Source organism: Oryx dammah, unplaced genomic scaffold (genome assembly GCF_014754425.2).
Source record: "Oryx dammah isolate SB20612 unplaced genomic scaffold, SCBI_Odam_1.1 HiC_scaffold_6, whole genome shotgun sequence".
Lineage (NCBI taxonomy): Eukaryota > Metazoa > Chordata > Mammalia > Artiodactyla > Bovidae > Oryx > Oryx dammah.
Window position 1 is genome coordinate 4,865,034 of NW_024070190.1, and position 1,004,600 is coordinate 5,869,633.

Below are 1,004,600 nucleotides of genomic sequence, written 5' to 3' on the forward strand. Positions count from 1 at the left end.
ACACTGATTCCGCACCATGGTGAAGGTGTACATGAGAAGCAGTCCTGAGACTGAGGAGGTGGTTGTTGGGAGGTCTGGTTCCTGTTGCCAGTGGCCTTCATGGATGGTTGTGCTACCTAGACTTCATCAAATTCAGACTTTTATCCAAAAAATTCCCTTGTCCTTGTCCAGGACAAAAGCCCTGGCACAGACCGGGAACTGAATGAATCACACCAAACTATGTCATAATTTCACCAGATTTAAAGGAGTCTTGAAAATTCCCAGAAATTGGATGGCCAGGTATTAACGAGAACACACTAATCTCCCAGCACAAAACTCCTGACCTGGCAGGCCTTTTAGGGCATGCAGACTGTCTGCCTCTTCAGCAGCCCCTGGTGGTTCACAGAAATGTCAAAAGCTTCATGATAACTAAGGACTGTCCCTTTGCACATACTTAAATGTCTTTATCTTATGATAATTAGGAAAGCCACAGACTTCAGATTTCTCATTAAAACACTCACAACTCTTTTCTCCCCTTGAGGAAAAGTACTTAAGCAAAAAATAAAACTGCCACACACACACACACACAAAAAAAAACACATAAACACAAATCCAGTGGCAACTGTATCAGGCTTTTCTCTTCGGAATCCTAGCCTTCATTTCTCATAGTTTAACAGCTTTCAGTTCAGTTCAGTCGCTCAGTCGTGTCCGACTCTTTGCGACCCTATGAATCGCAGCATGCTAGGCCTCCCTGTCCATCACCAACTCCCAGAGTTCACCCAAACCCATGTCCATCGAGTCGGTGATGCCATCCAGCCATCTCATCCTCTGTCGTCCCCTTTTCCTCCTGCCCCCAATCCCTCCCAGCATCAGAGTCTTCTCCAATGAGTCAACTCTTCACATGAAGTGGTCAAAGTATTGGAGTTTCAGCTCAGCATTAGTCCTTACAATGAATACCCAGGACTGATCTCCTTTAGGATGGACTGGTTGGATCTCCTTACAGTCCAAGGGACTCTCAAGAGTCTTCTCCAACACCACAGTTCAAAAGCATCAATTCTTCAGTGCTCAGCTTTCTTTATAGTCCAACTCTCACATCCATACATGACCATAGGAGAAACCACAGCCTTGACTAGACGGACCTTTGTTGGCAAAGTAATATCTCTGTTTTTTAATATGTTATCTAGGTTGGTCATAACTTTCCTTCCAAGGAGTAAGTGTCTTTTAATTTCATGGCTGCAATAATCATCTGCAGTGATTTTGGAGCCCCAAAAAGTAAAGTCTGACACTGTTTCCACTGTTTCCCCACCTATTTCCCATGAAGTGATGAGACCAGATGCCGTGATCTTAGCATCATTTTTCAGGATTTGAAAGAGCTCAACTGGAATTCAATCACCTCCACTAGCTTTAGTGACATATAACTCACATTAAATTCATCCATTTAAATTGTATAATTATTCAGTGTGTGTGTGTTTTTTTTTTTTTTTTTTTTTTTTGATAGTCAGAGTTATGCTACTGTCACTACATTCAATTTTAGGACATTTTCTTCATCATCCTCAAAGAAACCCTCTTAGAAGTCACTGCCAATTCCCATCTCTCCCGAGTCCCTGACACCCACTATCTATCTCTGTAGATCTGCCTGATTTGACGCATCTCACATAAATGAAAGCATATAATATGTGGGCTTTTGTGACTGACATTTCATTGCATGATGTTTTCAAGACTCATTTATGCTACGAGGTGTGTCTGTACTTCATTCTTTTTCAGCGTTGGATAATCACGATGGTATAATCACTCACCTAGAGCCAGGCATCCTGGAATGTGAAGTCAGGTGGCCCTTAGGAAGCATCACTGTGAACAAAGCGAGTGGAGGTGATGGACTAGCAGTTGAGCTATTTCAAATCCTGAAAGATGATGCTGTGAAAGTGCTGCACTCAATATGCCAGCAAATTTGGAAAACTCAGCAGTGGCCACAGAACTGGAAAAGGTCAGTTTTCATTCCCAAAGAAAGGCAATGCAAAAGAATACTCAAATTACCACACAATTGTATTCATCTCACATGCTAGTAAAGTAATGCTCAAAATTCTCCAAGTGAGGCTTCAAAGCAATACATGAACCATGAGCTTCCAGATGTTCAAGCTGGTTTTTGGAAAGGCAGAGGAACCAGAGGTCAAATTGCCAACATCCACTGGATCATCAAAAAACAAGAGGTTTTCAGAAAAACATCTATTTCTGCTATATTGACTATGCCAAAGCCTTTGACTGTGTGGATCACAATAAACTGTGGAAAATTCTGAAAGAGATGGGAATACCAGACCACCTGACCTGCCTCTTGAGAAACCTGTATGCAGGTCAGGAAGCAACAGTTAGAACTGGACATGGGACAACAGACTGGTTCCAAATAAGAAAAGGAGTACATCAAGGCTGTATATTGTCACCCTGCTTATTTAACTTATATGCAGAGTACATCATGAGAAATGCTGGACTGGAGGAAGCACAAGCGGGTATCAAGATTGCTGGGAGAAATATCAATAACCTCAGATATGCTGATGACACCACCCTTATGGCAGAAAGTGAAGAAGAACTAAAGAGCCTCTTGATGAAAGTGAGAGAGGAGAGTGAAAAAGTTGGCTTAAAGCTCAACATTCAGAAAATGAAGATCATGGCATCCAGTCCCATCACTTCATGGGAAATAGACGGGGAAACAGTAGAAACAGTGACAGACTTTATTTTCTTGGGCTCCAAAATCACTGCAGATGGTGACTGCATCCATGAAACTAAATGATGCTTACTCCTTGGAAGAAAAGTTATGACCAACCTAGATAGCATATTCAAAAGTTAGAGACATTACTTTGCCAACAAAGGTCCATCTAGTCAAGGCTATGGTTTTTCCAGTGGTCATGTATGCATGTGAGAGTTGGACTATAAAGAAAGCTGAGCACTGAAGAATTGATGCTTTTGAACTGTGGTGTTGAAGAAGACTCTTGAGAGTCCCTTGGACTGTAAGGAGATCCAACCAGTCCATCCTAAAGGAGATCAGTTCTGGGTATTCATTGTATGGACTGATGTTGAAGCTGAAACTCCAATACTTTGGCCACCTGATGCGAAGAGCTGACTCATTGGAAAAGACCCTGATGCTGGGAAAGATTGAAGACAGGAGGAGAAGGGGACAACAGAGGATGAGATGGTTGGTTGGCATCACTGACTTGATGGACATGGGTTTGGGTGAACTCCGGGAGTTGGTGACGGACAGGGAGGACTGAAGTGCTGTGTTTCATGGGATTGCAAAGAATTGGACACGACTGAGTGACTGAACTGAACTGAATGTCCCATTGTTACTTTTTGTGTGTCCATTTATCATGGGCATTTGGGTTGTTTCTACCTTTGACTATTAAGAATAATGCTGCTATAAAGGTGTATACAAGTCATTGTATGAAAAATATGTTTCTCTCTAGGTTATAGACCCAGGAGTAGAATTTCTGGATATTGCAGTAACTCTATGTTTAAAATTTTGAGAAACTTTGGAACCACTTTTTTAATTGTTCCACCATTTTACATTCCCGCCAATAATGTATCAGTGTCCCAATTTCTCCACATCTTCACCAACACTTACTATTTGTCTTTTTGTCTCATGTTGCAAAGTAAGATGAACATGATTTTTAAACATGAAAAAGAGGAAAATAAAAGCACCCATAGTTCTACCAGTAAAAATATTAATATGTTGACCAAATTAGAAAAAATTCAATGTGTGTAGAAAAGCACAGATAAAAGGTACTCCCATTTCCATTCCCAGTCACTCTTCCTGAAAGTGAGTATGTCAAGCCAGAAGAAACAAGCCTTGTGTGTACATGGTATACTTTTTATTTGGTATCAGTTTGATTTTGTTGGTGTTGTTCAGGCACTTAGTAATGCCTGACTCTGAAACCCCATGTAGTGCAACACACCAGGGCTCCCTGTCCTGCACCGTCTCCCGGAGCTTGCTCAAACTCATGTCCATTGAGTTGGTGATGTCAGCCGCTTCTCCTCCTGCCTTCAATGTTTCCCAGCATCAGGGTCTTTTCTAATGAGTGGACTCTTCGCATCAGGTGGCCAAAGTATTGGAACTTCAGCTTTAGCATCAGTAATTCAAATGAATATTTAGGAATGATTTCCTTTGGGATTGACTGGTTTGATCTCCTTGCAGTCCAAGGGACTCTCAATAGTCTTCTCTAACACAACAGTTCAAAAGCATCAATTCTCCAGTGCTCAGCTTTCTTTATGGTTGAAGTCTCAAATCCATACATGACTACTGCAAAAACCATAACTTTGACTAGATGGACCTTTGTTGGCAAAGTAATGTCTCTGCTTTTTAATACGCTATCTGGCTTTTCTTCCAAGGAGGAAGCATCTTTGAATTTCAAGGCTGTAGTCACTATATGCAGTGGTTTTGGAGGCCCCCAAAATAAAGTCTCTCTGTGTCCACTGTTTCCCCACCTATTTGCCATAAAATGATGGGACTGGATGCCATGATCTTAGTTTACTGAATGCTGAGATTTAAGCCAACTTTTTCACCCTTCTTTTTCACTTTCATCAAGAGGCTCTTTAGTTCTTCTTCACTTTTTGCCATAAGGTGGGTACCTTCTGCATATTTGAAGTTATTGATATTTCTCCTAGCAATCTTGATTCCAGTGTGTGCTTCATCCATATGGCATTTCACATGATGTACTCTGCATATAAGTTAAATAAGCAGGGTGACAATGTACAGCCTTGACGTACTCCTTTCCCAATTTGGAACCAGTCTATTGTTCCATGTCCAGTTCTAGCTGTTGTTTCTTGACCTGCATACAGCTTTATCAGGAGGTAGGTAAGGTGATCTAGTATTCCCATCTTTTTAAGAATTTTCCACTGTTTGTTGTAATGGACACAGTCAACCAGGACTTTCCTGGTGGCTCAGATGATAAAGCATCTGCCTACAATGCAGGAGATGCGGGTTCGATCCATGGGTCGGGAAGATCCCCTGAAGAAGGAAACGGAACCCACTCCAGTACTGTTGACTGGAAAATCCCATGGACGGAGGAGCATGGTGGGCTACAGTCCATGGGGTCACAAAGAGTCAGACACGACTGAGTGTCTTCACTCACACAGTCAAAGGCTTTGATGTACTCAATAAAGCAGAAATAAATGTTTTTCTGGAACTCTCTTGCTTTTTCAAGGATCCAATGGATGCTGGCAATTTGATCTCTGATGCCTCTGCCTTTTTGAAATCCAGCTTGAATATCTGGAATTTCAGTTCATGTACTGTAGAACCTGGTTGGAGAATTTTGAGCATTACTTTGCAAGCTTGTGACATGATTGCAATTGTGCAGTAGCTTGAACATTCTCTGGCATTGCCTTTCTTTGGAACTGGAGTGAAAATAGACCATTTCCAGTCCTGTGGCCACTGCTGAGTTTTCCAAATTTGCTGGCATATTGAGTGCAGCACTTTCACAGCATCATCTTTCAGGATTTGAAACAGCTCAGCTGGAATTCCATCACCTCACTAGCTTTGTCATAGTCATGCTTCCAAAGACCCACTTGACTTCACATTTCAGGATATCAGGCTCTAGGTCAGTGATTCACCATCGTGGTTTTCTGGGTCATAAAGATCTTTTTTGTATAGTTCTTCTATGTATTCTTGCCGCCTCTTCTTAATATCTTCTGCTTCTGTTAGGTCCATACCATTTCTGTCCTTTATTGTGCCTATCTTTGCATGAAATATTCCCTTGGTATCTCTAATTTTCTTGAAGAGATCTCTAGTCTTTCCCATTCTATTGTTTTCCTCTATTTCTTTGCACTGATCACTGAGGAAGGCTTTCTTATCTCTCTGCACTCTATTCTTTAGAACTCTGCACTCATATGGGTATATCATTCCTTTTCTCCTTTGCCTTTAGCTTCTCTTCTTTTCTCAGCTATTTGTAAGGCCTCCTCAGACAATCATTTTGCCTTTTTGCTTTTCTTTTTCTTGGGAATGATCTTGATCCCTGCCTCCTATACAATGTCACAAACCTCCATCCATAGTTCTTCAGGCACTCTGTCTATCAGATCGAATCCCTTGAATCTATTTGTCATTTCCACTGTATAATCATAAGGAATTTGATTTAGGTCATACTTGAATGATCTAGTGGTTTTCCCTGCTTTCTCCAATTTAAGTCTGAATTTGGCAATAAGGAGTTGGTGATCAGGGCCACAGTCAGCTCCCAGTCTTGTTTTTGCTGACTATATAGAGCTTCTCTATCTTTGGCTGCAAAGAATATAATCAATGTGATTTTGCTGTTGGCCATCTGGTGATGTCCATGTGTAGAGTCTTTTCTTGTGTTGTTGGAAGAGGGTGTTTGCTATGACCAATGTGTTCTCTTGGTAAAACTCTATTAACCTTTGCCCTGCTCCATTTTGTACTCCAAAGCCAAACTTGCCTGTTACTCCAGGTATATCTTGACTTTCTATTTTTGAATTTCAGTCCCCTATAATGAAAAGGACATTTTTGGGGGTGTTAGTTCTAGAAGGTTTTGTAAGTCTTCATAGAACCATTCAACTTTAGCTTCTTCAGCATTACTGGTCAGGGCATAGATTGGATTTCTGTGATATTGAATGGTTTGCCTTAGAAACAGAGATCATTCTGTCATTTTTGAGATTGCACCCAAGAACTGCATTTCAGACTTTTGTTGACTATGAGGGCTACTCCCATTTCTTCTAAAGGATTCTTATCCACAGTAGTAGATATAATGGTCATCTGAGTTAAATTCGCCCATTCCAGTACATTTTAGTTCACTGATTACTAAAATGTCAATGTTCACTCTTGATATCTCCTGTTTGACCACTTCCTATTTACCTTGATTCGTGGACCTAACATTCCGGGTTCCTATGCAATATTGTTCTTTACAGCATCAGACTTTACTTCCATCACCAGTCTCATCCACAGCTGGGCACTGTTTTTGCTTTGGCTCTGTGTCTTCATTCTTTCTGGAGTTATTTCTCCACTCTTCTCCAGCAGCATATTGGGCACCTACTAACCTGGGGAGTTCATCTTTCAATGTCCTATATACTTTTATACTGTTCATGGGGTTCTCAATGCAAGAATACTTAAGTGGGTTGCCATTCCCTTCTTTAGTGGGCCACATTTTGTCAGAACTCTCCACCGTATGAATCTTTGTGGGCAAAGTAATATCTGTGCTTTTTAATACACTGTCTAGGTTTGTCATCGGAGAAGGCAATGGCACCCCACTCCAATGCTCTTGCCTGGAAAATCCCATGGATGAAGGAGCCTGGTAGGCTCCAGTCCATGGGGTCGCTAATAGTTGGACACGACCTAATGACTTCACTTTCACTTTTCACTTTCATGCATTGGAGAAGGAAATGGCAACCCACTCCTGTGTTCTTGCCTGGAGAATCCCAGGGATGGGGGAGCCTGGTGGGCTGCTGTCTCTGGGGTCACACAGAGTCGGACACAACTGACGCGACTTAGCAGCAGCAGCAGGTTGGTCATAGCTTTTGTTCCAAGGAGCAAGTGTCTTTTAATTTCATGGTTGCAGTCACCATCTGCAGTGATTTTGGAGCTCATGAAAATAAGTCTGTCACTGTTTTGATTGTTTCCCCATCTATTTGCCATGAAGTGATGGGACCGGATGCCATGGTCTTTGTATTTTGAATGTTGAGTTTTAAGCCAGATTTTTCTCCTCCCTTTTACCTTCATCAAGAGGCTCGTTAGTTCTTCACTTTCTGCCATAAAGGTTGTGTCATCTGCATAACTGAGGTTATTGATATTTTTCTACGCAATCTTGATTCCAGCCTGGCATTTCACAAGATGTACTCTGCATTTATGTTAAATAAGCAGAGTGACATATACAGCCTTGATGTATTATTTCCCCATTTTGAATCTGTCCACTGCTCCTTGTCTGGTTCTAACTTGCTTTTTGACCTATATGCATGTTTCAAAGAAGGCAGATGAGGTGGTCTGGGATTCTCAACTCTTTAAGAATTTTCCACAGTTTGTTGTGATTCTCAGAGTCAAAGGCTTTAGCACAGTCAGTGAAGCTGAAGTAGATGTTTTTCTGGAATTCTGCTTTTTCTATGATCCAACGAATGTTGGCAATTTGATCTCTGGCTCCTCTGCCTTTTCTAAATCTAACTTGAACATCATTAAGTTCTTGGTTCACATACTGTTGAAGCTTAGTTTAGAGAATTTTGACCATTACTTTGCTAGCATGTGAAATGAGTGCAATCGTGTGGTAGTTTGAACAGTCTTTGTCATTGCTCTTCTTTGGGATTTGAGTGAAAACTGAACTTTTCCAGTCCCATGGCTACTGCTGAGTTTTCCAAATTTTCTGGCATATTGAATGCCACAGTTTCACAGCATCATCTTCTAGGATTTGAAATAACTCATGTGGAATTCCATCACCTCCTCTAGCTATACAGTTATATACCTGTATATGGTATCACTGTCATTTCTTGCTATACATATGTTATCCGTCTCTTGTCTAGAAGGCCTGTAGCCTCCAAAGAATAAGGACATGTCGGCTCAGGATAACCAGCCAGCCTGAGTGGTGCCTTTTCCCTTTGTGTCTTCCCATGGGCTTACCAAATTACTCTGTATGTAAGAAAAAACATTTTTACAAGTTGGCTTCTTATTTGACTACGGCAGGAAGAAGACCCTAGTGTATGTGTTGGCTTTCTTTTTTTTCTGAGTTTCCCAAAGTAAAGCCCAAGGGATGGGGAAGCTGAGCCCATGGAAGCTGAGCCCAGCTGACCCCAGAGCTGAGCCTCTTATGTGCCTGCATTGTACTCTGCACTAGGCGATTAGATCAGGCTCCATGCTCTTGATAATGCTGGCATGCTCTCAACCGTATCTCCTTCAAATGGATTTTCCTGCAAGCATGCTGTTTCTGGCATTTGCTGTTGCCCAGGAAGCTACAGGGACGGGAGATGGGAAAGTATTCATAATTAAGTTTATTCATAATGATGGCTAGGGAAGAAGCTTTCTGTCAAAGTCACATTTAAATTCAATGAGTCAACCCTTTTTGCAATTACCATGCAGAAAAGCTTAATATAATCTATTGAAGTGGCCTCCGTAAGATGACACAGAAACCCTTAGACACCTCCGGGATGACTCGATGCCCTTGGTTTGGAACAATCAACTTAATGTTCTGTGTTTCCTGGGAATGAACTTTCCCTCATTTCACCCCATAGTCTGCATTATAAGATTCCCTATGCTGTTAAGAACCATCTTCTTTTGGCCAAAATATGGAAACAATTGAAATAGTGTAGCACAATGAAAATACTTCCCCAGCTCAGATATGATTTAAAAAAATTAGTAGAATATATTAATGGAAAAATGGAAAGAGCACAAAAGCAGTGGTATTTAAATATTATGATTGTAATAAATATTTATTTCATGCTAATGATGCATTGGGTAAAATAAAAAACAAAATGAGATGCAGAATTAATCATGTGTCTACCCTGGTGAACTTAGCTAAGTGAAAGGTTATTCTAGAAAAAATGGTGTGGAAAGGAAAAGATTAATTTGTGCATTTTAACCTCTGAAATAAGTGTTTAGGAAGCATAAAATAATAAACATTTTTAGCATATATAACATTCCAGACACTGTGTGAGTGATTTCTATGGATTATTTAATGCTTACAATGCCAAAGAAGTATATGTTTAATAAATGATGATGACCATGGTAATAATGGGGCTTCCAAGGTGTCACTACTGGCAAAGAATCTGCCTGCCAATGCAGGAGAAGCAAGAGATTGGGGTTTGACCCCTGAGTTGGGAAGATCCCCTGGAGGAGGAAATGGCAATCCACTCCAGTATTCTTGCCTGGAAAATTCCATGCACAGACGAGCCTGGCCAGATACAGTCCAGGGGTCACAAAGAGTCGGACACTACTGAGCAACCGAGCATATGGTAATAGTAATAATAATGTTAATATAGAGACTATCTACCATTTTGTGTGCAATGTGCGAAGCTCATTAAATATATCATCATATTTAGTTCTCATAACTCTTTTCTACATATTGATGTAATTTGTGATATCACAGTTGTTAAATACATAGACACAGACAAAAATAGCAACACTTGCTTTTTCTAGTATGTTATATCCTACAAAAGAGAAAAACTCTTACTTATCTACACAAAGGTCTCTTTTTAATTTATCATGGGAGGTTGACAAAGATTGTTTTGGTTTCTCATCCATCTGAATGAGAGACAAACTCACTTGTGAAAGCAAAAGTAAAATTCATTGCTCACCTATATTTTCTTAAACACGCTGTGCTGGGCTCTGTGTGAGGGAGATACTAAGGATCAGAACTCAGGGTCTAAAGAACAAAAACATATTAACTGTGATACAAAGATAGAGACAAGAAAGGGCATTGAATATGGCCACATACAGGTACCAAAGTATGAGGAAATTGTGTAAGCCTGGGCTGTCTCTTCCACCAGCCATGAGGAGAGTTTAAATGCCAACTTATTGAAATAAAATTAAAAATACAGTTTCTCATTTACACTTGCCACTTTCCAGTGCACAAAGCACACCGCCCTCCTCACCATCGGGCTGGGTATATAGCCTAAGCTCAAAGAAATGATCTCATTCTTCTGGACAGGGGCAGATTTGGGGTCATTGTTTGACTCAGGAAGGATTACTTTTCCATGGTTGATGTAAGTGCACACAGAGAGCTGTTTTGTCTTCGGAGAGCAGAAGCTCTGAGAATCATATTAGCCTAAATCTGCTACAGGTTATCACTACAACCAAGTGGAGGGAACGTGACAGAGAACTGTGTCAAATCTAAAAGCAGCAGAGAAAGAGAGAGGGAGGAGGCAGAAGAGAAGGAAGAAGTGAGAAGAAGCTTTGAAGTGATTTTTGTTTGTACTTCTGGGCTCACCTGTACATGAAGTGCCAGCCTCATAAACAGTCAGTATGCTTCCACTTTGCTGGAAGGAGTCTAAGTTAGTTTATTTCATTTTCAGCCAAAGGACTTGGCTGAAATTCATTTTATCCACATCCTGAAGCCAGCTAAGTACAGGGAAGAAAATTAGCTGATAATGTAGTTTATACTAAGTTGTGAGTTAATTGTGGCTCAGTGTTCCTTCTGCTCACAAAAACGTCAGATTTTGAAAGGATCCTGAAGGATTGATGCCCTCTTTCCACAGTACTCTATGTTAGCTGCTTTTTCTTTCTTTTCTTCATACTCTCTTTTTTATTAGGAATTAGTTTTTTAGAGAAGTTTAGGTTTATAGAAAAATTGAGGAGAAAGTATCAAGAATACCCCTATACTCCCTCCCTCCCCAACAATTTCCCCTTATTAACATCTTGTGTTAGCATGGTGCGTTTATTACAATTGATGAACTCATATTGATACATTATTATTAACTTCTTGACAAATAGATGGGGAAAAAAGTGAAAACAGTGTCAGATTTCATTTTCTTGGGCTCCAAAATCACTGTGGACATTGACTGCAGCCACAAACTTAAAAGACACTTGCTCCTTGGAAGAAAGTTATGACAAACATAGACACTGTATTAAAAAGCAGAGACGTTACTCTGCTAACAAAAGTTACATCTAGTCAAAGCTATGGTTTTTCCAGTAGTTGTGTATGGATATGAGAGTTGGACCATAAAGAAGGCTGGGCACTGAAGAACCGATGCCTTCAAACTGTGGTGCTGGAGAAAACTGAAAGTCCCTTGGACACCAAAGAGCTCAAATCGGTCAATCATAAAGGAAAACAACCCTGTATATTCATTGAAACAATTGGTGCTGAAGCTGATGCTCCAATACTTTGGCCACCTAATGTGAAGAGCCAGTTCATTGGAAAAGACCCTGATGCTGGGAAAGATTGAGGGCAAGAGGATGAGATGGTTGGGTGGCATCGCTGACTCAATGTACGTTAGTTCGAGCAAACTCGGGGAGATGGTGAAGGACGGGGAAGCCTGGCGTGCTGCAGTCCATGGGGTTGGAAAGAGTTGGAAATGACTTAGTAACTGACCAATAACAATGATGATTTATATTAGGGCTTCCCAGGTGGCACAGTGGTAAAGCATCCACCTGCCAACGCAGGACACACAAAGGACTCGGGTTTGATCCCTGGGTGGGGAGGATCCCCTGGAGGAGGTTCATGGGGTCACAAAGAATCAGACATGACTGGGCAACTGAGCACACACACATAACATATTATGGTTCACTCTTATTGTTCTACATCGTAAGGATTTTGAGAAATGCATGGTATTGTGTATCCACCATTACAATATCACACAGAATTAATTTCACTGCCCTAAAAATCTCTTGCTTCACTTATTCATGCCTTTATTCACTCAAATCCCTGGTAACCAGTGATCTTTTTACTGTCTCCATAGTTTTGCTTCTCCAGGATGTCATGTGGTTGAAGTCATGAAGTACAGAGTTTTCACGTTGGTTTCATTCACTTAGTAATATTCATTAAAGTTTCCCCAGGCCTTCTCGTGGCTTGGTAGTGCCTGTTTTAATCACTGAATAATATTCCATTGTCTGGATGTACCACAGTTTCTTTATTCATCCAGCACTAAAGAACATCTTGGAAAGCTGTTGGAGATACACGACCTCTTTCTGTTACGGCTGCCTATCCTATTTTGAAAGCTGCTTCTCTTATTTCAAGAGCAACTCAGATGTCAGCTGCTTGACGAAAATTTCCAGCTCCCCTGGATGATATAAATCACAGCAAATACTCTACCTATAACATTTCTTACATGCTTCTATAACTCTATTATCATATTATTGGATGGTTTCTTTGTCTCTCTACTCTTTACCAAGTGATCTCTTTTGCGATGTCTTACTCTCTACTGAATTACTTAATCTTTACTTCAGTTTCCTTGTCTGTAAAATACAAATTGTCAGAATTAAAGACATAGATACAATATATACATGATATGTATTTATACATTTTGAATATATATTTAGAATAATATCTGACACAGAGTGTACACTATATAGTTCTTCCCTGTAGCTCAAATGGTAAAGAATCTGCTGGGTGTGATCAGACTCGGCAGACCCAGGTTTGATCAGACCCCAGTTTCATCCCTGGATTGGGAAGATCCTCTGGAGAAGGGCTTGACAACCCACTCCAGTATCCTTGCCTGGAGAATCCAATGGACAGAGGAGCCTGGCAGGCTATAGTCCGTGGGATCACAAAGAGTTGGACACTACTGAGCAACTAACATGACTACGTACACTATATAAATTTTATTTCATTTATTTTTCACTACACTTGGGTCATGCAGGATCTTGATTCCATGACCAGAATTGAGACTGTGTCCACTGCAGTGGAAGCATAGAACCGTAACCACTGGACCACAGGAAAGTCCCTACAGTATATAAATTTTAACTGCTACTAGAGCAATCATCGGAGAAGGCAATGGCAACCCACTCCAGTACTCTTGCCTGGAAAATCCCATGGACAGAGGAGCCTGGTAGGCTGCAGTCCGTGGAGTCACTAAGGGTCAGACACAACTGAGTGACTTCACTTCACTTTTCACTTTCTTGCATTGGAGAAGGAAATGGCAACCCATTCCAGTGTTCTTGCCTGGAGAATCCTAGGGACAGGGGAGACTTGTAGGCTGCCGTCTCAGGTCGCACAGAGTCGGACATGATGGACAGGACTTAGCAGCAGCATCAGAGCAGCCATATCAGTTCACTTCAGTCACTCAGTCATATCTGACACTTTGGTACCCCATGGACTGCAGCACACCAAGTCTCCCTGTCCATCACCAACTCCTGGAGCATGCTCAAACACATGTCCATTGAGTTGGTCATGCCATCCAACCATCTCATCCACTGTTGTCCCCTTCTCCTCCTGCCTTCAATTTTTCTCAGCATCAGGGTCTTTTCCAATGAGTCGGGCTAGTTTCTTCGCATCAGGTGGCCAAAATATTGGAGATTCAGCTTTAGCATCAGTCCTTCCAATGAACATTCAGGACTGATTTCCTTTAGGACTGACTGGTTTGATCTCCTTGCAATCCAAGGGACTCTGAACTCTCCAATAACACAGTTCAAAAGCATCAATTCTTTGGTGCTCAGCTTTCTTTATAGTCCACATCTCACATGAATACATGACTACTGGAAAAACCATAGTTTTGACTAGACAGACCTTTCTCAGCAATGTAATGTCTCTGCTTCTTAATATGCTGTCTAGTTTGGTCATAACGTTTCTTCCAAGGAGCAAGTGTCTTTTAATTTTGTGGCTGTAGTCACCATCTGCAGTGATTTTGGAGTCCAAGAAAACAAAGTCTCTCACTGATTCCATTGTTTCCCCATCAATTTGCCATGAAATAATGATCTTAGTTTTTTGAATGTTGAATTTTCAAACAGCTTTCATGCTCCTCTTTCACTTTCATTAAGAGGCTCTTTAGTTCTTCACTTTCTGCTATAAGGGTGGTGTCATCTGAATATCTGAGGTTATTGATATTTCTCCCAGCAATTTTGATTCCAGTTTGGTCTTCATCCAGCCTGGCATTTCACATGATGTACTCTGCATATGGGTTAAATAAGCAGGGTGACAATATACAGCCTTGACCTACTCCTTTCCCAATTTGGAACCAATCCATTGTTCCATGTCTCTTTCTAACTGTTGCCTCTTGACCTGCTACAGATTTCTCAGGAGGCAGGTATGGTGGTCTGGTATTCCCATCTTTTTAAGAATTTTCCACAGTTTCTTGTGATCCACACAGTCAAAGGCTTTGGGGTAGTCCAAAAAGCAGAAGTAGGTGTTTTTCTGGAGCTCTCTTGCTTTTTCAATGATCCAACAGATGTTGGCAATTTGATCTCTTGTTCTTCTGCCTTTTCTAAATCCAGCTTGAACATCTAAAGTTCACAGTTCACAAACTGCTAAAGCCTGGCTTGGAGAATTTTGACCATTACTTTGCTAGTGTGTGAGATGAGTGCAATTGTGCAGTAGTCTGAACATTCTTTGGCATTGCCTTTCTTTGGGATTGGAATGAAAACTGACCTTTTCCAGTCCTGTGGCCACTGCTGAGTTTTCCAAATTTGCTAGCATATTAAGTGCAGCACTTTCACAGCATCATCTTTTAGGACTTGAAATAGCTCAACTGGAATTTCATCACCTCCACTAGCTTTGTTCGTAGTGATGCTTCCTAAGACCCACTTGACTTCGCATTCCAGGATGTCTGGCTCCAGGTGAGTGATCATACCATCATGGTTATCTGGGTCATGAAGATCTTTTTTGTATTGTTCTTCTGTGTATTCTTGCCACCTCTTCTTAATATCTTCTGCTTCTGTGAGGTCCATACCATTTCTGTCCTTTATTGTGCCCATCTTTGCATGAAATGTTTCCTTCGTATCTCTAATTTTCTTGAAGAGATCTCTGCTGCTAAGTCACTTCAGTTGTGTCCAACTCTGTGCGACCCCATGGACTGCAGCCTACCAGGCTCCTCCGTCCATGGGATTTTCCAGGCAAGAGTACTGGAGTGGGTTGCCATTGCCTTCTCCTGAAGAGATCTCTAGTCTTTCCCATTCTATTATTTTCCTCTATTTCTTTGCACTGATCACTGAGTAAAGCTTTCTTATCTCTCCCTGCTATTCTTTGGAATTCTGCATTCAAATGGGTATATCATTCTCTTTCTCCTTTGCCTTTTACACCTCTTCTTTCACAGCTATTTGTAAGGCCTCCTCAGACAATCATTTTGCCTTTTTGCATTTCTTTTCTTGGGGATGGTCTTGATCACTACCTCCTGTACAATGTCACCAACCTCCATCCATAGTTCTTCAGGCACTCTGTCTATCAGACCTAATCCCTTGAATCTATCTGTCACTCCCACTGTATAATCGTAAGGTATTTGATTTAGGTCATACCTGAATGGTCTAGTGGTTCATTATTGTTCAGTCACTGGCAAATGCTCTTGGCCAGTACCAATTTGTAGTTGACAGGCAAGTGGAAATTTGTAGTTGACAGTGTTAATCCCAACCTGCTGTTATTCCCCCCTGCTTTCCCCTTTGGTAACCATAATCTTGTTTTCTATGTCTGTGCTTCTATTTCTGTTTTGTAAATAAATTCATTTGTATCTCTTTATTTTTTGGATCCTGCATATAAGTGCAGAGAAGGAAATGGCAACCCACTCTAGTACTCTTGCCTGGAAACTCCTATGGACAGAGAAGCATGGTAGGCTGCAGTCCATGGGGTCGCTAAGGGTCAGACATGACTGAGCAACTTCACTTCACTTTTCACTTTCATGCATTGGAGAAGGAAATGGCAACCTGCTCCAGTGTTCTTGCCTGGAGAATCCCAGGGATGGGGGAGCCTGGTGGGCTGCCATCTATGGGGTCGCACAGAGTCAGACAGGACTGAAGCGACTTAGCAGCAGCAGCAGCAGCATATAAGTGATACCATATGATATGTATTTCTATGTTGACTTACTTCACTTAGTAAAATAATCTTTAGGTCCATCTATGTGGCTGCAAATGGCATTGTTTCATTCTTTTTATGGCTGAGTAGTATTCCATTGTATACATGTACCACATCTTTTTTATCCATTCATCTTTTTTACCACGTCTTTCTTATGATGGACATTTACGTTGTTTCCGTACATTGGCTTCTATTAATAGTGCTGCTGTGAACATTGGGGAGCATGTATCTCTTTGAATTAGAGGTTTTTTCTGGATATACGCCCAGGAGTGGGATTGCTGGATATAGTAACTCTGTTTTTAGTTTTTTAAGGGATAGCTATTTCTAAGGGTTGTTGTGGAGTTAAAGGAGGAAGCACCAGGCAGAGAGCTGGCCACGAGTTCCCTTTCTTTTCCTTGTCCACCTAATTTTCCAGGACAGGAAGATTCTGAGGATGCAAATACAGCTCTTGCTTCTAAGAACCCACTCACCAGTCCAGCTGGGTTTCCAAGTATACGTCTGCCTCATTCACAGCTGACTTGCCTTAAGGCTTGCTGCTGCTAAGTCACTTCAGTCGTGTCTGACTCTGTGCGATCCCATAGACGGCAGCCCACCAGGCTCCCCCATCCCTGAGATTCTCCAGGCAAGAACACTGGAGTGGGTTGCCATTTCCTTCTCCAATGCATGAAAGTGAAAAGTGAAAGTGAAGTCGCTCAGTTGTGTCCAACCCTCAGCGACCCCATGGACTGCAGCCCACCATGCTCCTCTGCCCATGGGATTTTCCAGGCAAGAGTACTGGAGTGGGGTGCCATTGCCTTCTCCGTGCCTTAAGGCTTAGACATAACCAATTCTCAAAACTTGAGTCAAAGATTAAAATTTTAGAAAGATTAAATTCCTTTGAGCCAGAATAGCAATTGAAACTTACTTTATAAATGAGTTTTAATTCCTCAGTAATGACAGTCTCTCCATCGTCCTTCCCTCCCACGGTTCAGTAGATGATGTCTAACTATCTGATCTTGCAAAGTTATTAAATATGCATTTGCTAAAGTCATTCCCTTATACCCCCACTCTCCCTGGAGATTTTATCCTAATTACCGACTTGCTTTCCTTCATTAGACTATGATTTGTTTGTGAATTTTTTGTTTTGCTAACATGTCTAAGTAGCAGGAGGGCTCTGGGAATTTTGTGCCTGGATGTCAGTTGTCTTTTCCTCTTTCCCTCCAAAGGGATGAATTGCAAATACCTGCCACCTCTTCTCAGCCTTCATGGATTGGGCCCAATGTCAACCAGCAGTCTTATCAGTAAGGAGGTTTGTGCCATGCAGCAATGTTGGCTGCACCTAGATATGGGAGATGAAGGGGAACACCAGGTTTGCCAATCTGTAGTTCAGATCATGCTTTGTTCTTTTGTAGGAGGTACCTGTGAGCACTTGAGACTCATCCCTTCAACTATTCTCTTCATGCTGGTTCTCAGGGATCAGCAGGCTGCTCTGAGAATGGACATTTGGAGGGAGTGCACTTGAGCAAGCAGGTAGAAGAGGGGTCACAACTATAGTTGGTCTCAGTGAGGATTTTGGAACTTCATAAGCAATTTACGCCTTGGCCTGAGTTCTCCTGAAAGCAAAGACTGAGACAACATCCTCTGGGCAGGTAGTTTGCTTGTTGGCAGGGCGTGGAAACCTAGCAAGAGGAGCAAGGGACCAAGAGGAGAGAAACAGAAAGAGCAAGAGGTAATGCGAGAGGGTGGTGCCATGTTAGCAACTATTCCAACAGATGGGCTCCATGTTCTGGAATTATCTGAGGAGCTTTCTGACATGTGACTCCAAGCTTTCCCCCAGGGTGTAAGAAAAGGACATTATTTATCCATTGGCTCTGATTTCCCTATCAGTCAAGGTGGAGTCCCTTAGGACAAAACTCCTTGAGTTGTACTTTTGGGCAGCACATGCATGAGTAACCTCCAAGGTGATAGGAAACCTCAGGCATGGCCCACTGCAGCCCCAGAGAAACCGAGCATGGAGACAAGGAATGCACAGCACCAGCCAGACCCAGCACTGTTGGGGCAGCAGTCCAGAGTGGCCAAAGGCCGATATGGAAGTACAGGGACCCACTAGTCCTTTCAATTTTCTACTCTCAATCTCATTTCACAAATGGCACAATGCTTTCTCAAATCCTGTATCTGATGCTACTCATTTCCAACTGAAGGTTAGAAGGCAAATTAAAGGTGATTCCCAGCATGGTTTAATGATACTCTGGGTGCTGTTAATTATTTTGAAGCACATTGTAAAACTCTCCAAAATAATTCAAACCTGCATATTAACATACCGTAGAATATATTTCAGAGGAGTATTGAGGTGGGAAGGGCTGCATATTGTTAAGTCAAGCCGTGGTGAGATGTCCCTGCTCATAAAGCTTTAGAAGAGCTTAAAGTGCAACACTCATCTTGACACTGGAGCTGAGTGACTTCAAGTCCTCAAAGGTGTAGGCGGTGATGATTCAGGATGTATTCAGCAAAATAATTTCCTCCACTAATAGAGGAAACCATTGTCTGATCCTGAAGTGTCTCAAATGTGATTCAAATGGAGCATCTTTATATCTTTTCCGTGTAACAAAAGTAAATTAGAGTCTAAATTTGAATGTGCAAAGTCCTAGAGGGCAGGGAGTTGATTTATATACTTATCACATTGTGACTAATCACGTATTTGAAGGGCATGGGGAAATTATGCTAAGACAGGCAGGATGTAAAGGCCAGGGCGTCCTCAGAAATCAATTACTTGAGTCTGGCTCAAAATCACACCCATGGTAACTGACAGCAGGAGGTTTCTATTCAGATCTGTAGGGAAGCCATGTCCTTCACCATTTAAGTTAAGGAAAGAGCACTATGCATTACCTTGAGGAGCAACACCAGCCCTCTAGCCGGTAGTAAGGTGAGCTACTTGGCTGTAGTCTTTGACTGTGATTTCTCATTCTGAGGATGTTTTCAGGAAAAAAGCATGACATTGGGACAACATGGCAGGATATTTGCCTAAAGAATGGGTCTAAAGCCTTAAAAAATACATATATTTGAAATGTGTTACAATTTTTGGAGAACAGGGCTTATGGTATTTGTCTATGCTATTTCTAACTCAGAGCAATGGGAATTTGGGCAAAGTCACTATCCCAGACATCACTGTGGAGTATCAGTGGAGGCATGAGAAAGAGAAAGGGGGAAAGGAGATCCAGTGAGAGAATGTTCCAGTGAAGTAAGTTGGTATGGGTTAAAGATAATGTTGGAGACAGGACAGAAACTAGAAAGGACCGTTTATAAGACTAGTTATCTTTAGACTGTGTGGGAAGTGAAGACAAAGTATTTTGAGAGGGACAGACAAGGTCAAGGCATTAAGAAACAATGGCAATTTATGAAGTTGATTTTAGAGGCTGAAGCAATATATTGAAAAGGTTATGTTAAAGGCACATTGGTATGAGTGAGGGATTTAGCTGCAAGCTATGGATATATTTGGCTGCAACTCAATAAAAATTATTAAGGATAAGAAAAGAAAGCCATGATTTGATTCTTCTGTTCCAATAATGACTGAAAAGTTTAACCTTTGCAGTTCTGGAACTGAAGACACAGCAAAAGTTCAAGGCTGAGCTTGACAATAACACAAAGGGATGGGGGAAGGAGAGAGAAGAGAAAGAGCAATGCTCTGGAAGGCATCCACGTGAAAGCAGCCTGCCAATGTGTTTATAAATGTGATCAATTTCCTTCTCTAAATTCTCAGCAAGGCAGATTAAAACATTTTTAATATAAGATACTTTATAATTCGCTTGGGAAAATTAGGTGGAAGGCAAATGCAAATCAGATAGGAGACAAATTCCAGTTAAAGAACACAAGAGAAACTTTTAGATGTGATCAGCTTCCAGTAAGCAAATGAAATGGTAAATGAACAGAAAAGATCATAATCTTTCTCTTAAATGCCAAAGGAAAGTGTCATCTTGAGGTTTATCCAATTTATTACAGTCCCATCGTGAAGATTGCTATAATGCAGAAATCCTTGCCACAATTATATTCTGCAGTATTCTAAACTACTGAAATAACTGAAAACACTAAAGAGAATTCAATGTATTTGATTTACCACACCCCTAAAGCACGGATGCAGAATATTAACAAATACGATAAAGACTAATAATATTTGCTGAGCGTTGTTCAGACACAGTAATGTTGGGTGCTTTATCTCATTTAATTCTCCTGACAGTGCAATAAGGTATGAAACTGTTATCCTCATTCTACAAGGGGAAAAACTGAGATTTAAAAGGGTTAGAAAATGTGCCATATTTGGTTTTGTTCAACCCCGCATTCATAGTACCTCCTAGCCTAGTGACTGGCAAATAAAGAGAGGCATTTAGTAACTATGAGTGATGAGTGAATGGGTGAAAAAATGAATTGGTGATGCCTAAACTCATATCCTGAGCTGCTGAAGGCCAAATCTTTAAGAGTTCTGCTCTATTGTTTATTACTAATATGACTGTGAAATACAGTTTGAAATTGGTTTTATAATATTAATAACCTTCAGCAACCACCAAGACAAGTAAATCACATCCTTTCTTTGGCATTTTGATGGCTAATCTGATGGGATATCTACCAAAACAATTTAAACACCCCTGGAGAGGGTAGACAAAAGTTGCAATTTAGCTCTTTCTTCATTTTCCAAACCAAAAATTTATCCCTAATTTCAGGGTAGGCTAAAAAAAATTCCAAAAAAATTAAATATACATTAACAAAAAAGTGAAGTAGCTGCCAAAAAACACCTATGCTTACAGGTAAACTCCAAAGTATTCAATAATCAGGTAGGTATCACAGTGATTTTTTAAGAGCCTAAAAAGAGAGAGAGAGTTAGAGGGAAAGAGGGAAGGAAGGAAAGAAAGAGAAAAAGAGAAATCATGCTTACAAGAGACAACAGTGAAGACCTTTCAGAGAAGTTTCAAAATACTGAGAAGAAACAAAATCAAAGTTGTGCAACATAGGTGATCCATGTCATGTTCACCACAGCAAAGAGTAACCTTGTCCCACGTTCACTTGTTAATTTCCTTCAATTCAGTAGTCGAGTTGTCTCAACCTGATGCAACATTGATTGTACAATAATTATATTAGGAGCAGAACACGCTGTGCTGATTCAAACTAGCGGCGGCATCAAACACACATAGCAAGAGTGTTTTGCTGATGCTCCTCGCTTGTCTCCTCTGTTAGTGATCCCCAGGGAGACATCCAGCCTGAAACTTGGTGCTGGTGCTAATATAAAAGCTGAGTATGTTTAGCTTGATTCAATTGCTTTTTCCCAGCTCTGATTATACCTTGCCTTCTCTGGTGGTATTAATTAGGTTGCAAAGTTACACTGTCACAGCTGAAACAATTTTAGTATGATGGAAAGTTCCACCAGAATCTTGATCCAGCATAAAAAGTTGGGTCTGACAGTGAAAAGCCCCCCAGATCCAAAGCCTCGGTGAGATTAAACCAAGGCCCATTCTGTTGGGTGCTATGCAAAAAAGTCAGAAGACTTAAATCAGTCAAAAAGTATTTTTGTAAAGGTGGAGCATAAAATTCCTCTCACAGCACCAACTCAAGAGGCAAACATTCATGTAACAAACATTTACTGAAAAGCTGTAACTTACGGAAAATTGTTCTAGGCACTGCTGAATAAGAGCAGAGTAAGGCAGCAATGCTGACCTTCAAGAGTTCACCATCTAATAAAACTAAAGAGATTTGCTTTTTAAAAAAGCATTTCAGTAAAGTGATATTTAAAAATCCATACAAATTACAGAGAGGAGAGACTTTGTTTCTTGTGGGCTATCATGATCATCCTCTCCACTGGAAAACAAATAAAAACACTAAATGAGATACAAAAGCTGACTTTGGTTTAAAAAAAATTTTTTTTATTAAAGCACAACATGCTTAGAGAAAAATGCACTAATAACTACATACTTGAATAAGCACAGAGTGACACAACAACCTCCCAGATCGACAAATATAATCCTGTGTACATTTCAAAAGCCAGTCTGTGCCCTTTCTTAGCCACAAACCCCATGTTCTTCCCTCAGTTCAGTTCAGTTCAGTCGCTCAGTCGTGTCCAACTCTTTGCGAACCCCATGAATCCCAGCATGCCAGGCCTCCCTGTCCATCACCATCTCCCGGAGTTCACTCAGACTCACGTCCATTGAGTCAGTGATGCCATCCAGCCATCTCATCCTCTGTCGTCCCTTTCTCCTCCTGCCCCCAGTCCCTCCCAAAATCAGAGTCTTTTCCAATGAGTCAACTCTTCGCATGAGCTTTAGCATCATTCCTTCCAAAGAAATCCCAGGGCTGATCTCCTTCAGAATGGACTGGTTGGATCTCCTTGCAGTCCAAGGGACTCTCAAGAGTCTTCTCCAACACCACAGTTCAAACGCATCAATTCTTCGGCGCTCAGCCTTCTTCACAGTCCAACTCTCACATCCATACATGACCACTGGAAAAACCATAGCCTTGACTAGATGGACCTTTGTTGGCAAAGTAATGTCTCTGCTTTTGAATATACTATCTAAGTTGGTCATAACTTTTCTTCCAAGGAGTAAGTGTTTTTTAATTTTGTGGCTGCAGTCACCATCTGCAGTGATTTTGGAGCCCAAAAAATAAAGTCTGTCACTGTTTCTACTGTTTCCCCATCTATTTCCCATGAACTGATGGGACCAGATGCCATGATCTTCGTTTTCTGAATGTTGAGCTTTAAGCCAACTTTTTCACTCTCCTCTTTCACTTTCATCAAGAGGCTTTTTAGCTCCTCTTCACTTTCTGCCATAAGGGTGGTGTCATCTGCATATCTGAGGTGATTGATATTTCTCCCGGCAATCTTGATTCCAGCTTGTGTTTCTTCCAGTCCAGTGTTTCTCATGATGTACTCTGCTTATAAGTTAAATAAGCAGGGTGACAATATACAGCCTTGACGTACTCCTTTTCCTATTCGGAACCAGTCTGTTGTTCCATGTCCAGTTCTAACTGTTGCTTCCTGACCTGCATACAGATTTCTCAAGAGGCAGGTCAGGTGGTCTGGTATTCCTAGCTCTTTCAGAATTTTCTACAGTTTATTGTGATCCACATAGTCAAAGGCTTTGGCATAGTCAATAAAGCAGAAATAGATGTTTTTCTGGAACTCTCTTGCTTTTTCCATGATCCAGTGGATGTTGGCAATTTGATCTCTGGTTACTCTGCCTTTTCTAAAACCAGCTTGAACATCAGGGAGTTCACGGTTCACGTATTGCTGAAGTCTGGCTTGGAGAATTTTGAGCATTACTTTACTAGCGTGTGAGATGAGTGCAATTGTGCAGTAGTTTGAGCATTCTTTGGCATTGCCTTTCTTTGGGATTGGAATGAAAACTGACATTTTGCAGTCCTGTGGCCACTGCTGAGTTTTCCAAATTTGCTGGCATATTGAGTGCAGCCCTTTCACAGCATCATCTTTCAGGATTTGAAACAGCTCAACTGGAATTCCATCACTTCCACTAGCTTTGTTCATAGTGATGCTTTCTAAGGCCCAATTGACTTCACATTCCAAGATGTCTGGCTCTAGATGAGTGATCACATCATCATGATTATCTGGGTCGTGAAGATCTTTTTTGTACAGTTCTTCCGTGTATTCTTAAAACCATAGGTTACTTTTGCATATTTGTTATCATGCCATACTTATTGCTTTTGGATCTGACTTCTTTCATTCAACTGTGAGATTCATCCATATTGTTGCTTGTGTGGTAGCTCATTCATTTTCATTGGTATATAGTAGGTCTTTGCATAAATATGGCATATCAGTAGAGAGTTTGTTCACTGAATTATTAAGAGGTACTTTCCTACTGTATGGTCAGGCCACTCAAGGTGGCTGTTCTCTTGATCTCTGCACATCCCTGTCAGACCAATGCCTGCTTCACCTATACCTACTCACCAGACTGACCTTCCTAATCAGTAAACACCTACCTACCTACTTATCCCAGCTGTTGATTGTTCTTGTCAAAGGGGTGTTGAAGGGTGAGCGCCTCTGCTGGTTTCCCTGGTAACTGATGGCCCAGCTTGATATCAATACCACTTGTAATTAGCAATCTCCCCTTCCTCCCAGAGCAGAGATTGCTATAGCGTCCTGCCACCGGTCTGCCACACACACAGTGGGGTGTTGCTCCAAGACCCTGCTTCAGACTGTCGAGCTCCCTCTCCTCATTAAAGCAGTGACATCTCTGTCACTGACTCTGGGTTCTTTCTTTGGTCTTGAAGTTGGTTGAGCACAGGACCCACAGTCCTCCAGTTGAAGCCCAACAGCTGGTGGACCAGCCAGGAGATGGAAGAAACTCCTGTGAGCACCAAGATGTCGAGAAGTAAGGATGGGAATGAAAAGTTGCAGGGGTCTCCACTAACATTTGGGGCCTGAAAGTTTGCAGGGATTAGCCCAGAGTGACTGTCCACTAATATGTGGGACCCCCAAATTACAGGAGTAACTGCAGTGTGGCCGTCCACTAACATGGTGCCAAAATGTTCCAGTGACAGTGATGTAAAAGTGAAAGTCACTTAGTCGTGTCTGACTCTTTGCAACCCCTAGGCCAGAATACTGAAGCGGGTAGCCTTTCCCTTCTCCACGAGATCTTCCCAACCCAGGGATTGTACCCAGGTCTCCCACATTGCAGGCACATTCTTTACCAGCTGAGCCACAAGAGAAGCCCAAAAGTTCCAGAGGTGATCCCAAAAGTTGCTGGGGTAACCCCGGGGTGGCTGTCCATTAGTATGGGGGCCCTGTGGTGGCTGTCCTTGATAAATGGGGGCTGCCAAGAGATTTAAAGAGCAGCGTTCCCCTAATGTCTCTGCTGTTGAATCAAAGTGAGCCTTTTTATATTTAGTTAAGCTAAATTCTAGGGGGAATGGGTCTTTCTTTTCTTGTGCTTTTGAGATGTAAGTGATCCACCTGGGCTCTCAGAAACTTTAATCAAATATGATCTCTAAAAGTGGGGGAAAGAGAACTTCTAGGTAAACTCTATAGGAATGATTGGGGGACTATCTAAAATAATCTCTCCAGATTTTGGTAACTTGAAACTAAGTGAAATGAAGAGAACTCATTGACTATCTGGATCATTTCAAGTAGAATAAAATATTGGAACATTAATTGCTGGGCAGTCTGTTTACCTGCCTTACCTTCTTGGGAGAGTTAGACTAAAGCATGTTTTCCAATCAGGAAGTGCTGGTATGACAGTTTACAGTTACTTACTTCTTGGGTTTTGCCTGAGATTAAAGTTTTTAAGGGTTATAAGATTATAACCAGTCATAATTCTGGTTATTATAACCAAGTTTCTTTATTAAGTAAATTGTAATCAGGTATTTAACTCTGATGCTTTTGCAAATGTGCTTCATTTTCAAGAAGATTCATATGAAGGACCTTTGACCAGTATGGGCCTCTGATAAATTTCAGATTATGCCACTGAACTGGGTAAAAAATTTAAAAGTCCTACTGGAAAACCTGATGCCTTCGTAAAAAGTTAACAAAAGGATTGTTTACCGAGTGAAATGGTGAATATGGTTATAATCTTATGGTTTTAGTCTGGAGTGTTACTGATTTTGATCTGTGTTTTCCCCTTCTCTTCAAGTTAATTGTGATTTACAGCAATTTGATAAACCACACCTGTGGGTAGAATTGAAACGTTCTCTCTCTTTCTTTCTGCCTGGTCCCTACATAGATTTGAGACTCTCATTTTCTGCGCAGCCTTAGCAGGTAAGTAGGAAGAATGTTTCCTGACACGTACAGAAATCTTGATATTTTGGAGAACTCCAGAGGCGGAACTGATGGCAGGCCTTTGGCACGGCTTTCCTGGCCGCCAGAGCCCTTTGCGGAATTCAGTCTGAGATTCCTTCTGAAGAATTTCTCCACAGCCAGTTTGGAGCCAATTGACCAGGCATGTTTTAAAGACAAATTAGTCTTGATATGCTGGGTTTGGTAGAGAGTAAGGTAGCTTTAGGGAGGAAAGTGTTGTTTCAGTGGATATTAAATTCTGGTTTTGCTAATTGAGATGTTTATTTATGAAAGTTTCTGCATTAACCATACTATTACCCTGATGATCAGGAAGGGAAAAGTAATTATTTAGTGAAGTTGTCAGAGTATAACTATGTATGATGTGTGACACAGCTTGCTTTTTGTCTGCTGTTAAAAGCACATGTACAATGCTTGTGTGACAATTGGCTACAGATGATAAGATGCATGTTCACCATATCTGATTAGTTTTCCCCAGTGTGGATGAGTAGGTAAATATAAAGGAGGCCTAGTACTGAGGGGCATGAGCTATACCCAGGGCAGGCAGCTGAACCACCGCAGCTTCTAGGCACAAATATTTTGATCATCACTGCTTTCTATTAAATATTTGGAATCAAAAGGGGAAATGATGGGAAAATCTGCATATATGGAGATATGGGGAAGTCAGAAGGTTTGTGCATTGTTTAAGTTAAATTTTAGTGATCAGAGCAGCCCATTTAGACAGGCACTGTGTATAGGCTTTGTCCACTAAGGAAGGGAATGCATTTGAAAGTCAAAACTGAATAGCTTTCATTTCAGACATCCATGGTCAAACAAGATGGACGTTGCAGTTGTGATTTTTTGTTCATTTGTTTTTGACTTGATTCACTGCCTTTATTTTTTAATCAAAGTACAATTGATTGACAATGTTGTGCTAGTTTCAAGTCTATTGCAAAGTGATTCAGTTATATAAATAAACTTTTGCAGATTTTTTTTTTCCTTATAGGTCATTATAGTTCCCTGTGCTATACAGTAGGTCCTTGTTGGTAATCTATTTTATATATGGTAGTGTGTATATGTTAATCATAAACTTTTAACTTATCCCTCCCCGCTTTCTCATTTGGTAACCATACATTTGCTTTCTGTGTCTGTGGGTCTTTTTCTGTTTTGTATATTAAGTTCATTAGTTTTTTTTGTTTGTTTTTTTTTTTAAGATTCCACAAGAAAGTGTTTTCATGTGATATCAACTTTTCTCTTTCTGGCTTAGTACACTAATCTCTAGGTCTGTTCATGTTGCTGAAAATGACATTACTTCATTCTTTCTTATGGCTGAGTAATATTTTATTGCTTACATATGTCACATCTCCTTCCTGCATTCCTCTGTCAATGAACATTTAGGTTACTTCTACATCTTGGCTGTTGTAAATCTTGCAGCAGTGAACATTGGGGTGCATGTATCTTTTTATTGGGATATAAGTACTTTATAGTGTTGTGTTTGTTTCTGTTGTACAACATCGTGAATTGGCTATATGTATACATGTAGCCTCTCCCTCTTAAGCCTCCCTCCCATTCTTTCATTCCACCTGTCTAGGTCATCACAGAGCAATAAGCTAAGTTCCCTGTGCTATATACAGCAGCTTCCCCACGAGCTATCTGTTTTACACGTGGTAGTGTATACTCCAGAGAAGGCACCCCACACTAGTACTCTTGCCTGGAGAATCCAAGGGAAGGGGGAGCCTGGTGGGCTGCCGTCTATGGGGTCGCACAGAGTCAGACACGACTGAAGCAACTTAGCAGCAGCAGCGGTGTATACTCTCAACTCATTGCCCCATCCCCTCTGTGTCCACAAGTCCATTTTCAACGTCTCTGCCTCTATTCCTGTGCTCTAAAAGGTTCAGTAGCATTTTTCTAAATTCTATATGTGTGTATTAATATACAATATTTATTTTATATGATATTTTTCTCTTTTTGACTTCACTCAATATGACAGGCTCTAGATTCATTCACATCACTTTGACTCAATTTCATTCCATTGTATATGTGCACCACAATGTTTTTATCCATTTTATCTGTCAGTGGACATCTAGGTTGATTCCATATCCTGGCTATTGTAAGTTTTACTACAGTGAACATTGGGATACATGTGTCTTTTTGAGTTATGGTTTTCTCAGGATATATGCCTAGTAGTGGGACTGCTGGGTCATTCTATGTTTAGTTTTTAAGGAACACCCATACTGTTCTTCACAGTGGCTGTACCAAAGTACATTCTGATGAACAGTGTAATATGATTCCCTTTTCTCCACTCCATATCCAATATGTATTGTTTGTAGATTTTTTGATGATTGATGGCCATTCTGGCTGGTATGAGGTGATATCTCATTGTAGTTCTGATTTGCATTTCTCTAATAATTAGTGATGTTGAGCATCTTTTCATGTGCCTCTTGGCCATTTGTTTATCTTCTTTGGAGAGATATCTATTTAGGTCTTCCATCCATTTTTTGATTGTTTTTTGTTGTTGTTTTGATATTGAGCTCCATGAGCTGTTTGTGTATTTTGTAGATTAATCCTTTGTCTGTTGCTTCATTTGCAAATATTTTCTCCCATTCTGAGGGTTGTCTTTTTGTCTTGTTTATGGTTTCTTTTGCTGGGCAAAAGCCTGTAAGTTTAATTAGGTCTTAATTATTTATTTTTGTTTTTGTTTTCATTATTTTAGTAGGTGAATTACAAAAGATCTTGCTATGACTTATGTCAGAGAGTGTTTTTCCTATGTTTTCCTCTAAGAGTTTTATACCGTTTGGTCTTATATTTAGGTCTTTAATCCATTTTGAGTTTATTTTTGTGTATGGTGTTATGTAGCATTCTAGTTTCATTCTTTTACATATAGCTGTCCCTGTGGCTGTCCAGATTTCGCAGCACCACCTACTGAAGAGGCTGTCTTTTTTCTATTTTATAGTCTTGCTTCCTTTGTCACACATAGATGGTGACCATAGGTGTGTGAGTTTATCTCTGGGCTTTCTCTCCTGTACCATTGGTGTATATTTCTGTTCTTGTACAAGTACCATTCTGTTTTGATTAGTGTAGTTTTATAGTATGGTTTGAAGAAAGGCAGCCTGATTCTTCCTGCTTCATTTTTCTTTTTCAAGATGGCTTTGTCTATTTGGAACCTTTTGTATTTCCATACAAAGTAAAAAACATTTTTTTCTAGTTCTGTGAAAAATGCCATTGGGGATTTAATAGGAATTGCACTGAGTCTGTGGATTGCCTTGGGTAGTATGGTCATTTTGATAACATTAATTTTTCCAATCCAAGAACATAGTATATTTTTCCATCTGTTTGTGTCATCTCTGATTTCTTTCATCAGTGTCTTACAGTTTTCAGAGCACAGTTTTGCCTCCTTTGGTAGGTTTGTGCCTACGTATTTTATTCTTTTTGATGTGATGGTAAACAGGAGTATTTCCTTAATTTCTCTTTCTATTCTTTTTATCATGAGTGTATAGAAATGCAACAGATTTCTGCATATTAATTCTGTATCCTGCAAACTTACTGATATCATAAGCTTTGGAATTCATCCAAAACTCAAGAATCTTTGGATTCTTTTATTTCTTCTCTTATTGCTGTGGCTCAGACATATAAAACTATGTTTACTGGAAGTGGTAAGAGCAGGCATCCCTGTCTTGTTCTTGTTCTTAGAGGAGATGCTTTCAGCTTTTCACCATTGAGTATGATGTTACCTGTGGATTTGTCATATGTTGCCTTCATTCTGTTGAAGTAGGTTCCCTCTTTGCCTACTTTCTGAAGAGTTTTTATCATAAATAGGTGTTGAATTCTATCAAAAGGTTTTCTTGCCTCTGTTGAGATGATCAATTTCTTTTTTAACTCAGTTTGTTGAAGTGGTATATCACACTGACTGATTGTGGAACCATCCAACCATCTAGTCCTCTGTTGTCCCCTTCACCTCCTGCCATCAGTCTTTCTTAGCATCAGGGTCTTTTCCAGTGAGTCACAGTCTTTTCTTCACATCATGTAGCCAAAGTATTAGAGCTTCAGCTTTAGCATCAGTCCTTCTGATGAATATTCAAGATTTATTTCCTTTAGGATTGACTGATTTGATCTCCTTGCAGTCCAAGGGACTCTCAAGAGCCTTCTCCAACACCACAGTTCAAAAGCATCAATTCTTTGGCATTCAGCCTTCTTTTCAGTCCAACTCTCACATCCATACATGACTACTGGAAAAACCATAGCTTTGACTAGATGGACCTTTGTTGGCAAAGTAACGTCTCTGCTTTTTAATGTGCTGTCTAGGTGGGTCATAGCTTTTCTTCCAAGGAGCAAGCATCATTTAATTTCATGGCTGCAGTCACCATCTGCAGTAATTTTGAAGCCCAAGAAAATAAAGTCTGTCACTGTTTCTATTGTTTCCCCATCTATTTCCCATAAAGTGATGGGACCAGAAGACATGATCTTAGTTTTTTGAATGTTGAGTTTTAAGCCAACTTTTTCAATCTCCTCTTTCACCCTCATCAGGAAGCTCTTTAGTTGGAAAGTGAAAGTGAAGTAGCTCAGTTGTGTCCGACTCTTTGAGACCCCATGGACTATAGCCTACCACACTCCTCCATCCATGGGATTCTCCAGGCAAGAGTACTGGAATGGATTGCCATTTCCTTCTCCAGAGGATCTTCCTGACACAGGGATCGAACCCAGGTCTCCCACATTGTAGGCAGACACTCTACCATCTGAGCCACCAGGGAAGCTGGACTTGATACTAGTTACCCAAGAAAGAAATCTACCTCCAATAAAAGTTAAAGTAGGTGAGCACATCCTGATATTTCTGCCACTAGCTTTGATGACCCCAGAGAGAGCCACAGTCACTCTTCACCTCCCCAGGAGACCATCAAGCAGACAGATCTGACACAGGCTCCTAGGAAGTCATTAGTTTAGAGTTGAGTCTTGTCACACTTGATCTTGTGTATGCCCTCCAAGTGTGGAGTCTCCATTCTTCTCAGTTCAGTGAAGCTCTTGCATTCAAGCCCTGATGGCTTTCAAAACCAAATGCTCTGAGGACTCCTCCTTCTAATGCCTGACCCCAAAGCTGGGGGTCCTGACATGGGGTTTAGAACTCTGACTCCTGTGAGAGAACTGATGCAATATAATTATTCTCCAATTTGTAGGTCACCCACTTGGTGAAGGGTGGTGTGGGATTTGATTGTATTGTGAGTGCACCCCTCCTGCCATCTCATTGAGGTTTCTTCTTGGTATTTGGATGTGGTATTGTTGGTTCCAGTCTTTTTTAAATTAGTATTATTCAGTAATTCATCATAATTTTTTGATGTATTCCTGGGAGGAGATGAGCTCAAAGTCATTTTACTTTGCCATCATGTCTCCAGTCTAGTAGATGTGAATTTTTTAGACACATTGTCTTGTATAAATGAAAAATTGGGGTTTCTACACCATATTGCCAGAGAAGGCAATGGCACCCCACTCCAGTACTCTTGCCTGGAAAATCTCACGGACGGAGGAGCCTGGTAGGCTGCAGTCCATGGGCTAAGAGTCGGACACAACTGAGCGACTTCCCTTTCACTTTTCACTTTCATGCATTGGAGAAGGAAATGGCAACCCGCTCCAGTGTCCTTGCCTGGAGAATCCCAGGGATGGGGGAGCCTGGTGGGCTGCTGTCTATGGTGTCACAGAGTCAGACATGACAAGCCACTTAGCAGCAGCAGCAGCATACTATATTGCAGACCTCCTCAAAATCACAAGGAGCTGTGATACTATCTCAGGATGTAACTACTGCTTGTACTTTGCTTAATTGTCATGGTCTTCCCTGTGTTGTGCCTGTTGGATGTCTTTCATTTCGTCTCTGGCAGGATGGAGGAAATCTATTTGGGGACTGAGTAGCAACACTGGTCTCACTACAGTGTGTGTAATTGCTGGGTCTACCATGAGATGCTGTAATTCTCTGGACTTCCATGAAAAATTGACGTGGCTAATGACTGTGAGGAAGCTGACCATGGGGGTAGAAAACCCTCACCATCTACCTGTCCCACATGGCAATACATCAGAAAGACTCCTGTTGGTGGGCATTTCTCTACAGCTGACTACACATAGCGCCTATGGGCTATGCTGTGTGGAATGGACTAGACTGACTTCTGAACACACCAGTCCAACTAGTGGGATTAACTGTTTTTGTTGTTGTTGTTTAGAAAGACCTAATCAGTCCACCCCTGATGGCATGCAACATAACTTGGGGTGGCAGACCTGTTCTGTGACTGCTGACTTGTGCCTAGGCCGCCAGAATGTTTCTTTTGGAACCAGAGCCTTCTCCTCCCCATGGGGGTGGCTCTGCCCAACCAGTGCCTGCTTCACCTACACCCTACTCACATGAATGAACTTCCTGTGTGCTTGCCCTCAGCCCCAGCTAAAGATTGCCCTTATGAAAGGGGCAGTGAGGGGTGTGCCCCTCAGCTAATCTCCTTGGTAACTGATGAGCCAACCTGACATCAATTTCCCTACATAAATGGCAATCTACCCTGCGCCAGGAGCAAAGACCACCTCCATGCTCTGCCCATCATGTGCCACACGTGAAGGGGCATTGTTCCAGGGCCTTACTTCAGACGTGTAAAACTCCCCATCCATTAAACTGTTGACATTTCTCTTGCTGACTACAGACTCTTTGTTTGGTTTTGAAGCTGGGGATGCACAGGGCTTAGACCTTAGTCATGCGTAGTTCAGCCCAATATCCACAGTGCTTAGCTATTATGGAAATTTTTTCTATGAAAATTATCGTACTTACTTTTTGGTGTACCCATGTCACAATTGGATGAATACCAAGCAGTGGGATGTCTGGTTCACATAGTATGTATCTGATTACCTTTAGTAGATATCACTACACAGAAAATTATCTTATTAAACACTGTTGATGAATTAGCAAGAACATAAAGAATAGTCAAGGGACAAAATTTCCTCTTTCCCATCCTTAATAATTCAACCTAAAAACCAGTAGGTGGGGCATCTGAGAGGAAATGGCAGTGGTAGCAATCTGGTCTGTGGTGTAGGAATCTCAGAGGAGTGAGGAGCGCAGCTTCATGGGAGAGTGAGAGTGAACATGGAGGGGAAGCCAGGAGAGGGCTGCTGAGGGATGAGAAGGGTGTCCAGATTGGAAGGAAGTGACCGAGCTGCTGGCAAAAGGGACTGGGTGTAGGTGGGGGCACAGTAAGAGCAGCCCAGTGAAGATTTCAAAGGCTGAGTGAGATACGGAGAAGGGACCAGATGCAGAATGATGTGCAAAAGGCAGTTTAGTTACATAGATGGAGTAATGGTCCAATGAGTAAACTTGTTTAAGATAAAGGGATTCAGGTTTCTAACTATTGGAGAAAGGAGTTACAAATATGGAAGAGGAGAAACTAGAATGAACTCTATGGTGTTGAATTGGACTTGGAGATATCAGTATATATGGTCTCAATACATAGAAATAAATATAAAATAGATATAGATGTAAGTGTGTATATATGGAAACATATATATTCCCCAGCTCAGTGCACTGTGACTAGGGATAATTTTATATCTTCTTTGTCTCCCTGGGTGCCTTTTACTTTTTCTTGCCTAGTTTTCTTAGCCAGGACCTCTTAAATAAAGTTGAATAGAAATGATGAGAGCAGATTTTTGTTGTTGTTCCTGATGTTAGAGGGGAAAACTTTCACCAATAATTGTGATATTAGATGGATTTTTTGTTTGTTTTTTGGTAGCTGCTATTATCAGGTTGAAGAAATTTCTCTCTTTCTTGTCCATTGAAAGTCTTTATCATGAAAAAGTATTGGGTTTTGTTAAGTATTTTTATTTTTTGCTTCTATTGAGATGATCATGTATATTTTGTGCTTTAATCAGTTTAAAACTTAACTATTTTCAGTCTTTTCTCTTTGTTTTATTTTGGGTAGGTGTTTTTTTGTTGTTGTTTATTTGTTTTGTTGCTATTTCTTCAAGTTCACTTTTCTCATGCATTTGAAACTTCTGTTGAAGTGTTAATCCCATCTCACATATCTGTCATCTCATATACTGTGCTGTTGTATTATTTTGTCTCTACTGGTATTTCTTTTCTATTACTATCATAACAAATTACCACAAATGTGGCATCTTGAACCAACAGTTGCTTATTACATCACAGTTCTAAAGGTCAGAAGTCTGTGTCCCATGTGACTTGGTTAATTCTATGCTTTGTGTTGTATAAGGTTGAACTCAAGGTGACAGCAAGGCTGTGTTCCTTTCTGGAGGCTCTGGGGATGAACACATGTCCAGGCTCATTCAGGGCATTGGCAGGAAGTTCTGTGCTGCTGTAGATCAGAACTTCCTGTTCCCTCACTTGAGTGATTGTCGGCTTCTAGAGGCCACCCACGTCCCCTGTCCCCTGTCTCCTTTCCTCCATATTTAAAGCTAGCAACAGTGGTTCAAGTTCCTATCACACTTTCAATCTCTCTAACACTGCCTTCTGACTCATGTCTTTTTTGCCTTCAGCCTGAGAAATTTTTTTTCAGGTACTTCCTTCCGTAGCTTCAGAGTTTCCTCACCTGCTTGTGTTGATCTCTACTCAGCTGAATATGAGAAGAGTACCCTCCTCACACTTGTAGAGCTCTCCATTTCTCCCTCTCTCTGTGTATATTTCTTTTTTTTCTGCTTCTCCTTCCACAGAACACCAACCAACTTTGGCCTCCCCAGAGTCCTAGCAACATCTTGTTAACTTGGACAAGGGGTGGTGGTGGTTGTTTCAAGTAAGAGAAATTAACCAGCATTACCTTAAATAGTGGATTGATATTTACTTTGAAATGAAATACAAAAAAACTTAAATTTTTATCACATAATTTTTAAATTGAGGTATAATATATATATAATAAAACGACAATTCCTGAAAATATAAGTTGATGAATTTTTACATATGTGTATACCTATATAACCACAACCCTGATCAAGTTATAGAACAGTTTTAGTATCTTTTAATATGCCTGTTTCACAACTGTTTCCTTTTGCTACCCATAAGATAGCTGTCTGCCCAATTTTAAATTTTATTTTATATTATTATATAGTACATTTATAATATTGTTTTAATTTCAGACATACAGCAAAGAGATTGCTATACATATGTTCATTATTTTTTCAGATTCTTTTCCCATATAGGTGATTACAGATGATTGAGTAGAGTTTCCTGTGCTATACAGTAGGTCCCTGTGATTATCTATTTTTTATATAGTTGTGTGTATATGCTAATCCTAAACTCTTTAATTTTCCCTCTCCCTACCTTTCTCCTTTTCATATCATGTTTGTTTCTGTTTGTTTTGTAGATAAGTTCTATTGTATCATTTTTTTAGATTCCACATGTAAGTGATAAATATATTTGTCTTTCTCTGACTTGCTACACTTAGTATGATTAAACTCTAGGTCCAACCATGTTGCTGCAATGGAATTATTTCATTCTTTCCTATGGCTGAGTAATATTTCATTGTATATATGTAATATATCTTCTTTATCCATTCCTCTGTTGAATTTAAACCGCTTCCATGTCTTGGATATTTTAAGTAGTGCAGCAGTGAACATTGAGATGAATCTTTTTGAATTAGGGCTTTCTGCAGATAATATGCCCAGGAGTGGGATCATATGGTAGTTCTATTTTAATTTTCTTAAGGAACCTCCATTCTGTTCTCCATAAAAGTTGTACCAATTTACATTTCCACCAACAGTGTAGGAGGATTCTTTTTTCTCCATACCTTCTCCAGCATTTATGTTTGTGGGCATTTTGATAATGGCCATTATGATTGGTATGAGGTAATAGTACCTCAATGTAGTTTTCATTTCCTTTTCTCTAATAGTGATGTTGAACATCTTTTCATGTGCTCTTTGACCATCTGGATGTCTTCTTTTGACAAATGTCTATTTGTATTGATTTTATATATATATATAGAGAGAGCTACCTTGAGTTGTTTACATATTTTGGTGATTAATCCCTTATCAGTCACATGCTTTACAAATACTTTCTCCCATTCTGTGGGTTGTCACTTCATTTTGTTTATGCTTTTGCTGTGCAAAAGCTTGCAAGTTTAATGAGGTCCTGTTTGGTTATTTTTGCTTTTATTTTCATTATTCTAGAAAATGCATCCAAAAAGATATTACTGTGACTTCTGTTTCTCTAAAGGTTTTATAGTATCTGATCTTAAATCTAGGTCTTTAATCCCTTTTGAATTTATTTTTGGGTATGGTTTTGGAGAATGTTCTGATTTCATTCTTTCGCATGAAGCCTTCCATTTTTCCCAGCACCACTTATTGAAGAGACTGTCTTTTTCCCACTGTGTATTCTTGCCTCCTTTATTGTGGATTAGGTGACCAAAGGTGCATGGGCTTATCTCTGGAGTTTCTATCCTCGTCCGTACCCTGTTACTCTCTGTGTCTACTTTTGTACCAGTGTCAAATTGTTTTGTAGTAGAGTCTGAATTCAGGGAGCCGGATTCCTCCAGCTCCTGGTTTTCTTTCCCTGGGTTGCTTTGGCTCTTCGGGGTTTTTGTGTTTCCATATAAGTTTTTAAACCTTTTTGTTCTAGTCCTGTGAAAAACACCATTGGGGATTTGATAGGAGTCGCATTTGAATCTGTAGACTGCCTTGGGTAGTATAATCATTTTGACAATATTAATTTTTGTAGTCCAGGAGTGTGGTATATTTTTCCATCTGTTTGTGTCACCTTTGATTTTTCTCATTAGCATCTTACAGTTTTCAGAATACAAGTTTTTGCCTCCCTAGGTACTTTTGTGCCTAAGTATTTGATCCTTTCCAATGTGTTGATAAATGGGATTGTTTCCTTATCTTTCTGATCTTCTCTTTCGAATGTATAGAAATGTAATAGATTTCTGTATACTAATTTTTTTCTTTAATTAATTAATTTATTTATTTTTAATTTGTATCCTGCAACCTTGCTGAATTCATTGATGGGCTCTAGCAGTTTCCGGTAGCATCTTTAGAATCTTCCTTGTATAGTATCACATCATCTACAAATAGTGACAGTTTTGCTTCTGGTTTTCTAATTTTGATTTTTTAATTTCTTTTTCCTCTCTGTGTGGCTGTGGCTTGGACATACAAAACTATGTTGAAAGTATCAAGAGTAGACATCCTTTTCTTTTTCCTGATCATAGAGGAAATGCTTTCAGCTTTTCACCATCGAATATGATATTAGCTGTGGATTTGTCATATGTTGTCTTTATTACGTTGAGGTAGATTCTCTCTATACACACTTTCTGAGGATATTTAACAAATGGTGTTGATGTATATTTATGGCTGATTCATGTTGATGTATGGCAGAAACTAACACAATATTGTAAAGCAATCCACTCCAGCACTCTTGCCTGGAAAATCCTATAGACGGAGGAGCCTGATAGGCTACAGTCCATGGGGTCGCAAAGAGTCGGACATGACTGAGCGACTTCACTTCACTTCACTTAAAAATAAATTTATTTAAAAAACACTTTTTCTGCATCTATTGAGATGATCATATAGCTTTTGTTCTTCAGTTTATTGATTTGGTATATCATACTGACTGATCTACTTGATCATGGGGTATGATCCTTTTAATGTATTATTGGATTCAGTTCACTCATATTTTGTTGAGGACTTTTGTGTCTGTATTCATCAGTGATATTGGGCTGTAATTTTCTTTGTGTGTGTGTGTGGTATTATTTTGGTACCAATACAAATACCAGACTTTGGTGTCAAGGTGATGGTGATTTTGGTATCAGGGTGATTGGTGGTATTTGGAAGTAGTGCTTGATGTGTTTGGAAGTAGTGTCCCTTCTTCAATTTTTTGGAATAGTTTCAGAAGGATAGGTGTGAACACTGCTCTAAATATTTGGTAGAATTCACCTGTGAAGCCATCTGGTCCTGGATTTTGTTTAGGAATTTTAAAATCACAGATTCATTTTTAGTGCATGACATTGGTCTGTTCATATTTCCTATTTCTTCCTGGTTTAGTCTTGGGAGATTGTATCTTTCTAATAGGTTGTACATTTTATTGATGTATAGTTGCTTGTAGTAATCTCTTATGATCCCTTGTATTTCTGTGATTCCAATTATAACTTCTTTTTATTTCTAATTTATCGATTTGAGTTCTCTCCCTTTTTTCTTGATGAATCTGTGTAAAGGTTTATCAATTGTGTTTATCTTTTCAGTGAATCAGCTTTTAGTTTCATTGATCTTTTCTACTGTGTTCTTCATCTCTGTTTCACTTATTTCTGCTTTGATTTTCATGATTTCTTTCCTTCCTCTCCGTTTAGGGGTTTTTGTTCTTCTCTCTAGTTGGTTTTAAGTATAAGTTTAGGGTATTTATGGTTTTTCTTTTTTCCTGAGGTAAGATTGTTTCGCTATTAACATCCCTATTATAACTGCTTTTGCTGTGTCCCATAGGTTTTAGATTGTTGTAGTTTTTTCACTTATCTTTCAGTATTTTTTCATTTCCTCTTTGATTTCTTGATTGTTTAATAACATATTGTTTAGCCTTGCATGTTTGTTCCTTTTTGCAGTTTTTCTGGTAGTTGGTTTCTGATTTCATAGTGTGGTGTAAGAAGATGCTTGATTTGATTTCAATATTCTTAAATTTACCAAAGCTTGCTTTGTGGCCCAGCAAACCACAAGTGATCTGTCTTGGAGAATATTCCATGTGCTCTTGAATGTGTATTCTGCTGCTTTCAGATGGAAGGTTTATAAATATCAATTAAGTTCACTGGTCTAATGTGTCATTTAAGTCCTGATTTCCTGTCTGGATGATCTGTCCATTGATATAAGTGGGGTGTTAAAGTCCCCATTATTATTGTGTTACTGTCCATTTCCCCTTTTATGGTGATTAGCAGTGCCTTATATATTGAGTTCTTCCAGTGTAGGATGCATATATTTATAACTGATATATATTTTTCTTGTATTGATCTCTTATTATGTAATGTTCTTCTCTGTCCCTCGTAACAGTCTTTATTTTAAAGTCTATTTTGTCTGTAATGAGTGTTTCTGCCTCAGCTTTCTTTTGATTTGTGTTTACATAGAATACCTTTTTTCATCCCATCACTTTCAGCTTATATGTGTTCCTAGATCTGAAGTGGATCTCTTGTAGAGAGCCTATATTCAGGTCATGTTTTTGTATCCATTCAGTTGGTCTATGTCATTGGTTGGAGCATTTAATTCATTTCTGTTCAAGGTAATTATCAATGTGTACGTTCTTACTTTTATCTTGTTACTTGTTTTACATTCATTTTTGTAAGTCTTTTTACTTCCCTTCATCTTTTATTCTCCTGTAATTTGGTGGTATCTTTGGTGTTGTATTTAGATGCTTTTTATTTTCTTTATGTGTATCTATTGTAGATTTTTGATCTGCAAGTACATGAGGTTTTGATATAACAGTCTATATATCTACAAGATTGTTCTAAATTTCTGGTCTTTAGTTTCAAATACAATTTCAGTATCCTACATTTGTACTCTGTTCTCATGATTTCTGGTTAAGGTGTCGTATTTGTGTATGGATGATTTTCTACCATTATGTATGATATGCCTTTACTGGTGAGCTTTTCCATTTCATAATTTTCTAGTTTCTAGTTGTGGCCTTTTCTTTTTTGCCAAGAGATTTTCCTTTAGCATCTGTTGTAAAGCTGACATGGTACTAAATTCTCTTAGCTTTTGCCTGTCTGTAAGGCTTTTGTTTTCTCTATCAAATCTGAACAAGAGCCTTGTTGAGTAGATTATTCTTGGTTATAGGCTTTTCCCTTTTATTACTTTATATATATCTTGCCACTCTCTTTTTGCTTACAGACATAGCTGATAGTCTTATGGGGAATCCCTTGTATGTTAGTTGTTGCTTTTCCTTTGTTGGTTTTAATATTTTTTCTGTCTTTAATTTTTGTCTATTTGAGTAGTATATGCTTTAGTGTGTTCCTCCTGGTGTTTATCCTTACTGGCACTCTGTGCTTCCTGTAATTTAGTTGAGTGTTTCCTTTGCCATGTTAGGGAATATTTTGGCTCTTATCTCTTTAAATATTTTCTCTGGCCCTTTCTCTCTCTCCCCCTCCTTCTAGGACTCCAGTAATGTGCATGTTGGTGCATGTAATATTGTTGCAGAGGTCTCTTAGACCATCTTCATTTTTTTTCATTCTTATTTCTTTATTCTGTCCCATGGCAGTGTTTTCCACTACTCTTGTCTTTCATCTCACTTATTCATTCTTCTACCTCATTTATTCTGCTATTGATTCCTTCCAGAGTACTTTTCAGTTATTATATTGTTCATCTCTGCTCTTTAAAGCTTCTATCTCTATTAAACATTTCTTGTATCTTCTCAGTCTGTACCTCCATTCTTTTTCTGAGATCTTGGATCATCTTTTCTATTGTCTTTACCCTGAATTCTTTTTCAGGTAGATTGCCTATATCCACCTCACTTGGTTGTTCTTACAGGGTTTTATCTTGTTCCTTCTGTAACATGTCTCTGCCACCTCCTTTTGTCTAACTTTCTGTGTTTATGGTCTCTGCTCCTCAGGCTGCAGGATTGTAATTCTTCCTGGTTCTGGTGTCTGCTTCCTGATGGGTTAGGAAGGGGCTTGTGCCAGCTTTCTGTTATGATGGACGGGTGCCTGCCCACTGGTGGGTGGAGCTGGGTCTTTTCCTACTGGTGGACAGAGCTGTGTTAAAGGGTGTGTCTGTAGGCAGCTGTGGGCTCAGGATGACTTTAGGCATTGTGTCCGCTGATGGGTGGGACTGTGTTCCTGCTCTATTGATTGATTGGCCTGAGGCACTTGAGCCTGTAGGCTGTTGGGTGGGGCCAGTTCTCTGTGTCAAAACACACACCTCCAGGAGAGCTGATGCCAGTGAGTTTCCCCTGGGGTGTCCACCAGCAGTGTCCTTGCACCCGCAGTGAACTGTAGAAGACCCCTGCCTACCCAGGGGACGCTGAAAGACCTGCAGGTAGTTCTGATCCAGGCCCTTATGGAGCCATTGCTTTGTCCTGGGTCCCATTGCACATGAAACTTTGCGTGTGCCCTCCAAGTGTGGAGTCTCTGTTTCCCTCTATCTTGTGGATCTCCTGCTCTCAATCCCTGTTGGCATTCAAAGCCAAATGCTCTGGTGGTTTCTTCTTCTGATGCCAGAACCCCAGATGGTGAGCCTGACGTCAGGCTCAGAACTGTCACTCCTGCGGGAGAACCTCTGTGATAAAATTATTTTCCAATCTGTGGGTTGCCAACCCACCAGGCATGGGACTTGATTGTATCCTGAATGCTCCCCTCCTACTATCTTTTCATGGCATGACTTCTTGTTTGAGTGTACAATATCTTATCTGGTAGGTTCAAGTCTTTTTTGTTGACGATTGTTCAGCAGTTGTGAATTTTGATGTGCTCCTGAGAGGAGGTGAGCTCAAGTCCTTCTATTTCGCCATCTTGTCTCTTTGTCTAAAATTTTAAATTCTTCTAGATAATTCCCTGATACTAAAGATTATACCCTTGAACATTAGTTTGAGAAATGCTAATCTCTAGGAACAAATTCAAAGTCATTACCTCAGGATAGTTATGGATTGAGTTGTATCTCTAGACCCCATCTCTATCCTGAGAATGTGGTCTTAATTGAAGAGAGTCTTTACAGTGGTAATCAAGTTAAACTGAGGTCATTGGGGTGGGCCATAATCCAATATGACTGATTGCTTTATAAAAATGAGAAATATAGCCAAAGACACACACCCAGGGAGAATGCCACATAAAGGTTAGAGTTACTTTGCCACAGTGAAGGATCTCCAAAGGTTTCCAGAAAACATCAGAGTCTAGGAGAAAGGCATAGGACAGATCTCCCTTACAGCATCCTCTAGAACTAACAGACAATAAATTTGTTTAAGCCACTCAATTTGTGGTGGTTTATAACAGAACATAATATGAATAAACTAGGCATTCAACTGAGCTTCACTCATAGCTCAGTCAGTGAAGAATCTTCCTGCAATGCAGGAGAACCCTGGTTCAATTCCTGGGTTAGAAAGACTCCCTGGAGAAGGAAATGGCAACCCACTCCAGGATTCTTGCCTAGAGAATCCCATGGACAGAGGAGACCTGCAGGCTACAGTCCATGAGATCACAAGAGTTGGACATGATTTAGTGACTAATCCACAAGGCATTCAACATGTTTCTAAATCAACAAACTATAAATATGTCAATTTTCTACAAATTAATTGATAATTTAACAAAATTACAACCAAAACCTCAAAGGAAATTTTTTGGAACTTGAGAAAATGATTTAAAGTGGTATCTGAAAAGAATTAAAGCATTTGAAATACAGGGAGGTTAGAGAGGAAAAATAAATTATGATAGAGGGCTGACTTTATTATTATTAAAACATACTTTAAAGTTTTAGTAATTAAAGTACAGTGCTAAGGTAGAATTTGTTCAAATACTTACTGCCAGTAACAGAAAGCTACTTCAAATTAGTTTAAACAGTAATGTCATTGTTTAATATAAATGAAAAGATGTATGGCAGGCTTCCTGTGATGGTTTAATTTAGAAGCTCATGATGACATCCAGGATTACAGCTCTGTTTCCCTGTTATTCTCTCTTCTGCCTTTCTCCTTCTGTCAACTTTATTTTCAGACTGTCTTCTATACAGTAGTAAAATGAGCATCTGACCTGCTAAAGCTTAATGCTTATCATTCAAATCCAACAGGATAGATAGATTGATACATATATATAACTATCAAAAAAGAAAGTCCCAAGATTACTGCCTTTAACCACCTACCCTGTAACAATCACAAGGTCAGTGATATAATTACTTCATTGCTGACTGTCTTTGAAATGTATGAAAAAGTAGTTCAGTTCAAGTCGCTCAGTCGTGTCCGACTCTCTGCAACCCCGTGAATTGCATCACGCCAGGCCTCCCTGTCCATCACCAACTCCTGGATTTCACTCAAACTCACGTCCACTGAGTCGGTGATGCCATCCAGCCAGCTCATCCTGTCATCCCCTTTTCCTCCTGCCCCCAATCCCTCCCAGCATCAGAGTCTTTTCCAATGAGTCAACTCTTCGCATGAGGTGGCCTAAGTACTGGAGTTTCAACTTTAGTGTCATTCCTTCCAAAGAACACCCAGGGCTGATCTCCTTCAGAATGGACTGGTTGGATCTCATTGCAGTCCACGGGGACTTAGGCAATAAGAATTAGAATCAGAACAAAAGGACACTTGAAAATAATAGGGAAGAAACAAAATTTGTTAGAATTCACTAGTGAAATCCCCTTTGAAGGAATGTTTTTAATAACAAATCCAATTACTTTGGTAGATTAAGGGCTTACTGACATTTTCAATTCATCTTTTCAATGTGGTATAGTGTTTTTCAGGAATCTGTCCATTTCATTTTAGAAAAAGGCTAAATTATCGAATTTATTGCTCTACAGTTGTTAATGTTCATTATGTGTTTAATATCTGTAGAATCTTTAATGATATCTTCTCTTTTATCCCTGAAATTAGTAAGTTGTGCTTTTATTTCATGCTCAAGTAACAATACTATAGATTTGTCAACTTTTTTATTCTTTTCAAGAACCAATTTTGACTTCATTAATCTTTTCTATTTTTCTGTTTTCATTTTGTTGATTTTAGCTTTTATTTCATTTACTTTGGATTTAGTTCTCTTTTTTAAAATTCTAGCTTCAAATATAGAAACCTGCACAATTGATTTTAAACTTTTCCTTTTTATTAATAGAAGAATTTTAAGCTAAACATTTAGCTACATCCCATAAACTTTGTTCAACTTTAATTATCATCTTTTCTTGAAATACTCTGTAATTTCTTTTTTCCTTTTAAAAGTTTTAATTTCAGCTATTAAAAGGGGAGCAGGACTAAAAAAGAGGGAGCAGCACTAACAACAAGAAAGAGAAAGTGGTGACGTCCTTATGTTAATAATTTTGGTCCCTGGTCACTAGTTCCTAACTGGCTTTCAGTCTTTGATTTTTATATTAGGCTTGGGAAGAAAGGGGTCATCAATCCCATCTCTTCATCTTCCTCCCAACTTAGAACTTTAACCAAGACCTTGCTGTTTCCTTTTTCCACAATGGTTCCTTACCCAGTACTACAGCCAAAGATAACATTCAAAGCAAGTGATCACTGACTGACTTCCATCTGAACCTTAAACCTGAATGGATTCAGTCGTCCTTACCCTTTCTGGTTCTCCCTCAGAAGAGCAATGTGTGTGCATGCTGTTGCCTCAGTCATGACTGACTCTGTGTTTGTGGTCTCCATAGCCTCCCAGGCCCTTCTGTCCATGGGATTCTCCAGGCAAGAATACTGGAGTGGGTTGCCATTTCTTTCTCTGGGCAGAAGAGCAATAGGAACCCTCGAAAAACCAAGCATGAAATTTACATGAAATAGTAAATATACAATCTAAATATTCTCTTTTACAACCACAGAGAATGAAGTAGAAACAATCAGAATTACAGAAGAAAAAAAAAACTATTTTAGATTTGCCTAATTATTCAGAAGTTTAAAGCACTGAATTTTACAATTACGAATACACTGAATTGATTAACAATTTTTTCCTTGACCTTGGAAAATCTTTAGATTTAGGAGTGCTGATTATCTCCTGTGAAATCTCATTTCATTATTTCAGGAAAGTTTACAATATAAAATCCCTTTCTTCGAATTGTATTTTTCAGTTCTTAGCATTTACTTTAACTTTGAATTTTAGAATTCTGTTATTAAGCATCAGGTAAAGTAATCTAGTCTTAGCCAGTTTAAATGACATCATCAATGCAGATTAAATGTGTATCACTAGTAAGTGCTAGAGCTATGGCTGGAACCCAGGTCTCCTGACTCCTAGGCTAGTGCTTTTGCACACTACGTTTGAAGACCAGTACATCATAACATCATCAAATAATCTTAGGCTCTCAGGGGCCTCAAAATCATGTAAACTCCCTTAAATTATAATCTGTGAACCACTTGTATCAAAACACTGTGCACTGGCAGAGATTGGGTGCTGATTTTAAAAGCAGATTCCCTGACCTTATCAGACCTTCCAAATCAGAATACTTTGGGGTATGGCTGAAGAATTTGATAGATTTGTAAACTTATAGATTCTCAGATGATTGTTATATATCTATACGGAGCATACTTTTCTAGGAATGCTGAAAAATTACAGTCTCTACTTAAAATCTTATCATAAGCGCTTCCCTGGTGGCTCAGTGGTAAAGAATCCACCTGCCACTGCAGAAGATACAGGTTCGATCCCTGATCCAGAAAGATCCCACATGCCTCTGCACCACAACTGTGGAGCCTGTGCTCTAGACCCCGGGAGCCAACTACTGAGCCCACATGCCCTAAAGTCCATGGTCTGCAACAAGAGAGTAGCCCCCAGTCACCACAAGTAGAGAAAAGCCCCTGAAGCAATGTAGACCCAGAACAGGTAAAAATAAAAAAAAAATTTTTAATTTTCACAGGAAGCACTTCACTTCTAAAATTATCATAGCCCACTGTTGGGGAAAAGCATTAAAAAGCCATTGGAAAGATGAACAAAATCCCTGTTTTTATTACTTCTAACAGTTGGTTCTAGCTTCCTGAAACAAAACAGAATAGATTTTTCTTTTTTTTCCCCCTGGAACTTAAAATTTTCAAATTCAGTAAACAGACTCTCTGTACTTTCATTCAAGTAATTGATCATACCATTCTCCTTGTTGGAGAAAATGGAAGTAAATTAAATGTTAAGAAAATTTTGCTCTCTTTCTGGACCTGCTAGCATTATGCCACATTTCCCTAAGATTTGAAGCTATTTTTTCCTCATTCATTTTTGATTATTATATATTTCAAGTGTATAACATTCCAACAAAAAAGTTACAGGATGGACACTTGTATCAGACCCAGATCTCATTTGCTTCCTTGGATCTCTTCCATGCCATCTACTTCCTGGCCTCCAGCCACTGGCTATCCCTCAGCCTCCCCCACCAGACAATTTTGTTCATGTCCTTGTGGTTCTACTGCCTGGGGCTGTAGCACCCAGAGAATGTTGGCTCCTTTTCCTACTTACAGACTTGGACCACCCACCCATTGAGAGTATGGATCTGTTACCCAGAGTGTCCTCTTAGAGGAACCCTGGTGATTCAGTGGAGCAGGTGTTAGGAGGAGTTGATATGTCCCAGGGTGAATTCTGACCAAGGAGGACAGGGGATAGAAGAAAAGTAACAGATTCACTGCCTGCTCTATCTTCTCTCATCAACTATTACAAGACACAGTTTCCTTTACAGAATGTCTTGTGCAGTCCTGGTGGGCCAACTACACAGCACCTGCCCAGCTGCTCTCTCGCTCTTTGTGACTCATGGCAGAGTGGAGCCAGCACATACATGGATTGATTTGCATTGCTGAGCAGCCTTCCTTGACTCACTCTTACTGCTTGACTGCCACAATAAAGCATAACCACTTAATATCCTTGTCTCAGGCTACATTCTAAGACAATACCATGTTGGAAATAGTTCCTTTCATAATATTGTACCTTAATGAATGATAGTGTGTATAGCATTTTGCCTCTGCTCATTTAAATTGAACTTTCATGACAATTTCATATGCAGACAGTCATTTCATGAGTTATACTTTTTAAGCAAAATGATAGAGTTTCTACCATTTACCTCACTGGTGAGAAAACTTCTTGAATAATTGTGTTTCTTCTGTATATAATAAAAGATGAATAAGCTGTCAATCTATACATTTTTATTAGTTTACATCTTGCCAAACCTTCTGCTCAATTCATCTTTTTAAATTTTATTGAAGTATAGTTGATTTACAATGTGTTAATTTCTACTGTACAGCAAATGATTCAGTTACATATATATATGCATTCTTTTTCTCATATTCTTTTCCATTATGGTTTATCAAAGGATATGGAATATGGTCTCCTGTGCTATACAGTAGAACTTTGTTATTGATTCAATATATAATATTTTGCACCTGCTAATCCCAAACTACCCACTTCAAGGATCTCTGCCTTGTTGTGGCAAAAGAGGCTTGCATAATTCAATGAAGCTATGAGAATAGAGGGATAGGGAGGCCTAGCGTGCTGCAGTCCACTGGATTGCAAAGAGTTGGATAGGATTGGGCAACTGACCAGCAACAACAATCCCAAACACCAAATCCATCCCTGCCCTACCCATCCTCCTCCAACCACATGTCTGTTCTCTGTGAATGTTTCTGTTTCACAGGTAAGTTTATTTGTGCCATGTTTTAAATTCTACCTGTAAATGATATCATATGACATTTGTCTTTCTAACTTACTTAGCACATTAATCTCTAGGGCCATCCATGTTGCTGCAAATGGCATTATTTTATCTTTTTATGGCTGAGTAATATTCCATTGTATATATGTATCACATCTTCATCTTCTTTATCCATTCAAATGGACATTTATGTTGCTTCCAAGTCTTGGCTATTGTAAATTGTGCTGTAGTGAACATTGGGGTACATGTATCTTTGTGAATTATGGTTTTCTCTGGATATATGCCCAGAAGTGGGATTGCTAGATTCTAGATGGCAACTCTATATTTAGTTTTTTGAGGAATGTGCTGTTTTCCACAGCAGGGGCACCAATTTACATTCCCACCAACAGTATAGGAGGATTCCTTTTTCTCCACACCCTCTCCAGCACTTGTTATTTGTACACTTTTAAATGATGGCCATTTTGACCAGTGTGAAATGGTACCTCATTTTAGGTTTGATTTTTGTTTCTCTAATAACTAGTCATGTTGAGCATCTTTTCATGCCTGTTGGCCATGTATATGTTTTCTTTGGAGAGATGTCTATTTCAGTCTTCTGCCCATTTTTCAGTTGGGTTGTTTGTTTTTCTGTTGTGTCATATGAGCTGTTTATTTATTTTGAAAATTAAGCCCTTATTGGTTGCATCATTTGCAAATATTTTCCCCCGTTCTGTAGGTTGTCTTTTCGTTTTGTTTATGGTTTCCTTTGCTATGCAAAAGCTTTTAAGTTTGATTGTTTCTCATTTGTTTATTTTTGCTTTTATTTTTTTTGACTTGGTAGAATGACCTCAGAAATATTGGTACGATTGTCAGAGAATATTTTGCCTATGATGTCTTCTAGCAGCTTTATAATATTTTTATGTTTAAGTCTTTAAGCCATTTTGCATTTATTCTTGTACAGGGTGTAAGGGTGTTTTCTAGCTTCATTGATTTACATGCAGCTGTCCAACTTTCCCAGCACCACTTTCTGAACAGACTCTTTTTCTCATATTGAACTGTTTTGATTACTGTAGATTTCTAGTATTGTCTGAAGTCTAGGAAAGTTATTCCTTCTGCCTGGTTCTCCCATACCCCTCAGGATTACTTTGGCAATTCTAGATATTTGTTCTAGTTTTTTGAAAAATGTCATGGGGTAATTTAATAAGGCTTGCATTAAATCTGTAGATTGCTTTGTGTAGTGTTGCCATTTTAATAATATTAATGTACTTTCTATTTCTTTGAATCAACTTTAGTTTCATTTATTAATGTTTTATACTTCTAAGCATATGTCTTTCACCTCCTTGATGAGGTTTATTCCTAAGTATTTTTTGATGAAATTTTTAAAGAGATTGTTTACATTCCCTTTTTGATATTTTGTTTTCAGTATAAAATTTTCTTTTTTGATAGTCTCTTTGTCTGATTTTGGTATCAGGGAGATGGTGGCTTCATAGAATGTCTCTGGGAGTCTTCCTTCCTCTTTAGTCTTTTGGAAGAGTTTGAGAAGGATGGGTATGGGTTCTTCATTGTATGCTTGGTGTAATCTGTGTACCAAACGTGGTATATGAAGCTATCTGGCCCTGGAGTTTTGTCTGTAGGGAGTTTTTTGGTTTTTTGTTTTGTTTTGTTTTGTTTTTATTAATAACAGATTCTATTTCACTGCTAGTGACCAGTCTATTCAAATTATCTGTTTCTTCTTGATTCAGTGTTGGTCGGTTGTGTTTCTAGAAACTTGTCCATTTCTTCTAGCTTGTCCAATTAGTTAGTATATAATTATTGATAATATTCTCTTATGGTGTTTTGTATTTCTGTAATATTGGCTGCTATGTTTCCTTTTTCATTTCTTATTTTGTTTATTGGGGCCCTCTCTTTTCTTCCTGATGAGTCTGGCCAGAGGCTTGTCAATTTTGTTTACCCTTTCATAGAACCACCTCTTAGTTTTCCTTTTTTTTTTTTTTCCATTTTTTAATCTTTTGTTTATTTCTTCTCTGATCTTTATTATTTTCTTCCTTCTGCTGACTTCTGATCTTTTTAAATTCTTTTAGGTGGTATGTTAGGTTGTTTGAGAGTTTTGTTTGTTCGTGAAGAAAGTCTGTATTGCTATGAACTTTCTTCTATGAACTGCTTTTTTTGCATCCCATAGATTTTTGTATGGTTGTGTTTTTATTTTCACTTGTATCAAAATACTTTTAAATTTCCTCTTTGATTTCACTGTTGAACTATTAATTTTTTCATAGCATGTTGCTTGTGGTCCTTGTGGTCATGTTTTTCTCAACTCTTTTTCTGTGGCTGATTTCTAGTTTTATGCCATTGTGGTCAGAAAAGATGCTTGAAATAATTTCTATACTCTTAAATTTGTTGAGTCTTGTTTCTGTGCCCTTATATATGGTCATTCCTAGGGAATGTTCCATGTGCACTTGAAAAGAATGTTTATTCTAGTTTTGGAGGGGAGGATGTAAGACCCTGAAAGTACCAATTAAGTCTAACTGTCCTATGGTATCATTTAGGATCTCCATTGCCTTATTGATTCACTGTCTTGAAAAAATCTGTCCATTGATGTAAGTGGGGTGTTAAAATATCCTACTATTTTGTATTCCCATCAATTTCTTCCTTTATGTCTATTAGTATTTGTTTTATATATGTGGATGTTCCTATATTGGGTACATATATGTTGACAAGTGTAATATCCTCTTCGTGTATTGATCCATTTAACACATTATTGACCAGAGACATATTAATATGTCTTTTGCTATCCAAATGCTATTGACTAGAGGGTCACCCTGCTTATTTAACTTATATTCAAAGTACATCATGAGAAACGCTGGGCTGGAAGAAGCACAGGCTGGAATCAAGATTGCTGGGAGAAATATCAATAACCTCAGATATGCAGATGACACCACCCTTATGGCAGAAAGTGAAGAGGAACTAAAAAGCCTCCTGATGAAAGTGAAAGAGGAGAGTGAAAAAGTTGGCTTGAAACTCAACATTCAGAAAACTAAGATCATGGCATCCAGCCCCATCACTTCATGGCAAATAGATGGGGAAACAGTGGAAACAGTGTCAGACTTTATTTTGGGGGGCTCCAAAATCACTGCAGATGATGCTTGCAGCCATGAAATTAAAAGACGCTTACTCTTTGGAAGGAAAGTTATGACCAACCTAGATAGCATATTGAAAAGCAGAGATATTACTTTGCCAACAAAGGTGCGTCTAGTCAAGGCTATGGTTTTTCCAGTAGTCATGTATGGATGTGAGAGTTGGACTGTGAAGAAAGCTGAGTGCCAAAGAATTCATGCTTTTGAACTGTGGTGTTAGAGAAGACTCTTGAGAGTCCCTTGGACTGCAAGGAGATCCAACCAGTCCATCCTAAAGGAGATCAGTCCTGGGTGTTCATTGGAAGGACTGATGCTAAAGCTGAAACTCCAATACTTTGGCCACCTCATGCCAAGAGTTGACTTATTGGAAAAGACCCTGATGCTGGGAGGGATTGGGGGCACGAGGAGAAGGGGACAACAGAGGATTAGATGGCTGGATGGCATCATCAACTCGATGGACATGAGTTTGAGTGAACTCTGGGAGTAGGTGATAGACAGGGAGCCCTGGCGTGCTGTGATTCATGGGGCTGCAAAGAGTCGGACACGACTGAGCAACTGAACTGAACTGAAAGGATTTCAATATTCACTTACATAACAAATGGCTGGCCACAGACATTAGTTTCTGCAAAAATCCCCCAGTCAATAATGTGTTAACATTATATAATATCTTGTTTTATGTTTCTTTACGGCCTATGTTTTAAAGTCTATTTTGTCTGAGTATTGTGAGCCCCTACTTTCTTGTCATTTCTATTTACATGAAATATCTTTTTTTAACCCTCACCTTCATTCTATGTGTGTCCTTTGTCCTAAGTGGGCCTCTTCTACACAGCATGTTGTAGGCTTTTGTTGTTGTTGTTAACCAATCTGTCACTCTGTCTTTTAATTGGAGCATTTAATCCACTGACATTTAAGGTCGTTATTGATAGATTTGTATTTATTGCCACTTAAATCTCTCTTTTTTTTCCCCCCATTGACTTTGTTTTTCTTCTTTGTTCCTTCCTTTTTGTTTTTCCTTTTATGGTTTTCTTTTCTTTTATACTATGCTTGCATTCTCTTCTTTTGTTTTTTTTTTTGTGTGTGTGTGTGTGAATCTGTTGTATGTTGCTGATTTGTGATTATCCTGTTTTTCAAGTATGTTAACCCATTGCTGTATTTACTTGCTTTAAGCTGATAGTCATATAGGTTCAAACACATACTAAAAAAAAGTATACATTTCTTACTCTCCTCCCCAACATTTTATACTTTTGATGTCCTTCTTTGCATCTTCATGCTTTTCTTTTTGCTGTTCATTTTGGTTATCACTTTTACAATTTTTTTATTTTAACTTTTTAATCTGTGTACTGTCTTATTTAAGTGATTTACTTTTTCATTCTATTTCTTAAACATTCTTGCTTATTTTCTATTTTTTTCATTTCTTTTAGGATATCTTTAGTATCTCTGTAGTCTTTTATTTTTGCTTGTCAGAGCAATTCTTTCTCCTTCTGTTGTAAATGATAAGCTTACTAAGTAGAGTGTTCTAGGTTGCACATTTTTCCCTTTCAGGATTTTGAATATATCTTGCCATTCCTTTCTGGCATGCAGTGTTTCTGTAGAGAAACCAACTGATAGCCTTACTACAAGGTGGTTACCTTGTAGTTAACTTTGATTTCTATTGTTGGACTTATAAAACTATGTTGGAAAAAAGTGGAGAGTGGACATCCTTGTCTTCTTTCTGATCTTAGAGGAACTGCTTTTAGTTTTTCATCACTGAGAATGGATTTGCCATATATGGCCTTCATTATGTTGATGTAGTTTCCCTCTATGCCCACTTTCTGGAGAATTTCTATCATAAATGGGCATTGAATTTTGTAAAAATCTTTTTATGCACTTTTTTGAGATGATCATATGATTTCTAGTCTCTAATTTATTAATGTGGTGTATCATCTATTGATTTGGGGATGTTGAAAAGCCCTGTCATAGCTGGGCTAAATCACTTTAGATCATGGTGTATGATACTTTTAATGTATTTTTGGATTTGGTTTGCTAGTATTTTGTTTCAAATTTTTGTATCTGTGCTCATCAGTGATATTGGCCTGCAATCTGTGTGTGAGTGTGTGTGTGAGATATCTTTGGTTTTGATGTCAGGTTGTTTGTGGCTTCATAGAATGAGCTTAGGGGTGTTCCTTCCTCTGCAGGTTTTTGAAATAGTTTGAGAAGAGTAGGAGTTAACTCTGCTCTAACTGTTTCAATTCAGTTCAGTTCAGTTGCTCAGTTGTGTCCAACTCTGCGACCCCATGAATCGCAGCACGCTAGGCCTCCCTGTCCATCACCAAATCCCGGAGTTCACTCAGACTCACATCCATCGAGTCAGTGATGCCATCCAGCCATCTCATCCTCTGACGTCCCCTTCTCCTCCTTCCCCCAGTCCCTCCCAGCATCAGAGTCTTTTCCAATGAGTCAACTCTTCGCATGAGGTGGCCAAAGTACTGGAGTTTCAGCTTTAGCATCATTGCTTCCAAAGAACACCCAGGACTGATCTCGTTTAGGATGGACTGGTTGGACCTCCTTGCAGTCCAAGGGACTCTCAAGAGTCTTCTCCAACACCACAGTTCAAAAGCATCAATTCTTTGGCGCTCAGCTTTCTTCACAGTCCAACTCTCACATCCATACATGACCACTGGAAAAACCATAGCCTTGACTAGATGGTTTAGTATAATAGAATTTGCCTATGAAGCTATCTGGTCCTGGACTTTGTCTGTTGGAAGTTTTTAAAATCACAGTTTTAATTTTAGTACTTGTGATTGATCTGTTCATATGTTCTGTTTCTTCCTGGTTTGGTCTTGAAAGGTTGTACTTTTCTAAGAATTTGTCTATTTCTTTTTGTTTGTCCATTTTATTGGCATATAATTGCTTGTAGTAGTCTCTTGTGATCCTTTGTATTTCTGTGATGTCAGTTGTATTTTCTCCTTTTTCATTTCTAATTTTATTGATTTAAGTTCTCTCACTTTTTTTCTTAATGAGTCTGGATAAACATTTATCAATTTTGTTTATCTTCTCAGAGAAGCAGCTTTTAGTTTCATTGATCTTTTCTATTGTTTTCTTCATCTCTATTTCATTTATTTCGGCTCTGATCTTTATGATTTAGTTCCTTTCACTAATTTTGGATTGTGTTTATTTTTCTTTCTCTAATCACTTTAGATATTTGCTTGATATTTTTCTGGTTTCCTGACGTAAGATTGTATTGCTATAAACTTCCCCCTCAGAACTATTTTTGCTGTGTCCCATAGGTTTTAGATTCTTGTGTTTTTGTTCATTTGTCTCAAGGTATTTTTTATTTCCTCTTTGAGTTCTTCAGTGATCCATTGATTGTTTAGTAACATTGTTTATACTTCATGGGTTTGTGATTTTTACCATTTTTTCCCTATAATTGAATTCTAATGTCAGAGAATTGTGGTTGGAAAAGATACTTGATATTACTTCAGTTTTCCTAAATTTACTGAGACTTGAATTTTCACTCAAGATGTGATCTAACCTGAAGAATGTTCCATAACCTCTTGAGTAGAAAAGTGTATTTTGTTACTTTTGGATGGATTGCCCTATAAATATCAATTAAGAACACAACACTGTTAAGTAATTATCCTCCAATTAATAATAAAAATATCAATTAAGTCAGTCTGGCTTTTACAGCTTTCATTCCCTTATTGACTTTCTGTTTGGATATCTGTCCATTGGTGTAAGTGGTTGTTAAAACCCCGCATTTTTCTCCCCTTTTATGGCTCTTAGCATTTGCCTTACATGTTGAGGTGCTTCTATGTTGAGTGCATGTATATTTATAATTACTATGTCTCCTTCTTGGATTGATCCCTTGGTCATTAGGTAGTGTCCTTTCTTGTCTCTTATTAAAATCTTTAAAGTCTATTTTGTCTGATATGAGCATTGCTTCTCAAGCTTTATCTTGATTTCCATTTGTATAGAATATGTTTTCCCATCCCATTGCTTTCAGTCAGTATGTATCTCTAGGTTTCAACATCTCCTATTAGAAAGAACATATATACAGGTCTTTTGTATCCATTCAGCTAGTCACTATCTTTTGGTGGAGCATTTAATTCATTTACATTTAAGGTAGCTATCAATATGTATGTTCTTATTGCATTGTTTTCAGTGTTTTGGGTTTTTGTAGCTGTTTTTCATCCCTTTCTCTTTTTGTTCTTTTATATTTTGATGACTATCTTTAATGTTACATTTGGGTTGCTTTTTCTTTTGTGTGCTTGTGTCTCTTGTAGTTTTTGGTTTGCATTTCCCATGAGGTTTTGGTAAAGCAGTCTATACATATGCAAGATTGTTTCAAGTTGCTGGTCTCTTAATTTCAAATGCAGTTCTCATTCCCTGCATTTGTACTCTCCTCATGGTTGCTGGTTTTGATACCATATTTATGTGTGGATGATTATGTTTACCTTTAACAATGAGCTTTCCTGTTTGTTATTTTTTTATTTCTAGTTATGGCCTCTTTTTTCCCCCCTTCCTAGAGAAGTTTTTTAACATTTCCTGTAAAGCTGATTTGATGGTGCTGAATTCTCTTAGGTTTGGGTTTTCTGTAAAACTTGATTTCTCCATTGAAGCTGAATGAAAGCCTTGCTGGGTAGAGTATTCTTGGTTGTAGATTTTTCTGTTTCATCACTTTGAAAATATCATGCCACTTCCTTCTGCCTGCAGAATTTCTGCTGAAAAATCAGCTGATAACTATAGAGATTCCCTTGTATGTTATTTGTTGCTTTAAAAAAATGTACTTCTTTTTGGTTGTGCTGGGTGTCTGTTGCTGCATGCAGGCTTTCTCTAGTTGTGGTGAGTAGAGGCTACTCTGTGTTGCCATGCACAGGCTTGTCATTGAGGAGGCTTCTCTTGCTGTGGAACACAGACTCTAGGCACATGAACTTCAGTAGTTGCAATATGAGGGCTCAGTAGTTGTGTCTTGTGGGCCCTAGAGTTCAGGGGCTCCAGTCATGGTGCAAAGGCTCAGTTATTGCAGCTTGTGGGCTCTAGAGCCTGGGCTCAGTTGTGGTACTTGGGTTTAGTTGCCCCACAGCATGTAGAATCTTCCTGGACTGGGGATCAAATTCGTGCCCCCTGAACCCATATCCCCTGCACTGCAGGCAGATTCTTATTCAGTGTACCACCAGGAAAGTTCCCTTGTTGGTTTCAATCTTTTTTTTGTTAGTTTGATTAATTTGTATCTCAGCATGTTCCTCCTTGGCTCAGATGATAAAGAATTGCTTGCAGTGCAGCAAACCTGGGTTTGGTCCCTGGGTTGGGAAGATCCCCTGGAGAAGGGAATGGCCACCTGCTCCAGTATTCTTGCCTGGAAAATCCCATGGACAGATGCTACATGCAGGCTACAGTCCATGAAGTCACAAAGAGTTGGACACAACTAAGCAACTGAGTGTGCACACACATACACATATAATTCTTATTAAAAAGTATTGATCATAGTACCCTGAACTATTCAGTAGGTCCTACTTAGTTATCTATTTTAAATATAGTAATGTGTTTATGTTAATCCTAAACTTCTAATTAATTGCTCCTGCCCTCTTTCCCTTTTGGTAGTTATAAGTATGTTTTCTATGTCTATGGATCTATTTCTCTTTGGATATTAAGTACATTTGCATCTTAGAAAAATAAAAGGTTCCACATATAAGTGATAACCTATAGTAACCTGTCTTTCTCTCTGGCTTACTTAATATAGTAATTTCTAGGCCCATCCATGTTGATGCAAATGGCATTATTTCATTCTTTTTTTATTGCTGAGTAATATTCCCTTGCATATATGTACCACATCTTTATTCACCTGTTGATGGACACTTTTTAGGTTGTTTTCATGTCTTGGCTAATGTAAATAGTGCTGCAATAACACTGGAGTATGTACCTTTTTGTATGGTTTTCTCCAGGTATATGTCCAGGAGTGGGATTGCAGGATCATATGGTAGTTGCATTTTTAGTTTATCAAGGAACCTCCATTGTGTTCTCCAATTGCTGTACCAATTTGCATTCCCTCCAGGATTGTAGGTGGGTTCGTTTTTCTCCACAGCCTCTCTAGTATTTGTTATTTATAGCCTTTCTATAATGGCCATTCTGACCAGTGGAAGGTGATACCTCATTGGAGGTTTGATTTGCATTACTCTAATAATTAGCAATGTTGAGCATCTTTTCATGTGCCTTTTCACTATCTTTATGTCTTCTTTGGAGCGATGTCTATTTAGGTCTTCTGCCCATTTTTTCATTGGATTTTTTTAAATTGAGCTGAATAACTGTATATTTTGGAGATTAATCCCATGTCAGTCACATCATTTGCAAATATTTTATTACATGGCATATGTTGTCTTTTTGTTTTGTTTCTGGCTTCCTTTGCTGTGCAAAACTTATAAATTTAATTAGGTCCTATTTATTTTTTGAAAGAAATTGAAAAGATGACACAAATATATGGAAATATATAGTGTTCTTATGTTGGAAAAATCTATATTGTCAAAATGACTAAAGTGCCCATCGCAATCTACAGATTTGATGCAATCTCTATCAAATCATCAATGCCATTTCTCACAGAATGAAGAAAAAAAAATTTTTTTATAGAAACACAGAAAGACCCCAAATAGCCAAAGCAATCATGAGAAAGAACAATGGAGCTGGAAGAATCAGGATCCCTAAATTCAGACTATGCTACAAAGCTACATTAATCAAAACATTACCAAACTGGCATTAAAAAAAAAAATAAGAAGAAATATAGATCAGTGGAATAGGATAGAAAAGCCACAAATAAGCCCACATATCTATGATCAATAAATCTTCAACAAAGGAGGCAAGAATATACAGTGGAGAAAAGAGTCTCTTTAATAAGTAGTGCTCGGAAAACTGGACAGCTACATGTAAAATAATGAAATTAGAACATTCTCAATCACCACACACAAAAATAAACCCAAAATGGATTAAAGATGTAAATATAAGACCAGACACTACAAAACTCCTAGAGGAAAACTTAGACAGGATTCTTTTTAAAATAGATTTGTCCTTTCTCCTTTTCCCACTGGTCGCAAAGAGTCAGACACGACTGAGCAACTTCACTTTCACAAGGCCTCCAGCTAGCACAGAGGTGGTAGCAAATGCCTAGGGCAGTAGAGATTTGTTATATGACCTTAGTCACAAAAAAGGGGCAATTATCACTTTGTAAAAACTGTAGGGTCTAAACTGAGGAATTATTTTCTTTCATAATGCCATTGTTACTTCCTGAGCTCGCTGGGTCCATGTTGGAAAGGCTTCACCAACCTATCAACACTTTAACAACCAGGAAGTATTTATATCACTGAGGATGGCATCTGTGAAAAGTCTGTTTGTCAGTTTCCTATCAGATAAATTCCTCTTCTTTGGAAGGACTGGAGGAGGGGTGGAGACTTAAGTTTTCCCCCTGGGTTGTTATGGTAGTATATATTACAGGCCTTTGTGATTTCTGAGACAGTCTGAGAAAGCCTATGCTGGAAAAACTTCTTCTACCAGGTTAGTAAAATTGTCCCTCCCCAGGTGAGAGGAGTCATAGAGTGCCTTTAAAATTGTCCACTGTAATACTCTGGGCAGCATTATTGTTTGTTCCTCAGTCCACCATTCACTGGGGCTATTTTGATATCCCCCAGTTCTGGCCTACTTTATTTCCTTGTTTGTATGCTGGGATGGTGAAAGCAGGTTAGTACATGAAAGAGTAAGGTGGCCCAAGTTGAAGGGATTTTAAGAGCTGCACTCTACTGTCTTGTTGGCCAGGTTATTTCCTGATACTGTAAATTTCCCTTCTTGTGTCTCTTACAGTGGATAACCGACACTTTCTTAGGATCTTGTTCTGCCTCTAGGAGTTCTAGGAGAACTCCTGGCAGTGCCGGAGGGGAGAGCCCCATGCAGTCAGAGTCCTCTATGTTTTCAGATGGCAGCATGAACGTGTAACACAAAAATTGCAGACTTAGAATTTGTCTCATGTTGATCACTGCAGATGGTGACTGCAGCCATGAAATTAAAAGACATTTACTCCTTGGGAGGAAAGTTATGACCAACCTAGATAGCATATTCAAAAGCAGAGACATTACTTTGCCAACAAAGTTCCGTCTAGTCAAGGCTATGGTTTTTCCAGTAGTCATGTATGGATGTGAGAGTTGGACTGTGAAGAAAGCTGAGTGCCAAAGAATTCATGCTTTTGAATTGTGGTGTTGGAGAAGACTCTTGAGAGTCCCTTGGACTGCAAGGAGATCCAACCAGTCCATCCTAAAGGAGATCAGTCCTGGGTGTTCTTTGGAAGGACTGATGCTAAAGCTGAAACTCCAGTACTTTGGCTACCTCATGTGAAGAGTTGACTCTTTGGAAAAGACTCTGATGCTGGGAGGGATTGGGGGCAGGAGGAGAAGGGGACGACAGAGGATGAGATGGCTGGATGACATCACTGACTTGATGGACGTGAGTCTGAGTGTACTCCGGGAGTTGGTGATGGACAGGGAGGCCTGGCATGCTGCAGTCCATGGGGTCGCAAAGTCAGACACAACTGAGTGACTGAACTAACTAATGTTGATCCTCTTGTCTTTTCCTAGGTTTGGAGCTAGAACTAGAGCTATAAGCTTGGGTTGTTTTGTGTGTGTGTGTGTGTGTGTATGCCAAGGTTTGAGGCAGCAGGGCATCAGTCTCTGTGAGCTTGTAGAAATCTACTCTGGCATACCTGGATTTCTGGATGCCATCATGTATGTAGTTAACTTCCATCAATAAACCAGAGAGTATCAGGGTCCTCCAGGGGCTGGTCCCTAAGATCAGGTCTGCTGGAATATTGTTTGATGGCCTCAGTACAAGAATGAGGCAGCTCCCTTGGGCTTTCTACTTGCATAAATATAGCTGGATTTAAGGCATGTCATACTGTAAGGGTCACCTCACAAGAGTCAAGAAGGAGGGCTTGATATTTTGTGAGGCAGCCTCCAGTCAGCTCTTGTTGTCTTTCAATTTCTAATATTCCCTGTACCTGGGTGGGGTGGAAACTTCAGGGCTTGACCCTCTTGTGGCCTCTTCAACTAGCACAGCTGTGGCTACTATGACTCTCAGACAGCCTGGCCATCCGGGGGCCACTGGGTCCAATTCCTTGGAGAGATGCTACTGGCCACAGAATTGGCCCTACTTTTCAGGTGAGAATTCTCAGTGTTATTCTGCTTTGAGGTCAATAGAGGGCTTGTTAAGATCTGGGATCCCTAGGGCTGGGGCACTAGTCAGGGATGTCTTAATATAATCACATGTTCTTTTATAAATTCCTTGTCCAATCTAGAGGTTCTATGTCTTGTCCCTTCAAGGCCTTATTGTGGATTTTGTTTTTTTATTTTTTTGACTGCACTGGGTCTTCATTTTGGGATGCAGGCTTCTTTAGTTGCAGAGCACAGCAGTATGTGGGATCTTAGTTCCCTAACCAGGGATTGAACTCAGGTCCTCTGAATTGGGAGTGAGGAGTGTTGTCCACTGGACCACCAGGAAAATACCCTCATACAATGGTTTTTCCTTGAGACCAAATCCAGGGATCCAAATCTCATAAAACCCAGCCATTCCTAAGAAGGGTCTAAGCTGTTTCTTTTTTTATGGTGATTGTAAATGGACGGTTGCTTCCTTATGCTGGGTTGTAAGGGTGCACTTCCCTGGGCTTAGAACATGTCCCAGTGAGGTGACTGTCTGGGGGGAAGTTTGGGCTTTTAGTGGGGATACTTATACCCCTTGGAGCCCAGAAAATTGAGGATACAGAATACAGTGTTTTGGCTTAGAGGGTAAAGTGTCTGCCTGCAATGCAGGAGACCTGGGTTCGATCTCTGGGTCAGGAAGATCCTCTGGAGAAGGAAATGGCAACCCACTCCAGCATTCTTGCCTGGAGAATCCCATGGGTGGAGGAGCCTGGTAGGCTACAGTCCATGGGGTCACAAAGAGTCGGACAGGACTGAGCAACTTCACTTTACACTTTACACACTGTTTTAGTCTGAAGCTTTCTATGAAGGGCTACAGATAAGGAGGTTATCGACATATAGTGATAATGGCCCTGTATCTAACTTTAGTTCCCTTAATTCCCAGACCTTGCGAGGTAGGTGTGGACTATCCTGGAATCCATGAGGAAGGACATTATAGGTATATTGTTGGGTTTCATCAGTGTCTCTGTCAGTCCATTCAAAAGAAAAAAGGGGGTACTTTCCTGGTAGTCTTGTGGTTGAGAATCTGCCTTCCAATGCAGGGGACATAGGTTTGATCCCAGATCCTAGTCCAGAAACTAAGATCCCACATGCCAAGGGGCAACTAAGCCCATGTACTGCAACTACTGATTGCCACAACTACTGAGCCTGTCTGCTAGAGCCCGAGCTCTACAACAAGAGAAGCCACCACACTGAGAAGCCTGCTCAGCACAACTCGAGAGTATCCCTTCCCCTGCTGCAACTAGTGAAAGCCTGCATGCAGCAAGAGCCCGTGTACTATAACAAAGACCCAGCACAGCCAAAAATAAATAAAAAATTTTTTAAATGACATTTCGACTTTCCTGATGGTCCAGAAATTAAGACTCTGCACTTCAAATGCAAGGGGCAAGAGTTTGATCCCTGAACAAGGACTAACATCTCAAGTGTTGCAAGGTGTAGCCAAAAAAGAAAAAGAGTATTGAGAATCAGGGTGAGCTGGTATGCAGAATGCATCTTTACAATCAAGGACTGTAAACCAGGGTGTATCCTTGGGTATCTGAGTAGGGTTGTATATGAGTTGGAAACAACTGAATGGAGAGGAATTATCGCTTCACTCAAGATTCAGAGATCTTGAACCATTTTTTATTCCCCACTAGGTTTGAAGACTGGTAGAACTGAAGTATTGCAGGGAGATTGACATGGCACCAAAAGCCTATATTGAAACAGTTTTGAGATCAGGGTTTGAAGGCCTTGTCGAGCCTCTGGTTCTATGGAATATTGGTGCCTGGAAAAGAAGTTACTAGATTTTTTTCAAGGTGATTTTTATAGGGATGACAAACTTAAACATCCCTGGGATTCTCTGATCCCAGTTTTTCAGTTTCTTGGGGAATATTTTGGGGTGGACTGTCCATGTCTTGTATAATACATAGCACAGAGAAAAATATTTCTTGCTTTGGGTTTTCATGGAGAGTAAGAGTCACCCTTAGGCTGAGAGAAAGTCCCTTCCTAATAGTGGGCTGGGACAGTCAGGCATGACAAGAACTTGTGAGTTATAAGGGTCTTTCACCAGGCACAAGGTAGAGGGGTAATGAAGTGTTTTAGCTTTTATCTTCCTCCTACCCCAACAATAGAACAGGTTTTGGGAGCAAGGGGTCCAGTGTGAGAAGTCAGGACAGAGTAAGTGGCTCCTTTATCCCCTGGAAACTGGATAGGCTTACCTACCATTTCAATGTTGTTCATTCGCTAAGTTGTGTCCAATTCTTTGTAACCCCGTGGACTACAGCATGCCATGCTTCCCTGTCCTTAACTATCTCCTGGAATTTGCTCAAACTCATGTCCAGTGAGTTGATGATGCCATCCAACCATCTCATCTTCTGTTGTTCCCTTCTCCTCCTGCCCTCAGTCTTTCCCAGCTTCAGGGTCTTTTCTAGTGATTTCACTCTTTGCATCAGATGGTCAAAGTATTGGAGCTTCAGCTTTAGCATCAGCCCTTCCAATGAATATTCAAGGTTATTTCCTTTAGGATTGACTGGTTTGATATCCTTGCAGTCCAGGGGACTCTCAGGAGTCCTCTCTAGCACTACAGTTCGAAAACATCCATTTTTTGGTGCTCTGCCTTCTTTATGGTCCAACTTTCACATCCATACACAACTACTGGAAAAACCATAGCTTTGACTAGCTGGACCTTTGTCAGCAGAATGATATCTCTGCTTTTTAATATGCTGTCTAAGTTTATCATAGCTTTCCTTCCAAGGAGCAAGTGTCTTTTAATTTCATGGCTGCAGTCACTATCTGCACTGATTTTGGAGCCTAAGAAAATGTCACTGTTTCATATTTTTCCCCATCTATTTGCCATGAAGTGACGGAACTGGATGCCATGATCTTAGTTTTTTGAATGTTGAGTTTTAAGCCAGTGTTTTCACTCTTCTCTTTCACCTTCATCGCATTCTTCACTTCCTCTTCCCTTTCTTCCATTAGAGTGGTATTATCTGCATATCTGAGATTGTTGATATTTCTCTCAGCAATCTAAATTCCAGTTTGTGATTCATCAGTCCCAGCATTTCTCACGATGTATTCTGCATATAAATTAAATAAATAAGCAAGGTGACAATATACACTCTTGTACTCCTCTTCTTATTTTGAACCAGCCTGTTGTTCCATGTTTGATTCTGACTGTTGCTTCTTGACTTGCATACAGGTTTCTCAGGAGATGGGTAAAGTGGTCTGGTATTCCCATCTCTTAAATAATTTTCCAGTTTGTTGTGGTCCACATAGTCAAAGGCTTTCTCATAATTGCTGAAGCAGCAATAGATGTTTTCCTAGTATTCCCTTGCCTTCTCAAATGTTGGTAATTTGATCTCTGGTTCCTCTGCCAATTTAAAACCTGGCTTGTACATCTGGAAGTTCTCAATTCATGTGCTGCTTAAGGCTAGCATGAGGGATTTTGAACTAGCATGTGAAATGAGTGCAATTGTACAGTAGTTTGAACATTCTTTGGTATTGTCCTTCTTTGGAACTGAAATGAAAACTGACCTTCTCCAGTACTGTGGCCACTGCTGAGTTTTACAAATTTGCTGGCATAGTGAGTGCAGCACTTTAACAGCATCATCTTTCAGGATTTTAAATAGCCATTTCAGTGGTATCCTGTAATTGTTCCTGTGTGAGAATGACTGTCTTCTCAGGAGCACTGAGAGGTCCTGGGCCCTATCAACAACCATCACTAGCTTGGGGGAATTTCCTTCCTTCAGTGCTGGGGGCATTCCCTCCTCCAGTGGCCCACCTTCTTGCAGTGTGGATGATGTCTGGGTATATGCTGTGACCTGTTTCCTGGGCTCTAGGGTTAGGACTCCCACAGTTTAAAAAGGCTTCCTTTCCTGGCAACAGTCTTCTGGAAATACTTTTAGGGTTTCCAGGGAGATGGGTTAGGTTTTGTTATGATGGCTGCAGTCTTTCCTTTCATATGTCACACTGTACTTTCCTTTCCTCCTCAGCCTGGTCTCTGTTGTTAAAGATAGTGAAGGGCTGTATCAGTAAGAAGGTCACAAGGCATTTGGGGTCCCAAAGCAAACTTCTGAAGCTCCCTACTAATGTTAGGAGCTGATTTGCTAATGAAGTGAGTTGCAAATACAGGGACTCCTTCCAAAGATCTGGGTCTACATCTGTATAGTTTCTGATGGCATCTTCCAGTGAGGCCTGAAATAGGGCTGGATTTTCATCTTGATCTTGGGTGATCTCTTTACCCTTAGCATCGTTAACAGGTTTAGTTATGCATCGTTTCTTCCCTTCCATGAAGGATCATGGAAGGATCATGTGGTCCCTTCTCTTGATTCCAGGCTGGCCTGGATGATAGTCCTATTGGGATCCATCAGAGGCACTGCTGTCATGCCCACAGGGCATTGGTGAGGTGGGGTGGCATGTCATCCATAAGCATATATTTGAGCCTGTGCACAAATATAGGTCTTTCTTCTGGCACAGCAGTGGGAAGGGACAATATCTAGGTCCTCCAGGTAAGGTCAAAGGATAGAGTTAGTCCCCAGAATTTGCCAGTGAGCAACTGGGGTCCTCTGAGAATCAGCCTAAAAGAGTGCTGCACTAGTTGAGGATGGTCAGAGAAAAAGGGGTGTCATCCTTGGGAATTCCCTGCTACTTCCTGAAGGGGGCAGGGAAGCTCTGGCTGCACTTTTGGTTCCAAAGAGGAAAGAGGCTTATAGGGCAGGGAGGGTAGAAACTGGTGGAAGAGTGCTGGGGCATGGGTCTTCTGCTGGGGCTTGTGTTCCTCTGGAGATGCCACTAGAGAGGGCTTTTTGTAGCATGCATGGGTCCCAGCTGGCAGGGGGGCTGTCTAACATAGGACTTGCAGAGCTCTGGGTTCTCTCTTAGGGCTATAAAAGCCTGAATATGGAAAGTTCTGTCCATTTCCCCTGCCTTTTACAATAGATGTCTAACTGTAGGGTGATATTATAACTGAGGCTTTCATTTTCTGGCCAGGCTTCATCATCTTCAAGATTATATTGAGCCAAGCTATGTTACAAAAGAAAGTGGGCTTTTCTTATTTTAAAGAATCTAGATAAAACTTGTCCCAGGGACTCAGAACCACCTGAGGGGTGAATCCTTGGGGATGGAGGAAGTGTTTCCCATTGTTCCTTCAGGGAGAAGGTGCTACCATAACAGAGAGGAGCGCTAACGTTAGGAGATCCAAAGGGCATTTCTGAAGACAGGATTGGCTCCAGATATCCCCGTCCACTTAGTCCTGTTGACACTGGCCACACCGGGGGTTAGCTTCGCCCCCATGTGGTCATCCTACTCGCCCCAGCATCCTGGGGTCTCTGTCCTACCCTGGCACCTTCAGCATCCAAGATGAGTGACCTTCCTGAAGACTTCTCTAGACTGGACCCTATGGCCGTTTATTAACCTCTGTGTTCTGGGGGATGTTCTTGTAGAATTGTTGTTGCTGTTCCATTGCCCAGTCATGTCCAACTCTTTGCAACCCGATAGACTGCTGCACATCAGGCTTCCTTGTCCCTCACTATCTCCTGAAGTTTGCCCAAGCTCACTTCCATTGCGTTGGTGACGCCATCTAGCCATCTCATCCTCTGATGCCCTCTTCTCCTGTCCTCAATCCTTCCCAGCATCAGGGACTTTTCCAGTGAGTTGGCTATTCCAAAAGATGACCAAGTATTGGAGCTTTAGCTGCAGCATCCGGCCTTCCAACGAGTAGTCAGGGTTGATTTCCTTTAAGATTGACTGGTTTGATCTCCTTGCTGTCCAAGGGACTTTCAGGAATTTTCTCCAGCACCACAGTTTGAAGGCATCCATTGTTTGGCATTCTGCCTTCTTAATGGTCCAGACTTCACAACCATACATGACCACTGGGAAGACCATAGCCTTGACTATATGTACCTTTGTCAGCAGAGTAATGTCTCTGCTTTTCAACACCCTGCCTAGGTTTGTCATAGCTTTCCTGCCAAGAAGCAGTCATCATGGCTGCAGTCACTGTCCACAGTGATTTTAGAGCCCAAGAAGAGGAAATCTGTCACTGTTTCCACCTTTTACCCTTCTATTTGCCATGAAGTCATGGAGCCAGAAGCCATGATCTTGGTTTTTTTAATATTTAGTTTTAAGCCAGCTCTTTCACCCTCCTCCTTTACCCTATCAAAAGGTTCTTTAGTTTCTCTTTGCTTTCTACAAATTTGGAAAACTCAGCAGTGGCCACAGGACTGGAAAAGGTCAGTTTTCATTCCAATCCCAAAGAAAGGCAATGCCAAAGAATGCTCAAATTACCACACAATTGCACTCATCTCACATGCTAGTAAAGTAATGCTCAGAATTCTCCAAGCCAGGCTTCAGCAATACAAGAACCATGAACTTCTTGATGTTCAAGCTGGTTTTAGAAAAGTCACAGGAACCAGAGATCAAATGGCCAACATCTGCTGGATCATGGAAAAAGCAAGAGAGTTCCAGAAAAACATCTATTTCTGCTTTATTGACTATGCCAAAGCCTTTGACTGTGTGAATCACAATAAACTGTGGAAAATTCTGAGAGAGATGGGAATACCAGACCACCTGACCTGCCTCTTTAGAAACCTGTATGCAGGTCAGGAAGCAACAGTTAGAACTGGACATGGAACAACAGACTGGTTCCAAATCGGAAAAAAGTACGTCAGGCTGTATATTGTCACCTTGCTTATTTAACTTCTATGCAGAGTACATCATGAGAAATGCTGGACTGGAAGAAACACAAGCTGGAATCAAGATTGCCAGGAGAAATCTCAATCACCTCAGATATGTAGATGACACCACCCTTATGGGCAGAAAGTGAAGAGGAACTAAAAACCCTCTTGATGAAAGTGAAAGAGGAGAGTGAAAAAGTTGGCTTAAAGCTCAACATTCAGAAAACAAAGATCATGGCATCTGGTCCCATCACTTCATGGGAAATAGATGGGGAAACAGTAGAAACAGTGTCAGACTTTATTTTGGGGGGCTCCAAATTCACTGCAGATGGTGATTGCAGCCATGAAATTAAAAGACACTTACTCCTTGGAAGAAAAGTTATGACCAACCTAGATAGCATATTCAAAAGCAGAGACATTACTTTGCCGATAAGGTCCATCTAGTCAAGGCTATGGTTTTACCTGTGGTCATGTATGGATGTGAGAGTTGGACGGTGAAGAAGGCTGAGCACCGAAGAATTGATGCTTTTGAACTGTAGTGTTGGAGAAGACTCTTGAGACTCCCTTGGACTGCAAGGAGATCCAACGAGTCCATTCTGAAGGAGATCAGCCCTGGGATTTCTTTGGAGGGAATGATGCTAAAGCTGAAACTCCAGTACTTTGGCCACCTAATGTGAAGAGTTGACTCATTGGAAAAGACTCTGATGCTGGGAGGGATTGGGGGCAGGAGGAGAAGGGGACGACAGAGGATGAGATGGCTGGATGGCATCCCTGACTCAATGGACATGGGTTTGGGTAGACTCCAGGAGTTGGTGATGGACAGGGAGGCCTGGTGTGCTGTGGTTCACGGGGTCGCAAAGAATTGAACACAACTGAGCAACTGACTGAACTGATTTTTCTGTCATTGGTGGTTTCTAAGAAATCTGGATGACCCCAAAATAAAGAAATGATGGGGATGGGGCTAGGTGATTCAAAATGCTAGATAGCTCTGAGGTTCCATAATCGTTTGTGATAAAAACCTGCTTAGTTACAGGTAAGTATGATGGGCTTTAAGGCAGTGCTTAGATTGACCTAGACACACTCAACTGAAAGTTCAAGGCTTTTAGGATGAATCCCAGTTTATAAGTGAAATGGAAAAAGGTGAGAAAGTTAGTTAAATAGTTTAATCAGAGCAGTTTTACAATTCTAAAATTAACAAGCAGACTTGTAATAAAAGAGCGCCAATATTTGCAAAATGACCTTGCTTCCATTCTGAATCTTTTTATTTGTAAAGATTCACATCACATTTAAAAGGACTCAAAATGGAGTGATTGATATTATCATCCATGTTTTTTGATGCAACTGGTGAAATCCCTGAATGGATATTGCTTCAGCTTTGATATTTAAAAAATGGCCTGAAAAGAAGTCCTTAATCCACAACTGATCACAGGTGGCTGAAAGAAAGAGGAAAAACCCAAAACCACGGTCAAGTTCATAATGTATCATATTGTTAGTGGATGACACTGGCTCCAAATACACAATTAAGCCCACAACACTTTATTACTATGAATATAATTATCATGAAAATTCTCTCACGTGGATCAATTTGCTTCTGAAAGTTTTCTTGGTTTGTTTAAACCTGCATAATAAACATGCAATAAATTATTTCTTTTGAAAGTGTATTTTTTGCAGTCTTTTTGTTTTCATACAAAGATTTCATAAAGTTGCAATATTGCATCAGAGCATTACCAAAATAAAAGCAGGAGCACGGGGGGAGGGGAAGTGGGAATTTGGATGAATGAGAAGAACCTCCTCTCGTCCTGAGACAGGCCACCCGTCTTTTTCAAAAGGTGCACACAAACTGCTTTTCTTACCCTCCCCCACCGAAGAAAAGCATGAAAGAAAAAAAAAAAAAAAACTCACAAAAGTCAATCTAACTAAGAAAAAAAGTCGACATAAAGAAAATAAAGATTTTTTTTTTCATGCACATATCTTCTGCATAGCTCAACCCACATATAGTAAGGCACTATTTCCCTTCGTAAGTGGTGTCCACAGCAATCTGGTAAGTGCTACAGTGCTCTGTGACCATTAGAGAGTTCCTTTCCGGATGGTGAAATAAAGAGGCTGAATGAGTGTGGCTGCCACGCTTCCCTGTGAATGTCCAGGGTGCAAGCAGATTTCCAGGAGTTTCAGAAGGAAATCTGTCTGTATAATAATGATTGAGAATCTCCAGAATATTTTTCTTTTCAAAATTCCTATTTTTTCTGTGTATGAATTTAGATTATTCTTCAGTCATTATTCTTAAAGAAAATACCCTAGGTGGGGGGAAAAGCAAAGTCTTCAGAAACACAGCTCCCAACGCTGGCAGTTCACAACATCAGCAAGATGTTTCCAAGAGAACAGAGAAAGACAGTCTAGAAACAGAAGGACAGAGACAGAGAGAGTGTGTGTGTGCATGTGTGTGTGTTTTGGTTTTTGGAGGTGATCTGGGACTGAGATTAATTTAGCTGGTCTTCATACTGTTTCCGGAAACAGTCTCCGGCTGGGAAAAATTCCCAGCACCTTTCTTGATACATCTTCCAAACATAAGATTCCTGTAAAAGTAAAGGCAGTGTGTTAACAACATGTCTTTCCTTAGGATCTGTGTGTTACCACAAAATACAAGACAGAAACTCAAATTTGTTGTTATATATATCACAAAGTATCATGGTGTATTACATATAGTTATATTAACTAGAGAGTCTCAGATTCATTTAGATGGCGCCTAAGTACTCCAGGTTGTTTCTACCAATAATGGATCTTCATCCTGACCATAATAATGCTAAAAAACTATTTGTGATATACAATTTTGAGAATTCCTTAAAATTAGTATTATTAATTTCACCATTCAAACTATTAACAACAGGAGGTGAATATTTGAGGAGGGAGAATTTCAAATAGCTTGATCAGAACCTTAAACATTTTATATGCAATTATTTTTTTCTTTTTTTTTACTTGAAATATAGTTGATTTAGTGTTGAGATAGTTTCAGGTGAATAGCAAAGTGATTCAGTTCACATATGTGTGTGTGTGTGTATATATGTCTGTGTATTGTTTCCAGATTCATTTCCTTATAGGTTATTAGAAAATATTGAGTATAGTTCCCTGTGCTGTACAGTAGGTCCTTTTTGATTGTTTTACATATGGTAGTGTGTATATGTTAATCCCCAAATCCTAATTTATCCTTCACCCCTCTCCCCTTTGGTAACTATAGATATGTTTTCTATGTATGTGGGTCAATTTCTGTTTTATATATAAATTTATATCATTTTTATAGATTCCACATATAAGAGATATCATATGATATTTGTTCTTCTTTTTCTGACTTCACTTAATATGATCATCTCTAGGTTCATCAATGTTGCTGCAGATGGTATTATTTCATTGTTTTTTTTATGGCTGAGTAATATTCCATTGTGTTTGTATGTGTGTGATATACATACAAAGGTTGTTTCCATTCTTGGCTATTGTAAATAGTGCTGTAATGAACACTGGGGTGCATGTATTTTTTCAAATTAATGGTTCTCTCCAGATAATGCCCAGGAGTAGAATTGCTGGATCACAGAGTAGCTCTAGTTTTAGTATTTTAAGAAACCCCCATACTGTTCTCCATTGTGGCTGGACCCATTGACAATCCCAACAACAGTGAAGGAGGGTTCCTTGGTCTCCACACCCTCCTAGCATTTATTATTTGTAGACTTTCTGATAGTCATTCTCACCAGTATGAGGTGATACCTCCAATGAGGTATCATTGATTTGCATTTCTCTAATACTTATCAATGCTTTGCATTCTTCATGTGCTTTTGGGCTATCTGTATGTCCTCTCTGGAGAAATGTCTATTTGGGTCTTCTGCCCATTCTTTGATTAGGTTGTTTTTATAATATTGAGGTATATGAGCTGTTGAGTTTTTTGGAAATTAATCTCTTGCTGGTTGCATCATTTGCAAATATTTTCTCCCAGTCCACAGGTCATTTATTCATTTTGTTTATGGATCCTCTGCTGTCCAAAAATTTAATAAGGTTCAACTTATTTATTTTTGTTTTTACTTCCATTACACTGAGAAGCTGATCCAAAAAGACATTCCTACAATTTATATCAAAGAGTGTTTGGCCCATTTCCTCCCCTAGCGATTTATAGTATCAGGTCTTACATTTAGGTCTTGAATCCATTTTAGGTTTATTTTTGTGTGCAGTGTTAATGTTCTGATTTCATTCTTTGACATGGAGCTCTCGTTTTCCCAGCACCACTTATTGAAGAGAATGTCTTTCTCCATTATGTATTGTGCCTTTCTGTAGATTAATTGACCATAGGTATGTGGGTTTATCTCTGTGTTTTCTATCTTGTTCCATCTGTATTTCTATTCTTGCACCAATAGCACTCTGTTTTATTGTAGCTTTGCAGTATAATCTGAAGTCAGGGAGTCTGATTCCTCTAATTCCATCTTTTTGTCTCTAGATTGCTTTGACTATGCAGGGTCTTTTGTGTTTTCACACAAATTAAAAATTTTATTTTGAAAAATGCCACTGATAATTTCATAGGGATTACATTGAATCTGTAGATTGCCTTGGGTGGTGTAGTCATTTTGACAATACTGATTCTTTCAATCCAAGAACATGATACATCTTTCCATCTGTTTGTGTCATCTTTGATTTCTTTCATCAGCATCTCATAGTTTTTAGAATAAAGGTCTTTGCCTCCTTAGGTAGGTTTATTCCTAGCTACTTTTATTCTTTTTGATGCAATGGTAAGTGGAGTTGCTTCCTTTTATTTTTTGTGTTTATGACATTTTTATTTGTATTAGAGCTGATTTACAGTATTGTGTTAGGTTCTCCTGCACAGCAACGTGAGTCAGTTTTACATATGTTCTGTATGCTCAGTAGCATCTGACTCTTTTGCTACCCCATGAATGCCTGCCAGGCTCCTCTGTCCATGGGATTATCCCAGCAAGAACACTGGAGCTGGTTGCCATTTCCTCCTCCAGGGGATCTTCCCAATCCAGGGATCAAACCTGCATCTCTTACATCTCCTGCCTCGGCAGTCAGATTCTTTACCACTGAGCCACTGGGGAAGCTCTCATTTTACATATGCATATATTCATTCTTTTCAGATTCTTTCCCCATATATTAGAGAGTTTCAGGTAGACTTCCCTGTGCTATACAGTAGGTATTTGTTGATTATCTATTTTATTTATAGTAATGTATATATGTCAACCCCAATCTCCCAATTTATCCCAACCCCCTTCTCCCTACTTGGTAGGGAGATTGTTCTCTACATTTGTGACAGTATCTCTATTTTGTAAATACTTTGACTTGTACCGTTCTTTAGGTTCCATATATGAGTGGTATCATATATTTGTCTTTCTCTGGCATACTTCACTCTCGATGACAATCTTTAGGTCCATCCATGTTGCTGCGAATGTCATTATTTCATTATTTTTTTTAAATAGCTGAGTCATATTCCATCGTATGTATGTACGACATCTCCTTTATCCTTCCTCTGTAGATGGACATTTAGGTTGCTTCCATGGACTGATGATTGAGATGGTACTGCAATGAACACTGAAGTACATGAATGTTTTTGAGTTATGTTTTCTCTGCATATATGGCCAGGCAACGGATTGCTGGATCATACAGTAGATCTATTTTTAGTTTTTTAAAGAAACATCCATACTGTTCTGTACAACGGCTATACTAATTTACATTCCCCTCAGTGTAGGAGGGTTCTATTTCTGCACACCGTCTCCCTCATTTGTTATTTGAAGATTTTTTGATGGCTGTTTTGAATGGTGTGAGGTAATGCCTTGTTGTAGTTTTGATTTGCATTTCTCTTATTAATTAGTGATGTTGATCATGTTTTCAAGAACCTCTTAGGCATCTTATGTCTTCTTTGGAGAAATGTCTATTTAGATCTGCCACCCATGTTTTGATTGGGCTTTTTTTTCCTTTAGATTGAACTTCATGAGCTGAATCCCAGGACGGGGGAGCCTGGTGGGCTGCCGTCTATGGGGTCGCACAGAGTTGGACACGACTGAAGTGACTTAGCAGCAGCAGCAGCATGAGCTGTTTGTGTATTTAGATTACTCCCTTGTCAGTTGCTTCATTTGCAAATAGTTTTTCCCATTCTGTGGGTTACCTTTTCGTTTTTATTATGGTTTCCTTTGCTGCGCAAAAGCTTTTAAGATTAATTAGGTTCTGTTTATTTTTGTTACTCTAGGAGGAGGACCAAAAAATACTTTCTGTGATTTTTGTCAGTGAGTGTTGTTCCTGTGTTTCCCTCTAAGGGTTTTACAGTATCTGGCCTTACATGTAGATTTTTAACCCACTTTGCGTTTATTTTTAAGTGTGGTGTTAGAGAATGTTTAATCTCATTCTTTTGCATGGAGCTGTTCAGTCTTCCCAGCACCATGTTTTGAAGAGACTGTCTTTTCTCCACTGTATATTTTTGCCTCCTTTGTCATAGATTAGGTGACCATAGGTGAATGGTGTTTTGTTTTTTAATTGGAATATAGCTGCTTTACAATGTTGTGTTAGTTTCTACTGTACAGCAAAGTGAATCAGCTATATATAGCTCTTTTTCGGATTTCCCTCCCATTTAATTTGCCTCAGAGCACTGAGTGGAATTCCCTCTGCTAAACAGTAGGGTCTCATTAGATATAACTAACATAACTAATTTTATACACAGTATCGGTGGAGTATATATGTCAATCCCAAGCTCCCAATTCATCCTACTCCCCCTTTCACCTTTGGTATCCATACATTTATTCTCTGTATCTGTGTCTCTATTTCTGCTTTGTAAATAAGATCATTGACACCATTTTTGCAAGATTCCATATATATGCATTAATATACAGTATTTGTTCTTCTCTTTTTGACTTACCTAACTCTGCATGACAGTCTCTAGGTCCATCTGTGTCTCTACAAATGACCCAGTTTCATTCCTTTCTATGGCTGAGTAATATTCCATCGTATATACATACCACATCTTCTTTATCCATTCCTCTGCTGATGGACATTTAGTGTCCAGTCTATTATAAATAGTGCTGCAGTGAACGTTTAGGGACATGTATCTTTTCGAATTATGGCTTTCTGTGTATATGCCCAGTAATGGGATTACTGGTTCAGTTCAGTTCAGTTCAGTCGCTCAGTCGTGTCCGACTCTTTGTGACCCCATGAATCGCAGCACGCCAGGCCTCCCTGTCCATCACCAACTCCCAGAGTTCACTCAGACTCACGTCCATCGAGTCAGTGATGCCATCCAGCCATCTCATCCTCTGTCGTCCCATTCTCCTCCTGCCGCCAATCCCTCCCAGCATCAGAGTCTTTTCCAATGACTCAACTCTTCGCATGAGGTGGCCAAAGTACTGGAGTTTCAGCTTTAGCATCATTGCTTCCAAAGAAATCCCAGGGCTGATCTCGTTTAGGATGGACTGGTTGGATCTCCTTGCAGTCCAAGGGACTCTCAAGAGTCTTCTCCAACACCACAGTTCAAAAGCATCAATTCTTCGGTGCTCAGCCTTCTTCACAGTCCAACTCTCACATCCATACATGACTACTGGAAAAACCATAGCCTTGACTAGACAGGACTTAGTCGGCAAAGTAATGTCTCTGCTTCTAAATATGCTATCTAGGTTGATCATAGCTTTCCTTCCAAGGAGTAAGCATCTTTTAATTTCATGGCTGCAGTCACCATCTGCAGTGATTTTGGGGCCCCCCAAAATAAAGTCTGACACTGTTTCCACTGTTTCCCCATCTATTTCCCATGAAGTGATGGGACCGGATGCCATGATCTTCGTTTTCTGAATGTTGAGCTTTAAGTCAACTTTTTCACTCTCCTCTTTCACTTTTATCAAGAGGTTTTTGAGTTCCTCTTCACTTTCTGCCGTAAGGGTGGTATCATCTGCATATCTGAGGTTATTGATATTTCTCCCAGCAACCTTGATTCCAGCTTGTGTTTCTTCCAGTCCAGCGTTTCTCATGGTGTACTCTGCATATAAGTTAAATAAGCAGGGTGACAATATACAGCCTGACATACTCCTTTTCCTATTTGGAACCAGTCTGTTGTTCCATGTCCAGTTCTAGCTGTTGCTTCCTGACCTGCATACAGATTTCTAAAGAGGCAGGTCAGGTGCTCTGGTATTTCCATCTCTTGAAGAATTTTCCACAGTTTATTGTGATCCACACAGTCAAAGGCTTTGGCATAGTCAATAAAGCAGAAATAGATGTTTTTCTGGAACTCTCTTGCTTTTTCGATGATCCAGCAGATGTTGGCCATTTGATCTCTGGTTCCTCAGCCTTTTCTAAAACCAGCTTGAACATCAGGGAGTTCACAGTTCACGTATTGTTGAAGCCTGGCTTGGAGAATTTTGAGCATTACTTTACTAGCGTGTGAGATGAGTGCAATTGTGTGGTAGTTTGAGCATTCTTTGGCATTGCCTTTCTTTGGGATTGGAATGAAAACTGACCTTTTCCAGTCCTGTGGCCACTGCTGAGTTTTCCAAATTTGCTGGCATATTGAGTGCAGCACTTTCACAGCATCATCTTTCAGGATTTGAAATAGCACCACTGGAATTCCATCACCTCCACTAGCTTTGTTCGTAGTGATGCTTTCTAAGGCCCACTTGACTTCACATACCAGGATGTCTGGCTCTAGATGAGTGATCACATCATCACTATTATCTGGGTCATGAAGATCTTTTTTGTACGGTTCTTCTGTGTATTCTTGCCACCTCTTCTTAATATCTTCTGCTTCTGTTAGATCCATACCATTTCTGTCCTTTATCGAGCCCATCTTTGCATGAAATGTTCCCTTGGTATCTCTTAATTTTCTTAAAGAGATCTCTAGTCTTTCCCATTCTGTTGTTTTCCTCTATTTCTTTGCACTGATAGCTGAAGAAGGCTTTCTTATCTCTTCTTTGCTATTCTTTGGAATTCTGCATTCAGATGCTTTTATCTTTCCTTTTCTCCTTTGCTTTTTGCTTCTCTTCTTTTCACAGCTATTTGTAAGGCCTCCCCAGACAGCCATTTTGCTTTTTTCATTTATTTCCCATGGGGATGGTCTTGATCCCTGTCTGCTGTACAATGTCATGAACCTCATTCCATAGTTCATCAGGCACTCTATCTATCAGATCTACGCCCTTAAATCTATTTCTCACTTCCACTGTGTAATCATAAGGGATTTGATTTAGGTCATACCTGAATGGTCTAGCGGTTTTCCCTACTTTCTTCAATTTAAGTCTGAATTTGGCAATAAGGAGTTCATGATCTGAGCCACAGTCAGCTCCTGGTCTTATTTTTGCAGACTGTATAGAGCTTCTCCATCTTTGGCTGCAAAGAATATAATCAATCTGGTTTCGGTGTTGACCATCTGGTGATGTCCATTTGTAGAGTCTTCTCTTGTGTTGTTGGAAAAAGGAGTTTGCTATGACCAGTGCATTTTCTTGGCAAAACTCTATTAGTCTTTGCCCTGCTTCATTCTGCATTCCAAGGCCAAATTTGCCTGTTACTCCAGGTGTTTCTTGACTTCCTACTTTTGCATTCCAGTCCCTTATAATGAAAAGGACATCTTTTGGGGGTGTCAGTTCTACAAGGTCTTGTAGGTCTTCATAGAACTGTTCAACTTCAGCTTCTTCAGCATTACTGGTTGGGGCATAGACTTGGATTACGGTATATTGAATGGTTTGCCTTGGAAACGAACAGAGATCATTCTGTCGTTTTTGAGATTGTATCCAAGTACTGCATTTCGGACTCTCTTGTTGACCATGATGGCTACTCCATTTCTTCTGAGGGATTCCTGCCCGTAGTACTGGTTAACATGGCAGTTTTTAGTTTTTAAGGAACTGCCATACTGTTCTCCATAGTGGCTGTATCAATTTATATTCCCACCAACAGTGCAAGAGGGTTCTCTCTTTTCCATACCCTCTGCAGCATTTATTGTTTATAGATTTTTTGATGATGCCCATTCCGATTGGTGTGAGGTTATGCCTCATCATAGTTTTGATTTGCATTTTGCTAATAATTAGTGATGTTCAGCATCCTTTCTTGTGTTTGTTGGCCATCTGTATGTCTTTGAGAGATGTCTGTTTAGGGCTTATGTCAATTTTTTGATTGGGTGTTTTAAAAAATATATATATTGAGCTGCATGAGCTGCTTGTATATTTTAGAGTTTAATCCTTTGTCAGTTGCTTTGTTTTCAAATGTTTTCTCCCATTCTGAGAGTTATCTTTCCATCTTGTTTATAGTTTCCTTTGCTGTGCAAAAGGTTTTGTGTTTAATTAGGTCTCATTTGTCTATTTTTGTTTTTATTTTCTTACTCTAGGAGGTGGGTCAGAAAGGATCTGCTGCAATTTATGTCAAAGAGAGTTCTGTTTGTTTTCCTCTAAGAGCTTTATAGTTTCTGGTCTTACATTCTTTAACTTTATTAGAGCTGATTTACAATATTGTGTTAGGTTCTGCTGTACAGCAAAGCGAGTCAGTTTTATATATGCTCTGTGTACTCAGTAGCATCTGACTCTTTTGCTACCCCATGAACGCCTGCCAGGCTCCCCTGTCCATGAAATTTCCCAGGTAAGAATACTGGCGTGGGTTGCCATTTCCTTCTCCAGGGGATCTTCCTGACCCAGGGATTGAACCCATGTCTTCTGCATTACAAGCAGATTCTTTACCACTAAGCCACCAGGGAAGCCCTTTGTACCGGCAGCACACTGTTTATTGTAGCTTTGTAGCACAATCTGAATTCAGGGAGCCTGATTCTTCCAGTTCCATTTTTCTTTTTTAAGATTTCTTTGGCTATTTGGGGTCTTTTGTGTTTCCATACAGATTGTAACATTTTTTTCTAGTTCTGTGAAAAACGCTACTGGTATTTTGATAGAGATTGCATTGAATCTGAAGATTGCTTTGGGTAGTATAGTCAATTGCACAATATTGCTTCTTCCAATCTAAGAAAAAGGTATATCTCTCTGTTTGTGTCATCTTTAATGTCTTTTATCAATATTTTACAGTTTTCTGCATGCAGCTCTTTTGCCTTCTTAAGTAGGTTTATTCCTAGGTATTTTATTCTTTCTGATGCAATGGTAAATGTGATTGTTTCCTTAATTTCTATTTCTCACCTTTCTTTGTTAGTGTATAAGAGTGCAAGAGATTTCTGTGTGCTAATTTGGCATCCTGCAACTTTACCAAATTCATTGATGAGCTCTAGTAGTTTTCTGGTAGCAACTTTGGAATTTTCTATACATAGTATCATGTCATCTGCAAACAGTGACAGTTTTATGTCTTTTCCAATTTGGATTCATTTTATTTATTTTTTTTCTTCACTGATTGTCATGGCTAGGATTTCCAAATATGTTGAATGAAAGTGGGGAGAGTGGACATCCTTATCTTCTTCATGATGTTCAAGGAAATACTTAGTTTTTCACCATAGAGAAAGATGTTTGCTGTGTTTGTTGTATATGGCCTTTATTATGTTGAGGTACCTTTCCCCTATGCCCACTTTCTGGGGAGTTTTTTTTTTTAATCATAAATGAGTGTTGAATTTTGTCAAAAGATTTTTCTACGTCTATTGAGATGATTACATGGTTTCTGTTCTTAAATCTGTTAATGTAGTGTATCACAGTGACTGCTTTGTGGATACTGAAAACCCTCTGGCATCACTGGGATAAATCCCTTTTGATCATGGTGTATGATCCTTTTAATGTATTGTTGGATTCAGTTTGCTAGTGTTTTGCTGAGAATTTTTGCATCTGTGTTCATCAGTGATACTGGCCTGTAATTTCCTTTTTTATTCTATCTTTGAAAGGTTTTGGTATCAGGGTGATTGTGTCCTTATAGAAGGCGCTTGGGACTGTTCCTTCCTATGTAGTTTTTTGTTTTTTTTTTTGGAATAGTTTGAGAAGAATAGGTGTTAACTCTTCTGTAAATGTTAGATAGAATTTGCCTGTGAAGCCATCTTGTCTTGGACTTTTGTTTATTAGAAGTTTTTTAATCACAGTTTTAATTTCAGTACTTGCGTTTTGTCTGTTCATATTTTCTATGTCTTCCTAGTCCAGGTTGGAAGGTTGTACTTTTCTAAGAATTTGTCCATTTCTTCTAACTTTTCCATTTTATTGGTGTAAAGTTGCTTGTAGTCTCTTGTGATCCTTTGTATTTCTACGGTATCAGTTATAAGTTCTCCTTTTTTCAAATTTTATTGAGTTCTATCCCTTCTTTTATGAATCTCCCTAAAGGTTTATCAGTTTTATTTTCTCAAAGAAGCAGCTTTTAGTTTCATTGATTTTTGCTATTGTTTTCATCATTTCTTTTTCATTAAATTCTGCTCTAGTCATTATGACGTATTTCCTTCCGCTAACTTGAGGTTTGTTTGTTCTTCTTTCTGGGGTTGCTTTCGGTGTAATGTCAGATTATTTATTTCAAATTTTTGTTTCCTGAGGTAAAATTTTATTGCTATAAACCTCCCTCTTAGAATTGTTTCTGCTCCAACCCATAGGTTTTGGATTGTCTGTTTTCATTCGTCTCTAGTATGTTTTTATTTCCTCATTCATCCATTGATTGTTTAGTAAGGTATTTAGTTTTCATGTGTTTTTGTCTTTTACAGTTGTATTCATATAATTTATTTTTAATCTCATAACCTTGTTGTCAGAAAAGATGCTTGATATGATTTCAATTTTCCTAAGTTTACCAAGGCTTTCTTTGTGGCACAGAATGTGATCTATCCTGGAGAATATTGCATGTGCACGTAAAAAGAATGTGTGTTCTGCTGCTTTTGGATGAAATACTCATACTATCAATGAACTACATCTGGTCTAATATGTCATTTGAGGCCTATGTTTTCTTATTGATTTTTTGTCTGGATGATCTATCAATTGATGTAAGTGGGGTTTATATCATAATTATTGTGTTACTGTCAATTTCTGTCTGTTAACATTTATCTTCTATAGCGACGTGATCCCATGTTGGGTGCATAAATATTTACAATTGATCATAGGTAGTGTCATTCTTGGTCTCTTGTAAGAGTCTCTATTTTAAAGTCTTTTTTGTCTGATGTAAGTATTGCTACTCCAGCTTTCTTTTGATTTTCATTTGCATGGAATTTTCCATCCCCTCATTTTCAGTCTATATGTGTCCCAATTTCTCAAGTGGGTCTCTTCTACAACCTATATAGGCATCTTGTTTTTGTATCTATTCAGCTAGTCTGTCTTGGCTGGAGCATTTAACCCATTTATAGTCATGTCAGACTCTTTGCAACCCTATCGATTGTAGCCTGCCAGGCTCCTCTCTTTGTGGGATCCTCCTGGCAAGAATACTGGAGCGGGTTGCCATTATCTTCTCTAAGGGATCTTCCCATCCCAGGGATTGAAACCGAGTCTCTTATGTCTCCTGCTTTGGCAAACAGGTTTTTTACCAGTAGTGCCAGCTGGGAAGCCCCATTAATATGGTATTCTTATTACAATTTTGTTAATTTTTTTGAGTTTATTTTTATACATCTTTTCTTCCTTTCCCCTTCTGTTCTCTTTGATTTGATGATCATCTTCGGTGTTGTGTTTGGATTCCACTTTCTGTGTGTGTATATCAATTATAGATTTGATTTGGTTGGCATGCTATTTTGATATAGCAGTCTGTGTGTATACTTGATTAAACTGGTGATCTCTTAATTTCAAATATCCTGCATTTGTACTCTCCTCCTCCCACAATTACTGACTTAGATATCATATATGTGTGAGAAGTATTTCCTACCTTTATTATATGTTTGCCTTATTTGTGAGCTTTCCCATTTTGTAATTTTGTTCCTAGTTTTGGCCTTTTCTTTTCCACCTAGAAAAGTTCCTTTAGCATCTGTTGTAAAGCTGGTTTGGTAATGCTGAATTCTTTCAGCTTTTGCTTGTCTGTAAAGCTTTGGTTCTCCATCAAATCTGAATGAGAGCCTTTCTGGGTATTCTTGATTGTAGGGTTTAACTTTGCATCACTCAAAATATATCACACCACTTCCTTCTGGCCTGCAGAGTTTCTGCTGAGAAATCAGCTGTTAGTACTAGTTAGTACTATTATATAGAACCCCTTTTATGTAACTTCTTGGTTTCCCATTGTTGCTTTTAATATTTCCCCGCCTCCTGAGGAGACTCTCCAAAACTAGCAGGTAGGTCTGGCCCCGGCTCCTATGAAGTCACTGCTTTTGCCTTGGGTCTGATGCACATGAGACCTTGTGTGCACCCACCAGCAATGGTGTCCTTGTTTCTTCCAGTTCTTTGGATCTCCTGCACTCAATCCCTGCTGGCCTTCAAAGTCAAATGTTCTGGGGGCTCTTCTTTCTGATGCCAGACCCTCAGGCTGGAAAACCTGACATCAGCTCAGAAGTCTCACTCCTGTGGGAGAACTTCTGTGATAGAATTGTTCTCCAGTTTGTGGGTTGCTCACCTAGGGGTTATGGTATTTAATTATATTGCAAGTGCCCCCTTTATACCATCTCACTGTGATTTCTTCTTTGTCTTTGGATATAGGATATCTTTTTTGGTAGGGTCCAGGCTGTTTCATCAGTGGTTGTTTAGCAGTTATTTGTGATTCTGGTGTGCTCCTGAGTGGATGTGAGCTCAGGGTCCTTCTTCTCTGCCATCTTGTCCCAGGATATGCAATTATTTTCAAATGACAGTAATACTGTTGGATGAAGTTCATTTGAAATAATCTGCTATCTTATTAAGCAATCAAGTACATTATAATTATCAAAACCCAAGCTCGGCATTTTCAGCTAATAAATGTTCAATTCTAATTTTACTTTTTTCTACTATGGCAATCTTTGTATACTCATCCAGAACAAAAGGAATTTTTATACTAAGATACCATGACCAATATCTGAGAGTAATTCTGATATTAATGTTTAATGTACATGTTTATTCCAGCAAGCAGGGATTCTTTTATCAATGTTTTCAGATGATGTAGGTCAGTGTTTACGTACCTGTCCTGTGTGCTCCGTTTCATCTTTGTTTATGAGATACATCAGAAAAAACCTACAGATACAGAGAGTAATCAGAAATGGATTGTATGGAAATAGCATAAACAGATACCTCTGATCTTGCTATGGGCTATGGCAGAGCATAGAAATGTATCAAACATGCAGGGCAAAAAAGAAAAAGAAACCAGAAATGCCATGGGGACCAAAAGCTTATCTTCTTTTAAAATATTTTTTCAAAAGAGCTAAAATGTATGCACAGGTCAAGTTATACTTCTTGGGAGCTGCTTTATGCCAGGTTTAGTGCCAGACCCTGCCTGCAACTATATCCTATTTATTGACTTATGGGTCAGGAGCTGTGGTCCTCATTTGGAAAATCAAGGATTAAAAAGGTTAAATAACTTCTAATATCACATACTTTTGAATCCCAAAGTCCACTTCAATGCTATTCTGTATCTCTTCTTTTAGATATTAAAATCAGGTTAGAAACAGATTAAGAATTAATATTGTACCAAAGTACAGTTTCTGGCTAGTCTTGAGTAATAGCTAGATTTCTGTGTATTAAAAAAAGTCACTTTTATCTGTGTTTTCCAATAGTGCCTAAAGCGCTCTGTATTTTCTCAGGAAAGAAAAATGAAGATTCACATATCTCTAGGGAGCAGATGGAACATTCCTGTTCGAAATGAGAAACACAGACAAAACTCTCTGAGAGGCTTGGTACACACTCTGCTCATCCTTTCCACCTTTTCATTTCATGTTCTAGAAGGTATCATTCATGTGGAGCATTGCAACTTCATTCCCTAAGTTAACCTACTCTTGAGGAAAAAGAACCACTAGCTGTGGGTGTTTCCCTCAGGGAGGCTTATAAGAAGCCTGAGGCCGGTGGTAATGAGAGGGGTTCTCTCTCCAGTTTCTCCAGCACGCTGAGTTGAGGGATGCCTGGGTGTCGGGAGAGGCAAGGGAGTGAGTCAGGCATACTCACAGATAATTGGCCAAGTTGTGTTCCTGTAAAGTGTGGGTTTCAAAGCCATGTGGCACGGTGTCAAAGTAATCATTGCCTATCCCACAGATGAAGCACTTGGTCTAGAAGACAAAGGCAAATATTCAAAGGTCAGAGTTGAGAAAGGAAAACATAACTCACCACTCGGGGGCAATTCTTGATTTACTCAGTCTGCATAAAAGATCATCCCAGAAGGGTGCACCAAGTACTTGAATACCAGTTTAACTGCTGCCACAACTATATCTTATTTTGGAGTTTCAGTGACACAGGAACCAGCAGCAAGGAGCAACAGAGGCAGAAGAGTACAGGGTGATGATGGCTGAAAAGCAATGTCTTTTTTTCTCCAGCCTGAGTGAGCACACCCAGGCTTGGTGATCACTCTTGTTTCTGACGCTGGCTCTAGCTAGGCATGACTAAATGTGTCCTCAGTGGAAACCACAAACTTGGTACCTATCCTAGCCATGTCTGATGACCAGTTGGGTGGGCGGGGGACACCAAACCAAATACCAAACTATGAGATATAGAATCAACAAGTCAGAGAAGGTCCACCATGTGCCAGGTACACAATTAACCAGTGGCCATGTACTGGGATGACAATCTACTCTAGAAATAGGATGCCTTCTCTCCCTGCTTCCCTCCCATCCCATCCCTCTCTCTCTTCACTTGCTAGGTCTGCCATCTGCAGGCCCAAAACTCAGGGAGAAGCCGGCTTTCTATTTTACCATTAGAACTGCCTATGTATCAACTCAAATGAATTTAATAACTATTGTCCTCATGCAGCTCCACCAAATAGCTACCACTAGAGGCATGTTTACGATGCCCTAGATGCTAGAGCCTAGAATCAAGATTATTAAGATATTTTATAATTCTCTTTGCCTTACTGATCAACAGCTGCTGATGACAGAAAGGCTCCATTCAGTGGTCCAGTCTTGGACACAATTCAGTGTCTCTTATATAAATAGGTTCACGCTTAACAGCTTTCTCCAGGAAACTGCCCTTCCTCTGTTACCTCCTTTGGTCACTGTGTGTTTAACTGAGCCACCATGCTTCTTTCTAGAGGCTCATGCCGGAACCTTGGTATCATTTCTGCTTGCTCCAAACTTCATCCTCTGCATATGGCCAATCACCAAGTTCTTTCCATGCCAGCTCCAAAGTACTCCTTGAGTCCATCTGGTTCCTGCCTCCTCAGTGGCACTTCTTTAGCAACAGCCTCATCATCTCCTACCTAGAAAATGCTGACAGCTGCTTCCCCGTTCCTGGTCATGCCTTTATTCCCATTTTAATCAATATTTTTTTTTAATTGTAAATCTGATCATGTCACTGCCCTACTTAAAACCCTTTTCTTGTTTCCTACCTTGTAAGTTATACTGTAAATTTCTCAAATGTGTTTTTAGGCTCTTAATTAGTTGGCCTTCCTTGCCAGTCCTATTATTAGAATGTAATACTTCATCCTGCACCAATTATGCTTCCAAGGGAAAAATCTGCATATCAAATTCCTGAAAACCAGAGTCTTGGTATATAGAACCTCAGGCTGTGACATTCTCACAGAATCCAATGGGCATAGTGGGGCACATAGTGGGGGTGAGAAGGTTCCCTAAACTATCCTGCACGTTCTGTCTCTCACATCCACACCTCTGCAATCTTCAGGCCTCAGTTTGTGCATCTCTTCTTTTAAGAACTTCCCTGATCATCCAAGATGAAATGAGACACAAGCCTCAAGGACCCCAGTACTCAGGGTTTCCTCCCATAAGTGCTCATCATACTGCTCTGTGATTGCCTGGTTACTAATCTGTCAGTGAATCCATCATTTAGAATAGATGGTCTTCCCACTCCTGGAGGGGTGGATGGTGCCATATTACTGTCTGTATGTACCTGGAGCCTACAACCTTGCTCAACTATACGTGTTGCCTGAACCAAAAACAGGCCAATATAAGTTACACATTGTTCATGTTCTTCCCCTTCCTCCCACTGCCATAATTCTTTGATAAAGGCAGTGAAGACAGTGTCCACAACAAAACGTAGAGTGAGAAACAGACTTACCTCCATGTCTTCTTTGACCTGTTCCTGTTGGTCTCTTAGTTCCCCAAAAGCATCGATGATTAAACCTAGTGTTAAATAAAGACAGGATTTAATCTTTAGCAACCAGGGACGGGACCATGTACAGCTACACTGGGAAATGTATACACTGGATACTCTTATGAAGGCAGTAGTGATATCTCCTTGGGGTAGGGGGTAGAAACACACGCAGTTAACAGGCCACACACTATCCAAAAAGGGGTTTAAGAATGAAGCAACAGAGCAGGGGAAACTGGTTACCTTGGCATCAATAAATGGTATATTCATGCTAAGAAAGAGCAATTGAGATTTATGGTTGTAAAGTACAGAAAATGCCACCAATAAGTTTTCAAGTGCTAATTTGCAAATCAAACATGCTTATATTCATTGTGAGGAATTTGCCCCAAATCTTTTTTTTTCCCCCACAAATTCCTTATCAATAAACTTCCCGTAACATTATTAACTGTGGCAATCAGCCAACTAATGGCTTCCTTCTGCTCTGTCCCCTATTCTCCTGTGACTTGCCTGACTGTACACTGTCTTCCAAGTGTTTTATGACTTTCCCTTCTTATAAAACACATTATTGTTGCACTCAAGAAAGACATAAAGGGGAAGATCATGAATCCTTTAAATGTGTTCCTGTACTTTACTGAAAAAAAAAAAAAAGGTACCATTTTTGCCTGTGGAATTTAGAGGATAATGTGTCATTTATAGATATTTATTTCAAGGTAGGAAATATGTAAGTAGAAAAAGACAACATAAATGATTTTTCTAAGGGGAAAAAAAAAGTTACCTTGGAATAAAAGGAGAGGAGAAAAACCACCCACTCCAAGTTACCCTGGGGTGAAAGAAGGAACGAGTGGGTCAACACGGTGCTGTGGTGCCATGTGAGGGGTTGGTTTCCAGCCCTGTGGGTTTGGATTCCAGCCCTGACACTTTGCAGCTGTGCACTTCAGCTGAATTACTTGACTTATTGTGGCTCAGTTTCTTCAAAGGTGAAGAACAATACTCTGCTCACAGGGCACATGGAACCAACATCATTTTTAAAGAAATATTTTCTATAATCCATGGCTTAGAACTTTATATAATTTCCATGTGATAGACTCAAAGATGTTAAATGGCTCACCCACCGTTAGTTGTAAAGGATGTCAGTGGCAGGGCTCGAAATCAGACCCGGGAAAGTGCTCTTTCCATTATGTTATTTGAAAGGAGTTCAAAGAAACCTGTATTCATCTCTTCCCCCACCCCTAGACCAAGGTCCACTACTCTTTGTTTTTCCTTCTACAGATTTCCAATGAAGACACACTGAAAGGAAAAGTTCTATTTGGCTTTTCTAGGAAACACTTGACAGTCTGACCCTATCTGTAATGTCAGCTTCAACAATAAGTAGGTCAGATTCTAGATCTTCTTGACCTTCAGTGTGCTTACCTTGTATTATGGCCAAGAGAATGACAATTACAAAAAAGAAGAAGGTGATGTCAAAGATGATTCGATATATCTCATACTCATCACCTGCTGGGTCTTCGATTTCATCACCGATACCCCCTCCAGCACGTACTCCAACATACATGTGGAACATATAGCACTGGAAAAGAAAGGAATGGCATCACCTCCTGGAGGATCATTGCCCATTTTTATACTCAACACACCTAAGGTTCTCTGTAGCTCCTAATCTTCACTCTGGAAATGATGAGAATCTTTGCCTTCTACATCATCTCTTTTTGTTTCAATACTTGTAATTGTCATGCAAACACTTGACTCTGCTGTCTTTTAAACAGAACTCTGTACTGCATACTCTGCTTAGCACCTGCTGACACACTTTGCAGGAAATGCATCTGGCATTAAGATCATACTAAGGGGCACAAAACTATATTTAATTGCATTGTTCGATTTGTTTTGAACATAACAGACAAAGGAATGGGGAAGTAAAAGTCCAATGTATAACTGGATAGAATGTTGGAAATAAAGCAAGGAAAAAAATCAGACTTAACACTTATCATCCCCTCATCTATCATATGTGGAATATAATGCAAAAAGGTTTTTAACTTTAATTTCTAGAATAAAGAAAAATGAGAGAGGCAGGGAAGAAATAGCAGCTCATCATTAACATGCTGAAATTTTAAAGTAACCAACAATATGTACTGCTGCAAATGTCCACTGCAGAAAAAAGAGTGCAGTAAAATGCTTTGGGGAGGGGTTTCTCAGCCTCATCACTATTAACATTTCAGACCAGATAATTCTTGGTTGTGGGGTTCCCCCCTCCTATATTTCTGGTCATTCCTTCTCAGACCCGTCGGCCACTTCTTCTTCATCTCCCTCTCTCTTCAAAAACTAATCCCCAGAACTGGCTTCTCTGACTTTTTTTTTTCTTTTAGGACATTCCCTTAGGAAACTTTTCTAGTTTCATACTTAAGCATCATCTGTGGTAATTATGAAATATTTCTGTTTACACCTCAGGTCTCTTTCCTGAATCCCAGACTTGTATCTCCAACTTATTTTTCATTTGATGTTTTATGATCTCATTTCATTATAATTAGTCCCATTATAATAAGAATTTCTTGGGTTGCTTCTTTGTCATCTTGCATGAGCGCTCAGCCGTGCCCAACTCTTTTTGACCCTGGGGACTGTAGCCCACCAGGCTCCTCTATCCATGGGATTTCCCAGGCAAGAATACTGGATTGGGTTGCCATTTCCTTCTCCAGGGGATCTTCCTGAGCCAGGGATCAAACCCACGTTTCCTGCACTTCCTGCACTGGCAGGCAGATTCTTTACCACTGGCACCCTGGGAAGCCCTCTATCATCAGTGCCTACATAATGTTCAGCACCTGATAGGCCCTTAAAACACTTGGGATGACTGAAGAGTGAAAAACTATGACTAGTCAGCTGTTTCCTGGAGAACAGCTCAGATACACCTTAAATTCTCAAGTAGTTTTACAGAGCACCAAATTCAAGCAAAGATTACAAGATAACACCAAAATGCTCATACAGACAGCCTGATGAGACCAGTGGTGTCTAAACTTAATTCCACATCCGCATCTCTCAGAGGCTTAAAGATTCCAAATTCCTAGTATCACCTACTGAATTAGTCTCTGGAAGTAAGATTTGAAGACACTTTAAAAAAGCCTTTGGGGAGATGCTCCAAGAGGGTCCTCAGTGTGGGTGAATATGCCCTGGATGTGAGAAACAGGCCCAGGCCATCTTGGCTGTGTGTTCAGATGTACATGTATTTCTTCTAAGTTGATTAAAGTTGTTTTGGAACTATCAAGTACTGCAAAGAAATGTACTACACTGAATAATTGTCAATCAAGCATAAAAAGAAAGAACTGGTTTTGGTGCAGCAAAGGAAAGGCTTGCAAAAAAAAAAAAAATGTTCTCCAAATTCTGAGTGTCCTGTCAGTTGTTCATTTTGGTTAAACTGTCAAGAGATCTCCTGTTGTTGTTCAGTAGCTCAGCTGTGTCTGACTCTTTGTGACCCCATGGACTGCAGCACACCAGGCTTCCCTGTTGTTCACCAACTCCTGGAGCTTGCTCAAACTCAGAACTCAAGTCTATATTGATGGAAGACCACACACAATTTGCATTGTTGATGGTAGTGGTCCTGTATATAATGAATAGATAACTGAAAATCTGGATCACCCAGAGAGAAGGAAGCTTCTTCAATCATTTTTGAAATCTACATGACAAATTTTAACCTCCTTTGAAAAGGATGTTCAATGCCTTTTTGGAATAAGGTAGTATTTTCCACAGTCAAGTTGCTGCCTGGCCAAATCCACCAACAGGGATTTATTAAAGTCTTCATTGGACTGTAGGTTTTAGAACACAAAATAACTGACCCCTTGTCAGTTAGTACAAGAGCACTGATATGGTTGTCAAGATAAGGAACTGTAATTAAGTGGTAGAGAGAGAACAAGATGGCAGAGGAGTAGGTGGCTGTGCAGTACATCTATCTCCACAGATACACCAGGAATACACCTTTGGACACAGAAGTGCATGCAGAACATCAGCTGAGAGCAGAGGAGGAATACCTGACCAGTGGAAAAGAACATATAAAGCCACGCAGAACTCAGTAGGATGAAGGAACTAGGGGGAAAAACAGGAGTGTTAGTAGGATTGGACCTGCCCTCAGTGGCTGGGGGAACTGAAGCAGGGGTCCAATCACCACATCAGGGCAACTGTCTGAGTCAAAAGAGAAACATTTAAGGCTGAAAGTGAAACAGCTAATCTGTGGCAGCCTAAATGGAATGAGACTCACACAGTCCTTGCTGCAGCCATACATACCCTGGACAGGAACACTGGTCCCCTGGAAGGCATGGAGGCTGGGAGGTGGAGTTTAGGGATTGTGGAGCAATCCCAGTGTTAGGGCTGCTGTTGACTGCAGAGAGATGGATGGAGGGGATGTGAGGGAAGAGACTGTGGTAGGAAATGCCAGTGGAGGAAAGCCAGGCAGCCATGGAAGCAAGGGGATACTGCTGAGTCACATGCATAGGGGGTGGAACTGTCACCATAGCCTCTCTCTCCCCACAGGCCAGCACCAGCAGCTGAACAATAGAGAGGATGGCCCATCAGTCGCCTGATGCACTGAACTACAAAGCAGGACCCCACCCAGGGTGCCCCTTTAAGTGCCTGATGCTCCATTCTACAGAGCAGGACCCCAGCCAGGGGGGCCCCCCCTCTATATGCCGATGTGCTGAACAACAGAGAAGGACCCCAGGCAAGGGAGCCCGCTAAGCACCTGAATGGGCAGAGCTACAGAGAGACTGGCCAAAGAGGCCTTCTGATTGCCAGCTACACGAGGCTCAAAAAAAGACTTATTGGGCCATAACTCCTGCAGGGGAGGCAGTCCATGTCCCTGCACACTTGGTGCCCCCAGGGTCCCCACAATCCAAGCAACTGTGCCACCTCCACGCTCAACTCTCACTGGGGCAGAGGTGGCACAGACAAAAAAACGTCTTGCCTCTAAGCCTGCAGGGTCACTTTGGTCATGTCTGACTCTGCGACCCTGTAGACTGTGGCCTACCAGGCTTCTCTGTCAGGGAGGGGGCTTCTCCAGGCAAGAATACTGGAGCGTATTGGCCAATACTGGTTGCCATACCCTTCTAGAGCACTATATTTCCTGCTGCCCTAGCTTCCAATCCCCCTGAGTACCTGGTGCTGCCAGAACTCCTGCAACCCAAGCCAGCTGCACCACCTCCACACCTGGCCCTCACAGGGCTAAACCCATGTCCTCCAGGGCAGCCTCAGAAGCAAAGCCCAGTGGATGACTCACATGTAGTGTTAAAAATAAAACCACAATTGAAACCCAGGGGCAGTGTGGTTAAGGAAGAAGATTCAAAACTTTCTCACCAGCTGTACAAGCTGCAGAATAAATCCACAAGATCAACTAGGCAGACTCTGCGTCCATGCAATATATAAAAGGCCACTGAGAGCTCCCACAAAAAAAAAAAAAAAAACCACACACACACACACTAGTTCTGATAGCTGTGGACACTGGAGGCAAGAACACACAGGAGTAGGACCAGATTAGAATCTGAGCTGCCCCCACAACAGGTCCAGAGATCAGCACACTGTGGGATGGCATCCTAGGGAGGTGAGGTGGACTGTGACTCCCAGTGAGGGCAAGGTCTCTGACAACAGTGACTCAAGTAAAACATTTATTATTCTAATTTTTTTATTTGTTCTGTGGATTCTTGTGGATTTTTTTTCATTTCGTATTTTCCTTTTGTCCCCCATATGTTGTAGTTGTTGATTTTATTGGCACTAAGAAATCCAATTAAGCTTTTTGAGCTTTTTTTTTCTCAGTCACTTTTTTATTGTTGTTATAAACCTCTGCCTCTATGTTGGGCCTTTGCAGTTCTGTGGAGTTTTCCTGTTTTTTTTTTTTTAAGTTTTTAAACCTATTATTTTTTTCTACATTTATTCCTTTGTTTGCTTTTCCTACTATTCTTTTCCCCTTGCAGTTCATCTTTAACATATATAAATCTTCTTTATCTACCTCTATTTAACTTTGCATTTCTATTCTTTCTTTCCTTTCTTTCCTATCCTCTTAACATATTTGTTCATTCTCTTTTTATTGCTTTATTTCCCATTTAGCACTATACTTTAGTTTTGTTTTCCAGTTTGTGCTTTAGTTCTTAACTGGTAAATATAATTTTTTATTTCCTTTGTTTGCTGGGTCAATCTACTGTACTGTATTTTTGTTGGACTATTTTGACTTTGCTCATGGGTGTGTATGTGTACATTCTGTTACTTTAATTATTATTTGCCTGATTTTGAAACTACCATTTGTCTGGGGTTCATCTTTGGTTTCTCCAATTGGATATTTGTTTTAATCTCATTAAATGCCATAACAAACCACTTGTGGAATTTTGTTCCTGACCAGAGATCAAGTCCTGAGCATTTGCAGTGGGAGTACTGACTCTAAGACCCTAGACTGCCAGAGAACTAACCCCAGGGAGCATCAAATAGTGAGAACTCACACAAAGGAAACCACGTGAATACAGGACCTGGCTTCACCCAACCACCAGTTGCCATTGCCTTCTACCAGAGACTTCTGGGACCATATCAAATGTACCAACATTTGAATTATAGGGGTCCCAGAAGAAGAGCAATGGCACCCCACTCCAGTACTCTTGCCTGGAAAATCCCATGTACAAAGGATCCTGGTAGGCTGCTTTCCATGGGGTCGCTAGGACTTAGACATGACTGAGCGACTTCACTTTCACTTTTTACTTTCATGCATTAGATAAGGAAATGGCAACCCACTCCAGTGTTCTTGCCTGGAGAATCCCAGGGACGGGGGAGCCTGGTGGGCTGCTGTCAATGGGGTCGCACAGAGTCGGACATGACTGAAGCGACTTAGCAGCAGCAGCAGCAGAGAAAAAGAAAGGGCATGATAAAATTTTTTGAAGAGATAATAGTTGAAAATTTCCCCAGCATGGAAAAGGAAATCCAAGAGGCACAGAGAGTCCCATACAGGATAAACCCAAGGAGAAACACACCAAGACACATACAAATCAAACTAACAAATACTAAACACAAAGAAAGAATATTAAAAATGGCAAGGGAGAAGAACAAGTAACATATAAGGGAAACTCCATATGCTTAACAGCTGATCTTTCAGCAGAAACTCTGCAGGCCAGAAGGGAATGGCAATATTTAAAGTATTGAAAGGGAAAAATCTACAGCCAAGATTACTGTCCCTGGCAAGGATCTCATTCAAAACTGATGCAGGAATAAAAAGCTTTTCAGACAAGCAAAAGTTAAGAGAATTGAGTACCACCAAACCAGCTTTACAACAAATGTTAAATAGACTTATATAGTCAAGAAACACAAGAGAAGTAAAAGGATCTACAAAATCAACCCCAAACAATTAAGAAAATGGCAATAGGAACAAGTATATCAATAATTACTTTAAATGTAAATGGACTAAATGCTCCAACCAAAAGACACAGACTGGCTGAATGGATACAAAATCAAGGCCCGCATAAATGCTGCTTACAAGAAGCCCACTTCAGATCTAAACACACACACAGACTGAAAGAGGATGGAAAAACATATTCCCTGCAAATGGGAAGCAAAAGAAAGCTGGAGTAGCAATCCTCATATCAGACAAAATAGACTTTAAAATAAAGAAGATTACAAGAGATAAGGAAGGACACTACATAATGATCAAGGGATCAATCCAAGAGGAAGACATAACAACTGTAAATATCTATGCACCTCAATACATAATAGGAGCACCTCAATACATAAGACAAACATTAACAGACATAAAAGGAGAAACTGACAGTAACACAATAATAGTAGGAGACATTAACACCCCACTCACACCAATGGACAGATCATCAAAACAAAATTAATAAGGAAACACAAGTCTTAAATGATACATTAGATGAGATGGATCTCATTGATATCTTCAGGACATTCCATCCAAATGCAGAAGCATACACCTTCTTCTCAAGTGCACATAGAACATTCTCCAGGATAGACCACATCTTGGGTCACAAATCAAACCTCAGTAAATTTAAGAAAACTGAAATACTATCAAGCAGATTCTCTGACTACAATGCTATGAGACTAGGTATCAATTACAAGAAAAAACTGTAAGAAACACAAACACATGGAGATTAAGCAATGCATTTCTAAATAACCAAGAGGTTACTGAAGAAATCAAAAGGAAAATCAAAAAGTTTCTAGAAACAAATGACAATGAAAACATGACAACTCAAAACCTATGGGCTGCAGCAGAAGCAGTTCTAAGAGGGAAGTTTACAGCAATACAATCCTACCTCAAGAAACAAGAAAAACATCGAATAACCTAACTTTACACCTAAAACAACTGGAAAAAGAAGAAGAAAAACACAAAGTTAGTAGAAGGAAAGAAATCATAAAGGTCTGAGCAGACATAAATGAAAAAGAAATGAAAGAAACAATAGTAAAGACTAATGAAACTAAAAGCTTATTTTTTGAGAAGATAAAGAAAATTGACAAACCTTTAGCCAGACTCATCAAGAAAAAAAGAAGAATCAAATCAACAGTTAGAAATGAAAAAGGAGAGGTTATAACAGACAATGCAGAAATACAAAGGATTATAAGAGACTATTAAGAACAACTATATGGCAATAAAATGTATAACCTGGAAGAAATGGACAGATTCTTAGAAAAGTTCAATCTTCCAAGACTGAACCAGGAAGAAATAGAAATTATGAACACCCAATTACAAGCACTGAAATTGAAGGTGTGCTCAAAAATCTCCTGAAAAACAAAAGCCCAGGATCAGATAGCTTCTCAGGAGAATTCTATCAAACATTTAGAGAAGAGCTAATGCCAATCCTTCTAAAACTCTTTCAAAAATTGCAGAAGAAGGAACACTTCCAAACTCATTCTACGAGGCCACCATCACCCTGATAACAAAACCAGACAAAGACAACACACAAAAAAAGAAAACTACAGGCCAACATTACTGATGAATGTAGATGCACAAATCCTCAACAAAATTTTAGCAAACAGAATTCAGCAACACATCAAAAAGCTCATATACCATGTTCAAGTTTGGTTTATTCCACGGATGCAAGGATTCTTCAATATAGATAAATCAATCAATGTGATAAAGCACATTAACAAATTGAAAGATAAAAACCATATGATAATCTCAGTAGATGCCAAAAAAAAGCCTTTGACAAAATTCAGCACCCATTTATGACTAAAACTCTTCAAAAAATGGGCATAGAAGGAACCTACCTCAACATAGTAATGGCCATATATGATGAGCCTACAGCAAATATTATTCTCAATGGTGAAAAACTGAAAGCATCCCTCCTAAGATTAAGAACAAGACAAGGGTGTCTACTTTCACCACTATTATTCAACATAGTTCTGGAAATCCTAGCTACAGTAATCAGAAGATAAAGAAATAAAAGTAATCCAGATCAGAAAAGAAGAAGTAAAGCTCTCACTATTTGCAGATGACATAATACTGTACATAGAAAACCCTAAAGATAGTATCAGAAAATTACTAGAGCTAATCAGTGAATTTAGCAAAGTTGCAGGATACAAAATCAATACACAGAAATCACTTATATTTCTATATACTAACAGTGAAAAATCAGAAGGAAAAATTAAGGAATCAATCTCATTCACCACTGCAACAAAAAGAATTAAATATTTACAAATAAATTTACCTAAGGAGACCAAAGAACTGTACACATCAAAGATGACATAAATAGATGGAGAGATATTCCATATTCCTGGGTAGGAAGAATCAATATTGTGAAAATGACTATACTACCAAATGCAATCTACAGATTCAATGCAATCCCTTTCAGATTACCAATGGTATTTTTCACCAAACTAGAACAAAATATTTCACAATTCATATAGAAACACAAAATACCCTGAACAGCCAAAGCAGCCCTGAGAAAGAAGAATGGAGCTGGACGAATCGACCTTCCTGACTTCAGATTATACTACAGAGCTACAGTCATCAAGACAGTATGGTATTGGCACAAAAACAGAAACATAGACCAATGGAAAAAGATAGCCCAGAAATAAACCCATGCACCTATGGGTACTTTATTTCTGACAAAGGAGGCAAGAATATACAATGGGGCACAGATAGCCTCTTCAATAAATGGTGCTGGGCAAACTGGACAGCTACATCTAAAAGAATGAAATTAGAACACTTCCTAACACCATACACAAAGATAAAATAAAAATGGATTAAAGACCTAAATGGAAGACCAGAAACTATAAAACTCTTGGAGGAAAACATAGGGAGAACACTCGAGGACATAAAGCAACCTCCTCTGTGACCCACCTCCTAGACTAATGGAAATAAAAACAAAAGTAAACAAGTGGGAGATGATTAAATTTAAAAGCTTTTGCACAGCAAAGGAAACTCTAAGCAAGGTGAAAAGACAACCCTCAGAATGGGAGAAAATAATAACAAATGGAACAACTGACAAAGGATTAATTTCCAAAATATACAAGCAGCTCATACAACTAAATACGAGAAAAGCAAACAACCCAATCAAAAAGTGGGAAAAAGACCTAAACACACATATCTCCAAAGAAGACACACAGATGGTTAACAAACAGATGAAAAGATGCTCAACACTGCTCATTATTATAGAAATGCAAATCAAAATTACAATGAGATATTACCTTACACCAGTCAGAATGACCATCATCAAAAAGTCTACAAACAATAAATGCTGGAGAGGGTGTGGAGAAAAGGGAACACTCTTGCACTGTTTGGTGGGAATGTAAACTGACACAGCCCCTATGGAAGACGGTATGGAGATTCCTTAAAAAACTAGGGATAAAACCACCATATGACCCAGCAATCCCACTCCTAGACATATACCCTGAGGAAACCAAAATTGAAAGAGACACATGTATCCCATTGTTCATTGCAGCACTGTTTACAATAGCTGGAACATGGAAACAACCTAGATGTCCATCAACAGATGAATGGATAAAGAAGTTGTGGTACATATACACAATGCAATATTACTCAGCCATAAAAAGGAATGCATTTGTGTCAGTTCTAATGAGGTGGATGAACCTAGAACCTACTATACAGAGTGAAGTAAGTCAGAAAGAAAAAGATAAATATTGTGTTATAATGTGTATATACGGAATCTAGAAAAATGGTACTGAAGAATTTATTTACAGGGCAACAATGGAGAAACAGACATAGAGAATAGACTTATGGACATGGGGAGAGGGGAGGAGAGGGTGAGATGTATGGAAAGAGTAACATGGAAACTTACATTACCATATGTAAAATAGATAGCCAACAGGAATTTGCTGTATGGCTCATGAAACTCAGACAGGGGTCTGTATCAACCCAGAGAGGTGGGATGGGGAGGGAGATGGGAGGAAGGTTGAAAAAGGAGGAGATATATGTATACCTATGGCTGAATCATGTTGAGGTTTGATGGAAAACAGCAAAATTCTATAAAGCAATTATCCTTCAATAAAAAATTAATTAAAAAAAAACTTTGGATACTACATTAATTTCTTATAACTATTTGTCTAAAACAGCGCTTGAAACTGTTAATAGTGGATATGTGGGAAGAGAAAGTTTTATTTTCCCTTATTTACTCTTACATACTATTGGAATTATTTTTACCATATGAATTTCTTGCTTTTATTAAGAAAAACTGGGGGCTATATGTTTTTCTCCAAACCTATCTTCACATCTGCGTAACTGTGGCCATATGAAACAGAATTATTATTGCAGCTGCTTACTATTTACTTAGTGAACTAGCAGAGTCCATCGTTTCTGGCTTTTCCATCCTTAGGTTTGTTTGTAATCCATCCCTCCCCCTTGGGCTGGGGACTCAGTTTGGACAGTCTACCTGCCTATCGTCTGGCACTTCTCTGTGTCCAATTCTGGCCCTTTAACTCCTCACACTAATACCTATTGTCAGTCAACAGTGGATCAACTGCTGACTGTTCCCCATTCAGGTCCTAGAATCCCAGCTCTCCAAGTCCTGTCTGTTTGACATGTATGTGACTAAGATTGAGAGGGTAACAGGCAGGAAGGCCAAGGGTCTCCAAATGGAGGAAACAGCCTGCAAGTGTCAGACATTTTTATCTCTTTTAAGCGGCAGGAGGAAACTAGCGATATTTTTTCCTTCTCTATACAAATTTAAAAGGAGGTTTCTATTAAAATACTGTGTTGCCATAATGACACCTGGTTTCACCTGAAGTTAACTATTCTCAAACCTTGAGATAACCAATGCATTTTTCTTATGGAAATGTTTGTCTTAAGCTATGCTAATGTGCGATGCATTTACGCCAAACTCTGTCTTCAAGTCGATTCCGCCTAATCGCTCAGAACCTACTTGACAAACCAGTATGTTATACTCAGATACTGTTTCCCTAATGTATGTAAACAAAACTATTTGTATGGTGATCTGCCCTTCTACAAGATTCAAGTTAATCATTTTATGGCCCAGGATGAATTGTCTGGTGCCAAGATTATCCCAAAATACATCTTATGGGTGAGGGGCATGGTACCATTCTGAGTTTTAAGACATTTCTTTTTTTCATTAACAGACTGTTAGCGACTATATAACATCCAGCTGAAGACTAGCAGGGGGGTACTCTTTCTGCCCCCTTCTGATGCCTATGTCGGAAGCTTTCTCTATCTCCTTTATACTTTAATAAAACTTTATTATACAAAAGCTCTAAGCAATCAAGCCTTGTCTCTGGCCCCAGATTGAATTCTCCTCCGGAGGCCAAGAATCCCGGCGTCTTTTCGTTCAACAACAACCTTTCAAGATCATCCAGCTAATTCCTGCTGATGAAGATTTTGGATGACAATTTGGCTCCCCAAATAGAGTTTTTCTATGGGAAAAAGACTATCAGCTTGTTATCTGAACTCTTCATGAGTGGAATGTGAATACTCTGACTCATATGTCTGACTCACGAGTCTGGTTAATGTGAGTCTGTCTTCAGGCGAATGATCCACTTTTACTTTCTAGATATTGAAGTTGAAAACAAGACCATGGGATGAGGCTAAATTACTGAGGTAAATATAGTCTTCTTTTTAGATTACTCTTCAGCCTCTCCAGCAGTATCCTTATCTTACTGCTCACCTTCATTCTATAATAGCACTAAGAATTTTAAGGAGGGGATTCTACCATATTTCATTAAAATGAAATATGGCCATTTTGTGAAAAGACAGGTAGAGTTTTGTGGATGTGATCAATTAGACTCTATAAGATACCAAAGTTCTTAATAGGAAAACAAGTAAAATGCACAATTCACCAACGGGATTTTGATACAGATTTTCCCAGCATTCTCCTTCATTATCAGAAGTTATCACCAGAAATATCAGAGAGATGGCTGCTGTGGTGGAATAGAAGGAAATGTGGTGATCACCCACTCACATGTGGTGACAGGCTTTCAGCTATCAGATTATCGTTCTGCTCCTGAAAAGGGAAATTCTTTCATTTACCTTCCTTCTCAGAGAATCAGCTTCAACCTGGTAATAGGAGCTGGAGGGGCAATGCTGGGCAGTACAAAGATTTACTGCTTCAGAAAATCTGAGTAATGAGGAAGGAAGATGTCTGGTGCTACACAAACCAGGCCAGGGCAGTTGTTAATTCTCAAGATTTAATGTTCGGTGACTTTCCCCCTAGATCTACCTCCTAAACTGATACATTCTGGGGTTAATCATTGTTTATGTTGCCTTTAGGGAACACTGGAAGAGTAGCAGTTTCTAGTGAACTGGTGGCTTGATCCCTGGATGGGGAAGATGCCCTGGAGGAGGGCATGGGAACCCACTCCAGTATTCTTGCCTGGAGGATCCCAAGGAGAGAGGAGCCTGGCAGGCTACAGTCCATAGGTTTGCAGAGTCAGACATGACTTAACACGTCCACACACACACATGCACAAAGATCCTTATAAGATCTTTATCTTGGAAAAAGAAAAGAAGCAGGGCTAGGGATGAGTAACAGACACAGGGAGAGAAAAAGAGAGACCGACTCGAAAGGAAAACAAATTATTCCTTGAGAAGATAAGGTAAAATAAGTAATTTAGAACAATTACCTAAGCAGGTTACTTCCCTAGGAGTATACTTTTTATCTCAACCACCTAGAAAGCTTTTTCTAAAATACATGGGTCTTTATATCTTTTCTACAGTTTCTGACTCAAGGGATCTGGGGTTGGTCTTGAAGATCTGTGGATTTACAAAGATTTTTCCTGGTGAGTCCTCTAGGCATTTGAGGCTGAAAACCACTCCTTTTGTGACGAATGCCCTCATATATGACATGTCAGTCTCCCTAGCTACGATCCGCTTTTTGCTCTGAACTTTAAAACTTTAGATTACTTTTCACTTTCTCCTCCTGCATTCATGGCAAAGAGGTTCAAATTCTATCAGGTTACCTCTGGTTTAATTAGATTCTCTGGCTCAAAACACCATGATCTTAAATAAATAAATAAAGAAGTAAAGAAAGAAGGAAAGAAATTTAAGTATGAATCATCACTAAACTCTGCAAAACTGCAGCCACAGTGCCACCTGCTGTAAGTTACGAAACACTGAGGGTGAATTAAATCCTTGGGAAAACCTGCAGTGTTCCTTGAGACCCAAAGAAGGGACCTGAAACAACAAAGGAGATGAAAACTCAGGGCGACAGCAATAAGACAGCATGTGAGTGAGGAAAACCTATCTCAGATGAGAATGCTAGATTCTACCCATTGAAAAAGAAATGCGAAGGAGACGGGCGTAAAGAAAGGATTCTCTAGGGGAATTACAATAATTAAATCCAACCACTTCCTACTCCGTAATTTTGTCTTGCTAGATATTTGGTTTTACTAAGCCTCCACTTTTAATAAACTCTACGGCTGTTGGCTTCTTTAAAATCTAACTGCACAAGCATTTGTAAGAGGCAAATTAAAAGGGGTTTTTAGATCTAAAGAGTTTCCCTCTTAGCTCAGCTGGTAAAGAATTCACCTGTAATGCAGGAGACCCTGGTGTGATTCCTGGGTTGGGAAGATTCCCCTAGAGAAGGGAACCGCCCTGCAAAATGGAATGGCCCTGGAGAAGGGAATGGCGACTCACTCCAGTATTCTTGCCTGGAGAAGCCCATGGACAGCTGAGCCTGGCAGGTTACAGCCCATGGGGTTGCAAAGAGTCAGACACAACTGAGCGACTTTCACTTTTTAGATCTAAAACTGAAAGCTTACGCAAGATAATGTGGCCTCTGACACAATAGTTATTAAGACCAATCAGCTGGATTTGAACGTGTGCAAAACTATTCAGACTCTTGTCTGGTTCAACTGATTGACAGCAGTATGTAGTTATAAGACAGGTAGGAACTGAGGTATGGTTTATATCTTGGAACTGAGTTTTCTTCTGTAAGAAAGAAACACCTAAGATGAAAACTATGATGTCTCCAACCTCGCCTCAGTCAAAGGCAAGGTACATTTACTCTTACACGTAGAGACAGAAATACCTACAACAGAGTTGGTCAGGGGTAGTCCATATGGACAGAACTTCTTCAAAATGAACAAAGTCCTGGCTGTAGCTCAGTTCCAAGCCCATCGTTGAAAAGATCAACAAGCCTATTTCCTCATCTGCGGGTGAGGCAAACTCCTCTACCGTCTTTATACATATGTCATGTCATTGGGTAAAATCAGTCAAATAAAGACAGTGGTCTTCCTAACTCACCTCTTGTTCAAATAACACATGGATTCTTCTCACAGTAAGTCCATTGACAGAATTTACAAAAGCAATGGAAATTCATTCCGAGAGCAAAATTCAAAATGTAGTCATCTAAGGATACCATTGACTTCCCTGGCGGCTCAGACGGTAAAGTCTCTGTCTACAACGCGAGAGACCTGGGTTTGATCCCTGGGTCGGGAAGATCCCCTGGAGAAGGAAATGGCAACCCACTCCAGTACCATTGCCTGGAAAATCCCAGGGACAGAGGAGCTGGGTAGGCTACAGCCCATGGGGTTACAAAGAGTCGGACACGACTGAGCGACTTCACTTCAAGGATACCATTAGCACAACTTGAATAGGGTCAGATATGTCTCCTGATGTGACAAGGAGAGTCCAGGATATTTGGCAGCAGGGGTGGGAGGTGGTCTTGCTGTGGTGGGAGAGGGGAATCTAAGTCACACATTGTTCCCACTCTGTGAGACGGGCCACTGCATACCCCCGTCTGAAACCATTCCTCCTTTCCATCAATATTGAGGGGTTCACCGAGCATCACACCCGCTGGGACTGAATGACTCCAGAAAAACTTTATGACCCGAGCCTTGTGAATTTTGAGATTTAGAACCACTATGGTGTTTCTCTTGGAATATTAATGAATCTCCCCTGGGTCAGTGTAGGCACAAATGCCTGCCCTTGATACTTATCCTCTGTGTCTTGTTGCCTCCATCAGTCCTCCACTTCCCTGCCTGCCTCTGGTCAGCCTCTACCCCAACTCTTCAGGGTCATCGGATACAGACAACAATGTGGTTTTAAAGGCAGCACACAGAAGAGGAGTTGAAGGGTCTTTAAAGTACTTTCTTCCCTGGGCTTGGAATGGCAGGGTAGGGATGTGGAGAAGCAGGAAGGAGGTATTAGCGACTCTGGTGAAGGTTATTACTAGTGACTAGCCAGTACTTTGGCCACCTCATGTGAAGAGTTGACTGATTGGAAAAGACTCTGATGCTGGGAGGGATTGGGGGCAGGAGGAGAAGGGGACGACAGAGGATGAGATGGCTGGATGGCATCACGGACTCGACGGACGTGAGTCTGAGTGAACTCTGGGAGCTGGTGATGGACAGGGAGGCCTGGCGTGCTGCGATTCATGGGGTCGCAAAGAGTCGGACACAACTGAGCGACTGAACTGAACTGACGCAGTCTACCAGCACCTAAGTTTTCTCTCTCCTTTATCTGTGTCCCTAATTCCTGTAAGAACCCTTGTTAACAGATTCTTATGTATCTTTCCAGAAAAATCATATATATAGTTCAACATACCTAATATATACATTTGTGTGAGTGTGTGATGTTGTATGTTAGGATTCTATCACAATACTATTCAGGATCTTGCTTTTCTTCCCCCACTTAAGTATAATTTGTATGTCTTTGCATATTAGCATATTCAAACATCTATTATTTGAAAAAGCTACATACTTTTCCATTATATGGGTCTATCATAATATATTTAATTAGGACCCTATAGATGATAATTTATATTATTTTCAATTTGTGATAGCAACTAATATCCTTGGATATACAGAGACATATTTATGAATGAAATTAGATCAGTTAATAGCAGTGGGACATAAGTATAAGTCAAAGATTAATACACTTAAAAATCTGATAGTCACTATAAAATTTCTCTAAAATTGTTAATTTAACTTCCTACTAGGAGAAGGCAATGGCAACCCACTCCAGTACTCTTGTCTGGAAAATCCCATGGACAGAGGAGCCTGGTGGGCTGCAGTCCATGGGGTCGGGACTGAGTGACTTCACTTTCACTTTTCACTTTCATGCATTGGAGAAGGAAATGGCAACCCACTCCAGTGTTCTTGCCTGGAGAATCCCAGGGATAGCAGAGCCTGGTGGGCTGCCATCTACGGGGTCGCACAGAGTCGGGCACAACTGAAGCGACTTAGCAGTAGCAGCAGTGTTCATGAAGATGCCAGTAATTCAATAATTCTAGGTATTAACAGTCTTCAGGTGGCAACTGATTGTTTTGATTTGCATTCTTAATCTTTTCATAGAGCTGAGCATCTTTCCATATTTACAACCCCAATTTATTTTACAGTGAATTATCTAGTCATATAATTTGCTTGTTTTTCTTCTTCTGGATGTGATTAAGACCTTATACATTAAGGAAACTGGCTCTTTGTTACAGTGTTGTGTTTTTCTTAGCTTGTTATCTGCCTTTGGGAAGAAACAACTATAAGGAAAATCTTAAAGGAATTTTCTATGCTTGCATGAGTCCTAGGTTTTATGTCATACAAACCCCTTTCCCCATTAAAAAATTGTTATTACTTCAAAAGTCAAATTCTGTTTTAACTTTTATGCATTTTTTCTTTCTTTTGCATTGAAGTTTATTTATTGATATATCATTTGGGATTTATTTTGATGTAAAGAATTTGGCTGGCATTCATTTTTATCAATTTTCCCCCAAAGCAAGTCCATGGTACTTACTTCTACCATTTATTGGATTACTTTTCATTTTATAATTTCTAAAGCCACTTTTATCATTCTTTTAATTTCCATGTGTATCTAAATCTATTTCTAGACTATTCCATTGTTCTGTCATTCTCTAGTAAGAAAATTGTCTTCATACTAGTAAAGTAATGCTTAAAATTCTCCAAGCCAGGCTTTAGCAATATGTGAACTGTGAACTTACAGATGTTCAAGCTGGTTTTAGAAAAGGCAGAGGAACCAGAGATAAAATTGCTAACATCCGCTGGATCATCAAAAAAGCAACAGAGTTCCAGAAAAACATCTATTTCTGCTTTTTTGACTATGCCAAAGCCTTTGACTGTGTGGATCACAATAAACTGTGGAACATTCTTCAAGAGAGGGGAATACCAGAGCACCTGACCTGCCTCTTGAGAAACCTGTATGCAGGTCAGGAAGCAACAGTTAGAACTGGACATGGAACAACAGACTGGTTCCAAATAGGAAAAGGAGTACGTCAAGGCTGTATATTGTCACCCTGCTTATTTAACTTCTATGCAGAGTACATCATGAGAAATGCTGGGCTGGAAGAAGCACAAGCTGGAATCAAGATTGCCGGGAGAAATATCAATAACCTCAGATATGCAGATGACATCACCCTTATGGCAGAAAGTGAAGAAGAACTAAAGAGCCTCTTGATGAAAGTGAAAGAGGAGAGTGAAAAAGTTGGTATAAAACTCAACACTCAGAAAACTAAGATCATGGCATCTAGTTCCATCACTTCATGGCAAATAGATGGGGAAACAGTGGAAACAATGGCTGACTTTTTTGAGGGGGGCTCCAGAATCACTGCAGATGGTGACTGCAGGCATGAAATTAAAAGACGCTTACTCCTGGGAAGGAAAGTTATGAGCAACCTAGATAGTATATTCAAAAGCAGAGACATTACTTTGTCAACAAAGGTCCATCTAGTCAAGGCTTTGGTTTTTCCAGTGGTCATGTATGGATGTAAGAGTTGGACTCTGAAGAAAGCTGAGCGCCAAAGTATTGATGCTTTTGAACTGTGGTGTTGGAGAAGACTCTTGAGAGTCCCTTGGACTGTAAGGAGATCCAACCAGTCCATCCTGAAGGAGATCAGTCCTGGGTGTTCATTGGAAGGACTGATGTTGAAGCTGAAACTCCAATACTTTGGCCACCTGATGCGAAGAGCTGACTCATTTGAAAAGACCCTGATGCTGGGAAAGATTGAAGGTGGGAGGGGAAGGGGAAGACAGAGGATGAGATGGCTGGATGGCATCACCAACTCGATGGACATGGATTTGGGTGGACTCTGGGAGTTGGTGATGGACAGGGAGGCCTGGCGAGCTGCGGTTCATGGGTTGCAAAGAGTCAGACACGACTGAGCTACTGAACTGAACTAGTCTTTTATAATGTTAGTAGTTCTTTCTTATTATTCCTTTGATATGCTTATTTTTTCCTAGAGTAATTTTAGCATCATTATATCTATCTCTTTAACTTATACCAACCTCAGTGGTATAGGTGTCTCAACTTGGAGCTCATTTAAGGATTCATCTACTTCCAGGTAAAGGTTAATATTTTGTCTAATTTTTACTTCCTAGTCTAGGGTCCCACGTATGGTAATTTCTGATTTGCCAGTATCCAAGATGCAGGTTACAGAAGAGTGATAAAACAATATAAAAGCTTTAACATCTGTTGATTTTAAAATCAAGAGTAGGAGTAATTTAAGCCAGGATACTCACTATAAAAAGTATTTTTGGACATCAGTAATTTCAGCTAACATCATTAAGGTGAACAAATACCTAAGCTTTCAACATGTTCTACAAGGCAATAACTTTACCTGCTGTCCTAGAATATATGAACCACAGGTTTAAGGGTTTACATTAATTCTTCCAGTTCTAAGGACTTTACTTGATATTCTATTAATTATCAGGCTGATGCAGCAGATGTGCAAAATGGGCAGAAATGCTTCATGTTCCACAAAACATGAGAATCTTTAAAAAGCCACACAGCTGTGTGCTGTGTACACTACTTTATATTATGCACTCTTAAAGAATAAGTATACAATTCTTTGAATAAGCAGGAGAATTTTTTCATTCATACGAGATCAGAGTGTGAGCTTACCGTTAGCATGTCATCACACTTCATGTCTGGTGTATCACCATCTTCACTTTTATTGTAGAATTTTCGGAAAAAATTGAATGCCACAACAGTATATAGGTATACAACAACAGCCAATAAGCCAACAGTTAATACAAGCTGGAAAGCAATGTGACATGGAACATATATTAGAAATACAAATCAGCGGATTTACTGACTAAAAGCTAATGGAATCCACACCTTATAATCATCCTTTACTTATACCCTCAGTGGGGAAATCTATTTTCACGGTCTGTTTATTTTATCAAGTGGTCAGATTACTTTGTGTAAAACTTGACTGCTTGATTGACTAATAAATGCATACTATTGCTGGAATACGAATAATTGCTGATTTAGTTTCCTATCCAAGTTCAATTTGGATAATTATTCATTAATATTTACTTAAATAAAATTTAATTATTCTAAATGATTAATTTAATAATTAATATTAATAAGCAGCTTAATAAATTCATTTTTCTATTATCTAAATATTTGGTGGTAGATACTATACTAAATACTTTCTTTTCATAAGGTCGATTCCCTTTAAATAATTTACATGTCTAATAAAAACTATCTCTTTTTTGTTATGATAGTAAGAGGGGCTGTAAATCATGTTTTCCTTCAATAACATCCTAAATTAAAATAGGAATTTCTTCTATCACCTGGAAATGCATAACTGTTAGTAGTATGTAATATAAATATTAAAAAAAAGAAAACTAAGAAGTCTGGCTTTGTTACTATAAAGCAGTGATCAAAGGGAAAGACTCCTTTAATTATATATTTACTGTTTTGGCTGTGCCACGTAGCATGTAGGATCTTAGTTTCCCCAGGGATTGAACTCATGCCCCCTGCATTGGAAGATCAGAGTCTTAATCACCAGACTGCCAAGGAAGTACTGGGAAAAACACTTCAAAATAGTGTTAGTTATTTGGTATTAAAGGCTAATTTTCTCGTTGTATAAATAAAATTCACAGTTTGAAAGGTCTTCTTTCAGCTGTATGTAATTTTTAATTCCAAACTATACATACTATATATATGTATGTATTATAAATACATATAAAATATATATATACATTTTATAGAATATGTATATATATGAATATACACATAATTTGTATATGAATATTTTGGGGGCTACCCTGGGGGCTCAGATGGTAAAGAATCTGCCTGTACTGCGGGAGACCCGGGTTCAATCCCTGGTTTGGGAAGATGCCCTGGAGAAGGGAAAGGCTACTCACTCCAGTATTCTTGCCTGGAGAATTCCATAGAGAGAGGAGCCTGGCGGGGTTGCAAAGAGTCGGACACGACTGAGCAACTAACACTTTCACTTTCATGTATATGTTTTGAATGTGCTTTCCACCAAGCTGGTGAAAATACTTTTCTGGTTCCATCACAAAAATTCTAAACACACTAAAATACATTATTTTTTATGTCAACTTCCTCTGATTACAACATACCCCTTATGTTAAAGTGGCATATATTAAGTCTTTTAAAAATCACTTTATAATTATCTGGAAAAAAAGTGTCTTAATAGAGGGCTTAATTCACTCCTACAAATTAAGTACAAAGCCACTGTAAATTTTACATGTTTATACTCTCTATATCTCTGCAAATGGAAATCTGATACCTCAAAAAGAGAGGGAATGGAATTTAGAAACAAGCAAAAGTTTATTTAGTTGAGAATAGTGCTAGATTTTTTGTGTGAAAATACTCCACAGATTCACCATCTCCAATTCTCTGAATATACTTGGAGCTAAAAATTAATCTACTAACTGATCAATGAATAAGCACAGTATAGTTTTTGTCACTGGATTTATGCCATGCCATGCATACCATACTCATATTCAGAAACTAGAGTGACATATATAAGATCAGCATGCTGAAACTTAGAAAACTGAAGGTCATGATAATGTGAATTTAACTGTGGACATAGTTCAAGGTTTTAGGAAGGGTACCAATTTTAGAATATGTTGGATTATAAAATTCTGGAAAAAGAAGGACTCTTTTATTCCAAGTAAATAACATAGAATGTGTTACCTCTCAGTGGACACTTGATAAATAGAGAATGATTGATAAGTTTATTCATAATGAAAGTTTTAACATTACAAGTGTGTTGCATTAGAACATAAGCTGATTATCTGAAATTAAGCCAACTTTCCTCTAAGCAAGCATGACCTTGTCAAGTGTGAAAATTATTATTCTTTTTGCTTAATATAAAAGTAGAGAAAAGAGCCTAAGAATATCTGGTTTAAAATACTGTATTATATTACAGATGCAGCATCTGTTTTGTTACTAATGCAACTAGTGTGTTAGGATGTTACAGCATATTTTGGTTTTCCCACAGTACCAAAAAAAGCAAATATCATATTAGGAATAAAACAATAACTATTTTCCTGAGAATTTACTGTGCCAGGGCCTGTGCTAAGACCTCCATGTTTATGTTTTTATTTTAAATTCTCACAAAACCCTGGTAAGGTAGGTACTTTTGTTGTTTTCATTCAACATGAGGGAGTTGAGATTTAGGAATGGTAAATAATTTATCCAGGTCACAAAGCTAAATCAGTCAAACCAAGACTTGAATGTAGGTCTAGGGGACTCTCAAACTACAAATCCTTATGGTTTCCAGGAGAAAAAGTACAACTCCTCTATCCACAAAAGCTTTAAAACTGTACACTGTCATTTGAGGTTTGGTTTTATTTCTGTTGGAATATTTGTTAATTTTTTCAGTTTTTGCAGGGGAAAGAAAAGATAAACATTTACCTGTTTGCCATTGTGAGTTACTGATGACAAGATGGTTCTTAACGTCTTGAATCCCATAGCAATGTCCAGAAGATGAGCAGCAAAAAAAAAGTTGTTGTAGTGTCCAAGAATGGACATGGTCATATACCAGGCAAGGTAGAGGAAGGACTATTAAGATGAAATGAGAGAAAAGAATGTCAGAAAATAGAATACATATTATTGTCAAAAGCTACTCTGATCTCATTCTAAATGCTCCATTGACTTTATCTTTTGATTATATATTCATATAATTCCAATTAGTTATATGAGTTTGTATATTTTATTTTTATTTAGTTCATTCTGCAGAGTTCAATGCCATCCATTCTCTCCTTTACACCAGAGTGGTTGTTTTTATTTATCCTCCCACAGAGAAAAATGAATTGACTTACTATTCAACAGCAGCTTATATCAGCCTCAGCACTATTGATAGTTTGGGCCAGTTAATTCTTTGTCATTGGTGTCATCGTGTGCACTGTAGGATGGTTTGCAAGCAGCATTCCTGGTCTCTACTCACCAGCTGCCACTAGCATTCCCTCTTCCCAGTCATGACAACCCAAAATATCTTTATATGTTGCCATGTGTGGCTGAGTTGAGCGACCTTCTTTTTATTCAGGGAAGCTGCTTCCACTGTTAGATGAGAAGTTAGCTGAAAGACACCTTACTAGCAGTTGACAAAATGATTTCAAGATGAGTTTGAGCTCTTTGGAGGGTTCTCTAAGATACCCAGGATTCTGGGCCATGACTGGATGAGGCAGGGGTGGAGACAGAGGTTAAGAGTACGCAGGAGAGGGGTGTCATAGGTCTTTAGCAGAATGGAAGTAAGGTTCACTATAAAAGTCAGTGCTAAGATTGGAGTGAGATTTTTTGAGATTAAATGAGATGTCCAAGGAAGAAAGCACAGATGAGAGAACAGCAGAAGGCCTTAGGGGATGTTCTTACGTTCCTTTCTGAGTGGATGTGAGAAGATGGCAAAAAAATTAAGAAGCAAGAATGAGGGGGTGAGCTGAGATCTACAGAAAAAATTGTAGTCAATGTATTCAGCCATGTTTCAAGATTCTCTCTCACAACTCCCCAGCAGCAAATAGTAGCATTAAAAACAATTGACAGTAACAGTTATTTAAACTGAAAATTCTAAGATTCAAAAATGTCAAGCTAATGAACCAGTGAGGTACTATAATGTGATTCTCTGCCTTGACAGCTGGTGGCTTTTAGTCATGGGTGATTTTTTTCATAATATTTGTACATATATGTGGGTCCTATGGTTTACCTCATAGGCTCTTGATAAAAGGAAGATCCATCAAGAAAAAGAACACAATAATGTACTTAACTTGGCAGAAACAAATGGATTGCAATCAATGTTAAGAAAAACTTTAAACAACTTATTTAGAATTTTCTAACATCTGTAAAAATTTTGAAGAATGCCATCGTTCAACTAAAACCTGAATGAAAAAACACATGAATTTTCATGTTTCATTTTCTTGTGTAAATATATTTTCATTTTAATCTTTCAGCTATTGAAAGAAATGGAATGAGAGATGGGCTGATGAATCATGTATTTCTGTGGGTTTTTCTCAGACATGGTCAGTATTAAATGAACCGATATTTGAATAACTTTCTTAAGTAGCCATCTTTCCACCTGCTGAAGCCCAGCAAATTCATCTAATCAGAGTGCGTTTTACTTTGTGGTATTGAAGGTAGCTTACGTTGTCAGTGAAAACGACTCCTAGTTTCCACATCTGATACTTCACATCAATAGAGTTCAGTCTGGAAAAACAAAAGAATTTGTAGATATGTACATGAAGCAAAGGCTCACAGGCTTGCAAGAGCCTGCTGGCATTCACTCCCCATGGGATGGGGTAGGGCTGGCAACCATATCAGAAGATTAGTTCTAGTTCAGGTGCCTAGGGAAGAGGTTGAGAGCTCCGTTGGACAATGTATTCCAGAGTTTTGTGATTTTTTTAGAGGAATCTTAGAAAACAAAACAAAGCATCATTATATCTTCTATTATTTAAAAATAGGTTTTTTTGACCTTTTCTTTTCTCTACATTAACTGTAAGATAAACACTTTACGTCTAACAATTATTCCTGAAAATTGTACAAATTAACTAACATAGGTATATCAAGACTTTCCTCCCTAACTTTTAGCCATACATTTGTAATTGCATACCAACAGAATTATTTTTAGTTTAACTAATAAAAACCTGCATAAATATCCACATTTACTTTATAACTGTACTGATTTTGCCAGTGAAAGGGCTTATTGGTTCTGTTTTTGTTTCCTTTTGATTTCAGAAATGCCCCTTCTCACATCCTTCTCTATCCAAAAAGATAACCCTCCCCCTTGGTTCCTATAGCACTTTGTAGTCACCTCCCTTTATAATCATTTCCCAGTTTTGTAGCTGTAGGTGTGTATGTATGTACATGTATTTACACCTCTCTCACTAGTCTCTAAAATCCCCATCGCCAAGCACATTATATGATACAGTCAGTGTATCATATAATATTGAATAATGTTGAATGAATGAATTGCAACATAAATATTTTTGATCTTTGCAGAATAAAATAGACATGTATTAAAATATACCTTCTAGCTTTCTTTTTTCAGAACTTGCATTGGTTTATAGGGCGAGAAATTATAATTTTGTTAGCCTTCCCATAATTTTTGGAATTGATATAATAATATGTAATTTTTAGTGCTATTTTCAAAAGGGCTTCTCTAGAGATACTGTTTTAGTCTTGTTTGTTTGTTTTAGTCTTTAATTACTTTTTTAATCATTTCTTTAATTAGGCCAATCTTAAGTTATAAGTGTAGTGATAAATAGTTTATCATCTAAAGTTGATTTCATAGGAGATTTTTCCTCTTGGAGTTAAGGTTTAATTTACTTTAGCCTAGAATCTTTTACTTTTAAGGAAATAAAACTGTCTTTGAGTTGTAGTTTTGTTATTTTAAATAATCATTTTTAAAGTTTCATGCATATTTACAATAGGTTTCAATATAACAATACTTTGTCTTGAAAAGATAAACACACACACACACACTGGGACAGTTTGCATGAGAGCATAATTGTATTCCATGAAAGCAATCCAAAATAAAATAAGGGTTTTATCAGGATGTCTGAATTTCCCATGGTAGTTTCGTGATTTAAAAATTTTGTTCTTATGATTAGTTCTTTTCTATCCCTATCATTCGTTAGGGTAGCAAGTCGCTACCAACTGCATGAAAAGCATTTTGTAGTACACAGTACTCTCTTCTCACTAATGGTGGCAGTAATGCTATTTGGGCAGAGCTGACTCCACCCTCAGGGATGGAGCACAGCTGATCTAGACCAGTCACGGCCTCCCCAGCCACAGGGCTTGGTTCCGAGGTAAACTAGAAGCCCGAGAGCTCTGAGATATAAGCGCCCCTCTCACTCCATAAAGACACATAGTGAAGTATGCAGGCTCTCTGGCTGTTGGAGGCCATTCTACCCCAGGAGGTCAGTTGGCCACCTATTTAAATGTGCACTTTTGGCGCTGCTGTTGTTTAGTCGCTAAGTCATTTCCAACTCTTTTACTACCTCATGGACTAGCCTGCCAGGCTCCTCTGTCCATGGAATTTCCCAGGCAAGAATTCCAGAGCAGGTTGCCACTTCCTTCTTCAGGGGATCTTCCTGACCCAGGGATTGGACCCATGTGTCCTGCATTAGCAGGTGGATTCTTTACCACTGAGCCACCAGGGAAGCCCAAATGTGCACATACCAAGAAGCCCTCTATATTTGATTGATAAATACATGCACACATAGAAACATGAATCATCCTGTATGCAAATGTTCACATTAAGATAATATTCATATAGAAACCAGATAATCTTTTAAAACTCCATCTTTTTAAACACTTTAATAAAGGAACACTACATGTAAATTTTTTCCTAGTAATGTGTGTTATTCACTAGCAAACTGTAATTTTATTATCCCTATTTAATGGTATTAATAAAGTCCACATTAATTTCTTGGTACTTTTCTAGCAGTCAAAACTGCAAATATTTACTATGTAAAACAGTGGAAAATTCCACTAATTTACAACTGTTCATAGTAAAACAGTAGTCTAAACTTTTCTGTTTTTTCAGACTTATTTTCCAGAGTCACAAATATGACCATGTAAAGTGAATAATTCAGTGAAAGTTCCTCAGTCGTGTCCGACTATTTGTGACCCAAAGGGCTGTACAGTCCATGGGATTTTCCAGGCCAGAATACTGCAGTGGGTAGCCTTTCCCTTCTCCAGGGGATCTTCCCAACCCAGGGATCGAACCCAGGTCTCCTGCATTGCAGGTGGATTCTTTACCAGCTGAGCCACAAAGGAAGCCCATGTAGCATGCATAATTAAGTGAAACTATTTAATTCTACCTTGCTTATCAGGGATCTGAAAATGTTAGTGGGAAACTCAGCATACTTTTCACCACTGTCCTTGTTTCACATGATATTCTAACATAAAGGTCTTAATGCCTAAGGGTTATCAACTGTGTTTCTTCTTATATATAGTGATTTGGTCTTTAGGAAACATATTTGTTTTCTTAAAATACCAGATAATACTTTAAACTTAAGTTCATAATTTCTGTTACATATTTGCTTATTGAACTACTTTTCAACTGGGTTCACATTATTTTTAGACTCAACTAGTTCTAACCAAGGCTTCAGAGAGAAAAAAAAAAATCATGACCAAAAAGATAGGTCAGCCAAAGTGTCTTTTTTAATGCTAACTAAAATATTTATCTAAGACAATCTAACACTGCTCTACAGAACCTTAAATATTTATGTTTTCAAAGAAATCATCACATACCTAGTTGACTGACACCTTAAATGCACCTAAGTAAGGAACAGTAACCACTGTTTCTTCTAAAATTGTTGTGACTACAATAAGAAATTACTTTTTAAAAGCATGTGGGCTTTACATTTATTTTCAAATTATAGTTGATTAAATTCGTAAAATAGAAATAGATGTATATATACATATACTCACACTACACGTGTGTGTGAAAGTCAGTCTCTGGTGAAGTCAACCAGTTTACATTCTCCTAGTTATATCAACATTCCATGCAAATACTATATAAGGGTACGTCATTTTAATGTAAACTTTCTAAGTAATAGTATGATAACATGGTACCAAGTCTTTGCTATTTAAATAAAATATAACAATTATAATACAAGGATATGAACTTTGAACATTTCTAATAAAAGGCTTACATGACTCCCTTTTCCAAAATAAGAAAATTAACTTTTCAAGTAGGAAGCTTTAAGAAAACATAGTCAAATATTATGTTTTTGTACCTCTGACTTCGACTTAAGTGGCATTTAGGGGTAAAAAGGCAAATCAAATTAAGAACATAAATCTTTTTTTCTTGCTTTATATAAATAACAAAAAAGATATGTTCAAAAGTTATAGATTAAATCTAATGATTCCAGAGCTCAGAAGTACAAAAGCAGATTTTGTATATATATACTGTTTCGCTCATCTCTCTGTTCTTCTGACACTGAAGGAAAAGAAATCAATGCACTAACAAATTCAAAAGTGTATTCATTTTTCCTCCTTTCTACCTACATCTTGAATAGAGCAGAATTAACACTCACACAGCTGACAGGGAGCTGTCTTTCTTTGGCTTCTTCTTTTCCCGGGCATCACTGAAGTCCAAGGCAGCTTTGTCCATCCCAAGTAACTCACTGATTCTGTCTCGGCCATAGAACTCTCCATATTTATCCATAACCTGGGGTAAGAATAAAAGCATTTTACAGACCTCCACCATTAAGTAGTCTCATCTATGTACGCACATACAAACATCAGAGTATTTTAATACATAATATATGTATTACTTTCAAGTTCACTTAAAAATCTAACTTACAGCTCATGTTCTATGATCATACTATTAAGGTCTAAGTGAATTTAACAGCATTTATTTATTCAGGGCATGCTGCACAGCATGTGGGATCTTAGTTCCTCGACCAGGGATCGAACTTGCACCCCCTGCACTGGAAATGTGGGGTCTAAGCACTGGACTGCCAGGCAAGTCTACTTAAAGCATTTTAAATAATACCTAGCTGAAGAACATGATTTCCAAGGCAAGAGGGAGGCATGCAAATAGAAGAGGATGGGCTGAAGGAAATGGGTAAAGGGGTGGTGGGAGGTAATGGAATAAGGTAACATCTACCAAATTCATACTTTATGCCGGGAATTATGCTAAGAATTTTGACTTGTTTTCCATCATGGGGCTCTTTCAATATGGAAGTTTCCTCTTATTAGCATCCTGCTCTGCAGACAAAGAAATTGTATCTTAGAGAATGTAACATGCCCAGGGTTGGTCAGCTTGGCAAAAGAGCACATGAGGAAGCATCCAGGCAAGGCTGACTCAGCAACGGTCTGCATAGAGCACAGCACGCCATTGGGACGGTCACAACATGCTGGTATTCCCTCTGTGGTCTCCACCTGAACCTGAAACCTCGTCACCATCCTCAGGTCCTCAGTTAATTCTAGTATAGATGTTTTATCCATCGCTAGAATCACTTCCTAGCAACCCCCCTTGATTTCCTTGCCCCTCTGCCCTGTCACGTTTGCCTGGCTTTGCCTAAGTACTGGGTTTTTAAATCAATGCCTAGACGTGGGCTCACAGATCACCTGTGAGCTCAGCACCTCTGTCTCTTATATAGCAACTCTTGGCCTAGGGTTTATATACCATGAGGATCCTGCACATCAGTGAAAATGGAGGCGACAGCAAAAGTAATGAAAGAAGTCCAGAAATAGAGAAAACTGGCAGCAAAAGAGGGATAAGAAAGCAAGGAAAAGGGAGGTAGGAGAAACAAAGGCACTGGGAACCAGAGAGAAAGGAGGGGGAATGTTAAAGATTAGAGTAGGTGATGGAAAAATATATAAATAGAAAGAAAGAAAGGATTAGCAGAAATTAAAATAAGCATTTTTGGAATGTGTACAAACAGGTTAAGTGAAATAAAACATAAAAGAGCAACGGTAGTTTAAAATCCTATGAATGTATACTATTTAGGTTCATTAGAACAATTTGTTTTGTATTATTCTCACAGTACTGAAAAGGGGCTGGGCTGATCTGAGTGGGAGTTCTTTAGGGGTTATATTCTCACCCAGGAGGACAAATTGGACCCCAGAGCAGGAACGCCATGAAGAGTCTTAGCCGCAATTATAATTTGTCTACTTATTTGACTCTAGATATATCATTTCCTTTGGAGATAACTTAAAGTTGCTTCTTTATACTGTTAAATAATTAACATGAATAAAATATTCAAATCATCTATTTTAAATTACTTAAAAATTATTCTTTCAAAGCTCTGGCCTAATTTGGATGACTCATCTGCATTAGTGCAATGCTACTACTTTGTGGTTACAAGGAGACAAAAAACTTGCACCAAAACGAAAATCAGCACACATTCTGCTCCTTTCAACTAGAAAGTCTTGAGGGTTTTTTGTGTTGTTCTGTTTTCTTTAATGTGCTTCATTTTATTTTATTTTATTTTATTTTATTTTTTTTTAATGTGCTTCATTTTAAATGATGTACTTGATTTAAATTCTTGGCAAACTCTCTTTCTCCCCTCAGACTGGTAACAAAAAATTTGCAGCTGCTAATCACCAAACACCCTCTGAGTCCCACCAAACTGGTGGAATCAAAGGGGGAAAAGATCACTTCATTCAGCAGATATTTGTGGCCATTCTACCTCAGACCATATATATACATGGTAGCTACAACTCATTATGGTACATAGCATGAATTGATTCAGCTTGGCAACTGGAGGGTTCAAGGAATAAGAAGGATCTGCAAAATAATGTTTACTGTATTTTATAATATACAAGTACTGTGTATGCATTATTATATTTTCTTTAAAAAGTGATCTACATTAAATAATATGTGATAGGAAGAGCATAGATAATCCTTGACTCTCAAAATCAGAGCTGACAGTCTTAACTGTCTTCTTCCTACCATCCTATGATGCAGTGTGCATCAGAAGAAAAAAACTATCAAAATAAAAAGGTCTTTGAAGTTTATATACAGTAAATAAAATTTAGTCATCTGTTGTTATACAACTTTACTTCTTTATTGTAAGGGAGGATCCCAGCCCTGGTAACTTAGCTGTCTTATCAGAAAAGAACCTTCAGTCAGTTACCCAATCTCAGAGAAAATTCTTACCAGTTCTTTTTAATGTACAGGCTGAGCACATTTAATCACCTGAGTCAGAGGATGGGTGGATGAGCAATGCTTATTTAATTTTTAGCTGCAGAGTATGGATTTCTTATGAAATTTTTGAAACTCATATTCAATCCTACTTCCATTTAGAAATGACATTGACAGATAAAGCATACCTCAATATCTCATTCTACATATGAGCCACAGCAAATTAAAATCTGAATTGCACTTTAGGAAAAAATAGAAAATTTAAAGTGCTCTAATTAGTATTACCTTTCTTTTAACAAATTTGTCCCAATAGTTGTTGGGAAATGACCTAAAAGATATAAAAGCACAGAAGTAAAATATAGTATCATTTAAAAAATGATAAATAACAATATATTGTTTGGAATAAACAAAATATTAAAAATAATATGTATATGTGTTCTTTCCACAGAAATTACAATGCATTTTTCCCATCTTATTCCATAATTTTCTATAAGAATATTAAATATTATTTTAAATGTTAATATATCCATGTAAATCACAAAACATATGGACTAATATTGTTATGGATAAAAATATGAGCATGTTTATTAATAAGGAGTTATATTTTTGTGTACAATATGTCAATATATACATTTCTTTGTCAATTGTCTTTAAAACATTAAAGTATCTAAAAATCTGTCCTTGTTTCTCTTATGAAGTTTAAAAAGGAACTCATTCCCACCTTGAGAAAACTCAAGGAAACTGAGCATATTATCATCACATGATCCTGGCATCTTAAGAACTCACTCAAGGGGACAGACTGGATTGGATTTAGTGTTAGTAAATAGAGTTGCTAAACAAAATATTGGGCTTCCCTGGTAGCTCAGAGGGTAAAGCGTCTGCCTGCAATGTGGGAGACCCGAGTTCAATCCCTGGGTTGGGAAGATCCCCTGGAGAAGGAAATGGCAACCCACTCCAGTATTCTTGCCTGGAGAATCCCGTGGACTGAGGAGCCTGGTGGGCTATAGTCCATGGGGTTGCAAAGAGTCGGACACAACAGAGTGACTTCACTTTCAAACAAAATACTGAGCATTTAGAGTAACTGTTTATACAGCTATGTGCTATGGCTGGTCGCTCAGTCGTGTCTGTATACCTATATACCTAGGTATAGCTAGGTATATACCAGACTGCTGGATGATACCAATTAAAAATTTCCAACTTAGATTAAACATGTGAAATTCAATATTTTTGCCTCTAATGCTACCACCCTTTCCTTAATGAATAATTTTGGCTTCCTCTATGCTTTTCTGTGAGATAACCTTGCATTGCAGGTTGTGTACACACTTCTCTGAACACTGAGTAATGGACGTTAAGTTCCATTACTGCCGTGGAAATGGACTTAAAGCCATTTTTGATGGAGGAAATCAGAACACAGAGGGCAAAAATTGACGGCATCCATTAAGAGGATGATGGAGCTCAGTCATTTGATTTTCTTGGCTGAATATATAACTATTATTCACTTCTGCTAAACTTTTGACAAATCTGCAGGAACTCTGGCAACGTATTTTACATCCTGAAATTTTCTGAGCACAGAAATGTCTCATCTAATTCTTTACTCACTGTGTGTTGATTACGAGTCTATCCCACTGGCCTTTAATATCATCTTCTGAAGGCTGTTCTGTAATATAAAGCCCATCAAATTCCAATTTTCGAGCTACTTCCTTTTCTCGCTTAAAAATAACCAGTGGGACCTACATTTGAAAAATAAACATGTTAAAATTAGTTTACATTAACTGGCATCTCTTGTGGCCACTATCTATACAAAACAGCTTTTGGAAAGAAATATTTCCCATGTTACTTCCAGGAAAGTAAAAAATGAGTGAAAATGAACCAGCTATATTTAGGCAGAAAGAGGCATCTAGAGGTTTTAGAAAAACAGAAGATAGTGTAGGTATATGTATGCATATGCTTTTAAACACAGAGAGGTTCATAGATAATTTGCATTAATGAAATAAATTTTAAATATCGAGAAAAAGATTATATAAAATTTCTTTTCTTTTGCATATAATATATACATATATATATATGGATGCAGTAAAAGATAGCACTTATAATGTTCCAAAATGCATACTTTTAAAAAATTTTAGAGCTTTGAAAAATCTCTTCAATAACTGCATGCTCAGCATGCTTATATGTTATTTTGAAATAAATTTTAATTTCAACATCAGCAAAAATGTTTGTCAATTTGCCAAAATGTCTCCATAATTTACTGACACTCTTTGCATATGCACAGAGATTACACACGACACAGATGCAAACAAGATGCAAACACTGTGGAAGTATCTAAGAACACCCCCCCCCCCCCCCCCCCCTTTTCCCGCTCATAAAACAAGGGAAGGAAAGGGAGGTAGAGGTGTTTCTCAAGAAAACGTTATATTCTAATAATTTACTCTGGACCCTAGTTTTTCAAAAGTCTTGTATAAGCTTCGCAATCAGAAGCAGTGAACAGTGAAACAAAAGCCCTGCAGCATAACAGTGCCATGTTAGGAAAAGATAAAAGAGGTTTGCAAAGGTAGTGTGAAGCTCTGAGCACTTGGAGAGACAACCCTGAGTTCTGTTCACCAAACTATACTACTCCCTTCAAAGGTCTAGGAATGAAGCTACACTGTTTCCTGGGTGATGTGTGACAAAGTGTGAAGCATTTCTGCCAAGGATGGTGAGAAATATGTGCCTAATAGCAGAATAACTGAAATGACTTGGAGGTCGAATACGATATATTTCTAGAATTTTTACTACACTGAACATTGCTAGTACATAGTGGGTTGGTCACTGCTGTGCTTTCAAGATATAGGTGAAATTTTATGTGACAGCCACATCCCCTTCCCAGGGCAGCCTGGAGTCAGTGACTGGTCAACACAGAGCTCTAAAGGCCAGGCTCCAATGCCCCCAGCCCAGGACCACCCTGAAGGGGTGTCTCAACCTCAGAACAGAGGCTGTGACATGCCCTGTTGGGTCTGTACTGTAGGCCCACTGTTCTCTCTTCCCCATGCTGCTTCTTCCCTTTGCCCCTCAGGTATTGATGGAACAGTCCCTAATAAACTATGTGTCTGCAGTTTTCATCTCAGAATCTGCTGCCCCAGAACAACATGCACAAGCCCCTTAGTGGCTTACTATCTTACTTTCAAGCAGTAGTATCCAATGATACAGAAGAAAGAGATGACTGTGTGCAGAATGGCTAATATCCGCAGTGTGGGCTCCATGTAGCCACTGCTCTCCTCCAGCACGTAGTGCACTGCGATGATTCTAGGCGAGCTGCTGTCCAAGCTGCTAACTCTGGCATTTTCACTTGAACTGCGAGGGGGTAGTTCCTTTCCTTCAACCACAGAAGAAGTGGAGACCTGATTCAAACCATTTAGAGAACAGTCAGTTCATTTTCTCTAAGAGATTAGGGTAAACAAGAAACAATGGAAACTCTGCCTTATCAGCAAATAGCTGGATGTGAAGCCACTGCATGATGAAAAGACTAAAAGCATAGGCTGAAAAGATAGCTTTTCAAAAACCCAGCATAGGGAATTATATTCAATATCTTATAATAACCTATAATGAAAAAGAATCTAAGAAAGAAAATATATGTGTACACACACACACATAAATGAATCACTTTGCCATACAACTGAAACTTAGACAACATTGTAAGTCAACTAAAATTCAATAGAAAAAAAATGGAAAATAATGACCATATTTTAAAAATTCCCTCTAGTCTAACCAGTTACCAGGGTTAAAATGCATGTAGGGGAAAATTAGATGGCTAAGCTGTCTTCTCAATGATCAAAAGAATTTAATGGAATACAAGTATGCCATACCAAGATACATGTGACATATTCATACACGGGACATATCCAGCCAAATCAGGCTATAAGTACTGGCGACAAACCCTCTAAAATCACATATTCTTCAGTGGGGGCATTTCTCAGTGCGAAGGAGCTAATCTAGTCTTGCTGTCCTAGACAGTCAGCGATGTGCCTGAGATTCAGGTTTTCTCTTTCATCAAAATACATTTCAGAAAAGGTGTTCATGTGCTTACTAGTGGATCCGTCAAATCATTACATTCAATTCAGTCTACCTGTAGTTTAATATTGGTTATTAAAAGACTAAGACGTACGTACCTTATAAAAGAGCAAGATGAAATTGATCGCAAATGCAACAAATAAGGCTAACATTCTCATGTTGTAGAAGTTGCGAGCAAAATAGTTCTGAAGGTGAAAAAAAATATTAAAAGGTCATTGAATTAAGAGATTTGAAATTTGCAGGCAATTGAAATAAAGCATTCATACATTTACCAAAAAGTGTTTCTTGAGGGCCTACCATTTATTAAGTCCCATGATTGGTGCTGTCAACATAATAGTGAATAAGAAAACTTAAACTATCACAGAGTAGACAGATATAAAGAAGCACACCCACAGATAAAAAATAGCCTAATTTCAGGGAATGGTAAATGCTATGAAGAAAAATCCATCAGACTAAGGACTTAGGGAAGGGGGTACTATCTGGATGGGTGGTCAGGGAAGGTTCTTAGGTGACATTTGAGCTGAGGCCTAGATGCCATAGGACAATAATCAAGTGAACAACTGTGGGAAGGGAATGTCATAGAAAGAGCTTGGAGGGCAAAGGTCCTGAATTCTGAGTGATGCTGGTGTGTCCGATGGATAGTGAGGAGGTACCACAGTGAGAGGAGGAGAGAGTGGGAAGGAATGAGGTCAGAGAGGTGAGAGGGGGACACCGTTCTGTGGGCCTTTGATAAAAAGTCTGTGCTTTGTGCTGTGGATAATGGTCACTACGCAGATGTTATGTGTGTAAACATTTATCCAGCTGAGCTGTACGATTGAAGTCTGTAGACTTAACTGTTGCTTGTAAGGTATATCTCCATAAACACAAAAGAAATGTTAAAAAAAGAAAAAGTGTTGCTCCTTACAGTGCAGTGGTTCAGTGTCTGATTGCTGGGACCATACTGCCTGGGTATGAAGCCTGACCCCACCACTTCCTCACTGCAGGATGTGGACAAGAGGCTTAATCACTCTTGTAAGCATCACTTTTCTTATTTGTCAAGTGGGGATAACAACAAAATCTGTCTCATAAGTTTGTTATGAGGATTAGATAAGTTACTATAGGGGAAGGTAATCATTAATCTTATTATAATTGGAATTACTATTTTACTGTAAATGAGATGGCAAGCTCTTGAAGGAGCTGAAGAGGGCTTGATGCGATCAGATAATGATTTGGAAAGATGATTCCAGCTACTGTGTATAAAGTAGACTGGAGGCATGAAAGGCAGGGGACCAGTTAGAAAGTTACTGCAGGATGCAGAAAGAGGATGTTGATGGTGGTGGTTTGAACCAGTGGTGACTGTGGAAATGGTAAGAACTGGGAAGATTCTGGATATATTTGAAAGAGAGAGCTGAGAATTATTCTTGGATTTATCTGAGGGAGGAAAGAGGAAAGGACTCAAGAGATGGAAACTTATGGATTCTGGGATCTGAGCAAGTAAGTAAACGCTTGGTGTCATTTATTGAGCTATGGGGAAAAAGTACAAAACACTTATTGGGGCAGAAGTGGGTTTAAGTGAAAAGATTTTGGGACATACCAATAATTTGTTTTAATATTAAGTGTGAGATGACTGCTGCTGCTGCTGCTGCTGCTAAGTTGCTTCAGTCGTGTCTGACTCTGTGCAACCCCATAGACAGCAGCCCACCAGGCTCCCCTGTCCCTGGGATTCTCTGGGCAAGAACACTGAAATGGGTTGCCATTTCCTTCTCCAGTGCATGAAAGTGAAAACTGAAAGTGAAGTTGCTCAGTCGTGTCCAACTCTTCGTGATCCCATGGGCTGCAGCCTACCAGGCTCCTCTATCCATGGGATTTTCCAGGCAAGAGTACTGGAGTGGGGTGCCATTGCCTTCTCCGCGAGATGACTAGAAAGTATCTATCTGGATATATCAGGGGCTTTAGCATTATAAGGCCAAATCAGAATGATACTTCATCAGTTATCCCTCTCCACGGACACACCCGACTTGGATGGTGTCATCTCCCCACATATGATCCTGACTGTTCTGCCACCATTTATAGGACCAAAGTTGGCCACCACATCCAAACTGGGTCAGTCACACTGGTTCTCCTTAGAAGGTGGGACTGGGTTACAGGGGCTCGGTTAGTGACTTTGGTTATCTGAGCTGGGAGGTCGTGAAGACTGGCGTCATGAGAGGCACTGTGGTACCTGGTGTGGCCATGATAGGCTTGTGCATGCAAACAGGGGAGCAAAGAAAGTGACGGTGCAAAGAGACACAGGGAAGAAGGCACCTCTGGGACAGAAGGATGGGGGAAAAAACCTCCATTACTTGCTTTGTTCAACTGTGGTTACACAAACTCTTCAGGAACCCACGGGGGCTGCTACAGTGTATCACAACGCCTGTACAACCTCACACCCTAGCCAGACCACACCTGCAGCCATAGCCACTGTGACAACAAACCAAACCATGGATTATCCCGAGTTGCCTCAAAAACATTTGCATTCTGTCTACTCTGTATTAAATAATACAGGAAACATACAATGTAGTTTAAGAAAGCATAGTTCTAACTATTAATAAAATATATATCTGTAAATTATTTTAAATATGTCATATATATCCATTTATGTACAAGTAGTTAGAATATATCATGACTGAGAACAATCCATTTTCCTTATAGGTGAAGTTCTATACTATATGAGTTTTTGGTCTTTTTTTCCTCAAAGGTTAAATATGATTTTGCCTTTCAAATGGCTTTATTATGGAGTGCTGTTCTTAATTTCTAGGTCTGACATTTTTGGTCAGTACCTCATGTAGGTTTATTTGAGACATTCATCTCCCAATCTTTTCCTATTTATATGATACAAATATATAATATTTATACACATATACATACATACTCATATAAAAGGTCTTTCAGACAAAATTTTTAACAATTCCATCCTGTATGAATAGGAATAGAGAACTACATCTTCTTTGTTTTCCACATTTAAGCAGATATTTTATTAACTAAAGGAACATTTCTGAAAAATGTTTAGGATACTACATAAAGAACTATCTTCTCCCTCATCTTTTACTTTTTTACTTATTTCCATTTTAAAAATAATTTTGAATAGATCTTATCATTGGAGAGTTGGCTCACTGCATTAATATTTTTATAACTGGATTTTTAATAAAAGGGCAATTCAAGAAAGATTGACTACCCCCACTCTGAAACATCAAGATGAATTGCCTGTCCCCTAGAAGGTTTGTTTTGCTATCACGTATTGCAGACCCTTACATAGCATCCTGCAAAGAGGGAGCCTTGGGGTATGTTAATTAACTTACCCTTAAAATGTCCTTTTGGGAAGATGCTGGCAGTCACTAAATCATGTGGTCTCAGGTCACATGAATGTGTGCAGAGATTATGGATTTGACAATAGGGAGCCATGGACCAAGACATTGATTTTAACATATAAACACTAAGATGGGCAAATACAATATACATTCAGGGCTGACTTGGTTCCCTGATTACCACCCGAGGGAAGGTCAGTGGATATTTACTGCACCCAAATGATTATGGTCTTATAATATATCAAAAACAATATTCATTTTAAAACATCTTACTAGAAGTTTCTGTTGATAGGCTATGATTTTCTTCCAGAATGCTGATTCAGGAACTTCTGGCTCTCCATATCTGTGTGTGTGGAGCTGCCTCAGTTTTTGTTTACCCTTGTCTTCTTTGGTTTTTTCTTCTTTTTCTCCGTCTTCTCCTCTATGAACGCAAATGAGGGAAATATAAACCATCCAGACACCAAAGAACTGAACAAGTTTTATGCCAAAATATATAAACATACAAGTATTTAAATCATAGTATCAGTTTTAATAACTGATACCGCTTCTACTTTTAGAATTAGGGGTAGAATTTCTGGCTTATCATAGCCTCCTATATATGGATAATTCTGTGAAGTTCAGCTCTATAGGACATCTTACAGGCTTTAATTTTCTTTGTGTCTCTACCCAGCATATTCCTTTCCAAGTGTACAATGAAATAGTTAACTGAAAAAGGAATAATGGAGACTTTCTTTTGGTTGTGACTTTCAACATACCTTATTTTTCAATTCAAACATTCAGTCTCTAACACTGACTAGCTATTAGGATTTAAAATCAGAGGCATATGCATTTGGTTGTTGACAGATATAGAGAATATCAATATGTTAATTCTGCAGACAATAATGGAATTGGGAGCACTGAAATTTGATACCTAAACCTCTCCAGGTACAAAATACCAAGCCTTCACGGAGATGTATTTATGTACATATGTAATCATATATATGTAAACCACATAATATAACTCATACTTAACTCATATGAGGCTTTTCCAACATTATTTTTAACATTTAAGAGTTGCCTCTGAAATGACTGTCAAACTCTGTTACACTTGTCTGTGTTTCACTGTTATAGTCCTTTACACGGCCATTTTTACAACTGATCCAACAGTGCAAGATCTGTGACAATGAATGGCTCTGACTGTGAAGAACAGACACCAGTGACCCTCATATGAGGCCTAATTCAAACGAACGAATGGTAAAAATACACCTTTGAGACAACAAAGGAAGCTTGAAGCTTAAATATTTAGCAGCTATTACTCCAGTCCTCTTGCCTGGAGAATCCCATGGACGGAGGAGCCTGGTGGGCTGCAGTCCGTGGGGTCGCCAAGAGTCAGACACGACTGAGCGACTTCACTTTCACTTTTCACTTTCACCCACTGGAGAAGGAAATGGCAACCCACTGCAGTGTTCTTGCCTGGAGAATCCCAGGGACAGGGGAGCCTGGTGGGCTGCCGTGTATGGGGTCGCACAGAGTCGGACACGACTGAAGCGACTTAGCAGCAGCAGCAGCAGACAGTATTTAAAAAATTGCAAATTTTGTTTAGTGTAAATAGTAGAATGATAAATATGGTTCTTTAAACAGTCTTTAGCAATTAGTAATGTATACAAGGTACTTACGGGTGAAATGATATGGTGACTAGTATTCTCTTTAAAACAACTTGTCCCACAGAAGGCCCCAAAATATGTGTGTGTGTGTGTGTGTGTATGTATGTGTGGTGGGGATGGTTGGCAGAAGAAAACCTACATGAAACAAGGTTAGCAAAATGATAATAATTATTAGAACTAAAGTGAAAGTGAAAGTCGCTCAGCTTTGTGATGCAATGGAATTATATAGCCCATGGAATTCTCCAGGCCAAAATACTGGAGTGGGTAGCCATTCTCTTTTCCAGAGGATCTTTGCAACCCAGCAATTAAACCAGCGTCTCCTACATTGCAGGCAGATTATTTACCAGCTGAGTTACCAGGGAAGCCCTTATTAATACTAGGTGATGGGTTTATGGGTGTACATTATAACCTTCTCTCTTTTGTATATGTTTGAAAATTTTACAGGCTTCAAGTATCTTTGTGTCTATATATTGCAAATTCCTTTCAAAGTGATAAAATATTTAACTGAAAAGAGAATAATAATGATGACTTCTTTTGGCTGTGATTTTTCAACATACCTTGTTTTTAAATTCTGATTTTAATGTTCAGTCCTTAACAATGACTAGCTGTTAGGGCTTAAAACGCTTCTAAATTTTCTCAAATATCTTGGAAATTTAAAAATTTGATTTTCCCTGCAAAAGTGTTAAATTACTCAAAAGGTTAACTCTAGTCATGTCAAGCATGCATGTGAAAAAGTTGAATAAAACTGTTTCCCCATGAAAATATTAGAAATAAGAATTATTTCTGAATTATTCACTTTAATATTATTTTAATTTTATTAACACAATTCTAAACCAACATTTGTCTAATCTAGGGGGAAAAAACAGACAATGAAAACAGGCCAAAGAAAATAACAGAACAGAGGAGAAAAATAAAGTGCCATGTGAGAATAGTGGCACTATATGCAGGTAAAAATTTGCTTTCCCCAATTTTAAAAAAATGCATATAAAACTGTGCAAACTTGGGGAATGACGTAGGTTTCCATTGTTAACAGGAAGCCAGTTCTATGGGAAATTACACATTTTCATTGTTTCATATCCAGCTCTTTCTGTCTTAGTAATGCATTTATAACTGTGCTCTCGATAGCACCAAGACTGTTGGTGAAAATGAAGCTTCCTGGGTCCCACACCAGCCCTGCTGACTCAGAACCTGTGTGGGGGCCCAGGAAACTGTGTCTTTAACAGACTTTCCAGGTGGTTGATGTTGGAGAAGGCAATGGCACCCCACTCCAGTCCTCTCGCCTGGAAAATCCCATGGATGGAGGAGCCAGGTGGGCTGCAGTCCATGGGGTCGCTAAGAGTCGGGCACGACTGAGCGACTTCGCTTTCACTTTTCCCTTTCATGCATTGGAGAAGGCAATGGCAACCCACTCCAGTGTTCTTGCCTGGAGAATCCCAGGGACGGGGGAGCCTGGCAGGCTGCCGTCTCTGGGGTCGCACAGAGTCGGACACGACTGAAGCGACGCAGCAGCAGGAGCAGCCAGGTGATTTTTCAGCAGGTGGCCCTGGGACAGTGTGTTGAGAACCACCACTCCCTAAGAGTCTATGCGATGGCCTGTCCCCTCCCTTCTTTACAAGGACAGAATAGATGCTCAATTAAAGGGAAAAAACAAAACTACAACAGTCATCTTGCAGAGAACATCACATGGAATTATAAAGTCGTTTCTGCTGAGAAACACACAAACAAAATCCTCATGGAACCAGAAAGAGATAGGAATACCCCCCCCACCCGCCCAGGTAGGTGTTTACACTGATCCCCACCCACTGAGGATGAGGCCTTCCACTGAGATGACAGGTGTCACCTTGCAACCTGAGATTCTCCCCACTGCATCCCCGAAGGGAGAGGATGAGTGAAAAACAGTGACACAAAGGAAAGGGCACAGAAATGACACATACTCAGCTTTCTCGGGTTCGGATTTGCTTTCTTCTTTTTCTTCCTTTTCTTCTTCTTTTGCCTTCTGTTCCTTGGATGAGTCCATGGGAAAAGAGAAGCGGGAAAACATGTCACCTTTGAATGAGTTCAGGAAGCTCTGTGACCCTGTGTCAAATTGTAACCTATAAATGATACCCTCCTGCCTCAGTCGAGGGGATAAAACTGCCACGTGAGCCCTTCCTTCTGCTGGTTCGTGCATTTTTCCTTCCCCACACTCACCTGCCAGGCCAGCAGGGAGCACCAACTTTCTAAGCTCCTTCCCACTTATTTCACAACCATCTTCTTTCCCTCATTCACCTACTCAAATCTTACTCATCCTCCAAACCAACGTACGTCCCACTTCTTCAGTCTCAACCAGCTACTCCAAGCCATACTGAGTTTTCCATTTTCTCACATAATCAACAGTCTGCGGCCTATGCTACTTACCACTTAATGATTTTCTAATTTTTTTCATGAGTGGTTTATCTTTCTAATAAACTCTTTAAGGCAACTTGAGAGCAATGATTACATCTTACATTTCTTTTAATTCTGTATGATACCCAGGGGGACTAGACACATGGCCAATCCTCATAAAATACTTGTGGATGGAATGATTATTGATCAACTGCCTAATGTCTTGAGAGTGAGTACCAGAGTTTGTACCTTCATAGTTTAATGAAATAATTTGTAAAGGACCTTCAAAAGGCTGGCTGGCTCTGCCTACTAAAAAACCATTACTCTGTGGCAAGGCAAGTCATCTACTGAACACCACTCTGGCACAAGCAAAACAGCTGATGTCAAATTCACTTATCATGCCCACCTGAAGTGCAGAGAGCTGCTGTGACTGGAGGTAAGTTACCTGGAACTTTTCTTGCACCTCTGGGATAGGGACGGGGTTGCTCATGAGGTCACTCAGGCCAGCATTGGGATTGTGAGGAATCAGTTTGTACTGCCCTCCTTCTCGCTTCAGGTCCAAGCCAAAGATATCAGAAAGCAGGTCACTCTCCTCTGTCAGTTCCTTCAAGTCGGTCAGATCTTCAGAGGGCAGGGCCCCTTCCAGGGTTTTCCTCTCCCCCTCCTCCCCGTCTCCTCGAACCTCATCTTGCGTGGGGTCTGGCATGTTGGCCAAGAGCTCCGCCACTTTGATCTTCTTTGCACCTTCGACCAGGCTTCCTCCCAGCAGGAGGCTGCCGATGATGCGAGAGAAGCCTCTGCAAACGCTGGCTACAAAGTGCAGGAGGCTCATCAAAATACTCCAGTAGGATGTAAAGACGGCTGTGATCATGTCCTTCACTGTCATCTTCTTCACCTTCTTCACCTGCTTCTTCAAGCTTTTCAGGCTGAGCATCCGCATAAGGGTCAAGAGATTGTACCTGAGGGCAAACAGGGCAGACTTGACCGTCATGACGGAAAAGAAACCCATCCTCGGACCCTGCTCCTCCGGCTTCTCCTTCTCACTCTCCTCTTTATTCGCTGACCTCTCATTCAGATCTGACTCTGATATCTGAGCGGCCAGCTGCATCTCAAAGATGGTATCCTCGCAGAAATTCACGAAGAGCTCCATCTTCTCTTTTTCTCCCCCTTCATTGACCACGTCAAATATAAATTGCCTTTTGGATTCCTTGACCTGGGGCTTCTCCCACTGGGTTCGGCTGGACTCACTGATTTCAAAATACACCCTCTCGATGCGCTTGGCACTGCCCATGATCTCGATCCGGCCCAGGAAGGGCTGGAAGTAATTGAGCACACTCTCAGCCAATTCCAGAAAAGTCTGCAGCCGGGTGTCATTGGGCATGTGTTCAGAGAGGTTTGTCAGGAGCACTGCCACATTGAAGCCAATGTCCTTGGCAGGCTCGTGGAACCGTTTGACAAATTCTTCATAGTCCAGGGTCTCATTTTCATCTGTCTCTGCACAGGACAGAAGGAACTCAGTCTCAGACTGCGTGTAGTGCTTATGGCTCTCCATGGCTTTGTGAAAGTCCCTCTTGGAAATAACTCCCTTACCATCGGGGTCATACTCTTTGAAAGTATCAGAAGACGTCAAGTCCTTGAGCTTTAAGAACATGTCAAAAAACTTGAGAATCATCTCCACGTTGTTGGAAGATTCCACGAGCATATCAACCATCTGTTTGCCAATGGTGCCGTTAACAACATTGCCTGGGGATAAAGAATTGCATTGGCTCAAAATGAACATTCCCAATAAAACCAGTGTTGATGGCAGACAGAAGTCAACGTACATTGAGTGTGTGTGTTTAGTTGTTGTACCCTGGTCCAACTGTGTAAGTTTCTGCTAACTTGTGCAGGTAAATAGTAAACATCTTAAAATGTCTTTTAAAAAAAGTGTCTATAGAGAAAATAACAATATAAATCTTATATGACATCTGAATCAAAGATAGCTCTTTTCTAATGTGTGAAGAAAAAGATGGATAATTACTTGTAAACTCTAATTTTAGAAAGTGATTACATGAACACATGCAAAAGCATATTTACAAAGTAATTGTACTAATGCATGTAAAACAATATATGATGAAAGGCTGACATTTTTTCCCTTCAATTGATCCTAGAAGCAACATGCTTTAGGATTTTTTTAAAAAAGAAAAAAGGCAGACATTTATATTATCCTAAAGCCTGAAACAGAAATCCAGTCTCATATCAATAATAAAAATGAGTGTATGCATAGCCCTTTGGGGATGAAAAATCACTGCTCACAGACATTACACCTAATTTCATGTTCATACTTGAAAATACCTGTGAGGCAGGTACTTTTTATTATTAATTATGATTTTACTATTGAGGAAACTGTGTTTAGCAAGGTTAAATTAAAGTGCATGCTGTAACATGATTATTGAAAGCTAGGGCCAGGACTTCAAACGGAACCACTGAGGGCAAATTAGATACTCTTTCTGATGTAAAATGTAAAAGACCTCCTTACATTTCTTCATGGTTCAGAATGTTTATAGCTAGAAAATGGCATATTATGAATAAGCCTGAGAAAATGAGATATGACCCTAAATTATAGAGTCATCATTCCTTGAACAGAATGTGCTATGTAACATAAAGACAGGCATGAGAAGAAAGATACATGATGATGGGTTCCTGGAGTTCATCTGCGAGGCAGTAAACATCAGAGTTAAGAGCATGGGCCCAAGGGCTTTCCTGGCGGTCCAGTGGTTAAGATTCTGCCTGCTAATGAAGGGAACACGGGTTTGATCCCTGGCCCAGGAAGATCCCGCCCGCCTCGGGGCAGCTAAGCCCATAGGTCACAGCTACTGAAGTGGTACAGCTAGAGCCCATGCTCGGCAATGAGAGAAGCCCCCACAGGGAGAAGCCTGAGCACTTCAACTCGAGAGTCGCCCCCACTCACCCCAATTAGAGAAAGCTCACACACAGCAATGAAGACCTAGCACAGCCAAACAAACAAACAAACAAGGCATGGCTCAGGAGCCCTGCTGTTGGGGTTTGAATCCAGATCCCACCATCTGCTGCCACAGCAACCTGGGCAGATTTCTTAGCCTCTCTGCACTATTTGCCAAAGAGTGATAATGATACTATCCAATTCACAAACCTGGTATTCAGATGAAAAAGTACTTAAACGAGGTTAATTTTAACTCTTTATTCCTTCAGTTATTATGTCTGTGTTGCTACTATTTAGACTAAAACTTGAATTGAGGTCCTGGGAAAAGGATTTGTGCTTGGAGGATATAGAGTGGCTGCCAACTAAGGGTTTCAAGCAAACACTGCATCTTTAAAGTCCTAGGGCAAGGTGTGTCTACTACCTTAATTAGTTAACGCAGGGCAGACTAAGTAAGAGAGAGAAAATAGGAAGGACTTAAGAAAAAAAGCATAGGGAACAAAATAGCAAACATTCAGTAGTGGCCTTGGTCTCATTCACATGATTTCACAGAAGGCTCGCAGAAGCTGTTCTGAGCTCCATCTCATAGAGGAGGGAAGTGAGAAACGGAGACGTTACTCACGGCAGGGTCACGCTGCCTGGGTCAGAAAGGGAGATGTGGGTGCTGGTGGTGGATCTCAGAACCCCATCTCTTACCCACTATATTTACTGCCTGAGATAGAAAGAAAACACAGTTGCAAAGGAAAATAAGGTGGAAAGAGAGAGAATGAAAACCCAAGAAAGAGACATGTAGAGGGGAGAACTTAGGCTGCCACCAGCCTTGGTGGGTGGGGTGCTCTCTACTGCCTTCTCCACCTGCAGAAATGTAAGGACCCACAGGAGCTATAAGGCAGTCAGCTGAAAGCAGCAATTTATGCATTTGGAGTGTCCCCAAACATCTGTAATCCCTACTGCTTACAAACAAACAAAATGACAACAAACAAAACCCTCTTTAAGGTACTCTCTGAAGATCATACCCTTTAAGATATCACTGTGAAATGAAAAATACCACTATAAAATGAAGTACTACTGGTTTCATTCCATAGCTTTGTGACCTGAGATTGGCAAGATTTCTTTTTTTAAAATTAAAAAACAAAACAACAACAATAAAAAAACTAACTTGGCAAAACCAATACAGTATTGTAAAGTAAAATAAAGTAAAAATAAAAATTAAAAAAAAATCCTAAAAAAAAAAAGAAAAGAGTCAAGCCAGCAATAAGCCTGAGGTATTCAGCACTGATATTTTATCCTTTGCAGCAGGCTGACTCCCAGAGCAAGCATATACGGAATCCTTCAAAGAATAAAGGGGATTTGAAGATATAAATCAAAACTACCTTCCAACATGGACAGCAACATGACCACCATGTCCTTCTGAAGATCCATCAATTCTTTTAGTAGCTCAATTTGACTGGAGTCCTGAAAGTATTAACACAGTGCATTTGAGATAACATGAGAAAATTATGCAGCAAGAATGTCATACTTATTCTCACAAAAAGAATACCTTTTTACCAACAGCAGACCTTACAGCATTATACAGCTAAAAAGAAGCCAAATAAAAATCTGCAGCTTATTAAAAATACACACTTCAGAATGAAAGAGTATTTACTATTGATTCCAACTCATATTTTTTAAAGTATTCGTAAGGACAATGAATAAATCTAACAAGAGTATGGAAGAGCTAAAGCAATGGTGGAGACCCTCGGGTCAGGTAGGCAAGACTCAGGTACTTTTGAACACCGGGCGTCTTTCTTCTCCTTGAAAACACTAGACTTGTCTTTTCTTCTTTCTAACTTACTACACTGAGATGCTATACACGTTGTAAAAATTAACTTATTCTGGAAAACACAGGCATAACAGTGATATGAGATAAACTTACCCTACATAAATCTGGCCAAAAAATGTACACACAGTATCTTATTTACCAACTTGATTAAGCTCTTGGATATTTCTCTGTTTAAAATTTTCTGTGTTTTTTTGTCTTTGATTTATCACCATGAAAAAAAATTTTATATAGATATGTTGTGTACAAACATCACTATGCTTAGATTCAGTGCCTGAAAACATGGAATATTGATATCTACATTATAACTCCATGCATCATCAGAGTTTTTTATTTTACAACTATACTTTTCAAAAAAATACATATATACATACATATATATATATATATATATACACCCACAAGGTATTGTTTTATTCACATGAATTTTTCTACACAGGAAGCCAAATTTCAACACTGTATGAAGGATGTGATTTATTTCTTTCTAAATAGTTGGTACCTCAACTAGGTCTACAATGAACAACTGCTAGGTAGCACTGCTAGATGTTAACAAAATGATGGAAATACATCCAAATAAGAACTCTCTTGTGATAAATTTGGTTCATGTTGATTTTCTTTACTTACTAAAATGTCACTAGCAATTAGATGAAAGCAATCATTGTATTTCCTTATTTGGTAGAAGTTACCAATAACTAGATACTGACAAAGACTCTCTCCTTGACCAATCCTCTGGGCCCTCTTCCCAAGTAGGCTTTAATCTTGGTTTATAAAGCCTTGAACAACTGGGAGATGGGATTAGCAGATGCAAACTATAGGATGGATAAACAAGATTCTACTGTGTAGAACAGCGAACTATATTCAATATCCTGTGATAAAGCATAATGAAAAAGAATATTAAAAAAGAATGTTCATATGTATATAACTGAGCCATTTCACTGTATAGCAGAGATTGATACAACACTGAAAATCAGTTATTTGTTGTTGTTCAATTGCTACATTGTGTCCAACTCTTTGTGACCCCATGGACTGTAGCGTGCCAGATTCCCTTATTCTTCACTGTCTCCAGGAGTTTGTTCAAATTCAAGTCCACTGAGTCAGTGATGCTATCTAACTGTCTCATCAGCAAATCAACTACACTTCAGTTGAAAAAAAAAAAAAGACTAGAACAAAACACGACCATTGTTTCTAACAGCTCAAAGCTACTTCACTGGGAAGACCCCAAGCCCTCTTAGGGTGCTTGCCTGAGAAAACTCAAGGCTGCCAAAAAAAAATTATTATTTGTTCCAGCCAACACCTGAGGATGCTAGAATCTGTCTCCCAGGCTCTGCAGGAGGTAGAATCCTAATGTCAATACTTGTCAGCTAGCAGACACAGCTGGCCCATCATGTTTACACTGACCGACCTTTTATAATTTTTCTCTTCCCTGAGCCCTGATCATCCCCTCCTCCTCCCATCATCTCTGTACAAGTCCAAGTTGAGTTCAGCTCACACTAGATTTTTCTTCCTACAGTGACAGTTATCACTGATTAAATCTGTTCTTGCCACTTTAACCTGCGCCTGGCTCTATCTGACAATATTTTCCAGCTTGGAGGGCAGGGTGGAGGTCTGAGTTTCCTCACTTTGCTGGAGGCAAGGAGACTCAAGGAAGAGATGGACGCATGAATGAAATTGTGGGGGCTGGACTGGTGGTCCTTTGCCTTTCAGTCTAGCATTTTCTCCTCTCTTGACACCTGACAGATATCCACACTCAACAGATATGTGAGATCTCAAGACATCCCAGTAAACTTCCCTACATCAAAGGGACATATTTATTCAAGATTTATATTCAGAGTTTTTCTATTCATGTATCTCTGACTCCACAAGCAATACAGGGGTGAGAAAACAGCATGCTCATGTTTCCAGGATGTGCTGCCAGATTAACATTAAGCATGGTGAAAAATCTGTTTCTTCGTCATTTGCCTAACTGTACTGCTATTTTTCCCTCTTTGACTTTCATGAAGTTAAATGTCCGGTTAATTGGTGAATGTCATCTTTTAAGAACAACTGCTTGTTTATGACTCTGTAAGAAAACTATCTCTCCTTAACGAGGGATTTGGAGCATATTACAAATCCTCTTCCAATTATATGTATGGATGAGAAAAATTCCAGCAAGTAATCATTGAGATGTGGGTCTATGAAGGACTGTAAAACGTACAGTGTTTGGCAACTATACTGTTTTATTTCTCCATTATAGTCAATTCCTTGATCTTTTATTATCAAATGTGAAGAATGGCTCCCACCTATTGTCAGTTTGCATAAAATTCTTTTATTAAAAAAAGGATTTTTAAAAAAAAATGTCAGGTAAAAGATGTATAAAGAAGTCATCTAAGAAAAATAATATTCTGACAGGGGAAAGTGTGTTTAATTTGCCAATGATCACAGTGTACAGTGTCTCACCTAGGCTGACAGAGGACAGTGACTTTACCTGAGACAGCTTCATCTGCATGTGGGCAAATACATGCAGAAAACCCACCACAGCATCCCAGAGCCTGCTGTGAGCCAAACTCTGCTGGTTGCCGGTGCAAGGACCCTGGGCCAGAAACAGACAGACAACAGTCATTCCTGATACATTAACTGCCAAATTAAACCTAACAATAATAGATTTTACTTCAGCAACAAGTGACTGGAAGAGAGGACTGCATTGAAGATACCGACAAGATGTCAAAATGGAAGCTTCACTTAAGGACCTAGAGCTGAGGATAACAGATATAACCGATCAGGATCCTATGCTGCTCCTGCTGCTGCTAAGTCACTTCAGTCGTGTCCAATTGACTCTGTGCAGCCCCACGGATGGCAGCCCACCAGGCTCCCCCATCCCTGGGATTCTCCAGGCAAGAACACCGGAGTGGGTTGCCATTTCCTTCTCCAATCCATGAAAGTGAAAAGTGAAAGTGAAGTCGCTCAGTTGTGTCGGACTCTTAGCGACCCCATGGACTACAGCCTTCCAGGCTCCTCTGCCCATGGGATTTTCCAGGCAAGAGTACTGGAGTAGGTTGCCATTGCCTTCTCCAAGGACCCTATGAGGCCCTCCCAAAACAGATCTCCACTTATGTCCTCGGCCTTCCTTTTGTCTGTAGAAAAACTTAAGTCAAAGAATAAATTTAATCAAACAAGGGGAAGAATGCAGAAAGAAAGGAAAACAGGCAAGACAAAATAATAATACTTTAGGGAGAAGGCAATGGCACTCCACTCCAGTACTCTTGCCTGGAAAATCCCATGGATGGAGGAGCCTGGTAGGCTGCGGTCCATGGGGTCGCTAGGAGTTGGACACGACTGAGTGACTTCACTTTCACTTTTCACTCTCATGCATTGGAGGAGGAAATGGCAACCCACTCCAATATTCTTGCCTGGAGAATCCCAGGGACTGGGGAGCCTGGTGGGCCGCCGTCTATGGGGTTGCACAGAGTCAGACATGACTGAAGCGACTTAGCAGCAGCAGCAGCAGCCATTAAACAAAGTCAAAGACCTTTAGTTCCTTCTCAAGGACAACAGATAATATTCTGAGCCATGTCCTCTGAGCTCTTTGGCAGAGACTGAAACCCCTACCAGGTGGGTGAAGTTAACTGTATACTGCCCACCAACATATGGACCCAGACAGGTTGATAATGTTGACTCCCAATGACCTCACCACTAGCCAATCAGAAGAATGTCCATGAGCTGATCACACACCCCACAAGCCCCCTCTTACAACCTGTCCATGAGTTGATCACACACCCCTCAAGCCCCTCTCTTGACCTGTCCATGAGCTGATCACACACCCTACAAGACCCCTCTCTCATCCTGTCTTTCTAAACCTTTGCCAGAAAGCCTTCAGGGACTTCAGGCCTTTTAAGTTCTAGCTGTCGTGGACTCCTTATTTGATGCCTATAATAAATGTTGCACTCTCCTTCACCAGCACCAGGTGTCAGCAGATTGGCTTTACTGCACATGGACAACTAGACCCTAATTTGGTTCAGTAATTTACTTCAGTGCCAAGTATCTTCATATTCCAAAATAAGGTGCTAGATTCAGTACCTGCAAAAGGAAACTAAGTAGACCTTTCTAGCCTTAAGACATACAGGTGTTGAAGTTGAAAAGGGACAGACTTTGCAAAGTGCTCTCCAACCTCCACCCCTGCAGCAGGGTGAGGACAGGGCTACCCTTGCCTTCCTTTACACCAAGAGAGAGAGGAGGCCTCAAGAGAGCCATCAGGAGTGCTTGACTTCTGTCTTCTGAAGTTGGGCAGCAATATGATTTTATAATCACATAGGTTACGGGGTCCCCAGAGAAAGAGAACCAGGAATATCTTTTTTGACATAAGAGAAGCCATTTTGGCCTGAGCCATTTTTGTGATCTCAGCCTGGTCACAATGCTTGCCCTTGGATAGATCTCAGTAATCAATGATCTTAGGGAAACAAAGGAACACAGTAATAGAGAAAGGGCAGTCAAATAACGATGCAGTGAAAACAGAGTTTCAGTTCCTCCTCAAAGGAGGTACATAATCTGATATAGTCCTTGAGTTTTGCTGGTGGGAGCTAAGGTCCTCACCCAGGTGGGGGATAGAATGATGAAATCCCTCCTGACTTCAGTCAACTAAAGCTTGGACTCTGTCAACCTCTGTCTGAATTCTTCACTGCTGAAGCCTCTTCATGAATATGCATATACCCTGAGCTTAAAACTTTCCCAATTTTGCTGTTTGGAGAGACACTGCTTTGGGAAAGAACCCTAGTGTTCTCCTCACTTGCTGCAAGTAATAAATCCTTCCTTCCCCTAGTCTTTGGTTGTATCTATTGGCTCAACATCCATCAAGAGAAGAACCTAGTTTTTGGGTAACAGCTTGCTATTAGAAAGTGTAAAAGATGGAATGTAACAAAAAATTGATTTCTTAAGTGGGAGCTATTCTGTCCAAAAGGACTTTGAAATATTGCCAAGCAAACTGTCTGAAAGGGTAATGTGATTTTCAGAGGTGGATGGAGGCCACCAGATGAATAGAGATTATGGAATAATTTGAAACTGGAAGGGAAAAGACACCTTTCCAGGCACTGGAAGCAGTAGGAGAGTCAAGCCCCCTCAACAGAGGAAGAATATAATATGCCAACCAGGTGGCCAGGCCACAGTGCAGTCCTGAATTCCACATGCCTGGAAGAAAACCTCCCTCCCCTTACTCTTCCTCTTCACAGTTCCAACCCTGAGAAGGCCTAGGCTGGCTCACAGCGGGAGGAGGAAGAACAGACGCCCCTTGGAGAGAAGGCAGAGAAGCCAGAGCCTACTTCTTGCCCTCCACCCTCAGCCCACAAGGCCTTTCCACCATAAAATCAGGCATGAGGGGAAGTGTTTCTTTGAGGGGGAGTTTTAAATTGGGTAAGAGTTAAGTGATGGTGTCACCATACAATGACTGAAGTGAGACAACTCTTGTGACAAAGTGACAAGGAATTTTATTTATCTGAGAGTGGCTGGCGCACAAGATCCATTCAAAGAGGGGTAAAGAAATGGGTTACAGAGCAAGTTTGAAGAGACGGTGGGGAGAAGGAATCACTTAACTTAGAGGTTAACACATTCAGTGTGCCTGGCCAAACTGATTTTACAGTGTACATCAATCCTGTCTGGCTTCTGGGTCAAAACAACAGATTCTCAGGATTTCACTGTGGTCCATTGTTGGCAATGTGCCCTGTGCGCTTGCTGTGGAGAAGAAGCCAATTCTGACTCCATGCTGGAACTGTTTCTTTGACTTGCTTTTTGTTGCTTTTGTTATTACTATCGTGCATAATGGCCTGCCTAAAAGGACCCTGACCCTCTGCCTGACTGTAAAGTAAAATGCCTTTGTTCAACTCAAAAAGAGATAGTTTGACACTGACTACCTCTGAATGGAAGAGACTAGCACATCCCTTTCAAAGGCTGAACCTTCCTGGAGATGTTTCCCAAGACTGAAGACCCTTTTATTTTACTTCCTCACTGCCTTTCCCTCTCTATTCTGCCTTTTGACTTTAGTTCCTCATTGCATCTTTCTCTCTCTATGATTCTATAAAAGAACCTGTCATCCTGACCACAATAAGATGGTTACTTTGAGAAATTAGTCTGACATCTTCTCAGTCAGCTGCCTTTCCTGAAGGAGGAAACAGAACAGGCTGTATCTTGAAAGCAGGACTCCATCTTGGGCTGGACTGTGGACTTTGAGCTATATGCCCAGTATCTATGAAAACAACATACCAATGGAAAACCAGACCCCTCATTTATTCAGTGCCTGTAACATAAAATCCTTGCTACTATTATATAGAGAATGGATCAACAAGGTCCTACTATATATAGCACAGGGCACTATATTCAATATACTGTGTTAAATCATAATGGAAAAGAGTAAATACATAATATGAAAGAGCATATATATATATATGCATGTACATATATACCTGTATGTAAATATATAGATATACACATATACATAAATACATATGTACATATATACATATGTACACATATACATACATATGTGTGTGTACACATGTACATATATGAAGTGAAGTGAAGTCAAGTCACTCAGTCATGTCCAACTCTTTGCGACCCCGAGGACTATAACCTACCAGGCTCCTCTGTCCATGGGATTCTTCAGGCAAGAATACTGGAATGGGCTGCCATTTCCTTCTCCAGGGGATCTTCCCAATTGAGGGACTGAACCTGGGTCTCCCACCTTGCAGGCAAACGCTTTAACCTCTGAGCCACTAGGGAAGCCCCATGTGTGTGTGTGTATATATATATATATATAAAATGCTGAAGAAGCTGAAGTTAAAGTTGAATGGTTCTATGGAGACCTACAAAAGCTTCTAGAAGTAACACCCAAAAACGATGTCCTTTTCATTATAGGGGACTGGAATGAAAAAGTAGGAACTCAATAAGTACCTGGAGTGAGTGAGTGAAGTTGCTCAGTCGTGTCGTGTCTGATTCTTTGCGACCCCATGGACTGTAGCCTACCAGGTTCCTCTGTCCATGGGATTTTCCAGGCAATAGTCCTGGAGTGGATTGCCATTTCCTTAGTACAGAATGAAGTAGGGCAAAACATAACAGAGTTTTGCCAAGAGAACACACTGGTCATAGCAAATACCCTCTTCTAACAACACAAGAGAAGACTCTACACATGGACATCGACAGATGGTCAATACCAAAGTCAGACTGATCTTATTCTTCACAGCCAAAGATGGAGAAGCTATATACAGTCAGCAAAAACCAGACTGGGAGCTGACTGTGGCTCAGATCATGAACTCCTTATTGCCAAATTCAGATTTGAATTGAAGAAAGTAGGGAAAACCACTAGACCATTCAGGTATGACCTAAATCAAATCCCTTATGATTATACATTGGATGTGACAAATAGATTCAAGGGAGTAGATCTGATAGACAGAGTGCCTGAAAAATTATGGATGGAGTTTCGTGACATTGTACCAGGAGGCAGGGATCAAAACCATACCCAAGAAAAAGAAATGTAAAAAGGCAAAATGGTTGTTGACAAGGCCTAACAAATAGCTGAGAAAAGAAGAGAAGCTAAAGGCAAAGGAAAAAAAGACATACCCATTTGAATTCAGAGTTCCAAAGAATAGCAAGGAGAGATAAGAAAGCCTTCCTCAGTGATCAGTGCAAAGAAATAGAGGAAAAAAATAGAATGGGAAGACTAGAGATCTCTTCAAGAAAATTAGACATACCAAGGGAAGATTTCATGCAAAGATCGGCACAATAAATTACAGAAATGGTATGGACCTAACAGAAACAGAAAATATTAAGAATGGGGGCAAGAATACACAGAACTATACAAAAAAAGATCTTCATGACCCAGATTATCATGATGGTGTGATCACTCACCTAGAGCCAGACATCCTGGAACGTGAAGTCAAGTGGGCCTTAGGAAGCATCACTACAGACAAAGCTAGTGGAGGTGATGGAATTCTAGCTGAGCTAAATCCTAAAATATGATGCTGTGAAAGTGCTGCACTCAACATGTCAGCAAATTTGGAAAACTCAGCAGTGACTGCAGGACTGGAAAAGGCCAGTTTTCATTTGAATCTCAAAGAAAGGCAATGCCAAAGAATGTTCAATTGCCCTCATCTCACACGCTAGCAAAGCAGCCAGGCTTCAACAGTATGTAAACTGTGAATTTCCAGATGGTCACACTGGATTCCGAAAAGGGAGAGGAACCAAAGATCAAATTGTCAATATCTGTTGGATCATCGAAAAAGCAAAAGAGTTCCAGAAAAACATCTATTTCTGCTTTATTGACTATGTCAAAGCCTTTGACTATGTGGATCACAATAAACTGTGGGAAATTCTGAAAGAGATGGGAATAACAGACCACCTGACCTGCCTCTTGAGAAACCTGTATGCAGGTCAGGAAGCAACAGTTAGAGCTGGACATGGAACAACAGACTTGTTCCAAATTGGGAAAGGAGTATGTTACCCTGCTTATTTAACTTATATGCAGAGTCCATCATGAGAAACGCTGGGCTGGAGGAACAAAAAGCTGGAATCAAGATTGCCAGGAGAAATATCAATAACCTCAGATATGCAGATGACACCACCCTTATGGCAGAAAGTGAAGAGGAACTAAAAAGCCTCCTGATGAAAGTGAAAGTGGAGAGTGAAAAAGTTGGCTTAAAGCTCAACATTCAGAAAACGAAGATCATGGCATCTGGTCCCATCACTTCATGGGAAATAGATGGGGAAACAGTGAAACCAGAGTCAGACTTTACCTTTTTGGGCTCCAAAATCACTGCAGATGGTGATTGCAGCCATGAAATTAAGAGACGCTCACTCCTTGGAAGGAAAGTTATGACCAACCTAGATAGCATATTCAAAAGCAGAGACATTACTTTGCCAACAAAGGTGCATCTAGTCAAGGCTATGGTGCTCAAAAGGCATTTATGTTTTAGTTCTTTTAAGAAGCCATTTGCTGTTTCTATAAAATTCACTTGCTTGTGAATGTCAATCAGTAAGATCAATCAATCTTATTATTTAATCAGGACAGTTCACACCAAATGTGGTATTGCTCTCTTTCTAGACACTGATGAGAATATTAAGGCAATAGTGGAAGCCAAGGAGATAAGGAAATAGGAACATGAATGGTCTGGACTGGATTTAAACTTCACTTGTGTTTGAATAAAGAAAAGTTATAAGAATTATCAAGTGTGGCTTTCCCATTTTGAAATGCTAAAACAAGAATCCTCTTCCCTGCCCAAGGAGAAAAGAGAAAAAGTGAGATCCTTCCAAGGTATAAATACAGAGGAGAGAGTGAACCTAGGGGAGGTAAGGAGTAGCCATGCTTCCATCTTTCCTCTGCCCCACTCAGCCCTGGTGGCTTCACTTGGCCATGAAGAGTTCTCTCATTCAGTCATTCTACAGATACCTGCAAGTATGCCAGGCTTTGGAGACATAATCTGTTATTTTTACTTAACCCTTTCCCCCTTAAGACTATGTTTTATCTGACAAAACAAACTGTAAGTTTCTTCCTCCTATTTTACTTTTGTACATAACACTTCAATCACAGTGATGGAGTCAGAGTAATATTAGCCATGGACACAAGTCTTCTAGAAAATGGCAAAGTCTTGCTTGCCGAAGAAAGAAGCATTTTATAAACTCTTTTAAGAATCTGCAGGTCAAAACTAGAAGTCTACCCCAAGAAGAATATAAAGCAAATCAATGTAAAAAATGTATATTATTCATGGGACTTGAAAACTTTACCTATATTATAATTATCACATTGCATTACTATATAATATATTCAGATATACACACATATATGTACACACACACATACTGCATGGACAAAGAAAGCAGCCTGCCATTTAATTAAACAAAAGGATGCTGTCGTCATCAAGCCGGCAACCATTGCAGCCACCCAAACGGTGTACCTGAGGGGATTCAGGATGGAGATCAGCAGGATCCAGGCCCTGAGAGTTAAGGTGCGTATCAAAGGGATGATTTCAGGGAGACCAGACTCATGCATCTTCCCATACATAGAAAAGCACAAAATTCACTAACTTCAGATTTTAATGGTTTTCTTTAATTGTAATCTTTTGATGTTCTGACTACTTTATTTATTTATTGCAAAAAACTACATATCCTGGCTCCTCCCTTACCTTTTAGAACAGTTGCCCAGAACTGAGACGCTGCTCCTGGGTTTAAGTCCTAAGTAAGTCCACCAAATAAAACACAACTTCCAACTTTTAGATTGTGCAATATTTTTTTTCAGTTGACAACACACACACATACATTAAAGTGAAGTTTTTAAATGCTTTTTTTTCCTTTTTATAAGGTTTCTAAAAAACTCCTCATTTTCACAAGAATACTATAAGTGGTTTAAAGTTCTGCCCTTTCTCCTTCACTTCTCTCTCCTTCTTCATTAGTATTTATTGAGTGCTTATTATATACACTAGGTATTGGAGAAACGATGCATTCAACCTCATGGTTCATGCCTTGGTATCTTATGATATCTCAATCCTCCCAGTGGTAAAGCAAGTTCATTCCATATAACTTCACATCTCATTTTAAATGACCCATTGGCTAAGATTCTACAGAAGGGGTCATTAGGAAATGTGGACGAGAGCAGGAAAATAGGCATGCTGCATTTTTCCAAGGAATTTCATGCTAACCAGTTGACTCTTTTCTCGTTCTTTTTCAAATAACAGAAATGTTTAGAAGTTTACCTGAATGTACTCTGTAAGAGTGTTAAAGACTTGTTTTGCCACTTGAATAGCTTTGGAGAAATTCCTTTGTCCTTGTTCATCAATGACATCTTTCCCAGAGTAATACCAATAGAAATCACTAATTGATTCCTGAAAAAGAGATGATAGGATTTAGGATTAAGGCACATTCAGAAACTATCAAAGACCTGTCCAGTTTTGGACTCTTTAAAGGAAATCATTTTAAATAACAGATTGGAAGCAAACAAAAATATCTGTGAAATAAACACTATTCTCAATGATTTTCCTAAGCATAAAATACAGCAAATCCTCCCTAGATACAAATAACATCTGGAGAGAAAATAAGCAGAAAACTTAGCTTTAAAAATGACTTTTTGTCTCTGATGACTTTGAAATTCACAAACATAAGGATTCATAACACTAATGCATATTTATCCATAGAGCAGTTAAATATTACTATGTGAACACAGAAATTAGATAAATCATAGAATATAAACATCTAGCCTACTTTTTCTCCAGTAAAGCCAGTAACATTTCTTTAATAATTTCAGAATGTTCTTGACTTGTATTAAGGCCCTGGAAGAAACTGGTTGGATTCCTTATAAATACTGACAACAATTGTAAATAAACATCTAAATATGATTGATCTGTCCAAACAGGATGTTTTCAACAATAGCTCACATTTTAAAGGAATTTTAGTTGCCTAAATGAATAATATAATTTGGGCTACTGTGAGACCACATTCAGGTCTTGAAATATGATTTTGAAAGTTACAGATACATTTTCAGCAAAGCTTCTTGATATATTTGCTTCAGAACTAGCTTTTTCTCCATTAGTTTTAGGTAAGAGTGTTGTGCTTTTACATACTCAAAGATTAAGCAAGAAACAGAGAGCTTGTGATTTTAAAAGTACTACACCTGATTTCCTTCTAAATAAAATGAAAAATAAAAGTATAAAATTTCATTAAGAGACCTACACCTTCAGATTCAGTTCTAGTAACATGGAGAACATTACTACAGTATTGAAGATATTTTTAAGTGATGGAGTGTTAGGCTGAATTTTTTCATCAGACATTTGGAGAGCTGAAAAGAATTGACCTTAGGCTCTTATATTTAAGTGTGTGTTAGGTAGTTTGAAAGCCTTTCTTTCCCGTTTTTAGTAATGTTTCAGATATTCTTCTCCCATTTATTTATCAGCCACAGAGGAAAGAAAAGAGCATGTTCATGCTTTACAGATTGAAAAGGAATTAAAAATGCCATCCAGCTAAAAACTGCAGGGAAAAAAATACTCCCACTTATAGAAAGAAAATAAAGTAAGAGCCAGAATCAGAGGCAAAGACAATAGTGGCAGTTTCAGTCTAATATTTGGGGAAAGACTGACCAAAGACAAAATACCTCAATAAGTTTTGACCTCATAAGTCAAAACACATTATACCATGTCAGTTTTCACAACTGCAATATCATGCCAACTAGCCAATGTTTTAATTGCTACTAATATAAAGCAACGTACCTGAACTCTCAGAAGGTAGTCTACAGTAGAGATGATTATGTTGACAGTTGTATTATTGCCAGTCTGAGTTCTCAGATAATTTTGAAAATCTACAGATCAAAAGATGTTATTAAAGTGCATTCAAAAATTTAAAATGAATTCTTTGAATGATTCTAAGAGCAAATGATGTCTACACCAAAATCACTGCAGCTTCTGTAGTATTATATCTGACAGTTTGAATTATTTATATATTCCATAAAAAGTGAGCACCTCAAAAACAAACCCAGGTGCTTCACAGAATATCAATATTTAAATTTCACCTAAGAATTCACCTGTTTGCTGATTCCTTGCTCTAGAGCTCTGGGCATGTGAATGACTGAAAAGGACTTCCATCCTGTAGGATGGAGTAATTAAATGATTTATTCCATAATCTCTTATTCTTCAATACCGTGTTAAATGTTGGGGAAAGAAAAAAAAATCAAAATAAAGCTGCTGCCTTCACAGATGCACAAGCCTGATGGAAAGCTCAATACATACGATACATAAATAACGAATGGAAATACACCATGGCAAGTTACATAGTGAAGTAGCTTCCCCCAGTTAAAGAGAAGAGGTAAAAAAGAAATAAACCTACACATGTCTCCACAGCTATTTATTGTATTTAATCTACATCTTTCTTCACAATCTGAATCTTTCTATCAGCTGTCTTCTCCAGCATGAGAACTGATAAGAATTATGAAATTCATGTTTTGAAAGTCTACATTGTGAACAAAATTTCCTGAGATTTTCTTTATATCAAATATGCACACTACATTTTTAAAACCTAAAAATTGTCTTCAAGCAAGTCAATTTTAATTAAAAAATAGCATATATGTGTAAAATGTACAAACCAATGCTATTCTAGAGCTTTGCTTTTCAAATTATTGATTGTACCCATATGCCATTCAAATGGGCCCCCTGGTGACTCAGATGGTAAAGAATCTGCCTGCAATGCCAGTCAAGCAATAGTGTATTAATTATTCCTTTAGAAAATTCAGCATTACTGTAGTTTTATCACTAAAAAAATCTCTCTTTAGAATATCAACACCTTAAAAGGATTTATTTAGAGAGGGGGGGAAGAATTAAGTGGAATCACTAGCAAAGCAGAGGCTCCTGTTATTACTGGCTTCAAAATGCTTATTGCTGGGTACCATGAATGGCTTCCCTGGTGGCTCAGAGGTTAAAGCATCTGCCTGGAATGTGGGAGACCTGGGTTCGATCCCTGGGTCGGGAAGATCCCCTGGAGAAGGAAATGGCAACACACTCCAGTACTCTTGCCTGGAGAATCCCATGGAGGGAGGAGCCTGGTAGGCTACTAGTCCGAGGGGTCGCAAAGAGTCGGACACGACTGAGCAACTTCACTCATTCACTCATTCATGAATGGTCTGGGGTCTCACAAACCTGAGTTGTGTCCCTCACAAAGCAGTTGCAAGAAGCGGAAGAGGTCACAGGTGAATTCGTCATCCTGCAGAACCTTTTCTCCTGCAGGAAGTCCAGAGGGACCCAATGTTATCAACCACTTTAGCCTCAACCTCCCTTTGTATCCCCACCTCCACCAAACTTGCATGTTCATCTAGCATCGTCTGAACCAAAAACAGTCACAAATCATAGCCACTTTTCTATCTGAAGCTCTTAAGATCATGCGCTTGACAGATAGATGCACTTTTTCTTAAGAAAAGAATATTTGACTCTTAAAAACTCAGATCTCTCTCTGTTAAAAGTAGCAGCATGGGTTTGGCAACATTTTAGAAACAACTTGAAGAGGTTTATAGAGATTTGAACTTTTCCCCCCTTTCTTCCTATCTTTCTTTTTGTGTAGGATCTCTGCATCTCTTACAAATGTGGAAGTTAAATCTGCTTTGTTCCTAAAGTCTGACCAAATGTTTCAAGACAAAGGCGTTCGGTATATATATAAAACAGGGCTAAAAGTTTCTTGTATTCACATATTAATTAAGGGATTTCTGTGAAAATTCTAAATGACTAGAAAATGTTTGTTAACTCATTTCAATGAATTCTCTCATGAGCTTGTCCAAATAGAGCGCTCATTGGTTGTAGCATTCCTTCCAGAGGAGGAAGAACTAGCAAGCGGACCTAACTCCAAATATCAAACCAAAAGAAAGACTTTGCTGACTCCGGCTAAGAGAGCTAACCCTAACAAATCAACGCGCAAAGGAGGACAGCTCAGCCGTTGGAGGTGTTCTGCATCATTCAACACTACCTATACGTGTGGGGGGCCAGGATGAAGCTTAGGAAAGGGCTCAGATATTTCACCTCTATTTCAATTTAAATGTACCTCGATCACAAGTTACTCTGAAAGCAAAAACACAGAGAAGGAAATAAACAAAAAACCAGCACCACACAAATGAAAGCCGAGTTTAAAAGCATAGAGTGTCCATGAAAAAAACACTGTCAACATTATGAGTGTATGCTCTGGAAGCTCAATTTGTTTAGAAAGCAAAATGACAAAAAACATACAAATGTTGTTTGGCAAGTGAATGAATATACTCATGTATTTAAAAAAAATAATAATAACTTTCCAGACTGGAAATACTTTGGGCTAGGAAAGAAAACTATGCAATGATCATGTGTTTACTGGAACTGAAATTATGAATGGTCATAATGATAGAGAGGTGATGGACTTACCAGTCTGCAGTCTGTGACTTTCAAAGTGAGAGGCTTCATATAATGGGAGGGTTAGGAAGCAAAACCATTTTGAAAACTAATATAAACATTAAAAAAAGTACATAAAATCACTGTACTGGTTTCCCTATGAGCCTGCAAGATATGATATTTGGTGACTAAACTAAGATCACCATGTCTATAAATGTGACATGGCAAATCTAAACGTTTAAATGTGTGTTGTTTTGAATCTCAATACATGGCTGATAAGCCCATTTCTCAGTGTTTACATTCATGACAGGATAGGAAAAAAGGAACAGTCTAGACTAATAAACAGCTAAACTCTTCACTGATGACACTTGGTATCATTTCATGAAGATACTTTAAAATGATATTTAAATCAAAATATTATGAGTTAGTTACATAGACTTATTGACTTTTTCCTTGTTGAACCCATCCAAAATGTTTTGTTTTTCAATTTTCAGAAAATTGAATCAATAAAACCAAGGACATACTATCAATCTTCATAACTTCAATGTGGAATAAGTAACCCCTGGTAGAAAGTATTCAGAAAAGTTAAGACTGAAATAAATTAACATGTAGTCTACCAGTGTACCTAGAAATGCTCTGTACAATGCACATTAATTTATAACGTAACATTTTATTTTTTGTTGGCATGCACAGAATCTTTTAGACTGTACACCAAAACACACACAAGTGACTTCACTTACGATGGACATGCCGCACACAGCAGAACAAGAGAGAGAAGGGAGGGGAAAGGGGGCAGGTCAAGCCTTCATTTGCCATCAGGCGGTACCAGGTTATTGACTAGGGTACTGCTGCTTAATGAATACATTCCTATCTGATTAAAATGCTGCCATTGCCCATGCTGCCTGTAGGTGGTGCAGGAACAAAGATGGAGGATGGCTTTATGTCTGCAGAAGGTACAGGAGCACCAGTCTGTTTTGGGATGTGCGCAAAAGAAATTCCATTGTAAGATGGAAACTAAGGTTAATAAGAAATAACGAAATGGAGTAAAATGTAGTTGAAAGTGCTCTTACATTTTAAATATCTTATCTGCAATAGCTGCATGATGGCCAAATGTAGCTATGGTGAAGGGCACTCCTTTGGTTTTGTTTTCAGTTACAAAGGGCTTATCATGTCTAACACTGTAATAAAGGGGAAAGTTATTTCAATACTGTTGTGATGATGAGTTTGTTCCTTGTGCTTTAGGTTTCTCATCTATAAAATGAATGGAAAATGTATACTGTATACCTCACTGGCTCTACATAATCTATCTGACCCTTTTTTAAATCAACTGTAGAAAGGTTAATATTATTAGGAACAGTGGCAATGACACTAACTAAAGCTGGGAACAACATGCCTATGAGATAAATTCAGTTACGTGAACTTAGGTGTTAAGAATGTTTATATTTTCAAAAGGTTGCTTTAATTTTAATGGACCAAATATTATAAAAAATGTAAATTTTCACCTGAAAATATTAGGTAGACTTTATTTATTCAAGCTACCAATAAAAAGTAATTCCTCTTTTAGAGATTTCATAAAATTAAAATACTTTAAAAGGCTTTTCTACTCCCAAATGGTTTATCTAATTAATAAAGTACACAAAGTTTTGCTTAAGTTCAATTAGAACAAAGTTGTTTTTACTTAGACTGTCCATAGATATAGCTCAACATTTGCAGACCTAGCTCCAGAAAAGATTTAATTGTTAATAATTAATTATCAAATACTGTTACTAAAGTTAGTGAAATAAATAGACTATTAAATATATAAACAATTGTATAAGCATCAATAGACTCCAGAAGACTAAGATCTCCAGTGTTGTAGGGTCTTGCTATGTCAATATCTCTATAATGTGGAGATAAAAAAGTGAGTAGTATGAAACATGGGACTGGCTGCATTGAACAATTCCCTAAAATCTACTGTTAAGTGGATCTCAAGAGCCCCCATTGCCATGGAGGAAATAATTCTGATCACAGATCTTTAGAGAACTTAAGTATTTACTTTGTATATGGAAAAACTGAAGGATAAAGGCTAAAAATACTTTTAAATAGTGAAAAGTTAGGTATTTAATTCCATGTGTGTAGGTTTAGTATCATTGCTTAAATGATCTAAATATAGCTGCTTAAATAAAATTACAACTCAAATAGTAAAGAATAAAAAGTTTATGATTTATTCATTTGGTCATGTTTTGTGGCTTTGGGGATCTTAATTCCCTGATCAGGGATCAAACTCCTGCCCCCTGTAGTGGGAGCACAGAGTCACCACTACTGGGTCACCAGGGAATTCCCCAAGAATAAAAAACTTGGATTTATAGCTAGCATTTAGTTAGTGACTACAGTGTGCTAGGCATTGTGCTAGACATATTTTCTCATCATTTCATTTCATGTTTGCAATAATCCTAAAATGAGGTGATATGACCCCATTTTGTGGTTTGGGAAACAACTGAGAAATTAAGTAACTTGACTATTGCTGTAGAGCTATTAACAGGTAAAAGACTTGAGTTCAGTAAACTTCAAGAAACACTCATTACGTGTCCCCTGTGTGCTAGGCACTTTGTGAGATGCTTGGGATAAAAAAGACTAATGGACACAATTCCTAACCTCAAGAAGGTCACAGTCAGGCAACAAACAGGTAATTTCTATACTGCATGGTCTCTCTAAATGCAGGGTGCCAGAGTTCCTCCATTTCATAAAGTTCACAGCAGTAATCAGTCTTTGACTAACAACCATTTTGCTTATTGTTTATCTTAAATTGTGGACTCCTAACTTGTTTTCAATTTTAGAACCCAGGGAAAACCATATTTTAGACATGTGGCTTTGGAAAAATCAGTTCACCTTTCTGACTCTTTTTTCATCATTTTGATATGGGACTTAACAATCTCCTGACTTCCATAATTCATAGGGCTGCTGCAAGAATCAAACTGGTTCAAACAAGTTCAACTGCTTTGAAATATGAAAAGCACAAGAGGAATCAATGTGAAGTTTTAATGGCATGAAGTAATTCCAGTGGGTTGTGAATATAATAAATCAGTTATAATTTGATTAAATGCATTTATTTAGACTAAGGTAACAACCTAATACCATGTATAAAATGCATTCCTAGATAATAAAAATGACTACTGTATGAATTAGATAATAGATAATATGGATAATAGAATTAAAGGCTAGCAGTGGAGAGAAAAATCTTTTGCTTTCAAACATGATTTCAGATTGTTTTTCTTATAGCCTTCTCTCTTCATTTTTTTCCTTTTTTTAACTGATATATATATATATAGTCTATTTGGTATGCTAGCACTACTGAGAATGAGAAATCTGTGAATTTTAGTTAGTAGATTCTACTGGAAGCATTTTGAAGAGTGAATGTGGCAATTTAGATTCCAAGTGAATCAACACACAAACATAATATCACAGAAGTGTTACTTATATAATGGCTCTCCAAGGTCTCAGAAAGAAAGTGCAAGTTCCCTGTCGGGGTAAAGAAGGTCCTTTAGGGTCTCCCACAAACTACCTTTCCATCCTCTAGTGAGTTCATTTCTTTTCAGTCACACCAGGTTAGTTACTGTTCTCCCATTTGTTTTGTACCTTAAACTTGGCATATGGGGATCCCTTTCACTGGGATGCTTTTCTTTGCCTGCTTATCTACCAGATAAACTTCTACTTCAGGCTGCGTGTTACATCTATGATGATATACTTCCCCCAGCTCTGGCAGCTAAGTATCAGCTCAGTTTTCTTTTAAACAGAGGGCATTGCTCTGAAGTTGCTTATTTACAAGTCTCTCTACACAATACTCTGGATTTCCTATATAAATCCAATGTCTAGGACAGTATCTAGCATGTAATAGCCACTCAAATTTAAATGAGTGCTTCAAAGTTTAAAACCCATGCAAGGATGTTTAAAAAAATCTATTAGTGCCATGAACCACAGGCTTTCCTTGAAGAGAATATTTACAAAGGAATGGGAGAGTAATATAGTTAGGATCCAGATGGATACCAGGATCTACTGGATTCCATGTGGGAAAGTACCCTTGGGACAATCTGGGGTGGAAGATAGCCAATAAATAATTAAGCACTAAAAACACTAAAAAAATTTAGGGTGGTCAATATTTAAAGATTGCTACAATTATCCTTTTGATTAATTAATTAAAAGGAAACCTTTTCAGTCAACTTCACATAGACTTCATGAGGTGACTATAAATATATAGGCAAGAACCTCCATGCAACACATTACCAAATACAGGTGGAAATGGGAGAAGCTTAACTTGTATTAATGTTTTAGATAACATTTTAGAAAATCAAACAATTTCTGAGGAATCAGATCAGCTTCCAAATTTTAACTTGTTTATGAAGGATCCCTGCAAAATGATTAAAAATATAATGCAGTGTCTTCAACTATATTCCAAGAAAATGTTTGAAAGAAGAAAAATTGCACTTTCAAGCTCATCATGAATTTGTAATGAAGATAAATGTTACTGAGGAGAAACAAATCAAAAATCCAAGGATGGAATGAAATTTCAAAAATTCATAGAAGTTTTTGGTTTTGAACTTCATTTCATATAGTAAAATAAAACACATAGGACTAAAAAATATACAGAGAAGACAACACTGAGCACATCACAAAATCTAAACACTTCTGAAGATTTCTTTTTTTTTTTAACAAGCGGCAAGTCCAGACTTTTGTATTGAGTGGGCCAAAAAGTTTCTTCAGGTTTTTCTGTGAGATGTTATGGAAAAACCAGGTAGGACTTTTTGCCAACCCAAGAGAAATGAGGGAAATTTAATAAGGTGTGATAAGGATACATGGCAAACTTACATTACAATGACAGTATAGAAAAAGGAATATCAACGATTAGTCTGACAGCCTTATACAGCGGTCCTTCTGTATTTGTGGAACAGAGGTATGACCATGCTATGCCGTTTTATGTAAGGGACTTGAGCATCTGTGGGCAGGAAGAGGGTCCTGGAACCAATCCCTCATGGATATCGAGGGACAGCTGTATACAAACCTTGAAGGAGCATGTATTTCCTAATGTTATCTCAACCCAGATGGGGAATATCATGTGTAATCATAAAAAGCTTAAAAGTGGTATTTAAACTTAATAGTAGATTCAAAAATTGGCAACAGAAGGGTGCCTTTGAAGGGAGACATTAGGGAGTCAATGTATTGGACCCAAATAAGTCCCCCAAAGACCACTAGAGATGGGAAGGAAAGGGGATTGGCTTGTGGAATTGGCAAATTAAAGAGAGAAAGAATGTCTGCATTTTAGCCTTGATCCTGCCACATTGCTGTGTGACCCTGGACAAGCCATAGAATCTCACTTTGCCTCACTCTATTTATAAAACAGGGAAAACACACTGGGAAAGTCATGGGTATGAAAAAGTTCATGTATGTAAGTAACACATTTTCCATAATGATATAATTTATGGTCATTTCATCATCAGGAACAGATTTAGCTTAATAAAGACAATTGGTTAGGATGGCGATTTGGATCTATCAGATTACTTTCTCAGTCCTGAGCTTATGCTGCGTAAGCCTCAAGCTCTGAAGCAATGAGAGCACTAACGGATTCAGATTTTTCAGTCTTTTCTACATTTTCCAAGAGGGATGACCTAGGTTCTTTCTCCTATAAGGGTACATACTTTTCTTAACAGTTGCAGAATCTTTAAAAGAATGGCCATGTAACAAAATTTTTAAAATATGCCAAAGACAGAGTCAGTAAAGGTGTTCTCAATCTGGGAAATAGTATAGTAATCATTAGAGCCAATGAGTTGTCATTGCACAGTCTCCTAATAGACCTCTTGATGCAGGCAGCAGTGTGTATTGAGAAAGCACAACTTAATCTCTGAAGCCGTGTTGATACACAAAATACTGTTCAAGAAAATCTCATCCCTTCTTTATCACCATCATATGTCATGCCTTTTAGAGACTACCTTGCAATATCAATGCCATCTTTGTTATCATGCTAGCCTGAAGAGTAAATACTTGCTACTGTTACTAGTGTTCTTTAAATTTGATCTCAAGAATGAAAGTTCATTTCATGTTAGAGGGTTTTTAATATATGATATTTTCAAAGGCATAGAGAAAAACTGCAAATCTTTTAATAGTTGGAAGTGAACTGGAAGAGTCCAACGGCTAAAAGGAGACTCTACCATTCGCCACCCACCCTGGATCAGCTTTGATTTTCCCATGCACCACTTGGTGCAGCCATAAAGCCACAGTATGTCCAAAACAGAAACGCCACAGGGAAACTATTGCACACATTCAATCATTTACACAATAGTTGCAAACACTGGGTCCACCAGAACTTCTTTTAAATGAAAGAACAGAACCAAACAAATCCAAAACCATCATTTAAATGCTTGTTGCCCCTTCATGTCTACTATGTTAATAACTACATATCCTCATAGGGAGGAAAAAAAAAAAAAAAAGGAAAGCTTGATACATAAGTTTTAAAAGTAAAAGGATGCATAATGATGAAAAGTAAATAATCTACTTGCTAAAATGGTCTGGAAAAGGAAAAACACACAAAAACTGTCACTATCAAGACTATACGTCAAGCTAACAACAAATAAAGGAGCAAATAAAGAAAAGGCAGTTGATTTTTAATAATTACCACGCTCATGAGTGATGACTGAGGAAGGGAGAATATACATGGACAGTTGTTGAAAGGAAAGGAAATGGGGAAAAAGAAAAGAAGTTGAGACATTGTTTTTGTTTTGCTGTTTGTAACGAAAAATATAAATGTGTTAATCTATTTGGGCAATAACTTTTGTGTGCATCTTTAAAAAGAATAAACTAACCAAACCAATCTCATATTGAGAGACAAAACTAATTCTTACATCAGGATGGCTGCTCTTTTCAAGTTATTTCTGAATTGGGACTCACAGGTGTTATTCCAATCCATATCTGGTTGATAAAAGTCTAGGAGGCCAGGAAAATAAACCTGTGTGGTCACTATTTCTTTGTGGGAGCTGATGTAAAGAGTGACACAGGACGATGAATGGAATTATGTTCAGAGCCTCTGGTACATTAGGTAAAAACTGCAGGGGAAAATAAAATTGATTTCTAATTCCAAAACAGGGAAGTCAGACTTTACATAGAGAACTGACTCATTTTTAGGCACTTTACAGCTGGAAAAACCCTAGGACTTCTGTGAAACCTTAAAGGCAATGCAGTTAATGGGATGAGGGCTTTGTAGTGGCTCTGAATTCTCCAGACAGGTCCAATAGGCCAGGAGTTGTAACTGGTGACACAAATGTTAGCAATGAAGGTATTTAGCTTGATGTTCCTTTTCAGAATATCTAAGTAAGTTCAGAATTCTGCTGGTGATTTTTCTTGAAGGTAGCTAACCCAACTAAATAACCAATAATAATCAAGTATTAACTTGATGTCTGAACTTCTACATTCAAATGCCAAGCAGAAAATAAAATTACACAGGTGATACAGAAGCAGCAGCATTAGAATATGTATAAATGATCATCTTTAAAATACAGGAAGAAAAATGCAACTAAATTATTTTTCCTATTGTGAGAACAAAAATATACAGAGATAATTAGAAACATTTGTTAATTCTAAAATATTTCAGAAAGGCAAGCAGACTACCAATGGCAGAGGGGAGAAAATTTATTTTTTTGCAGTAAGCGTAGTTTTTTAGAAGACCCAATGTTCTAAAACTAATAATACATTGATAAGATGACAACTCCAAACAGACAAAACAAACAAAAACAGATAAACACACGGGCCGTACTCAAACTAAAATAATTTAAAAATCAAACACAAAATAATAAAAATAAATCAAAACCAAAAATAGAGAAGATACTTTTTTCTTAATAGATACCAAAATGAATGTGAAGGAACAATTATTTCTGCTTTAAATGCACAGTGTGCTAAATTTTCTAGTTTATACATATATTTAAAGAGAGAAAAAGTCTGTTATGTGGGTTATTTTTATGCACATGTACATTAAATGATCAAAGTTATTTAAACACAAAAATTACTTTTTATTTTCTTAAACAATTTGTACTTGCAAAGATATATGGATTTATCAAATAGAAGAATAACTGAGCTAAAAGGGAAAAGTAGTAAGAATACTGATGGCCTGTAGGCTCTGAAAGCATTACTATCCTAAGGAGATAGAATCTGGAAACCTGACAGTTTGCTAAAATGGCCAAAGGAAGTCAAACATTTTCTAATTTGGCTCATCCATGCACTTTATAATTTTAGATATAGTTCTCTGATAAGGGTTCTTTATCTACTACCCAGCTGGGGGAAAAGTCACAGACAGTGGGTCTGGAATAAAAAGGAGTCAATTACCAACATGGAAGGTTAGGTCTGGGGTCTTGGATGTGACCTACGTGGGTGTCTAACTATAAACTTTTAAATGAGTCCCATAAGCACGGTGTCCATTTAGATAACCTCACATCTCTCTGTACTGGAAAGGTAATTTCAGGGAAGAAGTGGGGACAGGTGATCTTTTTAATTTAAGTGAGCAGTACCTGATCCTTCCTCAGTCACCATCCCAAGCCCTTCAGCTTTGTTTTGCCGCTCAAATGCATTCAGGTCGAGGACACTGCAATAACAGGGAGAAAAACATTTAGTGGACTACCAGAACCTTTCCTTTCTTCAGAAGGGCAAATGTATATCATGACGTGTGAACTGAACGGTATTATGAATTGAAAACATACCCTGACTCAATGTCTATCAATAATGTTTTTTCGTAGCAGACTACCTCTCCAGGGACCACACTGAAATGATCCATGTGAAAGTCAAGTATATGGCATAAATGGGTTTCAACTTGGGAGAACATTACAGAGTCAGCAGACATGCTGAAATATAATTATAATAATCATGTTTTTCCAGTTGGAATAGCTTCTCACATTAAGTATGTATCAGGTTCTTTAGTCAAATGCTATCTGAATGGTTTTAAATACTGTAAAAACTACAAAATGATCACAAATTAGGTGGTTAAGGATCACTGTAGGGAAGATGAGATGTGATCTCAAAGCTCACAGATAAAATGAAATGGAATCTTATGGTTTTCAAAAATCATTTCATTTTCAAATATGGAGAATACACATTAATTCTCCAAGGTCCCTATTTAAGCACAAGGAAGACTATTTTAAAACATTATTAACATGGAACAAGTTAGTAATGAAGACATCACTAACATTTAACAGCAAGATAGAATATAAGACACTTTCACATTTTTGCCCCACTTGAAAGTGTGCTTAACCATTAAAAAATCTTCTGTGAACACAACATTCTAAAACAACTATATACTCCAATAAAAATGAAATTTAAAAAATTGTTTCAGTAAAAAAAATTTCTGTGTATAAGTACTGTCAGTAATGTAAAACAAGTACTTTTGAAGATACAACAAGTGAGTGGAACTAAAGCAAGGGGAGCAGGTGCTTACCTGCATGACTGCATCAGGCCAGCCAGGCTCTGAAAGAAGCCCACATCCTTTTTCTCCTTGAGGTAGTCAAGCATTTTCTGCAGAAAATAGATAAACCACATGGTCACTGAACATAAACCTTATTTTTTGTTAAATAAGAAACAACAAAATATTCTTTCTATGCTAAAATAAAGGTAAAACATATCAGTGCATACAAACATGACCATGAAATAGTGACACGCATGTCATGTCAAGAGGCTTGCACATTTCTGTGCCTGTGCAGCAGGACATACCCACGGCTTGGAACTAGGGAGCTGCCTTACAAAACACCAGCAGCAGCATAAATATCAGGGAAAATAGTACCCTTAGTTCTCTTCAAGTCACTCTGTAAGTATTTGGAGATTCAGATAGTTCAAGTTTACTGGAAGAAGGCCCACCTGAATGCTACTCACAGATTTCACTACAAAAGTGAGCTCCAATGCAAGTTTGATACATGACGCAGGGCACTCAAAGCTGGTGTTCTGGGACAACCCAGAGGGATGGGGTGGCGAGGGAGGTGGGAGGGGGGTTCAGGATGGGAGGACACATGTATACCCATGGCTGATTCATGTCGATGTATGGCAAAAATCACCACAATACTGTAAAGTAATTGGCCTCCAATTAAAACAAACAGATTAATTTTAAAAAAAGTGAGCTCCTTAAAAAGCAGTCATCCAAGAGCTCTGACTACCATATGCTGCTAAGACAGAAATTCAGTTTCCATTACCATGGTCTCTAAACTCAAGGAATGGTGGGAATCATTTGACTATTAATTTTTCTCCTCTGTTCTCAGAATGATGTTCAGATTCTGTAGTCAACATATTGGTTAAACATAAATGTAAAAAATACTAAAGCAATGCATTGCTGTGAGCATATTGTTACATGCCATAGGGAAGGGAAACAGCTACTTCAAATGTGAATAGGATGTGCTGGAGGTTTCAAATACGAAGTACATTCAAGATGATAAGAGAAACACTAAGAAAATAAAGACATGGCTCTTCTCTGAATCTTAAATAGCGGGGAACAATTCCTACTATCAGTGCTATTTAGACAGGGCTCAGCTAAGCAGTTAAAATGGTGGTAAGTAATCTTTTTCCAGAAATTGAGTTAAAGGTAATATAAAACTAAATATGTGAAGGCTGCATACACACACACAAAGAGTAGTGTGTGTGTGTGTTTGCACACATATGGATACACCTAACACATGCGTAGATACATACAAATACAGACACATAACAACATAGCTGTTTTGGGGGTGTATGTGTGTATGTGATAACTTACTGGTATAATTAACATGAAGCAGTTATTAATCATTGGTCTTTTAAAACAAAATGAGCATGGCTTATATGACAAAGGAAGGTATATCTGAAGGTTTAGAGAGAAAATGAAAAGATCTATACATACAGTGAGTATATTTATTACATGATCGCTCAAGGTTCCTTTTGACTCCAAGGATTCTGGAGATATATACATATATAATTAAGATCTTTTGAAGTAATACATAAGCTAAGGGAAACTATTTCTTGATCAGTATTGTGGAGAGATTAGGTAAATTTTCTTTATTTTTCCTTACATTTTAAAAAAGTCATATAGTCTTTTACTATGGAAATCAAAAAAGAAAATCTGTAAATTGGATAGGAAAAAAATTCACTTTTATTTTTATTAAATTCTAACTGAAATTTAGCATTCCTTTCAACAAGTAATCTAAGCAACAAACACAAGTAGGGTTAATAATGGCTATGATAGATTTTGGATATTTTCCTATCACATTACAGTTGTTATAGCTACTTAAAAGTATTTAATCTTTTCTTCTCAATAATTATTAGACTAAGCACTAGATCTTTTACTTAATGAATTTGTAAGGAAATACACAACTTAAAAAAAAAACCTGTTATATAACATTTTGATAACCACATTTCAACATACTTTATTTCTTTTGTCAACCTGTGTAATTTTACTTCGTGCACTTATAAACATTACACCAAGAAGAGGCCAGAGATTTCAATCCAATTATAACATGTAATGATTATATTTACAGTAAAAAAGCACACAATTAGAGAACAAGGTAAAGATGAATTTTTCAGTTCTTCTACTACTAGCTTGGCCCAAAAATACTGTTCATATTTTCCTATAAGATATTACAGAAAATCCCAAATGAACTTTTTGGCCAACTCAATACTTCACCTAGTTCAAAACTTAGCCAATCCAAAAGAGGCCGTCAAAATCTGTTTTTCTTTTCTTAGACTCCAAGGTCTTCTCGGAGCATATTTGTGGCTTTGTCCCACTGTAGTGAGTCCCACCTTCGTGATTCTGAGGTTCACAACAACTTGAAGTCAAACATTCTAAGGTTCTCACCAGCCTGCCTTTCCTTCAATGAGAGAAGCCCTTTACCAGCCTCACTAATACTTAGCCAAGAAAGAATAGTTATTAGTTCTCTGTTCATCAACTGTTCTTTCTCATATAGAAGCCAAGATATAAAAATAAGAGATCTTAGTTTTAAAATAACACAATCTGAAGTTTATATTATATTTTTGGTTTTCGATGAGCATAAGAATCTTTTCTGTGCTCAGAGCCACACAGTCAGGTGTGCCCCCAGAGTCATGCAGTACATGCTTGTCAGTCTGTTCCTGATTTGTTTTTTACCTAAGTCACTCAAAAAAAAAAAAAAAATATATATATATATATATATTAGTGAAGTAAACTTGATTTACAGTGTTGTATTAATTTTTGCTATATAACAAAGAGACTCAGTTATACACATACATACTTTTGTTTTATATTCTTTTCCATTATGGTTTATTGCAGGATAGTGAATACAGTTCCCTGTGCTATACAGTAGGATGTTGTTGGTTATCCACTCTGTATGTGATAGACTGCATCTTCTAATCCCAATTTCTATTTCCTCCCCTACTCTCCTCCCCCTTGCTAACCACAAGTCTCTACATCTGTGAGTCTGTTTTCATCCTGTAGATAGGTTCAATTGTGGAATATTTTACATTTCATAAATAAGTGAAATATGGTGTTTGTCTTTCTCTTTCTGAGGTACTTCACTTCTTATGAAAACCTCTAGTTATATCCATGCTGATGTGAGTGTCATGGCATTATTTCATTCTTTTTAATGGCTGAGTATTATTCCATTGTGTATATGTACCACTTCTTATTTATCCACTCATATGTCAATGGGCATTTAAGTTGTTTCCGTGTTTTAGCTATTGTAAATTGTGCTGCTATGAACATAGTAATACATGTTTCTTTTTCAATTATAGTTTTTTCTGAATATATGTCCAGGAGTAGGATTGCTGGATTATATCTTAATCCTATTTTTAGTTCTCTGAAGAACCTCCATACTGTACATACTTTTCATAGTGGTTGTACCAATTTACATTCTTACCAAGAGTGGAGGAGGGTTCCTTTCTCTCCACACACTCTCTAGCATTTATTATTTATAGTACGTCACTCGGATACTCTTATTCTAACAAACTTACAGATCTTTGCATTCAGTTGTACAGAGACATTTCATTATCAAATCCCCAGTCCTGATAATCTTTCAAACTGATTATAGTTATAAAACTTGGTTGGGAAGTGATTTTATCTCATTTTAGGAGAATAGAAAGATTTATAACTAGAAAAAATTTTGAACAGTGCATCCTACTTACATGTTAACCCAGGAGCCAGCTTCATACTAACAAAATCTCAAGAGTCAATTTATAGGAGGTATAACACTATAAGATGTGTTCCCAAACTAGGCTGCCTAGGTAAGGATATTTATATTTCACTATTAAAACAGAACAGCTGCTTTATGCTGACTTAGTCACATGAAATGCAGCATTGCAAATAACAACACCATATGACATGACTTCAGACTTCGAAAGAGAAATATTATATCTTGTTGTACCTAGAAGCTGTGTTTACTGTGCTAACTAGAAGATATCTGGATACTAGGAGAAGACCATAAAATAAAGACATATTTTACATAGAAAGTGAAACAAATGTACAACCAATTGTTCTTTTAGGATGGTTGTTCAACAGGATGACTATACGGTCCATCTATTTGAAAAACGCGTTATGTGAAAGGCTTAATGACATACCTGCTGTACTGTAGAGTTTCCTCCATTTAAGATAGCAATTCCAAGTTTCAAAGTAGCAGCCACCATGGGTCCAGTTTCACCTTAAAAATACAAAATATAGTGCTCCTTGTATCTCTTCACATTAACCAATTATATCTCAAAATGTGCACTTTTAAAGTCCTTATCAGCTTCCTACAAATGTGTGTCATGGTGGAGGAGGACAGACTGACTTATATACCAAAAGAAAATTAAAGAGTCATAATGCATATTTTGCCATCAATGTTTTTACTAAATTCTGTGTAATATGTCCACGAACTGAAATTACATGAGAAGACAGGAAAAAAGAACAGGTAGAAACAAATGATTTTGAAATACTGATACTTAAAATTATTAAAATTTAAAACTATTCATGTGTAATAAAATAATATTGAAATGAACATAAGCCACTTAAAATTTTCTCCTTCCTCCCTCAAGTATGTTTGAGCAACTTTTATGATTTCCATTTCATCACTTTTATCTTCATGTGTTTGTAGTATTGCTTTATTAAGATGACTAGTCATAATTTTGTTATTCAAGCAATAATGACAAAATTTAAAATCCAACTTGTTGTCTATAATTTAGCATATTATGCTTTATTTTTAATGTAATTCACCTCCACTTATCTTAGAAATGAAACAATCCTTATATTTGGAGAGGAGTATTTAATATCCACTATTACTTTTCCATCCCATTCAAATTAGAATAAAAAGTTTTCATAAAGAAGATGTTACTAATGGAATAAAAAGCAGCTTGAATTGGCTGGCTATTGAAAAATGTAATAGCACTTGAACTGCTAAAAATGACTCACTTTAAAAATCTAAACATTTATATCAAGGGTCCTGAGGGCCACATCCAGCTTGGCACCTATTTTTGTAAATAAAGTTTTATTGAAACAAGGCCACACTGTTTATGTATTGTCTCTAGATGGCAGACACTATGGCAGAGTTGAAGAGTTCCCCCTGAGACCCCAATGGCTTGAAAAACTGAAAATATTTACTACCTGGCCTCTTGCAGAAAGTGTTTGTCCACCCCTGATTTACCTGATCAGTTTGCTAGCATTGTGTCCCAATATAATTTCCAAAACGTACTGAACAGAGACAAAATAGACCTTTCAGTAAGACTCTGGTTGAAAATAATTAACACTGGATCTGGCAAAGAGAGTTGGCCTGTATGAATTCACTTGACTTCATCATAAACATGAAATTCAGGGACTAAATAAATCAGTATAATACAAATAAGGGAGCTCCCAGGAAAATCTGAAGAATCAACCCTTCCAAGGTAGGGTAATGAGCCTCACCTTTGCTGGCACTGATGGTCTGCAGCACCATCTCAGCAGCACCGCGGTCGTGCAGCCTGGCTTGTTGGTATAGAAGCTTTTGCTTTTCCATTTCTTTTTCCTGAACACAAATCCCAACCATTTATGTTGCAACTATCATTAAGCAGAGCAGCTTTCTATAAACCATATTTTCATCATCTCTTCATGTATGGGCTCTATGACAACATTATGGACCATTTCAACACCAACAATGTTATTCAACAGATGTTAACATAGTCAGCTCTTGATTTTTTCCCTTTATATTTCTTGTGATAGACTTTTGGTACTTGTTTATCAGGATGAATTTTCTTAATTTTAATGACTGGATTAGTCCAAAGCCTGTATCATACTTTTGAAGTACTATACTTCATCATTGAAACTTGCACTTTCTGAATGGTACATTTGTGCATCAGTTTGTCATGTTTTTAATCATCTCCCAAGTCATGGCCATAACTTGATACTGCTCAGCAAATGGCTTGAGTTGCAAGTTATCACTGAGTGACAGAAAAACATCAACTGAGGACGTGTTAGAGTTTAAGCAAAATTGAAAGCTGATATGGATAAAAAGGTAGGCTTCAACTAAGTAGTGAACGTATGATAATAGATCTCCCCAGTTCCCCCCAAAGAATAAAAGAAGCCATGTGCCTTTATATTTTGTATTCTCAGGTGGTAACAAACGATGCTGCATGGTACTGCTAGAGCAATGGCTGGAGATTATTCTTTTCTACTTAAACTACCACTGAAAATATACAGAAGGAAATCAAAATAAAATATAAAGGCACAACAAGTTCAAGACTGGTAGGATCATTCGCTTGAGCTATTCAGTTCGCTGGAGAATTGAGACGGAACCAAGCAGTATAAGTTGCAGAATGAAAGTTGCATAGAGCCCTATGACAGCGCGTCCATCAAATGGCGTGGTAGAGAAGCTTAGTCAATGGGACATGAAACAGTCAATTAGTATCATGTCCATAAACACAACGGCCAAAACATATATGACCTAAGAGCAGGAAGAGCTGCAGCAGAAGTAGCCAGAGTGACAGCTTTGCTGCCGTAAACTTTCCATCCAAAGTACGGGAAATAGACACTGGAAGATGGAAGAGGTTTAAAAAATGAAGGCTTGCTAGTTACAGAATATGAAAAAGAAAGTAAACTAAAAGGAGGGGGGGAAGAAATGGGCTCAAACAAATGAAAAAAGAAACCTTTAAATCAAAAGCAACCAACACAGACATTTATGCTGTTACCAGAGAGTTCTCGCCGAGGCTGGCAAATTTGTCTCTTAAATCTTTGATAATATCGTGCTGCGAAAACAAAATTGATCAGGGTTTTTTTCACACTATATAAGAGCTCCTGTGATTAAATTTTATTTTTTCTTAAATTATGTGATAGGCCTAAATGGAAGCAGAGAAAAGAAAAAAAAAAGGCAGCTTTGCTTTATATGTAGCCATGCTAACATCTAAAAGGTTTGCCTTCATGTTTAAACCTCTTCCTGTGAAGTCAAAAACAAAACGAAAACAAAACCACACAGACACACAAAATCATACTGTCATTACAACACAGTTTGAGAAAAACTGAAAGAAGACCCTTTTGTCTGCTCTTCAGGTGTTTTATAAAATTAGTGAGCAACATTTGATTCTTCCTTTTAGACCCAACAATCTTTGACTTTCCTCCCATTGCCAGAGCTATTTATGGAACTTTTACTTCCCAGTTTTCCCTTTGTGAAAGACTTTGCCCGTAAAACAATGATAAAAAATTATTGGCTTAAGGAACTGCACTATAATTTTTATCAACTAAAGAAGCAAGGGAGCTAGAAAGAGTGATTCTTCTATCGACTCAGTAGAACATACAAAGATAGTCATCAAGACATCCAAGAAGATGGAAGATGCCAGCATGCTGTATATTCTTGAGGAAACACAATAACAAAAAACAATGGCCATTGTGCTCCAAAAGTAGCTAGACCAACTCAAAGATCTGCCAGGGCCACTTGCACAATAGATTCTAAAGTCACAACATCCTCTTCAGTAACTGAAATCACTCATGATGGATAGACCTTACAAGCACCAAGAAAGACAAGGTATCAAATGGCCTTTACAAACTTAACTCCCTGAGCAAAGATTACTCATTTTTCTCACATAATATATAAAATCCAATAATAATACTTTGGGGGAGATGATGAGACTCATTTGAAAAAAAAAATGTTGAGCAAAAAAGATATGCTGATCTAGAAGTGGGAAAACTATTTCATAAAGAGGGATCGACCACCATTTGAAGGCGTGCTGTTATTCATGGGGTCGCAAAGAGTCGGATACAACTGAGCGACTGAACTGAACTGAACTGTTAGATTGAATTGGAAGCTCTCTCTTCAGAATATCTTTAATATTATTTATTTTTGTACTTTGTTGTCCTTTGAGGATTGCTTCTGGGTATATAAAGCTCCAGGAATTGGTGATGGACAGGGAAGCCTAGAGTGCTGCACTCATGGGGTCGCAAAGAGTTGGACATGACTGAGCGACTGAACTGAACTGAACTCTGGATGTATAATTTAATCTTCTCATTAGAAATTTGATCACGACATTAAAAAAAAAAAAAAAACTTTAAAAGGGAAAATAGAAAGTTTTCATGCAATAAAATAATGGACTATGTGGAAAAAATATTCCATTTTATATCTCCTGCAGATTAGCTTTTCTAAGCATACTGGAGACAGATCTTTTAAAAGTATCTTACTTGGGGAAAACAGCAAGTATTTACTATAGCATTTTCCCAAGTAAGATACTTTTAAAAGGTCTATCTCCAAGGAACCCTACTTTTAAAAAATAGTTTTAAAAACTAGGGTTCCTTGTCCCTTTTCACTTCAAATTCCATTTGAACTGCCTAAGGGTGTTATACACGCACTCTACCTTCAACCTGTAGTTTCAGTCTTTAAATTATTCCAAGGTCACAAAGAAAGGTTAAGGGGGAAAAAAATAAACAGGAACAGCTCCACAATTTGAATTTTCCCTTAGGCGAAAAGTGCTGATCACCAAAAGCAACCAAGCATTAGCATCTGTTTCCTAAATAAGATTGATATGAGTCTTTCAAGGTCAAGGGTGATCATATCTCAGACCTATGATACAATCACAGTCATTGAATGGAAGTATTCAACATCATGATTTGCTTCTAATATAACTGAATTCTGTAATAAAATTGCTAATAATCCTCCACTTTGTCTAAGAGTGGCTCAAGTCTTTAGCACTTGATGGAGGGGAGGGAGGAAGGAAGGAAGGAAGGAGAAAGATCTGAAGAAAAAAAAAGCCATTTGATTCTTCAGAAATTTGTCTTATATGAGAAAAAATATTGAGATAAGAATAAATTATACCGTCCCTTGTTTCTTGATGGAGAAAACAGTTTATCCCCACAACAGAGATGAAAATATGATGACAGCAAAGAAATTCACACTGTTTCTGAAGGACCCTCCTGATATCATGGACATCTGGAACATCACAGTTTGAGGACAACAATTCTATAGCCTACGCATGCTACTGGCTTGCATTTTGTTGCATTTTCAAGTCTTCAGCAACTGGTGAAAAGGTTTTCATATGTTTTCCTCTTAAACTGAATGTGAAAGCTGATTATAAGTGAAGAGAAATTTCCAGGAGATGAACCCTCTCTAAAAAAGTCATAATGTAGTAATGTTACAAGTCAATACTAAATCATCTTATTTTGCATCTTAAATGTAGTCATAATCTACTAGGTGATGTTGAGACTTAGTATTTCAAGAAGAAAACATCAAAATACAGAAGATTTAATTAAATAACTAAGAGGACAAAATTGAAAGGCAGTGAAATAGTACTAATAGTTTGGTTTACAACATAAACAGGCCAACTCAGACTAATGAAAAAACAAAAGTGATAGATAACAGTCACATTTCCAGAGATTCATCTAATTCTGTTCTGTATTCCAGCTTCCAAAACTATGGATTAGCCATATTCATATATGGATGACTCCCGGTGCTAGGGAAACACTTGTAAGATTGTAATTTTACTCAACAATGGATGGTTCCCCAAGTTTTTAAATTTTAACTTTTTAAAAAACCAAATGTACATGGAGGTTTCTAGAAGTAAAGCTTCATGAGGAAAAGGATCACTGCTTGCTTCTTTATATTAAACACAAACCAGTACACATACACTGTATAGCCAGTAGCTCCCTGCACACTAAAGATGTTCAAGAATGCATAAATGAATAATGGAACTGAATAATGTGATATCATTTAGTACGCAAAATTAATCTGAAACTTAACATTTTCTTTCATCTGAAGAGCTACTAAGTTAGTAACATGTGAAAAGTTTAGTTTCCTTTTAGTACATGGTCTATGAAGTTGAATGATACACACACAAAAAAAGAATAATTCTCAAATTGTAGTTTTTAATTCATTTAGCAGCTTAATTTTTTCCCTGTACTACACATCCTCTTTGTTGCTGTACTATCGAATGGTACAATAATCTTCCAGAGTTGTTCTCAATAGGATGGTAAAAGTTTGTAATGTTCTCTTTAATTAAAAAAAGTGTCTTTACCCAAAATAAACTTTGTTTAAATGCCAAAAATTTACTAATATATGATCAGCAACAACAAAATCACTAAACTAGAAAAATTTAGTTCAGATAATGTGTTGGAGGCTCTGAAAGTCAGACTTTATGTTTTACTTCTTCCTGTATCAGATATACTTACATTTGTTAGAATATCATTTTCACTAGATTTGGCATATTTAGAACTAATTAATACTACCATGAACTTCCAGATGTTCAAGCTGGTTTTAGAAAAGGCAGAGGAACCAGAGATCAAATTGCCAACATCTGTTAGATCATTGAAAAAGCAAGAGAGTTCCAGAAAAACATCTACTGCTGCTTTATTGACTATGACAAAACCTCTGGCTGTGTGAATCACAATAAACTGTGGAAAATTCTGAAAGAGATGGGAATATCAGACCACTGGACCTGCTTCTTGAGAAATCTGTACGCAGGTTAGGAAGCAACAGTTAGAACTAGATATGGAACAACAAACTGGTTCCAAATAGGAAAAGGAGTATGTCAAGGCTGTATATTGTCACCCTGCTTATTTAACTTCTATGCAAAGTACATCATGAGAAATGCTGGGCTGGATGAAGCACAGCTGGTATCAAGATTGCCAGGAGAAATATCAATAACCTCAGATATGCAGATGACACCACCCTTATGGCAGAAAGTGAAGAAGAACGAAAGAGGCTCTTGACGAAAGTGAAAGGAGGAGAGTGAAGAAGTTGGCTTAAAGTTCAACATTCAGAAAACCAAGATCATGGCACCTGGTCCCATCAGTTCATGGCAAATAGAGAAACAGGGGAAACAGTGGCAGACTTTATCTTTTTGGGCTCCACAATCACTACAGATGGTGGCTGCAGCCATGAAATAAAAAGACGCTTGCTTCTTGGAAGAAAAGTTATGACCAACCTAGACGGCATATTAAAAAGCAGAGACATTACTTCACCAACAAAGTTCTGTCTACTCAAAGCTATGGTTTTTCCAGTAGTCATGTATGGATGTGAGAGTTGGACTGTGAAGAAAGCTGAGCGCTGAAGAATTGATGCTTTTGAACTGTGGTGTTGGAGAAGACTCTTGAGAGTCCCTTGGACTGCAAGGAGATCCAACCAGTCCATCCTAAAGGAAATCAGTCCTGAATGTTCACTGGGAGGACTGATGTTGAAGCTGAAACTCCAGTACTTTGGCCACCTGATGTGAAGAGCTGACTCATTGGAAAAGACCCTGATGCTGGGAAAGACTGAAGGTGAGAGAAGGGGACAACAGAGGATGAGATGGTTGGATGGCATCACCAACTCAATGGACATGAGTCTGAGTAAACTCCGAGAGCTAGTGATGGACAGGGAAGCCTGGCGTGCTGCAGTCCATGAGGTCACTAAGAGTCAGACACAACTGAGCGAATGCTGGGCTCAGGTGGTAAAGAATCTGCCTGCAATGCAGAAGACCTTGGTTGGATTCCTGGGTTGGGAAGATAAGGCTGGAGAAGGGATAGGCTACCCACTCCAGTATTCTTGGGCTTCCCTGGTGGCTCAGCTGGTAAAGAATCTGCCTACAATGCAGGAGGCCTGTATTCCATCCCTGGGTTGGGAAGATACCCTGGAGAAGGGAAAGGTTACCCACTCCAGTATTCTGGCCTGGAGAATTCCATGGACTGTCTAGTCTATCGGGTCACAAAGAGTTGGACATGACTGAGTGACTTTCACTAGTATGCTAAAGCAATAAACCCAGCTGAGTTAAAATGATTTTCTAATTCAAGATCCTATTGACAAATTTATAATATGCAACAAAAAGCTCCAGTAACCAAGTACAAAATGAAAAGAAAGAATGAGTAACTCTAAAATCGGAGGTTATCAAATTAGCAATGTCACGCTGATTTATCATTAGAGGGCATGTAGTTTGTCCTGAGTACAATGTTGACTTAAAACAGGCTTCATCTACCTATTTGTTTGTTTAAGCCTTAAAAGCACTGGATACTGTCTTGACTACAGAGAATAAGTGCCTATGCAGTCTACTAAGATAGTCTGACAAAGGAGAGAATAAGGACAATAAGGTGATTTATGACCTCCCATAAATGCAAACAGCTGACTCATTGGAAAAGACCCTGATGTTGGGAAAGACTGAAGGCAGAAGGAGAAGAGGGTGACAGAGGATGAGATAGTTGTATGGCATCACTGATTCAATGGACATGAACTTGGGCAAATCTGCGGAGGTGGTAAGGGACAGGGAAGCCTAGCGTGCTGCAGTCCACGGGGTCGCAAAGAGTTAGACACAACTTGGCAGCTGAACAACAATATGACCTCCAATCACAGGAAGGAATGGTTAGATGAGAAGGTGCCAGAGGTTGGAATAATTAGAGAGAAGCAGCAGTTAGAAGAAATTGTATCATAGAACGATCACAGCAATTCATTATTTGGATTTTGAGCTCTCCTGATTCTAGTAGTTCAAGTATTAATATTTACAATTCTAAGTTTTCACAAATGGTTATTAATCCCACCCCAGACTAACTCTTAGTTGCACTTTAAGTTCTTGACACAGTCTCAAATTCCCTTCTAAGTGTTCCCTGTTTAGCTGAGAGAAGGATTCTTCTTGAGACTCTCTTGAGGATTCACAGACTTTCCATGCTTCAAGACACCTGGTGCTTATTCTACATTAAACTATCCCATGATGGCACCTATACACCTGGACTTTATTGTATTAATTCTCAAATAATTACATTTACTGAATTACCAAGGACTTTTTTCATTATATCACACATTGTTATTCCCACAAAGATCCTCAGGAAGAAAGATGCTACAGGTATTCCTTTTTTTCCTGAAACAAGAAGATTGTCTCTGTATTTTGATATAGCAAATTTTTACATTTATATGGTTTTATGTTGATTCCTAGAAACCTTGGAATCAGTAGTACTAACAACCTGCAGCAAATTAGCAACATGCCAACATTAGTGGCATGAACTTCTGGATTACTCATATTCTTCGAAGACCCCTAAATGCTTTCCATCTCCCAATACATTTTTTTTCCTTTATCTAACTGTATTATGTATAATTGTGTGGTATTTTAAATAACAAGCGAGGAAGTGATAGAGATACATATGTACAGAAGCTAGACATTTTCTATAAATCATTTTTATTGTGAAATCCCTACACTAAAAAAAAATGGAGTTTTTCTTTTTCATTCCTTCAAAAAAAGATCAGAAGAAAAATAATTAAAATTTGCATGCTTCTAATTGTTATTTATGCACCTAGAAATCTGTAAGAGTTTTGAAATTGTCCTGAAAAATGAAAAGAACTGCAAAACCAGCAAATCAGATAGTTTTAAAGGTGGATATTACCCCTGAGAAAACAGCTCAAAGCTTTCAGTCCAAAGATGAAAATGCTGAGGTACAGGGCAATTAAATATGACCTACTGAAGGTCATCTGGTTAGCACCCAGATGAGAACCCAGATCTCCTACCTTGTGAGGTTCTGTGCTCACTATGCTGAAAAATTTCCTCTATGGACTTCTCTGACTTGATTTTAGTAAAGAAGGGAAATTGATTAAATATAACGATAATAGCAAATACTTAGAGCTTGCTATGTGATATGCAATATTCTGAGTGGAATATATATGACTCTGATGCTGGGAGGGATTAGGGGCAGGAGGAGAAGGGGACGACCCAGGATGAGATGGCTGGATGGCATCACTGACTCGATGGATGTGAGTCTGAGTGAACTCCGGGAGTTGGTGATGGACAGGGAGGCCTGGCGTGCTGCGATTCACGGGGTCGTAAAGAGTCGGACACGACCGAGTGACTGAACTGAACTGAACTGATACATATATATGTATATAAATTAATTTAATCCTCGTCACAGTCCTATGAAATAGAGACCTAATTAGCTCCATTTTATAGATAGGCAAATTGAGACTTAAGATTACATATCCATAAGGTGGAGCTGGGATTCAAACACAGGTGGTCCACTCAAGTGTCTATGTTCTTAATGATTCCGCTGTATCTCATTTCCTGTACATAATGTGGTCAAGCATAAGCTTCAACTGAGATTACTATTATTATTATTTTATTCTTATTTGATATTAGAGCATAGTTGATTAATGATGTTGTGTTAGTTTCAGGTATACACCAAAGTGATTCAGTTATACATTACCTATTGTTTTAAAATTTTTTTTTTCATTTAGGTTATTACAGAATATTGAGCAGAGTTCCCTGTGCTGTATAGTAGGTCCTCGTTGGTTATCTATTTTAAATATAGTGGTGTACACATATCAATCTCAACTGGGATTATTTTTAAAAACAACAGCACATGAAGTCAAATTATTGTGCATATCAAATGCACAATTAGATGCACAATTAAATGTTTAAATATGTGTTGTCTACATATCATATGCTATTTAGGGCTACACATTTTTGTGTATAAATTACTATATACAATATAGAGGACTGTACTTTTGGGGAATTTTCCTTGTATCAGGACCAGTACTCTAGCCTACCCTAAACCCCCTTCTCTCTAAGTCTTAGCAACTTGTCTTGCTTCTGAAGGACAGTGGCCCTAGAGACAGTTTGTACCGGTTATTTGGTTGTGAAAGCGAACTCTTAGCACCGTGACCACTGTCTAAGGAGATCACATCCTGATGGAAATGGAGAGACAGCAGTGCCTGGACATTCAAGAGGCTGAACCCAAGTTGGTTCTGGTTTCCCCAGGGGTCTGCCTTCTGGAAGAGCTGATTAATATCAGCAGATATATGAACAAATTAACACCCAGTGACCAGAAGTGTCCCCCTTTCCCCAGGAAGTACCATTCCATGATCCATATGGCTTCTTCAGGGCCATCTAACACAACCAGGCAAAAAGCTATTCTGCTGGTTTGCTGTGGTTAGCTAGTCAGCTCAAGAATGCATTACTGTGTTCTCTCTGCCTCCAAGTATCTGGTTCTCTCTTTCCTCACTCTTACTTCCCTAAGATTGTAACAACTCCAACAAAGTGCTAGCAAATAACCTCTTTGCTCTGTTTTCTACAGAACCTGGGCTAAGATGGGAGGGTGTTACTTGAGATCAACAATTTCAGTATATAAAAATGGAGTTGGCAGATTGCAACAATAAGCATGAGTATTAGAGAACACTGGCCATGAAAAGTCCTTCCCCCTTCCCCTTCAATCATTCAACAGTATGACAGCAACTCAACACTCTAGAGTCCATATGTTGATACCACAGAGCTTCTGAGGAAGAAACTAAAGAAATATAAATTTTCTTAATAAAAGAGATAATTATTTCCATGTTTTACAACCACAGATGTATCTCAATTTTTAAATATTTAGTGCTTCTCTTTGGTTAAGATTCATGAAGTTATTATAATTTAAATTACTGTGCTCTTATAAACAGAAGTAAATAAGCCCTTCAGAGATCAAATTATGAGTAGCTATTGGAAAGGGAACATCTTATAGTCAATTCATTACCAAAAAAATAAATGTTTTTATCATGGTGTTTAGCTATAAAACATCAATCCTTAAGACATTTTAGACCTAAATTGATTCCTCCACATGTAATCAAACATTCTTTGGAATGTGAGCTGGGTATTGCTCTAAGTATTGGGCGGGTATGATGTCGCTTTAGTTATGTCTGAGGCCCATCAGGGAGAAACACAGATTAATCTAAATTTTTATTATAGAATATCAACTCTGCCACAGCCATATTTGGCACTGAAGACACAAGGAATTCTCCTTAATCAATAGTACAGAATAATAGGACCTCGGGGACTTACCAGAGAATTCATCTGTGAAGTAGAAACTGGGCATTTGCCAAAGGATGATGCAACTTGCTTAATATTGTACTTGAGAAAGATGGCCTAGAAAGCGAGTTAATGGTCCATTCCTCTAGATTACTTAAGCTTCGCTGTCATTAATTTAGGGTTTTCCATAAGTAATAAATCTATATTATAGCACTTAACATTCCACAGAAATGCTTTCATTGAATTATCACTGAACGCTGCACCCTCAGATTTGAAAGAATGGTACTAGGAGAAGTAAGCATTGGAACAATGTTTCTGTATGTTTTGAAAAATCTTAATTTAAAAATGTGGTCGGCTTTTGTTGTTCTAGGTGAGAAAAACCTGTCATGCTCAGAAAAGTTACTTGACTTGAAACATTATAATTTATTTCTTATTATTATGTGTTTTGCTTATGAAAAATTCAAAGGCCAGAAAAGCACTGGACTGTAGTAATTAACACTCTGGGTCATTGCTAAAACATTTCTTTCCTTTCAGTTAATACTGGCTTCTTTATAAGATTTAACTATCCCTTTTTATAGTTTTAATATTAAAGTAGCCTGAAGTCAAAGAAATATATAACTACTAATTATGCAATATAATTTTTAATAAGTAGTTGTAGGTAAATATACATATATTACAGAGTAAGCTGGGAATTAAATTATCAACTTAAATCAGGCAAGTTTTAACAGGATCTCATCAGTAAAACACACAGAGCTCAGAAGAAAAGGGCTGGCTAATACCAGGCACTTTAGCCTCTACTCCTTGTTTTCCCATGTTTCTTGAGCTTTATTTAGTTTACTTTATTCTTCATGGAAATTTTCCTTCTAATGCTACCTTTTTAATCTACTTCTTTCTTCTTCTCAGTATCTTTATAGACAGAGAATTTAAGTAGAAAGTACAACAAATATTAATAATCAGCCAGTTATTGGGATAAAATTCAATAATCACACACACTATGTTATTCCCAAATTTATTTAATATAATTTGTTTAAAGAATTACTGAAACTACCAAATGACCTGTCAAATTCATTATAACTTAGATGAAAAATTCCACTATCAGACTATGGCTAAATGATGTTAGCCAACCAGACATCTCAATGTAAAAAGTCTAGTACGTTACTAAATTTATAAAGAGAAAGTAGTAATTCAGTTGTCTGGCCAAATTTTTTCAGTCGTGTTATTGGTATCAGAGAGTCAATTTCAGACAAAATTATCTTCAAAGGTTGTCGACTCTGTCAACTCTCTGAAAACCCTGGTTCTCTTTTTTCAACTTGGGAAGAGTTCAGGTTGTTTACTTACATAGTATATATTTTACAAATAGATTGTTACACATATTAGGCATAAATGATTACAGTACAAAATTACATGAAGAATGAGTAAAGCACTGGTTAAGAAGTGAAAATTTCCAAATCTTGTCTATTGTGTTATGTATATGAATAAAGGGCAACCATTAGTAACTTTAAAATCCTCTCTTCTACTGGGACAGTCATATCTGGTGGCCTCTAGCTCCTCTGGGGGGATTAATTACCAGGTTTCACCATTATGTCAGCTTCTCTCCCAACATCCTAAATCCATGGCATGTAGCCCATCCTCCCAGGTGGGGCTCCACAGTCTCCTGATTTCTTGTTCTCAGTATGACTTGAATCCTACACGCTAAATGCTAAGATTCCACTACTAGTTATTTCCATACTTTTTTTTTTTTTTTCTGAATAGGGAACCTTTCTAATGTCAGCAAATTTGATCCTATTTACCAAACTGTATTTGCCTTTAGTTCTTCCTGAAACTACATTCCTCTTCAGAGTAAAATGGTTTTCTTAACCAGCAACACTTTCTTATCCCAGCCTTCCTTATACACCCCCATTCCATGGATGTCAATATATACTCTGCGGCATGAACTGCAATGGTGTCTAATGAAGTCAAATCTTTGGAGAATGTTAGGAGGTCCCTTCATATTTTCCAACCCTCAACAAGTCACAGGAATTCTATCTGAGCTCATCAGTGATAAAACTATAAAAATCCACCAAATCAGGATTATATTCATTATACCTACTGATAATTATAATTTATAAATTTTATGCATATTATATGCCATTAAATTATATCCATCTGATTGGAGCTAATTCTAGTAGCATCTGCATGAAGTCAAATTTTAAAAAGATATAATAAAAATATATTTCTCCAAATATGTGAGTAAAAAACATTATAATTTGTTTCTTAAAAGTAGATTCTTTATGACATTTTAAATTCACTTTAACAGCAATAGTTCACTTTATAAAATAGAAGGCAAAAAAGGATACTCTACACTCAGAAAAGTTTTTTTTTTCTTTTTTTTAACTAAAGTCATTATAGGCATTTTATTTTGGGGATGTTTATGACTGATTTTCGGAGAAGGCAATGGCAACCCACTCCAGTACTCTTGCCTGGAGAATCTCAAGGACAGAGGTGCCTGGTAGGCTACAGTCCATGGGGTCGCTAAGAGTCGGACAAGACTAAGCGACTTCACTTTCACTTTTCACTTTCATGCATTGGAGAAGGAAATGGCAACCCACTCCAGTGTTCTTGCCTGGAGAATCCCCAGGCACAGAGGAGCCTGTTGGGCTGCCGTCTATGGGGTCACACAGAGTTGGACACAACCGATGCGACTTAGCAGCAGCAGCAGCATGACCGATTTTCTGACCAAACAGTCTCATGAAAATAAAATGTAAGCTTAACAGAGTTCAAATGAAAGGCAAATTTGTGTGATTCTAAAATATTTTCTCTTAGCAAACTTTCCACACACTTAGCTCTTCAGAATATTCAGAGATAGAAAAGGTCATCTAGCTCTTCCCTATAAGGAAATACTAAATCAACACTGAAATCATGGAATATCCTCTCTAATTACCAGTTGAAGGTATTTCTAGCACAAAGGAAAAGAAGATTATTTCTAATTCCACCAGCAATACCATATATCATATCTCTTTTCTAGAAATGAGACCAGTATAAAAACTCTCAAGAGGGATAAGGCATGAAATGTTACAATGAAAAGTCATCAGCTAAAATTTAATCACCTAAAGGGTAGACTTTTTCATCTCAGCACAGTACTTAGTTCAAATGCAACATGGATGATAAAATGTCAAATTATGAGTCATTTAAATTGCAAGAAGAATAAACTTATGTCAAGCAAGGGATACTGAAGAGACCAATTGCACGGGAGCTACAAACTTGGTACAAAGATTGTAAGATCTATTTTTTTTTGTTTAAACAAAAGAATCCAAGATGTTGGGTCTAACAAAGGTAAATGTCACAAGAAACTGAAACTCAGACCCAGACAAATACACACATATATATAGTTTTACCTTGCTGCGTTGGGATCCTGTGACCTTAAGGAAGGATGAGGACAAGAAGCAAAATAGCAATAAACAATTGCTCGGAAGACAAGCGATAGAGTATATATGGTGTGCACTTCAGAAAAATAGTATGACTTGCCGCTCACAGCTCATTCTAACTTAGCTGTTTCTTATCTTATTGAGACTAGAACACACATACATTAGAAAAGATTATAGTGTTATCCAGGAAATGAATCTTAAGGCATTTTTTCTCAGCCAGCAATAGTCATGGGTTATTCTCAAATTAGCCTGTTCCGGCATTTTTGTTTTACACAATGACTTCAGGGACACAACGCCACAGGGACGCTCTCTTCGAGTTATTCCAGAAAGGGGTCCTACTCAGTATCTACTCCTCACCTACATGTTTTTTGTGGGTCCACTTTAATTAAAGACTTACAGCTGGCTACTAATGTATTTCCAAACTTTCAGCTCAAAGCAGACATGTAAATTAAAAGCAGGAAAAAAAAAAGGTCTAATCTATTTCATTTAATTTCTTTTTGAAAATTAAAAAAATAAATAAGGATAGAGGTAGTTAGCAACAGCTAGTCTTTCTGATATATATATTAAAAAAAAAGTGCAGCCTAAGCCAAGGGGGGAAATAATATTTGCTTTCTTTTGGCTAAAGAATATTGAGCAATATTTCAAATTATAAGGAAATTTAAAAGCTGAGAAGGTTGAGGGAATAATCATATAATAGAACATAATTCTAGGAATATGCAATCCTGCCTCATGCAAGCAAACGGTGTGCCACCATTTACATATGTACAGGGAATGAGTGACCTAATTGGGCAGAAGTCGAAAGAGGCCAAATCTTTCGGACTTCATTGATTCAGAAAAAAATTCAAACCAAGGCTTTAATTAGAAACTTGATGTTGGGTTGCTCTTCCATAAATATTTTTCTCCCATGTCTGCTGGAAATTTCAGACCTCATCCTTCACCGAGATGAGAACAATGTGAAGCAACCTCATCTCCAAGGGCTCTCAGGAACACTCATCCTGAACATATGGGCTTTATTCTTTAACTAGTCTACGTTCCTTGGCCTTAACTTCAGCAAATGTTAGGACTCAAATTTGTCCATCCAGCTTCTGACATGCAGTTCCTTGAAACAATAAGCTGCAATAAGCCATGAAGCAAGAAACATAAATGTCAGTTATAAGCTATGAAACAATGTTTCAACATAGATAAAAGACAAATAGTGAAAGATCCATCTTACTTCAAAACTCTTCACTTCCTCTTCCCCATCGTCATCTTCCTCATCATGACAACTCTGATACATGTAAAAAAAAATTGAGAAAAGGTCAACAGGATAAGAATATGCTGAGACAGAAAATATAAATGAATTAGCACAGAATAATAAATCACTTGGCTACTTTATCAATATTATTTGAATATATTCATTATACGTAAGAAGCTTACATGACGATCAATGAATTTGTGAACTAAAAGAAAACTATACTGTGCAAATACTAAATTACCAATTTTATATATATCATAGAGATATTTATGAGGTCTGTATCATACTGTACATACTACTTATTCATGCATTTTCCTTGCTGAAATCAAGTTACAAACCTTAGAAAAGATCACTGTTTTCTCCTCTTTTATGCTTCCATTACAATGTGTTAATACAAACATATTTAATAGCTATGAATTAAAATTAACAGAAAGCAGTGTCTATTAATTAAAGTGAATCTTCTAATCTATTATTTTTAATAAATTCATGGTTTGTTATATTTGGTCTATAGGAGGAAAGTAAAATTCCAACTGCTAGCAACATCCTTCATTTACAGAAAAATTATAAAACTGACCATTGAATTATTTTATTTTTCCATAAATAGTAAAGGAGCTGTGCATATATTCTTAATTCATTCCCACAGCTGAGAGTTCTGGTTACTAAGGAAGAAGAGCTGTGCGGTGGTTAGGAACATGCCCTGAGGATGCAGAGTGCCCAATTCAGAAGTCTAGGGCAAATTCCTTAACCTTTCTGAGTCTCTGTTTTCTCATATTTAAAGTGGAAATAATAAAAAATGTAACAAGGTTCCTAACAGGATCACATGATTTAACATACGGACAGAAGTTCCTAACACTACAGGAGGCAGTGATCAAGACCACCCCCAAGAAAAAGAAATGCAAAAAGTAAAATAGTTGTCTGAGAAGGACTTACAAATAGCTATGAAGAGAAGAGAAGCTAAAGGCAAAGGGAAAAAGGACAGATATATGCATTTGAATGCAGAGTTCCAAAGAATAGCAAGGAGAGATAAGAAAGCTTTCCTCAGTGATCAGTGCAAAGAAATAGAGGAAAACAATAGAATGGGAAGGACCAGAGATCTCTTTAAGACAATTAGAGATATTTGGGAACTTTTCATGCAAAGTGAAAGTGAAAGTGAAGTCGCTCAGTGACTCTTTGCAGACCCCGTGGACTGTAGCCCACTAAGCTCCTCCATCCATGGGTTTCTCCAGGCAAGAATACTGAAGTGTGTTGCCATTTCCTTCTCCAGGGGATCTTCCCGACACAGGGATCGAACCCAGGTCTCCCGCATTGCGGGCAGACGCTTTAACCTCTGAGCCACCAGGGAAGCCCAAAGATGGGCACAATAAAGGACAGACATGGTATGCACCTAACAGAAGCAGAAGCTATTAATAAGACGTTACAAGAATACACAGAAGAACTATATAAAAAAGATCTTCACGGCCTAGATAATCATGATGGTGTGATCACTCACCTAGAGCCAGACATCCTGGAATGCGAAGAAGACAAATGAGCCTTAGGAAGCATCACTATGAACAAAGCTAGGGGAGGTGATGGAATTCCAGTTGAACTATTTCAAATCCTAAAAGATGATGCTGTGAAAGTGCTACACCTAATATGCCAGCAAATTTGGAAAACTCAGCAGTGGCCACAGGACTGCAAAAGGTCAGTTTTCATTCTAATTCCAAAGAAAGGCAATGCCAAATAAGGCTCAAACTACACAACTACACTCATCTCACATGCTAGCAAAGTAATGCTCAAAATTCTCCAAGCCAGGCTTCAAACAGTACCTGAACAGTGAACTTCCAGATGTTCATGCTGGATTTAGAAAAGGCAGAGGAACCAGAGATCAAATTGCCAACAGGTTGGATCACCAAAAAAGCAAAAGAGTTCCAGAAAAAAACATTTACCTCTGCTTTATTGACTATGCCAAAGTCTTTGACTCTGTGGGTAGGAATACCAGACCACCTGACCTGCCTCTTGAGAAATCTGTATGCAGGTCAGGAAGCAACAGTTAGAACTGGACATGGAACCACAGACTGGTTCCAAATAGGAAAAAGAGTACGTCAAGGCTGTATATTGTCACCCTGCTTATTTAACGTCTATGCAGAATACATCATGAGAAATGCTGGACTGGATGAAGCACAACCTGAACCTCAGATATGCAGATGACACCACCCTTATGGCAGAAAGTGAAGAGGAACTAAAGAGCCTCTTGATAAAAGTGAAAGAGGAGAGTGAAGAAGTTGGCTAAAACTCAACATTCAGAAAACTAAGATCATGGCATCAGGTCCCATCACTTCATGGCAAATAGATGGGGAAACAGTGTTTTGAAACAGTGACAGACTTTCTTTTTTGGGGCTCCAAAAATCACTGTAGATAGTGACTGCAGCCATGAAATTAGAAAACACTTGCTCCTTGGAAGAAAAGTTATGACCAACGTAGACAGCATATTAAAAAGCAGAGACATTACTTCACCAACAAAGGTCTGTCTACTCAAAGCAATGGTTTTTCCAGTAGTCATGTATGGATGTGAGAGTTGGACTTTAAAGAAAGCTGAGCACCGAAGAATTGATGCTTTTGAACTGTGGTGTTGAAGAAGACTCTTGAGAGTCCCTTGGACTGCAAGGAGATCCAACCAGTTCATCCTAAAGGAGACCAGTCCTGGGTGTTCATTGGAAGGACTGAGGCTGAGGCTGAAACTCTAATACTTTGATGTGAAGTTTTGAACACCAGATGTGAAGAACTTACTCATTAGAAAAGACCCTGATGCTGGGAAAGATAGAAGGTGGGAGGAGAAGGGGACGACAGAGGATGAGATGGTTGGATGGCATCACCGACTCAATGGACATGAGTTTGAGTAAACTCCGGGAGTTGGTGATGGACAGGGAGGCCCGGCATGCTGCAGTCCATGGGGTCACAAAGAGTCAGACACAACTGAGCAACTGAACTGAACAAACATGAATACTATTTAAGCAAATGAGAATATGAATACAAAATGTCTCTTAGGATATAAAGTTGTACCTCTCTCAAACACGTCATCTCCTAGATGTATTTCATTACCTTCAGAAACAATGGGTATGAACAAGGTTTGAGTTGAAGAATACATTTAGAGAAGTTGGCATTTAGTAAAAGATGTGTTTGCTCTTATACACAGGAATTTGGGACTCTTATCTGACAGGTATTTCAAAACAATCTTTTTTTTTTTCTTAAGAAAATATAGTGAGATTTGCTTCTAAAAAGGTTAAAATTTGTAATAAAAAATATATATATTAAGCTTGAACTACAGAATTCAACAAATCCATTAGCTAAACTTGTACTGATTGGCATGGGACATGCTGGGGCCACAAGAAAACTATAGCAGATGTCTAGCACTTTTTAATGTACTTAAGAGAAACTGAAAGATTTATAGGCATAGGAGATAAGTTTTTCAACAGCAAATTACATCCATGTAATATGATAATGCTAGATAAACAGTAGGTTGTATTAGATGGTCCTAAAATACAGGACTCAATTTTCTGGATCAAACTGATCATTTCTAGGCAAAGAAGAGTGATACTGTATGCCAGAAAGGAAAAAAAGTGAATAAAATCCATACATAATGGGCCAGAAGCATGACACAGAAAATTTGAAGAAAAAAATTAGAACCAAAATAGAGGATACTTCTTCAGACCATTCAGATATCTAGAGCAAAACTCAAAACTAGCAATGAGAATTCATAAGCATAAAGTTTACATGGGGTACTTCTCACCACCACCATCTGCTGGAAATTTCATTCTGCAAATCAAGTACATTTCATATCTTTTTACTTGCCTTGCTGATTATGTCACTCCTCAGAAGACAGAGGATGCAAAAAGAAATTTTCAGGTTGAATTTCAAACTGAAATCCATTTTGGATGGATTTGGATGAGGGAGAAGAGAGAAATTTCATAACAAAGTAACCCTTGCATTTTATAATTTTAATCAATGAAGAATGAAACACTGGGTACAACTTAATGTGTACCTTTCAATAAATTAGTAAGAGCAAGAAGAGAAAGAGTTTTTGTTAGCCAGAAACGCAAAAGAGTGTTTACTTTATGATGGTATTATTCTAGATACTTCTACATGGTTATCTTGTTTAAATTGGTAAAACCATTCCATTTGGACAGAACGGCTTGACAGTTTAGAAGGAACGCTGGGATGTAAAGAGATATTCTGAGAATCAAGCATGAGTGATCACAGTGAGAAAACGAAAGGGCAACAGCAAACCAACATGGATGAACTGGAAATTTTCTAAGATGATCACAAGAAGAGATATATATGATAGAAAGAGGGTGTTGGGAAGATTAAAAAAAAAACCACGCACATTAACCCAAGGTTTAAAATAAAGTGTGGCTTGAAGAATACAAAGATTTAAAATGAATTTTAAACATACAGCCAAAGGAAAGAGAACAAGGAATACTAAGTTATGACTTAGTGCAGAAACTGTAGTAATAATAAGAGAAAGTGCAAAACTACTCATCAGCTTAACCCTCATTGCTCATTAACTCATTAACTCATTGCTTCAGACTTAACCCCCAAAGAGAAGTGATTTTTACCCCAATGAAATGTCATACCACATCCACCTGGTTGATAAAAATTAGTAAAACATAAAATATTAAATATTGGAGAAGATATGTATCACCAGAATCTCTCTGAAATGTAGCAAGGAGGAATGTAATTTGGGGCAGTAACTTTGGAAAATGGTTGGGCATCTCAAATTTAACATTCATACATCCTATGACCCATGGCTTTTGGACGTGAATAAGAATAGGCATTTCAAGCCCATTTTCACATCAGCAAAAAAAAGAGATTCAACAGAAAAGGTTACAAACAAAAAGGTAAATGGATAAGCTATGGTGTAGTTGCACAAGGGAATATAAGTCAAATCAAATGTCTCCAGTACACACAAGAGTATAGATGTATCTTGGAAAACAACAGCAAAACTATTAAGTACCAAAACTTTACACATAGCATCATGCCCTTTTGTTTTCTTTTTTTAATTTATTATTATTATTATTTTTTTTACTTTACAATATTGTATTGGTTTTGCCACACATCAACATGGAAGCAACCTAGTTGTCCATCAGCAGATGAATGGATAAGAAAGCTGTGGTACACATCATGCCCTTTTCAAAGTTAAAACAACTAAAATCTTTAAAAATACATAATTATATATATATATATTTATATTTATAAACACACATATATATAAAAAGCATGTTTATATGTAATAGGGCTTTCTCAGGTGGCTCAAGGATAAAGAATCTACTTGCCAATGCCAGAGACACAGGAGATGTGGGTTCAGTCCCTGGGTTGAGAAGATCCTCTGGAGGAGGAAATGTCTACTCACTCCAGTGTTCTTGCCTGGAGAATCCCATGGACAGAGCAGCCTGGTGGGCTACAGTCCATAGGGTCTCAAAGAGTTGGACATGACTGAGTGACTGACAAGGCACACACATATATATAGAGTACTAAATTCATGTAACTAATGTAAACTATGTAAAGCTCCTCTATCCATGGAATTCTCCAGGCAAGAATACTGGAATGGGTAGTCATTTCCTTTCCAGGCAATCTTCCCAACCCAAGGATCATACCTGGATCTCCCCCATTGCAGGTAAATTCTTTACTGTCTGGGTCTCCATGGAAGCCCTCAAAGGAAAGCAAGGTTATCCTGAAGAAGGGATATAAGATGATGATTGCCTCATATGGGGAGGCAGGGTACGGGTTAAAGAGAGAACCATTTTAATTAAGGTAGGTAATTATCAAGGTCTTAGCTTTTCTTGTGAGTAGGGAGTTTATGGGTAGTTACTACATTATTAGAAATTACTAAGTAACTACCAATAATGGGAACTTCCCTGGTATTCTAGTGTTTCCAATGCAGGGGGCGTGGGTTCAACCCCTATTCAGGGAACTAAGATCTCACATACCATGCAGTGCTGAGGGGCAGAGAAGGGTTAAAAAAAAAGGAGTCAATAATGGGAGTGTATCATGGATCCAGAGTTCTGGTTAACCCAATTCTGGGCTTCAATTAAAAAAAAAAATGAAAACTGAAATTTTAGAAAAACCATTTAAGATGTGAATGCTGCCATCATAAAGTCCTACAATACTGAAGAAAAGACAGGATGACATAAGTCCTTTGCATAGAGTTCAAGTGTCAAATTCAAGTCAAAAATCATCATACATGAATGTAAAATGACCACTAGTAAATTCTGAGAAACCATGATGTCCAAGAGAAATTTTCAGACTCCTGGGATGCTGGCTATCAAAGTGAAGAAAGGCAGCCTCCTGAAACTACTAACTCAATAGTTTGATGTGAATCACCAAAACTAGCAACTTAGGGAGACACTGGGATAGCACACTTACCAAGTCTGTGGGTAACATAAATGTAAAGAGGTACTTAACACTGGATGAAAGAACTGAACTTTAAAACTATTTTGGCCTTGGACAATGGTTCAGCTCCAACTGCCAAAATAGAGACATGTATGATGAACCTCAAAAGAAATTCATAAATGACCTGGAATTGAGGTGAAAAGGCAAGCTCACAATGAGAGAAAAAATGCAACCTGGCTGTCAAAAAACTAGTGAGTTCTTGCAATTTCTTGTAAATGTATAGAATCCCAGGGCAGAATAAGCCAGGATAAAGTCCCACTGTGCTCTCCACAGGTCAACTCCATAGCCAGCACAGTGTGTTCAAATAATTTCTAGGGGCACACATCTTGATAACTGATTGAGAGAAGAATGAAGACGTGATGAAAGCTGGCATTCCTGGGATACATTAAACAATAAATGGAAAGAGATTAATTTTGATGGGAAAATCTTGAAGAAAAGTGAGCATCAACAAATATTTGATCATTTCTCAAAAGAGATTAGATTTAACTGTAGGATGCAACCCGGACAAGTGTGGGGCTGACTCTTCTCCCGTCACAAGGAAGAATTTGAAGTATCAGGAATCTCCTAGTCTCAAAACAGGAGCCTTTCCCTTTCCAGACCTCTTGCTCATTGCTTCTTCAGCTGAAAGGAAAATAATCCACGGACTACTTTACAATCCCCTTACTTAGCAGCCCCCTCTTGTCTCATTTCCTTATTTGTCTTACTCAGAATCCAAGACCCAATGCCTCAGCCACTCTCATAATGACAGAAAAAACCCCTATGATCCTCTGTCCTTCAGCAACAGTCTGGTAAAAATTGCCATCCTTGATGAATCTAACTTCTTGCCTTCTCTGACTCTGCATTTGGTTCTGGGAACTGCCAGGGAAAAGCCACACAACCAGGAAGACTGGTACTGCCCAAACTCATAAAAACTGACATCAATGAGGCTTTGTACACTGTCTCTGGGGGTTCCATCTCAGTTTCTAGTCAATACTCAGTACCAATTTCCATAGAAGGAAATATCTTTCCTCTTTCATCTTTTAATCAAGTGTTTTTAAAAAATCTACGTTATTGAAGGATAGCTGACTTACAATGTTGTGCTAGTTTCTGGTGTATAGCAAAGTGATTCAGTTATACATACATGGCTCCCCAGGTGGTGCTAATGGTAAAGAACTTGCCTGCCAGTGCAGCAGACATAAGAGACAAGGATTCGATCCCTGGGTGGGGAAGATCCCCTAGAGAAGGCCATGGCAGCCCGCTCCAGTATCCTTGCCTGGAGCATCCCATGGACAGAGGAGCCTGGCGGGCTACAGTCCACAGGGTCGCAAAGAGCTAGACATGACTCAAGTGACTTAATACAACTATCCCAAACTCCCAATCCATCCTTCTACTTTCCTGAAAACCACAAGTCTGTTTGCTATGTCTGTGAATCTGTTTCTGTGTTATAGATAAGTTCCCTGTGTCATATTTTAGATTCCATATATAAGCAATATCATACAGTATTTGCGTTTCTCTTTCTGGCTTACTTAGTATGATAATCTCTAATTCTATCCATGTTGCTACAAATGACATTATTTCATTCTTTCTATGGCTGAGTAGTATTCTATTGTATACACATATACACACATACACAGACATATATATATGGAATTCATCTTTTTATCCTTTAATCTGATGATGGACATTTAGACTGTTTTCATGTTTCACACACTATGGCTTTCAAACTATTAACCAGACATGAAATCTACTGAGAGAGTCATGATCTTCGAGATCTTTTTATTTAAATAGAATAGAAAATATCAGACTATATACTGCTCATAATATAAGTATAATTTCATGATGATTTTCTTTAAAGGTATCTGCTTTTATGTCTCCATAAATATACTGGTAAATGTATTACTGACTATGAGTGGGAAGCCATGACTTTTCCCTTATGCTCTCTAAGCTGTACTGTCACCATGCTCCTACCTGTTCAAAGCCTTATTTCACAAATTATTCCCTGTCTATTCTTTTTGATCCTTCCCACCAGAACAGAAGCATGCTAACATCTATTTTTCTAAAAAGTTTAAAAAAAAGGCAAACAGGCAAAAAGAATCCCCCTTCAATCTTATAATTACATCTAGATGTTTATCACCTTGTATCTTTCGCCCCCTTCTCAGTCTTCTCAATAAAGAGACTTACGCCACATCTACTCACATGGAAATCTCTACTTCCCCACAATACACACTTGGACCATCAATGTTCCCTCAAAGTTCTCTACAATTATTCTCATCATGGTCACACGATGTCCATGGAATAAATCCTGGGGAATCTTCAATCCTTATGTTCAGTCCCTCAGCAGAGTAAGACCTTGTTGACCACACATTTCAACAGTTCCTATGTATGCTCACACTTAAGATTCTCTCCTATTTTTCCAGGGAGAAGTCCTTTTGTTCTAGCCATCTCTTAAGCATTCATGTCTTTAAAAGCTTGGTCCTATGCTGACTGTTCTTCTCATGCTTCCTTTTCTGTCTAAGCAAGATTATGTACTACTATGGCTTCAGTTTCCTTCTAATGCTGACAAATAACAAAGCTATATTTATAAGCCTTCCATGAGATACAGAATGTCAGAAATGACTCTTACCACACACTGGGCATTTCCACTTAGATGTCTCACAGGCTTCTTTAACGAACATGTAGAAAATTTAATTTGCCATCTTGCCTCTTCACTCTAGGCCTGCATTGATTCTGATGCTCCCCACCTTAGCATATGGTACTGCTGTCAACTCAGATGCCCAAGTCAGAAGCCTCAGAGAAACCTGACTCCTTTTTTATACTCATCGCCTCATTCATCTCCTTGTTCTAAGATTAAATAAAATAAGCACCCAGTAAATACTTAGCTATTACTATTTTTGCACGGTCAACTCATCATTCAACAGTCAAGGACTTCCTTAAAACTCAGTGCTATGCAACCTATGCCATGTACTCCTAATTGCTCCTCTACCATTAAACTTGTCAGCATCTTTTGGGTAATCCTTTGTTCAAAGTTTGCCCTTTCCATCAGATGATGAACTCTAAGAAGACAGGATGTGTGTATTTCTCTCTGATTCACCATGTTATCTCCAGTATCTTGATGCCCAGTGAATATTTGTTGAATGAATGAATGTTTGGAAAATTAGTGAGATTCCCATAAATAAAATGTTAAATGAAGAAACAATGATTATCTGTCAAAAAAGTTAGAACAGATATTCAAGCAACAAGTGAAAAGTTGAGATTAATGCCCTTAAGTTTTCTAAAATTTAACAATATTTTATTTTAATTGAGAAATATGTAGATTTTTTTATATTTTACCATTAAAATCAAGACATTTATTTACCTTTGCCATAATATCTGCATAAGCCATATATAAAAAATCTTCCTCCAGTTTGCTATGAAAAATAAGAAAAAAACAACAGCTTTTAAGTAGGTTAGTTACACAAAAAATTACCATCACTATATAAAATAACTTTCTTTCATCAAGTGTGTCTTTTCTTAAATGAAACAAGCACAAAACTTAGAGCAATCATTCAAAAATATTGTAGAATCAGAAAGCAAAGATATTAGACTTCCTCAAGAGTTGGCCCCATCTTACCTTACAGTCTAATATAATAAATATGTTTGTGTGTAAATAAACAATTTACTGATTTACACACAAATGTAGTAACATTAATATTTTCTTAAAAATACAAACATTGAAACAAGAAAATTTACGTGATGTCAGGTATCTTGACAGCAGAAGTGATATCTGACATTTGTTGGAAAGACTCCCCAAATGACTACATAGTGAAAAAATATTATGGTCATAAAGATTCTTAAAAATTAAGACAGGTTAAAATCTATTTATTATATTCTTTTGAAAAAGCATGAAAATCACTAATTCACTGAAGAAAGACTTCCATCAAAAACTTCCTGATGTTTGCAAAATTATCTTAGCAGTTTTAAACTTACAGCCATCAGAAAAGTCCATTTATGAGAAATACCTCATTACCTGACAATGCCAGACAGGGAGCTGCTCTATGCTTAGGGATGAGATGATTTTGTTAGTTAGGAAATAATAAGAGAGAGAGAGAGAAATAGTGAGAGAAAGACGGATCGCATTAGCTAACAGGGAGAAATGTACATTATTACGATATGCACAGAGGTCAGATGAACTCATCAAGACTCATGTGAACAGGGATTTTTAACTAAATTCTTTTCCTGCTTTGCCTAGGGCAAAGCTGGCTTTCTTTCCCAAGACAGGGAAGCTGATGAAGGTTTTGAAACCTCTTCAAGGTCTCATCTACGGAATGAATCTACGCCGTGCCCCTATAACGGGCAGGTGCTGGCACACTTTAATTATCAAGCCTATGAATGCATTTCTTATTTAATTCCATAGAGGTTTTACCCTCTGTGGTTTCAATGAATTCAAAAGAACAAGAACCAAGAAAAATAGAGAAGGCCTTTAAAACAGATCTCAAAGAAACTCTGCAACGAGGGGATGGCTTAGCCATCTCCTCAAGTTTCCTAACACTCACTGTACAATGGAGATAATCTATCCAGGAAATTTGGGGTTACCGGTGGTCTCCAACACTTTTGGTATTGAAATTTACTTTGGGCTCTTTTGTTTTAATTTCTAAAGGACATTTGTGATAAAGAGAAGATTATAAGAATATTCAGAATCAACTCAACCAGCTAATTACAATATTGTTAAAAGAATTGGAGCTAGGTAAATATTAATATTTGATAGGTAAATATTAAAGTCTGAAGTTGAACAAGTGTTGGTTCATACATGTATACCAGACTGGTCCTATGAAGTGAAGTGAAATGAAACTCGTTCAGTCATGTCCAACTCTTTGCAACCCCATGGACTGTAGTCCATGGAATTCTGCAGGCCAGAATATGGAGTAGGTAGCCATTTCCTTCTCCAGGGGATCTTCCCAACCAACTTTGAACAATTTTCTCTCCTCTCAAGAAGAAGATGAAATTGAAACATGAACATGTGACGAACAGAACACTCAGACATGGGTTTCTGTTTCTTCCTCCTATGTCTCCTGTGAACTCCCCAACCATACCATTTCTCCGTTAAAGCTGTTCGACTAAACAGGAGGATCAGCTGATGAAGAGGATCAACCCTCTTAGTTCCTTCATCTTCTTCTGGAGGTTCTGCTCCAGGTTTCTATAAAAAAGTCAAATTCATAAAATTTCATATTAAGGTGAAATGTTCACTCAAACCCAGGAGCACTATGAAGACTTGGAATAGCAAATAAAAAGAAAGCCTTTTTCTTCCTATTGTGGTGCATGTCTGTGTCTATGTTATATGCATTGGACCTGGACGTGTGTATTATATTATCAGTGCAAAACTATACAGTTTTAAAGAAGAAAGTTGGGACTTTTATGGTAGTCCAGTGGTTAAGGCTCTGCACTCCCAATACAGGGGACATGAGTTTGATCCCCGGTTAGGGAACTAAGATCTCACACGCCACACAGCCAAATAAAACAAAAAAATAAAATAAAATTTTAATTTAAAAAGTTGTTGAATAATGAGACAAAAAAACACTGTGGGCAAGGATGATTTACACCATTTAAAAATTTTGAATACTATTCTCATAAGCGGCATCATAACGAACTGAAAAGTGAACTGCTACATGGATTTCAGCAGCTCTAGGGAGATCTCAAATACAAAAAAAATTGTAATAAAATGCTGTCACTCCATGTATAAGAATTTAGTGCACCTAGCAAGGCAAACTGTTTTATCAAATGAAACATTTGTGTTGCCTACGTAGAGAGAGAGAGGTAAAGAATGCTGAATGAGTTAACATTTGAACCACTTACATGTTATTCTCATTTTCACTTTTAAAACTTAAAAAACATAATTTCATTTATTGAACATTTACCATAAAGAAAATTATTAAGCATTTTTTATTGACTTGAGAATGAAATAATCCTGTTTGTTGAATGACTGATGAATTTTGTATCTCTATTAGACTTACGCATTCAAACTGATATTCTTTCTATGTAAGTGATGTTTTTTCTTGGATTTAAGGCTTAATGTTGCAGCTAGTATGGTAAATCTACAAGGTTAAAATATTCTAATATTCTAACGGTTTGATTCTAAAGAAAAGTGAAACTCACTTAAAATATATAGGATCATTGTACAGCAAAAACTAACACAACAGTGTAAATCAACTATACCCCAATAAAAATAACAACTAAATAAAATATATGGGAATAATCAGGGTTAAGGTTTATGAATTAGATTAGTTTGTCCATCACATTCTCTGATTATTTCTGTTTTTTCAAAAAAAACTTTAGACCAAAGTTTTAACTTTGGAATTATGGAGCCTCTCAATCTACAAAACGCAGCGAAACTACATGCTTGTTAATTTTCCTGAGAAGGTGGTTCTTGATCAAATTTTTAAAAATTGAGACAATGGCTCCCTTGAGTAAAGCATTCTCAGTAACACAAGCCTCCTTATCAGCATGGTTGGATGAAAAATTCTACTTCTCCATTTATTCTATATCTACTGTGACTTTCAGCTCTTCCTGCATCCAGTCTATCACTCTCTGCCCTGCATATGTTTAACAACCAGCCACTTTTCTTTGGCTTTTGTTAAGCTTGAACTTATTTTTGGTGAATCATTCTTTACGGTTCAGCTTTTATAGTTCTATCCTGGTTCTGAGGTGTTTGAGTCTCCTTTGAGGAATAATTTAAAAGAACAATAGAGTCAAAATTTACCTAAATTCTGAATTAGTAGCTGTTGATGAGATCTTTGAAATAAGAAGAGCGAATTTTCCCTAAACATTGCATGCAGTAACAATCCAGAATAAAGTTTCATAAGCCCCATAGGCTGTAATAATGTTTCCTCTTCAATGTTATAAGATAAATGGCTCACACCAATGTTATTCCACCACTCCCAGACCTTCTTTCATCTTCTAACCCAGTAAAAACATACCGCTAAGTCTTCTATCAATTTATCTTCAAAGTAATGTTCTTCTGTCTCAATCCAAGACTTTTCATATCCCTGAAGAAAGAGATTGACAGCTCGATGCCTAAAAGGTAAGCACAATTTCAAGAGCTTTTTAAAAAATAAATTGAAAAGGCACTCAGTAGCACTTAATCACTGGATTATCTGTGCACTAAAAGAATAAATAAAAATAAACTTTCCAATCTCGACTGGAGAGGCAAGACATTGCAGTAAATAGAGAAAGCTTTCTCAGATCACACATTGACCTGGATTCAGTTATTCCTAAGTTTTGTAACATTGGTCAAGTTATCCAACTTTGTCAACTTCTCTCATTTATACAACTAGGATTACCCCATCTAGGCGTCAGTTTTGTGAGACTCAAACTGAGATAAAAAACATAAAACATGTTGGACAGATGCTCATTACATGGTAGCTCTTATGACATAAAGTGGCTCTGGATAAACAGTTGTGAGCATCAAGAGAGAGGAATTATTCAGTTTTCCTGTTAACATCAGATACAGCCTCTGAGGATTACAAAACTAAATGTATTAAGGGAACTTTATGGGACTATATATCCAAAGATTAAATCCTAGAATACTGATGAAAATAGTTGTCCATGAAATAAAGAAGACCAGTAAAGACTAAAAGAATAAGTAAACTCATCTTGAAATTGATGCGATATATGGCTAAGGTTCCACTCTAAGAAAGTCACATCAATAAGGGAACATAAGAGCACACCAGACGTGTTAAAATGAGGTGGTGCCATTGTAGAGTGGAATGCTACAACGTTAACAGCATCAAAGGTAGACTAAGGAATCATGAGACATAAACTTCTGTTTATGAAGGGCCTTGAAATCCAGGGAGAAGAACTGACCAGGCACCTGGAATGGCCAGAACTCACCATCAATTCTTGTACAAGAGAGAAGCTCAACTCTACTGGTGCATCAGAATCCCCTGGGGAGCTTTTACACAGTACACATGCTAAGCCCTCAGATATTCTGATTCAACAGGTTGAGGCTTGGATACTCCTCAAGTGAATCTGAGTGTATTTCCTTAAAGCACCAGGTCTGAGAACCACTGGAATAAGGAATACAATTTTGAATAGGGTTATATCAGAGAGAGTGGAATAGCGGACTCTTGCATTGTAGAAACTAACTTGTAATCTGCTAGTTGATGGAACTGGATGTTGAGTCAATAAAGTGAGTTGAAGAGGTACCATGAAGGGTAATGCCTTTGCATTATTCCCATAAGTTAGTTCCCTATCAATTCTTTTCCCCAAAGAGGAAATAATCACACAGGTAACAAACAACGATTAACATTGTGTTATGTTCAGTTCTAAGCATTCTACCTCGACCCATTAAATAACCTAAACAACTCTATGAGGCAAACCTTATGGTACAACCGAGAAAACTACAACAAAGTCAGGAAAGAACCTTGACCAAAATCATGCAACCATAAGCTGTGAAGTCAGGATTCAAATCAAGGCAGTCTGACCCCAAAGACTGGTTCCTGATTACTCTGAAAGTGAAAGTCACTTAGTCGTGTCCAGTTCTTTGCAACCCCATGGACTAGACAGTCCCTGGAATTCTCCAGGCCAGAATACTGGAGCGGATAGCCTATCCCTTCTCCAGAGGAACTTCCCAACCCAGGAATTGAACCAGGGTCTCCTGCATTGCAAGCAGCTTCTTTACCAACTGAGCTATTAGGGAAGCTGATTTCTCTATCCTGCCTCAAATATGTGAGCAGATCCTCCTAATTATGTAAAAGTAACAGATAACAAACTTATAGTTACCAAAGGGGAAAGGGTGGGGAGGGATAAGTTAGGAGTCTGAAATCAACATATATATGCTATTATATAGAAAACAGATAACCACCAAGGACCTACTGTATAGCACAGCATCTATCTACTCAATATTCTCATAACCTATACAGGAAAAAAATCTGAAAAAGAAAAGATAAAAGTATAAGTAATTTTTCTGTACATCTAAAGCACAACTATACTACAATAAAAAAGTAAACTCTATTCAATAATGACACTACAGGCCAATGAGAATAATCAACAAGGAAAAACGAAGTTAAGCATTACACAGAAGAGGCAATGAATCTCCTTCATCCTTCCTTGGTCTACTATATCCATGTCAAGGTATATGCTAGCCTCCTAACACTTCTTAGAGGAAGAGTAATTTTAATCTATTACCAACATTAAAGAAATTCTGACCTCGGCAGATTATATAAAGGAGCCATCCGGAAGCAAGCAACCACGGCACGTTTCCTCTGCTTAGAGAGCAGTTTGTGCCACACGGCCTTTTTCGATCTCTGAGGATGCTCAACCTGAGGTAGAAAGGCAGAGACACACGTATTTAACCCCCCAAACATCTTCAGGAACACAGTACTAAACAGCTGTACCTTTTAGCTAAAAACTTTTAGATTTTCAATTTTCCAAAAATATCTTACAATTATTATGAAAATATCTTCAAGTTATCCAATGCTACATTTGAAATAGTTTCAGATGTTATGTATTTTCCTTAGAAAAAACATCATATTTTCCCAACAATGTGTACTTTAGAAGCTATATCATTTTTAAAAACCAAAGAAATATGAAGCGATCCTATATGAAATAATTTTGCATCCTTTTTGAAATTCAGTTTTGGTGCCAAAACATAAGTAAAGAAAAATGAACCTATCCTGGCATATGCATTTTCACTAATTTTATCCTAAGAGCTACAACAGTAAATATAAATAGAGGCAGTTAAAGAAAATTCTAACAAAGTCTACTGTTTCTTAATATATTTAATAAGATGGAGAGAAGATGACAAGTCTTCGTGAACACATTAGTAGAAGTGAGTAAAAGAATTTAATTTTACAAAAATGTTAAACTATATAATTATTTTGTTAGATAGGGACAAATGAGAATTTATAAGTTACAGTAAATGATGCAAGCAAGCTATGTGTTTAGCTAATGGCATTTGGAATTTCAAGGAAGAGATTAATCATAAGTATTAGAGAGAAAAAAATCCCAACATGGAATTCTACATTCATTAGTAATTTCTAGGCAATTGAACACTGTACTTCCCAGATTGTAATATCTCCGGCGCATACATGTAGATTTCTGGAAGAAATAAAAATGTTATGTTAGCTAAAAAAAAAGTAAAACTAAAGGTATTATCCTTTGCAGTAAAGAGTCAAAATATGAATGTAATACTAATGCCTGAAGAAAACATTTAGAATGTTTGGATAACAGTGGTTTGGAAATTTTAACAAAGCAATTTGTGTAATTTTAAAGCACTTATTTCTGTGATCCTCTTTCCTCTATAAGATCAAGAAACACTTTCTGACAACTATCCAGTTAGTTCAGTTTTCTTCTCGGTTATGTTAAGCAAAACAAAACATTGTTAAGACAGTGTAGGTGAAAACCGAATCAAGGATAATGCTATTCACCGAGAATAAGGCATTGCGATCAACATGGGAAACACTCAACAAACACAATTAAGTACCTAAGCACTGATGAATGTGTTAGAAAAGGTCTCCGCTGTCATGAAGGCTGCCATTTGGCAGAACATTTTAATACCCAAAGGAAAGACCTTAAATAGTGAATTTTCCTATAAATGAAGTAAATAGATGTTGGTAAGATCTGTGATCCAAAAGTGAACATCAAGTTGTGTCTTGCAACTGTTTGAATGTCTGGCTGTGCTGATGCGTTAGCTTGTCTGGTGTTTGAGTATTAGAAAATCCCAAGGAGACAGCTGACTCTTCTGAGAAAGATGACCAGACGTACAGCACAAAAAGTCACTTGCACAGGTCACTGGCATTTGAGATAAATTAAGTCTTTCCTGTGCATCCACTGCTTTTGCAAGTGAAAATATTGTTTAGCAAGAGAAAATATTCTTAGCAAACTATTCTATGACTCACAAATTAACATAAGAATAGAGAGATGAAAGCAATGAATTCTGCACACAGATATTTCCCACTCTTCTGTTTTTTGATAATTCATGAGTTCTTTTATTCATATTCTTAACATTTTGAAGAATACTTGGGCCATTAAAATCTGACCTGCTTACCTTTTCCTAGATATTCACACATCTTAAAGATTTACACAGGGATCACCCTCATCACAGCTAGAGAAAGTCAGGGTTCCTTTTAGTCTCTCTTCAGAGACTGTATCCTAGCACATCTAAATCATTACTTAGTTATCTATGTGTCTGTATCCGCTCCTAGAGCACCAGCCACTTGAGTTGAGTGACAGAAGTCAGCCCCCAGGACCTGCAGAGTACAACGCTGTCACAGTGTAGTGCACACAATATTCATGGGGTAGGTAGTTGCTCAGTAAAGTGAATCTCATTACTGTGCAAATGATAGCATTCATTATTTCACATGTTTTTATGAATATATAACATATGACTATAATAAAACATAGTTAGAGTTCAATAAATTTCATTTAAGGTACCTAAAAGTCATTCAAGCAAACTTAGATATGTGCAAGAAAACCAGGAAGAATTAAAAACTCATGAGAGAGTAATGCCATTTAATTGGTGATGCTAGTGGTAAAGAACCCGCCTGCCAATGCAGGAGAGATAAGAGATGAGGTTCGATCCCTAGGTCAGGAAGATCCCTTGGAGAAGGGAATGGCTACCCACTCCAGTATTCTTGCCTGGAGAATCCCAAGGACAGAGAAGCCTGGCAGGCTACAGTCCACAGGGTCACAAAGAGCCAGACATGACTGAGCAACTTGGCATGCTCAGTAGCACAACCTTCTTTAATATGTGCATCATTTCAGATATACAATTCTATGACTTTCTTTTAGCTTTTCTATTTTTAAAAATTTTTGGTCAAACTGCATGGCATGTGGGATCCTGGTTCCCCAACCAGGAACAGAACCTGTGCCCCTTCAAATGGAAGTACAGTGTCTCAACCACTGGACCACCAGGGAATCCTCTATGACCTTATATATCACTTAACATTTCATTACCTCAAATCTTGTCATCTGCTGATATATGATTATTTATATTTATTTAATATTTCATGACAATATTTAAGGAAACATTGTCTAAATAACATTAAATAATATTCAATATTTATAACTAACTAATAAAGTTGCCTAAGTAATATTCTATTATCATACTATATTATTAATATTACAGTGTTACACAATGTGAATATATATTGATAGTCATATGGCATGAGTATCCTAGCTTAACATTTCATTACTTCAAATCTTATCATCTGCTGATATATGATTATTTATATTTATTTAATATTTCATGACAATATTTAGGGAAACATTGTCTAAATAATATTAAATAATATTCAATATTAATAACTAAATAATAAAGTTGCCAAAATAATATTCTATTATCATATTATTAATATTACAGTGTTACACAGTGTGAATACATATTGATAGTCATATGGCCTAAGAGTATCCTAGCTTAATTTCATCAGGTATAGTGATAAACTGCATGGCTTTTGAGAAGTTATTTGCATTTCAGTAAACAAGACGGAAATTAACAGATCCTGCATTAGATGATATCCTTAGTTATTTAACTGGCTAGGGCAGAGATAGGAGATCATGAGATAAAATAGGAATCAAAGAAATATATTTATTATTGCTATTCTAGTGTGTTCTACAAAACATTCAGATAGCAATATCCTGAGATGATACAGGACATTTTATTATTTTATGTTTAATGTAAAATAACTGCCCCTCCATGTCAGGCAGGTACTGTCATGGAGACCCAATGACAGAACCCTTTTGAGTTTGCACTAAGCACCTTCAGTTGGTGTTAGTTGGTTGAATGGGACTCATGAGAAACAGAGAAAGTCTCTGTGTTGCCAATATATTTACATAAGCTAGAAGATTCCTTATACAAAAACACAATCCACCAACTGATAACATTTCAGATATTATTGGTTTGGGAATTCTTGAGCGAAGGTAATAAGAAAATAAGACACACAGTAAGCTTTGTAATTTAAAATAGAAAACAACTGAAAAATGATATAAAACGTTATTCTCACATGGTTTTAATATCAATGCATTGCTGTTGCTGCTGCTGCGTCGCTTCAGTCACATCCGACTCTGCGACCCCAGAGACAGCAGCTTACCAGGCTCCGCCGTCCGTGGGATTCTCCAGGCAAGAACACTGGAGTAGGTTGCCATTTCCTTCTCCAGTGCATGAAAGTGAAAAGTGAAAGTGAAGTCGCTTAGTCGTGTCTGACTCTTAGCAACCCCATGGTCTACAGCCTACCAGGCTCCTCCGTCCATGGGATTTTCCTTTTTGCTCTTCTCTAAATGTAATGTATTGCTGATTCTGAGAAAAATCAGCTCAAAAATATTAAAATGAAGGGTTAAACAAGTGACCTTGAATTCAAATATGAGACCAGGGAAAGACAGCATCTCAAATATGTTGCTTTGAGCAGTAATGAAAAATACAGGTAAAAAACATTTGAAGTCAGGAGTAACTCCTGAAATTTTTGTTAGAATGGTTTAAAATTACGTATATAATCCTAATTATCTGTTTAATTTTAGAAATATTTTGGTAACATTATCTATCAATGGTTACAAAAATTATAAGCTTGGAAATAATATTGATTAGATACTAAGCACTCCCAAGTCACAGATTATTTTTAACGAACATGCTGAACACGTATGCCTTTTGGCTCACAAGTTTACACACGTCCTTTAAAAAAACATTCTTACAAGGTTAATGCAACTGTGACTGAATCAACACAAAAGCTAACCTGTTCAAGATGAAAAAGTACATTTGCTATATCCAAGACCCTTTCCACTGTCTTCTCAGGATCTGAAGTGTCCTCTGTCCTATTGGGTAAGTCTTTGTAAAGAGCCATTTGCCATCTAATAGCAGGATCCTCCAACTGCAGAAAAAAGAAAACCGTTCAAAAAATACAGAGGAAAGAGAGGAACACCCACTTCTGAAGAGTCAATCTATAGCTTCGTATAAAGCACAGGCACAGGGTGAAAACATGATGCAGAGATCAAGACAGAAGTACCTGGTACTCATGAAACTTGTCATCTGGTGAGACAGACAGACATCAAATAAATGTTTGCAATGGTACAGGGCTGCTAGGAAGAAATATAAGGTACCTTGGGGACTTAACATAATCTGTTGTGGTTGGGAAGATTTCTCTAAACAAGTGAAGTTTCAACTAGGATTTAAGGATGAACTGAAGATCATCAGGGAAAGATAACAGGCAAAAGCTATTTTTTTCTTTTCCTTTCACTCAAATCAGTGAAAGATCTACTTTAGAGGCAATGATATAGGATCACATTAAATGTGATCCTATAAATATGAGTCCTATAAATAAAAGGACTCAACAACAGAGCCTAGACTCACTGAAATTAAGATACCAATGAATATAAATCAATGAAGGCATATCGAATCATATTCTGATAAAGTAATCTATGGACTCTACTTTTTAATACTGTCCAATTTCTTGAGTTAAAGATATAACCAATTTCTGAAGGTTTTTAAGAAAGATTATTTTAAACCATAGAAATGGACAAATACAAGCATCTTTCCAGGGATAGATCACTTCAAAGAAATAATTTAGAATAACTATGTCATTAAAAACAGGCAAAGCAATACTTTTATGTTTCTCCTCCCATTAAATATTTCCTTTCAACATGGGAGATGGAGAATAATGAAGCAGAATTAGATCAACAACATCCAAAGCTTTACAACTCCTAGCCAGAGAAAGCAGAGCCTGAATGTTTCAAAAAAATAAATTGGAGACAGAATTTCATACAATGAATGACTTGTCAACACTTATTTGTCCTTGGATAAAACAAAATGCTTTTTCTTCATATACTCTTTTCATTTGTCAACTATTGGACTTACAGATTTTATTCTTTTAATATAAAATTACCCCCTTTTATCCCAGGATTACCAGTCCTACAATTTTAGGACAATGTGTTCAAGAAGGAGCTGAGAACAAAAGAACTCATTCTTTGTAAGTCCATATATATGGGGGCCCAACCCTTAGTATAAAAAGTATATAATGAAATGTCACAAAGAATAAGTATTCATTATGTCTTTACTTTCAGGCTTCATTCATTGCAAGATGAAATGCTGATTATACATGTTCATCCTTCTCAGCTCTTCTCTTTCTTCCTGATATCACAATATACAGCATACATTGTCCAAAGTATTCCTATAAGTAACTGCTAGAATACAATGGAAGGATTTCCTCCTGCTTATTCAAGACATAATTTTTTATTTGCTGTTTCCTGAGAGTGGTATAAACACCTATATAAGAGGTACTGAATATTTCCTGTCTCTATTTGGGACCATGGTGTCAAAGCATGGGCCCAAACTTCCTAGAAATCTTGAGATCCTTGCAGGGACACATGAGCTCCTCAAACACCCATGTATAAACTTGAGGTTAAGCTGGAGGCTTTATGAATATTTTGAATAATGTTCAAAATCCTTTTGATTTTATCTGCAAAGACATCATGCTCGTATGGGAATTAACCTCTTACTCTGTTAAAGTTAAAATTAAATGAATGATGGACTTTATAAACAAATGCACATGAAATCTGTCCTAAATAATTTATGTGCATTGCAAATATTGCAAAAGCATATCACACCTTTATCACATTATATTCTGAAGTGTTAAAAAAAATGAATATGGTTTGGATCTTTGGAAATAAACATTTTAATACCCAGAAAGGGATACATTATACTATAATCAATCCTTTTTGACATCTGGACATTTTCATAATTTAAAAAATCCTCAGGAGGGACATCTGAATAGAAGCAAATAGTTGAGTCAAAATAATTAACTGCAAGACTTTTCATATTAAATAACTGGTCCAGTAAACAAATGAATAGTTTATCCACTACTATGACAGCATTTCCAAATAATGGTAAATACTTTGACTACAAAAACTACTTACAGCAAACATTTGACCCACAGTTAAAAATAGATGTTATAATGGTTTTCATTCATGTTTCTCTTCTAAATGTACACTGGCTTTCCTATTACCATAATTCTTACTATCTCCTATGTGCTAATGATCCTTAAACTTATTTCATTTCTGAGAACGAGGTGTAAAATATCCAATTTTCATAGACAACTGTCTCCATGTCACAAAAATCCTCAAATTCATCTGTATGAAGGAAATTACCAACCTTTATTTCAACTGGTGCCATTCTTTTTTTTTTTTTAACAAAGTTTGACAGTCTTTGGTGATCTACTTTAGAAATACGTCATTTGTTATCTTGAGAGTCATTAATTCATAAGGATTTGCAAGCAGAATAATGAATTATTAAAATGATATATTTTCACTACCTTACTTGTTAAAGTAACATTATTTGTAATATTTCTTCTAAAGAGAGATTAACTATATAGTTTATAGGTGCTAAGTATCCTTTTGAATAATATTGGGCTTACCTTGCCTTGTAAGTGAATATTATTGCGGATTATATCTCGAACTTCATCCTCAGTGTCTTTCTGTCAAGAAATAAATGTTACCTAAAAGAAGTCTTATAGTGCATCCACGGTCACAAGTGAATAGAAATAATTCCAACTTCTTTTGAAATAGTCTGTCTGAACAAACATCTTTATAGGATTTAATACATGCCATAAATCTGGGGGATTATCGCTCAGGTAATTCTTTGATATTGCTGGGACTTGAAACAAGACAATCGCCTAACTGAACTTCACTGAAAGTTCACTAGATTTAATGCAACTGAATTTCCAGGTCACAAGAAGTAGAACAGAGGTATATTCCTTTAGGTTCAAACATAAGGAGGTCTCCAGTATTCTCTACAATCTCCATAAAGTCATTTTAGCCAGTAACATCTACAAATATCCAGTAATCATGAAGAGCATACCCTGAGAAGCAAATATTAAACAACAGCCAATGGGCCTGCATCCCTGTAGCCCTCTTGGCCCCAACCTCCCCTCAACTTGCTCACAGTAGGGCCTCAAACTGTGGATATATAGAGAGGTTCCTCAGTGTGGGAGGGAGAATATACCTTTTATTTTGCATGTATATAACATAGCATGCCTATTTTCAAAAAACTGCATTCTCTCTGTATAGCCATAGAGGAAAGTTGAAGGCCATCAAGAAATCTTGAGAACTTCAATCTTGATGCTCACAAAGGAGAAAAACTGATTTAAAAGTCAACATCTTATCCACCCACGATCAGCAGAACACATTATGCATCTAACCTAACACATTATGCATTTATGAAAAAATACCCATCATAAATCTGCAGATACCTCTCATCACAAATTTGATATAGGGGTTCATATGAAATCCATTTTTCCCCCACTACTAGTGACTCGTTGCCATCTTTCCATTTGGTGTGTGAATATACCCTTGAGGTGATTAACATAATTTAGAAATAAAAACAGCCTCCAAAAAAAAAATATTAGGCCATCTCTGTGTCTGAGTCCTAGGGCCTGTATAGCAAAACTGGTTCATAAAGCCTTCAATGAAAAGAAACACTGACACAGAACAGTGAGACAAAGGCTTCCAAACACCTGAGGAGCTGGAGGTCAAATGATCTTTCCCAATGGGAGGAACAGGAGCCTTACCAGACTAAAGCGATTTTTGGCCAGAGCAATGAGCTCCTGGTCCCCAGGGGCACAGATGTTCAACCCAATGGGCAGTAACCGCTTCAGAGCAGCCACAATAAGAGATGTCTGCATGGAATATCGGTCCCCTTTGCGCTTCATTTTCTTCCTTTCCTGATCAGAAACAGCTGCCTATGGAACAAAGATAAACATTGGAATCTGCAACAGTTTCTTGTCTCAGGATTCATGAGCCTTTTCTAACTGACTGTGGTTTTCATCTTCCTCATTTTCTGCTGGTCCCTGTTTTTGAAAATCCTACTGAGAGTACCTCTTCTCTTTCTTTTCAGCATCTCTTGCTGATTGTAAGTCCTACTTCTCAGATTCCCAAGTCACTATAATTCCCCCGTAGGCATTGCTATATCTTTTAAGAAAGAAAAGGGTTATTATTTTGTTGGTTTGTTTTCGTTTTTAGTGTGGCCACACCATGTGGCTTGAAGAATATTAGTTCCCTGGCCAGAGATTGAACCTAAGCCCCTGCCAGTGGAAGCGTGGAGTCCTAACCACTGGACCAACAGGGAACTCGTCTATATAACTTCAGAAAGAAATTGCACATTGTAATTTTAGAGAGGCATATGGATGTATGAAAAATTCATGGTAATTTCAGATACTGTGTGTTATATAATTATCAATGCTTAAGAGGAAAATAATGTAAGAATAAATGGCTCTTGCTTTGACAAATGCTTGCTTTGTCTCTCTCACATACACACACAGCATATACAAAACTCTCAAACATTTATTTGCCTTTTACATAGCCTGAACACTTGTCTCCCCAAGGCCTTAATCCCCATCTAACAGAAAGAGACATATTAATAATATACTAATCAGTGTTACTTAAATATTTAGGATTATCTCTGGGTGACTTGCTTACAACTGAGCCCAGCCATGATACTTAAGTTCCCTTGTAATTCTGTTGAAAACCATGCCTGTGCTAGGGTTACCTCGAATTATAGAGTCTAATTTTCACTGGGTAGTGAGGATCCTTTTTTCTATTTAGAGGGCACATTCGAAGACTAAAATTAAAACAACTGTCCCATATACCCTTGTTCGTATATGTTAAATTTCTTTGTAGCGATAAATCAAACATTAAAGATACTTTTATGATAATGATATGGTGTAATAGTTTTGAGGTGAGAAAAAAACAGAAGAGAATTTAATATACAAATGATTTGTCTTCCCCCAAAGAAGGCAAAATATATCACAACATGATACTGAAAGAAGTTTTTTGCATAGTGAAAGTTTTGAAACAACTGAAATCATGTAGTGACAGTAGTTGATATGTTAATAATATCACATATATTATATAACATTATATCATTACATATATAGCATATATTGATATATATATCAAATCTATAAAATGTGAGCCATAGTAATAAGAATCACATTCACTTTCCAAAGAGATGTCCTTATAGCTTCAGTCATGTCCAACTCTTTGTGACCCTACAGACTATAATCCGCCAGGCTCCTCTGTCCATGGGGATTCTCCAGGCAAAAATACCAGGGATCTTTCTGGTCCAGGGATCAAACCTGTGTCTCTTACGTCTTTTGCATTGGCGGGCAGATTCTTTACAACTAATGCCACTTGGGAAGCCCATTTATTGCACAGATCCCACTTTCATCTGTACCAATTTGTAAGAGATTATTCTCATTAAGTTTCATTTTAAAAGTACAATAAGTTATTTGTACTCTTAAATTCATTAATCTATAAAAATAATGAATTAGTGGTTTTGAATGAGCTCTTTGCTAAAAGGAAACATAGCCACAGTGATTAAAATAATCAACCCATATGAGGAACCACCATCCTAAAAAGTAAACAAATTATGCAAACATATTTAAACCCAACACTGGTAATTCGGTCTTAGAAAAACAATATTACTAAATATTAATACATTAAAACCTACATTGTATTGGTGTTGAAATTTTCTTTGATTTTAACTTCTAAAGCTCTTTCAGCTTTATGGTCACATAAGTAAATGGAACTTAAACTTGGTTTGATATTTATAAATATTTAGGTGACCTTATAATAAAAATAATTTAAATCAACACTAAAGGCAACTCTACATTGTTCAATTTTGAGAAATATTAGAAAAATTAATTCCACCTATGCTCAAAATATTATGTAATCTTGTTTTCTATACCACAGAAAATCTGTAAACTGAAAAGAATAGTTAATATATCTTTGGACATTTATGGCTGATAATAGTCCACATCTTTGGACATTTATGGCTGATAATAGTCCACTATTGGTATGAAGAAATTAAATATATGCAAAACCAAATATATGGACATCTGTATGTGTCGGTTTTGCTTGTTCAATGCCTGTTTCCTCCCCAGACTTTGGAGCTCCATTAGGGAACTGGTCAAACCTATTTTGTTCCTTTCTGTATATAGAACTAAGCACTGTGCCTGACTCATAGGAGCTGTTCAATAATTTGAACAGAACTGCTATAGTTACTGAATGTGCGTATTTTATTTTCAATCCATTACCTAACATTTGAATCAGACATGAATACACAATAACATGGTCAACATGTAGGTACTGATGGAAGAAAATTTCAGATATTGAGATCTGGGGAAGTCATTCTCAGGTCACACATTATTTAACTGAAATTTTACGCTAACCAGAACAGCTTGTTTGGTGACCCACCAAACACTCATTGCACATCTGCTTTAACCACTAAAGAAAATAATACATTTAAAAATTTTAAATAGAGTAACAATCATTCAAGCATCCAAAATGCTCAGTGGCCACTGTGAATGTGGCTGGAGACACGATCCTGCATTACTGAGAACCTGAATTTTCTGAACTCTACCAGACTCAAGGACACCACCAGCCACCCTCAAAACAAGATCTGCTAGCAGCTTCCGGCTATAACCTTATAGTCTCAAGACCTCCTCTAGTAACTATGCAACTATTTCAGATTCCAATCAATCCTTACTTAACAAGCACACCTACTTCTGGCCAGTTCCAATCATAATTCTTGACAAACAACTTCAGTAATTTTCTGGTGTTTGCCTTTATTAGTCGCATGCATTTTGCAGTATGGCAGAACACACCTCTGACAAGTGCTTCTTGAATCTGTGTCTCCCAGGTTACAGTTCTGTTTGGCTCTGATAAAACTCTTGTTTATTCCTATTATTAGACTGTTGATTATTTCTGTTGACAGCATAGTTAAGGAGGAAAGTAGGGCAAACAAACTCTATCTTAAATAAATCTGTTTGTGTATGGGTATTTCTATCTTTCTCTCCACACACCACAAATATAGCTCCAACAAATTCACCTAAAGTGATCTAAAATTTAATAGAGGACCAAGGAAAAGGGAAGAATTTTCTAGTATTCCCCCAATGAAAAGGCCTGAAACTCTCCCAAAGCAGACACAAACAAAATCATAGATGATTTAAACATTTTTAGATATATGAAGTATAGAAGTGACACTCCACCACAAAAAGACAAAAGATACAAGTTTTGGTGACAAAGTGGAAGAAAGGGAACCCTTGTGCACTATTAGTGGGAATGCAAATTGGTTCAGCCACTGTGGAACTGCATGGAGGTTCCTCAAAAAATAAGAAAACTAGAACTACCCAAGTATTATGGCCAATTAGCTATACACTGGCCTCCCTCTAGGCTACAGATATTTTGCTTTAGGTCAAACTGAGCTTCCCTATCCCAGATTACCTTACTCCACATTGGTCTGCTGGCCAACTTACAGTCTTCTTCAATTTTAGAAATGGTACTCCATATACATAGTGATTATCCCTGCTTGCGGGACTATCTGAAGAACTGATATGTGACAATTTGTCTCTTGGTTGGTGTTTGTATTGGTCTCAATCTCTGTTCAGAAGGAGTTCCTGACAATCTACTTCACATATGATAATATACATGTTTCAATGCTATTCTCTCAAATCATCCCACCCTCACCTTCTCCCACAGAGTCCAAAAGTCTGTTCTTTATCTCTGTATCTCTTTTGCTGTCTCGCATATAAGGTCACCATTACCATCTTTCTAAATTCCATATATATGCATTAATATACTGTATTGGTGTTTTTCTTTCTGACTTACTTCACTCTGTATAATAGGCTCCAGTTTCATCCACCTCATTAGAACTGATTCAAATGAATTCATTTTAATAGCTGAGTAATATTCCATTGTGTATATGTACCACAGCTTTCTTATCCATTCATCTGCCGATGGACATCTAGGTTGCTTCCATGTCCTGGCTATTGTAAACAGTGCTGCGATAAACATTGGGGTACACATGTCTCTTTCAATTCTGGTTTCCTTGGTGTGTATGCCCAGCAGTGGGATTGCTGGGTCATAAGGCAGTTCTATTTCCAGTTTTTTAAGGAATCTCCACTCTGTTCTCCATAGTGGCTATACTAGTTTTGCATTCCCATCAACAGTGTTAGAGTGTTCTTTTTTTCCCCACACCCTCTCTAGCATTTGTTGTTTGTAGACTTTTTGATAGCAGCCATTCTGACCAGCGTGAGATGGTACCTCATTGTGGTTCTGATTTGCATTTCTCTGATAATGAGTGTTGTTGAGCATCTTTTCATGTGTTTGTTTGTTAGCTATCTGTATGTCTTCTTTGCAGAAATGTCTGTTTAGTTCTTTGGCCCATTTTTTGATTGGGTCGCTTATTTTTCTGGAATTGAGCTGCAGGAGTTGCTTGTATATTTTTGAGATTCTTTGTCAGTTGCTTCATTTGCTATTATTTCTCCCATTCTGAAGGCTGTCTTTTCACCTTGCTTGCAGTTTCCTTCATTGTGCAAAAGCTTTTAAGTTTAATTAGGTCCCATTTGTTTATTTTTGCTTTTATTTCCATTACTCTGGGAGGTGGGTCATAGAGGATTCTGCTATGATTTACGTCAGAGTGTTTTGCCTATGTTTTCCTCTAGGAGTTTTATAGTTTCTGGTCTTACATTTAGATTTTTAATCCAATTTGAGTTTATTTTCATGTATGGTGTTAGAAAGTGTTCTAGTTTCATTCTTTTACAAGTGGTTGACCAGTTTTCCCAGCACCACTTGTTAAAGAGATTGACTTCTTCATTGTATATTCTTGCCTCCTTTGTCAAAGATAAGGTGTCCATAGATAAGGTGTCCATAGGTGCATGGATTTATCTCTGGGCTTTCTATTTTGTTCCATTGATCTATATTTCTTTCTTTGTGGCAGTAGCATACTGTCTTCATGACTGTTGCTTTGTAGTAGAGCCTGAAGCCAAGCAGGTTGATTCCTCCAGTTCCATTCTTCTTTCTCAAGATTGCTTTGGCTATTCGAGGTTTTTTGTATTTCCATACAAATTGTGAAATTCTTTGTTCTAGTTCTCTGAAAAATACCATCAGTAGCTGGATAGGGATTGCATTGGATATATAGATTGCTTTGGGTAGTATAACCATTTTCATTATATTGATTCTTCTGACCCATGAACATGGTACATTTCTCCATCTATTTGTGTCATCTTTGATTTCTTTCATCAGTGTTTTATAGTTTTCTATATATAGGTCTTCTGTTTCTTTAGTAGATTTATTCCTAAGTGAAGAAAAGTTATGACCAACCTAGATAGTATATTCAAAAGCAGAGACATTACTTTGCCGACTAAGGTCCATCTAGTCAAGGCTATGGTTTTTCCTGTGGTCATGTATGGATGTGAGAGTTGGACTGTGAAGAAAGCTGAGCACCGAAGAATTGATGCTTTTGAACTGTGGTGTTGGAGAAGACTCTTGAGAGTCCCTTGGACTGCAAGGAGATCCAACCAGTCCATTCTGAAGGAGATCAGCCCTGGGATTTCTTTGGAGGGAATGATGCTAAAGCTGAAACTCCAGTACTTTGGCCACCTCATGTGAAGTGTTGACTCATTGGAAAAGACTCTGATGCTGGGAGGGATTGGGGGCAGGAGGAGAAGGGGACGACCCAAGATGAGATGGCTGGATGGCATCACGGACTTGATGGACGTGAGTCTGAGTGAATTCTGGGAGTTGGTGATGGACAGGGAGGCCTGGCATGCTGCGATTCATGGGGTCACAAAGAGTTGGACATGACTGAGTGACTGAACTGAACTGAACTGATAGAGACTGCCCTGGTGGCTGAGACAGTAAAGCGTCTGCCTACAATGCAGGAGATCCGGCTTCAATCCCTGGGGAGGGAAGATCTCCTGGAGGAGGAAATGGCAACCCACTCCAGTATTCTTGCCTGGAAAATCCCATAGATAGTGTAACCTGGTAGGCTACAGTCCATGGGGTTGCAAAGAGTCAGACATGACTGAGCAACTTCACTTTATTCCTAAGTATTTTATTATTTTCGTTGCAATGGTGAATGGAATTGTTTCCTTAATTTCTCCTTCTGTTTTCTCATTGTTAGTGTATAGGAATGCAAGGGATTTCTGTGTGTTAATTTTATATCCTGCAACTTTATTATATTCACTGATTAGCTCTAGTAATTTTCTGGTGGGGTGTTTAGGGTTTTCTATGTAGAGGATCATGTCATCTGCAAACAGGGAGAGTTTTACTTCATCTTTTCCAATCTGGATTCCTTTTATTTCTTTTTCTTCTCTGATTGCTGTGGCTAAAACTTCCAAAACTATTTTGAATAGTAGTGGTGAGAGTGGGCATCATTGTCTTGTTCCTGACTTTAGGGGAAATGCTTTCAATTTTTCACCATTGAGGATAATGTTTGCTGTGGGTTTATCATATATGGCTTTTATTATGTTGAGGTATGTTCCTTCTATGCCTACTTTCTGCAGGGTTTTTTATCATAAATGGATGTTGAGTTTTGTCAAAGGATTTCTCTGTATCTACTGAGATAATCATATGGTTTTTATGTTTCAATTTGTTAATGTGATGTATCACATTGATTGATCTGCAAATACTGAAGAATCCCTGACCTCTTATGGCCTCTCTCTATGCCTCTATTAACACTGGTCTAAACTGACAACATAATGACAAAGCAAAGTGATTCACTAACAGTTTTCAGTTCAAAATACCCCTGTGAAATGTATACTCTTAGTACACCATCTTCCAAAGGAGCAACTCCTCACTCCTCAGGCTTATTGTCTTCCCAGAGAAAATAAAATTTATCATTGTTTTTGAGAGTTTCAATAACACAGACACACAAAATAATAGGCCATAGCAGTCAAACAACTAGGGATACAAAGCTTCAGCTAGCATTAGTTTTAAGTTCATGTCTAGTAGTGTCAAATACATGGCATTTACAACTCTAAATAAGACTAGAGTATTGGGTGATGCTGTTTTATTTTCCCAGTGATCATCAACGGAACAAATCAGATGGACTCTTGGAGTTCAGTGGGGTACCATCTCCCTTCTCCCAAGGCATCTCTCTTCAGTAATTTGTTGAGTTGGTAGAGATTGATATCCTTGGCTAGAGTGCCATACTATTTTGCATATTTGACCATTCACTAGCATACTTTGTGTGCTATCCCATGTAATATATTCATCTTCTTATTTAGTGCTAATACAAACAATAAAAGCATATATTTTTCAGTCTTTTGAAAGGTCCTCTGCAGAGCTGGACATGACTGAGCAACTATGAGCACATGCCAGTCCCCAACTTGAGTGACAGAAAAAGCAAAAATTTCCATTTCATGTGTAAGAATTTGGAATTTATCCATGAGGTTCTTTCTTAAACAGTGCAGCTAATTATTTTGAGGTGTATATATGTACATATATTTACTCTTGGTGAATATATATCATTGACTAATTACATGTACATCATACTGATTGGCAATTTTATGAATGCATATGTCTATTAAGCATGCCTTTTTATTCTGATGCTTTGACATCTTGGGGCTTCCTGATCTTTGATTGCTCATCCCAGAGCTAGTCAATTCCTAGAGATACAAAATTCCTTGCCTGTAAGCACATCCTTCACAGACAAACTAGTCAATCCAGAGTCCTTGTCCTCTAATCACCTCCTTTACCTGAACCTCAGTCTACCTGCCCTCATCACCAAGGACCAGGAACAGCCCTTAGGACAACTAGGAACAGTCCCTATACCCCAGAGCCCACTGAAATTATTCAAACCATCCAAATCTAAACCTTCTTACCCTACGTCGCCTGCTCCTTCCCACAGAAACCATAATAAAGGTTCCTGTTCACATTCTCCCCTTCTTCCCTCTGCCTCATGACTTACCCTTCTGCCTCCAGGGAACTGTGAATAAAATCTTCTTCCTCCGTGACAGTCATTTCCATGTCTATATATCTTACCACACCTGATTACAAGTCCTAGGTATCCTTAAATCTGTGTGGGTGTGTGTTTAGTCAGTAAACAATATTATCAAATCTATCAAATCCCATGTATAAACCTTCAAAAGATCTAAAAAATATCAACCTATTCAATGAATGAACATTATATTCAAACATTTTCTAGAACATAAAATGGATTATAGTCATACCTTGGACATCTTTGACTTGGTGTCCATAATAAGGAAAGACATATTGTTGATTTCATTCTGCACCACGAAGTTCTGCTCCTCCCTTTTGAAATTCTGAGAAGATCCAAAGGAAGTTTCAATTAAAACCACAGAAATAAGAAGTTCAAGTAATTAGAGATTACACAGGACCTCAAAGTTTCTACCGAGATAAGTAGTAATTTAATATATAAGACATAAAGAAAGGAAACAAATAGTTGTTGAATATCCAGTGAGGGTGCCTGGCTGGGAACAACAATTCTGGGAACTAAGATAGAAATATGAATGCTTTAAAGATGGTAAAACTAAAATTTAGGAAATGTAAGTAACCAAGTCACATACCTACCAGGGGATAAAATGAATACTAGAACTCCAATTACCTGATGAAAAGCATATGTGCTGCTTTTGGAATAAACACAGATTTACTAAGGGCATGCACAACTATAACACAACTTTCTGTCAGATATTTTAACTGCTTGTTTATGTACCCTAACATTATTTTATTCAATTTAAATTTAGGGACATAAAAACACTAGCAAAGTCAAGTGATTAAGCACTGGGAGTAGTTAAAGCAAATACAGATTAAAAACAGAAACCACAGAGTTTTAAAAGAGAGGCTAACAATACAACTGTATGTCCTTCTTTTTTAAAGAAGCATAATCTGAACAAAACAACTTCATAGTAAGCATCTGCATATGTTAATAATTGATAAGTAATTAAAGATTTCTATTGAGGACAGAGAATAGACTAAGCCTCAGTTTTCATACAGCTCATATTAATATTCTAATTTTACTATTAATCTTATGGATACTTATATACTTCCACCTTTAAAAATTCGGGTTAGAATATATATGGGGAAACAAACAATGAGACTTTATTTTAGGGGGCTCCAAAATCACTGCAGGTTGACTGCAGCCATGAAATTAAAAGACACTTGTACCTTGGGGGAAAAAAAAAAAAAAACAAACAAAACTTTGACCAACCCAGACAGCATATTAAAAAGCAGAGACATTACTTTGCAAACAAAGGTCCATCTAGTCCAAGCTATGGTTTTTCCAGTAATCATGTACGGATGTGAGAGTTGGACCATAAAAACAAGCTGAGTGCTGAAGAATTGATGCTTTTGAATTGTGGTGTTGGAGAAGACTCTTGAGAGTCCCTTGGACTACAAGGAGATCCAACCAGTCCATCCTAAAGGAAATCAGTCCTGAACATTAATTGGAAGGACTGATGCCAAAGCTGAAACTCCAATACTTTGGCTACCTGATGCAAAGAACTGACTCACTGGAAAAGACCCTGATGCTGGGAAAGACTGAAGGCAGGAGAAGGGGATGACAGAGGATGAGATGGCTGGATGGCATCACTGACTGTATGGACATGAGTTTGAGTAAGCTCTGGGAGTTGGTAATGGACAGGGAAACCTGGTGTGCTGCAGTCTATGGGGTCACAGTCAGACACGACTGAGCGACTGAACTGAACAGATTTGTGTTTTAAATACATTCATGAAATTCAAAAGCACATATTCAGATTTTTTCCTATTCTTAAAAATATCACTGAGCATTCATCTAAAAACCTACTGATTATGATAAATCAGTATGATAACTCAGGGCAATTAAAAATCTCTGTGACTGAGGATAAGTTACAAAAGTCAACAGAAGGCGTCAGTTCAGTTCAGTTCAGTCGCTCAGTCGTCTCCGACTCTTTGTGACCCCATGAATCGCAGCATACCAGGCCTCCCTGTCCATCACCAACTTCCGGAGTTCACTCAGACTCACGTCCATCGAGTCCGTGATGTCATCCAGCCATCTCATCCTCTGTCGTCCCCTTCTCCTCCTGCCCCCAATCCCTCCCAGCATCAGAGTCTTTTCCAATGAGTCAACACTTCACATGAGGTGGCCAAAGTACTGGAGTTTCAGCTTTAGCATCATTCCTTCCAAAGAAATCCCAGGGCTGATCTCCTTCAGAATGGACTGGTTGGATCTCCTTGCAGTCCAAGGGACTCTCAAGAGTCTTCTCCAACACCACAGTTCAAAAGCATCAATTCTTCGGTGCTCAGCTTTCTTCACAGTCCAACTCTCACATCCATACATGACCACTGGAAAAACCATAGCCTTGACTAGATGGACCTTTGTTTGCAAAGTAATGTCTCTGCTTTTCAATATGCTAAGGCTTATACTGCCTCAAACTCCCCAGGGAAACCTTGTCTCGCTCCTCACCAGTTTAATGATACTTATGAGACAAGCTTGAGAAACTGTAATAGGTATTAACTAAGGGGATTGGAAAATTGATTAAATTTTGTAAGTCCTTAACATATACGAAACAGTAAGCATTGTCAATATTTTTCTACTTACATGGGATTTTGACCAGTAGATAAACACCTCAGCAACCATACGGAAAAGATCTTCTGCTTCTTGGTTAGGCTCTTTCAACCACTTTGCCCTGGATCATATAATAAAGTGGTGCCTCAGTTACTTCTTAAAGTTAATTTAAAAAAAAAAAATCACCTCTCAAAGTCAGAAACCAAGTAAACTGAGGGCAATCGTGCTTGCTCACAGAGCTCATAAATTGTTCAGTGTACAGTTGTAACCTTTAAAATAATTTAAACATTGTAACTGACAAACTACTAGCTTTCACATATGAGAGGTGGACTGCTCCAGAACGGGATCTCAAACTGTAATTTTTGCTTGGCAAAATTCATTTATCTACAAATATCTGGTAATGTCATCCTCATGGAAAATCTCATTGCTAAGTAGTGAATGAAGCAATTCCACTGGGACATATGAACCCAGTAAAGTTATGACTGAATTAGAGACATCAAATCACTTTTGAAGATTCTACCTCAGGGGTCCCCAATCCATGGCCTGTTACCAGTCCATGGCCTGTTAGGAACCAGGCTGCAAATAAGGAGGTGAGCTGCAGGCAAGCGAGCAAAGATTCATCTGTATTTACAGCTGTTCTGCATCACTCTCTATTGCCTGAGCTCTGCCTCCTGTCACAGCATGAGTGGCATTAGACTCTACTGTAAACTGCACATACGAGAGATCTGTGTTGTGTTCTCCTTTTATGTTGTTGTTTAGTCACTCGGTTGTGTCTGACTCTTTTGCGACCCCATGGACTGTAGCCCACCAGGATCCTCTGTCCATGGGATTTCCTAAGCAAGAATACTAGTGTGAATCGCCATTTTCTTTTCTAGGGGATCATCCCAACTCATGGATCAAATCCATGTCTCCTGCATTAGCAGGCAGATTCTTCACCAAGGGAAGTACTCCTTATTTGCAGAAAAACAAACTCAAGGCTCCCAGTGATTGTGCATCATGGTGAGTTTCATAATTATTTCATTATATATTGCAAAGCAATAATAATATAAATAAAGTGCACAATAAATGTAATGTGCTTGAATCATCCCAAAACCGTCACCCTCAACCCAACTCCAGTCCATGGAAAAATTATTTCCTATGAAACCAGTCCCTGGTGCCAAAAAGGTTGGGGACCACTGGTCTACCTGTTATAGTCCACAAATCTAATCAGGAGTGGATAGAAGGCATAGAGATCTCTGGCCAGTGTGGTGAACTCATCTAGGATGAGAAGTTCGGCTTCAGACATATCTCCCCTGGCCTCAGATTTCAGATGGTCCTCTTCTGATACCACCATCGCTGCCTTTTTCTTGAGCTTCTCCATTAATGGCAAGAAATGAGTTTTCAAAAGCTGAGGTTTCACTTTATTTATAATAGGCTGGGAAAACACTGTTTGAAGAAAGACATTAATATGCTGTTCTGCATAAACGTTCATTAAATGAGGATTAGATGGTCATTACAATTGTAGCATGATTAAGCCTCCCTCTCCTCCGGCACATGGCTTCCTTCAGAATCCAGCCCATGCCTCAGCCCCTTTTCTAGTCCCAAACCTAATTATATAGCTGCTGCTCAAAAATGATTACTGAGTTGAATTTGATGTGCTTCCTTGTTTTCAAAAAAGAAATTGGTAGCTAACTGAGAATTTAAAAAGAAAAAAAAGACATTCATTCACTTTGGAAATCAATTACTTTCCCACAAAGAAGAAAAGTCCCCCAATGGAAAAAGTCCCCTGGGCCCCTCTTTTTTTTTTTTTTAAACAAAGAAGAGATACAAACTGAATAATCCTATGAGACCACATGCCTACTACTACATAGCCACTATGCCATTGCACTTTAACTGTCTTCATCTTTGTTTCAAAGAAGAGTTAGATTACACGTAATATTGCCTTTTTATTTAATAATAGTTGAAGCTGTTAACAACAGTTATAAGCTTGATTAGGCCATTTTTAAAATCTAATTTTTATCTTATATTGGAGTATAGTTGATTTACAATGTTGTATTAGTTTCAGCTGTACAGCAAAGTGATTCAGCTATACATATACATATATCCATTCTTTATCAGACTCCTTTCCTATATAGGTTATCACAGAATACTGTAGAGTTCCCTCTGCTATATAGTAGGTACTTATTGACTGTCTATTTTATATATAGTAGTATGTACACGTTAATCCCAAACTCCTGATTTATTCCTACCTCCCCCTACCCCGAACTCCAGAAACCTTTCCCATTTGGTAAACATAAGTTTGTTTTTTAAGTCTTTTTTAAAATGAATTTTTTTTTCCTGTAAGTGTAATATAGATGCATTGGGGGGGATGTATAAAAGAGAAATGTTAAAAATGAACCAAAATCACCCTATCCAAATTAATAAGACATTGGTATATTTGGGGGGGAATTCTGTCAATAAACAACTTCATATGTATACTTCTGAATTCAAGTTTTTAAAACTCTTCTTTTAATCCTCCATGATATTCTGAATATTCTCTAAGTCATAAAATATTGAAATCTTAACATTTAAAGAAAGCATAATATTCTGGAATACTGATATACACAACCTATTTAACCATTCTCTAGTTCCTGGTCACTCAGATTGCTTCCAATTACTCAATATAAATAGTGCAATTCTCCCTGACTCCTGCAAAGATAGATTACTAACAGTGGATGAGTTCAAAATCCAGTGCATTCAAAATTTTTGCCTCGGTCTACAGAATCATTAATTTTGATTGCTGTGTTATAATTAATCTTAGCAAGATTAATCTTCACGAGATTGGTCAAATTAAGAAAGTGTTTACTCACTTAAATATACTAACTACATGGAAAGTTACACAATGTCTGATTAAATCTAGTGGTTTTTTTTTTTTAAGAACAGCAAACAGCATGAAAGAAATAATCAAGAATATTTTTTGAGTACAGAAGCAAATATTAATCAAGACTGAGAGAGGAAGATTCTAGTCTTCTGCACTTCGAACCTTTCTGAAAACAAAACGTAAATGGCACATTGCTTCTCAGTCTTACCTGCTAACCTCTTCATCCAGGCTCCCTCATCAATACCCAAGTTATTATATATGATTTTCAGGATATTGCCCAGCAGTGTGTTCATGTGCTCTGAGTTCAGAGCTGTACAGCACATCTCAGCCCTTCCCGGATTATTCTCAGGTCCATGCTCCCACCAACGAGACATGTAGCTACAAAGCATAGGCAGGATAACTTCCATCACGTGTGGCATCTGTGTGTAGCGAATACCGGACTCGGCCAAGTCCACAATTTCTTCCATGAGCTTCTCCAAAGACGGTATATTTGGACAAACGTCTTCCACGTTAGTAGGCAAATTAAGAGCTAGAGAAACATACAAATGACACGTGTTCAATCAAAGAAGTGACCTGCCAGCCACGTGGCCACTGTTAATAACAGACATGAGCAACCATTTCATGCTGGCTTCAAAACTCTGCCAGACCTGGCATGTCTTCAGCTGGATCCCACTCCCTCTTCTCATGGTAGCTATTTCAAACTTTCTTTGCCCCCAAGTCCCGACTCCACCACCTGAAGATCAGCAAATGACCATCCTTTGTACTTCAGAGCAAACATGAGTATCAGATGTCTCTCCCTCCAACTGTCTGTCTCATGTGGCCAGGATTTATGCATCTGGTTTCACATTCACCTTTATTCCCCTTTTCAGAGGAAGGAGTTCTGAGGTTCACTGTTCCACCTGTGACCTAATGTCAAGCCTACACTCCAGCAGATGCCTTGCTCAGGATTGCATTTTCAGCTCCTTCTCCACTGTCTCCTCCCTAGCAGCCTATACATGTGCTCAAGTCTCTCCCAGACTGTTCACTTTTCAGGTGCACTCCTAGCCACAGATGTGAATGCTCTGCTTTCTACCACTAAACAATTTTATTTTTTTAATTCTTATCTAAAGTAAAACTTCACATCACTGACCAAAATTCCCTTTTCCTAAAATCCCCCTTTCCTTAACTTCAATGCATTCAGTCTTTCTGGACTCTTCTAAATTTTGCCAGTCTCTTTTTACTAAATCTTTTCACCTTGTTGAACTTTTATATGTGGGTTTTCTTTAGAGATTTGTGTTGAACTCACTTCTCTTAGCTTGTATGTTTGCCTAGGCAATTCTGGCCATTCCTATGAGATTCTGTTCAGGCAAATTAACTCTAAATCCTGTATTTCCTAAAGCTTTGTGCGAGTGTGTGCTTTGTAAGGAATGTGTCAAAAAGCCAACTGCAAATGGGTCTAAATTTAAACTTGACCTTTCCTCTCCAATCTACCTCTTCAGCCTGTACTAGTAGTACCTCAGTGGGGACAACGTTGTCTGGTGAGTCACCCAGGCTAGAAACCTGGGAGAAATTCTAGGCTGGGAGGCTCCTTCATCTCCTATAGGAGACACTTCTATCTTGAGGATTTCTCATAACCTCTGCACTACAAACTTCATCCAAGGGGCCTTATCCAATCAGATCTCTTCTGAATCACCATAATCATTTTCTAATTGGTGACACGCACTACTCCATCTCTCTTATTTCTATCATGATGGACTTCTACAATACAAATCTACTCATGCCACTCCACTTTTCAAAGCCAGTGAAAGGGTCCTATTGCACTGGTACAGTCCCCATTCCTTACCTGACCTGGAAAGCCTACCTCATCTCTTCTTGGTTTTCCAGTACTTACCTCATCTTTTCTCTTTCTTCCCTGAAAGCTATCGCCACCTCAAACTACTTAAAGTTTCCCCTAAGTACCACCGTTGCAGTTTCCCTAATTTCAAGGCTCATATTGTACCGACTTTGCTAAGTCCTCCCAGGTGCTCTTAGCTCAAACTGCTTTTTCACATCCCCAGCGTTCTTTATTGTGAATTCTATGACATATATTCATCAGTTTCTCTCCCCGGATGCACCTAGAACCTCCCAGAGGAAAAGAACCAAGTCATATTCATCTTTGTATTCTGTCTCCTCCACCTACCAACAATCATACGCTGAATGGCTTGAGTAAAAAGTGAATGAAGGAGAATCATTAAATGCAGTTCCTTTGCTTTGTTATGAAAATGATGTATTATAAAAAATAAGCAGGTAAATTATTGGCTCTGTGTATTTGCTTATCTGTAATGAAATAGCAATGTGCTTCATTGCAAAAATATGAAAGGATCAAAAATCCTTAACAAGACACCTTAACAAGACATGTTTACACAGAAAATAATACAAATTTAACTGTGTTTTACTGTTTACAAATATATTGTGCAACTATCTAGAAAAATACTGCTAAGTTATAGTCAACATATTTTCCTTTAGCTTCCTCTCTGTGATATGAAATTAGAATTACAAACTAGGTAAAGTAAATGATAATTATTCAACTTTTAAAAAGCATTCTTACTTGAAAAATTCACTATAAAATTAGTGTAACCAGTAACTCCCATACAAACATGAATTACACAAAATGATCTCATTAACTAAATGATCTCATTAATTAAATGCATACGTCTCATTAACAGAGATATGCATTTGTGAACAGCAAATATTCTTGTCCAAGTTTGGGGAGCTCAACATCTACTTCTGTTTAATTGACTATGCCAAAGCCTTTGACTGTGTGGATCACAACAAACTGGAAAATTCTGAAAGATGCAAATACCAGACCACATGACCTGCCTCTTGAGAAATCTGTATGCAGATCAGAAAGCAACAGTTAGAACTGGACATAGAACAACAGACTGGTTCAAAATAGGGAAAGGAATACGTCAAGGCTATATATTGTCACCCTGCTTATTTAACTTCTATGCAGAGTACGTCATAAGAAACTTTGGGCTGGACAAGGCACAAGCTGGAATCAAGACTGCTGGGAGAAATATCAATAACCTCAGATCTACAGATGACACTACCCTTATGGCAGAAAGTGAAGAAGAACTAAAGAGCCTCTTCATGAAAGTGAAAGAGGAGAGGGGAAAAGTTGGCTTAAAACTCAACATTGAGAAAACTAAGATCATGGCATCTGGCCCATCACTTCATGGCAAATAGATGGGGAAACAGTGGAAACAGTGACCGACTTTATTTGGGGGGGCTCAAAAATCACTGCAGGTGGTGACTGCAGCCATGGAATTAAAAGACGCTTGTTCCTTGGAAGAAAAGTTATGACCAACCTAGAGAGCATTATTAAAAAGCAGAGACATTACCAACAAAGGTCTGTCTACTCATAGCTATGGTTTTTCCAGTAGTCATGTATGGATGTGAGAGGTGGACTATAAAGAAAGCTGAGCCCAAAGAATTGATGCTTTTGAGCCATGGTATTGGAGAAGACTTTTGAGAGTCCCTTGGACTGCAAGGAGATCCAACCAGTCCATCCTAAAGGAAATCAGTCCTGAACATTCATTAGAAGGACTGATACTGAAGCTGAAACTCTAATACTTTGGCCACCTGATGTGAAGAACTGACTCATTTGAAAAGACCCTGGTGCTGGGAAAGATTGAAGGTGGGAGGATAAGGGGATGACACAGGATGAGATGGTTGGATGGCATCACTGACTCTACGGACATGAGTTTGAGTAAGCTCTGGGAGTTGGTAATGGACAGGGAGGCCTGGCGTGCTGTAGTCCATGCGGTCGCAAAGAGTCGGACATGACTGAGTGACTGAAGTGACTGATTGCAAGGCTTTTGGAAAACAACTAATATACAATATAGTTTATCAGACTTAGAGGACAATACTATTAGAAAAAAATCACACAGAATAAAACTGTCCCAATTAGATAGATCTATCAAATGAACTGAGAAAAAAGCAAATATAAATCCATGTTGCTGCTGCTGCTGCTAAGTCACCTCAGTCATGTCCAACTCTGCGCGACCCCATAGATGGCAGCCTACCTGGCTCCTCCATCCCGGGGATTCTCCAGGCAAGAATACTGGAGTGGGTTGCCATTTCCTTCTCCAATGCATGCATGCATGCTAAGCCGCTTCAGTCGTGTCTGACTCTGTACGACCCCATGGACAGCAGCCCACCAGGCTCCTCTGTCCACAGGATTCTCCAGGCAAGAATACTGAAGTGGGTTGCCATTTCCTTCTCCAATGAATCCATAATCATAACAAATAAGAATACTGTACATGTGCTGACTACCTATAAGAGATAACTGAATTAGAGTGACCTATTTTTTCCATACTGCTGATTATTCTGTCTTATTATTTAGAGGGTTAACTTGTCTGTGGTTCATTAATTTAAAAGAAACTAATTTTCTTTCAGAAAAACAATGGAGATAGTATACAACACTCCAAAAACTTCCAAATAATAAGACTTAAGAACAAATAGCATTGGAAGTAATAAATTAAAATAGCCCATTAAAAAATCATGGTTGTAAAATACTATAAATGTCACTCATTTTTAGCTTCAAATATCAAGTACCACACATGCTTCTGTGCTACCTGCTCTCTCTCTCGAAGACTTTGTATTGTAGATGGAGTAAATATTGTGCTTGTCCAGGTGAGTTTCCAAAAATGCTACAGGAAAGGCACCAGCAAAAGCAGCCAGACATTCTCCCAATGCAGAACGTTGCCTGTAAATGGAAACTTTACATTTTTAAAGTCTTCTAAGTGAATAACTGAAGAAGTTATATTAAAATTGGCAAAGTCAACCTAAAAGAAGGACAATCATAGAGCTACTGATAAAAACTACCCCTCGGATCCAACCTCTATATTGTAAAATATCATATTCTTTCCATAGCAAATTCCCTAACATTTTTTTAAAAGCTAAATTACCTGTCAGCTAAAGAAAGGTTAAAAACAGTACAGCCAAAAATAACAACAACAACAAACACACTTGTAAATGCCTCCATTAGTTTGGACATTTCATTTGGTTTCTTTTTCTTTCTTTTTTAACACAGTGCTCTAAGGAACAATTCTTGCCATATGAATAAATGAATTTTGATAAAAAATTAAAAAAAATTAAGTACTAATACTAACATACATATAACTTTCTGAAAATTTGCCATATATAATTAATTTCAGGGTTATATTCAGATTATTACTCAGTTATGAAATAGTAAGATACACTAGATGCTAAAGACTATTGATAACACTTAAAACTGATTTATCATTTTCAAGAGAAGGAGGTGCCTTGGGAATCAAACTGTGATCAATTTATTTAAGAATTCTCCTGCCACTGATATATTTAAATTCTCTCTCTCCCCCAGTTTTCTACTTAATCCAAGGCTTTACTGGCACCTTAAATGTTTATTAAATATAGAATAATATGAGAGTTTAGCAAATTATGAACTCTTTAAACGACTTTGTATATATATTTAATTTAAAAGTCAATAAAATGGATTAAGACAAGATAACATAATTCTCTTAGGTAGTTTTAAATTTCTTACTAAAAAATAATAAATAATGCTTGATTATTTAATATTTTAATTAAAACAACTAGATACGTACTCTGCTAGGAGAAAATATCCCTTCACGGAAAGAAACTGAATAAGGTAAACTTCAGTTTAAACATTTAATAACATTACATTACTAAAAATAAGACATCAAGAAATTACAAAGAGCAGAGGCTTTTATTCATACAGATCCAAGACCTGGTCTTACTCCTAACACTGTGTCACTCACTGTAGGGAAACTACTTATACTTTTCAAGTTTTTCTTTCCTTACCTAAAAACGAGGACAGAATTGGAAAATATATGGTATATGATATAGATTCAATAAGTATTTTAAAATAATAAGACGTTCTTTAAGAAGTTAATAGCCTAAAATGTTTCATGTATGACCCCAAGGTAGGTAATCTATTTCCTGACATCTGATTCAAAGCATGAAAGCAGTAGTTGTTCAGTTGTGTCTGACTCTTTGCGATCCCATCCATGGACCTTAGTCCACCAGGCTCCTCTGTCCATGGGATTCTCCAGGCAAGAATACTGGAGTGGGTTGCCATTCCCTTCTCCAGGGATCTTCCCAACCCAGGGATTGAACACTGGTCTCCTGCATTTCAGGCAGATTTTTTTTACCATCTGAGCCACCAGGATATTGAGCTAGTCCTTTTATTTCATTAATAATTCTTCTGAATTATTTAATGATTCACTTCAAAATACCAATTCAAATAGTAATTCTCAGATTAATTTTGATTATTTGTGTTGTTTTCCAGAAATAGCAACATTTCTTTTAAATGATTTGTATAAAAATAACTACATTTTTTAGTATACCATCATTTTTTCAAAATACCTTTTATTCACCTTCAAATTTTTATTTTTATATTCTCCCAGAATCACTTTACAATTGTGAAGTTAACTGAATAAAATACACATATACCTTTTTTTAGACTCTAAGAGAATGATCCAAATTTTATCAAGAAAAATATCCAGGCAAGAACAGCAAAAAACAATAACAGTAACTGCTGAGGTATAAGAGAATTTTGACTACCAGGTATTAAAATAAATTACAAAATACTAATAATTTAGGCTAAACTGTACTGCTCTTATCATTAAAAAAATCAAATAATAGAATAGAATTCCAGAAATATATATTCTAGAACACATTCTAGAAATATAACCTATCATATTTAGTGTATGACTGAGTTTATTTTAAATCAGTGAATAAAAGAAACATTTAATAAATCATTATGTTAGACATGATGGATGATTTAAAAATTGAATTTAAATTCTACATAACAAACGCCAAACAGAAACATGAAATTCAGATACATTTCTAGTAAATTCTCTTCTTAGTCCTGAGATAATCATTTCAGAAGAGGGCAGCAGAGGATTAGATGGTTAGACACCATCACCAACTCAATGGACATGAATTTGAGCAAACTCCGGGAGATAGTGAAGGACAGAGAAGCCTGGTGTGCTGCAGTCCACAGGGTCGCAAAGAGACACAACTTAGCAACTGAAGAACAACAATTTCGGACATTCTCTGCCTTCCTCAAGCTTCTCATGCATGTGTTTTCAACCATGATTTGGCTAAAGACTCCAATCATACTTCACTGAGACAACAAAAGTTATTAGACAAGAAACCTAGACTTACCTTCTACTTGTTTCCTATTGAATAAAGAAAGTTTTGAGTCCAAAGAACCGTGTTTTAAAAAACACGTTCCTGATGACCCCATGTAATTCCCTGTATTGTGTGCTCCTCACACACAATAACTTGCCACTATAACATTTACCAGCTTACTTGTTCTGTTTTGTTTCTCCCACTTGACATAAGCTCTTTGAGAGCAGGGATCTATCTGTTCACTGTTGTATCCCAGAATCTGACATTTAATAAATATTTACTGAATGAACAAAAGAATTAAAAAGTAAATCTAGACAAATGAAAACATGAAAAACCTAGGAAAGCAAATATTTTAATTTCTAGTTGTTAAGGTATAGTACAAACTTTTTAAAATCATGAAAATAAGAGGAAGACAGATGGTGTAATTGGTAGATTTGATTATATAAAAGTTCAAAACTCTCATGACATAAACACTATCTGTACATTATGTCTTATATATAAGCACTATAAAGGTATTAAAATGTGAAAAATCTTAAAAACCGGAGAAATAACAGACAAGAGGTTAATTATTAATAAATAGAAAGGTTATTACTGATGAGTAAGATAATAAACTAATAGAAAAATGGACAAAAAATGAGGAAAGGTAATTTATCAAATAAATAAAAATGGCAAAGTAAACATAACAAAGTAGCCCATATCGAGTAATCAGAGAAATGCATCTGAAAATAAAAATGATATCCCATTTTAACTTTTAAATTTATAAATAGTAAAAAAGAATAATCAGAAATAAGAAACATGTGAGAAAGAATCCTCTTGCAAACTTTATAGGATAAAATGAATCAGTTTTTTTAAAAGATAGTAAAATGTATATCGTAAACCTTTAATATATGCATACTTTTTAACCCAGATCTCCAAATTCTGATAAAGGAAAGAAAATAAATACACACAGAAAACTGTGAACATAGATTTAGCATTATTTATGATAATGAAAAGAGAAAAGAAGCTATATGTCAAAAATGAAAGAACATTTCAATATATTATGATACTTCCTTAGGATAAAATATATTTATAGCCACAAAAAATAGTTAAAAAAAGATTAAATGCAGATAAAACTTTAAAAATATTTAGAAAAAAAGCAATTTTTTTTCCATTGATCTACTTTCCTATATATTGGTAATTGCAACTTTACAATTTTTAAAAAGTTTTAATATTTGGTAGGCCACATGCAGACCAATTTATTATTTTATTTTTCTCTCTCAAAATTGTATGCGCTAGTCTCACGCATTTATTCTTCCTAATGAACTTCTGAATTATTTTTTCAAGTTCAGTAAAAAAGCAAATATCTACTTGAAATGGTATTATAATTAAGATTAATTTGAAGAGAATTTATATCTACTTAATATTCCTCTCTCAGAATACCTTTGATTTATTACTTAATTTATTGGTCTTTTATTAGCATATCTTTTTATTTATTTTAACTGGTAAAAAAAAGTCTTCTTTTTCTTCTCTCTTCCATAGAAATTTTTTACTAAAGTTACCAGTGATCCTTTTTTTTAGTTCAGTGGGGACACGACTGATGTGACTTAGCAGCAGCAGCAGCAGGGGACACCTTATCTTGATCTGTCCACATCCTCGGACCCTGTAAATCTTCCCCTCTTGAACTTAAGAACTTAAAAAAAAATTAAACTGGTTTAATAACTACCCATATTCAGTATTTTATAAGATTCATTAATGCTATAAAGTTTAAACTTTATATTAAATATGGTCTTTACCATTATTGCTTTACATTTTTCATTCATAAATTGGCATTTATTATATCAATAAACATCATATCAATCAAATTTAGCATTTAGCTTAAAGATTGGCTAATTCCTCCCAAGGGATTCAACACATCAACCTGGTTGTTTAGTTTATAACTAAGGAAAAAGTTATAAAGTGAAACCCTTGAAATGAATAATTATAACATCTAATAAAACTATTAGTAAGACGTTAAACTCTTAAAATCTTACCTTTCCACATAAATACTCTTGCTGGTTCCCAAAGCATACAAGCTAGTCAGAATTCTATAACATGACACCTGTACATCTTCCACTAAGGAAAAAGAGAACTTCATTTAAAACACTTGTTATCAATACACTGTCCTGAGAAAGTTTAGGCTAAAAACAAAATTCTATATCAAAGACACACTAATATTTTAATATTTGACAAAATAAAGAACATATAAAATTATATTTAAATTCATGATTATATTTTAAAATACAAAATTTTAAAATTATATTTAAATTACATTTAAAACTTTTTTCTCAAATAAAAGTCTTTTCTTGAAGGAGCTAAAAGCATTCTAAAGACTCATGCTCTGATTATACAGACAGAATATTATCAGGAACAATTTATCATTTTTCTTTGGCATAAGAATAAGGATTTCTTCAAGAATAAAACTAAACACAAGAATATCTAGGAGGATAGGTCCATTTTGACTCCTGTTTCAAAGGTATATAAAGATAGTGTCTTTTATTTTAACTCTCAAATTAACAAGAATGAGAATGCTGGAGAATGGGGTGTATCATTTATTTCTAAAACAACCTGGAATTCAAAGCATAAGAAAGTTACTCTTGTAGTTTCTAAAGCTAGAAAATAAAACTTCTAAGATGATCTCTGATTCAATAAACATGTTCAACAGGCAAAGAAATATAAGAACCTTGGATTTCTAATGCCAACTCTGGTGTTCCCACTTTCTGGAGGACACACCATATCATGAATGGAGAAATCATTCTCCTCTCCCATACTTCTTTCTATGTCAATATGGGATGGGAAGTAATGGTCCTATTGGTTCAAGTAGTGCCAATATTTTGAAACTAGTCTTTGTGTCATTCTCTGATTACCACAATAGTTTTTACAGAACTTTACCTGGGAGACCTATACCATTTGAGAGTCTGAGTGGGTAGGTCTGTGGGCAAGACCCACTTGACTGCTAGATATGGGCTTTTATCTTCCTTTATGTTCATATAGGCAGAAGGGAAGGAACTTGGGTCATGTGGTTCTCTTTCCACTCAAGCTTGGGCATTCCGTGGATATTTTTAATAACTACAGAATTCCAGACCAAAACAGCAGATGAAATCCCCTATGAAAACAGACTGAAATCTATAAACCAAAGACATTTGAGCCACCCTGGTAGATCAATTATTTAGACACACACTTTGTCTCAGCAGTCTTCACATTTTGGTAGAATAGCTTGCAGAAACAATTGGCATCAACTCAGAAACAATTTGAAAACACTTAATGCTTTCCTATGGTGAAACTGCATTAGAAAATCTCCATGGAAAAAGCCAACAATAGAAAGAGTAAAATTTGGAACTTGGATGTCAACAGTGTGGGAATGACTATTCATAACCACTACCTTACTGGTCCCTCCTGTGAATTCATGATCTATCTCTAAAATAATGGTTTTGTAACTCAAATGTCAACCTAAAGTGTTCTGCAAAAAAAAAAAAAAAAATTTAATGTAAGCAGTGTTTGAGTAATCTCTATGATGTGGCTGTTACAGTTTCTGATTGTACTATTTAGATAATGAAACTCTAATAGATTTACATACATATTAGATCTTCTCCGAATTGATGCTGGCCAATATGCTCAAATAATGACGACAGCATTGGCAACAGTGCCACCGTGGTATAATTGATAATCTGAGTAACACCTTTGGGTTGGTTTCGGGTGTGGGTGAACTGGCCCTGCTTAAGATTCTCCATCGTCTTCTCCAGATCCTCTGCGGCATTGTCCAGAAAGGCTCTGAGCGCACTTTTAACACTCTCCAGGCCAGTCTTCATCACAGTCCTAGGGAGGAAAGAAGGGACAACTTACATCTTGTGGTAGGAGCACGTGAAATACAAATAAAACATGCTTTTACATCATGTTTATTTGTTCATGACAATATTCAGTCAACTTAACTTTTTTAATCCACTTTCAAATAATTTGTTTTCTTATATACTTGAAGTTATAGTAATATCACTCCATAAATGCATAACCTTTCCTAAATGCCTTTAAAGTCAACTTAATTAGGATCTTGAAGCAAAATGTAGTTCTTCTTTTTTTTTTTTTTAAACATCACCCTACTCTCCTGACCCTCCCTGTGGCTGCACAAATGAGGAACCTTAATCCCCCAGTCGGGGATCAAACCCCAAACCTGCCCTCTAAGTTGGGAGCTCTGAGTCAACCACTGAACAGTTAGGGAAATCCTAAATGGCTCCCAAAGTTCTAATGATTTATGCTTTTCAACTATGGTCTCAAATTTTGAGAATACTTATTTCATGACTAACAAAACTTAGGTCCTGAGCCAGTTTAGTTCATCTCAAATCCAACAAAACTAGACTGTTTTGTGAGGCAATGGGTGTGAAAGAAACATTTAATGGTGGTTAAACCAAGTTACAAACTGATACAGACTTTTTTTTTCTTTTTTAACTTTTAACAGTAGAAAATCAGTTTTTTATAAATAAGTCTCTGAAGATTGAACTCTGTATGAAAGTGACATGCTAAAAGCCACTATTTTGCATAGAAAATCAAGGTGCATAATTGTATCTTCTTCCTTCATTTATTATACAAAACATCTCAAATACAATTTTAAACATTAAAATGAATAATTCAAGGTATCACTGAATATTCTCTGTGGAAGACTTCTAGGAACTTTTATTTAGATATATCCTGGATAATTAATGAATTAAATGAATGGCTTAAAGGCTGAATCAAGCTAACCAAATTGGTTTTGTTATTTGGATTTCTGGTCATGGTGATATTGGGGCAGGGTAGAAAGTGTATGGACTTGGAAATTGGCCTACTTCCACACTTATTATGGAATTTTGAGCTTCACTTTACTCAACTGTAAAATGAGAATAAAACCCTCATGTTTCCTATAAAACTAAATATTATAACAAAATGGAGTACAACTACCATGCTTTGAAGTTAATAAGCTGTCTAGAGCTGTAGCTCATTATTTTTATGTCACATGGTACAGTCCCAATGCAACTCTCAATTATATATCTAGCCACTATAGAAATTACCTGAAATTTAAATAACAATCTGTATCTGATTATATATAAAAATAATATAATGCTCTTGTGTTATTGGGCTTCCCTTGTAGCTCAGTTGGTAAAGAATCTGCCTGCAGTGCAGGAGACCTGGGTTCGATCCCTGAGTTAGAAAGATCCTTTGGAGAAGAAAATGGCGACCCACTCCAGTATCCTTGCCTGGAAAGTCTCATGGACAGAGGAGCCTGGTGGGCTGCAGTCCATGGGGTCATAAAGAGCTGGGCATGACTGAGCAACTAACACTTACTTACTTGTATTATTAATTTATAAAATATTTTCTTTTTCACCTGAAGTCTTCATTACAATTCCAATGAAGACACTAGCTTTTTCTTCAGATTCCTATATATCATTTCTACACTCATTGACTGAGATAAAAACATATCCATTTACCTTGCATCCAAAGTCTGACCCAAAATATGAAGACAGTTGACAATTGATGTTGCATCATTCCCTAAAGAGGAAACAAATAGCTGTATAAACTGCTCTGAGAAATTCTCAATGTTCCTCTTTCTATTAACGCTTGTGTTCCAAAAAATTAGTCAAGGCACAATTCAATCAGGATAACTCAATTCAAGGGACTTTTTGATAATTAAGTTTAAAATCATGCAGTTTTTCTGCTTAAAAGTGGTTATGCAAATGTAAGTAGAAAAGCAATAAAGCATGTTTCACCAAATAGCTGACATACTCAAGAAGCATTCAAAGCACTGCACCATCCAAAGAATTTTAACTGGATTCTTCAAACATATCCCCCTCCCAATACCAGTTCACATTATTTTTAAATCATATTGTATGTCAACTTTTAAAATCAGCTGATATCCTCTGTGAAATGAGGTGAGTTAAAGTCTAATAAATTTAATTCCCTTTTAATTACCCCAAGTATGTCTGCTTTCTTATTGCATTCAACTGCATTAAGATGAATTATTTTGCTTGAATTTAACTGCATTCACATGAACTAACATGCCTGAATGTTGTTGGTCTTTGGTGAAAAAGAAGTACCAAACCATCATGTAAGAAAGTATCAGAGGCTGAAGAAGTTAGACATTACTTATGAGATATCTAAAATGGGGCAACTCCTCTTGAAAAACAAGATGAAACTCAGCCATTTTGATAGGAATATTTCATCACTAAGTACAGAAATATGAATCATATCATAAAGTAAAATATATGTATTATAATGATACAATAAAGAAAATATGAATCCAAAGTAACAAAGTGACCACTCACAATATAGTCTGACACTCATCTCTTCTTCATTTCATGCTTTCCTACATGTAATATATACAATAATTTCCTGGTCCTTAGGTTAAACAACTCTTATTTGAATGTGAGTTTTTAAAACATTTGAGTATACTACATTCTTTATACACAAAAGTACCCTAAAATGAATGAATTAAACATACATGGAAATTAATAATTTCCTTAGTATGTGGGCATTTCAGTTTAGTGGTATAAAACAAATACAAAAAAATAAATTAGGTATTCATTGCTGAGACTCTTGAGTTCTTTCAGTAAATGTTCCATAATCTGATGCTTTGAATCTCAGAACTTCCAATAATAATGATGACAAAATCAGTAGAAAGGCAGAATTTGTCATGCCCCTGACTATTGACTGGGGGCAGTGCTAGGGCTCCGGCTATAGTCCTTAGAAGTAGTATTCATTTAGTTATTCATTCACCCAATAAATACATGATAAATACCAGGTACTCTTAAACTTCCAGTAATAAGCTAGAGTTATGGTACTTGCATTTTAATGGGGGACACATAATGAATTATTAAGCCAAAAAAAAATCAATATGTTACATAATATATAGCCAAGGTAAAAGTATATATATATAGCAGGGAATGGGGATTAGAGCAACTGGATAGAGTAACAGGGGGAATGGTCATTGGGTCCTCCCCAAGAAGATGGCATTTGAGCAGAGATTTAAATGAAGTGAAAGGACAAACCACGCATATATATGGGAGACGAGCCCACGTGGTACAAACAGATGTGCAAAGGCTCTGGGGCAGAAAATGAACCTAGTGATCCTGGCAAGTAAGTCAAGGTGGCTGCTGCGGACAAATTCAGGAGAAAGAAGGAGAATATATGGTGGAGACAAGGGAACCAGGTTCTAGAGTATCACAACCAGAGCAAGCACGTTGGACTTTTTTTAAGTGCAATAGGAAGACATTTTGAACACTATATTAATTCCAGTGTGCCAAATTCTGGGAGGACAAGAGTAAAAGTGAGTTAGGAAGCCCTTGCAGTAGTCTAGAACCAGTGGATTAAAGACGGCAAATTTGGCCTAGGATATTATTGGTGAAGCAATTAAGAATGTATGTCAGTTTTTGCTTATGCGTTACATATTGGTGGGAGGGAAAGGAGACAAGGATAACTCCGCAACTGTTTCGGTGAGCAACTGTCTGAGCAGTTGGGTGAATGGTGGTAGGATTCAATGATGTGCAGAGAGCACAAAGTGGGGGTCAGAGAATGCAAGGGGAGGGGCGGGGTGGGAGTTGGGTATTCTGCTTTCAAGAGGTGAAGTGCAATGGGCCTATTCATCTCAGCTTGAGATATGGAATAGGCAACTGATACAAAAATCCGGAGTGCAGAGATGAGATCTAAGCTGGAGCTGTAAATCGGGGTCTCCTAAGCATACGGACATTTCTTTGAATCATGGGGCTGAATGAAATGTTAGTTGAATATAAATATAGAAGCAGAAAGGTCCAATAACCTCTAATGTTTGGAGGTAAAAACAATAAGGAGGATGGAGCACAGAAAACGACAGAGGGCAGGCCCGGGAGGGAGAGGGGATACAAAGCTATGCCTATGAATCTCATGCAACCAAAGCAGCACCAATTCAGAGAGGCTGGCCTCTAACTCTTCCTAAAACTCACAGTTATACTGACCCTTTATACAGATGATCAGTATCTGTACTTTGTACTGAGCCTGGCAATGCCTTTTTCCAAAACGAGGCTCAGGGCAATTTAAACTTCTATTTGTATAAGCTTGTGAGGTGTGATGTTTGTTTGCTTTGTGCCCTGATATAGTCCAGCACCTAGACTAGTGCCTGACACACAGCAGGAGCTCAATTAGTATCTGCGGGATGACAATGGGATGTGAGTATGAAGAGTAAGAAAGGGCACCAGTGGCTAGATAAGTTCTGTGGGTCAAGTGAACATTTGTAAGGTGAATATGAGATTTCTGTGATCATCAAAGTCACAAAACTATAAGCTCAGGCAGAATACACATTTTTGGACACTCCAGATCAAATAGAGAATAACTTTAAATGGAAACAGCCCTTCGTAAAAAATGGTGGGGAAAAGATCCTAAGGAATGAAAGAAAGTATTAATTGAACTTTAGTGTTATAATGTATGGACCAAGCAAAAGAATCAATTTCATTGGCATGTACAGATGCCTAAACTACTGGTTAATCGTGAAGAGATAAAGTATGTAGTAAAACTTTTAAATAAAATAGCAACCTGGATATTGTCCTTCTAAAGGAGATCTAGATCACCATCATCAAGAATGTCAATCACACTATTAGTAAGAACCAGAAGGGCTAGTTCAAAACATAGTAAGATGTTAAAATTTTAAGGTGATGACTATATTTTCATGTACTTAACTGTATGCAATTTCTTAACTGCTCTAAGTAGTATAAAAACCAAAAGTTTGATACTTTCAACTCGTGTTTTTTCAAAGTTCAGGCTACTTCCTCTGTCTTCAAACATAACTCTCATACTTCTAAACACTTAGGACAATACTTACGGATTACCTATTCTCTTTAAGGTTGTGTGTTTGTGTGTGTGTTCGTGTGTGTGTGTGTGTGTGTGTGTGTGTGTGTGTAACATCAAAGATACAAAGGTACAAAATTAAAATTACAGCTCATAGAATCTAATGACAACATACAGCAAGCATAGGGTTTTTAAAAACATTGTTAGCAACTCATAAAATAAAACAACTCCCTAGATAATAATAACAAAGCTAAAGCTGTTAGAGTCAAAATATCCTTTTTGCATTTTAATCTCAAACTGTTTTGTGGTTTTAAATATAAGGTTTCTACAGTTCAGGAGTTTTCAATGGTATCCAAAATTTGATACATGTAACTGCTGCTGTTTTATAAACTGATATACTGAGAATTCTCAGAATGTTGACTTTCTCCTAGGAAAACAGTCAACAATTATTCTAATTTTTATTCTTCTTTACTTTCCTAACATGGCTCCTGATACAATATCTCATTATACTATCTTCTTTGAAGAGATGATTAACCTTAGAAAAACCGTAATTAATAAGATGAAATAAAATTATGCTAAAAGGTAAAAATTTCTCTCCAAATTATGAGTAGGTAGAAACTGAAGCATACTGAAGATTTCATTACTTCTGAAGTCTGTGATATTGAAAATATTAAAATTATTGAGTCCCTAACTTGGTGAAAAGCTTCAGTTCAACTGAGAACATATATTGCCCACGCTATTCTTTTGCTCAAAGTCAGGAAATCCTCTCAGAGTGGCACATTGAAATGAAAGAAGTATCTATCCATCTTCTGATATTATGTTCATTGAAATGTCTGAGTCTGATATTTACCCTCTATAAGAATTAGGCTATTTTTAATATAGCAAGTTTCCTTTATACATTGAAACTCTTGCTTTTCTCATATATACTGTCCTACAGAATCTTTCAGTCACAGGAGTTAGACACGACTTAGTGACTAAACCACCATTCTTCATTAAGAGGATCCTTAAGGTCTTAATGTGACTGAAAGATTCTGTAGTTTTAGGGCAGTATGTATGAGAAAAGCAAGAGTATCCTAATATATAAAGGAAACTTGCTCTATATTCAAAATAGATAACCAACAAGGACCTACTCTATAGCACAGGGAACTCTGCTTAATATTCTCTAACAACCTAAATGAGAAAATAATTTTAAAAAGAATAGATGCATGTGTATGACTGAATCACTTTGCTGTAGACATGAAACCAGTACAACATTGTTAACTAATTATACTCCAATAGAAAACAGAACTTTTTAAAAAGTAGCAGATAGTGCTACTTTTAAATTTTAATTTAAACCATTAAATTCTTAGCATAATGACATACTCAGTTCTCCCAGAGGCACTATCCTCAGGGATTCTTAGTGCTTCAAATGACTTTCATTTCATTATATGGGGTCCAAACATGTTCCCTTAAACTTTTTTTAGAAACAAGGTGCCCCAGGCTTCAGAGCACTTCAATCTGTCCCTGGTCAGTTCCTTTCATAAAAAGTGAAAAAAAGAGGTACCATGGGCTTCCCTGGTGGCTCAGCTGGTAAAGAATCCTATTGAACAAACACATACACAATCAGAACCATTTTAGGGACAAAACAAACATTAACAGTCGTTCCTCAGTATCCACAGGGGACTGGTCCGAGACCCTCCCCCAACACCAAAATTCAAGGATGCTTGAGTCCCTTGTATAAAATAGCATAGTATTTGCATATAGCATACACACATCACCCTTTATACATTAAATCATCTCTAGATTACTAATAATACAGAATATAATGTAAAAGTTATGCACAAATTTGTTGAGGTATGGTGAATTCAAGTGCTACTTTTTGGAACCTTCCGGAATTTTTTTTTTTAGTATTTTTGATCCCTGATTGGTTGAAATCATAGATGCAGAGCCTGCGGATATGGAAGGATGACTGTAATATTTCCTAATATCTCCTGATACAAGAAAACTCTTCATTTAAATACATGAGCAGGGTTTGGGGTGAGGGGGGTCACAGGGGAATCAACATAAACTTAATCCACTAATTTTTTAATCAGAGAGAGATACCAATGGATAGAATTCACAATATTACTCTATTTACTATTAAAACTCTTTTAAAAACAATATTAAGATTTTGGCACCAGTTTAAATCCGTCATACTCACCTAGAGGGAGAAAACAAGTATTTTAACAAAACCTGTTGTTTCATTTAAACATGTGATAATACTTGTCCAATATTCCTGAAGCTAATATTGGAGCTATATTAATGATGTGAAAATGTTGAGTTCTAGGGTTATTGAGGTCAACCAGAAGAAATATTGCTGATAAGAAATATGTTGATCATGCTGCAAAATGCTTGCTCTACTCCAGGCATTCCTAGAAACCTGTTTGTCATCAAAGCTGGAAATTCTCCAGTAAATCCTAGGACTCTCTGGACTAACTGTCTTGCTAATTCACTATCTTGCTAAAGTGTTAAAAACTCAGCAGAAAACAGCAAAGTAGACAAAGCCTCTAAATGGTAACTATTTTGTGCCAGCCTTCTGGAATACCTACTTAAACTGACTAGATCATTGTTAGTAGAGTTTAATGATCTTGTTGTTTCAAGAGTCATTAGTTATAGTGTTACTTCCTTTTCAATGTAAGTGCTCTAAGTGGAAAGCTTTAAGAATTTTTAAAAAATGTGATTCTCACCAATTGTGAGATAAGTGGATACTATATTTTTCTTATTCTCAAGGGGAAAAAAATCTAAAGTTTGGGCTCTTTGTGAATGTAAGAAAATTCCAAACTGATAGCACTTATCTCATTGCTAAAAGCATCTGCTTACTTATCTACTCTTTAGACTGTAGTCTTCTTAAAGGTTAAGACCTGGTTGGTTGATTTCATTCCATCATAAGATATTTATAAAACAGCCACTATGTCCCAAACTTCCTCCTGGGCCCTGAGGATACAAAAATAAGCCTTCAAAGAGCTGAGTTTTGCACCAGAGAGAAAAGTTAATCTAGTAACTCACCAGTGAGATGAAGGAAAAGTACACAGAGCTAAGAGAATTTATAATAGTAGAGATAGTATAATCAAAGAGGTCAGCTATGAATTTCCAGAGAGAATACTACTTACGTTGAAATCTGAAAGGTGGGTAGTTCATCCCATTATAGGTGTGAGGGACGGAGAGGGGCATATATAGGATCCCATTACAGACAGTAATCACGGATGGCCTGCACACGGCCTGAGCAGATATGAAAGACACTTTCAAGAAGCAGAGGGAAGACCACTTAAGCTGAGGCATCATGAGGAAGCAAGAATTCTCTGGGAAACAGGGATGGAAGGGTACACAGGGGGCAGACTATGAAACACTAACCAGATTAAATGGCCAGATTAAGAATTCTGATCTTAATTCTAGAGAAATGGGAAGCCACTGGCTACATAAGAGTATATTCAGTTTTGAGATCATTTTTTGCTTTGTCTTGTTTTTTGGAGGGGAAGCAAGAGATATGGTTCTAGAACACAGTTTAGAAAGGCAGGAGGGAGTTCTGAGAGCAGGGTTAGTATGTTCTTAGAGGCGTACAGGTGAAAGATACCTGTAGATTGGCTTAGGTTGGGAATAGTAAAGAGGTAAAGAAATCTTCATTTTTCTATCCTCAGAGCCTGCGAGAAGGCCTCACACACAGAACATATTTACTGAATGAATGCATAAAATGAATGTCATTAAGGCATTTGATTTATTTCCACATGGAAAAAGAAAGCCGTTAAGAAGTCCTGCATCACCATTGCTATTCCTGTTGCAGTTATGGTTACCAGATTCCACTTCCTCTAAAAATAACTGAGAGCCTTAAATAGGCTATAATAGTAGAAGTTGAGTATTCTATAATTGCCTTAAAATTAGGCAGTTAGACATTCAGAATTTCCACTTAGCATAAGTGAGGGAAAATGGAGGCATTAAAAACAGTATTTTGTTAGTGAACAATGTGTCCCTGAAAATGGCACATGGGGTCCTTATACCTTGTCAACCTGCCTGGGTCTTAGCCAGTTCTAACTGATTTTCCAAAATACAAGAACTTATTTGTTCCAAAATACGCCAACTTATAATTACTAGCAAGCACTTCAGAAGTCAAAAGGGAAGACTACATATAAAACTATTGCTGTTTAATCGCTGTGTCCAACTCTTTGCGATCCTATGGACTGCAGCCCACCAGGCTCCTCTGTCCATGGGATTTCCCAGAAAAGAATACAGCAGTGGATTGCCATTCTCTTCTCCAGGGATCTTCCCGACCCATGTACTGAAGCCACATCTCCAGCATTGGCAGGTGGATTCTTTACCACTGAGCCACCAGGGAAGCCCTATTTATAAAACAGATGCCATTTTACTTACTATTTTTTCCATAAAGTATTTTACAGCTATACCAGAACTACTGTGATGCTGGGAATATGGCTTGTTCCCCTTTTTTAAAATCCTACCTTTTTCTAAGATAAAATGAAGTGGTTTAAACACCTTCAAAAGCATATATGAGGCATAAAAACATGACTCATCTCTTTAATTCTTAGTGTACTTCAATGTATAGAAAATACTTTAAAGTAGGTAAAAGATAAAGCAGATACAGAAGTTTAAATTTGGGGAATCCTCATTTTATACATCAGAAAAATTTCTGAACTAGAAATGAAGTTTTAGAGATATAATTATAATCTGGCAGCCACCTTGGAATAAATATTCCATTGCTGATCAAACTCAGCTCCCCGCAGTTACCACCATCGTGACAAGAGTTTCGCCTCCTGGTGTTTTTTAATGCTTCCTTCTTATCACTAATCCCACCTTCCTGACATGTTTCAGGTTAATGTATTTCTTTCTATATTTTTTGCTACTTGACACAAGCCCAAGTATTTTTTTGTTAAACTCAACTTTCACTTCTGTCTCACTTTATTCTTAAGTTAGGCCATGAACAACTTTTTGAACTAAGTACAGGAAAAACGTTTTGATCATCAGTTGGTGTCTCCCAGAACACAGAAAAAAATAATGTAAAGATAGGGTGAAAGAAAAAAGTAAGAGATTAACATGTCCATATATGAAAGACCACTGTATATATGCTGTTTGTTAGGTCTCTTTTTCTTTAGGAAAATCCACAATGGTATAACTGATACATCAAATGGTCCATACTTGGGACTTCCCAGACAGTTCAGTGGTTAAGACTCCATGCTCTCACTGCAGGGGGCACAGGTTGATCCCTGGCTGGGTAACAAAGATCCCGCGTGCCCCATGATATGGCCAAAAGATAATAAAAGTTAATTTTTTTAAAAGTACTTGAATTATAGCACTTCTGCTTTGATGTAAAAATGCCTAGATTTTAAAGACTTCATGGTCTTTAAATAGCTAACTGCCCTAGTTTAGTCTGTATGTAATTTGATTCATAGCTGTCCAAATAAGACTAAGAATACCTTAGACTTGAAAGTGGTATGATTACAGTTTACAAAGCACTTTAACATTCATCATCTCATATGAGATTTCATATATACAATAGATCTCTGAAGTTAGTAGTTATTTTCATCTAGTTTCAAAATGAAAAAAATAAAGAATGCTCAAGAGAAGTTAAGACCCTTGTCCAGATCATTCAACTGGTTCAGTTACAAAGAGGGGACTTACATATAGGTTTTCTGATCAAAGTCCATTATTGTCTTCAGGACATCATGTTAATGTCTAAAACCAAGCTATAGCTATAATACATAAAGTTTACAAGTCTAAGACCTAACATGCTAAAATGTTGACAGAGCTATATTAGAGTATTGTTGAATAATAAAGACTTCTTGACCTTTGTATTGTTTTACAAGCAAATGCCAAAGCAAATTTGAAAAAATAATGCGACATTAATAAAATGCACATTAAAATCTGCTTTCCAGATAAAAACACACAGTAGTTCTTCAATAGATTCCTGTTAAAAATAAAAAGTTATATTTAAAGACAAAGAGATATAATATAAAATGCCTAGATGAAATATTAGAATTACAGATGAAATGAATGTTAAAATCTAGTTCTTCTCCTCTGATTATTACAACAAGTTACAGTATGCATTTATCTTCCATTACTGAGCCCTTAATATATTCAAAGGGAAAAAAGAAGATTAAACAACAGGCAAATTTAATACATGGTAATGAAAGTCTATGTTAGTAGACCACTAGATTAGTTTAAATATAGTTCCTTTGCAGAGGGTTATAAATTGCAAAATGGCACGAGGTAGGCTTCTGGGATGCTGAAAATGTTCTATGCCTTGAACTGAGAAAACGGGCAAATGCATGTAAAATTCCTTCAAGCTATGTCATCATGCTGCTCTTAAGATTTGTGTACTTCACTGTATATATGGAATACCTCAAAATATTTAAAAAGTGAAGTTATAGAAAAATGTAACATTGGAAACCAAGAGGTTAAAATATGTAAGAAGCTAGAGATAAACAATAGAAAGTATTATGGGGTCCCCACCAGAGGTAGATATAATTAGACAGTATTCTCTGAAGACAAGTGGAGAATTTTTGAATACATAATTATTATGAGAAGGTTAAAGAGTACATGAAAGTTCTGTCTGAGTAATTCACATGGAAGTTTTTCTAAGTTGAAGAGAAGTCAAAACAAAAGGCAGTCAACTGGAGATCATTCTGAAGGCAATTTCCCCATTAATTTTGGATAACTGAAACATAAATGAAAAAATCTAGGCAATTTACGGGAACCATATCTTAAGAGTACCCAAATGTTGGATATAATAATATTAGAAACCAAATGCAGCATTAAGTAGTCATATTCAGAAGCTTTCATTTCTCAAAAAATGTAAAGAATGTAAAAATTACTTGCATATATATATATATATATATACACACACACACATACATGTGTACGTGTACCTATTTCTCAGTTTATCCTTTATGGCTTTTATAGAAATAACATAATCCTTAGGTTTTTTTGGTGAATGGCCTAGGACTTATAAAGCTCTAAACACACTCAACGTTTTCTTACTGAAGTCACCGCAACAGTCTCAAAATCTAGAGAGCCTTGGGCTAAAATCTGCCTTGGCAGTTTATGAAAGCAGATGCAGGAAAGTGTAAAAAATAACCTCTGCCAACTGCTATAGAGTCTTAAAGCCCCACTGCAAGGAGAGTCTGTGAAAAGTGAGTGACTGCCCTACATGGCTATTGGAAAGCAGTGTTTGGGAACATGAACTTCAGCTACATGAATTCTCAGAAATGAATAAAAACTGACTGCTGTGGGGTTTGGAGGTACCAGAAAAGTTGCTTTTGGCAAATCCAGGCCTGTCTCTCTTATGAAGTTCCAATGTCTGGACTACAGTCAACATGCAAATTTGTAGTCAAGAGCACTGAAAAAGTAAGTGCAATTAAAAACTGTGGATGGGTATTTACTCTATCAGAGATAACCAAACACAAACTCAGAGGCCCAGTTTCGCTTCACCGCTCTGAAATAAAATAAGGTAGAAACTGCCGTTTTCATTCATTTGATCTTTAATAATATAAGTTTGTGACTTTCAAGTGTGCTTTGGACTGGTATACAAAGTCACGGTCTTCAATTTTACTATCAGTAATGCTACTTATCAACAACCTTGAGGACCTTACCTTGGCCTATGACGACCATGCATGCAGCCATGCAAACATGCATTCATGCAACATAGCAGCACACAACACAGTGCAAAAATGGCAAAGAAAACCAAGTGACGGCCATGCTAGTATTTGTTTAAGGGTCTCCTTACCAAATAGTGAAATCCTATGCCTGACAAGAACTCCAAGTTTGCAGAATAGGCTGAAGACAAAAGAAAAACAAAAGAGAAAAGGGAAAGGGGGGAGGGAAGGTAGAAAAAACAGGGAGAAATTAAATCCAAATGAAATAAAACAAACAAAAAAAAAGAAGAAGAAAAAAAAGAAAAATAAACAGCTGATATATGAGCCGGAAAAAAGCAACATGATGTCACGCAGAAAGAATCAATTCTCTGAGCAGAATGTGGAGTAAAGGTATTAAATAAAGAGTCTTTGAGTGCATATCTTTAACACACACGGTTAAAAAAGCACATATTATAAGTAAAGGGACCAAAAAAAATCAAAAGCAAAGCTAATTAATATAAAAGCAATCTATACAAACCCCACAAAAATATAACTACAGAAAACCATAAGGAAAAAAATGTAATTTTATCTGTACCAAAGTACTACTGAAATTCTAGAATTTTGTTGTTGTTGTTGTTATGGGCGTTATTTAACAATGGAAGTATGGCGCTTTGTGCACAAAATGCTACTTTTAGTATGTTTTCTCATTTGAACTTTCCTTCTTCTAGACCTTGACCATTACCCCATACACATATACCAAAGCATTCAGTGAATTTCACACAATGAACTAGAAAGAGAATTTAAACCATTTATAATCACTCAAAGAAAAACATTAGAGTTGTTATAACTTAAAGGACTTTGAATGCTAATGCATGAGTCAAAAGTACATCTCCTCTAGGGTGAGCTTCCAGGTCTTTGTGCGCTTCCGGGCGCTCACCAACAGAAAACTCCAAATAAGGGTGCCCAGCACTCAGCATGATGGCATTGCTGAGCACTAATGCTCACATCAGAACCCAGAATCTGGGCAGTACCTGGTCTTGTCCTGTCTTGCCTGTCACCAGGCAGTCTGGTGACTTTCTTGTTGGGCCCTATTTTTAAGAACATCTCACTTCCATGTTACAACCCCTTTAAACATCCCTCAGGATTCAGCTCCAGACATGTTTACTCCAAGAAGCCTTTTCTAACACCTGGTGCTCCTTTAGCATTCCCAACCCAAGCTCACAGAAGTCCCCTCCCAGCCAGGGGCCATTTGCAAATATCTGTCATGACACTTAACCTCCCATCTTATACCTGACATTTTCACATCTATCCACACTCTTCTGAACTCTCAGACACACAGCTGTTCCATAGCTAGAACTTGCCAAAGCTCTAATTTTGAAAATCCACTTGTATAGCACCACCTACACTCAGCCTGATTTTTCCAGTCATGGTAGCAGCTATGTCCTGACAGGCCTGTCCTCTCTTGCCATCACTACCAGGCTACAGATACACATGCTCAGCACTAGGGATATAGACTATGCCATGCAATACAGTGCTGGCAACTGCTCATGGCAGAATGGGAAAAAGGAGACGGAATCACCTTTTTGATGTTGACCACTTTCACAGTAAGTCTTGCCCATTATTTCTCACTTTAGTAACAATGTGATATAGTTTATTGGTAAAAAGTCATTATATAGGGCATAAGGTGGCTTTTCCAAGAAAATATTCATCCACAAGTGCTTAAATGACTTTGAAGTCTTAGGAAATCTCTTACCAGTGCTCTTTTTTTTTTTTTTCAAACAATGATCTTGTCAAGTAGACATTAGACACAAGATTCAACCTTAGTCCACTGAGCTGCATTATCTGTCTTTAGGCTCTAACTGAAATGAACAGACAATAAAATAAAAGCACCTTTCTCCAGGTATCCTCATTCACTGAGCTTTCTCTGTGTTAAGTCAATAAGGATCTGTCTCTGGTACTTCCCTTGCGGTCCTGTGGTTAAGACTCCAAGCTTCCACTGTAGGAGGCATGCGTCTGATCGCTAGTTGGGGAACTAAGGCTCCGTACACCAAGTCACATGGCCAAAAAAAAAAAAAAAACCCACAAAGATATGTCTCCGTTTGAAGAGAGTGTTTACAGGTTAGAATTGCATACATTTTGGATTACTGGAAACTACTCTATTTTAAGCGGTATCTTTTAGCTGTTACCCTCTCTAGTATGAGGGTGAAGCATTCTGAGATGATGTTGAATTTGTAATACATGGATCATGTTGTAACCTGATTAATCTAAACCTGGGATGTTCTGTGATGATGGAAAACAGAATTGCTCTGTATCCCATCCCATCGGATCACATTTATGTCTGAGAATCTGTCACAGAAAAATGACTTCTTATGATATCAGCTGTTTCCTAACCCTGTTATTAGTCGTTCACTCATGTCCAATTCTTTGCAACCCTGTGGACTGAAGTCTGCCAGGCTCCTCTGTCCATGGGGATTCTCCAGGCAAGAACACTGGAGTGGGTTGCCATGCCCTCCTCCATTCCTAGTAACCTAGTTAACCCTAGTTACTCCTAATTAGTAACAGATGTGTCACCAGAGAGACAGATATGTTGGGTTGGCCAAAAAGTTCGTTCGTTTTCCAGGACACATCATATAGATGGGAAAACCTGAATGAACTCTTTGGTAAACCCAATGGAAAGCTAGGTCCTCAAAAAAGACCAATCATATCTCTCCCTTTCTGTGCTATCCCATTTCAGGGTGTAGTTCCTGTGCAAACTCTAGGTCTATTATCAGTGCTAACCAATAGTTTCTTTTGGGGGGGGGGTTTGTAATTTATTTTTTATTTTACTTTACAATTCTGTATTGGTTTTGCCAAGCACTTTCCATAATCCTGTTACTCCCTTCCCCTGTACCTTTCACTACTAACACACTTAAGAATTCAAAATGCATCTGCAGCTTCCTCCCTGACTCTCTGCCTTGTGAGTGTCCTTTCCACCTCGCATGGCTTCTCCTTGAAGTTCTCAACACCCTCCAAACAGTTCATCTAATAACCTCTTTTTCAGCCTCCATCCTGCAGAGCTCTCCACAGTACTCGGCATCATTAACTACTCACCTCTGTGAAACTCTGGTCTCTGTTTTATAGTATTATTTCCAACTTCTTTACTAATGAATTGTTCTCTCTGTTATTCAAATATCCACTTCTGAAAACCCCCCAAGTGTAACAATTCTCCAAGTTTCGGTGTTCAGCCCTTTCAGCTTCTCTCTGCTTCTCCCTTGGTTTCCTCTTGCTTTCCAAGCTTCAAGCGTTAGATGGGTAGATATTGTCCCCAAATATGTAATTTCTTACCCTGATCTCTCCAATACCAAACACCTATTTCTCACTTCTTGCTGTACACTTCCAGCTAAAATGACCTGTTAGCACTTACTTCTTCTTCCAGAAGCACCAGTTTAACCAAACTCAACCTCTTCTCAAAACTGTGTTGTGCTGTGCTAAGTTGCTTCATTCATGTCTGACTCTGCAACCCCATCGACTGAAGACTACCAGGCCCCTCAGTCCATGAGATTCTCCAGGCAAGAATACTGGAGTGGGTCGCCATGTCCTCCTCCAGGGGATCTTCCCCACCCAAGGATTGAACCCATCCCTCTTACGTCTCTTCCTTTGGCAGGCGGGTTCCTTCCCACTAGTGCCACCTCAGTTTAGGCGCTCAGTCATGTCCGACTCTTTGCGAGCCCATGGACTGCAGCATGCCAGGTCTCCCTGTCCATCACCAACTCCTGGAACTTACCCAACTCATGTCCATAGAGTCGGTGCCATCCAACCATCTCATCCTCTATCATCCCCTTCTCCTCCTGCCTTCAATCTTTCCCAGCAACAGGGTCTTTTCAAATGAGTCAGCTTTTGCATCAGGTGGCCAAAGTATTGGAGTTTCAGTTTCAGCATCAGTCCTTCTAATGAACATTCAGGACTGATTTCCTTTACGATGGACTGGCTGGATCTCCTTGCAGTCCAAGAGACTCTCAAGAGTCTTCTCCAACACCACAGTTCAAAAGCATCCATTCTTCAGCACTCAGCTTTCTTTATATCCAACTCTCACATCCATACATGACCACTGGAAAAACCAGAGTCTTGACTGCTGCTCCTGCTGCTAAGTCACTTCAGTCATGTCCGACTCTGTGCGACCCCATAGATGGCAGCCCACCAGGCTCCCCCGTCCCTGGGATTCTCCAGGCAAGAACACTGGAGTGGGTTGCCATTTCCTTCTCCAATGCATGAAAGTGAAAAGTGAAAGTGAAGTCGCTCAGTCGTGTCCAACTCTCAGCAACCCCATGGACTGCAGCCCACCAGGCTCCTCTGTCCATGGGACAGACTTTTGTTGGCAAAGCAATGTCTCTGCTTTTTAATATGCTATCTAGGTTGCTCATAGCTTTTCTTCCAAGGAACAAGTGTCTTTGAATTTCATGGCTGCAGTCACCATCTGCAGTGAGTTTGGAGCCCCCCAAAATAAAATCCGTCACTGTTTCCATTGTTTCCTCAAAACTAGTTCTCCTGAAGTATCTTGCTTTCATTAGTGACACCAGCATTGTTCCAACCACTCAGTACAGAAACTTCAGCCCCACGTTGGCCTTCTCTTGTTTCCCTGCCACAAGACTCATTACTGAGGCATGCTGGTTTCCTCCTCCTGTGTTTCTCACATCCAGCCTCTTTCTGTATTAATGTCTCCTCTGCATTCCCAGCACTTTATATATGGCTCCACTGACACTCATCACAACGTAGTATATGGCCTATCTCTATATGTATGTGTCTACTCAGCTGTACTTCTAAGTCCATTAAAGCTAGGAACTGTGCCCTCGTACCTGTGTGTTTGTCCTCAGACCTAGGATAGCATCTGGTACCCAGTGGGCATTCAGAACACTTGCTGAACAAACCCAAGGGTAGCACCACCTACTGGAGGCATCACTTCTGTTAACAACAGCCTGAATCCCTATCACAGCTCTGAATGGCTGCTGTGGTCTCCTAGCCATGCTACTCTTTATCAATCCCACTTTGCTGCCAGGCTGTTCTCAATTCTTCTATTTAAAAAGCATTAACGTCTTCTTAGTGCTCATGAATTATTTTTTTAAATAATTTTTTAAAGCAAAATGAAATTTTATTCTGGCAGTTACTATCAATTACAGTGTTCCATGCTGCTGCTAAGTCGCTTCAGTCGTGTCCGACTCTGTGCAACCCCAGAGATGGCAGCCCACCAGGCTCCCCCGTCCCTGGGATTCTCCAGGCAAGAACACTGGAGTGGGTTGCCATTTCCTTCTCCAATGCATCAAAGTCAAAAGTGAAAGTGAAGTTGCTCAGTCATGTCCGACTCTGTGTGACCCCATGGACAGCAGCCCACCAGGCTCCTCTGTCCCTGGGATTCTCCAGACAAGAATACTGGATGGGTTGCCATTTCCTTCTCCAATGCATGCATGCATGCTAAGTTGCTTCAGTCATGTCCGACTCTGTGCGACCCTATGGACAGCAGCCCACCAGGCTCTTCTGTCCTCGGGAGTCTCTAGGCAAGAATACCAGAGCGGGCTGCCATTTCCTTCTCCAACAGCGTTCCATAAGGAATCTATATAACCTACATTTCCCCTAAATGACCCAGCTTCTACTCTTTATGTTGTTTTCTAGAAAATATCCCCCTTTCTTAATCTCTGATCTGCATGTTTCTAAGATCATCTTTGACTGTCATGACTTCCATACATCTCTAAGCCCATCCATACCCATCCAAAGGAGTCTTACTTTATTTGGAATCCCATAGCACTGCTTGGCTTTCTGCTATTGGAACTGTCTGTATTGTACACTCCTGGGGTACAGAGACTGTCGTCTAACACATCTTTGTGGATAGCAGAGCAAGAAATGCTCGACGTACAATTTCTAGGGCCAGAAGGTATCCAAACAACAACTAATGGGAACAACTTGGTTTCAACTGTGGAAAAGTTAACTTAGACCCACTCAACTACAGCTACACACAGCTATTAAGTCATGGCAGTGCTCACTGTGTGTATGAAGCTATGCTCGTATGTTCACAGTAGCAGGGTCAGTTTTTTTAAAACTATTTTCTTCTTCTTCTTCTTCTTCTTTTTTTTTTTTTTTTTTACTTATTTTAGTCACTAAAGTAATGCTTAGCTGAAGTGGTACAAAATCAGATTTATAAATTTCACTGATTCCACTTCAACATGCCAAACAAATTGTTTGTTTCATGAATGTGGTAGTGATGTTGGTTATTTTAAAACATAGTTTTATGATTGTTAAGGTAAGATTTTTTTCATTTTAAAAACTTAGAAAACACATAAAAATAGTAATACAAAATCTACATGTACTACATAAAGAAAACTACCATTAACACTAAATTTATCCCTTAGCACTACTTTTCTATACCTAAAAACTTAGTTTAAAAAAAAAAATCCAGATCAATACTATTTGAACATGTATTTCATTTTTTAAATAATTTCCCTAAGTTGTCACATATGTATATCCATCATCATTTTAATGACTGGACAACATGTATCATAATTTGCTTATCATCACCTTATTCATTTTTCCACTCTGGTTTATTTTCTCTCTGAGCTTACGTTTAGCCTATGTTTGGCACAAAAGTACTGTGAAGAAATCAGTTACTTTTCCTATTATGTCTCTCATTTCTGTGTGTTTGAATTTTAATGGCATATATTCCTTTTGGACATGCTCATTGGAGAAGTAAAACTTATCAACCCTCTTTCCAAGAGGTGAAAAAAATTTGAAGATGAAATCATTAAAAACGGGGGAAGTATTACTATAAGGACCCCAAACTACATCAATGGAGGCTAGCACAGATTCATGCTGTTCTTCTGATTTATTATATGAGGGATATATTTGGTAAAGGAAAATTAGTTACTTCTATAGTTAGTGAATTCTTCTCAGAGTAAGACTAAAACTGAAATGGTGATAAAAAAACACAAAAGGGGAGGGGAAAGAGCAGAATTCACACATTTTTCCCCCCTATATTCTCTAATTATATTGTGTTGACTTATGTAATGAATGTCATTAAATTAACACCACCTGTAAGAACAAAGCTTCTGTTACAAAAGGCTGACTGGCCAGAGAAGCTTGGTGACTGTGCAGTTGCCTTGGTTTCAGTGTTTAAGGGGAACTTGGTGCACTGACGTTTCTCCCGCTACTGTGTGCACTCAAGTGTCCACAGGGGGATGTGGGGCCAGCGACGTGAACGAGTGTATGTATGAAAAGAGGCGGGAAGGGTCCCTCTCTCTCCCAGAGAAGACAGAAAGAAGGCCAGGCCCAAGTAGGCAAGGGATGACATTTGCATCTTGGAAAATAGTTCTTCCTTCTCTTTTCTTTCCGTAACAGAGTTTGTGGAAACAAAGTAAGCCACCAGGATGGATTCTCTGTTATCTTTATCAGCTTCACAAGAATCTTATTATTTGAAGAAGTTTGGAAACATTTTTAATGCTGTTGCAATCCTACATCACATAACTGGCTACTTATTGGTTGGTAAAACAGACAATAAACAAACTCAAGAGATGAGCTTAAAATCCCACCCCCAGTGTTATGTAACAAAGGAATCTTATTTATTCTTTACCCTCTGGTGGCAGGCTATAGTCAATCTCATCTCATTCTGTTCAATAGGCTGATACTGCACTGCCATTCAGCACATTATTAAAGTCAAGTCCATGCTATGACTCTAAAACTGCTCTAAAATGTCTTAAAAAAAAAAAAGGCTTGTTTTCCAAGCAAGGTACTGTTTACAGATACATAGACACTATGAGATAATAAATACATATTCTTTTAAAACATTAAATTTGTGATAATTTTGCTAAACAGCAATAGATAGATAAAAAGAAAGTGAAGTCCAAGGAAACCCTGTATTCTGCTTTATACAGGGTACTCATTTTCACAGAAATTTTTAATCAATACAATCTAAAAGCTTGGTAGAGACTCCTGAGCAATGTAATACAGAGGCAGACTTTCTCAGGAATTGATTCTCATGCATCCTAACTTCTGGCAGAATTTTGAGGACTCAGACTTGAAATTGCCAGCAGAATCACAAATCTAAAGAATTCTTAGGTTTAAACATAAATGAGAAAGCACTGCTTGAGTGGTGTGAATGGAAAACCTCAGAAAGTATATATGTTTACATCATTTTATTCCAGGATTGGTCATAATTTTTTCATTTAAAATTATAATTACTGTAAATGAGATCTTGCCCTTCTGAAAAATACAGACTGACAAAAATATTAGATTTGAAAAAAACTTAACGAAACTAATGTTAAGAGCATCATTCATCAAAAATACTAATATACTGATGTATCTCTAGCCTCTACTTGTGGATTCTGAACTGTGTATTTTATTCCCTCAACTCAGGATTATATTTGGCAGTAAAATATAAGAAAATTCAATACCTAGAACACATGTATTAACTTGCCCATACCATCATCTTTGTAGTATTTGATTCCCAGGGGACAAGGAAGATGGGTGAACACTCTGCATGCTCCTAGTCAAGATCCTGAGATACTCTTTCTCAAATGCAAATACACTTAAACAATAGTCTTTATTTGTATAGCTGTTTACCTAGTCACCATTTCTTTTTCTTTGTTTGATGCATGTCCTCCAGAACAGAGAGGTCTGCTTGCTGCAGATAAGAAGTATAAACGGTGGTTTTTGAAATACTGATCAATTAAAGGAAGAACGACCTGAAAGAAAGAAAAAGAAAACAGATCTACACAGTGGAATCTTTGGGGGACCAATGCATGCTGAGTCTTTGGTGCAGCCAGAGCTCTGTTCACATGCAGTGAGTCCCCAACATTCACAGCCATGCCAGTCAGCACCATTCAGCGTAACCCTCTCTGCTCTCTCCAGTCCGTGCGTGTGTGTGTGTGTGGCAGGGGGACGCAGGGGTAGGGTGGGGTGGGGTGTCATTTTGAAAAACACACTGAATTTTCAGTGTTTGAAATTAGTCTCAATACTTTCTCAAAATGAAATAGTCTTAATATTTTCACACACTGCAGTTCAGTGCCCAAAAGATTCAAAGGCAATCAAAGGAAGACCTTCTATGGAGTCTCTATTATGTCTGAGGACTGTATCTGACATGCTATAATTTCATGTGTCCCAGTGACCACTTTGCATGGTAGGTGTTATCAACTCTTGTTTTCGAGGTTGAAGATGGAGATGAAGATAAATTGAGATGAAGACAGTGAATGATTTACTCAGCCACACCACCACTTACTGATTTACAAAGTTCTTCATCCCTGGCCTTGATCAAAGCCTACCTCTCAATTCTGCACTCTAATCCTGCTGGCCTTTGTCCAATCCCCCCCTCCCCCATTCACAGGCTGTATACATGCCATGCCCTCTGTCTGAAATGACCTTCCCACACCCCGTAACTGAGTCACTCCATCCCTCCTGCAGGCCTCAGCACGGTGGCACTTCATCAGGTAAGCCTTTGCTGGCCTATCAACGACATAAACTCCCCATATCGTCTGGTCCTCTAACATCATTTGCAATTTTATATTTTATTTGTGTGATTTTGGATTAGTCTGTCTCCCTAACAGTCTATAAGGTGCATGAGAGATAAAAACATTTGGGGGATTGTTTAAACCCCTCTCTTGGCCTCTGTGACTCCTGCTTGCTCTGTTTCATTTATCACTGATTTACTTGTGCCTAGGACTTTGCTGCAAGCCTGCAGCAAGCACTAGATATATATTCATTGAATAAATAAATGAAAAAGGTGATGATAATAATAGGCATTATCAGCATTTAGATTCTAGTCTAAATCTAGTTTTTTCCTACATGGTATATTTTAAATAATATATTTATTATTTTTTAATAATAGGAATACACAAGTTTCCAGTGATCTGCCTAAAAAGTTGTGACTTTGCCTGAACTTAGTGATTGACATATAATAGGTGCTGAGTAAATATGTGAATGAATGAATCACAGAGTAAGTAGAAATTAAGCCTCTTTAGGCATCTGCAAACAAAATCACTAGGAGTGCTGAGCACACTGGCAATGGTATACAAGAATGTATTCTAAATGCATGATTCGAGGTCATGAATACATCATTTCTTGATCACTGGTTATCAAGGAGGATTCCACCCTAGGAGAATAGATACCTAGCAATGTGCAGCCTAAGACAAATTTCAGATGACTGATACAGACTTTGGGTGCTATACTGAAAGCAAAGAACAGACAAGAGAAATTTCCCTTATAATAAAGAATACAATTCCAAAAACATAATAGAAGCCAAATATTAATCAATCAAAATAACATGCCATTTCACAAATGACCACATACAAGTACTTTGAAAGGAACCTGACAGAAATAATCAGGTCTTCAGGTTAACTAAAACATGTTGTAAATAGGAAAGCTTCCCAAGGGAATTCTGTCTTTGTGACACTGAGTCTACATCCTTGTAGGCTAATGCATGACACAGACCAGACACACAGAAAACACTGAGTAAGTGAATGGACCCAACGTGGAGACTCTGCAACTCTTCATCTCTTTCCTGTACTGGCTGAAAGGGAGTCAGGAATGTTTCAGACACAGAGCAAAGTTTTGCTGAATCCATAGTAAGTGGAATAAATAAAAATGATAGGCTATACTCTAACTCTGAACAACTGATCCTGTCTGAGCTTCAGTTTTCCTTTTCTGAGTAGGACTTGGGCTTCACAATAAAGATTCTATAAGTTATAACATAACCATTAAAAATTAACTCAGGCTTTTCCTCTTTAATGAAGAAATATGCATCTAAAATTTTAAAGTCAGATCAATATTCAAATGTTAGGAAGTAGCTATATCTCCTCTATGTCATAGGATGAAGCCAAAAAAAGATAACTTTGAGTCAAACTTCATAGAGAACAAAGTCATTTGAGGAATACCGTATGGAGGGCAGAACAAGTTATTTTAAGTATGACCAAGGATGCTGGGAGCAAATTTATCCCACATGATTCATGCAGTTATTTTCGTGCCACAGAATATTTACTTAGAAGAGAATTCATATTTGTAGACAAGTGCATTCTGCAAAGAGGCGACTATCTAAAGAGTATATTTGGTAAACAAACATATTGAAGGAAAAACAAGACAGATTGTATACTGTACTTTAGCAAAGAACTTGATTTCTTGTTCATAAGGGAAATGTTCTCCTTTGCTTCTGCTGCCACCATCTGTAGACATGAAGAGTTTTTTAGGTACATGTTGCACTTCAAACACTGCAAAATATTCACCCAAAACGCAAAGTTTAGAACACACTGCTAAATGTGTTACCCTCCTAAACTGAACACAAAGAGAGAAAGGTTAACCTCAGCAGTGTCATCAATGAAAAAAAAAAAGATGAAAAATGTACCCAAGTCAAAATAAAAAAGCTTTTGAGACAGCCCACACATGTGGTTACAACCACAAACTTCTGATACAAATCTGAGATCTTATTAACATGTACTGAGAAAACTGGAATAAAGTAAAAAGTTCCCATTTTTAGCAGTAAAATCCCACATTTTCTTTCAGTGAGAAAGAAGCTCACAGGGTTAAGAAAAGTGAGAAAATAAGTAAAGGAAACTCATTAGATTTTAACACTAGTCTCCAATAAAGATAGTTACTTCTTGGTGTGACAAAGCTAAAGCTATTAATATTAATATACCAATGGAAAAACTGCAGGAAGCCAGCGCCTGTGATGAGGGGGAGGACTACAAGTATAATACTAGGTTGGAAAATTAACATTCTGCTAAAGAACAAAGAAGTTCACCAATGTCAAAAGATAAGCTCCATAAGCAAAGCAAAAATCCCCAAAGTTTCCCCATGGTATAGAAAATGAGTTCAAGGTTAAGAACTGATTAACCTAATGCATTTAGCTTAAAAGGTGGCCTTTCCTCATTCCCTCATGCATACAGAAGAGATTTCATGCGTACTAAACAGGTAATAATAAACTATAATAATCACAATGATATGCAGAACAGATTGGAGAACTAAGAATTTCAGAACTGGATATAAGGATTTAGTAAAATTTGTAAGCAGAGCTTCCATATTTTATAAGAATCAAACTGACTTTTCCTTGAAAAGGTTCTTTTGCAAACAGAAATAAAAACAATTGGAAATAGGCTTTTAAATTTTTAAAGATACAAGTTTGGCATAAGTTTTAGATAACCTAGGTAATATTTTGTAAAATAAGACAATGATCTTCCCATGAATAAGTAAAAGAAAATTATGTATTTTTAACATTTAAGAATTTCATTTTTTAAATCAACTTGGCACTAAATCTCTCTCAAACATTTGCACAATGGTTGGATCTACCTAAGGGGCTTCTCAAATAAATGTTATTCAGACAAAATGTTGTACCTATCTAAATCTTACCATATTTCAAAGCATTAAATAGGAAATTTTTTCCATTAATTATTCATTTTAATAAAAATGCTTACGCAGAAACTGTGAAAAGATTTGGAGGGAGTACGATCTATGACACAACAATTAGAAAAGGCACATGCATATTCTTATCGGCACCATGAGTCTATGTTTAAGAACGGCTATATTAATGATGTGTTGCAAAGGCAATAAAGTGAAAAATCAAAGGAGGTATAAAAATTTGGGATTATAGTAACGGTGGAAAATGAAAACAAATGACTGTACAGACAATCTCAACTCTGTCTGATCCTCTAACAGAGTTCTTATACATAACTTGCTTTGCAGTTACCTGAAAAAGGAATGACTAACATCAGCAATTGTAAACAAACAAACAAAAAACTAATTTTGTTGGGCTCTATACTAATCTGACCTTGTTTCTCCCCAGAATTCTGTTTATAATACTTTCTCCAATAGAAAAAAAGAAATGTGTGAAGTAGGTGAACTTGCCTTGTAGTAAGCTTCTCATCACTTCTTATACAGAAACACTATCCTAGGATGCTTAGTCAGAAACTTGAATATAGCATGATTAAAGTCTAAACAAATTTCATCCTTCAAAGTTCTGTTTCTGTTATCCATAGGGAGGCAAAAGAAAAGTTTGCTTTTCTTGTTCCCTTCTCCAAATGATCACTCTTTTTTCCCCTCTTCCCCTTTCTCTGATCAAAAAGAAGGCTGGATGCCAGAATTGCTGTTCATTCATATACTCTTAAATGTGGATTAGAAATGTCAACATTTAAGTTTGTGCATAAAAGCTTCAAAAATTCACCATGGCCTCATACTTGTTCTTTGGTGAAATATCATTGAGAGTAATTTGGCTGTTAGTCAGGATGACTACCATATTTTAAAAAAAATACTGATGGATGACATACAAAGAGATTACACATTATGGATTAGTTTATATCATTGGTCTTTATGAAAAAGTTGGTTAAGAGATCAAAAATATAGCATTTGTACTGTAGATAAGGAGGCAGGTTGAAAGACAAGAAGGTTCTCTAAGAGACTGATGCTCAAACTGAATATCTCTAATCACATCTGGGATCCAGGGACCCAGAAACGAGAAAATATCAGAGGTCAAATCTCTATAAACTTTAATCTGATGCTGTGCTGAAAACTAAGCATAAATCCTAAAACAACAGCAGCAAAAAGAGCCCCTGGTTAGGAGGGATCTTTTGCTGATGTATTGCTATGAGACCTAGGACTATGGACCCCAAGGAAAGGGGATGAAAACCGAAAGAATGTGGGTTAAAAAAAACCTGAAACCAAAATAAAAACAGAAATACAACCTTAAAAGTGGAAAAGAAAATAAGATGACCACCAGCAGAGCACACAGTTTTTCAAAAAGGACAAAACTACTCTTTATATCTAATACCAACCAGTGGCTGGAAGGGGATCTGACATGAAGGTAAGTCATTAACAACTTGAATTTTAATTAAACAATGTTGTGGACAAACACACGTAAGAGAAGTGAGAGGAGGCTGTCTTGATGATTTGATCCAAATCTACGATTTAAATTAAGGTGTTCTTTTTGTACTTAAATGTCACTGAGCCAGATGGGGAAGAGGTCTTTCCTTTCACCCTAAGGGGATAATAAAGTATTCCGCATTGCTGATACTCTAGTATAAATTTGTGTTCCTGCAAAGGCTAAACTTGAGGGCTTTCCATTGTCTAGAAATTTGGAGAATCCATAGAGTTTTAGTTCCTTTTTTAAAAAGAGCAGAGCAATTAATTTCATAAGGAAGGATTTAACTGTACCTTAAAGTTTGATGTCCATCCAATGTATCTTTCAAAATGAAAAATCAATGCCAATATACATTTTAAGGAGAAAAGAATTACATGTTAGAATTTTTTTTAAAGTTCTCAAAATTTACCCATCCTTAAAAAAATGAGTTTTCCTATTGACTTTTAGACTTAAGTTAGTATTAGGATGGATATAAAAATGTTCACACCATCAGGGAACAGACCATAAGCACCCCAGTGGTCTATGTTGTTCTATATCCTGATGTTGTAAATAACAAACATAACAAAAACTAGGCTGTTAGTAACAGGACCATGGTACCTACCAAACTCCAGGATATACTGATGGGCCTCGTCTACATAGCGAATGAGTTGCTGAAGGAAACTATAGGCAAATCGTTTCTCAATAGAAGGTGTGTCCAGTTCCAGGTCTTTGAACCCTCTAGGATGGCAAAAACAAAAAATGGAAACCAACATCTAACAAAGACTATTAGAAGGCAAGGTAAAAACAAAATATATTTTGTTAAATATCTACATACAGAGAAGTATCTTAACATTTTAAATATAGCAATATATACATTTATACACAGATATAGATACATTTGCAAGGTTAGCTAGTATTTTATAGCTAAAAATAAATTATAAAAAATACTTTGCATCTGACAGGAAGCTGTACTTAATAAATATTACTACACAATAAAATCTTGCAATTAAAAATACAGAGTGTCATTTCTGCCTAGAGATTTTGCCTAAATGATGAATGGGGACTTAACATAAAAAGTGTAGGGAACTCAATTATATGGCAGCTAAGGGCATTAATGTTTCCAACATGTATATTTTGAACACACTAAATAGTAGCTCTGACATTTAAAGAGGCCACAGAGCTCATTTTCAGCATTAAATCTGACAGGGCTATTTGAATCTTCAGTCTTATAACAAGAATGTAAAACTAGAGTAGGTGTGCTTTTACCTGGATACAGCATAGCCATTGATCTGCAGGAACTTGAGGATGTCCTGTGCTTTTTCCCTATCCTTGGCTTTCTCTTTGGCCGTCAGTGTATCATAAGGTACCAGCAGGGGATGGTTGCCACCTCCTAAGATGTCGAGAATACAGCATAGTATTTAGAAAATAATCTGAAATGAGACACGGGTGAATTTGGGCTTCCCTAGTAGTTGAGATGTAAAGAATCTGCCTGCAATTCAGGAGACCCAGGTTCAATCCCTGGGTTGGGAAGAGTCCCCTAGAGAAGGGAATGGCTACCCACTCCAGTTCTCTTGCCTGAAGAAGGACAAGGGGAGCCTGGCAGGCTACAGTCCACGGGGTTGCAAAGAGTCAGACACAACTGAGCGACTAACACTTTCACAACAGAATTTTCACTTTCACTACAGAATTCCTGGTATCCTCTAATTATACCTAAGATACATAGGACTCATCCAAGACTCTTTCCTCTCTAGTGCCTTTAATGCTCCAATTAATTTAGGAAACCTGTTCAAGAAAGACTATGCATATGCCTTCTAAGATGCAACTAAAACGTGAACATAAAGACAACTGTAGTATCAAGTGCCAAAGACATCTACAGTCACACAAAGAAGAAAAAGAGGCCGTGCTTTCCTTCCTACTCAAATGAACTCTGAATGCAGAGTGTACTATGCACTAAAATTTGCACAGCTGGATCCAGTAAAACTACAAGGCAGGTTTCAAGCAAAATGCTTCATTTTCTAACGCACAGAGAAAAGAGAAACAATTGTCCTAAATACGTAATTTTCACTATGCCTCCCAGATCAGGAAGTACTTTATTGTCTTTGTTGTTTTGTTTAGTCACAAAGTCTGACTCTTTTGTGCCCTATGGACTACAGCCCTCCAGGCTCCACTGTCCATGGAATTCTCCAGGCAAGAATACTGGAGTGGGTTGCCATTTCCTTCTTCAGGGGATCTTCCTGGTCCAGGAATCAAATCTGGGTCTTCTTCATTGCAGGCAGAGTCTGCCACTGAGCCACATGGAGCCTAGTTTGCAGTCACATATTTCTAAACACACAAAACTCAGATTGTTAAGGTACAAGTTGACTGCCATTAATTATCTAATAGAAGAAGCATATGTAATTGATTGACTTAGAATTCTGGCAAGAATCTAAGTTTCTGGCATACCTCTTCTGACAAGAAATACTAAAAGCATTCTTTTAGATTTAAAAATTCTGGGAAGCATTTAAATTTTAAAAAACCTGACCAAGAGAAAACCATTTATAAAATTATAAATTTTGTAAAAGTGGTTGCAAAAATTATAAAAATCTCAAAAGATCATATCCAGAAGGAAAGATCTGGTACAAGGAGCACTATTAAAGTAGCAGCAAAAAGAATAGCTTGGTATGTCCCAGATTAAAAGTTTACCAAACACATAAAGGAATATATTTTATGTGGGATGCTGAAATTCCTTGAAATATAACTGCTAAGGAGACTCCAGAATAAAAATAACTGAAATGACTTTTTTTTTTAATTACAATGAAACATAAAGCCTATGAAGAGTCCAATGGGGTTAAGTCAGGAGTTCCAGAACAATCATAAATGTTGAATTGGCCCTCAAAAAAAGAAATAAGCAAACAAAAGGACAAAGGAAAATATGCCATGCTCTCCTAGAGCTTGCTTGGACTGAGAGTGCCATCTACAGAAATGTAATCACACAATGAACCTTCTGACCATTAGGTGACACTATGTGATCGCAAATGCAAGGGGCAGTCAGGCGCTACTACACTGATATGAAGCATATTAGGACGCTGTCAGTTATTTTACAGTCTGATACAATTATAACTGTCAATAGACTACAACTTTCATATGATAATACTAATAAACATTTTGGGACCAGCAAGAAGGATATGGAATAAATTACTAAGCCCGCTGAGAACAAATCTGACTTTTAGCATATTTTATGAAAAAAATTATAAAGCAAATATTTAATTTAATCATCCTGCAGTTATGACCTATTTTTTAATCCAGTTCTTTATTCCTAAGGAAACTGACAATTTGTAATCCCCAATGATTTAGGGATCAGACAGTAACAGATCATTTTGGGAAAGGTAGGGGGAAGGGACAAAGAGAAAGAGAGAGACAGAGACAGGGAGAAAGAGAAAAAAGCTTAAACTTCAAAAATCCTAAGGACACAAAGGGATTCCCTTGCAGCTCAACTGGTAAAGAATCTGCCTGCGCGGGTGTCTGGGGTTCAATCCCTGGGTCAGGAAGATCCCCTGGAGAGGGAAATGGCAACCCACTCCAGTATTCTTGCCTGGAGAATCCCATGGAAAGAGGAGCCTGGTGGGCTACAGTCCATGGGGTCACAAGAGTCTGACACAACTTAGCAACTAAACCACCACCAAGGACACAAAGAACCTTTGGCCTTAGGGCAGATACTTTAAAGTCAGCCAGCAGACTTGAAATTATGTCCTTTGCTGTGCCACTCAGCTAAAGGGAGTGGACTACCTTGATCTGGCCCATTTATAAAAGATACTGTATGGAAGGGAAGTAAAGAAACTAGCTACACTTGAGAGGTGAATAGATGTTTAGTAATTTCTAGGACTCTGCCTCAAACATACAGCACCGGCCGAGTGCATTCATTCATGCTAAACGGTCAAAACTGCTTGATATCTCTGCTTTTCTTGGCTTCATGACAGATCATCAGAGCCCAAAATACGTGTTAGTAGGAAACAAAGAATAAAAAGGAATGCCAGCTGTTTCCATTTTTCACTAATTGGGGAGCATAGATAAAATTTCTTGGACTTTCATTCCTTTATTCTGTTCATGATATACTCCTTAAACTGCCTGATTTCCCCCAAACTCTGCTAGATTCTTCTAGGAGGTTGGGAAAACACTAAGGAACAGACAACCTGGGAGAGCAGAAGAGGAAACTTTCTCCAGATTTCTCTAAAATGGATCCGTCTTCTTTACATAGATGTAGGGATGATGAAAAGGGCCCTGGATGGGGCCGAAAGAAAAGTGGGCGGCTTCAACACTGATTTTCCTAATTGCCCCGGTGTCTGAAAGACTAAAGGGGTATTTCAAGTTGCTTCCTCATTATCTCTCTCTCAAGCATACGCGCACACACACACACCCCCACCCCCCCCCCCCCCCCATCCCCACCCCCACCCCCCACCCCCCCACCAAGAGCTACATGCAGTAGGTGACAGGCCCCTCGTACACTTCCACCCAGATCTTCCTGAAAACAGAAGCAGAGTTGTCAAGACATGAGTCGGCTTTCTCCAGGAGAGAGACAAAGTGGAGAAAAGACACCTGGAGTTTCTGTCCTAAAACTGTCCACAGTCTCAAGCCTCTCTGGTCCCAAGACTCATTTCTCCCTTCTATCAGCCTCAGTACTTAAAAGTCAAGATCCAGGGCTCTGCATTTCAACACCTGTCCTTCTAGTCTGCTGTTTTAGTGCTAAACAACTCACTTGTCTCCTTTGAAAGGAGTAAGAATACTAATTTTGCCACCTCATCTTTTAGCCTTTAGACTATGTTCGTCTTTGCACACAATGAATTTGAATCAAGACAAGCTGGATGCAGAGGTACGGATGCCTCATTTACAAGTGATGTCCTTCAAAGAAAACACTGATGGTAGGGCACTTAATGGCTGGCTCACAAATGAAAGGCTAATGATGACTTTGTAGTGCACTTACTTAGAAGGGAGTACTAAGATAGCTGCTTATTACTTTTTTTTAAATTGGTGTATAGTTGATTTACAATGTTATGTTCATTTCTGCTGTATAATGAAGTGAATCATCTATGTGTGTGTGTGTGTGTGTGTGTGTGTGTGTGTGTGTGTATGTGTGTCTATATATACACACATACATATACCCTCCCTCTTGGACCTGCCTCTTAGCCTCCCATCCCACCACTCTAGACAATCACAGAACACCAAACTGAGCTCCCAGCAGTATACAGCAGCTTCTCCCTAGCTATCTATTTTGAAGTGAAGTGAAGGGAAAGTTGCTCAGTTGTGTCCAACTCTCTGTGACCTCATGGACTATTCTGTCCATGGAATTCTCCAGGACAGAATACTGGAGTGGGCAGCCTTTCCCTTCTCCAGGGAATCTTCCCAATGCAGGGATTGAACCCAGGTCTTCCACAAAGAATCTGAGGGCAGATTCTTTACCAGCTGAGCCACAAGGGAAGCCCAGCTATCTATTTTACATATGGTCTGATTAGTTACTTTTAATCATAATCAAACCATAGTGATTGAAACATACTTAGAAAAGAATAACTAAATGTGTCATGTAATTTGCTCATGGAACAAATTAGTTATGTGGACAATGCCCCTACAAGAACTTACTAAGTTAAAATACTGTGACTCTGTGACTCTGCTCTCCATCCATCCTTCTATCTATTCATACATCTATCATTCAACCAAAGAGCTGATCATTCATTTTACAAACACTTATAGGATGTTTCTAGAAAAATAGGCCTAGTCCTAAGCCAAATTCTGGAAGAGGCAATTTTGGTATATGAAATTCTCTCTGTTTATTCCTATGACCAATTCTAATTTGTGTGATTCTGTTTCCCAGTGCTTAGTACCTGGTACTATCCTCCAAGGAAACCTATTCCTTTCATTATGAAATATTCTCACTCTTCAAAATGATCTTCCTCCATACTTTTACCTATACCAATAAGTAAGAAATAGAGCTCCCTGGTATCCAGAGCTATACAATAAGGATGACAAAAATCATAAAAGTTACAGCCCTGAGCTTGAATTATATTTTCACTGGGGAAAGAAACCCACATAGATGACAGTAAGAGAACACACACAAACATAAACAATATGTGTATAATCTAATGCTGAATAAATAACAATGAAAGAGATGATCAGTACAAGATGCATGTAACTGAACAAAATATTTATGCAAATATTACATACTTATTTTCAGAAATATAATTTTCTCAATAAATTAAGAAAAGATTTTAGAAATGACTAAGGGAATATTAGGTCATTTTAGTATTCAACAAAAACAGCAGGAAAGGGCAAGCGAAAGCATGTAAGAGACAGTATACAACTGGAATGAAGTAAACAACGAGGCTGAGGACAGGAGATACAATGAAATAAGAAACATTTAGGCTAGGGGTGGAAGTCATTCAAGGAGGTCTAATTAATTAAAAGGATGAGAAATAAAGATATCTATAGGCTAAAATGAGCAAGAGAGACCATTTGATGGGCCATCAAAATTCTGGGACATGAGGAACTATATACTAGCAATAAGGAAATCAGGAAATAGCATTTCCACCTTGAAACTATTATAACTGTATTTGAACCATTCTAATAAACTAAAGATATAATGAGCTCTTGTGCCAAAAAGACTACTTTATACTTATTGTACATTCATGGACTCAACCTCTGGTCATTTTTTAATAAAGATTTAAAAACATATTACCTTTGGCCTCCAGTTCCAGTTTCTTTTTCTTTGCCCATATATTATGGTAGTTTTCAGCCATCATTTCTGCCATGGCCTTAAACAAACAAAATATTTTGCAACTAAGTTATACTTTAAAAGGATACTAGAAAAAGATAATTTTGGTTTCCAATATGTAATATCAAACATGCTTTAAATTAATAAATTATAGTGTGTTAGTGCTAAAATACATCTAAAAGAAAATTATTTATAATTTCTTATTTATAATCTGAAATTTCAAAGGTTTCTAATGATCTGTGAAATTATAAAGTAGTAAACAGCCAGAGATGATTCGAAGGGAAAGGTTATTGTTCTTTGAAATGTTTAAAGACACGTGTTTTATTAATTTAATAATGAAACCTCAAACTAGCTATGGACTTTAAAAATATGTCTGTTTACAAGTTCTTATTTCAATTTCTAAAGCTTTACAAGATGATTAAACCTTACTGAATAAACAGTGAACACAGGCAGGGAACATCCAATGAACAGACTGAATAAATGTCTGTCCCAAACTAGGTGAGAGACCTTGGAGGCTCATTAACTTTTTCTGTGGCCTTTGAACTTTGGCAAGATTACCTCTAAGATTCCTTTCACTTAAGACAAGTTTACTATGTCATTTTAACACATTCATACCAGAAAATGACAAAAGGGAAGCCCAAGATTTAATAATCTTAGATTTTTATCTTTGTATACTTACTTCTCTTGGAATGATACTAACAATGCCAATATCATTGTGTGATCATTATATTGACCTGTCAACTTATGTCCCATGGTAACAAATTTTATCTTTTCACTCAAATCAGGCATTTCACAGTAGGCTCCTTATTGACAAAAGAGAACTACGGCAGGAGCAAGCAAAATGTTGTCAGTTTGGTTAAATAAAACAACTTATGGAGAAGACTCTTGAGAGTCCCTTGGACTGCAAGGAGATCCAACCAGTCCATCCTAAAGGAGATCAGCCCTAGGTGTTCATTGGAAGGACTGATGTTGAAGCTGAAATACCAATACTTTGGCCACCTGATGTGAAAAGCTAACTCATTGGAAAAGACCCTGATGCTGGGAAAGATTGAGGGCAGGAGGAGAAGGGGATGACAGAGGATGAGGACGGCATCACTGATTCAATGGACATGGGTTTGGGTGGACTCCGGGAGTTGGTGATGGACAGGGAGGCCGGGCGTGCTGCAGTTCATGGGGTCGCTAAGAGTTGGACATGACTGAGAGACTGAACCAAACTGAACGGCAATCTCCAACCTTTTTGGCACCAGGGACTGGTTTCATGGAAGAAATTTTTCCATAGACTCAGGGGGTTCAGGATGATTTAAGCTCAATACATTTACTGTGTACTTTATTTCTACTATTATTATATCAGCTCCACCTCTGATCATCAGGCATCAGATCCCATAGGATGGAGACTCCTGACTTACAACACATATTTTTTCATGAGTAATTGAAGTGATCTTTGAGTAAAGCATTATAAATTACTGATTTAGTTTCTTCTTCCTTTATATAATTATATTAGAGTTTTAAAAAATAGATATGATCTTTAAAGAAAATATATTATTTGGAGGAAACAACCTGAAAAAGTTCTATCAACTTTCATAGCATTAAAAGCTTAGGGTACATAATCAATAAATTTCACGGACCTTCTCTATGACCAGTACATTCAATAATTCATGCTGTAAAATACATGCAGGAAAAGCATACATACTTTTTAAAAATGAAATTTGCAGAGTATTTTTAAAAGTACTTACGTGCAGATCTCTGGACAGTGTAACATTGCTCATGTCAATGGCTCGTGGGCTGTACCCATGGGCGGCATCTACAGAAACCTAGATAATTAAAAAAAAAATAACATCTCATGAGAAAACCCAGTGGAGAGAGATTTAAGAGTTACTTGGAAAATATAAGGCAAGTAAATTCTCAAATGTACCATCTCCTCAGATAAAACGGGCTAGTAGCTAAACAAGCTGATTTTGCAAATGTTATCTAGCAGATTAAATTATATTTGGGTGTCTGAGAATTATTTCTGGTTGAATAATATATCCCAATATCTTAGGGTCTGCCAATCGAGAGAGTTAATGCTCAGGATGTGCACGATTCTGAAATATTACCCAAGTCAAAGGATAATTGATTTCTTGAGTTTCTTACAAATTCTTATCAGCTGTAGTGAAATTTACTTCTCCTCACACAAATCCTAGCTAATCAGCGGTCAGTATTTATAAATGTCTTTATAGGCCAAATAGCAAAACCCCAGGAAAGCAACCATTCCAAAGAGGATGGTAAATTGTGCCTAACACAAAATCTAAAATCAAAAGCATTACCTGCTCCTTGCTGGAGAATCCCAGGGACAGGGGAGCCTGGTGGGCTGCCGTCTATGGGGTCGCACAGAGTCGGACACGACTGAAGCGACTTAGTAGTAGTAGTAGCTACCACCCCGCCCAGTACTAACCTCATTTCGAAATACCATACCCAACCTGGTAGCCCGGCCCAGGCCCATGCCAACCACCTCTGATTATTCCTCCTCTACTGCTATTATGGATCAGTCACAAAATTCTCTCTCTTCTACCACAAAAACATCTCTGCTATACAACCGCTTCCCTCCATATCCACTGTCTTTGCTCTAACTTAGATATTTAATGTTTTTGTTTTGTTTTGTGGGATGTATACAACTTCTTCCGGATTTCCCTGGTGGCTCAGACAGTAAAGCGTCTGTCTACAATGCGGGAGACCAGGGTTCGATCCCTGGGTTGGGAAGATCCCCTGGAGAAGGAAATGGCAATCCACTCCAGGACTATTGCCTGGAAAATCCCATGGATGGAGGAGCCTGATAGGCTACAGCCGATGGGGTCGCAAAGAGTCGGACACGACTGAGCGACTTCACTTCACTATACAAACTCTTCTAAGGAGTTCCTTTCAGCCTTCTATCTCCCCTTTCTCTGATTCCTTCTCTACTCTGTTGTCAGAAATATACTTCCAAAATATTTATTGTGTTATTCCCTGAGTTATAAGCCTTTCCACAGCACAGTAAAAATCTGCAGGCCTGGACTAAGTCGTATTTGTCTTAGTATTCCCAGAGTCTGGCACAGGCCATCTTCCATCAAATTAGGATTATAAAATGATTGCCAATCTCACAGATACTGAGATATAGCAATCATATGTCTTACAACTAATAAAAAAGTATCAGACTCTCTGAAACTTTTGTTGAATAAATGAATAAAATATAGCTGATGTTGATAACGTTATTTGTTCCTAAAATAAAATTCTCAGTATTTAATATCCTCTTAGACCATGTTGCTTATATAACTGAAATGTATATCCTCTTGGTTTTACATTGAATTATTGAGACTGATTTAAAGAATGCAAGTAGACATCTCTTTATTCAGAGAGAGATTCTTTTAAAAGTTTTCATCATCTGTTCCTCCTCTTTATATATGCAGAAATTAGAAGACTGGCCAATTTCTTCTATAATCTCAAGTTACCTGGAATATGTACCCATTCAGAATTTAATTAACTCTAGTCTTCTTAGCAATAATAATAACAACAAACAACAATCACCATGTGAATGGCTATATGTAAAGCATGTAGATTATCTCATTCAAGTTTTAGAACAACTTTGAAAAGGAGATATTGCTATTTGCCATTTTAAAATGAGAAAGTGATTCAAAATAATTAAATAATTTTAATGACCATCATGTGAATAGTAAACAGCAGAATCAAGGTTTTAAATTAATTATATCTGATTCCAAAGCACTTCTCAAATACCTTAAAACGGCCCCCAATGTCCTGCCTGATTTGGCTCCTGAGACCTCTCCTCCCATCTTGTTGTTAGTCCCTAGCTCCAACTTTACTGCATTCCTTGTTGTTTCTCACAAACGTCAGGCTAATCTCACACCTCAGAGCATGCACATAACTCGTCACATTCTTCCCCCGATATGTCTAACTCTCCCAACTCTATTCAGTTTGTCTTCTCCACGAGATCTATTCTGATAACACCATATAAAATTGTAACTCATCCCCACAGATTACTCAACTCCCTCCTCTACACTCACAATCTGCCTTTCCATGCTGGTTTCTCTTTCCATAATATTGATCATATTGTGATATAACATGTAATTTACTTAAATCTATTGCTTACTTTCCCCATAAGCAGGAAACTCCATGAGAGCAGAGGTGTTTGTCTATTTTGTTCAGGGAACTATCTGAAAAGCTTAGGACAGTGCATGGAACATAGAAGGTGTTCAGGAAATATCTACTGAATGAATGAAGCATTACTCTATCTTAGCCTATATTTTAGTTCAAGATAGGTAACAAAGCACGAGCTGGAATCAAGACTGCCGGGAGAAATATCAATAACCTCAGATATGCAGATGACACCACACTTACGGCAGAAAGTGAAGAACTAAAGAGCCTCTTCATGAAAGTGAAAGAGGAGAGTGAAAACGTTTGCTTAAAACTCAACATTCAGAAAACTAAGATCACGGCATCCAGTCCCATCATTTCATGGCAAATAGATGGGTAAACAATGGAAACAGTGACAGACTTTATTTTTAGGGGCTCCAAACTCACTACAGATGGTGACTGCAGCCATGAAATTAAAAGATACTTGCTCCTTGGAAGCAAAGTGATGACCAACCTAGATAGCATATTAAACAGCAGAGACATGACTTTGCCAACAAAGGTCTGTCTAGTCAAAGCTATGGTTTTTCCAATAGTATGTATGGATGTGAGAGCTGGACTCTAAAGAAAGCTGAGCACTGAAGAATTGATGCTTTTGAACTGTGGTGTTGGAGAAGACTCTTGAGAGTCCCTTGGACTGCAATGAGATCCAACCAGTCCATCCTAAAGGAGATCAGTCCTGAATATTCATTGGAAGGACTGATGGGTGCTGAAGCTGAAACTCCAGTACTTTGGCCACCTGATGCGAAGAATTGACTCACTTGAAAAGACCCTGATGCTGGGAAAGATTGAAAGCAGAAGGGGATGACAGAGGATGAGATGGTTGGATGGCATCACTGACTCAATGGACACGAGTTTGAGTAAACTCCAGGAGTTGGTGATGGACAGGGAGGACTGGCGTGCTGCTATCCATGGGGTCACAAAGAGTCAGATACGACTGAGTGACTGAACTGAACTGAGGTAACAAATTTCACCCATCCTCTTCTCCTTCTTAGGTTAGATGCTTATTTTAAAAATTTGTTTAAATAATGTATATTCTACATGCGTGATAAAAACTAGATACAAGACAATAAAATTGGGGGTAAAAAAGTAATGATTAAGAACCTGTGGAATACACCTTAAATTGCCAGAAATGTCCTCTTTCTTTGCTGACGTGACTATTAAGTCAAAATTCACCAGTTTAGCACCTCGAACCAGATCTCCCCATTTCTAATTCTGTCAGCATTTTTACACTCATTCCTTTTTATTTTATTATAGTTGATTTACAATGTTGCACTAATTTTTGCTGTACAGCAGTGATTCAGTTACACACACACACACACATTTATATATATTCTTTGTTCACATTCTTTTCCATTATAGCTCATCCCAGGATACTGAGGATAGTTGCCCGTGCTGTACAGTAGAACTGTGCTGTTTATCCATCCTGTCTATGTATAATAGTTTGCATGTTAGTGCAAACTCACAGTTCTTCCCTTTCTCACTCCTTCCCCTTGGCAACCACAAATCTATTCTCTATGTTTGCACAGCTGTTTCTGTTTAATAGATAAGTTGATTTGTGTCATATTTTATTGATAGATTCTCCATTTAGGTATATACTCTATTCTATATTCTATCAAGTTATTGGCTTTGTCTATGCCCATATATTATCTTAATATGCAAATTATCTTAATATGCAAATTATAAAACTGTAATTGAGTAGTAAATTTCCTGAATTCATGCTTACAATGATCATAATAAGGTCTAATGTTGGTTGACTGGAATATATGCTCACCACACTCTTAAGTGATTTGTAAGCATTATGATGCAATCCTCACAATAATCTTGTAAATTAGATGCTCTTTGCTGTTTTATTTTTAAAAGGAGAAAACTGCAGCATAGAAAGGTTAAGCAGTGTGCCCAAGCTCATAAAAAAGCTATCTACTCCACGGCGAGGCCAGGATTTCAAACTCAGATCTTGCTGAGTTAAATACAGGCCACTTCTGCCTTGCAGAGAGAGTGCTGAATCCCAGCGGAAGGAAATGAAGAGTACCGGCTCAGAGTCATGTCAACAAGTGGTCTCAATTCATCCAAGTATATAGTCCTTAATATAAAGTGATGCCATCAAAAGTGTTCCTTAATTTATTCAAGAGTATACCTATTACATAATAGAAAATATCTTTATAATCACATAGGAAATCAATACTGGAGAGAAGAACGACATTAAGAAGTTTGGCAAGATGATAACTGAAAAAGATGATAATACTGTGAGGTTAGTAATTAAGAAATGATAATCCATTTTAACATTTCAAATTATATTGATTATGTTTCAATAATGTTAGGGTGAAAATAATGACAAGGATTATAAATATATTTGCAGCATTTGCTGCTTTCTGTTTCTGACACTGATAGAAATATTCTTTCTTTACTAAAAGTCAAAGTACCACAAACACAAACAAGCTCTTTTATTTACCTTTGAAAAAAATGCTTCTTGGCATTAAAAATATATAAATAATAATGGTAATCATGCGTTACCATCTACTGAGGTAAATAGATTAAGTAATGTGCCCAGCAGTTTATTTCTACAGAGTGGAGGTCCCAGGATTGGGATGTCCCTAGGGCTGTCCCTCTTAATCCATACATCTAGCATAGGCACCTCCTAATATTTTTGAACTGCACAGGGGGTTTAATAATACATGTCATATATCACACATGTCATTGAAAATCAGTAAGACTTGAGTGATGGTTATATGAGTATCATATAAAGTCATATTTATTGAGGGCTTAATGGGCACTGAAAACTACATTACGAGCTAAAGGGGAAGTAAGGAAAAAAGGAAATAAACACAACATTTTTTAGCACTCTCGAGAAAAGTTTAATTCCGCAAAACAATGAATTTTCCTGGGGTTAAAGAAAAAGGTAATCCTTTTCTGACAAGGGATTGGTTATAGTTTACACCTTATAATTTACAGAGTCTGTAATGACTTTCAATGTTTTAGAATCAGTTTCTTAAATCTGGGGTAAGATTTTATATCTAACATGATCCAGAACCATTTTGGAGCTTGTTATGTTTCATCGTCAGTTACCTTTTTTTTTTTTCTTTTTCAGGGGTGTTTGCAAAAGTATGCAACCCATCAGTTACTTTAATCTTCAGGTGAGCATGGCTAAAACCATAGAATGACCCTTTGCTCCTCTTCCTTTGCTGGTATTCGAGAAATATTCTAGAGACAGGACAGGGAGAGGCTACTTAGCAGTCGGCCCTACCCACTCTGACAGCAGTGGTGAGAAAGCATCTGGCAAAGGCAGCAACAAGGGAACGGAGTACCCCTCATTCTGCTGCAGCCCCTCCCCTACCTTCTCTGGGCTGTGCTCCAGCATGCTATATAGGCCCAGTTTTTTCTGGCTAAGAGGAGATCTTTTTTCTTATCTGCCTTTTCTACTCTTTAGTACTGGCTCACAGAAGTGGGACCATTATTATTTCAAAGGGCATGCTCTCATTCAACACATGCAGTTTTAAATTGCTGCTACTGCTGCTGCTAAGTCGCTTCAGTCGTGTCCGACTCTGTGCAACCCCATAGACGGCAGCCCACCAGGCTCCCCCGTCCCTGGGATTCTCCAGGCAAGAATACTGGAGTGGGTTGCCATTTCCTTCTTCAATGCATGAAAGTGAAAAGTGAAAGTGAAGTCGCTCAAGTCGTGCCTGACTCTTAGCGACCCCATGGACTGCAGCCTACCAGGCTCCTCCGACCATGGGATTTTCCAGGCAAGAGTACTGGAGCGGGTTGCCATTGCCTTCTCCAATTTTTGGAGCCCATAATTTTTGCTATCAAGGCGTGGGGGAGAATCTATGTTTCCTGGTAAAGCTTCATGTCACTTCCATTATGTAATAACTTCCTTATTTCCTATACAATTTAGAGGGGAAAAAAGAAAAACCCAGATAATTCCATTCTCTGCACTCTGAGTACCTTGTATGTATCACTAGCCTAAATGTTATCATTGGAATAGGTTTAACCTGATTGTCTCTAACACCAAACTGTGAGTCTTTTGGAACAGAATCAGATCTTATTATCTTTATATTCCTATGGCCCAGGACTCAGTTTGTGCTCAATATTTGCCTAAACAGATTAAAATGGAATTTAGTTAGAAATACGTGTAATCATGATAACAGGAAGAGTATGCTTTTACAAACTTCTATGTTCATGATGCTTAAGAGAATTTGATGTAAAATATGCACCTGGGCTACCAGATGGTGCTAGTTGTGAAGAATCTGCCTGCCAATGCAGGAGACACAAGAGACCCAGGTTCGATCCCTGGGTCAGGAAGATCCCCTAGAGCTGGAAATGGCACCCCACTCCAGTGTTCTTGCCTGGAAAACTGCACTGGCAGACGAGTCTGTTGGGCTACATTCCACGGGGCCACAAACAGTCGAACATGACTGAGTGTCTGAGCAGAGTAGGCCCAAATCAGAACTTAAATCTATTTAACAGTATATTGCAAATGTGAAGCATGCGAAACACACGCTTTGAGTGTCTTCATTTTCTTTTTTCAAAAATGTTATCAATATAAATGGCAACAAAAAACACAATATTTTGGCTAAACCAAATATAGTGACCCAAGCAGTTTGAAAGGGACAAGGTCAGGTTTAGCTCCTAGGAGAAATCAAAGAGCCAGCTGGTATCTGGTTAAGGTTAGGTTCTCTTCCAACAACAGACAACTCTACACATGGACATCACCAGATGGTCAATACCAAAATAAGATTGATTAAATTCTTTGCAGAAGATGGAGAAGCTCTATATAGTCAACAAAAACAAGACCTGGAGCTGACTGTGGCTCATCTCATGAGACCTTATTAAAAAATTCAGACTTTAATTAAAGAAAGTAGGGAAAATCACTCAGGCCATTCAGGTATCACCTAAATCAAATCCCTTATGATTATACAGTAGAAGTGACAAACAGATTCAAAGGATTAGATCTGGTAGACAGAGTGCCTGAAGAACTATGGATGGAGGTTCATGACACTACAGGAGGCAGTGACCAAAACCATTCCAAAGAAAAAGAAATGCAAGAAGGCAAAGTGTTTGGTACTTTGCCAACAAAGGTCCATGTACTCAAAGCTATGGTTTTTCCGGTAGTCATGTATGGATGTGAGAGCTGGACCATAAAGAAGGTTGAGCGCCGAAGAATTGATTCTCTCAAACTGTGGTGCTGGAGAAGACTCTTGAAAGTCCCCTGGATAGCAAGGAAATCAACCCAGAAGATTCACTGGAAGGACTGATGCTGAAGCTGAAGCTCCAATACTCTGGCCACCTGAGGCAAAGAGCTGACTCACTGGGAAAGACCCTGAGGCTGCGAAAGATTGAGGGCAGGAGGAGAAGTGGGAGACACAGGATAAGATGGTTGGATGGCATCACTGACTCAACGGACATGACTTTGAGCAAACTCTGGAATATAGTGAAGGACAAGGAAGCCTGGTATGGTGCAGTCCATGGGATTGCAAAGAGTTGGGCACAGCCTAGCAACTGAACAACAACAAAGGTTCTCAAGGTCAAGGCTGTCCTTACTGTGCCCTCCTGAGCACAGAAGCCCCACAGCCACGCTCTGCTCAGTTGACTGACTTCCTTGACTTGGCCCACTAACAGTGTGCTCTTTCATGCCTGCTCTGCCTGTCCAGTTGTGTATCTTCCCTTTGCAAGTATGTCCATGGAAGTTTTATATCCAGATCACTACTGTCTGACCACTCCACTAGCCCCTAAGAACCAACTTGCAGTTCTTATTGGCAAGGAGACAAAACCTCTATAGACAACCTAATTGTAGGTAAGGAACATATTTATTAATACCCCTTCAAGACTTTATCATCAGGTACTCCTTTATATACCATCAGGAGAAGTCCAACCCGACAGATAAACTCCAAGGTCTAAGCTTAAAGAATAAGTAGACTTTCTGAACTTTATATTAGTCTTCATAATTTTCAAATTAGTTGTTATGGAAAACACAATAATTAAATGAAATACTCAAATTATTTTAAAGTGACACAAACATGTGATATTTACCTGACTTGTCTGAGAAATACGACGAGTACGGTTATAAAGGGCCATGCTGTCTCCCTCTCGGGTCCTTTCAATTCTCCATCCCCAAGCCAGCATAGTTTTTAAAGATTCTTTGATTGGCCAGCGATAAATTTCTTTTTCCTAGGAAAAAAAAAAAAAAAAGGATAGCATATTATGAACCTAAATAAAAGTTTAAAATATTGAATGCTTTGTTCTGAAATACTCTACCTTCACCTAAACATTTTTGATTAGCACTGTTTATTTAAAAATTAAAAAGGAAAGTAAAAATTCTGAAGAGCAGAGTGTGAGTTGAAATCTAGTTTGACTAATGCTGCTAAGAGGGATCCTGGCTTACTATAGCATGAGGTTAATTTTCTTTAGTTTCCCTAGAAAGCAGGAACACTATTAGGAAAAAGTTCCAGATTATATGACATGTGCTTGATGGCTTTTCTACAATCTGAATAAACAGAGAAGTAACTTATTCTATAAGCAGAGAGCCAGAAAATCCTTTACAGTTCATTTGTCAAGATACTGCTTTTCCCCCAAAAGAAGTAAAGTACATGAAAACATAAATAATAAAAATATTAAAATATATTACTTCATTATAACTTAACAAAAGACTCTTTAGATTGATAAGAATATTTTCTAAAGTTCTTAAAACTATAGGAGAGGCATAAAATTTTTTAAAATACAGAAAAATATTACATAGAAAGGAGAATAACCAGTTAAATACTGACAGAAAATGGGATTATGAAGAAGAAGACAAAAAAATGTAAAAAAGAGACCTTTGAGAAAGGGTAAAAATAGTATGTATAAAGAAGACATTTTAATAAGAAACTTACATAGCAAAAACTTCCACCCCCAAATTAAAGCTACGTAAACTTAAAAAAAAGTCACCTTTTCAGATAATAGTTTATATGGCTTCATTAATGGTTGAACTTTAGATGAGTCTGAATATATTTCTCCATAAATCCATCCATTTGCCAACTAAAAAAAATCAAAATGGTTTTATATGCATTAATTTCAGAGTGTAGGTGTGCGTGTGTTTAAGTATGTACTCGATAAATCTAAAATCAACCAAGATAAGCATTAAGGTTTGGACTTTTATCCAGTATAAGTCAATATAAAGGTTTTCATCCTAGTCAATATTATTCTGAGTAATCACTTGGAACAATTTTTTGTTTGTTTGTTTCTCAGACCAATTTTGTTTGTTTGTTTGTTTTCCTGCAGCCTCTACAGGGAAAGTGGTGTCATAACAACTGCACCACCAGGGAATTTCCTGGAATACATTTTTTTTATGCAGAGATGAATAGCATCCAGCCTTCCTTAGACAGATCCATGATTATGTCAATCGCCCTCCCCTAGGAGGAAACTACAGGCTGCACAGCCAATGTGATATTCATTTTAGCTCATCATGTTTAACTAAGGACCTCAACCTGTGACATGTGTATGTGAGACACTCATTTTAATCTGAAGTAGCTGTTTAATTTGGAAGCCTCCCTAAATAGTGCTATTTGTTTTGCTATTCCTATGTTCAATAACCTATCAACACATTTGTCCCACATGCTTTTGCCCATATAATTTGGCACACTTCACTGTTTCCCTGTATGTCTATGGAATCTGAGTAACTAGGCTGAAACAGCTCAGGACCACTTTCCTGTAAACTTCCTCTCCATCACCACCCCCAACAGCTTAGTACCTAATAGAATCTTTAAACAGGGCAGATACTTTACTCTTACTGACTTACCTACTAACATGGTTAAATTACTGAACAAAGATAAGTCACGTGCTTAACAAAACAAAAACGGGGTTTCTTAGAGGAAGGAAGGGACTGGTTGGCCAGGGCAAGGATTGAAACTGGGTAATAGTGAATTGCCACATAATACAAACATCTTTTGGAACCACTGCTGTTTGATTTTCCCTTCAGCAAAGCAGTATATCTTCATTTTAGATTCCTGCATCATCTCAACTTAATTTCTCTGACACACCTATTTTAACCATCTTCTCTCAAGTTTTACTAGGCTCAACTGAAATGTGACAACTGCATGATATTTCCTCTAGAAAAAATCTCATAAAAGAATGTAGGACTTATGTCACACATTGGGACTACTTAGTTATCTCATTCGAGTCGCTCCTCTTTTATCGACAATGCAAATAAAACATGCCATCTTGCCCTGTAAGGGAACTGAAGATCTACTTAGTGATAAGAGATACAACTAAAGACTAGAAGATGTAAATAATTACTAAATTCTGATTAAAATTTTTCAAGATCTTTTTGTAATGTAAAATTACACATAAAAAGTAAAGTTTTCTTAAAAGATTTCTGGATGCAGAGTCACTATGTCTTACTGAATTTGTCTTCCCGAGTTTATTTTTGTGTATGATGTTAGGAAGTGTTCTAATTTTATTCATTTACATGTAGCTGTCCAGTTTTCCCAGCACCATTTATTAAAGAGGCTGTCTTTGCCCCATTGTATTCTTGCCTCTATTGTCAAAAATAAGGTACCCACAGGTGCATGGGTTTATTTCTGGGCTTTCTAACTTGTTCCATTGGTCTATATTTCTGGTTTTGTGCCAGTACCATATCGTCTTGATGACTGTAGCTTTGTAGTATAATCGGAAATCAGGAAGGTTGATTCTTCCAGCTCCATTCTTCTTTCTCAACACTGCTTTGGCTATTGGGGTATTTTATGTTTCCATATGAATTGTGAAATTTTTTGTTCTAGTTCTGTGAAAAATACCATTGGTAATTTGACAGGGATTGCATTGAATCTGTAGAGTGCATTTGGTAGTATAGTCATTTTCACAGTATTTATTCTTCCTACCCAGGAACATGGAATATCTCTTTTATGTCATCTTTGATTTCTTTCATTAGTGTCTTATAATTTTCTGTGTACAGTTCTTTTGTCTGCTTACGTAAGTTTATTCCTAGATATTTAATTCTTTTTGTTGCAATGGCGAATGGGATTGACTCCTTAATTTTTCCTTCTGAAAAATTTCCTTCCTTGTTAGTATATAGAAATGCAAGTCATTTCTGTGTATTCATTTTGCAACTTTGCTAAATTCACTGATTAGCTCTAGTAATTTTTTGATACTATCTTTAGAATTTTCTTCTTCTCTTGGCTTCCCTGGTGGCTCAGATGGTAAAGTGTCTGTCTACAATACAGGAGACCTGGGTTCGATCCCTAGCTCGAGAAGATCCTCTGGAGAAGGAAATGGCAACCTACTCCAATACTCTTGCCTGGAGAATCCCATGGATGGAGAAGTGTGGTAGGCTATAGTCAATGGGTTTGCAAAAAGTCAGACACGACTGAGCTACTTCACTTCCTTTAGAGTTTTCTATGTACAGCATGTCATCTGCAAACAGTGAGAGCTTTACTTCTTCTTTTCTGATCTAGATTCCTTTCATTTTTCTTTGATTGCTGTAGCTAGGACTTCAAGACCTATGTTGCATAATAGTGGTGAAAGTGGACACCCTTGATCTTAGGGGGAATGCTTTCAGTTTTTCACCATTAAGAATAATGTTTGCTGTAGGCTTATCATATATGGCCTTTACTATGTTGAGGTAGGTTCCTTCTATACCCATTTTTTGAAGTTTCCATTATAATTGGGTGCTGAATTTCGTCAAAGGCTTTTTCTGCATCTATTGAGATTATCATATGCTTTTTATCTTCAATTTGTTAATATGGTGTATCACACTGACTGATTTGCATATATTGAAGAATCTTTGCATCCCTGGAATAAACCTAACTTGATCATAGTGTATGAGCTTTTTGATGTGTTGCTGAATTCTGTTTTCAAAAATTTTGTTGAGGATTTTTGCATCTATGTTCATCAGTGATATTGGCCTGTAGGTTTTTTTGTGTTGTCTTTGTCTAGTTATCAGAGCGATGGTGGCCTTGTAGAATGAGTTTGGAAGTTTTCCTTCCCCTGTAATTTTTTGAAAGAGTTTTAGAAGAATAAGCATTAGCTATTCTCTACATGTTTGATAGAATTCTCCTGTGAAGCCATCTGGTCCTGGGCTTTTGTTTTTGGGGAGATTTTTGATCACAGCTTCCATTTCAGTGCTTATAATTGGGTTGTTCATAATTTCTATTTCTTCCTGGTTCAGTCCTGGAAGACTGACCATTCCTAAGAATCTATCCATTTCTTCCAGGTTATCTATTTTATTGCCATATAGTTGTTCATAATAGTCTCTTAAAATCCTTTGTATTTCTGCACTATCTGTTATAACCTCTCCTTTTTCATTTCTAATTTTGTTGATTTCTTCTCTTTTCTTGATGAGTCTGGATAAGGCTGCTTCTTTGGTTCTTCTCAAAGAACCAGCTTTTAGTTTTGTTAATCTTCAGTATACTTTAATTTCTTTTCCATTTGTTTCTGCTCTGATCTTTATGATTTCTTTCCTTCTACTAATTTTGGGGGCTTTTTTGTTCTTCTTTTCCCAGTTGTTTTAGGTGTAAAGTTAGGTTGTCTATTTGCTGCTTTTCTTGCTTCTTGAGGTAGGATTGTATTGCTATAGACCTCCCTCTTAGAACTGCTTTTGCAGAATCCCATAGGTTTTGAGTTGTGTTTTCATTGTCATTTGTTTCTATAAATTTTTTTATTTCCCTTTTGATTTCTTCAGTAACCTGTTGGTTATTTAGAAACATGTTGTTTGTGTCTCTCGCAATTTTTTTTCTTGTAATTGATATCTAGTATCACAGTGCTGTGGCTGGAGATGATGCTTGATACAACTTCAATCTTCCTAAACTTACTGAGGTACCCCAAGATGTGGTTAATCCTGGAGAATGTTCCATGTGCACTTGAGAAGAAGGTGTATTCTGCATTTGGATGGAATGTCCTGAAGATATCACTGAGATCCATCTTATCTAATGTATCGTTTAAGACTTGTGCTTCCTTGTCAATTTTCTGTTTTGATGCTCTGTCCATTGGTGTAAGTGGGGTGTTAAGTTCTCCTACTGTTATTGTGTTACTGTCAATTTCTCCTTTTATGTCTGTTAGTATTTGCCTTATGTATTGAGGTGCTCCTATGTTGGGTTCATAGATATTTACAATTATTATGTCTTCCTCTTGGATTGATCCTGTGATCATTATGTAGTGTCCTTCCTTATCTCTTGTAATCTTCTTTATTTTAAGGTCTATTTTGTCTGATATGAGGATTGCTACTCCAGCTTTCTTTTGCTTCCCATTTGCAGGAAATATATTTTTCCATCCTCTCACTTTCAGCCTACATGTGTCCTTAGGTCTGAAGTAGGTTCCTTGTAGACACCATATATTTATATGGGTCTTGATTTTGTATCCATTCAGCCAGTCTGTGTCTTTTGGTTGGAGCATTTAGTCCATTTACATTTAAAGTAATTACTGATATACATGTTCCTATCGCCATTTTCTTAATTGTTTGGGGTTGATTTTATAGATCTTTTTTTTTTCTTCTCTTGTATTCCTTGACTATATAAGTCCCTTTAACATTTGTTGTAAAGCTGGTTTGCTGGTACTGACTTCTCTTAACTTTTGATTGTCTGAAAAGCTTTTTTTCCTGCATCAATTTTGAATGAGATCTTTGCCAGGTACAGTAATCTTGGCTGTAGATTTTTCCCTTTCCATACTTTAAATACTTCCTGCCATTCCCTTCTGGCCTACAGTTTCTGCTGAAAAATCAGTTGTTAAGAGTATGGAGTTTCCCTTGTATGTTACTTGTTGCTTCTCCCTTGCTGCTTTTAATATTCTTTCTTTGCATTTAGTCTTTGTTAGTTTGATTAGATTGTACGTCTCTTGTCATGTTTCTCCTTGTGTTTATCCTGTATGGGACTCTTTGTGCCTCTTGGACTTGATTTGACTATTTCCTTTTCCATGTTGGGGAAGTTTTCAACTATAATCTCTTCAAAAATTTTCTCATACCCTTTCTTTTTCTCTTCTTCTTTTGCGACCCCTACAATTCAAAGGTTGATGTATTTGATATTGTCCCAGAGGTTTCTGAGACTGTCCTCAGTTCTTTTCATTCTTTTTACTTTATTCTGCTATTTGATCTTCCAGCTCACTGATTTGTTCTTCTGCTTCAGATATTCTGCTACTGATTCCTTCCAGAGTATTTTTAATTTCAGTAATTGTGTTGTTTGTCTCTGTATGTTTATTTTTTAATTCTTCTGGGTCTTTGTTAATTGATTTTGCATTTTCTCCATTTTGTTTATGAGGTTTTTTTTTTTTTATCATTTTTAGTATCATTATTCTGAATTCTTTTTCAGGTCGTTTGCCTATTTCCTCTTCATTTATTTGGACTTCTGTGTTTCTAGTTTGTTCCTTCATTTGTATAATATTTCTCTGACTTTTCATTAATTTTTTTTAACTTACTGTGTTTGAGGTCTCCTTTTCCCAGGCTTCAAGGTTAAATTGTTTCTTCCTTTTTTTTCTGCCCTGCTAAGGTTGGTCCAAGGGTTTGTGTAAGCCACTTAGGGTGAGATTTGTGCTGATTTTTTGTTTGTTTGTTTTTCCTCTGATGGGCAAGGCTGAGTGAGGGGGTAATCCTGTCTGCTGATAACTGGGTTTATGTTTTGTTCGTTGTTTAGATGAGGGGTCCTACAAAGGGTGCTAATGGTGGTTGGGTGATGCCAGGTTTTGTATTCAAGTGGTTTCCTTTGTGTGAGCTTTCACTATTTGATACTCCCTAGGGCTACTTCCGGAGAAGGCGATGACACCCCACTCCAGTACTCTTGCCTGGAAAATCCCATGGACGAAGGAGCCTGGTGGGCTGCAGTCCATGGGGTCGCTGAGGGTTGGACACAACTGAGTGACTACACTGTCACTTTTCACTTTCATGCACTGCAGAAGGAAATGGCAACCCACTCCAGTGTTCTTGTCTGGAGAATCCCAGGGATGGCGGAGCCTGGTGGGCTGCCATCTGCGGGGTCACACAGAGTCGGACACGACTGAAGCAACTTAGCAGCAGCAGCGCTACTTCTCTGGTAGTCTAGAGTCCTGGAGTCAGTGCTCCCACTCCAAAGGCTCAGGGCTTGATCTCGAGTTTTGCATGGGTCTATATATTCTTTTCCTCTGGTCAAGTACTCCTGTCTGCTCTCAGCTAGTATTCTTTCTGCGCTTCTGTGTTTGAAGGTGTATTCCTGATGTATCCATGGAGAGATGTACTCCACACCCACCTACTCCTTCATCATCTTATTCTAACACTGTGCTGTTTATGAACACAAATATTCTTATTCATAGGTGTATCCTATGTACATCAGTGGCAGGGCTAAATATTATATTAGCAAATCATAAGTAAATGTTCTTTCCTAATCTAATGCTCTCACTTGAAAGTAGAAAATTGGCATAGTCAGAGATATGTGAGCCAGAATCAGTCATTAGGCACGTTCATTAATGATTTAGAATGTGAGGTTCTGACTGTTACCTTATCCATTGACCACTTGTCATGGGCATGTTCTGCATATTTGTTAATGAAGTATTCCAACTTCTCAGGAATTGTAATACTATGAGAAAAACAAAGAAAAGAGGTTTGATTTTCATAGGATTTTCAGGGAATCATTCATCATTTATCCCACAGCTTATGACTGTTCATATTTCATTCAATGCAAAACTGTCAAAAAATTGGTTTAACAAGGTATTACTTTTCCATATGGTAGAAACAGTATGAGAAAAGTCAAGCGAATAAGGTTCTATCTGCTCATCTTATATTTATTCATACTTTATATCTTAATATAAATTATACACAATAAAAATTTTACATAGTATGAGAAAAATAATTTAAATGTATGCAAGAAAAGGACAATAGATTGCACCAATTTTTTTTTAATTTGAATAAAGATATAGTTAGATAACGAGCTTAAAGACATACTTTACTCTCACATTGGTTCTTTGAAGTTATTCTTTTTTGATTTTAATCTCTTTTGCAACAACTACAAATGGGTAAAAAGGCTGCTGAAATCTGATCTGTTACATTTTTTAAATGTACTAAAATTAATTTTAAGTTAATTGAATACAACCAGTGATGTGTTAATGATTTTAAATGATAATGATCTATGTATAAATTCTAAAATATGAACTATCAGTTCAGTTCAGTTCAGTCGCTCAGTCATGTCCAGGGAAAAGCATTTAATCAATTCATGCTTTATGATTTTGATAACATTTCTTCTTGAGTTCTTTCATGTTTAAATAAATATTTAATCTCTCAAACAGACATGAAGTCCATGCAGTTGGTGACCAAGTCTGATGGTAAATGAAAGATGTGGTACTACCACATATATCTATTAATGAAAACCTAAGTATGTATATAATTCCATTCACTGATGAAAATAACTTATTAATGCAGTTAACTTTGAGAATAGAATTATAAGTAAAACCTGATATAATGAGGTTTATGGTTCTTTTCTCATATGTTATTAGTTAGTAATTGAACTTTATGACACACACATATTTAAAAGACAGTATGTAAAAATCACAGAGATGTAGACACTATTGATATCACTATGCAAACCTAATCTGTTACCCCCAAAGGGGTAAACTGAGGTAAATTAATATACATGCTCAGCATTTACTCATTAATTGGATTCAATTAATCAACATCAAAGCCATGACACAGTTCTGATGTTATTTGAAAATTCTGGATTACATTGTATGTTAGCAAACCACAAACTTACCCATGTAGGAATGTGAACATGTGACATTTTGGTTTACTTACTTTAGAAGAGATACAAAGGATCAATCAATCACATAAGCCAAATACTGGGGGGTAGAGTCTTTTCTCACAGGACTGTCATCAAATACCAAACATGCAAATTTAAGGCATTATCAAACTAACGGCATACCACTTGGGTCAAAATTTTGATCTGGTTATGGAAGCTAAACCAGCTGGGGGGACACAAGAGGCCTGAGAGTTGAACACCCAAGCAAATTCAGATGCTGTGGATGATAACTACCAAGTGACTACCTTGCTAATACTGATCTTGCTGAGTGACTACAGAATGGATAAGACAATGTGGCATGAAGAGCAGCCTCTTTGCAAGTGGAAAACCATGATTCTATTTAAAGATGGTAACAAAAACAAAAGTGCTGAGACCTCAAACACCTAACATACTCAAACACCTGATCTGCAGAACAATTTATGCAACCAGGTCCATGGAAGAACTTTCATAATGTTAGGTAACATTGTATCTGTAGTTGAGATTGTCACTCTGCACCCTCACTGCACGCTAAAATTTGCAGAGATATTCTCATTTGATATTCCCTTCACTCTCATGCTGTACTTTATGAGGCTGAACACTGAATGCTAACCCCAGGCCTGGCTGAGATGTAGTGATGATGAAGTGATGCCCCATTACTCATAGAAACAGCCTTGCCTGCATGCTGGAAGCATCCCAGTCAAAGACCCTACACAGAGGTTGACTGCAATTACTGATTTAACATTTAGGGTAGAACTTCAGCTAAAAAGATAACTGATATCCTTTCTTGATTCTCATGATTATAGATATAACCATGTGGTTACATACAGAGAATCCTGGTGATGTTATGAGTATATCTCTTAGGAGGTACATCTTATCTATTTCTGGTATTCATGTAACCATTATTATTACTACTATCATTTCATCAAGTAAAGGGACCCCTATTAAAAGGATACCAATTCAAAGGGGGCATGGATGAGAGAAAGTTCACTTTAGTACCTTATTCAATTTCAGACTTCACACATCATTTACAATAAAAATCTGCTGCAATAGAAAGAGTCCATACTTTGAGGTATCAACAGGTTGTGGATTAAAGTTCCCTTCAGAATCCATTGATGACTGTTTTTCCATCATACTGACATAATTTGACTCCATGTAGTCTGGAGGCAAAGCTCCCGCAACTGCACTCAGGCAAGGCAGTGCCAGTTTGAAAAGTTCTTGTTCATATTTCTGGGAAGAAATGGAGGACCAAAGAAATAAATATCCCATTACAACTTAGCAAAAGTTGTCAACATGAGCACTGCAACTGACAGGATGTTGTAGGAGAAAATCTGAATTACCTTCAGCTAACTCAGTTCCCTCAAAGATTCTTTTTCTAGAAAATGGAAAATAAGGCCTTAAATCCCACCAAACATAAGAGAAACTAAAGCTTTTTACTGAAGTTGTATCATAAAAAGAATAAAATATTTGCTTCTCTAAAAGTTTGTTTTCCAATATGTGAAGTGAGGTGAACTTGAATATTCAAAGTGTATAATATGCTTTCACAACATAAAAATGATTTCAGTCGAGGACTACATTAATTATAGTTTATTACAGCTAGTTACAGATTATTGTTGTACCGCACTATAAGGATTATATATAAAAAACACCCAAAGGATAACACCAAGAGAGTAAGAAATTTTAATTTTATACCTTGTATTTCAAGGTATAAAAAAAATTCTGAACAGAGAAAGAACTTTTACAAGAAAAATGCATAACCAAAACTTCCAGGGAAAGTATATTAGTTACACAGTTAAACTGTATTTACAGATTTTTTAAAAAATCAAAAATAATAATTATTTTAAAGTTATCTCAAAGTGCTAACTTTTAAAGTTGCAAATTCTTCTAAAAATACGTTCTACATATTGTTTTAAAAGGACTCAGTTTCCCAAACACAATTCAACAAGAAAAAGTATTCAGATATAGCTACCACATGTTATCACAGATAAACTTCCTCTATTATGTAGCAAACTTCTGTTATACTATTCCAGTCATCTGATAATGTCTGTCTGGGAATTCAAACTGATTTTGATTAATGATTTAAACATAAGCAGAGTAAACATGTTCTGATTTTCACTGAAATACTATGCTTCAGTTTCCTGAAAAGTGTACAAAACCATTCACTGCAAATATGGCAAATATTAGAGGATGTCATGCACATAAAGCAAGAGTGAATGCAGACATTTAAATCACCATAGTATCAGAGTCAATAGAAAAGTCAATAAGGCTACTGGAATATTATAATTTTATGAGCTTTAATATTTAACATTTTTACATTTGACAAGATTTCTTCAGGCTCTATAAGATTGGGGAGGTGACTGATGAGGGAGGGTTTGAGTCCAAATAAGTCCAAAAATACCAGAAACTGGTCAATCCATGTGAATCATTTGCTTACAATGCTTAGCCATTTTCAAGTCAAACAGTGTTGTAATTACAAGAAGCATGTTACCATCATGATTATGAAAAGTCAATATAAATTGCATTCTCAACATTCGTTATAAAGAGAGAAAAACAAAACTATGTCAAGTCTTGATAAGTAAAGGCAGCATCTCACTATTCTTCTAGGAACACTTTCTTACCAAGAACCTATGGTTTTTCAATTATTTTATGATACAAATAAATCCACAAAAGATTAAATTACCTTTTGAGACAGGGTAAATTACCTTTTGAGAAAGGGCATCAAAGATGCCCCAGAACAGCTTTCTTGACAAATGAAGTTCTTCTTCTGAGGCAGCTCCAAAGTTGCCCCACCCTCCAGGCAGGCAGTAATATTTCCAGCATCTTTCATAATGATTTGTCAGCAGCTAGGTAGGAAAACAATTATAAGAGCACTGAACTAAAGATACTTCAATGTTTTGTTTTGTTTTGTTTCCATTTCCTCCCAATGGCATTCTAATGCCATGTGACAAGGCCAAGTGAAAGGAAACTACTCAATTCCATATGAATTCTTTTGGAAAATACTATTACCTTATATAGGATATCTCTTTAAGATTTAACACTGATTACAAGATAAAGACCAAACACCCAATTTCACAAATTATCTCAAAAAGAATTCTTTAGGAGGTTGTTGGGCTATCTGTGTACTGAGATCTACTTTAGTTGCTATCATTTACTTATAATTTTATGACTTGTTATCTCCTGGAATCCATGCATTTCACAAAGTGATTGATGTCAGGGTGACCCAGAGGACAGCACCTAAAATGCGCATTCTCAGGGGACAATAACTCTGGATATTTTTGCTTCCTCTCTGCCTATCCTTAATCATTACACTTTATGATTCCATTATTTAGTAACTCTTTGGATAATGTATTCGTGATTAATATACTAGGAAATAGTCACAACTAATTGCCAGATTAATAAAATGATCTTTATAAAGCAACTATACATTTTGGACTCTTACCTATATCTAACAAGGAAAATAAACTGATAAGAGTTACTCTTATTAAAACTAACTGCATATCTTACTGTAGACATATTTTTTCTCGCTTAGTATCCTTCTCAGTTACAAGACACACAAACACACAATTTCGGAATCTCAAATGATGAAATAATGAGATCTAATTTGCTTGGAATAACATAGAACTATCTATAATACAAAAGAGTTTTATCACATAAAGTGATCCTGTATCTTTTTTCAGGTATCTTCTAGCTCATTTGTATCAAGAAAATTCTATGTGACATGCACTATCCCAGGTAAAAATGGGATTTTCAGAAAGGACAGAATTTACTTTACAGAATTCATTAATTTCCCTAGATTTATTAAACCAAAATTAATTTTCATAGAGAAAGATTGTTTTTGTTAAATACCTAGGTGTGTTTAGTGAAATAGCAGCTCAAAAAATAGAGGCTCATTTTTATCTCAAACCTCTTGGTATAGCACTTTTACTGTGTGGCCATGAGAAATAAATATAATGCTTACCAGGCTATAAAAAGCCCATTACAGGACAATGACCTCCATGCACAGACCATGCCACTAGATCATTTATTAGTATACACCTAACATCTTAATCCTCAGCCTGGATTGGGATATTCAACGACAAGAAAATATTCCAAATCAATAAGACAGAATGAGACTTGATCATTTCCTGTACAGAATAACCAAGCTGGGAAGCAAATATGTCAGGGAATTTTCTATACTCTATGGTACCCCATAACTGCATATACATAAAGATTATTTTGAACCTTATGAGATGATATTTGGAAACTGTCATTTGATTACAGACTTAGAAAATGTTGTTTTTAAAGTCTATTCTTAATGCGTTGAGGTTGTTAATACTTTAGGCCAGGCCTATTACCATGTTTCCATGGTATATAAGAATATATTGGCTCATCTTTTTCTTGTGGCCTGTTTTCTTTCCACTGATTTCTATTTCCACTGACATACAGTAAACCAATCTTAGGATTTCTCTGGCCTTTTATTACTTGTTTATTTAGGCTGATGTACACACAAATACAACTTATATGTCCATTTCAATAACTGGAAGAAATTTTCCAGCATCCAATATTAAACATGATGAATTTAAGAAATGTACATATTGTAATAAGAAACAAAGTCAGAGTACCAGTAATCAAATAACTACAAACATTTCCTGTACTTACCTTAAGAGGCATCTTTGCATGTTCATTTAATAATGGGACATCAAATACTAATCTTCTGAGTAAGTGTTGCATCATAGAAGGTCTCAATTGGCTGGTGGAACAAAGCTAATTTTAATAATGAATATCTAATAATGTTTAAACTAAGTAGATAATTCATTAAACCAGATTATACACCCCAAGAACCTATACCTACACTTCTTTTCAGATGATGTTAATTTTAGGTGTTCCTAATTCAAAGATTAACTGAGAGTTATGTAATTTCATAAAAGGTTATATTTCAAACTCATCTCTAGCTCCCTGATCTGAAAATCAACCTTCATTTGCTACAGCAGATGTTCCTCTTCAGCCCCTTCTATTCTCTCTTTTCAATGAGTGGGAAGGGTCTCAGTGAGTAGATCAGAAGCAGAAAGAGGAGGGAGTGGAGGAGCAAGAGGCAGAGAAAAAGACTAAGAAATTTTGCCAGAGGAGGAAGGGAAAGAAAACTAACACCCTGTTACCATTTATTATTCTGGTAATCCCGAGTGCTTGACCTCATTTAATATTTTGAAAAAATCAGTGAGACAGGTTTTGATTCCATTTCACAGAATTGTAGGGTTGGGGAACTAAGATTATGAACGAATCTCTAACCTCTCTCAGTCCCATCTGTCTCCTACACCCACACACTCATTCTACTGTGAGTGAAAATCCTTCCTTCACCAATGTTCTGGACAGACTGCAAGCTTTCACCTCCAAGAGCTCCTGTCTATTAGAAAGAAACCATTAACCTAGTTAGGGGTCTAAGAAATTGTCACTTGCACTTGCCAGAACTTCAAAAGAAGATACATGTTTCTGGTTTTCATAGTAAGACCCTTGATTTTCATCACTGTCAAACATAGGTCATACTTTCCTATTATTACTATATCACTAGATTTTTTTTTTTTTACCTTTAATAAGTCTCTTTTTTCTCTTTTCTCTTCTAGAAGAGGAGTTAAAACCATTACACACAGTTGAAAGGTTAATCCTACACTAACACAGAAAGGGATTCCCCACACAACAACCTCACCCACCAACATCCAGAACAGCATCATCAGTCCAACACCATATTCAATGGCTAGATACCTACAGAGTCTTGGAGGAACACGCCTGAATTTGATCAGGAGCAAGAGTGCTCTGGTAAGACGCATAACTCGGTACACGACAATGACTAACATGAATTAATTTTTTGGTCCAGAAATTGTTGCTAACATTCATACCAATTTGTCAAGGACCACAGAGTAAATTCTCTCATTTAAAGAAACATGAAATCGATTTCACAGCCCACTTACCCACAAATAGAGAGTAAACACACTTCTATGGAATCCCGTTGAGCTTTGGTAAGTGAGCAGCCCTTAGAAAGCCTGTACACCGTGTGAAGTAATGAGTCAATGAGAGAAGCATGGTGCTCGGTGCCAGCAAAAAGAGGAGCACACCTTGTTAACAAGGGTAACACGGCTGTGCACAGGTAGCGATTGAGGGCCAGGGCCATGTCCGTAGCACTCAAGGCCGCCTGGAAGGGAATTGGAGAGGAGACTGTCATTTGCGTTGGTCAGGAGACAACTTTCACAGGGATCATACATGTTGACATGTTATTTCACTCTCCAGAAATTGCCAAAAGTATGTAATATGGAAATGGATTCCTCCGTTACAGCTTTAACTGCGGTTCATATGCTTTTCATTTACCACTAAAAACAACAGATTTTCGACTGCTCATCAATAGATAAAAATGAATGAAATAATAATCTATCCCTTCAAAAAGCCACAGAAGTTCATGTTCTATAATAAAATATCAAGGGTAGGATGGGAAAAGGGAAAGATGAAGATGCTAATGATATCAAAGAGTGGGAGAGTCTCCCTTTACTAGGAGAGGCAAAAGGAAGGAGTTTATTCTCACAGTCAATTTCAAACACTTTATACTCATGTCGTATATATACTCATCGTATTTATACACATGTCGGTCAGCATCAACAATCAAAGGTTGACTGTCTTACCATGTTATCATCTATAATACTTGGATTCAGAAACTCACATGAACACAACCAAAAAAATAAAAAAGAATTCAGTTTCATTTTTCTGATTCTCCTCTCACGGTTTTCATGTGGGAGCTATTGCCAACTCAGGATCTGATTTCCTCTGACATCAACAAGAAATATAATTGAGAATAAAACAAGGTATTATAACAACTACTAGACTAACGTTTAGCATTCCAGCTTATTTCAAAAATGTTTCAGATAGTAGAACATTTACACTGATGGTGGCAGGTTCCTGACATGGGCTACTGATCTCACAAAACAGATTTTAATCTATATGTACATTAAGAAATGAATACACCAGGGTGATACTGTAGTTGGAAAGACTTAACAATGCTCACTAGACCTTTCTAATGCTTTAATTGCTTTTATTGAGATGCACAATTATTTATGTCGACTTAGAAGTTGAACAGGAACCACTGTGACCTCCCTAATTAGGGTTATATAAACTTCTGACTGTCTTCCATTGCAGTGATCAGAATTCTTACTGTACTCTTCAGGTTGTCCATTTTCTCCACTATTCAGTAAATTCCTTGAGGATATAGTCTATCTTATTTTCTATTTACTCTCTGCTACCCTAAAAAATTGGCACTCCATAAACATGTGGGGGCAATGAATGAATGAATGGCTATATCTGTGAAAGAATATCAGACGGCAGCGACTGAAGAGGTAAAAGTTGCAGAAGTCGTTTGTTCAAATCATTACCGTGTCTAAGGAAGCAGCAGCCCGGAGATCTGGCAGAAAGCCAACCTCGAGAAGATGGAGGAGGAAATCTTGAACCTCAATTCCATAGACCCTGTCAAGGAACAAAACCATGGCTGCCTTGTGATCTGGACAAAACCCCGCAGACATGTCAGGCTCCACCACACTCCCATCTAAAAGAGAGAAGGTGATACGCTGCTGTTAATGGCCATGCCATCCATGAAAATTGATTACAAATGGCTACTTTCCAGCCTGCTCATGTTGTAAATAAAGTTATCAGTTGAATGGTTTTCTGTCCTAATTTATTCAAGCAAGGGCAGGAGATATGGCAGTGCACTGTAAATCCAAGGTCATTTAAATGCTATTTTAGCATCCATTTGTTAATTGTGTATGTGATTAGGACAGAGTATTATGCCAGATTCTGAGAAGGAAACAAAATGGCATCCATAATCCAAATTATAAAACTAGGGGGAAACATCCTAAAAGCTAATATGTAAAGCAAGGTTTGCAGTCTTTTCAAAGCAAGAGCCTCTTTAAAACATTAGTAAGACTCAGGTACTCTGTGTGATAATCATGGTACATTTACATCATTTACATATATATGGCTGAAAGAAGTATAAAATAATGAACAAAACTCTATGAACCAGTTTGACTTTCAAATGAAATATGTTTCATTAACCATAATAGCATTTAATAACATGTAAAACATATTTGAGACCCATATTATTTTCTCTATCAACAGTCAACACTTGATGCCTATATAGTGGAGTGAATTCCTTAGTATAACTCCATAGATTCATAGCTGGGATCACTGAAATGAAGAATTAGGGAATTATGTGCCAATTTAAAATACTGGAGAACAAACATTTTCTGTTTGATGATGGGATAATTATGTCAAATTGCTGCTGAAATACACTGCAAGAGTACACAAATTATATCACAGAATTTTTAACACTGATGCAAATGTTGAAAAAAAGCAGGCCCCTGAGAAAGATGATACATGACCATACCAACCTGAAATAATGAAGTCACATTTGTTTTCATTCATACTCAATGACTGAATCTGATCATAAAAATGAATAAAAGGTGTTTTAAAGAAACTTGAATTGAAGGCTAATATCAAATTATTTCCAGCCCTTACAACAGTATCTTCCTTCCTATAATTGTTAATACAGTAATAACAACTCTTGACATCTGTGCTGTTGTCAGTTACTCTGTTAGAATGTTCCAGACACAATCTCATAAAATATTCACAAGAGCAGTATGAAGGGGGTATTATTACTTTCCTTTCAGTTCAGTTCAGTTGCTCAGTCATGTCCAACTCTTTGCAACCCCATGAATCGCAGCACGCCAGGCCTCCCTGTCCATCACCACCTCCCGGAGTTCACTCAGACTCAAGTCTATCGAGTCAGTGATGCCATCCAGCCGTCTCATCCTCTGTCATCCCCTTCTCCTCCTGCCCCCAATCCCTCCCAGCATCAGAGTCTTTTCCAATGAGTCAACTCTTCGCATGAGGTGGTCAAAGTACTGGAGTTTCAGCTTTAGCATCATTCCTTCCAAAGAAATCCCAGGGCTGATCTCCTTCAGAATGGACTGGTTGGATCTCCTTGCAGTCCAAGGGACTCTCAAGAGTCTTCTCCAACACCACAGTTCAAAAGCATCAATTCTTCGGTGCTAAGCCTTCTTCAGAGTCCAATTCTCACATCCATACATGACCACAGAAAAAACCATAGCCTTGACTAGATGGACCTTAGTTGGCACAGTAATGTCTCTGCTTTTGAATATGCTATCTAGATTGGTCATAACTTTTCTTCCAAGGAGTAAGCGTCTTTTAATTTCATGGCTGCAGTCACCATCTGCAGTGATTCTGGAGCCCCCAAAAATAAAGTCTGACACTGTTTCCACTGTTTCCCCATCTATTTCCCATGAACTGATGGGACCAGATGCCATGATCTTCGTTTTCTGAATGTTGAGCTTTAAGCCAACTTTTTCACTCTCCACTTTCAATTTCATTAAGAGGCTTTTTAGTTCCTTTTCACTTTCTGCCATATGGGTGGTGTCATCTGCATATCTGCGGTTATTGATATTTCTCCCAGCAATCTTGATTCCAGCTTGTGCTTCTTCCAGCACAGCGTTTCTCATGATGTACTCTGCATATAAGTTAAATAAGGAGGGTGACAATATACAGCCTTGTCGTACTCCTTTCCTATTTGGAACCAGTCTGTTGTTCCATGTCCAGTTCTAACTGTTGCTTCCTGACCTGCATATAGGTTTTTCAAGAGGCAGGTCAGGTTGTCTGGTATTCCCATCTCTCAGAATTTTCCACAGTTTATTGTGATCCATACAGTCAAAGGCTTTGGCATAGTCAAAGAAATAGATGTTTTTCTAGAACTCTCTTGCTTTTTTGATGATCCAGCAGATGTTGGCAATTTGATCTCTGGTTCCTCTGCCGTTTCTAAAACCAGTTTGAACATCTGGAAGTTCACGGTTCACATATTGCTAAAACCTGGCTTGGAGAATTTTGAGCATTACTTTACTAGCATGTGAGATAAGTGCAATTGTGCGGTAGTTTGAGCATTCTTTGGCATTGCCTTTGTTTGGGATTGGAATGAAAACTGATCTTTTCCAGTCCTGTGGCCACTGCTGAGTTTTCCAAATTTACTGGCATATTGAGTGCAGCACTTTCACAGCATCATCTTTTAGGATTTGAAATAGCTCAACTGGAATTCCATCACCTCCACTAGCTTTGTTCGTAGTGATGCTTTCTAAGGCCCACTTGACTTTGCATTCCAGGATGTCTGGCTCTAGGTGAGATTATCTGGGTTGTGAAGATCTTTTTTCTACAGTTCTTCTGTGTATTCTTGCCACCTCTTCTTAATATCTTCTGCTTCTATTAGGTCCATACTATTTCTGTCCTTTATTGAGCCCATCTTTGCATGAAATGTTCCCTCGGTATCTCTAGTTTTCTTGAAGAGATCTCTAGTCTTTCCCCTTCTATTGTTTTCCTCTATTTCTTTGCATTGATCACTGAGGAAGGCTTTCCTATCTCTTCTCGTTATTCTTTGGAACTCTGCATTCAGATGCTTGTATCTTTCCTTTTCTCTTTTGCTTTTCGCTTCTCTTCTTTTCACAGCTATTTGTAAGGCCTCCCCAGACAGCCATTTTGCTTTTTTGCATTTCTTTCCATGGGGATGGTCTTGATCCCTGTCTCCTGTACAATGTCATGAACCTCAGTCCATAGTTCATCTAATCCAATTTTCAGTCTAAATTCATCAGTTCTGTTCAGTCACTTAGTTGTATCCAACTCTTTGTGACCCCATGGACTGCAGAGCACACCAGGCCTCCCTGTCCATCACCAACTCCCAGAGTTTACTCAAACTCATGACTATTGAGTCGGTGATGCCATCCAACCATCTCGTCCTCTGTCATCCCCTTCTCCTGCCTTCAATCTTTCCCAGCATCAGGGTCTTTTCCAATGAGTCTGTTCCTCCCAACAGGTGGCCAAAGTATTGGAGTTTCATCTTCAACATCAGTCCTTCCAGTAAGTATCCAGGACTGATTTCCTTTAGGATGGGCTGGTTGGCTATAAAAGCAATATATAAATGGGACTTCTCTGGTGGTCTTGTGGTTATGAATCTGCCTTGCAACACAGTGGACGTGGGTTCAATTCCTGGTCCAGGAACTAGGATCCCACATGCAGTGGAGCAACTAAGCCTCCACATCACAACTACTGAGCCCATGTGCCACAACTAGACAGTCCCTGCACCGCAATGAAAGATCCCACATGATGCAACAGTGATCAGGCACCCTGCAACTAAGACCCGACCCAGGCAAATAAACAAATAAACACTTTTTAAAAATGACATATGTAACAATATCCGATAAAGTCTTTAAAATTGAACAAAACCTCAATTGGAATAAGGGAAAATAAAGTATAATTTGGGTCTAACATATCTTTTAGGTGCCTTCAGTAACTGCTTGTATCTTCTTATATTAGGCAGAGTGAATTATAAATACCAACAGGGAATTAGGCCTTTGGCCCAGACCATGTGCTGTAGTCTGGGGCATGACAGAGGCTCAGTGTGAGAGAGGACTGGGACCTTATTACCACCCCTCACTCCATCCCTCCTGGGCTGCCCCCTCCCATCCTCTCCTTAGACCCAGGCAGGGGCATGAGGAGCCACAGTTTCTCGGTATTTATATTCAGAGTCTGTTGATTTTATTTTGTATGCTTTTGAATTAATGCTGTAAACTAATCATGCTGCTGCTGCTAAGTCACTTCATTCGTGTCCAACTCTGTGAGACCCCAGAGACAGCAGCCCACCAGGCTCCCCCATCCCTGGGATTCTCCCGGCAAGAACACTGGAGTGGGTTGCCATTTCCTTCTCCAATGCATGAAAGTGAAAAGTGAAAGTGAAGTTGCTCAGTCTTGTCCAACTCTTAGCAACCCCACAGATGGCAGCCCACCAGGCTCCTCTGCCCATGGGATTTTCCAGGCAAGAGTACTGGAGTGGGGTGCCATTGCCTAAGCAGCTTCTAAACCAAAAATGGCATGTTGTAAAAAAAAATAATAAATGTTGGGTCAAAATAGAGAAAATGAAATCTTTTTAAAATATGTTCTCCTTAGTCTTAAAAAGACTACTTCTTTGAACATGCTGGGGATTTTTAAATCCCTAAGTCAAAAGCTATGACCATTGTTTTAGGGGGAAAAAAAGCATTATGAGAAAGTGACCATGAATGGGACTTTCCTGGTGGTCCAGTGGTTAAGACTTCACCTTCCAATGCAGAAGGTACAGGTTCGATCCCTGGTCAGAGAGCTAAGATACTGTATGTCTCATGCAGCAAAACCCAAAACATAAACAACAGAAGCAATACTGTAACAAGTTTAATAAGACTTAAAAAATGGTCCACATAAAAAAAAATCTTTAAAAAAACAGAAAGAAAATGTCCATGAAAACTATCAAAAAAAGTGAATTAAAGTATTTCTGTCAAGAAAGATAGTAAACAATGGAGGACCAAAGAACTCCAGGAGAAATATTAGACAGACAGTTGAGGTGTCTATTTCCTCTTCTCTGGAAACTGCAATGTCACATGAAAAAGAATAAAATCCCATTGGAAACACAGCTGTTTAAAAACAAGGACTACAGAAAATATTTTATAGAATAATGTACTTTGTGGTTCATTTTTTAAAAGAAACATGTAATTGTACTGTGCTGCAAGGAAAGAAACTGTGAGTACTAATGACATTATTGAAAATAACACATCATCCAATGCCCTGTGCTCTGTCACTCAGTCCTGTCCGACTCTTTCTGATGCCATGGACTGCAGCCCGCCAGGCTCCTCTGTCCATAGGGATTCTCCAAGCAAGAATATGGGAGTGGGTTGCCATGCTTTCCTTCAGGGATCTTCCAAACCCAGGGACTGGACCCAGGTATCATGCACTGCAGACAGATTCTTTACCATCTGAGCCACCATCACATCATCCAATATCCTATGGAATTACAAAGATGGAAGACTGCCTTACCTTTGGCTATTGTGGGCATCTGAAAAGCGATGCTGATTACTCCCACCAAATCTCCCAGTGGAATCAGAGATCTCAAAATAGACCTGATTCTAATGGCTTCTCCTTTGGCAGCATGAATCAACTACAGGCAGAAAAACAAAGCAATGAAGAATACTGTGTGAAATCAATGTTCTAACTGTATCTGAAAAAGTGAAAGAATGGGAATCTAAGTCTGAAATAATTTTTTGTTAATTACACACAAAATTAGATCTCTTCAATAACAGAACCACTCTATGATCCAGCAATTTCACTCCTGGGTATATATCCAAAGAAAAAAACACCAATTTGAAGAGATATATGTACCCAAACATTTACAGAAGCATTATTTATAATTGCATAGATACAGAAGCAACCTAAGTGTCCATCCACAGATGAATGGATAAAGCTGTAGTGTATATATAATATATATTATTGTATTATTATTATGTATTATATATACCCTGGATACTCTAGAGCATATTATCCTTAGTGAAATGAGTCAGACAGAGAAATACAAATACTGTATGTTATCATTGTATGTGGAATCTAAAAAAAAAAAAAAAAAAACACAAGTGAACAAATGTAACAAAAACAGAAAGAGACCACAGTTATAGAGACCTCTATAACTGTGGATTGTATAGTGATCTCTATAATTGTGGATTGGTATCCACAGTGGATACCAGTGGGAAGAAAGAAGGGTGGAGGGGTAAGAGAGCATGAGGGAATTAAGAGATAAAATTGTTATATATAAAATAAATAAGATACAAGGACATATTATATAGCACAGACAATATAGCCAGTATTTTATAATAACTTAAGAGTGTAACCTGTAACAATCTTGAATTACTATGTTTCACATGTGAAACTAATATAATACAGTAATTATACTTTAATTTTTTAAATTTAATTAAAAATAAATAATGAAGTTGAACCTCTCTAAGAAATTGCCACTTCAGGCTTACAGACAGATATTTACTTGCCCACACCAGTTTCATTGACTTCAACACATATGAGTCATATATTGCAGTCTAGGCCAAGAGGTACATCCATTAGAACAATAGGTTTTATCTTCTTTGGGGTATAAAATACTGGATTAGCCAAAAAGTTCATGGATTTTTCCATACCATCTTACAGAAAAACCCAAATGAACTTTTTGGCCAACCCAGTATTTTAAGCCTGATAAGTCTATGAATGCTTACCCTCCAAAATTACATATACATATCTATCCATAAAATGAGCAATCATACAAAGGGAAAAATTATTATCTCTAGGCTCTGAAAACATACTAATATTTATGACTTCTTTAGTCTCTTCCTTGTTTTGTGATGAAAATGTAACTGTATCTATACCTATGGTCCACACTGATTTCTCCCAGGAATGGGTTTTAATGGGGGAAGACGATGAACGTGGATGCTAGCTGGTCTGTTAGACCTGGGGTCCCCAGTGTTCTACTGGTCCTTCAGGAACCGAGCTGCATGGCAGGAGGTGAGAGGAGGGGCAAGCCAGTGAAGTTTCATCTGTATTTACACTTGCTCCTCATTACTCACTTTAGGTATCACTGTCTCCCATGACCCCAGGATGGGACCGTCTAGCTGCAGGAGAACCAGATCAAGGCTCCCACTGATTCTGCATTATGGTGAGTTGTATAATTATTTCCTTATATATCACAATGTAATAATAATAGAAATAAAGTGTACTATAAATGCAATGAACCTGAATCATTCCCGAACCATCCCTCTCTCCCCAATCCATGGAGAAACTGTCTTCCACGAAACCCATCCCTGGTGTCAAAAAGCTTGGAGACCACTGCGTTAGACCTCCACTGGCTAATAAAATACCTATGAAGAATGTGGATCTGTCATGGTGACAGGTCTCAGCCAGTCTCTGAAACAGACTGGACGCTTCCAGAGCCAGGGAGTCATCTGTTCCTTCACTGCAGGGTGTGAAACACAGACAATTTCTAACACCTAGGAGACCCCTCAGTTAACGGTGGCTGAAGATGAACAGCTTTCAGAAATGCCAAGAGTAGCCCCTTATTAAGTCACTTAGTTTTTCTTCACTTTAATATAGTAGAATAAGAATCTGCTATTTACTAGCATTATTTCTCTTGTGATTCCTTTGATCATCTGCTTTAATAGGGAAAGAACACATATTGTCAGCACAAAGGTTTTTGTCTGAAATCACTCCCAACACACCATTTTTTAACAATCAAGTCCTATGTACTATAATGAAAAACTCACTGGCGGCAAGTTCGTACAAAAATTCAGACTCCAGGTTTTCCAACATTCTAATATTTCTCCACCCTGCAATTCCTCTCTATTCACAACAAAAGATTACATCCAGAAAGCAAGAACTTTTTAACTTATGGGTGTGAGAGAAAAAAGACAGAAGCAAACAAAGCCTGCCTGAAACCGAACATTTGAAGGGTGGGGAGAAAGGTGATTTAACAGGCACTCTGGCTTCATGCTCAGAGCACTCAGAAGTATATCTGCCTTCCTCCATAGCACTGGTCCATCTGCTACAAAGTCTGGTTGTTTCCCACCCATCAACAGATCATGAAGCTAATTTCATGGACCCTGGCTAGCATTTTTAAAATTAATACAATGGGGAAAAACAGAAAGAAGTATAAAATATCAGAATGTCTCACAGAGAATCATTCCACAAATTTCAATTACATATGAAAACTATTAATAATCAATAGCTCTTTCCTTTCCCCTAACCTGCTCCTATTCCTACTTTCCCTTAAAAAAATGGTCAGCTCATAGCAGCTCCTTCAAAAGGACTAAATACTATATAGCAAGGAAATAATTCTTGAGAGGAGCAGTGCTTTATGCATACACTAAAACAGGAAAGGACATCATATAGGAAAAAATATGCTCTTTCCCTCTTAGAGTGTGGGAAGTCTTATATGAGTTTTAGAGATACATTAGAAACTGACTATTCTATTAATGAATCATACTGAAATCTCATTACTAATTTTTATAACCAAGGTATTTCCAACTAAACAAACACTTGTTCAGCAATTATGCTGCAGCTATTATTTTTAATGGAGCATGAAGATTACTGGTTTTGGATGTTTTGTGCTCTTCGTCAGTGATGGATCTCTTAACAGAGAGAGATAAGCCAGGATTTTTGCTCCTGAACTCCAAGACACTTACATGCATTTCAGGAGCACAGCGTCCTAACAGGTCAATCAAAGCTGCATAAAAGGTCATGATGGCATTTCCCATGTGGATGGTATCATCCTCTTCCTCTTCTGTATCACTTTCATGGATTTTTCAAAAGAAACAAAGAAAAGCAAACAGGATAATAAAGTAACATTTTAGACTTATTACATACTTTTCAAACAAACGGGACCAGCATGGTAATTAGTTCTGCCTCCTCTGACACTTTTCACATTTATTTTAATAAACAGCTTATCATTTCTAAAAGAAAAAAATGGGTTAAAGATACGATTTGAGATTCTATCACCAAGAACACATGTGTGGGAGCTTTAATATTAAACATCCTTCGAAAGGAAAAAGTAGACTTGTTAATTTGATGGTTTCTGCTTATTTCCACTGGCAAACAGGATATTAACAAAGAAAATAACTGATGGATGGAAGTGGTAAATTTGATTTTCTATACAACACACAATTAGAGAAAGGGTGATAAAGATCTGTCCTACAGAACTCCCAGAACAGTGGTTTTCCAAGAGTACTTCATAAACGTGATTTCTGTTTACTCTGCCCAACCACCCGCTCCCAAGTAATATGACATGAAAAACATAAATATTTCATTATCTCTTTGATTAGAGATAAATCTGGATGGCCTTGGAAGATCATCTCATTCTTCCCTTTGGAGGCCTGGCAGACAGCTGCCTCAGCTGGACTTAACTGTCTGCAGAGTGACAGGAAGACTTGTTGACAATATTGTTCCTGGCCTGCAAGGCTGTCTTCAAAGCTCTCAAGTGCACACCCACTCACGTGACACTTGACCAGCAAGCTCTTGATGTACATTCTACTACTTAGAAAAACTAAGGGATCCCTAGTTGGTCAACAACTAACTGATAAATACATAACATGATTTTGGAGTGCTCTCATCCTGGAACACTTATCCCAGAACTTTAAGTGGGAAAACCAGGATTTGCAGGACAGCTTCTCTGCTTGGAAATTTTCCTCCACTAAGCCTATCTGAAGCCTATCTGTTATATCTCTACCAACAGTGCTAGCAGTGTGGTTACATGTACCCCATGCAGGACACTCAACTCCACAGGTTAAAAGAATAGGAAGCTTGAACTTCCCTGGTGGTCCAGTCGTGAAGACTCCACACTTCAACTGCAGGAGAGACGGGTTCTATCTCTAGTTGGGGAACTAAGATCCCAAATGTCACGTGATGTGGCAAAAAAAAGGTGGGGGGCAACATGCCTGGGTGAACTTATTGCTGGAAGTGAGTTAACAACATATACTATGGAGAAATGTAAGTTAGTCACTGCCTCCTATTATCATCACCAAGACCTAAACAAAGCGCTTTATTCCTCAAAATGACAACATCCCCTTTTCTTTACTTTGCCAATATACCAGTTTAATTAAGTCCCCATTCTCTTGCTAAAGGCCTCTTTCTCACTTACAAATATCATGAAAACTCTTTCCAGGTATCCTCCCAGTAAACTCTAACTTTAAAGGCTCATCTGTCATCTTTTGTAATAACTCACTAAGCCATAGAGCCTTAAGAAAATTCACAAATACATCTCCTTCTACAATCTCAATTTCTTTTTACTAAATCCACACAATATTCCTGATGTCTCTTTGCTCATTCACCCTATTCCAGCAGCGAATTCCATCCCTTCTCCCAAAACACATTTGATTTTCACGGGGAGAAATCCTGAGTCTGGAGTATTATACTACAATTAAGAAAACAAAAATTTATTTTGTAAAACTAAAAGTCAAGTAGTATCAGTGAACTTTAAGAGTGTGCATGTATATTTGACCTACGGGGTCCTGCTGGATCCGGTAGTTGGTGAGGGACCATCTCTAGAGGGATCCTCGGCTATTTTTATGGCTTCTTCCATGGCTGCGAGCAGGCCATTCCCACCTTCCCCCCTCAAGGCGGGACCGAAACACTCAGGCCTCCGGATGAGCAATCTCACCACGACATTGGCATTCTCCTCCACGCTTTCCCCTGGGATCAAATGGGAAACAGGAGAAAACAAACACTGACTATGTGAAAGTTCAGAGGAAACAACGTTACACTAATTCATTTACATTTGAAGAAAAATAACTAAAATCAAATAAGGCAGTAGCAGAGTCAAAGTCCAACCCAAATGACTATGGTTCTGTACATAAAACACAGGAAAGCTCTCTTCTTTCACCGAACCTTTTCAAAGTAAAGAAAAGCATGATGGAGACAGAAACTATTTATTTTTGTTAATTTGTTACATGGAGTGAAGATTCTAGCTATTATTAGAGTCTAACGATATAAACAGCAAGAATCTAAGTGCCTAAACTTTTTAATTTAATAATGAAAGCCTAGCATGTATCAAAATAAATATTTTTAAATAAATGATTACTGGGAAAAAACTTAATGATTACAAAATAGTCAATTTCTTTACTACTATTTACTTCCTTCGTGAAAATGCTGGGATACCTCATTATTTTATACTTTTTATTTTTTAAGTTTTAAAATAATGTTTTTAAAAGACCCTGCGAGAGTCATCCTACCATTACAGAAGACAGCAAATCTGAGAAAGTCAAGATATCTCTCTCCTTCAACTGGATTCCACCCAATGTCCGGATAACCCTTTGACACTAGCATCTGGCAGCTCTGCAGTCCACAACCAGCCAAATATCGAACCACCTAGAACAGAGAAGATAAGCATAAGCATCATCCATGGGGTGAGAACTCATACAGATGCTTGCACTGGACATGGTAAATTATATCCGCAAAGGATGGTTTAAAAATCACTTGCAGAAACACGTTCATTTTAATCTCATGACCATCTACATGAACTCTCTGTAATAAAGCCATAGAAATCAAGAAATACTGACAAATCATAACAAGGTACTGTCACAGTAAAAATGTTTACGAAGCAACTTCATGAAAGAAAAATATCCCTAAATTTCATATCATCGGAGACTTTTACCCACAAGAGTTGTAATATTGATAAACTTCAAAAATGCCTAGTGATCTCTGGCCCAATGTAAAACCTGAATCCATCTGAGATATTGAAAGTTCCACCTGAGATATAATGATGTTTTAAAGAAGTTAATTACTCCCAAACTAAAGTATCAGTTTAATGGGGGATGGGTGTGTGTGAGAGGACACCCTAGAGAGGTAGAGAAACCTAAAGCTTAGAGAAGCTTAGAGTCAAATATCTTTAGGTTCAAATCTGGCCTGCCTTAGGACTTGGTCTATCATGAGCCATGTATCATGGCCCAGTGTCCTGAGCCATGAGTTTACTATCTATAAAGTTTGGGGTAACACTCCCTAGCTTTCTGTATTGTTAAACTTAACACATTAAAATTTCTGGTTAGCTTGGTCTTTTAAAATATTCCATCTTATGTGAATATTGATCCTCTACAAGATTTCATCACAGAATCAGTTTTAAAAAGAAATCCCTAAAGCAGATGGTAAGAGAAGCAACTTATCAAAAAAAAACAAAAAACCTACATCCAGCTCAGTCACAAGTAAAGTCAGTCTTAAAAATAAACACATAATACAGCTAAAAATATTTTATATCATCCTTACTGAGGTATAATTTATATACAATAAACTCATCTATTTAAAGTATAAATTCAATGAGCTTTGAGAGATTTATCCATCTGTACGAACACCCACAGTCAAGATGCAAAGTGTTTCCATTACTTCTCAGATCCCATGCTTTTTGGAGTTCATCCCTCCCTACAAGCCTAGGTCTTGATCACCTGTTTTCTGCCACTACAGACTAGTTTGCATGTTCTAGGACACTGATACATGCAGTCACACACGTGGATCTTTCTGAGTCTGGCTTCTTTCATTCAGAATAATGACTTTGAGATTCATTCATGTTAGAGTACATGTCAGCAATCCACTCCTTTTTAGAGCCTAATCATGGCATTTTGCTACTTATGTAAATATCCCAGTTTTTTTTTTTTTTTTTTCCCAGCTGATGGACTTTTGAGTTGTCTCCAGTTTTGGGCTCAGGTGAGTAAAATCATTATCAATATTCATGTACACATCTTTGTAGAGACATACATTGATATTTTTATTGAGTAAATACCTAGTACTGGAAAGGCTACATATATTTATGATAAGTGAATATTTAACTTATTAAAAATAATGCCAAACTGTTTTCCAACTGACTAACCATTTTTCATCCCAACAAGCAATAGATGAGTGGTCCAGTTGCTCCAAAGCCTACTCAGCATTCAGCACTGTCTACTTAAAAAAAAAATACGAGCCATTTTATCAGTGTGTAGATAAAAATATTTCGGATTATATACGGGAAAAAATGTTCCAGAGGTTATTCAGAGATGCAAAGCTACATGATGCTTGACTAGCACATCAGAAGGATTTGAGGAAGAATCCACTTTTTAATGCCTTCAACAGCTATGCACTGACTGGAAAAAAAAGTGGAGAGTGACAGAGAAAAAAAAAAAAAGCCCTGTGCTCATTGGCCTTATATTATACAAAGAAGTAGATTTTGAAAAATACATATAGATTTTAAATATAATTTTAAACCATAAATATTTAAATGATAGCACAGATATGGAAGAGTAGAAAGGTGACTTTGGAGCAATGACTAGAAGGATTTCTGGAAAAGAGCCATGAGGACATCTGGTGAAAAAGTACTACAGATGGAGAGAACAGCAAGGACCAAGGCCCTAGGGCAGGTGCAGACCTGGCAAGTTCCAGTCACAGCACGGGGACCAGTATGGCTGGAGCAATAATAACTGGAGAGTGGCAAGAAATGAAGTAAGACAATACGTGATATTCAGATAGGATAGGAACTATTCACATGCCTTTTACTGTTGCTCAAAGTGATAAAGAAAATCTAGAAGGTTGTGGGCAGAAGATTAACATGAAACTTTCAAGAGACTCACTCTGGCTGCAGGGGAGGCTCAGGTAGACTTATTTAGAATGTAACTACAATTAAAATATAGGGGAAATCTATCCATATTTAGAGTGTACAGCCTTTAGTATACTAGTAATACCATGCACTATAACATGCAAACTTGTGTGATATAAATTATATACATGAGATGTTAAAACAACCTTTTAAGAAAGTAAAAATGCATAAAGTAAAAGTGACAGCAAATTATTGTGAAAGGACATAAACATCCAAGAATATAAAGTTGATTTTCTTTCCAAACAAAAATGCATGTGATTGGAGAAAATATCTTAAATTTCTTATTCTTTATAACTTAAAATTATATTACACATAATAGTATGTATTATATATAACATATAGTGTATTAGTCACTCAATCGTGTCTGACTCTTTGCAACTCCAGGGACTCTAGCCCACCAGGTTACTCTGTCCATGGAATTCTCCAGGCAAGAATACTGAAGTGGGGAGCTATTCCCTTCTCTAGGGAATCTTCCCAACCCAGGAATCAAACCCATGTCTCCTGCAGCACAGATAGATTCTTTACTGTCTGAGCCACCAGGGAAGTCTATTACATATAAGTGTAACATATTTATAATACATAGTATATTATAGTTATAACAACATGTAGTTATAACTATTTATAGCTAAATATCTTGAGAAACAACTATAAACAACTGTAATTCACACAAGCACAGCAGGCCGAGATTGTGCCTACCTTTTCCAGATCTGGCTCCCGCAAAGCTAAAGCTAGTTCATTATTATCCATCACCGAGGCTGCTGCCACATCCAGTGGTGTTGAACCTCTCATAGCTGGTGAGGCTGTTAATTAAAGCAAAGATGGAACAAAACCTGAATTGTACTCTGAGTCCCATATAAAAATTTCACATAGAATTTCATTTCTAAATACAATGCACATTGTACCGATTCAAAATAGTTTAAAGTTTAGTTTTAAAATCCAGTTTGTATATCCCTTTTATCTTAAAGATTCAATGAAAGTCATACATTTACTTACCAAGACCAACACTGCTGTTTTCCAGTAAATAACTGAGATGATCAAACATAGCTTTCTGATTCTGCCTACTTATACGACAGAAGTAACAGAGAAAACGGCAACAGTTGGCCACCATCTTCGGAAAAGTGATTTCCTACATAAAGAACATTTAGTTAGCTGGGAAAGTAAAGAATCTTTGCTAATAGTGAGTTCTGAAGTTGAAGTGTCAATCAGATTGAGCACCCATGTGTGCCCATGTCTACCAAGCTTCGGGTACTGAAGACCTCTGAATGTCCAGATGAGGGCTCACCTAGTCCTAGAGCTACCAAAAATCAAGCCTGGCACTAACAGGAAACCTAACTACTGTCAGTGGTTTGATATGGAATTAATCTACAGCCCTATACTTAAAGGTAGCATGAGCCTACTTTAGGATTCAGGCAGGCTCAACTGTGATTCTTGACGCCCGCTATTAGCTGTGCTTCCTCGGAAAATTAAACAATCTCACTGATTCTGGTCTGCAAAATTGGAATAACATGGATAATAATATCTACTTTAGGCAAAGGAAGGACAGTTCAATGAGGCATTTTGTTAAAAATACCCAGTTTAATATTTGGAACCACGTAATAGGATGTTCTTATCATCAGCGTTGTTGTTGTATTAAGATTCCAGGAGTTCAGATCTTCCCTGACTGGCACATGACTTGTCTCCTGTGATGAATACCATTCCTGGAAGGTCTGCCTGCTGGGCCCCAGCAAATATATCTCCCTTGACATCTAGATCTTATTCTAGTATACCATGGATAATCCTCAAAGACTCCAAGTTCTTATTAATCAGAATATTTTATAAATATCTTTATAAGTTTGTCTAACCAAGAGTCTGAGTGTGAGAAATATGGACTCAGGAATTCAGTGGAACCAATTGTTGTCTGAATCAAGGAAACGGTTGGGTCTGGAGAGCATGTTTTTGTTATGGACTTTGAATGTGATGGAAATGTATTTAATTTTATAAAAATTAGCATACAATTAACTGTTATAGTTTCTAAATATCTTCTAAATGAGAATAATATAGAAAATAGCAAGTTACATGGCATTAGACAAATTATCAGGCTTCCCTGGTGACTCAGATGGTGCAGAATCTGCCTGCAATGCAGGAGACCTGGGTTCAATCCCTGGGTCTGATCCCTGAGTCAGGAGATCCCCTTGGAAAGGGGATGGCAACCACTCCAGTATTCTTGCCTGGAGAATTCCATGGACAGAGAAGCCTGGTGGGCTATAGTCCAGGGGATCACAAAGAGTCAGATACAACTAAGTGACTAACATGTTCACTTTTTCAAGCAAATTATCAATATCAAAGAAAAAACTTCAGTCAGACCTCTTTATCTCCAGGTTACACATCTACAGATTCAACCAAAAAACAAAAATTACAGAATGTTCTCAAAAGCAAAACCTGAGTTTGCTATGTGCCAGTAACTATTTAGATAGCATTTATATTAGGTATTATAAGTGATCTAGACATGATTCAGAGTATATGAGAGAATGTGCATAGGTTTTACACAAATACTCAGCATTTAACCTAAGGGACCAGAGAATCTGTGGATTTTGGTATCTGAACTAAGGTCCTGGAACCAATCACCTGTGGATCCTGTCGGGGTGACACCCCCACAGGGGTAGAAGCACAGCAACCTCTCAATCTGTAAGGGATTGTTAAAAAAAACAGTCCTAAGAGGGCTTACAAAATCCACATCAAGAATACACACTGAATGTACTCTAGGAGGTTGTAGCAAATGGCATCCCAAGAACTAAAGGGTTTCCTTTACCTTGGACTCTCCGCCTCCAAGGACATTCACCATGACCTCCATCACTGTCTCGTGCATCCCAAGCGCCCTCATGAGATTAGGATGCTGGTAAAACACTTTATTGTTCATGATATCCCTAGAAAGGACAACACAAGGATAAGCGAAGCAAAGAGTTATAGCAAAATTTCAACAAAAAGTTATCTGAGATTATGATAAGTACTTTGGAAATAATTACTGGCACGTATGGACAAGTAAGAGAAATGATCACCAAACCTTAAAAGTAAATAAGGCTAATTGGGCTTTCCTCAAAAATACAGAAAGTTTTCCAAAGATATTATACAAATCGTTTATTCTTTTTAATTGCAAGAAATATACTAATTAAGTAAATATTCATTTATATGACATAGAATTTGGGACACTTATCATTCCTAATTCCATGGATATCCAAATTCAACCTTATTTTGTACAGAAATATGAAGCAGTGTTATTCTTACATTCTTATGAAAGTTCCTATATAAATAATTGCTGTATAAGTATCTCTCCTTTTCATATACACTGTTTTTAGAACTATATTCATGATTTGTATGTTTAAGAACAGTGGTGTTATTTCCTGCTACATTTATGTTATTATTCTGGTGAAATTCTTTTAAAGGCAATGTATTCTCCAAGAGACACCAAACTAAACTGAAGTCCAGGTACAAGTAATCCTATTTATTAAAAGAGACATTTAAATTAAAGAAATGGCAGGAAATGATACCTAAAATGTTTCGTTATTATTGCATTACATATTATAATATGCATATAAAGGCATTTTTAAAGATCTTAATGTTTAACAATCATTGCAAAAGAGAGCTCAGTTAATTTTTACATATATCAAATCATGCAAGAGACTTTTTCATAAAACATTTTTCTGTCACAATCAAAGCAAGAAAATTACATACAACTGATAGGAAACTTGAAGCTTTCCTTTTGAATCTGATTACCTTAACTGAGTTATTCATCTATTCATTTAGTCATATTCTGGCTATATCAAGAAAGTGGAATAGTATGATTATTTTCCTTTAGTTTTAGTTCTTCACTTTTAATTTATTAATCACTTTGTTTAGGTTGTGCTTATGAAGACAGCTTTTAGGTAGCACTATTCAGAAAAATGACTTGGGGGCCCAGGGCTAATTGTGTGTTCAGCTGCGCAGTTGTGTCCGACTCTGCAGCCCCACAGACTGTAGCCCTCCAGGCTCCTCTGTCCATGGAATTTTCCAGCCAAGAATACTGGAGTGGGTTGCCATTTCCTATTCCAGATCTTCCTGACCCAGGGACTGAACCGGCATCTCTTGTGTCTCCCGCATTGGTAGGCAGATTCTTTACCACTGTGTCACCTGGAAAGCAACCCAGGGACATAGGTCTGATCTACTTCATGCAAGCACAAATGAGGTAAAGGCATCCTTTCCTTCACAAATGATAGCAGCATATTTGCCCAGAGAACCTCAACTCTCAAACCACAGATGTAATCATGAGATTTCTCCTCCTGTTAATTCAAATCCTTTTACATGACTTAACTTTGGAAGGTATCTAATTTTAAAATCTCGTTTGCTTTTAGTTCAAGGTAAATTAAATGGATCTTTAATTCTACCACCAGCAGGCAGGTTGTCACTCATTAAATGTATCACTTTGGGATCTTTCTAATCTCACAAAAAAGTAGCATTTTATCTTGTTTCATAATCATTTTGAGTTTTATCCCTATTGAGTGATGTATATGTTAATAGCACCTCTTACTGTTACATGGTCATTTAGGAAGAAAGCGCTCTCCATTTCCTGGAAGGCTTTCTTTCTCATTTAATTAAGAAAACTTCTCACCAGACGCTCCCTCAGGTTAGATTTAAGCACTAATATTCCCAAAAAAGGCTCATGCACAGACAGTAATAAATAAAGAACATAAAATTAGCTTATGTTGTTTCAGTCTCTTTGTCCCCAAAGTACATTGATTTTTAGTATGCAATCATTATAAGGATTTCTGGAATATAACCTCTTCAGTTTATGATTTCAAATATTTAATAGTCCCACAGGAAATATGCAGTATAATGTTCTGAACTTAAAATGTACATAAATATCACATAATTTGTGTCTTTCCATACTTAGTGTTTTTTTTTTTTCTTCCCCCCTCAGAATACACTTTTTAGCCAGAGAAAACATCGGTTATTGTTTCCTTAGTTGTTTTTCAAAGAGCCAACTCCAAGGTTTTTTAATCCTATTTATTGATTACTTGTGGATGGTAAAGAATCTGCCTTCAATGCAGAAGATTCCTGGAGAAGGGAATGCCTAGCCACTCCAGTATCCTTACCTGGGGCATTCCATGGACAGAGGAGCTTGGCAGGCTACAGTCCACAGTGTCACACAACATGACTGAGTGACTAACACATATACACATTAGTAGTATTTCATTTTACCTATGTCACTAGATATCATTATCTCTTTTATCTGTTATTCATAGAACCAAATTATCTTTTTTGGTAGTGAGGGGCCTAAGTATTTCTTTTGCATCACTTTTCAGCATTCTACGTTCCAGATTTTTACATCTTTACATTTAGGTATTTCTTTCTTATGAATATCATATAGCTTAATTTAAGCTTTTATTTTTCTCTGGTTATTTTAATTCTCTTATATTTTCTTTTTTAAAGATTTTTTTGATGTGGACCATTTTTAAGTCTTTGTTGAATTTTTTACAATATTGCTTCTGTTTTACGTTTTAGATTTTGGGCCATGAGGCATGTGGGATTAGCTCCCCAACTAGGGATTGAATCCACACTCTCTGCACTAGAAGGTGAAGTCTTAATCATTGGACCACAGGGAAGTCCCTCTCTCATATTTTCTGATTCCCAGACCATGCAAGCTTGTTAACGACTGCTTACATATATGCATATATGTGCCAGTAACAAACTCACAGAAACAGATTACCTCCCACTCTTCTGAATTCCATTTTCTTTTTCATTATATACATACAGACTTTAGAAGGCCATTCAATGAGGGACTATAAGTAAACATTCTGAAATTTCTTTGTTTTGCCCTTACTCTTGAATATGGAATATAAACTCCAATATTCAAATCCACATGAAGCACAAGCTTATGATGATAAAACTGTAGTTGAGTAACACATTCTAAATAAAGATTTACTATTTTGTGGTCTGTTAGAACTTTGTGACCTTTTGTTGAATTATGGTCACTAGTTTTACAGTTGAGCATTCTAAACGTTATTTCTTTTCAAGTGTCTGGGCTTTTCAATTTGCTTTCAAAATATTCTATTTATCACTGGCTTTATGGAGTTTCACTACAATCTACCCAGATGTGGATGTGGAACTATCTGTACTCTGCTGCTGCTGCTGCTAAGTCGCTTCAGTCGTGTCCGACTCTGTGAGATCCCATAGACGGCAGCCTACCAGGCTCCCCTGTCCCTGGGATTCTCCAGGCAAGAACACTGTGAGTGGGTTGCCATTTCCTTCTCCAATGCACGAAAGTGAAAAGTCAAAGTGACGTCGCTCAGTCGTGTCTGACTCTGTGCTCTAGGAAGAGAGCACAAATTCATGTTTGTCATCAGTTCTGAAAAACTCAAGCCAACAGCTCTTCCAAGTTCTCCTGCTATAGTTCATCTATTCTGTCTTTTCCATAAATCCTACTCGGCATATTAAGGATCTTCTTATACTATTCCCCAGGTTTCTTAACTTCTCCATCAGTGCTGTATTACTAATCTCCTCAGATCTATGATTCTGTTTATTAATTCTCTTCAGTTTTATTTATCTACACTTTTGATACTTTTATTAATCACTGCTCTTAATGCCAACTATTATATTTTTCACTTCTAGAACTTCTCTGTGGATATTTTTCAATTTTTCAAGGACTTTCTGTGTGTCTCATTTTGAGGATTTCATTTGCTTCTTAGCATTTTTAAACATATTAGATATAGTACCTTTGTGTTCTCTTTCTGGCTTTCTATGATTTGAAGTTCTTGGGGGAGGTGTTCTAACTCTACTCTTCATTGTATCTGCAGACCTGCCTATGGTGGACTGTTTCCTTAGGTGCTCTGCACTTTCTGACCGGGGGCTAATCTTTGGTAGCATGGAGGCTTTTCCTGTTCACAGTGAACTGAGTTGAGAAAGCACAGCTTCAGGCCAAATTTTATGTTTTGTATTTTCTCAGCTAGTGGATCCTTAGACTATGCATGAGGCATAAATGTTAACCCTGTCTAAGGCAAGCAGATGTCAATTGCTACATATAGGATGGATAAACAAAAAGGTCCAATTGTATAGCACAGGGAACTATATTCAATATTTTGTGATAAACCATAAAGAAAAAAACATGAAAAAGATAACAAAAACATATCTATATATAGAAGATATATAGATATATCTGAAGATATATATGTGTGTATATATATATATGAATCACTTTGTTGTATATCAGAAATTGAGACAACTTTGTAAATCAACTATAATTCAATAAAGAAAATGTTAACCCTGAAACTTATATAAAGTACAATCTATGATGTTGAATTTTCAGAATAGTTGTTTTATCCCCCATCATTTTCTCAGGAGACATGGAGAAACTTCTTTATTATCTCCTGCTGGTAATATTTGTACCCTTATGGATTTTAATATGTTTTTATTAATCTGTATGTTTATATGTGATTTGATATCATTGAGAAACTAATAAAAAAAACAAATCTAAGATATTTGTTATGTACCACAGCCACCCTGGCATCTAGCTGTAAAATTAGTCATGCTTTATTATTGAGCAATTTTCCTATTTAGCTTTAAAACATAATCTCTAGAATCTCATGATCATAAAATCTAAATGGTGTATTTATGCTAAAGGGCCCACTGTATTACTACTGGGATAAACAATTAGAAAGAAGACATGTGTAAGTCAAAGGTTGTAATATCAATAGTTAAATAACTTACCCTAATCCACGAATCATAAGTTTCTCTTCCTCTTTGCCCATTCTCACACTTAGCAGAGAACGAATCTGACCAAGAGATGCCAGCAGATTGATGGTATCCTCCACAGAAACACCATTTATAGTGTAGGTCTTTGGCAGAGCTCGTACCAGACCCCCAATGCCATCATACTGTCGATGAAGCAATACAAACATGGCCCTCACCAACTCAGGGTCTTCAATTACAGACTCTTGAGCCCATCGGACCATGGTCTCAGAAATCAACTGCTGAAGAGTGGCTGCAAAGTAATCATGGATACTTCTTAAGAAAGGAAAATAATAAGGCAGATTAGATGGGCATTTCAAACATATTTCAGATAACCCAAAAGTGAAAGTGAAGTTGCTCAGTCATGTCTGACTCTTTGCAATCCCATGAACTGTAGCCTACCACGCTCCTCTGTCCATGGGATTTTCCAGGCAAGAATACTGGAGTGGGTTGCCATTTCCTTCTCCAGGGGATCTTCCCGACCCAGGGATCGAACCCAGGTCTCCCGCATTGTAGGCAGACACTTTACTATCTGAGCTACCAGGATATAACCCAAACTGGCATCTATAATTGTACAAGAATTGAAAAGGAATAATTTTTGAAAAAATATATTCTTTAAACAATTGTCAGTGACAGCATGTCAATAAAGATGAGTTAACAGGCATGCAAGGATAAAAATACACAAATCTTTAAAAACTATTCTTATAACTAAGGCATTTAAGCTATTTCAAAATTATAGGAGCTTTTTCAGAACTACTATTGGCAATCCATAGGGCAATGGGTTGTCTTATCACTTTCATTTTCTTTGTTTCATTCATTTCCTCCCAAAAGATCTGACATCATATATCCTTATAAAGGTCAGTCATGGTCATTCAAGGAGCTTCTTTTTTAATCCAACTGTCTCCTCATTTAAGTACTTAGTAGTAGCGACCTCATGCAATTACATTTCTACTTCAATTTGTATCCCTAATTGTCACTTAAAATGTTTTCAAAGGATTTGACTGTGAAGCTGTATTAAGTTGAAAAGTTATCCCATACATAGATGATTACTTGCAGTGTGATCAGCAATAACACATTTAAAAGCAACAGAACTTTCAAACCTCTTAAAATATATAGTAAAATTATCAAAGCTAAGCAGGGTTGATGTGACTGACTCATGTTGTTGGTGTTGTTGTTCAGTCACCAAGACGTGTCTGACTCTTCGTAACCTCACAGGCTGCAGCATTCTAGGTTTCTCTGTCCCTCACCATCCCTGGAGTTTGCCCAAGATCAAGTCCAATGAATTGGTGATGCCATCCAGCCATCTCATCCTCTGTTGCCCTTTTCTCTTTCTGCCTTTAATCTTTCCCAGATCAGGGTCTTTTCCAATGAGTCATCTGTTCACATCAGGTGGCCAGAGTATTGAAGCTTCAGATTCAGCATCAGACCTTCCAATGAATATTCAGGGTTGAGTCCTTCAAGATTGACTGGTTTGATCTCCTTACTCTCCAAGGGACTCTCAAGAGTCTTAATTCATATATAGGTACTAAATTCCTATCATCAATACACTGGCTGATTTCCAAAAGAAGCTGCTAATCTGTTTTAATCTAGGCCTTATTAAAGAAAACATACACACACACACAGACACACACACACACACACAGACACACACACAGACACAGACACAGACACAGACACACACACACACACACACACACACACACACACACACACAAACACACACACAGCTCAGATTATCATCTGAGAACCTGTTTGATGCCCAGGTCAGGAAGATCCTCTGGAGAAGGAAATGGCTACCTGCTCTAGCATTCTTGCCCTCAGTATTTCATGAACAGAGAAGCCTGGCAGGCTACAGTCCAAACAGGGTTGCAAAGAGTCAGACACACTTTACTTTTCACCAATTTTAACCAAATATAAAATTTAGATAAAATGCCAATATACTTCTACATATGTCAAAACCATGTAGTCATTGTTAATAGGTCAAAATCATCAACCTGATAATAACAGAAAATGCTTCATAAGAAACTTTGAACTCTGATTTTGAAGACCTGACTCAAATGTGGTTATGATACTGAAAAATAAATTTAGAAATAATTATATGGATAAAAGGTTTCCATTGTAAGTTAGTGGAAAAAAAAGACAAAATTTGCATGAGTTTGTTTTTTTCTTTCCATAAAAGCTGTTAATGAACTGACACCACCTCTTAAATGAATGGAGTCTCAGAAGTGAGACAGTAAATCAGCTGATCTCATAGACCTACTTCATGAACCCTTTCTGGATGAGTGTGCAGGTCTGAGAGACCCGTTGCCTCAATGTGCTTTATTTGGTTTCACAGAATGAATCAGAAATGCATAAGGCTCTAGAAAATATTTCCAAATCAAAATATAGTTACAGACAATATCTATTTAAACTTTAAAAAAAGGTTTATTTAACTTGATGTAAGAATATTTGAAGGTCAACAGCAAATATTTAGATATGAAGGCTAAATTACTCATTTTATACTTGCTCTTGATAGACTCTGATCCAATTCCTTTTTAAATTTATTTATTTTAATTGGAGGCTAATTACTTTATAATATTGTAGTGGTTTTTGTCATACATTGACATGAATCAGCCATCAGTATACATCTGTTCCCCTAAATCTTTGCTTCTCTAGGGACAGCCCATCCATCTTTACAAAACTGCCATCTCTCAATCTGTTCCTGCAAATATAGTCTGATGCTGCTATCTACTTCTGGTGGCTATGGGGATGTACTTAACAATATGATTCTTGCAAGTTGCAAATTCAATTTCCTCACTGGCTCATCTAGTATGATATTTGTTCAAACAATGAATAAACGTCGTGGTGGAGTCATTTTGGCAGTTCCCTTTCATAGCTTACATGACTTCTTGGAGTCACTCTCAACTGGCTTTTCAGCTTGCTTCTTCTTCAGGTATGTCACCTTTTCTACCAAAGACAGCAGGCGTCCTCTAATAGTTAAATCGTTGTTTCCGTCCAGAGACCTATCTTCATCCAGCTCGATTCCTAGTAGGAAGAAGACAAAGAGAAATCAGAAAAGAACAAATAATGTTTAAAAAATACATTGAGGGGAAAGAATTCTCAGGTTTTGCAATTTGTTTCCACTTATAGCTTAAAGCAATGCTACCATGCCTAAAACATCTGAGGAAACCAAGTTGAGTGATCTTTTCCACTAGCATTCACAGGTAAGATTCATTCATTGCTCTCTTTTTCTGCTTTCTCTTTTCCCCCTTTTTTTGTGAGACTGGAGCTATCAGCAGCTAGCACAGAATATAAAGCCAAGCAGAGAGCAAAAATACTCTTTTAGGAGTTAAAATCCATTCTCCTACTTAAGCTAACCTTAGACATCTCTTGACCTTGGGCACTGTCTAGACCTATGGTTCTACCCTCCCTAAACACCCTGCTGGCTTTTTATCCTCCTTATTTGCCTTCAAAATATCAATGATATTTTAATAATTTGAGAGACAGAGAGTACATATCTAGTTAGATATCTAAAACTAAAGAATATTTTATGTCTGATGCAATAATTCTACCATTTTAGAGTATCCCTTTATTTATAGCATATGTGTGTATATATTTATTTATAGTATAACCTTCTGGCAGTAATTTAGTGGTTCCTCATTCATAAGCTGACTTAATATACTTTTACTGTCTTCATTAAAATAAAACACCACTTAAGATATGACTAATTTGTTTTCTTTCATCAAGACACAGACTTATTCATATCACCCCATAGAGAGAGGAAAAAACCAATTGACTGGATTCAGAACATCCAATCAATTCCATTTTTAAAGTTCTTAGAATCAAAAGAGGGGCATACGTGCTCAGTCAGGTCCAACTCTTTGCAACCCCATGGACTGTATAGCCCACCAGGCTCCTCTGTCCATGAGATTATCCTGGCAAGAATACTAGAGAGGGTTGCCATTTCCTCCTCTAGGGGATCTTCCTGACCCAGGGACTAAATCTGTGTCTCTCACACTGCAGGCAGATTCTTTACCACTGAGTCATCTGAGAAGCCCCCAAAAGAGGGAATAATTGCCTTAATAGATTTGGGATACTGACCTACAACTTATCAAAGGAGTTCTTTAGGCATTAATTAATTTCAAACCTGCCAGATTTCCTATGTTAATCCTTAAAAGGGGCCCCTCAACCAGTTGAAATATAACAGTCTATGAACAAACTTCTTCAGATTAAATCAACTTAAAACTTCCCTCTTTGACAAAAGTACCTGATTACATGTCCCCATTCCCTGGGTCACTAAAGGAAGAAGACGGAAAAAGAAAAGAATGTTGGTCATGTTCTGCTTGGTCTTAATACCTTTCTGATCTCTATACCCCTCAAGACTTTCCACATCAGAACTTTTGTACCAATATACGTGTACTAAAATATATATTCAGTGAGAGTTATAGGTCAAGAAGACCCTACCACAATGTGTCATCAAATCTTCGTGAAAATCCAGGAGTTGGTCTCGGATTTCTTCAGGACACGGACATTCACTTTTGTCATCCTTAAAATTGAGAAGCATATTGATCTGAAAGTTTAGAAAAAACAAGAGGAAGAACTAGAGTAAAAGAAAAGTGAATCTAGGAATAGCATAATAAAGAAAGTTATAAAAATCTAAAGTGTTCAAACTCTGCTTTTGAGTATTCATGGACTCGTACCCAACAGATGAAAAATCACTGTCTGTTACTCAGTCCAACAAATAACACAATCAAATAATTCAAAGCTTAGCATGCTAAAATAGTCATATTATTTGAGTCTCCTTTCTCAGTTTCACAAAATGTTAGACCTGTGTATACTTAGAGTTCTTAAAACAATTATGACCTAAATTTACTTTTTAAACTTTTAATATCCTTCTAGATTTTTTTCTAGCTAATTTCCATGCATTATTGACTATTTTAAAGAACTATTTGTTAGAAGGATACAGAAAAGAAGGAAAATCAAACATAATTGAAAAGCTATATAATGGATCACTATGCCTTTTCTAATATTAATGGTTTAATTGAACTGTAAGGAACTTTCTTCCATTTGTTTTGTTTTAGATACAATAGTCTTGCCTGGAAAATCCCATGGATGGAGGAGCCTGGTGGGCTGCAGTCCATGGGGTCGCTAAGAGTCGGATACAACTGAGCAACTTCACTTTCACTTTTCACTTTCATGCACTGGAGAAGGAAATGGCAACCCACTCCAGTATTCTTGCCTGGAGAATCCCAGGGATAGGGGAGCCTGGTGGGCTGCCGTCTATGGGGTCGGACAGAGTTGGACACAACTGAAGCGACTTAGCAGCAGCAGCAGCAATATAAAATTCATGAAGGAAGAAAGGTCTGTTCCATAATTTTCTTTTATGAAACAATTGAAAGCTTTCCTTTTAGAGTTTTATGTATGTAAAATTTTTGTTACACTATTATTTTGAGAAAATTATAGATTCATATGCTATCATCAGAAATAACACAAAGAGATCATGTGTACTCTTTACTCTGTTACCCCACTATAATGACATCTTGCAAAACAGTAGTACAGAATCACAACCAGATACTGGTTCTGATACAGAGAGAGAGAAGAAGTCCATCACTTCAGGATCCCTCCTGTTAACCCTTTTATAACCACACCCTCTTCACTCTTGCTTGCTCTTCATCCCTCATTCCTATCAACCACTAATCTGTTCTCCATTTCTATATTATTGGCATTTCAAGAACAGTATACAAACAGAATCATACAGTATGTATACATACTACATACATACTACATACATACATGTATTCCCATATTATCCTTTTGCCATCTGTAGTCTGTAGTGAATCTCATTTCATTTCTGATTTGGTAATTTGTATCTTCTTTTTTACTGGCTAATTCCTTTAGAATTGGTTTCACTAATTTTTAAAAATAACTAGCTTTTGGATTCATTGATTTTTTAATTGTCCTCTTCGCAGTTTCATTCATTTCTCCTCTGTTCTATATTACTGCCTTCTTTTCACTTATTTTGGGCTTATGTTGTTCTTTTTCTAAATTCTTGTGATGGCAGTTTAGATTATTACTCTGAGTCTTTTGCTCTTTTATATATAAGTATTTAATGCAATAAATTTCCCTCTCACACAGTTTCGGTTGTTTCCACAAAGTTTGATATGTCATATTTTCACTTTCTTTCAGTTCGATGTAGTTTTTACTTTTTTCTTGAGACTTGTTCCTTGAACTGTGTGTTGTTTAGTTTCCAAGTGTTCAGAGATTTGCCTGTTATATTTCTGTTACTAATTCTAATTTGATTTATGGTCAAAAACCATTCTGTATGAAAAAGAAATCAATTCTTCTACATTTGTTGAGGTTGTTTCGTGGCTCAGGCTATAATCTATCTTTACAAATGTTTCAGACACTTGAAAATAAAACTGTATTCTATTATTGGGTGGAGTGTCCCATAAATATATAAATATAAATATCCTGCTAATGTTATCATTAGCAGAATCTCTTCCATTCTTGCTGATTTTCTATCTTGTCCTTCAAATATTTAGAAAGGGGCGTTAAAGTCTCCAACCTCAACCCTGTATTTGTCTATTTCTCCTTTCAGTTCTATGCTGACTTCACGTATTTTGCAGCTCTGTTGTCTAGTGCATACACATTTGTCTTCTTGGTGGATTGATCTCTTATTCTTATATAATGTTTCTATCTATGATGAATTTCTTTGCTCTGATATAGTCATCTTACTTTCTCTTAATTTTTTATAACATATCTTTTTTCATCCTTTTTACTTTCAACATATCATTACATTTTAAGTGAATTTCTCAAAGACAGCATATAGTTAAGCCAAGCTTTTAAAATTCAGTGTCAATCTCTCTTACTTTGTGTATTTAAATTGTTTATACTCATGAATTTATTGATATGTGTCATTTTACTTGTTTTCTGTTTGTTTTCTCTCATTTATTTTTCCAAAGTGCTGTGGGTTCCCTGAACTATTTTTAGGATCCTAGTTTGAACTATCCATGGTATTTTTTAGTGTATCTCTTTGCATAGCTATTTTAGTGGTTACACAGGATATTATATTAATATATACATAATTTATCTCAGTCTACTGGTATTAACACTCTATCAGTTTAAATGAAATACAGAGACTTTATCTTCCTTTATGTCCCTTATTCACCACCACTGAAAATACAATTGCCTTAAATATTTAGTAAGCATACATTTAGAATATATCAGAACTACCATTTTTGCTTTGCCCATCAAACATAATTTAGAAGGCTCAAGAGGAGAAAAAAAAATGTATTTACCCTTATTTTAACACTTTCTGTAGGGTAAGGGAGTTAGAGAAGGCAAGGTTCAGAAAAAGAACAAGACCAGCACTTTACAGGAACAGATCACCTTTAATGAGGCGAGAAGGGGCAGCAGTCAGATTGGTGAGCTGCTGCACTAACCCAAGAAAAGGGTAAGTATATACAGGCATATATGTGGAAATCTGCTGTCTTAAGGGGGCCCATTCTTCTCCAAGGTTGTTCAGAGTAGTTATCTCTTAAACGGCTGGGGCAAGGAATTCTAGAGATCAGCCAGAAGCTGGGACCAGCTGGGAGCTAGGCTTAATCAACCCTCATGTCCATTTTTTTCCATCTGGTAAGAGAGTTCCTTGTTTTGCATAACGGTAGAGAGGACTTGGAGGGGAGTTTTAACTCCAGGCTATTCTGAGCCTTGTAACTTTCCTTCACTGTCTGTCGTTTTTTCTTCTTTCCTGAGTTTTCAAATTTTCTTCTTTTATCATTTCCTTTCTGTTTAAAGGACTTCCTTTAGGTATTCTTTCAGGATAATCCAATTCTGGTAGTTTTCCTTCATTTGAGAAAATCTTGATTTCCCCTCAATTCTGAAGGATATTTTCATTGCATATAGAATTATGGTTGACAGATCTTTTCTTTCAGCACATGAAAAATGCCGTGCCACTTCCTTCTGTCCTCTGTATTTTCTGAGGAGAAATTCGTTGTCACTTGACTTGTTTTTCCCTTCCAAGTGTCATTTGTTTCTTGGTGTTATCAAGATTTTTCTCTTTCATGTTCAGAAGTTTGACTACAATATGCTTTGACTTAGATTTGGGGTGTATCCCATTTGGAGTTTACTCAGTTTCTTGAATCTCTATACCTTTTGCCAAATTTGAAATCTTTTCAACCGTTATTTTTTCAAGAATGTTTTCATTTCACTCTCTCCTATCCCTCTGGAAATCTAATGCCATAAATGTTAGACCTTTTGCTATATTTGCACTGGTACCCCAGGCTCTATTTTTTCAGTGTTATTTTCTATTTTGGGGGCTAAATAACATCTATTCTCTCTTCAGTTCAATAATTTTTTTTTGTTTTTCCCCTCCATTGTGCTGTTAAATCCATCTATTGATGATTTTTAATTCAGACATTGGATTTTTCAGTTGTAGAATTTCCATTTGGTTCTTCTTTGTAGCTTCCATTGTTTTTGCTGAAACTTTTTTATTTTTGTCATCATAGAGTTGGTCTCTATTGATTACCATTTTTCTTTCAAGTGTTTGCTGGATCTTGGTGTGATGAGTGGTTTTTAACTGAAATCTGAACATTTTTGGTAGTACACTAAGAGACTCTGGAGAGGCAAATGGCAACCCACTCCAGTATTCTTGCCTGAAGAATCCCATGGGCAGAGGAGCCTAGCAGGCTACAGTCCGTGGGATCACAAGAGTCGGACACAACTTAGCAACTAAACCAGGAGACTTTGTTTCTCATTTAAACTTCTGACTTCTTCCAATACCATTACTGCTAGGTGGCGTACAAGTCCATTTCACCACTTGACCTCCTTGAAGGAGAGAGGAGACCTCATTTCTGCTGGGTAAGGCTGGGAACAGTGGACCTGGACTCACACAACCCTGGCTGGAAAGGGTAAGAGCGCCTTGATACGCCTCCCTCTGTGGCCTTATTGACCCTTCGGAAGGGATATGCCTCATTACCACTCAACCAGGATAGAGTCTCAGCTCCTCGGGCCCCAGCTAGAGCACCTGTGTACAACCTGGTAGGAGCAGAAGTCCAAGCTCTCCACTCCGTGTCTGCTGGTTTGGGTGGGGGGGGTGGCACAGGTTTACTGCGGTGTTCGGCTGGAGTAGCATGGTCATTACCTACAAGTTTTCTCTCTTGCCAGAAAAACAGTTTTTCTGGTTCTTTGGCTAGACAGAGAAGGTACTTGTTGAGGCTTTTCTTGGTGTTTCTGAGTTGTTGGCTTCTTTAGCTCCAAGTTTGTGACAGATGAGGCAAAAATAATAATAATAATAACCCAGGGCACTCACCACCGTGTCATTCCTCAGCTCCCAAGTTCCAGAGCCACTCTTTCCTCTGTCTTTCATAGTCTTCTTATGTTTCCTTTTGTGTAATGTCCAGGGGTATAGTTGTACTTAGAAGGAAGAATAGGCAGAAGTATTCCATCTTTTCAGAAGCAGAAGTTTCCCAATAGTGTTTTCACAAATGGAGTTACTCTGGGAGAAGCTGGATTTGTTCTCTGCTCAATAAATGTTATTTACAGCAATGAACAAAATTCCATGTCCCTTCCCTCAAAGATTTTACATTCTGATGAGAAAAAGATAAATTCTACTCCATTACTCCCTAAGTACCTCCATTCAGAGCTATCTTGGCTACAGAGGGAAAGAGCAAGGTAAGATATTGAAGATGAGATCTGTATAAGTTATACCTTTTGACCATCATAGCTACTGGCTGAGCCATAAAGTTCATTTGGGTTTTTCTGTATCATCCTATGGAAAAACCCAAATAAACATTTTGGCCAACTCAATACATTTTGGTAATTTGTCACAGTCACAGACCCATCCTGAGGCAGATGCCAGAAAGCTTACAGCCCTAGAATAGCTCATTCTTGGATTTAGGCATAGGCTTCTGACTTGGTTGCACCCTAGGGAGACCTGGGTTTGGAGGTGAGCAACCAGAGGAAGACCCACAAAGAGGTGATCAATATTCCTGCAAGACTGGTGGCAGGGACATGGGGTTCTTCTAGGAGACAGAAAATGAAGAGTATTAAGTCTTAGAACCTGTCAAGGGTTCCTATTACCTGGGGTGAAAGACCCCCCTGTGCTTGGATACTTTTCCTACTTGAAGAGCTCCAGAATCTGGCACCCTGGCTTCCTCCAAGGGTCCATAATATGCTTAATACCTTTTAATAAGTCTCTCACTTGTTTAAACTAACCAAGTAGATTCTATTGGTGAGACCTATGAATACTGACACAATGAACTTAGCCAGTATAAAGAAAAACAGGAGAAAAAAATACAGTTGCAACTTCTGGTAAAATTCTGCAACGTGTCAAATATGAATGAACTAAAACCCAAAGTAAGGAAGGAAGACTTTTCCATTCATTCTTATACCTGTTCTTGAGGCGGGGATCTGAATTCCTTTGTTTTCCTGGCTGTGAGTGCAGCCGACATGTTTAAGGCTTGCATAACTTCGTTATATCGGAATCGTTGATTGTCTTGGAGCTTGGCTACAAAGTCATCTGAAAAGGCTACAATGGCTTCTATCCGGTGCCGGACCTGGCAGTCACAGAGGTACTGAAGTAGCAGGCACATCTAAAGAGATGATTAAAAAGACACCCAGTTTAATTTCTGAATTTTTCAACAGTTAATATATATCAAATCAAAATTTGTGACAGACACACTTAGTTGTCAACTCTTCTCCTGTATTAACAGAATCCTGATTTTATGTAGACAGCAGTGTGCTCAGTCCAGGGGATGAAATACAATTTGTCTAAGCTCAAATGGCAAATACCCTTTGATGTTCCTTTGATGAACACTTACTGGCCATCCTCCTCTGCAGCTAGAGGGGCTATAGCAAATGAGGCAGATAAGGAAAAGTTTGCAAGAGGTCTTCTGGGAAAGCATTTTCACCGTTAACAAAAGACTAGAATATCCTATTTTCAAAAACTGGCTAATGGCACTATCGCTGATGGAAGAAGGAGGTAACATACTTTAGGATAAAAACCATAAACTGCGGATCACAGAAAGGCATTACGGTCTAGGTTCCTGATGACACCATTAAACTACTACATTCATTCTAGAACTGTCTACCTCCAGACTCTGAATGTACATTAACTAAGTGGTTCATTGCTTATTCATTAAATAGTCAGTTGGGTATTTTCTTACCAGAAGCCAAAAGGATTTTTAACTGATACAGTGCATCATAGACACATGCCTTCCAGAGAATGTTCAGCCCAACTTTTGGGAAATATTTAAATATACTTTATACCAACTGTGATATAAATGCACAGCAGTGTTAGAGGACTTTAAATCCTCGTATTCCACCATCCTAAATATAGCCATTTCTGTCAATGCTACCTCTAAGCTGGCCCTAGGGTCTAAGCCCCTCTCTCCACCTGCTTTGTCCTTCTCCAGTGGAAACACTGTCTTTTCAGCCTTGACCCTGCATGTCAGCCTCCTGACTAGGTAGGCTCTGAACCACCCTCTCTTACTCCCTTATCTATCTTCCTCACAGCAGCTATGTTGAGATTTTTTAGAATAGACTTATTCTGCTAAAATTCTTCAATGGTTTTAACTGAACTTCGAATAAAATTCAAAATTTACCATATGGCTGGCTTTAGCAAAGAGCTAGACTCTGTATCAACTGCCTTCTGCCTATCTCACCCTCCCTCCTCAGCTCATCCAGCTGCAGCCACACTGGTCTCTTCTCGCCTCAGAGCCTTATGACAAGCTTCTCAAGCAGTCTTCTCCTCCTCTTCACAAGTGCTGAACTTCTGCCCATCAACCTGACCTCAGCTTAAAAGGCCTCAGAAAGGCCTCCTCTCACCTTTCTCACAGTATTCCAGTTGAAATTTTCATTCTTCTAGAAATCCATTCTTTTCCTTCCAAGCATTTAATGTGATTAATTATAAGATATTCTAACAGAAATACATAAATAAGTATGTATTTCTCCCAGGGACAGTGATCTTCCTCGAGCCAGCACCCAGTGCCCGGATCAGAGGAAGATGTCAATCAATGCTGACTGAAGAAGGAAGAGCAGAAAAGGGAGTCAAGGATGTAAGCATCAAACTGATATTAATGGAAGCATCTGAACTGAACCAAAGCAGCATTAGGAACAAGTCTTTCGGACACCTGGATGAGCAAAAAGGCAGGTACGGTCTTTGTTTCCTTAGAAACATAGATAGGAAGTAAAATCTTGCCATTTGAGAATAGACATACCTACTGGTGAACAACTATCCTAAGGTTGGAAGGGTGGAGGTTGGGCAGAAAGGGATACGAAAGCCTTGTGTTTCAGACATTCCAACAGAATGTCAGTGTAACACTGACACAGAATGCCAGTGAAGCTGCAGAAACAAGGAGAAACACAAGGAAATTGCTAATGAACAAGGAGAAGTGCAATAGGGAAAAACAAATCTGACTCCATGTTGGATCCATTTCTTTAACCTTTACATGCCATTGTTCTTGCTACAAGTTAACTGTAAAAGGTGCCAACCCTTTTGGCACCAGGGACCAGTTTTGTGGAAGACAATTTTCCCATGGGGTAGGGATGGTGGTTTGGGGATGATTCAAGCACTCATATGAGAATCTAATGTCGCCACTGATCTGGCAAGAGGCAAAGCTCAGGCAGTAATGCAAGTGAGTGATCCAGAGCAGCTGTAAATACAGATGAAGCTATGCTTGCTTGCTGGCCTCTCACTTCCAGCTGTGTGACCCAGTTTCTCACAGGGGGTTAGGGATACCAGGCTTACAGTGTACATAATAGCCCATCTTTAGGGTCCTTGCCTCCTATGCCTGAACATTAAGCTCAAATATCTTTGTTTATGCTCACAGGAAACATCCCGACCAGGCCCATCTGTGAAGGGCTGCAGGAAAGAAGAAATTAATATATCCCCTGCCAAATACGGGGCTTCCCTTGGTGGCTCAGACAGCAAAGAATCTGTCTGCAATGCAGGAGACACAGGTTCTACCCCTGGAGAAGGGAAAGGCAACCCACTCCAGTTTTCTTGTCTGGAAAATCCCATGGACTGAGGAGCTTGTCGGGCCACAGTCCATGGGGTCGCAAAGAGCTAGACATGACTGAGTGACTAACACACCCACATGTCTCCCAAATGTGGCCAGAAACAGGAAATACTTGCTATAACTTAACACCTTTTTTACTTAACCTCCACATCTCTCCCATTTCGTTCTAAAAAAGAAACTTAACATCCCAACCTGGGCAAGATGGTTCTTTGGAACACAAGTGCACCATCTTCTCAGCCTGTGAACTTTCTGAATACAGTCACTATTCCTCATTCCAACACCTCAACTCCCAATTTATTGGAATGTCATACAGGAAGAAGATGAGCTGGGGCTCTGTAACACTGGCAGGACAAAAACCCATCTCCTGTGCTCCCTTCAGACAGACACACACATGTACACACACACACCAATATACATACACACGTTCAGAGAAATAGTGACATGCCACATCACATATGTGTGTGACAGGCAGACCCGTACTTGACCAAGAAAATTTTGCCCTGATAAAAATTTGAAATGTATCTTTTACTAACTATGGTCAATTGACCTGATTAGATTCCAAATGCCAGAAAATTAGATGGGCATGTTCCCAAGTACAACAAGAAGCTGGTTAAGTTTATGAAGAAATATAAAATTACCCAGAAACACAAATACACACAGAGAAAGAGACCAAGATCATTGTTAACAGGTTGTGAATTCACTGCCATCTTTTTCCTCTGTTTACCTGCAATTTTACTGGCTCTGGCAGTTTCATTTGGAGCAGGCCCTCCTTGGGCCTCTTACCCCCTTTGTTTTCTTCTTCAGCGGCTCCTTCCAGCTTGGAGTCTTCCACAAAGGGTTCCTTCTCCGCCACCTCGCTCTCCTCCTCGGGGTTGGCGGCTTCCTTGAACACACTAGGCTCAATCAACTGCAAGACGTGTTTCAAGTCCTCATTGTGGAAGACACCCATGATGAGCAGGGTATAGAACAGCTTGATGAGAGGGACGAAGAGGAACTCAGTGGTGCCTCCAACGGGGTCTCGGGCGTGAAGGCTGCCCTCTTTCACGGCTTCTGTCAGCATCTGTATGGTCTTGGCCTTCAGGATGTCCAGTGGGAACTCCGGGCTATACTGGTAACCCTCGGTATTAATGCTGACAAAACTCGGGGACGAAAACTGCATCCGCGGCCTCAGCGAGGTGCTGAGGCCGATGCCCGGGAGCCCGTGCTTTTTCTTCTCATCCGGGAAGAGGGTGATGCTCTTCGTCTCCTCGGTCATGGGGACGATGAACTCGTTGTTCATCATGAGTCTGGCGGTGGCGTAGGAGCTGAGGTGGATGTCAATCAGCAGGTCGTAGTAGCCGGCGCGCAGCAAGCCGGGCATGTACTTGTTCTCAATGGCGTAGAGCAGCTGCGGCTCGTCCACGTGGCTGCACAAGGCGTGGGCCACCCGGTGGTTCCCGAGCGCGCAGACAGCCGAGTAGAGCCGGAGAGTGTGGTAGTGGAATTTCAGCAGTTCCTCCTGCTCTGTTAGTTCCAGTATGTCCACAGATCTGGAGACGGGAGAGGTTAACCATGGACATTGAAAACGGTTCTCCATCAGAGGAGAAGACTGCCTATCTCCTAGGTTTCACGAGTTATAGAAACAGACACTTAAATAACCATGTGTAAGTGTTTATTTAAACATCTACTTGTATTGTCTGCATCCCCTTCCTTTTTATGGCTTTTTTTTTTTTTTGTGGTTGTTATTGTTTTATTTTTATTTATTTTTTAGGCTGCACCATCTGGCATGCAGGATCTTAGCTCCCGGACCAGGGATGGATAGATAACCTGTGACCCCTTCACTGGGCCCCCATGAAGTGGCCCTTTCACTTCACTGGATCACCGAAGAAGTCCCTACAGTGATTTTTTTTTTAATTATTTTTTTATGGTATGTTTGATGACAGCACAGTTTTTTTTTTTAATCAATTCTAGATATTAAAAAAATTTTCTCCCAGATATTATTTTATGTTGAAAATAGTGCATGGAGCTTTCTTCATGCCCCGTTGCCCCAAGATTCTGGGCATCACTTTTATTAATAGATATCTGGGTCTCAAGTTGAGCCGGGGGACTCCCCTCCTCTCAGAATTTAAACACTCTTTGGAATATGTGGAATCTCCTTTTCCAGTTTGGCTAACCAGCTTCAAGAAGCCAGAAAACTGCCTTAGGCTGACTTGTCTCTGACTTTAGGATCAGCTGTTAAAGTAATAATAGTCACAAGTCAGTCAATTTCACCAGTCAGTAGGTGAAACAGAAAGATAATTCTTTTGACATAATTGCCTACTTATGTGTCCCTCACAGACCCAGACATCCCAGTGCCACCCTATTTCCACCATCATCAAACAAACACTATACATTTTCACTTAGGAAAGTTTCTATTGGGAATCTTGAGTTTACATCAGATCATTTTGCTCCTGCCATGCATCATCACCTTTCAGCGCAATTAAACTTTGAACATATGGCCAGAATATGCCAAAAGTCAAGTCATTCCTTTTAGAAGAGAGTCTATTTTAAAAGCACATAATTTCTTTAGAGGTACTAAGTTTTCAAAACTATTTAAATTACATAGATTGTTCATGGACGACACTATAGCATTAAACGTAGAAATTTGATACATTCATAATCAAGGAGCTACTCATTCATCTCCAAAGGTGCCCTTGGTGAGACTGTAATATAATCTCATCAGGACAGGGGCTGTTACACACTTTGCTTATTAGTATTCACCCAGCACCCAGCCTAGCACACACTAGATAATGAGCAATTATCTGTGATTCTTTATCATTAGGCCTTGTCACTATCTTTAGATGCCCTGTCATCCTGTCCATACTTATCCACTGTGTCCTTTTCAGGTCCTAGGCATTCTGTCAAAAGCCACTATGACGCAATGCTGCTGACTTATTCCAGACCCCACATTCTGACTCATAGAGTCATTACCTACCCGTGTACCACCTAGGCTTCCAGGAAACCACATATCTGCTGAGCCCAGCTACTAGCACCTCACTCTTGGAAATGATTGAGTATGATTGAGTATGTCTTCCCTCAAAGTGTACTAGAGGATTCCCATATATCTTAGCTGGGCTCTTCAGTCTCCCAAGAAGACTGTTAACTCACCACTCAGCCTAGCTGATGATTAAAATATATAAACCCATTCATTGTAGCAACACAGAGTATCTACACTCTAGGTTCTTACTGAAATCACTTAGAAATGATTTCTCTGGTTCCCTCTCTATTATCTTACAATTCTGTGATCCTCTCTTACTCTGCTGCCTTAACTCAGATGGTGGCTGTACCTGTCTGAATTTTTACTTGCTGTTTTCTCATCAGCAAAACAAGAATGAGGAAAGAAATCACAGACTATTAAACCTTTAGCTGCAATAGAATCATTTTCTTTCAGTAAGCAAAGAGTTGAGATATAGACTGAAAATTGGAATGTGCAAAACAATATATGCCTTGCCACATGATAGTAGCATTTTATAAAGCCCATTTTATTTCCCCAGCAGCGCCCCTGACTCCTGGGCCAGGGTCTAATTTGATAGGTCCCCATTAGACAGTAAGGGATGCTTGGGCCTGACCTGTTCTCCTCTGGGATATGAAGTGACATGAACTGCAGAGGCTCCACGCACTGCACCAGCCAGCCCTGGCGTTCACTTATTCGAGAGACATCTACCTTCAAGAACTGGTTGGGCATTCTGCTCCACAGGACATGTGAGAGAAATTGCACATGGAGACGCGGGGGACACTGAGGTACAGGATTTTTGTGCTCACTCTTGAATAATCCCGCTGAGAGAGGCATCACGTTCTAGGAAATGGGAAAGCAGAAAAGAATGAATGGATAACACACTCCTTGGCGTCAAAAAAGTGATGACTAGAGTTCTGTGCAGGAAAGAGAGAATGAAAGATACACTGTGTGTTGAGCAGAGTCAATACAAAAACTAACAAATTGGGTTGAGTTGTTCCGGAAAGGACCAGCAGAGAAAATTTGAGGATCTTTTCTCCCCCATACTAAGTGATACACTGAGAACACAAGAGCAGCAAGTATAACCATGTATCTGTTCTACATCTTGACAAAGCTAGGTCCTCAGGACACCTGGCAAGGCTTTAGCTGCTTTCATCCAAAGGTCCTGAAAGATGGATCGCATTCACTTGGCTTTCTTCCTCTCTCCTTGTCTGTCCTTTGTCACCCGCCTCATTCATCCTTAAACTACTTACCACCTCACTCATCATCAGGTTTGCCAGGTTTGAGTAACCAACAAAATACCAGAGACAGCTCAACAGATAAACATGGCTACTAAATAAGGAAAGAGAATTAACCAGGTATGAACCAACACAGCTTCTTTCTCCACCTTCCTCCACCTCCAATACATACCTTCAGCCATCCCAATTCCTGCACTTTGGTCTCAGGGAAAGAAAAGTCTCTACTTTGCCAAAGCTTAATGATTCATTTTTGACCATGATACCACCCTGCCTGCCTCTTCCAGACCAATAAAATAATAAACTCATCTTTCTGCATTACCTTTGGTCTCTCCCTCTCCTCTAGAATCTTCTCTACTGCATTATTTACACTTCTTTATCCTCAAGCTACTTTCCTGTTCTCTTCTGCTAATGGGGAAGAGAAACGAGGCACTTGTATCAGACACTGAGAATGTATCAGTGAACAAAACAAATTTCCTACCCTCATACAGCTTCTATTTTTTATTAGAGCTATAAAGCAAACAAAATAAGCAATTAAATAGTTTATTAGGGGAAAAGTCATGGAGTGGAAAAGAGAATGAAGATGAGAGAATCATAATGCAGGACAGCAATAATAAACAGAATTATCAGAATAGGTGTCACTGAGAAGACATTTAAAGAAAAATCCAAAGAAGAACCATGTGGATATGTAGAGAAAGAAACTTCTGTGCAAAGGAATCTGTGAATGCAAATGACCCAAGGAGGAAATTTGCCTGGCAAGTCTGAGGAAGAGTCAAAGGACAGTGTGGTTGCAGTGAACTGAAAGAGGAGAGATTAGGAGAAAATGAAGTCAGAGGGCAACAGGATGTCAGGTGGTTTAGAACTTGTGAACCTTCATGAGACCTCTGAAATTTTGAGCAGTGAAGTGACATAATCTGATTTTCATTTTAAAATAATGACAGTCACTCAGCTGGTTCTAGGATAAACAGATGGGTGATGATGAATTAGAGGCTACTGAAGAAATCCAGATGGGAAATGATACTGATGGAAAAAGTGTGGTGACTGGGAGGACTGATGGTGGTCAGCAGGTGGAGGATTTGCTGGGGGATAGAACTGGGATGCAGAATGCAAAGGAGGGAAGCCAAGGATGACTCTAAGGTTTGGGGTCTGAGTTATTAACTGACAGGAGGACTTAGGCAGGTCAGGAGGAGGTGGGTAGTGATGGTCAACAGTCCTGTTTTGGACATATCCATCCAGTATGTGATATCTATAGCGAAAAATGGAAAGTGTCAAATAAACCAATATTAGAGTCTGGGTTCTGAGAAACTACTATTTTTCTGTCAAATTTTAACTTTCTTTCAATTGTCCAAACTTGCTGTCTTTCCTTCATGTTCAAACTTGAATACTATGAATTGAATAATCTTGAACCAAATAACATAGCTTCTTCCATCATTTTATTGAAATTTTTTGAAAGGTCACTAAAGCCCTCCTACTTAACCAAAGTCACAGATTCCTTCAGTCCATATTATATTGACTTTTCTATGGTTTTTCTATGGAATCTCCTTTTACAAAAGCAGAAACTGAGTTCACACAGTTTAAGGAACATGTCCAAGGTAACCAAGCCAGCATGGTAAAGTTGTCTATTAATTTCACTGTGAGGTGTGCCCAGCATCTCAATGTGTGCAACTGCAAATTTCAACTAAATTCCTTTTTCCAAATTTCAACAGGCTCTTCTGCTTGTTGTATTAGTATCCATTATCTGGCCCAACTAAAATTATTTAAATTAATCCTTTTGAGATTAACATATACCCAATACTATATGTAAAATAGATAACTAATAATGATGTACTGCATAGCAAGGGAACCATACCCAATATTTTGTGATAACTTATAAAGAAAGAGAATCTCAAAAAGAATATGCACATGTATAACTGAATCACTGTGATACGCTATACACTTGAAACTAACACAACATTGTAAATCAACTATACTTTAATTTAAAAAAAAGAAACATCTCCCCCTCCACAAAAAAATAAATAAAAACTTCTTCATTTCTCCTTGAGTGATGAATCCAGTTCAACAAACTCTATTAATCCAATTTACTGACAAACTCAATTAATTTCTCCCCTAAAACATCTTCTCATGTATCATTCTCTCTCTATGACTTTCATGAATCTATCATTCTTCTCCCACATGGATAGAATCAAATTGTGATATCTAATTATTACTGCCTGCTCTCATTTTTATAAGAGCAGATGTTTTCCATATTACTATCAACATGTTTTTCCAAAACAGGTTTGATTTACTTAGTCCCTTCTTTCAAACTTCCAGTGAATCACCACTGTCTATGAAATACATGTCAACTTCTTAGTGTGGCAGTTAAAGCTGTTTCAACTTGAACTTGGTCTATCTTCCATCCATATTAATCTCTGGCCACATCCCAGAAGCATCCTTTAATACAGTAACACTGAATTCCTTAAGCTGCAGCATTTTCCATGCCTTCAATTTTTTATTCTTTCACCTTCTGTAGAGAATGTCTTCTCCAAGCAAACATACCTTAAGATCTGCTGTTCAGCTGTTAAAAATCAACCTAAATGTTACCTCCTCTTTTAGCTGCACCTGATCCACACCATCCTACTTAGCTGTTTTCTCAGTTATATTTCCAGAGTACTCAATACCTGCCACTCTTCTAGCACTTACCAGTAGGTAGCACATTTCCAGCCTTTCACCCCACTCACTAACTCACCTGTGAGTTCAATGATTACTAACTTGTATATAATGTGGCATACGTGTTCTATGTAAGCCTAGTTTTATTGAATAATTTATTTATGATGACCAAAGAAAACCCTTTCTAATTAATGGTGTTGCCCTAGTGACCAGAATTTTTAAACATGGCAACATTTTTCTTAGAAAGTGATTTATATGATTAATATCAGTACTAATAAAGAAGTGAATTCATTTAAGAAGAAGTAAATGCTATTTCCTAATGAAAAATAACCCAAATATAATAACAGGAATGGGTCTTTCTTACCTTTATTCTTCCCAACTCAAACTGAAAAACATTGGGACTTGTAGCTTGTGCAAAAACTGCAGGAAATAATTTTGTGCTTGGTTCCACCTTAAATAAGCAAATAAATTTCATAATATTAATAAAGGAAGAAATACAAAGAAAATATACTTTCTTCATAACACTTAGAGGACACTTTTACGGAAAAAGACTTTTCCTTCCTCTCATATGGATATTCTCTTTCAATAATTGTTTGGAGTATTTCATTTCAGGACTGTGTGAACATTTTTGGAGAAATATACTGCTTCCTCTGAAGGACGTGTGGCACGGTTATTATTCAAAGAGAAGTAAAAATACAGAATCAAGTCATTTGTGTCCTCATGTCTTTCTAATTTCTAATTTGCTTTTTTAAAAAATCTTTCTGGCCATTCTACATGGCATGTGGGAGCCTCGTTCCCAACCAGGGATCAATTCTGTACCCCTCTGTTGGCAGCATGGAGTCTCAACCACTGGACCACCATGAAGACCCCACAACTTCTAATCTACTTTTTGGTATTGCAGAATGTGTTTTCCTCTCTAACGAGGATAAAGGTTTCTTCTCTGGAGGCACAAGGTCATCCCTGACCACACACCTGATAATAGGTGCTCAGTTCCTTGCCGTTAGCCGTGAAGGTGAGCAACCCACTGGCAGCATCTACCACGCAGCCAATCTCCAGACCGTTGTTGTTGCGTCCTTGCCCCGGGCTCAGGCTCTCACCCGCACACACCATGTAGCAATTGCTGCGTTTGATGCTGAATTGCAAAAAGACATATTTATCTTTGTACAAGCAAAGACAGTGGGGAAAGCCTGGAAGTCTGGCAGACTAAACCTAAGTTATGCTGTGCAAGCAACAAGCTCATGCTGAAATGAGGCAGGTGCACAGTGGGCCTGATTCTGTGATTCTGAGCAAAATTCCACCGACTTCAGTGGACATTCTGAGTCAGGTCTTCCAGTCTCTCAATGTCACACCTAATGAAGACAGGTCAAATGGTAAGAACCAAGGTTAAGAACTGACCTGCACCTTCCCTCCAAAAACTCAAACCAAACTGGACCTTTTTCTGAGGTTCAAAAAAGTTTAAGTATGTAATAATCATCCCAATTGGTAATTTTCTTTCTCAAAGTTTTTATTTTAAACCACTTGTTCTGAGATAAGAAGCATCCATTTCCAGACACTATAGAGTCCTAGGCAATTCTACATGAGCCGTCAATGACGCAACAGATGTAAACTTTGGCTAAAATTAAGCCACTGGATAATTCCTGGTGATCTGTTATGAGAAATAGACTTAAGCTGGGATGTGCACCAGATCCATGATGTTAACAATAAACCCCACCTGAGTTTCAAGCTCACCAAAACCTTTATCAGAGATGGTAGCAAACTTAAATTCTTTGAGTTTTACTTTGTTTTCTTTCTCTGCCACTAGACAGTGCATGTGTGAATGAGGCTAGAAGAAAGGTCAAATACAGACAGGCAGTAAGAAAAGAGTAAACAGGCCGAGATAAAGTCAGTTTCTGAATAATCAAAAATTGGCTGTGTTTCTATGCCCTTTTTACATAAGTTTCAACAACCTTCCTTAGCCTGTATTTCCTACACCAAAATCATCAATCAGATAACAAGGGTCCCCAACCACTGGGATCTAAGGCCTGGTGATCTGAGGTGGATCTGGTGCAATAATAATAGAAATAAAATGCACAAGTAAACATTATGTGTTTGAATCATTCCCAAACCATCCCCTACCCCTGGCCCGTGGTAAAATTATCTTCCATGAAACTGGTCCTTAGTGCCAAAAAGGTCTGGGGACTGCTGATGTTATCGCATCCCTATTCTGAGTTATCTCCTTTCACTGTCCCCATCTATGAAAATCAATATATATCCATCAGAATATGCCTGGGAAAAGGCAGTTTGGGCCCCCCTACTGATGTACAGTACTCTTCATTGGCGGATTTTTTGCTAAGTCCACTGTCTCCAGTGGTAAGTTCACTGCAGTTCAAGTGTTACAACCTGAAGGCAGGAGAGGGAGCTTCCGGTCACCAAAAATAATGACACAGGTAGGAAAGAAAAGTAATATTCTAGGGGAAGAGAGGCTCTTCCAATGAGAGCCATCACAGCAGATCAGAGAGGATGCATGGACACAAAGGGCAGACGCAACCAGCCAGGTCTTCTCTTGTCTTATTCTGCAAGGAAGATAGCCTTCCTCACTTTTTTGAAGGTTTGGTTTGAGTTTCGTTTGTTTTACAAATGAGAAAGGATGGCACAGAAAGTGTAACTGACTTACCCAAAGCCACACAGCAAGTCAATGGCAACGCTGAGGAAAGAATCCACTGCTCCTCAGTTGGAGTTCAAATGTGTCCATCTGGTCTAATCCACTAGCCCACACTGTCTTCACGTTTTTCTCCCCACCACCTAACCAGTTCCCAAGATACAGACCAGACCACAGGCTAAATGCCTCACATTCACCTGTCTCTTAATTCCTGGAATGAAGGCTAAGTAATGGCAACCCGAGTCATTAGCCACGTGCAATGCCGCCTGAAGGAACATATGATTAGTGCCCCCAAAAGATACAATGCTCTTACTTTATATGATTTTGCACTTGTAATATACTCAGATTCCTTACTGGCTTGTTTGAATAACAAAAAGGATACCGACATTAATGGTTTGGTTATGTTGTTTCTATAAATAGAATATTATTTTAGGTATAAAAATCCAAGTGAAAACGATGCCTAGGTTTATCAACATTTTTATTAGATATCATTTATCTAACAAAAAAATGGAGGAAAAACCAACCTTTCGTGCACCTTTCCTTTTTCATCGCCCAGAGTCACGGTCACTGTACGAACTCTGTCCAAGTCAAAGCCTGTATCATACTGATGGAAATCGGATGTGATCCAGCCCACCCACACATTGGCAGGTTCTTGTCCAGGAAAGATTCTCACTGAGTAATAGTACTGTCGAGATAGCAACACCAAGTATTGGCAAAGCAAAAAGAAACAAAACTCTGACTTTCAATGCCTTTAACTTGCCTAAGAAGATATGTCTTTATTTAAAATCATTTGACCTATTTACAGCAACATCAATGCAACTAAAGATTATCATACTAAGTGAAATAAATCAGAAAGAAAAAGAAAAATACTTTATGATGTCACTTATATGTGGAATCTAAAATATGACACAAATGAACCTACCCATGAAACAAAAACAGAAACTCAGACACAGAGAACAGACTGGGGCTTACCATGGGGGAGGGTTGGGAGAGGGATGGGCTGGGAAGTTGAGGTTAACAGACAGAAGCTTTTATACACAGAATGCATAAAAATAAGGTCCTACGGTATAGCACAGGAAATTATATTATCTTATAATAACCTATAATGGAAAGGAATCTGAAAAATACAATATATATATGTATAACTGGATCACTTTGCTGTACATCTGAAATTAATACATTATAAATCAACTATACTTCAACAAAAAATAAAATAATAGTATATTCAATTAGGCTATAACAACAGCAACAAAACTCAAAGCTTAAAGCAGTAAAAGGAAAAATAACTTGGTAAAAAGAAAAAGCAGTAAAAAGAAAACAAACAATATGGGCACAAAGGACTGATGTGGCAAAATAAGAAAAGTCTTGAAACAGAGACCCGAAATTATTTCAGAAATAATGGGAAAAAGAGACAAGACTATCTTGAGCAAAGATGATCTGGACCTTTTTATTAAAAATACTTTCAAGTATGAATGTATGGTGATATATATGTATGTATAATACATATATGTATGTATGTGTGTATCTATATATCTATATATAGATATATCTATATCTATCTATATATAATGTTTACATAATAAAATCATCAGTCCATTAGGCAGGTAAGCTTTGAATTCTTCAAGCTTATTCAAGAACACTAATCTATTCTAGAGTTTCCATACCTGTTTTAGACTTGTTTCATATTGTTTTATACACTAAATATGCTTTGCCTTACCTAACACTAATATAAGATGCTTAAAATCACCCCTTAAAATCACTTTGAAATGGTTCAGATCTAATATGTGAAAGTCAAGTTCAAACACGGGGAACTTTACAAGGGACACAGCTACATATTTTTTTTCCATTTGGAGTTTTATGAGGAGTGTTTTAAAATTTTTAAATGGCAGACAGCACAACTTGACATCTAACAAAGTATGATAAATGGTCTTATAGATACATCACTGAGATGAAGGAAACTACACAAGGTGCTTGGAAAACTTAGGTGGCAAATTAAAATGTTGCCAAGAAAGAGGACAGCAAAACCAGGACTGAGGGTGCCCTTAGGTGCTATTTTTCCTCAAGCAGCTTGCATAATATAGGCATCCAGTCCCATCATTCAGGCAAATAGAAAGGGAAAAGGTGGAAACGGTGGAAGATTGTATTTTCTTGGGCTCCAAAATCACTGCAGACGGGGACTGCAGCCATGAAATTAAAAGATGCTTGCTCCTTGGAAGGAAAGCTTTGACCAACTTAGACAGCATATTAAAAAGCAGAGACATCACTTTGCTAACAGAGTTCCATATAGTCAAGGTTATGGTTTTTCCAGTAGTCATGTACAAATGTGAAAGTCGGACCATAAGTTCAATTATGACTGAACTTTGGCGGAGCATCAAAGAACTGATGCCTTCGATTGTGATGTGGGGGAAGACTCTGAGAGTCCCTTGGACTGCAAGGAGATCAAACCAGTCAATCATAAAGGTAATCAGCTCTGAATATTCATTGGAAGGACTGGTGGTGAAGCGGAAGCTCCAATGCTTTGGCCACCAGATGTGAAGAGCCACCTCAGTGGAAAAGACCGTGATGCTGGGAGAGATTGAAGGTAAAAGGAGAAGAGGGTGGATGAGATGGTTAGAAAGTACCCCCAACACAATGGAGATGAGTCTGAGCAAACTCAGGGAGACAGTGAAGGATGGGGAAACCTGGTGTGCTGCAGTCCATGGGGTCACAAAGAGTCGGACAGAACTTAGTGACTAAACAACAACAATCACCTCAGAAAATACATGTCTTTCAACTTTTTGGTCCCTAAAATATAAGTGAATAATTATTCTAAAAATACACTTGCAAAATAGTGGGTTACCCTGGTGGCTCAGATGGTAAAGAATCAGCCTATGATGCAGGAGACCAGAGTCTGATCTGAATCAAAGTTAACTGTTTGAAATGCAAACCATGATCACTGGCAAACAGAAATAAATGTCCAAAAAAAAAAAAAAGAAAGAAATGTCCAAAGTGGGAACCTCATACCGTGGACGTTTGCATCAAGTAATCGTAGTCATCCCTCTCATCTGCAAGGACATCTTCAGTGAGTCTTGCAGAATGGCTGGTGCTATAATCTGGCTTTGTTCTTCGAAGCAAAAACCTGAAATATATTAGAGGATTAGGAATAAGCAACTTTAAAATGTCCTGCCTATCTCAAACATAAACATATAATTAACTTAGTAGACTGGTTGTCAAACAGTATGATTAACCACCAAGAGGGCATCAGACAATATCTGGAGATATTTGGGGTTGTAACAACTGGTGGAGTGTGCCACTGGCATCTAGTGGTGGAGGCCAGGGATACTGCTAACCGCCCATCAATGCACAAGGCAGACTCTTACAATAAAAAAATATATGACCCAGAGCACTGGCAATAGTGCTGAGGTAGAGAAATTTGCATTTATTGTAAGAAAGGATGCTAAAACCATTAGCCTTCTTCTCCATTAAAAAATACTATTTAAAATAAAATACTAAAAATGCTATTTAGAATATAAAGATAGAATACTTCAACCAATGCTGCAAGTGGAAATATCTTAAAAATTAACTCTTGGGAGAAAGTACTTACAAATCATATATCTGAAGATAGCTTAGTATCTAGAATATATAAAGAACTCCTACAAATCAGTAACAAAAAAGCAAATCACCCAATCAAAGAAAAAGAAAAAATGGCCGAGAAGTTGAATAGACATTTCTCTAAGCATGATAGACAAATGGCCAATAAGCATATAAAAAGATGTTCCACATCACTAAGCATCAGGGACATGGACATGAAATCCACAGTGAGATATCACTTCACACCGTTTAGGATGGCTACTAGAAAAAAAACCAGAAAGTAACCATGGTTGACAAGGATATGGAGAAACTGAGACCCTTGTGCAATGGTGATGGAATTGTAAAATGGTACAACTACTATGGAGTACAATAATTTTTTTTCCTCAAGAATTTAAATACAGAACCACTAGGCATCCCACTTTTGAGCACATATCCAAAGGAACTGAAAGTAGGGTCATGAAAAGCTATTTGCACATCCATGTTCATAACAGCATAAATCACAATAGCCAAGAGATGGAATCACTCTAATTGGCCATCCGTGGATGAATGCATAAACAAAATGTGGTGCATATACACACACCAGAATATTGTTCAGCCTTAAAAGGGAAGTGAATTCTGACAAATGCTGCAACACATATGACCCTTGAGGACAATATGCTACATAAGTCAGTCACAGAAAGACAGATACTGTACGACTTCATTTACATGAGGTATCTAAAGCAGTCAAATTCATAGAAACAAAAAGTGGAGATGAGCAGGGGTTGGCATAGGTTGGAAAGGGAACGCTGTTACATGGGTGTAGAGTTTCAGTTTTGCAAACTAAAAATGTTCCAGAGATCTGTTTCACAACAATGTGAACACACTTAGCACTACTGAACTATACACTTAAAAATGGTTATGATGGCAAATTTTAGTTTTGCCATAATAAAAAAAATCATAGGAAAAGTAACTCTTGAGATAGATTGTTAGTGCTAACAAATCAGAGGGCAAACAGGCTGCTTTATTCTTCTGTGGAATCCTTGGTACATAAAGAAGGAAGAAGAGGTAGAACAAATTGATTTTGGATATCCCTTACCTTCTACTGCCCTCTCCTGTGACCCCACATAATAACTACATATTTAAAATCATTAAAAAATTAAAATTACAAAAACTTTAAAAATCATTTTGCATATATCAATGACCTCTGTTTCAGACGAGAGGGTTTTTCCTGAGCATAATCTTTGTGGTTATTAAACTCTGGTTTTGTAGCTTCTTTGTCTTTGTCTCCTCGATCTGGCACCAGATGGCCGTGAGCTGTCTTCATGAGAACCTCAAAGTCTGAATCCACATCATAATCCTCCAGATCATTCTTGGGCCCAAAGAGGCCGGTGCCAGGGATCCCTCCAGCTGCAGTCTTGGAGAAGACTTCTGCACACTCGATGGGCATGCTCAGACGATAAAACATGATATCCGTGCTGCTGTTCTGAGAGCCAAAGGACTTCTGAGTGACTTTTAAACATGGGGAACTGTCTATGGTGCCATCTATTCTGGTCACCTAGCAAATGAAGAAGCAATCATTCAAATGCTCAGCTCTGTTGACTTCTGATTCCAAAACCCCTTTAAAGGTGCACCAGACATGGCCCACTTGTGGTTTAATTTTATAAATGAGATCATTAAACATAGGGATGGCTGTGTAAGGATATGCTCACAGTTCCACTTCTAACTCAGAGGACAATCTGGGAAATTCACGTTACAACTGTATATACTCAGACTGAGCCTGCCATTGCCAATATATATATATTAAAAAAAGAATTACATACAGTTGACCCTGAACAATGAAGGTTTGAACTGCTTGGATCTACTAAGATGTGGATATTTTCAAAGGGAAACACTACCATGGGTATTACATAATCCATGGTTGGTTGAATCTGTAGAAGCAGAGGGACAACTATAAATTATATGCAAATTAACCACAAAGTTGTTCCAGGCTCAATCATAGTTAATCAGTCTAATCAGCTTCTCACACAGTACCTAAAACCAGAGGGTAATTCTATCCTTAGATTCCCCTATAATGGAACACATTAGAACCATCACTTTAAGTAAGTGACAGTAATTGTCTAAGTAGGAACTTCCCCTCCTGGTTTTGGCCAATGGTCCAAGTTTTAAAGAAAAAGCAAACCTCAATATGTTCATGGTTTGATGGAACTTGGAGAAACTGAGGAAGCCTCTTGCTCAGCCACATGGTAATATCCCTATTTGTGTTAACGGCAAATGGCTCATAGCCCTCTTGCAAGCCACAGATGGTGAAATATTTCAAGGTGCTGACATCCTTTCCAAAGTTCAGCCTGCCCACTTGAGCCACTCCCAGGCTACACACAGGTATGAATCCTAGGAAGAAAAAATACATGTCAAAAATTTTAGGATCATTCATATAAAATCCTTTCAGTATGAAATTACCAAAAGTATTGCTCCAGAACTCTTACCCCAAGGCAAAAACAACAGTGGAGTAAAGAAACCAGGGACTAAGTCTTTTTTTTTCTTTTAATTGGAGGTTAATTACTTTATAATATTGTGGTGGTTTTTGCCATACATTTCACATGAATCAGCCATGGGTGTACATGTGTTACCTATCCTGACTCTCTTCCCACCTCCCTCCCCATCCCATCCCTCAGGGTCATCCCAGTGAACCAGTCCTGAGCGCCCTGTCTCATGCATCGAACCTGGACTGGCAATCTATTTCACGTATGATAAAATGTATGTTTCAATGCTATTCTCTCAAATCATCCCATCCTCACCTTCTCCCACAGAGTCCAAGAGTCTGTTCTTTACATCTGTGTCTCTTTTGCTGTCTCGCATATAGAGTCTTAAATGTGATGATCAGAAGACCAGTATTTGCCCTTGACATTGTAATTCAGTAAATGTGGGCTCTAGGTAAGTGCCTTCTTTCACCTTAAACTTCTGTAAAATGACACAATGGCTAAGCATCCCCCAAGTCCTCCAGGGATCGTAGTGAGCAAAGTCTCCACCCCCTCCTAGTTCTGAGGTGCAGGTGACTCTTTTGCACAGGGAATGTGAGAAAGAAGAGCCAAATTGTGCTGCTACAGAGTCTGAAATGTGTAAACACAAAACACAACTAATAGACTTCTTTACATGTAATGCAAAGAAAAAAAAAAAAGGTTGGAGACACCATTTTTAAAGGTTTTCATTCACTGATAGCTACTTTTGATCTTTGAAGAGAATTTTGTCTGTTTTCCTTCCTAGAGTTTCCTAGATCTAGGCATCGAAAACATACATATAAATAAAAATTTTGAAGCAGTTGCTAAAATCCTGCTGAAACTCCTTCATCTGTCCCATTCCCTTCAATATCACCGTCAGTATAGCTTAGGAAGGGTAATGCACAATTAACATAAATAAGATATGAAATCAAAAAGTTAAGTTAAAAGTTAACAAGAAACTAAATCAAAAGCAACAGCAATGAGAAATGAAGAAACAAACATTTTAATGTGTGGCAGGGTTAATCTTTCCACTATTAAATAAAGAAAGGAAACCACATTAATTATGTTAATTTTTAAAATTCTTTGGAATTAACTGCCTGGTAAGGGGATGAGATGACGTATTTCAGCAGATGCAGCATTTATGTACTTGTAAAAATCTCAGATATGCAGATGACACCACCCTTATGGCAGAAGGCGAAGAAGAACTAAAGAGCCTCTTCATGAAAGTGAAAGAGGAGAGTGAAGAAGTTGGCTTAAAGATCAACATTCAGAAAACGAAGATCATGGCATCCGGTCCCATCAGTTCACGGCAAATAGATGGGGAAACAGTGGCTGACTTTATTTTGGGGGGCTCCAAAATCACTGCAGATGGTGACTGCAGCCATGAAATTAAAAGATTTTTACTCCTTGGAAGGAAAGTTATGACCAACCTAGACAGCATATTAAAATGCAGAGACATTACTTTGCCAATAAAGGTCCGTCTAGTCAAGGCTATATGTATGTAAACAAGGCTATAGTTTTTCCAGTAGTCACGTATGGATGTGAGAGTTGGACATAAAAAGCTAAGCTTTCTTTATGCTTTTGAACTGTGGTGTTGGAGAAGACTCTTGAGAGTCCCTTGGACTGCAAGGAGATTCAAACAGTCCATCCTAAAGGAGATCAGTCCTGGATGTTCGTTGGAAGGACTGATGTTGAAGCTGAAATTCCAGTACTTTGGCCACCTGATGCGAAGAACTGACTCATTGGAAAAGACCCTGATGCTGGGGAAGATTGAGGGCAGAAGAAGGGGACGACAGAGAATGAGATGGTTGGATGGCATCACTGACTCAATGGACATAGGTTTGGATGAACTCTGAGAGTTGGTGATGCACAGGGAGGCCTGGCGTACTGCAGTCCATGGGGTCGCAAAGATTTAGACACAACTCAGAGACTAAACTGAACTGAATTTCTTTCTGCTATACTTTACATGAAATTTCAAATAGCCAGCACAATAAACAAGGTCAGTATTGGGACGTAGACTACAAATCAGACACTCTGACTTGTAGATCAAAGCAGCAGAGGATCCTATGAACAAAGTACCAAATTTCTACCATTATGATGTCCACTCCTTTCCTTGTTGAAATTAGTGGCAGTGAAAGCACTGTCTTGGGCTTCCCAGGTTGCTTAGTAGTAAAGAATCTTCCTGCCAGTGCAGGAGATGCAAGTTTGATCCCTGGGTCAGAAAGATCCACTGGAGAAGGAAATGGCAACCCACTTCAGTATTCTTGTCTGGAGAATCCCATGGACAGAGGAGCCTGGCAAGTTACAGTCCAAAGGGTCACAAAGAGTTGGACATGACTGAGCAAGCACAAAAGCAATGTATAACTCTCCAAACAGCACAAGACAATAGAAATAACATCTGATAATTCATAACGATTTCACCCAGTGTGTATCATCAGTATATACTTAAATAAACGGTTGTATCACAGTGCTACCAACCAGGATGCATGAACACATCCAGCTGGGTTCAAGGAAGTGTGAATGATGAGTTTCTAGTTAAAACTAAAAAAGACACAGCTGTGTCTGTAGCTGTGCCAGTTCTTGACGATGTAGTCAAGGAAATAAGTGTCCCTAGAGGAGTCAAAAAAAAAAAAAAAAAGAATAAATACAATAGATCTGAGAGAGGTTAAACTCCATGGGCACAAACTGGCAAACCTAACTAGGGGATATCAAGACAGAAATATCTCCTCTGATGCTTAATATTTCTTTCTTTCTAATCACTTCTTGTGTAGATGGAGTTACTACCCTAAAAGTGAAGTTACTGAATACCTAAAAATATCTGTATAGATATTGGGTATTTATTAATACCTGAACTTTTCTGTATGTCTGATATATATGTAAACATTTGTATGCCTGATGTTTTCATCTAAAAAATCAAGTACTTATTGCTGTGTCCAAAGATTTATGTCCTAGACTGTTCACTATATTTAGAATCCTAGAATAGTTTGGGCAATAAGTATGTTTTTTTTCTTTTCCTTAAGATGGTATACTACTTAACTTTTGAAAATCTGTTTTACAAAGGTTCATCAATATTTAGGAAATAGTCATAGTAAATATTACTTCAATAAAGAAAGAGGTAACACATGGCTTACTTTTAAAGATGCAAAAACACAATAAGGTTTTTTTAATCAAAAAAGTTTCAGAATTTTGGAAGTTTTAATACTTTTTTCTCTTTTTATGTCTCTCAATTACACAATTTTTAAATGAATACATATTTTATTATGAAAAGAAGTGATAGTGTATGTAAAAATATTCATTTAAGAAAATGGGATACAGAAATGTGGAAGAATGATGGGGATATAAGGTGGTTCAAATACATGTTCTTCAAGTTATTGAAGTTCAAATTCTCAATGCTAGTGAGTTTGCACTGAGCTCAGTACCAGAAATCCTGCTAACAAAATTATACAAGAGTGATCAAGAGTGATTTAGTAATATGCATTACTAACTGTACCCAATATTCTGTAATAACCTATATGGGAGAAGAATCTGAAAAAGAATGAATATATGTATAACTGAATCATTTTGCTGTATACCTGAAACTATCACAATGTGCAAATCAACTATACTCCAGTAACTTTTTTTAAAAAAGACTCTTTCTTTTTTTTCTTTTTTCTTTTTTTATTTTTATTTTATTTTTTTGCATAGTATATTTTATTTTATTATTTTTATTATTTATTTATTTATTTATTTTTAATTTTACTTTACAATTCTGTATTGGTTTTGCCATACATTGACATGAATCCACCATGGGTGTAACTATTCATTTCTTTATCCAAGTTTTTTGAGCAGCTACTGTGTGCCAGAAACCAGAAATGTTAAGTGACTAACACATACCCAGCTAAAAGGTTCTCACAGTCTAATATGATGGGGAGACAAGTGAAGAAGTGAAGCCAAGATAGCCTACTGACCCATTGAAAAAGAGGGAATGGCAACAGACAGGAAGAGTAGAGAGATGGAGTCAGGAAGGTTTTGCAGAAGACCTACCATCTAGCAGACGGCAGACAGGCAGTACTAGGAAATGACTAAAAGCAGAGTTTGGAATCCAACAGACCTGGATTCAAGTTACAGCTCTACTGCTTCTTGGCAAGTCACTTAAATTCTCCAAGCTCTAATCTTTGCTTCTGTAATATCTATGCAATACAGTTATGGTTTTAAAAACAAGATCCTGTATGTATAGTACTTGACATGTATGTTCATTAAACTAATTTTAAATGGAAAAAAAAAGGTAAAAGAAACTAAATAGCCATAATAAGAGAATGGCTAATTATGACACACATACAAGATTAAATAGGTACAGTCACTAAAAATCATGTTTAGGACTCACAAAAATAAAACTGTAGGGGGAAATAAAACTAATCCGGCAACACTTAAAATGGGTTATTCCAGGTAAAGCATATACAGGTGTTCACTGCACTATTTTTGCACTTCTTGAAAAGGCTGACATTTCTTAAAATACGAAATTAGTAAAAATATCAAAAGTTATGCTTAAAATGTTTTTATGCCTTAGGACAATATTTATCAAATTAAGGTGGCAAAAGAAAATTATTTTTACACCTCCAACTTTTAAATGGGAGAAAACACATTAAAAATCAAATTTCTCTCTGGGTAGTGGAAACATAATTTTTAACCATTTTTATTATAATCCTTTATGTTTTATAAATGTTGAAAAATGTATTAATCTTATGAAAGATAAATGAAAATAATTTTTCATCAGCTTATAGCAGTAGGGTTTTGTTTTGTTTTGTTTTGTTTTGTTTTGCTTTAGCATTTTGGTCTCCTTTAGGGGAATATATTTGTGAGAGTACATCCACAAGTAGAAATTATGCTACTTCTTTCTCTTTTTAATTTAAATGAAGTAGAACCTAATAAAAATTAAATTGTATTCTGACCTCTGAAGATGCAGTTTCAGTAGCAACTATGAAGATCCCCTGGAGAAGGAAATGACAACCCACCCCAGTATTCATGCCTGGGAAATCCCACAGACAAAGGAGCCTGGCAGCTACGGTCCATGGGGTCGCAAGAGTCAGACACGACTTAGCCACTACACAGCACAGCATTTCTGTTGTGGCTATTTCTAAAAACTATGTTTTTAAAACGAGCATCTTACAGCAGGAACAACTAGATGACAATAGTGTCAGGGCAAACAGAGAGTGGAGAAAAACTCCAAGTACTTTTCAGTTGCCAGGCCTTGGTCACTTCCATTTGGCCAGTGTCCTGCAAACAAATGCTTACCGCACAGGGCTCCCTAACAGCAGCTAATTCTGAGTGTTTATCTAACGCTTCATCTCAGTGACCATTAACAATCATTCACTGAGACAAGAATCATTATTATCTTTTCCCAGTGACTGAATTCCAATCTCAGTTTAAATCACAGCTAAGTGGTCAGAAAAGAACCCCAGGTGTGCCAGATCTCAGAGTCCACACTTTAAGTCAGGCCTATAAATTCCCAAAGAGTAGAGATTTTAGGTTTCACGGATCATACAGTCTCCGTCAAAATTACTCAAGCCTGAGTTGCAGTGCAACTACAAATAGCCTGTGAACAAAGGGTCATGGGTGTGTTTAAATAAAACTTTACTCACAAAAACTAGAGGCAGGTGGATGTGGCCCTCAGGCCTTAGTCTGCCAACTCCTGCTCTGAGTTTTCAACATTCAAACACTGTATCCAGTCCCTCTATTTGGCAAATAGGTAATGTATACTGACCACATGCCAACCACTGTTCTATGCACTGGAGATATAGTTCTGAACAGAACAAAAAGGAGCCCCTGCCTTACCAAATCTTACCTTTATGTAGAGAAGGCAGATAGTAAGTAAATAAAGAGGTATCAATATACATAACGTCAGGAAGTCATAAAAGTTATCAAGACTGATGTTTTATCATAAACTACAGAAGTTGATAAATGACCTCACTCTTAATAATTGTCCACAGTAAAACATGACAGTTGAAGTTCATTTCTTTAATAATGTGAGATGAGCTGAACTCAAAAATATTCCAACCCAATGAAACAGATTTCCACAAATTCACACACACACCTCCCTCAGAACAGGTAAAATATCAGTCCTACTTTCCTCTCCTCTGTGCTCTCCCTCTTCTATTCCAGTTACCTTAACTGACATCCTGCAAATAACGAAGTCTGATGTATCTAAAGGAAGTTTTCTTCCTGGCAGTGGGTCTTAAATTAGTACACACGAGTCCAGTTGGTTACTTGGGCCTGTGCCAGACCCGCCCTAACTATTTGTAAATCTGTTAAAACAGTAGCTACAACTTATGGCTAAATTGCTTCCTCCAACAAAAGACAGATGGCTTCAGCAAATTTTAACTTTCTCCCTCGATGAGCCACCTCACTCCTGAGCAGAGGGGTATGTTGGAAGCATCAAGTCCAGCAAAGAAATTGGCAGTCACAAGGGTGTGGGGGTGGGATGTGGGTGTAAAATCTGTAGTGGGAGCCAGAATAAAAAGAATATAAAGTAGATCAAGCCTACCAGCTTTTCCTAAGAATACACAATTTCAGATTTTGGAATTTCTGAAATTCAGGTAGAAATCCACATTTATAACCTAAACAGACAAAGCAGATAAAAATGGCTAATATTATACTAATGTGTAAATCTGAATTATTTGATCAGAAGGAAGGGCAACATTTACTAATGGTCTACTATGTGCCAGATTATATAAGGCACCTTTCCATCTATTATTGAATATTAGTCCCATTTTTCAAGGTGAGGAAACAACTAAGATGTTCAATTATTCTGTCTAAGGTCCTATAGTTAAATGGAATGCTAAAATTTGAATCAAGAATGCTGATAGGGAATGTAAAACAAAAATTATTTGCCTTACATTTCTGAGATCTTTAGAACTTTGAAAGAGGTATGAAAAGACCATTTCCAATTAGTGTTTTTTCTTTTTTTTTAAGGAAATGAAAACAGAGGGCTATATGCCCGAGACCATATAGCAAGTATTATTTTTCAGAACTGGATCCAGAAGCCAGGACCTCAGACATGATATTTGTTGCTTCTATTCCATTTTGGCTCTGAAAATGAAATAAGAAATCATGCTACGTGAGGTCTTAGGGAATTTCCCGTGATGCAAATGCATCTTTAGTGCAGGACATTGTAACACCAATGCTGGCACAACAGGGGCATTCCCATACCTTCTTCCTGGCTTTTGATTCAGCAGGATTTTTATTTTTGACCTTGAAAGCCATCACGGGGCTTCCCTGGTAGCTCAGTGGTAACAAATCCACCTGCCAATGCAGGAGACACCGGTTTGATCCCTGATCTGGGGAGATCCCACATGGTGCAGAAATACTTAGTCTATGTGCTACAACTAATAAGCCTGTACTCTAGAGCCTGGGAGTCACAACTACTGAGCCCACATGCCCTACCTACTGAAGCCCATGCACCCTAGCCTGTGCTCTGCAGCAAAAGAAGCCACCGCAATGAGAAGCCCGCACACTGCAACTAGAGAGTAGGCCCTGCTTGCTGCAACTGGAGAAAGGCCTGCACAGGAACAAAGACCCAGCACAGCCAAAATTAAATAAATAGTAAAATTATATACAAGAAAGTTCAAGGGGTTTTTTTGTACCATCTTACAGAAAAATTGAAATGAACTTAAAATAATAAATAAAACCATCCCATTCTCTCCATCAGTTCAAATCCAGAAAAAAAGAATGTTTAATATACACAAGGTCTGACATCCTTTATCCTGAATCTTTCACCTTTTCTATATAATTTAAACCCTAAATCTTGCTCTTTGGCTCTACTCTATTTACAAATAATAAGCTTCTGGTGTTGTACATCTATATAATTCCTTCTAGTACCTCCAAGTTATATTCACAATATGCAAAACTGCCAATTTTCACAGAGGTTAGTATGTATACAAGTTATTTTATACCACCAACTTTATTCATTCTCAAAATGCTCTGTAAGGTAGAGATTTCCTCTGTTTATCAATACATAAAATTTAACTGTCAATTAACTGGTCAGCTTAGGTTTAACAGTTTGATTTTCACTGAATTAATCAATCATTTCACAATGAATTTCCCCAAATGACATGATGTTTAGATTACATACACACAGGCTCAAAATACATATTAAATAATAATCTGAAAAGTAACTGTAAAGATTAAAAATCTTACATTTAAAAAATTTTATTTTTTGGCCACAAGGCATATGGGATCTTCCCTGATCAGGGATTGAACTCATGTCCCCTGTGTTGGAAGCACAGAGTCTTAACCACTGGACCACCAGGGAAGTCCCAGAATCTCCTCAGTCTTAAAGTATTTCATGAATGTACAACATATTTTAAGAGTTATTCCTGGAAAAACCCAGAAAGTTTCTAGGATAGTGTCCCTTTCTGAGACTGTTTCTTCTGGTTTCCAACATCTTCATATTCTTTAGAGTTTGTCTACCACTTTATAACTAAATGTCCTTATCTACACTCAAAATATCTAGTATCCCATTCCATTATCTTAGCTGTTTGGATTGCCCAACTGCAGTGATGCATAGTCCTAACTTCTTCCTTCTTTCAACAAGCACTTATTTTTAAGTGGACAGTGAAAAAAAAAGTGAAAGTTGCTCAGTCGTGTCCCACTCTTTGTGGCCCCATGGATATACAGTCCATGGAATTCTCCAGGACAGAATACTAGCGTGGGTAGCCATTCCCTCCTCCAGGGGATCTTCCCAACCCAGGGATTGAATGCAGGTCTCCCACACTGCAGGCAGATTCTTTACCAGCTGAGCCACCAGGGAAGCCCAAGAATACTGGAGTGGGCAGCCTATCCTTTCTCTAAGGGATCTTTGCAACCCAGGAATTGAAGCAGGGTCTCTTGCACTGCAGGTGGATTCTTTAGTGGTGAGTTACAAGGGAAGCCCTGTTTTTAAGTGGGGAGATTCCCAAAAATGTTACTTTCCCGGGTCTGTTGCGAACCTGGGTCCCAGTTCTGCATCAAGAACAGGTATTACAGGGTGGTACTAGCTACAGAAAGGACAGATGTTATCATGGAGTCAGAAAGTCAGTAGGTATTTGGGAAAGTACAGACCCAACCTTAATTCACACCATGTTGATAGCCTACACTGGATGAGTCATACATATCCACCAAACAGTTTGTACTTCAAATGAGGGTAAAATAATATTGTAAGATAACTAACTTTCTATACTCTTTTTCTTTCTTTTTTTAAGGCAGCATAATAAAATCAATAATGGAAAGCTATTCCTCCCTTTTCCTTTAGCGGTCCTTTCTGCCTAAAGCTATGCAGCTAGTTTAATTATTAAAAATATTCTTTCTGTTTTCTCCCGAGGAAAGGAATTCCATGCAGTCTCAGCACCAGGAATTGAGTTTTGCTCACTGTCCTTTCAAGCGTTAGACACAGAATCAAAAGCAGCCTTTATGGATTTGATTATAATCATTACAGGTATAAAACCTGAGGGCCCAGAGGTGAGTAACAGAAGAGCTGATAAACTTGAAAAAGCTCCAGTGTAATGAGACACTTACACAAGATACGTACTCACAGCCTACTTTAGAGCAGGTAATCTCTAACCAAGATAACTATTCTCTCACCATCTGGCAAGATGTTAAATAATTCTCTTCCTTGCTTTAAATTAAGGATATGATTAGCTCTTCAAACTACTGGTAACATGAAGCTCTTGCACACTGAGTGTAAATTAAGAATGGTACTAGGGATGTAAGTATAGAGGGGGGTCATGTATTCGTTTCCTAGAATTGCCATAGCAAAATACCACAGACATTTTCTTTACTCATTCATCTATCCACAGACATTTAGGTTGTTTGCACAATGTGGCTATTGTGAATAATCCTGCCGTGAACACGGGAGTCCAGGGATCTCTTTGAGATCCTAATTTCTATTCCTTCAGGTCTATATCCCAAAGTGGGATTGCTAGATCGCATGGTATTATATTTTAAATTTTTTAAGGAACCTCCATACTCTTTTCCGTAGCGGCTGCACCAATTTTCATTCCCACGAATAGTGTACCAGGGACTCCTTCTTCCCATACTCTCACCAACATTTGTTATCTTTAGGGGCTTTTTTAACATATTTTTGCAGGTGTAAGGTGATATCTCATTGTGGTTTGATTTGCACTTCCCTGGTGATTAGTAACATAGAGTACCTCTTCCTATTTATTCAGTTTCTTTGCTTATTCTTAAAATGGGTTATTTGGTTTTTGTTGGTTTGGGGTTTTACTAATGAGCTGCAGGAATTCTTTATTTTGGATTACGCTTTATCATATATGTGACTTGCAAATATTTTCTCCCATTCCAGAGGTTGCTTTTTCATTGTGTTAATAGTTTCCTTTGTTGTACAAAAAGTTTTTAGTTTAATTCCACTTCTTTATTTTTCCTTTTGTTGACTGTTCCTGTTGAAAAAAATCATTGCCAAGGCCACTATCAAAAAGCTTCTCCTTTATGTTTTCCTCTTAAGAATGTTAAAGTTGCAAGTCTTATGGTGAAGTCTTTAATCCATTTTGGGTTGATTTCTGTGTATAGCTCAAAACCATGCTGTGCACAGCCACAGAAACATTTTCCGTATGGTTCAGAATTACATAAGGGTCCAATTTCATTCTTTGCATATGAATATCCTATTATCCCAACACCGGTTATAGAAAAGATAAATCTTTTCTGACTCTGCGTTTTTGGTATCCTTATCAAAGATCAGCTGATTATATATGATCAATCTCACAATAAATTTTATCTCTCAATAAAGTTTAATGATCTTCTCTTTAAAGTACTGTATTCCTTACTACAGTGATGACTAGTGACTCCTGAAAACTCCTAATATTACTGTAAATGGAGTTTTCTATTTAGTTTTACAGGTTTTCTGTTAGTATAGAAATGATAGCTTGCTAAATCTTCCAATTATTCCTAGTAATATCTGTAGCTTCTTTAGGGCAGCAGTCCCCAGCCTTGTTGCCACCAGGGACAAGTTTTGTGGACAACAATTTTTCCACAAAAAATTGTGGAAAAAGGAGAGAGTGGTTCAGGCAGTGATGAGAACCATGGGGAACAACAGATGCAGCTTTGCTTGTTCGCCCCGCCACTCACTTCCTGCTGTGTGGCCTGATTCCTACCAGGTGGTGGGCGGGTACCAGTCATGGCCTGGGGGTTGGGGACCCCTGCTTTAGGGTTTTCCCTGCAAACGATTACCTTATCTGCAAATACAGATTGCTGTTCCTCTTATTCCAATTCTTAACATTGCCAATTTCTTTTCCTTGTCATATTAAAAGTTTGAAAATCAGTTCAGGAATAGACACTTTTTAGCACAAGAATATACTAAAGTACTAAAAGAGTTTATAAATACTCTATATTTAAATTTTTCTTACATCTACCTGTCTTTATATCTGTGCCATACTTGACTTGGGATTTTTTTTCCATCTTCATAACTTCCTTCTTATTGCTATAGAGAATGTCAGCTCAGACATAAATATATTGGCTAGTAAAGCATCAAAAGAACAATGTTGTTAAGATATATAAAAATATATTTATTGTCCACTAGCCCTGTTCTTGTCCGTTATGGTAAGAATTACTTCCACTGGTCTCCGGAGGAAGTGTATTAAGAAATGCTCCATATAAAAATTATCACTTAAACAATAAACAAACAAAAAAAAAACTTTAGTCCCAAATTTGATATGGAATAAATCTGGCTTTGGTAAGATGAAACAGACTCTGGATGAGTCAGGAGAACTCTTTTCAGGTCCCTGCTATACAGCATGCATCTTAGTTTGATTGGCTACCAGGCCTCTGTGAGTAAAAGTTAGAACATCTTCTATGTTATGAGAAAGATGATTTGTGATAAAAATAATTCCTGATTAGTTAACTGCATATGGATAGGGGGAATATATCTAAAGATTCCTGATGAAGAGACATGCTTGAGGTGGAGCAGTGAGCAAGCATAAATTCCTGTTCTATTCTGAATAGACAGGCACCAAGGATGCCTTTTTTTTTTTTTCAAAGAGACACATTAACATAATTTATTAAACTCACCATACAAAGAATATGCCATGGGAAAGAGTCTCAGAACTGGAAGGATCCATGGAAATTATCTGGTGCAACCCCCTCATTGTACAAATGGGAATGGTGTGAAGAACACCAGAACACCACGATGAACAAAGCTAGCATGGGAGCTTAGCCCCAATGCACAGAAACCACAGACTTAAGGCTTCTGGTTTTAAGCCAAGGAGAACCTAAAGAGACTTGTTTATTTTTCATTTTTCTGTGTTCTAGAGTACCACATTCTGCTGCTTAAGTCCTTCTTAAGGCTGCAGGGAGAGCCCTAAAGAAAACACAGACAAGTGGCAGGTTCATTCAGAGCCAGGATAACAAACTGATGGTGGAACACTGGGACACAGTAGGGTTAAGAGAGGGATTCAATCCCTCCTGATTGCTGTCTTCCCCCAAACAACAGACATGCCAACCCTGATGCCTCAGGGTAAATATATGCCTTCCTGAGGTTTGGAGGAGGAAGGGAAAGGCAGCAGGTAGAGAAAAGAGAGGAAAAGACTTATAACATCATTCTGAAATCGATGAGTCCATTAGAAATGCTCTTTTCCCTCTGTCAAGTAAATCCAAACACCGTAAGAGAAGACTGCAGAACTGTGGGATTAAATCAGTTGTGAGATGGAAGGAAAAACACCAATAACTTAGCAAAATAAATACCACAGAGTTTCTTCGCTGAGATCGATGTAACCCAGTGAAAACAGTTTTTAGGCTCTGAGTCAAGAAGAATGAGGTGTATCTTGCACCTCCACTTAGGGGGAAACCCTAAGAGGTTCTGGGAGTCTTCACAGCAGAGAGAAGTTGCCCATAACTGTCCGTGGCCTCACAGAACCTTTCTGCTCACAGCTACGCCTTGAAGGACATTTCCCCTCCCCCAAAGACAAGACCATCTGGTCAAAGTTGAGGTTCACTGACTCTGACCAGGCCATGACAGGTAACCCCACAGTCTGTCTGCAGGAGGCCCTGCTCCGCACGGGCTGAGGGTGGAGCAAGTAGAAAAACAGTTTGTTGCTAAGAACTGAGCTATGTTTACGGAAGGAACTCTGCTCCCCCAGGACTCCAGCTTCTAGGGCAGATCTCATCACCTCTCTCGACCTGACCCATGGAGGGCCTGCTTCTGGGGCAGCTGAACTCCAATCTACAACAGAAGGGAGGCTCTGCTACAGAGAGAAATAGTAAATACGGGAACAAGGCTACTGCCCTGGCTCCTGCAGGCAGGGTACCAGCCTCCAGAGGCCACAGTGTCCAGAGGGGTGTTAGTCCTCCGTCTGCCCAGCATACAGAACCATGAAGCCCGAGCCTGAGCACAGCCAGGGAGCAGTTGGGAGGTCAAAGTCAGGGCTGGCAGCCTCCAGGGGTGGTGGGCTCCTCCGCAGGCCAGAGGCGGCAGCAACGTCCATCTCCTTGGGCTCATATTTCCACCACTCGGATGAGAGGCATGGGCTTTGGGCTGGGGGGCTTGGATATCCTGATGCTGCCCAGGTTCTCGGTCTTGGCCCGGTTCTGGGTGCTGAAGTTGCCATGACTGATTTGTTTTTCTATCAAGTGTTCCATCCGGTCATGCATCTCTAAATTCTCGGCTTCCAGGTAGGCAATCTTCTCCTTGAGCTCCTGGATGGTGGTATCCTTGGACTGGATCACAGCTTTTGAGTTCTGGAGCTGCTCTATCATTTGCCGGACTTTCCGCTGCTGGCTCTTAAGCATGTCATCCAAGTGGTGGATCTTCTCCCGCAACCCAGCCACTTCCTTTTCCAGGTTAGCAGCCTTTTCTTGTTCTGTGCGGCAGTCAGCGTTCTTACTCCGAAGTTCCTCCAGGGCTGTCTCCCCTTCCCTGACCTTCACCAGTAAGGCCTGATACTCCGTCTCCATGCCCAGCAAGCGCCTCTGCAGCTCCCCGACTTCTGCTTCCTTCTGCTCCACTCTGTCCTCTGCTCTCTGTAGGGCCACCTGACTCTGTTTGGCTTCTCTCTGGTACTGGCTGAGTGTGACCTTAAAAGCCGAACAGTCTGACTGGTGCTGCCGCTCAGCTTCCTGCAGCTTGACAAGCAAGTCCTGAACCGTCTTCCTCAAGCTCTCAACATCTTCATTTATATAGGTGTCCACCTCGGGTGGGCTGCTATACGTGGTCAGGGGACCTTCACTAAGGCCATTTGGCTTTTCTAGCACCACCTGTATCTCCTGTTTATGGACAGAATCTCCTGGATCTCTGTCAAGCTTGCTACTTATATCCTCCCGGAGCTTCTGCAAGCAGTCCCTGGCCTCCTGGATATACTGGACCTCACTCTTCAGCTGGTTAATATTCTTCTCATGGATCATCTTGTTACCAGACCTCCCCTTCAAGTACACCTTAATGATCTCTTCGTGTCCATCATTGGACTCCACCAGTTCTGAGGCCAGAGAATGACTAGTTGGGCGGCTGGACACCATGGCATAGGTCTTCCTGCCCGCCGCAGACTGCCCCTCCGGGTGCACGTCCACCAATGTACACCAGTTACACGTCCCGTTCATCTTCTCCTGCGGGGGTCGCAGCACAAAGCCCCCAAGGATGCCTTTTGATAGGAGGTTCAGCTGAAACTAAAACTGTATTGGTCAATTAATTTGTTTTCCGTTGCTGTGAAACAAATCACCACCAACAGCAAGTTTAAAATAATGTCCATCCATTATTTCCTAGTTCTATAGGTCTTCCTGGTGGCTCAGATGGTAAAGGGTCTGCCTGCAATGCAGGAGACCTGGCATGATCCATGGGTTGGGAAGATCGCCTAGAGGAGGGCATGGCAACCCACTCCAGTATTCTTGCCTGGAGAATCCCTATGGACGGAGGAGCCTGGCGGGCTACAGCCCATAGGGTCGCAAAGAGTTGGACACGACTGAGTGATTAAGCATAGCACAGTTCTATAGGTCAGCAAGTCTAGGTATGGCATAATTGGGGTTCTCTGGTCAGTGACATAAGAATGTAATCAAGATACTGACTGGACTGTGTTCTCATATGAAGCTCAGAGTCCTCTTCCAAGCTCCTTGGTTGTTAAAGTAATTCAATTCTCTGTAGTTGTATGATTAAGATCTCCTTTTTCTTGTGAGTTAGCAATCATGGGCTGTTCTCAGATTTTTACCATGTGGCCCTCTCATACCAGAGCAGTTTGTTCCTTCAAGCCTGGGAGTTTTCATCTCATACTTTGAATCTCTCCAACTTCAAGAAGCACCCAATCTCTTTTAAGGGCTGACTTGATTAGGTCGAGCTCATATGGTTAATCTCTGTAAAGTCAACTGATTACTAACCTAATCACAAAGCTATACCTCATCACATTCAGATTCTGCCCACACTCAAGAAGAGAGGATTATACAAGGCATGTCTACCAGGGAGCAGGACTCTAAGAGGTCCTCTTAGAATTCTGTCTGCAACAGAGGGTATTGCTACCTCTTTTCCTGGTCTCTTCCCAATCTTGATCCTGAATGTTTGTCAGTCTAACAGTGAGAAGAGACAAGGAAGAACTCACAGAAAACCTTACCAGGGACAGCAATTGCACTTGCCAGCGCTATTCCTTAGTTGACATTATAGCCAGAGGACTCTCTGCAAAATGAAGATTCAATTAATCTCTTCGTTTTATCTACAGATGCTCTGAAGTGATGTTTCTTTAATCCAAATAGAAGGAAGAATCCTAAAAGAGGATCTGCCACATAGATGAAATAGCTTTTAAAGTCTGAAAACTCCACTCCAGGACTACAGCTCTGTAACACTCTTGATCTTGACCATGTAAGTCCTGGTCCTTTGTGGGGAGTTAAAAGACTAACAGATCTTGTTCTTCTACCAGAGGCCAGTATATCTCAGCAATTTGTTCTTTGTTCAAATCACATATAAGCTTTAAGGTCAAGTCTGTGGTCACCGAGGGACAGTACAGTTCCTCTTTGGGAAAGAGATCTGTAGCCTTTTAGAGAAGCCTCAATTGCATCTTTATGAAATAACCAGATCCTCACCTCGAACTAACTGGATGGCTATATCTCCACCTGGATATAACTGGATAACCCCATCAGTCTTTCAAAGATTTTTGTAATTTTCCTTTCGATGTTATCTAGAAACAGTTTATACTGGTCAAGACATCATTGCAGTTATGTAAACTATACAAAAGGCAGAGACATCAAAATATATTTAGCCGTGTTGTCTACTGAGCTGATCAGATAGGGACGTGCAGAGTGTGCATACACATGTGTGTGTACATATATGTATATGTTTTATAGACAGAAAACTTTCTGTCCATTTTATTACATAGTCCTTTTGATTGCTTTACATATGACTAAGCTATTTCTGCAGAAACAAAAAGAAATTATGGGATCTTTAAAAACATCAAATCAAGCACAGGACAGATACAAGGACAAGCTAGGTATAATAACAATCTGAACAAGAGCACTTATGAACCTTTTTAATACTTTAGCAACCACAGCATATTCCAGTTGACCTAAATTAAAAGTTTTTTTAATATACTCCTTTGAGCTGTAGACATCCCAAGGGCTCACTCTTAATGGTGATGGGTAAGTTAGAGAGCTCAACTCAGGGCCACATATTATACTTTTACCCAGAGCAGTTCCATTGTAGTTTTTTAAGAAGCTATGTATTGAGTAGAGTGTACTTTGTAAAGGCCCATATGGGAAAAGAATTTTTAAAAAGGGTGGATCTATGATTCATTTTGCTGTACACCAGGAACTAACACAACACTGTAAATCAACTATACTCCAATAACAATTTTTTAAAAAAGAAGCAGCTATGTAAAGTAATTTAGAAGAGAAAGGGAAAATTCCACTTCCAAAAAAAGCATTTGAAAGTTACAGGCATGAATAAGCTTTGTAGTCCTTTTAATGGCAGAAAGTTTATTTTTTTAAATATAAATGTATTTATTTTAATTGGAGGTTAATTACTTTACAATATTGTATTGGTTTTGCCATACATCAACATGAATCTGCCACAGGTATACACGTGTTCCCCATCCTGAACCCCCCTCCCTCCTCCCTCCCCGTACCATCCCTCTGGGTGGTCTCAGTGCACCAGCCCCAAGCATCCAGAAAGTTTAAAATTATGACTAGCCCTTATAAAGTTAACAGTTAACGGTCATGGCTAAATAAAACTTATCACCTGCTTTGGAGACCAAAAGGATACTTTTTAACACATCCAATAATAATCCAATGAATGGACCACAGAATTTTAAGATAATTCATCAAGAAAGCTCTTTATAATTCTAACATCATTCTATGAATCTATGTGGTATAAATTAAACATGCAAAACGTACAAAGTCATTTTAAAAACTTCAAAATAATAAAAGCATAATATGCAAGCATTTTAAAATAACAATTATAGAAATAAAACCTCAGGTTATATCTATAGTACTGGACAGTATGAACATTACACAGAAAAAAACACCCTCTCTCACCTTCCCTGTGATATGCTGACACTCATATCTCAAAAACAAAACCAGAGGAGGGGAGATAGGTGATGGAAGGTTAAAGGGAAGAATGGGAGCACCCTGTAGGGCTCCTGAGCCGGAATCCTTTCCTTCTCCCCTATTTCTTGTTTGTAAGAAATAGACTGTGGCCTCCTTGAACTACCCCAAGTTCCACAGGGCAGATTCGAACAGTCACTAATCAGGAAAGGGAGGGATAGAGACAAGAGAGGAACAGCCAAGAAACAATAGTGCAGCCTTGGGACTGCACTCAAAAGATACACATAAACTCTTCAGAGAACCAAAACCCCCAGCAAATGGAGGATGCCAGCATTCTGCATTCCAGAATTAAGGAACCAGAAATACTTAGCAGATTACCTGAGATCAGACTGAAGAAATGCAGTCCTATGCACACACACCCTGATCTCAGTAACCCCACCCTTGAACCAATCGCTATTAAACTCCTCACCAAATCCTTCTGATGGCAGGAACCCACTGTGCCCTGCTTTGCCTGCAAAGCAATAATGCTATTTTCTGCTTCACCCCAAACTCTGTCTCTGAGGTTCAATTTGGCACCAGTACCGAGGCCAACCTTTCAACATCAGTTTCATCCACTATCCAGAGATACAGGTATTCAAAACAAGTTATAAAAAGGCAAAATTCCTACTATTTTCACAAATCTATGTTTGAAATCTATGGGCACACCTACTCAAATCCCTGGGTCATGCCTGCTTGAAAGGTATGGGCTTACCTGCTCAATTCCTGGGCCAAGAACATTCCCTGGAGGAGGAAATGGCAATAAGCTCCATTATTCTTGCCTGGGAAATCCCATGGACAGAGGAGCCTGGTAGGCTGCAATCCTTGGGGTCACAAAGGGTCTGACATGTCTCAGTACACCTGCTCAAAAGCTCAGTTAATGAATAACTATAGAACTTAATGCAAGTAATGAACTGGCTCAGGTTTTTTTTAGGGTTGGTGAGAAATGTATAGACTTCTAAAAGTACTGATTGAGGTACATCTTAAAATCCAAGACTATATATACATATATTAATATAGTCAAGTAACAATTACTCAGTTATATCCAACTCTTTTTGATTGCATGGACTGTGGCCCTCCAGGCTCCTCTGTCCATGGGATTCTCCAGGCAAGAATACTGGAGTGGGTTGCCATTCCCTCCTCCAGGGGACCTTCCAGACCCAGGGATCAAATCTGTATCTCTAACATCTTCTGCACTGGCAGGTAAGTTCTTTACCACTAGCATCACCTGAAAAGCCCCAGTAGGATATATTCAGTCATTTTGAAAAAAAAAACAAAAAACAAAAAACAGTGTTAGGTTATTTTGTTTATATGCTCTAGATTAACACTATTCAATAGAATTCTTGTTGACGATTTAAATGTTCTGTATCTCTCCTGTTCAGTTGGGCACCACTCACCACAGGCTCCAGTTGAGCATGTGAAATGTAGCAAGTGTCATTAAGAAACTCAAGTTTTAGCTTTATTTCATTTAAATTAATATAAATTCAAAGAACCTCATTTTATGACAGTGGCCACCCATTGGAAGTACTGTCCTATAAAACACCTACCCTCTCATTTCTTTTATGAACAGCTTTATCTTTCTCTTACAACCCTTTTCAAGGTCATCTCAGAGCCCCACAGGCAGAGGTATCTTTACCCTGCATTGTGCCTCCATGGAATTTTCTGCATTTCTTTATTTTAGAACTTATCCACAGAATAGAAATTGTGCAGGTGCAAACTTGCCCTGCTAAACTATTGTCTGCATAACAGTAAGACAATGTTTCACTCCTCTCAGAATCCAGAGAGGGCCTGATATGCAGTAGGCTTTCGATATATTTTTTGAAATGAATGAAAGAAAAGAAGCTATAAGCAGCTGATTGAACAAAGAAGTTCTAAATGAACATTTAATATGTGTGGAAAAATATCCTTTGCCTGCCATTGTATTTTCTTACTCGCATTCATAAAAACCATTTATGCCTTAGCAGAATCCTAGCTCCGAAGTACAGAGAGAGTTTCTGCTTAAGTCATTTCAAGGCTTTTGGATCCAATAAGTCTTATGGGCACCACTGTGGTTTACAGCGGCAACTCATCTGCTTGCTCACCCTCAAACTGAGATGGTTGGTAAAGAGGCATCAGAACAAAGAGCTTCCCTGTATCCCAATGTGAAAACAACACAAGACGCAGTACACTTACCGTCACCAACATCAAAGTCCTTGAAAGCCAGCTCTGAACCTGAGTCATCAAGAAGGATTTCGCCATTCAGTGTGAACATCATGGTGTGTTCTGTCATGTCAACCATGCACCCCACGACATCGCCAGCTTGCCAGGAGCGCCCATAGTGTTCATTGCCCTGGTGCCACCGCTGGGCCTGGAGACAGAAGAGTCACTGTCACAGCAACAGCCAGAACGGCACCCGCCCACCGCGACTGGCACGATCCACAGCAGCCCTTGTGTTAACGTAGCGGGGGGTAGGAATGCAGTCAGCCCATCTGTCTACAGCAACTCGCTAAGGGATGTGGAGGTACCCAGGGATTCTGAACCCTTGACATTAACATCATATGTCATTGAACGTTGAGAAAAACTCAAATGCTACTTCATGATTTGAGTCTATTCTTTTAAAAACTCGAACCCTATATATATCCCTTCTGTTAAAAGAAAAACTGTGTCTTTAGAAATTTATTTTTCTACTACAGTGAACACTTCCCCAGGATACGAGTTGTTTTTCTCCACTCCCCCAAATACAGAGAATTAGGAACAGAGAATCAGCTGGGAACTGGTCCCTGAAAATGACATTCTAATTGTCAACTCTTTCAAAATAAAATTCCATTTCTTGGAACCAGTGGCACTCACATTTTAGCAAAATAGAAAACTAGAAGCATTTTAGTAGAGAAAGGGTTTGAATCAAACTTAAATATATTCTTTAGATATTTACTGAAATAATAAGCCGAAAATCATGTATATATATATGTCAACACTGCTTTATCTATAACACAGGTGAAATCTCATAAATACATTTGAAACATAGTCTTGATAAATGTGACCTTTGAATCTGTAAGTATATTACAAAGATTTACAGATACAAAATTACAGTATTTTATCAGTAAATCTTTTTAATTTTCCCCTAATGTATCATCTTCATTGTAAACTGATATATAACAGAATATACTCACCAATGCAAAACAATGATTTTTCTAAAGTATAATACACTGTACTTTTTAAAAATTTATTTAACCAAATTAGGTACCAAAAGGTGTTAAATTTTTCTATCTATCTGATATAGAAAATAGGACTCAAGAAATGTAACATTTCAGAACAAAGTGGGTCAGTTGCCCTAGAAGACACAATACTGATTTCTAGTACAAAAAGGCTTTCCTAGACACACACCTGGCTACCCAAATGTCAAATATCTTCATAATTGCTGATTTTAATTTTTTTTCTTTAATTAGGAAAAAAGCTCCCTCCAAAGGAATATAAATTTACTGAAAAAAATTAGCAAATTAAAATAAGATAAAAGAATAAAATATCAATAACTTTATCAACCAAAACTATTACTATTCTAGTGTGGTTATGTTCATATCTAAATATTTTTAATTTTAAAATATTTTATATAGAAAAAGTAAACTTTCAATGTTCATATAATGTACAAATAAACAGTGTACCAAAGAAGAAGAAACTTACCAGCTTTCATCAAACTGAAAAAATTAAAATTACTCATAACACTGAAGATGGAAACTTTTGGTGATTATAAACAACAAACAGCATTACTGTGGCTATTAAATGTTTATATCTATCATTACTTATTGCTTGAGGATAATGGACTTGTTATGTCAAATGGATATATTTTGCATTAGCATATAGAGTTTTAATGCTTTTGATAGATGAGGATGATTCACCCTTTTTATATGATAGAGAATATTTTACTTCTTAAACTTTGAATAGTCTTGAATTTTCACAGGGTGAAGGGTCTCAAAATGTCTCAAAATGTTTTGAGACTACAGACAGAAGTTCTCTTAGAAACTATATTCTGAGTTTAGGTTCAGGAAAGCACAGTATTAATATTACGTGTGTGTGTGCTCAGTTGGTGTTCGACACTTTGTGACCCCAAGTACTGTAGTCTGCCAGGCTCCTCTGTCCATGGGATTTCCCAGCCAATGATACAGGAGAGGGTCCCCATTTCCTCCTCCAGGGGATCTTCCCGACCCAGGGATTGAACCCACATCTCCTGCATTGGCAGGCAGATTCTTTACCGCAGAGCCACCTGGGAAGCTGCACCATCAAAAGGAAAACAAGTGGAGATGCAGGGAGGCAGTGTGGAGCTCACAGCATGTGGATGCTTTAGTCCACAGTAGCCTACAAAGACAGGAACCTACAAACTCCAGCGTCTGGCACCCAGCAAAGCGCACTCACCTTGAAGCCATCAAAAGCAAAGGCACGTTCATCTGAGCCAAGCTCCTGATCAGGTTGACACCCTGGCCTGCTCCAGCCAACTCGCATGTCTCCAGAAGTGACCGCCTCGAATTCAAAATACCACCGTCCAGCCTTCACAGCATACGTTTTCTCAGCTCGGAAGATGCGGAACCTCTCTCCTGTGCCACTGCACACTTCAGCTCTGGCAGCTGTGAATGTAAAGGGGTTCTGGTGATCACTGGATGGGAGATTGAAAGAGGAGGACAGATACCACGTAACCTACAGGAACAACGCTAAGGACACCTTCTCATCTTGATTCACATGTAACAGAGTGTTTTCATATCAGATGGAACCAGCTGGGTCAAGTGCAAAGTACACGAAAGGCCTGCATTTGGAGGCGCTGGTGGTTAAATGTCACTAACTCTGTAAGAGCAGATGATGTTAAGATTTTTTTTTTTCATTTGGAAAAAAGTTTACCAAACACTTGGTGGTTTGGTAATGGAAAGCAAAATGGTAGTGGAAAATGAGATGCACTTAAGGGCATGAATGGGAAGAAGACAATAAAAGAGGTGGGCATGGTGGGAGAAGAGGAGGCTGGAAGGAATGAGGAGAGTAACACTGCCATATATACACACTACTATGTGTAAAACTGGCAGCTAGTGGGAAGCTGCTGTATCGCGCAAGGAGGTCAGCACGATTCTCTGCGATGACCTAGGGGGTGGGACGGGGGTGTCATATGTAAACATATAGCTTACTGGCTTCATTGTTCAGCATAACTAACCCAACATTGAAAAGCAATTATACTCCGATTAAAAAAGAAAGAAAGAAATAGACATGGGTTGGAGAAAAGAGGGAAGAATCAGCCAGGAAGTGAGGAGGAAAGAGAAAACAACAAGAAAGAGATCAACATTCACAGAGAACGGTAACCATTGATAGATTTCACAGACAGGATGGCTAAGTGCATTAAGTCTTCCTCTAATCTACACCCTCACTGTAATGTGCTACACATACCGAAGCTGCGTTTAAGAGATTTGAGGAAACAACAAAAGGGTCAAGTCCAACATCAGGATTAGTGCTGTGTGAAGGGAAAAAAACATCTGTAGGAAATGAGATGTACATGAGATGGATGTGCCAGTGAAAACTTCAGACCAGGGAACCTGGAGCCAGGATAACTTTAAGATCGTCACCCTCTAGGAATTCACAGTGCATGGGGAGACCAGTCCTCTGAACAGATATCAAAGGGTATGGTCAGCTCTGTGAAGATCAGGGTTAAATACAGAGGAGGGAATTTAAGTGATTTGACCTACATCTCACAACTAACAAATGGCAGAATCTGGGAGCTGCCAAATGCTACAGACTGTGTTCTTTCCACTCTGCCTCCAGCAGCTGACATGGAATTAGTAGATACCAGCTACATATTAGTTCTCATCTGTTCTCAAGTTAGGAAAGACCTTATAACTAATAAAAGTTTAATAAGAACTTAACTATTGATATGGCTAAATAAAAACACTCAAGATAAGCTCTAAAGGTTGCCAATTAATACACAGTTAGATCATCTTTAACAATTTAAGATTAGATTGAAGAAAAGAAAAATGGACTAAAGAAGTTCTAGCCCATAGTAGGGGCTGGTTTAAAGAAAGGATCAGTTATTGCTTTTTGCTGATTATATGATTATAGGGCATATAGAGGAACTAATATCTAATAAACCTTTCCAAAACTGTGTTAAATTTCTGAATAAACAATATTTTGATTTTCCCCTCACCTACATACACACACATGCTCACAGCTAACAGCCTAGTCTGCACCAGGCAAATCTCCTGTATCCAACAGTGAAGCCTCAAAAGTCACACACTTGTATCATGCAAGACACTCAGATATCTTCCTGAAAAAATAGATGCATTCAGGTCAGTCGCTCAGTCGTGTCCAACCCTTTGAGACCCCATGGACTGCAGCATGTCAGACCTCCCTGTCCATCACCAAATCCTGGAGTTTACCCAAACTCATGTCCATTGAGTCGGTGATACCATCCAGCCATCTCATCCTCTGTTGTCCCCTTCTCCTCCTGCCCTCAATCTTTCCCAGAGTCAGGGTCTTTTCAAATGAGTCAGCTCTTTGCATCAGGTGGCCAAAGGATTGGAGTTTCAGCTTCAACATCAGTCCTTCCAATGAATATTCAGGACTGATTTGCTTTAGAAAGGACTAGTTGGATCTCCTTGAAGTCCAAGGGACTCTCAATAGTCTTCTCCAATACCATAGTTCAAAAGCATCAATTCTTCTGCACTCACCTTTCTTTATAGTCCAACTCTCACATCCATACATGATTACTGGAAAAACCATAGCTTTGAGTTTAAAAATGAGGCATTTATACTACTCTATAGAGCAGACAGCATGTACAACCTTCTCTGAAAAGAAAAGGTTTGCTTTTGATACATTCAAGTTAGGAGTGGAAAGGGACTTGAATGAGAAAAACCTTCACCTTTACCTTCTCGGTGAAAGGCAAAAATTTCTCACATCTATTATTTAAAAACTGAATGATTTTTGAAAGATTGAATCGCAAACTACTTTTCAAGGACAAGAAAATTTACTATTCAGAAGATAATTATAAATGTCATGGTACTAAAAAAAAAAAAATAGGAAACGACACATTTCCAGTCAGTGTCTCCCCCAAAACAGAACACTGATCATTGTTTCTTTAAGTCATGCTTGTAATCTTCCTGAAATGCGTCACAGAGGTACAGAATATGATCAAGGAACTACATGAACCTTGGGAGATCATGTGTCAGGAAAATAAAATGCCCTCACATATTTATCCTTATTTTTAGTGATGCTGACATTTGTAAATACAATCATACTTATTACATTCTCATGTGGACTAACAGATTAAATTCCCAATTTCCTAAGTATGGAATATTCCATTTTTTAGAAATCTAAATTACTGAAAAATTCATGGGTTCTTTTTCCTATTTTAAGTTTCCAGGATATCAGACTCCACAAAATGCAAAATGTGCTCAAAGAGCCAAATAAATTTTAATATTAGTTTAAGTCCAAATACAGTGGGAAATCTGATATAGAAATATAACCACTACATAATTTCCTTAAAATCCTACTACAAATTTCTCTTGATATTAAGATTCATCATTAATCTTCTCTACTAATAAAGGTAATAAAAATAGGGGGACTATAAAGAAGATCTGGGTCAGTAAGAGGCAATGATGAAGAATTTGTTCATCCTGGCATTTCTCTCCTTGACCTCAAGCTGCTGTACTATTCTTTTTCTTATTGAAGTATAGTTGATGTACAACACTATATATATGTACAACAGTGATTCACAATTTTAAAGGTTATACCCCAATTATAATTATAAAAAATGGGCTCTATTCCCTGTGTTGTACAATATATCATTGTACTTTATTTGATATATAGTAGTTTGTACCTCTTAATCACCTACCCCTACACCTTGCTCCTCCTGCCTTCTCTCTCTCCACTAGTAACTACTACTTTCCCCTCTACTTCTGTGAGCATATTTCTTTTTTTTTAAATATATTCACTACTTTCTTTTATTTTTTCAGATTCCAGGCATTTGTTGTGGTTCAGTTGCTAAATTATGTTCGACTCTCTGTGACCCCATGGACTGTGTATAGTACGCCAGGCTCCTTTGTCCTCCGTATCTCCAGAGTTTGCTCAGAATCATGTCTATTGAATTTGTGATACAACATCATCTAAGCATTTCATCCTCTGCTGTCCCTTTGTCCTTCTGCCTTCAATCTTTCCCAGCATCAGAGTCTTTTCCAGTGACCCAACTGTTTGCATCAGGTGGCCAAAGTATCGGAACTTCAGCTTTAGCAACAGTCCTTCTAATGAACAGTTAGGGCTGATTTCCTTTAGGAAGGACTGGTTGGATCTCCAGCAACACAGTTCGAAAACATCAATTCTTTGGCACTCATCTTTCTTTATGTTCCAACTCTCACGTTAACACATGACTATTGGAAAAATTAAGCAGAGACATTACTTTGCCGACTAAAGTCCATCTAGTCAAGGCTATGGTTTTTCCTGTGGTCATGTATGGATGTGAGAGTTGGACTGTGAAGAAAGCTGAGCACCGAAGAATTGATGCTTTTGAACTGTGACGCTGGAGAAGACTCTTGAGAGTCCCTTGGACTGCAAGGAGATCCAACCAGTCCATTCTGAAGGAGATCAACCCTGGGATTTCTTTGGAAGGAATGATGCTAAAGCTGAAACTCCAGTACTTTGGCCACCTCATGCGAAGAGTTGAGTCATTGGAAAAGACTCTGATGCTGGGAGGGATTGGGGGCAGGAGGAGAAGGGGACGACAGAGGATGAGGTGGCTGGATGGCATCACTGACTCGATGGACATGAGTCTGAGTGAACTCCAGGAGTTGGTGATGGACAAGGAAGCCTGGCGTGCTGCAATTCATGGGGTCGCAAATAGTCAAACACGACTGAGCGACTGAACTGAACTGAACTGGAAAAATCATAGCTTTGACTTTCTGAACTTCTGTTGTCAAAGTGACATCTCTGCTTTTTAATATGTTGTCCAGGTTTGTCACAGACATCCAAGAAGCAAGTGTCTTTTAATTTCATGGCTGTAGTCACTGTCCACAGAGATTCTGTAGCCCAACAAAATAAAGTCTGTCACTGCTTCCACTTTTCTACTTGCCATAAAGTGATGGGACCAGATGCCATGATCTTAGTTTTTTGAATGCTGAGTTTTAAGCCAGTTTTTTCACTCTCCTATTCCACCCTCATCAAGAAGCTCTTTAGTTCTTCTTCACTTTCTGCCGTAAGAGTGGTGTCATCTGCATATCTGAGGTTATTGATATTTCTCCTTGCAATCTTGATTCCAGCTTGTGATTCATCCAGCCTGGCATTTTGCATGATGTACACTGCATAGAAGTTAAATAAGCAGGGTGACAATTTACACCCTTGTTGTACTCCCTCCCCAGTGTGGAACCAGTCTGTTGTTCCATGTCCAGTTCTCACTGTTGCTTCTTGACCCACAGAGAGGTTTCTCAGGAGACAAGTAAGGCACTGTTACTCACATTTCTTTAAGAGTTTTTCACAATTCATTGCAATCCACACATACGTGATACCACATAGTATATGTCTTTCTGACTCATTTCACTTAGTATAATGCCCTTCAAATGCATCCATGTTGCTGTAAATGTCAAAATTTTCTTCTTTTTATGAGTAATATACCATTGCATGTCTATACTGTATCTTCTTTATCCATTCATGTGTTGATGGACACTTAGTTGCTCAGCCTTGTCAGACTCTTTGTGACCCCATGGACTGTAGCCCACCAGGCCCTCTGTCCATGCAATTCTCTACCAAGAATACTGCAGTGGGTAGCCAATTCCTTCTCCAGGGGATCTTCCCAACCCAGGGATTGAACCTGGGTCTCCTGCATTGCAGGCAGATTCTTTACCATCTGAGTCAACAGGGACACTTAAGTTGCTTCCACACTGCAGGCAGATTCTTTACCAGCTGGGCCACAAGGGAAGCCTCTAAGTTGCTTCCATATCTGGGCTACCGTAAATAATGCTGTTAGGAACATTGGGGTGCTTGTATCTTTTTTAGTTATTATTTTTATTCTTTCAGATATATACATCAGGAGTGGATTTTCTGGGTCAGAATTGGTACACTATTCTTACACTCATTGACGATATTCAACTGAACTTGAAGTGAACATGCTGTTATAGATATCATGCAAAGGACTTGCATGCTTCATGGATTTTCCTCCAAATGTCCACGAGGCTCAGTTTATATTCTAATTTTCTTACATTAGTATAGAGTAGCTTGCAATCATGGTTTAAAGAAGAAACAGATCAGGATTCTGTTTCTTGATAAAATCACTAAGTGGAAATCTGAATCCACAGACATTAAAAAAAAAAAAATACCCAGGCAATCTGCAACAAATTTCTCTTGCATATCCTAAAACATTAAGCAGCTGAACACAAAAGTAGGCCCTATAAGTACCTGCTGAATTGAATCTAAGAACAAAGACTCTCTTGAGCCCTGGACACAGGAACGCTGGCAAATAGGTAACCAGCAGCATCACTGTCAAAATACAGAACTTTTCTCCAAACATGCAACTGTTATTCTTTGCTTGAATTTAAATACTCTATATTCGTACATTTCTAGCTCATGTAAGTATGTTACATAAATGATTTTTATACAGTTATAATAAGCGCAATAGTAATTGACATTTTAAAAAATGAACAGCAGATAAATTCCCATCACACTCTATCAGGGCTACTCAAAGAAAAAATTCAGGATTTAGGCCTTTAAAAACCACTTTAAGATTAAGGGCAAGGTCTGATAATATACTGTGTTCCTTGTACCCCAGAGATCCTACCATCAAGAAGGCAAACACCAATGACCATTCAAATAGGACCTACAATAGCTACACTCACTGCATCTAAACTATACACCAAGAGACGCTTACCACTAGAGGGCAGTCAAGATCTTACTATAGATTAAAAGTATACGTTATTTATAATAAGCTGGAAGGCAGGCTGCTAAGTCAATTCAGTCGTGTCTGACTCTGTGCGACCCCAGAGACGGCAGCCCACCAGGCTCCCCCATCCCTGGGATTCTCTTGGCAAGAACACTGGAGTGGGTTGCCATTTCCTTCTCCAATGCATGAAAGTGAAAAGGGAAAGTGGTCACTCAGTCATATCCGACTCTTCGAAAGTGGTCACTCAGTCATATCCGACTCTTCGCGACCCCATGGACTGCAGCCTGCCAGGCTCCTCTGTCCGTGGGTTATTCCAGGCAAGATTACTGGAGTGGGATGCCATTGCCTTCTCTGGGAAGGCAGGCTAGTCTCTTGAAAATTTTACACTTATCTAGAATCCTTTAGATCTAAAGTGATATTTGAGTGAACTCCAGGAGTTGGTGATGGACAGGGAGGCCTGGAGTGCTGCAATTCATGGGTTCACAAAGAGTCGGACACGACTGAACGACTGAACTGAACTGATAAGTAAGCAATTCATATCTTGATAAAACCTTGTAATGAATAAGCATAGATGACTTTTCCAAATATCTTAAAATATTATTTAGGACAATTCTCCAAAGATAGCACAATTTCAACACTGAGTTCATATTCATCCTGGAATACATAAATCAGCATTCTGCTGACTAACAGAAAATAAATTATAACCCTGATGAATTACATAAGGTCCAGTATTCTGGTCATCTGATGCAAACAGCTAACTCATTGAACAAGTCCCTGGTTCTGAGAAAGACTGAGGGCAGAAGGAAAAGAGGGTGCCAGAGAATGAGATTAGTGGACGGCATCACTGATGCAATGGATGTAATAAACTTGGGCAAACTTTGGGAGATGGTGAGGGATAGGGAGGCCTGGTGTGCTGCAGTCCCTGGGGTCGCAAAGAGTTGAACACAGCTGGGCGACTTAACAGCAACAGATTCAATTTTAACAAAAAGATCATGCCCTAAAGTAAGGTACATACTCTATATTCAAAATGGATAACCAACAAGGACCTACTGTATAGCACATGGAACTCTACTCAATGTTATGTGGCAGCCTGGATGGGAGGGGAGTTTGAAGAATAGATACATGAAAATGCATGGTTGAGTCCCTTTGCTGTTCATCAGAAACTACCACAACATTGGTAACTGGCCATAACCCAATACAAAATAAAAAGTTTAAAGTTAAAAAAAATATATGCTGTTAATTTTTCTGATGTCAGCAAAACAGTATAGCCAATTACAAACTAAAGTTTTAAATCTTATCTTAGTGATCACCAGACATTTTGCTTCATTCCATAAACCATCTCACACCTATCTTTTCATTTCCATTTTTCACCATCCTTCTTCTGAAGATCACATGTTTCCAAAAGCTTCTCAACTGGTCTCTCTATCCAAGCACTCTCCCCCTCCAATCTGTTCCTTTCCACTGTCATCATAGTTGTACTGCTATTGAACACTCTAACCACAAATCAAACTTTCGCTTTAAAACTTTCTGAGGCTAGAATTTCTCATACAAATTTACCATATTTCTTAGCTGGGGCTTTCAAAATATTCCATATTTTATAGCCTAATCCTTCTATTTCCAACTATTGCTGTTCTCTCCCCACTTACACTCTGTATCTTAGCCTGACTTGACAATCAATTTTCCCTCATCTCTTTCTGTATTCAATTACATCAGGTACACTTCCCCTCCGGCAAGAATGCTCTTTCTACCACCAATCACTACTTAGTATTTTGATCTCTCTAACAGCGAACTCAGACACACGAACTCAGACATGGAAAATGAGTCTTTCTCATGTATGTTCCATAGATTTCAGTGGCCACACATGACAAACAGAATAAACTCTACAGAACAAGAACATTCATTAAACAAATAAGTAACAACAACTATAACAATAATTACAACAAACATAATAACAAACCCTGGAGGAAGGGAGAATCCAGACCTGCCTCATTTTATTGTTTAAAATGTTCAACTTTCAACAAAAATAGTGAGACATGCAAATAAGAGAGTATGTTTTATATATATGGAGGGGAAAAGTCAATAGAAACTGTCACTGAGGAATCCCAGATACTGGACTTTTAGACAAAAATGTTAAACTAGCTATTTCAAATATATCCAAAAAATTAAAAGAAACCTTGTCTAAAGAACTAAAGGCAAGTATGAGAAAAATGTCTTACCAAATAGAGATTATAAATAGAGACTGAAATTACTTTAAAAATAGACTCTGGAGTTAAAAATTATAATGACTGAAATTAAAAATTCTCTAGAGGGGCAAAACAACAGGTTTGAGCTTGAAGAAGAGAGAATCAATGAATCTGAATAAAGATCCACTGAGATTATTAAGTATGTAAAGCAGGGGAAAAAAAAGAAGAAGAAAAATAAGCAGAGTCTTACAGACCTGCCAGATGCAGCAACCCTAACAATGTACACATAATGAAAATCTCAGCAGAGGAGAGAAAGAGGCAGAAAGAATACTTAAATACTGACAAAACATTTTACAAATTTGGTGAATAAAATTAATTTACAGATATAAGAAGCTCAACAAAATCCAAGTAAGATAAACTCAAAGAAACACACAATGCATATCATAGTCAAACTACTGAAAGAGAATCTTGGAAGCACCAAGAAAGCAGCAGCACATCACATACAAAGATCCTTCATACGAGTAACAGCTGATGTCTCATTTGAGAACGTGGCGACCAGAAGGCAATGGGATGAATATACACAGTGCTGAGGGGAAACTCAACTAGAATTCTATATTCAGAAAATCTTTATTGGTCTCTCCAAGGCTTCTAACATCCAGCATCATTCTTTCACTTTTCTCTCTTAGCAAACAGCCTCACTTAATATTTCAACAGAAAATTCTAACGAAACAGTAACAATTTCCCCAGCTTCTTCCTGATTCTCTGTAACATCGTTTACTGCATTTTTTAAATCCTGACTGCTCCCCCATCAAGCTTAGTGGTGCATGTGTTGTTCTTATGTAAGGCCAAATCTTTTACCTGTGTTGTAAATTCCATTTCCCCACCCCTAATCAGGGGCTTCCCTGGTGGCTCAGAGATTAAAGCGTCTGCCTCCAATGCGGGAGACCTGGGTTCGATCCCTGGAGAAGGAAATGGCAATCCACTCCAGTATTCTTGCCTGGAGAATCCCACGGACGGAGAAGCCTAGTAGGTTACAGTCCACGGGGTTGCAAAGAGTCAGACACGACTGAGGGACTTCACCTTCACCTTCACCCCTAATCATCTTCATATCATGCTTCATCAAGTTCCTCTCCTTTATTTTCAACCTCTCCTTTCCACTGGTTCTTTTTTTTAGAACCAGAAACCATTTCTTAAAAATGTCTAAATTTCTCCTATTTAAAAAAAGGAAAAATGTAATCCTCTCTTTCTCTCTAGCAATAGTCTCAGCTACACACACACACAAACATGTGTATGTGTGTGTGTGTAAACTGAGTCTTCGTTGCTGTGTATAGTTGTCTCAAACACAACTCAAACTGAAATTCCAAACTCAGAATCTCTCCAAGTTCCCATCTCTGACTGTTCCAAAACCATTCCAGACACCTCCTTCATCTTTCTACTGATTCTATTTCCAAATGTCCAATGAGTCTGTCCTATTCTTTGTATGCACAGTACTGGTTAAGTTCAGGCCAGAAAAAGTTCAGGAGTGTCAAAACACTCCTCATCAACACCAAACTGCTGTCCCCACCTTTCAGTTTGTTCACATTCAGCCCATTCTCCAAAGAGCAATGGAGTGATTCTTTAAGCAGAAAAACCTTCTGTTTCAGTCTCTGCCTTCTCTCCGTCATCTCCTTCTACTTCTCAAACTCTACTTGATATTCAGCCATGCAAAGCCAGCTGAAAGTCCCAGGTGCAGTCAGTCTTTCCTTGCCTTCACACACTATTTCCTCTGTCTGAACAAATGAACCTGACTGATTCCTACTGATTCTTCTAAGTAGATGGTTTTAGAACACATCTCCAAACATTTTGTCACACTTCTCTAAAAAATTGTGGGCATAAGTGTGAGATGCATTTAGTGACTCACTTCCAACAAACAGAATTATGGTAGAAGTCACTGCAATAAGCAGTGAGGCTTCTTTCTTGCACTATCTCTTAGATTACTCACTCTGGGGGAAGCCAGCTGCTATGTGAAGGAAGTATCTCTGTGAGGAGGTCTTCATGACAAGGAACTTGGATCTCTTGCCAATACACAGAGAAAATCTGAGTCCTTTAACCAACAATTATGCAACTGAACTATCTTAGCAGCAAATCCCTCAGCCCCACTGAAGTCTTCGGATGACCACAGCCCTGGTGGACTTAACACAAACCTCAAGAGAGGCCATGATCCAGAAGGGAAGTTGCTCAGTCGTGTCCGACTCTTTGTGACCCCATGGCCTGTAGCCTACCACGCTCCTGTGTCCACGGGATTTTCCAGGCAAGAGTACTGGAGTGCGTTGCCATTTCCTTTTCCAGAGGATCTTCCCCAACCCAGGGATTGAACCTAGGTCTCCCGCATTGTAGGCAGACGCTTTACCGTCTGAGCCACCATGATCCAGAATCACCTGACTAATCCACTTGTGTGTGCAGGCTAAGTCGCTTCAGTCACGTCTGACTCTTTGTGACCCCATGGACTATAGCCTGCCAGGATCCTGTCCATGGGATTCTCCAGGCAAGAATACTGGAGTGGGTTGCCATGCCCACCTCCAGGGGATCTTCCCGACCCAGGGATCAAACCCACGTCTCTTATGTCTCCTGCATTGGCAGGTGGGTTCTTTTACCACTAGCGTCATCTGGGAAGCCAAATGAATCCATTCACAAATCCCTAAAAGATAGAAACTTTGAGATCAACAAATGTTTGTGGGTTTAAGCCATCAAAATTTAGGGAGGGATTTGTTACACAGCAGTAGATAACTAATACATCTCTTTAAGATTTTTCTGACAGCTCAGTTAAACCACTGCTGGGATACTTGGGGATTAATGCTTACATCACACAAAAATGTCAAAAATTTAGTCTACCTTCCCTGCCTATAATGAAATCTACCTGTGGGCAAAACTTTTTCATTCATTGTTGAATATAAGCACAGTAGATGTTCAATAAATACATATTAAAATCAAATGGAAATGAGGATGATCTGAAATATGAAAGTAATATGAAACCCAAAGATGGCATCACTGATTTGATGGACAAGAGACTGAGCAAGCTCTGGGAGTTGGTGATGGACAGGGAAGCCTGGCGTGCTGCAGTCCATGGGGTCACAGAGTTGGACACGACTGACCGACTGAACTGAACTGAAGCTGCTTTTCTTCCTTCTTGAAATTCACATAAGTCACAAGAAAGGGAAGCATAACTTACTAATACATTGCTTCACTGATGTGTTAAGCAAAATTATATTACACTTGTAAATAATGTGTATGTAAATATGTATGTTATCAGAATAACATCCAGCATCCTCCTAAATATAGTTCTCACTAAACGTGAATGTATCAGATGTATCTGACATAATTTATGCCCATAATTATTAATGTCTATAAATATAATCATCATTATTTTTCTCTAGCATATACTGCATGTTTCCTTATATAGGGTAAAATGTATTCTCCTCCCTGAATACTGACTGCAATTAACTAATTCCTTGAAAACTCAAGGTTATTGTTACAGCCATTATTAATCATTTCTCTGAGCTGTAGTGGGTTTGTTTCTTTACTGTTTTCTCTTTAATTAGCTGGCTGTCATCTGTAACTTAAGAACTGAGTCAGCTTGACATTAGCAGTGCTCTATATAATTTTCAATAAATATCAGAAAAGTAATGGTATAGGAAATAGATATAAATGTAGGGTAAATAACTTCCAAAATGTTTAAAATAAAGCAGAGTTGGGGAAGAAAGTGAAGAACACACTACTAAGAGTCTAGATGGCCAAAATATAAATATTCGTGTAGAAAGGAATAAAAATAAAATTGGAGCATATCAAGTGGTTGCTACGTCAGGCTTTAAAACCGTGGATGATTTTTTTCACTGAACCTTTACTATCGTCATTATAAAATTTTTCCAGCAGAAAAGATATAGATTGTCATCTCTCCTATTTAATACTATCTAGGGAGACACAAAGGTAAGAAAATATACAATTAGAAAGAGGCTCAAAAACATCTACGACTATTGCTAGATATTTGTTGTATGCTTATTAGGTATATATCTAATAGAGTAGTTGAATCAAATATTTTTAAAGTGTGGAAAATACTGGAAAATGGTATACTATCACAGGCATTCTTAATGAATATTTGTGTCCTTAATATATCCAACTGTTCATTAAAGAGTGAATTTAATAGGTCGTCCCACTGCTGGGCATACACACTGCGGAAACCAGAATTGAAAGAGACACATGTACCCCAATGTTGGTCGCAGCACTGTTTATAATAGCCAGGACATGGAAGCAACCTAGATGTCCATCAGCAGATAAATGGATAAGAAAGCTGTGGTACATATACACAATGGAATATTACTCAGCCATTAAAAAGAATACATTTGAATCAGTTCTAATGAGGTGGATGAAACTGGAACCTATTATACAGAGTGAAGTAAGCCAGAAAGAAAAACACCAATACAGTATACTAACGCATATATATGGAATTTAGAAAGATGGTAATGATAACCCTGTATGCAAGACAGCGAAAGAGACACAGATGTATAGAACAGACTTTAAGACTCTGTGGTAGAGGAAGAGGGTGGGATGATTGGGGAGAATGGCATTGAAACATGTATACTATCATGTAAGAAACGAATTGCCAGTCCAGGTTCGATGCATGATACTGGATGCTTGGGGCTGGTGCACTGAGATGACCCAGAGGAATGGTACGGGGAGGGAGGAGGGAGGGGGGTTCAGGATGGGGAACACGTGTATACCTGTGGTGGATTCATGTTGATGTATAGCAAAATCAATACTATATTGTAAAGTAATTAACCTCCAATTAAAATAAATAAATTTATATTAAAAACAAAGGTTTACAGATTTTTTGAAAGTAGGAGCTCTTAACACTATTACTAATGATTGAAGTTCTCCATAGGATACCACAGTCACTAAAAAGATGCAAGACAAAGACACTTGCAATTATGAGAGTTTACTCATAATAATTCATGAGTGGGTATTTCTAAGTCTTCCTCAGACAACCACTTTTCCTTACTGCATTTCTTTTTCTTGAGGATGGTTTTGGTTACCACCTTCTGTACAGTGTTACACACTTCCATCCATAGTTCTTCAGGCACTCTGTAATCCCTTGAATCGATTATTGGGAATAGATTGGGATTCCCTTGAAAAGAATTCCTTAAATCTATTGGGAATATACATAAATGTCTGAAAGTATAGCCAAAAAATGACAATAATTTATCTTTTTGCCAAAAGAATATGCTGGTCATAGCAAATATCCTATTCCAACAACAAAAGAGATAACCCTATACATGGACATCACCAGATGGTCAATATTTCTCAGATTAACTACATTCTTTGCAACTGAAAATGAGGAAGTTCTGTTTATAGTCAGCCAAAACAGCTCTATACTGGAGCTGACTGGCTCAGATTATCAGCTCCTTATTGCAAAATTCAGGCTTAAACTGAAGAAAGTAGGGGAAAGCACTAGGCCATTCATGTAAGACCTAAATCAAATCCCTTATGATTATACAGTGGAGGTGATGAATAGATTCAAAGGGTTATAGAGTGCCTAAAGAACTATGGATGGAAGTTTGCAACACTATACAGGAGACGGTGTCCAAAACCATCCCCAAGAAAAAGAAATGCAATAAGTCAAAGTGGTTGTCTGAGGAAGCCTTACAAATAGTTGAGAAAAGAAGAGAAGAAAAAGGCAGAGGGAAAAGGGAAAGGTAGATCCAACTGAATGTAGAGTTCCAGAGAATAGCAAGGAGAGATAAGAAAGCCTTCTTAAATGCACAATGCAAAGAAATAGAAAAAAAAAAAAAAACACAATACAATGGGAAAGACTAGAGATCTCTTCAAGAAAACTGGAGATACCAAGGGAACATTTCATGCAAAGATGAGCACAATAAAGGGCAGAAACAGCAAGGACCTAACAGAAGCAGAAGAAATTAAGAAGAGGTGGCAAGAATACACAGAAGAACTGTAAAAAAAAAGTCTCTTAATGATCTAGATAACCACAATGGTATGGTCACTCACCTAGAGCCAGACATCTTGGAGTGTGAGGTCAAGTGGGCCTTAAGAGAAGCATTACTACAAATAAAGCTAGTGGAGGATGAAATTCCAGCTGAGCTATCTCAAATCCTAAAAGATAATGCTGTTAAAGTGCTGCATTCAATACGCCAGCAAATTTGGAAAACTCAGCAGTGGCCACGGGACTGGAAAAGGTCAGTTTTCATTCCAATCGCCAAGAAAGGCAATGACAAAGAATGTTCAAACTACCACACAATTGAACTTATTTCACATGCTAGCAACGTCATGCTCAAAATCCTTCAGGCTAGGTTTCAGAAGCTCATGAACTGAGAACTTCCAGATGTATAAGCTGGAATGAGAAAAGGCAGAGGAACCAGAGATCAAATTGCCAACATCTGCTGAACCATAAGATAACCAAGGGAATTCCAAAAACAAATCTACTTCTGCTTCATTAACTACAATAAAGCCTTTGTGTAGATCACAACAAACTGTGGAAAATTCTTAAAAGGATGGGAATACCAGACCACCTTACCTGTCTCCTGAGAAGCCTGTATATGAGACAAGAAGCAACAGTTAGAACTGGACATAGAACAACAGATTGGTTCCAAATTGCAAAAGGAGTACATCAAGGCTGTATATCATCACCCTGCTTATTTAACTTATATGCAGAGTACATCATGTGAAATACCAAGCTGGATGAATAACAAGCTGGAATCAAGATTGCTAGGAGAAATATCAACAACCTCAGATATGCAGATGATATCACTTTAATGGTAGAAAAAGAAGAGGAACTAAAGAGCCTCTAGATGAGGGTAAAGGAGGAGAGTGAATGAGATGGCTTAAAACTAAATATTAAGAAAACTAAGAAGATGGTATCCAGACCCATTACTTCATGGCAAATAGAGGGGGAAGGGGGAAAGGCGGAAGTAGTGACAGATTTCCTCTTCTTGGGCTCTAAAACTACTGTGGATGGGACTGCAGCCATGAAATCAGAAGACGATTGCTTCTTGGCAGAAAAGCTATGACAAACGTAGACAGTGTGTTGAAAAGCAGAGACATTACTCTGCCAACAAAAGTCCATAGAATCAAGGCTATGGTCTTCCCAGTGTTCACATACAGTTCTGAGAGCTGGAGTATAAAAAAGGCAGAGCGCCAAAGAATCGACACCTTCAAACTATGGTGCTGGAGAAGACTCCTGAGAATCCACTGGACAGCAAGGAGATCAAACCAGTCAATTGTAAGGGAAATCAACCCTGAATACTCATTGGAAAGACTGATGCTGAAACCGATGCTCCAGTATTTTGGTCACCTGATGCAAACAGCCGACTCTTTGGGAAAGTCCCTGATGCTGAGAAAGATTGAGGGCAGGAGGAGAAGAGGCATCAGAGGATGAGATGGCTGGATGGCATCACCACTGAACTTGGACAAACACTGGGAGATGGTGAGTGACAGGGAGGCCTGGTGTGCTGCAGTCCCTGCAGTCAGAGAGTCGGACACGCCTGGGCGACTGAACAATGACACACGATAACCATATATAAATATTCCCTTGTTACACATAGTAACATTATATAAATATTAGCAATCATTACTATTTAAGGTTGAATTTCTATGCAGAGATACTACACTAAAAATATTAGTCATTAGAGAATATTTGGCATAGATCTTAAGTTTTCTACCAAGAAATAGAGGCACTGCAATGAAACATACAACTCATGTCATTTTTGGCAATTTTAAAATATGGATGTTAACACAACTCAAACCACAGGAGCAAATGATTAACGGGTTGACTATCTTAAGCCATATTCTTAAAAGGTATTATTCAAAGGAAATGTGTTCTTCATAAACCCTTTAAAAATCCATATATTCAACACATTTATTGAGTGTCTGTTCTAGAGTGTTTTCCTTAAAGCAAAATATTGCACTAATTAATTACTATGGCCTATATGTGAGAGTCTAAATAATGAAGATTTAGAAAACAGTAGCTCATCATCCTAGATTTACAGTAAGTTCCCCACATATGAATGAGTGCCATTCTGAGAACATCTTGACAAATTTAATTTGTTCGTAAGTTCCACAAAATTAGCCTAGGCACTTAAGTAACACAGTCAGCTATATAGTATTGTAATAGGCTTAGAATACTTTTCACACAAATAATACATAAAAATAAATACAAAAAATAAAGAAAAGATTTTTACCATTACATTACAGAACTTTGAAAAGCACAGTAGTGCAGTACAACAGCTGGATACAGGGGTTGCCATCAAGTGAACAGGCAAGAAGAGTTACTGCTCAGGGAGGGAGAGGAGGTAGAAATGCTGGAGCTGAAGGATCGTCAGTAATAGGAGATGGAGGGCAAGCTGCAGCATCACTCATGCCTGACATGATTGGACATGTGAACCCACATTCGCAACTTTGACAGTTCACAACTTGAGGATTCATATGCAGAGGACTTACTGTTCTCCCATCAACAAAGAAAACCAGCTTTTCTGAAAGAGAGCTGGTGAGCTGAGTGGGATTGAGGGGCAATATCAGAATCACAGAATTAACTGTATCCTCAGACTCTTCGAGAAGGTAAACTCATTTCTTCCCCTCTGCAGAATCACCAAGGTCTTCAGTCCCTCTGCTGAGAGATATCTAGTCCTTTAAGTGTCCTTCAGGACAAAAGTTCCCTAAACTCCTGGCCTGAGTCACATACTTCAAATAAAGGACTCTTATCTCACATTCCCTTTTATTCATGCATTTGGCATGAATAAAATAATGTAAATAATTTACAATGTGATTTTGCAATGAGAGGAGAAGAAAGTGAAATGGAAATACCATGATCTTGATCAGGTGCCTCCAGGTTGTAGCCATATCCCAGCAGTGTGCGTACAGCCTCACGGAGGCTATCCTTATTGGATTTCTTAGTTCGGTCATCTAGAAGGGCGTAGGGAACAAGCCGAGGGTTTCTTCTGTTCTTTACATCCTACAGGAAGGAAAAAAAAATAAGGTATGTGATCATCAAAGGACAAGCAACAGCATTTGGAAATGACACAGCCACCAAATACATCAAAATACAAAGTGCCTGAAGGTAGATATTGTGCCTTCTACTTTCCCTTTGTCTTTCCAGGTTGTAGGAGTTAGTGAAATACTCCCAGTATGAAGAATCTATCAAGTGAGTCACTTATCACTGTAAATTAGGCTCTCTCCATGAAAAGAAAATGTAAAAATAACAGCAATAACAGAAGCCAACTTTAATGATCTCAATAACCATCATCCACCTGTCAAGATCGAAAGGCAATGGGCTAACTTAAGAGAACCTACCATTTCCTTGCCAAGTTGGCTGACAGGTCTTTGTTACAAAAAGAGCCTAATTAGTAACCATCATCTCTCTGACTTTTAAGTCAATGTACAACACAAGGCTGCTGTCCCTTCCTCAGAGAAAAGTCAGTGTGTGGATGGCTACCTCATGACCATAAATAGCTTAAAAAAATAATGTTCTGATTCCATCAACTGGTGAACCTGGTAATAGCGGGAGTATTAAAAGAACTGCAAACCTCACAATTTGTCTTTTCTAAAAGAGGCTCCAAGTTTAAAGCATGATTAAAATGGCAAGGACCAAGCAAGAAGACAGGCTATCTTACCATCTTAACAAAAGGATACATAATTTAAGAGTAAATACAAAATCTGGGCAGTGGAGAAGCCCCAAGACTGCAAGTCTTTCTAACACTTAAGAAATTACTTCTTTGCATTCATTCACTGCTGCAGATTTTATCAAACTTTCCATATTCCAGGAGGCATGCTGCTGCTAAGTCGCTTCAGTCGTGTCCGACTCTGTGCGACCCCATAGACGGCAGTCTACCAGGCTCCCCCATCCCTGGGCTTCTCCAGGCAAGAACACTGGAGTGGGTTGCCATTTCCTTCTTCAATGCATGAAAGTGAAAAGTGAAAGTCAAGTCGCTCAGTCATGTCCGAGTCTTAGCGACCCCACGGACTGCAGCCCACCAGGCTTTACCATCCATGGGATTTTCCAGGCAAGAGTACTGGAGTGGGGTGCCATTGCCGTCTCCACCAGGAGGCATATTCAATCTCAATTTATCTTAGCATGAAGAACAATTTGGAGGCTGTATATATTCCCAAACATTCTCCAAAAAATATAAGCTATTTGGTGGACAGCATTTGTTCTGGCTGGGGAGAAACAAGGAAAACTATTTCCCAATTTCTTCTTCCCCTTCTCTAGCAAATCTGCAGTAAATACCTTATACTGACTACCTGACCATTTGGACCAGGGTTCAAATCATCTGGATTGCTTATTGGGGAATGCCACTCCAAAACCACCTCCAAAGAAATAAGCACCATAAACAGCTTTACGCCACATTATCCAGCACCCCTCCCTTTCAAAATGGTTGCTGCCCCCCAGCTTTTCCTAGAGAAAAATTAACAGGCCTCTGATGAATCACACTTTCTGGACATGGTGTTCTGGGGATTGGATTATACAAAGAAGCTGCTCCAGGGGTTTCCAAGTACATGAGTGCTTGAAATCTAGTGTGCTGGAGACACAGAAGAAATTCAAGCAAATGCCTGCTCTCAAGGAGCTTACAATCCCATGCTGAACCAGATTATTTTAAATAGATAGAGGGTGATGAAAAATAAAAGACAACACTCATTCAGATAACCCAGCAAAACTGTGTTCTGTCAGTGGGGAATGGGGTGGAAGCTGGGAGAAAGGGTGGAGAAAGTTCCAAAGAGAGCTTTGGCCAACTCAGACAGAACCCAGTGCTTTTACAAGGAGGATCCACCTGCACAAGAAAGAGATGGAGAGCAGAGGGGTCCTGGTTTGTCCCACAGACTCATGTGGTCTGCAAGGCAAGGGAGCACTCCTTTGGCAAAAAAACAGTGGGGAGTCCCCAGTCCCTCTGTGGCATATGGCTCAGGTTCTCACACACACACACACACACACACACACACACACTCACACACTCACACACACACACACAGACACACTGCTGAAGCCGGCTGAATATTGAACCTCCTCAGTTACAACAACTTTAATTCAATACAGGAATAGCTTATTTTATGAAGTAAATCAAGGCTATGCAGTTTTCCTTAGCCTTTGAAATGACAAAAGTTGTGGGCTAAAAAGAATTTTGGAAATATCAAATCAACATTTAGTCTTTATCTTGCTGTTAAGTAACAATCCAGTTTAGTCCTGAAAAGCTTTAAGTAAAGGTACTGCCTACCATGAGCTGCGAAGAAGCACTGTGACAAGAAAGAGGAGAATTTGAGCTCTGGAGGCAAAAGGATTGATTCCCAGCCTGGTTCTGCCACCTGAGTAGCATTGGACAAACTGCTTTCAAATTCCCTGTGTAACATATGTGAATTGCGAATAACAATTGTTCATCCTTCATGGAATCGTTGTAAGAAAACACACATATAACTCTAGAAATAGTGACTGCCATTTAATAATAATAGTTTTCCGTACTATTTGTTAGGTGCTAAGCCTTTCTCCAAAGAAGGCAATGGCACCCCACTCCAGTACTCTTGCCTGGAAAATCCCATGGGCGGAGGAGCCTAGTAGGCTGCAGTCCACGGGGTTGCTACAGGTTGGACACTTTCATGCATTGGAGAAGGAAATGGCAACCCACTCCAGTGTTCTTGCCTGAAATTCAATAATTTAGTGAGGAAACAGTGGCACAGAGAGAATTTAAGTAGCCACTCCAAGGTCACACAGTCAATAAGAGACAGGCTAAAATTTGCTCTGTTTTGCTGTCCCCATACAGACCCAGTGACTGTTAGTTATTCTCACGAGTGTGACCATTAATAGAGATCCATGAACTTGCCTGGTGGGCCGGCGGTTAAGAATCTGTATGCCAATGCAGGGAACATGGGTTTGATCCCTGGTCTGGGAAGATCCCACATGCCACAAGACAACTAAGCCTGCACATCACAACCGCTGAAGTTTGCGCCTCTAGAGCAGAGTAGTCCACAACAAAAGAAGTCACTGCAGGGAGAAGCTTGCGCACTACAACTGGAGAACAGCACCCGCTTACCATAAGCATAGAAAGCCCAGGCACAGCGACAAAGTCCCAGAGCAGCCACAAATAAAATTTTTTTAAAAATTAAAAAAATAAAGATCCATGATTCTGAAATCTAAAAAAAGAATTTTTTTTTAAACTAAGCTACACTGCTGCTAAGTCACTTCAGTTGTGCCTGACTCTGTGCAACCCCATAGACGGCAGCCCACCAGGCTCCCCCGTCCCTAGGATTCTCCACGCAAGAACACTGGAGTGGGCTGCCATTCCCTTCTCCAATGCATGAAAGTGAAAAGTGAAAGTGAAGTCGCTCAGTTGTATCCGATTCTTAGCAACTCCATGGACTGCAGCCTACCAGGCTCCTCCGTCCATAGATTTTCCAGGCAAGAGTCCTGGAGTGGGGTGCCATTGCCTTCTCCGAAACTAAGCTACACCGCTACACTGCTAAAGAGTCTAGATTGCTGAACAAAGAATAATTTATACATAGTCTGCTGCTCTGCTGAGGGCACTATGGAACAACCTCATTTTACCACCATTCAAAAAATCTGGATTATGAAATTCATCTGGGGTGTTAAATGTGAAATTATGGACCTCTTTTATTATTAATTTATCTTGATATTATCATATTTTACATACTTGTCCTAAAAAACAATCTCAGAGAAATGTCACAAAACCACATTATAAATCATTGGTTTGGAAACATTCATTGGGTGCCTCATGATAAAAACCAGACTTGAGGAGGTCTGACTTCTTGAGTCCAGCAATAAACAAGTGTTTCAATGCATATGTACATTAAAGATATCTATATGATGTAAGTTTCAATATAGTCATTATTTAATCTCTTCTGTTACAAATTATACTAGTCCCCACTTTAAGTCAATCTCAGAGCATGGGCTGTAGAGCAAAGGCCCACATACCTGTTGGATGCCGTAGGTCCAGCCCTGTCGAATTCGATCCCGAGCCCACACGTTATGAGCATTTTCCGCCAACTTGTCCACCATTGCCTCCTGAGACGGGGTGAGTTTGATAAAGCTCAGGTCCATCGGGGCAGGCTTGTATCCACTTGTCAGTTGGTAACTACAAAGCAAAGCCAAAGACATATACAATAGGCCTGTCCAAAAAAAATCAAGGTTGATAAATTCCTCTATTAATCTTTTAATTCCAATTGTTTCTAATTTTTATTGTTCCACATATGGAAGACCACAGTGGGCTTCCGTGGTAGCTCAGCTGGTAAAGAATCCACCTGCAATGCAGGAGACCCCGGTTCAACTCCTGGGTTGGGAAGATCCCCTAGAGAAGGGATAGCCTACCCACTCCAGTATTCTTGGGCTTCCCTGGTGGCTCAGATGGTAAAGAATCCACCTGCAATGTGGGAGACCTGGGTTCGATCCCTGTGTTGGCATGATCCGCTGGAGGAGGGCATGGCAACCCACTCCAGTATTCTTGCCTGGAGAATTCCCATGAACAGTGGAACCTAGAGGGCTACAGTCCATGGGGTTGCAAAGAGTCGGATATGACTGAGCGACTAAGCACCACACAGCACAGCCCACAGTGGTGAACCGTGGTGATGTGCTTGGTCAGCAAGCATGGACCCCTTTCACTTAAACTAAAAACTCATCAGGTGGAAAAACCACGTGATCTTTATGTTTTCATTTTTACATCACTAAAACAGGAATAAAGCAACACCTCTCTCTCAAATTTGGGAAGTATTTATCATTGTTTGTGTCCCAAACAGTTGATGCTTTGGTATAGCATAAATCAAAGTATCAGTAATTAAAATATTTAATGAATTTCTCTTTCTGTTAAGTCCTCAGGTTTCAACATTTATATCTTATATTCATGTAATATTTATTTCAGAAATCTGTATGTCCTTTCAGACACAAGCTGTCCATTATTCTACAGGAAATTCTAACACATTCATACATTATTTGCTATTGCCATTCCAAGTTACATAATTTTGGGAAGCCTCTAGATAAGACAGAGACTAGAAAATACCAGGCATGTAATCATCTAAAATATGATGAAGGCCTGGATTTTAGGGAATGCTTACCAGAGGCTATTTCCACACTTTGAGCTACAGAAGAAAGGTATTAAGACAAGTATAATTTTTAATTTGGGGGGAGAAATAGAAAATTGAAAATATAAAAATTTTCAGACTTTCCTCATGGTCCAGTGATTAAGAATCTGCCTGCCAATGCAAGATACAGGTTCCATCCCTGTTCTGGGAGGACCATACACATCACAGGGCAACTAAGCTCGTTTGCCACAGCTACTGAGCCTATGCTTTAGAGCCTGCATTCCCCAACTACTGAGGCCCATGTGCCCTTGAGCCCATGCAGCCAAAAATAAATAAATAAACAAATAAAATTTTAAAAAGAAAGAAAATACAAAATTTTACACACATATATATTAGGGCAATATGACTGCTATACTACACACACACACACACACAAACACATAGAGAGAGATCTGCCTCATCTATTAGAGAGACTGGCACAAAACCTATTGTACAGCTGGCTCTGTTTCCACCTCTGTCACTGTTCTATCCCCTACCATCAACTATGCCTTGGGGTCAGGATCTGCTTCTGATCCATTTTTCTAATTATCATTATACTTAGAAGAGTGCCTGGCAGAGAACAGCCTTTCAATCTATAGTTTTCAAAAGGACTCACTTTATGTACAAAAGGAATATAAAGAGATACACTTCTTCATCTCGAAAATTCTCCTTTGGTGCAAACAAAGTAAAGAAAATTTGCCAGATGATTACACAAAGTTAAAAAAAAAATGTCCATAACATGAGAAAATGGTCTAACATAAAACTATAAATAATTTTTATTCTTCTAATTATTCTGGCTTATGGCTAGCCAGATTAAAAGGTAAGCTCCTTATTATCAGGGAGAAAACCTAAGAGTGCCTGATACGTGAAAGATATTCAATAAAAATCTGCCGATTGAATCTGTGTATGACAGAAATAAATAGTTTAAGGTTGAATAAAGTTGACTTTACTTAAATAACTTCTGCTTCATTATAAGACATCTTGCATTGTATAAAAGATTTATCTATAGACAGAACTCTTAAAGAACATTTTGTTTTGTTTAAGTAGATCAGATTGGTCTGACAATTGCAAAAGTTGTGGCTAATTACCACCTTATGTCTCTTCATTTACATCCACAGTTGAATTTATTGGCATGAAATTTTGTTCTGTTTTAAATCAGAACTCTGCATGTTTGGGTAATTAACAACAGATTTTATTTTTCTATAAAAAGCCCCATGGGACTTTTTAATCACTCATACAAACCACTGCCTTTTATAGAATCTGTACGTTTAAAAGGACAAATCTGTAAACTGTAAGCACAGTCTATATTCAAGTTCTTACTTGGAAAATATTTTCTTCAAGAAAGCACTCAATACATTTCAGATGTGCCAAGAGGTGATCAAGCCCAGCATCATCTAATTTCCAAGTTTAACTTTATTTGCTGGAAAAAGAGTTGGGGGCAATGATAAAGAACTTGGTCTTTTGTACTCAACCCCTTCCCACTTCTGTTGCTCACCCCTTTCTCCTGAATTTCCCCAATATCACCCAGCACATGATTCTCTTTCTTCTCTAATTTCCCCGTCGTCCTGATCCCTCCTAGCTGTAACAGACATGGTCGAGTTTTGAAGGTACTCTGTGAAGAACTGATTACAGCCTATGCCACCTGAGTGAGTGATATGTGTTTTCTAAAAAGAGGAAAGATACTTCTCTTGTGATCAATTCTAATAGTAGACTTGTCAGCAATGTCAAAGGGAGAGGAATTTTTCAAGGGTATTTTCTACAAAAACTCACAGATACATTCTACTAGTCTACAGTAGAACTACACATTCTACTGTATGTCTGTAGAGTAGTATGACATATACTATATGTACATGCCGTAATTCTGGCATAAGCATTTCTCTTTACTTTCTAAATTTTTCTCTCACTATATAGGATATCTATTAGAGTTGCTTTGGTTTGCAATCACAATGAAAGCCTATGGAGACTCATTTGCATCTATTGATTTGAAATGACCCAATAATAGGAGAAGGCAATGGCAACCCACTCCAGTACTCTTGCCTGGAAAATCCCATGGACGGAGGAGCCTAGTAGGCTGTAGTCCATAGGGTCGCACAGAGTCGGACACGACTGAAGCGACTTAGCAGCAATAATTAGTTCACATTCATTTTCAGATGTAGATCGCAATTCACTCTACCAGCTTTCCTTCATAGTCTTGTATAAGAAAGAATTTAAAGTTTCAAGTAGTTCTTTTAAATGGCAAATAATCCCATTCAAATTAAAGTATTAATTCCTTTTTACCTGAACCTTACTTCCACACTGTTGTACTTCGTCTTTTACAGTAAAAAATAAATACAAATATCTTTAAAATTAAAACTTCAACCTCAGTATGTTAAAAATGGTAATATCATGAATGCTTTTATTAGTAGCATCAATAATGATTTACAAAATCATTCACAGGACATGACAAAGTAAGAATCAAAATCACTATATCAAAATGAGATTTTTAAAAGCACATAAGTGTACTTTAGCAAATCATGCCCATTTCATCTTATTAATACAATCTAATTAGGTACATAGAGATCCCTCAACTACTAATAGAAACTATTTTCCTTTTGTGATTGGAAAAGGACAAAGAATGAAGCTTTTGAATAAAATGCAATTGAAGTCAATCTTGGAAGCTAGATGATTTCCAGTAAAGTTTCAGATTGATTTCCAGAAACTTAAAAAAAATAAAGGAAAGACTGCTACAATTCTTGGGAAATGGAATTTTGTAGACCAAATACTAGGGGAAAGGAATGTTATTCATAATTACACTAATAATGATCTCTGTTTGATTCCAAGGCAAACCATTGAATATCACAGGAATCCAAACCTATGCCCCAACCAGTAACGCTGAAGAAGCTAAAGTTGAATGGTTCTATGAAGACCTACAAGACCTTTTAGAACTAACACCAAAAAAAGATGTCTTTTTAATTATAGGGGACTGGAATGTAAAAGTAGGAAGTCAAGAAACACCTGGAGTAACAGGCAAATTTTGCCTTGGAGTACAGAATAAAGCAGGGCAAAGGCTAATAGAGTTTTGCCAAGAGAACACACTGGTCAGAGCAAACACCATCTTCCAACAACACAAGAGAAGACTCTACACATGGACATCACCAGATGGTCAACACTGAAATCAGATTGATTATATTCTCTGAAGCCAAAGATGGAGAAGCTCTATACAGTGAGCAAAAACAAGACCGGGAGCTGACTGTGGCTCAGATCATGAACTCCTTATTGCCAAATTCAGACTTAAAATAAAGAAAGCAGGGAAAACCACTAGACCATTCAGGTATGACCTAAATCAAATCCCTTATGATTATACAGTGGAAGTGAGATTTAAGGGACTAGATCTGATAGACAGAGTGTCTGTTGAACTATGGACAAAGGTTCATGACATTGTACAGCAGACAGGGATCAAGACCACCCCCAAGAAAAAGAAATGCAAAAAAGCAAAATGGCTGTCTGAGGAGGCCTTACAAATAGCTGTGAAAAAAAGAGGAGTGAAAAGCAAAAGAGAAAAGGAAAGATATAAGCATCTGAGTTCAGAGTTCCAAAGAAGAGCAAGGAGAGATAAGCGATCAATGCAAAGAAATAGAGGAAAACAACAGAATGGGAAACTAGAGATCTCTTCAAGAAAATTAGAGATACCAAGGGAACATTTCATGCAAAGATGGGCTCAATAAAGGACAGAAATGGTAGGGACCTAACAAAAGCAGAAGATATTAAGAAGAGGTGGCAAGAATACACAGAAGAACTGTACAAAAAAGATCTTCACAACCAAGATAATCAATTGATGGTGTGATCACTCACCTAGAGCCAGACATCCTGGTATGTGAAGTCAAGTGGGCCTTAGAAAGCATCACTATGAACAAAGCTAGTGGAGGTGATGGAATCCCAGTTGAGCTGTTTCAAATCCTAAAAGATGATGCTGTGAAAGTGCTGCACTCAATATCCCAGCAAGTTTGGAAAACTCAGGAGTGGCCACAAGACTGGAAAAGGTCAGTTTTCATTCCAATCCCAAAGAAAGGCAATGCCAAAGAATGCTCAAACTACCGCACAACTGCACTCATCTCACACGCTAGTAAAGTAATGCTCAAAATTCTCCAAGCCAGGCTTCAGAAATACGTGAACCATGAACTTCCTGATGTTCAAGCTGGTTTTAGAAAAGGCAGAGGAACCAGAGATCAAATGGCCAACATCTGCTGGATCATGGAAAAAGCAAGAGAGTTCCAGGAAAACATCTATTTCTGCTTTATTGACTATGCCAAAGCCTTTGACTGTGTGGATCACAATAAACTGTGGAAAATTCTGAAAGAGATGGGAATACCAGACCACCTGACCTGCCTCTTGAGAAACCTATATGCAGTTTAGGAAGCAACAGTTAGAACTGGACATGGAACAACAGACTGGTTCCAAATAGGAAAAGGAATATGTCAAGACTGTATATTGTCACCCTGCTTATTTAACTTATATGCAGAGTACATCATGAGAAACGCTGGGCTAGAAGAAGCACAAGCTGGAATCAAGATTGCTGGGAGAAATATCAATAACCTCAGATATGCAGATGACACCACTCTTATGGCAGAAAGTGAAGAGGAACTAAAAAGCCTCTTGATGAAAGTGAAAGAGGAGAGTGAAAAAGTTGGCTTAAAGCTCAACATTCAGAAAACGAAGATCATGGCATCTGGTCCCACCACTCAATGGGAAATAGATGGGGAAACAGTGGAAACAGTGGCAGATTTATTTTGGGGGGGCTCCAAAATCACTGCAGATGGTGATTGCAGCCATGAAATTAAAAGATGCTTACTCCTTGGAAGGAAAGTTATGACCAACCTAGATAGTATATTCAAAGGCAGAGACATTACTTTGACGACTAAGTTCCGTCTAGTCAAGGCTATGGTTTTTCCAGTAGTCATGTATGGATGTGAGAGTTGGACTGTGAAGAAGGCTGAGCGCTGAAGAATTGATGCTTTTGAACTGTGGTGTTGGAGAAGACTCTTGAGAGTCCCTTGGAGATCCAACCAGTCCATTCTGAAGGAGATCAACTCTGGGATTTCTTTGGAAGGAATGATGCTAAAGCCGAAACTCCAGTACTTTGGCCACCTCATGAGAAGAGTTGACTCACTGGAAAAGACCCTGATGCTGGGAGGGATTGGGGGCAGGAGGAAAAGGGGACGACAGAGGATGAGATGGCTGGATGGCATCACCGACTCAATGGACATGAGTTTGAGTGAACTTCGGGAGTTAGTGATGGACAGGGAGGCCTGGTGTGCTGCAATTCATAGGTTCGCGAAGAGTCAGACACGACTGAGTGACTGAACTGAACTGAAAACATACTTAGCTCATATTAAAGACATCAATGTAATATATCCTACCTTTTCAAACTTTCAGGGAAAATTCTGCGAGGATCAGTCGATAGATCTCTTTCTTCTGTCATGTATTTGTCTAGTAGCTGTAGTTTTGAATTTCCTTTACTTTCATACTCTAAGATGCAGTATCATCAATCATTTTACAAAATTAGGTTATGAGGAATATATATGGTAGTAAACAAATACATTCAATATGGTCATTTTCAAAGTATCAAAGTTCTTTTGTAGTTACTAGCTGTTAGTTTTATTTCAGGTAATACATCATAAATTTTTTTTTTTATAGTGAGATTAACAAGTTACATAAACTCTCTGAGCATCAGTTTCCTTACAGCAAAATTTCTTTTTAAAAACTCTGCCTGATGAGTGGGACCAGGGTAGGGGGCACGGGGGAGGACTGACAAACTGCCAGTTTCATCTGCATGGAATTATCAAAGATGTAAACAAACAACTGATAATACTTGGCCCCAGGGGTGAATGGTCATATGAAGCAGCAATTCAATTCTGTGCTTCATTCCTACCTGATCCACATTTTTTCCCCAAGCAGGAATTCTAAATGAGTTTTTTTTCTTTAAAGTGTTCAGTATAATATCACTCAAGGGCCAGTTAAAGTAGTGCAACAAAAATGTGGCAGAATAACAAAAAACACTAAGGATAAGCCTTTTCTGTTTTTCCAGCCTCTCCCACCTCTCAAGCTTACTTGTTCAGTATGAATCAGAGTAAATGAAGCTTGGAAGTCATTACATTGTGAAAGATGCACAGTAAACATGAAAAGATTATGTCCAAGTTCAGTGGATGTTAGCTGTAAATTTCAAACCCAAATCAGTCCTCCAAGTACCTTGGAACAAATAGGAAAATCTCAGATGACTGCACACCACAGATATTCAGAACAAGTTTTGCTAGAAGTACAGCTACTAAAAATGGTGCTGGGCTGACATTCTCAAAGAAAGGAGACAGAGAACAGAGAATATTTTAAAAAAACAACAACAACAACAAAAAAAAAAAACCTTCTCCAGAAAACAAATACAGAAGAATAATTTCAGTTGAGAAATTAGAAGGGATCTGTTTCTTCTACTACTTCACTTCTTCTCTTTACATATATTTTAAAAAATAATTTACTTATTTGGTTGTCACTAAATGGAAACAGTGACAGACTTTATTTTCTTGGTCTCCAAAATCAATACAAATACAGATGGTGACTGCAGCCATGAAATTAAAAGAAGCTTGATCCTTTGAAGAAAAGCTATGACAAACCTAGATAGCATATTAAAAAGCAGAGACACTACTTTGACATTACAAAGGTCCCTCTAGTCAAAGCTATGGTTTTTCCAGTAGTCATGTATGGATGTGAGAGCTGGACCATAAAGAAGGCTGTGTGCTGACGAATTGATTCTTTTGAACTGTGGTGTTGGAGAAGACTCTTGAGAGTCCCTTGGACTGCAAGGAGATCAAGCTCGTCAATCCTTAAGGAAATCAACCCTGAATATTCATTGGAAGGACTGATGCTGAAGCAAAGCTCCAATACCTTGGCCACATGATGCAAAGAACTGACTCATTGGAAAAAACCCTGATGCTGGGAACAACTGAAGACAGGAGAAGAAGGGGAGGACAGAGGATGAGACGGTTGGATGACATCACCAACTCTATGGACCTGAGTTTGAGCAAGCTCCAGGAGTTTGTGATGGACAGGGAAGTCTGGTATGCTGCAGTCCGTGGGGTTGCAAACAGTCAGACACGACTGAGCAACTGAACTGAACTGATTTGGCTGCAGTGGGTCTCAGTTGCAGTGGGATCTATTTCCCTGACCAGGGATTGAACCCAGGCTCCCTGAATTGGGAGCTCAGAGCTTAGACCTTGGGCCACCAGGGAAATCCCCATTTTGCTTTTAAATAAACATGTAATATGACATGCCCTGTGCCTCCACCATCTTTAATCCCTTTTTTACTCCAAGTTCTTCTTGTACTCCATATCCCCTTTGAAACAAACCAAGAGACAATCATTTCAAGAAAGACCAAAAAAGCCATTCTTGGCTTTTGGGTTTTCAGAATAGGCTTTGAAAAGTCATAGCAGAGACAACAGTATTTAGAGAAAGGCCTTCTGATATGAATAGTTCTACTTTTGAATATTAAAAGAGAAAGGACCAAATGTGCTGGATGAAGGTTTCAGAGCCTAGAGGAGGAGAGAATTAGAGGAATTCAGCGTTCTCCACCCGCTTGCCCAGATGGAAACCAGATAGATCCCACAGTCAAGGGAGCTTCTGGCTTACCAACCAGATTAGACCCAGGAGAATGGCCAGTTTCCAGAATCTCCCATGCCCACACCCCTGTGCAGCACAGATTCAGGAGAACAGATTTGGCACCAAACCAAGACTAGGCTGCCAGGCAACTTTCCTTCCTCCCTCTGCCAAGAGACTAAAGTCCTCAAGTTGCCGAAGACAGTGTTCCTAGGTTTCCAACCTCCGAAAGAGGCCTGAGTTTCAGTGAAAGCACAGCAAGGACCTGGAGGACTCAAGAGAGATGAGGAGGAAAGATCCAGTGTGTGGTCCAAAGATCAGTCAGGAAAACATGTAACCCAAAATGAGGCAGGAGATAGACGGACCCCAAGCTGAGTAGCTGGAGTTCGTCTCCTGTGGACAGATACTTCAAGATGAGGACAAGAGCAGGAGGATATTTAGAGGTGCTGAGCCCTGTCCAGATAAAAGATAAAGAGACTACAGTTGCCTCAATCTCAAAGTCAAGGAGACCTTCCCGACTATATATGTACAGAAGGGCTCCTTGGAGATCAAAAAGGAAGGGCTATCACTCCATAGTCAGTGATGTTACCCTGCCCACTAGAATCTACCCTGGCTAAGAGATGAGTGCACACACACACACAGGAGGATCCTGAGAAATACTACAGATGGACCCAGAGCCAGGCAAAGCAAGAGGACTGTCTAGAGGAAACCCAAAATAAATGCTCCATAAAAGTGATTCAAACTACCCAGAGCACAGCTCTCTCTCTGAATCTGTCCCGTGAGTATATTCACATGTACCTTTTTTCTCCTAATAAACACTTTGTTTCACTACTTTCTGTCTCTTTGTAAGGATTCATTTCAACAAAGCCGATGGGTCAGGGACCCTGTAACACTGGTCACCCGGTCTGGTGGCTAGAATTCAGTGCTCTCACCACTGAGACCTGACTTTAATCTCTGGCTGGGAAACCAATGTACTGCTTCAAGCAGCTGCAGGCAAAGGCCATCCAAAATCAGTAAGAGGTCAGAAGAGGTAAATGCAGACAAATAATAAAGAATCTCCTTTAACCAAACCTGACTCAAGCTCCTCTGAATCCTCTTTCTGATCGTAGGATTTGACTTTGTTTTGCTTAGTGCAGTCTTAGCAAGACCCCTGCTTAGGTCAGCCTGGTGGAAAGCCCCCACTCATGATATCTGATCACATTCCTCATCCCCTACCTTTGACATCCTACGACTCTGATCTGCCATTAGCAACAATCCTACAAATTTTGTTTGACCAGAATCCCCCTTTTCCTTGATGTTTCCTCTTAGTAATTTTCCATCCACTGACCCCTCGCTCTGCTCCTGTCTACAAATCCCCACTTGTCTTTGTTGTATTGGGTTTGCCAAAAATTCATTCGAGTTTTTCCATAATATCTCACGGAAAAACCCGAATTTTTTGGCCAACCCAGTGTATGACTACTGAGGTTTCTCTTCCCCTATTGTAACAGTTCTGGAATAAAATTTGTCTTTATGCCTTTAACTTCTGTCTGGCTCTGGTTTTCTTGGATGTAATTCAGTTCCTGACAGCAAACTCAAAAGAGAATGCCCAAGGACCCAATGTTTCCTCCCCATCAGGTGAATGTCCCAAGGATACACAGCCCTGGGAGTAAGAAGGGAATAAACTTTGAATTCGAACTTAACAACAAATATTTATCCTCTACTCGAATGTTTCAGGTCCTGTTCTGGGAACTAATGATACAACATTGAATAATACGGATAAACAATCTATTTTTATAGATCATTATGTTTAGATGAGGACTAAGGCAGTAAGTAAAATAAACATAATATAATAGTATGTTGGATGATATTTAAATACTATCAGAAAAAAATCAAGTAGAAAAGGGGACAGGAGAGAAAGCACAATTTTAAATAGGCTGCAATTTTAAGGAGGCAGAGAAAGACTGTTTTCAGAAGATGACCTTTGAAATCAAAACGTTAAGGTGAGAATAAACACAGAAAATAGTGATTTCAATTGAGTTTGCACTGAACAGACTAGGACTAGGTTTTCACTAACAAGCTGCAATCTGGCTGCAAGGCCCATTGGGTTTAAATAGGAACTTAAGTCCAATGAGAACAAATGAAGAACATTACATGTTGGCACATTTTAAAATTTGTAGTCTGTGAAATCTACTCACTACAAATAAAAAGAGTATATAAATATTTCTTTCTTCACAATCACAGTGCCTCATACTTATGGAAAGAAAACCCAGCTGCATTTGTAACACTATTTTTCATTTAGGTAAATATTTATAGGCAGTGAATTTTGTGTGTGGGCTTGTGTCTATATGCACTGTATAAATATGGGTCTGCATATTCTGGATCCATCTAAGCATTCATTTCAGAAAGTCATTTAAAATTTATACACATATATGAACACTGAGAATATCATTTTTAACCTTGTATCTGCCCCAATATGCCTGAGAGATACCAGTTAACCTCAACTTCACATCATTATAGTGGTTTTACAGCATCAGGGTAAGACTATGGTGCAAGAGGGAGGGAATTTAGCACTAGTCTTAAATACTTCTCAAATAATTCTAATATACTTTTTCATAACTCAGCACTATCTTTTACTTCCCAGTGATATATAAAGCAACCAGGTTCTGACCCACTATATTTGGGGTTGACTTAACAGCAGATAAGTGCTAACAAAAAGTGTGAATAACAGGCATTGGTACTCAGATAAGAACTGCATTTTCATTTAAACTTCTGGATTTAAAAAAATTCTCAATTACTCAGGAATGTAGATATTGTGAACCACAATATTTGGGAATGTGTTCCTTTTCAGTTGTGTTTTACTTTATTCCTTCAGCAATTGGACTCTGCTCATCAAACTCTGCAATGGGTCAAGAGTTTCATTTTATAACAAATGTGGCAAGATTTACAAAATTAAGAACAAACAATAATGTGCTGTAGTATTCAGCTGCCTGCTGGTTTGTTGAGAGAGGAGGGTGAGGAAAAAGAGAAAGAAGGAAAACAGAATTACAATAAATCACATATTCTATGAAAGTCCTCACAGATTTTTAGAGAGATAATCTGTATTATCAGGGAAAAAAACTAACACTCAGATTGCCTGTTTTCAAAAAGGGAATGAAGCACATCATTCTAACTACAGTTTGAATCTACATGTGTTCTTAAATCTGAAATGGATCTCCTGTAGGCAGTGTATAATTAGGTCTTTTTTTTTAATCCATCCAACTGCTCTATACTTTTTGAATGGTGAATTTAATCCATTTACATTTAGAGTAATTATTGACATGCAAAGGCATATTAATGCCATCTTATTAACTGCTCTCTGGTTACTTTTTAATTCCATTGTTTCTTTTTCCTTCTGAATATGTCAACATTCATAAATTATTTTCCATGTTGGTATGCTTTGTTTTCTCTTTCTTGGTCTTTGTGAATCCATTCTAGGTTTTTCTTTTGTGGTAACCTTGCAAATTACATAAAATATCATACAGACAAAATAGTCCTTTTTAGGCTAATAGCAACTCATCTTTGCAAACCTATAAAGGATCCAACTTTTTCTTCTCTCTTTTATATTACTAATGATACAATTTACTTCTTTTTGTGTCCTGCATTCATTAATGATTTATATTTATAGTATCTATAATTCTTTTTACAGGCTTCCCTTGTAGTTCAGTCGGTAAAGAGTCTGAATGCAATACAGGAGACCTGGGTTCGATCCCTGGGTCAGGAAGATCCCCTGGAGAAGGAAATGGCAACCCACTCCAGTATTCTGGCCTGGAGAATCCCATGGACAGAGAAGCCTGGCAGGCTACAGTCTATGGCGTCGCAAGAGTCGTACAAGACTGAGAGACTAAGCACACGTAATTCTTTTACTGTTTTCTTCCTTTAACGTTTATACTACAGTGAAGTGATTGATACACCACTGTAATACTTCTCTGCATCAGACTGTCTTTGTTTCTCTAACACCAGTGTAGTGGGTATTTTTGTATGCTGTCTTATTGCTGATCAGCATCTTTTCATTTCAGCTTAAAGAATTCAACTTTTCCTGCAAGTCAGGTCTATTGGTGGTGAACTCCCTCGGCTTTTGACTGGGAAAGGCTTTATGTCTCCTTGGTATCTGTAAGGCAACTTTGTTGCATAAAGTATTCTTGGCTGGCAGTTTTTATTTCTCAACACTTTGAATATGTCATTCCATCTTCTCTTGCCCCATAGAGTTTCTGTTGAGAAATCAACTAATAGCTTAATAGGATCCCTTGGTAGGTTACTTTCTTTCCCCCTCTAGTACTCTTGCCTGGAGAATCCCAGGGACGGGGGAGCCTGGTGGGCTGCCGTCTATGCGGTCACACAGAGTCAGACACGACTGAAGTGACTCAGCAGCAGCAGCAGCAGCAGCAGTTTCATGTAGGATGATTTCTTTCTCATTGATTTCTGACAGTTTCACTGTAATGCATCTTGGAGAAGGTCTTTTTACACTGAGATAATAGGGCATTCTTTTAGCATTATGGACTGGTATGTCCAAGTCTTTCCCCAAGCCTGAGATGCTTTCAAATATAGTTTCTTTAAATGAATTCCCTGTCTCCTTGTCCCTCTCCTGTCCTGAAACCCAATTATTCAGATATTTGTGTTTCTGATAGAATATGATAGTTTTTATAGGCCTTCATCACTCTTCCAATCTTAAGTGTCCCCTCCTTTAGTGATTGCATTATTTCTTTATTCTTATCCTCCAGGTCATTTACTCTTTCTTCTACTTGGTCTGCTCTGCTACAGATGCTATCTGTTACATTCGTCACTTGATTCATTGAATACTTTAGTTACAGTGTTTCTGTTTGTTTCCTTTTATACAATCGGGCCCCCTACATACACATGAGTTCTATTAGGAGTGAGTTTATAAGTCCAAAAAAGTTAGCCCAGGTATCTAACACAATCGCTATATGGCACTGTACTGTAATAATATTTTCACACAAATAATACATGAAAAACAAACACAAAAAATAAAGAAAAGGTTCTTAGTCTTACAGCACCATACCTTGAGGGCTTCCCAGGTGGTGCTAGTGATAAAGAACCTGCCTATCAATGCAGGAGACAGGAAACACAGGTTTGATCCCTGGGTCAGGAAGCTCCCCTAAAGAAGTGCATGGTAACCCACTCCAGTATTGTTGCCTGGAGAATCCCATAGACAGAGGAGCCCGGCAGCCCATGGTGCATAGAGTCATAAAGAGTTGGACACGACTGAAGCGACTTAGCAATCAAGCATGCACAGTACCTTGAAAAGTACAGCAGTACAATGGTGGGCATACAGGGGCTGGCATCAAGTGAACAGGCAAGAAGAATTACTTACTGGAGGAGGGAGAGGGGGTAGGAGACAGAAGACCTGAATTGTTAGCAACAGGAGACAGAGGGGAAGGCATGCTGCAGTTTCACTAATGCCTGACATTTGATGGCACAGCTTCTGGTTCCTTGCTGGAACTAGACGCACATCTGCATCTTTGAAAGTTTGCAACTTGAAGGTTTATATATGCGGGACTTACTGTATACAGTTTTGGTCTCAAAAATTAGTCCTACACTTTATACAACTTAGTACAATGTGTTTTTAATACCTTTTTTAAAATGGAGGACCTGAATAAAAATGTTTCATGGCCTAAAGGATCTGCTAGAATTTGCATTTGCATACCAAGCACACTATTTATACTTTATGTTTATCTGGGGTGATGGAAGAAAATTATGGAATAGCTATGTGTACCTTGGTTTTCCCTTGTGGCTCAGCTGGTAAAGAACCCGCCTGCATTGTGGGGGACCTGGGTTTGATTCCTGGGTTGGGAATATCCCCTGGAGAAGCGAAAGGCTACCCACTTCAGTACTGTGGCCTGGAGAAGTCCATGGACTGTATAGTCTATGGGGTCGCAAAGAGTCAGACACGACTGAGCGACTTGCACTCATTCACTCATATGTACTTTGCTTTCATCTCCATGACAGTACTTGGCAAACTTCCAGGCATGCTATTTACAACATACAGGCCCCAAAAGAGTGGTTTGAACACTTAACAAAAAAGTAACAAAATGAAACAGCTATAATTCATTAAGCACTTAACTTATTTAGTCCCTAAAACTTCCCTTATCAAACTTACCCCTGTGAAGGGGTAAGAAAGCTGAAGTTTTAAGAGGTTAAAACAAGGTCACAGAGGCTGCAGTACAGTAGGCAAAATAGCTCCCAGAGCATCTCATGGCTCAGTTTTCTCATCTTAAAGTGAGAGTGGTAACACTGACCATAACTCCTCCTAAAATTGACTTTCTTTGTAAAAATAAATAAAACGATAGATTTTCTGATGAAAAGTGGGAAACCACACACAAGAAGGATGTGGACACATGTGCTCACACACACACAAGGAAAATAACCTACTCATAACATACTACCAAATATTTGGTGAGCCTGTTTCCCCTTTGGACACTGTGATGGAAACTCACCCCCCCACCACAAACTTGATGAAGCCCCTCCATTAATGCAGCATGTTTCCATTCTGAATCTGAATTTTATAGCTTATGTGCAAGCAAGGAATCTAGGATTCCATCGAGCGTTATGCAGATGCAGTAACACTAAAGTAATGCATGGACCATCTAACATTGCTTAGACATTCAACTTACTTCTTTGGCAGCTTCATTTTTTTCACCTTTTCTTCAGCGTGTTCATCTGATATACCCACATGACATCCTAAAGCCAACAATGTCCTGGAAAACAAAACCAAACATAAGTTGCAATATCCCTTTCCCTATGTCCACAATAAACCAATATAATAGCAGCTGGGAATGAGGTACAACAGCCCACCTTAAATGCAGAGAGGTCTTTTGCTTTCAAGCAAAAGGGAAGCTTGCTGCTGCTGCTGCTAAGTCGCTTCACTCGTGTCCGACTCTGTGCAACCCCACAGACGGCAGCCCACCAAGCTCCGTTGCCCCTGGGATTCTCCAGGCAAGAACACTGGAGTGGGTTGCCATTTCCTTCTCCAATGCATGAAAGTGAAAAGTGAAAGTGAAGTCACTGAGTGGTGTCCAACTCTCAGCCTACCAGGCTCCTCCATCCATGGGATTTTCCAGGCAAGAGTACTGGAGTGGTTGTAAAGTATTTACTACACAATAATGTGTAGGACATTTGAAAATTGAATGTTTCAAAAACAAAAAGGAAAAATATTGAAAAGTCTCTCTCCAATCCTGTCTTTGCAACTTCTGTTCCTTTCCCTAAAGGAACTGGTTGCTACTCATTATTGGCTGTCCTGCTAGAATCTATGCATATTCTAAAGCAGATTTGTGTGTGTGTATGTCTGTGCCTGTTGTTGCCTTCCTTCTACTCAATGGTTAGTTGTAAGAGACAGTTTTCCACAATTTTCTATCTTGACTTCACAATATAACTTGGATACACAATATGACTTTGATCACTATCCTTCATATACAGCTGGTTTATTTTTAAACAGTTCTGAAGTGTTCCATTATTGGATATGTCACAGTATTTAACCCAATTTTCTGTTCACAATTTTTGTTATTACAAACAATGCTGCAATGAATAACCTCATACATTGAACATATGCACTGTAACCTACAAGAAGGTAGTACAGAATGAAGCAGGGCAAAGGATAATAGAGTTTTGCCAAGAGAATACACTGTTCATAGCAAACACCTCTTCCAGCAACACAAGAGAAGACTCTATACATGGACATCACCAGATGGTCAATACCAAAATCAGATTGATTATATTCTTTGCAGCCAAAGATGGAGAAGTTCTATACAGTCAGCAAAAATAAGAATGACAGCTGACTGTGGCTCAAATCATAAACTTCTTATTGGAAAATTCAGACTTAAATTGAAAAAAGTAAGGAAAACCACTAGACCATTCAGGTATGACCTAAATTAAATCCCTTATGACTATACAGTGGAAGTGAGAAATAGATTCAAGGGATTAGATCTGATAGAGTGCCTGAAGAACTATGGAAGGAGGTTCATGCACATTGTACAGGAGGGAGGGATCAGGAACATCCCCAAGAAAAAGAAATGCAAAAAAAGCAAAATGGTTGTCTGAGGAGGCCTTACAAATAGCTGTGAAAAGAGAGAAGCAAAAGGCAAAGGAGAAGAGGAAAGACATATCCATTTGAAATGCAGATCTCCAAAGAAGAGCAAGGAGGAAGAGCAAGGAAGAAAGTCTTCCTCAGTGATCAATGCAAAGAAGTAGAGGGAAACAACAGAATGGGAAAGACTAGAGATCTCTTCAAGAAAAGTAGAGATATGAAGGGAACATTTCATGCAAAGATGGACACAATAAAGGACAGAAATGGTAGGGACCTAACAGAAGCAGAAGATATTAAGAGGTGGCAAGAATACACAGAAGAACTGTACAGAAAAGATCTTCATGACACAGATAATTACAATGGTGTGATCACTCACCTAGAGCCAGCCATCCTGGAATGCAAAGTCAAGTGGGCCTTAGGAAACATCACTACAAACAAAGATAGTGGAGGTGATGGAATTCCAGTTGAGTGATTTCAAATCCTAAGAGATGATGCTGTGAAAGTGCTGCACTCAATAAGCCAGCAAATTTGTAAAATTCAGCAGTGGCCACAGGACTGGAAAAGGTCAGTTTTTATTCCAATCCCAAACAAAGGCAATGCCGAAGAATGCTCAAGCTATTGGACAATTGCACTCATCTCACATGCTAGTAAAGTAATGGTCAAAATACACCAAGCCAGGCTTCAACAGTAAATGAACTGTGAACTTCCAGATGTTCAAGATGGATTTAGAAAAGGCAGAGGAACCAGAGATCAAATTGCCAACATCCATTTGATCATCGTAAAAGCAAGAGAGTTCCAGAAAAACATCTACTTCTGCATCACTGAGTATGCCAAAGCCTTTGACTGTGTTGATCACAAACAAACTGTGGAAAATTCTTCAAGAGATGGAATACCAGACCACCTGGCTTGCCTCTTGAGAAATCTGTATGGAAGTCAGGAAGCAAATTAGAACTGGACATGGAACAACAGACTGGTTCCAAATCGGGAAAGGAGTACATCAAGGCTGTATATTGTCACCCTGCTTATTCAACTTATATGCAGGGTACATCATGAGAAACGCTGGGCTGGAGGAAGCACAAGCTGGAATCAAGATTGCCAGGAAAAATATCAATAATCTCAGATATGCAGATGATACCACCCTTATGACAGAAAGTGAAGAGGAACTAAAGAGCCTCTTGATGAGGGTGAAAGAGGAGAGTGAAAAAGCTGGCTTAAAACTCAACATTCAAAAAATTAAGATCATAGCATCTGGTCCCATCACTTCATGGCAAATAGATGGGTAAACAGTGGAAATAGTGACAGACTAGGGGACAACAGAGGACGAGATGGCCAGATGGCATCACCGACTCAATAAAGAAAAATGAGTGCCAAAGAATTGATGCTTTTGAACTGTGGAGTTGGAGAAAACTCTTGAGTCCCTTAGACTGCAAGGAGATCCAACCAGTCCATCTTAAAGGAAATCAGTCCTGAATATTCATTGGAAGGACTGATGCTGAAGCTGAAACTCCAATACTTTACCAACCTGATGTGAAGAACTGACTCATTTGAAAAGATCCTGATGGTGGGACAGATTGAGGGCAGGAGAAGAAGGGGACAACAGAGGATGAGATGGTTGGATGGCATCACCGACTCGATGGACATGGGTTTGGGTGGACTCCGGGAGTTGGTATTGGACAGGGAGACCTGGCGTGCTGCAGTCCATGGGCTTGCAAAGAGTCGGACACGACTGAGCAACTGAACTAAACTGAAATGTAACCTTCATCTATAGGATAAATTCCTAGACATGTAATTACTGGGTCACAGGGGATATACATTTCCGAGTTTGACAAATATTGCCAAATGTCTTTAACGCTGGTGATCATTTATATTCCCATTAGCAAAGGATGACACTGCCTATTTCCCATGCCTGTTCCAGCAGAGTTGTCCATTAATATGCTAATGAGATTTCATTTATAGTTTTAATTTGCATTTTCTTAATACAATTACATTTGAGCACCTTTTTCCTCTGCTTCACTGATATCTGTACTTCCTTTCTTCTATGAAAATATTCCTTGTTCACTTTTCTGTTAGATTTGGGCTTTATTGTTGCAGTTTATAATCTCTTCAAATACACGAGATATAAGTTACAAATACTATATAATACTTAGAGACTAGGCTTCCCTGGTAGCTCAGTTAGTAAAGAAACCACCTGCAATGCAAGAATCTGCCTGCAGTGCAGGAGACCTGGGTTCAATTCCTGAGTCAAAAATATCTCCTGGAGAAGGAAATGGCAACCCACTCCAGTTTTCTTGCCTGGGAAATCTCATGGACAGAGAAACCTGGCAGGCTACATACAGTTCATGGGGTGAAAAAGAGTCCAACACGGCTGAGCTCCTGAACCACCACCAGAAAGAGATTTCCCATTTGTTACATTGTTTCAAGGAAATATCCATGCTTTTTAAATAACAAGGGTCAGGGAGGCCATACGTATTGATTAAGCTTTTAACTTTATTTTCCAGATGGATACTCAGTTATCCATAATATATTTACTGAATAATCCATTTAAAAATTTTATTGGAGTATAGTTGCTTTACGTGTTAGCTCCCACCATACAGCAAAATGAATCAGCTATATGTATATGCATAACCCCTCTTTATTGGATTTCCTTCTCATTTTGGCCACTATGGAGAACAGTATGGAGGTTTCCTTAAAAAAGTAAAATAGAACTTCCATATGACCCAGCAAACCCACTCCTGGGCATACACCCAGAGAAAACCCTAATTACAAAAGATACATGAGCCCCAAAGTTCACTGCAGCGCTGTTTACAATAGCCAGGACCTAAGAGCAATCTAAAAGTCCATCAACAGAGGAATGGATAAAGAAGAAGCGATATATACAGGGAAATTACTCAGCCATAAAAAAGGAATGAAATTGTGCCATTTGCAGAGACGTAGATGGACCAAGAGACTGTCATACAGAGTGACATAAGTCAGAAAGAGAAAAACAAATATCATATATTAATGCATATATATGGAATCTAGAAAAATGGTACAGATGAACAATTCATGTTTGCCACTGATTTGAAATGCTACTTTTCTGATATACTTAAGTCCCCTTATACTTTTAAATCCTTTTCTGGACTTTCCAGTCTAGAAAAATCTCCTTTTTACATAATACACTGGGACTCCAATTTGCCAATAACAATTTTTCCATTGTTTAGACACTCTGTATTGTCTTTTTACTCCCTTTAATGAATGACCTTTTGTTGATTTTCCCAAGAAAGACCATCATCATTCATATTTAGTGTTCACCCTTAAAAGTCCCCAGACTTAGGCAGAACAACAGTCTTTAGTATTCCTGATAATGAGTGGCTCTACCTACTTCAATAGAATAAGATGCAATGGCAGAAACTTTTTGGATGACAATTTCTAACATCTGGTCAGTTCCAAAAGGAAAGGTCAAGTATCTAAAATCCATTTATACTTACCCTCCTCAACATTTAAAAAAGTGACAATCTGGAGATAGATATAGATACACACACTTAAATATCCTGTTATTAAGTTAAATTTTAGATTATATACGGCAAAAGTGAGATTGACTGCAAGAGCAGGAACTAACTGAAGCTGTACACTTAGTTAAAACATGTGCCAAATAAGGGGCTTCCCTGGTGGCTCAGTGGTAAAGAATCTGCCTGCTAATGCAGGAGGCACGGGTTTGATCCCTGATTCAGGGAGATCCCACATGCTGCACGGCAACTAAGCCTGTGGACCACAGCTACTAATCCTGTGGTCTAGGGCCCAGGAACCGTGACTACTGAAGCTTGTGTGCCTAGGGTTTGTGCTCCACAAGAGAAGCCACCTCAATGAGAGGCCCACACACCACAATTAGAGAAAGCCCATGCAACAACGAAGACCCAGCAGAGCCAAAAATAAATAACTGAAGTTATTTAAAAAAACAATGTGCCAATTAAAATAAGACCAGCAATAGAAAAATAGAAAATTGACTCAGAACACAGGTTATGCTTGCTCAAACACTGCCCAAGGAACAGAAAGCTCCCTGCCATCATCTTCCATTCATTTATCTATTCGGTAAGTATCTTTTGAATTCCACCGTGTGCCAGGTCCCATGCTAAGTTCTGGGATAAACTAATAGGCCAGTGAGGACTAAGACAAAAGTTAATTATAAGGAAGTGTCTTGCTTGTGGTGACAAATATATACGGCTATGAAAGGGTCAAGCAGGATACCAAACCAGCTCTTAGGGAACTCAAGGATGACAATAATATTGAGACTTATCTCAAATCCAGGTTACTAAACTTCAAGTGCATGCCTACCAAGAAATCTGATTAGAACATAGAGAGCCCTGCCTAATACATTAAGTAAGGGTAATGACTATTACTGAATGACCATTACTACAAACCAGTTTTAGAATACTTCCATTACTCCATCAGATTCTCCAAGCCTGTTTGCAGTCATTCATCATTCCCACTCCAAGCAATCATTAATCTGTTTTCTGTCTCTATAGAATTTCCTTTTCTGAATATTTCATATAGATAGAATAATATTAACTCTTTCATGCCGGGCTCCTTTGACTTAGCATAATGTCTTTCAGGTTAATCCATGTTGTAGTGTATATTAGTAGTATATTTCCTTTTATCACTCAATAGTATTACATTGTATGACTGTATCACATTTCGTTTATCCATTCATCAGTTTATTGAAATTTGAAGTTTCCAGTTTGGGGCCGCTATGTATGATGATTCTATGCACACACTTCGATGAACATTCATGTACAAGTCTTTGTGTCAACATAGGGTTTTATTTCTCTTGTGTCGGTATGGAGGAGGGGAATCGCTTTGCTCTTGTTCAGTCACTCAGTCATGTCTGAGTCTTTGCGACCCCATGGATTGCAGCACACCAGACTTCCCTGTCCTTCACCATCTCCCAAAGCTTGCTCAAACTCATGTCCATTGAGTCAGTGATGCCATCTGGCCATCTCGTCCTCTGTTGTCCCCTAGTCTGTCACTGATTCCCCATCTATTTGCCATGAACTGATGGGACCAGATGCTACAATCTTAGTTTTTTGAATGTTGAGTTTTAAGCCAGCTTTTTCACTCTCCTCTTTCACCCTCATCAAGAGGCTCTTTAGTTCCTCTTCACTTTCTGCCATAAGGGTGGTGTCATCTGCATTTCTGAGGTTATTGATATTTCTCCCACTAGGCTGCATCATAAATTTATGTTTAACCTTTCAGAAACCACCAAGTGACAGGGCCATTTTACATACCCACCTGTAATACATGTAGATTTCAGTGTTTTTCTACATTTACAATACTGAGTGTATCTGTCATTTTGAATATGGCCATTTTAATATGTGTCGGAGAAGGAGATGGCACCCCACTCCAGTACTCTTGCCTGGAAAATCCCATGGACAGAGGAGCCTGGTAGGCTGCAGTCCATGGGGTTGCGAAGAGTCGGACACGACTGAGCGACTTCACTTTCACTTTTCACTTTCATGCATTGGAGAAGGACATGGCAACCCACTCCAGTGTTCTTGCCTGGAGAATCCCAGGGACGGGGGAGCCTGGTGGGCTGCCGTCTATGGGGTCACACAGAGTCAGACACGACTGAAGTGACTCAGCAGCATTCTAATATGTGTGGTTGTATCTCATTATGATTTAATTTGCATTTTCATAATGACTAATGATGTTGACCATCTTTTCATGTGTGTATTAGGCATTTACATATCTTTATTAAAATATGTTCTCAAATGTTTTGCCCATTTTTAACTGGGCTGTATGTATTCTTATTATGTAGTTGTAAGAGTTACCTATATATTCTGTGTACAAGTTCTTTATTGGCATATGTATAACTTACCACAAATTCAACAAATGTAAACTTACATGATTTATAACTATTTTACCCCACTCTGTGCCCTATGTCTTTATTTTCTACATGGTTCCTTTTGTAGTACAAAAGATTCTACTTTCAATGAGATCTAAAGTATTGATTTTGTTTTCTTTTACAGATTTTTTGATACTATATCTAAGCACTTTATGTCTAATTCAAGGAGACTTTTGAATGAGAACTATGAATCTTTTAAGAAATCTATTTAATACTATTAAGCACACCAAGTTCTTTGAGTAAGAACTCTTTTGTCTCTATATGATCTTTTTTTAAAATTGGGGTATAGTTGCTTTACAATCTTGTGTTAGTTTCTGCTGTACAACAAACTGAATCAGCTATATGTATACATATTTCCCCTCCCTCTTGGATCTCCCACCCACATAACCCCCATTCATTGGATCCATCTGCGTCACCACAGAGCATTAAACTTAAAAGCTTTTGCACAGCAAAGAAAACCATAAAGGAACTGAAAAGACAACCCTAAGAATGGGAGCAAATATTTGCAAACGAAGCAACTAAAAAGGGATCAATCTTTAAAATGCACAACAGCTCATGAAGTTCAATATTAAAGAAACAAACAACCCAATCAAAAAATGGGTGGAAGACCTAAATAGACATTTCTCCAAGGAAGACGTATAGATGGTCTTTCACTTCAGTTCAGTCGCGCAGTTGGGTCTGACTCTTTGTGACCCCATGAACTGCAGCACGCCAGGTCTCCCTGTCCATCACCATCTCCCAGAGTTCACTCAAACTCACGTCCATCGAGTCAGTGATGCCATCCAGCCATCTCACCCTCTGTCGTCCCCTTCTCCTCCTGCCCCCAATCCCTCCCAGCATCAGAGTCTTTTCCAGTGAGTCAACTCCGCGTGAGGTGGCCAAAGTATTGGAGTTTCGGCTTTAGCATCAGTCCTTCCAAAGAACACCCAGGACTGATCTCCTGTAAAATGGACTGGTTGGATCTCCTTGCAGCCCAAGAGACTCTCAAGAGTCTTCTCCAACACCACAATTCTTCGGTGCTCAGCCTTCTTCACAGTCCAACTCTCACATCCATTCATTACCACTGGAAAAACCATAGCCTTGACTAGACGGACCTTTGTTGGCAAAGTAATGTCTCTGCTTTTGAATACACTATCTAGGTTGGTCATAACTTTCCTTCCAAGGAGTAAGCGTCTTTTAATTTCATGGCTGCAGTCACAATCTGCAGTGATTTTGGAGCCCCCAAAATAAAGTCTGACACTGTTTCCACTGTTTCCCCATCTATTTCCCATGAAGTGATGGTCTTTTTTTTTTTTTAATTATTTATTTCGTTGTGCCGTGTATTAGTTGTGGCATGTGGGATCTAGTTCCCTGACCAGGGATTGAACCCTTGCCCCCTGCATTGGAGCATGGAGTTTCAGCCACTGGGCCACCAGAGAAGCCCCGAAGTAATGGTCTTTATGTAATCTTTATTAAGACAATTTTATTTGACTTAATACTGTTCAATTTACCCATTTTAAATGGTTTTAAGGTCTGCAGAAGATTGGGAGAGAGCAGTGTGAGCCGTGAAGCTTGTGCAGAGGTTAATAGACAAGAACAGAGTAGAGGAAGTGGAACAGGACGTGCTAGGGGTCAGCTCACCATCTGACTCCTCTGTCTCCCACAGTAGCTTATATATACATTCAGTACATCTTGACTATAAGATTAAGTGGCAATAATAGGTTCATGTGGCATTTTATTACTTCAAGTATAAGGCCACCGACAAGAAGAGGAGACAGACTGGCACAAAGCCACAGAGAGAACAGAAGGCACCCTGTCTCTACGATAAGCATTTGCTGTGTAAAAGCCTGCCTAGAGGCTGAGCTTTATTGCTTATTTGTTGATTCATTCATTTGACAAATATTACTGAGCTCTGTGTAAAGTGCAAATGATGGTGCCTAAAAGCAAGGGAGATGCCTGCCCTCAAGAAACGTAGGTCTGGGACTTCCCTGACGATCCAGTGGTTAAAAATCTGCCTTGCAATGCAAGGGGACAGGGGTTTGAGTCCTGATCAGGGAACTCAGATTCCACATGCCTCGGAGCAAGTAAGCCTTTATGCTGTAACTACAGAGCCCTCACACCACAGTGAAAGATTGGCATGCTGCAACTACTAAGACCCGACTCAGCCAAATAAATAAATGAATGAAAAAAAAAAAAAAAAGAAACAAAGAAACTTACATAATAGGTCTGGTGGAGTACAGCAGCCATCCTGTGATTATACAAAGAAAAATTCTCTGCTGAGAGATACAAAAGGGCTGAGTGCCGATCAAATGGGGCTTTATTGAGTCAAGCAGCTCAGCAAATGCTGCCTGAAGTGACGTGAGATCTAAAGGATAAGAATAGGGCCTGGAGGAGAGTATTACAGAAAGTGGACACAAAGGGGAAAGGAACGTGCAGAGAGGCAAAACAAAGGCTAGTGTGATATCAAGCAAGGGAAAATAAAAGCAGCCTCCTATAAGATGATGCTGGCTGGAAGGGAAGGACCTTGAAGGACCACTAAGCAAATTAGGGTATTGTCTTTATCTCAGGAGCAATAAGAAGGAATTCATAAAGTAAAATTTTTTTTAAAAAGCTATCAAAACAAACAAAAAAATAACATTGAACAGTTATGTGCTATACAATAGGTTTTTGTTGGTTATCCATTTTAAATAAAGCAATGTGCACCTCAAAAAAAAAAAAAGGATTCAAATAGGGAAAATGGTATAAACTAAATATTTGGAAAAAGTTCAGCAGGCTACAGTGGGCAGAATGGGTAAGAGAAGAGCTAGGTTAATATTTTAACTGTATCTGTCAGGATAGTTTTATAATTTCGGGTGGGGCATAGCAGTAGCTTAGGCTAAAGACATGGAAGCAACCTAAATGTCCATCAACAGATGAATGGATGGAGATGTGATAAATACATACACACACACACTCACACACACACACATACACAATGGAACAATTACTCAGCAATAAAAGAAGGATGAAATAAGCTATTTGCAGTATCACAGATGGACCTAGAGATTATCACACTAAGTAAAATAAGTCAGAAAGACAACCACCTTATGGTATCACTTATATGTGGAATCTAAAATATGACACAGAGAAACAGCCCCACAGACATGGAAAACAAACTTACAGTTAGCAAAGGGCAAAGGAGGGGAGGGATAAATTAGGAGGTTGGGATTCATGTATCACACTAATACATACAAAATAGAAAACCAACAAGGACCTACTTATAGCACAGGGAACTATACTTAATATTTTACAGTAACCTATAAAGGAAAAACATCTGAAAAAGACTATGTGTGTGTCTGTGTGTGTGTGTGTATAGATAACTGAATCACTGTGCTATACTCCTGAAACTAATACAACATTGTACATCAATTATACCTCAATTTCAAAAAAAGGCAGCTTAGGCTAGGGTGGTACAGTGCTGCTTTGAAAGAGGATGTCAGAATTTCTGTAGTGCTGTACAACGTACAGATGACCATTCAAATCTGGAAGTTAGCTATCTGTCAACAATTTACAAGACAAAATCACATAAAGTGCAACAACAAAAAATCATATTCACATGAAATCACCACAAATCCAAAATAAGGAATATTCTGAAATAATCATTTGCTTATTTGTTACTTGGCACTCCTCAGGATTTAATGAGTAAAGTTGCTAATCTCCCCCATAGTATATATAAAAAAGAAAAAACATCTAAACTTTATAGAGTGCTTCTTCTGTTAGACATGATAGCGCTAGAGGCTTTAGCAGTTGTATGTCATTAAATCTTTACTACAATTTCACGAAGTAGATATACTATGATCCTCATTTTAAACTGATGCTACTAATAGAAAGTCTAAGGTTCAGAGATACTACGATTCTCTCTGGAGAAGCAAGTCCTTAAATCCTAACCATCCAATCATCTAGATTCCTTGTTCTTACCCAGTCTGTCTAGTGCCTGTAACTAACCAAGTGAATGCAAGAAACACAGAAAGTACTAAGCTTTCTTTAAATTACTGAAATTGGGCATAGTTTGAATTTTGGAGAATAGGAGCTCTATTTTAAATTTTAAAGAAACAAGTGAAATGAGTTCATCATAACACCGTGTAAATATTAAGAACGAGTTCTTGAAAATGTTTATTAGCGTTCACCATTGGCAACAGCACCATGGTATGTGCAGTCTCATGACTAATCAAACCAGCCACGAGGAACTGAAAGGAATGACTCTAGATTACGTGTAGCAAAGGTCCAACATGCTGAATGTGAATATGCAGACTTCTGCATTACAAGTTACCCAGGATTTGCCCAGCTGGCTTAGCTGTCAATTGTTAAAATTACAGGGAACGTACCACAAATTTAATGAAATTATCTTAGGCCATGAACTTTCAATAAAAGCATTTTGTTTCAAGAGATGGATAAACAACGGGCTGTCATGAATTACCAAGCTAAATGTGCAAGCTTCACATCAAGATCACAGAGGAAGACAGGAGATGCGAAAAGGAGGCACAAGGGTCACAGTGACGTGTTCTGCAGTCCTTATTCCAGAAAAGCTTTGTCATTAGTTACCTGCAGTGGTTTCTCCATTTACTCGATTTGTATTCACATATTCCTTTCCCTTCTAAGTTACTAGTAGAGCCTAAACTTCAGAGAAGGAAATGGCACCCCACTTCAGTACTCTTGCTTGGAAAATCCCATGGATGGAGGAGCTTGGTGGGCTGCAGTCCATGAGGTCGGGAAGAGTCGGACACGACTGAGCAACTTCCCTTTCACTTTTCACTTTCATGCATTGGAGAAGGAAATGGCAACCCACTCCAGTGTTCTTGCCTGGAGAATCCCAGGGACGGGGGAGCATGGGCTGCCGTCTATGAGGTCGCACAGCGTCGGACACGACTGAAGCAACTTAGCAGCAGCAGCAGCAGCAGAGCCTAAACTCAAAGCCCTATTTACTTATTTATTTTCATAATGAAAATCACTACATCATCTTTGCAGATATATACTTGGGCTGAAGTCATAGAACTTGAAACAGTGTTTATGTTCTAGATCTTTGGTAAAATAATTTCAATAGAAATAGCTCTTTACCCTTAACAAAACTGAAACAAAACAAAAATAGGAAAAAAGTATTGTTTCATTCCTAACATAAGCAGGTATTAGGATAAGTGATCTACTGGAACAAATCCAGTTCTTCAAGTCCAACAAGGATGGAAAAGCACAAAACTATATACTTAGTAAGTACTTCACAAGTACTTACTATCTGACAACCGTCTAACCATTACTGAGTTAGTGAAAGGATTCCGTTTTCTGATCACGTATCAGCAAGTCTTATAGTGAAAAACAGTTCTAGATGAGAAGCTCGAGAAACTGGATCCCTGATCTAGTACAACTAGTAACTAACTGTCAAGACATTTGACAACTCCATGAGAATCCTCAGCTGTGACATGACTGGTAAATCTGAAATAACACACAGCCCAGGGTGCTATTAGGAAGATTAACCCAATATCTGTAAGTGAAAAGAAAAAGCTCTAAATAAATAAATATAATAATTAGCATAAAGTAGCACATGGTATTACTACTAACACTAATAATGCATGTCATTATTCAAAGCTCAGTGCAATACCTTAACTGGTATAAAAATTCTGAAACAGTCGTTTTTGTATCTTCACTTATCTTGTCACACACCAGTAACAGTTTATGACTGACAATCTCAGAAGTACTGAATACAATGGCAAAATCCTTATATTCCCAAATACCCATAAACATCCATAGAGTACCCTTTAGGAAACACCACAAAGTCATAAAGTAACATGCTCAAAGCCTAGTCCAAACAAATATTGATTCAATCCACCAATGCATTATGAAAAAAATCTAACTGGAGCCAAAATAAATTAAACTGTAATATCAACACCTTGTTTCCTTCAGGGAATACAGAGAGGAAAATGAGAAATTTAAGAAACTCACTTCAGGGTCTCGAGTGACATCTGTAAATTGTAATTGCGTTCCTGTTCAGGCAGCTTGGAGAACTCCACCAGACACGGGTGCTGTCTCTTATTGTCATCTCTAACCTGAAACAGAACAGGAAATCAGCATATAACAGTTTCTAAGATCATATACTAGGGATGGTTATCCAACTGCATGGAGGGAAGCAAGAAGGGAAACTGAGACCTTCATCCCAGCAAGGCTGCCTCTGTCATCCCTCAGGCAGGGGCTAATGCTCAGGGTCAGTGGTAAGCCTGGCATTGTCTGGGCTACCTTACATCTTCTCCTTGCCACCATTCCCAGTCAGTCCCAGCTTTCACATCTGCTCTGCCCTGAAACCTCCATGCCCACTCTTACAGCAACTTACACCCTTTGCTTCAACCTTACTTTCTCAATGTGGCTTGTCCTGCCCACCTTCCTAATCTGCCCATCTGCTACTCACCTATTTTTTTTTTTCCATAACAGTTACCACTGGCTAACAGACTAGGGTCTTATTTATGGGGTTGTCTGTCTGCCCGCAACTGCAAGAATGTAAGACCAAAGGAATAGGGACTGGCCTCTTTTGTTCTTTGATAACGTATTCTCAGCACCAAGAATATGCCAGGCACACGGCAGGCATGCAACAAATGCTTTGTAAAGCAAAGAGATGAACTCTGAGATGAACTCTAGGTAAGAAGGTGTAGTAATAACTCAGTTGTTATTGTTACATGTTTAGACACAGATTAGAGACATCAATTAACGTCATGACTGATTGATACAAACTCTTGGTGGTGGTTCCTTCCAGCTGTTCATTTCATCCCATGTAAGTTACTTCTGCTCTCACAAGCCACTCCAGTGCCTTACCAAAGCCAGGTAATATCCCACAGATACTTTTCATATTAATCCTTGAAAGAGCTAGCAATCAGAATAAACTAAATTCAAGATTTTAGGACTGAATTAATGAGAAAGATGTTCTATATCCTTGCATTAGTAATTAGATTTTTGTCTTCTTAGAGGCCTAAATTACACAAGCATTACTGCCACAGTGACACCTCAATCACAGCCATATGCTCTCAGGGAACAAATTACTCCCTTGGAATAATTACCAGGTTTTATAAATGTCACATAAAAAAGTAGGAAAACACGAGCAAGAATGTTTTTTAAGTACTCAGGAGCTGACAAGTTAAAAACAAGATAGTTATTCTTTTCTTTTTTGATCATTGCAAATGAACAGGACTTACAGAAGAGCACATAGCTTATTTACTTAAGGGTGTAAGTGAGGAAATGAAGCCGTGAGTTGCAAAACCAAACAATAAATGCTAAATATAAAGGTAAAAATGAATGTGCCCAAGTTCAAAGACAATTTACTCTCTATCTATATAATTTCCACTTACTCTCTACACCACAGAGTAACTGTCCCCATCATCCTCTTGAGTGTCAAAGAAATCTATCCAGATTTCCTTCCTTCTCTTAAGCACTTCCCATACTTGAACTTCTTCAAAGCATCTGCAGTCATTATCTCTCCATCCCTCCTGCCAGTACACAATTGGGAACCTCACCACCTCTCACCCGAGTCCTCTCCCTGATCTTCTTCCTGCCTCCAGGTTCACTGCTCTTCCACAGGAATAGCAGAGCTCAGATCAAGTATTTACTACCCTCTGGAAGCCTGTCCTGATTTCACCAGGAGAGCGGGAAATATTCCTCGCTTACAGTTAGCATATCCATCATAGTTCTTAGTTTGTAATTGTTTGTGTGTCTATTACTCAGCTAAACCAGGAGCTCTTTAAAAAGGCAAACTCACTAAAACAAGTTCTGTTCAATTTGAGGACCATAGTACCAAATATAAGGTTAGGCAAATAGTATGCAAAGGGGACAGATGAAGGCTTGAATGGATCTGCCTGATGTTTTTCCACAAAATAGAGCGCCCAATCAAAAAGCGGGAAAAAGACCTAAAGAGACACTTCTCCAAGAAAGATATAGAGACGGCTAACAAACACAAGAAAAGCTCAACATCGCTCATTATTAGAGGAAATACAAATCAAAACTACAATGAGATATTACCTCATACCGGTCAGAATGGCCATCATCAAAAAGTCTACAAACAATAAGTGCTGGAGAGGGTGTAGAAAAAAGGGAACGCTCTTGCACTGTTGGTGGGAATGTAAATTGATACAGCCACTATGGAAGACAGTATGGAGATTCCTTTTAAAAACTAGGAATAAAAGACCATATGACCCAGCAATTCCACTCCTAGGCATATACCCTGAGGAAACCAAAATTGAAAAAGAAACATTCATCCCAGTGTTCACTGCAGCACTATTTACAATAGCTAGAACATGGAAGCAACCTAGATGTCCACTGACAGATGAATGGATAAAAAAGAAAGAAGTTGTAGTACATATACACAATGGAATATTACGCAGCCATAAGAAGGAACATATTTGAGTCAGTTCTGATGAGGTGGATGAACCTAGAACCTATTATACAGAGTGAGATAAGTGAGAAAGAGAATGATAAATATTGTATTCTAACGCACATATATGGAATCTAGAAAAATGGTTCTGAAGAATTTATTTACAGGGAAGCAATGGAGAAACAGACATAGAGAACAGAATTATGTACAGGGGGAGGGGAGGAGAGGGTGAGATGTATGGAAAGAGTAACATGGAAACTTACATTACCATATGTAAAATAGATAGCCAACAGGAATTTGCTGTATGGCTCAGGAAACTCAAACAGGGGCCCAATATCAACCTAGAGGTGTGGGATGGGGAGGGAGGTTCAAAAGGGAGGGGATATACGTATCTCTATGGCTGATTCATTTTGAGGTTTTACAGAAAACAACAAAATTCTGTAAAGCAATTATCCGTCAATAAAAAAATAAATTAATTTTAAAAAAATAGAGCTCTCACATGATGCTCCAGTGAAATACACCCTAAAGACATTTAAAGAAACTAATTTCTTTGCAAAAAATAAAAACAAAAATCCACAATTTATTCAAGAGTTCAAACTACTCCAAAGAAAAACACAGTTGCTATGCAATGGAATATTACTTAGCCATAAAAAGGAACCTGTTTGAGTCAGTTATAATGAGGTGGATGAATCTATAGCCTATTATACAGAGTGAAGTCAGAAAGACAAATATTGTATATTAATGCATATATATGGCATCTAGAAAGACGGTACTGATAAACCGATTTGCAGGGCAGCAATGGAGACGCAGACATAGAGAACAGACTTGTGGACACGGGGCAGGGGGGTATGAGAGCATGGGACGAATGGAGAGGGCAGCAGGGAAACATCCACACTCTCACATGCAAAACAGCAATGGGAGCCCACTGATGATTCAGGGAGCTCAAAGCAGTGCTTTGTGACAACCTAGAGGGGTGGGATGGGGTAGGAAGGAGAGTCAAGGGGGAGGGGACACATGTATACCTATGGCTGATTCATGCTGCTGTACGGCAGAAAGCAATATAATATTGTAAATCAATTATCCTTCAATTTAAAATTAATAAATTAGAAAATAAAAGGTAACTGGCAGGGAGAAACAATAACAACAGACATGGGCCTGCACTCCTTAAACGGATGAATTGTGTAGCATGTGAACTGCATCTCAATAAAGCTTCTAAAACATTAACTCAGAGAAAAACTGGAACACACCATTTAGAATGTTAAAGAATTTATGGAATTGCTCTCAGTAGGAGGTGTACCTAAGTCTAGAATAACAGAGATGATAAAGTCAGGGATCAAAGACACTGATCGGAAAAGAGTTTCAGGAGAGCCCGAATCAAAGAAGACACAAGGTCAGCTATGAGACGGAAGGACAACGTGAAACCTCTTCACGTGTCAGTCTGAGACTCTCCCAAATTACTGATCTGATAGGATACTTGTGGTTGTGCTTGCCCAGAGTAAGACCTAAGAAAAAAACCATTTCGTTCTTTCAACAAGTATTTGGTCTATTCCCTGTCCCAGGAAAGGCACCAGGTGCCAGCACCACAGCAACAGACCAAGTGCTTAATCTCCCCGCTGGAGGCACGTAAAACCCGATGTTGCTGTCATCAGTCTCAGACCAGGTAAAGCGTAACTGGCCACAGTTTGGCTCAGAAGCGCTGTGCTCCCTTTCAGCATCTGCAAACTAGTAGCAATAAAGCTACAGTGTGGAAATGAACTGAATTTAACTGCAAGAATAGGTAATAATGAGACCTATATTTCCTCTTTTTTTAGAAGAAGAAACATAACGAAGTTCATTGTAGAATGCAATCATTTAGGCAACCTATAGAAGCTTGCAATAGAAATCATCTTTTTTGAGTGTAAAACTATTAAACAATTCCTGTTACTATGCTTTTTTTTGGTGTGGGGGGGAGTTATTTGTTTGTATGAGATCTTTTTAAATCCTAGCCTGTAATTATCTTTCTCTGAATTTTGTCTCTAATTCAAGTCTTTCCCTATCTCAAATCTTATGGTAAATTTTGTCTGTAATTCCTCTGTCAATTGACTAGGAATACTTTTACAATATCTCACTTCTTACTGACTTTAATTAATGATAAATATCTTATTTAACACTCATTCACTTCCTCAATTTTTAAAAGTCAAAGAATATTGCATAAAACCACATACTTAATAAGGTACTTAAAGTGCTTGCTGATTTGACAACTATCACTGAATTAATGAAAGGATCCCATTTCTGATCATGCATCAGCAAGTCTTATAGTGAAAAACAGTTCTAGACTAGAAGCTAGAGAATTTGGATCCTAGTTCCAGCACAGTAACTAGCTGTCAAGGCATTTGAATCATTGGCAGTGGCATCACTGGTAAATTTGAAATAATAACTCACAGCCCGGGGTGCTATTAGGAAGATTACCCCAATACCTGTAAGTGAAAAGACAAAGCTCAAAATAAATAAACATACGAATCAGTATAAAGTAGCATGGTATTCCCTGGTGGCTCAGTGGTAAAAAATTTGCCTTCAATGCAGGAAACACGAGTTCGATCCCTGGGTCAGGAAGATCCCCTGGAGAAGGAAATGGCATCCCACTCCAGTATTCTTGCCTGGGAAATCCTATGGACAAAGGAGCCTGGCTGGCAAGAAATTCATGGGGTCATAAACAGTCAGACGTGACTTAGCAACTAATCAACAACAAGCATGCTATTACTACTAACACTAATACTAGATGTCAGTATTCAAAGCTTAATGCAATAAATTATGACTGGGCTGAATACATTCATTTCTATATTCAATCAAATATAAGTGTTATAAACTTTGGGATAGTTGGACTATTAATATCATAAAAGTGAAAGCGCTGCCACAGTCCTGCTAAAAAAGGTGTATAATATTCTGGTATTACATGAGAAGTCGTTTTGGTTTTACCTAAATTTTATTGATAAACTATAAACTAAGTTCTCTAAACAATAATCATTTGGAAACATATGCAATGATTCTTTCTCAGCCTGTCTTCCACTTATGAAACCAACTATGAACCTCTGCCCTGAGGACTTATACTACTAAATACAACTGGGACTAAAAGCAACATCAAGAAGGAGAGTAAATTACCTTCTTTCTTTCCAGTTTCAGTTTTCACTTTCAGTTTCAATGAAATTTCTTCCTAAGGTCCCTAGAAATCAATGCCTTAGTGTCTGTATATGTTAACTTTGATTTTAAAAAATGTAACTTTCAACCTGAATATTAATAACTTTTCAATTGTCTAGGCAACTAAGCCATCCTTCAATGACCCCACCACTAACATCATTCCCTCTCATAAAGAACAACTGCACACAAAGTAAAGCTTAGGGTGAAAAAACTCAATCAGAACAATTCATGTCACCGTACAGCAGGATGAGTGAGAAGAAGTAATATTTTCAGAAAGATATATTAACAGAATCTGAGAATAAATTTCAAAATTATGTACCGGACCATACTGCCAGCCAAGTTCAATTTTATTCATCACCCAGAGCTCATGGATATTCTCTGCCAGTTTTTCTCGTATCCTCTCCAGGTGGGGAGGCAACACAATCTAAAATTTAAAAAAGAGAAAAAGAAAACATACATCAGAAACAAATGCAAGAAAATGCAATGTTAACTGTTCTGACTGTGAATGGAACTAAATAAAATTGTCTCCTCAACCATTAAAATGTAATCATACAACTAGGTTCCCGATAATCCATTCTAAATTTATAAAACTAGGTATCTAAATAATTATCAGGTAAATTTGGGGAATTTAGGAACAAAATTTAGAAAGAAAGCAAACAGAGGACTACTGAAGACAGCCATCATTAAAAAAAAAAAGTCTTAATGGATGTGGGATAATCACTGAAATACGCATTATTCAAAAAGGGAAATCACTCCAGAGTTCTTAAACCAACCTGGCCAGCATTCACAGGCCAGGAGGAAGGCAATTCAGTGTCCAAAACATAATCCGCTGAGTTTAGAAATATCTGATGGCAATGACTTATATCATCCCTTAACTCTGTTACTTTCAGTGGTTTCTAAATATAAGCCTCAGGGGGAAAAATCTGAATATGTTTCCATTAAAAGGGGAAGTTTAATGGCCTCTTTATAAAGAACAAAAATGACTTTCAAGGTGAGGGGTTGGCTGTACATGTCTGATGATGAATGGACATTGCCCCACAATCAGTCCCTCATCACAGATAGCAGGCAACTGCATACAATGTCCATGGATGGGGTGGAGTTTCCATGGGGAGCAGGCCAGCATTGCCTCCTTCCCTTCGAAACAAGAGATTATCCAGGTCTCAGGAAATCCTAAATGCTAGTGACACCATGGAATCCCACTGTCTGTACCAGTCCATTTCCATCCTCCAATCATGCTTATTGCTCAACTCTGAAAGCACCATATACACCCTGCCTTGTTCCAGCAATGGCAACACAAATTGAATGTGAGCCACGAACAAAGCATGCTTATGTTATGCAGCATATAAATAGCTTGCAGGGAGAGATAGGAAATACGTTTCAAGGCACTAAACCACAGAGGCGTCTAAGGCCTGCTCTTAATTCTGTATCAGGCTTCAGAAGCAATGCCTCTGATCTTTGAAAGCTAATTAACAAACAATGAATATCTAACCAACTGGACTGAAGTTACTTCACCATCAAAATAAAACAATATTTAACTCAGTTCAGTGTCAGGATAATTTCACATCTATGAAAGAGAAGAGCATGAATAATGGCTAACATTGATGGTGCCAATATGTTCTTTATTATACACTGAACATACTCTTAGCATTCCAATCAATGAGATGAGTAATTTTTTCAAGTCTCAGAGTATGCACTGGATCCAAGACATTTTGACTCTAGAGTTTATGATCTCAATCTCTACCTGAGATAAAAGTCATTTAAATCACTTTAAAGTGGCAACTGTATATAGGCAAGGAGAAGAAATTTAAAATTCCACTACTACCTTAGGTAAAAAACACTCTAAAATTAGTAAGCATTGACTTAGGTTGTGGTCCAATTGTACATTATCAAATCAATTTAGTGACTTAAAAACACTTTAAAAAAACAGAACAGACTCAAAGTGAGTAAGTGGAGACAGTAAAGGTAAGCATTATTTTATGAACTTGCTTCACTTATTCATATAAATTGTATTACTGTGAAATGCATTCCTACAGGTTGCAGTCCAAGGAGTCTGAAACCCACTGCACATAGGATTGGCTGCGATTCAAACGCTGCAATCACAGCTGATGAGCCGGTACCTGGCTGGTGTCCACTGGGATTGGTGTGAAGGCAGCTTGTGTCAGGGAAACCGTGGGGCCCAGGAGGTCCCGCGTGTAAGTCCTTTCTTGCTTGTACTCTCGGCTGTGCTCCACTTTCAACTTCTCTTTTGGCAGAACAGCTTCATAACAAGGAGCATACCCAGGCGGAGGAAGGAATTTAAATTCTCCATGTCTCCCCCCAAGCAGAAAGCGTACTCTAAAAAGGATGCATGTCAGGGTAAGTTATAGCTCTGGCATACAGAAAAATCTCATAATCAACAAAATTCAAGGAATAAATTCTTAGCATAAAATTAACTTTGTCAGAAGTCACATCTTTTCCCCTAAGAACCATCATAAAGTCAGTAACTGAGAGTTTAAGAGCCTCTAATCATAAAAGTAAAACCTGATTAAATTATGTTAATTGCTTAGCAAAAACTTATCACTCTCTAGAGAAATAATAAAAGCACATACACCATATTCCTATGTGAAATACCTGTCTGTAGGATTTGGTCATTTAATACCTCAAGGTGCCCAAATAACCAACAGAGAAAGACAGACTTGATCTAAATACCTATATATCAATACTTAAAATTACAGGGCTGGATGAGATCTGATAAAAAGAAAAAACAGTCACTTTGTAGCATTCAATTTCCCTGTGAAATTCCTTAGGGGAACTCAAATGACACTTCTTGATACTGCATTATCATTTCAATTACTCTTTCCTTCTGGTAGTAGCAAAAAAGCAAAGGGTTAGAGAAAACCACCTTGACCCAGCTAATCATAAGCAGATTATTTACAAGTATAACAAGTAGAGGGTGACAAGTAAAGGAGTCATCTTGACCTGATCACCCAAAAATGTGTCATTTCTCTAGAAATGAGGGGATTTGGAGTCCAGAATATAATGAAAAGAAAAATGAATGAAAATAAATATGAAAAAATTAGTGACATTTTTAATCCAACATTGTGTATTTACCCTTAGTAAAGAAAAAAGTGAACTTAAGTGGACTGGAAATATTTCTAGACGCTGGATAGAGTAAGAGATATTAGACTGAGTTATTTAAATGGCTGGATATATGGACAAAGCACTCAGCCTCCTGAGATTCCCCTCTTGAATTAATCTTATCTCCAACCTTCAAGGAACAGGTTGCTTGTTGCTTCAAGGAACATTTTGCTACAGGGCAAAAATGCCCTGTAGACGGATGCCCAGGAGAGCAGGTTAGTGAAGCAAGCGTGATGGCAGTGCAGTCTTCTGTTAAAGAATGGGAAATGAGAAAGCAAACAGACTAAAAAACAGTGATACTAACTTGATTCCTGCAGAGAAACTGACAACTGGAAAGAAGAGGCCATCAATGTTGAAATTCTCAAACATGCCTTGAACAGGTTGTCCATTAATTCGGAAGGAGATGCTTGGGGCACTTAGATCTAAACAGCAACTGATGACATCATCAGTTCTCAAGAGATGCTGGTTTGGTGAGCTGACAGTCCGGGCAATACAACCTGTGGGGAAACACATTTAAGGAGGACGATGTCTTTTTATCTCAGAGAAAATCATCGTCAGAGATCAAGTCAGAGATTTGAATAGGCAGTGACAATGAATAGTACTGGCCTAGAATAAATCTTGAATACATATTCACGTTATATGTCAGATCTTTAATTAAAAAAGAACTGTTGCTTTTTATTAGGAGCAATGCTACTTTTATTGTAAAATGGACCTTCTGATATGCAGAAAATTTTGCATGCAGATGGACGGTATTTGATACAGATATCATCTTAGAGTTGATAACATAATGATGTCAGGGGAAAACCTCTAGGGAAAGGCTTGAAGTCAAATATCTACTTTACCATCAGCAAATTACTTAACCTCTATAAGCCTTGATTTCTTGTAAACCAAATGCCATTGCCTTGCAGAGTTGTTATGATGATTAAATTAATGTTATACAAGAACAGAGTCTCAGACATGGAAGGTATTCACTTCAGCCCCCCATCTCAAAGATTAAATTCCCTTTATTTTCTAAAATAAAAACATAAAAGGATACTGAAGAAAACAGAAAATATGATCATGTGTGCATTGATGGTTGAGAGACAATACACATCAATTGGTTCGTTTCTGTTCTATAATTTATTTCCTACAAGACCTTGGTTGGCTTCTTAAGTAGGAAACAGCAGGATACAAGTTGAGCCATGAAAATGATACTGGGTAAATGTCATTTCTTGCCCTGGCCAACCTATGATCTACACTCATTCTTGACTATGTCAGAACTTCTTGGCCTATGAGTCCTATGAGAAAACTAGAAAACAAGAAGATAAGATTATCTCAAACACACATGCTCACAAATGTAAACATACAGTATTTTTCAATAATACCTATTTAAAATTTCTAGCATGTCCAGATTTTCACCAACAATATGTTGAAATGCCAACAGTAGGGCAGATCTACATTATAAAATATGTACATTTTTAATCTTACCAATATTCAAATTTGCAAGTAGTAAATTCATTATGAAGTGGCCCCTCTAGAATTTCCTAGATATAATAAAGGGAATTGTTTAAGAAAATCATGCAAAAAGCAACAGAACTCACAGACAAAGGTCTGTATTCCTGTCTGTATCAAAATCTGTAGCCGATAATGTGGTTATACAAGTATTTGTTGCTGTTTAGTCTTTAAGTCATGTCCGAATCATTTGCAAGCCCATGGACTATAGTCACCAAGCTCCTCTGCCCATGGGATTTCCCAGGCAAGAATATTAGAGTGGGTAGACATTTCCTCTCCAGGTAATCTTCCCAAGATTACCTGGTAGATTCTTTACCACTGAGCCACCTGGGAAGCAGTCAACAGATATTTACTATAATCCAAGTATATTGTTCAGTCTGAGCAATGAGTATGCTAAAACTAAGGACTATCTAAAAGCCCCCAAGGTAAACTGTTTTGTAACGCCTGAAACAATTAGGTTAGAGAGGAAAGATCACTAGCAACCAACCTAAGCCCATGGTTTCAGTGGTACTGACATTGCTGAATCTGCTAGGAAGCGTTCCCAGTTGCATTTATGACTTAACGGGTGTATCCAATCAAGATGAGAACTACATTCCTATTTGCTACATTAGCCAGAAAGGAAGATAGCAGTGGGCTTTTCACAGGTCCTATGAGAGAATCCTTACCTTTCCTTCCTATACTATTCTCTGACATTCCTTCATTCTGTTATACCTAAATTCTTCAAAAGCACCGAGATTTTTTTCACACTATTGACCCTAATATACAGAAGATGCGGATGCTAGAAACAGAATCATTATTCCTCGAAGAGGAACAGAGCAATGCCGTGCCAGGTTTAAGGTGGGAAGAAGAAACAAAAACAGAGACCAAAACTTTTGCTGATGAACCAAACTCTGGTACCAAGGAACAACTCTACTCTCCAATCACAAAAAGCTAAGTGTTTCCCACCCCCGGCCCCCTCAGCCTCCAGAAATCACAGATCCTTAACACTTTAAATTCTACCTCAACTGTTAGAAAGAAAAGGAATAGGAGAATGAACCTAAGACGATTATGCAACTTTAAATGAATTTAACCATGGTAACTCAGTCAGAAGCCAATTAATTTAGATCTGCCTTTATTGATCATGAATCTAAAATTAACAAGCAATCCCAGTGGCTTAAGAGAACACAGCTATCAACTACAGGCATGGTAGAGCACATATTCTCTTGCCATTTGGAAAAACGGTCAAGTATGTTCTCTTGATATAAATTAAATTTTCAAGATGACTTTCTCCTGAAATTCCACAACCTATCCTCCTTTCTGTGATAGATTCACAGAATATTTTTGTTGCTCTTACCATTCTGTTTAACAGGTTCTTAGTCATAAAAGGCATAATGGACACAGTCCAATGCCAGAAGCTCTGGGTTCTTCCCTGTATTGATAGAAAAAGCTTCAAACTAAATGCAAACTTCACCATTTAGTGAAGTGACGTTATGTGGCTGAAATTAGATGCAATGCAGCATTAAAAGAAAATAAAAACAGAGTCAGGTTTTGTTTTCCCCTAAATTCTATGTAATGAGAAAGCAAGTGAACCTGTTTCATTCATCCACCTGAAGACCCGTTCTGTGTGCAGTGATATGTGAAAGTACAGAGAGAGGATGACCTCTAAAGGATAATAGTGGGAATGTATTATAAAACAGACTTTAATTCTATTTTATGTGTCAGGCCTTCTGAAGTTAGGGCTCTTTGCCTTTTTGGTCAGTAGAAAAATTTTGGAATGAGCATTGTGTCTCTTTCTGACCAGCACAGTACACAGTGTTTAAGATGTAGCCTGGGCCGCAACCAGTGGCCCACAGGTTAGACAAAATATCCAAAATACAGCTCATCTCTTCCAGGCTGCTGAGCTGTTGGCACTGAATAAAGGGAAGATTTAGTAAACATTTCTGTTCAACACAAATATAGAGTGCTTTCATTTATAAACCCCCTTACCACAGACTCATAGGCTTTAATTCAATTTAAATTAAAATATCTTTTCATAATTTATGATTTATACATTACTAATAAATGAATATCATTTGATTTGCCCATAAGAGGTAAAGTTTAACTTTTTGTAATGTAAGAAACCTCTGCATATTTTCTGTAGGTTGTGTGTTCTCAGTCACGTCCAACTCTGTGATCCCATGGACTGTAGTCCACTAGCTCCTCTGTCCAGAGTTTTCCAGGCAAGAATACTAGAGCAGGTTGCCATTTACTACCCAGGTGACCTTCCCAACCAAGGGATCGAACGTGCATCTCTCGAGTCTCCTGTGTCGGCAACAGTCTTTACCACTAGCACCACCCAGGAGCCCCCTTCTATAGGTTAAATGTGTTATAAAACCAGTTTGGATTCATTCTAAATGCAGCTTTATGAATATAAGCATAAGTCTGCAGAATCCAGATGAAATCTAGTATCTATATAATTAAAAGCTAAACTTTTAAACAGAGCCAATCAAATCATTTTAATAAATCAGAAAAGAATATATTTTTATATATTACTAATTTTTAATATATGTTCAATCACTAAAGCTTAGGGTTGTTAGCTAGTGAAATGAGCTACACATTTATTTTTTAACAACTCCACACTTCTGAAACAACACATCATTTGATTTTGGACTGTTTCCTCATAATACAGTTAATAAATTACCCATTCCTGACATTAAACTATCAACCAAGAGATGAAACTTAGTCTTTTTATTATGATTATTTTCCAGGATTTTTTTTTTTGGTTCCTGTTTATACTGGAAGCTAAAGTGTGGCACATACCAACTAAAGCAAGTAGGAAACATTTAAGTTTTTGCATTCAATTCGTGAATCAGAACGCCACTTCTGATATATATCATTCATACACAATGAAGCCTTTTGGAGATGTATTGTAAGAGTTTTCTTTTTCCTCTAGTGAAATTTTGCTTTTGACTTACCTCTTTCATCACTTTAGTGTTGCATTTTTGAAATCAATGTATCTGACATGAGCAACACAAATAGGTTATGGAAATGTACAGGAAGGGCAAAAGATTTCCTTCAAGAATACTATGAAGGAAAATGGACGGTACTTACCTGACCAGAGGTGAAGGCCATCAAACCCGTAGGAGAAGAGGTCATCTCCAACACCATTTCCACCCCACTCTTCACCCCCTCCAGGGTAGGGTGAGTACCCCTCTGTGGAAGCCCAGCCCACTCGCAGGTGAGTGGCTTCAGCAGTCACGAACGGCTCAGTGTGGTCCACCATCAACTCATAATACCACTTCTTATACTGTGCGGATCCTTCACTGACACCCAGAAAAATATTGGGTCTCATGCTTTGAAGAGATGGGAACAGCATGTGAGAAAATCCAAATAAACCTTTCATTGTCTCGATTTATTACATCATGCTATCCTGAATTAGTCCTGCTTCTCAAAGGTACATTCCACTGACCAAGAAGTTTGTTTGGGTTTCCAAAACATTGTACAGAAAAACCTTATTGACTTTTTTGGGCAACCCAATGTTTCCTTAAGTGCAACAAATTATTGAAACAATCATTGGAGTCTACTCTAACAACCCAATCTTACAGTTAATATTCAGTGACTTATGTTTGCTTTTGGGAAAATTTGGTTACATCACTCAACAGTCTACTACATTTTTTCTTAACTGTTCTTCAACCTATTTTTACATCATAAACCATATTTAAGGGGAGACGCTCAGGGTAGCATCAGGCCCCAAAATTAATGGAGTTATTATTAATCCAGGACATATAGACATTTTCCTAAGGTAAGCTTTTCTGTCATACAGGGTTTGAGGCTGATGCAAGTCATAGCCTTAAGTGAAGGAACCAAAGTGACAAATCATCTTTGTTATTCTTTATGTCTCGCTGTGAAGAGTCTCTAGTTAGTTATATTTTAATTGCATTTTATGAAGGGATCCTAACCCTAAATTAACATGAGGGATTAGAGAAAGTCTCAGGAATACCATTCATTAACAACAGGTCTAGTATAGAAAGAACAATAAAAGAAGTCTCAAGTCAATCTTAAAAAAACACACACACAATATATTTGTGTTAAAAAAAAAACACAGAGGAGAAATACATAATAAACTCCACATTTTTGTTTGAAACATGGTGAAGTAGCAAGTGTTTCCTGGATAGCTGCTAAACACTATGCTAAGTATATCAAACTCATTGCCATCACACAGAATGTCTTCTTAATTATATTCAATATGGAAGGCATTATAACATGGTGGTTAAGAGCTCAATCTCTGGAATTAGATTCGAGTCTCATTTTCAGTTCAAAAATTTTAATTTATACAACACGGATAATAGTAATACTTCATGCACACACAAACAGTGTAGAATGCTTATAAAGAATCTGGCATTGTGGCTGGAACAGAGTACCCAATGAATGTCTGACACCTTAGAAAGTAGATCTAACTGGAAATGTAGTTTCACTGATTTGTGGAATTTATTGTATTTTGGATATCTGAATTCTTGTTATACAATCAATTTGGTAACATGGTCTAACTGAACCTACCTGCTCACATGGTTCACAAGGCGTGTCTGCAATAACAGGTCTCTTCCTGGCAGAAGATTGTCACAGATGAGATGCTGGTTAGAACGGACCGCTACCCCATGGCAAACACAGAGAGAGCATAGGACATCCAGAACCTGAAAAGTGAAATCCCTTTCAGCTGGCTCTCATTCCCTCTTCAGCTTCAAGCAGCAGCAGTAATTTCCACAAACAGAAACACATTCCCTCCAGGTACCTCTGACCCAGTCACTTTAAACACGACAGCAATGTGTCCACTTATTTTCCACAAACTGAGAACTGCTCCATTCTCCCACTGCTGCTATGCATAAGCTCTACACAGTATTATCTGATTGACATTAAAAAGTGAAAACCATTAAAAATGTGACACATCTTTTAAAAATTATCTTTTGAAAGAGTATGTTTGAAATTATTCCAGAATTCATTTCAGGCAATAAAGTGGTTCACTTACCTTGTGATTTCTTCCATGCTTGTCTAAAAGTGAGATAATGGATTTTATATGGCCTTCTTTAATAATATTTAGAGCTTCTGGACTTTCTACTAACACACAGTGTAAAACTTCAAGAATACCTAAACAGAAAATAAAGAAAGGGGGAAAATATGATTAACTAGTCTACAATGATCAGTGACTTTCCTCTTCTCTATGTGTTTCTTGAGGTGTTGACTGAATGTAGTATAATTATGCACTCAATGTGTTTGTCTCCAAATATCTGTGATAAGGGACAGCCAGTGTCTGGGAGGCAGGGCTGATAACCAAATATGATAACAAATAAAGAACAAGGCAAATATACAGTGTGCAGCTTAGTAAGCAATTAACTCTGCATACAGAGAAATGAAAGAAAGTAACATTTAAGTGGGGCCACAGAGAACTCATACATGACCATCTTCCAGACAGGAAACATGGGCTGACTGAAGTCTTGAATGCTGGGCAGAGCTGATGTGCCTGAGGTACAAAGCCAGTAGGAGGTGGAAGAGGTAGATTATGGCCAGTTTAGGAAGATTTCAGACGCTAAAAGCATAACTCTGCACTAATGCATCTAACCCATGGAGATTGTTCTCCATTCTTCTGGAGATTGTTTCTTGGTTTACAGAACAAGAGAAATATACAAGATTACACAAAAAGAAAAATACAGTATATAAAACCTGAATAAGAAGGGTGATATTTTGGGGCATTAATCATCAGAGAGGACAAAATAGAATATACATTTTCTTACAGTTTAAAACAGAAATAAGAAATAAATCTCATTATCAGAAATTTTAGTGTGAAATTGCAAAGCTAAATGTGTCCATGTGTATTTATACTTTCAAAGCAAGGCTGCCTTGTCAACAGTGAGAATGTAGTTCATTTGCAGCAATTAAACATAACATTTAGAACATGTGATCACTGTCTGAGCACTACCTAGTACTAAGAAGGATCTCAAAGGAACCTTGTAGAAAGGTTTATTCGTTTCTAATGGAGGTCACTTTCTCAGAACAGAAATGTAAAGTACTCAGGTGTACAAACTGTATAGAAGTTTTTCACTATAATTGTCACAAATGACACTTGATCTGAACCCCAATCCATTACAAGGGCTGTTAATGCTAATTTCTTCACCATTGACTTAATTCTTCAAAACATATAAATGTAAATTCAGTGAAAAAAAAATACCCAAAAAGGTTAAATTAATTTTTGGTGTGGTTCAATATCTGTTGTTGTATCCCCAAAATCCATGCCAGTTGAAAATCAAAGAGACTAGAAAATAATCGTACAATAGACTAATGAATAAATTAAAGAGATTTTTATATAAAGTTATGGAAGTTATTTTTGCTATTAAAAAAGTAAGCAATAAAATAAACTCCTTTATTCCAAGCACAAAGAAACTAAAATAACAGAAAGGGAAAAGCATTTTTAATAGATTAGTCATCCTGATGTCATATGTCATTCTGATGTTTTTTGTTTTATTCCTATTTCATATTACTATAGAGCACATGGCTGCCTATATTTATAAATAAAGTTGTACTGTGTATACACATCCATTCATTGACACATCTTCTTGGCACTAAAAGTATGACTCTGCAGCAGTGCAGCCTAACCAATGGAGCTCAATCACTCTCCTGGATGTTTACAGTAGAAAATGTTTCTTAGTTTCCAAAGCATGAGAAACATCAAATAATACAAAGGGTGCCTTTGCACTAAAAAGGCAGAGTTGAGTGGCTACAGCAACAAAGCCCTGTGATCCCAGAGCCTAAAATATTTACTATCTGGCCTTTTACATAAAAAGTTTATCAATCTCTGATATAAAATGTAATTATTAAGAAAAAAAGTTAGAAGATTTTTAAAAAACAATTATTTCTGTAAATAAACATTCATGAAAGCCAACAGCATTTACACACCTAAGTATATCAGAAAAGATTAAAGACTAAATTTTTGGAAAGAACAACACGTATCAAAAATATAAGAATAGCAATGTGAAAAGAAATCTCTGATTTTTCTCATGTTCAACCTATTTTAATGGGTTTTCAGAGTTTTAAGTTATCAATTTTTTTTTTCCAATGGAGCCATATCAGATCCAACAAATAAGCAAACAGTTGAAAAGAACTAACTGCCACTGAGAAATGAAAATTTTCCTGCCATACCAATAAATAAGGATATCATAGTCATCAGCAATTCCAGCCCTCCAAGATTAGCTGGTGAGCCCTAAGGGCACTCAGGAAGGAGAAGAATATCTGTGATACAACAGCCATCAGGCTGTAGCCACTCCCTAAGGTGAGCCCCAAGGGAGCTCAGGATGTGAAAAACCCAGATAGGTGAGGTTACATATCAAAGGAATGATTTCATTAGCCCAGACTCTTGCACCTTCCCATATATAGAAAAGCTATAAATTCCTTAAGTTGGTATATCTGGTTTTCTTTAATTAACAATAATATTTTAATGTTCAGACTGCCTGCCCTTTGTTGTAAAACTTTTATATAACCTGGCTCCTCCCCCTGCCTCCTAGGAGCACTTTTCTCAGAGTTACTTGAGATGCTGTCTCCCAGGCCTGAAGTCCTACAAATTCCCACAAAACAAAACATAACTCAACTTCTAGGTTGTCATTATTTTTTAAGTCAAAACCTCTGATTCTGAAAATACAAAATGGAAGAAAACAGTTTTTCATTTCAAATGTTGGAATAAAATGCAGGTAAACTGTTTTTTGTTTTATAATAATAAATTCCTAAAGGAAAACAAATTAGAAACACCAAAAGAATAATTTTCAAAAAGTCAAGACTAGCAAGACTGACAGCATTATGCATCTATATAAATCATACTGATATATGCCTCAAAAGCCTGTGTAAAAAATAAGAGAAACAATGCTTAACATTATAATGGCAACAGTTGACTAAAGATGATTTAACATTTAAATTTTAAATTCACTGAATAAAACCCAGGAATGGCAATACCACATAAAATTTATGGTGAGCTTCTCAAAGAAAAACTTGAAATCTTGGTAGATTATAACAGAATTATCTGAATGAAAGAATTATGAGTATGCTGCTGCTGCTGCTAAGTCGCTTCAGTCGTGTCCGACTCTGTGTGACCCCACAGACGGCAGCCCACCAGGCTTCCCCATCCCTGGGATTCTCCAGGCAAGAACACTGGAGTGGGTTGCCATTTCCTTCTCCAAGGCATGAAAGTGAAAAGTGAAAGTGAAGTCGCTCTACACAGTGTTAAAAAAAAAAAAAAACCCAAATAAGACAAAAATTTTATTTTATAAATTTAATTGATGAGGAAGAGTTAAAATTTTACCTCCTTTTGCCTCTGTAACTCAAAGTTTGGATCACGTAGGTCATGTAGTCTCAGAAAGTGGAGACTTGCAATATGAGGAACTGGAGTTTATCTCACTCACCCTTGTCCTGCTCTTTGCAATCGCCCAGCCCCTGCAAACCTGCTTAATCATGCCTGTCCAGGCCAGGCATCACCCTCCCCATCTTGACCACTGTTCCTGCACGTGCAAAAACCCCTTAGTTTAAACCAGCCTTAGTTTAAACCCCTTAGTTTAAAACAACTAGTGTTGCCCACTACAGTATGTCTATGAAAACTCCATAATCCCTTTGTTCGGGGCTCAGAGCTTGTGAACTCCTCTGGGCCTGCCGGTGTAATAAACCTGAATTCTCCAACTCTCCGAGTGTGGTGCTTAGCTTCTCCAGTACTGGTTTCTGCAACATTTCTGGAGGCCCCAGCGAGATTCCAACCATGTCGGCCCCTTGAGCAGCCCAACTGGTGGCTCAGCCTGGCTGGAGTGAAGGAACCCTGAGACAAACAAGGAGGGGCCCCGCCTGATGGTATTCAGGGTCTCTTTTGGACCAGTGTTCTGACTCTCCAAACAGCTGTGCCCCAACTGGACTCAGTGGAGGGATGGACCAACTCACCAGGAATGGCCACAGGATAAGGTGAGGCCCCAGGGTCCAAGCAAGATAAGGTGAGTTCCCAAGCAGGAACCTACCCCAAGGACTGATCACCTCCTTGGGGCTCACAGGAAGGGAGCATCAGATAGGGAGACCTGGGGACTCAGGAGAAGGGAGGCATCATGACTGATCACCTCCTTGGGGCTCCCAGGAAGGGTGCAACAGTTAAGGAAACCTGGGGACTCAGGAGAAGGGAGGCATTGTGATAACCTCTGAATGATTGTGAGTGCCTGATTGCTAATTGAATGGAGTGAGAGAATTTTTTTCTTTTTGGAAACTGCAAAACCAATTCTTCTTGCATATGCAATTAAAAACAACTAGCTTGAAAAAGACCTGCCCAGGGAAAAGCTTGAAGTTAACCCTTTCCATGTCCTTGAAATACACAGCCAGCTTTGCCTGAGACCTCATCCTTGGGCAAATTAGAACATAAAGGGGGGGGGGGGAAGGGGGGGTTTCAAAAAGATATTTTAAATCTCAAACAGAAAACTATAAGATCTCTGTCAGTCTGTCTGTCTGGATTTATGTATGTCTTGGTATATGTCTTTTTTCTGATAGTATTGTTGAAGTTGTAAATGAGTTCTAATTTAATTGGCCTAAAGAAAAATAAGCACTTATAAATCAAACAATTCTAAATACAAGAAAAATTAACCTAAATAAATTTCAAATTCAAGTGAATTGGGAAATAGTCAATATTAAATACTAGTATTAATGTTTGTTTGCTGATCTAAGCCTTATGACCCAGCAATCCCACTGTTGGGCATACACACAGAGAAAACCAGAATTGAAAGAGACACATGTACCCCAATGTTCATTGCAGCATTGTTTATAATAGCCAGGACATGGAAACAACCTAGATGTCCATCAGTAGATGAATGGATAAGAAAGCTGTGGTACATATACACAATGGAGTATTACTCAGCCATTAAAAAGAATACATTTGAATCAGTTCTGATGAGATGGATGAAACTGGAGCCGATTATACAGAGTGAAGTGAGCCAGAAAGAAAAACACCAATACAGTATACTAACACATATATATGGAATTTAGGAAGATGGCAATGATGACCCTGTATGCAGGACAGCAAAAAAGACACAGATGTGTATAGTGGACTTTCGGACTCAGAGGGAGAGGGAGAGGGTGTGATGATTTGGGAGAATGGCATGGAAACATGTATAATATCATGTAAGAATCGAAATGCCAGTCTATGTCTGATGCAGGATATGACACGCTTGGGGCTGACGCGCGGGGATGACCCAGAGAGATGTTGTGGGGAGGGGGGTGGGAGGGGGGCTCATGTTTGGGAACACATGTACACCTGTGGTGGATTCATGTCAATCTATGCCAAAACCAATATAGAATTGTAAAGTAAAAATTAAAAATAAATAAATAAATTTAAAAAAAAAAAGAAAGTAGGATGTATGTTTTTAATAAAGAAGATATAAAAAATAAAATCACATTTAATAAAGGGAAAAGAAAGTAGGTCTGACTTACAGGTGGTTGTTACAGAAAGTGATTAAAAGGTTTGTGGAAGGTGAACCCTGAAAAAGTTTTGTACATGGTTAGGACTGACCAAGTTTAAAATAAATTTAATTAAGCTTACCTAAATGAGTTTAAAGTAAGATGGTGCAAAAACCTAAATTCGGCCTCTCTGTTAAAAGAGGACATACTTTCTTCAGATGTTGAATGCTTTTAATAATAGATTTAAGTTTTTTTTACCTCTTAATTGCTCTGTTCTATATTTACCTTTGAAATCTTTTGTTAACTTTGGCTAAGTAAATAACTATTATTTCACAGTAACTTATATGATCCTATGTGACTGTTATAAACTCTTTTGGTATTTACCGACAAAACTTCCTAAATAACTTGACTTCTAGCTAACTTTGGGATGCTTCAGAGGGCCCCTGAGACATCCCAAAGAGCTATTAAGCTACCTGGGTTCATTGAACATGTTAAATTACATGGGAAGTACTGATAAAGGAATGAAAAATCTTTTCAGGTTATGCTGTACGGTTGATGTTACTACTATAGATATTCTAAAATTATGTGAAATTCATATAGATCTGATGTGCCCTGATAAAATATGGTCACTTATAATTCTAGTTATCATATTAAAGTGTTATGACCAGGTTTCTTTGTCAATTGCAATAGAATCAGATTCTAAATATGCCTTCTATGGTTTTACTCTCATGCCTTTAGAAGAATACTGCTAGTTCTTCAAGATTTGTGGAAAAGACTTTCTAAGATTAAACAGATAAACAAATTTTGTTATTAACTGTAAGCTCGTACCAGGCTGGAATTTGGTCTTCTTTCTGTTTAGAGAACAAAGTTTTCTTAAAATACAGCTTTCGATAACAGATTATGAATTTCTTTGCCTTTAAGTGATATATATGTTTTAAAGTCTTTTTGTTTCTTTGGTAAAGTAATAAACATTATTTAAGATTATGGTACATGTAGACAAAGCTCATTCTGCTTCTACAAAAAATAACCCCATATGGTTAGACTTTTGCTATCTTGATTAAAACATGGCGATAGTGTGCTCTTAAATCAGGAAATTAAAAATGGATAAACAACAGCTGAAAATCAAAGAGCCAGGGCTATGGAAAATCCAAGATAGCTGCTTGGCTTTTCCCAGCTCCCTGACACACCTCATTTTTAGTTGATGGGTTAAAGCCTTACCTGGCTACACTGTTAATACCCTCACAGTGAGTTCTTCAAAAAAAGAAAAAATTATGTTTCACTAAATATTAAGTTCTAGTTTTGTTAATTAAGGTCTGTGCTTACTAAGACTCACTTGTGAGATAGTTTCTTGTTATGCTATATTGTTAAAAGGTTTAATTACGTTATTAAAAAGAACACTCTTAAGATTGTTTCTAAAGCTTATCTTAGTCTTTGGATAAAGGTCAGATGCTCCATGATGTACAACCAGGAGATTAACACTTGGCTATAATCATTTAATGGAGACAGATGACCTGGGGTATACCAGGCTATACTCAATGAAAGTTCTTAACTTAAATTCTTGCTTGTGAACTTACTTATGACTGCTAGCTATATTATTTTCTATGTAGCTTGTTTCAGAAGATTATATCTTATGTTACCAAATGTGTGACTGAGCCTGTGATAAAATGCTGATATGCAGTTCCATATGAGATCAATAATTATAATAATGTAACTCTAGATATGGGAAGAAGCAACAAGAGGAAATATTTTCCTGGACCAAGAGGTTAGTAAGACAGGTATGGTCCAGAGACTTTTGCTACTTAAAAGGCCTGGTCTAGTGACAACACATTGAGTGGCCTGTCAATGGAATCTTTGTTAGACCTGAGAAAGAGCCTTCCCAGCACCACGGGACACAATGACCATGAAATGCCCCCAAACATGGTCAAATATGTGGCCATAAAGGGGCCCTGCTGACTGGAAGTTAGCCCTTGCCAGCTACCTCTACAAAGATTAAGTCATAACCACTACAAGATGCTGACCTTCAACACCCCCTTGAAAGGAGTTCAGGGTGGAAACAAGAAATAAGGCACTCTGTGCTCTGGGAAAATCCAGAAAAACAGGCCTTCAGATAGTCAGATGTTTTCAGGTAAAGATTTGTATGAGTCCAAATTCTTGCATCTTCTCATACCTAGAGAAACACTAATATCGCAAACCAGTGTCTGGACCTGGTTCTCCTAGCTAGCACATCAGCAGCTTTCCTAGGTCTATTAATCTTTGGGCAATATATCTTTAACTTTCTTGATAAGTTTGTTTCTCCAAGTACTAGTACGACAAGAATATCCCCCAGCTAACACCTAGACAGCGCTAGAACAAGCTGCCTTATTCTGTGGACTCTCACTGCCCTCCGTAAATGAACTCCAAGATCCTCAGACTATTCTCCCTTTGAGATCTTATATGGGAGACCACCCCCAGTGATTAAAAATGCTCAAGGGAGACCACCAACAACTAGCTGACCTGGAGATGTCCCAACACCTCCAGGCAATGGGAGAAGCCTTCCACCATATTGCCCATTCCACTGGGCAACTGGGTTCACCCCATCAGCCAGGAGATGAGGTATGGGTTAAAGACTGGAAAAAGGAACCACTTCAGCCAGTTTGGACAGGCCCTCACACGGTCATCCTGACAACCCCTACTGCTGATAAAGTTACGGGTGTCATCCCTCAGATCCACCACACCAGAGTCAAGAAGGCAGCAACTTCCTGTGATGAAGACACCTGGAAAGCAGTTCAGGACCCCAAAAACCTCCTCAAGGGCTGGTTCCAAAAACAACAACCCTTACCCATGAAGGATGCTGAGCCCTGCTCTAGTCACTCTGGGAGCTGACTAGTCAACACACCACAGAAGCTTAAGGATTCTACAGCCTTACTCCAGCCACACTCCAGCAGCTGGCTGGTCAGCACATGGTGGAAGCTTGAGGATCCGGCTATCAAAATATCAATGGATCATAAAAAGGAGACAGGAACTAGCAAACTCCTGGGGTAACTGGAACAATATCTGGAGCTGAACATTGTGACTTCTCCCTTTAGCCAGTCCTCTCTTCATGTTCTTTGTGGCAGTCTTGTTTGGCCCTGTATTCGAAATGCAATTACCCAGTTCACAACCTTTCGGATTGAATCCATAAAGTTACAAATGGTAATAGCTCAATATAGCCACCTAAACGATGGGGAGCTCTGAATATCCTACCAAAACATGAGATGATGCTTTCTACAACAAGTGACAGAAGCATCAAGAGCAGGGAATGAAGAGGAATAGTTAAAATTTTACCTCCTTTTGCCTCTGTAACTCACCTTGCCCCTTGCAAAGTCTGGATCACATAGGTCATGTAGTCTCAAAAAGTCAGGATTTGCAATCCTAGGAACTGGAGTTTATCTCACTCACCCTTGCCCTGCTGTTTGCAATCACCCAGCCCCTGCACACCTGCTTAATCATGCCTGTCCAGGTCAGGCATTCCCCTGCCCATCTTGACCACTGTTCCTGCGCACACGAGAACCCTAGCCTAGTAACAGCTAGTGTTGCCCACTACAGTCTGTCTATAAAAACTCTGTAACCCCTTAGTTTGGGGCTCAGAGCTTGGAGTGTTAACTCCTCTGGGCCTGCCTGAGTTCTCCAACTCTCTGAGTGTGGTGCTTGGTTTCTTGAGTACTGGTTTCTGCAACATAATAACTTTTATAGAAATGATTTGTGAAGTTTCTAATAATGACACAGAAATGTATAATATAAACTTTCAAGAGTAGATACAAAACTGGATATATATTAGGATTGCAACTATGTAAAAGATATTTATTGGTATAATAATACATATATTTCAAAAAATATCAAAAGTTATCACATCAGGATGTTAGTACGAGTTATTGCTGGAGTATGTACAACTCAGTTTGAACTGGCAAGTCCACTTCTGTGTGGCTTTTGTTCACTAAATGTGTGCTACGGTGGTACATGATCCCAGGCTGATTTAATCTGTGGATGTGGAACTGCACATACAGAGCCAACTGTAAAGTTACACATGGATTTTCAAGAGCACAGACAGTCAGCAACCGGGAGCCCCATGATGTTCAAGGGTCAACTGTTCTTCTCTTCCAAAATTTTGTCCACTCAATGAAAGGAGCAAACAAAACTTTTAAAGCAGAAAATATTTCAAGGTTCTGGTTCAAGGTAGTGATATTGGCATGCCTGGCGTGCTGCAGTCCACGGGGTCGCAAAGAGTCGGCATTGGAAGATCCTGAACTCACCTCCTCCCAAGGACACACTACATCTACATGTATATATGGAACAGTTTCATTTTAAAGGAACTAAAAAACTGAGTGAATCCTATATATCAGGCAAACACACACACACGCAAAAACCCGCCTTGAATCGGTGTGAAAGGCTTTTACACGATCTTGCTATAAACCCTACTCCCAGAGCCATTTGCCTTAAAATGTTTATGGCTGTAACTTCCTGAATTGTTTATATTCTCATGAGCAAGAAAAAATCTTTGAGGATGTAATGAAGTGTCTGGAAAGAACTTAATGGTATTGGAAGCGTCCACGTGCTGGGATGGGGGAGCATGCTCTTCCCAGTATTTCCTCCAGGTGAAGTACAATGGCTCAGTTTTCTTTTGTCATGAGACTTACGTGTTGGTTACTTGGCTTCTAAAACTATGAGAGCGCCATCTGGGATCAAACTTAACTGTCCTACTTTCTGATCACGGCTCATGCCCAGGGCTTTCCAAGATTGAACCAAATTTGTTGAGGGTCTGTATGGAAAAACTGGAAATAAGCCACAGAGTTGAAGTCTTGTATTTGGTCTAATTTTACCTACCAGGAGGAATCTAATCAGGAGATTTTACCTTGTGCCAAGTAGGCACAAGGTCACTGGTGAACTTTCACCAGTCCATTTCAGAGAAGGAGTGAAAAGAATCAGACTGGTAGCCACTCCAACACAGAAGACCCTTTGGGGTCAATTGTGAGAAATAATACATGCAAAGTTTTTAGAATAGGGCTTGGATCCAAGTATTATTATATAAACACCTGTTGTTATTTTATGGTTGTAACAAAATAACATAAAAGACAAATAAAGTGAAATAAAAAGGACCAGTAAGGAAACATTATAAACTATGTTTCACTTTACACAGAGGATAAAAATTAAAAAATAGGAAAAGGTAGAGAAATGCTGAATGTACAACTCTGATTAGAAGAAAATTTCAGGAAAAAATAAAAACCCATTGATCAGCAGCAACACAGAAAAGCTCATGTGTAAATCAACTATACTTCAATAAAAATAAAAGGTGAAGCTTCATTTCTGTCCATGGCAATGGGAGAGAAGTTCAGTATCCAAGAGAACTAGAAACCAATCCTGTAAAAGGTAGAGATCACTGTGATTTTGTTTTTAATAAGCAATTTTTATTAAGTGAGTCCTTCCTGGATTATCCAGCTATTCTAGGAAAAGATTTCCTCTTTTTTATTTCTCTAGTTAACCAGGATTCTGTAGAGTAGATGAGTGCACAGTTGTTCAGCTGTGTCCAGTTCTTTGTGGTCCCATGGACTGTAGCCCACCAGGCTCCTCCATCCATGGGATTCGCTAGGCAAGAATACTGCCATTTCCTCCTCCAAGGGGTCTTCCAGATCCAGGGACTGAACCCATGTCTCCTATGTCTCCTGGCAGGCAGATTCTTTACCACTGTGCCACATGGGAAGCCCGGATTTTATGGAATGCCACCCTAAAAGACCACATGCAGGGAGAAACAAAAACAGCAGAAGGAGTGAACACTCCCATCTTCATACCAACTATGGAGATTCTAAGGAGGCAGGATGGAAACCTGAATTCTAGGAACTGCCCAAAAAACTCCTGGGAGACAAAGGCTCTCTTGACTTGGTGGAGATAGTGGCTGCAGCCTGGATGGAGACCAGGCACCCAGGACAGGTGGGACAAGTATTAATATAAGGCTGCTGTAAGACAACTGCTTGCCCTTGGCTGCAAAATGGGTAGCAGCAGCCCAGGTGGCTGGAGCCAGTATAATTTTAGGAGAGTACTAGAATCCTCCAAGGACAGGGAAGTGACCATAAGAGGTGCCAACTGACCACCTGCCCTTGGGAATTCACCCTTTCACATGCTCATCTAAATTTTTAGGTGGCTGGTTAGTTAGAGGCTAGGGAGACCACTTCGGTATATATGCTCCTTTCTGAGGTGTAAAGACCTGGCATACAAAAGCCATCTTTCTATAAAAGCCCCTAAAGTCAGGAACAAGACAAGGGTGCCCATTCTCAACAATACTATTCAACATAGTTTTGGAAGTTTTAGCCACAGCAATCAGAGAAGAAAAATAACTAAAAGGAATCCAGACTGAAAAAGAAGTAAAACTCTCACTGTTCCTCACATAGATCTCACATAGAGGATCCTCACATAGATTCTTCACATGATCCTCTACATAGAAAACCTTAAAAACTCCACCAGAAAATTACTAGAGCTAATCAATGAATATAGTAAAGTTGCAGGATATAAAATTAACACACAGAAATCCCTTGCATTCCTATATACTAACAATGAGAAAACAGAAAGAGAAATTAAGGAAACAATTCCATTCACCACTGCAACAAAAAGAATAAAATAATTAGGAATAAATCTACCTAAAGAAACAAAAGACCTATATATAGAAAACTATAAAACATTGATGAAAGAAATCAAAGATGACACAAATAGAAGGAGAAATATACCATGTTCATGGATCGAAAGAATCAATATAGTAAAAATGAGTAAAGTGCCCAAAGCAATCTATAGATTCAATGCAATCCCTATCAAGCCACCAATGGTATTTTTCACAGAATTAGAGCAAATAATTCCACAATCTGTATGGAAATACAAAAAGCCTCAAATAGCCAAAGCAATCCTGAGAAAGAGGAATGGAATTGGAGGAATCAACCTGCCTGACTTGAGAATATACTACAAAGCTACAGTCATCAAGACAGTATGATATTGGCACAAAGAAATATAGCTCAATAGAACAAAATAGAAAGCCCAGAGATAAATCTATGCACCTATGGACACCTTATCTTTGACACAGGAGGCAAGAATATACAATGGAGAAAAGACAATCTCTTTAAAAAGTGGTGCTGGGAAAACTGGTCAAAGAGTGGTCTGTAAAAGAGTGAAGCTAGAACACTTTCTAACATCTTACACAAAAATAAATTCAAAATGGATTAAAGATCTAAATGTAAGACCAGAAACTGTAAAACTCCTAGACGAAAACATAGGCAAAACACTCTCTGACATAAATCACAGCAGGATCCACTATGATCCACCTCCCAGAGTAATGGAAATAAAAGCAAAAATAAACAAATGGGACCTAATTAAAATTAAAAGCTTTTGCACAATGAAGGAAACTATAAGCAAGGTGAAAGGACAGCCTTCAGAATGGGAGAAAGTAATACCAAATTAATCAACTGACAAAGAATTAATCTCAAAAATATACAAGCAACTCCTACAGCTCAATTCCAGAAAAATAAGCAACCCAATAAAAAATGGGCCAAAGAACTAAACAGACATTTCTCCAAAGAAGACATACAGATGGCTAAAAAACACATGAAAAGATGCTCAACATCACTCATTATCAGAGAAGTGCAAATCAAAACCACAATGAGGTACTATCTCACACCAGTCAGAATGGCTGCTATCAAAAAGTCTACAAACAAAAAATGCTGGAGAGGGTGTGGAAAAATGGGAACCCTCTAACACTGTTGGTGAGAATGCAAACTAGTACAGCTACTATGGAGTAGAGTGTGGAGATTCCTTAAAAAAACTGGAAATAAAACTACCTTCAGTTCAGTTCATTTCAGTTGCTAAGTCGTGTCCGACTCTTTGAGACCTCATGAATCACAGTACACCAGGCCTCCCTGTCCATCACCAACTCCCAGAGTTCACTCAAACACATGTCCATCGAGTCAGTGATGCCATCCAGCCATCTCATCCAGTGTTGCTCCCCTTCTTCACCTGCCCCCAATCCCTCCCAGCATCAGGGTCTTTTCCAATGAGTCAACTCTTCGCATGAGGTGGCCAAAAGAGTTTCAGCTTCAGCATCAATCCTTCCAATGATGACCCAACAATCCCACTGCTAGGCATACACACTGAAGAAACCAGAATTGAAAGAGACACATGTACCCCAATGTTCATCGCAGCACTGTTTACAATAGCTAGGACATGGAAGCAACCTAGATGTCCATTCAGAGAAGGCAATGGCAACCCACTCCAGTACTCTTGCTTGGAAAATCCCATGGACGGAGGAACCTGGTAGGCTGCACCATGGGGTCGCTAAGAGTCAGACACGACTGAGCGACTTCACTTTCCCTTTTCACTTTCATGCACTGGAGAAGGAGGAAATGGCAACCCACTCCAATGTTCTTGCCTGGAGAATCCCAGGGATGGTGGAGCCTGGTGGGCTGCCGTCTATGGGGTCACACAGTGTTGAACACCACTAAAGTGACTTAGCAGCAGCAGCAGCAGATGTCCATTGGCAGACAAATGGATAAGAAAGCCGTGGTACACATACAGAATGAAATATTACTCAGCTATTAGAAAGAATGCATTTGAATCAGTTGTAATGACATGGATGAAACTGGAGCCTATTATACAGAGTGAAGTAAGTCAGAAAGAAAAACACCAATACAGTATATTAATGCATATATATGGAATTTAGAAAGATGATAACAATGACCCTATATGTGAGGCAGCAAAAGAGACACAGATATAAAGAACAGACTTTTGGACTCTGTGGGAGAAGGCAAGGGTAGGATGATTTGAGAAAATAGCATTGAAACATGTATATTACCATTTGTGAAACAGATCACCAGTCCAAGATCGATGCATGAAACAGGGTACTCAAACACTGTGCACTGGGACAACCCTGAGGGATGGGATGAGGAGGGAGGTGGGAAAGGGTTTCAGGATGGGGGACACATGTACACCCATGGCTGATTCATGTCAATGTATGGCAAAAACCACTACAATATTGTAAATTAATTAAACCCCAATTAAAATAAATAAATTAATTTTTTTTTAAAAAGCCAGGCATGCTGTCAGCCTAGTCACTTTCAGTTTTCCTTCACACTTTAATGCCTATTGTTAGAAATAAGTTATGCAGTTAAACAGTTAAGTATGAAAAATGATTATAAAATAAATTCTATGTGGCAAAGTGGTAATTTTTCTCTGAGACAGTTGAAGATTTATGTTTCAAGAACTATTTTCTAGAAAAGTAGTTTGCCATCAATCCCATACACGGGCTTGTAGAAAGGCATTCTGAAATAGGATAGATTGTGGATAACCCAGCAATTTGAATTATGTTTGCATTTGGACTTTACTTTGGGAGGATTCTTTTTTCATTTATCACATTCAAAATACAGGAAGCCCTCCAAATCCAGATTCCCCAGTCTCTTCCCTCTTTTTCCTTTCCAGTTACAACTTAATGCTTTACTACATACCGTAGGCTGTATACTGAATTTTAGTGTCATTCAAAAATTACTAATTTTTGACAAGAGTCTTAGCTAACTATCAAATTAGTAATCTTTAACTTCTAATACATGATTTCAAACATTTACAGTGACTATCTTTGAAAAATATAGTTTCTGTTCCCCTATATTTAGTGACCCATCAGCATTAAACATCATTTACATATCTTGATGACCCAAGATCATTATTAAAAACATCAATCACTGTAATGTGCTCTAGGTGAAATCTCTGAATGCAAATATATGATTACCGTGTGGTGTTACAGAGTCAAACATGTATGATCCCAATAACTATCATAGAAGATTTTCTTTAAAAGGTCTCCAATATCACCATGATTCTGATTCAGTGTTTCTTATATGGTTCAGGTACATGATCTCCTGGGTTTAACATAGATGACTTTCTGCAAAATCAAAAGCTTTCAATCAAGAGCTAAAGACACCTTTTCTATGGCTATCTCTTAGAAGATGGTCTCTTTCTCTGGTATCACTGGTGCTGCTTGGATTGCTAGTATCACTTTAGCAGGTTAGCTATATCTATGTCCCTAACACTGGATCTCATACAATATCCTGTGAGCCCATATTCTTTCTAACTCAACTGATTATACCTAAGTAGATATTAAGGTGGAGGAGTTTCCTAAACACAATCTTCTGTGACAAATTATTCCAGTAGCTACAAAGCTTTTCCTTTGAAAAATGACTGGTTTATGCTCTGTAAGAAATAGCTGTGACATCTTTGGACGCTTTAAATTGTCATGTTTCCAGGTAACAAAAACTGCACTGTATGTTAGTGCAAAGCTCTGGAAATTCAGGACCACTCTCAGCCCCTTATTCTGCTTAAACCCAGAAGGAACACCATTCATGGCACTTGCTAAGTATAGGAGGAATTAGCAGGAATCCAGAAGAAGTCCACTTTGATCCCTGCAAAACTATCTGGGGGAAGAGACTGTATAAAAATAAGAAAAAAATAGTCAGCTCCTGACCAGCTGATTGTCCTTAACCACCTTCTGAAAAAGTATCTTAAGGACTGAAAAAAATTCTAAAGTCTAAAGGAACACCCAGCCTGAGTGGATTACATCAACTCAATCAACAGTATTTTTTATACAAATCTTTTGTCTTTTCAATTAAATTTGGCCCAGGCACAGAATCACACATGAAGTTTGAGACATTGTCTAATTTATCTGTTGTCTAATTTATCCCCCTCAGACACAGAATCACACATGAAGTTTGTGACACTGTCTAATTTATTCACCCACACTCCACCAAAAAAATTCATAGTGGATATTCTTATAAACTGATTAGACAGTCTAATAAGGCTTTATGCAGTGGTGATATTGGTCAACTTTAGATAATGCAGAACATTAAAAAAAGAAGAAGAAGAAAGCTGCCTATTTCTATCATACAATGAAATAGCAGTTGCCTGGGTAGTGGATGCTGCCCTGGTCAGACTCTCACCTTCTCCATTTGGTGAACGCTGCCTGACTTCCAACTGCCAGAGTCTGCATTTGTTTGTTTTAAGATTTGCTCTGACTCCAGCAGCAGCTAGAGGAGCCCTACAGTTAACGTCCTCAGGAGACAGCACCACTCAACTACAGAAGACAAACTGGTTACAAATTCTCCAACTCCCTCGCCTCTCAGGTGGGATAATGCTAATGCAGCTGTTTGCAGAATTCCTCCTCACACCAGAAAAATAACAGCTTCAAGTACCCATGGGTGTAACTTGCTTTATCAACATACCCTCTCTACCTGTCTCACGTCCACTCAAATTGCAAATAAACTTGCCTTTCAATCCTTGTCTCAAAGTCTACTTCTGGTGGAACCTAAACTAAGGTAAGCTTTCTTCATTAACACATCCTCTTGCTGACTCTTCTCAAGACTTCACAGCTTTCTACTTAATTGCACACACGTTTATTTTGAGTTTTGTCCACTGCCCTTTTCTGAAGGCAGCTGAGAGCTGTCAGACCCCCAGCTCTGCTCTGCTGCTTGTATTCTGATACAGAAGCTACTAACACAGTTGGGAGACTGACAAGCAGCGGGGCATGTGTGTTCAGCAATCCCAGATAGAAAGTAAGATGATGCAGGTGGAAGCACTCAGTAGACAATACAGCATGACTGAAATATATTTATATTAAGTCTGTGTGAGCACACACATATATATATGCAGAGACTTATTGTTACTCTCTATTTTAAAAACTGAGCAACGTTCTGTTTCCTCTGGGGGGCCCAGGGAAGCATTTACTGAAACTTGTACTGTACTCTCTACAGTAGAGAAACTCGTTTCGTGAAAAATATTTTAGATACTTAAAAAATAGGAGGCTATCAGACATAGTGAACATATTAATATTTCAAGCCTGGATATGAGGGAGCTGGTTTTCATCTTGGCTATAAAAGTTAATTCTAGAATTTCAAAGCAGTCATTTCAAGGTTTTGTGCCTCAATTTTCTCCCTCCAAAGTGAGAATGTGAAGGGAAGCATTCTCTAAGGACCCTTCCTACTCCTGACTTTCCATCTGCCTTCTCTGAGCACAAGGCTTCTATTTGAAGGAGAAATATCTGCTACTAGCAGCTGGATTGGGAAATGACCATATCAAGTAGAGATGTGCAACCAATAGATCTGTGCCTTTAACTGACTGAACTGAATACTAAACAGTGGACTCTGTGTGGCTGAGCTTGAAACCATCTACCAGCCTCAGTGTCCCTGTTCTCTGAAGTAAAAAGGCTTTTGCTTTAATCTCTCAGGCCTCCATTAAGTCTTAAAAGAGTTAATGATCAGAAATCAAGTAGTATTTGTCTGTATCTAATGTATACTTGAATGCATTTTTAACATTAACTTAATATATGTCCTAAAAAGAGATTGTATTTTTTCCACCTCTGCTATTCAGTAGACCCTCACCAGCCATCCACTTCATACATAGGAATGTACACAGGTCAATCCCTATCTCCAATCCCCCTCACAGCTGCTGGTGTCCATACATTTGTTCTCTACACCTGTGTCTCTACTTCTGCTCTGCAGTAATAGATTCACCAGCAAGAGTCAAATTCATAAAAGCACATTGGTAAATGTCAGGAGCCAGAGGCTAGGGGTGGGGTGGAGAGGGGAGACGGGGAGCTAAGGGTTTAATGGGGCAGAATTTCAGCTTAGGAAGGTGAAAAATTTGGGAGATGAATGATGGTGAGAGTTTCACCACTTGTATGAACTTAATGCCACTGAATTGTACAGTAAAATATGGTTAAAATTGTAAATTATGTGACTTTTATCATAGTAAAAAAATAACATTAATAAAAGAGTTAATGATTCTGAAATGTGAAGATGTAAAAATAAAAAAAGAATAGCACTGAATTGGGAAACTGGTAACACTTTAGACTACAAATCCTTCACATGGCTGAAGCACCAAACTCCCAGGTCCCAAAAGATATATATAAAGACCTGACACGCATTCTTAAGTTGTTTTCACAGGAAGCAGACACCAACCAGATGAAAACTGCAGACCACAAGCACATAGCCTCTACGCTGTTTGAAACTAGAAGGTTGATGATGCTGGAAACTTCCCCTTGATGCCAACCAACCTGTCAGCTGTGCATGAGCTGACCATGCACCCTGCAGCTCCGACCCCCACTGTTTCTCATGGCTTCCCTGAAAGCCATCACACTCACGCTTTGGAGTGTGAGCTGCCCATTCCACCAGCCTGGCATCCTGCAATAAATGCTGCACTTTCCTTCAACACAACCCAGAGTCAGTAGACTGGCTTTACTGTGTGAGGACAAGTGGACCCAAGTTTTGTTTGTTAACAAGGTCAAAGGATGCTCTGCTCTGTTTTTTCCTTCTCTTTCTGCTCTTTCCCTTTGAGTTTTTTCTTTTTTCTTTTTGCTGTGCATATTTTTAAAAGTGAAGCAACGTATAGAACCATACTTCATCCTAAAGGTTGCTCTGTTCCTTTCTCTTTCTAGATACTCCCTGGGCCAGTGAAAGAGACCAGCATACTCTTTTTTGTGTATACTGGAACTTGCCAACAACTCTAGATGCTTTGAATCAAGAATTTATCCATTTTTGCAATCCCTGCCATCATCTTACTACTATCTGATCACTTCCTCGTAGTAGCTATTCAGTTTTTCCATAATGAATATATTCTATATTGACTCATAGTCATCTCACTCACATTGCGGTACCCTGAAAATCTTTCTCTCATAATTATTACACCTTTTTTTAATCTCAACAATCTGCTTTTTTATTTTTGTCACCCAATGATCCAGCAATGCCTTAGAACTCAAGTGTTACTCAAATTTCTCTTACATTAGATTTCTAAGTTATTCAATCTTAAACTCTGAAATTCTGTTCTCTGACTTAAAACCAAACTCCTTTGATCACAACCATCTGTACTTCTCCCTCTCTAGTCATTCAATTCCAACAAACATGTCCCTCAATGGGTCTCTATCATGCACAGTCATGGAATTATTTCTGTATTGACAAGTATTTTCTTAAGTGAATTTAAACATTTATCACTCATTCAACAAATGCTATAAAGTACCTACTAGGTGCCAGACAGTAAGGTGGATGCAAAGAACACAAAGATGAATAAAACTGAGCCCCTGACTTGAAGGAGTTCACCACTAGTATAGGCAATGGAGAGGAAAAATAAGTAACAGAAATAGGCATTAGTACTATAGAGGAGCAACTAATGGAATACTATGTGAACTGATGTAGGAGCCATAGACTCAGCTTGGGATGTCCTTGAGGCAAACTGCTGTGCCACAGAATGCATGGGTACATCTCCACAACATCAATACAAAAATAGCATTCTTGTTAGACACAGACATATCTGATTTTATGGTCTTTAACTATTTTACAATGATGCAGACTTTTATTTGTATTTACTAAATCCCTTTAAAATAAATTACTGTGACTGAATCTCACAAATACACTGAATGAAAGAAACAAGACACACAAAAATTTGCTCTGCATGATTTCAGTTACATAGCATTCAAAAATTGGCAGAATAAATCTATGATGGTAATACTTAGGTGCTGGAGCAGAGGAGTGGATGAGTGGAAGAAGGCTCCAGGGTATGTTTCTGATAGGTGATAACATTCTGTTTGTTAACAGGTTGTTACATAAATACATCCTATATGTGAAAATGAACTGATCTGTATATTTATATTTACAAACTTTTCTATAGAAATATAATATTTCAGTAAAAAGTAAAGGGAATGAAGACTTGGAATAGCACAGGTTAAAATGCTAACAGTAAATATATCTGGTTGATGGGAGCATGATTAACTTTTGAAACAACATTTCTATGCTTTTGTATCTTCCAACTTAGTAATAATAATCACATCTTATGATTTGACTCTGAATAAAAATACTATTGTTTAAAAAATAATTAAAAAATAAACTATTTTCCTATATGATTTAGAAAACCATTTTCCCCCAAATCTGTCCACATAATTATTTAAAGAAAAATTTTAAATGAGAATTCCAAACCAATGTATTTTTTTTTCAAATTAAATTCACTTAAACTAAAAAACAAAAACAATTCACCCAAACAAATCTTTTTATCTGTAGAGTATTGTAAGGTGCTAAGTTGGAAAAGGAAATGGGAACCCATTTCAATATTCTTTCCTGGACAATTCCATGGACAGAGGAGCCTGGCAGGCTAGAGTCCATGGGGTCACAAGAGTTGGACACCACTTAATGTCTCAACCACCAATGTATTAGTACATTAGGAAGAATTGATTTGAAAAATAATGGGAATTCTGGCACGTCAGTGGCTTTCTGAACTTCATTCTTTTATAAATGTAAATGAAGAAGATACTCTTACATTGCTTTTCAGAAATAATTAATGAAAATACCAATGATTTCAGCCATCAGTAAAAATTTTAACCTAGTAACAGGAAAACGTTTAAATTGCACTGAATCTGTTTTTATGTCTTAAAGGACATAAAATAGAAACAAAGGAATATTATATCATAAAAAGGAGATACTGGAAAACATACCAGAAGAAGCTTCCAGTCTTTCCAGTCGGCTGATTAACCAGTCAAGGGAGCCAGAAAATTGAGCACAGTTTTTACGATTTCCTCTAATTAATGCCGCTGCAAAAGAAAAAGCAGATTTTACAGTTATGTGATTTTCTAATTCGAAACCAAAGTAAGCCCATAGTAGGCACAAAATATTGGATCAAAATCACAATACATTAATTTTATACCAAAAACACACACAAATACACACACATACACACATATATATACATATACACATAAAATTGAACTGATATTTATTAATGGGGACTGTAAAAACACTGCTTATTAGGGGAAATACACTTTTGAGAAAGTAACATTTCATATTTCAAGTAATAATGAACGGTAACAGAAAAGCTAGTGTCCTGGGATTTTCCTCAGTTCAGTTCAGTTCAGTTGCTCAGTCGTATCTGACCCTATGAATTTTCCTCATTTGGGTTCTAATACTTATTGCTTTTAATTAGCTGTGAGACTAAATTATTTAATTTCCCTAGAGTTCAATTTTTTGACCTGTATAATGAAGACATTAAGAGAACATCAGTTTTTCTGAAAATGTAGCACAAGATACTAGGAGATACAACAGGTAAGTGTAACAAACATACAAAGATGTATCATCAAATTGTTATAGGAAAAAACAGGGTGTAAGGGCAGATGGCTAATGAGTTTGAAAACCTTTCCTGCCACCCCGGCATCTCTTCTTTCCATTTACAGATTCACAGTGCATATGAAAGACTCTAGAAACTAATCTCTGCAGTAAAGTTACCTATTTCAACCTTTTTTACTTTTTAACCTAGTAGTGTTTTCAACACCTCTTAAACCAAAGAACCCATTTTATCTGAAATTCCTATGTTACCTTTATGATATCTTTCAACCTAATTGATATACTCAATTTAAAACTCGTGTTTCTAAATCATTCAGTTATTTCAAAGCAAATATGGTAAATATTTTATGTAAATTCTACTCTTATGCCCATAAGATTGTTCAGAAACTGTATAACTGCTTAAAAATGGCAAATGACTTTTTTATATAATATATTTAATGCAAAAAATATGTTCCTTTAAGAAAAAAAAATCACAATTTTAAAATCTGGTAGTGCCAGGAGGTAGTTTAAAGAACTGAAGTTTGAGAATGCCACCTGTTCATCTCCTTGCTAAGAGCAACAGGGTTCAATGAAACTAAACCACTTCCTTCATATTTCCTCTTTCTTCCTTGCAAAAGCTGTTACCTAGACTGAGAGGAAGAAAAGCAATAGTGACACAAAAGACAAGAAGGCTTAGGTTTGTTCAACTACATAAGAAAAGCTCTTTTATGAATGGAGCCCACATAACATTTGTACAAATATTACAAGGTAATGCATTCAATTACTTAGGCTTTCCTCCAGCTCTGGAACCAATAAGAGCCCGTAACCAGGCACACACATACACACATACACATAAAATGGTCAGTGCCAGGGACAAGAGTGTTGAGGATGAGGTGTGGTAAAGCAGTCTCACATGCTCAGTGGGACTTCCACTTTTAACCTGTAAGAATATCTTTTCCTGACCAAGAACAATAGCGACTGACAAAAAGTATATGGTGAAGAGTTTGAATCTTTATAAAGTGTCATTTGCTTAATATTTAACCCCTCCTTTAATTCTGTCTCAGGCTGTTAAAATTAAAGATATCAACAATTTTCTAGAGGTCAAAAGTGAGAGATAAGGTAGTTCTTGAAGAAACTAGGACTTCTCTAGTGGTCCAGTGGTAAAACTCCATGCTCCCAACACAAGGGGTATGGGTTTGATCCCTGGACAGGGAATATCCCACATGCTGCAGCAAAAAAAAAAAAATCTAACAATGCACAAATAAACCCTTTTAATAACCCATGGAATATTTAAGAAAATCATACAGTAAGCCACTGAGAAAAATGTCATTAAAGTTACTGCAAATGAAGATGGTATATAAACTATGCTCTCAGACAACAATGTTAATAAAATTAGTTGAAAAGCAGAAACAAAAATGATCTGCCCAAAATCAGAAATAAAAAACAAACATAAAACTTGAAATTAGTAAGAAAAGCAGAAACAAAAATAAAACCTACATAAAAGCTTAAAATTTTTCCAAAATAATACTTTTAATCAATGAGGGAATCAATACCACAATTTTAGAATCTAGCAAATATCAAAAATAGGCACTGCCTTACATAACCAACAGTAGATGGTCAAAACTGTACTCAAGTTTTTCTTTTATTTTTTATAAACATTCTAATTGTAAGAAAAAGAAATGCAAAAAAGCAAAATGATCGTCTGAAGAGGCCTTACAAATATCTGAGAAAAGAAGAGAAGCTAAACACAAAGGAGAAAAGGAAAGATATACCTATTTGAATGCAGAGTTCCAAAGAATAGCAAGGAGAGATAAGAAAGTTCCTCAGTGATCAATGCAAAGAAATAGAGGAAAACAACTGAATGTGAAACACTAAAGATCTCTTCAGAAAAATTAGAGATACCAAGGGAACTTTTTATGCAAAGATGGACACAATAAAGCACAGAAATGGTACAAACACACAGAAGCAGAAGATATTAAGAAGAGGTGGCAAGAATACACAGAAGAACTGTATCAAAAAGATCTTGCTGACCCAGATAACCATGCTGGTGTGATCACTCAACTAAAGCCAGACATCCTGGAATGTGAAGTCAAGTGGGCCATAGGAAACATCACTATGAACAAAGCTAGTGAAGGTGATGGAATTCTAGTGGAGCTATTTCAGATCCTAAAAGATGATGTTGTGAAAGTGATGCATTCAATATGCCAGCAAATTTGGAAAACTCAGCAGTGGCCACAGGACTGGAAAAGGTCAGTTTTCATTCCAATCCCAAAGAAAGGCAATTCAAAAGAATGTTCAAACTACCACACAATTGCAATCATCTCAAACACTAGCAAAGAAATGCTCAAAATTCTCCATGGCAGGCTTCAACAGTACACAAACTGTGAATCTCCAGATGTTCAAGCTGGATTTAGAAAAGGCAGAGGAACCAGAGAGCAAATTGCCAACATAGGCTGGATCATCAAAAAAGCAAGAGAGTTCCAGAAAAACATCTGCTTCTGCATCACTGACTACGCAAAACCCTTTGACTGTGTGGATCACAACAAACTGTGGAAAATTCTTCAAGAGATGGGAATACCAGACCACTTAACCTGCCTCTTGAGAAATCTGTATGCAGGTCAGGAAGCAACACTTAGAACTGAATAGGAACAACAGACTGGTTCCAAATCGGGAAAGGAGTATGTCAAGCTTGTATATTGTCACCCTGCTAATTTAACTTATATGCAGAGTACATCATGAGAAATGCCAGCATGGATGGAGCACAAGCTGGAATCAAGATTTCTGGGAGAAATATCAGTAACCTCAGATATGCAGATGACACCATCCTTATGACAGAAAGCGAAGAACTAAAGAGCCTCTTGATGAAATTGAAACAGGAGAGTGAAAAAGTTGGCTTAAAACTCAACATTCAAAAACCAAAGATCATGGCATCTGGTCCCATAACTTCATGGCAAATAGATGGGGAAATAATGGAAACAGTGGCAAACTTTATTTTGGGGGGCTCTACAATCACTGCAGATGGGCACTGTAGCCATGGAATTCAAAGACGCTTGCTCCTTAGAAGAAAACTTATGAACAACCTAGACAGTATATTAAAAAGCAGAGACACTACTTTGCCAACAAAGGTCAATCTAGTCAAAGCTATGGTTTTTCCAGTAGTCATGTATGGATGTGAGTTTTGGACTATAAAGAAAGCTGAGCACTGAAGAATTGATGCTTTTGAACTGTGGTGCTGGAGAAGACTCTTGAGAGTCCCTTGGACTGCAAGGAGATCAAACCAGTCAATGGTAAAGGAAATCAGTCCTGAATATTCATTGGAAGGACTGATGCTGAAGCTTAAGTTCCAATACTTTAGGCCACCTGATGCAAAGAGCTGACTCATTTGAAAAGACCTTAATGCTGGAAAAGATTGAATGCAGGAGAAGAGGATGACAGGATTAGACGGTTGGGTGCCATCACCGACTCAATGGACATGAGTTTGAGTAAGCTCCAGGAGCTGATGGTGGACAGGGAAGTCTGGCGTGCTGCAGTCCGTGGGGTCACAAAGATTCTGACATGACTGAGTGACTGAACTGAATTGCTATTAACAGAGTGAAAAATGTTAACTAAACATTCCTTCCAAAATATTCAAAGAGAATATAAAAAATAAGTAGAACAGAAAAAAGAAAAGAAATAGAGGAATAAAAGTAGACATTAATAAGTTAGAAATAGTAGAAGTGATCTATGTAATAAATTGAAAAAACAGGACTGATCAACACTGTCAAGGATCCCTCCCTTTAAATATAAGCTAAATGCCAACAACTTTAATCAAGAAAAAAAAAAGGACATAATTAAGAAGAACAGGAATCATACACAGCCACTTATTGCTGTACTGAAATTTTTAAACATTTAGGAAAAAGGATGACTTCCAAATATTTTTTTCATGAAAATTGAACCAAAGAAGAAAATCTAAACAGAATTAACAAAAAATGAGTAATATTGAAAAGTATGTCAAAGTCAAAAACATTTATTCTAAATTCAGGAAACAAGTCATTGCTATGTTAAACTGTTCCAAAGTAAAGAAACTAAGGAAACTCTTCTAATACATTTTATCAAGACAGTATAACTTTGCTATCCACACCTAATAAAGAGGGCATGCATATCAGAAAACTAAAGGAAACTCTTGGCTATGAATACAGGCCCCCAAAACTTATACAAGGAGGCAATTTATAAATCACTATCAGCAGTGCTTTCAGTTCACTTCAGTCGCTCTTTGCGCCCCCATGGACTGCAGCACACCAGGCCTCCCTGTCCATCACCAACTCCCAGAGTTTACTCAATCTCATGTCATCAAGACAGTGATGCCATTTAATCATCTCATCCTCTGTCGTCCCCTTCTCCTCCTACCCTCAAACACTCCCAGTCTCAGGGTCTTTTCAAATGAGTCAGTTCACATCAGGTGGACAAAGTATTGGAACTTCAGCTTCAGTATCAGTCCTTTCAATAAATATTCAGGACTGATTTCCTCTACCAACGATAAGTTTGATCTCCTTGCAGTCCAAGGAACTCTCAAAAGTCTTCTCCAACACCACAGTTCAAAGCATCAATTCTTCAGTGCTCAGCTTTCTTTATAGTCTAACACTCACATCCATACATGACTATTGGAAAAACCATAGCCTTGACTAGATGGACCTTTGCTGGCAAAGTAATGTCTCTGCTTTTGAACATGCTGTTTAGGTTGGCCATAAGTTTTCTTCCAAGGAGCAAGCATCTTTGAATTTCATGGTTGCAGTCACCATCTGCACTGATTTTGGAGCCCCCAAAAATAAAGTCTGTCACTGTTTCCACTGCTTCCCATCTATTTCCCATGAAGTGAAGAGACTAGATGCCATGATCTTAGTTCTCTGAATGTTGAGTTTTAAGCCAACTTTTTCACTCTCCTCTTCAATTTCATCAAGAGGCTCTTTTGTTCTTCTTCACTTTCTGCCATAAGGGTGGTGTCATCTGCATATCTGAGATTATTGACATTTCTCCTGGCAAAATTGATTCCAGATTATGCTTCATCCAGCCCAGCATTTCTCATGATGAACTCTATGTATAAGTTTAAATAAGCAGGGTGACAATATTCAGGCTTTGCATACTCCTTTCCCGATTTGGAACCAGTCTATAATCCATGTCCAGTTCTAACTGTTGCTTCCTGACCTGCATACAGATTTCTTAGGAGGCAGGTCAGGTGGTCTGGTATTCCCATATCTTTAAGAATTTTCAGTTTGTTGTAGGTTCATTACTCCAATGAGAGAGAAATATGCTAGAATAAGTCAAAGGTAAAACATATGATGATCACCATAGACTCTGCAAACATATGTACTTCTTAAAAAAAAAAAACCAACTCTAACAGAATGCCTCTGGAACATTATCCAAGCAAGTGTACATGTGTGTGCACATGCAGAGTATGTTTTACAGACAAAGTGTGATCTACTATAATTCAGCAAGTTAGTCTTGAAGAAATCAGTTAAGAGAGCTTCTAAAGTAATGAAAAAGTATACAGAGAAATACAAGAACACTCATCCTAACACTGTTTATAATAGCAAAGCTTTGAAAACAGCTTGAATGTGGGCTAAATAAATGATGACACATCCCATCAGTAGCATAGAATACATCCACTAAAGCCTGATGACAGCTATAGTTACTGCCAAGGAAAGATGCCCACAATATAGAAGTCAGTGGAAACAAATGCTATATAAGGATATGGAGAATATGAGCCCATTTTGGTGTAAGTATGTACACAGAATGAAGGAATATTATTTTTTAGAATAGTCCTTAGATGGTAAGAGCAGATTTTTTGAGAAAAAGATTCTGGTAGGTGCCTGGGATGGAAACAGACCTTGATTGATAAGTGTGGGACTCCCTGGGTCAAAGGGGTAAATTTTCTTATTCTAAAACAGGGGGGGAAGGATAGATCTGGTGGTCCAGTGGTTAAGACTCTGCACTTCCACTGCAGAGAGCAGGGTTTCAATCCCTGGTTGAAGAACCAAGATCCCACGTGCCACATGTGTGGCCAAAAAATTTAAAAAAAAAAATGGGGGAGGGGAGATGAATGAAGTTAGGAGGAAAAAGGCATGCCCTGTGATACGATCCTGCACAAGGACTTTCTGAAGGCGAAATAAATTCTGTAAAAAAATAAATAAATGATTCACAATTGTTCAGTAGAATGGAAGTTTATATGAAGGGATGATAGTCTGCAACTAAGATACTATGTAACCTCAGAGAAACATTAGATAAGGAAGAAGCATGAAAGTGGGAGACAGTGTAACCAAATAACCCCCACAAAGTGTATAGATATCAAAGGCAAGTCTTAAGCCCATCTCAGCTCATGAAGCTGGAACTTGGACCAAGCCAACTAAACCTCAGGGATCAGGCCACAGCTGAAGTCCAATAGCAGGGATTTGCTATTGTTTATGTGTGTACGTGGATGTGTAAAGTGGTTTACATGTATTTAATGCTATAGTGAAAGTGAAAGTTGCTCCGTCGTGTCCGACTCTTTGCGACCCCATGGACTATACAGTCCATGGAATTCTCCAGGCCAGAATACTGGAGTGGAGTGGGTAGCCTTTCCCTTCCCCAGGGGATGTACCCAACCCAGAGATCAAACCCAGGTCTCCCGCACTGCAGGAGGATTCTTTACCAGCTGAGCCACAAGGGAAGCCCAGAGAACCACTCTCATGGGCAAAGAACAATGGCAACTTTACAAGATGCTTCTAAGTACAGAAACAAACAAACTCAAGGCAAGTGTTGTTTCTTCAAAGCAAAACATGCATGCTATACCTTAAAATACTCTGCCATTGTTGGCTAATTGGCCTGAAGGAAAGTTAAAACCTTTCACCCATCAGACTACTTTTCCTCATTTATTTAAGAAATATTAACATAAGCGCATCAGGCGCTATGGTTGGCACTGCAAATATAAGTTTAAATAAAGTGTGAATATAATACAATTGTCTGCAGGTCTTTGAGCACATTTTAAGCTCCTTTAGATCAGACACTCTGTCTTATTATAACCTTGAGCATTCTCTGAAACTTACAATGTATGTTATCTCTTAATGAATAGATAGTATTTAGTCTTTTATGGAATAAGATCAGTGGCTAAGTACAGTAAAACTTAAATACTATAAGCACACTTTGAACTAAGTTTCATAAAGGACATGCATGTTCACTGAATTTTTTCTGATGTTGACTAAATCAATAAAAAGTTTATGGGGAAACAACGGAAACAGTGACAGATTTTGGGGGGCTCCAAAATCACTGCAGATGGTGACTGCAGCCACAAAATTAAAAGACACTTGCTCCTTGAAAGAAAACTTATGACCAACCTGGATAGCATATTCAAAGGCAGAGGCATTACTTTGCCAAAAAAGGTCAGTCTAGTCAAAGCTATGGTTTTTCCAGTAGTTACGTATGGATGTGACAGTTGGACCATAAAGAAGGCTGAGCAGCGAAGAACTGATGCCTTTGAACTGTGGTGTTGGAGAGGACTCTTGAGAGTCCTTTCGACTACAAGGAGATCAAACCAGTCAATAGTAAAGGAAATCAGTCCTGAATATTTATTTGGAAGGACTGATGCTGAAGCTGAAGTTCCAATATTTTGGCCACCTGATATAAGGAGCCAACTCATTAGAAAAGACCTTGATGCTGGAAAAGATTAAAGTCAGGAGGAGAAGGGAATGACACAGGAGGTGATGGTTGGATGGCATCACCGATTCAATGGACATGAGATTGAGCAAGCTCTGGGAGATGGTGAAAGCCAGGGAAGCCTGATGTGTTGCAGTCCATGGGGCCACAAAGAGTTGGACATGACTGAACAACAAAAATCATTAAATCTTTAAACTGTTACCCAATCAGAATATGAAATACAAGTAATACTTGCAGGTATTGAAAGACCATGATTAACAATATTCTGCATTGCTTATTAGTATCCTCCCCCATGTCCTCATGCTTTGTATGTTAAACTCTAATTCATAATTTCTCAAAATATAAAATCAGAAAATTACAGATGGATTAAGATTTATAGAATTCCAAGAAAATGCTCACTTTAAACAACAAAATTCTATAAGGCAATTATCCTTCAATGAAATATAATAAATTTTTTAAAATTATTCAATAAATACTATCTGCTTGGTATCAAGGACTATTCTAGGTGCTGGAGACACAACAAAAAACCAAACTATATTCCTTCTTGGAATTTACATTCAAAACCTAGAAATTCTATGAGAACAGCCCTTAAACAGCACTGACAAATGGGGAGAAAATAGAACTAGAATCCACAAGGATATTTAAAATGATCAGGTGCTCTTAAGTCTTGTCAACCATAAACAAACAAACAAAAAGCCCATCAGAATGTTGCTGGAGAATTCAAGAGAGTAGTCTGTGAGGGCCCAGAGCAGGCTGCGCCAAAATGTGCCTCCATGGCAGATTGAGTATTTTGAATTAACGTTACTTAAGAAATGACCAAAGCAAGACAGACACTCTGATTCTCCCATCTGTCTCCCTAAAAGCAGGAAATAAATCTCTCACATCAAAGATTCACCTCCATTCCCTGCATCTGGAGGTAGAAGGGCACCCTTATTGCCAGAGATGGGTAATTTGCTATCTTCTCCCCTCTCTCTACCCTGAGGGGTGAGAACAGCAACTTTCTTATCTAATTTTTTTAAAAAATATTAACTAATTTGGCTGTGCCGGATCTTTGTTTCAGCACATGGGATCTTCAGTCTTCGCTGCGGCATGTGAGATCTTTAGTTGCAGGATGTAGGATTACTTCCCTGACCAGGGACAGACCTCCTGCATTGGAAACACGGAGTCTTAATCACTGGACCACCAGGCAAGTCCCCAGCTTTCCTGTAAAGGAGAAGGAAAAGTTCTTCGCGCACACACAGCTCACGGTGGAGCCAAGACTTAAAACCAGACAATTTTGATCCCTGAGTCTGTGCTCAGGTCCTGAGCTATGCAGCCCCCAACCCCACAATCTTTTCCTGCTGGAATTCTGTCTAGATAGTTTAGCAGGGCAGGGTCATGATAGTATATAAGCAAATTAAGAAAACAGCTATCTTGCAAGCTTGATTAGATAATGAATTCCCACCAAAATTAATGACTTTCATTTCATAGCCATGAGATCTTTACCAAGTTGGAAAAAAAAGTAATGTGTCTTGGTAATGAAATGCCTTTTTAGGGTTTCCTGGAGAACAAGATGAGATAAAACTGTAAGTACGATTGCCAGGGTAATATCTGGTATGAGCGTGTTTGAAGCCAATGCCCTTCCTTTCTACCCCTTGACTGCCTTCCCACCATGTTTTAGGGCATTTAGTAAAATCTGTGTCCCTAAGATACTGGGAAAATAATCTGGATTTGCAAAAATCTTTCCTTGCTCTATCCTTTCTCAGTCTTTAAAGATTCAGAAACTGGAAACTTACGCCTTCCTAGAAGAGAAGATGTCTAACCTGTTTGTTTTATACTTTGAATTTTCATAAATGAGTATTCACAGAAAGTTTGCCAAAGAGCATTTTTTAGACATCTTTAGAAAATTATCCTGGCTTGCAAGCCTCCTGCAGATTAATTGTGTGGATGCCAGAAAAGATGTATGAAAGCATGTCCCAGTGATGCTTTTCAAACTATGAATATTGGTGTCTATAAGATCCCCAGGTCTTCCAGATGGCAAGCTCATAAATCTACTTTTGTCATTCTGTACCTAAAACACATATTAAATATATTCACATCAATTTTTTTAAATCGTTATAGATTATCATTCCCTCCATCTCCTTTTTCTCTCCATGCTAAATAAAACTGCTGAAGTAAAAGAAGGAAAAGGTGTATTTTACATATAACTACATGAGAGACTCTACTGTCTACCTTTCTGCAAGAATGAGGAGGAGGCTTAATTAAGCTGAAGTTACTGATGGTTGAACCAAACTTTCTGATAGTAGGGTAAAGAGGGACAATGACATAAATATATTGTTGAACTCAAAGTATTGCTGACAATCTGAGAATTCTCCAGCCAATGTAAAATAAACACTTACATATACATGTCTACCTATTATATGATTACATCAACTTCAGTAAAAACTTTTGGTGTCAAATGGTTCTTATGTGAAATAAGATTTTATTCACTATTTTTTTTCTGATCATGAAATCAGTGTTCACTATAATAAAAACAGAAAATGAAGAGTAGTCAAAGGAACAAAAAGTAGTCAAACATAGTGACAAATCTCATAATTCTCTTCCCCTGAAACAACCATTATTAAACCATGTGTACACTGAGAAATATTCTATTTATATGCACTGACATAAATATTCTGTCTTTTAACTCAACTAGAAAGGATAAACTAGCTTTCCTTTCATTATCAGTTATCTAGCATTGTACATTTCTGTTAATCTATTTTTTTCAACAATAAAAGTAATACTATAGCACTTCCCTGAGTGAGAAAGAGTCTGCCTGCCAGTGCAGGAGACATGGGCTCAATTTCTGATCCAGAGGATCCCACATGACATGGAGCAACTGAGCCCAGGCATCACAACTATTGAGCCTGTGCCCCAAAGCCTGTGTCCCACAGTGGGAGAGGTCGCCACAATGAGAAGGCCTCTCACAGCCAACCAGAGAGTAGCTCCCATTTACTGCCATCATTTAAAGTTTACACAGCAATGGAGAACCAGCACAGCCAAAAACAAATGAATAACACATGCGGACAGATTAATAACATGTTTATTATTACACAGAGACAAGTAAAAGATCTCTCTCCCAAGGAGCAGCTACCAAACAGTTTTCTGGGCATCCTTTCAGAAATATCCACTGTATACACATGAATGTATCTTACTCTACATATTTTTAATTGTATGTAATTGGAATCAACTATACATACAGTAAGCAGCTTGCTTTTTTTTCACTTAATATCATATCCTACATTGCCATGTGAAAAAGATCAGCAGTCTAGCCTGTTTCATACAATTTTTCAAATGGTATACTTATCTCAATTTTCAATGATAACACAGTTTTATACTCTATAGGTATATTATTACTTATATAACCAAGTCCCTGTTGATAGAAAAATTGTTTTCAATTTTATGCTATTTATAAATAATTTTTCAATAGATATCCTTTCCACACTTGTAGAAATATGTCTCTAGACTGTATTTCTTAAAGTGGAAATTCTGAGAGTAAAAGGATATACACATTTAAAGTTTTGTATATACTGCTGACTGAGGCTTGCTTGGTTTTTTAAATTTTCATCAATTTATACTCCCACCAAGCAGATCCTACTCAACATTTTCCCCAGTGATGGGTATTACCGTTTTGTCTATGCCAGTCTAATGAATGAAATATGATCTCTGCTTATTTTAATTTCTATTTCCTTGTCATGTTGAAAATCTGTTATTATTTTATTCATTGTTCTATAAACTATCCATTGATATTAGTTGTCTGTTTTTCTGTTACATGATATTTTCTTATAGATTTATGAAAATTATATTACAGAAACTAAGCCTTTGTCTTTCATATAGACTGCATATTTTATAAAATTCCCACCTGTTTATTTTTACTGATATGATTTATCCTATAAGTTTTCATTCCTATGTAGTCAAATTTATCAGTCTCTTACTAATCACTAACAAAGATTAATAGTAACATGTATAGAGATGGTCAAGGCATTAAACAGTAACTACACAGCACTGTGGCTAGCTTTCTATTTACACCACCTGTCTCTCTCTCACTCAACCATAAGATTCACGACAGCAGAGAATATATGCTGCTCACAACTGTACCTCACTTCCCAGATTAGAATATTTCCCATAGCAGGCATCCAATTAATCTCTGATGAATGAATGAAGCTTCTACTGAAACCCACATCCACTGGATTCCATGTTCCCTCAACATGACACAGTCTCTGTTACCAAGGATGCCCTCCAGGATACTGTACAAGGAATTAAGAGGCAAGACACTTGGGAAATATGCAAAAGGGAAAAGGAACATATATATATGTGTGTGTGTGTGTGTGTATGTATTCAGAAGATCCTTCTTAGCTATATACATATATATATACACACATGCATAGGAGAAGGCAATGGCACCCCATTCCAGTACTCTTGCCTGGAAAATCCCATGGATGGAGGAGCCTGGTGGGCTGCAGTCCACGGGGTCACTAAGAGTCGGGCATGACTGAGCATCTTCACTTTCACTTTTCACTTTCATGCACTGAGGAAGGAAATGGCAACCCACTCCAGTGTTCTTGCCTGGAGAATCCCAAGGACAGAGGAGCCTAGTGGGCTGCCGTCTCTGGGATCGCACAGAGTCGGACACGACTGAAGTGACTTAGCAGCAGCATACACATGCACACATATATATCTTCAGAAAAGCTTCCTTAATTATACACACATACCTACACACATATCCACAAACAGGAGTAGCAGATTAACAAAAACCCTCTCAGGAATAGCAGTGTGAAAATATAAGTTATAGTTAAGAGTGAATGTGTGTGTGTGTGTGTATATGAATAGAAAGTATATTGAGAATTTATGTCTCTTGTTGCATGAAAAAATTAATTTGAAAGCCACAAAACATGCATTTCCTGAAATCATTGTATGCTATCTTAGTTACATATGTTGCTATTATGCTATTATTTTCCATTCTGATGTGAGTTTTAGGGGGTTCTAGTTATGTCAGTTTTAAGTCCCTTAAATGGATTTAATGTAGCTCCCTTAAATCCTCCCTTAATCAAAAAGGATGCAAAGAATTAAGGAAATAAATGCACATATTTAAGAAATACATACTATATATATGAACACGTAATGTATAACATATATTACAAATAAGTATACATTTACTGCATATCAAATCTCTGATATAAAATAATTCTAGACAGTCTGAAAGGACAGTGCTGGATTAGAGATAAAGACCTAGGTAGGACTGAGAGACTAGAGATAAAATTACTGAGGTCACAGGGGAACAGGAAGGGACAGACCAGCCATGGGGCTTGAGGATTTCACGAATGTTCAAGTATTCTTCTTATTCTAGAATAAGAAGTTGTATTTCAAGTATCGGAGAGTCAATGAAAATACTGACTGTGTGTGTGAGGGCTTCCTGGAGTCTGAAATAAATATCGGTGGAGAGAAGAGGAAGAACTTAGAAATTAACCAGAAACCTATAATACCAGGTTCTCAACATGATCTTGAGGTTTACCTCTCAAATATCTACTGAACACCAGCTATGCACCAGATGTGTAGGCTACCAGTGTATGAGATGTGTGATGCTGTGTTCAGAGAATGAGTAAAATAATAGAATATACCACTTCAACCTGAAGGGAAATATAAAGAAAACTTTGTTTTCTCTATCTTTGATAAAGAAACCAAAAGGAAGGTGTATCTGCAATAATCATGATGCTATGACCTTCTATCAGCTGATCTGGAACTTTCTTGCTATACCCAACAGGTACAAGTAAAGTTTATTTTCTAAGACACATTTAAAAGGCAAAAACAACATAAAAAATAAAGAAGTGGAAGAAGAGAGTATTACTATGAGAGAGAAGATGACAACAAAAGTATCCAAAATAAGTGAGAATATATGATAAGAATAATATGTTATGCTAAGCCTGTGACATAAATCACCATGTTAAAGCCATCCCACCACATTATGAATGTCTGTAAAGAGCAAAGAGGCACACAGCATAAACTACTGCAATTTTTGCTGAGTGTATGCCAAGAGCACCTAGGAGGTGCAAATACAGACCTCCACAAGCTTAAAGGAGATCCCTGCCAAGATGGAATGGTGAGAAGATGGGCTCATGTGGGACTAACTTCAGAATCAAAAAGGAAGTATTTAATATGCATCCCTATAGAGTCCCCTCACTCAAAAACTATACCCTAGATGACTCTCCTCTTTTAATCAAAGGTAAATCTACAGCTATGGCCATCTTTCATGCTCAGAAATAGATTTAAATATTAATACTAAACATCATTTACTTTAGTGCAATAATAAAACATGAAAAGCCTCAATTAAGAAGCAAGTTATAAAGCTGCTGTAACTGTTACATGATCATGTTGAATAGACAAACTCAGTTGCCTTGAAAAGCCAATCATACTTCTTACCCAGCAACTCATACAGAGAATTCAGAATCGATTTCCAAGATTCCCCTGCTTCTCTCCCAGCAACATCAGCGAAGTGTGCAGCACTGCTATACACATGCAGCCTGTCTATACACTCGAGCACAAGGTTGATCATTCCCTGGAAAGGTAGAAAGATAACCATCAGAAACTATGATTCTGCTCACAGGCCAAAAAAAGAAAAGAAAGAAATTGCTAAGTTGATTTTTTTTTAAAGTATGGCTTAAAGTAAGTCTGTTAATCATAAAGAACATTGAGATCATTTATTCAAAGAACAGGAAGAAACACACTTGCATGTGAAATAAAATGTTCTTGAAATAATTCAAGTGGTTTTTAAATCCTGAGTGCTATTCTCAAATAGAAACAGAACAATATAAAAATATGTATTTCTTATTGTAATAAATTGCAAGGTTTAATAGTAGGTTGATTAACCACATCAAAAAAGCATTCTACTGTGAGTGAAGAGGTTCAGAGAGTGCCACCCCAAAATAAGCCACTTCAGCATAAGGAATATTGTGGCTGAAGGCCATTGAGAAAAATCAGACATGAATAATTCCTACCCTTCTCCACTTCACCAGGAAAGACAGGAGGATGTCTGAGACAATGCCAGTCTATTATCAGTCCAAAGCCTGCACAGAATAATCTACGCATCAAACTAATCATTATTATCTATTAGTTTCCACCTTATATTTACCTTCTGACAATTTGCTGCTCCCAGAAGCTCAAAATTCCTTTCCTTCATCTTATCACTTCTCTACAAATTAATTTTTTTTAAATTAGCATGCTACATAAACCTGAGTTCTAACCATTTCTTGTGAGACAGGCTGGGACCTGGAACCCTTTGCCGCAATGCTTGCTTGCACCTGGACACACCTCTTTCAGACAACAAAATACAAGGAAACTGTATGGGACTAAAAATAACTGCCTACATGCACAGACAGGACAAATTCTGGACAAAAGATACAAAGAGACCAAAAAACTCAACTGCCACTTTTGAAGAGCCTGAAGCAAAATCAAGGTGCTGCACATGTCCCCAACATGCAATATCCCTTAAGAGGTGGGCAAACCATCTACGCCAACCCTCCCACCTGACTCCTGGACACAACGCTACCTCGCCCCATGTAAGGAATCAGGTTGTCCCCCTCCTTGATTGAGTGAGCAAGCAAAGGAATCTGTTGCTTGTTCTCCCTTCCCCTATGCTACAGTAGGGACCTCAGTAAAGCCTTGCCTGAATTCCTTGTTTGGCCTCTGATCAATTTCTACTGACATGAAGGCCAAGAACTCTGGTTGGTGATATGTGGAGTTACGGCACCCCACTCTAGTACTCTTGCCTGGAAAATCCCATGGATGGAGGAGCGTGGTAGGCTGCAGTCCATGGGGTCGCGAAGAGTCGGATACGACTGAGCAACTTGACTTTCACTTTTCACTTTCATGCATTGGAGAAGGAAATGGCAACCCACTCCAGTGTTCTTGCCTGGAGAATCCCAGGGACAGGGGAGCCTGGTGGGCTGCAGTCTATGGGATCGCACAGAGTCAGACACGACTGAAGCGACTTAGCAGCAGCAGCAGCAGCAGCATCACTAAGTACTTCCATGTACACACACAGTGCATACATTAGTAACTTTCTATTTTTTCTTCACTTGAACATCTATCTTTTGTTGGTGCAACCTGCAGGGCCCCAACCAATGAAGTTGAACAGAAAAAAATGATTTTTCTCCTCCCCTACATAAGCATAAGAGGAGATCCTTACTCTTAGGAGAGAGATAATCACAACCACCACCACCACCATCATCATCATTACTTTTTAATAGTAAACTGAAGATGTACTAAATACAGGAAAGCTCATGGAAAGATATTTAAGGCAAATCAAAAATTCATTCTAGAAACTTTGTAAGAAGTTATCTACATTTCAAAGTGTACTTTTATTATTATTTCTAGATCAAGATTGTCAAAATGAGGCAAAGCACATGAATGGAAAAGCTATAAGGAGTTGGCAAATTAACTTACTTCACACAAAGAATTTAAGAGGCACTACGGCCCTAAGAACACTTCTAGGTTCCCATCCAGAGTGTGTTATATGAGAAACGGAAAAAAAAAATACACTAATCCAAATCAATATTTTAAATTTTCACAGCTCAGTATTTCATTCTAGTTCTTATAGATATAAAATAAGTGCAGTTTGGCATGTACAAAAATAAATAATCCCAGGCAACTATTCCATGTTGCTATTATATGTTTATTTGACATTTCCTGTGCTTTCTTGCCATTATGGTCTCTAAGTGGGTTATTTCTTTTGCACACAGTGAAAAAAATTCTCAAAAATTAGTGATCAGTTTCAATGGCTTTTGATGGAAAATTAGGAAACAGTTTTAAAACTAGAAGAATATAGACCCAGGGACTATGGGAACTCAGTAATGTCCACTAATCTTTTTTTTTTTTTTCTTAGTTACTTTTACTCATAAAAATGCACTAATCCACATAGTCCATTAGTACAGGGAGAACTGAGAAGAAAGAGAACAGAGGCTGATCTGGCCCGATCTGCTGGCTCAACTCTGACACCCTCCCACTGAAATTCTTGAATACTAGTTCTAACATTAGCATTAGGACCATTAGACACATCACATGGTCCTTTTGTTCCTTGCCTATAAATTATGGCTTAGCAGTGGAACTTCCGTAAAATATAATCATATATAGAATCTGAACACATACAAAAAAGAAAAAGAGGGATTGCTCTGTCTGAGCAAGAAGCCTAGAGCCGGCCTCCCCAGGTGGCCCTCTCCCAGACAGCTTCCTTCCCCAGTACAAAGCTCCAGTGAGTCCTGAGGCATTTCCGAGGAGCCCCAATGAACACGCTGAACAGTGTGAAAACCCCCATGCCTTCCAAAGTCTGTGTTCATTTAGACACGTTGAGAGTCTCTTTTCATATGATGACCATAAAGTAAACTACAGCACAACAATGATCAGAGTGAAGGCTGAGCAGACAGTGAAATTAAAATGCCTTTTGCCAGAGGAGTGAAGAGTGGCATCTTTTAAAACTAATACTTATTGAGAGAGAAATAAAAGCACTGCAGGATTCCTCCAAGGCCTGATTCTCTTCTTCCCTTGTACAGTAGCACATCTGCTCATATGTACCTCAATATGCAGACAGTCAAACAGATAGAGAGGGTCCCCATCAAGAAGTGTTTCGCCAGGAGGATGACAGAACTGTGTGTTGGTAGAAACTCACCTCTTCCTGGAAGAGATTCTGCCTGTTCTTCAGAGCTCGTAATCTGTTCTGCTTATCTTCGTGCTGTAAATGCTCATCCGGTGGGTGGAAGTAGCCAATGAGGTCCTGCAGACTCAGACTCACAGACTCTATAGGTAAGTCTACTGTGGAAGCCTTCACCTTTTTGCTGAGAGCATCAAGGCCCCTAAAATAAATAATAAATATTTCTCCACATCAGTGAACCACAATTTTATTACTTTTTATTCTATAGATGATTGAAAGCTTTACTTTCTCTCCCTATACGCCTGTAAAAGGAACAGTAAGAAAGGCCCTGGGCTCTGCTTAGATGCTGTCATGTCTGATTCTTTTGAGACCCCATGGACTGTAGCCTGCCAGCTCCTCTGTCCATGGAATTCTTCAGGTAAGAATACTGGAATGGGTTGCCATGCCCACCTCCATGGGATCTTTCCAACCCAGGAATCAAACCCAGGTCTCCAACATTGCAGGTAGATTCTTTACCGTCTGAGCTACTAGGAAACCCCTAGAAAGGACCTAGTTTTTCTCAAACAAAAATAATGAATATTTTTTAATTAGAAATGTTATATTCTATCAAGTATATATAATGCTATGTTAAAGGCACCAGTATCAAGAAAAACTCATCTAGAAGAAAATCTAAAGGATCTGGAGAACTGATACCTACAAAACCATAGTCTAAATAATCAGAAACCAGCTGATTTTCATTTTAAAGCACAACATACTTTAAGTATTGAGATGCAATTTCCCAGGTTTCTAGTTCTGAAATTTACTTGTTTTTGGCATAGGAACTGTTTACTGCTATCCCATCACTAATACTCACTGTCATCCTGCCCAATTTCTGCCAATTTAAAATTTATCCCCACAATAAAAGATTAGAAAATTCACTCAATCAGAAAACAAAATATTAACATGCTTTTCCAATGTCTGAAAGAGATGTATTTTAAAAGTAGGATAAGAAACAGCATCAAGTTGTAATTTCTAGACTTTGAAAAAATATGACTGCAATTTAAATGTGATAATTTGCTGTGCTTTGAGACGCTGAATTTAAAACTCATAGCTGTATATCTTAAAAGAATTTTAAACAATAGTGTTTGTAAATAAAGAGTATTTCAAAATAAAATGCTTAGTAAAACAATACCAAACAGATAGCATAAAGAATGGGAGAATGCCTATACTATAGTTGATACAGCAATATTCATATTGGTCATGACAAAACTTGATGCGTAAAAATATTATACTTCCTTTCCTGCCCTCTGCATTAGCAAAACTATAAGACAATATTTTATTCCAAGGAAATATGTCTTTTGAGTTATCTGACTGTATTGCAATTTATATTTTTTTTAATTTATTTATTTATTTTTAATTTTTACTTTACAATTCTGTATTGGTTTTGGCATAGATTGACATGAATCCACCACAGGTGTACATGCGTTCCCAAACATGAACCCCCCTCCCCCCCCCTCCCCACAACATCTCTCTGGGTCATCCCTGCGCGTCAGCCCCAAGCGTGTCATATCCTGCATCAGACATAGACTGGCATTTCGATTCTTACATGTTATTATACATGTTTCAATGCCATTCTCTCAAATCATCACACCCTCTCCCTCTCCCTCTGAGTCCAGAAGTCCGCTATACACATCTGTGTCTTTTTTGCTGTCCTGCATACAGGGTCATCATTGCCATCTTCCTAAATTCCATATATATGTGTTAGTATACTGTATTGGTGTTTTTCTTTCTGGCTCACTTCACTCTGTATAATTGGCTCCAGTTTCATCCATCTCATCAGAACTGATTCAAATGTATTCTTTTTAATGGCTGAGTAATACTCCATTGTGTATATGTACCACAGCTTTCTTATCCATTCATCTACTGATGGACATCTAGGTTGTTTCCACGTCCTGGCTATTATAAACAGTGCTGCGATGAACATTGGGGTACATGTGTTTCTTTCAATTCTGGTTTCCTCTGTGTGTATGCCCAACAGTGGGATTGCTGGGTCATAAGGCATTTCTATTTGCAATTTTTTAACGAATCTCCACACTGTTCTCCATAGTGGCTGTACTAGTTCACCATTGCAACAAAAAGAATAAAATACTTAGGAATATACCTACCTAAAGAAACTAAAGACCTATATACAGAAAACTTTAAAACACTGATGAAAGAAATCAAAGAGGACACTAATAGATGGAGAAATATACCATGCTCATGGATCGGAAGAATCAATATAGTGAAAATGAGTATATTACCCAAAGCAATTTACAAATTCAATGCAATCCCTATCAAGATACCGGCGATATTTTTCACAGAACTAGAACAAATAATTTCAAGATTTGTATGGAAATACAAAAAACCACGAATAGCCAAAGCAATCTTGAGAAAGAAGGATGGAACTGGAGGAATCAATTTGCCTGACTTCAGGCTCTACTACAAAGCCACAGTCATCAAGACAGTATGGTATTGGCACAAAGACAGACATATAGATCAATGGAACAAAATAGAAAGCCCAGAGATAAATCCACATACATATGGACACCTTATCTTTGACAAAGGAGGCAAGAATATACAATGGAGTAAAGACAATCTCTTTAACAAGTGGTGCAATTTATATTTTTTAAAAAATTGTTGGTTTAGTGACTAAGTCATGTCTGACTCCTAGTGACCTCACGGACTATAGCACGCCTGGCTCCTCTGTCCTCCACTATCTCCCAAAGTGAAAGTGTTAGTCACTAAGTCATGTCCTGTTGTTTGCAATCCCATGGACTACAGCCTACAAGGCTCCTCTGTCCTTAGGAGTCAATAGGCAAGAATACTGTGGTGGGTAGCCATTTCCGTCTCCATGGGATCTTCTGACCCAGGATTTCAACCTGGGTCTCCTACATTGTTAGGCAGATTCTTTACCCTCTAAGCCACCCAGAATTACCACTGTCTTCCCTGGTTTGCTCAAATTCATGTCCATTTAGTCAGTGATGGTATATAACCATCTTACCCTCTGCATCCCCTTTTTCCTTTTTGCCTTCAATCTTTCAATCATTAGGGTCTTTGCCAATGATTCAGCTCTTCACATTAGGTGGCCTAAATATTAAAGCTTCAGCTTTACCATCAATACTTCCAATAAATATTCAGGGTTGATTTCCTTTTGCAATGACTGGTTTGATCTCCTAGGAGTAAAAGGGACTCTCAAGTGTCTTCTCCAGCATCACAGTTTGAAAGCATCAATTCGTTGGCACTCAGCCTTCTTCACAATCCAACTCTCACATCCTTACATGACTACTGCAAAAACCATAGCTATGACTATATGGACATTTGTGGGCAAAGTGATGTCTCTGCTTTTTAATAAACTGTCCAGGTTTATCATTGCTTTCCTTCCAAGAAGCAAATGTCACAGCTACAGTCACCATCCACAGTGATTTCAGAGCCCCCCAAAATAAAATATGTCACCGCTGCAACTTTTTTCCCTTCTATTTTCCATGAAGTGATGGGACCAGATGTCTGATCTTAAGTTTTTTGAATGCTGAGTTTCAAGCCAGCTTTTTCACGCTCCTCTTTTACCCTCGTCAAGGGGCTCTTTGTCTCTCTTCACTTTCTGCCATTAGAGTGTTATCATCTGCATATCTGAGGTTGCTGATATTTCCCCCATCAATCTTGAGTCCTGCTTGTGATTCATCCAGTCCAGCATTTCGCATGATGTACTCTGCATATAAATTAAATAAGCAAGGTAACAATATACAGCTTTGTTGTACTGTTTTCTCAGTTTTGAACCAGTCAGTAGTTCATGTCCACTTCTAACTGTTGTATCTTGACCCATATATAGGTTTCTCAGAACGCAGGTAAGGTGGGGTCTGATACTCATATCTTTAAGAATTTTCCAGTTTGTTGTGATTTACACAGTCAAAGGCTTTAACGAAGTTAATGAAGCCAAAGTAGATGTTTTTCTGGAATTCCCTTGCTTTCTCAGTGATACAACAAACGTTGGCAATTTGATCTCTGGTTCCTCCGCCTATTTAAAATTCAGTTTGTACATCTGGAAGTTCACATACGGCTAAAGACTTGCTTGAAGGATTTTGAGTATAATCTTGCTAACATGTGAAATGAGTGCAATTGTATGGTAGTTTGAACATTTGGCATTACCTTTCTTTGGGAATGGAATTAAAAGTGACCTTTTCCAATCCTGTGGCCACTGCTGTTTTCCAAATTTGCTGACATGTTGAATGCCTGTTAATAGCATCATCCTTTAGGATTTTAAATAGCTCATCTAGAATTTAGTCACCTGCACTTGCTTTGGTTGTGGTAATGCTTCCTAATGCCCACTTGACTTCACAATCCAGGATGTCTGGCTCTAATTGAGTGACCACACCAACGTGGTTTTCCGATTCATTAAGATCTTTTCTGTATAGTTCTTCTGTATATTTTTTCCAATTCTTAACTTCTTCTGCTTCTGTTAGCTCCTTACCATTATTGTCCTTTATTGTGCCCATCCTTGCATGAAATATTCCCTTGATATCTCCAATTTTCTTGAAGAGGTCTCTAGTCTTTCCCATTGTATTGTTTTCCCCTATTTCTTTGTACTGTTCACTTAAGAAAGACTTCTCTCTCCTTGCTATCCTCTGGAACTCTGCATTCAAATGGATATACCTTTCCTTTTCTTACTTGTCTTTTGCTTCTCTTCATTGCTCAGCTATTTGTGAAGCCTCCTCCGACAACCACTTTGCCTTCTTGGGTTTCTTTTTCCTTGAGATGATTTTGGTGACTGCCTCCTGTACAAGGTTAAGAATCCCTGTTCACAGTTCTTCAGACACTCTGTCTACCAGATCTAATCCCTTGAATCTGTTCATCACCTCCACTGTATAATCATGAGGATTGTGATTTAGGTCATACCTGAATGGCCCAGTAGTTTTCCCTACTTTTCTTCAATTTAAGCCTGAATTTTGTAATAAGGAGCATCTTTGTAACCAAAGATGGAGAAGCTCTATACAGTCATTAAAAACAAGATATGGAACTGACTATGACTCAGATCATGAGCTCCTTAAAAAAAGAAAAAAATGTTTTAAATTAAAAATTTGAACTTATGATGCTCAAAAACATAATTTTCAATATATCATCATTTACTCTCAGTTAAGTTCAGTTCAGTTGCTTAGTCATGTCTGACTCTTTGCGACCCCATGAATTGCAGCACGCCAGGCCTTCCTGTCCATCACCAACTCCCGGAGTTCACTCGGACTCACGTCCATCAAGTCAGTGATGCCATCCAGCCATCTCATCCTCTGTCCTCCCCTTCTCCTCCTGCCCCCAATCCCTCCCAGCATCAGAGTCTTTTCCAATGAGTCAACTCTTCGCATGAGGTGGCCAAAGTACTGGACTTTCAGCAATAACATCATTCCTTCCAAAGAAATCCCAGGGTTGATCTCCTTCAGAATGGACTGTTGGATCTCCTTGCAGTCCAAGGGACTCTCAAGAGTCTTCTCCAACACCACAGTTCAAAAGCATCAATTATTTGGTGCTCAGCGTTCTTCACAGTCCGACTCTCACATCCATACATGACTACTGGAAAAACCATAGCCTTGACTAGATGGACCTTAGTCAGCAAAGTAATGTGCTTTTCAATATGCTATCTAGGTTGGTCATAACTTTTCTTCCAAGGAGTAAGCGTCTTTTAATTTCATGGCTGCAGTCACCATCTGCAGTGATTTTGGAGCCCAAAAAAATAAAGTTTGACACTGTTTCCACTGTTTCCCCATCTATTTTCCATGAAGTGTGGGACCGGATGCCATGATCTTCGTTTACTCTAAATATTACTAATAATTTTGGAATATTTGACTTAAACTTTATAAACAGCTGAAATAGTTAAACTGCATGACTATCCTAAAGTTTCTATCTGAACTTCTGAATCAGATACATCAATGAAATTCATCTATTACCTTGTCTTGTTATCTCTGTAAGTTCTTTCTACGCTAAAAAAGCAACAGAAATGACTTGGCAGGAGAAAATTTTTTCTTCCTTTTTAAAATGAACACTTATATACGATGAGATATTGCTGTTTTAAACATTTTAACCCATCAATTCTAGCTGAATGATAAATATAATAAAGTCAAATTTAAATCTCATCTACAAATGTAAATAAAATTCAAAAATAATTCAAATATAATATCTACATTTTCAAACTTAAAGGGAAATGATAGTAAATATCAGTTTTTAGATTATTAGGTTGAATATATCTGCTACAAAAAAATGTAATCATTTCATTGCTTTCTAGGAGAAACTTGTCAGAAAATGCTGTCCAAGACTCTTAAAATTGTTAACGATGCAAAGTTTTAGAACTTCTATCCAATATTGGGACATTTTTCATCTTAATTTATCAAGGACAAAAGAATGAAAAAGAAAAACTAGGGGAAACCAAAGGTGGTGGAATCACATTATGTCAAAACAAAAATCAAAGTTATGAATTCCATCCCTACATTTCATAACTTAAAGATTAAACCATATTACAAACAGATTTATCCCTTGTCCCATTTACTTCAAGAATACATTTATTAATATATACCTACAGGGAATTACTTTGCCTTGATTCATGGACCTGACATTCCAGGTTCCTATGCAATATTGCTCTTTACAGCATCGGACCTTGCTTCGATCACCAGTCACATCCACAGCTGGGTATTGTTTTTGCTTTGGCTCCATCCCTCCATTCTTTCTGGAGTTATTTCTCCACTGATCTCCAGTAGCATATTGGGCACCTACTGACCCGGGGAGTTCCTCTTTCCGTATCCTACCATTTTGCCTTTTCATACTGTTCATGGGGTTCTCAAGGCAAGAATACTGAAGTGGTTTGCCATTCCCTTCTCCAGTGGACCACATTCTGTCAGACCTCTCCACCATGACCCGCCCATCTTGGGTTGCCCCACAGGCATGGCTTAGTTTCATTGAGCTAGACAAAGCTGTGGTCTTAGTGTGATTAGATTGACTAGTTTTCTGTGATTATGGTTTCAGTGTGTCTGCCCTCTGATGCCCTCTTGCAACACCTACCATCTTACTTGGGTTTCTCTTACCTTGTCCGTCTAGTCAAGGCTATGGTTTTTCCTGTGGTCATGTATGGATGTGAGAGTTGGACTGTGAAGAAGGCTGAGCACTGAAGAATTGATGCTTTTGAACTGTGGTATTGGAGAAGACTCTTAAGAGCCCCTTGGAGTGCAAGGAGATCCAACCAGTCCATTCTGAAGGAGATCAGCCCTGGGATTTCTTTGGAGGGAATGATGCTAAAGCTGAAACTCCAGTACTTTGGCCACCTCATGCAAAGAGTTGACTCATTGGAAAAGACTCTGATGCTGGGAGGGATTGGGGGCAGGAGGAGAAGGGGAGGACAGAGGATGAGATGGCTGGATGACATCATGGACTCGATGGACGTGAGTCTGAGGGAACTCCGGGAGTTGGTGATGGACAGGGAGGCCTGGCGTGCTGCAATTCATGGGGTCACAAAGAGTCGGACACGACTGAGCAACCCTGAACAGGGAATTAATACACTTAAAAAAAAATAGTCCAGAAGAATAGAATACATTCCCCTATACATAGAAACCAATGCAAACACACACTCTCACACACACTCCACAACCACTACCTTAACCTTGGTGACAGAGACCAGAATGATCACAGAAAAGAAACTACATTAGAAAAATACAAATGTATAAACACAAAATAGATTTTGACTTTCACTCTACAAAATAAAAAAGGTCTGAGTTTATATATTTTTAAAAAGGCTGTTAATAGTATATGAATCTATATTAATAAAATGAATATCTAAAAAATTACCTTGAAAAATATCTGGATATTGTACAGATATTGAGGGTTTTTAGTGATTTTATAAATGTGATAGAAGGATCAAATTATGTTACTTAACATACCGTTTACAATTTCTATAATCATGTAAAATTTTTAAGTTTCTAAGAGATATTAAAGAAGCTATATTAAATTATATCAGGCTACATTAAAGCTATATAAATTCAGGAATTCAAATAATTCAGTAATATTAACAAGCACATAAATAAATCTATATATATAGATACACACATATAGACATGATGAACAATATAACAAGCAGGTAAGTATTCCAGAAAGAAGAGGGAAAAAAGCTAAATTAAATTTTAATTTTAAAAAAAATGAATACACAATTAAGGTTAGGTAAGTGTAAAACAAAGAGAAACAGACTCATTATGTTCATCCATAGCACCTGTTACATGATCACAGTAGAGAGATTTCAAAAGGAGATGCTGGGTAACTCAGGAAAAGACAGTAGCTTAGTGATAGGCTTGAGGTGAGAAATCAAAAGGAGAATAAATATAAATACAGAAGTAGAAAAGATTAGACTACATTTGCCAGAGGAAACATGAATCTCATCCTGAAGTAAGAATTACATGAGTCAACTTGTGAATTACTTTTGGACAAGATAAAGTGGACAGGGACAGCATTTACTGTCTTCTGAAACAATTCCTCCCTCCCTCCACCCCCCAAAAGATACCAGACAAAATATTTGGGGAACAACACATTTCAAGACACTGAACATCAAGATACAAAGGATAGATAGGGTAACAACCAAGGTGAGCTGTACAATTGTTCCAGTTTGCCTTAGAAGAATTTCTAGGCTATGATATAGGTAGGTAAGGGAACCCAAGTGAGACACAGAAGACTCACTGAGTTGAGGAGACATTGCTGAGAGTCGGGAATACCTAGGGTGCTAGAGTTTGCAGGACACAGTACCAGAGAGGAGATAGCTTTACAAGAGTGGACTCTAGAGGACTGAAGAGGATCCTTTTCAAATATTCACCCGACTACTGATCAATATGTACACATGAGAAAACTGCCTTCAGCAGGGAACAGAACCCCCCCGAAATGATTAGAGGGGACAGTAGTCAACCCTTACACAGGTTCTGAAGTCAACCTCCTTCCATCAGCCAGACTAGAAGTCCTCATAATTCATGGGGCACCAATTTGAGGATACAGATAGGCTTGCTTCAGTAGCAGAGAATTCAGCTAACCCTAGATTCAACCCTGCTCTGCTCCCATCCCCAAAACTCGAAAAGCAAATTCCAGAAGAATCAAACTTGACTGAGTAACTTAACTGCCTCCCAGAAAAATGTCAAAAACATTTACAGGAAGACAAAAATATACAGTATCCAACAAATTTACAATGTCTGACAACTAAACAAAAATGACCAGATATATAAAGCATAAAAGATAATCATAAGTAAAAAGAAAAATCAATGAACCAAAAAAGCTCAGCTGACAATATTATACCCAGGGGAAAAAAAAATCACTTAAAATGAAGGTAAAATAAGAACATTTCAGAAATAAGTACAATGGCCAAAAGTGCTCATCTCCAACTGACCTGTACCATAAGAAATGTAAAAAGAAGAACTTTGGGAATAAAGATAAACTACCTAAAGGAAATGCAAATCCTCAATAAAATAATGAAGACAAAAACAACTGAAATGGTAACTCTGGGCACAAAATGTTAAGTTTTTTTTGTGTATTTAAATCTCTTTAAAAAATATAACCTTAAATGAAAATTATAAAAATGTATTTTGGGGTTTATAATATCAATAAAAGCCAAATGTATGACAAAAACATAACAAAGACTGGGAGAGAAGTATTCTTTTGAAATGTTCTTACATTATTCATAGAGATGAAATAAGTGGAAATTACAAGTTAATGACGTGTGCTAAAAATCTTAAGCAACCATGAAAATGACAAAAAATTATAACTAACAAGCCAACAAAAACAAGATTAAGATAGAATTGCAGAAAATATTCAAACAACACTAAAGAAGGCAGGAAAAGAAGGAAAAGGGACAAAGACCACATAAATACAAAAGGAATAATAAGATGGCAGGCAAAACTATATATCAATAATCATACAAATATAAATGGACTAAATTTTACAGTTAAAAGGAAGTGATTGTCAAAGTGGACAACAATTCAAGACCTAACTACATACTGCATAAAAGAAATGCCCTTTAAAGATGCAAATTAGTTAAAAGTAAAAGTTCTTTAAAAAATATACAATGCTAACACCAAGACAAGCAAGAAAGCAGGAGTTCAATATTAACATCATACAAATTTGATGTCATAGCAAATATCAGGGATTTTAAAAAGGTAATTTCATAATAAAGGTGCCAGTTTATTATATTCTAAATTTTTATGAATCTAACAACAGAGCTTCAAAATACATGAAGAAAAAGAACTGCCAGGAAGAAGTAGAAAGATCCAACTATAGTCCAAAATTTCAATACCCTTCTCTCAATAATGAACAGAACATACAGACTGAAAATCAGTAAGGAAACAGACAATCCAAACCACACTATCAGCCAGCTAGACCAAATGGACACTTGTTAGTACTCTACTCAATAAAAGGAAAACGGGCACATGGAACATTTATTTCCCAGTACACACAGAATACTTAGCAAGACTGAACATTTCCTCAGAGAGCAACTAACAATTATGAAAATGTCTGAAAGGACTTGCGACTGAGTTGATTCATATGATCTTGGCTATAAAGCTAACAAAAGAGGGATCCATTCTCAGACTGAGTTATAACACTGTTCCTGGTTCAGTGACAGTGAGGGATATAATTTTTTCAGGTTGAATTGGAGTAGTCATGCCTGCCTCTGCATCAACCTATGCACATCCTCCAGGGTACCTAAACCATCTCTAGATTACTTAGGATAGACATTACAATGTAAATACTATGTACATAGCTCCCAGCATGCAGCAAATTCAAGTTTTGCTTTTTGGAATTTCCTGGGCCATAAGTCACATCTGGATAAATTTAAAAGCACTCAGTCTTTTAAGTATGTTTTCTGACCTCAAATATATTAAATTAGAAATCAGTAACAGAAGGATCTTTGGAAAATCCCAAATATGTGGAAGAGGAGGGCATGGCAACCCACTTCAGTATTCTTGCCTGGAGAATCCCCATGGACAGAGGAGGCTGGCAGGCTACAGCCCATGGGTCACAAAGAGTCAGACATGACTGAGCAACTAAGCACAACACAAATATTTGAACACTAAACGACCTATTGGTCAAAGAAGCAATTAAAAGAAAAATAAACACAGCACAACAAAAAGTGACAGGGGACACTAAGGACAGATATTTTAGCACTAAACGACATAGGAAAGGTCTCAAATTAATGATATCAGCCTTCATCTTCTGAAACCAAAAAAAAGAAGAGAAATTAAACCCAAGGGAAGCAGAAAAAAGAAAGATTACAGATCAGACTGGGAATCAGATAACCTTTTTAACTGATTATCCCTCCCTCAATTCCAGGATCTCCCTCAGGTATCAAAATTTATGCTCAAGTCACTTATATAATAATGGTATAGTATGGGTTTCCTGGTGGCTCAGAAGATAAGAATCCACGTGCAATGCAGGAGGCCCAGGTTCAATCCCTGCATTGGGAAGATCCCCTAGAGAAGGAAATGGCTACCCGCTTCAGTATTCTTGACTGGAGATTCCAATGGACAGAGGAGTCTAGTGGGCTACGGTCCATGGGGTCACAAAGAGTTGGGTATGACTAAGCGACTGAGCCTGTGTGCTCACGCGTGCACACACACACATTTAATTATTACTAAAAATATTGAATATAGTCCCCTGAACTATCCAGTAGGTCCTACTTCTTTATTTTAAATACAGTAGTGTGTTTCTGTTAATCCCAAACTCCTAATTAATTGCTCCTGTCCTCTTTCACTTTTGGTAGTCATAAGTTTGTTTCTATGTCTATGGATCTATTTCTGTTTGGATATTAAGTATACTTGCATCTTAAAAAAAAAGATCCCACATACAAGTGAAATTTCACTTTCATATAACCTAATATTCTTCTGTATACTTTAAATCATCTCTAGATTACCTACATAATACTATGTAAATAGTTGTAAATACAATATAACGTTATGCAAATAGTTGCCATCATGCTTCAAATTCAAGTTTTGCTTTTTGAAACACTATGGAATTTTTTCCTAATATTTTTGATCCATGGTTGGTTGAATCTATAGATGCAAAATCCTTGGATATAGAGAACTATCTAAAGTTAAATATGGGTTATATAACTAACCTATTTTATCAAGAGAAGTCTAATGAATGAATTTCATTCAAATAACCCAAATAAAAATTGAATTTTATTATGAAGCAGCAAATACTTAGTAAGTACTTTTGCCACAGAGCCCAAATTTGCATGTTTGGTTCTCTAATCAATTAAGTAAGAATTAAGATTCTAAAATTAATCTTCCAAATCACAGGTTTTTAAAAAAAAAAATATGAGTACTCTTGAGCAAAGAGCGAATGTGTGAAAGTCAATCACATCATAGATGAATTATCATATCTTGATCAACATAGAAAATGTCACTTAAGGCATAGCATCACTACATTAAGTCTAAACACTGATATAGTATCTTTCTGACCAAATATACTTTAAAACAAATAATTTTTTTCTGTTATTAAGCTAGCTCTTTCTTGCCAAATGGAATCTCAACAGTGCCTCTGAAAACACCACACAAGTCACACTGTAATAAAAACATCTATAGTTGAAGAAATCAGTACTGATGGATAGACGACAAAGAAAATAGCTCCCAGCATGCAGCAAATTCAAGTTTTTAAAGATTTATGGTTATTTTAAAGATTTATAGGCTGTTTTAAAGATTTATGGTTATTTTCCTCAATAGAACTGATTGGGCAGTATTAAAGAAGAACTATGGAAAGGGCAAGATTGAAAAAGTCTAAGTTGAATTGATCCTAAATAAGTTACAACTTCACAGTTAAAATGTTGTTATAAAAAATAAGAATCTGATGATGCCTACTCCAGCAAGCATTACTCCATCTGAAAAGGGTTCAGATTTATATGAGACAGAGAATTGAGATAAATACTAGGGATATAATGAAGCTGAATGCTGTGTACATGCTTTGACTTCATGAGTGTGTGCACAGAAATGCACACACAGAGCAATGGTTTATAAAAGAAGCAGAGAGTAACTAACATTCATATAATCTTAGGTGGTAAAGGTCTTTTATATGCTGTAAAACCAAGACATGATTTATTGAGCAAACCACGATGGAAAAAGCACTTTAAGATCTTTTCCAAACCAAAAAAATGGGGAAATATTTAAAATTTATATAGGAAATTAATATCTCTAACATAGAAAAAGCTCATAATGGCCTAATATAATATAAATATTATCAATTAATAGGGCAAATCACAAAGAAAACATAAATGAAGAAACCTGGCCAAAAATTATGATATACTCATTGGTTTTTTAACAATTTGCACTTGCACTGATGTGCAAATTGTTAAAAAACTAAATATGATTATCAATAGATATGTGGAGAAGGAAATGGCAACCCGCTCCAGTATTCTTGCCTGGGAAATCCCATGGACAGAGGAGCCTGGTGGGCTGCAGTCTATGGGGTCTTAACGAGTTGGACATGACTGAGTGACCAAACAGTAACAAATAAATATGTATATATTATAAATATATACAAGCATGCATGCATGTTCAGTTGCTTCTGTCATGTCTGACTCTGCGATCCTACGGACTATAGCCCTCCAGGCTCCTCTGTTCGTGGGGATTCTCCACAGAAAAACTGGAATGACTTGCCGTTTCCTCCTCCAGAGATCTTTCCAATCCAGGGAACAAACTGGTATCTCTTATGTTTCCTGCATCGGCAGGTGGGTTCTTTACCACCTGTGCCACTTGGGAAGCACATATACACATATATATCAGTTTTGCCCATCTTTAAATTGGCAAGTGTAAAAACCTATATAATACCTATCACCAACCAGAGTATTTATTGGTATAAGGTTCCCAGAAAACACTCTGGACACAAATTAGACTTAGTTTTGTAGATATGCAATTGTTTCCATTATTACATGGGAAAACTTACTTATTACAAGAATCACTTAAAAAAAAAAAGTTCAAAATTCACAAAGTATCTAGGCAGTACCACCCTCAGTGTGAAAATGCTAGCACAAGGGTCTGTTATAGAATAATTCTCACATACAGCTAACAGTTATAAGTTACCTATAAAATTCCTAAAACCACAGTCATTTCTTAAAAAATCATTTAAAAGAAATATACTCAATACTCTATAAGAATCTATAAGGGAACAGAATTTGAAAAAGCACAGATATATGAATATGTATAACTAAGTCACTTGGCTATATACCTGAAACTAACACATTGTAAATCAACTATATTCCAATTTAAAAAAGAAAAACACAAAATCATTTAACTAGCATTTCCTAATGTGTTCAGCAGAATTGCCAAACTGTATGAGATTTACCAACATAATATGGTTTAGAATTGTTTCTTTGTAATCTGAAAATGCAATTGAAATAAAATATCACACAATCACAACAAAGAAGGAAAATGTACCTAATAAACCTATTAAAAAGGAAGACTGTGCTCCGGATGACACGTGCTGTCCGTGATTCTTCATGCTGAGATCTGGATAAATTTAGGCCGTCATCCATGTGTCCTTCGTGATGCATAATAGCCTGCATGAAAACAAAAATAACTCCATTACTCCCAACATCCTTTTTCCAAATGGGTGTTAGGAAGATGTGCACTCAAAAAGGTGAACCGTGACAATAAACAGTCTAAAGACAGGTGAAACAGGCTATACGCAGTCATGGTCAGGTAAAGTGATATGCACAGGTTCCTGTACAAATTCATCCTTCAATATATTTATTCAGCTGTTGCTTTAAACGTGAATCAGTGGTTGTTTAAAGCACAAATCAATAAATGTATTGATTTGAAAAATAAATATTAAGAGTGCTTTCACATATCTATATTCAATAATTCATCCACAGTCTAAACAAACTCTGAACAAAGAAGCAAAGGAAAACATTACACGGGATACCAGTTATACAGTAATTCTGAACATAGCAGGGTTAATTTATAAGCACTGAGCAATGCTTCTAAGGTATCTCAGTTCTTTTTAAAAATGTATTTTATTGTATTATTTCTTTTGTTAGGCTTTATATTTCTGAATATACAACATAAAGAGATCATTGAACAGCTGAATGAATTTTACAAAGTGCAACAACTCTGTAACACCCAATCAAGAAAGAGAATGTTATGGCAGCTTAAAACCTCCCCTAGGGCTCATTTCCTGTCCCTGTTCTTCAAGGTATTTCCCGGACCATCAGGGAAGTCCCCAAGTCAATCACAAACCTTAAATGCATTCACTGACAAAGAAAAAAATGACCATAATGAAGCAATATATTACTCATTTTAAGACTCTAAAAAACAAAAAACAAAATTGAAAAGAGGAATTAATTAAGATAAAAAGAGAATTCAATGAACCAGAAAGAAAATGATATAGTAGGTAAGGATGAATAAACCCCAAGTGTTTATTTTTTGAGAAGATAAATGAAAGAGATTAACCTTTCACAAAACAGGCCAAAGATAAAACTGAAAGAAAGAAATAAACACAGGAAATATGATATAAGATACAAAAGACATTAAAATTATAAAATATAATAAATCAATGCCGTATGAGACTTAATGTCCCCCTCCAATTTTTTTGTTTTTAAGAACATAACTGACTACCCCAGAGGACATGGATAACTTTCTAGCAAATTAAAAAAATCATCAAAAGGAATCTCCTTAATATAGAAAATTTGATGATATCAACTTATTTAACAGAGATTGGAAAGGAAATTTAAGATCCAATATTTAAAAGACCATAGGACTAGACAATTTCGCAAGTGAACTCTGATGGACCTTCAAAGAGAACATACTCTTTTAATAGTAGACTAGTAAGTCAACACTGACTGCTGCCTATCTTTACACAGTCTGTCACCTATGAATGGTCTACATTTTCCAATGGTTGAAAAAAGACAAAGGAAAGAATACTTTGTAAAATTTGAAAATTGTATGAATTTCAAATTTCAATACCATAAACAAAGAAAAATTAATGCATAAATTTATCAAGTGAATATATGTGGCAATTCTAGGTAAGTTCTAAAATAAAATATAAGTAGAAACCAATAAGATTTAAGAATAATAATAAACTAGGCCAAACTGGGTTTAGTCTATGAATATAAGGATTCTTAAATATTGTGATGTCTATTAACTTATCTATCAACAAAGTAAAAAACACTAAAACATGATTTTTATCTCCCTTCAACTGATAAAATTTAGCAATCATATCTAATTTTATTAAAGTCAGATAAAATGAAATAGCAGAATATTATTTAAGTATATAAACTAGTTTAATTGTCTATAGGATGCAAGAAGGCATAACTTCAGTGAAAGAGGAGTGAAAATTCACAATCAGAAGTCATACTGAGATGAACAACCAGAAGAGATGAAATGACAGCAAGCTGAGATAAACGTGACTTCGGTGTGATAATGAAAAACACAAGAAAACTAAAATTTCAACCCTTTCATGGTTCACAGCTTTGTTGTGGCAAAGGGGCTATGTAACTCAATGAAGCTATGAGCCACACCCCACGCAGGGACACGCAAAAGTGATGGATCAAAGTGGAGAGTTCTGACAAAACATGGTCTACTGGAGGAGGAAATGGCAACCCACTTCAGTATTCTGTCCAGAGGAGCCTGGCAAGCCATACAGTTCATGGGGTTGAAAAAAGTCAAACAGGACTAAGCAACTAAACAACAACAAAGCAATATCTAAAACTGCTCACCATACAAAAACCAGAGAGTCTATCAGGGTGGGACGGGACCTCTAGCATGCAAATAACACAGCAAGTGGCTGAGAGAGTTAGCTACTTGTTTTGGGCTTGCATTTGTGTTTCTTACTCATTAAGAATGACTGCCACACACAGTGTTTTTGTACATTCTTACCTTACGTTGTATGGATCCCATTCGCACCGATTTCACATCCACAGACTGGTAAGTTAGCCACAAGCCTGTATTGATATGCTGTATATAACATACTGAGTCTCCATATTTTATTTCAGAGGTTCCCATGCCATCAACTTCTTTTCTCACTCCTACATCCAATTTTTCCTGAGAGAGGAAAAAAAAAAAGATAAGCAAAGGCTTTAAAAAATACTGGTTTAATATCAAAAGAACTTTGCCTTGTTGTAAATCATGTTCCCTGAAAAATATAGCCCTCTGAAATAATAATGGTCAAATGTTCTATTGTAGCAGTTCAACCTCTACTGGAAACTGAGTAGGAGATTGCAAAGATGAATAACATACTCCTGAATTATTCATACGGGTAGAAAATTATTTCAGCCATAACACAAAATTTTATATTGCTTCATGGCAAACTCCAAACTAGGGACCTTAAAATCAATAATTTAGGTTTCATAGTCTTTCCAGATTATTATTTTTATGATTGATGACAAAGAGTATAGGTTGGAGGGACAGAAAATCCAATCTTGAGCCTAATCTCTGCCACTTAGTACCTCTGAGGCCTTAGGATAAGTTAATTAAACGTTTTAAGCCTCTGTTTTCTCATCTGTAAATAAAGCTAACAAGAGAACCTCCCCCACAGTATCAGAAAAAAATGAGATAATGAATGCAACACTTTCAGCACAGTATCTGGGATAAAATAAACACTTGAACAAACTTTCATGATTTTGACCATGAATCTGTTATTTATAATGGTAATGATGAACTTTGTTTTAATGAGAGTGTTAGGAATAATGATGATTTCTTTCAAACACTAATCAAGGGTATAATTCAGTTTCAATATAGTTTTTGGACTACAGAGCTCCCTACGCTAGGAAGAAACAATCAATCCTCTGATACCAACTAAATATTTCCTTTCAATCTTTATTTGTTTTAATGCTTCTTCCTTCAATTTTCCCTTCCATGTTTCATTCTGGTCTTCAAAAACTCATATCTTGAAGTTCTGTATGATCCTTAAAATAACAGGAAAAAAATCTAATATTCTTTCAATTACAATATCTTTTTTTGTGGTTTCTTCTTGTTCTAATTTTTTTGTTAAATTTAAGTTTTGTCTATCTCTTTGGCTGTTTGAGCATTGTTTGAAATCAGTACTAGTTATATAAATGTTTCTGAAAATTAGGTTGGAATCAATTTTATATCTGTTAAACCACCAAAAGGAACAATTCAAGTAAAACAGAAATTTTGATTTCTTATGGCATTATTGCTGCTGCTGCTGCTGTTGCTAAGTCGCTTCAGTCGTGTCCGACTCTGTGCGACCCCATAGACAGCAGCCCACCAGGCTCCCCCGTCCCTGGGATTCTCCAGGCAAGAACACTGGCGGGGGTTTATTACACCACACTAGTAATTAACAACTCCAAAATAATTATGAACACTTTGTCACCAATTGAAAATTAAAACTTAAATGAGTTTCGATTCTTAATGCAAAAAGGCTCAAGGTCATATAAGAAAGTGAATGCAATTATAAGTTGATTTAACCATTATGCAAATAACCTGAAACAGTATGCTAAGAATATGCAATAAAACAGATAATAAACCATTCCACTTTCATTCTATCAAAGCAGATAAACTACAAGTCTACTTAAACCAACCCTCTAAATAGAAAAATTAAATTCTAGGGAAAGTATATAACAATGCAATTATCTCCTTAAAATAAAACAAGGAGCTTCTAACATGCTTTTTGTTTTTCCTTTATCCCAGGAAATTGGCTTGTAGTCTATTTATAGGCTTGTGGATTGGGCTTTGAAAAAGTGCAGCTACTAAGTGCAAAGGTATGCTGGGCTTGCTTTTTACTGAAGTGCTTCACATCACTCTCTGGATCAGAACTTTTAATTCCAAAACTTCATGATGACCATGTTTTTGTAATTATTCTGATTCGCAAGTCAAGTAAGAACTGATAAAGTGACTAGAGGGAAAAAAAAAAAACACACACACCTGATTATTTGCTGTTTAAAAGAACAAAAGCCAGTCATGTCCTTTCCTTCCTTTATTTCCTATCATTTTCTGTAGTTCAAGTTTAGGAGACATTCAGGTAAAAATAATCTGGATGATCTGACCCATCCACCATGTTAAGAACATGACAGCTGGTAAAAGCATCTAACAGAAAACTAGTCTGTCTTACCAGAAATAAAGTGTCCAAGTTAGGAGAGAAGTCAGATTCCTAAAACCCTGTATTAGCTAACCTATATCTAAATTAGTAATCTTAAGTTTTAGCGTTACCTTGATATATTACATAAATCATCTATATTTAGTTTTGTTTTCAGTTATTCTGGCTTTGGGAAATGATTGTAGTTTAGTTAGGCTAATCATCCCACAGACAACAGTTAGAAAATTGGAAAAAAATATTTTTTAGAATCTGCTGTTAGGCATTTCAGAGAGACCCACAGCAGAAAGTAAACAGCAGACTTCTCTATAAAGACAAGTGATTTGTAAGATGTAGCCTTTGCCTAGGGGTTTGCCCTGTCCAATCTGCTTGGAGCTCAAGCAGAAGAAAAGCTGCTGCCTTATTTGATACTTAAGGTATCAAAGGACACAATTTTGGGCTCACAAGCAGACAAAAAAATTAGACGAGCTAAATCCTGGATGAGAAAAGTAGCCACAAAATCTGTTTATGCAATCTGCCAATTCTTGTTAACCACTATACTATGCACACCCAGGGGAGGCCTAGTAAATAGCAGCAGCTAGACTCCAAAATAACTGAGCACAAACTGTACAAGCAACAGCCCACTGCCAAAGAAAGAAGAAACTGGAGCTTCAGTTCAGCAAGATTCACTGCCTGAAAAAACCAAAGTCACTCTTCAGAAAAAATAAAATAAAATAACCCCAATCCCAGCATTCAAATAATCCTACTCATAAATGCTTAGAAAATCTAATTTCCAAATTCATATGGTTCCAGAAGTTTAAAAGATCAGCCTGAAAAATAAAAAGTGATGTTTTCACATTGGGTATGTCAATCTGGCTCATGACCAAGTCACAACTATGTCTGAACAACTGTTCTCCTTAAATGATATATACTGGACATAATATTGGAGATTAGACTCATTAGGGGATTTAAGCTAGTCCTAATAGCATTACGTTTTAATTATATGGACCAGGTAGTCAAAGAGATTCTTCTAGCATTAACTGAAATTTTCCTTAAATGTCCCCAAATTATTCTGTCAAGTGGCTGAGAGAAAGAAGACAAAGGCCTACATCCTTAGATGATGGAGTATTTTGGTACAAGCCAGTTCTCCTTAAGACAAATAGTGGCTAAAGTTATGAGAGTTAAAAGGTCAAAACTTAATTTATTTGCTTCTATACAGGGACACATTTCGGCAAAGAATAGATGGTCACTGTGAAATATGAGTCTAACAATACTACAGGTTAAGAGAAATTGCTGGGACGGACAGGCCAGGTCAAGCTTAGCCCATCCAGGGCACAATTGCAAAAAAACACACACAGCTGACTTTAGTCCTGAAGTTCAGAAGCTTCATGAGGAAAACTCCAGCGGGTAGGTTTGTGGAGAGAAGGGCTTTAAAATTTTTCCTGTATTGGGAGATGTAAGCAGCTTGTAGAAGGCCCCTCTATTGTCTCTTCACTAACCTTAAACCAGGTACCCCCATGCTCTACTCATTTTTGGCCCTAGCTCACCTTTCAAATCTTTTCATCACAAAATAGTTTGCAACTTGAAATGAATAAGTAATTAACAGATGACCAGATTACTTCCCTAGCTTCCCCTGCAGAAATCTCACAAATAAACTGTGTGAACAAGAAAAAGAAAGTGAAGTTGCTCAGTCATGTCCAACTCTTTCCAACCCCATGGACTATAGCCTACCAGGCTCCTCCATCCATGGGATTTTCCAGGCAAGAATACTGGAGTGGGTTGCCATTTCCTTCTCCAGGAATCTCAAAAATAAACTGTGTCAACAAGCCAGTATCTAAAGAAAGATCAAGAGAAGCCGATGAGACTGCACACTGTTGGGGATGGCCAAGACTCTGACTCCCTATCTCAATGATTCACTAGATTACTTCCTGGTCTCCCTTTAAAAGCTTTCACTGCCATGCAGAATCTTCAGAGGTGGTTTTGGGGGTTGCTAAGTCCACCATCTCCCCAGATGGCTGCTGCTGCTGCTAAGTCACTTCAGTCGTGTCCGACTCTGTGCGACTCCAGAGACGGCAGCCCACCAGGCTCCCCCGTCCCTGGGATTCTCCAGGCAAGAACACTGGAGTGGGTTGCCATTTCCTTCTCCAATCCCCAGACTGCTAGTTATTCTGATTCAAGGCAACCTTCCTTTCTATCAACGTTTGTGACTATTGATTTTGTGAGCAGTGAGCAGCACACCTGATTCAATAACAGAGGGTCTTTGAGGAGCTTCCATGGGGACAGTGAAACAAGGACACAGAGCCTTAGGAGAAGCCCTCTAAAATCTTGTACTATATTTTCCCTCCCCTGGAGTGTGGGCAGAACCAATGAACACGATGGGGTATCACTTCTGAGATTAGATTGTGTTACACCGTGAAGGCGAAAAGACCCAGCAGATGTAGTCAGGGTCTCTATTCAAGTGACGTGCAGCAAATAAAATGGGAGGCTTCCCAGGGCGAGTCATACTCAATCGGGTGCGGTCTTTAAAAGAGGATTTAGGCTTTCCTTAAGCACAGAGACTACAGTGAGTCCCATCGATTCCATTCTGCTTAAAATCTTCCTCTTCAGGACATTTGCACTACAGACTCCTCAGCCAGCTTTCCAATCTCAGAAAGCAAGTCCATATAAAACATCCCTTCATATATATGTCTCTCATTCTGGCACTATCTCTCTGGTTAAACTCTGACTGATATACCTCATCTTTTTTTTTCATTTTTGTTGTTGTTGTCTTTTCTTACTTCATTTTTAAGGGCGTTGTTTTCTTTCTAATTTTACAAGCAAAATCTGTTCATTGCAGACACCTACAAATACCTAAAGGTATCAAAAATTAAAGATCACCGATAGTCCTCATCTCTTCCAGATATAACCATCATTAACATCTTGTTGCATTTCTTTCCAGCATCTCCATTTTTAAACTTGAAGTATAATTGGCCTACATGATGTTAGCTCCAGGTATACAACACAGTGATTCAATCATAATGCTATACATTACAAAATCATTACTATGATGTCTAATTACCATGTGTCATCTAAGAAAGTACAATATTATTAATTATATTCCCCATGCTGAACATTTCATTCCTATGACTTATTGATTTGTAACTGGAAGTTTGTACCTTTTAGTCTCTCTCCCTTCTGGCAACCAATAGTGTTTGTTCTCTGTATCTATGAGTCTGTTTTGTTATGCTTGTTCATTGGTTTGTTTTTTTAAATTCTGCATACATATATATATATATATATATATAAGTGAAATTATGCAGTGTTTGTCTTTCTCTGACTCAACAGCATACCCTCTATGTCCATCCATACTGTTGTAAATGGCGAGATTTCTTTTTTCAGATGAGTAACATTTCATCATATATATTTGTATGTATACCATATCTTCTTTATCCATTCACCTATTGATGGGCACTAATCAATCTTAGTTAATGTAAACAATGTTGCAATGAACACAAAAATGCATATATCCTTTCAAATTAGTGAAACACCTCATCTTAACCACAGATGGTTTCACCAAGCTCACTGTCAGGCTTAATGCTATTTAAAGTTACCATAAAAACTAAAACAGAATTTCTCTTATCTTTTGTAAAACCATAGTGGGCATTACTTTCTACTATGCTATCAAAACCCTTTGAGAAACACCACTTGAATGCAAGAATTTATTCTGAATTTAATCCTGATTGAAAGCAAAAATCCATCTGCATTGATAAACATCATATAACTATTTTGATAACAAAAAAAGCCCAAGTTATCCATTTTGATTTTAATTTTTAGATATTTAATCAATCACTAAGCAAGCATAATATGCAGGTGATCACAGATGAGCAACATTTATTTTTATCTGCTACTCATTACTATTAAATCACAAGTTTTATCATTAAAAGGGGCTTTAGATTTACTATTAATACTTAGGTTCAGAGTCTAGATCTGCCACTTAACTAACCTAAGCCTAAATATAGTCATCTACATAATGAAGATTAAAAACAGTATCTAAGCTTCATTGAACTTGGATTAAATATGGAGAAGTCAATGGCACCCCACTCCAGTACTCTTGCCTGGAGAATTCCATGGACGGAGGAGCCTGGTGGGCTGCCATCTATGGGGTCGCACAGAGTCAGACATGACTAAAGCAACTTAGCAGCAGCAGCAGCAGCAGAATTAAATAAGAAAACACATAAAAAGGACTTAGCACATTACTTGGCACATTATAAACTGTTAGCTTGACTCTTATTTTTATTGTGTGGGTCTATACATTTTAAAACATATTAAACATTTTTTGAGCCAAGAATAAAAATCTCAAATAAAAACATGCTAAAACTATGTCCTAAAAATATTTTGTTCTATTTTTACAATTTGCTCCATAATCCTTGTAATCTCATTGGAAGTCTTATTTGAGGTTGGTATTCCATCATTTCAATAGCCAAAGGTTTCTATTCATGGTTCATGAGAGGAAAAAGACTGGATAAAATCACACACAGAGGAACATTTTAGTGGCATTTTTAGCTAAAAAAAAAAAAATGACATCTTGGGGGCAGTGTAATACACGGGTAATTGTCAACCTACCTTATGATTAAAACTGACATTTCAATACCCTAATGTAATGGTTTAAAATTCTAGGAGTAGAGAAAGTGAAGAAAAGGTCTATGAAAACCTGCATTAATCAAACAGAATTTTTCATGATATAAAATGCTTTCTTTAAAAAAAAGACCAAGGATTTCTCAATATATATATGCGCATCAAAACATCACATTGTAAATCTTATTTTCACACATTATTAAATGTCAGTTATATCTCCCTAAAGCTGAGAGGGAAAAGGGGACAACATCGGTGATATTATAAATTGTCTTTCACTTTATTGTGTTTATTCTGAATACATCCAATCATCAACAATTGTTGATTATTCTGCAAATACTGAATATGAGAATGGCTAGTGAGTATTCACATTAGTACAAAGATACCCCAATGACAATTTTAAAAATCACTCCTTATATTAACTGGTAGAACAGGTTTTTAAAGCTGTTCTCAAAATTTTAAGTAAGAATGATCTTGAAGTGAAGTGAAGTGAAAGTTGCTCAGTCATGTCCAACTCTTTGGGACCCCACGAACTATACAGTCCATGGAATTCTCCAGGCCAGTATACTGGAGTGGGTAGCCTTTCCCTTCTCCAGATGTTCCCAACCTAGGGATCGAACCCAGGTCTCCCACATTACAAGTGGATTCTTTTACAAGTCCAAGAACACTGGAGTGGATAGCCTATCCCTTCTTCAGCAGATCTTCCTGACCCAGGAAGTGAACTGGGGTCTCCTGCATCACAGGTGGATTCTTTACCAACTGAGCTATGAGGGAAGCCCAGAATGATCTTAATGTTTTCTTAAAATATATATATTTTAAGAAATATATATATATGTTATATATATAAATATAAATGTTTATATATATTTTAATATATATTTATTTATATATATTTAAATATATATATTTTAAAACATATATATGTTTTAAGAATATACTTTCAAAGCAGTTTCACACAATCATAGGTAAGGGAATGCTAATGTAAAATAAGGGTCCTTAAGAGGTGATTTTCACTTCAGAATTTCTAAAACCATACCCTTGATTCTAAGATAAAAGTTGGCATCTTCAACTGTGCTAAAAAAGGTCTAATTTTTCACCAGTAATAAAAATTTGGCTTACAACACAGTAATTATGTCAACCAATAGTCATTTATGAATTGTATACTCAAAGTATACCAAGAACCAAAGAAATATCTTACACACATATCTTTGCCTTCCAGAAATATAAGTACTCATTATTTTCATTGGATATAGTATAGCAAAAATATGTAAAAATATAGCAAGCATTTTCAGCTTGTCAGTGACATTAAGGGAAAACAAGAATGGGATATATCTTTAAGAAAACGTGATTATTTATTCAAAGGCCAGGGACCATGACCAAGTATGATGCTTAACAAAAGGATGAAAGAAATCGTTTACCTATATCATCTTCTCTAAAATGTTAACAGTATAAAAACAGTATTTTATTTTAAAAACATGTCATCTATAATTATGAACTGTACTTATACTCTATTTTAGTTAGTTCTAAGTTCAATGCTTTTTTATTATGTAATTGCACCTTTCATCATGAATAATTTTTAACTTTAAGAATTAGCCCTATTAGTAGAAAAATATGTATATAGTTGTTAAAGACTGAAATACATACACTCAATAGTTGTTTCTGAGTGAAGGATAGTACACAATTTTAATTTACCCCTCTCATATTTTTGCATTATTTCTTCTTAAAATCTTCTATAATGATTATACATTATATATAATAGAACAAAGTAATTTTAGAATAGAGTTACTGTCTTGACTTCATAGAAAACACTTTATTACCTTATATGTCAGTGATTTTAAAATGAAAATTCTGTGATTTTACAAATAAGATTTCCCCAAAAAAATTAAAAATAGAGTTTCCATGTGCTCAATTGCTTCAGATATAACTGATTCTTCGAGACCCTATGGACTATAGCCTGCCAGGCTACTCTGTCCATGGGATTCTCCAGGCAAGAATACTGGAGTGGGTTGCTGTGCCCTCCTCTAAGGGATCTTCCCAACCCAGGGATCAAACCTGCATCTCCTGCATTGCAGATGGATTCTTTACTGCTGAGCCACCAGGGGAACCTCCAGAGTTACCATACCATCCAGCAATCCCACTTCTGGGTATTTATCCAGAAAAACTCTAATTCAAAAAGATACAGGGACTCTTATTTTCATAGCAGCACTATGAAAATTGTGCTATTGAGTTCACAATAGCCAAGATATGGAAACAACTCAAATGTCCCTCAACAGTTGAATGGATAAAGAAGATGTGGTACACACACACACACACACACACACACACACAGACACACACACAGACACACACACACACACACACACAGGAATACTATTCAGCCATAGAAACAATGAATGCCATTTGCAGCAACATGGATGGCCCTAGAGATTATCATACTAAGAGAAGTCAGAAAGAGAAAGTAAAATACCATATGATATTACTTACATGTGGAATCTAAAATATGATACAAATGAACTTATTTATGGGACAGAAACAGACTCTTAGACATAGAGACAAACTTGTGGTTGCCAAGGGGGAGGGGATAGGGGAGGGATGAATTGGTAGTTTGGGATTAGCAAGTGCAAACTATTATACATAGGATGGACAAACAATAAAGTCCTACTGTGTAGCACAAGGAACTGTATTCTACAAATCATAATGGAAAAGAATACAAAAAATAATGTATATGACATGTACAACTGAATCATTTTCCCATACAGCACAAAATAACATAACATTAAGTCAACTATACTTCAATAAAATAAATTAAAATGTTTTCCTTGATTTCACCTCTGTTTTTATGGCTCTCAACCATGTTATACACAAATTGATAGTGTGTTATTAGCAACCTGTGTATTAGAGTGGTTCCATGAATGTGAGCTCCATACAGGAGACTAGTTTTAGAGAAATCAAACAGTTCATTGGGTTTTCCATGTGGTTCTAGGGGTAAAGAACCCAAATGCCAGTGCAGGATACTTAAGAGACCTCAGTGTGATCCCCTGGAGGAGGGCTTGGAAACTAACTCCAGTATTCTTGCCTGGAGAATCCCATGGACAGAGGAGCCTCACAGGCTATAGTCCATGGGGTTGCAGAGAGTCAAACGTGACTGAAGCAACTTAGCGTGCAAGTACGCATGCAAACAGTTCATTAAAAGGCAATATTGAAATTCCAGTTCTCTGTGCTTTCAGTGTCAGCTATGACAGTATAAAATCACCAAAAGCCAGAAACAGAACCTCTGAGCAGAGACCACAGAAAAATCTGGTCAGTAAAAATTCTTCATATGTAAACTATAACACTGACAGCACAAAAGCAGAGATATTTATGGGGAAATGTTTCAAAAGCTATTGCCTTGTGTGAGAACTGTTTTGAGATTTTAAAAATATTCATAGGTTTTGAGTCAGTATTTCGAGGTCTCCCCATGAAAAAAGAAATTTAAAATGTGCACAAAACGTATGTCCGAGTATGTCAGTGCAACGGTTGAATTTTTTAACTGTTTTTTTTGTTACAAAGGAAAAATGGCTATCATAACAGGCAAAACAATTAGAGATTTTTTTAAAAGTTAGATAAAAATGTTCCCCTTGAACTCATATTCTCATATATCTTCCATTTTGATCTGGTTTTTAGGTTTATTTTTTATATTTTATTGAAATATAGTTGATTTACAATGTTGTGTTAATTCTCACTGTATAGCAAAATGATTCAGTTGCATATATATGCACATTTTTTTCTCAAATTCTTTTCCATTATGGTTTATCACAAGATATTATAGTTCCCAGTTGTACCGTAAGACCTTGTTTATCCATTCTCTACATGATAGTTTACATTTGCTAATCTCAACCTCCCAATCCTTTCTTCTCTCTCCTGCCTACTCCATTTTGATCTTTCTAAAGCAGCCAAATTAAAAGATTAGTGCAGAGTTTTCACATCTAACATATAATCATATACAAACACACACACTCAGGTCTTTTTCTTCAGTTAAAAAAAAAGTAAGATTTTAAAATTACTTTATAATTTGCTTTTTTTACTCAACAATATTATGATGGATATCTTTCCAAGTCAATATATTCTCATAGTTAATGCGACTAAGTTACCAGCTCTATTAATATCTGTTAAACATTTGAGTCTTTACTACATTTTTTTTTTGCCATGGCAAGGAATGATAAAGTTAATGTGCACAGTTTTATTTCTATAAGAAAACCCCTCTCACTTAAAATGCGCTTATATAGAATGTTGCTAGATCAATGGAGGCATGTATGCAAGACATTTTGAAATGTAAATATATGTGTCTGTTTTGTATTTGCATTTCCATTGGAATAACCCAGCCCCTGTTTTGCTCAGTTCAGTTCAGTTCAGTTGCTCAGTCACATCCAACTCTGCAACCCCATGGACTGCAGCACACCAGGTCTCCATGTCCATCACCAACTCCTGGAGTTTACCCAAACTCATGTCCATTGAGTTGGTGATGCCATCCAACCATCTTATCCTCTGTTGTCCCCTTCTTCTCCCGCCTTCAATCTTTCCAAGCATCAGGGTCTTTCAAATGAGTCAGCTCTTCGCATCAACTGGCTAAAGTATTGGAGTTGCAGTTTCAACATCATTCCTTCCAATGAACACCCAGGACTGATTTCCTTTAGGATGGACTGGTTGGATCTCCTTGCAGTCCAAGGGACCCCCAAGAGTCTTCTTCAACACCACAGTTCAAAAGCATCAGTTATTCAGCGCTCAGCTTTCTTTATAATTCAAATCTCACATTCATATGTGACCACTGGAAAAACCAGAGCTTTGACTAGATGGACCTTTGTTGACAAAGCAATGCCTCTGCTTTTTAATATGCTGTCTAGGTTGGTCATAACTTTCCTGCCAAGGAGTAAGCGTCTTTTCATTTCATGGCTGCAGTCACCATCTGCAGTGATTTTGGAGCCTAAAAAAGCTAGAGGCATCCATTTACTTCCTGGAGAACTAGGACTGTTATAGTAGAAAGAATGAAAAGAGACAGATTATGGAGGTATTCAGCTTTCTATAGTAAAATAGGATTTCTGAAGACTATAGGAATATGAATGTTACAGAAATAATGAAAAGAGAAAGATGAATTTGAGATTTCTCCAGCAATAACAGGAATTGAGGAGACCACAATTAGACAATAGTGTCAGGCAGCTGCCTGGGAGCCTGTAGAGCGGGTAGGAGAGTGCTTCACTATATGAGTTCCTGGGGAGCTCTGACGGGGGTGAATGAGTAACTAGCCAGTCCAGGGTTCCAGACCTGGAGATCAGGCCTGGTTACTGAAACCCACCCTGGGCAGTGGTTTGGAGCAGAGATAACCGCATGTTTACCAGCTCTTCTATACACCCAGCTAAGTGACTATCCATAGAAGGTAGGCAAGTGACTCATCTCTCCTGCCTTTAGTTTTTCCATCTGTAAAATGGGGATTCTGTTTCCCAGTGAGATCACTTACAGAAAATACTCAGCTCAAACTGTAGACTTACCGAGAATCACAGAATGGTAGCAATTATCATCTTTAAAAGGTAAAGGATTTAGGGAAGAAGGGGTCCCTGCTTCCCAGTGCCCTCAACAAGATTTAGGAAGACATAGACTATCAGCGTCTTCCCTACCCCCAGCCGAGATCAAGTGAGCCCTCATACGTTCTGGGTGAATAAATGTCCACTTCCCTTCTTTTACAGACTTCCCTTTCTTCCACTACCTTAGTTCAGTAAATTTTATTACAGTTGAATGTTTGGCTTTGTACTCAGAAATATCTTCTTTGTTACTTGATTTTGAAATTTTTAGAAAATATTATTCTACTTATCACTGTTTTACTAGAAACAATCAGAGCACCTTTTACTTTTCCTCTTTCACCTCCAGTTTTTGTTAGATATATATTTACCTTTGTAAATGCCATGTCTTGAAAAAATCTCTAATGTTATTTCAATGTGATATGCCTGTTCATATTTTTCCCCTTCTCTGGAATTTGATTTCAGAAGCTATATTTTGCTGGGATGTCATGTACTTCTTTGCACTTTTCCAATTTTCTGCCATCTTTTTTTCTTGAAAAGGACTTTCAACATCAGAAAACTGATCATCTTTGGCAGGTTGGATTTTTTTGTCTTTTTGGACTGAGGGATTATCAGTGGACAAACTAGCAAATTCCCAGCTCTTCCCAAGTCTTGAGGAAGAAGTCCACTGGTATCAAGTCTGTTCACAATGTGATCAACTGCACTTTCCAACTATAGAGACAAGGAGCAACTAACTGCCCACCTGAAGTCCACCCAAGTTCTCCCCACGTCAGAGCTCCCCCGTGGGTCCCTATAACAACTACACATGCTGGTCCTGTCTCAGGTTATCCACTGGAACTGACCAGCCTTGTCTGTTTCCACCAGAATGAATAGGGACCTACACTGGCTGTTGTTCCTGGAAAACTTAGGAGAACTCATCAAATCAGAAGCATCTTCCACCATTCTGTGTCTTCCAAAGCAAGAGAACTGAGAGCATGGCATTAGGGATGTAAACTCAGATACTATCTTTTCAGAGTTACTTCTGGTCCTCTTCAAACATACCTTTATCTGTAACACAGGCATATGCATCTCTGGGACAAAGCTAACCAGTAATTCAATACCATTTCTAACACAATGCCCAAATTTCACAATAATCATTAAATTAAGGACAGAAATATACAATTATCTTAAAAAGGCACACAACAGACACTTGGCATGTGTCAAATGAACAAGTGATTTTCAGCTATTCCTGAGACACTTGGCTATTCAGGACATGTGCTGTTTTGCTGAGGCATGGTTAGCAATCCACTGCATGGTGGGATTGGTGAGCTGGGAATCTCTTATCCGGTACTGTAGCTTCCTAGGTGGTGCTAGTGGTAAAGAACCTGTCTGTTAATGCAGGAGATGTAAGAGACCCGGATAAAAGACACAGGTTTGATCCCTGGGTTGAGAAAATCCCTTGAAGCAGGAAATGGCAATCCACTCCATTATTCTTGCCTGGAGATTTCCATGGACAAAGGAGTCTGGTGGACTACAGTCTATGGGGTCACAAAGAGTCAGACACGACTCAGCTACAGTCTATAGGCCCGTAAAGAGTCAGACATGACTCAGCTCACACGCATACACATACACACACACACACATCAGGTAGTGAGAGAGTCTAACTGTGTACCAGCATTTCAACCTGACTTTGATGGGCACTTATTTTGTCTATTCTACTCAACATCTACTTCAGAGGAATTCTCATGAAAGATCTAAGGACATTCTTAGATGTTTTAATGCAGGAGACCCAGGTTTGATCCCTGGGTCAGGAAGATCCCCTGGAGAAGGAAATGGCAACCCACTCCAGTACTCTTGCCTGGAGAATCCCATGGATGGAGAAGCCTGGTGGGCTACAGTCTATGGAGTCGCAGAGTCGGACACAACCGAGCAGCTTCACTCACTCACTTACACAGGATGCAACGACGTATGAAGAAAGGTCTGTATGTAAGAGCACATGTGTAAGCGAGCCTGTGAGGAACAGGTTCTGCTGATGTGCCCCTCACACTGCTATGCAACAGCAGCACGAGGTCTGTGCTTACTGCATTGTCGATGTCTAAGAAAACTAAAAGGAGCCGGATGGATATGCTACATGAAAATAACCAAAGAACGATAAACCAAGGGACACTCCTGGGCAGGTTTTAGTGGTTTAGGAAATGGGTTTGACTGAAGAGGAATGAACAGAAGAGAAACTGGGAATTTAGAAATTTGTGTAAAACATACATCATTCTTCTTTGTATTTCTAACACCAAAGGAAATGCAGTGGGAAATCCAAAATTATCTCTCTGTCTTACCTTGGAAGATCGGAAGGTAAATGCAGTTGATTTGACATCAGCTTTTTCTTTGTCCATGAGTAGAAGGCTTTTGTCTTCCATGAGACTCAAGTATTTTCCCGTTGTGACATGGCGTAGTCGAAAAGGTTGTCCCCACCTTATGTGGCTTCCACTCCACCTAACAAAAAATGTTGAGACTTGATCCAATAGCAAACACAATGACAGGAGAAACAACAATTAAAATGTATGTGTCAGACAATGAACAAGGAGGTTTTACATATACTGTCTTCTTGAGTGTTTCCAAAAACCTTATGATGGTGGTGTATTTTTATTTCAAAAATAACAAAATGGTTATTTGGAATGGTTATAGGTAATCTTCAATGTCATGTAGATAATAATAAGTAGAAGCAAAATTTATCTCAAGGTCTTCTGACATCAAATATAATACTATCCACACCAAACACTACTAAGATGACTAAAACTTGTGTTCTGAGTTAATTTCTAATCACCAGTCGCAAATAAAAACATCATGAGATTAAAATGACACTTTAAACTCATAAAACTCATAAACTAGGATTGACTAGTTTTTTGTTGGATTTGAACAGATTTGAAGGCAAGTGGTATTAGAGTCAATGCCTAATTATGTTAACTGGAATTCATATATACAAACTGAATTAGATATTTATCTAAAAAAAAGAAATCCCATCCTATGCTTTAAATTTTAATAATACGGAACAATGATGTCAATAAAAACCAAGGAACAAAAGAGACAAATGAAGAAACTAAATTTGAATAGGGTCAAGAGAAAAAAACGCAAAAAAAGTTACATGCAGAACACAGAAAATGCAAACTAAAGTTGCACAAAAAAGATAAAAAGCAAAGTTGTGATCATCAAAATCTGCTTTTAAAAATAGTGGATTTCAGATAGAGAAGAAAAGAAAAATGAAGATACAGATCATTCTCGCATTGTACAGAACTGTGTTAACTGAAAACTATACATAAGAGAACCTTGTCCTCACTATGGTAAAGAGTGGAAAGAAGGTTCCAATAATGGAGACTTTCAGTTATCATGCTAGTGTCCAAAGCAAGAACAGCCTCTTATCAATGATAAGAAATGTGCTAAAAATCAAATACTTTTTTTCCAATAAAGTAAAAATAAAAAAGATTCACCATGCCCATAAAGCTGAGAGAAAATAATGATAGTAAAATTGCTATCAGACAAATTAAAATTCAAGGCAAAAAGTATAAAGGAGATATTATTGTTGTTGTAGAGTTACTAAGTCATATCCAACTCATTTGCGATCCCATGGACGGTAACCCGCCAGGCTCCTCTGTCTATAGAACTTCCCAGGCAAGATTACTGGAGTGGGTTGTCACTTCCTTTTCTAGGGAATCTTCCTGAGCCAGGGATCAAACTCACATCTTCTGCTTGGCAGGCAAGTTGTTTACTACTGAGCCACCTGGGAAGCCCATAAAAGGATACAGTTGATTACTTTACAATGAGAAAGATATACTGCTTCCCTGGTGGCTCAGAGGGTAAAGCATCTGCCTGTGATGAGGAAGACCCAGGTTCAATCCCTGCGTTGGGAAGATCCCCTGGAGAAGGAAATGTCAACCCACTCCAGTATTCTTGCCTGGAGAATCCCATGGACAGAGGAGCCTGATAGGCTACAGTCCATGGGGTCGCAAAGAGTTGGACACGACTGAGTGACTTCACTCACTTAAAAAGAATGTACTATGTCATGAAGCTTCACATGCCAATGGCAAACAGAAAATGAAATACAAGACACACAAGCATAAATTTTTAAAAGATAATTACAGTAGAAGCTCTTACCACTACAAAACGAATCAAATAGATAAAAAGAAATATTAGAGGATTCCAATATGATTTATTAGTTAATAAACTTCTTTTCATACAGAATCATTAAAAACTTTTAGATTCTATAAATTATGAACACTATTTTTATCTTTTTAAGATTTGCAGTAGACTTATTAATGCCAATTTTGTTTCAACAAATTATCTTTAAGTTAATTTTATGATGTTGTTGGACTATAAAAAGAAAGCAGAGCACCAAAGAATTGATGTTTTTAAACTGTGGTGTTGGAGAAGACTCTTGAGAGTCCCTTGGACTGCAAGGAGATCCAACCAGTCCATCCTAAAGGAAATTGGAAGGACTGATGTTGAAGCTAAAACTCCAATACTTTGGCCACCTCATGCGAAGAGCTGACTCATTTGCAAAGACCCTAATGCTGGGAGAGATTGAGGGCAGGAGGAGAAGGGGACAACAGAGGATGAAATGGTTGGATGGCATCACCGACTCAATGTACATGAATTTGGGTAAACTCCAGGGTTTGGTGATGGACAGGGAGGCTGCGGTTCATGGGGTCACAAACAGTAGGACACGACTGAATGACTGAACTGAACTGAATGCTGTTTCCCTAACCTGGATTTTTTCTTAACCTGAAGTACTAGCCTGGACTAGAATGATACTGTAATAAGTTCAAGTTTTACATGGAAATGTTTATAAAGATAATTACTTTGGATAAGTCCTACTAAAATAATAACCATGTACCAATAAATCCTGGTAATAACACTGCTGCTGCTAAGTCGCTTCAGTCATGTCCAACTCTGTGCAACCCCAAAGACGGCAGCCCACCAGGCTCCCCTGTCCCTGGGATTCTCCAGACAAGAACACTGGAGTGAGTTGCCATTTCCTTCTCCAGATAATAACAGAGTAGTGCCTTAAAAATGAAATTTAATTTTGTTTACCAATAGCATGTTAAAGCATTTCTACTCTGGTAATAGAAAAGCTTTGTGTATTCCCCTCATGAAATTAAGTATACTGTTTGCAGATGCTATAAAAAAGCAATTATTTTTAATACTGTTCTATTATTTCAAGGAGCATTTGAATATTTTATCAAATATTGACTCTTCCTAACCAGAGAAAACAACTTCATTTTCAAATAGTCCATAAGTATGTCCAAATACATACTTTTCACCAGAACTTCTAGAGAGTATTCTGGATCCCATGTTCAAACCTATTTGGGCTCAAATCTAATAGGGTTCATATACATAAGCACTCTTCTCAGTCCACCAAGGGAATTCTGTTCGAAATGGAATGAACTTGTCCAATTCTCAGTTAAACATTGTGAAGTCTAAGAACATTTTCTTTAGCTCACAAGCGCTCAAATTAGCTCATCTCATGTGTCCATGGTCCAAAAGAAAAGAGGACAAGGCCAGGAGAATCAAGGGTAAGAAACTAATATTTCAGTAAAAACTGAAAACAGTTGAAATAAAGTAGTTATATAAACCAGTTTCCTATGTTAACATATTAGACAACTGTTCCCCATGTATTATCTACATTTACTTGTAAATATCTCAAAGGAATGAGGATATTAATTATTAAAAACATTTAACATAAGAAAGTAGAATTGTAAGTATACATAATGTGTATTTATAATTGCAGTGATCATTTCTATTACAGAAACCAATATATATCCTACATATAACAGTCTTTAAACTTTGCATTGAGGTATAATACAGGCATGTGTTTTCTATTACATCTGACTTCCCAAATTAAAGCTTACTTCATTAAAAAGTTCATGATACTGAAAAACTTTTGACACAATTAATGTTATTTGTATGAGACTGCCATATCAAATCTATAATTACGGGCCTACATAAATTATAACAAATATATAGTTTGGGACCTCACTGGAGAAAAAAATCATATGGCATCCCAAAGATTACAATATAAACATTGACCTTTGGAATATAGTTCTGTTATACACATAATCAGCGATTTGAATATCACTTTCAAAGCAAAAGAAAAGTAAGTAAAAATGTGACAACCGAATATAAAAAGAACACATGCAAATTCAATGCAATCTAATTTATATATTTATAGTGATGCCAAAGGAGGTCAAAGATGCAACCAAATCTTTAACAAAAAAACTTCCATGAAGAAATCCATTGGGATACTTTCAGGAGTATTTCTGTAATTACAGCTCACCAATAATATGCTGACAATGAAAAGGAAGTTTCCTCAGGCTTTCAGGAGCTCTTATCCTTTTTTTTTTTTTTTTAAATAAGTGATAGACAGATTTAGGACCTGACTTCCTCAAAAAAAAAAAAAAGATAACACGATAATTTAAGTACACAATCGTGAAGGGTAGGTAGATCTACAAATGTGAAAAAACATCTCAAACCTGTTTTACAAACGTGCTATTTCATCTCTAATTAAGCTGTCATTTTTAATAATACACAAGGCAAATTACAGAAATATATGTATATATTTGGAATTCTTTTCCCTAGATTCTCTATATAATTTATGAAGCACATAAAGGCTACGAGCTTTCTTCCTTTTGCTTTATAAGTCATCTCTTCTATTTCCATCCCATTAATAGATTCACTGTCCATAAAATTTTACTTTTATGTTCAAGATTTATCAGTTTTAATATTTCAGTGGGTTTGACCAACTGTGAATTTATATAGAAAGAAACTTAGTATTATCAATTAATTGACTGATTGAAACAGTATTATCAATTAATATAGAGCACTTTTTAAAAGTTGCATATTTACAGTCAGAAAATATAGAAATAAATTTAATTTACATGCATATTTTTGTTGAGTAGGAGTAGATAGTATGAGCAGAAAATCAATCAAAAAATCTGATTGGGGTAAAATTCTGTCATGGGAGAGTAAGCTAATATGATTTCAATGAGAAAGATGAAAAACATATTTTTTCACTGTTAAAGAGACCATGTTCAAGCATTTTTAAATAAATAAAGATGGGTATTAAATTGCAGCAGTACATAAGGTCAATGGGATATTTTTATGATTGTACTTTACCCAAGTTATCATAAAATGTCACTACTTACAATACACTGTAAGTTATATTCCATGCATCTATTTAAACTGTTAATGAAAAAAATTCTATGTTGAGCCTAGCAATGTTCAAGGAAATACAAAGTCTTTGAAATTATTACACAGAGTACATAAGCAAAAAAAAAAAAAAAAAAGGTGAAGACCACTGAACTATTTTAATCATTAATCTCAAAATATCAAGTTAATAAAATAGAGCAATTCCATAATAAGACAGTTCCCTACACACATCCATGGAAGTCTATTACCCTAAATCAATAAATTTTTAAAGTGTAATATAACAGGGAACAAATACATCGAAAACTCTGATTTCTGGACAAAAATGACCTTCTAATCTTTTCTTTTAATTTGATTGATATTTAAATTCTATTTAAAATAGTTCAAAATGACACCTTTATCATCAGTACTGCATTTACTTAGAGTAACTAAAAGTCAATCTCTGGACAGCTTTTTGAAGTCACCAGAAAAAAAAGATAATCATTATTTGTATAATGAATACACAGTGAGTCTGTTTCCAATTCACATTTCTCACTCAGTTATCAAGCTAGTTTTAAGAAAAGATAGTGACTGCTAGTGATGACTCTCATACCTCATTCGGGTTTAAGTTTCCACTGGTTTACATATGCCTTTGTAATCTGAAATGTGAAATGTAATCTGAAATGTGATTCAGATCAATCCCGGATCTGAAATGTGCGACAGGCCTGCAAACAATTTGTCCTGACTCCAAACCTTACATCACTCTGCACTAGGAGCTCTTCCTGCCAGGAGAGGCACAGACTGGGATGAATCAATAACACAAAACCAAACGAGGCTAAAAAAAAGCAGATGGTATAAAACCATTGCTTACCACCTGGTGAATGTAGGCTGTTGCTGCTAAGTCGCTTCAGTCGTGTCCGACTCTGTGCGACCTCATAGACGGCAGCCCACCAGGCTCCCCCATCCCTGGGATTCTCCAGGCAAGAACACTGGAGTGGGTTGCCATTTCCTTCTCCAGTGCATGAAAGTGAAAAGTGAAAGTGAAGTCGCTCAGTCATGTTTGACTCTTCGCAACCCCATGGACTGCAGCCCACAAGGCTCCTCCATCCATGGGATTTTCCAGGCAAGAGTACTACAGTGGGGTGCATCACCTTCTCCAGAATGTAGGCTAGTGAAAGGTAAATAAATGCAGGGGGAAGGCAAAAAATGAGAGTGTTTCATCTACATGTTGTTTGTTAGCATGACCATTTTGCAGAAAAGTTCAACAGCACTAGATATATGGGGTTGGCCAAAAAGTTCATTGAGGTGTTTCCATAGATGTTACAGAAAAACCCAAATGAACATTTTGGCCAGCCCAATCTTTTGTACCCAAAGCATCGGGATGTATTCAGAAGTTCTACTTACGCAACTCTTAGTGTCTCTAGTCGCCACAGGGAACGTGCGTGAACCGATACAGCACCACCTTCATAATGAACAGTTCTGTTAAAAAAAAAAAAAAAGAATATAAAAAGCCCGATTTTAATGTTGTATTCTTAGACTCCATTTTTCAAGTCAATTAAGAAAGAAAGTAAATGGGAAAGCTTTGGATAAACAGTGAAAGTTATACTTTTTGGTAGGAGAGAATATAGCTGGAAATATAAGTAACAGTGACAACAGTGATCTGAATAAACAACTGATTTAAACACATTTCTTTGCCATTTACTCCCTGTAATCCCATTCATCCTCTGTCCCTCGCCCTGGCCATTGTTTCCTCTCTCCTAGTGAATACTTTCACCAATAAACTTAAGTCAATAAAAATACTCTGTTCTGAGTTTAAGTGCTGTCGAAGTGTAATATATTATAGCTTCCCAGGTGGCTTGGTGATGAAGAATCCACCTGCCAAGCAGAAGATGCAAGTTCGATCTCTGTGTCGGGAAGATCCCCTGGAGAAGGGAATGGCTACCCACTCTATTATTCATGACTGGGAAACCCCATAGACAGAGGAGCCAGGTGGATTACAGTCCACGGGGTCACTAAAGAGTCAGACACGACTTAGCAACTAAATGACAACAAAGAACAGTTCTCCTATTTTGTTTCCTTCTTACTATTTATTTATTTGGAAAAAAAAATATTTACCATTTGTCCTGGAGTACTTTCTACCTTCTGATTTTGCTGATGACATCCTCACAGTGGTTTAACATCTGCCTCTAAGTTGGTAGTTAGATTAAAAATTCTAGAAACTTGCTCATGTTTAAGATTGAGATATTTTGGCAAGAACACTTCAGAAAATGGTGTTTGCCTTCCTAGCACATCACATCAGGAGGTAACAATGACTACTTTTTAACTTTTTATAGTAAAATTAACTCAATATCAATCTGACCCATCCATTGGAACTTAAGAATTTTAGGTACCTCAATGACCAGGGTCCTCAGCAGGAATTTTCAGCTGCAGTTGTGAATATAATCATGGGGATAGCTTTTAAAATCCTGACATATTGCCCTTAACACTGGCCAAATTAAAGTAAATTTGGAATCCCCAGCTGGTCATAAGAGGGAGCCAAAGTTGGGAAATTACAGTCTACATCAGTTTCTACACAGAAGCACTGCTGATACTGGTCTGGGTGATTCTCTGCTGTGAGGGGCCATCTCACGCACGGTAGGGTATTTGACACATCCCTGGCCTCTATCAACTACTCACAAACACAAGCCATCCAAGTCGTGACCCACAACTTGAGTCACAACCTGTATGTGATCACCCAAGTTGTGACAATCTAAAATGCTTCCAGATAAGATGAAATGACTTCTGGGGACAAGATTACTCGTAATGTCAAAACATTGTTAGACATCAGTAGTTCTCAATCTTCAGTGAATACTGGAATCATCTTTTAAGTTTTTTAAAATACAGATTGCTGGAGGGAAGCAACCTAAATGCCCATCAAAAGATGAATGGATAAGGAAGTTGTGGTACATATATACAAAGGAATATTACTCGGCCATATAAAGGAACAAAGTGGAGTCATTTTTTAGTGATGTAAGGGGACCTAGAGTCTGTCACACAGAGTGAAGTGAGTCAGAAAAACAATATGTATATTAAGGCAGGTATTCGGGACTCTAGAAAAATGTTACCAATAAATCAATTTGCAGGGCAGGAATTTGACACCGACATTGAAAACAGACATGTGGACACAAGGGGAAGAGGAGGGTGGGGCAAACTGAGAGAATTAGCACTGATATGTACACACTATGGGCTTCTCTGGCAATGCAGGAGAAGCGGGTTTGATCCCTGGGTTGGGAAGATCCCCTGGAGAAGGGAATGGCAACACATTCTAGTATTCTTGCTGGGAGAATTCCATGGACAGAGGAGGCTGCTGGGCTACAATCCACGGGGTCCCAAAGAATTGGACATGGCTGAGCAACTAACACTTTCACTTTTTTATCTACACTATCATGTGTAAAATAGATGTGGGAAGTGGGAAGCTGCTGTATAGTACAGGAAGCTCAGACTGGTGCTCTGTAATGACCTAGAGGGCTGGGATGCGGGTAGGTGGGCGGGATGCTTAAGAAGGAAGGGATTATACAGATTGTGGATACAGATTGCTGATTCACTTCACTGTACCGAAGAAACTAACACAACAGGGTAAAGCAATTATAACCTAATAAAAACATAAAAACATACAGTCTCCTGGGCCCACAGAGTTTCCTGTTTAGTAAGAGCAATAATTCGTATTTTTAACAAGTTCCCAGGCAATGTTGGTACAGCCAGTCCACACTCTGAGAATCACTGGATTAAAATCATTATTTCATTAGGATAGTGATTCTTAGTATTGGTTGTATGTTATAATCACATGGAAATCTTTAAAAAACCCCAGACAATTCTCAGACCATTAAATTAGAATCTCTGGGTATGAACTTGAAAAGTAATGAGTGACAAAATATAGATATATGTTCACGTGCATTTGTGTACCATATATATTGTACATAGTGATAGATACACACAAACGTAGATTTTTTAAAATCTGTTTCTAATTGGAGGATAAAAGCTTTATAATATTGTGTTTGTTTCTCCCAGACTTTTAATAAAGATCTCATACTTGGCCATAAAGAAAATTTTATAAGATTTTTTTAAGTGTAGCTATTTACTCACATATTTTCTGATCCTAACAAATAAAACTTGGGAATAAATACTAAAATGATGAAGAAAACAACAATTCAGAAAAGTAAGAAACTCTTCTAAATTACTTATAGGTCAAAGAGGAAATAGAAATTATACCCTAACCAGAATATAATTTATAAAAGAAAACTTCGTAACATATTTATGATACACAAGTAAACTTTTAGAGACTGAATACTACAATCCTTAATTATTGAAGAAATAATGAAATCCAACAAACCAAAGAATTGTCTGAAGAGATTAGAGAATGCAAAAGCATGTGTGCAGCTTTCTGTTCACTAACTCTATAGAAACAATGAACCAAAACAATGTTACAGCTACAGAGAAAAAAGAAAGTGTGTTAAAACTACTGGACAATGATATTATTTGTAATGAAATTTTTAAAGAGTTTTCTACTTCATAAATCAGAAGTCACTGAAATTTTACTGAATAGGAATTTTTAAAATATGCACACCTGTTAACCAACAATATGTGCCTTGTTCAACAATACTTAAAAAAAACCCCAGGATTCAGGCTGTAAATTACGGCCTACAAAAAACATTATCCTCCAACATAACAAACTTCATTAACGAACTCATATTTCAGGCTGATCACATAAAACTGCCCAAAGAAGTCCTTTAAAGTTATTCTTTTAATAAGGACAAATTATTCCTGTCATCAATTCCACTTCTCAAAGTGTTATAATATTGTTCACTGAATGAAAGCAGTGAGCTATTTTTGTATTTTCAGCTATAGAATACTCTTTAAGCCTATCTCAGATGTCAAATCACTTATTTCTCAGCAAAAAGCAGGGACTTTGACAGTCGGGATAGCTCATCTTTAGAGTCTAAGCCCCAGAAAAATCTAGCATTAGCATACAGATAAAAGCATATGTCCTTACAAAGATTTCACAGCCTGACAGTTTGGCATTTATCAGCATGTATTTATACCAAAATTTTACAGGATACACAGTTCCAATTAGTGGGCTTCAGCACAGAATCATAAAACACATTGTTAATAAAAGATTTAAGGCTTAAAGAGAACCCCCCCTTCTGCAGAGAAACTAGAAACACCCAGCATAATTTGATCAAATAGTTTTATCAAATATTTGGGTACTTGGTGACCCACACAAGTTGACACATAAAATTAAACATCACAATAACTAATTCAGAAAAAATTCAATTCATCTATCTATATTTCTCAATCTGTAATTAATATCCACATTGCAAGGGATCCCTATTTTCCTCTCCAGGATAATGATAGATAAATTCAGTGTTTCAGAACAGGTCTATGTCCCAATAAAACTTTATTTAGGAAAACAAGTAGTGGGCCAGATTTAAGCCACAAGTTGAGTTTGCTGACTCCAATCCAAAAGATCATACCCGTATTATTGTTAATTTTAATCTCAGGGAGAGGCACCTATATGAAATTCAAGGTCTAAAGTTCTCATAATTGTTTTAGTCAGGGTTCCTCAGAGAAATAGAACTATTCATATATATATATGCCCATATGTACATACATATGCATATATGTATGTATATATATATATGCACCTATATATACATGCAATTTTATATAAAGAGTTTACTATAAGTAGACTGTTCTTGCAATTATGGAGGCTGACAAGTTTTTAAGATATGCTGTAGACCCAAAGAGATGATGATTTAAGTTCCAGTCCATGTCTGAGAACCAGCAAAGCCAATGGCATTGTCCTAGTCCAAAGATCACAGGTTCAGATCTCAGTTTGGTTCAAAGGGAGGATAATATTGATGTCTCAGCTCAAAGACAGTAAGCAGAAAGAGTTCCCTCTGATTCATGAAGAGTCAGCCTTTTTGTTCTATTCAGGTCTTTACCTGATTAGATTAGGACTACCCACATAAGGGAAGGCAATTTTGAAGAAGTAAAGTGAAGTAGCTAAGTTGTGTCTGACTCTTTGCGACTCTGTGGACTGTAGCCCACAAGTCTCTTCAGTCCATGGGATTCTCCTGGCAAGAATACTGGAGTGGGTTGCCATTTCCTTCTCCAGGGGATCTTCCTGACCCAGGGATCGAACCAAGTCTCCCACATTGCAGGCAGATGCTTTAACCTCTGAGCCACCAGGGAGGCAATTTTACTCTTCTGTAAATTTCAATGTTAAACTCATCTAAAAGCACTCACATGAAACACCCAGAATACTTTGATCAAATAGTTTGATCAAATATTTAGGTACTTGATGACACACTCAAGTTGACACATAAAATTCAGTTCAGTACAGTCGCTCAGTCGTGTCTGACTCTGCAACACCATGGCCTGCAGCACGGCAGGCCTCCATGTCCATCACCAACTCCTGGAGTTTACTCAAACTCATGTCCATTGAGTCGGTGATGCCATCCAACCATCTCATCTTCTGTCATCCCCTTCTCCTGACTTCAATCTTTACCATCATCAGGGTCTTTTCAAATGAGTCAGCTCTTCGCATCAGGTGGCCGAAGTATTGGAGTTTCAGCTTCAGCAGCAGTCCTTCCAATGAATATTCAGGACTGATTTCCTTTAGGATGGACTAGTTGGATCTTCTTGCAGTCCAAGGGACTCTCAAGAGTCTTCCCCAACACCACAGTTGAAAAGCATCAATTCTTCAGTGCTCAGCTTTCTTCATAGTCCAACTCTCACATCCATACATCACAACTGGAAAAACCATAGTCTTGACTAGATGGACCTTTGTTGACAAAGTAATGTCTTTGCTTTTTAATATGCTGTCTAGGTTGGTCATAACTTCCAAGGAGTAAGTGTCTTTTAATTTCATGGCTGCAGTCATCATCTGCAGTGATTTTGGAGCCCCCCAAAATAAAGTCTGCCATTGTTTCCACTGTTTCTCCATCTATTTGCCATGAAGTGATGGGACCAGATGCCATGATCTTTGTTTTCTGAATGTTGAACTTTAAGCCAACTTTTTCACTCTCCTCTTTCACTTTCATCAAGCGGCCCTTTAGTTCTTCTTCATTTTCTGCCATAAGAGTGGTGTCATCTGCATATCTGAGTTGATTGATATTTCTCCCAGCAATCTTGATTCCAGCTTGTTCTTCATCTAGCTCAGCGTTTCTCATGATGTACTCTGCATATAAGTTAAATAAGCAGAGTGACAATATACAGCCTTGACATAATCCTTTTCCTATTTGGAACCAGTCTGTTGTTCCATGTCCAGTTCTAACTGTTGCTTCCTGACCTGCATACAGATTTCTCACGAGGCAGGTCAGGTGGTCTGATATTCCTATCTCTTTCAGAATTTTCTATATACAATTAAACATCAAAATAACTGAAAGAAAATCCAATTTATCTATCTATATTTCTAAATCTGGAATTAATATCCACATTGCAAGGGATTCCTTCTTTCCATGATAATGATGGATAAAATCACAGTGTTTCAGAGCACTTGAAGTATCTCCCTAAAAATTTCTGTTTGATCAGTAAAGCATGAGCAACAGTACTATCTTTTGCCTGAATTACAAAAACAGCAGTTAGGTTGTTTTCAATTTACTTTTGTTTCTTCAACACAGGGAAGCCCTAAATTTAGTACATTATTTTAACACTTAACAGCTTATAGTCAATTATTACTGCAATACCGCAGACATCACCTTTTTTCTTCCAACTAAACCTTTTTCGTAACATTTACCATATGACCTTAAAGCATGGCGATAAGAAATGTTGCTATTAGAGTTCTATTTTTGAACACATTTTGGTTTCATTTTTGTCTTAATAGAGGCTGGAGTGTGTAACAAATCCTGAACAACAAAAGAAGAACAAAAAAATAATAAAAGGAAATTTACTCAGTCACATTCAATTTTGACAATGAATCAGTTACACAAATTAAAAAATAGAGAAAAGCAGTTTACTGACTTCTGAAGATTGCCTTGCCATTTCAGATGGTTATGATATGTTTATGTAGAATTTAGTAGGGACAAAAAAAGTCATTATCATTGTATTTTAGTTACCACAATGCAGGACAGTAAGAACAAATAGCAGAATTCTTTATTTTTCCAAACTTAATGTTCAGTAAATGAATCACACACCACAGAATTAACTTCTTTTAAAAAATGATTTTTTTTAATGCTAACAAAATAGATTTTAAGAGACACAATTGGTATCCACAGGAACTACCACTATTTTTTTTATCTCAAAAGAAATGTACTGCTTTAATATAAGTACGTAGCAAAAATGATTGCTTTTCTCCCTTTTTTACATACAAGTTTATAAATTTAAAATATCATTGAATATTCATACAATCCATTGCAGCCACAGGCTAAAGAATAAAAAACAATAGTTACATGAAAAAATGAAAAAGGAATTTGAGAGAATCCAACATTCATTCACAATGAAAACTCTGTCAACTAGGAATAGAAGGCCACTTCCTCAACTTGATAAAGATTACCTACAATTAACATCTTACTTAATGGTAAGTAACTAGATGCTTTCCTCCTAAGATCAAGAACAAGGCAAGAATTTCCCCTCTTATCATTCCTTTTCAACACTGTACTAGAAGTGCTAGCTAATGCAATAAGAGAAGAAAAGGAAAGAAAAAGTATGTGGGTTGAAAAAGAAAATTTTATACTGGTTTTGTTATTAGGTGACATGATTGTCTACGTAGAAAATTCTAGAGAATCAACAACAACAAAAATAAAACTCCTGGAACTAAGTAGCAATTATAGGAAAGCTGCAGGATACAAAATTAAGGCACAAACTGGACTTCTTACACACCAGTGATGAACAGGAATTTGAAATAAAACACAAGACATTTATATATCAACCAAAAAGAAAATGTGCATTTCTTAGGTATATATCTAACAAAGTATGTACAAGATTTTTTCCTAAATGTCCTGTATTTTACAGTTATGCCCATGATCCATTTTAATTAGATTTCGTATAAAGTGTGAGGTTTGGACTGTGGTTCATTTCGGGTGTGGGCATATGGGTATCCATTTGCTTCATCTGAGTGTCTTAAGTCTAGGGAAAAATCCCTTCTTCTCTTCTTTTCCTGTTCTCCCTTGTGTGTAAGACACTAAGCATAATAACTTCTTTGGATTTAGCCTTTAGGGAATTAAAGTCAGGAAGGGTAGTACCCTGTAGAAAACTTAAGCTTTCTGCCAACTCTCAAATCTTCCCTGAGAAGAAAAGTGCACTGGGACTGCTAGTTGCTTCATTGGGGAAAAATAATAGAAAAAGTACCAGGAGAAAACATAAAATAACATCACAAAAATCACCTCACAGGCAAAAGTTCTGCACGTTGGCAAGTATATGAATTTTCTCTGAAGCAGCTATAACATACATCAGATTGTCAAAATACCCACAAACCACCCCACTATATATTTTTTTAATCACTGCCTTTAAGCCTCAGATTCATGCTATAGAAACAGGGATTCTTCCCTGTAGTGATGTGAAGTTCAGATGCTTCCTTTTAGCCAAGGATGTGGGACTCATTGTCCTCAAAATAGTGTTCTAGTCACTCAGGTTGGTAGGCTGGTTTAGTTACGATGGCATTTCTTCCCCTCCTGGAATTGCAAGTGGATAATAATCTTTTAGGAGTCACCAAAATCACACAAGTGAGGGCGTCAAGCCCTCCTGAGTTAATCAGAGTGGTTCTCAATGCAGGCATCCCACTGTTCTTCTTAAACAACCTACAGGAAATGCATGCCTTTTTTTCTCCATTTTTTACTTTCACAAATAGACGATCATCAGCACTTGTGTGCAGACTCCCATATACACATAACTATATAAAAGGGGTAAAGAATGAATAATACAATCCTGGATGAAAACTAAACAGAAGAGATGAACACACACACCAATAAGGAGAGTGTGTGACACAGGTATTTATCTGGGGCAGTTAAAGACAATTCTACCACCAACACATCTTCAACATAATTAAGTTCTGGGTAGTAACATATTGTAACGTAATGTATTACCAGACCCTAGATACTGAGGCAAATCACTCACACACAATTTCCACTGAGAGCTGACACTATTTGAATGGCAGTTGCAAAGTAATTATTAGGAAGAAAAGTTTGTTTTATTAACTTATAGGCTAACAAAGTATCACCTTAAAATCAAGGGTAACAAAGATTCCTCCTTGCCTGAGCTTCCTCAGTGGGCAAAATAGTAAAATATGTTTTCCAACGTAAGCCACCCTCTTTTGACTGAGCCCTGGACATACCTCTACCCTCACCCTGTTTAAGGAATAAGCCCAACCCCCCCCCCACACACACACACACATAATGAAGCAAACAAGGGAAGCTGTTACTTGATCTTGTTCCCTCCTGCTACAGCAGAGGCCCCAATAAAGCCTTGCCTGAAACAAATTTTAAAAGATATATTTTCCACAATCTTCTACAATCTCCTACAATCTCAATTTTTATAGTCAGCACACACACACCAAATGCCTAGAACCTACAAGCCCTCAATAAACATTAAATGAACTGAGTTAAAGTGACTGAAAGACAGACCTACAATTAAAAGATTATTACATATTTCCTCAGTAGAATTTCTGCTTGGACCCCATCTACTATGTATGTGCCTAAGAGAGTGTTTGGCTGATCAGCTCAGCCCCAGGCAGGTGCTAAGGCAAGCTGTAAAGAATCTCTTCATCTAACAGAGAAATCAAGAAGTACATGCCTATACAGCACTTAAAGAAGTATTGCATATTTACTCAGGGCTAAGTTTGTGAGATTTCTATTGAAGTTGTTTCATAAGCAGAAAGGTCATGTTTTGAGATAACACATCTATATAAGATGTAAATGAATTATTGTGGATTAAAAACAATAACATCCTTACACTCTGATTCCATATTAAAAGGATCATATAAATACAACTAGAGCAGGAAAATAACAAAATACATGCTGCCGCTTTTACTTTTCAGTCTATACAGAATAAAATACAACCACAAAGTCATGGAAAATACAAAGAAGAGGAAGCCTGTCTTTTCTTTTCTTCTTGAAAGATATTGCTTACACCTGGATTAAGTTAAAAAACTAAATGTGAGCCAGTGAAAATGGTCTTAAATTTTCACTGAGAAAATAACTGGGAGATTTCTGTTTTTTTCTCAGTGTTGATAATTAAATCTATTGTCTCTTGCAATTCACTTACTTTCAGTGAAAACACCCCAATTGCTTTTTAATTTTAACTGAAATCGAATGGCTCCAATTTTTATATTTTCAATTCTTTGCCTTCAAAGTCTGTATTTTTAATTATTTTAAAGAATTATTAAAAAAATTTTTTTTGGTGCTCTGCAGCCTGTGGGATCTTAGCCCCTGACAAGGGATAGAACCCATGTCCCCTGCATTCGAAGCTGAAGTCTTAATCTCTGGACTACCAGGGAAATACCAAAGCCTGTGTTTTCGTAAATACTGTCTTCTAGCTCAGTCATTCACTGAGAGTTTCACTCTAGACCAAGTCAGGCTCCTAAAGGATGACAGGCCAAAGCAAGATCAGGTTGCTCTCTGCAATCAGCAGGGAGAGTAAGTTTAGCTGAAAGACTGAAGTTCTTTCCAGGGAGAAGAGACAAAGAATCAAGAATAGCTCTTCTTCATGTGCTTACTCTTCTAGTAAAACTATTTGACAAACCTATCTTATTTCCAGACCAAGGCTAAAGAGGTACACACAGGACAGGAAGGAGAAGAGAAGAAAGGAAAGTTCTTGTGTGATACCCTGACCATTTTGGAGCAAAACAGAGCCGCTTTGGAAGCTTCCTCCAAGGTAGTGACTGAGGGCATACATACCCTGCAGGATATTAGTCATCCAATTGTGTACTCAGATATAAACCATGCATCTTCTGCTAAGCCAGAGAGACATTTAATTCATTAGATCAGACCCATCTCATGCCTTAATCAATTATTTACCAAGTAAAGCTCATTAGGTCATAATATTAAAAGGGGTATGAAGGTAAAAATATTCTCATGCATACATACAGCAAGGCTTTTGCCAGCTGAGTCACTTCTGGAAAGCAAATGTAGCATTTATCTCCAGACACTGTCAGAAACAATGACTTAACAGTTCTGCATTTGAAAGCAACAGGACAGAGCAAGTATTGCATGCCAACAGTGATGCCTGCTAAGATGGAAACAGGACAACCTCTCTTTCACCCTCCCCCTCTCTCCCCTCAACCCCAAGACATACACACATCACTGGGTGTACTTTATCTATGCATGCACGTATATGTGTGTGCATTTATAGACAAGCATTTTAAGCTGTTACTGTCAAATATCCCCACTAGGATGGAAACTCCTTGAGAAAAGAGACTTGGTATCTTTTTAGATACCATTATAACCCCAGCACCCAGAACATGGCAGTCTTTTCACAAATTTTTATTGAGTGAATAAAACTACTTATGAGCTATGTGGTAAAACATGTTTTAACATATCAATAATACTTTGCAAAAAAGAATTCCCCTAATAATGGTTTGCACATTAGAAATACCAAACAATAATTCTGAATAATATTCTAACTGATCCCTTTTAAAATCTATTCATTGATTGGGAGCTTGTATACACCCGTGATGGATTCATGTCAATGTGTGGCAAAACCAATACAATATTGTAGAGTAAAATAAAGTAAAAATAAAATATTTAAAAAATAAATAAAAATAAAAAAAAAGTATGACATAATTCAGAGAGTGCATATTTAATCCATTAGTAAAAGTGTGTACACATAAAAGAAATGCTTTTGTTGATATTTTATTATATTCACATAAAAAATGGACAGAAGTAAATAAGGTACAATTGTAGAGACAGAATCTACAATAGAAAATATCCTCATGTAAAAGATTCCATGCTTGAAATAAAAACTGGCAATCAAATTTCAAGCCTCAAGAATGAAATCTTATTTTAAAAGCAATAATTAAAAACTGTGTTGCATCTGACAAATCTCTTGCCAAGCATCAGAACTTGTTCATCCTTAACTTATTCTATCTTACTATTTGAAGAGTTTGAAGAACTAAGAAACTACAATTCTACAGTTAATCTTCATTGCATTTCTCCCTTTCACCTGACTGCTCACAACTCTCATTGATGATACTTTTATGACTCTTATTGCTGTTCAGACAAGTTGGATACTGGTAGTTTTAGGGCCACATATCTTTCTGAAAAATTCTCAAGAAATTTAAAATAAAACTACAGTGATGCTTTATTTTGCGAACATGTCAATATTCAACCCATAAAAGCAACATAAACAGGAAGCATGGGGAAAAAAACTATACGTACTATATATATATATATAGTTTTTTAACTTTGGTAGGCCTCATTCTCCAATTCAATTACACTTAATTGAATGGGACAATATATGCTCTTTGTTCTGGGACTCTGATTAAAACTCCCATGAGAATGCACAATAAACAACATACATACACAAATTTAAATGTGAATAGGATTTATCCATCAGATACAGAACAGATTTGTGACTGCCAAGGCATGGAGGGTAACAGATGGAAGGATTGGGAGTTCGGGATTAGCAGAGGCAAACTATTATATATAGGATAGATAAACAACAAGATACTAATGAATGGTATAGGAAACTATATTGAAATTCCTGTGATAAATCATAATGGAAAAGGATATGAAAAAGAACATATATATGTATAACTGAACTACTGTGCTGTACCCCTGAAATTAACACAACAATGGAAATCAACATACTTGAAAAATTATAAAGATAATAAAAAGATCAATGCATCAGTATTTAGAACTGCAGTACTCATCACTGAATTGCATCTTAAATTGCTACAAGTAAGAGTCGTATTATGTATATTCAAAAACTGTCAGTGGAACAAGGCATGAGCAGATAGAGTAATTTATTTACTAACCAGGATTTACAACCAAAAATGGTCTTAAATTGCTCAGAACTAACTGTAATTTACGGTGATCTCCTTAATCAATTCAACTACTTCTCATAACAAACCAGATGTAACATTAGTTACTGAACTTTAATAACAGAATATAATTGTGTATCAGTTCAGTTCAATTGCTCAATCATGTACGACTCTTGTGACCCCATGGACTGTAGCATCAGGTTTCACTGTCCATCACCAACTCCCGGAGCTTGCTCAAACTCATGTCCATCGAGTTGGTGATGCCATCCAACCATCTCATCTTCTGTCAGTCCCTTCTGCTCCTGACCTCAATCTTTCCTAGCATCAGAGTCTTTTCCAATGAGGCAGTTCTTCACATCAGGTAGCCAATGTATTGGAGTTTCAACTTCAGCATCGGTCCTTCCAATGAATATTCAGGACTGATTTCCTTTAGGATGGACTGGTTGGATCTCCACGCAATCCAAGGGACTCACTCTCAAGAGTCTTCTCCAACACCACAGTTCAAAAGCATCAATTCTTCAGCACTCGGCTCTCTTTATAGTACAACTCTCACACCCACACGTGACTACTGGAAAAATAGCTTTGACTAGACAAGAGTTTTGTCAGCAAAGTAATGTAACTGCTTTTTAGCATGCTGTCTAAATTGGACATAGCTTTTTTCCAAGGAGAAACTGTCTTTTAATTTCATGGCTGCAATAACCATCTGCAGTGATTTTGGAGCTCAAAAAAATAAAGTCTGTCACTGCTAACATTGTTTCCCCATCTAGTTGCCATGAAGTGATGGGACTGGGTGAAAACGATCTTAGTTTCTTGAATGTTGAGTTTTGAGCCATCTTTTCACTCTCCTCTTTCACTTTCATTAAGAGGCTCTTTAGTTCTTCTTCACTTTCACCCATAAAAGTGGTATCATTTGTGTATCTGAGGTTATTGATATTTCTCCCAGCAGACTTGATTCCAGCTTGTGTTTCATCCAGGCCAGCATTTCCCATGATGTAGTCTGCATAGAAGTTAAATAAACAGGATGACAATATACAACCTTCTTGTTCTCCTTTCCCAACTTAGAACCAGTCCATTGTTCCATGTCTGGTTCTAACTATTGCTGCTTGACCTGCATATAGATTTCTCATAAGGCAAGTAAAGAGGTCTGGTATTCCCATCTCTTTCAGAATTTTCTACAGTCTGTTGTGATATACACAAAGCTTTTGGTGTAATCAATAAAGCAGAAGTAGATGTTTTTCTGGAACTCTCTTGCTTTTTCGATGATACAGCTGCTGCTGCTAAGTTGCTTCAGTCGTGTCCAACTCTGTGCGACCCCATAGATGGCAGCCCACCAAGCTCCTCTGTCCCTGGGATTCTCCAGGCAAGAACACCAGAGTGGATTGCCATTTCCTTCTCCAGAGCATGAAAGTGAAGAGTGAAAGTGAAGTCACTCAGTTGTGTCCAATACAGCAGATGTTGCCAATTTGATCTCTGGTTCCTCTGCCTTTTCTAGATCCAGCTTGAACATCTGGAAGTTCAAGAATCATGTACTGGTGAAGCCTGGCTTGGAGAATTTTGAGCATTACTTTGCTAGCGTGTGAGATGAGTGCAATTGTGTGGTAATTTGAGCACTCTTTGGCATTGCCTTTCTTTGGGATTGGAATGAAAGCTACCTTTTCCAGTCCTGTGGCCACTGCTGAGTCTTCCAAATTTGCTGGCATATTGAGTGCAGCGCTTTCACAGCATCATCTTTCAGGATCTGACACAACTCAACTGGAATTCCATCACCTCCACTAGCTTTATTGGTAGTGATGCTTCCTAAGGTCCACTTGACTTCGCATTCCAGGATGGCTGGCTCTAGGTGAATGATCACACCAGCATAGTTATCTGGGTCATGATGATCTTTTTTGTATAGTTCTTCTGTGTATTCTTGCCACTTCTTCTTAATATCTTCTGCTTCTGTTAGGTCCATACCATTTCTGTCCTTTATTATGCCCATCTTTGCATGAATTGTTCCCTTGGTATCTCTAATCTTCTTGAAGAGATCTCTAGTCATTCCCATTCTGTTGTTTTCCTCTATTTCTTTGCATTGATCACTGAGGAAGGTTTTCTTATCTCCCCCTGCTGTTCTTTGGAACTCTGCAGTCAAATGGGTATATCTTTCCTTTTCTCTGTCGCCTTTAGTGTCTCTTCTTTCCTCAGCTATTTGTAAGTCCTCTTCAGACAACCATTTTGTCTTTTTTGCATTTTTCTTGGGCATGGCCTTGATCACTGCCTCCTATACAATGTCACGAACTTCCATCCATAGTTCTTCAGTTACTCTGTCCATCAGATCTAATCCCTTGAATCTACTTGTCACCTCCACTGTATATTCATAAGGGATTTGATTTAGGTCATACCTGAATGGTCTAGTGGTTTTCCCTACTTTTTTCAATTTAATTCTGAGTTTGGCAATAAGGAGTTCATGATTTGAGCCACAGTCAGCTCCCAGTCTTGTTTTTGCTGACTGTATAGAGCTTCTCCATCTTTGGCTGCAAAGAATATAACAAATCTGAATTCAGAATTGACCATCTGGTGATGTCCATGTGTAGAGTCTTCTCTTGTGCTGCTGGAAGAGGGTGTTTGCTATGACCAGTGCATTCTCTTGGCAAAATTCTGTTAGCCTTTGCCTGGCTTCATTTTGTACTCCAAGGCCAAATTTGCCTGTTACTCCAGGTACCTCTTGACTTCCTCCTTTTTCATTCCAGTCCCCTATGATGAAAAGGATATCTTTTTTTGGTGTTAGTTCTAGAAGGTCTTGGAAGCCTTCATAGAACCATTCAATTTCAGCTTCTTCAGCATTACTGGTTTCAGGATAGACTTGGACTACTGTGATATTGAACAGTTTGCCTTGGAAACAAACAGAGATCATTCTGTCATTTTTGAGACTGCACCCAAGTACTGCATTTCAGACTCTTTTGTTGACTATGAGGGCTACTCCATTTCCTCTAAGGGATTCTTGAACACAGTAGTAGATATAATGGTCATCTGAATTAAATTTGCCCATTCTGGTCCATTTTATTTCAGTGATTCCTAAAATGTTGATGTTTACTGTTGCCATCTCTTGTTTGACCACTTCCTATTTACCTTGATTCATGGACCTAACAGTCCAGGTTCCTATGCAATATTGTTCTTTAGAGCATCAGACTTTACTTCCATCACCAGTCACATCCACAACTGGGTGCTGTTTTCATTTTGGCTTTGTCTCTTCATTCTTTCTGGAGTTATTTCTCCACTCTTCTCCAGTAGCATATCAGGCACCTACCAACTTGGGGAGTTCATCTTTCAGTGTCATATCTTTTTGCCTTTTCATACTGTGTATACATATATTTCATACATAAAGTTGTGTATAGCCTGGCTATAAGACTTATAAGTTAAAAGAAAGGTCTACATATTACCCTGGAACTTCTCCAACTCTCACATTGCTGTCCAAAAGTCAACTTTTACTTCTTTTTATTAAATGAATCAAAATATATTTTTTAGGTTGTCACTATGTGTTTCTCATACAGAGTCCTACCAATTAAAGAAAAGTTGCCTCCTGGCTGTGCTTTCCTTTGCCATCCCCTCATTCTGTAAGACATTGAAATTGACTTATGGTAAGGATAGAGGGAGAGAAAGACATTTATAAACAAACATGTGAAAAAAAACAGTGCTCTGTAAACATAAAATTTAAGGACTACTTTTATCATTATTGCAAGTAATTGCTCAATTTCACTGTGTAATCAAGATATTAGATAACCCTCCTTCTTAAGCAAGATCCTTCATGCTCCTGCTGCCTATTTCTGACTTATTTTCTCCCTCAATTCATGACTTGATATCCATTTTCATTTAATTTTACCCATGTAAACATCCTGTACAAGGGCCATTAGAAATGTGCTCTTACTGACATCACTACTTAAAGAGAGCAATATGTTGATCTGAATGCATGTTGAGATTAATTTGACACAGAAATAATCAACATTAAATCAAGAATAATACTGGAAGTACATTTAGAATGGATACACAATAAGGTCCTACTGTATATACCATATAGGAAACTATATTGAATATCCTATTATAAAATATAATGGAAAAGAATATAGAAAAGAATATGTATATATGTATACAAAAAGTTATATGTATATAACCAAGTCACATTCTTACAGGAAGATTGGCACAACACTGTACATCAACTATAATTAAATAAGAAATTTAAAAAAGAATAATACCAGGATGGGGGAGTAGTCTTCAATAAGGAGGCAGTAGAAAATTGGACCCAGAACAACATCAAAATATCTCTGACATTTCCCCAAGTTCTCTCAGAAATGATTAATAACTAACAATCTAAAGAGTTAGCAGGAGACATTCTCATTCTAAGTGAACTAAGTCAGACAGAGAAAGACAAATTTAATAGGACATCCCTTATATATGGAATCTAAAAAAATGATACAATCGAAGTTATTTACAAAACAGAAACAGACTCACAAAATAAGCTTATGGTTACCAAATGGAAAAGGTGGAGGGGGGGATGGACAAATTAGAAGGTTGAGATTAACACACACACGATATAAAATAATCAACAAGGACCTACTGTATAGCATAGGGAACTCTACTCAATACTCTACAGTAACCTACATGGAAAAAGAATCTGAAAAAGAATAGATACATATATATGTACAACTGAATCACTTTGGTCCATACCTGAAAACTAACACGACATTGTAAATCAACTATATCCCAATATAAAATAATAATTAAAAAAATAAAGGATTCCCTTCTCCCAAAAAATGAGTTAGCAGGAAATTTGCTCTATAAGTATCATGTTTCATAAAACACCTCTTTAACACACAGATTCTCTGGAATCCCTGGTGGTCCAGGAGTCAGGACTCTGCTTTCACTGCAGGGGGCATGGGTTTGACATAACTGTGCAATGCAATAAAAAAAAAAATTCTCTAATATCCAGGAGAGGTGGAAAACTGAAGTCACTGCCAGTGAGCTTAGCCCAGGAAATCTGGGATGTATCTGATGCTGAATATTCTCATTTGAAAATGAGAATTAAAACAAAAACTACGCTCATCCATTCCTGGGTTCTAAATCTGATCAAGAAAGGGGTCCTTCTCCACCACATACCTACCACATTCAGTTCAAAACAGTAGAGGATTTTCTTTGATATAGTTTAGCTTCTCTTTCTCTAAAATCTATGCTCTACCATTCTTTATGCTTCCATATCTGACTAAATGCTGTTCTTCTAAATAATAGTGATAACAGTAACAAACAAAAGCAATAATACATTTGTTGATCTCTTAATACGCATCAAGATTTTATGTGCATTTTCTTATTGAACCTTCACAACCATCCCATGAAGTAGCAGGTAGTATTTAAACTGCATTTTATAGAGGAGAAAAATCATGTTTAAAGAAATTCAGTCATCTTCATGAGTCACACAACTACTAAGGGGCAGAGGAGAGGCTCACTCCTAGGTCTGTCTAATTCTACATCCCTAATCTCTATAGTAACTGTACAAACAGTAGAAGGGCTCAAAAAATCACTTGGCTTAAGTGCTTGATTTAACAAATCAGAAATTAAGACTCCAAAGACTATGGCACAGTGTCTCTTTGCTCCTAAGTTTCTATGATTATATCATAGCATCGAACACATCTACACCAACAATCCTCCTTTGGACTCCATAACTTCGCTGGTTCTCCACTTAACTTCCATTCTGGCTTTCTAGCAACTCTCCTTTGCCTGTCCATGTTCTAAGTGTCAGCCTTCTCTAGGACTCCATCCTCAGCCTCCTCCCTGGTTTGTCTATGTCAAGGTTTTGCAAACTGCAAAAACATTTATTTTTTTAATTGGAGTATAATTGCCTTAAAATATTGTGTTGGTTTCTGCTGTACAACAATGCGAATCAGCTATAAATATATACATATTCCCTCCTTTTTGAGCCTCTCTCCCTCCTCCCCATTCCACTACTCTAGGTCATCACAGAGCACCAAGCTGAGCTCCCTTTGCTATACACAGCAACTTCCCGCTCTCTATCTATTTCACACACTGTAGTATATATATATGTTAATGCTACTCTCTAAATTCTCCCCACCTTCTCCCATGCTATATCCATAAGTCTGTTCTCTATGTCTGCATCTCTATTCCTGCCCTGCAAATCGGTTAATCAGTACCATTTTTCTAGAGTCCCATACAACAGTCTTCTCTTTCTGACTTACTTCATTCTGTATGACAGACTCTAGCTTCATCCACATCATTATAAATGGCGTAATTTCATTCTTTTTTATGAAAAGAAAGAAAGAAAGTCGCTCAGTTGTGTCTGACTCTTTTTGACCCCATGGACTGTTGCCTACCAGGCTCCTCCATCCACGGAATTTTCCAGGCAAGAGTACTGGAGTGGGTTCCATTTCCCTCTCCAGAGGATCTTCCCAACCCAGGGATCGAACCCAGGTTTCCCGCACTGCAGGCAGACGCTTTACCATCTGACCCACCAGGGAAGCCCTATTCTTTTTTATGGCTGACTAATATTGCATTGTATATATGTAACATAACTTCTTTATCCAGTCATCTGTCGATGGACATCTAGGTTGCTCTTAGCATACTTTTTAAAGCTATGCCCAAGTTGCTAAACATACCCCTCTAATTACGGTTCCTTCCTCTCTATATAGGGCTTCCATTCCTTCAACTACCTTACATGCACTTGTGATTCATATCCAACCCAAGCTTTGTCTAAGTTAAAGACTCAAAAATTTCAATTTCCCATAGACCCTTTATTTCCCATGACCCTTTGTACTCACCAGTGTCCAAAATCTCATTCAGTCCTTCATACCATATTTGTATATCTCCTACAATCTTTAACATCATCTCTCTTCCTTCAAATCAGAGACATCAGCTCACCCTTAAATCTGATACACTCTCTCAACAACCACATTGAGTTCATCCTTAAACCAGTCAATCAATCTGACCTGAAATGTCTCTGGACCAGGCCATCTATTCTAATGGCCACTGTCCAAGCTAAGCTTCTCTTTTTCTCTCACATGAATGACTACATCAGCCTTCTGATTTAATTGGATTGGTTTCCCCGATCCACAATCTCTCTACGTTTGGTCTAAGTTCCTCTTGTTCATCACAGCAACACTTTTCAAAGATATTGACTATGTTATCCCTGCTCATCCCCACACACTCCTTCCCAACTCACTCAGAGTAAGAGCCAGCCCATGATTATGGCACTAAGGAGCCTTCAAAAGCTGATCCAACTCCTCCCGCCTGTCTAGTTTCTATCCTCCTTCCATTCTGCCCCTCATCACTCCACAATAATTACTATTTCCAGGACACACTTCTGTTCATATTTTTCTTTGGAATTAATCCCTCAAAACAATAGCTTTTTTAAGTCCCTCTCATTTTCATACAAACCCTTATCAACACCATCAACATCTTCTTCCAAGCCTACTATAAGCAGCACTTTTTAGTTTGGGGAATTTTTCCAGGCTCTGCATTTCACACTTCACCATAACTAGCTCTGTCTGGCAAGAGAGGTTAAGACCAGCATCCAGGTCTCAGACGGATTTTTCCCAAAGTTAAACAGCTAGTTAAATGATTGCTATTAATTTTCTAAATGTTTTCATTTCTAAATATTCATATATGATTAGAAATCTCCACCAAAAGACTTAAAGCCATGTAATAAATCACCCAGATCATGCCTTCTCTCACAGTCATCTCTTATGCATCCTACCATAGTCATTCATTAATTTGTGAGGCAAATGAAACATTCAAATCACCCTAAATGTTTTTATGGTTTTTTTTTTATTATTATTACTTGTGCATTTTCTCCTGTGATCCAGACTACTTCTATCTTGGCCCAGTGCCAAATAATATTAACACAAGAGCAGTATTAAAATCACATAAAATATTAGGGGAAATGATTAACTTTTTTACTTATGTCAGGTGGCACTGGTGGTAAAGACCCCACCTGCCAATGTAGGGGACATAAGGGACATAGGTTCGATCCCTGGGTCAGGAAGATCCCCTGGAAGAGGGCATGGCAACCCACTCCAGTATTCTTACCTAGAGAATCCCATGGACAGAGGAGCCTCGTGGGCTACAGTCCATAAGATCGCAAAGAGTAGGACATGACCGAAGCAACTTAGCACACACATCAGTCAATGGGAGGTAACATAAAAAGGTCCCAAACTTCTGGGCACTTTGAGAACGCTGACTTTGAAACTGAATTTGAGACTAAACATTCCAGAAAGAGTATTCATTTAAAAAAAAAAATGAACATTTAATGAAGCCCTAAGTAATTAAATGTGTTCACTCTTCCCACTCAATTTCTTGTATTCAATGCTTCTAACCATGTTTTCACTATACACAAATTTTCAGCAACTCTACTGATAGGCAGTGAAAACCTAATATGAGAAAAAACTTCAGACGAGATCAACAAATGGATCTACCTCAGTGGACAGACAAACCATAGTGGCCTACTTTCTATTATAAAAATGGCCTGAACAGACATATCCTTAATTTATAAAAATTATATCAAAACATGAAAATGCAAGGCTTAACACGCTAGGCCCAGGTACCAACCTCCGCTGCTCTTCACCATGTTCTCCTGAAGGGACAGTGAGGCACTCATCCAAGTGTCCATGAAGCAACCTGAGGACGTCACCACCAATCAGATACCCTAGAAGGATTGAAACGCAGTCACATTTGAACTGTCATCGTATATCGAAAGCTAAACAGATCATCTGATCTGATTTCCTATTTTCATAGACAGAGACACAGAAGTCTGGTAAGGAGTAAGTACTGGACCAAAATCGCAGAGATGGGTGGGGTCACCTGCCTTCCACCCCTGAGCCCTGGGTGCCCAAGTCCCAGAGTCAGTGATATTCCCACTACTATACATGACCTCAGCCTCATAAAAGCCTCCACTAAACATACAAGCCTGAATAGGCTCAGATTTGAACTTATGTAAGTGAGAAGAATCAGAACAAACTGATACATCCCGAGAAAACCCCGATGCCCAAGCACTGCTGTGATCCAGCACTAAGTCACACACCCTGGAAGATGAGAAATCTTTACCCTAACCAAGCAATACCCTGAGGCCAAAACATGGAGAAAATAACCCCTAGAAAGCTACAACTTAAAGTACACACAAGAATAAGTGAAAGTTGACAATAACGTAAAAATAAGGAGAGCTAAATCTTAACACAAACTTCACTTTTAAGTAGCAATTGAAATAAGTTTCTTAAATGTCATGTATCTTCATTATAGAATGTTTTGACACAAACAGCTCTAATTTATTTGCTCATTATCATAATTCCAAAGATGACTCTCAACTCAGTATCAGGGACCAGCCTCCTAATGGAAGTAGTCTTTACCTTGGGCTGCTTCACTTCCTGAGCTGATGGGGGCCACACTCCAGAGGGTCTGCTGGAAAGCAGCATCCACGTGCAAGCTGCCGTTACCGTAAGACAAGTGCTGCAGTAGAGGCAAAAGGAGGCATCACTACAGGCTCTGGGTGCATCTTAACATGCAAGTGCTTCTGGCCACTCTAACTGCACGCTGCAGATTTGGAAATGTCCCCAGAGAACCTCTGCTTCAATCCTGTCACTGAAAAATGAAGAGACTAGTAGAATAAAAGTTAAGAGTTTATATCTGACTTTGGGTATTTTTCAGCTTCCTTCTAAGCATTACTACTCAAGTCACTAATCAGAAAACATACAAAGCAATGAAATAAATTGTGAAAATGGACTATTCTGTTGTAAAGGCCTACTGTACAGACAGAGGGCACTTATCATTAAAACTACAATTAAGGTTTTACATATCACACCATGACAGTGTTTTGACAGTGAAGTAGGTGAAATCTATAGGACTGATATGCCTTGGTTTTATAGGGTCCTTTAGGAAACTTTATCTACAATTTGACATAATAGCCATTAGATGGCAATACTTCTTAATAGGTATCAAAAATCAGGACAGTAAATGTCCTTCAAAATTCATTCATTTCAAATTTCAGATGTTCCTGCTTAAAATCAAATATATTAAAAGATAGTCATATTTTACATATTTAAGAGCCATAATTGATAAACTCCAAAACGATAAGTAAAGAAAAACAAAATTATGAGTATAACCAAATGCCTTGCTTATTTCATTAACCATTACCTGGCTGCTGCTGGAACAACCACCTCTTCTCTCCGAATCATCTCAGTAAACATCACCAACATTCCTATAATATTCCTGCAACATTTTCCAATTTTGACAACAGCTTAAGCTTTGAAAGATTTTAATTGCACTAGAACTTTTTCAGAAATCTGACTCTCCTAGTTAAATAAAGAGCAGCCACAGCATGAAAAGTCACACTGGTATATGTCACAGGTCCTTTTAATATCCAAAGGTCTCTCCTGCCTAAGTATACAAATATTTATTATATATATAATATTTATACTAAATACACTAAGTCATCAGCACACATAGGTACTTCATTTCCTTTCTCTTAAAAACAAAACCAAGTGACATTTGACATATATGTAATTATCTAGAAAATAATTTTTTAAGTCAGTAAGATTAAGAGTGAATGCATCAGATTCAGCAATAACATGCTCTTACCCCTCACCCCACACCCTCCTATTTACCTGAACCTGTCACTCTTAAGCAAAATTTCAGCTGAAATGCCTTTACTGAATTAATTTCTTCTCTGATGTGTTAAAATTTTTAACTGTTTACAAAGAAATCATATTCCAGCTGCTTCCACAAACAAGAAAAATATATTTTCCTACATATCTTTCATCATACAACATTATCCTTTAGTGTATTTTTCTTTCTCCCTCTTGTAAGCTATCTGGCACAGGCTTACAACTGTATTTCTCGCATCCAGAAGGGTTATTAATAAAGAAGTAAGTGCAGAAGCCAACCAGACCTTTCAGATCAAAGTAGCATAAACTTTAAAGACTATATTTTAAGTTATTTCATAAGCATTCTTATTTTAATGACCAAATCCAGAATAACAGCAAAATAATAGAAAAATACATACCAAAAAACCTCCATAAAACCATATGGAATTTATCAAACCATCAGAAAATGATTCAAAATATCAATGCTTATATTTTCACTTTTGAATTCAAGTGAAAGTTCATGCCACAATATAATACATAGATTGGTTCATTCATCCAGGTTCACTGAATATACTATGCATAAAGCACTGTGGTAAATATTAATAGAACAAATTCCCCACCCTGAGGGTGCTTGCAATCTAGAAAGAAAGGTAAAATATATGCACAAAATACTGTGAGTCAGTATTCTGAACACATCAGCTGAACTGTAATTACAGTGTTACAGGAACTGAGAGATGAGACCACTTGGACCTGCCTAATCAGAACCGAGTCTATTGTCCTGGGCCTTGAGGACAGGTGGTGTTTCCACAGGAGAGACTGGGTTCCATGTGGGATGAAGCACTTCAGGAGCCAGTATGATCATTTGGCCTGAACCTCATATTGAAATACTTAGAGATGCTGTCTGCAAAAGTGCACATACATTGGATTTGGGTATCTGTATTCATAACGTTAATGTGCTAAGTGTAAATATACTAAAAATACCAAAACTTTTCTAACCTAGTTCAGAGATTTTCATTCCTGATATTCCAGAAACCTCATAGTTGGAAGTTGCCTGGGCTTTTTTTTTTTTTTTTTTTTTTGGCCCTCTAAGCTCTAACAAGGGCAATAGGATGCAAAGAGGCAGAGATAAAGGAATGTAAGCACAGTAAAGAGTTTCATCTTTGGGGCATACAGCATATACTTAGAAACAGAATGACACATATGCCTACAGACAAGGCAGGTGCCAGATCAAGGACCTTATTGGGAATAAGGAGCCACTGCAATGAAAAAATAATAGAGGAAGGAGTACTACAATGTAATTTTCAAATCATATCTAAGCCTAAAAGTCAAAGTGTTAATTGTTTAGTTGTGTCTGACTCTCTTTGTTACTCAATGGTCTGTCCATAGAATTCTCTAGGCAAGAATACTGGAGTCGGTAGACATTCCCTTCTCCAAGGGATCTTCCCAACCCAGGGATCAAACTGGGGTCTCCTCCATTGCAGGCATGCTCTTTACCGTCTGAACTACTGGGGAAGCCCAAGATACACAATAAATATAAGCATAAAAATAGGAAAATCTCAGCCTGTTGGAAAAAAGTTTTTAAAAAATGTCCTTAAGATCATATTACACCATTTAAAGTTATCTAAATAATGTCCACTCTTCTCAAAGAAATATTCTCTAGGCATAACTCTTTTGGATGCCTCTGTTTAATTTTGCCACTTCACCAAGAAAGGGCAATCTGCACGAGAACCACACTGTTTGTGAATTCACAGGTCTGTGATGTTAAATATTCAAGGCAGTAACAGTTTCAGTAACTAACACTAAGATGAGGTATCCTTAAAGCAAAAACAGATGTCCAAGGTTGAAAGCACAGTTGGCCTTAGGCTGAAACATGTAACTGCTCTCAAAGGTACACACCCTCCAGGGCACTGGAGGAACTTGGAGAGTCATCTGCTCCCTTCTATCACCTTGATTCGCATGTTAGTGACTCAAGAGTTCTCAGACACACGAATCATCTGAGGAGCTTGCCCAAAAAAGGAAGATTTGGGGAATTTCCTTGGCAATTCAATGGTTAAAACTTCACCTTCCAATGCAGGGGGGTGCAGGTTTGATTCCTGCTCTGGGAGCTACGATTCCACATGTCTCATGAGCAAAAAGGTAAAACAAAAGAGAAGCAATGCTGTAACAAAATCAATAAAGACATTTAAAATGGTCTATATTAAAAATCTTATTAAAAAGACAAATTTGAATTCATGAGATGGGGCCAGCGGGGGGGAAGGTCGGGGGTTGGGCAACCAAGGCCACTAATCCAAGAAGCATGCTTTGAGTAACAAGACTTTGTATGATAGAAGCACACAATCTCAGGCTTAGAGAAGATGCTATAAATCCCCTCCCAGGAGTTCTCAATCTGGACTCCACTTTGATACTTTCCGTTTCCTTTGTAATCCAGTGTATATACTGTATGCATTTTAAAAGCTAATGAGATAAGCAATATCTGACTGCCCAAAAGGTCCAAAGCACAAAAATTTTTAAGAATATCCAAATTCAACCTTTATCTGAGGCCTTCATTCACTCATTTATTTCTCTCTCATTAAGGGCCAGGCACTCGGGCCCTAGTGACATGACACTCTGGAAAAATGATCCTCCAGCGACAGGGAACACAAGTAAACAAGATATATCACCCTTCAGACTTCATTTTTTTAATTCTGAGAAAAATGAAAAACAAGAGGCACAGTCTATGTTTTCATTACCTGTGCCACAGAGGGGGAAAAAAAAAAGTGATTGCTGTCTTTCTAGCTATCAATATTTTTATGCAACTTGAGACAACTCGGTAAGTTATACAGTCAAACCACCTAGCATTTCTTATCAGAAATAAAGAGGTTGGTATGAGAGAAGGAAATTTTTATGAGCCTTAGAATAGCTTTCTTTTAAGCATTTTTCATCACTCTTTCGATTGTGAGGTTCTGCTTTTCCCAATTTACTTTTAGACAGTTGTTTGGTAATATTTTCATGGATTTAAAAAAAATCTGTTTCTATAGGTAACAGAGAAAATTATTCAAAAATCAATGTTTCAAATGAGAGCAATCCAATCCATGGGTTGAAAATTCATGTGCATACCAGGGTGATTTTATCTCTTTCTAACACAAGTAAGAGTTGTTTTACATGCTTTACTTTATTTTGTTCAGTTTGAAATAGATTCACAGTAATAGCTATTTGATCATGTTTCCTCTCTTTTAAATTGTATCATTCTCTTATAATTTAAGCTGCTTTGCTAAAGCCTTCTTTTTTAAAAATTAAATCATTCCAATGGAGAAAAAGAATTCCACACCCCACCCCACCCCCTCACCTTGGATATTCCTGAGAAGAGGATGAAGGTATCATTTTTTATATTAAAATATGAAACAGAAGCTTGGAAAAACATTATTTTGGATAAGGGGTTTACAATCTTTTCTGGAGATCAGATCCTTTATTCCTAGGAAATCCTGTAAATAGGTTCAACCCTTCAGGCAGAAGGTGGAGCACCCCAGGAGAAGCCTGGGGCTCCAGGAGTACAGCACAGTGCCCGCTTCCATCCAAAGACAGAGGAGAGAGAAAAATCAGTCCTTCAATCAGTTTCAATCAATTTACCATCCCAACAGATGTAACCTTGACTAGAGCAGCAAGTAAACAATTAGATAGTTTAACCTTAGCTTAACAAAACTGTCAGTGAAGGGAAATTAGATCAAAGGCCAACTGACAGCAATGACTTAAAAAAAAATCAACAAATGGCAATGTTTATTTTCAATGTGTGTGTTAGTCGCTCAGTTGTGTCTGACTCTTTGCGACCCCATGGACTGTAGCTCACCAGGGTCCTTTGTCCATGAGATTCTCCAGGCAAGAATACTGGAGTGGGTTGCCATTTCCTTCCCCAAAAGGGCTGATGAAAGTGTGTAAAATCAAGATGAGATTTATTTTCAGTAGTTATAACTGTTGTATTTTCAGTCAAATTTCTCAACTAATTTTTAACCATATCAGAACCTTCTCAGCACATGACTCTTGCTTACACACAATAGATCTTTATTTAAAATCAGTTAGAACCGGACATGGAACAATGGATTGGTTCCAAATTTTTGGAAAGGAGTAGGTCAAGGCTGTATATTGTCACCCTGCTTATTTAACTTATATGCAGAGTATATGACGCAAAATGCTGGGATGGGTGAAGCACAAGCCAGAATCAAAACCAATAACCTCAGATATGCAGATGACCACCACCCTTATGGTAGAAAGTGAAGAGGAACTAAAGAGCCTCTTGATGAAGGTGAAAAAGCAGAGTGAAAAACCTGGCTTAAAACTCAACATTAGGAAAACTAAGATCATGGCATCTGGTCCCATCACTCATGGCAAATAAATAAGGAATAAATGGAAACAGTGACAGATTTTATTTTCTTGGGCTCCAGAATCACTGCAGACAGTGACTGCAGCCATGAAATTAAAAGACATTTGCTCCTTGGAAGGAAAGCTATGACAAACCTAGACAGCATATCGAAAAGCAGAGACATCACTTTGCCAACGAAGGTCCATGTATTCAAAGCTATGGTTTTTCCAGTAATCACGTACAGATATGGGAGTTGGACCATAAAGAAGGCTGAGCAGCAAAGAATTGATGTAAAATAAAATAAAATAAAATCAACTGTTACATCAGAGTCTGTTTACTACTTACTTCCCCTCTTTCTCTTCTTCTGGTTAAATATCTAAAGTTCCTTTAACTATAGGTACAAATCTCCCAGGTAAATAATGATAACAATTTTTAGAAGTGTCATAGAGCTAAAAGTCTTGTCTGGATTAAGCATTCAATTCTCTTGATATCCCTGTGAATGGAGCTATTACCTGGATCCACAAGATGAAGAAACAGAGAGTCTGAAGAGGTTATGTGATTGGCCCAAGCTCATGCTTACCGGGCTCTGTACTAACAAACAAGTGTGTATATGTGAGAATATATGCAATCTATTTTCAGTTTTTCAAGTTCAGTATGTGGATTATTCCATGCTACTGTTTATTCCAACATCTTTTATTGCCTCACTTTTTACCCCTTCTCTTGCTCCAGATCCTTCTAACTAAGCACCATGTGGTCCTTGAATCCATGAACATAAGACTTCATATTCTTACTATAATCACCCACCTGGAAATGGAAGGTAATAATTAACTATGCCTAAATCCATTCAAACATCCCTCAGCATCTGTAACCTAAACTCGAACACTAAGTTACTGTCTTAACAGTATTCTCCTATAGTTCCATGGGCTTAGTCTGTTTTTTCACTACTTTTTCAAGAGCAGAAACCATGTGTAATATGTGGTTGTTCGTTTGGTTTCTGTTATTATATGTGAGGTCCACAAAGATAATCACTAAAATCACTGACTTCATCACCAAATGAAAGTAACTGAAATTTTAACAATCTGCTTGGTCAACTATCTGTAGTTTTTGTTTTTTTTTTAATTTACCTATTTTTTTAATTGAAGGATAATTGCTTTAAAGAATTTTATTGTTTCTATCAAACCTTAACATGAATCAACCATACGTATAACTATATCCCCTCCCTCTTGAACCTCCCTCCCATCTCCCTCCCCATCCCACCCCTCTAGGTTGATACAGAGCCCCTGTTTGAGTTTCCTGAGCCATACAGCAAATTCCACTTGGCTATCCAGTTTACATATGGTAATGTAAGTTTCCGTGTTACTCTTTCCATACATCTCACCCTCTCCTCCCCTCTCCCCAAGTCCATAAGTCTGTTTTCTATGTCTGTTTCTCCACTGCTCCCCTGCAAATAAATTGTTCAGTACCATCTTTCTAGATTCTGTATATATGCATTCAGCTCAGTTCAGTTCAGTTGCTCAACGATATTTATCTTTCTCAAGGTTATCAGAGGAACAATCCTGGAAGTGCAGTGGTTGAGACTCCTCCCTTCTATGCAGGGAGTGCAGATTTAATTCCTGATTGGGGAACTAAGATCCTGAGTGAAGGGCAGTGTGGCCCAAAAACATATATATATATATATATATTTTTTTTTAAGGGTTATCAGAAAAAGAATGTAAATAAACTGGCTAAAATGTAGCTTGATCTGTAAATGTAATTAGTCATGAAGTTCAACTATTTTCCAAGGTAACAGAGGGGAACCTCATACATTACAATTACTACCATTGTTTGTACAGTGGTCTTTAATCCCAAGAATGTTCAAAATTATCCTCTCATTGCTTCATCACAGTAACTGTGATGTTAGGGATAACTGTCACCATTTTGCAATGAGGAAGCCACAATTCATGGAACTATGTGATTCAAGAACTAGTGGTAGAATTGACACATGAAAGCCCTGGCCCCAGTGAGATTCTGAATTTTCTACTCCTTCTGTGCATACTGATGCCGTCCTGTCAAACTCTGCTCTGTAGTGGAAAGAACAAGTCGTACAGCAAAAACATGCATAGTTATGCACAAATAGAAATAAGATAGATATAGAATTTATACACTGAGAAGCAAGCATGAATTATTTTTATTACTGCTATTGGTTTCCAAGTAAAACGACAATTCGAAATGTCTGCCTCCTGATCCAACTACGTCACCATCACATATAGAGCACAGACACACTGCAAGGGCTTAATAGAAGCTTATTTGACAAGCTGGCACACTTGCATTGTCCTAGAAATGTGCGTGGCGTCTGTTTCCACCATTTAAAAAAATGAGAGCGATGCTCCAGGCCTCCCCTTAGCTCTGCATTATTAGCTGCTCCATTTAATAGTTCCTGTCAGTTACATGAGGCCTCCTTTCACCACTTCCTGGTCTTCCTCACTACTTCTTCCCTCAAAAGCAAGTAAAACTACACCCTTCCTCCTAGCAGTGTTTTGAAAATTGGAATTAATTGTGTTGGTTAGCAAAAACTTAACCCACAAGACCCAGTCTATTTAGAGCCTCATAGAGCCAAGGGGTACCAACTACTTCCTTAATTCAAAATCACACGCAAATATTTTGATTTAAGGAAGTGGAAATAAACTCATGCTAACTGATAGAAAGTGTAATTGCAACAACGCTCTATGTCTGATTTTCATTTCAGTCATCATCCACTATGATGTCTGGGATTTTTTTATGTGGATATTCACGTAGAGTTCGTAATACTCCATTTTATATTTGCTTACTTTCTCAACTTTAAAATAAAAACTATTTTGCCCTGATATCTTATATACTTCCATTCCTCGTAATCTTTTGTGAGCTTCTGCATATGATTATTTTTACCAAAAATACAATTTACTAAATAAGTTAAATTAAATAGATACTGGCTTTACCACAAAAATAAGAAAAACACCTCCTCTGATTAAACATAAACTTCTTTCTTTAATCTTTCATTTCCAGCCCTTTTCCTCTGGAACAGTGCAATGTCAGTGAGAGAATAAAACTGCATTTCATTTATTTCTCCTTTCTTAGCATGATAAGTGTTTCCCCTATAATAATTTGCTTTCATAAATATCAAAATAGGTAATCACAGCCTCATTAATACAGCCTTCTCTTTGGGCACAAAATAACGTCTGTGGAATTTCAAATTCCTGATTGGATTGCGTTTACATGCTATTGATAAAATAATCCAAGAACAGGCTCTATCAATGTCATGAACAAGCATATCCAGGGCGTGAGGACAGTCCGAGTAAATAATCCTGCTAAGCCTCACTTCCACACATGTGACATCATTCCCTCTACTTACGGAGTTACTTATAACTCATCCAATAGAGATACAGGTTTGTTTCTAAGCAATTTTCCTAGATAATTGGCAATCTCAGCTTTAAAGGGATCATTTTATTGACCTGTCACTTATCTGAATCCCAAGTCCACAATCTCACTTTCCACACTTACCAGGTACCTTTCAGAGGACACGCTCACTAAGATGAGGTCATCTCCAACCCGCACTTTTTCTCCTTCTGAGCGCTGCTTAGAGGCAGGATGGATGGTCCACCAACAAGCTTCACCTGCACGATGATTGACAAGGAAAACACAAAGAAGTGCCTTAGTTTAAAACTTGATGTTCTTGGCCAGGGACTCCAGAATAAAAGAGGGAAATGAAGTAAATCTTCAAAATTAGTCTCCTGAAAATAAAACTGCCCTGTTTACACAAACTTTAGAAATTTGAAATAGAATGCAAATTCACCTCACAGACCATGAAAATCAAAAGAATTAGGACAAATTAGCTTTAGAATCTAAAAAAGAGTGAATATATGTTTAAATGATTCAGTGTGCACCACACCTGAAACAAACACAACATTGCAAATCAACTGTACTTCAGTAAAAATGTAAAAGGAAGGAAGGGAGGGAGGGAGGGAGACACAGTGACACGCAAAGATTTCTGCTCATAGAAAGTGATTGTGACATTTGGGGAAGCGTGGAATCTCTTTCCCCCACCAAGAACTCCTTTGAAAGGATATTTATTTATGCCAACATAAGACCAAATTCACCAGCCACACTGATTCAACTCCGTTCCTTAGACAACCACATGTCACTAAGCAGCTCACATGGCTCCTTCCAATTATATCCAGTTTTTCGCCACTTGATTTTCAAAAGGATTTGGGGTTTTGTTATGTGACAGTTATATTGTGATAATTAAAAAGCTTCTAATTTGGGTGGATAGTGATTCAAAGTGAGTTCAAATACTGTCACTTAAGTTTTACAAACTACCCTGTGCCTTATTTTAAAATATAGCCGTTTCTATTAATTTAGAAGTAAAATAGAAGAGAATCCTACAGAATTGTCTGGGATACATTCTAAAAAGATATAAAGCTATCTGAATAAACACAAAATTAAATAATTTCTTCTAGAACAAGTCAAGCGTAAGCCTCATGAACCATATAACTGTTCTCCATTCTTCGGCCCCATCATCAAGGATTTAAGTGTAAGCATGCAATTCTTCAATCTGTTCACGGTTCCTTTTAAACTAAATATACGTTCTATTGCAAAATGAGAATAGTTTTAGTGATGCGTTTGTGCTTGTGTGCTAAGTTGCTTCAGTTGTGTCCGACTCTTTGAGACCCTATCAAGTGTAATCCATCAGGCTCCTCTGTCCATAAGATTCTCCAGGCAAGAAGACTGGTGTGGGTAAGCCAAGCTCTCCTCTTGGGGATCTTCCTGAGCTAGGGATCAACTCCATGTCTCTTACGTCTCCCGCACTGGGAGGTGGGTTTTTTTTACCACTAGTGTTACCTGGGAAGCCCCATCTAATAATTATCACTCTCTTTCTCTGTGCCTCCAACTTTATTATTTCTCCATAACACTGATGTTTAGCTTTTTTTTTTTTTTTTTTTTTACTAATTACCAAATGCCAGAATGTAAATTCTACAACAGCAGGGCATTTGTATGTTTTATTTACTAGGGTTCTGTCAGCTCCTAATAGCATTTTGGAGGCAATTGCTCAATATTTTCTTACACAAACCAGTCTTACTCGACTGTCACCTTGCAGAATTCCTTATCTTCATTCACTCAATTCACATTTTTAGAGTTGTAGGGTTTTTCATTCATTCACTCAAATGTTGATAAAGTACATGCTATTTGTCAACCACTGCTTTAGTAGCTGGAGATATATCAACAAATATGGGAAAAAGTGTATCTGCCTTATGAGTTTCATTCTGATTGAGGCAGGCACACAACAAACAATAAATATAGTAAATAGTTTGGTAATTCACAATTAATACAGAGTTACAGGGAAAATAAAGTAGCATAAGGGAATTAGGGCACAGAGACAAAGACGGCCTTGTTTGGTGAGTTTCACTATTATATAATAGTATCAGTGAATGAAGACAAGTTATAGATCATACACATGGTTTTACTTGTTTTGAGAGAGAGAACTGAAGACCTTTTTTCACATAACTATGTGCTGAAGTAAATTAGGGTGAAAACACTAAAAAAAAAAAAAAACTAGCCTAAACACAGAGGAATGGCTGAGAATATATAGAATTAAATAAAAATGAGAGGAATATATTTATCTTTTTGGTGCCTGGGATTCTCAGAATTCCCTGTATAAGGTAATGTGTTTGTCTATTAAAAACTTAATTAGGTTGGTAAATAGAACTTTATTTTATCCATTTGTTATTCGTCACATTTTTAGAGTATGGGAAAGTATTTCAAAAAGGAGGGCAGGTGTGAGTTTCATGTCACCTATAAAAGCAACAACCTGATACAAGTTGATCTATTTCCTTCCATTTCTTTTTCTACTTGGTCCTTAATCTTTAATTCCAAAGGCAGACATGCTCATTGTAAAAAATAAAAGAATCAAATCATACAGAGGTGGATATAGTGTAAAGTCTTCAAAGCATTGAGAAGAAAAACACAATAAAATCTATACTCTCCTATTCTGAGTCTTCAAAAGGACAAAGATATTAATATATGTAAATAAATATATATATATATAGTATGATGACCCATGGACAAGGAAATGAAGATTTTCATTTTCTGTCATTTTGGTTGAATGTTGACACTGATTATGTTGTATTTGCACACTTAAAAATGTTTTTAAGATGAAATAGAAAAGAAAGAAATATGCAGTAATACTTTGCAAACTAATCAGTGCACGTTAATATGGTTATCAGACAGCAGAGCATGTTGCAATTACTGTTTTCCTACCCAACTCCATCAAAAGAATAAACTCTAGTTTGCAAATCAAGCTAATTATGTCGGGATGACCTACCAACAGAAACGGTACACATTTCCTCCTTCTAATAAAACCTTTCCGTCGTTAGTCACTGGTATCATCCTGAAACCATTCCTAAGCCAATATATCTTTCATCAGGTCTCATGATGTCTCCCAATCCAGCTCCCGCCATGCTCTTCTGAACACAGCTTCATCGCAGACCAAGGTGCTCACCTGTGGTATCCTCTTGCAAGCCAACATCAAAAGCCAGCTTATCAGTTGAAGACCGAGAGGTGGACAGGCAGCACAGATACTAAAAGACACAGAATCAGTAGTCATCACTAAACATATCCCGTTCTTTCCAAGTCTAATTCTGAGCACTTAGCATTCACTGGGAGCAATGTTCTAGAGGAAATGTGGGGTTTTTTTCCCACTCAGAAAAATATTGCAGAAATATGTCCTGTAGACAAAACAAGATGAGTAACTGGGGATATGTCTCTACATCTCTCAATTTATGTGATATTCATGATCATAAGCAAGAGAACAACCTGATCTGTCTGTCAGAAATCTTTATTTCAAGCAAAAATTTGCACACTATTCACTTTTATCTTCTAGTTTTATTTTCAAATTTTTAAACTCTTTAAAATTCATCTAGAATTGATTGTGGTGTGTAGCATATTGCTTCACTGCAATGAGGCTTTGTCACGCGTATACCTATGTGTGTTTACCCAGGAAGAATGCAACTCTGCCCAACACCATCATCCCTGACTCCTCTCCCTGCTTCAAGTTCTCCTAACTGGATATTCTTGGACATAAAGTTCAGGATCATTTTTCTGGCCAACTCCCCTACTCCCATGCTAACCTCAAAATCTACACTAAGTGCTACAAGACTGAGAACACAGAGATGAATCTAGGATGAGCTCAAGATACACTGTCATCTACCCCAACCAAGTGCAGTGCCTGAAAGAACAGGAACCCTGCCAACAGGACTCAGGAACAGCTCTGGGGATTAGGCCAGCCCAGACTTCCCAGAATCACTGAACAAGTAATGCAAGACCTAGACAATCCCTACAATGGAAAAGCGTCCACCCAGCTCAGTGGGTGTCTGAGTGTAAGCAGGCAGGTGATAAATGGATTGGGGATAGAAGTCAAGTGGAATTTGGTGCCACGAGGGTGTAAATTCAATGAATCAGGAAACTCTGTTAACTGACTGTAAACCACTGACTCCCAAAGATATAGAAAAGATGCTTCAAATGTCCTCAAACATATTCCTAGCTAGTTAGGAGTAGTAGTCTAATCTCAAGACATTGTGGTCTCTGAGGTTTACAGACTTTAGATCTGGCCTTTTAAATATCAATGTTAATTTGAGAAAAAGTACCAGTGTTGTAATACTGACTTTCCAGAAAAAAATGTAGAGTGAATCCTATTAAAGTGTTCTGTGATATTTTACAATAATATTACAGTACCAGGCACTGGAGCTGTTAATGTACATTCTCTCTTCCTTTAATGTTCACTGCAACTGCTAGGCAGAGACTGTAATTATTCAACTAACTGTTAATTAAATTTTATATGGCAAAGACTAGTCTTTCTTACTATATCTAGCACCCAGAACAGTATCTAGCACACAAGAGGTGCTGATAATATTTAATGACTGAATGAGCAAAATATTCAGATGCATTTACAGGCTTAGAGAGGTTCAGCAAGGTACCCAAAACAGCACAGCATATAGGAAAGTAAGCCTGAACCCAGATCTACCAAACAAGTCGGGTAGTTATTTAACAACAGACTCTCATATTTATTATTTTATGTGTTCTGATGGCTCCTGGAAGTGGAATTCTTTCCATGAAGTTTTAATATATCAATGCTATATGCAAAAAGGCTATTTTTATACATCTGTCTTGTATCCAGTCACTTGAAGTGTTTTCCTTTATTTTACTTCATATCTTAGTAAGTCAGTCAAGATTTCCAGAACAATGTTAGACAGCATATTCTTGGGGTTTGTTTTTGTTTTGTCAAGAATGGACTTAGTGTTTGACAATTAACTATGAGGTTGGCCATTGATTTAACATAAATATTTTCCTCATCATTGAGGAAATAACCAGCAATGATCAATTTTTATTAGGAATTGGTACTTTTATTAAAAACCTGTTTCAGTATCTGTTAAGATGATCACATTTTTTTCATCTGACATACTAACATGATGTAGGCCATTAATAGCAATGATATTATTAAGTCATCATTAAAATCATATCTATACTTTTCCTATACTTCTCTTCCTATACTTCTCAATTCCATTAACCAGATTTTTCAAATCAGTATTCATGATGATGAAGACTGATGATTTTTTTCTGTTTTGAGGGGTATAGCTATAGAGACTATGCTTAAGTTTTTGCTCAGAAACAGTCTACATATTTAGGGAATTATCTCCCTCTTAAAAGTAGTGTTTATTTTATATTTCTAAGTACTAGACTATCATGTAGTCACTAAAATAAATCTGATAAAAATTTAAATAACATAGATAGTACTTGTACTGTGACAATACGTTAAAAAAAAACCTGTGTAAAATTTGGTTATGTAACAAGATATCAATTATACAAAAAAATTAAGAAAATATTGAAATTTTTTAAAAAGTTCCCAAGAATTTTCTTTCATTGGTGTGATCATGAAGATTTTGTTCTTCTGTAATTTCCAAATCTTACAGAATGAATATGTATTGTTTGTATAACTTAATAAAGCTTTGAAGAGAATGTTTATATATTTTATAATACTTTATACCTATAAGAATATATATACACACATATATAAATGATAATGAGTAAACTGTGTCTGAGAGGAACCCAGTAGATAAATGGATAACTGGGTGTAAGAAGGAGCTGATATGGGAGAAGAAAAGAAACTCTCCTCCTAAACCTAGTTTTTCAAAATAAGATACAAAGACAGAAGTCATACAGTGATAGAACTGAAGGACCTTAAAGGTCCTCTAAGGTAACCATCATATTATAAATGAGAAAATAAACAGTGTTCAAAGATATTTAAAAAAACACATACAATTCAAGCTTATTAAAGCCATCAATGGAATGGGATTACCAAATATTTCTTTGCCCTGTATGCACAAATAGATCAGCCTGGCCATAGGGGAGATGAAGTCCACACATGTACTCACCATGCCACTGTAGGAATGCCTCAGCAGTATTGCATGACCGTAGAGGAGCGTCCGGTGGCCCCCACCTTGAGCAGTCTGCACAGAGCAAAGAGAGAGTCCGCAAAGAAAAAGAAAAAAAAGAGTAAATTTAACTAAGTGTATAAAACACTCTCTTATGCTCATGAAAAGTTTAATGGGAACAAAATAAGAGCTAGTGCAAAAGTAGGAGAGAATCCTCTTCCCAATGCAGGAGAGATTTAAGGGAAATGGGTTTGATTTCTGGGTCAGGAAGATTCCCCAGAGGAGGAAATGGCAATCCACTCCTGTATTCTTGCCTGGAAAATTCCACGGAAAGAGGAGTCTGGTGGGCTACAGTCCGTGGGGCTGCAAAGAGACAGACATGACTGAGCATGCATGCACACAGATGAGCAAAGTGCTATGGAAAGAATCCTTAAATTGGGACAGAGCTACCAAGGGAGTGGCTGGGTGGCGGGGAGCTAGCAGTTTAATTAGTTCTTAAAGAATGAACTTGAGTTCAAAAATATCATGATTTGTAATTACTGATTCCCAGTTGTTTATTGTCTGTATTTCCCATTATACTCTGGTCCATGTTTATAGGGACTATGGTACTTTCAGGTACCTTGCAAAATGCCTGGTACATAGTAAGGACTAAATAAGCATTTCTTCAACGACTAAGTCTGATTAAAACACAAAGATCATCAAATGAATCTTCAGGCTTAAAAACCTTTCATACCTTCCAAATGTTTCTAAGAAAAACATCCAAATTCCTTTATATGAGATAGAAGGTGGGTGCTCACTCATTCAGTCATGTCCAACTCTTTGGGACCCCCATCGACTGCAGCCTGCCAGGCTTCTCTGTCCATGGAATTCTCCAGGCAAGAATATTGGAATGAGTAGCCATTCCCTTTCTCCAGGGGATCTTCCCAACTCAGGTATCAAACCAAGGTCACCTGCACTGCAGGCAGATTCTTCACTGTCTGAACTACCAGGGAAGCCCACACGAGATAGAAGAGTGCTTCTCAAATTCTGGCATGCTTAAAAATCAGCTGGCGAGCTTTTGAAAACACAGAACCCTTGGCATGTCCCTGAGATTCTGCTCCAGTAGGTCTGGGATAAATACAGAGACACTGCATTTCAAAAATTTCCCAGTGGTGCAGGTACTATTGTTTTGGGGACAACAAGTAGCACAAGCGTCAAGGACATATAGTCTCAGCCCTTTCTAACCTTGCCCCCAAATCCCTTTGTGCTCCAAAGAGACAGGCTTTCCCTGCCCTGAGCTTTCTTGCTGCTCTTAACACAATACTGGTGGCATGTGAGGATAAGTGCCTTACAAAACAACTGCAGGGTATTAAGAAAGAGGAAAGACAGGGTCACAGATCAGGTTAAGATCATGGGAAGTAGAGAACATTATACTAAGGAGTTTTTACCTGTTTCTATAGGGAAAAGAGATCTTTAAGGATGAAGAAACTGACTTAAACATACTTGAAGAAGTACAGAAGAAAGCCCTTTAATATTCAATATCATTACACCTTTTTTACTAAAAATATATCTCCTTCCTATTATTCCAATTAATTTCTTCTTTAAATTTTTTATTGAAGGATAATTTCTTTAAAGAATTTTGTCGTTTTCTGTCAAACTTCAACATGAATCAGCCATCAGTTCAGTAGCTCAGTCCATCTCATCTCATCTCATCAGCCATAGGAATACATATATCCCCGCCCTTTTGAACCTCCCTCTCTTCTCCCTCCCCACCCCACCCCTCTAGGTTGATACAGAGCCCCTGTTTGAGTTTCCTGAGACAAACAGCGAATTCCCTTGGGCTATCTATTCTACATATGGTAATGTAAGTTTCCATCTTGCTCTTTCCATACATCTCACCCTCTCCTCCCCTCTCCCCATGTCCATAAGTCTATTCTCTATGCCTGTTTCTCCATTGTTGCCCTGTAAATAAAGTATTCAGAACCATTTTTCTACATTCGATATATGTGCATTAGAATCCAATATTTATCTTTCTCCTTTAGACTCACTTCACTCTGTATAATAGGTTCTGTGTTCATTCACCTCATCAGAACTGACCCAAATGTGTTCCTTTCTCTGGCTGAGTAATATTCCATTGTGTATATGTACTACAACTTCTCTATGTATTCATCTATTGATGGACATGTAGGTTGCTTCCGTGTTCCAGCTATTGTAAACAGTGCTGCAGTGAACAATGGGATACGTGTGTCTCTTTCAGTTTTGGTTTCCTCAGGGTATATGCCTAGGAGTGGGATTGCTGGGTCATATGGTGGTTTTATCCCTAGTTTTCTAAGGAATCGCCCACCATATCCTCTTTCATAGTGGATGTTATCAATTTACATTCCACCAACAGTACAAGAGCATTCCCTTTTCTCCACAACCTCTCCAGCATTTATTGTTTGTAGACTTTTTGATGAGGGCCACTCTGACTGGTGTGAGGTGATATCTCCTTGTGGCTTTGATTTGCGTTTCTCTAATAATGAGCGATGTTGAGCATCTTTTCATGTGTTTGTTAGCCATCTGTATGTCTTCTTTGGAGAAATGTCTGTTTAGGTCTTTTTCCCACTTTTTGATCGGGTTGTTTACTTTCCTGCTATTGAGTGGTATGAACCGCTTGTATATTTTGGAAATTAATTAATTGTCAGTTGTTTCATTTCTTATTATTTTCTCCCATTCTGAGGATTGTCTTTTCACCGGGCTTATAGTTTCCTTTGCTATACAAAAGCTTTTAAGTTTAATCAAGTCCCACCTGTTTACTTTTGTTTTTATTTCCATTACTCTAGGAGGTAGGTCATAGAGGATCTCCCTTTGATTTACATCATCAAGTGGTCTACCTATGTTTTCCTCTAAGAGTTTTATAGTGTCTGGTCTTACATTTAGGTCTTTAATCCATTTTGAGTTTATCTTTGTGTATGGTGTTAGGAAGTGTTCTAATTTCATTCTTTTACATGTAGCTGTCCAGTTTTCCCAGCACTACTGAAGTGGCTGTCTTTGCCCCACTGTATATTCTTGCCTTCTTTTTCAAAAATAAGGTACCCATAGGTGCATGGGTTTATTCCTGGGCTTTCTATCTTGTTCCATTGGTCTATATTTCTGTTTTTATGCCAGTACCATACTGTCTTGATGACTATAGCTTTGTAGTATAATCTGAAATCAGGAAGGTTGAGTCCTCCAGCTCCAATTTCTTTCTCAAGACTGCTTTGGCTATTCACGGTCTTTTGTGTTTCCATATGAATTATGAAATTTTTTGTTCTAGTTCTGTGAAAAATGCCATTGGTAATTTGATATGGATTGCATTGAATCTATAGATTACATTTGGTAGTATAGTCATTTTCAGAACACTAATTCTTCCTACCCAGGAATATGGAATATCTCTCCATCTGTTTATGTTGTCTTTGATTTCTTTCATCAGTGTCTTATAATTTTCTCTGTATGGTTCTTTTGTCTCCTTAGGTAAGTTTATTCCTAGATATTTAATTCTTTGTGTTACAATGGTGAATGGGATTGATTTCTTAATTTTTCTTTCTGATTTTTCCATTGTTAGTATATAGAAAAGGAAGTGATTTCTGTATATTGATTTTGTATCCTGCTACTTTGCTAGATTCACTGATTAGCTCTAGTAATTTTCTAATACTATCTTTAAGGTTTTCTATGTACAGTATTATGTCACCTAAAAACAGTGAGAGCTTTACTTTCTTCTTTTCTGATCTGGATTCCTTTTCTTTTTCTTCTAGATTTGCTGCATTTAATTTCTTAAAATAATTTTATTTATAGATTATGTTTAAAACACTTCCAAACCATTTAAAAACTGATATTAAAAGGCATTAAACTTATCAGAAAAAGTGTTTCATCATAAAATGAAAACAACTTCATGCCCTGAGTGAGAAAGGGAAAAATCAACTTTGCAAAATTATATTCCTACTAAGAATGAGGACCTGTTTAAAGAGTACTTTGATTTTCTATAATACATTTGATTTATTGTGGCCAAGAAAAAGTCATTTACCTTGTCTGATCTGTACTACTTGATAGGACCTTACCTTTTCCTATCATACATATGTTCCAGAGCTACAGATCCAGTTGAAGTTTAATGACACTACACAGTCAAGGTACTCTGACTTGTCTTTTTGACCAAAACAAGGTATTTCTAAATGAAGAACAAGGCTGCAGATTTAATTAGAATAGTATTGAGTGCCCTTTTTTCTATAAAGCTTTGCTATGCACTTCATATATTCATATGCACGTATCAACTGTGCTGTGCTTAGTAACTCAGTCATGTCCAAGTCTTTGTGAGCCTATGGAACTGTAGCCTGCCAGGATCCTCTGTTCATGGGGATTCTCCAGTTAAGTATACTGGAGTGGGTTGCCATGCCCTCCTCCAGGAGATCTTACAACCCAGGGATCAAACCCAGGTCTCCCTCACTGAAGGCAGATTCTTTACCATCTGAGCCACTAAGGAAGCCCATGAATACTGGAGTGGGTAGCCTAACCCTTCTCTAATGGATCTTCCTGACTCAGGAATCAAACCAGGGTCTCCTGAATTGCAGGTGGATTCTTTTCCAACTGAAAGTATAGGTTAGCCACTACATATTTTTTAAAAATATGCTTGTATCATATAGTCGCTTATTAACACATCTAAAGCAATTGCTATTTTAAAATAATTTAACTTATTAAGTATATAACATCTATATATTTTGAGGTTTCTCATTTTAATAATATTTTCTGGACAAAAATGCTGTGCTAATCAGTTTAGGTCATTTCTCGCAATTCCAAGCTTTTGTTATTCAAGAGGTCTTTTTTAAAAAAAATAAATCAGACTCTACAGGAGAACTTTTCTATGTCCCTTGACTGTTATAAAACACAATTTCAGAAGAAACACAAGGAGATCTTAAAAAGAGCTTACTGCTTAGGTAATACTAAGCTATGCAGTTCAGTTCAGTTCGGTCGCTCAGTCCTGTCCGACTCTTTGCGACCCCATGAATCACAGCATGCCAGGCCTCCCTGTCCATCACCAACTCCCGGAGTTCACTCAGACTCACGTCCATCGAGTCCGTGATGCCATCCAGCCATCTCATCCTCGGTCGTCCCCTTCTCCTCCTGCCCCCAATCCTTCCCAGCATCAGAGTCTTTTCAATGAGTCAACTCTTCTCATGAGGTGGCCAAAAGTACTGGAGCTTCAGCTTCAGCATCATTCCCTCCAAATAAATCCCAAGGCTGGTCTCCTTCAGAATGGACTGGTTGGATCTCCTTGCAGTCCAAGGGACTCTCAAGAGTCTTCTCCAACACCACAGTTCAAAAGCATCAATTCTTTGGCGCTCAGCTTTCTTCATAGTCCAACTCTCACATCCACACATGACTACTGGAAAAACCATAGCCTTGACTAGACGGACCTTAGTCGGCAAAGTAACGTCTCTGCTTTTCAATATGCTATCTAGGTTGGTCATAACTTTTCTTCCAAGGAGTAAGTGTCTTTTAATTTCATGGCTGCAGTCACCATCTGCAGTGATTTTGGAGCCCAAGAAAATAAAGTCTGACACTGCTTCCACTGTTTCCCCATCTATTTGTCATGAAGTGATGGGACCAGATGCCATGATCTTCATTTTCTGAATGTTGAGCTTTAAGCCAACTTTTTCACTCACCACTTTCACTTTCATCAACCAAGGTTTAAAACAATAGACAACAACAAAAAGAAATCTGCCTTAGAGCACTTTCATAGTGCTCAGATACTAAAGCAGAGAAGCTTTTAAGTTTTGGCTTTAAACACAAATAATAATAGTTGGGCAAAGAGTGGTTTCAGGGAGAAAAACAAGTATCTCTATGTGCAAGCCTATACATAACCTGAAAATAAGTCTCATACAAATGTGAACAGTACTAACTGGATAGAAGCCGCACAGAATTGCTGATCTTGGCATCTGGTCCACCTGCAGGTCCCTAGCAGCAGAGACTTGCAAACATGCCTGCCATCTTCAATAATGAATCATATAACAGATTCACAGGATGATTATAATGATTAATGAGAAATCTGGCTTCAGTGCAAAATCAATATGCCTGACAAAGCCAGTTGACCACTGTCAAGACAGCCACTTAGCAGCAGATGGCCAGCTTGTGATGGTGACTTAATGAAAAGTCTCCAGAGGGAAGAGACCAGGACCAGGACAATTCAGTTCAGTTCATTTCAGTGGCTCAGTCGTGTATGACTCTTTGCAACCCATGGACTGCAGCACGCCAGGCTACCCTGTCTGTCACCAACTCCCGGAGTTTACTCAAACTCATTTCCATTGAGTCAGTGATGCCATCCAACAACCATCTCATCCTCTATCGTTCCCTTCTCCTCTGACCTTCAATACTTCCCAGCATCAGGGTCTTTTCAAATGAGTCAGTTCTTCGCATCAGGTGACCAAAGTATTGGAGTTTCAGCTTCAACATCAGTCCTTCCAATGAATACTGAGGACTGATTTTCTTTAGGATGAACTGGTTGGATCCCTTTGCTGTCCAAGGGACTCTCAAGAGGCTTCTCCAACACCACAGTGCAAAAGCATCAACTCTTCAGCACTCAGCCCTCTTCATAGTCCAACTCTCACATCCATACATGACTACTAGTAAAACCATAGTTTTGACTACACGAACCCTTGTTTGCAAGGAAATGTCTCTGCTTTTTAATATGCTGTCTAGGTTGGTTGTAACTTTCCTTCCAAGGAGCAAGCGTCTTTGAATTTTATGGCTGCAGTCAGCATCTGCAGTGATTTTGAAGCCCCCCAAAAAAGAAAGTCTGTCACTGTTTCCATCATTTCCCCATCTATTTGCCATGAAGTGATGAGACCAGATGCCATGATTTTAGTTTTCTGAATGTTGAGTTTTAAGCCAACTTTTTCATTCTCCTCTTTCACATTCATCAAGAGGCTCTTTAGTTCTTCTTTGCCTTTTGCCATAAGGGTGGTGTCATCTGCATACCTGAGGTTATTGATATTTCTCCCAGGAATCTTGATTCCAGATTGAGCTTCATCCAATCCAGTATTTCTCATGATGTAGTTTGCATATAAGTTAAATAAGCAGGGTGACAATATACAGCCTTGACGTACTACTTTGCTGATGTGGAACCATTCTGTTGTTCCATGTCAAGTTCTAACTGTTGCTTCTTGACCTGCATACAGATTTCTCAGGAGGCAGATCAGGTGGTCTGGTATTCCCATCTCTTGAAGAACTTTCCTCAGTTTGTTGTGATCAATACAGTCAAAGGCTTTGGCAAAGTCAATAAAGCAGAAGCAGATGTATTTCTGGAACTCTCTTGCTTTTATGATCATCCAATAGATATTGGCAATTTAATCTCTGGTTCCTCTTTGCAGCCAAAGATGAAGAAGCTCTATACAGTCAGCAAAAACAAGACCAGGAACTGACTGTCGCTCAGATCATGAACTCCTTATTGCCAAATTCAGACTTAAATTGAAGAAAGGAAAACCACTAGACCATTCAGGTATGACCTAAATCAAATCCATTATGTTTATACACTGGAAGTGACAAATAAATTCAAGGGATTAGATCTGATGGACAGAGTGCCTGAAGAACTATGGACAGAGGTTGGTAACATTGTACAGGAGACAGTGATTAAGCCCATCCCCAAGAAATGAAAAAGGCAAAATGGTTGTCTGAGGAGGACTTACAAACACCTATGCTATGCAATGAAGAGAAGCAAAAGACAAAGGAGCAAAGAAAAGATATACCCATTTGAATGCAGAGTTCCAAAGAACAGCAAGGAGAGAGATAAGAAAGCCTTCCTCAGTGATCAATGGCAAAGAGACAGAGGAAAACAACAGAATGGGAAAGACTAGAGATCTCTTCAAGAAAATTAGAGATACCAAGGGAACATTTCATGCAAAGATGGGCACAATAAAGGACAGAAATGGTATGGACCTCAGAGAAGCAGAAGATATCAAGAAGTGGTAAGAATACACAGAAGAACTGTACAAAAAAGATCTTCATGACTCAGATAACCACGATGGTGTGATCACTCACCTAGAGCCAGACATCCTGGAGTGCGAAGTGGGCCTTAGGAAGCATCACTGTGAACAAAACTAGTGGAGGTGAAGGAATTCAAGCTGAGCTATTTCAAATCCTAAAAGATGATGCTATGAAAGTGCTGCACTCAATATGTCAACAAATTTGGAAAACTCAGCAGTGGCCACAGGACTGGAAAAGGTCAGTTTTCATTCCAATCCCAAAGGCAATGCCGAAGAATGCTCAAACTACCGCACAATTGCACTCATCTCACATGCTAGCAAAGTAATGCTCAAAATTCTCCAAGACAGGCTTCAACAGTACATGAACCACGAACTTCCAGATGTTCAAGCTAGATTTAGAAAAGGCAGAGGAACCAGGACCAGAACAGTACTAACTAATCACTGTTCAGTGCCAACCAGCAGAAATAGCTGTTTCAAGGAAGCATCTGGCTGGTTCTAGGAAGTTATTAACAGTGTGTGTCCAGGTCTGAAACCCAAAGCCAAGTCATGATTGAGAAGCGAAAGTTGAATAAAATTTAGCATGCTTTTCCTTGTAAGTGGCTTAAATTACTATAGTTAATGCATATGCCTTCACTCAGTTAAATTCTAACCTTTGTAGATGATTCAATACAGGTATAAAAATAAGTCACTGAGTTTCTGACCTTGCAATTAAATGAAATCACAGCCTAACTAAATTATTTTAGGTATGCCACCTGGTTTAAACTAAATGGACATCATTTTTCTATTGGCATTGATTTTTATATGAATCTGCTCATGAAAGAACTTGAGGTACATGCTTCAGGGAACTATCCCATTCACCATCCTCCAAGGGAGCGTAGATATGAAACTGACAAGAGATTTGGATAGGGGTGAGATAGTACTAATAAAATGAGTACAATAAATGCAGATTTAGTGAGCAAAACTGCTAATTTAAAAAAAAATCAAACCCAAATTTATTATTTATTAATATTTGCAAAGAGAGAACATATTTATGTTTCCCACTATTGATGACATTTTCCAACCAAATCCTTCATTTCGTGATATGTTTCATTGAGCAGTTCATTTCTTCTCTTTGCAAGGTAATAATATTTTTTACTGAAAAATAATAGATGGAATTATTTGAAATTCTGGGATATGTTTTGGGTCCTTGTTGACAGGGACTTCAAATAAAGACTCTGCTCTGTCATTCTATTGAAACTGTTAAATTCTTAAGGCTAATGAATGGATCCATGTGTCAACAGAATGCCCCCTTCACAGTTTTGTTAAATAAGAATGTAACTCCACAGACAGACACGGATACTTTGCTTTCTTTTTTTCTAAGCAACCATTTAAATCTACATTCAGAATTTTAATTTCATACTTTTCAGAGTTTCCATCTTTGGAAGTGATATTACTTTAACATCTCAAAATATATGAAGCCTTAATTACCTGAACACAGCTTCTCTATACATTGTTCCTCAGCTTTTAGGATAAAAAATAAATTTTGTTAAAGTTATAGGGAAATGTGGTAGGTATATAAAAATGAAAACATGTCTATGTTTTGCATCAAACAACAACATTCTGCTGTGCCACTTTTTCCCCTACATGTGTCCTTCAATGACACGACCATGGATTTTACTCCGCAATTTTAGTTTGTCTCTTTTTAAAATGTTTTCATTTTTCTAATTTGATAGAGGAATAAAAAGAAGCTGAGGGGCTCCCCTGGTGGTTCAGTGGAAAAGAATCTGCCTGCCAGTCCAGGAGATATGAGGTCCATCCTTGATCTGTGAAGATCCCACATGCCACGGAGCCACTTAGCCAATGCACCACAATTACTGAGCCTGTGCTCAAGAGCCCGTACTATAGAGCCCAGGGAAAACTGAGCCCAATGCCACAGCTACTGAAATCCGTGTGCCCTAGAGCCTGTGCTCTAAACAACAGAAGCCACTGCAATGAGAAGTCCATGCACTGCAGCTAGAGAGTAGCCCCACTCGCTGCAACTAGAGAAAGCTCGTGTAGCAGCAAAGACCCAGCACAGCCATAAATAAATAAATAAATTCGAGGTGGAGTTATTTTCACTTCTCCTGGAGTAAGTAATTCACTAGGAGTTTCTTGGTGTCTCTTGTAATTTTCCAGTGTATGAATTTCCTATTACATTCATGCAATAGTGTATAAACATGTAACAGTCTATACAGCCCCCACAGTAAAAATTCTAAATGGAGAGCTGTAGAAAAAATAAGTGCTTCAATGGAAGAAATTCCTGACATTGGCTAAGTCAGACCTAATATGTCACAATGTGCCCCAAAGATATAAAATGCCATTTTTGAAAAATTTAAACGTGGGATGTACTTACTTAGATTTAAAGTTCAAAAGTTTGGTTTAATTTTTTAAAACTTGAAAAAGTGAAGAAAAAAGCCACAAATCTAAAAATTAAACAAATGTGACGAACCAAACATTAAACATACAGAGTAATACACGTACAGGAGATGATTCAATGTCTTACCTTCATCATGAATTTCTGTAGGGGCATAAGGAAAAAAGAGAAAATATTAAATACACATTATTTCAAAGACATTTTAAAACCTCGTATTTATAAAGACTACATTGTTGTAAGTGGAGTAACATGAATAATAAACAAAAAATATCCACTGTGTTGTCACAACAAAACTCAATGTCAACTACATGCTGGAAAAAAGCTGTAGCAAGCAAAACTCTCTTTTAATATGTTTTTAGATTAGTTCATTCTTTTTCCGTGAAAACATGCTGTTTGACTTTAATGCGTGATTCAATTTACAACATTTCTAAGCATCTCAAAAAAAGTATACTCTTCAAATTATACTCTGAAAATGGTCTAGATTTTTTTCATCTGTTACATAAAAATGCAGTAATATAAACAGCAACTCAGCTAACTTGAGCAAAATAGTGGATTAGAAACAGGTACAGTAGACAATTAATATGCTGTGATGGGCTGCCCATATTTCATGCAAAAAATGACCAAAAGCAATTCCTTAGGCACTACATATTATTATATGTGAATTTCAAAGAAAAAAGTCACACAATTTTTCTTTTTCTCGTGACTCAGCCACCACTAATGATTTATATTATAACAGCCCTTTTTCATCTACAAAATATATACATGTACATATATTCCTTTCTTTTTCTTAAGACTCATAAAGTTTCTTTGACTTCTTATTCCTCGGAGAGATACACAGATGAAAAAGAGTGAAGAAGGAAAAATATTATATTTGACAACTTAGGGCAAAATCTAGTTGCCAGGAGCATGTAAGTCCTACAGAGGAAAACACACACATATCCACATTAGTTTTTAAGAAAACAAGGGAAAGTTTTCTAACACAGATGTTAAATACCACACTTGCTTCCCTGAAACATACAGACAGAGTAATATGTACATGACTAAATGGCAATTCTATCATGATTGATTCTTTCATTTTCAGTATTATAATTTTAAGGAAAAATTGTAAAGAACCATTTCATTCTCACCTCAGAAAGCAGAGCCTGTGTAAATATTCATGGTAAATAATATCCTGGAACTTATTTTCCATGTTGAAACTGACTAGTCACATGTCTACAAATGATCACCAGTGATACAGAATATCACTGAGGAATTGCAAAAAAATCATTTTAAGTCCTAATTCAAAGAAAAACTTCAAAATCATGTGACAGAACATGGTTTGTAATAGATACTTTCTTCATGAGATTTGTGGTTTTTTAATTTATCTAAGCTTTGGAGATATTTCTTTCAGAAATAGTCTCAGCTTGTTTTTTTGTCAATTACCTAGGTTGAACTACTTCAGAATTGTAGCAAATAGAAAAAAGTGGTCAATTCAGTTTTTGAAGTCTGCTCGTCATAATTTTTAGCTGTGTATCAAGGCAGCATGAGCAAGCCAGGGAAGAGAGTAATCTGTATAAATGATTAAATAAAAATGAGCCCTGTAAGTAAGCAAAAGCTAAAATAGCCATCATACAAAGAGAAAGAAGAACAGATGTAACAGACACACATTATTTTCAAAAGATAAGAACATGAAAAGTTATTTCTGGCATTACTGACATTAACTTTTTGTACAAATCATCTATTGGTTCATTTGGCTTACTTCTTTATGAGATATCCAAAAGGGATCATTCAGGGCAAGAAAGAAAGTAAAACACATTAAAATATACAGGACAAATATATTATTTTAATCTCAATGTCAATGGCACAATTATAAAAAGCAACAGAAAAAGAATAAAAATAAAAATTCCTTACAAGTTGAAAATGATAAGAGAAAAAAAAAAACTCAGGAATGATAATACTGAAACAAATAGTTCTGATTTAGGTGAAAAGAATTATCATTTTTATGCATGCAGTAAGTATAATTATTTAAGAGATAAAATATTAGACAACATATGGAGACGGACAACTATAAAGACAGAGGCCAGGCATGGTGCTTTCTGTCTTAGAAGAAATTTGAAAATGAAAATTAATTCACACAGAAACACAAAAAGGGAAATTTTAGTTCTTTAGGGTAAAATTCCAAGTGGCAGCAATTCAGTGCCTCAGGTTTAGTTTAATTACTCCAGAATGGACAAGTCAGATGAAGTGTCAAATGTGAGCAAGAGATGGGGACATATTCCCTCTTCCCATTATGCTACATTAACATGAAAACCAGGAAAAGAAATAGCAATTCTTACATTTTAACTCAAATATTGCCCTGGGAGTCTAATGGATGATAAAAACAAGCAGGAGCCTTTGATCTATAAGCTTATGAAACCTGATCTGATAGATCTAAAAGCCCTAAGGGGTTTTCTTAGCATATGCCAATGATTACAAATAGAAAAACAAATCAAACAGCAATACTGTATTCTGAAAATTGCAATAAAATATCAGAGTTCAAGAGAATGCATAATTATATTCAATCTGTTACTGATACAAAAAGAAACAGTGATATACAAAGCTTTTCCACCATAATTATGCCTTTCACCTCAACACTGGATTATTTTTAACTCATTTTAGTTTTGTGAGATGATAACTGATTATAAAACTTAATACCTCTATAAATGGACTTTTCTTAGAAGTTTTAAAAGAATCTTTACTGCGGTGTCTTCTTAAAAATTACACAGGTAAGGGATTAGCAACAAAATTAACATAGGAATATAAAGTGGAAGTGACAAAAAGATTCAAGGGATTAGATCTGATAAAGGAGTGCCTGAAGGATGGAGGTTCATAACATTGTAGAGGAAGCAATAATCAAGACCATCCCCAAGAAAAAGAAAAGCAAGAAGGTAAATGGTTGTCTGAGGAGGGCTTACAAATAGCTGAGAAAAGAAGAGAAGCTAAAGGCAAGGAGAAAAGGAAAGATACACCCATCTGAATGCAGAGTTCCAAAGAATAGCAAGGAGAGATAAGAAAGCCTTCCTCAGTGATCAGTGCAAAGAAATAAGAGGAAATCAATAGAATGGGAAAGACTAGTAGAGAGATCTCTTCAAGAAAATTAGAAATACCAAGGGAACATTTCATGCAAAGATGGGCACAATAAAGGACAGAAATGGTATGGACCTCACAGAAGCAGAAGATATTAAGAAGAGGTGGCAAGAATACACAGAACTGTACAAAAAGATCTTCATGACCCAGATAATCATTCACCTAGAGCCAGACAAGTGGGCCTTAGGAAGCATCACTACAAACAAAGCTAGTGGAGATGATGGAATTGAGTTGAGCTATTTCAAATCCTTAAAGATGATGCTGTGAAAGTGCTGCACTCAATATGCCAGCAAATTTGGAAAACTCAGCAGTGATCACAGGACTGGAAAAGGTCAGTTTTCATTTCAATCTCAAAGAAAGGCAATGCCAAGGAAAGTTCAAACTGTCACACAATTGCCCTCATGTCACACACTAGCAAAGTAATGCTCAAAATTCTCTAAGGCAGGCTTCAACAGTACATCAACTGTGAACTTCCAGATGTTCAAGCTGGTTTTAGAAAAGGCAGAGGAACTAGAGATTAAATTGCCAACATCCGTTGGCTCATCAAAAAAGCAAGAGAGTTCCAGAAAAACTTATATTTCTGCTTTATTGACTACGCCAAAGCCTTCAACTGTGTGGATCACAACAAACTGCGGAAAATTCTTCAAAAGATGGGAATACCAGAACACCTTACCCGCCTCATGAGAAATCTGTATGCAGCAACATACAGAGAAATCTGTATGAAGCAACAGTTAGAACTGGACATGGAACTGGTTCCAAGCTGGGAAAGGAGTACATCAAGGCTGTATATTGTCACCCAGCTTATTTAACTTCTATGCAGAGTACATAGTAATGCCAGGCAGGATGAAGCACAAGCTGGAATCAAGATTGCCAGGAGAAATATCAATAACTTCAGACATGTAGATGATTCCACCCTGATGGCAGAATGTGAAGAGGAATTAAAGAGCCTCTTGATGAAGATGAGAGGAGAGTGAAAAAGTTGGCTTAAAACTCAACATTCAAAAAACAAAGACCATGGCATCCAGTCCCATCACTTCATGGCAAATAGATGGGGAAACAATGGAAAAAGTGACAGACTTTATTTTCTTGGGCTCCAAAATCACTGCAGATGGTGACTGTAGCCATGAAATTGAAAGACACTTGCTCCTTAGAAGAAAAGCTATGATAAACCTAGACACCATAGTAAAAAGCAGAGACATTACTTTGCCAACAAAGGTCCGTCTAGTCCAGGCTATGGTTTTTCCAGTGGTCACGTATGGATGTGAGAGTTGGACTATAAAGAAAGCTGAGTGCGGAAGAATTGTCTTGAAATGGCTGTGGAGCACCTATGAGAAAGGTCCTAGACCCCTTCTTAATTTAACCCAAGCGGACAGCAGAAGGAACCCCGAGGCAGACTGGTAGGCAGAGGGTTGAACTGTTTTCTGTTATTCTTCAAATGACAGAAAAAGGGAACAAATTCTACCTGTGACAGCACACTTTCAAAATTCCTAGAGCAAGTGCATACGATTGGACCTCTGTGGATTTTCAAAGAAAGAAATAACTCAAATCTAAAATTTACTGAGACCTACACATAAGTTACAAATTGATTCACTGGCAAAACTAAGTGGCATGGTTGTCAGCTCAGGGTTCTCTCCAGTACTTTCTCATAACTAGAAAGTTAAGTCGCTCAGTCGTGTCTGACTCTTTGTGGCCCCATGGACTGTAGCCCACCAGGCTCCTCCATCAATGAGATTCTCCAGGCAAGAATACTGGAGTGGGTTGCCATTTCCTTCTCCAGGGAACTAGAAAGCAACCACTAACTTACAGGTTTGCAAATAAACATACCAAGAATAAATTTTGAGATGAGAAATTATTATGAAAATGAGAGAGAAAAACTACACAAGAAGGCAGGATCAAGAAAGCAACCAAAGGCACAGAGGAAAAATGGGAATACTTCCAGATGATAGTAAAAAGGGGTTTTATTCATTTACACACTCTATTTCCAAAGGAATTAAAGTTGCTTGAGTCGTTAGTTTAAGAAATACTGGTTTGGATACAGCAAAGAAATACTGGAATGTAAGTGAAGGGATAAAAAGATGAGAGAGGGACTTATCTTAGGATGGCTGATCTTGGGGAAGGAGCAGAAAAAGGTGAAACACACATTCTTAGAAAGAAACAGGCTTCCATTTCCAAGATGAATTTGGATCAGAATTTTAACTACAGGCAAAGAAGAGAAGACATTTCAAAAGGAAAGGATTGAACAAAATTAGTAATAGACTAGTTATGAAGAAACAGATGAAGAATTAAAATTATTTCCAGAGTTATAACATTGAATTAGTAGTTTTCCAAAATCCACACAAGGGTGTCATCATCAAGGAAATGGTAAATTTAATAAACAAAACATCCCTTAAATAAAGGGCTGAAATAAATGAAAAAAGAGCAAAGAATCACACACACACACACACACCAGGTAGACATATGACTGGGAAACAACTGAAAGGCTACTGAAAAGACAGCAAACGTCTCAAAATGTTGCCTCAGGAGAAAAGCATCCCAGAATCAAGAAAAACAATGAAAATAAAATGAAGCCATCAGTTAACCCAATCTTCGCTGATTCATGATATTAAGTCACAGAGCAAACAACAAAACAATACAACAATGAATGGCCTCACTGTTTTGCTCATTTGGGGAAAAAAAAAAAAAGTAGATCCAGAATGTCAGTGGTGGAAAAGGAGATTCTATTTTCCACTCAGAATTACAAGGAGTTCAGAATCAGAAGGCTCTTTCCCTGTCTGCCTGCCTCCCTTCTTTCCCTCCTTTCTCAACAGTTGAAGAAACTGAAGCCAACAGTAATAACGTAATTTGGCCACATTACACACTTTGTCACTCCGTTGGTCTTCAAACTTATACCCAGATTCCTGGCAACTGTTAAATTTCCTTGTAATATTTTATCATTCCCCTTCACTTTTTAAGATTATATGAATATTTAAAGTCTTTTTCTATAGCACATGGAAAAATATAAGAGCTAAACAATAAGAACTTAAGATTAAATGGTCAAGATTTTCAGTAAAAGATATACAATATTAATAATACAAGTCTTCCCTGTTGGCCAGGAAGTCTTCCTTTCAACGATCATAATAACAAAGCCAATTATATAGAGATGATAATGTTCACACTAGCAAGTAATGCTCAAAATACTTCAGGCTACAACAGTATGTGAACCATGAACTTTCAGATGTTCAGGTTGGATTTAGAAAAGGCAGAGGAATCAGAGATCAAATTACCAACATCTGTTGGATCATCATAAAAGCAAGAGAGGTCCAGAAAAACATCTACTTCTGCTTTATTGACTATGCCAAAGCCTTTGACTGTGTGGATCACTATAAACTGTGGAAAATACTTCAAGAGATGGGAATACCAGACCACCTGACCTGCCTCCTGAGAAATCTATATGCAGGTCAGGAAGCAACAGTTAGAACTGGACATAGAACAACAGACTGGTTCTAAACAGGGAAAGGAGTAAGTCAAGGCTGTATATTGTCACCCTGCTTATTTAACTTATGTAGACAACATTATGCGAAATGCCGTGCTGGATGAAGCACAAGCTGGAATCAAGATTGCCGGGAGAAATTTCAATAACCTCAGACATGCAGATGACACCACCCTTATGGCAGAAAGCAAAGAACTAAAGAGCCTCTTGAAAGTGAAAGAAGAGATTGAAAAAGTTGGCTTAAAGCTCAACATTCAGAAAACAAAGATCATGGCATCTGGTCCCATCACTTCATGGCAAATAGATGGGGAAACAGTGACAGACTTTATTTTCTTGGACTCCAAAATCACTGCAGATGGTGACTGCAGCCATGAAATTAAAAGACACTTGCTCCTTGGAAGAAAAGCTATGTCCAAACTAGACAGCATTTTAAAAAGCAGAGACATTTCTTTTCAGACAAAAGTCCATCTAGTCAAAGTTATGGTTTTTCCATTAATCATGTATGGTTGTAAGAGCTGGACTATGAAGAGGGCTGAGCACTGAAGAGTTGATGCTTTTGAACTGTGGTGTTGGAGAAGACTCTTGAGAGTCCCTTGGACTGCAAGGAGATCCAACCAGTCCATCCTTAAGGAGATCAGTTCTGAATATTCACTGGAAGGACTGATGCTGAAGCTGAAACTCCAATACTTTAGCCACTTGATGTGAAGAATAGACTCACTGGAAAAGACCCGGATGCTCACAAAGATTAAAGGCGGGAGGAGAAGGGACTCACAGAGGACGAGATGGTCGGATGGAATCACCAACTCGATGGACATGAGTTTGAGCAAGCTCAGGTAGAGTTGGTGATGGACAAGGAAACCTGGGGTGCTGCTGTTCATGGGGTCCAAAAGAGTCAAACACGACTGAGTGACTGAACTGAAATGAATGTTCTAGTAATAGAGAATATTTGAATAGATCCCATTTTCGAAGAAACAAAACTACAAATTTAGAAAGTTCCAACTGAAGACTGGTAAAATATGTATTAATTACAACATAGCAGTTACTTTGAATACTAATAGTACCAGCCACACCAGGAAGCCAAACAAAAAGATTAGAGGCAACAGCAGACATGCAGCCATTCAGATCACAATCTCTTAGGAAACACATACCCATTTTTCCACATCAACCTTCTGCGGAAAGAAAAAGCCAAGATAAATAATAAGCAAACAAATAAATAGCTGGCAAGGTTTTAATTAGTGTCACTTAAATAAACTGAAATGCAGTCCCTGCACCAAAACCTATCTCCAATTCTGAAGGACAGGTAACAGTATTCAAATTTTTAATTTATAGCATTTAATCTCAAACAAACAAAAAAAATTTCAATTAATTTAGTTATCAGAACTTCAAAAGGCATTGGGCTGAATATGTACCAGGTACATGAAATAAAAATAACCTAATATATTCAAAAGCAAACTTGAACATTTATCACATTCTCAAACCTACAAACCTTTGATTCAGGAACCACTATTCTCCTCTAACTAAAAGAATCTATTTAATAAAAAAGATCCATTTAGAAATACAGCATCTAACTATACATCTCTGATATAATGAAATTTCTCTTAGCCAAATCTTTCCACTCGTATTAAAAATTTACAATATAACAAGTGGTATATGCTGCCAAATAATTCTGAAACTGCATCAAAATATTATTTAAAACATATTTATTAATGAATGCATGTTAGTTGTATAACCATTATGTGATTCTTTAAAAAATAAGTGAATATAATTATATCCAAAGTGTAAAACAGAACAAATCACAAAGCCATATGTTAACAAAAACTGCCTTCTCCTGCTCAATCCATCAGAATTTTAAAATCTCAACACTCTCACCTTAAAGGTTAAGTTTGCATAACCAACCTCCCTTCTTTAGCACATATGATTGGTAATCAGTGAAACTTGAGGTGTGCTTCAAACTCCTCATTCATTTAAGTTTATTTGCAATTTTTTCCTTAGAAAATTCATTAATTGAGTCAAAAGCTCACACTATCCAGGCAGGAATATTTGCCATAACTAAGAACCTCCATTCCTTAGTAAACAAGCTTCAAGAAGGAAATGTGCATAATATTCACATACATACTAAATATTTTTAAATGTTATAAAGTGATATAAAAATATCAACCTAAGTATACAGGTAGGATTGTTTTGAAGGCCCAGTGAAATTCAATAGATTCAAATGCTTGTAACAGAGCATTTTGGCTTCTTCAATAATTTACCTCATCTTCAGAAAAATCTCTTCTAAGCCTACTCCCAACCTCTGAACTTAAGAATACATTGTCATTTAAGAAAGAACACTTTACTGAATGGAAAGTCCTGGTTTTTACTATACACTTTCAAGATATTTAGCTGTTATCTAAAGTTCAAGCCCTTATTTGAAGCATGAAATCTATTAGAATAATGAATATATTTCTTTACATCCTGAGTCACAGGAAAGCAATCTAATCATGGCAAGTATAATGTAATTATTACTCACTTTTCTACCTTTAAAAGAACAAATTCTTATATTTATTCCTTTCAGGAAAAATAAGGAAATGTAAAATGATTTCCCTTTCATGTTTACCAGGAAAATAAGATATGTCATATTTTTCAATGATTAACAAAGACACTGCATTATCCCATCATTATTTTCACATCTCAGTTTTAACATACACACACACACACACACACACACTTGCACCAGCATAAAGTGCTATGGGATTTTTCTAGAAGAAAGAGAACCTGTAATCGAGTCATAGTTACTAGTTATTAGTAATAAATGGTCTTTAAAGATCTATATTATAAAACAGAAAATGTCTCTTAAGAAGCAGGAATTAGTTAGCAATAATATAACAGACTCAGTATCCAAATAGCCAAAGAAAGGCATAGCAACAGCATGTGCTGGAGGTGAAATTTCAGCTAAACATAAAAGACAAGACAAATGATCTGGAGTTCAAAGTGCAAAAGCTGTAACTATGCATAAGTGATGCAGAGAGATTTCATGACACTTATGAATGCTAATAAGAACTATTTAATTAAATGCCTATTAACAGTGAAAAATAGAATGATTTATATGTAGCTCATCAAGGAAGGAAAATATAAAGTGCACAATGAACTGGATCAATTTTATAGTTTAAACAATTACCAAATCCATAAAGCACATAAGATAAATGAATATTCCAATAATTTTTTAACCAAGTATGTGAGATTTTTTTTAATGTATCAACTCCATTAATTTAGAGAAAATAAATATTTTACCATCTGTAGAAAGCTGCCTTATATATTTTAAGACCAAAAATGAGCAATCTTATTTTCAAATAAAAACAAAATTTCCATTAAAAAAAATAAAACAGTCATTTAAGGAACAGCTTGATTTAGCAAAAAGGACATGTTAAGAATATAATACAAAAGTAGTTAAATCTAAATTTTATTATAGAATCATACAAAAGCTGAAACATCCACATGACATCTCCATTTTTGTATTCATATTTTATTCAATATATACAATTAGCATGTTTCAATAATTTTATATATGTTTAATGGACATATAAATTATAAATTAGGGTACATAAATATGAACTATTCAATAATCTACAAAAACAAATTTGGTTGTTTCTTCCAAGTTGCTTAACTTATTTTGCTGTTTAAGGTAAAAAATGTTATTATTAAACCAATAAGTCATATAGTTAGAACTTACTATGTGCCAGACTTTGAGCTAAACACTTTACATGTAATCTTACTGCCTGCATTTTATATATGAGGAAACAAATGACATGCAAATGTGTTACAAATTTTCCTCAACAACAACAAAGTTGTTGGAAAAAAACGATTGGATTTGATCTTGAAATCGGGTTTTTAACTTCAAAGTCGCATTCTCATAAGCACTTCTCTGTATGCCAATAGCAAGATACCTCATCTTTTTGCTTCTCTTTTGCTTCAAACTTTTAGTCTCTATCTAATTTGGAAGTTTTCACCCGGTATTTCTTATGGTTAAGTGTCACCTAAATACAATGTGTTAACATCAAAATAAGAGAATGTAAAATGAACCTAGAGATTCTTATTATATCAAATATTTTACTTAGTTTCAGTTATTCAAACAGCAGGTCTGCTTTTTCACCTAGATAAAGTTCACCTAGATAATTACAACACAACAATAAAACATCCATCAAGAATATAACATTTTTAATATCAAGGCATAACAAGAAAAAGTATTTGAAATATTTAATACATGCCTGCAATCCATTACCCTTTTTAAGAATAGACAAATGTGAAAAACAAAAAACTACCCTATAAATAATTCTCCACTGCACATGTTTATTATTAAGACTGAGAAGAAGAACATGAGAAATTTGCACAGTGTGTTCAAGGATTCAAAAGACAATAAAGTCATTTCAATTTTTTTAAGTAAAATTACAGTTTGGAGGGCCCATATTTTTAATAAATATAACAAATTCAGAAAAATATATAAATCCTGAATATATAACTTCATAAAACTTTACTTCATAAAATATATAACTTTATAAAACTTCAAGTAAATAAACAAACCCATGTAATCATCACCCAGATCTAATAATAGGACAGAACCTACAACTTAGATGCTGCCTTCACGCCCTCTCCAAAGGTAACTACTATTCTATCACCATTATTATTCTAATTTGGAAATACAGCCTGTGTTCTCTTCTTATCTAGCTTCTTTAGCTGTCCTTAGGTCTCTAAGATTCATCATGGTGTCACATGTATTGGTAAGTAATTCATTTTCTCTGCTTATAATATTCTACCATATGAATATGTCACAATTTATTTACCCATTCAGCAGTTGAATGTGCTTCCCTTGTGGCTCAGCTGTTAAAGAATGCAGGAGACCTGGATTCTATCCCTGGGTTGGGAAGATCCCCTGGAGAAGGGAATGGCTACCCACTCCAGTATTCTGGCCTGGACAATTCCATACACTGTATAGTTCATGGGGTCACAAAGAGTCGGACATGACTTAGTGACTTTGACTCACCGAACAGTTGAACATTTGGGTTGTTTCCTGCTTGGAGCTATTACAAAAAATTTTGTGATGAACATTCTTGTACATATCTTTTGGTAAATATAGGAATATATACATATATCCACTGGTATATACCAAGAGTGGGATTTCTTGATCATGGACTTATAAATGTTTAGCTATAGTTGATACAGCCAAAGAGATTTCCAAAATGGTGGCATGCATTTAATTCTCATCAGAAGTATATTAGTTTCACTTGCTCCCTGTCTTGCCAATACTTGGTATTACTAGTCTTCAATTTTAGCTCTTCTGGGGAATGTGATACCTCATCACAGTTTTCAGCTATATTTCCCTGACATATGATGAAGCACTTTTTCATATGCTTTGGAAATCTGGAATATCTCCATTGTGAAATATTTGTTCAAGTTTTTTACCCATTTTTTTGCCATGAGTTGATTTGCTTTTGTTCTTACTGATTTGTCAGAACTGTTCATACTTTCCAAATATCCTCTCCACATCTGTGTCCTGTCTTTTCCATTTTTTAATGGTAACTCTGAGGACAGACATTCTTAGTTTGGGCATAATTTCTGAATCTTTTCCTTCATTGCTGGTGCTTTTTGTCCTGAAAAGACCCTTCTACATTATTTTTGAGACAATTTATTATCTTAACTCTTACCTGAGACCTACCATCTGTTTGGTATTGATTTGGGGAGTATATGGTACTATGGAGAGAATTTAGATTCATTTTCCCTTCATTTAGCTATTCAACTGACCTGATTGTCTTTAACAGAAAGATAATTCTTGAGCCCACTGCACTGAACTGCCACCTCTGTAATAAGTCAAGTTACTAACCTGTAGAGGTACTGATAAACTCTGTTCTATTCTGGCCTATTTTTCTATTCCTGTTATCATAACCACTATTCCATCAAAATAATTTTTGATATCTGGTAGCCAAAGGCTCCAATTTTGTTCTTCAACATTATATTTGTTAATATTGACCCTCTTTACTTCCTGTAATATGAGAACAAACTTACAAATTTTCATGCACACACACACAAAAAGAAACCTGTCAGGATTTTGATTTTGATTGCACTGGTTAACTGATAAACTTAGAGAGAACTGCCATCTTTATAATATACTGCCTTCCAACATCATATATTCCTCTTTATTTTAGGTCATCTTTAGTTTCCTTCAAAATGTTTTTCAATTTTCTATAGAAAGGTTTGCACATCTCTCATTATAATTATTCTGAGGCATATGTTGTAGAATTATACTAAGATAAGTGAACTCATTTTGAAATTTTTATTTTATTTTTGCTAATATATAAAAGGCAGCTGAAATTTTATACTGAGTTCTAACTTTGCTAAATATACTTTTTAATTCCAAAAGTGCCTACCATCACTTCTTTAATATACCAAAATAATTCAATATTTCACTAGTTTTCCATTTTATAGTTTCTATCAGATTAAAGAGTTTCTTACCTTACAAATTTACTAAGTTTGCAACAAATTATGTTTTAAATGTTTTGAAGCTATCCATTAAAATACACAATCTTTCCTTTTTCATCTTTTAATATGTCAAAGACATTAATCAGTTTTGTGGATACATTAACTACACTTGAATTCCATGTTAGCTATAATATGCTATAGATTTTATATATCCATAAATTTGATTTACTAGTATTTTACAGAGGATTTCTGAGTCTATTACTTTGATGAATATAAACATATAACAACTTTTTTCTGGCAAGATCTTTCTCATGGTTTAGGACCATGGCTATGTTCACATCCTGTAATTAGTTGAGGAGGATTCTAAAACAAGTTAAGATAACTGCTCACTCAAATGTTTTTTAGAATTGACCAAAGAAGCCATCTGGGTCTGGACTTCTTCATGGTAATGTGAATTTTAATAGTACTTATTCTTTTAATATTTTAAATCTGAGATATAATTGACATAACTTTATATTAAATGAAATGATTTGATATTTGCATATATTGTGAAATGATCATTACAATAAATCTAGTTAATATCCATGACCACACATATTACAATTTTTTTCTTGTAATGAGAACTTTTTGGATCTCCTACCTTAACTTTTAAATATAGCATACAGTGTTATTAACTATAGCAAACATGCTGTACGTTGTATTTCCAGGGATTACTTACTTTATAACTGGAAGGTTGTATATTTTGACCACCTTCACCCATTTTGCCCCTTCCAATACCCTGCCCCTGCAACCACCCATCTGTTCTCTGGAACTACAGGTTCAGTTTTTCTGTATGTTTTTCTGATTCCATACAAAAGTGAAATTACATAGTTTTCGTCTTTCTCTGTTTCACTTGTTCCAGCATAATCCCTTCAAGCTCCATCCATGTTGTCAAAAAATATTTCTTTTGTGGCTGTATAATATTCCACTGTGTGCATATACCACAATTTCTTTATGAATTCTTCCACTGGTGTTCACTTAGGTTGTTTCCATGTCTTGGCTACTGAAAATAATGCTGTAATAAATATGGGGAACACATGTCTTTCCAAGTTAGTCTTTTCCTCTCCTTTGGATAAATACCCAGAAGTGGAATTGCTGGATCATACGATAGTTCAATTGTAGCTTTTCGAGGATCCTCCATAATGTTTTCTGCAGTGGATGCATGAATTTACATTCCCACCAACAGTGCACAAGGATTCTCTTCTCTCCACATGCTTGTCAACACTTGGATTTCTTTTTTTATTATATCCATCCAACAGTCAAAAAATTAGATTTCACCAAAGTTTTGATTTGCATTTCTCTGATGATTAGAGATCTTGAGCATCATTTTATGTACACTTTGGCCTTTATACGTCTTTAGGAAAATATCTATTCAGATTCTCTGCCCATGGTTTAATCAGATTGCTTCGTTTTGTTATTGAGTTGTATGGGTTCTTTATATATTTTGGATATTAACACCTTATCAGAGATGTAATTTGCAAATATTTCCTATTTCATAGGTTACTTTTTCATTTTGTTCATGATTTCCTTTTCTGTCTGAAAGCTTTTAGGTTTGATGCAGTCCCAATTATTGATTTTTGCTTTTGTGGTCTTTGCTTTTGGTATCAAATCTAGAAAACCTTCACCAACACTGATGTCAAGAAGCTTACTGCCTATGTTTTCTAGCAAAAGTTTTTTGGTTTCAGGTCATAGAACTTCAAGTCTTTAACCATTATCAATTGATTTTGGGCATGGTATAAAATATTGGTCCCTTTTCATTCTTTTGCGAGACTCTGTCCAGTTTGCTCAGTACCTTATTTTGAAGAGACTGTCCTTTTCCCATTGTTCACACCGGCAGCTTTGTCATAAGTCAGTTGACCATCTATCATGGGTATATTTCTGGGCTCTCTGTTATGTTCCACTGATCTATATGTTTTTTTTTTTTTTTTGCTAATACCATACTGTTTTCATTACTATAAGCACAGAATATCTTTCCATTTATTTGTTTCTTATTCAATTTCTTTCACCAATGGCATAGTTTTCAGTGTAAAGGCTCTTCACCACTGTGGTTAAATGTATTCCCATTCTTTTTGATCCAATTGTAAATAGCACTGTTTCTTTAATTTCTCTTTCTGATAGTTTCTATTAGTGTAGAGAAATGCAACAAATTTTTGTATATTGATTTTTTTTTAACCTGCAGGCTTACTGAATTCATTTCTCTATATAACATCATATCACCTGTGAAGTGTGATAGTTTTAATTCCTCCTTTCCAAATTTCATACCTTTTCTTTTTCTCTGGTTAAGACTTTCAGTACTATATTGAATAGACAGGGGAAGAGTGGGTATCCTTGTCTTGTTCCTGATCTTAGAGGAAAAGCTTTCAGCTTTTCACTGTTGAGTATAATGTTAGCTGTGGACCTGTTAGATATGACCTTTAGTAAGTTGAGGTATGCTCCCTCTACACCCACTTTATGAAGAGTTTTTCAATCATAAATGAATGTTGAACTTTGTCAAATGGTCTTTCTGCCTCTGTTAAGATGGTCATGATTTTTATCTTTGTCTTGTTAATGAGGTATATCACATTGACTAATTTGTGGATGATAAACCATCCTCGTATCACTGGAAAAAACCCCAGTTGGTCATGGCATTGATGCTTTTAAGGTATTGTTGAATTCAGTTTTGTACAGAATTTTCTCTTCTATATTCATCAGAGGATATTGACCTATAATTTTCTTTTCTTGTGGTATTCTTGTCTGGTTTTGGTTGCAGGTAATGCTGGCCTCAGTGATTATGTTTAGAAGTATTTCTCCTCTTCTATTGTTTCAGTTCAGTTGCGTCTGACTCTTCGTGAACCCAGGGACTGCAGTGCGGCAGGTCTCCCTGTCCATTGCCAGCTCCTGGAGTTTACTCAAACTCATGTCCATTGAGTCATTGATGCCATCCAACCATCTCATCTTCTGTCATCCCTTTCTCTTCCCACCTTCAATCTTACCCAGCATCTGGGTCTTTTCCAATGAGTCAGTTCTTCACATCAGGTGGCCAGAGTATTGGAGTTTCAGCTTTAGCATCAGTCCTTCCAATGAATATTGAGGACTGATTTCCTTTAGGATGGACTGGTTGGATCCCTTTGCTGTCCAAGGGACTCTCAAGAGTCTTCTCCAACACCACAGTTCAAAAGCATCAACTCTTCAGTGCTCAGCACTCTTCATAGTCCTACTCTCACATCCATACATGACCACTGGAAAAACCATAGCTTTGACTAGACGAACCCTTGTTGGCAAGGTGATGTCTCTGCTTTTTAATATGCTGTCTAGGTTGGTCATAATTTTTCTTCCACAGAGCAAGCATCTTTGAACTTCATGGCTGCAGTCACCATCTGCAGTGATTCTGGAGCCCAAGAAAATAAAGTCTGTCACTGTTTCCACTATTTTCCATCTATTTGCCATGATGTGATGGGACCAGGTGCCATGATATTAATTTTCTGAATGTTGAGTTTTAAGCCAACTTTTTCACTCTCCTCTTTCATTTTCATCAAGAGGTTCTTCAGTTCTTCTTCGCCTTCTATTGCTTGGAGGAGTTTAAGAAGAATTGGTATTAATTTTCCTTTAAATGTTTAGTAGAATTTATTACTGATGGCATCTCATTCTTAAACAACATAAGACCACAAAGTTCTCTCTGCCTTCAATTTGGGAGAAAAGCTCACCATAAATTTAAACAAATGAAGTCAACAAGTAAGTCTAATAATGCACTGAATTATACTTTAGCCCAATTTCCTATCTTTATTCTGATTTTTGTATTAGATAGAATGTTATTTTGTCAAATAATGTCAAACAATGAAACAGACTTATACAATACAGTAAACTTGGCCATCTCCCACAATATTACATTCAACTTAGTAAGGAAAAGATTTAGAATTATCACTTGGAAGTTTAAATTTTTTTCTTTTAAAATTTAAACTGAGTAATAGAAGACAAAGATGTACTGCTTCTTAAGTTGTTCCTCTTTTAGAATAGGAAAAGTTCCCGTAACACTCTTTACATTGCTTTCTGAGTATATACACTAACTCAAAACTACCAATATCTCCATTTTCAAGCATAGAATATATTAAAATGGGGTTTGTACATAAAGTTTAATGTTAATGAATTCAAACTGATGGGTGCTAAGCAAATATAGTAATTCTCTTCTGTATAAGCTCTTACCAGAATTACTAAGTTTGATTAAATACCACAAGTAAATCCATCTGGGAAAATAAATATTTAAGAAGAGTATGAACAATTAGTGAGGGGAAAAAGAGAAGAAACTAGCCTCATTAAATATTAAAATGTTCCTAAAATAAAGTGATTAAATCAATACTGGTTTGGTATAATAATAGACAGACATGTGTTACAGAATATTCAGCTTAGAATAACCCATCTGGGAATATATGAACTTAATGTATGACATCACAATAAATAAGGAAAGGAATCATCAGTCATGAAAAATGATGGGCATTCTTCTTAGCCACTGGGGGAAATAAAATCAAGTTAAACAGTAATCTTACATGAACTCTGGATGAATCTACTATGAATAATAATAAACTCTTAAATAAATTCTACATCCATTTACTATTTTTAAAAGGGATGGGTATAACAAAGAGTATACAATGATTTAATCAAAACAGTTCAGTGCAATCTCAATCAAAATATCAGCAAGTTATTTTGTGGATACTGACAGAAACTTACTCTAAAGCTTCTATGGGAAAACAAAAGACCCAGAAAAGCCAAAACCACATTGCAGGAAAAGAATAAAGTAAGAGAACTGACACTACCCCACGTTAAGACTCAGCTATAAAGTTACAGTAGTCAAGACAGTGTGGTACCCATGAAAGAACAGACAAATGGACCAATAGAAAAGAACAGACAGCACAGAAATAGACCCACACAAAGAGAACCAATGTATCTTTCACAAAGGTAATTCAATGAAAAGAGGACAGTCTTTTCACCGAGTGGTGCTGGAACAACTTGATGTCTGTATACAAACAAAAAAAAAAAAAGGAAAGAAAAAAAAAGAAAAGAAAAAGATTCTAGATACGGATTTTAAAACTTTCACAAAAATGAGCTCTAAACAGGTCACAGCCTTAAAATAATATATGAACCATAAAACTCCTAAAAGATAACATGGGAGGCTATCTGGGTGACCTTGGGTTTGGTAACAACTTTCATAGATATAATGACAAAAGCATGATCCATGAAAGGAAAATTGTTAAGCTGGACTTCATTAAAATTAAATCTTCTTCTCTGTGAAAGACACTGGCAGCCAAATGAAAAGCCAACTCACAAGTGGGGAAAAAAAACTTTACAAAACGTATATGTTATAAAATTCTGGTATTCAAAATATACAAAAAACTCTTAAAATGCAAAAATATGATATACAATAGAATAATATTCACCCCAAAAAAGAATGAAATAATGCCATTTGCAACAACATGAATGGACCTACAGGATACCATCCTAACTGAAGTCAAACAGAAAGATAAATACAATATCCCTTGTATGTGATATCCAAAATACGACACTAATGAACTTATCTACAAAAAAGACTCACAGACACAGAGAACAGACTTGTGGTTGCCAAGGGGAAGAGGGGATGGGGAGGGATGAATTAGAAGTTTGGGATTAGCAGATGCAAACTATTATATAGAGAATCGATAAACAACAAGGTCCTACTCTATAGCACAGGAAACTATACTCATATCCTGTGATAAGCCATAATTGAACAAAATATAGAAAAGGAAACATATGTATATGTGCATGTGTGTATATAGGCATCCCTGGTGGCTCAGTGGTAAAGAATCAGCCTAAGCAGGAGATGTGGGTTTGATCACTGGGTTGGGAAGATCCCCTGGAGAAGGAAACTACAACCCTCTTCAGTATTCTTGTCTGGAAAATCTCATGGACAGAAGAAACTGGCGGGCTACAGTTCATGGGGTCACAAAACAGCTGGACATGACACAGTGACTACAGAACAACTATACACACACACACACACACACACACGTACATATATGTATAACTGAGTCACTTTGCTGCACAGTAGAAATTAATATGACATTGTAAATCAACTATATTTCAATTTAAAAACTTAACAATATGAAAATAAACAACCCAATTCAAAATTTGGCAAAAGGTATCATCAATAGATACTTCACAAAAAAGATATGAGATGGCATGTAAGTATAGGAAAAGATGGTGCATGTCATATGTCATCAGGAGCTTTCAAATTAAAACAACAGTAAGATACAGCTACACAACTATGAGAATGGCCAAAATCCAAAACTGATACCACCAAATGCTGATGATGAGATGCAGCAATAGGAACTTATTAGCTGGAATGCCACAAGGTAAACACTCTAGAAAAGGCAGTTTGGCAGTCTCACACAAATAAACACAATTTTAACATATGATGCAGCGATCTCTTTCCTTCATATTTACCCAAAGGAGCCGGACGCGTATGATGACATCAAAGTCTACACATGAGTTTATAGCAGCTTTATTCATAATTGCCAAAACTTAGAAGCAATCAAAATGTTCTTCAATAGATAAATAGATAGACAAGCTACTCTATATCCAGGCGATGGAATACTGTTGTTGTTCAGTTGCTCAGTCGTATCCAACTCCTTGCAACCCAATGGACTGCAGCACACCAGACTTCCCTGTCCTTCACCATCTCCCAGAACTTGCCCAAACTCATGTCCATTAAGTCAGTAATGCCAACTCAATAATAAAAACAAATGAGCTCTTGAGCTAAGGAAAGACATAGAGAAACATTACATGCATCTCACCATGTGAAAGAAGCCAGAATGAAAAGGCGGCATACTGAATGATTCTAACTATATAACATTATGGAAAACGTAAAACTATGGAGCCAATAAAAAGATCAGTGGTTAGAAGGGAGAAAGGCATGAAAAGGTGAAGTTCAGGGGACTTTTAGAGTACTGATACTATTCTGTCTCATACCAGGAATAGTGGATACAAAACATAATATATTAACTTAAAAAAAAATTTTTGCCATGCTGCATGGCACATGGGATCTCAGTTCCCTTACCAGGGATCAAACTCTCATCCCATGCATTGTTAGCACAGTCTTAACCACTGGACCATCAGTGAAGCCCATGTGAGAATTTTTAGATTGTACAGTACAAAGAGTGAACTGTAATGTAAACTGTGAAGTTTAAATAATGATTTGTCAATATTGGCCCTAATGTAAACTATGAACTTGGGGTGGTAATATTTATGAGTTATAACAAATATACCACATTAAGGCAAGATTTTATAATAATAAGGGATGTGGAGAAGGGAAAAGGCTATGGGACATTTTCAAACAATTTTCTGTAAATTTGAAATTGCTTTCAAAAATTAAGTGAAATAAAAACATTTTCAGAAATTAAAAACATATTCTAATGTAAAGAAATTATATGTAATGTATACCAAATTATTATGAGAGAAATTAAAAATTCAAAAATCCAGTGATATGAATCTCTGAGTAAAATATTACTTCTGGCTGGGAGGATTATGAAAATATTCAAGGAAGGCACTTTCTTGGACATAAGCATAGAAGGACAGGGTAAAATTCTGAAAGATGCAGAACTGCAGGTTGACGAATTAAGTGTGGTAAGAATAAGAGAAATCTATCAGGGGGAAATAGAGTTTATTCAGGGAGTGAATCCAATCTAGATAGAGAGTGGACTGTATGAAAAACTAGCTAATGGATAAAAAAGATGTGGTACATATATTCAGTGGAATATTACTCAGCTATCAAAAAGAATGACATAATGCCATTTGCAGCAATATGGATGGACCTAGAAATTGTTACACTGAAATAAGTCATACAGAAAAAGAAATAAAAAAGAAAAATATAAAAAGAAAATAAATTTCATATTATATCCTTTATATGTAAAATCTAAAAGGAAATTATACCAATGAACTTATTTACAAAACATGAAAAGACTTACAGACTTATGGTTACGGGGCAGGGGAAGAACGATGAGGAGAAGGGATAGTTAAGGAATTTGGGATTGTACAAACTGTACACACAATTTGTGTACATACAGTTGGGATTGTATGTACACATTGCTACATTTAAAATGGATAACCAACAAGGGCCTAAGGTACAACACAGGGAACTGTGCTCAATGTTACATGGCAGCATGGATAGGAGGGGAGTTTCTGGGAGGGTGGATACATACATATGCATGTATGGCTGAGTCGCTTTGCTGGCTACCTGAAACTATCACAATACTATTAATCTGCTACACTTCAATATAAAATTAGAAGTTTAAGAAAAAAAAAGAATAACTAAAGCTAGACAGAGAGAGAAACTAAAACCTCAAGTTCCTTCATAAAACTGATTGTTCACTTGGCAACAATTAAATTAATGAAATTAGGAACAGTCTGCTCAGGGAACAGTTTATTCAACAGTTACAGGCAAGTTAAATACCTTAGAAAGAAGCCATAATCTGGTTGTGTTGACAAAACACAACCAGAGTCATCTAATCATTGGCTGAATCCCCTGTTCACAGGTTTCTTCCCAAGCAATTCTTGAATAATTTTCAAAGGAACTAAAAACTCTTTATGGTGAAACGAACTACAAATTTACTGAATTTAAATACCTATGTAGCATTTACCTCAAATCCATACTGGAGGCATAGAGATTATACCTCATGAATAAATAACACAATATCACTCATTTTCCTACTCATAATTGTTAGACACACTAATACCATTAGAAATAAAACAGTCTCCAGGCCATGGGTATGTAAAGAAAATCTCAGTTTTTATCTTTTCCCTGGCATCTTGTTTTTATTTCTTCACCCTCCTCCCTCAAACATTTATAGTTTATAAGGCACAGATTCCACTTATGCCCTGTTCTGGAAAAAACATTCCTAGCTCTTTAGGCTCTACCTCACCAATTACTGTTCACAGGATTTGGAACATAGTTATTCATAAGTCTATAGAACAAACAAATTCAAGTAACTTCAGCTAACGAAGTATTAAATTTTGCGGCTGACAATTACTTCTTTTCTTGTCTCTGCTGTGATCTGTCTCTGACTTCTCACTTCCTTTGCACTGTCTGGTCTCACTGGGACACTTCTCTCTCATGTCAGACCATGCAGTGATTTCAGTAGGTTCTTCTTATCTCACACCAGGCTCACTGCCTCCAAAACCATGGACATCAGTTGCCCACAATGCAGAGCCCATTCTCTGTGCCTTTGGCGCGCTGCTCTCTGCTCTCTGTCAATGGTCTAAGGACAGTTTCAAGGTTTCCCATTCCCATAAAGAACTCGACCCCAGCTCTGTTGGGGTCTTAAGAGATAATTGCTTCACTGTTATCTCAGAAGTCACACCTGGTCACTTTGCCCACATTGGCCTTTCCTTGTCCAGATGGTCCATCTGGTCTCTAAGTTACACAGAGCCCCTGGATTCTGTTTTGCTCTCACAGGTCTGAGGTTAGTTGCAAAAAAGTATAGATTCTGCCACTATGCAGCTTCAAGTCAAAAGAGCCGCTTGATTTCCACATAAGTCCTTAAATCTGAAATTACAGGGAAGATTCTGTATATGTAGACATTATCCTTTTTTTTCCCCCCCTTGGGGAACAGCTTTGTAATTTTTATCTGATTCATCAAGATACCACAACAGGGGATGGCCAAATAATTTCTCACCTGGACTGGAGCACTATGGACAGTGAAGGAGGGATAATAGGAATTGAGTTGTGACACGTGTTAACCTGACCTGGACGGGCAAACACGGATGCATGCTGTTCTAACCCCCAAAGTTTACTCTCACTTCCTCTTCTGAATAGAGTTCTTTTCTCTCAGAGTAGAGCAGGGCAAGGAGAAAAATAGCTGTGCTTAACAGTCAATGTTATACTTAGGTTCAAAACTGCTACCATAGCAGTAGGCACAAAATTGTTGGCACTTTTCAGCCTCTTAATTCTTCGGTTTATAAAATCTGTTTTTCAGTGCCTCAAGTCAGCAAATATTTACTGACTATCTGATGCATTACATGCTTTGTCCTAGGTGTTCATGCTAAAGCCAGTGAACACAACAGATCAAAAGCTCTGCATTCATGGGATTTACACTCTAACAGAGATGGTTTATTTAAAAATAAAAATAATCCAGAGAAAATCATAAATCAAAAAAGACATACACACCCCAGTGTTCACTGCAGCACCATATACAATGGGGGGAAATGGGAACAACTTATATGTCCATTGAAAAATGAATGACTAAAGAAAATGTGGTACATATGGAATATTATCAACCGTGAAAGGGAACAAAATCCAGTCATCTGGAGAGACATGCATGGACCTAGAGACTATTGTCCAGAGTGAAGTAAGTCAGAAAGAGAATAACAAATACTGTATATTAACACATAAATATGGAATCTAAAAAAAATGGTGTAAATGATCTTATCGCAAAAGAAATAGAGACAAACGTATGAATACCAAGGGTGAATGGAGGTGGGATGAACTGGGAGATGGGGATTGACATATACACACTATAGAAACTATATATATAAACTATTAATAGAGAACTGGTGAACGCCTACTGTAGAGGCCCGGGAACTCTACTCAGTGCTTTGTGATGACCTAAATATTCACCAAAAGACAGGGTATATACACACACAGCTAAGTGAATACAGCTATAATACATATATATATATATACACATATAGCTGTATTCACTTAGCTGTATTCTAGAGACTAACACAACATTGTAAAGTAACTATACTCCAATGAAAATTAATAAATACAAAAAATAAAAACACAAATGCACAATATTAATATGACAGAAGGAAAAGAAATGCTTTGGAGAAAACTCAAGTGAGGTAAGAAATGGTGCTAGTGAGGGTATGGGAGAAGTAAGGAGAAGTAGTATTTGATTAAAAAAAAAGTTTAAAAGGATATATTCTGTCAAATTAGACTGCAATTTTTTAAGAAAATAAAGTTTAAGAGAATTTAAATTAGAAGTTCATTTAGTTCAACAGGTCATGAATATCTTTAAATTACTGGTAAATTCAGAATCATCTATCACAAATACTTGCTTGATTCACTTGCTATCAAATATTTACACATGAAAAATTTTTCACTTTAAATACAAAAAAATCTGAGGAAGATGTTCAAACTGAATGACACTAACAGAATAAAATAATCTATACCTTCAAGAGTCATAATCTAAAACAGTACATAAATCTGGCATGGTGATTCAATTACATGCTGACGAAACTGACCTCCTTATTGACTTTGGTGCTGGAATCTCTGGAAGCCACATCATTCAAACACATAGAAATATGTAGTATACTTTGCTTGAGTAGAAAGTTGTCTTTTTAGAGACAAAAAGACAATAAAACAAAGTGTCTACAAATAGAGGGTATATATTTCAAACATAGACAAATGGGCTCAGTGAATATTTTTAGCTATAAGCCTTTTAAGAAGTTATAATCATGTTCACCTTCTAAATCAGTGCACTAATTTCACAGATGAAAAACAGGTACATGGTTATATACAGAGGCTTTAGACAAGATGCCGCCTAATGAACACTTTAGTCAGTAACATGTTGATTCATTTATTAACATCACAGAGCCATTCCCAAAGCAGTATTTTACCAGGGATGCTCCTGAACAGCAAGCTATATAGTACCCAGCTTCTTAAAGCAAAATGTTATTAGTAGTTAATTGGGAATTTCAGTTTCAATATAAATAGCTAGTAACATCATTTTGTCTATAATATAAACAGACTAATCTGTTAAGTTTTTCACTGTTTTTAACCTGTAGAAGACCTCAGCCATTTATGAAGGGATGTGTGTCTTTATACAGGGAAGGTAGTGCTGGGTAAGGAATTAAGACTTCCATCCGCTGGACTCTCATTGGACTTCACTATCAAAGCATATTTCACCCATGTTCAATCATTATTTACTTTTACTTTTCACTATTAGATCACTAAATTCCTCATGAACAAGGTGCATTCTTATTTATTCCTGCGTTACCAGCTTGGAATTCACAATAGCATCTCAACGTACTTTTGTGGAATACTACATGAATCAGTTGGGTGAAGAAGTAAGCAAGGGTTTAACATTCCCCAGATATAGAAATAACTGAGCACAGACTGTGACTTTTCTTTCTGGATAAGGATTTACTGACAACTTGCAACACCTAGTTTGGCTCAAGGACCTGAAGGATCTCAAATATAAATAACTTTTGAAATAAGGCTTAAGGATAACGGCATGTCTGCTCAACATTCATTTACATACATTACCCTCCTCTTTCTTCCAAAAAAATTCCCAAATTTTGTAAAGGTATCCTCTCTCCCTCTCTCCCCTCTAAGCCCGTTGTGTTGGCCACATTTCCTCTTGCCAGTTAGTAATCTGGGCAACAACTATGTAACGATGGATATAAGGGGAAGCCCACCAGGTGGTTTCTGGGAAAATCTCATTAGTCTCATAAACAAAAGCAAAGAAAGTCAGCTGATTTGTGTGCCTGTGGATGATGCTGAATTTGGGTATCATCCCTGAAATTGCTGTAGCCCTGCTGTAACTAGAGAAACTAATCCAAGAACCAAAGAATAGAGACAAGAGAACTAAAGAAAATCTGTGCCAGAACCCAAATCAATTAAGCCTGGATTCTCTTCCTATTTTAGTGTCTTAATATTTTTAAATGGAATATAATAGCTTTACAATGTTCTGTTAGTTTTTGCTGTACAGCAAAGTGAATCAGCTATACTTATACATATATTTCCTCTTTTTTGGGTTTCCTTCCCAGTCAGGTCACCACAAAGCGCTGAGGTCAACTGTGCCATACAGTAGGTTCTCACTAGCTGTCTATTTTATACATATTAGTGTACATATATCAATTCCAGTCTCCAAATGCCAAGTTCCACATTCCACCCGTCTTCCACCCTTGGTATCCATACATGTGTTCTCTATGTCTGTGTCTCTATTTCTGCTTTGCAAACAACTTTGATCTACACCATTTTTCTAGATACCACATAAATGTATCAATATGATATTTCTCCTGACATCACTCTGTATGACAGTCTCTAGGTCCATCCACATCTCTGCAAATGGAATAATTACATTCCTTTTTATGGCTGAGTAATGTTCCATTGTATACTTACATACGACATCTTCTTTATCCAATCCTCTGTTGATGGACATTTAGGTTGCTTCCATATTTTGGCTACTGTAAATAGTGCTGCAGTAAACCCTGGGGTGCATGTATTTTTTTATTTTTTTTCTCCTGATATATGCCCAGGCATGGGATACACGGTAGCTCTATTTTTCATTTTTTAAGGAACCTCCATACTGTTCTCCATATTGGCTATACCAATCTACATTCCTGCCAACAGTGTAAGAGGGTTCCCTTTTCTCCATACAATTTCTAGCATCTATTGTTTGTAGATTTTTTTTTTGATGATGACCATTTTAACTGGTTTTAGGAGAAATTCACTGTAGTTTTGATTAGCATTTCTCTGATATTTTTAACCATATATGATTAAATTATAAAAGATGATACAGCAGTCCATGGAAAAATTTTTTTATACATAATGTTCCAGACAGATATAAACCAATATTAGCTGTGATTATCTTCAGGGGAAAAATGGACTATGAAGAAACTGTCTTCAGTTTATACTCTTCTATATTACTGTTATGAAACCAGAAGATGGAAATGGCTCTGGAATTAAACTTAAGCTGAAATTTAAGTGTATTTTTATACTGCATGCATGGAAGGCATCACTTTTTCCTAGTTTTATCTAGATATAATTGATAAATATCATGGTATAAGTTTAAGGTGTAGAGCATAATGATTTGACTTACAAATATTGTACAATGATCACTCAATAATTTTAGATAGCATCCATCATCTTAGGTAGATAAAATGAAAAGAGAATGCAAAAAAAAAGAAAAAAATTTTCCTTGAGATGAAAACTCTTAGGATTTAATCTTAACGTTTTTCCTATATATCATAAAGCAGTGTTAACTATAGTCACCATGATGTACATTACATCCCTAGTACTTACTTAGAACTGGAAGCTTGTAATTTTGACCCCTCCTCCAATTGCCCTCTTCTCCACCTCTGATAACCGCAAAGCTGATCTCTTCCTGAGTTTGTTGTTGTTGTTGTTGTTTCAGATTCCACAAATAAATGAGCTCACACAGTCTTTGTCTTTCTCTGTTGGACTTAGCTAATACCCTGAAGGTCCATCCACGTTGTCTCAAATGGCAGAATCGCATTTTTATAGCTGAACAGTATTCCACTGTACACAGGTAACACAATTTCGTTATCCATTCATCCATCAATGGTTGCTTCGACTGCTGTGGTTATCATAATGCTGCTCTGAAAATGGGGCTGCAGATATCTTTTCTCATTAATGTTTTCATTTGCTTTGGATATATTCCCCAAATTGCTGGATCATGTGGTAGTTCTGGATCATATCCAGCAATCATATGGGACTGCTGGACCGTGTGGTGGTTCCGGATCGTGTCCAGTGGACCGTGTGGTGGTTCCGGATCGTGTCCAGTGGACCGTGTGGTGGTTCCGGATCGTGTCCAGTGGACCGTGTGGTGGTTCCGGATCGTGTCCAGTGGACCGTGTGGTGGTTCTATTTTTCAGTTTTGAGGATCCTCTATTCTGTTTCCCGCAGTGGCTCTACTAGTTTATAATCCCACTGAGAGGACAGGATTCCCTTTGCTCTGAAACCTCATCAGCATTTGTTATCTTTTGTCTTTTTGATGATGACCGTTTTAAAAGGTACGAGACGGTCTCTCAGTGTGGGTCTGACTTGCATTTCACTCAGGACTAGTGGTGATGAGCATCTTTTCATGTACCTGTTTGCCCTTCACACATCTTTGGGAAAATGTCTATTCAGTTCTTTTGTCTATTTTGATTGGATTATTTGGGGTTTTGCTATTGCTATTTGTTATTTTGGAATTGCATGACCTTGTTATATATTTTGGACATTAACCCCTTATCACATACTATGGTCTGCATAATATGGTTTCCCATCCCACAGGCTGCCTTTTCATTTTGTTAATTGTTTCTTTTGCAGTGCAGAAGCTTTTTAGTTTGTTGGAGTCCCACTTGTTTATTTTTTTATTTTGCTGCTTGTGCTTTACATGTCACTAATGACTTTCAGCAATACCAATATATAAAATTTATTGATTCCTTACCATAGTTCAGAAGGCATCTTACTGACACAAAAATAAAAATTGTGAGTGTGGTTAATATTTTTCTTTATCAAAAAGGAGCCCTGTTGAGTCTTTTGTTTCTTCAGAGGCAGATTTCTACTGCCCTGAGAATATTTAAAAGTATAATCACAGTTTCATATCCTAATCGTCTGAGTCAGTGTTTTAAGGAGACTTAGAATATGTAGAGCAGTAACACATTTGAAATGATGAACAATATCAAGTGTTTAAGTAAACTTCATTTTTCCATCCAGTGAATCATTAGCCCAATCATCTGAGTAACTTATTTTTAATAACGTGCAGAACACCATCTATCTTCTATGAACCACAAGCAAGATGTGCCAATGCTTCCTTTTTCCTTCACACTACTCCAATTCACTTTAATAAGAGAAAGCAAATTGAAAAATAATCAATATGAAAATAAAACTCAACCAGGGTAGATACAACATTAATTATTTTTTAAATATAAATTTATTGATTTTAATTGGAGGTTAATTTCTTTACAATATTGTATTAATTATTAATTTTTGATCCTTGGCCTACATGCCCAAGAGCATGAACAAGTAAGTCTTTTAGATATACTGAACACGTACCAAAATCTACTTAAATACAAAAGAAATATTGAGCACCACTTTTGGAATGACAAATAAATACTAAAAACTCTTTAGAGAATAAAGTCTTTTTAATTTAAAATGTGTGTGAACCTATTAATTCATATGTGTGTGTGTGTGTGTGTGTGCATGTATATACACACACACATAGGATAGACTGAAATTAATATTGATTGGTTTGCAGGAAAGCCAGGCTGCTATGAAACCAAATCACACTTTTCAGTCCTTATTCAACTAGATATCTCTGATTCTCATCTCATCTTATCAACAGCATCTTCCTCAAACCCTATTTCCATGATGTAGAAGGGCAAATAGTGGCACCTCAAGGCCATCTGCATCCTAATACACAGAAACTATGAATATGTAACGTTGCTGGCTTTGAAGATGAAAGAGGGGCCACCACCCAAGAAGAGAAGCTAGAAGTCAATCAAGTATAACAGATTCCTCCTTAGAGCTATCATAATTAATGGAGTCCTGCGGACACCTTGATTTAGCCCACTGAGACTAATTTTCAGAATTCTTATCTGAAGAACCTGAAGATAATTAGTTCATGGTGTTTTAATCCATCAGGCTTGGAGCATAATTTGTTAACAACAACCAGAGAAACGAATATATATGTGGCTTCTGTAGCTATTTTCTCTTGGCTTTCCCCTTATCGTCCCGGCTCTTTCTTGCCAGAGCCTTCCCTGGGGTGCTCCTCCTCTTGTTCCCACGTTTAGTTTTGATATCCCCTTAGGCTCTCCCACTGCTCGCCTCTTATTACACGAATACTCCATAGTAAGTAGCTAAAAAGCATAGACTTCAGACTCCAAGTGAGATTAATTTGTATCCTAGTTCACTTACTAAATAAGTAAACTTTTCACATAACATAGTTTTCCATTTTATAGAAACTCCATTTTGTTACTTGAATCATTTTTATATGTTGATTTTTTAATTCTTTTGTTGACAGTAAACGTATTTTCCTTGATTTCACTGAATATAGCCATAATAGCTGCTTTAAATCTTCATCTGCTAAGACTGTCCCTCTCTTGTTCTTGGTAGTCATTTACCTTGAGACTGGGTCACATTTGCTCATTTCCTAAGCAATTGTGAATTGTGTCCTGTCCTTTTATATTGTTGCGGTTCTACTATACACCGCTAAAGAACACTGATGTATTTGTTTTAACGAGCAATCCACTTGGTAGGACTCAAACTGCAAACTGCAAAGTGCTTGGTGGCAGTGCAGATCTCAGAGCAGTAATAACGTTAGCAGTGGTAACTGAATTGACGTCTGTCCCCCATACAGATGGTTAAGCATCAGCCAGAAACCTGGGCAGAGTTTATGCACAAAATTTGGGTCTCCCTCTCTCTGGATTTCTCTTTTCTAGAACTACTCCTTGACTTTCAAAAGGCCCTGAATTTTGTCTTTGGAGAGACTGTGCTTGTTCTTTCAAAGTTTTAGCGACCACAATCTTCAGGCTAAAAACCTCAAAAATGTAAAACCAAACTGTCCCAATTCTATTTTCCAAGGGTGGCTTCTCTCCAGAATCTCCCTGCTTTTGCTAAACTCTCTGGAGTCCTAGGTAATTGCTGTTTGCTTTGCTTTTATTATTTGGACCAAATATTTGGTCTGGAGAAGACATTTGCATTCCCAAAGCAAATACAGTAATAAGATATAGGCTATAATAAGATATGGGCTTCCCAGGTGGCACTACTGGTAAAGAAATAGCCTCCCCATGCAGGAGACATAAGAGAGGCGGGTTCAATACCTGGTTCTTGAAGATCCCCTGGAGAAGGGCATGGCAACTTACTTCAGTATTCTTGCCTGGAGAATGCTATGGACAAAGGAGCCTGGCAGGCTACAGTCCATGGGCGCACAGAGAGTCGGACATGACTGAAGCAACTTTTCATGCATGCAACCACACGGCTATAGTGTGCTTCCTATGTGCTATGAATGTTCTATACACTTCATGACATATTAGATCCTCACAACAATACAATGAGAGGATACTATTATTTGCCCCTACTTTACAGACGAGAAAACAGAGGTACAGAAAGTTTAAGCAGTTTTCCAAAGATTACCAGAAATTTAACTCATGGAGTTTCTCTATAATCTATATGCCTAATAACTATGGAATATAGCACGCATCTTGAACTTCAACTTCTGCTCTTGCATTTATATAAAATGATCTTAAATGCAATTACTTGCCTGAAATTAGTACTTCATTTTTTGATAAATGTATTTTTTAAAAACTGATTTATGGTGCTTTAATGTTTATACTGCTGCTGCTGCTGCTAAGTCGCTTCAGTCGTGTCCAACTCTGTGCGACCCCATTAGACGGCAACCCACCAGGCTCCCCCGTCCCTGGGATTCTCCAGGCAAGAACACTGGAGTGGGTTGCCATTTCCTTCTCCAATGCATGAAAGTGAAAAGTGAAAATGAAGTCGCTCAGTCCTGTCTGACTCTTAGTAACCCCATGGACTATTTAAAAAAAAGACACCTCATTTACCAGTTAATTTAAATGGCTACTTCATGATGCATTTTGAATACTTTCAGAATATATGCTTCTAAAAAAAGCAGAGATTTTCATTAAAAGAGTGGCGCATTTGTATTAATAATACTCGCTATTCTATAACTTCATTTTTCATAAAAACTGAAAGTGTCAGAGTCTGATATCTCTCTCTATTGATAACTAAGTCTACTGATAACTGTGGCATTTTGTAACATTAATTACAAGATTATATAATTTAGAAATATGAAACAGGATTTCATATAAAATAATAAACTATTTCAGTAAATTGAAACATAAAAATCATATTAAGAATATCCCTGAACATGTTGTGTATAGTCCTCTTGTCAAGTACCAGTTTCTAATAGAATTCTAAAGAACAGCATAATGAGATTAAATTGGTCCCTGGAGAAAAAATTTAAGTGACTTTTATATTAATAGCTTTAATATCATTTCCATTTGTCTTAGAAATGATGTAGTAATAGAAAATCCAAAAAAAAGTCAAAAGAATGCCAAGTTCCACAAAGTCAAACCCTTCCTTCTGCTAATACAATAATTATATCTACTCTTCTTTGATATCACACATCATATGGCACTATAATTATCCTTCCATTCTTGCATTCGACTGTGAATCCATTGATGGCAAAACTCACTTATTATTCATCTTTCTATCCACAGAGGTTTATAAAGCATATCTTCTAAATATTCAAAATTTGCATTAAATATATGGATGATTAGAACTGACTTATTCATACTAAGCAATATTTATAATTACACTGTAATTTTATAGATATTTAAAGTATCATTTATAATTTAAATTATAGGAAACTACTTAAAAAAACCCTACCAATTACCTATAGTAAAGAGGAAAATATGACATGAATGAATGATATTAATCAGAACCATTGAAATTAAAAATTTTAATCTCCTTCCCCACCAAACAGCAGGATATAAGGGACAAATACTGGTTTAATTTTAGTTTTTGTTTCTTGGTTCAAGCTACTAATAGTCTAACAATAAGGCACCAATAGTCGAGCAGCTACAAGCAGAAGTCAAAAAGGAAAGGACCCTACAATTCTCCTGCTGCTGCCGCTTCGGTCATGTCTGACTCTGTGCGACCCCATAGACGGCAGCCCCCCATCCCTGGGATACTTCAGGCAAGAGTACTGGAGTGGGTTTCCAGTGCCTTCTCCTACAATTCTCCTAGAAACAGCTAAACCAAAAGATAGAAAGGACAGTCAATGATGTTTTTGTATAGACCCTCCTAAACACTAATATCAGGAAGTCACTTAATATGTTCATGATGTTAAAACAAAAGCAATGCATTGTCAACAAGTGAAACTATTAAAAATAGTATTTGAAAAAAAATCAATACATTTCACAGACTGCAAAACAAAAGCCCTTTCCACTATACTCACTTCTCAATTCATATCTGTGCTTCTATGAAACAGAATCCTAAGTTAAACTAGATATTACAAAAATAATGCTTCTGAATTAAGGTATAATGAAACAAATGGCCAAAAGCATAGGATCATCTAAATTATTAAACTTTATTAACTAGAACACACACAAAAATAAGCAAATATTATCACTGACACATATTATGGAGAAGGCAATGGCACCCCACTCCAGTACTCTTGCCTGGAAAATCCCATGGATGGAGGAGCCTGGAGGGCTGCAGTCCATGGGGTCGCGGAGAGTCGGACACGACTGAGCGACTTCCCTTTCACTTTTCACTTTCCTGCATTGGAGAAGGAAATGGCAACCCACTCCAGTGTTCTTGCCTGGAGAGTCCCAGGGACGGGGGAGCCTGGTGGGCTGCCGTCTATGGGGTCACACAGAGTCGGACACGACTGAAGCGACTCAGCAGCAGTAGCAGCAGCAAATGATAGTATATAACGAATATTTAGCATCCATTTAACAGTGGCTGTTTTTATTGTTTTACTTATTCCTTTTCTCATACCTGTATATGCCTTTGATTGAATTGCTACTAATCCCTGACTGCCTTTTCCCTGGCCCTGGCAATTTGCTTCTCTGCAACCATGGCTATTTCAGGAACCCCTCCCCCTCCCTCCAGTATCCCAGACAGCCATTTCTGCCACGTGATCCTGCCAGTTTGATGATGGGACAGTTAGGTTAAAATATAGTCAGTGATATTGTTTGCTTATTTGTGCGTGTGATCTAGTTAACAAGATTTAATAATTTAGACGGTCCTATGCTTTTGGCCATTTGTGTCATTATACCTGAATTAATTCAGAAGCATTTTCAATGAATATTTTCTCCATTCAATTTTATTTTGTAATGTCTAATTTAGGACTCCATTTCACAAAAGCACAGATATAAAGTGAGAAATGACATGGCATAATAGAAAGGGCTTTGGTTTTGCAATCTGTGAAATTTATTGATAATTCTTTTTTTCAAATACTATTTTTCACTAAACTTGATGACTGGGGCGTCCCAGGTGGCACTAGTGGTAAAGAGCCTGTCTGCCAATGCAGGAGATGCAAGCGATGCAGGTTCCATCCCTGGGTGGGGAAGATCCCCTGGAGGAGGGCGTGGCAACCCACTCCAGGATTCTTGCCTGGAGAATCCCATGGACAGAGGAGCCTGGGGGGCTACAGTTCATGGGTTCACACAGAGTTGGACACGACTGAAGTGACTCAGCACGCACAAAGCTGATGATAAAGACCGACCTTCCTTAAAGCCACAGGGTGAATATGTGGCACAACTGGTATTCTTAACCAATTCTCAAATTCTAGAAAACCTAGCTTTTAGCCTATGCTATATCAACAATATGCAAAACAAATCTGAAGAATGAGAAGAGATAGACAGAAGCGGATACAGAAGCAGACTAGTGATCCAGAGCCACCTAAAACCCGGGGGGCAGGGAACAAAAAATTAACAGAAGCAAGGAAGTGCATATACAGAGGATACAAGAAAATTTGGCCAAAGGGATGGGCATTGATCCTGCAGTCATTTTCTCCTTGTTTTCTTTGTATCGTCTCCACTCTCAGGATTTTAAAGGCCCTATGAGCAGCTATTCATATAAAGCCAGAAAGCTCTTGGCCTGTTTACTACTGGTATGCTTTAAATAAGAAAAAAAGATGAATTATGTTCAATGGAATTACACACTGATCTGGAATTACATATAATTAAAATGGCAACCCACTCCAATGTTCTTGCCTGGAAAATCCCAGGGGTGGGGGAGCCTGGTGGGCTGCCGTCTATAGGGTCGCACAGAGTCGGACACGACTGAAGTGACTTAGCAGCAGCAAACTGATCTGGATCGGTTTAATCATACTTTTTAAAATAGTAGATATTTTAGAAAACCTCTTTTAATACAATATTTCAGAAGGCTTCTTATGCTACTTATACTACTAGCTCCCTCTTCCCTGGTGGCTCAGCTGGTCAAGAATCTGCCTACAATGCGGGAGGACCTGAGTTCAGTCCCCGAGTTGGGAAGATCACCCTGGAGAAGGGAACATCTACCCACTCCAGTATTCTGGCCTGGAGAATTCCACGGACTGTATAAAATCCATGGAGTCACAAAGAGTCGGACATGACTGAGCGACTTTCACTTTCGTTTTGTATTCTAGTTATTTTACTAATAAGCCACAGTAATCAATTCTGTGGAATCAAAACTTCATTAAATTAGTAATATTCTTCCTGTTTCATCTTACACATCTGTTTTTGTTGTCAATAATCTTCATGATCTGTTTGACACAAATGATGTTGGGGATTTCCCATTAAATTTCCTGCAACTTTATAAAAACCATGCATTTATTTGGTGGGACCTAAGAATACAAGGCAAATGGTGCTTAACCACAAAAAATAAAAGGCATGATTCTAAGTGAAATTTTTTTTCATTATCATCAAGTGTGTTTGTATTGCTATGCGCATTTCTGGATAATAAAGAGTATCAGTATTATTAACAGTATTGAATTACATAAGGGAGTTTAGAATTATTTTTTAAAAAACAAGGCTTCTTAAAGAAAGTTGATCATAAAAGAGTGGGGGAATTAGGTAATACACAAGATTCTTTTTGATACACTCCTCAACGTGTAGGGAGAGAAACGATTTCTAGCACTGACATATATACACTACCATGTGTAAAGCAGATAGCTGCTATATAGCACAAGGGGTTCCATGAGACCTAGAGGGGTAGGATGAGGGTGCAGTGGGCACAGGGAAGTGCAAGGGAGGCTCAAGGAGGGGACATATGTATACCTAGAGCTGATTCACGTTGTTGTACAGCAAAAACTTGCACAACACTGGAAAGCAATCACATTCCAATTAAAAAATAAAGCAGATGCTCAAAAAATTAAAAAATAAATTTATATCACAAAAAAAATGATTTCAAGAAAATTAGCATCTCCTTGCTGACATACTTCATCTAAGACAAAGTGGATCTTTATAAACAAATCTACTGCATATAACTTATTGTTAGAGATGACAGTTTGCTTGCCAAAAGTATTTGCTACTGATTCCCACGAGTTTAAAGAAGACACATGAGGGGCTAGTAAAGAGGGTATGGATACCTATGGAGTCCAAAGACTTGACTCCTACGAGTGCCAGCAGCATCCACTGATGACACGTAATCAGATATGATCTTTTGCTGTTTCCACTATTATGATGAAGATGGTTGTTAGGTGGCAAACTAGGTCTCCTAGTAAATAACCTCAGCCCCAAGTCCCTATAGTTCCCTAATTCTGACCAGCCCATGACTCCTCCAGAATACCCCCAAATTGCTCAGACTAATCCCCAATTCTTGCCAGAACCTTGACTCAAGCATTCTGGCTGAGTTCCACTCTGAGTAATTGATGCCTGTGCCAAACTAGTTATGAAATATTTTGAATATCACTCTTGCATCTCCCGCATGGGCAGGCAGGTTCTTTACCACTAGCGCCATCTGGGTAGCCCGAACATCACTCCCAGGTACAATCAAAACTCTCCTGTAGTCTAAGAGAGCATTTTCTTTCCCCCAAATATAATATCCTCTGAGTCACTGGACAGTGGTTCTTCCTAGTCTGAAAGTGAGATTTGGCTCAATGAAATATTTTCCTTTTCTGAAGCCGTTTTTTCTCACTTATCATTTAAGAATTAATGTCTAATCGTAGCTACACTGGGCTTTATACATCATGTTCCACATATCACATAAATTATCATGTTATTTCTGACAGAAGCTTTCTAGAGGAGAACAACTCAAAATTAAGCTAAATAAATATATTTGGGGGGCAGAAATTCTAACTAATAAGTATCTTCAATAAGTCCAAAAACAGTATTTTCAACACTTTCTATATACACAGATAATTTGAGAGCTTGCCTAATCCATTGCCCAGATTCTGGGGAGATAAAACCTCTTATCAAGAGTTTAAATTTGGAAAAAGCAGCTTAGCAACTTGAAAATTTTATGGTAATTTAATCATAAGTTGGTATCTATAAAGATAAGTGAAATGACAATACACACTTTTCTAGATGCTCATGCAAAAGGAAAAGAATTTTCCTTCATAAAGCCAGATTGGAATTTCAAAGCAGATATGCCTCAGTGAGTGGAGAAGGCAATGGCAACCCACTCCAGTACTCTTGCCTGGAAAATTCTATGATCATAGGAGCCTAGTAAGCTGCAGTCCATGGGGTTGCTGAGAGTCAGACATGACTGAGAGGCTTCACTTTCACTTTTCACTTTCATGCATTGGAGAAGGAAATGGCAACCCACTCCAGTGTTCTTGCCTGGAGAATCCCAGGGACGGGGGAGCCTGGTAGGCTGCAGTCCATGGGGTCGCTAAGAGTCAGACACAACTGAGCAACTTCATTTTCACTTTTCATTTTCATGCATTGGAGAAGGAAATGGCAACCCACTCCAGTGTTCTTGCCTGGAGAATCCCAGGGACAGGGGAGCCTGGTGGGCTGCCATCTATGGGGCCGCACAGAGTCGGACACAACTGAAGCGACTTAGCAGCAGCAGCAGCATGCCTCAGTGATGTTTAAAATCCAAGAGAGGGTTGGTTATCCAGGCAGAAAGAAAACTAGTTGAATTGAGAAAGGCTTTAATTCAACCCTACTCCAAAAGCACTGCATTAATATAAAGAAAAACAATTTTTTAAACTTCATGTAGTTTAATACTGTAATTTCAAACTGTTGTAACCAAAAATGTACTTGAAAAATTAAATATGCATAACATAGTTGGATCTTTTAAAAAATAAGCTGTTACTCTAATATCAAATAAAAATCACTAAAGTATCTCTTCCATATATACATACATGTGATATAGTATTAAAATTTTTAATTAATTTAAAATTAATGCACAAGGCAATTAAAGTCCTAACCTGTATGATACTAAAATTTAAAAAACTACAAGGCTAATGAAAATATATCACATCAGAACTTATCATTCATTTTCTGTTAAATGGTTTATTATCATTTTTTAATCTCTTTACTTATCCACACCACAGCAATGATTAACAACAAAAACAGCAACACATGGACCAGTAATGGCAAATAAATATGTTCAGTTCCATTCCTGGAAATAGTATAGTTTATTAAAATATATACTGCAGTAATTATAGCAACAAGCAAACACATAACTAGGAAACAAAAATTTGACCAACACCCTCCTGCTTAACTCTAAAATTTAATGAATTAGCTAAGAATGGGTAGTAGCCCAGAATCACTCAACACAGAATAGAACATAATTTAAATCACCAAATAAGCTTTCAAAGAAAACCGTCTGCATTTGGCAACAGAATAAAAATCTCAATTTTCAGAAGAAAATGATTAGCTATTTGCAAAATTACAACTGATTAAAGCTATAACACCATAATTTCGTTACTTCAAATATATGAGTGCCATGAAATTTTACTTGCCATAAAGAAGTTTAGAACATAGTCACATGGTTAGAGGCATTTGAGAATGAAATAAAGATTAATGACAGCCATGCATAAAGCAATTAATTGAAAGAGTCAAAATAACAGCTCTGAAAATGTAAGAAAGCACAGAAATGCTCAAAGAAAGAGATTCTGCCTTAACTACTGAAATAAGCATGAGGTTCAAGGACACAGATTACCCTGAGGATGGGTTTGTGTTGTTTTTTTTTTTTTTTTTTTAAGTTATTTAAGACATCAACAGATCTCCTGGATAAAGCAGAAAGGCAAACTTAAGAAAATCAGAACTAAACGACATTGCCTTATTTCAGTCAAAAGAACATCTCCAAAACCTGTGAAGAAATCATTTATATAATAGCTTAGTTCTTTAAAATACTGCCAGCCTACATAAATTAAGTACTTGCCCCTTCAGACTTTTCCACAGTGTTAGCCAGCATCTCCTGCAGGGCCCGGACAGACAAGGACTGCTCCAGCACGAAGGTGCAGATGGAGAGGTCTGGAGGGACATTCTGTGCGGAAAGAGGGAAAGTCACCATCACCATCACCTTTAGTCATCCAGACCCAAACTTACCTTATGATACTTCAGTTTCTTTCACAGAAAGAAAGAATACTTGTCAGTTCTCTGACATGAGCGCCCAAATCATCCAAATATACTCTCTATACCACTCACACTTAAACCGTGTTTTAACTAGTGGATAACTATAGCTACCATTTACTGAGTGCCTACTCTGATTAGGCACTGCACTTCACAGCTTTATCAACAACGCTCACGGTCATCTACAATACTACGTTACTGTGTGGATAAGAAACTACAGAAGTTACGTTACTTTTCCAAGTCACAATTACTAGATTTTTCAAGGTGGGACCAAAAAGCCAGACTTCTCTGACTCTCAAGCATTCATTTCTAATTTACCAAGTAGTTTGTTGATAAAAAATAAAAGGACAGAAAAACACTTCCGTTAGTAGTGAAGTTCAGTTCAGTTCAGTTGCTCAGTCATGTCCGACTCTTTGCGACCCCATGAATTGCAGCACACCAGGCCTCCCTGTCCATCACCAACTCCTGGAGTTCACTCAGACTCATGGGCATCGAGTCAGTGATGCCATCCAGCCATCTCATCCTCTGTCGTCCCCTTCTCCTCCTGCCCCCAGCATCAGAGTCTTTTCCAATGGGTCAACTCTTTGCATGAGGTGGCCAAAGTACTGGAGCTTCAGCTTTAGCATCAGTCCTTCCAATGAGTAAATATAAAAACGAACTGGTATAAAATATTTGTTTACTTAGGCTTGTTCTTATCCACAAAGATAACAATTACCCTGTCTTACTCAAGTTGGATATCATATCTAGCTTCTAACTTTGTATGCAATAGTCTGACTTTTATTTGGTGTGTATGTATTGCTTTATTTGGTCATTCATTCTTTTTTTCTATTTCCTTCCATAAACTTCCACTTCAATCAAGTAATAACCCCATAAATTCTGAAACTCCCAAAAAGTAACTACCAAGGAGACAAACGAAACAGTGTGGGAAGTGACTGCCAAGTTAGACAATACTATCCCAATCAGGAACAAATATGTTATCACCCACGCATGCCTTTGTTTTAGACAAGCAGGATCCAGCAGGCAATGCAGCTGTTCAATTAAGATGTTCAAGCTAGCCTTTTCTTAACAGAAGAACATTATATAAATACATTAAACACAAAACACAAGCAAGAATATGTCTTACTAAAAAGAATATTAGGAGGATAAATTGATAACATGATTCAGTGCCTCAAAATTACAATTTACAGTGTTGAAGTATTTATTAAATTGAATCACTACCAATAAAAATATCCTTATCAGCAGAGAATGATGCTTCAAGGTTTCAAGGAAAGATTAAGTACTACGGTTCTAGCAGTTTAAATTATTTTATGGAAAAAAGAAACATAATCACTAGGTTTACTCATACCCCACAAGCCTTCTTGGCACCCATGTTTTATTTTTGAATGAACTTTTCTGAATTCCTCTACCCTTTATCACATGTTTCTGTGCACCTCCCTTCTAGCCCAACTTCCTTTCATTTCTCCTCAGACTATCTCGGCTGGTAGTCAAAAGAATCTCTCAAATCTGGGTGCAGCCACTGCTTTTATACTCCACAGTAATTGAGAGAAGTTTTCCTCACTGAGGTATGGGGAAGTCATTCTGGTTTATACAACATTTGGCTTGAACTTTATTTTAACCAGAACAGCCTGTCTTATGGTCTACTAAACAGGCACTGTACATCTGCTTTAACCATTTTTTTAAATTGCATTTACCAGATTGCTTAGATAAGGATAAATGTCCATTTTGAAGACAGAGATAAATGTCCCCACTTCCTACATTCCTAATGCTAGTACTCCTTCCATGATGAGCTTTGTGGCCCAGACACCAAGGTTCACGCTGATTTGCTGTGTTTGAGCTAATCAGTCTCTTTAGAAACCTAGAAGGGTTGTATCCCGTCATATTTGGTGTTTGTCTTTTGTTGTGACAAGATATAAAACTGTTGTTCAGGCATTCAAAATGGGGCTAATTGGCTACTGTGGTTGTGATTTCAGACACATTCCTGTATTACTGAGGACCTGAATTTTCTGAACTGTATCAGATTCAGGATGTCACCAGTCATGGTCAAACAAGATCTATTAGTAGCTGCCAGCTGCACCTTTACAGTCTCATGGTCTCCTCATGTAACTATTCAACCATTTCAGCCCTTAACCAATTCTGGTTTAACATGCATCCTTACTTTTTGCCAATCCAATTATAACTGACAAACAACTTATGTAACTTTGTGGGGTTTGCCTATCAGAAGCCTCCCCTACTTTGCAGTCTAGCAGAAGACAGTTCAGATGCTTCTTGAATCTATGGCTTCTAAGCTATAGTCCTCAGTGTGACTCAACTAAAACTCTTATCTATTTCTATTATGGACAATTTACTAATTATTTCCATTGACAGCAGCCAGCTAGACAAGGGCTTTCTTTCCAAAAATCCTCAGATGAAAGACTGGAAGCTAGGAAACAGACTCTCTTCCACCCTGAAATTCAGGATAAGGTCTTTTAAATTTAATATTCTCAGTTATAACTATATTAATAACAACTTATCACACTAAAACAAATGCTACTGGAAAAAACTGATTGTTTATTCCATTCATATCCACTTAAACTCTGAGAGTTTGGAAGTTACATTTTGACAAATAGCACTGATAGAAAACTATGTTAAGGAATGGTGTGCTGGTGAACTAATGTCTCAAAAAAAAAAAAAAAAAAGTCTTGATTTGCCCATTTCTGTGGTGTAAATACTCCAATGATGGCTGATTTCAAAGTATCAAAGTTTACTAATCAGCTCACAAACTTGCTAAATATGTAATAATCAGCTCTCAGAAATCTGTAAGAGCCATTGCCAACATACCACTGAACTGATTTCAGACACATATTCATGAATTGCTTTAGAATCAGTATATTATAATAGCTAGAAGACTGGATTCTATAAACAGACAACCAAAGCTGAAATCTAGGCCTTACTACTTAAGAGCTCTTAACTTTTATAATCTTTACTTTCCTTCCCTGAGAAATGGGATAGTAATTATATCATCCTCATAGGGATGCTGTGAAAAAATAATTGAGATAATCTAAGCAAAGAGCTTATCGTAGTGTCAACACCATAACAAGAACACAAAATAAGTGAGCTACCGTCATTAGTTTTGCATACTGTCATTTCTCCCCATTTATGAAGCACCACTCATTTCTTAAAATTGGTTCTTAAGTGAATTCTACTTTAGAGAAATAGTGTTTGAAAACACAAAGTATTAACTATGCACCTGTTCATAACACCTAAAGTGTTCCAGTATTTTCAAGAAAAGGCACTTTCTGGTCATATTGAAAAGTTTACATCTTGGGTATATTTAAATTGTTTCCTGTTTCACTTTAATCAAAATGTTAAAGTATGAATCACTGAAATCTCTTACATTTATTTTAAAGAAACTTGAAAATCACATGAATTTGCAATGAAACAATCCTGCCAACCAAATTCATATTTTTAGACTGGCATGCTCATAACAGATAGTGAAAGTTAACAGGAATAAATGAGCAGATAAGCAGCAAAGGAAGTTCTCTCTCACAAACTCTAGCTTTTTCTTGCTTTGGAGCATCTTTCTCTCTCTCTCTCTGCCTCCCCCCACAATTCCCCATCAAAACACACAACTGTAACAGAAAGGCTGAGCACTGTAGAAACAAAAAATGTTTACCCCTTTTCCTTACAGGAAAATTTTGAGCAATACAGAGAAATCATCACAAAACTTGTATACTTTTTAAAGTAAACTACTAAAAATATTCCTTCATTTAGATGTATATTTCTTCAAATAACCCTGAATTTTTTAAATCATACTATATAGCATTTATATTAAGACCTTTTACCACCTCCCCAAAATGAAATTGCCAGAGGAAAATAAATGGTCTCATCCATGAATTAAAGATTAACTAAATGGCCCAAATCAAAATGAATCCTAACATCAAGCACAAGAGATAAAGTAAAACAGTCAATATATCTGTACTGGGAACTTCAATTCACAAGCATTTGCAAGGCACCATCTTTTCCTTAGTCTTTTTTTTTTTTAACTCAAGTCTAATTACTGAGAAAATTAATTTTTAGAACTTCAATTTTAAAGAACTTTACTTGCCCTTTCAATGAGTATGCTCCCAAATCATAAAATAAATCCTTCTGCAACATACGCTTTACCTTCTAGGTGCTTCAAAACAGACCACATGGAAACATGAAAGAGAACTACCACTCGGTCTATACAGCTACCTGCCTCTTAAGCATGACACTTATTTGTCATACAAAATTAAACCAGAGAAAAGTATATACTTCAGTCTTTCTTAATGCCTATCTAGGCTGCCCAGAACCCCAAGTAGGTAGACAGTAGGATCATAATGCTTTTCATATAGAGAAAAGATCAACTTAATCAATTGATCAATCAATTTAATCAATTTAAGAGGATAAGTGTTCTTTGGCAAAAGTAACAAACCAGCAAGCAGCATAGCTGTGTACCTTTTATTCTTTTTAAAACACAAACTGGTCCCTATTCTCCTCCACCTGACAAATATTACATGTTCTTACGGGAGAAAAACAATTTCCAAGAATAACCACAACAGAGCATCTGGCTTTGTTGGCACTGGAGAGTGAGTGTAAAATCAATTAGGCTTTTAACTGAGGTATACATCAAACCATCTGGCACCCATGGATGTATCTGCCTAACTCACTTACTACAAGCCTACTGAAATATGTCACTGCCTTGACTTAACTGTAACCAATAATTTGGGACTAAATAAGCCATTGTAGGGGGCTTCCCAGGTGGCTCAGCAGCCACAGAATCTGCCTGCAATGCAGCAGACACAGGAAACACAGGTTCTATCCCTGGGTCAGGAAGATCTCCTGGAGAAGAGAATGGCAACCCACTCCAGTATTCTTGCTTGGAGAACCCCATGGTCAAAGGAGCCTGGCCGGATACAGTTCAGAGTCTCAGAGAGTCAGACATGAACAAAGCAACAAGCACAGGCCACTGTAGACTTCCTCTCTTGTTATCACCATGTAAAAATTGCATATGAACAAACCACTCCATTTAAAGAACATTGATTCCTTTGCTTATATTTTCTTCCTTAGTGTGAAATATCCAGCTCCAGGTGTCCATCAATGGAAAACAATAAAATCAAATATAAAAGTATTTTTGGTGAAAATTCAAATACTGAATTTTTTTTAAAATTCTCTCTTTCCAAACTTAATTGTTCATAAACTCCCTCCTACATAGGAATTGGATGAGGTTTTGGATGTTATCTTTCCAAGCCGTTTTCTACACATTTACATACAAATGTATGTTCACATAGAAGTATATAGACTGGGGACTTTCTCAGTGCCCCGTTCTTGAGAATCTGCCTTATAGTACAGGAGGTGCAGGTTTGATTCCTGGTTGGGGGTCAAAGATCCCACATGCTGTGGAGCAACTGAGCCAACGCCACAACTACTGAGACCATGTGCCACAACTAGACAGCCCATGTGCCATAACTAGAGTTCATGCACCACAATGAAAGCTCCCTTATAATGCAACAAAGATCCCATATGGGGTAACTAAGAAACTAGTAACTGATGCAGCCAAATAAACAATGTTTTTTTTTTTAAATAAAATTCTTAAAGAGATGAGAATACCAGATCACCTTCGTGCTTCCTATGAAATCTGTATGCAGGTCAAGAAGCAACAGTTAAAACCAGACATGCAACAATGGACTGGTTCCAAGTTAGGGAAAGAGTACGTCAAGGCTGTATATTGTCACCCTGCTTATTTAACTTATATGCAGAGGACATCAGGTAAAATGCCAAGCTGGATGAAGCACAGCTGGAATCAAGATTGCAGGGAGAAATATCAATAACTTTAGACAGGCAGATGACACAACTCTTATGGCAGAAAGCAGAGAGGAATTAAAGAGTCTCATGAAGAAGATGAAAGAGGAGATTGAAAAAAGTTGGCTTAAAATTCAGCATTCAAAAAATGAAGATCATGGCATTTGGTCCCATCACTTCATGGCAAATGGATGGGGAAACAATGGAAACAGTGACAGACTTTATTTTATTGGGCTCCCAAATGAATGTGGATGGTGACTGCAGCCATGAAATTAAAAGATGCTTGCTTCTTTTAAGAAAAGTAATGACAAATCTAGAGAGCAAATTAAAAAGTAGAGATATTACTTTGCCAACAAAAGTCCGTCTGGTCAAAGCTATGGTTTTTCCAGTAGTCATGTATGGATGTGATAGTTGGGCCATAAGGAAGGCTGAGTGCCAAAAAATTGATGCTTTCGAACTGTGGTGCTGTATAAGACTCTTGAGAATTCTCTTGGGCAGCAAGGAGATCAAACCCGTCAATCCTAAAGGAAGTCAACCCTGAATATTCATTGGAAGGACTGATGCTGAATTTCCAATACTTGGGCTACCTGATGTGAAGAGTCGACTCTCTAGAAAAGACCTTGATGATGGGAAAGATTGAAGGCAGGAGAAGGGGATGAGAAAGGATGAGATGGTTGGATGGCATCACTGACTCAATGGACGTGAGTTTGAGCAAACTCCAGGAGGGAAGCCTGGCGTGCTACAGTCCATGTGGTTGCAAAGAGTCAAGACATGACTGAGCAACTGAACAACAAAGATTGGCTTTATCCATTAATGGGCTCACTTTATGTCAATTACATATTTTAACTTACTAATATGTATTGAAGATCACTGTTAATAGATCTCTATTTACTTCATTCTTCATGACCACTAAAGAATCTAGATAAACCATATTCCTCCTGAAGACTGGTTCAAAGACTGGTTCAAGTTTAATATGATGGAACATCGTTATTCAACTTGGACCTTCACCCTCCCACCCTGCACGACCAGCCTAAAACAGTGACTTACAAAAGAAAGTGCTCAATGTTAGATGAGTTGACCTCAAGCTACGATTTTACCTCTTTCTGGAAAATTAAGCAAATGTCTAGACAGGGACACAGTAGTTACAGCCCTAATGGCAGATCTTTACTTTGTTTTTTTGTTTGTTTGTTTGTTTTTCCATAATTTTAGGATTCTAATACGAAAACAAGCAAATTTACCTTTTTCTGTCACACAATTAACCAAAGTCATGCACCAAATAACCTTCACAGTAATGCAGAGATGTATCAAAATGTATTTTGAAAATTAATGAGGTATTAAATTTTGATAGTTTAATAACATAAGAAAATAGGCAGGGCACCATACCAAAGAACATGGATTCTGACTCAATGCATAACCAGGCAAAGGATTCTAGGTAAATCACCCTGAGTTTCCCTATCCCTAAGTGGCAATATACTCAACTATGCTTCAAAGAACAGTTCTGAAGCAAATAAGAAAATCAATGCACTGCAAACAGAAAATGTCAATAAAATCATTTTCTCAGCCTAATTAAAAATGTATCTCACAATGGAAACTCAGAAACACAGAGATATAAATTAAGACGAAAGTTGATCTTCTACCAAGAAATGTGAAGACAGTATTCTCTGGAGTGGAACAGATGGTCTGAAGTTGACACAGGTTTGTTTTTTCTCAGCCACCCATCTGCTGAGTGGCCTTTGGCAGGACACAATAACCACTGAGGGCCAACTCGTCCACGAACTATGGAGATATCAAATTTCTCTGAAAAATAGAGTTGTCATTGCTGTTGTTTAAGTTGCTATCTGAAGACAAGAACCAAGCAAAATTACATCTACCATATGGGGCAAAATATCCTCTAAAATGTTTACATATCCTACAATTCCAATGTAATTGTGGTGCTGTATTCCACTGATTTATTAATACATGGAATACTGTAGAAAATAAATATCAAATTGGATATAAGGAAAATCTGAGTTCACATTGTCGGCTTTATGTTTTCAAAATTCTAATCACATTTCCCCAGACTAGGAAAGTGAATATTGCCAGACTTTCACACATTCCATGGGAGTCCGTAGGTCTGGGTAGTCATCCTTGTCATATTCTTTTTCTCTTCATCATTTTGCACCAAACATTAACAGATTTCCTTAAAGAAGGAAATATGTACCCTGCCTCAATCACAGGATAAATTCTTTTGGAGATCAGCTTTTTTAAAGACAAGGTTAAATGTGACCATAACAGATGAAACTAATATGTCTGGGTTTCCACCGGTCTCAAGCCTTTGGATCCCTTTCAGAAAAGCTCAAGTCATTCCAAGTGGCATTGCTAAGAACACAGGTCCACATGGGAAAGGCTCGATTAGCAGGTAAAACAGGTTAACTGACAGTATATCACCATGATAAAGAGTCACAGCCTGCAAATTTAGCAGTTAATTATGAAAATCCCTAGTAAATTAATAGGGGTTCATATGATTTGCTCAATGTTCATATTTTCTCTTTGGCATACATCTTTTGTAGTATAATCTTATTACACATAGTATTAAGTAGATATGTCAGTCTATCTTATTTTTCTAATTATTCTAACATGCAGCTGACTCAAATATGACAGTGCAAATCTAAAGGTATACTAGTTTGACATTCCACCCTGCACAACTTCTCTCCTTTTATATATCATAACAGGAATGCTGTATTAGGTCAATCTTGTTCATATGTATCTTTTAATGTTTTAAATTATGGAAGTATGATAACACATTTACAAGAGATTTGGAAAATACAGAACAAAGTTACACATAGTTTTACTATATATTACAATTATTTTTTAAATAGATAAATTAAGATTTTGGAGTTTCAATATTAAACTCTCAAAAGTTAACAGAATGAATACAGAAAAAAGTAGAAGGATATAGTAGACCGGAAAAGCACTATGAACCTATTCAGCACAATTAAGATTTATATAATTTTCACACAACAGCAGGATATAAATTCTAAGTTCCCATAGACTACAAACCAGGAGACATTGGAACTATAACCAGGGATATAAAACAAGATACAAAAATTTCATGGTCTGAGGGTATTGAAATCATACAGAGTCTGTTCTCTTATCACTGCTGTTCACACGTATCTTAAGTAGAAGTCATTGTTGGTGAGAACCACATATAAGGCATTTTGAAAGCAAGACATTCAAAGAGAAACTGAGGAAAGACTTCTGCTATGAATTAAGCCTCAAAATGATATGCAAGAGTCTATTAAAATTCACATGTGCTACTAATGATTCATTGGATACAGCCTCCTGCTTTCGAACAGTGATAAGTCAAACCTATATCTGTCACACGCTCAATAAAAAGTTAATAAACCAACTCTCCACACTCTAGATAATGGCCCACTTATCTAATTTACATGTAAAGCACATAACTTCCAGTCATATATGTCAATGATGTTCCATGAAGTTGGGCTCAAATTTGAGAAATCTGATGTTAAAAAGCTATGGAGCTTCACCATTAAATTCAGAGTTTAGAGCTGAGTAACCAGCTAAACAAATGGATGAATAAAGAAACCACAAAAACAAATCAATCAATGGAACTACCCACAGATTACTTTGGAGCAATGTTTCCATCTATTCAAGAGTCTTTTTTTAAGAATTAGTGAAATACATACATGTTTATTACATATGTACACAGTAAATAATTGGCAGAGTCATGACAGCAAGTATACAAAAATAATTATGGCAGAAATAACGTATGTCCTAAGTATTTGTCAGATATCAGCATCTGTGACATCTCAGCCTTGCTCCCTGGCCCAGTGTGCCACAGACAATGATCAAACTTGGCAGACTGCCCCACTGAAAATTTCCAATGATCCATAGAGATGTCCCTGCAGAGATTTGCCAAAAAAAAAGAGAGAGAGAGAGAGATTTGGGTAGAACCTATTTATTAGCTCATTTCTGAAATGTTTAGTAAAAAAATAATTTTTACTGTAACCTGGCCAACCTAATCGTCTGACATATGACCTCTGTCAAAATCCATACCACCTTATCTCATAATCTGCTTAAAGAAAAGGGAACAACTCACACTAACTTGTGGCTAAGGGCAATCAACAGGTTCTCACTTAGCTAGAGCACTAAAAAAAGCCAGAGGAGGGTGGGAAGTGAAAGCAATAATCATGGCTTCCACATCAAGTAATGCAGGTGATGAGATGATGTCTTCAAATTTAATTAACAATGTAATACAGTGCAGATTTATTCAGGCATAACCATACAGCCATCTCACTCTTTGCAGGCATCTCATTCTGTGAAAGTGTGCTGGATAATTTCATCTAAATTAATTTAAAATGGCAAGGGCTAACTTAATTACTCAGTATCAGTCTGAACAAATTAAGCTGGAATCAAGTCAGTAATATCATTCGAAGTCTCAAAACTGAAAAAGAGTGTGTGCGTGCGTGCGTGCATGCATGTGTGTGTGTGTGTGTGTGGAACTGAATCATTTTGCTGTACACCTGAAACTGACACAGCATTATAAAATTAAACATCAATACAGTATATTAATACATATATATGGAATTTAGAAAGATGGTAAAGATAACCCTGTATGCAAGACAGCAAAAGAGACACAGATGTATAGAACAGGCTTTTGGACTCTATGGGAGAGGGAGAGGGTGGGATGATTTGGGAGAATGGCATTGAAACATGTATAATATCATGTAAGAAACGAATTGCCAGTCTAGGTCCGATGCAGGATACAGGATGCTTGAGGCTGGTGCACTGGGATGACCCAGAGAGATGGTACGGGGAGGGAGGTGGTAGGGAGGTTCAGGATTGGGAACTCATGTACACCCGTGGCGGATTCATGTTGATGTATGGCAAAACCAATACAGGATTGTAAAGTAAAATAAAGTAAAATTTTAAAAAAATAAAACAGTGATCCTCCTTAGGTGATGCCCTGTGGGTATATCTGGATAAAGGGATCATTCCCTTGTTGTCTGAAGATATGAGGCATTATGTCAATGGGTGATGTAGTACTTTCTGGTTGAAAAATCTTGACAAGAGAGAGGCATATAGTAGAGTTTAAAAACTAAGTAGATACTTCAGCTGTATTTGTGATACCTAACCTGAAATAATGTTAGGTGATCTGGACATACTGGAGAGTCCTATTAATCCATGTAATTTACAAACATGTAGCTTAAAAGAATACCAATACAATTTGAGTAATCAAAAATTCCATTCCCCCCAGTACATAATTTAGACCAGAAGTGGGCTACTGGTAACACAAATAATACTTTAAGAATGATAACTAGAGCAGCTGTGTATATGACATACGAAAGCTGACTTATGACACTTTTTAGTGACACTTTCTATGTTCAAGGATGAAATTGGGAAAGATAAAAAGATTTATAAGCTATGTTTTTAAAATCATCCTCACTCAGCTGTAAGGAGAAATTCTCATAATTTCTTTTAAAAATGTAGGTGAAAGTGTAACCCATAGTTACTGAGAGAAAAAATATTCAAGAGAAATGGTCAATGAGTGTCCCCTGATACTGGAGTTAGCAGATAAAGACTTCAAAGAAAACTTTAAACATAAATATATTTAAAGTCTGGAGAAGAAAATGACAACCCACTCCAGTATTCTTGCCTGGTGGACTACAGTCCAAGGAGTCACAAAGAGTTGGACACAACTTAGTGACTAAACAGTAACATATTTAAAGAACTGAAAGAAAAAAAAAGTTTTAAGAAATAAAGTATGATAATAATGAATCAATGAATAGAAATGCTCAATAAAGACATGAATTATACAAATAGGAGTAAATGGAAATTCTATATTTGAGTATAATAACTTAAATGATAAATATATTAGAGGGACCCAGCATCAGATTTAAAATGAAAGGAACAAAATAGAAAGCCCAGAGATAAATCCACACACATATGGACACCTTATCTTTGACAAAGGAGGCAAGAATATACAATGGAGTAAAGACAATCTCTTTAACAAGTGGTGCTGGGAAAACTGGTCAACCACTTGTAAAAGAATGAAACTAGATCACTTTCTAACACCACACACAAAAATAAACTCAAAATGGATTAAACATCTAAACGTAAGACCAGAAACTATAAAACTCCTAGAGGAGAACATAGGCAAAACACTCTCCGACATAAATCACAGCAGGATCCCCTATGACCCACCTCCCAGAATACTGGAAATAAAAGCAAAAATAAACAAATGGGATCTAATTAAAAGTTTCTGCACAACAAAGGAAAATATAAGCAAGGTGAAAAGGCAGCCTTCAGAATGGGAGAAAATAATAGCAAATGAAGCAACTGACAAACAACTAATCTCAAAAATATACAAGCAACTCCTGCAGCTCAATTCCAGAAAAATGAACGACCCAATCAAAAAATGGGCCAAAGAACTAGACATTTCTCCAAAGAAGACATACAGATGGCTAACAAACACATGAAAAGATGCTCAACATCACTCATTATTAGAGAAATGCAAATCAAAACCACAATGAGGTACCACTTCACACCAGTCAGAATGGCTGCGATCCAAAAGTCTGCAAGCAATAAATGCTGGAGAGGGTATGCAGAAAAGGGAGCCCTCTTACACTGTTGGTGGGAATGCAAACTAGTACAGCCACTATGAAGAACAGTGTGGAGATACCTTAAAAAATTGCAAATAGAACTGCCTTATGACCCAGCAATCCCACTGCTGGGCATACACACCGAGGAAACCAGAATTGAAAGAGACACGTGTACCCCAATGTTCATCGCAGCACTGTTTATAATAGCCAGGACATGGAAACAACCTAGATGTCCACCAGCAGATGAATGGATAAGAAAGCTGTGGTACATATACACAATGGAGTATTACTCAGCCATTAAAAAGAATACATTTGAATCAGTTCTAATGAGATGGATAAAACTGGAGCCGATTATACAGAGTGAAGTAAGCCAGAAAGAAAACCACCAATACAGTATACTAACACATATATATGGAATTTAGAAAGATGGTAATGATGACCCAGTATGTGAGACAGCAAAAGACACACAGATGTGTAGAGCGGACTTTTGGACTCTGAGGGAGAGGGAGAGGGTGGGATGATTTGGGAGAACAGCATTGAAACATGTATACTATCATGTAAGAAATGAATCACCAGTCTATGTTCGATGCAGGATACAGGATGCTTGGGGCTGGGGCACGGGGATGATCCAGAGAGATGATATGGGGTGGGAGGTGGGAGGGGGGTTCATGTTTGGGAACTCATGTACACCCATGGCGGATTCATGTCACTGTATGGCAAAACCAATACAGTATTGTAAAGTGAAATAAAGTAAAAATAAAATTTTTTTTTAAAATTAAAATAAAAATAAAATGAAAGGAAAAAGTGAACATCAGTGAACTTAAAGATCATTCAACAAAAATTATTCAACTGGAAGTATAAAGTGGGAAAAAACAATTAAGCCTCAAAACCCTATGGAATAATATCAATGTAAATGTAATGGGACTTCCAGAAGAATAGGAAAGAAATAAAAGAATAGAAAATATATTTGAATAAATAAAAGCCAAAAGCTGCCAAAATTTAATGAAAAACATTCATACTGCTGAAAGTCAAAGAGAAAAACAAAAAGGAAATATTTAAAGCAGCAAGACAAAAAATTACTCATCACAATATGATTAATTGCTGACTTCTCATTTGAATCAAGAGAGAACAGACGGCAGTTGATGACTTATTCAAAGAATTGAAAGAAAAAAGTCATCAACCCAAAATTAAATATAGATCTAAACAATTTTTCAAACATTAATTAAAATGAAGACATTCCAAGATAAAAAATTATGGAGAATTTATTGCTACCACAGTTGCCTTACAAGAATGTCCACTCTCACCACTTTTATTCATAATAATACTGGAAGTCCTAACCAAAGCAAGAAGGAAAGAAAAATAAAAGGCACTCAAGCCAAAAAGAAAAAGAAAAACTCTTTCTATAAGCAGGTGACCTAATATTATACATCAAAAATAGTAAAATGCACACCAAAACTCTAATAAAGAGAAAGATATTCTAGGCTCAAAGATTGGAAGAAGTATCTTATAAAAATATCTACACTACCTAAAGTGATCTCCAGGTTCAATACAAGCAATGTCAAAATTCCAATTCCATTTTTCACACAAATAAAACAAACAACCCTAAAACTTATATGTAACCACAAAAGATCTCAAATAGCCAAGGTTATCCTGAAAAAGAAGAAAGCTGAAGGCTTCATGCTTCCTAAATTTAAAGTACATTACAAAGTTATAGTACTCAAAACATGAAAAAGACATATAGACCAATAAAACATTACAGAAATCCAGAAATAAATCCATGCACATATAGTCAATTCATCTACAGCACTGAAGCCAAGAATACAAAATAGGGAAGGATAACCTCTTCAATAAGTGGTGCTAAGAAAATTGCATGGTCATATGTAAAAGAATGAAACTGAACCACTATCTTACACATCACACATAAAAATCAACTCAGTTCTAATGAGGTGGGTGAAACTGGAGCCTATTATACAGAGTGAAGTAAGCCAGAAAGAAAAACACCAATACAGTATACTAATGCATATATATGGAATTTAGAAAGAAGGTAACGATAACCCTGGATGCGAGACAGCAAAAGAGACACGGATGTATTGAACAGTCTTTTGGACTCTGTGGGAGAGGGAAAGGGCAGGATGATATGGGAGAATGGCATTGAAACATGTAAAATATCATATGTGAAACGAATCGCCAGTCCAGGTTTGATGCATGATACAGGGTGCTTGGGGCTGGTGCACTGGGATGACCCAGAGGGATGGGATGGGGAGGAAGGTGGAAGGGGGGTTCAGGATGGGGAACACATGTACACTCATGGCGGATTCAAGTCAATGTATGGCAAAACCAATACAGTATTGTAAAGTAAAATTAATTAATTAATTTTAAAAAAAGAAAAAAATAAAAATTTAAAAAATCAACTCAAGACCATTTAAAGGCTTGCAGGTAAGACCTGAAGATGTAATACTCCTAGAAGAGTATGGGGGCAGGGGGCTCCTTGACATTATGCTTGGCAATATTTTTTTTTTAATTTGACACCAAAAGTAAAGGCAACAACTAAATAAGTGGTACTACATCAAAGCAAAAAGCTTCTATACAGTAAATACAAACACCAACAAAATGAAAAGGTAAATCATATCTCTGGCAAGGGATAAATACTCAAAATGTAAAATGAATGTATGTAACTCAAGAGCAAACAACCTGGTTTAAAAACTGGCAGAGAAAGTGAACAGACATGTTCCCAAAGAACACAAACAAATGGCCAACAGGTATAAGAAAAAGTGTTCTACCTCACTAATTATCAGGAAAATGCTAATCAAAACCACAATGAGATGTTACCTCACACCGGTTAAAATGGTTATTATTAAAAAATAAGATAAGAAATAACAAGCACTAAGCTGGAGGAAAGGAAACACGTTAACACTCTTGTAGGAACTTAAATTGGTGTAACTACTATGGAAAACAGTATAAGAAAAAATTAAAAATAAATCTACCATATGATCCAGTGATTCTACTTCTGGATATAGATCTAAAATCTTCAAAGAGATTTCTGCAGTCTATGTTCACTGCAACATTTTTTAAAATAGCCAAGATAAGGGAACAATCTAAGTGTCTATCAATGAATAAACGGTAAATGGAGACAGAAGATGTGAAATACATATATATATACACACATATATATATATATACACAAATACATATATACATATATGTGTGTATTTATACACACACACACATACACACATGCACCAACCATGGAGAATTATTCAGCCATGAGAAAGAAGGAAATAATGCCATTTATGACAATATGGAGTTTGAGGTGGTTGTGCTAAATGAGACATCAGACAAAGAAAAGTAGTATATGATATGAATGTTTTAAAAAGCCAGAGACTCAGAAACAAGAGACTAGAATGGTGATTACCAGGGGAAAGGGGGAAATATTTGCAAAGAGTACAAACTTCCAGTTTAAGATGAGTAAATTATGTGGATCTAATCTACAGCACAGCAATTACAGTTAATAAAACTATATTATATACCTTAAAGTTGCTAAGGGGAAAGTCTTAAATGTTCTCATTAAAAAAAGAATAGTAATTATGTGAGGTAATGCATTTATATATATGTACATATATAATAAATAGACACATATATGATAACAGTACAAAGTGAATGAAGCTATGTGGAGTAGTTTCTATATTTTGCTGGGATTAAATTAGTATTAATCTGAAGTAGACTTGGAAGTTACAATGATGATTTAAAATAAGGCATATTATAATCCCTACAGTAACTCTTAAGAGCACAGCTGAAAAGATATAAACTTAAAAAAAAAGTTTTCAAAATGCAACACTAACCATTAACAAAAGAAAAATCAGAAACAGAAGAACAACAACAAAGGAGGCATATTAAAAAAAAAATGTCTGGTGTGAATCCAACCATCTCCTGTTTATTTTAAAAAGAAAATGTGTTATATAGAATGGAATATTATTCAGTCTTTGATGTATGGCAAAACCAATACAATATTGTAAAGTAATTAGCCTCCAATTAAAATAAATAAATTTATATTTAAAAATTTAAAAAAAGAAATGCTGACATTAAACAACAACATCAATGAACCTGGAATTATGCTGAGTGAAATAAACCGGATTTAGAAAGACAAATACTGCATAATCTCACTCATATGTGGAATCAAAAACAGTCAAAGTCATAAAAGAAGTGGAATGGTTGTTGCTAAGGGATGTTAGTTAGAGGAAAAGAAGAGATGCTAGGCAAGGAGTACAAAGTTGCAGTTATCCAAAATGAATGATTCTGCAGACCTAATGCACAGCATAGTAAGGATAGTTCATAATATTAATAATATAATAGTTCATAAGATTGCATACTTGAAATTTACTAAGAGAGTTAATCTTAAGTGCTCTCAGCACCTAAAAAATAACTGTAACATGTGAGTGATGGATATGTTAACTAGCCTGATTGTTGTAACATTTCACATGTATATACATATATGAAAACATCACATTTTATACCTCAAATATCTACAATGTTTGTCAATTACAACCTCAATAAAGCTGGGGGTAAGGGAATCTCAAGGCTATTGTTTTTCCAGTGGTCATGTATGGATGAGAGAGTTGGACTGTGAAAAAAGCTGACTGCCAAAGAATTGATACTTTTGAACTGTGGTGTTGGAGAAGACTCTTGAGAGTCCCTTGGACTGCAAGGAGATCCAACCAGGCCATTCTAAAGGAAATCAGCCCTGAGTCTTCTTTGGAAGGAATGATGCTAAAGCTGAAACTCCAGTACTTTGGCCACCTCATGTGAAGAGTTGACTCATTGGAAAAGACTGTGATCCTGGGAGGGATTGGGGCAGGAGGAGAAGGGGACGACAGAGGATGAGATGGCTGGATGGCATCACCGACTCGACGGACATGAGTTTGAGTGAACTCTGGGAGATGGTGATAGACAGGGAGGCCTGGCGTGCTGTGATTCATGGGGTCGCAAAGAGTCGGACACGACTGAGCGACTGAACTGAACTGAAGTGAAGGGAATCTCATTGTCTAATAAATTAAGACCTATCTTCCCCTATCTGGTATTCATATTTTGGACCCAACCTAATTTTCCAGCCTACACTTACTGCTGCTGCTGCTAAGTCACTTCAGTCGTGTCCAACTCTGTATGACCCCAGAGATGGCAGCCCACCAGGCTCCCCCGTCCCTGGGATTCTCCAGGCAAGAACACTGGAGTGGGTTGTCATTTCCTTCTCCAATGCATGAAAGTGAAAAGTGAAAGGGAAGTCGCTCAGTCGTGTCTGACCCTTAGCGACCCCATGGACTGCAGCCTACCAGGCTCCTCCATCCATGGGATTTTCCAGGCAAGAGTACTGGAGTGGGTTGCCATTGCTTTCTCTGAAATACTTACTACAACACACTAAATTAGATAATTCTCTATATTTCACAAATACATCTAATTTTCCTATCTTTGGCCTTTGTCCAATTTCTACTCATCATTCAACTCCAACTACAATCCCATCCATGAAGCATCTCCTGATGACCCAAATTGCCACCTTTATACCTATTTGTATACAAAATATCGTTCATGCTACTTCGTAACTTAATGAGACTTTGTTACTCTCCATAACACCTTACTTCTTATGTGCTTTGTTGAATATTCTTAATAGTCTTAAAGAGATGGGGATACCAGGCCATATTACCTGCCTCTTGAGAAATCCATACACAGGTGAAGAAGCAACAGTCAGAACCAAACATGGAACAACCAACTGGTTCAAAATTGAGAAAGGAGTACATCAAGGCTGTATGCAGTCATCCTGATTATTTCACTTATATGCAGAGTACATCAGGCAAAATGCCGGGCTGGATGAGGCACAAGCTGGAAACAAGATTGCTGGGAGAAATCTCAATAACCTCGGATAAGCAGATGACACCATCCTCATGGCAGAAAGCGAAAAGGAACTAAAGAGCCTCTGGATGAAGGTGAAAGAGGAGAGTGAAAAAGTTGGCTTAAAATTCAACATTCAAGAAATGAAGATCATGGCATCCGGTCTCAGCACTTCATGGCAAATAGATGGAGAAACGATGGAAACAGTGACAGACTACTGTCTTGGGGTCCAAAATTAATGCAGATGGTGACTGCAGCTATGTAATTAAAAGATGCTTCTCCTTGGAAGAAAGCTATTACAAAGCATATTGTCTAGCATACCTAGACAGTGTATTAAACAATAGAGACATTACTTTGTGAACAAAGGTCCATCTAGCTATGGTTTTTCCAGTAGTCATGTATGGATGTGAGAGTTGGACCATAAAGAAGGCTGAGTGCTGAAGAATTGATGCTTTCGAACTGTGGTGTTGGAGAAGACTCCTGAAAGTCCCTTGGACTTTCAGTCAATTCTAAAGGAAATCAACACTGAATATTCATTGGAAGGATTGATGCTGAAGCTCCAATACTTTGGCCACCTGATGAGAAGAACTGACTCACTGGAAAAGACCCTGAGGCTGGAAAAGATTGAGGGGAGGAGAAGGGGGCGACAGAGGATGAGATGGTTGGATGCTATCATCGACTCAATGGACATGAGTTTGAGCAAACTCCAGGAGACAGTAAAGGGCAGGGAAGCCTGGCATGCTGCAGCCCATGGAATCACAAAGAGTCAGACAAGACGGAGCAACTGAACAACAAATAGTGCTGGCTGTGCCTCATGTAAATGTCTACTGAAGAAAAACAATTCTGTGACATAGTACATGTACCGTCTCACTGCAAACAGACCAGTGAAAAAATATTTGTATATAAGTCCTAGAAATATTTTTAAATTACTTTTTAAATATTGACTGATAAGTTTAAAATAATGAAGAGTATGAGTTTTCAATAATACAGGTATGATTCTTCAAAGATAAACATATGTTAAAATAATGCAAAAACTAACATTTTGATATTATGATGACCTAAAAATTCAAATTTATGCTGACTGGAAGAAACATCTTCATAGGATTGAATATTAAGCAATCAAAAATATCTATACAGAATTTAATTTCATTATTTCAGGATCCTTTATTGTAGGAAATGAAATAAAATTGACACATACCCAATCCACTCACATGCAGGTTACTGACCTGAAAGATTCATTGGCTTTTACAGGAATAAATTCTTTACTAATAAAAATTACAGGCTTCTAAATCTTTTATTTGGCAAGTACCATAATAGACTTGAAGATCTGATGCCAGATTTAATCCCAGTAAAGAGACTTAATGATAAAATCACCTCATCAAAATAACCATCCATCTATTTTCTACAAGCTAATCCCAGTTTACATTAATTTCATCCACATTAACCACAGCTTATGTTTATACCCATAAACGGTTAAAGAATGAATGACCTACTTAAATGTTGGTGTCTGCTGAAATGCATCTTTGTTAGACTGATCTCATTTCCTGCAGAAACCAATTTCACTTTCTTTATGACAGAGCACCAGATCATAATGATAAGTGAAAAGCAAGCAACATAAAGTACCAGGGACTCCAGGAAAACCTTCATCTCTGTTCAGCAAAACATTCCCTTCTTCAAGCATTGAATAGCCCAAACTTTTACAGGCTATACCTGTAACACTCACCAACTTAAACAATCCACATTGAACTGATACACACTCAATAAAGGGCTTCCCCAGTAGCTAAGTGGTTAAAGAATCCCCTGCAATGAAGGGGCTGCAGGAGTTGCTGGTTCAGTCTCTTGAGTTGGAAAGATCCCCTGGAAGAGGGCACGCAACCCACTCCAGTATTCTTGCCTGGAGAATCCGACGGGCAGTATTCTCCCCTGGAGAATCCCATGGAAAGAGGAGCCTGGCAGGCTACAGTCCACGAAGTCGCAGAGAGATGGGCGCTACAGAAGTGACTCAGCACAAACACATGTACACATATTCAATAAAACAGCAATTAACTTGTCACAGTGTACTCAAATTCAGATTAGCAGTCTGACCACCTGTAAGGCTAGTATCACATTTCACCCATGTAACTTTAAACCTCTAGCTAGAAACAGGTTTTTAAAGGACAGTATAAAAATTCAGCTTCTTAAGTAAAGCTTTATTTTCAAGGATGCCTAATTGCAATGTGTAAATCTTTCACACATGTTATAAAAGATTAAAAATGAAAATTAATAACACAAACAGCATTTTCGATAGTACAAATCTGTTTTATTATAACTGCAATAAAATACATTAATTTTTTCTTGGGTTATGAATAAAATATCACTAAATATGTTTCCTTATTTTTAAAATCTTACGACTGAAATTCTGCGAAACAATAATATGAAAGGCTGGCTTTCAAGTTCAGTTTCTCCCAATAATTTGTTTTAATGGCTTTCAAAACATGAAAAACATGCACAGATCCGAATGAAAAAGGATTTCTGGTTTTCATTCTAATCCACCAATTATTAAAGGATTTTTGTTGAAATTTAGCTAGTAACTCTCCATATTCCCTGCTGTCAACCAGTTCTTAAACTTACATGTTTTTTTTTTATATTTTTAACAAACTGATTCAAATTTCACTTTACCTTAAACAATTAGAAAATTTTACATTCATATTTTTTTAAAGTCCGCTTATGCTGAAGTGACTTAGCAGTAGCAGTATGTCAAAGCTTATATACCTGACAGATTTAGATCATTTTCAGCACATACTGATGCAATGTAAAAACATACTCAAATATCCATTTTCAAAATGTTCTCTCCATGGTAATATTACTTAGAGAGCAGGTACTTTTTCATTGTAAAAATGTCATCTTCACCTTGGAAATATCTCCAAGGGAACTATGTCATGAAAAGCTCCTGACTATGTCACTGCAATTCTAGAACAGTTAGATTTTTGTAAAAATAAACATTAAAATGAAGTAAATTCAAATTAAATACTTTGCAACAAAATTACAAGAAGACTGTCCATAGTATAAATATAGCATAAACAGTATAAATGAGATGTGCACATCTCTTAAAGAATTGTGAAGAATTTATATTCTAGTTCCAACTGCTTTGCTACAATAGTGTGCCTAAGAAAGAAAGTATGAATCAATCCCATGTAAGGAGCTAATTCTCTGAATTTACCCAAGATTCTTGATATACCCAAGATTTGCCCAAGTGTTTTCCCCCCAAAATGTGACATTTTGTCTTTTATTATTAAAGAAGACAAAATAAGAAGCTGCTAAATATTTTTCAGGGATATCTTAAGTCATGAAACTCAAACCTCATGTTCTAAATATTTAGTTCTTGAATATCTTACTGCGATGATGACATACTCTCATTACCTTATATTAAAGGAACAACTGATCCACAAAGATTTGCAATTAACAATAATGTAAATCTGTACATATCCCCTGACAGATTTAAATGGTTTGAGCCATTTTCTTTTCAGAGCTAATTACTATCATTGTTTCACTCTCATAACACAACTAGCAAAGAGTTTATGGAAATAAAAATATCAGCTATTCCCATTTTTTTTTCATATGTACTTAACATTACTAGCATAGTTTTCAATTTGTGTCTCTCTGCAGAATACCTTAATGCCAGTTGTCCACTTTTCAAGCTAATTTAAGCACAACTAAAAGATTTATAATAATGATGGTAAGAATAACATTCACCTAGTGCCTATACTTACCCTCTTCTTTAAGCACTTGAAATTTATTAACTCAATTCATCTATAAAGGTATATAAGATAGATATCTAATAAACTAAATTAATGTTACATGATGAGATAATGTATCAAACAAATCTTAACTGTGCGACACCCACTCATCTCCAGGATACCTTGCATTCATTAGGCAACAAATAATGACGATATGAAACCAAATGGCACTGAGACCAACAGAAGGAGAAACAAATTGTGCCGTAATTATTAGTGAAATTTCATTGTTTTCTTTCCTGTTTTTGGCTAAAAATAGTATTAAAAATGTTACATTCTTTCCACACTCCATTGAATTGCCATATCTAACCCCTAGAGGCAACACTTTAGATTGGAGACTACCACAAGAAATATTAGGAGTCTACTATTTTGTTATTTTGTAGACTACAACAGAATAATAATACTGGGCAGACAATACAGTTAAACCGAAAGGTCATACTTAAGGTAACTATTAAAAACTTAAAATAACTTACATACATATATATATTATATAGTAATAAAGTGTATTTAGTACTGGGAATAATTTCCATGATCTGTATAAATATCACAGAAATGGAACAGACTCTGGTTAAAGCACTGGATATATCAGGAGTCATGAAATTTGATAGAAGAACACTAACAAATCAGGAACAAATTTCAAAGGAGTTTAATAAATAAGACACATGAAAAAGTTCAATAAGCAAATAAACCTACAAATACACATAGAGGATAAAATCATAATGAACGTATTATGACAGTAATTTCAGATTTACTGTAGAAGTTTTCCTTCTATTCCATATATCTTTTTCACCATTACACTTTGAAAATCAAGACCAGTATTCCCTGTTGCTTTTCAGTGTTTTAAGAATACCTATAAATTCACTAGAGTCAAATCCTTAGTTCATGCCAAAGACAGTTTATCACATGGTAGTTAGAAAGAAGTGTGTAGGATCCTGACTTCGCAATTTAGCCGCGTGTGCAGGGCTATGCTTAGTTTTTCAGTCGTGTCTGACTCTTTGCAACCCCATGGACTGCAGCTCACCAGGCTTCTCTGTCCATAGGCATTCTCCAGACAAGAATACTGGAGTGGATTGCCATGCCTTCCTCCAGGGGATCTTCTCAACCCAGGGATTGAACCCAGGTCTCCAGCAGTGCAGGTGGATTTTTTACCATCTCAGTCACCACGGAAGCCCCAGCCACTGTGTGATCCTGGATAAATCACATAAACTCTCTGAACTTCAGATTCTCCTCAGGATGAAAAGTGTGTAATATCTAGGAGAATCTCTGATAATCATGTGCATATTAAAAAATGGTAATTATGTTATGATTCTAAAGCTTTTAAGGTAGAAAAGAAAATACTGTTGGATTCAATTGCAGTAGACAAAATGGTATCTTAAGTTAGGAAAAATAAATTAAAGAAACTGAATATGTCTCATACTGCTATTTTCTTAGGTACAAGTTATTGAAAGTGTTGGGACGTAACTCTTCATCTCGTAAGGGTTAAACTTATCTTCCCACTGATTAAACTGTATATTTTTATTGTAATGAGGTGCTATAATAATGTAGAATGGATACCAAAGAAATGATGATGAAAGGTTTAGTATTAAGTTGACCAATATAAGGACCAACTCTTATTAAGTTACTTGATTTAAATGCCTCAGGTTCCTCACAAGAAACAAGCAGGAGGGGTAAAATCATTTTAAAGTGACTTCAAGTTCATTTTCTAAATGCCAGTCACAGTCACCACTTGCTTGGTTTGATCACATCCTTAACAGATCTGTTTCTGCAGTTTTTAATACAATGTAAACAATTTAAATCATGGAAACAAAAACCCACACAGAAAACCCAAAGCATTAGATAAAAGAGAAGGGCAAATAATTATTTTCAGTGTCAATCAAATGAAGTATAACCAAGAGAACAACGTTCAATAGTTATCCTCCATTTTCATTAATTTCAAAAGAAATCCATTTAAATGTCCTCAACAGGCTCACATGCAAGTAAATGGAACCTGATAGTGTAAAAAGATTAAATGATGGAAGAGCTCACAGACTCTTCATACACAAATATTTAAAATAATGCTAGATTATAATCTAGTTATAGGAGAAGGCAATGGCACCCCACCCCAGTACTCTTGCCTGGAAAATCCCATAGACGGAGGAGCCTGGTGGGCTGCAGTCCATGGGGTCGCAAAGAGTCAGACACGACTGAGAGACTTCACTTTCACTTTTCACTTTCATGCATTGGAGAAGGCAATGGCAACCCACTCCAGTGTTCTTGCCTGGAGAATCCCAGGGACGGGGGAGCTTGGTGGGCTGCTGTCTATGGGGTCGCACAGAGTAGGACACAACTGAAGCGACATAGCAGCAGTATAGTCTAGTGAAAGTCGCTCAGTTGTGTCCAACTCTTTGCAACCCCTTGGACTACACAGTCCATGGAATTCTCCAGGCCAGAATACTGGAGTGGGTAGTCTTTCCCTTCTCCAAAGGATCTTCCCAACCCAGGGATCGAACCCAGGTCTCCTGCATTGCAGGTGGATTCTTTACCAGCTGAACCACAAGTGAAGCCCAAGAATACTGAGTTATTAGCCTATCCCTTCTCCAGTAGATCTTTCTCATCCAGAAATCAAACCCAGGTCTCCTGCATTGCAGGCGGTTTCTTTATCAACTGAGCTATCAGAGAAGCCCAATGTTAGATTACTATAATTGACTGTTAAGTCATTGACCAATCTGAGGATTAAAAAACTGTGAAATTATATAACTGAATGTTTAATAAGCACAAATATTACCTTAAATTCAGACACAGCAAAATTTACATTTTGTAATAGGACACAAGACTTCATTAGGTTAATTCTTAGCATGGTAAATAGATGATCAGATAATTATAAAAATAATCCCATTAGCTACTGTATGACTATTCAATACTCCAGTCTTAGCAAATATTTTAAGCTTCTCTCCTCAGATTGAGTCGTTAATTTCCTTATCCACATAGTTGCTCTCTTGCTTACTAATACAGCAAAGATTAAGAGAAATCTTTTCATTTATTACTAGCATTTTCTCTAGGTTATAGCCAAGTTTGCAGACTGGGCCTTAAGCACAGTTTTATTAAAAAGGTATCACATATTCAAAATTATATAAAGAAATGCATGTTTTAAATAAAATGAACACCCATGAATCATCAAGCAATTTAAAAATATTAACACAACAGCATGAGTAATTTTGAAGGTCCCTATATCCCTCTACTCAATATCTGCTTGCTATTGTTTATAATATTATCACCAATTTATATATATACTGTTTAAATTTGCTAGGGTTTGCCTTTTACGTAATCTGTAACAAAGTATATATTCTTCTGTAACTTTTTTTGGTGGAACAATATTACATTTTTGAGAATCATCTATGCTGATGTGAATAACTATAGCTCATTTTTACTGCTTTAGAGTACTCCATGTATAAAAATTTTTTCCATTTTTTTTCTTATCAACAATACTGCAACAGATGTTCTTATATGTGTTTCCTTCTGCACGTGTGCAAAAAATCTCACTAGGAAAGAATACTTTAAATTACAGTGTACACACATCTTCAAGCTTATTAAACAGCCAATTTTCTAGTATATATTCCTACTAGAGGTGAGTGGAAATTCCTAATGCTCCACATTCCCACCAACAGTGATATGCCCAGTCTGTGAGATGATCCTTTATTGTGCTTTTAATTTTCATTTTCCCAATTAATAATGAGGGTTGAGGGTTTTCATGGTGACCCGGTGGTAAAGAGTCTGCCTGCCAATGCAGGAGACACGGGTTCCATCGCTGGTCCAGGAGGATCCCACGTCGCATGGAGCAACTAAGCCTGTGCATACCACGACTGAGCCTGTCTTCCGGAGCCCAGGAACTGCAACTACTGAGCCCACACGCAGCAGCTCCTGAAGCCCGCATGCCCGAGAGTTCATGCTCTGCAACCGGAGAGTCACCACAGCAAAAAGCCCAAGAACCACAACCTTCTCTTTGGTGGTCATTCTCATATTTATTGATAGCAATATTCTATGTATTCTGATACTTCTAGATTCTATGTCTCATGTTTTGGTATGCAACAAACCAAATAATATTTTTGGGTTTTCCTTCTATGGTCTACACTTTTTACTTAATTGGTAAAATACATTTCCATAAAATACATAGCACCTTAATGGTTGATGTTATTTTCCTTTTTCATTATATCTATGTATATCTCTATATATAGATATACAAATAATATACATATATAAATATAAACCAAGAGAAAACCTTCATCACTTTTATTTTGAAACTTCATCCCAAGTTCCCCACACCTAAAAACGGAAGAGGGCATAAAGTATAGCCAAGTAAATTTAAGCGGCCATGGAAACTTATATTAATAAGTAGCCTTTAAAACAGGCAGTACTTTTTTTACACATCTTCTGGACACTGAGCTTATGCACAGAGATTCAGGATAATCAGAGAGGAGATTTTTCTCTTTTCTTAACAGTAACTTATATATGTGTAGCATGTTAGCTATTTTCAGTGTTCTTTATATACTTTATATGATGCTCAGAACAACTAAAATGGATGAGGAAAAGAAATTATTGTTGCCACTTCAGAACTGAAAAAAATACAGGAGGTGAAGGAATTTGCCTAAAATGGGAAAACCTTGGATGCAAGTCTAGGCCTCCTGCCCTTTAGTCCAGGATGCCTTTCTCAACACTGTACTACTTTTCAAGGTAAGGAATGAACACTGTCAAAGCTGAGGACATGGGGACATCCCTGGCACTAATGTGGTTAAGACTTTGCACTTCTAAGGCAGTTCAGTCCCTGGTAAGGGAAATAAGATCCAACATGCTAGGGGGGCATGGCCAAAAGAAAAAAAATTTTAATTAAAAAAAATAAAGTCCCAGTCTTTAAAAGAAAAAGAAAACAAAAGCTGAGGAGATGGCATTTTTTAAAAGTATGAGTCGTCTGTGTAGTCAGCTTATACTTACTGACTATGAAAGGATTATATTGTCCTCAGAAAGAATTCTGCTGTAGAGTGACAGCTGTGACAGGGTAGAGAGAGAAGTAGAGCAGTCCTCTGCTCCCTCCTATGCCACACAAACTTAGCTTCCTATGCAGTCAAGATTTTCCCTAAACAGAGATCTCTTAGCCATCAGAGAAAATTTATGCAAAAAAAAGTAAAACATGCTGATGGTGGTTGAGATTATTTTCTAAAAACTAGGAACATATACTTAGATAAAGGATACTTAGATGTGGCCTCGTGAGTCTATGTTTCCTAGCAGGATGATAACCACAAAGAGTGCATCCAAATGTATCTGAATAATCACCAAAACTGTTTTTAAAACTTGCAGACAAAGAATGTCACCTGCCGTATCAGTAGACAAAGGATGTTGCTGCCATCAAGACATCAGCTACTGTCATACGAAGTAAAGTAAATCAGAAAGAGAAATAAATATATTAACACGTGGAATCTACAAAACTGGTACAGATAAGCTTATTTGCAAAGCACAAATAGAGACAAAGATGTAGAGAACAAATGTTTGAACAGCAAGGGGGGAAAAGCAGGGATTGGAAGATAGAGAATGAAACATATACACAATTGATACTCTGCATAAAATAGATAACCCCAGTGAGAACCTACTGTGTAGCATAGGGGACTCTACTTGATGCTGTGTGGTGACGTAAATGGGAAGGAAATCCAAGGAAGAGGGGGTGTATGTATACATATTAAGTGATTCAATTTGCTCTTCAGCAAAAACGAACACAATTGTAAAGCAACTATACCACACACACACACACACACACACACACACACACAAAGATATCAACTCCTGCAGTCACCCCCACCCACCAACACAACCCCGATGGTGCACAAACAGGGAGTTTAAGATGGAAAAAAAAAACAAAAAGCAAAAGATAGTATAGGTCCTAAATATCTAAAGTGAATATCAAAAGAAAGATTTCAATGAGCTCAGACTCTCTTATTTTCCTATACATAGAAAAGCACTAAATTCATTAACATGTCTGGTTTTTCTTTAACAGTAATTTTTTGATGTTCCAACTACTTGGTTTTTGTTGCAAGAACTCCCATATATCCTGGCTCCTCCCTTACCTCTTCATAACAGTCCCACAGAGCTATATAAGAGGCTTCCCCCTGGGCTTAAGTCCTCAGCAAATCTGCTGAATAAAACATATTTCTCAAATTTTAGGTTGTTTACTTTTTTCAGTCAACTGGGGAAAATCTCTACTTAGTGTGTTTGTGAAGACTAGCATAAGGCATATGATGGGCAAGAAAAAGTAAGGAATAGGCACATATGTATCTGTAGTATCACAAATGCATTAAGTTTTCAGGTAATATAAACACAGCTTTAAAAAAAAAAACTTTTTATTTTGTATTGGGGTATAGCCAACGTATAAACAATGTTGTGACCATTTTAAGTGAACAGAGAAGGGACTCAGACATACATATACATATACCCATACTCCTCCAAACGTTTTTTCTTTTAAAAATAAAATTTAAAGGATAACCACACGACCATTTTTGTACGACTACAAACAAAAGAATGCATGGTTATTAAATAAGAGTTAAACTCTTCGGAAATTTAATATAGTGATATTCACATTCGTCAGGGGTAGGAGGAAAATGCTCATTGTATTTTTTGAATTTTGTCCCAAGTAAATATACCACTTATTCAGAAAACATACAAAATTCAAATCTCCATGTCTTATACCAAATTTCACTCCCTAAAGATTAAGAACATAAAAAAACACATAGAAATTTTTATAATTATCTGATAGGAAAGAATTCTTAAAGACCTTCCTAAAGGCAGAAATATTAAAAATAGTTTACTAAACATACTTTTTAAATTTCAATATAACAAAAAAATTATAATCAAAGCAATATGTTAGCAAGAAAACTGAAAATTTTAATATGTATATGGTAGTGTGTGTTTGTGTATGCTCCTGTCATTGAGTCACTAAGTCATGTCCAACTCTTTGCAACCCCATGGGACTGTCCAGCCAGGAATACTGGAGTAGGTTGACATTTCCTTCTCCAGGGGATCTTCCCAACCCAGGGATCAAACCTGAGTCTCCTGTTTGGCAAGTGGATTCTTTACCACTGAGCTACCTAGGAAGCCCATGTATTTCTGTATGTGTGTATATAAACGGTAACTATTCACCAAAACGAAAAACACTCTAATAGGAAAAAAAAAAGGCCATAGATATAAACAGGAAATTCACACAAACACAATAAATATGAGAAATGGTCTACCTGATCAGTAATCAAAGAAGTACAATTTTGCAAAACAGAGAACTTCTGCCTTTCAGATTAGTATACTTCATATTTTAAATAAAAATGTTTGGAGGAGATGAGAGAATAGGAAAAATGAGTGCTCAGAAACATAGCTCATAGGACTGTAAACTACCCTGGAGGGTCATATGGTAGTTAACTATCAAAAGCCCTAAAAATTGTATGCCTTTAGTTAGGAATTCTGTTTCTAGGAATTTATTCCATGAAAACAAATGAATACTGCCCAGAGATACTAATACTTGCATGGGATAATCACTGCCGTGATGTTTATAACAAAAAAATAATTGAAAACAACGCATAAAAGACAGAGCTGGGATTGTAAATGAAGACCTTTCTGCCTTCAGCATCTGTGCCCCCCTGATCAAGTTAGATTCCATTCTCTTAGTCTAAAAGTCTTCCTGTTATGTCCTAACCCTGCTGCAACCCACATATAATGCAGCTACATTCTGAAGGAGACTCTAGCTGGCTACCCGATAACAGGGTAACAAGCTGTATAACCAAGGGAGCCTTGTAAACACAATTAACCACTGTAAATACTCTAAGACTGGTATTCTAAGCCTCTCTTAGAATCTGTTAGTGTAATAAATGCACCTTGGTCCCTATTTCTGAAGCTCTTAAAGGAGATATGTTTTTTTAATTCCTTAATGTAACTGTAGCCACACTGATATATTTTCTATCATATTAAAAAGTTATGTTGGGACTTCCCTAAAGGTCCCTCCTACACTGTTGGTGGGAATGCAAACAAGTACAGCCACTATGGAGAACAGTATGGAGATTCCTTAAAAAATTGCAAATAGAACTGCCTTATGACCCAGCAATTCCACTGCTGGGCATACACACTGAGGAAACCAGAATTGAAAGAGACACATGTACCTCAATGTTCATCGCAGCACTGTTTATAATAGCCAGGACATGGAAACAATCTAGATGTCCATCAGCAGATGAATGGATAAGAAAGCTGTGGTACATATACACAATGGAGTATTACTCAGCCGTTAAAAAGAATACATTGGAATCAGTTCTGATGAGATGGATGAAACTGGAGCCGATTATACAGACTGAAGTAAGCCAGAAAGAAAAACACCAATACAGTATACTAACACATATATATGGAATTTAGAAAGATGGCAATGATGACCCTGTATGCAGGACAGCAAAAAAGACACAGATGTGTATAGCGGACTTTTGGACTCAGGGAGAGGGAGAGGGTGAGATGATTTGGGAGAATGGCATTGAAACATGTATAATATCATGTAAGAATCGAATTGCCAGTCTATGTCCGATGCAGGATACGGCATGCTTGGGGCTGGTACACGGGGATGACCCAGAGAGATGTTGTGGGGAGGGGGGTGGGAGGGGGGTTCATGTTTGGGAACGCATGTACACCCGTGGTGGATTCATGTCAATGTATGGCAAAACCAATACAGAATTGTAAAGTAAAATAAAAAATTAATTAATTAATTAAAAAATAAAAAAATAAAAAAAATAAAGATACAAGAGAAGCAAAAAAAAAAAAGTTATGTTGGGACTTCCCTAAAGGTCCAGTGGTTATGACTTTGCTTTCCTATACAGGGTGTGAGAGTTCGATACCTTGTCAGGGAGCTGAGATCTCATATGCCTCAGGACACAATGACAGATGATGAATGACACGATGAAGATCCTACATGCTGTAACTAAGACCCAATTCAGCCAAATATGAATAAAAATTTTAAAAAAAGTCTCTGTGCTCTCAATGCAAGGGGCACAGGTTCAACCCCTGGTTGGAAAACTAAGAGTTCACATACCTCACAGGGTGGCAAAAAAAGAAAAAATGAAAAACAACCCTGTTAAGTATTCGATTTAATCAGTGTTTAAAGAACATATGGTAATTGACTGGTCACTACAAAGTTTATATTTAAATCAAAGTCATGTTTCACAAGAAACATTCTCATTTCCTATAACATTTAAATGTTCATTACATATTTCCTTTGGGGAACAGAAGTTCTTATCAATTCAATTACACAAATATTTAGTGAGAAATTACTACTGAAGTTACTTCATGGCAAACAGATTGGGAAACAATGGAAACAGTGACAGACTTTATTTTGGGGGGCTTCAAAATCACTGCATATGGTAACTACAGACATGAAATTAAAAGACACTTGCTCCTTGGAAGAAAAGTTATGACCAACCTAGACAGCATATTAAAAAGCAGAGACATTACTTTGATATTACAAATGTCCATCTAATAAAAGATATGGTGTTTTCCAGTAGTCATGTATGGATGTGAGAGTTGGACTATAATGAAAGCTGAGCACCGAAGAACTGATGCTTTTGAACTGTGGTGTCAGAGAAGACTGTTGAGAGTCCCTTGGACTGCAAGGAGATCCAACTAGTCCATCCTAAAGGAGATCAGTCCTGAATATTCATTGGAAGGACTGATGCTGAAGCTGAAGCTCCAATACTTTGGCCACCTGATGCGAAGGACTACTCATTTGAAAAGACCTTGATGCTGGGAAAGACTGAAGGTGGGAGCAAAAGGGGACGACAGAGGAGGAGATGGTTGAATGGCATCACCGACTCGACGGACATGAGATTGAATAAGCTCCGGGAGTGGGTGATGGACAGTCAAGCCTAGCGCGCTGCAGTCCATAGGGTCGCAAAGAGTCGGACACAATTAAGCAACTAAACTGAACTGAATTACTATGTGCCAGAAACTCTAGTTTTACATTAAATTCGTTTCCATTATTTATAAGACAGTTACAAAGACTTGGTTATATCTTGGACTGATAGGCAGAAAATTCAACAGGTAACACTCGTTCCACGATGTCTTTAGAACTGAGAGAATAAAGCTGGAACCCACCAGCAAGCTCATAAATGTTTATTTTATCAAAAGTGTGGAAAAGTCACATGTATCTCTTCTGAAGTGAAAGTGTTAGTCGCTCAGTCATGTCTGACTCTTTTCAACCCAGTGGACTTTAGCCTGCCAGGGTCCTCCATCTTTGGAATTCTCCAGGCAAGAATACTAGGGTGGGTTCCCATTCTCTTCTCCAGGGATCTTCCTGACCCAGGAATAGAACCTAGGTCTCCCACACTGCAGGCAGATTCTTTATCATCAGAGCCACCGTGGAAGTCCTTTATTAATTCTGGCATCAATTAATTCTCTCCCATCACCCTAACTACTTTCTGATGATGAACTGTTAAGAGGATTATCAGAAAAATTAGGAGAGAAGCACTTTTTATAACTCAACATTGAAGATGTTGTGTGAGTTGCCAACAACTCATTGATGACAGTCAGTGAACACATAGGATCACGGAAACGTTTACAGTGGAGCAGGGTTACACTCCATATGTTAGCAACAAGGGTAGCATTTAAGCCTCACTCACGTTTAGTAGATGGATTCCCTGATAGCTCAGCTGGTAAAGAATCTGCCTGCAATGCAGGAGACCCCAGTTCGTCTCCTGTATCAGGAAGATCCGCTGGAGAAGGGATAGGTTACCCACTCCAGTATTCTTGGGCTTCCCTTGTGGCTTAGCTGGTAAAGGATCTGCCTGCAATGTGGGAGACCTGGGTTTGATTCCTGGGTAAGGAAAATCCCCTGGAGAAGGGAAAGGCTACCCACTCCAGTATTCTGGCCTGGAGAATTCCATGGACATTATAGCTCATGGGGTCCCAAAGAGTCAGACACACCTGAGTGACTTTCACTTGCATTTTTAGAAATAGAGGAGCTCAAATATTAACATATATGTACATGTTAACTGGAATACAAAAGAAGTACAACTGATGCCCCCCAACCTCACAGACAGCCATGTTTAATAGACTAAGAGTTTGCAGAAAATGAAGAGTACAATAAAATCAAGCAGGAAAAACATTAACAGAAGTAACCAGATTGCCAATCAGGCAGAGGAAACCTCATGTCTCTATTAGTTAAACGCCTTCTCCCAAACCAAAACAATAGGGAAGATATCTCTTAAATATTCCCTGTCCATATATCCCCTTATTATAATTTCTCAATAATCCTCAGTAAGCCTCCCCTATGTGACAACTCTTACCCATAATACAGCCAAGGCAAAGGAAGGGCTTCTTGTTTGATGACTCGCTCAAATCCAAACAGAAAGGAAGTGAAAACCTTCACCTAAAATCCAGGTCTCCCAAAGTCAAGGGTAACACCCTCTCCTCCAGCTTTGCAGATGTGAATGCCACGAGTCAACTGCACTCTTTGACCAGAAAATAAATGTGAGAGGTGGGATCTCAGCCAAAGAAATTATTTTCCAAACATTATTCCAGGCTAAACCTTTGGTTTGTGCTTTCCATCCTAGCAATTTAAAACACGTTATGAATTTGTCAGCAGCTCCACAGCCCTTAGCATAATTAAAACCCATTAGTCTGGTTCACTGCATAACGGCACCACATGTGCTGTGAAAACATATTCACCTAAAAGCTCCTAGGAGGACATTAAACATTCACAACCCACAATAAAAACTTAGCAGAACATGTCAAGGATAAAACTTTTTATTAGCAGATGTGGTAACTCACCACTCAGGAATACTATACTTAGGTTCAGCCAGTACTAGTTTATGACTGTGAACTATTAGAGGTGGGGGAGGTATCTGGGATGCCTCAGAAAAGCTTTTCTGGTTCTGAAAGCCACCACCACATCATGTCATTTCAATGCTGAGAATTTCCTACTGCAGAATTCTGAAAGAAGTAACATGTTCAAAGATCCACCCTAACCTAATAATCTCATTTTGTAGAATTCCTTCTGTTTATTATTAACCTTTCATGATTTAAACCTTACACTTTTCTTCTGCCATACTCAGAGTAAGTTTCATCCCCAGATCCTTTTCTTCAGCAAAAGATCACCTTCTGAAAGTCACATTAGGTTAAAAACATTCTAACCAATGATTACAATTCCACCAGCAGACTAAAGAGGAGGAAACAGAAAAGTTGACAATATTTTAAGAATTTAAGCTAAGACCAACTCTGCGTTTACAGCAAAACCTATGTAGATCACATGATTAAAAAAAAAAAAAACTTTAAGAACTGTACTTTAAGTGTTTATGATTTTGACTAAAAGAAATATCTTTTTCCCCCAAAATTTTAAAGGGGTTTTCAGGTTTTATTTATACCTGTAAAGGTTATATGAAAACCCCAATCACTGAAATGAAATGAAAATCACAATCACAGAGAACTAATCAAACTGATCACATGGACCACTGCCTTGTCCAGCTCAATGAAACCATGAGCCATGCCACGTAGGGCCACCCAAGACAGACGGGTCATGGTGGAGAGTTCTGACAAAATGCGGTCCACCGGAAAGAGGAATGACAAACCACTTCAGTATTCTTGCCTTGAGAACCCCATGAACAGTATATCTCTGAGCGCATTTATGCAAATGCTCAATTATTTCTCAGAGGCACTCAAATATGACACAAAAACAAGATAAAAGTGAATCTTAGAAAAATATTTTTCCTTCTATCTATATGAAAATTATCGTCATTCACTCTGTTACGTTGCTGTTATATTGGTGCTGATGGATGCCCTCAAGAAAACAGAATGAAGCCAATCAAGCAAAGATTAAGAATTCTGATTCCCTTAGATTAGAAGAACTGAAAAAACCTAAAATAACACCGTGTCACCAAGTCAGTCACATATTGCAACTGTAAGGCCTAGACAATGGCTCTTAGTATTTCCTGGGCACAGACCCCATCATTAACCTGATGAAAAATGTATGTATTTGTAATTGTGGCTACAACTTCCACAGATTTTGAGTCCTCATAGGTCAGCCCTGGATGATTAGAATCCCTGCTAGGAACCATTTGCTCCTGAGGTCAGGAATCTCAACTTTATCTTTCTGACTAGTATGCAGCACCGTCCCTGCATCCAGATGGTAGCAGAGTTGATGAATGAATGTGTGCGCCCATGGTCAAGTGACCACAAAGAAGAATTTGATTGGTTAAGGGAATGATATAACATACTCAATATAACATATATTGAAAAGCAGAGACATTATTTTGCCAACAAAGGTCCATCTAGTCAAGCTATGGTTTTTCCTGTGGTCATGTATGGATCTGAGAGTTGGACTGTGAAGAAGGCTGAGCACCAAAGAATTGATGCTTTTGAACTGTGGTGTTGGAGAAGACTCTTGAGAGTCCCTTGGACTCCAAGGAGATCCAACCAGCCCATTCTGAAGGAGATCAGTCCTGGGATTTCTTTGGAAGGACTGATGCTAAAGCTGAAACTCCAGTACTTTGGCCACCTCGTGTGAAGAGTTGACTCACTGGAAAAGACTCTGATGCTGGGAGGGACTGGGGGCAGGAGGAGAAGGGGACGACAGAGGATGAGATGGCTGGATGGCGTCACTGACTCAACGGACGTGAGTCTGAGTGAACTCCAGGAGTTGGTGATGGACAGGGGAGGCCTGGCGTGCTGCGATTCATGGGGTCACAAAGAGTCAGACACAACTGAGCAACTGAACTGAACTGAACTGATAACATGCTCCTGAAGGATAAATGATTCAAAGGCATCAGAAGCATCGTTGTTTTACATATACGTGTGTGTGTGTGTGTGTGTGTGTGTGTGTGTGTGCATTACTAAACTTGGGGCTTCTCAGGTGGCTGTAGCAGTAAAGAATACGCCTGCCAATGCAGGAGACAAAAGAGATGCAGGTTTGATCCCTGGGTCGGGAAGATCCCCTGGTGGAGGAAATGGCTACCCACTCCAGTATTCTTGCCTGGAGAATCCCATGGGCCGAGGAGCCTGGCAGGCTACAGTCCACAGGGGTGCAAACAGTCAGACATGACTAAAGCAACTTAGCACACAATTATTAAACCTATATTTGAGTGCTTCCAATTAATTACAAATACTTGTTTCATATTGAGAATTTCACAGTGAAATTTTCAATATGAGTTCCAGAATACTTTATTTAAACTAAGGAACTTCAAAATTAAAGTTATTGTTGATATTTAAGGGTAACTATCATGCTTCAACCTTATTCTAAATCAAACCATTATTATATAATCCCAACTGATATGATTCTCCTAAAAATGCTTTAAAATTGTTTGAAGTACTTAATTTTCCTGGGTTCACCCACGTCTTTCAACCTAATGCCTCCCTTTACCTTACTTTTCTGTAGGGAGGCTATTCTAAAAATAACATGTGGTTTCAACCTATATCTAAGTCATCAGTCGGTGTTAAGACACACTGAAAAGTTTAAGCCGTGTCTGTTCCTGCAGTTTGTTAGAGCAGAGCACAAAGATTACTTCCATCCCTCCTCCAGTTATTTAAATCTAAGGAGCAGCCTCACGGCTTTGTCTTCTTTTATTCATTTCCCTCCTTTTCTTTGCCCATCAATGTTCTTCCCTCCTCAAGTATTTCTATTTCCAGGATAGAATTTTCTATTAGTTTCCTTTCTCTTTCCTCTCTCACAAAGGAAATAGGACTATTAATTATATCTTTCATTTTATCATTTGTATTTCTTGACAACTGTCTTGTTCCTTTCACATTCTTTACTTTTTCCAAATATGTGCATTTCTTCAATAATTTCTAAAGGTGTGGTTTTATTTTCATGTTCATCATTCACTTTTCCAGCAATAAAACAGCTACCACTAAACTTCAACTATATATGGTATTTACATTTTAGTCCTCTATGACTTTGTACACTATTAAACTCAGAGCTAGTCTAGTTTGTTTCGATGAAAAAGATTCCAAGAAAGATTTTTATATTCTTAGAAGACCGGAAAAACTATCTCCTTTGCTGAGCCATTCTTTTCTGATCGACTCAACATGAGAGCCCTTTCTTCTATATTCACAAATCCCTCAGGGGATTTTCACCCAAACCCATGGTTTTGAATATCATAATATAACCCAATGACTCTCAAATCTATTAATATGTCATGAGACGTGATCTCTCCTTAGGACTCCAGGCTGACAGTAAGCTGCTTATGTGACATCTCTACTTGATGTCATAAATCCAACATAGTCAAAATAAAACTCTTAATATTAATGTCTTCCTTTCTCTATGCCTTCCACCAATCTTCCTCATCTCAACAATATACTCAAATGCAAACATCTTTGATTCCTTTTTTCCCCTTACCTCAAACCCAATACAGTAAAGATTCTGAATCCAGTTACTCCTATTGTCTTTATCCAAATCTTATTCCCTAGCTTGCAAAGCCCATGATGATCTGGTCCTTGCCTATCTCTCTGACATTTTCTCATGTCACTTACCCACTTGACCTGCTAGATTCAAACCATACTAGCCTCTTTCTGTCCTTGGAACAGTCCATGGTCATTCTCACCTTAGAGTCCTTGAACCATCTCAGCCGTCTGCCTACACTGCCCCTCCTGCTACATCCAAAGCATGGTTCCTTCTAGCTATTCAGCAGAGAGGCCTTCTATGATTAAACCAATCTCAGAGAGCTATCCTCTCAATTACCACTACGTTATCTTCCATAGCACATATCACTGCTATTGCTGATTGTTAACTAAATTATTTATTTTCTGTCTTCATCCACCAGAATGAAAGATCACAAGATGAGAAACTCTATTTCAATCACCACTCTATCACCATGATTACAGATATTGCTGAGCACAAAGTTGGCACTCAATAAAGTGTTAACTAAATGAATGAATTTAAAGAATTTAAACACAAATAAATTCTATGAATTCATGGCATTGACATTTTTCCTTTTTACAGAAAATTATCACATTTACTGGAAGATCTCAAGCGAACATTCATTTTAGACAATTTTCATGGAAATTCTTGGCAGTAAAGAATATTAACATATTACACTACAATGTTTAAAATGTTCCAGAAATTATAGTACCTCCAAATTCTACCTGGTGTTAATTATACAGAATAAATTTTGACATTTTCAATAATTAAAATGCAAATAACCCATACTTCAATGTTGCTCCATGTTATCTAAAATATCATATTTTATGTTTCTCTGAGTTTAAGGAATTTAATTTCAACTTCATGTGAATTTTGCTAGCAATGTGAAATATACCATCAAGATCTGCTATAGTTTATTTTTTCCAGTTTTTCTGTACCCCAACCCTCTTGTACTAATGCAGATTAAGAGTTTTCATTGCATTACACTCAAGATGACTCGAAGAAGTAATCCTCCCTCCCTTCTTCTGGCTTTTCTGCCTCCATTTTTATTCCAAACACTGTAAGTACAATTTTTAGAAGAACATTTTTTAGGTCATTTCCATGTCCAGTCCTCCTCCCCACCTGAAAAGTCCCATACTCTTTAATACTATTTCACTAACTCTTCTCACAAAGACTTTGTGCCCTAAGTTAATCAACCCTTCTTAAAATCTCCAACACATAATTCAATGGTTGCCCACTTGTGAGCCTGGGATTAGGGATTATAAAAAAGGAGTAAGTGTAACCACTATACATTTCTGATTCTAAATAACTTATACATCTTGGACATGTAAGCTTATGCATATATGTGTGTGCAAAAGAATTGCATATACTATATTTAAATGTATTTAATTAATCAAATAAAACATTTTATTTAAATATCCAATAGTGCTTCCAAATTCATAGTTTAGTCATGTTCCATCTTCATAATAAACACTTTAAGCTACTATGAGCTTAAAGTCCTAAAAGTTCTTTTGAAATTTAAAGGTGGTTCCATATTTAAGTTTTATTATATTCTATTTCATTGGTTGAATTTATAATACAAATACTATGCTGCCAAGCCATGTGCCTGTCACACCAAAGCAAGATCAACAAACACTACCTTAGAAGTCTTAATAAAGTAAGCTTTAGCTTTAAACATTAACGAGCCATCAATTTCATCCAACTAAGGTAAGTAATATTTATATTTTAATTCAACTCACTTTTTACTCATCAAATATTAAGATAGAAAATGTATTAAAGTTATTTCTAAAAGCCTCTATCATTTTACTCAGCCAGGTCTGAAAATTGCCAATTCTACAATATACTCAGTACTGAGGAAAAAATACTTGAGCATATCTCTATACCAAAAATGAACAAAATAATTAAACTTGAAACAAATTTTCATTTATTTTTTTAATATAAATTTATTTATTTTAATTGCCATACATCAACATGCATCCGCCACAGGTATACACGTGTTCCCCATCTTGAACCCCCCTCCCTCCTCCCTCCCCGTACCATCCCTCTGGGTCATCATCTCAGTGCACCAGCCCCAAGCCTCCAGTATCATGCATTGAATCTGGACTGGCGATTCGTGAAACAAATTTTTAGAAAACAGGGCTCATCATCTCTTATGGGTAGATCCATAAGGAGAGCCATCAAACTGAATACTAGTAAACTCACTACCTTAATTAACTGATTTTAACCTATTTAATTTATTGCTTATTCATACTACCTATTTCACTTTATCCAAAATAAAAAGAGGAGACATTCAATGCAGAGGAGACATTAAATGCAAGCAGTCAACTCCTTGAGTGAAATGGAATATATTACATTTTAACTATGTAAAATGACATTTTATAATGCCAATTTAAAAAAAAAAACATATCTCAGAAGTTGATCGCATTCTAAAATCATGCCAAATGTGTCTGAGTACCTTTAGTTTTTTTAATTTATTTATTTTCTCTTTTACTTGTTTTTTTTTTTTTTTTTTTTTTTTTTTTTTTTTTTTTTTTTTTTTTTGGTTGTATGTGTTTCCCAAAATGTGCCCTCTTCCCCCCCCCCTCCCCACAACATCTCTCTGGGTCATCCCCGTGTACCAGCCCCAAGCATGCCGTATTCTGCAACGGACATAGACTGGCGATTCGATTCTTACATGATATTATACATGTTTCAATGCCATTCTCCCAAATCATCTCACCCTCTCCCTCTCCCTCTGAGTCCAAAAGTCCGCTATACACATCTGTGTCTTTTTTGCTGTCTTGCATACAGGGTCATCATTGCCATCTTTCTAAATTCCATATATATGTGTTAGTATACTGTATTGGTGTTAGAAACCGACTTAAACCTTAAGAATGCATCTCAGATAGTAGGTAAGTATATGAGAAATGAACCTATTACTACATTTCTGTGTTTGTCCAAAGAGCAAACCCAAGGATAACACAAACACCTTTAGGTATTGCTCCTTTCTTAGGGGTGAACTATCCTCTGTGTACCTCTAAAAATTATGCTTTCTGTATAGCCATGGTCTACTAATTTCCAGGTTCTTCCTCCAAATAACTGGACTTATCCTGCAGGGTTTACTTTGGCATCTCTTTATCACTGAGCAAGATGACCTTCCTATAGTCCCATAAACATCACGTACTGGACCCTAGAAAGCACTTATGACACGAAAATAAAGATTGACTTCCTGTCTTCACATGCGTGCGTGCTAAGTCACTTCAGTTGTGTCCAACTCTTCGCAACTACGGACTGTAGCCCGCCAGACTCCTCTGTCTATAGGATTCTTCAGGCAAGAATACTGGAGTGGGTTGCCATGCCCTCCTCCAGGGGATCTTCCTGACCCAGAGACTGAGTCTGTGTCTCTGAAGTCTCCTGCATTGGCAGGTGGGTTCTTTTCCACTAGTGTTACCTGGGAAGATCAGCTCATTAGCCGTGAGCAATTAGCTGTAAGCAGACTTGACATACGTCTCTTTAAAAAAAAAAAAAACACTCAAAAAAGGAAGTCAGTCCTCTGTACTCTTTCCTTCCCTGCCATGGTAAATAAAGTCATTCTAGAGGTGGAATGGTAGTTACCTGGGGCTACTAAGTGACCAACTGGAGTGGAACTCCTAACCAGTGTTGGACATGTACACGAATTAAACCACTGAGGCTTGGGGGTTCATATTTTTTTCTTATAAAAGCATAACTTAGCTTAACTAACCCAGGATGGTAAATCAGTTTCATTTCAGGTGCAGTTGATAGGCAGCAGCTTCCCGGAACAGGGAATTGAAAAAAATATTGAGACACTTTGGGAAAATTAGAAATGAATGCAACGCAGTCAGCATCTCCATAAGTATAGACTGGATGAATCCTGAAATCCGACTTAGGTCATATGTTTTATGAAAAATGAGGCTTATGCACTTTAGTTACTAATGGCCTAAACAGTGAGCCCAAACCACAGCTGGTTATTTCTCATAGTTGCAATATAGTTCTCTAGTACAAACAGCCTTAGTTTTTCCCTACTCCTATATTCCTCTTCACCAAGTTGAATGTCTTACTCCCACACTAAACCATGAGTTACAGTAATTTCCAGTAAGGCAATTGCTGCTGCATGCTTCTAAGGTATAACCTTGAAAATGGTAAATCTAACAAGACAAAAAATTATTATTCATGATATCAAATCCCAGTTTAATTACTTGAGTGTTTACTGAGCATTTTAAAAATGTTCTGGCTATGAATCAACAATAATCTTCCATAAGCTATTTTCTAATGGAAACTTCAGAAATGCAAAATAGTATAAAAGCATTACAATAAAGAAGAAATGTTTCAACACCCAGCTAAAAGATAAATTATTACAAATACAGATGAAATCAACCAGGTACCCAGCCCAGATTTTATTCTGTTTGTTCCCCTAAGGTAGTAGTAGGTTACATAGACGTAGTAGGTTCCCCCACAGGAGTGGTAACGCTTGTTACAATCAGTGAATCTATACTGAAATGCTAAATTATCACCAGAAGTCCATAGTTACACAGTAGATTTCACTCTCGGTGCTGAACATTTTATGAATTTTGGCAAATGATTTGTATCCACCATTATAGTATCATACAGAGTAGTTTTGTAAGGGAACCACTGACCAAAACCACCCGCCTTGGCCAAACATGATGGTAACCACTTGCAGGAGTTGTCTCACAACAGGGGGTCCCAGTAAGAAACATGGTCCTGCTGCCAAAAATTAAGGAAAATTTGGGCACGGTCAAACGGAGGGAGGACACGCCAGCCTGTAATATGTCCTACCAACTTTCAAGACCTCTTCACGCTGCAATCCGTCTTGGCTGAGAGATGCACATGCCAACAAGAAAGCCCTGAGTCAGACCAAATACAGGCCAAGCAAGATGACTGGCCAAAAACAACCCAGAAGCTCATCCCATTACCATAAAATCTGAGACTGAGAGCTACAAGCTATGTGGCAGAGGACTGTTCTTGAGGTCCGTTACCCTGCTGCTCTCTGCCAGGGCGTCCCTTCCCAGTAAAGTGTCTTGCTTTGTCAGCACGTGTGTCTCCTTAGACAACTCATTTTGGGAGTGTTAGACAAGAGCTCACTCTAAAGCCCTTGAAGGGCTCCCTCTTCTTCACCCATCCTCCCCATAACACCTGGCAACCACTGATCCTCTTACCATCTCCATAGTTTTGCCTTTTCCAGAATGTCATATAGTTGAAATCCTATAGTAGGGAGCCTTTTCAGATAGGCTTAAACATTAATTTCTGGCAGCAGGAAGACTGCATTCACTGGAAGGTAAAATAGGATTTAAAAAAAAGCCAAATGAATTGGTGCATTGTTAAAATAGATACATCAGTATTTATTAGGTCATCAGTCCAAAGAAGGAAAATCAGTTAAAAAAAATCAACCAACATTTATTAACCATCTACTTCCTGCAAAAATGTATTATGAACTTGAGATATAAGATGGATGGGATATTGCCTCCTTCTGCAGGTTTTTTCCTGATTATTAATCAACAGGTTCAAAAAGTAAATGTAAAGGGCCAAATGATTTAGCAGGAAGAGGGTCAGTAGAAGGAATACATGAATAAGAGAGAAAGGAGGAGGAGAAAGGGAGGGAGGAAGGGGAGGAGGTGGTGGAGAGGGAGAGAAAGAAGGGAGGGAAGATAGTGAGAAAAGAAAAAGAGTTATCTTTTCAGAGAGGAGGGGATGCAAATAAATGCAGGAGAGCTTCACATATTTGAGAGCTGCCTAAAGGCTGAGCAGGCTTCCTTTAGGTGAAGAATTATGCAAGGATGTTTCAGGTAGAGAACTGAGCATATTCAAAGGCAAGCTGTCTTTTAGTAAACTCAATCAGGCTGAACTGATTATACCTCCAGGGAAGTTTATGCCTGTCTAAATACACAAATCAGTACAAAAAGACAAAGATTCACTCTTTGACCAAATTCTCCCCAGGCGCCTCTATACCCTCTTTTCAACTAGGCCTCAACCTTGGCCTGTAAAAACCAAAGACTCAAAGATGATTTTGTTCATCCCTGCCCCCGCCAAACTCACATTCCTGCACTGGGCATGCAGAGGTCCTGACCACTGGATTACCAGCAAAGTCTCAAACACAGTTTCTAACGGCTCAGTGACACTCTAGACCCCCTAAAAGGGCCTTCATGAGAAAGCTCAGGGCTACTAAAAGTATTTAGCTTGTTTTAGCCAAGACCTGACAATAGACCCCACCACCCTTTCTTAAAGCATATACTAAAAGACCTTACAAATATGAATCATTCTTCTGTCCTTTTCAGATATACTAGTATCTTCAACACTCAAGACTACATTGATTCTCAAGTACCTGGAAGCTATCCCTTTGAAATGCAATCATCAGGAAGGATGGCATCCCTGTCTCCCAGTCTCTCTGGAAGCAGACAATCCTGCCTTCAGTACTTGCCAGCTAGCAGACACAGCAGGCCTAATCAATATTTACACTGAAAAACCCTTTGCAATTCTTCACTTTCCTTACTCAGTTGACACCCTATTTGGCCCTATCTATTCCCTCATCCTCCCCTTAAAATACCCAGAAACAGAGAGAATGAGATGGCGGAGGAGTAGGTGGATGTGGAGTACATCTCTCCCCATGGATACATCAGGAATACACCTTCAGATACAGAAGTGCATGCAGAACAACAGCTGAGAGCAGACAGGAGTACCTGACCAGTGGAAAAGAATATATAGAACCACGCAAAACCAGTAGGATGAAGGAATTAGGAGGGAAAACAGGAGGGTTAGTAGGACTGGATCTGCCCTCAGTGGGTGGGGGAACTGAAGCAGGGGTCCGATCCCCACATCGGGGCAATTCTCTGAGTCAGAGGAGAAACACTGAAGGCCGAGGGTGAAACAGGTGATCTGTGGCAGCCTAAATGGAATAAGAATCAGACAGTCCTTGCCGCAACCATACATAGCAGGTATGCAGGTCCCCTAGAAGGCACAGCAGCTGGGAGCTGGAGTTTAGGTATTGTGGAGCAATGCCAGGGTGAGGGCTGCTATTGACTGTAGTGAGACAGATGGGGGAATGTGAGGGAGGAGACTGTGGTGGGAACTGCCAGCAGAGGAAAGCCAGGCAGCATGGAGGCAAGACGATACTGCTGAGTCACACGCAGAGGGTGGAGCCATCACCATAGCCTCTCTCTCCCCACATGCCAGCACCAGCAGCTGAACAATAGAGAGACTGTCCCATCAAACACCTGATGCACTGAACTACAGAGCAGGACCTCCCAGGGTACCCTTTTAAGTGTGCCCATCTACAGAGTAGGAGCCCAGCCAAGGTGGCTCCTCTGTGTGCCTGACGCGCCTAACAAACAATAGAGAACAATCCCAGGCAAGGGAGCCCTATAAGTTCCTGAATGGGCAGAGCGATAGAGAAAGACTGGCCAAAGAGACCTTCTGATCAGCAGCTACAAAAGACTCAAAAAAAGAGTCTAAGAGGGCTACAACTCCCGCGGCAGAGGCAGTCTGTGTCCCTGCACACTTGGTGCCGCCAGGATCCCTGCAAGCCAAGCAGCTGTGCCACCTTCATGCTAAACTCTCACTGGGGCATAACTGCCACAGGCAAAAAAAAAAAAAAAAGTCTTGGGTCTATGCATGCAGGGTCACTTCGGTTGTGTCCAACTCTTTGCGACCCTGTGGACTGTGGCCTGCCAGGCTTCTGCGTAAGCAGGGTCCTCCAGGCAAGAATAATGGAGCGTAGTGGCCAGCACTGGTTGCCAAACCCTTCTAAAGCACTATATTTCATGCTGCCCTAGTACCAACTGCCCTGAGTACCGGGTGCTGCCAGAACCCCTGCAACGCAAGCAGCTGCACCACCTCCACACCTGGCCCGCACTGGGGCAAACACAAGTCATCCAGGGCAGCCTCAGGAGCAAACCTTAGTAGACGACCCACATGCAGAGGTGGAAATGAATCCACAATTGAAACCCAGGGGCAGTGTGGCTAAGGAAGAAGACCTAAACCTTCCCACCAGCTGAACAAGCTGCAGATTAAATCCACACGATCAAGTAGGCAGACTCTGTCTAAGGAATATAGAAAAGGACACTGAGAGCTCCCACAAAAGAAAACGCACCAGTTCTGATAGCTGTGGACACTGGAGGCAAGAACACACAGGGGTAGAACCAGATTAGAATCTGAGCTGCCCCCACAGCAGGTCCAGAGACCAGCACAGTGCTGGAGGGCGTCCAAGGGAGGAGGGGTGGACTGTGACTCCCAGCGAGGGGAAGGACCTTGATAGCAGTGAAATATTTATTATTCTTATGTTTTGAAATATTCTATAGATTCTTTGGGATTTTTTAATTTTTTTCTTTTTTTTTTTCCCCCTTCTTTCCCTCTAGCTATTGTAGTTGTCGATTTTACTGGTACTATGAAATCTAATTAAGCTTTTGAGCTTTTCTTTTTTCTCAGTCACATTTTTTACTGTTGTTATAAACCTCTGCCTCTACATAGGGCTTTTGCACTTCTGTGCAGTTTTCCTTATTTTTTTTTTCTTTCTTCTTCCATTTTTTTTCTTTCTTCTTTTTTAATTCTAATATTTTTAAACCTATTATTATTTTTCTACATTTATTCCTTTGTTTGCTTTTCCTACTATTCTTTTCCCCTTGGAGTTAAGCTGTAATGTATATAAATCTTTTTTAAGTACCTCTATCTAACTTTGCATATCTATTCTTTCTTTCCTTTAATCTCAAAACATGTTAGTTTTGTTTTCATTGCTTTATTCCCCACTTGGCACCTTGCTTTAGTTTTCTTTTCCAGTTTGTGCTACAGTTAGTTTTGTTCTTAACTGGTAGATATAATTTTTGGTTTCCTTTGTATGCCGGGTCAATCTATTGTACTTTATTTTTGTGGGACTGTTTTAATTTTGCTTATAAGTATATATGTATATGGGTGTGAAAGTGAAGTAGCTCAGTTGTGTCCGACTCTTTGCAACCCCCGTGGACTGCAGCCGACCAGGCTCCTATGTCCATGGGATTCTCCAGGCAAGGGACTGGGTTGCCATTTCCTTCTCCAGGGATCTTCCCAACCCAGGGATCAAACCTGGGTCTCCTGCATTGCAGGCAGATGCTCTACTGTCTGAGCACCAGGGAAGCCATATATGGATATATGCAGTCACAATTTTTATTGTCGTTATAAAACTCTGCCTCTGCATTGGGCTTCTGCAGTTCTGTGGAGTTCTCCTTTTTGTTTTTTTTTCCTTTTTACATTCTTCCATTTTTTTCCTTTTCTCTTTTCTATAATTATTAATTTTTAATCCTATTGTATTTTTCCTACATTTATGCCTTTGTATGCCTTTCCTACTGTTCTTTTCCCCTTGTGGTTAATCTTTAATTTATATAAATCGTCTTTATCTATATCTGTTTAACCTTACATATCTATTTGTTCTTTTTCTTTCTTTCCTTTCTTCTCAACATATTTGTTAGTTTTGTTTTCATTGCTTTATACCCCACTTGGCACCTTGCTTTAGTTTTGTTTTCCAGTTTGTGCTTTAGGTAGTTTTGTATCTAAGTGGTAGATATAAATGTTGATTTCCTTTGTTCACTGGGTCAATCTACTGTACCTTATTTTTGCTGGACTGCTTTGATTTTGCTTATGAGTATATACGTGTATATTCCATTATTTTAATTATTATTTGCCTGATTTCATAACAGCCATTTGTCTTGGGTTCATCTTTGCTTTCTTGTTTGGGGGAATTTGTTTTAATATCATTTAATGCCAAAACAGAACACTTGTGGAATCTTTGTTCCTGACCAGATATCAAGCCCTGAGCCTTTAGAGTGGGACCACTGACTCCAAGACTCTAGACTACCAGAGAACTAACTCTGCTGCTGCTGCTAAATCACTTCAGTTGTGTCTGACTCTGTGAGACCCCAGAGACGGCAGCCCACCAGGCTCCCCCATCCCTGGGATTCTCCAGGCAAGAACACTGGAGTGGGTTGCCATTTCCTTCTCCAATGCATGCAAGTGAAAAGTGAAAGGGAAGTTGCTCAGTCATGTCTGACTCTTAGCGACCTCATGGACTGTACCCTAACAGGCTCCTCTGTCCATGGGATTTGCCAGGCAAGAGTACTAGAGTGGGGTGCCATTGCCTTCTCCGGAGAACTAACTCTAGGTAGTATCAAATAGTGAGAACTCACACAAAGGAAACCACGTGAATACAGGACCTGGCTTCACCCAACCAGCAGTAGCACCCTGTGCAGGACGCCTCATCTAAACAACAAACAAAACAAAAATACAAACCCAATCATCAGCTGACAGGATCACCACCTCACTCAGCCTTGCCCATCAGGGGAAAAACAAGAAAACAAACAAACAAACAAACTCAGCAAAAATCTCATCCTATAGGAAGCTTATACAAACTACTGGATCAAACTTAGGAGAGCAAAAACCAAAAGGAAGAAAGAACTCAACCTTGAAGCCTGGGAAAAGGAGACCTAAAAAACAATTAGTTAAAAAGAATAATGAAAAGGCAGAGAAATGCTACACAAATCAGAGAACAAACTGGAAACACAGAAGTCCAAATAAATGAAGAGGAAATAGGCAAGCTACCTGAAAAATAATTCAGAATAATCATAGTAAAGATGATCAAAAACCTTGAAAACAAAATGGAGAAAATGCAAGAATCAATTAACAAAGACCTAGAAGAATTAAAGAATAAACATACATAGACAAACATCACAATTATTGAAATTAAAAATACTCTAGAAGGAATCAATAGCAGAATATCTGAAGCAGAAGAATGATTCAGTGAGCTGGAAGATAAAATGGTATAAATAACTTCTCAAGAGCAGAATAAAATTTAAAAAAATGAAGAGAATTGAGGATAGTCTCAAAGACCTCTGGGACAAAATCAAAAATGCCAACATTCAAATCACATAGGCCCCAAAAGAAGAAGAGAAAAAGAAAGGTATGAGAAAATTTTTGAAGAGATTATAGTTGAAAATTCCCCCAAAATGGAAAAGAAAATAGCCAATCAAGTCCAAGAGGTACAAAGAGTCCCATACAGGATAAACTCCTAGGAGAAATATGCCAAAACACATACGAATTAAACTAACAAAGACTAAACACAAAGAAAGAATATTTAAAGCAGCAAGGTAGAAGCAGCAAGTAAGCCAGAAAGAAAAACACCAATACAGTATACTATCAAATATATATGGAATTTAGAAAGATGGTAATGATAACCCTATATGTGAGACAGCAAAAGAGACACAGATGTATAGAACAGTCTTTTGGACTCTGTGGGAGAGGGCGATGGTGGGATGATTTGGGAGAATGACATTGAAACATGTATAATATCATATGTGAAATGAATCGCCAGTCCAGGTTTGATGCATGAGACAGGGTGCTCAGGGCTGGTGCACTGGGATGATCCAGAGGGATGAGATGGGGAGGTAAGTGAGAGGGGGGTTCAGGATGGGGAACACGTGTACACCCTTGGTGGATTCATGTCAATGTATGGCAGAACCACTACAATACTGTAAAGTAATTAGCCTCCAATTAAAATAAATAAATTTATATTTTAAAAAAAGAAGCAGCAAAAAAAAGATAAAGTTAAAGAAAGAGGGGCATAGAAGGAACCTACCTCAACATAGTAATGCCCATATATGATAAGCCTACAGCAAACATTATTCTCAATGGTAAAAATCTGAAAGCATTCCCCCTAACATCAGGAACAAGACAAGGGTGTGCACTTTCACCGCTAGTATTCAACATAGTTCTGGAAGTCCTAGCTACAGCAATCAGAGAAGAAAAGGAAATAGAAGGAATCCAGATTGGAAAAGAAGTAAAGTTCTCACTGTTTGTAGATGACATGATACTGTACGTAGAAAACCCTAAAGATAGTATCAGAAAGTTACTAGAGCTAATCAGTGAATTTAGCAAAGCTGTAGGATACAAAATCAGTACACAGAAATCACCTGCATTTCTATATATTAACAATGAAAAATCAGAAAGAGAAATTAAGGAATCAATCCTATTCACCACTGCAACAAAAAGAGTTAAATATCTAGGAATAAACTTACCTAAGGAGACAAAATAACTGTACACAGAAAATTATATAACACTGATGAAAGATGACATAAACAGATGAGAGATATTCCATGTTCCTGGGAAGGAAGAATCAACATTGTGAAAATGAGTATACTACCAAACATGCAACCCCTATCAAACGGCATTTTTCACAGAATTAGAACAAAAAACTTTCCAATTCATATGGAAACACCAAAGACCCTGAATAGCCAAAACAGTCTTGAGAAAGAAGAATGGAGCTGGAGGAATCATCCTTCTTGATTTCAGATTATACTGCAAAGCTACAGTCATCAAGACAGTATGGTACTCGCACAAAAACAGAAATATAGACCAACAGAACAAGATAGAAAGCCCAGAAATAAACCCATGCACCTATGGGTACCTTATTTTTTACAAAAGAGGCAAGAATATACAATGGGGCAAAGACAGCCTTTTCAATAAATGGGGCTGGGAAAACTGGACAGCTACACGTAAAAGAATGAAATTAGAACACTTCCTAACACCATACACAAAGATAAACTCAAAATGGATTAAAGACCTAAATGGAAGACCAGAAACTATAAAACTTAGAGGAAAACATAGGCAGAACACTCGGTGACATAAATCGAAGCAAGATCCTCTATGACCCACCTCCTAGAGTAATGGAAATAAAAACAAAAGTAAACAAGTGGGACCTGATTAAACTTATAAGGTTTTGCACAGCAAAGGAAACTACAAGCAAGGTGAAAAGACAACCCTCAGAATGGGAGAAAATAATAGCAAATGAAACAACTGACAAAGAATTAATTTCCAAAATATACAAACAGCTCATACAACTCAATGCCAGAAAAACCAAACAACCCAATCAAAAAGTGGGAAAAAGATCTAAACAGACATTTCTCCAAAGAAGACATACAGATGGCTAACAAACACATGAAAAGATGCTCCACATCGCTCATTCTCAGAGAAACGCAAATCAAAGTCACAATGAGATATCCCCTCACACCAGTCAGAACAACTATCATCAAAAAATGTACAAACAAAAAATGCCGGAGAGGGTGTGGAGAAAAGGGAACACTCTTGCACTGTTGGTGGGAATATAAATGGATACAGCCATTATGGAAGACAGTATGGAAATTCCCTACAAAACTAGGGATAAAACCACCATATGACCCAGCAATCCCACTCCTAGGCATATACCCTGAGGAAACCAAAATTGAAAGAGACACATGTACCCCATTGTTCACTGCAGCACTATTTACAATAGCCAGAACATGGAAGCAACCTAGATGTCCATCAATAGATGAATACATAAAGAAGTTGTAGAACAGATACACAATGGAATATTTCTCAGCCACAAAAGGGAACGCATTTGAGTCAATTCCGATGAGGTGGATGAACCTAGAACCTATTATACAGAGTAAGGTAAGGAAGAAAGATAAATATTGTATTCTAACGCATATATATGGAATCTACAAAAATAGTACTGAAGAATTTATTTACAGGGCAGCAATGGAGAAACAGACATAAAGAACAGACTTACGGACATGGGGAGACGGGAGGAAAGGGTGAGATGTATAGAAAGAGTAACATGGAAACTTACATTACTGTATATAAAATAGATAACCAACACGAATTTGCTTTATGGCTCAGGAAACAGGGGCTCTGTATCAACCTAGAGAGGTGGGATGGGGAGAGAGATGGGAGGGAGGTTCAAAAGGGAGGGGATATATGTATACCTATTACTGATTCATGTTGAGGTTTGACAGAAAACAACAAAATTTTGTAAAACATTTACCCTTCAATTAAAAAATAAATAAATTTTAAAAAATGTACCCAGTTACATCCTTACAAACTGACAATGAATTAAGCTCACACTGGGCTCTCCTGCCACAAGCAGCCTCTGCAGTGAATCTGTGTGTGTCAGAGGTGAACTCCAGGTAGGTTTTTCTCCAACTGGTTCCATCTGCCTTAGAATTAGTGGGTATTTCTCCCAGATTTTTGATTCAATTGTTTTTAAGTCTAATATCTCAGTGTTTTTATGAAGTTTTCATTTCATCTCAAGAAACACTGATCAGAAGCTCATCTCTGACCACAATGAGAATTCTTTAAAATCTTTAAAATATTCCAAGAATGAGTTTTAGTTTCTACGACAATTTATTGATGCTATATTACTCACATAGTCCATAAAGTGCTTCCTACTTAGGGGATTTCAATTATGTCATCCTTGTCCTTGTGAATCACCACCCCTTCCTAACTGGGCAGCAGCATCATTGTACTTTTAAAAAATAAATTATTTCCACACAGCTTACAAACTGTAATTTAGGAAACACTTCCATTCTGGCCAATATAATTATCTACTGAAAATATTAGACATTCAGTAGACAAATGTCTACTGCAAATTAGACATTTTCTTATAACTTCTATGAGAACTTTAACTATGCAATCGCTTATTCTTTATATATTGGGTATTCATACATCATTAGGGTATTTCCTTTCTGCCACACCTACCATGTATTTTGCTTTGCTCCAATGTATTGGGAAAAAAATAATTACATAACTAAAACACAAGGTTTTAAGCAACAAATATAAAATATTATTATTATATGCTCTATCCTAAACAACTGGTCTTTCTTTTACCTCCCTTTTGCTCAAAATTCTGTGAATATCACAATGAATGACAGAATAAAAGAGCAACAATGTTAATATTTATTTTCCAATAATTATGTTTTATTACTATAAATTTTATGAAAAGACTAAAAAGTATCTGATATTTATGCTTCATAAACTTGATTTTTAAGGTGAATGTTTCTCATATCATCCAGCATTTATCATATACTGACATTTTTATTATTCAAAAATTCTCACTTACATGAGAACAGTTCATCTGGAATATTGCAACTATTATGCATCATTAATACACTAATGCATTATTTATCATTGTGAATGATATTCTGAAATGAGAGTCAGTGAAGATAAAACATTGCTCTATCATGTTTCATTATGGGAAGAAATACTTTTAATTACAGTGATGTCATGGAAATTGGAAGAGACAGAATTCTTGATACTGTTCTACCCACCAGTAGGGAAAAATCAACAGTGTTATTTGATACAGTACAGTACATATAGAACAGTCATAGAAATAGAGAACCATTGGAGTGCTGGGCTGAAATAAATCTTAAAAGATCCTCTTACTGTATCTGCCCTGAGTCCACAAAACGAGTAACACCAGAAAGTCATGTGTGAAGCAACAAATCATTAAACAAGAATCCTGGTTTTTTTTTTTTACAAATTTTCTTTTTTTGAGGGACCACTACATTACTATTGATAAATGATTGGTCTAAGACAATCATTGGTCTCCTTTGAACTTAACGTAAATTTGAGTTTGTATGTGTGTATGTATGTGTACAAAAGCATCATTCTATAGATGTGGAAGTTTCAGTGTACCCTATAACTGGTCTAAATATATGAAGGCTGTGGATACACTGCTTTTATAACCCACTATTTTATAGATGTCTCTCATAAATTCATTGTGGGTAGTTTTTCCCTTGATTCATTTGAGACTCAGATATATTATCAAATCATCTGCAACTAGAAATGTAATATGCAAACTTAACTCTATATGCCTAATAACACTGGCTTGTTCCTCCAGCCCACACATGCATAGCAGAGATACTGAAACCGAGTATGCGTGTTTAACTTATATCCACCTCAAACCACTAGCATCTCCCCTGTAAATATAAGGTGCTGAGTTTTGAACTGAAGTGTGAGTATATGTGAGAGTGTGAATGTGTTTGTAAAATAAATGTTGAGGAGATATCCATCAATTCTGATTTTATTATTTTTTGAAAAACAGATTGTAAGTTTTGTAAAGTGATTTTCCCCTATTTTCAGAGATGTCAAAAGGATTTTTCTCCTGAGCTCTACAAATATGAAGAATTACACTAATTGAGTTTTTGGTATTGAGCCAATCTTAAATTCGTGGAATAAACCCCACTTGGTTATGATGTATATCTTAAGGCAGCACTGTTTTCTGTTAAAACATTTTACTTTGGATTTGTGTGTCAATATTCATATTTAAAATTATTATACAATTTTTCAAAATAATTTTTTAAGATTTTAGAATCCATGTTATACTTACTTAACAAAATAAATTTGAAATTTTCCCACTTTCCCTATCTTTGGAATAATTTAAGCTGCATAGTTAAATTGGGGTTTATCTAATCCTGGTGCATTTTTTATCAGGAAATTCTTTTATTTATGACAATTAGTCTGTTAAGGCTTTCTGTAGTGTATTTAATTTTTCTACAGAATGATTCATTTCATGAAGATTTCTAAATCTAGTTGCATATAATTGAGCAAATGGTCCTTTAGGATTTAATTTACTAAATTTATACAAAATTTTGACTGTTCCCCCTTTCATATCCTTATGTAACCTCTAATGTTTTAATATTTGTACTTTCTCTGTTGATTTTCAAGAAATCAATTTTAAATTAATTCATTTTTATCTTTATTAATCCTATCCTATTGCTTTTTCTTCTTTACTTTGCTCTTCTAGTTTTTATCTGCTTAGTTCATTTTATTTTCTTTTTAATTTTTATTAACATGTGTTAGATGCTAAAAGTTTTCTCCTGGTAACCTTCTTAGATATGCCCACACATTCTAAAATATCATGTATTCATTTTTACTATATTCAAGAAATTCTTCCATTTTAGTTTATTTTTCCTTTGACCTAACATTTATTTAATAGTGTGCTTTGCAATTTTCAAGTAGAAGGAACTTTTATAAAAGTCCCTTTGGGAGCTTTTTTTTAATTTTTAGTTTTGTTTTTAAAGGTCCTGTTTGTTTTATTGCTGTTCTTTGGAATTGACTGAGCTTTTCTTTGTGGGCTAAAATGTGGTCAATATTCTTTAATGTTGTATCATGTTTTGATATGGAAGTGTCATGTTGGTCTCATAAATAAGTTAGGAAATATTCCTTCTGCATCAATCAACTGAAGAAGATTATAAAGAATTAGTATAGTGTCTTCCTTAAATGTCTGATAGAATTCACCAGTGAATAATCCACTGGGCCCGATGCTTTCTGTCTGGAAAATTATTGAATAAATGCATATAAATATATCTGGATACAGTATTGCTATTATTATTTTCAAAGATCTGCTAGGGAAATTAAGAACAAGAAAAATAAAACTTTTTATTTTCACTTATTCATTCTCTGATCCTCTTCCTTTCTTGCTAAAAATCTGAGTTGCTGACCTGTATATTTTCCTTATTACTAAAGAACTCATTTAACATTTTTTACAAAGCAGGTCTATTGGCAAAAAAAAACTCCCTGAATTTGTCTGTCTGAGAAACTCTTCATCTAATCTTCACTTTTGATGAGTAGTTTTGCAGGATACTGAATTCTAGGTTGGTAGAGTGTTGTTGTTTTCCCTCAACACTAAATATTTCACTTCTGTCTCTTCTTGTTTCCAATGGTGTTTTGAGAAGTTGAGTGTAATATTTATCTTTGCTCCTCTATAGGGACATCTGGCATCTCTCTGGACTTTTTAATTTTCTGTACATTGAAAATGATACACCTATATGTAGGGGTTTTTCATTTATTCTGCTTATTATTCTCTGAACTTCCTGTATCTGTGGCTGTCTGAAATTAATTTGCCTAAATCATCAGTCTTTATTATTTCATATATTTCTTCTATTCCTTTCTTCATGATCCTAGAGAACTTCTGTAGTTGCCCTATAGTTCTTAGATACTCTATTCTGTTTGGTTGTTCTTTCAGTAATTTTTCTTTTTGTTACCAGTCTTGCAGGCTTCTTTTGAAGTACTCTCAAGCTCAGAAATTGTTTGCTCGGCAAATTCCCATTTATTCATAAGCCTATCAAAGGCATTCTTGATTTTGGTTCCAATGTCTTGGATCTCCAGCATTTCTTTTCCATCATTTCCTGGAATTTCCACCTCTCTGCTTACATTGCCCATCTGTCCTTGCAGGCTATTTACCTTATCCATTGGAACCATTAGCACAGTAATCATGTTTCTTATAAATCCCTGGTTTAACAGTTGTAAGGCTGATGGATAGATATTACGCTGTTCCTTATCCTCTCTCTGACACAGAAAATTACATTGATATACATAAAGTAAAATTGTAAATGATTATATAAATAAATGTAATTAGATTGCTCTACTTATATAGTATATATAAACTATACATGATTATTTATAAATTATACATGGTTATATACAAATTATGTATGATTATTATATAATTATATTCATATATATAACTCTGTGTGTGTGTGTAGTTAAAAAGCAAAGAGACAAATAAGGAGCAGAATTAAGTCTACAGGCAACAAATAAACAGATAAAGATTGAAACGACCTTGCTTGTATCCTGAGGCAAGGAGGGTGGGACAGTATAGCTTTTGTAACTTCATGGTCCTATACCAACTTGTTCTGCTGTTTTCACCCATTGGTCAAAGCAAGGACTTTTTGATACAAGATCTATTGGTTGTCTCCCTGCCCTACTTTTACCTGGCCCTTCTCTATCCTTTGCACCATCAACCTCGCTCCATCTGAACTGGATTCCCAACAATTTTCCCTCAGAGGAGGACTCGGTCATTGGAAGAGCCTTACTGGTTAGTTTCACAAGTCTACAGGCCAAGATTGCTCTAGAAACATCCCTTCTTATCACAATTCCTTTGCTTCTTTCTAGTTTTAGCTGCCAATTTCACGTAGCCCCCCATGATTTCTAGTTAATACTTATTACCAGTTTCCAAAGATGGCAGAAATCATGTTGCCTTCCCTGTACTTCCTCCTCTTCACTTACTGACACCAGATTTGGGATAACTTGTCACCTAGGTTTTCTTAGATATTATATTGTCTGTGGGTTTCATGTTTTGCCATCAGCATAGGTCTGTTTTTATGGAGAGATTCAAAGAGAGTAACAACTATGCCTCTTTAATAACTCCTATTTTCTCGATAAACTTTTAATAATAATAAGGTGGGTATCTCTGAAAATCACAAAAATACAGAAACAAAAATGTCTTTCATATAAAGAGTACACAGTAAGTATCCATAATTATGAATTACAAATAACCAATTAAACATATCAGATATATATTTACATTTTTTGCAAGAAAATCTATGCTGGAATTATGAAACATTCTCTTTCAGGAAGAGATTAGCCTGAATAAGTATCCTAGGAGACTGAAACAGTCTTTTGAAAAAGTAAGTCTTGCATTTGATTAGAAGATTCTGTAGCTTAAGATATTTCTGGGATCATTTCCAGGAACACATACATAATTTAAAGTGACTGACCACTCAATGCTAACAATAATTCTGTTCTCCCAACCTTTATAATAAATGCAGGAGAACCAATTTGAGAGGTAAAAAAAGGCAATCTCTCATTTTCTACCAATGAATGTCAAATTCAAATGCATCTGCATGAAACATATCAGTATCTAAGTTTGATAGTTTAAACATGAAATGAAATCTACAGCTTTGACTCTTTGTTATTATAGAAAATTAGAAGTGTATTTTATAAAAGTATGTCCTAAGACTAGTGGTTCCCTTTCAAATTTAATAATCTATTAAATATTATAACTCACTTACTTCTGCTTTGTAATAAGAAATAAGAGCATAAATGATCTATACCCAGGGTCCTCAGAGAATTCAGGAGCTGCTACATGTAGCTGGGAGTATACATACTTACAAATTCAGGGAGAGAAGGTGCTGTGGATATTACACAGAATTAAGCCCAACTGACAATATAATAGCAACATAAACAAATCATTTGAGAAAAACAGTCCATAAGAGGGACTGTTGTAGATAGACTTTGAAGGACAAGCAGTATTTCACCAGCAGGAAAACTAAAGGAAGGATATACAATTTAGTGAGAACAAAGTAAAACGGAAGTATGAAAAAAAGCAAAGCAATACTGACATAGAAGGGAATTGTCAAGTAATCTGAGTAGGGGAAAGAAAAGAGGATGTATGCTGTAAGAAATTTAAAAAAAAGTTCAGATCAGTTTACTAGACTTCAACTGCTATTTTAGTCTATGCTTGATAAACAATTTCAGTATCTATCTCATCCTAAACACAAATTTTCAGATAAACCAAAAAGAATAAGGGAGCACAACAAGAACAAAAAAAATGGCTGAAATGGTCAGTGCACTACATCATCAGTTACAACTAATAGCCAAGTAGCCCTTGATGTACATAACTGTGTAAGTTTTTGCTGAAGTATCAGTGATTACAGTATTATATTTGTTTCAGGTACACTAACAGTATATTTGGCGGCAGTGAGGAGATACCCCTCATCCAAGGTAAGGAGCAGCGGCTGCACTTTGCTGGAGCAGTTGTGAAGAGATACCCCACATCCAAGGTAAGAGAAACCCAAGTAAGATGGTAGGTGTTGCAAGAGGGCATCAGAGGGCAGACACACTGAAACCATAATCACAGAAAACTAGTCAGTCTAATCACACTAGGACCACAGCCTTGTCTAACGCAATGAAACTAAGCCATGCCCTGTGGGGCCACCCAAGATGGGCAGGTCATGGTGGAGAGGTCTGAAAGAATGTGGTCCACTGGAGAAGGGAATGGCGAACCACTTCAGTATTCTTGCCTTGAGAACCCCATGAACAGTAGGAAAAAGCTAAATGATAGGATACTGAAAGAGGAACTCCCCAGCTTGGTAGGTGCCCAATATGCTACTGGAGATCAGTGGAGAACTAACTCCAGAAAGAAAGAAGGGATGGAGCCAGAGCAAAAACAATACCCAGCTGTGGTTGTGACTGGTGATAGAAGCAAGGTCCGATGCTGTAAAGAGCAATATTGCATAGGAACCTGGAATGTTAGGTCCATGAATCAAGGCAATTTGGAAGTGGTCAAACAGGAGATGGCAATAGTGAACGTTGACATTCTAGGAATCAGAGAACTAAAATGGACTGGAATGGGTGAATTTAACTCAGATGACCATTCTATCTACTACTGTGGGCAGGAATCTCTTAGAAGAAATGGAGTAGCCATCATGGTCAACAAAAGAGTCTGAAATGCAGTACTTGGATGCAATCTCAAAAACGACAGAATGATTTCTGTTCATTTCCAAGGCAAACCATTCAATATCACAGTAATCCAAGTCTATGCCCCAACCAGTAACACTGAAGAAGATGAAGTTGAATAGTTCTATGAAGACCTACAAGACCTTTTGGAACTAACTCCCAAAAAAGATGTCCTTTTCATTATAGGGGACTGGAATGCAAAAGTAGGAAGTCAAGAAACACCTGGAATAACAGGGAAATTTGGCCTTGGAATACAGAAAGAAGCAGGGCAAAGGTTAATAGAGTTTTGCAAAGAGAACACACTGGTCATAGCAAACACCCTCTTCCAACAACAAAAGAGAAGACTCTACACATGGACATCACCAGATGGTCAACACCAAAATCAGATTGATTCTATTCGTTGCAGCCAAAGACAGAGAAGCTCTATACAGTCAGCAAAACAAGACCAAGAGCTGACTGTGGCTCAGATCATGAGCTCCTTATTGTCAAATTCAGACTTGAATTGAAGAAAGTAGGGAAAACCACTAGACCATTCAGGTATGACCTAAATCAAACCCCTTGTGGCTATACAGTGGAAGTGAGAAATAGATGTAAGGGACTAGATCTGATAGATAAGAGTGCCTGATGAAATATGGACGGAGGTTCATGACATTGTACAGGAGACAGGGATCAAGACCATCCCCATGGAAAAGAAATGCAAAAAAGCAAAATGGCTGGCTGGGGAGGGCTTACAAATAGCTGTGAGTGAACTCCAGGAGTTGGTGATGGACAGGGAGGCCTGGCGTGCTGCGATTCATGGGGTCACAAAGAGTCGGACACGACTGAGCGACTGAACTGAACAGAGTATATTAAATAGAATGTTCTGCTTATGTTCACTTCTAGGATTTTATGGCTTCAGGTCTAAGATTTAGCTCTTTTATCCATTTTGAATTTATTTTGTATATGGTGTATGGAAACATTCTAATCTCATTCTTTTACAAGTAACTGTCCAGTAGTCCCAGCACCACTTATTGAAGAGACTGTTTTTAATCCATTGTATATTCTTATCTCATTTGTCATAGACTACTTGACAGTAGGTGCCTGGCTTTATTTGTGGGCTCTCTATTCTGTTCCATGATGCTACTGCTGCTGCTAAGTCGCTTCGGTCGTGTCTGACTCTGTGCGACCCCAGAGACAGCAGCCCACCAGGCTCCCCCGTCCCTGGGATTCTGCAGGCAAGAACACTGGAGTGGGTTGCCATTTCCTTCTCCAATGCATGAAACTGAAAAGTGAAAGTGAAGTCACTCAGTCATGTCCTACTGCTAGCGACCCCATAGACTGCAGCCTACCAGGCTCCTCCATCCATGGGATTTGCCAGGCAACAGTACTGGAGTGGATTGCCATTGCCTTCTCTGATTCTGTTCCATAGATCTATGTATTTCTTTTTATGCCAGCACCACGTTGTTTTGATTACTAAAGCTTTGTAGTATAGTCTGAAGTCAGGAGCATAATACCGCCAGCTTCATTCTTTTTTCTCAAAACTGCTTTGGCAATTCAGGGCTCTTTGTGTTTCCATATACATTTTAGGATTATTTTTTCTAGCTCTGTGATAAATGTCATGGGTATGTGACAGGGATTCAGTTCAGTTGCTCAGTCGTGTCCGACTCTTTGCGACTCCCATGGACTGCAGCACACCAGGCCTCCCTGTCTATCACCAACTCCCGGAGTTTAGTCAAACTCATGTCCATTGAGACAGTGATGCCATCCAACAATCTTATCCTCTGTTGTCCCCTTCTCCTCCTACCTTCAATCTTTCCCAGCATCACGTGGCCAAAGTATTGAAGTGTCAGTTTCAGCATCAGTCCTTCCAATGAATATTTAGGACTGATTTCCTTTAGGATTGACTGGTTAGATCTCCTTTCAGTCCAAGGGACTCTCAAGAGTCTTCTCCAACACCACAGTTCAAAAGCATCAACTTTTTGGCACTCAGCTTTCTTTATACTCCGACTCTCACATCCATACATGCTGCTGCTGCTGTTGCTAAGTCGCTTCAGTCATGTCCAACATGACCACTGGAAAAACCATAGCCTTGACTAGATGGACTTTTGTGGGCAAAGTAATGTCTCTGCTTTTTAATATGTTGTCTAGGTTGGTCATAACTTTCCTTCCAAGGAGTAAGCGTCTTTTAATTTCATGGTTGCAGTCACCATCTGCAGTGATTTTGGAGCCCAAGAAAATAAAGTCTGTCACTGTTTCCATTGTTTCCCCATCTATTTGCCATGAAGTGACGAGACCAGATGCCATGTAGATTGCTTTAGGTAGTAGAGACATTTACCAATATTATTTCTTCCAATTTATGAATGAAATATATTTCTTTGTATCATCTTCAATTTCCTTCAACAAATTTTTATAGTTTTCATTGCAAAGGTCTTTCACCTCCTTAGTTTATTCCTGGGTATTTTATAATTTTTGATGCAATTTTAGAGAGGATTCTTTCTGTGTCTTCTGTTTCTGACACTTCATCATTAGCAAACAGTAAGCAGGGCTGGAGTGTTCACTGGGCTCAGGCCGTGGCATGCAATAGAGAAGGTGAGGGAAACCAAGCAGCCATCTCTGCAGTTTTCAATCTGCCCTCTCCACCCTGCTTTAGGAGCAAGCTAGTGCAGGCCCACAGCTCACAAGCAAAATCCGGGCTTCCCATAGCCCTCCTGTGAGTCCCACCAGCTCTCCAACCAGCAAAGGAGTTCAAGTTCCTTTGCCAGACCCCTGGGCTGGATCACCCAACATGTGGCTGGAAGTGCTCACTCCCCAGGACAAATCTCCACCTGTATCGTTTCTCTTTTCCTCTGAGTCCCCTTCCAAAGGCACAGGTCTCAACCTGATCACTTCTCTTCCCTTCATACAAGATTCCATATGGATCTTCTTACATCTTTGGTTGTACAGGACCCTTTGAGCCAGTTTCTAGTTAGTTTTCAGTGAGAAATGTTCCACATGTAAAGGTATTTTTGATGTGCTTGTCAGGAGAGGTGAGCTCTACCTCCTTCTACTCCATACTCCATCTTGATTGATCTCAACATTAACTGAATGCCTAGCCTATTTCAGTGCCTTGACTACTACATAACACATCTGCTAGAGAATCGGGAGAATTCATTTTTAGTACTGGAAATCAGCTCTTATATTAAAGACCAAGGCAATGACAGCCAGTACAGTGAAAAACCAAAACCTAGCTAACTGGCCTGCCTGGTTCTAGCCACTACAAAATATCAGAAACCACAAGGAAAGTCCTAAATATTAAATTCTTGACATGCTTTCTAGAATAGAAGAATATTTTTCACAACTGGATATCTAGCACAGTAATTTTCACAAAGAGAATGCTCAATAAACATTTGTCAAATTAAAAATAAATCAAGGCAGGACTGTAAAATGCATAATGTTATGTCACCCATCATTGTAATATTGGAAACATGACTTGGCACTAAATTAGTTTAATAAATCATATATAGACATTGTTCACAGAATAATCAAAGGGGTACTGTGTCATTAAGAATCAGGGATTCAGGTTTCCCGGGCTTGGAACGGAAACTAGGTCTGTGGCTGGGGGGCTTGGGCTGGTGCGGTTCCTGGGCGATGGCGATTTCCGAGTGCATGCCAGTGGCCGGTAGGGGACTGGGGAGCCCGGGTCTGTGGCTGGGCTTCTTGGGGGGCGGTTGTGGCATCTCAGCCGAGTTCATCTGTTTGGGGGGGGGGGGGGCGCACATCCAGGTGGTGGTGAGATGCAGACGATTTAATTTGGCAGAGCAGAAAGCTAATGCCCATTCGGTAGTAGAATGTGATCATGTGTGGAAGGAAGTTAGTGTTCAAACTGGAGGACCGGAGGACAAAAGCTCAAGGAAAACATACACTTTTGATATGGTTTTTGGAGCAAATACTAAACAAACTGACGTTTCCTGAAGTAGTGTTTGTCCAATTCTGGATGAAGTTATTATGGGCAATAATTGTACTATTTTTGCATATGGCCAAACCAGCACTGGAAAAACCTTTACAATGGAAGGTGAAAGTTCCCCTAATGAAAAGTATACTTGGGAACAGGATCCTTTGGCTGGTATACCATGTACTCTTCATCAGATTTTTGAGAAACTTACCGATAATGGTACTGAATTTTCAGCGAAAGTGTCGCTATTGGAAATCTATAATGAAGAGCTCTTTGATCTCCTTAATCCGTCTTTGGATGTTTCTGACAGACTGCAGATGTTTGATGATCCCCGTAACAAGAGGGGAGTGATAATCAAAGGTTTAGAAGAAATTACAGTACACAACAAGGATCAAGTCTATCAAACTTCAGAGAAGGGGGCAGCAAAAAGGACAGCCTCAGCAACTTTGATGAGTGTGTACTCTAGTGGATCCCACTCAGTTTTCTCTGTTAAAATACAGATGAAAGAAACTACAGCTGATGGAGAGGAGCTTGTTAAAACTGGAAAGTTGAACTTGGTTGATCTTGCAGGCAGTGAGAACACTGGCTGTTCTGGAGCAAGCAGTTGACAAGAGAGCTTGGGAAGCTGGAAATATCAATCAGTCCCTGTTGACTCTGGGAAGGGTTATTACTGCTCTTGTAGAAAGAACACCTCATGTTCCTTATTGAGAATCTAAACTGACTAGAATCCTCCAGGACTCTCTTGGAGGATGTACAAGAACATCTATCATTGCAACAGTTTCTCCTGCATCTCTCAATCTGGAGGAAACTCTGAGTACATTGGAATATGCTCACAGAGCAAAAAATATACTCAATAAGCCTGAGGTTAACCAGAAACTAACCAAGAAAGTTCTGATTAAGGAATATACAGAAGAGATAGAGCGTCTGAAACAGGATCTTGCTGCAACTCGTGAAAAAAATGGAGTGTACATTTCTGAAGAAAATTTTAGAGCTATGAGTGGAAAACTAACTGTTCAAGAGGAAGAAATTGTAGAATTGGTTGAAAAAACTGCTGCTGTTGAGGAAGAGCTAAATACGGTTACAGAATTGTTTATGGGTAGTGAAAATGAACTTAACCAGCACAAATCTGACCTGCTAAGTAAGACACAGGAACTTGAAACCACTCAAAGACATTTGCAGGAAATGAAATTACAGCTTGTTGAAGAAGAATGTATCACCTCAGCTTTGGAAACTGCTGAAGGGAGGAGGAGAAGGCAATGGCACCCCACTCCAGTGTTCTTGCCTGGAGAATCCCATGGATAGAGGAGCCTGGTGGGCTGCCGTCTATGGGGTCGCACAGAGTCAGACATGACTGAAGCGACTTAGCAGCAGCAGCAGCAGCAGAGGAGAGACTTCATGATCCTGCCAACAGGTTGCTTAACACAGCTGAAGAAACTACAAAAGATGTATTTGGTCTCCATTCTAAACTGGATCGTAAGAAGGTAGTTGATCAGCATAACGCAGAAGCTCAAGACGTTTTTGGCAAAAACTTGAATAGTCTGTTTAATAATATGGAAGAATTAATTAAGGATGGCAGCATGAAACAAAAGGCCATGCTAGAAGTTCATGAGACCTCGTTTGGTACCCTGCTGACTTCCAGTGTCTCTGCATTAGACACTATTACTGCAGCAGCACTTGGATCTCTCACATCGATTCCAGACAATGTGTCTACACTTGTTTCTCAGATGTCCAATATGATATTGAAAGAACAGTAGTTAGCAGCAAAGTAAAACTGTACTTCAGGAATTGATTAACACAGGAAGCTATGAAACAGGAAAGTCTGGTTCCTTCAGAAAATTGCAAACAAAATCCCTCTTCCCGGACTGCGCAGGAAGGAGCCCGGCAGCAAAGCCCAGGGCTCGGAACCCTGCAAGCTCCCTCTACCTGAGTCTTGCCACCACCTGGATGTTCTTCCCCTTTCCGTCAGATGGCTGGATGGCATCACCTATTCAATGGACATGAGTTTGAGTGAACTCTGGGAATTGGTGATGGACAGGAAGGCCTGGCGTGCTGTGATTCATGGGGTCACAAAGAGTCGGACACAACTGAGCGACTGAACTGAACTGAAGATAGTGCTGTGGAAGCACAGAAAAGAGAGGTCCAAAGCAAGCCCCTTTTTCGGAGGAAGCATCCAGAATTGTCTTGAAGAATAATTAGGAAATGTTAAGGCTACCACAGGTACTAAATCGTGATGAAAAAGACAATGAAATGTTACTTTAGGACTATGAATTTATCCTTTGAGTGATGAGAACTCGTCCTCGCCAAATGATTCCAAGCAAGAAGCAAGTTCAGATTTGATTTTCCGACCACAGTCCTGCAGCAGCTGTTGCAGGCTCAATCTACGTGGCTCAGCATCCCACACAGGCTTCTCAAGGAGGTTGTGCAAACACCCAAGGCCGTCAGCCTACAGCTCCCTGCAGGTGACGCTACCCAGCTTCTCTCGTGCTCAGTGACTGCCTGCTTCCATAGGAGTAGTACTCTGGGCATTTTGGCAGTGTTTACGGTTACTCAACCTGATTAGATGTGAGTCACAGACCCAGGGAATAAAGAATCATGGGCCTGTGCTAAAAAAAAAAAAAAAAGAATCAGGGATTCAAATCAAAAGACTGAGGTATTAAGTGTGAAAATTTGCCATTATCAATGCTGTGGCATCAAGTCACAGGAAGCCTCTGGTCTAATACCTGTCGTCTCTCAGCCATCCATGCCCTCAAGTGTACAGTGAATAGAAGAGCAATAACTATGCATAACATACTCTTATTGTGACAATCAGATGCGATCATGCATGTCAAATGACTCTGTAAACTAAAAAGAGCTCCCCAAAGACTGTTTTCTGATTGACTGTCTACCTGCAGAGATATCTGCCTTTCCTCTCTTTCCTTTATTCTATACACTCTGATCTATCAGCACACCCTCTAAATCCTCCAAGCATATTCCCAACCCCTCACTAAGTTTCCTCACCATCATTGCTTCTAATCAGCAGACCCAGCAGTTGCCCTGCAAACTTCTGCAGGCACCTTCCACTGCTCTCCATGCTTTTAATCTTAATCTTTCCACATTCTCTAATCCAGTGGTCCCCAACCTTTTTGGCACCTGGGACCGGTCTCATGGAAGACAATTTTTCCACCAACGAAGGGGCAGGGATGGTTCAGGTGGTAATGCAGGCAATGAGGAGGGGTAGATGAAGCTTAGCTATCTCTCCCACCACTCACCTCTTGCAGTGAGGCCCAGTTTCCTAAGAGGCCACAGACTGGTCTACAGACCACGTGTTGGTGACCCCTGCTCAAATCCACAAAAATGTCAAATCAATCTTTTAAATATTACATAGAATTGCATTGTTCACCTGATCCAATGGCCTCCTTTCTTAGTAGGAAAGAGTATCAACTATGGGGTTGGCCAATAAGTTTGTCTGGGTTTTCCCATAAGATGGGAAGATAAAAACCCAAACCTTTTGGTCAATCCAATACTACCAAGGGCTGGTAGGCCCTTCACCTCCCCTAACTAGTGACCCCATTCATGGTACCAGAGCTGCAATGCCTATTGGTCCTTCCTTCAAGAGATTGTAAGCATATTCCTAATGAGGGGCCATTGCATTGCCTGGTCCCTCTTTACAGAATGGTCAGGAACTTACTACTTCTCCCTTTCTCACTTCATTCAGCTGAAACGTCACTGTCTCAGAATGCCCTTCCCTCCATATTCTTTGCAAAAGGGTGAGTCCTTACCTCAGCACTCTCCACCCTGTCACTCTGCTTTTCTTCAGAGCCCTTATTGGTTCTGAAATTATTAACATGTTTACTTATCCCCTGGGACATAAATAGCATGGGAGCAAAAAGACTGTTCCTGCTAACAACTGCATCTGAGTTATTTACATGGATTAGGGGCTCAATTGAAATGGGCTTAATGGATACTGAAAAGACTGTTCAATTTCCTTTAGTTGATGTGTTCCGCAGAAAACAGAAGTGTGCCCATAAATAACTTCAACACCACTAGTAAAACCTGAATATTTGAATGGCCTGAAAAGGCTTTATCTCACCTTGGAATTCGAAGTGGACTCCAAGAAGCAAAGTCTGTTGCCAAATCCTTCTGCCGCCAAACATAGTTTCTGTTGTTCTTTGTGGATGGTCGCGGTACACTGTAGGACCACTTCATCATCCTGCAAAAGGGAGAAAAAGAGGAAAACAGTGAAATTTAGCATGACTCAGCCTAAATCAGATCTCAAAGTGCATTTTGAAAATCAGAGCAAAATGAATCTAAGAACTGTCCTTCCCAAATCCATACAATCAAGTCCTAGAGCATTTTTATTTACCAAAAAAAGATAACTGGGTGGCGGGAGTCAGAAAAGGTTACTACCATTGAAGAAAATTAACAGCTTTTTGCAATCGACAGAGGCAATCTGAATAGAAAATGGTAAAATACAGGCTTTCTATGTTCAAGTTCTTACACACTGCTTTAAATCATCAAAATTATCAAGAAATGGTCTGACATATTCCTAGGACATCAAGTATCATCAAAAACAGAACAGAGTCTACTAGCAGGCTCACAATCACATTGTTCCAAAACTGACTCAGGAAAACAGGTCAATAACAGAGCTTCTAGGTTCAAATCAACCCCAAAAAATCATCTTAGTTCATCTGTGGCAACTTGATCAACTGCCAGTTCATCAACTGGCAACATGATCATCTGTGAAATAATCCTGGATTGCTTAAAAATGTACAGAGAGGTAATTTGTTAGTTCAATCCTCTGAGATCCAACACTTGGTTTCCAATCAATTAAGTTCACAGAATTAGAGGGAAAACTGTACAAGGGAAGGATGCGCCACAGGATGACTCAGTACAGGCAGTATGAGCACAGCAAGAAGCATGGGCTTTAGAATTTGCAAGAGCTGGGTTCCTATTCCAGTGCTGCCATCGACAAAGTGAGGAGAGAAGTGAGATAAACTTACACAGTGACTGACATACAAAAGGCCCTACATCAACAAGAAATGGGAGATGGCATTATCATTTTTAAACAAAATATCTCAATTTAACACCTAAAAAGTCTAACCATTTATATTTGTATTTATATTTTGATATTTCAGTCTCAAAGAAACAGTATACCTAACAGGGAAGTAAAAAGAAACAAATATACTCATCAACCCTTTTAATTAGAATCAAGGTGAAAAGGGAGTATGAGTACACACTAGGAGACCCATGGTAGAACGGTAGAGAAGAGGTAATGTGACAAATATTTAAAAGCAGAAAACAAGCACTTTTGGTTAACCTGAGGAAAATGCTATATCCATTGGGAAAGTACAGCTCTAATTTAAAAACCTTTCTCAATGCCATGTACTTGCTCTATTTCCTGCGTGGTAGCAGCAGTACCTAATAGCTGGCTTATAGCATCGGTCATAGCCAAGTCCAATCTCTTAATAATTACCTTCCAACTATCCCCCCAGTGCTCATTAATTTCCAGTGAGCATTCAATTGTTGCATTTCAAAAGTCAATTGCTTTAAAAAAAAAAAGCCTTATTTTCATATAATGAGTACATCTGAAGATGTACTATAGCTATAATAAAAAATAATGAAGTATCGTTGTTGCTTATATAATCTGCAAGATCAAAGATACATTGTGTTTGCCAAATAGATGGTGTTAATAACAAAGTGCTGAATTGTGCTGATGTGTTCAATGCCTTCCCAAATCCCCAATGTCTTTGCTATCGTGTCTTACTGCCTCTGTGGAGTGAACTCCAGCATGGAAACTACACTCTTGGGTAAGACAGACTTCTTTGGATACTAGAGGTGATCTAAATACCAGTTAGGGGTCTTCCCTGGTGGTCCAATGGTTAAGTATCCACCTTCCAATGCAAGGGATACAGGTTTCATCCCTGGTGGGAAAACTAAGATCCCACATGTCACAGGCAACTAAGCCTCTGTGCTACAATTAGAGAGGCCCACAAGAAGGACTTTAAGAAGGCCTGCAAGAAGGAAAGTCTGTGAGCCTCAACAAAGAGCCCATGCAGTCAGAAATCTCTAATAAATACCACTTAGTAAGTAATTACTGCAGTGGACTAATTAAAGACATTTTAGGAATGAGAGTAAGAAAACAAGGTACAGGGCAAGTAAGAATAAACAGTGCTACCCAGTAAGCTCCAAAAGAAGAGAAGGCACATCACATTTACCAAAAATACAGCGTATACCAGTCCTGGCATTAATTTAATCCTCCCAATATTCCAGCAATATACTGATCATTCCTACAAAGAGTTGAGGAAAACGAGGCTCAAAGTAACCTGCCACTCACAAAGGGCTGATCATACTTATTTCCAAGAATTGGTGATGAAACCTAATTTATCTGAAAGTCCTCGGCCCCACATTGGTTCTAGAGGCTCAAGTGACTTCTTCTACCTCTGTTATCTAAAGACGTACTTCTCTATCTTTAACATGCATCCTCTCACTCGTGGGTCTTGGGTAGATTCTGCATTTCTAACAAGTGCTGAAATATGAGGGAGATTCAGAATGGATCCCGGAAAGGACACTGATCCCAGAAAAGATGTGATAAGCCTTTTATAGGAGTTTAGAGGCAATCAGTAACAGTCGAATGTTAAAATACATCATGGATTTTGGACAGAACTAGAAATGAGAGCACATGTAGAGATGCTCATTAGTATGTGGCACAAACCAGCTTATATAAGAGAAAGGAGCAAAGTACTGAACTACTCCATCAAACCAATAAAACCAGCTCACTGTGCAGTTTCCTTCCAATTTAGTACCTCAACATTGTGTGATGAAGCACCTAGTCATGAAATAACATTGAATTCAGGGAGCTCCACCACCCCACCAACAAAACAGTCTGTGACTACAACTTTCTACCACGATCCCACCTTGATGGATAGAACCCAGCTTGACACACACAATAAGATTTTCTCCAGTTTATCTGGGAGCTGTTTCTATTTTAATTCCTGTAAGCAAAGCGTTCCTTTTTCACAAAAAGTAAAATATACTGAGCATTGATGGACCAAAGACCAATTCACAAACACCTTCAAAGTCCCTTTAATTAACCCATCATTCATCTCAAAGCACGGTTTTTCTCCAGAATCACTGAGGTTTGAGAGCCTACTGACTATACATTTGAAAAGTTCTGACAAGTAGCTGTATTTTTAATTATTATAACCAATGTACAATAAATAAATCTGGTTATGGTTGACATACATGTATGTGTATATGATACTGGTATACACACTCACACACGAAATCTATCCAAAAAGAAAGATTAAACAGTGCCTGATACTGATTGGATTCAGACAGTTAACACTGCTCAGGTAACAGACAATAAGGATAAATTAAAATATGACTTTGGGGGTCATATGTCATCTTCTAATTCAGTCTTTGCTACCCAGGCCTTGGGGTCCAGACTGCTAACTTAACTATCATTTCTTGCGTTCTTATTTTGGTTGCATGTGCCATTGGTGTGCCTCAACCTGTAAAAACTAAAATCACCCTTCAATACTCACCACCTTTCGGTGTACTTTGTTTTTTGAGTTCTTAGCACCTAGGGCAACAGATTTTGATTCAACTCACAAGAAATCACATTGCAGGAAAAAATTCTACAAAAATGAATTGTTCTTCTGTTTTATTATCTCACTTTTTTAAATTTCAAAGTCTGTTAACTCCTCAACCATGAATGACTAGCCTTAGAAGATACTAATATCTTGCTGTTTCCAGAAATACTTGAACCTACACCAATCCCAAAACAAACATGAAGAAACAAAATTACTAATCTTGTTTTATAAGATTCTGAATAATGAATTGTGAATAAAGAAATCTTTTAGAAGAAACTTCATGAACAATTATATAAATAGCAGGGCTTATGTAAGAGAGACATCCAGCATATAGTCACCAAGTCCTATGACATCTCTACCATCAATATCTTTCAACTCCATTACTCTCTCATCACCCTAGCTACAATCAGCTCTTACTCAGACATCATCAAAATCTTCAGAACAGCTTTCCACACTGCAAACTCCCTTACAACAGTGCTTCACCTTGAAGTCTCATCATCAGCCCAACCATACTGTTTCCTGGCTTACAACCTTTTACTGGCTTCTCACTGGTCTAAGGAAAAAGACCAAAACCAACCTCTAGCCTAAAAGGCTTTGCACTGCATGGTCTATGCAAGCCCAACATTTCTTCCTACCAACCTTCCTTCATTCCTATGCTCCTACATGACCCTTGTCATTAAACCCATTCTCCACCCTCTAGCTAACACAATCATCTTTCAAATATCAATTCAAATATCTCTTCCAGAGGGTAGCCTTCCCTGACCCACCAGGCTATGGCAATTCCCTTGTTTTGTGTTCCTATGGCACTATTTTCCTTTCTTCAGTTTCCTTGATTGTTACTATGCATTCATTTATGTAATTATGAGAGTATACAGTGTCTAACACTGTGCCTGGCAAATATATACAATAAATGATTATTTATCATAATCCACTTTACAATTACTCAGAAACATGAACTGCCATGCTGACAACTGGAGTTGCTTTCTAAAATTGCCAAGGTAAGAGACTATTTATTTCCCAAATTAAGGTGAGCATTATACGATCCCATTAAATGATTTCATAGTTACATGTGCGAGGAAATAGGGCATTATTGGGGAAATCACTGATCCTATCACATTCATGAGAAATTTTAATGTATCACAAGTATACATTGGATCACTGAAAAAAAGCAATTGAGTCCTTCATTTCCCCCTTATTTCCACATAAACACCATAAAAATTAGACTACAACTCTTTCCATATACAATCTAAGCTATCTAAGCATATTGTACTCTTGAAAAGTCAAAAAATGCTCTTAATAACTCTGGTCATTAAAAAGTCCCTCATTACACCAAGTACTTCCCTTAGGCTCTGATTAGGCTTATCTTTCAAAATGTCTATCCAAGTTTAAACCTTCCATAACTGATCCTCTCCTTTAGTTACATCCTGATAATTTTGCCACAGTTAGCTCTAACTCAAAAACTTCACCATCGGTATTGTATCCAATGCTATCTGTCAAGCACGTCAGATTAAACTCCATGAAAACCAGGTATCCAATGAAATTAAACAGCTTAGTTAAAACCTGAGGGAATCCTAACACCATTCAATTTACACCACTGCACAGAGTAAATACTTCATAAATATATGTTGGATTGAATTCCTTATGTTAAATGCTCCTGTATTTTTCCTGTGGTCTTTCTTACAGCTCCTTAAGCGTAGAGATCAATTATTTACAGGAGGAAAGCCACTACAATACTGCATTCCAGGCAATTTTACAATGAGTAAATAAGACATGATTTCTATAACAAATGCTGCCAAGTCTGCTGGAATGGTACAAGATGGAAAATAATGATCAAATAACACCACCAACAGCTTCTTTCAAACATTCATAACTGAAATATTTTCTGAGGACATAATGTATGCTAGGAAATGTTCTAAGCCCTTGAGAAAATTTAGTAAATAAATCAAAGAACTCTGAACTTATTAGGCTTACCTCCTGGCAGGGAAGAGAGACAATAAACAAAAAGACAATAAGTTCACAAATTATGTTAAAGGCGAAAAGTCTGTGGGAAAAAAATGGGACAGGATAAGGGGATCGCACAGAGTCGGACACGACTGAAGCGACTTAGCAGCAGCAGCGGCAGCAAGGGGATCGCAGTGATGTTGCAGTGAGGGTGATTAAAATTGTGAATAAAGCTATTAGGCTTCACTTGGGCAAAGACTTGAAGCAGGGAAGAGGAATCAGTCAAATGAGTACTTGCAGAAGGGGCATTCCAGGCAGAAGGAAGGCCTGTGAAAGTCTCTCGGGCAGAAGAGTACCTGGTGCGTCCAAGAAACAGGGCTGGTATCACTGCAGATGGAATGGAGTAAGCCAGCGGGAGGACGATGGGAGCTGAGGGGCCAGATCAATACCAACCCTGAGCCCAGTGTAAAGCTTCTGGCTTTTTCTGAGGGACTGGGGAGGCTGTGCCATGTACTAAATGCAACCTACAGGGAGGCAAGGAAGAAGCAGGGTGACCTCACAGAATCACTGCAACCATTCAGTGGACATGAAGGTGACTCAGACCACAGTGGGAACAGTGGAGGCAGAGACAAATGATCAAATCCTGGATATGCTTTGCACTGATCTAGGGCATATTATGTTCGAGAAGCTGTGATAAGCAGTCACAAGTTCATTTCATTTGTTCCACCATCATGTCTACCTGTTCTAGCCTACTGCCAAATAAAATGTTAACTGTACTATTTTGTTTTCTTACAGCAAGTATGTCGATAGCAAAACAAATAAGCTAAGAGAATCCAAAGAAAACCAGCCCATATCTGTGGTCTCACACTGAGTCTACATTTATTCATTTAAAAAATGCAGGCAGTCCTCAGTTCGCACATTAGTACAGGACTCTAAAAAGACCATGCAAAGCAACATCTGGGAGAATTACTTATGAATTGTTCCTTGATCTTTAAAAATTTTCATTCAAACATTAAAACTCTCCCTAGTATCAGTTAAGAAAGTACAGAAAATAAAACAGTAAAACTATTATTGGTTTCAGTTCAGTTCAGTCGCTCAGTCATGTCCGACTCTTTGCGACCCCATGAATCACAGCATACCAGGCCTCCCTGTCCATCACCAACTCCTGAAGTTCACTCAAACTCATGTCCATCGAGTCGGTGATGCCATCCGGCCATCTCATCCTCTGTTGTCCCCTTCTCCTCCTGCCCCCAATCCCTCCCAGCATCAGAGTCTTTTCCAATGAGTCAACTCTTCGCATGAGGTGGCCAAAGTATTGCAGTTTCAGCTTTAGCATCAGTCCTTCCAATGAACATCCAGGACTGATCTCCTTTAGGATGGACTGGTTGGATCTCCTTGCAGTCCAGGGGACTCTCAAGAGTCTTCTCCAACACCACAGTTCAAAAGCATCAATTCTGCACTCAGCCTTCTTCACAGTCCAACTCTCACATCCATACATGACCACAGGAAAAACCATAGCCTTGACTAGATGGACCTTTGTTGGCAAAGTAATGTCTCTGCTTTTGAATATGCTATCTAGGTTGGTCATAACTTTTCTTCCAAGGAGTAAGCATCTTTTAATTTCATGGCTGCAATCACCATCTGCAGTGATTTTGGAGCCCAGAAAAATGAAGTCCGACACTGTTTCCACTGTTTCCCCATCTATTTCCCATGGAGTGATGGGACCGGATGCCATGATCTTAGTTTTCTGAATGTTGAGCTTCAAGCCAACTTTTTCACTCTCCTCTTTCACTTTTACCAAGAGGCTTTTTAGTTCCTCTTCACTTTCTGCCATAAAGGTGGTGCCATCTGCATAATACTGGTTTCACTTCACTTCAGTTCAGTCGCTCAGTCATGTCCAATTCCTTGCGACCCCATGAATCACAGCACGCCAGGCCTCCCTGTCCATCACCAACTCCCGGAGTTCACTCGGAGTCACGTCCATCGAGTCAGTGATGCCATCCAGCCATCTCATCCTCTGTCGTCCCCTTTTCCTCCTGCCCCCAATCCCTCCCAGCATCAGAGTCTTTTCCAATGAGTCAACTATTCACATGAGGTGGCCAAAGTACTGGAGTTTCAGCTTCAGCATCATTCCCTCCAAAGAAATCCCAGGTCTGATCTTCAGAATGGACTGGTTGGATCTCCTTGCAGTCCAAGGGACAATTAAGAGTCTTCTCCAACACCACAGTTCAAAAGCATCAATTCTTTGGTGCTCAGCTTTCTTCACAGTCCAACTCTCACATCCATACACGACCACAGGAAAAACCATAGCCTTGACAAGATGGACCTTAGTCGGCAAAGTAATGTCTCTGCTTTTGAATATGCCATGTAGGTTGGTCATAACTTTTCTTCCAAGGAATAAGCGTCTTTTAATTTCATGGCTGCAATCACCATCTGCAGTGATTTTGGAGCCCAAAAAAATAAAGTCTGACACTGTCTCCCCGTCTATTTCCCATGAAGTGATGGAAACAGATGCCATGATCTTCGTTTTCTGAATGTTGAGCTTTAAGCCAACTTTTTCACTCTCCACTTTCATTTTCACCAAGAGGCTTTTTAGTTCCTCTTCACTTTCTGCCATAGCATGCTGTAATTGACTACATTAGAAATATGGAGAATGGAAAGTGTTTTATTAATTCAGAAAACACTTATCAAGAGTAGTCTGAACAGTGCTTGCTTTATCCTTCTCATGGTAACTTTCCCTTGGGAACGTACATTTCTTCAAATGTCATGGCCAATGGTCATAATCCCACTTTTTTCAGCATTTTCAATGTGATAAAATATCACAGAGTTCTTTAATATGAATGTCTTGTCACTGTTACTTCCTCTGGGACATCTTCATCCTTTTGTCACATCTGTTTCCCTACGTCAGTAAGCGCACCTTCACTCCGTTCTCTGGCTGCATGGCTGTATTTTCTCAAGCAGCTACAGTGGCCACACTCCTGCATTCAGATGTTGCCTCTGCAGCTCTATGTTCAATCAGAATTTCATTTTCACCACCTTTTGTTTCACTACCAGACCTTCATCTTTGTTAGGCAATTCCCACACATCCATTCGTGTAAAATGTCCTGTGCCATGATCACAGGCAGACAAGGAGGGAATACGACAACACGCTTGCTGTCTGTGTGTGAAACAAAGAACAGACAGGCAGTGACCGATCACCACAGCCTCTGAGAGAAGCGCTGTGATTGGCCAGGGGTCACAGTAGGCATCTGGTATCTAGCAGGAATCCACAAACTCAAGAGCCAGAAATGGACTCTGTACTTCATGCAATGACTCATACTGAATAAATCATGGTAAATGAATGAGCCATTAAGTTGGGGTATCTGTGCTATTTAGTTCAATGATGCTAATGCAAGTTGTACACATCACAACCACGCCAGGTGCAGGCCGCCTATGTTTATTGAGAACCTGCTAAAGACAAAGCAATTGGAACATAATATATTTTGAACGTAGAAGTTGGAAAAAAACTGCTGACAACTTATATGAAAGAAAAAAAACTGAAAGCTTTGTTTAATAAATTGCACAATTGTGCAACTGGAAAAAAAATACAACTGTCACACTGGAGAGAAACCCTGTAAATGGAGTAAATTTGAAAGAGCCTTTAGAAACAGCTTTAACTTTTATACACACTGAAAAACTCACAAAAGACACTCTATGAATGTGTTCCCTGTGGAAGAGCTTTCAGTTACCACACATCCTGTTAAGTATATGAGCAAATTCACACTGGTGAAAAAAACATAAGAATGTCATTTCTCTGGAAAAGTCTTTAATACATATTCTGTCCTTAGATAACATCAGATCCTTCACACTAGAGAGAAACCCTATAAATGCAATGAGTATGAAAAAGCCTTCAGGCAGAGCACACGCCTTTATAGAAACCAGATAATCCACACAGAGGGGTGAACTGCATTAATATAATGATTATGAGAGAAGTGTCGGCCAAAGTACCAACCTTTGTGCACAACTTAGCTAAGTCAGAATACCTTGAATGCAAGTAAAAATGCAGACTACAAAAAAATGCACCTTAACTATTATATGTCAAAATGTGTAAGTATATGACAAGAATGAATGGAAATACAGATAAATAAGTAATTTGTTAATTAAAATTACACATGAAAAATCAACTCCAAGGTTTAAAGATTTTAAATCATGAAAGGCAAATTTTAAGACTTTTAGAAAAAAATATGAGCAAATATCAATATTAGCTTATAATTAGAAAGGATTTTTCAAGCAAGACTCAACACAAAAGAAAAGACTGATAAATTCACCTTCAGTAAAATTAAGAACTTCTGTTCAATAAAAGCCACCACAAAATAAAATGAAAAACCAAAAAGTATGGAATATATTTGAAATACATATATAAGATAAATGAATATATAAAGAAATTATTAAAATTACTGAGGAAAATAGAATAATAGGAAAAAGGCACAAAGAGCATTTCACAGTAGAAAAAATATAAATGGTGAATTAACACATGAAAAGAGGTTACAAGTGACTAGAATATTAGTAGTTCAAGAAATATAGGTACTAGCAATTAAACAAATAGAGAATAAAAGCAAAATAAAATCTATGTTCTACTCTGCAGAGTGGAATAAAAAAAGTCTGACAGTACTAAGTGTTGACAAAAACGTGGAAAAATAGGAACTTTTATGCCCTCCTGATAGGAAAGTAAATTATTTATATTTAAAAACAAAAAACCTTTAGAAAACAACTTGACATAGAAAATGGGAATACCCTTTAACCTGGAAGTTCCATTCCTAGATAAATTCACTAAGAAAAATTTATTTGTATGAGAAAGCTTGTATAAGAATGTTAATTATGGCACCAAAATCATGAATAAGAAAATGGTGCTAACTATAAAATTCAGCAAAAGAAGCAAGAAGAATAAGTCAGCAATAAGATAGATAGCATCTGCAAGGAATAAGCTGAGGTAAGCGTTTCAGAACTGAGGCCACAGTCAGTGTGCACTGGAAGAGCTCTCTTTTGTGGTGCCTAACCCAAGATGCAGGGCACACATGGTAATCAAGGATCAAAGCAGAGCTGGACACTCATAGAAGCGGCCACAAGTCTTGGAAAAAGATAGGAACCATGACATCCAATGCTACTGAAGGGTGCCAGATTCCATAAGTTACTAGTTCAAAACTTCCAGCCAAAAGACATGCTTTGCAATAAAACTAAAGGCACTGAAGACAAAAGGAAAGACATAATATCCCAGTAACGCACAACAAGAAGGTCTGTGAAAGATTCCTGAAACATAGAAGGGACCCATGAACTGACACTAGAGACGCTTCATGAAAATTCTATTTTTAGCAATATTCTTATGTACGGTGATATGAGCCCATCTGAACTACAGTGTGACTGTTCAGTCCTCAGTTCCTCACTAGCAAATGAATCGAATATCCTTCAAGGTCCCTTCCAGCCCTCATATCCAATGGTTTTGTGGAAAAAGGCAAAAGGACAGAAGGGAATCTCTCTCCCATACAAATTAAAAGAGAGAAATTAAATGTACCTTTCACACTTTTACTGTACATGCCTGTCTCTTGAGCCACCACCCTTTTTCGGTGAGAGAAAACTAGAGGCTATATCATTAGTATCCTTATGTGCTTATGTTGTGTAGGTGTTTTTTTTATGTAAGACCATAATAATATCTTTTTTTAATCTCATGAAAAAAATACAGTTACAGAAGTAATCTATTGCTCTGTGTTGATGACTATTAAGCAAAAGCATATATACAAAATGTCACATAAGAGTTTACAGCCTGTGATGACAGCATTAGCCATGGGTCCAGGTAATGTCAGCTGGACATTGTCTTGAAAGGAGTCAGACAGAAACATACAAATATCAGAGACGAGCAAGACATCAGACCACTCAATTTCCAACAGTCACAAGAGGCATCTATCCAAACATCAGGTAGAAGGTAGAATGCTTCCTCTGAGCAAATAAACATTTCATCAATGCCTTTCTATTCTCAGTTTAGTAGGAAATATCACTTCCATCAGAAAGGAACTTTACCTCTTTCACCTGTAATACCCTAAATTAAGAACTGCATCAGGGTAGGATAAATTTATGTCACCAATAATTCTCTAAGTAGACCTTTTGGTATTCTCTAATAGTTTCACTCTTACCAACCACCTAACCCAAAGTCAGACTCTGCTGGTCTTCCCACAGGCCAATAACAGTCTTATTACTGACAAGAGTCTTTAGCTTCCTGCCAACTGAGACTTAACAAAAATAAAAGCTGGAAAAATTTCTAAAGAGGTCTTAAATGCCTATCTTGAATGTCATAGAAACGAATAAAAACATAAAACATGATATAGATAAGCCTTTTTTTCTTATGAAGAACCCCAAATAATGATCATATTTTAATAGGTCTATATTCTGCTTGAATTTAATGTGCACAAAATGTGAATTTTTCCCCAAAATTTTGCTATTTTCCATTATTCCTTATCTCCATAAGTAGCACTGCCAATCAAAGTAATTAAAATCAGACAACTTTGGAAGTCAGAAAAAGACAAATATATATCACATACATGGAAGGTAAAATAGGACACAAATGAACATATCTATGAAACAGAAACAGACTCACAAACACAGGAAACAGATTTGTGGTTGCAAGGGGGACAGGTTAGGGGGATGGATTGGGAGTTCAGGATTAGCAGATGCAAACTATTGTATATAGAATGGATAAAAAACAAGGTCCTACTGTATGCCAGAGAGGACTATATTCAACATCCTGTGATAAACCATAAATATGAAAAAGAATGTTTATGTGAGTCACTTTGCTTTACGGCAGTAATTAATACAACATTGCCATTAACCTAAACTTCAATCAAAAATATTAATAAACTAAAAAGAAATCAGACAATTAGGCACTATCTTTTATTATTTCCTTCTACTCACTGACCATGTTCCTTTCATGTGGCCCACCATCACACCAGGCCCCATGTAACTGACCTTTCTCATGGTTCATTAGACCCTGCACAATCTATTTTCTCCCATCTCTACAATATCTCACAACTTCCCCCACTTTCTTTGTCACAATCCAGATATATATGTTACCTTCTGGTTTCTCCAATGCAGAAAGCCCTTTTATAGCTTAAATTTTTTGCTTGTTTTTCCCTTTACCAGAAATATTCTTCCTCAGGACCTTTGCAAAGCCTGCTCTTTCCCATCCTTGAGATCTTCACTTACAGTCCTCTCCCCTCCTTATCACCTTGCCCAGCTTCTTTCTCGTTCCTTTATAACATGGATCACACTCTGTAACTTCTTTATTTAACTGTCTTCCATATATTCCATGAAGAAAGGGACTCTGTCTACCTTGTTCATACTCCATCCCTAGAACCCAAGGCATAGAAGATATTCATAAAGGACATCTGAAGAGTAAAAGAATAAATGTATTATTCCTATGTCTTTCAAAGAAGAGGGAGTTGCCATTTATTATATGCTAGGACTACCTCCTCTCTAGGGGCAGCTAACAGCCATTAAGCACCTCTGTTCCAAGAACAATGCATTTTCTCAATGATACATTAAGGGAAGGTCCATGTCAGTTCTGTTCATTAACTTCTATCCAACATAGAGCACAGCATCTGGCACAATATAGTCACAATACAATTCGTAAATACATGAAGAGATATATGAGTTAAGTATTGATACTTAAAGAGATGGGAATACCAGACCATCAGACCTTCCTCTTGAGAAATCTGTACGCAGGTCAGGAAGCAACAGTTAGAACTGGACATGTAATTACAGACTGGTTGCAAATAGGGAAAGGAGTACATCAAGGCTGTATATTGTCACCCTTCTTATTTAACTTATATGCAGAGTACATCATGAGAAATGCTGGGCTGGATGAAGCACAAGCTGGAATCAAGATTAGGGGAGAAATATTAATAACCTCAGATATGCAGATGACACCACCCTTATGGGGGAAAACGAAGAAGAACTAAAGAGCCTCTTGATGAAGGTGAAAGAAGAGAGTGAAAAAGTTGGGTTAACATTCAACATTCAGAAAACTAAGATCATGGCATCTGGTCCCATCACTTCATGGGAAATAGATGGGGAAACAGTGGAAACAGTGACAGACTTTATTTTCTTGGGCTCCAAAATCACTGCAGATGGTGACTGCAGCCATGAAATTAAAAGACGCTGGCTCCTTGGAAGAAAAGTTATGACTAACCTAGACAGCATATTAAAAAGCAGAGACACTACTTTGCCAACAAAGGTCCGTCTAGCCAAGGCTATGGTTTTTCCAGTGGTCATGTATGGATGTGAGAGTTGGACTGTGAAGAAGGCTGAGCACTGAAGAATTGATGCTTTTGAACTGTGGTGTTGGAGAAGACTCTTGAGAGTCCCATGGAATGCAAGGAGATCCAACCAGTCCATTCTGAAGGAAATCAGTCCTGGGTGTTCACTGGAAGGATTGATACTGAAGATGAAACTCCAATACTTTCGCCACCTGATGCGAAGAACAGACTTATCTGAAAAGACCCTGATGCTGGGAAAGACTGATGGTGGGAGAAGAAGGGGATGACAGAGGATGAGATGGCTGGATGGCATCACCGACTCGATGGACATGATTTTGAGTGAACTCCGGGAGTTGGTGGTGGACAGGGAGGCCTGGCGTGCTGCAGTCCATGTGGTCACAAAGAGTCGGACATGACTGAGCGACTGAACTGATTGATATTGTGTTTATTGGTATGAATAGGTGACATTATTATGGCTACTTTACAGATGAGGAAAACAGGCCTTGTGAGAATAAATCATTTGCCCATGTTTACTAGAAAAGCAGTTGAGCAGAATTCAAACCTGGGTCCACCTGACTCTGTGTTAGACTCCTAACCTTTGTGCTATACATCCTCCTGCAATGATACAAAATCACCACACTAAGTGTCTAGCTAGGAATCTACCCAGAAACTAACCCTAGTATAATCCCCTGGTTCTTTTTTATCAAATGCTTTAACAATGAGGCTATAGGTAAAGTGAATATAGTTACTGTATGTATCCAGAGTTAATTGTGTTAAAAACAAAACCAAATGAAAAAAAAAAAAAAATCACACGAAAAGTTTACATAAAACAACAAGCTAAATTTCTTTGAAAAGAGGAGCAGCCAGCAATGGTGAGATGAGAAATAAGGTTGTCTGTATCATTAGTACATAATTAAAATTTAGCCAATAATTAAATTTTAGATTGAGAAAGGGCTATCCAAAGTAGTGCTACTTAATGGGTTTTTAGGTAAGAGGAGAAAAAGGCAATGTAGAAGACAAAGATCAATATAGACAAAAGAGGAGGAAGGGACCTTGGTAACTTCCATGTTAGAGATGGAAAAATACCTATTTTCTGGGCTATCGTAATGTATTAATATCTGCCATATCCTTTGAAACTCATTAAAATACTTGATAAAATGAAGCTGTTGGCTTAGAACTCAGCAGAGCATTTTTCTTTTCAATTACAGCTGCCCCACATTTCCTTGTTATTTTAAAACTTAGGAAAGAGGAGCTGCAGTAAATCAAGACAGCAGAGGGTCATGCCTGCCAGCGGCAGGCAAAGAAGGCAGCACTGTGCACGGAGCTAACAAACTGTAAGGAAGCCACCCACGGGGTTGGCCTGATGTTTAATACCACCGTGTTCAAGTGATTCTAAACACTGTAGGGGATACAGTTCTATCCACCTGGATGACTGCTCCTTCTACCCACCCTTTCCTCCACATGTAGATCACACATAGAGTTGCTAAAGCATCAGGAAATCTACACATATACACACTCACACACACATGCACAGAAGCTGGTATATTAAACAGCACAACTAGACATTGCACAAATAATTTTGGATGCAGACACAATCCTATAATCTGATTCCAACTACAGAACATATGTAGATCAGGATTGATGTACCTGTAAGACCAAACAAAAAAGCCATTTCAGTATCATCATATGATATACCCCATGTATTCCCTAGTGAAATTTTATTTCAAAATATGAAAAAAAAAACATCGAAACTGCCTTCATGAATATCACCTAAGATACAGAGATGGCAAACTATACTTTTTAACAAGACAGTAAGTAAGAAGAAAAAAGTTTCCCAGAGATCATGAGGTAAAAAATAATGTCTTTGTTCCTACATTATAAATCCTTGAAATCAGTTTCTGAAGTATTCTAAATATTTTTTAAAATGGAATTTTAAAATGATAGAGTCTAAAATCATTTGGATAACATATAAGGTCATAAAGGTAGAATCACAAAAACAGAAGCAGTTACAAAAATTAAGCATTTAATTTGACCTTTGTAATGCGAATTGACATGCAAATAAAAAAATCATATCTAGAAAGGCTGAACTTACTTCAGACACTCTTGGTAACTGTTTCATGTGAGATAAAGATTAAGGTTGACACACAACGTCACTAACAATAACATCAACAGAAAGGTATCCTTACCACCTTTTCCACTTCCAAAATAACATGCATACTATCTACACCTGTGTTCCCAGCCCAGATTTGCTCTGAATGTCCTACTTGAAGATGACCTCATATATAAGGCTGAATTTGTTAAAATTTACCTGAACATGTGTGCTGAGTATGAGACTGTCATTCTGACTTTCTCACACCTGCCTACATGGAATATAGCCACAGAAACAGCTAGTAAAGAAAGGAGTGCTCCTATTTGTACCTAGAGCATTGACATCACACACAGAGACAGGAGAGTAACTGAGCACTGAATAATGTCTCCCTGTCACCAGGAAGATGCTCAAGTATGAAGTATCAAGAGACCAAAGGGAGCGCCAGATGCGCTGGCCCCTTAGGAGTCATTCTGCAACACACAGCAAGTCTTAACTATTGTACAAAGTGTTATTGAGATATTATGCTTCTATGAAAAATTAAACATATTTATTCATATTACTTTCAAATATTCAGTAGCTATACAGAGCAGATAAGACTCACATTTAAGTATAAATATATGGCACCCCACTCCAGTACTCTTGCCTGGAAAATTCCATGGATGGAGGAGCCTGGTAGGCTGCAGTCCATGAGGTCGCGAAGAGTCAGACACGACTGAGCAACTTCCCTTTCACTTTTCACTTTCATGCATTGGAGAAGGAAATGGCAACCCATTCCAGTGTTCTTGCCTGGAGAATCCCAGGGACGGGGGAGCCTGGTGGGCTGCCGTCTATGGGGTTGCACAGAGTCGGACACGACTGAAGTGACTTAGCAGCAGCAGCAGCATATGTGTATACTATACATAATATACTGGTTGAGATTGCATGCATATTTAAGAACATTCAAAGTCCTCTTTCTCTTCCTCTTCTAAGCAGAATGGCAGAGACCATAGGGATAAAGCAGGAGAGCTTCTCAAACATACATGCCATACTTAGATTACAGAAACCATGGTAAGTCCTGAAGAGAAAACAACTGCATATAAATCACCACATTTTAAGGATGGATAGTGAAAAGACTGTTAAGGAAGAATGCTGAAAAGATGAAGTAATTTCAGAGGCAATTTTCAAGATCTGAATCTATACATCAAGAACTGTTTCAAGATAGGCAATTTCTGACTCTTGAGGACACTACACTTTCTTGATTACATATATAGAAAGACTTTACCTTGCTCTCACATGTGCAAGCCTATGACCTCCAGTAAGTGTATTTTTCCTGTACTGCACAACATGGACAAATTTTTAAGACTAATCAAAAAAATAATTAACAATGGTCTGGATATATATACAATTACACCATCCACAGAAGAATAAACATCAAAGAGTTTTTAGTAAAAATACCAAGTATGAGAAAATATTACTCATAGAAACTGTTTAATCTTGTTTCTGGAATATGTTTTGATATGTATCTCCTTACTTATATGTCTGTGCAAGGGTTCACAGCCTAGAATGTATGGATGTAACATTTATTTATGGATTCACAGAACTGCTTTTGAAAAACATAGTGAGATGAGTTTGCAGTTTCAGCCTCCAATTTACTTTTGTCATTGGCAATCTTATTAAATTCTCTTCCTGCTAATTATAATTCTTTAATTCAAATGGAGATTACCATCCAGTGCACCAAAACATACATATTTTTATATGCTTTCAGTAAATTACCTCAACTTTTCTTGCAATTTGTCAATATTTCCGCTGAAGGCTTTTCTCTGACCTGGGAATGAATCAACAAATTATATCTGACCATTAAACTGTTTCTGATAAGAGTCAGGTTGTACATTTGTACTCTAGAAAGCGAGTATAAGCAAAATAGCAAATTTCAGCTTTTCTGTTGTTTTCACTCAGCTTGACACCAGTATTAACACAGATCAGGAAAAGGTTACGTTGTACATGAAGCAAAGTCCTGATACAAGTATTAGGACCAGCCCTTGAAAACCTTAGTATTGAACTCTCAAATGCCAGTTTACAAAGGCTCAAATATAATGGATAGAAAACATAAAAGTTACCCCAATAAAGTGAGACACACAAAGTATCTGTTACAGAAATCTCTGTACAAAAAGAGCCCACTAGCGCCGTCAGAAACCCAGGATCTAAAGCCCATGTTCAGCACTTCTAGCTGTGATCTTGGTGATTTACTTATTATTCTGTCTTCAGTGTTTTCATCTCTTAGATGGAAGTCACATAACGTTATATAATAAGCTTTATAATAAGAGTTAATATGATAAGTTATATAATAAGAACCAAGTTATGTGATTATTATTAACTTGTCCACTATACGTAACTATTCCTTAACCACTTGTAATACTAAATAATATGAATTAAGTATAAAGCATTACTTTAGCTTTTTTGGGTTTTTTTGTTTATTTTTGCCAGGCCATGTGGCTTGTGGGATCTTAATTTGCTAACCAGAAATTGAATACCCTAGGACCTTGGCATCAAAGCACCGAGTCCTAAGCACTGGACCACCAAGGAATTCCCAGACAGTATTACTTTTGGACTAGACTCAGTTTAAATCCCTGATCTCCAGCTTTCCTTTTACAAGTCACTGTGATTGTCTGTATCTTCATCTATAAAATGAGATAACACCTACCTTACAGGATTGCTGCAAGAGATGAAATTAATCAAGAATATAATATTTACAAAGTGAACAAGAAAGGGTGCCCAGAATATAAAAGATTAGTATTAACTCATCATTCTTATTTTTCTAAGCAGTAAATTCGCTTATTCACAACATGACCGGAACACAGCAGAACAAGTTTTCACACATGGGGCTTACACTCAGAAAGATATAACTAAGTAAATGAATGATTTATAAAATTTAATATCAGATAGTGATAAAAGCCAATACAAAAGGACAAGGTCAAATGTTCAAGAGTAACAAAGGGAATTAAATTAGAAGCTGGTCAGATTCATACTCTCTGATAAGACAACAATGAACAGAGATCAAAATAAACCTGGGAGAGACTTCCGGCAAATGTTCAATCCCTGGTCTGGGAACAAAGATGCCCCAGGCCATGCAGCATGGCCAAAAAGAATAAACTTGGGGAAGAACATGGAATATTTCAGGCAGGGAAGGGCAGCAAACACAGAACCCATGCACTAGGAAAGGGTCTGATGAGCAAAGGGCTGTGGGGATAATAGAAGAAACAAGGGCAGAAAATTAGTAGAGTTAGATCAAGCGGGGCTTGTAGGTCATGGGAAGGATTTTGGAGTTTAGTCCAAGTATGATAGTAGCAACCTATAAATTTAATGCAATCCTTATCACCGTTATCCAACATTTTTCACAGAAAATAATCCTAGAATTTATATGGAATCGCAAAAGAGAATTACCACAGTAATCCTGAGGGAAAATAAAGAACAATTCTGGCGGTATAACCCTCCCTGATTTCAGACGATGCTACAAGCAACAGTAATCAAAACAGCATGGTTTTAACACAGAAAAAACAGAAACATATATTATGAAACAGAAATAGAGAGCCCAGAAGTATATCATACACCTACAGTCAATCTACAAAGACAAAGGAGACAAGAATATCATATAAAGATAGTGTCTTCAACAAGTAGTGGTGAGGCTGCTGGTCAGATACATGTAAAAGAATGACACTATAACTGTCTCCAGTACCATATACAAAAATAAACTCAAACTGGTTTAAAGATCTAAATGTAAGACATCATAAAACTCCTAGAAGGGGACATAAATGAAACATTCTTTAATATATTCCATGGCAATATCTTCTTAGATCAGTATCCCACGGCAAAAGAAATAAAAGCAAAAATAAACAGATGGGACCTAATCAAACCTAAATGTTCTTGCACAGCAAAAGAAACCATCAACAAAATGAAAAAACAACCTACGGAATGGGAGAAAATATTTGCAAACAATGAGAGCAACAAGGGGTTACTATCAAAACATACAAACAACTTATACAATTCAACATCAACAAAACAAACAACCCAATCTGAAAATATGCAGAAGACCTGAAAAGCCATTTTTCCAAAGATTTACAGGCAGCTAACAAGTACATGATAAAATGCTCAACATTGCTAATTATTAGAGAAATGGAAATCAAAAACTGCAATGAGGTATCATCTTATATAGGTCAAAACGGCTATCGTCAAAAGCTTTACAAGTATTAAAAGCTTGAGAGGATGTGAAGGAAAGAAAACCCTCATTCACTGTTAATGGGAAATTGGTGCAACTAAGTCAGAGTTATTGATATTTCTCCCAGCAATCTTGATTCCACCTTGTGTTCTTCCAGCCCAGCATTTCTCATGATGTACTCTGCATCTAAGTTAAATAAGAGGGTGACAATATACAGCCTTGACATACTCCTTTTCCTATTTGGAACCAGTCTGTTCTTCCACATCCAGTTCTAACTGTTGCTTCCTGACCGGCATATAGGTTTCTCAAGAGGGAGGACAGGTGGTCTGGAATTCCCATCTCTTTCAGAATTGTCCACAGTTTATTGTGATCCACACAGTCAAAGGCTTTGGCATAGTCAATAAAGCAGAAATAGATGTTTTTCTGGAACTCTCTTGCTTTTTCCATGATCCAGCGGATGTTGGCAATTTGATCTCTGGTTCCTCTGCCTTTTCTAAAACCAGCTTGAACATCTGGAAGTTCACAGTTCACATATTGCTGAAGCCTGGCTTGGAGAATTTTGAGCATTACTTTACTAGCGTGTGAGTGAGTGAGTGAGTGAGTGAGTGAGTGAAGTCGCTCAGTCGTGTCCGACTCTTTGCGGCCCCATGGACTGTAGCCTATCAGGCTCCTCCGTCCATGGGATTTTCCAGGCAAGAGTGCTGGAGTGGATTGCCATTTCCTTCTCCAGGGGATCTTCCCAACCCAGGAATCGAACTCAGGTCTCCCACATTGCAGGCAGACACTTTACCGTCTGAGCCACATGTGAGATGAGTGCAAATGTGTGGTAGTTTGAGCATCCTTTGGCATTGCCTTTCTTTGGGATTGGAGAAATATCAATAACCTCAGATATGCAGATGACACCACCCTTATGGCAGAAAGTGAAAAGGAACTAAAAAGCCTCTTGATGAAAGTCAAAGTAGAGAGTGAAAAAGTTGACTTAAAGCTCAACATTCAGAAAACTAAAATCATGGCATCTGATCCCATCACTTCATGGGAAATAGATGGGGAAACAGTGGAAACAGTGTCAGACTTTATTTTGGGGGGCTCCAAAATCACTGCAGAAGGTGACTGCAGCCATGAAATTAAAAGACGCTTACTCCTTGGAAGAAAAGTTATGACCAACCTAGATAGCATATTCAAAAGCAGAGACATTACTTTGCCAACAAAGGTCCGTCTAGTCAAGGCTATGGTTTTTCCTGTGGTCATGTATGGATGTGAGAGTTGGACTGTGAAGAAAGCTGAGCGCCAAAGAATTGATGCTTTTGAACTGTGGAGTTGGAGAAGACTCTTGAGAGTCCCCTGGACTGCAAGGAGATCCAACCAGTCCATTCTGAAGGAGATCAACCCTGGGATTTCTTTGGAGGGAATGATGCCAAGGCTGAAACTCCAGTACTTTGGCCACTTCATGCGAAGAGTTGATTCATTGGAAAAGACTCTGATGCTGGGAGGGCTTGGGGGCAGGAGGAAAAGGGGACGACCGAGGATGAGATGGCTGGATGGCATCACTGACTTGATGTACGCGAGTCTGAGTGAACTCCAGGAGATGGTCATGGACAGGGAGGCCTGGCGTGCTGCCATTCATGGGGTCGCAAAGAGTCGGACACGACTGAGCGACTGAACTGAACTAAGTCAGAATATGAAGATTCCTTGAAAAATTAAAAATAGAATTACCATATGATCCAGCAATTCTACTCCTGGGTATACACCCAGAAAACAACAAAAACTCTAATTCAAAAAGATATCTTCACCCCACTTCTCACTTATACAATAGCCAAAACATGGAAACAACCCAAGTGCCCTTCAATAGACTACTGGCTTAAGAATGTGTGGTACATATATACAATAGCATATTAATCATAAAAATGAATGAAATATTGCCATTGGCAGCAACATGGATGGACCAAGAGAAAATTATGCTTAGTGAAATAAGTCAGACAGAGAAGGAAAAATACTATAAACTTACATGTGGAATCTAAAAAATAATACAAATGAATATACAACACAGAAACAGACACAGAAAACAAATCTAAGGTTACCGAGAGAGAGAGAGAGAGAGAAAGGACAGATTAGGAATATGGGACTCACAGATTAAAAACTAGTATACACAAATGGATATGCAACAAGGATTCACTGCACAGTACAGGGGATTATACACCATATCTTATAACAATCAATAATGGAATACTACTATATGCAAAAAAGAATCATTGTGCTGTACACCTGCAACTAATACAATACTGTAAATCAATAATACTTCAATAATCAATCAATCAGATGGTATCCATGGAGGGTTGTAAGCAGAGGAGAGATATGACTTATTTCCATTTTAAAAGAATCACTCTGTCTGCCATGTTGGCAGCACAAATACCATTTGAATGGTTGTCATTATAGCCAAAACAAAAGATGATGGTGGTTTCTATTAAGAGTGTTGCCTGTGAAAGTGCTGGGAAGTGGTTAGAATCTGGATATAACTTCAAAATAGAGTTGATAGGATTAAGCATGGAGATAGAGAAGAGAATGTTTTAAGGTTTCAAGCCTGAACACCTGGTTAAATGCTGGTACCATGTCATGAAAGACAGAACACTAGGGGAAAGGCATATTCAGCAGGGGAGGGGCTTGTGAATGCAAGTTTGGACATATCAGGTTTCTGATGACTTTCATCTAAATGAGATCTCAAGTAGGCAGCTGAGATATAACTCAAATTCAGGAAAGATGCCATGGCTGAAGACAAATAGTCAGGAGTCACCAGTATTAAAATGTATTTAAAGATCATCATATTTGTCAAGGGAAATTAATGGGTAAGTAATAACTAGAGAATCTGAAGATGAATCCTGACCCTGGTGCACACTGATATTACGAATTTCAGATGAGAGAATTCAGTAAAGGAGAATTATAGTGAATTATAGTTAATGGGCTATAAGGGAGGAGGAAAATCAGGAGCCAAATGAAATAAATGTGTTACAAAGGAAAAATCAGCCAACTAAGCAGAATACTGTGCAGATGCTAAGTGAGAAAAAGGCTTAGAATTACCATAATGGTGGGCAATGTTGTGTTCATTGGTGGTCTTGCCAAAGGTTGATGCGGTGGAACAGTGGGGTCAGATTCAGAATAGAGGGGATTTAACCTAGTTCCATGGCGGCATGAAGAGAGGCAGACAAAGAAAATAGACATGTGGACACAGGGCGTAAGGGGACACGGGGCCGGTATGGGGTGGGGGGGGGCGGTGCTAAGAGGGAGAGGAGGGTGGGATGAATCAGGAGACTAGGAAGGATATATATACACACACACACACACACACACACAATCATGTATAAAACAGATAGCTAATGGAAATCTTCTGTATAGCACAGGGAGCTCCTGGTGGCTCAGATCGTAAAGAATGTGCCTGCAATGCACAAGACCTGGGTTCAATCCCTAGGTCAGAAAAAAACCCTGGAAAAGGGAATGGCAACCCACTCCAGTATTCTTGCCTGGAGAATCTCATGGACAGAGGAGCCATGAGGTCTCCAGACAGAGTCCATGCGATCTCCAAGAGTTGGACACGACCAGGGAGCTCAGCTCAGTGCTCTGGATGACCTAAATGGGTAGGATGGGAGAAGGTGGGAGGTTCCAGAGGGAGGGGACATATGTGGACATGTGGCTGATTCATTGCATTGTACAGCAGACGCTAACACAACATTGCAAAGTAACTGTTGTTGTCCAATCATGTCCGATTCATTGTGATCCCATGGACTGCAGCACACCAGGCTTCCCTGTCCTTCACCATCTCCCAGAGTTTGCTCAAACTCATGTCCATTGAGTCAGTGATGCCATCCAGCCATCTCATCCTCTGTCCAATTATACTCCAATTAAAAAATTAAATTAAATTTTAAAAAGAAAATGAGAGGAGAGGATATGGACCAACAGGAATAGACAACTTTTGAACTGTGCTAAAAAGAGGAGTAGAGAAATGATATACAGTAACTGGAGGGGAATATGGAGTTAAGGAAGGAAATACTGGGGAGCTTCTGTAATATTTCAGGTATTCTTCTCAGCATTATGGAGACTGGTGATCAAAACAGACAAAACTCTTAACTCTCCTGAGGAGGTGTAATAGGAGAAACAGACAACACACAAATATATAGATATATAGGTTGGGGAAATTATATAAAATAAAGCAGCCTAGGACAAAGAAATGATGAGCATTGATATTTTAAATGGCTACACGTGGAAAATGCCATTTGTGTGAATGAAGTGACAGAGCAAGTCATGAAGATATATAAGAGAAGAAAGATGCTCTTGATATATGTTTGAGAAATATATTATCATACTGATAGGAATAATCCTGAAAAAAACCAATGAAGTAAAAAGGCTTGTAATTCAGGGAGAGATGGGGTCAGTGACTCTCCACCTGGGGTCGAGAGCAAAGGTGGAGGTAGTGGCCTCAAGTAGGAGGGAAGGTGGAGATCCTGGAAGGGTGGCTGCCTCAGCGGTGGGAGGATGCAGAAGTTCTCTCCCAAGGGCTTCAGTTTTCTCAGGGAAATAAGGTCATTAGCAGCTGGAAGCAAGAGTTTGAGGAATGCAAGACAGCATGCTTGGCTGAATAGTGGGGATAAAATGCACTATGGTCGTGGACACAAGCTGGACATGGTAGGTCAAGAATTCTCAAAGTGCTAGGACAAGTATCCTCAAAGCACTCAGAGTCCATTAAGAAGGGAGTACAAGTAGTTAGCTGATAGCTGATACTAGAGTAAGTGTGGACTATAGCACCATGAGTAAAAACAAGACCCAGTGGCAGAGAAGCAGACAGACATCTGGATAAGTCATACTGGGAGTGTCGCCATGGCTGTTCCCCCTTCTGTGCCTTAGTCTAGCTTTAAATTTTCTTTTGATTATTTTTACTGCAGGATAGTGGCTTTACAATGTTGTGTTGGCTTTTATTTCATAGCAAAACGAATTGGCTCTATGTATGCATATGTTGTTTACTCACTAACTTGTGTCTGATTCTTTTGAGACCGCATGGAGTCCTCTGTCCATGGGATTTCCCAGGCAAGAACACTGGAGTGGGTTGACATTTCCTTTTCCAGGGGATCTTCCCAATCCAGGGATTGAACCCACGTTTCTTGTCTGGCAGGCAGATTCTTTACCACTGAGTCCCCAGTAAGCCCATGTGTATACATATACCCCCTCCCTTTTGGATTTGCCTTCCCTTTAGGGCACAACAGTGCACTAAGCAGAGTTTCCTGTGCTACACAGCATGTTCTCATCAGTCTATTTTATATATACTGTCAATAGTTTAGATACATAATCTTTAAATTGTAGTTGATTTACAATTTTTCAGGTGTACTGCAAAGCGATTCAGTTTTATATATATATATATATATATATATAGAGAGAGAGAGAGAGAGAGAGAGAGAGAGAGACATACATTCTTTTTCAGATTCTTATCCATTGTAGACTATTGCAAGGTATTGGAAACAGCACCCTTTCTATGTAGGAGGTCATTGTTGTTTATCTATTATATACAGTAGTGTGTGTCTGTTAAATCTACCTTCTAATGTAACATTTCTTTAGAGCTCTTCCCTGCTTTCTGTTTACTTCATCCCAGTACAACTTGAGACGCATTAGGAAAGGCTGTTACAGTCACCTAAAAAAAGGTACACAGGGTCAAAGTATAAATTGCCCTCTGTAAATTTTGACGTTGACAGATGGGATTCCTCATGGAGACCATGACCTACACATTCATCACACTTTCTCTTTACATCTTTCTTTTCCTAGACTACACTCCTCAGACACAAGGACCATGTTTCATTCTTGTGACACTTGTGTCAGCAATCATACCCAGAATATAACAGATGTTCAACAAATGTTTGATGGATGAGTGAATGAATTAGAAGGTACAAAATATTTTTTAAAATCTCTAACAAACATGAGTAAAAGAAAAATTCCCTCATTTTCTAGCTGCTTAACCTTGGAATAGTCTACCTCAAGAAGATTCAAGTATCTCATTCATTAAAAAAAAATTAAAAACTACCCTTACCTTTATCATTGGATTATTATAAAGATTAATTAAATGAAACACATGAAGTCCTTTGCAAACTGCCAAGTACCATATAATAGTTGGCTATTACTAACATCCACATACCTGGTAACTTGGACTAGAAACAGAGATCACACACAAGGTCATACCTTGTTTCAGCAGCATGGCAAACCAGTCAAGATCTATCACCCCTGAGAACCTTGCACTAGGTCAGTATCATCCAAACTTGACAGACACTCGTGCTAAGCAACACAAAACTTAAAAGAAAATGTGAAAACGTATTTACTGTAAGAAATGCATAAACAACACTGATTAGGACAAAGACAGTATTACCGTCCCAAAAGTACTCGTCAAAAATTTCATCTAAAAAGAAAGTGGCACTTTAAATTCCACTGGTTTCTGATATCTGATGAAGGATGTTTAATTCAGCAACTTGTTAAATCTCCAGATTTAAAAATTTATCTAAGAAGATACTCACTGTCATCTTTTTATGTAATTTAAAAATCCAAATTGGATTTTTTAGAAATTTCTCACTGTTAAAATAATGTCAGAACTCTATCTTCTTAAATTTTCTTATCATGAAAACTGGGTCCATTCCTTCATTGCTTTATATGCCTCTCAGAACAAATATGCAGTTACATTAAAATATCCTTTTCTAGCAAAAGATGTAATGACTATATTACAAGCAAAAACTACATTTTTTAAGAATAAAGAAAGAAGGAATATCCTGCCTGGGATTCTCTGGATGATTATTGATAAGGAGAAATAAAAACAAAGAAAATATCATCCCAGTTCTTGTGAAAGATATCTTGGCAAATTGATGATTTACTCAAATACTGACTGAAACACACCTGAATAAATGGATTTTTCCAAATTATGTATCACCTTCATATGATTCTAATCAGATGCTACAAAAACCCAAAATGCTGGGATTTGTAGTAAAGATTTGGGAAGTATTATGAAAACATTTTAACTGGAGAAGGCAATGGCAACCCACTCCAGTACTCTTGCCTAGAAAATCCCATGGACGAAGGAGCCTGGTAGGCTCAGTTCATGGGGTCACTAAGAGTCGGGCATGACTGAACGACTTCACTTTCACTTTCATGGAAACATTTGAATTTTTGGCTTATTCTTTCCATATGTCAATTACAGGGTAACTTTCAAATTTAAAAGACCCATCTAAGATATCCTGGACTCTATACTCTATTTTTGCTTTTAACAAAACCAGCAATAGGTTTCCCTTTCAAAACAATCATTTCTCCCCTTCCCCTCCACTGCCATAGGTTCCATTCACCTTTCTCCAGCTACCACAATACCCCATGGAGGGGTCATTGTTCTGCAGAATGTTTCTCTTTAAATAGCCTCTTGATGAAAGTGAAAGAGGAGAGTGAAAACCCTGGCTTAAAACTCAACTATCAAAAGACTAAAATCATGGCATCTGGTCCCATCACTTCATGGCAAATAGTTGCGGAAACAATAGAAACAGTGACAGACTTTATTTTGGGGGGGCTCCAAAAATCACTGTAGATGGTGAATGCAGCAATGAAATTAAAACATGCTTGCTCCTTGGAAGAAAATCCATGTCCAACCTAGACAGCATATTAAAAAGCAGAGATATTACTTTGCCAACAAAGGTCCATCTAGTCAAGGCTATGGTTTTTCCAGTAGTCATGTATGGATGTGACAGTTGGACTGTAAAGAAAGCTGAGTGCCAAAGAATTGATGCTTTTGAACTGTGGTGTTGGAGGACTCTTGAGAGTCCCTTGGACTGCAAGGAGATCCAACCAGTCCATCCTAAAGGAGGTCAGTCCTGAATACTCATTGGAAGGACTGATGCTGAAGCCAAAGCCCCAATACTTTGGCCACCTGATGCAAAAAACTGACTCATTTGAAAAGATGCTGATGCTGAGAAAGACTGAAGGAGGGAGGAGAAGGGGACAACAGAGGATGAGATGGTTGGATGGCATCACCGAGTTGATGGACATGGGTTTGAGCAAGCTCCGGGAGTTGGTGGTGGACAGGGAAGCCTGGAATGCTGCCGCCCATGGGGTCACAGAGAGTCAGACACAACTGGACAAGTAAACTGAACTGACCAGGGTGCAGAGCACTCCTGATTAATCTACAATGGCCAGCTAGGGGCAGCTTATCCAGCAATCATCAGAGCCCCCTTACCTGATCAACTCAGGAAAGAAGTTTCTTGTGCAGCTGAACATCAAGAAACTACTAGCAGCATCTCAAAGTTTCCATGACCTCTGAGTGGGCTTCCTTCCTAAAGTTTCCTTCACCCTGTGGTTACCGTAAGTCTTTTATTAAAAATTATCCCTGACAGGAGCCCTCCCACAAGGAATGGGCCAGAGAGGGAGAGTGGTGAGCTGAACATCAAAGTCTGTGTAATTTAAAACTCCATAGCCAAAGGAAATTACAAGGAAAGTGGAGCTGCAGCTCAAAAGCTGATTTTACAGAAACAACTTTTTTTTAAGAAGCTCAAATGCTCCTTCTTCCTGTGTTATTTAATAGTTTTGAGGTCTTTTACTTTTCCCTTCTTCTGAAACAACCTCAGAAAAAAATCAGAAAAGATACGGTTGTTATACAACTATGAAAAATTATGAATCACTGAAAGTTGTTTTCTTCCAAATTAAAATAAAAAGGATATAAACGTAACAAGCAAATGCCAGTCCTAGACAAGATAAAATTCAAAAAGATATCTTTCAACTAGTACCAATAATCACTTGCACAATAATACACAGGCCTGCAAAAAAAAAAAAAAAAAAACAGAATAATAACAAGGATAACAATTTATCTCCCACTAAAATTGACTATCAAATGTCTTAAAGTATCCATTGCTTGGTTGAATTTATAAATTGGAGAGGGAAACAGCAACCCACTCCAGTATTCTTGCCTGGGAAATCCCATGGACGCAGGAGCCTGGCAGGTTACAGTCCACGGGGTCGCAAAAAGTCAGACACAACTTGGCGACTAAATAACAGTTGCTAGGCTGAATTTATAAATTAAGCTAGTGGTCACTGAATCACAGAATCAAACTGTTAGAAGCAAATGTCACTTAAAAAGTAAGAATCATCATGTGTACTCCTATTTCTGAGGGAAAACCAATCAAATAAGAATACAAAAGCTGCAAATGACAAAACCAAAAAAACAGGAAAATAGAGAAGTTTCAGGTATTTTGAAAATGAGTAAGAAGTTATCAATATTACTTGAGACATCAAAGATTTCAGAAATACTGCCAGTATTCAAAAAGCAAATATATTGACTAGGACTGACAATCCTATAATGCTGCTGGCATAGAGGGGGTCACCTAGAGTGAAAAAAAGCAGTAAAACAAAGAAAGAAAACAGATCTAAACATTTATGGTAGGGGTTCCCTGGTGGTTCAGTGGTCAAGAATCTGCCTGCCAAAGGAGTTCAGTTCAGTTGCTCAGTTGGGTCCGACTCTTTGGACCCCATGAATCACAGCACGCCAGGCCTCCCTGTCCATCACCGACTCCAGGAGTTCACTCAGACTCATGTGCATCGAGTCAGTGATGCCATCCAGCCATCTCATCCTCTGTCATCCCCTTCTCCTCCTGCCCCCAATCCCTCCCAGTATCAGGGTCTTTCCAACAAGTCAACTCTTCTCATGAGGTGGCCAAAGTACTGGAGTTTCAGCCTCAGCCTCAGTCCTTCCAATGAACACTCAGGACTGGTCTCCTTTAGGAAGGACTGGTTGGATCTTCTTGCAGTCCAAGGGACTCGCAAGAGTCTCCTCCAGCACCATAGTTCAAAAGCATCAATTCTTTGGCGCTAAGCCTTCTTCACAGTCCAACTCTCACATCCATACATGACCACAGGAAAAACCATAGCCTTGACTAGACAGACCTTTGTTGCCAAAGTAATATCTCTTTTTAATATGCTATGTAGGTCGGTCATAATGTTTCTTCCAAGGAGTAAGCGTCTTTTAATTTCATGGCTGCAATCACCATCTGCAGTGATTTTGGAGTCCCCAAAATAAAGTCTAACACTGTTTCCACCATTTCCCCATCTATTTCCCATGAAATGATGGGACCACATGCCATGATCTTCGTTTTCTGAATGTTGAGCTTTAAGCCAACTTTTTTACTCTCCTCTCTCACTTTCGTCAAGAGGCTTTTTAGCTCCTCTTCACTTTCTGCCATAAGGGTGGTGTCATCTGCATATCTGAGGTTATTGATATTTCTCCCAGCAATCTTGATTCCAGCTTGTGCTTCTTCCAGCCCAGCATTTCTCATGATGTACTCTGCATTGTGGACGTGACTGGTGATGGAAGCAAGGTCCGATGCTGTAAAAAGCAATATTGCATAGGAACCTGGAATGTTAGGTCCGTGAATCAAGGCAATTTGGAAGTGGTCAAACAGGAGATGGCAAGAGTGAAGTTCGACATTCTAGGAATCAGCGAACTAAAATGGACTGGAATGGGTGAATTTAACTCAGATGACCATTCTATCTACTACTGTGGGCAGGAATCCCTTAGAAGAAATGGAGTAGCCATCATGGTCAACAAAAGAGTCTGAAATGCAGTACTTGGATGCAATCTCAAAAACGACAAAATGATTTCTGTTCATTTCCAAGGCAAACCATTCAATGTCACGGTCATCCAAGTCTATGCCCCAACCAGTAACGCTGAAGAAGCTGAAGTTGAACAAGCAAGACCTTTTGGAACTAACACCCAAAAAAGATGTTCTTTTCATTATAGGGGACTGGAATGCAAAAGTAGGAAGTCAAGAAACACCTGAAGTAACAGGCAAATTTAGCCTTGGAATATGGAATGAAGCAAGGCAAAGGCTAATAGAGTTTTGCCAAGAGAACGCACTGGTCATAGAAAGGAGACTTGGGTTCAATTCCTGATCTGGGGAGATCCCACATGCCTTGGAGCAAATAAGCCCATGCTCCACAACTACTGAGCCTGTGCTCTAGAGCCTGGGAGCCACAACTACTGAGCCCAGGAGCTGCAAGTACTGAAGCCTGCACACCTGAAAGCCTGTACTCTGCAGTCAGGAGAAGCCACTGCAATGAGAAACCCGCACAGAGCAAGTAGAGAGCAGCCTCTGCTTAGCTCAACTAAAGAAAAGCCCTCTCAGCAACAAAGCAACCTCAGAAAAATCAGGAAACACCTGGTTACAGAACTATATTAAATTATGAATCACAGTTCATAAATACATAAAATAAACCGGTACCCAGCACAACCAAAAATACATAAAGTTATATTTAAAAAAAAAACTCTTGGTAAAGGGTCATTTCACATTAGATACACTTCTGCGATCAAATAAAGGTTCAACAAGTACTTATTGATAAACCTGTTTAAGAGTCTATGAAGTGACAGAGATATCCTCAATTAAACTTCATCTGCAGATTTTCTCTAATCAGCACTGCCCTTCTGCGACATTATCTCTATTGAGTTTCTCCTCCCACTTTGATACATTATTTAAGACTCTTCAATCACAACTTCCCTGGTGGTCCAGTGGTTAAGACTTCACCTTCCAGTGCCGGAGAGCGGTGGGTTGATCCCCCTGTTGGGAAACTAAGATTCCACATGCCTGGAGGCCAAAAACACAAAACACAAAACAGAAGCAATATTGTAACAAATTCAATAAAGACTTTGAAAATGGCCCACATTAAAAAAAAAAATCTTTAAAAAAAAAAACAACACAAAAACAGACATCAAACCTGAGCCTGAATTTGTAGAAAACATTTTTCAGAGCTCTGTGATTTCCATCTATTTAGATGTTTGAATGAAAATGAGCTTCCCCCTACACATGCTAACCCTACATCCTTACTGTTCTTAGACCCTGACAAATCAGGAAATAGAGCTGAATTTTATTTCTACAGTGAAAGGTTCATGTTTGCCTGCACAAGCTTATGTAGAAACTGTCTCTAGAGCTGTTCAGTTCATGGTGAGCTGTGCCCTGACCAAGCTCCGAAGTCCAGAGAGAGACATTCCAACAGAACCAAACGGCTGATCATAACACAAACACAAGTTATCTTTCACAAGCGCTGACAAAACAGGAAACACTGAGTGAATATATGATCCAGCAAACTAATTCCTGGACATATATCCAGACAAAATTGTAATTCAGTAAGACACATGCACCCCAATGTTCACTGCATCACTGCTTATTATTCAAAAAGATGCATGTACCCCTATGTTCATAGCAGCACTGTTCACAAAAGCCAAGACATGGAAACAACCTAAATGCTCACTGGACAGATAAATGGATAAAGAAGACGTAGTACATACATACAGTGGAAATACCACTCAGCCATTAAAAAGAATATGCCGTTGGCAGCAACATGGACCTAGAGCTTATCACTCTAAGCGAAGTCTGAAAGATACAAATACTGTGTGATATCACCTATATGCAGAATCTAAAATACAATACAAATGAACTTACCTATGAAAAAGAAACAGACTCGCAGACATAAAGACTGGCGGTTGCCAAGAGAAAGTGGGATAGGAAAGGGATGGATGTGGAGTTTGGGATTAACAGGTGCAAACTATTATATAGAGAATGGATAAACAACAAGGTCCTAATGTACAGAACAGGGGACTAGATTCAATATCCTGTGATAAACCATAATGGAAACAATGTACAGCAGAAACCAGCACATTGTAAATCAACTATACTTCAATAAATTTTTTAAAAATTAATTGTTCAATAAAACCATTAATCCATTGGTTTTTATGAGACATACTTTAAAAAGCCTTTGCTATAAATGGATTTGAAAAAGGGAGTCTCTATTGGAACTAGTCAGATCAGACTGGAAACACTAAATGTGGAAAGATGATTTTTTTCCTAAATACCACCTTATGCATGAGCGTAAACGGGTGGTAACATTTTAGCAGAAGGGAGCGGCAATCTGTTGTTTGGACAGCCCAGTCATCACTGCCGCTTTTCTGGTGAGACGCTGATATTCCTCTTCGGAGGGACTTTCTTCGCCCAGACGTTCAGTCCAGGTGGTTTGGGTAGAGCTGATTCTGCCCTTTCTCCCCTCTGAGGGGCAGGGAGCACACACATGACCAGGACCTTCCATCTTCCTAGTGACATGACCCAAGTTGGTGCAGTGACATTCAATCCCAGCAATGGAATCCTTAGGAAGGAGACATCTCTATCTGCCAGAATCAAAGCCAGTAGAATACGGGCCTGGAGCTGCTGGTGACCATGCTGTCACCTCGTGGGAAAAACCTGTCTGCATACAAAGCTAACCAAGAAGAAAACAGACCCAAGAAACAAGACGATCCCTCTAAACAGCATCATTTGAATCCCTGGAAAGTGCTATGCTTGTTTAAATCTACCCTGAACCTTTCAATAACATGAGTCAACAACACATCCCTCCTGTATTTTGACTAGAACCAGTGTGAGGGGGATTTCTGCCCATACATCCAAAAGAGCTCCTCCCGGAACCTGAGTAAATCAATACTGCCCTGACAACGCTAGAACGTGAAACTGGAAGCCCTTCAAACTTAAAGCTTTTTCAGTGAAAGGAAGTCATTTTCTGTAGGAAATTTCCATGCGGATCTTGTGCTGAAGTGATTTCCATGAGGTCACTATTCATCTTTAAGACATCATGGTATTTATCTTCTTAATCCCGTTCGGCGTTTAATCGCTCAGTCGTGTCTGACTCTTCGTGACCCCATGGACTGTAGTCCACCAGACTCCTCTGCCCATGGGATTCTCCAGGCAGGAATACTGGAGTGGGTTGCCATGCCCTCCTCCAGGGGATTTTCCCAACCCAGGGATCGAACCCAGGTCTCCAGCATTGCAGGGAGCTTCTTTACCATCTGAGCCACCAGGAAAGCCCACACTTCACAGTAACAGGACCATGGCGACTTCACACTAGCAGCAGAACATCGAAGCTTCTTAAAAAAAATTCAGGACTCAAATTCTTTTTATGATACCAGAAAATTAAACCCCAAGTGAAAACAACAATTGGAAGAGGCAAAAACTTGTGCCGTTTTTGTGTGCTGAAGGACTAATGGCAGCTTTAATGAGCAAGCAAATTATCTTCTCTAATGATAAAATCCTAAGAGAGAAAGAGAAAAATGTCCTTTTATCCAAACTCCCTCCCTCCAAGCTGGGAATATTTAAATCTGAATTATTCCTCAGAGTCCTTGCACTCATGCAGAGTACACCGATGATGAAAAAGTGACATGTTCTCACGACACATATACTACATTGCAGAGCAACAGCTAAGGAAAGAAAATTAAGAGCCTTGTTCAAGGGCACTGCTGCATGAGCAATGCATGCTGAGCACCTCCGAACTAGATACGCTCAGAAACATTTTTCAAAAGAATAAAAACACATGTATTTCCATATATAGGTAAAAGTTCCCACATCTTTTGCATTACAAATTTTTGCATTTATATATGTCTATTTGAAAGGGGAAGCAAGAGAAGCTGCACTGGGAAAAGTGTATTAGGTTGATGATGACCCGCCTTCCTAATTGATTTAGATCCCTTTATTGTTATTTTCCCAATCAACTTACAGATGCAAGTCAATAAGTTAGGGAATATCTCATTATCCAATTCAAAACAAAGTTGAACGTTAATTGCAAAGGTCAGCTGTAAATCTATTATAGATCTTTGGTGAATCACAGGTCTGTGATCAACCTGCATATCCAGGGCAGCTACAAATCAAAACAACAGAACTCCAGGACAGCCCCTCTGGCCGATGGTTCCACAGTTCCTCCTACTGGAGAAGTTCAAGACCAGATGATCAAGAGAGAGATTAAAATCGTCAATGTTCAAATATCAGTATTTTCCCTCTCTGAACTACACGATCAACATAAAACCATAGGATAAAAGGATACTCACCAGGCCTTCAACCGTTCCGCTCCTACTTTTAGAAAAGGACCACACAAAAACATCTTAGACTGCAGATCTCCTCAAAATAATACCTCAAAGCACTCCATTCCATTTTCTACAACCAAAACTATCTTAAATTACTTAAACTCAATCTAAGTTCTTTCTGTCTTGTCGACTGCTCAAAGGATAAAAAAAAATTGCTGCCTGCTATCTTAATTATTGTATTGTTTCTTCCTTTTAGTACTGAAAGGAACCTCAGACTTCTTTTCTCTACCATTCACTATGCATACAACCTTGGCTATATCACTGAATATTCCTAGATCTAAATTTCCTCTTCTACAAAATAAACTATCAGGACAAATCTGCAGATTCTTAAGGCTTTCCCTAAGTTAAAGTTCATCATGTAACTGTGGATTGATTATTGTTCCCTAGACTCTGTTCAGAGAAGGCAATGGCAACCCACTCCAGTCCTCTTGCCTGGAAAATCCCATGAATGGAGGAGCCTGGTAGGCTGCAGTCCGTGGGGTCGCTAAGAGTCAGACATGACTATGCAACTTCACTTTCAATTTTCACTTTCATGCATTGAAGAAGGAAATGGCAACCCACTCCAGTATTCTTGCCTGGAGAATCCCAGGGACAGGGGAGCCTGGTGGGCTGCCATCTATGGGGTCGCACAGAGTCGGACACGACTGAAGTGACTTAGCAGTAGCAGCAGACTCTGTTCTACCTCTTAAACACATGCCTCATTTGCATTTTTCCTAAATCCCTGTTTCTTGTCAATTCCCAAGGGGAAAAAAATGATAATAATAAAGTAAAAAGAGTTCAAAACAAGAACACTTCAATGCTATTCACTGATCCCCCATATCACAATAAACACCCCTGGAGAACAGGAGGTGAGCTAACTCAGCGAACAGTAACCATCTAAAACACAGCAGGTACATATCAGGGGTAGTAACAGTCATCCCTTTGTCATTAGAAATAACTCTCTCCAATTTGTAAATGAGGTTTTCGGTGTTTTATTGTTGTTGTTATTTTTGAAAATGGATGTGTGATAAGATGCTGTGGAAGGGAAGGAAGAACTTTGTGCACATGAGCTCATGTAGTTCCTCAGAATATGCTGGAATGAATGAAGGGTTCAAAAAATTCCTAGTCACAGAATTCAAAATAACACTGGGACAAAGGCAACTGTGTGTTGGACACCAAGGCTTATTTCACATTCCCACTCAACTATACCTACATATGACACACTAAAAGTTAGCATGTACCAATTTAAATAATGGCACATCTATACCCCACCCTTTGCCCTAAAAACTGTCTTAATAGAGCTGGTGCCCAGCCTTAAAGGATGATAGGGAAATAGCTCAACAGTCTCTCATTCTCTTAGACTCTTGTTACTTTGATGGTATCAATAATCATAACTTTGTTATCTTCATATCTGCTTGGGGAGCATCAATGTTCCAACTGCAGTAGCCAAACTCAAACTTTTCCAACTGTTTAAAAAACCACACCATAAGTAGCTCACTCCACAATCTCTACTTGGAATGAACTGTGCCCCAGTTCAGATTATTCTGGGTTAACATCCAGGAACCACTTTGAGAAGCAGCCGTACAGTGGATAGAAACCATAAAACCAAGCAAGATAAAGAATCTGACTGCTGATGTCGATATCATAAACTGCATGGACTCCATATAGTCTTATCAGACACTCCCAATTCCACTTCTGGGACTGCTCCCAGGAGGTTTGATGTCATATCAAGAACAAATGTCCATCACTGACCAGGAGAAGGTGAGTCAGGAAGGCCTAGATAGTGACTTCCACACAACGGGCAGGGGCTTTGGCTAAAAGTAGGAAAACTCCTTGTATTTACATGACAATTCTCTAGAACCATTAATTCTGCTTTTTGCAAATACTATACAAAGAGGAAACGTCAACACATATGGACTGGGGTAGAGGAAAGAGATCTAATGGTAACATCGAGTCCTTTATCAATCAGTCAGAACTGTGGAGGGTATGCACAGGCTTCTAAATCAAGACCTTTCAGAGAAGATACCAAGTGGACCCTGAATCTCAAGGAGGGCTAAGTAGTGCTTTCAACCACCTCTATCATTAAAAGTAGAGAGGATATATTTTTCACAGCATCCATAAGCTACTTTAGAAATTAACAAGATTCTTGAGCATTTTTAAAAATTCACAAAACTAAGCTTCTTCATGATAGTGATGAACATCTACCTCCACTTTGAGTCCCCTATATTCACTCCAGTTTCAAGAAATAAGTTGCTGTGGTTTAGTCAGTGTTGCTTGCCAATGCAGGAGACACAAGTTTGATCCCTGAGTCGGAAAGATCCCCTGGAGAAGGAAATGGCAACCCACTCCAGTATTCTAGACTGGGAAATCCCGTGGACAGAGGAGCCTGACTGGCTAGAGTCTATGGAGTCGCAAAAGAGTCAGTCACAGCTTAGCAAATAAACAACAGTAATGTGCTTATCAACCCACCTACCTACAGTTAGAACAGTCAATGGTTTAAAGAGTTATCAACACATTTAAACTGAAGTTTGTATTTGCAAAATTTCTAAACAGGTTACACTTAAAAGGGCATATCACTCCAAGGTACACTCTGAAATATATATGTAAATAAGATGTGGTGTGTGTGCATGTGTGTGTGTGAGTGTGTGTGTGTGTGTGTATATATATATATATAACGGAATATTACTTAGCCATAGAAAATGAAATAATGCCATTTGCAGCAGCATGGAGGGACCTAGAGAGTATCACAGTAAGTAAATCAGGGAGAAGAAGATAAACACACACTTATATGCAGAATCTAAAAAATTATACAAATGAATTTATTCACAAAATAGAAACAAACCCAGAAAACAAACTTACAATTACCATAGCAGATGGAGTGGGAGAGATAAATTAGGAATTTGGGATTAACATGTATGCAATACTATCTATAAAAAATAGGAAAACAAGGAACTTACTATATAGCACAGGGAACTACGCTCAATATCTTATAATAATCTATAATGGAGAAGAATCTGAGAAAAAATAGATACAAAAGTATACGTATAACGTAGTCACTTTGCTATTCACCTGAAACTAACACAACATTGTAAGTTAACCGCAACTCAATAAAAAATAAATATAGTATAGAAAAAAAATTTTTAAGTATATCAAACTACCAAGTTGGGAATGGAAAGACTAACAGCCATCATACTTGAGTAATGCTTCCACATGCTAAGTTCTAGGCATGTAACATGAATAAAAATGCAAGATTAATCAGAAATTTATCCAATGGAAGGAGAGTACAGAAAGTCACCTAAAAAGACTCCATCAGTAACTAATACAAAATCACTGAATAAGATCAAGAGGAAAAAAAAGGAAAAAAGCTCCTTACATACCAAAATTATCATTTGTGTCATAAACTTCTTTCTCCAAATGTACAAAAGAATATGTTGAACCAATAGAGTTATACTCAGACAAGGGGGAATTTCAAGATGCATAAAGCCATCTGTGACCCTCTAAAAAAGTCCAAGTTCCAATCTAGTAATATGTTCTTACAGCATAATTAAGTACATTTGGGGTATTAAAATTAATTGGAGCCCAGACATTCAAACAGTAATTTACAGTATTCACACGAATATGCACAGGGCTTCCCTGGTGGCTCAGTTGGTAAAGAATCTGCCTGCAGTGCAGGAGACCAAAGTTCAATCCCTGGGTTGGGATGGTCCCCTGGAGGAGGGCATGGCAGCCCACTCCAGTATTGCCTGGAGAATTCAACGAACAGAGGAGGCTGGTGGGCTATAAAGAAAAAAAGCGATGCATGGTTTACCCCAAACATACTGTGAATGGTGCAGTAAATAAAAATGGCTTCTGTGTTGAAATACATCCAAAAATTATTTCCTATTATTCCAACATTCAAAACTTTCTCACCCCTCTTCAAATTTTCTCATGTACTATGGTCTGATGTGTCCCCAGGAAATTCATCCAACTACACTGGCACAGCACACTGATCTCAGAATTCCAGCCTCCAATATCGTGAGAAGTAAATGTCTGTGCTATTTTATTATGGCAGCCCAGATGGACTAAGATACCATGTGGAATACAGAGGTTGCTACCTAAAATTAATTAGACCACATCTTGTTTGGTACCTCTTGCAGTAAACAGGCCTCATCACAGCATTAACCCACAGAAATCCCAAAGACGCTAAGAAATTGGTCCACCTCCACCTGGATCCTTGGCAAAAGAAACAGGTATTGATGGTGGTTCCTTTGAAGAAGTCAAGGGGAACAAGACAGGTGGGAGGGGGATATCCTTCACAGTCCAGTAGTTAAGACGCCTCGCTTCCAATGCAAGGGGTCAGAGAACTAAGATCCCACGTGTAGTGCAGCATAGCCACGAAAATATTTTTTTAGTTGAAGAAAAGATTAGTGGGAGCTACAAAGCCTGAATGACATGTAACTACTCACTTAGGCCATGACTACGATGCTATGGACACAAGTCTCAGATGGGACATTTAGGTCTGTGCCGCTTGGCTGTGCATTCTTCTAGTGCCGCATACGTCACCTTTCACTGGGCCACATGGAGAACCACTTTCTGTATTTATAACCACGTACTATACTCTGTAGAGATCAACAAAGTTTCAGCCTCGGGAAATTTATATGGGTAAAACAAAAAGGTATGATATTAATTAATTAACCATTTCCACTCCCTAGTGCTAATAACAGGTTCTTCAGCATGAACTCACAAATATTTCATCAACCTGAATTACATTTGTTTAAGAAGTTTTAAAACGCACCCATTCACTTTAACCACTGCTGTTCAGAAAGGCATTTAACTGGCTTAAAAAATAAGCAGGGAAAAGCAGACTTTAAAAATGATCAACATACACAATTCTTTGATTTTTTTAATATAAAGCTGATTAAAGACAAATCAATTCTATCAGCCACATAAACAAATCTCATAATCCCCAATCATTATGCTAAAATCAAGTTCATCTTAAAATTACCACAGGTTTAACTTGTGTACAAAGAAAACCAAGTGTGCCCTACATTAAAATCAGTCCTAATTTTTGGAGCAGCTTTTAAAAAATAAAAACATCTCAGTAAACAATTGACTTATATTAAGCCAACCATCAGGGGTAGGACTAAATCCACGTTTGGTATAAAGATAAGCTCGCTTTTTAAAAGCTCAGTATGTCTCTACTTTGAATGACAATTCCTGAAAAATATCTCCATTTGGAAAAAAAAAAGTAAGTATAATTCTGAGAGGCTTCTTTATTAACTTCAAGTGACTATAGGGTGCTGCTTTTATTGTATTTTTCTAAAGCTATTTGCTGTTACATGATTTGATAAGTCTAAAACTACAATTGTGATTTATAGAGGAGAGATTTAAGTTAACATTCTCAAATAAATCAAGTTGTATTAAGGATAATATCAGAAATATTTATTTTAAAAGGTTTTAAACCAATCACTAAGGTTACATTTTCCCTCTCTCTGCTTATGCCAACCACAATTTAATTTTGATTTTATTCAATTCAGTTTTTCATTTGGTATAAATAAAAGACAGTTGCTTTTTATGACTAGTTTCAGTTATTTTCCTTAAAGAAATATAACATTTCAACATTCTGTCTATCTATAAAATTAACAAAATATATTATATCACTAAAGAAAGCATCTAGATTGCATTGTCCAGGCAGAGGACAGAGCTCTATAAAAATGAAAGGTATTTTGCTAGACTACTATTCTTATATATGAGCAAAGAGAGATGGCACCGGGGAAAATGCTCTGTGACACCCAGCAAGTTCATTTGCCCAGTGTGTGGGATGAAGAAATGGTAATTAGGTTTGGAACCCATGGAGGTACACCGAGGCACTTCAGTTTACATGATAAGGCTTAGCCATAAGAAAGAATGAAATAATACCATTTGAAGCAACACAGATGACCTAGAGATTATCATACTAAGTGATGTAAGTCAAAAAACAGAGACAAATATCATATGTTAATTCATCTATGTAGAATCTAAAAAAAAAAGGTATAGACGATCTTATTTGCAAAGCAGAAATAGAGACACAGATCTAACAGTAATGTTAATTTTTTGCTAGATTCCAGACTTGATCAACTCATATCTCTAACATTAGAGGACAGCCCTTTCTCACCATTCCAGAGGATTCTCCTTGACCACCCTCTCTAGCCTTCCACTCCCAGGAGATGGCCTGACCTCGCTGACTGGTAAACTTGGGGAAAAGCAGGCTCGTTGGGCTCAGCTCAGCCTTTTCTTCTTCTTGGGAACATGCTGCTCACAAGGATGGGTCCCCTATCAGGAACTAATATTATATTTTAAGCTTTCATATGCTTTACTCTTGTATTTCCCACATTCTGCGGAACTGAGGCAAGCAACCAGATGCTACCGACTGGCTGTACTCAGAGACCCAAACACAGAAACCAGCTGAGAAGGTGCAAAGAAAAGCAAAGCTCGCACTGATGACGCAACAAGCACATGTTCTGAAATCATTAGGACCTCTGAAAGCAGGGCATAGTGGTTAACAGTGAAATATCTATAGCTTCAATGCCATATTTGAATCCCTCTTTGCCGACTATAAACCTGAGGGCAAATTTCTTAACTTCTCTGGGCCTCAGTTTCCTCACCTGTAAAATAGGGATAACAGCAGCAATTCTTATGATTATTAATATATGCGAACAGAAACAACAATGTCTGAACAGAAGCTAAGCAAATGTTAGCTATTACTGATACTACCATTTTTCTTATTTCTTTTTCACCATTCTTACTATTACTAGTTTCATCACAAGATTAAGACTTGAGAAGAAGTACTCATCCATGATAGGTTAGATTACATTTTGTAAGTTCATATTTGTAGTAGAACTCCAAGAAAAAAATGAACTCCAGCGGAAAAGTTGTAGGAAAAAGAATCAAATTGGTCTACCATAAGTGCTGTCGACTAAAAAAACGCTTGTGCCTTACAACAAGAAGGCTTTCTTGTAGCTCAGATGGTAAAGAATCTGCCTGCAATGCAGGAGACCCAGTTTCAATCCCGGGGTCAGGAAGATCCCCTGGAGGAGGAAATGGCAACCCACTCCAGTATTCTTGCCTGGAGAATTGCATAGACAAAGGAGCCTGGCGGGCTACAATCCTTGGGGTTGCAAAGAGTCAGACATGGCTGAGGGACTCTCATACACAAACACACCCACAACAAGAAGAAGAAATTCCGTAAGAGTACACCATGTGATACACACACACAATTCCCTGCGTTTCTGTTTTTGTTTACTTGTGTCTACTCTCGTTTTTCATGTCAGTAACTGCTCCTCAGCTGCTACCCAAATTTGTGATGTGGGTGAATCTGCCTGATGATAGACTGATAGGAGCAAATCTGTCGTGTGGCCAATTTTTTTTCTGGAAGACAGAAGAAAAGTCACACATACATCCTTTGCTCAGGGTTTTTATGACCCGAGACAAGTTGCTTCTCTCTATTATGTACCTTAAGAAAATAGGAGGGGAAAAGTAAATTTTGTTACTTGACTCACCAGAGTACATCTTAACTGACCAAATACGCCTGCAGCCAAAATATGAACTCCAAGAAGAAAGTTAGGTTCTCAGAGTCCTTTCATCATATTAGGAACCAAAATGGACTTTATGCCGTAACTTAGCATTATTCAGGATAAGGCTTAGCCATAAGAAAGGCTTAGAATCTAAAAGACATAGAGCCCTGTAAATGGGCTCAGATGAATCACCAGCACTGGGTGTTAGGACACACGTTATCTTAAGGGGTCAGTTAGCTCTGGCAGCAAGCACCCAAAACCTAGGGTCAGATGGAAGATAGGCAGATAGGCAGCATAGAGACATCCCATTTATAGAAAAGCACAGAGTGTTTTGAGTTACTTTTGGAAAAGTTAATCCACTCTGTCCTCATGAGACAAGGCACATGCCAGAGGTTCTAAAATTCTCATCTTCTAATGTAGACAAATGGGTGCTATAAACAGAGGATTAAGCAAAATGTTGAATGTTGCAGATCTTTTCATTATCTTAACTTTTATCTATTATTATACTATAGTTCTCACCAAACCTGTATCATTTTTTTAGGTTAAAATATATTTTGGTTTTTTTAATATAAATTTATTTAATTGGAGGCTTATTACTTTACAATTTTGTATTGGTTTGGCCATACATTGACATGAATCCACCACAGGTGTACACGTGTTCCCCATTCTGAACCCCCCTCCCACCTAACTTCCTATCCCATCCTTCTGGGTCATCCCAGCGCATCAGCCCTGAGCACCCTGTCTCATGTATCAAACCTGGACTGGCGATTCGTTTCACATATGATAATATACATGTTTCAATGTTATTCTCCCAAATCATCACACCCTCTCCCTCTCCCTCTCCCACAGGATCCAAAAGACTATTCTATACATCTGTGTCTCTCTGCTGTCTCACATACAGGGTTATTGTTACCATCTTTCTAAATTCCATATATATGTGTTAGTATACTGTATTGGTGTTTTTCCTTCTGGCTTACTTCACTCTGTATAATAGGCTCCAGTTTCATCCACCCCATTAGAACTGATTCAAATGTATTCTTTTTAATGGCTGAGTAATACTCCATTGTGTATATGTACCACAGCTTTCTTATCCATTCATCTGCTGGTGGACATCTAGGTTGTTTCCATGTCCTGGCTATTATAAACAGTGCTGTGATGAACATTGAATACACGTTTGTCTCTTTCAATTCTGGTTTCCTCAGTGTGTACGCCCAGCAGTGGGATTGCTGGGTCGAATGGCAGTTCTATTTCCAGTTTTTTAAGGAATCTCCACACTGTTCTCCATAGCGGCTGTACTAGTTTGCATTCCCACCAACAGTATAAGAGGGTTCCCTTTTCTGCACGCCCTCTCCAGCATTTATTGCTTGTAGACTTTTGATAGCAGCCATTCTGACTGGCATGAAATGGTACCTCATTGCGGTTTTGATTTGCATTTCTCTGATAATGAGTGATGTTGAGCATCTTTTCATGTGTTTGTTAGCCATCTGTATGTCTTCTTTGGAGAAATGTCTGTTTAGTTCTTTGAGCCTCTTGATGAAAGTGAAAAAGGAGAGTGAAAAAGTTGGTTTAAAGCTCAACATTCAGAAAATGAAGATCATGGCATCCAGTCCCATCACTTCATGGCAAATAGTGGAAACAATGGCTGACTTTATTTTGGGGGGCTCCAAAATCACTGCAGATGGTGATTGCAGCCATGAAATTAAAAGACGCTTAGTCCTTGGAAGGAAAGTTATGATCAACCTAGAGAGCATATTAAAAAGTACAGACATTACTTTGGCACCAAAGATCCATCTAGTCAAGGCTATGGTTTTTCCAGTAGTCATGTATGGAAATGAGAATTGGACTATAAAGAAAGCTGAGTGCAAAAGAATTGATGCTTCTGAACTGTGGTGTTGGAGAAGACTCTTGAGAGCCCTTTGGACAGCAAGGAGATCCAACTTGTCCATCCTAAAGGAGATCAGTCCTGGGTGTTCATTGGATGGACTGATGTTGAAGCTGAAACTCCAATACACTGGCCATCTCATGCGAAGAGGTGACTCATTAGAAAAGACCCTGATGCTGGGAAAGATCGGGGGCAGGAGGACAAGGAGACGACAGAGGATGAGATAGTTGGATGGCATCACCGACTCAATGGACATGGGTGGGTGGACTCCGGGAGTTGGTTATGGACAGGGAGGCTTGGCGTGCTGCAGTTCATGGGGTCGCAAAGAGTCGGACATGACTGAGTGACTGAACTGAACTGATCACTGAGAAAGGCTTTCTTATCTCTCCTTGCTATTCTTTGGAACTCTGCATTCAAATGAGTATATCTTTCCTTTTCTCATTTGCCTGTAGCTACTTAGCCTCTCTCTTCTATGATTCCTACCAATGGTTATTTGTAAACCTCTCACACTGTCTGCTCTGGAGCAAGCTGTTGCTTACATTTCAAGCATCTGTCTTACCAAAAACAAACAAACAAACAAACAAACAAAAACCACGAGTAGGGTGCCTAACGTTCAATTAAAATATCATTTATAAAATGGACCACATTATCCCCCCAGGTTCCAGGCTGAAATGGCAGGTACTGACTCACTGACATGGAAAAGAAAACCCATGCCTGTGCTGAACTTGACCACCACCCAGAAAAGGTCACTTCAATGAGCTACTTGAAAAACACATAAAAGCATCTCCTTCCTTGTTAAATACACAAATGCTTTATATGTGTTTAAATCAAGAAATAGGTAAAGTACCAGCTACTGATTCTACATAACAATATGTATCTTCCAAAAAGAACAGTAAAGGATTTTTCTTTTTAAACAATTGATAGTGTAACATACCTAAATCAATATAGGTGTTATCAGCAAAATGTATGGTATGGTCTGAATTTTCCCAGGATCTTCCATGCCCTTCTCTTTCTATATCATATCTTTCTGGTACAGACTAGCTCTATTACTTGTTAAAATTGCCTCTGAATCTACAATTATCTTAAAAATAAAACCTGGATTACAAATAAATAAATCAATCACATTTTCTCCCATCATCCTAATACCTATAAAGTATACTGTGTAAGAAATGCCACGGCTGTGACCAAAGCAAAGTTAAGTCAAACTGTTATTTCTACTACTATTTTCTTAAAAAAATACATATCACCCTTCTTTTTGCACATCTCATAAACTAGACATCTTAAGTGAGCAAAAGTGAGCTTTTGTTTTACAGTTTCATCAAATCAAGTCCTTCATTGAAGTCTTTCACTCAACAAAATAATAATAAATGAACATTTTTCCAGTAAAGCAATGGGTTTAAAGAATATAAATGTGCAAGATATTTATGTTAGCATGGAGGCATATCTCCAATGTTGATGAATGAAAGAGACAAGCAGACTAATTCCCTGGTCTATTTTCAAATGCTGAGAATAGTTTTGTCCTCTGAGGTGGTTTCCCCAACCACTACTTCTTGATAATATTCACTTGACATTCTTAGATGCATTTCTTCAACTATAAAGTACCTGCTCGGAGAAGATATTATGAGCACTGAAGGTAACGCAGATGGAATAAACAGTGCAGTGTGGAACACAACAGGTGTTCAACATACAGAATCAGTCACACATGCTATTCAGCACGCAATCACAGTTATAAGCATAGACACACACGCGGGGCAGATATGTCCTGGATCTGCTGCTCAGCACAATGCTTTCCACGTGGCAGGTCTCAAAAGGTAACTATTGAGTAAATGGAAAAGAGAGATTCCAAGATTGTTTAAAATTGCACAGCTTTAAGAAACTAAGCATAAGTAGCGACTGGAACTTATGGCCCTGGTCTCCTGATTCTCCACACTCACGGTGAGTCCTTGTTCTGATTCTGGCCTTTGGTGTGCTGTGCTCCCCTATTTATACATGAGAAAATAAAAGCTGAGAAAGGAGATAAACATCTCTTCCTTCCTTTTGCCTTTCTACAAGATGTCATTTTTGTACAGAGTCTCAAGGGGCCACTCTACTCTGAGGTGCAGAGACTGTTTTCACCTTGTCAGAAATTATTACAGAAACAGGCACTGGACCATTTTCTGGTTGGAGAGATCTAAGAGAAATATCTTTGGGAAAAGGATTCTGGGAAATGTTCTGCTCTATCAGGAAAGGGTCACAAGACGAAATGGTCTTTTTTCTTCCTCTGGTCATTGTTACATCCGGATATGATGCCCAGCAGTCCTGCAGTCAACTTGCTAAGGTAATCAATAGGCTAACATCAAGTATCACAGATGAGAGATGGACTACCTGGATCAGCCAACTCTCAGTGGGCCTGATCTGTGGATTTCACTTAATAATTCCCTTTGGTATAAGGGATTTGAAAATAAGAGCCTCTTACTTGTAGCCAAAAGCACCCCAACTGGTCTCCCGCCCAAAGTCAGACAGCGCCCCGTTCAGTCTCAGATCTCTCTAAAGCCCTGGTTTGCTCCATTATGGTTACACTTCACTGGATGGTGGGTACCCCACCAAGAGTTCATGAGAAGAGAAAGCATTATGTGACTGGTCCCTTCTAGATACTTCACATACATTATATAATTTCATGCCCATAACCTAGCCTTTGAATCTAAGGCTCAAATACCAAATTCACCATCATGAATTGCCTTCTGCAGAAGGCTAGATTTTACTAAAGTAGAAAAAAATTTCTCTTAATAAGCCATCAGTTGTATCAGAAGCCTTGATTTGCAAACCATGGCAGCAAGAAATTGTGTTTAGGAAGTAAAATCTGTAACATCTTGGGTAGTTATTCAACCTCCCCGAGCCTGCATTTCCTCACCCATAGAATGCCTTTTTGGAGAAGCTCATGTGAGACAGCAAGTGCTCAATACTCAAAAAATACTCTTATTTAACAGCCCTCCTGAATCTATCCATAGTAGCACTGGAAAAGAATCCATGAGCAGGGAAATGTCTGAGTGGTTACTTATTAATCCTGTAATCATAATCAATAAATCACAGTTTTCATTCAGCAAGGGTTCCTCTTACTGTTTATCCACCATCAAAATGAAAAATAACCCTTAATAATCTATAATCTTATTTATCTTTCCAGAGATGACAGAGAATTATTAAACCCTATTGACGTTTCCTCAATGGAAGAACAAAGATGAAAAATGAATGTGTAACAAAAAAATCCAACCAGCTTCTAAATAGCTTAGAAATATTCATAGGAGAGTCACCCTGCATATCAAGATACAGATTTCATAGGCCACCAAGTTATTAGTCACTAAGTGATTTTAAATTCTGCCATTAATTACCTTGCCCCCATTAACTATTATTTCACATTCTGAACCCCACAGTAACAAGCCCTCTGAGCCAAACCAACACAGCTAAGTCTCTGTATGCAGACCACCAGTCTCAAAGTAAAAATCCCTTCTCTCCCTCAGTAGGTACTCATGGTGCCTCAGAGAGAACAGAGGTCTCCCCCAATGGGCACAGGGGAATGGCAGTCAGCAGTCCCTGTTCCCATTTAATCATATGTGCATGCTCAGTCGTTCAGTTGTGTCTGACTTTCCGCTACCCTATGGATTGTAGCCCAGCAGGCTCCTCTGTACATGAGATTTTCCAGGCAAGAATACTGGTGTGGGTTGCCAGACATTGCTTAAGTACCAATACTGTGCAATCCTATCAACTTGGTGTTTTTATTATTCCCATTTGACAGAGAAGAAAACAGAGGCACAGAGAAATAACAAGGCCAGGGTTGCATGGTTAGTATGTAGTATGCAGCTAGGATTCAAAGCCAGGCCAACTGACACCAAAACCTCAACTTTAAACCACTGCCCCCTTGGTAACAACTAGTCAGTATCCCAAACTCAATCTTCCCATAACTTAGGGTACATTTCACTTTCCATCCACTGTCTTAAAAAATGTATCTTTTTGACTCTTAACATCAAAAAGACAAGTAGCTCAACAAGTCACCTGAAGCTTGAATCGCCAAAAGGAAAAAGGTTTGTGTTTTTATTTAAGTATAGTTGATTTACAATGTTATGTTAGTTTCTGGTGTATAGCAAAGTGATTCAGTTATAGATATATGTCTGTGTGTGTGTTCTTTCTCATATTCTTTTCCATGATGTTTTATCACAGGATACTTAATATAGCTTCTTGTGCTATACAGTAGACTTTTGTTTATCCATCCTGCATATACGCTGCTGCTGCTACTGCTGCCAAATCGCTTCAGTTGTGTCTGACTCTGTGCGACCCCATAGATGGCAGCTCACCAGGCTCCCCCATCCCTGGGATTCTCCAGGAAAGAACACTGGAGTGGGTTACCATTTCCTTCTCCAATGCATGAAAGTGAAAAGTGAAAGTCAAGTCGCTCAGTCGTGTCCGACTCTTCATGACCCCATGGACTGCAGCCTACCAGGCTCCTCCGCCCATGGGATTTTCTAGGCAAGAGTACTGGAGAGGGTTACCATTATATATATACACGCTAATTTGCACCAAAAAGTTCTATTATAATGTCACCAGGAACTAGCAACACACAGAACAGAGAAAGAGAGCAAAAGATCACCAAAGATTTCTTTGAAAGAAAAACCAAGTAAAACCAAGTATATAAGACATATCAGTGTGGATTGAAGATGACCTTTTTAAGGTCACTTGTCTGCTCAGGATGCTCAGTGAATTGCCAATCAAGTTCCCCATTGGGAAAGGCTTCCCCAGGGTAAGGAGCCTCCTTGGACAGAGGTGCAAGAATCCTTATTCCACCAGCCCACTGTAAGAACTCTAAATACTATACTATGCAGTAGGGAATTTCAGGTTCCCTGAAGGAGCAGGAGAGAGGTAAGACAGAGTTCTCCACTTTCACGAACAGTAAGTAAATACCCACTGTGCACAAGGCATTAGGCCACCAAACACTGGGCGTGCGCTATGCTGAAGCCTAAAGTAAATGCTTCAAATTACAGTATTTGAGTAATGCATCGAATTCATTACAGGTTTTAAAACATAATCAGTTTAACCCCAGCACCAGGTTTATAATCGTTATTTTTCTAGGTTATATTTTAGATTCCTAAAATATTTTATCATTTTATTGATTTTTTTAAATAAGCAGAGAAATTTTTGTTTTGAAAGCTAACAGTCAAGGATAAATTTGCATTTAATGTATCTACTGAAACAAGGTATATACTTGGAAAAGACTGAATTCATAGTAATTCAGATGTCATATGGAATCTATATTCTATCTATAAATCAAAAAAGTCTTCAAAAATCAAAAGGGAATTTAAAGGCAAGATGTTCTAAAGCATGATCTTACTGGACTAATAATTTTCATCCCATGTGTTGTTACAGGATTTGTATTGAGGATGATATAACTTGTTAAATACTTTTAATTTATATTTAACTTGAAATACTAGCTTATTAACTTGCACAAACTGGAGTGCCAATAATACTATCATGAGATCACATCGTGACAGGTCCAAATTTTTAATTCCTTAAAGTTTGTGACCTAACACAATCTCAAAAATATAATTACTAGAATATACTAGAACATATTCAGAGGATTCTCAAGGAGCAATCTGTCAAGTTCAGTCCATATTTCTACTAAAATGTTACTCTATAATGTAGCCACTATGGAGAACTGCATGGAAGTTATATTACTTAGCCATAAGAAAGAATGAAATAATGCCATAATAATGCACCAACACAGATACACCTAGAGATTAGACAAAGACATATACCATATGATATCACTTATTTGTGGAATCTTTAAAAATTAAACAAGTAAACTTAGTTATGAAACATAAATCGACTCGCAGACATAAAAAACAAACTTAGGGTTACCTAAGGAGATATACCTGAATTGGGGTGGAGTGGGTAAATTAGGAGTTTGGGATTAACATACACACACTACTATATATAAAATAGGTAAACAACAAAAACATACTGTACAGCCCACGGATCTATACTCAATATCTTGTAATAGCCTATAAGGGAAAAGAATATGAGAAAGAATATACATGTATGTTAAACTGAATTATTTTATTGTACACTTAACTAACACAACATTATAAGTTATCATACCTCAAGTTAAAAAAAAATAAAATGTTACTCCATTAAAATATGAAACTTTGGCAACATGAGACTGCAAGTAAATAGTATGAACCCATCAAACTGTTTGTTGTTATAAATTAACAAAGAAGCTCTTTATCATGGAAAGCACCTGCAGTATCCTAAGGACTGAACTAAATGGTTTACATGTACATCTCATATAATCCTCATTTTAAAGATGAAGATAGAGCAACTTCCCAGGGTCACAAAACTGGGAAACCCAGCCTTCAAAACATAGCTTCCATCTTCATCTGTGTATGAATATAATAAAAGTATTTAATATCTTTACAATGATTACTATACATCAAAAATGCCCACTTAGGAGGCAAATACAGTCAGCCCTTGGTATCTTGAGAGAGACGGATTCCAGAACCCTCCCTCTCCCAGGTACCAAAATCTGCAGATGCTCAAGTCCCTTACACAGCCCACACTCTGTATCAGTGGGTTCTGCATCCATCCCATTCAAACAACTATGGATCCACCCAAGTTTATTCATTCTGCAGATGCAACACTGGCTGATACAAATGGGAAATACGGCAACATAAATATGTGAAGAAAAGTATTCCATACGTTTTCAGGAATACCAGTAAACAGAAATCCTCATTTGTAGCACCTTACTTTTAGAAAAAAAAGACCGATAAGTAATAAATACATGCTCCTAAAAATGAGATTCAACTATCTTGAGAGCCATATCAGTGTTAATCCATATTTAAGAGACTTAGAACTCACAAAAGCATTCTGAAATATTCTAAAATATATATTGGTTTTCTGTACCAAATATGCTTCTAACCTGTACGCTTACAAATTATCAAAAATGACTATATGTTTCAGAGTAAGATAAGCCCTGGCTGATTTCATTTTCCAAATTTAAAATCAACTATATTTTCTCTATCAGCTTTTGATTTTCACATGAAAAAGATTTAAAATGGCAACAATATGGAAGTCCTAAAGGAAAAAGAATGTCAATGGGAAACGCTATCTAACTTTTAACTTCCAGTTAAATCTTTACATAATAAATGGAAACAAATTCTGGAGAATATTACACAACCAAAAATATTAAATATGTTCAAAGAGGTAAAATAAAGGTCCTATAAATACAAGAGTAATAATGACTCAACAAACACAGGGGCCTAAAATGTAAGCTTGAAGAAAGTACCAGTGGGAAGAGTTGGCAAGATGGTAACATAATAGAGACGTTTCCCCTCCTTCCCCCAATCCCTCCCAGCAGAGTCTTTTCCAATGAGTCAACTCTTCTCATGAGGTAGCCAAAGTATTGGAGTTTCAGCTTTAGCATCAGTCCTTCTAATGAACACCCAGGACTGGTCTCCTTTAGGATGGACTGGTTGGATCTCCTTGCAGTCCAAGGGACTCTCAAGAGTCTTCTCCAACACCACAGTTCAAAAGCATCAATTCTTCGGTGCTCAGCTTTCTTCACAGTCCAACTCTCACATCCATACATGACCACTGGAAAAACTATAGTCTTGACTAGATGGACCTTTGTTGGCAAGGTAATATCTCTGCTTTTCAATTTAAAGGGATATTAAAAACACCAAAGGCAGTTTGTCCCATACCAAAAGTACTGAAAGATTCTAGGACTCACTTTACGTTTCCCCTTTCCAACCCCAAGTCCTGGCAGGCTCCCAACACCTCTTATATGCTCCCTTTAGGAAGGAGACAAACCTACATTCAGGTCAAAAGCTTGTTTTTGTAACCCTCTAGTATTATAAAAGTATTTTATAAATCTATAGTATGAAAAAAAGAATTATGGGGGTATTCATCTCTATATTATAGAAATAAATTGAACTTAATTTTTTCCCATATTGTTTTTACTATTTCCTGAGCTTTTTTCCCAAAGAACATTCTTTGTTAAAAAAAAAAGAAAGAAACAAAATACACTGCAAGAAACAGTCAATAACAGGACAGATGTCTGCAATTTTTTAAATGCTTAGTCATCTGCCAAACAGATTTAAGATGGCACTATCATAACATTAGCAAATATCTTTGATGCTCTGTGCAAATCTGACTTCAAATATTTTATCTATTTGATTTCTCTCATCTAATTAACTCCATTTGTTTCCATCATCAATTTTCTCTTAAGTATGTTCCACATAAAAGGTGACAATTCCCTCAAGTGGATCCTACTTATCAACCATCCTCAGGAGTAATAAATCACACTAGATGGAGTGAAAGTAAGGGAGTGAGTCACTAAGAATAATCTTTAAACACACAATGCAATTATTCAGTACACATGGAAAGCACTTTGACATTCAGGTAAATTAGGCATGGTGTTGTTGATATTTCTTAAAAGTGGGGCAACCACGGTTCAGAGGCCTGTTAAATGGATAAATGATAAAGCAAAAAGTAAACCCACTGCAATGCAACTGTCTTCTGGAAAATAAATGATTCATTCTTTTGACTTAAAAATTGGTACAATGGTGACTTCCCTGGTGGTCCAGGGGCTTGGAGTCCACCCTTCGGTGCCAGGGGTGTGGGTTTGATCCCTGGTTGGGGAACTTAGATCCCACGTGTGCACCACCGCTGGAGAGAAACCCATGCACCTCAGTGAGACTCGACACAGCCAAATAAAGAAATAATGTTTTAAAGAAAAAGAAGAGTTGGTACAACGGCAGAAAAACTCTCAGACTTGGTAGAGAGAAAACCAGATTTTCATCCCAGCTGTACTACTTACTAGCTATGATAACTCTGGCAAGTTTAAGTGAAAGGTTTCATTTCCTCACCTGAAAATTAACTCTGAAAAAATGTCCAAAGTACAAGTACAAACGCAAAATTATCTGGCTAAAAAGGATGACTCAAAAAGCATAACCAATTCCTAGCCTTTCTAGCATCATTGTACAGTAAATAGATTTAGTTGTACACAGGTAGAGAAATGGTGCCAGCATGGCCCCAGCTCCCTGAGTCCATGCACAGGATGGCATTGCACTTGAAACAGACCATAGCCTAGAGGTCAGCGATCTCTGGACCAGATGAAGTTTCTATGCTCTATTCCAACAGGGAAGAGTTGCACAAATTCATCCCAGGCTGTGTCGTCGTCCAGGAATGCCGTTCGATACCCTTAGCAGAATCCAAGGCCACGGGTTTGGAAACATGGCACTGAATGAGACCTGCTCCCTCAGTAGCGTGTAGATTTCTCTGTGGGATGAAAACCATCTCAATAAACTCCATTTGCTCTCCCACAGTTCCCAGCAGAAACATCTAGGACAACACATAAAGGCTGCAAAGAGAACAGCACTGGAAGATAAGAAAGTCAACTACATCGTTTTCAGCCTCTGAGGAATTATCCAGAACCTTGGTCCAGGTAGTCCTCGTTCTGCCTTGCTCAGGCTGGACTGCTGATCCCAGAGCCTGCCTTCAGAGGTGGTGGAGCAGTTTCCTTCATCAGGCCGCCCTCAGCAGGCATCAGAACCTCTGTGCATAGACTCTCCTAAGACTGTCACACCCAGGGATGCTTATGGCAGGGGAACTAAGACTGGGGAAGCTGAGGTACCTCAGGACAGAATATAATCATGAAGACAGGGGGAAAAACAAGGAGCAGGCCTGCACCAGCGAAGCAGGGGGACATGCGGACTCAGTGCAAGGTCAACCACTCATGCTGGACATCAGAAAGGGCTGCTGCTGCCGCCGCTGCTGCTAAGTCGCTTCAGTCGTGTCCGACTCTGTGCGACCCCATAGACGGCAGCCCACTAGGCTCCTCTGTCCCTGGGATTCTCCAGGCAAGAATACTGGAGTGGGTTGCCATTTCCTTCTCCAATGCATGAAAGTGAAAAGCGAAAGTGAAGTCGCTCAGTTGTGCCTGGCTCTTAGCAACCCCATGGACTGCAGCCCACCAGGCTCCTCCGTCCATGGGATTTTCCAGGCAAGAGTACTGGAGTGGGGTGCCATCTCCTTCTCCGTCAGACTTAACCAATTTGACCTCCAGATCTGAGGGAAAGTTTTAGGATCACTTAAAAACAAAGAGACTACTGATAAAAGATGTGCTCTTTTAATTCAGTGATGGGCACACAGGGGGAAATGGTGCCCCAAACAAGACTCTGTGGTACACAATAGAGAATCCCCAACATTTCAGAAGGAAAACATACTATTAACTGAAATATGGGACAGTCATGGTAAAACCATTTTTACAAAGAGCTTATTGGCACAGAAGTGATATGAGATAAAAAGTGAAGAAAAATAGGATATGCATGATACGAGTAAGATGATTCCAAACTTATTTTTAAAAAGGAAAGAGGAATATACACAAAATAGAGGGAAAATAAAATATATTAACAGCAGTTTATCTCTGAATAGCAGAATCCTAGGCAGTTTTTGTTTTCTTACATAAATTTATATTTCCCTACACATTTTCTCCATGTTAAACATATTCCTAATAAAAATATCATTATAAATTAAGAAAAAAAGAATGCAATCTTTCAGAAATCCTAAGGATGTTTCAGGTGTAACACACTCCCCTCTCTGGTATTTTTAATTCACTTTGAATCATATTTCCCAAAGAAAAAATATATAAGTAGCAAAATTAGAGCATCAGAATAAAGCCTAAATATATGTAAACACATACATATATTATATGGAATTTCTAAAGACTTGATCATTTGTACTATAAAGTAAAAATTTAAGATGATAGCATTTCCAAAAGCATGTGCGTTCAACAAAAGGCTCTGTGTGCCTCTGTGTGTGTGTGTCTGTAGCATCTAAAGAAGCAAGTACTACTCAGCACTTCTTGTCCAACCACTGTATTATTCAAGCATTTTCCCAAAGAAATCACATTACATATGCAGCTCAACACATTTTCTGTAATAGAATACAGACTGTGTTTCAATTGAGCAAAACACACACGAACACCCATACAGAAGGAAATCACTGAGCTCCTCATGACATCATAGTCTTGGACATTCAAAATCGTCACTGCTGGGAGCAAACAGTGGAGTCAGCATGCTCCATAATGACGGCACCTGGTTTTGTCACTGGCTCAAGGGCTACCAGTGAGAACTGTGATTCGATTAGCTTCGTCACACATATTGTAATACAGACAGACGACAATCATTACAAAGATGCACACCTATGTGCACTGGCAGTGCTTGCACTAGAGCAAAGGTGCCCTAATACGTGAGCTTCTGCCCATGGTATTCGCTGGTCAACCTACCATCAGCTTACCCCAGGCAGTAAAGTTGGTGAAGGCCACACGGGTCTCACTTTGAGCAAATCTGATTCTTTGTATCGTTCTAAACCTAATACTCTACTGCATTCAAAGATCCTATCTAAGGTGAAAAATAAGAAAAAAAAAGTAATATTCTATAATAGAACTGTAATTATGTCAAAAGCTGGAAAGGATGGGACTCTTTACAGTGTTGGGATCCTATAGTGGAAGGTGGATTTATATATATATAGCTCATGTTTGAAAAATTTTGAAAAGATAATCATTCAGTTGGGTGAAATAACATAAACTACTTCACAAAAACAATTTTTACCATAACAGCTATTCCTACAGGATTCATCAACACTGACCTTTCAAATGTTTGGCTTCATCGTGGAAATACAATGTCCAGGAAAAGCATCCAACAGTGAATTGATGGGTCAAATTAGAGTTTTTGGAATAAACTAATGTGCCTCATTTATGACAGAAAAAGAATGGAAACTACCTAAATAACTCACAGTAAGGGAATAATTTCATAAAATAAGGTACATCTACTTGAAACAATATTACTTAATATTTAAATTATGAGACAAATATAATAGGACATAACATTAACTGTAAAAGTCAACATATGCAAATATCTATTATTATTACACCTACATGGGCTATAATTAAACACACATGCAAAATACAGCTGATCTATTAGGATGAAAGGACTGTGGAAAACTTTATCGTTTAAGAAAATGTTCATTATGGTGCTTTATAAAGTTGTTCCCATGGTAACAATTTCATTTAGAAAAGTTTCACACTCACAGTATTACTCTCCTCGCCTACCTGCCTGCTCCCTTCTCTACATTTCCCTATCACAGGGCTAAGAGATCAAAGTTGAGAGAAAACCTTTGAGTAGGAATGCCATTCAAAAGATAAAGATGGCCAAGGGCCTACCTGGTGGCCCACTGGTTAAAGACTCTGCACTCCCAATGAAGGGAGCATGGGTTTGATCCCTGGCCAGGGAACATGCCACACACTTGGCCAAACAAATATCACTGTTTCAAAAAATCTATTAAAAAAAAAGGTGTAGATAGCCATCTTCAAAATTTCTAAATGAGTGCTATTCAGTGAGAGTTTCCAGTTAACAAGTTATTTTTTAAAGAATACTCATGCTTAAAGGAAACTCTGTGTATACTTTGCATAGGAAATGGACTATCAGGTTGTGTGATCATCAAATCTGTTGAAATCTTTTCTAAGCAAAATCTGGTGAGATAAAGTGTTGCAAATAAAAATGAGTGACAAAGATATGAGAGCAGAGTATCATCAGACACAAACAGCAGATCCATCAGATCAGACACGTCTACTTTGAGAACAAATTTAACTCAAAATTTATAAGTAAATATAAGATTTGGATGATGTTTGGATGAAAAACTTTTCTTACGTATGATGAAATTGATAGTAGTTGATAGTACCACCTTCTAGGTCTTACACTAAGGTTTTTTTTCTGCCCCAACTCCTCTCTTCAACTTCTCTATTATCAATGTGTCCTACACTCAAGTTTATCCAGAGCTGCCCTCTCCTAGAAAATCCAGACAAATTATGATAACCTATCTGTCAATCATCTAGCAGGTAATGCAACAAATCAGTAGATAATGATGAAATAATTCAGATAGACCCAATGGTGTTTATCACACTAATTCTGAATATACGCTATCTTGCCACCCATCACCTAGCAGATAATATTAACACAAACAGGTCTATTATAACACTTGCCCATAATCTAGCACCAGAGTCATCATGTAACCAAGGGCGGATTTAGACACCAGAGCCTCCAGAGTCTGTCATGCAATGAGAACTACACACGGCAAGTTGGACCTTCCTGTAAGAGACAGGGGGACAGGAGGTTCCCAATAATGTCGGTGTGTAGAAAGGGGCTTGCCCAAATTATTACAAACACTGAACCTATAGACTAAGAATTGCTTCATTTTTAATGCATCAGCTTTTAGGAAAAGGACATCCTACTCATGTTTGCATGTAATCTTCCTCTAAACAGCCAGAAAAACAAATGAGATTTCACAGCAAGAATCACAAAGCTATTTTTGTCTGAACTGACAAGGGTGCATCTCATCTGAAGCTGCAAATCAACATATCTGTCCAGAACTATTAGGAAAAATAACGGACAGCTGTCAGGACTGATCTTCCCAGTGAGACAAGACCTTGAATAACAGCAAGGGCAACGTCAGGACCTCACAGTGACACTAATAGTCTACAGAAGTAAACAGGCATCCAGGCAGGCTGATTTCTTTCCTTTGGTTCCTGGTGACACAAACAATGACAGACACAGGTCACACATGTCTTGGTCCAGTCAACTTGAATTCTTGGCTAAAAGAGGCTTAGGTGAAACACACAACTCAAGAAAATGCTACTCTGATATTACTTATCACTAAAATTACATCTTTCCATAAATGTTCTCCTGTATCATTAAAGTCCATGTAGGAAGCCTGGGGAAAAGGAAGAAAAATGATCAGAGGGAACCCTACATTGATCACTCTTATATGGTTGACACACAGAGAGTGAGATTCCTGAATGACTGACATCACCATATTCCAAACTGCAACCAAGTCAGGGAATAAATATTAAAAGAAGTAGTCACAGAATGTGTAACTTTAGCAATAATTGGAGAAGTGAGGTTCCTCTGAACCAAATTCAGAGAAAGAAAAATTCAAAATTATATTAACACTATATAACAAAACTGCTGTTTTCGAGTTTGTATCTTTCCAGCTTCTTTTGGAGAGGAGGCATGAAGAAGTTATAAACCCAAAATATCATACTGACAAATATTTAAAATATGTTCCAGAACAAGTGATGCTCTAAAAATCTGCAAAACCTTATTTTCTGATGAGTATCTATTTCTACTTCACTCATTAAAGGATAACACTGAGAATAGGTGGTAAAGAATAAAACAGAATAAACCAAAAATAAAGAGGCACAGTGATGCTACAACTTTGGGCAAATTACTTAACTTCTCTGGTTTCCTGATCGTTGAAAGAAATATTGTAGTCACAGGCCTATTTCATAAGGTTCCTAACCAGATAAAGGAGTTATCAGCTGCAAAACACTTAATACAGGTATAGAGCAAGTGCTAGAGAAATATTTACTCCAGGACTTCCCTGGAAGAAGCCCCTTGTTCCCTAGAGGTTCAGAATCCACTTGCCCATGCAGGGCATGAGTTTGAGCCCTACTTCAGGAAGATCCACGTGCTGCAGGGCGACTGAGCCGTGTCCCACAACCAGTGAGCCGGCACACTAGAGCCCTGTAGCCACAGCAAAGGCCATTTGCCTAGAGCCTGTGCGCTGCAGCGATGAGAAACGCAGGCACCACGGCTGGACAGCAGCCCCTCCACCCTACAACGAAAGAAAGCCCTCAAGCTCCAACGAAGACACGATACAGCCCCCCAAAATGAAACACTTAATTTCATTTTAAAAGACTTTAAGAAATATTTATGACAGTCAACAAAAATCAGATCATTAACAAAAGTTTCTGGAGTAAATTCAAATTAGCATAATTTTACATTTAATTGTAGATGTAGCTATTGATATATTATTGAATTTTTACTAGAAAATGATTTTATATTGCATTTTTCCATGAATCAGAGATGACTGCAGACATGAAATTATTTTCCATGATTCACAGAGTTGAGAGAACCCTGGAACTGTTGCGACCCTGTGCTGTTCTGTGTTAGTATTTCTCAAGCTAAAAATTTCTTGCCTCAGTTATGGAAGCAAAATTTCCTTGAAGGCAAAGACCACATCAGACTTTCTTTTTATAAACTCTGCAGAACTTTGCAACCTACTAGGCATGAAGTCTGCACTCATCAAGTTGATTGGATTAATCTGACAATTTTTTTTTAACTTACAAACCTGGCATTTAATTCAGTTTATTAAATTCTTAATGTAAATATAGAAAACTTGGTCAATCTTGTTTGGTTAGACTATAACCCTTCAATTTGTTGAAAACTTTCTTAGGGCATACATGAACTACCATTTCTTCAGAAAGAAAGAAAACAGCAAATATACTTTCAGAAATAACTTCTACAGTAATTTTCGGAATCCTTTTTCCAGTTTTCCAAGACCTAAATATTGTGGATTACAACATAAATTCTGGACATTAGCCCATTCCAAAACAACAGGAACCAATCAATCCTCCAAGCTAAAAACCTACTCTTGCCACATTTTTCAATACTTCTCAGAGTGGGAGCCTATTTGAGAAAACAGAAGATTTATTCCTTATTTATAAATGCCAGAGATAGAAACCAGCACAGAACAGAGAATTCTAAGAAAAAGGTTCCACCCCCCAAAAAAATGTTAATGTTATATTCAAACATATTTAATAAATATCATTAAAAATCTAATTCCCAGAAGTTTCCTGGTGGTCCAGTGGTTAGGACCCTGTGCTTCCACTGCAAGGGCTATGGGTTAGATCCCTGGTTCTGGAGCTAAGATCCTGCAAGCTGTACTGCATGGCTAAAAAAAAAAGCAGTAAAAAAATCTGATTCCCTTAAAATGCAAGGATTAAGCACACCACATTTCATGAAAATGCAATGCTGTTCAGATGGCAATACATTCATATAATGACAGAAAAATGCTAACACTTTTGTAGACTCAACACATAAACTATAGTCCTATAGTAATAAAAAATATATTTATTACAGATAGGAACAAGTGGATCATTTCATTCGCAGGCAATTTGATGAGCAGTGACTCATCTGCAGTACTTTCTGGAAACCATTCTATCAAAAACTCTGAAATGTATGGCCATAACCTAGACCTAATATATGACCTAATGAAAGTCATTACCTCAATACAATTCTCCTGTGAAATCATATACTCTAATTTCCCCACTGAACAATCTTCTTCCTTCTCTCTTCCACTGCCTCGGCCAAAAATTTGTCCAGGTGTATCAGACAGTGTTCCTGACTTCTTTTCCTTCTTTAAGCAGCAACCCCATTCACCCATGATTGAGCAAATCAACTATACTTTAAACCCAGTTCCCTCAGTAATTCCCTACTTCCCTTATCATTCTGCTGCAACCACCTTGCATCTCACATCGTCAGATCAATACAGCTACTTGAATTCTTGTACTTTACCCTCAAGCTCTAGTTCTGGAGCATTACTGCATAAAAGTCATAAGATTCTGCTATGCAGTGCTCCAAGAAAGCTAATTTTCATCTTAGCTGAAGTGGATCACTATTTCTCTTTCTGTTCCCCCAGCTACAATTCTAGAAATTGACCACTCTAGCATTCTGTGCGGTCCTTATCATTCTCATTTCTACAAGATGATATTACGTTCCATCTCATCATCAACTCCAAGACATTGCCACATGTCCAGGTCTACACAAATGCATCTTTTAGAAATTTCTTTGATATATTATGTTTTCCCACTTTCCTCACTGAGATAAAAATAGTCAAGTTCTTTTCAGCTGAGTCTTTACATCAGTATTGTTAGGTCATTACATAATTAAGGGATATATAAAGAGATTCAGAGAAAGAAAAAATATGATTGAGCAATAAAAGCAGAAGTGTATTTAATAAAATTCAAGACCAATTTAAAAAACATCGAAGTCAGGATGAATGGGAACTTCCTTAATCTGAGATGTTATCAAACATCATCGTTAATGTCTATTTACAACGCTCCTCATGAGCCCTGTACTAAAAATCTAAGCTTCTGCAAGGGGACAAGAAAAAGAAAAAAAAAAGTATGAAGATTACAAAAGGCAATATTCACAGACAATATGATCGGCTACAGAACCTTTAGTCAATTTATCTAAATGAGAGTTCACTAAAGTGCCTAATATAAGATCAGTATATAAAACAATTTATTTCACACATACTGAGAATAAACAGAACATGAAAACTCTAAAAAGGTTTTATTTACTACAATAAGAAAAAAATATAACTACCTGGTAATACATGTAACTGACTTTATTTGGGGGGCTCAAAAATCACTGCAGATGGTGATTGAAGCCATGAAATTAAAAGACACTTACTCCTTGGAAGGAAAGTTATAACCAACCTAGACAGCTTATTAAAAAGCAGAGACATCACTTTGTCGACAAAGGTCCATCTAGTCAAGGCTATGGTTTTTCCAGTAGTCATGTATAGATGTGAGAGTTGGACTGTGAAGAAAGCTGAGCGCCGAAGAATTGATGCTTTTGAACTGTGTTGTTGGAGAAGACTCTTGAGAGTCCCTTGGACTGCAAGGAGATCCAACCAGTCCATTCTGAAGGAGGTCAACCCTGGGATTTCTTTGGAAGGACTGATGCTAAAGCTGAAACTCCAGTACTTTGGCCACCTGATGCAAAGAGCTGACTCATTTGAAAAGACCCTGGTGCTGGGAAAGATTGAGGGCAGGAAGAGAAGGGGACAACAGAGGATGAGATAGCTGGAGGGCATCACCGACTCGATGGACATGAATTTGGGTAAACTCCGGGAGTTGGTGATGGACAGGGAGGCCTGGCAAGCTATAGTTCATGGGGTCACAAAGAGTCAGACACGATTGAGTAAAACTGACTGAAACTGAAATACACATAACAAAGGATAGCTACACATTTCTGAAGAGAATTATAAAACTTTGAAGATATATATTAATGGAAAGCAAAATTTATGGGGAGAGATACCATATTCATAGGTGGGAAGACTCAATATTTTAAAGATATAAACTTTTCCAAAATAATTCATAAATTCAGTATCATTCCAATTAAAATACCAAGTGCACCTCATAGACTTTGATGAGCTAATTCTTAGATCTACATAAAAATCCAGAGTGTCTAAAGTAGCTATAGACATGTTAAAATGAAGACCAAAGTAGACTTATTATCAAGACTTAGTATAAAGCCAGAGGTAAGACATTGATGATAATGGCACAGAATTGGGACAGCCTTGGTAGGACCAAAAGAAATCCACAAGTATATCAGAAATGTGAAATATGTCAAAGCTGACACAATAATTGCGGTAAAGATTAACAACAACAAATCAGTATTAATATGGAAAACAGAAACTTGCAAGAAAAATTCCAGATGAATCAAATACACAACTGTGAAAAGCAAAAACTTAGAAACTTAGAAGATAATATAAGGAGAAAAAAAAATATGACTTCAAGAGTAAATATATATATATATATCTTTAATAAAAGAAAAAGTACAACGTCCATAAAAAGAAAAGGCTAAAAATTCCAACTTTATGAAAATCTTAAAATTTTGTGTATCAGAAAACATCGTAGGGCTTCCCTGGTGGCTCAGTGGTAAAGAATCTGCCTGTCAATACAGGAGACATGGGTTCGATCCCTCAATCCAGAAGATCCCACACGCCTGAGAGCAATGAAACCCTTGTGCCGCAACAACTGAGCCTGCACTCCACAGCCTGGGAGCCGCAACTGAGCCCAGATTCCAAAACTACTAAAACACAGGTGCCCCAGGATCTGCGCTCCACGACAAGAGAAGGCAACAAAATGAGAAGCCTGCACGCTGCAACTGAAGAAAGCCAGCACTGCAACCAAGGGCCTGACAGCCAAAAATAAACTTATAATTTTTTAAAAAACAAAACATCATAACATTAAAAAGCAAATAAAAGATTGGAGGAAACATCAACCATACTGAAAAAAATTCTATCCACAGTATAAAATGAACCAAGGAAAACAGCTCAATGATGAATGGACGGAGAACATAAATAGGTAATTCACAGAAGAGGGAACCCAAATATCCAATAAATACACAAAAAGATAGTCAAGCTTCCTAAAAACCAGAAAATTTAATTTTCAAATGTTGTCACAGTATCCTTTAGATTGGCAAAAAAAAAAAAAAATTTTAACTCAACGTCTGATAATCTGAACAATTGAGACTCAGAACTCATTCACTATAGACAGAAGAATTAATTGGAATAATCATTCAGAACTGTACTTTCTCATAGTTGGAAAAACTGAAAACACATAAACCCTCAGACTTAGCAATTCCTACACCAAGTTTATGCTCTAGACAGCTCTAGACAGTTTCTCTAGATATGCTCAAAGTGACGTGGGCAAGAATTCTAACTAGAGCAGTATCTCAAAAAACAAAACAAAACCAGTAACACCTAAAAATAATATAAATACATAAAGACAGGAGAATGAATTAATAAGCTGTGGCATATATATGCAATATGATTACAATGGAATATTCTACAATCTACAAATCGTTGAATCAACCTAGAGAAATCTCAAAACAATACTGAAGAAACAAAGTTACAGTAGACGAAATATATCATTTGATGTTTTAAAAAATACAGAAGAATATCATTTATTGCTTATGCATGGATGGATAGAAGGGAAACATGCAGGAAAATGATAGACATCCAAAGGAGAAAGATTCTCTCTGGGCAAGCAGGGAAGGAACGAGACCTGGGAGGAACACATAGAAGTGTCAGTAACATCTGTAAGTTTTCTTCTTAATCTGAATAGTGAATACATGACTCTTTGTCATAATATTCTTCATGTTTTTTGGTAAACTTAAAAAAATGATCAAATTATTTTTTAAAGTGTTTAAAAAACAGAGAAATTTGCAGATAGAACACATGGGTGTACTTTTTTAAATGGAGGCATTTAATTTTATGTAAATTATACCTCAATAAAAGTTTCTTTCAAAAAAGGAAAAAACTTACAACCTGTGTTTAAGGAATTGTGATATAGAACATGATCCAAATATTTTCTATGCAGCTAATCTTTTTTCCTAAAGACAGAACCTACGCTAGACATGGGTGAAACATTTTAAAGTAATAAAAATGAGGAATAATTTTTAGAAGTAAACAAGAGTTCATTTAGAAGTCAAGAACTATTTTTAATAAATTAAATTTCAAATTAGTAATTTAGATAAATTAAACTTGTAAAGTTTACATTTATTAGATTTTATTAACTTAATAATTATTAGAGAAAAGAAAAGAAGTAAAAGGCAAAAGAGAAATATACCTATCTGAAGACAGAGTTCCAAAGAAGAGCAAGGAGAGGGAAGAAAGACTTTTTAAGTAAACAAAGCACAGAAGAAGAGGTAAACAAGAGAACAGGAAAGACTAGAGACTTCTTCAACAAAATTAGAGATACCAAGGGAACATTTCATGCAAAAATGGGCACAATAAGGATCCATCTTATTATGTTAGGAAACAGTAAGGACCTAACAAAAGCAGAAGATATTAAGAAGAGGTGGCAGAATAATAACCCAAATAACCATGATGGTTTGATCACTAACCTAAAGCCAGGCAACCCAGAGTGTGAAGTCAAGTGGACTTTAGGAAGCATCAATATGAACGAAGCTAGTGGAGGTGCTGGAATCACAGCTGAGCTATTTCAAATCCTAAAAGATGACGCTGTTAACATGCTACACTCAATAGGCCAGCAAATTGGAAAATTCAGCAGAAGCAACAGGACTGGAAAAGGTCAGTTTTCATTTCAATCCCAAAAAAGGGCAATGCTGAAGAACGTTCGATCTACTGCACAACTGCACTGATTTCACATGCTACCAAGGTCATGTTCAAAATCCTTCAAGCTAGGCTTCAAGAGAGTATGCAGAGTACACTATGTGAAACACTGGGCTGGATGAAGCACAAGGTGGAATCAATATTGCTGGGAGAAATATCAATAACATCAGATACGCAGACGACACCACACTTAAGGCAGAAAGTGAAGAAGAACTAAAGAGCCTCTTGATGAAAGAGGAGAGTGAAAAAGTTGGCTTAAAACTCAACATTCAGAAAACTAAATCATGGCATCTGGTCCCATCACTTCATGGCAAATAGATGGGGAAACAATGGAAACAGCAGCAGACTTTTATTTTCTTGGGCTCCAAAATCACTGGAGATGGCAACTGCAGCCAATAAATTAAAAGACTCTTGCTCCTTGGAAGAAAAGCTACGACTAGCCTAGACAGCACATTAAAAAGCAGAGACATTCCTTTGCCAACAAAGGTCCATCTAGTCAAACCTATCATTTTTCCAGGAGTCAGGTATGGATGTGAGAGTTGGACTACAAAGAAAGCTGAGCGCCGAAGAATTCATGCTTTTGAACTGGTGGTGCTGGAGAAGACTCTTGAGAGTTCCTTGGATGGCAAGGAGACCCAACCATTCCATCCTAAAGGAAATCAGTCCTGAATATACATTGGAAGGACTGATGCTGAAACTGAAACTCCAACACTTTGGCCCCCTGATGGAAAGAACTGAATCACTGGAAAAGCCATTGATGCTGGGAAAGACTGAAGGCAGGAGGAGAAGGGGATGTCAGAGGATGAGATGGATGTATGGCATCACCAATTCAATGGACATGAGTTTGAGCAAGCTCTGGGAGTTGACGATGGACAGGGAAGCCTGGCATGCTGCAGTCCATGGGGTCACAAAGAGTCAGACACAACTGAGCAACTGAACTGAACTGAGGCTTCAACAGTACATGAACGGAGAACTTCCAGCTGTAATGGCTGGATTTAGAAAAGGCAGAGGAATCAGAGATCAAACTGCCAACATTCACTGGACCATAGGAAAAGCAAGTGAATTCCAGAAAAACATCTGCTTTATTCAGTTCAGTTGTTCAGTTGTGTCTGATTCTTTGTGACCCCATGGACTGCAGCACTCCATGCCTCTCTGTCTATCACCAACTCCTGGAATTTACTCAAACTCAGGCCCACTGAATCAGTGATGCAATCCAACCATATCATCCTCTGTCATCCCCTTCTCCTGCATTCAATCCTTCACAGCATCAGGGTCTTTTCAAATGAATCAGCTCCTCACATCAGGTGGCCAAAGTATTGAAGTTTCAGCTTCAACATCAGTCCTTCCAATGAATATTCAGGACTGATTTCCTTTAGGATGGACTGGTTGGACATACTTGCAGTCCAAGGGACTCAAGAGTCTTCTCCAATACCACAGTTCAAAAGCATCAATTCTTCGGTGCTCAGCTTTCTTCACAGTCCAACTCTCACATCCATACATGACCACTGGAAAAAGCACAGCCTTGACTAAATGGACCTTTGTTGACAAAGTAATGTCTTTGCTTTTTAATATGCTGTCTAGGTTGGTCATAACTTTCCTTCCAAGGAGTAAGCATCTTTTAATTTCATAGCTACGGAAACCATCTGCAGTGATTTTGGAACCCCCAAAAATTAAGTCTGCCACTGTTTCCACTGTTTCCCCATCTATTTGCCATGAAGTGATGGAACTAGATGCCATGATCTTTGTTTCCTCAATGTTGAACTCTAAGCCAACTTTTTCACTCTCCACTTTCACTTTCATCAAGAGGCTCTTTAGTTCTTCTTCACTTTCTGCCATAAGGGTGGTGTCATCTGCATATCTAAGGTTATTGATATTTCTCCTGGCAATCTTGATTCCAGCTTGTGTTTCACCCAGCCCAGCATTTCGCATAATGTACTCTGCACATAAGTTAAATAAAATGACAATATACAGCCTTGATGTACTCCTTTCCCAATTTGGAACCAGTCTGTTGTTCCACGTCCAGTTCTAACTGTTGCTTCCTGATCTGCATATAGATTTCTCAAGAGGCAGGTCAGGTGGTCTGGTATTCCCATCTCTTTCAGAATTTTCCACAGTTTATTGTGATCCACACAGTCAAAGGCTTCGGCATAGTCAATAAAGCAGAAATAGATGTTTTTCTGGAACTCTCTTGCTTTTTTGATGATCCAGCAGATGTTGGCAATTTGATCTCCGGTTCCTCTGCCTTTTCTAAACCAGCTTGAACATCTGGAAGTTCACGGTTCACGTACTGTGGAAGCCTGGTTTGGAGAATTTTGAGCATTACTTTACTAGCAACTACTCTTTACCAGCTGAGCCATGACTGTGTGGATCACAACACACTGTGGAAAATTCTTCAAGAGACGGGAATACCAGACCACCTGACCTGCCTCCTGAGAAATCTGTACGCAGGTCAAGAAACAACAGTTAGAACCAGATATGGAACAAAAGACTGGTTCAAAATTGGGAACTTCACAGCTGTATGTTGAAGGCAAAAGAGGAGGCCTTCTGCTGGCTTAAAATTCAACATTCAAAATACAAAGATCATAGCATATGTTCCCATCACTTCATGGCAAGTAGATAGGGGGAAAAAAATGGAAACAGTGACAGACTTTATTCTCTTTGGCTCCAAAATCACTGCAGACGGTGACTGAAGCCATGAAATTAAAAGAAACTTACTCCTTGGAAAAAAAGCTATACCAAACCTAGAGAATATATTAAAAAGCAGAGACATTACTTTGCCTGCAAAGGTCCATAGAGTCAAAGCTATCATTTTTCCAGTACTCATGTACAGGTGTGAAAGTTGGACCATAAAGTCAGCTGAGTGTCAAAGAATTGATGCTTTTGAACTGTGGTGCTGGAGAAGACTCTTGAGAGTCCCTTGGACTGCAAGGAGATCAAAACAGTCGACCCTAAAGGAAACCAACCCTGAATATTCATTGGAAGGACTGATACTGAAACTCCATTACTCTGGCCTCTTATGCAAAGAGTCCACCCACTGGAAAGACTCTGATGCTTGGAAAGATTCAGGGCAGAAGGAGAAGGGGGCAGCAGAGAATGAGTTGGTTGGACGGCATCATCGGCTCAGTGGCCATGAGTTTGAGCAAACTCCCGGAAGACAGTGAAGGACAGGGAAGCCTGGCATGCTGCAGTCCATGGAGTCGCAAAGAGTCAGACATGACTGAGTAACTGAACAACAATCAGAAAATATTTCTTTGTTTTTCAAGACAGAAGTTTTTCTCCATGTAGACAAGTCCCAGTAGCCAATGAGAAATAGGCTATCGTGCATGATCACAGATAATAGTTCCACTAAAAGACTATTGGATTAGAAATGAAGTCTTTTTGTTCTAATCTAGCTAACTAGTAGAATTTTGTAGAAAATCTAAAAGGTAATGTGTATGACACCATTTTGAAAGGTATGAGCTATATAATTAAAAATGTAAGGCAATATTATTATTATCATAAAGTCAGATGAGTATGTTTCCATGTGTTATTATTCTACCCAGGCTATCCACATAAAAATTCTTTTCATTTTCCCTTGTGTTGGTCAATGTATTCAATATGGCTAAAATGCAAGTAAAGATAATTTGTTATTAGAACATTAAAATCTACCAAAATTGCATTTTACTAAGTATTCTTAGATCATAACATACTCAGTTGTTCCTTAAGCTGCCATTTATTTTACACTTATAATTATTTCTTAGCTTATCATGACCTCTGCATTATGAAAAATGAAAGCACTGTTCTGATATCCTTGAAAGGTTAGCCTTGAGACTGGAAAAGAAATGAACAGATTCATTTAGGTACCCAATGTAGCAAACAATCTGCCAGACAAGAGGTACTATTAGACAATTAGCTACCTTAAGACTGAAATTACAGAGAACTTCTCCCAAAGAATTGTTTCTGTTTCTTCATTAATGTTGACAATTCGATAATAAGAAGCAGAGGTAACACTTGATGACCGCTTTTGTGATAGTATATGAAGCCCTGTGGTCTCATGTATTACCTGATTTATTCCTCACATTCACACAATGAAACGGGCAATATTACGTCCTTTCACCGGGAGGAAACAGCATAAACAGATCAAATAGCTAACTAAAGATTACATAATTACAAGTAGTAAGTTTGGAACCAGAATACTCCAGTGCCACATCTGGTATTTTTAACCACTATTCCACATTGCCTCAGTACATAAACACAAATGCATAAATGGCAAGAGAGTCCACTTCTTAATTAAAGACTGAAGGAGACCTATCAGATTCTAATACTGGTTCTTTCTAAGTGTCAGAATTTTAGGTGACCTAATTTTTAAGTCAAATGAATTTTAATCATTGGAGTTTGAAATTCAGCTTTCTGTATTTTTCAAAATCTATATAATGAGCACATTCACCTTTATTGTAAAATAAACATACTGGAAAAATAACAAGAAAATGGGTTTATATGTATGAACCTAGCAGCTTAAATAATCATTCAAAACAGTTCCAAGAGTTGGGAGAAATTTTTAAATATTCACAAATGAGATTTAATTCAGACACGTAGATAACTTGATAGGTGCCAAGCTCTGCATGAGGCACTTACTTGTGCAAACACCATCTTATTATGTGCTTACCAAGAAGACTTCTAGCTATGAAAAAACTGGGGTTCAGAGGATTCTCAGAGGAAACCTGATTCCAGCCCCATGCTCCTCAGCTGCCTTCCAATTACATCAAAGAAAGCATCAAAGGGGGACAAGATGATGTTTAAAAACTAGAAGCTTCAAGTTCCTGGCTCTCCTAGACAGCTTCAAGGAGTAGCAGAGATCCAGGAGTCAAGACTGTGCTTCCACTGCAGGGGGCACAGGTCTGATTCCTGATTTGGGGAACCAAGATCTCTTAAACACTGTGGTACAGTAAAAAAAAAAAAAAAAAAAGTGGAGGGAGAGTAGCAGTGATGCTCTCTCATCTTTGTCTCCAACAACTGACTGTGAGTTCTGCTCACTCTCCCTAATTCCATATACAAGAATGTGCTCCTGCTTCTGTGTGGGCAGGGGCAGGGTCTACATGAATGGTCGGTATTCATCTCCTTAACTCTCCAACCTCAGCACCTGCCTGCCTAATGCCCTAGACCCCACTGGTACCCTGCTGTTTCTGCCAAATACCTCCTCTTCTCCAGGATTCGCCACACACACTTGATCTTCCAGACTTCTCCCTTCCGTACAGTAATTTCAGGGACTGGCACACTGGCAGTTTGAGCTCTGTGTCTCATTCATGTATAGCACACGGTGGGTGGGCTGCAAAGGAATTAGGAATCGTTCATTCATTAATGATCTTGACTTTGTGCCTGAAAGAACTGTCACTGCCACAAAACCTTTCTTCTCTGGATCTCTATTCCAGGTCCCTCTTAGCCAGCCCTGCTGGTGTCTGGGATAAGAAAGGGAACTCGGCAGATGCCAAGAAACTATAAAGTCATATCTGTACGCTGCTAGCAGTGCCATCAAGGTCAAGAGAAGGAGAAGAAGAAATTAAATGCATTTATGCAAAGAATGTATTTGAGAATGTGGAAGAAAGACATTTCCAAGCAAAATTTCTTTTTGAGTGCTCCAATCTATGGCAAGTACTCAGAGATATTAAAAGGATTCTGCTTGCTCAAAGGTTTGGAGAAAAAAAGAGAAGTTAAAGATGGCATAACAGTTATGAAATAATGTTTGGCTCAAAAGAAAATCTCTTCATTAGAATTTTTCATTTAACTGCCAGAAATACAGTGAGAGGGGGGAAAAAAGTGATAGAGAGGTAATAAATACATTCTCCTTGACTTTGATCAAAGTCTTAATGTCTATGATTTTGTTTTAGAGTGCTTTTTTGTGCTTTTTAAAAGTATTTGTCAGCTTTGACATGAGAAGAAAACACACATTTCACTTCTTCAAAGTTCTATGAATTTCTAGAAAAAATAAGAAAAATAAGAACCAAATTCAAATACATAAAAGTAAGAGCCAAATACACTGGCAATTTACAACAGCTTCTTCCCTGTAAAGCAATATTCAATACCTAGCGCTGAAGGAAGTGAGGCTTCTGATCTGTGCAGGGCAATGAACTCCCTCAGGGTTGATCATTTTAATCAGTTAACATTATCACTGTGACTAGTTACAAGAAGTCATTCAAAAATGTGCAAGACACTTTTCAAAGGCAGAGAAAGGCAATTTTAGGAGAAACTCCAAACAGGTACTGTCTTATGCACAGATTTTTGGATTTGAGACAATACAGAACAATGCCTGCTTCATCTATGTTTGGGTTCTAAATAATATCAAATAATTTAATTACAAATAATATCTATACTACTATTATAACTAATGTCTATTAATGACTATTCTTTTCAATTTTATTTTATACTGAATATAGTTGATTTATAATGTATTAGTTTCAGGAGCAAAGTGATTAGTCATATATATATATATATAGGTATACATATATACATATATATTCTTTCAGATTATTTTCCCATATAGGTTATTATGGAGTACTGAGTAGAGTCTCCTGTGCTCTACAGTAGGCCCTTGTTGGTTAATTATTTTATATAGCAGTGGTATATGTTAATCCCAAACTCCTAATTTATCTATACACATACCCCCACCACCTTCCCCTGCTGGTAATCCTAAATTTGTTTTTGGAGTCTGTTTCTCTTTTGTACAGTTCATCTTCATTTGAAAAGGCATACTAAAGTAGAGTAAAATTTTAAAAAATCAAGAAAACTGGCTTTTGTAAGTTTTACTTACCTTATTTCATTGCTCTGTTCTAGCTGAGAATAATTGCCCTTGGCCTTCCTCCCTTTCTTGAATTTTAAGATGATTAGTGTCTTCCCAGATCTTTAGACTTCCATGTAAAGCACTGTCCAAAGGCTAATTAATTAGCTGAGCAGTTGAATGTGCAGCTTCTATAACATAAGTGAGTTCACAGAATTTGGAATGACTAACCAATGTACTAAATGATTCTGTTCAGTCAAGTTTTGCCTCTGCCCTCTGGAGCCACCAGGCCTTGGACAATTCACACCATTCCTCAAAGTTTAGTCTCTTCAAACTGAATATTCTACAGAAACTCCTGCCTCATCTCTATCACTGTGGTGTTGGCACAAGGCCGTGGAAGAAATTCAAAAGCTATGGCCATAGTTAATCACGGACTTGCATACACAAAGTCCATTTATTCTCACTTAAGGCATCTGACTCAGAAATGGAGCAGATATTACTCAGCAAATAATAACCACAGGGCAACAACAACAGAAAAATCCTATCACCTATTTCTTCCTCTATAAGAAATTTCTATCAGTCATTTGCTATTTGAAAACTGTTAACTGAGAATGTCTCACATAATGCTAACATCTGTCAGCAAGTGTAATTAAATGCTCCCTGTGTCTACCAATAAATCAGATCAGAAGTGGTTAAGATCATCTTTTCATCAGTTAGAGCTGGAGAATACTTGCTTACTGCATGGTTTGATTGTGCTGCTCCTTTAATCTGGCCTCGGTCAGAACACAAACATGGCAACACAAGCTGCCCTGAAGCAAAAGAAATGTTTTACAGCCAAGAGCTCATTTTCTTGTTAAGACTGGTGAACAGTTTTGTCTGATAAAATCTAAGGCAGTCAAGATTCAATGCATGCCCTATCAAAATCTCCATGTTATTCTTTGCAGAAAGAGAAAAAAATATCCTAAAATTCATATAGAAACTCAAGAGATCCTGAATAACGAAAAAAATTCTGAAAAAGAACAAAAAAGTAGGAGGCCTTGCATTTCTTGATTTCAAAACATACTACAATACAAAGGGAATCAAGATGGTGTGATACTGGCATAAAGACAGACATACAGATCAATGAAACAGAACAGAGCCCAGAAAAAAAAAAAAAAAAAACCTTTGTGTATATGGTCAAATGATTTTGACAAGAGTGTTCACAATAGGAAAAAAAAATAGTCCCTTCAACAACAGTGTTGGAAAAACTGGATATCCACATGACCATCTGCAAAAGAACAAAGCTGGACCTCTACCTTATCCTATTTACAGAATTAACTAAAAATAGCTAAAAAGTAATTCAAATAAATCAATATACAAAACAGACTCACAGACACAGAAAACAATCTTACTGGTTACCAAACAGAAAAGGAGAAAGGGAGGGACAAATTAGGAGTATGGGATTAAGAGATACAAACTACTGTATATAAAAGAGATAAGCAACAAAGATTTAGTTTAGCACAGGGAATTATATCCAACATCTAGTAATAACATAACAGAATATAATTTGCCAAAAATAAAACCTGAATCACTATGTTGTACACCTGAAACTAAGGCAATATTGTGAATCATCTATGTCCTCAGTTGCTCCATCGGGTCCAACTCTTTGCCCCACTTTGCAGCCCATCAGGTTCCTCTCTCCATGGGATTTTTCAGGTAAGAATACTGGAGTGGGTTGCCATTTCCTCCTCCAGGGGATATTTCAAACCCAGGAATTGAACCCACGTCTCCTGCATCTCCTCCATTGCAGGTGGATTCTTTCCCATTGAGTCACCAGGGATGCCCCTATACAACAATAAAAAGGTTTTATAAATACATCAATAAACATGGATGAGAGACCTACAGCAAAGACCTAAAACTAAAACCCTCCTAGAGGAAAATAAGATGAAAGTTTCATGACACTGAAATTGGCAATGATTTCTTAAATGAGACATCAAAAGCACAGGCAACAAAAGAAAAAAAATAAACTGGACTATATCAAATTTTAAAACTTCTGCTCATCAAAGGAAACAATCAATAGAATGGAAAGGCAACCTATATAATCGGATAAAATATCTGTAAATCATCTCTCTCTGTTAAGGGGACAATATCCAGAATATATAAAGAATTTGTACAACTGAACAACATAAAAATTTTCACAATAGGCAAAAGACTTAAATAAACAGTTCTCCAAAGAAGATGAAAAGATGCTCAACATCACAAAAGATGAAAAGACGCTCAATACCGCAAAACAAATACAAATCAAAACCAGATGAGGTACCACATCACACCCCTGCAGATGGTCATTAACAAAATAACAAGTGTCAGCAAAGATATATCGAGAAATTAGAACCTTTGTGCACTGTTGGTGGGAATGTGACGTGGTGCAGCCATTATAGAAAAAAATGTAAGTTCCTCAGAAATTTAAAAATAGAATTACTATACTATCTGGCAATCCCACTTCTAGATATTTACCCCAAAGAATCCAAAGCAGGGTCTTGAAGAGATATTTGCACTACGTTTACTGCAGCTCTATTCACAATATAAGAGATGGAAGAAACCCAAATATCCACCAAAAGATGAATGAGTAAAGAAAATGTGATATATACATGCAATGGAATATTATGCAGCCATAAAAAGTAAATCCTGTAAGCCTGGAAAACATTACTCTAAATAAAGTCAGTCACAAAAAAGCAAAATACTCTGTGATTCCATTATATACCTAATTTAAGCAAAATCATAAAAACAGAAGGCTGAAAGATGATAGCCAAGGAGGTAGGAGGAGGTGAAGGAATTAACTTTTAAAGGGCATACTGTTTCAGTTTTGTAAGATGAAAAAGTCCTGGAGATCTGTTACGACTATGTGAATATACTGAATGCTATTGAACTATATATTGAATAATGATGAAGATGGAAATTTTAATGTTATATTTTCATTGTCATAATAAAAAAATGGAAAAAAACAAAATGCAAAATAAAAACTTTAAAACATCTAAGGCAGTTGATATTGAGACTAAAGAATAATACTGCCACAGTAGACTCCCCAGAAAAAAGATCACCTAATAATTCATTTTAAATAACATAAATGATAAGTGCTAACAATTAGTGAGTATATATACCATGTGCTATGATAGGAGCTTTACATGTTTTCTGATTTAATAATCCCAATAGTTAGGTCAGAATTACTGTCTCCATTTCCTGTAAAGTACTAAGGCTTAGAGAGGTCTCACTCTGACAAAAACCAAGTGACTCCCAGCGTGTACTGCTGAGTGTTGTGTTGTGTGTTACGTGACCTCCTTACCTTCTCTGAACACTTACCCAAACTAGAGAACAAAATCCTCAAAGGATACCATCTTTTCCAAATCAAACAGCAATGAACAGCCAGAAAAGCAATGCTGAGCTTTAAAAAACTGAAGCACAGTGTCCCATGTGAATTTCTCATTTTTATTAGAGAGAGCTTACAATACCTAACCCAGGTGAGAGTCCTTCACCCTTTTTTTTTTTTTTAACTTTTTATGTTGGAGTACAATTAACAATGTTATGTTAGTTTCAAGTGTACAGCAAAGACATAGATGCCTTTTTCAAATTCTTTTCCCTTTTGTCTTATTACACAGTATTGAGTACAGTTCTCTGTGCTACATAGTAGGTCCTAATTGGTTATCTATTTTAAACATAACAGTGCCTACATGTCAATTTCCAGCTCTCAATCTATCCTTCCCCACAACCCTCCCCTCTGATAACCATAAATTCACTGTCTTAATCTGTGAGTCTGTTTGTTTTGTAAATAAGTTCATTTGTATCATTTTTGACCTAAATTTCTAAGTAAATGTAAGAAAACCATCTTTGGGGAAATATATTTACAGCAGAAGTAAGCTCACAGCAGGCATATATCATGACATCCCTTTATTGAGAACAGCAGTCAATGGGTCCCATCGATGGCAGGTTTCTCATCTCAAATTAGCTGCTTACAGACTGGGGACCATGAGACACAGCCAGTACTGCTGTCTCAGCCACACAGCTTTAGTGATCTTGGCAAAGGGGAGAATTTAAATTCAAGTATGAAAAGAAAAGATTCTTCAGACGTATGCATAACGCGACAGACAGCAAAGAGCTTTAAGATTTTTCAAGAGCAGGACAACTAAAAAGCAAATCGCAACTAAAAATTCAAACACAAGAAGTCCCAGCCTTCATAGACAGTCTGGAGAAGACCTTGGGTTCTTAAAATAATCTCCCAAATCTCTCATCCCATAGGAGATTGTGCAATTTTTCATCTGCCTTTTGCCAAGGGAGCAATTTCAAAGTGAAAGCCTCTATGATCTACTTATCACTGCATTTCTATTACAACTCTAATCTGAATTCAGCCTGTAGCCCACCAGGCTCCTCAGTCCATGGGATTCTCCAGGCCAGAATACTGGAGTGGGTTGCCATTTCCTTCTCCAGGATATCTTCCCAACCCAGGGATTGAATCTGGGTCTCCCACATTGCAGGCAGACGCTTTAACCTCTGAGCTACCAGGGAAGCCCGAATTCAGAGGGTGGGGCTCTGAAGGACCCATTGATTGACTTTGTGAACTCAGCATGGAGCCAGACTTCAGCAGGCTGCAGGGAGCTCTGGCTCTAGCTTTTGGAGGTGGATGGAAAGCTGAGCTCCCTTCCCCGGGTCCCCCCTCTGCTGCTACTGCTGCTAAGTCTCTTCAGTCGTGTCCGACTCTGTGCGACCCCATAGACGGCAGCCCACCAGGCTCTCCCATGCCTGGGATTCTCCAGGCAAGAGGAACAGAGCTCCTCAAAACCCTGGAGTGTCACAGATGTAGCCATCAGAGCCGGGCTCTCTGGGGGCCTTGTAGCAGGCTGTGTCCTGCACAGCCTATGAGTTCTACAGTCATTTGACGCAAGTATGTTTGGCTGCAAACTCATTGCAAGTTTCAGCAACACAACCACAGGAAAAATCATTACTTTTTTTTAAAAAAATAAAGCCTTTCCCCTTTGTTTTCAGCAGTAAATCAAGACAATGCAATTTCTGGGGACAGAAACGAAAGAACACAGTGATGCAGGTCTGTTATGCAAGGGGGCCTTACTCTGCTCCTGTTGCTGCATTAGAAGGAATGGCCACAATAGTCATCCAGAATATAGCCTTCAATCTTGGTAATAAAGTTGAGATCAGACAACTATAAATCAGAGTATCTAACCAAACACTGAACATTGCAGACACCTTACAAGTCAAAAAAATCAAAACAGCATCAATGTTCAAAGCGGGTTCAGTTAAACTGAAATTGATGCCACTGCAACAGTCTGGCAGTGGGATCCAAATTTCCCATCACATAATAAGGATCTCATCGAACCATGTGTTTGTTTTTACATATGTAGCCGGGTATGCTACAGAGAGGCAAACATGACTATGCTTGCATTAAAAGAGTTCTAACTGTACTAACTGAGTTAACGGGAAGACTTTGCCACAGATAGTAATTATGTCTGGAAACTATATACAGAGAAATGCAATATAGAAAGAAGTGCTTTTCTAATTCACAATGATCAAGTCCTGCAAGACAAGCGCTCATCTCCAATGAGGATGAGAAATCAAGATGCATGATTCACCCACAAGAGGGCTTTGAATTTCCAGGGGGGAGCAGCTCCCAGGCTACAGACCCATGAGGTGCTGGAGCTACAGCACGTAGACCTCTGAAACCTAAGAAAACAAGGGCCTGAGACCCGGAGAGAGATTTTTGCCAGGACGATCCTGGCAATGAAACCCTTGACCAGGCACCAAAGAAGCAGGCACTGCTGTTTTCCAAGCTGTACAAACTTCAGGCAAACTGAAGGCTGCAGGACACACCTGTCCGAAGCTCTGCTGCGTCTGACCATGGTACAAAGAAGCAGCAAAAAGAAAAGCTGAATGCTGATGTCGCCTTAGCTTTCAGCAGCCTTGATATCTACAGAAGTCTAATTGTCCCAGGAAGATGAACCTTGACCACTGCCTGTGAACTTCCACTCACGTTATACACGGCTATACACTATCATGCACCTTCCCAGCTGGACCCTGAGTTATGGAGGCAAGCAGCTGTGTCTTTGGCATAGCTGGATCCCCATAGGTATGGTAAGGACTCAGAGGTGTGTTGTTTCTTCTTGGACTGAGAAAGGGTCTGAGAGACCTCTTCTGAATTCAAGGGGTACCGACCTAAGGATGAACCACAGGTGAAGAAGCTGGTGACTGGGGGATCCGTGGAGTAAAGAAGTGCTCTAGGGTATGATAACCAGCTCTGTTTAGATAAATAGAGCATGTCTTGGTCCATTTGAGTTGCTATAACAAAGAACCCTAGACTGAGTGGTCTGTAAACAGCAGACATTTACTCCTAGTGGGTCTGCAGGCTGCAAGTTCAAAGTCAGGTGACAGGAGAGTTCTGATGGGAACCCTCTTCAGGTTGCAGACTGCTGACTTCTCACTGTGCCATCACATGGCAGAGAGCAGAGGGAGCTCTAGGGGGTCTCTTTTATAAGGGCACTAATCCCATTCATGAGGGCTCCACCCTCATGACCTAATCACCTCCTAACACCATCCCCTTAGAGATAATGTTTCAACACATGAATGTTGAGTAGGAGGCAAACATTCAGCCCATAACAGGGCACAAATCCTAACTAAAGTAAATTTGGAGAAATATGCCAAAATCTAAATATATTATGCTGACTATACCTGTCAAAGAGTGATGATCAGGACTTCTTTGCATTAAGACTTCTTCGAATGGGAATAGAGTAGGTTCTACACACTTCTAATCAAAATTAAAAAATAAAAAAACCATAAAGAAATGTATGAGTCTGGAGAAACAGAAGCAGTGTCAAATGACTAACAATAATAATGTACAAAAACAAGATTGTGAACATCGAAGTTCATGTATGGACTACCATCAAACACCAATGGCGCTTCAGAGATAGCTGAAGTCAATCATTATCTAATTTATAAATAAAAGCAGATTACATAAGTATTATTTTTGTCACAAACTATCTGTTCTGCAACCATGCCTATAATTTAACAAAAAATAAATTACGTAAGCCTCCAGGGGAAAAAAAAATGCATCCTTGTTGAAATTAATGGTTCCTGGAAAGTTGTTCTTTTCTTATAAATTGTATTCCATAATTTGAAAAAACTTGCATCATCTAGAGTAGATAAAGCTGAGTTGGCATCTTCCCCTCCCATAATTGGGAGAAAGAAGAGGAACCTCATGCCCTTCCAAGGCTGCAGCAAGATGAATCAGCCATCAGTCACCTGCTCAGCCCAGTCCTGCCTGCTCCTTTGCATCCAATACCCTTCTTCAGAGGCATGGAGTCTTGGAATATAGGCTTCTTCTGGAGACGCAGGTTGCCCGTTGAGACCACACGCACCGTGCCAGGCCAGTTTGCCGCAGTATCCCTGATGCCTCCTCACACCCACTCCCAGTACACCCTCTTCAAGGCACTTCCAGAAGGTGAAAGTGACACAGGCTGCTTCCTGAAGCAACGAATTATGTGAAAAGGATTGTCATAACCCTGATCCATTTAACAGCAAGGTCATACAGTGTCTAGAACTTCCTTCCTTAAGTATCTGGGGTTTCAGAGTTCTCATCACCGACTACCCCAGAAAACTCGTATGCAGTATGAAGCTTTATATTCAGTTGCCAAACTCAAAGGGATCAGGGAAAATCTGACTAGTACCAGCCACCCCCTTTTACAGAGAAAAGCCCTCCCCCTTCTCTTCCGCCCCTGCCCCATGTCACTGGTATTTTAGCAAAGGGAATAAAAAATGAGACATAATACTGGATGCGAGTTAAGAAGAGCACTGAAAGGTCACCAAGTCCATCCCCCTGTCTCTCCATCAGCCCAAATCTCAACTGTAACACTTTACTTTCTTTCTAAGGCAACCTCAATAGTGTCTCCACAACACGATTCTATGTATATCCCTTGCCTGCACTATCTGGAAATTCTCTTTTCTCCTAATCTGAATATGTTAATATTTAAATACCTGTCCCTTCATTAGGTACTCGGTGGTTTTCACTCCTATGTCTTTCCTAAAACTGCCATCAAAAGTCACCTATGGCCTCCCAACTGGTAACTCCACAGGTCTGTTTATACTTCTAAACCTAGCAGACTTCATTCGATTCTGCTGGTTGCTGTCTTAATAAACTGAGTATATATATGCCCTCCTCTAAATTTTTCTTTCCTGGTTCTATTGCTTTCCCTCTAACTTATCTTTCCCAGAACATGTTCACAGGTTCTCTTCCTCCACCAAACTTTTAAATAGGAATTGTCTAGGATTTCATGTACCAAGAGGACAGATAAACGCAAAGTAGATTTTGCATGCAAAGGGTTAAGAAAGTAGGATGGTATATTTTTGAAAAAGAGAAGAATTAGTGGTGATTGTTCAAATCGGTAATTCTTGTAACAGCCAACTTGTTATGTGGGGACTGATTCAGAAGCACCAGAGTCAGGATTTTTCCATCAAAGAACAGCCACTTGCCTTCAACAGGATCTGTGGGCAGTAAATTGAATCGCAGTCTGGTTGACCCACTAATGTTTTCACTTATCATACTACAGAGAGCTCTCAGTTTTCATGGTTGTTTCCTCAGATAATAAGCATATTATAAAAGATAACACTAAGGCCATTCATTATAAATTCCTCCATATCAGGTCACTACTTAGCACCCCTTGATGGAGTATCACTAGATTTAGAATAAAATTTACACTCCTTATGCTGCTCCAGAATGCCTAAATGTTGGGTCCCTGCCTACTTTTCAAATCTTCCTGGCCGCCTTTGTGGGTCCCTCAAATACACCCATCCGAATCCAACCTCTGAAAACAGAAAGGTTAGATAATAACATTTGTTCACAGCATGTAATATAATCAAATCACCCAATAATATATATATATAGTAGATGATACTATTTTTACGAAGTTTAAAACTCTACAAATATATTGTTTAGGAATATATTTGTGCTTCTTCCAGTAAAAAATAAAGGAAAGCAAGAGAATGAAAAAAAACCAAGAGCAAGATGGCAGCAGTTTCTAGGAGAGGGAGGTGACTCCTGGGAAGCGATCGGGAAGAACAAGGAGCTTTATTTTTGTTTAAGCCACATAAGCTCTGCTGGGTGTACCAAACGTGTCATAATTCAAAAGGCAAGTCTGCTGTGCCAGACCACAGATGCCAGCAACCCAACTACAATTTACTGTGTACCAAGTTCCAGGGATAATAAGCCACTGCTCTTCACTGGCAAGATCCTGACTCTTGTCCTTCTGGATGAAAAGTGAAATGAAATCGCTCAGTCATGTCCGATTCTTAGCAACCCCATGGACTGCACTAACCCTTCTCTTTTTCAAAACTATATTATCCAGTTTCTTAATGCTTTGCATACAGAATCTACTCTGCATCCACACAGCCTATGTATGAGACCTATGCTTACATTCAGTAGCCATCCTGCAGTGGTTATTTTTCTAGAACACTGAGGCTGGGGGGCTGGCTGGTTTGGTGGTCCTTTGTACCACACTGTTCCTAGTTGAGGCATACCAGAGCCAGCTACGCAAACACAAGCCCCGGCAGTCCCCAGCTCTGCCACATTATCTAAACCAAATCACTGACATAGCCTGGCAGTTCTGACATCCCTGGACTGTCTCTTGAGGACTCCCTGGATGGGAAAAAGCCCTCCGGAGCTCCCAGCCTGAATTCAAATCTTGGCTCCCCTGCTCACCAACAAGTTTGACCTTGTTACTCAAGAACTTAACACAGGAATAATCACTGGACTCTCTCAAGCTATTGTGAGCATTGGATGAAATAATTCACAAAAGCATCTTAGAGCAAGGGCTGAATCTGCTTACTGTGGGTCAGCAATACTTCTTATTACTATTACTGTTGATGTGGTGGTTTTTATTGTTACTGTTCTTATCATCATGACCATCATCTGACAGGACAGATGATGACAATGATGGTGGTGATCTGATCTGACCAGAAAGACAAAGCAGAAAAAGAAGAGTTGCACTGAAACATCAAGAGTTGGAAAAGTCAGTCCCAGAAGACATAAAGTCAAGCTGTGTATTAGAAATGACATAGCAAAGGTCAGTTCCAGAGGACAATCAATAGAGAAATCAAGGTCCAAAAATAAAAAAAAAATTTTTTTTAAAAAAAAGTTAAACTCAGGCCACACAAAGGAGTTCAGAGTCTACCACTGAAAGATGAGGGGAACAGACAAGGGCTAAGAGGCTGGGGTGGGCGGTCTGGAATCTTCCACTGTCACTCCAACAACACACCTGGGCTATTCCCCCCTCTCAGCCCCATAAGAGTCTTGCTTTTTCTAGATGAGGGGACTGAGATGCAGCATTCACCCATGACAAGGATGTGGCCCGGGAAGCTGGCTCCCCTATCAGACCACCTAGAATCAAATCTGCATCACCTGCAGTGTCCCAGACCTGAAACCTGGTTAGAAAGCCAGGGTCTGGCACTTTGCCCTATCCTCCAGTGCACAAAGGACATGCCCTTCACTCTCTTCTGCTTCCTCTTGGTCAAGCAAGCAGAATTCAGTCCCAGCACAGAGCTCTGTGAGATAATGAGAATCAGGAGACCCACAATGAATGGGAAGAGCTGCCCTACCTCTCAGTACCTCCGTCTATATGTCCAGTCTCAGAGCCCATATGGTGGTTGGGGAAGCTGGTGAGAGTGGGAATTATGGGGGCTCTGGACATCGGGGCGTGGAGCCCTGATCAGACATCTGGGAAGCCATGTGACCTCCACGGTTTTCTCAGCTATGGGACAAGAGGAGTAATCCTGTCACAGAGATGTTAGAACTTAGCTGAAACCATATGACAAAGAGTTTTAAAAAGTTAGAATCTGTAAGTTCTGATAAATAGTGGCTCTTCGTCTCTGCTTCTCCCTCCTCCCCTCTTCTGGGGGACCAATGCAAGGGCTTCTGAAGGTTATTCCTGGTCTCCTAAATTTAGAGAATTTCTGAGGTTTTACAAGGAGATTCTAATACAAGCTTCTAAATGTATTGCTAAATCTTCAAAGTTGCCTATAAAAAAAATACAGTGAGAAAGACTGGGTTAAATACCATGTGATTAACCTCATCATCAGAGAAGAGTTTAAGTGAATCTTTGTCCAACAAGCTTTGTATCTCTTAACTACTGGAAATATTTCAAAGGATGAGTGAAAGCGATGTAGAAATCCCAGTACTATTTCTGTTCCTGTGACTTGCAATGGGGCAGAAATAACACTTGCTCATCAAGATATTCTTCAAGCAAGAAGAACATGGGCTGCCCTAGAAGATATCATATCACAATACCTACTGTGATTCAGGCAGGACAGTGTTGAAACAGGATAGAGAGGCTTAACAGAATAAAGCTCAGAAACATGCAGGTGACAACGTTGGCAATGAGCAAAGACAGTCTACTGGATAAATAGGACAAAAATGTACATACACAGTAAAAAATGAGGTATCTACCTGAAATCCCAGAGCACATACCAATAAAAATTGATGCTTATTAAGAGCCTAAAAGGTTGAAAGCAAAACTTCAAAGTTTTGAGAAGGAAATTTTTTATAATCTTTTTATAATCTTGGAGGAGAAAAGGATTTCTAAAACGAAATACAAAAAAAGTTCGAAATATAAAGAAAAAATGACAGACATATTTTCCTCCTATAAGAATTTAGAGTTCCTGTTCACCACAGTGCTCTAAAGAGAGTGTAGAAAAGACAAGTCATAATTGAAGGAAGACAGATATTCCCAGCATGTCATGGGCAAAGAATTGGCTCTTGAAAATATAAAGAAAATAAGGAAAATGACAACTGAATACACAAAGTATTTCCAGAAGATGAAAGATAAATAGCCAATAATCATATGAAAAGATACTTGAGCACATCAGAAATCAGAGAAATGCTAATTAAGGCCATAATGAGATTTTATTTTACAACCATAATTGGCAAAAATTAATGTCTGATGATATCAAGTATGGCAACAATATTGGACATGTAGAATTCTTACATCTGAGAGTATACATCATAAAACTCTAGAAAACAATTTGGCTTGGTCATATATTGTACATTTGTGGCCCTCGAAAACATTTACCCAATATATAAACATTATATGTGTATAACATTACATATATATATATTTCTTTGAAAACTTTGGAAAACAACTTGCCATTATTTTATGAATATGAATATGTCCATACCCTACAACCCAGTAATTTCCCTTCTAGGCATAAATCCTAAAAAATTCTTGCACCTGTACATCAGAAGACATATACAAGATAATTCATAGGAACAATTATTTTTTAAAAAAGAAAATCCAATCTCCATCAGTAGCAGTTTGTATAAATAAATTGCTATATATATTCATATACTTATCAATGGAATACCATACACTTGTGAAAATAATCTATAGCTATGAGCATCAATATGGATCAATCAGAAACATAATGTTAACTGAAAATAGCAAGTTTCAATAGATTACATTTATCGCATGAGAAATCATTTTTAAATTTTAAAAAAAGCAAATAACTCATATGTGGCTTTTAAAAACAGGAAAGCAAATAAACAAGAACAAAATTCAAGATAGGGTTATTGCTTGAGAACTAGTGTAATAGGGAAGAACAAATCCGATTCCATATCAGATCTGTTTCTTTTACTCTAACGTTTGTATTCTATTGCTTCTAATACAAATTAAGAATGCTGCTTATAGCCTGAAATAAACAGACTAGCCCATTCTCAAGGCTCTGACTTTTAAAGGCATAACATTTTCCCATTTATATGGAGATAAAAAGTTGCAGAACAGAGGATAACATTTGTCTTGTTGGAGGGTTACAGAACATTTTGACCTATGTGGACAGATGCAAGAACAAAGGATTCCCACACCAACAAGTCTGGAACAACCATATCCCCTCTACTTTTAGTACAAAAGAAGCCTGAATTCTAACTTGGGGAAGATGGTTCTTTCGGACTTTAGTCCATCATTTTCTCAGTCTTCTAGCTTTCCAAATAAAGTCACTGATCCTTGCCTTTAGGACCTATTTCTCAACTTACTGGCCTGTCATGTAGTAAGCAGTATGAACTTGGATTCACTCAGTAACACTAGGAATTCCAATCAAGACAATGCTCACAGGGAACCAGTGAAGCTGAAAATGCTTCTTACACAGAGCAGTGTATTCACACACTTTCAGTTTATTCCTAGCTTTTATAATCTACATAACTGCAACATGACTTTAAGTATCTGAATTTTAATAACTTTGAAAAGAATTTTAAGATCAAATTTGCTATGTAGGTTGCATCATATCCTAAAATCACAGAACAATTCTAAAGTAGACAGCTGACTTTATAAAGTAGGGCTTTCCTGGGGGCTCAAATGGTAAAGAACCTGCCTGGGTCTGCCAGGGTTTGATCCCTGGGTAAGGAAGAACCCTGGAGAAGGGAATGGCTACCCACTCCAGTATTCTTGCCTGGAGAATTCCATGGACAGAGCAGACTAATGGGCTACAGACGTGGGGTCACAAAAAGTCAGACATGACTGAGCGACTAATACGTTCATTTTTTTCTTTTTCAACCAATTCAGAAAGATCCAGGCAAAGACAGTGGCAGCAAGAGAGCTTAAAAATACAGTCAGAGCCAAAGCCAATTTCCATGCTCTGTGAGATTCATAAGAAGGTACTATTTTGAAGGACAACCCATCTTTTTATTTACAAAAAGATCTAGTCATTCTATCTGCAAAAGCACTGATAATCTCAGTAAATAGCAATATATCATTCCTCCCCTATAAGTAAACATCTGACACGTGTACCTGTCCCCCTTATTAACTTGTTTCAGGGACACGATTTTCTGGAAATACGGTGTGCTCTTGAACCTTCTAATAAGCTTCCATACAAAGTTACAGAACACATTCACCATACACACAGCAGCAACATGCAAATGAAGGATTTGCTATCAACTGTATCAAATCAAGTGTCAATATTTTCACTGTCGTCCCAAGCAAAATGCTTAACGCCTGCAGTGTTGACGCTTGTTTACTTTTTAAAGAAACCATAGTTCACAAGGTACAGACAGTACTGACAGTTTAATCACAAGTTCAGGAAAACAACAATGGTCATGTAGTCCTAACAAAACCCATGATACTAAAGTTGGGCTTTTTTAATCAGCAAGATTTCCAAGTCAAAACCAAGGGTTTCCTTATATGAAACAATACTCACTGCACCTAGGTGACAGAACCCCAGAAAATAATCTTTCAATGACTTTTTGTGATTTCATAACTATGGGTGTTTATATTTGATAGTGCATTTTAAAGTAAAGAAGGAATGATTGTCAATTATAATTAGAGAAAATTATTTGAGAAAGTTTTACAATGTGAATATGAGTGCTAGAACACTGGCCGTTTGTCTTGAGTTAACAAGAAATTATTATAATTTAAAAATGAACTGTCGGGCTTCCCTGGCATCTGCCTGCAATGCGGGAGACCCAGGTTCAATTCCTGGCTCGGGAAGATCCCCTGGAGAAGGAAATGGCAATCCACTCCAGCACTCTTGCCTGAAAAATCCCATGTACGGAGGAGCCTGATAGGCTACTGTCCCTGGGGTCACAAAGAGTCGGATACAACTGAGCGACTTCACTTTCAACCCATCACATCTACAGTGCACTTGAGACCGACAATGCCAATGCTGTGGGGTGGGAAAGCAGAAGGCCTGCTATGGGTTTTCCAAATTATAGCAGTCAATATAGGAAAGAACCTTATTACAGGTCCTTCTGTCTGTAAATGAGGAATGCAGGATGAACCTGGGACTCAGCGGAGGCTCTGCTGGCTGGGATTGTCTTAGCACACTCTGCTGGCAATCGGAGATAAGTTTAGTTTCAAAGTCATTCAAAATTGTGCATAAGATATGCCATAGTAACATACCAAAGGAATCATATCAGTAGTTCAATGATCTCCACTAAAGTAAGTACAACACAATCAATTTTCAAATATATTACAGACGCACATACACATAAACACATGGGTATGTACGTACGTAGGTACAGAGAGCCACACACTGAAAGGACATGAGTCACAAGTCGCTCGGTCGTGTCCAACTCTTCACAACCCCATGGACTATACAGTCCGTGGAATTCTCCAGGCCAGAATCCTGGAGTAGGTAGCCGTTTCCTTCTCCAGGGATCTTCCCAACCCAAGGATCGAATCCAGGTCTACCCCATTGCAGGAGGATTCTTTTCCAGCTGAGCCACAAGGGAAGCCCTGGGGTTATAGATAAGACTCTAAAAGTAATACCAAACGTCATAAAGGCCAAAAAAGAAAATAAATCTCCTCGAAAACTGACATCTATAACAGCAGGTTCCAGAGTAACCATTTTTGCTATTTTAAGATCCATTGTAAGAAAAATAACGAGAAGAAATTATTTCTGAAAAATACAGAAAAGAACTCAAGAACTAAAGCATATAATTAAAGTGCCCTCAGAGGACACTAACTAGATTGAATGTGACACGTAGAGATTATATAGAGCATAATAGAGCTATAAAATGTAATGCAAATGAGACCTAACACTTTTAAATAAACAGAAAAATATGAGCCTTCAGATTAGGAGTATTATAAAATTTGCATACTCAAGGGCTATGCATAACCTCATGATTCATTTGAAGTTATACATTATTAACAAGACTGAGGCTTTGCAATCATAAGGCTGACTCATGATAAGACAGTTAAAATCTGGAGAAAAATATTTGTTAAGAACTGCTGCAAACAGAAAACTTTATTAACAAAGTTTTTCTTTTTTTATCCTTCATTGGATATCCACAAACTTACATAACTCAGTGACTTGGTGTTTTTAAAATATGGAGTTGATCTCATGGATCATCTTTCCTCACTAGTAACCGAAATCTTTTACAAATAATCCTGAATCCTGATCCTGGGTCATTGTTGGAGTATTTATAACAGCAGAGTCCAAAAGAGTTCCATTATGAAAGTATTCCTAAATACTTAGCATGATTTAAATGTACTCCCCACACTCTGCAGACTGCTCTTTGAAAAGGCAATAGGTATATCAGAAAGAAGATGAGACTGGAAATTTTCAGATTCGGTCTAAGGGGAAATAAAGAACTAAATACATAATTGCAAGTGACCGTCTTGAGTGCCACCAGAGAAGACACTGTATTGCAGGCAGGAAGGCCAACCTCCACTAGGGCAGTAGGGGCAGTGAAGGCTGAGGTTAAGAGTAGGGGGCAGCAGGTGGGCAGTGGAAGAGACAAGGTTCATCAATGGGAGAGAGTAGGAGCATCCAAAATCCAAGGGAGCCCAGTTTGGGAGGCAGCGACCAAAGATGGTGCCTTAAGGCTGGGCAAGAAACTAGCTCACAAAAGGAAAGTCAGGTGGATAGTGACAAGAACATACTGGCTGTCTACAATTTTTTAACATTGCCACTAATCTGAGGACAGATTAAAAGTTAAAAATCCTTGAGGAAAACTCTGAGCTGCACTCAGATTTATTATAAATGCACCACTCTCTAAATTCATTTAATACCTTGTTTAAATATTAAACTAGGGCGAATGAAGAAAAATGAAACGTTTTTAATTCTTGTAATATCATAATCAAGTATCCTTGGAATTATCTCTTCTAAATTAAATAAAATTAAGTACACTAATCTTTTACCATCAAAGGTCAAACACTCTTTTAATGAGTCTGCCCGATTTTTCAATGCCAAAACAGGAAATGGAAAAATCATGCATAAAAACTGCCTTTGCACCTTATACAGACATGTATTTACAGTGTGTGGATGAGCCAGCCTATCTATGTGGAAAATTTAAAATGCAGAAAAAGAGACCAATCACTCTCACTACTGCATGACCTAGCTACTCTCTCCTGTAATTCTGAGCTGGTGGTCAGTGGGTCCTCTCAAAGAAGTAACCATCACAATTAGCAGATGCAAACTATTACATATAAAATGGATTAACAATAAGGTCCTGCTGTATAGCACTGAGAACTATATTCAATACCCTATGATAAACTATAATGGAAAAGAATATGAAGAGGGATACACGTGTGTGTGTGTGCATATATATATATGAATCATTTCACTGTATAGCATAAATTAACAACACTTTAAATCAAATATAAAGTAACCACCACAATATCACTAGTTAACAGTCAGGGAGAACTGGCATGATTTTTACACATATCTCCTGTAACGCTTCCCAAAACCCACTGAGATGGATTCTATTTTGTGACTGTCCTTGTTTTACAAATGAAGAAAATCAGATTTGGACAGATTAAGTAATTTTCCCAAGGCACAGAGCTAATAAACAACCATGCCAGGCCTCCAACCAATTGTCTTCAGCCCCAAAGCCCGACAGAAGTAGTCAGCTGCAAAGCAGGACACACACACGAATTGTTAAGGTGCTTCGTTTTTATTTTCAGAGTTGCATCTAACCCTGTCTGGATGCACTGAGCTGCTTAGCCAAAGGGTCATTAGTTGAATCTATAGCAGCTACAGCAACGCACCTGGTTCCCAGTTAATCTTTCCACATCTTTCTTTCCTCATCTGAAAAGCCGGGTCAATAACACCTTAGTAGTAGTAATAACAATCTGAACATGTTTCTGTGAAGATGAAGTAGTTGATATGACTAACCAGGTGCATACCAGCCGAGCGCTCGTATTCTCAGCCTTCTGGCATTTGATATGCCAAGTATGTGAACATAAGCAAACAACCTTACAGAGGCTCTAACACCCACCACTCTGTGGATATGACACGGCATATACAAGCCACTGTTCCCGAAAGGGGGGTCCTCAAGAACTTCCATGGGCGCCCCAGATGGTGACAGCACTCCCTCCTCCAACATTCTATGGACAACAACTCCTTAAAGAAAATAGGTAAATAAAACTGGTTTTGCCAGAAGCATCTGAGGGCAAAAGAAAATTTGGTAAATTTCCGAAAATATTTTCTTGCTTTTCACATATCTTTTTACACCTCCTAATACAAATATTACATTTTGCCACTGGCTTTATGAGGATGTGGAACTCATTGGAGCACTGGCTTTCCTCTTTAAACTAAATAGGTACTGAAGACAAAAGAGCACAGTTTGTAAATTATCATCTGTTTCCTCTGCACACTGGTCTATGAAATGCCGCTGCCGCTGCTAAGTCGCTTCAGTCGTGTCCGACTCTGTGCGACCCCATAGACGGCAGCTCACCAGGCTCCCCCATCCCTGGGATTCTCCAGGCAAGAACACTGGAGTGAGTTGCCATTTCCTTCTCCAATGCATGAAAGTGAAAAGTGAAAGTGAAGCCGCTCAGTCATTTCTGACTCTTAGCGACCCCATGGACTGCAGCCCACCAGGCTCCTCCGCCCATGGGATTTTCCAGGCAAGAGTACTGGAGTGGGGTGCCATTGCCTTCTCCAGGTCTATGAACTAGGTGACATTAATTTTCTGGATCTCACCTCTGACCTCTTAATAATGCCGCTCACAAGTGGTAACTAGTTGGCACATTGCTCCCTTGCTGACAATTAGGTTAAGAATAAAAACCTAGTCTAAATCCAAACCTGGGAAGCATAAGGAGCTTCACACACCCAACAGCAAATGAAATTCAAAGTCTAGGGAGAGAACCTACTGATTAAATTCATCTTTTATGACCACACATTAAGAACTAGGTTAAAGAGGAATAAGAGCTCCTTAACGGGGAGAATGAAACAGTGGTTTAGCAGTAGCATAGTGTTAGTCGCTCAATCACGTCTGACTCTTTGTGTCCCCGTGGACTGCAGCCTTCCAGGCTCCTCTGTCCATGGGATTCTCCAGGAAGAATACTGGACACGTTTGCCATTCCCTTCTCCAGGAGATCTTCCCAACCCAGGAATTGAACCGGACTCTCCTGCACTGTGGGCTTCCCTGGTAGCTCAGCTGGTAAAGAATCTGCCTGCAATGCAGGAGACCCAGTTTGATTCCTAGGTTGAGAAGATCCACTGGAAAAGGGATAGGCTACCCACTTCAGTATTCTTGAGTCTCCCTGATAGCTCAACTGGTAGAGAATCTGCCCACAATGTAGGAGACCTAGGTTTGAATCCTGGGTTGCAAACATCCTCTGAAGAAGGGAATGGCTACTCACTCCAGTATTCTGGCCTGGAGAATTCCACGGACTGTATAGTCTGTGGGGTCGCAGTCAGACACAACTGAGCAACTTTCACTCCTGCATTGCAGACAGATTCTTTATCATCTGAGCCACAGGGAAGCCCAAAATAGTGGTTTAATTATGTCTGAATAGCAGTGGCGAGAGCATTTAAGCCAGACTCTGATTAACTTACTACTCTCTTCTCAAAGAGAGCAGTACAAGTTCAAGGGCACAGTCAAGAGAACTTGCTGTTTAGCAGACATTGATGTGAACACCAACAGAGTCTGGTTCAGGGAACATGATGGAAACAAAAAGGAAAGGTTTTTCACCTCTTGGGAGCAAAGCAGAGAACTCATGAGTCAAAACACTGATAGTCCAGCTAGGAAACTACTTGTATTTGCACAGAGCTCTGTAGCAGTCAACCTGTTTGGGAAGCATGAGCACATTTCTCACTGACAGCACAGAGAGCCTTCTGAAGAAACAAGGCAAGTGCAAATGAACCTACTGCAGGCTCTTTCTAAACCACTATGCTGAACAATTAGAGAAACTGATGAAAGCCGGTTTTGAATAATAACTTCCAGGGGAATCTTTTGCTCTTCCCTAGATAATAACTGATAATATTTTGATAACAGCCAATGTATCAATATATGATACCTATGACAATATCAATACCCATGACTTTCTAAAGCCTAGTAAGGAAATGAGTATATGCAAGTGAGATAATATAAACCACAGGCATCCTGATCCTGGTATTAACATCACTGCTGTGTTTTCTCTGGAGGCGGTCAGCACAGTACAGGCTTCGTGGGTTGTAAACTGTATGACCCACAGACGTGATTATCAGTTTCACTTTTTTGGCAAGTGCTTCATTCCACATTTCATATTGTAAGTAACATTTTAAAACATTACATTTTAAAACTTTTTTTTTCCATGGGAAGACCTATTTTCAATGAAAGTCCACCTATTTGACCTCTCTCTCCTCTTTACCATAACCAACACCCTCGAGAAACCTCCCAGAAATCCTAGAACTACTTAGAACACAGATTAAAATTGCTGGTGTGATGCATTTGCACACTCCTTCTCCACCTACACCAGGTCCTACCCCCACTCATCCTCCTACCTCAGTTCCTACTCCTCTTTTCACAGCTGCTCTACTCGTTTCTCCTCCTTTACCTGCTCCTAATCTGCTACATCTAAACCTATATATCTACTTCTCCATCTAAACCTGCACCTGCTCCTGATCCTATACCTCTATCTACTCCCACATCTCTATATAATTATATATGTCATTATGCCTATACTTTGCTGATGCCTCAGACGGTAAAGAATCTGCCTGCAATGTAGGAAATGAAGGTTCGATCCCTGGGTTGGGAAGATCCCTGGAGAAGGGAATGGTTACCCACTCCAGTACTTGTGCCTCGAGAATTGAGAGGAGCCTGGCAGGCTACAGTTCGTGGGGTCACAAAGAGTCAGATACCAAAGAGTGGCTAACACTTTCACTTTCACCCATACCTTTTCTTCCTTCTACATCTACACCTACTCCTCCATCCTGTATCTAGACCTTTATCTATAACTACGTCTGAAGTGAAGTGAAGTCACTCAGTCGTGTCCGACTCTTTGCAACCCCGTGGACTGTAGCCCGCCAGGCACCCCCATCCATGGGATTCTCCAGGCAAGAATACTGGAGTGGGTTGCCTTTTCCTTCTCCAGGGGATCTTCCCGACCCAGGGATCAAACCCATGTTTCCTGCATTGCAGGCAGACGCTTTAACCTCTGAGCCACCAGGGAAGCCTGCTTCTACATCTACACACATACTCACACCTACTCCTACACATTGGAGAAGGCAATGGCACCCCACTGCAGTACTCTTGCCTGGAAAATCCCATGGACAGAGGAGCCTGGAAGGCAGCAGTCCATGGGGTCGCTGAGGGTCAGACATGACTGAGCGACTTCACTTTCACTTTTCACTTTCATGCACTAGAGAAGGAAATGGCAATCCACTCCAGTGTTCTTGCCTGGAGAATCCCAGGGACGGGGGAGCCTGGTGGGCTGCCATTTATGGGGTCGCACAGAGTCAGACACGACTGAAGTGACTCAGCAGCAGCAACTCCTACACATACACTTATACCAACAAGTATTCTGTTTTCTAGAATGACTTTTAAGGCAGGTACTACTGTGCTTTGTATCAGCTGTATCTTCATCCAGCTCTACAACCCAGCAGTTCAACATGTGACCATAAGTCATATATGTGCCTTTCTCAATCCGTAGGATAATAATCTTTTAGTTCCTAATCTCTTTCTAGTATCATTACAAAGCACTTTAACAAATATTTATTTTAAACATTAAAAAAAAACATAGGCTTGTGATGAGGGTGAAATGAAATGAAATATATATTTCATGACCAAATTATTTCTCTTTAGTTTCATTTTATAATTAGTCCACCAGTCTTCTGAGTCATTGGCACCCCCAGACCACCTGGCGGAGACGGATGAGATGTACTATGCGGGTTCAAGTCCTCATCTGAACCCTGCCTCCCCCTTCCCTCCCCCTTATGTACTAGCTGCACTCCTGCCACAATGCCCTCCAACCTGCCAAGCCTCCCCTGCCTAAGAGCTTGGCCCTGGCTGCTTCTCTGTGGGGAAGGCTCTTCCTCTAGTTCTGTCCATAGCTGGCTCCTTTCCATCTTTCATGACTCAACCCAAGTGGCACATCCATGGTGAAAGAATACTTAGACCAAATCTGCCTAAAATGCCCTCCCCCTTACCCTCAAATACCATATCGCTGTCTTTCCCATTACTGCCTGGTTGTTTTCTTCTTTAAAACAACATCCCTATCTGAAATCATCTTGCTTACTTATCTTGCTTTTATCAGTATCTCTCCATCTTCCAAGGTACATGAGATAAGGATGTTTATCTTGTTCACCACTGAATCCCCAGCACCTAGAATAAAGACTCTACACAATAAGCACTCAAGGAAATGAATAGAGGAGGGAAAACATGTCCAAACTATAGCTAAATCAATATTAAGTAGCTAATTTTAGAGGAGTTTTTAGATATGAAGTTTTATGTGGTGTCTAAGGGCTCAGAAAAGATACAAGCTTAAGTAGTACCCACTCTTAGAAGTTTCACTAAACAACGTGTCATTCCTACAGTATGTGAATTATCCATACAACAAAAACTTAGTTAGGTGCAAATGGTACAATTATTTCTAGGGCTCCAAACAAATCTGTTTGCTTTATCATTTAGTGCTTAAAATATTCCAATTATGCTATATGTTTAGAAATGTGAAAGTAAAATTCCAGTCATATTTATTTTTAAAACAGGGTGAGAAATTAGAAGCATATTTCACCTGGCAAGAAAGCAATTACTGTGCAGCAGCGAATTCACACCATAAGCCAAAACCAAAACAAAATGATCTTTTGGTGTTTGGGGGAAAGCAATTTCTAAGTAATAGATGACATTTAGAAATGATGAATGCATGTTCACACTAACTACAACTTAGTAACAATTTAATATTTTATTTAATCACAGACATCTCATTCAATCAGTATCAAAAGAAAAAAAGAAATCACCATGGCCTACCAAAGCTTGTCAAAGTTTCCTATTATTATGGAAAACCCAAAGATGAAGAAAAGCAAGTCATAGGATAAAATATCTCAAATGAAACATTTAATCAATTCTTTTCTTTTTGGTTGTTTACCAAGAATAAAACAAAAAAACAGAAAAATCAATAGCCAAATTGTTTCCAGTGCCATACACTCCATGGGAATGAACTTAATAAAACAGACTTAAATATTCCTAGTATATGTAAGTCAACATCCTAAAAAGATCAAAAGTCAAAACTCCTTCTGACCATCAAATTAAATGGACAGCCAGTGTAGAGCATTTAACATCTGAAAGTAGGGTGTATCTAATGGCAGATAGTTCTGCTGTTTCATGTAGTGGCATTTAAAAAAACTAAGAAAAACAGATCACTAAAATCTAAAAAATTACTCCCATCCTTACATTTTCCCCAAACTATAATTCACGTATTATGCAGTACACAGCTCTTCATCTCCATTCTCCAAAGAAACGGATGTTTCTCTCAGAGAAAGGATCGAGAATACACTCATAGATGAGCAGAAGGCTTGGAAATCTATCAAGTTGATAATCAGTCTCTAAAGAAATAACAGACTCCACTTTTAACAGGCAAGGATAAGAGAAGACATGTAACACCAAAGTTCATAAGCCTCAAATAATTGACCCCCAGGAAAAACAGGCTGCCAAAAATGCAGCTATGAAGTTCTCAAACCAGTCTCTCCCTCTGCACCCAGATCAAACCCATTTTTCTTAAAGCTTTTTCCCAAACAAAACATCTAACGAGTAATGCCCAAGAAGAGAAGGTCATTACAGGCACAGAGCGAGGTCAGCAGTCACCCTCTGCTTGGCAGCTGGCCAGGCCGACCAATCCCATATGGGATCCACATAGAGTGTTTATAGGTGAACTGAGTGAGATGGAAGGCCATCTTCAAGACACACTGTGGCAGCCATAGGTTCCAGCCTGTGCTAAGGACCGGGTCTACTGGTCTCCTTAGATCAGGGTCCCAATAAATCAGTTTCCCTTTGACTGGGTATCCAGGAAAAGAAGGGACTGTTCTTGCTGTTTGCTTGTTTGTTTGCTTAAGAAAAGCAAAAATGATCTTATTTGCAAAGCAGAAATAGAGACACAGACCCAGAGAACAAATATATGGACACCAAGGGGGAAGGAGGTGGGATGGGATGAATTGGAGAGTGGGACTGCCACATATACACGACTGCTGCTCTGCATAAAATAGGCAACTAAAGAGAATATAGTGTATACCTCAGGTAACTCTACCCAGTGCTCCGTGATGACCTAAATAGGAAGGAAACCCAAAAAAGAAGGCATATATGTGCACAAACAGCTGATTCGCTTTGCTGTACAGCAGCAACTAACACAACGTTGTAAAGCAACTATATTCCAATAAAATTTAATTTAAAAACAGAAAAAGTCTGCCTAAACTAGAATCCCAACTTCCCCCTAAGGGCTCATGACATCCTAGAACTACAATGATTCCCTTCCAAATGCTGTAACATAACCGAGAATGATCATGCTATCACATTCATCAAGTGAAAAATTATAGCAGACAAAAGAAAATCCTCACCATCACAGCCACAAATATTACTCAGTAGGAGTCTTCACTGGAGACAAAACTCCTGAATAGTCTTTGTTCCTCTAAGAAAAGCTGGACCCTTATTGTTTGATGTGAGAACCACTACTCCCACCATTCATGGAATTTTTATCGGAAGGCAGGAAATTCTGAGTGTTCACATCTCATTCTGGTGCCTCCCCACTGACAGGAATTATCATGCCACTCCTCTCTGTTCTCCAGATTGAGAGCCGACCCCTGGAAATTGCCAAGAGGACGGACGTCTCGGCTGCCAGCAGGGAATCACCCAAAATGCCACTGCAGTTATCTGCAGTCTGTCTCATCAAATATTCAACAAAGCACAACTCTGGAAATCAAAAAGCTTTGGTTATGACATTTGGAAGACGATCTTAAATGCCAAGTGTTAATAGCCAAGCCACAGTGAAGAGATGGGTTCTGTTAGTATATCTGCTGCTTCATTATTCTTCAGCATATTTTTGTTCAAACCCAAACAAAACATATAGCCTCATCTCATGTAATTTAATGGCAAGTATACGTTCTGGTCGGAGAAGGCAATGGCAACCCACTCCAGTGTTCTTGCCTGGAGAATCCCAGGAAAGGGGGAGTCTCGTGGGCTGCTGTCTATGGGGTCACACAGAGTCGGACACGACTGAAGCAACTTAGCACCAGCTAAGCAACTTAGCAGCAGTATACTCTCTGGTGACTACTGATTTTCTTGTTAAGTTGTGCTGTACAGAGATTGAGCCGAAACCCCAGAACTTAACAAGTACACCCATATGCTTCTATTTCCTTGCTGCTAAACTGGTGGAGGCAATAGAAATAGAGCAAAGCAATAGAATGAGAAAGACTAGAGATCTCTTAAAGAAAATTAGAGATACCAAGGGAACATTTCATGCAAAGACAGGCTCAATAAAGGACAGAAATGGTAGGGACCAAGTTATGATCAACCTAGATAGCATATTCAAAAGCAGAGACATTACTTTGCAAACAAAGGTCCATCTAGTCAAGGCTATGGTTTTTCCAGGGGTCATGTATGGATGTGAGAGTTGGACTGTGAAGAAAGCTGAGCACCAAAGAATTGATGCTTTGTTGGAGAAGACTCTTGAGAGTCCCTTGGACTGCAAAGAGGTCCAACCAGTCCATCCTAAAGGAGATCAGTCCTGGGTGTTCTTTGGAAGGAATGATGCTAAGCTGAAACTCCAGGACTTTGGCCACCTCATGCGAAGAGCTGATTCACTGGAAAAGACTCTGATGCTGGGAGGGATTGGGGGCAGGAGGAAGAGGGGACAACAGAGGATGACATGGCTGGATGGCATCACTGACTCGATGGACTTGAGTTTGAGTGAACTCTGGGAGATGGTGATGGACAGGGAGGCCTGGTGTGCTGCAATTCATGGGATAGCAAAGAGTCGGACATGACTGAGCAACTGAACTGAACAGAAGCAGAAGATATTAAGAAGAGGTGGCAAGAATACACAAAAAAGATCATGACCCAGATAATCACGATGGTGTGATCACTCACCTAGAGCCAGACATCCAAGAATGTGAAATCAAGTGGGCCTTAAAAAGCATCACTACGAACAAAGCTAGTGGAGGTGATGGAATTCCAGTTGAGCTATTTCAAATCCTAAAAGATGATGTTGTAAAAGTGCTGCACTCAACATGTCAGCAAATTTGGAAAACTCAGCAGTGGCCACAGGACTGGAAAAGGTCAGTTTTCATTCCAATCCCAAAGAAAGGCAATGCCAAAGAATGCTCAAACTACTGCACAATTGCACTCATCTCACACGCTGGTAAAGTAATGCTTAAAATTCTCCAAAACAGGCTTCAGCAATATGTGAACCGTGAATTTCCTGATGTTCAAGCTGTTTTTAGAAAAGGCAGAGGAACCAGAGATCAAATTGCCAACATCTGCTGGATCATTGAAAAAGCAAGAGAGTTCCAGAAAAACATCTATTTCTGCTTTATTGACTATGCCAAAGCCTTTGACTGTGTGGATCACAATAAACTGTGGAACATTCTGAAAGAGATGGGAATACCAGACCACCTGACCTGCCTCTTGAGAAACCTGTATGCAGGTCAGGAAGCAACAGTTAGAACCAGACATGGAACAACAGACTGGTTCCAAATAGGAAAAGGAGTACATCAAGGCTGTATATTGTCACTCTGCTTATTTAACTTATAAGCAGAGTACATCATGAGAAACGCTGGGCTGGAAGAAGCACAAGCTGGAATCAAGATCACTGGGAGAAATATCAATGACCTCAGATATGCAGATGACATCACCCTTATGGCAGAAAGTGAAGAAGAACTAAAGAGCCTCTTGATGAAAGTGAAAGAAGAGAGTGAAAAAGTTGGCTTCAAGCTCAACATTCAGAAAACTAAGATCATGGCATCCAGTCCCATCACTTCATTGCAAATAGATGGGGACACAGTGGAAACAGTAGCTGACTTTATTTTTCTGGGCTCCAGAATCACCGCAGGTGGTAATTGCAACCATGAAATTAAAAGACGCTTACTCCTTGGAAGGAAAGTTATGACCAACTTAGACAGCATATTGAAAAGCAGAGACGTTACTTTGCCAACAAAGGTCTGTCTAATCAAAGCTATGGTTTTTCCAGTGGTCATGTATGGATGTGAGAGTTGGACTATAAAGAAAGCTGAGCACTGAAGAATTGATGCTTTTGCACTGTGGTGTTGGAGAAGACTCTTGAGAGTCTCTTGGACTGCAAGGAGATCCAACCAGTCCATCCTAAAGGAGATCAGTCCTGGGTGTTCACTGGAGGGACTGATGCTAAAGCTGAAACTCCAATACTTTGGCCACCTGATGCGGAGGGCTGACTCATTTGAAAAGACCCTGGTGCTGGGAAAGATTGAGGGCAGGAGGAGAAGGGGATGACAGAGATGAGACAGTTGGATGGCATCAGCGACTCAAGGGACATGGGTTTGGGTAGGCTCTAGGAGCTGGTGATGGACAGGGAGGCCTGGCGTGCTGCGATTCATGGGGTCGCAAAGAGTCAGACCTGACTGAGAGACTTAACTGAACTGAAACTGGTGTGAGATGTAGCAAGTGCTCTAAGCTCAATGAGACCTTCTGGAAGTCAGTACAATTTGTAACTAAAATTGCAATTGCTCTATTGTATCCAGTTGCCAACATGAAACTTAGGTGTGCCAAAGAATTATTTTGTTTTCTTGAATACTCATACAATGACTCAATGACATAACATGTCTAAAGAATAAATAAAACATATTGTAGATTTTACCTGCTTTTCAACAATGAATGGTTACATTCATTCATTTTAAAACATAGGGCTAATTTTACTTCCTAAAAAAGTTTTTCCAAATAATTTGAAAATCTGCGCTCCAGCCCTGAGAGATTTCAGTCTAAATATCACTGTAAACAGTAGCAAGTCACATATTTCAAAAAGATCATCCATGTGTACAAATGTTACATATGCATCAGAAAACAAAATGTTTAATTGGCTTATCTTTCTGCCTCCAAAAACATTCATGCAGAAAGTATCTCTCTTATTGCTGGTGCTGCCTAATATTATTTTCAGGAGGCTACTCACAAATAATTTCAGAGAAGCAGAGGGAAGCCAGCAAAACCTTCAGGTCAGATGACAGGAAACTGTCCTCAAGAAGCAAAATTCCCAGATTCAACTGAACTTAACGGAACCAGCCTCATAGGAACACACGTCCATAACACTCACAGACGATACTTAGGTAGAGCACTAAGATCACCATCACACAATTTTTCACTTTGAAGTTCCAATAACAAATGTAAGAAGAGCATTTAAAAGGAAGTCAACAACACTGTGTAATGGAGGGATAGGCAGGTCATTATTTACCCCAACCTCAGGGTTCCCCTGGACTTCCCTGGTGGCTTAGACGGTAAAGTGTATGTCTACAATGCGGGAGACACGGGTTCAATCCCTGGGTTGGGAAGATCCCCTGGAGAAGGAAATGGCAATCTACTCCAGTACTATTGCCTGGAAAATCCCATGGACAGAGGAGCCTGGGGTCGCAAAGAGTCGAACAGGACTGAGCAACTTCACTTTCACTTTAGGGTTTCCCTGTAGCTCAAATGGTAAAGAATCTGCCTGCAATGCAGGAGAACTGGGTTCGATACCTGGGTCAGGAAGATCCTCTGGAGGAGGAAATGGTAACTCACTCCAGTATTCTTGCCTGGAGAATCCCATGGACAGAGGAGCCTAGTGGGCTACACTCGGTGGGGTCACAAAGAGTCAGACATGAGCAACTAAGACTACTACTATTACTACTAGGAAAACCAGGGCCCGATTTTCGCCAGTCTCAAAAATTTCTATTTCACAAATCTGTTTCTGCAGTGTTTTCAGTGAAGCAAATCAAAAGCAAACAGATTCTCATTCACTTGAAGAAATTTCATCCTTTTTGAGTTCAGCAGGAATTTGCATATGAATTTGTCAATAATTCTTAAGCTGGTCTCCTGAAAATCTGTTTCATTCTTTCCCGTCACTGATTTTTCAGCCCTCTATCACTTGACCTGCCTCTTCTGCCTTCCCCATCAGCATCCTCATTCCAGGCATAAAAACCAAAATGAGTAATAAATAACATGAGATCTAAAAGCATGAACTTTGCAGAGATTTCTCTGAAATACATTCCTACAAGGGGCTGGATTATTAAATCCATCAGAGCAGGTACACAGGATATGGAAAGGAACTAGAGAGGGCCCCAGTGATTCTGGGAAAAGGACAAGACTGCACACTGCTATACATAAAACAGATAACCACCAAGGATCTACTATATAGCATGGGGAACTCTAGTCAGTATTTTGTAGTAACCTATAAGGGAAGAGAATCTGAAGAATAGGCATATAAGGACATAAAATATCAATATATATGTATAAATGAATCACTGTGCTATACACCTGAAACATGATATTTTAAATCAACTACATTGTATCCTGTATCGAACAAAGACTGGCACTTCGTTTCTTACATGATAGGATACAGGATGCTTGGGGCTGGTGCATGGGGATGATCCGGAGAAATGATATGGGGTGGGAGGTGGGAGGGGGATTCAGGATTGGGAGCTTGTGTACACCCGTGGTGGATTCATGTCAATGTATGGCAAAACCAATACAGTATTGTAAAGTAAAATAAAGTAAAAATAAAATTTAAAAATAAAAAATAAATAAATAAATCAACTACACTTCAATAAAAAATAACAAAAAGAAAGGAAAGGAAGGAAGTAGCAGAAACAAAATTGTAAACAAAGACAAGCAAAATCAACTCGGAGAGCTCTGGCCTCAACTAACTGGGTTGCATTTACAAACGTTTAACAATAAAAAGCTTATGTTAAAAAGGTAGAGAGTCGTGGGAGGAGGAGGGCGACAATTCCAAGCTCCTCAAGTGCCCTTTGGCGTAACAGTTATCAACTCTTCGGCCTGCCGGCCCATGTAAGCCAGCAAGCCGGCCATTGGCTGTCACAGCTTCCCACCGTCACCTTCTGTTCCTCATCATTATCTATAGTTTTCCCGGTCTTATTTTTGCTGCCTATGCTCCCTCACACGACCTCCCTCTCAGCACAACGTAGAGCACGTGTCCTGTCCACACTGTACTCTAAGAGCCAAGAAATACTGCTTGATGAACAAATAAGTAACATGGTTCACCAAGGTTACAGCCCAGCAACGGCAAAAACCAGCCCCACTGACAAAGCATTTCTCAGCATCAGTTAACAAATCAGTGCTCGAGTGTTACTTGTTGCTTTGGGGAGCTTTCTGAATTCGAGGCAGGGAATCTGATTCACTCCAGGACATGAATGAAATTACTTTTCAGGTCCGGCAAGAAACAGAGTCTGACTTCATCTCCTCCTCCCTCTATCAAAAATCTGGGTGGGACTTCCCTGGTGGCCCAATGGTTAAGATTCCATGCTTCCTCTGCAAGGGCTGCTGGATAGATCCCTTGGGGCTGGTGCATCTGGGGAGGGGCTCTGGGACAGGAGGCCAGGGGCCAGCAGGGCCCAGGAGGACAGAGTTGCAGGGCTCATTGGTCAGGGAACTAAGATCCCACATGCCTTGCAATGTGGAGAGGAAAAAAAAAAACAAAAACCTGGGTGTGTAGGAGATTGGCTGAGACAGTCCCTCTGCCCCTTAGCTTGCCTCCTCCATTTTGTCTGTGTTTTATATCCAGTGGCCTGAAAGTGAAAGTGAAGTCACTTTCAGTCATGTCCAACTCTTTGCGACCCCATGGACTGTAGCCTACCAGGTTCCACCATCCACGGGATTTTCCAGGCAAGAATACTGGAGTGGATTGCCATTTCCTTCTCCAGGAGATCTTCCCAATCCAGGGATTGAACCCAGGTCTCCCGCACTGTAGGCAGACGCTTTACCATCCGAGCCACCAGGGAAATCTCATATGCCAAATTCTAGAGCTCATAAAAGCTAATCAAATCTTTGTAAACTAACATACCCTCAAGCAATAAAAAGAGGTGTCTCCAGCTTCCTCCTGTTGTCTCAAGTTTTCAAAAGGAAAGATCAATTTGCCAAACCCTGTGGTCAAACCTGAGTTCATGTATCCAAAACACAGTGAGATCAAACAAATCAAAACACAAAACACGGGAGTGTAAAGAAGAGAAAGGTCTACTGCAAGGGTCAAGCAGAGAGGACAGGCAGCTCATGCTCATAAAGCCCAAACTCCCCAATGGTTTTCAGGGAAGAGTTTTCAAAGGCAAAATTTGTGAGGATGGCTGCAGGGTATGGGAATGGTTATTCTCAAATTTTCCTAAACTTGTGATTTCATTTCATCTCAAAATTCTACCATTCAACAAGTCGTTTTCATACAATCCAAACGTTAAAAGAAAACAATAGCAACTATAATCAGAAACTGCTAGCCTTGACGCTTGCTAAGTTTAAATATGCTTTTGGTCAGGTATTTGTTGAGTTTATTTATGTTTGTTAACTTTAAAATGGCTTTTAGTCATCACATCTCTATTTACCTCCATGTGGGGAGAATCCCAGGGGCAGGGAAGCCCGGTGGGCTGCCATCTGTGGGGTCGCACAGAGTGGGACATGCCTGAAGCGACTTTGCAGCAGCAGCAGCAATCTTTTTTAGCTTCTTGATGACAGAGGTTAAGATCATGGGACAGATGCAACAGGGGGAAGGGGAGTTGAACCTGCCACACGAAAGTCCAGTGAAGATTTGATGAGTGAATTAGGTAACTACATGATGGCATGATTCACAAATGCTCCACAAAAAGAGTAAAAAGCTGGGTAACCTGCTTCCAAACCTCCTCTCCCCAGAAGGAAACTCTGTACCAGCTCATAATACACTCCAAACATAAGATGACACTGAGGACTATCCTATGGAAAATACAGAAAAACAAATCTTGGCATATAATAGATGTTCCACAAGTGAACACACCTATTTATCATCTTGATGGAGTGGAAAGAATGTGGCTTTTGGAACCAACAGACTTTCATTTGAAACCTAGTTACTGTATCACCAGCACCTAGGATCCACAATGTTTACATTAGAAAAAGAATCTCTTGAACAAGGATACTTATATGTATCTATGAAAGAGTGAAGGAATAGATATATGAAATGAGTATCACTGTCATCCAAAACAACTACTTCTATAGTATGCAAAGGAAGATATCTACTTGTAATTTCTCAATTTAAAATATTCTGGTGGATATTGACATGGAAGAGATATCTAATGATTTATATATTTTGCTTCAAATTCAAGTAGAGAGCATTATCAGAGTCAGGATATTTTTAATTAAAAATAATGCATTGATCAACAAACTAAAAAAATCTGCCAGCTGATATACTTACTTTAGTTATATTTAAACTAGTTATCAAGACTATATACAAGGTTTACTTCTCTTTTTCCAAAAAATTTGTTAGCTAACAGTGCAGACAGGAGTATCTTACACAGTGTGAAAGGTACAAAAATCTAAAAAGGAATTGAAACCATTTATTATCATTATAAAAGTAGGTCTCAAATTCATCTTATTTTTTTGGCAAAAAGTAAAGTCCTGGTGACTCAATTGGTAAAGAAACTGCCTGCAATGCAGAAGACCCAAGTTCATCCCTGGGTCAGAAAGATTCTCTGAAGAAGGAAACGGCATCCCACTCCAGTCTTCTTGCTTGGAGAACTCCATAGACAGAGGAGCCTGGTGGGCTACAGTCCACGGGTGGGCGGAAGGGTGGCAGGAGGGGCGGGGCACGCACAAAGAGCCTGACAATGACTGAGTGACTTTCACTTCACTTCAAAGTCCTAGTCAAATACACTTTATAACCACAAATTCCTCTGGACATACTTGATTTTTCAGATGCTTGAAAGTGAAAGTCACTCAGTGGTGTCTGACTCTTTGTGACCCCATGGATTTCTCCAGTCCATGGAATTCTCCAGGCCAGAATACTGGAGTAGGTAGCCTTTCCCTTCTCCACCCTTTCTCCAGGGGATCTTCCCAACCCAGGCATTGAACCCAGGCCTCCCGCCTTGCGGGTGGATTCTTTAACCAGCTGAGCCACAAGGGAAGCCCAAGAATACTGGGGTGGGTAGTCTATCACTTCCCCAGCAGATCTTTCCAACCCAGGAATCAAACCCAGGTCTCCTGCATTGCAGGCAGATTCTTTACCAATTGAGCTATCAGGGAAGTCCATGCTTACATGATTCTTTTTAACAGTAATATCTGCATGTATAGCCCACAGTTCAAAGAAATGATTCCTAATCTATAAATAAAAGAATTGCCTAATACAGTACTGCATTCAATGTATAACTTAATTATCTAGTAAGCAAGTTTAAATTAGATGATTTTTAAATGGCTGTGAAGAAAACAAGTGCAGTGGGGAATAAAACCGAACAAAATCCCACCACGGGTCTAACATCTAGGAATGCATTATCCCTTTATGGAAACTTATTATGGTTCTACGTGTACAAATAATTAAGTACAAACTACAATGGTTTAGAATTTAATTGCAAAGAGCAATTTTTTCTTTTATCAATTTTCAGAATTAATTTTTAGTTCCTCGTTTTGCTTTCTTTACCACCTATTGGGTGGGGGCGGGGGGCGAAATACACGTTTAAGCCTATCACCTTGAGCCTGCAGAATTTCATCTTCCTAGAAAAGAACTATAAAGATCAATGAGAAGCTGTCAGTAGACATTAGTAAAACGGACAACTCCATTACAAGCAGAATGAATGTACATCCACTTAGAACTAAATTCTCAAACATCTCTTCTGATTAAAAAATAAAAAATAAAAAAATCCACAAACATTTCTTCCAAGTCCAAAACAAGCACAGAGACAGAAACAAACAACAACAACAACAACAAAAAAAAAAAACATTAAATTTTGACGTCTTCCAGGATGGCATAATCTGAGTAACCTAGTAGAAAAGAGCATCACTTGGTATTAGTGACCAATAGAACTTAATTTAGAAATAATAGTAAACACATAAGGAAGAAATGTAATGGAAGACCATAAAAAACTTGAACTAGATTGACACATTTGAAAACTATTTTCTCTAAAAAAAAAAAAATGGACAAACTTTTGTTTTCAAAATATATAATTAATGTGTATACTCCAGATTCTAATGAAATTAATGAAATAGATACTTGTTTTCGAAACTGGACAGTATTAAGGGCTTCCCAGGTGGCTCAGTAGTAAAGAATCTGTCTGTCAATGTAAGAGACATGGGTTTGAGCCCTGGGTCAGGAAGATGCCCTGGAGAAGGGAATGGAATGGAAACCCACTCTGGTATCTTGCCTGGGAAATCATAATCCAGGCTCTTCAGTGCATGGGGTCAGTGGCAAAAGAGTCAGTCACAACTTAGCAACTAAACAACAACAATACCTGTATTAAGGTATACTTCTTCGGTATCAGGACAAGTAATCCAAAGATTTCACTGTTTATATCATATGCGTTTGTCAGATACAGACTTCAGGGATTATAACATTATTCTATTAACCTGTCTTATTTATCATTCCATTAGTAAGTCATGGTCCCTGACCTCAAATATTTAATCTGGAGGGAAAAATAAAACTCATACTCACATAGGAAGCAATCAGTGTTAAGTTTTCAAATGCAAATTAATAATTTCATAGGATTCTAGTTTCATTAGGGGAGGATTTCATGGTGATTGATATGGGCCAGGATTTCAATATTTTATTTCTCTGTAAGACTGAAATTTTCCAGAAGGCTCTATCTCCACAAGCTCTTTGCATCCCTGATTTCCAGTCCTTGCTGAGTACACAATCAAGTAAGTATTTAATGAAATGAATCATAAGTGCCACAAAAATGTAAGTGTTCTCATCGAAGCATTGATATAGAACCTCTATCTTCACATTTTAAACACAATTCTCCTGTCCACTGAATCACCTTTTCCTTTCTAGGTACACTGCCCTCAGACCACATTGTCCTGGGCCCAACATGATAATCTATGAATTAGTTCTCATTTCTCTTCCTGCTTTTTTCTCAACACTTTCTACCACCAATGAATAACCTGGATTATGTATGTACAAATAGGATGCTGCTCTCTGCCAGATCACATCACGTCTGAGGGAAAACATGCCTTCTAAGATTGACTACCACCAGGCACGCCATATAAACTCTTCAGAGCTCCTCAGCCTCATCTTAGACACACAGGATTATAGATCTATTTCTTATTCATTCATTCATCCATCCATTTACTCAAGCAGCTGGCAATCATTTAAGTCTTTTTTTGTTGTTGTTATTGTTGGCCATGCTGCCCAGAATGTGGGATCTTAGTTCCTCAACCAGGGATTGAACCTGCGCCCCTTGCATGGAAGCATAAAGTCAACAAAGGGCCCTGGAGTCAATGCTATGATTTTTCATATATGGATGTGAGAGTTGGACCATAAAGAAGGCTGAGGACCAAAGAACTGATGCTTTTGAATTGTGGTGCTGGAGAAGACTCTTGAGAGTCCCTTGGACTGCAAAGAGATCAAACCAGTCAATCTTTTTTTTTTTTTTTTTTTTTGCCGATGCAAAAGCAAAAGAGTTTTTATTACCAAGCTCGAGCTGGGGCTCCCACCGATATCGACGCAGCGGCTATAGAAAACCAGTCAATCTTAAAATAAACAAACTCTGAATATTCACTGGAAGAACTGACGTTAAAGAGCCAATACTTTGGCCACCTGATGCAAAGAGACAACTCATTGGAAAAGACCCTGATGCTGAGAAAGTCTGAAGGCAAAACAAGGCGATGGCAGAGGATGAGATGGTTAGATAGCATCACTGACTCAAGAGACATGATTTTGCGCAAACTCTGGGAGATAATGAAGGTCAGGGAAGACTGGCGTGCTGCAGTTCATGGAGTTGTAAAGAGTCACACAAAACTTAGTGATTGAACAACGACAGTAAATGTGTAAAATACTCTCTTGATTCCAGATGTTTATTCATCTTGTTCTCTCTCATTAACGTCCTTTCCTTTACCCTTATGTGTTCAAATCCTGTCAATCTTTTTTAACTCATATGATTTCAAATCCTTCTCCTCTTTACTAAAGACTTAATCTGACTTCTGTTCTAGGACTACAGAGGGGTCTTCTCCACACCTTCAAGATCACCATTTAGTGTGGAAATAAGTGGGCAACTGCAATTTAACATCCAAAAGAATATTAATTAGCTGGACATTAAATAGGAAATTGTGCCTTTTTTAAAGCCCCAGCTTTGCAAACTCAAAGTCAGGAAAGTCAAACAGGGTTTTAAGATTTCTCAGATTCTTTAATGTAAACTCAGGAGGTGAATATGAGTGCTTCCTAGACATTTTTGATTTATTAAAGTTAGAATATAATTAACATAATTTTTACCATTTTAACTATTTTTCAGTGTACAGTTCAGTGACCTTAAGTATATTCACAATGCTATGCAACTATTAACACCATCCACTCCAGAACTTTCTGATCATGGGTTTTGTGGAGAATACTACCAATACAAGGTGCCAAAGAACACATTTTAAGAACTATGTGACATGGTATCAGGGCTAAGGAAGGGAATACACAGGAGGCTGTGAGAACTCAGGACCCAAGCCACTACTGAAGGACTAGGGCAGGTCTCTCGAACACAGAAGGGCCTAAATGTCTACCCAGACATCTGCAGCCCATGAGTTAGGCAGAATTGATGCTTTTGAAGTGTGGTGTTGGAGAAGACTCTTGAGAGTCCCCTGGACTGCAAGGAGATCCAACCAGTCCATTCTGAAGGAGATCAGCCCTGGGATTTCTTTGGAGGGAATGATGCTGAAGCTGAAACTCCAGTACTTTGGCCACCTCATGCGAAGAGTTGACTCATTGGAAAAGACTCTGATGCTGGGAGGGTTTGGGGGCAGGAGGAGAAGGGGATGACAGAGGGTGAGATGGCTGGATGGCATCATTGACTCGATGGACGTGAGTCTGAGTGAACTCCAGGAGATGGTGATGGACAGGGAGGCCTGGCGTGCTGCGGTTCATGGGGTTGCAAAGAGTCAGACACAACTGAGCGACTAAACTGAACTGAACTGAAGCAGTAAAGGACCACCTTGAAACAGATACTTCACCCTCAGGCCCATGAAAATTACTCAGAGGCCCTCAGAGACAGAGGCACATCATATAAGTAAATGGCTGGTTAAATGTCAAGAAGACTGGCCAAGGAGAAGAAAACATGAAGCCTGTGCTCCTTTCCTCAATGCAGTGGTGATGGTAATCTCGTACAACTCCTGGAGACACGGAATTCAACTTCTGCTCCCAGCCGGGAGGAGTAGCCCCAGTATCAACCATTCGCATTCAGCCCAATCAGATCTGCTGCTGCTGCTGCTGCTGCTGCTGCTGCTGCTGCTGCTGCTGCTAAGTCACAGTCAGATCTAGAACTCCATAAATCATAGAACAGCTGGCCATGCATGAGACACTAAAGCATGTAGAAATAAACCACAGGCAGATTTACAGGAACATTTACGTTATTAGCCAGTGGACCCCCAGGGAAGTCCCAACTAACACATTATTATTAAAAATTTAATAAATGTTCTTCCACTACAAAACTAGAAATATCTACCTTCAGTTTCACATCAACCCATTTATTCTCCCCCTTCAATAAAATTCTAAAATCAAACCTAATGTCCTTTCTCTAGTTTCATATATCTCGTATTTCACTGTCTGATTAAGGCTGTTCATTTCTTTCACATGTTGATTTGACCCCACCCCCACGCCCGTTTTTCAATCTGGGAATTTAGCTTGAGAAAACAGAGACAACTGTAAATCCCAAAAGGCATAAAGACCACACAGACTTGGAGTCCAACTGCTCCGCATCTCCTACCATGACACCTGAGACTTAGTAAATGCAGTAGGAAAGCATGAACAGTGATAAGTATCCAATTTTACTCTGACAACCAGTAACAACAAAGTCTAGGAAAACCCATACAAGCATAATATACTTTCAACTGTGCACATTATGTACTGAAGTCTATAAAATCTCTCTAGAGATAGGAAGCAGGTTCAAATCCACACAGGTCATTACTAAGTTCTTTCATTTAAACACTAAATTATTTTTAGAAAACAGGATAAGCAGTTCCAAAGTATCTCACTGGCCAATCAAAAACTGAAAATAACTTTAATGTGGAATCTAAAAAAGCTTAAATTTGAATTAAAAACAAGCTCATAGACCCAGACAACAGATTGGTAGTTGCCAGAGGCAGGGGGATGTTATGTAATGGACGGTGACTGTCGCTAATAATACTGCACTCCTACTTGAAAGTTGCTAATAATAGTAAATCTTCAAAGTTCTCAGCACAAGAAAAAAAATGCTCTAACTATATAAGATGATGGATGTTAACTAGACTGGCAGTAGTGATTATTTTGCAATACATATAAACATTGAATCTTGTGGTACACCTGAAACTAATGTATGCCGATTATATCAATGAAAAATAAAAATCCTAAATAAAATAAAAGAATAAAATCAACTTCATAGAAAGCTATACACTACATTTCCCAGTTGTAGATTCATGCTGTGCATACTAAAACACTCTAAAAACTTCCACAATAACGAAACACCAACATCGATTTTTTTTTTCCTCTAGGGGGGAAAAACTGAAAATAAGCTGCAACTCACTTTCCTTAGCCCATAGATCTTCAGCCTCACACAGAGGATAACATCATACTGGAATAGCTGGATAACTTCATCATCAAATCTCTGCAAGTCTAAATAGATCTCAGGCTGCTCACCAGCCACAATTTGCTCATGGATCTTCAGAGAAGCAAAAAATCACCCACTTATTACTGGGTGAGCTCTCTTGTATCATTGTAAAGTAACAATGGAACAACAAAGCAGCTAGGAATGTTCAGAAATACAAAGCTAAATTGAAGAGAAAGCCAGAATCTTTTTCGCAGAGAACACTGCAGAATTCATAATCTACAATTCCTGTGACTGCTTCCTTTCAGGGCTATAATTGGAAATTAGCAATGTCCTCTTGGGACAGCAATGTCACTGAAAGCCCCTTTCTCAGGCTGCAGTTTTTACTCCTACTCAGCCTTCTCTTACATGGTATTTATCTCCCCAAGGTTATCCACCCATTACATCTACTATACTGTAGAACAGAAATTTTTAAAAGCAATTACGTCTTTTAAATTTTTCAAACAAGAATATTTTAAAAGGCATTATTATTTTCATCTGTTTCTTCAAAAACACTCTTTGCCCAGGGATGAAACAGTATTTCTATAGTAGAAGACTACTTCTTTATTTCCAATACAAACATAGCCTTGGGGTTATTTAAATGAAAAATATGCAACAACTCACAGAAGATTCACCTATATTTATGATGTTCATTTTCTACCCATGGCCTAAAAAATGGTTTTGCATATTGTCTACAAACTTATTGGAAAAACTACAAGATATTTATTGAGTTGTGGTTTATAACTTTCCAGAATGACCAAAAAAAAAATAAAACAATGCTCTGCATACACATCCGTCCGTCTATAACTATTCCATGCCTGCTGACTCAACAGTAAATTCATTACTCCAAACGCACTGCACTGGCACACTAGAATTAATTCACGTAAATATGATCACCTAATTTGAACTGTAAGAATATGGATGGGCAGCAAAGGCTCAAAGCTTCAACAACAACAACAAAAAAAAAAAACAATTGTTTTCAATTAAAGAATTAGTCGGAAAAACACTGTCTTTCTTCCAATCCCCTGCCAACTTGTTCCTTGCCTCCTATATGCCCTGTCTCCACTTACAAAGTCATCATTTACCCACTTAGCAATGCTAGAAACCTTTATCTCATCCACAATTAATTTTCCCTCCCTTACCATGTCTTCCTGGAGAAGGAAATGGCAACCCACTCCAGTATTCTTGCCTGGAGAATCCCATGAACAGGGGAGCCTAGCGGGCTACGTTCCATGAGTTTGCAAAGAGTCAGATATGACTGAGCAACTAACTCTAACATGTCTTCAATTAAATTCTTAACCATCCAACTTCTGTCCATTCTTGCTCCAAAGAATCTCTCATATCTACTTTTTTTTTTGTCCTGACCTTCTTCCACAAAAGGATCCTAAATTATTCACTCTGATTCCAGTCATTCTACATACACCCTAAATCACCTTTCAGAAATACAAACGTGATCCAACACCTACCACAGTGACCACTATAAAAGTGCTCAGTAAACTTAGGTCCTTAAGTCCTATAAAACCTTATGTGCTGGATCAATGGCCATATCATGGCCCAGTAATTAAAAATCATCTAGCCCACCTCCATTTCCTAAAGGGCTTGGATTATAAGGACCACCCAGCTTCATCCACAACTTGACGTTCTATTATTACATACAACAATAATATAGCAATAGAGATCACGCATGTCGCACTGAATATCACATACAATTTTTTTTAATTTCACCTTGAAATTTTTTATAGTCTCTATCTTCACTTAGCAGATGAAAAAAGAAAGCAAAGACAGAAAGAGTTCAAGTAACAAAACTAGAATTTAGGTCTTTCTAACTGAACTCTACAATCCTGCCACTATCCTGCTTAAAGCTTGGTGGTAACAGTAAACACCATTTAATTTGTTATTTCTGAATAACCTGTAGAAGCAATCATTCAAGGGGCATTTTGAGAGATGTCGTATGTATTACTGAAAGTCATTTTCATGAGAGTCAAAACACCAAAGTTTGGGTGGCTGCCTCTTTTAGGATAATTATTTCACTCTGGTATATCCATCACTAGAACAGGCACAGGTTCAGTTTTTAAGTAAGTAATAATACCTTTCAGAAGAAGCATGCTTTGGTCCCTGGACAGTTCTGGCAACTGCAGGATTGCATCTGAATCTTAATGTTTTTGTATGCCAATTTTAAAATTAAAATCAGGCAGAGTACAATCTTAATGCAAAATTCAATAGCCCCAAAAACTATTTTCCTGACAGCACAATATTCCTAGATCTAAAATTAATCAGAAGTAAAAATCAAGATGAAAATTAACCAACTCAGTCTACTTTCTCCTGTGATTCCTATTTGCTTCAAAAATCTTGCCTTCAAAATCATGACCCTCTAATCTAAAAGAAGAGAGATCGTGTAAAACTAAAGTCACTGAGTTAAATCCTAGCCCCTCATGTTAGAAAATTAGAATTCTCTTCTTCTGGCAGCATATGGAGTTAAGTAGACCCCTGACAATCAGAAGCAAAATTAAACACTTTGAAGCCAAAATCTATGGGATTTTGTATTAATTCCTTCAGACATGAAATCCAGGAGGATTTCCAGAATCCTCCAGTTGAAAGACTCTCAAGAGTTTCATCCCTGCATTTTTAAATTCCCCAAATCTCTTATTGAAAATCTGTAAAATGTATCATAGATTCGATTTCCATTTTCTACTTGTAATGTTTTTCTTTGACAGAATAAAGAAGATAGCTGTTTAGACTACGTTGTTTTAAAAAAAAGAAAAAACTTTCCAACTGCTAACACAAGAAAATAGCTACCTGCCTGACCTATACTCAGGGGCTTTCCACATGCTGACGTTGTGGTAAGCACTGAAGATACAAATATGAAAGACTTGGTCCCAGCCCCATGCTGAGGCTGGCTTTCCAAGACCCCTCCAGCCTATGACCTGGGTACATCACTAACACTGCTAACCTGAGGGCCAAGCCACGCCCAATACATGCAACATCAGTAGATGTTGCTTCTTGACATGCGAGTAGAATAACAGTAGTTTTTGTTGTAAACTGAGCCTTCAAATTTGTTACATAACACAAAGTCCCACTAATGAGCTTTCTTGAGTGAAAAACAGGCCAATGTACATATCAAAATGCCAATGTCTCTTACATTAGAGACACTGGTATCTGGCTTTCTCACCTTAAAGTTCCCAGAAGGGCACCATTTCAAGATACCACTGAGGTTGTCTGGGCTTCCTTTCACATGAAAACAAGCTAATATGATAATCTAAGGCCAGCCATGAAATAGCTTGATGTTCCAATTCAGTTCCTGGAGAAGTCAGAATAAAAGTTAAACCAGTTCATAAATGGTGGTATTCTATAAGGGAGGTGGGGAAAACTTTCATTTCATTTCTATCTCACAGGAGAATAATAATACCCTCTGCTAAGTCGCTTCAGCCGTGTCTGACTCTGTGAGACCCCATAGACGGCAGCCCACCAGGCTCCCCCATCCCTGGGATTCTCCAGGCAAGAACACTGGAGTGGGTTGCCGTTTCCTTCTCCAATGCATGGAAGTGAAAAGTGAAAGTGAAGTCACTCAGTCATTTCCGACTCTTTGCAACCCCATGGATTGCAGCCCACCAGGCTCCTCCATCCATGGGATTTTCCAGGCAAGAGTACTGGAGTGCGGTGCCATTGCCTTCTCCAAATAATACCCTCAGGTTCCTTGTAATGAGAGCTAACAATATTATTCTGCTTCTGTCTTGCACGCTTCCCCTCAATTTCAGAAAGCTGCCTATGATTAATCTTAAGCGATCTGTCATTTTTTTGTTTACAGTACTTCATTGGCAAGTATGTTTGGGAGACCTAACAGCTAAATCTCACCAAAACAGCCTTATAAACTAACTCTCCATTTCAAGTACTTCTCATATGCCCCTACTCTAGTTCCTTTAAAATTTTCTTGTAATTTTCAAATATCCCAAGAATACAGACAAGCATAGAAAATAATGTAAGTGGTATCTTTCGAACAGACTACCCAGATCTAAAAAAAAAAAAAAAAAAGTGTCCTCTATCACACATGGTATCAATTATTGCCTTCGTTTTGGAGGTACTATCTCACGGTACGTTTGACCCTCTGAACACCCACCAATGCTTTGAACAATGCTTCCAAGTTGATATGCTCACTCTAAAGGAAAAAAGACACAGATGTGTATAACGGACTTTTGGACTCAGTGGGAGAGGGAGAGGGTGAGATGACTGGGAGAATGGTATTGAAACATGTATAATATCATGTAAGAATCGAATTGCCAGTCTATGTCCGATGCAGGATATGGCACGCTTGGGGCTGGTACCCAGAGAGATGTTGTGGGGAGGGGGGGTGGGAGGGGGGTTCAGGTTTGGGAACGCATGTACACCCGTGGTGGATTCATGTCAATGTATGGCAAAACCAATACAGAATTGTAAAGTAAAATAAAAAATAAATTAATTTAAAAAAAAATAAAAAATAAAGGAAAAGCCGATCTGGAAGAAGCTAGAGCTTGGAGCCAGAAGTGAACGCAAAAATTAAAAAACTTAAAGAGTGTACAACCTTTGAGTAGGGTACTAGATATCTCCAAATTCTGAAAAATAAGGCAACCTTATCCAGAGCTTACAGAACAAGGCAATTCCAATGATAATAAGAATAATTTCTACCATTTAATACTTACTGCATACTGGGCTTTTTTATATTCATCATCTCTATCTTTGTAACAATCCTACAACGTAGGCATAATGATCATGTTTATGTAAGGAAATGGAGGTTCGCAGTGAACCGTCCCAGAGTACACAGTCAGAACCAGGATTCAAACACAATCAGTTGGCTTCAAAATGCCTTTTTTTTTTTTTAACACTCTTCCATGATAGAAATGGACCATCCATTTTCCAATAAACTCTGGCTTGCAATAAGCATACTACATACACAGATTTCAATGGAAACCAATCTTCCAAAAAAGGAAATTTAGACAGGAGAAGGTATTTTTTATTACCTACCTATCCCACTGATTATTATTAGACTCTGGACACTTAAGGCAAAGTGCATACACATGTCCATGTCATCTCCAGTACAATCCATGTGTGACACAAAACATGGTAAAGTTCAGGAGAGAACCAGCCTGTTATATCAAATTTTCAGATGACCCAACCACAGGGCTTGCTAACTATAATTAAGTCTGTCCTGAATAAAGCCAGATAGGAGTGACATAAGAAGGCCAAGGTCAAGGCCAAGGAAAGGAGCAGAAGTGTGTTTAAGGAAATATTGAAACTGGCAGAAGTGTGTTTAAGGAAATATTGAAACTGGCCATTTGCTTGCTTATTATCCCAACAGAGGAAGACTTTGCAATAGTTACCTACACGTCCCTGCTCTCTTCGGGTAAAACTGATTCTCCGATGCCACACGGTTCTAAGATTCCAAAATGTCCACATATTCAGGACACAAGGACTATGTACCAGAATGCTATGAGGACGATACACAACAAATTAAGAAATTACTCCCCTAATCCAGGAGCTCATTTTACACTATTTATTGTGTAAGGGGCAGAAACCTCATAGTGAAGCTACTCACACTGAAACGTACAAACGTGATCAGCAATGAAATCTCAAAATTCCATGAGTGCTCCTAAACAAATCCAAACTGTTGAAAGCGTAAGATGGATATTGTCTGAGCAACAGGAAGATGGATTCATGAGGAAATAAAGTTTAAAATGAAAAAAATCAAGAAAGAACACCCTAAACAGGTGATTTGTGTGTCTGTCCCACCCCTGTCTCCATGCCCTGGTAATGCTGTACTTTGTTGGGTATTGTTAATGTTACCAGAATAGCTGCAGACTCCTTTCCTCTCAAGCAGGAATATAGAAATTTATCAAAATTAGCAAGACCGAAGAGGCATTCACTGTTCAATTATTACACTAAATTTAAAATGCTCTATAAGTCTTTTTATCTCTCAATCAAAAAGAAATATAATTCAGTACGTCATCCATCTTTTCTGGCACAATATATTATTACATAAAAAGACTTTCCTGGAACTGCAAATCTACATTTCAAAGTTTCTGGTTGACCCCAAAGACTTCTTACTATGAGTTCTGTTTAGGCATTAATCATCCCCATCCTAGAAAAAAGGGCATTTACAGCCCCCCAAATTTTAAAGCTTGTATAAAATGAAAGGCAAATTCAGATTTTAAAAGATTATGTTTGATGCTAAACTAATTATAAATAGGTGATTATTCTAGAATTGAAGGGGAAAGAACTCCAAGAGAAGGCATGCCTCCAAATCATTCTCTTTTTTCAAAGATTTAACATGATATATCTGTATTTTAAAATTCAGAAATTAAACTACTAGAAGAGATGAAGGGATTACTTAAGATGTGTTCTGGAAATAAATTAACACATTCTGCAAGAGAAAGAAAAAACTGGCAAAATGACAATTCAAACAAGTCCAACTCCCAGAAAGGTTCAGAAGTGTTTTTACTGGTGAACAGAAACCAGCTAAAGGAAAAAAAAATGCATTTTAAAGGGATTTAAACTGTCTCGATTGTCAATGAAAATAGCTGGCAATACAGCACAGTGCTATGAGAAGCAACGCATCTTATAAACAGTGGGAATTGTTGGCTCCAGGAATGCTGAATGCTATGTTATCTACATATTTGTTGAAGTGGGTTCCCAGGAGAATCATCTCAGTGATTCTTGGAACTTTCCCATGCATTCCTCTCCATGTCAACTTAACAACATTCTTGAAGACACAAACCACACACTCAATTCAGCAGCACCCCTTTCCAGTACCAGTGTATTCTTTGGATAGACAATACACAACCTAGAGATGTCACATTAAACTAAAATGTGGGATTAAAAATAGTGCAATCCTTGAAGTTAGATCTTTAATCATACTTGGACATCTCCCTAAAATTTCCAAATTCTACCCTCTGATATATTTTTTCCTTCATTCTAAAAAGACAGCTTTTTTATGAAAAATTCAACAATTGATTGCATTTTCATTATACCAAAGACAACGCTGCGTATCAAATTTGTTATCCAAATGGATGCTAACCTCCAATCTCTCCTCAGTCGGTTATGATCTATTATCAGCATACTGATCTTGGCAAATTTTAGTCTAAAATTCTCATCAATACTGACATTACCTTGTTTACTAAACATTCAAAGCTTTGAACATGATTTTTATTTACTCACAGTGGCAGCTGGAAGAGAAAACCCCTTCAGTTTTAACTAATAATAAATCTTGACAGTCAAAACCCCCCACATTTAAAAATACAGATGAGGCATATAATTTCTTCCTTAAAAATCCTATTTTTAGACTAGCAACCATCCATTTCCTAGTGTCCTCATTTTTTTTTTTTTTCTTTACTGCCTTCACCAGAATGGAGAGCTAGTGCTCTCTGGTCTATTTAGAAAAGCCAGATTCGGGTCACCAGAGTTCATATGTATAGCAGGTCTAGACACAGTGTGTATATAAGAGAGATGAAACCAAGGGCCTGGGCTCGTAGAGCTCACACTGCAGCAAGAGGGGAGGAGGCAGACAGCATGGAAACACATAGATAAACAAGATATTTTCAGACGCTTAAGTGCTGTAAGGAAAATAAAATGTGGTACCCAGCAATTCCACTCCTGGTATACACCAGAGACGCCTGCATATGGCACCAGGAGACAGACCAAGAAAGTTCATAGGTTATCACAAGACAGTGTATCCACAGGAAGGAGAGTGAATAAATATATGCGTCTAAGTACATGTAATAGAATATTAGCAACTGGCAAAAATTAATGTGCACAGGTGCAGGCAACACTATGTGAATCCTAGGAACATAATGCTTAATGAAAAAATGAAACAAATGAATTTATTTACAAAATAGAAACAGACTCACAGATCTCAAAATCAAACTTATGGTTATCAAAGGGAAATGTAGGGGAAACTGATAAATTAGGATATTGAGATTAACATATATACACTACTATATATAAAATAACGAACAGGACCTACACTATTGCACAGGAAATGCTACCCAATATTCTATAACAACATATGTGGGAAAAGAATCTGAAAAAGAATAGACATACATGTGTGTATATATGTCCAAGGCTTCCCTGGTAACTCAGTGATAAAGAATCTGCCTGCCAATGCAGGACACCGGGATTCGGTCTCTGCGTTGGAAGATCCCCTGGAAAAGGGAATGGCAACCAACTCCAGTAGTCTTGCCTGGAAAATCCCAGGGACCGAGGAGCCTGGTGGGCTACATTCCATGGGGTCACAAGAGTGGAACTTCACTTAGCAACTACACCACCCCCAGCACACGTATACATATCCATATAACTGTTTCACTTTTCCGTATACCTAAACTAATGCAACATTTTAAATAAACTATACCTCAATAAAACCATAAAAAATAAATAAAATGATGCAAATTTTAACAAAAGAAGAAAAATAAACACAATGCTAACTGGAAGAGGCTAGTCCCAAAGGACTATAGTGTACCTTTTTTAAGTCCAAAACTAAGCAGAGCTAAACTATTAGTTTAGTTTAGAACTACTGGTTAAGAAAATGTACATATGCAGCATAAGCAAGGAAATAATAAACAGAAAATTCAGGAGAGACAGAAATTCCTCTGGGAGGAAGTCAGGGGGTCAAACAGAGGAAACTCAAGGTTAGTTCTCAAGCTGAACACCAGGTACACAAATATTTACTTTATTACTAGACTTTATAACTTAGGTATGTGTTACATACATTACTGTGTATGTATCAAATATTACATTCCAAAAGCTATGAAGGAAGATAAGAGTCTAGAGCAGCTAGGACTGAACCGTGATTTAAAGGCAAATGAAAAGTAAGGATAAGAAGTTTAATTTTCACTGTTAAAAATAAGGGAAGTGATGTCCTTTTTCCTTTTTCTTCAAGTATTTACTTTGCAAAATTTGTAACTGTGGGTTTTTCTAGCCTCTTTGAAACATATATAAATTCTTTTAAAGGTAACTAAGGTTTCTGCCAGCTTCCTGAGCCAGAAGTCTTTCTTAAGGACCTAAGAACCAACTCTTTGGAATAGAAACATCTCCCGGTTTCTGCGGGAGGGTAGGAATCACACTTATCTGGGCTGCACCCAGCTCCCCGAGGCAAAACGATCTCCTGTCATACAGAGAGAAAAAAATTTTTCCTGAGTGCCCAAAACCAATTAATTAACAGTGACAGTCAATCCAATGACCAGGTGAGATTAAGACGAACTATGTATAATAAACGGTACCCTCAAATCTTCTTACCCGAGGACAAGTTACTGTCTGTTCTGAAAACATGTTTGCAGTGGGTTGTGTCTACTTGGCTACAGAAAAGGGTGAGATTTCTTTGTCCTTACTAACTCTTAGCAGATAACCTATGAAGCTCTTCACATTCTGGTTTAATGCTTGTGTGCGTGCTCAGTTGCTAAGTCATGCCCAACTCTTTGCGACCCCGTGGACTGTAGCCTGCCAAGATCCTCTGTCCATAGAGTTTTCCAGGCAAGAAAACTTGGATGGGTTGCCATTACCTCCTCTGGAGGATGTTCCCAACCCAGAGATCAAACACCGCATCTCCTGCATTGGACAAGCAGCTTCTTTTCCACTGAGATACCTGGGTTTAATGCTTATTCAAATAGTAAAACTGTTTTCTCTGTTCCCTTTGTACAAAGGATTTCTAGGTTGAAAGCAGATGTGAGTGAATTCTATTTCCCCGATAGTGCTTGGCAAGGGGTTATTGAATTTGGGCCTTAGGTCAGATTCCCATGGAGCAGATCCTAGAAGGAGGAGTCATGTGCAAGAGGATCAGTAAGGACATGCTCCCAGGAAGCTGGTAAGGTGGTAAACAGCAAAACAGAGATGGGGGAGGGGGGCAGAGGAAGCCAACCAAAGGGACCATGGAAGCCAACATCCCTGATTTCACAGGGGAACTTGGAGTGTAAATTCTGCCTCAACAGAGTCCTGTCTTTCATGACCACACAGTGGATAGTTTTCAGGGGGTGTAGGCAGCAGACAGGGACATAAACTCACTGGCTCTTCAGCCAAAGCAGCTATGGTAGCTAAAGGAATCTCTCCCAAAGAAGTGCTGCAGGAGTCCACATTAGGAAGCAAAAGCTCTCCCATGCTGAGAGAGGTAAGCTTTAGAGAAAGGTAGTGAGTCAAGGCAGAACCAAATGAGATCAGACACACAAGCAGGACCCAGAGGCTGGGGTTACCTTAGCACATGTGAAGGAGTGCAGTGAGAAGCCACTGGAAACCTTGAAAGGAATGAGCTGATTTATGTTTTAGATAATGATTTCCACTTCCGAATCATCAAATCAGAACAACAAAACAATAGGGAAATGTGGTTACTCTTGTGCCTCAGCAGATTTACAAATGTCTTGTCACAGACCTAGAGAGTTATGTTATTCACCAAGACAAACTGTGAATGTTAAATTTAAGAACATCAAGGAGCTATGGAACCATCCCTCTTCGAGGAAGAAAGAATCCGGAACACAGTCTCAGTCTATTTAGAGCTGGCGGGTGTCTTCACCCGCAAGGAGCTGCTAAGAGGAAGAGGCCGAGAGAAATCAGCAGGCCCACTGGTTCCCATATGTGTGGCAGAGGCAGAATGCCTATAACATCCTCTCTCCAGTCTCAGCTTCCAGTGAAACAGGGAGAAGATAAAATGTCAGTAGGGAGCCTCTTCTGTGTGTCTGACCTTGAGCTCAGTTGTATTCTCTTACAAGTTATAGTCACTAACAGGATTTAAACCTAGAAACTTAAATTATACATAATTGCCCATCTCTGCCAATCCGGCCTCCCAGGTAATGAGCATTAAGCTAAAATACCTTTGTTTAGCTCACAAGAAACCTCCGGACCAAGCCCACCAGTGAATGACTGCAGGGAGGAAGAAATTAACACATTCCCCCCAGAGGCAGACAGCAATCAGGAAATGTTTGACTTTACTCCCTCCTCTTTAAGTACAAAAGGAATCTGAATTCTAACTCAGGCGAGACCCTTCTTTGGGACATGAGTCCATCATCTTACCAGTCTACTGGCTTTCAGAATAAAGCTGCAATCCCTTGCCCCAGCAACTTATCTCTCGATTTATTGGCCTGTTAAGACAGGTGAGCAGCACAAGCTTGGACTCGGTAACAGAACAGATGAGACCAAAGACCCCATGTTGAGAAACCTCTTTACTGCAAAAATCAGTGTGCTCCTCCCCATCATCACAGGGCAGTGGGAACCCTAGCAGCGTGGTTTCCGCCACACTCTATGATGTACCCAAGAAATCTATTACTCTTAATCCTACCACATTGCTTTCTTCCTGGAGTTCACACCCAGAAATACTATTTAAATTCACCTAAGATATATGGAGCATGAGGCCATTTTTTTCATGCATGGTTCAGCCTTGTGTGGCTTTCTTTTGGAGAAAATATGGCATTGAGACATGAAATACTGCAAAAGACACAGCTTCCACTCTGTGTCCACATCCAACACTTTGGTTTCTTACAAACACCTGAATAATTGACTACAGTAGAGTGTAAGAAACAGAAGAGAGAAGGGAGCTTGGAGCTCTCAGGGGCACACATCGCTCCTTTAGGTTGCTGGCCCATCCTACAGGCCCATAGGCTAAGGACAAGACTCAGAGGATCAGTCAATGCAATGCGGGGAGGTTAGGGGAGCTAACTTGTAAGAAGGTATCTCCATGAAGGAGCTTCTTCGATAAGAGTGTATCTGATTGGCCTCCTGTAAGGAAGGATCTGATGGCAAATTCCACAAGTGCTCAGAGCTTCCCTGGTGGCTCAGACAGTAAAGAATCTACCTGCAACATGAAAGACCCAGGTTCAATCCCTGGGTCGGAAAGATCCCCTGGAGAAGGAACGGCTACCACTCCAGTATTCTTGCCTGGAGAATCCCACGGACAGAGGAGCCTAGCAAGCTACATACAGTCCATGGGGTCACAAAGAATCAGACACAATGGAGCAACTAACACTTTCATACTTTCCACAAAATATAAAGGGGGCTTTCCAGGTGGTGCTAGAGGTAAAGAATTCCAACTGCAGAATGCAGGAGACCTGGGTTCGATCCCTGGGTCAGTGAGATCCCCTGGAGGAGGAAATGGCAATCCACTCCAATATTCTTGCCTGGGAAATTCCATGGACAAAGGAGCCTGGTGGGCTACAGTCCACAGGGTCTCAAAGACTTAGCACAAGGATGACCACAAGATATAAAGGGTATATTTAAGTCACTAGAGGTCACCAGACTACCCCATAAATCTAGGGACAGTAGGGAATTGGGGATGCCTCCATCTGAAACATCTTGGAGGACTGGATTAAGAAAAAATTGACTAAAAAGTATTTAACAAAACTCAACCACCGTTCCTAATTTAAAAAAAAAAAATCTTACTGAACAAGGAATAAGAAAATTTCCTTTACCTGCTGAATTCTATCAAAAACCAACAACAAACATCTTACTTAATGGTGAAAGATCAGAAATTCATACCCCTTCAAGTAAAAAATAAGACAAGGATTCTTAGCAGTGTCATTCACCATGGTAGTAGAAATTCTAGAAGGTATAATCAGGCAACAAAAATGTGTGCATGCTTTATTACTCAACCATTCCTAAGCATGTCTGGAAGATGTTCTCATTCTGCGCATAGAGACATGAACAAGATTGTGCACTGAAAACTGTTTTGTAAGAGGAAGTTTTTTAAGAGAAAATAATCTAAATGTCCATCAACAGAAGGAAATTTAAATCTTGCAATCTATTTCCACAGGGGAGAGCAACACACATGAGTTTCCAGAACCTTTCTATTTAAATATATCTATATACATATTGAGAGATATATAGATATACCTTAAATTCAAATTTTTAAAATCATCCTACATACTACAAGAAATTCCACCAGCTAGGAAGGCCTACTTTCAAACTATTTATTTTGGAAAAAATTCTGAACAAGACCATCTCTAACAGCCTCTTCTGCCTGCTCCTCTATAAGAAGACTATAAATAATCCTGTGGGTGACTGGATTTTGTGCTGGGGTGTGTCAGACACCCTCAGATGGAACATCAGTGTTGTATGTTTTCTGAGAGAGATTCAGGTTCACAAAGTACCGGGGAAAAAATTAATCACAACCTCATCTGTGATAACTGACAATAATAAATCTGCACGTGCTTCTTTTAAAAATTTGCATATCAGTTCATTTCAGTCGCTCAGTCATATCCAACTCTTTGCGACCCCATGAACCGCAGAACACCAGGCCTCCCTGTCCATCACCAACTCCCGAAGTCCACTCAAACCCGTGTCCATTGATCAAGTCGCTGATGCCATCCAACCATCTCATCTTCTGTCATCCCCTTCTCCTCTCACCCTCAATCTTTCCCAGCATCAGGGTCTTTTCAAATGAGTCAGCTCTTTGCATCAGGTGGCTAAAGTATTGGAGTTTCAGCTTCAACATCAGTCCTTTCAATGAACACCCAGGACTGATCTCCTTTAGGATGGACTGGTTGGATCTCCTTGCAGTCCAAGGGACTCTCAAGAGTCTTCTCCAACACCACAGTTCAAAAGCATCAATTCTTCAGTGCTCAGCTTTCTTTATAGTCCAGCTCTCACATCCATACATGACTTTAAAACCATAGCCTTGACTAGACGGACTTTTGTTGGCAAAGTAATGTCTCTGCTTTTGAATATACTATCTAGGTTGGTCATAACTTTCCTTCCAAGGAGTAAGCGTCTTTTAATTTCATGGCTGCAGTCACCATCTCCAGTGATTTTGGAGCCCCAAAAAATAAAGTCTGACACTGTTTCCCCATCTATTTCCCATGAAGTGATGGGACTGGATGCCATGATCTTCGTTTTCTGAATGTTGAGCTTGAAGCCAACTTTTTCACTCTCCTCTTTCACTTTCATCAAGTGGCTCTTTAGTTCTTCTTCACTTTCTGCCATAAGGGTGGTGTCATCTGCATATTTGAGGTTATTGATATTTCTCCTGGCAATTTTGATTCCAGCTTGTGCTTCCTCCAGCCCAGCATTTCTCACAATGTACTCTGCATATAAGTTAAATAAGCAGGATGATAATATACAGCCTTGACGTACTCCTTTTCCTATTTGGAACCAGTCTACTGTTCCATGTCCAGTTCTAACTGTTGCTTCCCTACCTGCATACAGGTTTCTCAAGAGGCAGGTCAGGTGGTCTGGTATTCCCATCTCTTTCAGAATTTTCCACAGTTTATTGTGATCCACACAGTCAAAGGCTTTGGCATAGTCAATAAAGCAGAAATAGATGTTTTTCTGGAACTCTCTTGCTTTTTTGATGATCCAGTGGATGTTGGCAATTTGATCTCTAGTTCCTCTGCCTTTTCTAAAACCAGCTTGAACATCTGGAAGTTCACAGTTCACATATTGCTGAAGCCTGGCTTGGAGAATTTTGAGCATTACTTTACTAGCGTGTGAGATGAGTGCAATTGTGCGGTAGTTTGAGCATTCTTTGGCATTGCCTTTCTTTGGGATTGGAATGAAAACTGACCCTTTCCAGTCCTGTGGCCACTGCTGAGTTTTCCAGATTTGCTGGCATATTGAGTGCAGCACTTTCACAGCATCATCTTTTAGGATTTGAAATAGCTCAACTGGAATTCCATCACCTCCACTAGCTTTGTTCGTGATGCTTTCTAAGGCCCACTTGACTTCACATTCCAGGATGTCTGGCTCTAGGTGAGTGATCACACCATCATGATTATCTGGGTCGTGAAGATCTTTTGTGTACAGTTCTTCTGTGTATTCTTGCCACCTCTTAATATCTTCTGCTTCTGCTAGGTCCATACCATTTCTGTCCTTTACTGAGCCCATCTTTCCCTTGGTATCTCTAATTTTCTTAAAGAGATCTCTAGTCTTTCCCATTCTGTTGTTTTCCTCTATTTCTCTGCATTGATCACTGAGGAAGGCTTTCTTATCTCTCCTTGCTAGTCTTTGGAACTCTGCACTCAAATAGGTATATATTCCCTTTACTCCTTTGCTTTTCTCTTCTTTTCACAACTATTTGTAAGGCCTCCTCAGACAATCATTTTGCCTTTTTGCATTTCTTTTTCTTGGGGATGGTCTTGATCCCTGTCTCTTGTACAATGTCAGGAACCTCTGTCCATAGTTTATCAGGCACTCTATCAGATCTAGTCCCTGAAATCTGTTTCTCACTTCCACTGTATAATTATGCAAACAGTCAAGCACAACTTCTTATTCTACTTAGCTGGCACGTATCAATCCATCAAATTTTTTTGGATCAAAGTAAATAAATACTCATGTGCAGCTTTAAACTAAAATAATAAAGTATGGAAGTTGTGAAATATGATCTAATCTAGTGATTCATAAATTACATTCTATTAAAGTGCTTCAGGCTTCTATGAACTTTTGGTTTTAATTTCTTTTCCTAGTAAATTTCAAACGTATCAAAATTCTTATTAAAGAAACATACATGTTCAAATGTATATTGTAATCAAGCAAATGTATACTTTTCTTATCTCTAGCTTTTGAACAAACCTAACTCAAACACAAACACAGCCTTTTCCTCCCCAAGTCTGAACTTGAGAGCATCTCTGTACACATGTTTTGAGCTATAAGATCACCACGCCATGCATGCCAGCCAGCAAGTTCTACTTGTCAAGGCTACCATACTTACAAAGAAGTATCAGAGCAGTTGAAATTATTAGAAAATGTTAGTGCTTTTTTCTCTTATTTATAAGAAAGGAATATAAACAGAAATATTTTGAAAACACAATTGCTAGTGATAAGTGAGACAGAAAGTCATTAAGCGTTAGGCATATATGATTCACATTTAAAGTATACAACTGACTGGCTTTAAGTATATTCACAGTTGGGCAAGCATCACCACACTCCATTTCAGAATATTTTTACCACCCCCCAAAATGAATACTGTACCCCTTAGCTGCCACCCACACTTCCCATCACCCTCAGGCCCTGGCAGCCACTAATCTACTTTCTATCTCTACAGGTGTGCTTACCGTAGGCATTTCACATATGTGAAATCATACAACACAGGCTTTTGTGCATCTAGCTTCTTTTACTCAGCATTGTATTTTTAAGGTTCATCCACAGTGTAGTATACGTCAGCACTTCATTCTGTCTTACAACCAAATAACCCTCCACTATGTGGACATGCCACATTTTGTTTATCCATCAACTCATGGATACTTGGGCTGCTCCTACTTTTTGGCTATTATGAATAGTGCTGCTCTGAACATTTGTGTACAAGCTTGCATGCAGATGTGTGTTTTCATTTCTCTTGTGTATACAGCTGGGAGTATAACTGCTGAGTTGTATGTTAAGTCTATGTTTAAACTTTTAAGGAACTGTCGAGCTGTTTTCAACAGCTTCATAACCTTACATTGTCTCCAGCGTGTGTAAGGCTTCTGATTTCCTCCTGTCCTCACCAATACACGTTTCTCTTTTTTAGTAGGATTAACCTAGTGAGCGTGAAGTAGTATTTCATTGTGGTTTTCATGTGCATTTCCTTAATAATTAAGGATGCTGAGTATCTTTTCATGTGTTTATTGGCTACTGCATATTCAATTTTTATACACCTTTAAAATAAGATTACATCCAAAATAGGGGATCTCCTAATTATAATTTTTTTAATTTATTTTTTTATTGAAAGATAATTGCTTTAAAGAATTTTGTTGTTTTCTGTCAGACCTCAACATGAATCAGCCATAGGTTTACAAAATTACACATTTTAACACACCAATATTGCCAATGTGCTGATGTGTTCTCATTTACTGATTTCATAATGAGTATATTTTATAAATATGAACTTACAAAATAATACTAAATTATTTTTATATGTGGTTCATAAACAACTTTATCTTTAAAAAGGATTATGAAACCATTCACGTGTACATGCTCAGTCATGTCTGACTCTTTGTGACACCATGGACTATATCCACTAGGCTCCTCTGTCCACAGGATTTCCCAGGCAAGAGTAGTGGAGTGCGTTGCCATTTCTTCCAACAGGTGATCTTCCCGACCCAGGGATCAAACCTGCGCCTCTTGTGTCTCCTGCACTGAGCAGGCGGATTCTTTACCAACTGTACCACCTGGGCCCACTAACCTAATCAAAGCTCATATGTTTATTTCTACATACAAATATCTATATGACAAAACTAGACTGGGATGGAAAAATAACAATGTCTTATCTCTGAGACTACCTACTCTTTCTATCAGAATTAGATGAATAAGAACAACAATATTAATAAAAACACCTTAGGGATAGATTCAGAGAAGGCAATGGCACCCCACTCCAGTATTCTTGCCTGGAGAGTCCCATGGATGGAGGAGCCTGTAGGCTGCAGTCCATGGGGTCGCTAAGATTCGGACACGACTGAGCGACTTCCCTTTCACTTTTCACTTTCATGCATTGGAGAAGGAAATGGCAACCCACTCCAGTGTTCTTGCCTGGAGAATCCCAGGGATGGGGGAGCCTGGTGAGCTGCCGTCTATGGGGTTGCACAGAGTCGGACACGACTGAGGTGATTTAGCAGCAGCAGCAGGGATATATTGTACCATACCCTAACACAAAAGTGGTAAAACTAGGAAGTTAAGCAATAAACGATTATCACTAAAGTCCAGTGGAGAAGGAAACAGCAACCCAATCCAGTATTCTTGCCTGGGAATCCCATGAACAGAAGAGCCTGGTGAGACACAGTCCATAGGGTTGCAAAGAGTCAGACATGGCTTAGCCACTAAACCACCACCACCAAAGTCAGAAGGGTGGTTACCCAGGAAGGGCATAGCACACTTAGGGGTTTCTGTAGTGCCCCAATAATGTCCTATTTCAGGCATTGATTAAACAAGTGTTCACTACTTATTTAACTGCTAACAGACTTTATACATCACAATAAAAACTTAAACAGAAATTTTTGCTCATGCAAACTTCCCAGTAACTTAGAGATTTTACTTTAGAAAAGAAACTGCTTAAAATCCTTAAAATTCACTCAAAGTTAACAATTAAAAAGAGAAAACTATCTTCCTTTGATCCTTCAGCCTTATTTGGAGACCACATATACATCTTAATTTATACTATAAAGAGATTGCTTTAAAACAATAATCCATTTTTCCAAATAAACTCCCCTTTGGTAAATATTATTTGTTGCCAATTTACTGAAAACTATGTGAACTGGAAAAGACTCTGATGCTGGGAGGGATTGGGGGCAGGAGGAGAAGGGGACAACAGAGGATGAGAGGGCTGGATGGCATCACCGACTCGATAGACATGAGTTTGGGTGAACTCCGGGAGTTGGTGATGGACAGGGAGGCCTGGTGTGCTGCAGTCCATGGGGTCACAAAGAATCGGACACGACTGATCGACTGAACTGATGTGAACTGCAAGACCATAAACTCTTTGACAGCTGTCAACTCTAAACTGAGCACGACCCCAGGATGACACCTGTTCTTTCTCTTCTTTGAGAAATCATTAGCAGCAGAAAGGACATCTCACATTAGCCACTAAAAGCCTTACTATTTACACTGTGTAGCAGCCCAGAGCCTGCTCTCTAGTCAATTATTTCAGAGCTGAGAACTAACTAGAGGTTCAGTCCAGCAAAACAAACATAGGCAACAAGGTGCTAAAAATAATGGCAGGCAGAAGTGAGGCCACGATCCCCAGTCAGACACCTACTACTGGCGAAGAATTGTTCTTTAGGGGAAATGAAACTCGAGGTTATGATGAAGACCCTTCGGACATACACACAAAACTTTGTTACTTGGTCATTCACAAAGCAACGTAAAAATCTGTAAGGTCCCTAGTACAGACTGTTAGCATTAGGTTAAAACCACTGCCTGGCAGGATCGAATGGAGAAGGAAATGGCAACCCACTCCAGTATTCTTGCCTAGAGAGTCCTGTGGACAGAAGAGCCTGGTGGGCTGCTGTCCATAGGGTCACACAGAGTCGGACCCGACTGAAGCGACTTAGCATGCACGCATGCACTGGAGAAGGAAATGGCAACCCACTGCAGTGTTCTTGCCTGGAGAATCCCAGGGACGGGGGAGCCTGGTGGGCTGCCGTCTATGGGGTTGCACAAAGTCAGACACGACTGAAGCGACTTAGCAGCAGCAGGATCTAAAATATTCTAGAGAGGTCTAGAATATTCTACTCAGCATCCTTTTTTAGCCACCAAACTATACCGCTGATGCACTGAGAGCCATAACTTGGCTTTCACGCTGCAGTATATTTGAACAGGCAAACCCTCTGCCTCCCCTCAGGATTTCTCCCTCCCACACACAGCCTGCTCTAGAAAGATCCAAAGCATAGAGCACACATCCTAAATAACCATCACTCTGCAAGATGCCAGGCCTGCGCAAGACCTGCCAGAGGAAGCAGGGTGAGTGCGTTACAAACTTCTTGGGAGTCTGACAACCCAGATGGTAGGGAAAAGCAAGGGAGGGAGAAAGAGGGAAAGGTTGGATCTGGCCCTGGAGCTCACCGAGGCCCTCCTGATCAGCACGGACCTTGTCGCACAGCCCAGGTGACGGCAGGAAACAGATGACAGCAGGAATAATTCAAGGGTATTGAGCACTTTATGTAACTCTGCCCTGCACTAGATATTTTTCCAAGAAGCTCTGCGTTACCGCATATCACAGGCCACATCACTTTTTTTTTTTGGCCCTGCCAGGTCTTAGTTCCCCGACTGGGGATGGAACCCATGCCCTCTGCATTGGAAGCACAGAGTCATCAGAGCAGACCATCAGAGAGGTCCCTCCACATCACTTTTTTTTACATGGCAACTGTATCCTAGACACGCCACAGAGCATTGCTTCTACTACACTGCACCAAATTAATTAAATTCACTTGGCAAAGCTGGTGGTTTGGGTCGGGGTAGAAGGGTAGTTTGTCATGGACATTCAAGTTATGTAAGTTATTTGTTTGCAACCCTCCTTCCCAAGAACCAAGAGGAGCACAGCAGCACAAACTGAGCAGGGCTCCTGCTGCCTGGGAAGCTTCCCCAGCACTGCCAGAACCCAATGACCAAACGGAGAAGCCATTAAAACTAGTACACCTACAGATCCCACCTCCAGGACAGAGGCTCTGCTAGCTGTCGGCCTCATGCTGTCACCTCAAAAGACTGCATTCAGTTTTGGAAAGATCCTCCAGAGGTATCCATCCATACAGGTAAAGGCTTTGAAAGCAAAAGCTGTACAAAAGACAAACCCATCAAAACTGAGGATCCTCCATAAGCCATCAATCCAAACTCAATGTAAAATACAAGTGGCAGAATGAACCTGGCTGAGAGAGCGCCTTTGGAATTGGTCAGCCAGAGAGCAATGAGAAACCTCGGTTCCCTGTGAAGTTCTATTAAAGGAACTGGTTTTTTTTTTTGTTTTTTTTTTTTTTTTACTTTCCTCTGTGGTATTATACCACAAAGATAACTGAGAAGTGATGCAACATCATCCTTGGCTGCTGTTGCTAAGATTTCTTGGAGATACCTGAAAATAAACTAAATGTAACTGAGTAACCTTACATAAGGCATTGAAAGCATGAGTCATCTACCAGGGAGAGTCTGCATACTAAATATGTTGCAAACAGCTTACTTGGTAAGGAAAAGTGATCTAACTTTTCTGTTTTCCAAACTCTGCCTCCATTTTTCAAGTTCTACTTCATTATTTCCATTTGTCATTCCACGATGAAATACAGTGGAGGGCAAAGTGTTCAGAGCCAAATTACCTGGGTTTGAGCCCCAGACCTTGCCTTTTTTCAGCTCTATAACTCAGTTTCCCCATCTGTGAAAGAGGGATGATAACAAAGCTATCACAGAATGTCCTGAGGATTGAAGAAGTTTATGAGTGTGGAGTACATAGAACAATCCCCAGCACTTTTTACAACTGTTTACTAGCATACTGTCACGGAAATTCAACTCCAAGTGTCCAACACACAGTGAGGCCAACTGATATCAAAACAGCAGAGTTCGGAGCAAAGAAAGGTTTACTGCAGGGCCTTGCCAGGGAGACGGGCAGCTCAACCTTAAAATATCCAAACTCCCAGAAAGCTCTTGGCAAAAGTCCTTTTCTAGAAAAGGTGAAGGAGGGGCATGGTTGCTGCTGCTGCTAAGTTGCTTCAGTCGTGTCTGACTGTGTGACCCCATAGATGGCAGCCCACCAGGCTCCACGGTCCCTGGGATTCTCCAGGCAAGAACACTGGAGTGGGTTGCCATTTCCTCCAATGCATGAAAGTGAAAAGTGAAAGTGAAGTCGCTCAGCCATGTCCACGCATTGTTATTGCAATGCAGGAGATCCCAGTTCAATTCTTGGGTCGGGAAGATGCTCTGGAAAAGGATATGGCAACCCACTTCAGTATTCTTCTTTCCTGGAGAATCCACAGGGACAGAGGAGCCTGGTAGGCTACAGTCCATGGGGTCACAAAGAGTCGGACACGACTGAGCGACTAAGCACAGCACAGCACATCAGATCTCAAGCAAAAGAAGTAACCTGGGAAACACATCCTGAACCAATGGTCTAAATCACATAGAATAATGTCTGAGAAAACTTGATTTCTAAAACTTTTAATTTCTTCCCTCCTAATGATCTTGTTATCCATTAGATTCCATCCTCCATACCTAGGGTCACCCCCTAGGCCTTACAAAGTATAATTCCTCCAGAACCTCACTTTCAAGCATCCCACTTACAGCCCTGCTAGTACGCTGGGACTTGTGTGACCCTTGATATCTACAATCCCTGATCCTGCCTCCATCCCACTGTCTCTCAAGCCCATCCCCACTCCTCCAAAATCCTCACTCTGCTCATCACCCAGCTTCAGTCTATAAGCCACGATCACACTCCTCCCTGGTATATACCCTCACTTCCCTGTCCTCTCTACCTTCCCTCTCCCTGCCTGACAAGATCATCCCTGGGAACAGCCCAAATGTACGTGGAACACAGAATGGGACCAGATGGAATCACTGAACTTGTCCCTGTTTAATCTCACATCATCCTAAGCTATTTCCCTTTTCCTCTCTCTTTATACCTCCAGCATCTTCCCAGCTCTTACTCTCAATGGAAGACAAGGCCATCTATTTCATGAAGAAAATGGGAGCAATAGGAAAAATCACACAAGCTCCCACCACACTCACTCACCTAGCTGTATCTGTGTCCATATTCCCTTGCCTTCTCCCCAGTTTATATAAATGACTTGTACTCACTCCTGGCTATGGCAAATCAACCCTCAGCTAGAAACACACAGCCCTGTCCCCTCCTTTGTCCTAGTCAATGACATTACTCCTCTATCTCCTGTGTCATCAAGTGTTCCCTATGGACTAGACCCCTCACATTAGCATATGTATGTGCTTTGATTCCTTCTGTCTTAAAATTCTCTTGATCCTGCTTCCCAATCCAGTTACCATCCCATTCTTCTCCTTTCCTTTAGAGACAAATCTTATAAGAGTTGTCCACACTCACTACTTCTTCCACTGCTCTTGTACCACTGTAAATAGTTCAAAAAATGACCCCATGTCAAGACCATGAAGAAGCTCCACAGTGATAAATCCAATTCTCAATCACCATCTTTTACTTCATAGCATGGCAAAGTGGTTAGGAGTCTAGACTCTGGAGCCAGCCCACCTGAGTTCAAATCTTGGCTCCCCCACTTACCTCTTGGGTGATTCTGGGTAAATCAGTTGATCTCTCATCCTTAAAATGATTCCCATTGTGGTGGTGGTGGTTTAGTTGCTCAGTCGAGGGCACCTCTTTGTTACCCTATGAACTACAGTCTGGTCTGCGAGGCTCCTCCATCCACGGGATTTCCCAGGCAAAAATACTGGAGTGGGTTGCCATTTCCTTCTCCAGGGGATCTTCCCGAATCAGGGATAGAACCCGGGTCTTCTGCATTGCAGGTGGATTCTTTATTGACTGAGCCACCAGGGAAGGCCCCCTTAAAATGAAGGTGAGGATAATATTTCACAGAAATTGTTGTTAGGATGAAATTAATTATTGCATGTAAAAGGTATAGGAAAACTGGCTCAAACTATGCAACTAACATCAACGACATCTTCTGTGAAGGATTTTCTTCAGTAGGTTTTCAGTACACCACAATCTCTTGCTTTTCCTCCAGCTGTCTGTTGGGTCCTCTTCATCTCCAGGACTCCACCATTCATCCTCTCATTTTGCCTAGTGCTCTCCATCAAGCCTAATTCCCTAACGCACATCTTCAGCCCAGGCTGCTCCTCTAATCTCCAGATTCATTAATATCATCTACATTTTCATTCTGGCTTTCCAAGTGGTGCTAGTGATAAAGAGTCTGACTGCCAATGCAGGAGACACAAGAGATGTACCCTTTATCCCTGGGAAAGGAAGATCCCCTGGAGGAGGAGATGACAACCCACCCCAGGATTCTTGCTGGGATAATCTCATGGACAGAGGAGCCAGATGAGCTACAGGCCATGGGGTCACAAAGAGTCGGATATGACCGAGCGACTGAGTACACGTTTTCATTCCGTCATATTTTCAAGCATGTATTTTAGGCCAGGCTAGTCACAGAACTATGGTGCTAGGGAAGATTCTTGCAAGTCCCTTGGACAGCAATGAGATCAAGCCAGTCAATCCTAAAGGAAATCAACCCTGAATATTTGCTGGAAGGACTGATGCTGAAGCTCCAATACTTCGGCCACCTGATGCAAAGAACCGACTCACTGGAAAATACCCTGATGCTGGGAAAGATTGAGGGCAGGAGGAGAAGGGGGCAACAGAGGATGAGATAGCTAGATGGCGTCACCGACTCAATGGACATGAGTCTGAGCAAACTTAGGCAGATAGTGAAGGACAGGGAAGCCTAGCGTGCTGCAGTCCATGGGGTCACAAAGAGTCAGACACAACTGAGCAAATGAACAACAAGGCATTAAAGGTGCAGCAGAAAATAAAACAGTAAAAGAAAAAAAAAAAGAATCCTGTTTCATGGGGCTGTTGGATAAATGAAGGAGACAGTAAGCAAAATGAATGAAACATGCTATGGATTTAAAAAGGAGAATGCTTACAATCGTTCCGCTTCACAGAAGGTGCAGCACACTTCTCTCTGCAACCTCCTGTTCTCTGTGTCACATGTTTTACTTCTATATATGCTACAAACCCCACAACACACTGTTGTTATTTTTCTTCAGACAACCAATTATTGATCAAGGAGAGCAAAAATTAGAGGGAAATGTCTGTTTTTATTTACCCACATAGTTACTATTTCCAGCACTCTTTATTTCTGTGTAAATCGAAACGCCCATCTGTTATTATTTTCTATCTGCCTGATGAGCTTCATTTAAACTTACACTCTGTTGGTAATGAGTTTTATCAGCTTTTGTCTGAAAATGTCTGAATTTTATCTTCATTTCTGAAAGACATTCTGTCTAGGTAAAGCATCTGGGTTGGCAGGGGTTTTTTTGTGGTTTTTCTTTCAGTACTTTAAAGTTATAACTCCACTGGCTTCTGGCTTGGCTGGTTTATGAGAAGGCAGATGTTGTTATTACCTTTATTCCTCTGTTGAAATAGTTCTGTTTTTTCTGTTCACTCTCAAGTCTTTCTGCTTACCTTTGGTTCTGAACAATTTGACTATTACATGCCTAGGTGTCTTTTCCTACATACTTACTTTGCTTGAGGCTCTCTAAACTCCTTGGATTTGTGATTTGTTGTCTTTCATTAACTTTGGAAAGGTCTTACCCATTATTTTTAAGCATTTTTTTTTTGCATCTTCATCTCTCTTCCCCCTCTATGAGTTCACCCATATGTGTTAAATATGTGTCCTACCTATCTCAGATATGCTGTTCTCTTCTCTTTCTCCATAGTTTTCATTCTTTGTGCTCCAGCTTGATTTTATCAGACCTGTCTTCAAGTTTCCTAATCCTCTTGATTCCTCTGAAGTGTCCAGTCTGCCGATATGCCCATCTGTGTTAGTTATCTATTGATGTGTATTAAATTAACTCAAATTAAATGACTTAATGCACAGTCTCTGTGGACCAGGAATCTTAAAAAACTAGAGCTGGTGGTTCTGGCTCAAGATCTCTCATGAGGTTGCTATCAATGTCATGAAACCATAGGGTGGCTTCTGCCTTGCTCTCTGATTGGTTCCATGTTCTAGGGGAAGCCATCCCACCTTGTGATGAAGACCTATTCAAGCAATCTATACAGGGGCCCATGTAAAGAGGAATTATAGTCTTCTAGTTCCACTAGAACAACTAGTTCTGTGTGAGTTCAACACACTAGTCCAACAACTAGTACTGTGTGAGTGAGTCAACTTAGAAGCAGACCCTCCAGTTCCAACCAGTCCTGCAAATGATTACAGCCCCTTGCATGCACTGAAACAAACCAAAAACAAAAAAATAAAAACATTCATACTTAAAACAGACACTTGTCTGTTTCACCATTCTGCTATTACATCTGTCATTTAAAGTACATTTTGAGGGCATTAACTAACTATCTTTAATAGGAGGGCCTATCTTTAATAGTCTGTCTTACAACTTTGAGCCTGTTTCTTGTTCTCTGAGATCTACTTTTCTAAGAGACAAGACAGCCACTCCTTCTGGTGCTCAAAGCGTATTCCCTGGGTAACTCTTGATAAGGACAACACCACTAACTGTATTTCATTAGCTAAGAACCTCATAAAGCCAGCACTGCTACAGCACACCTAAATATCCTATCTTTGGTTTTTAAGGGCCACATGAAAAAAATGTTTGCACTTACTGAAGAACTACTGCCAAGGACACTGTTTACATTGCTCACTGTCCTTATATGAAGTCCCATGAGAAATTCCTCTAAGAATTTAAAGCCAAGAAAAACAGTGTCTCTAAAATAGATCTGTGCTTGTGGTTAGATATTTGCTTCCTTTGCTTGATTCTGATTCATTATTTAAATTTTATTCATGTTAATTTATGTGAGTCTCTGACTGATAGCTACTCCAAATTCTTTGGGAGAAATATTAGAAACGTCAATTATTAGATACACAAGACATACCACAACTAGGGTGAATAACTGTCTTGGTTTCGCCAGGATTGGGCATGTTAGACATGAGACATTCAGTGCTAAAACGTGGGCAGTCTATGGGGACCTCTCAGACTCTGTACTTCCAGGGGGCCTGGGCTCGATCCCTGATCAGAGAAATAAGACCCTGCATGTCACGTGGTATAGCCAAAAATACACAAATAAATGCAACCTGGAAGGTCTCAGGCAGACCTGGAGGAGCTGGTCAACCATAGCCCAAGGGAAAAATGCAACAACTTCCAGAAGGGATCTTAAAATTCATTCAATCAGATTCTCTCCTATAGCATTCAGGCATGCAGCCCTGCCAACACCTTGATTTTAGCTCAGTGAGACCCATTTCAAACCATGGAATTACAAACCTGTAAGATAACAAATTTGTTTTAAGTCACTCAATCTGCGGTCATTCCTTACAGCTACAATAGAAACCTAAGGGCGTGAACTCCCCATCTCAGAAGGTAATCAAGCAGAAGTTGACTGGGCTATTGCGAACATACCACAGAATTGGGCCCTAAACTGGGAGAGAAGTTATAACAGGTGACCTTTACAACTCCTTCCAACCCTAAGACTCTGTAGTAAATATTTCCTCCAAATTTCTAGACATAAGGTGGCTGAGAGGTTTAGGGCAACTCATTACAAATGGGCCATAAACCAGTGACCAGACTCCATCTTGTTTCCCATTTATGAGTCAACACTCACTGTAACTGCTCTCCATCTGTAAAATCCTTGCTCTCTACAAGTATTTCACTTGACATCATTATAATGACACAATATGAGATGATTATATAAAAGTTCCTCCTTGGAAGAAAGAATGATTATAGCATTAAAACATGGTTTGCGGCTCTGCTAGGCCAGGGCTTTAAAAACAGTGATAAAAATCAATAGAGAGGGTCTTCATCAGTATTTATAAACAACAATAGAATCAAATACAGCAAAAAATGTGAAAAGTTTTTCACAAGTGTGTCAGTTCTCTGTAAGGCGTGTGTGTGTGTGTGTGCACTGAATCACCATGCAAAATGTTGCTCTCACTTTGGGTCACAGCCCCAAAAGTTTGAAAGTACTGTACTACGGCGGATCAAAGACATGGTTTAGTAAAAAAAAACATACACACACACAAATTACACTATTATATACAACTGTTAGAACACTGACACTTGTTCATTAAGTAACTTCCAGGAAGATACAAAAGTCTTTTGATTGCAGACTCTCTAGAAAATTTAGTTTAGCCTTTACATACACAAGCTTTTCACTTTAAAAAACTTTTAAAGAGAAAACCTGTTAACTTGCAATAGAAACTATTTGATAAAGTGATGGCACATTCACAAATAGCTCAAACTTGGCTGCAATTCCAAAAATGGCTACTTCTGCAAACCCTATCAAGTATCAGGCAGCTGGCCTACAAGTTAGCTAACTGCTTCTCCTATCATTTAATGAGGATCATAGAATTTGCTGAATAAGCCTTTACTCATCCTACATATGCCATCATTTTTGTGCTTGTTCCCTTTTAGCTTTCATCTTTTGAAAAGGAAAGGTCATAATCCTGTTAAGTCCTTCCTTATTTAGAAACCCAACAATCGTTGCAAATCAGCAGAAAGTTGATGTGAAGGGACTTCACTGCTAAAATGACTCTCTTCTCTCAATTTCTTCCCTCCTGACTGGGACATCACCATCAACATCAACATCCCTGACCTTCAACTGCAACCCCATTTTTCTGGCAGCTAACATGAATGCATCCTAAATTTTTCATAAAAATGATCAGCTTATCAATAACTCATTCAAGGCACTGATGAAAATGTTGACCCCACTAAGGCAGGCTTCCTCCTGGAGGGTTACCAACGCGCCAACGACTGCTTTCAGCAAACAGCCATTGACAAACGTCTTTTGTCTCCACATTAACGAGCCATCATCCAACATACTTTCTGTGGTTGTCACTGTTTAGTCACTAAGTCTTGTCCAACTCTTTGTGACCCTATGTGCTGTAGCCCACCAGGCTCCTCTATCCATGGGATTTCCCACACAAGAATTCGAGAGTGAGCTGCCATTTCCTTCTCCAGGGGATCTTCCCCCACCAGGGATCAAACCCACATCTTCTGCATCTTAGCAGGCGGATTCTTTACCCATGAGCCACCTGGGAAGCCCATCCTTTCTCCAACACCTCACTCCTTTTTTCCAAAAGGGTACCAAAAGGCCTTATCAAGTATAACATGTCCAAATCCACACATTCCATTGCTACAGCATTCAGCAAATGTTTCCCAAGGTAATGATGCTACTTCCAAACCCAACAAGCTCACCTGCCATGCTTGTTGGAGTGAACCCATGATGGGCTTTTGGTGATTGATGCTTCCCCTTCTCATAGAACATACATTTATGTTAATGCTAATTAACAGCCCAGAATTCATCTGAGACTAAAACTAAATTTTAACATCTAAAGTTTGTGGGACTCAGTTCTCTGTCCTCTGCCACCTCTTTCTATAGCTCCTCAGTGACTAAGGACAATGATTCAACAATCACCACAACACAGACTAGAAAACGTCTAGGAATTAATTTGTTCGGGTCAGGAAACCAACTCATTTGGAGTTCACTTTCCCCTTGTTTTCCCTGGGCTTCAAATCTCTTATAAGTAAGCGTTTCCAGCCTTCTCCTTGACCAAGGAAACAAAAGCAGCAGAGGAGTTACATATTTTCTCTACCTTCAGTGACTCAAACTAAATGAGAAATTTTTTTTAATTTTTACTTCATATCGGGGTATAGTTGATTTACCTTATATGCAGAGTACACTATGAAACACACTGGGCTGGATGAAGCACAAGCTGGAATCAAGATTGCCGGGAGAAATATCAATCACCTCCGATATGCAGTTGACACCACCCTTATGGCAGAAAGTGAAGAGGAACTAAAAAGCCTCTTGATGAAAGTGAAAGAGGAGAGTGAAAAAGTTGGCTTAAAGCTCAACATTCAGAAAACCCATCACTTCATGGCAAATAGATGAGGAAACAGTGGAAACAGTGGCTGACTTTATTTTTTGGGTTCCAAAATCACTGCAGATGGTGATTGAAGCCATGAAATTAAAAGACACTCCTTGGAAGGAAAGTTATGACCAACCTAGACAGCATATTAAAAAGCAGAGACATTACTTTGCCGACTAAGGTCCGTCTAGTCAAGGCTGTGGTTTTTCCAATGGTCATGTATGGATGTGAGAGTTGGACTGTGAAGAAAGCTGAGCGCCATAGAATTGATACTTTTGAACTGTGGTGTTGGAGAAGACTCTTGAGAGTCCCTTGGACTGCAAGGAGATCCAACCAGTCCATCCTAAAGGAGATCAGTAGTGGGAATTCACTGGAAGGACTGATGTTGAAGCTGAAACTCCAATAGTTTGGCCACCTGATGTGAAGAGCTGATTAATTTGAAAAGACCTTGATGCTGGGAAAGATTGAGGGTGGGAGGAGAAGGGGACGACAGAGCATGAGATGGCTGGATGGCATCACTGACTCAATGGACATGAGTCTGAGTAAACTCTGGGAGCTGGTGATAGACAGGGAGGCCTGGCGTGCTGCAGTTCACAGGGTCGCAAAGAGTCGGACACGACTGAGAGACTGAATTAACTGATAACTGATCTACAATGTGGTATTAGTTTCAGGTGTGCAAAGTGATTTAGTTATACATATACATTTATCTGTTCTTTTTCAAATTATTTTCCCATTTAGGTTATTACAGAATATTGAGCAGACTTCCCTGTGTGCTACACAACAGGTCTTGCTTGGCTATCTATTCTAAACATAGCAGTGTGTACATGTCAATCCCAATTTCCCCCCTGGTAACCAGAAGTCTGTTCTCTAGGTCTGTGAGTCTGTTTCTGTTGTGTAGATCAGTTCAACTGTATCATTTTTTTTTTTTGAGTCCACATATATGCGATATACAGTATTTGTCTGTCTCTGACTTCACTTAGTGTGATCATCTCCAGGTCCATCCACATTGTTGCGAATGGCATTATTTCTGAATGAGAGAATTTCTGTAAAATGCCAGCCACAGTACTTGGCTCTAAGCTAATACTCAAGAACACTTGCTTTCTTCCTGTTTCACCAAGAGCTGAATAAATTGCTCTTCGTTTTTCTCCTTGACCTAAATACAAACCCCAAAAGATGGTGCTTGTGGCTTTGTCTGCATTTTGCAAACTGCAGCAGCCTCACCTCTCTAAGTTATTCATTCTTTCTATTGCCACATTTACAAGTCAGTACCATGCTTTCTGCACACCACCTGTAGGTGTTACGGTGTTCTAACTAACTATGCACACACACACACACACACAGAGCAGTTTAAGTCTGTAATGTGTATTCCAACAGGAGAAGGAAGCGCCTTTTTCTTTGCCCTTCTGTCTAGGAAGGTCACTGGCTTGGCTGCAGCCCACAGCATCAGGAGGGGTGTGCCTGGCACGAGGGCAGAGAGAGCTGCACACAGAGCCAGGTCACCTGGCAATCAGTGGGATCACAGATGCGCCACACAGACTGTTCTCACAGCCACTCAGAACTCCATTCTGGAAAGCCTCATCCCTCATCAGCCATTATATATTTTAGAAAACCAATCATGGAAAACAACAACAATGGCAACAGCAGGAATAATACAAATCTGTATAAAGCACACTGAGCTTCATAGCAAACCTAAGGGGGTAAGTTCTGCCATTGTTTACCTTTTGCCAATGAGTCAACTGGGGCTTAAAGAACTTCAGAGACTTACTTAAGGTCATGGAGTCACTCAGTGGAGGAGCTGGACCCAAACCAATCTCAGACCCACCTTGATGCTGTACGTTTACCATTCATGAGCAATGACAAGATTCCATGTATGTGTTAAACTCCTTACAAGCACTGCCTCTTGTCAGACTCATAAGAACTTTGCATTTTAAAGATGAATCAGCTACTATTTTCTACAGACATTTAAGTATCCAATGTTGTTGGAATTCAAACTGCAATTCCTGACCTTCATAATTCCTCAGGTAGTTAATGATGGGATGTTTAAATAATATAAGAACAGGGCTTACTACATGTCAGGCAATGGGATATGACCCATGAAGAAATGACCTCATTAATCCTCCCAATGTCCCTATGATGAAAAAAGTTTTATTAAACCAGTCTATAGATGAGGAAAGTAAAGGTCAGAGAGGCCGATAAATGTGTTGAAGGATATAAAGCAAGGGATTCCCTAGTGGCTCAGATGGTAAAGAATCTACCCACAATAAGGGAGACCTAGGTTCAATCCCTAGGTTGGGAAGATCTCCTGGAGAAGGGAATAGCTACCCAATCCAGTATTCTTGCCTGGAGAATCCCATGGACAGAGGAGCCTGGTGAGCTACAGTCCATGGGGTTGCAAAGAGTCAGACATGACTAAGCAACTCACACACACACAAAGTGAAGTGGGATGACAGGATTCAGAGACCAGAAAAATAAACATCACCCTGGCATGGCCTCTGCTTTTAAGAACAAGTATAGGGATATTTGGCCTAACGCATCTGCCTGTATTCTTGGGGAAAAGGTGATGCTCTGTCCTTTATTAAAACATGTTAGGATAAATAAGTAACATCACTTACTAACCTATAGAAGGTCAACTAAGTTCCAAATATGAGCAAAAGTGATCTCAGGTGAGATCCAGTGAGGTGATGTGGTTCCAAGAAACAGACCTTAGGGATCCAGGGACCTGGTGGTGGAAGGCAGGGCTTCATTTCAGGAACATTCCTTCTCTCACCCTGACTTCAACCCATGAAACGTGCACAGAGGAACAGCTCCAGGCCCACAGGGCCCAATCCAGCATTCGCCTCTATTCATCAGCTGTGTGTGGGTCTCCCACACTGACCATCCGGATAAAGAGGGACTCACTGGACCCTGGATGGCCCTCTCTGCACACACGGAGTCCGGCCTGTCATAACTAGCCCACTCGGGGGCATCAGGATGAGACTCACAACGACAGTGCAGGCACACACGGGTTTCAACAAGCACCCGCCACCTTGGTTTGCCAGGGCAGCCAGAACAAAGAACTACAGCTGGCTGGCTCACACCACAGCAATTATTTAAGCTCTGGAGGCTGGAAGAGATCACAGTTGGCTTCCTCTGAGGCCTCTCTCCTTGGCTTATCCATGGCCTCCGTCACCCTGTGTCTTCACAGAGTCTTCCCTCCATCTGTATCTTAATCTCTTCTTACATGGGCACCAACTCTAATAAGCTCATTTTAGCATAATTACCTCTTTAGACACTTTGTCTCCAAACACGCAATTTTGAGGTTAGCATTTCAACATACGAATTTGAGGAGACACAACTCAGCCTGTAACATTCACACTGGAAACAAACTTCTTTACCACTAGTCAGAACAATTTCATGCTAAATTCATTTTCACGCTTTTTACATGTGAATTAGGTTCAAAAATAGTAATGAACTTAGGCTCCTTCAAATATTTAACCGTAACTAATTGAATCATGTTAATAACAAGTAGAGGGTAAAATAATGCCATTTGCAGCTACATGGATGGACCTAGAGATTATCATACTAAGCAAAGGAAGTCAGACAAGAAAGACAGAGACCATCTGGTATCATTTACAGGACTTCCCTGCAGTTCAGGCAGTAAGAATCTGCCTGCAATGCAGGAGACCTGGGTTCAATCCCTGGGTTGGGAAAATCCTCTGGAGGAGGGAATGACAATCCATGCAGTATTCCTGCCTGGAGAATCCCACGGATAGAGGAGCCTGACGGGCTACAGTCCATGGGGTCGCAAAGAGTCTGCCACGACTGGGCGACTAACGTTACTACTACTACACGTGGCATCTAAAAAAATGATACAAATGAACTTATTCATAAAACATAAACAGACTTACAGACATAGAAGACAAAATTATGATTACCAAAGGGGAAAGGGGGTGGAGGAGGGATAAATTAGGAGTTTGGGATTAGAAGACACAAACTACTATATATAAATCAGATAAACAAGGCCCTATCGTGTAGCACAGGGAACTATCTATATTCAGCATCTTGTGATAACCTCTAATGAAAAAGAACCAGCATATATACACAAGTATATAACTGACTCTGTTCCCCACCAGAAACAGAACACTGCAAATCAACTATACTTCAATTTAAAAAAAAAAAAAACAAGAATCCCTTTTAAAGAAATGCCTGGCTGACCATGCGTAAGTTGGGCAAATAGCTCAGAGAGGGAGATGCAAGCTGTGTGTGTATTTGGAGCAAGAAAGACCCCAGATGGGCATTATGCCCAGGGCTACCTGTTCTGACTGAGCTAAGGGCCCATGATGAGTTTTCATTTCACGTCAATAAGAGTGTTAACTAGCATATAAGTACTTCCCAGGTGGCTCAGTGGTAACAAATTCACCTGCCAAGGCAGGAGACTCAGATGTGGATTTGATCCCTGGTTCAGAAAGATCCCCTGGAGAAGGAAATGGCAACCCACTCCGGTGTTCTTGCCTGGAGAATTCCATAGACAGAGGAGCCTGGCGAGCTACAGTCCATGGGGTCCCAAAGAGTTGGACACAACTGAGTGACTAACACACACACACAACTACCATATCATTATTACAGCTTTAAGAAGTACTCTCTCACATCACCTTAAAAATAATGCCCTCGGAGATGCTGAAACTGACTGATGGAAATTCACCTCTTTATCACCCAACAGGTATTTGTTGGTCTACTGAATTCAACCGTCCAGCTCTCTATTCCCCTGCCTGCAAAATTCTGGTTCTTCTCTCTTTTGTCACAAGTGTGCCACACAGCTTCTCTACCCTAGTCTGTGGCAGTTTAAGTCACTCCACAAACATTTAGGAAGTGCCTTCTCTAGACCAGGTACTGTGCAAGGTGCTGGGTGACCCATTCGTTTACCCTACAGGCAAGAGGAAGGGAAAAGGCCCCTTTCCAGGCTTATAAAAGCTGAACCCCAAAACTGATTAGTGCCAGGATTTATTCTTGGATCAAGATCAAGGATTTATTCTTGATTCCTGCAGAGTACTATGTCTTGGACACAGAAAAAGAGTAGCACATTCTGCTGGGATGTGTGAATATAGCCCCTGGTAAGATTCTGTGAAGCATATTTAATAAATATTTATATAATGCTAAGGCTTTGTGAGGTTGGGCACTTAGGGATAAGAAAGCAAACAACCAAGACACAGGATTAAGAAGAAACGACAGCAAATTACACAATGAACCGTAAACTAAACAGGAGACAGAAACTCGGTTGTTATTTTTAAAGTCAGCTGCGTGTCATGGAAGAATCACGGCCCCCACTCCTGGGAGGCTTACAGCCGCCTCCTCGAGAGATAAATGCACCTGGATCCCCAGCAATGTGAAGCTAATTGTGATGCTATGGAGGTTGGAAAGCTGAGTCCTGCATCAAAGAAAGAAAACAGTAACTCATTTAATCCTCTAAGTTTGCCGGAAGGGGTAAGCCACAAACCAAGTTTGTTGTTGTTGTAGCTTAGAAAGAAAAGGAGAGTTGGGGTTCTCCCTGGCTAAGGCATAGGCTAGGCAAAAACAATTTTAATGGAAAAGATGAATAAACTTTAAAAAGGAACCATTCAAGTGAAAACAGAAGGGAACAGCTGGAAAGAACTGACTCACAGGGGCCTGACTCCCCTCCATCCACGTGTCACCTCCTGATCATCCACCGAGGGTCACCCCACTTCCGAGAGAATCATCAACTGCGTGTCCAGCGCAACAAGGGGGTGCCACAAAGGTTCGTGACACGGTGCCCACTGTCGTGGAGCTCGCTGTGGACTAAATTACATTTCATCTTGTTTTTACAGGTTCTCAGACAGCTCTCCCAGGAGCCAATGCTAGAGTTTTGACAGGGCAGAATCAGGCGGCAGGCAGGCAGGTTTATCTGGCCTCAAATTCACAAGCTTTCTGTTACCCTGAACGGTCCCCAACAAGAAGGCAAAAATGACCAAATCACTGAGAGCTTCCCAAGGGCGGCAGTCTCCTCCATGTGGCACTTCGGTCTCCATTTCCTGCCCTGAAGCACCATTCACACCCAGGACCTCAAACCTCCACGTTCCCTCAAAATCTACCTCTTGGGCTACATTCTCAAAGCAAGGGCCACTGCCTAGGACACCCAATTCTCTGTCACACACGGATGGCTCTGTGGGAAGTTGGCAGAGGAGAGGATAGAACTATCATTTCCTCTGAGAAGCAAAGAGATTGATCTCTCCTCCATCCTCTGCGACTCTCGAGAGAAAGAAAAGAAAGCAAAATACAACCATTGGCATGGGCCAGTCTCTAACTAATTCAACAAGGACAGTGCTGCAAATGTCCTGCTAACCAGACTTCTTTCCCTCTCTCAGTAGCCTGACCAGAAATCTCACCAAGCAGACATGCATTTACTTCATCTCACGCCCACCCTCCAAGCAACTGCCTCCAGGACACAAATGCTCCTGAAAATGACTGCGCAGCAAAGGGACAAACAGTGGGCTCTGCATCCAACGCCTGAGACCCATCATCACACTGGACCTTGATGAAGTCATTTAACTCCAGAGTCTCCATGAAGGGAGGCTACACAAGCTAGCCTGGGTCGGGGGGCATGAAGAGCGGATAACACATGGAAGGATCCTGCAGCACAGCCAGCGGCTCAGCAGAAAGTAGGCAGGTGTTAGTGGATGCTGACTGGCCATCCCAGTTCCAATAAATCAAGCTGAAAGCTGGAGTCCCCAACAGAAGGTTCCAGAGCACTGGCCCCCAGAAAAAGGAATGGAGCTGTGAGACATGGAGTAATGGAGGAGCAGAGCATACCTCGAAGTTAGGAACTGCTAACCTAGCCAATTTTAAAGGAAAACTGGAGAAGGAAATGGCAACCCACTCCAGTGTTCTTGCCTGGAGAATCCCAGGGACGGGGGAGCCTGGTGGGCTGCCGTCTATGGTGTCGCACAGAGTCGGACACGACTGAAGCGACTTAGTAGTAGTAGTAACCTAGGTGAACTGAGTCTGCCAACTTTGCCGAGAGCAGCGGTTTTCAATGTGCGGCCAGACCAGCAGCATCAGCAGCATCTGGGAACTCGTAGAGACTCCTCAGGCCCAGCCCCAGACCCGCCTGGTCAGAAATCTGGGCTTTCCTAAGCCTTCCAGGGGATTCTGAGGCTGGCTTATATTTGAGAACCATTAGCCAGGAAAGCCAAGTACACAGAACATGTAGTTCTACGGTCCTATAGTTCTAGAAGGAAAATTAATACAGGACATAGCACAGTCCAACATTTCTACTGTTGAAAAGCATGGCCAGAGGATTAGACTTTCCAAGCGAAGCACGAAGGGGGCAGTCGGCCACGTGTGTCTAGGGACCAAACATCGGAACCTGTTTTAGGAGGCAGTGCTCTCAGAGCCAGGTCACGTGTTCAGTAAACACAGTGAAACAGAGCAGGACCCTATGGTCCTTGGCCCCACGCCCACCCCCCACAATGTTCTCAGCTACCTTTTGTCTGTGGAAAACTTTAGCCAAAGAGTAAGTTTAGTCAGAGAAGTGAGAAATGTGGAAACAAAGGAAAACAGTCAAAGGGGACTAAATAATAACAATGCAGTCATTAAGCACAATCAAGGACCTTTAGCTCTTTCTCTCTCCCTTGGGCTACAGGCAATATTCTGAGCCAGATCCCATGAGCTGTCTATAGACACTGAAACCTCCACCAGGAGGAAGACGTTCACTACATAATGACCAGACTGTGCCCAGGACATGAGCTGCCACCATTCCATGAATTAGCCCCAACGAAATGGGAAATAACAGACCCTAGAACTGAAGATTAACTGTACCTAAAACAACCAAGATGATGCGGGTCAGATCACCGATGACCAATTTGAAGATGATAGAAGGTCCCAGAACACAGGCCCCCAGAAAAAGGAACGAAGTTGAGATGACACAGAGTAACGGAGGATCAGAGCTTACCTGGGAAGGGAGGAACTGACTGTGCTGTTTCTGCATGTAGCCCCTCCGTCTATAAAAGCTCTTGCCCCACGGCTGCCAGTCAGAAGTCAGCCTTTGAACAGATGTCCACCCTCCCCCACCACAGCTGCCAGCATCTGAAATAAAGCAAACTTTCCCTTCCACCAATCTGTCCTGTTTATTGGCTTTTGGGTGACAAACAGCCGAATCCCACACCTTTCGGTAACAACGGCACAGCAGAGATGACAGTTAAAGCAAAGAGCCCTACAGAGGTCATCCTACCTGGAAAATATCAGCAGTTGGATCAGCAATCATCTAGCTTTCTGTATTTCCCCCACCTGCCTTGGCACAGATTTTTTTTAACTTTCCCAAATCAATTGAGTGGCACTCCTGCAGCGGAGAGGGCACTGCAGGCAAAGAGGGCGTCACACGGCCGGCTGCAGGCACTCCCATCCACAAGTCCACACGGAGGCCGTTCTGCATGACCCAGGGTCTCGGCTGATTTTAGGGTCTCAAAGTAGATAATCAGTTACTGGTTTTCAATTTTCTAAAATCTACAGTTACCATCACAGACAAAAATTAGGCACAAAAACAAAATCACTCGTTTCAAGGCAATTTTCTCTCCAAGCAAATCTATGCCTGAATTTAACTGCACATAATTTGCCAGCTTAGAAAAAGTTTTCAATTTAAAAAATATATATATAAATTAGAAGTGCATAGACATTCCTCCAGACCTTTCTTTGCAACCTAAGAATCTTTGTTGTTGTTTTTAGCTCAGTCATGTCAACCCTCTTTTTCAACCCCATAGACTGTAGCCCACCAGGCTCCTCTATGGGAAATCCTCTATGGGATTTCCTAGGCAAGAATACTGGAGTGGGTTGCCATTTCCTACCCCAGGGGATCTTCCTGACCTAGGGATCGAACCCATATCTCCTGCACTGGCAGGCAGATTCTTTACCAGTGGGCTATCCCTTGGGAAGCCCCTGAGAACCTATTATTATTCCAAAATAATATAAGTAGTTAGGTTTTCCCACTGGTTATTTTGTTGTACAACACACACACAGGCCACACACCGCAAGAGATTGGTCTGTTCAAGACTCTGGCAAGGAAGCCTCAAAGGCAAGAGATCACAGACTAAAACTTTTAGTGATTTCAGAATTCAACCCACTTGCTCAGGCCTGTGTAGAACAGTGGAGTCACCAGCATGGGCCCCACAGAGACAAACCAGTGAGTAGATCCTTGTCACCACGGCACGCACTCCAGACGCTCTCTGGAGCCAGCACCCTCAAAGCACAGCAGTAAGTCAGAAAGAGAAAAACATCATATGTTAACACATACAGGCAGAAAAATGGTACATATGAACTGATCTGCACAGGAGAAATACAGACATAGATGAAGAGAATAAATGTATGGATACCAAGGTGGAAAGGTGGGGGGATGAATTGCGAGATTGGGACTGGCCTATATACACTATTGATACTCTGGATAAAATAGATACCTAATGAGAACCTACTGAGAGCCCAGGAAACTCTCCTCAGTGCTCTGCGATGACCTAAACAGGAAAAAACTCCAATAAAGAACTGATATATGTGTCCATATCGCTGACTCACTTTCCTGTACAGTAGAAACTAACACAACATTGTAAAGCAACTATACTTCAGTAAAAACATTTTTTTTAAGTGGGCTTTCCCAGTAAAAAAGAAAAGAAATCACAGACAACAAGAGATAATACTGCAAAAGTCCTAAGACCTGCTTCACAGATTTTCCTGGCCATGCATATCACCTGAGGTGTTGAAGGAGCACGGCTCACCAGGAGGAGGGCTTCTCCCCCCCATACACAGCCCTGGTCTCCCCACGTCCTCCCCTCACCACCCTGCTACCGGGGAAGGAAGCAGCTTCTCAAACTGACATACCAGGGAGAGGCGCAGTGTGGGGCGGGGTGGGCAGGGGGCGGTTTCCCCGGCTCCCTCTGGAAGTGAGCTTCTGCAGGCTCTGCTACTGTTCCAGGGCCTCGGCCACGAGGGAAGGGTCAGCTCGAGGTTCTGAGACAAATCAGCCTCCATCCACGAACGCCTCACAGTCCAGCCTCTGGTAGGGAATAAGTGACGTTCTGACCTCTTTTTTGCCCTAGTCACTGTTTCTCTTCTTGGTGTGCTCAGAACCCAGGCGGCTATGAGGACCAGGCTCCCTGGGCCTGTTGGGATACCTGCCCCAGGTGTGTCTAATGATGCAGAGAGCCGCCCCACTCACGCCCCAACTCGCCAGCTCCATGAGGCCACATCAGAGCCCGGTGCTTCCACAAGGAGCCCAGGAGACCCTTGTTATCTGGACAATTAGGGAAACACTGTCTGAAAGAATGTTCTAGCATTATGTTCCCTGTGACACCAAACTGGAGTCTATGGGGGCCAGTTTCTGCAGAGGTTTGCAGCACTTTCTAGAAGTTTTGCTCTAATCACACCCACGGGAGAAAATTACAGAGAAATTACAGAGACCATGAGCTCAGGACTGGAACATTTTATCTGAAGGTTAAGCAGCCCGGCAAAGGAGTAGAGGCTTTCCAAGGATGACTCCTAAAGAATAAAGCAAGATTAGGGAAAGCACAGGGGCTTCTCCAGGGGTTCAGAAGGTCCAGTGGCTAAGACTCCATCCACCCAATGCAGCGGGCCTGGGTTTGATCCCTGGTCAGGGAATTAGATCCCACATGCCGCAAAGCAGATCAAAGATCTCGTGGGCCACAACCAAGACCTGGTACAGCCAAATAAATACATTTTTTTAAAGGTAAAGGAGCAGGTTACCGCCTCTGCTTAACACTCTGCATCTGCTTAACACCCTGATCACTGCTAGCAAGAAGGCAAGAACTTCCAACAGCCCTCGAATTCTTGCTGCCTCTGCCCCAGCCCCTCTGTCTTCCTCCGCCCTCCTACCCTGCTGGAACTCTCCAGGCACGCTCTGTCTCCGGTCTCCGCACTGGCTGTTCCTTCTACCTGGAGGCTCCTGCACTGATCCCCTCCCCGCTTCAAGACTGCTCAGACGGCGTCATCCAAAGAAGACCCACCCCAACGACTGCCTTTAAAACCATCCCTGGTCCCTTCTTCAATCCCTTCATCGTGCTCTACTTCTCATTTTTTCCCCAGAGGACCTTCTAACATACCATGCAATTCACTCCCTAGGGTGGTAAAGCATCTGCCTGCCAAAGCAGGAGACATGAGTTCGACCCCTGGGTCGGGAAAATCCCCTGGAGAAGGAAATGGCAACCCACTCCAGTATTCTTGCCTGGAAAATCCCATGGACAGAGGAACCTGGTGGGCTACAGCCCATGGGGTCGCAAAGAGTCAGACATGACTTGGCGGCTGAGCACGCACGCGTGCCCTCACCACAATCTAAGCTCTGTGAAGGCAGAGGATCTGTTCAACACAAACACTAGAAATGTGCCTGGAACACAGTGGCCAAGGCAGCTGGGCTGGCTCGGCCTCCTGCTCCTCACCCAACTGTGTTTGCCAGAACAGAGAATCTTCAGTTGGGAAGAGGGCTGATGTGCAAGCAGAGGGCAGCCACCATTACTTGAGATGTTATTTGCAAGATTCCAGAAGGAGCTTCTGCATCAAAATGCCCTCCCACCCCCACCTCAAAAGTCAGCCAGCATGCCTGAATTTGCCAGCATCATCCCCAAACCTCAGGAGAGGGCCTGCAGGGAGGAGAGAGCATGGTGAGACCTTCACATCATTAGCACCTGGGCGTGAAGCAGTATGTTAGAATATCCATCATCTGAAAGAGCTTCCCTGGTAGCTCAGATGCTGAAGAATCTGCCTGCAATATGGGAGACCCAGGTTCTATTCCTGGGTCAGGAAGGTCCCCTGGAGAAGGGAACAGCTACCCATTCCAGTATTCTTGCCTGGAGAATTCCAAGGACTGAGGAGCCTGGTGGGCTAGAGACCATGGGGTTGCAAAGACTTGGACACGACTGAGCAGCTAATACTTTCACTTTCAAAAGTAAACCTAGAGAGGGCCTGTCATGCCCAAGCACTGTGCTTAGAAACTCAGAACTAAGTTAAGCGGCAACTCCATCCCTACCAACAAGGATGCTAGGCTCTCAGCAGAGACAGAAGCGTGTACACAGACAGCTGTGTGCTCAAAGCTGCAGGGAAGACGTGCACAGCCTTCCCTGGAAAGACGGACTGGAGAGAGGAGAGCTCCTTTCTAGTCCATGTGAGACACGCTGAGGGGCCCATCTGGTGGTCTAGTGGTTAAGAATCAGAGAGATTCTTAATCAGGAGAGACGGCCTGGCAAAGAAAGGAGGAAGAGGGAACAGCACCTTCAAAGTCACAAAACTGTAAAAGGCACAGCATGTGTAAACAATGGCGTTGCTAAACTCCCTGGGCTGGAGAATTACAGGCAAGGGGCAGTGAAGAGGTGGAGGGCAGGGAAGATGCTTTGTCTTGTGGGAGGGGGTAGGTGGCAGGAGTGAGGATAGTGTAGATTTCCAGAAAAGTGGCCCTTAAGGCAAGCAGTGGAGGTGCCCAAGGGAAGAGGCCTTGCTGCCAGGGGCTGTGATGAAAAGGCTCTGGGAAGTGAGAAAAGGCACAGGTAGCTGAAAGAAGGAAAGGGTCTGGAGTGTGGGGCAGAGCTCCCGGAGAGCAGGGACAGCTGGTGGCCTCAGAAGCAACCACCAATCACTGAGAGTGATGCAAGAGAGACTCAGCCAGACTCCCCCAGGTCCGAGCCAGAGGCAGGCACCTCCCAGTGGTGACAGATACTGGTTGGTCCCTCCAGGTACTACTACAACAAAAAGGAGGGTGGAAGATGGACTGGAGAGAGGAGAGCCCCTTCCTGGTCCAGGTGAAACACGCGGAGGGGCCGACATGGTGGTTCAGTGGTTAAGAATCTGCCTCGCAAGGCAGGGGTTGCAAGTTCAATTCCTGGTCGGGAATCTAAGATCCCACACGCCACAGAGCAACTAAGACCCAATGCAGCCAAATAAATAAATAAATGTTTTTTGAGTGCAGTTATGGCCACCAGAGATTAAAAAAACCTTAAGGAACCACCGCCCAGGATGATGGAAGCAAGAAACACCTAGATGACCACAGAGAGACAACCAGACCAAAGGGAGCCAATCAGAGTTCATGGTTACAAACAACAGAAAACTTGAGATGTTATTTGCAAGGTTCCAGAAGGAGGTTGGAATGCTGATGGGTGCTCCCAGAATTTTAATGGGAGAAGTGGAGAATCAGACTTGAAAAGTGGGCAGGAACCAAAGGAAGCTGGCAGCCAGAACAAGGCCCATGGCCAAGGCCCACACAGGAGCAGTCAGGAGAGTCCAGTACCAACACCTGAGTTAGCTCTGATCTGGCCCCCATCAGAGTCTAATCAGGTGTGGTCAAATAGGTCCCATGTCATGGGCAGTGATATTAACCTGCTTTCCTATGTGTGCAGTAAGTGTAAACCTCCTGAATGTATCTGCATTAAGAAGTAGCATTACTATTAACAATAGACAAGATATGGAAACAGTGTAAATGTCCATCAGAATGGATTTAAAAAAATGTGATACACACACCCAGTGGAATACTACTTGCTGCTGCTAAGTCGCTTCAGTCGTGTCCAACTCTGTGCGACCCCAGAGACGGCAGCCCACCAGGCTCCCCCGTCCCTGAGATGCTCTAGGCAAAACACTAGAGTGGGTTGCCATTGCCTTCTCCAATACTACTTAGCCACAAAAAATGAAATACTGTCATTTGCAGCAATATGGATGGACTTAGAGATTATCGTCTTAAGTGAAATAAGTCAGAGAAAGACAAATATCACATACCCCTTACATGTGCAATCTAAAATAGGACACAGATGAATCTATCTATGAAACAGAAACAGATTAACAGACACCGAGAACGGATTTGTGGTTGCCAGCGGCCAGAGGAGGAGGGAGAGGGATGGATTGGGAATTTGGGGTTAGCAGATGCAAACTATTATACAGAAAATGGATAAACAACAAGGCCCCACTGTATAGCATAGGGAACTATATTCAATATCCTGTGATAAACCATAATGGAAAAGAATATGAAAAAGAATGTGTATATATGTATAACTGAATCACTTTGCTGTTCAGCAGAAATTAACATTGTAAATCAACTGTACTTCAGAAAAATAAATCCAAACAGAAAGAAGAGGGTTAACCATATGTGTGCATATGTGCAGGGTGGGAGGCAGGGACAGAAATCTCTTTTGACCTTCCTGGGTGCTTCTCCAGGCTAAGCAGTACCTACCACTCTCCGCTAAATAGAGCCTCCACTCAGGCTGAGTGATCTGGTCCCTCTGCCAACCCTTGTTCCTTCCGGACATTCTCCCCACCTGCCTGTCCTGCCCCCTACCTGCATCCCTTCTCCCCCTGCTGTCCATCTTTACAGGCTCATCTCAGGCCCAGTCTACTCAGCCCCTCCAGTCCAGAGCTCCTTGACCTCAAAATTCCTACAACACTCACAGTAAAGTGACCCAGGCGAGATTCGTCTGATATCACCTTATTTCAGTAACTCACCTCTGATGAATACACAGACTTTAAACAAGACTGAAATCATAAATGTAGAAATAATCTTCCTTGTCTTTCTTCACCTTAGCTTAGAAGACATCTTCATAAATGTTAAGTGACTGATAAACCAAAACAGTGAAAAACAGAAAAAAAAAAAAAGAAACAGATGAAAAAGTGCATATTGTGTTAATTCTTTAAGAGCTTCCTTGGTAGTGGGGCAATAATTACTCAATTAACAATGAGGTACCTGCTGTTTTTATTTTTCTACAAATAAAGGTTTGCAATATTTACAAAACCTGTCTGGAGATCCATTTAGCACTTACTTGATACAGCCTTATACTATTAATTACCCTCTTCTGCACACACTGATTTTAAATAAGATTGAAAACATTATACAAGTAAGAATTCTCACTCTCTATGTGTGTGGTGGGAATGGGGGTTGCTTTGACCTCTTGAGCTCAATGTTATTTGCCTGACTGTGGGGGTTAGCAGAAGCAAAAAATTATATAAAGGATAGATAAACATAAAGTCCTTACTGTATAGCACAAGGAACTATATTCAATATCCTGTGATAAACCATAATAGAAAAGAATGTCTCTATGTATAAATGAATCACTTTGTACAGCAGAAACTAACATAACATTGTAAATCAACTACACTTCAATAAAATAAATTTTAAAAAGTAAAAATTACTTGACTGATTACCTAAAAGGATAAAAAATACATTACAGATAAGTTTGTTTTCTGTATAATCACTGATCTAAAGAGATAGTTTCCCTTACTAATAGTAAGACCACATATTATTGTACCTGTACAAAAAAAAAAAAGGCTGGGGGCCTCCCTGGTGGCTCAATGGTAAAGAATCCACCTGCCAATGCAAGAGACACGGGTTCGATCCCTGATCGGGAAAGAAACTATATGCCACAGAACAACTAAACCTGTGCACCTCAACTTCTGCTCTAGAGCTCGGGAGCCACAGCTGGGCCCACATGCCCTGGAGCCCAGGCTCTGCAGCAAGAGAAACCAGCACAGCTAGAAAGCAGTCCTCACTCTTCACAGCTAGCAAACAGCTCGAGCAGCAGTGAAGACCCAGCACAGCCAAAAATAAATAAATAAACACATTTTAAATATATATATATTAAAAAATATAATGGCTAGAATCTAGTTGGTAATTTCCCTGGAGGCATTAAAGGGATGGTCTATGAAAATAAAAACGGCCAGAGCCAAGCATCAAAACTGCTGATTCATGGAACCTGGGACTCAGAAGTCACATCAGCTCTGCGCATCAGCTAAAGGGGAGAGCTGTCCCTCAGATGGACCACTGGGTCCTTAGGAGATATCTCAATCTTAGCAGCACTAAAAGGGAAGCTTCCTGGACCCCACAAGGGAGCACCATCAAGCCACACCCTGAGAGACCCCCAACATCAGCATAGGAAGCAAGACGGCCAACAAACCATCTGAACAATCACTTCTGGACAGACCCAGCAGGGCAGATGGAATCAGCCTGGAGTAAGCGGGAAGTTCTCAGGGCTGGAGAGAAAGGATGCAAGGGGGCACTCACAGAGCCACAGGAGAAATGATCTCTGTTTTCAGGGGGCAGGATAACCTCACAGGGACCTCGAGGAACCCATACAGAAGGAAAAAAAAAAAGAACCAGTGGCTAAATTGAAAATCCCATGAATTGCAGACACACATAAGCCTCTCTGGCCCTCGCTTCTGTTCACTTAGCAACTGCCCATTTCAATTCTGAATCAAAACTCCTCAGACACCCAGACACGGTAGGAGATACTCAAGGAGTAACGTTAAGGATGAAAGAAAGAAATTCAGCCTCTTTCACTTGATCTATTTCCTTATGTGCTTTTCCACCTTCTTTTTTCTACTTTCAAACCATCTTCCCAGGCTTCCCAGGTGGCACTAGGGATAAAGAAACCACCGGCCAATGCAGGAGACATAAGAGACATGGGTTCGACCCCTGGGTCAGGAAGATCCCCTGGAAAAGGGCATGGCAACCCACTGCAGTATTCTTGCCTGGAGAATCCCAGGGACAGAGGGGCATGGCCGGCCACGGTCCATGGGCTCGCAAAGAGCCTGAGAGCACACATGCACACCATCTTCTCATCCCTTAGTTCTTGGTAAGCATTCTTTCGAAAGCTCTAACTAGTCCCAACAGGGACCCAAGAAGAATGGGAACAAACCTGTTTTAAAGTAAGAAGTGAGTGAGGGCAGGCAGAAGCGTACAGGAAGGAAGGTATGAAGGTGGCAGTGACTATCACCCCAGAACCAAGGCTGAGAGCAGGCAGAACTGGGGCGGGTATATCCCAGAGCTAAGCATGGCTCCGAGGCCAAGGAGCTTGGGTTCACATCCCAGGTCTGCCTTTCTTTTTTCTTCACCGCACAGCATCTTCCCTGACCAAGGGCTGGACCCTCGCCCCTTTAATTGGAAGAGCAGAGTCCTAGTCACCAGACTACCAGGGTAATCCCCCTCGTTCTGCTTCTTATGGGCTGATTCGCCTGGGGAAGTTTCAAAATTCCTCTCTGCCTCAGTTTCCATATTTGTAAAATGGAAAAAATAAGAGTGCTTCCTTTATATTTGGGAGAAAGTAAGTATTTAGAATAGGGACTGGCGCTGAATATCCACCTCTTCCTTCCTTGCTTCTTCCTCCCAAATAAATACCAAAATGTTTTTCAAAAGAAGGTTCTACTGATCCACCCTAGGGCATGCATCAGTACATCCACTAGGTAAACAATTTCCTAGTACAGAGGAGGATTTTTAGTTTGTGTGTGTGTGTGCTCAGCTGTGTCCAACTCTTTGTGACTCCATGGACTGCAGCCCACTAGGCTCCTCTGTTCAGGAGATTTTCTGGGCAAGAATACTGGAGTAGGTTGCCACTTCCTTCTTTAGGGGATCTTCCCAACTCAGGGACTGAACCCGGGTCTCTTCCATTGCAGGCAAATTCTTTACCTACTGAGCCACCAGGGAAGCCCAATAATTCATCCTCATAAATTTGTGTCCTGTCCTTGGATCCACCTTGAAACCACTGAGGCTGGCCAGCTGTCTGTGGACCTGAAGCACAAAGAAAACAACCACTCTGCTGACCAGAGTGCGTGAGTAAACCTAAATAGTAAATTTATTGATATTGTATTTTCTGGTTTTCTATTATACTTACACTCATATCATATTTTCTGAGGTTTTTTTCCTTAATGGTCACATTATTTTCTCAGTGAAAGATGACTGTTAAGAACCATTCATCTGGGACTTTCCTGGTGGTCCAGTGGTGAAGACGCTGTACTCCCAATGCAGAGGGTCCAGATTCAATCCTGGCCAGGGAACCAGATCCCACATGCTGCAACTGAGAGTTCGAGTGCTACATCTAAAGATCTCGCATGCAAACCAAAACCACAACGAGGTACCATTTCACACTGGTCACACACTGGTCAGAATGGCTGCGATCCAAAAGTCTACAAGCAATAAATGCTGGAGAGGGTGTGGAGAAAAGGGAACCCTCTTACACTGTTGGTGGGAATGCAAACTAGTACAGCCACTATGGAGAACAGTGTGGAGATTCCTTAAAAAACTGGAAATAGAACTGCCTTATAATCCAGCAATCCCACTGCTGGGCATACACACCGAGGAAACCAGAATTGAAAGAGACACATGTACCCCCAGTGTTCATCGCAGCCAGGACATGGAAGCAACCTAGATGTCCATCAGCAGACGAATGGATAAGAAAGTTGTGGTACCTATACGCAATGGAGTATTACTCAGCCATTAAAAAGAATACATTTGAATCAGTTCTAATGAGGTGGATGAAACTGGAGCCGATTATACAGAGTGAAATAAGCCAGAAAGAAAAACACCAATACAGTATACTAACACATATATATGCAATTTAGAAAGATGGTAATGATAACCCTGTATGCGAGACAGCAAAAGAGAAACAAATGTATAGAACAGTCTTTTGGACTCTGTGGGAGAGGGAGAGGGTGGGATGATTTGGGAGAATGGCGTTGAAACATGTATAATATTATATGTGAAACGAATCACCAGTCCAGGTTCGATGCATGATACAGGATGCTTGGGGATGGTGCACTGGGATGACCCAGAGGGATGGTACAGGGAGGGAGGAGGGAGGGGGGTTCAGGACGAGGAACATGTGTACACCCATGGTGAATTCATGTTGATGTATGCAAAAACCAATACAATATTGTAAAGTAATTAGCCTCCAATTAAAATAAATAAATTTATATTAAATAATAATAATAATTACATTCTGGCAATGGTTGCACACCTATGTGACTACACTGAAAACCACTGAGCTATAAACTTTAAATGGGTAAATTTTATGGTACTGATATACAAAGTATATCTCAATAAAGCTATAAAAAAGAAAAAAGAAAAGAGATTGTCTTTTCGAAAAAAAAAAAAAAAACAAATAAAGATCTTGCAGGCCACAGTTAAGACCTGGTATAGCAAAGTAAATTTTAAACTTATTTTAAAAAATTTTTAAACTCTGAAAATCCATTAGTTTATTGGGGTAGTGGTGGCTATGTGACTCAGGGTACGAGCAGGTGAGGAACTTGGGATTCCTTTGGCATCATATGTAATGGGGTACACTGACCTTTAGTATTGACTGTAACAGGGCATACTGATCTTTGGCATCAAATGTAACAGGGCACACTGATTTTGGCATCGTATGTAACAGGGCATACTGACCTATGCCCTCAGATGTAATGGGGCACTGTGATATTCAGGAGCAGAGACAGCCGAGATGTGTCTTGGGAAGACACTCCCTTGGGTCCTGCTTGAATATTTAGCACGGTCTGCTGCTCGAAGCCTCATGAACTTCTTTCAGTCAAGACTGAGTCATGCACTGGCCCTTCTGTGTTCAAGAATCGGATAGCACCAGTGCCTTTCTCTTCCAAACTGTCTACATTTTGAAGGTCTTAAATCCCCCTTTCACACCTGAAGAGTTGACTGCTTCCCACTGTGTGGGAAATGAGCTGGGAGTAAAAGAAATCATCAGAATCAATCTTGATTTTTATATTCAAGTACAATTTTAATGTGTACATTTGAAGACAGAAAACAATAAAGGAAAGTGCGCTGGAAATTCAAATCATGATCCAAGGCATTTCTCTGACACACAAATGTGCATCAGTAAAAGGCAGTGCAGATGGATCACAGGAAGGAAGTCCAGCTTCTCAAAAGACAAGTCAGACGAGCTTTGACATAAAAAGACTTTGCCAACAGAGCTCTAGGCAGAGACAGGAATACTCAACACTGGAGAAAGCAGCGTGCATGCCAATGGTTGGAATACGAGGAACTTGAAGCTCAATGTCTGCAAAGATGACCAACCAACCAGATCTTGTGACAGATCCCATCAGCCTGTCAGGAATACGCCAAGAGATCAAGCCCTGAGCTTTGGAGTGGAAGCACTGACTCCAAGACCCTAGACTACTAGATAACTAACCCTGAAGGAAAGTGAAAGAAAGTTGCTTAGTCGTGTCCAACTCTTTGTGACCCCATGGACTATAGGCTACCAGGATCCTCTATCCCCGGGATTCTCCAGGCAGGAATAGTGGAGTAAGTTGCCATTTCCTTCTCCATAACTAACCCTGCTGCTGCTCCTGCTGCTGCCAAGTCACTTCAGTTGTGTCCGACTCTGTGCAACCCCATAGACGGCAGCCCACCAGGCTCCCCCGTCCCTGGGATTCTCCAGGCAAGAACACTGGAGTGGGTTGCCATTTCCTTCCCCAATGCATGAAAGTGAAAAGTGAAAGTGAAGTCGCTCAGTCGTTTCCGACTCTTAGCGACTCCACGGTCTGCAGCCCACCAGGCTCCTCCATGGGATTTTCCAGGCAAGAGTACTGGAGTGGGGTGCCATTGCCTTCTCTGGTAACTAACCCTAGGGAGTATCAAATAGTGAGAACTCACACAAAGGAAACCACTTGAATACAAGACCCAACATCACCCAACCACCAGTAACATGCTGTGCAGGACGCCTCATCTAAACAACAAACAAAAGAAAAATACAAAGCCAATTATCAGCAGACAGGATTACTACCTCACTCAGCCTTCATGAGAAGAAAAACAAGAAACAAACAATCAAAAGAAAAACCAAAAAAAAGCACAAATCTCACTCTATATGAAGCTTACACAAGCCACTAGACCAGGAGGGCAGAAACCAAACTAAACCACTAAACTTAGGAGGGCAGAAACCAAAAGAAAGAAAGAGTTAACTTGAAGCCTGGCAAAAGGAGACACATTAGTTAAAAAAATAATGAAAAGGCAGAGAAATACTACACAAGTGAAGGAACAAACTAGAAACACAGAAGTCCAAATAAACGAAGAGAAAATAGGCAAACTACCTGAAACACAATTCAGAATAATCATACTAAAGATGATTAAAAAGCTTGAAAACAAAATGAAGAAAATGCAAGAATCAAAGACCTAGAAGAATTAAAGAATAAACATACAAACAACACAGTTACTGAAATTAAAAACACTCTAGAAGGAATCAATAGCAGAATATCTGAAGCAGAAGAACAAATCAGTGAGCAGGAAGATTAAATGGTGGAAATAACTTCTGAAGAGCAGAATAAAGTAAAAAGAATTAAAACAATTGACAATAGTCTCAGAGACCTCTGGGACAATATCAAACACACCAACATTTGAATTATAGGGGTCCCAGGGAAATAAATGGGGGAACAGTGGAAACAGTGTCAGACTTTATTTTTGGGGGGCTCCAAAATCACTGCAGATGGTGACTGCAGCCATGAAATTAAAAGATGCTTACTCCTTGAAAGAAAAGTTATGACCAACCTAGACAGCATATTCAAAAGCAGAGACATTACTTTGCCGACTATGGTCCATCTAGTCAAGGCTATGGTTTTTCCTGTGGTCATGTATGGATGTGAGAGTTGGACTGTGAAGAAGGCTGAGTGCCAAAGAATTGATGCTTTTGAACTGTGGTGTTGGAGAAGACTCTTGAGAGTCCCTTGGACTGCAAGGAGATCCAACCAGTCCATTCTGAAGATCAGCCCTGGGATTTCTTTGGAAGGAATGATGCTAAAGCTGAAACTCCAGTACTTTGGCCACCTCATGCGAAGAGTTGACTCATTGGAAAAGACTCTGATGCTGGGAGGGATTGAGGGCAGGAGAAGAAGGGGACGACAGAGGGTGAGATGGCTGGATGGCATCACTGACTCGATGGACGTGAATCTGAGTGAACTCCAGGAGTTGGTGATGGACAGGGAGGCCTGGCATGCTGCAATTCATGGGGTTGCAAAGAGTCGGACACAACTGAGTGACTGAACTGAACTGACAGAAGAAGAAGAGAAAAAGAAAGAGTATGAGAAAATTTTTGAAGAGATTATAGTTGAAAATTTCCCCAACATGGAAAAGGAAAGAGTCAAGTCCAAGAGGCACAAAGAGTCGCATAAAGGATAAACCCAAGAAGAAACACACCAAGACACATAATAATCAAACTAACAAAGACTAAACACAAAGAAAGAATATTAAAAGCAGCAAGGGAGAAGCAACAAGTAACATGCAAGGGCTCAACAGCTGATCTTTTAGCAGAAACTCTGCAGGCCAGAGGGGAATGGCAGGATATATTTAAAATACTGAAAGGGAAAAATCTAAAACCAAGATTACAGAATCCAGCAAGGATCTCATTCAAAATTGATGGAGAAATAAAAAGCTTTTCAGACAAGCAAAAGTTAAGAGAATTCAGTAACACCAAACCAGCTTTACAACAAATATTAATAGGATTTATATAGTCAAGAAATACAAGAGAAGAAAAAAGATCTACCAAATCAACCCCAAACAATTAAGAAAATGGCAATAGGGACATATATATATATCAATAATTACTTTAAATGTAAATGGATTAAATGCTCCAACCAAAAGACACAGGCTGGCTGAATGGATACAAAAACTAGACCCATATGCTGTCTACCAGAAACTCACTTCAGACCTAAAGACACATATAGACTGAAAGGGAGAGGATGGAAAAACATATTCCATGCAAATGGGAAACAAAGGAAAGCTGAAGTAGCAATCCTCATATCAGACAAAATAGACCTTAAAATAAAGAAGATTACAAGAGATAAGGAAGGACACTACATAATGATCAAGGGATCAATCCAAGAGGAAGACATAATAATTGTAAATATCTATCCACCCAACATAGGAGCACCTCAATACATAAGACAAACATTAACAGACATAAAAGGAGAAACTGACAGTAACACAATAACAGTAGGAGACTTTATCACCCCACTCACACCAATGGACAGATCATCAAAACAGAAACTAATAAGGAAACACAAGTCTTAAATGGTACATTAGATGAGATGACTCTCACTGATATCTTCAGGACATTCCATCCAAATGCAGAAGAATACACCTTCTTTGCAAGTGCACATGGAACATTCTCCAGGATAGACCACATCTTGGGTCACAAATCAAACCTCAGTAAATTTAAGAAAACTGAAATCATATCAAGCCTCTTCTCCGACCACAACGCTATGAGACTAGATATCAATTACAAGAAAAAACTGTAAGAAACACAAACACATGGAGATTAAACAACACAATTCTAAATAACCAATAGGTTACTGAAGAAATCAAAAGGAAAATCAAAAAATTTCTAGAAATAAATGACAATGAAATTACAACAACTCAAAACCTATGGGATGCAGCCAAAGCAGTTTTAATAGGGAGGTTTACAGCAATACAATCCTACCTCAAGAAACAAGAAAAACATCAAATAGACAACCTAACTTTACACCTAAAACAACTGGAAAAAGAAGAACAAAAAAAATGCAAAATTAGTAGAAGGAAAGAAATCATAAAGATCCGAGCAGAAATAAATGAAAAAGAAATGAAAGAATTGGTTTTTTGAGAAGATAAACAAAATTGACAGGCAATTTTGACAAAATTTAGCCAGACTCAAGAAAAAAGGAGAGAAGAATCAAATCAACAAAATTAGAAATGAAAAAGGAGAGGTTACAACAGACAATGCAGAAATACAAAGGATTATAAGAGACTATTATGAACAACTATATGGAAATAAAATGGATAACCTGAAAGAAATGGACAGAATCTTAGATAAGGTCAATCTTCCAAGACTAAACCAAGAAGAAACAGAAATTATGAACAACCCAATTACAAGCACTGAGATTGAAGCTGTGATCAAACATCTCCCAAAAAACAAAAGCTCAGGACTAGATGGCTTCACAGAATTCCATCAAACATTTAGAGAAGAGCTAATGTCTATCCTTCTAAAACTCTTTCATAAAATTGCAGAGGAAGGAACACTTCCAAACTCATTCTATGAGGCCACCATCATGCTGACACCAAAACCAGACAAAGACAACACAAAAAAGAAAACTGCAGGCCAATATTACTGACGAACACAGATGCAAAAATCCTCAACAAAATTTTAGCAAACAGAATTCAGCAATACATCAAAAAGCTCATACACCATGATCAAGGTGGGTTTATTCCAGGAATGCAAGGATTCTTCAATATATGCAAAGCAATCAATGTGATATACCATATTAATAACTTGAAAGGTAAAAATCATATGATCATTTCAATAGATGCAGAAAAAGCCTTTGACAAAATTCAGCCCCCTTTTATGATTAAATGTCTTCAAAAACTGTGCATAGAAGAAACCTCCCTCAACATAGTAAAGGCCATATATGATAAGCCTACAGCAAACATTATTCTCAATGGTGAAAAACTGAAAGCATTCCCCCTAAGATTAGGAACAAGACAAGGGTGTCCACTGTCACCACTATTACTCAACATAGATCTGGAGGTCCTAGCTACAGCAATCAGTGAAGAAAAACAAATAAAATGAATCCAGATCAGAAAAGAAGTAAAGCTCCCACTGTTTGTAGATGACATGATACTGTACATAGAAAACCCTAAAGATAGTACCAGAAAACTACTAGAGCTAATCAGTGAATTTAGCAAAGTCACAGGATACAAAATTAATACACAGAAATCACTTGCATTTCTATATACTAACAATGAAAAATCAAAAAGAGAAATTAAGGAATCCTATTCACCACTGCAACAAAAAGTATTAAATATCTAGGAATAAACTTTACCTAAGGGAACAAAAGAACTGTACACAGAGAATTATAAGACACTGGTAAAAGAAATCAAAGATGACATAAACAGATGGAGAGATAGTCCATGTTCCTGGGTAGGAAGAATCAATATTCTGAAACGACTATACTACCAAATGCACTATACAGATTCAATGTGATCCCTATCAAATTACCAATGGCATTTTTCACAGAACTAGAACAAAAATGTCACAATTCATATGGAAACACAAAAGACCCCAAATAGCCAAAGCAGTCTTGAGAAAGAAGAATGGAGCTGGAGGAATCAACCTTCCTGACCTCAGATGATACTACAAAGCTACAGTAATCAAGACAGTATGGTACTCGCACAAAAACAGAAATATAGACCAATGGAACAAGATAGAAAGCCCAGAAATAAACCCATGCACCTATGGGTACCTTATTTTTGACAAAGGAGGCAAGAATATACAATGGGGCAAAGACAGCCTCTTCAATAAATAGGGCTGGGAAAACTGGACAGCTACTTGTAAAAGAAAGAAATTAGAACACTTCCTAACACCATACACAAAGGTAAACTCAAAATGGATTAAAGACCTAAATGAAAGGCCAGAAACTATAAACCTCTTAAAGGAAAACATAGGCAGAACATGTGATGACATAAATCAAAGCAAGATCCTCTGTGACCCACCTCCTAGACTAATGGAACTAAAACAGAAGTAAACAAGTGGGACCTGATTAAACTTAAAAGTTTTTGCACAGCAAAGGAAACTACAAGCAAGGTGAAAGGACAACCCTCAGAATGGGAGGAAATAGTAGCAAATGAAACAACTGACAAAGGATTAATTTCCAAAATATACAAGCAGCTAATACAACTCAATGCCAGAAAACTGAACAACCCAATCAAAAAGTGGGAAAAAGACCTAACCAGACATTTCTCCAAAGAAGCCATACAGATGGCTAACAAACACATGAAAGGAAACTCAACACTGCTCATTATTAGAGAAATACAAATCAAAACTACAATGAGATATTACCTTACACCAGTCAGAATGGCCATCATCAAAAAGTCTACAAACAATAAATGCCGGAGAGAGTGTGGAGAAAAGGGAACACTCTTGCACTGTTGGTGGGAATATAAATGGATACACCAACTATGGAACATGGTATGGAGATTCCTTAAAAAACTAGGAATAAAACCACCATATGACCCAGCAATCCCACTCCTAGGCATATACCCTGAGGAAACCGAAATTGAAAGAGACACATGTATCCCATTGTTCACTGCAGCACTATTTACAATAGCTGGAACATGGAGGCAACCTAGATATCCACCGACAGATGAATGGGTAAAGAAGTTGTGGTACATATGCACAATGGAATATTACTCAGCCACAAAAAGGAACACATTTGAGTCAGTTCTGATGAGGTGGGTGAACCTAGAACCTATTATACAGAGTAAAGTGAGTCAGAAACAGAAAGATAAATATCATATTCTAATGCATATATAAAAAGGAACACATTTGAGTCAGTTCTGATGAGGTGGGTGAACCTAGAACCTATTATACAGAGTAAAGTGAGTCAGAAACAGAAAGATAAATATCATATTCTAATGCATATATATGGAATCTAGAAAAATGGTACTGAAGAACTTATTCACAGGGCAACAGTGGAGAAACAGACATAGAGAATAGGCTTATGGACATGGGGAGAGGGGAGGAGAGGGTGAGATGTATGGAAAGAGTAACATGGAAACTTACATTACCATATGTAGCCAACGGGAATTTGCTGTGTGGCTCAGGAAACTCAAACAGAGGGCTCTGTATCAACCTAGAGGGGTGGGATGGGGAGGGAGACGGGAGGCAAGTTCAAAAGGGAGGGGATATGTGTCTACCTATGGCTGATTCATGTTGAGGCTGGACAGAAAACAACAAAATTCTTTAAAGCAATTATCCTACAATAAAAAAATAAATTTAAAAAAAAAAAGAAAAAGCAATGCAATATAAAGGCAAATACAACTGGGGCATCCACTGGCCAGGAGATCACACAATGGAAATCTTGGTTTGTCCCTCTGCACATCTGCAGCCCAACTAATGACTATTAACATCACTGGTCTTAGATATACATGGAATATTATCACAGTTGGTTTAAAAAAGTAAATTTCCAGAAGGAGTAAATTAAAATATTTTACTTAAACCCATATCCTCCCTGCCAAAAGAATTTAAAGTTGCTTTAATTATATTATAAAAGACATTTTCAAAAAAAAAAAAAGACATTTCCTTCTGTCTTATCCTTTGCACTCTTATACCAGAGTGTCATGAGGATCCCTGAAAAACAGAAATAAGGATTAAGAAGAAATCTATGTAAATATACCAGAGACCCAGAGGCCAGACTTCCAAAACATAATTCCTTCTTTTTTAACCTGATTTAAATAATGGAATATATTTCAACAGTCACCCAATAAGAGAAAGTCAGTCCTGTCATCTGGGGTTCATTTCCTTATTAACAGTTAATACACAAGAATGAAGAAACCAGACAGGATAGATTCTCCCAGATTCCTTAACTCCAAAAGCTCAGCCTCTTCCCAACTCCAGGCCTGTACCATTTTTCAGAGTTTGGCAGCTCTAAAGAATTCCACTCTCTATTTATTTATCTACATAAGGGACATAGTTTGGATCCTTTATACACCGGAATACTTGAATCATACGGGTTGGAATACAAGTCATCCAGAAGTTGAGAAAGAAAAGAAAATATATATTCAAGCTAAAATGGATCTAATTTTAAGAAGGCCATTAGCCCCAATTTTAGTAAAGTTTTGAACAAACAGGCTGGACTAAAATAGAATAGTCACAGGGCACGTGAAAAGCTTCCACTTGGAGACACTACCCCACAGCAGACTGCAGGACAGATCTTCCATCCAATTCCTTCTGGGTGGAAGACCTCTGATGCAACACAGGTTAGGAGAAAGGCTTTCTGGACCACAGCCTGCAGATTTAAAGGGGGCATGAGACACTGCACTCTAGTGGCAAGGTCACAAAAGACAAGTTCCAAACAGACTGGAGAGCTCCGTCTGTGCTCCTGTGGAACAATCATCTCCTGGCTAAGAGGTGAACTCTTTTTCTCATTATTTTTAAGGATTTTCTTGAGGTGGGACATTTTTAAAGTCTCTATTGAATCTGTTACAATATTGCTTCTGCTGTTTATGTTCCGGCTTTTTGGCTACCAGGCATGTAGAATTTTATAGCTGCCTGACCAGGGATCAAACCCTCATCCCTTGCACTAGAAGGTGAAGTCTAACTAGACAGCCAGGGAAGTCCCTAAGTAGGACTTAAGTAGCCTTTGTTTTACAGTTAATTATCTTCAATTTTTTTTTTTTCCTGAAGCAGGTTACAGATCGTAAGACAGCTAGCACAAAAGTCAAACTCCTCCCAGATACCATTACAAAACATGGTTAGAAAAATAAGATGCCAATGTATTAAATATCTTCCTTTGCCAAAGGCAAAGCTGCTCAGGGAAATTAGAATTATAATTGAAAATAATTTAGTCCCAAATATTTGTTTCAGAGGCTGTAAAAAATCCATTCCCACAGAAAGAAACCATAAACTCCAAGTGTTCACTTCTGTTTAACAAAGAAGAAGAAAAGGTTCACAGTTTAGAAATAACACATGTACACCCATGGCTGATTCATGTCAATGTATGGCAAAAACCACTACAATATTGTAATTAGCCTCCAATTAAATAAATTTAAAAAACAAATGACGGGGAAGAAGCAGGAGTATCTCAAGTATAATGACAAGAGCTAGAAAAGAGTTCCATGTGATTTAATCCCAAACAAAACAAGTCCAGGGAGAGACTTCCCAGCATGGCAAGTGGACAGCAAAGGGCACTGTTCCTTCAGTGGAAAGTATTTGAAACAGGGCATTGCTTAACGTCATAAACCAAAAGGTCTGTCCCTTCTGTTGCAGGAAGAGACTATCAAATTCGGTTTTTATTCTCCCATCCCATAAATCCAAGACTGTGGAAGTCTATGAAAACACAAAATAATTTTCAGGATTCCAGGAGCCATGACCTTCACCATTTTCCCGTGACAGTTTATAAGTCCAATGCTTTATGATAATTTATTTGAAGACACAGACCTCTGCATGAAAAAGGAAAACTATTCTAAGTACAACAATTCATGTGAAATCAGTTTTCTCAGGGCACATGCTGTCCCTCCTGCCCACAATGCTCGGAGTTCAAGGTCAACCCCAAGTCTACTTCCCTGTATATATGTAGCTGACACCCTTATCTCTTGTGCTACTTCCTCTTGCCTGAGTTATTGCCTAAGCCAGACTAAACCATGCAATGAGTATTTCATGTCTATTTCATACCCATCCTGTTTTCTGATTGGTTTCCTTGGTATATAACTTCTCCCCAGCTGAGAACACTGTAGAGCAATGGTTAGTTGTTAAAATTTCCCAAAGCGTTCACAGATAGAACACAAAAGGTTAGCTCTTTGATCTCCAGTTACCAGCCAGCAGGTTGCACTACAGTTTGCCGACTGGGCATCTCCTTTTAGTGAGAAAGAAGATTTCAGTGGTCCTGCTGTCAGCTAAAAGTATGATAAATAATCCTTTCATTTTCAATAACACATCTCAGCTACAGAGTGATTTCAGGCACGGTCCTAGGAAAACGTTACACTTCTCTTCCATGCATGGAAGAAAGAGGGACCCTTAACTTCTAGGTTGAAAGAGGGCTGCACGGCTCCACAGAAGCTGCTGTGGAAGTATGTGGTACAAGCTTAAGAGTATTTACAGTATTCAGTGGGAGACCAAATTCTAGAATTATGCAGTGTTCAACTCTGACTTACATAATTCAAGTTCCATAGCTGAAGCCAAGGCTTGGCTTCCCTTTACAAGACAAAATGATTAAAAATATAAACTAGATCTTAGATACTCTTGATACACCCTTGTCTCTTTACTGTCTCTAAAACATTTTTAAAAAATACATACTGGCAGAAGAGGCTCACTACCTGTATGGTGTTATCTAACTCTGTAATCTTCTAAAGGCATGCTCCAGTGGCAACCCTAGCTCACTTGCCATCTTGACTGTGTGTAATGGTTCTCTTTCTGGGTATGTTTCTTCTCTCAGTCCCAGCCTCACAGTGGGGTCTCTCCTGCCCCCCAAAACTTCCATTACATAATGCCCTCAGCTTGCCCCCCAACAGTGAGCCCCTGACCCACTCCACTCTACTGCTCTCTAACTAAGGAAAGCTGGACCACCACTCTGCTTCCTTTCTCCACTGCCAGCCCACTGAAACCACCTGTCCAGTCCCTGAATCCACAGGGTGGGGAAGAAGAACAAGGGCTGTGGAGTGAGACAAGTCTGAAGGGAACTGCACCTCCCCCATCCTTTCTCTAGAATTTGGGGTGCAGGGTATTTAGGAAAGTGAGAAATGTTGGCAGTATTTCCAACATTTTCATTTGCAACTAGAATCTGAAGAACGTACTTAACCCCTCTGATTCTCAGAAGTCTCACCTATAAAACTAGGATAACATTTAACCTCATGAAGTTGTCTGAGGTTCATGCAACCTAAGCCCTATGCCATGCTTAGCACATCATAGGGTTTTAGTGCAAGGCACCCAGGAAGAACTCAAAACATGGCATCTGTCGTTTGGAAAGACAAAAACAAATGATGCAGTTCTAAAACTGTAGGATGCTTGATATAAAATGAAGTCACCCTGTTAATTAATCTGTACTGGGCACCTTCACTGCTATGGTTTGATGTTAGCATTCCCTTCAATTCAGTTTGAAATCCTAACCCTCAAAGGTGATAGTATTCGGAGGTGGAGGTGATCAAGTCATGAGGGTGGAGCCCTTAGGAATGGGATTTGTTGTTGTCGTACAACAAACTCTTTGCTACCCCATGGACTGCAGCATGCCAGGCTTCCCTTTCCTTCACTATCTCCCAGAGTTTGCTCAGATTCATGTCCATTGAGTCAGTAATGCTATCTAACCATCTCATCCTCCTTCTCCTTTTGCCTTCCATCTTTCCCAGCATCAGTCTTTTCCAGTGAACTGGCTCTTTGCATCAGGTAGGGAAAGTATTGGAGCTTCACCTTCAGCATCAGTCCTTAGCATTAGCACCCTTATAAAAGAGACTTCAGAAGCTCCCTCGCCCTGTGACAACACAGTGAGAAGGCCCTACCTACGAATCAGGGAGCAGGTCCTCACCAGACACCACAGTCTGCAGGAGCCTTGATCACGGACTCATCAGCCTCCCAAACTGCGAGAAACAAATTCCTGTTGCTTATAACCCACCCACTCTGGAGTGTTGTTATAGCAGCTGGGATGGACTAAGTCTTTTACATTCAAGAAGTGTTATCAAGAAACAGTAGGAGCGACAGAGTGACTCTTAGGAACTGGAGCTTCAAGAGCAGCCAGAGTCTTGACAGGCAAGGAATCCCTGTGGTCAAAGAGAGGATTCAGTTCTTCTGTTGAGTGAAATTAATTGTGAGGACATCCCTGTAAGTAAGATAATTTGTGTGTGGCTTATGTTTGTCCCGACCTGTCCTCAAAAAAGGAAAAGTTACCTGTATTCCTTGCTCATAAGGAATGTATTACCTAGTAGGTCTGTGACATACAGAATACACTTTAAAAAGTGCACAAGAGCATTTAGAGATCATACAGAAGTTAAAGCACAAACTCAGTACAGCTGAGCACCCACAGAACCAGTATTAGGTGGCAATTACTTGCAATAACAAAAGAACTTTCCACAGGGTTCCGGTATGTAGCAAGCTTCCTCCTAAGTGCATTTCAGCTGTATGTTGGTTTTTTGTCATTCAATTCACCCTTTCAGGAACAGTCTATCTGTAAAGCCAGCTGTATTCTTCTCCATGCAAAGTCACAGAAGTGGAAGCAGAAGAATCACAGAAGGGGGTTGCCCAGCTCCCCTGTCCCACCAGCCCCTCCAAACACAGGCTTCCCCAGCTGCCCTCCCTGCTGTCGAGCAAGACTCATCCACTCCAGTCACTCCCTGGAGTCCACAGATTCACCCTGCAAACATCCAAGACTCCTGCTTTCGCTGTGCTTCCATGTCCACACCCTGCCCTGCCCCAACCCTGGTACAACACACTTCACGTTGAACTAGTCTGCTGTGGTGTGAGGAGGAGAATCGCAGAAAACCATCACAGACAAATTATCCAACTTTCGGGGAAGTCATGACAACCAGTGTTGCTCAGCAAAAGAACTGAATCATCTCTCTGGCCACTCGGATTCCCTGCCTGCCAAGACTCTGGCTGGTCTTGAAGTTCTGATTTCTAACAGTCACTCTGCCCCCTGTACTCCCCACTCCAAACCCCAAAGCTAATTTCCACTTCCACCTCCAGTACAGGACTGAGCAAGAAACAGTAGGAGCGACAGAGTGACTCTTAGGAACTGGAGCTTCAAGAGCAGCCAGAGTCTTGACAGGCAAGGAATCCCTGTGGTCAAAGAGAGGATTCAGTTCTTCTGTTGAGTGAAATTAATTGTGAAGCTCCAGGACTGAGCACTCCCCCACAGTCCATGGTCCTGGTGAAGCAGGGTGATGCTTCTATATGACCCCTGACCTCAAGGCTGACACTGCTCTCTTCCCAGTCACTGAAGCCCAGCTCAGAGTCAGCCCAGGCTCCCTACAGAAGCTCCCTGGGGCGGTCGCTCTATCACGTCTCTCTGAAGTGCTTTTGATCTCCCATATCCTTCATCTCTCTCCTGACTGACTGCCCAGGCAGCTCCATGTCATGAATGAATCATATACCCTCTTTTTATGTTCTGAAGTCTTAAAGTCTCAGTTTTTTCTTAGCTCCCTCCCCAGAGCACCAGCATCATGGGCTCCAATTGCAACAGGAAAGAACAAATCTGACTCCATATTAGATCTGTTTCTTTCACTTTTAACCTCTGTATTCTATTGCTTTTGCTACAAGTTAAGAATGTTGCCTACAGGGCTTCCCAGGTGGTGCAGTGGCAAAGAATCCACCTGCTAAGTGGGAGATGCCCGTTTGATCTCTGGGTCAGCCAGATCCCCTGGAAATGGCAATCCACTCCAATATTCTTGCCTGGAAAATCCCATGGACAGAGGAGCCTGGCAGGCTAGTCCATGGGGTTTCAAAGAGTTGGATACAACTGAACATACACACATATCCCCACCAAGAAGGCTGCCTATAGTTTTGAAATATATAGGATAACCCATTCTCAAGGCTTTGACCTTTAAGGGTATAACACTTTTCCATTCACACAGAGATTAAAAGTTGCAGAACACAGAATAACATTTCTCTTGTTGAAGGTTCACAGGAACATCATGACCAGGCCCACGTGGATAGCTGCAAGAACAAAGGATTACCATACCAAGATGTTTGCAACAACCAACCACACCTCTCCCTCACTTTACATTTAAAAGTTCTTTGCTAAAACCCTTTGGGGAGTCCAGGGCTTGGAGGGACATGAACCACCTGTTCTCCATGCACTTCCTGCAATAAACCTTTCTCTGTCTCTATTGTTTGGCCTCACTGTGCGTTAGGCATGCAAACTTGCATTCATCTTAACACTGATATCTAATCCAAAATCACTACAATTTCTTAAAGAGCCTCCAGTTCAGCTGTTGGATCACTTCTACTCAAATTATCTTAGAGAACAGCGCAGCCTAATATGGTAGCCACTAGCCTAATGTAGCTATTTAAATTCAAATTAATTCAATAAAATGCAGGTCTTCAGTGGCATTTGCCACATCAAGGACTTAATCATGGGAGGCTAGTGGCCACAGTACTGGACAGTTCAGATAAAGGACGTTCCAATCATCACAGAGAGTCACAGAACATTGGAACAGACCCACATACTGCTGCTCTGCCACAGTCACATGGAGGGAAGAGTCAACTTGTTTACAGTGAGATTTATCCAAAAATATGAAGGAAGGGAGTTTAAATCATTATAACACTATTTTATGTCTGTCTGATACTTTGCATATACAAGGATTTTTTACATATATATTTTAAAGAACATGATTTCAAATGGAGTAACATTTTCTATGGCATAATCACGTATACAAAGACACACATGAGGAAATGCAAAGTCGGAGAAGTCAGCAGAACTGCTCTCTCAAGAAAAAAATTTTCTTTGATTTGCAGGGATTTTAAGGTTTCAAAAAGGCCAGTTAGAGTCTGTCTAAAGATATTTCAACTTACTTTTATGTTCTTTAATTTGACCTTAACAACACTCTGTGCTGCTTCTGGATAACACTAAAACCATTGTCAACCCAGACATGGACAGACCACATCCCATTACCCAAATCTTAATGGTCCATTTTTTCTATAAGGACTCCCTTCCCAGGAAATCAGTATTATAAAGGTGCTTCAGGACATTTTAATCAAGCAGCTGTCATTTCAGCTATATTCATACGTCAAGTCAAGACCAGAGAGGGCAAGGGAAAAAACAGTACAAAATAAAAGGAAAAAAAATACACATACCAAAAACATATCTCCATTTTTAATCCATCCCCTCTCCATATTTCCATCCTCTTAGCCAAGAACCAAAGTACATTTAAAAGTCAAATCACAAATTGCACTTCACTTGAAGATCAGAGGAAACCGTCCTTTTTAACCAAAGGTACACAGAGTCTCAGCCATTCAAGTAGGCAGCATTGACTATACCTATCACAATATCCTACTTCTGTACCCAACTATAGGTTCTCATTGTCTCTGTAGCAAATCACCACAAACACCGTCACTTAAAACAATGCCAATTTATTATCTTACAATTCTGGAGGCTGAAAGTCTAAAATGGGTTGGCAGGGCTGCGTTCCCTCTCAAGACTCCAAAAGAGCATCTGCTGGCTCACGGTCCCTTCCTCCATCTTCCAAGCCAGCAGTGCAGCACCTCCTAATCTCTCTCTCCAGCTTCTGCTTCCATTATCACACCTTCTCTAACTCTGATCCTCCTGCTTGTCTCTTACGAGGAACCTTGCAATTACACTGGACTCACCCAAATAATCCAGGATAATCTTCCTATTGTAAAATCCTTAACTTAATCCCATTTGCAAAATTCCCTTGGTCTATAAGGTAATATTCACAGGTTCCATAGAGTAGGACATGGATTTTGGGGTGGGGGCCATTATTGTGTCTACCATTTGCTACCTAATTAAGAGCAACTTTCTAAAGTACTATGGATTAATTACAAATTCATTATACAGTCTCACCAACTGAAGTTTCATATCTGCATTACGTACTTGAATATCAGAGAGCATACAATGGGAATAGTTACAGAATAATGTTAATTATTTTACTAAACTATTGACTAGTCACCTTTTTATATTTCTTAATAAGAAATAATATTATATTTCTTAATAAGAAATTAATAAGACAATATGCAGTTATCATTTGCAAGAACTAGTGTGGATTTCACTACACCTTTGAGGGACTTTGGTGATAAAAAATCTGAGGTTGCACATAAACTTGACATGAGATATTTTAGGTCAACTCACTTTTAGCAGCTTATTTCTTTAAAAGCATGACACGTTTTGTTACTTTTTACTAACTCATTACCTCCAAGTGACAAATCTGAACTAGTACTAGACTGAACAAATTGTTTCCAACATAAATATTCAAAAGGAATGAAACAGCATATGGAAATAAATGGTTATTGTTTTCACACTGCCTTTTATTGGTGCGCTTAGTCGCTCAGTCATGTCCAGCTCTTTGCAACCCCATGCACTGTGGCCAGCCAGGCTCCTCTGTCCAGAGGGATTCTCCAGGCAAGAATACTGGAGTAGATTGCCATGCCCTCCCCCAGGGGATCTTCCCAACCCAGGGATCGAACCCAGGTCTCCTGCATTGCAGGTGGATTCTTTATCATCTGAGACGCCAGAGAAGCCCAGCTTATACGGGAATGCATCTAAAAATTTGACAGAGCAGTGGGAGAGAGGCCTCAAAGGGAGGGGATTGTATACGTTTAGTTGATTCGTGTGGTTCTACAGCAGACCATAACACAACATTGAAAAACAATTATGCCTCATTTTTTAAATTTTTAAATAAAAATCTGACAAATGCCTGAGAAGAAGTTGGACTTATTTTCATATATGCCTACCAAGATGTTAACTTTCTTCATTTACATCTAAGAAAAATTAGTCTGAGATCCATTATGGAGTAAAGTTTCCTATTTAAGAATGGGTTAGGCGGAATGCAGATGAAATGAGCAGAATGAACAGAGATCCCCTGAGAGGTCTGAAGTACTTAAAGGGAAGACTCAGCTGGTGAAAAGGGCACAAAACAAGAGGGTGCTTCTCCAGGCGTTTGGGGCTGTTTTTAACCCAAGGATGAGCAGTTCAGCTTCATAGGATCCACATAGGTTTGGTTGGCTCAGTTCAGTTCAGTTCAGTTCAGTCGCTCAGTAATGTCCGACTCTTTGCGACCCCATGAATCGCAGCACGCCAGGCCTCCCTGTCCACCACCAACTCCCGGAGTTCACCCAAACTCATGTCCATCCAGTCGGTGATGCCATCTAGCCATCTCATCCTCCGTCGTCCCCTTCTTCTCCTGCCCCCAATCCCTCCCAGCATCAGAGTCTTTTCCAATGAGTCAACTCTTCGCATGAGGTGGCCAGAGTATCGGAGTTTCAGCTTTAACATCAGTCCTTCCAAAGAACACCCAGGGCTGATCTCCTTTAGAATGGACTGGTTGGATCTCCTAGCAGTCCAAGGGACTCTCAAGAGTCTTCTCCAAAACCACCGTTCAAAAGCATCAATTCTTTGGTGCTCAGCTTTCTTCACAGTCCAACTCTCACATCCATACATGATCCCTGGAAAAGCCATAGCCTTGACTAGACGGACCTTTGTTGGCAAAGTAATGTCTCTGCTTTTGAATATGCTATCTAGGTTGGTCATAACTTTCCTTCCAAGGAGTAAGCATCTTTTAATTTCATGGCTGCAGTCACCATCTGCAGTGATTTTGGAGCCCCAAAATTAAAGTCTGACACTGTTTCCACTGTTTCCCCATCTATTTCCCATGAAGTGATGGGACCAGATGCCATGATCTTCGTTTTCTGAATGTTGAGCTTTAAGCCAACTTTTTCACTCTCCTCTTTCACTTTCATCAAGAGGCTCTTTAGCTCCTCTTCACTTTCTGCCCTAAGGGTGGTGTCATCTGCGTATCTGAGGTGATTGGCTGCTGCTGCTGCTGCTGCTGCTGCTAAGTCGCTTTAGTTGTGTCCAATTCCTAGCGACCCCAGGGACTGCAGCCTACCAGGCTCCTCCGTCCATGGGATTTTCTAGGCAAGAGTACTGGACTGGGTTGCCATTGTCTTCTCGGGAGGTTATTGGCTAGACGGGAGCAAAAAAAAGGCTTTTCCTGTTATGTATAAACTCAGGCAAGAAAGGGTTATTCTGGCTTTATAAATAATAGAAACACTTAACTAAAATTCAATGAAAAGCTGTCTTACAACACTGTCCTGTTACCTCTTTCAAATTAAGATAATATGAGCCGTATCTTGTATTATCACATGACAGCTTAATCTAAACATGTCTAAGTACCATGAGAAAAACATTACCTACCACAGATTCAAGACTGGAGAGAATTAACTTGAAGCGTAGAAAACTTACTTTACCCCCTGAATATTTTCTACAACTTAAAACCAGTGCAGGTTAATTTGTGAGGCCCTAGTGTCATCTTTTGCAAGTAATGGAACCCCAAAACATGAAAGAATGATAAGTCATTGATTCACAGCCTCAGAAAAATCAGGTACAACAACGATGCCCCTGGTTTGGGTTTTAGTTTGGTTTTATCTTGTATGGCACAGGAGTCTGGGGTGACAGGTTGTGAAAAGCATTTATTTCAGCAGCCATCCAACATCTACTGACATATTTGTTGAAGGAACTTATGAAGAGGGTCCACTCTTGCAAGGAAAGTTCACGAAGGAAGGGACAAGACAGGTACCTGCTCCCCATCTCTCCTGATCAGGCAGTGAGGTTTAGAAGCAATGCTCAAAAAGCGTGAGATGGTGGCCAGGAGGACCTCACTAACTATCTGCATTCTGCCCAAATATCGAAGGACTGCACACATGCCAGGCACAGAAGCCAGGCACAGCTTTGGCCATGGCTCCTCCCAAGCACCTTTCAGTTGGGAAGAATAAGCTCGGTGAGTGGCATGTCTCCCACCTATTTGCATCAATCTCTAGAATTCTCTGGAAAACTGAAAGAGCAAACATGGCCATCACTGCATTTCTAAACTTGAAGGTGGACGTACTTCTCAGCCGACAGATACCGAATACACCATACACAAGTACATATACAGAAGACTTGAGCCAACATGCACAGAGAAATAGGGAGTGAAGAGTGTCTTTTTAAAGTGCTCTAAACCTGGATGGGGGCTTCCCAGGTGGCTCAGTGATAAAGAATCCACCTGTCAAACAGGAGATGTGGGTTCGGTCGCGAGGTGGGGAAGACCCCCTGGAGAAGGAAATGGCTACCCACTCCAGGATTCTTCTCTGGAAAATGCCAAGGGCAGAGGAGCCTGGCGGGCTACAGTCCATAGGGTCAAAAAGAGTAAGACACGACTTAGCAACTAAAGCAACAATAACAACAAAACACGGATGGACCCAGAGAATGTCATACTGACGGAAGTAAATCAAAGAGAGAAGGTCAAATATATGAAATCACTTATATGTGGGATCTTAAAAAATGGTACAATGAACTTATCGACAAAGCAGAGTCACAGATGTCAAAAACGAATGGTTACTGAGGGAGGGGAAGTGAGGAGGGCTAAACTGGGATGGGACTGACATGTACACGCAACTCTATACAAAACAGATGACCAACAAGGACCTATTGTATAGCACAGGGAACTCTACTCAATACTCTGCAATGACCTTTATGGGGAAAGAATCTAAAAACCAGTAGATATGTATATATGTATAACTCAATCACTTTGCAGAACAAGCAGAAAGTAGCAGAACACTTTAAATCAACTACACTTGAATAAAAAAATTTTTTTTAAGAAAACCTCATAAACTACATGAGAATCTCAAACTTTCATTAAGGCTCCTTTGTAAAACACAACCAAGCCGACTGTGGTAGGAGGAAAGTGAGAAGAGAAACCCAAGACGGCCACCCCGATGTGGAGATAGACATCAATCCTGCCAGCATCTCAAATCTAAGAATGTGGGGAGAAGCAGTTCAGTTTCCCTTGTGTGTGCTGGGTCTCTGACAAAATACGTGAACGCCATTTCTGCTTTACTGACATCTCCAGGGGTTGAAAAGAACAAACGCGTCCTGGCGCATCTGGGATTAGGAATAAATCTACAGCCACAAATGCTACTTGAAGAGTGAATCATTACTCATTACGCTTCTCACAGTGTGCCTCTCCATTTAAACAAAAACATTTACATTTTTTTTATCCTGATGTCACTAGACTATAAAATCAGATGATTCATCACAGGTAGGTAACCAGGCTTGCAAAGCAGCAGAGGAAAACCAAATGAGCACAGATCATAAACCTGGGATTGAAGCTGTTATCAGAACAGTGGGTGAGAGAGATGCTGCTGCCAGTACATTCAGTAAAAACCAAGTCTGATGAAAGGCTGGTCAGTCCACTGCTCTCTTTTCTCTGCTGGTTCAGGTGCCATTTGGGAAGCAAAAGTTAACATGTCAGGGAAGAAGAGAAATCCGGCAAAAGGTTCTCCCTGAAGCCATTCCTCTTGCAGGGAATCCAAGCTGTAATGTGAAAGCAGCCCTCCTATCTTTCTCAAGTACAACTTGAGAATAATGTTTTCATGGCCAGTGGCCATGAAAATACACTAGGCAGCCTGACAAGAAAAGAATTCACATACCACAACAAGCCACAGACACTGTAATTTGAGCTTTCTAGGTATAAACACACAAATACAGGCAAGTCAAACTCTTCCACGATCAGTATTAACTTGTGCATTATTACCAAGTCTATCTTAATTGAAAAGGCATAATTGTCACTGCTTTCAGACAACCTGGTTTCACTGCTGCTGCAGAATCAAGGCCCTACATGTTTACACCTCAAACCCTAACACCGCCCATGACCTCTCTTCCCAAAGCCCCTACACTCCCAGCATCACAAGATGAAGTGATGTGCCCCCCCCCAGTACCTCATGCCACCCCACCATCATCACCACCCTGCACAGGGTACCAGTGATATTACAGGAAATAAAATTCCCCTAAGTAAGGCCTAGCTTGGATCAGCTAACCAACAGCCTTAAGCTCCCTCTTGAGGTCAGCACTCCTTCCTTTTCCACCAAGAAATCTTAGTAAGACAGAGGTAACAGGAATGGAGAAAAGGATGATCCATAACAGAAGAGTTTAAAAATCATGCTTGCTAAGGTGGGAAGAGTTATGGACTGAACGGCCTCTCCAAAATTCGTATGTTGAAGTGCTAACCCTCCTGGACTTCAGAATGTGAAATTATTTGGAGACAAGATCCTTAAAGAAGTAATTAAGGTTAAATGAGGTCATTAGGGTGGGTCCTTAATCTAATGTGACCTGCGTACTTGTAAGAAGAGAAAAGTAGGACATAGACACACACGGAGGAAAGACCACGTGAGGAGGCAATGAGCAGACAGCCGTCGACAAGCCAAGCAGGGAGGCCTCTAGGGAAACCAAACCTCCCAATATCTTGATCTTGGACTTCTAACCTCCAGAACTGGGAGAAAAGAAGTGTCTGTTGTTTAAGACATCCAACCTGTAGTATTTTGTTATGGCAGCCCAAGCAAACTAACACAGGAAGAAACAAAGCATCTTAAAGTATCAGAAGCTGAGTCTTCCTATCCATTTTCAGACAGCAGTCTTCCCCCTGGTGATCTCTCTCCTCAAGTCCCTAGAGCTTGGGAACCTTATAGAGTCCCGCAGCGGAAATTAAGTAACAGAGCATTTCACTGCAAACGCTTTTGGTTCCTGATATTAGGAAAGCAATCTGATTTAAAACACGCACACACACAATGACACTACTCCAAAAATACAGCTGTGGAATATCCCATGACTTCAGGCTACTGTTCTTTTCCTTTGCTTCCTTCTCCCCCTCCCAGCTCCCAGAAGCAGAAGAGAAGATACTTAACATCTATTGAGCAAGTTAAGAATTGCGACAAGCCAACTCACTGGAAAAGACCCTGATGCTGGGAAAGACTGAAGGCAGGAGGAGAAGGGGGCGACACAGGATGAGATGGTTGGACGGCATCACTGCCTCGATGGACATGAGTCTGAGCAAACTCTGGGAGATGGTGAAGGACAGGGAAGCCTGGCATGCTTCAGTCCATGGAGTCACAAAAAGTCAGACATGACTCAGCAACTGAACAACAACAAATCTTACGAAGTAGATTTCATTTTGTGCAGAAGCAAAGTGACTCAGAGCATCAAGCAACTTTTCCAAGAACCAGAAACTTAACTCAGATACTTCTAAATTCAAAGCCCTTATTTGCCCCAAAAAGCCAGTTTCTTTCCTGCAGTCAAGATGGTTGAATGTTTTATAAAATAGTTCTGTTAGGGGCACAGGGGGGAGCCACTGTAAACACTCTCCTAATAGCCCTAGAGATTAATTTTAAATTGGTATTAATTAGATGCTGTTTACTATCTAAGCCTGCAGAACAACTAAAATTTTACTTCAATTTTCACAAATCATGCTGAAACTGAATGTAAATGACAATTAACACACTTGAGGAGTTATTATGGAAAGATAAACCAATGAAATACCTACTTTTAAAATTTAGCATAATGACCCTAAGAAGGTAACGTGAGTTCTGTGCTTTATACCATTTTTTTTCAGCCTTTGGGGACACAGCTCCGGTGACCAAGCTATGCCGAGCTCACAGAGGCGACGTCCCATGAGGCGGCCAGCCCTGCCCCTCCAGGCAGGCGCTTTTCACACTTTCTGCCTGGGTGTAGCAGATGAAATCAGCAGTTCACTCCGCCTTATAATGAGCCCAAATCAGCTTAATTTAATTTTCTTTCCCAAGAACTGAAAAGGGATGAACATCTTCAGGAACTGCCTGACTATAAGCCAAGTCCACAAGCAGTAAAACTGGGAACAGCAAAGATGCCCCAAACTGCAAGACCAGCTCCCAGGGACAGATGAGGGGTGAGAGAGGATGAAAACAGAGCTTCAACCCCTCCTGGCAGCAGAGAGAGGAATTGGGAGTGGTTAAAGGACCCCCCTCCCCGACTTTTCCATTTGTTCCTGGAAAGGCTTTCTCTGCCCGTGAATAAAAGCAACAACCACCTTCATGTTCATCAATAGCTCTATACGCCCAGTCACCTTGCTGCCTGGAAGAATTACGTGCATCGTTAAAGCTCCTGGCCCTTCCCATGTGAGTGCCATTCAATTTTCACCATACTCTCAGCTCCGGGGTTCTGAGTATTCACAGCTTCTGGCTTACACAGCACCATCACTCCCTTCCTGATTTAGAAAATTAAAGGCAACATTAGAAGCCAGGAAAATTAAAGAAGCATGGACAAAAGAGAGAAGCCAGCTTCCTACAGATGACTCTGACTGAGGACAAGCTGAGGGTGAGGAATTAACAGGGCAATGGTGAAGAGGTGCCAGGTAGTCCTCAGCACAGTGAGCTGGTAGCTGGCTGTGAACAAACGGCAGGACGCGTGGGAAGATGGGGAGGATGGAGGACCAGATTCTTGGGTATCCACATGCAGGCAGTGGGAGAACCCTGGAAGCCAAGGGAACCCAGGGAGGGGAGTGAGATAACCACTGCTGAGAGCCCACCATCCAGTGTGGCCCGTCCTGTGTGCCTATGGGAACTTGAGGCTGGTCCACACTGAGATGCGCTGTAAGCAGAAAACACACACTCACAGACAGAGAGAGCAGACTTGTGGTTGCCAAGGGCAAGGGCGGGGGCAGCGGATGGACTGGGAATTTGGGATTGACAGATAAAAACTAGAGTAAGTCCCCTACATAGAAACCTTTAAGTTATGAACTTTCAATTTGTTTGCAGGTCCAACAAAGTTAGCCTAGGTAGGTACCCAACTAACACAACGGGCTATATAGTACCATACTATAACAGCATCTACTATTCTGGATGGGCTACAAGTCACTATGTGTTAGTCACTCAGTCGTGCTTGACTCTTTGCAACCACATGGACTGTAGCCCGCCACCCTCTTCTGTCCATGGGATTCTCCAGGCAAGAATACTGGAGTGGGTAGCCATTCCTTTCTCCAGGGGACCTTCCTGACCCCAGGATCAAACCCAGTCTCTTGCATGGCAAGCAGATTCTTTACCATCTGAGCCACCAGGGAAGCTCGCAAGTCACTATGAACATTCACACACAAAAAAGACGCATAAAGAAAAGATGCAAAGTAGTTATTTTCCTCTGGCAAATTGTTGAAACATCCAACCTTCGTTTCATAAACAACTAGACGCTATTCAAGCTTTTGTAATCCTCTCTCCCTGGCAACCCACTCCAGTGTTCTTGCCTGGAGAATCCCAGGGACGGGGGAGCCTGGTGGGCTTCCGTCTATGGGGTCGCACAGAGTCGGACACGACTGAAGCGACTTAGCAGCAGCAGCAGCTCCCTTGCAAGAAGAAGCAAGAATTAAGGTCATCTGACACTGCTAGTGTGGATGGAAACATTTATTTCACATGCAAATTGTATCACAAACTTGCCCTATTAAATTCCTCAAATAATGAACTTTAACAATAGCAGAGTCCAATCTGACAGCCTTTCCATATAGCAGATACTCACCGAGAAACTAACAGGCAAACAACCCACACACATCTGTTTACCCAAGCACTTGGTGGCACCCTTATGGTACTGCGAACTTAGAAACACTACAAGATTGCACAAGGGGCAATTTACATGGCAATTATCTCTTTGGTATAATACCAATATAATTTTCCCCCTAATTGGAAGTACTTAATACTAGGGTTTTTTGAGGGGGATAGGACTAAAATTTTATTGTATTTTACATTGGAGCATACTCAAATAACAATATTATCTTAGTTTCAGGTGTACAGCAAAGTGATTCAGTTATACATGTCGCTCAGTCGTGTCCAACTCTTTGTGACCCATCGATTGGGGGCTGCCAGGCTCCTCCGCCCATGGGATTTTTCCAGGCAAGAATACTGGAGTGGGTTGCCATTCCCTTTTCCAGGGGAGCTTCCCTACCCAGGGATTGAACCCAGGTCGCTCGCACCACAGGCAGACTTTACTGTGAGCCACTAGAGAAGGCTATGTGTAAATCTATTCTTTTTCAAATTATTTTCCTATGTAGGTTAATCGAAAATATTAAGCAGCATCCCTATGCTATACAGTAGGTCCTTGTTAGCTATTTTAAATACAGCAGTGTGTACATGTCAATTCCAAAACTCTTAACTATCCCTACCTCCCCCAACACCATTTCCCACTTAATTCAGCTCAGTTCAGTCACTCAATCATGTCTGACTCTTTGTGATCGCATGAATCACAGCACCCCAGGCCTCCCTGTCCACCACCAACTCCCGGAGTTCACCCAAACTCATGTCCATCCAGTCGGTAATGCCATCCAGCCATCTCATCCTCTCTTGTCCCCTTCTCCTCCTGCCCCCAATCCCTTCCAGCAACAGGGTCTTTTCCAATGAGTCAACTCTTTGCATGAGGTGGCTAAAGTATTGGAGTTTCAGCCTCAGCATCAGTCCTTCCAAAGAACACCCAGGGCTGATCTCCTCCAGAATGGACTGGTTGGATCTCCTTGCAGTCCAAGGGACTCATAAGAGTCGTCTCCAGCACCATAGTTCAAAAGCATCAATTCTTCGGTGCTCAGCTTTCTTCACAGTCCAACTCTCACATCCATACATGACTACTGGAAAAACCATAGCCTTGACTAGACGAAATTTTGTTGGCAAAGTAATGTCTCTGCTTTTCAATATGCTCTCTAGGTTGGTCATAACTTTTCTTTCAAGGAGTAAGCGTCTTTTAATTTCATGGCTGCAGTCACCACCTGCAGTGATTCTGGAGCCCAAAAAAATAAAGTCTGACACTGTTTCCACTGTTTCCCCATCTACTTCCCATGAAATGATGGGACCACATGCCATGATCTTCGTTTTCTGAATGTTGAGCTTTAAGCCAACTTTTTCACTCTCCTCTTTCACTTTCATCAAGAGGCTTTTTAGTTCCTCTTCACTTTCTGCCATAAGGGTGTTGTCATCTGCATATCTGAGGTTCTTGATATTTCTCCCAGCAATCTTGATTCCAGCTTGTGCTTCTTCCTACTCAGCGTTTCTCATGATGTACTCTGCATATAAGTTAAGTAAGCAGGGTGACAAGATACAGCCTTGACGTACTCCTTTTCCTATTTGGAACCAGTCTGTTGTTCCAAACAGTCAGTTCTAACTGTTGCTTCCTGACCTGCATACAGGTTTCTCAAGAGGCAGATCAAGTGGTCTGGTATTCCCATCTCTTTCAGAATTTTCCACAGTTTATTGTGATCCACACAGTCAAAGGCTTTGGCATAGTCAATAAAGCAGAAATAGATGTTTTTCTGGAACTCTGTTGCTTTTTCGATGATCCAGTGGATGTTGGCAATTTGATCTCTAGTTCCTCTGCCTCTCCTAAAACTAGCTTGAACATCTGGAAGTTCACAGCTCACATCGGAGAAGGCAACAGCACCCCACTCCAGTACTCTTGCCTGGAAAATCCCATGGATGGAGGAGCCTGGTGGGCTATACAGTCCATGGAGTCGCTAAGAGTCGGACACGACTGAGCGACTTCACTTTCACTTTTCACTTTCATGCATTGGAGAAGGAAATGGCAACCCACTCCAGTGTTCTTGCCTGGAGAACCCCAGGGACGGAGGAGCCTGGTGGGCTGCCGTCTATGGGGTCGCACAGAGTCAAACACGACTGAAGCAACGCAGCAGCAGCAGCAGCACAGCTCACGTATTGCTGAAGCCTGGCTTGGAGAGTAATTCCACAAGATAACGGGGCAGTGTATGCAAGTGGCACCACCAAATTAAAACAGAGGTGCACTGACAATAACAATGTTAGTATTTCATTTCCAGGTCTCTAGAAATATTTAGCATGAAGGTTCACTGATGTCTCCTACCAAAGATCTCTGTTTTAAAGCAGAATAGTGTAGCTATTGGCAGACAGGCCCTGGCACATGTTGAAGTCCTGAATCCAGATGAAGAGCAGTGTTATTTAGCCTCCTTGTGCTTCAGTCAAAATGAAGATAAAAAACAGTATAGACTTCACATGTCCTGTGAAGAGAAAATCACTTAATATATAAATGTAACAGGGAAGAACAAATCTGACTCCATATTAGATCTGTTTCTTTTACTTGAACCTTTGTATTCCATCTCTTTGCTTACATGAATGTTGCCTGTAGCCTGAAAGATACACATCAGCCCTTTTCTGAAGACTCTGACCTTTAACAGTATAACACTTTTTCATTCTTTATAAAGATTAAAAATTGCAAAGATAGACTGGGAGTTTGGGATGCACATGTATACACCACTAAAACAGATAACCAACAAGGATCTATTGTATAGCACAGGGAATGCTGTTCAACATTCTGTAATGACCTAAATGGGAGAATTTTAAAAAGAATAGATTCATGTATATGCATAACAGAAACACTTTCCTGTACACCTGAAACTAACACAAGATTGAATTAATCAACTATATCCCAATAGAAAATTTAAAAAAAATTTTAAGTTGCAGAACAGAGAAATAATCTTTGTGTTGTTGGAAGTATACAGGAACATCATGACCTGACCTAGGTGAATAGCTGTAGGAATGAAGGATTCCCACACCAAGTCTGGAGCAACCAACCATACCCCTCCTCTTTTGGTATAAAATAAGCCTCAACTCTAACTTAGGTCAGATGGTTCTTTGGGACACAAGTCTACCATCTGCTGGTTTTCTGAATAAAGTGGCTATTCCTTGCCCCAACAACTCTCGATTTATTGGCCTGTCTTGAGGTGAGCAGTCCACGCTTGGACTGAGAACTAAAACACTGATTTACAATAGGACCTGATGCCTACTAAGTCTCAATGATGTCACCTACTATTTCAATTGATTAATGCTTATCAGCACCCTGATCAGATGAAACCAAAATCCCAGATGGTGACTTCATAGACAAACAGTGTGTGACCAGGACTGGAAGTTTCACCTCTAAAGACGTCTTTGTCTCCATTAAAAATTCACAGTGATCTTGGAGCTGTTAATTCTTCCCTTAACAAAGATCCTGACAATTCCTGCCTTCCAGGGAGTATTTCCAAATAGCACCTGCTGGAGTTTAAAAGAAAGAAGAACTAACCAATGGCAGCCAGGGGAGGAAAAGCTGCTCTGTAAGAAGAAGCTAATGATTTTCCATGAGTAATGCTTTTGTGTCTTTAGCTCTTGGATGTCCATCTCCTACAACATAAATAAAGGGAGCCTCTGGGAAGTATGAGATTCCTATTAAGACGGGACTTTGCGGGTGGTCCAGTGATTAAGACCAAGATTCCACTGCAGGGGAGGTGGGTTCAATTCCTGATTGGGGAACTAAGATACTGCATGCTGAGTGGCACAACCAAATAAAAGAAAATAAAAATATTCCTGATAAGAGCCAATAAAAGTATCTTTCAGTTCTGATGGGTCACTGGGGCTGAGTCTCACAATGAAAGATGTGAGTGACATATATGTTATATATGTACAACATGCATGTAACATATATTTTTGCACATAAATTGAGAAAGTTTTACACTGTCATGAGGAATTTTATTTAGTGGCCAAGTTTAAGCAGCCAACTTCAAGCGTATGTGCGTGTATATACGTATGGGTTGTTGTTCAGTCACTCAGTCATAGCCAGCTCTTTTCGATCCCATGGACTGCAGCACACCGGGCTTTCCTGTCCTTCAACATCTCCCAAAAATGGTTCAAACTCATGTCCACTGAGTCAGTGATGCCATCCAACCATCAATTTTTCCCAGCATCAGGGTCTTTTCCAATGAGTCGGCTCTTCACATCACGTGGCCAATGTATTGGAGCTTCAACTTCAGCATCAGTCCTTTCAGTGAATATTCAGGGTTGATTTCCTGCAGGATTAACTGGTTGGATCTCCTTGCAGTCCAAGAGACTCTCAAGAGTCTTCTCCAACACCACAGTTGGAAAGCATCAATTCTTCAATGCTCAGCCTTTTTATGGGTGTGTATATATGTATATGTATATGCACATATGCATGTTTAAAGGGAGGGACCTCTCACAGGTCCACACTGTCCCTTTATAATCTGCAGTTCCAGGCTTCCCAGAGGTACCAGTGGTAAAGAACCCGCCTGCCAATGCAGGAGACATAAGAGACATGGGTTCGATCCCTGAGTCAGGAAGATATCCTGGAGGAGGAAATGGCTAGCCACTCCAGTATTCTTGCCTGGAGAATCCCCATGGACAGAGGAGCCTTGCGAGCTATAGTCCATAGGGTGGCACAGAGTCAGACACAGCTGAAGCGAGCTAGCATGCACCCATGCTAAGATTCCAAATACAAAGACGAAAAGACAATATAATCTACAGGCCTAACCTGAAGCATGGGCCTTGGGTGCCAACACAAGAGGACTGAGGAGCACAAACCTGTGGGCATCCTGGACCAAAGCAAAGGTCGATACAGCACATCTATAGCTCAGGGCCTTGGCTGACATCCTTTCCCATAAACTGGATTTCATACTTGACTTGACTCTCTTCCAAAGGTAGAAAAAAATACAGGAGCAGAAGGGGTGAATAAGCAGAATTATGAAACACATTTTCCCAAATTTTGCATATAGCCTCAGATTTTAAAATCACAGCACTACCATCCAAGCACAAAACCTAAATCAGCAGGGTTGATTCTTAGGTCTCTAGGTTAATGATGACGCTAAGACTTCCATACACCAATCTTTGAACATGGCTCTCCAATGCAGCATAAGCTCTGACCCCATGGCTAAGACCTGCCCTACAAGTCCAGCTTTATCAGTATCTTTACCTACTCATACACCAGCCTGAAAATCAATGACATCATCCTGACCTGCAAATCACCTCCACCCACTGATGTCCCTCTATTAATAATGTTAAGAGGGAAAAATAAAATCTGACTCCATATTGGATCTGTTTCTTTTACTTTAACCTTTGCTTTCCCTTGCTTTTGTTATTATAACCACACATAAAGGCTCGCCTCTGGGAACCCTGCCCCTCTGCCTGAAGGTGAAGCTAAAGTGCCTTTGTTCAGCTATGAATGGCTGCAGGAAAGAAGAAATCAACACATCCCCTCCCCTATGCTGGCCAAATCAGGAGATATTTTGCAAAATCTATGGCTTTGGAAAAAGTGTCCAGGAGTTCTGGAACTAAGTCTAACCCCAGAGATGAGTGTGGAACCCAATTCTGAGGCTGAACAGACGCCAGAGGAGGCTGTGGGATTCCAGGCCATGTGGACGCTGATCCTTACCTGGGTGCTTGGCAGGTGCTTTGATGTGTCATAGCCAAGGGAATGCCCCCTCATTCCTTTCAATAGATGCATGGAACTCTCTTGTATGTTACAGTATTCCTAAAACATATTTAACGGAGAAGGCGATGGCACCCCACTCCAGTATTCTTGCCTGGAAAATCCCATGGACAGAGGAGCCTTGTAGGTTGTGGTCCATGGGGTCGCAAAGAGTCAGACACGACTGAGCGGCTTCCCTTTCACTTTTCACTTTCATGCATTGGAGAAGGAAATGGCAACCCACTCCAGTGTTCTTGCCAGGAGAAGCCCAGGGACAGGGGAGCCTGGTGGGCTGCCATCTATGGGGTCGCACAGAGTCGGACACGACTGAAGCGACTTAGCAGCATGGCTTTTTACTTCACTTCCTCTCTTCCTCCCCCTATCTGTTCTATAAAAGAAACTAGCATCCAGACCCTGATAAAGTGGTACTCTAGGACTGTAGTCTGCCATCTCTCAAAGGCCTGGCTTTCCAAATCAAGCCACCTCATTTCCCGATTACTGCCCTGCTGTGCAGCGAGCAAAAGGAGCTTGAACTCAGGAACAATAATAACAATCATAGTTCCAGTCACACAAACGTAAAACCTCTTGAGTCATCTCTGATAAACTGTTCTCAAATGTCCAGGACCAGGTCAGACTCTACAAGGCCAAAAAGATGGCTGCCCTGGGTTAATACTGGTCACAGCTGAGATGGTACTTGAATATGCATTGTACTTATGGCTCGTTCATGAAACCACCCATAACACACACTATAAATCTATTTGTGTAGGCAGAGATTGTGGTAAGAGCAGACTCCATATACAGGTTTTGTAAAAAGACAGAAGCAAGTGACTCTGGATGAATACAAATGACGTCATGGTGACTCCTGTTCAAGGTCGGTTCAGTTTCAAGCAGCCTCTATGCGTCTCCCTCCGTGGCCACACCTTCCTCCCTAAGCATCTATCGTCCCTCACCCTCCTGACAACTGTCACAGAGTTTAGGGCAGCGCTGTCTAATAAATTATACACAAGTCACATGTATAATTTTAAGTTGTCTGGTAGCCACACTGAATGGTTACCAAAGAGGGAAAGGGGGAAAGAGACAAATAGGAGCTTGGGATTAAAATATACGCACTACAATATATAAAATAGATAACTAACAAGGACCTATTGTATAGTACAGGGAACTATACTCACTAGCTTTCAGTAATGGAAAAGAATCTGAAAAAATAATATATATATGTATACCTGAATCAGTTTGCTGTGTACCTAAAACTAACACAATACTGTCAATGAACTATATTTCAGTTAAAAAAAGCTTTTTAAAAGATAGAAAAAAGGGAGCTAGATCTGGAGATTATCATACTAAGTGAACTAAGTCAGAGAAAGAAAAATATATCATATCACATATATACAGAATCAAAAAAAAAATTTTTTTTAATGTTACAAATGAACTTATTTACAAAACAGAAACAGACTCACAGACTTACAGAATGAACTTACGGTTACCAAGGGGGAAGGGTAGAAGGGAGGGATATATATATAGAGCTGATTCACTTTGCTGTACACCTGAAACTAATACAACATTGTTAATCAACAGTACCCTAATATAAATTAATTTTTAAAATTTTTATTCAACTATAATTGATTTACAGTGTTGTGTTAGTTTCTGCTATATAGCAAAGTGAATCAGTTATACATATATCAATACATATATCCACTCTTTTTTAGATGCTATTCCCATATAGGTCATTACAGAGTATTGAAGAGTTCCCTGTGCTATAGAGTAGATTCTTATTAGTTATCTATTTTATATACAGCAGTGCACGTATGTCAATCCCAATGTCCCAATTTATCCCTTCCTTTCCTCTCTCAGTAACTCTAAGTTTATTTTCTACATCTGCGACTGTTTTGTAAACAGGTTCATTTGCATCATCTTTTTAGATTCCACATGTAACTGATATCACATGACATTTGTCTCTCTCTATCAGACTTACTCTGTTCAGTATGACAATCTCTAGGTATATCTATGTCACTCCAAACAGCATTTCATTCCTTTTTATGGCCGAGTAATATTCCATTAAGAAAAAAAGATAAACGTACTCAGCTCAGTCGGTAAAGAATCTGCCTGCAGTGCAGGAGACCCGGATTCGATCCCTGGGTTGGGAAGATCCCTTGGAGAAGGAAATGGCAACCCACTCTAGCATCCTTACCTGGAAAATCTCATGGACAGAGGAGCCTGGTGGGCTGCAGTCCATGGGGTCACAAAGAGTCAGGCACGACTGAGTGACTAACTCTTACACTAATGTTCACTGCAGCACTATTTACAATAGCCAGGACATGGAAGCAACCTAAATGTCCACTGAGGGAGGAATAAAGAACGGAAATTAATTTCAACCATATATTTGATACCATCTAATACATTTAAAGTAGTATCATTTCAACATGTAATCAATATTGAAAAACCACTAATGAAATAATTTTACATTCTTTCTGCCACATTAAGTCTTTGAGATCTGCTACAACTAAGACCCAGTGCAGCCAAAATAAATAATTTGTAAGGACTTTAGAAAAATAAAGTAAAACACTCTGATACATACTGAAAGGAAAGGTCAGACCCCTATCAGTTGTTAAGATTAAATACAACTCTCCAAATACATTCAGAGCACATAGCAAGCAGCTTTAAAGAGGACGCTGTAGAAAATCTCTAACCAGGCCCACTGGCATTCACTCCCACTCTTGCTGGTCAGCACACTGATGGAAACAAATGTCTGATGCTACCTGGTCACAACCTCATGCCTCCTTATCTCTACTCCACCAGGACTCCCTTCACCTGTCTCTTTCACACCCCCCCTCCCATCTCAGATGCCAGGAAGACCACCCTGACTGGTGAGAAGTAGAATTCCCTAAACTGCATGTGACCTTAAAAGTGGCACAATTCTCCTGGCATCGATTACACCCACTCACCATTGTCAGCTGGCCAGTTTTCTCTCTGCCCCTACAGCACAGAATCCTTGAGGGCAGGGACTCTATTTCCTACAGCTTCCAACTCCCTAGTGTGATTTCCCGCTGACAGATGGACGAACAGAATGTGCAGCCAATTCTGCTTCAGGTCACACAGTGTGCAGGAGAAAACATAAAAAATGAAAAAGTAAAAAGTTCAACGCAAACATAAGTATGTAAAATCATCCCACAGTGACTTCATCATGCAAACACGTTTTCCTTCCTTGTGGGTGATGAGTTTATAATAATATGATAAGCAATGGAAAACAATTACAAATTTAGGGTGAGGAGAACAGAGGAAAATGTTTACTAACATCATGCCATACTCTATGTTCGTTTCAATGTTGAATGTAAATGTTTAAGAAAAGCTTACTAATAAAAGCCTAGTTAGGGGAAACCAGTATTCAAGTGAAAAATCATAAAGTAAAACATATGCTCTGAACAATGGCCTAATAAAATAAGCTGAAATAAATAAAGTCTAAACTCTTGCCTGACACTAGTTAGAATTTTAAAAATGGACTTTGCCAAAACATTGAAGGAAACCATTCAGTCCTGGTAATTCAGTACTTCACTTAGGTTTCTACAAAACGGTGAAAGTCAAAAGTATTGACTGGGAAAAAGCATCATTGATGATTTTCTTTGAGAAATATTTCTCTCGTAAGTTAAATATTATATAAACATTCCTGATTTCTTTGGACTACTTTAGCCATTTGGATGACAGACATTAATAATTAAGCCCAGTACAAAAGTGCACTCTGTACCCATCATACAAGCTATAAATGTCCAAGTTGTTGTTCTTATTTTGAAATGTATTACATACACTAGATGCAAATACATTTTTAAATTATTAAATCCTCAAGGACTTCCCTGGTGGTCCAGTGTTTAAGACTTCACCTTCCAACGCAGAGGGTGCAGGTTTGATCCTTGGTCAGCGAGCTAACATGTCTTGCAGCCAAAATAAATAAATAAAACAGGAGCAATACTGTAACAAATTTAATAAAGACTTTAAAATGGTCCACATCAAAAAAAAAATTTTTAAGTAAATAAATAAATTGCTAAAAAGTTAAATTTATATATTAATATACATTTTAAAATCACCCTGTTAAAATCACTCTCTTTAAATTCCATTGCTAAATATTTGAGTGGTTCTCTTTATTCTTCCTCCTGCTTTCTCTTTATCATCACAGAATACAACCAGATTATCAGGAAAAGATGCATAACTGGGATAGACTGCAATTTATTACATGGCTTTTTCTAGAACCAAGAATACATTAACCAACACTCCATTAAAAATAAAAAATCACAGCTCAAGTTCATACATCCTAAGAAGCCATTTTCTCTCATCCATCATTACAGTTTTCTTATTTTAATAAGCTCTTTTCAGAAAAAGATCATTCTCCTAAAGTGCCTATAACGCTAAATTTTAAGAGGTAAGGTATGAGAGCTGTCTCCATTGTGTATATTTTTTCTTCAACTGGCTCACCTAGGAGCAGGTTAGAAGAAAATGTCAGTAAAAGGTCACAGCACAAAGAGATTCTATTAACAGTAACCGGAAGTTCATTCTATACATCAAAAGCCAGAAAACAGAATCAGGGAAACCACTTATGCACAGAGTATTTGGGTGAATAAGAATTCATTTAAATATTGGCTTCAGTCATAACACAGTAAGAACTTGCCTACAGAAATTCCCATACCCAAGCCCATTTTTGCAAAAGTCAGGGCAAATGTAGTTATGATAGGAATATAGGGTTGCTGCTGCTGCTAAGTCGCTTCAGTCGTGTCCGACTCTGTGCAACCCCATAGACGGCAGCCCACCAGGCTCCCCCATCCCTGGGATTCTCCAGGCAAGGACACTGGAGTGGGTTGCCATTTCTTTCTCCAATGCATGAAAGTGAAAAGTGAAAGTGAAGTCACTCAGGAGTGTCCGACCCTCAGCGAACCCATGGACTGCAGCCTTCCAAGCTCCTCCATCCATGGGATTTTCCAGGCAAGAGTACTGGAGTGGGCTGCCATTGCCTTCTTTGAGGAATATAGGGTAGATGACACCAAATTAACAAATGGGAAGCCTTTTTTTTAATCCCTAAGAATAGAGAACATCCAACCAACAGCAAAAACAGAGAAACTGTTTATGCAATTGGCCACATTGGCAGAGGACAGAAGGATAGCCAACATAATTTTATCCATCATAATAAAAGTTTCAACAGCACATTCAACAGCAATTCAACTGTTCTGAAGCCACGTTAAAGGTTCACGATGTATAAAACTAGTAGTTTGGCCAAGACACAAATTTTGCTGATTGGTAAGTGAGACCCAGTCAGTCACCCAATCTCTGTCAGTGTGGTTTTGCTGTAATCACCATACTGTATATGCTTGATTTTCAAGAAGCAATAAAAAAGAGAAAAAAGAAAAAATTCTGTTTCCCTGAGAAATGAGAAAAATGGCCCCAGAAAGAAAGCCAAGTACTGTGAAGAGATCTTTTTCGAACTTGTCATATATAACAAATTCAAATCAACATTTTATGCCTTACTTTATCCAAAACTTTGAATTTTTTGGTTAAGAAATATATATATTTATAATGTTATATAAATAATATGTTATATATAATAATAGCATATATATAATATGTTATATTTTATATCTATTAAGAACATATATTATATATAAATGGAATTTTCCCAGCAAGAATACTAGAGTGGGTTGCCATATCCTCCTCCAGGAGATCTTCCTGCCCCAGGGATTGGATCTGCAACTCCTGGGGCTTCTGCATTGACAGGTGGATTCTTTACTGCTGAGCCACCTGGACTGAGCCATTATATATAAATATATATAATATGTTTATATATTATATAAATATGGTGGTGGTTTAGTCACTAAGTCATGTCCAACTCTTGCGATCCCATGGACTATAGCCTGTCAGGCTCCTCTGTCCATGGGATTCTCCAGGCAGGAATACTGGAGTGGGTTGCCATTTCCTTCTCCAGGGGATCTTCCTGACCCAGGAATTGAACCCGGGTCTCCTACATTGCAGGCAGATGATTTATCAACTGAGCTATGAGGGAAGCCCCATATACAGCCCCATATATATATAAATAAATATAATACATTTATATTATATATAAACATATATGTATGTTATATATAAGCATATATGTTATATATATGATATATAAGTGTCTATATTATAAATATATATATTTGTTAACCAAAAAATTCAAAATGATTAAGCCAAGGAATGTTGAATTTGTTAGTGACTTAGGTGTATGATGTGACCAATTACACCACAAACTGTATGTAAAACAAGGCAACAGAGGTTCATGGTCATCATTAAGGAGAAAGGATGTGAAATTAACATGCTTGCCGGTTAAAAAAAAACTCAGTTAAAGGAAATAAAGAAACAGGATGCACTGAGTAAAACATGGAATGTAAACAGAAGTAAGTTAGGCAGGAAGAACCTTCATAATGGCATAGTAAGCCAAATCAAAAACACCTGGTATAATGGTCATGGATTGGAAGACCCAATATAGTCAAGATGCCTATTCACCCCAAATTCGTACACAGGTTTAATGCAGTTCTTTTCAAAATCCCAGTGAGATATATTGGTAAATATAGACAAGACTATTCTAAAATGCAGATGGAAAGGCAAAGGAACTGCAATGATAAAGCAGTGTTGAAAAAGAGGAATAAAGTGGGAGGAAACACGTCAGTACTTATTAAGGGGCTACTGTATTCAAGACCATGTAGTGAAGAAGGAATTCATAGGGCCTGGACTCCATCTTAGGCCTGTTCATGCTAATCATGCTCGGCCACCTTTCCAATGGACTCTGAAGTCTGTTTAGTGCCTATGAAAACAACAACAGAAGGATAAGACCCCCTCCAGACAGGGGAACCTTGAAGATCGTATCTAGGTTACTCATCGCCTAAGAGAAAACATACACTAATCACCCCTTCCTCCAGACAGGCCATAAATTTTTCTGTAACCTTGGGTTTATTGATTATTGGCTAATTGTTCGACTGTTTGGGCACATGAGCACATAGCACGTGAATGATGGGGTTACTGGGGTTGTATTTTCCTTGCTTTATGTAAGTCTCAAGGAATTTGGAGTGGTGGGTTCAGACACGTACACATGGGATATAAAAGATTTTCTCAAATGCTAGTCAGGGTCCTTGGCTAAGAGGAGACTCTGCCTTGGGCCCGCCGGTGTAATAAACTGCACTCCACTATCTGCATTGTCCTTCTGAGTAAGTTAGTTTCCTGGAACGCATGGCTACAACAATAGGAGAATTACCTGGTGGTCCAGTGGTTAAGACTCTATGCGTCCAATACAGTAGGCACAAGTTTGATCCCTAGTCAGGGAAGATCCTGTATCCCACCAAAAAAATAAATTGTAAAAAAAAAAGGACTGTAGTATTGATGAACAGAAAAATAGATGATGGAGCAGATTATAGAACCCAGAAATAGTCCCATACAAGTATGGCCAAGTGATGAAAACAGGAAGAATATCACAAGAGAATCTGCATCTAGAAAATGAATCAAATACAAATTTTATCACTAAAAAATGAATACTGAAAATTCAAGAATTCAGTAGATGGATTCACCAGCTAACTGGACAAAGCAGAAGAGATTTGTGAACTGGTAGAAAGGTGAGAAGGAAATCTCCGTATTGAAGCACACAGAGATAAAGGAGAAAAATACAGAAGAGAATACAAAAAAGACATGGATAAAAAAAGCAAAATACAAACTGGAGTCCCAAAAGTGGAAGAGAGAGAAAATGAGACAGAAGCAACTGTTTGAATAAATACTGGCCAAGAATTTTCCAAAAGGGATGAACAATATCAAGCCACAAATCCCAAACAGAATAAAAAAGAATGAAAATATCTCCTTTAAAAATTAAAAAACATTAAACAAATTTAAAAAAACCAATAAGACTTACAGCTGATCTCTCAAATAGAAACAATGAAACCCAGAAGAGCTGAAAGAAAAACCACCAGCAAATGTCAATTCTATACTCAAACAAGGAGAAATAGATGTTTTCAAACAAAAACTGAGCAGATTTATCGTTAGTAGATTCAGGATAAAAGAAATCTTCAGAAAGTTCTTCAGACAGGAGAAAAATGATCTCACATGTAAGCATGGTAATGCCGGAGGGAATGAAAGGTACAAACCAGTGTAACATACTGGTAAATCTAAATGAATAGTGACTTAAAAAAAAAAAGTAACAAACTTGTGGTTACCAAAGGGGATAGTATGGGAAGGGTATGTAAATTAGGAGTTTGGGATTAACATACACACACCACTTTACATAAAACAGGCTTCCCGAATTACAGGCGAGCTGGCTAGGAGGGCTCCCCCAAGTCTCCACCTCTGCGCCCTAGAGCTCCAGGTTTAGAGGCTGGGAAAAGTGATTTAGCCCCTGGCAGCCACCATTCTACTCTGTTTCCATGAATACAACTTTTCGAAATTCCACATACAGAGAATCAATGGCTCTTCTAAGGGGAACCTGTGCAGCGAAAACAATCACTGGACTGGAAATTGAGAGCTGGGTGCTCATTTTCATCTCTTCCACTAAATTACCTTGTGACACAGGAGATCAAGCCCTGAGATTTTGGAGTGGGAGCACCAACTCCAAGACCCTAGGCTACCAGAGAACTAACCCCAGGGAGCATCAAATAGTGAGAACTCACACAAAGGAAACCACTTGAATACCAGACCCAGCATCACCCAACTACCAGTAGCACCTCGTGCAGGATGCCTCATCTAAACAACAAACCAAACAAAAATACAGACCCAACCATCAGCAGACAGGATCACCCCCTCACTCAGCCTTGGCCATCAGAGGAAAAACAAACAGCAAAAACTCAGGACAAATCTCACTCTATATGAAGCTTACACAAACCACTGGACCAAACTTAGGAGGGCCGAAACCAAAAGGAAGAAAGAATTCAACCTTGAAGCCTAGGAAAAGGAGACCAAAAGGAAGACCAAAGGAAGACCAAAACTCAATCTCATTAAGTTTAAAAAAAAAGTGACGAAAAGGCAGAGAAACACTACACAAATGAAGGAACAAACTAGAAACACAGAAGTCCAAATAAATGAAGAGGAAATAGGCAAGCTACCTCAAAAAGAACTCAGAATAATGACAGTAAAGGTGATCAAAAACCTTGAAAACAAAATGGAGAAAATGCAAGAATCAATCAACAAAGACCTAGAAGAATTAAAGAATAAACAGAGAGAGAGAAAATGGGCTTCCCTGGTGGCTCAGCTGGTAAAGAACCCACCTGCAATGCAGGAGACCTGGGTTCGATCCCTGGATTGGGAAGATCCCCTGGAGAAGGGAAGGGCTACCCACTCCAGCATCCTGGCCTGCCTGGAGAAGTCTATGGACTGTATAGTCCATGGGGTCGCAAAGAGTCACACAGGACTGAGCGAGTTTCACTTTCACTTTTCATATATAAAACAGAAAAACAACAAGGACCTACTGTGTAGCACAGGGTTCAATATCGTGTAATAAGCTATAATGGAAAGAATCTGAAAAAGAATAGATATACATATACACATATATGTATAAATGAATCACCATTCTGAATATCTGAAGCTAATACAACATTGTAAACTAACTGCTTCGATTTTTAAAAATGGTTTTAAAAAGCTTGAACATATGTATACTCTAGTCAGCAATTTCACTCACAGGTGTACACCAACTAAAAAGTATGCACGCCTATATTTAATGGGTTCATTTAACTATTTAATATTTGAGAATACCAATACCAGTTTAATTCCTAATAGAAAAAGCAGCAAAAAACTCAATGTCTATCCACAAACTGTGGCATTTTTATTGTTGCTGTTGTTGTTGAGCAGCTAAGCCGTGTCTCTTTGTAACCCCGTGAACTGCAGCACACTAGGTTTCCCTCTCCTTCATTATCTCCTGGAGTTTGCTGAAACTCATGTTTATTGAGTCAGTGATGCTATTTAACCATCTCCTTCTCTGCCACCCCCTTCTCCTTTTGCCTTCAATCCTTCCTAGCATCAGTCTTTTCCAGTGAGCTGACTTTTTACAACAGGTGGCCAAAGCATTGGAGTTTTAGCATCAGTCCTTCCAATGAATGTTTGGGTTGATTTCCTTTAGGATTGACTGGTTTGATCTCCTTGCAGTCCAAGGGACTCTCAAGAGCCTTCTCCAGCCGCACAATTCAAAAGCAACAATTCTTCAGTACTCAGCCTTCTTTATGGTCCACTGGAAAAACCACAGCTTTGACATACATGGATCTTTGTCACCAAAGTGATATCTTTGCTATTTAATTTGCTGTCTAGGTTTGTCATAGCTTCCTTTCAAGGAGCCAGCATCTTTTAATTTCATGGCTACAGTTACCATCTGCAGTGATTTTGAGCCCAAGAAAATAAAATCTGCCACTATTTCCACTTTTTCCCCTTCTATTTGCCATGAAATGATGGGACCAGATGCCATGATCTTAGTTTTTAGAATGTTTAAGTTTAAGCCAGCTTTTTTACTCTCTTTACCCTCATCAAAGGGCTCTTTAGTTCCTCTGCACTTTCTGTATTAGAGTGGTATCATCCGGGTGTCTGAGGCTGTTGATATTTCTCCTGGAAATCTTGATTCCAGCTTGTGATTCATACAGCCTGACATTTCACATAAGAGATGTGGGTTTGATCACCTGGTAGAGAAACTCCCCTGGAGGAGAAAATGGCAACCCACTCCAGTATCCTTGCCTGGAGCATCCCATGGACAGAGGTGCCTGGCGGGCTACAGCCCACGGGGTCACAAAGAGTTGGACACGACTGAAGGCACTTAGCACTGAAGCATGCACATTCTACTTGACTCCATGGACATAATCAGATATATAACACATAGTCCTTGCCTGCTAGTAGCTCTTCCTAAGACTTAACTTGCCTCTCATAGACTCTTTTTTCCTATTAAAGTTTTAAGTACATTAAAAAAAACTTTTAAAATTAAAGTGTAGTATAAAACATTCATGTACAGTAAGGTACGTATATCTGAAAAGTACAGCTTGGAGAACTTCTGCAATGTGAACACACGTGTGTTACCACCACTCAGATCAGACCTAGAAGCTTCCCTCAGACTCCTGTGCAGTAAGTACCTGCATCTCCAAAGGTACCAATATTCTGACTTCTAGCAAAATAGACTTGTTCTGCCTGTTTTTAGTTTATATAAGTAGGATGATATCATATATGCTCTTTTGCAGTTGTTTTCTTTGGCTTAATCTTGTGTCTGTGAGATGCATCTGATGCTGGCTCGTAACTGTCATCACTCAATGCTGCAAAAGTAGGAAGAGATACCTGGAGTTAACAGCAAGTTTTGCCTTGGAGGACACAATGAAGCAGGGCAAAGGCTAAGGAAGAGGTTTGTTAAGAGAACACACTACACAAGAGATGACTCTACACATGGACATCACCAGATGGTCAATATTGAAATCAGATTGATTATATTCTTTGCAGCCAAAGATGGAGAAGCTCTATACAGTCAGCAAAAACAAGACCAGGAGCTGACTGTGGCTCAGATCCTGAGCTCCTTATTGCAAATTCAGGCTTAAATTGAAGAAAGTAGGGAAAACCATTCGGACATTCAGATATGACCTAAATCAAACTCCCTATGGTTATACAGGCTTCCCTGATAGCTCAGTCAGTAAAGAATCTGCCTGCGATGCAGGAGACCCCAGCTCGATTCCTGAGTCAGCAAGATCTGCTGGAGAAGGGATAGGCTACCCACTCCAGTGTCCTTGGGCTTCCCATGTGGCTCAGCTGGTAAAGAATCTGCCCACAATGCGAGAGACCTGGGTTCGATCCCTGGATTGGGAAGATCCCATGGAGAAGGGAAAGGCTACCCACTCCAGTATTCTGGCCTGGAGAATTCCATGGACTGTATAGTTCATGGGGTTGCAAAGAGCCGGACACCACTGAGTGACTTTCACTTCACTTCACTATGATTATACAGTGGATGGGACGAATACATTCAAGGGACTAGATATGATAGAGAGCCTGAAGAACTGTGGACAGAGGTTCATAACATTGTACGGGAGGTGGTGACCAAAACCATCCCAAAGAAAAAGAAATGCAAGAAAGTAAAGTGGTTTTCTGAGGAGGCTTAACAAATAGCTGAGGAAAGAAGAGAAGTGAAAAGCAAGGGAGAAAGGGAAAGATATACACAACAGAACGCAGAGTTCCAGAGAAAAGCAAGGAGACACAAGAAGGCCTTCTTAAATGAGCAATGCAAAGAACTAGAGGGAAACAACAGATAAGAAAAACTAGAGATCTTTTCAAGAAAACTGGAGGGATCAAGGGAACATTTCATGCAAGGATGGGCACAATAAAGGACAGAAACGGTAAGGACCTAAGAGAAGCGGAAGAGATTAAGAAGAGGTGGCAAGAATACACCGGAGAACTATACAAAAAAGGGCTTAGTGACCAGGATAACCACGACGGTGTGGTCACTCACCTAGAGCCAGACATCCTGGAGTGTGAAGTCAAGCGCGCCTTAGGAAGCATTACTACAAACAAAGCTAGTGGAGGTGACGGAATTCCAGCTGAGCTTTTTCCAATCCTAAAAGGTGATGCTGTGAAAGTGCTGCACTAAATGTGTCAGCAAATTTGGAAAATGCAGCAGTGGTACTAGCGGTAAATAACCCACCCGCCAATGCAGGAGCGCCACCTAGGAAGCCCCATCTGGGCAAAAGAGGCCAAGGAAGCTGCGGAACAGGATGGTGAAAGGAAAAAATAAAGTGCTGCTGGCAACTGAGATTAAAAAAGCACAAAAGAAGAAAGGTTTAAGATAAGCTCATAGCCCCTCACAAATACTTGACACGCAGGAGGTAGTAAATATTAATCCATCATTGGTAAATGCAGGAATATCCATACATACTGCGGTCCCATCCAATACATTCATAATATCCCCATTCAATGAAAACATCAGTTTAACATATGGTCAATCCAATATTTATAGCCTTCATAATGAACTGGAGAAACCACAAATCAATTAAATAAAAATGTAGTTAAATAAAAATGAGAGCCTGAAAACTTTTAATTCATCACCTACCTCAAAAAAATATAGCCTCTGTCTCCTATAATTTACAGTAACTTTTCTCTCTTCCTCACCCACATGAAAAACTGCTACACTTGTGATATTTCAGTTCATGACATAGAAGAATCTTATCAAAAAGACTCGAGCAATCATTTTCCCCTACCCATAAAAATTGGCTGAATTTATCTAACCTTAAAACTAGACTCCATTTATCCACAGTACCAGGCCCTCCCTTGGAAGTTGTCCTGCTAAATTAAGCAGAGTTCTTGACTCTGATGGTCTGAACAAGCGGAAGAGGGTGCCATTATTCATTTTCTCTTTTACACAAAGATCTGCAAATCCTTCCCTTTGATTTATTTAGCAGGCTCTTTTGGTCAGACTTTAGTTTGCTCCATTATTCATATCAGAAGGCAACAGCATAAACCATCACTAATGCTAAGATCTGAAAATCCATTTCTGGATCCTGAGTTTATCCTCAGTCATCCAGCTTGCCTACATACACACCACCCCCTCTTATAAAACTCTGGGCTTCAGACTGCACACATGTATAGAGAAACAGAGACGGGATGGCCCTGCTCTGTCCCTACTGTGTGCCTGCAGGAAGCCAGTGTCCTGTACTGGATGGTTGGTACCGCTCTCTACCGACATTCATGGCTTTGCTGGGGGCCTCTCCAGAGCCGTTCTGTTTGTGAGATCTTATGCCCGATTTCTTGCTCTACCAACCAAATGAAATTCTCAAAGTGTTCTTCTGTTGAAAAAGTCCTTGGCAGGACCAAAAGTGGAAGATGTTCTACTAACGGCAGACACAGTACTGGTATCATTGTACAGTGAAAATGTTGGGAAGCCGTCTCACCATCTTCTAATTTGTGCTTGACTGTTACCACCCTCATCTCCCCTTCTTTCAACCAGGATCCGGAAGCAGCACAACCAGGCGAAAAGACGGTAGAGTCCCAGGGGTAGAGAGGAAGCAGTCTCCAGATTATATGGCCCAACACCTCTTCTCCTTCCATTAATTTCCAAAATCCGCTTTTACATTTGCACAAGAGTAATTTCCTTCTCTAAGAAAGGAGGCAGAACTGGACAGGTGTGATTGGGTAAGTCTGAGTGAGAGCCCATTCTAACATTTAATTCCGGCACCGAGAGGAGTGAAAGGTAGAGTCCTTGACCTTTAAACTCTGAGGATCTCCCATGCCCAGCAAATCCTGGCAGTCCTGGGCCTAGCTGGGCAAGACCAAGAAACAGATAGCATGACTGAACACTTCACCTACTGCATTACTGGTTGAAGAAAGTTCTTAAAAAAGTACAGAGCACATAAATTTAACTAACATTTGGCTACACATATACATCACTTGGGACCTCCCCGGTGGCTCAGACGGTAAAGCGTCTGCCTACAACGCGGGAGACCAGGGTTCGATCCCTGGGTCGGGAAGATCTCCTAGAGAAGGAAATGGCAACCCACTCCAGTACTCTTGCCTGGAAAATCCCATGGACGGAGGAACCTGGTAGGCTACAGTCCGTGGGTTTGCAAAGAGTCGGACACGACTGAGCGACATTTACTTTTACTTTACTTTACATTGCATACCTGTGTGTGCTGCAGTGTGCTAACTTGCTTCAGTTGTGTCCAGCTCTGTTCGATCCTATGGTCGCAGCCCACCAGGCTCCTCTGTCCATGGGATTCTCCAGGCAAGAATACTGGAGAGGGTCGCCACGCCCTTCTGCAGGGGTTCTCCCCAACCCAGGAATCGAACCCACATCTCTTACATCCCCTGCATTGGCAGGAGGGTTCTTTGCCACTAACACCGCCACTAGAAAAGGTAAGATGTGCTGCATCTAACTTGATAGAGGCAAAGGTGATGTACTTTTATCTTAATTATGTGCCTGATTACATGCTCAGCATGCAGTTTGGCTAGTTGAGAAGATCCTATAATAACCACCATCTCAAAAGGAGTTTTCTTTTCAGACCTTGTTGTGAGCAATGATTGAGGCCCTGAAGAGATTAAGACAATTCTTTGTTGTTAAGTGCAGACATCTGTTGAAAGCTTTTACTTTTATATCACTGATGTTAAGTATGAAACCAACTGGGATCTGCACACTTAAATGCTATATATACTTACTGCTCAAATTTTTTTTCAAAACAGATCTTTGCAAGCTATAAATTGTATCTGTGGTGTGCTGCCAATTAAATTAACATGTAAGCTTTATGGGAATTAAAATATCTCAGAAAAATGTAAATTGCTTAATTCTCTGAAAAATTACTGAAACTGACATAGCCAGCTAAACTATGTATCACAGTAGGAGAGCCAAGGGCAGTTGTTACCAGAAGAACCATTTTGTCTTCTAAGATATTTTGACATGTTCCCCTGATCTGAGCTGTCAGAAAACCATTCTAACATATTCCATTTGCTGAAAATTCTTTGTAAAAACGTACATATACCCTGCAATCTTTTTGAATCAGTAGCTATGGAAAAAAAAATAAAGCCACTAGCAAGAGGAACTTCTCCCACTTGTCCTAATGGATATGCTCGGCTGGATTATTTAATCACCAGCACCATGCCACATCCAAACAAAATACGCCCAGCTTAGGATCAATGAAGCTCTAAGTTTAATTGCTTACTGCAAGGTTCCCAGCAGAAAATGAAAGCTTGCAAAGCTAACCTAAAACCAAATGAAGATAGTGTGTGCGTTCAAACGAGGCAAAGTAGTAAGTAATTCTCTGCTAAAAGAGAGGATGTGTCCATGTATTTGTGTGCACAATTATGGCAGCAGGTGGAGGGTGGGGCAGTCTCTAGCCTGACCCGTATCTAGGCCGTTGCTCCACTGATACCATCAATAGATTACGGGCTCTCCCGTAAGGAAAAAAAAAAAAGGAGGGGAGGAATAATCAGTAGCTTTCTGTCAACCTTGCTTCCCCCTTAAGCTACCACCTCTCCTCCTCGTCCTCCTCATCAATCGCTGACATCTACCTGTGTCTTCTAACTCTGCTTCCCACACCCTCCTTGTCTGAGAACCCATCCATCTCCGTGGCTTTGCTATCACACCAGCAGTATCCAAATCTTAGGTCTTGGCGAGGCTGTGAGGGAGCACCTGTTCCCGGCCACTCTCCTGGCTTCTGGCGGCCCTCGGCATCCCCCAGCTCAGAGAGGCATCGCTCCAATGCATCTGTCTTCCCGTGGTCTGCTCCCTGTAAATCTTCACATCAGCTTCCCTCTGCACGTGTCTGAGTCCAAATTTCCCCTTTTTTATAAAGATACCAGGTCATAATGGAGTAGAGCCTACCCTTGCAGCTGTGTGTGCTCAGCCATGTCCAACTCTTCGTGAACCCATGGACTGTAGCCCACCAGGCTCCACAGGATTCTCCAGGCAAGAATACTGGAGCAGATTGCCATTTCCTCCTCTAGGGGATCTTCCTGACCCAAGGATTGAGCCTGCATCTCCTGTGTCTCCTGCATTAGCAGGCAGATTCTTCACCACTGCACTACCTGGGAGCCCCAGAGCCCACGCTTATGACCTTATTTTAGCTTCGCTACCTCTGTAAAGACCCTGTCTCCCCATAAGACCACATTCTGAGGTCCTGAGGGTTAAGACTCCTATTGAAACATTTGGAGAGGGATGCAAATCTAACCATAACATACCTTAAAATCAGGATGTCTCAAACTAACCCCACCACCTTCCCCTAAAACGTTCACTTGGACCATGTTTGTTTGAGTCTCCCAGGCTCATCCCTATCTTTTGCTTCTCCTCACATCGAATCCGTTACCACTCAATCCTGTACACCCTTCCTCCAGGACAGCATCTCTTAAGTCCTCCCCCTCTTTTTCATTCCCACAACCACCACACAAATTCAGGCTGAATTATCTTGCACTGAGTACATGGTGACTGTCCTTAATAGGCTTCTTAGCCTGGTCTCTCTCTGATCTCGCTATACCCCAATTTATTTTATAAATTGCTGCCACATTAATCTTCCTAACAGACAGCTCTGACCCATTTCCCTCATGAGAGAGGAGAAAAAAATAATAATAATAACTTCAAGAGCCTTTCTTACCTTGTAAACTCAGTATAAATCCCTGTCCCTGGTGGTCTCAAGTTCCCACCCTGCAGGGATTAGCCCAGCCCACACTCTCACATCATCTCTTTCCCAAACATGGCCCCATGTATTTTCAGCTGTTTCCATCAGAATCCTGCCAAGAAAAGAAACAGCAATCTCAAAGGGCTTCTTTAAAAGGCACTGAAGGAAGAGATCAAGGAGTGAGCGTGGAGGGTACTGGAGCCCAACAGAGAGGGAGAGACACCCAGCGACCAGCCACAGTGTGAAGCTGGTACCAGGCCTCCATCTGAAGCAATGAGCAGAAGTGATGAGAGCTCCCCGGCACTCAGCAGAAACAAGCGCCTCCGGGACACAAAGCAGGTCAGAGATGAGTGAAAAAAAAGCACCAAGGATGAGAAGACAGACAGTACCAACCCACTGCCTCTACTTACATCCCTTCTCCCCTGGGATCCTGTCTGCCCACCTTCCCAGACCAATTCACCAAAATCTTATCCATCTTTAAAGGGTATATGAGTGACACGAAAGATAATTTTTTCCTGGGAAAAGCAGAACTCAAACAGAAACACACATATGTTTAAAATTTTACTGAATTCATAATTAAATGAAAGCACCAGTGTGACATTGCCACACATTCAAAGGAAAATCCAAAGAACATATGAATATATGCATCCATCAGGAAACCTGAAATGAATTTTCTTGCCGAGCACAGAACTGCTCAGTATCTGCACCCGCATGCCAGCAGATACAGTCTGCATTTTCTCTGGTCAAGAACCCAAGATCCAGGAACCATTACCATCAGTTTCCTACAACTTAAAGAGTTGTAAAGTAGCTCAAAGTTGAACGAAAGGTAACAATAACTCAAATGAGGGACTGATGGAGAACAGGGCACCCACGATTCTTTTCATTATTGGCCAAATTTAGTCTTTCACAAGGTTCCCTGACTACTGGACGGGAGGAAGGAAGGGAGGAAAGGAAAGAAAAGGGTTTTGGCATCAGAAAGACCTTGGGCTCACCACCAGCATCACTTACGCATGAACTGACCTGAAGTAAGTAATTTCACTACCTACAGCTCAGTTTCTTGATCTGTACAACAGCAATTAACTGCTTTATGGACTAAATGGATTGCTCTGGGAGTCAGATGAATGGTGGTAATCCTGAGCCAAATAAGTGGTAGCCAACATACCTGAGGTCCTTTCGTGTTCCATCACTACAAATCACGGAGTTGGACCAGAAGCTCCTTTTCAATCTGAAAATTGTGTGACTGTAAATGCTGTCTCCTCCATGAAGACTTAGACCACCATCATTGCCAGACGTGGACCCCTGCTTCCTCAGCATCTTCTCCCACACCAGGTCTCTGTCTCATGTCTACTTTGTAGTAGAGCATTTCCTCTCTCCTGATTCCCCATCCAACCCACCAAACGTAAGAGACTCAGGCCAAGGGGGAGAGAAGGGATGGATTGGGAGTTGGGGATCAACAGATGCAAAGTATTACACACAGGAAGGAAAAACAATGAGGTCCCACTGTATAGCGCAGGGGACTGTATTCAATATCCTGTGATAAATCATAATGGAAAAGAATATGAAAAAGAATGTATGTATGTATAACTGAGTCGCTCTGCTATACAGCAGAAATTAATACAACATTGTAAATCCACTATACTTTAATACAATAAATTTTTAAAAAAAGAAACTCAGGAACAAGCTCAGATATATTGGAGTTCTAGCACACAGAACGGCCCCTCGTACACAGTAGGTACTCCAAAAATATTTCAAAATGAACTCAAAGAAAAGATTAGTCAAAACCACAGTGAGCTAAATAAAAAAGGAAGATATGTACAATGGCAAAAAAAAAAAAAAAACATAGAACTATCACATAACCCCATCAGAGTGGCTTTTCTCAAAAAGACAGGAAATAATAAGTGTTGGTAAAGATACAAAGAAAACTCTTGTGTGATGTTGGTGGGAATATAAACTGGTTCAGCCACTATGGAAAACAGTACTGAGAATCCTCAAAACAATTAAAATAGAAAGAACTACCATATGACCCAAAAATCCCACTTCTGAGTATTTATATGAATGAATCAAATACACACACAATGAAGTATCATTCAGCCATAAAAAAGAATGAAATCTTGCCATCTGCAACAATACAAATGGACCACAAGGGTACTAAGCTAACTGAAATAAGTCAGACAAAAACAATATTGTACGATCTCACTTATAATGAGACACTAAAAACAAAACCACTAGACTCACAGAGAACAAATTGGTGGTTGCTAGGGAGGAAGGCGGCGGCGGGGGGTGGTGGTGGCAAAATGGATGCAGAAAGTCAAAAGGTACAAACCTCCTTGATTTTAGCTATAAAATAAATAAGTCCTAGGAATATAATACTAGGGGCTTCCCTAGTAGCTCAGATGGTAAAGCATCTGTCTGCAACGCAGGATACCCAGGTTCAATCCCTGGGTCGGGAAGATCCCCTGGAGAAGGAAATGGCAACCCACTCCAGTACTCTTGCCTGGAGAATTCCACGGGCAGAGGAGCCTTGGCGGGCTGCAGTCCATGGGGTTGCTGAGAGTCGGACACGACTGAGCAACTAACACAGGGATATAATGTAAGGCACGGTGATTACAGTCAGTATGATGTTACTGTATTGTGGGTGTGAAAGTCGCTAAGACAGAAGATCTTAGAAGTTCCTGTTGCTGTTGTTCAGTCACTGTATCATGTCTGTTTGTGACCCCAGTGGACTGCAGCCCACCAGGCTTCCCTGTCCTTCACTATTTCCTGGAATTTGCTCAAACGTGTCCATTGAGGCGGTGATGCCATCCAACCATCTCATCCTCAGTCGCCCCCTTCTCCTCCTGCCTTCAATCTTTCCCAGCATCAGGGTCTTTTCCAGTGTGTCAATGGCCAAAGTATTGGAGCTTCAGCTCCATCCGGTGGCCAAAGAATTGAAGCTTCAGCTTCAGTGTCAGTCCTTTCAATGAATATTCAGGGTTTATTTCTTTTAGGATTAACTGGTTTGACCTCCTTGCAGTCCAAGGGACCCTCAAGAGTCTTCTCCAGCACCACAGTTCAAAAGCATCAATTCTTCAGCCCTCAGCCTTCTTTATGGTCCAACTCTCACATCCATATATGACTACTGGAAAAACAACAGCTTTGAATAAATGGATCTTTGTTGGAGAAGTGACATCTTTGCTATTTAAACGCTGTCTAAGTTTGTTGTAGCTTTTCTTTCCAGGAGCAAGCATCTTTTAATTTCCTGGCTGCAGTCACTGTCCATAGTGATATTGGAGTCCAAGAAAATAAAGTCTGTCACTGTTTATATTTTTTCCCTATCTATTTGCCATGAAGTGATGGGACCGGATGCCATGATCTTAGTTTTTTGGATGTTGAGTTTTAAGCCAGCTTTTTCATTCGCATCAAGAGGCTCTTTAGCTCCTCTACACTTTCTGCCATTAAGAGTGGTATCATCTGCATATCTGAGGTTGTTGATATTTCTCCAGCTATCTTGATTCCAGCTTGTGAGTCATACAGCCTGGCATTTCACATGATGTACTCTGCATATAAGTTATATAAGCAGGGTAATGGTACACAGCCTTTACATACTACTTTCCAAATTCTGAACTAGTCTTTTGTTCCATGTCCAGTTCTAACTGTTGCTTCTTGACCTGCAGACAGGTTTCTCAGGAGGCAGGTAAAGTGATCTGACATTCCCATCTTTTTAAGAATTTTCCACAGTTTGTTGTGATCCACACAGTCAAAGGATTTAGCATAGTCAATGAAGCAGAAATAGATGTTTTTCTGGAATTCCCTTGCCTTTTCTATGATCCAGCAGATGTTGGCAATTTGATCTCTGATTCCTATACCGTTTCTAAATCCAGCTTGTATATCTGGAAATTCTCAGTTCACATACTATTGAAGCCTAGCTTGAAGGATTTTGAGCATTACCTTGCTAGCATATGAAATGAGTGCAAAAAACTTCCTATCACAGGAAAGATCCTATCACAGAAAAAAATATAAAATCTTTACATGTGGTGATGAATGTTCAACCAAACATGCTGATCATTTTGCAATATATACAAATATCACTATCATTATGTTGTACATCTGAAACTAATAAAATGGTATTTGTGAACTGTACCTCAAACAGACAGACAGACGGATGGATACTAAAGCAGCCTCACAGGGTAAAAAATAAAGAAGAGACAGGACGCTGGAGCAGAAAGGGATGGGACCACAATTATTGCTTCTCCTTTCCCAGTTCATTCATCCTCTTTTGCATGAGTAGGACTCAAGCTGGGCTGCTATTGGCAGGCTTTCCTGAGCGATGCACTTGTCTGAAGCAGCAGCGAGACTTTTAAACTCAGTAATAATACCCCGTCTTCAGGAGATGATGGTCCCCTTTACTGTCACAAAGAGGACAGCAGCAGAACTGGAGGCTTTAAGCTTCTTTGACAGCCATCAATCAGAAACAGTTCATTCCAGCTTTTCAGTTGTCTGTGACTCAAGAGGAAATGTTCTCCTGACATGTCACTGAACCTACAAGCCAGAACTTGTAAGCCGATCGTAACTCCCAACAATGGGCACCGTCTTAAAAGACAAATCATGTCAGATGTGTCCAGGACCAGAGGGGATGGAGGGAATATTCTATATGATAACAAGGAGACAGATAAAAGAGCGCTGAGGATTCAATTCAGTGAGTGTGGGCAAGGCTCTGTCCCTGCTAGCGTTTTCAAATACCCTAATCATCCTTCAACGTGCTGTTCTTCTCTAAAAGGACTATGTTCTACCCGATGGGATCAAAATTGTATGTGTCCCTGAAGTACTTTATGATCAAAATTTGGTAAAAAGAAATATGGAGTACTATCTTTCTTTCGTGTGTGTGACCAAAATTTCCTCATGAAAATGTCTTTGTGTGTGTAACATAAACACAGACTTTAGTAAAATTTAAAAGAGGTCATATTTTGATCACCATAAATCCACTGTGGAAAACAAGTGAGCACAACTTTTAATGACTAGAAGCTCAGCGTGACATTCAGTACCTATTTTAACAATGGCCCAATTTACTCAACATTAAGGATTTGATTTTTTTTCCTGGAATTTTTCTTTTTTCTTATCTCTTTTTCTTCGTGCTCTCAAAAATATCTTTTACTTTGTGGCTTTGGTTGTGTATTAAAAATGAGTGAAACTCATGAGTTCATGCAAACTATATGAGTCTGATTCTAAATCCAGGGGGAAATAAACTGGAAGATTAGGGTTGATATATATATATATATATATATATTATATATATACATACACTAGGACATATGAATATATTAGGATTGATATATATGTATCATTTCATATTGATATATATGTATTAGGATATATATATATATATATACACACACACACACACACACACACACACTCTGATACTATGTATAAAATAGATTGGGCTTTTGGGCTTCCCAGGTGCCTGAGTGGTAAAGAATCCACCTGCCAAGCAGGGGACTTGAGTTCAACCGCTGTGTCGAGAAGAGCCCCTGAAGAAGGAAATGGCAACCCACTCCAGTATTCTAGTCTGGGAAATCCCATGAACAGAGGAGCCTGGCTGGCTATAGTCCATGGGGTTGCAAACATTCAGACACAATTTAGCAACTAAACCACCACTACCACATAAAACAGATACTTAATGAGAACCTACCGTGCAGCTCAGAGAACTCTTCTCAGTGCTCCATGGTGACTTAAATGGAAAGGAAATCCAAAACAGAAGGGATATATGTATATGTCTAGCTAATTCACTTTGATATACAGTAGAACTAACACAGCACTGTAAAGCAACTATATTTCAATACAAAGTAATTTTAAAAAGCAATAAAGTTCACAAAAACAACCTTCAAAAAAAAAAAACACTACTGCAATAGCATTAGAAGTGTAACCAATATGCAAAAACAAAGTTTTTAAGATCACAAACTCCTTTAAGGGGAAAAATAAAAGTGCTTACCGTAGGAAAACAAATATCAATAAATAGACAACATAGATTTGTTCTTCCTCCCAGGCGGATGAAGATTCTGAACCTGTGTCCCCCGCTCTCTGATCACACTAGGAAGTGTTTATCCTTGTGGACAAGGAGTGCTCACAACACCTAGGAGGTAAGTCCTGCCTCAACCCTCTCCAGACCCAGCAAGGCCCATCATTCTCTGAGCTCCTACAATACCTTCTAGGGTTCCACTCACTGTGCCCTGCATCCGCCTTGGCTCCCCAGTGAGAGTTAAGGTCTTCTTCAGGAAACTGGCAAATACTGATGATTTGACCGCCTAGTGGAGGTCTCATCTGGGCACACGTGTCAATGGTTCTTGCTCTGCGGACAGAACTCTGCTTGGATAATGGGCACGGAGGCAACTCTGTGTCAGACCTCCAACACCCCAAGTCAGCAACATGGAAAACTTCAAGTTTCGATTTCCAGAAGAAACATCATTGTAGGACTCTTACTGGGCCACTGGAAGCAGGAAAAGCAGCTTTTTATCTGGGCTTTGAGGCCAACTATCTATAATGTTTAGGAAACCCCAGAAATATGGGTCAATTCTTCATCAGCCCAAGAGAAAAAAAAGGAAGCCAGAAAAGTGCCTCAAAGCTGAGATGCTGGAGAGCAAGACTTCACTACGAGTTTAGTTGCTGATGCTGTGATCCACAAAGATGAAAATACCCAGGGACCCCCAGAATCACCCAAAGTATGCATGTCCAATATTTGTTCACAGAATGTATTATTAACATATGATGTTCTATGCTTACGCTAAAGGGCCTTTTATTTGTCTATGAACTTCTAAGCAGCCAATGCTCATATGAAATTTTTTTTAATCCACAATAATAGCTGATGTGCTTGTTATATATAGCACATCATAGGTACAAAATATATATTTGTTGAAAGCATAAGGGAAAAAAGATAATGTATAGAAGAAACTATCCTTCAGCTTCTAGATTCTGAATCTAATGTATTTGTTTGACAGTTTATTACAAATAAATGACAATGGATGATACTGTGAAAAAAAAATGTGATGTCCAATCCCAGGGCAAGGTTTTATTACACTCATGCTTCTAAATGGTTTGAGTCTGGCTGATCCCAGGACTCTTAACAAGACAATGAGCTGCTCAGAGGTAAACAATTCCCCATTTTTCAGTTCCCGAAAGAATCTTTATGGGACCCTCTCCAATCCCAAGGTTATCCAATCACTTACTGGCCAAGTCCCCATCCCAACATTCTTCCCATAATTAATAAAGACAAAAGTAAATGGATAACATCTCTCCACTGGATGCCCCTGTGATGCCCAGGAAATCACCTCACCATCTAGAAGCTTCTCATTTGAAGAACAGATTGGGAAATGAACCCAGGGTCTCTCCTGGGCAGCCCCTATCACTCAGACTCACTTAGTCCTTCCTTTATTCCCTTTCTTGCTTCGTTCACTTGTCTCAGTCACTTTGCTCTCACTATTTCCTCACAAGGGTGAGACCTTGCATGATGGGGAACCCAAGTAAGGTGTCAAGAATCAGATTATTCTGATTCGACGAGAGAAGTCAGACTGTGTGTGCCAGGAATTCAGAACCAAGGAGTGGTGGCAGGAACACTAGGGGGTTAAGGGGCTGCAAAGGCAGGAGGATTCGAGGTGAGCTGCAGTGGCTGGCAAAGGGGGAATGACGAGGGCTAGCACAAGTGCTGGGGTGTGAAGGAATCTAAACCTGAGCTAGGTGGCCAGGGACACCGTGACAGGAGGTGATGACAAATAAAGAATGAGAGGAACAAAAAGAATTGAACTAATGCACTTAGTACCTTTAGGTTTCAAGGAAAACTTTAAATAACTTTCTTGAGTCCCTAAACTAGGTCCTGGTGGATTCAGGTGCTTTTCTGGAGATTAGGATCACACTGGTATGTTTCAGCCAGACCCACTGGCCAATACACGATCACTGGGAAGAAGAGCCCCTGGGGGAGAGAATGCACATATACTCAGGATGGTGTGTACAGGGTAGGAGGGGAGTTAAAACAGGCCGTAGACAGCTGGAAACGAGAGTGCAAAGGCCAGCAGATCTGGGAGGGTTTCTTCTATGCAAAGAAACAGCATTGGGAAAGTTCGTGTCATTCCTCTGGCTCCCAGACCTGGATGAAGCCACCATCATGCTTTTCAAACTCTATTACTCCAAGGATCCCAGACTGTGAGGCACAGATAAGCTCACGAAGGCAGAAGAGTGAGAACTAGAAACAGGACGGTATCTTTGGGGACAACTGAAGATCTGCAGTAGACAAAAGTGAGAAGAACCCCAAAATGTGTGACCGGAAATGCACAAAAATAACTGAAAATGTATCCTAGCTCCAGAGGCAGACAGAGGAGCTTCCAAAAGGAGAGCCAGGTTAGTAGAGCTGGTGAGGTCTCAATGAACAGGGGTCGGGGGAACATTCAGATTTGGCATAGAGGAGGTTACCGTCATATCATCTACTCAAGTGATTTTAACAGAAGTGAGCTAACAATTACCTGGAGTGGTGGAGACAAGCAGTGGGTGGAGACCACATCTTAAGGAGTTGAGCGGAAAAGAAGGCTAGGGTCAAACAAAGGAATTTTAAGACAGAAGAACTTAGCCTGATTCAAGATTGACCAGAGGGAACAAGTGGAGAGGGAGGCAGAGAAAGGATGGAATGCATGCAAGATTCCCATCGTGGACCAGCGAGCAAGTACTGTACGGAGATCTGGGACACAAGCGGGATTGCAACTTTAGAAAGGAAGAAAGAAATGTCCTTGTCAGCAGCTAGGACAAGAGGCCAGATTTAGACAATGAACCCTGTGAAGGTGACGATAAGTATAAAATGGAACAGGTGGACTTAGATCTACTGTACAAAGAATGCTGTGCTAATAATCCACAATTATGAGCGATTCTTCAGAGATTTTCACATACTTTGCATTACTCTAATGCCGCTATTATGGACTGAATGTTTGCATACCCCCAAGTCTCCTGTGTTGAAATCCTAACTCCCAAGGGGACAGTATCAGGAAGTAGGAGAGGGTGGAACCCTTGTTAATGGTGTTAGTGCCCTTATAAGAAGAAACAGACTCACAGACTTAGAGAATGAATTTATGGTTACCAGGAGGGAAAGGATGAGGGGAAAGGATAATTAGGGAGTTGGGGATCAACATGTACACACTGCTGTATTTTAAGTGGATAATCAACAAGTATAGCACAGGGAAACTCTGCTCAATGTTATATGGTAGCCTGGATGTGAGAGGAGTTTGGGAGAGAGTGGATACATGTGTATGTATGGCTGAGTCACTTTGGTATGCACCTGAACCCATCACAACACTGTGAATCTGCTAAACTCTAATATAAAATGTTTCAGTTCAGTTCAGTCGCTCAGTCCTGTCCGACTCTGCAACCCCATGAATCGCAGCACGCCAGGCCTCCCTGTCCATCACCAACTCCCAGAGTTCACTCAGACTCATGTCCATCGAGTCAGTGATGCCATCCAGCCATCTCATCCTCTGTCGTCCCCTTCTCCTCCTGCCCCCAATCCCTCCCAGCATCACAGTCTTTTCCAATGTTTAAAAATAAATAATAGAAGAAACATAAGAGAGATGATTTTTCTCTCAGTTATATGAGGATACAGACATCTCAAACCAGGAAGAGAGTCCTCATCACAGACTAGATCTGCTGGTACCTTGATCTTGGCTCCACCAAACTCCAGAACCATAAGAAACAAATATTTGTTGTTTAAACCACCCAGTTCGTGGTATTCTATTATAGGGGCCTGAACCAAGACAGTCACTAATCTGGAGTGCGATGCTGGGCCAAACCATTTCACCTCTCTGAGCTTTTCTTTATCTGCATAATGACAGAGGAAGGAGACTCAGGGGAAGACAGGGTAATGTTTTCCAACGGTCTCTTTCTACCCACGTATCTCAGCGTTTCTACATCTGCTTTTTCCATCTAATTGTTCCATGCCAGCCTCTAAATCTTTGCTTTGCAATTATAATTGCGGACCACTTGTCTTCCTTACATTGAATCCTTAACACCTAGCATCATGCCATGCACATAGAAGGTGTTCAACAAACGTTTTTTTAAATTAACAAAATCTCCATAATGTCAGAGTTTCAGGAGACAAATGTGTGCCTTGTCATCACTCCCTCTTCCCCAAGGGCTATTTACAGAAGCACAGTCACCCAGAAGCTGTAATCCTTTCTCTGGCAAATCAGCCTTGATAAAAACACTTATCTAAAGCCAAAGGACAAACAAGATGGAATGTCAAGTAAATTAGTGCCCTAAGTGTTTCAGATCCTGCCCTTCCTGCCAATGTGCACACACCAATTTCTAGATTAAGAAAAATAAGCGAAAAAAATAAGCCTGGGTCGGCTTTCCAATAGTTCCTTGGGAAAAAAAAAAAAAGAAAATACCACAGTGTATATCTACTGATAGCTCCTCATGCCTTCATTATCAAGGAAGCAAAAAGTGCTCACCCAGAATCTTGTTTGTACTCTGTGACAGTCCCATAGCTAAGAAAACTGACTGTGTCTCCTGTTTGCTATAAACCAAAAACACGCTTCAGCAGCTGATAAAGCAGGCTTTCTCTCCTGGAAAAGACATCCACCTAAGATCTGAGTTTTAGTCTTGGTTCCACACCACTGAGCAGCTGACTTTGTACAATTAACCTGCCTGGACCTCTACAAACTAGGGCTACACATTCCAGTCTGATCTATTTCCCTGTGTTGTGCACTGGCAATTACACTTTATAGTCACTCTTGTGGCTCAGCTGGTAAAGAATCTGCCTGCAGTGCAGGAGACCTGGGTTTGATCCCTGGGTTGGGAAGATCTCCTGGAGAAGGGAAAGTCTATCCACTCCAGTATTGCAGCCTGGAGAATTCCATGGACTATACAGTCCATGCAGTCACTGAATCGGACACGACTGAGCGACTTTCACTTTCTTTCACCATTAATTGCTGAATCCTTTCTCAGAAGCTTCCTATCAACAGCAAGCCAGATATGGAAGCATTGAGAAGAAATCTATGGTGAAATATTGCATTCTGCAAAGGAAGACACATTCCTATCAGAAGAACTTCTGCAACCTGGATTAAGTCTGAAGTCTCAACCTTTGCATAAATGCAAAACTACAAGACGCAGCACAGCCCCAGAGTAACTCCTCTGTGCTTACACAAAATGAAAGAAAGGCTAAGTACTTAGGAAAAATCAACTCCAGTGTTTTACATCATAGTTTGCTTACAGTTAAGGGATTCCATCATCACTATTCTGGTAAACTAAGGATATTCTTAAAATAAAATAAACAACACGTCCCAAATCATGGTTGTGTGTGGAAATGATAGTGAATAAAATCCATTATGAGCTGAAGGTGTATTTCACGATAGGATTCTTCTAAGTGTCCAGCACGTTCAGCGTTTACATGTGTATTCTTAATTTCTCTCACAGATAAACACATCAGAGTAGGCTTGCTTCTAGCTGGTGGGAAAGCCACTGAATGGATGATAATCTTTCATCTGTGTAAGCGTTTAAAAGGAATATTAGCAAACTCACAACTGCATAATGGAAAAGAGCTAGGAGAGAGACCAACAGGGGCTAAACAGTGACAAAACTCCCCTTTACAAATGAAGAATCAATTAACTGATTAATTAACAGCAGCAGACATAACTCAGGGACGGAATCCATTCAAGGCTTCACTTTTGCTTCTTTTACAGTGATCATAAACCACTGCAAGAAGAAGATGGAAGAAGAAAATCTTTCTGTGGACACAAAGATGCCAAAGACTCAACAATCCACTGCAGTGCTTGAATAAAAACCCAAGAAAATATTTAAGGTGCTCTACTCAGAATATACGATGCTGCTGCTTACTGCTAAGTCACTTCAGTCGTGTCCGACTCTGTGCGACCCCATAGACGGAAGCCCACCAGGCTCCCCCGTCCCTGGGACTCTTCAGGCAAGAAAACTGGAGTGGATTGCCATTTCCTTCTCCAAGGCATAAAAGTGAAAAGTGAAAGGGAAGTTGCTTAGTCGTGTCCGACTCTTAGCAACCCCATGGACTACAGCCTACCAGGCTCCTCCATCCATGGGATTTTCCAGGCAAGAGTACTGGAGTGGGGCGCCATTGCCTTCTCCGAGAATATACGATATGTCTGGTCAAATTCACCATTATAGCCTTTTAATGACTAACAGTTTGACTTTTTTTTTTTTTTAAGCAGGACAGTTATCCATAATCTGTAACCATTTTATGTAGGTGTGCAGGTTGTTAATACTCCCTGGGCTACCAAAAAAACAGAGAAAAAAATGCTCCCCCTCCCAAAAAAAGGTAAGAACAACATTCTTGCCATTCCTAATTCTATTAACATTTCTGAACCAACAACACTCTCGGATTAAGAGAATAAAATAGAAAGGAGCAAGGGCAGACAGAGGAGTGATAAAGGGTTTGAGAGTTTCTGTGTTAAAACTAAAATTTAGAGGGAAAGGCATGTTTTCCTTTTAGATGTTCATGCCACACCACACCAAAAAAATTCCCCTGCTCCATCAAGCTACCTCCTTCAAGGTCATTTATCATCAGCACAACAGCCTACGGATGTTTTATTAAAAGAAAAATCCCAGCCTAGGACTGCCAGATCTCTACCCAGGACCCACTTATCAAAGGTGTCGCTGGGGCTGACAGGCAGCTGTCCAGAGGCACAGACTTAACATTACTTTATATGTACAGAAGCCCATCAGCAAGCACATTACCTCGGTCCCCATTAAGTATTCTGATAACACCACCTCCATGAGCTCCGCTAACATTTAAGCCTGCAGGAAGCCCTTGAGTGCACAGAGCCTTCCAAAATTTTCTAGCTAATTTTAACCCTATGGAGTATGAAAAAAAATTGAATTTAGCGATTACACAGCAACTAAATATTTTACCCACCCAAACAAAAGCTTTCACAGTACTGAGAAACATCTTTTCATGTGGCTTTTTATTAGTTATTAGAAAACGATATAGATAGTTTTCCACTAAAAAATAAATAAATAAACGTAAACTGTCTTACTAGCAGGCTTAAAATACTTCTGATGAGCAAGGTTTTCCTGAACTGGTTTTTTAGAGCTGGGTGGTGGAGCAGTAGTACCACCAACAGCATATGTAATGCTGTATGACTCGCAGCTATTAGATCAAATCACTGGCCAATCTGATGTGTACCCTGGATTTTATTCTTTCTAAAGCCCCTACCCCCAAGCAAAAATGAGTGAAAAAAAAAATTAGAAGAGCTAAATGGAAAAACAGGCCACTTACAATGCTCTTGAACAAATGTACTGTTTTCACTCGTTCGGGACCCAAATACATCATCTAGGCTCTTTTCGCACCTAAAAGTTGCTATCTGGTTAATATTTCAAAACCTAAGTCTCGCTCTAATTGTCTATGACTGTGGGGTAATTGCAAGTGGGCACCGACAGCTTTTTCACTATGGGGGAAAGAAGAGACACGAGAAGCTGCAGTCTTTGGCTGGGGGATGGGAGGTGGAGGGAATCCTGGAAGGGAATAGCCTTCGGAGAGGAGGAGGCAAGTGCAGGGAAAGGAAAGACCGAGAGGATGCTGTAAACGCTAACCCGGCGATTCTTAACCAGAAGTTACGACATTTTCTTTTGCCAAGGGGCTCTCCAGTCCCAGCTTCGAGGCGACCAAAGCCTCAGCCAGGGAAGTATCTGCAGCGTTCGAACAAATCAGCGACAGGAAGGAGCAGTGCCAAGGGGTACTTAGGGAGAAAAAACTGTATTAGTATGAAGCCAACCTTTCCCTGCTGCCACCCAGTGTGGAAATTCCGGGCAGCCTCCCTGCCCTTACACACACGCGAACACACACACACACTTTGCTGCACTCAGCGTTCAATAAGCCAACATTTAGAGAACGACGCGTTCGCGAGGTCCCCCGCCGCCCCCGCGTGCGCGTGCACAAACACTCACTTCCCATCCCTTCCACGTTCTGCGAGCAGTCTCAGCACCACCAACAGCCCGAACCCAGGCACCCCGATGTCCACGGAGACGACGCTCCCTCCCCTGAGCAGACCTCGACTTGGGGGCAGTCTCGGGGCACGTCCTGCACCCGCTTCCCCGACCCCCGCCACGCCAACTACGCGAATCCCCGGGTTGCGTGACTGCGCGCGGGTCTAACCCGAAAGCCGAGAAACCGCGCCGCGGCGGGATTCCGGGCAACAACCGCGTCCCCGCCGGTCCCCGCTCCCCGTCGGCCACTCAGTCTGCACTGTGCCCCGGCTGCCCCGAAGGTCCCAGCCTCGCCGACCGGTCAGGCCGGATCGGCAGCCCCCGAGTCCCCAGACTCCCGCTGCTCCGGGGCTCCCGATCTCAGCGCCCCGGGACCAAGCCGGTGCGCCGCCGGCCGCTCTTCGCGCTCCGGCCACGCTCCGTCTCTGGGCTCTACACACGGGCGCACAGACACGCACCTTCCCTTCCCTCGCCCCGGCACGCACACCTGCGCCCCCCGGGAGTTGCCCGCCTCTTCCCGCACCGCCGGAGGCAGCCCCCTACCCGCCCGCGCGTCCCACTGCCGGGAGCCGGCCAGTGGATGCCCCGGCTCCCTCTAACCGCCCCTCCTCCGGGGAACCCGAGACGCGCGGCGCTTACAGTTCGCAGGAACTGGATCTCATCCTCGCCCTCGCCCCCATCGGCCATGGCTCTGCTCCTTCTCGCAGGGGCCGGCTCCCGAACCCCGCGGAGCCCGGCGTCGCTGGCGGTGGCGGTCCCTCGCTCTGTCTCCTGCTGCTGCTGTTCCTGCTGCCGGGAGCCGGGGGCGGGAGGGGTCCGAGGCTGCTGGGTGCCGAGCGCCAGGCGGTCCCCGCCTGCAGAGCGGAGGAGGCCGGCGGGCGGGGGCGGCGGAGGCGGGAGCCTCCCTGCGCCGCACTGTGCGGGAGGAGGGCGACCCGGCCCGGAGGACGCGGGCAAGCGGCCCCGCAGCCCCGCCGCGCTGGCTTCGCGCGCCCCACCTGCCGCAGGCGGACTGCTCGGCCCCGGCTCCTCCGAGCGAGTGCGCTGAGCTGGCGGAGCCCGGGTGAGTGCCGCGGTGGGGGCGGGGAGTGGGGGCGGGGAGTGGGGGCGGACGGGCGGGGAGGAGCTCGCCGGCTCCCCTCTGCTGCAGGTAATCCGCAGCCCGCTCTTCGGGGCCACCAAATCCGAGGCCCAGCGCCGCTTACTGGCCGCTCCGGGTATCGGAGCCGGAGCGCACCCGATGAGCGCGCAACCTTCCAGCTGCGCCCTTCTTGTTTCCCTGGGCTCCTGCACCAGCGGCTTCTGACCTTAAACCTGCGCTCACGATTCCTTCTCCTGTGGGAGCGGAAGGGACTCCCACAGTACTTTCCGCGGCACTTCAGATCTCAGGCAGGAATCATCTTTCACCCGGATGCCCGGAGTGGATCACCTCCAAGTAAAGGTGATTTTAAACTTATAGTAGCTCTATTCCCCGATCATCATGAGAATTCATTAGGATCTAGTGTCGATGCACCATGCTCCTCACAGATCAGACACACAAAATGCATGGTACATAGAACTGTAACAAACTCAGTCAACAAATACATGGTGAATCCCTGTGCCAGATACTGGAGAGTAAACAGACCGGAGTTTATACTCTATTAGAAGTGCTTAACTATGGATTGCGATAAGCTATGAGATATCAGTATGAATCATTGAGGCCATCTAAATTCGGAATATGGTACTCTCTGTCCTCACTATACAGCCTTTTACTTCTGAAGAAAGTCGAGCATTTCACCACAAGTATCAATATGTATTTCCCGCAATCCTCCGTGCAATTACCCACCAAATTGCCGTTTAACAAACTGCTGTAAGAAAACACAGGATCTGAGACAATTTGGACAGGAACGCATTTATCTCTTGTTCCTAGTGCACGATTCCTTCATTTAAGATACTTTAAGTATATGCAAACCAAAGACAGCAAATGTCAATCCTCCGAAGATTCAGACACTGTCGAGTGAAGGTCTGTCATCAGTTTACCTACATTGCACGTTTTGCAGCATATAACTGGTTACTAAAATCTGCATACTGGATTCTATGCACCTTATATCCTATTTTCAGCTTTCATGAACTTTATACTTACTGAGCCAGTTTTGCATACTTCCAGTAGAATGAATAACATAAAGAATATGCTTATAAATCTGTCCCTCTTGGTGAGATTAGCAATGCTCTGCTCTATTTTATGATACTAATCATATTACCAAAGTTCTTGACATATTTTTGTATATGGACTCATAATGACTAGCCAATTCTTTCTTTTTTTTAAGATTTTTTTTAAATGTGGGCCATTTTTGAAGTCTTCACTGAATTTGTTACAATACTGTTTCTGTTGTTTATGTTGTGGTTTTTCCACCCAGAGGCATGTGAGATCCTAGCTACCCCACCAGGGATTGAACACACACCTCTGCATTAGAAGGCAAAGTCCCAACCACTGGACCATCAGGTAAGTCCCAAAGACTAACCAATTCTTAAAACATAATTTACATGATTTTCACACCTCAGTTCAGTTCAGCTCAGTCACTCAGTCGTGTCCAACTCTTTGCTAGCCCATGAATCACAGCACACCAGGCCTCCCTGTCCATCACCAACTCCCGGAGTTCACCCAAACTCATGTCCATCAAGTAGGTGATGCCATCCAGCCATCTCATCCTCTAACATCCCCTTCTCCTCCTGCCCCCAATCCCTCCCAGCATCAGGGTCTTTTCAAATGAGTCAACTCTTCGCATGAGGTGGCCAAAGTATTGGAGTTTCAGCTTCAACATCAGTTCTTCCAATGAACACCCAGGACTGATCTCCTTTAGGATGGACTGGTTGAATCTCCTTGCAGTCCAAGGGACTCTCAAGAGTCTTCAACACCACAGTTCAAAAGCATCAATTCTTCAGCACTCAGCTTTATAGTCCAACTGTCACATCCCTACATGACCACTGGAAAAACCACAGCCTTGACTAGATGGACCTTTGTTGGCAAAGTAATGTCTCTGCTTCTGAATATGCTATCTAGGTTGGACATAACTTTCCTTCCTAGGAACCACTAAATAAACAATCAGGGAATCTCACAAAAGATAAAGTTCTCCATGACAAATGGCTTTATTCTGAAACTGGCTCTTCGCTTTATGCTGAATAGTTTGATCTTCCAAATTGTTGACGTATCAAATAACCCTTTCCCAAGTATTTTATGCAAAGCTATGCGTAGACAGTTTCTTAAAACAAACATCCGTAGTTTATGTGCCTTCTATACATATGTTCAGTAAAATACTAGAAAAACTCTAACTCACCAGGTTTTCATTTTGGCATTTTAACTAGGCTGTAAACTTTTCTAACAAGAGCTATATTTAGTATTTCACTACTTCTCTCAACATAAGTGATATATAATGCTAAATGGCCTAAGTACCCAATGATTTTCATTCACCATATAAAGTCTTCAACAGAAATAGAGAAGAGGATGGTTATAAAATGGAACATTTGAAACAGAAACACATATCCCATTGTTCACTGTAGCACTATTTACAATAGCTAGAACATGGAACAACCTAGATGTCCATCGACAGATGAATGGATAAAGAAGTTGTGGTACATACACACAGTGCAATATTACTCAGCCATAAAAAGGAACACATTTAAGTCAGTTTCTAAAGAGGTGGATGAACCTAGAACCTATTATACAGAGTGAAGTGAATCAGAAAGAGAAAGATAAATACCGTATTCTAATGCATATATATGGAATCTATAAAAATGGGGAGATGGAAGAGAGGTTTAAAACAGAGGGGATATATGTATACCAATGGCTGATTCATGTTGAGGTTTGACAGAAAACAGCAAAATTCTGTAAAGCAATTATCCTTCAATAAAAAATAAATTCATTCTTTCTGAAGACCTGCCTCTTGAGAAATCTATATGGAGGTCAGGAAGCAACAGTTAGAACTGCACATGGAACAACAGACTGGTTCCAAATAGGAAAAGGAGTACGTCAAGGCTGTATGTTGTCACCCTGCTTATTTAACTTCTATGCAGAGTACATCATGAGAAACGCTGGGCTGAAAGACGCACAAGCTGGAATTAAGATTGCTGGGAGAAATATCAATAACCTCAGATACTCAGATGACACCACCCTTATGGCAGAAAGTGAAGAAGAACTAAAGAGCCTCTGGATGAAAGTGAAAGAGGAGAGTTGAAAAAGTTGACTTAAAGCTCAACATTCAGAAAACTAAGATCATGGCATCTGGTCCCATCACTTCATGGCAAATAGATGGGTAAACAGTGAAAACAGTAGCAGACTTTATTTTGGGGGGTCTCCAAAATCACTGCAGATGGTGACTGCAGCCATGAAATTAAAAGACGCTTACTCTCTGGAAGAAAAGTTATGACCAACCTAGACAGCACATTAAAAAGCAGAGACATTACTTTGCCAACAAAGGTCCATCTAGTCAAGGCTATGGTTTTTCCAGTGGTCATGTATGGATGTGAAAGTTGGACTGTATAGAAAGCTGAGCACCGAAGAATTGATGCTTTTGAACAGTGGTGTTGGAAAAGACTCTTGAGAGTCCCTTGGTCTGCAAGGAGATCCAACCAGTCCATCCTTAAGGAGATCAATGCTGGGTGTTTGTTGGAAGGACTGATGTTGAAGCTGAAACTCCAATACTTTGGCCACCTGATGTGAAGAACTGACTCTTTGGAAAAGACTGTGATGCTGGGAAAGATTGAGGGCAGGAGGAGAAGGGGACAACAGAGGATGAGATGTTTGGATGGCATCACTGACTCAATGGACATGAGTTTGGGTAAACTCCGGGATTTGGTGATGGACAGGGAGGCCTGGCGTGCTGCAGTCCATATGGTCACAAAGAGTCAGACACAAATGAGCAACTGAACTGAACTGAAAAAATACATAAATAAATAAACAGAACATTTTTGTGAACTATAAAGCATAAAAATAGAATACTGTAAAGCTTATGGGCCTCTAATCCTCCATTAAGTATATAAATACATGTTTGAGAGTGGTCCATATTTATTTTTAAGGAAAACTGAAGCAAACATAGCACCCAAGTGGTGGTGAGTATATGGGTTTAATATTATTTGGGATACTCTTATTTTTTAATATATTTAATAATCATAAAAATAATTTTTAGGAGAAAACTACTAAAGCTGTTAAAAACTATGGGAAATTTTTACTTACATTATTTTTTAAATTTGACTGTCCTGGTTGGTTTTGTTTGTGTATAATTTTCTAGTTTCTTCTGATCAATTGTAGCAAGAAAAAAAATTTTTGATGGAAAAGATCATAGAATGATAGCATGAGAACTAATCTCAGTTTTAAGTATAACTTTTTAAAACATTTTGTATTGGAGTATAGACAATTAACAATGTTATGGTAGTTTCAGGTGAACAGGAAGAGACTCAGTCATACATATACATGTATCCATTACATACATGTACATACATACACACACGTAGCCATACATACACATGTATCCCAAATCCTCCTCCCATCCAGGCTGGCACATAACAGTGAGCAGAGTTCCATGTGTTATACAATAGGTCTTTGTTGCTTTTCCATTTTAAATATCGTAGTGTGTACATGACTTTCCCAAAGTCCCTAACTATCCCTTCCCTCTGGTAACCATAAGTTCATTTTCCAAGTCTGAGTCTCTGTTTTGTAAGTGGAAACAAATATAATTCAGATACAGCTTAACGTTTCTGTTCCATGTCTTTAATTCTTATTATAGACTTAAGTTACAAGAGATTAGCTAGTATACATTTTCACAGACACAGAACTCTGGTTCATAAAAGAGAAAAAATATCTTGTTTATGTAGCACATTCATAAGTGTCTAATACTTGATGTCTATGAGATTTGTAATTTTTATAAAATATTTCTTTTTTAAAAATGTGTATTACAGTAGTAGTCTATTTTGCTTTTTGCTACTGAAATTTATTATGTTAGAATTGCTTTATTGGAACTGATGTTGTGTTTCCCATAACACTCCATTTCAGATCTTTATTAATTATAATATAACACAGTTTAGAGGCTAATGTTTCCATATTTGTAGTCCAAATTTAGGGAGTGTTTTTCTCTATGACCCATTTTATGTCCTATAAGAGAAGGGGAGAAAACCATATTTCTTTTTATTTTTTTAATTACGTTTTTTTTTTTTTTTTTCCTACAGTCACCTAATTAAGAATGAGCCAGCACAGCTCACTGTTCACTTGGCAGAACTCTAAACATCCTTAAAGGAGAAAAAATTGAAACAAATGTAAATTTTTCATTTTGCCTTCCAATTTAACAAAGCTCGCTGGTGATGTATACAGGCATTAGAAAATTAACTTCTTCAAGGTTTCTATTAAAATCAGCTAAGATACTCAGTATTATTTCAATTCAGCTTCTTTCCTTAAGATCATAAAAATTAAAGACCTTAGTGTGCAAGTGAAAGTCTCTGGGATTTCAGTAGGTCGTTATAAATTTAGGGTTGGAGAGGGCTTCTCACCTTAAGGTTTAGCCCTTCCTGCATTAACTCAGATTTCCAGTTTCAGTATTTCCAGAAAAGGTTTCATAGCATTTCTTCTAATCCCCTTTCAGAGTTTAACAGACCAAAATTTCAGAAAATGGCCCCTTTATTTACATCTTTATTCTATGTATTCTAAAATAGTATAGTCCCCATGTGTACCTGAACCAGAAAGTAAACACCAGTAGACACCAGGTACTCATCGCAAGCTGGCCTCCGGGGGCAACAGAGCTGGGAGTGACATCGGAGATAATGATGGTGATGGTGATGATAAAGATCAATGACTACTGCCCTCCAGGCATTTTATTTTTATTGTTTCTTTTCATCAGCAACATCATTTTAGAGAAAAGGAGGCGAAGATTTATGAAAGTTAAGTAACCTGACCAAGATCACAATGCAGGGGTCTGAGGATGCCAAACCTGAGCTCTTTATCACTGTTTTGGTCTGATACTCCTCCCAGATCCAGGGTAGAAAACAAAGAAGAGTCTAGACTAGCAGGAACTAAAATAGGCTCCGGCAGTCCCAGGAGATTTATTGCTGGTTTCCAGCCAACGTGAAGGGTCCTGCTAGCTCTTGGAGTAAATTCTCGAGGAGACAAGGATTACTCAGAAATAAAATCCAACTCATGACCTTCTCCATAGTTTGGATATTTAGGGGAAATCTGTTTTTCAAGATTTGGAAGTTATTCATCACCATCTCATCAGCTCCCTAGATTGAGTTTAAGATTATGATCTAAAAATTATGAACTTCCAAACTATAATCAATATTCTGATATCCAGGGTCAGGATTGAACTGAAAATGGATGACAATAGTGAAGGCTGACCCTACATGACAGAAAGTTTACTAATCAATCACCTTCTCTATTGAAAGGAGTGCTCCGGAGGAGGTGTGGACACCCTAAAGACATTCCTAACCCAAATCACCTCAGTGGCTTCACAAGCAGGTCACTGTGACTACTGCATACTCCCCAGGAGCAGGTCTTCCTCCTGGCTTGACTATTTGTCTTGTACCATAACTCAGATCCAAAACCTAGTCATCCTCTTTGATGCCCCCACCTAGTATGGGCTAAATGTGTGTGTGTCCATACATTTAAGCCATACACTAAATCCATACATTTAAGCCTACCCCCCAAGTGATGCTATTTGGAGGTGGGACCTTTGGGAAGTAATTAAATTTAGACAGGTCATCAGCATGGGGCCCCCATGATGGGATCAGTGCTCTTACAAGAAAAGGGGGAGAAATAATAAATAAATTAAAGGTCATACAATTACACAGTGAGATGGCAACCTTCTACAAGCCAAAAGAAGAGGACTCAGAATGAACTACTTTCAGACACCTTAATCTTGGACTTCTCAGCCTCTAGAACTGAGAGAAATAATTTTCTATTGTTTAAACTATGCAGTCTGTGGGGTTTTTATCAAGGCCATTCAAGCAAACTAAGGTACTTCCTCACATTCACCACCCAACATCTCTTATGGGTAAAAAGATGTCTTCCTGATTCTTGTCTTTATATCCCAAATTATTTCACTAACTTTGCAACCAGTCTTCCTGGGTTTTTGTCTTTTACTGCTGAGTCATCTTCCAGACTCCCATGGAGATAACCTCCTATAACAACGTTTCCACCTTGTCACTTCCTGGCTTGGAATTTGAGCCATTGAAGAATGGCTCCTAGACACCTACCATATTACATTCAAACCCCTCAGTTTGGCATTTGAGACCCACTGAGATACAGCCTCCTACAAACCTTTTCAATATTTATTTCCAAGTATCCCCCTCTTTTTGGCTCCAAACCAAACTACTGATTCCCAGATAAAATGTGCGCATTAATCAACCATGCTTTTTCTTATGCTGTTTCTTCTGCCACTGGAGCCAGAAAATCCTGTCAATATCTGTTCCATTCTCCAAGGAGTAATTCAAAACCTACTCCTGGGCTTTGGATTACTCTGGCCAGAGACTGTAACTCTCTCTGGTGAAACACAGCCCTTCATCCTACATCGCCCAGGATTATAGTCATGTGTCTAAGACTAGTATCCTCCCAAATGCACTAACAAGCACCTGGAGGCGGACATAGTTTATCTGCTTATCATGCTTATTCTTCCTAGGTAGTAATTAAGAATCAATTTCTTCTTAGATGCAAAGTGGCTACTAGTTAGTGCTACCATTTTTAAAAGTTCTTATTTACTTGGCTGTATCGGGTCTTAGCTGTGGCACGCGGGCTCTTTGATAGAGCACGTGAGCTTCCCTAGTTGTGGCATAGGTCCTAGAGCACGGGGCTCAGTAGTTGCAACATGCGGGCTTAGTTCCCCGACAAGGAATCAAACCCGCATCTCCTGTAGTGGAAGGTGAATCCTTAACCACTAGGTCACCAGGGAAGTCCCACTGCAACCATTTCCACACGACTTTCCAGTTTCACTTTCCTTTTAAGAAGAGTCTATCTTAAAACACCGTTCATTCTTCCATCTATACTTCCTCTGCATGGACATCATTTATTAACTGCTCACAAAACAGAAGTAAACCCAAAGCCTTTATGAATAGAGACTATTCTAGAGTACAACTCATCCTTCTAGTGCCTTCTAGGTTTTCGTGTAGTAACACAGGACAATAGCAGGTTCTCTGAACTCACTCTTCATTCATTCATTCAGTCCATCGGCAAATATTTATTGAGCACCTACTATGTACCAGGCACCTACATAGCACCTACTATGTCTAGTGAATAAAGCACAGGCCCCATACTCATTGGGCTTATTCTGGGGGAGGACGTAGATACATACAAATAAATATATACATCAAGTGCTTTTGGTGCTCTGAAGAAATGTAAAGCAGGGTAAGGGAATCGAAAGTAGTGAAAGGGAGCATTTTATAGATATAATAGTCAAGGAAGGCATCTCTGATGAAGCTTCACCTCATGGCAGTAGAGACTTGAACCGAGTGAGGGAATGCGCCTCATGGGATTTAGAGGAAGTGCATTCCACACAGAGGGACTGGCATATGAAAGATCTGTGGGGTCAGATGGCATGTTCAAAGAACAGCGAGAAGGGCAGAATTATGGGCAGAGGAAGGGAGCGGGAAGATGGTGGGCAAGGAAGTCAGGGAGGCAGTGAACACAATACATATCCTGCCTCATTCCAAGTGGGAAGAACCATCACTTCTTTTCAGGAAAAGGGTTTTAGTGTCTGCTTTGAACAAGATCAGGTGGGTATCCATTTTAACATTTACCCTGAATGTCCCTGCTCTATACATCTCAAATTTCTGGCTATTAGAATCTTCTGAGTATCAATTCTCTTTATCTGCTGAGCTCTTCTAGGAAGTCCAACTGGATGGATTATATTTATTCCTTGTTATACTGCCCTTGGTAAATGGCCAAAACAAACAGACCTGTGCATTGTTCCTGTCCCAGGAAATAGGGCATAAATGTGCGCTTTGAAGCTAAATAAACTCAGTTCCAGTCCCTTCTTTACCATTTACTATGAAGTTACCTGACTGTCTAAACCTCTATTTCTCCATGTATCAGATGAGGGCAATACCTCATAAGATTGCTATGAACATTAAAGGAGATAGTGCATATAAATCGCGAGCACAGTACCTAGAATAAGGACTCACTCATTAAATTGTGAGTGCCTGTGTATGTAATTTACATTTAGAATTGCTAAATTTAAAACTTTAATGTTCTCAAAAATCAATCAGATGGTATGCTTAGTGAAACAACTTCAAAAATAAGAATTTGTCTTATTAGTAGTATAAAGAGTTTCTCTGGAAAGTTTTCATCTCTGACACAAATGCACTAACTTTCCCCAAACAGTCCATTATCTTAAAAAAATTTTTTTAGCTACAAGTAATAAAGACCTAAAAAGAAAGACCTTAAACAATATAGGAATTTCTCTTGTGTAACACTGTCTAAAATAAGGCAGTCCAAAACTGGTACAGCAACTCCACAATTTTATTAATGTGCCATCCTTCTATCCTTTAGCTCCATCATCCTTAGTTCATGAAATAAAGTCTCATTGCCACAAAATGGCTATTTAGTACCAGCCATCAGGTCCAAGTTCAAGATGGGAAGGAGGGTACAATAGGCCAAAAGCCATATGAATCAATCTACCATTTAAGAAGCTTTCCTGGGATGTACACCAAAAATCTTGACTTCTATCTCATTGGCCAGAATTTACTTACCTCTCTTTATAAGAGAGGCTATGAAATACATGTTTTAGCTGGTTACATTGCAGTCCTCAAGACAATCAGTGTTCTGTAGGTAAGAAAAAAAAAAAAAGAAAGTGAATATTGAGCAGGCAACCAGCAGATTTGGCCCCAACCTCCATACAAAGAATCCTCCTGCAATGCAGGAGACCCTGGTTCGATTACTAGGTCGGGAAGATCTGCTAGAAAAGGGATAGATAGGCTACCCACTCTAGTCTTGGGCTTCCCTTGTAGCTCAGCTGGTAAAGAATCTGCCCACAATGTGGGAGACCAGGGTTTGATCCCTGGGTTGGGAAGATCCCCTGGAGAAGGGAAAGGCTACCCACTCCAGTATTCTGGCCTGGAGAATTCAGGTCACAAAGAGTTGGACACTACTGAGTGACTTTCACTTTTTCATACAATTGTCTTTCAATATGATATATGTACATAATGTTACAATTTTATGGTTAAGAGGGTGGTCTCAAGAATGTCTACAATTCCTTAAGAAAAGAAATACATTTTATGTCATCAAATCAGGTCATCATTTGCTCAATCCCTCAAATAGAAATTACTTTAGGTAATTCTCAAAAGCCTAAAAAAACTTCTGGAATTTACTAAAATAGACTTTTCCCTGTTTTCATCACCAGTTTATTCATATTTTTCCTGTCACACCTACTGAATGTATTTTACATATAATGTATTGGATTTTTTTTTACCACAAGTTGTACCCCACTCCAGTACTCTTGCCTGGAAAATCCCATAGACGGAGGAGCCTGGTAGGCAGCAGTCCATGCGGTCTCAAAGAGTCAGACACGACTGAGTGACTTCACTTTCACTTTTTACTTTCATGCATTGGAGAAGGAAATGGCAACCCACTCCAGTGTTCTTACCTCGAGGATCCCAGGGACGGGGGAGCCTGGTGGGGTCGCACAGAGTTGGACATGACTGAAGCGACTTAGCAACAGCAGCAGCAGCAATACCATATTCTAGCTTCAATTTGATCTGAACATAAGAGATCCGCTTGGCTGGGGTGGGGGTGTTGGTGAGAAAAGAGTAGGTTACACACACATCCAACATCGTAATACTTTTGGAAGAGTGTAAAATTCAGGAGCATTTTAATACTGACTTCTACCATGCTTAACTGGATACATATTAAATATGGTGTTATGATACAAGCAGATATTTTTTATTTTGTCACTGGATATCATGAACACAGTGAAATTTCTAAAGTTGATGGACTAAAGAATGTGAGTTTAAGAAAAGGAGCTAGGTACATCATGACCAAAATGATTTGTCAGCCTCTGTGACGTGATACTTGGGCACAATTCTATATTTACACTTCAGGTAGCAGCTATACTGACCCAGCAAAAGGAGCTTTTTTTTCTTTTTGCACCTTGTGGCACATGAGATCTTAGTTTACCAACCACAGATCAAACTCTGCATTGGGAGCACAGAGTTTCAGTCAATGGACCACCAGGGAAGTTCCTAACAGGAGCTTAATTCAGCCATGAAGGATGAAGTTGCCAGAAAAGGCACCTCCCTTTGATATAGGTGTGCTCTAATGAGAGCTGAAGGCCATTCAGACCCACCCCTGAAGCCCAACCTAGGAGGTTTTACAAATGGTTAGTGAAAGTTGCTCAGTCGTGTCTGACTCTTTGTGACCCTGTGTACCATCCAGTCCATGGAATTCTCCAGGCCAGAATACTGGAGTGGGTAGCCTTTCCCTTCTCCAGGGGATCTTCCCAACCCAGGGATCAAACCCTGGTCTCCTGCATTGCAGGCAGATTCTTCACCAACTGAGCTATCAGGGAAGCCCTTTACAACTGGTACTCTGGTGCCAATCCATCCGTTCATTGACTCACTCATTCACTCACTCACCATGCATTCATTCATTATTCCTTACTGCCTGGCACTGGGCACTCTCCTCGGAACACAGAGTGAACCAGGCAGAGCCAGCCTTCCTGGAGCTTACTCTGTGCTGCGTGAGGTACTTAGGATGGAGGGTGTTGAGGAGATAAACCAACAAGGGCAATAAGTAAGGAATGGCTTGTAAACTGAAAAATGAAGAGGTATCATCCAGGTTTGTAGAGGGGGTAGGTATAAGAAGAACAGTGATCCTCATGATTAAGGAGCATAGGAAAAACCTTACTGTAGTTTCTTGTTTATAATTAAATTGCTCAAAAACCTGTTATCAAGTGTCTGCCATATACCAGGCACTGAGCTAGGTGCTAAAAACACAAATAAAAAAAAAAAACATGGGAAGATGATACTTTTTTGTCTCAGCTTCCACTAAGGCACCAGAGCCAAAACCAACAAAAGTGGCAAAGACTCCCACATTTCAAGAGAAATTCTAGAACATCTACATAGGAATTGCAGAGAAAGGTGCTGGAAACTGATTTTGAAGCCCTTAGTCCTAAAGGATATAAAAGGGCAGAGGTTTAAGGAGCTAAGAGAGAGACAATTTCTTTGGAGAAAACTGGAGGCTGTCCTATTTCTGAACCTAGCCACCCAGTCTGGGGGAAGAGAGGCAGGGAGGAAAGACAAGGGCATTCCTCTCATCTCAAGCCAGAGGCTAGAAGGTACTGCTCAGAAAGTGTGAAATAGGTTCCCTGGAGATTCCTGTCTGATTCCTGCCTGAGAAAGGCAAATAGTGAGAGACTTTCCCCTGGGGAGACCCAGCCACACAAGCAGGTAACTGCCCACCTACAGACACAGGTCTATTTTCCTGCAACTTAGCATCCTGTGTTAAAGGAGCCTGGAGAAATGCAAATCACACTACAATGAGGTATCACCTCTCCCCGGTCACAGTGGCCATCATCAAAAAGGCTACAAATAGTAAATGCCAGGGAGGGTATGGAGAAAAAGGAATCTTTCTACTCTGCTGGTGCGAATGCAAGTTGGCACAGCCGCCATGGAAAACTGTATGGAGGTTCCTTAAAAAAACTAAAAATAGAGTTACCATACAATCCTGCAATTGCACTCCTGGGCATATATTTGGAGAAAATAGGCTTCCTTGGTGATTCAGACAGTAAAGAATCTGCCTACAACGTGGGAGACCAGAGTTCGATCCCTGGGTTAGGAAGATCCCCTGGAGGAGGGCATGGCAACTGACTCCAAAATTCTTGCCTGGAGAGTCCCAGTAGACAGAAATGCCTGGAGGGCTACAGTCCATGGGGTTGCAGAGTCAGAGACGACTTAACAACTAAGCTCAGAAACTGCGGGTTTCTCTTGTAGCTCAGTCAGTAAAGAATCTGCCTGTGATGCAGGAGACCCTGGTTCAATTCCTGGATCAGGAAGATCCCCTGGAAAAGGAAATGGCAACCCACTCCAGTATTCTTTCCTGGATAATCATATGGACAGAGGAGCCTTGAAGTCTATAGTCCATGAGGTCACAAGAGTAAGAAACAACTTAGTGACTAAGCCACCACCACCATATAAATATATATATATATGTATATAGTTGTTGTTGTATACACAGTGGAATATTACTCAGCCACAAAAAGAATGAAATTATGCCATTTGCAGCAACATGGATAGATCTAGATATTATCACACAAAATGAAGTAAGCCAGACAGAGAAATATTGTATTATATCACTTATATGTAGGATCTATTTTTTTTTAAAGGATACAAATGAATTTATTTACAAAACAGAAGTAGACTCACAGACATAGAAAACAACAAACTTATGGTTACAAAGGAGAAGAGGCAGGGAAAGAATAAATGAGGAGTTTGGGATTAACATATACACACTAGTATGTATAAACTCGGAAAAGGCAATGGCACCCCACTCCAGTACTCTTGCCTGGAAAAATCCCATAGACAGAGGAGTCTGGTGGGCTGCAGCCCATGGGGTGGCTAAGAGTCAGACATGACTGAGCGACTTCAATTTCACTTTTCACTTTCATGCATTGGAGAAGGAAATGGCAACCTACTCCAGTGTTCTTGCCTGGAGAATCCCAGGGACGGGGGAGCCTGGTGAGCTGCCGTCTGGGTCGCACAGAGTCGGACACGACTGAAGTGACTTAGCAGCAGCAGCAGCATGTATAAACTAGATAACCAATAAGGACCTACTATGTAAAACAGGGAACTATACTCAGTATTTTGTAATAACCTATAAGGAAAAAGAACCTGAAAAAAGAATAGATTGTAATACACGTAACTCAGTCACTGTGCTGTACACCTGAAACCAACATGAAATTGTAAATTAACTATGTGTGTGCTTTGTGGCTCAGCCGTGTGCAACTCTTTGCAACCCCATGGACTGTAGCCTGCCAGGCTCCACTGTCCATGGGGATTCTCCAAGCAAGAACACTGGAGTGGGTTGCCATGCCCTTCTCCAGGGGATCTTCCTGACCCAGGGATCGAATTCTAGTCTCCCACACTGCAGGCAGATTCTTTACCATCTGAGCCACCAGAAAAGCTCAAAATTAACTATACTTCAACAGTTTATTTTTCTTTTTGTTGTTGTTGTTGAAATGAACTATACTTCAACAGAAAAAATAAAACTAAAATAAAATAAAGGAGTCTGACCAACAGGGCTTCCTGCCCAGCACAAAGAGGCCAGAGATTGGGGGAGCGTGGGGAGGGGAGGAGAGAGTGTCCTTTAACGAACTGCCAAGTACAAGTAACTCAGCTCCATCCTTCCTACTCTTCTTCCTCAGCAACCCCCTCCAACCTGGAGGGGGAGAGGCTCCCTGTGGGGAGAAGGGGAGAGGAGGAGAGGACTGAAGTAGAGAAATGAGAAGCTAACCTCATGGTCCATCAGCTTGAGGCTTCTCAGCCAGCTGCCCCCATGCTCCTGGAGAGAGGAAACTTTTAACGATGTTGAAAGTCATGACTGTCACACCAGACTACGCATTCTAGCATTGAACCAACTCTCTCCTGCAACTGAAAGGGACAGGAGAGTCCTCTAAATTACAGGGTCAGATTTCATTCATGGAAACAGGCCCTAAGCAAGCCTTTAAATAGATTTAAAGAGAGTGAGAAAAAAGAATAAAGTTGCTTTCCATGGGTCTGTAGTCAGCTCTGGCCTTTCAACATAACAGTTGCACAAAGATATATGATACACAGCCTTGCCTTCAGGAAGCACACAAAGCTTAAAAGGAAAAAGGGGTTTAAATCAATTATAACCCAACATGACATTTAGAACTACAATTGTGGGGCATATGGAATAGAGAAAAAAGAAAGATAAATGGAAGTTTCTGATTTTTTGTAGATGTTGAAGTAGGGTTATCAGAAAAAATACAGGCCCTCTGATGAAATGTGAATTTTAGATAAACAAAGAGTAAATTTGTTAGTATAACATGTCCCATGCAATATTTTTACTTGCTAAATCTGGTAAGGTTATGCTAAAGAGACAGAGATTGGCCCTGGGATCCCTCTTAATTGATGTAATGTGTTCTCCTCATTGCTCTTGTCCATCTGGACCCTGGGTTCTCTACACATGCCTGTCACACCTGGACCACAACATGCCTGCCACTTATCTACTGTTATATTTATAACTACTTCATTGAGAAATTGTGAGGATTCCAAGGAAGTCATCTCAATATCGTCTCTGTGCTGTGATTTCTCAGTGGTTTCTCTCCAATGCCAACCTCTCTGCCTAAATTCTGAAATTATAATCCAACTACCTACTCAATTGGGTGACACGGTGGTAAAGATTCTGCCTGCCAGTGCAGGAGATGCAAAGGCCTGCAGGTTCGATCCCTGGGTTGGCAAGATCCCCTGGAATAGGAAATGGCAACCTGCTCTAATAGTCTTGCCTAGAAAATCCCATAGACAGAGGAGCCTGGCAGTCTACAGTCCTTGGGGTCACAAAGAGTCAGACACTATTGAGCAAGTAAGCACACACAACTACTCAGTCCCTCCATGCGGATGGATAGCAGGCTATCAGATTCAGTGCCTCCCACGCAGAGACAGCAACTCCCAAATTTCTTTCCCAAACTTGTCCTTCTTAAGACTTCTCCCATTTCAGTTTATGGTTCTCAGTTGATCAGTCCCCAAAGACCCAGGCATCATCCTTGGATCAACTCTTTTTCCTTATTCTCCGCATCTTACCCATTGCCAAGTCCTACTTCTAAAGATATTCCAGATTTGGTGGTCTTAACAATGCCCACTGGAGGCATCTTTGGCCAGGTCTCCCCCCTCTCCTCTATGTCAATAGCCTCTCTGCTTCCCCTCTTGCTCACTCTACTCCACCCTGTACCACAGCCATGGAATCTTTTGCAAACAAAAATTGGACTGTCATTCCCCTGCCCTCAAACCCCTCAGCCCTCTTCCCTTTGCCCATAAAGAAAATCCATACCCTTTGTCACATATCCTCAGGGTCCAGCATTCTCTGTCCTTTCTGGCTCCTCTCATCATACTTACCCTCCTCTTTATTCACTGCATTTCAACCCCACTAGCCTTCTCTACCCAACAGAGAGGCCAAGGTCACCCACTAGCTCCTCCCTCCTATGGGGCACTCTCTCCTGGATTGATACATGACTGGCTACTCACCACTATTCAGATCTCAGCTCAAGCATCTTCTTCAAGAATCCCCCTGATTACCATTTCTAAGGCACCAGCCATCACCCCCATCGCATCTTTCCTCATTCTTCTCCTTTATTTCCTTTGCAGCTAGTTATCACTACCTGAAATTATCTTATATATTTTCTTCCCAAGCAGAAATCAGAATCCTTGCTGAAGTCATGATAACTAATGTCTATTCCCTCTCCCTCAACCCAACAGACTTGTCATTCTGTCATAGGAGATAATTTTAGTTTGACAAGATTTGTTCTTTACAAAGCCATGCTGTTTACTATTGCTCTTATTAAAATATTTATCAAATAGTTTCACAGTTATTTTCTTCTACCCTCTTTCCAGTTAGGGAGGTTATATTTATCAGTCTAAAGGCACCTAGATTATTCTTTTCATATACTTGTGACATTATTTTTGTTAATGTCCAAACTTCTCCTCCGCAGATTCTTTAACATGGAACCAATGCTTACTCAGTACTTTAAACTGTAAATAACCAAACTTGTGAATACAAATGACTCAGATTTTTTCCTTACTTTAGATTCAACTTATACCTCCAAAGTAAAACCACACAGTACTATTCCAATACAGAAACATAGATGGATAGATAAGTTGATAGGGTTCTTTTTTAATACTTTTGTCCTATAGGTATCATTTAAAATTTTACCTAATAAATTGGGACTTTCTTGATGGTCCAGTGGTTAAGACTCTGCTTTCTGATACAGGGTGCCTGGGTTTGATCCCTGGTTGGGGAACTAAGATCCCCCATGCCACACGGCCAAAAATTAAGAAATAAATAGAAATTAAATAATTGTGAAGGGACTTCCCTGATAGCTCAGTTGGTAAAGAAACCACCTGCAAGGAGACGCTGGTTCAATTCCTGGGTCGGAAAGATCTGCTGGAGAAGGGATAGGCTACCCACTCTAGTACTCTTGGGCTTCCTTCATGGCTCAGCTGGTAAAGAATCTGCCTGCAGTGTGGGAGACCTGGGTTCTATCCCCGGGTTGGGAAGATCCCCTAGAGAAGGGAATGACTACCCACTCCAGTATTCTGGCCTGGAGAATTCCATGCAATTTACCTAATAAGTAAAAATACTTTTGTTTATATATCTCATTACTAAGACATTTAGTCTTTCAATTTTCCTGTAGGAACTTTGCTTTCGTTTTCTCCTTTTACCTACTAACTTCTAAACAAACTACTGCATGTTTCTCCTGGCAAACCACCTCACTTTCATTCCTGTAAGATTCTCATTTATATTCCATGTACGAGAAAGTATTTTGCTTAGTCAATTTGTTTTCATTTTCCATTCTTCTATTTCCAAGTATGGAAATTACTCTTTTGTTCTTAATAAAGCATATGCAAAAATGTCCAGTCTTCTTGCTCTGGCTTCAATTTTTATTTCTTTTTCAGTCTGTAGTAATCCAATTTGCATATCCTAAAAATGCATTTTAATTATTTGCTCATCAATCTTAATCTGTTTAGTATAAAATATCTTTAGATAGAAAAAAAAAATCCTTGTTTCCAACAAGCAGCAGCAGCAAAAACAGCTTATTATTTAGGGAACTACAGCCTCATAGTAGGAATCATTTAACCCCAGATGGATGCTGGTCCTTTCACTGCTTCCCTAAATCAATCTGTCTTCGTTGGTTCAGGCTGCTATCACAAAAACACCATAGATGGGGTGCTTAAACAGCAAACACTTGTTTCTCACAGTTATGGATGCTGGAAGTTCAAGGCCAAGGTACCAGCAGATTCCATATCTCTAAGTGCCCTCTTCCTGGTTTGCAGATGGCTGCCTTCTCACTGTGTCTTCAAATGGTGGAAAGAAAGAGGAAGCTCTCTGGGGTCTCTTTTAAAGGGCACTAATCCCATCCAAGAGGGCCCCACCCTCATGACTTAATCATCTCTTAAAGGACCCTCCTCCTAATGCCATCACATTGAGGCTTAGGATTTCAGCACATGACCTTGGAGAGGAAAGCAAACATTCAGTCCATCACAAGCCTAAGACGAGAAGCACTTGGCAGCTATGGCTTTGCAGTCTGGAGCAAACCTCCAGTCACTAAGGTTCTGGGTCATTCTGGGCTCAGCAGCTTGGGGCCTGCTTCTGAATTCTATTCTGACCCCTTCCTTGTCTCTTTCTAGACTGATATTGTGCCTCACGCTTTTCAGGCTCTACTCCGGCATGGGAGCTCTGCCCGAGACTCCAGCTGGCTGGCTGCGCTGATGATCTCCCTATCGATGCTTCCAGTTGCTACCAACCCCACTCATTCTCTCCTCTCTCTTCTGTTAGAACTTCTGTTTATGTGTTGATCCTCTCTATTCTCTGTCTCCTCTCTCCACTGCACCACCCCCAATCCTTGGCAATAACTGCCACCATCACCTTTGGCTGGACTCTAATGCCAAAGAAGAGAAGAGCCATCAGTCAGCTGGAACCACTCACTTCCAGTCTGCCTATGAGACAATTTCTATTTTATTTAGGCAATTGAGGTTTTGGGGCCTCTGTGTCACAGAAACTTGAGCATGGTCCTTAAATTACCCAATCCCTTAATCCTAAATAAGAATTCAAAGCTATGGATGAGTAGATATTTTAGCAAATCCACAACTGGAATAAACAGCAAAAAAAGGACTTTGAAAATGAAAGAAAATACAGGGTGCAAAATTAAGCTAAATAATGACAATAATAGCAACAATAAACATCACACCAGAAATAAAATGTTGCACCCCTAAAACAAGAACAGGCACCTCTGCAAAAAAAATAACAAGAAAACAAGTAAGAGTTCTTAGAAATTCTAGCTCCAGTATCATTATCCACACGTGACAAAGAAAAGAATAAAGGAAGAGAATAACAACAACAACAAAGCAGTTCTTAGAAATTAAAAATGTTAACCAAAATAAAAATTTCAATAGAAATGTTGCAAGTGAAAATGAGATTTCCTAGTAGAACAAATACAGAGATAGAAAATAGCAGAGAAATCGTGGGATGATTTGAGAGAATACAACTTAAACACATACATTACCATATGTAAAATAGATAGCCAGTGGGAATTTGCTCTGTGATGGATAAAGCTCAAATTTGGTGCTCTGTGACCACATAAAGGAGTGGGATGGGGTGGGAAATGAGAGGGAGATTCAAGAGAGAGGGGGCATAGGTATACCTACGGCTGATTCATATTGATGTATGGCAGAATTCAACACAATATTATAAAGCAACTATCCTTCAATTCAGTTCAGTTCATTTTAGTCACTCAGTCGTGTCCGACTCTTTGCGACCCCATGAATTGCAGCACTCCAGGCCTCCCTGTCCATCACCAACTCCCTGTCCATCACCATCTCCCAGAGTTCACTCAGACTCACATCCATCGAGTCAGTGATGCCATCCAGCCATCTCATCCTCTGTCGTCCCCTTCTCCTCCTGCCCTCAATCCCTCCCAGCATCAGAGTCTTTTCCTAAGAGTCAACTCTTCACATGAGGTGGCCAAAGTACTGGAGTTTCAGCTTTAGCATCATTCCTTCCAAAGAAATCCCAGGGCTGATCTCCTTCAGAATGGACTGGTTGGATCTCCTTGCAGACCAAGGGACTCTCAAGAGTCTTCTCCAACACCACAGTTCAAAAGCATCAATTCTTTGGTGCTCAGCCTCTTCACAGTCCAACTCTCACATCCATACATGACCACAGGAACAACCATAGCCTTGACTAGATGGACCTTAGTCAGCAAAGTAATGTCTCTGCTTTTGAATACGCTATCTAAGTTGGTCATAACTTTTCTTTCAAGGAGTAAGCGTCTTTTAATTTCATGGCTGCAGTCACTATCTGCAGTGATTTGGGAGCCCAAAAAAATAAAGTCTGACACTGTTTCCACTGTTTCCCCATCTATTTGCCATGAAGGGATGGGATGAGATGCCATGATCTTCATTTTCTGAATGTTGAGCTTTAAGCCAACTTTTTCAACTCTCCACTTTCACTTTCACCAAGAGGCTTTTTAGTTCCTCTTCACTTTCTGCCATAAAGGTGGTGTCATCTGAGGTTATTGATATTTCTCCTTTAATTAAAATAAAAAAAAATAAAATCCTTCAATTAAAAATAAAAATTTAAAAAGAAAACAAAAACAAAAGAAAACAACAAAGATAAAATTAATAAATTTAAAAAAAAGAAAATAGGAAAGATAACACTTTGACTCAAAAGATTAGGCATCTTGTTCAAAATAGTTTTACAAAGAGAGAGATAAACAACAAGGTCTTACTGAATAGCACAAAGAACTGTATCCAATATCCTGTGATAAACAATAATGGAAAATAATCTAGAAAAAAATGTATATATATATAATATATATGCACATATATATTATATAATATATACACACAATATATATGTATGTATAGTTTCCCTCGTGGTTCAGTGGTAAAGAATCCAGCTACTAGTGCAGAAGATGCAGGAGACATGGGTTTGGTCCCTGGGTTGGGAAGACCCCCTGGAGGAGAAAATGGCAACCTGTTCCAACATTCTTGTCTGGAGAATCCCATGGACAGAGGAGCCTGGTGGGCTACAGTCCATAGGGTTGCAAAGAGTTGCCTAGGACTGAGTGACTGAACACTTATGCAAGCAATGTATAACTGAATCACTTTGCCATACAGCAGAAATTAACACAGCATCATAAGTCAACTATGCTTCAACAAAGAAAATATTGAGTTGAGAGAGAGAGAGAGAGAACAGAGGAGATAAAGGGGACAAATTATCAAACAATAATACAGAATTGAAGCCTTTAAGTAGAAATTCTGAAATGGCATGAGGAACCTTTTCTCTACTCTATATGTAATGTCTATCTGAGCTTCTGGGAGAACAAAGTGTTTGCTATTAATAAAATGTGCTGATTAAGTAGCCTAGGTCCCAGTGGGCAGAAAGTATTGGGGGAAACCAGTAGTCCAAACAGACCAAGCAGGACCAATACACAGACCGATATGAGAGCTGCAAAACCATTGAGCAGTAGATCCCTACCACGCAGCATCATCAGTAATGGGAGAGGTGGGGACCTAGCCCTGTTCTCATAGTTAGAAGAGGCAGAATCAAGTTAGAACATCAGTGATAACCCCTGAAAGGCCAGCAGGTTGTTGAGCGGTATCTACTTCTTTGTACTCGAAGCACCCCAGTTCCCCCAAGACCTGGCACAGAGGAGGAAGTCAACAGACATCAACTGAAAGGAACGAATGAGTGACTAAGGAAACAAAGAACTCTCCTGGAATGGGTATTATGGGGCCGGGTGCTGTTTGGAAGGAGGATCAGGCCATGCAGGTTAAAGACGTTTGTGCTCTTACAATTCAGTGGGTGGACAGACAGAGGACAGGGGCAGAGTCAGAGCACCGTGAGGGGTAAACCAAACCCCAGGAGGGCAACCTCCAGACTGAACAGGGAAAACCCTGAGGAAATGGCAAACCAGGTCAGTAAGTGTCAATGGGGAACTTCAATAGCCCACACATGGACTGGCAGACCGCCTTCTCTAGAGCAGGGGTAGATGAGGTTTGGGATAAGAAGCAATCATTTCAGAGCCCACAAGGAAAGGAAAGATACTGGGCTGTTCACTGAACTGGTAAGAGAAACAGGTACTGAGTAGCTCTGCACAACAGCAATCACAAGACAATTAAATTCAGTGTTCTGAAGACAGGAACAAACCAATCCCTCCCACCAGAAAACACAGCAATGACGGTGAAGAAAGCAGCCTTGGGGAAAAAAAGAGCAAATGACTTGCAGAAAATCTCTACCTTTTCCAAAGCACCTTATTAAAAACACAAGACAAATGAGATACATCAAAGTCCAAAGGATCATATTTTTTCAACAAAAATCCGACATGAGTAGGTGGCAGAGTGGTTTTTTGTTTGTTTGTTTTTTTCTGGAAGATAACAGAAAAGGGGTCGGGGTGGGGAAACAGAAAAGAATAATAAAAGGGAAGAAGGAAGGAAGGGAGTTTGTTTGTTTGTTTGTTTGTTTTTTTGCTAGGTACTCATTTAGGTCAATTACTCCTCTTTGGGGCATATAAATTACACAGAGAGAAATTAAGTTAATAATGAAACTAGCTACCATGTCTTGAGAACCACATGAAATGGGCCTGGAACTAGATACTGAAACGTGTTCCCTTCCCCTAATTAGATTTAAGTTGTGAGACATGTTGGATTTGGATTTAATTCCAAGGGCAAAAGGAAACAGTTGAAAGGTCTCAAGCAACGAAGTAACATGATCTGATTTTTTGTGTAATAAGAAACATCTTTTCTTATTTTTCTCCTTTTTAAATTGCTTTGATAGTTGGCCGTTTAAAGCAAAACTAAAAACAAGCTATTGTGGAGTTTATACTATATTACAATGTGATATAAAATGTTTGACAAAAATAAAGGATGACTAGAGGCAGGGTGGGGGAGGGAAGGATGGAAGTTACTGCTACATGGTTCTTATCCTAAGTGCCAAATGCTAGGATACTATTGGAAGGTTGGGCTTCCCAGGTGGTGCTAGTGGTAAAGAACCTGCCTGCCAATGCAGGAGACGTGAAAGATGTGGGTTCAATCCCTGGGTCAGGAAGATCCCCTGGAAGAGGGCACAGCAACCCACTCCAGTACTCTTGGCTGGAGAATCCCAGGGACAGAAGAGCCTGGCAAGCTACAGTCCATGGGTTGCAAAGAGTCAGACACGACTGAAGCAACTTAGCAGGCAGGCATTTGAAGGTTTGAACTGTGATAAATTAAAGATGTATCTTTTCGATCCTAGAGCAAAAATTAATAAGTATATAAAAAGTAATAATAATAAAATGGAGGTATAACTAATGAGCAAAAAATGTAGGGGAGGAGGGGAGAGTGAGAGAAACAATACAATAAGCAAAATCAGTTTAAAGGAAGGAAAAAAGTGGAAAGAGAAACAAGGGAGAAGCTGAGACAATGTCATTGCTAGACAGAGGTTTAGGCTCTCTTAACAAGCCTGAGTCCCTTTGCTACTCCTGAGCTCTTCATACTGCATTTATAGCTCTCCTGTTTGCCAGTAAGAGAATTTCTTCCAGGCTGGAGTTATATTAAACACGTAAGTTTTTAAATTGAAACAATAGTACAGGGCCCTGACATTTTGTTCCTAGAGCAGGTGGAGTAATATTTTCATAGTTACTCTGGCAACCACAGAGGCAAGAGTAGGCAGGAAGAAAGGAGCAGAAGGGCTGGCATGGGTGACAGGGAGGTAGAAGGAGCCCCTCGCTGTGGCGTGCTGGCTCGGGTCCTAACAGGATGGGGCCAGAAGTCCAGCTACTGCCCAGAAAATGGCCGGGATCCCTGGCCTGAGTCATCATCCCGTGACAGGAGAAATGTTGACAGATTATTTTCTCAGGAAACTAGCGATAAACCAAGGGATGCAGGCATTAAGAGCCAGGTCTAAAAAAGAAATGTTTACATAGGGCTAAACGTCTGCCTAGGAAGGGCAGTTGTTGGTTGAACCACTGTTTGCATACAATAGGTACAGGCATGGCCACGTCCACAGATACTGATGAGCTGTCAAGGACGTGATTCTGCCAATGGGACCAGGGTCTGGGGCAGAGTCTGAGCTGGGTTCCATTATCTCTGCTACCTCTGTGTTTATGAAACATGGCTCCATCAGTATTTCGTCAGCCACTACTGTGGACCAACTGTTCACAGCACTGAACCAAAGCCTTTGGAAATATTAAAAAAACAAAAGCAATCAAACAAACAAAACCTCTACCCTACCCTGGCCATGATACAATGCAAATAAGGCAAATAAATTCATGCTTATATGACCCACACATTTTAACTCCTGAATCTTAAAAAAAAAAAAAAAAAGGAGTGTTAGGAAGGAAAGAAAATCCAGAACTCCGAAGGAAGTCAACACATCTTAATATTGGGTTGACCATAAAGGCCGTTTGAATTTTTCCATAACATCTTATGGAAAAACCTGAATGAACTTTTTGGCTAACCCAATAGTTCACAGTATTGGCTTGGCTCCATGTGGCCCTGGATTTGAGTTTCAACTTTTACTTACTTTGTTATAGATCCTTGCCAAGTACCTATACTTACTGACCTTGATTTTGCAAATGTAAAAAGGAGAGGGAAGTTCTTACCTCATGAGTTTGTTCAGTCATCGGTTGGGAACCATTCAATGGGATGCCTGGCTCTAACCAATTATACTGGGATTTACTAGGTCCCAACAACTATAACAAATACCTCATCCAGAGGGCAGAGAACATGGCCTGGGTAGGGTGAGCCAAAATCTACTCCAGAGAATTCTCCAATATCGGGAGGGAGAGTGGGGAGTCCAGGGAGTAGTTACTACTGAAGGAAGTGGCCTGGTTTCCCCTAGGAGCCCTGCTGTCACTCAGGACCTCCCCTCACCACCTTCATTCTGAATTGTGCTGTGACTCAAAAGGCACAGAACTAGTCACACCTTCCTGCCTTGGGTGTGGATTAGTTGAGAAATAGAAGGTGTGGTGGGCCTTCAAGGGAATGGTCCAGGGCCCAGCTGTAGGAGACTGGGCAAAAGAAAAGTGGGAGGACCGGCAATGAGATGAGGAAGCTTGTCCCTGCCTCTGTAAAGCAGCAGAATCCACTTAGGCTGAAGTTGTTTCACCTCTCTCTTGGATTAGTCACTCAGTTCAAAGTATTTTTAAGATAGTGTTCTATTTATATGCCCAACAGCTAAGTATGGACCTCTATGACTCCACAAATATTCAAAATTATTCTACAGAGACTAAAATGAAAGCATGATTGATAAATGAAACCAGACCAGATTACCTCAACTTTCAGATGATTGTATCTAGAAAGCAGACAATATTAACATTTAGATGACTTTTAATCACAGTCAGAACCAGAGAAAAAGTTTCCATTGGTCAATCTCTTTTTCAAAAAAGAAAAAAGCCTCAGATATCTTGTAAGTATTAATGTACGAAGTGATTTTGAACACAAATAATCTCTTTTTCCAAATGTGGTCAAATTCGTTATAAGAACAGCTAAAGTCAGACTAGTTTCCTTGAGTGTTGAATGATTCTCCTTGACTAATAGAACTGTCACATTGTCTGGTTAAACAAAGAAAATATCATAGTATGGGGGCAAACGTGCTGTCACTTCTAGAATAGTGGCTTTGTGGAAAGAGAACTGGAGGCCTGAGTTCTGGTCTCCTGCTTTGGACAAGTCAGTTAAAATGTGTTAAGCCTTCACCACAGCACAATTCAGAGTAAACAAGGGAAGAAGAGGAGATCGGTCCTTTCCTTCAAGTGACTTAGCATCTAGTCGGTGTCACGAAATTAAAACCAAAGGCCCAGAGGCACCCAGCAAGACCGTTTGTGATGAGGTTCCACACTGATAGATGATTTGGAGAAATGGCAGGCAGGAAACTGAAATGAGCCTGGGTGAGCAGCTGGTCCTTAGTCCCAAAGATGGAGATAGTTGTCAGGTGACCTGGGCAGGCCCTTTCACAGAGATCTACTGGACAGATGAGGGTGGGAATAATTTCCCTCCTGCTTTATAGGACTGTTGTCAGATGACGTGAGAAATTGTTTTAAAGATAATTTTAGGGACTTCCCTGGTGGTCCAGCAGCTAAAACTCTGTGCTCCCAACGCAGCGGGCCAGGGTTCAATCCCTGGTCCCGGAACTAGATCCCACATGCTACAACTAAGAGTTCACAGCTGAAGCTCCCCCGTGCCACAGCTAAGACCCAGGGCAGCCAAATAAATAAAATGTTTTAAAAATAATAATGGGATGTTAAAACACATATCTGACATAGAATCAGACAATGTTTTATTTGGTATGCTGATGAACAGGCTGCTGTCCTTTTGGTTGCAATTTCATTTCTCTATGCTTCATTTCAGACACACATATTTTTTTTTTCTGACTCTAGATGACACCATTTTGGGTAACACGAACAATACGTGCCAACACTTCAGCCACAGCCCCACTGCTAATGTGCTGAGACTCTTCTCTGGGCAGTGGCAACAATAACTACGTGTGAAGCCCTTTCTATTTGTAGCCTTATCACTTTGCCTGTGGATTCCTAATCTCAACAAGGTCTTCTCTAGCCCCCTATGGACAAAGTCAAGTTGCTCAGTCTAATTCTGCTACTTACCCGCAGGATAAAGCCAGCCGCTCAATGAATGCTGACTGCCATTCGTGGCATTTCCCCCTTCCCTGACTATAGCCCTCAGGTGGCTAGAGAGTGAGCATCCTGTTTACCTCACAGACCTATTTTGCACAGACAAACTGACTTCCAACCACGAGATTGTTAATGCTATGTTAAAGAGCCTCTGGGCTTGTACTCGCAGAAGCTGGCAGTGTGGGGAAAAGAAAAAGACATATAAAGACAGCAGAGAGAGACAGTAGTGAATAATTGGAGTGAGAAAAAACAGTACAGATGAACTTAGTTCCAGGGCAGGAATAGAGAAACAGACATGTGGACACAATGTGTGTGTGTTGGAGGGGGTGGGGCAGGGGGGATGAGTTGGGAGATCAGAGCTGACATGCGTGCTGCTGCGTGTGAAACAGCTAGTAGGAACCTGTGGTACTGCTCACGGAGCTCAGCTCGGTGCTCTGTGACGACCTAGAGGGGTGGAGTGTGGGTGGGGCCAACAGGAGGGAGGGGATATATGTATACATATAGCTGATTCATTTTGTCACACATCCAGAAACTAACACAATATTGTAAAGCAATTATATCCCAATTTTAAAAAATAGAGAAAAATAAGAGCCAAGCTTTCCCTGTTGCCTCCTGTATTCTGGTATATCAACCCTCAGTAGTTCTCCTGTCCCAATTTCCCTTTCCTGTTATTTACATGAAGCCTGGAAAGAGGGAGGCAGTCAAGAGAGGGAATCCAAAGACATAAAGGTACTGTGCTAAGAGGCTTTAAGGAAACTAAGGAGAGCAGCGGCACGCCCCTAGCACCTTCCTGCTCATCCTGCTTTTGCTCTTTCCCTGTATCATTTCCAGGTAAGTTTCACCTTTTGCTCAGTAGCTTAAGCCCTTAGAAGGTGATTTCTTTAACCCCTTCAGTGCTGTGGAGTTCAGAAGGGGATTCAAAACCTAAAGTCACTTTCACCTTTTCCTCTGTTCTCTTAGTGTTGAAGGAGTCCCAGGCCACTGTGGAGTTTAAAACCCAGGATGTGTGCTGTGGCCTCAAAGAAGCTGAGATTCACTGCTTGAGGGGCTAAAAAAAAACAGTCTAGCTCACCCTTGCCTTGAAAAAAGAACTAAAGTCAAAGAAAAGACAAACATAGTTGCTTGACAAAATGGATGGGCTAGAAATTCCAGGATTGTCATAGCAGTTCATAATATTTGCGCTACAATCTTCCATTTTCCCGAATTTTTAGCCCTCTACTTTTATGGCAAATCATTTACTATCTGAGACATTTATTACCATCAGGCTACAGTGTTTAGTTCCCAAGAATGCTATGCAGATTAACAATACATGGTCACGTGTTTTCCTGAGAGGAATGACCTAAAGTGAACTAACAAAAAATTAATTATATCATGCTTAACCAATATTGGGTGCTGCACACAAACTGGTATTACTAACACTAGTAATTATTGTATTACATATGTCTTAAATACATCCAAAAAATCTACATAACTTTTTATATCAGTTTAAATAATGATTGTTAAATTGCCGTGAGGATCCTAAAGCATTAAGAACTGTACAAAGAAAAATTCAGTGCATTTTTCTAAATTTCAAAAATTCACTAGCATTCTTAAAATTCATTTTCCAACCTTTTCATAAAATTGAAAGCCAGCACATAGTATGGAAAGGGAGAATTAACTTGAACTATAAACCAGGTAAAAATGAAGACAACCTTCCAAAGAATGGAGCAACAATGCCCTTTACAACAGTATGTAATTATGGCTTGGCTAGGAGATGAAAAGCCTATCCAAGGCCACATATTCTAACAGATTTGGGTTTCTCTACACAGACCACTTTTTAGCAATAAGCCAGAAGCAGAGAATGTGTATGTGTGTGTGTGTGTGTGTGTGTGTGTGTGTGTGTGTGTAAAATTTACTCATTCATTCACTTAATTAATGTCGATTGAGCACCTAGTTTCTAACAGGCACTGGGGATAGGATAATGAATAAAAAAGACAAAAATCCCTGCTTTTGTAATATTTACATGCTGGAGGACTATACATAAGCAAATGTACAAGTCACCTAATTATTTATATAGACTCAAAGCTATATGTGTACATTGACATACATATTCTAATAAGATATTTATTCCTCCATGAAGACCATGTGCACCAGCAGCCAGCTCGGGCCTGTGGAAGGGCAAGATGCCAGCTGGGAGCCCCTGCAGTCCCACTTTCTCCCCTGTGCACTAGCAGCAATATCTTAATAGTACAATCATTATAATCCATGTTCCTAATTGTTTTCTGCTTCTATGAATCTTTCAACCTCTCCTAGGTGGGTACCTGAATAAAATGCTGAAAACATCAACCAAATCAGAAAAATAGCTCTCATATGCTGGCCCTTGAGTTAAACCAAGACAAGATTCAAAAGTGAATTTGTGGTTTTAGTTTCAGGATGGAAAACAAATGGAATGGAATAACTACTGTCCTTCGCTCCCAAATCCCACTCCCTGGAGAGCAAAAGAAAGTGACAAAAATGGAAGAAAAACAAAACAGTACAACAAATGGGGAGAGTTAGCTATCAATGAAGTAGAACTGTTGACAAATTCTGGAATATGGAATATTTGAACAGAAAAGAAAGAGAGAGAGAGGAGAGGAAGGTACCGTCTGGAACTTGCATTAAAGAAGACTGACATGGATGCCAGGGAGACAGCTCCATCAAGTCTCCAAAATCAAGAGTTGATGGCGCAGGGGTGACACCTCCTAGATGGTGGAGTAGGAGATTCCAGTCACTGTCCCCTCAAAAGATCAAAAATTAGACAGCCATCCACAAAAGAAAGCACCTCTGAGAGAGCTCTGGAGTCCACTTAAGGAACCTTAGCAAGCAACACAAAGGAACAAAAAGCCTGAGAGTAACCACACAAGAAGAGAAGGAAGAAGCTACCTTTTACTGCATCATCTCATCCTCCAAGCCAGCATTGCTTGTGCCAAGAGGAAGCTCCCAGTTACAAAGAGTTCCCCTAACTGACAAAGGGAGACTAGGGTGAGTGACTAGTTTCCCCAGCCTTTAGGGGCACAGCCCAAACGTCTCACTTTGAGTTCACCCCACCCAGACTGGCCCAGCTGAGATGCAGAGAGATGATGGCTAGAACAAGGAAAAAGAGCAGTACCAGGATCAATTCCAAAGAAAAAGTGACCAGAGTTCGCAGTTATCTGCTCTGCACAGGACCCCAGCAGCTTCTGCCTCCAGGGAAACCAGCAACCAGCTGCAGATTTCACTGGTTTGGGACCATAGGTATTCATACCCACTAATGTCAGCTGCCTGAGTCCCTCTGTGCCCACCCCTAAACCCACGGCAGCCTCCATGAAGACCATGTGCACCAGCAGCCAGCTCGGGCCTGTGGAAGGGCAAGATGCCAGCCGAGAGCCCCTGCAGTCCCACTTCCTCCCCTGCACACTAGCACACCCAACACTTGGCACAATCTCCAAGGTCGTGTGTGCACTGATGTCAAGATTTCACCACAGAAATGTACTCTGATACCCAAGGCCTACGAAGCATGTGTGGGCCAGGATTTGACCCCTTTTCCAATCATTAGCCTATACCACTGGGCTCATCTATAACTAGCTCCCCCATCTGCACCCCTACACACGTCAAGCCCACTCTGCCCATTTCTGGCCTTCACTACGATATACATGCTGGTGGGGAGATTGTGCGGCCAGAGGAGGGCACAGTGATAGCCAGGGCCCGGCAACTTCCACAGGCCCAAATCCAGGCCTGTGTCCTGTCGCTGGCCTTACCTGAAGACAGTCCCTCAGGCTGTATACCTGCATGCTCCTAACTTGACTCCTGACACTAGCCTGCGCTGCTGAACACCCATGATGAGAACCAGCATTCACAGACAGGATATCAATATGAAAACACTGGATGTGAACTATACTCTAGATGAAATGAACTTAACACACAGGCAGGTCATTCCATCTAACAGTAGCAGAAGACATATCCATCCCAGGTGCCCACAGACCACTCTCTAGGATAGAGCATATGGTAGGTCACAAGACAAGATTTGGCAAGTTTAAGAAGACTGAGATCACAAGTATCATTTCCAACCAAACACAATGGCATGAAACCGGAAATCAATCACAGAAGGAAAATTGGAAATTTTTCAAATATTTGGAGATTAAACAACACTCTCCCAAACAACTAATGGGTCAAAGATGAAATTACAAAAAAATCTTGAAACAATAATGGAAACATAACATACCAAAACTTATGGGATACAGCAAAAGCAGTGCTAAGAAGGAGTTGTATAATGATAAATGCCTATACTAAGAAAAAAGAAAAACTCCAACAATTCGAAGAACTAGACAAACAAGAGCAAACCAAGCACAAAGACAGCAAAGGAACCCCAAACCTAGTAGCTCAGTTAAACAACCACCATGTAATTTACCTCTCACAGTCTTGTGGGCCAGGAGTTCCAGCAGGGCTCTGTCAGGCAGTCTCCCGTTCCACCTGGCGATGACTAAGCTCTCTTGCTGGTCCTCAGTTGGCTGGTGGCCTGATCTGAGATGGCTTCCATCATCTGTCCAGTGCTTTGGTGACAGTGGCGAGAAAGTTCACCTGGGACTCTGGATTGAACCTCCAGCACACAGCCTGTCCAGCATGATGGATTCAGGGTCACTGGACTTCTTACATGACAGCTTAGCACTCCTTGAGATTGCCATTCACACCTGAGACAGAGTGATCACAGATTGAGATTCATGCCTGGAATTTAACCAAAAAAGGACCCCAAACCAGGGCAAGGTCATGAGCTGAACCACAGAACCAAAATGGATAGAGGTGAGTGGATTTTTATTGTGCTAAAACATATACAACATAAAATTTCCATTTTAACCATTTTTAAGTGCATGGTTCACTGGCAGTGCATATATTCACAGTGTTGCCCAACAACCACCACCAATCATCAGAACTTTTTCATCTTCCTAAACCTTTAAGCTTAGGGAATGTATCCATTGAACACTAACTCCCCATTCCAACTCCTCCTCCAGCCCCTGGAAACCACCATTCAGCTTTCTGTCTGGATGAATTTGACTATTCTGGGTACCTCATAAAAGTAGAATCATACAATATTTGTACTTTTGTGTCTGGCTTATTTCACTTAGCATAATGTTCTCAAGGTTCATCCATGATGTAGCCTGTGTCAAAATTTCCTTCCTTTTTAAAGATGAATAATATTCCATTGCATATATACCACACTTATTTAACCATGTATCCATCAATGGACACCTGGGTTGCTTCTACCTTTTGGCTTAAGATATTAAGAGATTAAATTCATAAAGAGATGGGGATACCAGACCACCTTACCTGCTTCCTGAGAATCTGTATGCAGGTCAAGAAGCAGCAGTTATAACTGGACATGGAACAACAGACTGGTTCCAAATTGGCAAAGGAGTATGTCAAGGATATATATTGTCACCCTGCATATTTCACTTCTATGCAGAGTATATTATCTAAAATGCCAGCTTGGATGAAGCACACGCCGGAATCAAGATTGCCAGGAGAAATATCAATAACCTCAGATATGCAGATGACACCACCCTTATGGCAGAAAGCGAAGAACTAAAGAGCCTCTTGATGAAAGTGAAAGAAGAGAGTGAAAAAATTGGCTTAAAACTCAATATTCAAAAAACAAAGATCATGGCATCCAGTTCCATCACTTCATACATAGCAAATAGATGGGGAGACAGTGGAAACAGTGACAGACTTTATTTTGGGGGCTCCAAAATCACTGCAGATGGTGACTGCAGCCATGAAATTAACAGACGCTTGCTCCTTGGAAGAAAAGCTATAACCAACCTAGACAGCATATTAAAAAGCAGAGACATTATTTTGCCAACAAAGGTCCATCTAGTCAAAGTTATGATTTTTTGAGTAGTCATGTGTGGATGTGAGAGTTGACCATAAAGAAGGCTGAGTGCCAAAGAATGGATGCTTTTGAAATGTAGTGTTGAGAAGATTCTTGAGAGTCCCTTGGGACTGAGGAATCAAAAAGTGAGAAATCCAAGGTGAAAAACTTTAAAACAAATAAATCACAGATGATCTAGAAGAGTTCCTAACAACTGTAAACACACACACACACACTGCCTTTCACACATGCCCAACAAGGGGTCCCATGGGCAGCCTACAGTTGTATAAAGTGAGCAAGGAAGAGTGAGCAATCTGTTCACATACTTGAACACATTTAAAATATTTCTCCCAACTCCCTTTGTGACCAAAGGTATAGATTTAAAAATCGTCTGGCTGAACTGTTTACAATAGCCAAGACATGGAAGCAATCCATATGTCCATTGACAGATGAATGTTTAAGGAAGATGTCTTACATATATACAATGGAATATTACTCCGCCACTAAAAAATAATAAAATAATGCCATTTGCAGCAACATGAATGGACCTAGAAACTGTCGTAATGATTGAAGTAAGGCAGAGAATGAGAAATATCATATGATATATGATACAAATGAACTTGTTTACTAAAGAGAAACAGACGCACAGACTTTGATTATGAAATTCTGGTTACCGGAGGAAAAGGTGAGGGAAAGGAATAGTTAGGGAGTTTGAGATCAATATGTGCGGGGGGCGCTCCGCAGAGAGAGAGAGGCAGTGGAACTTCCCTCAGCAAAGCCGAGGGGTCCCCAGGAGAGGTGAGCCTGCTGTCCGCCAACCCAGCCCCTCGGGGAGTGAGAGACAGACTCGACAGGGGTTCCGTCTAAGCAGTTCTGCGTTTTTGCCGCAAGCTCTTGGTTTATAAAGGCAAGCGGGGGTGGGGTGGGGGGGGTGGCAGTTTGCGAGGGACTTTCCATAGTTGCACCAATCACATTAAAGGTCAAATCATCATATGCCATCATTATAACAGGAGTCTATGGTGATCACTCGCTGTCTATGTGCGGAAATCAAGAGAGCCAATCAAAAGTTTTGACAGACAACTTAGGTCGCGCCCTCATCTCTTCCGCCAGGCGCCATCTTAGCTCTAAACCACAAAGGTAGCCCTTCTTTTTTAAGGTTTCCCATTTAGGGCCCCACAAATATGAACACACTCTTATATTTAAAATGGATAACCAACAAGACCCTACGGTATAGCACAGAGAACTCTGTTCAGTGTTATGTGGCAGACTGAATGGGAGAGGAGTTTGGGGGAGAATGGATACACGTATATGTATGACTGAGTCACTCATGTCTCACCTGAAATGGTCACGTGCTAAGTCGCTTCATTCTTGTCTGACTCTTGGCAACCCCATAGACTATAGATCGCCAGGCTCCTCTGTCCATGGAATTCTCCAGGCAAGAAATACTGGAGTGGGTTGCCATGCTCTTCTCCAGGCGATCTTTCCAACCCAGGGATCAAACTCACATCTCTTTTTGTCTCCAGCATTGGCAGGTGGGTTCTTTACCACTGGCTCCACCGGGGAAGCCTTGAAACCATCACAGTACTGTTCATTGGCTATACTCCAATATAAAATAAAAAGTTAAGCAAATAAATAAACTTTATACAGCAATGTGAATATACTTAATGCTGAACTGTACAATTTAAAATGGTCAAGATGTTAAACTTTATGTTATGTGTATTTTATCACAATATAAAACAAAAATTTTTAAGTTACTAAAAAAAAATGGAATAACACCATTTGCAGCAACCGGGATGGACCTAGAGATTATAATACTAAGTGAAGTAAGTCAGAAAGAGAAAAAGAAATGCCATATCGTATCACTTACATGTGGAATCTAAAACAGGACACAAATAAACTTGTCTATGAAATAGAAATGGACTAATAGACTTGTAGCTGCCAAGGGAGGCAGGGTAGGAAAGGACTGGGAGTTTGGGATTCAGTTCAATTCAGTTGCTTCAATAATGTCCGACTCTTTACGACCCTATGAACCGCAGCACGCCAGGCCTCCCTGTCCATCACCAACTGCCGGAGTCCACCCAAACCCATGTCCATTGTGTTGGTGATGCCATCCAGCCATCTCATCCTCTATGGTCCCCTTCTCCTCCTGCCCTCAATCTTTCCCAGCATCACAGTCTCTTCAAATGAGTCAGCTCTCCACATCAGGTGGCCAAAGTATTAGAGTTTCAGCCTCAACATCAGTCCCTCCAATGAACACCCAGGACTGATCTCCTTTAGGATGGACTGGTTGGATCTCCTTGCAGTCCAAGGGACTCTCAAGAGTCTTCTCCAACACCACAGTTCAAAGGTATCTATTCTTCTGCACTCAGCTTTCTTTATAGTCCAACTCTCACATCCATACATGACTACTGGAAAAACCATAGCCTTGCCTAGACAGACCTTTGTTGGCAAAGTAATGTCTCTGCTTTTTAATATGCTATCTAGGTTGGTCATAACTTTCCTTCCAAGGAGCAAGCATCTTTTAATTTCATGGCTGCTGTCACCATCTGCAGTGATTTTGGAGCCCAAAAAATTAAAGTCTGACACTGTGTCCACAGTTTCCCCATCTATTTGCCATGAAGTGATGGGACCTGATGCCATGATCAGTTTTCTGAATGTTGAGCTTTAAGCCAACTTTTTCACTCTCTTCTTTCACTTTCGTCAAGAGGCTCTTTAGTTCTTCTTCATTTTCTGCCATAAGGGTGGTGTCATCTGCATACCTGAGGTTATTGATATTTCTCCCGCAATCTTGATTCCAGCTTGTGCTTCCTCCAGCCCAGAGTTTCTCATGATGTACTCTGCATATAAGTTAAATAAGCATGGTGACAACATACAGCCTTGACGTACTCCTTTTCCTATTTGGAACCAGTCTGTTGTTCTGTGTCCAGTTCTAACTGTTGCTTCCTTACCTGCATACAGGTTTCTTAACAGGCAGGTCAGGTGGTCTGGTATTCCCATCTCTCTCAGAATTTTCCACAGTTTATTATGATCCACACAGTCAAAGGCTTTAGCATAGTCAATAAAGCAGAAATAGATGTTTTTCTGGAACTCTCTTGCTTTTCCAATGATCCAGCAGATGTTGGCAATTTGATCTCTGGTTCCTCTGCCCGATTAGCAGATGCAAACTATTATTTGTCTGTATAACTAAATCACTTTGCTGTATACTTAACACACCGTTGTAACTAACACACCATTGTAAATCAACTATACTTCAATAAAAAAAAAAAAGAATCTTAAAAAAAAAAGAATCTTTTAAAAAAGAATCATCTAGCTTAGATGAGGCAGATGTAACCTGTGGTGATAGCCCCAGATTCATAGATTGTTCAAGCAGTGTTTACTGAGTGTCTTCCGTGTGCCAGCCACCATGCTAGGTGCTCTGCATAAACCTGTGAATGAATCAGACAAAAGTCCCAGCCTCACCCTAGAGCACAAAAATACAGTTAAAAGTAAATATCATAATTAAGTGACTTATCTAACGTTTTATATCACCATCATTGTATACATTAACTTGTTCATTTACTTATTTAATTACTCAACAAATATACACAGAATGTTTTATCAGCAGGCCCTGGGGTAGAGCTGAACACGGGATACCATTCTATTCTGTTTCAGAGCTGAATTAACCAGCATTCTATGTGTGAAATATGGTGTGTTGTATTTTATTTTTTAGCACTGCAAATAGATGGTGAAACAGTGGAAACAGTGACTGACTTTATTTTGGGGGGCTCCAAAATCACTGCAGATGGTGATTGCAGCCATGAAATTCAAAGACACTTACTCCTTGGAAGGAAAGTTATGACCAACCTAGATAGCATATTAAAAAGCAGAGACATTACTTTGCCAACAAAGATCTGTCTAGTCAAGGCTATGGGCTTTCCAGTAGTCATGTATGGATGTGAGAGTTGGACTATAAAGAAAGCTGAGCGCAGAAGAATAGATACCTTTGAACTGTGGTGTTGGAGAAGACTCTTGAGAGTCCCTTGGACTGCAAGGAGATCCAACCAGTCTATCCTAAGGGAGATCAGTCCTGGGTGTTCATTGGAGGGACTGATGTTGAGGCTGAAACTCTAATACTTTGGCCACCTGATTGGAAGAGCTGACTCATTTGAAAAGACCCTGACACTGAGAAAGACTGAGAGCGGGAGGAGAAGGGGACCACAGAGGATGAGATGGTTCGATGGCATCACTGACTCAATGGACATGGGTTTGGGTAAACTCTGGGAGTTGGTGATGGACAGGGAGGCTTGGCGTACTGTGGCTCATGGGGTCACAAAGAGTCGGAGATGACTGAGCGACTGAACTGAACTGAAATATATATTTTAAAAGCCATGAAATAAAGATTTGAACTGAAGAGAAGACTAACAAGTTTGTTCAGTTGCTGGAAAGTTAACTATAAAATAAATTAGAGTCTCCATGATAAGAGGATTTAATAGCATTAAAAACGAGGATAAAATAAACTCAGTGTGCTAGTTGGGGCATTCATGCACAATTTCAGATTCATCCTTCAGTTATGTTGCAAAAGCAAGAGGCAAGACTTCCCAGAAGCCTGACAAAAATCACTGGATTCTAAAGTGATTATACATATTTAGCATATCAGTGGTAACAACTCTTTTGCATGCCTTTCACTTCAGAATATTACTAATATCTGGTCAGAAAGCATAGCCACAAAATTATACATGGGAGCTTATGTGTGTCAAAATGATGAGAAATATTCTTTTGGGTAAAGTGATTTGACATTCCTTAAAGAATGGTATGTCATTCCAGAGCTGCAAGAGAGAAAGGAACATTTATAAACTGTCAAGAGATTAAAGAGTAGAAACTAAGACCAACCATCCTGTGTGGGTAAAAAACACAGTTAATTCATCCTCCAGCCCAGAAGGGGGAGGTGAGTGGGAAACTCTCAGAGCTGCCTCCATGCTCCCCTTTGTGGCTCTGCTTGGAGGCCATCCGAGGCTTCCCCCATAAGGCCTCAGTCTATCCTTGGAAGAGGGGAGCCCCAGACAGGCAGACAGGAGGCTTTCATAGAGCCCTGGCTCTCCTCCCCCAACTTCCCTTCTTCCCTCCCTGCAGGCCCTCTCAAGCGTCCTCTCTCTATCACAAAAAACCACCGAGCATGTTACTGCTCCTGTTAGATCTCCAATGCAGCACAGCTCTGAATAGTAGTGTAACTGCTTGACATTAAGCTTTTTGATTATAGTTTAAGTGCCTGACATTAAGACACTGATTGTAGAGGCACCCCCCTTTCCAAAGACATCCACTTCAAATAAACACCCTGCCAGCTGTGGGACACAGCTCCCAGCCAAACCACCAGAGGGGGCGTAAGGCCAAGAAGCCCCCTCTCAGAAAACCCTGGGAACCCAGATACTTAATAGCGGGCCCACTTCTCCCTGCCTGCATCCTCATTCCCACTCTTGGGCCTTAAATTAGCCAATAAAGAGTGCACTCCTTTAACCCTGGACACCCACCCTTGGATCCTGACAAAGGCAGACCCCAGGTCCATGCTCTTTCTCTCTGCCTGTGACCTCACTATGGGGGTCCTGGGTATGCCGTGTACCTTCCATGGCCTGTGAGTAACAGATCTTGGTCCTCGAAGTTCCATGATGGTTGCTGAGGGGCGTCCTGCAATTATACTAAGAACCACAAGGAAGGGCTGGTCCAGCCACCACCTTGGCTCTGGAAATGACAGTGGAAGTCACAGAGGCCCAGGCAAGCACCACAGACCTTGCCAGCTGAGAGCATCACTACCTATAGGCTGAGAGCCACACAAGGCAACTGCTGTATAAAGCACAAGGAGCCTCAGTCCCTTCCTGTGGCCTAAGCACCAGGCAGCCAGATCCCCAGACTCCCTTGAGAGCTCATCTCTCAAGTTGTCATAGATCCTAAACGCCTGAACAGGGAGAAACTCTGCTACTTCTGAGAGTGCTGTCTCCAGATCATAATGAAGTCTCCACCAGTCCATCATGGAAGGAGAAAGAGGAGGGCAATTTGGTGGGTGTCTGTGGAAGGTGGCTCTTTACAGCGAAAGACTACCCTTTGCTCCATTGTTCTTAACCCCAGGCCAGTCCAGAGCTTGAGGCTGTTACTGCACACCTCCCGGGGGCTCCACACATCTTCACCACAACAATAACGGTGTTCCCGGGAGCCACACGGCCTGGCAGCCTGGCCTGCTCATATGGTGGCAATGGATGGGGCTTGGTTTTCTTCTCTCTCCTCTCTTCCCTCTCCTTATCTTCCTCCTCCTCACTGGTGATCAGAGGAAGACGGGAAGGATGTAGCTCAAGGGCCAGACTTCCCCTGGAGAGCAGAGATCCAGTCTGGGGAAGCATGAAGAAAAAAACAGAGAGAGGACTAGTTTACTTTGTTTCCCAAAGAGCAAAGCATGAGAGAATAGACTTGCGGTTGCCAAAAGGGAAGGAGCCAGGGAAGGGATAGATTGGGAATTCGGGATTAGCAGGGGCAGGCTGGTACACACAGAATAGATAAACAAGGTCCTACTGCATAGCACAGAGAATGAGATTCAATACCCTGTGATAAACTGTAATGGAAAAGAATATGTACACATGTACAGCAGAAATTAACACAACATTGTAATTCAACTATACTTTGATAAAAAATAAATTTTTAAAAAACGGGGGGAGAAAATGAATATAACAAACTTAACAAAGCAGTCAAACAAAAACTTTCCAGGAATTCAGAAGCATAAGAGAAAGAAATGAGGAGATACAGGAATATAGACCTATGTCTCCTTTGTCCTATAGAGAAAAATTTCAGCTGTAAGGCCCACCTGGATCCAGTAGAAGACACAAAGGTGAGTACTTACATTCTGAAGCAAGTCCTTACATATTTTCCCCACTACCCACTCAACTACATTTGTCTTTCAATGTCTAGTCTTTAAAGTCCATACCATTTCTATTCTCTAAAGATGCAAGTCAACAGGGAGTCAAGGTAAGAAGGTGAAAGGAAAATAGGATTGCAAAGCAGGATTCCTCGAAAGCAGTTAGTTGGGGCCCTTACCAGTGGGGACCTTGATAAATTATTTTCTCTGGGCCTGCTTATTTGAGAAAATGAGGGAATTGTACTAGCTGATCTTCTTCAAAAGAAGATCATTTTGAAGTCCACTTTGGCCTTTCCCAGCTACAGTCAAAAGGCCAGAAATGGAGCTCAGGGCAGTTCATATGTAGAAGGACCATCATTTGGCTCCCCCGTTCCCCTTTCCCTATACTCAGATGCTAATTCTACAGAACCAACTTCTATGAGCTGTAACAATTCAGTCCACACGTTGGAGCTCAGCACTCCCAGGGAAGGTACCAGCAAGGCTCAAATTTACCTTCCTTCATTTCCCACCCTTTGGACAACTATTTAATGGCCACTTCTGTGTGCCAGGCTCTGGAGGAGATCCTGGGAACCAAATAATGCAGATTTCTCTCTTTAAAGTTCACAGCCTAGGGTGGGGAATTCAACGCCCGCATTGTCACAACAGGGCAACTGGTGCTTTGACACCTGAAGAGTGTGGGGCAGTCACCAGCACAGGTGTGCCCCCTGCCAACCGCATCCTCCCTAGCCCCGGGCACAAGACCCACACGACTTCCCAATATGGGCAAACAATCTGATTATAGCAAACAGTGATGATCCGGAAAGGTTAAAACTAGGCAGCTCCACCTAATGAAGGAAACCAATAGGACTTCAAGGGGCAAGGAGGCCTTTGCTACTCAGAGGAAGCCTTGGGCCACCCGGGGCCTCAGAAGTTCTCTGTTGGGAAAAGATCATCACCTCTGAGCCTAGGAAGGTGGGTGGGGCTTCATCTCAGGAAAGTCAGTGACAGTTCAACTATTCCAGACATTGTCCCTCACCTCCCACCACCTCCAGCCCCTCCTCCACCACCACCTCCCTCCCCAATTCCTCTCAGCCACACCATCTCTGAGAACACAGAGGGACCACAGTGTCCCCACTCCAGATGCCCCTGGGACCCTGGGACCAGTAGACAGGGGAGCTCTACTGATAACTGACGCTCAAAAGCCTCAGAGAGTTGGCTGCCCAGCCTCCCCCCTTGTGGCAGGGATGGCTGCCTGGGAACATGAAACATTGATGAGGAGAATCTGAGCGGCTGGGCTTCTTTTCTCCCCAGACCAAACCCAATCAATAAAATTGTCTCGGCTCCTGCCAATAAAAGGCAAGATAGAGTGTGCATTACCCCTGGATGGCCAGAGAGCCATGAGAACTACAGAATATTTGGAGCTAGAAGGCCCCTCAAGGCCCCCTAACTGTGCAGAGAAGGAAACGTGTGTTCTGAGTTTCAGTGATGTACTCACCAGCACCGCAGGGTGAGTGGCAGAGTTTTGGTTGAGACCCACCCCTCAGGATCAGCTCTGACCCTACCAGTCAGGATCAGGAAGCCCTCCAGCCTCACAAAGCCCATGAGGAGGTGGGTCATGGGGTGACACGTGGCAGCTCCTTTTTGTTTGAAGAAAAGCCCCAAGGGAGAATAGAAAAAAAGCTATCCCAGGCTCACCCACTGCCTGGTTCCTGCTTGGCCCCCTGGGCACACTGGTATCCTCTGGGCCTTGGGAGAAAACAGAACAACAGGCCTGGATTCCTGCTCGGGGGTGGTCGCCAGGAGAGCCCGGGAGGCAGAGTCGGGCCAGGGTGCCCTGGGGCTGCTCCAAGCCTGCAGTTCTGAGCACTCTGGGTGGCAGGGCACGTCCATGGCCAGTCTGGGCTAATTCACTCACAAATGAAGTAATAATGACAAAACTCTTCTGAGCCATTTGAGTTTTCTAGGCACGGAGTCAGGTAGCCTTATTTAGTCTTATAAATTAAACTGTTTTTTAAATCCTGCTTTGGGAATTGACCATGCTTTGGAAAATGCAGATTTTACTTTTTTTAAACAGTTTTAGGTTCACAACAAAATTGCAAAGAAGGTACAGAGTTTTCCCAGATGCCCCCTGCCCCCACACACGCACAACTCCCCTCCCCTGCTCGTCAACAATCCCCCTGCAAGGGTGGGACATTTGTTCGGGGGGTGGATCTACACTGGCCCATCAGCACCGCTCAGAATCCAGAGTTTACATTAGGGCTCGTCTTGCTGCTCTATTGAAGGTGATTTCTGAGGCTTCCCCGGTGGCCCAGACAGTAAAGAGTCTGACTGCAATGCAGGAGACCCAGGTTCAATCCCTGGGTCGGGAAGATCCCCTGGAGAAGGGAATGACAACCCACTCCAGTATTCTTGCCCGGAGAATCCCATGAACAGAGGAGCCTGGTGGGCTACAGTCCATGGGGTCACAAAGAATTGGACACAACTGAGTGACTAACACACACTCTGAGGCTTTTGTATTGAACCAGCAGTGTTTTCTTCCCCGTGAGTTTGGGGGAAATTATTTTTTTCTGCAAAGTGTTCTGATGGTGAAAGTTCAGCCCTGAAGTTAGAAAGAACACAGCATGATGGACCCTGTTCCCCTGCTCATGCCATATGAGGTCACCAAGAGCCACGGGATGCCAGCCGTCCTGAGGTCCATGGGAGAAATGAGGACAGTGACTTATCACAAGGGCCGCAGCCAGGGAGGGACAGAGGGCACCCCACAGAGGTGCTGCCTCCATGTCCAAGGGCGAAGAAGCTCCTCTCTCCTCGTCAGCTTTGTAAAAGCTTGTGAGCATGGTGCTGTCAGCAGGGGGAGAGTGACAAAAGACGCAGAGCAGGTGGCAGCCACGCGAGGGGCCAGGCGTTCCTGACGCTGACAGCCCTGCCTCTCCATTCAGGGAAGCTGGGCACGGGGTCATCAGGGCGGGGTGGCCGACTTGGCCAGAAAGACTGTCAGGAGGATACAAGGACATCCGAGGGTCACAGATGGGTTCTCACTGCTGGGCTTTTCATAATATGCCACCCCCAAACCTCTGCACACATAGGCCTCATCACCAGTTATGATGAGTGATAGGTGACTCCCCATCTGTCCTGGGTCCCCAGCACACTCACTCCTCAGAGCACCTTGAGGAATCTGGGGCAGCTCCAGAGGAGACTGATGACCCCGAAACACCTATGTGTCTGTTCTGGGAGCTTGTTTATCCTACAAGAGAGAACCATGACCAGAAGCTCCATGATGGCCAAATGCACTGGGCTCCAGCCTGGACATCTGTCTCACCTTCCAGTAGAAAGGCCATCAGGACTGTCCCACAGGGCCCTCGGCCCTGCCTACCTCGGAGTTCTCTGTGACGTCACAGGAGGAATTACAGAAGCGTGTGACTCAGGCAGGCAGAGAGGGGGTACTGGAGAAGAATCTGAGAAGGCTCGAGGGGTGAACTGGTGGAAGTCACCCAAGTAAAGACAGGCGGCTGGAGACTTTGTGACAAGATGGTAGTTTGATTTTAAAATCTACAAATAATATTGCTGCAGAGAGTGTGCAGAAAACAGAACCCTCCTACACTGTTGGTGGGAATGTAAATTGGTGCAACCAATATGGGCAACAGTATGGAGGTTACTCAAAAATTTAAAAATAGAGTTGCTGTATGATCCAGCAATCCCACTCCTGGGCATATATCTGGTGAAAAGTATAATTCAAAAAGATCCATGAACCCCAGTGTTCACAGCAGCACTGTTCACAATAGTCAAAGCATGGAAGCAACCTAAATGTCCATCAACAGATGAGTGGATAAAGACGATGTAGTGCATAGACACACTGGGATATCATTCAGCCATTGAAAAGAATGAATAATGCCATTTGCAGCAATATGGATGGACTTAGAGATTATTATACTAAGTACATTATGCTAAGCGAAGTATTATATTAGTATAAGTCAGAAAGAGAAAGACAAATAACATGATGCCACTTACGTGTGGAATCTAAAATATGACACCAATGAACTTATCTACAGAACAGAAACAGACTCCCAGAGCAGACTTGTGGTTGCCAAGGAGGAGGAGGTGGGAGAAAAGTATTAGGAGGTTGGGATTAGCAGATGCAAACTATTATATATAGAATAGATAAACAACAAGGACTGACTCAATGGCCGTGAATTAGCAAACTCTGGGAGACAGTGGAGCACAGAGGAGCCTGGAGTGCTGCAGTCCATGGGGTTGCAAAGAGTCAGACACAACTTAGCAACTGAACAACAAAACCTATGTATAGCACAGGGAACTATTCAATATCCTGTGATTAATCATAATGGAAAACAATTTATAAAAGAATGTATGCCTATGTATAACTGTACAGCAGAAATTAACACAACATGGTAAATCAACTGTACATCTATTTTTTTTTAAGATGGCAGTTTGAACCTACAAATTTACCTTTGTTTTCATCTATAGTGATAGGAGGGGAATGTTGAAGGTTAAAAGTCCCATTAAAAGGTGGGAGAAGGGAGCTAGCTGGAAGGCTGTTGGAAGGGTGGTGTAACTACACAGAAGACCTAAGGAAGCTGAGCCTTCACTAAACCAGTAATGAAGAAAGTTAAAAAGCATCCAGTTAACATCAGAGCATCAGAGCGTCCTCAAAGGCTCAGGGGCTGGTGTCACTGGGTACCTCCAGAAGACAGGGATGTGAGGGGGCTGTAGGGCGTGAAGGAGATCTAACCGGAATGGCACCGAATCGCTCACCGAGAAGAGCCTGAGATCTAGTCCCAACTCCCCACCTTAGGGAAAAACTAAACGCTTTTCTCTGAAGAAGTTCTCTAGACTGGCGAATCCAGGTCCAGCCATGGGTGAGAGCACCATACTGAAAGCAAGGAAATTTAGGTGAGCATTTATTAACAGTTGGCTGAGATTCCCAGCTCTCTTTCCCAAATCAGTTCTCAGGATACTGGAAGAAGAAGACTGGAAGATCCTTGAGGAACCAGCCTCTCTGTAAGACATGCTTAACAGAGTTTCTCAATGAAACAGCCAGGTACATTCCCTACGGTGAATCCCACAATTTCACAAGCCCCACTGACAAACTTAGAGCTGTCAGTGGCCTTCTTAGTACCCCATTCTTCAATGTGAACAACTAAGAGTCACTGGATATTTGATAAAAGCCTTTAGAATAGGTGCAAGAAACCAAACATTTTAAAGATAGCAGAAAAGAACTCAAAGGAAACAGAAGAGAAATTGAAAGAAACAAAGACTATATGAGGGGAATAAACTTTAACAATTTTTCTTTAATGTCAACAGAGAGAGAAGATAATTGCTTCCATAAAACAAAAACAAAATGTTCTCAAAAAGGAACAAGCAGATAATAAAAAAGAACTCTTGGAAATTAAAAATATGAGAGCAAAAATGAGGAACTGAGCAGAAGCAGTGAGAGATAAAGTTGAGGCAGTCTTTCAGAAAGTGAAGCAGAAAGAAAAAGAGAGGGATTACAGGAGAGAAATGATAAGAAATCTGAAGTCCCAATTTAGAAAGTCTACCACCCAAATAGCAGTCACAGAAGGAGAGAAGAGGGGAAAAGGAAGAAATTATGAACAAGGTAATGTAATTTCTCTGAACTGAAGGACATGAGTTTCCATTTGAAAGGAAGTACCAAGGATAATAAAGTTGGACCATAAAGAAAGCACTGGAGAATTGATGCTTTTGAACTGTGGTGTTGGAGAAGACTATTGAGAATCCCATGGACTGCAAGGAGAGCCAACCAGTCCATCCTAAAGATCAGTCCTGAATATTCATTGGAAGGACTGACACTGAAGCTGAAGCTCCAATACTTTGGCCTCCTGATGCTGGGAAAGATTGAAGGCAAGAGGGGAAGGGGACGACAGAGGATGAGATGGTTGGATGGCATCACTGACTCAGTGGACATGAGTTTGAGCAAACTCCAAGACTTGAAAGACAGGGAAGCCTGGTGTGCTGCAGTCCATGGGGTCACAAAGAGTCAGACATAACTGAGCAACTGAACTGACTGACTGACCAAAGATAATATAACATTTCAGAATGCCAAGGACAAAAAATGGCACAGAAATCAAAATGGCACCAGAAACTAAAGACAATGTCAAACTGTCTTTAAAATGTGAAAGGAATATTATTCCACACATAGAACATGATATCAAGTCAAGTGATCAATCAGATACCAGGGTAGAAAAAAGACCTATTTCAGTGAACAAAGTCTTAGAAATTATCTGGCATAAACCCTGGGAGCATCAATTTGAGGACACTATTTGATTTTGTGTTTCATCCACGTATTGAAATAAACCAAAAAATAAAAAGACATGGGAAACAGGGAATCCAACAAGTTGTTGGATAGTGAAGCGAGATTCGAGCAAGTCCAACTAGTCACCAGGCATGGAACTGAGCCAGTCAGTCCAGACCGGAGCACATCAGAAAGAAGATGGAATTGATATAATATATACTGCATCTAAATATGTTGAAAAGAACTGAGATGTTTGGCACAGTTTCGGGAAGGCAATGGCACCCCACTTCAGTACTCTTGCCTAGAAAATCCCATGGACAGAGGAGCCTGGTGGGCTGCAGTCCATGGGGTCGCTAAGAGTCGGACACGACTGAGCGACTTCACTTTCACTTTTGACTTTCATGCACTGGAGAAGGAAATGGCAACCCACTCCAGTGTTCTTGCCTGGAGAAGCCCAGGGACGGGGGAGCCTGGTGGGCTGCCGTCTCTGGGGTCGCACAGAGTCGGACACGACTGAAGCGACTTAGCAGCAGCAGCAGCAGCAGCAGGGTTACATTAATGATTAGTATTGGACTAGAGACAGAAACTAAGAAAACAAGAGGATTATTTACTCTGGGGCTTCCCTAGTGGCTCAGATGGTAAAGAATCTGCCTTCAATGCAGAAGACCCAAGTTTGATCCCTGGATCAGGAAGATTCCCTGGAGAAGGGAATGGTTACTCATGCCAGTACTCTTGCCTGGAAGATTCCATGGACAGAGGAGCATGCTGGGGCTACAGTCCATAGGGTCCCAAAGAATGGGATACTACTGAACAACTAACACTTTCACCTTCACTTTTCCTTTACTCTAAGGAAAGCAGAATATTTTACAGGAAAGTTTAAATCATTACCGTTTACTTCATGGCTCAGCTTGGCGTACCATTTAAAAGGTCACATTAAAGTAAACTCTAAATATTGATCTTACCAAAGTTTATAAGTAGATAGTTTTGAGAGTGGGGTAGAGGAACCAAATAGGTGGATGTCTGTAGTGGAGGAAAGGGTGAAAGAGAGACATGTCCTTATCTTCCGTAAAAGAGCATAAACTGATATTATCTAAAACTGAAAAATCAAGAAGTTGCCATCTAACAATGTTATGAAGTCACATACCCAAAGAGTCATCTGAAAGAGTTGAAAGCATTATCCTCTAGGAAAGAAGGAAAAGGAAACCTCTGTGTTTGGCAGTAAGTCTTTTAAAATAATTGCTTTTAAACTATGCTGTAAAAAAATTTTTTTTTATAAAATTACAAAAATCAAGGCAAGAGCGTGCTAGGCAGGACATTCTCCACAGAGAGAATGGACTGGCATTGCCTTAGCATCATTTGTTATAGGACTTAGGATGCAGAGCAAAAGGCAGGGTCTTTTTTTCCATTTCATATTTAATACTTAAGTGCTTAAAGTGACATAAATTGTTTCTTTGTTTCTGAATGAAAAGAAACAGATGGCTCTGTAAAAGTCAGAGAATACCAGTGTCCCTTTGATCTCATCCTAGATTTTTCTGCTTTCAGCTGAATCCATTGTTACCAGTGAAGGATACGTTTCTGAACCTCATTCCAGATATTTGAAAGTAGAGGATGTGATCCCATATTTAATAATGAAAGCACAATCTAAAGGGCATGTGTCCTTCTGACACAGGGAAAATATTAAGAGAAAGTCACCATATTTACAAACAAGATTTAATAGTGCTCACAAGAATAGAGTTTGCCACCAAATAGGAAAACTATACATTGTTTTGTTTCAAAAGTTTACAAATTCAGTGACTGAAAAATCCAACAAGTAAGCAGCAAGACTAAATGGGAGTCCCACTTCCATTTACATTGTGCAAAGAAAGCCCCAAGACAATGCCGCTCCTATCCTAATAATGAGCAAAGGTTAGACAGTCTACAAAACCATAACTTGTCTTGAACCCAGCAGAGAGAAAAGATTTCAAGGCAAACAAAGGGATTGAATTCCTCAAAGAGTGACAAGCCCTTCCAAGGACAGCTGGGACAGAGTGACTCTCACAATTGAAAGCGCACATGAGGAAAGAGACTGAGTCAGAAGTGGGTAACAAGAAAGTAGCCAAAAAGTGACCAAATCCCTAAAGGCCACATGCAGCTAGTCTATCAGTTTAGAACTTGTAGCTCACCTGGAAAATCCCATGGATGGAGGAGGCTGGTGGGCTGCAGTCCATGGGGTCGCTAAGAGTCGGGCACGACTGAGCGACTTCACTTTCACTTTTCACTTTCATGCATTGGAGAAGGCAATGGCAACCCACTCCAGTGTTCTTGCCTGGAGAATCCCAGGGACGGGGGAGCCTGGTGGGCTGCCGTCTATGGGGTCGCACAGAGTCAGACACGACTGAAGCGACTTAGCAGCAACAGCAGCAGCTCCAGGTACACAGAAAGTTCGCATGCATCCCAAGACTTTTCCATGATTCTCCACTCCACGCCACTCATGGTTCACAAGTGACTGGGACAGACAGGGCACCCAGAAGACCTGGGTGAGCTCCTCTCTTTAGCACAGATGTGGCAGGTGAATGCAGCTTCTAGAGGACAGGCACAAAACACCACCTGCTTCCCAAGACGTTCTTCTCTTGTGAAATAAAAGCCTTAAGTTGTGGGAAAAGCAGCAACAGATCTCCGCTCTCCTCCTAGCTCTGCTGAGAAAGAGGAAAAAGAAACCTGTCTGCTTCTTGGGGACAGGGTGTGTATTAGTCGCTCAGCTGTGTCCAGCTCTTTGCAACCCCATGGACTGTAGCCCGCCAGGCTCCTCTGTCCATGGCATTCTCCAGGCAAGAATACTGGAGTGGGCTTCCATTCCCTTCTCCAGGGGATCTTCCTGACCCAGGGACTGAACCCAGGCCTCCTGCACTGCAGGCAGATTCTTCACCATCTGAGCCACCAGAGAAGCCCTTCTACCTTTCATACGTGAAGCCTATCATTCGATAACAGATTATAAGACACAGTAAAGCAAAGAGGAAAAAAAACATTGCTAGGAGACAAAGCAATCAGTAGAATCAGACTCAGAGATGACCCAGATGTTGTCACTCATAGACAGGGAATTTAAAGTGACTGATTAATATGTTAAAGGATCTAGTAGAAAAGATGGAACAAGGCATAAACATACCAGAAATTTAAGCAGAAAGATGGAAACTGTATTTTAAAAATCAAGTGGAAATGTTAACAATGGAAAATACAACATCAGATATGAAGAGTTTCTTCGACGAATTTATTAGCGAATCAAACACAGAAGAAAGGAGAAAATTAGTGAACTTGCATTTATATTTTTTAAAAATGATCCAAAAGGAAACAAAGAGAGAAAATAGAGTTGAGGGGGGAAAAGAAGAGGGTATCCAAGAACAGTTGGACAATATCAAATTATCTAAAACATTAGAAACGAGTCTCAGGGGAAAAAGAATACAGAGAAAGAGGTGGAAGAGAAATTTAAATAGACAGTGAAAGAAAGTGAAGTCGCTCAGTCGTGTCTGACTCTTTGCGACCCCATGGACTGTACCCTACCAGGCTCCTCTGTCCATGGGATTTTCCAGGCAATAGTACTAGAGTGGATTGCCATTTCCTTCTCCAGGGGATCTTCCCAAACCAGGGATTGAACCCTGGTCTCCCTCATTGTAGACAGACGCTTTACCATCTGAGCCACCAGGGAAGTCGAATGCCAGTTTTCCATTAATGAAAAAACAACAAACTATGACTTCAAGAAATTCAGAGAACTCAGGAAGTATAAATAAAATACACATACACACAAATACTCATTGGGCATTTCAAGTTGCTCATAGATAAAGGGGAAATCCTGAAAGCAGCTAGACAAAGAGATGAGCCAGAAGAGGTAAAGAGAAGCAGATCACAAGGAGTTTTATACCCTATATAAACAAGTTTGACCTTTTTTTCCCCTGATGACAAAGAGAAGCCACTAAAGGATTTTAAACAGAGAAAGGATTTGAGTGAATTTACACTTACAAGGGGCTTCCCTGGTAGCTCAGCTGGTAAAGAATCTGCTTGCAATGCAGGAGACCCCAGTTCGATGCCTGAGTCGGGAATATCCCCAGAGAAGGGATAGGCTACCCATTCCAGTATTCTTGGGCTTCCCTGATGGCTCAGAGGGTAAAGAATCTGCCTGCAATGCGGAAGACCTGGATTCAATACCTGGATTGGGAAGATCCCCTGGAGAAGGGTATGGCTACCCACTCCAGTATTCTGGCCTGGAGAATTCCATGGACAGAGGAGCCTGGCAGACTACAGTCCATGCAGTCGCAAAGAGTTGGACGTGACTAAGCGACTTTCATCTCACTTTCACACTTTACAAAGAACTCTCTAGCAGTAGTGTGGAGAGGTACTTGGAGGAGGCAAATCAGAAGAATGGATAAAGGTATTGTGGCGTGTTCCCGTAGTGAAATAACACACAGCAGTAAAAATAAATGAACTAAACATACTACCATGGATGAATTTTATAAGCATTAGATTAAATGAAAATATCAACTTGTTTAAGAAAACATATGATACAACTGAAATAAAGTTTTAAAGTGATACTGCTAAGGAATTAGAAACATAAAAATAATATGCATAAAAATTTTTAAGTAAAATAGCCTGGGGAAAGAGTAGAGTATATAGAAGAGGGCAATCAGCCATAAGTACACAAGGGTTTTAAAGATATTAGCGATATTTTATCTCTTATTTGCAAATCATATATTTGATGAAAGGTTAATATCCACAATACATAAAGAACTCTTATAGCCAAATAGCAAAAATCCAAACAATCTGATTAAAATTTGAATCAGATGTTTGAATAGACATTTTTCTATGGGAGACATACAGATGACCAGTGGGTACATGAAAAAGTAATATCAATAATCATCAGGAAAATACAAATCAGAACCACAGTGAGCTATCACCTCTCACCTGTTAGAATGGCTATTATCAAAAAGATAAGAAATAACAAGGGTTGGCAAGGATGTTGACAAAAGGGGAAATTTCTGCCCTGTTGGTGGGAATGTAAATTGGTGCAGCCACCATGAAAAACAATATGGAGGTTCCTGAAGAAATTAAAAATAGAACTATCACATGATTCAGCAATTTTGTTTCTCTACCATATGATTCAGCAATCCAGTTTCTGGGTTATCTATCCAAAGGATATAAAAACACTGACTCAAAAAGATGTATGCACTCCAACATACATTGTAACATTATATACAATAGCTAAGATCTGGAAGCAACCTGAATGGCTGCTGATGGATGAATGGATAAAGAAAATGTGAGATACACACACAGAGAAGAATATCATTCAGCCATAAACAATCAAATCTTGTCATTTTCAACAACAGGGATGGACAATGAGGGCATTAAGCTAAACGAAATAAGTCAGACAGAGAAAGACAAATGCTGTATTATCTCGTTTTATGTAGAATCCAAAAAAACAAAAACCTGAACTCGTAGATACAGAGAACAGATTGGTGGTGGTCAAAGGTAGGGAGTGAGGGATGGGTGAAACGGGTGAGGGTGGTCAAAAGGTACAAACTTCCAGCTATAAAATAAATAAGTCCTGGGGATGTTATGTACTGCATTGTGACATAGTTGATAATACTGTATCGTACATTTGAAAGTTGCTAAGGGAGTAGGCCTTAAAAGTTCTCATCACAAAAGAAAAAAATGTAACTATGTATCACGATGGATGTCAACTAGACCTATTGTGGTGATCATTTTCTATCACGTTGTATAATAGTGAATAATTATATTGAAACTAATATAAAGCTAAATGTCAAATTATATGTCAATTCAAGAAAAGAAAAAGGAAAATCAGGTTTAAGATTTTAAAGTTAAAAAAGAAAAAATGGACAAAGAATTTAAATAAACATTTTTCCAAAGACATAAAAATGGACAAAGAATTTAGACATTTTTCCAAAGACATAAAAATGGCTAATAAACACGTGAAAACATACACAGTATCATTAGTTGTTAGGGAAATGTAAATCAAAACCCCAATAACATACCACTTTATACTCATTAAGATGTCCAGAATAAAAAAAAGACAATAATAAGTGTTACCAAGGAGGCAAAGAAATTGGACCCCTCGTACATTGATTGTAGGGCTATAAAATGGCACAACCACTTTGAAAAACAGCAGAAAGTTCCTCAAAACTTTGAACATAGACCCAATAATTCCACTTCCATGTTAGATATATACCCAAGAGAACTGAAAACACTTCAGACAAACACTTTTATATGAATATTTATAGTGGCATTATTCATAATATCCAAAAGATGGAAACAACCCAAATGTCTATCAATGAACAGATAAGTAAACAAAATATGGTATATTCAAACAATGGAATATGAGTAGGCCATAAAGTAGAAGTGAAATCCTGATACACACTACAACATTGGATGAACCTTGGCAACATTATGCTAAGTGAATTTGAAGCCGGTCCCAAAGGACTATCGAGTGCCTTACTATATTTACATGAAATGTCCAGAAGAGGCAAATCCATGGGAACAAAGTAGATTAGTGCCCACCAGGAACTGGGTAAAGAAAAGAATAGGGAGTGACCTCTGAAGGGTACAACATTTCTTTCAGGGTAATGAAAATATTCTGGAATTAGATAGGGATGATTGTTGCACAACCCTGTGAAAGTAGCAAAAAACCACTAAACTGTATGCTTTTAAAAGGTGAATTTTATAGTATGTGAATTACATCTGAATTAAAAGTAAGTTAATGAGAAGAAAATGTTGATAAAGATAACGTTAACAACTCTTTCTCCATAGCTTTGAAGGATGTTACAATACTGACAGAAAGACAAAGTTTGAAGACCGACCGAAGAAAGGACTCAGATGGAGGAAGTGGTGGAAAAAGGTCTGTTAAAGGACAGAATCGAGACTAGCACCAGAGGAAGTAACTACAGCAAGAATAATGCCTCCCACCCATGGGCATGAGGGGGAAAAGGGGTGAGAACTGCAAGGATACAGCTGAGTGGATCTGTGGAAGGTCCAGAAGTTGAGAAGTTTGCCAAGACGCTGTAGCGGCCAGATTGGATGCGGGGCTTGAAGGGAAGTGAGGTATCAAGGGTAATTGATAGACGCCTTCCAAGTTTTGAAACTTAGTGCCTGAAGAACACTGGTTAGAAAACAGAACTGCTTTGGGGGATATTGATGATGCCCATTTTGAATATGTGGAATTCAATGTATTGATAAGACATTTGGGTGAAGATGCTTAGAAAGCCACTAGAAATTCAGAAAAGTGGTCACAGGTAGAGATGCGTTCTGGGAGAGAGAGACACACAGGTAACAGCTGGAGTCGTAATAAGTGAATCATCTCCTTAGGAGTCAATGGAGAAGGGAGAGATATAGGCCGAGGGCAAAAGTTTGAGGAATGTGTACTTTTATGGAGAGAAGAATTCAGAGGGATCCATGGAGACTGAAAAGGAGTAACCCAGAATGAGTAGGATAATAGAAGGCAAAAAGCATCATAAAGCCACTGAATGGAAAAGCTTCAAGGACGAACTGGGGTGTGATGGCATAAAATGTTGCTGAAAAGACAATAATAACTACTAGAATGCTATTGAAAATTATGAGAACTTCAGTAATTCTGAAGCAACAGTTATTTAGGAAAAGTTGGAGTGGGATGCAGAGTCCTAAGATCAAAGTTTAAATGCTGGGACTACAGGATGTGACAAGTCACTGCTCTTGGCTTTACATGAGGACAAAGCCAGAAGGACCTTTGGGACAGATAATGCTCAACACAGTCTTACAATATGACTGTAGACTATAGGGTAGGGCACCACGCACAAGTATTTCAGTCTGAGAGCCAACATCAGACAAAAATATTCTCTACTAAAAAAAAAAAATTCTCTACTACTACTAAGTCACTTCAGTCATGTCCGACTCTGCGACCCCAGAGACTGCAGCCCACCAGGCTCCCCCGTCCCTGGGATTCTCCAGGCAAGAACACTGGAGTGGGTTGCCATTTCCTTCTCCAATGCATGAAAGGGAAAAGTGAAAGTGAAGTTACTCAGTCGTGTCAACCCTCAGTGACCCGGTGGACCCCAGCCTACCAGGCTCCTCTGTCCATGGGATTTCCCAGGCAAGAGTATTGGAGTGGGGTGCCATTGCCTTCTCCAAAAATATTCTCTGGTACTTCATAAAACAGAAGAGAATATCATTGCCAAAAGGGGCCAGGATACCACACGGTCCTATCCTCTCCACTTTTAGATAAGGAAAACCAAAAATCTTAACTAAGAATTTTCTTAAGAATCTGAAGCTTTTTGGTGGCAGAGCCAACTTCATAACTAAGGATCTCTGCTTTCCTTATTACTGTGTCTCCCAAGAAAATACCACTCATTTCTATAAAATAACCTCCAGTGCCCTTTAAGAAGTGAGAAGGGAAGGCAGTAGAGACACACGATGCCCAGAAAAATCTGTTTCTTAGGCTGGCCTGTTGGAAATCTGTTCAGCCTGTTTTGCAGAGGTCATCCAGCCGTGAAAGCAGATATTTGTTCCTTTTTGTCATTGATTTGGTGAGTCTAGCAGAAGATTCCCTTTCTTTCTCTCTCACAATGAATCTTACTGCCATGTGTCATCCAGGATGCCAGTAAATGACAGCATTCATCCAACAATATAATCAGATCACCTTTAGACAGTGCTTGATGCCCACCTGGAGGAATAAGTCCCTCTGTCCCATACCTGCTTATTTCACTCAAGATCAGAGCTATGTCTCAATTTTAGCAGAAGTCCTCTTTCTCTCTCTCTTAGTTCTGTAAGCTGTCTATACCTAAATTTTCTTGCCTTTACTTTTTAAAATAACATCACTGAGATAGAATTCATACACCATGCAATTTATCCATTTTAAGGGTATCAATACAATTCAATGGTTTTTAGTACATTCACAGAGTTATGCAACCATCACCACAGTCAATATTAGAACATTTCCATCACCTCAAAAACAAACCCTATAGCTGTCATTCTCCTATCCCTCGTACTCCACCCCACCCTAGCCTTGGGCAACCATTAACCTACTTTCTGTCCCTATAGATTTCCCTATTCTGGACTTTCACATGAATAGAATCATAGAACATGTGCACTGTGGCTGGCTTATTTCACTTAGCACAACTTTTCCAAGATCATGATGCAGCCTGTATAAGGATTTCATTTCTATTCTAAGACCAAATGTTATTCCATTGTATGGCTATGCCACATTTCGTTTATCCTCCTGTCTGCTGATAGAAATTTGGGTTGTTTTGGTGCTGTGCTGTGCTTAATTGCTCAGTCGTGTCTGATTCTTTGCAACCCCATGGACTGAAGTCTGCCAGGCTCCTCTGTCCGTGGGGATTCTCCAGACAAGCACACTGGAGTGGGTTGCCATGTCCTCCTCCAGGGAATCTTCCCAACAAACCCAGGTCTCTCTCATTGCAGGCAGATTCTTTACTGTCTGAGCCACCAGGGAAACCAAAGAATACTGGAGTGTAGCCTCTCCCTTCTCCAGGGGATCTTCCTAACCCAGGAGTCAAACTGGGGTCTGCTGCATCGCAGGCAGATTCTTTACCAGCTGAGCTAACAAGAAGCCCTTGGGTTGTTTCTACCTTTTGGCTATTATGAATAACATTGCTGTGAACACTTGTGCACAAGTTTTTCTGTGGACATGTTCTAATTTCTCTTGGGTATATGCCTAGGAGTAGAATTGCTGGGTCATAAAGTAACTCTATGTTTAATCATATGAAGAACTGCCAGACTCTTTTCCAAAGCAGCTGGAGAATCTCTTTTTTAAAGCTATAGATTTTAAGAAAAATTATTTTTCAGATACATGTTTTGACAACTGGCAAAAATTTGGAGGAAAAACTAAAACTCTAAGCTGAAATAAAAATAAATAAATTTTTAAAAAGCTCACACTGAAAATCCTGCAAAACATCAAATAAGCTCTAAAATTAAATGACTAAAGAAAATATGGATGGATATTTTTATCATCTCCAGATAGGAAAATCTCTGTAATCTTGGTATAAAAAGAAAAAAAAAAGAATCATAATTTGACAATATAAAAATTAAACAATATTAACTGGAAAAACAAAATTTTTTAAAACTGAGACAAACAACAAACTAGGGAAATCTCCCTGTTATATATAATAATCTGAGGACTGATATCCATAATAAAAAAGAGAGTTCTTACAAATCAATTTAATATTATCACCTAACACCAGTACTTTGGCCACCTCATGCCAAGAGTTGACTCATTGGAAAAGACTCTGATGCTGGGAGGGATTGGGGGCAGGAGGAGAAGGGGACGACAGAGGATGAGATGGCTGCATGGCATTACCGACTCGATGGACGTGAGTCTGAGTGAACTCCGGGAGATGGTGATGGACAGGGAGGCCTGGCGCGCTGCGATTCATGGGGTCGCAAAGAGTCGGACACGACTGAGAGACTGAACTGAACTGAACTCCCATACACCCTCGCTCAAACAGGGGGCCCATGATGACAGCTTAGGTCTTTAAGTATCAGTGTTGTCTTAGCTTCCTGGGGCTGCCATAAGAAAGTAACACAGACTGGGTGGCTTAACGAATAGAAAAAAAATTGTTCCCTTTGTTCTGGGGACTGGAAGTCCAAAATCAAGGTGTCAGCATGGTTGGGTTCTGGTAAAGGCTCTCTGCCTGGTTTGCAGACAGCCACCTTCTGGCTATGTCTTCACATGGCAGAGAGAGGACACGTACCCTGGAGTCTCTTCTTATACGAACACTAGTCCCCTACCTCATGACCTCATATAACCTGAATTACCTCTCAGGGTCTTCCAATACCATCATATTCGGGGTTAGGATTTCAACATATAGATTCAGGGGTGGGGGTGTGGGGACAAACATCTAATCCATCACAAATGCCAAGCAGGGCTCCATGTCCAACAGTCATTTATTGAAATGTCTGGTATTTCCCCCTTGATCACTCCCTACCAGTTGGATGTGCCGTGTACATCTGTCATGATGTTCTGGGTCCTTCCTTTTGAAGATGCAGATTCTCTTTCAGCTAACGGGTTTCAGATCCAAGAGCTGGTCAGGTCTGGGAACTGGCAAGGAGTGTGATTTTTTTTACTGGGATGATTTCTTCTGATGGTATAAACTGAGTGGTATCCTTGTTGCTTGCCCATCTCTTTTTCTTCCAGGGTCTCGTGTTCCAGTAACCATCTCCTTAACTCTCTTCAATCTACTTTTGTCACCAAAGCCTACCTTATCTAATGATATGTCCAGATCTCCTTGATCAGACACTCTCAGAACACAGTGCCACATGGAATCAGTAAGTTCCTGTTGGGGAGCTAGGAGCTGCAAGATGCTGGGAAGACCTTACAGCCTCTTTGGGACACAGTCCTTTTCCCATGTGGATCCAAACTGGTCACATCTTTCTATCTGTACCCTAAAACTTCACTAGAGGTGAGCCACGTAGGAAGGCTATGACCCTGGTCAAGGCAGTTCTCTTGGGGCTCAGATCGTCTGCCCACAAACCCCTAGTGACTACAACCAAAATCCATCCTCAAATGGGGTTCTGGTGATGCATCTCCAGCTCTGTCACAATGTTTCACTGGAAGGAGTTTCCAGGACATTTTTCAAAGCAGAAACCCTCTCCTTGTATTTAATCTCCTCCCCATGGGAAAGGACAATATTCATTTCAGGACCTCCTTAGGCTTAACACCTACCTTCTCCTGCTCTTTGAAAAAGCTTGAGTGATAGGGGTAGGGTAAGATAATTAGTTTTGAAATCTCACTAGGAGATTAAAGAGAGAAAAGGAATTTTAAGGGAGTTTGGGAGACTGTCCTAAGCTAATGACCCCTCAAGAAAAGAATCCAGTAACCTAGCAACAATCTAGTCTACCCTGAAGGTGGATCCAAGTGTCGACACTCTCAAGCCACAGGTCCTGATAGTTAAAACACAGACAATAGATCTGGGATCTGAATCTTGTTACATGAAGTCAGAGAGTGAATGGTCCTTGAAGATTAGCATTTCTGCACATAGCCAGAACAATACAGGTGAACAGCGAAAGAAACTATAATAGTGAGAGAGGACAGTATACTGAAACCTGAGATGAATTACCATATGTTAGTACATGTCATCAGTTCAGTTCAGCCGCTCAGTCATGTACGACTCTGCAACCCCGTGGACTACAGCACACCAGGCTATCCTGTCCATCACTAACTTCCAAAGCTTGCTCAAACTCATGTCCACTGAGTCGGTGATGTCATCCAACCATCTCATCCTCTGTCGTCCCCTTCTCCTCCTGCCTTCAATCTTTTCCAGCATCAGGGTCTTTTCAAATGAGTCAGCTCTTTGCATCAAGTGGCCAAAGTACTGGAGTTTCAGCTTCAGCATCAGTCCTTCCAATGACTATTCAGGGTTGATCTCTTTTAGGATGGACTGGTTGGAGCTCCTTGCAGTCCAAGGGACTCTCAAGAGTCTTCTCCAACCCCACAGCTCAAAAGCATCAATCACCCTTTTGCTAATATACATATGATTTAAATAGCATCTAACAGTTCCAGAAAGACCATATGGAGTTAAAGGAGGAGCTAAGGATGTAAGCCTTGATGTCTACCTGAAAATGAGGAAGAAGGTGGCCTTCTCCCCTCCCAGTGTTTTTTTGATTATAAAAACATAGCCCTCTTTGTTCTCGGGGCTGCACTACCTTGCCTGCCTGTTTGTATCTCTCACAAGCATCCTATGCTAATAAACTCATTCTTCACCTGCCACTTTGCCTCATGCTGAATTCTTTCTGCATTGAGACAAAAGAACCTGAGCTTCAGTTAAGACCTCATACCAAGCAAGTGGTTTTAATGAAAAGACAGTGGGTTTTGGATTTCCCCGATGATCCAGTGGCTAAGACTCCGTGCTCCCAATGCAGGGGGCCCAGGTTCAATCCCTAGTCAGAAAACTAGATGCCAGATGCAGCAACGAAGGTCAAAGATCCTGCATGCCACAACAAAGATCTGGCACAGCCAAAAAAAATACAGCAGGTTCAAGGCCCCTCTTAAGTCAGAAATTGTGGGCTCAAGTCCCAGTCTCAGGTGCTCCTGGATCTGAGTTACTTCCGAGGAGGAGAGCAGCTTCCTGAGGATGAAAAGCCATCCCTCTGTGACCACAGCACTTCCTTTCCCCTTCAAAGCACTGGCTGTTCAACTCCCAGGACAGAAGCAAAAATAAAGTCCTTAAGTCAAGATCTGGTATAGGGGAAGCAATGTGGGAGGCTGGATGCAAGGAAAGGAAGAAAAGAAAAGCCCAGTCTTCATCTCATGGGAACCTGCAAGCCCTCTGCATCAGCCACATAGAAGCTGCTTAATAAATATTATTTGATGATGATAATGATACAGCAGTTCTCAACAGCATATATTTCCTTGTCACTTCTTCCTTGCCCACAATTACAGAGAATGATCATAAAACACACACACACACACACGCACATGTACATTTTTAGCTTCCTATTGCAAAGCATTTGGCAAGCTGAAAATTTCTGCACCAGCTAGCTGCAAGGACCATCTTGCAGCTCACAGAAATGCAGCCTGCTTGGAAATAGCAGCTGTTCAGCAGTCCAGGGCAATGCCACAGAGGAGTGCAGGCAGGACCTTGAAGACAAATGCCCTAGCAGGTGAATCAGCAGGTGCAATTCTAAGTCGCTGAAATATATATAAGAAGCAGATGATAGACGCTGAGCAGCAGGAAAGGAACTTCAGAGCCTTACGTTTACCCAAAGAGTTCTGGATTCTCTTCTGACCCAAAATGCCTAAAACATGGAACAGACAACTGCCAGATCTAGAAAACAATCAAAAAGATATTTTAATTCCAAATTCCTAAAATATACATACTAGTACATATAAAACAGATAACCAACAAGGACCTACTGTATAGCACAGGAAACTATACTCAATATCTTGCAATAACACATAATAAAAAATAATCTAAAAGAGAATACTATGTATATGTATATATGTGTATTCTATCCATAATGGAAAAATCCAAATGAACATTTTGGCCAACTCAATATATATGTATGAATATACATATATATAATCGTGTCTGACTCTTTGAGACTCCATGGACTAAACAGTCCATGGAATTCTCCAGGCCAGAATACTGGAGTGGGTAGCCTTTCCCTTCTCCAGAGGATCTTCCCAACCCAGGGATCGAACCCAGGTCTCCCGCATTGCAGGTGGATTCTCTACCAGCTGAGCCACAAGGGAAGCCCAAGAATACTGGAGTGGGCAGCCTATCCCTTCTCCCGGGGATCTTCCTGACCCAGGTATCGCACTGGGGTCTCTTGCATTGCAGGTGGATTCTTTACCAACTGAGCTATCAGGGACGCTTGCATATATATGCATATATATGTATACACACACACCCACACGGGGCTTCCCAGCTGTGGCTCAGCTGGTAAAGAATCCACCTGCAATGCAGGAGACCCAGGTTTGATTCCTGGGTCAGGAAGAGCTGCTGGAGAAGGGATAGGCACCCACTCCAGTATTCTTGGGCTTCCCTGGTGGCTCAGCTGGTAAAGAATCCGCCTGCAGTGCAGGAAACCTGGGTTCGATCCCTGGGTTGAAAAGATCCTCTGGAGAAGGGAAAGGCTACCCACTCCAGGATTCTAGCCTGGAGAATTCCATGGACTGTATAGTCCAGTTCATTTGCTTAGTCATGTCTGACTCTTTGCAACCCCACGGACTGCAGCACACCAGGCTTCCCTGTCCATCACCAGCTCCCAGAGCTTGCTCAAATTCATGTCCCTCAAGTTGGTGATGCCATCCAACCATCTCATCCTCTGTTGTCTGTCCATGGGGTCCCAAAGAGTCAGACATGACTGAGTGACTTTCACTTTCACACACACACACACACACACACATACATATATATAAATTATTCATTCACATTGCTGCACAGCAGAAACTAACACAACATTGTAAGTCAACCATATTCCCATAAAATTTTTTTAATTAAAAAATTATCTATTTTAAAGAAACACACATCACAGCCAAGACCAACAGTCAAGTCTACCTAGGGTGATCTGTGCCAAGGCAGCTGAATGGCTGAGGCCAGGACAACAGGCATTCGTGAAAACAAACACAACTTCCATAGGTAGGGTTACCCTTGCAACTTAAAGGTTGGGACCAAATTTGGTTGCAGACCATCACAAATGCTGGCTAAGTTTATAGTTGCTTGGAAATCTTGCTTTTACTGGACTTCACTAGTTCACTACAGTGGTTGTTGTTCAGTTGCTAAGTCAGGTCCAGCTCTGACCCCATGAACTGTACCAGGCTCCTCTGTCCTCCACTGTCTCCTGGAATTTGCTCAAACTCATGTCCATTGAGTCGGTGATGCTATCCAACCATCTCAACCTCTGCTGCTCCCTTCTCCTCCTGCCCTCAATATTTCCCAGCATTAGGGTCTTTTCCAATGAGTCAGCTCTTTGCATCAGGTGGCCAAAGTACTGGAGCTGCAGCTTCAGCCTCAGACCTTCTAAAGAATATTCAGGGTTTATATTGATTCAAGCAAATCAGAATTTAAGTCAGAATGACATTTTAGATCTTTCACTTCAGTGTCATGGACTGGGAGCCTCAAAAGACAAGGGTGAACCGAAGGTGCATTCTGATTAAAGCCAGAAGAAAGTATAAAACCTGCATACGTTCTTCTCTCTCTCTCTCTTTTCTCTCCCTCCCGCTCTCTTTCTTCCTTCCTCAACATGTTCTTGTTATATTTTTTCTTTGACCTCTACAAAGTTAGACACCTTTCTTTTGAAATACGGGAGTGCAAATGCTAAAAGTATCAGATGATTTTTGTCCCCATTTTGATTTTTAAAAAATATTGTACTAAAAACACTGGAACAGCAACAAAGGAAAGGAATGTTCACAACTGCATTATCCCGTCAGCTTTACTTCCTGCTTCCTTCCATCATTGTTCATAGAATTGAATGCATGGCATAGCAAGAATCATACTTTTTAAATTTTTATTGGAGCAGAGTTGATTTACAATGATGTGGTAGCTTCTGCAGCATTGTGAATCAGTTATACACACTACACACACACACACACACATATATCCATTCTTTTTCAGATTCTTTTCCCATATAAGCCATTACAGAATATTGAGTAGAGTTTCCTGTGCTATACAGTAGGAAGAATAACATTATATATATCATTTTTCTCTTCTGCATTTTTTATTCTGAATTTACTTTATTCTGAATCATCACCTTTTTTCTTGTTGCTTCAGCTCCCCTTCACTGCACATACTAGAGGATAAACTGACTAGAAGCAGATATTCGGTCTGTTTTGCTCACTGTTTCACTGTCTAAAATAGTGCTTGGCATATTGTAGACATTCAATAAATATTTTTAAATGAATCATCATCTATATGGTTATACTTTTTAACAGATGCTTAGATCCCATTGAGTAGATAATGTGGCTATTTCCTGCTGCTGAACATTCAGGGGGCTTCCAACTCTTCACTCCCACATGAGTAATAAAACAGCAGCTATCACCATACCTATAGCTTCTTTCTTTTACTTGAGTTATTTCCTTTCTATGAAGTCTCATGAGTGGGGCCCATGGTTGAAGTGACTTTAACATTTTTATGCTTCTTGACATGAAAAAGAATTTTCCAGTGTAGGCTGTCACTAGCAGTGCCTGGGTGCATTATCAGATAGTTTTCCAGCTGATTCCTAGGGGTGAAGACCAGGTCTGAAGACCAGATGGGAAGCAATAACAAGACATTTGTAGGTTGTACATCCTGGGAGCTCTCATTGCCTTCAATCCTCTGTTTTATTTTTATTTATTTATTTATTTATTTATTTTTCAAAAATATACAAGCAACTCCTGCAGCTCAATTCCAGAAAAATAAACGACCCAATCAAAAAATGGGCCAAAGAACTAAACAGACATTTCTCCAAAGAAGACATACGGATGGCTAACAAACACATGAAAAGATGCTCAACATCACTAATTATTAGAGAAGTGCAAATCAAAACCACAATGAGGTACCACTTCACACCAGTCAGAATGGCTGCGATCCAAAAATCTGCAAGCAATAAATGCTGGAGAGGCTGTGGAGAGAAGGGAACCCTCCTACACTGTTGGTGGGAATGCAAACTAGTACAGCCACTATGGAGAACAGTGTGGAGATTCCTTAAAAAATTGCAAATAGAACTGCCTTATGACCCAGCAATTCCACTGCTGGGCATACACACTGAGGAAACCAGAATTGAAAGAGACACATGTACCCCAATGTTCATCGCAGCACTGTTTATAATGGCCAGGACATGGAAACAACCTAGATGTCCATCAGCAGATGAATGGATAAGAAAGCTGTGGTACATATACACAATGGAGTATTACTCAGCCGTTAAAAAGAATACATTGGAATCAGTTCTGATGAGATGGATGAAACTGGAGCCGATTATACAGAGTGAAGTAAGCCAGAAAGAAAAACACCAGTACAGTATACTAACACATATATATGGAATTTAGAAAGATGGCAATGATGACCCTGTATGCAGGACAGCAAAAAAGACACAGATGTGTATAGCGGACTTTTGGACTCAGAGGGAGAGGGAGAGGGTGGGATGATTTGGGAGAGTGGCATTGAAACATGTATAATATCATGTAAGAATCGAATCGCCAGTCTATGTCTGATGCAGGATATGGCATGCTTGGGGCTGGTACACGGGGATGACCCAGAGAGATGTTGTGGGGAGGGGGGTGGGAGGGGGGTTCATGTTTGGGAACGCATGTACACCCGTGGTGGATTCATGTCAATGTATGGCAAAACCAATCCTCTGTTTTAAAGTCACCAAAGGCTTTCCTGGTTTATGTGTTCCCAAGTACTTCCTTAAAGCCATCAGTCAGTCAGTTCAGTCACTCGGTCATGTCTGACTCTTTGCAACCCCATGATTTGCAACATGCCAGGCCTCACTCTCCATCACCAACTTCCAGAGTTTAGTCAAACTCATGTGCATTGAGTCGGTGATGCCATCCAACCATCTCATCCTCTGTCATCCTTTTCTCCTCCCACCTTCAATCTTTCCTAGCATCAAGGTCTTTTCCAATGAGTCTGTTCTTTGTATCAGGTGGCCAAAGAATTGGAGTTTCAGCTTCAGTCCTTCCAATGAATAGTCAGGACTGATCTCCTTTAGGATGGACTGGTTGGATCTCCTTGCTGTCCAAGAGACTCTCAAGAGTCTTCAACACCACAGTTCATCAACTCTTTGGTGCTCAGCTTTCTTTATAGTCCAACTCTCACATTCATACATGACTACTGGAAAAAACATAGTTTTGACTAAACAGACCTTTGTTGGCAAAGTAACATCTCTGCTTTTTAGTAAGCTGTCTAGGTTGGTCATAGCTTTCCTTCCAAGGAGCAAGCATCTTTTAATTTCATGGTTGCAGTCACCATCTGCAGTGATTTTGGAGCCCCCCAAAATAAAGTCTGTCACTGTTTCCACTCTTTCCCCTCTACTTGCCATGATAGAACCATCACCCATATCTTATTGGGTTTAAATCATTAAGTGTAAGCCAGGAGCTGGATCCTGTTGAGCAGCTGAATCTGACAGAGAGTTGGACTGCCCAGATGCATTTTGAAGCTCTTGGATTTCATGTGGGCTGGATGCAGGCTTCACACAACTGCAACCTCCATCTGCTCCTCTGTTACGGGCTATCATCCTCTGCGTGGGCATCGCTTACTCTGCACAAGATGTGTCTATGTAAAAATTTTGCCTTGCCACCTACTCCTTCACCACAGCTGCACCTGCACTCGGTCAAACCACCCATCACTCTATATCTGCTGGGAGCACACGGGCCACTGGCCTGTAGAGGAAATTCATACAGAACTTACAGTCCAGTTCCTTCTATGAGTTGCCAGTCACCCTGAAATGGGCTGGGAAGATATTGGACGTTCGTGTGAGAAACACCTGCTTGATTTCCAGCTCTGAGAAGCTGTAAGAGCACAAGGGAATCACTCACCACTCAGCATCCTCAGTCTCCTTTTCTGTCACATCCCTTTCAGAGATACGCCTGCATCTCTCCTGGTTGGGCCAGAATTGCATGAAACCAGGTATGTGAATGCTTTGCAAACTGTGAAGTGCTATGAGACACAGAGCATTGTTACCACTATGAGGCCAACTGTGAAGTACACAAGAGCCCTCGGGCAGCAGGGGGTGTTGTTTGCCCTCCCAGCACCCATGCCAGGCTCCGTCTTTGCTCACTGCATCCCAGTTGTGTTCAGGCAGCAGGTGGCTTTCTGTCTGGTACCCAGGAATGATCATGACTGATTTAAAAGAGTCAGGGAAACCCTGTCGCTTCTTTGCTGGTTTGAGACAAGCATGTGAGCTGATTCACACTTATGACACCAGAAGTAAAGCATTGCATGGAATGGTGGCCAGTCTCTCTGATGGGATATTCCTCACTGACATAAGAAGGGAGCCTTAGGGGGAAACACACTTCTCCTCCTTCCGGCTCAGGTGTTGCCAAGAGAGGCCCTGGTGCTGGGCACTGCAGCTACCTTCTGGCACCAGAAAGGGAGAGCCAAAAGCAACAGAGGGGCTGATCTAGGGTCCTGATTTGGTTGAACCAGTGCATTAACCATCTCTGGAACTGCCAATATCCAGATTCCTTGTTATGTTCAATTTGTTGAGAAAAAAAAAAAATCAGATATTCTCTTAACTAAAGGCACAAGGTGAGAATCATGATCAGGCTGAGGGAGTCTTGGCCAGCAAGCTTAGTTCCTTGCCTTCTTGCTTTTACCTATTTTGCTTGATTGTGGGTTACTCTGAAAACTACAATAATTAATAAAGCTCTGAGGCAAAACCAAAATCATATGTGAACTCAGAAATAAGTGGCTGCAGGGAAATAAAATGGTGATATGAGGAATGAGTGAACTGTGGACATTGAGGGCAAGCAGTGGACTGGGAGGTCTGCCACCACGGGCACTGAGGAGCAAGGACAGAGAACAGAGCTGGGCAAAGAGTGAGTTAAGGGGAGCTTGGGGATAGACGGGAAACTCTGAGGAGGAGAAAGGCCTCCACCTGGAATGCTACTGCACACCCCTCTATCTGTGTAAATGACTGGATGCTACCCCCCAGTGCAACTCTTATTTTCTTGACGAGGCTGGATATTTTGTCTCCACGCTCATAAAAACATTCAGTGTAACCTTCTGCTTTGTATGATGCTGCACCCTAAGTTCATGGAACTGTGCTAAGTATACTCCTTGGCTCATGACACGTAATCACCCTGGGTCCTTACTTCATCCTTTCTACTTGTGTTAGTTACATTGCATAACAAACACTGCTAAGCCAATCTCACCCAAGAGTTAAAAATTTAAAAAAAAAAAAAATGTACCAGTGATACACACCTATCTGTGTGCTTACCTGTTCTCATCTCACTTTCCGGCTTGCCTTCTACAGGCAGTTAACACCTTGAATTTGTACTTATCATTCCTACCCTTTATACTTCTCTTTTGATTATATATAATCAATATGCTTTTTAATTTTCCTGGTTAATTAATATCACATAGCTAAGAGTCACCCAAGTTGTGGCATGTGGCTGGAGTTCAGCTATTTCTCTGTGGTATGACATCCATTGTGTGGATATGCCACAATTAATCTATTTTCTTATCAAAAGTCATTGGAGTTTTTTTTTAATATCTAGAACAGAAATTCTATGAACAAACTCCATCTTTTCAAACACAAGTGAGAAAAATATCCTCAAAATACAGAAGAGGCAGATCTCAGTCACATATACAATGGATAAACAAATAACTAGGAGCTCTTTGGATAGTTAGACAAAGATTTTAACACATGAATAGGATTACGCAAGACTTAAAAAACTCTCTGTTTAAATAAGTTGGGATATATACATTCAGTTGAAGTACATGAACAGCTATGAGAATAAATCTAAGGTTTCATTTTAAAAAGAGATAAAATGGAAACGTCGTTTATTTATCATTAGTTAGGCCAGTGATCCATGACTGCATTTTGCTGAAAACTAATTTATCTTGGAAAAGTAGGGCGTGGCTGTCACAGATGAAATGAGGAAGAAAATTGAAGCAGTTCTTGTTATATTTGGGTCAAAATATAGTTTGATCTCAATTTTCTAGGTCATCTAGGTAAAACTTGTCCCTGGGATGGAAAGGCTCAGTAATTACTTTATTTCACACTGCTTTTTATGATGGAAAATAAGTACATATTGGTTTTCCTCTGAGGAAACATAAACCACAACTTTGATGCATTTGAGCATTAATAGTGCATATATTATATATTAATTATTCATTCATTTTTTTAATCAACAAGATGTATTGAGCACTGTTTTAGGCGCAAAAGAAATATATGTTCTGAAGAGAAGTAGAACAAAGAAGGGAGAGAGGGTGGAAGGTCTGGCATAGCTTCTCTTAGAAGTGACGTTGGAGGACATGTAAAAAGGATAAAAGAGGTGGGTATTTTTTTTTTTTTTTACATTTAAATGTATTAGCTTTTTTATAGGGGCTTTCCTGGTGGCTCAGTGGTAAAGAAACCGCCTGCCAACGCAGGAGATGTGGGTTCAGTGATCCTTGGATTGGGAAGATCCCCTGGAGAAAGAAATGGCAACCCTCTCCAGTATTCTTGCCTGGAAAGCCCCACGGCCAGAGAAGCCTGTAAGGTTACATACAGTCCATGGGGTCACAAAAGAGTTGGACATGACTCAGCAACTAAACAACAACAAATAGTTGCTTTACAATATTGTACAACAAAGTGACTTAGCTATAAGTATACATAAGTATCCCTCTCGTCCCTCCCTCCCACCTAGCCCTATCCCACCCTTTTAGGTCATCACAGAGCACCAAGTGACGTGCTAGACAGCAGCTTCCCGCTAGCTATCTGTTTTACACATGGCGGTGCACATACTTCAGTCCCAATCTCCCAATTTAAACCCCTGTGCCCACACATCCATCCTCTACATCTGCAGCTCTATTCCTTCCCTACAAATAGGTTTCAGTCCAGTTCAGTTCAGTAGCTCAATCGTGTCCAACTCTTTATGACCCCATGAATCATGGCATGCCAGGCCTCCCTGTCCATCACCAACTCCCGGAGTTTACCCAAACTCATGTCCATCGAGTCAGCAATGCCATCCAGCCATCCTGTCATCTGTCATCCCCTTCTCCTCCTTCCCCCAGTCCCTTCCAGCATCAGGGTCTTTTCCAATGAGTCAACTCTTCGCATGAGGTGGCCAAAGTATTGGAATTTCAGCTTCATCATCAGTCCTTCCAATGAACACTCAGGACTGATCTCCTTTAGGATGGACTGGTTGGATCTCCTTGCAGTCCAAGGGACTCTCAAGAGTCTTCCCCAACACCACAGTTCAAAAGCATCAATTCTTCAGTGCTCAGCTTTCTTTATAGTCCAACTCTCACATCCATACATGACCACTGGAAAAACCATAGCCTTGACTAGATGGACCTTTGTTGGCAAAGTCATGTCTCTGCTTTTGAATATTCTGTCTAGGTTGGCCATAACTTTCCTTCCAAGGAGTAAGCGTCTTTTAATTTCATGGCTGCAGTCACCATCTGCAGTGACTTTGGAGCCCAAAAAAATAAAGTCTGACACTGTTCCCACTGTTTCCCTATCTATTTGCCATGAAGTGATGGGACCAGATGCCATGATCTTTGTTTTCTGAATGTTGACCTTTAAGCCAACTTTTTCACTCTCCTCTTTCCCTTTCATCAAGAGGCTTTTGAGTTCCTCTTCACTTTCTGCCATAAGGGTGGTGTCATCTGAGTATCTGAGGTTATTGATATTTCTCCCGGCAATCTTGATTCCAGCTTGTGCTTCTTCCAGCCCAGCGTTTCTCATGATGTCCTCTGCATAGAAGTTAGATAAGCAGGGTGACAATACACAGCCTTGACGTACCCCTTTTCCTATTTAGAAAACAAATAGGTTTACTGTTCCATTTTTCTAGATTCCACATATCTGCCTCAATATGAGATATTTATTTTTCTCTTTTGGAGAGGTAGGTATTTAGAGGAAAATATTTTGAGGTAGAAAAAGACAAGCACAAAGATAGGAGCATCCCAGGGGCTCTGAAGAAAACAAGGAGGGCAGAAGAGGAGGCTGTAGGAGGAAATGAGGAGGAGATAGCGTCAGAGTGAACACTAGGGTCTTGCAGGACTTGGTGAGGACCCCTGGAGGTTTCTGAGCAGAGAAAGAAGTGATCTAACTTCCATCTTCAGAGGCTCACTTGGCCTGCCTTTACACCTGTGGTCAACGAAATGAAGGTGTGAAAGCAGACGCAGGCAGACCAAGTAGGAGACTGCTGTGTAGTCCAGAGAAGTGATACCTAAATTACCATAGGTGATAAGAGATGGGATTGGGGATATTTTTTTAATGTAGAGACCAAAGCATTTGCAGATGGCTTAATGAGGTGTGGGAGATGGAGATTCAGTTACAACCAACAGGATCACCCATGGGGTCTCTGCAACTTGAACAGTCAACACCTAATTCCAATAAGTGGGTTTTCCCAAAAAACCTCCACCTTTATAGGTTCCTGAGTGAGGTCAGATCATCTGAGTGGGAATAGGAAGCACCCCAGAGGAGACAGCCACTTACTTATTTTCTGTGTTTCTTACTGTCCCTGTCCATGTTAGAAGCACTTAGTAAGTGTACATGTTTATTTGAGAAAATTTGGAAAACAGAGAAAGAAGAATAAAAACAACCATCCTTCCACCACTGAGCAATTGTAAAGCCATGTTGACATTCAATGTAGGTTCCTCCAGGCTTTGCAAATAGGCACTCACAATGATTCTCACATTAAAAAATGAGAGCCAGATCACACTCATTTGCAATTCTTTTCTTTTTAGCAATCTGACCTCATCTCTATTTTGTCACTGATCCATTGCAGTTTTGCTTAAACTTTCTTACCCAACCAAAATCATCCTTATAATTTTTGAAACAAATATGAACTGGGAGATGATTTCACTCTCAATGATCTTTTAAAAATATGAAACTGACCTAACAGATTGACATTATTCTCCACTTTAGTCTTCAAAGGGAGGGCATTCAATCATCAGATGGGAGAATGGGGCCAGGGCTCTCTAAAGGGCCTTAAACTCTTCCACTGTATGACTTTCAGACCCAAGAATCTTGCTTTATATATATATATAGAGAGAGAGAGAGAGGCGGGGCAGAGGATTGGGGGTGGAATTCCCTGCTGGCTCTCAGTGGATAAGAATCCACCTGCCAATGCAGGAGACACAGGTTTGATCCCTGGTCCAGGAAGATTCCACGTGCTGTGGAGCAACTGACCTTGAGCACCCCAACCACTGAGTCTGTGAGCCGCACCTGCTGAAGGCCGCTCACCCTAGAGGCCACCTGCCACGGCTACTGTGCCCGCGCTGCAGCTACCGAAGGCTGCGTGCCTAGGGCCTGTGCTCTGAAACAGGAGAAGCTGCCACAACGAGAAGGCCACGCACCACAACTAGAGAAAGCCTTGCACGGTGATGCAGCCAAAAACTAAACTAAAATAAAAAACAAACATAATGAAATTGTGCCATTTGCAGAGATGTGGATGGACTGTCATACAGAGTGAAGTAAATCAGAAAGAGAAAAACAAGTATTGCATATTAATGCATATACTAATACATGGAATCTAGAAGAATGCTATAGATGAACTTATCTGCAACGCACAAATAGAGACAGACCGAGAGAACAAACATATGGATACCAAGGTGGTAAGAGGTGGTGATGGGAGAAAATGGAAGATAAGGATCGACATACATACACTATTGATACTGTGTATAAAATAGATAAGTAATGAGAACCTACTGTATAGCACAAGGGACTCTACTCCATGCTCTCTGGTGACCTAAATGGGAAGGAAATCTGAAAAAGAGGGGATATATGTGTGCATATCGCTGATTCACTTGGCTGTACAGTAGCAACTAACACAACATTGTAAAGCAACTTTACTTCAATTTATAAAAACGAAAACACCCAAATTTGGTCTCTCCCATTTCCATCTAAATCATAAACCCACATAAAAAGCATTTATCTTTAAAATGAGAAATTAAGAATGGATTAAACAAACAAAAAAAAACACACCATATTCTGAGAGGCTTTAAAGTCTAACAGTCTAAAATTTCCAGGCTCACAGCACTTAGGCCTGAGGCCACTTGGGTTCCTCATTTCCTCCCTTTACTCTGTAATAGAAGCCTTTTCTCCCAACTGAGTACTAAGTACTAACCAGGCCCAACTGTGCTTAGCTTCTGAGATCAGATGAGATTGGGCACATTCAGGGTAGTATGCCCATAGACTAGAAGGCTTTTCTAACAACCAAAGTGAGTAAGAGCCCAGGGCTCAGCTCTGTCATATGACATCCCTGGCGGCTCAGATGGTAAAGAATCCGCCTGCAATGCTGGAGACCTGGGTTCAATCCCTGGGTTGGAAAGATCCTCTTGAGGAGGGTATGGCAACCCCCTCCAGCATTCTTGCCTGGAGAATCCCCAGGGACAGAGGAGCCTGGCAGGCTACAGTCCATGGGGTCACAAAGAGTCAGACATGCCTGAGTGACTAAGCACTCGAGTGGGTCAGAGGCAGAGCTGGAAACAAGACAAAGTTACATTCCAGGACCTCAACCATAGGACGCCAGTAAGTCATTTCCCAATAAATGTTATTTATTAATATTAGTCTTAGCAGCATTATTTTATTCTTATATAGGAAGACTTTTATACTCCCTTGTGCATGCATGCATGCTAAGTCACTACAGTCATGTCCAAATCTTTGGATGCTATGAACAGCCAGGCTCCTCTGTCCATGGGATTCTCCAGGCAAGAATACTGGAGTGGGTTGCCATATCCTCCTCCAGGGGATCTTCCCAGCCCAGGGATCAAACCCATGTTCCCTGTGTCTCTTGCACTGGCAGTCAAGTTCTTTAACATTAGTGCCACTTGGGAAGCCCTCTATACTCCCTTACTGATAAGAAAAAGTGATGCTTGCAGAGCCAATAGTGTTCCATAGCTCTGAAGATGTGGGCTTCTACTTTCCTTAATAATTTGTGGAATTTCATTGTTTGCCTTCAGTTCAGTTTAGTCGCTAATCATGTCCGACTCTTTGCGACCCCATGAATCGCAGCACGCCAGGCCTCCCTGTTCATCACCAACTCCCAGAGTTCACTCAGACTCATGTCCATCGAGTCGGTGATGCCATCCAGCCATCTCATCCTCTGTCGTCCCCTTCTCCTCCTGCCCCCAATCTCTCCCAGCATCAGAGTCTTTTCTATTGAGTCAATTCTTTGCATGAGGTGGCCAAAGTATTGGAGTTTCAGCTTTAGCATCATTCCTTCCAAAGAAATCCCAGGGCTGATCTCCTTCAGAATGGACTGGTTGGATCTCCTTGCAGTCCAAGGGACTCTCAAGAGTCTTCCCCAACACCACAGTTCAAAAGCATCAATTCTTCAGCGCTCAGCTTTCTTCACAGTCCAACTCTCACATCCATACATGACCACAGGAAAAACCATAGCCTTGACTAGATGGACCTTTGTTGGCAAAGTCATGTCTCTGCTTTTCAAAATGCTATCTAGGTTGGTCATAACTTTTCTTCCAAAGAGTAAGTGTCTTTTAATTTCATGGCTGCAGTCACCATCTGCAGTGATTTTGGAGCCCCCAAAAATAAAGTCTGACACTGTTTCCACTGTTTCCCCATCAATTTCCCATGAAGTGATGGGACTGGATGCCATGATCTTTGTTTTCTGAATGTTGAGTTTTAAGCCAACTTTTTCACTCTCCTCTTTCACTTTCATCAAGAGGCTTTTTAGTCCTCTTCACTTTCTGCCATAAGGGTGGTGTCATCTGCATATCTGAGGTTATTGATATTTCTCCCGGCAATCTTGATTCCAGCTTGTGCTTCTTCCAGCCCAGCATTTCTCATGATGTACTCTGCATATAAGTTAATAAGCAGGGTGACAATATACAGCCTTGACGTACTCCTTTTCCTATTGTTTGCCTTAGAGGAGCTTAAACACTCAGGGTGAAAAAAAAGCAGTAAGTTCAGAGCTTCAGTGGGAATACTGGATGAGTTGTATCCATTATCACATCATTAAAGGGCTTCCAAGGTTCCTGGAACCTATCAAGACAGTGAGGAAAATATTTGGATCAGTCAGCTATACATGCTAAGCAAAACAGTGGCTTTCATAGGAAACCAATATTCTTCATAATTAGCCAATAAGTGCAGTCTATGGAAAGACACAACTCTTAGTGCCAGTCCTTATTCTGCCTTATTAATTGAGCAACCTTGAGTAAATTACTCAGTCTTTCTGAGTCTTTTCTCTTCTGTAAAAATGAGAAGTTCTGATGATGAACTGAGGATATGCTTATAGAAATATTTAGCATAGTGTACAGTAATAATAATTAATAGTCAATAACTGGTAGATGCTGTTATTGTTGCTATTATTATTGTCATCATCATTTTTATCTCCTGTCATTATTCCAATTCATCCATCTTACGTAACTGTCATCCATGCTGGCTTGTTTTCCAGCACCTTCAAGGATCAGAAGGCTAGCACATTATGGCAGGGTCTTTCAGTCTTTCTATAGTTCAGTCTTTCTCTATCACTTCTCAGCTCGTATAGTTCTTAGCTGACCCGAGTAAGCCAAACAAGCTCTCCAAGTTGTTCTCTGTGGCCAGAAACGGTCAGGGTCAGTCTGTTTGGGAGTCTGGTTCTTTTGGAGGAATAAACAGTGGAGAATGGAGACAGGGCTTGCAGTGAAGAAACTGGGCTCTGCAGAAAGATCTCTGAGACTGAATATGGGAGCGAGAGTGGAGTTTTCTTAAGTATCAGGAATCTGGAATGACAGGATACTAAAACAAAGGCTTAGGAGAGCTCTGTGTGCAAGCTTTGAAAAGGACATGCCTTCTGGCACAGTGTTGCATCTCAGCCAGTGCAAAACAGGACTAAAAAGCAGAAGGTCCTTGTGGTGGGCTGAAAAATGGCTCTCCAAAAGACATCCCGGTCAAATCTTTGGAGCCTGTGAATGTTACCTTAATTGGAAAGAGGATCTTTGCATATGTGGTTAAGGATCTTGAGATGGGGAGATAATCTGAGACTATCGTCAGTTCAGTTCAGTCGCTCAGTCGTGTCCGACTCTGCGACCCCATGAATCGCAGCACACCAGGCCTCCCTGCCTCCCTGTCCATCACCATGGTGAGACCTAAATGCCAACCCAAGAATGCTCATAAGAGAAAGAGAGAAGACAGAAAAGAGAAGATACAGAGGAGAAGGTGATAAAAAGATGGAGGTAGAGACCGGAGTGATGCGACGTGTCAAGGAATGCCAACAGCCATCAGAAGCTGGAAGAGGCAAGAAAGGACTCTCCCTTAGAGCCTTCAGAGGAAACACAGTCCTGCCAACAACTTTGTTTTAGGACTTCCAGTTACAAGAACTGTGAAGAAAACTGTGCTTTTCTTCTTAAGCCACCAAGTGTGTGTTAATTTGTAACAGCACCTACAGGAAACTTACACAGTCTTCCTTTCAATGTCCTGGGAAGCATATGCCTTAACCCTCAAGAACTCCTGAATGATTTTTTTTTTTTCATTTTATTTATTTATTTATTTTTAATTTTTACTTTACAATTCTGTATTGGTTTTGGCATAGATTGACATGAATCCACCACAGGTGTACATGCGTTCCCAAACATGAACCCCCCTCCCATCCCCCTCCCCACAACATCTCTCTGGGTCATCCCCGCGCGTCAGCCCCAAGCGTGTCATATCCTGCATCAGACATAGACTGGCATTTCGATTCTTACATGTTATTATACATGTTTCAATGCCATTCTCTCAAATCATCACACCCTCTCCCTCTCCCTCTGAGTCCAAAAGTCCGCTATACACATCTGTGTCTTTTTTGCTGTCCTGCATACAGGGTCATCATTGCCATCTTCCTAAATTCCATATATATGTGTTAGTATACTGTATTGGTGTTTTTCTTTCTGGCTCACTTCACTCTGTATAATCGGCTCCAGTTTCATCCATCTCATCAGAACTGATTCAAATGTATTCTTTTTAATGGCTGAGTAATACTCCATTGTGTATATGTACCACAGCTTTCTTATCCATTCATCTACTGATGGACATCTAGGTTGTTTCCATGTCCTGGCTATTATAAACAGTGCTGCGATGAACATTGGGGTACATGTGTCTCTTTCAATTCTGGTTTCCTCTGTGTGTATGCCCAACAGTGGGATTGCTGGGTCATAAGGCATTTCTATTTGCAATTTTTTAAGGAATCTCCACACTGTTCTCCAGAGTGGCTGTACTAGTTTGCATTCCCACCAACAGTGTAGGAGGGTTCCCTTCTCTCCACACCCTCTCCAGCATTTATTGCTTGCAGATTTTTGGATCGCAGACATTCTGACTGGTGTGAAGTGGTACCTCATTGTGGTTTTGATTTGCATTTCTCTAATAATGAGTGATGTTGAGCATCTTTTCATGTGTTTGTTAGAAGAACTCCTGAATGATTTTAGAAAGTGGTAGCCTCCCCCACAATCTTTCTTGCCCTCAAAACACACAACTGAGATTGAATTATTCACAAGCCTGATAAACAAGACTTGGCGCTAAACCTAAAAGTAATTTAAAAAAATAAACCTAGGTGCGTTTTCTTGGACCTAACTATTGTGGAGTAAACCCTTTCCTGCTGCGTCTAGGGATGCTTCCAAACAGGTTGCTGTCGTAAGGTTTCTCCTCCCCTCCTGTCATTGTCCCTACCTCCATGGCTGCAGGAAATTCCAGGGAAATGCGAGGAAAAGCAACAGTCTCTTCCCGGGGATCTTAAGGCGGCATGCCTCATTCCCAGAGGACCCCATGTATCAGGGAGTCAGGAATAGCTCCTCCTCCCTGCAAAGGGTAAGGCTTCTCTATGGAGTCAGCACAGGCATGCATGTTAGGAAGGTAACTCCATCTCACCTTGGTTCCAAATTCTCCAAGAAATTAACCCCACCAGCTCTTCCCTCTCCAACCCAGCATGGTCAAGGAAGATCTCCAGTTTAGGTGCTTGTGCTATGATGCAAAGTCTGTGCAAAACCTTCCTCATTTATTAATTTATCAACATCCTGCCCACATCTCTACTCGGTGATCTTTGAAGCACTGATGCATTCTGTACAAAATTTACAATTAAATTAGTTTTCCTGGTTTCATCCTTTTTTGTTATTTCCTGCCCAGTGATCACCAAACATCCTTTTTGGAGTCTGTCCTTGATCTCTCCAGTGATGGGAGCTTCTCTGCCGGTACCACCTACATCCACTCTGCCATTGATTCTCTTCTCAGGTATTTTTTTTCTAAAAATGCCAAGTTATCCTAGACCTAAGCTAACAGCCTTATGAAACTCAGCTCAAAATCTATTTCTCATTTTTATTCCCTGGAACCCAGTGGCTGTTACCTCACTTCTCATATCTAACTGGCTTTTTTCCCTGATGGGAAAATCTTTACTAAAGTCTAAGCCCTTCTTCCTCACTGGAGCTTTTTGGCAGATCCTGCTAGGAGATCAGAAAGCTAATTTTATACTCATTGATAGACCTTTCACTCTTTCCCTACCTAATGATATAAAGAGTAATGGCAACTTGAGCTGGTATGTCTTTCCTTCCTATAAATATAAAGCTGTTGAAATGAATATGGGGAAAATAATATGGAGATGAGAGGATGGGGCTTGATACAAACCACTGTGCCCTTGCCCTTTCCCTTTCTTCCTCATGACCAGGAAGGTTGCATGTGGAGAGCTTCGCAAAGGAAGCAGACAGCAAAAGCAGTTCCTTTTCTTGATTTGCAACAGATACCATTTGCACAGGATAACCATGCGCGGTAGATTTTGTTGAGGTACAGGGGGCTAGCACCTGGTTTGCATTGTAATCCAGGGCACCAGATAACTAAGAGTAGAATTTTAGGCCCCTTTCTTCAGAGCTCCTCAGCTCTTCCCACCATTTGTGCCTTTTCTACCCAGGGTCCAGCATTCTGCCATATTTCTGGGCCCCGTCTTCTCTTCAGACCTTCTATATCCCTTCTGAAACACCTCCCACTAGCACTCTGAAAAAAAAGTTTTATTGGAGTCTAGGTTACTTTACAATGTTGTGCTAGTTTCTGCTGTATAGCAAAGTGATTCAGCTACACCTATACAGATATCCCCTCTTTGCACCACAGAGCACTGAGTAGAGCTCCCTGTGCTATCCAGTAGGTTCTCATTAGTTACTATTTTATACATAGTATCAATAGTGTACATATGTCAATCTCAATCTCCCAATTCATCCCACCACCTCCTTTCTCCCCTTGGTGTCCATATATGTGTTCTCTACATCTGTGTCTCTATTTCCGCTTTGCAAATAGGTTGCTGCTGCTGCTGCTAAGTTGGATCAGTCCTGTCCGACTCTGTGTGACCCCATAGACAGCAGCCCACCAGGCTCCACCATCCCTGGGATTCTCCAGGCAAAAACACTGGAGTGGGCTGCCATTTCCTTCTCCAATGCATGAAAGTGAAAAGTGAAAGGGAAGTCACTGAGTCGTGTCCAACTCTCAGCAACCCCATGGACTGCAGCCTACCAGGCTCCTCCGTCCATGGGATTTTCCAGGCAAGAGTACTGAAGTGGGTTGCCATTACCATTTTTCTAGATTCCACCTATATGCGTTAATATACAATATTTGTTTTTTCTTTCTGACTTATTCTGTATGACAGACAGTCTCTAGGTTCATCCACATCTCTGCAAATGACACAATTTCATTCCTGAAATTATATTTTTTCCTACTGAAATACAGTTAATTTTATAATGCTGTGTCAGTTTTAGGTGTACAGCAAAGTCATTCAGTTACACACACACACACACACACACACACACACATATTCTTTTTCAGATTCTTTTCCTATATAGGTCATTACAAAATACTGAGTAAAGTTCCTTGTGCTGTATAGTAGATTCTTGTTTATCTATTTTCTGAATAGTAATGTGTACCTTCTATTCAGAGACTTTCAAAGTGTCTTTATCTCTCTCTTATTCTATTCAAGTCATACTCTGAGAGCTGTCATGTCACAGGCCAAATGGTTTAGGCAGTTTTGCTAAACAATGTTCCCTCCCCTACAAGGAACTCTGCCCCCAGGGTGTGTCTATTTTCTCATCACTTCATCTTCATAATTCTATGTCTGCGGAATAAAGAGTTCCCTTCTCCCAACTTTTGTTGCTTCTCCCTCTTATGCCAGAATGAGGAAAAGGGAACCCTCAAAGTGTGTAACTGACTGACAAAAGCCAGGAAAGCAAAGAACTCAATAGATGTGAGCTGAGAGATATGGAGTGGTACCAGACAATGAAATTTCTCTTTTCATCACTGTGAACACTCCACACCAGGGGGCCACAGATGGGCCTGGCTTACCATCCAGGTGGGCCAGCTAGTCTAGCAATTAACTTGCTGAGTCCTCCTACCTTCTCACTGAGCATGTGAATCCCAGGTAGGAAGGGAGGGAAGCTGGGGAAAGAGGGAAGGAAGGAAAAATGGGAGAGAGGATAGGAGGGGAGGGAGAGGAAAAGGGAGGGAGGAAAGAAGGATGGAAGAGTGTCCAGAATTCTAGGGAGGCATTGGGCCCAGAAGAGAACTGCACAGTAGAATAACATAGCTTTACTACTATGAACATCCTGATGGTTTGTGAGAAGGAACTCTCCCTTTTCTGAAATCTTGACATCCTGGGGCTGCAGGAAGAGAGTTCTGACAGCAAATTCCCGGAGCAAAGCAGACAGGAGAGGACGCTGCCCCTTCCTGTCGGGAATTTGTACAAACGAAAAATCAGCAGGAGGCAGGGAGAGCTTCAGGATCTACCTGCAGATCCCGACCTACGTTAGGCAGAGGTTCTTACATGGAACTATCCCTTGGGTCACTGTGCCCGAATCCCACAGTGGCTCCCGCATGCTTCTTAAATTACCCAAATGTGAAAGGAAACCTGGGCTGGAGTGTGGCGCCAAGAGTACACAGGAATTCTCTCTACTCTATACAACTCTTTTGTAAATCTAAAGTTATTTCAAAATAAAAAATTAAATTAAAAATCAAAAGTGTCCTTCCAGGCCTAAAACCCCATTGGATGTACACTGCACCCCAGACACCCCACCTGGTCCTCTATGACCTGACCGGCCTCTCTTTTTGATCTCATCTCCTAATTCTTTCCCTCTTAGTAACTCTCTTGGCCTTCTTTCTGTCCCTCGAATCTCAGAGTCCTTGGCATGTAGGTTCTTTCCCCCAGGCACTCTCACATCTTCACAAAGCTGGTCCCACTGCTTCATCTGGGTTTCTGCTCTAGCATTGCCCCCCACCAGAGAAGCTTTCCTATGCAAAATAACACTCCATCTAATCCCCGTCACTCTGAATCCCTCAGTGCTGCTTCATTTTTAAAATGACATCACCTTATAATTTTATATATCAGTGTTTGTTCACTGTCTGTCTTCTCCATTTGACTTAACCCCCATTAAAGCAGGAAATGTGTCTGTCTTCTTTGCTGCATCCAGAGCCTAGAAAAGTCCCTGAAGAACAGCTGTTTCATAAATATTTATTGACTAATAAATGAAAGAATGGAAACTTATGAGAAAATGAAGTGCCAGGAATGATAACGATATCTTTGAAGAGGAAGTTTGGGCTGGCGTGGTATAGGCTTGCCCTGTAATATCCAGACATTATACCACTACAGTAGTTTATAATGTCATAGGAACTTCCCTGGTGGTCCAGTGGGTAAGACTGCAAGCTCCCAATGCAGGGGGTCCAGGTTTGAACCCTGGTCCGGGAACTGTATCCCGCATGACACAACTAAGAGTCTGCATGGCACCATTAAAGATGCCACATGCACCACCGAAGACGGAAGATCCTTTGTGCTGCAACGAAGGCCCAGTGAGGCCAAACACATAAATAAACAAACATGATCAAAATGTAATATACAATGTCATAAACCCGCATTCATCTTTTCTCAGGCAGATCCTCTCGGAGGATAGGTTCCATCGAAACAAGGCAATAGGGATTCCCCTGGTGGTCCAGTGATTAAGAATCTGCCTTCCAATGCGGGGGACTCAGGTTCAATCCTTGGTCGGGGAACTAAGATTCCACATGCCTCAGGGCAACGAAGCCTGCATGCCTCAACTACCGACCCCCAGGCCACAACTAGAGCGCATGCAACGCACCACAGCGAAAGATCCGTGTGCCGCAAGGAAGTCGCTGCGTGCTGCTGCCAAGACCCGAGGCATCCACGTTGTTAAAAAGGCAAGAAACCAACCAAAAGAAATACAATGGAAAACACGGGCATGGCTCAAGAAAGAGGATGGAGAAAACCAAGCATGGGATACTAGGAGCCCCAAGGGGAGGAAGGTCAATAGGATCCTCAGAATGATGGTTCATGGCACGGATCAGCCTACCCAAACTGAAAGATGCCTACAGCAGGGACTCATTCAAGGAGAACACACTGACAGATTATCTGATGTGGGTAAATGTTTTTAAGAGGAGATTTAGATAATTGCCATGGACTACGAGATTGGATTACTAAAAGTACCTAGAAAAATAAGCAAATGAATAAAAAGTACTCAAAACAATAAATTTGTTGCATATATATATATATGTATGTATGTATATATGAAAGTGACAATGTTAGTCACTCAGTCGTGTCTGACTCTTTGCAACCCCATGAACTGTAGCCCAACAGGCTCCTCTGTCCATGGAATTCTCCAGGCAAGAATACTGGAGAGGTTAGCTATTCCCTTCTCCAGGAGATCTTCCTGACCCAGGAATCAAACCCAGGTCTCCTGCACTGCAGGCAGATTCTTTACTGTCTGAGCCACCAGGGAAGCCCCTTCATACATACACATATCACGTTTTCTTTATCCATTCATCCACTGATAGATACTTAGGTTATTTGTGTATTTTGGCTATTGTGAGTCGTGCTGGAATAAACATGAGAGTGAAGATATCTCTTCAAGATTCTATTTTCATTTCTTTTGGATACATACCAGAATTGGGATTGCTGGGTCATATAGTAGTTCTCTTTTTAATGTTTTGAAAAATTAGTTTTATACTGCTTTCCATAGTGGATGCAGTAATTTATAATTCCACTAACAGTGCACAGGGATTCCCTTTTCTTCACATCCTCATCAACACTCATCTCATGTCTCCGTAATGATAGCCATTCTACGAGGTGAGAGATGATATCCCATTGTGCTTTTGATTTGTGTTTCCCTGATGATTAGCGATGTTGAGCATCTTCTCATGTACCTGTTGGCCATTTGTATGTCTTCTTTGGAAAAAAAATGTCTGCTCAGTTTCTCTACCCATTTTCAAATCTGATTTTTTTTTTCTATTGAGTTGTATGAGTCCTTGTATATTTTGCATATTAATCCCTTAATGGGTATGTGGTTTACAAGTATTCTCTCTCATTCCTAGATTGCCATTCTGTTTTGTTGATGGTTTCCTCTGCTGTACGGAAGCTTTTTCATCTGATGTAGTCCCACTTGCTTATTTTTGTTTTGGTTGCCTTTGCTTTGGTGTCCCATAAAGAAATATCATTGCCAAAATCCAGGTCAAGGAGCCTACCAAAAATCACCAAGTGTCTCTTTCATGCTAGAGCAATGGAAAACTTTTCTGCTCCCATCTTATTTAGTCTCACAGCAGCTCCACACTCAGAGGACCCCTTCTGCTTCCTGAAAAACTATTCTTTCAGCTTCTGTGATGTTCTCCTGGGGTGTTACTTTGTTGGTGACAGTAAGTGGTAAGCTGAAAATAGCCTCCCAAATATATCTGTGTCTTAATCCCCAGACTCTGAATATGTTACTTTATGTGGCAAAAGTGACTTCGTGGGTGTGATTAAGTTAGGGATCTTGAGATAGAGGAGAGTTTCTTGGATTAGCTAAGTGAGCCCTAAATGTAATCACAAGTATCCTTATGGGAGGGAAGGAAAAGGGGATATGACTACTGAAGAATATGATGAAGTCACAGCTCAGCAAGACGCGACATTGCTAACCTCACAGATGGAAAAAGGACCACGAGCCAAGCAGTGCAGCTCTAGGAGCTAAAAAAACAAGGCAGCAATTCTCCCCTAGAGCCTCACCACCCCAGGAGCACGATCCAGCAGACAGTGTGGTTTAAGCCCAGTGACACTGATTTGAAACCTTCCACCTCCAGAACCGAAAGAGCCTAACTGTGTATTATTGTCAACACCATGTCTGCAGTAATTTGTTAGAGTGCAATAGGAATCCAGTATACTTGCAGTCACCCTGTGGCTTTCTCTTCCCCCTGTAAGTCCTTTAAACTCTAAGTGCTACAGGGCTCAGCCCTGAGCCGACATAACCTTTCCCATTACACTTTCCTCCCTGATGGTCTAGTTGATTCCCCTCCCCCAACACACAAACTGTTGAATGACTTGATGGATCAGCTCCCTTACGTGCCAGCTGACAGCACGCTTTCATATTTTGACCTTGGGGAACAGGAAGTCCGGTTTTTCCAGAAATATTGGGCACTAACATGTAAAGGGATCTTGAGTAAGTCACTTTACCTCTCACTGTCCACTTGTTCCCCACGAGATATCACTCACCTTTCCATCCTGTGAAGGAAGGCAGTCAGTCAAAAGAGGCCTCACAGATACAAGACGTCTGTCCTCAGGCGCTTCCTGGGCAACGACTGCATTTACTCTAGAACCTAGAATTAGATTTCAGAATGCGCCCAGGAGGGCCTCGTGTTCTTCTGCCATCTGGGATCTTCACTGCCTGAGCTGGAGCCATGGGGATGAAAAACAGCACCGTTTCTGGAGCCCAGAGCTGCTTGTCCTTGAAAATTTCTGCCACTCAATTCCCTTGTCAAAGGGCTCAGTGTTGAGACATTCCTGGTAAATCTGGAATGACATGGTCAGCATGCTGCCCAGCTCACCTAACATGTCACAGGGAAAAACGAAACAGGAGGAAAGTCTTCGACAAAGGGCACTGGCGTGCGAATGAGTACTTTGAGAGAACAGCGGGTTGCACGTGTGGCCATGTTGAGGGCACATCATCATGAAAAGGGGAACCCCCAGCTCAGCATGGCAAGGCACGCTGGACCCCTCAGATGGATGGGTTGCATTATCTGCCGAAGATGGATTTACGAGAGCAGAAACTTTTCACTTTAGGTGGGATGTGCCTAAAGGATGCATTGTTAGAAAACTCCACTTGAGAAAATGTTAATTGAAAAGGAGATACAGACATTTTGGACACAGTGGGATAAGGAGAGGGCGGGATGATATGAGAGAATAGCATTGAAACATATACACTACCGTAAGTAAAACAGATAGCAAATGGGAGTTTGATGTATGATGCAGGGAACCAGTCAGTGCCCTATGACAACTTAAAGGGGTGGCGTGGAGATGGGGGTGGGAGGGGGGTTCAGGAGAGAGGGGACATATGTGTACCTAATGCCAATTCATGTTGACATCGGCAAAAACCATCACAATATTGTAAAGTAATTATCTTCTAAAAAAAAATATTTTCCTTTTTTTCTTCTTCTAATCCTGCAAATATCTGTTCCTGTCTTTAGACCCATTGCTCTCACTGTATGAAAGGGAGACCTCAAGTATGTAAAAGATTGGCCCTGCTGAGCATCACCTGTTAAACATCAGCAGGAGCTCAGGGACGAAAGCCAGGAGGCGGGTTCTCTGATGTCTGGCCTGCCAGGTGTGGCTTCCACTGCTCTGTGTATCCGTATGTTTGGATGGAATTAAGCTGCTTGGTTTGTGGATAAGCCTAAAACTCAGGAGTCTTGGATAAGGTCTTCACTCTAGAGAAGTAGGACTTTTGGATCATTGATTTCAAGTTCCTATGACCTGAATGCAATGTGTGAGCCCCTTGTGTTCATGGAGACCTGATTTCCAATTTTGAATGTTTTAGTTCCTACCTTCTCACACCAAAGCCTCTCCTCAGAAGCAGTAACCTTTGTTTCTCAAGCTTTGGGAGGCATTGAGCTACTGTCAAATGGTGGTGGAGGTGGGGGCTGGGGGGTGGGGGGAGGCAGAAGGAGTTAAAATAACTTAATGGTTTTGTGCTGAGAACAGGCCTTGAAAGATTCCTGAGAAAAAGACAAACAGTTTGAAGTCCTGCTCAAAATTCGCTCCCATATGTCATCTTGTGCTTGTGCGAAGTCGCTCAGTCGTGTCCAACTCTTTGCAACCCCATGGACTGTAGCCCACCAGGCTCCTCTGTCCATGGGATTTCCCAGGCAAGAATACTAGAGTGGGTTGCCATTGCCTTCTCCAAGGAATCTTCCCAACCCCAAGGATCAAACCTGAGTCTCCTGTATTGGCAGGTGGGTTCTTTACCACTGAGCCACCATGATAAATTCATTAGGGTAAAGACATTCTCTCCAGAGAATACAGTCTAGTAGATTTTTTGTGAATTACTTTGTACAGATATTCACTCATTCATTTATTCAGTGTATATTTACTGGCTTTCAAGGCAGAGGTCCATAAGTAAATGGGGCTCACAGTACTCAGGGCAAGGGAGTCTTGGCTTGGGCTTCCTGGAAGGCCTGGACACGGTGGGGACACTGAATGGCACACTCAATGGCATGAAAGCAGTAGGCACTGGAGAGGAAGAAGGCGGAGAAGACAGGAGGAGAGTGGGAAAGCACCCAGCTGATGGCCATCTACCGTTTCTGGATGAACGACATTCTTAAGTTTGTTTTCATTTGCTGAGCTGCTCTGTAATATCAATAGGCCCTGATGCAGGTAAGCTGTCTGGTTTATGGATACACCAAAAACTTTAGGAATCTTGGTTAGTTTTCAGATCTACAAGCAGGGCCTCTGGATCATTTGTTGCAAGCTCCTGTGACCTGAACACAGTCCATGACCCTCTCTACAATGAGAGCTCCATGAAGGCAGGGACCAGCTCAACAAATGCATATGGTGCTTTGTGCCCACTTCCCTGTGACTCTTCTTTAAGACGAGACCCATGCTCTTTCCCACGCCTCCAGCAGCTCCCACCCTGGCTCTGCATCCTTGCCACCCTCTGTCTCATCCTTGGCCACTCGTGGCCATCCACCACGGCCTGACTGCTCCTCATCACAGGTTCACTCACCACAAGATATTTTATTTCCCCTACCGTGGACATTCTTCCCTAAGATTTTGATAACTTTCCCGCTCAGGTCTCAGTCCCAATTTCTCTTCCTGGATTCACACTTCTGGAAATGGCTCTTCCCCTGAGAGCAACTGGGAAGACTAGTAAAGAAAGAACTGCATCTCTGTGGAAGCAGCAAAAAGCTACCAAGGCTTAGAACTGCAGGTCTAAGAGGGAAAAGTGGCTATAGATGAGTCTGGCATCTGGGACCACTGTTCCTCAGAGGCATACAAGGATTCTGAACGTGGAAGTTGAGCGCCTGACAAGCTGAGCAGAGTTCACATACCGAGAAACCAAAGATCATTTAAGAGTATATGTTTTTCAAATAATATTCCTTCTATTTTATTTTTTTAATATAAGTTTATTTAATTGGAGGTTAATTACTTTACAATATTGTTATTCTTTTAGATACATGCCGTTGTTCATTGCAACACTATTTGAGTAGCCAAGACATGGAAACAACCTAAATTTCCATCGACAGATGAATGGATAAAGAAGATGTGGTACATGTATACACAATGGAATATTACTCGACCATAAAAAGAATGAAATAACACCATTTGCAGCTACACGGATAGGACCTGGAGATTATCATAGTAAGTGAAGTTAGACAGAGAAAGACAAATCTCAAATGACATCACTTACATATGGAATCTTTAAAAAACAGTGATACGAAAGGACTTATTTACAAAACAGAAGTAGATTCACAGACAGAAAACAAACCTACGGTTACCAAGGGGAAAGGGAAGAGGGATAAATTAGGAGTTTGGGCTCAGCATATACAGACTACTATATATAAAATAAACAACAAGGACCTACTCTATCGCCCAAGGAACTATACTCAATATTTTGCAATAATCTACAAGGAAAAAGGATCTGAAAAAGCATAGATATAGATACAGATATGGATAATTGAATCACTTTGCTGTACACCGGAAACTAACACGACATTGTAAATCCATGATACTTCAATTAAAAAATAAAATTAAAAGAGAGAAATTATAGGCTTCCTTCATTCAATTAAAAATAATAAATAAAAAATTTAATAAAAGATAATAATTTCTACTAACCCACAACAATGAGCAGGATGTATCAACAAATCAGTCTTGTTATGTTTCTTCCTTAAAACATACACTGCTACTTTATGAATAGTTTTTAAGAAAGAAAGAAAGAAAGAAAGGGGAACACACTATGGGCTTCAGAGACTGCTGAGGAGGAGGGGTCTAGGAAATATCCTGAGCTATTAGTTACTTTGGGAATAAGTGTGAACCAAGAGACCAGGCTTCACAAGATCTGAAGGTCAGCTTCAAATAATTTAAATCCGTGATTCAATTAAGGCAATCTGGAATTATGAGTGTTTGTAATTTAGATGCCTGCCAGAAGCAGTACATCCTCTCTGGAAGTCTATAACAGCATTAAAAGTCCCAAATTAGCTCTCTATATTTTCATGTATAATATCTGGCACTTATTAAAACATAATTAGATGGTATGGTGATGGATGGAAACTAAATTTTTGGTGGTAAGTACACTGTAGTATAGAAGCAGAAATATAATGTGCCTGTGAAACATGTAATTTAATAAATCAAAGCTATCTTTTATATATATATACACACACATATATATAATTAATCATGTAGGAAGATATAGCATGACCCAAAATAAGGGGAAAAATAGAAATAGACCTACAACAGGTCCATTTAATAAAGCAGATACAAATGTTAAAGTAACCATGATAAATATATTTAAGAATGTAAAAGACAGGATTAAGAATTTTGATGAATAAGTGGAAATCATGATTCAAAACTATAAAAGATGAACCAAATATAAATTCTAATATGGAAACTACTATGACTGAAATTAACACTATATTGGATGGGTTTAACATTGGATTCAACATAAAAAAAGAGAGAATTTATGAAGTAAAAGCCAGGCCAAAGAATGTATACTTAGAATTAAAAACAGACAAAAAGAGAATACAAAAAATAAAAAACAAAAAGGACATGGTGAAAAGTTCTAACATAGTCAAACTTTTATCCCAGATAGGAAAGACAGAATGGGGCAAAAGTAATGCTTGAAGAGATATTACTTAGCTGATGAGAATCCATAGCTCTGTGTGTGTGTGTGTGTGTGTGTGAGAGAGAGAGAGAGGGAGAATTTCCACGACCATGGGGCTTCCCTGATGGTCCAATAATTAAGAATTCACCTTCCAATGCAGGGAACATGGGTTTTATCCCTGGTAAGCGAATTAAGATCCCACATGATTTGGGGCAATTAAGCCCATGCTCCTTGGAAGAAAAGTTATGATCACACTAGATAGCATATTAAAAAGCAGGGACATTACTTTGCCAACAAAGGCCTATCTAGTCAGAGCTATGGTTTTTCCAGCAGTCATGTATGGATGTGAGAGTTGGACTATAAAGAAAGCTGAGTGCTGAAGAATTGATGCTTTTGAACTGTGGTGTTGGAGAAGACTCTTGAGAGTCCCTTGGACTGCAAGGAGATCCAACCAGTCCATCCTTAAGGAGATCAGTCCTGAATATTCATTGGAAGGACTGATGCTGAAGCTGAAACTCCAATACTTTGGCCACCTGATGTGAAGAACTGACTCATTTGAAAAGACCCTGATGCTGGGAAAGATTGAAGGTGGGAGGAGAAGGGGATGACAGAGGATGAGATGGTTGGATGGCATCACCGACTCAAAGGACATGGGTTTGAGTAAACCCCAGGAGTTGGTGATAGACAGGGAGGCCTGGCATGCTTCAGTCCATGGGGTCACAAAGAGTTGGACACAACTGAGCGACTGAACTAAACTGCAATTACTGAGCCTATGCTCCACAGAGAAGCCCCTATATGCCGCAACTAGAGAAAGCCAGCTCAGTCAAAAAAAAAAAATTCTGTGGCTGTGCAATAGCCTACAGGAGCAAGGCTATATTGACCCCAGGATTCTAGCCCCCATCCAAAGTCCACCCCCACCCCCCCGTCATCAGAGTCACCCACGTCTCCCTCCTATCCTTCTCTCAGTCTGGGATGTTTGCTGTGGGAGTCAATACTGCTCTTCACCAGAATTTCTGGTTCTCCTTCTAAGCACGGTAGGGTTGCACTTCCTTGTCCCTTGGAAGTCAGATGTGAGCAGGTGCCTTGCCTTGGAAATGACATGTGACTGTCTCTTGTCTTAAGGATAAATTCAACATATGTTCTTGTTTCCTTTTCTCAGTGCCAATATAGAGCCTCCATCAGCCCTGTTTCCAGGTGATCACAGAGGCAGAGCTTGCTGCCAGTCTGTGAGGAACACTTTACACACATAGGAAACCTGTGCTGTTTGAAGCCACTGAAACCCTGGGGTTGTTGCCACTACATAACACAGCCTACCAGGGCACTGTATACACTGCCTTTTCCATCTCGTCCTCACCATTTTCTTCCTTTCAACCCAAGCCATCAGGAGATCTTTTCTTTCTTTAATTTAGGCAATAGAATCTTTCTTTCCCTTTAGGACCTTTTCTATATACATATTCCTTTTTTAAAAAAATTATATATTTGGCTGCATTGGGTCTTAGTTGAGGCATGCAAGCTGAGTCACCCTGTGGTATGTGGGATCTTAGTTCCCTGACCAGGAATTGAACCTGCATCCCCTGCACTGAAAGGTGAATTCTAAACCACTGGACAAACCAGGGAAGTCCCTCTATTCTTATTTCCTATTCCTCTTTACTGAAGGTGGAAATCTCTTTCATTTCTAAGAATGCCCCTTTTATCTACTTCCTTTGTTACAGATAGCTGTAGCTTGACACAGCAATGGAAATGTCTCAGGCAAATGACTAAAAATCCTATCTTAGGGAAAAATCTAACTTCGTCATCTCTCTGGCTGTCTGAAGCCCAACCGTCTCTGAACTTCAAGCATTCTGCAGCAGTTCTGGTTGCCACTGCTGGCAGATGGAGAGGAGCTGCTCCAGGTTTTGTGTGAGTGGGGAATTCAGCCGGAGAATCCTACTGGCAGAGGCTGCATGCAGTCAGTTAAGGATTCTGGGCCATCACCTAGCAGGCTGCTGGCATGTGATAAATGTAAACAAACAAACCACAGGCTTTGGACGATAGCTTGAGAACTGTATGAAAACAAAGAAGAAATCTAAAAAAGAGGGGATAGATGTATACATATAGCTGATCCACTTTTCTGTACAGCACAAACTAGCACAACATTATAAAGCAACTATCAGTTCAGTTCAGTTGCTCAGTCACGTCCAATTCTTTGCGACCCCATTGACTGCAGCACGCCAGGCTTCCCTGTCCATCACAATTCCCAGAGCTTACTAAAACTCATGTCCATCCAGTCAGTGATGCCATCCAACCATCTCATCCTCTGTCATCCCCTTCTCCTCCTGCCTACAATCTTTCCCAGCATCAGGGTCTTTTCCAACGAGTCAGTTCTTTGCAACTATACTCCAATGAAAAATTTTTTTAATGTCAAAAAAAGGGTAATTTTTTTTCAAAAAGGATTGTACTACAAGCATTGTTTTATAATCTAATATTTTAAACATGAAAATATACTATGGCTACTTCAATGTAATTAAATATTCTTCTACTGTAAAAAAAAAAAAGAAAGAAGAAGAAGAAGAAGAAAACTGAGAAGAAAGAATCTTTCTTATGATGGGCTGGTTGTGTGGTGAGCATCCTGTTCCGTGGACAAGGACAGAGGCTGAAGCAAAAGACTTCATCCGTTTTTTCTTTTAAATGCCCAAAATTAGCAGCCTGGCTGTGTATCTAGATATGAAAGGGCATTCCTCTCGGATCAGCAAGGGTGAAGGAAATCCTCTCTGATTTTCCAGAGAAGATGATTTTGTGTTTGTCAAGTATTGTGTTTTTAAAAGCTCCAGTGGGTCTCTGAATTCTAGTGCTTACAGTTGCTAAACACACAGACCCATTTTCTACAAACAAGAGGATAATGAAAGACTTCTGTCCTTTCCAGGCATGAGGATGAGTCACAGAGAGCGTCTGAGGAAGTCCAGTCTCCAAGGGGGACAGGTGGAGTTCCTCCCCGGAAGGGAACTGGTCCCTGCTGGGCTCAGTTGGCTGTTTTCTGCCTACAGTTCTATATCCCATCTCCCAGCACTCAGCCTCTGAATGCCCCACAGCAGGAACCCTGCTCTTTCCACACAAATGTTCAAAATCCCCTTTCTTTCTCTCTTCCCCCCACAGACCTGGCAGCAATTTATCTCCACAGCATGCCACAGCTGGAGCGCAGGAGGGGTTCTGACTCCGAGGAGGGGCAGCTGTTTTAGGCTGGGCCCTGCCCTGGAGAACACTCCGGCACCCTTACCTCCCCGGGGCCACATCGTGCCTCTCCCTGTAACACTCAACACTTGCTGAGGATGGTGGCTCAGTTCTCCAGGCAGAACTGAAACAGCTGCCATTCGATGAACTATTTTAAAATATACTGGTGTTCCTTAGAGGCAGGGAGGTGAGACTGGTAGATTTCTTTGGAATCCGGGAAGAAAATGAAATGTGGTCTGTCTGCCCAGCACCAGCCGTGCTCGTGGGCAGAGCAGGTGGCTGCCTATATGTTGGTCTGTGAAGGGTGCCAGGAAGATTCCCAGCCAAAAACCCAACCCTCCCCCCAAGCACCCAACTGGTCCTGAGATGCTGAAATCTACCATCCCTTCATTCTGTCATCCTTTCTTTTACAGGGTTCCTTCCTTCTGTGTCCTCTTTACAAATGCAAGGAATTTTAGGAGGCGAAGATCCTTTCTCATTAACTCTGTTATGGACTGAATTGTGTCCCTCCAAATGCATATGCTGAAGCTCTAACTCCCAGAACCTCAGGATATGATGGTGTTTCAAGCATGGGCTTTCAGGGAGGTAATGAACGTTAAATGAGGCCACGTGGGCGGGCGCTATCCAATCTGCCTGGTATCCCTGTAAGAAGAGGACATTTGGAGATACAGAAAGATGCCAGGGATGTGCATGAACAAAGACAACAGGAAAAGGCTACCAGGGGGTGGCCATCCCCAAGCCTAGGAGAGAGGCCTCAGGAGCCTACCCTATCTGCACCTTGATCTTGGACTTCCCGCCCCCAGAGCTATGCAAAAATAAATCTCTGCTGTTTAAGTCACTCCATCTGCGGTATTTTATTACGGCAGCCCTAGCAAATGAATACAGTCCTTAATGTAAATTAGTTTATCCACAGAAACAGACTCACAGACATAGAGAATAGACTTCTGGTTGCCAAGGGGGAGAGGCAGTCGGGGAGGGGGATGGATTGAGAGTTTGGGATTAGCAGATGCAAACTGTTACATGAAGGATGGGTAACAGCATTATTCGACTGTACAGCACATGGAACTACATTAAATATTCTTTTCCATAGTGGAAAAGAATATGGAAAAGAATATATATATATATAACTGAGTCACTTTGCTGTACAGCAGAAATTAATACAACATTCTCAATCAACTATATTTCAGTAAACTACATTTTTTAAAAATCCCTAAATTAGTTTATCCAACTCTCTTCTCTTTGCCAGCTCATCGAGGTTTGGAGTGGAAAAGGGAAGTAGGGTCTTCCCCCAGAAGAGAAGGTCTGGAGAAGATTCCCAAAGGATTATAAGGGAGTTGAGCAGGTGGGAGGCTGATGTCTTGGACTGGAGGGAGGGAAAGATAAAGCGTCACCCCAGAGCTTAGATGCAAACGTAATACCCTTGAGTCCCGCTAAAGACAAACATCTTTGTCTTCCCAAGTTTGCTGCATCTGACCCTGTACATCTCACTGGCTCCCCGACAGTGTACGGCTCACCCTCCCTCTCCACTCACCCCCCAGGTGTGTGATCTGCACCTTCCCAGGAACAGAGAGACAAACCACCCTCCACCCCATCACGTTTGCCTTGCAGCCTGCTGAAGTGCAGCTGGGCCACCCGGAGAGCCAAGGCTATGTCTTAGTCCTTCTGTAACCAAGCAGCACCCTATAGATCCTTCTAAGGGCAGACCCCTTCTCCTACCTCTTGTTTGTAGGAAAGCTTTTGTGTCCCGGACCTCCCCTTAGCCACAAAAGGCTGGCTCAGGATTTGAGGACTGGAAGAATATGAGCATGTAGTAATAGTATCAAAAGGTGGCAATGGGCCAGGAGAACTGGTAACAATTGAAGTAATGGATCAGACATATAGCAGAATCACAGAATCTTTAGTTCTTCCCTGAGGGACATAGATAACAATGTCTGATACACATTCCTGATTTGCTTTACAGATATTAAAATCCTCATCAGATGGAAGAAATTAACTACATGTTGACCATGAGCTCATAGCCCCCAGGCTCCTGGAGCCTGAGGATTGACGTCAACCTCTGTGACAGCACCCTGTGACCTCGCCAACCAATCAGAGAACTGTGCACAAGCACTCCCTGAACAGTCTCCCTCATCTCACCTTTAAAAACTCTTGCCTGGAATCCATCAGGGAGTTCCAGCCTTTTGAGCACTAGCTACTCTGTACTCCTTGCTTGACGCCCTGGAGTAAATGCTGCACTTTCCTACCCTACAACCAGTGTCAGTAAATTGGCTTTACTGCACAGGTGAGAGGGCTTCCCGGGTAGTGCTAGTGGTAAAGAATCCGCCCACCAGTGCAGGCAGATACAAGAGACGCAGATTCGATTCCTGGTTTGGGAAGATCTCCTGGAGAAGGGCATGGCAACTCACGCCAGTATTCTTGTCTGGAGAAGCCCACAGACAGAGGAGCCAGGTGGGCTACAGTCCATGGGGTCACAAAGAGTCAAACACAACTGAGGCAGCTTAGCACACACAACGGGTAAGAGGACCCAAGTTGGTTTAGCAACATTCGTTTTAGTCCTTGTATGATCATGTATGGATGTGAGAGTTGGACTGTGATGAAAGCTAAGCGCCGAAGAATTGATACTTTTGAACTGCGGTGTTGGAGAAGACTCTTGAGAGTCCCTTGGACTGCAAGGAGATCCAACCAGTCCATTCTGAAGGAGATCAGCCCTGGGATTTCTTTGGAAGGAATGATGCTAAAGCTGAAACTCCAGTACTTTGGCCACCTCATGCGAAGAGTTGACTCATTGGAAAAGACTCTGATGCTGGGAGGGATTGGGGGCAGGAGGAGAAGGGGATGACAGAGGATGAGATGGCTGGATGGCATCCCTGACTCGATGGACGTGAGTTTGAGTGAACTCCGGGAGTTGGTGATGGACAGGGAGGCCTGGTATGCTGCGATTCATGGGGTCACAAAGAGTCGGACACGACTGAGCGACTGAACTGAACTGAATACCTAATATCTATCCCTGAGACAGGAAGGTCTCCTGGAGAAGGGAATGGCAACCCACTCCAGTATTCTTGCCTGGGAAATATTCCCTGGATGAGAAGAATATCTGCTGATTGAGTCAATATGACCCTGCTTTATTTCTTGCCAAAGTGAGATCTGGATTAATTCAAAGCACATTCAAGGACTTACTCCAAATATCCTTCAAATTACAGCCTGAAGATCATCAATGACCTGGCCACCCATCTGGCCAGTTTCCTCCTGTGTTGGTCAGGAATTAGGGTGGCTGCTCAGCCAGCCTGCCCGCAACAGACATTCGGTCACAACTGTGTTCGGAGCCACCCAGTGTAGGCCCTTCACTGTAACAATAATCTGAAGAGTTCTTCAACACGGGGCTTCCAGTCGCAGCAACAAAGCTAGTTAGTAAAGGCAGGGTCCTTTAGGATACCTTTTAATAAACTTATCGTAAGTGTGCAGTCACAGACACACACACATACACAACACTCAACGCTAAAGAACAGGCGATCATGGTGTGGTGTGGTTTTGGATACAGTTCTGATTCAGCCCCTGGATGAGGCTTTGTCCTTCTCCTTCAGGGAGGCCAGGGCTGGCTCAGAAGGGCCCAGCGCTTGCTTCCTACTCTATTCTATCTTGCAATTTTTTAACAGTTTTTGAGCAAGGAACCCCACCCTTTCACCTTACACTGGGTCTCACAAATTACATCCCTGGTCCTGAGAGAGGCCCCAATGTTTTTCTGTGTTTGCGTGTTCAGTTGTGTCCGACTCTATGCAAACCGCATGGACTGTGGTCTGTCAGGCTCCTCCATCCATGGGATTCTCCCGGCAAGATTACTCGGGGCGGGGGCGGGGGGTGGGGGGCGAGTGGGAGTAGGGGGAGGGGTTGCCATTTCCCCCTCCAGGGGATCTTCCTGATTCAGGGATAGCACACGACTCTTCCGTGTCTCCCGCGTTGGTAGGCGGATTCTTTACCACTGAACCACCTGGGAAGCCCTATCGTGTATGAGCTGATATATAAACTGTAGCGAATTCTCAGACTTGGGGTCTGTAACTCGGAAGCGCACCCGGGGGTTTCCACGGTGAGAAAGGAGCACTGACCTGAACACGGGCGCCTCCTCCTCTAGGAGGGCCCGAAGCTGCAGAGACTGCGTCCAGCGGGGCAGCTAACCAGGAATCGTGCTCAAGGCCACAGTCAACAGAGGAGTGTCTGGAAAGAGGCCTGGCCAGCAGCCGCAGAGCGTCTCACTGTCACTGGAGGGCCAGGGTGAGAAGCCAGAAAGTTTGGTGCAAAACAGCGGCAGGACTCCTGGGAGCAGTGCGCAGACCCCACGGAACAGGAGCTGCCCGAAACTGGTGGAAGAGCTCAGGGACCTGATCAACCCGGCTGGGCTTAGGAGCCGATTCCCTTTCCCGTGAGAAACCAGAAGAAAACTGGTAGCAGGGAACTCAGAAAGGGAGAGGACGAATCTCTGTAGAGCCCCTTAGGGGCTGCCAGACAAGGAGCTAACCTCCTGGGTTAACTAGCGCCCTCTGGCGGCCGGTGCGGAAGAACCCAAACCTGTTACGGTGAAGCTGGCGGCCCGGAAGAGACCAGTGACAGAGCCCAGCCAACAGGTGCATGTCTTTATGCGAAATCTCGAATTTCTATCAACAGCCCATCCGTAGCTCTGGCTGTATCTGCTCTTATTTGCTGCAAATTTTGACCAAAATCCCGGAGTTTAAGAAGGTTCATGGTCATTCTAAAGATCAGTCCTGGGGAAGGAATGATGCTAAAGCTGAAACTCCAGTACTTTGGCCACCTCATGTGAAGAGTTGACTCATTGGAAAAGACTGTGATGCTGGGAGGCATTGGGGGCAGGAGGAGAAGGGGACGACAGAGGATGAGATGGCTGGATGGCATCACGGACTCGATGGACGTGAGTCTGAGTGAACTCTGGGAGTTGGTGATGGACAGGGAGGCCTGGAGTGCTGTGATTCATGGGGTCGCAAAGAGTCGGACACGACTGAGCGACTGAACTGAACTGAACTGATGGTCATCTTCAGTGTTTGTACTGCAAACTTCTCTCCCCAGTGGGGTAAAATCAATCTTTTTCCTCCTCGCCCTTCCCCTTTTTCTCCGTCTCCCTTTCCCTCCCTGCCCCGGATCTTGTTGGCAATGAATTGTAGCCTGAAGGCTACAGGAAAAATCTCTTGACTTACAAGACCTGTGTCCACCCACAGAGTGTCCTGTGCTTGTCACAACCACCTGCTTGGCTGCAGCAGCTGGCTTGAAAACTGCCCACCTTCTCCTCGTTGGGGCTTGCTGTTCAACCATTGCATGTCCATATGTGCTATATATTCACTCCCAATGCAAAGACTTGCTTTGTATAAGAAATACAAATAGAGACACATGCATTATATTCTGGATTCATTCTCTAAGATTCCTGCCAGAATCTATTATAAATAAACCAAAATCTGATGGATAAAAATCTCCCTGAAAATTGTCTGAGATCTATAGCAGGTAGTCAACATATCCACACATGAACTGTGAATCAGTCTGGTAATCTGACCACAGCTCGTGGGGTTTTTGTCCTAACCGTGCAATCACATCATCCTCACAACAACCTAGGAGGAATGCTCCTTAACATCTCTGTGTTATGAAAGAAGCAGTTGAAGCTCTGAGCTTGAAGGACTTGCCAAACTCTCATGGCTAGTAAGTAGGGGGAGCCAGGACTTGATGCCTGAATCATACCTGTCTGAGCATCTCAACAGAGATGGAGGGAATCTCTGATTCAGAGGGAATCAGTCCCAGGGAAGCTAACTCTATTGTCACCCTCCCAGGACAAGTGCAGAAAGGGCAATGGCACCCCACTCCAGTGCTCTTGCCTGGGAAATCCCATGGACGGAGGAGCCTGGTGGGCTGCAGTCCATGGGGTCGCGAAGAGTCGGACACGACAGAGCAACTTCGCTTTTACTTTTCACTTTCATGCACTGGAGAAGGAAATGGCAACCCACTCCATATTCTTGCCTGGAGAATCCCAGGAATGGAAGCCTGGTGGGCTGCCATCTATGGGGTCACACAGAGTCGGACACGACTGACGTGACTTAGCAGCAGCAGCAGGACAAGCACTTAGACCCAGCCATGGAAACTGGACCCGGAGCTGCTTAGCTCATAGGTTTTCTCTGCTGCTGAGGTGGATTCTGACAGCTTATTACATTACCTTTATCTCTGTACTGTTTCACTGCTTCCTGGCATTGGCTGTGTGTTCAGGCAGATTTTCCTGACTGCTTTGGAAATGTGCTGCTTGAGATCATTGAATCAAAGGCAATGATCTGCAGCTTCTAGAAGGGAATGCCCAAGTGTTGTTAACCCCTGGTTCTGTCTCTGTACGGACCTACCCACCGTTATCTGCTTCAATGACTCAACCTCTGGGGGTTGTATTTGGCTAGATTCACTTTCCAGTTTGTGAATCTGATGAGCCAGGCTATTGCGGAATCAGATCTCATTGCCTTAAAATGTGTTCCACTAGGGTGGTAAATGGTTTAGTGTCAGATCAGGGAGAGTATGTGTGCATGAGTGTGTGTGAGTGTGTGTGTCCTGCCCACCCCATCTTCCCTGTCGCCCAGATTACAAACTGAGGTCATCTTCAGTTTGCCCTCACACACACACATACCACAAGCCTTCATCCTTTCCTCAGGTCCCCAAGTGTCCTTTTTGGAGTCTCCTCCTTTCCTCTGATCCCAAACTACTCTATGAACCTCCTGCCCTATCTGCCTTCATCATATTCGGGCTGAGTCAGCATCCAGAAATAAGGTCAGCCATGTGACAGGTCTTCCCAGAACCCCACAGGACTGGGTCCCTGGTCAATACTCAGTAGCTCTGCATCCTAAGTCCTGCAAAATCTGTCTCCAGATTTACCCCCAACCCCATCACCTTATAATTCATCCCACCAACCCTATTTAAAACCAACATTTATTGAGCCTCTGCTAAAGCCAGGGACCCTGCACCTGGTAGGGCAGGCTGGTCATGGGACGGGAGCCTGTGAAGTCATGGTCCCCGAGCCCCTGTGTCCTCCCGTGACTCTCCCCAGGGCTGGCTTTGTTCCCCCTGCTGTCTTTCTTGCCCATTAAAATCATTCTCATTTTCCAAGCCAGGGGTCTACTCTACTGACCCTAATCCCTTTGAAATTCCCTCCTGAAGCCCGAGTACTTGGGTTTTAGTCCTAATTTGCTACTAACTAGGTGTGTAAATCTGAGGAATTTAAAAAATCTCGCTGAGTCAGTTTCCTCATCCTGAAAAATTGCAGTAATTAAAAACGCTTCCTCGCAGAGATGTTGAGAGGATTACATTACAATGAGTACAAATGAATACAAGTGAGATTTTGTCGTTAAAGTATTGAAAACGGGGGAAGAGATGATTTTTAGAATCTTGGTTCCCACATGTTGCTTTGATTGCTATTTACCCTCAGATCATTCTGCCTTCCCTTTCTATCTGCTTCCTCTGGTTAATTTTTAGCTTCTTGAGGCCAGGGGCTGTCATTTATCTTTGTATTACAGTGTCACTGGATAGCAAACTTTAACCATAATGTTGGCTTACTTGAGTTTGATTTGCTACACGATTGTAGATATGTTGGGAAATTTTAAGGTCATTTTACCCATTCCCCTGCTTCAAGTAGGACTTTCCTAATTCTAGGTAGAGGAAAGTCTGGCCCATTGGCAACCTATTCCACTTTTTTTTTTTTTTTTTGGTAAACAAACTGAGACCCTTAGACATTATTTTGTGCAGACATAACAAATGGATGCCCTTTTATGTGCTGACTCCAATCAATTAATAATGGCTTACCTGAGTGTCAGCAGTGCTACAGTTGATTAGTCATGTCTGCTCCTTGTGCAAGATGGGCAGTTAGTGATGTGCACTAAATCTTGCCCCGATTTAGTCCATTGTTCTCACTTGCACACAAGGAAATGAATGTCCAGAGAAGCTGGCTGTCATCCTCAAGGCCACGGAGTTAGTCAGAATCAAGGTATAAACCGGAGGAGCTCAGCTCTTCAAATCCTGCAGACTTTGTGCACCACCAGGTGTGACAATGTTAGTTGCTCAGTCATGTCCAACTCTTTGCAACTTTCAGTGTGTTTCAGAGAGACCAGAGTTTGGAAAAAAAGAAAAAGATTCAGCTGTGAGTCGATGGCCCACTTACCCGTGGATTTACCTGTCACTCTGTGGCCTGGGGATTGTGTCGTTGAATCACAGCACACGAGCAGCACTGGCGTAGGGGAGGAGTTGCCCCTTCAAACTGTGGGCATGCCCTTCTCTCACACCACCTGTCTCAACCTGGAATTGCCAGATGGAGCCTGCCCAAACCACCAGTAGTCCTGGCTACTTAGAAGCAGAGGGGAACTCAAATAAATACCCGAGAATGTTAAACTCTTACAAAATAAGATTAGGTGCTTGGTATCCCCCTGAGGGAAAATATCGTCTTCTTCATAATGTTGAGTTGGTGATTTCAAATTCAAAATGGCATTATTGAAAGGAATTGTTGGTGGGTTATGTGGCCGGGGGCAGGGGTACGGGGAGCCAGGGATTATTCTGAAAGATTAAAAAAAAAAAAAAGTTGGAGAATTTAGGATTTCCAAAGAAGCTGAAATTTCTAAAAAAAAAAAACCTCAAAACACATACTTTATGTCAATAGAATTTAGACTCTTTATATACAGACTAAAAGGAGATAGGGGAAGAAGGATGCACCAATACACACACAAAAAGAGCACTAAGAGGCCAAATGGGGCTTCCCCGGTGGCACTAGTAGTAAAGAACCTGCCTGCCAATGCAGGAGACAAAAGAGTTTGATCCCTGGGTGGGGAAGATCCCCTGGAGGAGGGCATGGCAATCCAATCCAGGATTCTTGCCTGGAGAATCCCATGGACAGAGGAGCCTGGGGGGCTACAGTCCACAGGGTCGCAAAGAGTTGGGCATGGCTGAAGCAATTTAGCACACTTGCATGCAAGAGGCAAAACTCATTAATAATCTGCATCTGCTCTCAGGAATAATTAATATTGCAGCTGCAGACCATGCAGTCCTATTGCTGAGTCACATTGCATTACAGCTCTCACCTAAACACAGCTTGATGCCAACTATCAGATGACATGCTTCATTGTTTATTTTAGTATGTAAACACTTGTTTGTAGCATTGTGGTGTATTACATCTGGAGAGGAAGTTAAAGATAATGGCCCACAGATGTCCCCAAAAGGTGAAAGTCCTTAGCTGAGGCCACACTGCCAGTCAAGGCAAAGTTCGCTCATAAACCTAGGCATCTCCATTCAAAGTCTTTCTGCTGTCCAGTATACACATCCCAGAGCTACACATTTTCCATGGAGACAGGGATAGACCATCGAAAAGAAAATCTCCAAAGAAATTTTGTTTGTCCCTGAAGACCAATATTTACGTCACCTGAATTGACAATTCTGTGTGTTACCTTTTTCCTTGATACAGCAAAATAATTTTCACGGACCCACCATTGGGCCCCAGAGAGCTCTCCTAGCCTTCCTTGCAGATAAGTGGAAGAACTGGCACTTGTTGATTGCCTATTTTGTGCCAGGGACCACCCATATTATCTTACCAAACCTCACCATTTATTTTTAATAACCTGCTTCTTTGAGAGATTTGGTCACTTACTCAAGGTCGTAAGACTAATTAGTAGTGGAGATGGAATTTAAAGCCAGGTCTCCAAAGCCTGTGGACTCTGTGCCTTGCAAAGTGTGAAAGTGCTAGTTGCTCAGTCACATCTGACTCTTTGCAACCTCATGGACTACAGCCCGCCAGGCTCCTCTGTCCATGGGATTCTCCAGGCAAGAATACTGGAGTGGGTTGCGGTGCCCTTCTCCAGGGGATCTTCTCGACTCAGGGATCAAACCTGGGTCTCCTGCACTGCAGGCAGATTCTTTACCGTTTGAGCCACCTCCTGGTGGCCACCTCCTAAAACCTGTGTGGTTAAAGGACATTTGCTGTATTCTATCAGAAAAGGCAGGGAGGGTGGGAAGGAGGTGGGAGGCAGAGTCAGGTACTCTCGGTACTCAGGTACTCACGTAAGATCTCAAGAGCATGACTTTCAAGCTTTGATTCTCACCTTCCTGCTTTCTGCAGCCTTGGAGTCACAAGGAGCATGGGAAATGTTCATCTGATCTCTCCCCTGATGAACTGGAACCAACCATAAGGTGATGGTTAATTTTATAAATCAACCTGGCTGGGTCGCAGTACCAAGATATTTGGTCATCTGTTGCGATGCCCCTGTGAAGGTTTTTTTTTTTTTTAGCTGAGATTTACATTTAAATCAGTAGACTCTGAGTTAATCAGATTCCCACTCATAATGTGGGTGGGCCATTCAATTAGTTGACAGCCTCAAGAAAGAGACTGAGAGGCCCCAAAGAGGAAGGAATCCTGCTTCCAGACTGTCTTCGAGCTATAGCATCAAGTCTTCCCTGGGTCTCAGGCCTCCCCGCCCACCCTGAAGATTTCAGACTTGCCAACCTCCATAAGCTTGTAAGCCAATTCCTTAAAGTCGCCCTCTCTCTCTCTCTCCAACCCTGCTGCTGCTGCTAAGTCGCTTCAGTCGTGTCCGACTCTGTGCGACCCCACAGACGGCAGCCCACCAGGCTCCCCCGTCCCTGGGACTCTCCAGGCAAGAACATTGGAGTGGGTTGCCATTTTCTTCTCCAATGCATGAAAGTGAAAAGTGAAAGGGAAGTCGCTCAGTCGTGTCTGACTCTTCGTGACCCCATGGACCACAGCCTACCAGGCTCCTCTGTCCATGGGATTTTCCAGGCAAGAGTACTGGAGTGGGTGCCATCGCCTTCTCCTCTCCAACCCTACCCCACCCCCAATCTATATCTCCTAGTGATTCTGTTTTTCTGCAGAACCCTTGCTTGTGCGCATGGAGTGAGCCCCTTGGAGCACCTTAGGTCTCCAGCAAAGGCTTCCTCGGGGCCTGCCCAGATCTCTCTTCTCCAGGCCCCACCCTGATCTCCATTTGTCCTTTCTTGGTTGGGGTGGAAGGTGGGGGGTGGAGGGTGGAGGGCCACTTCTGCCCAAACCAGGGCTGTTTCTGCCTGTTCAGAGCAGCTGAGAGCACAAGATGGGGGGCTGACAGTCCAACTCCTCCCACAAGAAGCTCCAGCCCCTTGTCTGTGTGGCTAGGGGGATGGTCTGTAACCAAAGATTCCATTTTACCTCTCCTGCAGATCTGAGCTTCTGCCCCTTGGACAGCAGAGGGGAGGGAACCCCAGAGGTTAGGGTGTATGACCAGCTCCTCAATCCGCACCACTCACACATTTCTGGTTGCCAAAGGACAAACATCAGGGTCCATATGAACCACCAGGGGCTGCTTCTTGGCACCAAAGGCATAGGTTCCAGTGGGAATGTGGGACCTGGAGGTCTCACATGGGACCTGGGCCAGGGTTCCATCCAAAGCAACTTAAACATCTTTGTTTCCTTCTCTGTGAAATCCTCTCTTCTCTCCCTCTGCTGATTTGAAAGTCATCCATTACATTTCTAATCTTTTCATCTACAGAGTAAAGCAGTATCGATTCAGTTGAACCATGTGAAACTGCCAGTATTGGGACATTTTTAATTTACAAAAACTGGTAATTTCATGTGGTCCAACAGGTTCCCCCAGCATAAACCAGGATCTGTAACACATTTCTTATCTCTCTCATGTACACAGACTTTTAAGCCCCACTTCCTTCATCTCGACATTGTATGTTGAATATTATCTGCAAATTTAGGCCCATGTTTCTAATAAAAGGCTGTTTTTGAAGCAAGAATACACTTTACTTGCTGTTTCTCACTGTTACCTCTTATATGACCCTTGTTGTTGCTGTGTTCTTCCATCTTCTAACAGGAACACACCCTCTAGTAGTTTTTTCAGTGGAAAATATGGGTGATAACTTCTCAAAGGCTTCATGTGACTTAAAACATTTTTATTTTGCTCCCACTTTTTTTTTCTTTTTTTTTTAAATTTACTTTTTATTTTACTTTACAGTTCTGTATTGGTTTTGCCATACATTGACATGAATCCACCACGGGTGTACATGCATTCCCAAACATGAACCCCCCCCCACCCCCCTCCCCACAACATCTCTCTGGGTCATCCCCACGTTCCAGCCCCAAGCGTGCCATATCCTGCATCAGACATAGACTGGCAATTCGATTCTTACATGATATTATACATGTTTCAATGCCATTCTCCCAAATCATCTCACCCTCTCCCTCTCCCTCTGAGTCCAAAAGTCCGCTATACACAGCTGTGTCTTTTTTGCTGTCTTGCGTACAGGGTCATCATTGCCATCTTTCTAAATTCCATATATGTGTGTTAGTATACTGTATTGGTGTTTTTCTCTCTGGCTTACTTCACTCTGTATAATCGGCTCCAGTTTCATCCATCTCATCAGAACTGATTCAAATGTATTCTTTTTAACGGCTGAGTAATACTCCATTGTGTATATGTACCACAGCTTTCTTATCCATTCATCTGCTGATGGACATCTAGGTTGTTTCCATGTCCTGGCTATTATAAACATGCTCCCACTTTTAAATGATTATTTGGCTAGATATACAAGTACACTTGGTGGCTCAGACGGTAAAGGGTCTGTCTACAATGTGAGAGACCCGGGTTCGATCCCTGGGTCGGGAAGATCCCCTGGAGAAGGAAATGGCAATCCACTCCAGTACTATTGCCTGGAAAATCCCATGGATGGAGGAGCCTGGTAGGCTACAGTCCATGGGGTCACAAAGAGTCGGACACGACTGAGCAACTTCACTCACAAGTACACTTCACACTTTTTCCCTCAGGTATTCTTCCCTCAAGTCCTGACTTCCAAAGTTCCCAATAAAGAATCTGTTGCTTTTGCAAAATTGTTTCTGTGTTCAAGACATCCAAATAGTCTCTTTTCAAAGCTACATGTTCTTATTTCATAATTACCAGCTTTAGGGATGTGACACCTTCCTTTATTTCTTTAAAAATTGTGTTTGTTTTCAAAGGTTTTATTTGTAGTAGCTTTAATTCATGTACCCCTATGTTTATGGCCACACTAGTCACAGTAGCCAAGACATGGAGACGACCTAAGGGTCCATCAACAAAGAAGATGTGGTAGACATACACAATGGCCCGTTACTCAGCCATGAAAAGCATGAAATAATGCCACGTAGCAACACAGAGGGACCTCAAGATTATCATCCGAAGTGGAAAAGTCAGAAAGAGAAAGACAAACACCATATGATATCATCTATATGTGGAATCTAAAATATGACCCAAACGAACATATCTATGGAACAGACTCACATACACAGGGAACAGACTTGTGGTTGCCAAGGGGGAGCAGGAGGTGGGAGGCAAAGATTAGGAGGTTGGGGTTAGCAGATGCACACTGTTATACACAGGATTGATAAACAACGAGGTCTTACTGTATAGTGCAGGGAACCATATACCAATACCCTGTGATAAACCATAAGGGAAAAGAATTGTTTAAAAAAGACATGGCCACTTCTTTAACAGAGCCAAGCCCAGCCTCAAGCCAAGCCCAGCCTCACCACCTACCACTTCAGGGTGAACAACAGAATTTTCCTTCCACAGCTGATTGGAAAACAGATGCCATCCTGTGAGGCCAGCCCCTGCCTCCGTCCCTCCCTGGCTCCTACTCCAGCTTCCAGGTTAAGTTAATCTTAGTTGGTAGAGGCTGGGAGAGAGCAGGCTGCCAATACGTAGCTCCAGGGAGGGGCCTGGAAGCTGGAACTTGATCTTTGCTCCTTATAAAGCTACACATCTTGTTCTGAAGCATAATGTTTGGATTTTTTTTTTTTTAATGCTTCAGAAAGGAAAGAGAACGATAAAAAAGAGAGGCAGGCAGGCCAGCAAGAAAGAGCCATTTCCGTCTTCCTTCTCTTTTAAATCCATCTCTGGACGCATTCGCTGGCAGCCCTGCCAGCTGCTGAGAGTTGGCAGCAGGCTACAGTGAGGAAATCAAATCTCTGCTCCTCCAGAGATATTTAAACTGTGGCTTCACCTGAAAGAGGAGAGACAGCAGCCCACAAGGCAACTTCCCCGCTTCTTACAGAGCTCTGAGAAGCAGCTGGGTCCTGTTTCTCAGGCCTTGACAACACTTCCTACTCCTTCCACCTACAGGAATATTCTGGAAAAAGGCGTTAGTGCACCACCTCTCCTCCCCTGCAACCAGAACCCAGCTAGGTGCATTCACTGATGTTCTCAGTAGGCTGAGAGTGTCCCAGGAACTGAAAGGGGATGGAGGAGAATAGGAATCCTACCCTCATGCATAATATTATAGCTCCCCACTGCTAAGAATACACTCTTCATAAGAAGACTGATAAATTTGGCTTATCTGTACACAGAAGTATACATTTACATAGTATGAACATAATACAGAATAGCCAACATATATTTTAAAACCAGAAAGCTGATTTGTGTGGCAGTTTGGAAAACTCAGCATTCATTTTCCAATTAAATACATAATGTAAATACATATCAAAAGGCATGCAAGTGTTTTTAATCATTGACCCAGAATAGCACTGCAAGGAATGTGCCCTAAAACCACCAATTCAGTGAGAAAAAGAGCCAGGATATTCAATGATTGTTGTTGTTGTTAAACTGCTGAACTGGATATTGTCAAATTGTGCCTCAAAGAAAAATGGTTAATTAAGAGAAATCAGTGTGTTGTGACATTATGCAAATATTAAAAAATGATCATGATTTACTATAATGTTATGGCATGTCAGTTGTGATTATTAAGATATCACAATGGAAATATTTGTGATATGCTGTTAAGTGAAAGAATCGGAAAATATATCTGGTATGTGGCCAACCTGACTATTTTACAGCAATTTTTCTGCAGACGGGCATGTCAGGAGGGTGTTGCAGAAAAATAAAATTAGGTGTTTTAAAGTAGTAGGAATATGAACAAAAGTTTTCTTCTGATGGTGCCATGTTATTTTTAAAATTAAAATAAAAACAAAAAGCAATGCAAATTTTGGTTAGCTCTCTGCATTGATGCATTAAAAAAAAAAAAACACTTTTCACTCATAGGTAGTTCATCTAAATACTAATCATTTCCATCCTTGGTTCTAGGGCCTGAAGAAAGGCTCTGTAGAACGAAAATCAAACTGAGAGAAGCTGCAGGGAGGAAAGAAGAGAGAATTGAGGAAGTGGGGATGCAGGGGAGAAAACGGTAAGGAAAGATATCCAACCACCTCATCTTTGGTCTCTATTTGCTTTTAAAGTTTTGTCTTAAGCTGAGCTTATTTCTTTAACTCCCTCAATCGATTCCTCCCTCAAATTACTTTTTTTTTTCTGATTTCATAGCTACCTCCCTCTATCCTGAATATCAGATTCTCTCTTGAATTAATATTATTGTAAACAACGTGTGTGTACTTAGTCGCTCAGTTATGTCCAACTCTTTGGAACCCTTTGGACTATAGCTCCTCTGTCCATGGGATTTTTCAAGCGAGAATACTGGAGTGGGTTGCCACCTTTTCTCCAGGGGATCTTCCCAACACAGGGATCAAACCTGCATCTCCTGTGTCTCCTGCATTGATGGGAAGATCCTTTACCCACTGAGCCATCAGGGAAGCCCAAACCAAGATCTATGGATTTTAGTAAATACTCATAAAAATCAGCCTGGCAAATGAAAGAGCAAAATGGTTGTCTTCTTTTCAAAGATGACTGCCATCAGCCATCAGTTTCTTGCAATAGAGATAACGCTTTAAAACTTGGCAACGGTTGTTCTCTTACCTTTCTAATTGCATGGCCTTCTCCCAGCTGGTTCAGAGCATCCAGGCACAAATTGGAAGAATGAAATGTTTGGGGGAAGATGAACAATGTCACAGAAAAAAGTGCAGAGAGAAAGACTTAGTTAATATTCAGCTTTTGACATGTAAAGTAGGATTAACTACTAAGGCAATGGTGTTGCAACTAGGCTACAGCTTTAATAAAGAATTTTTAAAATACCTTCCTCTCATCCCCTGGCATATTAACCATCAAGCCTGGATGACTTGGATAATAGAGTCATCCGTCTAATGAAGAAAAGACAAATCCATTCGTCCATAACAGTTACTGGGTGGGAATAACTTGAGAACCTGCATTCCTCTCTGGTAGAAGCAGAATATGACCATTGTAAGTTGGTCCAAATTCAGCTTTTGAAGCCCTTAAACCCCAGTTTATAACTCAGAATGCGGTCTTATTTAGAAATAAGACCTTTGCAGAGGTAATCATGTTAAAACAAGGTAACAGGGTGAACCCTGATCTAAAGTGTATGTGTGAGCGGCCCAGTCATGTCCCACTCTTTCCGACCCCATAGGCTGTAGCCCACCAGGCTCCCCTGTCCTTGGGATTTCCCATGCAAGAATGCAGGAATGAGTAGCCATTCTCGGCTACGGGGATCTTCCACACCCAGGGATTGAACCCAGATGTCCTGTATAGCAGGCAGATTCTTTACCATCTAAGCCACCAGGGCAGCCCAATCTCACATGACTGGTGTCCTTTTATAGAAGGAAAGCTGTGCAGACAGCCATACGAGGCCATAGGAGCACGAAGATGGCTATCTATACGCCAAGGAGACAGGCTGAGGACAGACCCTTCCCCCACAGCTCTCAAAAAGAACTGCTTCTGCCAACACCTCGGTCTCAGACTTCTTCTAGCCCCTAGAAGTGGGAGACAATAGACGTTCTGTTGTTTTGGCTACTCAGTTTGCGGGGCTTTGTTATGGCAAACCAGCAAACTAAAACAACGACAAAGGAAGGGAAAAAGACGATTCCTCCTTTCCACTGTGAAGGGCCAGAGGAAGAAGAAAGGGATGCTCCTCTGCCCTTCTGGTCTGGGGCTCCAGAAGGCCCAGCAAGAGGCCTCCCTGGACCAGACTGTCTGCTACCATAGTCAGGCAGACTTGCCACACAGGATGGTCAGGTGAGCAGGCCTCGGGCACCCGCTGTCTGGGCTTTCCTCGCTTCTAGTGAGGTACGTTGCAGGGGAGGAAAAATAATTTTCATTTTTCCTCTACCCTTCTAGGTTCTAGGCTATGTCCCTGTAATAAAAAGACAGATTAGCAGAAGCAAAAGAAATGGAAGCTTAGTAACAGGTTTACTGGATACGTCCCTGAAATGGCCCAAACCAAGCAGCTTAAATATCATCTCCAGTTAAAGATGCAAGGAGATACTGGGGGTACAGGGCAGGGGATGCCGGTTATGGGAGGTTATCAAGCAGAGCACGGTAAACTGGGCTGTGGAAGTTATGCAGGTTAAGCTGCTGTCATCTCCACTGATGAGAGTTTCCAGATACTGAGTCATTCTCCTCTTCCTGGTACAATCTTACAAATGGAGATGTCCCTTAGAAATAGAAACATCTCTTCCTAAAAGGGTCGCAAAGATTCGGACACGACTTAGCGACTGAACGCCACCACCAAAAAGGTAAGTTTTCATGTTCAGAGATTTTCCTATGCCTGCTGTTCCTTAAAAACAAACAGCTCAGGAATTCCCTGGTGGTCCGGTGGTTGGGACTCTATAATCTCACTGCCCAGGGTCTGGGTTCGATTCCTGGTGGTGAAACTAGGAACCTAGTCAGTACAAGCCACACAGTGTGGCCACAAAAGAAACAAACAAAAACCAGCTCAAGTTAATCTTTATGCCAAAGAGACACATTTGGGGTGGTATATTTTATTCCTCTTCCATATATGAGACCCCCACGGCTGACAGCATCTGTAGGGAGAGGGGTGAGCAGAGGAGGTCCCAATAGCAGGGATGAGGAGGCTCTGAAAGTTTATCTCAATGCCCAGGCCAGCGGGAAGCACAGCTAAGCTTCCTTCAGAAGGGATATGTCCAGACTGGGCTCTAACCAGACAGAGACCGATTCACAAGTTAGATTTCAGCCGCAGACAACAGCAGCTCCCAGATGGATAAGAAACGTCACCCCCCAAAGAAGAGAGCACTGCTAAGCACCCCCAAAACCCTCCCCACCACACGAGAGGCGTGTACGCCTCACCCGCTCCGTATACTATCTTAGAGAAAGAAGGGGGCAGAAAACACATCTGAGAGTATGAGAAGTTTTAGTCAAGAGGCACATGAGCAAATGATCAACAAGCCGGGATGGACATTTAATTATTTTTCCCCGCCCCCACACCACCAAGTTGCATTGTGAGTATAAATTCTTCAGTGTGTACACAAAATGTCTCGTGATCAGAGGACTCGGGGACTGTGGGACTGTTCAGCACCAAGGTCACCATTTCAACAAAACAACTTCAGAACACACACACCAGCGATGGTTACAGTGGCCCCTCTTGTGCTTTCAAGAAGGGATTGGATGGATTTGAAGATTCTCAAAGCATTTTGGGGCCACTAGCTTCAAGTCATGGGTTTCACAGCCTGGAGGAGTGCTAATGAAAGTCAATATCTGCTCCCCAGACCGGCTGCCACTCCACCGTCCACCGTCCAATCAACCAAGGCCCTTCCTGGTCTATCAGCCACATTAGATTCTCAGGCAAAGGACTGGTTTGTCAGCGAGAAACTGTCAGGGCTGAAACTGAGGTGTGCAGAATGGTGAAGGGCTACTGAATCCTGAGCCGGGGTGTGCCAGATGGGGAGGCTCCCCTGTGAACCTGGACACCATCCAGCTGGTACTCTTCCTACCTGGGAGGAGGAAACCCCTTGCAAGAGGAAACCCACCAACCCAAAGCCTTTTTAGGTTGAGGAGGCAAATCTTTAACTATGAAATGTTCACTGTAAAGAAATGGTTCTTTAGATTCGAAACCAAAGTGAACAGTGTGATGGGTCTTCAGGAGTCCTGGATATCACAGCTCTTAATAGAAGCTTTTCCCTTAATGCAGCCCCAAGAACTAGCTGCCCATCACCCAGTCTCACCCAGCAGCCAGTAGACATGGTCATGGGCTTCCCCAAAGGCTCAGTGGTAAAGAATCTGCCTGCAATGCAGGGGATGAAGGTTCGATCCCTTAGTCAGGAAGATCCCCAAGAAGGAAATGGCAACCCACTCCAGTGTTCTTACCTGGGAAATCCTATGGACAGAGGAGCCTGGCGGGCTGCAGACGAAAGGGTCGCTAGAGTCCCAACTGGGTGAGTGAGCAGCAGCAGACAGGTTCATTAACCAAGTAATTATTAAGCAACTGCTAACAGTTCAAAAGGCCGTTCTCAGCGGCTGACACACAGAAGGAGCCTCTAAGACAACAGGTGCTTTTCCTCCTGGGCATTTGGACCTCCCCAAGTGGGAGGCACTGTGTGGGGCATGAGAGGGGAGAGAGTGACGCGCAGATGTTCAGACACGAAACCCAAGGAAAAGAGAAGCAGCTGCGCATACTGCAGCGATCCATTCACACGTCCACTGAAAATGCATGGGTGCACCGGTCGGGGGCCCGATGCGACGGCGGTGTGGACGGCACGACGGCAGGCACGGCATTCTTGCCCTTGGGTAGCTGGTGCTCTAGCACAGGAGACAGACTGAGCCTACGTGGACTAGAATAGCAGGTAGCGACGCGCGATAGCCGAGACCTGGCTAGCAGGCCAGGTGGCGATGGGGTCGGGGAGAGAGGAGCCGCCCTCTTCTGAGACAGGCAGGAACGTCTCTCTAAGCGAGGACATTTGAGCAGGGACCTGAGTCACGCTGGGGAGTGCGTCACAGGACTCTGTGTGGAGAACATTTCAGCAGGGGCGAGCACAACCAGGGAGGCTGAGAGCACAGTGGGAGACGAGGACACACAAGCCCCCAGGGCCCAAGTCACACGGGGTTGAGACCTGATTCTCAAGGAGAGAAGTCACTGGAGCGTTTTGAGCAACGAGATCGATGGATGAGATGTGGGTGTGAGAGAAAAGGGGGACAGGATTGGGGCCTGACCTTGGAGAGGCATCTGTTGGTGCGGGGATGGGTGGGGTTGGGGGGATGGGTATAGTGCTTCCAATGAAGGTCGCTGAGCATTCAGAGGCAGAGAGAGAGAGAGAAGGAATTACATCCGTGTCTTTTCCCGCTCTTCTCCCCCTTCTGCACAAACTCCTCTTCCTTCATCGTTTGTCTTCATTAGCTTATACTCTCCTTGCTCTCTTGCTCCTGCATGCCTTTCTCTTTCTCTCTGTGGCCTGAGTTTCCCATACCCCACTCCATGGGGTGCCTCCTACGGTATTTGCACAATCACATAAGCAAATTTCTTCTTGCTGATGAAGTAAATGTCAGAATTTGAAACATTCTTAACGTGAACACTGTTCCTGTCTGCACACAAAGCCCCTTCCCCAAATCTTCCCGATGTGTTGCTAAGTCTTAAGGTTTTGAGGAAGACTTCATGCCTGCTGTCAAAGCATGAAGTTTACAAAGGAGGGAAGACAGGAGGACTAATTCCTTTGCCCCACCCACAAGACATCAGTCTTCTGATTTTCCTTTATCACCTGTTTCTGTATTTATTCCTTCATTCCTTCATCTCCATGTCAGCATTCAACAGGAACAAGAGTGAGTCATGAAGTTTACTTCCATTTCCAAAACTTTGAAATGAAGAGGAGAGGAAAAAAAAAATTTTTTTTTTTTCCTGAGCTCACAGTGTAAACCAGCCGGACTGGTTTGTAAAATGATCACATTTCTCGACACTCCGGCAGCTGATTTGCCTGGCGCCAGATGAGTGTCTTTTCCTCTCTTTCAGTCAACTCAAGTAAATATACAACACTCAGTTAAATTACATCCTTGAGCAGGAGGAGAGGCTTTGAGATGTTTTCTTGTTAACTATTTACCTTCATCTCTCTGTTCACAGTTTCGGAGACAGGAGAGGTGAACCATCAGAATACAGTTACTAAAAGGATTTTCAGGGGCCGGCAGGGAACAGGCTGCAGCTGGAGGCTTGTTATATAACTTCTGTTACATGTCTCTTTTCAATTTCAAGGTGTTCAGCAGACACTGACTAATTAAGATAGGAATTGATTTATGTGCTTGGGTATCCCACTCTGCTGTGATAAGAATTACATGCTCTGAGCTGGAAAACATTCTTATTGCTTCCTTGGTAATGCTGAACCCTCATTGGATGATAACGATAGTCCTCTGTTGTCAGTCTGTGGATAATGCAGTAAATGAGAACATGACCCATGGAGCCTCCACGGTCACATAATCCTCTGAATGGAGGGACCCTGGACCAGTGGCTTCGATACATCTTGACTCTCCCTGGACACGTCCAGTGACAGCCAGTTCAGGACTGTTGGGCAGCTGTTTGCTGTAGTTCAGCTGGGTCTGAGTCAAAGGGATTTATTCACACAGGTAATTCCCCTTTGGGGGATCCCAGTGGGAGACGTGTAACTCCAGGTGGTACCTGGAAAGACTCTCATCCAAATCTGTTCTTGTCCAAGTTCAGAACTCTCCCATCAGAGCTTGCTCTTTTGAGGTTAAGAGATTGTCATCATTTTTCTCTTTATTATCTTTTAGCAACCATTTTGTGCCAGCCATTGTGTTATTCTCCAGAACCCAACTTCAGTAAGATCTATTTTTTGTCCATCAGGAGTTTACGATCTAGTTCATTACATTTTAATTTTCAAGAACACTTCATTCATTAAGGGAATGTTTAATTCTGCCTTGGAAGTGGCCAAATTTGAAGGTGCTGTGATTCGAACGGTCAGTGGAATAAGGGGACAGATCAAGAAGGCACTCCGGGCTCCAGAAGGAGCTTTCCGGGCCACATTTGAGGATAAATTGCTGATGAGTGATATTGTCTTCATGAGAACTTGGTATCCTGTCTCCGTTCCAGCCTTCTATAACCCAGTAACATCTTTGTTAAAACCAATTGGTGAGAAAGACACCTGGTCAGGAATGCGGACAACTGGTCAACTCCGGCTTGCCCATGGCATCAAACTAAAAGCCAACAAGGATTCTCTCTATAAGCCAATTGTGAGGCAAAAGAAACATTTTAATTCACTGCACATTCCAAAAGCCTTGCAGAAGGCCCTGCCATTACATTTTAATTACTTTGAAATGGGCGAAACAGTACTGGTCATTTAAAATAAATAGTTATATTTATTTGGCTGTGTCGGGTCTTAGTTTGCAGCACGCAGCATCTTGAATTGTGGCACATGGGCTTTAGAGCACTCGAGCTCAGTAGTCATGGTGTGCAGGCTTAGTTGCAGCATGTGGGATCTCAGTTCTCCTACCAGGGATTTGAACCCATGTCCCCTGCATTGCAAGGCAGATTCTTAACCACTGGACCACCAGAGAAGTCCCGATGTTGGTCAATTTATAACTTTCATCAATCACACATTAATTTATTCAATGAAAATTTATTGACTAGAAGAAGTCTTATAGAAGCGAATCCTGAATAAATCATTGTAACAGAAAGTTATAAGTGCTGTAATAAAGCCCCACTTAATACATGATCCTTCTTAAGGTAACTGGGCAAGGAGAGCTGTAGAAATGTTACTGCAGAAGACCTAAGGGCACTGAACACCTGTGGAGAGGGGAGAAGGACGCTGCCAAAAAGGTCGCTAACTCTCTGATTCTGGTCAAGAGTAGCTCAGCCTGATGACAGCTGATTGACTCCAGGAGTCTTTGCACAAGAGCTATAATCATCTTCACCCGTGAAGTTGATGTGGCTAATGAGAGGTCTTGTGGTATTGCCTTAATGAGGTGAAACAAGCTGTAATTAGCACATTTATTATTTTCATATGAATCAATGGTTCTAAAGCCCCTGAAAAGAATTTAATCTCAAAAATAAATTAAGCCTTTTTGCCAAGCCCCTTCATACTATTAAACATGCCAATTTTTTTTTCTTGGTATAAATCACAAACTTCATCCTTCAAATAGTCCCAAGCATATAAACAGCCAGGCTAAAAGTAGTTACGTTTTATTGTAAATTGTTCCCTGGGCTTTTCTGAAAATCCAAAGGCAAGGCAAGGAAGAGTAGATATCCTGCTAGAATTGAATTCTGATGAATCAGGATGAAGGAATTATGTTTTTGGTAAAACCGGAGATGATGCTTTCTGGCCAGAATTCCTGCCTGAACCAGCCCAATGCAGGCAGGCAGGCAGGCAGGCAGGCAGGCAGGCTTGTGTTTTCTCCAATCACTTGTTGCCTTTGCACATTCATCCATCAGGCTGAACAGAGAATCAATAACTAGTTGCCTAGCAGGATTTTTTAAGGTTATCACTCCCAATCCTTCATTTGATGGATGCTTAATGTTGATCATATTGACTGAGAGGTGAAGAGTTGCCTTCTACTGCAGGTTTGATGAGTTACCATTTTCTGCCAGATAAAGAAGTTTCTACAAAGGAAGAAAAATTACTTTTCTGGGATCTGCTCTTGCTCTACAGAAACAGAAATGTAGCTAAGAGGCTTAAAGTGGAAACACCAGACAATTCTGGCTGCTCCGAGGACTGCCTACTTCTGACAGAAAATTCCTCTTGTTTTGTGCATACATTTTGAAAATCACTGTTCCTTTTCACTGGAAAGAATTTTTTAAAGATATTTTCTTTGAAAATTCTAAAGCAAAGCAAAATCTACTAGATACCTTGGTTATGGTCTTAGAATAATTCTAAGTAAGAATCAGAGTATATCCAAAGATGTAACTATTGAGATTCTGATTAATTTTACAATGAATTATTTATCCAAAATGTTTCCAAATGTTGGGATTTTTTTAAAAATTCAGATTAGAAAGAGATACCAGAGAGTGCCAGCTTTGGCAATGATCATGCCTCCTTTCCATATTTGTAACTGCTTTCTCCAACAGTGAGAAATGTGTATTTTATTAACAAAAGTCATTTTATTTCAGTTTTATTGAGGTATAATTGACAATTACAATTTATCCCCATTTCCCCCACTTCTGAGCCCCTGGGTACCACCATTCTACTCTGTTACTATGAGCCTGATCTTTTTTTTTTTTTAACATTCCACTAGACTGAGCGACTTCACTTTCACTTTTCACTTTCATGCATTGGAGAAGGAAATGGCAACCCACTCCAGTGTTCTTGCCTGGAGAATCCCAGGGAGGGGGGACCCTGGTGGGCTGCCGTCTATGGGGTCGCACAGAGTCGGACACGACTGAGGCGACTTAGCAGCAGCAGCAGCAGCAGTAAGCAATATTATGCAGTATTTGTCTTTCTCTGCCTGGCTTATTTCACTAAGCATAATTTTTGTCTATGTTGCTGCAAATGGCAGGATTTCCTTCTTTTTATGGGTGAATAATATTCCTGTGTGTGTGTGCATATTCTATTCAGTCTTCAATCAGCAGAAACTTACGTTGTTTCCATATATTGACTATTATAAATAATGCTGCAGTAAACATAAGGACATGGAGGTACAGACATTTCTTCAAGATAATGATTTTATTTCCTTTGGCTGATTACCCAGAAATAAGACTGTTGAATCATATGTGAGTTCTATTTTTAAATTTTCTGAGGGACTTCCACACTTTTCCAAAGCGGCTGTACCAGTTTGCATCCCCTCTCCTGGTGTACTAGGGTTCCCTTTCACCACATCCTTGCCAACACTTCTTGACTTTTTGATGCTACGTATTCCAACAGGTACAAAGTGATATCTCATTGTGGCTTTCATTTGCATTTCCCTGATAATTCATGATGTTAAACACCTTTTTAGGTGCCTGTTGTCCATTTTTATGCCTTCTTTGGAAAATGTCTATTCAGGTCTTCTGGCTATTTTTTAATTGGTTTATATTTTTGATACTGAGTTGTTTGAGTATTTATGTATTTTACATACTATTAATCTCTTACAGATATAGATCATTTGCAAGTATTTTCTCTCATTTAGTATGTTGTCTTCCATTTTGTTGGTAGTTTCCTCCACTGTGCAAAAACTTTTAAGTTTAAGGTTCCATTTGTTTATTTTTACTTTTGTTTCCCTTGCTTGAGGAGACAAATCCAAAAAAACAGTGCTAAAATTTACATAAAAGACTGTACTGCCTATGCCTGTATCTAGGGGTTTTATACTTATTGCTTTACATTTTGGTCTTTGGTCCATTTAAAATTTATTTTTGTATGTAATGAGAAAAAATGTTCTAATTTCATTTTTTACATGTAGCTGTCCAGTTTTCCCAATACCAACTATGGAAAAAACTGCTATTTCCTCATTGTATACTTTAGCCTCTTTTGTTGTAAATTAATTGACCATATGTACATGGATTTTTAGCCTTTTCATACTGTCTGTGGGGTTCAGGCAAGAATACTGGACTGGCTTACCATTTTCTTCTCCAGGAAATGGATCATGCAAAAAGCAAGGGAATGCCAGAAAAATATCTACTTCTGCTTCATTGACTATGATAAAGCCTTTGACTGTGTAAATCACAACAAACTGTGGAAAATTCTTAAAGAGAAGGGAATACTAGATTACCTTACCTATAGTCTTACCTGTCTGTCTCCCAAGAAAGCTGTACATGGGTCAAGAAGCAACAGTTAGAAGTGAACATGGAACAGTGGACAGGTTCACAACTGGGAGAGGAGTATGACTAGGCTGTATCTTGTCACCCTGTTTATTTAACTTATATGCAGAATACATGATGTGAAATGCTAGGCTGGATGAATCACAGGCTGGAATCAAGATTGCTGGGAGAAATATCAACAACCTTAGATATGCAGCTGATACATTCTAGCAGCAGAAAGTGAGGAGAAACAAAAGAGCAAGAGGCTCTTGATGAAGGTGAAAGAGGAGAGTGAAAAAGCTCACTTCAGCCCCCGTGGAGCCCTGCCTGGTACCCCGATGCCCTTCCCAGGGGCCCCACTGGACCTGGAAGCCAGGTCCTTCCTTAAGAAGTTGCTGGAGCAAAGCAAGACTTCTTCCTTGGTGGCAACTTCTCGCATGATACCCTGACCTGCCTGCAAACCCTCTCAGCCTCCTACCTTGGGTCAACCATGCTCCCTGCCCTGGGGATGCTAAGCTTGGTGGCCGCCTGGAAAGACAGTGAGGCCAGGGCAGGAGATGCAGACACCTGAAGCTACAAGGGAATACTGGGCTATCTCCAACCAGGAAGCGATCCCTCACCAGAACCCGACCTGCTGCCACCCTCATGGTGCACATCCGGCCTCCAGAACCAGATCAAGCCCTGAGCCTTTGGAGTGGGAGCACTGACTCTAAGACCCTAGACTACCAGAGAACTAACCCCAGGGAGTATAAAGTAGTGAGAACTCACACAAAGGAAACCACATGAATACAAGACCCGACATCACCCAACCACCAGTAGCACCCTGAGCAGGACGCCTCATCTAAGCAACAAACAAAACAAAAATACAAACCCAATCATCAGCAGACAGGATCACCCCCTCACTCAGCCTTGGCCATCAGAGGAAAAACAAACAAACGAAAACTCAGCACAAATCTCACCCTATATGAAGCTTACAGAAACCGCTGGACCAAGCTTAGGAGGGCAGAAACCAAAAGGGAGAAAGAATTCAACCTTGAAGGCTGGGAAAAGGAGACCTCAAACTCAATAAGTTTAAAAAAAAAGATGAAAAGGCAGAGAAACACAGCACAAATGAAGGAACAACTTAGAAACACAGAAGTCCAAATAAATGAAAAGAGGCAAACTACTGGAAAAAGAATTCAGAATAGTCATAGTAAAGATGATAAAAAAAAAAACCTTGAAAACAAAATGGAGAAAATGCAAGAAACAGTTAACAAAGACATAGAAGAATTAAAGAATAAACATACAGAGACAAACATCACAATTACTGAAATTAAAAATACTCTAGAAGGAAACAACAGAGGAGTATCTGAAGCAGAAGAACAAATCAGTAAGCTGGAAGATAAAATGATAGAAATAACTTCTGAAGAGCAGAATAAAGTAAAAAGAATGAAAACAACTGAGGATAGTCTCAGAGACCTTTGGGACAATATCAAATGCACCAACATTCGACTTATAGCAGTCCCAGAAGAAGAAGAGAAAAAGAAAGGGTATGAGAAAATTCTTGAAGAGATTATAGTTGAAAATTTCCCCAACATGAAAAAGGAAATAGTCAATCAAGTCCAAGAGGCACAAAGAGTTGCATACAGGATAAACCCAAAAAGAAACACACCGAGACACATAATAATCAAACTAACAAAGACTAAACACAAATAAAGAATATTAAACACAGCAAGGGAGAAGCAACAAGTAACATGCAAGGGCTCAACAGCTGATCTTTCAGCAGAAACTCTGCAGGCCAGAGGGGAATGGCAGGATATATTTAAAATACTGAAAGGGAAAAATCTACAATCAAGATTACAGTATCCAGCAAGGATCTCATTCAAAATTGATGGAGAAATAAAAAGCTTTTCAGACAAGCAAAAGTTAAGAGAATTCAGTACCACCAAACAAGCTTTACAACAAATATTAAAGGAATGTATATAGTCAAGAAATACAAGAGAAGAAAAAAGATCTACCAAATCAACCCCAAACAATTAAGATAATGGCAATAGGAACATATATATCAATAATTACTTTAAATGTAAATGGAGTAAATGCTCCAACCAAAAGATACAAGCTGGCTGAATGGATACAAAAACAAGACCCATATATATGCTGTCTACAAGAAACCCACTTCAGACTTAAAGACACATATACATTGAAAATAAGAGGATGAAAAAATATATTCCATGCAAATGGGAAACAAAGGAAAGCTGGAGTAGCAATCCTCATATCAGACAAAATAGACCTTAAAATAAAGATTACAAGAGATAAGGAAGGACACTACATAATGATCAAGGGATCAATCCAAGAGGAAGACTTAGCAACTATAAATATCTATGCACCCAACATAGGAGCACCTCAATACATAAGACAAACATTAACAAACATAAAAGGAGAAACTGACAGTAACACAATAATAGTAGGCGATGTTAACACCCCACTCAACCAATGGACAGATCATCAAAACAGAAAATTAATAAGGAAACACAGTCTTAGATGATACATCAGATGAGATGACTCTCACTGATATCTTCAGGACATTCCATCCAAATGCAGAAGAACACACCTTCTTCTCAAGTGCACATGGAACATTCTCCAGAATAGACCACATCTTGGGTCACAAATCAAATCTCAGTAAATTTAAGAAAATTGAAATCGTATCAAGCATCTTCTCCAACCACAACGCTATGAGACTAGATATCAACTACAAGAAAAAACTGTAAGAAACACAAACACATGGAGATTAAACAACGTGCTTCTAAATAGCCAACAGGTTACTGAAGAAATCAAAAGGAAAATCAAAAAGTTTCTAGAAACAAATGACAATGAAAACATGACAACTCAAAACCTATGGGCTGCAGCAGAAGCAGTTCTAGGAGGGAAGTTTACAGCAATACAATCCTACCTCAAGAAACAGGAAGAACATCGAACAGACAACCTAACTTTACACCTAAAACAACTGGAAAAAGAAGAACAAAAAACCCCCCCAAAATTAGTAGAAGGAAAAAATTCATAAAGATATGAGCAGAAATAAATGAAAAAGAAATGAAAGAAATAATAGTAAAGATTAATAAAACTAAAAGCTGGTTCTTTGAGAAGATAAACAAAATTGACAAACCTTTAGCCAGAGTCCGGAGAAGGCAATGGCAACCCACTCCAGTACTCTTGCCTGGAAAATCCCATGGACGGAGGAGCCTGGTAGGCTGCAGTCCATGGGGTCGCAAAGTCAGACACGACTGAGCGACTTCACTTTCACTTTTCACTTTCAAGCATTAGAGAAGGAAATGGCAACCCACTCCAGTGTTCTTGCCTGGAGAATCCCAGGGACGGGGGAGCCTAGTGGGCTGCCGTCTATGGGGTCGCACAGAGTCGGACACGACTGAAGTGACTTAGCAGTAGCAGTTAGCCAGAGTCATCAAGAACAAAAGACAAAAGAATCAAATCAACAAAATTAGAAATGAAAAAGGAGAGGTTACAACAGACAATGCAGAAATACGAAGGATTATGAGACTATTATGAACAACTACATGACAATAAAATGGATAATCTAGAAGAAATGGACAGATTCTTAGAAAAGTTCAATCTTTCAAGACTGAACCAGGAAGAAACAAAAATTATGAACAACCCAATTACAAGCACTGAAATTGAAGCTGTGATAAAAAATCTCCCCAAAAACAAAAGCCCAGGACCTGAAGGTTTCACAGGAGAATTCTATCAAACATTTAGAAAAGAGCTAACGCCTATCCTTCTAAAACTCTCAAAAAATTGCAGAGGAAGGAACACTTCCAAACTCATTCTATGAGGACACCATTACCCTGATACCAAAACCAGACAAAGACAACACAAAAAAAGAAAACTACAGGCCACTATCACTGATGAACATAGATGCAAAAACCCTCAACAAAATTTTAGCAAACAGAATTCAGCAATACATCAAAAAGCTCATACATGATCAAGTTGGGTTTATTCCAGGAATGCAAGGATTCTTCAATATACACAAATCAATCAATGTGATATACTATATTAACAAATTGAAAGATAAAAACCCTATGATCATCTCAATAGATGCAGAAAAAGCCTCTGACAATATTCAGTACCCATTTTTGAATAAAACTCTTCAAAAAATGGGCATAGAAGGAACCTTCCTCAAAATAGTAAAGGCCATATATGATAAGCCTACAGCAAACATTATTCTCAATGGTGAAAAACTGAAAGCATTCCCCCTAACATCAGGAACAAGACAAGGGTGTCCACTTTCACCACTAGTATTCAACATGGTTCTGGAAGTCCTAGCTACAGCAATCATAGAAGAAAAAGAAATAAAATGAATCCAGATTGGAAAAGAAGTAAAACACTTACTGTTTGCAGATGACATGATACTGTACATAGAAAACCCTAAAGGTAGTATCAGAAAATTACTAGAGCTAATCAGTGAATTTAGCAAAGTTGCAGGATACAAAATCAATACACAAAAATCACTTGCATTTCTATATACTAACAATGAAAAATCAGAAAGAGAAATTAAGGAATCAGTTCCATTCACCACTGCAACAAAAAGAATTATATATCTAGGAGTAAACTTACCTAAGGAGACAAAAGAACTGTACACAGAGAATTATAAGACACTGGTGAAAGAAATCAAAGATGACATAAACAGATGGAGAGATAGTCCATGTTCCTGGGTAGGAAGAATCAATATTCTGAAATGACTATACTACCAAATGCACTATACAGATTCAATGTGATCCTTACCAAATTACCAATGGCATTTTTCACAGAACTAGAACAAAAAATTTCACAATTCATATGGAAACACAAAAGACCCCAAATAGCCAAAGCAGTCTTGAGAAAGAAGAATGGAGCTGGAGGAATCAACCTTCCTGACCTCAGATTATACTACAAAGCTACAGTCATCAAGGCAGTATGGTACTTGCACAAAAACAGAGATATAGACCAATGGAACAAGATAGAAAGCCCAGAAATAAACCCATGCACCTATGGGTACCTTATTTTTGACAAAGGAGGCAAGAATATACAGTGGGGCAAAGACAGACTCTTCAGTAAATGGGGCTGGGAAAACTGGACAGCTACATGTAAAAGAATGAAATTAGAACACTTCCTAACACCATACACAAAGATAAACTCAAAATGGATTAAAGACCTAAATGGAAGACCAGAAACTATGAAACTCTTAGAGGAAAACAGGCAGAACACTCAATAATATAAATCAAAGCAAGATCCTCTATGACCCACCTCCTAGACTAAGGGAAATAAAAACAAATGTAAACAAGTGGAACCTGATTAAACGTTACAGCTTTTGCACAGCAAAGGTAACTCTAAGCAAGGTGAAAAGACAACCTCAGAACTGGAGAGAATAATAGCAAATGAAACAACTGACAAAGGCTTAATTTTAAAATATACAAGCAGCTCATACAAATCAATGCCAGAAAAACAAACAACCTAATCACAAAGTGGGAAAAAGACCTAAACAGACATTTCTCCAAAGAAGATATACTGATGGCTAAAAAACACATGAAAAGATGCTCAACATCACTCATTATTAGAGAAACGCAAATCAAAACCACAATGAGATATCACCTCACACCGGTCAGAATGGCCATCATCAAAAAGCCTACAGACAATAAATGCTGGAGAGGGTGTGGAGAAAAGGGACTGCTCTTGCACCGTTGGTAGGAATGTAAATGGATACAGCCACTGTGGAAGATGGTATGGAGATTCCCTAAAAAACGAGGAATAAAACCACCATATGACCCAGCAATCCCACTCCTAGGCATATACCCTGAGGAAATAAAAACTGAAAGAGACACATGTATCCCATTGTTCACTGCAGCACTGTTTACAATAGCTAGAACATGGAAGCAACCTAGATGTCCATCGACAGATGAATGGGTAAAGAAGTTGTGGTACATATACACAATGGAATATTACTCAGTCATAAAAAGGAACGCATTTGAGTCAGTTCTGATGAGGTGGATGAAACTAGAACACATTATACAAAGTGAAGTGTGTCAGAAAAAAAAAGATAAATATCATATTCTAATGTACATATACAGAATCTAGAGAAATGGTTCTGAAGAATTTATTTACAGGGCAGCAATGGAGAAACAGACATAGAGAATAGAATTATGGACTTGGCGGGGGGAGAGGGTGAGATGTATGGAAAGAGTAACATGGAAACTTACATTACCATATGTAAAATAGACAACCAACGGGAATTTGCTGTATGGCTCAGGAAACTCAAACAGGGGCTCTGTATCAACCTAGCGGGGTGGGATGGGGAAGGAGATGGGAGGGAGATTCAAAAGGGAGGGGATATATGTATACCCATGGTTGATTCATGTTGAGGTTTGAAGAAGACAACAAATTCTGTAAAGCTATTTTCCTTCAATAAAAAAATTTTTTTTTAAGAAAAGGCATTTAAAAAAATAATTAAAGAAAAAACTCACTTCACTTGAAACTCAACATTTAAAAAACTAAGATCATGGCATCCGGTTCCATCACTTCATGGCAAATAGAAGGGGAAAAAGTGGAAACAGGGACAGATTTTATTTTCTTGGGCTCCAAAATCACTGTGGATGGTGACTGCAGCCATGAAATTAAAAGAAATTTGCTACTTAGAAGAAAAGCTATGACAAACGCATTACAAACCTATTAAAATGAAACCTAATTAAACTTAAAAGGTTTTGCACAACAAAGGAAACTATAAGCAGTGTGAAAAGACAGCCCTCAGGATGGGAGAAAATAATACAATCCCACTACTGGGCATATACCCGAAGAAACCAGAATTGAAAAAGACACATGTACCTCAATGTTCATTGCACCACTCTTTAAAAAATTGTCTTTAAAATGAACAATCTAACCCAACATCAAACAATGAGACTTTTGCACCCGAAGAAGCAAGTGGGTTCTGCTCATATGGATGTTCAAGTTCATAGGTATTCTCATCTGTATTCTAAATATACCCTGTACCAAAAAAGGGGGAATTGAAAAATGTGCTATTCAGCACTCTTTGTCTGCAGATCAGAACAGCCTTTTGAAAAGTAATTTGGTTAAACATACCAATAGTTTTCAATGTAACGTTTCTTTGAGTAATTTATCCTTAGGACATACTAAGAGATGTGGACAGAGGTGTAGTGTTCATTTAGCCTCATACTTTTGTAACCTACAATGGCAAAGTTAGCAAGAGCCAAATGTTCTATAAGGAGGAATGGTTATATAAGCTATAGTATCTATTTAGAACAGTTTGTTATGTAGGCTTCAAAAAATCTTTGAAGACTTTGATTTAAAATAAAAATAAAAAATGATTTGATTATTTTTGATAATCAAATGGTGGAAAAAATAATATAAAACTAGATATGTATAAACCACAATAAGATACCACTGTATACCCATTAGGATGGCTATTATCAACAATAAAATAACAAATGTTGGCGAGAAATTAGAACCCTTGTGTACTGGAGGTGATAATGTAAAACGGTTCAGCTGCTGTGGAAAACAGTATGGAAATTCCTCAAAAAATTAAAGCTAGAACTACCAAATGATTCAGCAATTCCACTTGTGGTTATATAACAAACAGAAATGAAAGCAGGGATGCAATCAGATATTTGTACACCCACGTTCATGGTAGCATTATTCAAAATAGCCAAAAGGTGGAACAAACCCAAGTCTCTATCAATTTACAAATGGATATATAAAGTTTGGTATGTTTATACAATGAAATATTGTTCTGCTTTAAAAGGGAAGAAAATTCTGACATATGTTACAACATAGATGAACCTTCTGGACATTCCTTTAAGTGAGATAAGTCACAGTGGGACAGATACTGTATGATTCCAAATACTTGAGGTACCTAGAGGAGTCAGATTCATAGAAACAGGAAGTGAATGGTGATTGCCAAGGGTCGGGAGTAGGGGGAGAGGAAACGAGGAGTGTTTATGTGTATAGAGGGTCAGCTGGGGAAGATAAAAAAGTTCAGAAGATGGATGGTAATGATGGTCACAGCATGAATGTTCTGAGAGCCACAGAGCTGTACAGTTAAAAATGTAAAATGGTAAATTATATGTTGTGCATATTTTAACAAAATGAAAAAACACTGGTACATGGACATATATATATATATAATATTTGTATGTGTATTATATATATATATAGGGGCTTCCCTGGTGACTCAGGCAGTGCAGGAGACCCAGATTCAATCCCTGGGTCAGGAAGATCCCCTGGAGAAGGGACTGGGAACCCACTCCAGTATTCTTGCCTGGAGAATTCCATGGACAGAGGAGGCTGGCAGGCTATATATAGTCCATGGAGCATATATAATATGAATGTATAGTTACATATACAGAAACATATAAGTCATATTAAAAAAGATATGTGGTAAGTATGTTGATGGATATAGAAATTGATAGATTCATGGTATATTCATCTCCTCTCACTGCTATAACAAATAACCATGAACTTGGTAGCTTAAACAACACATATTTATTCTCTTACAGTTCTCTGTGTGGTCAGAAATCAGTATCACTGGGCCAGAATCAAGGTGTCAGCAGGGCTGCCCTCTCTCCAGAGGCTCTGGAGAGAATCCATTTCTCGTTTCTTTTGCAGCTGCTGGAATCTGCCTCTGTTCTGTGACTCATGGCCCTTTCCGCCATCCTCAAAGCCAGAGGTACAGTGACTTGCCACAGTGGTGACTTTGCTTCCTCTTCTGTCAAATCTTTGTGTCCCTCTTCTAAGGATACATGTGATTGCACATAGGCCCCACTGGATTATCCAGAATAATCTCTCAATTTCAATGTTCTTAACTTAATTCCATCTTTTGTCTTATAAGGTAATATTCACAGGTTCTGGGATTACAACATGGATATCTTTGAGGGCCATTATCAATAACTTCAGATATGCAGATGACAACACCCTTATGGCAGAAAGTGAAGAGGAACTAAAAACCTCTTGATGAAAGTGAAAGTGGAGAGTGAAAAAGTTGGCGGAAAGCTCAACGTTCGGAAACTAAGATCATGGCATCTGGTCCCATCACTTCATGGCAAATAGATGGGGAAACAGTGGAAAGAGTGTCAGACTTTATCTTTTGGGGCTCCAAAATCACTGCAGATGGTGATTGCAGCCATGAAATTAAAAGACGCTTACTCTTTGGAAGGAAAGTTATGACCAACCTAGACAGCATATTAAAAAGCAGAGACATGACTTTGCCAACAAAGGTCTGTCTAGTCAAGGCTATGGTTTTTCCAGTAGTCATGTATGGATGTGAGAGTTGGACTATAAAGAAAGCTGAGCGCCAAAGAACTGATGCTTTTGAACTGTGGTGTTGGAGAGGACTCTTGAGAGTCTCTTGGACTGCAAGGAGATCCAACTAGTCCATCCTAAAGGAGATCAGTCCTGGGTGATCATTGGAAGAACTGATGCTGAAGCTGAAATTCCAGTACTTTGGCCACCTCATGTGAAGAGTCGACTCTTTGGAAAAGACCCTGATCCTGGGAGGGATTGGGGGCAGGAGGAGAAGGGGACAACAGAGGATGAGATGGCTGGATGGCATCACTGACTTGATGGACACGAGTTTGGGTGAACTCTGGAGTTGGTGATGGACAGGGAGGCCCGGCTGTTGTGGTTCATGGGGTCGCAAAGAGTCGGAGACGACTGAGCGACTGAACTGAACTGAACTGACTCAGCTTACCTACACATGGATGGACAGAAGGAAAGAAAGAAGTAAAGATGATGAAAAGAAATATAATAAAACATTACTAGTAGCTAAGTAGGGATTACAGACATGAATTGTTCTCCTCTGCATACGTTTATATAGTTTACAAGCTTTTAGCAATGAACAAATTTGATAATGAAACATGCTACCTATTTTTGGACCTCCCTGATGGTCCAGTGATTAAGATTCTGTGCTTCCAATGCAAGGAAACTAAGGTCCCACATGCTGTGTGGCGCGGCCAAAAAAAGGAATAAATGCTACCTATTTTTAAGTGGATTTTAGCTAATTCAAACATAGCTTAGTGTATCTGAGGTACTTTTCCAGGTGTGGGATGGATTTTAAGAACCTACCCATCATTCTTATGACTGGAATAATTCATTTGTAAAATGTCAATCCTGTAACAGGAACCTTGTCTGTAACTGTAGACAAAAATAAGTTTCTGACTTATGTCTATTCAATCTGGTCAAAATTAAAATGAAATTTCTATAAAGAGATGATTAATATACAAAAATGTGAGACTACATTTGATAAATAACTTGACAAAACTCAAATCCCCTTCTCTTAATCCACAATGACCTTGATTCGGCACCCAGTCGGCCCATCCATGGTACTGATAGCTCCCTCTGGAAAATTCCCAGTGTCACCAAGATTACGTTTCTTGTCCCTGAACTTCCCCTGTGCCTCCAGCATTCATAACTAGACTCACATGCGTTGTCTATAAATGAGGTATGTTTGATGTGGTGTCGGACTCATTTTTCCATAAAGCATGGAAAAAAATCAAACGTCCCAAGCATCTTTCTCATCATTCATTAGTTAATAAAGATTTTTTGTGTTAAGCCAGGCACACGCTGGGTGCCTTCTGCAGAGGACTTCATCCCAGCTCCTGTTCTGTCCTGCAAGGTGAAGGCCAGCGTCACAGTCACCTTACAGAGAGAGAAGTTGCAGCCTACAGAGGCCGTGTAAGTTGCCCATTGTCACCCAGCTAGTTATTGTTGGAAGTGCGGGGCTGGGGGAAGCATGGGTGAAGAACATAGAGCTTACATGACAGCTAATCACACACTTGTCCACTGAGAGACAAAACTGTTCATCGCAGGTCAGACAGTTCATTAACAAACACCTAATATCTGTTCTCCTCAAACTCTTCAAAGTTTCGAAACACACAAAGAAAGCAGAGGAGACAGTTCTTGACCTTTTCAATATCCTACAATAGAACTGGAGACATAATACATATACCCTATGACGGGAGTAGAGTTACAAAGCGATACTGTATACCCTCGAAAATGCCACGCATGCCTGACAGAGGACAAAGGTCTGCAAACTGAAGCAGTGATAACCGTGGAGTCCTGCCCCAAGGCCACCGAAGCGGAGCCCAGAACAAAGAGCACCTCTGAAGCTGACTGAGTCCCATTGTAACCATTGCCGAAAGCCCCCCGAACATCACTAGCAGGCTTCCTGACCCCAAGTTAGGCAAAAATGCCCACCGTAATAGTCATCCTAGAGTGCTCTAACCAATCACCTAATGCCAACCTTCTTCAGGAATTTTCTTTGTCTTGAGGCCAAAAAAATTGGCTACTAACCCATGAAAATCGTCACCTCTCCCTGGTCTGTCAGGAGGTCAGCTTGCTGTACTCACAGAGACCTGCGACACATTCTCTCTGCTCTTTGTTCTTAATAAACTCACTCCCTTCTGAAATGCCCAGTGTCCGGAAATTCTTTTCCAACCCATGTTTGGACTCTGCCTCAACACAAACAAGGGACTTTATAGCGGGTAGTTGGTAGTTAGAGGCATTTATCTCTACCAGGCATGTGAGGGCACAGGGGTTTAATGTGATAAGCCAGGGTTCTTCAGTTGATTTTACTCATCATAAATATCCCTGAATGACTGAACAGAAATGATGTTTTAAAGTAAGGTGGAACTTTTACAAATTTATGTTACCATGAAATGACTGACGTTTTGGTGCACCAAGTCTCAAAAAGCAAATTTTTAGAAAAGAAAAATAGAGGAAGACAAGAAGGGAGCCGTGATTTAGGGCAATGGCAGGAAGCCAAGGTGCATCTATAAATCTCTGAGGAGCAGTTTGTTGAATAAATGCCTTCCCTTTGGAAGGCAGATGTTTATTGATAAATACTTGTCAACACTGTGGCTAGCTCACCTGCAAGGGGAGATGTCTGGGCACCTTTGTTCCCCAAATACCATGATCAGATAAGGAGGGAAACTTGACATCAGGCTTCCCTGTGGCTCAAATGGTAAAGAATCTGCCAGCAAGGTAGGAGACCAGGGTTCGATCCCTGGGTTGGGAAGATGCCCTGGAGAAGGGAATGGCAACCCACTCCAGTATTCTTGCCTGGAGAATTCCATGGATAGAGGAGCCTGGTGGGCTACAGCCAATGGGGTTGCAAAGATTTGGACACGACTGAAGAACTATCACACCACACCAAGCTTGACAGCAGCAGCTCTTGGACCTATATTCACAAAGCAATGCTGAGCTGACAATGAGCAGTGTAGGCTCACGGCTAATCCCAGACCTTTCCTTCTAAGATAGAGTGATGCTTATACACATGTGATGCACACATGCACACACTCCTCTTATCTGATTCTGGCATAGCAATAAGATTAATGTTCAGAAAAAATTCTGTCCCCAGGGCATTGTACCAGTGGTTTCCACAGGCGAACACAGCATACTGATTCCAATCTGAGTTAAGCAAGGAGAAATAAAACCAGGCTTGGTTGATGAAGCCTATAACTTGAGGTGGTTAGGCTGACAGAGTGTAAGGAAGGTTACAGTTCCCTAATTGCTGAGAGTTGCCTTCAGAAACTGCAGTCAAATCTTGGCAAAGAGCCCAATTAAAAACATGGGTTACAGAGACATGGATGGACCTAGAGACTGTAATACAGAGTGAAGCAGTCAGAAGGAGAAAAACAAATGTCAACTATTAATACACACATATGGAATCTAGAGAAATAGTACAGATGAACCTATTTGCAGAGCAGAAATAGAGACAAAGACGTAGAGGACAAGTGTATGGACACTAAGGAGGGTAAGAGGGAGGGGTGAATTGGGAGATTGTGATTGACATACAGACATAATTTATATATATATATATATATATAACAGATAACTAATGAGAACCTATTATATAGCTCGGCAAACTCTACTCAGTGCTCTGCAGTGACCTAAATGGGAAGGAAATCCAAAGAAGAGGGTATATATTTAAACAAATAGCTGATTCACTTTGCTGTGCAGCAGAATTCAATACAACATTATAAAGCAACTATATCCCAATAAAAAATTAAAAAGTGAAAAACATGAGTGGTTAATATTCCTCAAAATAATATATTTGAATCTGCAGTGGAAGGTGTTCAAAACTTAAATGGTATATGCACCACACCTTAGCCCCAAAAAGGAATGAAATGGAGTTCTAATTCCTTAGAATAGGGTGAAGTAAGTCAGAAAGAGAAAAACAAATATCGTATATTAACACATATATATGGAATCTAGAAAAATGGTACTAGGGAACCTATTTGTAGGTGGGAATAGAGGCAAAGACAGAGGACAGACTTGCAGACATAGCAGGGAAGGGAGTGGGTGGGACAAATCAAGAGAGTAGCTGAAGCATATGCATTACCATGTGCAAAAGAGCTAGTGGGATGTTGCTGTGTAACACAGGGAGCTCAGCTCTGTGTTCTAGAAGGGTGGGATGAGGGGTGGAGGTGGGAGGGAAGCTCAAGAGAGAAGGGATATATGTGTATAACTATGGCTGATTCAAGATGTTGTACAGCAGAATCGAATACAACATTGTAAAGAAATGATATTCCAATAAAAACAAAAACTGAATGATACAAAGTACTGGTGATATAGTCACTCTAAGCTCTGCAGAGAATGTTACGCTCTAGGAGACCAGGGAATTTGACTTATTGCAACCTAGCCCTTAGAACAGGACCTGGCCCAATAAATGTTTGATAAATGAACAAATAGATGAATGGACTGAATAAATATAAGTATCTTCCCTCTTGGGGATTTCAGCCAAAGCAAAAGGAGAGGTAATTTGCCCAATCAGCCTTTTCTCTAACAACACAAGCACTGTTTGAGCTCATGGAAAGAGAAGTTTACAAGGTAGATGTAAGTGGGTTTTCCCCTGTTGCAGCAAATCTTAGCAGGACCTTGATAGCAAGGTTCCAATTAAATCTACAAAATAAGCAAGGGTTTTCAGATTCTTACCTGAGTCATCCAAGTGGCCTGTATTCATAAACTCAAAGTTGATTGGCCACATACCTATCCCACTAGAAGAAGCACTCACATCTTTTTTTTTTTCTACAGAAGGCTTTGTCCCTCTAAATTCTTTCTACTCTCACTGCATTTCTCTGCTTTAAATGGAGCATTACTCTTTCCTACTTCCCCCCTCCTCCTTGCCCTCAAGTATGCCCACAAATATTGGCTACTTACATGACCCAACCCTTTGTAAAACTCATCTTGCTTCCCACCACCCAGAAATCTTAACATTCCCCACCACACACTTTGCGAGTCAAAACTTAAGGGTGGCATCTAAAGTCAAACCTCACTTTTCACTTAATCAAACCCAATAATTACTCTGCTTTCTGAAGTCAGAGCCTACAAACCATCTAAAATTAGCATTTGCCTTCCCCTCAATGCGAGCGGCGCTAAGTGACTCAGCCCTGCCAGGCACCAGCCCCTTCAGCTTCCAGGGTCTGAGCTGACACCCTTGTCACGACACATTCCTTGGTTTTGTAACCACGTTCTTTCTACATCTGTTCATTCACCCCAGTGAACCTCCTTTGACTTCAGCACCTCTCTTTCTAGTTTAAACCATGTCAGGCCTGGCTCTTCTGCCACGGATGAGAGCAGACAAAGATAAACTCTGTTTTCTGACAACAGGGGAGGGAAGGATTTCTCTTCATCTACCTTCTGCTTAAAGGAAAGGAATCACACTGTCATCCTTGGGCGGCCAGCCTTCAGATATAGTAATGCATACGGTAAAATGTACCTAATACTGAAGTACCACTGGATTTCCATGAGTCTTGGATGATGAAGAAGGAGGGTGAGGGAATATTACAATACTTACGACTCATCATTATGGATATCAGTGATCACTGAATTGTAGGCTTTGGAAAAGTCACTGATGGATGCAGGTTTGCTTTCTGCTCTTGTTTCTTTGCACTGGTCACGTACAGCATGTCTCTGGATGCTGGAAGAGCTCTCTGGAGCTAGCTGCTTTTTAAAAAAAATATATAATTGACATATAATCTTGTGTAACTTTAAGATGTGCAATGTGTTGGTTTGATACATTTCTATATTGTGATGTGATTACTACAGCAGTGAGCTAAGGCCTTTATCACATATTTATCATTTCTGTGTTGAGAACAGTTATGTTTAGTCTCTTAGCAACTCTGAAATTTATAATATAGTATGGTTGACTATAATCACTGTGTTGCCTTAGATCTTCAAAAGTTATCTAGTTGCAAATTTGTACCCTTAAACATCACCCCAATTCTCACTCCATCTGCACCCTAGCCCCAGATTCTGATAACAACCATACAATTCTGTTCTTATAGAAAAGTTGTTCTTTTTCTGGGGGGATGGGGAGTCTACTTTTTCCCTAGATTCCTCACATAAGTGATATCCACAGTATTTGTTTCTTCTCTCACTTCCTAGCTGGTTTCTTGGTGTTTAGTCCTCTAGTATGATTTCATCCATTCAACAGATATTTAAGTTTTCTACTATGTGTTTAGTAGAATTTCTAAATTTGGGTTCTGACACTGAGATGGGCTGGGACCTGGGACACTTTACTGCAATGGTTGCTTCTGGACAAGCTACTTCTGGAGCAACAAAATACAAAGAAACTATAAGGGACTAAAAATAACTGTGTGCATATGCAGTTGGGGCAAATTATGGACAAAAAGACAAAAAAAAAAAAAAAACACAATAACTGCCACTTCTGAAGAGCCAGGAGCAAAAGCAGGGTGTCAGGAGTGAAAGCAGGCAAGTGCCCCCTGCAACTCAACACCACCAAAGGGGTGGGCAAACCATCTAAGCCACCCCTCTGATCCGACCCATGGACACACCCTACCGTCACTCCATATAAGGAACCAGCTCACTCCCAGGCGGAGTGAGCAAGGGAGCCTGTTACTTGCTATTGCTCCCTCGTTGCTGCAGCAGGGTCCCAGTAAAGCTTTGCCTGAATTTCTTGTCTGGCCTCTAGTTTATTTCTATTGACTGGGGAAGGCCAAGAACCCAGTTGATATCAGCATTAACTATTACAAATGATCAAGGAAGTTAACTGAGTACCTTATCAAACAGAATAAAGCTATACTTCAACTTTCTGGTAAAGTTTTGGTTTTGTCTGTTTCCCCACAATGGTTAATTGTAGCTGATGGAGTAGAAGTCACAAGGTCTTTCTCTGGTCTCATCTGTCTGTTGGATGATAACACACAAAGTGTGAAGCAGGATTAGGTTTTTCAATTATTTTCACCTTGCTGCTGCTGCTGCTGCTAAGTCACTTCAGTCGTGTCCGACTCTGTGTGACCCCATAGACGGTAGCCTACCAGGCTCCCCTGTCCCTGGGATTCTCCAGGCTTACTGATCATTTTTCTAACTACGAAAGAGAATTTTACCCAAACTCATCCCTCTGCTAAGTGAAATGGACTCAAAAATTTATATAGGGGGGAAAAAAGTTGTACAGATGCCCCACCTCTCTCCTTCTATAACTCAAAATTTTTGGAGGGGATGAAGGTAGGATGTATCTACTCATTAGTATTTGACTCCTAACTTTATTCAAGATGATTAATTTAAACGCACAGTGGAGGGAAATAGAACTTTACAAACTAAGAACCAGTCTTTGTTCTACTAAAGACCAAGCTAGTCCTTCAGCTTCCTCAACAGTTTTAAAGTGCATGTGTTAGTACTTGCCCATAGCAATGTTAGGAGAAATCAGATGATGACCAGATGGAAGGCTTTATATAAGACAAGCCATTGAGATATATCTCAAAGCTAATTGCTACTTTTCAGTAAAGAGTTATGTTATTTTTAAAATAGCCAAGTACTTTTGACACTAAGAATCTTCTCACTGGAACTTTTGAAATTTTCCTGATGTGCTCATTTCAGCAGAGTCAAACACCAGCAACAATCTATCATATCAGGATAAACACTTCTTTACTTAATATTTTAAATTTATTGAAATGGCAATACCACTAAGCCAAAGTATCACAACTGAAAAATTAAGCCAATTACACCTAATACCTTATTTTTAAAAATTTATAAAATATAAAATGGTATTTTAGTTATATCATGTAGGAATGTTTAACATGCTAACCAAAAAATTTCAGGGGCTCTGGAGTGATATACTTTATAGTTAATGATGTCCTTTATGCTGTAATCAACTTTGGACAGTTGATCCTTCTGAGAAAAGCAGAATATAACATTCATACATTTCCTTTTGTTTTCAACTTGAAAATTTATTTGTATAGTTCTAATCTGCTTTTATACCAGTATAGGTGAAATAAGCTTGAAGAATTTGTCCCTGATTTTATAACAATACACATGCAAGCAATGCTATAATAAATAAAACTAGTGTAACTCACATTGGGGGGAGATGGGGTGGGTGAGGTTGTCTGTGAGAATATGTGCCTTTTAAAAGGGGTACAGGCTTGAAAGACACTCATCTATACATACATTTCCTTTTTAAAATAAATTTGCTACCTTTGAATCTTATCACTGATTTAACAGCAATATTTACAGTTTCATTCTAAATACACTGAGGTTAGTATCTTAATAGCAACTAATTCTAAGAAGAGTTAAAATAAAGACAATGATTTTAATGTGCACTGTGTAGCTTATGTTGGCTGAATTTTATAGGTTACAGTATGGGCTTCCCTGGTGGCTCAGATGGTAAAGAATCTGCATGCAAGGCAGGAAACATAAGAAACGTGGGTTCGATCCCTGCGTTGGGAAGATCCCCTGAAGAAGGAAATGGAAACCCACTCCAGTATTCTTGTCTGGAGAATCCCATGGACAGAGGAGCCTGGCATGCTACAGTCCATGGGGTTGCGAAGAGTTGGACACAAGTGAAGTGACTTAGCACACACGCATATATAATTTAAAAATGAACCTGTTTTGCTATGTGTTTACGTATATTCATGTATATGTGCATTTAAGTAAATGAAAAGGAAAATCTGGATTTTTAGATTCATTATTCAAATACAATCAAATTCAGAAGCCAAATTATACAAAACTAAAGCAAAGTTCAGGAAAAGTATAGAGTTTTGCAATATTACTCTGCTCTACATTTCAGTACTAGCTCTCTGTCACCAGGTTCTTGGATTTCTTTCAAATCTGCTCCCCGCCCCCAACCTGAAAAGAAGCTGATCTTGCTTTAGGATGTAACAATCCTACACTTTACACTAGAAGGCTTTACATAAGGAGGAAGAAATCCACTCATCACACTCCAGGAGAGGCCTTGTATATAGAAAGCTCCACCTCTGTATCATCTTCTTTTGCTTCTGCTAAGATCCACCCAGCCAATCTTCCACCATCAAAGGCTTGCGTAAAACATACTTCTCTAGGTTCAGGTGTTTTATATTTAATCTCTGAGGAGAGTTCACCTTTGTTAATGTCAATCTCTCCCAAGTTTCTCCCAGTCTTTCATCTCAAACACTATCCATAAATTCTGCATACATTGAGAGGAGACACAAATGTATTCAAAAGCCTTGGACACATTTATTATCTGTCTTGCGGGCCCATTTTCAGCAGTGGCAGCTCAGACGTCTGAGTTGCTGCCACTTGGTCTCCATGTCTTCCCAGATCTTAAAATACTT

At 39.2% G+C, this 1,004,600-nt stretch overlaps 2 protein-coding genes across 2 annotated transcripts; both read right to left on the reverse strand.

Annotated features, from left to right (window-relative positions):
• Positions 1-67,439: 67,439 nt before the first annotated feature.
• On the reverse strand, positions 67,440-870,666 carry LOC120865404 (ryanodine receptor 2-like). The gene is made up of 106 exons (XM_040242681.1): positions 870,588-870,666; positions 650,659-650,778; positions 583,966-584,070; positions 553,043-553,063; positions 545,450-545,464; positions 534,959-535,033; positions 532,030-532,108; positions 529,035-529,147; positions 519,953-520,052; positions 519,159-519,255; positions 498,026-498,100; positions 491,782-491,938; positions 477,155-477,319; positions 474,716-474,837; positions 460,293-460,476; positions 457,052-457,187; positions 442,351-442,446; positions 421,417-421,535; positions 420,951-421,084; positions 419,505-419,746; positions 415,249-415,441; positions 413,945-414,161; positions 412,147-412,251; positions 406,244-406,347; positions 393,008-393,091; positions 377,602-377,761; positions 373,491-373,638; positions 355,983-356,191; positions 353,769-353,943; positions 333,773-333,981; positions 332,796-333,148; positions 331,048-331,162; positions 328,569-328,729; positions 326,379-326,538; positions 325,771-325,857; positions 322,142-322,368; positions 319,279-320,083; positions 315,927-316,127; positions 310,000-310,105; positions 308,437-308,580; positions 305,536-305,809; positions 300,608-300,722; positions 298,813-298,945; positions 298,516-298,619; positions 295,433-295,568; positions 294,707-294,893; positions 292,892-292,997; positions 289,716-289,836; positions 284,195-284,364; positions 282,749-282,969; positions 281,445-281,535; positions 279,509-279,649; positions 277,873-278,036; positions 275,540-275,618; positions 269,038-269,127; positions 268,144-268,281; positions 259,689-259,766; positions 257,920-257,995; positions 252,483-252,606; positions 251,839-251,954; positions 248,489-248,553; positions 245,963-246,084; positions 237,535-237,584; positions 226,463-226,523; positions 224,587-224,825; positions 223,004-223,085; positions 218,435-218,565; positions 214,048-214,368; positions 212,185-212,425; positions 211,034-211,121; positions 208,668-208,760; positions 200,223-200,393; positions 199,071-199,130; positions 196,398-196,532; positions 192,736-192,771; positions 191,881-191,993; positions 189,651-189,747; positions 187,770-187,873; positions 186,056-186,107; positions 176,275-176,328; positions 175,032-175,055; positions 161,378-161,477; positions 160,063-160,142; positions 155,957-156,033; positions 155,037-155,110; positions 145,303-145,383; positions 143,884-143,972; positions 142,378-142,506; positions 134,139-134,243; positions 131,229-131,310; positions 127,363-128,660; positions 126,488-126,555; positions 123,184-123,331; positions 119,686-119,772; positions 118,699-118,917; positions 117,140-117,270; positions 115,826-115,868; positions 112,983-113,116; positions 109,083-109,143; positions 107,362-107,508; positions 104,587-104,721; positions 85,725-85,881; positions 84,282-84,346; positions 82,224-82,324; positions 81,248-81,299; positions 67,440-68,864 (listed from the first exon to the last, which is right to left on the reverse strand). Exons 1-106 carry the CDS (start codon positions 870,633-870,635, stop codon positions 68,769-68,771), a joined length of 14,928 nt encoding a protein of 4,975 aa, XP_040098615.1. The 5' UTR covers positions 870,636-870,666; the 3' UTR covers positions 67,440-68,768.
• Positions 346,091-348,666, reverse strand: LOC120865403 (tuftelin-like). Its single transcript, XM_040242680.1, has one exon. It carries the CDS (start codon positions 348,639-348,641, stop codon positions 347,544-347,546), a length of 1,098 nt encoding a protein of 365 aa, XP_040098614.1. The 5' UTR covers positions 348,642-348,666; the 3' UTR covers positions 346,091-347,543.
• Positions 870,667-1,004,600: the final 133,934 nt, after the last annotated feature.

Coding starts and splice junctions, on each gene's coding strand:
- LOC120865404 (XM_040242681.1), bottom strand. CDS start 870,635: ATGGCCGATGGGGGCGAGGGCGAGGATGAGATCCAGTTCCTGCGAACT. Junction 295,569..298,515: donor GGGAGCCAGATCTGGAAAAG/GTAGGCACAATC, acceptor TCTCTGTTCTAG/GTGGTTCGATATTTGGCTGG. Junction 292,998..294,706: donor ACCGGATCCAGCAGGACCCC/GTAGGTCAAATA, acceptor AATCCATGAAAG/TGATACAGAAGAGGAAGAGG.
- LOC120865403 (XM_040242680.1), bottom strand. CDS start 348,641: ATGAACGGGACGTGTAACTGGTGTACATTGGTGGACGTGCACCCGGAG.